Source organism: Bombus affinis, chromosome 6 (genome assembly GCF_024516045.1).
Source record: "Bombus affinis isolate iyBomAffi1 chromosome 6, iyBomAffi1.2, whole genome shotgun sequence".
Classification (NCBI taxonomy): domain Eukaryota; kingdom Metazoa; phylum Arthropoda; class Insecta; order Hymenoptera; family Apidae; genus Bombus; species Bombus affinis.
Window position 1 is genome coordinate 4,695,827 of NC_066349.1, and position 1,153,433 is coordinate 5,849,259.

Here is a 1,153,433-nt window from a genome sequence, read left to right on the forward strand (position 1 = left end):
AGTGTATTGATGTGGTTAAGCCATTGGTTTATGATAGTGCACATCAAACAACATTTTATACAAAATTTAATTGCACATGGCTTCTTTAAACTGCCGTATGTTTAATTAAGTTTCCATGTCACTCAATATACTTTCTCAACGGATATTTTGTTTCATTATCTTAGATTTCTAAGAATTATTAATTTTTAAATTCAATAATTCTTAGAATGGAGGTGTTGTAATTTCTTTATTTACAACTCTCTTCAAAATAATTCATGCACTCAGAAATATCCCAACGAAATGTCTTTAACCTCTTTCAAATGCTAAATTTACATTTTCACTATCTATTACCTTCGTCTCATCTTTTTCAAATTTACATGATTTATGTATATTGACATAAAAAAGTCACACGAATATTTTGACTACAAATGAATGTCGCCATAATGAATGAAAATCGAAGCAGAACTTATGTGCGATCCTTACATTGCCAATGAAGTTTCTATAATTTGTGAGGGAGAAGGGAAACTTGGTGTTTTATAGGCTGCTGATTAGCAGAAGTCAAGCTGCAGATTAATAGCATTTGCCGATCAGCGTTAGTTACGGTTAGTGCGTTTCAACGCGGTACCTTGAAATTAGGCACGTACGATAATTAGACGGGGTGTACTACAATATTACCCTATTGGCTATTCCAGAGATCTCATCGTGATGTGAGGGATAATTCGTACCGTCAATAATACTTGTACGCCGCTGTGACACTCGTGATCGATATGGAGTTGATAGTTGATTGGTCCATGAATAACTTGCCTTAGATCCTGCAAGATGAGTAAAATTCTGTTCCCAGTTTAAAAATTCAACAGTGTTCTTGTCAGCATAAAAATTCAATCAACCTAATACATGATAAAATTTGTAATTTACTTGTAATTTATATTACATTATATATAATATGACATTTACTATGTGTTGATGATTTTGTTATGAATGTAAGTAATAAAATTTGTATTAGATTGATACATATGAAATGAATTTAAGACATTTCCTATTCCTGAACAATTTTCGAATGCATAAGTTATTTGAAGGAAATTTCTAAATGAAGAAATCGTAATCCGAAATTCGAATCGAAATTCCGTTCCAAGACTTTCCCAATTCCAAAATTGATAATTCTTCTAAATCTGGAATAATAAAATAAAATAATCATTGAAAAAGCATATTGAATGATATACTTACTTTGATGAAATATATTATGACATTTTGAAAAAACTACGCGAAATTAAAGTTTCATTACCTGAAACGACAGTTGATAGTATGGTATGTAGTCCAATAGTTAAATGAAAGGTGATATTAGTTTTGATAGCACTTGATTTTGTTGATTTTTTCATGGTTAGATAGCCATTTTGAAACACCACCAATATTTGCAATATTGAACGTGAAAGGGTTAACGAGAATTTATATATATCTATATTTTATTTCACGTAAAACGTCAAAAATCCATCAGTGCAGGAAACGATTTTATAAATACGAATATTTTTTCATACAAGTTAACTTTGGCTTCTCGTTGAAAAATTTCGATCGCTATTTTAAAAACGTTTTATACTGCAAAAATGCTCTGTGTTTTTATCTTTATCATTTTATCACTGAGGTAATATTCGACATAACGTTTCATGATAAATGTTTCAAAGAGTGTTTATGCGTCCTCTGATCATTTGAAATGTAGTCGATACATAAATAAAGGAAAACATTCAGCAAACAATTTGTTCCGATACAAAATAATATTTGTAAATTATTTGTAGCACGATAATACATATTTTGAAACCGTAATTTCTCTAGAATTCAAGTAGAAGAACAAATGAAATTAAAAACACCTTAAGCAAATCTTTCCAACTTCTTTTGATCATCACAATATTAAAGCATAAAACTCAATCGTATAAATTTATATATGAAAAAAAATTCCAAATTAGATATTGCTTTAACGCAACATTACACCTTAATTTACAATTTACAAGACCTAACATTACAAATGCCTGAATCCACATCTGGTACTTTATTTTCATATTCTTTTTGCCATTTCATCTTCACTCTGTTGACTAATTACATATAACTATCTTCGCTTGAACTAAATTTGCCACAATTATCCAAAAGAATTACAACCGTCCATTCTGATATTATCACGAAAATGTGGATACGGTATTTAACACCTTAGGTGAACTATACGTAACCAATGGGTGGCAGGAAGTAATGGTAACGTTGGACAGAGGTCTGCGTCGGTATATGGACGACTGGGGAGTATTTCCAACTGGCCGAGTCCTGGTGGCTGTCGACACCCTAGCGTGGCCGTCGGCGATGCATCGCTCGTGGAAACCCCCTAACGAACCGCATTTACATCTGAAAGGTGCGCCAATTACCCTGGCTGCGTTTTACTTCATCGACGTTGCGCGCGAGCCGCGTGGTTGCACACCCCCATAGCTCGCTATTTCATTCGAGCCGCGATACCCCTCCATTTTCATCAGCTCTCGTTGATACCGTTTTGCTTTCGTTTTCCACTTCTTCTTTCTTTTTTTTTCTTTTTTAGGGAGAATTACCCTTGTTGCTCCTTTTTGCGCCAAAATTTTTAGCGAAGAAGACCTTTTGATATGGTTCTGTTTTTAGGGCTTCGGTTAGATATTCTTGACTATTTGGCAATATTTAGGTATTTTTGGTCACACATACGTACGCACATAAATCAACTTGTAAGCTCACTAACAATTTAATTCACGAATAGAATCAAGATCATCTACTTGATGCTATACAAAATTGCGTTTCACTGTACACGCAGATCCTCTTCTTCTCTTTCTCTTCTCTTACGGGATTCCTGATTGCTGTTGCAGTAAGGTCGTTACGCAATAGCGATGCATCTATATACATACAATATTCGACGGCTTGGTGCTCAGGTTAATTTTGGTTGCCCTAGCCGTGCTTTCTCCGCCATCCTTTGCTTTCAACTGCCTTCTCCAACCCGCAATCCCGTATGTATGGAGGCACACGGCAGCCCACTTTCGCCTTCGTGGCCTTTTTCGTCCTGCCGTGTAATTAAATTCTCTCGCGTCGCCAGATCGTTCGACCGTGTTGCCTAAACGCCGTAATTAAAGCTGCGTGTATAATGATCGCAGCCTGACGGCAGACCTTTGCGCTATTTCAACGTGCTTACGTCGTGGAATCGTCTCTGATCAACGGCGAAACATTTGAACTTCGTTCGTCTCTATGAAACTCAGTTGAGCACTTAACGAGAAAAAATGAATTTTTTGAACAAATTTGAATTTTTTAAATCTATACATCCATTTGGTTTCATAATTAGTACGTTTAATTTAATAAGTAATATGTTTGTCAAAGGTTATTCGTGTAAGAAGCGCCAGAAATTAATTGTTACAGTGAAATTAAATCAATTCAACAATCTGGATATATAAATTGTTTACCAGATAAATTGTTATTTTTATCAGAAATGAACTGCAAGAGAACCGAAACGATCGAACGAATCCTTCCTTATCATTATCTGAAAATATAAATTTTCTATTAATTACTTGCTTAATTAGAAATTGTATCTGTAATGGAAGTAAAAGAATTGAGGCGTGCAAAAGCTTCGACTTTAAAAAAATAAAGAAACGGTTTCTTTCGCCTGATAAACCAGATACCACTTCTTAACTGCGAGAAATGTGCGACGTAAAAACAGGCTTGACCTACTAACACCCGCATCACAACGAAGAAACGATAGACGAGATGTGTGAGGAAAAACGAGTCCGCCTTTCAGCGGTACTTAATGAAGGCGTGAAACGCGAGCGATAAAAATTCAAATAGCAAAGCCTAATGAGTTTCGTGAGCTTTTTTTCGTGCGCAAGAACAGCTGGGTTTCAAACAATCACGCGTCTCCGTGACAGGAAGCTATACTCGCGACTTTTAAAAAGATTCTATTCAGAAACCGTGGCGAAGCTGGGAAATGTCAATGAATCGTTCTCAAATGACGTCATGTCTTAATGCATCTGGCGTGTGACTAATACCAAAAGACTTCTTCCCGAAACCTTATTCCGCGAAATAACGAACAGTTTATACGTATATACGTTTTACTCCATTATTCTCTTTCAAACTTCTTCTATATTCTTTAGTTTTTAGTTTATGCATTTTGGTTTATTCAATGATTAGATGGTTATTCAAACGATTCGAAAGTTATTGCATAAAATTAATACGTTTTACAATATACAATACATATACATACATACATCTGCAAGAAATTCCGAAAAGTCCATTGGCAAGGAAACAATTACATTCGTCATAAAAGGAAACAAGTATTTCGTGTTTACTATTTAGAGACAACGATATCGCGCCACGTTTCTTTGTCGGCAATTTAGCTATTTTTGTGCAACAACAGTCAGAGCCCGGAGGGAGCACTTTGAACTTTGGCACGTCCATAATTTTCGCGGTCGCGCGCCATTCGACCGAAAATGTGTTAGAACCATACATATGACCCTCACGTGCTTTATATTAGGATCGCAGAAAACGAAGCTGCCTTCTTCATCTGTTGCATCAATCGAACTTAGGAAATATTTTTCAGGGAAAATTTTTTATATTTCATGGTATATAGTAAGATGGACTTGTTTAAGTCAGGAGGATATGTTGGCTGTCTCAAATAACCCTACCACATGATTATTCTAATTGTTTTATTGGTTTGATATCGTCATGATTTTATCGTCTTTGATATTGTTTTCGTGCTGGGCATGATAAGTATATGATATTTCTCATTCTTTCGTATTAGATACTAATGATGCCTTGTAATATAGGTACAGTCAGTTTGATTATTTAGTGGAAAGTTTCCATTCTAAGATTTCGAAGCTTAGACGACTGAAATAACGCTATTTTGCTATAGTGTGTACTCGTTCGGATCGAAAATCAAGTTAGTGGAAGAACGGTCGGAACAACGAGCCACGAATCTACACTTTTAGGTGCGTTACACACGCTTTTTGTAGGAAGTGGTGCGCGTGCTTGCGTAACAAGCGTCGGCGGCGAAGAGGGTGATATTAATTTTTGTCGGAACTCTGCCTTTGCGCCGCGTTTCAACGGCTGCTCTTTTGTCGTTCGTTCATTAAACGCTGGAGGAAGGGCCAGAGCATTTTTAATTTACGTTTGCGCGCTAAGAGAGGAGGGGAAATCGACAAACGATGCGCTTTGTGACGCATAGAAACGGTGACCCTGTCTCTCTTCCGTGTTTGTGCTGGGTTACTAATGTCTCGACACGGTCACGCTTCGGATTTCACAGGATAGAAGAGTAAAAGCACACTGTGCGTTTCTTTTGACTTGCTACGCTAACCACACGTAAGATTCGTGCGAAAATTGAAATTATTCTAACAGAATTAGAATACCAAGGAAAGGGAACAGGGAAAGACGAACTTGTAATCCACGAAATACATACATGTATGTAAGAATTCATTGTTGTGTAGAATGTGAATTCCTATTTATTTATTCTTCGTATAACATTTCCTTTTTATCTTGATTTGTACATCATGGGAACACCAAATATAAAGATACGTCTCGTTTCAACTGCATAGGATATCCTACGCTTGTGCATCGAATATAGAATCGATTTCAATCGTTCGTACGATAAAATGAAAAATCAGTAGCGGGAGGATTTGAGGAATCGGTCGTAAATAAACGGCGAAAGGTTTTCGAGCATCATAGTCAACGAGGTATGTACAATAACGAATCCTATAAAGTAAGAGGATTACGCGACGAGATAGGAGAACGGTAGTCCAGGTCTGTCGAGTTCGTGATGCTTTAACCGTTAATTCGACGTGGATTAATTAAAACAGTTCACAGGGGAGAAGAACCCTTCGTACCGGTTGTTGCTGCCGCTCTGAGACAGACAATAACGAAAGTAATATTTCGTCAGCGACGACTAAAACCGCTGTCCCGTACGTATACGTGCACACTTAAACGAGTGTTAAGCTGGCTGGCAGACGTTACAAGGGCTACTTTACCCTCGTCCTGATGAAATTCTCCGCCTGGAAATTATTTCCAAGCTTGAAGGCGAATTAACGAAGCACCTCGACATCGAAAGTACCGGCAAGAGGGTTCCTACAACAGCGAGACCAGTTCCCGACGAGATTTTTCTTATCGACGACGTAAACGTTAAATGCGTTCTCCTTACTGTCTCCGGGGAGAAACTTCTGCGTCGTATCAAAAATATAATTCCGTGCCTCCTCTCTGTATAGAACTCTCTCGCCTCTTGTTACATTCTTCTTTCTTCTATTTTTTCTTCTCTTTTAGACTTCTTTTGCTTCCTTCTTAAGGAAACTCCTGTAACAAAGATTTGCTATACATTCGACTTCTATTTGGTGTTACTCTAACGACATTTTTAAAGAATTTAGGAAATTTTGGATTGGATTTATTTAGTTGCTATACATTTGCTTTTCAACGTAGGCCTCTGATAACAAGCAATTCATGACGCGTCATGATATTATTAGTAGTCACCGTGTTAAACCAGTTACAATTACCTTCTTTACGATGATCGTTTTGGATAACTGCGCTATGGTTCTGAAGGTATCACGAAACAATTTTTATTAAAATGCCTTGGAAAAATGTTATCTCAAATATCAGAAAGTAATTTCATGAATCAAAAATACTTTATCAATACACGAATTTATCAAATTTCCATTGAAGGAAAATTAATCTTCTGTATACAAACACTTTTTATAAATTTCATTTATGCGAATAAAGTCGTTATCGATTCGCGAGTAGGTAGGTATGGTCGATTAATTTACGATCATTACCGTCACTTGGTAGCTGAGTGGAAACTATTTAACAGCGACATCGGGTTTAATTTCTGTCCCCGGTAATCCTGCATTCACGTTAATCCAAGCTTCAGGATGCTGTCCGAACTACGTCGTAATGGGGACACAAGACTAATGTGCCGTTAATTCGGAAATAATTAGCGACCAGTCTTCGTGGGGCAGCTTCACCTGTCTGACACCAGATTGTGACTCCCCTTTAACGTGGCCTAATTTGAACGTGAAACACGAGATAGTTTTCCCGACCAGGCGATTAAAAGTTCGTCTTTCGGACCACGCCTGCCTCCGAACTTTATTGCTTGGTAATTTTATATTTGCCTCGTTGAAGCTTCTGTTTAATTAATTGATCACAGAGACCTGGTCCGATTTTAAACCGTTAATTATTATTTCTACGATTTTGAAACGTTCATGTTCGAAGTAGAGTTCACTGAGAACAGTTTGATTATCTTGTCGATTGTCTTCGTCTTGGGGAGAAAGATTTATATTTTCTAAGCCTTAATCGAAGTAATCAGTGTCGAATTTCAAACTTGGCAACTTCCAAATTTATTTTCGATCTGTCTTCATTAACAAATTTCCAGCTTTAACATTAAATTATAGAATGCACGTGATGCAGGAGTGGAAGTTAAGATTGAAGAAAACTCAAAGAGCCATCGAAGTTAAATAGGAAAGGAGGTAGTTCAGTAAGATACAATAATAAAGAGGGAAGGGGAGAGCGTGGGGGATGCTCGTGGAAAATGCACAGAAGAAAACAGTGCTGTACTTAAGTTAATAATGTGGCTTGAAATAGGCCGGAAGCGTAACAGCTTTCCTGAAAATTAGCTTCACTTAAATTCTTTGTACGACTGTACGTTGCTGGCTCTTCCTTGTGAAACGAGGGGCTCAAAGTAAAGCGTAAGTAACTTTTATATGTGCTCACTTCCTTATAAACCGCTAATGAGTTGGCGTCAAGGCTGCTAATTGCTGGAAACGAGAGAAAATGTTGTCCAAAGAGTCTTCCACTCCTTTTAAATAATCTGCAAAGACTTCACCAGTTTTTTCTTGTAAAACGCGTCGTTTCCCCTTGATGAATGACTTCTGTTGACACACGCACACATTTATTAACTTCAAGTACCTACAAAATGGCTGAAATAAAGTAACATATTTAGAAAATAAAACGGATATGTTCGAAAATTAATTGGTTTAACTCCGGGTAAAATTTTCTTCATGCAAAAACATAACAATACCCGTCATTTCTCATAAAAATAAAGCAAAAGAAACGAAGAAAATATTTCGCAAAGAACAAATACTCACAAATCAATTACCACAATTACCTGCAACAATCTCCTCCACTCTCCTAGAAAATCCTCTTCTTCTCTTCCTCCATATTCCGCACTGATTGAATCAAAATCAGGTTATCGCAGTATGTCAAGCAGGATTCTTCCAATTCAGTGGTCGGTCGTAACAGAAATCGAGGCGCATTATCGTCGCGCGAAGGACCTATTACCGGCCTCATTACTTTTCCATCCTCGTGTTCCTCTTTATACCCGGTTATCCTCCTTTCAACCGCGGTCCAGCAATACTAATATCCAAGCCAAGTGTTTTCGGAAGCATAGCTGGATCAGCAGTATCATTTCGCTCGAGGGTTATTGGCGAGAGCCAATACTAGTCTCGTTCTTCGTTGGACAATTTTACAATGAGAAGAGAACTGCTCATAGGCCACGACTTTACAAGCTTTTGTAAAAGTGGGATTTTCTATAAGCGTGAGACGTACGTAAGCTTTCGACTAGATATATAGAATACAGTATCCATATTTCTATAAGCGTGAAATGTGTACGTATGTAGAAAATTATGTTTTTAAATAGTCGATTGTTGCTTTATCGGCTATTTATTTTATATGAAATTGTTATAATTTTTCAGTTTCGTTTCATCGCGTGCTTCTGTCCATCGCATCTCACTGTTCGATGAGTAGCGTATGAATTCAATGTACTCGCTGAGAAAGACGAAAGAAGAACAAAAATGGTGCCATTAAATATACACGTAGGACAGCGAAAATTAAACACGAATCTTTCATAAAATTTGAAAAAAGTTGGTTTATCCTGAGAAATCAGCCGATTTTGTAGGAAATCTCATCTCAAGCTGCTCGTAGCTTATGGGAAGCCGCCATTATCGAACAATGCGACTCGATACCAATCGTTTTACCCTCTGTTAGAGGTCCAGATGCTTCAATAGGAACTAGTATTGTACGATTGGACAATCCTGCTATGGGACGATCAATTTTGATAATAGACCCGCAGTCGGAATATTCCGCAGGAGACCGATTTTCCGAAAAATTGACGCGGGTCAGATAATGTGACCCGTCGACTGCTTTCAGTGGCCCGATCGAAACGACACGCGGCAAAAATCTGAAAATTTCTAGATAAAAGTAATGGTCGAGCGAATGGAACGATTTTTATTTCGCTGCAATTTATGGGCACGTGGTATAGCTATTTTCAATGGTGATACGTTGTTTGTGTTGATAACAGTGGATATAGTGACTCAGTATTTGAACATTTAGTATAGAAAACATACGCTGACACGATAAAATACGGAACAATCATAATAACGAGGATACTAAAAACGAAATTTAGAGTTTTAAATATAATATTATTTCTTGTTCTTCTATTATTGAGGTAATTTCAATCTCATTGACTGAAAAGATTATTTTGCAGTACATCATTATTTTGTTTCATACAGAACTTATCTTCATTTTGATTTATAACCATGGTATTAATTTGTCCTCTTCTTTTTTAAATTAAGGTTCCTCATTTTCTCAATTCAGAATGAAGGTAAAACGTAAGCTAACAAAATTAAAAAAATCATCAACCGCAAGATCAATTCCAAGTTGCCACTGCCACGAGCAGAGATGGACGTTCCTCAGCAAACTTAGGCCAGTGTAATTATCGTTAATTGATCAATCCGCTAAAAATGTGGGGTCCGCGAATTTTTTAGGTGAGTCTGTTCACCCTCTAGGGAGGATTCCCTTCGGAAATTCCGAACGAAGGGAATCGGATATGCGGTTGGTAGTTTTGATCGAAGGGTTAGCTTCTTCCCTCTTGTTCCCCTTATATTTCCCGATCCTTGAGAAGCAACTGTTAATCTCCTGCAGTGCTTTGCCCTCCAGATTGATGCCTTTTAATTTGTCCTCCTGTTAAATTAAAATCGACTTAGTCTTTTCCGTCTATCAGCGATGGCCTCAAACACGTTGCAAACAAATGGAAACATTGACAAATTACAAACGTTACAACTCGTAATACATTTAAATGTTTTAATATATTTAGATATTATCACTAATCTCTTGAGAATGAAAATAGATGTACAATATATACTTTACAAGATATGGTAGTAGTGGTTAATGAAGGTCGAGAATTAAGATAATTAATTATACTAAAGAGAATCTATTCCCGTCTGTGCTTATTAAATGGTTAAGACATATTTTTTAATTATGAATTAAAATATTCGTGTTTTTAATATAAATATTTATGATGTATCAATAGAATTCTAGGAACCATTTATGAGAAAATGTGTTTCTCTTTTTAAACCTTAAGTAATATGAAACATTTTCAAAATCAATTGTGTATCTTGGACGTGAATATTGTGTCATGATCGGTAATGAAGATTCTACCGTACATATTGAACTTGATCCCATCACTATCAACCACTCTCCCTTCGTTGTGTCTCCTCTCGTTTCTTCTCTCAGTTTCTGACTCATAGTCCCCTTTTCTCGGGCATGGCTACATAATTTGCGTTCTGATTTGCCAACAGAAAAACACTCTCTTTATCTGGCGGGATGCACGCAATCCGTGTTCAATGCGCTTTGATCCAGCCTGATTTTGATTCTCCTGACAGGTGGTGTGTCTCCTCCATTCGCGTGATGAGTCTCGTTTCACTTTATCACCCTTCATCGTGAAACGCAGACGAACCATAGAGTAGTTACTATTATTCGTACAACGCTTTTATGTCGGCTGCTTTAGCGGTTACGGTGTTTTTAACGAGGAACAATAACCATGAGCAAAATAAGAGGATTGGGGAGCAATGGTTCCCGTTTAAAAGCGTCGCTTTTACAAAGGATTCCATTAAATCGAACGTTTAAAACGCTTAAGCAATTTTCCGTATTCCCTTTTGTCTTGAGTCGCGCATATAAATTAAGCATGAAATAAAACTTGCTATGTATATACAGCTGTTTATGAATATACAGATACTTTCGTCGATTCGTAGTAACAGTATGTGTATTTTATCAAAGTGTGAAAGTTCACGATAAACTAGTGCCTACTTGGGAAAAATACTTGTTACCTTTTTATAGACTCACCAGTCTATAAATCGAAGTTCATTACTTAAAGATGAAACATTGACTTAACAATCTTACTTAAAGAAACAATAGTGTATTTCATTATTTACTATATATAGTATGACAGATATAGGTTTACTATGAATATAATTATCATAGTACGAGAAATGTATTTTTAAACCCCATATTATAGAAAGAAGAAAGAAAAATATAAACCAAAGAATAAAAATTTCCTTATTTGTACTCTCACCATAATGTTTCTCGAAATTTTCAAATTTCCTAATATCCATATTATATAAAGAAAAACAACCATCAAATTTCCTATACAGAAACAAAGATTGAAGTCGGAACTGCTGATTATGGGAGCAAATCAGGAGTCGAAGATACACGTGTATGAATAAGCTTAGGTTCGTAGCGACTCGTTTGAATGCGTCTGTCCAGCGTCCACCAAAAGGGCAATAGTTCTGTCGGTCTGGCAACGACAATAGCATGCATTAACCTTTGTGCAGTTGTAACTGCAGTTGCGAGATAGTGCCTCGCCCTTGTCGGGGGTGAGGAAAGGGTCGCCCCAGCAGACCAGAGTTCTCTTGGCATTTACAACCATTTCGCGTAATCTCAACGAATACATTCACTGGACAGTGGGCCGGTGTTAAGTGGACGAACCAATTATTGCGCTGTCTGGCCTTCGTCCGTCGTACGTCGAATGGCACGTCGATATTTTGCAATCAAATCGAATCTAACTTCGAAGATACGTTTTATTTAGATCGATTTTTACCAATATGCCAATTTACTTTTTATTACAAGGATAACGATTTAAAGATTTTTAATATATTTATCGATATTAAAATATGGCAACTTATCAATATAAATATTTTTGCTTATAATTTGATTTAACTTCATCGCTTACTGTTTTGTTTGTCTTATTAAGTCTCTGTTAACAGAGTTGCAGCATACGAATAAAGTGCTGTTTGCATGCGTCTCGTTAAGCATAAAACGATCATTGTCGCTTTAAGCTGTCGGTATATCACGACAAAGCGATATCTTAGGGTGGTAGGTTTGTTTCCTAGAATTATCACATCATTTTCACCGCCTGTACATCAAAAGCTTCCGCGTTACAAGCTGTAGGTCTCCCTGTTCCTTGGCTCGGCTCTCAGCCGGGTTGTCGACGTGATCTAAGGACGGAACGCAATTACCGACATAATCGCCGAGGTTTCTCCTTGAACACGCTGGTACCGAGGTTCCTGATTCTGATTTTTAGCGATCGCGAGACGATCGTCAAAGCGTACCCCTATTTACCCTCTTTGGTCCGTGATATTCCGGTTCATCGAATCTACTGGTTAATAGATAAGACGCATTTCTCTTACAGACACCCGCACCTCTCCAGAACTCAAATTCAAATTATTTGTCTCGTTTCTACATTTATTAACGTTTGACTCACAATGATAATCTAAATAGAAAAATGATTATCTAAATAGAAAATTCTATTTTTCGTGAATGTTCAACACAGGTGGACAACTTCTTGTATTATATGTAGCTATTAATATAGATATAGAGTTTTACTATATATCATAAAATTGTACAGTGTACTGAAGAAATTCGAAATCATTTTATATCGACATATAGTTATCAATGCATTTGCGTGAAAGTGTGCTTTTAGTTTTTTTTTAAATAATTTTTTTATTATATGGAAAAATTGCACTAGGTATAGTAAGTTTCTTAATTTAAAATATTTTTAATTCGTAATTTCCCTTTACGAATATTTGTTCTGGTATATTTAATGGATTTGAAACGGTTATGATTATACGGTTGATTTTTCTTTCCCGAAAATTTCAATCTTATTATAATTAACGGTTAAACTCGCGATTATAGTAAACGAGAATTTAATCTGTTTCTGGGAACAAGCGAAGAGAGAAGATTTTTGGAGAACCTCCTCTACCAAACCGCTGATGATTCGCAATTAACTTACATGGGAGCTGTTCAACGCTAATTAATAAGTACGTCAAGAGCTTATGGTTCTCCTTACGAATTAGGTTATTTTCAAGTTTCCGAGTTTCTGAAATTAACGATCACAAAATTCAATTTCTGACATATCGGTGAATGCCTATCGAACTTCAACCAACTATATTCAATCCTTAATGAATTTACATCTTGCTAAGGTAACTTATATCGTTCTCTACACTCTCCTAACCCAGTTCTGTAACATTCCTTATTTTGCGTGTATCGTAACATAATAATTTAACACACCTGTTGGATTATATTGTGGAAATTCGAATGTTTATGAGAAATTTATGAAGATATTTCTATAAGGAAGGTATAATATAAAATTAAATATAAATTATTCAGTATATCGATATATTTAAAAAACAAATTGAAAAGATATGAATTTTTAACTCCGGTAAAAGTGTTAGAATGAAATTATCAATATATTCATTTTATTGATACAAGATATTAACGTAATATTAGATCTGTTGTTTTAATGATTTTAGAAATAACAGGTATATTTATACATCTTCACCTAACACTTGTGCTTTTTTTCTCCTTAATAAAAGTATAGTAAACTGTGTCATCTTCTAAAAATTCGCAGTATAGTGATCATTTATAGGGAATAATATAAATGTTGGAAGCGGTAGTATTTACAAGCGTCGAATTTAGTATTTCGAAATTTAGAAGAATCGATGGTATGCAGGATGTGTGAGAAAAATATCGAGCCCTCAACGGGAGTATTCGCTCCCCATATGGAAACATTAAGTGCTGGCTCTTGTACAGGACTTGTTCGTTAGGTGACCGTGGTGCGATCCTGGGGTTGCTAAGCACATTATGCTAACCCTGTGACAGCAGACGATGCATTAGCCCCGGGATTCGGAGTTAAAGCGAAACGAAAAGTAATGTATGTAAGGCCGTTTGTCAAGATTCCGAAATAAATTGTTTTGCTTTGTTTAAACTTACTTGATAAAGGTTCCGGCTTAAACGCTGTCAGTGATTAATCCCCGTGTATACCGCGAAATTTCCGAATTTTTCACGTTACGAAATCCATTTTTTAATATTTATTAAACTCTGTTTAACCTGCTTGTATAACAGTAAAATGAAAAAAAAGACTGAAATTTATTTGTTTAATAAATTAGGAATTTTTAAAATTTATTCAGGTAGTTGGCGAAGAGTGATTAAAAAATTTAGGAATTTATTTAATATGTTTCTTTAACTTATATAAACTGACTTTATATATGTTTAAGTAAATAGATAAAGTACGATCAACAAATAAAATATGTCATTAGTTTGTATAATTTTAATTATTAGAAAAGATTTGTTATCATATAGAAAAAAACCCGATGAAATGGAACGAAGAAGAAGTGCAAGTGGAATAAAAAGATTGAAAGGACGTACGTCGATAGGATTACATCATGAAATAAATATAAGGGATGCAGATGTAACGTAGCAGAAAGTCTATCTGAGCTCGAGTCTATGATTATAGACAGGCTTCCTGATAAATTCATGAGATGCTCATTAAATCCCTTTATATTCTCTTTGCTAGTCCCTTTCTGTCATCGACTTATGGAACAATGCTTCGAGCGCTGATTCTATTCAATGGAATCAAATTGTCAGATAGAAACTTTACTTAATTACGTTTCAACTTCTATCACGATTTGCTTTTCATTATTATGATAATTACACGTTAAATGCAAGTGTAATTACAACATAATCTCTCGTAAATACGCAGTTTTTATGTTAATACGTAAATAAAGACACGATAAATTAAGGAATTAGAATTAACTCCTCTTCAATGGTAAACAGTTTTTGAAAATGAAAACAACCAAATTTATCGAAAGTGTGATTCAAAATTAAAAAATTTACTTTTATGTAACATTTTTCGAAATTTCATTTCATTAACGATTAATATATAAATACAAAAATGCGTAACAGATAGTTGTTGAAACGGTTAGAAACAAAAAAGAAAAATACGTAGAAGTTCGAGTATATTGAATCTGATCGACTATTCAGTCATATTCCAATAGTATTGAATTGCTAGTAAGAGAAAGTAAGCAATCAGGCTTTAAATTAACGCAACTCGCGACTGAAAGCATCAAATTTAACGCTCTAGATTTCGATAGTCAAACGTACCTTTGACATCAAGATCCCGTTAAATTGATCTGATCCACCATACATTAATTACGTGCTGGGTCCTGACAATTAAACGGTCCCAGAGTTCATTAACTAAATGGATCAACTCCAAGGCCCCATTCCGCGAACCGAATGATTCACAAACTCTATGGTTAAAATCATTTTATATCAGGCCTTTTATGTTAACCATTAAGTGCACGATCTTTCTCTTTATATCGTAATAACATTCTTTGAAATTACCAATTTATGTGTTAATCAGAGATCTTAAAATACTATTTAAAATTTTTTTCGTATTCTTTTATTTCTAAAAAGATGCAAGGACGTTTTTCTATATAGGGAGTATCGTAATTAACATGGTGATAGTATAATAACACGACAACGTATTTTGAATCGTTCAAGCTATTTTTTTATGAGTTTCACGATATGAATCGACAATTGCAAAAGTTCTCGTTTTATATCTTGGAAAGATTGTACGTTTAGGTCTTAAGTAACGTTTCTTTTCTTATAAAAGTTAAATTACTCTAAACAAAAGTTTATCATTCTAAACCAAAAATGATAATGCAGATTGAATAAATAGAATAAATTTTTTCAATTATTTTCTATCACTATATAATGATGTGATGTAATGAATATGAATAAAGATCGTGTATTTAACGATAAGCTAATATCTCTGTAACAAACAGGATCTAGAATCGACGATTCAATGCCAGAGACACGAGCTGATGACAATCACCTCTGAATAAATCGCGCGGTCGAAGGCAGTAGAAGAGAGTTTTCAGAGTCACGCGTCGCGGAAGGCTGGTGAGGATTCCGGAATGGTTTACGGGAGGATCGATTGGGAGGAGGAACGATAGAGAGAAGGTAAGACAAACTTTCGCCCGGCTTGGGGTGCACGTTTCTTCCTTCCCCCATGCTTCGCCCGCTTTGTTCGCTCAGAACCGATCCACCTTCAGCGCCGTAGTCGTCGTCTGGGCGCGTTTCGCAGTTGAGCGGCGCGCCGCTCTAAGGAAACTGATATTGCCGGCAATATCCAGTTGTTTGCATTGATTCGGGCTGTCTGAGAATCCCGAAGAGCTATTTCTATCTCTGGCTCGGTCTATGCCTGCTTTCGAGGCTTCGCCAGCGAAAATTCAGCCCTTTCTCTACGCGCCTATTCCAACTTTTTCTTCTTCTTTCCTTTTCAAGCACGTAGATTATTGGAAGAACTACCGACAAAAATTTTCGCAATTCCAAACTCGTTTTTGTTCAACGTGTCTTTGTCTTGTCCTGTTTCTTCTTGTAGTTGTTGACGTTCTAACGTAGTGCGCGGTGGCCTAGAAATTGAAATTTCATGGCCGATTCTGAAGTTCAAAATCAATTTGTTTCTTCCATTGATTTTATTTTCAAACTTACTTTATTGTAAATTTGTTACTTTATTTGCATCTTGTCATTGCACCAATCACATAAAGCAATTAAATAAGTTATACGTTTTTTTTAGTCATTGTATGTAATGTTAATTTGGTTTTCGATTAAAAGCAGAGGATAATAGATGATATCATATCGTAAAGATCGTAACCGTGACGTTGGAGAGCGAGGGATCTTAACTTTCCACCGAACGGCACTCGATAATTCATGGTAAGAAGGCTTAAGTCGTGCATCCACGCGAGAGTACGAGAGTGGCGCCGGGACGCGTTCAGACGCTGTCGTCTAACAGGTGCCGATGGATATATCATCCGAATGGTGGGGTAGTTTGCATTGGGATACCCCTTGTCGTTCCTATAGGATGGTGACGTCAGCCGGTGATAGATCGTCTGAATTTTAGGCACCCTGCTACGTTCCTACCACGTTCCTAGATGCGCAACCAGCTTCCATGAATATTTTTTCCTACCATCAAACTAGTTACACCTTTCCTATAATATAAAATTAATACTCTTTCACTCTTTCTCACTCTTTCTCTTTATAATCGGTTGTAACGTAATTTAAAATATTCTATTTCTCTTTATACGTAATAAAAAAAAAAACTATTTGTTGGAAATAATTATAGGAAATTCGAAGGTAGAAGACTGCACAGAATGCGCATCAAATGCAAAAATATATAAAATATATAACAAAATAGAATAGTCGTGGTAATATTTAATAAATACATTAATATTTAGGTTTATTTAAAAATATTTATGAAATATTAAATTACATAAATATCACAGTTTAGGAATAATTAATTCCAATATTCAATATTTCAATATTGAAGTAGCGAAATAATTGGTAAAAGTTGCTTAAACATGATATTCGAAGATGCAAATGAAATAACTCATTGCTATTCTATTGACATTATATTCATTTACATGCACCGTTTTGGTCGCACTTCGGTATATTCGAAGCTTGGCTTTGCAAGAGTCACAACTGATGTCCATTTAAATCAAATTGCGTGTCGCTCGATGCGTTTGTTTACACGTGCTCAGTTTCCTTTGGATCTTTATGTAAACTAGTCTCGAATGACGGTTGAGTCCGCTAGGAATAATTTCTCGTTCAACTGGGAAACGATAAATTTCGACTAGGTTAGTGCAAAGGGGTCCACACTGCTGATGTCCTGCAAGTCAGGAAACACGGTTATTTACGAAGCTCTGTTGCAACAGCAACAGACAGTGTATCGTGGCCGTTCCCCCTCAATTGGGTTAAGCCTAAACCCCGGTTCGCATGATGGTCAGGTTCAGACTTCTCGTGTTCTGAGCGCATCACGGGCTTACGTTTCCTTTGACTATGTATCAGTTTTGCCTGCATTTCCGTTCGGACGATACACAGCTCCTGGACGTTGTTTCCGTAAGAAGTCTGCCAGATCGATTGTGAGAAACTAGCTGTTTTTTTAACCGTAATTGAATGACAACGAAATTAATGCGTACGTATCTGGACAACGCACATTGCTCAATTGTTGCAACAACGAGATAAATAAAAATTTAAAAATAAATAAAAGTTTTTGAGCGACCTTATGAGTTATAATATTGTTGCAGGAAAAGAGCTATAATTGGTTTGTTGATCGAGTTGGAGTTCGATTGGTTGTTTGGAGAAATTACATTAGAGTAGATATTAGACAGGAAAAGGCATACCAACATTTTATATATGAACAAAAGTTCGAACTTTAGCGTTAGATTTTAACGTTCTTTCGTACACTTGGTGCAAAATAAATTGGTTCGTTAAAATTCTGTTATATAAATATAATGGTGTCGAGGCGTATGTTTCCATTGAACGTGTAAAATACAATAAATTACGCCTATAAATAACAGGTCCACGCGAGAAACTATACCGCACAGTGTTGCGTAGAAACATAAATTCACTCGGTCCGATCCGCAAAGTGCTGAAATTTACGGTGAAAGATTTATTAAATCGTTGCCGGAAAGATGAAATATCGTTTATTAATTTATTACTGTATAAAATAATTAAAAAAGAAAATAGAAATATGACGCAGATAAATCATCTTCCGTCAATGTTATTCGTATTCCTCGCTTGTCTTTTTAATACATCTCTCCATGTAGTACCATTCTGTAGAGTAAAACACGATAATATCTATAATAATTTTTATCTGATTCAATGATAATGATGGTTGCTACGTTCTTTCGAATGTTCTATTGATTTGACAAAGTTGACTAACATTGTGAGAATTGTGTCAGATTTATGAAAGAAATTCAAATGTTACTATTAGAGGACGATTGTATGTCATCGCGGTGAATAAAAAATAAGAAAAGTTTGATTGATTACAAGATGAAGAGTATTCAAGGGTTGGTTTCATCACGTTTGAGAATGGTTACACGTCATTAACCACCCTTTTAGTGGATTTCATAGTATATAAGCTGAGGGTCATAATAAATGGCGCCAACTGGATGTCTGGCGTGTCAAATTTGTGATTGATCTGGTCTGCTTCAATCCACTATGTTTCTTTTAAAAATTTCACTAGAATTATTACATATTGCTGTGTCACTATATTCAAGAAAATGAAATTTTCGAAATTCTATTTTGTTTTTAATACGTTACGTAACACATTCTTATTTATGAAACTTAGGACAGAATAGAATTTTGTATGAAAACTAGCAGTTTAAATAATAAGAATCGATTTTATTATATCAATATTATTTTTAAACCTGCAAATGCTAAGCATGACGTTAAAAATTAAATACTTGACTATTAAAAATTATTCGTTTCTTCAAATGGAAATGAAATTAATAAAACATAAAATGGTATAAAATAATTGAATTAATTCCGCAAAATCCATGATCAACTTAATTTCTTACGATATTCATCCATAAATCATTAATTATGTACAAATCTCGATACTCCTCAAACAATACAAATGATTCTAATTATAATTCCAATATTATAAATATAATGCCAATCCAAAGTTTTAAACGAAAATATAAAATAAACATACAATTTGTAATTTATATTCGTCATTGTCGTTTTCCGATGAAAATTTACAACGTTCGGATCGTACTGAATAAATTACGAAAGAAAAAGGGTATTTCTACTGGAAAAACCGTATCTGCAACGAATTTCAGCAGGAACTAACGTATGGTCGTCACACAATCGACGGTTGGTTAACGCACGTGATCCATCTTGAATAATTAAGCAGTGTGGCCGCGTTGATAAAAGTATTCCATTATGCGAGTTGTCCGCCATTCCACGTTGAATCTCTTCCATGGTAATGGCAGTTCCTCGTTACGAGGTTTATTCCAAATGCACTGATCGATCTGCGGTGCTTCAAATACTATAGTAAAGTCTTATAGTGCCACTGGATTAACCATATGTAATTTAACACGTAATTAAGAATATACTGTAGCAAAATAAATAATCTGAAAATTTTATGATCTCCATAATTTTACTTTCGTTTAATGCTTTTGTGGTTAATCATTGAAGTTTGGTATTCCTACTTGATATAATATATAATATATAAAGGCGAAAACGACTAATTCCACTTTTTGCTAATTTCTCAATTACATTGCTAAGATAATATAATATATATAATATAATATAATATCCAATTTTCATGATTGACTTCCATAAGTTTATTTACAACAAGGAAATGACACGAATGCCAAAGCGAATTAAAAAAATAACGATAATTTAATTTTAAAAGCAAACGAATAAAATAATTTCAAAACTAGTAGTCCGCTTATAGCTATCACAGCTCTATTGCCGATTATCTGAAAATCTTTTAAGGATGCTTCGCATTGGATATGCTCACGAGCATAAAATTCGTGGAAGATGTACGACATTGGCAGATATATGGCGGAAAAGCAGGTAGGAAGGAAGCAAAGGGGGCGAACGAACGATGGAACAGCCCTCGACGAGAGCAAACTAATGATATCCATCGATATTAAAGTCGAATGACGCGATGCCACTTACGCAAGATCATCTGCATTTAAATGAAATCCCATAGGTTACGCCTAGACTTCGCTCTTCCGACCATTTTCCGCGTTTACCAAAATGCGTGAAATCAATCTCTGGAACGTCGCGATCCTTCCCTTCTACCGGAAATCTTCCTATCACGCGATCCTGCTATTTAGTGAAATAGTTTCTAATAGGTTAAACGCTGCGTTAAGATTCCTTCGCGTGTTGCGTGACGAATCAGAATAGTGACTGATTGTCAGTTGTTTAGAAATAAAATATTTGGAAATTACAGTCAATTAAGAATATTTGAAGATTAAAAAACATAATACAGCGTTACTATATCTTGAAATTTGACGACCGATCAATAAAAGATCACATTACTCCACCGAAAATGGATTGTCTCTTTAACATTCAATAACTGAAATTGATATCTATATCTAGAAAAGCGAACATCAGTGCATTTTTACTACCTGAACCGAAGCTTAACCTACAAAAGCGAGAATTTTAATACCGGAAGTTATTACCAGCGTCCGTCCAAGTATTTAGTCGAACATTATGAACGGTTTTATTACGATAGGATTACCTTTTTTTTCCTTCTCCCGCCCAGTGAAATGACACTCGAGGAGAAAAGAGTCCGTGATTTAGAACTAAGTGAAGTCTTTATGAGAATTTTTAGCATCGAGTGGCCTAGCTTAATGATCACTGGCAGATTAAACGCTAGTTGGCTAACGGTTTTGGTCGATAAAATTGGTCTGCAAAGGGTCAAGAAGGGAGAGGTACCTTTTCTCTATCGATTCTCGTTGCTGCTGCCAGTTCAGCTTGCCTTCTAGAGAACTTTATCAATGGCCAATTCCTAACTCTCCTTCCTTCTTTTCTTCCCTACCGTATTTTAATACGAGCCGGGAACAACCAGCCAGGAAAACAATGGTACTTCAACCAACGTACTTCGGAACTTTGTTTTTAAACATATACTCTCTCCCTCTTTTCTCTGTCTCTCCCTTTGTCTCTTAAAGTATTTGAATGTAAGTAAGTAAATGTTGGAGACTTTTGCAGTTTCGTTTTTGACGAATGTTAAGGGCCACTTCATACATATATAATATAATTTTTGTTGAACATTTTGCAATAGATATTTAATTATGTGAGTTGCTGGTAACAGGTTCGTTAAATCGGTTGTTGAATTCAATTATTATTACAAACGCTTTATTGGAAAACAAGAGTATTTGCAAACCCTGTTTGTAACCATACTATATAAGTATGGTATATCCAATCGCGTTTTCTCAACAAATTTCTCAGATTCGAGAAAAACACGAAAGAATCGTTATTGATGTGCAATATTACATTAAATTGTTGCCTTTCAGTCAAACAAAAGAGATCGTCATAGAAAAGTTTGATAATTGCAACAAAGAATACATATAATCCCAATATCTTTTCTTTTTTCTTTAAATTCCTCTCGCTATAAATCTTTCATTTCTAATCTACAAAAATTTTATTTTCGATCTATAAAAAGACACCACCGTTTTATTTTGAACAGTCGTTTGATTAGAAAGAATTACGCGACGATCGTTCGATCGGTTGGATTAGTAGAACGATATAAACGCGTCGCCGTGTAGAACAATTACGTAAACGAAATGACAGGAGGGTGGAAACATCCAGGGCCAGAAACATCCTGCCTTCTTACGTTCGTTGGTTTCAGTGTCATTCATACGATCTTAACGTCATTTAACTCGACAAGGTCCTTACGGTGAAACCGCGCGTTTTCTTTACATTCGGCCTTCTTCATGTTGCTCCTCGACGCGACGACTTGGTCGCTTTGCTCTATGAATGAGGCGCGCACCGAGAATTCATCCCTATTTGCGTTTAGGAGCCACTCCGCAGTGAACGCGAGCAGCAAATTAGACTCTCGCAGAATATTTTTCGTTTGGAACGACTAAGATATCTAAGGAGAATTAGATCTGTAAGATTCTGATTAGACATTTTTACGATAAAATTTCTACAAAAATTTTAATTCTCAAATGCATGATTCGTTCAAATGTAAATTAACTTTGAAATTGGCAATTCATGTACCATAAAACAACATAGAAAAATTATTTTCTGAAGATATTTCATCTCTTTGTGTTTTTTTAGAAATTTGTTGCTATACATGATGGATTATAATTGTCGTAATTGCAATTAAGTTCTACTGTTTTAATTGTGATGATATGAATAAAATGAACATATGAATAAAAATATGCAGTCTAGTAATCACTATACATAATTGGACTGAAATTGCCACTATAAGCATAAGAGTAGTATTTTCTATGAATATGGATCGTAGAGAGAGAGAGAGAGAGGGAGAGAGAGAGAGAGAGGGGGGAGAGAGAAAGAGAGAGAGTGTTCTTCACAAATGCGTATGAGTGGTAGCCGTCAGGCTATTGAAAAATGAAAGAAAAAATACAGACGAGTATGCATTTCAGTCTAGTGCTATCTTCGATATGAAACCCATGGCAGAGCGAATGTACCCTTTCTACGAAAGCGTAATGACGGAAACTTGTTACGGGATGTGCATGTAATGAGACTTCTATTGACTTGTTACTATGCATGTAATGGATCAAAGCGGTATTCATCCAAAAACTGAATGCCAGAATGTTGTATGATTTGCTTTGTTCAAGCGTGCATAGATCATTTCTGTTTATTTAACTGTTAACACGAGCATATTAATTACAATCTATTATTTATATAATCTACTAGCTTCGTGGTTATATTCGGATAAATTTTGCTTAAAACAAAAGCATTTTAAAATAACGAGACTTTTAAATTATTTTATTTATTTATTTTTTAGAAACTACATCTGACGAAATTGCCAGGGTAGATATTTTAACATTTATTAGCTAAAATATTTAAACCAATACAGAATGAAATAAAAATTCTTTCATCTGATAGGTAAATAATGAAAAAAATCTAGGAAAAATCGTTTGTTTATTGAGAACCAGAATTCATCTCTCGGTCAAGACGGCCATTTGGTATGCAAATATAATTAATCGGACTGTAATAATCATAAGAAACTGTCAAAATTCTAAGCCTTTCGATATTACCGGTAAGACCGTTAATTGGTATAAAACACCTTCAAGTTAGGAGGTTCCTTATGGTTATTGCTCCATCAGGTAGAAAATGAGAAAGTCGGATTTTTCTCATGCTCAACGGTTATTTCCAGCCGTAAGCGACCGGCGCTGGGTCGACCAATACCCAGCAATAACTTTCATCTGCGACAGCATCGTCATCAAACTTCACTAGTTTGTCATCCTTATTCTCTATGTTTACAAAGTTGTTGAAATAAAGTGTAAATTGTAACCTGTTAACTCAGTGTTATAATCAATTCAACCACCTCTATTATCCTAAACGAAATAGGGGATCGATCATTTCGTGGCGTCGATTGTATAATCGTAACGAGAATTTATGACGCGCTTCCTCGCGATCACGTCTCTCAGCGAACGATCGTACAGTGTTATATTTTCGATTCAAACAAAATTAAATTGTCGAATAACAATATTTGTTAGTCTCTAATTTAAGATAAGAGATGAACAATTCGTAAGTAACTTTCGATGAGAAGGCTTGTAAATCGACTGTACAATAACGATAGGAACCGTGAACATGCCAGACGGGAAACACGTTGGGAGCTGCATTAGAATCTCTTCCCCGTCTTTGCGTTCGTCTAGGACAACCGTAGCTTCCAATTATCTCGCGACACTACCCCTTTATTGCGCGCTCCCTCGTCGTTCATCCATGCGGTTCTCGTCGTTCCTAAACGAGCCGTCGTACTTGATAAAAGGATGTCAACCGCCGCTTTTAAGCGCCGTCATTGTACTTCTTAGCGAGTTAAGAAGGTAATTTATCATTTTGATCGTCGCAAAAATATCGATAATTTTCGCAAGCATGGTACTTGTTGTAATATTTAATGAATAAAATACATTCCTTTAATTAAAATTTACGACAATATAAATTTGCAAAAACATCTGCGGACCACTTGTCGCTCTAACAATCGACATAGGTATTATCAAACATTAGAAGACGGTTTAAATATTATTTCCATACATTAACAATTAAAAGTTTGCCTAATTTATCATTTCAACCCTTCGTCTCTAAATTCTTCTATTTCCACCGTTCCACGAAATATCGTCACCTACGGAGCCAGTAATGATCTTAAAAATTCGCGGGTCATCCTAACGAAGTACGACGTAAGTGCAATTCGCTTTAGGTGACCGATCGTGCTCAGAATCGAAACATCGTGTTCGTCTAGCTGCCTCCGGATTTTCAGCCGCCTCCAGGTTCGATGACATCGAACAGAGCCGACGATTCACCTTTTTCGATCCCACTCTACCATGACTAATCTAGGTTTCCGTAACGCCTGGCAAAAGACGGTCCGGTAACTGTCGCAGCTTCTTTTGGCTGCCGATCACGTCTTGACCGCACCTTGTCCCATCGAATCCACCCTCAGAGGTTGCTGGTCAACGTACCGTGAAGCAGCTTGATTGTCCATATTGTCCAGTCGCGTTAAGTTATGGAGATTCCTAATGCTAACCAGGTCGTTCTTAACGCGTCGCCGCTCTATCAAAGGATTCAACTTTATTCGAGTATACAGTTAAATATGAAGATTAAGAAAGAAGAATGTTATATACAGTACAAATGTGCAGGCTATACAAAGTATTAGCATATGCTCTTATTTTTTAATGAAGCGTTTTTTTTTTTTTTATCAAACAGACATTTCATTTGTAAAGTATGAAATTTTTAGAAAAAATAGAAAACCCGATCATAGACGTGTATAGAAATAAGCGGACAGGCGAAATTCGCGGGAAGAAGTACTAATCTAGCTGACTGTACATAAACGATGTACAGAGGAGGCCCTACGTGGCGGTACGTAATATTCAAGCCAAGTGCTCGTGACTACGTTCCGCTTTTATGTACGAGCTAGACGGGGTGCTAAGCTTGTCCACCGCCACCCTCTACAGTCGCCGCAACCACTTGAATTAATCGTGGCGCGTTGCGAAAATAATTATTGCTCGTCGCTTGCCTCGCGTGCGAGCCACGATAATTAACGTTTACACGTCGCGCTCTTAAGCGTTTAAGCTGCGTTTCTTTTCTCGTGTTGCGAGTTACCAACCTCGTCGAAGCGTGATTTCGTTCTTTCTTTCCTTCGCTACGTTTCGAAACGTTTATTACTTTTTTTCTCTATTTCTTTTGTGTTTTACTTCGTTATTTTCTCCATTCTCGACGGAATTTCCTATGTGAGTGTAGAGAAGATTGTATATGTATTGTATGCAGTGATTGTTGCAGATATTGATTAATGAATACATACACTGGCTGGAAAACTTACATCGGTTGGAAAAAGTCTCGTTTCGTTGCGAAATTAATTAAATGCCTTTCAGGAGGCTCCAAGTCATTGTAAGTATCGTTAGACAGTGCTATCGTTAGTAGTTTATATATTGTTTATTGCGTTTTTTTACTGTTTTTCAGGTATGTTTTATTGTCTTATAAAGCAGCAAGGCATCGTTGCTTCTGGTTTAACAGGATTAAGTTAAGGATGATTATTCAGAATTTTGAGTGGCCGTCCGTTTATGAGTCATACGAGCCCTATCCCTTCTTTAGAAAATTCCAAATTACATGTCCTCCTCGAGCTTAATGACTCCGAGGACAGAGAAAGACCCCAGCCGGGAAGGCACAATGGACAGACGAAACACAACGGCTGGTAGGGAGAATCAGCAACGTAGGACATTTCATCAGACATCGTACCGTGCAGGTGAAATACTTCACTCTCAATAAGATCTTACCACCGCCGTGTTCATAATATCACACTTTACTTTTATACAACAAGTGCAATTACAGTGCTAGATTACTCTAATACTCAATCCATTAAACCTCCTTCACCTTGAGTGTTAAGTCATTCGAGGTACGGAATATCGACCAATCGGTTTGACCTGACCGGTTGCTCTTTAGTCGAGAATTCGCAACAATGATTGAATTGAAAATTAAAGATGAATTAGAGATTCTGTATGGATGTCACCCAGTAAGAAAATGGTACATTTTGCTCATTTCTAACGTCTAAACCTTTTCCTCTTTTATGATTATTAATTTTATATTTCCTTGTTAATTTAACCTTTTAGTTGCTTCTATAATATCATTATTTCAAATAAAAACGGAAATCCTGTATGCTCTTAACACAATTCCAACCTCATGCGAAGCGAAAGGAAAAAGCACAAAGGAAAGATGAGAGAAACCATACTTCTTACGTTTATTTGAACCTTCCTACTTCTAATAATTCCTCTGACCACTAACTTTTTCTTCTTAATTTAAACCTATTACTTCTCCTATCACACTATTATCCCAATTAAAAATTCCAACCTTTTTCAGAATAAAAAGCAAAAGCCCTTTCAACAATGAAGGAGAAACTATGTTTCTTACGTTCATTTATCCTTTTTACCTCTACTTTTTATTATCACTAATTTTTCATCTCCTCTTTAATTTATACCCTGTTAAATTAACTCTTATTATATTATTATTATTACAATTAAAAATTAAAATTTTGTCTGTTCTTAATACAATCCCATCTGTCAGAAAGTAAGAAAGAAGAAGCCACGGAGAAAGAAAAAAATTCAAGAAAATGAAGATAAACCGTGTTTCTTACGTTTATCTAACGCGTAAAAATTCGAAATCCGTGCGCGAACCAGCACGTTGCCACGTTGAACAGAGTTTCCTTTATCGTGGCTGAATATTCATACAGCTAAATGGGATTTTTCTTCGCACGGAAGAAGCGAGAAAGAAGTTTCCCGTGCGGGCGTTCTCTCGCGTGTACGTAAAACAGCTATCAGTTTAATTTCTTAGCAAGAACAAGCCGGATAATCGCGCGGCAGTCTGCAAGTAGAATTAACCCGTCAAGCGTCAGTCGTTGGTAAGGTAACGCGGTCAGATAAGGGGATAGAAAAATGTTTTGCTATTTCTGTCTTGGCACCTTGAAACCGATTTCGCGTCTGCTTCATGGTAAACGTGCGCTTAGTGGAAAATGCAACACGTAACTTGATAATTCCCGTCTTGGAGCTCGATTTGAGGTTGATACTTGTACTTGTGCAAACGATCACTTATTATTTACGTGCACACGAGAAGCTGCTATCAAGAAGAGAAACGATCCTCGTTTAGATACGCAGCCAGAGTCATGGTAAAATTATTGCAACGATTGAACGTCTTGCGAGTGTCGGAGTCGAGTTACGTTTGATGTTATACGTTGAAGATTGAGAATCTAATTATGAAATTGTAATACTGTTCGTTCAAAAGAATTTTCCTTTTTTAATATTTCTTCGTGCCCCTAATTAAGTAAGATTAATGGATGTAGCATGGTTGCGTATTAAAATTTCGATAAAGAACGTGGTTTGGAGAGGGCTCGTTTTGTTCACACGTCGGAATCACATACCAGATATTAGTTTCTACGAAGCACGACACGACAGAACTATTCTCATTGCAAACCAACGCTAGTAATGTTCTCAGTCACGTATCTGTATACTTTGGCTACGTACGTGAGTACAGGCTCGTTCACAAATTGTTACAACTTTCATCATTTACGTACTAAAACATTCTAACCATCACGATACGTTATAATTAAATCATGGATATATTTATGCAACTCTATATTTTTTTTCAAATATAATTAAGAAAACGGAATCTAGAGAATACTTTTATCAAGCAAATATTATAACGAATACTATACTTTGGACATTCTATATGTTTTAAGGTACTATGCGCGTTCTGTACATTTTTGCACCTTTAAACGTTTCGTACATGTGTAAAAATCTGCAGTCTAATTATAACAGACGCAGCATTATTTCTGCTTGCATGTAAAAGTTTGCTCGAACTAAATTTCTGACTAATTGTAAGTCAGAGGAAAAGCTGCGTTTTATAAAACATTCGTATATCACTCATGAAAAAGACTGTAGCACCTTACGGAAGCGCAAGATGGTCGGGGGTTGGTTTAAGGCGCGGTAAGGCGGGTCGAGTTAAGGTTAGGCAGGGGATGTTTCCTCGCAATTACGCGAAGCTACATCCTCCCGTTGCTTTATAGACCGTCGGTTACTGGAACCGCCGCCCATCCTCCTGGATTCCTCGGTTGCTTACGATCCGACAAATATCCTTAAGGACTATCCGAATCGTATGTTCTCGCCTCTACGTACGATTAAAGCGGATACTAATGATGCATGGAATGAAAATTTTTCTTGCTTCGTAATTGCTCTGTAACGAACTTTATAACCATTAAGTGATAAAATATATTAATTATGTTTTTACGATGAATTTCTATCAATCAATAAAGATTAATTAAGAAAAGGCATTGAAAATTCATTGATAATACAAACGTGTCTTATTCTTTCATTGAGATAATGTCGAACTTCATATATCTGCTGTGCTTATTCATCAGAGTTAGTTTCATTGTTGCTTATACTGATCTTTAAAAAACTTGTTCGAAAGACAAGAAAATAATATAAAGAAAAGAATATAATTATTATTCATTATTCTAAAATAGTATAAAAAGTATCCTAGGAGCTTCGTAATGACTTCAATAAAAAAATACTCCGTATTGCTATCAAGAAACGTTTGAACGGGCCGACGACGAAACAGAGATTCCTAGTTGTGTAGCATATTACCAGTCACCAACGAATTCGTGTCACGTAACCTGATATTCGCGGCGCAGAATGCGCGATTAATTGATAATTCTAACCGGTTTACGAAGCTCGCGGTGACGTCGCTCGTTCGCGAATTACATTACAACCGCGTCACGCGTTCCGGAGTTTTCACGCTCGTGTCGTGTCCCCCTTTCAACCCATCCGGCGAAAGAGAGACGATTTAATACGAATACACAATGCCGTTGTTACGGATCCCTGCCAACTTACAAACCGACCAATCTTTTCGAACACGCGACGACTTGCTCCCGCGACTGATTGTATTTCACGCGTCGTTTCCCTTTCTCATTTCTTCTTCCTCTTCCCTCTAGCTACACTCACCCCTCGCATTTTTCTAACTGCACCCCTTAACAAAGGGATCTCGTAACTGTTGAGCAAATTAACCCCTTGACATTCGCGTAAAAATTGATGAGTTTTTCTGTTTTCAGAGTGCAATTGTTTCTTTCTATAGCAATAACATAACTCAAAAATCACGATCTTTTCTTCCAATTCATACATACAATCTAATAATTGAAAGGAGAATTTCTTAATTATTGATGAAGAATTCGCTGCAGTGCTATACACATACTTTTCATACATCATCATCTATCATTGTCGTATACTGATTTTTATGCGTTTATGGGAAGATGCAAAAATGCACGATATGCATATAACATACAGAAATACAAAAATAAACCTACTAAACAGTGTCAGTTGATAAGTAAAACGATTGTTTATTAAGATTCTATTTTTTAACTGCATCCACAAAAATATGAATTTGCGGAAATACACAAGTTTAATCGTCAGGATTGCTTACTGTAGGATTAGAACGAATAAATCACTGTAAAAACTCAGCAATTACACTACGTGAGGCCTAGAGCGCGTAAAGGGGTTGGCATACACCCCTCTCTATTGGTGATCGACTTCTACTCCCCGCGGATGGACGCTGGCAGCTTCTGTCGCGCCATTCTGTTCTCATATCTCTCGGCTATCATTCCGTGCGATTAAACAGAGACCCCAGGAGAGTTGAAAGTTTCGGAGGGGAGGGGAATTGCTGAGAAACAGGTTCGTCCCGTGACGCTCAAATTGACAGGGTGGTACGGACAATAGTTCAAGACTCATGGTTCGTCGAACGCTAATATAAATGCAAATCGACTGTTACACACTTCTGAATGTCTCGTAAAACAAACTGGACTGGCGTGGAGGTCACTTCGGGCCAAAGAGAGGAAGAGAGAGAGAGAGAGAGAGAGAGAGAGAAAGGGTGAAATGGAAGGGATTGCAATGAAGGGATGGGTTAATGATCGGTTTCGTCAACGCGATCCTGACAATCTGTCGAAGGTAGTGTTTGCTGAGCACTGATGGCGTCGTGTAACGATAAAATGGTCATTGAGAATTAGCATTACTGGACGCGGCTACAGTTTGAAAGCATTGGTGTTTTTTAGCAACATCAAATGCGGAATCAATGCCGAATGTTGTAGCTTTATGCGTTGCACGGTTGTTTGGATGAACGAGATTGCTGTTTGCGATTCTTTCGTTGACCTTGGGTTTTATTAACGCGTTTGTTGCCTTTCAATGGCTGAAATAACTATCTATGGCATGTTTATGGACTACTAAAAAATCAACTTTTTTAATTATTGAGAGGGATTTTAGATGTGGTTATGATTACAAGTTCTATGAATAGGTGGTATGTAAATTCTGAGGTTATATGGTTGGAATGGTTGAAAAAAGCTTATATATAAACGGAAGACAGACAAATCAGTGATTTCAGAGTAACTTGTATACAGTTGCTTTAATGAAATTCGAATTTCAATAGAGGTTATAATCTGTCTATTTTCAATAAAGATTATCATTCCATCTCATTCAGAATGCTTCCATTGCATATCATATCACACAAACAAGTCTCCATTCACCAGAAATTCTAAACTACAATCCTGCACGTTTCACTGTCGCTTCAAACCACCAAAAATAATCCCCAAAGACAGTTCCTGCAACACTTTCATCGATTCCTAAGAATATTGAAAAATTCACCATTGTCGAAGTCGTCAGTTTCCAAGGGACGATGTAACAGGTTTCGAAAGAGCACTAAAAAAAAAAAAAAGAAAAGAAAAAAGATGACACTATGAAACTGGCCGTAGTACGAAGAAGATGAGTCGGCGTCTGCCGAAAACGAAACGAGATGGAGAAGTCTGAAACGGCTGCTCGCGAGTCACACGCAAAAGGGATGGTCGTGGGAACGAGGATGAAGGCGGAGGAAACTCAGAGGGCTAGAAAAGAGCACCAGTTCTTAGAATTGTCTCTCACAATAAGAGGCTTGTCGGACTAAAAAGAAAAGTTTACCGGTTAGGGGTGAAATTGTACGGACCATGCGTCCGTGCAAGAATTTCTCTCGTCTCCTTTGGCATCCCCCCTTCCCCTCCTCCCCTCTTCAACCCTCGTCCACGTTCGCCATACCTTAGTTTGTATAAACAAGCGGATTTCAAGCTTAAGCGAGATACGTCGAAAAGGGGAATGCTCGTTTTTCGAGGAATTCGAAGGAACTACGTTCGTGAGTGGCGCGCGGATTCTCGAAAGTTAACAAAAAAAAAGTGGAAGACGGAGCGGAGCATCTTATTGCCGTTTCCGGGTCCGAGACTCGCCAAACAATCCCCGGGGAAACTCTATTTCCATAGATTGGACGGTAGACCTGTTCATGCCAGCATCGAATATTTCTTTCTCTCTTTACGGATATCCAGTTTCTTCTATTTCCCGTTCGAAATGAAAGATGATTCGTTTGTATATATTAGATGTTTCAATAAATTTTAATTTTCTCTAATATCTTAAAGAATTCTATATGTCGGAGAGTCAGTAGGATTGGAGGTGTGGGCAGGCAACGAATCTTCACCAGTAGTAGCCATTGTCGAGGTGTGATCCAGAGTTTATTAACACAGGTATGGAGATGTGAGACTTGACAAATAAACTGCGGCGGTTAGGTACTCGCGATGCGAATGACAATAGTCTGAGGTCCGATAACGAATACGCGGTCAACGGGACTCTTTCATTCTTTACTCGTCGGCAACGCCTAGGTGGTACTCTCAGTTAACACGCGAAGTAAGCACTCTATCGAAATGATGAAATCGTACTCGAAGCTCTCTCGGTGACGCGGTTTAGGAAAACTGCTCCACTCTCTAGCGGCACCAGGTCTTTTATATTCGTGGAGACAAGTCTTCGTTCGGAGAGTGAGGGAAATTGCCGTTGTTGTTAATTGATCAGTCTTTGGAAGTGTCCTTCACGGAAAAGACTGTTTGCCTATTTTCGTTAATCAAGGTTTAGGGTTTATGACGGGTCATTAGGCTGGCTGCAGATGTTTTGCGAATATGTCTCGACAACCGGCAATTGACCTACCCATAAAATAGGGTCTGCTTATGGCGAGCCATGAGACAGGAACCATTAGTGTGCTTACTGTCGAGTACCATTACAACTATTTCTTTTTATGGAGGGCTATAGACTTTTCCATGACTTTGTTAGAAAATGTTCGTCCCTTTACCGCGGCTACGTTCGGTGACTGGTTGTCACCTCGAACCCAAACTCATTCTCATAGATTGCAGGCAATTACAATTGGGCTGAAGGACGGTGATTGTTTAACTACGGCTATGGCGGAATCCAAACTACAATATTAGGGGTTTTTCCCCGGTTTTCGACGGAAGGCTCCGGTGTCTCTCCATCCCCGACATATATATATGTCGGAGATGAAAGAACACCGGAACCTTTCCTTTGGAACTTTGGGACTCCTTTGGGAACCCTTAGTACTGTAATCTAGATTCCATCATAGCCGTTTAAGAAATTGTTGTCATTCGATCTGACTATATTTATTTGAGATTTATGATAGTGAGCTCGGGCTCGAGGCGACAACCAGTCGCCGAACGTAGCCGTTCAAGGTCAAGGGATGAACGTTTTGTCTAACAAAGGCATGAAGTAACTTTATAGCTCTCCTTAAAAGAAATACTTGGGACGGTGCACGACAGTAAACATTTCAACGATTTCTGTCCCATGGCTCGTCAACACGCAGATTTTGTCTTTCGGGTAAGATGATTACCAGATGTCAACGCATCTTCACAGTATATGTTTAACTGGCCGAGGACCCGTTATAAATCTTAAGTTTCAGTTATATAAAGTCCTTCAAACAGACAAATATTCTTTGTCCCAACTACGAGAAGATAAGAGAAATCTATCCTTCCACGAACGACACTTCCCGCTAGCAACTTTCCCTCAAGGGCTGTTAGCATCTTTTTCTAACCACTGATATGGAGATTGATCAATTAGCAGCAACGCCAATTTCCCTCACCTTCCGAACGAAGGCTTTCCTCGACGAATCCGAGGATCTCGTGTCCTTAGACACACCCCATATAGTTTTTCCTCGATAGCATCATCGGGATGGAGAGTCTTTCTCTCGTACGATCTCATCGACGAAAACATCTTTACGATCAGTGAATATTTCACGTTTTGTTAACAAAGAGGCAGACTTGGACTTTGTGAGAACGTACATCTATCATCCCGTCGACCGCGGATCGTTATTGAGCCTAGGATCATTGTCATTAGCTTCTCGAGTATCTAATTATCGCGATTACTTGTCAAATTCTATCATAATCATATTTGCACTAGTAAATATCACCTCTATTGCATAATGATAACGTCTAATGCAAATAGGGATTCATTACACGCCCTTAACCCTAACTCTAATCTTAACGTCAACCCAACATATGCATACTGTCGTTCAAATACACCTGAACATTTGTTTATGTAGGTGACAGGATGTATTAGGTTGTCCAAAAAGTTTCTTTCGTTTTATAAGGAAATAATAGACGCGCAGTGTTTTTGTTTTATATTAGTTTATTCAATTATGCACGAACATAATAATAGAAATATGACGAAATGGATTATACCTAATTCAAGAAAATAATATAAAATAGAAATTGTTGTTTATCTATTATCACCTTATGAAACGAAAGAAACTTTTCGGACAACCTAATAATTCAATCACAAAATTGCAGATAAAGAGAATCAAATGATTTTATTCTTTCTGATTATCATAACTATATATTATACAAGAATAATGTAAATAACAGTACATTTGAATTTAAAAATTTCTCCTCTATAAAATTAAGGAACGTGAGTTATTACATTTGTCACTTGAGACTATCAATTTAATTCTTCAAATAATACTTTGAAACTTATCTGTACGCAACTTTTCTTTCAAATACAGTTATCTACTCTTTTAGTTGAAGTAACTGTCTCTGTTCTTCATTCATTATTCTCATTTCAAATAAAACATAGCCAAATCTGACCCAGTTACTGAAATAACTCTACTTTACCTAATTCTCAGCAAATACTCTTATAAGTAAAGGTTCATGGTCGTTTCTATAATTGGCGAGAGATAAAGACCGTTCGCTGGAAGATAGTCATATAACTTTATGCTACGATCTTAATGAAACAGACTGCAAGTGGAAGAAAAAGCGGCACTATATTCGACTGTTTGCAGAACGAGAAGATTCAGAACTCCACGGAAGAAATCGTTAGCAGGAAACTTAGAAGGGAAACTTAGAAGACATGTTGGTCAAATAAAGCGGAACTTTCGCGGACCGTTAAGTCTGTTACGTGGTGCCTGCTTCCTAACGATGTTCCCGGGATTCTTTAGGAAGCAATAACGAGATATAGTTACTCCGCTCAATCTTATCTGTATCAAACGTCTCGAACGTCTCGAACGTTTCCTTGTTGCACGCTTCTTTCCTAACTTTTACCCTTCGTGCTTTTCTGAACAATAGACACTTACGGAACATATCATTTTTCGATATTGTCTTTATCTCGACTTCTGTCTATCCTACGAGAAACGATCAGAAAATCATGAGTAAAGAATTTTACAAAACCAATTATAAAATCTTTTTATGAATGCATTACGTGTGTTGCACGAAAAATTTTGAAATCTCATTAGCTCTATAATAACACACGATTTTTACAAAATTTTTAACGATCAATTATCCATTATTCTAATTAACTTCAACTTCATTTATAAACAATATTGTTTACTAAATGATATTGATGAATAGTGTCGAAGGAAAGCGATATACCTGTTACCAACGTGTGATCGCGCTAAGGAGAAACTTGTTAATATAGACTCGTTAAGATAAGACACGTTCGTCAGCCGTCAAAATAAAATGAATAATATAAATGAATGATTAATAATGTTAGATCGTCGGAAAATTTTCTTTCGTTTTATAAGGTAATAATGGATGCACAACATTTTCTGTTTTATATTATTTTATCGAATTACGTATGATCCATTTTATTCTATCGAACTAAGGATCACAACGTTCAACAGATTAGGTTTCATGTTTGTATAAAGATGTGTTGTTGTAAAAGACACTTTTCAGACAACCTAATAAAATAAATACAGATGTTTGACACGCTTGTAAATACGTGATGTTTTGAAGAAAATACGTACAATTAATGTTTCATTGAATATGCATCAACCTAATATTTTTGTAGCGGCACATGAGCTAGAGGACAATTTGAATCATGTTGTTGTTTTGCCTCGGAGTATCAACATCATTAGGGCATACATAATGTAATAATAAATAAACTCCGGGCAAAACAATGTCGCCGCTACGCGCAACCGTCAAACAAAGACGAATTTAAATTTTCAGATACTCCCTCGACCAGTATAAATTGACGTACACGATCGTAAGGAGACCAGTTTTTCAGTCTCAGTCTCGAGCGATTTTATTGGCGATCAATACACAGTCTTTAGCGAATCAGTTAGTACCAAGCGTCTTAACGAACATTCTCTGTATTTCTTAATTATTTTAAAATATATTTGACGGTTTCAATATGGAGTTATCTCGTCATTTAAACCACACGACCAACCATCCTCTACATTTTCATAAGTCAATGTATATAAAAGCTAAACGACTCACTGTATATGTAACATTAAAGATATAATTTATTGACGTGGCTGTATACCTTGGTGCCTTCATTAGCGGTTACAACGGTAGTTGATGTTCCTATTACCTTAAACAAGTGAACGTTAACTTCCCCTGCGAGAAGCAGTCACTATTCAACTCATTGTTTCAGTGGGAGATGATGGGACCAGGGAATGCAACCGCGGGCCAACAATATACGCAAACGTATGCTCGGGAGGTCGGTTAGAATGGTTCGTGGCGAAATAGTAAACAGTAACGCTTTCTCGGTTCACACTTGGCAACAGACCGACTTGCGAGCTTGGAGTCCTCAAGGGCGCAGTGCCTTCAGCTGCCCTTGCGGTTGACCGAACCCCCGTAAACCCCATAAATAATGACGCGGTGGTCTCCGTTGCTGTGCCAGCTGCGTCGCATCGTTGCTTTTCAGTTTCGCTCTTCCACCTTCCTTTTCTCCGGCTTTCCTCGCCACGTTTGCTCGTTTATATCGCGCAATCGTTATTCTTACGTGATACACCACCATCGTAAAGTTTCCTTTTTCTTCTTCTTTTCCTTTTTCATGAACACAGAACGTACAATGTTCGTGCAAGAATTTTTCTACAAAATTTTGTTTGATAAATTCGAAGAATTGAAATATTTGGAATTTATTCTAAGACGAGATTTTATTAACGATATAAAAATTACATTTTACGTATTTTTAAATCTTACTAGATCTTGACCTATTTCTAACTTATTTATTTGTTGCACATTAAATGAATTATAAACTACCAAAAGGAAAAAAGAAAAGAAAGAAAACACCTATCGTAGTTTAGAATCCTCGTTGCTGGTAATATTTCAAGTCTGTTACGCTTTTTGAGGCACTTTTTATCCAATTTTCTAACTTTAAAAGGATCCTTGAATTTGAAGACAAAACCTAACAATCCTTATTGATACATGCACTTTCACCCTTCAATTTTGTACGCAAAAATTTTTTCAAAACGCTGAAAATCGTTTTATATGATAATCTTACCCGTAGTGGAATTAACGCTCAATTCTGGCCCAAAACTGAATATTCATTTTTATAGTACAAATGCGAGATACGATATATCTATGAGAAACAAAGCCCAGAGTTTCTAAACTGTACGCATGAAAACGAGGAAAAATACAGTTGGCCTGGCCGGGCTTGGCAATAGACGATTAGTTTCTCGTTCATTTTCGAAAAGGCATTCAGTCACCGGCACACGGGAACATTTTTCGCCGCATATGGCGGCGCGGTTTCGCGCAACACCTGCGCGGGCAATACGTTAATGTGTCAAATTGATGGACCCCTTCGTAATTAATAGAGGAAACTCAGAACCGGTGAATGCGAGCGTAGTACGAAACCCTACGAGAGGAAAGGAGACGGAAGCGTGCGGAGAGATTTGCAACGTGGCGTGGACCGATTTAAAACTGGCAACCGGCACATAGTAGGCGCCCGCTAATTGATACGTGACCATTAATTACTGTGTCATTTCCGTCGAGCTGTGTTGCGGCGTGCGCACGTGTTTCTGACAAGAGTCTACGATACGTTTTCATGCGAGAGCGAGTAGCACGCACTGATACGCGCAGAAGAAAGGGAAGAACGTAGACCTGAATAATTCATTCAATAAAGGATAAAAAGTTGAGTAGTACGCCATTGTTCGTAAGAATATGAATGCTTCGAACGATTTATAGTAACTTCGATTAATAGGAAAATTTGTAGTAAAGATCGAATGGTGAATGTATAAAAAATTATCTTAATCTAACTTGCAACGTAGAGATCAAAGAATTTAAGGATTAAGAGTTAGTTAAATAATAAGATAGTTCGGTATTGTTCAAGAAAAAAGAACATTAAGAACAGTTGTAAGAAAACGGGTTAGAAAGAATATAAAAAGGGTTTCCTTTTTGTACATAGTTGCATTGAATTTTTAAGAGTCTTTTATAATAAATGCTCGTTTTTAATATTCATAACTTATTTGTTTTTCTTGTTTGTGAGCTGAAACTTTTTACTTACTGTTTTGTTCGTTGTTGTCTTAGGAGATATTCACGAGGGACAGAAAAAGAAGTTCGTTAAATATGTCTTCTTGAAGATTCTTCCGACAGGTGGCAAATTTCTTTAGAAAACCAATCTCGCCAACGCTTAATAGCTAATTTTTCTCGTAGAATTGCTATTTACGCCTTGATGCTGAGAAAACAGATTGTGTTCCTCGGCGCATTTACTTTGCCGTATTTGTTTCTTTAAAACGTTGGATAGACTCGTATATGAAAATATTAAGCTGTGCAAATTGAGAAAAATGAGTTTCGAAGAATATTTCGAAATAAGTAACTGTAATATAATTTAAAATAAACATCAGTACTTTTAGCAAAAGTTGTATCTCCTTTCATAACAAATCCCGTTACGTCGCGTGAGATAAACGCGTAATAACATGAGAGCGGACAGTTAGTAAAAATCAGTCATCACAGTCGCCAAGTAAGAGTCAAATCTCGACTACAGTCGCCAACACAAAAAGAGTCTCAAGCCGTACTCACTCGTAGTTTGGCACTCAGCATACACCTGTTACATATAACCTATTAAAATCAGCGTTATACTCACTCAACAACCCCTATTATCCTAATCGAAGTAGGGGATCGATCTATTCATGGCGTCGATTATTCGAATCGTAACGAGAATTTACGACTCCCGTTGATGCGCTTCTTCGAGATCGCGTCTCTCCGCGAACGGTCGAAACAAATCCCTTTACTTTAATTGATAATCTTTCTTTCAACACATTCGCTCTTTTGTTTGTCTCCAATTACAGGTTATTTTACTTATTACATATTGCTTTTGTCGAAAATATGAATATAGTAACTGAATCAATGAAATATATGTGAGAATAGCATCGAATGTGCTAACAAACCCAAGTACCATTTGTACAAAAATGTGATATGATGCAAATAAAATATATTTAATAGTATTACACAGTACAATTTGTGAATTTCACCGAACGAAGTGGAAATTATGGCAAATTTTAGTTTTATCGATGTATGTAGAATACTGTAATGGATTTTCTAGGGAACACTCGTTCTTGTATAAACCGTTATTATTGTCAGCAGTTTATCATTGGTCTCTGGAGCTCAGAAGTCGTTGCTTAAAACTGTATTATACGGTACTTCGTGGCGGTCGTAAAGCGTTCCTGTCGTCTCATGGAAGCATAGAATATTAAGCTCGAAGTAAACACACTCTGCAGTTAAGCGGGTAATGAAACACCGATTCTATGAAAGTAACTACAAAATTTACTAACTGTTGTACCCTTTCTAACGATATTCAATATTTTATTCATCATCTGAATTATTCATTCTCGTTAATTAATCATTTTAACTCTTCTTCATTTGAATCCGTATTAATGAAACAATAGTTTCGTATATCGATGTAGTACCGGGGCCAGAAGGCCTAAGGTATCGGCCGAACTGTAAACAATGTACCGTTGGGTCCTTTAAGTGGACAGTTTACGTGAAAAGGCTGCGTGACCTTGATCACGGGGGTTTCGGGATACCTGTTCCGAAAAACGGGAAAAGGCAGAGCGGGCAGAGCGTGCAGAGCGTGTGGAGTGTGCGGAGTGGACAGAGCTTGAATTGGGAAGCAGAAAGCTGCATGCGAGAATAGAACGTAGAACAGCATTGTAATCATTTCGTTGCTCTTAAATATATATTAAATCAAAACATCATCACTTGTCCTTTCTCTCTAAGACCCATTTGGATACTACATAAATTTTGGGGGCTCGTCCGAGATCTAGAGCGCTGAGTGACAAGTGATATTTCGGAACGATGAGTAACTACATTGCAGGAGAAGCAGATTTGACTGACGAGCAGGTGGCTCAGATGCGAATACCTGAGTTAAAAGACGAGCTGAGAAAACGACGGCTGAGATTAACGGGTAGAAAGCGCGAGCTGGTAGCGCGATTGCTGGCTGCGGTACGTTTAGAGCGGGAACACGGTGCACGAGAAGAAGACGATGACGATGACGATGAGATGGGCGTGATTGGGGACCGTTTAGACGGCAACGATCCAGGGAATCACGATCTCAATAGTCAAGTTCGGGTGACTCCAGTGGGAAGACGTCGAAGCCAAGACGAGCGTAAGTGCACAGTGTTAACGTTTGAAGACGTGGAAGGCTCGTTAAAAAAATTCAGCGGAGATGACCTACCGAATGTAACTCAGTGGATAAGAGATTTCGAGGAAATGGCGGAAGTGTGTGGCTGGTCGGACATCCACATGGTGGTTTTCGCGAGGAAGCTTCTCACAGGCTCTGCTCAAGCTTTCGTACGCCAGGAACGATGCATGAAGTCCTGGGCGAAGTTTAAAAAGGCGTTGGTAGATGAATTCCCAGACATAGTGAGTGACCGGGAGGTACATCAAGAGTTAGCACATAGAACGAAAAGAACAGACGAGAGTCTGCTTCAGTATATGTATAATATGCGTGAGATTGCGGGACAAGGAAGAGTCGATACACAGTCGGTAATCGACTATATTATCCAGGGTATTCCCGATGAGGTCGCGAATAAAGCTATACTATACGGGGCCAGGAATATGCAGCAGTTCCGCCTGGGCAGGCGACCTAAACGGACGTGCGAAACAGTGCTCCAGTGAAAGTGCGGTAAGAGAGAAGAGATAGGGACAAAGTTAAAGCCAAAAATAGACAAAACGTGGAATCATGCAGATTCCACCAATAAAAATAATTAACTCCGGTGGAACATTTTTCATAAATAAAGCTACAGACTCTACATATGTAGAGAAAAATGATGATATTATGAAAACAACACAATCCGACGAAGAGCAAAACATACCAATACACCAGGAAGAAAGCTGGACGGTGGCAACCTCCAGCAAAAAACGGAAGGTAACCCCGCTCGCAAGCGCGAGGAAAATTGATACATATGAAAAAAAACAATGGCTACAAGATATCAAACTGCACAATCCATTCAGCGCACTGCCAGAAGAGGCAGCAACGGACCCAACGGAAAGTCCGACAAACCGTACACCCAAACCACCACCAATATACGTAGACGCAAAAATAATTGACCCCCTCATCGAACTGCTAAACAACATCGCAGGGAAAGACAACTACATCATCAAACAAATAAAAATAGACCAGGTTAAAGTACAGACCAACACCCCAGAAACATTCAGAAAAATTACAAGATCACTAAAGGAAAAAAATGCAGCATATCACACTTTTCAGCTCAAAACAGACAAAAGCTACAAAGCAGTAATCAGGGGACTACACCCAAAAACAAATACTGGAAAAATAAGTGAAGAACTGGCAAAAATCGGACACCAAGTAAGATCAATAAATAACATAAACAAATACGATACCAAACAACCACTACCGCTATTCCTAGTTGAACTAGAACCTAAAAACAACAATAAGGAAATATACGATATAGAAAAATTACTAAACACAATAGTAAAAGTAGAGCCACCCAGACAGAAAAAAGAAATCCCACAATGCATAAGATGCCAACAATACGGACACACCAAAAACTATTGTAATAGAACCCCGGCATGCGTTAAATGCGCAAAAAATCATCTCACGACACACTGCCCATCCACGGGAAAAATTGAGGAGGTTAAATGCTACAACTGTAACGGAAACCACCCAGCCAGCTATAAAGGATGTGAAGTAAGAAAACAATTACAACGTAAACTGTTCCCGCCCCTACGAAGCAGAACAATCACTAACACACAAGCCCAACAGGACAGCACAAATCCTGAAATAATTCCAAGTACAGAACAAGCAACAAACACCAAACCTATCAGCACCAACACCATTGGTGGTCTAAGCTATGCTCAAATAACCAGCCAATCAACACATACACACAACCAATACCACAGCAATAGTAACAATGACACTGCAGAAATCAAAGAACTACTCAAACAATCCATAAAGAACACCGAAATGCTAACCAGAATGATAAGCGAACAAAATGCAGTACTAAAACAGCAAACTCAACAAATCACAGTCATGCTACAACTAATTACAAACGTGCTAAGCAAAAAATAAAAACGGACACTCTAAAAATAGCAGCCTGGAACTCAAATGGCCTGCAACAACGGGCCCTCGAAATTAAAACATTCATATACAATAACAATATAGACATACTACTTGTCTCAGAAACACACTTCACTACAAAAAGCTACTTGAAAATAAAATACTACATCATATATGATACCAAACACCCCTCAGGAAAAGCTCACGGAGGGACAGCAGTGATAGTCAGAAACGATATCAAACATTATCTACACAGCCAAGTTAACAAAGAATATTTACAAGCAACCACTGTTACAGTTCAAACTAGCAGCAACTACTTCCAGTTGTCAGCAGTATATGTGCCTCCGCGACACAAAATAACAACACAAATGTGGGAAGAATACTTCCAGGAACTAGGGGACAAGTACATCGCAGCGGGAGACTACAACTCAAAGCACACGCTTTGGGGGTCAAGAAACATTACACCTCGAGGTAGAACACTGGAAAAATACATAAGAAATAATAACCCAAATATATTATCCACAGGAACACCGACACATTGGCCGACTGACCTGAACAAAAAACCAGATCTTCTGGACTTTGCAGTTACAAGGGGACTAAACACAAATAAACTAAAAATAACACCCAACCTCGAGCTCAGCTCCGATCATACACCCATAATAATTGAATACAGAAACAAACCAATTCAGTATAGCAAACCAGAAACACTATGCAACAAAACCACCAAATGGCAAACCTTCAAAGAAATAATAGAAAGCAAAATAAACTGCAACATCCCGTTAAAAACTCCTGAACACATAGAACAGGCAGTAGCAACATTGACAGCAACTATTCAGGAAGCAGCAAGGACAACCACTATTCCCGAACCAACCAGCAGACAAACAATAACAATCCCGCAAGAAATACTCGACAAAATCAAAGAAAAAAGAAAAGCAAAAGCAAAATGGCAAAAATACGGAACCCGAGAAAACAAAAAACACTTAAACAAACTTGCAAAGGAAATAAAAAACAAAATAAAGGAGCACAACGATAACGAATTCTCAAAGTTCATAAGGACACTCTCCACACACGAGAACACCAACTACTCACTATGGAAAGCCACGAAAAAAATAAGGAAGCCAATAATACCCGTCCCGGCAATCAGAAAAGCAGATAACACATGGGCAAGAAGCAACGAAGAACAAGCCGAAGAATTCTCCAACCATCTCTGCAACACATTCACACCACACATTATCAACAACAGCAACCTCAAAAGTCATATGGAAGAGGATCCACAAACCACTACTACCACAGCTGACAAGGAATACACCATACCTAAAACATCGGCACAAGAAATTAGAAACATAATTGATAAAACAAAAAACAACAAAGCGCCAGGAATCGACCTAATCAATGGTAAAATCTTGAAAAACCTTCCGCCAAAAGCAATAAGACTAATTACAATAATATTCAATGCAATTCTAAGAATTCAATACTTCCCCAAGCCATGGAAATTAGCACAAATCAAAATGTTACATAAACCAGGCAAAGACCCGCACCAAACTGCATCTTACAGACCAATATCACTGCTCCCAGTATTTTCCAAAATACTGGAAAAGATAATATACGACCGCATAAAACCAATAATAGAGACAAAAAAACTAATACCGGATCACCAATTTGGTTTCAGAAACAAACACTCCACGATAGAGCAAATGCACAGGCTTATAAACGAAATAATAGTAGCACTAGAAAACAAGGAATACTGCACAGCCCTCTTTATAGACATAGAGAAAGCATTCGATAAAATTAACCATGAAAGTCTACTACAAACAATTAGGAAACAATTCCCGGAGCAAATACACCACTTAATAAAATCCTACCTAAGCAGCAGAACCTTCGTAATAAAAATCAAGGACACACATTCTCAAGTTAAAGACATCAAGGCCGGGGTACCACAAGGAAGCGTCCTAGGCCCAATACTATACACATTATACACGGCGAACATACCAACAACTACCAACAGCACAGTATTGACATTCGCGGACGACACAGCTATACTAGTCAGGCATACTAACCCAGAAACGGCAGTCAAAATACTACAAGAACATATCGTAAAAATAGAAAATTGGCTACAAGAAAAACAATTAAAAGCAAACCCCAATAAATGCAACCATATTACATTCACGCTACGGAAAAAGATACCACCAAACATCCTATTGAACGGTACGCATATAACGCAAACAAAGCATGTCAAATACCTAGGACTCCACTTAGATCAAAAACTTACCTGGAAACTACACATCAAATCAATAGTAGAAAAAATACAGAAAACAAGGAGACAAATGTATTGGCTAACAAGCCGAAAATCCAAACTAAGCACAGAAAATAAAGTAAAAATATATAAAACGATCATAAAACCAATCTGGACGTACGGAATACCACTATGGGGGACGGCAGCAATGAGCCATATAAACAAAATAGAGGTAATACAGGCTAAAATCCTCAGAACAATAGTAAACGGACCTTGGTACGTCAGAAACGAAGATATACGAAGGGACCTGGGAATGCCAACGGTCAAGGAAGAAATCAGCAGATACTCCGAGAAATACAAATCAAGAATAGCAACACACATAAACCGGCTAGCTGCGGAAACATACAAAATCACAAATATGGACAGAAGACTAAAAAGGAAGCACCCAGCAGACCTTATAAAGGACATAACCTAACAAACACGAGGATGGTACCCCGCTGGGGGTAGCCACCAACATGCTAATGTAACCGCTAAAAAATTCCACCAAATGTCCAAATTGGACAAATAGTGAATTTAAATAAATAAATAAAAAAAAAAAAAAAAAAAAAGGAATATGCAGCAGTTGAAGGAACGCTTCAAGCAGTATGAAGCGATGAAAAGAGATATGAAGGCGAAAACAAAATTTGGAGAGCACAGGGACGATAAAGCAGAACGATCAGCAATGCGGAATCAGTCGAGACAAACGAGCAGTGATCTCAAAAGGTGTTTCAATTGCGGCGGTGACGATCACTTAAGTGTTACATGTCCGAAGAAAGAGAAAGGTGTGAGGTGCTTCAGGTGCAACGAACTTGGACACATGGCGTCAAGGTGTACAGTACAACCGAAGAAGACCTACATCATTTCAAGACCCGAGAAGAAGAAATACATGAAGGAGGTGACGATAGATGGATGTAGGTTTACAGCGTTGGTAGATACGGGTAGTGATCTCACGTTCATACGATCAGACGAATATGCGAGGTTGGGATCACCACCGCTAGGAAATGGTAAGCTAAGGTTTGATGGCTTGGGTTCCAGGGGCAATGAGACCTGGGGCGAATTTACAAAGATAATGATGGTCGACGGGTGTGCATTCACGGTCACGTTGCACGTTGTCTCAAACAAGGTATTGAGGAGCCACAGCCTGCTACTGGGTACTGACTTTTTGGATCAGATAGAGTTGCGGGTCAAACGGGGCGAGGTGAGCTTCCTACGGCTTGACAGACAGGATGACGGTCACGAAGACGCGCCGGATGTATTGAAGGTCAACGCGATAGAACAGACCGACGAGATAGATCTAGCGCACGTACAAGAACCTCTCTATCGTGAAGCGATCCGCGATATCATTAGGGGGTATAAGCCAGAGAAGACGCGGGATGTCGGGATAACCGCGAAAATCGTGTTGAAAAGCGACAAACCCGTGGTACGAAGACCGCGGCGGCTGGCGCCATCTGAAAAAAAGGAAGTGGACGATTTGATGGAGAAGTGGACAGACGAGGGAATTATAAAACCATCGGACTCGGAGTATGCAAGTCCCATAGTTATAGTTAGAAAGAAAGATGGCTCCATCAGGGTCTGTGTCGATTTCCGCGAGCTTAATGAGCTCATCGAGTGTCCTCATTTCCCGTTGCCTTTGGTTGAGGACGTGTTAGATGCATTGCAGGGCGCTCAGTTCTTCACGACGATAGATCTGAAGGATGGGTTTTTCCACGTGAGTCTAGACAAAGACAGCCAAAAGTTTTTTTTTTTTTTTTTTTTTTATTTATTTATTTAAATTCACTATTTGTCCAATTTGGACATTTGGTGGAATTTTTTAGCGGTTACATTAGCATGTTGGTGGCTACCCCCAGCGGGGTACCATCCTCGTGTTTGTTAGGTTATGTCCTTTATAAGGTCTGCTGGGTGCTTCCTTTTTAGTCTTCTGTCCATATTTGTGATTTTGTATGTTTCCGCAGCTAGCCGGTTTATGTGTGTTGCTATTCTTGATTTGTATTTCTCGGAGTATCTGCTGATTTCTTCCTTGACCGTTGGCATTCCCAGGTCCCTTCGTATATCTTCGTTTCTGACGTACCAAGGTCCGTTTACTATTGTTCTGAGGATTTTAGCCTGTATTACCTCTATTTTGTTTATATGGCTCATTGCTGCCGTCCCCCATAGTGGTATTCCGTACGTCCAGATTGGTTTTATGATCGTTTTATATATTTTTACTTTATTTTCTGTGCTTAGTTTGGATTTTCGGCTTGTTAGCCAATACATTTGTCTCCTTGTTTTCTGTATTTTTTCTACTATTGATTTGATGTGTAGTTTCCAGGTAAGTTTTTGATCTAAGTGGAGTCCTAGGTATTTGACATGCTTTGTTTGCGTTATATGCGTACCGTTCAATAGGATGTTTGGTGGTATCTTTTTCCGTAGCGTGAATGTAATATGGTTGCATTTATTGGGGTTTGCTTTTAATTGTTTTTCTTGTAGCCAATTTTCTATTTTTACGATATGTTCTTGTAGTATTTTGACTGCCGTTTCTGGGTTAGTATGCCTGACTAGTATAGCTGTGTCGTCCGCGAATGTCAATACTGTGCTGTTGGTAGTTGTTGGTATGTTCGCCGTGTATAATGTGTATAGTATTGGGCCTAGGACGCTTCCTTGTGGTACCCCGGCCTTGATGTCTTTAACTTGAGAATGTGTGTCCTTGATTTTTATTACGAAGGTTCTGCTGCTTAGGTAGGATTTTATTAAGTGGTGTATTTGCTCCGGGAATTGTTTCCTAATTGTTTGTAGTAGACTTTCATGGTTAATTTTATCGAATGCTTTCTCTATGTCTATAAAGAGGGCTGTGCAGTATTCCTTGTTTTCTAGTGCTACTATTATTTCGTTTATAAGCCTGTGCATTTGCTCTATCGTGGAGTGTTTGTTTCTGAAACCAAATTGGTGATCCGGTATTAGTTTTTTTGTCTCTATTATTGGTTTTATGCGGTCGTATATTATCTTTTCCAGTATTTTGGAAAATACTGGGAGCAGTGATATTGGTCTGTAAGATGCAATTTGGTGCGGGTCTTTGCCTGGTTTATGTAACATTTTGATTTGTGCTAATTTCCATGGTTTGGGGAAGTATTGAATTCTTAGAATTGCATTGAATATTATTGTAATTAGTCTTATTGCTTTTGGCGGAAGGTTTTTCAAGATTTTACCATTGATTAGGTCGATTCCTGGCGCTTTGTTGTTTTTTGTTTTATCAATTATGTTTCTAATTTCTTGTGCCGATGTTTTAGGTATGGTGTATTCCTTGTCGGCTGTGGTAGTAGTGGTTTGTGGATCCTCCTCCGTATGACTTTTGAGGTTGCTGTTGTTGATAATGTGTGGTGTGAATGTGTTGCAGAGGTGGTTGGAGAATTCTTCAGCTTGTTCTTCGTTGCTTCTTGCCCATGTGTTATCTGCTTTTCTGATTGCCGGGACGGGTATTATTGGCTTCCTTATTTTTTTCGTGGCTTTCCATAGTGAGTAGTTGGTGTTCTCGTGTGTGGAGAGTGTCCCTATGAACTTTGCGAATTCGTTATCGTTGTGCTCCTTTATTTTGTTTTTTATTTCCTTTGCAAGTTTGTTTAAGTGTTTTTTGTTTTCTCGGGTTCTGTATTTTTGCCATTTTGCTTTTGCTTTTCTTTTTTCTTTGATTTTGTCGAGTATTTCTTGCGGGATTGTTATTGTTTGTCTGCTGGTTGGTTCGGGAGTAGTGGTTGTCCTTGCTGCTTCCTGAATAGTTGCTGTCAATGTTGCTACTGCCTGTTCTATGTGTTCAGGAGTTTTTAACGGGATGTTGCAGTTTATTTTGCTTTCTATTATTTCTTTGAAAGTTTGCCATTTGGTGGTTTTGTTGCATAGTGTTTCTGGTTTGCTATAGTGAATTGGTTTGTTTCTGTATTCAATTATTATGGGTGTATGATCGGAGCTGAGCTCGAGGTTGGGTGTTATTTTTAGTTTATTTGTGTTTAGTCCCCTTGTAACTGCAAAGTCCAGAAGATCTGGTTTTTTGTTCAGGTCAGTCGGCCAATGTGTCGGTGTTCCTGTGGATAATATATTGAGGTTATTATTTCTTATGTATTTTTCCAGTGTTCTACCTCGAGGTGTAATGTTTCTTGACCCCCAAAGCGTGTGCTTTGAGTTGTAGTCTCCCGCTGCGATGTACTTGTCCCCTAGGTCCTGGAAGTATTCTTCCCACATTTGTGTTGTTATTTTGTGTCGCGGAGGCACATATACTGCTGACAACTGGAAGTAGTTGCTGCTAGTTTGAACTGTGACAGTGGTTGCTTGTAAATATTCTTTGTTAACTTGGCTGTGTAGATAATGTTTGATATCGTTTCTGACTATCACTGCTGTCCCTCCGTGAGCTTTTCCTGAGGGGTGTTTGGTATCATATATGGTGTAGTATGGTATTTTCAAGTAGCTTTTTGTAGTGAAGTGTGTTTCTGAGACAAGTAGTATGTCTATATTGTTATTGTATATGAATGTTTTAATTTCGAGGGCTCGTTGTTGCAGGCCATTTGAGTTCCAGGCTGCTATTTTTAGAGTGTCCGTTTTTATTTTTTGCTTAGCACGTTTGTAATTAGTTGTAGCATGACTGTGATTTGTTGAGTTTGCTGTTTTAATACTGCATTTTGTTCGCTTATCATTCTGGTTAGCATTTCGGTGTTCTTTATGGATTGTTTGAGTAGTTCTTTGATTTCTGCAGTGTCATTGTTACTATTGCTGTGGTATTGGTTGTGTGTATGTGTTGATTGTGACAGCCAAAAGTACACCTCTTTCGTCACGCCGACGGGGCAATAGTTATAGTTATAGTTATAGTCCCATAGTTATAGTTAGAAAGAAAGATGGCTCCATCAGGGTCTGTGTCGATTTCCGCGAGCTTAATGAGCTCATCGAGTGTCCTCATTTCCCGTTGCCTTTGGTTGAGGACGTGTTAGATGCATTGCAGGGCGCTCAGTTCTTCACGACGATAGATCTGAAGGATGGGTTTTTCCACGTGAGTCTAGACAAAGACAGCCAAAAGTACACCTCTTTCGTCACGCCGACGGGGCAATACGAATTTCTGAAGTTGCCGTTCGGTTTAAAGATCTCTCCTATTGTTTTCCAGAAGTACATCTCGATGATTTTCAAGGAACTGATGAACAAGGGTATTGTCATTGTGTACATGGACGATATTATTATTCTTGCAAGAAGTTTAAAGGAGACGTGGGAACGTTTGCGAATGGTCTTAGAGTTAACTAAGCAGCATGGGTTAGTCATAAACTGGAAGAAATGTCGCTTTATGCAGAAGGAAATTGAGTATTTGGGACATATAATCTCGGAAAACACCATAAAGCCGTCCTCTCATAAAACTAGGGCCGTTGCTAATTTTCCCAAGCCAACATCTGTCAGGAAAGTTCAGAGCTTTTTGGGACTTACGGGGTATTTCCGAAAATTCATTAGGGGTTATGCGAAGATCGCCAGGCCTCTAACGGACCTGCTGAAAAAGGAGGTAGAGTTCCAGTTCGGGGATCGAGAACTAGAAGCGTTCGAATCGCTGAAAGCAGCGCTTACCAGCGGGCCTGTGTTAAAATTATATAGGGTGGGCGCCGAGACTGAATTGCATACAGACGTCCGCGAAGGGTTACGGGGCGATTCTAATGCAGCTGGATCTAAACGACGGAAAATTTCATCCAGTTTACTTTGCCAGCGGAAAGACCACCGCCGCAGAAGCAAAGTACACCAGCTACGAACTGGAGGTACTGGCGATAGTAAAGGCATTAAATAAGTTTAGGGTATACCTGTTAGGTATGCCGTTCACTATTGTCACTGATTGTCAGGCATTCGCCCTGACGATGAGAAAGAAAGATTTATGCGTGCGCGTAGCCAGATGGGCGATATTGCTAGGTGAGTTTAAGTATCAGGTGTGTCATCGACCGGGAAAAAGTATGCGGCATGTGGATGCTCTGAGTAGAAATCCACTGCCAAGTACTATGTACGTAGCGGAAAATGAAGACGGGCTGATTGCGCGGTTGAGAAGTGCGCAGGACAGGGATGTCGAGGTCCGCGGGATTGTAGATGCTGTAACGCGCAATCAGGTCGACGGATATATCATAAGGAACAACATATTGTATAAAGAATGTAATGACGATTTGCTAGTGGTAGTACCGAAGGCTATGCAGACTCAGATAGTCAGGCGGGCACACGAACGGGGGCACTTCGGGGCCACCAAGACAGAGGCGATAGTCAAGAAAGATTTTTGGTTTAAGGGACTACGTGAGAAGGTCGAACATGTGATAGCCAACTGTCTTGACTGCATCCTAGCCGAACGAAAATCGGGCAAACAGGAGGGATATTTAAACCCTTTAGACAAAGGCGATACTCCGCTAGACACCTACCATATCGACCACGTGGGACCCATGACAGCTACACGGAAAAAATATGTACACATCTTTGTAGTAGTGGATGCTTTCACTAAGTTTACGTGGCTTTACCCCACCAAGTCTACTGATGCCGCAGACATTATCGACCGGTTGAAGAGGCAAGCGGCTGTTTTTGGAAATCCACGACGAATCATTTCAGATCGGGGAACAGCGTTCACATCCAACGCCTTCCGAGAATATTGCGAGGAAGAAAACATAGAGCATTTGCTAACCACGACGGAGGTTCCGAGGGGGAATGGACAGGCAGAAAGGGTCAACAGGACACTTATACCATTATTAACCAAACTGGCTGCTCCTAAACCTGATGATTGGTACAAGCACGTCGACCAAGTCCAGAGGTACTTAAATTCCACCATAAACAGAAGCACGGGGAAAACTCCATTCCAGCTACTTGTCGGGGTTGAAATGCAAATCAAGGAAGATGCACAGGTCAGAAAATTAATCGACGAAGAATGGGCTGCAAAATTTGAGGAACAGCGTCGTGAGTTACGCGAGGACGCCAAAAGAAAGATCGCTGCGACGCAAGAAGAAAACCGGAGGAATTTCAACAAAAGACAGAGGAGTGCGAAGCAGTATCTAAGGGGAGATTTGGTAGCCATTAAGAGAACCCAGTTTGGCCCAGGTTTAAAACTCGGAGGAAAATTTTTAGGTCCGTACCGGGTATCACGAACAATGCGGAATGACCGGTACATGGTGGAGAAAGTAGGGGAGCATGAGGGGCCTGCGCACACATCGACGACCGCAGACTTTATGAAGCCTTGGGTCCTCAACGCAGAAGATGACGCCTCCGACGATAGCGAAACTGAAGACCATCTGAGGGCAGATGTTATTGCAGGATGGCCGAATGTAGTACCGGGGCCAGAAGGCCTAAGGTATCGGCCGAACTGTAAACAATGTACCGTTGGGTCCTTTAAGTGAAAAGGCTGCCTGACCTTGATCACGGGGGTTTCGGGATACCTGTTCCGAAGAACGGGAAAAGGCAGAGCGTGCAGAGCGTGTGGAGTGTGCGGAGTGGACAGAGCTTGAATTGGGAAGCAGAAAGCTGCATGCGAGAATAGAACGTAGAACAGCATTGTAATCATTTCGTTGCTCTTAAATATATATTAAATCAAAACATCATCACTTGTCCTTTCTCTCTAAGACCCATTTGGATACTACATCGATTTATAACAATTTACATTAATAGATAATAATTGAAATCATAAGTGATAATTGTAATAAAATTAAATAAATTCCTGAAGACAGTAATCTTGTACACTTCAATTACAATTAGTTTAATATTTATAAAAGATCATAGACGATGGTAGCAAATGGAATCAAGTCGAGATGACTGGAACTTTAATCGAAATTCAGTTTGAACTCGAGTGGATAAATAGAAGTTTCTAGATCAAACATCTCCGAGGTATTTCCGATCAAGATGCTGTTTCTCAAATCGAAGGCAATCACAGCATAGATGCTGTATCAACGCCATTATTGCCACGGAATATGATAAGCACAGTGGGTATATCAGCTTGTGGGTAATGGTAATTACATAGAGAGCCTCAAGGCAGCAAGGGAAGTGGCAACAATACACCGTGCTTCGGGTGACGTAGAACTATTAGCTCTGAATCTGATACCCATAATTATATCCTTCTCTTGGATCTTACTCTACTCTCGACCTGACAGACATAATTGAAATCGCGACGAGAAGAACGGCACGAATACTGAATCACAAACATCTTTTCATATCGTAGACAGTATAATGGTATTTAAGCATACATAAAATAGATTTAAAGCTCCTTAAATACGATGTCTCGACTCCTCGTATCAACTAAACATAAAACTAGCAACCGAGGAACTGTTATAACAATCATTAGAATTACTTTTAAGTTCTTAATTGGTCAAAGGAAGTCTTATGTATTTTTGCAGAAGGAAACAGATACTGTACACTAGATTAGAAGGGTTTCATTGAACTTTCGCGAAGTTCGGCCACGATAGATAACCGATTAGATGGGTAGACGGTAAGTTTTCCGTATCGGAGCAACTACTAGGGGGAGAATTGCGGTAGAAGCCGAATCTGCCAGCTAAGAACATTTCCCCGTAACGCGATCCATATATCTTAATCCAGATTATTAATTAAATTTGCCGCATAAAGCTGTTTCGGCTGGCAAACTCTGGAATATATTACCCGGAATCAGTGAATTAATGTAGCCACCAGAGCAGGTTGAGTGCACGCAAATATTTTGTCCATGCGGATCAACCTTCTGCGTTTGCCGAAAATAAAACGCGAAACGAGATTTATTGCGAATACTCCGCTTGAATATATATATATAATATATTATATATATTTCACTGAATTGATATTATCTCTACAATCTCATTATACATTTTAGCGAATCAGCATTCTATAAATCAAAGTTAATTCACGTTGACGAGTAACGATATCGATGCTTGATAAAAGACAGGATTTATCGATTGGATGGATACATTGATTAATTGTGCGTTAATAGAGCTTTCTTCTTTTTCGATATAATAACAAATTAGTTGAAGTCATTATTTCGCGCAGTTATTTTTATGTTTCTAATTGAAACAAAATTTGTTCGTTGTGCCTATATTTGGAATGAAAAGATTATTGTTGCTCTTTTTACTGTTTCATGAAGTAAGATAACTCTTTAGTAACAAATGAATAATTATAAATAGTGTAGAATACAGAAAGGCTGCACGAAGAATAATTTAAATTTAATAAATTTAACAATTCCTACTATAGAAATGCATTGTTATTGTATATTGCTACATATATTTGTATAGTTATATTTGCATTGTTATTGCATATGCATTGTTACAAACTTACTTAACAGCTGTTTAATGACCATATCATGACAATTATTTTTCCATTCCTTACTTACATGCAATAATTCGTTAAAATAACAGAAAAATACAAGTTAGTATTAATATTTCAGAAACTTCTTTTAATTTACCCATGCGACACTTAATATAAAATGTAATCTACTATAAAAATTAAAAAGAAACGAACGAGTTAAACATTACGATGCACCAGTTCTCTGATCTGAATTTACATCTCTGTTCGAATTCTATTCGAGTTTCCGCAAACTGACGTTCGTTTAATCGTCGACGAGCGATGGCAGCTGCGAGTCAATAGGAACACGTCAGGTATGACGCGCTCGGCATCGTGATTCGCGTTACAATTATCCGCAAAGAATCCGCGCGGAGATGCGAATAACGAGGTTGCATTGATACGTCGCGTCGCGGCGATTTGCCGTGTAATAAAATTCAGTTGAGCTGCGCGTATTTGTGCGAGTTTTTTGAAAAAGGCATAGCTCGACCTTTATTCGAGGCATAGATCACGGTGCGATCTTTTCAGCGGTGATTCAAAACGCGGAAATATTTATCCAACATGGTTGAATGCACAGACGTTGCCTGATAGACTAGCTTCGACGTCTCGTACTTCATCATCAACGGCACTCGTGCCGAGTATATTTATTTTATCGTATGAATAGAATCGTTTGCTCGCGAATATAAATTGAATACTTATGTTAAAGAAAATAAAACGACCTAAGTCTGCTATTCAGCCGGCCATCGAATCTACATTTTTTGCGATCGGGTTCGGGCTATTGATTTCCTACGTGTTAAATGTGCGCGTGTCTGGAATAGGTATGAATCGAATTGGTTTCCAGATTCGAATGCTTATGTTCAAAAGGAGTATTAATATGTACTTGATTCCGCGTTTAGAGTTGGTTCAGGTTAAGTAGTTCGAGTGGTTATTGTTTTATCCATGTGGTACGAGAATATCTCTGAAGCGATGGAAATTGTGGTATTAAAGTGTAAAATATACGCTAAATTTGATTTTTTATGTTAAACTAAGATTATGTTTTAAAGCTTTCTAAAATTAACTTAGGTCTTCAGGTATCATAAAATCTACGTTTTATTAAAATTTGCTCGACTGTAGGGTTATTTTAAATATAACAAATTATCTGGACTCTCTTGGATAATAATTCATTGACTGATAATGTTGACGAATTATTTAGAATTTAAGATAGATCAAGATAGTTTAATTGTTTTTACTCTTTCTTTTTCAGGATTAATTTTCTTTTACGATTAATTTAAAAGAACATTTTCCACGTTGAAAAGTTTCGTTTACTTAAATTTCTATTTCTTGGAACGCTAAGGTAAATTGCATTTGATCGAAAGAGTTTCTCATTAATTTGTAAGATCGATAATGGCGACCGTTTCACGAGGACGAGTCGAAAATAACTACAACGAGCAATTAAACGAAATTCCGAGCCGACTGATGAACGGTGGGGACCGTACTCGTCGCTGGCCATCCCTTTGAATCCAGAGAATTTGATAAAATGATCAAAAGCACGGGTCACCTGTAATTTTTGTCCTAGCAGAGTCATCACACTTCCAACGTTCCTCGTCAACGCTGTCCCCTGAATCGACGACTTGAAATCAAATGAAAAACCTAAACGCACCTCTCCGGATCCCTCTCTTCTTTTCGTTTCATTCTGTTAACCCGATCGTCTGCCAATTCCAACTATATCCTCCTTTTTTACCAGTGACACGTTTCTTCTTTTAGAATTGCGAACCTAACCTTTCCCCTTCATTCTCGAGTAATTATACAGGTTGTCCGATTTTAATTTATAATCGTTAGGTATAGAGATCAGTTCGCTATCTTTTCCACTTAAATTTAGCATTTATTTATCAGTTTTCTATAATATCGATTCATGTTTCTTAACATTTAACTTCGTGTTATCTGATTAAAAGAAAACCCGCTTATCAACGTGGAATTAATAACAGCAATGTATTTGGACGCCTAGACATTTAAACAAATTGCCAGCCAAATTTCCAAAACTATCCCAAAAGACTGCATGAAAAAAACTAACCCAGTCAGCCCATCTACTCGTCTCCATTTTTTCCCGCGGAGCCACGAAACTTCAAAATCCGCGTCATCCATCAACCAGTCACTGTCCCATGCGCAGTCATCAATATTTTCTCGTCGGGAACGAAGCGATGAAAAACAGCGGCCTGGCGTGGCGGTTGACGAACAAAAATTCGTCGTTCGAACGTGAACCGATGCGACGCGTGTCTGAACTATCGGCGTTAGCAGCCGGGCCTGTAATCGTGCAAATTTGGAAAAGGGTTGAGCGTTGGAACGATGGCTACCCCAGCCCTACCCTGTGGACGGGGGTGGACGAGTGGCAATCCGTAGCGAAAATGCGACTCGCGCGGGGCTCGTTTCGGACAGACCAGGACAGCGCCAGCGGCTTTTAGTGTGAAATGAATGCTTGTAATTACGACGGGGGCAAAGGGGGTGAGTTGGCGGTGCAGGGGAGATCGCCAGCCAGAAGCGGCCTGTAAAAGAGTGGTGGGGTTTGGAATTGGCGAAACTGCTCGGTGGGGATAGTATTTCGGTTGCGAAACGGGTTAGAGGGGACGAGAGAACAGTTCGCTGGAACCACACACTCTGTTCTGCAATGATAGACTGTAACGATCCCGTCGGTCAGTTCATTCGTGTTGGTACAGCGCGCGCTGGCTACCCATCCCACCATAATGTCCACTAATTGTAATAGCCACCCTTTGTGTGTCGCCGCTGTACTTTGTCCAAGGTGAAAGAACGGAGCAACCGATGAACCCGAATCAACCGAGCTCACGGATAGGTGTTTGAGAAACCTGTATAAAACCGTCTTAAGGTTCTAGGTCTATGACATTTGAACTTATCAAGCAAATTGTGTAATCGGAATCATATTTATCAAATGGATACGATGAACATAAAATAACAAATAGAATCGAAAAGTTCATATTGTATTCGTGTTAATGGCAGAATAAAGTCTCTTTTCCGATTTTAACTTAAGAAGATAAGAACTTAAGAAAGATGGTGAAAAAAATGGAAAGAGATGGAAAAAACCACGAAGAAAGGGTGGAGAGCGTGGAACTTGGAAGTTTTTTATTCTCTAAATATTGGACCCAATCAGACACCCTCGACGCTGTGCGCGCGCGAATATAAATGCACTCCGTCTCGTCTATATAATCATGGGAGTGTGAAATTAACCAGCCAATCCTGCAGCTAACCGCAAAACCCCCACACATCGTACGGTCTCAGCCCGGACAGCCGACCCGATTGCCTCTTTCAGAATTTTCTGCGGTGTCTGAATTTAAATGCAGAGGTAAAGAATGGACCGGTTGGTGGCCTTCCGCCTGAGGAATCTTTCACCCTTTGATACGATAAACGCCACGTGCCAACGATGGTGTGAGATTCAGTATTTTTAGACACAGGTGGGATGTTTAAAAATTTTTGCAAGGAAAGATGTAGATGTATTTTATACAGAGACCTATTCCAGTAAATTTGATAACGAATTAGTTCGATAAAGTTATTAGTCAAATCTTCGTCAATCTGATAAAATGACGAATTTATAATAAAGGATTTAGAAAATAATTGTTTCATTATTACCGAGATTTCTTGCGCTTTTGATATTGGTTACAAAAATGTTTATATATCCTGAATTCTTTATTGAAAATAATAATTATGTTACATCTGACGAAGATGTAAAATTTATAATACAAGCAATCATTTTTTTCCAATAGACGATACGTCTATTATAACACACTGCACATATGTGTAAATACGCCAAGTTGGTCTTGTCGTTACAAATTATCAGAAAAAGTATTTTTCCCGGTAACTCTATTTAAGCAACCCAACTTCCCGGGTGCCCATAAAATACGAAATCGTTCGGGTTTTATTTTAAATTACCTGATATTCGTCTGGGGAAACTTAATATTAACACATTTGGAGATATTTTTAAAATGGGAAAACTCGCGTGCTTTATCGACGTGACATTAACAATTTTTGCATACACGCGCTTTTCCTACAACTCCCTCGATCATCCCCCTCTCAGATTTACCGACGACAGTACAAAATCCGCAGCCATCACTATTTTTAATTACATTTGCATGGGATTTGCATATTTCCGTCGCGCGTTTGCACCTTCTACGCAACTTTCACGTGGCAACGCAATTTTTCCAAAAAATCCGCCGTACAAAAAGAAGTAAATCAAACAGACAAGATCACTGGAACCATCCAGACAGTTCAATTTTCGATATTATCATATATTTGTATATCTACGAGTTTATTCGTTATTTGCTAATCGTGAGCTCATTCCTTTTTATTAACGTTATTGATTCAAACGTTCTGCGCGCACGAATACTTTTATGTTATAATGCAGGATTTAAGCGTATTAATTACGAAATATACCATTATACGTACCTATGTAAATATCGTCCAGAGTGTATGTAAAATATATTGACTTAAAATGTTGGACATAAAGGAAAATTAGTTTAATGAAATATGATGGAGAGTGAAGTAAATGTATTTAAGCAGACATTTTGTACAATCACAAATTGTAAACAATTTCCATTAAGCATAACTTGTAAAATACTCTAACCACCGTCATTTCCTGCATCAAAATAATTTCAAACCTTCGTAACAGCCAAAAACGTAAGAAAATTGGAACTTCTTCTAGCAACTCAATTTTCCCTAAACAATCGGAAGAACTAGTTGCCAAAAAGAAAAACTGCGTAAAAAGGCGTAAGAAAGTAAAGAAATCAGCGGAAATCAGTTCCTCCCGCGGGCTTCCTCCACACCTTTCCAACTCTCAGAATGCCGGAGATTAAACGAAACTGCCCCCGCACGGCAGTTTCTGTTTATCGCATCATATAAATACAGAATTAATTAAAACTGCTGAGTTAATTGAATTTTTATAACCTTCTGTAGGGAGAACGTCGCCGGCGTGGCCGCGTACTGCGTTAACTGGGTAGTTACCGAGCCTCGACACCACCCCTATTCCGGTAAGTGTAATAGCGTCACGGAAATATTACCCTTTTGTGGAGAGAGAAACGCGGCGACTCCCTCCTCTCTTCTGCCCATTTGCAACGATGCTCCTCTCTCCCTCTGATAAAATCGCCCGGAGGTATTTACGACGACGATGCACAATCTGCTCGCGAATAAACGGCCGTTGTGTACTTTTAACGATGTAACCGAGCCGCGTTCCACGGGTACATACGTGACTGCTGTCGCTGCTGGCGCCGCGGTTGGCGTAGCTGGTGCGAGTGTCGCACACGCTGCGGCTATGATTATCGCTGGAAAACCGGAACCGCGATTTTTTAACTTATCGTTAGCCGTTTTATGTGTTATCGGTCCGATTTTTTGAGAGTTACGCGCCGTGAATTATTGACAGCACACGATTCTGTGACAAGTTTGACAGCATTGGAAAGCGTTGAGTGACGTTTCAAAGTATTGAAAAACATTCATAGAGTGAGTTGGTTTGTAGACTGGACAGTTAATTGTAAAAATTGCCAGTAGAAATTTGTAAAACTCCACTTTTCCCGAAGATTCTAAATGTCTACAAAATCGCACTCGTCAAATCATTTATTTTATAAAATAGCAAGTAGCCGTCGAAACTTTAAACTCTACGTTCAAAATTCACACTCGAATATTGTAAGCGTTTTTCAATTATCCATACCAAAGCCAAGTCTGCATTTCTGACGATGGAAGTCGAAGAACAAGAAATAGAGAGTGTACCTGTTGCCTCGGGCTGATGGGTGGTAGGTTTGCCCTCGCGATTTTGACAAAATGACTTCACCCTGGCAACGAACGACCGACAAACGCGGACCCATCCATCGAAAGGCACACATAGCAGGAAGAAAGAGATGGGAAACGAAACGTGGCGGCACGTAAGTAAACCTCATAAGTAATCTCGCCGGCGGCGCGTCTTCGATTTGAATTACCCTTCTGTTATTTCTTCGGCCGTCGTCGGGCGTTATCAGAAATCCGCTCGCTCGTCGGATTAGCATGTCTGAGGTAGCGACCATCAATTTCAATATCCACTCGATAAATATTCCTTTGGAAGCCGACTTCTTTCCTCTGCACCGATCACCCATCCCCCGCTCGACCAGCTCTTTCCCCCTCTTTTGGAGCCAAGAGATCCGTAGGATTCGATGGAGCAACGAGCTCGATAGACGGGTCGCAGACTGGCTTTAGATAATATCCTTCCCAATCTCTGCACGAGACTTTGCAACGATATTTTGCTTGGAAAGTTCAACCGGTGTAGCCATATAATGTCAGGAGAAAGGTAGAGGTCAGACAAGAGCCAACTGATCTGGAACAGGACTGACTAAGGGGATTTATGCACGCGAATGTATATGTTACTGTATCGTTCATTTGCCGTAACAATGACACAATCCCAAAATCACGATTTTTCTTTTAATTCGTGTAACCTAATTGGTCAGAAGCATTCATAGGCTTAGTTTAACTCAATTCTATCCATCTTAATACGTGTATACTATACACATAGTCTTCTTATATTTTACCAATACACAATACATTGAATTTTTCTAATATATAGCTGTTATAATGGCATATTATATGTGTATTATACACAATATTACTCGGTTTGACCACCACTGTTATAGGGTATAGAATTAAAAGAAATCTGTTTTGCACCTAGCGTTAACTTTGAAACTAACAAACGCGTTAAAATTGCAGATTACAAATTACTTTTTTTTAGCCATAGTTCATTCCAAGAAAACGTCTCAAGATTTGAGAAGCAAGCCCAGACTAAAATTGTTATTTTGTTACAAATTAATACTCAATTTCTCCTATATACTTCGCCCTTCTAATTTCTATTTGGTCAAACACCGTGCTGTTTCACATTTCCCCGCGATGGTTCTACAGGCATAGGCATACGTAACGAAGAAATCTTCGAGACTTTTCCTTTGGTAGATTCTCTGAAACTGTACTTTGACGTAACGAAAAAGAGAAGCCTAAGACAGAGAGGAGAAGCTTTGGCGAAGAGAACTGCGAAGAGAAAAGAAAAGAGAAAGGAGAGGAAAAAAGGGACGGAAGATCAAGGTAATATTAATAAGTAGAAGGAAAAGTTGGTTTGATCAGCTAATCCGAACTCGTCCGGCACTAGACCACATCAGAGAAGGGCTCGAAGCGCCGAAGCTATTAGCATAATTACAATACTTCTGTGTCTGGCCCGATCCAACTTTCTGCTTATTTTAAGCTACAGAGCCCTGATATCTCTACCGTGATGGGATTGCGGACGAATCCATTACGCTGATGCAATGTTAAAGGGCCAAATCATTGGGATGAATGTTTTGACAAGCCGTCATTGATTGCAGAATTCTTGCGCCAGGTTTAATAGAACAACGTATTTCCAGTTTTTACAACCATCTATCCACGTAACGTGCAATTGCAACAAGTCATTTACACACAATGGCCAAGCCCGTCTATTGTACCGTGCTCCAAGTAATTGGATAATTGCTGCGTTTCAAATGTTTTATCGTTTGATCGTTAATTATGATTAGACAATGAGTTATGGAATAATTGTGCATTTGTGACGATGACAGTGACAGGTACATTTTTGTTAATTTTTTTATTTGAATGTCGTTCTGTGATTAAATGTAAATTTTCGCGAAGATCGTGCAAATATATCGCGCGAAATAATTATTGCAAAATTCTTATAAAAATTTCGTATAACAAGTATCGTACAAGGAAAATGATCAAATTGAAACATCAAACAGAATAGCTTCCAAATGATTGACGAATTACCTCTTATCTTCTATACATCGTAAAACAGAAATCTAACTTACCCACGTATAGAATTAATAATGAAAACGAAATTCGAAAATCAGAAAAAACTAAACAACTAGATGAGTATTTCATTTCAAAAGTCACGCGGTTTTTAAAAGTGTTAAAAAGTAATTTTTGAGTTTTATTGTTCGTATTGAGTGTATTTTTAATGATGAAAGATTCGTGTACATCTTTGCACCCTATGATCTATTACGCATGATAAAGTGCTGTTTGGAATCACAAGGGTGTAAAGCTGAATCAGCTATGATCAACGGACCGAGACGCCCTTCTAACTCGCTTATGTTCTTGCCAGAAATAAATCTCATTCGCGACGGTGTACGTAGATTGTCACTCTTTCGATCCAATCTAGGGAAAAAGATTCTGTGTTATATATAGCTACGAAAATCAATATTTCTACGATTATACGTATCTGTCAGTGGTTTAATCTATTTAAAGTCCTGTATAATATGAATTTCTTTCTATTAAAATACCATTTTCTGTTTTCTTTATTATAGCGACTATTATAACTTTCTAACTATAATGATTCTTATTGTATATATCATCTAATATTTACCAGAGTTAGATAAAATCTAATAAACATTGCCAATCAAGTGATTTTACATTATCATTTCAATCTCACTCGATTCGAGTTACTAAACACAGTTCACAGAGGTAAGAAAAAGGGAAGTAGAGTATAAAAGAACGTGGTTTCGATAGGATACGTTCGTAGACGATCGTCGCGAAGAACCGGTGGCTGGGAAATGAGTTAAACGAAGTTGGTCGCTGAGCGTAGAGAAGCGAAAAGCGGAGCGAGTTGCGGTACCAGTGACAGAGTTACGTTGTCGTGTGTAACGAAGTAGATTAGTCAGTGTGACAGAAGACCGTAATTTCCTAGGCAAATGACACCGATCGTGAACCTGACGCGTCGCGCTTCCACGAAACCTGCTGCGTGTTTCTGTGGCTTTTGTGAAACATTCGATACACCGTGTCATATTGGTCTAAAAAAAAAGAAAAGAGAAAGAAAACAAGAACAACAAACAACCTGTTACGCGATGAAATTAATTATATTATATGTAATTTATTAACAAGTAATGAAATATGTCGTTGGAAAGTCATATTGATCAACCACATAAATTGGAAAGTACAGATGTTACAAGCATTTTCCTTTTTTAATTTACCTTGAAATTTACTCAGAATTTATTTAGAATTTACCTAGACATTATTTTAAATAGTTAAGTCAGAATTTTTCAAAAGTGAATAAACAAAGGCACAAATTGTTAGTGCAGATTCTGAGAGTAGAAAATTATATGATAATAGGAGAAATTTGAATTAATATTAAATTAATAAAAAGTTATTCATTATTAACACTTTACCGACCGATAGCCGATTAATCGGTTATTCGTCACCGATTCTTATCGACCGATAGCCTATTAATCGGCTTGCTCAGTTGCGTCAGTTGTGTTGCTTTGTTAGCTCCCACAGTTTTATACCATTTAGAAAAACTTACCGTTCGCGATAAACGAAAAGAATGGTATTAGGGAGTCTAAACCGAAACAAAGCCGGCGCCAGGGAGAATCTGTGCCCGAGATGCCAGTCGGACGTGGGTATGTTGTTGAACCGCTAGCGGTAAAGTGTTAATTACTAATTTCTATATTAAGTAAAATTACAATTTATCTTACAATCGCGACGTTATTATATAAAATTAGGATTAAAGAAAAAGATGAAAAAGCTTTCATTCGGATCAGAAATTCGTTAGATTGAAAGTAAATTAATCGAGAATACATCTTACTGGGAACGAGAACAAGGTGTGAACGATTTCAGGGAAACGATAAAAGAAAGAGACCAAAAAGGTTGGACGAGGTTACTTACACGTTGGTCTAAACTGGTGCTGTCTGATCCTACGGGTCTGGACAGCGAGTGGTCGGAAACGATTACATGTGATTTAAGGAGCTCTCCAGGTCTTGGACCTCCAGGTTGGTCGAACCACTGCATCTAGCTTGCTCCAGACCCTACTCTGTTTTATCTACGAAGTGCAGCAGTCGTCTCCACTTACACACCCTTTGCTCCCTGTTCTTTCGTATATAAACCTTCGATTACTTTCTTGCATCTCAATGTAAGATATACGGCACAATCGTCTATCAATGCAACAAGCTTTTCTTCACTTTCAAGAATTCTGTTCAAATAGAATTCTATTTTATTGCAAACATAGAAATTAATAAATTTTAATAGAAAGCTCTATAGTCCATAATTTTCAACCTATACATTGCTGGATATTATTACTTGATAAATCATTCTACGAAAGATTCCAAATGTATGAAACAAATCTGAATCAGATATGCTAAAGGAACACACATGATCTGTTGTTCAAAGTCAATTATTAGCGGCCACCACAGCCATGTCAAAGTCACTCGAGCGATTGATGAAGCAGGCACGAACGTTACGGTGTCCTTCGTGCAGGGTTGAAGCAGGTTGCAGCCTCTCGAGACAAGTGGCACCATCGACATGGTAACGGCCTGGTAACTGCCTCGTAAGCTATCTAACAGAGCACTAGCGACTCGAGCGGTCGATTTTCTCGTGGTGATTCGAGCCTCAGCCTCAATGACCTCTTCATCAAGGATCACACGTCTGAATCCTCCGAGGTGGACCATAGATCGTTCACTTGATCGAGCTTCGTGGAAATTCACGAGGACTATACAATGTGTACAAGCGTGCGTAAACGCTGCTCTTCGGCTGGTTTCAATCTGTATTTCGCAGATAAGATCGATGATATACCGAGAGAATAATTTGATCGATATACCAAGAGAATAATCTGATCGATTCAGCAAGAGGATTTTTCTTTCGGTTGTGCTTCAGGACATAAAAGATTCAGTTATTCAGAACACTGAAACTTCAATCTGCGTATAAACGCTGTGTCTAGTTGCAGTTGAAAGCAGTGAATGCGTATGTTCAGACGCGAGTGTCCGCCGCTTATAGGAAATCCTACCTTTAGATAGAGAGTATGGTTTGAATCGAGAGGTTTGGGATTTTTTCGGAGCGTTGGATTACAAACCGATAAGCTCCTTCGCCTAATTGGACTTTAGGCTTTCGTCTATAGTCCGTAGGCGGGTAATCGACACGATCGTGGTTACGGTTGTTGCCGCTTTTGACGATGATAGCGATACAACGTTCGGTAACGATTGATTGGTCGAGATCGCTTGTACGTTTCCCCGGTAATGCTATTCTCTTGTTTCTCTTCCGCTCGGATGAAGGGTGTATTGTGGCTCAAGCTATCTCATTACGAGGCCACTGTTTGGTCTCGGTTAGAGGATGGCCCCCTTCGCTAAATGGATCACTCCGTTCCCATTAATTTGCATTTCTAACTCCAACGATCTTATCGAGAATTTCTTTCTTTTTTTCTTTTTTTTTTTGTGACTGTTATTGGTATTGGTTCTTCTGGAGAATTAATAATTTATGAGAATTGAATCTGCGGGATATCGTGAATTTTATTAGGATTTTTTTATCCTTCTAATGATAACTGTTTTTAGAATGGTGGAATTAAAAAGACTAATACTTGGGTTATTTAAAATTTGGCTTGGTGGGAGAGTAATTTCGCTTTTATCGATGAGCAAGTGAATTAATTTGCACGTTATAATGTTATTGTTTTACTTAATTATTGAAAGATTCCAGCAAATAGCGTTCGTTCGAAAACGTTTGCCCGTTATTGTACGTGTAAGTGAGAGTGTTTCAAGATCTCTGAGTATTTAAATTATTCGCGTGCCTAGCCTAATGTAAAAAGGACAGAAAATTATTTTCTGCGAATTTCCTGTATTTTATACATTTTATACGTTCTCTAATTCTTTAGGATTAAACGAACCTATCCAAACGGTCTCAGATGCTTCTGACACCAATTCAGAGATATGTCAACCTAATGGTCAGATGGCGCCGACCAGCCAATTTCCTTTTGGTAGAAGATACGAAAGTATCCGCCGAGAAGGTTCTTACGATTTCGTATATACGAAAAAATTGATCGCCACTCGTTCTTCCATTGTTATGTATGTAACTGGAGAGCATTCGGAACAAGCATGGCCTACGATATCGTCTATACGTTCTAACAAGTTCTTACGCAGCCCCATTGTGCTTCTAGCGAAACTCTCCTGGAGAATTGAATATCCTACGCTGCAAACGCAGGAGATCGGTGGTAATTGCGTCTGACCGCATCGTGAAACCCAATTGCTCCGTATTACAGCAGTTCTATAGATTGTAATTGATTGCGTAATAATGTCTTGCCATTCACTATTCAACACCCGACAATCTTTTAATAGACAACCTGTACTAAACTGTGAAGAAAAGAATTTTGCTTATGTAATATGAGAAACATTTGTTCGATTTGATTTGAAACAGTTTCGAGTACAGAAACGATTCAATAAAGTTTAACTACAGAGAAACAAGATTGAAATCAAGTCCTTTTTAATTAACATATATGTGTATATATATATATATCTTTATTTTTATATACACATATATGTTAATTAAAAAGGACTTGATTTCGACCTTATTATTATTTTATAATTTTATATATTATTATATTTATGTAGATCATATATATATATAATTATATAATATTTAGGACTCTCCCATTCGTGTCAAGGTTAAAGAACAATCTGTGACATGAAGTAATATTAGGATTAATGTAGAACTGAAAAATCTGGGGCATTTCTAGCATTCAAAGAATCGTTTGCCTCATTGAATGGAAAATATACCAGCCGGCCTTTGTCGAGCACAATGTTAGGCCTTACGATCGTTCAATATTTTCCGTCAACAAACTGCACGCGTTCATCTCGTTATAAAGTCTGTTTGATCGGCAAACATTGCAGCGCCGATGCATGCGGCCTGCATCGCGTGGCTAGTGCGACATCCGCCAGGGGAACAGAAACCGTTTCAACCCTCCTGTACCACTTGATTACGGAATCAGTTCTGTTAAAACGAATAATCTTACAATTTCACGTCAACCAGACATCAGCCTCGCTATTTCGCCTGAAACTTTGGAAGCTAATTCGATTTTTACCGCAAAACCATGCGTTTTTAATCGAGTGTGATCGCGCTGCTCTTTTTTTTTTGTTTATGCAGGTGGTTTAAGATTATTTGAAAAAAGAAAAGTAATTACGAGAGGAAACTCTGATATAATTCGCGACGAGCTACATTCGGAACCGAGCGCGTTGCGAATTGACGATCGTGACCAAACATCGCGACACAGTTCACCACAGTACGCGAACAGCGCGATTGCGCTGCGTGGTGCTAAATCGGTTAAAATAAAATCTCTGTGTATGAGAACACACGTTAATTCTGATAACCTTTACAACGTCCCAAAGACGTAGAACATTATGCGAAGAAGCGGTGAGCTTTATGGACGCGTTTGGAGAAGATAATGGGTCCCTCCCGTGTACGTTAGATCATCTTGTACGGCAGTAGACCCGCCAGCAATCTCGACACTTTGCATCTGTGCCCAATATTCCACATGGTGGAAGGGTAGTGGCAGCCATGCTGTCTTATGTCTCGAAGACAGCTCACCTACGCCGGGCCAGGATGACAAACGCTGCCATCTAAACAAAGGGTCTCGGGATATACGCAGCGCAGACACGCAATTTCCGTGGCATGTAAATCGCGCGAAATGAATTTCTGCCAATCACGCACGTGCGTCAACGCTACAATCATTGCTAACCTTACTGTGTGTCTGGGCATCTATCGTTTGATCGAAAAAAAACACAAGTTCTTCCAGGGTAGACGAACACGAACACTCACTGAGAGCGCTACTTTTATTCTGAATTATGACTAAACTACGGATTTTCATGCAAATTTAAACTTTTATGCTCCCAAGAATTCAAATTTAGATGGAGGTTCCTTTTATGTGTCAAAAATTATAACGAATACTGTACTTTGGATATTTGATATAATTTTGTATATTATACGCATTCTGCGTATTTTTGCCACTTTAAATTTCGCATAAATACATAAATGCTTAAATATTCACAGTCAAATTATCACACTCTCGATGCGAAATTCACTTCGCTATCAACATTTATATAAGAAACGTTTTTTCCCGTAGTAATAACTCAAAAACTGCAAATTTTTCGTTACGTCGTTTTTGCAGCAAATGAACGGTATCATCGAGCTTCCATCTTGTGAAATCTGTATAGGAGATACAGATAGAAACAGCTGAGGGGTAACATCGGGTTATCAAGACAGTATTCTCTTTTTTTTTCGCACATTCATCCGAGCTGTCGATTTGGTACGCGTGAATCGCACATGCCTGTTCGATGGCCTGATGCTTCCACGTTTAGGTGATTGATGTTTGCCGTCGTTTCACCGACACGACTACATAAATCAAAGGGCGCCCTTACTAGCGCGAACCCTTTTCTTGCCGCTCATCTCTCTTTTTCGTTCTCTTTTTATACTCCGATCCACTCGGTAAGGCGGCGGGGTTGCGTTATCAAATCCGTCGATGACAGACGAGAACGTATTAAATACCGAACAGGACGAGCACATCGATTGTCGTCAGAGGGATGAAAACGGTGAGAAGTAAACGAACGAGCGCGTGCATCATCCCCGAGGCTCCTCACGATTCAGATATGTTTTCTCCCTTTCTTCGCTGCTCCCCAGCCTCCTCGCCGATTATGCGTCCCTGGGCGCTTGTTCTTCGCGTATTATTCGCTTCTACGAGGGTACTAGCGTGCCTGCTTCTGACAGTTTCGTCGCGGATACTGTAATTTTGGAAGGCAACACGTGGGGCAAGAATGTTTCATCTTAGGTTTGGGGATAAGTTCTTTTATCACGAAAGGTGATAAAATTTGTGAGTGGAAATGTTGAAGTTTATTGGAAAATTTAAGATTAATTGGAATGTTTAAGAGTAAAATTTATATTTGAGATAATTTTGAAGATACTTTTAATATCTTTGTTATTAAAAGTGGAAGTCTTTCTTGATCTCTGTTTTATAATATTCGTCATAATGAGTAGTTACGGAAGATCAATAAAATATATAAATAAATTAGGACTTCAAATGTTGTAGTTGTGCAGTACCGATCGCTCTGAGATTTTTTGTTATAACTTGTAATAGAGTCGGCAAAAATCGACATTTAGAGAATAAGTTCGTAGTATAAATGAAACTTAATGAAAGCAGGGAAATTAATTTTATGATATTCAATAATAAGAATTGATAATTTGCAAGAGCAGAAATGTTGTAATTTATAGGGAACGAAAAATTGTCGACTAATACCGATCAGCTATGTGATTAGTAGATTTTTCGGTTTAAATGATTAATAATGTTAGAAAAGAGACATTTAAAAATTAAAATATACATTATTATTCAAATTTTATTCTAATATGCATCGCAAGTACAATAATTAATGTTTTCTTAGTCTTAGTGTATTCGACGTGTGCCCAGCTTTTACATTCGTCATTTTTGAAACATTGAAAGTCTCAGCAGCTTGCCTTTGGCTCATTTTATTTTCGGGGAGTAGCTTCAAAGCCACATTCAACATTGTTCTCGTCTGTCAATTTTCTTTCTTTCTGTTTTGGAATTTTAGACAAACGGTAAAAGAAAGAGTAAATAAACATCTTCTAATTTAATTTCAATTGCCAACAAATTAAATTAACAGATAAAAAAGTGTAATCTGTACTGGTCGATGGCTGAATGATTGGTACGAGATAACAAACACATGGAAACGTTTAGATTATAATGTATATAATATACAAGAAAAAGTCACAATACTGGGGCTGACAATTAGTAAACTAGATATAGTAGACATAACAGAAAAAGATCATTTACTTAACTGAGAAAGAAAATATCAGCTCTAGAAGATAACTTTTTACACCCGAAATATCAACGTATACATTTAACGTGTCAGAAGAGCGAAAATAATGGAATAAACAATATGACTCCGAAATATGTTACACAGAATTATTATTTTCATTTTTTATAACAAATAAAAACAATGTACTAGCATCTGGTGAAAAAAGGCAGAACTAATTTTGGTTGGTACTGTATGCTAGTCAGTGCCACACGCCTCTCCGCTATACAAAATATTATATTTATGATTTCTAGTTTTTTAAAAAGTCCGCACAAGAATACAAAACACACGATGAAAGAACAAAATAGCAATTAATCACGCGCGATAGTAATAAATGTGTACGCTACAAGTGACGCAGCTGTTAAAACTGCTGCTCATTGTATTTCATGCAAGGGATGCACGTACAAAAGGGTGGATTCATTCGTTTCTTGCAACTCGTGCAGCTTTACTCCCTCTTTTTACGTCTACATCGTATTTCTTGTCAAAAATGATGTATCGATAGAAATGGCAGTCAGGAATACGCATTCGAAAATAAATGTACAAAATTCGAATAGTTTGCGAGCAATTGAAATTTTCATTATAACAAGCTACGTAGGTAATACGAAAAATGATCATAAAAAATTATTCGATTTCCAAATAACATCTTAAATTTGATCTGTTAGTGGTTAAATTTCATGATTTCTTAAATTGAACATTGCAAATGTGAAATATTCCAAATATTGCTTCCCCGTAAAAATTGAAAATAGATTCCAAACTTAACGCTCATCAGGCTATTTTTACGATTGGGACATTCTAATAGAATTAAAAAAATATACTGTCTTCGAATGATCGATCTTAAAGACAAAACAGCAGAGTCTGTACTCTCTCAGATAAATAGTTCGCTGACGGGAAAAGCGGACAGAGCTCTTATACGAATTGGCTGAATTCCAAGGACTAAGTCGGCAGAAGCAGGACCTTCTTTCTTTGTCCTTGCTAGGTTCCTTTCATCTCTGACCGGGATCTCTTTTAGCTTTAGTTGAAGATCTGAGGAATAGTTGAGAGTTCGGCCGATAGTTGGACGAAGCGGCATTTCATTCCGCTGGAAATTCCGCGAAACATATAGGCGACCGCAATAGAATCGCTGGAGACTTCAATCTTTATCGGTGAATCGGATGCGAAATATTGCGAACATTCGCGAAATTCTTCTAGGCACGACGACCCACGCACTGCACAGACTTTGTTTACGAACGATGCGAACGCGAAACGTTGAAGTCGAAGTCTTCGTTTACGAATCGGTGGAGATCTGAAAGGAAAACTTTCGAGACGGGATGCCGCGTGCTCGTTTCCTTGCGAAAATTCACGGAAATTCCCCTCAAAGATCCCGCCATTGCGTCAATCTTCGTGCTTGAACATCTCTTTGCTAGTGTTGAAAAAGAATTTATATTTGATGTCGTATTTTATTCGTGATATTTCGTATATTATATTGGAATAAACGGTGCGTTTTTGGCAATGAGGATGCGCCCGAAACTTAATACGAGCAGATAGTTCAAGCTTGAAGCAAAAAGCTCTTTCGGAAAATTGTATTTCTGTTTCTTGAATAAATTCTTTAATTTTAGTGTGTTACAAATTCTATTTGATGAAATTCTACGTAAAATTGGACGAATTTTTTTATATACGTATATAATTGCAAATAGTTGAAAGAGTTATAGCGTTAGAGTAATAAATTAAGAGATATTATTAGATCGTCCAAAAAGTTTCTTTCGTTTTATAAGGAAATAATGGATGCACAACGTTTTCCGTTTTATATTATTTTATGGAATTACGTATAATCCATTTTGTTTTATCAAAGTAAAGACAACGTTCGACACATTAGGTTTCATATTTGTATAAAGATGCGTCGTCGTAAAAGACATGTCTGTAAAAGAAAGGCACTCTTCGGACAATCTAATACATCAAATAATTATTTAACTTACGTGTTTTATTTCTAACCTTCTTACTTTTGTGTAAAAAATTGCTAGCACTAGTAACTTGTAATTTACAACTAGTAAAAATACCGTTCATGATATTATCTCAAGTGTGTTAATATGAAACGTATACATGTATGTAAATATCTAAAACAAACATTCTGTCGATTGGAAGTTACGATGCAGACAATTGTCTTAATAGAACGCAATTATGCACGCCACATGTATGACGAAGTTCTGGCATTTGTTTGACGGTTGACGTATCTCGTTAGAGACGCTATTATTTTTTAAAAAGATATGATGCATCACAAGTGCATCGATAGTTAGGCATTCTTGACATAATAATACATTACGATATTCGAGGGATAAAAAATGCCGGAAGTTACTTCTATACAAATGCCATCGTTACGTCGTATTTCTAAAACACAGGTGTACCTCATTAGCATTTGTTAATTAGTAGACCGCTATTCATTAGTTTTGTATAAATATGTGGCAGTTTTTTTAGTGGATCAGTTGATTGCACGCAATTAATAACACGAAGCAAACATGGCTCCGAAAGTTTTGTATCTCCTGCTCATCGCCTGTATTTTTGGCACCATCATCCAGATGAGTTTTGCCGCCTCATCCGAGTCATCCAACTCATCTGACTCATCCTCTTCATCCTCCTCATCCTCTTCATCCGAGGTATGAAAATGCGTACAAAATCGTATACCTAAGCTTCTACATCTATAACTTTTGTATTTATTAAACAAATTGTGTTTGTGGAAAAAATAATTATATTTATTAAATTTCTTCGCAATAAACATAAAATACCAACAATAATATCCAATATTTTTTCATAAAATAAATGTTGCATTCTGTTCTTTTTACGTCAAAAAAAGACTAATGTGTTTGTTTTTTATTTTTGCAGTCAAAGGAAAAACTGACGATAAAACCTGTACAGAATAAGGACGACCAAAACCCACAAAGATCGGAGGAAGAATCTGCACAGCATAAGGACGACCAAAACCCACAAAAATCGGAGGAAGAATCTGCACAGCATAAGGACGACCAAAACTCACAAAAATCGGAGGAAGAATCTGCAGAGCATAAGGACGATCAAGAACAACAAAAACCGGCGGTAGAACCTGCACAGAATAAGGACGACCAAAAACCACAAAAATCGGAGGAAGAACCTGCAAAGGATAAGGACGACCAAAAACCACAAAAATCGGAGGAAGAACCTGCAAAGAATAAGGACGACCAAAAACCACAAAAACCGGCGGTAGAACCTGCAAAGGATAAGAACGACCGAAAACCTGCACAGGATAAGAACGACCGAAAACCTGCACAGGATAAGAACGACCGAAAACCTGCACAGGATAAGAACGACCGAAAACCAAAAATACCGGTGGTAGAACCTGCACAGGGTAAGAACAACCGAAAACCAAAAATACCGGTGGTAGTGGAACCTGCAAAGGATAATAACGACCGAAAATCACAAAAACCGGCGACAAAACCTATACATAATAAGGACAACCGAAAACCACAAAAACCACCCACCAAAGCGGAAGGTAACCTCGCAAAGACTATTATTCTCTAAGATATCGTAGGTCCTCAAAAAATCGAATTCTTTTTTCTTTTTTTTTTTTTAATTTTCTTACAATTTCTGGCGCAAACAATTATTAATGTAAATGTTACGAACTTTTCTGAACAACCCAGTAGAAGAATCACACGTGACACTAGTGTCGCGTTAGTGGTCGACTTACGTCAAATATACCAATAAAACATCTTCTTTACAGAAGCTGAAAACAAGGTTGTGGTGAGGAAACTCGAGATCACGTTACCAACGGTTCCAATTTTCTCCCCGGTCGCAGGACTTAGATCGAACGTCGATAAAGCTAAACAGTTGGCTGCACGCCGTTTGAACAACGAAGAGAATTTTGTCAACGCCGTTGCGAACGGTGTAAGACTTGCGGTCCATGCTGCTAAGCCTATCCTAGCCATAGCCAAATTGATCACTACCATTGTAGAAGTATTCGCTGAGGTAGCAGCATTAAACCCAGCCCGACTCGGACTTTTTATTCTTCAGGAAGGTGTGAAAATTGGCTTGAGTATTTTGACCGTGTCCCTTCCTCTTCTGATAAATGGAATTATAACGGCTGTGTATTAAATAATCAATTATAATGTATTATAGTAGAACATTTACTTTATATGCAACTATGTATTAGTTTTTGTTGCAAATATATTTACGCATAATAAAAATGTTTGTTATTCTGTTTCTTTTATACACCCTGTGAGACTTTTTAGCGAAGCTCATAAATGAATATGAAGATACCTGATATCGTTATTTTTTAAAAGTGTTTAATTTAAGGATCATTGGTATTTTGACTGGAAAAATATTGGATCCTTTAAAATAATTAATATTTTGTGCTGTCTTTTTCTTCTTCCGACAACAATAGTTTCTTCGGGGATTTTGTAAAATAATTTTTCCAAAAATTTTATTTTTTTACTATTTATCTGCTACTTTGCTTTTAATGTTTAAATAAATTAAATCAACAAATTATTTACATCCTTTTAAATTGTTATAATTTTTGTGATTTTTAAATAGTCATTAGAACTCTATTTAATAAAATATATGTAAAAAGTATAAGTTTGAAGAATAATTGTTATCGATATAAATTATATCGAGTGATACATTCATATCAACTATTTGCTATGTCTTGTCAAAGCATTAAACACATTCGTATTTTTTAAAATGAAAGTATACGATTTAGACATAAAAATTCGCGTATGGTTAACATTCAGGATCAACGTCTCTTTCAGGGTGCAACAAAAACGGAAAGGTAAATATGAGTTTTCAAGGTCGCTGACCGATTCATCTCTTGGTTCTCCTAACAATCTGTTCCCACCTCATAAAATTGTCATCGTGCGTGCATAAAACATGAGGAGACGTTCGAGCACGCAGTAGTACAGCGCGAATCTACACCTGAAAATATAAGGAAAGATGGTATACATAGTACACTATTGCTCAAAAGTATCAATATCTCTGAGTTTTACATCTAATTCGTAAAGAACTTTCCCAACGAGGTTCGTGCATATGACACGTATGATTCTTAATTCATATTCATCATGTTTCTCTTATGATACTTATAAATACTTTTTACGAACTTTCACATGGTTATTCTGCACGAGTCCAAAATCCTGTTTGCTTAATCATACAAACGATTACTTAAACGAATTACCGCGTTTTATACAAAAAAAAGTGTCGTAATACTTATGAACGGGAGTGTATGTGGTAGCTCGCGGCATTCAATGCCTGCAGGGTTGTCGATGAAGACTCCAGAGGTTTACGTTCGACGACAGGAGGCAACCTGAGGGAAACGAATGGCGCGGGAGAAGGAAAGGGTCGTTCGAGCGCGTATTTCCACCTTGCCGCCTCCATCGTGAACGCTAAAATACATTTTCCTACGAAGTGTCGTCACGGGAGGGCCTCCAGCTGCTGGTCGTGATATTCTACATGCGTAATGCTCGCGACGATATTTCCATACATAAATTTCATCCGGAAGAAAGTGGGCGGCTCTGTGGTTGCACGTCGACGCTGATGACGCGTCTTCGCGACGTGCTCGAGAACCCGTCCGCTGATCGCGGTTTGCCGCCAGTTATCACAATCATTATTCTTTGTTTCGTGACGTCTTTCAAAAAGGTTTTGTTATCGTGGATCAGAACTTATACGGGCAAATATTCTACAGCGATACAACGTAAGCGTTCGTCCTTTATCCTTTATGCGAACGTGATACGGTACAGATATCATAATACCTTATTTTTAGGTAAGTATACAGGACAAAAATAATGAACAAACAGAATATAAATATATTCCAATAAATATTAGATTGATTAATCTTCGTTTTCCTGTTCAACCGTGTTCGCGGGGAGACGCGTTTGCAGTATAACGCATCAACGACAGTCGCAACGTCTCGTCTCGATACGATAATCGATGCCACGAATCAGCCGATTGCCTATTTCGGTTAAAATAATAGGGGTGGTTTGAATGATATTCGCACTGAGTTAATAATTAAAATATCGCTTAACACTGAGTTATCAATTAAAATATCACTATTTGTTTCCAACAATCTTTGAAGAATATAAAAGTCTACGAATGTTATGTGTGATAAATGTAGATAGTGTTTTTAGCAAAGCGTTATTCGGTGACGATGATGTCGGGAAGGAAAACTAGTGATGGGTTGTCGCCACCCCCACCGAAGGTCACTCGTCGGTGGAAGCGACAATCGAGTACCTCTTATACCATATTTCACCGTAATGAGCAATAACTCTAAGGAGTGTCCCAATTTTCAGTATGTATTGTATAAATTAATGGCCTCGACAGTAATAAAAAATTTAAATCTTCAGCAATTCAGGATTCCTTAAGGGTTCGTACAAATACGTCTAAACAGATGTTTGAGTGGAATAGAATATATAAATAGTAGAGTCACGAGACGTGATATTTTCATTAGTACAAGTATATTCTCAAACTTGTTTTAAATATGTATATTGTATATATATATATATATATATATATATATATATATATATATATATACACACAAAACACTGTATATTATTAAAAACGAAACGTTATCTTTCGTAATAAAAATCGTATTACTTAAGTCGATTCTTGTTAGAGCTTCGAAAAAGTAATAATTTCAAAACGATTAAAATATTAAATTATTATTAAATATTAAATATTAAAGTATTACACACTTAAACACTATTTATTATTAGATAATATCGAATACATACTTATACAAAGATTAATTGAAAAGAGAGATACTTATTTTACACGACTATACTCTATGTAAATACCTATGCTTATGTTTTGTTCCCACTGTACGCCATCATACATTCAAAATTATAATTGCTTAGAGAATTTTTTGTTTCGATTGTATCAGTAGCTTATATCTAAAACTATATTCTCCCCATTTGGCTACGGGTACTTGCCATTTGATCACGAATTGTACCCATTCGACCACACATACTTGCCGTAGATGAATATATATACCTTATACCGGTACCTTTCGTAATAAAAATCGTATTACTTTAAGTTGATTCTTGTTGAACCTACAAAAAAGTAATAATTTCAAAACGATTCAAATTAAATTAACTAATTCGATAATTCACAGTAAATAGACTCCTAAATAACAACAAATAACTCCAAGTATTCAACAATTAAGTACTGTTTTTATATTAGATAACGTCGGATATATATTTGTAAAAGGATTTATTGCAAAAGAGAGATATTTATTTTACACGACTGTCCTGCATGTAAATACATATGCTTATGTTTGGTTCCCACTGAATATTTTCATAGATTCAACATTTTGAATGTCCTTGTGAATCTCCTTCTTGATTGTACCTGTAGCCCATATCTATACGTATATTCTCGCCATTAATCAATGGATTTTCGATGCATGCCTGAATCAAATGAGCGACTTCCTCGCAGGTTCCGTAGCGTTTTGGTGTGAGTTTCATTGCGATCCACCGCTTTCTTTCCTCTTCTTTTTGTAGAGCTAAATGTGAGCAAGGATTTCAGTGATTCTACATTATTTACGGGCAGACATTTAAACTGTAACAGTTTATTAATGAACAAAGACTACAATGAAATTATTATAGAATAACTTATTTATGGCGTGCATCCTCGAATTGAAATAAATCAAAAAATCGCGATATGAATTTTATGAATGGTTTAATAAAAGCCATTACATTCTTGTTAAAGAATGATAAACTCGTAGTTTGTACGACACAATAATTGACCCGAACTACTGATGATTTGTGTTAATATATTGATAGCAAAAAATGTACATCTAAATACACATAATCGTGAATAAAGTGTAAATATTTATGCATTTATTCCGCATACATGCTTTTTTTATTGCACGTATAAAAATAAAAATTCCTAAACATTGCATACTAGTCGTAATACTAACACACCTGTCATGGGGCTGTCTATGTAACCAGGACAAATTGTGACAACACGTATTCCTTGCGATGCAAGTCCTCTAGCTAAAGGGATCGTCATGCCGGAAACAGCGGATTTCGTGGCGCCATAAGCAACTAAACCAGGTGGTGGTTCATAAGCCATCGTGCTCGAAAGATTTATAATGACTCCTCTTTGTTGATTTGAATCTGGTTTGTTCTTTGCCATCAAGCCGACCATTAAGCGCGTTACGTTAAATAAACCCCACACGTTAGTTTCGAAAACGCATCTGTACAGGTCAACAGAATGTGGCTTCTTGTTCTTGAAATCGTAGATATTTTCGTAGCCAACAACACCAGCAGAATTAATTAGTACGTTCACGCCACCGAATTTCGCCTTCGCACATTCGATGCTCTCTAATACGTCCTTTTCGAGCCTCACCTGAATAATATCGTACAATCATTCATTATGAAAACATTACGTATTACTATTAATTCAGAGTTTCGATAAAATATGAAAATTTTACAATGTGACATTTCTATCGGATTACTGTTACTTTGATCGTTTTTTTTTTTTTCGTCTTGTTAATTATCATCTTATAGAAATTTTAACACGATTAGTGCCATAGAGATCACCGATAACCGGTGCACCAAAATTAGTAGAAATGCATAATTTGAACGAATGTCAGTAGTTACAAATTTTTTATTATTTCCATCTTTAATACAATAGTGTGACGAAATTAATGCAGTATAAAATATATAAAAATAGTTTTATTGATACGTGAAATATAGATCTATTATGTGCGCCCCGTACAAATGATTGTCCAACATGGGATAATCCGCTTTTACCTGCACGAATAATAACCCTACGGAACGTTTCGACTTGAAAGATATATCATGGGCAATTAAGGCCTTGCGTGTAAAGAAGACAATGCTAAATCTTGTAGCGGATCTTTAGAATTATTGCGGATCCGAATTCGTATGACCGAGGTATGGATTATTGTTTATAGTAGGACCCGGGGAGTAAGAACATACAACAATTATTTAACAACGCGAAGAAACGATATGAGCTAATTCATAATCGTAAAAATTAAGTGAAGCGAGCGAAATTGCTGTATAGCGGAATGGGGGCCGCCGGTGCCCTCAGTGAGATAAATTCATTAACACTTTGACTGCCACGCCGAAATCACATATTTCGCTCAGGATGCCACGGGAGTATTTTTATTTTTCAAAGCATATAATGGCAAAATAATAAATTGATGATGTAAGACAACATTCTTCCCCAATGGACCGTTTATCTTATTGGTGGTCATGGGTGACCACTGTGGCGCCTTGCTGACAGCTGATAGCGAGATATTATAGCAAGTCTTCGTGTATTTCAACAAACCATTCGCATTTGTTATTTCGTCGTAAGCAAAAATTCTATATATGATAGTAAGATATGTGCGCACTTCTAACTTCAATTATATGATTAGAAACCAGCATTTACGATAATTTTCTAAGGTGTTTTTATAATAATATTCGTAAATTACCTCTCAAAGATATGGATGCAAACACAGTGCACCGTTAGATACACGATTTGTTCTTATTTTTTTTTTTTTATTTATGTTCTAATAAAAATGTTTAATTGTTTAATGGGGCAATTTTTGTTTCAAAGTATCTTCTATTTATCGGTTATATTCAAAATGCCCTAACTGTCAATTTTCATAGAATTTTTACAATTGTAAGAAGTTTAAGCGCTCCGGTCACCAATGACCACCGTGGCGTCACACGAGAAACCGTGGCAGGTCATATATGACCGACGTGGCAGTCAAAGTGTTAATGATGATTATACAGAGTTATATATCTCTTGTAGGTAATATTTCAACATTATATGTATCGCATAATAAAACATTCATTGTGGCACCACCGCCAAATCTTGTCAAACTGGCGTAGCATTCGACGTGTTAATATAATATTAGGCTGGTCTACATTAAATGAAACTTGAAATTCATCTAGTTTCTTCGATATATAAGTATAAATATAAAGTAATTTCCTTGTTGTTCAATGTACTTTTGTTCGACCGTATTCAACGTATTTCGTCAGCGACAGTCGTAATTTCTCGTCTCGATACGATAATCAACGCCACGAATCAGCCGATCACCTATTTCGGTTATAATAATAGGGGTGGTTTGATATAAAATATCGCTTAACACTAAGTTATCAATTAAAATATCACTATTTGTTTGCAACAATCTTTGAAGAATATAAATGTCTAGGAATGTTACGTGTGATAAATGTAGAATGTGTTTTTAGCGAAGCGTTATTCGGTGATGATAATGTCGGAAAGGAAAACTAGTGATGGGTTGTCGCCGCCCCCCACCGAAGGTCACTCGTCGGTGGAAGCGACAATCGAGTACCTCTTATACCATTTTTCCTTACATACAGGGTTCGAGTACCGTACAGGAAAGAACCCCTAAATTTTACGGCTATTAACGGAATCCTTGGGATTATATTTGAGAATATATTTCAATAGCATTTGTCTATCTTGACAAAAGATGGATTAGAGGCTATGGTAGAATTTCGAGACATAACAACTTTCTTGGAAACTATCCCTTCTCATTATATAAATATTATTTATAGTATGTATAGCGGTAAATAGTAATAGAAGATTTTATTCAATACATGAACGAAACGTTATATAAAATAATGGAGTTATGAAACGTTTTTGAAGGAGTTAAGAATATTTACTATTTCCCGATATCATTTTATTCGATATAAAGGATAGGTTTATTGGGAAGAGCGGTGGTAAGAAATTTTACGAGCAATTGAACTTACGTCGGTACACGTAAATAAAGCTTTTTCGCCCAATCTCTCGGCAACTTTAGCTCCGTTGCAAGATATATCGGCCAGAACCACCTTGGCACCTTGACAATAAATTTTCTCCGCGACAGCCTTCCCGATTCCGTTGGCACCTCCAGTGATGTACGCAACTATATGCTAAAATTCGTTATTAATAATCCATATATCCATGATTATTAATTTTTTTACTTCTTCCTTAATCTTTCTTAATTTTTTATTATTATATTTATCGAAAGAAATTTCATAAATCAATGAATCTACGATTTAATGATTGCATGAAGTTCTATTTTCCGTATGATGAATTTCGTTCTAAAACGCGAAAATAATGTTTAAAAAATTCAGCAACGATATAGTCTACAGCGTCTTACCTAAAATATAGAGAAGAAAATTATTCCAACATTACCTGCAATTTCCCCATTTTGACATTCCTGGGTTATTACACACCAGGGGGCTGAAATTGGATGTCTCTTGTTCCTTACTTCCCTTCGTTTGCTCTAAGAAGATTTCAAGTTAGTCAAGTACTTTGAACATTCCGAAAAAAAGGGAAAAAATCTTTAAAAAATCTGAATTTTCCTCTGCTTCCACTACTTAAGTGGCAAGTATTACACGATGCTATTATTTTCACGAAATTTTTTCAAGCATATACCACGATAAATACTTAACAAAATTTCAAGAAGATTATGTAGGAGAAAAACGTGATAAGCAATTTAAAAGTTCTTTTTATCAAAAATGTTGGCTTTCGTGGTATTAAACGTTCAATGTCATAGGAGTGAAGTCGCATAAGCCGATTTTTACATGCAATAAATTTAGATTCTTGTTGCTTTGATTGTTTAAGAAATGTCACAGATTTATCTATTTCCGAAAGGCTTATATCTTTGATCTTAAGAAATAAATTATTACCTTTCCAACTACCTTAATCGAATCAAATAGAAAATATAAAAATAAAAAAACCGATAAAAATGCACTTGTCCCGTCATTTTCTTATGTAATCTTAAAAAAATTCAAGAAATTTAAGGAAATTACATTACTTGCCAATTTGTACAGGGTTACGTCTATTCTTCCGTTATGTTATTTAGTGGATCTATCTATTTTTTCTAATAATTTCTGATTAGTTGAGACGATGCATGGTTAAAATATCGTAAAATGGCAATTGAAGATGAACGACTGTCATTCCGATTTATCTACGGTATTCAATGCTCTTCACGAGTATAATCGATGAAAATGAGATCTAGTTAACACTGAAATTTTAATTTTTTATATGATCGCAATCATTAAATTATTTTTTTATCAAAGGAAAATTGATTTTAATTTTCAAATTATTTCTTTACCAAATCTATCATAATATTCGAGCCGTTTCTCTTTTCCAAATCAATGTAATCTAATTACAAATCCTCCGATTTGTCAAATCGATAATAATTTTCCAACTATCATTATTTCTCAACTTATGCAATCTGTTTTAATTTATTTCGTTTATGAATTTATTTTTTTTAATTTGCATGTCAATTTTATCGGAATGGTAACCAATGAGCTCTAATTCACCAAATTAGTAATTAAATATTTATGAGATTAATGGTAAAATAGATTTTTATCACATGTAAATTCATCTTTGACGCACCGATCCGATAAGGCGGCAATGTCAGTCGGACGATATAACCTAATTCTCGACGATTAAATGCAACGGTTGCGATAAGGCTTGTAAATTGAGCGAATTATGCCGTTGGTACCGGTACACGACGTGGCCTCAACCGATTAACATGCGCATTACGCGAGGTTGGAACGCTCAACCTGACATTTGCATTGGAACGTGTCGAACAACCTGAGACCTCTATAACACCTGGTGCCGCCGATTACTTGTTTCATTGATCGTAAAGTGCATTCTTAAAACATCTTTTGAATTCATTGAAGAAAAGGTACTGACATTTACTTACAATTTTTACATAAATCTTTTAGAACAAAACATGAAACAATTCAAGCTTCTCAATATCAAGGTTTGTAGATATAGAATTTTAATGGAAAAAAATATATCAAATGAAATGTATAACCCGTTGATCATTTCCTTCATTTTTTATAGATCTACAACGATGTATTCTGAGAGATTCTATTGAAAAAACTAACATTTCATTATTCTTTTCGATATATTTCAATGTGAAATATTCTTTAAATATAAAACGAAGTGAAAGATGCAATTATTTGTTACACAGAAAATACAACTGATCGACATCTTTTGTTATCGTTTGCATTCAGATTCGTTGAGGACGCACTTCCCTCTTGAAGGAAATGAAGACCAGTTCGTGGCAAAGAAAGCCCAAACGAAATCGGTCACGTTAACAGAACGACCGATGGAAACATTTCGTTCTGATCTCCGACAAATTGTTAGTTCGTATGCTCGACCAATTTCAATCCTCCTCTAGTTCCAATTTCCTGCGCGTCATTACCGGTGTTCGTAGAGCCACGGTGTCGAGGACCACGAGAAATCTTACAGCGTTCCTCTCGTTGGAAGAAACCAGTTCCATCCTAACAGTTCGCTTCTGTTCGCGACAGTCATCGGCTTTCGTTCTGCCGCCATATCCGCACCTTTCTCACCCTCCACGACTAATCGTCCCCACAGCCGCCAATATTCAGCCACGTTTTCCAACACACTGTTGAGTATCGAGCGTCGACAGAACTCTGAACACAACCTTATACTCGGATCCGTCGTTCTGCACACGACTGCGAATCCTGGAGAAAGCCAGACCAGAGCACGTTTGAAATTACATTATTTGAAATATTATTTCAAATAACCTGTTACTTTATTACGTAATTATTGCCAGACCTGTGAACGCTTTCGAAATAATATTTCAAATGACATGTTATTTTACTTCATAATTGTTTAATCAGTTCAGATAATAACGAAATAAAACAACTTGTCCTTTGAAATAATGAATTAAGATTTCAAGGAAATTCTTAAAATCATGGAATTAAAAGTTCCCGAACTTCTTACATTAGCGGAATTTCTATTATCTGAAAGTTCCAAAACTTCCGAAACTTCTCTAACCTGAAAATTAATCAATTCCAGAACTTCCTATATTCCTAACTTTTCCAAATTCCTGAACCCCCCTCCTCCCTCTCTCGAAATTCTTCAATTCCAGAATTTCCAAATTCTAAAATTCTCAGGTTTCAGACATATACCGCAAATACGAAAATTCCCGAAGTTTCCTAGCTTTCAAAATTTTCAAGTTACCGAATTCCGTGCGATCGTTTCTCCTTTTAATTCGAAATAAAATTTCTCCCACTCCCGGTTGAAACCTGGCTGGAAGAAATGAGGCGGTAGAAGGGAGGAGGATGTGAAGCTCGAGGGTGCGAGGATGCTGGGACGTGAGTAGGAGAATAAAGGGGATGGGGTAGAGGTCGCAGAGGTCGGACACCACGTAAATTGCATACCCGATTGCGGTCTACTGAAGAGTGGCGCCCTCCACTGGGCAACCCCCTCTTCAGACCGTACCAACCCCAAACTGGATCTAACAAGCCAGCAACCACAGACTAGGTTCAGCTTGCAACGGGACTGCCACCTCTAGGGATTGCCGCCGGGTAAAGCCGGTGAACTGTCCCTCATGTCCTGACTGGAATCCCCTGCTTCCTTTTCTGTCTCTCCCTCCTTCGTTCCTCCTCCCTTCAGACCCGTGAAAACCTTCGTACCCATCCAGCCGTCCTAACAAGCCCGTTTACGTTCAGCCCGTAAACCTACTGACGTTACCTCCAGCCTCTACACTGGCATGGCGAGACGCTGTTTCTCTGATCGCGACACCCGTGGCTTTTAGGAATGGATTTATTTCCAGGCTGGATGATGGAGATCGGGAGATCGATGGGAAATTAGATGATTCGAGAGTTTTCGGTATTGATGATTATCAGATGGATTTCTAAACGAATTTACATTTTTATGAACAGAATCAGAGAGATTTAGATTCATCTTACTACAATAAATATTGTGACGTGCAGTCGACATTTTAAAGAATTAATAATGTAACGAATAATCCTTCTGTTGTGAATAATCGACGGCATCAAATATCGTTTCGCATTTATTAAATCGAAGATTGCTAGATTTTTACAGGCAAAGATAGACTGTAAATGTTTATAGGTATCATAACCTAAAGCAACGGGGAAGCAGAGATTTATTTAATTCGTTGGCATATTGTAACAAGCACCATATTTTGAAAGTTTTATGTATTTTTTGAATTCGAAACTTTTCATGTTCGGAACTTCTAATCTGATTTACCATTAATTTATGCAATATCCATTAACCAAATCGATTAAAGTTCCTGTAGTAAATATTAAAGTCTACCAAAATCTTGCAGTATCGATAACGTTTAATTTCTCATAAAAATGTTGATAGAATAATTCATACGAGAAAGTAGTAACATTCAGACAACAAAAGGATGTAAAAAAGTTGAGACGTAAAAAAAGCTAAGCACTTTCGATAACGAGAGGGATATCTAAGAGAGTCCTAAACATGCCTCGGAGCACCAATTATTCGTCTCACCAGACGATTACTGCACTTTATTTAGCTTCAGCGTTCGAAGGTTCTATTTGTATCTGTTGGTGACACTTATTATGAAATGGCTTCTTTTGAAACGCGCGATCCAAAAGCGGTAATTAGAGTGTCCGGTAACTACAGCGCTCCTTGCTACTCAGCGAGAAAGTGGCAGCCAGGGATTTTCTGTCTTTAGCAGGAACGAGGTGATGCCTGACTTTATACTGTGTTGCGACTCGTTAAACTCCTCTCGCTATTGTCGTAATTGTGGCCCCGCGAAATCTAGCGATTACAATAGCAGCTGGTCTTGCTAATGTACGGGGATTAGAATAACGTTTGAGAGCTTTTTCTCCTAAAGAAACACGAAAATTCAGAAGAAGTCTTTAAAAATTGTAGGTAACTTAATTTTATCGATATATATATAATTTATTTCATTCTGTTTAATTTGTTATTTACATTTATAAATTCATGAAATTTCTATATTCCCACAGTTACTGAATATCTAAATTTTTAGATTTCAAGAAAAATCTGCAGAACGACACAGTTGCAAAGTTATACTGAAAGTTTTAACAAAATCAATACGTTAATGTATGCTAAAAGCGGCGAGAGCTTCATGAAGAAAGAATACGCAAGTGGCATTGCCAACTTTCCAAATCCTATTAATGTAAAATACCGGAATTCTCTGAATGATCCTGTGGATAGGCTCAGATAGGTTTCACATCCATATGTGTGCTTTCGACGCTTTAAAACTCGCCAAGAATTTGAATACAACGAATGGCGTCGCGTCTCCAAGTGGTTTGCGAACTTTCGTTAAGACCAAAACTACCATCAACGAGATGACCCGGATTCCGAACTGGTGATTCTATTCGATCCAATCAATCCCACAGATATTCCTTTAAATTCAGAAAAGAGTACTGAGAAATACCTGATAAATTTTAGTTTTATACGATGCGGTCAATTTGACTCAGATAAGATTTAATATCAATATTCCAATTATTATAGTTTTACTCATTGTACAACGAGAAGAAATTTATTCTCAAAACTCCTAAATTATCTGATTTTTCAAAACTCTTAAATTCCCAAATCGTCGAATATCCAAATCACTAAATTCTCAATATTTCCAGATTGTCAAATTCTTAAACATTCTATTCGACTGAAACGAAGTCTCTTAACCCTATTAACCCGTAAACCCGATTTTCAGGCAAAATCGTCGAGGTTCATCTGCTCTTTGCATATCTTCTTATCCTCTTCGCTTCGTTTCAATTTGATCGGTGGTGTTCGGCGAGTAGTATGCATGCAGACGATAGAGAGAAGCGGTGAGGTACGTTCACTCGACGATAGTCGTCCTAGGCTCTATATACCTGTAGGTACTTTGCGAAAGAAGGTTGTGTTTCAGGTGTCGACGAAGAAAAAGATGCCGGAGATGGAAACAGAGGCGCGGAGGCCGGGTTGTGGCAACCAAAAGAGAAGGAAAGAAACGATGAACCGAAGGAGAGAAACACAGAGAGAGGGTGCTAAGGTAAGATGCTGAAGAGCCCATCTGGCTTCCAATCAGAGTGTTGCCACCAGCACATGTGTTCACGGCACGTTGAAGGTGGCGGCTCAATCAACGGGGTGCATCTCTCTTTGGCCCTCCTCTTCCTTATCCACCCCTCGCTTCAGCCAACTTTATATCACATAATCGAGCTTCGAAGCCACGTCGTTTCTCTCCTCTCGTCGTACGTGTGTGTGTCTGCCTTCCTCCATCTTTTCTCTAACACTTCTCCTTGTCTGTTATACGTACCAATAGAGAGTTTCATCCTTCTCTTTGAATTTGGTACTCTATCCCTGTTGGGTTAGAGGGAAGGAGAGATTTTCTTTCGCGAGCTGTTTCGATAGGCGTTCGTTCGCTTTCTTCGACATCCACGAAACCCTTCAAGACCCTTTTCAATTCCGGAGAACAACTTTAAGACGCATCAACGGCTTTATCTAACGCTGTTACCCCACGGCTGATTACAGAAGTAGTGAGATAGAAAATATCTATCGAGAATTGTTATGAAAGAATAGATGTGTAGATTTTGATGGTTTTTTTTGGAGGGGATGAAGGTGTTGCACAGACTTTATTTATTTATAAAGAAGATAACATACATTAATATAGGTTTAATTCTGTTTTATTTACTACTAACTTTGTAAATTTGTGCTTTATCAAATTTATTATATAAATTTATATTTTAATAGAAATAAGAATCTTGGAAGAATTGTTCCACTAATAATAAATTTTTTTCAATTTTAATAAATTAATACCAACTAATAACGTTTAATATGTTGTTTAAAAGAACAGTAAACTCTCTTTTTGTCGCTATAGGATAATATATTTTAATTCAATTTCTTTACTTACGAGCGTAATCCGGTATCACGTACATCAAATGAAACTCCCTGGTTCGCGTGTTTGAAAGGGTTGCAAGGCCGTGATTGATCCTGTCGCTCTACCATGCGTAGCACAAATACGTTATACAACGTACAAAAAACTCGTTACAAACGTTCAAATACAATTGGATCGACTATTCGATTAAAGAGCCCTAATGCTTCCTCGTTGAGTACACAAAGCAGGAAAGCTGTAAAGCGATCTATGATGCGAAATATTCACGGTCGTTATTGAAACAGGAATTATCAATTTTATCTTATTCCTTTTTTTTGGAGAATGAAGTAAATACTCGTTGCATTTTGATATTTTAACATTTTTCTGACTTTGTGTTTTAACGCTTAAAATTTCTGTTATTTTATGGTGAAAATCAAATAGAAGTTATTAGCAGGGACTAGAATTAAAAATGTTATTTTATGAAGTAAAAAGTAAAGTACACTTTTTATTTTTAGTCATCATATGATATTATTTATTTTATTATTTGTTATCATTATTATTACTATTATTTATTATTTATTAATCTTATTTCACAGTTTATTTGTTTGTGTTCTTTTATTGTAAAAATTAATGTTTGTTAACGTTTTAACCAAATTCCACGAATGGAGATTCAAATTTTCCAATAAAGCGACTTCAGCGCAAAAGATATGAACCAGTTGCGTCCATTGTCGTCCTAGGATTAAGCATTCCAAAGTTCCATAGCAAAAGGGGCATTGGTGAATTAGCATACGACGAGTGGAGTTGTTAAAACGTGAACCAAACAGCGTCAGTTCCGCATCTGCATGATAAAGAGAGAAAAGGCGAATTTGTTTCAAAGACACTCGAAAAAGCTTTCGTGCGAGTCGATCTAGTTGAAAGATATTATGCGCGAAATTCGCCCGTTGCATTTCCTTAATGCTGCAGATGTTTTCTTTGTATAAACTGTTTAATAGTCAAGAATGACTACTCCAACGTTCTCTGATCCATATCTGATACACACACTGATTTGCATAGGATGTGTCCATATGCAATATTATTCAAGTCAATGAATGTAACAACCCCTTTTTAATTCCTGGATCCTCTTGCACAGTTCAATTCTATTTTATACTTTTTTGCATACCACATGCCTTCTGTGCCTCCTTTATATTTCTCAAAAGAGTATAAAAACCAGTATAAAAACAGTCTGTTTATTATATTTTAAAATGTTCTCTCTATATTTTACTATATTAATATTAGATATGAGGTGGATAGGTCGTGATAGGTGCGGAAAAAACACTTGAGTATATTTAACAATATATATTTATTAACATATACTCTATATGTACACTTTGCGTAGAACTCGCGATTACTATTAGCGGTTCGCGATTCGCGATTACAAGTTCGACTTTTGGTCGATGCGTTCCAATGCGCGATATAAGTTCGGATGATGATTGCTTAAGATGTCGAGAAACTCGGATCAATTATTACTGCAAACTAATGACTATTGACTCGGACTGATGTCTAACGATTCACTTTCCGTCACGATGATGTTGCAGACGAAAACTATGATGGGGTGTGTCTAAGGATACGAAATCATTAGATTCGTAGAGGAAAGCCTTCGTTCGGAAAGTGAGGGAAATGGACGCTACTGTTAATTGGTTAATTTCTATGTTGTTGGTTGAAGAAGAATGCTAACAGTCCTTGAGAGGAAGTTGCTAGCGGGAAGCATTGTACGTGTGGAAAGCAGATTCCCGTAGTAGATATCATCTAGGTACTGTTAAGAGAAAGACTATTTGTTCATTTAAAGAACCTTAGCTAAATAAGTCCTAAGATTTATAGCGGGTCCTTAGGCCAGCTGAAAATATACTGTGAAGCTGTATCGATATCTGGCAATAGGCTCTTTGTGTAGCGAGCCACGGGACAGAAATCGTTGAAAAGTTTACTGTCGAGTGCCGCTACAAATATATTTTATTATATTAACTATATTATCGATGCACTGACATTATTAGTTAGTAAAAATTATCGTGCAACTAGGCCTAGCAGCTATTATATTTAATTTCCTCATAATCGTTCTATTATCAATGAACATTAACATCATGGAACACGATAGAACTTTCACGAAACTCGCGCGGCTTTGGCGTTGGCTTTAAATCCTAGCTACCCTTCTCTTTCTCTCTCTTCTCCCTTACTACTCCTGGTAGTTGAGCTCCGGCAGCGCGTCGACGCCATTGAGGAACAATAAATGATTATTGTCGAGACTATTACCGACGGAGTGGCGAGCAGGCCCCATTGGAACTGTTCGGTGGTCAGTTTCTCTCGGTGCATGTGGTCTTGTGTGTACAAGCAGCGCGCGTATACGTGCTACCATTATTTCTCGTATCTCGCGAGTCCATGCACAACCCACCCACCATCCAGTCTACCACTGCCTTTGGCCTTTCGTCTTCTCTCTCTCTTGTACCCCTTTCGCTTTCTCTATTTATCCCTGTTCCGAGCGCTCGACTCTTCTTTGTCTCTAAAATACTGTCGATACGAGCAAATAAACAGCACTCGCTTAATTCGCGGCTACGATCTGCCGTAAGAAAGATAAAGCGATTTTCGAGGAGATTGCTAGAGAAAGAATGGACCCGCAAGTAATTACCGACAGTCTTACTTTCGTGGTTACTTTGTTACTAGCCACCTGTGATTGCTACTTACTCGTATAACGAGGATTGAAAGACACAGATGTTCTCTGAAGCTTTTTTTGCTGTAGCTAGTATGACGTGTTGGTGTGGCGAAGTAATGAGTAAAATAAGCAATGTCGAAGTACCGTTATAACTGGACTGCAAATTTGTCTGCATCGAAAATATGCGAAATTTAAAGATATGAAAATACACAGATAGCATATATATATGTGTATATGGTAATGTTGTATAAGTTGAGGACGAGTGTTACATTATAGATAGTTTAAGGGGACAGAGTTATCTGAGTTATCACAGTGATAACAATTGATCGCCGATAGTTTTCTATTTAGTTCTAATGTCAGCAGGCGATATCGCTGATGGCCACTTGCAGTCTTTTTTAGGCCAAAAAGGATATACATAAGTGTGTGTGTGTGTGTGTTTGCAGCAAGTGCCTGCGTGAAGACAAGAGTCTTAGCCAGCTAGTGCTGTTAGCTCTTTTTACCTATCGACAAAATAATAGTTCAACCTCCCGTAATAGTCATCCGCTCTATCGTCCCTACATATATTATATGATATACAAGAACACCTAAAATATTCAAAATAGAGTACTTGGTATAATTGTTAATGAAAGAAACAGACCTATTTAGATTCTATTTTTTTACTCAGGTCCATCAAAATTTACAATAAATTCGGATAAAAATCCGTAGTGTATTTATAATAAACAACGTTGCTTTGAAAACAGTCTCCAAATTATTATCAACAAAAAGTGTACAAAATTTCAAGAGTTATGGTTACCTAAGTTACGCAAGAACTTGACCGGAAACACGGAACAAGATCTTCGATAGGATCTAGAATTTAACAGGATTCTGAGGTAGAAGACCAGTAGCGGGAGCTGCTTGGAATCCTATCTGTCTACGAAAGGAGGAATTACTAATGCGACCGCGGCAGTGTATGTATATACTGATGTACAGAAGCCGTAGCATTTACATGGCGCGCCGGTAATAAACACTTGCTGAGCAAACGGTGTGTGCTCGACGTTTGATTGGGCCGGGCGCGTAATGACAGGGCATTGTCATGCAAATCTTGTCGAAACCCCGCCGCTTATGGCCCCGGGGCCCATTAAGCCCGCAGGCATTCGCTTATCGTCCTGTTTGGTGACCGTAAATCGTCAATTTGCGAATCCTCCGAACTTGACAGGCTTGCCATCCCTCCTTGAAACGCTCCTTAATTCGCTAGAAATAGATAGAACGTTTGATTCACGCGCCAAACACGTTCGCTACACTGTAAGCGGTAGTTTCCTTCGTTAAAATTCAAGACGCTTTGCAAACTATGCTCGAGCAATTAACTAATAATGCAACTTTCAACGAAGAAATCAGTATAATTTACTATGTAAATGAATTAATATACTGTTCTAAACTTTACTTCCTTTAAGTTGAGTGATAGATTTTTGGAATTTTAATTAACAGATAAGAATTTCTGATCTTCTCTCTTTTCAATTGATTGATGGATTTTTGAAATTTTAATTCATCGAAGATTCATAAAAATATTAGAAAGTAACAACACTTTGTAGATTTCTTGTGGTGTCTGTTTCAAAGTATTGTGAGTTGACAAATTAGAAAAATTATAAGAATTGAGTAATGCGTTCGGTTTAGTAATGGTATTATGTGTGAATTTTTATCCACATTCTAATTATAATCAATTCTTAAGTTGTACGATTAGATATAAAATGAAAGCTGTATTTTCTTCGCAAGATAGGTTTACTAATAGAAAAGCATTAAACACAGAGAAATTTACTCTGAAATATTTAATTTAAATTTCTTTCCGCTGAATTTTCACCGTTAGTACTACCAATTATGAATTCATCTCTTCAAATATTTAGGATCAAAATTATTTATTTTGACAATGAAAGAATATCTGATAGCCTATTTAATATGAAATCAAATTAATCTTCTATATAAAACACATTAACTATATTTTACACAAATTTTGTTTCTCTATTTATTGAATTACGTTAATGCGTTGAGATGAATCTACGTATAAACGACGTAAGTAACAAACCAAATAAACGAGATAGATTCATCTGAATCGTGATATGTTACGCTGTGGAAATAGAAACGAAGATAAGCCTGAACACGATCGCTGTGATTTGTCCGGGGATTATTTCGACAAATCGAGATAACTATCCAGAAACGTTTACTCCATATAGATGCAGGTGTAGTAGCTCGTTGATTAGCATGCCACCGTACGGAGATAAGCGGCCTAACCGTGACGATATAGTTGGTTCTGACAGGTCTATAGGCTATTTCACGTGCGAAGATTTACGCTATTGTTACGACCGTGAAACTTACGCAATATTTCAAACTAAAATTTGGAGAGATTAGCTCACAAGATTAATAAATAAACGCGTGTTATCGTCTTCATTAACGTGATCGAACAACTTTCTACGATAAGGTCTCATGAGACGAAATGATAGATCGAGTAAATTGTTAATTGCGAGTTTTCGTTTTAATGTTTTAAATATTAATTACATTTGAATTAATAATTATAACGGCTTTTAAAGAACTTATTCTTTTTACATTTAAAGTGAATAAAATTTTCATAATAATTCAATTATTTGATTGACGAAACAAAGCTTTAAAATATAGCCTTTACTCTGAATTTCCCTCGGTTGAATTTTCCATTTCCAACGTTTATGGTAAAAACTGTTTCGCTTAATAATAAAAAGAGTCCTTTATAATCCATTAATATCAAATCAATTTAATTGCTACTATCTGTAACCAAGTTATATATATGAAATACTTTCACATAGACAATAGGATAATGAAATTTTCGGAAATTGAAGTTCATTTTATGTACCATTTAAGTGTACCAGTTAACCATCCTCGAAGACGATTGTAAAGTAGCAATACCCGGGCAGATTTCTCATTAGCAATTTCGAGGAAACGATTTTACATTTACAATAGAAATATAGCGACTTATCCTGGACAACAGGTCTCGATAACCGTTATCTCTAGCGGTTCGTGATATTAGCTCGAAAATGCTGGAACGTAAACATCATAACGTGACAGTTTCTAGAGTACAGGATAGCTTACTTCCTAATAACAGCAGGAAGTGCAGGCAACGAGCGCCACTCAGCTTCGCTTCGTTGTTGCTCGACGCTCCAGGCCGGCGTGACGTAGATAGGAAGCGAACAATAATTGATCGAACCCTCTAAGCTCCGGCTATAAGCTCGTGATCCTGTTATTGCAGATACGCATGGCCACGAGCCGCCATCCTCCAGCTCACATATCTAAACGCATCCGTATTACTAGAGATTCGTATCATGACTGTATATCGGGAAACTGGCAAAGATTCATTTAGACGATACTCATCAAAACAGTTCCACATATTTATTTAATTGGACATAATTAATAAAAACACTATGTAGGTCATTCAGGAGTCACATTGATACGAATAATTCCATAAGTTGAAAATAAAGAAAACTGATGTTATAAATACTATTTCATTACATCGTTCTTATCTTAAGATACAATTAAGAATTCTCTAATTAATATTCTATTATAATATTAGAACAGGCATACATTCCAATACTATTGTTTTCTAGAAAGAAACTTTTCAACGATACTTTCACAGCCAACGCATCGACGGAACAATTTTACATGACGCGATCTATAAAATCACGTTCCAGAACTCTTCGAGTCTTCAAAGTTCGAATCTTGTAAATCAGCATCGGACACAACTAAGAAACATTGGCACAAAGTTGAAACCTATGGAAGGGGACACTTTTTCTACCTCTCTGCCTGTTTTACGAAAATAAATTGCAGTTTAGGTAGGGAAATAAAGAAATAAAGAGACGTCGTCAGCAAACAAACAGCACGAGCAAGCGTTACAACTGATGGATTCGTTTGCGGCGGTGTCAGCCGAATTTCAGGCGCAATCTCCAAGCTGCTACATTGATCACCCGGCTGTCATTTAAAGGCTGAACGAGAAAGAACTAAATCTAAAAACACTGAACGTAAGAACGAGATAGAAGATTAAACAGAATATCGAGAAAGTCCTTTGCAGAAGATCCGCGAGGTTGGAACGGGGAAAAGACGGAATAATATCGTCCCGTGACGAAATCTTTCCGGTAAACTCCCTCGTGGCGTATCCCTACCTAACGTTCTCCTCGAAACGAAGAGAAAATTGGAAGAGGCGACCGGTTGCGCGATGGATAAGAGAAAGAGCCGCCGGAGAAAAAGGAGAAAAGCACCACCGTGTGCCCCCTTGAAACGCGCGGTTCCTCGGGGACTCGCGAATGAAATTTCATTTCGGGAGCGCCGTAATCTCGGAATTGTTACTTGACTTCGTTCGTGAAAGGAGAGCATGAAAGGGATCCTCTTGGATTCGTTCTGTAATCGGCGAAATCACCTACACTTCGCTCCCTCCCTCTCTCTTCCTCTCTGTCCGTCTCTCTTTCTCTGCCTCTATGCCTCTCTGCTCCTTATTCTCTTCTTCTTCAGAGCTAGCACGTTGACTGTTCTAAACATCTACACCCACTCGAGCTTGTAGGCTGTTTAAGGAAAGCTTATTGTTTCGTACACCTGTGTTTTCAATTGCTGCGAGTTCCCCCGTTGAAGGTGCAAACGAAGCTTGATAAGATTTTCAGGGAGTTTTAAGTGGTACAGAATCGATGCAATCTGCGAATCTGCTGGAGAAATCGGGTTATAACAAGCCTGGCGCGATAGGAATGTATATTGGAAAAAGGGGGAGGGGGGTGTCTGTTTTGTGAACATATATTTGCGTGTTTCGGTGAAGAGAGTTTTGTGAAAAATATCTCAGAATTTATATAAAAATGATATCAAATTATATAATATAATTCTATAAATTATTACAATTATCTTATAATTATTCTGATTGTAATAACTAAATTTTATTCATCAAAAGATAATCCTCTTTGAAGACTACATTTTAAATGGAACTTTATATCCAATTCTAATCACGCGTTGTATACGAATCTGTTCCAGAAAGGAAAATTATAAATATGGTTCGACGATTAAAATGATTGCTTCGTGGACATTCGAGGCTTTAGCAGGACATTGGTCTTCCTTTAGCCTAGAGCGATACCTCGTTTATCGCTGTGGAAATAAAGCAGGCTTTCAGATTATTGCACTGGCGGACAGGGGATGGCTTCGAAATTTATTTCGGAATGTACGTGCTCCTATAGAGAAAACTTTTCGGGGAACATCGAACGATTGACCAGTCACGGAGTTTAACAGTACAAAGTTACAATTCACCGTTACAATAAGGCGCATCGCTACGGATGTAGTAGTGAATTCCACGTACTACTTCATATCTCCGCTGCCGGCTATTTCCAGCAATGGAATCGGAGCACAATTCGAACGTATTCGTCCACTCCAATCTGATTTCTCCAATTTTTATTTTTTCTTTTTCTTCCTTTATAATACCATTGCGACCTCATCGTTACACTCGATACATGAGGAACCTGTGTCAAATCGTTTCATCACAGCTATAATGCGAGGAATCTTTCGGTCGAAGATGGAGAAATTGTACTCCAAAGAAAGGTATTTCTACCGTCGAACGTTTATTTTTCCATGTTACTTAGTTATTGTTTCGTTTCTTTTCTTAAGAAAAGAACTTTTGATTATTTGAAAGTACTATTGAAGATTGGGCAACATGAAAGTAGAATTAAGGAATTTCTCTTAGATACATTTATCGCCAATCTTTTTATCAAACGTGCAAAAACTAAAAATGCAACGTATTTGATATATTGTATTAGGTTCATGCATATCGAATATGGCGTTGTACAATAAAAATTCTAAAGAACCGAACCAAGTTGTCTGACTAACGAAATTTGTATCTTCGTAACGCGATGTCGTGAAATTCTCGTTCGTGCTTCGTCCCTTCATTCATTATTCAGTAATAAATGTTTAAGTAATATTATTCAGAGAACGACATTATATATAAACTGTGTATATTTATGCATATTCAGATTTTTGTGAACATAATTGAAAGATTGGAAGCAAGGTAAAAAATTATTTTACTTACTAAATTCTATAATAAGCACTCTACGTTGAATAATTTATATATCTTTGCATATCAATGCATTTTTTACATCCATAAATTTCCCATAAATGCATAAAAGTTCGCAGTCTATTTATAAACGAACAACAAATTTTCATGCGTTTATTGACGAAAATTTAAGAGCACAGTAATTTATGAGAATGCATCTACGTATGGTCGTATTGCATATGGTGTAATTCGATGGCCAACGACTATTTTCTTATAGATCAGATTTTTTGTGTATCTCCCGTCGTTCGTTCGAATTTACGTTCAGACGTTGACCTGTATTTTCGAGGCCGGATGAAGGAGAATGGCCGCGTGCAACGAGTTCGACCCGAACGAAATTCGAGAGAAAAATTCCAACCGAATGAAATATTTCCCAGGGTCGATTGTGAGTTTGGACGTTTTCCGGCTGATCGGACGTTGCAGCGTGACTGCCGACGTGGAAACCTCCATCCTGTTTCCGGCAGACCGCGCCACAGCCGTCACTTCGTAATCTCTGACACCTACTTTCGCCTGTACGCGTTCAAGAACGAAGAATTGATCGGTACACGGCTTCCAGAATTCCGTGGTTCGCTTTCATCCTGATCCGTACCGAGTATCTAGCTGTTTGGAAAACGGCGCAAGAAGATTCCAATGACCCGTGTGATCGATTGATATCGCTAAAAATATTGGAAATTATTTTTGCAATTAGTATTAGTATTTTGCAAAGTATATCTTGCTAAAAGTAAACAATACGTCCAGATACGTAGATTTAAGCCATGGTGCGCGCACGACGAGAATCGAAAGAGAAAGGGCGACGAGGTTGACGCGAGCAGAGGGGAAACATTAACCTGGTTGACCCTTGCATCGATGCGGTCAGCTGGAAAATTCGAAAACTCGTTTGTCTGGCCCTTTGCCTCCCTCTGGTCGTTAGTCGATAACATGCAACGCGTTCTTTTTGCAACGATAAGCATACGAATCGCAAGCTTGTTACGCTAGCGGGTAAGCAAATTTGTACTACACGGAATAGAAGAAAATAGCTCCTTTTAAGGACGCCATGTTTCTTTCCCGGCGACAACGAATTATCTGTTTCGGCAAGCTGTTTCCTTTCCTTAACAATTTGACACTCTCGAATTCAATAAAATTTGCAGTTACAGTGAAGAGTTTCTTTCCCGGCGACAACGAATTATCTGTTTCGGCAAGCTGTTTCCTTTCCTTGACAATTTGACACTCTCGAATTCAATAAAATTTGCAGTTACAGTAAAGAGTTTTTACTTGGAAAAAAATATCCATAAAGTAAATTAAACAGATTGTTATATAATTATATGCGTTAAAATATGCACATGTATGCAGTACTGTATGATATATGCAGTACTTCGTTTATTATTATTATTATTATTTTTATATCAATCGATCCAACCCTAACAATAAAATCCCCAACTTTTGGCATGAAAATTCGTTCAAACTAAAATAACAATAAAAGAATTCACAGCACGCCGTTCCTCGTCGCATTATCCTATATTCATTGGTAAAAAGGGAATCCCACATCTAAGGATTAATTCGGCATAGCTGTGGCAGGGGTTGGAGAAGATTACGGGAAGGGGGGCAAATAAATGAACGGTGCCAAGATAATAATTCCGGCCTTTTATTCCGTATTCACGCGGTATAAATAAGACGGCTGGCTCGTATTCGTCATTGCATCGAAGCCACCCCTAACGCGGAAGTCAATCGACGTGGAAAGTCGTGAGACTTGGATACCTCTGAACCGTAAAATCCGAAAGAATCACAGCTCAGGCACGAATCATTTTTACTCCAGGCTTTTCCTTATTTTATCGTTATATTAGGCGAAAGGAAAGAGAAGGGGGATGAAAGTAAAAGGGATCTTCGTGCCGAGCTTATCCGTCGTACTGGCCAAAACCTTTTTCGATCCCGCGTATGTAAACTTCATAAACATCGCCTTGGTAACTCGAGGGGACTCCCGAAGACCGGACAAACGAGTCTGGTTGTTTGGACGAAATTTCTTTGGAAGAGCAACGTCCCTTCCATCGAATTAAACCTGTTTGTATAACTCGCTATTTTTTTCTCACTGACCATGTGTCCGGCTTCCTCGTTTGCTCGTCTTGTTTAAATAAGTGTCCGGCTGGCATATGTGCTCCAGTAGACAATTAGAGCGATACGTGGAGACTGCTCCGCGCGTGTGGTGATTTTCAGTGATGTTTGTGTAACCTGTGACACGCTGGTTCGGTAAAGCCCATCAGAAGAGGACGACAATTATATGTACACGTGGATAAATTTAATTCAAACATTGATTTTTATGGCGCAAAATTTTAAATGAGATAATAATCGAAGAGCACGCAGGAAGAACGCGATGTTTTGTAATTGACTGTTCGAACCGCAAAACATTCTGTAACTATTTGAAATGTTATTTGTATCAAGAAACTCGAAACTCAAGTTAATTCTACTTTATCAGTTTTAGAACTAAATTTGAATTAAAATTACTTTTCCCAATCGTGCTATAAAATCGTGTTCCACTAATATTCACAATAATAAAACTTTGCATTTTTTAATATGAAACCTACGACCGCCTTTTCATTTCCTAAATGCAATTTACACATCGGAGCTGCCAACTTATTCCTGCAAACCCTTCAATCGTAACATCTACAATTTTAAATTAATGGACTTGGAAACGCAACATTCGATCTGCCAATCAAATTCCTAATTCGAACCTGGCACGCGCATTAACTTTGTACCCGGGTCGAACGATATTTTCTTTGACAAAACCAGGATAGGCGCGGATACTTTGATCGTTTCCTTCAATTCATTTCAGCCGAGTCCCATCTTTAGAATGCAAAAGAAAGGCGGAACGAACGAGTGATACACGTGAAAGCGACATGCACTAGACAGAAAGAAAGAGAAATGGAGGGAATGCAAGGAGGAAGTAGAGACGGTGTCCCAACGTGCGATTAGATGACTTGTCAACCTACGAGAAAATTGCGTTTTACAAACTTGTTTCGAGGAAAGAATTGGAGGGAATTGCGGATGAGGGCGGTCGGGAAGAAACCAGGTAGAGCAAAAAAAAGTGCACGGAGGAGGGTTGTAGGTCCGTTGCAGAGGGAAGGGGTGGGAGAGAGGGAGGGAAGAGAGGAGACAAGATGAGAACGAACGAGAGAAAGGAAGAAGAGGGGGCCCCTCTTTATATTAGGGCGAAACAGTCTAAACCGAGCTTCGAGCGATGCAAAGTCGCCGCCTCTGTAGCACCCTATCCTCTCCCTTTTCCTTCTTCTTCGTCTCCACCTACTCCTTACAAAGAGGGACACAAATTGCCTCGGAACTTAGTTTCGCCGGATATAAAGGACTTTCCGATTACGTTAGCCGTACTCCGTGATTGATCCGAGATGACGATTGCGAGTGCAACGTGTGTATGTGTAAGCGTGACCTTCTTTCCTTTCCTTTTCTTAGTCTTACTTCGACGTTTACCGGCGAGGATGGCCTCAGGACCACCATTTATCTCGGATTCTTTGACTGCGACGAATGAGACACGATTCTACGATATTCGGCTCTGTTTTCAATATTTTCAAAGAAGCACGTGGATTCGATTCGACGTTCTACTTCAGAGTTTTGTTGGTAATGTTTGTAAAACAAAAATTGTAGGATTGCTGAGGACTATATTTCGAACGCTCGATTAAATATTTTCTCGGCTTAGAATACCCAATTACGCTCCAATTCTTCGTAATACTTTGTCCAAATCAATATTACTATACAGTGGAATAATAGATGGAAATGATAAAATATTGAAACAAAAAGTAAGAAGAGAATATAACGGAAAGAAACGTAATATTTAATCCCTGATATTATTATATCATAAAAAGTGTCAATCTAGAGAAATTTTGTGGATTATCTATCGACTGGAGGAAAAATTAGTGGAAAATGGAAAGATGGCCATTAGAATCGAATCCACGTTCCGTGCAAGCAAACGTTCTTGATCTAATTTTCTCTTCTGTCTGATTTACGCTCTCATTCATGAAAACGATGAAATCGAGCCGACTTTCCTGAATCCGACTATAATGCCATTGGCTCGCATATACGTTATCGGCTGCGTCTCCACTTCGACCGAACTTGAATTATACGATTAATCTCCTAGCCGAAAATTAGGTTACTGGGATACGATGGTAATGGATGAGAATTTCGGGAAGAATAGGAGCGCCGAGTACGAACTTCCGGAATATTCGAACAATAAGTTTGAATGGAGGGTCGCTTGATTTATAGTCTTATTGTACATTTTCAAGGAATTATATCTCCACGAGGAATATTGCTTAAGTGAAATCATTAATTAACTCATCGAACGTACACAATGATAAAACGAGATACCGCAGGAGCAACATATTTCCGTGCTGTTGTGTATGTTATCCGAGCTACCAAAACCTGAATTCGATGAATGAATTTATTGCGGTGCCGCTGCTCAAAAATTAGTTTCATCTCTTTTATGAATTTTTCGTAATTTCAGTAATTTATTCTTTGTCTTTGCATTAAATTCGCCGTTTTTAAATCATCATTCATTGATTTCATATATTTAGTATAATTTCTGTATTGTATGATATTAATAATATGTATCGAGCGTGATTTGATGTAGGATATTATCTGAATTCGAAATACAGTTTTCGTTATTTTATACGCTATAAACGTTCTCTAAGTATATATTATATTATATTATATCGTTATATTATATAAGTCTTTAATTACTTCCTATTATCCCTTCTTTCTTACTCGACCACTCTTCAGACAATATCATTTTGCTTCCTCTTTACTAAAACGCCACTTTGTTATCTCATTATCCTGAAGTAATCCTTTACAATACTTTGTCCACCATCGCTCATTCGTACGATCTTGAGTTACCCCTTTCGCGCGATCAATTTATATCACAAGCGTACTCATTAGTTACGTCAGCTGGTCCAACAATAAAGAAACAAAGAAAGTTCTACCGTTTCAAATAATCTCCATTTATTTGCAGTAGTTTATCGATTCCAGACGTCTCTCGTTATCGTTTCTTGTTAGCGCAGGAAAAAGTGGACCTTCTTTCTTTTTGACATCTGGATTCTCCGCGTGGATACGTTCACCGATCGAAGGGTGGCGTTAGCGTTCGCAGAGGGTTCGAGGAACAATCGAAACGAGTATCGAGGCCAGAAGAGACAATCGTCGTCCGACCGGATGGACTTTGTCGCTTCCACCTACCGATTATCCTTTGACCGACCTACGGATGAGACAATAATATGAGAGGGCCACTCGTAGAAAAGATAAGAGGAGACTCAGCCAGTGGATGGTAAGCGGGACGATCTCGGAACCGTTATTTCTCGTTATCGGTTGTTACGTGTGCGAAACAAACGAATCCGACGACGATGGGTAAACCCTTTGTGCTCCTGACGAGCACCGAATCCACGCGACAATACTCTTTTCGTTTCTGTCGCCACTCTTCCACTGAGCAAACTTTCAAAAAGATCGCATCGATCCGAGAGAACTGGTTTATGGCCCCCGCACAATGGCTACCACATAAATTCCATGCTTGCGCTGCTTTCGCATAAGCCTCCAATGAATTGTGATTCAGATGGAGAATGTTTAATCTTGTGTAATATATGGTATCGTTTAATTCGAATTGCATTTAATATTTGGAAATTTAAGAAACCTTAATTATTTAATATTTAATATATAAAGTGTTTTTTTTTTTTTTTTAGTTTTCGATATTATATAGGATATTAATCATGCTCTTCGTGAACTTTGTCAAATCTACTAATCGAATATAGTAATGTAGAACGAATTTATTAGAAAATCGAGAAAACTTTTCGTCGATATTCACTGCTCGTTCGAAAGATTAAACAGAAAATTTCTATATTCGAAAAATAACTTCCTATTACGCTCGCCATTCTCCATTTTCACTGACTTCTGCATTTAACTTCAAACTCGTCGTAATCTCACCAAAACCGTACTGATCTCCACAATTTCTCAAGTTCGCGACGTCATCGAGCATCCAGCAAATAAGCTCTGAAACTCCACGTAACCCAGCATAACCAGGAACACACGTTCCCATGTATTCGGTGTCTTTCGTCGGAAAGTTCACGCTTGTTGCGGACACGTACAAAGTACAGTAACCGAACAGAGAATATAATCGGATAGCGGGAGAGTGTAATCAAACGGAGCGGCATCGACTTTGCCCTCTGTCAACGCTTTTCTTCACTGGAGAGATTCGTAATGCCAGGAAATAAGGCTGCGCTAGACAGAGGAGCCTTCGTTTCCTGAAAGGGACAGAAGCAAACGCAAAGCAACCCGTCACGGCAGCAACAATTTCATGGAAGCAGTTCGACTAATCCTCTTCCGTGTCCTTCGGCATGGACACGCTTACTTTTACCTCTGAACACGTCTACTGTCCATGTAGTTCCTGTCTCTCGTTGTCGCTAAGTCCGTAACAGAATGTCCTTCCATTTTAGTACGAAGCTGAAGCATGATAATACACACGTAGATATTTCGTATGTAGTCACGCATGCAGTATTGCGTGCACGCAGATTGGCGCACGAGTTTCCAGTTCTGTTCGGACTAGGAGCCCGTACGAATGCTCACCAGAAGGCTTTTGGTCCTTTCACACAGCCACTGTTCAAATTAACTGATTTTGAAATGATGAATTTTGTGCTGGGTTCATGCGATATCATCTATTACAATGAAACCTATAAATCCTATTATGAATTTCCAGAATTACGAGTAATCTAGGAACTTGAGTATGTATAGATGTCCATCAATGAATACATAAAGCTGCGCTTAAAAAATTACAATATATCGGTGCACGAGATTCGGACATCAAAGAAATTACATTTCATACAGCTATTTTTCGGAACTTGACCATGTATAGGTGTCCATTAATGAATACATAAAGCTGCGCTTAAAAAATTACAATATATCGGCGCGCGAGATTCGGACATCAAAGAAATTACATTTCATACGTATCGATCTTAAGCGTAATGTAGTCCAGCTCACAACTGGACCGATCTATTAGGTTGTCCGAAAAGTTTCGTTTTATAAGGAAATAATAGACACATAATGTTTTTTGTTTCATATTAGTTTACTGAATTATGCACTACCATACTAATAGAAATATAACGAAATAGATCATACCAAATTCAATAAAATAATATAAAACAGAAATTGTTGTTCATCTATTATCACCTTATGGAACGAAAGAAACTTTATGGATAACCTAATATAATATTACATTATTGCCTGCATTATTGGAAGAAAAATCTGAAGAAACCTAAACCGCATCCAAAGATTTATCAATAACCAAGCGACGATATTGATTGCCATCATATTCATGACACTATTTCGATCGTTCTAGCGCGGTCTAAGGGCGTGTACGAAGCTTATGAATACGTCTGAAAAGTGTATCGGCAATTGCCATCTCTTTCACGTAACGATATCTGCTCACGGTATAATCGGGTCCTGCCAGTAACAGGGGTAGTAGCGGCAATTGGACCAATAGGAATGGCTACCATTAGAGTATCTTGGACACGGACCAGAACTCGGTTCTGCAGTAAATGGATTTTCTTTGAAATACATCGTGTAGCCCAGTAGCCGACAACGTTTTCATAACTCCACTCGATTCATTCGCGAAAATCAGCGTTCGTTTCCCAATTCGATACGCGCCTGTCGCCCAACGTTTTCTAAGTTGGAAAGAATATCGGTACTCTTTTCGTCTGAATAAAAACCTAATAATAACGTAATCTATAACCAAACATTTTTCTTTATATAACGTTTTATAAGGTGTACAATATATCGTTGATTTTCGTGTCTCGCGTCACTGCCTGAGAGAAAATTTCACGAGGTTACCTATTTCACGCGATATCATTTTTTTTTTTTTTTTTTTTTTTTATAGCTTAGAGGAGATTTTCACGTTGTCGCGCAATCATTTTTTGGGAAGTTTTAAAAGCTCCTGAGGTTATTTTTTGATTATTTTGATTATTTGAAATTTTCAGGTTATTTGCTTTTTATTTCTAGATTCTACTTTTACGTAATTCTTTGATGTATTGGTAAAAAGATAGGTTTACTAATTGTCCTTTGCGAGGTGGTCTCAAAGCGCTCAAATGTATATGAAACCTGTACGTGTAACAAAGTTTTCTCGTGCAAGAATAATTTAGAACGTTTAATCGACCATAAACATTCGTTAGTGTCATCGAACCAAGTACTGTTATAATCCATCAACAAATTCCAACGAAAAATATTGAACGTGTTTGCGAGTGATGAGTGATGGCTTGGAACGACACGTAACGAATCGTAGCGAAGCACACGTGCATTGTAAAATTACAAGCTCGCAGGAAATGTCGATACAAGCAATTAGAAGGAAACCGACAAATCGCCTGCATCCTGCATCTAACGTGCCATTGGTTCGCCGTAAACCGGTAATTAGTCGCGCGTGTTCGGTGAAAGCACAAATACGCCCTGTCACTGATTTAATTAGTCTATAACTCTTGCGCTGCGGATTAGATCTCATTCCTCTAAATGTTTCTATAATAACATAAATTATTACCACAACGAGCGCTATTTTGGTTCATTCAACACAGTTTAAACAACACAATACGTTTCATGCACCACAAAATGACTCGTGTCGATACTATGGTCTTATTCAATGTACCATTACCTCGTTACTGTTACAATTCGATACCTTTATAATTAGATAAAGCCCAGAGTCGCTTTAAAATATGTTCGTTGGGGAGGGTTAGTTTTTACGAGCATCGTACTATTGTTTCATTTACTATGGAGTTAGAAAATTATGTCTATGTAAACCATTGGAAATTATTATCAGATATGTAAATTTTATTTGTAGAAATATTACTGTTGCCAATTCTCGACTAAAGAGCAATCGGTCAGGTCAAACCGATCGGCCGATATCGCATACCTCGAATGAATTAATACTCAAGGTGCAGGAGGTTTAATGTATCAAGAGTTAGAGTAATCCAGCACTGTGTTGAACTTGTATAAACGTAACGTGTGATGTGATGCACAGCAGTGGTAAGATCTTGTTGGGAGTGAAGTCTTTCACCCGTACGGTACGATGTCTGTTGATGAACTATCCTTCTACGTTGCTGATTCTCCGTTGGGTTTCGATTGGTCCTTTCCAGGAGTTCTTTTAACTCTTGTTAAAACATAAAGCATTCACTGATCGTAAAGACGCTGTGTAACTCGCTGATGAGATCGTACGTTTTTTTTTTATTTGGTAGACTATTTACAATCAATTCTCATTGAGAATTATAAGTAAATTATTTTGGCGTGGTACTGAAACTTGGATTATAAGAGTTTATAGTATGTTTGATTCTAGTTGAATCTAATGCCTCAATCTAAAGGGTATTGTCCTTTTAGTCTGCGGATCTGATCCGTTGTGTCAAGTAATTGGGTAACTAATGGGTTTTGGTGGTTGTTAACTCTTATATTATATCTGTTTCTGAACTTGGATATTTCTTCTTTAACTGTGGGCATCTTAAGGTCGCGATGTATTGTTTCGTTGATAATATAGCAAGGTGCATCTATTAAGGATCTTAGAGATTTTGATTGGAATCGTTGGAAAATTTGGAATTACTCGCTGTTTCCCATAGTTGGATCCCATAGATTCAAGCAGGGCTTAATATGGCTTTATATAGCGTTATTTTACTCTGCATGTTTAAGTTGGAGCGTCTGCAAATGAGGCAGTAAAATGTTTTTAGTTTTGCTTTCAGTTTAGATTTATTTACGATGTATTGTTTCCATGTCATTCTTCTGTCCAGAATTATGGCCAGATATCTAACTGTATCTTTATTTGGAATTGGAATATTATTTATGGTCACCTATAGAAATACCCAGAAATGTGAAAGGTTCAATAGGAGGAGACATCTGGAAGGCAGAGAACAAGTATTCTGTTATTTCGGCGGCAATAATGCAAGAATACGGTTTGAAGACATTAGTTAAGAGACTTGCAAACAAGTTGGCTTTTTGTATAGGGCTATGCATCCATCTACCTTGCTGACAGATAATTGGAGGTATTATTTGCAGAGGACGAGTGAGCTTCCTGGATGCCTTCCATAGTGAATAGTTGGAGTATATTTTTGGAAACAGTAATTTTTGTAAGTTTTAAGGATTTTGGTTAGTCTTCTTGATGTCTTATTTAGCTTACGCTTGTCTTCAGGTGTCTTATGACTTTGCCATACTCTTCTGTCTGCATCTTTCTGCGATTTTTATTATTATGTAATGGAAATATTCATTATTATTGACAAAACACTTAGTAGGGGTGGAAGAACGGATCGCGTTTATTATGCTGGTGTTTAAATATCCCGTGACTGCTTCTATATCTTTGTTTGTTTTTAGGGATATTGAGGCTGATGTTGAATGATTGAATACTTCCCTAAAGAGCTGCCAGTTTGTGAGTTGGTTATGAATAAAGCCATTAAGTTGATTTTCGATAATTGTTGAATTAATTGTTGCTATGACGGGTGAATGATCTGAAGAAAGCTCCACAGAAGAGTTGATTTGGACATATCTTGGCGAGATGTTTTTAGTTATAAAGAAGCCTAATAAGTCAGGTAGTTTGTTAGTATCAGTGGGCCAGTAAGTGGGTTCGTTTGTACTGAGATAGTTAAGTCTGTTGGCGTTTATGCATTTTTATTTAGGATCATATCTCAATTGGTTCCAAAGGTATAGCGCTGTAAAGAATAATAGACGTATCTAAGCCTACAGAACTATGAATGGTAGCCCGTAGCTATTTGTCCTACATCTTCTCCAGGAAACGCGTATGCTTAGTACAATAGTAGTAATAGTAAAAGAACGCAAACGCTGTCTGTCACTGACCAGACTGTACTGTTAACGAGCTTGTGATCGGTCAGTGACATGGTGCAAGTAGAAATCCGAGCGTGCGAGAGAGTCAGCGATAGGGAATTATCGAATTCGGTTCTCCTGCAACGATGATATCTCAACAACGGAAATTCGGATCGAGATAAAAGAAAAAGTATTTTGTGGAGGAAGATATACTTTTATTGTTTAAACTTTTAGTAGTTTTAATCGATGTCACTCGTGTATGTCAGATTATTGGAATAAATATGTATATTTTTTGAACAATATCTTTTATAATTGTTTGATTTCGTATAATTGTTGATATTTTTAATAGCTTTTATAGAAATTATTACACAAAACTATGTGAATTTTGCGACATTTTGAATAACAGAATTGGATAGAAGACAATGCTCGATTTCTTTATTCTCGCCATAATAATCGGTTCAGAGCAGCCACATCGATTCTTCTATATTTCCCGTCTACATCGAGATTGCTTCTCGTCGATCCAACGTGGCGCGAAACTTACGAACGTGAGGCTCGAATAAAGCGTCGATTTTTCGAAAGAACAGAATTAGGAGGTCCTTGGCTGGCCAGCAGCCAGCCAGCCAAGTTTCCGATATGCAATTCCGCTTTATTTCCGGATCGTTTGACGCGACCGCGTGCTCGTGCGAAAGGCTAATGTAATGGAAACGCTGTAAGCCTTCCTATGCATATTATTGTGCCACTTGCATGCCGCGTCGCAATGCTAATAATTGTTATGGCCCGATTGAGTGCAATTCCACGCCACTCGAGCGCCGTGCCGCATCGCGCGGCCATTACACTTTGGCATTGAATAAATTGCAACATTTTTCCCCGTTACTTCCCCGATTCGTTGTGACTAGAGGATCATCGTTTCGTCCCGCCATCCATGTACAACCCTCTCCAACTCTCGTTTGCCATCGCTGCTTCTACAGGCCATATGTTTAGGCTAGTTTCATGTTAAGATATTAGCTTGATGTACGTAAGAAGTCGTTTCTCTGAAAACCGAATTTTATGCGCCAATACGCTCAATCATATCACGAAGAAAAACTACGAATGCATTTAGAATAAAATTGTGAAACTTTGTTATTGCGACATTAATGTACCTATAATCGGAATATTCGATATTCATTTTGTGAACTTAACAAAGATTGTAACATTGATTATATAAGTTCCTTGTAGTCGAAGATTTTATACTAGACAATGCCTCTCAATGATTTTACTAATTTCTTAATAATTGTTACAAGCTTTAGGTTAGATTTAGCTTTCCGAAAGTATCATAAATAAAACTGGTTGAAGTCTTGATGACGATAAAGTTCAATGAAATTTGAATCGTTTAAATTCATTCGACTTTCGTCCAAAGCGTAATTCAGCAAGGATCGTTTCGAACGATTCGAACGAATATCGTAACGGGATTTTAGAGCCGGGACCACAGTTGATTTTTCATCTATCGCTGGAGACACGACTGGTAGCGTTAGCGGTTGGAGAATTTTGGTGTATTCGATGAACCGTGAGCTCGAACCGCGATATTTTTTTATGCCCCGAGTCGTGCGATTTTACGCGGGCCTCGCTGGATTTTGCACGAGTTTCGCCTGGAAAACGATGCTTCGCCGTTGTTTGATCTGCTCCAAATTAGATGGAATATGGAATCCAGCAAAAATGACGCGTTTCGATTGCGATCATCGTCAAGAGATCAAAGGAATAAAAATCGCTGCATCTCTACGTTTTTTCCGCTATATTTTTTGACCAACGAAGTCGATTTGTAAAATTGAAATTCTTTTGCTCGTCGTGTTTACGAATAGGTTTAGTATGAATTTCGAATTTTTAAAATTGTTAGTTTTTCGAAATATTCGTAATAGAGCTTACTGTCTTTATTCTCCAAAGAACTGGCAAATGAATTAATTTGTATATTTAATTGTTTTTATTCAATACTGACTACAAACAAATTTTTATTTCATCGGAAAGAATATTTCTTCGAATTAAATATTTAACAAATTACTCGATAATATTGACGATATCATTACGGTACGACTAACGGCAAGATATAAAATACAAAGGCGCGTGACATTTAAAACCGCGCAGAGGAAGCGCTTTTCAATGGCATTTACTGTTTTAACTTTTACGTTATCGTTAAACCAATGGCCAAGGCTCTGGACGATCTTAGTACACATTTAGTTACCGCTTGTTACAGCTCGGAATCTCCTCGTTTACATGGCGGTAGTGGCCAATAATAGAAATGGCCTAACTTAAAGCAACCTTCGCGTCGAGGAAAATAAAATCGTAACATCTGTTTGGAAGTATATAGAAGCGCGAAACTATAGTAACGCGAAAGTGATTTTTGCCGGGATTTGAACGTTATCGAGTCGCACGACGAGTCTCTCATTTACATTTCAAATTTTAACGATTCCACCGGCCTAACTTGCAAAACCGTTTTGCATGAACGTCTCGGGGTTCAATAATGGAAGACAAGCTACTTGGTTCGATAGTGGCCGGCGCGAAAATCCTTTCAACGCGTTCCAGACTCTTCTTTCTATTGCTATTGCCACGCTCTCGATACCGACGATCAGCCTCGCGTTCACGGGAATTGCTATTTTCCGCCGTTTCGTTTTATTTAGCTGTTCTTTTCAAATCTCTGTGTGCACTTCCGAGGGCGCACTTATCGTTAGCGATAAGCTGTCGTTGGGACAATGGATGGCAGCAAGGATTTTTGAAAGATATGGTCGTTAGAAATACTCGTTTCTGGAAAGTCGCTTCGATTACGTAAATAATAAGTGGAATGTGGATTTTTATACAATATAATATTTTAATGGATATAAATTAAAAGATAAAAATAAAAAAGATATTTCTACAAGGAATTTTTAGTTTAGTCAAGAAACGTTTATTTTAGAACGTAGGAGGAGGAATATCTAAATAAGGTTCACAGATCATAATGATTCGTGAACGTATCTGACAAAGAGAATATTTCAGAAATCATTGAATACATTTTATCGCGTAAGATACAATAAATTTCATGTATCGAACTCAGTTCCGCCTGGGCAGGCGACCTAAACGGACGTGCGAAACAGTGCTCCAGTGAGTACGGCAAGAGAGAAGAGATAGGGACAAAGTTAAAGCCAAAAATAGACAAAAAGTGGAATCATGCAGATTCCACCAATAAAAATAATTAACTCCGGTGAAACATTTTTCATAAATAAAGCTACAGACTCTACATATGTAGAGAAAAATGATGACATTATGGAAACAACACAATCCGACGAAGAGCAAAACATACCAATACACCAGGAAGAAAGCTGGACGGTGGCAACCTCCAGCAAAAAACGGAAGGTAACCCCCCTCGCAAGCGCGAGGAAAATTGATACATATGAAAAAAAACAATGGCTACAAGATATCAAACTGCACAATCCATTCAGCGCACTGCCAGAAGAGGCAGCAACGGACCCAACGGAAAGTCCGACAAACCGTACACCCAAACCACCACCAATATACGTAGACGCAAAAATAATTGACCCCCTCATCGAACTGCTAAACAACATCGCAGGAAAAGACAACTACATCATCAAACAGATAAAAATAGACCAGGTTAAAGTACAAACCAACACCCCAGAAACATTCAGAAAAATTACAAGATCACTAAAGGAAAAAAATGCAGCATATCACACTTTTCAGCTCAAAACAGACAAAAGCTACAAAGCAGTAATCAGGGGACTACACCCAAAAACAAATACTGGAAAAATAAGTGAAGAACTGGCAAAAATCGGACACCAAGTAAGGTCAATAAATAACATAAACAAATACGATACCAAACAACCACTACCGCTATTCCTAGTTGAACTAGAACCTAAAAACAACAATAAGGAAATATACGATATAGAAAAATTACTAAACACAATAGTAAAAGTGGAGCCACCCAGGCATAAAAAAGAAATCCCACAATGCATAAGATGCCAACAATACGGACACACCAAAAATTATTGTAATAGAACCCCGGCATGCGTTAAATGCGCAAAAAATCATCTCACGACACACTGCCCATCCACGGGAAAAATTGAGGAGGTTAAATGCTACAACTGTAACGGAAACCACTCAGCCAGCTATAAAGGATGTGAAGTAAGAAAACAATTACAACGTAAACTGTTCCCGCCCCTACGAAGCAGAACAATCACTAACACACAAGCCCAACAGGACAGCACAAATCCTGAAATAATTCCAAGTACAGAGCAAGCAACAAACACCAAACCTATCAGCACCAACACCATTGGTGGTCTAAGCTATGCTCAAATAACCAGCCAATCAACACATACACACAACCAATACCACAGCAATAGTAACAATGACACTGCAGAAATCAAAGAACTACTCAAACAATCCATAAAGAACACCGAAATGCTAACCAGAATGATAAGCGAACAAAATGCAGTATTAAAACAGCAAACTCAACAAATCACAGTCATGCTACAACTAATTACAAACGTGCTAAGCAAAAAATAAAAACGGACACTCTAAAAATAGCAGCCTGGAACTCAAATGGCCTGCAACAACGAGCCCTCGAAATTAAAACATTCATATACAATAACAATATAGACATACTACTTGTCTCAGAAACACACTTCACTACAAAAAGCTACTTGAAAATACCATACTACACCATATATGATACCAAACACCCCTCAGGAAAAGCTCACGGAGGGACAGCAGTGATAGTCAGAAACGATATCAAACATTATCTACACAGCCAAGTTAACAAAGAATATTTACAAGCAACCACTGTCACAGTTCAAACTAGCAGCAACTACTTCCAGTTGTCAGCAGTATATGTGCCTCCGCGACACAAAATAACAACACAAATGTGGGAAGAATACTTCCAGGACCTAGGGGACAAGTACATCGCAGCGGGAGACTACAACTCAAAGCACACGCTTTGGGGGTCAAGAAACATTACACCTCGAGGTAGAACACTGGAAAAATACATAAGAAATAATAACCTCAATATATTATCCACAGGAACACCGACACATTGGCCGACTGACCTGAACAAAAAACCAGATCTTCTGGACTTTGCAGTTACAAGGGGACTAAACACAAATAAACTAAAAATAACACCCAACCTCGAGCTCAGCTCCGATCATACACCCATAATAATTGAATACAGAAACAAACCAATTCACTATAGCAAACCAGAAACACTATGCAACAAAACCACCAAATGGCAAACTTTCAAAGAAATAATAGAAAGCAAAATAAACTGCAACATCCCGTTAAAAACTCCTGAACACATAGAACAGGCAGTAGCAACATTGACAGCAACTATTCAGGAAGCAGCAAGGACAACCACTACTCCCGAACCAACCAGCAGACAAACAATAACAATCCCGCAAGAAATACTCGACAAAATCAAAGAAAAAAGAAAAGCAAAAGCAAAATGGCAAAAATACAGAACCCGAGAAAACAAAAAACACTTAAACAAACTTGCAAAGGAAATAAAAAACAAAATAAAGGAGCACAACGATAACGAATTCGCAAAGTTCATAGGGACACTCTCCACACACGAGAACACCAACTACTCACTATGGAAAGCCACGAAAAAAATAAGGAAGCCAATAATACCCGTCCCGGCAATCAGAAAAGCAGATAACACATGGGCAAGAAGCAACGAAGAACAAGCTGAAGAATTCTCCAACCACCTCTGCAACACATTCACACCACACATTATCAACAACAGCAACCTCAAAAGTCATACGGAGGAGGATCCACAAACCACTACTACCACAGCCGACAAGGAATACACCATACCTAAAACATCGGCACAAGAAATTAGAAACATAATTGATAAAACAAAAAACAACAAAGCGCCAGGAATCGACCTAATCAATGGTAAAATCTTGAAAAACCTCCCGCCAAAAGCAATAAGACTAATTACAATAATATTCAATGCAATTCTAAGAATTCAATACTTCCCCAAACCATGGAAATTAGCAGAAATCAAAATGTTACATAAACCAGGCAAAGACCCGCACCAAACTGCATCCTACAGACCAATATCACTGCTCCCAGTATTTTCCAAAATACTGGAAAAGATAATATACGACCGCATAAAACCAATAATAGAGACAAAAAAACTAATACCGGATCACCAATTTGGTTTCAGAAACAAACACTCCACGATAGAGCAAATGCACAGGCTTATAAACGAAATAATAGTAGCACTAGAAAACAAGGAATACTGCACAGCCCTCTTTATAGACATAGAGAAAGCATTCGATAAAATTAACCATGAAAGTCTACTACAAACAATTAGGAAACAATTCCCGGAGCAAATACACCACTTAATAAAATCCTACCTAAGCAGCAGAACCTTCGTAATAAAAATCAAGGACACACATTCTCAAGTTAAAGACATCAAGGCCGGGGTACCACAAGGAAGCGTCCTAGGCCCAATACTATACACATTATACACGACGAACATACCAACAACTACCAACAGCACAGTATTGACATTCGCGGACGACACAGCTATACTAGCCAGGCATACTAACCCAGAAACGGCAGTCAAAATACTACAAGAACATATCGTAAAAATAGAAAATTGGCTACAAGAAAAACAATTAAAAGCAAACCCCAATAAATGCAACCATATTACATTCACGCTACGGAAAAAGATACCACCAAACATCCTATTGAACGGTACGCATATAACGCAAACAAAGCATGTCAAATACCTAGGACTCCACTTAGATCAAAAACTTACCTGGAAACTACACATCAAATCAATAGTAGAAAAAATACAGAAAACAAGGAGACAAATGTATTGGCTAACAAGCCGAAAATCCAAACTAAGCACAGAAAATAAAGTAAAAATATATAAAACGATCATAAAACCAATCTGGACGTACGGAATACCACTATGGGGGACGGCAGCAATGAGCCATATAAACAAAATAGAGGTAATACAGGCTAAAATCCTCAGAACAATAGTAAACGGACCTTGGTACGTCAGAAACGAAGATATACGAAGGGACCTGGGAATGCCAACGGTCAAGGAAGAAATCAGCAGATACTCCGAGAAATACAAATCAAGAATAGCAACACACATAAACCGGCTAGCTGCGGAAACATACAAAATCACAAATATGGACAGAAGACTAAAAAGGAAGCACCCAGCAGACCTTATAAAGGACATAACCTAACAAACACGAGGATGGTACCCGGCTGGGGGTAGCCACCAACATGCTAATGTAACCGCTGAAAAATTCCACCAAATGTCCAAATTGGACAAATAGTGAATTTAAATAAATAAATAAAAAAAAAAAAAAAATGTATCGAACTTTCAGAATATATTTATAATTGTTATTTGGAAGGATCAGCAGATTTTAATATTTACAATCACACGACAAGTGTAATTGTCTTTTAATCGGCTTAAGTTTAAACACTGAACAGTGTTTAAACTTAAGCCGATTAAAAGACATTAGCTGATGAAACTCGATGGCTTTTAAACTTGATTCATTGATTCTAACGTGGTACCAAATATCTGTCCCGGAGATATTTATTCTTTCATTGGTAAATGAATATACGTGATTAATTAACGAACCTCACTATTAGCTCTTATTCTTCTTAAAATTCACTTACTAAATAATTTCTATTTCGATGAATACACGACGCTTTTTCAAAAGATTCTGAAATACAGCAGAACATAGGCTACTCTAATTCATCACGACTCGCGTTTCTTGGATAAACGAATAACTTTGTTTTCACACGAGGAAAGATCTATTTTGTATCGTTTATCGATATATATATTTTTATCGATATATTTTGTATCGTTTATCAACCTTATAAGAGTTAAAAGTTAATTATAATGATATCATTCCGAAATTTTCCATTAATCGATGTTCCAACAACCGGTGTTGATAGTTGAAGTTCTACTATATAAATAATCTGCGGAATTTTTCACGTAATTATTCGGAGCCGTGTATAATCTGGTTGCGAGCCATCAGACATTCTTCTTAGCCAGGATAGCCACGTCTGGCGAGTTCTTTTATCGCCTCCTAAAATATCGTCATCATTGAGCTTAATCGCGTAATAAAACGTTTTTGTTCCCCTGTTTGTCTAGCCGGTAGTCCCCGGAGGGTGAAGTTTGCACAGAGAAAAATAAATAAATCGCTATGGCGCATCGCCAAACCTTACTTTCCGCCATTGCCGCTACATTTCTTCGCCCCTCTGGCTTTCCACGACCTTTAGTTTCGACTGTTCTTTCGAAAATTTACCGGCGAAAGGCCAAGGATGACAGCGAAAACTTTTCCTTTCCTCTTATGCCAACGAATAACGCGTCTTTTATCCAGGAGCAAAGTTCGAAACAAAACACACGCAACAGAAGATTCCAGAGGATCGTTCGATGAAATTTCATGTACCGAGAATTCAACGGCATAGAAAGTCAGCTGCTCTGTAACTGGTCGTTACTTCGATTTCTTGTGCGATTGAACTAATACGATTGCTATGGTCACTTAGTATCGGCTTTGTTGTGTATACGTATATGTCTACAGAGAGGAGGTAGAGATTTTGTAATGGTTCCGTGGCTTCTTGTATCGGATAGTTTCCGAAGTACGTAGTCTTTTAACAATTGATACGTTTTACGATAGATTTTAGCGGAATTGCAATAAGTTAATTTATTAGATACAAATTTAAACAAGTACAATAAATTTTCTAAGACCCTCGAGCGAAAATGTACTTATCTATATAGGTGTGGCTATTTCAAATGTGTTGCAATATTATTTCATAATATAATGGTTTACGTATATTTGTGTGATATTTATTTAATTTTTTGTATTCACCGTATGACAAGAACTAGTATAAACGAGTCCCCAATTGCAGTGAAAACTGGACAAAAGTTAAAAAATCAGAGAACAGGCAGCTATGGGAGTTGGAAGAGAGGATCATCGATTAGCCCCTCGATATCGAATCCGATGGGAGGAACATTTCAGGGCGAAAACCGTGAAATTTCGATTGGCGAAACAATAACATATCGGCGGCTCGAAGGATCGCTGACCAATAAATAATGCTTTTGTAATAAATAATCGTATTACGTAGCCACGTGGGGCGGTGGACTGCGTCCACGCAACCAGATCACCGACCTCGTGTACGTACGGCTACGATGGTATCGTGATAATCGACGTTCGATAATATCCTCCAATAAATTTGCCCCGATAACGGCTAGGATTTATATTATTGGAGCACCGTGGACTATAAACGCCGGTTACGACGTGCTACGGGGCCAATTTATTCTCCTCTGACGGGTATCATCTACCTCGTAACACGATAACGAATTTTCTTCGTTTTATCTTAAAGCCTGTACATCAATTTTACAAAACAGAAAATGATTTATTTTTCCATACCTTCGTTTGTCTCGTATAAGTGGATATTTATTTTATAATGAACGAAAGTTAACATTTTGACTGTCACGTTAGTCATATATGACCGGCCACAGTTTCTCCCGTAACGCCACCGGAGCGCTTGAACTTCTTACAATCGTAAAAATTCTATACAAATTGACAGTTAGGGCATTTTTAATACAACCGATAAATAGAAGATGCTTTAAAACAAAAAGTGCTCCATTGAACAATTAAACATTTTTATTAGAACATCAATAAAAAAAAAGAATGAGAACAAATTGTGCATCCAACGGTGCACTCAGTTTGCATCCATTTCTTTGAGGAGTAATCTAAGAATATTATTATAAACACACCTTAGAAAATTATCGTAAATGCTGGTTTATAATCATATAATTGAAGTTAGAAGTGCGCAAATATCTTACTATTAAATATAGAATTTTTGCTTACGACGAAATAACAAATGCGAATGGTTTGTTGAAATACACGAAGATTTCCTATAATATCTCGCTACCAGCTGTTAGCAAGGCGCCATAGTGGTCACCCACGACCACCTATAAGATGGCGTGGCAGTCAATATGAATTAGCTCATATCGTTTCTTCGCGTTGTTAAATAATTATTGTATGTTCTTACTCTCCGCGTCCTACTATAAACAATAATCCGGATCGGATCCGCAATAATTCTAAAGATCCGCTATAAGATTTAGCATTGTCTTCTTTACACGCAAGGCCCTTAACTGTCATCATATATCTTTCAAGTCTAAATGTTCCGTAGGGTTATTATTCGTGCAGGTAAAAGCGGATTATCCCATGTTGGACAATCATTTGTACGGGGCGCACATAATAGATCTATATTTCACGTATCAATAAAACTATTTTTATATATTTTATACTGCATTAATTACGTCGCCCTATTGTAGTAACGATGGAAATAATACAAAATTTATAACTATTGACATTTGTTCAAATTATATATTTCTACCAGTTTTGGTGCGCCGGTCATCGGTGACCTCCATGGCATTAACCGTGTCAAAATCTCTATAAGATAATAATTAACAAGACGACAAAACCGATCAAAATAAAAGTAACCAGATAGAAATTTCACATTGTAAAATTTTCATATTTTATCGAGACTCTGAATTAATAATAATACGTAATGTTTTCATAATGAATAATTGTATGATACTATTTAGGTGAGGTTCGAAAAGGACGTATTAAAGAGCATCGAATGTGTGAAGGCGAAATTTGGCGGCGTGAACGTACTAATTAATTCTGCTGGTATTGTTGACTACGAAAATATCTATGATTTCAAGAACAAAAAGCCACATTCTGCTGACCTGTACAGATGCGTTTTCGAAACTAACGTGTGGGGTTTATTTAACGTAACGCGCTTAATGGTCAACTTGATGGCAAAGAACAAACCAGATTCAAATCAACAAAGACGAGTCATTATAAATCTTTCAAGCACGATGGCTTATGAACCACCACATGGTTTAGTTGCTTATGGCGCCATGAAATCCGCTGTTTCCAACATGACGATCCCCTTAGCTAGAGGACTCGCGTAGCAAGGAGTACGTGTTGTCACAATTTGTCCTGGTTACATAGACAGCCCCATGACAGGTGTGTTAGTATTACGACTAGTATGGGATGTTTAGGAATTTTTATTTTTTACGTGCAATAAAAAAAGCATGCATGCAGAATAAATGCATAAACATTCACAGTTTATTCACGATTATGTGTATTTAGATGTACATTTTTTGCTATCAATATGTTAACACAAACCATCAGTAGTTATGGACAATCATTGATTCGCTCAAACTACGAGTTTATCATTCTCAAAGAAGAAAGTAATGGCTTTTAATAAACCATTCATAAAATTCATATCGTGATTTTTTGATTTATTTCAATTCGAGGATGCACGTTATAAATAAGTTTTTCTATGATTATTTCATTGAAGTCTTTGTTCATTAACTGTTATTGCTTAATAAACTGTTATCGCTTAAATGTCTGCCCGTAAATAATGTAGAATCACTGAAATCCTTGCTCACATTTAGCTCTACAAAAAGAAGGAGAAAGAAAGTGGTGGATCGCAATGAAACTCACACCAAAGCTCTACGGAACCTGTGAGGAAGTCGCTCGTTTGATTCAAGCATGCATCGAAGATCCATTGATTAATGGCGAGAATATACGTATAGATATGGGCTACAGGTACAATCAAGAAGGAGATTCACAAGGACATTCAAAATGTTGAATCTATGAAAATATTCAGTGGGAACCAAACATAAGCATATGTATTTACATGTAGGACAGTCGTGTAAAATAAATATCTCTCTGTTGCAATAAATCCTTTTACAAATATATATTCGACGTTATCTAATATAAAACAGTACTTAATTGTTGAATACTTGGAGTTATTTGTTGTTATTTAGGAGTCTATTTACTGTGAATTGTCGAATTACTTAATTTAATTTGATTCGTTTTGAAATTATTACTTTTTTGTAGGTTCAACAAGGATCAACTTAAAGTAATGTGATTTTTATTACGAAAGGTACCGTTTCGTTTTTAACAATCTAAAGAATTTTGTGTATATATATATATATATAATATATATATTTAAAACAGGTCTTAAAGTATACTTGGAAACGCATACAACAATGAAAATATTAAGTCCCTTGACCTGACCATATAACCTAATCCATCTTTCGGCCGAGGAAGTCGACGACTATTTAATTGTATTTGCTTAGACCTACATTATTGCTAAGGAACTGCTTTATTGCTCATAAACCGTAAGAATTAGAGACTTTTCTTGTTGCAGAGATCTTTAATTTATACAATACGTACGTAAAATTTACATTGTTCTAAAGCATGGGATAAGTGGTCTTTTCTCTGTACGGTATTCCACCCTGAGAGGGACCGATGGTGGGGGCGACAGTTATTAAAAGCTCGACATCATTTACCTGAACGTTATTTAACAAAGATTCTTCGGTTAAGATTCACTTGGTTTCCGCTGTTCTGTAAGAATACTTTTACACTTTCATTCGCAACACTCGTAACACTTGTAACAATCAGGAGTTGTTGGAAATAGTGATATTTTAATTGGTAACTCAGTGTTAAGTGATATTTTAGTTGTTAATTCAGTGTTGATATTTCAATTGTTGACTCAGTGTTAAGTGATATTTTAATTGTTAATTCAGTGTGAGTATCATTCAAACCACCCCTATTATCTTAACTCAAATAGGTGATTAGTTGATTCGTGGCGTCGATTATCTTATAGAGACGAGACGACTTACGACCTTCCTTGACGCGTTATACCGCGAACGCTTTTCCCCGTGAATACCGTCGAACAAAAGTACATTGAATAAGAAGGAAAGTAGTTTACATTTATACTTCTATATCGGAAGAAACTACGTGAATTTCGAATTTTATTTGATGTAAATCAACCTAATATAATATTAATGTCTCTATAAAATAATAATTAACAAGACGACAAAACGATAAAAATACAAGTAATCCGATAGAAATTTCACATTGTAAAATTTTCATATTTTAACGAAACTCTGAATTAACAATAATACGTGATGTTTTCATAATGAATAATTGTATGATACTATTCAGGTGAGGCTCGAAAAGGACGTATTAGAGAGCATCGAATGTACGAAGGCGAAATTCGGTGGCGTGAACGTACTAATTAATTCTGCTGGTGTTGTTGGCTACGAAAATATCTGCGATTTCAAGAATAAGAAGCCACATTCTGCTGACCTGTATAGATTCGTTTTCGAAACTAACGTGTGGAGTTTATTTAACGTAAAGCACTTAGTGGTCGACTTGATGGAGAAGAACGACCCAACTTTTAATAAACAAACAATAATGCCAGACAGTTCGGATATGATGCCAGGCGCTCCACCATCTGAATCAGATCCTGATGGCGCCTGGGGACCCGTGGAGAACAACGCGGTGGACCCTACAGATCCAGCGGAGCTAGGAGCACGTATTCTTGCACGCTTCACCTTTCCCAGAGAAAACCCTATGACAGGTATGTCAGTATTACGATTAGACTGCGAATGTTTAATAATTTTTACTTTTATACGTGCAATAAAAAAAGCATGTGTATATGTGCATATTCTGTATGCAGAATAAATGCATAAATATTTACAGTTTTTCACGATTATGTGTATTTAGATGTATATTTGTTGCTATCAATATATTAACACAAATCATCAGTAGTTCGGGTCAATCATTGTGTCGTACAAAGTACGAGTTTATCATTCTCTAACAAGAATGTAATGGCTTTTAATAAACCATTCATAACATTCATATCGCGCATTTTTGTTTTGTTTCAATTCGATGATGCACGTCATTAATATGTTATCCTATAATAACTTTCATTGGAGTCTTTGTTCATTAATAAACCGTCATGGTTTAAATGTCTGTTCGTAAATAATGTACAATAAAATCACTGAAATCTTTGTTCACATTTAGCTCTGGAAAAAAACGAAGAAACAAAGCTGTGGGGCAGCGCGATAAATGCTTTAAAACGCAGTAGCACCGAAGACGAGGAAGTCCCTCATTGGATTCCATCATACTTCCAGGATGCCTCGGCGGAAATAAATGCGCTGACAGCTGGTATGAGTGAATGGAGATCTGGTGTGAATTTCTGGAGGAGGGGAGTAAATTCGTCGAAAAGTAGCTTAAATCCGTGGTCAAGTGACGCGAATTCGTCGACGAATGATGAGTATCCGCGGACGAATGATGAGCATGCGCGGACGAATGATAAATATCCGAGAATGAATGGCAAGTATGTGAGGTCGAATAGTGGCAATTCGCAGTCACATGGGGAACATTCGCGCACAAATTTCGACAATTTGACAAATCCCCAGAATTCGTGTGTGAATGATAAGAATAATGATGTAAATTACCACAATTCTTGGACAAATAACCAGAAAACTTTGGTAAGTGACAAGAATCTGTCGTTAAATGGCGAGAATCCATGCTCGTCCGATGTCAAGGATCCGCATCCAAATGGAGAGTATCCGTGGCCAATTGGTATGAATACAGTTATAGATTTAAGCTACTGGTACCATCGGGCAGAAGATCCACTAAGCATTTATAGTTCTGAATATATGCAGAAACACACTGGCAAGTAAAAATAAGCATACGTATTTACATGCAGGACAATCCTGTAAAATACATATCTCTCTTTTGCAATAAATCCTTTTACAAATATATATTCGACGTTATCTAATATAAAACAGTACTTAATTGTTGAATACTTGGAGTTATTTGTTGTTATTTAGGAGTCTATTTACTGTGAATTGTCGAATTACTTAATTTAATTTCAATAATTTTGAAATTATTACTTTTTTATAGGTTCAACAAGAATCAACTTAAAATAATACGATTTTCACCTTTTCTTTTTTAACAATATATATATATATATGTGGATATATACGTGGCTGTATAAATGGCGAGAGTTTTGAGATAAATTACGATGATTCTTGGACAAATTTCGAGAACAACGAAAATCCGTGGATGCACCGCGAGAATCCATGGACGAATGGCGAGTACGCGTGGATGAATGGCGAGTACGCGTGGATGAATGGCGAGTACGCGTGGATGAATGGCGAGTACGCGTGGATGAATGGCGAGTACGCGTGGATGAATGGCGAGTATGCGTGGATCAACCACGAGTATCCATTTATCCACGGCAAGTATCCGTGGATGAATGGCAAATATGTGTGGTCGAATGGATACAATTCGTGATCAAATGGCGAGTACCCGTGGCCAAATCGGGAGAATATAGTTTTAGATATAAGCTACTGATACAATCGAGAAAAAAAATTCTTTAAACAATTATGATTTTGAATGTATGATGGCGTACAGTGAGAACAAATATAAGCATAGGTATTTACATAGGGTATAGTCGTGTAAAATAAGTATCTCTCTTTTCAATTAATCTTTGTATAAGTATGTATTCGATATTATCTAATAATAAATAGTGTTTAAGTTTGCAATAATTAATGTTATTTGTTGTTACCTGCAGCCTATTTACTGTGCATGATAGAATTATATAATTTATTTCAATCGTTTTGAAATTATTACTTTCTCGAAGCTCTAACAAGTATCGACTTAAGTAATACGATTTTTATTACGAAAGATAATGTTTCGTTTTTAATAATATACAGTGTATATATATATATACATATATATATATATATATATATATACATTGTATATATATATATATGTATATATATATATATATATACAATATACATATTTAAAACAAGTTTGAGAATATACTTGTACTAATGAAAATATCACGTCTCGTGACTCTACTATTTATATATTCTATTCCACTCAAACATCTGTTTAGACGTATTTGTACGAACCCTTAAGGAACCCTGAATTGCTGAAGATTTAAATTTTTTATTACTGTCGAGGCCATTAATTTATACAATACATACTGAAAATTGGGACACTCCTTAGAGTTATTGCTCATTACGGTGAAATATGGTATAAGAGGTACTCGATTGTCGCTTCCACCGACGAGTGACCTTCGGTGGGGGTGGCGACAACCCATCACTAGTTTTCCTTCCCGACATCATCGTCACCGAATAACGCTTTGCTAAAAACACTATCTACATTTATCACACATAACATTCGTAGACATTTATATTCTTCAAAGATTGTTGGAAACAAATAGTGATATTTTAATTGATAACTCAGTGTTAAGCGATGTTTTAATTATTAACTCAGTGTGAATATCATTCGAACCACCCCTATTATTTTAACCGAAATAGGCAATCGGCTGATTCGTGGCATCGATTATCGTATCGAGATGAGAAATTGCGACAGTCGTTGATGCGTTATACTGCGAACGCGTCTCCCCGCGAATACGGTCGAACAAAAGTACATTGAACAACAAGGAAATTACTTTATATTTATACTTATATATCGAAGAAACTAGATGGATTTCAAGTTTCATTTAATGTAGACCAGCCTAATATTATATTAACACGTCGAATGCTACGCCAGTTTGACAAGATTTGGCGGTGGTGCCACAATGAATTTTTTATTATGCGATACATATAATGTTGAAGTATTACCTACAAGAGATATATAACTCTGTATAATCATCATTAACACTTTGACTGCCACGTCGGTCATATATGACCTGCCACGGTTTCTCGTGTGACGCCACGGTGGTCATTGGTGACCGGAGCGCTTAAACTTCTTACAATTGTAAAAATTCTATGAAAATTGACAGTTAGGGCATTTTGATTATAATCGATAAATAGAAGATACTTTGAAACAAAATATCCCCCATTGAACAATTAAACATTGTTATTAGAACATCAATAATAAAAAAGAATGATAACAGATCTTGCATATAACGGTGCACTGTGTTTGCATCCATATCTTTGAGGGGTAATCTACGAATATTATTATAAACACACCTTAGAAAATTATCGTAAATGCTGGTTTATAATCATATAATTGAAGTTAAAAGTGCGCACATACCTTACTATTATATATAGAATAAGCGAGTACTGTTTACTAATATCTTCTACACATTTCAACAATATATTCTGGACGTTTTGCTTACGACGAAATAACGAATGCGAATGATTTGTTGAAATTAACGAAGCCTCGTTATAATATGTCGCTATTAACTGTTACCAAAGTGCCACAGTGATGACCCGTGACCACCAATAAGATAAACAGTCCATTGGGGAAGAATGTTGTCATTATCAATTTATTATTATTTTGCCGTTATATGCTTTGAATGATATAAATATTACCGTGACGTCCTGAGCGAAACATGTGTTTTCGGCAGTCAAAATGTTAACGTGGGAAGGGCTAATATTTGAAAATTTCAGAAATGAATATGTGATCACAAGAAAAGAAATATTCTAGGCAATTTTATTAGAAAAATTTTCTGAAGACTTCAAATTTTATAATGTTGTTACACGTTACTATACGTGTAGTTTAAAGATCTCAGAAATCGAACTGATCGATACAATCGTACATTTCATTTATCGTAAGTCGGAAGGGTCAAATCACGTATCCCACAATTCCCATTAGAATGGACTGCACGCATGGGATGGAAAGAAAGTGATCTGGTTGTAACAAGGCAGGGATCGAAGACGAAGGTGAAAACGAAGGAACTGGGCCACTCTTCTCTCATCCCGCGTTGTAATTGGAAACCTTCTCGAAGATCATCCTATGTATCAACAGTCCATTGGATAACGGGGCGTTCTCTTCCGCTTATCGGATAATTACGGGGATGAATCGTCTCGTTGCCACGAATCGAACAGAAAAACCCTGGCTCATCCAGGAACAGCTAGCGTTTAGCGATGGGATCAAGTTCAATATATACGTAGAAATCCGAATCAGATCCAATAATCAAAATCCGTTTCATAGGACTGGAGTAAGTAGACTGCAAAGTTTTATGTACTTCATGCGAATCAGATATTTTTATGCGAAATTTCAAAATGCAAAAACGCACGGAACATCCGCGAATCAGAAACGAATAATATTTATTTGATCGCTGCATTAATCTAATTTAATTAATAATAGACTATATAACTAACATCATTAATGTTACTTAAACGTGAACGAGCGCGTTGCGAGATGCACAGACAGTTTCAACAATTTTAGAAATCGCTTGACAACGTGTCTATTGAATTTTAAAATCGCTTTTCGATAAAAGGCCAAAAATATTCATCATATTTCATCGTATTTCTCATCCGTGGTTTTCATACAGAGTATAAGAGCTTCGCACCTAATCTCACTGTTCGAATCTACTTGCGAAATACTTAATGCCATCGCTACCGGTGTTCCTGGAGGAAAACGAAGGCACGAAAGAAGAAAGGGGAATGGGACTGTACTGAGGGGGTGAGAAAGAGAAGTCGTTACAAAAAGTCAAGTCGGATCAAGTCGAGGGGCTGCACACTTGTGAAAGGGGATGTAGGCGTTAGATTAGCGTGATCTCCAGTGATAACGTTCTTTTTTCCCTCTCTTTTCTTCTTTCTATCCATCGAACCGTTTTCCACGTTGCAAGGAGCCGTCACGACTCTCTCGTAGAGTCTGCCTATCCTCGCAGGCGAGCAGCATCTTAGCACGTTTCTAGCGTGCAATTACTGACCCCTTAACGAGGAGGGTTGCGGATGCAACTTTTGAAAATCTCCTATTAGAAATAACGGCCCCTCCGGCGTACGTGTCCCGAGCCGCTCGGCAAATTGGAATCTGCGCGATGAGAAGGGTGCACTTACGTTTTTCTGCCCCTCCATTGCAACCCCCTGTCGAGCGGCAAGCCTCCTCGAAGGGAATCGATTTGTGTACCGGCAGTTTCGTTAAGACGCGATTAAGCCAGCCGCCGTGTTTTCGCAACGAATTGTTTCCCCGGAGAGTTTCCCCGTGGGATTTCGCGTTTTTCCATGCTAATTTACCGACGACTGAGCGCAGATGTACTGACTAACGCGTGAAAATCATTGCAGTTCGTTCCGGGATTAAGAGATCCCTTTTGTGTTTGCTTTTGATCTGAAAGATGAAATGAAACATCAAGATCTTCTTTTAAGGCATTTTTTCTCAGGCTTTAGAAGTGTTTTAAAGATAATAATAGGCGATAAGTGAAATTTTATCGCAGTAGTTTTACGGTGTTTGAAAATCGTGGCGTTAGTGTCCTGTTCCAGTACGAAATTACCCTGGAAACTCGAAAAGTCTTTCTATTCTATATTTTTTAAATATGCAACAAATATCGGAAAATTCCTTCTCATTCTATATATAACATATGTATAATATATTACGTCATTTACTTGAAGCTCATTTTCTAACGATTAAAAGCAACAAAACGCGAGTAACGTCATTAAACCGGCCATTGTGAAAGGTTAATGCTAGTCGTAATCACTTTCAGATTGTTACGCATCTCACTTTACCACCGTTTGGATGACTGTCAATAAAGTTCATTTGTATTTGTCTAATTAACCGCAGCTGCATCGTCTATGACAATGCCGACTGTAATTACGACCGTGTGACTTTGCAACTGCGTCCACCTATGGCGATAGATCGATTTAGGAAATCGCGTATTGTCGCGATGAATATCCAATCGATTGTGTTTCGTCATGAAATCAGCGTTACTCTCGCTTATTTCATCCAAGTTTCATTGAAATACTCGAAGTAACACCTTTTAACCCTTAGAAGCTGTCACCATCTTACTCTAATATTAACTACTCTAATATTAATTATTATACTCTAAATAATATTAGGTCGATGTATTATTAAATAACGTTTTATACAATAAATCATTCATTGCACATAGTTTCTTAAAAAAATCTTACATTTAATCAAAATAATCTTCACGTCATTCAATATATTTTTTCAATGACTATTTTTCTTTGATCATTTCAAATTTGTAAGAATTGTCAATTTTAGAAACTAAGAAGCTTTAGAACGGTCCTGTCGTAATTTCTTTGTTCATAAATTTCTTCAATATATTTATGCATTAAAAATTACTTAGGTAGAATATGAAATATGCTTAACTTTTTCTAAATGCCACTTCTTTTTCAGAAACGAAAGAATTTGCTGGAAAACAGCGTTGCTTGTTATGAATTCCAACGTTTGTTACGAATGTATAAACGCTGTGATATGTTTACATTAAAAAGGAAAATAAAGAGCTCGAATAAAATAACGAACGGCGGATCTGTTTGCCAGAAGAAAGATATTTGTAATTAGTAAGCAAATCTCGTTACGCGGAAATAATTAAAGGGGATCGATGTAAATATTAAGGAAAGAGAAATTCTTTCAACTCGTTATTCGCGTTATTCTCGGATTATATCTCGTTTTATAAAGATATTGAAATTTCTAACGACTTAAAAAATTACAATTAAATTATTAAAATTAAAAATTTTACTAAAGTTCTTGACACTATTTATATGATATGATACTAATCCATCGTCAGTTCGTTAGAATGGTAACACAATTATTATAGAAAAAATACATGAATTTTCCAAAAGGTTCGTTTGACATAGAAAATTATGCTTCTTTAATTACGAAGAAATATTATTTCTTTTACATTTAAACTAATAATTTTTAGTTTTTTAATAAAAGTAATTTTTAGAGTTTTTAATAAAATTTTGTTTATGTATATCGCGCGCTATTAGAAAAAAGATTAAAGCAGGTTGCGAATTGTGAAAAACTCAGACTTAACTTAGACAATGCGATTGTACCTTCCCTCAACTCAAATCTCGACCATAAGATCACCAAAAACCACATCAGATCCCCTCATAAAGCCTTTCATTTGATCGCATCCCATTCGCAGCCCATTTATAGAAAGAAAAATCGCTTTATCACGGCGTTTCGACGATAGTGGCCGACAATTTTCGAAAGTGAGTCTTTGACAATTGTGACGAGACGTGAAAACGGCGTTCAAGGTAAATGAAGAACATAGAAAATGCTGGAAGAAAAGAAGAGAATGGAAGATCTTAGTAATGGTCGCGGACCGAGGGTCAATTTAGACTTCAAAGGGTTCCCTGGTATAAAGGATATATAAAAAGGAGTCTCCGGTCTCGTACATCCAGAAGAGAATTCCATCTCGACGAGTTATTGGTGCCTATGATCTACGAACAAACTCGCTCCATTATTTCTCAATAAATTCTCAACACTTAAAAGACAGAGTTCTCTTGTTCCCAGAGGTCCCTTTCCTCGATCGTTTTGTCCAAGTCCAGCACGAAAGTTTCAAGTGGTTTTAAAGTGTCATCGCACACTCTCGCGCCATCGATTCGACTCGTTTCGTTCACCGTATCGATAAACTATAACGAGACAAATGGATGTGGGAGCGGTGCAAGCCTCTTCCTACACTTTCTCTCGGAGAAGATAGACTATACTCGTTTCTTCGCCCACTTTCTCTCTTATATGCTTGGCTAAATTCTTTTTTCTTCTTCCGACATGGTCGCTTTTGTCTCTGCTTCTCCTATCGCGTGTCTTCTCATCGGTCTTTCCAAGAAAGAGAATCAAAGTTGCAACTGTATGTGGCCTCCATTTTCTCTTCATCCCTTATCCCCTGCCGTTTCATCCTTCGGCAACGCGTACTCTACGCGAGAAATCACCTTGACTCCTCGATAGATATAAATGAATTCCTTATTTTCGAAGGTAGCGCCTTTTCCTTCAGAGAATACGTTTCTTCTAGTTTGCGTTATTGGATATCCAACTCGCTTTATCGTTAACGTGGTTTATGAGAATTACGTATCTCGTTATCACGAGGTCTATGGCTTGATTATTGATTTCAATCTCGTTGTGATTCTTCATTCTTTATATTTCCACCTTCCTGGGATTTTGACAAAATGAATATAATTTTTAATATTCGAAGAAAATTTTTAGAAAATTGTTATAAAATCTATCATTCGGGTTATATATTAAGATATCATTGTTTCTTAGAATTGATGGTTTCTAATGTTTCGGAATCGTATTTTCTGATATAGATATTGCACCAACAAAAAGAATATTAAACTACTAAGTGAAAGATAAAAAATAGAATTACGTATTTAATTTTGAAACTAATGTAGAGTTTACGAATCAGTTGGTGGAATGAGGAGATCAAATATGCGATATATGCAGGTGATCAAAAGGAGTATGGATCAAGATCAAGTCCACCATCAGTCTCGGTGTATTTGATGTCCGAGAGATGGCGGTGCCAGTACCTCGACGAAGAAAGCAATCCAATTTTGTACTTTAGTAAAAGTAGAGAGATCTTCGTATAAAAGCTCCTTTTATGTGAAATCTGATACATTTCAAGCAACAAACATCTACTCATAAGATATTTTATGTTTGAATCCAAATCAAATTATGCGTTATATTAGACATCTTTCTCTTTAAGTTGATTTCGCAATTGAATTAAAATTACTGGCTATTGCAATTGTTTATTCCATGATATAATAAAATTGCACTTAGCTTTATTGAAAATAAACTACATAATTAGCTTTAATTCAACGGAAGCTAATGATATGCATCTAAATTTCTAGATGAAAGAAGAGACTTATCGCAAATCGTGTAACATCTGTCGAAGCGGGATTCGAATTTGACTAAAACTCCAACGACTTCGCAAGTTCACAAGTGCACATAGATCTGCTCATATCGGACTACCGGACAGCATGTTCTTTTTCCTGATCCAAACGCATCTCGTGTCCAATCTCATCCCGTACGATCCCTTGAGATGCGAACTGTATCTCCGGACATCCACGCGCGGCCGACTTTATCTGAATTCGGGCATGCAGGCTTCGATATAACGCAACGTTACGTTCCACGCTCTATCGACTGTCATTGCAGGTATAAGTTCTCGACTTTTCGTGTTTCTATCTCATTAAATAACCAATAAACGCAAGGCGTACATTTTTGAATTCGAAATACTGATTAAATACGTCCATTACAAACTTTACATTTAACTATCTTAGATTATTAGATTATTTAAACTACTTTTAATTGAATAGTGAGTTAAATACAATTCTATGTTTAAAGCGTTTCGTTACCGTGTTACTACTCACTTGCTAAATCCTTACTTTATAAATCTATCAGAAACAAATTATCTTCGACGTTTTCTAAGAAAGAAAAACTAAATTTTTTTTATATATAATAGAATTCGTACGAATTAAATGCCTAGTAAATATTTTATTTCGATACTGAGATAGTCACATCTTACGATACTAAATTATCCATTGGGTGCAAACAAATTATAATTTTCCTATGAATTTTGTATCCTATTATTGTAAACTTCGTAATTTAACGTTACAGCATACTATGGAACGTATGGAATTTCATATTCCACTTTATATAAACAATTAAAATTCAAATTAGAAGTTCCATTGGTGCCCCAGGTTTCCCGGCAATGTTCACGGCCCTGAAACAATGGGCCTATATATCGTGCGGCACATGCGTGCGAAATCGTATTAATTTATCGCGGGGCAATTACAAGGAGCCATATATTAGGCAGCCAGCCTAGGAGCGTAGCCCTGGCAGACCTATGAGAGCCACGGAACCAGAGGAGAGGAACGTAACTATCCGACAGGGAGCGGTGGAAATTGGGGGAGAAAGAGAAGGCAACGTGGGAGAGACGAGATGTAGACGCCAGGCGGAAGAAAGAGAAGGCGAGACCTGGGGACCAGAAAGAGACTCCGAGTTCATTTCGATTCGCGGGGTGCCTGCAGCGATAACGCATCTGTCGCCTTCTACCCCAACCTCTATTCCTACCATTGCCCCTAGAATACTGGATCCCTGATTTCTGTAACTGAAATGTACTGGTACCGTCTTTACTGTTCCACTTTGACTGAAAATTTTAAATTGGAGATTTGGTCTTCTCTTTGGCGTTCTGGCTTCTTTCCTTTTTTTTCAATTTATTAAGTATACAGCTTGTTCACGGATTAACATGTTCGAGATCGACGTAGTCCGACAAGACTGCTTCTAATGGCTAAGTTATTTTTGTGATTATAATATCTAGTTTGATAATTTGGGACGATCAATTACATACGAGACATATGTACGAGTCAATGCGAAATATTCAGCTTAAAAACAACTGGACACCGAAACATTTAGTCGGATCGAAGTAGTTTCAGAAGTATGAAAAAGAATGTACCTAAACTTAGGTATCAGAATATTTGAATAGAAATGTCATACTACAAGCCAAACAAGTGTCTATATATCAAATAAAACAACATTATTCATTCGGATTTTAAACATTCTACGCGCTCATTCGAATGATATTATTTGAGATAAGGTAAAGAGTCAAGTCATGAATTCTGGTCTGCAGGACAGAAAAATATTTCTATCCTTAAAATGAACTTGAACTTTATATCTGCGTATTCCAACAACCAAGATTCTTCTTCATCGCTCTTCTTCTCCATTTTCTTCTTTTTCTCTTCTACTCGCATCGATATCGAAAAGGAAGAGGAGAGAAACACCTGGCGGGCAGCCGCGAGCGGAATCTAGCGGCAGGCTGTTCGTTACGAGAACAATGAGAAAAGGCGTAATTTATGGTCGACCCGACGAGATTCGGTGACCGGGGGATGGGCTCGAGCAAACGTGAATTTAAATAGACTTTCTCGATTCGCGTGCAATTAACGGACTGAGAGTTCGACGGCGGGAATCGCGGATGCGAGGAAAGTGTCTGTAGAGTTTTATGGATTGGACCGTCGTGTAGTTTCGGGAGCCAAATGGTCTGCCCAGAGTGCATAATGGATCTAACGGATTATTTGTAAAGGTTACTAAATTTTCGGGTTAAAAGGTTCCAATGTGGAATCTTGAAAGCGGAGGATATACGCTCTCGTTCGTAAGCATTAGAGAACCTTTTTATTTCGTACAAGACGTGACATATATATATATATTTTGCCCATATATATATCGACAAAATGATTAATTCATCGCGATTTTACGTTCGTGCAAGGTGTTCGGAATTTTGAGTGGCCGTCAGTTTATGGCCGGAAGGGCACGATGGACAGACGAAACACAACGGCTGGTAGAAAAAATCAGCAACGTAGAATGACAGTTCATCATCAGACATCGTACCGTACGGTTGAAAGACTCCCAACAAGATCTTACCACCGCCGTGCATCGCATCACACGTTACGTTTATACAACAAGTTCAACACAGTGCTGGATTACTCCAACACTCGATATATTATACCTCCTCCACCTTGAGCGTTAACTCACTCGAGGTACGCGATATCGACCGATCGGTTTGACTTGACCGGTTGCTCTTTAGCCAATAATTTGCAACACAAGGTAATCAATTTGTCAAAATTTGTCAAAATTATTTGTAAGAGTGATGAAAATTTCCTTTGCAAAGGATGATAGAACAGAATCACACATAAATTTTACACGAACAAATTTATACTGTACAGGCCAATATTTGGAAAAATTAGCTTCAATAATATAAAAAATTAATTCTGTACTTCTGTTAAATGAACTGATTAGATTATGGAGGTTTTATTTCAGCTTAACGAGGTATAAAATCATAAAACTTGATTGACAATGGTACGTTCTAGCTGCACGAACGCCTATGCTTTTTACCAATTTCATCATACGAGGGAGAATTCATTATTTAACGAAGGGATCGATGTTAATGTTTATGTAGGATGTAAATTTGCGTATGAATCCGATAATAGATACCGCATCCATAAGTTACATTCACATAGGCGTGTGTCACATATGGTAGCTACAACTAAACTATTATTTTTAATTTATGTTCTCAATTTACCGACTAACGAAGCTCAACGCCGGGGCACCGGAATAATTAATGCTAAACCGGCTGTTCTCGTAAAATTATCTGGCCGATAATTTTTGTTGAAACTCGCCATTAAAGCGTGTGTACGCAGATAATCACCCCTGTTTACGCACACGTGTCCCTCTCATTTTCTTTATCAAGCGTAATGATGTTAATTTCCGCGCAGCTTGGCCCAACATTTTTCTTTTCGCTAACCTGCCATGCGTTGCTCGCTACCTTCCCGTATCGAATATGCCTTTTTCCTTTTCTATCTATCACCGTTAAATGAAATATGGGATATATATATGTGTAGTTTTATGTACTCAATCTCAACAATCTCTTGTTCCCTTTCGTCAACAATACGATTTACTCGATAGGATCCTAGTGGCGTACAATTTTATTCTCTATCTGTTTATCTCCGTTTCCGTGGAGATTCCGTAGGATGTTCCTGGAGCCGGTGGTATTCCAATTTCCAGGGACGATGTATCTTCCCAGTTGGCTGGTTGCACTCACGGGCAAGAACGTCGGCTTGCCAACTGGAAGTTCATTAACGAACTAAATTACCGTATCCGTTACTTTTATCGTGCCACCGCGAACGTATAGTACAGCCTCCAACCCGCGAAATCGTTTCTGACGATATTTGGCTCTGTACACGGTTTGCCGGGTTAACTGCTGCAAACAGAATTTCCGAATATCCCCCTCCCTCCATTCAACTGAAGCACAGAGGAGCACGACTCTGCAACAATAATTTTCTACTCTGCATAAGATCTTGCTCGTTCTATGCACATCCTATCATTCTAATTCGTCAATTCTAGAATATATAATAAGCCAAATGAATCGGTAAAACGTTTCAGATTTTTTCAATGGTATAAAATATTACGTGTTACTTATTTTATTCCCAGGCAATTTACCAGAATTGAAAGCTCGGGAGCGAAACGTCCGCGTCAACGGAACATCAGCAAAAGTTTCCAATCTTTACGATCTCCCAATAATTTCGACAAATATCCCAAAACGATACCGCGATCGAGTATCCCGAAATTAACGACACGTGAACGTTCGAAAATATTCGCATAGCTGTCTGGCAGTCGGAAATGGTATTAAGATTCATTTATGTGCTCGGCTAATGAGATTAACAGCGAGGGGCAGGGCGTTAAAAAGTCGCAGATTAATGTGTTAATGAACCGGGTATCGTGTGTTTGCGCGGCTATTCTATTATCTCGTTGGAATTTCGCCGCTTTTAACGTTTTATCAATGACGATGGCGCCACGTGCGTGGTCGCGCGCGCGCGCTCGCGTTTACGTTGTCCGCGCATATGTTCGCCGTTGGTCGGCCAATAAATAGCGATAATGCCGCGGCATTATAGCAATAAACGGAAAATATAAATACAAATTTAGCGAGAGGCCGAAAGTGAGCCGATATTGCGAGCAAGTAGTGGTGGATGGCCAATGAAGAGGGGATGGGGGTTGAACAGGAAACCGGCTTATTATAAATTGATCTAATCTATATGCATTAAAAGCGTGTTTCGATACGCACACCTAGCCACGCGGCTGCAACCGATATCGCATTTTGATAATGCGCCGGGATATTCAAATTAGGCGAGTTTATCAGATTTAGCGGAGTGTCGCCACGGGATCGAACCGATATACCCGCAGAGATTCCACAGCGTTTGCTATCTTATCCTGCGAGACTTTTCCGCGATTCCCCGAACAATTCTAATTACCAACGTTTACATGTTCGCCTGAAAGGCTCGAAGCGGTCAGTTATCGGTTTTAGTGTTGGGGCTATTGGCAGTTTCCGGTGTTTTATCGGAGATTGTTTCATTACAAAGAGTAGTGGAAAATGATGGAAAATATTTATAAAACGCCATTCTATCGGATCCAAGGATATGCGAAAGCGCAACTATTTGTTGCAAATTATTGTAAGTTGTAAAAAAAAAAAAAATTGTTGAAATGGAGAGCGCAGGAAGCGAAAAATTGGAAATGGTTAACTTTGTGACAAATGTATAAAACGTAAAACTTCGAACGCTATTTTGCAAATCGTTAAAAAGAAAAATCTAATACTTGCGATTTTGATAGATTTAGTTTGCTGGATTCTACTGTTAACTTTCTCATTATATGCAAATATTGCCCATAGCAAAATATAACAAATAACAACAAATATTACACCGTAAGTTTGAAAATATGGAAAATAAGTTTGTCTGTGATTTAAGGATTTTCGTCAGAATGTTACAAAATACATTTCACTACCTCGAATTCCAAACAATGGTGTAGTCAGACGCACATTAAGAGAAAGCCCGAAGGTAATTGACGAACTGCGTGTAATGTTCTACGGAAACGGGGGATGTCTGTGTAAATGACTCACAAATTGCTATCTGAAATGCAAATAAATTCATTCGTTTCTGCGTGTGGTTACAGGGGAACAATAAAGAGGCTGCAATAAAGTTGGAAGGGAAAGTGAACGAAAAGGGCGGAGGGGAAAGAAAGTAACGATATTTGTAATAAAAATGTAAATATACGATAGAAATAAAACCATTAACTAAATGTAACTCCTTACGATATTCAGATTATTTAAATTGTGCATCATTTTGATAATTTGAAATTTCGTTCCTATCAAACTATAAAAAATATTTCACGATGATAAATGTAACAGATAAAATGTGTCTGTAAAATAAATTAATTTATTCTTTCAATTACGTAAACAATCATTTCTGCCAAGCATTGCAACAAAATATTTAAAACACTTTTGTATATTTATGCTACCGCTCGGAAGTTTTAAGACGATTATTATATTTGCTTCAAGACTGGAAAAGGTTAAGTCCCTAATTATTCAAATTCACGAAGGAATTTAGCTCGATATTTTATATTTCAAAAAGCTACCCAACGTCTAACGTGCTAACGTATTAAAATTTATATTATAAGATATATATAATACATTCAACTTTTAAAGTGTAATCGCGGGCCTCTCGTGTCTGATATATTTTTCACTGGATAATGTGTATACATATGTCATATATACAAAAAAATTTTGATTTGCATAGATATCGGCAGTCAAAAGTAATCATTTAATTTAATTGAAACAGTAATCATCGATGTATTTAAAGGTATGTTGACTTTTTCGGAGACTGTAGCTACAAGAAGGCGCGATTTTATGGGGACTTGCGGCGTAGTGCGCGCGTGCGCCACCCTTATATAGCGTTGGCGAGTAGAAAACAAGGGATAGCGCCGACAACCGACCGGCACAGAGGATTATCCGACAAGTCGTGGCCGGATAGGGCCATAAATTATGACGGGAATTTGTTCGTTCGCTCTATAATTCCCTAAGAGTGGAGTGCATGAAAAAAAGAGAGGGAGAACGACCAGCCTCCAAGTAATCGGACGATCAGTTTCCTCACGAAAATTTTAGTTGCTTCTCCTGTAATACCGAGTCGCATTACGATCATTGAGTGCCGTTGTAACAACATAAAGACGTTATTAAAATGTTTAAAATGAGAGAAGCAGTTAAACCTATAATTTATAATATAATTTTGTGCTAAAACAATTAGTTCTAATTTGTACATATTGTAGTGTATATATCGTGGATGCATTTAACAGATTGTCATTCAATTTTTCATCGTAAGCAAATAATAACGAAGATTGAAAGGATAGACGATACCGATTTGTTAGAATTTACAGAGGATTAAAATCTCCACTTGGACAGTGATACGGTTTCTCTTTGAGACTTTAAATCGATCGGTCTACCCCAAAGCCAACCTCGCAGATTGGAGGCTCACCGCGTAGACATTGTGTGGAGACGAATGAATCACCGGGGATTATCGCATTCAAAATTCGTTTACGCCACCTTTTCTCGGACGCGAGACGCCTCGTAGGTAATTTTATAAAGGGATTCAATTGGCTTTACATCCGACCGGTGAAATATGAGTCTGTGCCGCGTGAAATAAGACCCGATTGGATTGAAAGAGTATCTTACCACCACTAGCTGTCTACTTATATGTATGTATACACCAACCGTCTCCTCTTCCAACTTCCTACCCTTACTGTTAATATTGTATCGAAATCTCCGCTGTGTAATCTATGGGATGCCTCTTTGCAATTATTACTGCGTTACGAACAAATTTCACTACATATCTCTTATTCGCTGCAACAATTACAGAACTGGAATTTAGTTCATCCAATATTCAACGAACTGAATAAATTTTCGATAGAATTTGTTTAGATTGGTGACAGATTTAGTTGATTAAATTCGATAAACACAGTCCTTATTAATGTCCTATAGTGTTACAAACAAGTCTCGCTATATGTGCTATTCTAAAGCCACATTGATCAACCCCATCGATTCAAAAGTACAGAAGAGCGATGTTACTACAAAGATTCTTTCTTATCTTATTTTTGATCCTTTTACGATAAATGAACTTAAGGAGGTAAAAAATTGCCCTTTAAGAATTCCTTTGAATGTGTATTTATATTATAAAATTATGGAATTTTTGCAAAAAGTGATGTTGGTCGGTTTGACTTTCGTAATATATTGATCTTTATCGAGATACAGTAAATGAATCGAAAAATCATAGCTGGTCTATACAGAAAGCATATTGAAATAGTCATTCCTATTTAATTACAGCTGAATTCCCGATGGGTTGGTCAGATAGGGTTCAAAAAGAAAGGTACATCAAGAGGGACCATGTCGAAAACGAATCGATACCTCGACGGGATTTTAATAGCTACAAAGGATGTACGAAGGCTCCCTTGGGAATCGGGACCCGCGTTCGACACAGAACGATATGTTTACCTCGGTAAAAAAGGTGCTTGTCATTCGTATTTCATTGAACGTTACAAAGTCGACGCCGGTTCTTTCATCGCGGACAGTCGTCGATGATTTACCTTTGTTATTAATTTTTAATTAACGAGCCTGTCACCGGCGATAGGAAGGGTACACGCACGATACGACGAGAAACACGTGGAACAAAACGACGCAGCGTACTTCTCAATGGAGTCGAGAAGAAAGGGGTTAGATTAGGTTGGGGCTCGACACAATGATTTCATGCACTGTCGTATTTGCGCAACGTGTTAATTATCGGACTGCTTTCGTGGAAACGTTTCAAGTCGAATTTTTATCTCGAGGAGAAATTCTATTTTGGAGATATCATATTTTATAAAAACCAAAGATATATCATAGAGATATTAACGTCTTCATATGTAAATATTAAATATAATATATGAATACACGTTTCGATAAACGATTGTTGAACTTGATTAATTAATATATTATCAGTGACTGTGACGACATTAAATGAAATATAAGATCAAATAAAATGTAAAAGGTATGAAATACATATGGTTAAACATATTGAACGATTGAACTATCGTTCTCTTGTTATATGACTCATAATGTGAAATTTATAAATGAAATCGACAAACGTAATAACGTAGAATTACGAAATAAAAAATGAATAGAACAACGAAACGCGTTCCATTTTACATAAAATTATGTTAGTATAGGATTCGATGCGTCGTGTAACGATGTAAAACAAGGTAAACGGAATCAAGTGAATTCCATATCACCGATGGTGGTATTAATAATCAACCGTGATCGGCATCGAAATTTGCATAGAATTTAACGGCAACCGTGTACGAAAAGAAAATGGCGACTATCCGTGTATAGAAGGAAACGAGGTAGTAACGAATAATCTCGATGCACACGGTCTCATACATATTTATTCGCGACTTGTGTACACGATGAAAGCACCAACGATCCATATGCATGTGACGACCGAACCGCATATTCGAGGTGCAGGATAGCCTTGTAAAGGGCCTCGTTCACGGTCTAAAAGCGCAATCAGTTCCTTCTTCATCGATTAACTCCTGCATTATACGTAAGACGCAATTTGACCACTTCGAAATCAGTTCCAAATTATCAACGAAGATAATTCTCCGCGAATGTTTAATTCTTACATTACAGATTTCATTATGTATTCCTCTTTCTGTAAGTGCTGTAATGTTTATGAATGGCAATGTATGCAATATTCGGTATACTTTAACGATTTATTAACTACATAACGTACTTATGATTCTTTGGAATTCTATCGTGTTTCAACTTTGCGCTGAAGAAATGTCTGAATGTCAATAAAACGCAACGCACTATTAAAAACACGATCGAAATCCGAAGCACTGCAAATCATCTAACAACCATTGTGAGAGTGTAAAACTTAAAATTATTGCACTGTATATTCTTCATAGAAACGTCAGGAAATATGCGTGTGTAATAATTACAGTTTACTGATATTTAAAAATGTATTTGTTTTTCTGCTCTGAAAGTGTTAAATTGGAGTTTCTAAACGGATGAAGAATATACATCATTACACAGCCGTGACAGTGGGAAAAAGTTTGGAAAATCAGATTCAACGGTTTCAAAGCATTGACAGATTAGCAGCGATCGAGGTGCATAATGTGTTCGTTAAAGCTTTCATTTACTATCGGCGAAACGTTTCGTTTCCGTAACTATTCGCCACACGTTCCGGACTGGCGGCAGTTTAAAACTCGAAACGGCACTTTAATCGGGCGTTCTTCTCGCGCAGACAGTTTCCTGCCGGTGCGCCATTCACCAGGCCAGAAAATCGTCGGATCGTTCTACGAACTTCACTCTTTTTCGTTCCCAGCGCCTTACGAATTCGTGGATAAGTCGCTGATATATCGACGATCGAACCGCAGATGGAAAACGTCTTACGAGTAATTTATTCCCGGCTAAGGAAACAGCCGGAAGGGAGAAAGCTCGCCAAATCCCGCCATTGTTTCGCTTTCCAGTGATTTTTTAACCAACGGCTGTGTTATTTGAGCGTGAAATGATGATGGAAATTCTGCAAGAACAGATGTTTAAACTCGTAAATGAAGAAATTTTATGTGAATTGTGAATGTGTGACAAGTGTGACGATTAAAAAGATTTCACTCATGAAATTGAATACAAAACAAGACTTGTCATACTGTTCGAAATACATGGAAAATATTGCTTTCTTTTTATTTCTATTACACATAACAAATACATTTTTTTGTAAGAAATTAATAAAAACATTTGAAAAATGAATAAAAACAAAACGTCTGCCAGCAATATTATAAATTATCTCTGCAATGAGTTAGAACTCGTAAAGTATTATATTATATAAGTATTATATATATAAAATAAATGATAAATAAATAATGTGCTATAAGATGAAGGTTCTATAAAGATTAAAGAATTAATGCCTCGTAACGATTGCAAAATAAAATTTTACGTAACGATAGAATGACCTGATATTCCCTCTGGTTGGAATTAATTAAATTTCGTGAATGGTGTTAAGGAAACGCATACGCGGAGGAAATTATGTAATCTTAGGTGTCGAGGTAATTTCGTTCCTTCCATTGGTATTGGAAATCCAGTGATTTCAAAGGAAACAGGTACGTTCTGGCGTTGTCGGATCGAGCTTTCATCGGTGTTGATGTTTCTCGCTTTTACTTCGCGATTCGGACGATATGTAAATACCTTTTACGCAAATGAAAACTGCATACAGGCACACGTGGTGGTGTAAGTCGCAGCGAGCAGCGCGCATATATCAAAAATACGAGGGTCATGAAGGACGAAAGGCTAATATGGAAAATTAAAAAGGAGCTTTCCCCGACTGGTTCGCCAAATTACTAGATTTTCCATTTCAGGATATCCATCGCAGAAATTGCCACCATGCAAATGTATAAGTTGGCACGATGCATCGTCTATAATAATTTTATCTACTTTTTAGAATGTTTTATATGGTTTTATGGGGATAAATATAATTTTGTGCCTTAGTATTTAAAAACAAGTTATATTTATTAAAACAAAATGCCATTCGCGTTTCTTCAAATATTACAGAGACTATTTCATTAAAATTCATAAGTTAGAAATATTTTTGTCGCTAAAAACGAAAGAGAGTTCGATTTGCTTTTATTCAGATGTTTCCGGAATTTTTTCATTAAAAAGCTATTGATTCGAATCAAATTTCAGGATTCACATATTACATAAATTTTTGTTATTTCCTACAGAAAGAAACAAAAAGACAGAAAGAATTCGATCTCTTTCGTTGTAAATGGCTAAGTTTGTACAATATTCTCTAACGAGACATTTTCGTAAGTCAGTGAATCGAAAATAATCATTGCATTACACGTAACGATCTGCGTGCGACGGGTTTCACTCTCACCGTCTGCTCCCCGCTATCTGGGCCACGAATCCTGGCATCGTTACAATGTTATATGGAGGTAATGACCTCCAGGTCTGCTATTAACATGAAAATGCTTGTCATACATGGTGATAAATAATGCATCGCCGTCAAAGACCCTGCTACTTTTCTCCCCCTTCATATTTCGTCCCCATCTTTCCATTGCAGGGAACAACCGATAGCTCGTTGCTGCAACGCCTGCATACAATGCCCGAAACCCTCCGAACCAGTCACATTTTTCGTCTAATGAAAACCTTTTCGGAATTTGATTCGCTCTTTCTGAAAAGAGGCAAGACAATACTTTTCGCTTTACAAAAGAATATACATAGCCTGGCGGAAGTATTCGAACACTTGCAGATACCTTTTATCGATATATTATGTGTATTATACTCCATTTTGAAATTTCATTTGCACCGTTACGAGACTCGACTCGTTTGAAACAAATCTCAAAATATATCTAAAGTTAAAATATCCACATAGTAGAAGCGTATATCTCGCAGAATTGGCAAAAATATTTAAACAATCAATTATCTGTTGAATTAATAAACCCGATGTTCAGCATCACATTTGGCATATATTATACAGTTAAGATATCTATTCATGCTATATACTAATACTTTACTAAATATAAATATTACATATAAGGCTGAATACATCGTGCCACAAAACTGTTCTTTTGTCAAAACATGAAAAGGAGTTGAAGATAGCATTTAGCGAACGTTGTATTCTAACGTGTGTTATGAAACGATGGATATTCGTAGAACCTACGAAAGAAGGCTGAAAGCCGATCTCGTGAGACGATCCTGTGCCATTTTCCGAGGGAACAATGCCAAAAGAGATGATTGATCCTGCGGCAATACCAACCGGTTTCACGATGAATTCCTGTTCACGTGACGACGACCATGCACTCTTTGCTGCGTCCCATATGTCAGCCTGGAAGTCCGGGCCTTTGGCCATCAACGAGTACAAAATTCGAAGACCAGCATTTTTCCAAATAGTCCGTTTATTCGCCACTTTTTCCGGATGACGCGTCAAACGCGATCATCCGGCAATTGATCGATTCTCTGCCAGCATAACTGATCCTTTTGGTTCCTGTATGTGTATATACGATTGCTGGATTGTTCGTAATTGGTTCCATTTTGAATATAATACACTTTGTATACTTTTACTTCGTATTTAATACATTTCTTACTCTGTTCTTCGTATTTGATATATCCTTGACGCTTTTTCTTTATAACGTTTCCTAAAATCATAAGCTGTGATATATCATATATACAAAGTACACATAAATAGAGGCATGATTGATGATAATATCGTTAGATGGTTTTGAAAAAAAAATAATCGAAGGTAACGAATATTGCAATTTAAGAGGAAGATCATTAAATACAGAAATATGAAAATAGCCCACACTGGTACTACTTCTTGAAATATCTGTGTGGGCGTTGTCAACGTTCAATGGGCCATATGATCATTGGTAGAATTTGTATAGAGAGTGTATTTTGCGTCCAGTCGGTAGGAATTATTCGTTCGGGTTGGCTATTCGTCTTCGTTGGTTGAAACGAAGTTGCGGAAACTGCAGCACGCAGCTACTATTTTTCAGCGGATAAACAGGTAGAAATTTTGCGTGGACTCGCGAGTACGGTCTGGCCGGAGTTTAAAAATTCATAAGGGAGTTCGCGCGAAGATACGAAACAATGGGGCATCGTATGAATTTTAGAAGAGTGGCGAATTTGAGACACGCTGCTGGAACATTTTATCCAGTAGAAAAGCACAATCCGGTAACCGTGCTTTATCTCCTGGCGCTCGGTAAATTTTAAGGATTATCTTCTGAAATAAATAGTTCGTGGAAGCGAAGATGCACACGCTGTTGACGTAACCGGTCGACATATCGGTCGTGTATAGGGTGACAGAAAAAATCGTTATCCATCATCATTATAATTCCTCTATATATACCTTGAAAATGTTTGTTAAGCAATAATTATTAGAATTATAAATATATACAGTATAGCGTATATATATAATTTATATTTATAACTATGTATATTATTATAAATATGAAAATCCTATAATTTGGTATTTGAATCACTCAGAGGCCATACTGATAAATTACGTAAATTGAAAAGCAGTGAATAACGATTACAAATAATGCTTTTTAAACTTTATCTTAGAATTTGCGTTTATTTATACTAATAAATTGCTGGACATTACGTATCTTTATGAATCCTATCATGTAAAAGTGGAATTAATCTGTTTGGCTTCTAAGGGAGCATTTAATTACCACATCCATTCAAATAAGTAGTATCAGATTTTTTGTTTTATAATTATTAGAAGTATGCACGTGCTTATACAGTTGTATGCATGGACAAAACTACACGCGACTTATTTCGCGTTTTTCATCGTTGAAGAAAAGAGATCAACATCGCCACGTTCCGGGTGAATCATTTTTCTCTCACCCCATATATATCTCGAAGGGACAAGCGTTCTCCGTGGCTGTGTATTTGCAGGTCCACCGCGTGTGCACGCGCGACAACGCCAGTAAAAATAACACGATAACCTCGCAGATGTCACCTGCCAGAACACTCGCGCGCTCCGACAACTGCATCTGGGCAATGAAAAAAAACACATATAAAAAAAATAAAAAATAAAAAATGGCCCACTTATGAAAAAATCCTCGACACGGTTGTCTCTCTGTCTTCCTCCTTCGGGCTTCATTGCGATTTTTAATTAGCGATTATCGAACTCCAGGTGTCACCGACGTATCTCGTGACTTCGATCGAAATTCGATTGCATCTCGCTATCGAATATACCGTGCGATGACCTGTACGCATGAGTTATAACTTTAATTATATAATAAATCCTTCAATTTCGAGTGATAACGCGCATTGCACGGGCTTCGTTACGCAACAATCCGCGAAACTGATTGCCTCGATGGCAATTTCCACTTAATTCGTGGAAACTGGACATTGTGGTTTCGCGAGAAACTTGCGAATCTCATTGATTCTTTTAGAGAAGTAAAATGTAATAATTTGGCGCGTTACTATATTATATACGGTCGAACATTGTACTCTTAAGATTGATTAATTAATAAAGCAATAAATGTACTACCTCTAATATCAATTATCGATATTAGAAATCGAAATTATCAATAATTGCCAAAAAAAAAATTCCTTTATGCAGTCTAAGAAATATTTATGCGCGTGGTCCTGAAAGACTCAATTCTTACTAGAATTTTTAATTATACTGTTAAATATCATAATTGGTAAATTCTTATTAAAACTTTTAATTAACTTTGCACGTATAATTATAAATTATATTTGCTATGAACAAACCAACGAACCTAAACACTATAATAATAATAACAATAATCCTATGGTGACCTTTGTAAAAAAAATTTATCATTAGAAAAGTAGCAATCGACGAAACATTAAATAAAAAGAAATCGAAATCTCAGTCAATCCAGCGTCCAACATTCCATTCCAAATTAACACTTTTCGAATCTCAGCGCACAATCTGGGAATTGCCACCGCCCTAGAAAAAAAAAGAAACAAAGAAAAGAAACGAGTCAATAACGAGAGAAAGGATTAAAGAAACAGAAAAAGAAAGATGATGAGAAAAGAGACTTTGCCGCGATTTCCCAAGCGGTGTACGCGCACCTGCTCTGCCCGTCGCTCCATTTCTCGCGAACACACGATGCAGATCGTTCTCAAAGATTCTGCCGCCTTTAAACACGCTACTTACCTTCTCTACCTGCTGGAGAGCTTCGTACGAACACCTGATTGTTTCATGCATATGTCGCGAGCAGTATTCGTGCGGTTGTATTCGCGCGTATCATCGCATGATCGTGACCTGTACCGTGTCTCGGATGACCAGGTGGTCTCCAGATGTCGGTAATTTTGATAAAGAGGATGATGAACGTGAATTATGATCGTCAAAGATGATGAAAGATGAGATTGTAAGAAGTTGCGTGAGGCACGTACCTTGTGACATACTTCTGACGTATTGTTCTGTTTTACGTATAACATACAGGTCGGAAAATAGTGGCTTCCGGATTTATATGTATCACTGAGATTAAACGATGAAGAATTGTTCGGGTGCTGGAATTATAAATGATGGTAAAAAGTTATAAGATAGAGGAGTATGATAGATGAGATAGACATTTTTTAAAGTAAAGTCACTTGATAATTAACTATAAAATGACCTTTCATATAATAATCGAGCCATAACTTTGTTTCCGAGCAATTATTAATTAGAAAAAGGAAGAAGTATGAACGATATAACAATATCATTGTAATCTCGCTCACGACGAGAATGTCGTAACTGCGGATTGACAGATGCAAATCCCTTCGCGCACTCGCGACAGCTATTACGTGATTTCACGATGTACGATCGCATTACTATGCAAGATCGAAGATGCGTCTAATCGATAATCACCGGTCACGTTCACCTGATGAAAGCACTGGAGCGCGATCGGTTGAAACGCACGTGACCAATTCACGCAGAGACGTGTGTCGATATAACACTCTAGCGCCGTAAATCAAGACAGTTTCACCGGATCTATTCACGTTGTTTTCTTTAATCTATCTTCCACCTAACACCATGGGTGTTTAATACATTTATATACATTTGAGACATTCACCGATCGGGCGATTACAGTACGTGCGTTCTTTCTTTGCAGTCATATGGAAAACTCGTACATAACTGTATACTTAAGATTCTAGGACGTTCTAAAAATTCTAGACATTTTAATTTATGGGACAAATTCTGCAATCAAAATTGTATTTATTAAATACCTCCATTATGAACATAAAAATACAAGGTTCCATTTTAAAGAATTAACTTAACTTTGATATATCTCTCGTTACTACATTTACGGAACGATTATTTATATCGTTTAATGTTCTACATATCAATCAATTTTTCTAAGAATATCTTTTCCGATAACTTCAATTCATTTTTATTAAAAATGAATTAACGATAATTGAAATAACTGGAAAATGATGTAACTGCAATGATAAAAGAAATTAAATGAATATAGTATAAACCCAAAAACCTCGTTTTTCTCCTCCAAATATGTATCACTGCACAAAAGCAGAGACGCAACAAAAACAGGAATACGATTGATTCTTCTATTTGAGTATTCTTCTACATCTTTTTCGATCGTTCCTGTGAATCGTTATTGCTGGTTACACCTGTAAATCAGGCCCTCGAGGCGGTTACCACCCACGGGATTCGTGGGCAGAACACGCGCGGTCAGATCTACAGATTATACGGACAACTGGTATCTTGTTGCTTTCCTTCCCTCTCCTCTCATGTGTTTCACCTACGCCGTACCCTTTGCCTCTGATTCCTCTTGGATACTGTGTTTATGTACACTTTCGTTCAGAAGTATTGGCAGACTTGCAGAAAATAGACCTAAAAATTATTATGAAATTATTAAAACCTATAAGAACGATTAAATCTTTTTTCAAATCATATTACATCATGATAAATATCGAATACATTAAAAATATAATAAATAGTGGTAACACACATTAATAAAATCTTTAATGCATATTAATAGCGATTATGTATTGTTCCTTACAGGATTATTCTTTTAGTGTTAATAATAATTGATAAATTCGTCGATGATCTAGGTCAATCATCACGTTTCTTAATCAAATGTTCCTATACTTGTGAAGGGAACTGTACATACATGTACAGGACAAATGGTAACATTGGTTATTCTGACCAATCTGAAACAACCTTCCTGCCTAGCTTGCAATAAGCCAGCGTATAGGTAATTTAAAACTGCTTTCTGATTGATACGATTAATTTTCTACCTGAGAGTACCGTTCAGATTGCACAGTTATGTTTGAGCAGCGATCGCCATTACTGCTTGGCGAACTTCTATGTTTCTATAGAAATAAGGTTAAAGAAAACATAAGAACATTTATAGTACTTTGTCATTTGTAATCATAAAATTCATACAACTTTATCCACCAAATCAATGAATTGAAAAATTATAAAACTCGAATTTTACCAACATATCAAATCTCTGAGTTGCTTTAATATACGCAAAGATCTACGAACGAATAAAAATTTCCATCGGTAGATGGGGGACATTAATTTTATTAGAAAGATTCGCAGAGTTGCATTAAGTAAGTGGTTAAATACATCGTTCCGCTGGTTATTGCACCGTCTTCCCTTATATCCGGCCTCGGTTCTGGTTATTATCGTGCTATTTTCGCGGCGAGCAATTACAGAGACCACACGAAATCTCTACTTTCTTTCCTGCCTCGCCGCGTTTAGGACAGGCATGCATAAAATTGCAGATTACGCAATAGCCGACGGCGCCATCGCTTACCCACTGCAACAGGGTTTAATGCAGTGACGTTCGTTATACGCGATAAAGCGAGCTTCGGATTCGCTACCTAGAACCCTCTCGGGGATTCGTACACTACACCGTCGCGTCATTTTGCTCCTGCTGCGAATTTAACCCAACGGAAAAGAAACTATTATTTATATCATGCGAATTCTACTACCAATTCGCGCTATTTGAACGAAGTACTCGATAACATGAATCGGAATACTCGATAACACAAAACGACAAAATCTACTCTTCATTTTTTCTTTAGTTCTTCTATTGCGTACGCAATATATTACTTATAATTAAGCTGCAAATATTTATGCAATTTTAGATTCTTGCGAACGTAACTAAAAAGGAGGAATTTAAATAGAGCTTCATTTATCGATTGTTGTAATGAGTTATGTTATATCTACTTTGAATATTTTTATACTTCATTTAAGTATTCGGAAATATGCACAAGGTAGAGAAAACCTACTGAGAAAATCGAACTGTTGAAGTTTAAGTAATTTAGCAAAGTATAGAATGGAATCGTTTATAATAATTTGTAATAAATATATCAGTTACCACAACCAATAAGCTTTCACATGTAATACTTTCAAAATTGAAGTCTGTAAGAAAAGATCTTGATTCGGGAAGCTCGAAGCTACTTTTTATTGCCCCTCTCCCGGAATACCTTTCTCTGCCATTTATACGTTATCAAGGCTCGTTAGGTCTCTTAACCAACGCCGATACTACGAAGTTTATACGCGAAATGAATGGCGAATCGAACGAAAATACAAGGGACGATAAAGAGTAGTCAGGATCGAAATTCAGTTTAATTCTTCTAGCACAGCGCAGGTTAATTTCAATGATTAATAGCAAGAGAGGTTAAGTCATTACGCGGCTCGCGTGGTCATAAGGCAGAGCAACGAAACGGGGGAGTGAGAGAGTATGGAGAAGGGAGGACACAATACGAAGAAGGAAGAGGCAAAGCAGGATAAGGGCCATGGAGGTACTCTCGATGAGGGATCCTACCGTGGGGCACAAAGAGAAAGAGGAAGACGGGGTAGAGGGCCGTGGCATTGAATGCTGCACCGGCCTTCCTCTACTGGTCCCGCAGTCGAGCAGTTCCCTTTAGTTTATTTTTCCATGCGTAATGAACTCCTCCTCTCCCGACCATTCGTCGTTGCATCGATAGGGCCGACCACCCTGCTACTCGCCACAGACTAAACCCTGTTTCGGAATTCTATGCTATTTCACGTCCGACCGTTTCCCTCCATTTCCCTCCGTTCCTTTTGATACCGCACGACCAGCAAGCTCGCGGATATTTTTGTCTAAGTTCCGCTCAACTTTGTTCCTCGCGTATCGTAACCGGGAATCGGCCATCCGAAATGTTGAAGCGTTCCAATGTTAAACGGTCGACCATCGTTCAGGATACTGGTTTGAAAGTTTGATTTGATATAGTTGATCGTTCATAATTATAGATATACTCCTGCTTGTAAGTATTTAGAGAAAATGAAGTGAACCTCAAGAGATAGCTAGGAACTTGTCAAAGCTTCTTTTTTGTAAATAATAGAAAGTTTAAATTGTAATATAAAATATAATATAAACTACAAGATAGTGTAGAAACCGAACCGAGCCTCAATCGAAGATTATCAATCTATACAAAAATGTCTTATACCTGTGCTTCGATGGACTTACAAAATATAATTGTATTTTTTCTTTGTATTATACAGGATTTGTTTACATAAAAATAGCTTTCTTATAAGATATACGAAGAATTTTGTTGTAGACTATAAGCGTCCAAATAGATTTTCAGAATTCACTCGCATTTCTTTCTCGTCGATTTGCTATCAATTAGATTTTCAAGATACTGTTTTTCTCCATGGTTGTTATTCTCACAGCCGAAATGAGAAAGGTAACTTACAGATAACACTAGAAATACGAATATCGTGAGGGGAGCTTGATTTTTAGTAGTCCCATAATCAGAGATCCAAGTTCAGTTTGTTCTCAATCGGCTAATGTCATCGATTATTGACGCCGGACGTTATCAACGATTGATCAGAAGCAATTAACACGACATTACAGAGATAGTCTCGAATGGAAAATCCGTTGCATCGCGGCGGCGGTGCCGGGGTAAAACATGATAAACACGCTTCGTATCGACGTTATCGATCGAACATGTCAATTCGACATCGTAGGTATGGCCAGAAACGTAAGTGCGTCCCCTAGGGGCTAGAAATCGGTTATCGCGACAGTTCGAACTTTCCGATCAATCGTATGTAGACCGCTTTTCCCGGTGTCGAGCATGAATGTGGTTGATACGTGCACAATCGATACTCCAGGTACATTGGACCTTTGGTCGGAGATCGTGTTTTCGGGTTCGTCAGAGTGGACAGAGAGAACAGAGTGTGGTAAAGAAGGGACATAGAGAAAGGAAGGGAGAGGAATCAGACAATAATGATGCGTTTCATTGGATCTATTGTGTCCCGAATTCAAGTTCACAGGCACAATTGATGTGTATCTATTGCTGCTACTGTCCAGCGTCGCCATTCAATCGACTTTCAATCTCTGGATGGTGTCGGATCGCGAGACTGAACCAAAGGAGACTCTCCTGTTTCCAGCATTAGGCGCATTGTAGCTATCGATTGTACTTGGAACCGTCGTATCATTTTCTTCCTCTTTTCCGCTCTTTCTTTTTTCTGCGTTTACAGCACTGAGCATGAAGTCTCGTACAAATTTAGGATTAATAATATCATTCTTTGATATGTAAATATAATCGACAGTGCAATAATCACCTACTTTGCGACTTGATCCCCCACTTAACCGATGTAGAATTACGAACACACCTTGAACAGAATTACCCAATCGTTCATTAACTTTCAGATTCGTTCCAATGAAAGGAATACTGTTTTTCTTGTGCTGCTCTCGTCATAATCCGTTTCAGAATCAATTACACGATACTTTCACGAGCATGTAACCAGTTCAATCTCGGATTTAATGGAGATGCAGTGGAAAGTGTGTGAAAGCAACTGTACGCCAATTTCTTACATCGATCGGTATTTTATGGACCAGGTGCACGTAAAATGTCGTTTGCACGAAATAATAACAGTACTGTTTCACAACCGATTATTCACTGTTATTATTGTAATCGACGATACGTCGAGATTGAAGGTGGCCATTCAACCACACGATTATATTTTACATAATAACCTGTCATCATATAATCAGACGAACTTTCGCACGGAATTATTCCCAACAGCATTCTATGGAGATGTGACGTTTTTAGCCGGTGTAAAAGGGATATCATCCCACTGTGTAGGAGGGAATACTGCTTATTGTGCACGACGTCTCCACCTTTTTCCTGTAGTCATTACAGGAACGGAGAATATTGCTAAAAAAAAGGAGGCAAGAAATGGGGAAGATTCAAACGTAATAGTGCCCCTCAAACTTAACAATATTGTGTAGTGCGTGTAATGTAATAAAAGCGTTAGAAGGAGATTAGAACGCGATGAATACTTGAAGTTATAAAGACAGTCCAATCTTTTCTAAAAATTATGAGAATCGACCTAAATTCTCATCGTGTTTAATCGTTATGCTCTCTCGTACAGTAACAAGGTACATAACTATATATTGTACACCGTACACAACAACAGCGTACTGATAACAGTATAGAGTATAAAAATAATCGTATGTATTTTAATTTATGAAGTCAACCAGCATGTACATGGTCCGTATTGTAACAAGAGATATGCTAAACTATGGAAGAAATTGACAAATATAGGACCCGATGACATATCTGCAGATAGTACAATGCACAAAAATAAGGATATGATAATAATACATATGACAATCAATAAAATCAAATATTAATTTCTAAGGAACAATCGACCCGTTTGTCCAATTAAATTAAAGAACAGAGAATACGACTGGAATTTAATCGTTCGTATTTGTCTTTCGCGTGGAACCACATCAGCCGGTGGTATGAATAACTTAAAGCGTTAATAACAGTCGCGGTGCAGAAAGCACCGTGGCACAATAGAAGGCTAGGTGGAACTTAAACGGAACGAGCGCTGGATTTCTCGATTGCGATTCCATTTGCATACGGTTCTATTCGGCGCGACGCAGCGCGCGCGACAGAAAAGCGAAGTATTTGCGATTTACGTTTGCTCTCGTTGCAATGGTGGACAAGTGCATATATCCACGGGCACGTGTAACAAGAGGTTGCCTTATCAACCACCGGGTACATGTCCAATCAATTTTCAACGTGACGGCACACGCCGCTTTTGTGGTAATATCTATTATTCGATGTCCCGAGGCCGGCTGAGTCCCACTCTCGCGCATCACACACGTGATCTCCTCGTGACAATAGCTTCGTGAATGCCACGAGATCCCTGGCGTCGCCGACCCCTCCACTTTTTAGATCAAAAACCACGGATCGCGAGTAATTTCGACGAATACGCAGCCACCGACGAATTTTCGCAGGGGTTACAACTCAGACTCCCATGCATTTTCTTAAAAGCCTCCACCGTACAGAGGTGACCCCTAGGATGTTAAAGAGAAACTAAACTTGGAAATTGAAAATGTTGAAGTTGTGAGAGCTTGAGGTGAAGCGTGTAACTGTCAAGGCAAAGTGTCTTGACACATAAAATTGAATTAATATTATCAAAAAGATTTGACAAAATTTTTTATCTGTATAACTCGGCAATTTCTAAATTAGCTTCTAGGGAGTCGAACTTTGGAGGTTGGTTTCATCCCTTGAACTTGAATTGTCGCAGTTAAAAAAGATAAGTAGCTACTATCTTTTTCTGGACTGTTCTACAAAGTTTCATCAAAATCGGACCCGGGCCGATCGCGGCCCTTCTTTACGAGCAACGGTGCGATTTTTCCTCCGGCGAATTATCAAACATATGGCCGCTCGTTACAGAATGGCGTCATCCTTGCGGTATGGATACTTCGTTTTCCTGTTTTCGTGTCTATGTGAATTCCCCCCCCCCCCCCCACCCCCCCTCCACTCGTCCAGAGAGTACGGATAATCTAATTATCCTGGACGACAAATCTCGTTAGCCGTGCTATGCCCATAGTCGACGACGTGGCACGGCAACGAGGACAATGTCGTTCTTGACGATGTAAACGCAACGGCGTAACGCAGTGGCTCGTTCCAGTCCGAATAGAAGAAAAAGGAGAGCGACGCCAGAGAGAGAAAGAGAGAGATCGATTCAGATGAGAAGAAGACGACGAATATTCGGAAGTAACAGAGAGGAGGATATCGTTAACGTAATCACGAATTTCTTCGTGAAAATTATTCGTCCGCCTCACTCCTCTCTCGTTCCTCGGCCCAAGAGGAGCCAGGGTAGAAAAGAAAAACGTTTACGGGGGCTTATGCAAATGCAGGTAATTAATTTCGCGAATCCTATTAGCCCTGCCCAACGGTCGTAGGTGCACGAAGGCGGAAATTCTACTGGTAACCCCCCACTTTCTACCCCTAACACCACCCGCTACCACCCTTATCGCGATACTCGACTTTTCGAGATCCTCGACTTTCGAACGTAGCCCCGTGTCCTCCACCAAGGGTTCATTTCGAAGCGTACAATGATTATACGTTTCGGAAGTATTCGCTTAATTGGATCGTTCTCTAAACTCGTACCAGTAACATGGGCCTATCGAACGCGCGATTTCGATGCGTTAGTTCGACTGTTCTACCTGAGTATCGTTTGGTTAAGGACTTTATTTCCATGTGATGCTATAGCAGTTAGAAAGAGAAAGTTTTATCTATGTATCTAGATTGGATGGTTAGGTGATCGAAGTATTTCTTGCTGGGCAAATTAAGAATAAATAGTTGTGTTCTGCTAACAGATTTTCTGATAAGAGTGTAATTTTAATCTGCATATTGTTGGGATAAAGAATTTTCAAAAGTGAAAGATTATAAGTTCAGCGCAGTTCAGTTATACGTTCCCAAATAAAATCCAACCATTTCAAACATCCACCAAAGACAGATTTCCCTGTAAATCACGACTCACGGTTCACATTTTGCAATTTCCCCATTCGCACGTGCAGAGAAACGCGGCGTCAAGTTCGTACCCAGGTAAAAAAAAATATATATATATATATATATACACCCACGAAGCTATTCGATTGTATTTCTGTCATTCCGCGGGATCGTTCGCATCATTGTCATAAACGGTTCGACGCTTCTGCTGACCCAATCGGTAGCAGTTAATGTGCCTATCGTGAAAAATTCGTTAATTTCACAGTGACTGCGTCCGACCCGTTGCTTCTCGTTGTGTACAACCCGGTCCCTTCGTTCGTACGTGATCTCATGTGTGTACGTTCGCGTACAACTGAATTCGTATCGAGCAAACCAGGACGACACACGACTCTCGCAGCAGCTTTTCGAGTTCCCACCGGAGAGGGTTTCTACCGCCCTTCCGACGTCACGTATTATTGACAGCTTAAATTCATTAGATTCTCTCGCGGAACAATGAGAGAGGGTGAACACCATCAGAATATAAGTTGGAAAAGGATGAATAGAACGCAGAAGAGACACGTGAAACGCGCGTGGGATTTACGCATCGAGATTGAGATCAATTATGGACAAAAGAAAGAGTTCACGGAAAATTTAATGTGTTGTAGCTTTAAAAAGTTTTACTTCAGTTCACAAATTTTAGTTTGGGGCGTTGACATAAATTTTTTATTAAACAAACATTTTATTGTAACTTCTTACATTTTCTAGAATATCAATAAATTGTAACATTGGCTACAAAGAAGGGGAGTATCGCTGCCTCTCGAGAAGTCACATTTAATGTCTAAAGTCTCTCTTTCTTGAAACCTCATACTACTTGCCGAAACTCTGCAATAACGATAATATGTCGAAAGAAATGCATACCGATATCGATCGAAATAAAACACCCATAGCATAAACTTCCAATACTCTATATAATGCCGGAGAACATTACGAAGTTTCGATAAATTCCAATGCAGGGAGTATACGTATCCAGGCGAAATTGCTGAGACGTGTTTTGGAAGGAGACCGAAAGTTGTAACGACCACACGAGAGCTCGACTGTCGTTTCCAATCGTGAAACGTAATCCCGGACGTTATGCTTCGATAATACACAGGAAAAGTACGGAGTTACGGGAAATTCGTTGGTCCTCCTTTCATCAATCGATTCATTTACCAATCCCGATTGAAAGACCACGCGGCGAATCGATGACCTATCCTACTTTTAAATCAATTGCTCGCTACGTGGGAACGCGCATCCGATGAAAAGCCAGGCCCTAGCCAATAGACCGGCTCGATGAAATCAAACCTTGAGCTCTGCCAAATTCGTTTCAGAGAGCACCGGCGTGCAGTTTGTTCATCGCGCGAATAGGACGGAGAAGGATGCAATCTGAAGGGATTGAACGATCGCACCGGGAATCAATTAATTCTTTCGATCAACGATTCCGCTGAGTAAAAATATTTTACACCACCAGAGCAATGCATCAATCCAATGCACAACCTCAAAAATTCCCTAATACTGGTTAGTTTATTCTACTTTATAGAATATAATTAAGTGTTTATAATGTATAATATTGTATGCAGAATATAGCATAGAATATTGCGAATATAGCAAATTTTGCAGTTTGTATAGTATCTTTTATAGTTTCACGAAGACGTTAACGGCAATTTTATTCTTTTTATTTTTCTTCTATACCAAATATACAGCTTACTCATAAATATTAAGATATATACTTATACATACAAAGTATATAAATTTAGCGCATAGTTGCCTTAAAATATTCCGCTGAAATACTTATTAGCAATATGACGATCGATAATGTATATAAGCACAAATAATAAAAATATAAAGATAATAAGAATGGTTTTCTTAAAATGTTATGTAGCTTGTCAAAATCTTCAAAAATCAATATTTATCCAGAATTTATACGTAAAAATATATTAGAAATTCGTTCATGTGATACAAATCAAGTTACATACAGATGTAATCGAATTAGCATTACCAACATAAGGAAGAACGAACGAAGTAAATTCGAGAGTCGAAAACGCGTATCAAAGATTCGATCAAAGTAGAAGGATGGAAATCAAAGCGGTTCTGGTAAAAAGATGCGGGCTGGAGATCGCGTCTTTCATGCGATCCTATGCAAAGAGAAAGCCGACGATAAGGTTTAATCCTGAACGGTGCACGGCGAATGCGGATAAAGGCGTGAAAACAGGCGAGCGTGGAAAAGAGGGGTTATACAGAGAGAGGACAAGACGGCGCTCTATCTATCTTTATTCCCAGTGTCTTGGTATTAATTTCACGATTATTAATTGTGAGGACATTATTAACTCGAGCCTCGACAGACTTTCATAGAAAGGGTAAGGTAAGATATAACCGGAGGATGAGATGGTTTAAAATGCGAGAGGAATGCACGAGAAACGCTTCATGGGACGAGGAAGAGACCGCCAACGCTGGATACGACGAAGGTCACGAATACTGCGTTAATGAAAGGGAAGTTAATCACTCCGACCAGACGATAAAGACGATGTCGCCGCACCCCCACACGTACACGTAGAGTTGGTGGGGGCAACGCGCGCTTTTTGCTCCACAGTTGAAAGCTCTTTAAAGCGGTATATAGCTATGTATTTGGAATTTTTGAATTATATCTTTTAATGGGATAACATTCATCTTTAATTTTTCGCCTTTGTACGTGCTTCGAATTTAATGGAAGTCGATGAAAGTAGTTTTAGCTGTTTTCATTCAACTGAGACATATGAATCTATATATATTAAGTTGTCCGAAAAGTTTCTTTCGTTTTATAAGGAAATAATAGACGCACAATGTTTTTTGTTTTATATAAATTTATTAAATTATGCATGAATATAATAATAGAAATAGAACGAAATGGATCATATCTAATTGAATAAAATAATATAAAACAAATTGTTGTTCATCTATTATCACCTTATGAAACGAAAGAAACTTTTCGGACAACCTAATACATTGATTCAAGAAAATATTCCAACATTTATAGAAATCTTTAAGAATATACCATGTGTGCCACACAAAACATTTAAAGTTTCGTTAGTATTGTAATGAGACACTACTATCAAAATTATATTGGTAGAATTTGAGACCGATTTGAAAATGTATGTTTAGTATAACACATACTATATTCATGGAAAATTTTTATAAATGTTCAAATACTTCTGCGAATCAATGCAAATTCAGCGGGTTAATTCCACAGGAGTGCCCGATTGAACGAAATTTCTCGTAAATATAACAAATCGGGAGATGAAATGGTATCGTCGACGATGTTACCCCTCGAAGACTTTCACAGCATCGAACTAAAGAAATAACTTACGCCGCTCCCCGTTCTTAGTATCGGAAGAAAAATGCGTTTGCACCAGACCCGCGATTGGAGGGTACAAAATGGATGATAGAGATATAATTCTAAGAATGCAGACGGAATCTTAAATCACTCTTTTTATGGTGAATTGAAGAAGGCTCGTCTGTGCGAATTTCATACAATTCCTCGAAAAAGGAAGAAAAGGAGAATAAAAAGTAATTCCTATGGGAGGTGAAACTTGTTTGCGAAATGAATTAAAGATCCCCGACGAACTTGAATTTATTCTTCCATCGAAATTTACGATTATACATCCTGTGCGTATTCTCTATCGTAATTCGCAGAAAATTGAAAAAAGATTGAAATTTAACTTTCTACATCGTGAAAGAAATTAATATTCGACACAAGTTTTGTCGTAAAATTTATAATCAAATTTTCATTAGATAATTTAACTTGCATGCTACATGAATTCTCTGCATTTTTGTAAACTAAAATTTTCCCTAAATGCATAAATATCTCGAATCTAGTAGTAATTAACCTCGTGACATTCTCATGAAAGCTAAACCTCGGCTGCTTCTCTAGAATCTCTTAAAAAGTCCTAGTTTCTATTGAACGGAAAGTCTGTAATACATTTTCTTGTGTAATTTCGCGATATAGATGAACGAGGACGAGCGTATCGTACGATTCCACGCACTCTGAGAACGAGAACTCGCTCGTGGCATGAATAATCATACACACGCGGATTGTAGAGCGACAAGCCGCTCGCAATTATACAAAATGTAACCAGCACCGGTACGAGAACTAATTCGGAGATGCGCGAACACATCGTCAAAGAGGAAAATACGTTTCTTTATCGCTGCGCGAATCGCGAGCGGATAAAAAAATCTGCCGGATATTCAGCTTGAAGCTTCGAGCTTCAACGTTTTAACCCAGAATTTTCTTTGATAATGCAGCGGAACCTCTATATCCGCGAGAAATGCATCCCCTGAAATTACCGCCAACGCGAAATTCGTATGCTGATACGAGGTTAAGCGGAGGAGTGGGGGAAACACGCGCGAAAATCGAATTACGTATTGTCACATATGTATTTAAATACATGCAAACATTAAATCGTAGACCGTGATAAAATTTCGAATGAAAATCCCTCCGAATGAATCACACGTGTTACAGAAAAGAATATGCCTTCTTTTTTCACTTTTGATAATTAATTCTTGTTGTAATGATCGATAGATTATAGATGTTTTGGTAAATACATATTTTTATGAATATGATTGGAAGATGAAACCTGAATATTGGTCTGAAATATCGCCCTCGTCGAATAAGATGATTATACAACTTGTAATTTTTAAAATTTGCTTGCTAAGTTTTATTTATATTATTAAAAAACTTCATTAACAAACATTGTATTGTTATACAAAAATAGGACTTATTTCATCTACTAAAAATTATGACGATTATTTTACTCTGGACACTTTATGTACGTTCCTACATTGTATGCATTTTCGCATATTTAAATTTCATACTTGATTAAAAATTCTGTTGTCCTTATGCAAAATCTAATGATTCATTAGGGAAACGATTAATAGGACCAAATTTTATATTGATGTAAGATAACAATTCAAACTACATATACAGGAGTATTTGCAAAAGTTAGAAGAAACTAAATATATTAATATATCAACTAACTGACCACCATGTATTAATTATAATATTTTTATATAAATGATGATAAAAAATGCAATCAGAAATTTGAATACATGGACATTTTTAGTGTAAACTTCAAAATAAAATAATTTTCTAGTAACTTTTCAGGTTAATTTCATTTCATCATTAGTATTATTTATAATATCTTTATACGATCGAATGCATTAATTCACAATATTCAGTTCGAAAATCCATTCAAAAGATTTAAATACATGGTTCATTACAGGTCAAGCTTTCCAGTGACTTTTTATGTTAACCTCGCTTCACCAGTGTCATAATAATTTACCAATATACATGCACATAATTGTTCCACAACACTGAATGTCCCTGCGCACATACATAAAATTGCAATATCTAATCTAAAAAATTTTAATTGTCCACTAAAAGCATACATACGTATCCCTCCTACGTCTAATTATGTACTATAAGTACATAAAATTTGCGCAATTTGAGGTTAAGCGTACTCGAAACAGTTTTCAACCGTCATTTCTTACCTTCTTGTTGCAATGGCTGGTGCATCAGACATAATCAAAAGTCGCGACGAACGAAATTAGGAAGGCGGTAAAGTTTGAGGGAACAGTCTGCGGTGCGTAGAAAGTGGCGTTGCGGTGGTCAACTCTCTCTTCCGTCCCTTGTTTCGTCTTTTCCGCAAACGGAAAGTGCTCGTTGGTCGCGAGTGCAATTAACTGCGGCACAGGCAAGGGCGCGGAGAGAACTCTTGCTTGTAATTCGTAAGGTATTTCACGCGGTTAGACGAAACTTGATAACTTTAGCGCGTGACACCTGCCGCGCGTAATCAACCTGCCCAAGTTAACTGGGTTTCTCGTACTAACCGTGCCCCCACGGCCCCAAGAGCATTCCTTTTGCTACTGCTAGCAGCCGACGCGTATTGTCTCAATCTGGCGTTGTTGTCGAGGCTGCTGAGCGAATTCATGCTTGATCAGCCAATGAGAAAACGTGAACGCTATGTTATGTTGTACCTAAATTTCCTACAGGGGGCAGCAAGTTAATATGCGCCGTGGTTCTCGCGAATAGTTGATCGTTTCTTGTGTACTTGAAATTTTGCGAGTGAATGGCCGTACGAATGTTTTATAATAATGTGCAACGTAATCATATTGTGGTGTATATAGAATTGTTATTGGATATAATAAGTAAAATAAACTGTGGAGGAATGATATAATATGAGAGGCACGAATGTTGATTTGACATTGAAATCTGAAAAATCTCACAGGAATGTTGAACGTTGGTAAACGTTGTTGTGTAAAACGATGAAAATTGAATATAAGAGACAGATTTTCAGTATATATTTGTATATTTGTATATATTTGTAGAGTAGTGAAGTGGCATGGTATTGGAATTTGTATAGATTTTGTCGTAAGATTCGTTTAATTTTGATTATCTTGGCGAATGAAAGTGATATCTTTGTTTCATCGCAGAAGATGCAATTGGCGGGAAGCACGCATCGTACATTGTACATAGATAAAAATGGTGAGTACCGATCGACAATATCAAGTTTTGAATTAATCGAAATTGAGAAGTTCGATAGGAATGTCTTAAATGTGACAGGTTATATGCTAGAACGTTAAAAATGGAATGTTAGATGTTCGTTAGTGAATATGATATTTAAAATTTGGAAAAATGAATTGTTTTTCAACAGTTTTATGTGGATTTTCAATTCTTTATGAATGAAAGCAGTTGAATAAACGACATATTTGTTTTATCGAGGAAGACATAATTGGCGGGAAACGATTTATTACGCGTGTATTATACACCACAATGGTGAATGTATGGAAATAAACAGTAAAGTTATCCAGGTTTATTCAAGTTTATCCAGGTCACAATTCGTTCAAACTTATAAAGGGAATTAAGTATTAAAAAGAAAAATATTACATTCAGTCGTATACGAATGAAAAAAATTCATTCTTCAAATGTCTGAAATTATTAAAGCATAACATCCAATCGTCATTTTAGATTATTTATAAACATTAAAGGAACTATTTCTAAATATACTTTTTAAGTGTGATGGTTGCAAATTATGACTACCTATGCAATATACTCGACGTTATAGAAGAAATTAGAATAATTCTTGAAAAATTACATTACATACATTACATTACATATAAATTTTTCTATATGTATATAAATTTCATTATACGTAATTTTCCCTACATCTGCAAATAATTATAATCTGATACTTAGCAAATATACTATATACTATATACGATGACACAATAATGAAATTAGACACGCTTCTGAAATTCGAAATTTACGCGGCTGAATCGTTCGATGAATGAAGTCTGGTGTAAGTGAATGCGCTCTCTGATTGGAGCGACCGACGACGAATTTTATTTTATTTTATTTTGCTCGAATGTCTTGATTGGATTGCCCACTGCATCCTTCTTTTTTATCGATACTGTGCAAAAGTGAAATGACGTAGACTTCTATATATTAAAGGTATTTCTAACGAAATTTTAAAGTGGGTGCAAATAGCCAAACTTGTAGAAAATTCCAGATAATTTACAAATGAAAATTTTTGCTAACATCAATTCGTTAATTATTATAATATTTAATAAAAGTAGTATATTAAAAAGTTTTAAGAATAACAATTTTTAATATACATACATATGTGTAAAGCCCATATAATGCTTTAAAAAAGTTTGTCAATTACTTAAGAAAAATATTGCACTAGAAAAATTTAAGAATAGAAATCTCTGAAGACGATCTTGACTCGCGCTAAGCTTAATAATTATTTTTAAAAAATACCGGATATATGTACAATAAAGTTTATATTTAAAAAAATACTATACAAGAAAATGTTCGCATTATATAAAGATAAGGCACACGTAATATCACCTACAAGACACTCGTCGAAATTAAATGAAATCTTCGACGCGGCAGCAATTACAGCGAGGCCGCCCTTTAACCATGTAACGCATCCGCAGAGAATACAAGCAGAAATGTAACAAGAGCAAGAGCAACAAGTGCTCAAGACGTAATTACCCCTCAACTTCGCTTCAGAGACCGTTAGCCGGCTAACAAATCCGCGTCCTGCAGAAACAGCAAAATAAATCGTCAAACTTCCACCAGGATTCATGTCGAAGGAACTCATTAAATTCCTCTTCCTAATCCTCGTTGGAAGAGGGAGAACGTTCAAAGACACGTCCTCATCCGGAAGTAAATTCAATTTCGACCTTTAAACGAATCGAAACGGTGAATCTTATCTTCTTGCTCCACCAAACCAAAGAATCCCCTCCACCCGCTCCCGCGGGAAAAAAAGAAATTTTTCACAAAAGTACACTAATAAGCTACGTTTCATGATTATATTAACAAAATTTGAAACTACAATCTAAAAACGTATATAAAAATTACAAGATAGTCACTGCAAAAAAGTAGTATAATTTATGAATATTCCTTTTAACACGTACATATAATAAGCGTAGTCTCACTAAATATTTAGGCTTATTAATATAGTAGAAAATTAGCTGTTGAAATAGTTCTGTGATGTTTGTAAAATATATGCATAAATATCTTATAGTTTCTATTTATATTTTCAGATTAATGGATGTGCTTTCAATAGACTTTTACACCTACAAATTTCCCACAAATGCATACGATTACGACTATGGATCACCAATGACTTATATTACCGATCTGCCTATATTCACCTGCTTGTCCCTCCACAGGTTAATATAAACGGAGTTCCACCGTATAACGAGGGTTAGGAGGAAAGAAGATGGGACGAGACAAAAGTTGGGAAAGACGAGAAAAAGGAAAAACCGCCTGGCAACCACCCTCCCGTGGTGGATGCACCTCCGCGAGTAGCAGCCTCCCTCCAAAGCATGGAACGTGGCGCATGCTCATCCGGGAATCGAACCCGCGAAGGCACAACGTCACCGGCGAACCAGCCGCAGGGATCGTCAGTGCGTTTGGCGAACAGTTCGCGAACGGACGTGTTCCTCGTGGTCTCTTGGAGAACGATCTAAACCCAAACTATAAACACAGGAAAATCTGACAGAAACACGCGGCGGTTGCGTCCACTGGTGGTACCAGCCAGCAGAGGACGCGTCATGCTGAAAACCTTTTTCATGTCGTTTCTTCGTGCTTGATTCGTTTCTTCATGATCGATGATAACGCTGGAGTTTGCGTGTCCTCGTCGTAAAACGCTTCCTCCATAGGTCTTCAAAGGATTAAAGCATTCAATTCGTGTTTTTGATCTTGGTAATAGGTGAATGACGTGCTGGTGACCTTCTCGGGAGAACGTGCACCGAGACACCAAGGTCGTTCACGATCAATGTTTGCCGCCACGTGACGAGATTCGCCGTGCACTCTGCGTTCTGTTAAAATACTTCCGCGAAGAGGAATTCGACTGAAAATTTCGATATTTACATTTTATAATTTATCATTCTCGGGACCTTAGTTCGTCTTATTTCTTATTCGAAACGTTGTATGAGAAAAAAGGACACCAGAAGAATTCTACTCGCAAGATATCGATAGCTCTCTTTTCTATATTTCAAGGTATTTCTCTTCTATGAGGAAACAAGCCGTGAACTTGATGTAAATCCTCTATTTCGTCGCGTGATCATGTGGTGTGGTGAACTTTGTATTGTATAGAAATATATTGTACACTGTACATCGTTGAACTTTCGTTGAGTGGTTGGAGATAGAAACACGTGAGAATAAAGAAAAGGAAGAGGAAAGAAAGGGACATAGGAAGAGGGACACAGTGACGTGCAGTGCGATCTGTGGTAAGAAGACTCTAGGGACTACGAAAGCTCAGCTACGACGTGACATGGCGGGGAAATCATAAACGGAGAGGGTAAACGAGAGCGAAGAGTGAAGAAATTGGAAAGAACGCGTGGTTTCGGTGAACGTGGCTCCTGAAGACTGGATTTTCGTCAACGTGGCTGGTGAGTCTCGTTTTATTTATTATTAAACGCTTGTCTTATCGTTCTACGAGGAATGTAGGGTGTCGAAATGATTTTCCAGCGATACATGAATGAATATAAGTCTCGTTGAATGAGAAATGGAAACATCAATCTTTTGTAAGAAGGAAAGAGCAACAAGTGTTGCTGCTGATATCGCACCGCAGAGACAATCTTTGATATAAATTTGTAAACACTGGCGCGCACGCGGTTTGCACGCTGATATCGATGAATTCGCGCATTTTGAACTGATTTTTGATTCTTGTGAAACTTGAACCAAGGATTGTGGACAACGTTATGTTAATTTTATCAGTGATGCTTTGGTTGATTAAAAATTGACACAATGTTTGCGGTGGAATAAGATTTCAAAATATCTGGTAATCAATTTTAAATAGCGTTCCTATAAAGATTTCTATAAAGGTTTACTATAAAGATTTCTATAAAGGTTGCTATAAAGGTTTCAGTCATGTATAATTTTAACTCATTGCACTCTTTATTCATCTTTGGACGATGAAAACTGAATCAATTTATAATCAATATTTCACGTATTTGAACAAGTCAATATTTCACGTTTATTGCATACAAATAGTTACATAAAAATGATATTTGAAAATCATTTCGTATAGTCTCTTTTAGTTACGACAGTTCACATGCACAAAATTGAAAATTTTTCCGTGTTATGATAATATTTTTATGTTTTCGAGCGCTTGTTTTCTACTCAGTAATAAAAGAAAAAGTAAATATTGGTAACTGTTAACATAAAGTTACAGCAAGGAAATCGGAAATTAAGGGGTAAATAGCTCCATGGTACTTTATCGAAGGCAATTTCGTTCAATTATTAAGTTATCTCCTAAAGGTTCTTTTCCTGAACTAAGCAGCATAGAAGAGAGAGCGAGAAAGATTATTCGACTGAAAAAGTTTTAATAGCTTTTGAAATATTTTCTAAATGCTTTTTCTTTCACATCTGTTTTATAAGTTTCCTTTTATCGACACATTCCCTTGGTGCTGTTCGTTCGAACGTTTTTTGATTGTGAGATCGAGATACTCGGTATCGATAGCCGATAGAAAAAATTAATATCTACACTTTTTAAACTCTCTGTTAAAAAAATTCTAGAGAAAGATTTTGAAAGAAAATGAAAGTATCTCTTTTCTTAAAGAACAGATGTATTACGTATCAGATTTGTCACGTATATTCTATACATATAAGGATGTTATTAGAGTAGTTATAGAGTACATATTAGGGTATTTACGTCTCGCTTCTTTTATTCATCATATTTGTAAAAGATTGCAAGAAAACATTTTTTAAACGATAGTCATCTCTTCCGTATCATTAAATGTAGCGATATAAGACTAGATTATACTCTCAATCATCATATTGTTGCGTTCGTTGTTAAATGAAAAATCTGCTTTAAATGTGTTAAACCAATTAACATAAAATTTCATATTTGACTTCAAAAGTACACTAATTATTTTCTAATTATAGTCAATCAAAAATCAAGGATATCATATTTTCAGCAACTCGTAACAATCAACCAAACGCGTGAACGACACACGATAACTATAACCTTCTAACCTTATCTTTTCACGTAACTTCATTAATTTAAAATATAATCAAAATTAAACGATCGGTCAAGTCCAGGGGTTAAGTTAGGTCGTCGAGGGGTGGATCAATGTGGCTGTATCACGCGAGTACCGTTCCGTATATCGTGGCTTATCGTCGGCTGGAATGAAGTCGAAAGAATTCAGAGTCTCCTCTGAAATGGCCCAGAAAATATTTGCGTGGGATTCCAGTCGCAACATCTTTCGTTTCCCTTCCGTTGGCGACGCGTGGCGTCGTTTTTGCGACACGACACTTGCCACAATGGCATGTCGTCCCGTTAGACATTACAAGTCCTATTACGCGGGAATTTTCGACGATAACGAAGTCCTGCTCCTTCCTTTTTCCCTCGGCATAGTTAATCGACCAAAGGATTGTTAGCTTTAGGTTATTGTGTTCAAATCGTATACTTAACGTTCTACAATATAACGTCTGTAGTCTTTTAATTTATGAAACAAATTCTGCAATCAAAATTGTATTTATCAAATGCCTTCATGATGTGTATAAAATAAAATTCAAAAACTTAAACATAATATTGAAACTATTATGATAAAACAAAGTATGTCGTGTTCCCAAGTTTGGCCCATAGGCTTGGCAAAATACTACACCCTTTTTATCTAAATTGACAAGTTTAATATTGAAAATCATCTACATTATAGCACCTTAATATTTAAAAACGGGAGTATGTGTATGTTTGGAAATAACAAGTATCGAGATGTTCGAAAGATATCGAAAGAAGGGTTTGTCAGGAACATGATATTACTAGTCGGAAATTATTTTTTGCTCGTGGTGACTGTTACATTAGCGAGGAAGAATAAAAACGAGTAATATAGTCCGAAACGTTGGATGACAGCCGGTAAACCCCCATTCCGCCAGGGCTTATACTCCATTGGACAAATTGCCGCCAATCATAAATAATTGACAGACAATCACGAGGGATTTAGATTTTCCAGCTCGGCTTGTCCATAAATTTGATACCGGTTTTCGTGACAATTCCGCCATTCTAATTTACAATGCGTTCCTCACATTTACGTCATATTTTTCATACTATCATCTGTCAGACCGAAAAGCAACTAATAACGTTCGTTTGATAATTTAATGAAGCATATCTGCTATGTTCATCTTATTATTGAAAATTCGAAGGATTGGAAGCTTGTAATTTGACAGATTATTAGTTGGTAATGTTAATAATTCATGAAATCTATGAATTATATATTTGATGAGAATTTTAATGCGATGGCTAATAAACTGTGGATGCTTACGCACCTGTAGAATATCGAAAAATTAAAAAATGTTGGAATTTTTTTGGTTAAAAATTGATAAATTGCTGTTTCATAACTCTGTAAATTGTTCAAAATCCTTACGACAAACGTTGTATTCTATAATAGTAAAAAATTATTCCTTTGATTTTTTTGATATCACTGAGATATGGGATATAAGATCCTATTCTAGATGAGACTTTAAAATTGTTCATAACATATATTTTTTTTAATTTTTCGTGTATCATTGTGTTTATTACAAATAGAAAAATTGTGTTACCTTAAAAAATTTAAGTACATCTATCTTAAGCGTAATTACAAATTTCTGCTCTGCAATGAAAATATAAATACTGTAAAATTTGTCAAATTCTTATCTCTAATTCTTCGAAGATAGGAAAAGAGTATTTGCACCTTTCTATGTGTGAAGACTTGAAAACCAGAGTAAATTAGTTATTCCTTTGCTCATGCAAATACGAATACCATCGTGTAGGAAACAAATGACAAATTTATTCGTAAAATTCAAAGGCTTCCCTTTTTTGAGAAAAAATCGCTGAGGGATTGGCTCGCGTGTGTCTCGAGAATTTGTAGGGATCGCGCGTGATTCGAGGAACAGCCGTCACGGACACACGTATACATCAAGATCGCGAATACCTCGGAGTAGCATGCCTTCTGTAATCAGATAACGAGCCTCGCAAACGAAATCCCGCGATGATATTTTTGCCTTTATACGTTTAACAAAATGCCATTCGCGTACATTCAAACGGCACGTATCTCCGTGTAAAGTAAGCGCTCAGATTGCGATCAATGTATTACCATTGTTTCTAATCTAAATTTATTTCTCTACCGTTGATTGTCTTCTCGTGTTTATTCAATCACTATATACATTAACGTACACGATACTATTGGCACACATAGCGTCCACTCAGTTATTTAACTAATTCTGTTGTATTGTATTTTTTATGTGTTTCGATGGAATTACTTTACCACCACAATATACAGCATGAAAAGTCACAAAACATAAGATTAACCTTTTCTTCATATTTAACATGGTTTCGTAAATATTCACAGTAATATGAAAACTCGCAATTGTTTTAAGAGGTGGTTTCACTTCTATAAATCATTTGTTAGCTAAAATAAAAAATGTCTAATTGCCGGATTTTCGTCAGGGTTTTTCGCAAAGAACTGTTCAAAGGCTGTTTATTCGAATATCATTAAAAAATAAAACTACAAAAAATTAAACTACTCTGTACCGCCAATAGTGTCTTTTAAGTTATATCATTCCTTAAATGAGTGTGTGAAATGCATAATCTCTACATCTTTGAATCTTTAAATACCCCATATATGTATAAAAATCTGTAGTCTACTTGTTAAAACACTACATAGAACGTAACTAACACAACTAACGTCGCGAATGATATTCCTAATGACATAGACCTAATTTGTCACAAAACCCAGCAACTTGTCTGAAACCTCCCTTAAACTTTAACACACACACATGGATCGAGCTCGGATCGTGCAAAGAACGACGGAAATGGCAATTCCCTTGGTACACAGAGCACATAGGAACTTCCGCCGAGCAGACAAGATACATTTCCGCGTATAATTGCGCGAGATAAGATATAAAGATTTCTGTTTCGAGATCGAGCGCTCGTTCAGGCTGGATGAAAAGTCGTATCCAGGGATCGTGGAGGCAGGAGAACCGCGACATTCAGAAAGGGGTACGACGACCAAGTTTCCGGGGGGTTTTCGGTTGGAACTCGTTCGTAACCGGAGTCCGATCCGGGCCGTAATTACAATTCGAACAAAGTTATGCCGGCCTGGATCAGGCGGGGATGTGTCAAGTATTTAATCAGGGCCGAGTCGAGTCTACGAGAGACAATAGATGGCGACCAACCAACCCTCCTTCTCCTCAGCCTACCTAACCCCTTCTATGGCTCTATCTTTCTCTTACCATCGTTTGCCTCCTTCATCTACCCCCTCCTGCTCTGCCAACGCTATGACTAGGGGTGCAATTATGTCGACCTCATTTCAGGACAGCTTCACTCCTCCCTTTGAATTGTACCGTAACTCCTCGTATCTCCCTCTGCCCCTTTCCATCCACATTTCTTTCCCAGGAGATCAACCTTTGAGTTATTCCTCGATTACTGGTAGCTGTACGTTTGTGTAAATTATGTTTTTTTTTTTTTTAAATAACTTAGTTTCCTAATCCTTCGTTTCTTATAGCGTTGGAAATTTGGTTTATTTCTATATTGCGGATTTTGGCGCACCTAATTATGAGGAATTTAAAGGTATAAAGATGAACAAAATGCGTGAATTTCTAAGAATTGACATTTTACATACTACTATCTGTTTCACAGTTTTCTTTCTTCGCTTTTGGATTCCGCAAGATCTTCTTTGCCTTGGATTATGCTTGTTTTATTTCTCTTTATGTAGCTCCTTTTGGTGTTACGTTTACCTCGTTGATTTCTTCATGAGTCTTGTTTAGAGCAAAACATCTTGGTTGAGACTCTTCTTATATGCTCGAATGAATTATGCTGTTCTTCTTTCGCTTCTTGTTACATCGCAACAGCATTGTAATCGTGTTAGCACGGAGGGTAATCGCACGGAAAGAAGGTTGTTGCTGTTTTGACAAGATATCATAAAGTTGCTTTTTCTTCAGTAGCATTTTTCATATTCAAAATTGGGTTGACAGTTTCATGTGAATGTAATTGGCCGTGCGCCATAAAATATTAATTGGGTAAACGCGTTCACTTCTAAATTATGCAATAAAATTATAAATCGCGAAATTGTGGAATTCTGGAAAAATATTTTTCAAATAATTGTGTCAAACGTATATGTAAAGTTTTACGATATAAAATGTATTGAGGAAAATGTATTGTACGAAAATACAATTATATTCACTATAAAAATTATTTTTTAGCACGTAGTATTGCAGATATAGAAAATTGGATTCATAGTGAATAAATATAATTAGTATTTTAGGAAATTTTAAAGGAACTAACTTCTAGATAATTATGAAGATGTACCGTATGCGTTAATAGTCAAGGGAATGTATTTCTATAATATAATTAGTAAATATACTAATATACTAGTTTACTAATCTACTAATGTGCTAATGTGATATTCTCATGTTGCTTGGTCTTTTGAGCCTATAATGTAAACTCGGTAGGATTAAGGAGGATTTACTTAATTGTGTAAAAATACGCGTTTGAGCGTGTTATTGTGAGAAAAAGATAAGAGCCTGGTGATAAAGATAATTAAAAGAAAAAAATAAAAAGAAAAGAAATTTAAGCTACGTTGTTCTGTCACTGTATTCTATGTAGCTTTCTCGTAATTTGGTAATTATTTGAGGTTTACACTATCAAATATAAAAAATGAAAATTTCTGTAATTATATGAAAATTACAAAGCCGGTTTTGAAACTTAACACTACAAATTATTTTCAAGTAAAGGATCTGCAAACTTGCTTCATCTTGAAAAATAATTTCAGCCAGGCAACAAATTTTGTTTAGCGTAGCAACAAAGTTCTTGATAATAGTTAGGCAAGCAACTCGTGTCATGATTAATTCAGACATTTATGTTCTTTCTCGCCATTTTGAATTAAATAGCTGGAAACGGAATGTGTTTTTGTTTGTTGCCCGGAGGATTGCTAGTACCACATAAAGATAACAAACGCTGCTACGTCTTTTTCCTTCATGAATTGCAAATTCTCGTCCTCATGTTTCTTCCGCTTTCTTCATCAGCTTTACCATGTGTGTATCTTTGAAACTTTAAATCCGCTTTGCCCGGTTGTGCCACGAGGTACATAAATTCAAACGCTTTTCGATACAGCATCTACCAATGTTCACACGTTTATACACGATGGTATTTCGTTGGTAATTTCATGAGAAGAAAAAGGAGATTATTAGAAGGCATTAATATTGGAACAGCTATTTAATAAACAACGGTTTATCGGTAATCGATTATTCCCAACAGCAAATCGGTTGTAATCAGCAAATACTGTATAAAAAAGCGAATAGATTTTATTTTTAAATGTAAATATTTAAATAAAATTTTATTTATTAATTTTTTTACGTGAATATCGCTTAAAAATATAATAATTATACTGCTGATGCTTCACAGTAATTAATTTATGGAATCTTGCAAAACTTATTCTTAATACATTTCATATATTAAAATCTAAACTTCTATTTTATTAATAAATAAATGATGGTAATTTTTTCGTTATGAAAGTATCTAATATATCTATTCCAGGGCGTAACAACCAAAAGAGGGCGAATATTTGCGGAAACTAAAAAGGACTACCTAAACTATATAAGGCACACTAAACTTTTATATTACCACTATAAAGAAAATCGTGCATATTATTTATCACAAAGTTGCCTAGCTAACCTATTCCACTATATTATATGATTTTTTCCATAAATCGAGGTCTATAACAATATCCAAGTAAATACACGATCAGTTCTTGGAATTTCGTGGAAACAACGGTGGGCCAGTTAAGCCATTGGGTTTATTACCGAATGAATTTTCCGGCCACGGCCGCGTCGCCGGATTATGCAATTTAAAACGAGTTAATTGAAGTGCAATAAGTCGTTAAAACTCTTGAGCAAATTAATTAATATAAAAGCCGGTTAGAATAGCGCAGAGCTAAAGCGCACAGCTCTCCCAGTCCTGTTGCCTCCAACCCCTTGGTTCCCTTGCCCTAACCAACCCCCTCTACAACCCTTTCTCTCTCTCTCTCTCCTCTCTTGCTCTCCTCGTTGGAGAGAGCAACGGCAGCGGTAGCGACGATGGCGCAAGCAACGGCGGGGTCAGAGAGGTAGAGACCAGGGAGGAAAAGTACGGTTAATGAAATAATGTACGCCCGAGGTAGTCCTCGAGCACGCAGCGCGCAGCGCGGGATTTAACTTTTCCACGAAAATACTTGCGCAAGCTAAAGAGGCGACACCCCATCCCTTGGCTAGCAGCTACCGGCTACCCTCTTGCTGCTTTGAGTTGCAATCGTGGCGAGGGTGGCACTCGGTGACTCGATCGTTGAGAAATCAAAGGAAACACGAGACGTAACCTGTTTAATTAAGAACTCCGTACGATAGAGTTGGTATGTAGCCACGTTAATGATTTAGCCCCGGCGCTACCGCTTTTCGCCGATGCCATTTGGCAATCGTTTCCTTTCGTTTGTTCGGATGTTGTACTGTACTGTTTGCTAGTAGATGATTTTATTTTGGTAACAGAAAAATTATTAGTGTCGGCATTGGATTATTTACATAGGACACCAAATTATCCAAATTCGTACTAAAATTATATGAATTTATTAAATAAATTTGCATGGAATAAAGAAACCGGAGAGAAGATGAAAGCAATATGAATCCCAGGGGATGTTGCGTAATTTGTTATTTAATATTGTATTGTACATTCCTGATGGTGAATAGAAGGAACATACGAGATCGGGAATCCCGACCTTGGATTTCGCGCGACGGAGCCAACACCGTGAAGCACGGGGGAATATTAAATCCAATCTGACACGAAATTCAATATCGTATTATTCGAAAGAAATCGAAAATATAGCTCTTGATGCAGCGTATTACGTTCCGTGCACCGTATTACGTCCCTTTACATCTCTACCTATGGGCGCACAGTGGCCTTTACAATCGCACGAAAATATTCATAACTCGATTTTCAATTTGCGCGTTGGAATACCAGACGCGATATATCCCCGGTTTATCATGCTGTTTCTCCCCCGGGAAACTTTTATTTCATCGCACTACCAGATAATTAAATATATAAAAAAACGGTGCTGTTGACAAGCGAAATAATAAATCGCGTTAAATACACCGAAATTGAGAATACAGCGTCCAGTTGGAAAACATCGTTTATTAAATCAATCCTGGCCCCGATGTAATCAGAGAAAGTATGAAAGCTCCATCTGAAAATTCGACAAAAGCAGTTCTAAAAAGGGGACAAATTGCGACTAGGCTCGGGCCAAACGAAATAATTAGGACGCGAAAGACAACTGGAACGACGACGAATAATTTGCAAATTACTTTTTTCGTCTTCACAGCCTCTGTTTAAGATAATTAGCATTCATAAAGCGATGAGACAGCGTTACACCTGTCGTAAACTGGTTCCGGCAGCGAGATACAGCCCCGTCTTGCCACAGTCTCAATTAGCTCGGCTTCACAGTTCGTTAGGCCTTTTAAAACCGGTTTCCAGAACTGAATGTTTTCAGTGAGGACACGCGCATAACTGAACACGACTGATGAAAGGGTGAAACGATAAAGCATTCGAAGAAGGGTCGCTTCTTGAGCCGATATCGATTTAGATTGCGTAACATCCACGTAGTTGAATAATTCGGTGATGTTTAACATGGTTTGACATGTTTGGTTCTTTAAATTAGCAAACTCATTTTTCTTAGACGGTTTATCACTCTAAACATAATATTCTTACATTTGGAATTTCTTGTTAAAAAGTTTCCGAAACTTTTTTCTTTGGCAAACAGATTCAAGTATCGAAGCTAAAGAATTTGTTATTGTACTTTTAAATTTTGGAGTAAATTTCACAAAGTATTTACACCTGAAATGCCAAATATACAAGCATCCAAAACATTTTTCCCCCACAAACACAGCAAAATATCTAACTCGAAAATTTTCTATCTAACAAAACACTTCTGTTCATAAATTATTTTATTGCATTGCTATATACCTCAATAAACAAAACAATGAACGTTTCAGCGCGATCGACAGTGGTTGTAAATCGGGTTCTCGCTGGAGCAAAGATCCGGCCCGGGTAATCTTCCCTTATCAGAATGGATCGTATAATGCCTCGTAACGAGGATGCAATGTCAGCTGAAATCCCTGCCACGTAGGGCGGCTCTGCGGAGGATTGTTGGATTCGCAGGAATGACGAAACGCATCCTCCGTATGTAACCGTGTACAGGTGCACACGTACACTCCCGTTCATAACTATTACGACACTTTTTGGTTTGGGATAAGTTTATAAAATACAATAATTCGTTTATATCATCAAGCAAACGATTAACCGATCGTGATTTTGCACCTGTACAAGATAAAAACTTGAAGAATCTATTTGTAAGAGTAGCAAGAGGAATGGGCGATGGTTATGAATTCAGAGTCATACGTATCGTACATAAAATTCTCTAACTTCGTTGGAAAAGTTTTGTAATTTACAACAGTTCGCTTAAAATCTCGATTGAAATTGAAAATTACGATAAAAAATTGGATGACACGAGTGCCAGGATTGGTTTAGGTAACATTCGCGAGATAAGTTAAAATAAGTAAAGATACAGTAAAAATAAGAAGAAACTTAACTTTATTATACGCAAAGATAGGATTTTTATTCTGACGTTGAACATACGAATTCATCTTAAGATTTTATGATCTTTGTCTGCCATTGTAATAGTTTGCGTAAGTTTCAAATCAAATGATAATTGTTAAAGGCTTTAGCAAGTTCCTAATTCTCGGATTAACTTTCTCTAAGTGTTTCAACACTTATGAACCTGAGTGTACATACTCGATTCTGGCTACTAGCAAGAAGCACATGATCCAGAGGCTAGTAGAGCAACAAAGAGGGTGAGTTTGGAGAGGGTAGGAGCGTAAACGGACGAGCATGCGAGGCAAAGGCAACCAAGCGGGGAATCGGCGGGAGCTAGAGCTGAATTAGCATGGCTATCTGGGTAATATATTGGACTGTATCGTTGGACACGACCAGCCAGAGCCACGTGATATACTGACACCCCGGCTTTTATTGGCAGTACGTAGTCCACCCTCTCCCTTTTCGGGATAGCCTCACCTCTGCCCGGCCCTTGACGCCCGGCTTATCCACTTTCCCTGTTAATCCGGCAACCGTAGTCCGGACCACCGACGCTAAAAAATGTATTCCCTTTCCATTACTTTTGCCATGCTTCCGGAGAGTCCTCCGCAACGACAGCGCCTAGCATTGGATCCCATGTCTAGCTATTTTCGAGGTTCGGTTGCAAGTGGAAAATAAATTTTGTCGTCAAACTGGAGAACTAGAGGTGGTTGTTCCTTGCGGTTTATTAGCGTGTTGAAACTGATTGATTGACCGTGTTGTGGATCTTCGTCGAGGGAATAAATAAATGTGGTTTAAATTGGGTCCCCTAAAGTGGTGCGTTGATGGTGGATCTTTATGATTGCTTCGCGAGGAAATATGTGAATGAAGTACTTTCACTCTCGTCCATAACTCACGAGACACTTGTAAATTTTAAATCCTGGTTATTTTATGTAAAATCGTCGAATGAAGAGATTCTTAAATAGAGCCATTCAAATATTCGTAATACATTTCTATGTCATGATTGTCAATGAATATCTTAATCTGCTTTAAATCTTTATCAATCTATAGTATGTAAAGGAAAGCAAATAATTGAATAATCGACTGAAGAATTCATGGGAAGGTGTATTAAATAAACTGTTCACCTTTCTCACTGCGTGATTGATAGATACCAATAAAGCATACTCTGGTTTTGTCAAACTTGACATAGTGCGGCTGCAGTACTTTATCTGTTCTGAAAAATATTGTATGTTACAGATTTCGGACTCGTGAATCTGGTAAATTCAATGGAATTTCGAAAAAATGAAATTCTTTGGAGTATTCGAGTAAATTCGAATAGCTTTTTTTTCAAAATTGAACGTATAATTCTATTTTCTATTTCATTTGGTACTTACACCACGTTTATGGTTGTGGGAATAATTTGGTATAATACAAGAATATAAGCGTGGAAATAAGTCAGTGAAATGGCGTGAAAAGTTAACCGAGCACACGCATTGGCGTGATCGCGAAGCTCGTGACTTGGCTATCGATCGTCGACGGTAATTAACGCGCGGTACACCCGAGAAAAATCGAAAACGATCAAGCGTCGGTACACGCAGCTAACTAATTACCCGCCGTGGATCGTGATTGCACCGCTTTGTCAGTCTCTCTGACTAGCCCTCGTCTAACCTGCATGGATTTGCATTCTGATATTTGTTTCGCGAAAACGTCGCTCTATTTTTAACCGATATCTCCCACGATCACGCGCATCAACGGTCTAATAGTTTACCGTGACACATTTGCTATCTGTCTATCTGATGCCTGTCGCGCGTTTATTTGTCATCGGTGAAATTAGCACTTGTCCCTTGTTTCATCATTAATTGGGCAACTCATATTCCCTGTGACCACAAGGTATTGCTTTCTATATTGAATTTCGTTATCTTCTTTTTTATTGATTATTTATAATTGCATAAATTACTATAATAGTAGTAAATAATAAGTGAATAGTATAATCAGAGTTCAAAGAAGTTTTATAACTTTTAGAAAAATATGTTCGATTAGAATTCCTCAAGTTATCTTTTACGACTTTATTGATTTTGAAATTTTCATTCTTCGGTATTTCAGTGACGGATAAAAATTTCTCAATGTTGAATGCGATATAACGAAAGGGGCAAATATGAATAATTCTTGTAGTTTTCCAGTGAGAGTTGTTATTAAAAATTATTATAGAAAGACATTTAAAATGTGAGATTTCCTCTTTTTGATAATAACTGTTAGTTATTTCATTTTACATCGAATAATAATCCGTAATTCATGACATGATTCATACTATTTGAAAAGGACATAAACCAATTCCAAATAATTATATTATAATTTCAATAACGAATGATCTATAGGGCATGAAACGTGAAAAGACTAGGTAATCGACAGGTTAATTGAATAAATCGTTCCTCTTCGTTCCCTTTCTTTCAGTTTTATGAATTCAACATTTTCTATTTTTACTGACGCGACGCTTCGAATATTATGTTACTAACAAAGAGCTTCGTGCGTTACTTTCCAACAAAAGGTTATTTATTTCGCACAATGGATGACGCGTTTTTAACAATTTGACACTTTTTGTATCACCGGTTTACTTTGCAATATTTTAGTTATTGATGATATAGAGGAAATATTGCATGCAAAATTTTACGCCATAGAAGTGAAAAATTATTTTTTGAAGCAATTACCGCTGCATTCTTTTTTAAATGGAGTTTAATAACGCTAATGGACATTTAGTTTGACTACTTTAAGTGCCAATATCCCCGATTGCTACTGTCCATCCTAACTCATTTTAAGATTCAGTTTTTGATTAATCAATTCAGTCCTATGAATAGCAATTATTTTTATGTCAATTTCTATTTTTCGATTGAAACTTGTTCGGAGGAAAATTCTTTTTGAATCGTAAGAAACGATCAAGTGAAACAGAGGATGATGACACAATCTGGAACTTCAAGGTCGCCGATCGAAGACCGAAACGAAAAACGTCGCATCGCCTGGTTCTGAAAGAAATCCGGAAAGCTTGGAGTGGCTCGTAAAGTTTTAACGTTTGTGGGCCGTACGAGCGTTCGAGTAAAATAATACGATCGGCGCGTTTCTGAAAAGTGGTTTTCCAAGGTTGGATCGCTCGCTTCGCGTGAATTCGTTCGGATTTTAACGAACAACGAAGGAACTTTGAATCGTAAAACTCGATCGAGAAAGCGAGAAAGAACGGGTCCGCGGCGTTGGCGGCGAGGCTGAGACGTTTCGGGGTCGTTTTAAAGCGAAGTAAATCTCGGGGATAAATCGGTCGCGTCGAAGACCAGATCGCAATAACGTAAAAGTTGTGTGACACTGAAGGCGGAGGCAAGAGACGCGCACCTGTGCCGAATAGCCCACCGGTATATATGTAACGCCTTACTTTGTTCGACTGGAATGTGTCGCACGAGACTCCATTCTCTTCATCGACTTATTTTAGTCGAGGCCTATCCGTGCTTGTAGACGAAATTTGGATGTTAACTTTCTTGTAATGGTTCTACGAACGAGTTACACTTTGTTTGAAACTTTATCAATATGATTATGGTAGCCATGTCTTGTTCTAGTACTAATGAAATTTCACTACTGTGTACATGTAGCACTATGGTATGAATAGTTGTCACCGATTTTTATATTTAAAATTTGTTATCTCTTTAAGAAAGGAAAATTTATAAGATTTATAAAAAGAAATATGGTGTCATATTTATAGGAAAATTCAGTGATAGAAAAGTTGAAATAATAAACAATCAAAGAAATATATACTTCTCATTTAGAAATATACGACTGGATCCCACGGTGCTTTACAATAATTTTTACGATCATCATAATAATTTAAAAGGAATAAAATTGTACTGCATTCTGTGAAAAATCTGTTTTACTATACTTCCCTATCATAATACAATAAATTGGAAATAAAACGTCCTATATTGATTTCCATTGAAATTTAAATGACTTTAACCAGTACATTGAAATTTCCATTGCTTGTAGGTATTTTGCTATTGAAAATTTTACAAAAGGTAGCATGCATTCAAAGCTACTAAATGAGTTTTATTTGAATTTAGTAAATAAAAGCAGCCGTCCAAATACTGAATATTCTAGAGAAGAATATGATTGAATATCGATTTTATTGAAATACGTCAACGTATTATCAATACACTATCTTCTTCTTAATTAGCAATTAAAGAATCGTTGAGACGACTATCCATTATACTATCTTCATCAATCCATAATTACAACTTTTATTTAAATTTTGAATATTATTTTTCGAAGAAATCAAGCAATCGCTCACTTACACACGCCGTTTAAGTTTACGAATCAAATCTAATTTTCATTATCAATAATCGTATTATAAAATTCTTTACATACCTAAGACCATTAGGAAGATTTTTAGAAAGGAATAATATTTATGCATGCACGCTGTTTTCATTATGGATGCTTTCTTTTAAGTAATAATTTCTAATCTATCACTGTTTCGTTCGATTATTTAACAAATTTTGTTGAAACTCCCCAAAAATCCTACATAGTAACGCTACATACTTACATTCTTGAATATATTCGCTATGCATTGCATAGCGAATGTATTAACTGAAAGAATTAAATCACACGGACGTGAACCTAAACTTTACAAAGAAGAAGCTATATCTCTTGACAAGAGTATAATCGTAAAGAATCTTCGTATAATCCTTATTCCTCGGACGACATATCGCCCATCTTCCTATATCGCTCACAAATCTCTCAATAGAATTATGGCAAAATTGAAGAAGGAAGAAAGGAAACAGAAATCGGTTATCCAGCCACGTGTATCAAGTAAAACGTTGAATGAAGAGATTGTGCGTGTACATGGTAAAAAGAAAAATATTAAGAAAAGAAAACAAAAAGAAACGAAAGAAGGGAGAGCCGATAGAGTCAGGTGGAAAGATTCAGTCTGTTCAGTGACTAGCAGCGGGTTTTACACGCGACCTGTTTACACGACAATACCTTTGACACACTCGACTCTTGTGGTATCACGACTTCAAGCGACATTTCTATCTAGCGTGCGTTCTCCTTCAAATTGTACGTCTTCTGCACCGTGCGCTATTGTATTCTTTAGCAGCGTACCTTGTAAGAGGGTGTTTTCAAACAGAGAGTCCACCGGTGAGGTAACGTTGAATCGTTCGTCGAGAACGTCTCTCGATTTTCAAGCTCCACGGAAGCACGGGGAATTGTTCTCGGGATGTGTACGAATCGACGCTCTGACGACTTGTTACTACTCTTTCGACCAAGTTTATTGTCGACCCGACAATGCCACGCCTTTATGTTTGCATGAATCTCCCGTGGTCACGTGAGCCATAATCTGAAAATACGTTTTTCTGTAGGAAATTGGATTTTTAAATTATTTAGACCTTTGATGGCGTAATGAAGCACGATAAAGAATTTAAATTGAGGAATTTAAAAGGTATTAGGAAACTTCTTTTTTTCCAATTATATCTAATAATTTTTATACTTTGACATTCCTTACAATATTTTAAAATACTTAATGATTTCTTATAAATCGTCTTATAATATCCTGATATTTTTATGTGATATTTCTTACGAATTATATAAGTTTTTAAGCGATATACGATTTTATTTTGTTTTATGAAAGATGGAGTAAAAATGAATATTTTTAACTGTATAGTTTCACGGGTTTACGTTTGTACAGGGAATAAAGTTCTTATGCGCATCTTGTTTACATGTAGAATATGTTTGATTCCGTACCAACAGGAGGTTAATAAACATTCGTACCCGTTTCCCATTGCATTGTACGCTTTCTACATGCTACACCATTGTATTCTTTAGCAACGTGCTTGGAAACGGCATCGAATGTAAGTATCCGTGCTATCGCATTGGTGTTAACCAGTTACATCAACGTTCCTGTATGAAGATAACATGGTTGCTCTGTAAGTGAATAGCAATTTTATTCTTCGTTTATTGGTTTGTGGTATTATTGAGTTTTTTTTTACTGTAAGAAAGTACAATACTACTAATACCTTTTTTTCATTGATATTTTATTAGAAAACATATTGATCATAAACTTAATGAACGATATATAGAAGTAGAAAAATTACATATCATCATGAGATCTCAGGAAACAGAGAGATAAGAAAATAAGCATTGCACTAAATATCTTATCTGAGCCGTGGGACCTGTTATGAACTAACAATACAACATGGATCATTCCACAGTTACAGAACAACGGCCCCACGGTTTTCGAAATGGTCGCGAATCACCACAGGCAAACAGGAATACGTTGTGAAGAATTATGCATCGTGGGACATCCATATAACTATAATAATGGCTAAAATCCAGCCTCAAGAACCATAGCCATAATGTCATAGTCGTATTAATCGAAATCCCAGAATTCAAGGTGACTTGATCTGGTTTGATCATCTAAATGAAAAATTTACGTTTCATTCCATTAAGCATAAATTAGTCCCACCTTGGCTTCGATCTTAGGATATTGTTGATTTGAATGTAACTGAAGACGAAATCTAATCGAATCATCGTACTATAGATTCAAATCATTATCAAATAAACTATCATACCGTTACTTAAATATTTATATCGTGGATTTTTTACTCACTCTGTAAGCATGACAGATCTGTAATATATCCACGGTTAAACAAAATCTGTGAGCGTTCATTTGGGAGATCGATATCGAACAGTTTCGCTTGACTAAAACGATACACAAGCAAACGAGAAAGAGGAAGTGAGAGAGAGAGGGAGAAAGAGGAAGGGGGAAAGGGTTGGTCTGTGACATCGGAGCCAGCTTGTCGAGTTTGTTCCCGATGTTTGCCGAATGCAGTCAAAGTGCATGTGAATTACCGCACTAACCTGGTCTCAACCTCTACGCTGTCAGCGTGCTACGTAATTAAAACATTCTTGTCACTGAGCGAAACGTCACTGCAAACAGAGATACCGATCATTTCGATTTGAATTCATTTGGTGGCCAAATAAATTAGCATCAGGGGCATCGCATCAACGACTCAACAGGAGACGAAAGTATACGCAAAACGAACAACTGTTGAACGTTATATTCCCTATAAACACGCCAATCAAAGATCGCAGTTAGAGGGATAGAAGGCATGAAAGAGGTGGTAATAAAATTCCACGTTTCTATTTGAAGATATTGAAAGTATAAAAATCTTAGTAACAAGATGTGATGCATAGTAGAATAAAGATAAAATGCTATTGATATTTTCCAATAAAATATAGTAGAATTATAATAATACGAAAATATCTTTCGCACAAAAGAATAAAAATTCCAAAATTATTCCAATGAAATTCAGTATTATAATGGAGCAAATTAACATTTTTCACCGAAATAATGTATGATTATATAACGCATCTGGCAAAGAAATAAACTTTTAAAATAATTTCATTAAAATTCAGAACTGTAACAAAATATTTCACGGCAGAGTAAATTAATATTATTCAATAAATATTTGGAAATACAGAATCTCTCAAAAGGTAAGAATATCCATTGAAATGTAGCGTTGTAATAAAATCCCATGGTTCTACTTGAAAATATCGAAGGTATAAAAATCTTACGCGAATACAGTACATAGGAGAGGATAAAAACAACCCTCGTTAATCCTTGGAACAGCCACAGCCGGACTATTCGCAACACATAAAACGCCCTCGAGACAGACTTGTCGCGCCAGGCTTTAAATGCGGTTCAACATTCCATAAAACATGGCACTCGTCATGGCTAGAGCACGCTCCTGAACCACCATGCACAGTCTGAGTACTCGACTGTCAGAGTCATGGGATTATTTATGCGGAACCTCTTTGCCCGATGGTCGTTTTCTCACTATTTATTGGCCCTGGGAAATGCGGCCTCTACGTTCGCGGACCAAATCCAGAATCGATTTCGACTGGGTCGAGCAGCTCCTTAACTTACAGTATCGTTACGAACAGGGAAACGACCGCAGAATACCAAACACATATTTCCTAAAGACAAATGACCTTCCTCTTATCGATCAAGAAGATTTCAATCTCTAGGAATGCTTTAAACCTTCCATTTCGAGAACCCTATGAATGATAATGGCGTTCTTCGGCTATTACGCATAGTATGTAGGTTAAACGAAATTGCTATCGGGACGAGCATTAACGACTACTAAAATAAAATATATCAAAGATAAGTATCCCAATGAAATTATATTAGTTGAGGGTTACTATGGAATCGAGTTTCGATTCTAACTGTTCAATATCATGGCCAATTATTATAATAAAAATTTAGTTAATACTAATATCTGAATCGCTATATATTTTTACCATCTTTTGATCAGGTTTAATCCAATTTTTCATAAGTTACAAGCAGATGTTCATTTTACACTAACAAATTAATTTAAAATTTGCAATCCTTCATTAAGTAAATTAGGAATAACAATATCGTACTGGCCAAAGCATTTTGAAACTGTGTAATAGGAGAAAAAGTTAGCCCATTTGGAAGATACAATTTATTATAATGGCCATTCTATCGTGTTATCCGGCTTTGTTTCACTTGATCAATATTGGGCATCCACCAATAGGGTACAAGTATTCCATTGGTAATTTAATTAATGTCGGTGGCAGAAAATTCGTGCCGAATGAAAGACAGATCCACGAAACTCTTTTGCCCTGGGAGTTCGGTCTTTTCTACTTCCTCCTCAAAGGTCAAGCCGCTTCTATTCTTCGCGAGGTTTTCTCATCCACTATCGGCTCGTCCTTCTTATCTACGAAAGTCCGAAAGGCTTTTCGCTTCTTTGATTCGGGAAACAAAAGACCGTAGATTGAAATTCGCTTGTTGTATCTTGGCTACCCTTCTATCGGATTCAACGTTATACTCCGATAAACCCGGCGTACTGGATTCGTGATTTGGATGTTGCCTTTTACTCTTCGATTTTTCTGTAGTGGTTTCGGGTCCCTTTCAAGGATGTGATCGAAAATGCCGCACGTGATCCTACAGGAACCACTATGAATTCTAATCTCGTATTTAAGATGGAAACCAATACGAAAGGTTTCGTAGATAATGATTCGATTTCTTTTATTATAACGAAATGTAAAATTGTGAAATTTTTTTTTATATCGAATCTCATTGACTAACGAATTTTTAAATCAATTTAATACAGGATCAAGAAGTCATGTTTAATGTGAAATGAATACAGAAATCTGTGTATAGGATTCGTAAATGATGATACGATCTCTTTCATCGTATCATAATTTTGTTTAATATTAAATTTCTCTATTTATCGGATTTTTTAATTAATTTAATGATAAATCAAAAATTAATGTTTAGCGTGAAATCCGCTATTGAAGATCGCGTATAGAATTCGGAATAAATAAAAACAAAAATTAAATTCTTATTTGCCAGTTTTATTCTATAGTACTTTGTCTTATGTTTAAAATAATAGTATCAAATAACTGACGATGTGTCAATTTTATTAGAAATTGATTGTCAATTAAAAAGAGATTACACGATGGGAAACAAGGTTATTGTGTAATTTTGTTGAAAAATTTCCCTTCTTCTAAAGTATGGAGAAAATGTTACAATAAACGTTACAATAGCGTTGATTGATGTGTCGGTCAAGACCTGAATTAACAGAAAAGTTTGGTTAGTCGAGAAACCACAAATTCGAATTGTAGTTAATTATATTCCGCTAATAAATTTCGATATTTGCGGGGCTTCGCAAAGTTAACTTCCAAGCGACTTTCCAAATTCTACCAACTAATATCGTACAATAGCAACGTATTAAATTTATGATATAGATTTGAATATTCCATCTTTTTATTACTTTCGAACACACAGTTTCGTGCTAATTTTGCAACGTGATGTAAATTTTCAAATTTTTATTTAAAAATACAACAATGTTAGACCAGAAGATATCAATGTTTCAATCGACATCGAAATCGTTGCGATAGCCATAAGACTCAAGATACGGTGGTTTTAAAACATGAAAAACGTTTGTGACGGCACTCGAAAATTTCATCGATGCAAAGATTGAGAGACAAGCGACGCGGAAGAAAGAGAAACCACACTCGAACATGTGTCATATTGGAGAGTCGAATAAATAACACCGATTCCGGATGCTCGAGAAAATTCGGAACGGATAGCAAGGTTTGTCTATGCTAATTTATCGTACCATCACTCTCCTCTTGATCTCTGTATACGAATGTTCTTTATTCCTCTTTGTCTTCTTCGTCACTGACTCTCTACCTTATTAGAATATTTTATGTTCGAAATGATGAAGGGTAGGTTCCATTTAATCCTTCTGGATTAGCTTAAGGAAAAAAAACTTTCGTCGGTTCTTGAATTTTTGTCATTATAGAATGCCTTTGTAGTCAAGCAATCAGTCGGATAAACTTTCTAAAATTTTTCTAAAAGTCTCTTCCTTCGAGCAAACTTTCGTCTCGTATCTTAGAATGTTATTATTACGACTTTTTCTTCGATGAGTTATTGGACTGGATAATCTTGAGTCGAATCAGTGAAAATTACGTTTTAGGAAAGTTGAACTGTTTCTTCTCTACGACGATGAACAATTTAAATAATTATAAAACATATAAAATAGCAACTTAATTACTCGATAAATTTCTATATATAATACGTCATCATACAAAAATAGAATGTGTATTCAATAACTTCAAAGACCTATAATAGGTATACGAATTTGGAACAGCTCACTATCGAATATCTTTTCAAAATAATTTTTACTAGAATCAAAGATATTTATAGGCTGTAACAATATCTGTATAGACCGATTCAAATTATCGTAAAACATCGATTTATCGGCAAGCCAATCGGTCGGTAAAATTCTACGTCAAAGTTTCTACAATCAATCAGATCATCAGCGCTTCGCAGTAACAATCTCGAGCAATTCGTTGGCATTTCATTGGCATTTCGTCAACATGGTGTTTTATAAAAGATGTTCGCACGGACCGTTTGCAGAAGACAGTGGACAAGGGGCGATTCGAACGAATGGCTGCCATAAAGAGTGTCATCGCGTATTCGAAGACATCGGGATTTTTCTTGTGTCCACAGGCTCGGACTCGGAAAATCGAGCTACCGGGATAAAACGTTGTTGCAAGCTATGCAGAGCTGCGCAGCTTTGCTCTCCAGCCTTGGCTTCGATGTAAAGAGATCCCGTACGTACGGAGACGTATTTCACTGTTGAGAAGATTTCACGTGTTGCCCGAAGCTTCTGTTATGCGTTTACTTTTTGCATTAGCTGAGTTGAAGGAAATCCGGTATTTGCAAAAATATTAGATTTATGTCTGGAAAGAACGACGCATCCTATTATTCGATGAACATGGTTTGATGGCTCGTTAGTCAAACAAGAGAAAGAAAATTTCCGTGCATACGCGTATGAACGTGTATAGTGGTTCACGATAGTATTTGTACAGTTACCATGCGAAACTTTTGTAAATATATTATGTATGTTAAAGGGAACTTTTTGAAATTTCATTAGCAGTGTAAATTTATATGGAAGTTACAAAATATGTATTGCAAACATGCACTTAGTAAAACTGTTAAATGAACATGAACTGTGAATTTGAACAATTAGTCTTAAAGATGTTCTTACTAAATATCTTAGCTTATTAACATAATCAATAATTGTCTGCTCGAATGGTGGTCTTTGTAAAATGTATGCTTACGATAAATATCTTGTAGCTTATTAATATTTTTAGTTGAAAACTTCTGAATTTGAAATACACACTTCTTCATGAGAATCTCATGAGAGATAGAAAAATTAGACAAAAAGTTTTCTTTGCAACAAGGATCAAGTATTAGAAGCTGATACGCTCCGTGGAAAAGGATTACATCAAATTTGAATAAACTAGCTGTTGCTCAGAGAGCGTGAAACTGGCGTGCATAGCCACAGCTCGAGTATGTTTGTTGCTCGTTTGCGGTGGCCTACGTTTTATGAAATACTGCTCGGCGAAAGTTCGCTGTTGGACCACCGAGTCGCTGACACCTGCAATCTGCGTTCTCAGCTACATTCGAGATGCACGTCGGGTTGTCTTACGCTGCTAGGTGTATTTCACGATTACACCCACCCGCTTGTTTGCTACGCTACGCGACCCACGTAAACCAAAAAACATTCTCTTTTGTTCTTTTTTCTGTTTGGGGTTTAGAGTATATTATACGATGTTCCTTTGTGGTTTAGCATTTTAGCGATGAAGTTTGTCCAGTATCGTTCTGGCAATATTAATACGTACTATGATTCTTTAGGATATTGAAATTTCTTTAAACAAGCTTAGTTTTATATCATTTAATATATAGAGTACAATGTGAATAAATGTCTAATTAAACAGTTTTTTTTATATCAGATTTCCTGTACTAAAATAATATTCCTAATTTAATCGTAGTATCTCTGCATCAGGCCAATGAACTGTAGGAATTCGATACATCACTATTTTAAAATTATTAAGCAAATTCAAATAAAGGTTCGAGTTAACTCGTCATTCAAATTTCTAAAAACATAATTTCTTTATTTAGGAATTGTTGATGAAATCGTGTCTTATTAATTAATTGTCGTGAAAGTTAATTATTGTTGTAATGTTAATACTCATTTCCTTTTAATATACTATAAATTAAGAACTATAATATTACTAACGCAAAATTACATTCTATGATATAATACTATTACTTTATAGGTGCGTAATATCGTTCAATTCCATCTGATTGATGAAACGAATCAAATGCTACGATATCAGCTTACTCATATCCGAAACATTAGAATTGCAGATAAATCACGGCGCGACCGAGCAGAAAATTATTTATGCTCCTGGTCTGTCTAGGGATTTGGAACTTTTAATAGTTCAGTGACGTTTGTTTTCCAACGGGGGCCGTGTATGACGCAACGCATATTGGGATTCTCGGTCGGAGCATCTTGCCACCTTATTTCCAGGAAAGTTTCACAATCGAACTTTCTTGAGTTGTTTATGACGTCGGTAGGTCGCCTATGTGACTGTCCAACGTTGAGTTACGGTGCCTAACTTCAATATTTAAGAATGTCAGTTTCTTCAAGTGTACGCAACTATCTAGAATCTTTCAAAGTCTCTCAAATGTCTCGTTAAGTTTTGCATAAGACGAAAATCATGGTCAAAGGAAAATCAAATTGATTACTTAGACAGATGAAAAAATGTGATTTTTCAATATACAATGTCACTGTTTTGTTTTTTTTTTCTTTTTTCTTTTTGGAGAAACTTTGTTTTTCGGTTATATAGAGAGACTTAAACTATTTATTATGCGAATCAGTCACCATTGTGTATTTAAAAACAAAAACTTTAGAAAAGTAGTAATCATCTATCTTACAAAATCAATTTGGTATCAATAAATTGCTTGAACATGTTAAATTTAACAAATATTTGGTTTTACGATTTATACTTTCGAGTGAAAACTATGAAGAGAATTGTCCTTTTTACTTTCTTAATTATTCACTCACGACGATTCTGGGTGGCAACTACGGAAGTGTAATGAGCATCGCTCGAGTATCCTCGGTCTCGCCCGCCATTTTCACAACATATTTCTCTCTTTCTCGTAGCCTCTTCTTCATCCATTCTTGTCCCAGGCGGCTTTTACTCGCAAGTCACAGGAGATTATTAATAGCTTGCTCTCGTGTGAATTATCGTGCACTCTGCGAGATATGATCGAGAGCACGCGCGACATTCACCAACTTCGCGCGTTCAAACGCCATCTAACATTCGAAAATTTTCCTCCACGATACTCCTTACATTCTGCAACGTATGTTTCCCATGATTTTCACGTCCACTGTGAAGAATTTATATTTTTTATTTCGATAAAAAAGGAAATTTCACTCGTATTTTATAATTTACAAATTTCTGTTTACAAGAATACTCACGCTAAACGGTTGTGTTCTTAATGCGCGTTGTTATTTTTTAGTATAGTACCTTAATTTATATTCGTATTTCGTAAAAAAAGGGAAACAAATATGCAAGGTAATTTATATTAGCTATCGAAAATCATAACGAATACTCTACTTTATATTATACCATACGCATTCTATTTATTTTTGCACCTTTAAGTGTCGTATAAATGCATAAGGATACGCTGTCCAACGATTAGCATATTCGTCTGTTGACCTGTGAAATGCTTCGAATCGTTACGCAAAGCACACAGTTTCTTCTTTCCCCGTCGAATCATCGATTCATCGAACAATAGCGATTGTTAAACGAAGGAAATCGCGAAGGAGTTGTCGCGGCGTCCCTTTGACTTCGAATCGAATTCTCGAAATTCCGACGCCGACCTGCACAAAACGCCGGAAAAGAAAGGGACTGAATTATTTATCGGTGAATTTGACTCCGATATTTTCAGCGGCACGGGACAGATTATTCCGTAAGCCAGGCGCACATGCGAGTAGAGACGCTGCATGATTTATAGCAGGTTCGTTGTTTCATGGATGGGTGAATGTGTTACCACTAGGATTATTCGCTGCCCCTTTGCTTCTCACGCATAATATTTACGAGAACTGATCAAGCGAAAGCAATATGTATACTGGAGGACAATCATAACTTTCCGGTAACGATTACTCACTTATAGATTCAATCTCTTCTTTAGTTTCCTTTTCTTTTGTTTTCATTATTATTAGTGGCTGGACATTGTGATTTCTTTAACTGTTTCACTATGAACATCATTTGATCCTTTCTTATCAGAATGTACAGTATATTAAACAACTAAGTGACATTTTAATTTAGATAAAGAATAAATTTCTGTATTTATGAAACTTAATTAACATAACATGAGTGTATTTGGGACTAACAAGTTTGTATAGTGCAGTAATAAGTATAATATAATATTTCTTATAAATACAATGCTTTCGAAATATCGCGGAAATTAAAGTAAAGCATCGATGAAATATATCTAGAAATATGAGTTATTCACTAAACCTATCACATATGAAATATCATCCAATACGAAACCCGCAGACTAACGATATTCCATTCATTCCGTTACGAAACAATTTATCGGTAAGCGAAAGAATTTATGAACCAACGAAAATCGTCTGTTAAGTTGCATTAATGTATATCTACATCCATTCTATACTATAGTAACTACGAGGAGACACGAATTTGCGTAATCACTGGCTCTCGTTCTCGAAAGCTCCGGACGAAATAGGAAGCCCCTGAAAATCCTGCGGAGGATGAAGTTTCTGGTCCATCGAGTGCGACATTCTGTGGCGGTGGTCATTTAAACGGCGCACAGTAGCGCTCCCATCCCGCGGATATTCGTTCATTGTCAAAGCCCCGCAATCTCTCGTCCGCAGCCAGATATTTCGGCTGCTATGAATGGATTTTTCGAGGTCTTCGCCGGGCCCTTTTAACGAGCAGCAAAATGGAGAGTTCGGAACGCGCTGCGTGCAACTGATAAATCGTACGTAATACACGCGACAGGTTGCTACCAGCGACGAGTAATTTTCGCGAGAATGATACTACTCGCCAAAAACCTAGCAGAAATTCCTGGCTAATTTATACCAGAGACGTTATCTACTCGTCGCGTTTCAATCTGGAACGTGTACGATCGAGGGATCTGTTATGGAAAGTTTCTCGATCGATGAATTTCAGAGAATACGTGGCTTCCTCTGTGACTAAAAATTCTGAGCAAAATAGCGTATGTCCGTAGGGATCTGTGGTCGTTCCATGAATTCAATGTATCCGGAAAAAGTTGTTGATAAAATGTGTATTTATTAGAATAGAATTTTATAGAAATATTTAATTTCACTGAATTCACCGATACTAAAATCTGCAGAAATTTGTAGGAAATAAAGAAAAGATTCGATAGCTCTATACGTATAAAACTACATAGTTATCGTCAGAATCATAGACACTTTCTCCAAATTTATAATCTGTACATCTCGTTTCTATTTGATTTTCAATGTACATAATCAAGAGAATATCAAATAAAATAAACCGACACAGCTTGATATTTACAAAGTACTCGAAAATAATACTTCACGCTGGTAATCGTTTTAAATCGATAGAACGTATTTAATTACTAATTCGAAAAAAATGAACGCTTATCGCGTTAAATTTTGTGTAATTTGATGTCGAATAGCTTGTACACTGTACACCTTTCCGAATAAAGCTTGATTCATATTACGCAGCAAAGTGTCTCGTATTGTTTGTGCTTAATCAACCTTTAATCAACATCGGAAGTTAGTGAATTGTATCATTAGTTAACGTCTGAATATTCGATAACGAGCAATTTGATAGACAATTGCGATGCCCTTTTACGCTGTCAAATTAATGAGAACGCGTATTTGTGCACGATTTACAAGGAAATATCGTACCATGAATTTGTGAACATTGATTCCACGCTATTATTATTATATTAATTCGGGTCGATGTTAATTTTCTACAAACAAAGTAAAATATCACTTTATTAATTCTTTATCTTTTTCGTTAATATTAAATGATAACAATCTATATCGCTAATTTATGTACTACTTTGAAATTCTGAATTCTATTTTCGTCGTCTATGTTTATTATGGAGGCATTTAATAAATATAATTTCAATTATAGACCGGGAATTTTAATAGAATCTTAGACAGATTCTCTATGCTTACAGAGGTACTAAACTTCTAACAATTCACTTAAATTCAGTTCACCTGTTATTATATATTTCTGCTCTAAAGAATATATTTCGTAATATTTGAAATATTCTACAACCCACTATCTTCCACTTATTTCGGATAAATTTCATCGTAAGTATACGTTATAGAATATTCCATTTTAATTTTATGATGCGTTTATTTTGAAAATCGGGGATTGTTCGGTGTGGATGAAAATTGCTTCACTCATGTTTTACGCTCGATTTTTATGACAGAGAAATATAGGTATATCATTCAATTTGAACGAAGAAAATCGAAGGAAGCAGTTGATTTTTGTATTTTGTAAACGCCTATAAAACAAATTCATTTATAGAGAGAGCGTACAATTCCATTCTCTGAATGTATGTACATTGTACTTATGTATATGCAGTTTTTTTTTAGCGATCAATATATACATTACGCGCAAAATAAAACGTTACAATCAACTTACAATTACAACTTTATCTTGCTATTATGAGATATTATACAAAACATTATCGAGTAATTAAACCTTTGAATATATATGACGAAATACTTAATCACATTTGTTTGACTTTATCGATTTTTAAAATAAGCTAAGATTTACTGAAATTTCACGTGTAATAGAAACATAATTTTATAATAAACATCATTTGTTTATGTGATCATTTCTAGAGTTAACGAACCTATACTGCACAATCTAGCAGTCTATAATTTAAAAATTCCTATTTTTGCGATTTGAATAGAATTGGTTGGAGGCTTGGAACAAATATCACCGATCAAAGCTTGGATTTCTGGAACGATTCCATTAGTTAGACAGACGATGGGTATTAATTCAAGTCAATGATCTACAACGCGGACAGAAAGCAAAGTACGAAATCACGTTCGACGAACTTGAATTTGCATTCGATTTGGAAGGAGGCGAGCGATGAACGACGGATTACCATTGAAAAACGACATCCGTCGTAGTTATTAGACATTCCCGGATAGGAATACGCGCACGTTCCAACCTTTTTTCTTATTTTATTTCACTTTTTCCTTTTGGTCTCGATCGACGTGGAGAGTCTGGACACGTCGACGCGAGCGTCGATCACCAGAGAAATTTTGGGTAAATTTAATTTTCTTTTTCACTTCGATCCCTAGTCTAAATCGAGTCACTCGTTTCTGTCGATGATTCGTCGATATTTCTACAATGGAATATTCCCCACGGAATAATTGACTTTATGGGATTATCCCGGCTACGTCCTCCGATACGTGTGCGCGTATATGGGAGGCACACGATGAACAAAATAAATGCTCGCAGCCGCCACGAATTATTTCGTCGGCTGAATCTCGCATCTCTCCGTCACAAAAAAAAAAAAAAAAATCGTTTATATTCCTTCCCGTGAAAACCGAAATGCTCCCTATGGTACCCGAAGGAACGCCGATTAAATTGTCAATATTAACACTGAAAATTCCTGTCAGTTTGGATCCACGGATAGGATCGAAAAATGGAAAGCGCTTAGAAAGGATTTGTTTCGTGTGTCCGTGTTATTTCGAGAAACGTTAACCTCTACGCGTAGAGGTTTACGCGAATGTAATAATTAAACCGGCGATTTTTATGCAAATATAATTAGGATATCAAAATTTTTAACAGAATGAAAATATATTTCAGCTATCAAAAATTCTAACAAATTACTATACGGCATGGTGTTATCGTTTTATTCAATAAATTGTATAATGTATGTTGTCAATCAACCGAATCTCGACTTGAAACACACGATTACGACAGATCTGGTAAAATACCATATCTTGATTGAATCGCGAGACACGTAGTGGATATAATTATTCGCAGAACGTGGAAGAAACATAGTTACGGCTCATTTTTGTGCAGACGTAGACTCGTGTGCGTGGTGGCACGTTAATCGAGATAAATCTCGATATTTATAGTCGACAATCGGCCGGATACATCGGCCATTGTACTTCTATAAATGCACCGACGTATCTGCAGCTGCAGCCCAGGGATCGGAGGGATATAACATTTGAGCTTATTATACACGATCGCGGTATGGCGAACGATCGGTCGTACCTCCATTTTTGTTTCCGCGTTTACGTGCCGTGAGTCGATACGGAAGAACCGTGCACGCGATTCGTGATTTATGGTGTCGTACTGATACAAAAATTTCCACCGCTGTCATATTCGAGCGGAACAAAAATTTGTCGAAATTATCCGAAAATACGCTCACGATTCACTGTTGCTCCATGGGAATTTCCATCGTACGCGTTGGTATTAAACACGATTTTATCAACTGGTATAAATTGATACTTTACACCGAACCATTGCTGGCTCGTTCTGCTGAAACTCGAATGTTTCTGACCAGTTTATAATTTTGGAGAAAGTTATTTTCGTTATATTATTACTTTGCTGCGTATCAAATGTCGTTTCATACAATAAAACTTAAATTCCGCGAAATATCATATGTTTAATCAAAATAATTTCTGTATCTTTCCATATACTTTTACAGTAACTACTTTGTTTTGTTATCCAATCTGAAACGTTTCTATCTCAATATTATCACGGGCATACTCGAAAGCGCATTTAGAAAGGTCGGAAAATTTTTCATCTGGATGTTTCGCTTTACTATCCGAAAAAAAAGCTGTGGAATAAAAACTGGGCGCGAGAAGCTAGAGGAACGGCTGAGAAAGAAGCACATACCTCGTAAGAAAAGTAATTGCCAGCAACAGATCATAGGGTCGGCTTCATGATGGCGTGCTGGCGGCATTTGACCAGAGCGAACGTAATAAAGTTTCGTTTCGCCACCACGGCCCAGAGAGATCTAATATAAAATGAAAATAAATCAAAGCTTCTCTCGTCAGGCCGGCCATTAACTTCTGTTTCTTTGTATCGCTATCGTTTTCCTCCAGCAAAATTATTAGTCGCAGCAAAATAATTTACTTTATAGAAGTGTAACGATGCTACGAAGAGGAAGGAGCTCGCTGTTGCTCGTTATCGATTGCTCGGGAACAAGTAGAAAATTACGAGTTGGTGAAACTTGGTAACACGATTCATTTTAATTCGACCTGCATTCCTCTTCGACGAAGGACAATTAAATTGTTCTGTAAATCGAGAGAATATTAAGTAGACGAATTAGAAAGAGTGAGTGCAAAAGTTTCATCGGTTTTACCTTTTTATTATTTTACTTATCTTCTCTCTATCTACGTATTGTTCATTTAATTCTTTTTTATTTACTTCACAATTGATTAATACTTGCTGCACAGAACTTAAAGTCATCCATGACACGTTTGACTTGTCTCTCGATTGTAAATGCTGATAATTTAATTGTGCTTCGTATTCAAGCGATATATAAATCTCTAAAATATCGTTTCTTATTTAAAAGAAGAAGGATAATGTTGGAATTCATTGAAAGAATCGCCGTGTAGCATGTACTGGTAATAGCAATTAATTCCGGGCGCGTGTAAAATGTCGAGCGTTTCCGGCCACACTGCGCAGGGTCGACTAGGTGTTGCGATGAATTTTTAAGGTGTACGTATTTTCTGGCACGCTGGAAACGGACTCGTTGATGTCCATCGTGCCAGAAATTAAATTACCTTTCAGGTAGGCCACCGGCGTGACTTACCTTTTCTCTTGCACCTCTTTTTCCATGTTCACGGGTGCAATGTTAATATGCACTTTGACTGACGTCTCGCTTTCCCCCTGTTGACGAAGGAAAAGGAATGAATGTCGGCATAATTGTAAGAGGTACGGAATGGACAGAAAAACACATTTAAAATGTATATATAAGAATCAAAAACGTCGAAACGAGCGACTGCGACTGAATGTTGCGCGTCAGATGCTTACTTCTTTAATTCTTTAGCACACAACTAACTCAGCCGACTTTACCCTTCTGTACTCTTGTTTTTTCTAACTTAACCAACCGTGCCTTCCAAATCTACCATTAAAACACAGGAGAATGTGCGTAAGCTATGCCATTGAAACGAAACTCCACGCGTACAATAAACCTTTGTCTCCAGCACTGTACACATTCAATAGTGACCAACGTTTATGTGCTGAATATTCATTACATTAATGATCCGATGCGTTTCTGCTTGAAATAAAATCGAAATAAGAGACAAGATTGATCGTAAATGTAACGGGTATATGGGTATAGACGAATGAAAGAATTTTTACGAGCAAACATATCTAATAAATAATACATAGAATCTATAATAGTATCCAATCGATAGTATTTCATCGAAACAATATTTCTTTCGAATCACAGATAGCTTTCCTATCGCTGAATCGAACATAGATCTCGAAGAAAGTTACTTTAAAGAAAGCATAGGAGAAAGCAGATCATCTCGCTTTATCGGTTGTATACGTGTCCACCACCATAGGCTTGAAGTCGATATCACGCGATATATCGTATTGTTCTGGGTTATATATCACTTCGATACAATTCCATTGCTCTTCCCTTCTCCAGGTTAAGAAAAATCCACGACGTTTCTTTTGAAATTCCTTTGCCCTTCACATACAACGCTTCACATATAATCTTTGGTGTTGAGAATTCCATAAGAAATATTTCTTCCGAAAAAAGGTGTTATACGTTCGATAAATTCAAAACTTCTTCTATTTTTTATTAGTTGATGATATATTTTATAAGTGCTGGTAATAATATTTAAAAGATCAAATAAATTTATATTTAGATACGAAGTCCTAAAAAATATGAATTTTCATAAACACTTGTGGTAATATTCGTGCGATATTTAAAATTATTTGTCAGGGACAACTCAATTTCTCAATGTTTTGCCCGCTTATGGTATTTTTATATTCCCGAGGAAATTTATGTCTAACATTTATTTCGTCTCTTAATTTATTTCCAGTATTCACCTGCGCAAGAGAATATTAACGCGAAGGAAAAGTACGCTGTTAGTGGAAATTAAGTAATAAATTTAACGAGCTAAGTTCATATAATATTTGCAAATAGAACGCCAGCTAAATTTCTTTCCTTTAAATGAAAATGCCAGAGATTATGCGTTCAAAGTTCGGATTTAAAATTTACTAGTTATTCGAGGAACACGCAGGAGCATTCTTAATTTACGCAAGTTTATTTTTTTGGAAATAATTTGTTTGTTCTTACAGTAGAAACGAGGATACACATATTTATATATGAAATTGTGATAGTGTTGCATTTATATATACATATCTAAATTTGTATAATATAACATAGATATACATATTTTAAACAAGTTATCTTTATTTCTGTTGCAGGTATGTAGGATCAAAAAGTTATAGCGTGTCATTAATTATTGTTGAGTAGCGAATGGTAAGTCAAAATAAATTAATTAGTTATTGCAGCTTATTGCGGACACCAATTTAAAGTTTACGCGTTTCTTTACAACTTTCCCATCTGATAATTCTCCTCCCGGACAGATAATAATGATTCTCATACTCCTTAAAAAGTATTAAAAAAATATTATAAGAAATAGTAGAAGAAAGAAAAGACAAGAAACAAATAGGATATTTAAGATTGAAAACGTGAATGATCTAGCTGTCGATGCACCATAACCATAACCCGTTCCATCTTTTTCTCCCTACATTCCGGTAGTCGCAGGCGAGCGACGAGACTTGTAATCAAAAAGTCATTATCCACCGTTATCTTGGAGCCCTCCAACTTTCCGAGTCCTGGACGAAGACCACAATTCCTCGCCGGTTCCCGGCATTGGGGCGACGCGAAACCAGAGACAATGACACTACTTCATATTAATTTCCCTCCCTGATGTTCTGGCCCCTTATTCTTTTTGCCGACAGGCCTCCTCACTCGACTCGTTTCCTCTCATCCACCCCACTGTTGGCTCAGGAAACCGCATTGTTACCGCCTGCTTTCATCTTCCGTTTGCCTGACCAATTTTGCAGCATCCTACCGTGTGTATCCGCGTTCTACATGGGAAACTAGAGGAAAGACAACCACAATAGCTCTGGATTCGCTATTATTGTTTGTCGAATTTGCCGTGCTTTGCAAAATTTCTTCTTGGACAGGGCGTTTCGCGGGTATCGTTGAGAGTTGATGATCTTAAAATTTGAGCGTCTTTGTCAGCTTTGAGTGGTGTAATATTCTTCAAGCAAGGTTCCCGTGAGTTTGGAGCCGTGTACTCCACTTGAATGACGCAAAAGTGTGTGTGAGGTGGTTTATTGAACGCGTTGGTTGGTTTATTAAAGAGATAAAATTGTAATAGTCAGTGTATATTAAAATCACTGTAAGTACAAGTACAGAGATAGTGTATGTCGGTCATAATCATCACTTGCTCAATGCTACTGTTCAGCTATACGCTCGCTATTCGACTGACTCGCTATAATGGTTGTCCTAGAGACTACGTTCGTCTATTTGTATCGACAGGTGTTATCATAAAAAGTTCCAATGTAACTGCGGTTGACGATTACAAATAACGGCGATAATAAAAATATTGTCGGGAGTTTGTTTACCTTTGAACCTAGCAAACCAACGTAACGTACATGCGGTTCGTTGAAAATAATTAAAAATATTATGAGGTTTAGTGTGTAACAAAAAAAATTGTTTTATTTTAAGAACGAAATGATAGCAGATGTACAATAAGAAAATAATAATCAACATAAATTGTAACTAACAATAATTACTTATAAAACGTATATATTTATTTTATAATGGGTACATTCCTTTTATTTTCTATTACTTCTATTGTACGATTTGGTATCGATTTATGTAGTTTCTAGATATAATTTTGACTTAACGTATCCCATTCGCGTACAAATGTCATATGGGAGATTTATAACGTGATGCTAATTTGTCTTGTTTATTAAAGTAACATTCTTTGATTGGTTTTAATTGATCCAAATATAACAAGTCGAATCTATCCATCAATATCTTTCATTTATTTAACTGCATTAACTTTTTCATTGAAAAAAACTGCTGTTTTTGATGAATTTCATGAGTGGTTAGTAACTGACCACGAAATAGTGAAGAATAATTACATGTTACTGGAAGCCCTTGGCCCGGTAGGTTCAGACAGGCTTGGATCGGTAATAAAAGAGAGGGACGACATCGCACCTCGCCAGGACACTGTTTGACGATACATTATTTAAATCAGCGCCACGCTTGTTTGCCGTCTCTGTGTGCAACATGTAAATACAGTAGCCGCCGCCGGTGTTCGACAGGGGAGACGAAAACACAAGCGGCGTGTGCACGCAGCCTCTATCACGACGACGATGATGGCGGACGCGGTTGGTGGCTGCTGTGCCATCCCGCAAACTCGATTCTGCCCGCTTTCTATCGGGCGCGTAACGTTCCGAAAATTCGTGAATGCCGACGTTGCTCGATGATCGAGTGCCCGACGCCATTGTGTGATTGGTGTTGCGATAAAAAATGTTGTCCGCGTTTGACGTGTTATTTATTCGCGGACCCAACATTTCACGCTCTCTGGTTCCGCGTTTTACGCCTCTGTAGCGCGAATCCGAATTAGCCACCTCGCGTCGGAAGCATTTACATAATTACGAGAAATGTAACGCGCGATATTACAATCGAGATTTTGAAGCGATCTAGTGAAAGCAAATAATTTGGGGTGCAGTTTTAAATTTAGTTTTTGAATATTTCAATTAATTTTTTGTTACTTCGATGATTAACGTGTTGTCTGTTGATTCGAAGTCGCGTAGCCTTCGTTGCGATTGAAATTTCGTTTCATGAAACTTGATAATCTTCCCGACACTATTTGAGGACAACGTGTTAATATTATGCTAACATATATGACATACTATAAGATATAACATAACGTAAAACGATATATCAATATTCTGAAACAGGAATATCGTGTAAAGCAATAAAATTCACATAGAACTGGTCACGTAGAGCGATAGAAAGACGTGTTACCGATCTTCGATACGAGAGCTCGAATGTTTAACGATTTCTCCTAACTTGTCTGGATATCTCGCTAATGGAGCCGATGTCTCGGCAAGCAATATCGAACGAGCTTGTTCCGTCTTTGTCGTTCGCCACAGTGCATTTCGTGTTTCTTCCCGGAATCATCGGTATTCCTCGGTTTTTCCTACCGTTCTCCTCCCTTCGGCGGTTCGAGTGAGCCATTCCGCGAAACCGTTTTGCATAAACACGCGGCACCGCACAAGTGTCATGGATTTCCGATGCGGAAGATGACGCAAAGGTTTCAGGGGATTTCCTTTCTGCTAACATTAAGATAGAATCACGACAGGGACCAACATACACAATCACGTTCACGTACACGTAGTTTTATATTCCATGTACAATATTCCTACGTAGTTGTACTTTCGCGTAAATACGCGTTGCCACGCGTTAACTCCTCTATCGATGCATTTATTTTTATTACATTGAAATATCATTTTTTTGAGTTTCGAATTTGACGCGCCGACATCTGAATTAACGTAAACAAAAATTGTTCAAATCTTCGATCTTCGATGTTTAGAATCACATCCTATGAATACGCTTCAAGTTTTCATTCTATATCAACTTATTGTGTCTTATTTTATCATTTAGTTAAATCAAATCGATATAAACAACTGCACATAATATCAATACGATACTGTACCATTACGAAGAAGCGCGTTGTAACGTTAATTTAAAGGAGTTAATATAAAGAATTGAATTTAAAAAGATTGTGTAAAGAGTAAGGAAATAAATATAACCCAGCTAATATACAGCTGTCGCAATGGAGAAATCAATGTAGAAAAATTAATGTAAATAGAAAGAGAGAGAAGTTTTCTAAAAATTTCTCGAAAATCAAGGTACAAAGCAACGTAGATTCTATCGAGTGTATTCCCATCGAATCGGTGTCACGCATTGCGAACGTTCGACCGTGGCGCCAGAAACTCGCTCGTTATTCCCGCGCCGATACTCTTCGTGAAAGGTAAATACACCGCGAAGTTATTCTCGCGCTGGTGGATTCGCGAAATTTTAATCTTGAAAACGATGCCTTTCAACTGCGACGAGCGAGGGTTAGCGAGAAGTCGACACGGATTTCGAAACGGCATTCATTCGCTAGCGGATATGATCATATTAATGACATAAAGAGAGAGATATTCGTTGGAGAGAAATTTGAGCAAGTTTTGAATCTTTTTCTCCCTTCTGTATTTCTGTATACGCTTTATTCGAGAGATATTAATTGGTGATATAGAGACACTATAAAATCAAATATTTAAAAATAATGTAAGGACATGCAGGAATTCGTAGAAATAGACGATTGTACCGTAAAACGTGCACGAAAAATTATTCTCGAGAATAACAATTTTTTCACATTTTGTTCAATCTTCTATTTTATTACGACGTTAGAAAAATACAATTGGAGTAAGAAATGGCTGGAAGAACGCGGAGGAGTTAAATAATTAATTTAGATTTATAATTAATAATTTTATTAAAATTATATAAATTATATAAAAATGATGTATAATTAGATGAAATGAAAAATATAAATAATTTTATTAATGAAGTTGTTCTATGAGAAAAGTAAATTTAACTTAAATTTCGTTGCAGTAATCCTACGGATTGATATTTATTTAAATCCGCATTTAATTCAATTCAAAGAAATTCCCCTTTCTATCGAAGAATGTAAATTGCTCCAAAAAATAACGTGAATCAGAATATGTATTTGGAAAAAAAAATTGCAATAGAGGTAGTCTAACGATGCATTGGAAAGAAGTCGAGCATTCATGCAAAAAGCAGACAGCTGTAAAGGTGAAAATACACTTTTACGTTGTAAACTTCTGGCTGGAGCCAGATACCAAATGGACTGAAAAATTTAAAATGCCAATCAGCGGTGCGTTTCAAATATATATACGTATATATTTTCGATCGATCGTTGTCGTAAAATGCAATGGCCTGGTAATAACTGCGCCCAACCTAGCTAAAGGTAAAACTATTCGAAACCAGAACACATGTGTACCTATACAAGTTTCACTTTTACCCTTTCTTCTCTGCTTCGTCTCCTGATTCATCTCCGATTATATCCATTCGATTTATTAAACTTTATCGTTCGTAAAATGTCTTAAATTTAAATGTTGATAACGTTAATAACATTCTATTCAAAACAATTGTCGCGCTTCTCGACTGTTTCTTCATTACTGGATCCTTTGTTTTAAGTGTTAGATCGATACGTATAAAATATTGTTTCTTTCAAGTGTAAAATAATCGTTGAGACAGTATATTATATAATATGGAAATTACTTCGATTAAATTTACGATATTTTATAGAAATTATGCACGATTAAAGTGTCAATGCAAAATATGTAAGATAACGGAGTCGATGCAGCATGTACGTCAGTAGAGATGGACGTGTTAATCAGACATATCCAATAAGATTATTATTTAGTAGTTTCATTGTTTTGGCTGTTAGTTTTTATGGACTTAAACTACCTAACACTTACGAAATTTTCCAAATAAATACAATTTCACAGTAATTATTCTTCATTGTTAATGATACGCAATACAGACAAAAACTTACGAAATTACAATCTAAACGGATAAGAAATCCACTTGCAGCGGAAGATCGATGAATTTACTCGCACCATCGTCACAAATCTTGCTTTCTTTATTTCGATTTCAGTCAGAGTCGTAGATAGTGGTGGACAATACCGCCATTCACGTCGTGAGAGAACTAAAGAAGTAACAGAAGAAAAGTGAATCGAAACCTTGGCATAACTTGAGAGACAAGGAAGCGGGACAAGAAATCTGCATGAAGCTTGGCAATAAATTAGTAACAGGCTGCCGTTTCGTGTCGGTATTTATATCGAATCCGGCCATTTACTCGGTACACAGAACGATAACATTGTCGTTTGTTCGCCGTGGAATAACGTTAGCTCTTTGACAATGCCTACTTTAACATATCTGACCCGTGTATCTGTTGAATGTTCGGCTTCTTAACTGACCAAGCTTTCGCAAATTAATGAACGATAGCTTTGAACACGCCGCCTTATACTGGTTTCTTTCGAGTTCCGCCTTTATCTTACGCCGAAGTTTCTTCGATTAAATTATTCATGGAGACCTACCACCTTGACCCTTTGACTTTCCATCGACGCACACTCAACAAACGTCCGGTCAGCAGTTTCCTCTATAAGGACGAACAATGAATTTTATTAACCACGGTTCGTATCGTTGGTGTCTCCTTTGATTTTAATGCGTGAATCATCTTTAATGGTAATTTCTAGATTGCGGATGCTTATGCAAATTTATACTTTTATGGACACAATGAAAGAAGTGAAATCCAAATAGGTGCGTATTTCACTCACCAATCATTATAACGAGTACTGTATATAGAATTTGTATATTTTATATATTGATTTATACATTTATATAACATAATTATAATATATGTATAGTTACAATATATATAAATGCATAATATGTATAATATATATAATATAACATAATATATATAAATACAGTATGTGGATGGAGAATAGTGAATAAAAACTAAGATAAAAGATGCTTTATATATTTTTATATATTATTTGAATTCTGTAAATGTTTACACCTCTAAATTTCTCATAAGTGCAAAAACATCTACAGTCTAGCAGATTCCTTATTGAAATTTATGGGAAATTGATTACAGAGTTATTATTATATGTATGATTATATACGACTACACCTTTAATTGTCGATTTTCCTGTGGGAAAAGATCGTAAAAGGAATTTTTCAATTGTTGAAAGAGCAATACAAAAAAGATTCAAGTCTAAGTTACAAAAACGGTGAACATCGTTTTACTAAACCCTAAGAAGAAACCTTCAAAGGGTTAGAGACATGAACTACCATCTTCTTGAGACGATTCAGAAAATGGGTATGTGCTTTTTAGGTTTCAATCTTGATCCAGGGTAAATACACGTGTGATAGGTAGAGATGTAAGCAGCCGGTGGTGGCTGTGTGAGAAGCAGCTCGTCACGTCGTTGACACTACGAGTATATCTGTCAGCGTCGACGAGCGATGTTTGTACGGAGCTTTCTTTTCGAAACGTGACTGGCTTATAATCGAAAGCCACGCCGCCTTAAAGTACTCTTCGCTACAACTGCGTGACCGGATGTTCCGACAAGGGTGAAAACGATCGAGTTTATTATTCCAACGACCGACCCCGCTATCGACTTCTCTTTCTCTCTCTTTCTTCGTACTCTCGACAGAGGCAGCAGAGCGCAAAAACACTTGAGAACATGTGTCCTTATCCCTGAAGGGGTTACCACTGCAGTTTCTACTTCGAAATCGTATCCTTCTCGTGTAACTCGCCCCGCGAATAATATCGTGTTTCACTGGATTTCGTGGAACTGCGTTTCGTTTTACGTTTTTCGAACCCGTCACCGTGTTCAATCGCGTACAATGTTCTACGTGGTTTTAAATCGTTTGCGATAAAACAGAATTTTTACTTCTTCTTTGCTATCTTTCCTACTTAAAATAGCATTGCGAGCGAATAAGCAATTGTAGGTCAGCAAGTGTTACGTTACTATAGCTTCCTCTGAAAAATATTAGGACAGTCATTAAATCTGTTTCAAAATTTGAGGAAAATATATTTTATAATAAATTATGTATAACATATCTAAGTAAATATTGAAGATCGATAATTCTAGCAATAAAATTTACGCTAATTGATCTACGCCAAGTATGCCAATTTTATTAAAAAATATAAAACGTTGCAGAACATTTGAGCAAGAGTGTATAATTTAGGTTCCTTCTTAAAAAGAAGAAATTATATTTAGGACTCGGAAGATCGTGATTAGAAATGAATTGCTCTAATACATCATGATAGGTATCACAAACAGCGATAAGTATTATAGATCTGGGTCTCGTACTTATTCGAACTTGCACGTTCGCCATAATCGTCTATATCATAATGAAAAATGTATCTTGCTAGCACATCGTACGTGAATCAAACTCGGTTACATTTAATCATTTTATAATTATTTACGATTATCCTGTTTCTCTTGGGATACGTTAATAAATGTTAATGAGGGCGGATATAAATTTCCCTAATTCCCAGTGGGAAGTTTAAATGAAAAAGAAAGTAGCGTGTAATTAAACACGGTGATCGACACTCGAACTTGTGTAAATGAAGATTCTTTTAATTAAGGCCACGCCTCTACAAATTTCCCAACCTTGTCAACCGTTGTCGGACTTGTTTCCATGATGTTTGGTAACTCTCGGCCCTGACACTATTAGAAAACTCTGGTCGGAACCTTAGGAACGGTTTGCTTAAATTAAATTTCAACTACATCTTTTTTTCAAATTAAATTTCACTAAAAAATTGCGTCTTTTCTTTTGCTATAATGTTAACAACAATCGTGAAGCATGAGTATACGATAGACTCGAGTATAGGTCAGAAAACCTTAGGAAAAGGATGTAAAACTCCTTGTAAAACTGAAATTTCCTTTTTGAGGTAATTAGACCTTGAAACCATGAAACTTTGAAACCTTGAAACCTTGAAATCTTGAGAGCTTTAAAGGGACCTTGACAGAATTCGCTAAAAAGAAAAAATTTACATCTCCTCAACAGAAAGTAGAAACACAGGACGAACGCGATTAATTTTTCTCGCGTTCTTAAACGATGTTTTCGGTGAACTTAACAAACTTCGTTAAAGGTAATAAATCGCGTTAGTGCGAACGTGCACTGCTCGCAAATCGATATATCAGTCACATAGATGTTGACGGATCATTCGATCGGCCATCGTGAAAGCAGCTGCGAGGAAAAGGGTGCCCCGTGCTGTGATACCATCGTAGAGTGGATCGAGAAGCGCAATGTTTTCGTGCGAGGGTAGCTGTTTTGTTATTTATGGTTGCATTACCGAAAGCGGTGTAAGGACAGTAAATGCGTGAGAGATGCCGCGTGCAGGACTAAAGTATGTATAAAGTGGAGAAGCACATTTTTACGATGCCACGCTGAGTTTAATCCGCTCCCACGATCGATTTCATCCCCCCGCCCTTTTCTTCCTCTACTTCCCACGGGTGCGTTTCTTCGCGTCTCTTTCACGCGTTATATAGCGCGTGTTACCTGCCACGAAACTTGCCTGCTGCTGTTTCAGACATTGTTCGACCGAGAATTTATCTTTACGACGAAAGAACTCGTTCGCGCAACAAGACTTTACGGTGAGCCTTTAAAATTTATACGAATGAGCTCCAAATAAAGCAACCGGTTCGCTACGTGAAGAAAACTTCAACGCAAGGATTGCTCGATTTGTTGTTAGCGTAGGAATAAAATATGCTGCAGAGCATTGCGTTTGTATTACAGGATAACCAAGCTCTTGGGTATAATAATTCATTTTATTTAAAGATTCTATATCTTCTTTACACGTTGTTCCAGTTTTGTTACAAATAAATTACAATAGAACCTTGATTATGACGCATGTTTTCCGAATAGTGCAACTTCTGGGATAATTGAATAGCCTTATCTTCGTATGAGAGAAAATCGTGATATTTGATGAAAGTTATATATTAAAGAAGAAGAACTTTCCTTAAGTGACTTCAATAGTGGTACGTATTATGGATGAGCGTGGTTTATTTGTTTGATTTTTGTAAAAATCAGTTGTTATTGTTTATGGACTTTCTCGTAATTTGAGTTTGAAGATGTCGCGAATATTTCGGGTTGGTTCGAGTACTGCTTTATTCGTTTCGCTTCTTCCATCATTGAGGCCATTAGAACGCGCCAGTTGGGTGGCCGATTTCGAGCGTCCATCGTCATCTTCATCGTTTTCGTCGGCATTTCTGCGTCGCGCTGTTTCGTCGTCCGAAAATAGTCGACATTTCTGTACCGACGCGACGTGCGTTACTACAGTTGGAAATCCTCTGAGATGCTGGCATTTCCGTTTCAAGCGCGCAGGGTGGTCCGTCACGTCGAAATTATCGGTATTGACAAATCCATGCTCGTCGCTCTGATTCACGAGCAACGATACACCAACTCCAATCTGTATTCCGCTCTCTCGCGATTCGCCAAACGATATCTCAGAATTACACCGTGTAAAATTGTGTACGTTTCGCGGCGTGAAAAGATTTCTTATTGCGGAAAGATTCTTCCACGAATTCTTCGTGACCGTTAAATCTTTTTTTAGATAATACATATGTTTGTAAGAAAGAATTCTATAAGAGTATTCTACGACCTGTGATTTAGCTATTGTCAATTAATAACGAAATTAATATTATTACTAATATTGGTAATGAAAGTAGCAATTGCTCAAAAATTAATAAACAGGGCTTAGTCAGTATTTTTTGTATAATTATTTAAAAATTTTTTTATAATTTGTAATTATTTTGCATAATTTGTAAAATGTACTTGTGAAACTTTATTTGTTTTATAGATAGTATCGTGTAAGGAAATTGTTTAAAAACTTGTAATTTTTAATTTGAAAATTTTCATAAACATGATACGTAACGCAACAGTATGTACAAGTTGACAACAAATGTGACTTATCATTTGTAGTTTTCAAATGGGAGAATATTCAAATTAAAATAAGCTTGTACAGATTGTTTACACTACTTAAATGACACTTTTATTTAAGTATAATTAATATTAATCTATTTGTGAATACCCTGTTGTGGTTTGTGTTGGCATTTAAGCGTAATGTGATATTAAGGTGTAACCATGTTTCTCGCATGTTACTATATTTGAATAACTAATTAGTTAATTTTATAACACACGGAGAAAATTATGAGAAAATTCCATTCTACGAAATGTGGATTGTTTTAATGATAAAATGAACATAGCTTTCCTTAATAGAATGAGAAAAATTAGTAAGAAAATTAACTTCCAGAAAAGTTATTCCTATGTATGTATATATTCTGCAGTTATTCATTAATCGAGAATGATATCGATATTACTTACACGTGTTTTTATTTCGATGCAAATTTTCTATCCGTACATTTATTCGATCTCGATCTGAGATCGGTTTTCATGTCTGAAAAGTGCGTGCGTGTGCGTGTATGTGTAAGAGAGAGAGAAAATTTGAGCCTCTAATTCAAAGCCAATAATTCGATTGATTTCGAAGCACACGAGGTAAATAAAGTGGATACTTTTAATCTTTCGTAGCAATTTCAATGCGGCTTTTTAAAATAAACCGAAATGCGATGTACACGCTCATCCGCTTTCCGTGGGATTTTTTTCGATATTTATGGTTCAATGGCCGCGGGTTTCATTTCAAATACTAACTTTTCGGGAACAATGTATACAGAACGGTTAATTCGTTTCCATTAATCCTCTTATATTCCCTGAACCGTACCGCTGCGTGTACTTTATCAAAATTTCATTTGTTTTATCAAGGATAAATCTTATTGCAGTTTGCTTTATCGGGAATTGTTTTCTGACTCTTCCATATTTCCGTAATATTTGTCCTTTACGAGTGTGTTCATTGCTTCGCTCTCTAAAATAAATACGCGGAATCTAATTAATATGCAACTGTTTCAATTATCGAGCTACGTAATAAGTACAGTGGCTCGCGAAAGGATTTCGATACTTACAGTGGCTATACAATATATTCCCACATATTCTTATTTCCCGATGATGCGTTTCTTTTTTTTATTAGATTTCACACATTTCATTCTCATAATATCCAATTTTCACAATCGCACGAAAATACTATTAAATGATACGAAATTTAGTATATTTAATTCTGATTAATTAATATGTAAATATTACGATAAATAGAATGGTCTGCCGGTACTTCGTGCTGCCACTGTATTCTGTGTTATGTTTTGAACAGAAATTACAGACGGACAAAGTTTATTTTTGTTATAAGACGTTCGATAATCGCATCTTACATGGAAGTAGATGCCCTGTTACTTATAAATAGGTGTATTTATTATTCACTTGCGAATATTTCAGCTTGGTTCGACAACTTCTTCGAAATAATCTTTGCTGTCTTTCGTAGCTCGTGCATGACTGATCTTTCGAGCGGCTGAAATATTTCGCGGACACGAAAGAAACGAGGCGAAATTGGACTCAACAAATTTCCAGCGGAGATACATCGGTGATGAATCACCGGTTATCGCTATGCGACTTCAAACGAAATTAAATGTCGTGACTCTCTTCGTGCGTGTTAAAAAATTTGTCACGACAACAACATGATGAGGAACGTGCCGAGAGGCGGCGACTTTGAAACGCAGACGTGCGTTTCTCGATCGATCGATTGATGAACCTTAAAGATCGAATCGTTGAGGGAAGACACTCAGTGTTTTGTTTCTTAATCTTCGTTCGGATTATATAGTCAAGTTGCCTGAATTCACGAAATTTAGATTCAGTTTAAAATCTCTTTGCCAGGATCTGGAAATGTAAAATTATTCAGTTAATATGAAATATTCTCTCAAGTTTTTACGTTTATCCTCATTAGCCGGGTCATTTGGCTTTAAAAGATTTGATATTTTACCAATGGGAATTTTGATTTAACGTATAACTGTTTTCAGGTTTCAAACGAAGTTGTTCACTTAACTATTTCTTGCTTTGAAAGGAAGGCAATTATTGAAAATATTTCTGTATTTTATCCTTTAATTCATATATACACGTGTATATGTACAAAATCTATTTTATGTTTCGAGTTTTTCATTTGACAATAATTTTAACTTCGATAATTATGAATTAATTCCAATGGAATTTATTTCGAAATACGATAAATTACTTAATTAAAATTTCTTTTGAAAAAAAATATTATCTGCATGCGGTGAACCATTTTAACTTAATTTTCTAATTATATTACATGTTGTTAACAGATTCATTCTGTTTCACTTCTCGGAAGCTATCCTCTTTTGCGTTCGCTTGTTGAAATACCATATCTTTACATGTACAAGCAGGAGAATATTATTTCCACTATTCTTATATAGAACATTGAAAAAGAAGGTTAGCGAGGATACTGCAGAAGGCAGTATGCAATAAAACGTCGGAAATACACATTCAGTTGTATCTGTTACTACAAACACTTGGGATCATTTATTCATCATGTACGCGAGTGCATTCGAGTTGCGATACGGAGCATTTTGAACGTACTAAGGGAAATGGCGCGGTCTTAAACTTTCCTTCGTTTGAAACGCTCTACTTCTTCAATTTTGATGACAAAGAAGAAGCTTCTACTAAAATCTTGTTTATTAAGTTTGGTAAAACATCGGAAAGCATAGGAAAGTATACAAAATCGTATACTTAAGATTCTAGGTTTCATGATTCTTTAATTTACGGGACAAATTGTACAATGAAAATACTTTTGAGAATCGTCGAGTGTACGTGTTTTTTGACACGCCTGTATTGACAAATATTTCGATATAGTGAAAATTAGTTGGTTGTCTAATGGCCTTCGATTTCTTTACTTAGTTTTGCAAATAAGCACGAGACGCACGGTTTCCTATAGGTTTAAAATACCATTTTTTTTTAAATAGACAACGTACAAAATTCTTATGTTCGAAATTTTAATTTGATACAGAGTTGTGATGATGTCACGAATCTGGTATTTCGCGAGGATACCGTGCGCAGTACGCATCTCTAATAATTGGGGTTTGCACAGCTTGCAAACGCTTAAATGCGCACTGAAGTGGTTTGGCGCGGAACATAGCGATACGCAGTCTACATTACAAATTGGATATTATACAATTACTTAGTCATTAAATTAGGCGCCACTGAATCTGTAACAGCTACACCGATGCGAATGATAGCGAGCTGCTATACCAGCCCCTTGGAGTAGTCGAGCTTTGTGGAAGGCCTTCAACAAGTCTCTATTGTAATCAATACGACCAAAAACGATTCATTATCCCGCTATCTAATTCTATAATATCGCTGATGTGAGCCGTCTAGAATCAAAGAGATGCAACACTTACTCTGCGTAGGTATTACCATTCCCATTAAAAATAAATCGAACGTTCTCTATTGGATTATTGAAAAATTAATTATTTTAGAAATATTTCGTACATAAAGTACGACCTACTGTTTCAAAATCAAAGTAATTACACGTATTGCTCATCAGGAATAAAAACACAAATAGCTTCGGACGGCGCTCCTAACTTTACAAACGTAATAAACACGCTTGGCTTGTATTATTTTGCAACTTCTCCCAGGTAATAATTTCTCAAGTAATCCACGTTCAGAGTCGATGTTTCCGTCAGCGAAGATAACCTTTATTTTTCTGTGATACGGTAGAATGGCGAGAATCCATCGCGAAGTAGCCCTACGTCCACTAATCACCCGTCATAAATCCCAAACACCACGAGTGCAGGACGAGGAAATCCATGAAAGCTCTGTAGAGCTAAAGCTTCGTGTAATGTGTGACAACGTGACCAACGGGATCAATGATAAAATTAATTACTGTTAATTAACCGAGCGAAATACTCGAGCTCTTCGGCGAACACCTAGAACGCACCGAATGAAAATTAAAACGTCTCTCCGGATGTGTGTTGACAGTTTTCTGATTGGATCGAAAAATGCGGTGAGAATTAAGCCCTTCATGGTTCTAGATTATATCGTTGAAAAGCAGAATATAGATATATTATAATACATAACAAAAAATAGTGGCGATTCAATTTTATCCATAATTAGTCGCCATATATTTATGACAATTCAACCTTACGCATTTGTTCAACCAAATATAAAAATAAAGAAACTCGTGGTATGGAATGATTTTCTACAAATATTCTCATAGAGCTTTCCTTATAACGTTTACGACATTTACTCCGTTCATTTCCATCTTTCGTTAAAAACAAAGGAAAAAGAATAGGAAGAGGAGGGATAAGCGCGGGGGTGGGAAAAACACGAAATGCGGGATTAAAGGAAGAAAAATGTACGACTCTCTGCGTGGATTTTATATTCCACGCGAACTACGTATCTTCTTAGAGCGGGATCGTAAAACTGCGTGCATATAGCGGCAAGTTATTTTTACATTTAAATGCATTATTTTCTGTTGGCAGTTTTTTGGGGGTAAGTAAGCGAGAACGAAGTTGAATGCACTCGCATTGATAAGTATGTCTGGGTTCCCATGGACATGACTTTTTAGTAAACTCAAACGTGAACGAATTCTCCTAAAAATGTTTGTTTAAAAATGTTGAGCAAAGCATTGGAACAGTTTTCGGTTTCATATAAAATGTAATAACTCGTGTAAATTATCAAGCAAATTATTAATCAATCAAGACTTTTCATTCTTTTGCAAGATTATCACTAAAAAATTTGTAAGAACTATCTATAAAAGTCATAATTTTATTAAAACTTCTATATGGAATTACTTGCATGTTATTCTTATGACAATTATAGAATTTTATTAATTTTAAAAAGTAACAAATGATCAAAATAACCCGAAGTATCGTTACGTTCAGTACATAATGTTAGTATCGTATTGTACACATCATGTTTGCTATAGAAGTTGCGAACCTGAAGTTACTGTAGAGCATATATCATCGGTTGCATGTAAAAATAGCCGCGCATGATCACGATGGCAAAACAAAATTTCGTTGTGGGATAATGATCCTTGTATACAGCGACTCGAGTTTCGCATCGGCACGAACGGTAACGTGTTAAATGAGATAAATTATGCAAAGATAAATAGTCGGCAGACTTTCGCTCATTAGCGTAAGCTTTCTGTACTTGGAGGAAACAACGCAACAATATTTCCACAGGCAAAAGTGCGTTGTACTGTGTGCAGTGAAAATCGTGCTGTAAAATAAGAAGAATATTAGGTACAAAACAGAACGGTTGCACAGGTGCAAGTCCGCCAATTTTCAAGGGGATGAATGTGAAAATATAGCTTTAATGATCATACATATAATAAATTATAATATAATATAACGTATCATTCGATGTCCGACAGATTGTTCTCATTTTTCATTATGCCATATTAAGATTTTTCTGTTTCAACATAAAGACAAATTAGAATTAGAAGATCATCAATGTATTTAATGGTCATGTCTTTCTCTTGTGATCTTCGTATTTAGTTCATCGTACTATCATTTAGATTTCGTTATAATATAATACGATTTAGAAATATTATATGTTCTATATCGTTCGGTATCTTCGTCAGATTTTTCTACTTTCTATTTCTGTCAGTGACTGCTGCTCGATATCCCTCAACGTGAGTGGAATAGATTGAAAGAGAACAGTCCGATTTGTGCATTCTCCGTGTTACCGATTCACGCTTGACAAATGTCCCTCTAACTGTGTTATCTGCGCGGGACACGCCGAACAACCTGTTCTTTGCATTTCGCATAAGAGTGATTTACGTAGTGCGAACGCTATCTCGGGAAAGTTATGACCAAAGAAAAGGAGTTGCTCTGCATTATTTTCTACCCGCTCTTCAAACGTAGTCTGCGTTATCTATTTTCTTATAGTAATTTATAATTATTGTTTTAATATAATTACTATAATTTGATACTATAATTAGTACAGTATTAGTTTATTTCGACGACCCGTTTCAAATTATATCAACCGAGCGATTTTCTCATAAGAAACATTATGGACAAATCTCTTTCAATTTCCTAATTTCCAATTTTACGTCCGAAAACGCTTCAACAGCGAAGTATAGCAACAATAACCACGTTGAAACTAACCCTTCTTCTACGTCACCTTAGAGCATTTATATCAAGTCGCATCAATGGAACTCCTCCATGTCCTCTCCATATTATTTCAATAGAAGAAAAATAACCGCGAAAGATCAAACTATAAAGCGCCTGCTGTTTTTTCCACCAGGAAGAAGGGTCGCAAAAACCTACTAAAAAAAAAAGATCAGCAGAAGTTTTTTTGAATGTTTTCTCTATTCGGTCACGACGTTCATGAAACGCGGTGGTTCCCTGTGAAATAATGAAAATATTGACATTCGTGGCAGCCACGATGCATTATCTTGGCGTTTCCTAACTCGTAACGTCGCTCCCAATGTTTCGAGGAGTTGCGCGGCTTTTAGCGCCCAGTTTTTCGGCCGCATCCTAAGCAAACAGACTTTCCCAAGATGTCACCCTCCCTCCGACCAATTTCTTTTTTTTTTTTTTGCCCGCTCCTTTCTTTGGGAAAAGGGCACGAACCTTTCTCAGGCCACGCAAGCGTGTAACAACACGCGAAGGGCTGGCACGTTTTTCAGCGTGACGGCCCATCGACAAATATTCTTATAACTCTTCACGCTACTAGGACGTGTGCAAACAAGCCACGGGCAGTGAAAGAAGTCAAAATGATGGAAGGATTGGTGACTGAACGCGATAAGTGCGTGCCATGGAGGAAAATTCTTTAATATTGGGCTGACAAATAATTAACTTGCTACGATCTTATGAAATACTAACTGCTATTAATACTAAATTTTAAATTCTAACGAAGAACAGACATTTATTTCTCGGTTATTATATAAGGTGGCGTATGATCGATGAGTCATGCTTGATACGGTTGTTATCTTTAAGTGGCTGTACAATTCGTTTCTTAGAACCGTTAACTGAAGAAACAGACGACGAATGATCTCTTCGGTGGAGGTCTTTCGTCCTCTTGTCCCTCAGACATCCTCTTCCGGTCCCTTGTCATTTATTACTTGCCAGATGACTTTCTTAATTATACACCGGCAAAATTTTATGGGCCACTTAAATATTACGATCTTATAATTTTTCAAGATACGGAGAACCAGCAGGTTACATGTTAAAGTTATCAATTGCTTTCGAAGGCGAGTCACCATTTGATAATTTAATCTGTTGTTTTCGTAATTAGTAACTTGGCTACGTTGATATATTTCTATTAAATAAAGTCTTTATAGAAAAGAATTTATCTTATATGTTGAAAGTAAAAATTTATTATTTCAAGCTTGTTTAACCAGTTTCATTTTAAAAACATAATGGTGACTCCACGAACTTTGCCAGGCGTTGCCAAATCATTCACATAAATCGATATCTACGAAAAAGCATGGACTAACTCGTAGCAAGTCGAAAGGATCACGGAAGTGAATAATAATTTGCCTGAAAGCGTGTCTAAGCGTCAGCCAAACGAAAGAAACATATTTATTATATAAACGGGATAAAATAGCGGCAACACTTCTCACTAATAGCCTGGTAAAAAAGATAAATTGCTGCGGTATAAATAACAGTGAGGGCTCCCTCGTCAGCTTGGCGCGGCTGAAAGACATTCGTCTGTTTCGACAGGTGCGTGCCGGACGCTTCCGCGGTTTCCAAACGAACAGACACGTTTCGCCATTTTAAACGTTTTCCGTGTAACATCCGTTATATACGCGGTGCCCAATCTTCTCACGCGTGCACAAGCGGAGATCCTTTCAATTCGGACGAAAAAATTGCTGTACGACTTTTTAATGAAAGACATCGATTACGAGAGAGAAATAAATACGAAGCGTTCGTCAAAAATCTGGCGATTCGGAAATTGTTAGGGAATATTCCGAATAACATATTCTCTGATACTAAGATACAGCTATCCCACATACAGATATTTTTTTCATTTAATGACGAAAATTCTGAACTGTATTAAATTTAAAAAATAGGAAAATTTCATAAATATATGGCGGTATGGTCGTTTCTAAATGAAAAATTATATTGTACCGTATCATGATTGTAAATTATATCGCAGAGTGCAACTGATTTAAACAAAATGCTACGTATGTAGGTAAAAGAAAAAAGTTGTACGTCGGAATGTAAATTCGTAGAACGTACATCCTCTTGTTTAATTAAAAAAGGGAAGTTCGCTATTTTGCGCGATGAACCTGACGGAGCTTCTAATGCAAAATAGTTTAAATGTGTTTTTAAATGAACACGATTCTTCTTCAGTGTGGTAATATAATGTTGCATTCCTTACTCGGCACTTTTTAATCCAGAGTTCGTTATTCCCGCCGAATGAGACGAAATTTAGCATAACATCCCGGTTTTTAACAATTTCAATTCGCCTCAAAATTCAAAATTCGAAGTTTCACATTTGATTTAGAGTTTCTATCGTCAAAACAGAATTGGTAATTTCACAGAATATTGAAATATTTCACAGATTCGGTATAAAAAATCCAACAGGATTTTTAATACAATCAAATTCTCTGTTTTATCTTTTGTATAATATAATTTTATGGGAAAAATCTTCTCAAAATATTATAGACGAAATTATTGCATAATCACACGCATATATGCATAATATAGCAGCAATAGTAGATTACACAGGTAGATTGCTCCTGTGCGATCGACTGCGCAACGCACACGTACTTTGTAGATAATGTACAAGGTGGATGGAACACGTATGATACAGCGTACATGGACTCGCGGCCAAACTAGGCTTTATATCAAATGCATAACAACGCTATTACTGCACTCAATTGGTATAAGCCGCAGATTGCGGATAATCTGTCCGCTGTCGTCACTCTCTATGGCTCTTACCAGAAACACTTACATTTTGACGTTATTATAACGTTAATGTATCAATAACCACGAATGTTAATTGATATTATCGATCGACTACTATCCAGAAACAGTGCAGGCCAATATTAACTTGTCAACAAGAGAGACATCTTCATTTTATAAAGTAATAGAATTAATTTGTTTGAAAAGAGCGTAAAGGGTTGAAGATTAATGTGATCAGGAATATTAATTAATTTTATCGGGTATCCAATTAGTCGCGGACAATGTTAAAGGATTTACCCATAAGAGGATATAATTTCATTTGCTTATTGCTCATGTATATGTATTTTCGAAATGATTGTGTAATTAATATTTATTAGCCGAAGGAAAAGTAATATAGAGAGGTAAATAACTTTTAGTTTATTCTACGAAGTTAATAATTATTTCATGATCGATAACCGATACAAACTTTGAACGTAGAAAATTTCTCGTTATATAGATACTGAAGTTATGATTCCGTATATGCAATAAGGAAGTCAACAAAACGCAGTCAACAAAATAAGTGTTTCTCGTCTGGTTTGCTAACGCAAGAGAAGCGTAACTGTAAGTTTCGATATTTATTATACTCCGGTAACAAGATGGAGCTAAAGTTAGATACACAGGCAACCTGAGAAACACTATTAGGGTAACGAACCATCAAGGATTCTATCTGCTTCTGTCCGCGCTGCACGTAAACAGATCCATATGGCAACACAAATAGTCGCTTACGTGATAGGCGTCCTATCAACTCAGGTTAGTTTTATAGTTTACCTGTATGCTCGTTTGCTCACGCATGAAAAGCATCGTTGCTTCTTCCTGAAATTATTTCTTTACGAGTGTCTTGTTATAGAAAATTTACGGATAAATTGTCGTGGGTGGACAGAATATTTCTACAGAATTTATTCAGGATAATAGAATGCAGTGTAATATGCTTGCAGTCCTTTATGGATCATTTCTGAAGTATATTATATTGTTTGATCGTTATTCAAGATGTTACAGAAAATGGTACTTATGGTACTCGATGAAAGGATAAAATTTCATTAATTAAAGGAAAAATTCATATTAAAAAAATATATAATAATTCTGAATTTTGCAGTAATCAAACGTTTCCATGTTCTAAAAGGATCTATTTACCAATCTCATCGAGTTGTCGGAACTTTCACAGGAGAAGAAGCGATCAGAAAGTTTCACAGCTACTTGACAAGTATTGCTGATGATAGGTACGAACGCCGCAGACATGGCTGAATAAAGGGAGGAAAAGAATGAAAGGAACAAAAAGGGAGGATAAAGCGTGAGCCGGGTGAGAGACCGTGATGTTAATTAATATCAGAGTGAGAGAGAGAGAGAGAGAGAGAGAGAGAGAGAGAGAGTGAGAGAAAGAGCAGAGGCTGAGTTTCTGACCAAAAACTTTTCACATTTTCCCGCCATCGTGAATCGCCCGACGAGCCTAAAGTTCACGAAACTCTTTCCTCGTTAAACTCTTAGCTGCATCCCGGGTATCGTCGAATTAACACGGTTTCGTGATTACATCAGAGTTCGTCGCATTATTATTAACTCTATAGAATACGAACAAACGAAGCCAACACCATGGCAAAAGATCGATTAACATATTGATGAATAGAGAATTCTACGATAGAACTAAATTCAAACGATCTTCTGCAAGTATCTCTAATTGCTTAATTAAGTTAACAAAGCGTTAGTTATTCCGTCTTCGATGTTTAATAAGGTTTTTGTGATATAGAATTCTTTGTCTAATATGAATAATATTTTAAATAGAATTGTGATTTTTATTTTCCTATTTGGAACGAATTATTTTCTCTTAAGAGTTACATATAAGTCACACTTAAGAAATCACTTAAGAGTTTTTTAGTGAAAATTCCGAACATATTGGTAGAACAAAGGAATAGAAAAAAGTATCCAGTACGTAGACAAATTCCCAATAGATCTGGTTCATCGAACTATTCTGTCATTCGAAAACTTCAAAAGAAACGAATTACACGAGTTGAGACTTCCAAATCGAACCGAGCTCAGAGCTGCAAAAACTTCATCTCGCCAGATCTTCAAACTGGCTTTGTTCGATATTAATTAACATCGTAGGTACAGCAGCCCTTGTTGCAAAGGCAAAGTTCGACTTCCATCGTATTATCGATCCTCGTCGGAAAATTGGAGCAGAGGGCAGAGAGAATGTCTTTCGACGTCTTGAAGCAAACCTGGCGTAGCTAGAATCCGGGTCCATCCGTTTGTTCGATTACCGAAACTTCGGCTAGGATAGTCTGGGAAACGGCGGGATAATTAAAGCATCCTGCCGATAATTGTTATCGACGTGACGCGAAACTTTCAGGAATGCAGTTGTCAATTGGAAATCCAGCGACCCTATCGTTCGATGGGAGGAGGCGATTCTCAACATGCAGAAAGTCCAGCAGCGTTCCTGATCTTCGTTGTTTACGTCCACGGGGACACAGGGCGTAAGCTTTGAAGAAAGTACCCGATGAGAACTTTTAATTGAACGTTTTGAATCTTTCAACGGTACAGAAGCCCAAGTTTCTTTGGTTCGATTCGAATCGCCCCCGAGACTAATCCGTCCCTTTCTGTCCACCAATACAGCCGTAAGGTCTATTTATCCACTTTAATTGCTTCGATTGTCTCGACATATCCTTTGGTCCTTGGATCTTCGATGACAGAGACGATGGATAGTTCCAACGTCTCGCTGGATTTGGCTATTGTTCGCTGTTGTTATTATGGAGACGTGGGGAACGTCACGCCAAGAAAAAGTTTCCACGTGTACACGCTTTCTGAACTCTCATCGATCCGGTAACAATAATATTATGTTAATTTTACTGAAGTATACAGATCGATAGCAAATTAATAATAATAACGAAATTAACTCATTAATGAAATGATAATGTTGGTTTGAAATTTTCGCGATCACAACGTCAGAAAATATATCGTTTTGTCATTCGTCATTGATAATAGAAATTTGTCTTAAAGCCTAAAGTCGAAATGGACCTTTCTATTACCGATAATTGGCAGAAGAAATTCTTTTTAACATCTAGAGAAAATTTATTCGGAAATCGTTTGTTCTTGCGTGCGTGACTCTAAAATCACTCTAACATTTGTAAATCTTATACAAACAATGCGTCAACAAAGATAATTGATTTTTAGGACAAACTGATTCGAACTTTTTAGCGATCGCTGAATTCCCGATAAATCCTTGCCAGCTTTAAATTTGCACAACCTCGCAGTTTAAACGAACGATATCGGATGACACTAGTCAATTATCTCATTAAATAATAATCAGTGATGGTTGATATAAATCTCCATAGACAAATAACAAATATTTACGTCAGTTCAATATTCACAGCGCTCCGATGTTAAAACATGAGTGACGAGCGACTTTCTAAAATCCAACACGACGTATTTTCAATCCCCGACACGTAGGAGGCGCGATTCTTAGCCGCGTGATTGATGAGCCGAGTTTTTGTTTGAGAACCCTAAGATCCACGTACGAGCGTGGACATTTTTAGTTCCTCGTCGGTATTTTCAAACGGCTTGACAAATAGTCGGTTGTCGGCGCGTCGAATAAATTTCTGCTCGAAACGTCGTAATGAAGAAGGAACCACGCGTTTCCAACGAACAGATAATTTTATTTCACGCGATACAAGTTCAGCTTCTGCTTTTGTTTTTGAAATTTTGAAATTTACAACTTCTTTTATAGAGAAGAAATTATTTATCCAGGAGGGAATTAGCAAAGCGCTGTTTGTAAATCATCTCCATTCATCTTCATGCATAAAGTTTTCATCAAAGGAGAGAAAGAAGAAAAGGTTCTACGTGTAAAATTACGATGGGGATTGGCCATAAATAAGAAACCGAACGTTTCATATAATTCACTGGATTTCCATACGATGATAAAACGGATGCTTGGGCCAGTGAACCGATGATTTATAAGATCTCCACTTTTCTCCAACGTTCAAGAAACGTTTTTGTCTATCTACGATTCTCTGCAAACCGCCTAGAATGTTTGTTTGTGAGAACCAAACATTACTCTGTTCTCCTTAAATTAATTACAATTTCCTACCTATCATTCAGATCAAACTGAAGTATAGGTATTAACAATAAAATTCTGAATATTTCTATCAAATAATTTTTCTCATTTATGCATTCTGTATTTTTACAGAGAACTTACGAGCATAAAAATTTACAGAATTTACCTAATACAGAAAAATATTCAAATTAAAGTACTCCTTACCATAACTAGATAGTACAATAAATTTGTATTTGCAAATTGTTTTTCCGGCCCTTCTTATAAAAATATGAATTTGTATAGACACACGAGTCTAATGAAATCAATTAATGAGAAAATTTCTGCGAAACATTTTCCTGCCATGAAAGTCTTTTCTAAGAGAGACTAGGTGACGTTCCAGGTCAGATAGCGTGCTGTAAAAGTCTTAGAATTTATTTTTCGGATCAGAGAATTCACAGTTAATCCTGGAGATTAAATAAGACGCGATGAACCGCGTCTTTCGTTGCGTTAAAGAGCGACCGGATTTGCCTTCGTCAAGTTTCTAGTACTTTCGATGTGCGAGGCAAACTTGGTAAGCCTTAGGAGTTATGCGTTCCCAGGGAAACTTGGAGCCTACGAGGCAATGGAAACAACCGCGTTAGCCGTACCATCTACACGGGACGACTTGAATAATAGACATTGTTGTACGAATTAGGAAGGGAAAGGGCGCTAGCCACGAAACGTTGCGGAGACCTCGCACTCGGACCATCGACTTTAATTAACGGTGTCTGAACAGTCAGTCAGCTCGAGGTATTATTAACTCGTCCCTTGTCGACGTCGACGTCCCTCCTCTGGAAAACGACCAGAGAATTCGACGATCTCGTCGATTGTGAGACCTCGTCCCTTTTCAAACTTCTTCGCGTCCTTCCGCAGACTGGCGGAGGAATCGAGAGAAAGAAAGAAACATGGATGGACGTTAATATCTTGTCAGTTCATGGATCGAGGATTTATTGATGATCAGATACATTATTAGATGGGAATCTCGAGTTTCAGTTTTTGCCCTTTTCTGGCTGATTCCTTTTATTTCTTTTGGCTAGCGCGTCATGGTTTTTAAACCGTGGATACATTGACTTTGTCTATAGCGTTGTTTAGGGAGATTGTAAAAAATATTTAATATAAATAAATGTATCAAATCTTTTTGTTTATATTCGTTTTATCTTTCGATTGCAATTTGGTCAATTTTGTTATTTGTATTATGTATTAAATTACGTTATTAAAACAATGAATACTGCTTCTATCTTATCATTAGGTGCAACTGTATTTACCTTAAATCTAAAGTATTCAAGTAACACGAGTAATGAAAATAGGAAAAGACAATAGCAGGCAATAGCATCGGATGAATTCCATTTTTTTCATCGACGAGATTAAGATTTTAATTGTGCAGTACAGTAATTACGGGGAAAATTTCGTCTCGTGGAAATTTTCCTGCTCTTAAGGCCGCGTGTTTTCCACTTCTTGTTCTTCTTCTTCTTCCTGTTCACTTCCGCTTCCACGGGACGTCGTCGGAGCAGAAGTTTCGTGCGGTCAACTCGCGCGATTCGACTGAGTTTTCCTCCGTGCAACAACACCGAGAGAACCGAGCTTCCGCCGATGAAAACAGGTGGAGGAATATCGCTTTCCTTCTTCACGGACAAGGCTGGAATAATATTTGTAGATTGCAAGCCGCGGAAGTTGGTCGTTCGCCGAATGGAACAAAGAGGATGAATTTCAGCTGGAAAATGAACGTCGATGAATCTTAGTCGCTTCGGGTACTGCTACGCGGCAAAATGTGTTAATTAGTTCGGGAAAAGGAAATGGTAAACAAACGCCGCTATGGCTTCTGGCGTAACGCGGAAGTTGTATAGAAACGATAGCAAACGAGTTGTTCTAAATTGTGAAGGAAGAAATATTATCGTTGTGGAATATATAAGAAGTATTTTCGTGCACAGAACATTTTTGTTATCCGATTTTATGAAATAAATCGCGACTTTATTTTGACGACTTTAAAAATGAAAAAACAATTACAGTGTAGTCATTTGGTTATTTATGAACCAGTTTCTGTTACTTTTCGTGAATTGAATAGGTTCACGCCTGTTATTACATGTATTTTCTTTAAGTAAAAATATCAGAGATTATACAAAGTATAAGGAAACTATCATCACGTTTGTGATGCCGATGAAGACGCTTTAATTATCCGCGTAATGAGTACGAAACTTCACGAAGGACTTTAAGAATTCGCTGTAACAGTGCCCCTCTCTCGCAACAGGGATTATTCAGGAAAGTCGAGAAATATTCCACAAAGTTCCCTGAACTTGCTGTATAATCCGCAAATAATCCGCCTTCGATTAATTCGGAATCTACCGTGCAATTCTAACATAGCCTATAAATTTACCAAGCAAACCAACACACGAGACTATACATAGAACGTCATATTGTAACAATAATCACGAGCCAGTTTCAGCGGGACAGATAAAAAGAAAAGAGTCTTCCGATTGTCAAATATTTGACAGTACTTCCAAACAGTTTAAGATACGCATATATAACGTTAGTTATATTTCATATAGTTGTACAAATATAGTGTAAGATCTTTACTACGATTAATTCATTTACGATAAATGGATTAAACAGATGTTGGTTAAACAGGAAACGATAGTTGTTTAACATGAACTAATCACAATAACGTATTATAATTAAGACAAGTAGATAGTTAATTTGCAACTCTCGTTACCACGGATCCAACGCTCTCTCTCAAGCGGACCACACTCTCTCGACAACGCTAGCAACACTGTCTCCCTAACTTCTCCATTCACACTCTCTAACTTCTCAACTAACACTCTTTGACTTCTCAACTAACACTGACTGTTAATTCGTCTTTGTCCCATAGCATCCCTTTGTCTTTTTTCTTAGCCCTACCACGCACGTGTTTCGCAACCGCTCGTGGCTAGGGTCACGCAGATCTTTTCCGCGAAACTATTCGATTGAAGAACCGGCGATACATTGTTGGGTCTGTCGGCACTTCGGCTTTCTCGCGACATTGTTTATAGTTCGCCCGATATCTCTTAGGCCTTTCGTCCACGATACTACAATAGTTATACAAATATAGTTATACAAATGCACGCTATAGTGTATTGTATTCGCTAGTATATTTACATACACCGTTTACTACCAATCTTATCTATAGTCACTCCTACTTATACAGCAGAATGAATAGAGCATCTGACCTATAAAATACAAGGGAATAAACCACTATGGTGTTTCTACTGCAGCCTGAAGAACACGGTGGTGTAGGATGAAACGGATAGGTAGTAAGAACGTTGCCAATTATCCCGAAGGATCGTAGTGAAAAATCGCATGAGTCTCGAAGATGCTGGGATGAGCGTGGGCCAGCGGCGTAATACGAGCTTAGTTGAAAAGCTGAATCGCACTCTTGGGGCAACGCCTAGCTCGTTGCCTCGCGGAACCCTTCTGACTTACGAGCAGATTAAGAAACTCCCAGCTTCTCGAAAACCAGCCTCCGAACTGCCTCGGGTCACTGCTCGTCCGTGAAACGATATCCCACCGGAATTCACCGTAGATATTATTTTCAGACCTCGCTCTCTCCGCCCGTGTTAATTACAGACAAGCTTTATGTTATTAAACCGCCGTGCGCCGCCCCGATTCAATGCTCCCATGAAATTTTACGATCGACCGAATTTGTCCGTTCTACAACGCGCTTCCGCTGCTTTGCCTCTTAAATACTACGCTTGATCGAGGGTAACGCCACTATCGATGCTTCTAACCTTTTTACTCCTGAATTATATCGTCGTAACGTTTTTACGTACAATTTTTCCTCTAAGTATTTGAAAGTTGATTAAACATCGCGCATTTTATGTGTATGTACCTTTCACATCCCTTAAAAGTTGAAGAGCTAATATATACTCTAACAATTATGAATCTTACGATCTTTAACATTAGAGCTGCTTACTGATCTTTAATGCGGTGGATTAGAATTAAAGCAACATGGCAAAAATAAATAACTATATGAAAATCATATAGAGAAGATGACAAGTCACATTTCAAGTGTTTGATAAAAGTGTTTTTCAAGTGTATTCAAAATTATTGACGCAAATTGTTTCTAAATACATGAGCACAACTTGTAGTTCACTTATGTTCGCTATAAGTAGAGTAGGTCTTCTAGTCCAGACAACCTGATCTCTGCGTCGCGTATGTCTGCGGTCCTCGTAATAAATCTTATGTCACTGGCACTACAAAGTGCTATTGATGTTAAAATTTACGTAGACATTTGTAGATTGAAATGAATTTTCATGAAAATTAAACTCAAGATGAAAATTTTATTTAATTAAAAGACCTGGAATTATCAGGTATTTTATATTAGCTAGATATTGTTAATCGATAGTAATAATCGTGTAGATTACTGGAAAATTACACTGGAGAATGACATGTAAAATTCACAAATTACGTAGAATTACCGTGTAGATTGCGCCTTGGAAACACCGCGTATAATTGATTGTACCTGTTGATATTCTCATCTATTATTTAAGCTACCGTTTCTTAACATCCTATAGAGGATACAAGTCTTGTAGAATATCAATGTTTTCTTTCTTTCTGGAGACTAAATTTCTGGTATTATACTTGAACACATCTATTCGAACTCGATTTTCGTAACTTATAATGTTAACAAATAATTTTTGTCGTGTAATTTTCGTATTTCACATAGTTCCAACTACAAATTATTTCCATAGAAATCTATAAAACCTATAAAATAATGAGATTTGACTTCATATATAATTGTTTCAATATAAAAGACCTAAGTTAGTACATTTATGTGTAATAGCTATGCCAGAAGCATAGAAGGTATAATAATTAGTTCGTTTAATAATGATTTACGATCGATTTGTTTGGAGGAGTCTTACCAGGTAAATGAAGCGCTTCCGGTAGTGGAACAATTATGTGATAAGTAAACGAAAGGGTTGCACGAGTTTCTTAATTTAAAGTGTTATCTGTACACACGAGCGAGATCCTCCAAGTCCGAAGGAAATATAGCTACAGAAGCTAATTTTGGATGTTTCCCTTCGAGGAAGATATTACTTGCCGCTAGTCATACCCGTTTATCTCCTTTATCCGCTTCAATTTTAATCTACCACGAAGCTGCTTCAGTGTTTCTTACTTACAATCTTCCTTCATGTCATCTTAGAATGCAAATATAATTCAGTTCTATGTGCAAAGGGTTGCGACGTAAGAAAAACACTCTTTGATCTTCTGCAATTGATAGTCATCGAATCGTAATTATATATGCAATTTAAACGGAAACCCTGTTTCCATCGAATGATCGATGGTATTTACAATTACACGTGCACTTTTCGTCGGATATTAGGAGTTGAACAAGGCGCGAAGTTTGAGAGGATGGCTTCGATGTAAATGGAACAGTATGCGTCGTCCGGCGAGCTCCTTTTAACCCTTTGTAAGCTAACGTTCAGGTAACTGCAGAACATTGAACGAGCGAGTCTGTTGTTCTGGCGGTGGTTGCTGGCTTGCTAACTGCTCGGTCGACCACCTCTCTCGCAAATTACCTGCAATTTACCACTAAAGTTGCATCAGAGTCTCGTTGTCCTCCTCTCTAGTCTTGGATATCCATTGCGTCCCCCCTTCTCCACCATCGAATAATAGCGTCATCCTCTCCGCCAACAAAATACTCTAACTTCATATAATTTGTCTATTTTTTTATATCGTGTTATTCTTCTTTAATTCGTCCTGACTATGTAGCCTTATTCTACTTACAGCAAACAGAGGTAAACCATTATTTTTACTTCTGTATTTAAAAACAATTTGGGTCAATGGTTCAGAAAAATATTGCAGAAATGTCAAACCATTTCATAGGAATTTTAATATATGGCAATTAAATTACTTCAGTTATTCAGTAAACGTATATGTAAATTCGAAGCTTTGATATTTGAAACTTTCCCATAAATATCGGTGCAGAACTATTTGACAAATGGGAATCCAAAGTGCTATGGCGACGTTCTCATTAGAAAATAGAAAAATTGTTAAAACTAATAATAAATGTTAATTCATAGTCAAATATTACTATATCTACTTAAAGAATAAATAATTCGATATTCTCAAATCAACTGCTTCTGTATGAATCTCAGCTAATTCGCAAATCAAACGTAACTATACCATCGTAACTATATCCACTTAAAGGGAGCGTAATTTCATATTCTGAAATTAACCACTTTTGAATAATTGTCCAGTTAATTCATAGTCAAATCGTGTTGCAACAATGGATCTCATCGATAAACGGTATCTTACGTCGCTATTCCTCCAGCAATTTTAATATCGGACCGGTGGTTTCTTTTCATTCGTTCACGGTTCGAACTTGGCCGGTGCGCCCCTGTTTTCCTCGGAACGTCCCGATTTCATTATCGAAAGATATGCCTCTTAAAAGTCACGAGACTCGTTCGATGACGCGATGGCGGTTCTTCGTCTTCGTTGGGGTTCTGTGCGCGCACGAGAAGCGCCAAGGAGAAATAAGAGACGACGGTGGAGAAGTCGTCGTTGTGGAAGTGGCGGTATGCAAATGTCCAGTCTCGGCAATCTGCTTAACTTCTCGTCTCGAAATTTCCCGACTTTCCCCTGGAGCTTATGTAAAGTCAGCCGTCTATTAATAATGTATTAAGTAATTACGAATACGGAAAAAGAGATGTCGGGCCCGCAGTTTCAAATACGATTTGCACACTTATAGACGTTCAGGTATAAACGGTGGGACCAGATCGAAATCATTCGACTACTAATTTTTCTGAAACTTATGATCGATTAGCGTTTGAGAACTTTTGCGAAAGTTGTGTTTCCGGGAAGTATATTATATCATACTAATTTCGATTATAAGAATTAATTTGTGTTGAGAATTGTGGATCTTAATTGCCGAAATAAAAGTAAAGAAACACTAAGGTTACACTTAGAATTCATATTAAAATAGTTTTAGATTTATTTAATAAATGATTTCCGGAGTCTTCGTCGATATACATTTGCACGCGTCTCAGCACTCTCTTTGTCTCACCATCTTCCATACCACACTGCCAACGGAACAGTTACATTCATCTGTTTTTCGAGACGCCACGCACACACATACTTCCACGCATTCATATTCACATACGTGTGTCACTACTACACGGCCAATCTAGTCTAGCACACAAAATTATACATATCTCAATAATTTGTTAAATGTAGAACTGTCTACCAAATAGAAATATCTTAACGATTTTAATATCTTGTTATACGCAATGACTTATAAAGTTAAAATATTTCGTCTTCAAATTAAAGTCAAAAGGAAAGAGCTACGTACGTTTGTGAAAAATTGTAGTTATCTGTAATTCAATGTGACAAATTTTGGCATGGAAGAAGAACATACGATTATTCGAAGACACATTTTGTTACGCATGGAGTAGAATTGAGAGAACCTTTGGAGAAAAAGAAGCACTTTCCACGAACTACGCGAAACTTTCGCGACAAACTGTCTTCGAGGATATCCCAGAGCTACTATTCTTTGCACCTGTTCGGCTGTACCTGAGCGGAAATTTTGTAAAACCGCAGGCTTCGCGATTGTGGGAATTGTTGCAAATTATGCGAACAACTTCAGAATCTTGCAAAACTTCGGTTTTCGTTAATTTCGAATCTTTCTAGTTATCATCCGAATTTTAAAATATTTGATAATATAACATCTGCATACATAATATCTACTTGAAAATCTTTTAAACAGATACTATAAACGCTGGAAAAGGAAAAAGGAAATATCGTAAATGTGAAAAGAAAAGAAAGTTTATGCTGTAATATCATGGCATTCCCTCGAATAAAACAGCACAGAGAATTCTTTTCTTTGATATTAAAAGGAAAACGAATCTTGTGTAAAAAAAAGTTACCATAATAATTTACTATAATAATAACTGGCTGCAGAATTTTCAATCGATGTTATCTCGTATTTAAAAAAGGAAACAGCTTTATCGCGTTACTTTTTTGTAAACAATTGTATAGCTTAGAATTAAATCATTTCTTTAATAAAATTTGTCGAATAATATAATATAATTCGAATATCGAAATCAATTTATTAATATCAAAAAATTACTTTACTAATTGAAAAACCTGAGTCATCGATTTCGGAATATTGTTTCTTTAAGCAATTCCTCGACGAATTTCCAAACAATCAATCAAACTCAATTTATCTCATCGTTATTAGAAAAGAGAAACCTACGAAACCCGTGAAAGCCATTACGTCCGTCAATGAAATTATTTGCACCTGGTCGATAATCGAACTAGACGTCTCAGTCGAGACGCGATTTCGCGGACGAATTGGCATCGGTGAAAGTGTCCGTGGAATCGTGATATTGAAACAGAGACTGGGGGAATAGTTGGCCATTAATTACTGCGAGGAAACGTTCTACTTAGATGACAGAATGAGAGAAAGAGAGAGAGAGGGTGAGAGAGAGAGAAAGATCTGTCTCGCGACAAAGTTTCCTCCACTTCCGGCCGCGAGAGATCCATGAACGACCGTCCCATATGGGAGTTAGTAAGGCGCGAACTCGTAACGGCATTAATATCGAATCACTCGTTCGTTGGGAAAGTTGGCCGTGCACTTTCCGAACGGAAGAACAGAGAAAGCTCGGCTTGAAAGCTCCGGCGAGTAAATCCGAGTCGGTAATTCTGGAAGGAGTTTCAAGCTTTGCCGAGGATTTGTTTTGAAGATCGTTTCGTCCAACCTTTCCCTCTCTTCTCTCTTGGTTTCCACCTCTTTATCCAAGAGAAGCCTAACGTTGTATTGACAGCGTTAACGTGTAATACCGATCACCGTAATTCCATTAAATATAACCATTTAGTTATCAAAGATGCAACACCAGAGAAATGTTTGCCGTATAAACGCGATGTTGTTTGTCGGCAGTCTTTTTAGAACAACGATATTGTTATTAATTTTATTTTACGCTTGACCTATTCCAGTTTCAACCCGATCGTTCCATGTTATATTATGTGTAGATAGCACAAGGTACGCTCTACCACAGGAAATTTGTATGTTTAGTAAGATTTCTTTTTATTTGTGATTGGTGTACTGCGAATATTTATGCAAATTCCTATCGTTTGGAACACAACTAAAGCAGAGAGAAAAAGAGAGAGAGAGAAAGAGAGAGAGAGAAATTCGCTTGGCAAACGGTTACAATCGAAGTAATTACTGTACATCCGTACAGTTAATTTTTCCGCACAGCCAAGCCTCCAATATATTTCAAAGCTTCGCTCGACAGGAAAGTTTAATATCGCCATTCGGAGATTTATCGTCCTACCTAACAAACGTACACACATATACATATCGAATGTAAAGACATGGAAATTAATTAACAAACCATATTTGTTCAATTACGTGGAATTACCCGAGCGATTCGATTAATTTCTTTTCCAGCAACACTATGTGCGAACGAATCGTAGTCTGGAACAAATTATAATCAGGATTGCTGTTGCGGTTGCATTTAGAAAAATCATATTTAATTTAACCAAAAGGCACACATATTTAATTTCAATTCAAATATCAAATTATCAATTTCTGTAGGGATATTATTTTAAAAATGAAATCTAGCAGAACGATCGTTTTACTTCTCAAATTTTATAACGAGTAATATATTTTCTACATTTTAGACATGTTTGTGTATTACGTGTATTCCAAGCATTTCCCATAAACGCATAAGCGTGCAAAGTGTATTTGAAGCCGCTACAAAAAAATCGACGGTATTAAAAGTCAAATTTAATTTAACACTTAACCGGATAAACGTATCGCGTAGCCAGTTACGCTCAACGTGTTTCCGCGAATACGTGCGACTGGATTTTAGCGTTCTAGAGGGTAGCACACTCGGAAGGCACGATCGAGTTATAGCCACACGTGACTGCGGTCCGGTACTTACGCAATTAGCGAAATGGCCTTTGCAAATTGAATCTCGACCACGGGCCACGGATATCGAGGAGAAAGAGAGAGAGAGAGAGAAAAAAGAAGTTAACGTTCATGATATTACGACTAAAGTCGGTCTAAAAGAAACGACAGAAGAAAGATCGTTGTCGAAGACCGTATTCCCAGTAGTCTTCGGTTACCAGATACCGGCCAAATTAATGCTTTCTGACTATCCTGTAGTCAAAGAATACGAGAAGTACTTTGGTATGTGGACCATTGGATCGCTGACGAACCGCGAAACGTAGTTTCCTTACATAAAGTTAAGGTAATATCACGGTGAGAGGGGAATTGTAATTATGAAAGGAAGATTGTAATCAAGGGATTTTTGTTGGGATATATTAACTCGGTTAAGCTCTTTGATAAATGAGAATACAGATAATGTCGAATTATCGAAAATCAAGACTACATCAGATGCTTATTTATCAAATCGGTCAACTTCATGAAACAGAAGGTAGAGAAAATTGATGAAATTATGTAAGATAAGAAACAATCAAATGTTTCCTTGTACTATCTAACAAATTGTAAAACGTTAATATAATACAAAAAAAGTAATTGATCATTTTGATTTGTAGACAGTTCGTGTATTTTTAAAAAGTTTAAGAGGAACGAACAAGAACATGATCAAGTTATCCTTCTTTCGATACGGAAATGTAGCGAATAAGCGTTTATTCATGAAACATTCGCACGTACTCGCGAAGTCGCGCGCAAGTACGGAGACGATATATTCGACTCCCTCGTGACTACGTTCTTCGTATGCTCGGGGCTAGATTGCTCTAGTTAACGACAGGTATTTCAACGCTAACTACGCGGCTGCCTTGGCGTTGTGTTCGAAATGTTTCCTGGGAGAAATTGTCCGTACGCTGCGTTATATCAACGCGCGGGTCTGATTCCGTACGTACGCGTCGTATAACAGTCATAATGCGATGCATCTTTCCCGGTAATACGAAAATTTCACGAGCCGCAGAATAATTGCCAAGTATACGGAACAATTTCGTTCGAACAGGATTATCGGCACGTTGTTGCTTATTAGTACGCGCGCGTGCGCGCGCTTTTCAAACGTTCCATATCTCGCAGTACAATACCGCGACCGGAAAATAAAATCGAGAGATTCAGCAGGAATATTTTATTAACTTCGCCGCTGAACTTTATTTCTGTTGGAAAATATTTCTCGCCTGGTGTTCGTTATTATTTTAGAAATTACGGTGATGCCTCGATTGTATATGGATTTTATTAGTGATGGTAATTGCGACGTTTCCTTCGAATCAATTACAATGATACCGTGAGTTTTGAAAACATTAGATACGAATTATACGAACTATTTGATAGATTTACGTATCGCACATTTATCGATTTACATTGTGAATCTTTGAAACTCGAAAAGTACTTGTCCAGGTTCAACCATCTATTTATTATTTATAGTTATCAAGGTCTAATTCGTTTTGTTCGTGCAGTCGTTTTCATCTTTACATATGGTCTTACTTTTGTTTAATTCTATTTTAATTTTTATTACATTGATTTCTTCCAACACTAAGTGCAAAAATTTGGGACATACATTGAGCTTATAATTTGTATGTTTCATAAGGAATATATCTTACTATATACATACTTGTCCCATTTCGACTTTCTTCGTTTCATTTATTTTGGGCCAAGGAAAGGTCCAAATTCTGGAACAAAGAGAACTGCAAGACTCTTCGATACAAATGACGTATCGTAAACTTGGGAGAACGACAGATTTCAAATAGAGACCATAGGATTACAAGGCAGCTTCTTAAGTCAGAGGTATGAGCTGCGCTCTCCTGTATTACATTCCTGCATACCCTATGCAGCAAGTTTGTTCAGGTCACATGCAAAATTCAAGGAGCTGCCCTAAGAATCTGCACCGGCCTTCTCGTGTAACCCTCTCGCTTTGCTCGTAATCCTCCAAGCATATCAAAGAAATCAGAGAAATTAGAATCTACGTAAGACTACAAATTAGTTACTGCAGTCATATAATTGTGAAACTTTGGTTTAAAAAAATAAATAAACATATAGAATCAAAATATAAATACAGATGGGCATTTATATTCTATAATTCTAATCTTAAATAATGCGCAGGTTCAATTACCTAGATGTATTAGGTTGTCCGAAAAGTTTCTTTCGTTTCATAAGGTGATAATAGATGGACAACAATTTCTGTTTTATATTATTTTATTGAATTAGGTATGATCTATTTCGTTATATTTCTATTATTATATTCATGCATAATTTAATAAATTAATATAAAACAAAAAACATTGTGCGTCTATTATTTCCTTATAAAACGAAAGAAACTTTTTAGACAACCTAATATTTAATCAACATTCCCATCAACGTTATTTCGATATTTAATTCGCAATCGTGGTTAAGGGTTCTAAAGCGTCATCAATAGAGGCGTGAGCACGGCGAGATGAATAGATCGCGAATTACAGACTAAATAGGATGTCACGGTATAACCCTCTCGTCATTTTCCACCCCTTCTATGTCATCGTTTCTCCCCCTGTCTCTGTAACCGTCTCTTCTTTTCACTTGCTGTTTGCTTCTCCGACCCTTTCTGTTTATAGTTCGTCCGGTACATTCTACTCTCGTCGATGTCTCTCCATCTCTCTCTTTCTCTCTCTCTCTCTCTCTCTCTCTCTCTCTCTTTCATACGCACATACACTCTTTCAGTATTTCTCTCTGTAGTTTGTCACCCCTGATTTTCGTCTCTGTTCAACGACAACGTAACAAACGCAAGCACGGCCGCATCCATCATGCGAGCCACTTTGTCACGGCGGGATCAACAGCGCTTAAATTGTATTCGCGATTCGAGAACAGCCCATAAATTCTCATCGCCACGATGCGACGGGCCATCCTCCTTAACACGTTTCTCCTCGCGCGCAGTGATTCGACGGCTACTCATCCCTCCTGCCCTTTCTTATTTTTCGTCCAGAGAGATTTACGACCCGGTCTTCTAATTCTCCGAGAGTACAACGTGTACTCTCTTTATCGCGCCTAATGATTTCTTCCTTTCGTACAGGAGGATTTATCGTGCAGTTTAGGTTTAGGGAATTCGGAGACTGTTTATAAACGAAAGCGTTTAGAAGATCTACGGTGCTAGCGAGATAGTTAAAGTTGAATTTCAGGATTTAATTTTTAAATAACTTCGTAAATGTGTAATTACAAAAACGTACATACACAGATATCTTAGATATAAAATATTGTAATAAAAACGTTAGCCCTAAGAATTTTGTTAACACGTTAGAACGCGTATTGCTAACATGTAACACAGTTTATCCACTTTTACATTTATTAAGAAAAAAAAGTATGCAAAATATAAAATACAATGCCCATCCCCAACGCAAGCGTCAGTAATATCCTGTTATCTTTTTGGCATTGAACAAATTTTAGGATTCTGTAATTTCCGGTATAATTTTATATCAAATTAATAGAACAAATTAATTAATAGATTACTTCTTATCTTTGACTTTCATCTAGCGAATAGGTAGATATCGCGTACGGTGATGTTTGTTAAGCGATATTTCAGTGTACAATGCAAGTTTATTGGAAATAAGAAGAATCGAAGCTGTATTAAGTGATTTAATGAACGGGTCGATTAAGCAGAGCGAACTGTAGCTTTATCGGAAATATCAATTTTCCCTGGAGCTTGGTTAATTTAAAAGACGATGCCTTTTTAAAGGATCGTATCTGTTCATTTGTTCCTTTCGAAGCTTTCCACGTATCCGTTTCGTTTAAATACAGCGACCTGCTGAATTATTGGCCCCTGCCAGCCACTTGACACGGAAGCGTTGAATAGGAAATTGAAAAACGTGTTTCCAGATTTTTTACGTTTAAAGTTGCGCGCTTCGTATATCGAGAATAAAAGATCGAACGTTCTAATTAGAATTAAGTCGATAACGTTCGATAAATAATTAATAATATCGAATTCTCTACAGAGGAGAGAGAAAATAACGAGGAATCTATTTTTAATATTTTCTGTGTGAATTCTCTTCGAATCAAAGTTCGTCTCTTTATTCATCATTTGTTTCTTTATTTATTAAAGCTTAGAATAAATTTTCCAATTAACGACATAAATTTTTATCATTCTTTATTTGAATGGAATCTGTTGCGAGTAATAATACCATAAAATAATTTTCCGAATAGTTTTTATATTACTTATTCGAATGATATACTTCATTTCTTTATACGAATAAAATTTGTTATATCACGAGTGATATTTTCACAAAACAATTTTCCATGTTACGCGCCATCGTATTAATCTCGACTCTGATTTTCAAGTTTCGTTTACCGTATAAACCATCGCGCTTTAAGAGGAATGCTTTCGATGTTGGAACAGCGTGCATGTTATACAAGGTTCAGAATGATGTCGTGCTAATGCATCAACTTTGTTGTGATTTGTGTACCCTGTCTCTATTCTCAGAACGCAATTAGTTCGAGAGTGGAGTATAATCAGAAACAAAATTCATGATCATCTACCAACTAAAAATTCTACCAACTAATTTTATCTTTCTGACGTTAGAAAATAGATATTACAGGCTCGAGTAAAATATGAAAAGCTTATCATCGATATGAACGATTTTTCTTTTCGATTTTACGTGAAATATTTTCTTAGAAATTGCATAATTGGCATAAAAAAGAAAACTGTATTGTATTCACAAAACAACAGACTCACAACAAGAACAACCTCAGACTCTCTGTACATATAATTATTTTTTAATAGCCCTTGACGAGCAAATGTTGTTTCTGTGGTTATATCGTAACCAATTATCGTAAATTAAATAAACACATTTTGATCCTTCATTATCATAACAAGCAAACGAGTAAATAAAAAGATAGTACCATGGCACGGAATTCATCTAAAATAACGTGGAATGAACAGTCGAGAGAAAAAATTCCAGATAAATATTTACACGAGCTGTGTTTATACCAAAGGTGCAAGCAACGGTGCAACGATAGCAACATGGTTCCATTGTTTCCGTGCTTTCTCCAAGTAGCGTTCGTAGCGGCCCTTTATCTCGGTTTCAGCATAAACATGCCCTTACGATACTAGCTATGGCTACTCGCAACGGAATCATTATATATATACGACACATCCAGACTTGAACACAAAATCGTAAAGAAGAATAGAGCCACTGGTTATGAGTGCACGAGATAATCCGACAAGGGATAATTGATCATGATAAATAATAACGTGACTATACATCTATACAATATTCGATGGACGAGACAGATAAAATTCGCCTCTTGCCAAAAGAAACCTGCTTTATAAACGAATTTCGACGTTTTTCCTAAATTCTGTTTAAAGATAAATTAAATTAAAATAAAATAAATTTAAAGATAAAATAAATTAAAGAAATTCTCTTTCAATAGTCCCTAAATCGCATAAGTACTTTATTTTTTAATACGTCGCTTTAGTAGGTCATTTGGAAAATTCGGTTCTACCGTGAACTTTTATCTAAACTTAAGTACTTATGCGATTTAGAGACTATTTATCATCGAGAAGCAAATATAATCCATGAAACTGTTCTGTGATAATGGTAAGTGTTCAAATACTTTGGCGAGCTATCGTACGTTTATCATGCTACCGTATATTTATCGTAAACGATTCACGCGAAATTTCATTGAAATTCGACGCATCGCCCGCGAGACAGAGATTGGTAAAAGACAGGAAGGTAGAAACTGCAGTGCATGAATATTCCATGGATAGGCGCTTGCGCAATGCAGGTATCACTTGGTCAGGTGATTACACCATATCGTACGTCACTGCCCTCTGTGCGAATGGTTTGGACGCCGGCAAAAGGGGGTGCAAAGTCGATGCAGGCGTCGGAGTCACGTTTCGAGTACTAAGGGAGATTCCGGAAGTCACCTGGACGTTTCCTATTTACGGCGCTTCCTAGCGAGCTAAATTAACCGAGAACGCCAGCGATTCTTATCCCCCCATGTCCTCGCATTTTGCCTCGTTCTGAAGAAGGATCGGAGGCCCGAGACGAAACGAGGAAAAGGAAGAAGGGGTGGGACACGAGACTGGTGACTGCACTAGCTAGAAAACGACGATCCTCTACTGCTCGAGGTCTACGTGACCAAGCAGATAAGAGGGCGAGGACGTCGTTAGTCTCTAGCCCAGGCGGAAGAACGTCCTCCTGCACGCGAAAACTATAGCTGCGTCGAGATTATCGGGCGTTACTTCGTTTACAAATTTCCTCCCACCGTTGCAGGCACACCGGTGCGCTTTTATCGTATTATTTACCAGCTTTCACGTATCTTTTTCCACGTTCGCCCATTCTCCACCGGTTTATTACCCCATCCACGCTGCGGATCCTGATGTACGAGCTCTTCGCCCTTTAGCGTTCACCGATCCTTTTACCTTGTTTTCTAAGGTCGTTCTTCGTCCTCGATTAATTACCATTGAACATCCTGTGAGAAGGATCTCAGGAGCAATAGTTGGTCTACAGTTGTTTCCAAAAGTTTGGGAAACCTGTACAAAACTGCAGCGTGTCGAAGTTATTTGTAAAGCTACATTGAAATTCAAGGACGAATTTGTACGTCCATTTTTTTTTATAAATGTTTACCGATTCAAAGGTGTAGAATATGGCTATGGCGGCTTCTATTGGAATTTTTATTGACGAACATTTGAATATGATGAAAAGTAATTATCGAAGGACCGTCAATTTTCTGTTTAATTAGTTAGGAGGATAAGGAGCAATATACAGATTGAAGGATCGAACGGATTTTAAGAAGGTAACGTTTATTAAGTAAATAATGTGAGACCTATATTGGTTATGGTGGATGTTTTGGCCTCGAAGAAACTCTGCAAGACGTCGTTTTATAAATAACGCTTCTACGTAGTTGATATCCCCGGGGTCGTTTCAGGCTCGTCGATGAAACGTATATACGCTTGCTTTTTCACTTCTTTGTGTACACTTACGTCTAGTGCGAAATGAAACCAAGGAGATCGATCCAAACAAACTTTCAGAGAGCGGAATAACGGCGGCGCTGACAGAGAGACGCGCGGAAGAATTTAACCTTTTTTACCTACTTCAACTACCGCGATATTATTTCTTCCTACCCGTTTCGCCGCTGAAACTTTCCAAAATTGTTTGCATAATAATACGCAATCGACAAAGTTGAAGGAGTTTATGATGTTTGTCTCACTTTTCGCTGCGAACCATCGCTTTTCTCTGTGTCTCCCCTCCTTCATTTTTTTTTTCTTTTTTTGCAAAAACCAATACAACTTCTAATACCTCTATATTAAAAAAAAGGAAGTTCATTGATATCTAAGACGGAGCAGAAAATATCACTTTTCTCAATTCTTCCTTGTTCGAGAGAGATTTTTATCGATAGAATTAATCAATAGAATATCTACTATATTTTCGCCGATATTATTAACTTTTATCGACTTCCGTTGATTAAGAGAACTCGTACCTCTAGCCTTCATTTGTATTTGAAATTTTTGCCATTTTCGAACGTTTTTCGAACACGCGCATTAACGTTTCTTTCGCAAAATCAACGCAAACGTTAACACGACTGGCAAAAACGCGTTTGGTTAAACGTACTTTCTCTTCTCGGGATAATTAAAGCGATAAATCTCGACAATCAAAACTCGGTTAGCGCGGTATCGAAAAGTGCAAGTTGGAACTCAATTGTCTGCTAATTTCCATGACCTAATTTCCGGGGCAGCGGGGAGAAAAGGTTTTATTCGGTACTTAGAGGGAGCTGTTCGCGCGAACTCGATTATTACGACGTCGCAATTCGCATTTGCTTTGTAATATTTGATATGGTGGAACGAATTAAAGGGAATTCGAGATAAAAGATGACACTCTATCTTCACAGTTGCGGGTGTGCAATTTCGATTCAACGTACGTAATTCGAAAAGTTGAAATTCGTTTTCCTAAAATCGTCGTTTCCGGCTTATGTCACTGTTGCGTTAAATGAACGTCGGAAGAACCGTATAAAGCTGTAGAGGCATGCAGCAGAGCTAAGGTTGAGAAACACTGCCCCTACTGATTTAGGTGTTCTCCGGTGCGCTATAGGTGCACGGTAAATTCTACTAATGGAATTTATCGTGACGTTACGAGCCTAGATATAGAAACTCTCGCCTCGGAGTTACCTTTTTATTGGACACCGAGCGCACGCCTACCTACCTGTGGATGCCAATCTTGTCTTAAGGAGAATATTGCACCGGTCTTACGCGTCGACAGAGATATACGAACTTTTGGAAATTAATTCATCTTACACCGATTTCAGATGAACGTCGTTTAAAGTTTTTCGAGTACTTTAATTCATATGAATGTATTATGCTAACAATGACAATTTCAAAGTGCAACACATTTTGGTTTTACCAAAAGAGGGAATCGATACAATTCTTTCGCAATTAATACAGATATGTCATCATACGTATAATCGAATTTTATTACTCTTCTAATAGGAGAAACCTGAAGAAAGCTGTATGTCATGCTTGTCTTCATAACTAAACAGAAAGAATTTTCACGATATTGAAGTGCTTGTCAATATAAATTTATTACACAACGCGTACACCGCTCTGAATTATTAGAATTGTTGTATTTTCAAGATCTTATTTTCATCAGTTCTCAGTAATTTATCATAGCGTTTAGGTAATCAAAACCTTTTAAAATCGTACTGTTCCCTGGTATCGTGAATTTGAAACGTAGAAACGTAATAAAAAAGATCATTTAATGGGAGAGTATGTTATTCGATGTTCAAACGAAAGCTGCATTGAAGTTTCAGATACTATAATCCTGGGGAATAACGGTTTTTGGAATTGCCAGCACCTTAAACCTTTTTTCTATAATGCAGATAGGCTTGGAAACTGTTCCGTTTGCGACATAGTCGGTGTTGCACTCTTTAAATAAGTAAATGCCTAGACGTAGCGAGTGTATCGCCACTCATGTTAAACCGAGTTTCGTCGGAACTCTCTTTTTCCCGTCTGTGATTTAAATATTCAGCCTAGTGAATAATGCACGCCAGAGAGGCTAAAACTCTATGAACGGATTCAGTCGGTTCGCTCGGAGTCGTAGGCGCGGAAGTGCGGAGGAATTATTCAGAATATCATTCCGGCTTGCACGGTTTTGTTCTGCATTGTTTCGTTCAAACAGTGTGTCGCGTACTATCGCTCCTCTCTATGTAATTAACGATATTCCAACGAATCAAGCGCTATCGTCATTCGTCGAGTGTCGTTTTACGAATAAAAAACATATTGATCGAATGACGGACGGTTCATTAATACATATGAACTGTTGCTTGAAGTTTGAATTTCAGTAGAAGTTTAGTAAAAGCTCAAAACTGATAATTCTTACAAGTCTGGAATAACGAAACAAAGTAGTGTTGAAAAAGTAGTATAACGAATGATGTGGAAATTGCTTTGATTAAATATACAAAATGAAAACCATAAGGAACGCTTTGAAGTTCAGTTTCGTGGAAATGATTGTATACTGCTCACATTTCGTTGTATGTGGGTATATTTTACATTGTATCTAAAGTTCTATTGAGAAGATTTTGCTTTGTGATAAAAGATAGCTTATTGAGTAAATTGCAAGAATATTGAGAACTTTTGAAAGTTGAGCATCTACCACATTAAAACAGAACGATGGGCTAGCATTTTAAGTAATAAAAAGTTCTCGAGCCGCGAGGATCTCGTAACAGACAACAAAAGATCACTTTATTGTGGTATTTTCCAAATGAAATCGTTTCATGCCCGCATGAAAAATCTCTCGTCAAATGAAACTTATCCAACAAACGATAACAACCTGGATAGATCCGAGTGTCATATTATATGTCGCCAGTGAAAAAGCCTCGCGTCAGCAAAACCGTAGTTTATAAGAAAAATAGTTAATAGAAATACTTCATTCGGATAAATGAAAAACCTGCATATAATTATTACTAAAAGATTTATATTATATTTTTCCGAAAGAAAAATCTCGTATTTATGAAAACGTTATATGCGTGTATAAATGAAGTAATTTCTTGAAAAGTTGAATTCAGACAGATGGAAGAAAAATTGAAATTTCCAGTTTACTAAGAATTGTTTTATTTAAAAACAAACGTACACTGTGAAACATATGTTAATGTCTAATTTTCCTTAAAAAAATCAGTATAATTGAATATTTGATGTAACTTTACATAATATGAATCATAAATTTATTTGCGGCGCGATGCAGTTGAAATAATTTATACAATTTTTTAATGATTCATTTCTGCAGAAAATTAATTATAATTTAATAATTTATGTAATTTTGTACAAATGTCGTTCGGCAGTTTATTTATGGCGGGGGATCATTTAAATCAGACAAATGGAATCTTTGATAGCAAGTTATTATCTCGTTTTATGCAAACTTGCTAAAATATCATGCCGATGTTTGCACACTCCACAAACAGCGTAGTTATTTTTTGGCAGTGTTATTTTCAAGAGCAGCGTTCCACTCGATCCAGAAAGCTTAAAAGCTTTCAAAAGGCGATTTACTCTCTTGCAAAAGCGGATGTGCAGCATGCAAACGCGCTTGGATAAACATGACGATTGAGTTAACCTTAATTGTGTTTAAGATTGATTTCCCAATGTCAATATACCATGTCAATACACTACACAGCAAATATTGCAATGTACGCTAATAATGATAATTGACTTCTAATATTTTAACAAGAATAAACTTTCATTCAACATTTCATATTTTAAAAAATACTTATATATTTACAATTTTAAATACACACATTTTAGCGCTCTCAAATTAAAAATCTTTAACGCTTTTTTCTTTAAGGAATTACGAACGAATTTATTACACAACCTAACGTCAAAATAAAATTCGTATCAGTCGAAATGTCATCGATAATAGCCCCCTCTCCCCCAAGAGTTAAATGCGAAACAAAAATCTCCACTTTTACGGAAAATTCACTGACTTCGTTCAAAAGTTACAGATTTATCGCGCCATTGTCGATGTTCGTTGCACGGAATACACGTTCAAATTGAACCCATCCTTGCCCCTCTCTGTCTCGCAGCAGGTCGTCCGGTTGGAATCGTCACGAACGCGGAGAACGTCGCTACGGACCGAATTGAATCTCCACGAAATCTCGGTAGGCGTCCCGTGTTCACGTTGCAACGCTGCTCCAGTTGACGTTTCAGATTTTCAGCCGGGCATTAGCATGCACCGTGAATCGCGTTTCGTCGATGCGTGTCACGTCGACGCCATGGCGTTGCATTCTTGCGGAGGCGTCCTTAAAGGGCGACACGTTATGCCGTTTAGCCAGTCTCTCTGTTGGATATCCGTTAAAGAGAGACCTTTGGATCTCGATCTATTTTGCAAAGCTTGCCGGTTGACAAAGGCCAATCGACGTCGGATCGATAGCCGTTTCCAAAAATGTTGCTAAAAATATTTACGTGTCTTGCAGTTTCGTGGACAGACGACTGGAAGTTGTTTGACGAGAGGAAAAGTGTATCAAATAAAACTTAAATTGCATGCAGTTTCTTTAAAATATCGTACGAGTGCAGATTGAAAAGTTTTCGCAATGACAACGACAGTGACAAATAAAGCAATTTCTGGCGACGACTTCGAAAATTTGTCAATCTGTCCCATCTAATCGAAGCATTTTCCATATCATTTAATATATTTTTTCAACCATTATTTTATTTTATTTTTCCAGATCTGTAAGAGTTAACAGTTTTAGAATTCAAAAGGAACTGGAACGAAATTGGTGTAACTTCTTCATTTATGAATCCCTTTAATATAATTTACGGATTTGATTGCTCGGATGGGATAGGAAATGTCTTTAACCTTCCGTAAATGCTGAATTTACATTTTATCAGGAACCATTGTGGAACTTAAAGTCGTAATAACGAAGTTTCATATTTTTATTCTACATCTACTTAACCTCGAATTGATTTATAATAAATTTCTCCCCCTTTAATCTGTATTAATATGCATTAATAATTCATCGATAATAGTAGATAACAAATTGAACGTGTGGTATTTGACACGCTAAATTCCAACTTCAAAGAAAAGCATTTCATATACGCCAACGTAATACCATTTTAATTAACATATACATAGCGTATACATTCTTTTCATTTCATCACTCTCAAATTTTCCGTAAACGCATGAAAGTCCTCGTACCATCGCTGATCGACACGGTGATGCCCATTCGAAAAGACAAATGGCTCACTTTTGCACCGCGACAACCACGAAAAAAGGAAAGTGTCGAGCAGCGAGTTCGAGAAAACATTTTGATTTGCTTCTGTGCGCTCGCGCAACTGTGCAAGGAAACATAAATAAAAAGTTGCCGGGTGCGAGGATAGGGAGCGTGTGTGCTGATGCACGGAGCCTCGAATGCATCCAGCAGTCGTATTTCTCGGAAGCTCTCCTAGGTACCTAGGTACCTATCCTGCCTTGCCTTCGGTATCACCTAGGAAACCGGGCAGAGTGGCTTGTTCGTGACAGTTGGAAAATAAATATTTGCACGTATTTCAACGATTAGTCCGGTATAAGCGACGCGAGACGACGACGACTACGGAGACGTTGCTCTGCACCATGGGGTTCTCCCATACCCTCGGTTTCTCAGCATCCTCTTTTCACCCATTTTCAGGCAACCTTCGCTCCGTCATCCGTGCCTGACCAGTTATTCCAGCCGATATTGAAAGAGCCAAGGGCATAACTCGCGGCTACACATGTGCTCGTGCAACGTGGCTTTTCTTCTTTTTAAACCATTCCACCTCCTCGCGTAGCTATATCTCTCACACACCGTTGTTACACGACGAAAGCCTTGCTGTCGTTCCACGTTCAATTTGGAGATTTATTGCGCTGATTTAGGGATATGGAGTATTGGCTTTCCCGCCGCTCTCTGTCTCTCTTGGTCGCGCGTAATTTTCGTCGCTCTCCTCGAATGTTTCTTAGTAGACATCTAGTGCCATTGTTCGCTTGTGCGTGGTCTCTACGTCGAGATTTTACATTATCTAGGTGGTAGGAATAACTTATGGGATAATATATTTAACGCGTCTGTTATACGCGAGAATTGATTGTGAAATTAATTTTGATTTAATTCTAAACTATGGAAGAAATGAATGTAATAAATGACTGACGCGGAGGCAACATCAAACATGTTTCTTGATTCAGTTTGATTCGAATCAAATGTGATTAGTTGCCATTATTGGATTGTGATATTTCTGTGCGATGCCGTATATGTTTGATATGAATTATTGTTAAAATCTTTTTCAGCAATTTCGTGGTAATATCCTCCACACACCCTCATCAAACACTGTTTCGTTGTCAGGCAATTTTCCAAATTTTCAATTTTGAGAATTCACCGCAACAGACTACTACGTCTCTTCAATTTACATTAATGCTAACCTAATCAACGCTGGCTACATACAAAAGTCGGCGCCGACTATAAAATATTCATCATTTCAAACTACACTCGTTAAGAGGATAAAACATTTACCAAAACGAAGTCACTTTACCAGAATTACGTGGCCGGGAAGGTTCGCAAAGGAAACAGAAAAACAGAAAACGCTGCAGACTAGGAAAAACACGTAAGAATGTCATCACAGGGGATAGGCCCGTGTCTGCACCTACACTTCGTTATCAGGTTGATGCACATCCCACCTAACTAAATTCAGACGAAATCGCGAAAATCCCTCTTTGCACCGGCGGCTGCGCCTCACTGAATCGAATTATGAGGGACCGAGGACCAACACCTTCCTCGACCGTGAATTTCACTTCCGTCCATGTAGGGTCACAATAAAACGGACATTTGATGGACTGTGGAATGGCGAGAATACAGAGAATGAAAAAACGCCTACCTACGTGTACTGGGGGTTTCAAGTGAATTACCTAAGGGATGGTAAGGAATGAAAAAAGAAGTTACTTGGAATTTCACTGCGTCTTTCGCTAGAATATCTTTAAAAGTGAAAGATTCCGATGATTATCAGTCGAAAAAATTCGACGCTAAGAATTTGAAAAAGCAAAGACAATTTTGAAGTTTTGAAAATGGCTCCATTTTCTAAGGAGACACGTGAACCATGTGTCGCACCATTGGAAGCTATTTAAATTCTCCCTAATGAGGTTTTATCTTCTGTTGTTTTAACGACCTGGCCAAATTGTGAGAAATACCCTGTATAAATAGCTGATATTAGATTTTCTGCGCTAACAGTTAACTCATTGAAGCTGATCTTGTTTCTCTTTATTTGTTTCAGGTAAGTGGAAAATAAGTAGCAAATCCTTTTATCTTCGTCCTGTTTCCATTGTCGATGTAAGTAGAAAAAAGGAAAGTACCATTATAATTGTATAGCATAATTTCTATGTAATTATCATCATCACTTAAATTGTTGTATCCAATATCATCCGTTGCCAATTAACTTCCAATGTTAAAACACTTTATACGCCCACATAAACGTACATGCACTTAAACAAAACGAAGAAAGAGTACAAAAATAAACGAAAAAACATGTTAGTGGCCTCGTCACTAGAACCACGCAGACAAAACGCGCGCGAGCACAAAGGTAAAGGGGTGCGGAGGTGAGGAAGAGCGACTATGAAATTACGGGGTAGGTAAATGAAACTGTTGCAGAGTCTCATGCATGCAGCTGCCGCCGGTAGCAGTCCAACCTGACTGAACAGTGCAACACCAGCACCAGTGAGAGGGCGATACTTTTATTTTTATTTGCCTTTCGCTTTATTTTCGCTTTAATTTCTCCCTTTTCGTCGCGGCACGGCGCTTGCTAATGGGGATGCCGGTGGGCGTGGGGTAGAACAAGGACGCTGCACGGAGCAGATAGGAACTGCAGAAGCAACCGGCCGTGCCTTCCTCTTTCTTCAAGCTAGCCGGCGACTCCTACTAAATCCTCAACGAAACTGCAATTCTTCTTCCGATGCCGATAAAATTAATTATCCTGTCCGCTCCGCTTCTATTCCACTTACCTCCCTTTCGTCGCAAGCAGAGGTGAATTCTCGGTTAGTTTTAGGGTAGAATCGTAAATTCTGAATGTTAAGATTCGAAAATTCTTGATTGGTAACTTGATTGTGTGTAAGGTAAGATGGAAGATGGAGAATTCTCTATGTGAATATTTCTTGCATTTTAATTCATTGGAATACCAATTCTTTCGCTAAACGTTCATGCGTATTGTGTTTTTTCTCAACGCAAATTATTGTACCATTCTTCAAGGGTATTTTTTCAAAGTTTACAGTCCCCGTATCGTTCGTTTTGATTTCTTTGTTACAAACTCTACGCTTTCTTATTGATAGTCCCAAGTTCAGATGTTAATAAAAGGCGACTACATTACCGCATTAATGTACAATAATCTCGTAGTACTTTTTCTCGGGACATATTCTTTTATAATAAGTACAATAATCTTCTTCTTTATTGAATATTAACTAACCAGTCTTACTTCTACACTAAAGTGAAAAGAATGAACTTATGGGATCGAAAGAAGTTAAGGATGTCATTAGAATTTCACAAAGGAAGATCAAAAAGCAGCGATGTCAAAGAAGATGTCAATTTTCCCTTTTTCTTTCTTCAACATAGAACATTTTACCACATGTACCTTTTATGTCAGATGTAACCTAAATAATTATTATATGTGGTCATTGAAAATGTTATGGCGTTATATTAAACAGGATACTTGATTTATCTAAATTAAACTGTTGATTGTTAGTTCGATCGGTGAATTTGTACGGGTAAATCGCGTTCGCCTACATATCGATATCTCGACATGACCTATATCCAAAGCAAATATGCAGGAATATTACAGAAGTGGGTGCTGCTAGGAAGCTTTTATGTGCGCCAGCGTAATGCACCGTAATCTACGATCTGCTGTGTTAGCGTTCAAAATGTTCAATCGAAAATGAACCGACTGTGACGTATATTAATTACATTCACCGGTATATGAAGTCGATTATATGAATTATTACTTGGAAATCTATCAAAGATAAAGTTGTTTTTCTTATTCCTAATTAAAAAATACCTCTGCTCTCTACATAAAATGTTAGTGTACAATCTTATTAACGACTCAAGAGCTTCGCGTATCTATAATCGTAATTCTTCAGTTTCATGGATGACAGTAATGACGCCAGCTTTTCTTCTCGCGTTTGTAATATTGCGCGGTTATGCAAATATACAAAGAGATTAATTATATAATAAAACGTTGGAGATTAAGATTACACACTAATGATATAGTTAGCTTAGACTGTGTCTACGAATTAAAAAAAATATTTATTTTAAGCAGAGCTAGATTGTGCCGTATATATTAGAAAAATTTTGAATAAATTAGATTCGTGATTTTCGAGTTCTGTCATTGTCACATCAAATAAGCGATACATACCCCGAGGCATACTATTGCAACGACGTTTCACGTTTCGAATCGAGATTTCGTGTCATGGATATACGATTTAACGCGTAGACCAAGAAGAAATTTCGGGTATCGGTTCGATGCAGCGATGTTTGTTGGCCGGGAACCTACAACGATTTCCACTTACTTCTTTCGGGACTTCGGGATAGAGATAGGGATGTCTTGTTTTTTCTTGGACCAAGAGTCTACTCCTCGGTGGAGCCGCGTGCCGCTTTCCCTTTGCATTCCACCTTCGTCTTGGCTCGGCCGAGTATCCCCGAATTGCGAGACTAGAAGGTATCGCGGAAACAGCGTCAAGGCGGCGGCGCGTCCGGCCGCTTCCGTCTCGCTCGCGCGCGCTCGCGACCTCGTTTTCTCTCGCGCTTTCTCTATCTCGGGGTGGTATCGCGCCCCCACCGACACCCCCTTTTGCACTCTCCGTCTCGGTAGCCCCGCTCGTGCCGTCAGTTGAGTCCAGAGGACTTCGCGATTCGCACTTCCGACCTTCGTTAAGCTTTCTCTGCCGCCAACGCGATCCATGCTCCATCGTGTTTATTCGTAACTTCGTAACTTTCCATAATTTTATCCAATTCGTGGTTTTATCGTTGATGGTACTTCGGCATGGTTTGCTGAATTATTAAATGCATAATTGAGCTACAAGGATTTTAATAAAGATCTTTTAAAAGTGGACTCTGTTGACATTGTTGTATCTGATCTATTCGTACAAATGAGTGATGCTTCGATATGGTTTGTTTAATTGTTGAATGAATAATAACTAAATCGATGACGAAAAACTTTGGTAAAGTTAAGCATTAAAAGTGGATATCGTTGACCTTGTCCTGCATGATTCATTTCGTATAAATAAGTGATGCTTACGGAATGAATATTTACAAGAAGAATTCAGTAAAACTAACTTCTGAAAGTGAACCTTATTGACATTATTTCATTTGATGTCCTCGATACAAATGAGTGATTCATATTGAATAAATAGATGAAAGAAGAATTTTGATAAAAGTAACATTTAAAAGTGGATTTTATTTGTTTCTATTTTAATATTAATGATTGTTATAACGGGTATATAAGTATAAGATATATGTACGTGTTGATTTTGGATGAAATTTCGTAGGAGTTGAGGAAAATCTTCAAGGTCGATAACACGATACCAAGTAAACACTACGCATCAAGTGTATCGTCTCGCCGCCATATTGACAGGCGAACACGTGAGTTCTCTCCTGCTTTTCCATCGTCCTTCACTTGGTTTTCCAAGCACTTTGCTCGATGTTATCGGAGCTCTCTATAGCTGGATCCTCGATATACACGATTTCGAAATATTTTTAGATCATCGAATAACATCAAATCATCAGGAAGATATGCAGTAACGTAATAGAATCGAAATTTGGAGATTAAATTAAAGAAAAATTCAGTAAAAAATTGAACAAAGTTAAATTTAAAAGTTGGACAAATTCAATGGAAATTCAGTGAAATTTTAATTTAAAAGTTAAATGCCAAAATTAATGTTTCGTAATACATAAACAAAATTTCCAATTCAGATAAACGAAAAGAAAATAATGTTTAAAATAAATATTCCAGAGCTATAAAAATATAAATTAATTCGAAAATAAAATCTCCAATGTTATGAAGAATCAACAAACAATTATTCTAAGATTTTGAACATCGTGTCACGTGATCCGAACCTTGGCCTTGAAGGATTGCTCATTGGTTGACTGCAAGTTTCAAAGGTACAAAAGTTTAGCGAAACTAAGAGAAAGAGAAAGAGAGGAAGAGAGGGAGGGAGAAAGAGAGAGAGAGAGAGAGAGTTCAAAAGTACATAAACTAGCATCTGTATGATTGTACGAGCATCGTGGATATATTTCGAACTGTGTGTCGATCGTTCGATGGAAAGTGGTTCGTGATAAATGTGTCCTCGCTATCGAACGTAGACGGTGACCTTCGAAAAATCCGCCAAGATTTATGATTCGTCGAGTAAGAAAGTGACGGTGGAAATTTTGTTCCCTGAAAGCTTCCCTGCTCCGACGGAAAAAGCTTCTTTGTTACATTCCACATCTTCTATTTTCTGCATTAATGTGACGAAGTGTCTGCTGACAGTAATTTCCAGGTAAGAAAATTACGCTCCTGGCCGCCATTCTAACTGTAATTCTAGAAGATGAAATTCTGCGTCTTTCAATGATATTTCATATAATGATTTAATTGCAAACAGAAGAATTAATGTCCAACAGTATTTTAATTTCATTCTTATCTCTTAAGAAACGTTTAATTCAAAAAATTATCTCGGAACATGTCGATTAGATTCAAATAATTAAAATTTTACACTATAACTGTTTAAAGATTACTGCTAAATAATGTCGTAATTATTTCTGTCACTTTGTTTTCAATATTCATTTCCATTTTGTTCCTTTTCTTTTCGTCTAGTACATTTTAAATAATCCGACAATGCTGCTCTATTATATTTAGACCAGTTTGTTCTATATTTGTAACAAATTGCAAAGTCGAAAAACAAAAAGTATGAAATATTACGAAGTTGATAGTATATGGAAACATTGTACCAACATATTTATAATTTTTATTATAGTAACGTCGTTGATTTAAGAGATTAAGGGATTAGTATAGGCAAAATAAAAATATTATTTTAAATGAATTTTTAACTCTCACGAAGTGTATCTTCATAGTTTATAATAATATGTAATATATCCGTTTTAATATCTATTTTATAATACATGTAATTTGAGAAAGGAGAAAAATAGAAATGGTTTCCCCGTGTGGAAATGTAATATGTGTGAAGCAGATGGTTCCCGCGTGCGCAAGGTGTAACACGTGAGAATAACCCGTTTAATATATCTTTTTTCTTATTCTCTTCCATTTCAATATCTCATTGACTCGACGTGATTCGACATTAATTATTTCAACGTTATTAATATATATCAAAAGATAACAAAAATAGAATTTGAAAGTTTAAATATAGATATTAAATTATAAATTATAAATTAGTGATAAAACAAAATCACTTTAACTAAAGATAGAAACGAAAATGCTCGGTAAAAATTTTCGAAATTAAATATGTCAATAGATACTGTTAATATATCGTTGCGTGATCACCAACATGCTATGACATGCTTTTAAAATCCGTCAGAAGTAAGATTGGAACGTTTGAACATACAAGAGACTTAATAATTCGGTGCAGCCTACATTTTTTATAATAAAATTCTATTCACAAATATTTCAATATGGTGATAAGTAACTATCATGTCATATTTTGTAAATAGATATGGAGATAAGCACAATATACGGTTTCGTCTAGCTTCCCTCTAATTTTATTCGAGTATTAAGTTTCGTTTTTCGAAAGGGTTTATTTTTACTTCACTCCTTCGAGAGGAAATTTCTTTTCCCTAGAGGAAAATAATGCATAAGAAAGAATCTTTATTGGCGTTATCATTGAAATATCGATAACAGAAGTCTTACGGGATTCATCGAATCCCGAGTCTGGCATTCTGCAACTGAAATTAATTATCAAACTTCGTTTCTACGGTACACTCCCTGGCATATATTTTCTTTCTTTTTTTTTTGGAAATGTGCCGCTTTAATTCCGCATGATCATTTTTATTCAAAACAGAATGTTGAATGTATGTGATAGTAAACTTTTAACAGTAACGAATAGAACGAATCGCATTGATAGTTTCCTCTTGAAAATTGATCCGTTAACCATGCAATTCTCCAATATTTTTCGAATAGATAGTAATTTGAGCATAGTTATGGATTGAAACGTGTACGAAACGAATATATCTTTTTCGCAAATTTAATTTCGCGCTATAGAGTGATTTACGGCGATACACTGGCGCGCTAACCTAAATTGTACAAACATTGAGTACTCCCAAATTTGATGTAATTTCAAACTGTAAGAGCTGTCAGGATTTTAATAGGAATGCAAGATCCAATCACATATTAGCGAAAAAGAAAACTTTAATATGATTATGTCGATATTTTCAATGTTATTAATAGCAGGATTGATCGAACATAATTTAATCTTTTTCTATGGACTGTATCTATTATACTTGAACACAAGTGAAACAAAAATATCTTGATGGAAATTAACGAATTAAGAGAAAACGTAACTGAAACTTTCATGAAAACAATATTTTGAAAACAGTCAGTTTTCCCAGATCATCAATTAAAATGGTAAACGACATCAGCCACAAAAATGTTCTCCTCGATTCTCTTAAAATAAATCGCAATTCGTTGTCTCCTAAAAGCGTATAGAACAATCCAGGGAAAATCGAACCGCAACTATCTATCGGAAACTAACTCACGAAAAATTAGTTGAGCTATGAAACAGTAGTTTATTGAGACGGAGTTGGTATAAACTCGGATCGGGTGTTACCCGAATATGAACGAAAAATCGTGATAGAATCACTATACGAACGACGTTTGTTCCCTTTTTAATTTTCCCAACCGGTGATTCTCTCTCTCTCTTTCTCTCTCTCTCTCGCTCTCTCGCTCTCTCTTTCCCATGTTCCACGTCCCGTTCTAGCTTTCCTGAAAGCTGCTGCGATCGACCAGTGGCCAATATTGGTGAACTGGGATGTAATAAACCCTCAGGCGTCACACAGATCATCTCTCTTGGCTAGCGTTATTGAGGCAATATTATATGACATAGCGTGTCTCTGCATACGCAACGTGTAAAATAGAAGGCAAACGTGTTATGAGAATCTTAACAGGCTACCTGTCGTTTGTTTCGATTACCAATTGGCAGCTTTAAGATCTGAGCAGTTTCTTGGGGAATGACCTATAAAACAAAATGGGCAGAGTAAATTGCGTCGGAGGTTTCAGTTCGAATCTTTCAATATATCATGAAATTTATAACATTCAATATCGTGGAAGAATAATTTTACGAAATACTAATTGTCGCACGCGACTTCGTCCGAAGCTAAGTTTCCTCCTTCCTACCATCGATAATCCAAAATGATCGACTTCATTGTCCTTGTAATTAAAATTCGTGGCTCGTAACCAAAACATCAAACAGTCTGAAAAAGTTCTGACTCGGTTGATTTCTGGTGAGTTTACTGTTCAGTCATTCATCAGAGCGATCCCGTAAATTCGATAAGTCGTTGCACAAGCGGCGGCGGTACGTAATTCAGCGAGGAGGCCGGTACCAAAAATCAATCGAGACCGTCGTCTGAGGAGTTTCGAAGCGTACTGCTGCGTTCAGAGCTGCTGGAAGAGGGGGTTGATGGTGGAAGAGAGGAAGAGGGAAAGTCGAGTACTCTGACGGTACGCCTCGTCCCTTTCCAACTCGCGGGATTCCCGATAAAGCCGTCGAGCATTTGCTTCGAAGCCTGCAGTGTACTCAGCTAGTCCGACTTCCGGAAGTTTCGTCCCTGAAGTTTACCCTTTCGCTCTGAGAACCGAGGAACGTCGGAGGAATCTCCGAGAGGTCAAAGCTGTGCACGCAAGAGTTTGAGAAGCTGAATAGGCCGAGTTGGGAAAAAAACGTAAAAATACGGATAATTCGGACTGGACGTTGCCTTATAATCTCGATAATCTAAATTCTATGGTAACCCTAATTAAGGGTGACTGTTAAGAAAATAGTTATGAGGCACGTGAGTCGTTAAATGGCTATTTTTGGCATTGTTATATTTTACAATACGTAGATTAATTTAATATCAAGCTTCAATCAGAATCATTGATATGCAATAATTTCGATTACATTTTTTAATTTTAATTTGATTATGTACGATATACATATAATCGTTATCTGTTCCCGATAGCACAGATTTCCGTGGAGATCTTCGATCTTAATCAATATACTACGCCACGACAATATCATTTACGATAAATTGAAGATTATCCTTAACGGTTCAGTAGTTTGCAGGAAGTTTACGTCGTGCTAATAAACTTCTCAGTGTATCGAACAAACTCATGGCGTTTACTGGGACACTAATCCGACGAGATTTATAGCTCAAAAGGTTGTTAAAAGTTTCTTCGAAGTTATAATGTGCTGAACGAAAGGCCTGTAATTACGCGAGTATGCCATGATTAGGCCTCGATTTCTTCTACTTTTTCCAAATAAAAGGAACATTTCGTTCTATTGTCAATCGTGTACTTCATTCAAATACGCTTGCCTCACGCAATTCCTGGTAAAATTGACATATAGTATAATAAATAATAAGTTTTGTCATTATACAAATATATATGTAAAACAAATTGCTTTTAAACATACTAGTGTACTAAATTTTTAATATACTAAATATATGTTTCTAATAAATATCTAATAATTTCCATACACATTTTTAGATTAACTTCAATAAGACCAATATAATCATAACGATCGTGTCTCGTTAAAGTGCTAATGAAATTTTCAGATGTTTTATATGAAATATATTCATAAAAATCGTCTATGGTAAGAGTTCAAATATTTACATGAGTCAACGTAGGTATATACATATATAGGACCAACCTGAATCCATTGTGACGAATTTTCGACAATCGATCGTGAGCCGCGTAACTTGATAATCGGTCATAAACATCGCCTTAACAACCGATGGTAATGTCCAATACGTGTATCTGGTAGTTGACTTACGCGTTACAGGCCGTAACACGGTACGCGGCAATAATTCATCAGGATGAAATAGGCGTACGTGTTTAACGCGAGACGTTTATTACGCGGCATTTTTGCTTGTCTCGCGTTCGTTTCACCCGGAAACGGATATTCGTCTCTTCAGCGGAAAGTAAATCATCGCAACAATGTTTTATTGAATCGTTCGTGCGTCCCAACGAATCGTTCCCAGCATATCTTTTTCATTTTTATCGCTTTCGTTAACTTCCTTCAGTTTCAGTAGTTTTAATGCAAAAATCTTTATTTATTCTTAATTCTTATTCTAATTAATTCTAATTGAAGTTTTATCAGTCTGAGTCAAGTTTCACTTCAAGTAGCTTGCTTTCAAGCGAATATCTAATGAAAAATGAAGCAAACTGGTTGTGCATGAATGCCAATGTAAAAGGTACTTCGATCTTTATATCACTTGGTGGCTATGAGAAGATATTTCAATGTGATTTAGTTGAAACGATCTGTTATACGCACATTGTAATCGTAAGAAGATTTGTTGCGCTGCAAAGAGAGAGCATAACATGAAAAAAGAAGAAGAAGAATGACAGATGTAGTTGGTACTGAGTGATTTCGTTCATCATCCTATTGAACGGAGACCTTTGACCCGCTGCGATCACGGAGAGAAATTACAAGCGGTGTAATTACTGGATGATGTATCGCCACGTTTAATAGGCATTCCCTTAGCTGTTTGACGATGTTCGTATCGCTGGACAGTTCTATCTGGCCTCTTCGAAACACGGGCCAATGTACTTGATTACGTCTAATCACATCGTTGTAATACCATCGTTGCTTTACTCCGATTCGGGTAAGTTACGCATAGTCTACGCAATAACGCATGTGTGCAAGTAGGAGGATGTTTGCACAGCTAAATGAGTAACATAGATTACCTGGAATTTCTATGGAAAGCCGAATAGGCGCTGACAATGAGCGAATGATGGAGACTTACCTACATTTATGAGAAATTATTGTACATAATTTGCAGATTAATATCCGCGAATCTTGTTATTATCTTTTTTATATATATTGTATTAATTGTATCGTTTGACGTATAATCTCGCTCATAAGTATTATTATACAAATAGTTCGTAAAATTTTTTACGTGGTTACCTTGTATCAGCGAAAAATCCTGAGCGTTTGCTAGATCTGTTAAATCACATTTAATGCAACAAATATGCAACAAACCATTATCTTTGTGTTTATGAATATTTCTATGGAAATAGAACGTTAGTAATTTAACTGATTCGTTGAGCGTCAGTCATATAGAGTATGTACAATTATTATGATCGTTCAATTTCCCACGAACTATTATCCTACTTGGAATGGCCACGGGCTATTGTTACGAATGATACGTCGTGATGGGAGAAATTCGTGGTATGATGCCTTGCTGACCATGTGTTATTTCGCGCAAATCAGTTTTGACGTAAACGCACTTTGTCACGTTTATCAACGCTTGATCGTATGAAGATTTATGCTAAATATCTTCTTGCTTAGTTTTAGTCGGCTCTGCTGTCTTTTTTCTTAACACAGTTTTGCAAAGTATTTTACCATTTCGAAGTATATCGCAGATTCCTTAGTTAGAAAATTTTTATTGTCGTGATATAAGTTTCAAATGTTAATAGCATTCTAAATAGAGTGCATTCACTCAATTTTAATAATATATCAAAAATATCTGATAAAGTTAATGACGTAAATAACAACCAACAAAAAGATATTGCATAAAAATATCCATTTCGAATTTTTCAATTGTTAAGATTCTATATTTTCAATAATTAGGTTACGTATAATACGAAAGCTGGAGTTCTAATTAGAAATCACATAACGAAAAGTAGCGATCATTTATTCTCGGATATTGATCAGGAATTATATCCTTTATCGGACTCACGTATTGTCCGAATGCAAACGAGCATCGAGACTCGTCATTTTCGAGCAGAAATTTCTGCGGGTCGCTCGATAAGGAACAAAGAGACTGTCAGAATCGTACGTGTCCAATCACCATCACTTCCTGCTGGAATTGATTATTAATTGCCGGCACGTGTGCTGCGTGCATCCATTCGAATCGCAGACGATGCGATGGTGCGAGGACATCGCGCGCGTTTCGGCGGCTGATAAAGTTATGCCTGTCCATCGGCTACTAATTAGCGATTGATTGACTTCCCTCCTCTTTCCTTCCGCTAGGTATCGTCACTAAGACAATTCGAAGAACGATTATTCCCAACCTCTCTCGTTGTCAAACGTTTCTATGGGTGATACCAGGCGAATTTTAATAACTGCTTTATTTAAACGTGAAGTAGTTTCAGAATACTTTATGGAAAATTAAAAATAAATGGTAGAAAAAGAAATAACTTTTATGAAATGAAAACGGATATAGCAAAAGATAAGTTTAACTCTTAAATAGACACATAAATAGGAAGATATATATACAATATGGAAACTTAAGGAAATAGAAACTTAAACACATTCTGATAATGTGTCTGTTTATTTAAAGCTACATAATATTTCTCTGGAAGATGAAATTTCTTTATATCTTGAAAAAATCATTTTCTTTATACTTAAAATAGGTGAATTAACGAAATATAGTAATTACAAAATATGAAGCTCTTGCGAAGGATATTAATAATACGACTTTATTAAACTTTATTTATCCACAACAAACTTACCCGTAAAATAATATTTAACTAGAACATTTGAATTCCTTTGTTAATATGTTCGATTGAAAATATGGAACACTGCGAATTTGAAATGTGCTTGTACATTTTATGTATGGGTATTTCAAGTGTTTCCGAAAGCGTATTAAATCAAATTGATGATATTGTAAATTCATTAAACTTCCGCGAATTTTTCGTTATGGCTTCTTTGGCACATCGTTTATAATATTCTTTTATCATATTTGAAATAACTTTGATGTCGGAGCAAGTGGCACGTGTTACCGACAGCGAGCGATGTCTTTGACACATCATCAAAAATATAATTATTTCGTTAATAGCTTTTCGAGAACGTGAAAAATTTATGCGTCTCAATGGACGGGTAACTCATCAATTTGTGCTCGTTTAATGCACACGGAATATAATAATTATTTTTACCTTCATCGTTGAACTCGACTCACTATTTGAATAGCGTTAAATCTTCCTAATTTTTCCCTTGATAAAACAGTAGCTCTGGAGTAATAAAAAAGTTAAAAAGCTAGAAAATTGTTCAATAAATTGACGAATAAAATCACTTTTTATTAATATATCTCATAAACTTTCTATTAATTTTGTTTTATCATGAAGTAGGAATATACATATTGAACGTAAATATGTTAAAATGAAGATATTTTTGGGATATACACGAGTCGTAAATTTTTGTTCAGTTCTGCTAATTATCTAGAGAATTACATTAGTAAAGTGTACTTTACGTAATCTACTCTATGTAATAAATTACAGAATATTTTCCTGTTAAAGTAGATAGGTACGTAAAGTGTGTAATTAGTAATTCAAAGTTTATTATCAACCTGCTTTTTATAATGAACTCATTAAGTTAAAATTATTATTATATTAATGCTGCTACATTATGATATACATAAATCACGGTTGACCGATAATTAGACCATAATTAGATTGGCTGCATGTTGATAATCAAAAATGCAAATAATAGACCCTGAAGAAAACTCATCTTGTTTATTTTACATAATATAAAGCTATTTATTTAACAAGATACTGTGTTAAAGTATTTTATAATTGGAAGATATCACTAATTAAGAAAAATACAATCTTTTGTAGTTTCGTTTTATTCTAGTAAGCTGCATTCAGTTTTCTTTGCTTATATATATGTAATATATTTTATTTCCGATATTAATTTTCTACGTTCAAAATTTCTAATTTGTCATAATTGTCTTCGCTTCATTAATCAAAGGGTTCTAATACAATATTCTCGATACCCATTAATATCATGTTGGAAGTTTGACGTAATTAATTATCGTCATAATTTCGGAAACAATCAACAAGTCGTAATAATTGGTTGGGCGAGCGAGCAATTACTTCGCTCGGAGATTAGAAATCTGCGGTAAGAGATATCGAGCAGCAGTTAATAATTTATGTAGTCATGAAGGGTTGTGCTTCGCATTGCAACATAGGTCACCAGTAAATTATTCGACGGTGCCATGACACGAATACTGTTTAGTAGTCTGGAAATTCAAGTTACAGAAATTTCCTAGCCAAACAATATACTTATCTCATTCAGTCAAAATAAAATATTTTTAATATTAATATGAATGAATATTTATATAAATAGATCTGTGTATGTAATTTTACATATTTTGTTCGAACTATGTTAATTATATTAATTATAATTATCAGATTGGGTATATCTATACATTCAGATTTTTGTGGAAGTGATTGGAAAAATGGAATCTAGGTAGAAAATTGTTTTATCTACTAAACACAATGAATACTCTGCTATGGATGCCTTATATAATTTTCCATATTATATGCATTCTATTATAATATTATATAATATAATAATATAATATATAATATAATATTTTGCATCTTCAAATTTCCCATAATTTTTTATTACATTTAAATTAATTATTTACGATGATAGATTACACCATACAATACAGTGAAAAATGATAAAAATAAAATCGATTACATTAGTCGATATCTGTGAGACAAAAGATCGAACACTATAAAAGGAGAAAAAAAAAACAGATAATTATTAACTTCTACCAGTGTGGCAGTAATAAAATGAAGCCAGTAGTATTGATCAACGTCATAATCGTCATTCGTTGCGTAGACGTCCCTCCTTTACTATATTAAATCTTATTTTATAAGGAAGAAACGCGTCTTCGCGTAAGACGTATGGGAGATAATACAAGCTGAGATCGTAGCATATTGGCTGGTTAATATAATAAACAATTGCCTTAACGAGGCAACAATGGAGTCGCAATATTGGTTCTGGTTCCTCGCTAACGATGACTGACAGCGGTTTTATGAACGCTCTTACGCACACCCCGAAGCTTTGACTCACCTACAGGAAGTAGTAGATATATATAAATAACCATTGACGCGTATAATATCGGTATTATCGCTTCCTGATAATTTAAAAAATTAATTTTTTCAATTATTAGGTCGTCCGAAAAGTTTCTTTCGTTTCATAAAGGAATTTTTCGTTTTATATTAATTTATCGTATCGTAACTACGTATGATTCATTTTGTTTTATTAAGATAAAGATCACAAAGTTTGACAGATTAGGTTTCATGTTTGTATAAAGATGCGTCGTTATAAAAGACGTGTCTGTAAAAGAAAGACACTTTTCGGACAACCTAATATTACAGGTGCTGGTACAGTTTCTTTGTCGATTTTTCTTTAGCTCCAGAACTTGTATGTTCTTTATGTGCAAACTTTTCTTTCGGCATTATTTCCTTAAAAAGTATTTCACTTTCATTATTATTTTCCAAATGGCGTTGTACAGTGGCAGGAACAATTTTCTGTTAGCTACACGAGAATAGCTACTGTATTTCATTTTCAAGCAGGATGAAATTGACTAGAAACATAATTCAATGGTTGATTTATGAATTACGTTTCATCCGGCCCTTCAAAAAAAGGACCAATTAATATGTCAGGATAGACATCGATTTCGTGGTGGTCAGAATGAAAGACGATGCGTGTGGGCGACGTGCGTGGCCATTAAACTAAACTGCAGTCGCTTGCTATGGGCCAGCATGCTTCCGCGACGAAAACAGCGTCGTTTCAAAGTCGCTGTTCGTAGATGGAAGTAGCAACGTAGAATTAACTCTCTCGCGACCAAATGACGCGTTTTATTCACACGGCAAGTGCGATCAGGCCCTAGCGTGCACGTGGGCGTGTACAGAAACGTTTTCTCATTGAACGTTACGCACATAATAATGAAGGTGGGTGAGGCGTCTCGTTTCTGCCGCCGGATGTCACGTGGCTCCATGTGACCGCACGCGGTGCTCCTCTGGCCACCAAGAAATCACCATATCCTTTATCCATTCTGTTTTATTCTTAGAATTATTTTCTATTCGTTTCGTCGTGACATTTTAATAGAAGAAGAGATTGATATGGAAGTGATGAAGTTAGAAGTCATTAAGGTTTGGATATTTCATTTTCTTTTAACTGCTAGTGTAACGTCTAATAAATGGATGATTCATCGCGCATAATGTGTACAGTATGAAAGAAATAAACCGGTTGAAATTTTTTTATATTGCCCTCGAAATTAGAAAGCTTATTGTAAGAAATGAAATCCTCGGATTATAAAACAATGAGTCAAATTATAAGAAGGATATACACGAGAAAAACTAAAGGTGTAGGAAAATTGACATGGTTTTAATTGCTATACGACTGTACCATCATATTCTAGAAACGCATTACGCAGAGGATGGAGACTTTCATTGAGAAACGAGTTTACACGAGCAAAAGGAAAATGTTAGCGTTAGCATAATGCAAAGCACTCTGCGCGCTATAGTTTAGTCCGGCCCGAATGAGTCGCGAGAGTGGTGCGGTTGCGAAAAATAAATCCGCACTTTTCGTGTCATACAATGTGCAATTTTAAACGCTGCGCGACTGACAGAATAGTTGGAACTTCATCTGTGGAAATGTGTACGTAAACCTGCCCGTCGACCTAGTTTGTAACCGCAATTTGTGAATACATAGCTTTTTTTATTTTTCTTTACAGAAACTTTGTTGCGGAATACGCTTACGTAAAATATATCAAAATTCTACGTTCTATCATCGTATTTATTAAAAATATAAAATTTTCACAAGTATTAGCTTAATGCGTATGATATATTATTTCTTTGGAAGTTGAATTTGGTACAATACCCGAATCATCAGTAGCAAAATATTAAAAAATTATTTTATATGAAAAAGATTATGTATTTCGTGAAGGTTTAACAGTTTAAAGAATAAAGCGAAAATGATAGGCACAAAAAATGTAATTATAAATCAAAGAATTAAATGCTAGTCTATTTTTCGTTGGTAAAGTAAAATGCGAAATTTCGTTGTTTTACACGCGGTATGTGTTACGTTCAAAATAAGTAGAATAAATGTTCGCCGTAAAAGGAAGAATACGTTGGAATAAAAAAAGTCGCATGCAATGGCACACATTGTTTGTCGAGTAGGTATTTAATTTTCACGATGCAAATGAGCACGTTCAATCCTCCTCGGGAGTACGATTATTTCTACCAATAAATTTCATTTATTAAGCACCGTCATATTTAAATGTCATATTACGAAATTTTTTTAATTATTGTGATTCAAATATTCTTAGTTAGATTTACACAGACTAGAAAGGATTTGACACGAAGTAGAAAAAATTCAATGAAATCTTCCACGGATCTTTATTTATTTATTTGTTTTTTTTTATATGCGAATAAATTATCTTTTATCTATTTTTCAGGAATGAATTATATTGCAAGTCTTTCTTTCATAAGGATACGTTTACAAAATTTTTACTTAAAGATATAAAATAATACATAATTCTGATTTTGTAATTTTCACGATCATTTCTAGGAAACTTAACGTAATTAATTTCTAATTGTAAAAATGGAGAGATAGTTGTATGAATAAAAGTCGTCATAATTTTTAATGATATACATAATTGCATGCAATATTTACTCTAAATTAATAGCTAGCGTGAAAGAACTGTCAAATTGTAGCTCCTGTTCAAAATACAACATTCTGATATCACGATATTTTATTAAAGATGAATCGTAATGATATATGTGTATAAAGTATTAAACAGAGTAGCGATACTCCTAAAAGAGATGCATAAACGTACGTAACATAACTCATACTAATGATAAGCAAATGTTATCTCAGGTTGATTTTCAAGAAGTATTTATTTAGAGCAAGATAAATAATCTTTTGATCGTGGTACTCGACATATCTCAATTTTAGTAAAATATTATAATTAATTCAAAATTCTAATAGAACATTACAATGAACACAAAATCAGCCAATGTTTCTTGCCTTCTTCTCTAATGTGCGTAAGTAACAAATTACGGTACTTACTCGAGAGATACTAATAAAGACATTAATATACTGTGTTCTTATAGTATTGGGGGTTTTTGAACGAGTTTTAATGATATTGGCGCCAATATTTGAAAATTGCTAAAATTCAACAAGGAGAGATGGTAACGAGAAAATTTCGCAGGCACAAAATACAATGATAAAACATAATTTTATCGCGTCTTTTCCAACGAGGACAAGGTTCCAAACAACAAAATTGTATTCTATATCTCGTGAAAAGAATTTTCCAACAAGTGTAGACGTCAGAGCAAATTCCTCGTTTCGTAAATTCTCAGGAACGACTATGTCAACTACTGCATCTGCGTGTATTCCCATTGCAGTTAATTTCGGGGAATTTTCTGTGCTGCATAAACAGATTTCCGTATAATGGAAATTTCGGATAAGCTGCGCCCCGATAATCGGCATTCTACCATGCCAGCACTTCGTTCCGGCAACTAGCAACACAATTTTTCTATTAAAATTATGGAAAACCAAGCGGTTGAATTAACCAACTGTAATAAATCCTCTTTCCGTCTTTTGTCTTTCCGATTTTCCCTGTAGTATATTCAGGGAAGTTGAGCGAAACCGTGTTAATAAATCAAATTGGACAGCTAACAAATTGGACAATCAGATTTTTCGTGAAAATATATGAACCAAATACCAAACCATTCTTATTTTATAATTTTATATGAAGAGTGTCATGATCGAAGAAGAAATATTAGAAAATATAATTTAATTTAATTACTAATTACCTAAAAAATCATTATCTCTCATCAAAATCCACAGATCAGATATTAATAATTTCTTTTTCCTTTTTTAATTGCTGCTCGATAAGTATTAATCAATCGTGCATTTTCTTATCCTAAATTATTTTAAATTATCAAATAAGTACGTCACAGTAGGATATAAGAAGAAATTTTCCGGTAGGAAAGCTTCAATCGTTTTCCGTGTCGAACATTCTTTCGCGACAAGTTATTAGAAAAGGGAATCTATACTTACGTTCGCGATCGTTTGTCCCTTAGACGGACAGACGAAAACGAGGCACATTCTCTCCATCTTTTTTTCCTTCTTTAATCCTCGGACTTTCTTAGTTTCGTCGTTCTCCTCCTACTTTACCCTCCTCGCTTTATTTTATTTGTTCTTGCCGCTCGAAAAGCTGTGTTCATTCTTCGGCTACGAAAGAAGAAGAATTGGAACAATGCTCCGGCGGTTATCGGAAGTTGTTTGTCGACCAATTAGGAAAATGGCTTGCCTTTGCTCCGTTCCATCTCTGAGTAGCACACCGATTAATACGACGGGAGAAAATAAAACGACTCTGTAATATCCTTTTGCACGATTCAGAAACAACGGTTGAAACGGATGAAAATAAATATATTTCACAAAGGCTTGCAGCCAGACGGGAGACTGAATTTTCAAGCATTTTAACGAGGTGCCAACGAATATTTAAATATTTCGATTCAATTGCAAGCGGTTCTCTCTTGTTTCGTCGCTTTCTTCCTCTTCTCTTTTTTTCTTTTTTTTTTTGTATCGTTTATAAATATTTCGTCTTTGAGAAACATCTTTTAATCGTAATGTTTCTGTATTTGCTTGCATTAATGTTCATCATTGAGGGTTTTTCGAGCTTCATGCAGAATATCGTTTATTTGAAAAAAAAAATAGTAAAAAGAACTCAGTTTGCTGGTAATCACTGAATATAGTATTTCTTTTTTCTCTTGATATCATTAATATTGATCACTGCCAATGAAAGCTAAAAAAATTCACATAGAATAGACATAAAGAACCGGGTTATTTTATTTTACAACAATTGTAAAAGGAATTGAGCTGCATTATTTAGTTTTGTTTTGAAAGCGGAGGCTTTGATTTCCATTCATTTCACTCGCATCATTTTTACACGCATTCATTTCTTCTTTGTATAATATATTCGAAAACAAGATTACGAACGGCACGCAAACCTTATTGATAATTACAGAAATGAATTCGTTATCGCCGTTATTAATTCGTATGTATGAATATAATTCATAATACACGTGCACATTGTTGCCTCATAATTACTGTTTCAGCGAGGTTTTATTATTCCCTTTGTTTCCGCGTGTCCCACGTTTTGTCTCAGCATATTGTGTGATTCTTTTATTGTACGAATGAAGACTGCTACATGAATTTTATAATGAATGCAATTGCAATTTAAATTTCCTAAATTTACATTCGTTAAGCGATCAAAGCCTATTATTACATTCTCGTGATATTTTACACCTAAAAAATGAATGCTTTCCTATATTTATTACAATTATAAGGGTGACACAATGCAATTGATTGCTCGTACGATAAAGCATTTGTATAATTCTTCTTTAGTCTTTCAAACCGTTCCAGATACACCTAATAAATATAAAATTAATAGCGATAAAAGATATAATTCGCGCCTTTTTACGTTTTATAATTTGACCTCACTACCGCGAATGAATAAAATTTCAATCTTTCGTTAATCAAGCGTCCCAGTGTTGAGCGTCGAAGTTTTCTCGATTAAATTCATTTACATAGTTCAATCATCGACGCTTCGATAACTTTCACGGAACGTAATCGTGCACGCGACACGATTACCCTTCCAAAGGTTAATAATTACAAATACAGCGATCTTTCAAGACGTATAGTGAATACGGTTACTCAGCTGCAAGTAGGTCGCTTTTAATTCGCGGCTAATTCGAGCTCGACCGACTAGATTTAGTCGGTCGTAAAGTTTTCAGATTATACACGCCGAGAGAAAAACATCAAAGAACGCATTACAGCTCCATTGATTAATTCCGCGCGGTTGAATACAGAGAAAAAGAACTGGCTGGCAGAGATCGTTTGATTTCTTTCTCCTCAAAGACATCGTCCCGCGTAACAGTGTCATTTCTACTCTTGACTAGCGATCGGGAAATGGGAATTCTTGAAACGAATGGCAAAAAATGTAGAAGGACCGATTGCACGTGAAAGAAACGGTATGAACAGAGGAAAAAGGTCAAGGATTACTTTAACCATGCATTTTCCGATGAAATAGAGTGTTCTCGATTACAGGGAAAAAAGTTTGGAAAAAGGAACGAGTTGTACTTACTATACAGCTTGTTAAAAGCACGTGTCCATCGCAAAGTGAGATCCTATTTCAATAACGAAGAACACAGTCAGTCAGAAGATTTTACGTACGAAAGAGTCACGAAAGGGAATTTGAACATTTATACAAATTTTTTATGAAGATAATATTATGTGTGTTAATAGTATTACGTGTAGTAAGATACGATTATGATCTAAAAATGTACAATATATATTCAGACCTATTAACGGAAAATACTTCTATCACAGTATCGAAGTACGTGTATAAAGAACGAAACGTAAACTGATAGATTTGACTGTTAAATCTTCCTCTGTAAGATTACTAGACAGTAATAAAGGAAATCGATATTTGTTCGAAATGAATAAAGAATCGTACGTCCAACATTCGCTATTTTTATTGTTTAGCTTTGCTTTTTGAGTTAACAAACCGCTTGACAACAAAATCTGTGTCGCGATTAAACAGTCACGAACGCTAATTAAAAACCTTCCCATCTTGCCAAGAATAAGTTCATGAAATAAATAAAAAAGTATCAAAGGTATCAAAACCTTTTCCCTCTAAAAATGAAATCCTTTTATGACTTCCTGTGTCAGTCGAATTCGAAGCTCCACCGGTTGAGAAACTTATACAAAAAAAAAAAGGGAGAGAAAGAGAAAATGTTCGTTCAGAGTTACGGTACGAATATTTTAGAAAAGTGGGAAAGTATGGCCGGTTGGAAGTGGAAGTAGGTCATCAATGGCCGAGGAAAATTGCCGGCCGTGTTGTTGGAATTTAAGGTAGCTCATAGTCGTTCAAAGGATCGTAGCTTTCTGCGAGCTACCAACCGACTATCGTAAAACCTTGACGAACAGCGCGAGCACGTTGGAAATTCATGACAAAGGTGCAAGTGAATACGTACGAACGCTTCGTTGCTGGACACGAACGATAAAATACAAGTGGAATACAAAAGTAAGAATGGGTCAGGTTGAGGGCCGATATACACGAGGAGGAATTTGATGATGATAATCACAGACGATTAATGTCACGCTTGGTTATCGTGTTCCGCTGTTTTAGTCTCTTACGTAGAACTTAATGGGCGTATCACGTCAGTGAGTAAATTACTCCCTCCTTCTAGAAAAATATGAATAAATACAATAATTTTTTTTTATGTTATGCATAGTATAGTTTGCATTGGTAGAGTATCGTATTAACGCTCGACGATATGAGCGTCACGTGAGAAATTGTACCGTATAATATACAAAATATTCGAACACCTGTAGAAAATTTTATGAACATATTATGTGCGTTATATATCCACGTTCTGTAATTTCGTTAGCACTGGCCATAGATTCGGAGAACTTGATCATTCTTTATTTAATAGCATCACGAAATTATCCTAATCGTTAAGGATAATATTATTTACCGTATATAATTATAATTAATCGTTGAGCTGGAAGAAGAAAAGACTTTATTTTAATAGTACTTTGCTTAAACTGTTGAGTTCTGTTTCTATTGTTTTACGTTAATTAGGGAAACATCTAATAAATACAACTTTGGTTACACAGTTTATCTGATAAATTAAGAAGTAACAGAACTGGAATCTGAAGTATATGGTTTGCTACGGATTCCCCATATGCTTCTTCTTCTTTCTGCGCGTTCTTTCTCACACTGTTATCTAGACGAACGTTCTTCATTAACACACCGTGGACAAATGTGATTCTATCCTAGTCTCTGTGAGTGCGTTACGATGTTCAGGATTTCGGGGTTGGACATTTACTCCATTTACTGCTCGCGTCGATCTATTTCCTCCCTCTGAAAAATTCATCGAGACGAGGTATCAGCACGCGGAAAAAGAGGGAACATTAGGTGGAAGATAAACACCGGGCCACGATCCTTTGAACTTGACAAATCGTGGGTAGAAAAGGTCACGGGGAAAAGGGTAAACGAACCCCCTCGCGCTGGTCCTTGAACCTTCCACATCGTATCCGTGCATTATTCGAGACGGCCAGCGCCACTGGTAATGGCTCCTTATGATTTAGCGAGAGTGTTTTCTTAGTTTCCGCGAAAGTGGCGCTCGCGTAATCGTTTGTCAAGCGGCCGACGAAATAATAGCCGGGCACCGCCTCCCTCTTGGCGAGGTCCCGTGGCCCAACCGTGAAATCCTGCCGCGATATTTTACCGTCATCGCTATTAAAGGCCATTCCCCAGATGAAGAGTAACGACGCGTCCTTCGCACGGTCGAACCGACGACGTCGCTCGTTCCTTTTTTTCCAAGCCATTTTCCTATCTCGTGTCCTTTAACTGCTCACGAGCAGGAATGACGATTAGTCTGAAATCGAAGGTTTGTTTCGTAGAGTCCAAATATTATTCGTATGTAGTAACCGCTGATTTTTATGTAAATTCAAATGTTTTTGTGACCTAAGATTCTGTACTTCATTTTGAATGTTTTATAGTATTTCTATATTTATATGCATGCTGTGTATTTTTGCATATTATGTCTATTTTCATACGTTCAACACCCAAGATTTACTTCAAATTGTAGAATATGAACATGAAGCTTGAATCACTTCGATCAGGTCACGTCAGGCACCGGTCAAAATCGTTTACGCGTAAATTCAATGGAAGTATTCACAGTAGGCGGTTCGGTCAAGTCGAATGAAAATCTATTGACTATATGGCGACGGTTTGTTAGATCGCGGCCGATAGTGGAAAAGGGCCATGGAGGACGAGCGTTTAATTGAGTTCGTACGAAATTACAACGAGCTATATCATTTCAGTGTACTTGGAAAACGACGTTTTCCCCGAGTGAACGAATAAAAATGAAAGAAACTGTGACGAGATTCGATTGTTTCCGATGGTTTAACTCCTTCCCGTACTGTAGCGAGTCAGACTCGCAATATTCATGTTTAGACCAAAATCTTCATCGCGAGTCTGACTCGCTAAAGTACGGGAAGGGGTTAATACGAATGATTCGGTAAAATCCTAGATTTTAAGAGACTGTGATCTGAGCGAATCTTTGACCGCTAAGAAGGATCCGGTATAATATGATTTTCACAGATATCTACCTTTGCAAGACTTTTTAACTTTCCAACTATCCTGGTCACAAATTATAAATAAGAGGCATCAAAATCAAAACATTAACCGAAACACCATCGTCGCTTATAATATCTAATTTTCATTGCAAATTCAAAATATCTAAATCCACAGCATTTTCAAGATGACGTCTTAACGTCTTGCTCTTGACGCTAATTCAAAGAAAAAAGAGAAGATTTCACGTCCAGTTAGCACATTTCGAGGCTTTGCAGGGTAGTTTATGTCAGTTTAACACGATTCACCGATAATGACGGGGTCGTGGCCCCGTATCCACTTGGTCAGCTTGATGCTCGCGTCAAGTCACGCAATACAATGTCACGCGACCATCTCTCTCTCTCTCTCTCCCTCTCTCTCTCCCTCTCCCTTTCTCTTTCTATCAATTGTCACGGCATTCTAATGTTTAATTATTGTCTTCCATCGGCTATATACTGTCTCGGTCAGGATGTCGTGCGTAGCAATCGACAAAAATCTTAAACACAATGGTTACGTGCGTGTTTCGACGGTGATCGTTTGAAGAGATATCCGGTGTCTACGTGTAGCTTGTCCATGGCTATCGTTTGGTTTAAACGGAATGGCATCCTGAAGCAACGCTTGACGAAGGAGCTACCACGGAAGCAGCCGTAATCTCGACGATAACCCCGGGAATACGATTGATGTGATGGGACTGCTTTGCCTAACACCGGAACTGTTAATCTGCGTGAATCTCCCGAGTCTTTCGTTGCACGCATCTGTGCGTATGATTCGATGTCTACTTCAACGCTTCTCGATTGAATGCAGCAGAGATATACAATTTAAATCGAGGATTATGAAGAAGTAGGGTTTAGATATGGTTGGATTGATAAAAATCGGTGTATTCGATGTAGCTTTTAACAAAAGTATACTTCTTATTCATCGAACGTCGTGTTAATTGAACTTGGACACATATTTGAAAAATAATACAATTTATACACTTGTTAAAAAATGTGACTATCTTGTCTTTGGTTTATATACTAAGATTGTATGTCTCCTATAGAACACTTAAATCTTAAATTTAAACTTTATCGCGGGCCATTTAAAAAAATCCACCTGGTTCATTTCTAACAAATTTTTCATATTTTGGATTCGACACGTTATTCCCTTTTCCAGATACTACACATACTTCCTTCCTACACATCGAATCGCGTTAAAAGTAGTGAGATCTACAAATTATTAATATAATTCAATACACATGAAATTATCAACACAATAAAAAATAACATTACTAATACAACTTTAAGGCAATATTTTCGGTAAGTGTTTGCTAATAGAAGTGAATTCACAGTGGCAGGAAAATGGACGACAAGACTAAATTCGTGATATGTACAAAGAATGCAATTTCCCGGCAATTTATCTGGTTGGCTCTCATTTTCTTTCCAGCAACGAGCAAGCAGTAGGTGAAAGAATTGCAGGCAAACGTCAGTCGCGACCGCTAAAACAGCAGTTGTGGCCGTGCGAATGTAAAACAAAGATCACTTCGCGATAGCGGACACATGCCTTGCACGGAGTGAAGCATAAAAACCTCGTAAAATCGTCCGCCCAGTTACGCTCCTCCGCCAGCTCCTCTATTTGCAACCACGGGATACTCTTTTCCTCCACACTGTTCTCTATAGATTCTTCAACGAGTTGTTCTTGTCTACCGCTTGTTTTGCAAATTATTTGCAAACGTATTCGTCTGCAGAAAAGATGTGAAAATATATCTTGCGTAATAACTGTTTCTAGTACAATGGCTGTTTGTTTCTTCCGTATTCTTAATCTTTATAAAGTATAGAAGAAAGTTATATTAAATTAAATATAGGAAATTATTTATTGCGTAGAATATTTTTGCATTAAGATCTTCGTGGTTGGCACTTTGCTTAATTCAATAATTCCGCTTTCGGAAAATTCGAATTTCTAAAATTCTAAAATTAGTAGAACTTGTAACTTACAACTTATCATTTTCTATCAGAAAATGGATAATAAATATTTCACAAGAGGCAGAAAAGAATATCACACGTGAATCGAAGATTATAGATAAACCGGGTGGATCTTCTTAAAACGGTTAAGTATGGATTTTACGCTTAGAGGATCCTTTAGCTGGTGGCAAGGCACATCGCCGTGAAAAGACGCGTTACCATCTTGCCCTTTTTTTTTCGATAGAATTTGCGGGGTTTCTTCTTTTGACAGGCCCGGTGATTTCAAAGGAAGCGGTAAGTGGCTCCTCGCATAAAGACCGTACGTGACCCAACCTGGTTTACTCTTCATCGTGCGATCACGGTCAGAATTTTCCTCATCACACGCATCACACGAACCAAACATTATTCTTCACGCCTAACAACGGTGCGCATGTAAGGCGCGCCTATCTCCCTGGGCTCGTTTCTATGAAAAATTTATGTTACAGATTCCCCATCGAGATCCCTTTTATTCCTTACTTTATTTTACGTGTATCGTCAGATTTGTGAAAGCTTTCTAAATGTGACTTATATTTATATTTTCTAAATATATTTTATATTTTCTAAATGTGACCTATATGTGATTAAATACACGTGATAAGGTTTATTTTATTCAAATAAAATTCAAATCACTACGGTTTAGGGTAATTATAACTAACTGATTGTTACAAATAAAACTAGCAGCTTCTTCGTTTATAATATCTTTGCAATCGTGTACATGGCTTCTAAAAAATTCTCTACGCTACTGATCCTATTTTCATTTGGAAAAGCATCGCAATGAAACAAAATCTAAAACTTACCTTACATAGTTCGAGTAATATTCATAATATGTGAACATAGTCTCAGAAAGTTTTCATTACAAACGACTCGTCAAGCTCGAATTATCGAATTTGCTCGGTCATGTTCGACAATGTCCTCTTCGTTCGTAATTCACTATACTGGCATACTTACAGTTTCGAAACGAATGGAAAGCAACGAAAGGGAGGAAAAGTTTGAAGGAAAGGGAAAAAGAAGGAAGCAGCACCGATCGAGGAAGAGGATCATTTGTTATGCGTGACTGGCGGCCAACTGAACTAAAATTGTGGTAGAAACAAGGGTTGTCTGGGTAGTGAAAAGAAGGTGGAGAAAGTATAAACTTGCGAAGAAACTCGGTCCTGTGAGGAATAAAAAGGAGAAACTTCAACTTATCGCGCCTCTGGCGAAATCGCGGAACTTGTATCTACGAACGAACGCGACAAAACGTTACTCCGCTCGAATAATATTTTATTCTCTCCCTTTCTCACACTCTACAACCAGTTACTGGAAAATGCAGCTTGAATACGTAACTTCGTTTTGATTAGAATATCGAATATGTTCGTACGTAGAGCGTCACACAGAAGAATGTACGATTTTATGTTTACAATGGAGAATATTAACGCTTAGGTTACCAACCTTCAACATGTTACACATATATACCTAATTACAATTAAGACAATATGATAAAAATAATTAAATACGTGTAACTGTATTTCTATCTCAATGAATAAGAAACACTTTGCAGAATCGTTATATTCTGTCAATTTCCAAAACAATAAACGTTCTGACTCGTATCCGATCGTGTGATACCATTGAAAATGGCAGCCATTCGATGTAACGGTCAACATCATAACTCACGGTTCTTTCAATCCGGAGATTAAAAAAGAGCTTGGGAGGCGCAAGGTCGCCGAAGCGACGATGTTACGAGGATGATATCAACTTATCTGTAACCTAGAGGCAAGGTGGCCCGAGACCTTCTATGGTCTACAAGAAGAGGTGGAGGCTCACCTTCTCATCTCAGTTGAGTCGATACCCGACCTTGATTGAAAAGCAGATGACGTGGAATAAGGAGTTTCCCGGAGGGGGGAGTGGTCCAGAGAAAATGTCTTCTACCCTTGGGGCTCTCCAATTTCTCAGAAACGCGGAATTTATTTCATTCCCCTAGCTATACCGGTGGGTGAGGCAAAGACGAAAGAAGGAAGAAGGATATAGAGAAGTAAGAAGGCCGAAAGACAACCTTCGATGGTGAAACGTCTCTGGGCTAGAATGTCTGCGTTCGATTTTGCCGTTTCGTTATGATATGAAGCCCATCGATATTGTTAGTGGCTTCTCCCACGGATTTGGAAATAAGAATTTATTCCATTTACTTTGAATTTTTGTCTTGCAAATTGTCATTTGTAATTTATATATACAGTCATATGTAGTTAATATTTATTTCTCATTATTTTTGTTAATATCAACTAATATTTCACTTTTTCTTTCCGTAGACATATAATTCAGAACATAAGACGTTAAATTGAAATAGAAAGCAACAATAAAATTCTTCGCTTTCCTAAATCACGAATAACTCTTCCATCATCACGAAATTCCTTCTATATAGAAATTCCCTAATACATCCGGAGAACGCCACCATCACTATTGGAAGTATTCTCTAAATAATCATATACCCTCGAAGCATCCAAAGAATCTAGAACGTGTTCACGATTACCATCATCCCACCGCTGCTTGAAAAAACTTCCCTTAAAATCAAAAAACATCGACCACGAACAATCGAAATACTCGGAAGAAACGATACTAGTTGAAATAAAGAAGTAGTAAGAATGTATATATGTTGCAATGTATCTACTATATAAAATTAAAGAATAACTTATGAAATCCAAAAGCAAGCACGCATAAACTACGTCGAACTTGCAAACTACAAAGCGGAATACCCGATCACAGTTATGGTTAAGAGATAAAAAATCAACAGTAGAAAAGTATTCTCCTATCATAATTTTGAAAATATATCAATAATCAAATACATTTCGAACAAATTGTACCAGTCATCCAAACAGTAGCATAAATCATTCATCGGTAGATAAAAAGAGGCATGAACGATCAAAGATCCAAAGCTTATCATAGGACCTAGCAGTAAAGTTTAACTTACGAGTACATTCTCCTGTATTAAGAAAGAGGTTTGAAATATTGTTCCAACAGCATGGTGAAACACGAGGGACCGCTGGTCAATCGAGCAACCTTGGAGATTTTCGAGTTGTCCGCGAAGAAGGGGTGGGAGTGTGGCGAGAAACAATTGAAGCTTCATCGTGCTTCAGGGTCTGGACGTTGGATTTCTATAGAAAAGGACGTGGTCCGAGACTGGGAGAACAAAAGCCTCGGTGGACCAACGGACGAAAAGAAGATGCTGGAACCAATATGTAGCTCGCTCTTTCGTCTCTCAGGCTCTTCCTTCTTTAGCCAGGGGCAAAACCTTTGTTACTTGTTAGTGACTTTTATCTGGTCGCCCCCGGTGCTCGATTTATCTCGCTATTCTCTCCCTCTTTCTCTCTTCGAGCTTTCGCTTCCCCTTTTCACGTTCGGCGCGCTATCACCTACCAACAGCCCGCAGCCTCGAACAGCCCGGAACTTCTTATTCCGGATTTTAGACCCGTAGGGGAAACTCTTTCTTATTCCTTTTTTTCTTCTTCTTTTTCTTCCTCTTCTTCTGCTTCTCCTTTCCCCCTCTCCACCTCTACATTCTTTCCTTTTTTTTCAGTTTTGTTGAACGTTCCCAGGACCTAGCACCTGCTTCCCTTTATCAGTGACAGCTTAATCTCTCGCACGACTTTCGGTAACACAGACAACCGCGACAGTACGCGTTCGGAAACGAAGACTTTCTTCCAGTAAACTGCCCTTCCTTATCTTTCCGAAGCCCAAACTTTCTCCAGCCAACGTGGATCTTTGATTCCTCCCGCTAACGTCTAATCTAGTACCAATAATCCGCATCACACAAACCAATCATCATTACCCGCTAGGGGTGAATGAAATATTCGTATTTTACAGGGAAACATTTTAGGTCACATGCATCGTCAAATTTGAGGAAACTCTTCAAACGTGATGAACATTTTTCAATGAATTAAATACGCGATCATGAAGTTTGTTAATAACATTAAGATTCATTGGATTCGTGAGAAACTTTACAGTGGTGGATAGAAAACAGTTAGAAATAACGGCATAATTTTATAAGGCGAAAAAACAAAATAAATTGTTTGTAATAGAGAGCCGAATGCATACCTTTAGCTATTTTTGCAAACTAATCAACATTTTTACATTACGTTGCATACGAAGAAAGTGAAGGTCATCTTACGAAGACAAATTTTATGCCAATGAAATTTCAAAACTTTTTCTATAATATATGTAATATATTAAATTATATTAGTGTATAGTTTCAGTAGTATAAATAATAGAGTGTATAGTGTCAGCGTGTATAGCTGTACTTTTAAGTCTATGGAAATGACGACAGAAAGCGATGACTTTCTTCCGGCAAACTGGCCTTCATCTCTGCAAACTCAAGTACCCGACGCTTCTTCCTTTGGATGGCGTGAATTCTTGATTCCTCGCGTTAGACGCTGATCTATATGTATAATGCCAATAATCCGCGGGGTTTCTTCGTTAAATCTCGGAATTACTTTATCGAGGAATGTCGGCGCAGATAATTCCATAGCAATCGGACGTTTGGAGTTATTGCTGGGAAGAAGCTGAGGTTTCTTTTAATGGTGAGACTTGAAATGGATCGGTGTTCCCCGTGTTTGAATTTGTGGGGTCTCTGGGGTGATAAACATCTGTATTCAATCAAAAGGAGAAAGTTTTAAAGGCGCATGGTTGTCTAGGTCGTTTATAATACATGAGAAATGTAAGTAAGTTTAGATGTACAATAATTCTCTTTATTATCTATAAATCTTTATAAACGTTCATTTTATATTTTCGTTATATTCATCTAGATTAGATGGTAGATTATATGTATCATAAGAAACTTTTTGCTACGAATAAAGTTGTTAAAGGACGTTACTACGATTTCTATACGTAATATCGTAATCATAAAACAAAATCCTATATAAATCTAATTATGTAATTTAGTTTGATATTCGCAAGAAATTCGTATCTTTTATCAAAGGTAACTTTAAACCAGTTTTAAGTTGGGAATGGCGACAACGTGAATGTTATTTCTTACACCTGGAAGACACGTTCATTTCCCTATCGCGCTGATCGATCAGCAATCGACGCGTTTCCAATCTCACGAAAACGCGACGGATTTCGCGATATAGCATAGCCAGGCTTGTCGAACTCGGGGAAAACGCTTTCGTATCGCCGGAAGGAACGTTTCGCTCGTCCTTTCCACGATGCCAGAGAGAAATGACAGATGTCTACGACGCACCTGTGTCGGCTGTCGCCTCTACCGCGTTTCCTGCTCGTCGCATCTGTGTCCTTAACGGGAACCGATTGTACCTCGTGCATTCCTACACTTTTCCATTCTTAATAAAAGAAAGATACGGAAAGATACGAAAAATGTTTCCTATGTTCTAACGTTTAACGTTAGAATGTTGGTGTCTTGGAATTTTTTATTAACGAGGGTCTCTTTATATTAAATCTTAAAAATCTTTAATCTAATTAAAGTCTTTATATTAAATTTCTCTCGATTTTATTTGTGATTATTGTTGTTTTATACAGTAAAATTTGAATAGCATATAGTTTCTTCAAAATATCGTATGTTTAACTAAAGCAATTTCCACATCAGTCGATAGTATTTTTTCAATGACTATTTTGTTTCATTACTCCAGGTTTAAAAGAATTATCAATTATAAACTATATTTTAGGATGAAACATCATAGTTTGAATCCATTAAAATCAACAGGTACAATAATAGAACTGCCAAATGACAGGCATATGAGTGTGTCTAATTAATGCATCCATTTCTACTTGAGCATATGGTATGTTGATTCCATCATTTTATACATTACGTGTATAATAGGATTTTAAAGGAATTTATTATGAAAGAAAACAGTTAAGAAGGTATTTAGACAAATGGAATATGGAATATGGTTAACCTACCCTAAATACTTTATGACTAAACATTATAAAATGCCGCGACAATAAAGTTTCATATTTTTATTATAAATCTTAACTTGACTTAACTTTAACTTGAATGTATAATTATTCTCATTGGTATCATCGTTGGTATCGTGGTAAGTAAAAATGGAATTAGAATATTTACACAACAGAATTTGCAAGCTATACATTTATGAAACTTATATATTTCGATATACATTTTTATTTAGAACAGAAATGAAAATTTATTTTAATAAACCACACGAATATTTGATTAACTTTATAATATTCATTACAGTTTGTTAAACATATATTTAATATGGAATGAAAATGTATATAAATTTTATTTTTATGGAAAAGCCAACAAATTTATTTATTTATTAAGCTTATTTCCTTTACGTTGACAAACAATCATATTATTGCAAACAGCTATTTTATACTACATATTTTATAAAATATAGAACTTATGACGTCAGATTGCTGTTATTGCATCAACATACCTCGATAGCTATAGTTTTCCTAATATCTTGTTTAGTATCATTGTAAGCGTGAGGATTACACAGCTGTTTACATATTTTCGTGCTTCCATCTGCGTGTTACGAGCCTGAGATATAAAATTACGAAACTTCCGCGATTCAGTTGCGTTTCATCTCCACTTACACTTTCTGTATACTTAAATGCAACTTCTCATTATTTATGCAAGTTGTTCTACTAGATGGTGATGCTCGATCTTCGTTTTCGTAAAAACTTTTGGAACATCAATCTCTGGTTTGTACGTACTAAATTTTTGTTCTTTAACTCACAAAATTATACTATTTAAATTTATAATATTATACATGTAAATATATACAATATCGTATTTGATTAGTAATTCTAATTATTTAAATCAATTACGAATTGTATGAATCGTATGTATATTGTCAAAACTGTATAAAAATTTGTAGAAGAAAGATAATGAATATAATTACATACATGAAATATAAAGATAAATAAAATATTTTTATTAGTTAAAAATTTGTAAAAAGGATATAATGAACTTAATTACATAAAGTATAATGGAAACGTAATTATATAATAACTGGAAACGTAATTATATACAAATTTGTGAAACGAAGATAATAGACTTTAAAAAGAAATATTATAAATTCAATACCTAACAACTTCAAAAATATAATACTTAGACAATTGTATTATGTTTTCCTGTACGAGACATTCAACACGCGAAACTTAAGATTACACACGTCCTTCGCTTCTGTATATTTTCATTATTAACTTTACAATTAAGAAATTAAGGTTTACTATCCTATGCTAATGTTGATTAATATTTCTCTGTTGTTTCAACAGGATACAAATGACAATTTTTTTAATGGAACAGTAAGATTTATCCTTTCATTTTGTCTCAGAATGTCATGTCTTTTAAAGAACATTGGAAATTTTTTTAATCAACGTCAATATAAAAATCGTTTTTGCTATGATGGAAATTACTAAATGTGAAAACGAATTAAAAAATATTTTCATTGGCCTGATAAATACGAAAACCTCGGCTTGCCAAAGGTTTATTCACTGGAATATAATAGAAGACTAATCGGGCTGTCCCTGTTATCAGCACTCCCCATTGATCGATATTCATTCCATTTCTACCGTATCAACCATTTTGAAAGCTTATCATTACTTTGTGTGATGGTCCGCGACTCGATGATTGATAAAACTTAATTGAATGCTCGTTTTTCATTACGTAATTAGCGCGTGAAGTTTCGTCACTTGCGCTTTACAACGAAATTATTATAATTACTACAATTATTTTTATTTATATACAGGAATACTACAATTATTTTTATTTATATACAAGAATAATTACAACAAAAAAGATAGAGAAAAATGTGAATTACGAATCACATTATATAATTCTCAAAAAAAAAAGAACACGAAATATTCGAATCGTTTGTGATAGAGTTCACATTTCGACGATTTTCGAGCTTTTTATTTTGAGCTCGGTTCAACGATATCCAAAGCTAACCTGGCAAAAACGAAATTAACCGACGCGACGTTCGTTATTGTACGTAGTGGTCGTTCCTGTTTCGTATTCTCTGCAACACTGACTATAATTAGTACGACGAAGAGAGTTAGCCAAGTGGACTTCGCCGCAATGATGTTCCCGCTTCATTTGTTATCAGACTCATTATCATCGGGCCCGCTTTTCCACCCACGTGAAAGGTCATATCGCAGGTGAAACAGCTCTTTACCATTTTGTACCGTTGATTGCACAGTATGCATATCTTTTATTCCCCTCTCTATCTTCTCTCGTTCGTTCATTGTATCATAAGCGCGGTTAACTCTTGCTACGAATATGTACGATTGTTGTTATGGGAAGCACGTGGCATCAAAAGTAAACGCTCGACGCTGAAAAAGAGTGCAATAATAAATGGTACTTCGAAGAAAGTTGTTTATTAAGTTTTTTTAGTAGTTTCAATCTTCCTTGGAACATTTACTTCAACCCTTAACGTTATGGATTTTTTCATGAAAATATGAAAGACTGTCGCGGTCCGATAAGTATAACATAATATAATGTAGGTAACTAAATGAAGATACAGACATAAAAATGAAATCGAGAACATAGTGTAGCGACACATAACTCAATGGAAGATTTCAATCGGTAGAGGCTCATTTTGAGTTTTGGTTTGCTAGATTCAAAGGTAAACGAACTCCCGACAAAATATTACCGCCGTTATTTGTAATCGTCAACCGGAGTTACATCTTAACTTTTTATAATAACACCGATGTCGATATAAATAGACGAACGTACTCTCTAGGACAGTCATTATAGCGAGTCATATATAGACGAATAATTAGTCGAATAGGAGCGTATAGTTAAATAAAGCGACATACACTATCTCTGTATTTGTACTTAAAATGATTTTAATATAACTGAGAATTACGAATTCCTCTTTATTAAACAAATCAACACGTTTAATAAACCAGCTGAATAGAAATTAGAATGTAGAATAAGATATCATTCATGAAAATTCATTATTCTTATGAAGTAACAACAAATTCAATGACATATCTTAATTCAATTAAATTGGAAAAGAACGTTTACAAATGTCCTCGAGCCACAGAAATTTCTCTTTATCCCTTCTAATACGAAATTAAATCGACGAGCAGCGGTGTACGAAAATAAGACAAAGCGGAAGATTGTCGTAACAGGCGATGTGTGAATCCGACTGGAACAATAGTTTGGACTTTGTTGATTAAATGTCAACAGAAGGCAGACGCTTGAGCCGCTTTTCGACCGGTTCACAGGATGAATCCGCGCATTGGTGTGTTCTGCACCTGACATCGTAAGGGTTGGACGAAACGAGCCGGTGAGAAAGGTGTAGGAAAAAGATGAACAACGAAGGGGGAAGGTCAGACTAATTGGATGTCGGAGGCGCAATCTTGTGGTCTCCATTTGTCATTCGAGAACGCGAGAGGCGACTCATCCTTTTGTATTTCTACTCTCTCCTCCCCATTTCCATTTTTCTCGTCTTACATTCCGTGCACACGCGCGAGTATCTTCTCGTGAATTTGGTAATCGTTGCGATATTGCAAGAATTCAGCAATTCGATTCACGTATCGCTGAAAATGGCACCAACATTCCCGTGATTTTGCATCGTTCGTGCGAGATTGTTATTCGACGTAGAACAGGGTTGCTAGGCCAAGTGGAAGTTTGATGGCGAAGATGGGAAGAAATTGAAGTAGCAAATAAAGATTTTTTTATCTGTAAAGCTACTTTCAAATTCTACTTTTATTAGCGAGTATCTTTATAAATCAAATATGCGTAACGTTTTACGCTAGTTATCTTGTCGTTTAAATGCTTAGAATGGAATGGTATTAGAAAGGATTAAGCAAATTTAGTAGAAAAATGTCTGTCGCAATATCTAAGGAAAATATATCGATGTATTTAATACAAATATTTCCTCTGCTAAAATATATACGTTCGGTGTAAACGTAACGGAGAGCGGAACGGAAAAAGATTTAAGCTAAAATGTTAGAATGAAGTTGTAGAGAAGACTTTATGCGGGAATTGAATTTATCGTTCGATATTGAAATATCTTTGAATGTATTATTGAATCGCCGTTAAGAAGGCGTATACAAATATAACCTGACTGTAGATGCGACGAAGGCTTTTCCAGAGAAAAAGGAGACTATTACCGGCTGTCAGTTTATGAAAGGTTACCAGTTGCTTCGAGTGATATTGTTCCATGCGCTATTGAGCACGAAACATCCATCGCCTTCGGTTCTTCCGCCGATGCAGCGAAAAGAAAACCGGGTACACCCATCCAGAGTGTAGATAAAGCTTCGAGTAAAAGACATTTCTTGACTTCACGGCGTTCAGAGAACGGTTGTAGTTTTCGGTTACTAGAAGAAACATCGGTTGTCTTTTATGTAACGTACCTTCCAAATCGCTGAAAAATTCAATTTCTTCGTTCCTAGTTCTCTTTTAGCTCTCTATCAATGTACATGGTTTATTTCGAATACTCAAATTTATCGTTTGAAGTACTTATAATTATTGTAGTTGAAATTTAATATTGAAATATACAATTTTAGCATTTATAATAAATTTTCATACGCTTTAGGATTTGTAAAAAGATCATTTGTATCATATTCCACATATATGTATCTGTTTACAATTCTCATTTATCTATTATCTATGTTATAGAAATAAAAAATTTGAGTAATATATAAATCCTTAAAAAGTCATGAATTTTGTGAATGGCAAACGCAGAATCATTAATATATATGAATTTTTACGATATCCAAATCATCTACTAATTTGAAATTAGAATTAAATTTACTAGTTTTGAAAATAGAAAAGTCGCTGTTATTCAAATTCTAAATCTATTAAATCATATCGGTAGGTATAATTTAATGTTGTTTATAAAGCATAGTTTCGAAAACGTTAAGTACACCAAATTTAAAGAGTAACAAGCTCACAAACAAGGTAAAATTGTTACTTGCTGGCCAAATCTACCGCTATCGAATGCATAAATCTACGTGCTCGTATATTCGTACGTAATTAGTGAAAAATTACCTACCAGGAGAGAAAGTAGTACAACGTACAAAGCAATTGTGCAAGTTTTCGACTAGTGAAACGTTTCAGAAAGTATTCTAAGGACGAAGAAGCAGTTAAACGGATAGGCAATTGTCTATTTCGAAAAGAAGACATCACGCGAGCGGAACACTTGTGTTGTTTCAGAAAGAACGCGTCGAATGCAAAGGCATGCTTCGCGGCAATAAATCCATATGTTAATCGCCGCGAGCGTCGTTATCCTAAATCACTGCATAAGTTAACTGGCGTTTAACCTAATAACGCGAAGGCGTTCGTGACACGTAAGGTGATCATAAAAAGCTTATTTAAGGTTGCTCCACTAACTCGCACGATTAACTTGATTACAAAGAAGCCGATTCAGTTGTCGAAAACGTGTTTAATTCTGCAAATAAATAGCTATTTAACAGATCCGAGGATTTGAAAGAAAGAAAGTACATTGCTGGACATAATTGAAAATTTGCACTTTTTTACTCATTAAGAGAGATGTGCGTATTTAGTTTGTAAGTAATGTCTACGAATTAAAGAAATAATTCATTTGCATTGAATTACGTAACATTAGGAGAATGAGGAATGAATGAGAGGAATTAGGAGAAAAAATTGTAATGTTTGTGTTATATTATTAATATATAATAAATGATGTACAATAATAGGCTGAAAATTCTGACAACATTAGATCCTTGCTGTAAAGTTGATTCACCGTAGATGGACGGAAACGTGCGAGCATTTGCCAACAGATAATTTGCAGGAAACTCAGGTGAAACGGTATGGTAAATCTCCGAAGGCAAGGAACCGGGACGCGTGATGCATGCGACGTCCATGTTTGTTACTGTTTCACGTACATAGCGAACAACTCCGTTACTAATTGCTCATTAGGTCGGATCAGAGACATTCCTAGCTGTGAGAACCGTCGTGCATTTCTGCTCGATTAAACGACAGTTCGAATTTCTGTTCTAATTCAGCCTGATTAATCAACCAATCGACGTTGAGTCTTTATAAATTCCTGCTCATTGGCGATTCTCAATCGAGATACGTTACATGTTAAAATAGAATTTCTATCATTAATTTTGTCATATCTGGAGTGGAGTTTAGTTACATTTAAGAAGTATAATTATTAAATTTCCAAATATAATTATTAAATTCCGAGTGTTTATACATTTTCAAGATAGATACACGCAGTATTCAAAAATATAAAAAATATCCGGAGGTTATAATATTTAAGGAGGAAATGAAATTATTTAATATTCTATCCTTTGATATGCGCCCAAAAAAGTATGCGTTTTTGCATAAAAGTTATATAATCTAGTAATTATATTATTAACATTTATTCATATTTTAGGTCCTGTTTAATTGCATAAACGTATGCTTTAAGAAATTTGTAAAAAAGAAATGGAAACTTTGAAATATTCTGTACCGCATAAATTTGAGGAGACGAGTTGACAAACATGGAATAATTGATTTTTACGAGTAATCAACATGACTGACTTTATAATAAATGAATTTTTCTGTCCATCATGCTTTAAGTTTTACCATCGAAATTTTGTTTGACATTGCTTTCCAATTAACACATCAGTTTATACTTAGGAATATTTGAACATCAAACCAATATTTAAAACTTATACGAACATTTTTTACGATTAGGATAACATTAAATCAGTGCAAATATGTGAATATCTATATGATGGCGTAAAAAGTTAGATAAATAAGTTACTAAATGAAAATTAAGTACATATTTACTGTTAAACAACGGAGAAAAACGACGAATTATTCGCAAAATATTACCTCGAAGTAATAAAATTATCTCGTATTTGTTTGAACGCAACGAAATCGTATAATTTCCAAAATTCTTTGATCTTCACGTAACATAATGTCACATCAACATTTTCATATATCTTCTTATGTACGTACATTTCTCAGAGCTTCTGGAGACGAAAGAAAATACCAAACTTCCTTTCGACAGTGCCATTCGAGTGCCAGGGATATTTCTTCAACTATTTCTCAATCGCCGATGTTTTCTACAGGAGAATTCCTCGCGGCTTTGCGATTCAACAGCGTCGCCAGAAAGCCACATCTTTCGTCACAATTACTAAATCGCTGGCAGGAAATAATCTCTCTCTTTGTCCACGTGGTGTCTCGAAACGGCCAGATATTAATTCACCGCGATTAATCACCGGAATCTAGAGAAACAGCTGAGAATGGCGAACCTTCCAAGCAAAGAAACAAACATTAAAATAGCATATCTCAGCCTTTTTTGAATCGCGACTCCCTTTTTACAATAGCCTTTCTTATGAAAAAAAAAACTTTTAACAAGATGAAAGATACATTAGAGGTGAATCGAATATTTTAGAACGTTCTGTTCAGATAAAATGTTGATTTACGTTATTTTATATTGTAAACGAAAGAAAAGCAAATTTCTAAAAATGGAAAATATGTATTGGGAAATAAATGTCTTAAGTTGTACACAGTTATCAAGTTCCAAATATTTATTTGTATTTGTTAATAATTCTATGTTAAATTGTACTATTTACTCTCCATTAAATTATTGGAAGTTTCTATCTTTTTTCAGTTTTTCTTCTTGCTTCGTTGCTGCGTTCGCTCGCAAATTTCATTTCTCCTATATCAGGAAGCATTAGGTTGAGACTTCTCCAAAATCTCCAATTTCAGCGAGATCCCTTTCAAGCATGTTAATTAATTACAAGATACCTCTCAAATACTTCAAACTCTCGTTATAACCAATCTCTTCCGTTTTGGTCCGTGGAAAATTCTTAAAACATGATACGAAGACTCATTGAAAGCAAAGCTGCGCCTGAATATAGATACGCCATGAGTGAAATTTTTAAAAATGTCTTAATAGATAGAATAATTTTTAATAAATAATCAAAGTCCTAGAATCATTTAGAATAAGAAACTAATCATAGGATTCTTTTATAACGTTTGAATTTCTTTATAGGTTATAGAATAAAATCCTTTTATAATATTTGCGCTTTTTATTGTTAAAGCTTTAACACTAAAACTACCGATAATTAACACGAAACTATTTCTACAAAATCAGTTAAAATGACTGGTCTTTAAAAAATATCTAATAATAAAATATTTTTATATTTATTGATTTATTACTTTCTTACAGAAGGAATTAATTAACGAGATTTGATACATTTATAAAATTGTAGAACCAGTCATTTTGACTGGTGTGATATTTCTAGTGTTAGCATCTAGCGATCTAGCGATCGATCCGGAATTTTCCTGATGACTGATATCATCATATCGAATGATACGTGGTAAAAATTTTAAAAACGTGTGGAAAGTTGTACAAAACGAGGAATCTGGTTAATTGGGGTTCGATAAACAGATTGCACGATCCTTTCACACTTTGACAAGTACCAGCCATTTTGACTGGTGTTGGTATAAGTAGCCTTGATACAAAATTATTTTGAATTTGAATACATAAAAAACAAAATAAAATTCATTATATTATTCTTTTAGTTATCGTTGCTAAAGTCATTACATCATTGTGGGAAAAAATATAACACGAAGAAGAAATTTTAAAATAAGATTGTAAAACCAGTTAATTTAACTGGTATGGCAGTTCTGGTGTTAATAAATAAGGATTACCAGTAATGTGCAAAAGTAATATGTACGATACATTGATTATGAAATAATTTATATTTCTTCGTTATTCATTATATTGCTTTAAAATATTTACATTTGTTAAACGATTTTTAATCGAGATATTAATAACGAACGGGAGGTTTTGAATATAATACACAATGAGTTTATGGATGAAAATATTTAACAAGAGGAGAAAGGCTAATTATTCAAGCTCGCGTTTACTGCTGTACTTTTTTCTTCTGGCGAATTTTATCACATTTATCCCGGGCGTTGGTAAGAAACCATGTCTGGTTATACCGTAAAACCCAAAAATACTGGCTGACGCGTTCGTACGGGCTCTGCCTACGTTGCAGTTTGCATAATTACCCAATAAAAAAAGAACCTATGATGCTATAAAATAAATAGAGCGATTCTAGCACAACCTCGAAGAAACGCGATCTAACAAATGCAACCCCATAACAGTAATGAATTCTTTAATCCTCTGGTGTTTCAGCCTGTCAAATAAATTTTTTAAAAATCCGAGAATGCACTCGGAATTCTTTTAGATTTTCTCGATTTGAAATTCTTTTGAAAGATGGATTGAGTTATACTTAAATTTTTTAACAGGAACATTTCCACCAAAATATTCGCGAAATATTCAAGAATGAAGTAAAAGAAGGCAGTAGGTCTGTAATAAATTTGAAGGGTTATGCTTCCGCATGTAGCGATGATTTTTCGGATCGGCCTGGACGCATAAGCGGCCCGGGTGTAAAACATACTACCCCCGAGGGTAAAGCGTACCCCTCATTATCCGCGTGTTCCGCACTTGAGTTACATCCCACGCGCATATACCCTTTATGTCAATTTGCATACTAAACTCGTTGAAACAACTAACAAGGATTCTGCTGGGGGTAGCATAAGCTACTAATATGCAAAATATTAAAAAGCCAATTTAGAATAAGTGAAAACGTAGCCTACGATCCTGTGAAGGGAACAACTACGATGTCAAATAGAATGATAATTCGGGGAAATTTTATCATACGTTTTATCATACTGTGAAGAATGAAAAAATTAAAAAAAGAAAAAACATTAGATAGATAATTTGTATTTGGTGTTTCTATAGTAATTTTCTATTATGATTAACTCCATCTTTTTATATTTTTGTATTCGATTTTTCTTCTTTTTTTTTTTTTTGTAAGAAATTTTTATCTTTTGCAAGTAGTATACAACTTATGCAGATTTTCTTGATAGTGGAATTTTTTATTATAATTGACATGTATATACATGTATCCATTTTTTATAGATATAAAGTATAACTTTTTTTTTTATAGAAATTAACTTTGATGAAGATTTTTAACTTGGACCGATTCTTGTAGAGAGAGAATAACTTTAACATTTCTATTTGAAAATTAAATTTCTGACTTATAATAAGATTTCACCAGAACGAATCTATAGATTTTCGAAGGGGTGTGCTCCGACAGCTGGCGCCACAGTTGGCAAACTTTCGTACTAAAAATCGTAGAAAAATGAATATATCTCGTATGAAAATTGTTCAAATCTTCGGTAATATCGTTAATTCGATTCCTCTATCCACCTTATTTTTCTTAAACGTATTTCATTGGTTTTTAGGTATAAAAGGACTTATACATGAATTTCCAAGAAATATTGAATTTATCATAACACAAAATTACAGTAATAAATACGATATAATATGTAATATTTGTCGAACTTATATCAACTATGTTGCCAGCCATTTTCTTCCAGCCATTTTCTTCCAGCCATTTTCAACTAAAAATTTCTCAAGCTTGAAAGAAATATAAACGAATTATCATTAATACGTTTAATTTCTTTTATCGTTTTGTCATGAAATTCCTATCCAGAATGCCACAATAAACAAAGTTACGACTTCACTAATACTCTGTTACACTAATACAACTGTTACACTAATACAAAATAAACGAATTTCGAAAATTTGATTTTCTGCTGTGCATGAAGGAATTTCGATAACAAATACACGTTAAGGTGTCATACAAGCGTAGGAGAGATAGTTTCCGTAGTGATTCGTTAAATCCAGGCCATTAAAAGTGGCATAAAGCTGAAGTGTAATATCGAGTCGGAGGATCGATTGTCGCAGGGTACCGTGAACCTCGTCGATGCAATAACCAACGCGCCCCACGCTGTAGATAATCGTCTCATAATTCACATATCCAGCGTCATTATTATTCATACTTCGAGTGAGACCACGGTATGCGAAGGCAAATTGCCAGCCAGCGCTGGCAAATACCACGTTGTACTTCCATACGTAGCTACGTAGGAGTTTAGCTTTTCATTGAGCATTATGTAACGTTCCAGCTATGTGCAGAGTGTGCCACCCGTGAAAAGAGTTAGTTTACTTTAGAAGTTAATAACGTGTTAGACAACCGAACAGGCAAATGTAGTCTCTTGTTAAACTGACTGTACCCTCGAAATGCGTTTCAATATTTAAAACAGTTTTTACAAGTACCAGCTTGTCAACTGTCGTTTCATGTAATACAATTTTTATCGTAACTGGAATTACATCTAATTCCAGCGAATATCTTCTGTCTTTATTCCAGATTTTAAAGAATTATCAGTTTCGGAATTCGAGAAGTTTTAGAACAGTGCTGTTACGATTTCTTCTTTTATAAATTTCTTTAAAATTATTTATGTATTAAAAAGTTGTTCAGGTGGAATACGAAACGTTTTTAACTTTCCTCAAATACTAAATTTACGTTTCCAGAAACCTTCGTAATATTTTCTCTAAATTGAAGTTCATCTAAGAAAATATCTTTATTATAAAACTTCTTATTATTAAATAAACGTGATTTATTACACATTTTTTCTTCTTTAACATAATTATCTAACAATTAGTGATAAAACGAAATTAAAGGGATGGCATTGACATGCCAGAAATACCAAATTTTAAAGAAATGACATTTCATATATGCATCGGCATGATATTAATTTTCTTTCGAAGAGAAACAGTGAGAGCAAATCTGCTATTCGTTCCATAATCCCATCGCGATCCTGTAAATGTCGAGCGTCAACATGATCGATAATAATCGAGTGAAGAGGTATTTTATTGTTTCAATTAAATGTGAATTATGCAACGGAATGCGGTGGCGGGGTGGTCGATCATTTTTACCACGCACCCCATACGTTTTCCTAGAGCGGTTGATGGCCAGAAAAAGAACAGGAGGGACTTGAGCGATCACGCGAGCACCGTAAACGGTTATCGCATCACTCAACCGGAAGTTCACCGCTGCTGCCCGGAAAAAATAGCCGGATACGCACGTCCCTGTAATTATGCTTCGTAAAATTCAGGAGTTTTCTCGCGTGCTAGCCCAGCCAGATTGGATCGTTCGTGGGATGAGACCAGACGTAAAATTTAAATCCCTTTTGAGTGGCGGGGAGCCCTTTCACCGGGTTACGAGTAATTTCCTCTTAACTAACTCTGCAATTTCGAGCGTTAACTTATCGATCCAAGATTTACACGCGCACGGATTATACGCTCCTGTCAATTACGATTCGAATTTTCGATAGTTCCAACAACGATATTTTGTCCTTTTTCCCCGCGTGATTCTTTGTTATTTTTTACCATTGACATATGTTTTCATTTTATCAGAATCGTGTCCTAATATCAATATTTTCTCTATTTCGTTAAAAAAGGTTTTATCCAAAGGCATTCTAATGCAATTAATCCATACATTTTTTAAGACAAACGGGGCTCGTTGCTAATTAAATTATAAGGAAAATACTTCGACTCTCAATTCTCGGAAAGTAAGCTAACAGCAATCTGTTTCATTTGTAAGGAAAATATCCCTAAAATTCACGAGGACCACGCGTTACACAAATCAGCTTTAGTCGTCGCAGAATAATTTACTTAAAAAATAAATTACTTTCAATAAAAAGATTACGAGAAAAATGTTTCCGGTAGCTTTTACGTATAATTCGCATAAGCTACCACTAATTTTTGCAAGGCAAACTTTCCTATACTTTACCATCAGTCGCAAGCGCATCGAACTACACACAAATATGATGTCTCTCTGGATATTCAGACTTGTCGGGACGTCTTTTTCTTCATGTCTTTCGATCATGTCTTCTATATAGTATTCCCTGCTACCTTTCGACCGTGAGTTTTTCGATCGATCGTGAACATTCGCGAGAAACTAAATCTCAAGAAACAGGAATGCAGATCTGTCCCCGTGTGGCAAATGAAAATATATCAGTGGCAGTCGGCGGTAGCCGAAATCAGGATGCGGTAGCGTTCTCATCAGCATGCGAAAACTTTGTTATTTGTTTGAACACGTTCAATTATGCATGCGCAATATGCTGACGGTTTTCAAGGGTGCGGAGGGCGGGAAAAGGGGTGGTCAAGGGAGGCACGAGAGGGAGGTAACCGTGTGCCGTATTACGTCGCAAAAGAGGAAACGGCAATCCTATTGGAAGGGTGCGCTCTCGTTCGGACGTAATTGAAATGATAATAAAGCGCGAATGCGCAACAATGACTGCAACTTTTTACCTCTCGCGTTCCTTTTTCAAGGGTGGCGAATAATGTAGTGACAAAATGAAATTAGAGGAAATTTCTGGTGATTAATACAAAAAAATCTCTTTTGGTTGTTGTTGAAACAGAGAAAATTTGGTCACTTTTATTCAATTAATCGTGGTTTCTTTACGAGTACATCGTATATTCTTCGTCACGAGAAAGAAAAAAGCGTGAATTAAAGATACGATTTTTAAAAGCCTTAGCTGATATGAATCACAGCATTTATTGCGTTGAATCAACTATCTTTGCTGTGATATGATTCCTGAGGTAGGTAAAAGTGACCAAAATATTGGGAATATCGTTTTAAGTTCATCTTGTTTAGTTTAATGAAGGTGTTAATAAAATTTGTTCAATTTATATTTCTTATTAGCATGACAGAAGAGATAATATATTTTAATAAAGGAGTAATATAAGTTTATAAGTAATATAAGAAGTTTCCGGAAATAAAGCTATCTTAAGAATTAAAAATTTGAGGTGATTTCTAGCGTAAAGACTTAATGATGAGAAAACAGATTTTTTAACGTTGAAAGTTTCATATAACAAAGCACGTTTAAGTCCAAAATTAATGCAAGAAATAAATTACGTACGTGCTTGTAAAGAGATAATATATTGCTTGCCGTATATCTGAGACCGCTATCTTCAGCACTACAACGTGGAACATAACAAATGAACAGCTGTACTATCGTTTACCTTACATTTTCTTCGCATCTTTCAACTAGAAATAATCGCTATGTACTTCTCCTATGTAAAACGATCGGTTCAAAACAGGATAAGATTATTAAATTATATTTCTATTTAATAAAAACCTATAGTAATAACATTTCAATCAAAAAGGTTATAAAAACAAATTTTGATATAACAAGATATCTTTCAAGGATGTAAACAATTTGCTATAGACTATGATTGCCTGAACTAATTAGATTCAGACAAATAAGAAATTTAATCTATAATACATAATTAACAAATTCATTAAATCTAGGACGAATTCCTTGTAGCGTAAATTAATTCTTCAAAGTTCAAACAATTTGCCAATGATAATTCATGTAATAACGCGGCAAATTCAAACTTCTCCACAAAATAAAAACAACTCTCGAGAAACCAAGCGTAAATGGACTTTTAACCGCTGCTAACAAGATTCCTATTGCCTCGTATATCTCAATTTCAGTTCTGTTTGCAGCTGCCTTGTTTCCAACACTCTATCAAACGCTATCAAACAGTCTTTACCTCCTCGAGCCACGTCACGTCACGAGATTACTATGCACTGGGCCAGCTTCGCGCATCGTTAGCCGACTGTTCACCCGAAAGCGTGAACTGGGTCATCGCGAAGGAAACGAGGGGACGGTGGATTCGCGAATCGGCCAAGTATTCGGAATTATTTCCTTAGCGAGAGAAAAACGGGCAGAGGTCGGCGGAAGGGAATGAGAAAGGGAACACGGAAGGTCGACTCGGTTCCCGGCATTCCACGGAGTCCAGCAAAGAATTCAATATGCCTCAGTTGACGACGATGAAGCGAAGGTAGGAATCTCGAAACTCGGTCACCCCGTTTCCAATTGACCGGCTCCAACCGCTCGTCTCGATTCCCTGCGGACCGGGGTTGCATTATGCGAACTTCCTGCAGATTAGTTGTCGTCAAGTTTAATATTTTACCAGGTGATTCCGCGTCGACCTGGCTGTTCCGCCAACTACCACTACCTGCGAGTTGTGTATAGAACAAAACCATAGTTTCCTCCGAATATTGCATTCCTTAGAAGGAACGCGCGTAGATTCGATAGCGGTCAATATCGACTGAGATTTTACATTGATTAGGATTGTCTTTAAATGGATATTTTGAGTACATTAAGCAGCACATCGTTAAATTGCAATCACGTACACGGATATGATCAAATGACTACTATCGATTCGACATTGATAGAATCAAGACTATTGGTTCTGTGTAGATTGCAATGGAGAAATCCTTTCAGCTTTGATAGGAAAGGTAGAAAACGCGGATGCGCGGAATTAACGCGCGTACATTTACACCTGAATACCTGAGCTTGGAAATCGTATATAGGATACGCACGTGAATGGAGTGCTCAAGTGCAGACACGTGGCATGTCGAGACCTTAATAGCTCAGTCTCACGACTAAAAGGGATTCGTGGTTGAAAAGCACCGAGGGCGGTACTGGTCAGACTGTTAGCAGCTGCATTTTCAGTTGTTCCACACATTCAATTCACTCTTTGATAGCGCTGACCCAGATTTGGCTCCGAGCAGACACGTCGAAGAGCAATCGATAACCTCTTTCTACGCAATTAACACGCTGCCGGCGCTCTTGCCCAGAAAAATTACAAGCAGATGTGCTTCAGGAAATTAGCAGCTCTTATTGTGTTTAGTGGTTAGAGGAAGAATATATTTTTTTGTGTTTATATCGAGTTTATTGTCGTAAGAATAGGGAGTATGATGGTATCTCTCATTCTCGTTACTTTGTTTTGTATTATGTTTGATTGATGGTTGTGTACCATGCTTTATCGATCACAAGAGATAAACGTGATAAGTCCATTTTTCTAGAGTTTTCTGATTTTAACGCTAGCGAGTAATTCATTGAATCCAAAGAAAAGTAAAAGATATAAGAAATTCAAAAATAGTTGATAAGTTTACGAAATGTTGTAAATGACGATTTTGCTATTGATTCTTTTGAAATATTCACGAGTTAAAAAATCAAATTAAACGTGTCTCTTCCATCTTAACAACTACCGTTTTGAATTCAATATTATCAATATTCTTATTAATAATTATAAAGATTAAAGGATATATTTGACTTCATTCATTATAAACTTAAAACTCTAGGGACATTTTAGAAGGCGTAAGGTGAAGGTTGTATTACGTATGCACAATTAGGAACGCAAGGTCGGCTGTGAATGAACCCATACTTTTCGACACCTTGAACCTCAAGCCAGACGTTCGTGCCGCAACCTTCCCCTAGGAACCTTCGAGAGACACATTCGCAGCCAGACCGCACCGTTATTACCAGCGATAAATCGCCACGTTTAATAAGAGTTCGCATGACGTTCCAGACGGAAGCCAAAGACGCCGGCATCGCAGCTAACGTCAACCAACGGCCAAAGAGAGTCGCGATATCAATTTGACGCGAGAACAATGCAATATCAACCATCCACGATAGTTTGTTCCTACGATTGTAAGACCAGTTTTAGGAGCATTTTCTGTTGATTTACTTTATCATAGATAAAGGAAAGTATTAGGTCATCCCATAAGTTCGTTCCGTTTTTCGAGCGGTTATATATGTTAAAATTGTTTACATACCTTTCAGTTTCATGAAAAAATGTAATCCCCCTCTCGTTGTGCACCTTTTTCCTATTTTTCATGTGCATTGGTCACTTATCGCCGTATGTTTATAAATCGACACATGAAATGTATACACAAAAGTCGGCACGAAATTATGGGATGATCTAATAGATAAAAAAATGTTACTTCACGCTTAGAAGTTGACTTAGAAATTTGAATAGACAAATGGAATTAGTATTTCGTTCATAAAATTCCTAATAATACAATAAATTCCTATTATAAACGCTATTATTGAACATAGTCCTCTTTGAAGTACGATATAAAAGCTTTTTTCCAAAAATGATTTATACACACACATTACGATAACAGCTCGTACGGATTTGTATTCACTGGATAAAATAATAAACAGCAATTCTGAATTACAGGAAGGTTTCGTTTGTCTCGTATAGTGAACGCAGCTGCGAATCCTCAACACAGGAAGCGTTATGCTTTGTGGAGCTGCGCTAGATTAACAATTCTTGGCGTTTCAGTGTCGCTTTAGATGCGTTGACGCTACTTCAGGCTAGCTTCAAGGCTCGACTGTAACGAGCTTCAGGATTGATTAACCGTGGCGTCGAGCGACGCGCGAGCAACTCTACTTCTGCCAAGTCTGGGCAAACGAGTCGACGTCTCGATCCCCTGGCGAAGGATCAGCGGAGCCTTAATTACGCTTGATTAATAGCTTCTTCGACGGATTGTCGGCTGACGGAGACGGCTGTTTAACGGAGGTCTACCATAATTTTTCGGTGAGACTGTTCCCTCGGCTAATTTTCGGTACACCGCTTAAAATAAAACGTCACGAAGTGGTTAGTCTACTCGATTGATGGGACAGAATCACGACGATACGTTTTCGTCTTTTAAAGTGTCCCCTTTGATTGATTGCCTGGTTTTTCCCTTTGTTACAGGAAGATTGCCTTTTATCTAACTTTGATTAAATTTTCGATACAATGCGCTGGAATTTTTTGATCGACAGATAGAATTTCGTTGTTATCCTGTTGATATCCGTTGACCTCGAGGTATTCCTAATCGAATTCCATCATTTTGTGGCGCTCATTATTATTTTATAGGAACAATAGAATAATCCTGGTACGTCGTGCAAAATAATGTAGTTTCGGTAATTGGATAAATCCAACTAATAGTTGCGAATTTTGTATGTTTCAATTTTTGCATTGGAAAGATGTAAAGATCTCAGGCAGATATTCGGAAACAAACGATGTTGTGGCAAGTTTAATCGACCGTGAGAGGCGTTCTTTAATGTTTTTAGCAACTAAGAAACGGATTTATTCTGTGGATTTATTCAACGTCGTCTAGAGAATACAACATTTACTCGAACATCTAAGAAATCGAGCCAATATTATTCATAGACATTCTCTCTCTGTTTCTCTTCGTTAATTGTTGTTAAAAGCAGATATATTATTCTCGTCTTTTATATTAATTTTACGCTAAAAATATTCTCAAGACCATAATAGTCTTGTTATTTATAAAACCAAATAGTTTAGCATTACCTGCGAAGCATTTTCCGCTTATGTCTCGATGAACGAAGCGGTAATTGGCAACAGGCCACAAAGCAACCTGAAACTCGCGAATACAGCGATTCGTTCAATTTCCGCGACTCAAAATTTTCATGAAATTTCCAGGGACGAGACGACCGCACTCTTTTCTCGAGCGGTGGTCTTTGATATCTTGCTGGTACAGGAAACGTTTCAAAGGAGAGGGGAAATGACTTAGCTGTAATCTTCCGTTTTTCAACTGCGAAGCTCGTCGAAACGGCCGGCTATAGCACCGAAATAGATTACAAACGTAATATTTCAGCCGCCATAAATATTCTCCGTTAAAGTTGCCAGAGCTTTTCACTCTCGGTGCTCTTTCGTTGGATCTCTTGGATGTTTCTTTCTAAGCAGAGGGCAAGAGAGGGGAAGGGAGTCTTTCGCGGAGTGCTGGTCGCCAACGCCGCGATCTAATTGGGATAAGACGGATTTTTGTACCAGGTGGTCCTTAATTGGTCGACCATCATTACGGGTGGTCTCGCGGTTCTAATTATTGTAGTCCACGTTGCGTAGACCTTTATACGCTTCTGCATACCAACTCTAGAAAGATTTTCGCGAATATAGAATTATTTATAACGACCGTCACCATTTCGTTGATACTCTATTGCTTGTGTGCCATTGTTTCGAGTTACTTTATTCGAGCGTTTGGTATTTTAATTTTAAATTTATGAAGAATCGACTTTTGATTTATTATCGAGATTATTAGAAATATAGTTTGAGTGTTTAGATGCAGCATTTATTTTCTGGAATTATCACACTATAAATTTACGTTACGTATTAAGAGACTCAGTAATAGTAGTTTACAATAAAGTTTACGATTCGCTATTATGTGTATCATTTTCATGTAGACAATCTTTTTATTATTTGAATAAAGTGGTTTCTATCTGATCTATAAGTTGGAAAGAAAAGAATCCCAGAATGTTATAGAAAAAATATTTGTATACTTCTAAAATACATTATAGAAAGTTTCTTAAAATATCTTAAAACAATTTGTTTTTGTTATATTTGAAGTACCTATTAACCACACACTTTTAATAGAATAAACGTTTATTGTCATTATTTATATTTAAAAAACGTGTATAAAAATTTAACAATAATCTACATAAAACATGAAAGTTCTAGTTTAATTCGTAATTTATAAATCTTGCAGATCTTTCCGTTTACGAATAACAGGCCAAAGTTTAACGATAGTAATAACAGTGAAACATGTTTCTGACTAGTCATCACTATTGCTATGGCGGTTGGTTCCATGGTTGAATCTCCGCCGATCCAAAGATCATGAATACAACAAACGCAGATATTTGAGCAATAATATTAATCCAGAAGACATACCTCCACTTTACCATAGTGTGCTACATTATTAATATAATACGTGAGATCAATAAGAATAAAAAGAGAGAGTTCAAAAAATTCACGATGATTACACAGTGAACTTGAAAGAGAAAATAGTACAAAATTGATTGTTTTATTCGAGAAGTAATGCTGTTAAATTAAATTTGACAAAGAAATTAGTCAAAGTGTTAGAAGATAATATTTATGTATAACGAACGTTCGAATGATTCTCGATTGTATTTTAAGTACTCTTTCCTTTTTCCTTCACTGATTACTAGGCTGTGAATATTTATGCTCCTATCGATGCATTTCTCATCACATTTAAACGTTTCTTTATTTGTTTACGATCAAATAACTTCTTCTATATAGAAAAGTAAGTTCTATGTTCATCTTACCCCAGTTTCCATAAGCGCGCCAACCAAAGCAGGCAGAATAAACGCAGAAATTGTCCCTGGAGTATTTGTAATGCCCATTAAGATTCCAGCATAGTTTGGTGCCAAATCATTGTGATTGGTGAGATGTCCAACAAAAATTGCACCGCAGAATACTATGCTCAGTATTAATAATATTGTGGACCCTACGCGGTTGCAGCCGAGATAAGCGATTATAATAAGACATAAACTCGGTGGGATACAACCTGCAACGTTAACGAATAATTGGAAACTCATAGGTTGACATATATTACATATAGTTTGACGTATTTATCATATTTAAAGCAAAAATGAGATCATTCGTGTTATTATGAATACCTTTCACCTAAACTTTATAGGATAGGAGTAACTTTATAGGAGTAAATGAAAAGAATTTATAAGATTGAGATATATTATATCGAATATAAATGATATAACGAAACTTACTTATAAATACTGCGAGTTTTCGACCACCTGTCTGTCTCCAATAATTCTTTTGTCTGCCCCAGTCCAGTAATTTACCAAGCAATGGGTTCATTATTGCATTTATCAGATATGGAGAACAGCTCAGGGAAGCATTCTACGCAAATAAATAAATACGTTGACGACTGAATGATTCAAAACTGTACATATAATTTACTTTATCATTTATGTAGCATCATTATATATTATTTCATAATTATGTATATCGCTTTTGTATTATGTTTCGAAATTCGATGACGAATATAAAGTTTTATTCGTTGCTGTAAATGCTTTGCTCAAAGAATATGGAAACAAAAGTTCAAATGAATTTTATAAAACGAATTAGTAACTTAAAAGTTATTGTACAAATTAAAGGAGTAATAATGTAGCAATTATTCTTCTAACAACAGAAACAATATTTTAGCTGAGATATTTTAATAAATAATAAATAATAATAAATATATGTGTCTTATAGTACCTCCTAGCTAATTTAAGTAACTCTACCATTGGGTTATTCGAATCACTTCCTCGTTTTTGGTATTTTTTGTTTTCTGGATCTAAAGTATACACGATATTTTCTCATTTTTCTGTTATTGTATTAAGGACTAATGGAATCTCAGAATATATAACAAGTTTGATCATTCCATGTAAAAGATCAAAATTGAGTTTCAAGTTTAGGTGACAAATAATCCTATCTTATTATACAGGGTGTCGCTACTTTTTTCCGCATAACTTTTCTAGCAGATCTTACGAGTAACAGTAAGAAAAATATTTCATATAAACATACATAAAAATGCTCTGTCAAAGAAGTATAACAGAAATTCGAAATCATAATTGGCTGCATTTACTTGCATTAGCTCTATTTCAAAGCGCTGTCTGTTCTTATAAATACAGGCTCGATATTTTGTCAAAAATTGAATTTATTACATTGCGAATTTCACGTCAATTTTCTTTCATACTGTTGAAGTCGTAAGCTCCTTGGGCTAATTCCTCACATGTATCAACGACTTCAAGTATCAAACGTAGCTTGTGTAAACAGATCAGATAAATATCGCCAATCTGTTCTTATGCTATATTGAACGAAAATCAATATTTCGTTGTTACTTTGATTTTTTATTATAATTTTCTAACAAAGCATTTTGATCCTACGTTTTTTTCTTTTTTTCTTACTTTTACTCGTAGAATCTTCTGGCAAAGTTATACCAAGAAAAGATGGACATCCTGTATATTATTATTAACTTACCGATTTTATATCGAACCTGAGTATCTTGTTCATATACAGAGGCAGTTGTGTGAGTAAAAAATACCAACAGAAGTTCCCAAAAGTATTCGTATAAATCAGTGCCCAAAAGGGTACCGACGTGAAGATGGCTTTCCATGGAACGTCCATGTGTGCAGATTCAAGGCCTCTGTGCCCATAAGAGGTCACAATGAGTTGTCTTTCCTTTTCAGAAATGTACTTTTGCGTTTCTGGATTGTCAGCGAAAAACCAATAGAACAGGGCACACCAGATCAGTGGCAGTGTACCGTGAATGTAGAAAACTGCCTCCCATCCGAACCAGTCGAGTATCAGGCCAGAACTCAAGATGGAGATCACGGTACCAAGCGATGTTCCAGCGTAGATGATGGCGAACCATGTGCTTTTTTCTTCGTAAACAACCCATTTGCCAACGAGGACGTTCACCACAGGTAGATGCGCTGCGCTCACTAGGCCCGTCAAGAATCTCACAATATAAAGGATCAGTAGCACGTTGGCTGCTACTGGCACTAACAACGTCAAAAATGCGTTCCCTAACACGCATATCAACAGTACGTTCTTCGTATTGAAGCTGAAATATATTGTCGTCGATTCGAACGATTAAAAGATTAAAAATTTGACAGTTTTGAGAATTGGAGAATTTATAAATTCGAAAGTTTGACAATGCGTGAGTCTGAAGAACAAGTCATGACGAATATAAATCTAAAGTAATCTAAATCACTGTACTGATTATGACAGTAGTAGTACATACATATATAATACGTATATACGTAGAATATGTTGAGGAGATACTTAGATATCGAATATCTTGATAGGAAGATATTTATCACATAGAATTTAAAAACATTACTTTGGTATTACACCATTTGATAAAAGATAATTCTAGTTTCATGAACGATCATTACTATTATTATAACTGCTAGCTACAATATCTCCCTTATCTCATTAAATAATCTCAGTCGACAGATTTTTGATAAGGAGACTTAAACTTATTTTCATATATCACAAAGATATTCCATAGGAGACTTATATTTCTGAATTAAAAAAAGGTTAATTTTAAGTTTCACTTACCGATCCGCGAAATATCCGCAAGGAAACATACCCGTGAGGTAACCAGCGAAATAAATGCTAACGACCAAGCCCTGCTCCGTTGTCGACCACTCAAAAGGACCATCTATATCGACTCCCGAAACGTCTTCGTCGCCAAAATCGCATTCATAAATTACATCGCCTGGACTACTTGAATGCTTTTTAGATTTCACCATGCCAACGATAGCTGTCGCGATGTTGACCTTCAATCCATAGATGATCATGTTCGCGATGCAAAGCATTATAGCGAACAAAAACCTTACGATGTCCGCTATCGTAGTAAAGCACAAAAATCATAAATATTTCTCGTCAAAATTCCTGAGAGATGTATGATAAAGATTCACGTCAAGTTAATGTTTGTGCGTTCATCATTTCCAAGGAAATGTTTATTTTTTGCTATGATATTTAAATTAAAATATTCGCTGCTACGAAGCATGTGGTACTCGCCACTTAAAATAAAATTACAATATTACAATAGAATATATATTTTTAAGTAACAAAATATTTCTGTTTTAAGTAACATTCCAACGCACTGTTCATAGCATTTTTCTTTCTTCCTTCAAAATCATTTGGTTAAAGCGCACAAGGATAAAGACGCGACAGATGCGTTAGCAGCAACGAACGTGTTAAACAGAAAGTAAATGTACACTAACTATTATTCAAAAGTATTTATTTGGGCATTTTCTTATTCTTGATGCAATGATTCTTGGAAAAATTTACAATAACAAAATTGATACTTATAAACGTTATGAATGTTTTGTTGTTTCATAAATTTTTCTTCATTCTATAAGCATTTAGTTTCTAAGTTACGGATAAGATAAGAAATATAAACCTAAAACCATTGAGACTAAAAAATTGTGACTAATGTAATATGACTAGTTGTGATTAATAGAAAATTCGCGTGTTAAGATCGTGAAATAATTAAAATAAAAATGATAGCTCACGCATGTTTGTGTCCCTGCTTGAAGTTTGGAAATTTCAAACTTTTTACTCTTTTTGCTTCGTTACGTTGACGATCATCACAGCTCGATTCTACGTACGTCTTCGTGCAGTGTCTCTTGTCAGTTCTTGTCTCTTTTCGCATCGATCCGATCGCAAAAGTCGTTCTTTCTCTGCATTCGACGGCTCGACGACGACTATCGAATTATCGTTAACGACGCAGTCGATCGAAGTATACTAGATTTCTCGTTCTCCGGATATCTTCTTCGACACGACGCGTCGAGACGAGATTACGCGTGACACCGTGTGGTTCTGAACCGCGTGTGTCGCTTGTTTCCAAAATCGATGTGGATTTCGAGTGTCGATTCCGTTATCGCGCAATTACCACTCACTTTTCCTCTTAGTTGCATTATATCATTCGTTGGTAATGCGGTTTTTCTCGGAGATGTAATTGTAGCAATGGAACTTTAGAAGTCACAGTAGAAGTTTCATCGAAGAGAAGTAGGAAGTTTTATGGATAAATGATAATGTAGTCATATACTTCTGACACTGTGAAGGAAAAGATTTTTTCACGTATGTATTCAAGGAAAACCATCTCGTTTATCAAAAAAGCAATACATCGTAGATCATTTTTAAAAATAGTAGGCAAATTAAATACACGATTTTTCCAAACGCATATAATAAAATACTTTGAAATTGCCAATTGATGGCTATAAATGTGTGACGAGATGGTAGAAACATAATATTAAGAAATTGTTTCTTTTTTATTTCATCTTCCTGCTCGAGGAGGAAGTTATAACGCATCTAAAAAAAATTTAATTGGAACGACTTTGATCAGACTAATAAACGTATATCTTTTCCAAATTTGATGAATTACGAATAAAGCTGTTACTCCCCCAAAATAGTATCCCTTTCTCATTATATTTAATCATAAAATACAGAAAATAATTCTATGAATTATAGTTATTAACATGACTAATCTGACATCATAAATCTGATTGTTTTCAGGAAGTTAAACGTGTCTACAATTGAAATTCCCACGACACGTGCATGTTTATTCGATACTTATGACGAATTATCCGCTGATAGGAATCGCTAATGTCACTAGATTCATAGAGAATGCGGTGGAAATGTAACGTATATAGTAGAAACATTCAACAGGTTGATGTCGCACAATAAAAACTTTTAAGCGGTCGATACTTCTTTAAACATCGCAACCGACGTTAAATAAGAACGATGTTGCCACCAGCTAAAGCAAGGTCACAGCAATGAAATCCTCCGAACACATAATTTACCAACTGAGCAAAGATTTCACTCTGAACAAATGATATATATTGTGCAATTTATAGATTATTGGCGTCCCTGAATTTTATTATGTCAGCTTTCAAGATCGTAAATTTCATTCTTTTCGATGAAAAATGATTGTGTAACTTTTTAGTCCTCTTTCATGTAAATCAGGAAACATTATGGATGCTCTGGATAGAAAATATTATTTTATATTTTAATTGTTTCTCCTTGATACGTAAAATATTGTTCTTTGCGAAAATCGGTGAAATTCTTTCAACGTTCTCTACTTCTTTCTCCATTTCCTTTTAATTGTAAAGAAAATATTGATAACACATTGATAATGCATTGATAATAGAGAAACAATGAAACTCCACGCTTTTTCTTATCAACTCACTAGTATCATTAATTACTAAATTATTGCGCACATCCTTCTTAGTATCGTGTATGTGTTTCTAAATATATTAATATTTAACTTTTTCACTTCTTGTGCAAAAAGAATTAATTTATTTGTGGTAAAAGACCAGTAATCTGTATCATTAAAATACACATTGATATCTGCGGAACTTTATCATCTACTTTATCTATACGATATTTGCTAACTTCGTTTTATAGCTGTTGAATTTCGGCTACCAGTCTGTTACATAATGGCAGCGAGTAGTATTACTATCTACTACTAATTACTAGTAGTATTTACTATCTAACGAGCCTCCTATAACTGTTTTCCTGAACAAAAGGCCATTGACACAAAGTACTGATAAATTAGTCCATAGCCTAGTGATACATAACCAATCTACTGAGATAATGCGCGAACATGCACTGATTGTACAACGTCACGGTTGCCAGCGCTCTTACGTAACTTATTGACAAAGTCAAATTTCTATTACGTTTCATTTGTAATAAAAGAATCGGAAATTTTTACGCATAGTTTTAGACATTCCATTAAGGAAATAGAAATTAGGTGTTTGTTTTTTCTATTAATTCGTTGAACGAATCATTCTTTAATTATTTTTAGAATTATGAAATTGGATATTAATAAAGTAGAATCAATTTCAGATATGTTAATTTTTATTTTTCCAATCGTAAATATAATATTATTGATTTTCAATAGAAATAAGAAGACAGAATTAAAGAGTAGAGACTCTATAAATAGAGAAGTTATTATTTCAAAGTTACTATTTCGAATACTCTATATATTTTTCCATGTTATACAAGTATTGTATACGTCAACTTCGCGTGAATGCATACAAATTTTATTACAAATACTTTTGTAATAAATATTGGATTTTGCTTTTATTATTCCTTATATAAAATTCTTCATTATTTATATCTGAATGTTATTTAATTAAATTCAAATCGTATTTGCTCGAATTATCGTAACGTGAAAATGTGAAGCTAAAAACTGTGACCGATAGATTCATATAAAACATAGAACATAAAATATTAAATATTTTAAATTCAAATTAATGCTAACCTCGATTTACAAAGATTATTAAATTAAGTATCTAATCAGTATCTGGCAAATTGTTAAATGTCGCTGTTCTGATACGGAAAGTTCAAATGGAACTCATTGGATTCTACATTTATCATGTTGCATTTGCACGCTATTTAATTATTTTATTCGTTGAAAATGGAATTAGATTTGGAACATTTCATGGTTCGCATTCTATTATCACATAGCGATCATCTACAGTCAATCACAATAATGTATGTACACTTATATAATTATTATCTGCTTTATGAAAAGAAACTAAAACCACGTTTTATCATAAAACACATTTATGAACATAATAAAACAAAAAATTCGGAAAATTTGATTCCAAAAGAATTGCTGGAACCAATCTTATTGTTGTAACTAGAATGCGGTTCTTAATCCATTTATCGGAAATTTGAAGACGCAAAAATTCACAGAATATAGACAGAATGTAAAAATATGTAAAATATTTAAAGTATAATACTCCTAATAATATTTATCAGGTACAACAAGTATCTGCTTAGATGTGTAAGCATTTCTCTTACCTTTTTAATTACGTCCATAAAAATATGAATTTGCAGAAATATCCTCAGCTTAATTACAGTATCTCAAACGTATGATAGTTTATATATATCATATCAATTACGTATCTTGTTCAAACATAGACGAAATTTCCTGCTGCGCCCTTCTACACACAAATCATTCTTCCCCGGCATCGATCCCAGGAAATTTTACCTGTTCCATTCATGCGTGCCGCTCGTCTACTGCTCGGCTTGACACATGTTTGACAAACGTGCACCTGTAACGACCAACAACAGGCCGATCGATACACCGGAGACTTCCTTTAAACGTCGGCTCCTTTCACGTCGCGATGCAAACGACAGCCGTAACGAAATGTTTCGTAGGAACGGGAACAGGAAGGATAGGGGTGATTACGACGACAGCTTACCGAGACGGATGGTGCACCCGAGGTCGCATAATATACATATGCTTCCGTTCATCAGTATTAGCAGGCTTAGAGAAAGTGCGTTTAACCTCAGAAATGTTTAGAAATCTATTAAACCTTTTAACAATTATTATCAGATTTGAAACTTACGCAACGCAGAACTAAGATCATAGAATCGAGAAGAATTGAATAAAATTCACGTATTCAACGTTATAATCGTATGTTATATATGAGCAAAAAGTGTGCTAACACGTATGAACGATAGCGTAGTCACAAACTTACGTAAGCCATTCCTAAGATTAAGAAAATTTAACAAACGTCTCTTGTACCTAGAAACAGTTTGACTTTGTATCGCCTTGCGTTACTTTCGCGGTAGGTGGTCCGAGAGTGTCGGCAAAGAACGTCAAGAGAGCATCACGCTTGTTAGCAGAACGAACTTCCAGCAGCTAATTGGTATTCCTCCGGCGGGAAGTGTCAGCCTTTGACTGATTCTATTTCGAGTAGGTTGCGGTCTTTTCAAGCTGCTCGGTGTGTTTACATTCTGGAGGGAATCGTAAGACAGCAAAGTGGCTGACCAACGTTGACCGAACACAATGCAGCATCTCGAGGGCCTTGAATCTTCTCAGACCGGTTCCATCCGAGGATTTTCAAGCGTTTCTCCTTCTAATCGGTCACCAGGCATCGTTGTCCTGACGCCTCTGAGAGTTCTTCGTGCCCGTGAGCTGTCGAGAAACGGGTTGCCTCTTCTTATAAAACGCACCATCTTCATTCTTTCATTCTTTCTTTATTTCTTTCTTTCGTCTGCTATACTAGCTAGCCTTCATTCTTCTCTCTGCCGCAGAAGCGTGATGGCACATTCATTTTTAACGTGTCGAGGCTTCGCATTTTCTCGAGTGGATTTCACGTTTCTCCGGCATATTCTGCGTACGGATATACGCGACCGTTCACCTCGTCTCCAATGCAACGCATACGTAGCACTCGTGGGGACAAACACAAGGAGATACTATCTCTGACTATCGAATTAAGAAAAGAAGAGAATCCACTTTTAACAATGGAAATATATCGTATATACACATAGTGCGTTAAATGCGTCTTTGTTTGTGCAAATTATTATCATTAGACAGGTGTATTGTGAAATGGCATTCCTTTGAAACTTAAATTTCCTCGATAACGGCTCCGATATCGAAATTATCACCAGCAAATTATTAAGATCTTCAAGAATTACTTTACACTAAAAGAAGGATTCATAAACTGTAATAAAACTATAAAAAGATTTCGTATACTCAACATTAAAATAAATCGTCAATTAATGTCGCGTTTGAATATTGACTATTCGAATTTTAAAATTGACAACTCTTATAAATCTGAAATACATTGATCAATAACAAAGAGTACATTGGTCGATGTAAAAATTGCTTCGATTAAATGTATAATATTTTAAATAAACTACCAGAAGTTAAAGTTTCATAGTATAGAACATATGATACATACAGAATCTAATACTCGGATACTATCAATTCCACTGACAATCTGATAGATACATTTGATCCAAGCAATAAACCAATCCATTGGAAGAAGTTCAAGAAAGACAGAAAGGACGCCACACGTTCAGTCTATTACAGGAGCATCGGTGACTGTTTGTCATTCTAACACCGTTGATCCGCACCTTTCGTCGGTTCCTGAAGGAATTTCCTCGAGTGGCTCGCATGAGCATGTGGATGACGCCGGTGGAATAGTATATGCTCTCGATGACACGGAAGGTGAATTTGGACACCGAGATCACGGTGCAAGAATGAAAAATGAAGGTACGACGCGGAATCGCAGGGAAGTTGACGCATTGCGGCGGGGAAATATGGGTCGTTCCCGATTATGTTGGATATGTATGGTGCTACAGTGACTGACAAAAGTATTTCAAAACTTTTATCTATATATATTACATACGCCATATAAAATACTTTGTAATTTCGTTTAAACTGCAACGAGATGCGATTGTCATCATTATGTATTAGGTCGTCCGAAAAGTTTCTTTCGTTTTATAAAGAAATAATGAATGCATAAGATTTTCCGTTTTATATTATTTTATCGAATTACGTATGATCCATTTTGTTCTATCAAAATATGGATCACAACGTTCGACAGATTAGGTTTTATGTTTGTATAAAGATGCATACTTGTAAAAGACGTGTCTGTAAAAGGAAGACACTTTTTGGACAACCTAATATATTGGACGAATTTGAAACAAAAAGCAAATATTGCATGAAAATTATTTGTTAACATAAAGTACTATGAAAAGAGAAAATTGAATGAACTTGTTGGAGGTGTATAACAATGTAAGATGACTGTGTTATTGACATTTTTCACAAACAATATTCAGAATGATCGACAGAATAATTTAACCTGTCGAATCAATTTCATCAATTTTACGTAGCAATCTTAAATATACGTACACTTGTATGCATATATACGCGGGGCAGTGAAGACGACGGTGTTATTGGACGGGCATAAAACGGGTTTATTTGTTCACCTAGTTTACACAGCTCTCAAAGTCAGCGGCAACTTCCGCTCGACCGACTATCGTTGAACGAAATGCTAACGATGATGGATGGCCAGCTATCCTTTTCTTCCTCTGACTAAACCGGAGCTAAAAGAAAATAATAGAAAGCCACGTCTCAAACATGCTCATCATAAGATGGCCTGATATTTTAAAACCATTTCACAACCGTTTTTTTGGCTCGTAATTAACCTTAAAGGATGCTCGTTTGCATATTCAAATTAGCTATAGAGAAGAAAGTCAAACACCAAGTGGAAACATTCGTGGCCCTAATACAGTGATCTGGTTTCTTAGGGTGAGCTTAATTCATGCATAGGAATGTTCCTTTTTTTCAAGGAATTCTTTTCTAATCCATCGTTCGTTCGATTGGGCCTATGAATTTTTGAACAGTGTTTTGCATGAGAAACGCGACGAGCGATGGAAATTGAATGGAATGGTAATTATATATATTATATATAGGTGATATAGTGAAATCGAATAACTATATCAAATTCCGGAGCCTGTATATTTACATGAAATTCCATAGATTCCATTCTACCAATTATTATATCAATTAGTTACCCACCTAAAATAATACTAAATAAGATAATGTTATAAGTAAAAAAAACTAATAAAATTTCGTGCTAAAAAAACACCGATTATGCCATTGTACCGATTACCATTATATCGATTAACTTAAATCTAACTTAAAAGAAATCTAAATAAGATAAAACTATGAGTAATTCCAACTAAACTAAAGCCACAAATAATTCCAAGTAATCTAAAAGTAAAAAGAAACTCCAAATAAAGGAATAAATGAAGGATTTTAATCGAGCAACTGTTAGCTAAAGATAGGCTGGAAATAAACGCGACACCTTTTATCGCATTACGGACGACGAGCCGTCAGCTGGACAGCCGTATCGCCATTCTACTTACCTACACCCACTGTCAAGATTCTCCAGGTGAGACGAGCAACCTTCTCGCCTTTCGGATCAAACTGAAACGTCTTACGGGATCTTGGACACGAACGATATGATCCTCTTAATATGTCCCACGGCTTACGAGTATTATGATATTCCCTGCTCTGTTCCTAATTCTTATCGCTCGGAAGAAGAGGCTACCCTCTTGCTTTAAGCCGGACAACGAAGCCCCGACCAACGTCGGCTTACATGCATATTGATGCTCCCTGGACGTAGACACTCGCATATTTTACGATAACGAGAACTATGCTGGTTTTTAGTCGATCTGTTCGATTCAAACGTGTATATATCTTATCTAGACGTGTATCTTAATAAGATTGGTTTACAAGCGTATTATTAAGTGTATTATTTCCTTTACCGCATCTCTTTTTATCGAAAGAACGATCTTGTTAGAGGATTGAAAATTATAGTTTTAAAGATAGATTTTATATTTTAATTATTGAATATTTAAATGCGGAAGTTTGCGTCTACAAAACTGAATAGAATATTTTTTGCGGCTCAAAAATTCAATAACAAATTAATTCATATTTTTCGAACGTGAGAGCTAATAATAATTTTAATTGTTTAATTTCGAATGAGAAAATTATTAATCGCTTTATTGAGCCAAAGCGACTGCATTTTATAGAAAAATTCCTTCAAGATCTCAAGGTGAGAAGTAAAATGGTGAAGGGAGAAATACGCGTAGGGTGTTCAAGGGATCGAATTACCAGCATCGTATTGTCCCGTCAAGCACAACTACTCTTCTTTCCTTCAATGATACTTCGAAACTGATTTAAGGTCAAGTTTACAGACACTTGACCCGATCAACCCTTCCTGTTTCAACACTTCATAAAAGCAAAATTTACACAGCACGGTTATATTTTAGAAATAGAATAAAATTATAGAATAGATTAATTGCATTATTAAATGAAAATCTAATGAAAATATTCAATTTTCTATCTGCTATGAGGCAGAATTAATCTAAATTGATCAAATAAACGAAATTGAATTTAATCTTAATTTTCAATTTAATTTTCATTTTCAATGAAGAATATATTAAGGTTTACAAGGTGATTTAATAATTAGCCTCAAGATTTTTCAGACACTTTCGATAGACGGATAAAAGATGTTTCGAACAAAAGTTAATCAGCTTTATATCTAAGGAAAACATAAAAGCAAAAAGTATTACTCATCTTTCTTCGTCTTTCATACCATAAGTTCTACAATATTAAAGCTAAAATATCTCTTAAACTAATCATTTTCCTACCCAAGTATCTTAATACCGCTTGTAGAAAATTAAAAAATATATTGCATAAAAAAAGTATTGTTCCATTTAAAGAGACAAAGGTGACCTTGACTTTTCATCGAAGTAAAGCATCTTTTTTTATTTTTTTTTTTTAATTCATTGGATTGCAATTTGAAGTCGATCGAAAGCTGATTAACTTTTGTTCGACTATCGGAAGTACTTGAAAAACCGTGGAATCTGATTTTTAAACCACCCTATATAGAATAGAAAAATGGTATTTTTCCCTTGTGCTCGTCCAATTACGCTACCCATTTGTTTCAAACTTCACATATTCTACCTACGTTCTGTCGATCTAGCTTTCAGATTGAACATTTATCGACAACTTTCCATATCAACCAGGAACTCTCCTTTTCTTTCTTAGATTCAATCTTTCTGGAGTGTAATACAGGAAATTCGAGCAGCTGTCAAATACAATATCGTAAAGTACAGGTCTTGCATTTTGTTGTTTGTAACGTAATTACGCATGAAGATTGATTACATATCAGAGCATAGTTCTACCGTGTTGTTGGTGATTACTTCATTTTCACGCTTAGTTATTTATTATTAACTGTAATTAAGTTTTACTTGCAATGATCTACATTTACAATATTTTAATACTACGTATATTACTAGATATTACATATGTCTTTTTCTCAAATTTCCATTCTGTGTATAGCATTTGCTTTTGAACAACCCTCGGATACGAATATCCATAGTCACGTCGTTAGTTCCGCAATTAAGAAACCCGAGTAGGAACACGCGAATTCCGCGAATGAGTACCGCGCATTCAAGAATGTCCAGGTCCTCGGCAAAGGCAAGAAAGAGAAACCTCGCTCTAACGAATCCGCGTGATTCTTTTCGTGTCAGCTTTATGATCTCTTCTGCACCGGTTCTCTTTCTTATGTCTCATCAACGAAACGCTTCGGAATTCATGGCTGCATCGTCATCACCGTCAGTCGCGATAATGAGGACATCTTGCGCTGCTAATAAGACGAGTGTCACATCTCTGGTTCTTGTACATCGTCTTCCAGCCTAGAATTCTCGCGAGCACAGGAATATCATAATGCGGTCGCTTTGCGAATTTGCTTAGTCAGAACAGCGTTGAACCAGAAGCTTCGTACGATTTTGGGAAAACGAAACGCGTTGGATTACGATACGTATAGTAATAAGTAAGGCAACGCGAAATCCGCGTTTCACCGCGATGACAACCATCAGACAGCTTCGGGTGCTTACGCGGAAATAGGGATCGTGACACGTATTATACACTTTCGTTCATAAATATTAGGATATTTAGAGAAAGTGATGTTAACCTTCGAAACTTAAAGCTTTTTATATAACTGACAGAAAATTTAAATTCACTATAACATCATTTTCACATATTTTCTTTTTTATACTTTACTGTTTTTATACTGTTTTATACTTTACTTTTTTAATTAACTAAAAGACAAATGTATCTGTTTGCCATAAAAATTGCTCTGAAGAATCATCCAAATGAGAACCTGTTTTTATTATCAATAATTAATAGAAGATAATTCTTTATCACAAATTTATTTCATTTTTTAATTAACGAAAAACGTTATATCTAAACAAAAATTCAATTCTGAAGATATAAATTTGCTAAACATGTAAAGAATGATAAAGAAGAAATAAACGCGGAAGAATTGCGAGTCTTACAAATGGCGAAGAACGATGATTGTATGACAAATGTAATTCCCGTCACGAACTTCAACGGGGCATGTTACATTAGATTGATGCTGACAACGAAATCATGCACGAAAGCACGACTGCCTGGAAATAATGCATCGCATTTGAAAGCCAGAACAATAGTGACAGTTACAATCATTGATCCTCTCCATTTGCTTTGCTTTAATGTCAGCCTGTTTCATTACCATACATCAATAAATTTCTTCTCATTGTTCAAACGAATTAATTACGAAATAATTAGTATCGATTGTAATAATATCTGATTTATCAATTTTCATACGTTCTTCTCGTTTTACTCTATCTTTTCATTTTTATTTATATGTAGTTGAATCAAGATTTCAAAGACTTTTCAAAATTCAATAATATCAAAGAGATGCAAACTTACTCGGACACTTAAACATCACGAGCTGAATATTCAACCCACTTCGTTCTGAAGCTATTCGTGAAAGCAGAAATGAATACGTGTCCTTTGAACCTATCTCTCAAGATCAAAATACTGCAAAGAATCAATTTAAAAAGCGAGTCCCCGTCTATCCGAATATACAAGGAACAAATATAACTGCTCAACGAGCGGAAATTATTTGTAAAAAAAAATGCAATATACGAAAAGCAAACAAAACTGTCGGGAAAAGAAAAATAATTCTTCCAGAAGATATAAACAATCAAATTTTTATGTGTTGTTTCTTTAAGGTTCCAAGTTGGCGCGCCAATAACAATAATATTCATTTAATTTTGTACCATCGTTACCTAATAACCATATTAAAGAAGAAGAAATTCGCTACAAGTCACGTATATTCAATGCTAAGAAGATTTACATTGAAAATACGAAACTTCATTATCGCGCAACGTTAATGTATAACCAGATTCTTTAGAAAAAGTATTAGGTCGTCCAAAAGGTTTCTTTCGTTCTATAAGGAAATAATCCATCGTATGATCCATTTTGCTCTATCAAAATAGAGATCACAACGCTCGACAGATTAGGTTTCATGTTTGTATAAAGATGCATCCTTGTAAAAGACTTGTCTGTAAAAGAAAGACACTTTTCGGACAACCTAATATATTTCCCATTTCTCCATGACGAATTTTTCATTCTCATGATTTTATGCGTTTGATTCCCACGTTGATATTAATTTAATCGTGACTGACTATTCAAACGGAAACATTTCCACAACGAGAAACTGAAGATTGCCCGCGTGATGTTGAACCGCGTATCTGATGGCCGGCGTAACGAAATCAAAGACTCACGCGATACTCGCGCTTATATTCTTCAATCCAGGTCGTGAATCGCGGCGAGATAAGGAGCAGGAAGGGTATAGGTGGCGGCGAGGAGAGGGGAAAGGGCGATCGTTATCGGGCAAAGAGACAGAGAACCCTTTGACTTCGGAATGTTATCGCGGGAAACAAAGTTCCTCTGGAAAGCATAGTTCATTCAGTAAGGAAAGGGCAGAGCTGTGTTTCCCTGCGGGACGCCCAACAGTTCTGATTGAAGAGATACGAGGATATTAAAAGCGACATTTTCTTCGTCCTCGCGATAACTTCGATTTGCAGCCGGCTAGACGTGCATGTAGAAATCGTTGATCGGCTGATAAGCCACGGAAATATTCGATATCGTGCAACTTTTAAGTTAGATCGCAACAACGAACGAAACATACGTATTTACCTAATAGTCGCCCAATGAGCTCATCCACAATTATCGTTTACATTAAGTCGGTGTATATCAAAGTTTTAATTGTACATAGACTCTTCAAAATATCGTACATCTAATTAAAGTAATACTCAACATCTTTTAATATACTTTTTCAACCACTCTTTTGTTTCATTGTTTTAGATTTGAAAGAATTACAAAATATATTTTAATGTAAGTTATGGTAGTTTGAATCCACGAATATCGATATCTAAAATAATAAGATTGCCAAATGCCAGGCAACTTCTACTGACGCACATGATGCGTCGATTTAGTTTTATATACAATTTAATTTCATATTCTTATTCTTACTTCTCTTAACACTGAATATATATGATTTATAATAAATCTCTTTTTTTTTAATGTGGTTAATAATCAACAGTGTGGCAAAGTTAAATGGGTGATATCGATACACCAAATTTTTAAAAAATTTCCAAAAAATGTCACTTTATAATGAACTTTGTATATTTTTTGTGCACCAGTGAAAGGATTTCACAAGGTTGTTGTAAGTTTGTTGCGCATGAAAATTAATAATGGCATAGTGTGTAATGTTTTGAAAGCCGAAATATCCGTTAGGACGATGAAATTAGAGGAAGCGAAAGTCCGTTAATGGATTATCGCGATCGAGTCAGCCTATCATTGCCGAACTAAACAGGCGTACCGATGTGGTATCCTTCTAATGTTTCATATGCTGTTGAGTCCGAGGTTAAACACATGAGAAAGCTGTATTGAAGCACTGATTACCTGCGGCAATATCTAGAATTATTAGCATAATCTCTTAATTCATAATAATTTATTCGATACAAAATAAACGAGCAATCAAAAATATCTTGTAATTGATGCATATAATTTACATATGTTTCATTTGTATAATTATATATTTTACTAATAAAACATAAGATTCTTATTGACAAATTTTCTAAGATATTCTAATTTTTTTTAATTGACAATTTTTTTTAATTTTCTGTCGTAGTAAAACTTTTGTAGGATATTCGTCATGATATCCTCTTTCTGTATCTTGTGATACCTTATATAATATCTTAAATTACACGAATATCTTTTCAAGATTATGGCAATTTAAAACAACATACCTTCCGTAAGATTTTCAAATTAATAATTACGTACCCTTTCGTTACTACAATCGAACTCGCTAAATTACACGACGAAAGAACCTGTATCACAGTTCAATTATTAAACCGCATTAGTGTTTACAGATCGATTTCTTGTATGACGTAAGAGCTAGAAGTTGATTCTTAAATCGGTTTTCCTGTTCTCGAGCAGTTCCTTCCCTAGCTATGCATAAATGAAAGGATAAGGCGGAGGCACGATCGGAACGAATTAAAAAATAATAAGAGCAGTCCTCGATTTTATCGCTTGTTGCCGGCACACAAACGTCGTAGAAACGATTCATAAGGAGGAATAACTGTTCGTCAGCGAAATAAATATCTGGCTTTAACGAACCGGCTCTTGGATACTATCGATCCATGGCGGTATCTCCTTCCCGCGTCATTAATCCTAAATAAGGTTTATAAAATAAAGTGGAACGAGCCCGTGGAGATCGATAACCTAAGGGAATAGTAAAGGTTATTCCGGGCTCACCTGAGATTCACCGATATGGTCAGAAGCAATACTTTCCTGCCATTGCACGTTCCTCATTCTTCCTGACGTTAGATTGCTTCCTTTTTTTTTTTTTTTTTTAGCTGAATCTCGCTATAATTTATACCAACCGCTGATTATCCGGCTACCGTAATTCCTACGCTTCTCAAATTAAGCGTACAACTTTTATCGATGAGATTCCACCAAGTAATTCCTTTCCAAACGCCTCGGATCGTGATCGATGGCATCGTAATCGCAGAATCGTTCCTTTTTCAATTATTAGTTCCAATGAATTCAATTCTGCGAATTTATTGAATACATTTATTGAATTATAATTTTTATTTCCTGTTTAATTAATGTGATTATATGGATTCTTTTGTCAAATTAATTAGACTGTTGCGTATGAATAAAATGTCGTTTGTTTGAAGTTGGAATTTGACGTGGCAATACCTGAATTATTATTAGCGAATAATTAAAATCTTCGCAAGAATTATTTCACATTGAAGTAAATATTAAGATTAATACGTAGGATATCTTAATATTTAGAAATGAACATTTTTATGGAATCTGTGAATGAAGTAGTTTTTAAAGGGATAAAAAAACAAACTCTTAAAATTAAGGGATTAACTACGAAGTTTAAAAGGGTAATTTGCGAATTGGTTATTTTCAGCAGCTTTTAAAAGAATTCATTTATTTAAAAAATATGGTAAAATATTATTTATGCTTTTGACAGTTCCATTCTCGAAATTTATTTATTGAATTCATTGTTTACAACAATAACATTAATCGTACGCGAAAGCGGCGCATTTTGAACGAAACAAGGAAATAGGTACATGAAAATGGAAATCCTTACAAAAAGAAATATACGAATAAAGAAATATTGCCACGTACGAGAATCGTGAATAAAAATGTAAAAATAAATGAATTTCTTCGCAACGTGGCGCGAGAGAGATTCAAGCAAGTTAAATTATATTACACGTAATATAATTATTAAAATTTATTCCACATGAGCAGTTGAAATTACGCGTTTTTTGTACTTGACGTCGGTAACGTAAAAAATGTTCACAATTTCTCATTTTATCGGAACGACGAAAAATTAAGAGCTAGTTATACCTATGTGCTTAGTCCACTTTTATGGAGAATTTAAATTACTGCTATTATTAGAATATCAATTATCTCAACATGTGAAAAATTTGTTAATGATTCAAAGAACGTAAAAATGCAATTTTTCAACAGAAGGTCAAAAGTTTTGGCGCGATGAAGTAAAAGATTAGCTTAATCCACTTAGATTAAATCCACTGCTTAATCCGCTAGAATAAAATACATAACAAATACTCCGACATCGTCAACTGAATGTAATTTCTCAATAAATAAATAAGAATTTAATTACAATAATTTGCAAAAATAAATTTGATTTTTTTCGTGCTTCTCAAGAAATCCGAATGAACTCGTTACACAACCTAAAAGTTCAGTTTATTCCATGGTTATACATCATTTCTAATGATGGTAGAATGCAAAGACGCATGTAATCGAGGGAGTGCAAGAGAAATACTACAGCCGTTGTTCGTGAAAGCCGGTGCTGAGTATTTCACGGTTGTACATGCTCATATTTTATTCGATACATTTCACAATATCCTAGTGTTTTCAGCAATTTCCCGTTTCAGCAACTAGGGCGGAAGAAAAAACAATCCGTTCCAGGTAGCAACGTGAAATTACCAACCATTCGATTCATTTCACGCTAGGCTAAATCACTAACGTATACAACCTTTTATACAGTTATCGTTTTTATGGATCGCGTTCACCGGCAGAATATCAGTGATGGCATCAACATTAATATATTCGCTTATGTTCGCAAGTAAAATTGTGATCGGTTAATCGGTTGCTTGATGACTTAAACGAATTATCACATCTTGTATGGAATCGAAAAATAGACTAATACTTATGAACGAAAATGTACCTATCCAGATTGTTTCGAAATTTTACAAATACGATCACGACATTACAGCGGAAACGAAACAAAAATTTTCATATAATACACATAATACGTTCATAAGAATTTTATATGGTAAGTGCTCGAATAAATGTAGTTTAATCAGACAATGTTCAAATTAATACTGAGTATTCAAAGGCGATTGGTTATTAAAATAAGCAACATTAAAGATTTTAATGAATTTTTATGAATTTACGGAATATGATATCAACAAGATCCAAAATGGTGAAAATTCAGTTCTTCTTGTACGACTTTTTCCGTGCGTGTCATTATTTTTTAGCAGCATCCGCGGTTCGTGAAATACAGCCGCATGACAGAAAATCTATGATTTGATTTGACGTGACAGCAAGATAATGGATTCGAATGTCGATCATCTTCCAATACTACGGTGAAGAGTGATCGCGAAGACAACAGGTGCTCTTAATTCTTTGTCCGACACGTTGAAAAGATTATTAAATTATATCAGCGTGAAATCTGATTTAATTTTAAAATGTAATTTGGTTTTGATTGGAAATCAATAGTAATCCATTGAAAATTTATGAGAATGATATCTCGAGGACTATTTTTATTCATTACTAAAATTAAAGTTCATGACGGTATAATTATAATATCCAGATTGTAGATTTGTATGGATTTATAAAAAATTTAAATGTGCAGAAATGAATAAAATTTACCAATTAATTGTTTAAATTTAAAGTTTATCGAAGGTAAATGTCTCGTTAGAATATTTATGGAGTGGAAGAGATCTCTATTCAGGTTTCATTACTTCAGGTCTATCCATAAAAATATGAATTTCCATAGAAATTCTCAATCCATTAATATATATCAAGTATATCAACAAGTTTACGATAGTCAACTTATTTAGAAATTCAACCATTTTTCATCGTTCGCTTCGAAGGTTTCATCACTTTATCACACCGTTAAAGGCTTAAAACGATCAAACCTTGGCGACCAATCGTGACATCCCGATACAATACGTGTAACGTAGAAAAATCGAGCATCGTGTTCTATCCCATCTACATTCAGACAAAAGACTGAAACTCCCAAGTCCCATAACCATTACTTTAGCACTGGTACCATCAGCCTGATCAGTATTTTATTCGGTGCAAGCGTTCGAACACCGCTGAGGAACCACAAAACGCATCCTCGATTGGTGTATAGATCTGATTGGCGAGATCTAACGAGAAGAAACCCGCAGCTCGGATAAGATTCATAGAGGTGATCTAGCACGAGGGAGAAAAGACGTAGGAGATCGCAGACATCTTCCTTTTTTTTTCTTCTTCCTCGTCTCTTTCCTCTGGACGTGAGTAATGAGCGGCGTGAGAGGCAGGCGTGGCTCCATCAGACGATCCTCAGACCACGAAAATCTTATCGGCCCGAATACGCCTGATTCTAGATTGAAGAGCACGGTTTCGTCGATGTAGGAGTGGGAATTACCGATCAAGGACCGATTTCGACACGACGCGGAATCACGTAATCAAAGATAGTCGTCGAAAGTTCGAGGAAATTCGCTTTTTACGGTTTATTGATTTGTTTTTGTAGTTGCTCGTCGTTGAAATCAGTGATCTCGCGTTGCATGAATATACGCAGATATCTGTTGCAATTGATGGAATTAAAGTTGTTAGCGTAATCGGAAAAACCAGTTATAATTTTTTATTCGATCTCCACAAATGACACAGGATGCACTCGGTATTAATAATCTCACCAAACTGAAAATTAAAAAGGTACGAGAAAATACAAATTTGCATAAATATCCGCAAACTACTGTGTGTATATCCCAAAACTGCAACGTCTAAAGCAACGCGTCAACTGTTCCAACGAAGCAAACCTCGCCTGACCTCAAACTCCAAAACGTTCCTTTCTATTCTCCATTCCCAAATCCCACTAATAACACAGACCGATCCATACACGGCCTATTTCCATGAAGGCTACTCGGTAGCGTGATTTAGTATACCAATCCTCCGTTTCTTGCCGAAGCTATAGCGCAAAGGATCGGCTGCGGTTCCCTCCTGCAGGTTGTCTAGATCCCTCGGGCTAGCTTCTCATTACCCCTTGCCGATGCTTCTCGTAGGATGGGTCCCGCGATGGCAATGGTTGGATGGTGGCGGTCGTAATCGTGGCTCGCGTCTCAACAAAGGAATCGTTATTAAATGGCGCGCTCGCTGGGAGACGGTTCGCGTGGACAGTTCCCGTGAGGAAAGATGGATACGTTCAATCCAATCCACAACGCCCGCCTCGCCACAGGCCTGAGGGTAATTTTTATAGAAGCCGCGATTCACTGTACCACCGTTACTCTGCCACCCCCTTTTCTCTCTTCTCTTCTGTCGTCTTTCGAGCGAGTAATTTCTTGTCTAGGATCCCCGTTTCTTCTGTATCAAGTACGGAAGAAGAGGAAGAAGAGAATAAGGAGATTCTCTTCTTCTTCTTCTTCATCTCCTTCTTCCTCTTTCTGTTCCTTTGCTTCTTCTTTTTCGTTGTGTAGGTTGTACTTCACCTTCCATCTTAGTGGCGGTTACCGGCGCCAAGATTCCAGATAAGACCGGGAGAAAAATGCGACCGAGTATCTCTTCCCTTCTACGTACTTACCTAGACGTAAACGATTTCGTGGATTAAAGATGACGCGCCGGGGAATTCCGGCCACGCCAACGAAATTCGAGACGAGGCTTGTGTGTGGAATTGCTGCGTGTGCCCAGAAGAGCTTCTTGATCGCTAGCATTAATTACGTCCCGCCGGGTTTCGATATACACTGCCGTTCGTAAGTATTAGGACACTTAAAGAAAGAGATATTAATCTTAGAAATTGCCGGAAACTTATTAAAGTTTCTTTTTTCGTATGACAGAAATTTTAGATTCGTATCATCATACATCGTCGTATACAAAGTGAATCAAACTTTAATTGTAGATCTAAACATATAAATTCCTCGTACCTATCTTAGGTTTCTTGCACCTAACTTTTTCTAAAAGAATCTAAAAAAATCTTTATTCCTATTTAACAAATTTTGATGTCGAAGCCTGAGTCTGAAGTATTTTCGCTTTAGCGTCGATCTTAACACAGAAAGCTCCAATTAACAAACAAATGTACAATTAGTTGATTATGCATTATGAACGAAAGTGTCAAAGATTGAATCGCTCAGGAGTCACGATCAATTTTGTATCGTGTTTATATTCGAAGCGTCTTGCGATTTCGAAACTAGTTAGTCGTTCTAGTGTGTTAAGATTAAGAAATAGGCAAAGAAAAGTAAAAATATCGGTCGGTGTTTTGCAGAACCTTCTATTCCGTGTTAAAGAGTAAAGAAAGAGAAAAATATACATAACTAAAGTTTGAAAAAAAGCTTAACCGATGGTATCATAGAGTTCTTATTTCGAGTCTCCAGGGCGGAAAGAAAAGAAGGAAGAAAAGGTTTCTCTGTTCACGATCCGCCATCAATTTCAGGCAGTTTGAACCGTGTTAAATTGCCGTTGGGCTTGATAAAAGGAAAGGCGAGGGCCTAGTTAGTTCCCATTACACGCTAATACCTGTGTAAATCGGTCCTTAAACAAGATCGGCTCCACAAAGGCAGCAGCTGTCGCGTCAGGTTCTTAGCTCAAGGGTTTGCGTTCCTTCCGTAGACGATAGATGCAATTCTGTATTCGATTATAGTCCTCTCTGTGAATTCTTATTTTCTTGAACTCGATGCACTTCGATTATCCAATCTAATTGAAGAACGGAGAACTGCGTATAATCGATTCGTTTAGATTTAGATGATCGAACGACAGGTATTTAAATGGAAGATCGATTGCTTATTACCGGACGGTGAATATTTATACGAATTCATACATCACAGGCTGACGAACGATTTTTTAATTATTTCTATATAGAGGATTCTATTACGAATCATTAAAAATGGAAAATATTTATGTATATATTATCGAGAATTTTTTAAAGTGCTATTTGTTACCAATGTTCTTTATGACATTGAGTTCCCTTTATTAGGATATTAATACTAATGTCAAATAAAATTATATGTTGAATATTAGTACTAATTTTGACTTCTTTTTTTGTTTCAGGTACGTACGTTGTTAACACTCTTTCCTATCTAGAAAAACACGGTAAGTGTTTCAATCTTTCGTCGCATCTGACCAAAAGCACTGTCTACCATTAAAAATTTCAATTTTATCAAACTTTCATTGTCATTGAAATCAAATGTTTAATTTATCAAATTTCTAGAAGCTAAGGAAATTTATTTTCTAGCGAAAACTATGTTCTTAATGTAAAAAAATGAGAATCTTGGGAAATATTTCGTTCTAAAGACACTCGCTTCATCGCTATTCGCATCACCTTTTAACACAACAACGCAACTCGCTGTAGCAACAGCACACAGGTAACTGTGTACGTGATACTTAGCACAATATTTGCTTCCATCATGTCATGAAATATAAAGCAAGCACAGCAAACAACTTTGCATAAAGTGTAGTGAAAGTTAAAGATTAAAAGGAGAAAGATAAAAGGAGATCGACTACAGCACAAATCTCTAAAAAAACAGAGATTGAAGATGTTCTTTAACGAAATAAATGAAGTATATATTAAATCTAAATATTATAACGAGCCGTTCATTTCAATATCTTGTATATGTTCCAATATCATGCACGACCTACTTGTCAGGAACTTGGAAAACAATGAATTCCTCCACTTTCAAACGACTAGTAACAATAAGCTTACACTCAAACCTAGAAAAGATGTGTCTTAATCCACTTTTGCTATCTATACTTTAACTAAAATAAAAAGAAAAAAAAGAACTATCTTCGACATAGAATCTTATTTCATTTGCGCGATTAAACGTTCTCGTGCGCACGAGTGAATTCACCGTTCGAACGAGTGAAGTTTGTCGAACCTTAGCTGTCTCTCGCCTGCACGAATCCTAACACTTACCGGTACTAATGAGTCTTCTCTCGAAGAGTGGTACGTAAGAGCGACTTCGTAATGATCGTTTATCTAAGTACTCGGACGTAAGTTTCTGCAAATTGACGTGGAGCAGAGAGAAAGAAGGGAAGGGAAGAGAGAAGATAGAAGGAAAAAGAAGAAACGGACGAACGAACGAACGAAAGAATGCAATAATAGAAAAGGCGTGTACGTCTTTCAAATGTCAAAGCAGCCCGAGCCAGCACGAGTTCGCAATTATACTCGGATTCTCGTTAAGACGGAGGATAGATGTTTTATGTTAAAGCTAGCCAGCAGCGCCCTCTCATTAAGAGTTCTTAAAAACACCTAACCTGGATTCTTGTTCCAGCCATGATTATCGGCTCCTTTGAATTCAAACCCAGAATTATCGGGAAGATTCGGAAGCTTGCGTTTCTCTTTTTCTTCGCCTCCTTCGGTTCCTTCCTCGTTTCCTTATCCCTCATTTTTTCTTCTCTCCTTTTTTAATGGCCGGTTCTTAACCAGGCAAGAGCAACGCGCAGTTTAGATCGATTTTATTATAGGAAACGAAGTTTCAACTGCTTGTTTGGGTTCGACAGCGCAGAATTTTACGGTGATTACCGTGTGCTGGAAAAATACAGTGGGAAAGGAAACAAGCCCCGCAATTACATCTTAATGAGAGCGAACGGTCACAAATCTCCGGTTAACGAGTGTTCTGGTGAGAAATCTCGATTGCGAAGGACGAGATCGACAGGTGAATTCGTTACAAGGGTTACTTCCAAGATCATTCGATAACAAATTGTAGTTTTGCGAAGAGGAAACAGTAAGCCCTGAACAGTATAGCTCGTGACATTATGAGAAAATTCTACGCTTGTGTTAACCCCTTCACGACATATGTCTTCAGCTCTTTAAACAAAATTTGTCTTTTCAATTATTAATAATAGAAATACATCCTTTTGAAGTTCCGTACAAGCGTAATTCACTGTAATTAGGGTCAGTTTCACTGAAAAGTAGATACACGCTCAACGTTTAATTAATTACTAATTTAAACCAACTACTTTCTAAAATATTCATGAAAATACTCAAACTTGAAGTAAATTAATTTACTAAAATATTTCTGAAAAATCGATTAATTATTGGATTATTCTACAGCTACTTTGTGTTGCAAGATAGATATCGTTTATTTCTATCAATTAACAGTCGAACACGTGGCACAGCTGCAATGCGATACCGCCATTAAAAACGTACCCCATCACCGGAAGTGCGTTGTTTCCCCCGAACGAGAGATGGCGAACGATATAAGTACACGATGATGCCGAAGGAAACCGGATTAAAAGAGCATCAAACGTGGAATGGATATATAATTACATTAGTCTCGTGCTATCGGTTGAAAATAATAGGTTAGACGCGCTCTCGCGCATGGCGAGCGATAATTAGGTTGTATCAGGTTCGTAAGCCGCGTTCTAAGCGGATGCGCAAACGTAGCTTCCTTCAAACACGTTACGCTCTAATGGCACCCTATTATCTTTCGTTATAGCTGCAAAGTGTTACAAACTTTTCAACCTTATTTTTGTCCCTTTACCACGTGTCCCGTTTGCTTTCTAACGGGAACGTGAGTTAGAAGCGTTGATTAAAAGTCGATTATATGACGAGAAGTAGTAAATGAAAATGTCCTAAGAATCAACTAAATAAAGTGGAAGAAATTTAATATAAATCGCATATATTTGATGTCAGGGAAAGTTTTATAACTGTCGAGAGGATAGGTAGATTTTTAAATGGAACTCGAAGGAATACACCACAAAAATCATAAATATGTTACACTACCTCTTCCTAAGTGGCTCCATTCCACATGATGTTTATTCGAGGAAATTTCGAAGCACGGAACTTCGTCAACTGCAACGACTCTCTATATTTCCATTAGTAGAAAATATCGTGTATCTTTCATAATTAGGCTCTTGGCCAGAGCAGTTTGGCGTAGTTAGTAGAACGTCGGTGGGCTTCCAACCCTATTTCAAAGCGAAAGAGATCGCGGAGAATTTTAATGTTGGAACGGAACAGGGAATACGGCACACGTTGGTTGATGCGAAGGTAAAAGCGTTGCGGATAGCCCGGTTGTGTTCTCATTTACCTGAAATTTCACGTAGACACCGTGGCAAGCTTGTATACGAGGCTTTGAGGGTAGTTAAGAAATATCCACGTTTCGAGAGGGATAAGATTGTTCGCTTCGTCGAGAATTTTCGACAAACTTTCTTTTACGCAAGTTTTGCCACTTCCGCTATTTTATATTTCCGCCGATCCTGTAAGCTAACTTCTCGGAAACTGTACTTAAAACGTGATTTTGCAAGCCGTTGTATTTTTCCACCGGTGTAATCAAAAGTACGCAGTCTTGTAAACTAGGTTACGCTTTATCCTTTGGTACAACAAGTTTTCTGTCGTTATTGGTTCGTTGGAAATCAAGCTTAAGCGACTTCTGTACTCGCGAATTCATACTCGCACTTTTATTTCAGCGACTCGTCTACTCGTTTCTCTTTTTTCTAAATTGTAAATTTTTAGTTATGTCGTTGTTGTAACAAATGTATGAGATTGAGAAGAGCGAAGGACGAAGTTACGATCAATTTAATAAAACAAAGAAGGAGAGGATGGTAAAAGAAATAGCATATTTTTACATCGGCGCTTGGAGTAAAATGGCGCGTTGCACGAGACGAAATTATTTAAAGCAGACTGCCCTTTGAAACGATTCCCTGACGGGAAGCCGCGATGGGAAGCAAAAAGGGAGCATCTCCCTTAGTTCAGCGAAGTGAGAGTCGTAAGAAAAGAAACTCCTACCCCGTCGCTATAGGCAATTTGACTTTTCTGCCCTTTGAGTCGATGATCCTGGGTTGTAAAGAAAGAATCAGTTCCGAGTAAACCACTCCACTAGAAGGGCCGCCTCTGAATAAGGTAATGTTCCAAAAGAAATTTTTTCCCTCCTTTCCCCCTCGCGTAAAACCTTTAATCGGTTAAAAAATGCTTACCCATCCACGTCCCCTTCCATGAATATTTTCTTTTTTATTACAGCTATCGCAGTGGCCTCGAATCAATTCGATTGGAAATAGGGGAAAGTGTTTTACGATGGTTTTTTATAGATATTTTAAAAGTTTCGCTCGTGAAAAAATCATTCCCTTTTTTTTCGTGAAAGATAGAGCATAAAGTAGTCAGATGGATAGCTTTTTATTTAAATATTTAATATAAACCAGAATTTTCAAAGGAGAATGTTTTGTTCTTTGACGCTTCAAACTTAAAAGCGTCACTATTTCTTGAATTTTTGACATCTCTTTTAAATTCTGGTGGTTCCTTTCTTGCTTCATTTTTGTTATCGTGTCGTTCGATAAGGGCTTTACGTAATGGTATGTAATTCACGTAATTTCGTTTAAAAAAATTGTGAACGTTCTCTGAACATCGATAAACATGTGTGCAAAAATATTGGTCCACAAAATTCAGAAAGAATTAATTTTTTTAAATAACTACTTCATATTTCGATAGATCAAGTAGATTTACAATAATTCGGAGCTTGTCGCATAAGTCGATGTAACACAAAGAGTGATACAATAATAGAGATAAGCGCGACAAACGTTCAAACATGAGGCGCGCATTATTTTTCCAATTAACGTGGTCGAAAAGTTTTAATTAAAATTTAACTGGCAACAGTTAGAGGGAAGGACATGTGTAGTCTTGCATCCCTCGGGTAAACCGCGGACATTGCCAACGAAAACGTACGAATTAAGCAAATAAAATTCTCCGTTTCGTGGCAGTACAGTTTTCGCGCATTTATCGCCGTGCTACTCAAATTAAATATCAACTAAATCTACCTGCTACGAGTTTGATTATCAGATAATGGAGAATGCGAGTGAATGAGATTCATAATGCGTTTTGTTTTCCATTAAGATGAATGGATTTTCGTTAAAAGCGATATGGCAAGTGTTTGATAATAAGGACTACAACAAGTTGATAAATATATTTTTTACACCATCGCTACCTTCAAGTAAAATGAAGAAATAATGTACAAATGACGATTAAATTCATCGATATACAAAATATTAGATCTTAATATATATTAGGTTGTCTGAAAAGTGTCTTTCTTTTACAGACACGTCTTTTACAACGATGCATCTTTATACAAACATAAAACCTAATCTGTCGAACGTTGTGATCCATATTTTGATAGAACAAAATGCATCATACGTAATTCAATAAGATAATATAAAACGGGAAATATTGTGCATTCATTATTTTCTTATAAAACGAAAGAAACCTTTCGGACGACCTAATAAAATGTTCTACATAAAGAAAAAGAAGCAATTGTTCGTTTTGATCTGGCTAGTAGTTCTAGAACTCAGAAAAGAATAAAGAACGAAGCAATTTAAAATTATCTGATTAATTTAATTAAGCTTTTATCGCGTAAAACATTTTATACGTATCAACAGTTTTATCGTATTAATCGGTACAAGGTATGATACAATGTCTTCCATTTTAAATTAGTTATTAAAAAGAAGCGTTTCTCCTTGGCGTCATATCCTATCTAGAAAGATAAACGAACTCATCCAGAACTAGTTTCCGAGGCAAGGTGAAATTGGCATTCTCACCGACATCTGAATGCCAAGATTCGACGTTAGATTTTGGACACAGGATATTAGCAGAGCGGTGGACGCTCTGGGAAACGTGCAGGAATTCAGCTTGGAAACATTCTCCTCTGGCTGTATTATCTGTTTCCCTCTCCCGCTCGAATTCCCCCCTTGCAATCTTGTTGGCTGGAGATAAGACTAATTACCATTGTATCCATGGAGAATGGTTCATATACCATCATCTTAGAAATCTAACCCTTAATAATATCGCTGTCAGTCAACAAGCTACCTACAACGAATCGGTTAATCGCGTTTAACCAATAACACTACGGAATCCCATGCTTACCAAGCGTAATTGTAAATGTTTTGATATCGTAGCATGCTCTGGAATCAGTCACTTCAAACATGCTGGAATATTATACCTTGAAATAGGATTTGTTGGTTGAATGATTTTAGTCGTGAAATATTTGGTTATCGAAAAAGTTAGTAGCGCGATTAAAATTTAATTAATATGTTCACAGTGATATATTATGATTTGTATATAGATTGTTCTTTTCAGGTAGCTTTATGAATATTTTTTCGAAAATCTCGTTTCCGATAATGATTTTCTCTCTAATCTTTCTCATTAAAATACATAAAACGTGCTAGGAACTTATCGAAGAAAATTTTCAGGATTTGATAATCTCTGATTAAAAGTTAGATAATTTTTATACTATATATAACTTAAGAAGAAAATAAATGAAAGTTTTATTAAGATTGGCGCACATTTATACTAGTAATAAAATATTTTATGTGCTCGTGCCTATGACAGACAATTGAACAAGAAATTCATAGAATGAAGTTTGAAAGTTTACTAAAAACTATTAAAGCTAGTTTTACCACCAAAGTTGTGACGGATCGATTAACTAGAAAGATAATTAAAGTTTAACGACCAGCAATTTATTTTATAGGGTTTTAGTTCACCAGGTATATAATATTGTATTTATCTTCTGGTGTCCTTCCTATTTATTTTCTTAACGATATCTTAAGCTTTAAATTATATTTTCTCCGTAATTTTTAATTACGCAAACACAATGCGATTGTTTCATCCGTAATACAACTACAAAACTTACTTGCTTAGTGTTGTATTTATAATAACATTAACATACTAATTAATTAGATGAAAGTATTATATTAAATTTCGTATCATTCAACCATGCTATCGTACAAGTATACAAATTTGATACTATAAGAATAAAACGTAAAACCTGATAAAAACCACTTCATTGAAAAATAAGGCTATGTGTAAATACTTTTTCTAACCACTGTATATCGAACACCGATACAAAAAAACCGATAAAACACATTCCTACGCGCATACAATTTTCTCCATATTACAAAGTCGTGAATTCAGTACCGAAGCAGGTGAAACTTACCGCGGACGTTATGAAAATTTACGGATATTAAATGCCCGTGGACGGGCGTGGGCATTAGAAGTTTTTGCCTTGTGCGAAACTTTGCCCTTCTTATCTGGCTTTATGGTCGAGTGCCGTTCTAGAAAGTGGGCTAACGTGAGTATCTTGAAGCAGACGCATCGATCTCTCGGGACGCTCATAAAGACGCAAACACATCGGCCCGAGGAGAACGCGGAAAGAAACAAGAGCCAGGAACTAGAATACAATTCCGGAAATTGTAGTGGACAGTGTCTACATACATGGGAGAAGTAGTTCATCCCTCAGGGGGATAACTCGGTCCGACACTGTGCCAGTGACACATCGCTGATAACTTTTACACAGACGATCGACAACGGAAGCTAACAGAAACGAACGATTCTACCTTTCAATGTAACGCATTATGCGGAATTTTGAATCTTAGAATGGTCTAATTATATGCTGTGATCGAATCTTTGTTTTTCTTGTTTTGAGAAACGTAAGGAGAATTTAATAAATCGTGGATGTGGTTTGAAACATTTTACGGCTAGGTAGTTTTCTGAAATTTCTACTCCAATTATTTTGGTATTGATAAGCTCTTTGCTTATTGATAAACGTCTTGCATCTCTTATTTGATGAAATAAAGAGGAAATTGGATAAATAGTAGAGTGCAACATGAGACCCCTTTGGATTAAATATTCGAAACTGAAGTTCCGTTTGTGTGGGCAAATAGATCAGGTTTGGTTTCGTTGTTTGTAGGTACATTTCGTCAGTTTCGATAGCAAGGGTCGTCGAGCTAATTTATTTATGCAGCAAGTCCGAGGTCGAGACTCTTGTCTTCCATGCAACCTGCTGGGCCAACCAGTGACAAAGAGAGCTGGTGTCGGTAAAGTTGCTAACTTTATGCTCCGCTTGTTTAGATTAGGCAGGAAAGCGGTTCTCCGGTTCTCAGCATTGTTGGTAATTTGGCACCGACTTTGTTACGAACCAGCCGGTGCCTTAGCTGTAATCACGAAGCTGGACGAGTTTCCCCGAGTCTGAATTACAAGAACGTTCGAGCTACTCGTATAGGTATTAGTCGAACCCTTGGTTCGAATCTGCAAGACTGAATATCAACGCCAACTGACTATGCTCGCTCAGCAGTTGACCTGGTTTCTACGTTTATCGCATGGAAACGCGCAAATGTTCCAATGTTGGAGTAAGATTAATCGTTAATTATAGCTAGTGCTTGATATTTCATTGAGTGGCGATCAGAGAATGCTCGCCTTATGATAATCATTTTTATGTGTTTTTGAAATCTACAGTACGCGTGATTATCGTTGCGTCGAGCCTTCAGTTTGAGATATAAACTTGCGATACGTTTAATTCATTTAGTAGTGGCGTTCAAAAATGCGAAATTAACTCGTGTTAGGAACAATCAATAGTTTATCGTAATGTTACGAATACTTCGATTTCAAATGTAAATTATCGTTTTCGATATAGTGAATCTTGCAAGTACTCTGATTTGGCCATATTCATCGTTATAAATAGTTAACTGACTTTTCCCATCTTATTTCTGAATACACTCTTGTTATAAAATAATACTGAATTACTAACCACTCGCAAATACCATTAACCCATCCATTCTTTTTACAAGCTTCAGCAAATACTGCTTTCTTCTTTCTGCCGGTAAATTCCAGGGACGATCGCAAGTATAAAGTACCGGTTTCAAATGAACCCTGCGAAGCGTGAAAAAGTTAATCGACCCCTTTTTTCTTTTCGTGTCCCGTTACCTCCACCATTCTCTTGATTTCTCCTTATTAAGGAAGTCAGCTATGAAGCGACCCTGCGGAATGCGAAGAAGAATTCCGAAATTGGCATTACATTGGAACATCCACGGCGGATTGGCAAGTGGAGAAAGTAAGTTCGCGAGGCGGGATGGAGCGTGGAAATCGACGGGTGCGACAGTTGGCAACTGTTCTGCGGTTATTGGAACCGTATAAACAGTCCACTCGTTCGCTGGAACTCGTGACGTCACGACGATCGGGAAGTTATCGGAGAGTACATAGCGAGGAAGTGAAGCGAATGGTTGGCTAAACGGCTGCTAGATACTTCGTAAGGGTACGATCCTGTATTTCCTCTTTTTATTTTTTTCCCTTTATGCTTCGTAAGTTCTTACTCGTTACAACGTGCTTCCACGCACCTGGCGATCGTGGAATTAAGAACGCACGATTATTTATAACGACTCGACCCTCGCGACTGAATTTCTATTAAGTTCCACCGCTGCGCTTCTTCCGGACAGTTTCTTGGGAAAATTATAAAGGACGAGTGTATTTAAGTGCATTTTTAATCGGCGGTTTTCGCGTGCGGATTTTTATTAACATCTTGAACTGTGTTGTTGCCTGAGGGTTATCTCGATGCTAACTCCGGAAGAAAAAACTGGTCGACTCCGTTTCTTATTAATTCGATCCAGTGTTATTAGTGTTAAGAATAAGATAATTTAAAAATGAAATTGTGAATTGCAATTGTAAAATAATATTTTGAACTCCGTCGTTTTCTTGCACTACTTTCGAATATGGATACTTTCCAAGTGACTCATATGACATGTAAATTTCGCTATATATTGAATATCACGACATGCCAATAATTACGATGTTCTATTTTAGATGTATTATATTTTATACATGAACAGTTTATAGAAGTTTCATTTTACGTTGACTTTGGTGCGAATTAACGTTTTTCAAACATTTTTAGAATGATAGAGGAAAATTAAAATTAACTATCCTTCACACTATGACTAGGTGAAACGATCACGAAGCTTCGTGAGACACACGATGACGTTACACAAGAAAGTTAGCAGCTTAGCGTTAACACTTGACAAATTATGCTCTTCCTTCTCTTTCACCGGTGATGACGATCTCCATATTCAGGAGCAACAACAACCACGTTCCTCTTTCTCATACACTCATATTTAACACGCCCTAATAACTGACACAAACAAGTACATACACACACACATATATAAATATATATGTACATTCTGCTTCATAAGTATCTATATTAGAAAACTTTCTGCTTATATAACTACGAATAACTATGAATGATACAAACGAGTAATCAATTCTGTATTATTGCAAGGTAATCATATACAAACTTATAACAACTATTTGCAAGAATTATAACAGGAACATGATGAGTACGAATTAAGTATCATTGACACGATCGCCTAGGCTCGTTGGAAAAGTTTCGAACGAATTAAATACAAGGATCCAGAGATGTTTATTTAGAAGTCTGGAACGACGATAGAAAATAGAATTACACGAGTGCCAGGATCGTTAAAGCTTTCAACAAGTTCCTAACAATTTCTGAGATTAAGTTCAGACACTGTAAATGTTCTAATATTTGTGAACGGGAGTGTACACCGTTGTTGTCGGACTCGGCGAGTCGTCTAGTTTGGCTGTAATTAATAAGAATAAAAGTAGACACAGCGTCGAGGTAGATCGAATGAGTTTGATTAATCGTCTAGTATAGCATTGATGGATGGTCGTGCTTGAAATCTCGAAGCTTTATTTTGACCTCGATTAATGCACAATCTCCATAATCCTTTCGTTGTGTAAATTAGTCTAAATCCAAGGGAACATCGTTAGCAAGCCTCCGACGCGAGTTAATGTAGATAAATTGAAAAGCTGATAACACGAGCTTATACTAGATCGTGCCAGTTTTTAAGGCTAACGAAATGCTACTTTTTCTTTCTTTTTTTTCCTCCGTTTCTTTCCAGCTTGATATGAATAGAAATTTATTATGCAATTCTTAAGGAAATAAGGAAGTTATCTTCAGATTCTTATAATCGGTTAATCGTGCCGTTCATTGTAATCGTTATTGATTATTCATGTTTTAGAAATTACAATTTTTGTCACGATAATAGTGCCAACAATTATTCATTTAAAATTACTTCTTATAATAAAATAAAAAATATTGAATCGGAGGGAAAATATTTGAAAAGTTGAGCCCATTAAATATAGCAGCAATACTAGCGTACTCACAATTCTCTGTCGCAACGGAAATGATCTCGATAGGCTTGAATTACGACGTGGCACGACTCTCACGATTTGTCGAAGGATAAGGGCGAATGTAAAAAAAATCTTACAGGATACAGGATCATGATTTCAACGTTAATCGAGCATTTCACTGGTCGCGAACCACCCAAGTAGTATGACGGAATGGGCAACACATGTTTGCAGTCGCGAGCAGCAGACTGTTTCGCACGTCGCGATTAATCTTACATGCGTTCTGCGAATTTCGTCTCGGAACACACGCGCAACCAGAAGACCCAAGAGTTGTTGAAACGTGTGGAAACTGACAGCCATCGGTGGAACAGAATCACCAAGAAAGATCATCATCGTGATAAAAGGCAGCCTCAGTTTTCCTAAGTACGATGCAAAAGGAATATTTTTCTCGTCTGAGATTTGCATCTTTGTGTCACGACTTTTGCATCATAACTCTCCATTTTGTACATAAAATGACGTTGGGGATGATTGAAATACATATAGCTCGCTATATTTTTGTGAAATGATAGCTTTCATTAGTTCACTTTCAAATTTTTCCTTATAAATATTATTAAATAATGCAATTTGCGCTGGAAACGAAAAATAAATTACTGAAATCACGAAAAATTCTTGAAAGCGAGAAAAATAATTTTTCAATGACTTGTAGCGTCTCAAAGAATTTATCGATCAAATTCAAATTTTAATAACTTAAATACCTCTTTTCTTTTCTGCTATTAAAGTACGCGAATATCACAACAAAATATTTATATTTCGTTGTTCCTCGTATTTTGTTGTCCATTATATTTCGTTTCGTCCTACGCGTTCAATGACTCTGCAGATTTGCTTCATTTACATGGCTTTCCTTAAGTTTTACACGTTCATGAATTCTTTATCGTTGCCGGTTTCCGAAGCAGAGAATTAACCACGCATAGAAGAATTTATGCTCTGCCTCTGTACAATCTGAAATACTACTAACACGTACATTAGCATGTTGTTAAGTGCATGGCACGTACGTGTAGATACCACAAAAGATGAGGTTAAAATATTGCGCGCGCTGATAGTGCCGCATGTTCGCTATGCAATTAACGTTAACGCTACGATTTAACGCGAATATAACAATCTATTTCGCTGTTCATGCGCGTCAAACTTTCCAACACGACAACACTAAAGTTCTAACGAATTGTGTGTATTAGTGAGGCACGTATTTCGACGATATTTACGATGACGGAGATTTCTTTCTGCACTTTTAGAATTTTTAAGCTCAACTGCGTGTGGCTGTTGAGAAAATATGTAAATTAGGTTGTTCCACTATAGAGAAAAATGTGTGAGTTAGGTTGTTCTCGAGGTAAATGTACAAGACAAGACATTTATAACATATGAAACATAATATATAGAGTTTATACAGTTATTACTAAAAACATTATCAAGCCTAATGCAGTTCTATTTTGTTCCTCCATGCGCGCTGCACGTTTCATTAGAATTCCTATTGAGAATAGTATTTCAAGGAAAATTCCTATTGAGAATAGTATTTCAAGGAAAATATAATATTTAATTTATTTAATAATATTTAATTTATTACATATAATATTTAGTTGTCATAAAAATAAAACAGAATTAGTTGTACAATTCGGATACACTAATAAACTATTTGACAAAGTATAACATATGATAAAAATGGGGTAGTACATATACTAAACTTGGGGTTGAAAAATGGTATGGCAGTATCACTACTTCTGTGATCATAACAAACGCTCTGTTTGATAGCGGTAGTGCACAGTACAAGTACATATTGTCAAATCAGAAAATTTAGAACACCACCAAACTTTCTCTAATATTTCTACCTCCATTTTTATTAACCTTCGAATCATCATAACTGAAACTATTAATACGATATAAAAATTTCTGTTAATTCTTATGTATTTATTTCATCATAAACATTGAAAGATTCAATAATAAATTAATAAAAGCAATTACATTTAAAGTCTATTTATAATTACAAATAACACGATAAACCAAAATAAAAAATTCCGATAAATCTTCAGATAAATCGACGTTAGTCTTCGGGGCGAAAGAGGAGTAAACTCGAACGAATCGTAAAGGTATCATACGAATTTCATGGTGGAATTTATCGCGGCGGACGATTGCACATAACAGTGCTGAACGATGTTCCACCATGAAAATCCAGTATCGTCATGATTTCACGTCGGGTCATCGTAGGTAGCGCAAGGAGAAGGACAATTCTTGTGCATTTTTCACGGTCGGTTCGCAGAAGAAAGCTCGCGAAAACGTTCTGGCAGCGTGTGCGGTGTGAGATGCATTATTCGTGGATCGCAAGGGAAGAGAAACCGGGGCTTTTCGAGTACGTCCGTCGCTGTTTCAATAAACTCATGGGAATCGACAACGCGTACGATAGGTTGTGTGTCGCCAAAACCGGCTGGTGGTGCTGGCAGCGGCTCTGAAATATTAAACGATCCACCGCCGACTGCAGTACACGCGCGTTCTCGCTCACGCCCACGTGTGCACCTATCTCCCGTGCATAGTACACCCATGTTCATAAGTATTACGACACTTGCGAAGACTTAAGTTAACTTGGTATGCCATTAGAAAATTATTAAAACGAGAATTACTTGGTTATATGAAATGTATCATAGTTTCTTTGAAGTTTGAAGTTGGTGTGTTAATACTTGCATCGTGGCGTTTACAAAATATTAATATTATCCAACAATTATTTTATACTAAAATGTAATTTCGATATTCAATATTACAATAAATTCTCTAACCGTGTATAATGAAACTTGTGATTAAACTTGTTACTTAATAAAATTTAGGCAAATTTCATTTCGATAGTTACTAGAAAATTATTAATGTTTAGAATTATCTCAATGAAAAAAAAATCTTATTTTCATACATTTATTTATCATAAGAAGATAGCATAAATAATGTAAGTTCCAAGGAGAATGTCTTTGTGCGAGAAAATCTTGCAAATAGATTCAATAAATATTTTCTTAGATACATCTTTCCAGTTACAACCTTACATAAGTGCAACATTCCGATAGATTAATCATTTCATTGATAATTTACATTAATTACCACGCTCCGAATGAGATCAGTGAGTGCTTGAATACTTGTGAAGAGGAATGTACACGGATGCTTGGTACACCGATCTACTGTTTTACCGGACCAGCATATACCAGCATATTAGCCAAGCTCTGATATCCCTACGTGTATAATTAGGAAGATGTTCGTAGGTTTAACGTACACACGATAAATATTATAATTAGCCGGATCAGCGTAGACCCTAAACATTTGCATGACGATTCTTGCTGTGCTCTTTGACGAGACCGCTTTGGGGAACCAGTAGTCGTTCATTATGGAACATTATGGAACGAGATAACATATTACAATTATTTTTATGTTACCTCGTTCTATGAATCTTATTCCTCTTATATCATTTCATACACTTATTTCACTTCCTTCAATTATTCAATATAAACATACCAAAAATCATATTTTTTTCATACTTGACACTCGAAATTAGCCGATAACCAATCGTCACAGTGTCAACCCTTACCGCTCCAATGCTGTCGCTTGAAATAGAACATTGGTTTGCGATCAGCAACACTGCTGACGATTTCAATGATAAGGTTTAAAAACATTATACTTCACCCAAAGAATCACGTTCACTTTCAGTACAAAGCTATTCACACATACATTACATGTACAAACATCAACCATCCAGCTATCTATTTGAATCTATCGGAAGACTAACGCGTCTCGAAACGCGTTTCAAATGAACAGCTTGCTCCCGGCGAAGCATCGAACGATTGGTCGATCGAGCATTGTTAATTCCTCAATTATCCCAGCAGCTAAATCGAATCCCCATTTATTAATTAACGCCGCGGTAGACGCATCAGGCGGCCTGGTTCTGCGTAACGACACGTATTTTCCGACGAAATTGGGCTGACGTGCCGTATGGAGTGCGTATTGGGAATCGGGAGTCACTCGATTCCGACCACTGGCTGGACGATTGCTCCGTAATGCCTGGACTATGTGTAATACGATGGCCCTGCCATTGTCATGGGACTGGATCCGCGTTGCATGGGATCCCAGTGTCGCGCCATGCTGTCTATTATGCCAGGCAGTAGCATCGAACTGGGGGAACCACCGCGTAAACGAGTTACATCGTTACCAAACGGGCTAATTGTAATATTTACTGAACTCTGCAGGTTACAGGGGACATTCCGCTGATATAGTGGCACCATGTAATCCGATTGGCTGCCGGAGACTGCGAAACATTTCATAATTAGTCACAGCCTGGAAAAATTTGGACGCTGTGTGATGGATTTTCGGGGGAATTCACACGGGACGATTATGCAAGCTGTAATGGACTATTCGTGTTCTTTGAGAATGTCGTTAAATTGGTTTTCATGTAGGAAGAAAGTAATGCAGTGGCTCGCGAAAACTTCAGCGTACATCTATATAAAACATTTTCAAACGTTCATTAACAGTGTAACGAGATACGATTAACACGATTATTATATTTTGTCAGGTTTTTGAAGTCAATCTGAGAATATATAAAAGTTACTAAATACTTATTGTAAATATATACTTAATGAAAAATTAGTATGCAATACGTATAACGTCAATGTTTATTAATATAATGAATAATTGACTGTTTAAGTACTTCTGTGATCTCTGTCAGATATGATACATCTTATTGTAATAATCTTGTAATTTCTTTATATAATTTTGAATGCCTCTTTATAATGACAATAAAATTTCAAAATGCTTTGTATAAGACACGGTATATTCGTGAGAGGCTCCAACAAATGTTTGAATGGTTTCGTCGATTTATTTGTAGGATAATATAATACATATACAATTGCATCTTTTATAGTCATTCATCTAACACTTTCAAATATTTTGAGCAATTTAGAAGGCGATGCTGTGCGAGGTTAGAAACCGCAATCACTGTAAACCTTCGGGAACAAGCTCTCGAGTAGAATCAATTTTCACGTAAATTATACTTGAAACGAGTTGCATTGTAGCTCGGTGGAAAACGATCGTGAAGTTTCTGAATCGATATAACACCGTCGCGTCTTGATTTATGTCGCGTACAAAAGATAGCTGTGTACCGTGTGCCATGCTACACGGAATCGCATGTATTCAACTCCGGCAAACATAGATTTACCGTTTATCTTGACCGTCTAATGGTCGAAGAATAAGTCCATTCCCCTCGTTTCATGTCGATGCATTGACTACATATTAATAGGAGTGATGGGATCGAGTTCAATATGATCTTCTATACATATTCAATTTTTGCTACATTTATTTTCGAATGAAATCTCGAAGCGTTCGGTATAACCCACGTATTTCATTCGTAAACAATTCCATTGATAAATATTCAAATATTTTCAGAAATAACTGTAAGCTTCGTAGAAAGATTCTACAGAGAATTCTAATCCAATGGATCAATATTCGAGCCAACTTGCGACGAGCTTGAGGCCATCGCTAGTTAATGGCGTTCAGGTTTCTCTTTCGCGATACACGGCCGACACGGTATAATGGAGTGATCTCGAACAGAACAAGCGAAAACAAAGAGAATCGCGAGTGTGAGTAAGCTCGCAAGGACTGGCACGCGCTGCTGTGTTAAATACCGCAGAGCATACGGTCCAGGCTGCGCTCTACACGCACCGTAAATGGCTGCAAGAAAGACTCAAACGGCCGGCGATTCGTGTACTGATGGAAATTGGACCGTTGAAAGCCCGTGTCTTAAGTGTTAAGTAAAGCGCAGCGCATTTGAAATTGCTTTGCCAGCCGCGATATTGCGCGAGGTTCTACACGAACATTGTATTTGTGTCTGTGCGAACGTTGGTTAGAGTCGAGTAAGAAAAGAGCCTCGTCGAAAGCATAATCAACGATATATACTAAATGTGATACAAGATATTGTGCTCTGTTTAATGGAATTGTTCTCTGATACACGTGCAACATGGTTCACTTGTCTGGATATTTATTTCGTAGAGTTGTGCACTTTTACTTTGAAAAACGTAATATTTGAAACGTAGTATAGTGAAACGTAGTATTTTCTATAAACGTAAAAACCATGTTTTTTAAATTATTTAATACGCACAGCTAAGTAGACTACTAAGAAAAACTTTATTTAAAAAAAATATGATCCTTGTACTATGTGTATAGAAAGATCTGACATACAAATTTACTATATTTCAAAACTCTAGAAAATAAATATATACGATATGTACCGAGTTAAATATATATGTAATACAATATAGAGAGCAGAAAGAACGTTCTCTTCAGCCAGTGTCGATCTACAAAGGAATTCAAGGGAATGGCAATTTCAGCGAGCCATATTTATTGCTACGTAGCAGGTACACGTTTCGAGAGCAATATGGCACACGTGGTTGGATGGTGTGTCACCGTCATTTATTACAGTTTTAACGACCGACGCGTTTCGCGTGGCCGGGTCATCACTTTTCCGTTTGAGAAGCTCGCAAAAGAGGTAAACGGCCGGTTGTCAGCATGGTCGCGCGCGTGCACAATGACACACACGCGCGCGCGCGCGCACACACACACAAACGCACATACACACACACAATTAAATGTCTCGTTAACCTGTGGCAACCACCGCCGCCACGAGACTTTGTCTCGCGTCGAATAATGTCATTCGAATCTGGTCTTGCGTGGCTCGTTGCATGAAACGCTTCAAAGATGCTCAAATAAAAAACCGTAACGCGAGCTTTTGCTCAGAGCCAGAGAGCCGCGCTCGTATACGCTCCGTTCTACGTGTTGCATGCAAATTATACGCGGACAGAATCCCGCCGCGGTAACAAGATCTCATTTCGTGTCTCGAAACTGATTCGTTCATGCCGAGTTAAATTTCTTCGCGCGAACGTGGCGTTTTTAGATATTGTAATTTGTTTTGTGCAACAGAGAATTGTTCGACTAGATCTTTGATCATCCTGATGCATAATATTTTTGTTATGTATCAGTCAGATGGAATAAGGCAGTATCTTTAATGAGGATATTTGTGGTAGAAATACCACTTTGCTTTTTTATTGGGTTGATGCACATCAAATGTCACTTTATCGTATTTTATCATATCTTTAATCGCATTTATTTTATATTTAATTAGAAGTAATCTCCACGTCATTCGATATGCTTTTTCAACGTTGCAGATTTGTTACGCGCTTTTTAACAAAGTGGCGTAAAAAGACATTTAAAATAAAGACGTTTTATACAAAAAGAAATGCTACTCCAGCAAATAATCGTTTCCTTATACTGGCAACACATTTTACGGAAACCAAGAAACATTGTATTTTTTAATATCTTTCTAGAAACACTTTGTACGTCACTTTCGTGCTGTAGGTGCCATCTCTTGTTGTCGAAATACCGTTTACGTTGCGCATTCTACGAAGACTACGGTATAAAATAAAACGTAGCAGGAACGGTCTAATGCCTTATTTTCTTGCTGTTATATCGTATTGATATTTCACCTTTATACCTGTAACTTTATGCTCCTGCGTAGTGTACGTTTCACGAGCGCTGTTTTCTATCATCCGTTTTACGTTTCGACCCGATAGCCGTTGGCCATATATTAAGATCCTGTTAGTATAGCTTCCGTGTGCTCGTGTATACCTCTATCTAACAAAAATGGAGTTACTAGGTGGAGTTATAACAAAAAACTGACCCTAGATTATGCAAGATCCCCTAAGATTCTTGAAAATATTGTTAAACGTGAGTTGAAAATTTCTATCATTTTTTAAAAATAATATTGTACATTTGTAATTGTAACAGAAAAAGAAAATGTAAACCTAAATCAAAATCAAGATTTCTCTAAACGTCGTAATTAAAAAGCAGTCAAAGTTACTTATTAGCGACGTAAAATGCAAATTACGGAGGGGAATGGAACGCTATAAGAGACAAGCAATGTTACATTTCCCCCTTCCTTCCACTTACTTACGTTATCGAGCCGAGTCTCTTCCTTGTTACATTTCCTTACTATTCCTTCCTTTGCCTTCAGATATTGCGGTTGCTAAATGGATTCATCAGCATTACCACGTCAGTCTGAATGTGGCTCAACCGTAGAGGTGGTTCACCCTTTTGCTCCTTCCGTCAGACTTCTCTCATCTTTGTCAATATACTTCACCCAGTTTGTGGCACGCGTAGTATACAAGATATGGGAATTCATTGGCCCACTTTAAGAGATTACATCTGATTCTTAACATCGACCCAAAATATATCAATACAAAATTAGTAATGATAAAAATTTGATTAAGTTAAAATGAAAAGAGAAATAAGTGTACTTTAGAAACAATTAAGATATACCATGGATATGCCATTATGGACGTGATTTCGCTGCTATTTTTGAAGTTAGGATTTTCAATACGCTTTTTATATTATTTCATCTATCTTTATAGTTCATAATATAACTATAACCCGCTTAGAATATAAAAAGAAGCAGTATTATCAATTTTTATATAGTCCAAACTGAAATTAAGGTAAATTTGATTAATTATCAAGTAAAAGTATTTAATTCAAATTATATATAATGTACATTAATTATTAAGTAAAGTTGCTTAAGCGGTAAAAATTTTTTAAGACATAAAGCCCATGCGAGTGTCGTTAATTTCGGAGCTGCAAAGCTCGAAGAAGCTGGATACATAGTAGTCAGTAGAACTAGAAACACCGCAATCTGAGAGCTCGAAGAAACAAAGCTTCTGGAGTACGCAAATCGGAAATCTGCAATTCACACAAGTTCGGAATACATTGAAGAGATAGGGAACTATTGAAGAGTCAAACTGGTGACACGGAGTATATGCAGGGACTAAAGATTCAAAGGCTGACAATCACCAGGCACTGTAGACTCGGAACAATGCTTTAACAATCCAGAAATTCAGTATATCAGACGTAATACATTCCAGAAGGCCAGATACGCGACAATCAGCATATTTGGGTTACGTTCCATAGAACTCCGTTTGTACCAAACGTGTACGAGTGATTACAGGTATAATAGCAATGTTGCGTAAATACAGCATATTTGTTTATTTGCAGATACCAAACATATAATTTTTTAGAAAGCTGAGCACAATGTTTATATTCCTTTTGCGTTACAAATTAATTTAGTAGAAATGTGGTAAAATAGATGTATCGTTGCTTACAGAAATATGAAGATTTATCGACATTATGTATGTACCAGAATGTAAACCAGTTTGATTAAACCAGTTAAATTTTTTTTAACTGCAGAACTTAAAAATCAATTAATGCATGAACTATATGTTAAACCTACAGACATGTAGAATCATCAAGAGCACCAAGATATTGAAACAAGGCAAGGCATTGAAAATCATCCAGAAACATTCCAGTAAAACTGCACTAATCTTCATTTGCTTAATACCAGTATGGCGGGTATTGGAAGTTTATAGGAAAATAAGACATTCATTTACCTGAAATCTTCTCGAAATCTCGAATTTGAAATCTCGTCTGATTTAGAATTTTTATGGTGTAAGCACTTAGTCGTAGAGTGTATATCGAATGACGACAATAACATAGATTATCAGTTTTATTAGCACGGAAAACACATTAGCATTGAATTTATGGTACAATAATTTATGATCCAATATTATACTTATATAGCACGTGTCGGGTGTCCTAATCCCAAAATCCGATTCAGTTCAAGTCCCTTGGTTCCAAAGTAATCCACTTTGGATCTCTAGTGAGACTCGTGTCCATAGCCTGCGAACATCCTCGTGTTGATCTCATTCGAATTTTTTTAAATATTTTTCTTCCGAAATTATAATTGTTCGTTTTCCGTGTTCTTAGTGTTCTCAATATCGTACTATTCGAGTATATTTTGGAATCTGGAATGTTGCCAATATATATTTTGGTTTTCTCTCCTAATCTTTTCGTGAGAAACACTATATGACAAGTTTGAAATGTGAGTAACGAGTATACATATTTAGTTGCCGAAACTCTACGTACTTCTCCTGTTCAATTATCAACAAATGTACTAGCTCGATTGGAAAGTTCGATCCTTGCATATTTGCATATTTGTAAAAAAAACGAAAAGGGCTAAAAAAAAAAAAAAATAAAATTGATTTAACTTCGAAAATAATAACAGTAAGATTGCAGGAAAACTAAAAACTCTTAATAAGGAATCGCTTTATTGGCAAGCACAAGCACAAGTTCAACGAATTCTACGTTGGATAAATTTTTTGTCAGTGCTTTATATCATAGACGAAAGACTTTGGTAGCGCGTGCTACTGTCAAGGTTGCGCTCCTCAACCCCCTTACACTGCAGTATCCAGGTTTCCCATGATATCCCGGTATGGTAAGGGATTTAGTTGTATTTTATTCAACCACTTTATTCCAGGAGTTGTCACACCTTTACATTTCCATTGGCTGCAGTCAGCATCTGGCGCGTCGCTGTTTATTTTTGTACGTACACTCCCACTTATAAATAGCAGAACACCTTTTAATTTCACATACGATATGATAATTCGTTCAAATTATCAGGGAAATAATTATAAGCAATCATGATTTTATATTCGTGCAAGGTAACCACGCAAGAAATTGTAAAAGCTCAAGAGGAACGTGATAAATATAAGTTAAAGAACACTACGCACGATTTGCTAATCTTATAGGAAAAGTTTTGTACTGATTAAATGCAAACCCCAGAAACGTTTACTTAAAATCTTAGTTGAAACTTAGAGTTACGATAGAAAAATTGAATAACAGAGTATCGAGATTGGTTAAAACAATGATCATGAGACATAGTAAATATAAACGAGGACGAATTTAACTTTATTGTATGCAAAAATAAAATTTTTATTGTAACATTCGATATACGTAAATGTTTATTCATCTAAAGATCCTATGGTCTTCATGTCTTTGCATAAGTTGCAAAGCAGATAATAATTGTCAAAAGCTTTAATAAGTTGTTAACCACATCTGAGGTCAACCTTGTTTCCTGTAAGTGTCTTAATACTTACGAACAAGAGTGTATACTCACACTGAACGAGTATAGCTACCTCATCAGCAACTCTTCGCTAGTTTTCCTGTTCGTTTCTTCTTCGCACATTCTGGTCGCCCACGGTGAACGACACACGGCTTTCCCTTCGATATATCGCCTTACCATTTTATTGTTTCGTCGTGTTCTCTTTTCACCACCACCGGTTCCGTATACTTTATCATCTCGTTATTGCCCTTCAACCGTACCACTTCATTTCTGTAGCCGGTTTTTCAAACGGGAAACTAGTTTTCACGGATTTTATTGTGCGTTGCCGTTATCGTTGAAATACGCATACAAGAACACATTTATCGAAACACAAAGCTAAAGCGCAATATCGATCGTTCGCAAAAACTAATTTGCAAAGTGCAATCATATGTAACGAGTATCCGTGTAATTCCCTTTTAAAAAATTCCCAAATATTCTCTTTCAATATATTTTTTAATCTCTTCGAAAATATAAAACGAACATTTACATTTCCGTCATTTCTACGAAAAATATTCTGAAAGTATATATATATATATATACTTTCGATATATATCGTTGTCATACATACACCTATAATTAACAAAAGTACACAAAAATAATATTAATATGCTGCGGAAACCACTATTATGCAAACTCAAATTTTTATAAGCTCAATTAAAGAAATAGAACGGAACTGTTATAATTTCTTCATTCTAAGACATTTCGAATTCTAAAATTGATCATTTATTCAACTCTAGAATAGCGAACGAAAATAGTCGGGATAGTTGGGAAATTGTAGCGAATGACGTGCAAAGTACTTCAAATTAAATACATATCTACATATATTTTGTAAAGACTGTACTTGTAATTTAATTTTTACTACATAAAATAATTAACTTAATAGTAGGCAAAACGATTTTCTACCCCTGTCTCATTTTTCAATTATTTTTATAACAATTCAAATTTGCATAAATATCCTCAGTGTGTTCACGAAATTTCAAGCTCTACCCTTGCAAACATGTTCCACAAATTCGTCAGACTACTCTGTCTACCCTTTCCTCAGGATCGTTCGTTTTAAGCCCCAAAAAAGTGGACGTAACTTAGTCGGAACAACGGTAACATTCGTTCACATTCCAGGAAATGTTGCAGCGTTTCCATTCCTCTTCCGCGGGCATACATACCTACCGTAGGGTACCTTGGATGACCGGATGCATTATCTCCCTGTTCGGACAACGTGTAAGTGTAATTAACACGCCGCCGCTCATAACGAGGACGATGTACGCAGTCACACTAACGAGAGCAAATTAGCTCGTTTGTGCCAGTTTAGCTTCGTCTCCTTGCTTCACCGTGCCGCCATCTCTGTGCTCTCTGGTCCCCTCTGCCGCTATTTGCGGTCAAGAATGCAAATTTGGTCGTTTCGTGCTCTCCTGTCTACACTACGGTGAACATGAATTTCTGTCGGGGGCTCTGGCTGACGAATTCAGTGGACTAGCGGCGGTTTGTGCCACGTAGTTTCAAAATTCATGGTCAACATGTTACCGGTTTGCCCCCACTTTGATAACACTCCGCCCGGGACAACATTGACATTATCTGTTGATCTAAATGATGAGACCTCGAGAGCTACGTTTTCTTATCGGCAATCGTTCGATGCCATCGTGATTGAAATATCACTGGTGGATGTACAGGTTTGACGGTACGTCGGGACGATAACCAAGCTAGAAGAATACTGATAGCAGACTTTACGATCGAAAGCTCGAATTTCACGTAGTTTTACTCTGGCGAAGAGCATGTAATGGTTAATTGCAAGGGATTTATGTATGAGGACGTCTTAAAGCTTGATGAAGTCAGATAAGACACACTCGAGAAATCTGATGTATGTAATTATCCGAACAGATTGCTTGACTGCATAAATTTTTAATAACTATTATTATAATTTACTAAGTAATGATATCAGCGTATTGATAAATTACAAGATGCCAATTATCCTTAAGTACGGTACTCAAATGACTTGTAATTTGAAGAGTGTTTTATATCAAATTTATATTTTTCTCAACATAACTAGTTGTAAGGAAGTGAAATAAAAAAGATTATCTTCTTAATATCTCAATGAATATCTTTTAGATATTTTGTATGTTTTTTACAGATCTAAATTATATACAAATTATAAATTTTATATTCGAAGTCAGGAGAAAGCTGAGAGGAAAATTAGAATTTGTAATATAGGTTATACGTTTTTTTGTCCACTTTCCCTCATGTATCGATAGAAACGCTAGAAGAAATATTGTTCGCGAGAAGGAAATCGTTTGACTTGGATAGAATATACTTATCACCGCCTCAAAGCAGCTGCAATAGTTCAATTCCATGCAAATCTCTGGGGGTATCCCCGGCGCGCCAGCCCCGATACCGTTGAAACGTCTGTTATCGGGACGGGTCTATTTTACGATCAACTCGAACCGCTTCCTTGACTAGCCAAGTGAAGAAAATCGTGATATATTTAACGCTCACGTGCCCCAACACGCATTTAGGTCCATACAAAATTAAAATTTTCTATAAGTATCGAAATATCAAATATGTAGGTACATTTGATACCATTTGCAAAAAATAATCGTTAATAGACTGCGGCTGTTTGTACGTTTGTGATAGTTCTTCTGCTCTTTGTAATGATTTAGTTTCTGAAGAATCAAACACTGATTGTATTTTGCGTGCATTTTGCTGTTAAATATATTTCTGAAAGTAAAGAATATTTCTGCAGTTTATTCATAAATGTAAGAAACAAACTTTGCTAGGTGTTTACAGCAAAAGGTTTCTAATAATTAATAATAATGAACAATAATGAATGAATTATGAACTATAATGTTGTTATGTATATAGTATTCGATATACCAGAAACGTAACTACTTCCTTGCTTATATTTTTGTTGTTTAAAAACTTTGATAACAAACTTTTATTACATCGCGAATGCATTCAAAGTTTCGCAGGCCGAAACGGCGTTACAGAAACAATGTACTATCACACTTTCTTACTTCTCCTTCATTATTATCATTCTTTTTTCTCCTTTCTTGTTACCATTCTCATGCCACTCCATATAACAAAATTTTTAATACCACATCGTAACTTCCCTACCAACTTATTTCGTTTCCTTTTCTTCTTCTTCCCTTTTTTCTTTTTTCAAAATCTCAGTGACAATGGCATCGACGACGGTTTTCTTTAGAACGAGCACGAGTATAAGCGACTACTTGGAATATTCATGAAACGCATACAGTTCGCTTTAATTTAAGTTTTTCCTTAAAGAATCTAACTGTGTGGTGTTTTAACTTTTTCTTTTAAAACTTATACCGTGTAAGTCGAAAGAAGAATTAAATGTACGATATTTCGAAGAAACTACACAGTTAAAAAAGCTTTCTCTCTTTGAAAAGATGAATAATAATTGGAATAATTATAAGGCTTTTGTTATGATACGACGATAGAAGGTTCAAATTCCCGGTTACCTTACTCTGCAATGTTTCAAAATGCGCTGGTTATTTTATAATAATAATTTGTTCCTCTCTCTCTCTCTCTCTCTCTCTTTCTCTTCCCTTCTCGCGAACAAAACAGATGTTGAATTTTAATAATTCGCGTAAAAGTAAATGTTGTACTTGAAATTAAAGTGTTACGAGGAATTAGTTTAATAATTCAGTTCGGTGTGGTTAGCCTGCGTGTAAAATATGTTTGCCTGTGAAAGAAAGTGGAATAACAAATTTTCTATGTTGAATACTGGATTAATAATTCTATTCTGGGGTGTTGAAAATTTCAATGCAAAAATCATGTTATAAAATAAATTCTTAACCGTTTGTATTTAAATAGGTTAAACATTAATTCATTTTTAACTTTCAAAAAAGCATTTCTAGTACGTTTGTTTGAATAAAATTCGCGTATCTTACTGCTGAATTAATCTGATATTTTATTTTTGATTCTACTGAATAACTTGCGATATTATAGAAAAGTGTGATCACTAACATACCTTAAATAGTTTTCATTCTTACGTCTTGTTACCTGGAAACATTTTCCATAGGAAATATGTCAGAAAGGACATCGTGCTCGAAGTGACGAAACAAGATACCTCTGTACTAGGACTAAAGGTTGCTGGTTAAGTTTCCACGCAGGTTAACCACAGCGTCACGTTATAATTCTTGGCGGACAGACAGGCGAGCAAAGTGGCATGTGCCAACGTAGTCACCGAGAACCAGACGAAACGCATATACGCGAGATCATCCTACAAATCGATCAAGACATTAAAGCTCTTTATCCTTTCTCGCCTCATGTAGCTTCTACGATAACGTGATTTCAAGTTTTTTAATTTACACCTTGGAAAACAAATTTATCTTCCAAATATTTGATGAGATTACTGATACGTTAGATGATACTTTAGATGAGAAGCTTTTAGCTTAAACATATTAGTAATTTATAATGATGACATTTTGTCAAACATACATACATCTACGAAAACCATGGGCAACTTCAAATTTAATTTTATCAGAAATCTCATAATATTAGATGCATATTTAGTGGAGACTCGCAGATTACAAAATTCCATAGATCTATCTATTTGTAGAAAGTATATATCTTTGCCATTAGAATTTTTGCTCGCTGATTAGCATAAGCTCTACATATTATTGTACAAATTTGCTATTTCCACTCACTCAACAATTCAAAACATTCAAACTCGTTTCTCTAAAATCCTGATCTTTGAGTAATGTCATTAGTGCGATAAATAAAAAATTGAAAATTCTTTGATCGTTTTATAGATATGAAACGTAGTGTATCGCGCACTAACAATTAATTAACTGTCCACACATGTGGCAGTATTTTCACATCATCGGTCGTCATAGTATTAACACAATACTCTTCTAATGCAAAACTATACTATGCACGGCACAAGAGCAAAAGCACGAAAAAGTTCGTTCGATTGAACGAATAGTCTACTCGTGCGTATAACTACTCGATCCCAACTTCTGTTCGGCATAAATAATTCCGTCTCCGTTGGCTGCAGCGGCGTTAGCCCGTTATGTGCAGTATACATTAACCAGACAATTGCCGATGCGTCAACTTTGCCCGATAATCGATCGAGGACATTTCATTATTCACAAAGTTACGCAAACTCGTTCGGTCCTGACCCAGAAAGTGCTCGTTACATCGGGAGAAGGAGGATGGTTCGCGTCTATGACTTTCATTCAATGAAAACGTTTCTGCGAGGCATCGCGTCCACTCGCTTTCTCCGCGAATAAAATGAGAAAAAGAATTGGGAAACGAGACGGTTTGTAGCCGAAGGCATAGCGGCATCTAGAAAGCAGCTTCTTCCAAGTGCGATAACGAGATCAATTAGTGTGTCTATGAATGTATAATATGAATCTTCTGCTTCTAAAAACCGTTGCGAAATTGCTCTTAACGAACAGTTGCTTTAAAAAAAGATTTTCTATAAACGTGTACGTTTAAGCCATTAAAAAACAAATTACATTTTACTTGTCATCTTTTTAATCAATTTACGTCATCGAATTCGAAATATTTTGTCTGATTATTAGTTTCTCCTTCATCTGGATTCTGCAATATTATTTTGGACTTTACAATACAACTTTAAAATACACACTATGGTAAACCATTCTCTCAAATTATAGAAATTTTTCTGTTCATAATAATATTCTATTTTTTTTATTTGTAACAAATTATGAAAATTCAATCATGTATCTGCTACTCTAATACATTTTTTATAACTTGATGAAACTTAATAATTTACCTTATTTATGCTTTTCAATAATATCATCCTATGTAATAGCATCTCGTATATAAGTTTCTGAATTTTTTCATTTTATTTTATTTGGATTGTTGCGACGATGCATGAATAAACCGTAGGTATTAATAAAGCAAGTAGCTAAGCTCTGTTTAGGTAGGAAGTTACGTGAATGGGATAATTGACTTTGCATTTGTTGAAGCATAACGTTGCTACGTGTTAAAATTAAATGGTGTAGTGTAGAATACTGTTTGTAGAAATGAAGACAGAGTTACGGTGGGCGATAGTCTGTTATAAGGTTGAGTGATATTTGATAAATGCAAGCGAGATAGTCACCGTCAATTGTTATAGGATTTCCAATTGCATTCGCTATTTATTTAAGCAAGGCAAAATTATAAATTGTTTATTTATTCATTATTTAATTTTTAACTTTTCATTAATTCAACTTGTTTTTCGATCCAGTTATACGGGCATTGTATTCTTGTGTAGTTTTACATTGATTATTTCCATTAATACGATACCAATTACATTGTTTATTTTCATTAATAATACTTTGTTTTATGAATCCAAAATTTATTTTCAAATTCATATTTTCGCTGGACTTTGTATATGCACAATTTTTACTTTAATAAATTATTAACTAATTGAACGACCTATATTCTTCACAGACTATAGCGAATTCGCTTCTGAATGGGTTAATTTACACTATCGTATAAAATATATAAAACCCATATATACATACACACATATGCAATTTTCGCCTAAAATAGCTGGAATTTATAATTCAAAGATTATAAAACGAGTTTATCCTTTCTCAAATGCATAATAATTATAAATTATATACTGAATGAGATTCAATCTGAAAGCAAACAAAAAAAAGAATAATAAATACCAATTTATATAAAACCGAAAGAAAAGATGAAATATTTATTACAAATAGATTCCAAAACTCTCGACCACCATTTACATCGATTATCTCAACCCCTTTGAACTTATATACCTTCTCAGACCTCCTAAACTTCTAGAAATCAGTAACAATTATCGTACTCGAACTTAGACACAGAAATCCATACACTTGTTTGTCACCAGTTTCACATTTATCCTGTTCGCTCTTTTTGTTTCAACTAAGCGAAACACGCGAAGCGCCAAACAAAAACAAAATAACTACCCCATGCATCTCTCATCAGATAGCATTGCGTTTCTCGTGACACACGACAATCGCAATTTTTCGGAAAGCTTCAGGACTGTTTCACGGACCACTGACCCAAGACAATTCTCCGCGTGGTCGAGAAATTTAATCGCGAGACGTTCTCCGTACGATTAAACGTCACGGACGCACGCGACAGACCAAAGGGACAGGAAGAGCGTAATAGAGCGAGACACAGAGGGTGCAAGAGTATATCGAAAGGCGAGGAGACAGAAGGACGAAGGGTAGATCAACGGGTCCCCAGATTTCCCCAGCGATTGTCTCACAAAGTCTCGCGGAGTCTCGTCAGGCCATTCATCGGCGACGTGCCGAGACTTAAAGTCTCGAAGGCTCGCCTCATCTCCGTTCAACCGTTTCTCGACCTCAAAGAAACCAACGGATAGAAACGAACAGGCTTATTCAGTTTTATACCGTGATCCTCTCTCTCTCTCTCTTTCTCTCTCTTTGTGTGTGCGTGTTACACATAGAGAATCGGTCTCTTCTTCGCCCTCCATGGACGTTGGTTCTCTCTACCTTGTTACTCGTTCCCCTGTTCGTCGACGATAGGGTTGCCAACTGGCCGATAACGCTGATTGAAAAAAGGCTCCCACGCAAAATCGAATTTCCAAGTTGGAGCTCCCCTGGTAACGGGACACGCCGCGGCCGTCACGAGTACCGATTGGTTCTGATCGCTACGCAATTCGGCCTTCAGCTATTGATCCTTGCCGGCCATGCCTCCAACGTTTGTCCACAGAGGTGGACGCGCGACTTACGTTGTTTGCCGATGCACTATGCCATAGGTCTAGCTTGATCATCGTTGTAGGGTGGTGCGTGACTGCGTTTGAGATTTGTTTGCACAGCTTCATAGATTCTGGAATTATTGTGCAATGCTTTGAGTGATGATGATTCATGGGTTGTGTCACAGAAAAAATTTTATTATTTTCATTCATAAGCAAGGAATTTTGATTCCATGCAAATGACTACTTGAGAGAAGTTCGTAGAAGAGGAGTTAATAAGAAAAGCTGTTTATAAAACATATCAAAGACATATAAAGAATCTTCATACTTTAAAAATAATTCATGGTTTATTATAATGTGTATTCGAGTATTTGTGACTATTCAAATTTCTCCAATCTTCATAAAACTATAGAATGTAAATGAAATTCAAGATATATCGTTAGCCTTTAGTAAGTTAGTTAATAGAAATAAGCTTTCTTAATCCTGCAAATACAAAACCGTTCTCCAAGGCTAAACTGAAAACTAAATTTTACTGCAATGAATTTCCCGTGAAATCTCCATTTTATTCAGTTCCAAGCACCAACATCTAATATCGTTCGACAATGTCGTCGGAGACGAAAGGCAGCCGGCTGCAGCTGGAATTCTTCATCCTTTGATTGTTGAACCTTTAGCCGGGGTGGCGCGCGTCGGCCCGCTTTGTATTAACGCAGCAAAATTTGCGGACCTGACCATTCGCCCGTCGCTCCCAACGTATTAATTAGAAGCTCGCCCTTAAAGCACCTGCACGGTCTAGCCTTAAAGTACCGCACCGCGGTCTGGCGAATTCACTGCTCGGATTTCACGTAGCCAGACTGGAGTTTAGTACACCGTGGGGGTAATTATTCAAGCGGCATCTCCCGTGGCAAGGGAGAGAGAGTCACGCGAAAGTGGGGGTGCCAGAAGTGGGAACCCATTACAGGGAAGAAGAGAACCAGAGAGAAGCAGAGAAAGACAGAAGGAAAGAGAGAGAGAGAGAGAGACAGACAGAGAGTTTCTCAGAGCGTCATCCATCACTCCGTAACGTACGCATGTACGAAGCGAGTGGCCTGAAATAATTGAGCAAGCGCGCAGAAATCGCCTCCGCCAAGCTCAGTAACAAGGATTTTCAGGATATTTGTGCAGCCGCCCCGTAAATAATAAATGACGTCGTTGAGATGCAACTTTTCGCCGATTCGTTTTCCAGCAACTTGTATGCTCGCGGGATCCAAGCCTAGATGCTTACGTTTGGCGGTTTCTGAGGGAAAATCGCACCGTGAAATTTGGTATTCTTGAATGAGAGAGATTGGAGAGAGGAACTGGATTTTGTGGTTGACAGTTTGAAACGTTTGAGAAACGTAACTTGGCGATGATTAATTTCCTACTTGGAAGTGAGGATTTTTTTAGATATATTCGTTGGGAGGTATTTCTCTTTCACATGATATTTAAACATAATAGGTTAGGTGTTAATGGTTGTTTGGCGAAACTATTTTTGGTAAGGCGAGCCGAGGAATAATTTCTGAGTAGAAGGAAGTAATCTACCGAACCCTTCCAATTTAACAAGGTAACTTGATATTACCCGATCTCGACCTAACCTATACTGCACGCCTGAACGAGATTGCGAAAGTTTTCATGGAAAGTAACGTCTATGCATAAATCGTTTGGCCGTGACTTTGCACGGTTTCCTATGTGCTCCTTTCTTTGTTACGGAACGAGTGAAATGAAAACATACGAGTAAGATATGCGAAGAATAAAATCCTTCTTTAATGATGTTTTACCTTTACAGAAAAATAATTTCAAAATTTCCCTCAAATGCTTTTACAGTTCCAATAAATTATTTCATTTCATTTTCTATAAAAATTTATAAATTTGTGTGAAAATGCCACGTTGTAATCCTACGAGAGAAACGATATATATATATAAAGCTTTCTGAAAAAAACACTTTTTACATTTACAACAGTTACAATTTTAAATTTCACTAGAAATTTTGTCTAACAGATATTTAATAGCCCTAGATTCGTTTTTCAGAGATATCACTAATTAGTATAATTACGCGGTAAACTATAAAATCATTGGTGAAAATACTTGAAAATATTACAAGAAAACAGTTTCAGTTGACGAGAACGTACATAAAACGATTGTTCCTCTAAATCAACACATAATATCTGTGGACGGAAAACTCATTTAATCTGAGATGAGTTTATGTCCCATCAAGGTGATCTAAAACCTTTTCCACAGTACTCTACTTGCGCCAAGGGCTATAATATATTAAATATACCGCGACCTTTCAACAACGAAGCACAGCACTCTGTCACCGCGCTCCGCAACGATCGTCGATATATTTCGCGAAGATTATTCTCGTTGTGGATACTTTTTCCTCCTGCGTTGAGTCGTTGATGCTTCCAACTTCCAAAAATACTCCAGTTTAACTTTCGATGAAAAGGTAAAGTGAAATAGACTGAAAAAGGGAATTATATTTTACGTTTCTCAGCTAGATTTCACCCTCCCTTTTTCGCTAATTCACTCATTCCCTGCCATTGTCTCTTTTCTCCTTTCACATTGTGTCTCTTTTATGCACTCTCTAATTCTATCTCATTCTTTACCCCTTTCTCCACCAAGCAACCCTTTCTTCCGTCTCTCTGTTGCACCAAGTCATTCACTGCACCTCATTTACCTTTCCTTTCTTGCATTATATGGGGTGTTCCAGGATTTATTTCGAGACGAATCTTTCTTTTAACGAACTCCATATTAAAATACCAAATTTGTATAATAAAATGTCGAACTTATACAGAAATGTTATAATATTCTCATTAGAGATCGATAAATTCACATTTACTATTAAACCTACTCGCGATTAGCACAATATACGACGCTCTTCTGGAACTTTAGTAATTTTAGGTACTGCAATAAACGAATAAAAAAGCAATGAGTAAAAAGCAAAGACGAAGATCGATTTACGATCGATTTAAATACAGAAAAAGAGGATTAAGAAAACGGGTGACGTATTTTTAGGTCTGTGCTTCGAATAATTATAATAATTTTAATATTTTTCCAGTAGAATATAAGGACAAATTTTGTATGTTAAAACATGGGACACCCTGTATATTTCAGTCGACCGTTGGCAATACGAATACTTCCTTTTATCCAGGCGCCGGGTGCACACCTTGGTCCCGTCGAAACGCCGATTTCCAGGAGCACGGAGACGCGACTGCTCGTCAGGCGGAATACTAATTCGGGATCGCAGATTTACAGGTTCTTAATTTCGTAGGCAGCTTTATAAATTGGAACGGCGTGGCGCGTTGCCGTGCTGAACGTAATGCAACGACTTCCCCTCGTCTCTTCTTTGTTCAGCCAGGCCTGTTCCTTCCCTCGTTTCACATCTTGTCCCGCATAGTCAAGAATACTAATGACACGGCAGTAGACTAATAAAAATTGTAGCGACGATTCGTGAGCGAGGCACAGCCGGCCCGCGTCAACTATTTGTCTTTTTCCCTCGCTTGCAATTTCATATCTCTAGTTCCTACCGATGTAATTGAAATCTTTCTGCCTTTTGTTTCTTTGTAATTTCTTGGTTTCTTTAGGTTCTAATATGTTCTTATTTGAAATTCCTTCTCATTGGCTAAATGTTTTATTGCTTGAAAAAAGGATTGTCTTAAGCTCTTTTCTTCTTCTACATTGGTTGTTTGCATAATTCGTTTTATCTTCTTTTCAATCGTCTACGTCTCTTGGTTTGTTTTTCATCCCTTTCGAATAAATAACGCGCGATAAACGTGTTTCCTACTAAATCTCAATATTTTCAGGGCTTCGTTTCCTTTCTTAATATTGCATTTCCTGGCAATGCTTTTCACCTTTGTTTAAGATGCTCATTATTTTTCCGTATCTTACTGACAATCTTCATTAAACTCTGGTATTTTCGGAATCCTCTTCTCATGACTTCTATAATTCTTCCCTTATGTCAATTCGTTCTTCGCTGTTCGCTATTGGACGGATGAGATTAGGGGGTCAGCGAAGCGATGAATGAACACGACGATGAAATTGATTAGATTTCATTCGTCGTTTAATCAAACGGCGCTTTTAAGTGCCATTAAATCCACGATGGAAATTACCACGCCGCGAGCTCATGGTTTAACCTTGTTACAAGTCCCTCGTTACGATCCGTGATGCGACCCTTCTTATGCATGATGGTATATTTGTCGATGGTTTGCGTCCGTTTTCTCGTAGATTTCCGATTGAATGTCTTACACGAGGTTATTTGCTTTTTGCTGAAAATAAAAGGTCAAGCGAATTGTCAATATTGATTTCTTAATTATCGGGAAACTGAAAATTCCTTTATGCAAAGTATGCTTGTGGAAATATTAATCGAGCAGCTTCCTAAAAATAGAATTGTAAATCTATCATATATCAAATATGTAGCATGATTTAAATTAATTTTCTTCTAGATACGGAAATAACAAATGCCGAACGCAGTTCTTATTTATAATTATCAAATTTATAATTATCAAATAATTATCAATTTTAAAAAATAATTATCAATATAATTATCAAACGTAATTGATATTAAAAAATTAAAAACTCGGAACCTTTTTATGGGTCTTCTCTCCAGAAAATTTCTCTATAAAATTCGATTGAAATTTTCTATCACTGCGAATATAATTGCGTTGATAATTACCGTTTAACATTATTATTATTACATGTTACAAACAATATTTCATTAAATATCCTAGAAGCTAATGAAAGTAATCTCGGCAATTAGGTTGGGAATCTCAATCAACAATAATCTGCGCCATCAGTGAAAAGCTCAACCATCAAGCTTTTAATTCTTCTGAAAAGAATGCTTTAAAGATAATTCTTATAAAAATATATAAACTGCTTAAAATCCTGATTCCGTGGCATTAAATTTTAATTTGATGGACGGAGAGAGAGAGATGATAATTCGCACACATTATTCCCAGTATAGATAATATCAATTAGAAAGGACGATAATTGAACGTTAGCTTAACGAACTGCAAATATTACAGTGCGTCAAATAAGGATTTACCGTCCATTTTGCTTTTACTACAAACGCTATACATTGGCAACGTGCAACGCGATTCCCTAATTAATCGTAATTATTAATCGCACGCTGTTGGCATTACAAACTACGCCATTTATTGACTTCAATGTCGAATCGATTGATCCAATAATGTACCCCTGTCGGATACGTGTCCTGCCGATAGTTAATTGAACGATAATTCCAATTTGATCAAATGACTGGACATTAATTTCACCGGTTTGCTACATTTCGTTTGTTAAGAACACGTACGGCGATTCATAGTTAACGTTGCTTACGTCTGCAACGAATGTACATAAGTACATATTTGGTTGTTTGGAAAATTCATATCGAAATATAAGAAGCAATGAAAGGTAACATTTTATTGGATTATATAATATAATACAATTTTGTGATTTCTTCTTTGAAAAATTTCCCATCTTTTCACGATCTTGTCTATTTCAGAAGCTTATGTTGATTGCTAAAAACGCTACGAAATTTCTGAACACTCCGATATTAATTGATTTCGACGAAGGAGACTGTTCCGCGACTTAAATTTAATTTTGATTTCTTTTTCTTAACTTTTAGAAGCTTTATCGATGAAGAAAGGTTTCTGAAGCTTTTTGTCTTCGTTTTATTTCCCGTCTTATATCGAGACTTTCTGCTTGTAAATAACATTGATAAGAGTGGATAGAAATAGAACAGAAAATATAACTCTAATTGAACTTGTGTTTTATTAAAATAATTTTATAATAGTTAAAATATTTTTAGAAAAAGTCTACCTAGGTTTCGTTTTCTTCATTATATTCCTAAAAATATGAATTTTCATAAATATTCGCAGACTAATTATCGATTACGAAAATGTAAAAATTTATACAAATTATGAGAAAATTGTGATAGTAACTTATTAGTTATAATGAAATAATAAATATTCCAACCCTATTCAAAGTATACGTTTACTACAGTAGAAGAACATATGCAGTATGTAATATGAAACAAATTTATACTCCAACCTTGATATCTAACGTATTCAAGCAAATGCTATAAGCGATTCATAATCAGCCGTATCCTATTACCTCGTACCGGTGCGTATAGTTTGCCACTGTCAACTCCCATTAAACCCAACAATTCAATAATCTTGAAGACTCTGTATTAACGAAGACCTCTGTATTAACTCTAAACGTACTTGTTCAACAACAACTTTATTCCATTATTCCAAATTTAGAAGAAATAATTGTCAATTTTAGAATTGGCGAAGTTTTAAAATGGTGCTGTCACAATTTCTTCACTTATAAATCTGTTTGAAATAATTCAGAGAAATTGCATTGAAAATAACTGAGGATACATTTTTAACCAACTTCGTCTGTGCCACAAAATTTCTATTTTGAATTCTAGAAATTTCCAAAAAATATATATATATATAGATTTCACATATATAATATTTAACATCCTTTCCTACAATTTCTATGGTGCCCAATAAAGGGAACCTTATGGTGCAAGTTAAAATTATATTATATTGTATAGAATTATATATTTTTATTTTATATTATATTTATATTTATATTATAATTTTATAATATATATATATTATATATATAATTCCACATAATGCTATAATTCTAATCTACACCACAATATTCCCTTTGTCGAGTATCACAGAAATTGTAGGAAAGGGTGTTAAAGTTTATACTACCTGCCACACAATTGTACTATTCCTCGCAGTAGACGTGAGCGAGAATAAAGACGTTATACCTCGAAATGATTGAATATGCGTCGCAGTGAATTAGTGGCGGCGTTGAATTAAATATAAGACGCTTCAGGGGTCGGATCTTGGACGGTAGTCGCTATTAATGTCACCAACCCTAACCATGGGTCATGGATATCGCGTGGCTGGGGTGCATTCTTAATCAGTTGCGCCTTTCGGTACAGCTGTACGCCCCTAACGCTATGAGATAATAAAACTGCATCCGCGGCAAGCCCCAATAATTTCCGAAAATCTATCTCGACTGAGTTAAGTTCGACCCTAAGTCCATCACAACGGTACAAATGTAATCTGCCGGAATAATTCTTTCTTATTCAGAAGCAAATGCGAGTAAGTAGATACGTGTTCGAATTGAATTATTATAGAGCGGAAATTGTGAAGAATGAATGCACGTTATCGGAAGTCAGCTGATTTAAATAGTTTAATATGTATCAGGCCATGAATGCTTCCGTAAAAATTCATGCATACGATTCATGCTGGTAATGAGGATACGGTGCACTGATTATCGAATGCCTGAAATTGATAATTTATTCATATTCTCTATGGAAGGTTATGTTGTAAATGGATTATGGATTTTTCTGAGTTTATGGATAATTTGAAGATGAAATATACATGGAAGCATATAATATACAAAAATGTATATAGTATCTAAGGTATAGTACCTACTTGCGATAATATTCGCTTGATAATAGCTTTTAATTGCATTCATTAAAATATGAATTTGTATTGAATTCTCACATACGAAGCAAAGAATCAAAGAAACTATAAGCATCGAATTCGAAAATTAAACGGAGGTCTTCGTGACAAGTCCGATTCGTTAATAGCTAAATAAACTCATTTGAAATTACAATCGGATGTATTGTTGGTATGTAATAGAAGTGATGCTGTTGAAACCTTGCTGCAATCCGAATTTCTGAAGATTGTATAAGTAGAATTATATTTAGTATGGAAATAGATTCAGACAAAGCCATTTTGCTATTGTAGTGCATAGAAGTGTAAACCATTGGGATAAGAGATTTGATTTTCAACAAGATATGTTTCTGGATAGTTTCTACGATTCATTTCGTGTTTCTAACGCAGAATTCCATAAATTTCTGTATATAATTATATTCCTATGTATAATTTCTGCAATATCTACAATTTAATTATGTGATTTTCTATGTATGATCTACGTATATATCAAATAATTCAATTTAATTATTATTGTATTTATATCATTAATACACTTCACCTTGTATTCCATACGATCGAATTATTTATAAATAAAGCACATCTTCGTTTCGAAATTGAAGCCTTATAGTGTTAAATATTTATTACACTCGAATGGATATATTATACAATACACTATGTGATACATAACAAACCCACAAAAGATACTTCATATAATACAAAATAACACAAAATAGATATAAATCTATATAATAGCATAAAACATATATAGAATTACATTTGAACGGATAATTTTTACAATTAAACAATGTCGCATATATTTCGGGATTACGAGAATTGGATATCCGATTTCTTTTTTTTTTCCCTCTTTCTCTGTCTCTATCCCACTGTTCGTAAGGCCATTTTAATTTACGATGGAATACTATTATTTCGCTGGTATTCCACGGATCCTCGGAGCCGCTTCTTGAGAATTTTTCATCCGTTCGACTCTCGAACGGTCGGGGCTCTCTCCGTTTCCTCAATATCTCTTTCCATTAGGATCGCTAATCGTTTTATCATCTCAAGATTAATGGGATCAACGGGGCGCTTTTAATTTCTGTCGTCAAGAACCCACCGCTTACGTCAGCTCCTTCGTCGGCCGAGGGAAATGAAATTCTCGTTTCATATTCCAGATTAGAGATCCTTTTTCTTCCGAATGCGCGGAAGAACGCTTATCTCGCTAAACGAAATATATATTGGAATATACGCGAGACGTACCTTTCTGAATGCTAGATAACTCCTATTTCTATGATTATAATGTAATGGAGATATCATTTCCAGAACATTGATTAATTGAACGTTTCCGTTTAGTGGAACATTAATCTGATGAATAGAAAGATGTATCGTGTCCCTCTTTTCAAATGTGATTAATTAAATTGAAGTTAGAGTTAACTAACTGAATTTTTTAATAATTTTAGGACAATTCATTCCTTTCTGAATTATTAAGGCTACTGAACTAAATACGGTATATAATTGCTTTTTTAAAAGAAAGTATTCGAATGAAAGATTTAAATAATTTGAAGAAATGGATGAAGTTTAGATATAAAAGAGACAGAACTCGACTGGTTTGGAACACATTGCGCATTATATAGAGACAGGCAAAGAGGTAAATCTCAATTCTCTCGTTATTCTGTTAAAATACACAAACTCTATCTATCACGCCCTTTTTCTCCACAATCAATCTCCTAATCAAGAAACAACTCTCAACAGATTAATTAATTTCCCATTCCAGCCGCGAGATCGTCTATGAATCTCCTTCAACGCCACTCTCTGACTCATCACGACACGCTCGACATAAAATGTAACTATGGTACACCCTGGCGAATCGCACGCAATGCGTATACATATTCGCGGTGCTCGCAAAGGGTTTCCGCAGTCGCACGCACACTATTGCGTATTTATGACGTTCACTCTTCGTACAATCTCATGGCTACTCAGGTTAATTACACATTACGATATTGCTGCAACATCGACATAACTAAAAAAAATCACGATTTTAGAAAGAATGACAGAAAATCTTGATTCGTTACAATTTTACAAGAATATCATATTAAGATGAAAAAATTGGTATGATAAGATGAAAATCTTGTACAAAAATGTTATAATATTCTCATCTAGTTCGACGAATTCGCCTTTGAAGCCTAAGTCTATTCTGAATTCTTTTGATGACAAATTTACTTCGCGATCGAGACTTGTTTATTTATTTATTATTACGTCGTCACTGTTAAAGAAATTTCAACAGGAGCAACATTTATTCTTCCATTTACAAAATCATAATTTGAAACGATACATTATTAACGATAGAAAAATGAAAAGGAGTTAGTATTACCGCTATAGCAGTATCACGATAGCATAAGATATGACATTATTTTTTAAACATTAATAAACTTCATGCTTCTATTCTAATTGAAACAATTAAGATACGTCGTCGTTAAAGTAAATCAATAGGAGCAACCGTAAAAATGAAATGGGAACATAAGTGTTTGACAAACGACACATTTTGCAACAAAGAATATAAATTGTTATATACGTTATTAAAAATTGTTCGTTGAGCTCAGAGAAATGAAATATACTGTATCTTAGTGTGAAACTAGCTTCGTCTAATAACGTGATCGCGCTGACAATGACTCACAACTGCACATGGCTATGGGCGCCAATGGCTAATAAAACGACAGAAGATGAAACACAGAAGGAATTGCCAAAATGAAATTATAAATTACAAGCAGAGGACTGTCTAAAATACGATCGCGTCACGACATCAAATTTTACGAGGCATCCGTGGTTGGGGTTGAAGAGTTTCGGATAGGGAGGCTCGAACCTTTAAACCCTCTCCCCCGTTTCTTTCGCTCATGAGAAAGTCTCCGCCTGTGCTCTCGTCTTTTCGCGCGTTCTCCTCTTTTTGCCGTAGGATACGACGCGTTTTCGGACTTGGACGAAAAGTTCCTGCGAAACTTTCGACACTCTTTGCGTTTCTACGGAAGACACGCGGCCCGTGAAAGGAAACGTACGTCCCTTTGACGAACGATCGGCGATGGCCGTGTAATTTTCGAAAAAGTTTCGTGCCGGGAGTTCGACGAAAGTTTTCGGGGGCTTCCGATGAAATGGCGCGATGTAATTGGAAAGTTAATTAGTTCTTTCAGGATACGGGTTCGGCGCTAAGTGTTCGATCGTGGTGATTCTGAATCTGATTGACATGTTGCGATTATGTATAGATTTTTACACTTCTAGATTTTCTTCTGAATTTCTATACTCTATATTCTATACATTTTGATTTCTATATCTCTAGATGTTCCTCAACAATTTTTTTATTTTTTATCAAATACTTCACAAAATTATTCTATTCTTTAAATATTTTTAAGCCAAGATTTATGCAAAGATTTTTGCGAGTAAAGAAAGGTTAGGACAAAATAATGTATATGCTGTCCTAAACAAATACGGTGGAACCTATTACGTAGCCTGAAGGTTCAGTAACATTACCCAGACGATAGTTTTATGTCGAAAAACTTCATAATAGGAACTTTGCTCTCGAGACACCCTTAAACTCACGGATATCGCTAGATTCTATAGAGAACGCGTTAGACCGCCTAATATTCGTCTGTAAATTTTCTGGGCAATTCAGCGACACCTATGCGCCATTCGGATGCGCATATCGATATATCGCTTAATTTTAACGACGCTGCGAGGGTATATAATGTAAACTCAATACCTTGGAGCATGCATGTTGGTAAGCGCCATACGATCCGATCCTGGATACTGGCATCAAATCCCCGACATGGCCATTATACGCTCATTTCAGGTTAATACTTGGCCGATGTCGGTGCATTGACCTAACGACCGACACCGTCGGACATTAAAGTTGAGCACCGCTGAGCTCCATCGCGCGGGCCGCATTGTCTGCCCTTATTTGCGGAGTTGCCGAGCAAATTATCCTGAGGATTTTGCCGGGGATATTGACAATGTCGAGCATCCGTGGAAAGCGAGAAGAAATGTTTGCGAACCGCGAGATAATGTTCCACGATTCCAACCATTTTACCAGCCAGTACTCGCGAAAATTGTTCGAATTTTCCTCGTATTTCGTCGTCAATCGGCGACTAATATGGCATTGTCTCGAATATCGTTCGTTACAGGTTCCAAGTAAAAATAGAATGTCTGCAAAAAGTATTTTCATACTGTTGTATTTATTATAGCGTATATTTAACGTAGAACATGATTAAGAAATGATTCGTCGGAGAATAAAGGTACGTGCAAACATCATTTCTAACCATCGTATATAAAGGATTAATACTGGTTATAAAAAGATGATGGGACGCTTAGAATGAATTAGGTTAAATCGTATGAAATCGATCTATATTATTTTGTTAGTAAGCTTACACCGTGCAAAGATTAAATTCACTTTTTCCTGTACAAGGATTGTCTTTTGGCAAGAATATTAATTTCATTATAAAACTATAATACTATTAATACCTCGAACTGTTATACGCGTAAACTGCAAAGTATTATAAAATGTAAATTCGAGACTCGGAGGGTATTAGGAAAAGAGGATTAAAATTTTTACCATTATTTCACGGAAGAATACTTAACATCGTGAACCAGTTTTATTAAAGTATGTTTAAGATCATAAAATACGTATGTATGTATATATATATTTGACGAAGTCAAAAGTCGAAGTAAACGTAACTTAACACGATAAACCAATTCGAGGAAAGGCTATAATTATGAAATATGTATATTTCTGGGAAAGAATTAAGATTATAACAATATTTAAAGATTAAAATCCAAGAGTTCCAACTAACTCGCATAGTAAACGCGATTACAGTAACCGTTGAACTACACGTGGCGAATGGACGAAGAGGGCTGACTACTGGCGGAAATAGGTGGTCAATCGGGACACGTGGGAAAAGGAAAACGATAATCTAACGAGGACACGCGACAATTGGATCACAGGTTGCCTTTTCAGCTTTCACCTTTTTTTCGCCCTTGTTGGCGTCCATAAAGGGGCGATTCAAGGAGCAACTCGCATCGTCGAAAGGGTTCAAAAAGCGAGATTCCCGGCCGATTCTTCTTTTCTCTCTTCAATTTTCTTTAGAACGCTTACGCACATACGAACCTACACACACGCGCGTTGCCTCTGCCTGGATCTAAGATAGTCTTGATTCTTAAAATTCCCGATGCAAGTCTCTGCCGCGGGCGATATTGGAAAACCTATCGATGCCTTCTCATCTACTCGTTGGCATTCAATAGAAACCGGACGGAATATTCGGACGCAATTTCTTTATGATAATTCAATTTTTCCCTCGATCCCGTCGTGGCCATCCTGGCTTTCGCGATTCCAAGAGCTGGCCAACGCGCAGCCTACATACCTGACGTACCGACCTTCTCCAACCTTTTATCCTGCAAATGGCCGGACCTTATTCGTCCATATTGCCGCGAACAGCCTTCTGACTAAAGAATCCTACTGGCTCTTTCGTGAATTCATTTTGAATACCCAAGCCAGCTCGAGAACCGGCGGCCTTCTCCCCCATGCTGCATGAAAATTGATCGATTCGTGCCTCAGGGCGTAAGAAAATTTATTGTATAACGTAGCCCGCTCTTCGATGTCGAACTACCTAGCTTTAGGTAAAGGTTGGATCGGTCGTGGAACGGCTGAACGAGATCGTTGGTGACCTATGGAACTGCAAAAGTCAGATTGGTGAAGTTCTCACGAGGATCAATTGTATTCGAGTTTCTAAAATGATAATCGAGGGTAGTTCAAGTAATTTCCTTTTGTTAATATATTCTTAGTCCATTGATGTTGGTAAATAGTCGATAGCCCGTGTGATTACATATATTAAATATATATACTTAAAAATTTTAAGCAATAACGACATATGTTGATTGTTATCTATTTTTGATCTTGACGTTGAATTAATTGCGCTTGTAAATTACAATTGGCCATTGATTACTTACATACATTTCATTTTTTGTGAATGGTGAAATTGTCTTGTTAAAAACTGATATACTTCCTAAATCTCGAAAATCGATTTTCTTAAAACACCTACTTATCTGAACAATTTTCTTGCTTGTATTTTGTCAGTGTCGTGATTTCATCCAAGATATTCCGTGTATACTTAATCCATTTCGTATCAATTTATCTGGCACATATCGTATCACATCTGTAAGTGTTCTTCCCTATCTTCATTTTTCCGCATGCCGAAGTTTCCCATTATACCCTGCTGCCTTGGAGGGGCAGACGTTATCCGATTATTTCGTTCAACATTTACCGCCGCGACACAAATGCATTCTTCGGTTACCGCCCGCTCCGATTGTATTCTCTTAAGTGGTATTTGCTAAGATAACTTCGTCCACTTTCTCCTAATTCTCCTCCAATAGTTACTTTCCTTTGGCGAACAATTCTGATGAAGATGGACGTCGTACGAATGCTTATCAATCAAACATTCCATTAAATGAATGTAATTACTGATTACGTATACCATAAAATAAGTAAATTAAATAAATTAATTAAATATATATATTTAACGTACTTAAAAAATATTCAATATATTTTAATGCTAAAACTACCACGCCAGTCATTTTGACTGGTTTTGGTAGAGATAGCTTCGTACTAATTATCGGTAGTTCTAGTGTTAAAGAAACGTGCTATTGATGTTTCATTGTATTTACTCGTATCAGATGACATTTGATATTCATCAATCTGATAATAGGTAATACAAATACTTTATTTAGTTTTTGGCAAGAATTCAACTTAACATCGTTTTATCGACAGATAACGATATATATCGATAACACAGTTTAGCTTTATTTAGCTTTAGCAGTATCTTTAATACCTTACAGCGTTATCGATCAGCTGTTACTCGAGTTACGTTCCCTACTCGTCTTCTCCTCGTCCATCTTGCTCTCCTTTGGCCGTCAATGCCGATTGGAAAATCGAAGTACCCACGAGGGTGGTTACGCAGACCCGTTAAACCCCCTTAGTGGTGGCAATATACGAGAAGGACTTATTGGCTAACTAAGCCAATATCACCGCAAACGATGTGTCCATCTGGCAAGCTAATTAGCAACTTATGAAACGAATCGCGACGTATTAGCCCACTTTATTTGTTTCACGCTCCTGCAAGTGTTCCTGTACTATGACGATAAAGTGCTTACTGGTTTTTATTGGTTACTGGTTTTTTAAACGACTTTAACTTGTTTAGATATTCGTGAGAATGTAGGGTCAAAATTATTACACCTACGGATGTGTATCAACGAGCCTGACTTTCAGTTAGAATACTTAAAGACGCCGTAAAAAGCACAAGACTTAAAAAATCGAGATTCGATGAATTAAAATAGTCGGAGAGCGAAATAGACGACTAACAAGAGAAAATACTTCAATAATTGAAAATATTTTAATTTTTAGAAATTGAAGTGATATTTAGAAAGAACTTTTTTTATTTGCAAAAAAAAACACACACAGAATCTAAATTTAAATGCACAGAATCTTTTCGTACAATCAAACAATTATGTCTAATCGAGATCGCTGAATAATAAATTTTAAAATAACAAAGTAGCTATACTCATTTGATCCTAAAAAATTCACAATAATTAACACGAAAATGGAATTGTTGCAGGTGCTAGCGTGTATCTGTTCGATCGCGACTCCGGCCAGGAGTAACCATCGAGGTACATGAAAGAAGGACATGAACTACTCTCAAGGTAAGCTGTGTCCGATCTCAATTCCAGAATCGCAATTCAACCAGTATACAATTTCCATTCAATCTTGCGGAACGCGACGTTGGTACATATGTATATAGACACGTACACAAATATACGGAAACTATAGACGGTATATATGTATGTGTGCGCGCGGAAAATTCGCCGAAGGTTTGTCGCCGTCCGATCTCGAGCTTCGCTCGAAGCCAACACGAGCGGTCTGAAACAGTTCGGAAATTCACTCAACTAATCAAATACCGCTAAAACCGCTAAACAAGTTAGGTTAGCAATCTACGTGCTCCGAATGGCAACTCCGAACTGCTCTGCGGCTGCGAAGCGCGAAAACGCTCGCGACTGCTTCCGCAATCCGCACGCCAGCTCCGACCTACCCTCCTCCACCTACGGAATCCCTTAACGAGGGGAAACGACTCGACGCAGACGTGTCCGATTCCTTCTGGCCGCAGATACAATTCACTATCAGCTCAAAGAAATTATTTCTTCTTCGACTTCCTCCAGTCCGACGTCTGCGTTTCTCTTAATCGACGTTTGTTGGAAAGACCGAAGTTTTTGTTTTATTGGGTTTATTATCGGGTGTTTAATCCTTTTGTCAGTAGCTCTCATAACGTGGTATATATGAAAAATTCCACAGCTTTCTCCATGAATACGTACGTTATATATATTTATAGATATATACCGACAAATTACGTTAATAGAAATATCAAGTCGCATATTTATATTTATTTGAACTATACACGCTATATGTGTTTTGTTTCACTTTTACTATAAAAGTGAAGTTATTTGGTATATTCAGAGATTTGTAATTTATAGAAAACATAGTACAAGAAAGTTTCCATACACGAATCTAAATAGGAAGACTTTCTTCTGCTTGAAAAAATTTGAAAAAATTCTACAAACAATGCTTTACATTACCACGGAGCGTTTAATATTCACCGCTATTACTAATATACAGTTGCAGAAGAATATTTCTAGCGTTATTCGCGCGATGATCATTCGAATGGTCTCTTTATGGTTGCTGAAGAATTTAATTTCGCTCGAAAAGCCATTATGTAAAAGACCCATCGCGTCCCTCGACCGCTATGTGCACGAGTAAAAAGTCACTCGAAAGCTTCTATGTAAACCGAACGAGTTTTTAATTGTAAAAGCATCACGTACTGCTCTGCCACGCTCGAACATCGGGGTCACTTCGTTCCGAGGGTTGAAAAGACACGTGCGGTTAGCCCGTCAAGATGTTTCCTCCTGACCCTCTTCTCTTCCCTTAATTGTTCTCATATTTGATAGTCGAAACGTTATCTTGCGTACGTGTCTTTTCTTAACTTGCATACATACACTTCTGTTTATAAGTATTGGGACATGTACAGAAAATGAAGTTAACGTACGATTCTTAATTCATTCCGCTTCATCGTTTTCACGACTATAAAAAACATGAAATGTTTCTGGTAATTCGTATTACGAGACTAATAATAATAAGATGCTATAAATAAACGATAAATATTACTTTTATTTAGATAGAAACGTAACTACGTATTACCTACTTATCTTCGTCACATTGTTTAATTCTAATTTAGTATGCACAACATATTTAGATACGCATTATCATGTTTCATAGTTAATTTCTAGTGTTTGTTTTATCTGTTAATAGCACAAAGTCTATAATATCTCATTGTGACGGTATATAACAGTACGTGTTATTATAGTCTCTCAAATTATTGGCATTTCATTCGATAGAAAAGAAGAGAGAGAAGATTCTAGTGTCGATATTGCATGATCAATAATACATCCCGATTTGGAATATTGAATTGAGCCACGTGCTATCACGACCCTTCGAGAGTAACCCCGCGATCGAAACTTCCTCTAGGAGGGTATAAAAAGGAAATTCAGAAAAACCGGCTGCACGCCAGCGTACCGAATAGAAGGCAAATAATGAATTTAGTCTCTTTTAAAGAGGTTATTGACGGAATCCATTGCTGTTCCTAAACGCATGGGCGACCGAGCGAGAGAGCCAGAATTTCCCTCGGTGTTTCACCCCCACCCCTATAACGTAATTACGAAACTCGTCCTCGACCGTGCCAAAGGGGTTGTTTCTTTGTAAATTTTTTCCCCCCGGCCAGCCTCTGTGAAACCGATGTTTACTCGGATGACCACTTTCGCCACAAATCTCGATCGCAAAGTTCACGCCGACGATCGAAACTAAAGGTTAACTCTCCTCTCCGCTTTTTCGTTATTTTCGGCAACGACGAAATTCAACCAATGTGTTTTGATGATATATTATATGATGATATATTAAGTTATTGTGTTCTTTATTATAGTATCGGTTATTATAGTATTGGTTTCGGTTGCATTTGAAATGTACGCATTTATTATCTCGTACAACTATTGTTGAAAACTACAAATCAATAACTTAATATCGCATTAAAAATATCTGTACAACCATTATGTATGAAAAAAAGGATTGGTGATTTTAATTATTTTTTATACATTCTATATCCTCAAAATGACATTGAGTGATTCATTATCAAGAAATTTTTCGTAAATGGAGTTGATCAATTTGCCTTCTAAGTAACTTAATTGTGCCTTTACTTCCTCCTTTGTTCAATAATTCGTATGGAATTCTATTACAAATAATATATATAACACTATAAGTGTTGCAGAATATTATATCATTATAAACAGTAGGTACGTCACGATGTTTTATCATATTATAATATTTATGTGAAATAGATTGTGCAACAGAATATATTCTATTATTCATTTAGAGAATAGTGTTTATAAGCTAGGGATAAATATTTGATATCTATCAAGTAGCTTAAAGGCAATTTAATTTTATCCACATGCCAAAAGACCGACGTGTATCTCAACTAAATTTAAATATCTAAAAACTAATTTCTTCTTCAAAGGCCAAACTCCGTGGCATATTGAAACCCAATATCCTCTGTTGCTCGAATTTCCTACTTCGTTCAATTACTTTAATCCTTCCAAATATCCCAAATTCCTATTTTATTTTATTCTAATTGTGTTTAAACGAATGAATGATCCTTTACGACTTTAAAGCAACTTTTAGCGGTGATAGAATAAAATCAAAGTAAGAGAGGTAGGTCGATCCAAGCATCCTTGACAACCATCTGACTTATGTATTGTAAATACCATGTAATCCGATGACCTCTCGGCGACGGTCCCTTCATTACCGGCGCGGTTGCCATTGTTCCGTTGCTATAATTGAATTCCCAAGGCAGCCGCTGGCAACCAATCCTCATCCTCTCAGCATCAGCGATCCGAGAGCACCGCCGATTCCACGTCGAAACTCTACGAGATCCTGATTTACCCCATTCAGCCGGGAATAATGCGATATCCCGACCCCAAAAGCCACGTCGAACCTCACTTCGAAAGCGAAGTCATCTTAGCAAGGGTTAGTCTGATCTCGTGCAGAGTCGATTCTAAATGTCCGTTCGCTCGTGTCACCCGGTCGCTTTTCCGGCCGACAGCCGGACGTGATTTCCATCTTGAAAACGAACCGCGAGTCCGCGCCTGTTTTATACATACGACTGTCTGTATCTGATAAACTAAAATCGAGGCTTCGTTCTAGATTCTCTGTGATTAAAATGCAGAATCAGTATGGCTGAGAGATATAGAGGATGGCTGGTAGGATAGCACTTCGTTTAGAATGCTGGTGAACGATGCGATCTTTCTTTGGTGTTGGAGCGTCTTTGTTCTGCGAAAGGAGAAAGTTGGGGTTTAGGAATGAATGTGAAGTTAGGATTGGTTGGCTGGTTTTCGGATGTAGTTATTTGTGGTGGAAGATAGAAACAAATGATAGATTTCAATATTAATTTTTTAATTTATTCTTTTTCGACATATAGCGTGTAAATATCCTAATTAACTGTGATTCATGTGGATGTTTCTTTTCGTCGATTTAACACCTTTGTAATATTAATCGTAAATAATAGAATAAAGCTTCGGATAGCGAATAATAGCTTTTAATACCTTCGATTACAGCCTTCGAATAGAAACGAAGGTATTTAAATTATATTTCAGGAAGAAATAAAGTTTCCCTCTTGTTAAATGCATCCCTCTGCTCTAGATACTGTCTATTGCATACTACAAACCTACAATTTAAATAGTCAGTGTATCGACGTACCATGTATGCAATATAGTTCGAAGTGATCTAGTTTCTCTTGAATCTAGTATATCCTAACTCACATTTTATTCATCGCATCACTTACATACGATTTCATTCCTTCAAGATTTAACGATGTACACTAACCTGAATGTTTTTCCTACTGCAGCTCTCTTGAAATATAAATGCTTCTAAAGGATTTTCTACACCAACCTTGTACGTATCAAATCAATGCAACAAGCTGTCAAATAGATGTCCAAAATTGGCTAATCAGAATTCAAACTATGATTTAATAACGATATCGTTAGTTAAAACCTCAAAGAATATAAACACAGCACCCCGCCAACTTAACCAGCTACCAGATAAATTCTCAAAATGCATAATCACAGTTCAAATCGTTTCAATCCCGAAAAATCTTTTTGTCATTGCACTTTCCACGAGAAATGGAAAAAGGCTTGCGTCGAAGAAGATAAAAATGAGACAGAAAAATACAACAACGTGCAATCATTGACGCGATCATAGATACAGCGGGTGTATGGAAAGCGGGGATCGACAATCGTTCGAAACGATCGACGTGTCGTTGCGGCTACTAATCAACGCGTAGATACCGCATATTAGCGAGAACAACGTTACGGGGGTTTCGTCGAATTCGCGTCAGTCTGTCGGCGGCAGATTTTTGGTGCGGATGCGTTATGGGTCAGTCCGGTGCTGGACAGTTACGTCGACGTGAACAATCGATGTTAGCCATCAGTTGCAGTTTGCGCGAGGCAGCTATACCCGGGACAATTGTTATTGACAAATCGTAATGCCGGTCATCAGTCATGGTGGAGACAGGACGCCTGTAGCGGCGCGGCCCGCGCATTTATACGCCTCCTGCGTGCACCCACATGTGGGCGCATCCACGCACAAAGACCCTTCGTGCAATCTCTATCCTCGCCCACTCCATCACTCGTCACTAACCTAGATTTGCATTTGATTGTTCAAGATATTAGCCATTTCATTTAAGACGCGAGTAATTTCGGGACTAAGTATTGAATAAAAGTTAATGAAAGTAGTTCGTTGCGGTTCTTCCAACAATAATTCTAGCTTCGAGTGTGGAAATCTAAATTGCAAAGAAAACTACTTCTCCGTCACATAGAAAAAAAGGAAGCAAGAATAATTGCTCTTCATTCACGTCACCACCATATTTTCCCTTAGAAAGAAAAAAAAGCAACTAAAACGATCTTTCACCGCTGGCACGCAAAATAAGAATACGAATATAAAAATCGTACAACGAGAGTTGAGCTCGAAAAAGATGGAAAAAGCAAATATTGATTGCAAATAAGAAAGCAATGCAGTTGTGTATTAACTGGAACATTCTATCAGCCATAACGACATTCACGAAGCAAGTTAGCTCCATTCCATAAAAATGCAGACACGCGGATTATAACGCGGATGCCTTTCAACGACCAACTATTGTACATTTCTTCAACAATATACGTAACATCGCAACATTCATTAACGATCGTTATTCCCATTCATGCCCCTGAATCATCCGAAGGGAAGGCAAAATCGCTCAACAACGAGCAGAAGAAGGAACACTATTTCCCATTTAAGATTAAACGCACGACGGTCGGTTATTCCTTCCAATTACACCTGATTTAGGCAGCGTTACGCTTAACTAAGCCCGCAAAAAGCAGGATTCGTGCGCGTCCTGAATGGACTTGCCTCACGAAGAAGCATCGGTATCTGTAGTAGGTTAACGTTCACCAGAAGCTGGCCCCGCCAAGAACCGGAGGCGTGCTCGAGGGCCTCTATTGAATTAACTCCATTCACCAAATTGCTCTCGCATTATGCTGGATCACGCCTGAGCTAAGTTTCACCCTCGGGCCGTGTGGTCTCTCTGTCACAAACGGAGGACAAAGTCTTCGTACGATTGAAATTCGTGGCCCGTTAGCGAGTCTACATGGATCGGGATATGCGAACGATCCCCTCTTCTCCTCTTACTCCTCCTTTTTCATCCCCCCCTCTTTGTAATTCATCAAAGACCTACAGCTAGTCCAGAATTTCTTCGCCTCCTCCAATTTCCCTTCGTCGACGAAAATTTTACTCGCAGATAAGAACGAGTTCTTTCGACTAACGCTGAAAGGATTACGCTGTTACCCGAACCTTGTTCAAATTTAAATTCAACTCTATCTTTTCTCTTTGGAAGCCTCGCTTTCTTTTTCTTTAGATCGTAATACGGTATAACGATTGTTTGATGATTCTGTTAATTCATTAGCGGTGATTTTAGGTTGATTGCCTGGCCTTTTGGTTGGCTCGGTTTTCTGGGAATAATAATGTGTAAGAAAGGATCTTCCGTTCTCTTAATGAAAAAGGATTTTTGAGGCACGTTTGATTATAAGATAAATTTGTTTTAGTTCCGGGAGGTCAAGCGTGGATTTATCTGCTCGAAAAAATGGGTAACCTTCGAATAAAGATAAAAAGTTAGAATTAAGTGTTTTTTGTTATGATTCCTTGAATTAGGAAATACTGATAATGGAGAAAATTGATATCGTATAAAATATCAAGGCAAACGTTATTTCTTTATAGAGTTAATTTCCTCTGATTTAAAAGCAAATATGAAACTGCATAAAATACGAAAAAAATAAATAATAAAATAAAATTTAATAAACTAAAGCTGAAATTTTTGAACGAGGATGTACCTAAATACGACGATGAAGAAAATCTGGGAATTTAGTCTTAAGCCGTCTTTTATATTTTCCTTTCATACCTCGTACGTTCTTATATTTGCCACACGTTGTTCCCCACATATAACATCCTGACCAGGAAAAGAGAAATACGGAACGGACAAGGATAGAAATCTTGAATTGTAGGAGAATAAAGGGGGAAGAAGAGAGAAGGAGAGAAGAAAAGCAAGAGGACATTCGCCAATTTCTCCCAAGGCTACCGCGTGCTACTGCAGCTGTGAGTAAACGAACGATAAATTTGCCCTGAAAAATAAAAATAAAAGGAAAGATCGAGCAGAACCGGAGAAACATCTCGCGCGATGCACAATACGAGTCTTCTCTCTTCCTTGCTTTTCCTCCGTTTCTTTTTCTATTTCCCCATTTCCTTCACGTGGAACTGTTCACCAATCGAGAATCGTGTCGGCGATCAAATTCAATTTCCGTTATCGATTCACTTTCGCGCTTCTTTATGGTATAAACAATCCAATAATGAAACGATAGAAAATCGTGTAATCGGTGTTCGAGAAACGGAAATTAATTAATTTTATATTATAATGTTTTATTTCTGTTCAACATTTAACGAGTAAAATTTTCTAGGTGTTAACTTTTCTTTCCAAATTTTGTTACTACAGAATCAGAGTTTAATTTGTTGAGAATTCATTATAAATTGTTCTTTATACGAGTAATACGAGAATTATGCAGTCAGATTCATTTCCATGTAGCATACACGGAATATAGGTTATAAACACGCTCATTCAAGTTATGCCGTACATTCTACAACTTTGAGGTATTCTTCTTCTTCAAACTCTACTTCGAAAACCCTGCTGTGTATTTCCATATTGTTCCATAAAGTTAAATTTACGCCGCCGCACTTTCTCCATTAAAGTTAAAAAATATACAAACACATCGTTTCAAAAACGCGTGTACATCTCTGAAAGAACGGAAACTAGGGCTCCTCAATATTGAATTATCTTTTCCTAAGATATGTATAAGTATCGTTTCTCATTATTTATTAAAGATCATGCTAAAAATGTAGTATTTCATGTTAATTCCATACCACATGTAATATTCTTACTTTTTTATACATTTAGCTATAATTTTACCAAAGTATGTTATCCATGTAATAAAACATATTTATTATTATTATTATCTTTGATATAATAATCTAAACAATTTGTTTGCGTCACTCTTTCAAGAGGATACACGTACAATATTTCATATTAAAATTCGTCCGGAAAATGTCATCGTCGACGTGATAATACAAAATTCGAAACAATCAGGTTTCGTGTCAATGCACAAGCGGTCTACTGAAATTCGCGATTCGTATCTCGCTCGTCCGCGCTGACCCTCTTTCCGGAATACATTATATCGTAACGTCAGTCCTAATTATCGATTGCACACACATACACACCGTGTACGACTGCATCGTCCCACATTTCACAAGTGGTTTTCGCCCTGCAGAATTTCTTCTCCATTCCTGTTTCTATCTTAGCCCCTTTTGCAAAGGCAGCGCGACAAGGTAAGCTTGATCTCGCGGGGTCTGCTATTTACTCATGGCACTTTGATTAAAAAAGAAGGCGTGAAATTTCTTGGTAACGAGCAACGAGGGCCCGAGGATTTTTTAATTAAAAACCGAGGCAACGGTTGCGAAAACATTCAACATCGACGTTCGCAATCGCGGACGACGATCTTTCACAACGAAATCCAGGTCGAAAACACCGACAACGTTGTATTATTTCGAACGAAATTACAAGGCGAAACAGAAAGAACGTCGAGGAAACGACGGAAATCTCGTTAAGGCGCGCGACATTATCTTGTATTTGCTTGGCGCATATGAAATGTCAAATGTTTATTTGAAGTTTGAATTTGGCGCGTCAATACCACAATCGTCATTAGTAAATCAATAAAACGTACAAGAATTATTAAATATTTTAGTACACAATTTTTATACTAAAGAGAAATCGTACAGGCGACGTTATAATACGCTCGTTAATCGATATAATTAATTGATACATTATATGTATGAATATTAAATTAGGATCGTGGAATTCACAGTCGCTCTTTTATATGCATAAAAACACTGAAAGTTACAATTATCTTACAGATATACAAGTTTCAATGTTACTATTCTGTGTGGTACTTATCTCGTTCCAATTCAATCTACAATTAAAAGCATAACAAAGTTTCTTCACGGAATAGCACAAGAAAGCAGCTCTTAAAAGTAATCAATGTAAAGTGTGAATCTCCATGATGTTAATAGAAAGAAAGACACTTCTTTTGTTTCCCTCACCGAGGTAATTCTCTCCATCGAAAACAGTTCTTCATAAAAGGAGCACGTTGAAGAAGGAAATGTCGTTGTGAGGTTATTTCAAGGTAGTTTGACGAGAATTTAGTGTTATTACAGTCATTGGGGGCGTCCAGAAACGTATTTCAGGTACAGCCCTTAATTTAGCACGAGAAACCTAGCTAACAATCTTTTCAGAATTTAGATTCCTATCTTCAGATTGGTGTCCCGTGATATTCTATGCGACGTTTTTAAAAGCATCTCTGGTCAAGGCACGTGCTTCTAAATGAAGATTTATAGTGTGTGCTTCAGTAAACACGTTTTCAACAACGAATTTAACGCACTGAAATAGCGAACGAGGTTTAACCAATTGGTAGAATTTACTAACGATAAAACTAATCAGTGATTTCAAGTTTTTCAAACTTTCATATTTGTAGATCCACTTATTAATAATTTATTAAACTTTGGTATTTGTAAATCCACACTTGTTATATTTATAAATCCATTTTTATCAATCTTCACCCTTTACAAATCAATGTTTTTCACATTTTGCTATTTATAAATCAATTTCTTTCAAACTTTCATATCTACAAATTCATGTTGCCCATAATTCGTGTACCGATAAATCCATCCAATTAATTTCAGAAATTTTAAAATAAGTTCTTTCATCGACTCACGATTATCACAATATACCATACATAAAAACACGAGGAATTATCCAATTCGCAGAAAAGCGAAATAACGAGTTCGGTGGATTTCTATTAAGTCATTGTAGCGGCTCGAAACGCGGCCACCTTATCAGTTCGGTAATGCACCGCGGCGAGGGGTGTTTTTTGTATAACCAGGCACCCTTCTTGCAAGTTATGCGCTGTTAAGGTGGTCGCAGTTTAGGTACGTAATGAAATTTAAATGGCAGCCAAGTCTAACGGCGACAGCAATTGCAGCAACGCTGGCTGACAGGTCACGTTACGAGACTTCTTATCGAACGAGTGTCGTGCACACTTGCTCCTAGCCCGTAGCTGACTATACAATCCATCCTTTCTACCTACTCATCGTCACGTGCGTTTTCAACGTTCCTTGAATTCATGCACACAGGTTTCGTTCAATTCACCGCGCGGGGGGAAAAAGCTTCACGCGTTTAATCACGCTTTACGGATGATTCGATATAATCTTTGTTTTTTCATCAATTTGCTTTTTCGTGAGATATATATTTGCTACCAATTATTTTATGTTATTTATAGTTGGTGATATATGCATATATAATATTATAATATATATATTTATTTATTTACTTATTTATTTATTTGTACCTTTCGCTACATTAATTTATATCTATTTGTATAATATTTAATTTGAATTTTTATAATAGAACGTCATAACCGTAAAAAATTGAAAATCACACGAGATAAATACGATTCCTTTGGTAATTTTTTGATTTTCATGTTACTCTCTATCTAGTAGAGAATATCTTAATATAAGAGGGAAGTAATCTGTTTTAAATTCAAAGAGATGAAGATATTAAGTCAGGAGATGTTCCAGTTAACAAGTTAAATAAATTCCTTTAGTATTACAAGCCAGATAGATAAAAAAGATACTGAAAAAAAACCTAGGAGATAAAACATTTCGAACGAACTAAAAGAAAGATCGTATTTTATAACAAAAAATCACTCGATAATACGTTCAATCCGTAATGTTATTCTTTCGCTAACGACGGACCGGTTTTGCTAGAAATAGAAGTAATGGTGACTGGAAGACGGGCCATCCCGGATGGAAAAATCGATTTCTATAATTGAATTGCGAGCAACCGAAAAAAATGGGAGGTGAAACGAGCTTCATCGTCCCCGAGTATCCCGGCATAAAAATTTCAACTAGTTCTCTCTAGTCCCTCTGCAATTTTTTGCATGGAAAACAAGTCGTGCGCCCTTTCCTCGTTTCTGGGTGCTCTTTTTATTATTTTTCTATCTTTTTTCTTTTTATTTTATTCGCTCATTACCCTCCCGTTGGTTTACGCCTTAATTTCTCTTTGCCGTCCACCCCTCTTTCGCAGTGCCCGACCTTTCTGGCCGCTTGACCATTATTTACACCTACCCCTCGTCCATTCTTCCCCTCCTCCCGCCGCCGCCCCTCCCCCTCCCGCCTTGTTCAAGCTCGATTGTATCCCAAGCGTAAATAAATGACCCCGTGATTTTTAATTGGACTCGGCCCGGGCTCTCGAGTTTTCAGAATAAACGAGCTGTCCGACGAATAAGATCGCGACAGAAGTTGAAGAGGGGATTGCGCGTCGATTCCCCGCTCAACTTTTCCCTATGAACAACTTCCACCCTTAAAAAACGTTGCTATAATCACATTATGTAAGTTAACGGGAATCCATATCTGAGTTGGATGGATATCACCATTTTATGTTTGGATAGATACTTGAAGTGTTTTATAATTAAAACACAATACGCTACAAGTATCTGCGTGCGTTTACAAATATTCTTATGTTACGACAAGTTTGGTAATGAAACGAATAAACTCTTTTAAGCAACAAGTTCGATAATAAAACAAGTAAGTTTCACAAATGAAAAATTAGCTGATTGTCCAATTTGACATAGGATTAACAAATCGTGAAAGAGAAGTCAACATCTTTAACCTTCTACGATATAAATCGTAATTTGTATCACTTATTTCTGCAATATCCGATATACTTGGTAATTTGATCAATCGCAAAATGTCTTGAAAACACGTATGCTTTCCAAAAACTCAGAACATCGTCTGCATGAAAGAAATACGAAATAAGAAATAACGTAGCAAGCTAAAAACAGAATACACGTCCAAACGATCACGCGAAACCTAGCCACGAACTAATAAATTTTTCAAAATTCTCAATTCCGGCTGAATCGCCCCGTAAATCCGGCGCCACAAAAATTCGCCGTAACACCAAATCGCCTGTCGGTTTCAGAACGTGAGTTGCTTGCATCGTGGTGCGAAACGATGGGGTTTGCGCTCGGTTATTCGTGGGAGGTGAGCAGGATCGGGTCAGCGAAGAATGTTAAACGTAAATCTGGCGCGGTGGTAGCGTTGGAAGAGAAGGAGTTTGATCCAGTTCGAATTCTGACCCAGTTTTTAGGCGATACAACAAGAAATTGTTATCAGGTCCCGATATATACACTGGTTCTTTCGAATTAATACATACGTGTGATAAATTCGTTTATGAGTTTTGGCGATGTAATTTTGGTAAATTATTAGGACGAGTATTGGTGCGCCAGATTCGAGCTTTAAAGAAACGTATTTTTCGTATGTATTAACCTAATATTATCTAGAACCTTAAAAAATTTATTAAAATCTGTTTTTGTTACGAATCACAGATTTATTACGTTGGATACACAACAACAAGTATATTAATGATTACGAATGTAAGAGTATATCGCCACGAGACAAGAAGTTCTGGCATTTACGATGCAAACGAAATCGGGTTCTCGCCATATTCCCCTCTCTCCGCGTCTCTTTCTCAGTCCTCCGGTTTCTCCACTTTGGAATACGTTAATTACTCAAAGGAATTTGCCTGGCCGGCCCTCCTTAAGCGTTATCAAGTTTCATGGATTTAGTAGCTACGCGTCACGGAATCGTCGCTGTGAAACGCTGATGGAAAAAAGGAACGTTAGCGCCCACGCGAGAGTAATTAAAACTTTAAGAGATTTCCGACCGGGCCCGCCGAGCGGATCAGTCTTATTATAAATCAGGAAAAGTGAAGAGCGCCGTAATCCGGAAAGATCTCGTTGCTTCTGAAACATTAACGTTGCTTGCTCCACGAGTAACAATGATGATTACAGGATTCCTCGTGTCTTTCTATCATGTAACTTTGGTGACGTGATTATATGCTTTCCAGATATAGGGGAGACTTCAAAAGGGATCGCTTCATTGTCAATTTTTCTTTTCTTTTATTATAATTTCTCTCACTTGGTAGAAGGTTTTTGAGAATTGTAATTGTACTTCCTATACATCTCGAATTTTATTCCAATTCTTAAACGGTCTTCAACTTTTGATTTCGTGTAATAATTACCACTCAAATTAATTTGCATTTCCTATGGTTTTCACTACTTATATAATGTATCTTTATGCCAGGCAACAAATCAAAATTTACAATTAAACTCTTCGATGCAAGATCAAATTCAACGTAATACCAAACGCATACACGTATCCACCATCTGGTAAACCGTTTGGTTTTCATTCGTATTCACCAACAATAAGGCGATTCAATTTCACGCCTACGTAACGCGCTCTGTTCTTACAGAATAGTCGACGTGGTATTGTTCGTCTTTTTGGTCGATCGATGGATCCGTGACAGAGAAGAAAAGAGAGATGCGCTTCCTACTGACCCAAATCCGCACGGGCCGCTGACGGCACACGAATAGAGAAAGAGAGAAAGACAGAGAGAGAGAGAAAGAGAAAAAGAGAGAGAGAAATAGAGAAAGGAACGTGTACGTAGGTACACTTTGTAATCTGCATATCGATTTCCCGAAGAAATGCGTTATTCATGGGGGACGGAGTCGTACGTCGCAGAAGCAGAAGCTGATACGCGTGATCGCGATACTCTAAACCCATTTCGAGACTCAACGACGACACACTCTGACGCAGGGGGAAGAAAATGCGAGCAGACAACTGCTTCAGACGGACAGGTAAGCGAAACTGAAGAATCTTTCCGTGGAGTGGACGAGAAAGCATGGAGAGACGTACGAAAGGTTTATGACATCAGCGATGTTTCGCCATGGTACTGATTTTGAACGATATTGCAATTACAGTGATTAAATGTATGATATTTTGAAGGAGCTACGTGCAATTAACGTTTCATTGTATAAAACGACCAACCTGATATAACACGTAATATAATCCAATTAAGAACCAATGATATATACGTACCATAAACCATAAACGTACAATATATAATTCTACAAGAGGATGAAACTCGTTAATTTTACAAAAGATTAATTTGGTAAAATCGCTCGAGCACAGTGAATAGATCACTGATGATAACGATTCGTCGATTTCACACTTTTCAACGGTAGTGTGTCAACGATCTTTGGATATTGATCAAGAGATCCAAATGTCGATGAGACCGCGAGATTTTCAGCGCGTTGCGATCGTAATTAAATGGGTACGATCGGCAACTAAACGCAACCCGGTTTGTAATAAAGCGAGAGAATGCGGAGGTGCACTCGTTCATGGTGACAATAGCCGAACGACCCGGGCACGAATCAATTAACTGAAGTTGACGCAGCGAAACCGAAGTGTCATTATCAGTGCAGGCTAATGCGTAATGCTTTTGGAGATTGATTTCGAACGGTTCGTTTCGAAAATCACGGAGCAAATAACAAACGAGAAACCGATCGACGAGTGCGATTTGTCTTTTCCAATCTGAACCAGAAAACTGTGTTTCTTCCACTCTTCTTTTGTTCCTGTTACAGTCACTTGATTGATTTGGTTCTTCTATGGCGTTCGACAAAGAAACGATACAAATGATAATAATAAAAACAATACTTAATAACGAAGGCTATATATAAATAATTGTGGTAAAAATAATGCGTTGTTGTCTCCTGTTAAAATTGTCAATTTACGTTATTAAGTGTAATAAAACATTCTTCTATATAATAGACGAAGTTAGATACACTATGACACGTATTAATAAGTTTAATAATAGTTTTATCTGAACTTGAATATTACTGATTAAAGTCAGCTTTGTATGAATTATTATAAAAGAGTCATAATCATGTTACCGTCTCAATGAAAGTAAACATTAATATCACGAAATACGCTTGTATACTTTGATAGTTTCTGTAACAAAGTTTTAAAATGTTACTCTTAATAAAATCCGTCATTTTGACTGATTTGGTAGATTTAGTATTAACCCGCTATATAGTATCTGTTTTCAAATCAATTTCAGTTTATATCTACCTAATTCTCAGAAGTCTTCCTTTAATACGTCTTAAGCATCATACTTTGTATTCGCTTTATTAAATTCGAACGGCGAATCAAATGATGCTCCGGACCAATAAACAGAGTGTACAATAGTTGCAACCATTCATAAATTATCCGCATGAAAGGATAGCGCTGTACGAACGGGCGAAACATCAAAGATGGAGGATCCTCTTTATCCGTGCGAGCTTGGTGTTCTTTCGCGAAAATAAAAATGTCTCGGAACGTCTTGAGTGATTGTTGCACGAACGGGTTATGCGTTCTGAATGCGCTTTATTATAAGCATCATTTGTTATCTCTTTAAAAACGACAATGCTATGGGTTTAGCACGCGGCACAAGCGGATGAAAGCAGGCACGAGGAGCGATTTATCAGCTCGCACGATGACAGGATCAGTCATCTCCTTCTCGTTCGTCTTCTTCTCCGTCTCTGCTGTTGCACTTCGAATCTTTCTTCAGATATTCATCTCGAAAATAACATATTCCACGCTGTTTAACCGCATTAATGGAATTCGTGTTGTCTCTGTCCTACCTGTGCTCTGTACTTGATTCTTCTCTCTGTGCTATAAATTAATTTATTCTAAAAGTGTTTTAACTTCTTATTTTGTAATCTATACATATGGACAAAGAATTATCTTCTTACAGGTCTGAAAATTTAGAAAATTTACTTATTTTTGTATACTTAGTACACTCAAACTTTAAAAAGACCGACGTTTCGTATGCACCAACCTAATATTCCTTTCTCTATATAGAAACACGAACTTGAATAAAAATCCGCAATCCAATCACCACGAACCTAAAACTACGTGTAAATACAGTGCCAAACTACTTGGAAGATCGAAAACACGAAGAGAAGCAGCAGAATGAACCTCGTACGCTCCAAATCTCAGAGTACAGGTAGCTTTGTTTCCCATTCGAAGAAAATGGGACATGGTGACAAAGTCGTATCAGTGTTGGATGGGCTAAAGAGGAAAGTACCAGGCGAGTTCGCATCACGGACAGGCAGCTGCAAGGGTAATCTGTCAATTTATCCGTCAACGGAACTCTCACTGGGTTAGCGAGGGTTTCAGAGATCGCGGATATATTCTTCTTTTCCCAAAGCTCCCTGTGCATTGCGTCGTGAGGTCACGTATACCTTCTGATCCTGTTCCACGACTATCGTCAGGGATCTCTGTACGTTGGGACGACGACGACGACTACGACGACGATGACGACGACAACCCTCAGGAACAAGCGGGAATTTTGAGTTCTGACGTGAGAAGAGCTCGTTATCGGGTAGTTCGATGAGATTCGCTCGATCATCTCGCTTTTCTGTCGCTCAAAGATCCTTGAAATTGAAAAGGATCCTTTTCTCCGTGTCACAGAAACTGCCCCTTTAGTCCGACACGGAAAAATCAAGAGGTCTCCAGCCGTTTCGAAAGCAGTTTACATTAGAAGTGAATATACACATACGCTACGAAAACTAAAGAAACAGAACATTTTTAGAAATTTTGCTACTCTATTTCAAAAATTCTATATTCTGACCGAAAATTGATAAATTCTTTTACTTGTAAATAATTTATATTCCAACCTAAAAGCTCCAAGTTCTTATGGATAAACACTTATATCCCGGCTCATGGAAACTATAGAATTATTAAAGATTAAAAAATATTCATACTAAGACGATGAAACTGCATCTCATAGAGAAAATTGTTGCGAAGCGCGGATGAATGTACGAATTTACCTATACGTGAAAGTGGAAACGCCACTTCGTCATTGCTTTACGGTAACGGTTATGCTTCTTGAAAGTTTACTAGTTTGCTAGCATCCTCTGCTGTCTCTTTCGGTTCTGAACGTCCATGCATTCGTCGTATCTTTCTCCCTTTCGACCTCTCTCTCTCTCTCTCCCTCTCTCCCTCTCTTTGCATCCCACACGTTACACCACTTTCGACCCCCTTCAAAGCGCTACATCTACTCCGCTAAGAGCTAAGTTGTACATATAACACCACGACGTAAAAAGTAGAAAAAGTATAGAAAAAGGGAAAAGAAATGTATGAGTGTGCAGGCTGTCGCGTAACTTGTACAACCGACAAGGGGTTGATTCTGTTAAAAAAGAATTCAATGCATATTATGGGAAAATATTGTTTACCCTATATAAAAGTCATTCTATATAAGAGAAACTAATACAAAATATAGACAAACGCTTTACTCTACATAAAAATAATCCATGCAAAATTTAGAGAAAGGTCTACTCGTTCTAGGCTTCCAGAGAATATTTTGATTCCTCTGAAAATGAAATTTTTTGAAGTTCTTCTTGAAGACTTGAGAAGATACGTATGAATCTTATAATTATAACCTATTTATAATAATTAAGAATAATTAAGATAATTAAGAATATAGAAAATGACAAGGTTCGCCTTATAATACCTAAGCTTTATTCACAATTAGAAACGGAAGTTCCATTTCGTAGTTACGTACAAAAATAATTTTCACTTCAATTCATAGCATTTACCATTTAAGAAAAAATGAACTGGTTTAACAGAGATTTGAATTTCGAACTAAACCAATTTATAACCGATTTATTTCTACAACAACAAGAACATTTCTACGTGACAACAAAAATCATTCGTAAAATTAACGAGCGTGACAACAAAATTCAAACGGTATTTTACATATCGCACATTCGTATTGGCTTGATGATTAGCACGATTAGCGAATCGTTTTCTGGTTCTATCTCTTTCGTAAAACGAAAAGCAGACGTCACATCGGGCCGAGTTCCTGGACAAAATTTCCGAATTAACCGGACATTAAACGGGTGGGAGAGGGAGGAAGGGCGAGGTCTTTCGTTTGACGAAATCCGTAAACGCGTTAGTAACTTTCGGCGAATTACACGGTCCAGGAGAAAGTTCCCGGTTAACTCGCCTCCCTGTATCACCCCTTGGGAAAGTTAGTCGTACCACACGTAAGTCTCACCATGTCACGTAATCGTACAGTGATCATGTTAATCGGGCAACCGATAAACCAGCGTGAACTTGGCTTACCACGTTGAGGTTTAATCATCTGTCTTGGCTAACGATCAACTCCTAAACATCCTTTGCTGCTTTATCTTTTCCTTATCAAAAATACGAAGTAAATCAAACGCCTTGACAGTTGGTCTGTAAGTAACTGGATGATTCTATTTATGAGACACGAATGTATCAGACACGAATTATGATTTCATATTTCGTTTGGTACAAGTTCCACTGATTCATAAGTTGACTACATGAATTATTTAGAAAGTATTTCCCTTGCTACGTAGTCTTTTCTCTAGAAATTATCAAATATTTAGACTCGCTGCATATTAAAAAAAGGATTCTAACGTTTAATTTCCCAAGCCACGAAATAGGGAATATTCTTCCCCGATTGCGCAGAATATTTAAATAGGCTCTCCGAGTTCGTTCTGATTTCAAAGTGGCAGCTTCTCAGTCTGTCTTTTTCGTGAATGAAAAATTTTATTTCAAACAGGAGCAGGATTCCATGGCTGGTTGGTGAGATGGGAAAGAAGGAAATCTCACGGGACGTCAGCCAGGATTTTCCGGCTGTCCCTTCGTTTCGAAAGACCCCTTCGACCCGTCACTTAATAATCTTTATCCTCTAATTCCGTAGGATACGTAAAGTCGAGCGGTTAAGTCCGCTGGATTAGACCATGACCGACGAACAGAAAGACGAGGGTTCAACGGTTCCCATCATCCGTGTCTCAATCGTTAAGAAGACGGAAAGAGTGAAAGGAAAGTGTTAGATAAGCGGAAATTAGGTTGGTGCATATGAAACGTCGTTTCTTTGAAGTTTGAATTTCGCGTGTCAGTACCTGAATTATCACTAGCAAATTATTAATAACTCTTGAAGAATTATTTTACGCTAAAAATAATATTATTCGGTATTATTATAAACTTGTGAACTATGTACCATTAAATTACATTTTTTAATTATTTAAATTTAATTAAATCTACCAATGTATAATTTATTTTAGAGAGATTTATCAGTCTTAATATGTAATTATCTTAGAGATTTATAACATATTAACTTTTATTTGCAATTGGCTTGCAATGTATTATGTATCAAGAAATTGTTATTCTTGCATTATTTTTTTCTTTTGTTTAGTGTTAAATGATTATATATAGACTTTAGTAACATAAGAAGAAGAAAGGAATAAAAAAAAGTAAGAGAGAAAAACGTTACTTAAGCAGGTAGAAATATGAATATTCATAGAAGCTTCCGCGAGCGAAAATAGTTCAATTTCGAAGACTTCTTTTCGATATTGAGCTTCTAACGGCGATACATTCTCCAATATTGACACGAACGATTGCACCATATTACAATCGACGTGCTCCAATTTCTTTCTCTCTTTCTTCTTTCCTTTTGCTATTGCAATGATCCGCCACTGTATTATCCTCCGTGTTCTATATTCCACCGGATTTTTCTACGTATCTATTATATTGAACCTACACACACGAAATTATGATTCGAGGAACGTTTATGAATTCGAAGGTTTCGTTCGTTGTTATAGTTTTGCCTCTAAATCTAATCTTACGGAAGTTTTCTTACTACAAACGCCTCTAAAGTTATATTTTTAATACTAGAACTATCAACCTCTTATGCATGCATAATCTAAATATAAATTATAATTACATAATTACGATGAAATAATAAATGTATAATCATAAATATGCCGATTTCAATAAAAATTAATTCTTCCAAATATACCTACATCTTACGAAAACTAAATTATTAATTGATATTAAAAGAAAAACGAATTTCTCAGATTTACTGACGTCTCCAGTTTCACAAGAGCATGTTCCAAAATCAACATGCCGAATAATTCGAGGTGCAAATCTGTTTAATACGCAGTTGTGGATCTCTTCCTTAGTCCTCTTCCTGTTGGCGTCACGTTTCCATCGAATGTTCTTGCTTTTCCACGTGGTGCCCTTGTAAGATAGCTTTAGGCAAGGCACGCAATATCCGCATAACGTGTCCTCTGCCCTATCGAAATCGGCACGGCTAATAATTACCACCCTCGAAAATTCTGTTGCTCGGGTGGCACCCTTCGCGCCATTTCACGCATCGCTAAGTTGACGCAACGATCTCGAAGGTGGGCCAGTGTACCAGGCTTGGTTGAGTGCCTTCACTCGCACCCGTTCAGATATCTTGCCTTCGGGGCTAAAATCTTGCGGGGGACGACTGCAATTCAGTGAAATTGAGGGGATGAAATCAGCTTTCGCGTCGCTCAGTCGTTACATTTTTCCCGTCATCCATTCCTCGATGGATACACGCTCGATCGGCGGCAATATTATTCGGGAAAATTAAGTGGAAAATACAACCGGTAATCGTGCGCCTTTTTTTCTTAGACGACACATTTTTGGAACTTCCTCGATGAATCTTAATATCTTCTGCACGTTGCGATGAATAGGGATGTTACGTTATGAAGATGATGATTAAACTATGAATTTTTATGTTTTATGCCGAGTATAAAATATGACATGAATTTTAAAAGTTATATCTTGACAATGTGATCCAATTCTGGACGTTCTCCAATTCTGACGTTCGATCGATTTTCTTCAAATGATTCAGGAGTACCAATATCGCACAATATCCGGAGGACTTGCTTGCCAAAAAGTACTATATAATTCGCCATTTTTCTTTGTAAAGCATATTTAATCGAGAATATCGAGGAATTTCGCGAGCGAGTTTCCTATTGTCGACGTTCAGAGCCTGGAAAAATCGCGTGCTCGTATCAAATGTTGCGCAAATTTACATAACATACTTTCCAGCCACGTAGCTGTAATGCTCATCAAGTTGTTTACAGACTGAAAAATTCATCACGGCCGACAACCGTTTGCACAGCACTGAACCCTGCATCGTCGTGCACGTAATCACGGAAATTATTTAAAACGCCTCGCTATCGTGTACTTCGATTTTCAACGGACTTCTTATAACGTACGAACCATAATCAAATATGAAAATGTAAATGATCGGCAACAATTGAAAGAAAACTACTTACGAAGATACGAATGATATACGCTTCTGTACAGATTTCCCTTACATATATGATTAGTAGTTAATTTTTCTATCCATTGTTCTAAAAATATCTTGAGTTTAAAATGACCCAACCATAGGATCGCGGAAGTTAATCTCAACAAAATGCCATGTTTGGCCATGGCGTGTGTGCTAAGGTAATTCGAGTGTGTATGAAGCAGCCCAGAGACGTTCGAACTGCCGAGTACCCTTGAATTAAACTACACAGGGAACCTAATACAGATACGAGCCGAGCCACGACGATGTGTTGAGCTATAAAAGATCGTTTCAGCGCCCCGCAGATTGGCTATTAAAACCTTCCATACGAAGTGCCTCAAGAGCGCGCGTTCACTCCTACGAAATCCCCTAACTTCAGTGCCGACGAGAAGGGTTGTTTCCAATTTTCCTGAATTACGCCCGCCACGACGATGCGTATAGTTGATAAAATTCGTTTTCAATCCCTCTCCGTGCTCGAATGGATGGCTTAATATCGTTGTTACTTTCTCGCGCGCGTTAAATAGCGTCGTTTATGCTTGGAAAGTTCTCCGCTAAAATTTCGATACGAAATACACTTTGCTTCGTGTGTGATCGAGCCGGTGTGACTCGGCTGTGTTTAACGCGTATAATCGTCTTCTTTAAGTCGTTTTCGAAAGTAGTCGAGTTTATTCGTTTGTACCAAGTTTTTTAAATTTGAGAAAAATATGACGTACCAATGTTGAAATTAGGACAGACAAATTCGAGAGCTGTAGCACGGTTGAAGTAACGAATTTAATCGCTTTATTTAGCGATGAAACGAAGTCAGTTAGGTAGATGAAAAGTGATTTACATTAGAGATATGACACGCTTTCGTAACATTAATTTTTAAAAAAGTCATTCGAAGGCAGAATAGATAACGTGCAGTTAAGAACTGACCTCGTGAGATATCGCTGCGTGAATAATAGCGATATATTGTCTATCGTTTCTGTTTGCATCGCGATTCTTATCTATTATTCCATGGAAGAATGTAGAAATGGAGGTGAAATAATGATTGGCTATCACTTTCTTCGTTAAAAGCAGCGTGCCGAGGTAATGAATTATTTTCAAGCGTACCCTAAATTTACTGAAACCAGTTGATCTTGAACTAAAGGATCATTATTGGCCAAATTACTTTAATACATTTTTCAATTCTTTCAAGACAACATCACAAAACCTTCGCAATTTTCTTCTTTCTCGTGAGAAACTTTCTGTTAAATTCAAGACGAAAAGTAACTGTCACTTGAAAAATATCTTATCTCTAACATTAGTATTAAGAAAATGTTCTAATAAAATTAGAAACAATCCTAATAAAAAGCAAGTATCGAATAAAATTGGATATTGATTAGAATGAAATATTTAGAATATTTATTCCCATCTGTAATTACGGAGACCTGGATATCTGAATCTTCTATGTTAATTCAGTTCTCGTAGACGTTCCCTTCAGTAATTCAAAACAATCGGGCCAATTTCACGGTCGATTTCTTCGGTGACCCTTGCATAGTTAATCGATAGCCATCTTCTTGGGACATCTAATTGCGTTTTTGTATAGGCCCGGAGGATACGAGACGGAAAGAATAGAGTCTAGGGTATCTTGATGTTGGACATCCGATGAGAGAGGCAGCATGATAAGATGGAGGCTCCTCATGAATACAATAATAGCACCGTGCCCTTCGAGCAACGAACCCCAACGTCGTGGCTTTTAATGAGGAATATTGTCAATGTAGACTACGTTTACCAAGAATCTGTATTCCCCGTGCTTCTTTATTAATTTCTCGAGGTAATGGAAAGCGAGCTGCCCGTTTCGATAGAACGGTTCATCATCGATTTATTGATCCACCAATACCGGTTTATTAACAAGAAGAAATTATGTTAGAAACAATTTCTTCATTAGAACATTTCTAACGAAATATGGCAAGGATTGTACGAATTTTTGAGATTGCGACAAAATAAAACATCAAAAAAATAGACGCTTTTTAAAAAATATTAAGTTAAAAACAAAGTCAACAAAGGCTATTAACTTCTGTTAGAACGATTTGATTGAGAGAAAACAAGAATCGTGTGAAATTTTCAAAGTTAATGCAGAATAAAACAGCTGGAGATATTTGAAGAATCTTGTACTAAATTCGTACTTTGTCCATTCAATACAGTTGATTAATAAATATGTTATATATTACTATTTGTACACATTGTATTAGAGCCTATGGAGCATAAAGGTCTACCATATCTATTTTTTCGCGAATTCTAACGAAAAAGCGAACGGAACGTGGTTGTGAATCGTTCCCAGCGGGTCGTGAATGAATGTTATATGAGGTATGAATTCTCCTGCTATGCCGTCTTTCCATTTCTCGAGGATCATTCGTCGCGTAGCGTTTCTTCGACGAGAGGAAAAAATGGGACGAGGGATGACAATGGATAATCGAGCCTACCGTTTCTTCGCGTGTTTGTTTCGGTCACATCGAGGGGAATGCGAACGAAAAAATCTGCATACATCGCTCCCAGGACGCTCGTACATTTTTGCCCTTCCTCCGCCATTCGCTAACACTCACTCGTCTACCAGAAAGTGATCGTTGGGTTCAACGTTTGGGCGACGAGGGCTCACTTCGATGTCAGAGAGAAGCGTTAAAGGTAGTCAACGAAGTTTCATCTTGGTAGTCAAGAGTCCCTTGCCTGCGTTCCTATACCACAGGCTACGGAGTCATAATGAACAATTAATATGCAAACAGCGATTACTTGATTCCAAGTTAGGCGATTGCTTTTAATAGGCTGCTTGCAGAAAGCTAGGTCAAAATCGGAGCTTGCCTTCACGCGTGCCTATCTCCTCTTCATTGTGTTTTTCCGAATCGAAATTTTCTGTCTAACATTCCTTGCTTTTCAGCCACTCATTCGCGCGCTGTCTCGTGCCGCAGCGGGTGAAATTTTATGGCGTGATAAAGCAACAACGCTAATTAAAAAATTTCCCCTCTCTATAAATTTCTTATCTTACACTCGATTTGCTTTCTGGTGACGTAAATTGGATTATTACAGCCACGGTAAGAAGGGCGAGTCTAGTTTTCAGACGGCCTGGCGGTCGAATAATGCTTTCATTAATAATTTGAGACAACAAACGACGGAGGAAGGGAAAGAGAGAAATGGAATCCGTAAGCCGGAGATATTAAGCGCGTATAATGAAATAGAGGCGGCATCGTCACTACCAGATAGTTCTAGCAACTACTTTTCTGTAATTTTCATTTTACCATTCCTATTTTATAAAAGGAAGAAAGGCAGAAATTTTATTGCATGTTTCTGAAATAAGATGCCAGTGTGACAGTTTGTCATTCTTTCGTAACTCGAAAAGTTCTGCTATAATCTGGAATTATCTTGAAATTTTATATTGATATCAGTAGGAATTTTTAGTTATTGTTAAGTTCAATGACATCAGATTATATATTTCTTTCTTTAATAAATCATTTAATTTTCATTGTGAATAATTTTCCATTAAAAATATTAAGATTATTCCGTGGATCAAAAAAATGGAGAGATCAAATGGATTACGCAGATCTAATTTAAATAGCTTAAAATAGAAAAAATCTTACTTGATCCTTATCCTGCTACTTTCTTTCTGTTTCAGGTATGAGCAAAGTAGTCATTATCGTCCCCAATAAATACTGTAAACAGTAAGGCAAGTATGTATTATTATAACATGCATTACTGTTAGTTCAAGATAGTATAATAACCATACAAATCATCTATTATAATATACATTTAATATAGATATTCTCTATCTTGTTCAATATATCATCGATTTATTTTTCGAGTTCAATATTATAAATCACAACTGTATTCCATAAAACACACCCACAAAATTAGTTAGCACAGATAACAAAATCCCTAAAAGTACATTTCCCGATAAAACCTCAGCCTCTTTCTCTCATTTTTCTCATTATTCTACCGGTACACGCCCTCTCTTCCTTAAAATTTACAAACACCATCATTTTCGATATATCAACACATTTTCACCTAGGAAAATAAAAATCGCGCCGGTACGAATAACTCGAGCGTAGAATAAGAACGAGCTCGAAAACCTCGAGTTCAGGGATGGTGGTTACACAGCATACGCGGAGAACATTTTGACCCCGGAAGAAGATCGGGGACGCGTGAAGCCCGAGGCTCGATCCGCAAAAAGTTTCCGCTTTACGAGGCCGCGCGTCTTGATTCGCGCCTCGAGAAGCGATACTGAAAATGTGCGACTGCATCGAATCGCCTGCAACTCTGCTTTTCCTCTGAATTTGGTAGCGGTGCATCGATGCACAGGTTCACGATGTGAAACTGGAAATATATGCGCGTCGGAGCACAGTAATATCAGATCTATTTTACGAGCGCGAGAACGCCAAGGCCTCGATGATTCACCGTAACTTTTAGCCCCCATAACGGATGCCATTGCGCGTTCCTGGCGAATTTTTATTCGCGCCAATGCTCAAGGTACAAGGTTCCTCTTCTATCTTCTATCTGCCTATCTTGTTGTTTTTCTGTCTTTGTTTCGTTCATCGTTTGCTCCGCTGCTTGTTTTTGATCCCTGCTGGTGCTGCAGTTTACGAGGTGCGCGTTGAAATAAATAAGCATTTGCGAGGAAGATTCGTTTTCTACCGTTGGTGTGGGTTTCGAGTTAAGAGAAGAATGTTCAAGATATGAATAATTTGCACTAAGTTGTATTTTCATATCTCTTTTTGAACAAACTTAACTTGAAATTGATCCCACTTAATTTTTATTTAATCCCAACAGCTTAAAAATTGATTTCAAAATTCCAGCAGCTCCGCCAAATTTTCGAAAATAATAATAGATGTAAAGTCGAAACTAGTATATGCAAGTATAAATAATTCGAGAAATTAACGCGTGAACATTCTTTTATGTAAGTAGTAAACTCTAATTTCTCCTTGACACTGGTTTCGCTTAGGCACGCGGAAACTGGGTTGCGGATTATTAAGATGCGAGCTGTCGCGACGGTTAGGAGTTTTTTTTACCTCGATTTTTCACTTTTTCTCACTCCACAGATACGTACGCTCTGGTGTGATGAAAAAAATTTTGCGGGGATACTGGACGATGTAGCACCCCAGCAGCAGAATATAAATTACGCAATTTGTATAAAGAGCGGAAACTACTCCTGCTCCGCTCGGAACTGCCAGTCCTGTACAGGATGTCCCAAAACACATGGCGAACTGTTCAGACACACGATATTTTTTAAAATCGATAAAACGCGAGATTCGTTTCGCACGTTGGTTCGTAAATGATTTGTTTTGAAACAAAGAAGCAAGTTGTATAATCAATCGGTATTCAACCACAAACACTTATACAACGACATTTAAAAAAATTATGACGAAAGTATAAGGTATAAACTACTAAATAAATATTAAAATCTTTTTCAATATAAACTATATGGAAAATCTATAAAATTACATAATCGAACTCGGCGTCTTATGCTCATTCACGCGTTTGCTTTCAACATCGACATTTCTGAAAACGAAGCTTCGAGAAAAAAAGAACCCTTCTAAAATATTGTTTCTTCAAAAAAGTAAAAAAATGTCATTTAGTTTGTAGTTGACTATCACGGCTTGAACAAACCTGTACGGACACAAAGAGGCGTGCTGCGTAAATGCTTTTATGCTCAACAACGTCTGCATGATCAATTCGAAGTTCGGATCGCGAAAGGCATAAAAGGAATTGAAGAGAGGAACAAACAGAGAGAAAAAGGAAAGTGGCGATCGGTTTTACAGAGAAATACGTGTATATCCATAAAGCGTGAACGTTTCGAACGACAAGGGAAGATCCATTGAGAACGAATAGAATCGACGAGTTTCTTTAGTCATTTACAATTCAATTACTCTTGTAACATCGATCAGGAAGCAGATGCGAACGATTTTCACGACTTTCCGCGATTATGAAATATTTAACCTTAAGATATTATGCGGAATAACAAAGCGTCTGCTTTATTTACGCTCGTACAATCTAAAATATCGAGATAACGCGATTCGAATAAAACTAAGAATGAGAGTAAGTCTTAGAATGAGCGCTGGTAAAATTTGACATTCGTTCGAAATTCGCGATATATTGACCCATGACTACGATGTTTCGTATAAATAAATGTTGTCTTCTGACGATTAATATATTTTGTCTGTCTCGTAATGTAATATTTCTTTATTTATATGTTGTTAGTTGACGAAGCATTAGGTTCAGAAATAGCTTTTTGAATCCAAATTTTTATTATAATTACATTATTTCTTACTAGATAGATATTGTATTATCGCGAAGATTGAAAGGTTCAATTTTCTTTTTTAGTTTTCTAATTTGAAACATTCTTTTAAATCGATCAATGAACAGTAATTTGTATTTTTCGTTTTTGCTGGAATTTATGGAAGAGCAATAACGACACTCGATTTCGTGCAGCATAAAAGAAAAAAAAAATAAAGAGAAACAAAATATATTAATAGAAAAAAGAGTAAATGAAAATATTGTCAGCGCTATAATGAAACGGATGAAAAATTGCCTGTCAATTTATCTGGCGGCACAATGGAAGTAATTAGTGGCGGAATACAATGGTATTAAATTAAATGGTAACAGCGGCCGTTCAATGGGACGCCTGTAATTTGTTCAACGCTGTAGCGTATTCAAATGACAGCCGGTGAATTTGTATTCGTTAAACAATTTCCTCGAATTCTCGGAACACGACTGTACACGAAAGAAACGTAAGGGTTAACGTTTTAATCAAACAGTGCTCTTCAATATTCTCGTTAGATAATCCACACTGGGCGTTATTAAAACAACTATCTACTAACTTCATTTTGCCCCAAAACTGTCGACGTCGTAGTTCTAAAGTTACGTGACGTCAGTTCTTGCGGATAAACAGCCACTTACACTGAGTTACGACCCTAAAATCTCTGCTTGCTTAAAATTACATGAAACTCACGGAAGGATTTGAATATTTCCCGCTTTTATGTATACAGTGGCTACAAAAAATATTTTCATAGTATTCTTAGTTCAATTGCTTACAATCAAAACTTCCAAACGAAGCTTGACCATTCCCTAATAGTTTGTTGGCTTTTATCACGTTTTCTTCTATTTTAATACTTATAAAGAACAGGTGTAAAGTTTAATACGAACCAGTAGTGTGTAAGGTTTATCCCAGCATCGAGTTAAACGCAGTCATTTTACTAGCCGTCATTCTAGTTTCGTTGTGTCAAGTATTAACCCCTGTACGTTAACCTGGTCGACTAATTTGCATACACCCCGTCTATTACGTCCTAGGCTTTCTCTCTTACTCAGTCTCTCTCCCTTTCTCTGAACGACTTCTATGCGGGATCCTGTGCACAGGGTTTCCAGAGTTCCACTTGCATAATGGACTGAACCATTTGGTATCCTTTGTACGCCCATCGTTCGACTAATTGATTAATATGACATTCCACCGTGCTCGATGCACTTGAACACTGGCTGAAACCACGCGGAAGGGTGTTATATGAAAACAAATCGACTCGGAAATGTGAGCGCCAATTTCAGCGATGCTGACGTAGAGAATAACGTTCATAAAGTATTTCAATGCTTATCGTAGAAAAGAAATATAGGTATTTAACATTATAGATATTTGTTGTATAGTATACGCATTAAAAGGTTAAAATCTATTTTCTATACGTTAAAAATCGTCTTAAAGGTTGTTACCTATCTACCATTATTGGATTCTTAAATTTTCTTCTTATAAAAGAATAGCTGCTGCTTCAACCGTTTCCTCGCGTGTCAGAAAATTCTCGTTTCCCTTGGTCACTCAAAAACATCGTGCTACGATCTCGTAGCAGGTAATTAGCAGATGTTGGATTCCTTTTAATCGAACCATCGTTACAATCGTATCCAATAGGGATTAGAAATTCCCGTTTGGCAATCGCGCCGTCTGTAAAACGATACGTCGTTACCGATCAATCGATAAAAGAGGATCCGGATTTACGAAACAATGAAAAAACAACATCATCAATCACCTTTCTTCTTTTCACCACTGTTGCTGGTGAAAAATGACCTACCCGCAATTATGACGCCGTAGCCCAACCAGGCAAACAAAGAGATACAGATTCGATTAAACGAAACAACCGAGCCAGCGTTCGATTTGCGAAACTGCACATCGAGGCAGCAAGGGATTAAGCAAAAATTAATCGGACGTAGTTTTTTAAATTTAAATTTTTGCAATAGGAAAATATAACATTACCATAACATTTGTATCAATTGACAACGTAATACAAGAGATAGAACGGTAACGAAATTGCAGAAACATTTTATTATGACAACAGGGGATTCGTCTCGGTATTCGTAGCCGTAAACACGGTGCAATCAGTTCAAAGCGAAAACGGACAAAATGGAAGCATTCAATTTTCGCAAAGCACCCTCTGCAAAGCCCGTATCCTCTTACGGTAACAATGGAAGATCATTCGATGCCTCTGAGAGTGGAGTGACAATGATATTGTAATAGAATGACGCGAATCAATCCGAACTCGCGATTTACGTTTCGCCCCCTGCGTCCCGGTTACTCGATGAAATAGGATTTTCAGCGCGAACGAGACCCGGAAACAGGAGCAATAAAAATATTTGCCATTTCAATCGGCGAGCTATCGTTTTTCATCGATACGAATTGCAACTGCGATGCGATTCCCAACCAACTCCTGCGGTTCCAAAAGTCAGACGCGTTTCGTTGTTATTTATGAACATCTTTTTTTTTTGATTTGCTTTTTTTAAACATCCCCGTGACGATTTATTTGTAAGACTTTGCCAGAAAATTCTTGCTGCACGTATCGTTCGTCGTTTTGTTTGATTTATTATACGTGCATTTTCGATGTATACAGTGGTTCACGAAAGCATTCCAACACTAATAGAAACTTTTCATGAATATACAGTGGAGTGTCGATTGTCCAAAGTTCCGTATTATCCGAGGTGCTTTGAACTTTACTTCAACATAACTTCATTTTCCTTAAAATTTTAACACAAAGAATACGAAAGTGTAAATAGCCGGGTACCGTGAAAATAGAAACATTCAACTAATTTGATAATTAATTAAACCTAAATATGTACACTATCACATTATCAAAATTTTTCTATGATTTTATTATACGATTTATGAACACTGCTGGTCTTTTCCGTATTTTCCGAGTTTTCGGTTATCCGAGTTATGTTCGGTCCACATCACCTCGGATAATCGAGATTCTACTGTACTACGCACGTTGTACAAAACATTTTGAAATTTCATTAGTACTGTAATGACAATGGATAGAGTTTGAAACGAAGCTAAAAATGTTTCTTTGAAGTTTGAATTTGGCTCGCCAATACGCGTTCTAACAAAATGTTACTCCGTATTTTAAATTGTAACATATGAAGTATCCATTTGAAACTACAGATTCTTTAATTAGATTTTATTACGTTAAAAGGACATCGCGATTCGATTATCGTGATTGTATTGGCAAAATCTGAAATAAATTTGGAAATTTATGTACACTGCCGATTATAAATGCTGGGACACTTTTTGCTTTCAATAGACAAACATCAAACGTGCGATTAATTGGTTGTGAAACATTATACTCACAGACAAGATTTTCATTGCAACGTTGAATATATGAATTCTTTATTCATCTTAAGACACTCGTCTATCTTTACATAAGTTTCGAAGCGGATAGTAATTTGTTAAAAACATTAATAAGTTTTTAATTGTTTCCGAGGTTAGCCTCGATTTCTGCAAGTATTAGGTTATCCGAAATGTTTCTTTCGTTTTATAAGGAAATAATAGAGGCACAATGTTTTTTGTTTTATATTAGTTTATTGAATTATGTACGAACATAATAGAATGTAAAAGAATAGAAATAGAAGGAAATGGATCATACCTAATTCAATAAAATAATATAAAACAGTAATTGTTGTTCATCTATTATCACCTTATGAAATGAAAGAAACTTTTCGGATAACCTAATACCTTATTACTTATATGTTATATTATAATTTTCATTGATTTAATAATAGTATTTAATATGAACAAACCAGCATCTGAAGATCAATACATATTCACAGTGGCGCAATTCGTCAACGCCTGATTCAATTTGATGACCCACGCTTCTTGGCCGAGCCACTTTGAATAAGGGAAGCTTGCTTCGAGTTGAATAGCAGTCTAGTCGGTCCATGGATTGATCAGAAACTCATCTGTGATATGACTTCGGCGAACTTCTGGCATGAAGCTTTTTCACGTGCACACGGTGCATTGATATCGACATGAATTCGCGAAATGTAACGCAGCTAACGATCTAACGTTTATATATTCTGATAGATCGATATCCTGAGTGACGAGTTTTCTATTGAAGGCCATTTGAATAAGGAGTACATATTCGTTTTTTCTTTTTCATTCGATTCTACTTGACCCATGGATGGTTGTCGCTTAATCATTCGATCGTCCAGATGCATAGGACGGACCTACCTTTCTTCCGTTTGCCCCTTTGAAAACACCCATTGAAAACTCACATTTGTGCATGTATATATGTGATTGTGTGTAGATGTGCGTGAGAGTGGTACGAGTGTGTAATAGCTGCGCAATCGACTCCCTCGTCAATAAACGAACTCGCTTCTATTTACTTGTTACTTCATCATTGGAATCCGTACTTCTCTCCCCGTGTTCGCAATCTACCGAGCCACTGATTTACACGACTGCGCGAAAAATCCAGCAGGGAAATAAATCTCGTTCGGTAGTCGGCCGACTCTCAATGACATCCTTTTATGGCATTAACGTTGCCTACCATGATCGATAACGTGATGAGCGCGATGACGCGACGGCTATGCGATTCTACGATGTAACCTATGACTAACGAGTATCTTTTTTGTAAATTCGATTTTGTTGCAAACATGTAAATGCTGGTTCATTTCGTATAAACGCCAATTATATAAAATATAATTTCATATATATAAAAGACATTAAGAAATATACATATGTATATAAATACATACACATTCGCTTTTCAAAGGAATGTAAACGCACTTATTAAAACCCCTAATATTCTAAATTTCTCCGTAAAAAAAATACACGTTTAACTTTCATACATTAATCTCTACAAAATATCCCAAAGCACATATCGTAAACTCACTCCAGTAACTGGTAGAATTTTCCTTTCGACTACGAAGCGACGCTTTTCCTCTCCGAGCCCATCCACTCGTGAAAACAAAGCTCCGCTAAACGATACTTTTACCACATCTCATTACTCCAATGAATAACGTTTCTAACAATCGAGCGAGTGCGTGGCGAATAATAACGTCTCTCATAATCTACGGTCGCAATTTGTCGGGCAACATCCACCATGACAACCTGTCGTTCGCGATCGTATTCGTCGAACGTACACGGAATTCACGGTGCGCGCGCGTAAATAAAATCGCAATAGCCTCGTACAGCTCGCGGAATATCGCAACTTTTTGCACCCTTCATCCCCCCGTTCCCTGATATCACTGTATACGGGCAGCTGCGGTGGCGTCTCCGCTCGTTTCGCTGTGTTCGAATGAATGGTAAACGCCGGGCCTCGACACAACACACCGAGTACACCGACAAGAGTTACAACTAGCTCGAAACAATTCCAACGACTTTTGATGGTGTTGGATATTAAATTTCGTTTGCGTCTCCCAGTTTTATTGGATTACGGGTAACCAGCCGGGACACAGTACGGCACTCGAGCGTGCGCTACCCCCCTCTAAGTACCCTGTGCAGGCAGCACGTCTGCATCGGCACGTAACGCTCGAGTGCCGGCTGCCGCTGGTATGGGTGGTTGCTCTGGACCCAGTGGAAAGGGGCTGTTTGTACGAAAATTAAATTCATAACGATAAAATCCTTTGCGGGATCCGAGCACGCCCGCGACTGCCATCGACATTCAACCGGGGATGCAATCAACCAAACTCGCGAGAAGCCTCCCTGTTTGTGCCAAGCGACTGCCAAAGTCAAGCACTGACTGAGTAGCCATTAAATGCGCCATTGAATTCCTATCCCTTGCCTTCGAATGCGCATGTAAAACAACCGAGTGGATGGAAAAAGCGAATGAGACTGAAAAACCACAGCGTCTGAGTTTTGTGGTTCGAGCTGATACGAGTCTCTTTATCTTGTTCTGGGTAATTTTCGAAGAATTTTGGATGCATTACATTGCATTGATGGCGCTTTGAGAGATGATCGTATGTTAACTTTTGTTGTTCTGGATTTTACGGGATAAAGCTTATTTGAATACTGTATTTGTGGCTTAAAAGTAAAAATTCTAATGTAATGTTTGTAGAAATGAATATCAGAATCATCGTGATATAATTTTTATTTGCAGAAAGCGTTCCGAAATGTAAATATGGATGTAACGCTAGGAGATAAGTGCTGCGGAAATGAAGAGAATTTTATATTGCCCAGAGTAATTAGAATATCAACCTGAAGGCAATACTCTTGGAAATATTTAATTCTAACCTTAAATTGAAATAAATATTGTATATTTAATATAGTAAAAAGTACAACTACACTTCATACAGCATTATCATTCAAACAAATTATTTCGAAAACTTTATGATAATAATTAATTTATGTTTCAGGGAATTACATATATGATTTTTCTTATTGACTTGAAAAGCAACTTCATTTTTAATTCTGTAATCATAGAAATTTCTAATTAATTCTAATAATATAGTATCTAGTCTCGTTTACAGAATTCATGGAAATCTGGATGAAAATTAAAGTTTCGCGAAATGGATTTTGTGAAAGTGTAACACATATTTTCGCATAACGAACTAAATCCGACCTACGTACTTACCCTGTGGTAATCTGCTAGTCCACCAGTTTATCCTCTGCGGTGTAGACGCATTCGTACTTATCGTTATTAATTAGTTGAACGTGTCCTGTAAGTCGGGACAAGGGTCGTATTACTGTCTCAACAAATCCGATTTTCCCAGTTCAATTCTGAGTATGAACAGCAGCGACTGTTTATCCAGTTTCTATATCGTCGATAATAACAACCCTGTAGTAGATGCATATACACAATTGGGGGATGGTAAAATTGTCGTTGCTATTTTCACCGTAAGTTACAAATGTTGCCATAATATCGTAGTTATGCTTTGCAACTAGTGTAATTCCTAATAATCGAATTGTCTTCCAATCAAACTTTATGTACATGTCTACACATTTATAGATGTACATGCATAATACGTAATATTTAAATAAATTTATTTTCAATTAATTTAAAATGCTTCGGATAATATTTTGGAATGTTATTATGGAAATAATCGTTTTCAAAATAATCTATTATGCTATAATATTTATATCCTAATATAGAAATTCTAAATACGTCTCAATATCTTTTAATATAGTAATAAAATTATAAATAAAATAAATTTTAGATAAGAGAGGTCGTTATACATATACGTAACCTGTAAAATACTTATAGGTTTCGATCGGGGCAGCTGCCAACATAATTAAAGAGAAAAATACAGCGCTTCCGGAAGGAATACGTTTCACTAGAAAAACGATCGATTTGAGAATAGGGAAACGAAACATCTGGCTTCTTGACAACGCGGTGTTTCTATAGTCACCCTTGTCTGATCTTCGCGTTGTATGTTCAAGTGTTTAATCTCACTCTGTAGGAGAGCACGCGAAGCTCCTGCAGTCGCCTGAAAAGATATACAGTTCTCTACCTGGAAAAATAGTAATAACACGTGTGTTTCCTTTATGACCGCAATATACGACTTCTTAATTTTCTTATATTTTCTAGCAAAGAAGCTTATATAAGGGAAAATTGAAGACTCCTAACTTTGCAGCATTTGTTGTTATTAATTATAAAATATGTTTAAAAAGTAGATAACATAATACCATGAAAATATTCCAAATATGGCGGACATTAAATAGTGTTTAGTCCTTACACGTAAATTTAATTAAATAAAAATAAAATCGTCCAATTGTATGATGAAACGATTAGGGAATGAACGGAAAACATCGGTCTTGCGTCGTTGGTGCCAGTTAAAAAAAGTACAAAAATTTAATGAAACCCTAATTAAAGGGAAAATTAATCTAAAGAACATCATAAAAATCTTGTTAAAAACTTCTTGTAGCTATTCCTACGATTCTTCCAAAGTGTAAATACTTCATTGCACCAAAAAACAATTCTCAAGGCAATATAGCTGTCGTCAATGCGGCCGATTAACGTATTTGAACGTGTCCACGTAGAAAAGTTTCGGTTAGCCGGCAATAACAATAGATCTGTTTAATGAGCCCCTAAATAAGGGAAAGTAATTTCATGTATTTATGCTTGAATTACTGTAGTTACATCTAGGAGGGTACGTCCGGAGGCAATTAACGTTGACTTCGTAAAACCGGTACTTCCACCAAGCACCAAGGAACATCCCGACTAGGAACGCATCCGCAATACACGCTCCGATGTACGTGTACGCATTACACCGACCTTTAGGAATGGCACAACCCTTCGCTGTCCTGCTGAAACGAACTAATTGCCACCAGCTCAAAATAAATACGACCACGCACGGGAAGCAGGATCACGGTTTCGGATGTAGCCAGGGTTAATTCGGTAACCGCAGCGTCGCTTCGACTACATAATTGCCTTGGCACCCAACTTTTGGGTCAATGGAAGGCGCTCCAGTTGATGAGCTCCCACGCCTTAATTGTTAAGAAACGTTTCCTGGAGAGTTGAGAGGTCGTATGGACAATTTTAGGGTTTTTAGAGGGTCATGCCATACGTCCCTTCGGTTAGGTTTGTGGCTTTGCAATGTGGGAGGTTGTATACACATATATATAACTCTTGTTCAAAAATCATGGAACATTTTTGTTTATTTGAAATATATTAATTATAGATGTTGACAATAAAATCCGTAATAAAATCTTCAAAGAATGTAGTTCTAAGAATGTTTCTAACGGCGAAACATTACAAATAACCACCATCATGACAAAAGTATCTAAAGACTCGTTTCTATGTAATACCGTATAACGTGGAAACATTTATCAAAAATGTGATCAGTTGTTGTTAAGACATTTTGCACAGTATATAGACAACTTCACAGCTGACAGAACGTTTTCATCAACCATGTCTGAAGATAAACAAGACTCGCTTCTTCGCATTCGCTTCGTTAACTTCCAGCTCGCGTGTTTCCTTCGTAATACCGTGACACAGGGTCTCGATAATTCGGCAGAAATCCGTATCGTTGAAGTGACTCAGGAGGCGAGTGAAGCCCATAGGACCCATGAAATCCAGGATCTCGAAAGTCTGTCGGATTAAGCGCAGCCGGCTGTTCGCAGCACAGGCTTGCTTCGCCATTGCACGATGAAAGGATTAATCGTTGGAACGGGAGACGTGTTAGCCATTCAATGCATTCCTCGAGACACTCTGTGTAACCGTTGTACCGTTTAACAGGCGTTCTCGACTTGGAAAATCACCAGTCAATGTCGAAGTTTCCGCTGTGTAGTCCGTGGATCAGTAATCTTCGATATTAAAGGAGCGAATAGGTAAAATTAAAGACATTGAGATAGAGCAACTGATGACTAATGGATCTTTAGATAAATTCGCATTCTTATGGATACACTTAAAGAATTTCGACTTGAACGCGAAAAAATGTTTTATTTTCTGAATGTAATAATATGTACTTTACTTTTGATATTTTGTATGATTTTACATTTCTGGCAACTACCACTTTAAAGTCAGACTGGCTGGCGGTGGTGACCATCATTAACCAAGCGATCAGCCACATGTTTCATTTTTATTTATGAGACGCGTGTAGACCACGAAGGGATATGGCTCGTTCCCAGCCGCATGACCAGGAACAACAGGCGTAAAAAAAAAGGGCATCGACGATGCTGCAGCCTATCCAGCTACGGCAGAATTTATAGCCGGCACAGCGATGATCGTAACAGACCCGGCCATTACGACACTACGAAACAGCTTTTAATTACTACCGGTTGATACATTACACAACACCGCGTATCGTTGCCCGCGACCCGATAGTTATTAGCCACTCGTCGATCTCACACGTTATTACGTCGGCCCGTTATAGTTGGCGAAGAAAAATTTTTGACTCAAAAGCAATTCGCCTCGCTTTATGTCACTTCTGCGGTCTACTTGTGTTTTTGATACATATTTTGTGTGAAGGATTTTTAATAGATTCTGTAGTTTAATATTATATTATTGAAAGTTGGAAATTTTCTTAAATTATATTGAAATATCTGATTAGAATGTTCAGGTGACTTTAGAAATTTTGAAGATTTATTTTATTTTATCACATATGTATGATGTTTCGTTGAAAATAAATTTTACACGTGTCCCTTTGATCAAATATCTGTTGCTTCCTCGTATTCGACAAACGATCTAAACATTCAATATTACAAATTTCGCATCCAGCACGCTTCACTACGCTTTATTAAATCTACGATACATCCATAAATGCAAACAGAGTTCACACAAGTACACAAAAAGCTCGAAAAAAATTAATCAGAATGATAATAACGACGTTCGCGTAAAATCGAAAGGATACAAAAGGTGGACGACCCATTTCCATAGTCGGTGGTCGGAGAGGGTATAATTTATTGCGTTAGCCGGTATTGTGCGCGAGGGAACGCATTGAGAGCCGTGGACGATTCGTTTGGAACGCGGTGGGGTACGCAAATAATTGGCGGGGTCGCGAGGGTGCTCCCTTACATTCAACATCGCATTACGTAATAACCAGCCCGGTTAAAGAGGGGAGGAGCAGGGTAATTTGCAGAGAGGCAACCTACGTGCAACTAGGTAGAAGCCTTTTCGGGAGTTGATAGGGGTTGTGCACGCCCCTTCTGCCAGCCGGCAGAAGATTTAAAACTGGCGCGACTCGCTAATGACCATTAACTGCTTGTCCTCCGCTCCACCTACCGGCTGGCACACGTTTGTCGTGTCGTTCTCGGTGCGTGCCGCGCTGTCACGCTCGCCTTTCCCTTCGTCCCACATACAGAAACGACCACTGCTAACCCCCGCGAGATTTATGCACCGGATGTGACTCGGCTCCCGTACTTTATGGCTTTCGAACTGCGCCTCGCGCATGACTGCTCTGGTAGTAACGCTTTGTTTTCTTAATTTTCGAGACGGAGTAGTATCCTGGCTTTCTTAGTTAATATCTTCCGTCATCTATCTACTCGTTTTTTGTAATAGATTGAAATATTTAAAGCTTTATATGTTTTTGTACTTTTACAGTTATATTTAAGCTGCGAATGTTTATGTACATTCATATTTTCATATTTGTTCCATTCCGTATGTATTATAATGAATGCTTTACTACTTTCTATTTCCTTTTCATATAGCGCACGACTCGTCGCGCCCGATTCGGCACACTTCGGCAATCATCGCCGATGATCGTGAGGTAGCGCATTGCGCGGTTTGAATTCGGGAAGATGTGACAAGTTGAAAATGGCTGACGTGATCGTGCTACCGTGAATTTGATATCGTTAATCGAAATGAATGGGTATGGGAGAATTTGCGTGAATGATTCGTGTGAAAGGATAGTGAAGTGAGTGAATGTTTAGGCTACAGTATTGGTTGTGATTGTAGATCGATTGAGTCGAATAATGCGAGCGCAGATTGGAATGCATGATGTCACATGTTTTTATTATGTGTAGAAATGATGTGTGTTTTGCCTGTGAAATGTATAACAGCTGTAACTGCCAATTGTGATTGAAATCTTGAGAAGCATGATTAAGATACGAGAGAATGGATTTGAAACAAATTCCTGGAAATTATTCTGAATAAATGAAGAAATTATCCTGCACGAGGTACATTATATATATTCACACTATGCTCTTCTATTTATACGTCAATCTGTTTATAAAAAGATTAGATAACTATTTTCTAAATACATATTTATAAAAAATAGAATAAAATTAACGAAAGTAGAAAAATGTAATAGATTTGGCGGAGTCTTTTTTCGCGCGCACATGTGTGTTTGTAATTGAGGTTAGGAAAAATGGTTGTAAGATATTCCTACTACGTCAGTGATATGGATATTAATAATAGAGGCATTCTTAACACGTTTGGGTCTGAATAGAACTGATTATTTAATATTTTATGGAAAATGCAAGCCTGAAATTTGCCGTGGATATTGCGCGGGATATTGTTTATTCGTCCTTGTTTGATTTTACAAGGGAAGGGTTAAGAAATGTTGAACTTCTGTTAGATATGATTTATGAAACACGAATGACGTTATAGATTTCCTCCATATTGTGTTTCTACTTGTGTTAGATTTTATCTAACAGCATCTCGTGAACATAAACGTATTTTGAAACAATTCATGGTAATGGATAAACGTGATAAAATATTATATTACAAACTTTAGTCAGTTTTTCATAAAGTTACAGAGTACAATTTTATTTTGGTGATTTTAAATATTGGTTTCTGTTATAATTATTAATTATTTATCAGAGAATTTATTATTATTTCATAAATTTTTAGTTATGTTTTGGTAAGTTTGGTCATTTTATATATATGTTAAATATTACCCCTCGGTAATTTTAGATATCGATGTTACCATATTTTAATGAAATTTCTGCTATATTTATTAATTATCCATTCTCTCGAACAATCGAAAGATAAATTATCCTTAATAATTGTATCAGTACACAAAGGTTTGTGTATCTTGGGTATCTCGAAGCTTGTGAATTGCGACAGACATTCTAGAGGGACATCCTCAGTAGCCACAGACGTTTTAGCTACTCATAATCATCGTTACTCATGAATACAACAGTTATTCGCAGGTACGGAATCAGTTAGAGTCACTTGGAGTTAGTTTGGGGCTTGTAACTTTCGAGTAACTTTGAGACTATGGTACTTTTGAGACTGTATAACGTCAACTTCGTACTTCACGGACTTATAGTAAACTTTGCAGCAAGTTTGCGCGTTTGTAAACCTCGTAACTAAAAATACATAATAAATTCATGTAATACCTCGCACGGATACTCGTTCCATAATTTTGAATTATTTCAATACATTTTTCAGCTTTTCACGGAAAGTATGAAATTTTTTTTCGCTTATAAAGGCACAGAGATATTCTTCCTTACAGGATCTTAGGGTAACTTGAAATACAGGAGTAAAATTTTCGCGTACTATTCTTCATTTCTAATATGAACAATGTCATCTACAGTGACATTCAAGTTATTAAAATCTGAATGTGACTATCAATTTTTCGAAGCGCTACAAGTCACTAAAAATTATTTTTATCGTTGTCATAAATTTTTCGTAGTTTCAATTTACTTTTCGTATTCAGCAGATCATGTTTTTCTTACGAGATAATAACATTCGTGAATAAGAAGTTGGAGATAAATTAATGAAAGCTCTTATTTCACAAGAATTCTTTACGGCATTTGAAAAATTCATTTTACAAAAACTAATTTTTGTATTCACGTGACAAAAATATATACGCAATAAGTACACGGTAATAATAGGCAGGAAGAAAGCAAAATTTGAGTAAATCGCATATCTTCATAATCTTCTATAATTGTCGAAAGATATTTCTCGTCGATAAACGAGTTTCTACGGTAACATGCAACGAAGCGGACAAAAATATGTCGACATTTAACTGCATTAACATCGTTCTCTCTCGAAAATATCATTTCGTGGAAGTCAGTATTTTATTCAACCTTTGAGACCCAAATTTTGTTACATACATTCATGCTTTTTATTGCGATATAGTCAGATATGTTGCAATTGCACTAAATATGTATTAAAGGAAAATTGTATTACGAGAAAATGTCAAAATAACAATCGTAAACTCTTTTATGCAACATTAAATGATTATAGGATATAAGCATACATCGTAAGCTTAAATTTATAGTACAAAATGAAATTTAGGAGATTTTATGGCTCAAATAAATAATAGAGAATAATAAAATTATGTTGGTAGCTTCGTTTTTGAGAAAATCTCTTACGAGATATGTACTAATATTTATGTTGTAGCCAATTCATTCAAAATTATTTCAATGAAGTTTTGCTTGGAGAAATGCTGTTCCCCTTCGAACTCCTCGAAATGGCTTTCACCATAATTTAATATAATAATTATTTTTTTCCATATCAGTTTCCTTATCGTGCGTAAATATAGAGCCCTAGTCGATTAATCATTTCCAGGATAATTTGAATCAACCATCAATATCATATAAACCCAAAACTGTCTTAATATTAAAAAAAAACGGGGACATAACTATTAGACCATTGCGTTCTCGTGAACGACTAGGCTCGACAGTAAGGTAACAGGAAAGAAAAGTGTTGAAAGACGACGATTACGTCTACTAGGACGATGATGACGACAGGGACAAGAGGTAACAGGACGTCGACAATAACGCAGTTCACGGATTGGCCGGAAGCTGAGGAGCTAACTCCAGCTTAAGGCTGCTACGGACTCTCTCGGGGACGGTAAGATCGTCTTCGAAGAACGAAGAAACTTGCTGGGAACGACGGAATAAAGAGAGAGAACTGATAGAACGGAGACAGGGCAAGGGGGATGAGACGAGTGGTGGCGAGACCTTCGTAATATCACAGGCAATTTCCTGAAGGAATTTGATCGGTTCCTATATCGTCGGGAATATTTTTCCCCGTCATTTATTTTTCGAAACGTCTCGCGAAGCTGCTACGATCTTATCGTACCTATCTACGCGAATATGTACGCCGCTATGCTGGGAGCGTGAGCGTGAGTAGATTTATAGAGCGACAAGGTTCCTTCTCTTCTTGGGACGAGTCTGCTCGCTTTTCACCTGATACCACGATTATCGACAGGATTTCTAAGCTATCGGATAATAGTAGGATTCTTTAATATTTATGTGATTTTGGGATCCTTATTTTCACTATAATGAAACTTTATTGCACGTGGCAAGAGTATATGTTGAGCGTGAGTCTTTAAGAATGCTATGTATGTGATCGCCCGAACTAAAGTTTCTTAATAGATTAGAATAATGTGACAAAAATTATATATTTTTTAATATCTTAAAATATTTTTAGTAGCTTTTCTCATTTTGCTCTTTTTTTCGTCCCATGATGGATTTATCTGTTTGAGATGTTTAAATAGCTTTCGTACCTGGAAGATTTTCCATCTTAATTTGAATGTCTCTAGATGTATTGTAATTTATCGCCTAATTCTCGATGTGAATCCAATTTGTCCCATGATGATGATTCACGTTGACAGAGCAGTGTGTGATTATGCATCATGCTTCTAGTTGCTGGTGCTGCAGTCTGATTTATTAACGATTCCTAATTTGTAGTTTCTAACTCTCCAACTCTGAATCTATCGAGATACCGAGATTCTATGTGAATTGTGTGCAATAAATTTCAATCTTGATCGATTCATACAATATGCGATTTATTGATAAATGTTAAGAATTTCAATTCTCCAGTTGAAATTTTAATCGTCGAGCTTAATTCTCATTTTTTAATATAATCATAATATCACTTTTAATATAATTAGAGTCTTCACATGTTATTAAATAAGTTGTAATAGTGGTTGAGATTAGAATTCTATGCTTGATGTTTTCACTCGTCTATCCAAAGGCAATTCATAGTCGCGGATAAAGGATTTTACATACCACTGGTTGGAATGCACGTTTGATACGACATTCCTGATTTTACGGTTCTTTCCTTTGGCATGCGCCAGAACGTGTGTAACCTGTGATTCGAAATATAAGAAACTCTTCCGGAGGTATGTCCCTGAGATATATCCCTTCGGGGATTGTAAAGGTAAACGGAGTAAACCGCATCCATCGGTAATTTCTCTCATCTGTACCAAATATACAGTCATATTATTTAGTAATTCGACTCCAAGCTAAATACCAGAATCATCGAAGATTAACATATGTCTGGTAAATAATGTGATGTAATAAATTTTTCTTTTTAATTATAATTGTTAACGATTCGATGAAGCAATTAGCTTAGCATTGTAATTATCTAAGTAAATGTGGTTCTTGGCTATTGGCGTATCTTCAATAAACGTTTAATTATTGTAGCTAGAGATCATTATAGCTGCACGCGTATGAAACATAAATACTGAACAACATTAGCTCAGTAATTATTATTGCCGTTACGTCGAGTTTAGAATAAACAGCAATCTCTAATTAAATAGTTTCTGCTACACTCGAGACGTAATGTACTGGCGAAAATTTGATATCCCTTGTTCCACGTAACGTTGGGAAGCGCCCAAGGAAATTAGATATACGAAATAATTTTGATATTTGAGTGTATTCCAATTACATTACTAGAATATTCTAATTTTATAGCCATTATATTTCAATCAAGCTACCATTTTATATGCGTATTTTATAATTTAACAATTTCTGCGTGAAATCATTCGTGGTTATGAAAGACGATAAACACCTTCTCATATATTATTGGATATTACTGTACGTAAAAATTCTTTTTCTGCTATGAGAGCGTTCAAGTAGATTACATTCGTTAGTTTCTTCATATACCTGGAATAATAATAATTTTTCATTCATCTTTATGAGATTTGACCCTTTTCCATCTAAATTGTCTCCCTCAAATGATGTAAAATAGGATTTCTTATATAGCTATTTTTTAAGTCTCGTACAATACTTGAACATGAAAATAAATATATTTAAAAATAATTAAAATGAAAAATATAAAGAAGTGAATAACTCCAATTGGTCTTGTTGGACGTGTTATAATAACGTGTTGTAGTAAAACGTATTTAGTAGTTACAAGTTATATATTATATGTATCATAATAGTTAGAAATTACTTATACTTGAACATACTTCATCGTTTTGCTATTGAAAGAATATATATAGATGGTGTAATTTTTGTATTTCATGTAGAATATACAGTCGTTCGTTAAATCAGACGAGGCGGTAGCATCAGCGACAGTATTCTCAACTGCCACTAGGCGGCCTCGATGAATTCTCCTCTTGGCAACCAAACTCCTTATCCCCGTTGCTTCCCCAGCTAGGTCCACGTATCAATGTTTGTGGCGACACTAACTAGGAGAGCATATTTGCCGTGCAGATCCTGGTTATATGCAGTCCAAGTTGGCTAGACGGAGAGGCACTTGCTGCGGCCGCCACTCCATCTCTGCTTCAACGGAACTATGTCATGCTTGCCAAACTGTTTGAGTAGTCGTCGAGGGTATATCGAAGGAATCCCAATCCTTGTTATAACTACTTATACCAGCTGAATTTGCTTGTAACCTTAAGCCTTGATCCGCAGTTTAATTACAGCCCACGTTGCTGTAGGAGCTTTGAAAAAATTCCTGTGAATCGCTAGTTTCATTTGACTGATCTGATAGCCGTTCCACTTAAGATCTAACTTAAAATTCTTAGTTTTCCGTAAATTAGCAAAATTTAATAACACGTATGATGGAACAAATGTTGAATTAATATAGGTCATCCTGTATAATTCTTTATGCCAAGATTTGTTTATGAGAATATTCTAATTGCTCCATACAAATTCTATTTTGAATTTCTTTTAAATAAATTACGAAGACAACACTATCTAGAGCCAGCTGAACGTATCTCTCTAGACAGCAATCATATAAAACCGAATCTGCGTTCCTTTATCCTCCATTAACAGTTGCGTGTAGCGACGAAGGTGGTGAACGTAAAGTAACTTCCGACACCGTTGCTAAACGCCTGATTCGGATCGTTAGCCTATGAATTGCTGTGCACCGGAATATTCCACTACCTGCTACAAAATTAACGCGTATTACCTCACAGGAAAGTTCTTATGTCTTCTAAGATTTCCTCTGAAATTTGCCCACTTTATTTGTTCGAGATAAACAAGAAATTACCGAGGAGTTAAAAATATTACTTCCCCTCATATTTTCCATAAAATTAAATTTTGAATGGTCACCAATTATTTTTCCCCTGTGGATTTTATATATACTTTTAAAGAATCGCTACTTGTATTAAAGCTGGAACTATTTCATAACAATCTAGAAAAATCGTCTTAATATGGCTTATAATTAAAAAATTAATTACCAGATTTTATTTTATTTTTATATAAGTGTCTTAATACTTATGAACGATGGTTGTAAATGGGGTCGAGGAGGAAAAAATAAGGCGCTCAAGAAGCTTTTGGAAATATACATAATCTGGCTTTCCCCTCACTTTTCGTATTTCGCTACGTAAATAGTGGCACGTGCAAACCACCGTGCAACCCCTTTTGGCTCGTTGCTACCGAACCCTGAGGCCTTTCGGATCCGGTGCTGTTTACCGGCACAATATTTACCCGCGACTTATAACCATCGACTGTTAAGCCGGGTGTAAAGCGGTTACACGATGCGCCGAATATATATTCATATTTATTTACATACGACAATCTATACGCGGTCGCGTGTACATGCGTGCACGTGTATTTTGTTTTATTTGATTTCGCTTAATTGCAGCCATCTTGCTGGGTATAAGGACTCATACTGAATGCCGAACTTAAGCACAGTGTGCCATAGTGTGTTATTATAGCGGATCTCTCTAAAGACTTTTCGTTGTTTCAACTAATGTGTTCTTTGATCCTGTTTAGAGTAGAATTCCGTTTATCTGAATAACAATGTAAATAATATACAATGTGCATACAATGTGTAATACGTGTAAATTCATACAATGTATATAACATTTAGAATTCTATTTATCTGAATCGAAACAATTTATGTAATTTAGAGAATGACTATATAGACAAACTTCTGTATATAAATTTACTGATTGAATATCGCCAATCAATTGAGCCACGATTCAAACTTCAAAATGGTATATTTTTACAAATAATTCTGAAATATAATACATAGTTTAAACTAAATGGAAATATCCAAAGTATGAATTGTTTCATATGTTAGAATTAATTACAAACTTCCAAGTAAATCACTTCCCAAGGATCATTTTCATTCCTCAAGGAATAAAGGAGAATCTTTGACAATTTAATTAATCTTAAACAATTTAAGACTGCATTAAAACAATTATGGTCGTGTCTCAGCAAATGATCGTCTTCCTCTCTTTTCCGGCGGTCATTCACTTATCAACAACTTGTGATACATTCCCGCGTCGCTTGTTGAGACGAGAATATACGCTTTGAGACGCTGCGTCGCGCCGTGCCAGAATTTACTAGGTCACAGTTTACCATTCTCTATTTTCCTCCTTGTAATTATACATTTCGTCGGGACGGTCTGAAAAAAAAAGAAGAATTTGTTTTACGATTATACCACGTAAAACCCTGGCAGCAGCATAAAGAGAATGTAGTTTACACATGGTGACGAGTTATATACTATTATTTACAAGTGTTCGGACAATTTCAATTTGAAGATAAAGAGATAGTCAAGATAGTCGACTATGAACGATTGTTTATTACTGTATATTATCTTTTAGGGATCACCTTAATCCCATCGTAATAATTTTATCAAAATCATCGAAGTTCACAATTTATTCGTAATACTTCAATCAAAATAGTTAGTCGATATTTTTGAACGATATGCATGTAGTATTTATATTTGTAGTGGTTGGATTACGATTGAATGAAAGACTAAAGAAAGAGAGAATCCTTTTCCTTACTCTTCTTCCATCTTGCTTTCGCCCTTTTCTCTATCCTCGTTCGCAGCATGTCGCGTCATTGACATGCGAACCTCCGCCGTAGGCTGAATGGCGAATTAGATCTGGCTCGCGTTTCAAACGCGGCTACATATGCAAATTTTTACTTTGCTCCGCGGAACCACCCCTCGTCAGTTCGGTTCGTCAGAGGAAATTTCCGGCTCCTGTCCTACCTTAATTCATCCGCTACCGACAGAAAGTGCGGGATCACTTCAAGTGCTGGCTTTTATACCGTGGGACATGGATTAATTCTGCGGTGATTCAATTTTATTTGCATTAGTTTACTACCAGTCGTATCTTCGTACTTGTATGGTTGTGATATCAAATTAAATTTCTCTTTGATAATCCAGCAAGAGACTGTAGTTTAGAAGTGTAGGTATGTTTTATATCATAACATTGTTATTACTAGCGTTGGAAGGAATTCATTCCTGCGCTGTGCTTACATAAACTTTTATATATTGTTTAATTCTTCCCAGATTAATGGAAGACCGCGCCACTATTTATAGAAGATTCGGAATTATCATAATTTTTCGTGGAAACGATGGAAATTCTAAAAGATAAAATAATACTATTACAAATCCATTTTCATATTTCGGTATTACCGTGAAATAACAATTCTTGAAACAACTAATAACTTCTTATACATTTTGCTGTTATTATTCGTATATAATTGAAGCTGAAAGGAATCGTCAAATATTGTATATGACTATGATATGCCAATCAATTCTGACTTTACGGGCTCTATTTTCCCCGTTGTTTATCTTGCATTAATATCCTGCTCACCGAAATGTTTCACGCAAATATTTCCACTAACAAAAGTCACGTGAAATAATTACTGAGTATGTACGTGCGTGCGAATTAATGATTGTATAATGATCCACTCACCTTTATGGCCCCTACCTGATGTTTGCGGATGAGCAATTTATGGATATTATCCTCTTTCATTTAAACGATACGTACAATAATTAAATATCCCATCGGTATCATTGTATACTATCATGATGCGATATTTGTGTAATTATTGTCGTTATCACGTCCACGCATCAAACGAATCATCAATTTGTATAATGCGTTTCCTAGTGGCCCATACCGATCTCACCGAAATATATTAATAGGTACATATTTCCATAGTTCACCGAAACTTTTACACGAAAACTATTCGGTAAATTTGTTGAAATTATATTTTCAATCTCTTCATGAACAAAATTGTATCGCACTGAATAAACAAGTAGTCAGTTGTAATGAAAGCACAGATATATAAATATTGATTATTTTATAAGCAATCTTGTTTTTCGTTTCACTCAGCTGCGAAATTTTCAAGTTTACTCAAAAATCAATACGCTCGAAAATAAAATTTCGCTAGCTACTGATATTTTCTAAATGATAATTTCTTTAATTTCGATTATTTTAAAATTAGAATTAAGGGCCAGAACCACTGCAAAAATAAAAGAGCAGAGTTTGGAGTCTTTAAATTTTCATTTCCAATTTTTATTTATGAATAAAATTATTTCTTTCGGAATTTTAGCAAGCTTTAAGCTTTATTAGGAGCTAGTAGTTAATGTTCAGCGTCGTACTGACCAGTCACCACGACTAACAAGACGTTCTTACATGTCTGTTACCTATCTATTCGGCTCGATAAATAACCTTAAGCTTCTGTGTAGAGGCCACCAACGTCGTGTGCCGAGATTAGGATTCTAATTACGATTAACGTGGACATCAGGACGCGTTGACAGGTCCGTCCAGGCGTGCATGCCCTTCCGTGACATCTGTCGATTTGGGGTGCACGCGACACGAGAAGAAAGAAGGGTGGAAACAAGGAAGGTGAACAGGAAGAGTAAGGGGTGAGAAAGGCTGGGTAAATGAAAAGCAGTAAGCTGAGCAGAACCGTATTTGGGGGTTGACTGTGTTTGAGTAAGGCACGTGACCAGGACCTCGCGTGGTCCATGCCAGCTGCGAAAAGGCTCCTCTTCCTTTCGACGTCCCGATTTCACCCTGTTTACCCCCGCAATCATATCGGCAAATACGGCGCACAATTAAAGGCAATATAACGCGACCGCTCTTGACATGTGCATCGGCACGAAAAATACAGCGACTGGGGGAGAGACGATATTGTTCCCGACGCATACACACACCCGTGCCTCGTATTAATTGAATTGTAATATTCGGGGACAAGGCGTATTAACGCGCGGCCGCGAGATGAGCGCTCGTCGGTGACGTGACAGTAACAGTCAGCTCGAAAGTTCGGGCTTTTATTAAATTTTACGCCAAAGGGGAACGTGATTACCACCCACGTTAAGACACCATGCGATTAAAGGGATACAGGCGCATTGTAATTTTGAGGAATTACGTGGAGAATAGAGTGATGATGTAAATTAAGACGCGCGTCTTTGTCGGCTATCTTTTAAGCGACGCATTTCTGTTGCGAAATAAGGTCGAAAATGTTGAAATTTTAGATAGCTAAGACGTGAAAAGTATTTATAGGATATCACTCTATAATGAGAATTGCAAATGAACAATTATTTACGGTATTAAAATAACCGGTCGATATTTATAATTTACGCAAAAAATAATTAACATCAGCTTTATCTAATAATTCTATTTGTTCAAGGAAATATGTTTGTAATTATACCGTGTCTTATTTATAAAGTATTATGTATTAATTGAACTCCATATTGAAGATATGGATGCATTATTTCGTAATATTATTTCGTAATAATTAGTTCTAAAGTGATCGATTTGTCGGCGAGGTACGAAATAATGTTTGTATCTTCCAAGCAGGGAAATTTCGTGATAACGTGTCACGGATGAATTGCAGTTTGAGTGAAATTATAGTTACTGCGAAGGAGAGAAACGCTTTAAAAGGAAAAGCAAACAGCGCACAACTAGGATCATTATCGTAACCACAACCGTTTCTGAAACAGCTTGAGAAAACAACAAACCCTACTGTCGGAAGAATAACCGTGTAGAATGTAGAAAAATGGCGGTTCGCCGTGGAACAGGCACAACGAGTAGAACAAAGTGGCCAGGATACGTTTCGCGCGAAATGGAACGAAAATTTCGCATTTCGTTGGAAAACCAGCAACATCGAATCGGAATTAAAGTCATTCGTCAAAATCACTGGCCTCGACTGTAAAATATTTACTAAAAACCGTCAACTTAGTTCGCGACAAGTTTGACGTCGAAAATGGAGCGAAAATTCGCATCAGTTTTCACTGATGGAAAAAGTTTGATTTAATTAATCGTGACCATTCGAACGTGAAATATTATGAAAAAATAGAATTATATATTAGTATTTACTTTTTATAATGTTTACAAGTTAGATGACTTAAAAAGCTCTTGGCATACGAGTATATGTGCAATTTGTCATACATTCATACGGCAATGTGTTCAAACAGTTTCACGCTTATTTCTATACTCACTATCATTGGAGTTGACTGAATCTCAGTTGCTTTAACTCCAAAATAATGCAACTAATGGCAACTATATATAATAAACATGTAGCTACGGAAAAATTTTTTGACACAACAAATGGAACTCCGAGTAACTGAAGATTCTCGAACCAATCCTTCCGCGTCCGGTAGATTCTCATTTCCGGTGCTACTTCGCTCCTCCGTAGATCCTTGTACAGCAATATAAAACAAGATTTAAAAAAATATAAAGGCAACGCCTATGGAGTCTTCTGGCCGTGGAAAGGATGTCTAAAACCTTAGAGTGGGGGAGAAAGAATAGGGATGGCTGAGGAAGTGAACCGAAGTTAAGAAGAGACCGGTAAAAGGGAGAGACGGTACGATGTGTAATCTGCAATCCAATCTTAAGTTAAATGAGAGAAAAAGAGGGAACAGCAGCCGAGAGACGAAGAAGAGTGGGGAACGCGCGAGATAGTCAAAGATAAAGGCGAAGACCGCGCGATTACGACGAAGAAAGAGACAGCACAGAGAGAGAGAGAGAGAGAGAGAGAGAGAGAGGGAGAAAGAGAGTGTGTGTGTTCTGGTAGAGAGTCCTTGGCATCCATACTCTCTACTGCCGGAATCCCTTCAGGATCTCTCCAAGATCTCTTCTCAGCACTGTCTGCAGAAGTGTGTCGGGTGGGAAAGAGGATGAGGAAGGGGCAGAAGAGACGGCACAATGCGCACGAGGCTCGCGAGACATTGTCAGCCCCTTCTTGCTTCCCTTTTGTGCCCCCACCTCTTTGTTCGAAGCCACCGAAATCCTGGAGACTCCTCTCTCTCTCTCTCTCTCTCTTTGTTTCTGGCTTCTCGAGCGTGTGAAAATTCCAGCACGCAAGCTGCATTTAGGCCACCCGCCGGGTCGGAGAGGATGCTCAGGAAACGTCGTATACCGCGCGAATTATCCCAGACTAATGACACTTCCGATGGTGTTAATTGCACTGGTTACCAGATCCGCCGTCAATTTGGCAAGATTCGTTGGTTCTATTAAGAAGTGTTGGACGATTGATTGGTGATTTTGAAAACCTTAAGTCTTCTTGTATTTTATTATTTTTTTATTTTTATCCTATCGCAAATGACAAAGTGATTATGAACTGTGAATAATATTATATTTTCTTCGTAAGTAAGATTATTCTTTTTATTAAAATGTAAGAGCACTTATAAAAGGTCGTTTATTTAATAATTAATTGTAGTGGAAATTGTGGAGGTATCTACAATTGAAACTAGAATATTTCAATGCAAATCTAATTCATAAAAATTACAATTTGGTATTTTCATGTGGAATAATAAATTTCGTTTCTTCTTTACTCACCGAAAGCAATTAATAAACGTAATATACGTAAAGGACACGAACCCGGATGTGGAAACGCATCACTGTAACAGATTAACGGCCGACCAATTTGCAGCTCGCATTCATCTACTAACGCGGAGGTAACATCCTGATAGAATTAGCAAAGTTTCTAGGAGTGTCGAGCTAGGGTACATCGAGAACGCATCAAGGAGGATACATGACGAGGATACACACGTGCAGGGCTAATCCCTCGATAAGTCGTTCGACTGTGCGTCATAGTTAGTCGCTTAATATGAAAGAGAAGGGTGACGCAAATTCTACGGAAACAGCGATTCGTCGGCTGTTTCCTCTGCTTACTGATGCTAACGTCTTCCAATTTTCCTATATAATCGTACCGATGAATCAATTCGACGATGAAAATCCGACATCCAGTTACAGACACGTGGATACACTAATCCTCAAAAGCATCTATAGATACTTACTCGTGTTCGATGAGATGTGCCTCAATTTGACTATTTACTTCAACTTATATTACTTTAATTATAAAGTACAAAAATCAAAACTACAATGATTCTATTACTTGTAATCACTGTAGCTAAAGTGCACGAATACTTACGAACAATAGCGAAAAAGGAAAATAGGTGACGATGAAAAGATATTTTATCGATGGGCAACGATTCGCTTGATACAACCAACCGTTCGAGTTCGTTAATGTAATACTTCGAATTACAAATGACAGAAAATTGGTTGTAATCGGGGCCATAGGAAATCTCACTAATGACACTATAAAATTACTTATGGCGCATTGGTCCCCGTGACGGGTACTAATTTCAACGGCGGGATAATGAGGCGCAATGGCCACGCGTAAATAATGCTTTAAACACGGGTAATCGGCACGTGCGCCGCGTCATTGTTCCTGTTGTAACCAGAGAAACTTTCATTCCGTTGTAATTGCCGACAACGTGAAATTTTATATGTTTGGTACTCGTTTGGGCACCACCGATTAAAATTTTATATACGCACTTCTAATTGGTCGAATTTATTGCTGATAAAAATACGCAAATTTATTTGAAACGGAAATTTCAATATTTTCAATACAGTTATAATTCTATCGTATCTATTAAATGTTAGGAAAATTTATCGCAAATATTATTTTTTATATTTGGAGAACACAAAGACATTTTAGATTCGGGTTTAGATAAAGACTTTCAGATGTTGTATTCAACTTACAATTAAAGAATTGTGACTGACACAATTCTAAAACCCCATGACCCGTCCAAGTAGGAGAACCAACAAGATCCGTAGAACCCCTGGAACCACTAAAACCCTGACAGGGTTAGGGGGTTATAACCCTTTCTGTCGACCGCTAGAACCTCTTGGAACCAACAAGACTCCAATAACTCGGCAAATCACCGAAACCTTCGACATCCGTTGGGATCTCCATAGATTTTCGTCTACTCGACATCTAACATTCTCGAAATTCCAACTATCATTGCGGTTCTCAGATTGGTGGAATTTTAAAACTTCTAATCCCCGCGTACCAATGTCTTTTGGTCTATTAAATCTTAGAACTTGTCTTACTTCGAAACTGACGGAATTCTTGTGTTGTATGAAATCCGTGCAATCTAAATTTCAATAGCGTTGTGAATTTCAAGAATCTCCAGATGACGTACTGTCGTATTTTACAACTATGCGATTTCTGTTATCAAATTCTTTTAATTAGTAGAAATCCTTCAGTACGATTAATTCATATTTATTTATATTGTTCTCTAGGCATTGAAAAATACAAATCAAACTTTTTAAGTTTGTAGAACGTAGAAGAATCGTTATTAATAGACACGACTTCTATCTTTAGGTGTATGCTAAAGTTATCCCTTAAAACATCCAAAGTTCGTTTGCTCGTTAAAACGAATGATTGATGCGCAAAAATTTTGAAACCACAACAAAATCAATTTTCCCAGATCTGACTGCTGTACATCAAACAAAGACATCCAACACTGAAACGTAGCGGCATCTCGCCGTTTCAGTTACGATTCACAAATCCAGATTTCCTAGCAATCGCCTTCTCCATGGTGATGGAGAATAGATACTTCCGTGGCCGGAAGTATCGCAAGTGAGAAAACGAAGGGTAGGAGAAGGGAAAAAAGAAGGAGTCGGGTGAAAAAAGCAGGATAAACTCACCTCTCGGAAGTTAGGAACGAGTTGGCGTTAGGGAAGAGGGCAATGAGCATCTGGGGAAATCTTGCGAAATAAGAGGAGGCAGGGTCAGAGAGAAAACGAGAGCTAGACGGAAAGAGAGAAGGTAAGAACCTGGCTCGTGTAGCTTCCAGGTCCGGTTACACCGCAAACCCGATAGCCCACTGCTCCTGTTGAGTAGCTTGCTTCCCGCCATGTCTAAAGATATCCTAGAAAGTCCCAAAACTTTTCACTACACCCTTCAATTCAGCAACTCGCGTAAAATTTCCATCCTCGTCTCGGTTTCTTTCAAACGCCTTTCCAAGCGAGAAAAATTACACCGTCTTGATGAAACGTTGTTACCTGGAATCCGTTGTCTAAAAAGGCAAAAGTAGCTTGCGTTTTTTAACGAAGTTCAGTCTGATTTCTATCTTTACTGTCGATTTCCAGGACTGAATGTTGCTAACTGTACTTTGATTAGTTTGATCAAATGTACGATATTTTGAAGAAACTATATGTAATTAATGATTCATTGTATAAAAAAAACATTTGATACGTGTCTAATGCAATAACTAATTTAAGGAGCTATTAAAAAAGTTTCGAAGCGAGGGATTAAAAAATATGGAAATTCTCTGCTCGCAATTATACTTCTATAAATCACTATAATGTTTCTCAAAGAGCCTAGAACTTGAGGATATGGAGAAATTTAATCAACACGCACGCGTCGTAAAACCGGCCGAGTTACGAATCTCTTTGGAGTTTTATCCGAGCAATTATCCGTATCCTTGCTCGATGCCAGTAAACGCAACTAGGAAACGTGTACTACGGGGGTTTTACGTGAATCGAGTAGGTTTTTTCCCCTATCCTGTTGAAACTTGCTCCCTGGGGCTGATCGGCATAGAGAGAATCGAGTAGAGGGAGTGGCAACGAAATATCGACACTGTGAAATTCAATGGGTTGATTTATGACCGCCATAAGTCATCAGTGACGTCACGCACCACCCTGCACACAGGTTAGTCGACACGAGCAACCCCGTGGAACGCGCGAGCCACCCTTTACGATCGACGTTCCGCTCGCACGTTTCCCATCTCTGCGTGAACGTTGTTCGACGATCCAACCATCGGCTGATTTTCCTTCTCCTTTTTTCTACAATCGATGGCACGGTAGTAGTCGTTTGAATTTGTTCTGTCCTTTTTTATGGAATGGCGAGGATGAGGGGACAAGGGTAGATAATAAATGGAGGAAATTAATTGCTCGCGCGCGATACATCGCTGCTTCGTTTGATCAGTCACGCTTCATGACGCACTTTACAGGCTAGATTGAAGCTCGTTTCCCTGCGTGCTGCGGGAATTAACTAACGCGATGCATGGCATATTAAATAGATTCGAAGGATCTTCTTCACATTCTCTTTTTCCTCGCTTTATCTTTTTTAACACAAATAATTGAAACGGCACAACATACACGCCATAATCAACGAATCTATTGAGAAATAATAATTCCATTTATTTTTTTATGTGATTCTAATTATCCAATCTCTCAAGAACAGCTCACTTTATTTCAATATCGGTATATTTATAACCTTCTTTATCTCGCTGTATTTCCCCAATAAATCATCGTTAATTAATCAGAACTCCCGATGTTGCTGAAAGCTTCCCAAGAATCGAACAATACCATCACCCGTTAATACATCAGTCATCCCAGAAACTCTTTCCCCGTTACCTAATTTACCGTCCGTAGAATACGGATGAGCCTTTTGTTATGCGGGGGAAAGATACAGTTCGGCGAGATCGACAGCGTGCCTCGTAAATTTCGTTGATAGGATCGTCAGTTTGTTTGAAACAGAGAGCCGAATTCCGAAATTTCATCCAAGCTCGCGTATCGAGCCGCGTCATGCAAAAACCACTAAAGATTATGAAAAAGAAAGGCGCGATCACGAATTACATAGTCTTTGTCTTCCTTATATTATTAGACCGGTGCATATCAACAAATGTTGTTTTGTACAATAAAACTTTAAGCTTGTACGAAATATCCTATACTTAATGAAAGTAATTTTTATGTCATTCAATGTAGTTACAAACGAAAGAGAACTTGGTTCTAGAGAGTAGTTAGTACAAAAGACAAGAAAGGGGTCGATCTTACGAAATTCTTGAGCTATTCTTACTACTTATCGGACAGCGAAGTGACGGTAATAATTTATACAATTAGCCAGGCACGTCGCAGTTCGCGACAACTCTGGTACGGCGTATATTTAAATTATCAAAGACCGGCATTCTCCCCTCGCTATGTACGCTACATGGCCAGGCGAATACACTTTGTTGTCGTGAAGCAGGCACGAACCAGCATAAATATGCGGTCTATGTACGATAGATGCGTGTGTACCTATTCGTGCTTCCAGGCCACGCGAAACCGCGCTAAAGTATTCAAATTTGCCTCTAGACACGAATCTCTGATACAAATATCATTATCATCCATGATAATTAATAAATAGAATATGAGTATAACAGAAAATTATGAACTTTGGAAAGAATTTATTGCACAATTGGATCAATTGGTATTATATATTGTACAGGAATTTTCATAATATAAAAATGTACTTGCAAATAAAAATTATAAATTTTGGGAAGAATTTATTGCGTAAAATTGTTCGCGGGATATGAAGATACAATAGAATTATTCTTTTCCATTCCATGGAAATGTATTGTAAGATCGGACCTATCAAGTGTAAGTAAACCGAAATTGCCTCATACGAGATTAAACCAGCAAGCACGCGGCGAGGCAAGTACGATGGTGTGCAGAGTACTTAAAAGCTCTCGATACCTAAGTGTGCTCGTACCATACCACTGGTCATATTTATGAGTACAATTATACGCGTCGATCTTCATGCGCGCGTGCACGCACTCAGGTTTTATGTAGGAGAATGCTTGACGGCACGGTGCGACGCGGTGATTTCACCGCACGGAAAGGTGGTTGCCGAAGCTAATTCCGGAGGCACGCGAGCAACCGGCGGGCTTCGAATCGATGCTCGGTTGATTGTCTTGATTTATACTTAACGTGCATGAAGAAGCTAATTATTGCCTCGAGTTCTGCACCGAGCTTACTTGTACTAGTCTGCATTCTTTCCTCTATAGAACTGGCCTCGTTTATTCTCGTCGTGAACCAGCAAATCCGTGTCATGACTTGCCTGATATCGCTAGTTGTTGATTTCCACTTGATTCATTTCAATGCATTTTATCAATAATTAACTAGTTCTACCATATGGTTGATAATTAATGGCAAGAAAAAATGTAATGGAAAACTTATTAACTTTATTTGGCATAAAGCTAGCAAATATTAAATATCTATTGTATAATAAAACATTATACGTGTAGATTGCGAATTTCAAAGACAATAAACTGGCGTTAAATGATTAGTCGGGACGATTATTTAGCCGACCGGACATTGGCGTCTCCGGGATCAAATGAATTGCCGAGACGGACTAATAAAGACACATACCACGGAGCACGGTCCCTTAGATACAGAAACTCTCTTCCCCGCCATAAAGATTAGCAATGGCCCATATAATTCGGCGAGGTTCGTCCGAGCAGCGGGTCGTCTTCGAAGAAACCTTAATTGGAAGACGAGGAATTAAGATAGTTCGCGAAGCTGATAGCTTCATAGAATAAAGGGCCATTTGTTTCTTAATTCACGTCGTGTGACTCATCTCTCCGAATTCTGGGATCGATACACCAGTTTCCCATAAGTGAAATACTATCGAGAAGTTTTCTGGAAAAATGACCATAAGACGAAATAGTATATGTATGGATAAAATATCTTTTTTCTTTTTTAACTACGTTTGAATTGATAATTAAATGGCGCTTAACCCCACCACATAGTATTGCAAGATATGTAAATCGCAGCATAGTATGATATCTCATCCAATTATCTTCTTGGAAGGTCGAAGAAATTTTATATTCAAATTAACTTTTCCTTGTGGAGAGAACTTTCTTTCGTTTTCAACAAACTGCGTCAACCAGTCGGTATCCGACAGAAATCTCCATTACTTTCTGTTCGCTGGGCTCTGTGTGAAATTGTTGCAGATACGTAGTTAATTAAGTTGGTTCATTATTAAGAGAATTTGTATCGTAGATGTTAGTTTCGAATGATGTATCGAAGTTGAGTGCACTTCAATCGGGTTTGTAGCCTTTATAAAGTGCGCGACTTTTATTCGCGGGATTAAGAATATGACGAATCAAACTATATTATCAGATATTTATCAGTAATTTGCTACGGTTGTAATTTGAATTAATTATCGGTAATTAGAAGCAAATTAGAATTAATAATGTAAAGCAATTTCGTTACGGTTGTTGGCGATCAAAGAGACGGTTCAAAAGCATACCTACAGGAAAGAGAGAAAATTGTTGCCAGTTCCGAGTTATTGCAATTATAAATTCTTGCGTTATCGATTCGCCGTGGTTCTAATTGAAAATGTAAAATCACGTGGCTTGTGTTTGTTTTACGTGCTGCGGCGATTTCTGGCCGCAATAAAGGCGCCGATATTTCCCAAAGAATCATTCTTAATGCGTGGTAACTTGTTTTACCATTACTAACGTTTGCTTCAGTAATATGAAAGTTGAAAAACTTTCTGGAAAAGAAAATTGTATTAATTTACGATAAATATCTTATGGTAGACAGATTTATAGAATTTATATCTAGAGAAATCTACGTTTTACAAATATAAATGTCTTTAAGAATTAAGATTATCAATACACAAACGTAACTAATATCAGAAAACTGTAAAATTAAAACATTCTTCGCAATTTATTTGATTCGCAATTTTATCTTCTGTGCATTTTTCTCAAGAATCTTCTCAATAATAAAGAGACGAAAATTCTACAATATTTTACTTTTGGTCAAAAATAAACGTTTAATAAAGTAACACTTAAATTCTTAATAAACTGTAATTAACGTTCTCATGTTACACCAAAGGAGTAATAACGCTATTAGACGAATGGCCACTCGTGTTCCGTAATAAATTACTGTGTAGCTTTGAGTATTTTTTATTCACGAGTATTAATAGAAACAACTCGCATCAGCTGGAATAAAGCGTAATATACACTTTAATATGTCATTCTAATGAACAATTGTTGCTATTAAACCAGGGAAATTTTCATGTATCCACCACGGTAACTACTAATTACATACATAATAGGTTTTGCCTGACCTACTTTTACTCTACGACGCATTGTACCGTCTATTGTGCAGGAAATTGCGGAAAGTTACATAGAACCACCGAAAAGGCAGTAGACGAGGCAACGTAGATTTCTGTTCAAGTGGACAGAAACTAATTTGAAACAAATCTTAACTAGCGGAAGCTCGTTTAAAACAAATCTTTATCAGATATCATCAGGCTCCTTTCGTGTGTAGAATAAACACTGATCGTGTTTGATCGCTATCTTGGCTCTATTAATTGTAATTTTTGCCTAATAGGAATTTTCTCTAATAGGATGGAACGAAGCAATAAAAATTACGTGATTATCTTCTAATAGTGAGAGAAACTTGCTTCTACTCTGTCAGATTCAACATTGGATTTTAGATGCATCGGTTGAGTATGTTGAATTTTGTCAAACGAATTTTCAAGGTGTCGTGAGGGTTTCCTTTGGAAAGAAAAGAGTTTTTCAGTGGCTTGAGGCACCGCAATAAAATTGTTCAAATTCGGATCTTAACTGCTTAAATACCACCGTAGATGGCGACTTTTGTTCACTATTAGAAGTCGCGAATATTTGAACTAGCTTACTTGGAACATGCAAACGATCATTGTCAAACAACCATACACCGTTTACACGCGTGCATGTACTTGTATGGGTACACAGATCAAGGTATAAGTGGCATAACCGAGCACTCTGCAACTCGCTGAATGTACTAACCACTCGAGTCGAATTCCCTTCTCTCCCTCTGACTTTTTCCTCCCGTACCATGTACTCGCTTTTATCTACCCCTCTATTTTGTGCACTACGCAAAGATTTACTCAACAATACATTCTACCAGGTTGTACCGCTTTTACCCTATTCGCGCACGTGACAGCTATCGAGGATCGTTTCGAGATGACTCACCTGATACCATATCCTTCCCTCTACCGTAATGATACACCTGTCACCAGAGTTCATTATTGAAGTTTATGTTTAAGAGATTTCGTGTATTTTATTATATTCTATTATATAAACTTTTATATCTTTTTTTGAATACGAATTTTATACTTTCTTTATGTTATATATCATGTAAGTTTTGTAATTCTGAATTTAGATGTGATTAAGTTTTGAAGTCGTTTGAAATCTTATGGCACTCGAATTTTTATTTCCAAGTAAAAATACTTTCGAAGCTCTAGGAACACGTTTAGTATAAGATTGAGACGAGATATTTAAACGTATTAATAGCGAATTTTATGTAAGAAAATTCTAAACTTAAAAAATTCAAATATTTGAGAATTCGAAAGTTTGAAAGTGTAGCCAAGGGATAAGCTGGAAATCGCGCGTCGAGCAAAAAAAACGAGAGAGAGAGAGATTCGTCGCGACGTCTTCCTCAGTTGCCGCGGGAGAAATCCGTTTTCACTTTTCGTCCTGAATCCCAATGCCGACTGCTTGAGAAACGAACGAACAAAACGTTTGAGCCACCGCACTGGTGGCCATTGCACCGCAGTCAGCCTGCGACTCGGTATGCAAATGCGTCCTTCTCCCCTTCTATTCTCATCCCTCTCCAAACCGACGTTCTTTCTCTCTTTCTACAAGATTCTCTCGCTACAGCAAGCTCCAAAGCCTCACGATACCAGTACGAGAATATCTGCATCGTCGACTGCTTCGATTCTTTATTCCTCTGTTTTCTTTCGGCTGCCGACAAAGAGACCGAAGCTCGCGCATGTAGTTGTATCGAATAATATACGATGTGTAACGTTTGGAATGGTTTGAGATGCTTAGAAAATTGGAAGATCAACGTTTTTTTGAGAATTGGATTAGATAATGTTAATGTTTTAGCACGAGAGCTTGAGAAATACGAAATAGAAGTTGCGGAACATTGATGAAATTTGCAAGCAATTGGAAGTTTGCAAGAGATTAAAGAGACTCGAGAATTTTTGAAGTAGATCGGTGCGTAGAACATTTTAAGAATTTTTGAGAACGTTCTAAGAAAATTGTGAAATTTAGGGATTTTAAGTAGCGGAAGGTTCAAGGGTTCGGAGGTTTATTCAAAAGTTTGTTCCTATTAAAATATGTTTCTATTAAAAATCAATATTTTTTGGTTGTTTCTGTCGAAAAGTATCCAATTAGATGCGGAACTTAGAATTTCGTTTGATTATATAATATGTACATATCTGCCACCAAATATAAGGCATTAAGCATCAAATGCCAGATAGACTATGAATCTTCCGAGATTTGTTTATATTATTCATATAAATGAAATGTATATATAGCCCAATAGTATAATTAGATTAAATCGATTATAGGAGATCTCACAATAGAGAATATCAAAGGAGAACCATGAAACATGGTAAATGAGATTTAGAGATCGCCACATGTAAAATTTGTAAAGCATATTATATCGCTATCACGCGCACCGTTAATGCGAAATTCGCTGCACTCTTGAACTCGCGTAAGTCGATTACACGAAATCTATTACTATCGCAGCGACAAATTAATTAAATTTCCAGTTTCGATAATCAAGATTAAATTCAAATAAATATACCTATCCGGGCTGAACATTCGCTAAATTAAAAGGGCATTATAATCGATTTGTAATGACCTACGCGAGTATCGCAAGCATTAAGCCTGATTAACACTTTGCCTACCGCTAAACTTTCTACGCACTATCGGCCGACGCGATGTCCCATTCGGTCGCCGATACATCGTTAGTACTGATAAAAAAAAAAAAAAAAAAACGAACGTCGAAAAACCTATTAACAAATTTCCGGTAGGTAAAGTGTTGAAAAGCATTTTCCAAAATTCATCTGTACTATGCATGATAATAACTCCTGCAAATTTTCATATCAGGTACGAACATTCATAAATTTTCTGTAACTCGTCATTGAAAAGGAAGTTCTTCCTTATCCGTTTTTGATTGTTCTTGAAGTTTGACACGAGCTTCAGAATTGAGTATTTTGTTGGTGTTATTTAACCACAGCATACATTAATTAGCGAAGGCTGAGGAGTTAGTGAATTTTAACTAAATAAATCACCGAAAAGAAGGACGATAAAGAAGAATTCAACAAGCATTCGTATCTTATCGTTTCAGGATCTACTATCAGTAGACTACTATATTACACAATGTCCAATGCATTCGTAACGATTCAACTATGCATTTTTCTGCATTTATGAAAGATTTGAAATATACATAAAGTAATATACAAAAATATATCAAGTACAATATATACTCGTTATAGTTTTCACATGAAACGCACCTTTGCTTAGATTCTACTTCTTTAATTACGTTCATGAAAATACACAAAACTTCCATAAAAATCCGCTGTATAGCAAGGATTTTTTAATTAATAAACATAGAACACAATCCGTATCATGGTAGCATGCGAGGCGGAGCAATTTTTACACTTGTATACCGTAAACTGGTGATGCAGTGTCGGAGAGAGGACCGCCGACTGGAACCTGTAAGATTTATGACCTCGTAATCATCTGCTGATCCACGAGCTGGCCTCATCCCAGCGTCCACCTCCGACCACCCATATTTTCTATCTGGAGTATCCAATGTTCATTGTTCGTTGCGGACCTGTAGCACGAGCAACGGGGACCAAGCGACGAAACACGGTAGAAAGATGAAGCGAGACCACCACAGGGTGAAAAGGGTTCTCCGTTGGAGAGGCATGAAGAAGGGGCTGCCACCGCCTGTGTTTAATTCGTTTCACACCTTCTGGCCTGGTAAATCGAGAGACGAATGGCTCTACCGCTGAAATTTGCTCGCGCCACTGCTGCATCGCGTTTAATACGTCGAATCTTCCTTTTTTCCACCCTCTTTTCACCTCTAGGTTATATTTGTTCTAGGTTAGATGCTTCGTTTTTTCGTGCTATGGCACGAAGATCGGAATGAAACTCTGAATTAATAAATAGTCTTTGGTCTGTTTCAAAATACAGGATGTACCAGAACATGTGGCACCTACATCGGAAGCTGATTATACACCACAAAATAATGAAAAGCGTTCTTAAAATTATATGTTCCATCTGTTTTCGTTTGTGAGATGTAAGGAATGTTGCGTTTTGACTTTGTGTTACCTATTATCTTTACAGAAGACACTCAAAATGACCACCTTGCGTTTCAAGTCGACCCGTAGATATCTCGTCACGGATTGTTCCCAGTGTAAACCGAATTTGTCGAAATCCTTGCTCTCCTCTAAAGCTTAGTATTTCAACTATTTTCAATAGGTGTTGCTCTGTTTACAAAATTCGTTATATCTCATAATCGAAGACGGATAGAGCACATGTTTATACGAACTTTTTTCGTCGTTTTTAGGTGTGCAATCAACTCCCGAAGTAAATTTCACGTGTTTCGTTACGTTCTATTATGTAAAAGAATGGGTTTCTGTTTGCAAAGCTTATATCTAAGGAAAAATATTTTTCGATAGAAGATTAGAATATCGGTAGCAACGAGCGTTAGATTCTTTAGGATTAGTTTCAGTCGAAACGATGCTTCGAATCGCGATGTTCTTCCGGCGAAAGTCTCTACGCCGACGAATAAAAAGATCCCCTGTCGTTTGAATTTCCGGGTATCCGAGGCGTGCCGTTTTAGGGAGCTCCTCCCCTGTTATATTTCGAGATTCGTAACGAGTAATATAATCGGTATCGCGGCGCGCGATCGCGCCACCGATGCGTGATACAGTCGAACCGTTTACGTCGGACGGGCAGGGATATTCGATTTGCCCGTTGCCCGTGAGTAAGGACATTAAAGGATTAGGGTGAAAATCCCCGAAATTATTAGGCGATATCCAAGTGGAAAATGGAGCGCGCTGCTCGGAAACGCTGACTGGCCAGCGGCCGGTCTGCACGGTATACGGTTTGTCCATCTGTCCCGAGGGACAGCTCGGTGTACGATGTCTATGCTAAAAGGTTGACCGATGCGATTGCTCGACGGTAGCACGGGGGAAATGGCTCGAATTGGTCGGTAGGTGGGCGACGAAAGAGGATGAAGAGCGGTATTGTGCGTGTAATCACGCTAACCACCCGGAGAATGGATAACTCCCAACTAGACTCGACCGATGCACACATGCGTGTACGCACGCTCGTCATTCTTTCATGTCGTTTTTCAAAGAATTTAAAAATTCACACCGATCCGCTGTGCTTAAACGCACTCTGGCGTCGTTGCGCTACCTACCATACGTAAATATTCTTACGTTTCTAATTATCCAAATGCAGGTGCGTATGTTAGAACTTACATTTGTCATAGAATTTGAAAATTACCGATCAACCAACTTTAAGGAAGATCGATGTTGAACTCTCATGTTTTGCATATTTACCGTAAGCATATTTCACAATAAATTTCAAGAACGTAGTATACGTAAAACTTCGCAACTCTTCCAATTTTGAAGTTATTCAGCGGTGTTTCGAATGATTCATATATGAAAATATACGAACGATAATAACTGATGATTCTTTCCTTTTCAATGTCTCAATGATGCCCATAAAATACCATAAAAATCGAACAACTCGATAATGGAATCACATGTTCTTCTATTGATCTCATAGATTTTTGAATCCTTTGTCACGTCACTTTTTTGTTAATTTTAAAGCCTCTCAAATATACGTGTATATACAACTCTGTGTACTTTTGACGTCTGAAAAATTGGCAGGTTGAAAGATTGAACCCCTCTCGAAACGAGAAGCACTTTCTTGGTCATTCGATGAATCTTTCATCCGACTGTCGTAACATCGGTGATCGTGAATTCTCGATCGGTTACTCGAGTGTTGGTAACCCATCTCTCCTCGCGAGCACATCGAATCACGAGGTGAAGTCTCGAAGGGATTTACTACGGGGTATTACATAAGCCAGTCCATTTAACGTTATTACTTGCTGCAAAAAATGAGCCCGGCGAACCTCGTTACTTCGACTCGCGTTTGTCTTTCGTACACGACCCGAACTGATTTCAACGAATTGCCGCGGCTCCACGACGTGACGAAAAATACCTCTCGATTTTATACGGAACGAATGCTGAAACGAAAAACTCTTAAATGCGAATTGGTGAAATCTCACCCCTAGCGAATTTTCTTTTAATTAGATACGAAACATTAATATACAAATGTTATATGATAATTATTTTCTATTTTTCATCTAAGACTGCATATTATAAAAATTTTATTTTCTTTCGATTTTACTGATTTTTTAAATATAAAAAAGCCACTCTTTCATGATAGCATTATGACGTGATTTCTGTTAGTGATATCTTTTAAAGATTAAATGAAACTTCTGTTGGATTCTTGTTTAGAATTAGTGAGTTAACAAACCCTTGAGTAATCAAAATTTCAAGTTCCAATTATATATACATATAAGAAAAGTTCAAAACTAAAAATTGTAGAATATTAAATAATTATATCGACTGTAAAATTAGATGTGGTATTAGAAAATCATTTTTGGAGTATTTTTTCTGCAGTAAAAACAGATTTGCGGGCCATGAGAGATAAAGTCAACGATTGAGTCGGTAATTTTATCGCGGCGTGGTTAATGCGGGGCCACTTTTTTATCATTTTTTTTTTTTTTTTTACCGTTGAGCCTTTCGATTAACAAAACGATCCACGGCTGCACACTCCAACCCCTCCGTTCATTGCGAACCAAACGATAAACATAAAGTCTAATTGAACGCGGCTCGAAACGGGTCGTTCTCCTTTAAATCTCGAAATCGCACCCAACTGCGAGTTCAGCTTGCCTCTTTTTTTATAGACCAAGAGCCGATGGCTATCGGATTTTACGGTAAAACAAATGCATCGGCCCGGTAATCCCGAAACTGTCCTTCTGCCGGCTCAATTTATTTTATAGTTTTGTTTTTTTATCTTCGATTTCGCTGCCTCCCTCGATTTCCTCCCTTTCTTCCGTATAATCGTGCGTTTCAGTCCGCTAAAATTTAACCATTCGCCTGTGCACCACCGATATTTCTATATTTGTTTTCTTGTTATTTATTATATTATTTCTCCCCTTGATTTATCTCATAATTTTGTCTTTTCCTCTTTAAATTATCACGATCACCTGTTATTCCTCATCTTCTTATCTGGCGTATCGTTCCTTATCTCGATTTATATTGTAGTTTTCTTTCTTTGAAATGATGATGTTTTATACTGATGCATCTTGAGAAGTAACTCGAAATCTAATAATAGTAAAACCTTGATTATGCGAATTAACCATGATACACGTGGTGTTCGAATAGTCGAGTAATTTTGCTTTTATACAAAAAAAAATTTATATTAAAGAAAATTATTTATTTTGAACTTTGTAATAATTGATATCAAATACAAATTTTTGAATAAAAATGTAGCAATCTTTTTCAGTTTTTATTTTCGCTGTACTTGACACAAATGTATTATTTGTAAACGTGTTATTCTTTTTTTTATGAAATAAGGGAGAACAGGGAATACTATTTAAGCAAGTCATACACACAGCAGTCAGTCGTATATGGCTCTGTCTTATACCAACTTTTTTTATGCTGCTGTCTGGTTTCAATCCAATTAAGTTATCTGCAAGCGATTCGCAATTCTTTGCTGAAGCAGAAGTATGTGAGTAAAAGTTTTGCATGTTTCCCTTATTATTTTTTGAAGTGAATAAAAAGCCGTAAATATTACTTTATCTTATTATTTTCCTTCCAATTTTTACATTATATCTAAAAAATAGCTTTACTCTATAGGCTCAAAGAAAGTTTTGCCATGTTAATGAAAAAATTTTATTATATTTAAAATTTTATATTTAGTTAGCTAATACCGATCAAAAGAAACTGAGGCCTCTCGATCAGCACAGCCGACCAGGAAAGATTTTTCAGATTATCTGACAGTTTCTTTCCGTTTTTAGATGGCGAGAAAGTGGATTAGAAAATCAAATAGAGAAAATTGGGACGATTTGAATTTTTGTCTTTAACATCACATTTATAAAGGGTTCATTCGTTTCCTTATCTATGTACAATAAATATATCACGTTGTATATTATTTTGTTTTTTCGATTTACATGATATGGAAGAAAAATTAATCGGTATTATATCCCACAGGTGAGGGAATTCCAACCAAAGCTCACTTTTCGTTCTTTTCAATATTTTTTCCAAATGACCAACTTTATGTATCTCATATTTTACCATGACATAAACATTACACTGATTTACGTATCTGACGCAGAGTTTTTAGTAAATCTAGCAATTCAAGTTCTTTTTAGTCCAAACTTTCCTTAAGCGTTTGGTATTTTTTCATTTTCCTTTAACAAGTATTAAAAAGAATCATACTACATTATCTACGTTATAGCGGATGGTATTCAGAAGTGATGACATTTAATATCAGCCATCTGCTTGAGGTTCAAGCATAGCGTATCCTTTAATCGTCGAACAAATCCTCAATGACGAACGTACGGAAGCATTATAATGGGGTAACGTATACATATACAAAAGCATGAACGTCGCATGGAGCGCATCAGCCATGTTCTCTATGGTATTTTACGCTGAATCTATTCGAATGCGCCGCGTGCTTGAAAGTTTAAACGAGAAGGAAGTTAGGAAGACTTGTTATCACGGTCGTTTAATCATTGCGGATTATGTAATGGGTAGAATGTGCAGTTAATTAGCGTGGAAAGGTATGAACTTTCAGTCTTTCACTTCTCTCCTGGCATTTTCAACTTTTTCTCTCTCTTTCTCTTTCCCCTTTGTCCAATAATTTCTTGTCATTATATTTCATGCATGAACATCGAACCTAATTAATGTTAATTAGATAAATTTGTTTAGATACATGTTTGTTTACAGTTCACTTTTATCTGTATTTATAGAATGTCCATTGGATATATAATTTAACAAAATTTAAATAAAAGCTTAATAAAGAATAAATATAGCTTATATAAAGAATAAATATAGCTGGATAACAATATCGAATATGTGTATATTCTTTATAGTGTTAAATAATTCGTGGTGGTTTCAACAATTTGCCAATAACAATTCAGGTATTAGCGCCAAAGTTGAACTTTAAAAAATCGAGGTTCAACGTGTACCTTACATAATGCGAACAAACGATATGCAACTTTTAACATTATACGATCAAATAAAATAATGTAGGGTTTTCAAACGGACATTTCATATGATACAAGTTAACATATTTAATACTATTTTATCAGATGGCGATAGAACCGGACAAAGTGTTTAACAAAGCTATGTACACCTTCTGTACTTCTCTCACGGTTTGCGAATTCTCCCCTGCGTTTCGCACCAGCCGCGTGTGGAATTCCCCTACGGATAGCTGTCCGATGCGAGCCGTTTTGCGCCGTTGGCGAAAACATAAATTCCCACCAAAAGTGAATTCACCAGGCGTTACCCATATCGAACCATGAGGCAAATGTGCGCTGAATCAACGCACCTATATGGCTAGTTTTGAGCTTACGCCTGTATTGTCGTGGTACGTGTCGACGTTCGTGATTAGGTTCGTTGTCAATTTATAAAAAACTTCTTCCGTTGGGTGATTGCCAAAGATGGGATAGGTGAAAGCGTAAAAGTAGAATTATATTCGCCTTCACTTGCTAGAAGACAAACTGTTCGTGTAATAATAGTCCCTTAGTTTTCTCCAATTACAGTTATTATTCTTCGTTTTTATAATAGACGCCCATGTTCAGATAAGTGGATTCATTGTACGAGACATATGTAATATACATATGTAGTACAAATATGTATATGTGTAAATGAATTTGAAAAAATGTAATCACACGGTAGAATAAATTGAATAAAACGTAGCCAATTTTTCTGCAATATAGTATGTATATTTTAGCTTTCAGAATAAAACGAAATAATTATTTTGTCGTTACCTTGTAATTTAGAATCAATTCTCTGGATTTTTTTTCGAAGTAATGTGCAACCAGACTTTTACAAAATACAGCATTGTGCCATTTTTCTTTTTGTTAGTCTGCAACCTTATGAAGGAGTTGCGTAGGCATGGTAACGTTTGATGAACGTTAGAATATACGTAGTTGTGATGCTGTAGAAAGCTCCGTGTACGTGTAAGGCAGCAGACAAAGTTGCGTTTTATCCGGCAGTTGCTGGTAGATTCATTAAAAAATTTAGCAAGGCTTCTTAGCAGACCCGTACCTTGGGTACAAGAAGGTTGGAGTTAGGAGATTATTTTTTGGGAAACTGAAGGATTAATATGGAAACTTGTGTACAAGACCTGCCGTATGGTGTTATGAGGGATTTTCTTGTTTTTTCTCCTTTCTTTGACATGGAGAAAAGTTGCTTCGCGTTTTTTCTATCATGTGTGATTTAGGGCCAGAATTTTACAATTTTTTAATATTACAGTGATTGAGAAATGTCGGGAGAAATACAATTTTGTTTTGAGATAATAAAACTTTCATGTATATTTATTAAATATTGGATTAACGTTTATTGAGGAAGTTATAGAATACAAAAACAAATGTATAACATTTTTCTGTTACTCCAAGCAACAAAATATAAAACAAAACATCGAATAACAAAATATAGCAATTTATAGAGTATGAAATTTCCAATTGATCCTGATGCCTTTTATTTTATTACTCGCAAATCGAACGATATTTGCTTAAAACAACGGAACCGTTTTCCATTTGATATGAGAGTCAATTTGAAGAGTGTGGGCAAAAAAAAATACAGCTAACTATTTGTTACAGATTTTCTTTCCTACATTAAAATGTAATAATTTACATATTTTATCCGTTTATAGACTATACAATAAACGGTAAAAAATTCACTAAAACATATAAACATTCTACATTATGAAAGAACTGAAAGGTACAAATGACCTAACTGATGATTCGAGCTTGATAAAAATTTTTCTCTAAATTTCAGAAAGAATCTTCCGTAACATTCATATCCTTGAACATACAATATTTAAATTCGACCAAATCGTTTCCAAGTTTCGAACACCTGCAGTTACAATATCGACTCCATGTTATGAAGGAATTTCGAAGACCGAGAAAGGAAATGGTGGCGGGAAAAGTGTACGCAACGAGCGGTTAGATTCGAATGATCATGAAAGGAAAAGAAGAGGCGGGAACGCGACGAAATGCTAACGCGGACTTTAGCTCAATGAATATTTCAGCGAGTCAAAACCCTGAAGCCGGTTTCCAATATTCCAGCATCCATTTTCGTTCTTTATCCGTGACGGAATTTTCGCAGCCGACGAGTTCGTTTCTTCAACAGGAAGTTGGAGAGGAATAGAGATGTCCGCCGCGGTGTGACAAGCCATGCTCCAAAGATACGAGACGAAACCGATAGCAGAGAGAGAGAGAGAGAGAGAGAGAGAGAGAGAGAGAGAGAGAGAGAGAGAGAGAAACCTTTTGAGAAACGATTTCATTTTATTCTGGCCCTTTTCTACCGTCGTGTTCTTCTTCTGTGCCCGGATTTCCGCTGATATTCGCTGACTGAGGCATTACGAACTCGGATATTAATATATAATTGCGTTATCCGAAATGGATAGCCGATTATTAACGTATTATTATCATTATGTCATAAAATATTTCGTTAAACTGTGTGTTGATGTCTATATTTCAGACAATTGGGTAGGATTTTGTTTGCAATCTTACTACGATTCTCGAATTTGTATATTTAGATTTTGGTCTCATTTTGTCAATTAAAATGAATTTGTAATGTTTCAAGAAAATGTTCGATCTCATGGCATCTGTCTGGTGTATTTGGAATATTTGTCATAATTAATGTCGAAAGATAATTGGAGTTGGACAGTTGGAAAAGTTGAACAGAGATTTATAATAATTTGTCTCGAAATATCGGCAAAGAATCTGCCTTATCGTGTTGAACTATTGGTGAACTTATGAGCACGATATTCCACGATTTTCTTTCTTGGTTGAATATGTAGATATAGTTTCGGAAGTTCGTTGAATTGGATAGAATTCTTGTCTTCTTAAGTACGTAAGGTTGGAAGAAGGGTAGAGGAAGAATGTTAAAGTGTCATTAGCGATGATTGATAGGCGGAGATGTCAAAGATACTTCGACAACGTTTATCTTTTATTAAATGATCCATTCGATTTCTAGTGCAATAAGATTGAAGTTATGTCATAATCAGTGACTTTCTAAGATGTGTTTAAAGAATCCAAAAATTACGTATTTACGTATTTAATATAACAAATGTTTTATGACTGATATGGTTGAATAATGTTTAATGTGGTTAATCATAAACAATGTTTTATTATCGGCATGGTATTAAGAATTATTAATTATTATGTAATTATATTATATTACTATGTTATTATATCATACATATTAACATGCGCATTAATATCATAAATATTAACAATATCAACCGTATTAATAACAAAATGTAACAATAATACATTAAATTGTTTCACATTGTGTCACAATAGACGAATATTAAAGTTTGATTAATTTTAATTCATTACATTACACATTCTACAAATTAAAATCGCTATTCACACTACGTGGCCACTAAAATTTAGTAGAAAAATGCAACATAAAAGCATCAACTTTATTTCATTTAATCCAAAATAATTAGTACGCGTATATGAGCAATCAAATTAGACAAACGACAAAATATGACAATATTCCTATTTCTACTGCGTTCATGATAACGTTCTTTTTTTTCTGTATTTGAAATACAATCGATCAATGTTCGAATCGAGCAAAGTGGACAGTAGAAATCTTCTTCTTGGTGTCTTTGTTTCCGACGAAAAGGAGAAATTCGTAGAAACGTAGATTACGGTCAGTACCACGAATCCTGACAAAAACTGGGTCCGTCATCAGGAGCCAGTAATAAGATAAGGTTTTGTGCCCATTCGTTTGTTAGGGGCGATAGGGATGAACGACGGAAGTCAGACTCGAGATTGCCCAGAATAGAATGGTAAAGCGTAACAGGAATGAGCGATATCGACCAACGTAAAAACTCTAGCGATATGTCCTGATTCTAAAAATATAGATATGTATATATAGTGCATATATACGTAGCGAGTTTTCTATTTCAGATTTTTCACTTAATAGGAAGATAAGGAACAATGTACCGAGAAGATAAAGGAATTCCTAGTATTTGATGACCTGAAATTGAAATAATTAACTACGTGACGAGATTGAGATTAAATCGAGGCTCAAACCTCATTCCCAACCTTCTATTTAACTGATCTCATCGCTGAACTGATTAACAAACAATTTTTCCATTTCCATGATTTCATTCTCATCATCCCTCTAACATCTTCATAAGCCAGTAATCAAAGATCGGACGCATTTCAGTGCTGATACAACGATTTTGGCCCAAGGCAAGCGTACTTCGCAATGAAGTTTCCTATTGTACGCTTTTATTCACTTATCACGCGTCGCACGCTTCCGGCCCCCGGTTAATCTACACACATGCGCATGCTTTTACGTTATTTTATTTATTTCATGAATTAATTCGCCTAAACCGCTAACACTTTTCAATTTCAAATGAAGATTCCTTAATGAAGATTAGGAGAAAGATAGTACGTATAAGTACAATTTTATTGAATTTCCTATTTACACCTTATTTCATGGTTCATAGTTAAAAGAATAAACTTTGATGTAACGTAGTTGAAAAGAGAAGCACTCTATATTCATTATATTCATAGAATATTCTGACAAAATTTGGCTAATTAATCTGTGGGACATCCTGTATATTATTTGGATGTGAATTAGTAAAATTAACAGTATAATTACATTATTAGTATCCTTTGTCGGTATAATCCATAAGATGGGAGTCTTTCGACCCTTCTGTTGTCTTATCTCGTCACGCCTGCACCTTCTGCGATGCAAATCTTCCCTGGAATCGTGCAACGAGGGCTGGCACCCTCGCAGCGCGAGGATTTTAAATTGATGGGACCACCTATGGAAGCTATCTCGCTTCCACGATCACTGTATTGCTTGATGGATGTTCCTCGCGACGAATGCGACCTTCTTCGCCATAGCAAACACGCTCGACATAGAAATCCAGAGAATTTATTGATTCGTGAAAGATGCGTGTGAGACCAGCCTGTTAACGATCGTTCAATGTCATCAGAAATCGAAGGATCGATATGATATGATTTTTTCGTGTCCCCTAAAAGCAAAGTTATTTCTAAAATAATAAAAAATTAAGGGCAAAATTAAGGAAATTTTTCTTCGAAGAAGGAATACGAAAATAATTGGTTGCCTATCTCATTCAATATAGAAAAAGGAATGGATTCAAAGAAAACCTGTCGTAACACTTCACGTGATTTATTGGGTATGCATACGAAGAGTAAACAGGAAAAGATATATATTAATGTTAGGCTCTTTGTCATACATTGCATAGTTTAGAAATATTTTTCATTGCAATCAAGAGGGAAATCGGTTGGTCAAAATCTTAGGCTTTAATTACAGAAACATAATAAAAATTTCAATAAAAGGTCTGAACAATACAATATACATTATTACTTTTTTCCTTGTCTTCGTTTCATTTTTTCTTTCTCTTTTTGTCTCTTTTTCTTTTTCGAACTCGTTACCCCTGCAAAGTGCTCTTTAATGGGAACCGCGCCTTAAAAGTGATCAAAGGACACGCCACGTTTCTGAAATACGTAACGAAAAACGTCGAGCGACTTTTTAGCGAAAGCAAAGCAACGTATCGTTTCCATCTGACGAGTACAAGCTCGGCGAGCAAAGGCCACCGTTAATTAACATAAATTGTTTGCTTTTTCCCCGTTTTCACTGTTCCTTCTCCATCTTTACCTTTTCCTCCACCTCCTTTCACGTCGTATTTCTACCTTTGATTACATATCAACGTTCCAACCGCGAATTCTTCGTATGATGTGTCAATCTCCTTGGAACTCGCCTTATTACTTGTCCACAGAAAATTCTACAGAAGAAATAAAAAATCGGGATGTTAGTTAAGTTTAATGGTAGAATATGCTTTGTTTCCCTAGTTTTGATATATTTAATTCGTCTTTTGATGCAGAAACGTAGAAAATATGATGGTCGACGAACTGAAAGTTTCAATTTGAGAAATATAAATCGTCAATTTGGAAAATTGTTGTGACACTTATAAATACTATTTATTTATTCTATAACATTTCATTAGTTACTCTATAACCTAATAAAACAGAGAAATTATAATAATTTCATTCTAAAGCTTCCTGAATTCTAACATTAATAATTCTCGCGATAAATCTTACAAAATTGGTATAATGAAATAAAATAATAGTTCAAAAAATATATCCACAGATACGAAGATTACTTTGATCAAATATGCGATATTCTAGAAGAACTATGTACCTGTAATTCAAGTTCTATTGCATAACATGACAACCACTTAATAATTACATATTTTTCATTTAATAAATGAAGTTTCATGTATGTAACAGGTGAGCAGTCGTATTTTAATAGCAATGCATGTGTTAAAGTGTTAAAGGAAGGTAATAGCGTTTGTTAGGTGAGACATGGCTATCCTGGTCTCTAGTTTTCCTTGAAGCTGGCTTTTCCTCGATTGTGGTAGCGCAATGGTGGTCTTTCATGGTGTGGATCGAGCGAGGCACGGAAACTCAGAGGCCCGGATACCGAGCGTTATTAGTTCCGCGTTCGGTCTGTGCTGTAACGTGAACCTAGTCAAGCTCTTCTTCCTTTATAACCACCGTTCGCGTCATTTGCCTCCGCTCGTTTCCGTAATTAATGCTTTCCTACTGTGTATCGATTGTGTCACTGATAGTAACCTGGCTCTCTTATCATTCAGAAATTTCATGAGAATTGACGGAGTATATTATAAGCAATAAGAATTTGTATTATTCCCTATGGAACTTTATTAGAAAATTTCGAATTACTCGAATAAGAATATACAAAATGTTCAGCTGTTTCATAGCCAAGAAACTAATTTAAAAATACTCTAGGTAAGAATCTACTATTTGGGTGTACTTGTATTTGATCAGCAAGAATTGGAAAACCTTGATAGGAGCCTGTCTGATATTATCGGATAGGTTGGATACGTGGAAGTCAAAGGTTATCACCCTTTGTGATCCGAGATAAGTTGGAAGACAGGGTGATCAGGATCTCTGGACTGTAGGGTCATGTGGTGTCTGGGCGTGTACGAGGAATTCCACGAATACGCCAATGCAGGTCGCTTTCCTTAAATCTCCAAACTGTTTGGCCTGGGCTCCAAGAGTATGGAATTTAACGACAATGGAAAATTGAACTGTTTTCTAAACGAAACGAGAACACATAAACACACAACGGTTCGATGCGTGTACGCGTGAAAATAATTCCCTACTTCGGAATAGAGTGAAACCCCGGTACGATAATTGCATAAACGGGGAATCGGCGGAAGCAGTCGTTAAAATTTAGCAACGCGTACAACGATAGGAGAGGCGTCGCGCGATTGTACACGCGCCCGCGTTTCACGATATCATTCACGGACAATTATGCGAAGCTGATAAAACGTTGCCGCCAAACTCAACCACGATTTTGTTATATTTATGTAATCCTCTTAAAAGCTATAAATCAGCGTGTTCTCGCGCTCTCGTGTATAACTGGTAGGAAGGAGAAAGAGAAATTTTGGTCCCAGAGGGATCGATATATAACCGGCAACGCAACTGTGAAATTGAGCCGCTCACGTATCATTTTAGAAAACGAGAAATTATTAAAACCGAATCCGACCAGTAATTCGTTCGCAGATTAAAATGTATTTCAGCCAAGACGCATATTTGCTAAGCAGTTTCGATATCACGTCGCAGATTTTGATCGATTATGAGGTGTAAGAGTTTGATAAATAACATAAAAATATTTAAATACTAAAATATAAAAGAAAGGAAAGAGTCAAAACTTACACTTGTTACATCATCCAATAGAAAATACAGAATAGATAAAATGTTACTGGAAAAAATGTTTTGTATCAGCGATAGTATTGTTCAATTTTTTAATACTAGAAGGAAATTGTTATTTTTCCGGTTAACTAACTTGCGATTTGAGAAAAATGATTTATATGTAGCAAATAATTTTTCGTTCTTGTAAAATATCTGTATCGTATAATGTCTAATATCTAATACATAATTTAAAATTGTGACAAAGCAATGTGTAATCTACGAATTTCAATAATATTGTGTATGCATATTAACGAGCTAATGGATGTTTAGCTTCGGGATGATTCGCACAACGCGTTAATAATTGAAATTGCAGAAGCATTGAAGCATTATTGTGAACAGTAAGAGAATTTTATTAAAATCGTACTGTCTCCTGAAACCCACTAAAACGCACATTTGCTGTAAATGGATATTTAAGAGCTTCGATGGCATCTATAATGAACTTATTACTGAACAAACTTTCTTTTTTATTCCGCATACAATAATGTACTATATAAAAGAATAATATAATCAAGTGAAAGAATATTGCATTTTATGATTTTTTAGTAACTAGATAGAATATTCTTCCATTATAAACAAATTTTATAAACAAATAGTTTAATTATATAAACAAATAGTTTAAAGCAAGTATTACATGTTTCGATTTAGAATCTCATCTGCTGTAATTCTTTTTGCTGCGATAAATAAAAGTCATCATTTTCAAGTTATTAATAAATATCATTACACATAAAATCTTGAAAAATGGAAGAGATCTCGTCATGATACAAAAATAGATTCTATTCTTTATGAATATTATAAAATGTGAATCGTATTCACATTTTTAATTCAAATATATTAATCATGTGATATATACAACTGAACACAATAAATGAAAAAACTGTACACAAATAACAACATTACAACAACAAAAAACTATTCAACTTTCCTGATATAAAATTCCTCGAAACAATTTAAACTACAATATAACACAATTATTCCTGTGCTTGGAAAGAGGTCGCGAAAACTCGTAATCGTGACTGCGAAAAATTGAAACTTCATCGTTGTCACGAGAAGTTGTCAGGCGAATGCAATTTTACAATTTTTAGTTTCTGGAAAATTTCCTAAATTTGACGGCACAATAGATAGAATTGTGTTCTAGTTTGCGAGCGTCGTTTTAGAAAATGAGAGAAGCCAGGGACCGGATAGAAAACAGGTTTTCGGCGAGAATAGAAGATAAGTAACTTCCTCTCATTCGCATAGAAAACTGGGCCCGTTTCCTATTTTTACGCGGACATTTTTTCCATTCGTTTCCTCCCACAGATGAAGAGAAAAAATTGCAGGCGAATGACGCCGAGGAGGATCCTCTCGACCCGAATTTTCCGCATTTCCCAGCCGGAACTGTGGTACTTCCGCCGTCAGGCGCAATATTTTCGCAGATTATCCGCGAGTACATGTATCTCTCCGTCCATGTCCACTAATATCTCACCATATTTGCTCATTCTAATCGATTCTTCCATTTCAATTGAGTAAATTATTCTCAAAGTAAAAGAGAAAGAAAAATAATTTGTTTAAAGCGAATTTCCTAAATTCAACTTTTGATATTTTTGGAAGTAATGCTCTGTAACATTATTTTTAGCTATCTGACTTCTAAAATGTCATTTTCTTTATTAAACTTTATGAAACTTGCTACTGCTACATAAAATTATATTAATAATATTCATTCGTACTAATAATTATTGATAATGATCACATAATAAATATCATAATGAAATAAATTTAATACGCTCAGTGAAATGTTTCATGATACCAAACAAGAATCCAAGCGAGGAAACAAAAACGATAATCGATGTACCCGCGTTGTAACTACCGTAACCTCTCCCTTTCAAGCTCCGTCGTCTATAAAGAAAGATTAATTCAAATTAAAATCCAATTTAAGCGGTGTCTCTTATTCCTGCCCCCCCCCCCCCCGCCACCCTCAACGAGCCACTCGTTATGCTTTAAGAGGCAGCGACGCTCGTTAAGTTCTCGTCGAACTCGAGAACCAACCAGCCTCTGTTTCCCATTCTTTCTTTTCGTTATCTCGCCCCTTTGCCGCTTCTGAAATTTCAGAAATTAATGTTCGACATCGTCCTTCGCTGTTCAGATTTGAAAAAAAAGGGGAAGAAACGTGTCCACTTATCGCGAAGGTTCTACATCCTTGTGCAACCATTACCACCAATTGATTCTATCAGAGTATAGAATCAAGTTACCCTCATTGCACGAGACACATATCTTCAGCGAAACTTTTTCAATCGAAGACTACGATTGTTTCACGTAAAATTTTTCATGAGAACAAGGTTTATATCGTTTTGTTGTGAAGTAGGAAGCGTAGAAATTCTGTAGAGCGCGGAAAAAAGTTTCCTCTTTTGTCAGCTGTCTGGAGATAATGAACAAGGTCGACCATAAATGGAAAAGTAAATGGGCGGTACTCAATTTTTGGTGATCGATGGGAATTTTTCTAGAGGTTATGCGAGGAAACGAAGGGGAAAAGATATTTTATCAGTGTAATAATTTGTTTCGCAAGTACATAAATATTTAGGAACGTTATAATACAGTTTCCGAGTTACATGAAATATATTGATAGAGACAACCTTTTTATTAAACAACGAAAGTCGTATTACAATTCTTCTAAAAATTCCTCAGCGCCAATGCATCTGTGAGAAAATTCTATAATTACATTTGTCAAGCTCAACCAACCAAACCAATCTCATTATCTCCCCAAACCTTCTATCCCCCAAATCGACACTTCCAAATAAATATCTGCTTTCTAGATTCAACGTCTGCATTCATCCCCTAACTGATCGCCAGCCCCAAGTCACCTCATCATCAACCACTAAACTTTTCCTTTGGAAAATGAAGTTTTTCGTCTGGTCTCGTTCGTTTCTCGCAATAACGACGGAAATGACGGAAAGCACGCGTTAGGCTGGAGCCCCTTCGCGGCAAAGTTGCAGAGGATACAGACATTAAGGGCTAGGGTGAGGTTATTCCACGAAGATCGTCGGAGATGGCCGAGAACTGAACGTTGCGCGCGGCGCCCCTTCACGATCAATACGGGCAACCCTTGTTGTAATACCGCGTTGCCCGGCGCGTGCAACGTTGGCTACAACTTTTTCACAGATTTTTCGTTAGGAATCTCAGAACCGATCCGCGGAATCTCGCGGAATTTCACGGCGAGCCTGACGTGCCTCGGAATCAGTCCAGCTGACTGCCGAACTTCCGATCCTCTCCGCAACAATGGAAGCACGCGATACCCAGACGTTTTCATCCCTTCTTCCGCGTTTTGTGTCACTGGGTTAGAAGATTGTAATCGTGTTTCTTCCGGCCGAATTGGGTTACAGTTGAAATTCACGGTCGTTTTTGCAATTGTTGATTGTTCGTTCTTGACTCTTGATATACATTCGCCATTATAAGTATTGAAACACTTTTTGGTTTCGTAAAACACGATGATTCGTTTAAATTACTGAACGAACGATTAACGGATCGTGATTTTGTATTCGTGCAGGATAACCTGGCAAAAATGTAAAATAACTATTTGGAAGAGTCAAAAGAGGAATGTCTGGGGAATATGAATTAACAATCGTACATGTTGTCTAGGATAATTGTTGGTAGCGAGGCATTCTTTAATTAAATTTCCATTAATTATTTCTTCTATTCTTTCGATGAGCCATTTTCTTTAAGATTTTTTTAGAGTATATCGTACATATTATAAATTACGTAATAAATTCCAGAGCAAAGAACAAATAGCGTACAAATTTCTAAATACTGACTCCGTGGACTTTTATCGTTTACAGAGGGAATATTCATGGCTTCCGTGGGAATCTCTTGTAAGCTCGGAGAAGATCTTCGAAAGAATAGAAAAATATTAGCTTAGAGGCTCGATGGGGTCGGGGATTCCTTAGGCAGTGTATTCAAGGCATACCGTGCTCTATTTCACGATCGTCTTATATATCCTCGGGCTCAATTATTAAAAAATTCCCTCCTTTCCTTCTATAGTTCAATATCATGGAAATTACTTGTCTTGCTATCCAAAGCTTCGAATCTCAATATCAAAGACATGATTTCTTTATTGAAACGTGACAAAGAAGTTCGGCATCCTGTGCTACCGGCCAATTAAATTCAGCATAGATTTCATTAAGCTTTAAATAAATAGCTCTCCTACTGAATGCATGAATAGCGGGCCAGAAGATCTCCAGAAGCTTGTACAGATTTTTCAACGCGAACAATTTCGTTACAATTTTTGCGGTTTTTATCGCGCGATTCCTGGTGACAAAGGCGGACATGTTTTATTCAGTTACTTCGATTACACTTCTTTTTTACATCGATTGCGGCTAAAACGACATCATATTTTAATATCGAGACTTTGGTAGCTTACAATTATCTTTTGAACCAAGGTATGCATATTTAGCTTTTGGAAAGCCGCTTTCCCACGTTTACCTTTTTGTAGCCTTAAGCTCTTTGCGATCGAATGTTTATCGTCACTTTGATATTTTACAAATCCGATAATATTTCACACTAATGGACAGTTAGCAATTTTTCTTACAAATCTTTCCTTCGCCTAGATTTACTTCAAATTGATTAAATTAGGAAACATACCGTACAGAAAGAAACAATTAAAAGATTGTTTTCGTTTTCGATTGTGTAACATTAAAATTCTTCTGATTATTCATAAATTAAACTTAGGCATTAAAATCAGTATATCAACAAAAATGAACTTATCATATTCTTATCCTATAATCTTCGTACAATACACTAACATTGTGTTAAATAATTTGCGCACTTTAAAATTCGTAATTTACATCAAATACCAAGGTATCATTGAAATTAGGAAATTAGGAATTTTTAAACTTTCTTTTAGATATGTGTTATTTGCATTAAAGTGTCTTATTAGCGAAAACAAAAAACATCTGATACCAGTCATTTTCGCTGGTTTGATAGCTCTCAACTGTACTCGTATCTTCACCATTATCCTCGCCGATCATCGATGTAATTGTCTCGATAAGGGAATATTCAAGAAAACGAAGATTCTCGTAGAGAGAAGGAAAGGTGGGGAACGAAAATACAAAGAAAGACAAGAAGAAGAAGAAGAAGAGAAAGTAGATAGAGAAGAAAAGAGAGCGTGAGTGAGAGGGTGGAGGTGGCAATTTCCAGTTATAACGGCTAATCCGTATTTCATCGCCTAAACGGCGCTCGTTCGTCTTCGTTCCTCTGCGGTTCAGATAGCTGGGATGGAAGTCGGAGTCGAGTCGCAGTAAAATATAATTGGGTTTCGGGGATTATTCCGCGGCCGACGTAGATCTCCGTGCGACTGCCTCCACGAGGTGTTCCTTTTGCCCTCTAGAATCCTCACCAAGCTCATCGTCCCCGACCAATTGCAGCCACGGCATCCTAGCGCACCCATCTGCGAATTTATTAATCTATACCGTCTAGACTTCTTAAATCTACCACCTTTTGCGATTGATCCATTAACATTTTCTGCTTCCTAATCTCCAATTTTTTTGGTCATTTTTACGGGGAAGTATCTTGAATGGTATGCACAATATTTTTCAGAGAAACACAGTGCAATTATTTTGATTATAATTATTTATATATCATATTTTTAAATCGATAGGGTTAATTGTGTCGAGCTATAAATATTTTTGTAAATGGAACTAATTTACCGAACGTTGCTATTGATGGAAGATATACGGGTTTTTAAGAAATTATGTATTATTTATATATATAGATAGATAGATATTAATTATGATGTTTAAGAAATTGGCTCGGTTTGAAGTAATATTTAACATACAATGAATATAAATCGTAAAACCTCTCCAAGTCCTTAATCGTTGCTATCAACAAGAAACTATTAACAAGATATAGTGATTAAAATTGAATTTGTAATTTGATATACGACGAAATTTTATTTGCGAGGTAAAGAAATAACTGATCATCGTATGACACGAGAGCGTTACGCAAAAACTGTGAACCAAGCGCTTTATTAATTATACTGTGCATAAAGCGATTATATTGTCATTAACATGTAAGAGCTTTGAGATTTGTACGTGTTCTCTACAGCACAAATTTTATTCCTGATTTTTAGACTTCTCTTTCAATTACTTACTTTCTCTACGCGTCTTTTTTTTAAATCTTCTGTACTCCATTATATTGAAGATTAGGTACGTTTCTGTTCCACTTCATAATTACGATTATATCACAATATTTATGATATCCTCATCGATATTAGCAAAGAATTATTAATAAAATAAATAGCGAGATCGAAGAGAAACGGAGGAACTAAAACCAAACACGAGTATCTGAATGGGGAGGGTAGAGAGGAAATACGTGAAGAGAGCGAACGAAGAAAAATTAAAAAAATGGACGAGAAGAGCACACGGTAACTAACCATTCAATAAATTGGCTTCATTCATGGGAGAACTTTTCTACCGCAATGTAGCGGACTTCATCATGAATCGTCGTTATCGAATGTGCTACGAATATGTTCGTTGAATCTCTTTCGCTGCTACCAGCAATTGCCCGATGGTAATTAATCTCTATACGAGACAAAACCGATGGTCGATCGGTATTTCTTCTCTCTCTCTTCCCCTTTTTTCTTCTTTTTTTTGAATTCGAACTCTCCGCTTGATTCTACGCGTTTCATTCTCTCCTGTTCTATTTTTTTTTTTTTTTTTTCATGTTTCGATTATCTTCCGCTGCTATCTCGATTTAATTTCAATTCCTTTTGCTCCGATTACAAAGCAAACTCAATTTTTCATATTCAATCTATCGAGGGAGAAGAGATGGGGCTGAAAAAAGTGAAAGAGAAAGAAAAGTCCGTTGTATCAATAGAACCAAATCAATGAAGAGGTTCAAAGTACCTGCTAACGTCACCGCGTATGTTAAAAAGTAAAAGTTCTACGTTTACACCTTCGTGAAATATGTAGATACTTACGCGCAAGATTCCATAAGTCACATATGCAAACGCCGAACGTGACTAAATCGGAAAACAAGATGTTTTCTTGAGATAAAATCAGAAGGATAGAGAATCGTACGTAGCTCGTATCTGATATCAGAAAATAAGAATAGAAATATGAAATCAAAGATTGTCTTAATACTTATGAACGTGGGTGTATATTCTCATTTTCATCCATCTGGAAGACGAATATATATATATGTAGGTACTTACGCGGTCGCTTTTCTCTTTTCTCGTCAGCGATTCCCCAAGTTTCCGCTCGACCGTGGAGAGAGAATCGAAACCAGCGAGCGAAGCCATTTCTTTTATCTGCTTATCTTTATCCACGGCTGCTTAAAACCGTCTAGCTTCCCTTCCGGCAGCGCGCGGCCGCCTTTTTCCCTCTTTCATTCTCTTAAGTCCTTGGTCCCTTTGCCTTACCGCCGCGTTCTTCTACATTCTACACTCTACACCTTTAGCCATGTTCCCGCGTCGACTTCGTTGCGTTCCCCTCTCCCCACGGCTAGTTTCCATTCTCATTAGTCGAGCTTCGTGCACAATGCAGTCGGCAACATTCCATCCGAGTGTCTTCTCTCTCCCGGTTTTCTCCTTCTCTTTCTCCGGTTCCGTTCTTTAGGTTAGAAACTATTCCTTTCGGCGTGTTGCTCTTTCTACTTCATAGGAGTTCTCGCGGGATTCTTCTAGCACGTCGTTGCAGACTCCTTCGCCTATACCACTTCACGTGTCCTCTTAACGCTCCGCTCCTACGTTTCGCTACTTTTTAGCAACATGTGATGAGGCACCTCGCTCTATACAGTGTTTTTGTGTCCGCTCCGTTTCGTCGTATGCTGGGTAATTTCGACGATTATTGATTATTTTACATTGAAATTGCTGCATTGACTAAATTTTGAAGTTAAATTAATTAATTTAAATTCATTTAAAGTATTGGATTAACGAAGAGGGACCAATTTTCGCGATTTTATATATATAAGAATTTTATCGATTTTAGAATTATGCATTCTACGGGATTCCTCGTGACTTTTTGTCAAAGGATTTTGTTAAAACTTTTATTAAAAATATGATATATTTTTGTCAATGCAAATAAAGGCTTACTTTTCGTAATTTCATCACGTACTTTTTCATAAAATATAGGTATATTTTATGTCTTTAAATCCTGTGAATTTTTATATATTTTCTTCGTATGCCATTTGTTTTGATTTACTAGAATATTTTTTATACAGCGGTCTCCTAGGTGTAGATTGGAATATTTTGGTTTGACCGTATCGCACCAAGTTTATCAGGTTATATGGCTTTATTCTCGGCCTTGGTAATCAGTTTTTCTTGATGTATGAGGACAAGTTTAGATCCCTTATGTAACTAATTAACGCGTGTCGCCTAGACTATGTTGTAGAGAATGTATACACGTATATACTTTCAGCAAATGTTTGCTCAAATTTTCAAGGCACATGTACTCGTCTTTCGTGAAGAAAAGGTTAATATACTCTGGTCGTTGATAACATTATTTAATCTATTCGCAATATAATTCATGATTTTAAGTAATTATTAACTTACATATTTAGGATTTTAAATCACATCAATTTGTTACTCTTAATCAATATTTTTCTTTGAATGTAATTTTACAAAATGGAAATCATCCTCCTTCCATAATTACAATATCTATACGTGGATCTATAAAATATCCATTTATCCGAAATAAACCAAATGTGATTTACGAACAACAATATACTTTCTTCTTGAAAGTTCGAAAGAGAAACACTGAAAGTTGGATAGGGTAAAGTACCGACAGAGAGAGAAAGAGAGAGAGAGAGAACTGTATAGAATATAGAATATAGAGAAAGAAGGAAGCGGTATCGAATTGGCTGCAGGAAAACTACCCGTGTGGGTGCTGCTTCAACTGATATCAAGAGACACGCGCCGGATTTCCTGTGCGTCTTATCCGAAGGCGATTAAACGGCCAGATAACGCCTGGCGACTCCTCGTTTCGCGACTGTTTCGTGCAACTGCTTTCGAGGGAGAAGTTAAGTAGCAAATGCCTCTCCTCTTCGTCTTCTTTTATTCTTTTGAGAGACGAAAGAGAGAAATTGCCGAGAAAGTACGTGTCTGATTACAGGAGACAATGAGGAGGACTTTGGTTGAAATAGTTATTCAATTAAATAAAATTACGTATTTAATAATACTTAACGAAATCTGCTTTATTTCTAGCAAATTGTAATATTCTAATATGAAAGAAAATCTATAGTAAATATAGATTTTATATTTGCATAATTTTACAGATACATAGAGTACATGTTTAATATGCAATATTTGATAATTTTGGGCGTATTAAAATGTGAAACTTGCATGGTTTTTAATAAAGGTCCTCGGCAAAAATACACGTCGCCAGCGTATACGCTTGTATCCTCTCAGGGTTTTCATATTCGTTAGCTCTATATGAACAGTGCTCGACACGTTTCAGACTTAAAAACATTTACTTTAACAGGAGAAAATCCAACGAAGCGAGTTTCAAGGGGATCAACATTCTATGTCCATAATCGACTATTTTCCTTCCATTGAATCCCGCTTCAACGCGGTTTCCAACTTTTCCTTCCGTGAATTGCTGCGAAATCCTTTGAAACCTGTTCCAAAGACATCAACGTTCCGCATTCAGGATCAATTATTTCCCTGACTTTTCAATCTTCTACAGGCTAAAGGAACATGTTGCAAAGCGTTTTCACTTTGTTGTGTATTTCAAAAGTCCTTTTAAAAATGAATCAACATAGAATAACTTTGACCTAAAAGAACCCTGATGAATTTTAACATACATATTATGATCTAAATATGTGTAATAGCTATAGAGTAGTAAGATTATTATTATATATGTTCCTTGAATCGTTATGAAAGAATAATTTTTCAATGGCTGGTAATATTATTGTTTTCCAACATATTTTAATTAAATTTCTTTGTTCTTTACTTTCTTAACATTCTATGTGCATTTTCTTATCATTCTGAAACCCTGACAACTTTTTAATATATACTAATAAATTTTTGACACGTTTTGATTGAATTTCTTTATATACTTATATTAGTAGATATATTTAAAAAAAAAAAAAAAAAAAAAAAAATCGTTTATTCCTCAATTTTGCTCAATTTTATCTTTTTGTTAAAAATGCACAGACGCAAATACCAGTAAACCATCAGCGGATTTATAAAAGGCACATAAAACGCGATATGTTGGTAACGATTGCAATAATAAAGACTTTAAAGCGGAAAAGCGCAAGTACTATACGTACATGCGTGTACGTATGCTGATTTATGTACATACTATATAACCTGAGTTGCCCCTTGAAACTCATGTACACAGCTCCGTATCGCTTATCATTAACAAACTCCCTCTCTGCGTGAATAGCACTCACTACCCCCGAGACTTCTCCATCATATTCTAGACTTTTGATTATTTTTTAAGTACTGTTTGATAATACTATACCCTTCTATATTAGTTACAATTCACTGTAGCTTCTCTAACTATAACTTTTCATAAAGTTATAACTAATATGTTATAACTTTGAAACTTACTTCCATTGAATATCGATGGAGCAGAGTGACTTTTATGCTTGATAACTTTCTAGATCAAACTCTGAAAGTATCTGATTTGATAAACTGTTTCGTTTTACGCGATTGTTTTGAATAAGAACTATAGTTTAATTCTTGCTTTATAATTATAATATTTGGCTGTATTCGAACGATTTAATGTGAGTCCCTGTATTCGTGAATTTACGTCAGTGGCACCACAAAGTCCGCGAATCTCGCTGAAAAAGCAAGCTTTTGCATTTTCCCAGGGAACTTCACGGGTTACGCGATGCAGGCGGCGCGGCGAGTTCCTCCCCTTTTCCATTTCTGCTTCTCTCTTTTCTTTTACAAACAGCATCGGCAAAGTTTCGCGAGTTGCGCGCCAACTGTTCGAAAGTTAAACGAACGACTCCAATTATGCAGCCCACCGTTGCAACCAGCCACCCTCGGACGCGGCTGTTTATTTTACAAATTTATTATTGGCACTACGTTACGAGGAATTGCCAAACTTACTCGCTCTCCTGCTTACCGAATTCGTTTCCTTCGTTTACGTACGTATCCTTTCTTTTCATTATCAACCTCCTTTCATCGTGGTTTGTTCAGACTTGGATCTGTTTGGTGTCTTATTTTCAAATGAGTTGTTTGGCTCGTGGTTAATATCAATTTGAAGTATATTTTAATTTGATGGATTGGATCTTCTAAATAGAAAATGATTTTGGACCTGGCATTTTGAGACTGTTACAGTTGTAATGTTTCAGAGGAAAATTACAAATTTAGAGTTGTAAGGACGAATCATTTCTACTGTTCAAACCAAACAAATTTTCGACATCTTCTGTTCGATAGAAAAAGATTCATTATCGAGTGAGATTCAATACGTGCATGAAATAGTATCCCGATAAATACAAAATATTTTATTGCTACGCAGACTCTGGTTTCATTTCAATGAAATCGTCAAATTCAATTAATTGGAAACTAAATACTTTGTAGAACGCAAATATTGCACCTTATAGATACAAACTGACGTCAAAGAAGAACCAAAGGTAGAAATGATGAGTGCAGTCGATCGAATGGTGGACGAACGTCGGCCAATTTTCTGCTCGCCAAGCTACAATGTAACAAGTCGTAAAAAATGGCACGTAAAAAAAGGAGCAGCTTGTCAGAGCAGCTAATGAGGAGCTACCGGTCGCGCTTCCCTGTGTCTCGGCCACGAATAATTAGGCGGCTGCCGCGGCTACTGCCATAATCCTTAGACACGCGCCGTAAAAAGAATTATTAAAGCTCTGTGCTCTCTTGGCCGACGTCACGGAAGGATCAACTTGTTTTAACGGAAAACGCGGGAACGAAGCTTGTCTGACGGTGGCAACCACCTGTGCGAGACCTGTGGAGACAAATTTGTCCCGCTGTCGGATAAATTGCTCGTACATATCGAACAAAAAATCCCTCGGCCCCTCGATGACAAACAGTGCGTGCACTACCACATTTTTTCCACCGCCTATTACGCGAAACATTGGGAAATATTCCGCTACGTGTCTGATTGCTGCCAATTTTTGATGGAGAGAGCATGGTTTGATCGAGATCAGTGGAATAGTCGTGAGTGATTAGGTCACTGGTGGACTTTTATCTTAACTCTATAGTGCACGATTAATATTCAGTTTTCAAAAAGCAAATAACTTATTTCCATAAGTTCTAAGGCAAATTTAAAAACTAGTGTTTTTCGCGTGATCTTTGTCTACTAATTTATGGAGTTGATTAATGTGGCTTCTGAACGATTCAGTTACTGGCTGATTTCTATACGTACATTTTAATGCTTCAGGAAAATGTTTAATATAACATTGGATCAAAATATATTTCATTCAAACTGAAGTTACTTTTTAACGTTAGAAAGAAATAATGGAAAGAACTTAGCAAGTTTAATACGTTCACTCTTTAGATTATGTGTATGTTGCTGACTTAAATATGAAACTCGAACTAAAACTAACGAAATTATGAATTTCATTAAAATAGAATTGTATATACATTATGGATTTTAATAGAACCTATACTTAACGGATAAACAAATCTCTGCTTACGTTCATAAAAACGTAAATTTACACAAATATCTGCGGTCTAATCGCTATCTTGTGTCAGCTGTAAAAGCAAAACCACTCGCAATCACTAATAAAATAAAAATTCAAAAATTGTCCATTATAAATACGCATATAGCAATCGATGAAAGCATTTAATCGACGAATTATATCAAAATTGCACCAAAGTCTCCTCCATCCATGTTTCGATAATTGTTCGACTCTATCAACGCAACGAGGCGATCGATATCGTGTGGAGTATTCCGGAAAGAGTTGACGAAACATTCGTCGATAAAACTCTGCATTCCGCGTATTCTACGTGGCAATCGCGTTACAATATCCGGAGCATGGACTGGCGTTCTATCGCGGGACCATTAACTCATCGAGCGGCTAATGCGTATTCCTTTTGGCGAGGAGCAATTATCGAACGACGACAATCATACGAATGAAACGTTCGGGGCTGGCAGCACGCGGAGGCATAATTCGCAACGAAAAGCCGGGTACAACGGTGGAAAGCGGCTTTATACGCGCTCATATACGCGAGGCGCGTGCCTATAGGCCGGATTGTTCCGTGTCGGGATAGCGGCACGGTGGGTTGAAGTTCCAATAGCTGTCGAATTATTGGCGAACGATTAAAGCAATGTAAAGTCTGCTCCGGTTCGTCCCGCGACGAATAATTTAAGCGTGCGATTGCTGGCGGGCAAATAATGCCCGTACGATAAACAACGGGCCCGCCGACGCAAGTTAATCGCTCTATTGTCCGATTGCGTCGACGTGCGTGAACGAGTTCTATCGGTACTCTCCCACCCGACCGACGACCATCGTATATGTCTAAAGCCGAACACACAGAACCAAATTCTCGTTCATTTAAGTATATACCATCATCCTGATACGTTTAAAAATAAGTAAAGTTGACCAATTCTTTTCCCATAACGTTCATCTTCTACAGCTGTGACATAACTTTGGAATTTATCAGTTATCAGTATAAAAAGCACGATTACTGTTTGTATCTAAAAAAAATACAGAAATTTCTAGTGAAATTGTAGTGTGATTATTTAGTAATATTAATAGAGAGAATTAAATTATAATTTATTAATAAACAGTTGTTACATGAATAGAGTATTAGTTTAGCGAATGATAATTTATATCAATTTGAATGGTTACGTAAAATTGATCGATTAGTTGTTCAGAGAGTTAAAGTTACACGCGAATAAAGTCATTTATTTAACGCTGTAACGTAGATTTTACAACTGGTTTCGATGGTAACAATTCGTAACCGCGTAATAATAAACGAATTAAACGGTAGGTTACACGACGAGAACTTCAATTATCGATGCAGCGTAGCTTGTGTAATTCCACTCGGAGACTTGGTTGTCGACACGAAAATCCCGAATAACACACAGGAAAATCAGCAAAAAGGGGTAACGATGTCGTCGATAAAACGTACTTATTCCGATTATTTCGAGCTGCAGCTCGTTATCGCTGAAATTTCATTTAACGAATGACTAATTAGTCTGTCATGTGGTTAACGTTCGCGTCTTGCAACGACAGCATTATGTTATAAAAATTGATTTATTGGATAATCAAAATAAGACGAATCATATGTGTGTATTATAATTTTATAACGAACTTGGTAATTTGGGTCTCAATTAATATTGATATTCCTAATATTCTATATCTACCATTTTAAAACTGAAGAAATTTAAAGTTTCATCTCTATCCCTATGCTATTTTTATTTTGTTCGTTCTATTTGAAATACATGTTTTGTCCTTGGTTTGCCTGTGATACTTTACTTATCTATTACTATACTATACTTTACTATTGTGGCGTATTAAAAGTGAACCAGAGCAAACCATCTATTTCAAACTTTCAACTTTCTATCTTTCAATAAAGCAACTAACTAAAACATACTTACACTTGACATATTTCTGGTCCTTCTGCTTTCAACCGTGTTGTTATTATTAGTACGCTGTGCTTTGTTTCCTCGTTGCGTGAACATTCGTGTTTAATTCTCTCGCAGAAGCGATCTGAAATTTTTACGAAATGTCACAACAGAGCGCAATGTGCTAATAAAAATGCGATTGGAACCCGAAGAACCACAAATATGTCATCCAATTTTACAAGTTTAAAATCTAAAACACTTGCACTTGGTCTAGCTCGCGAATCTTTTATACTTTTCTTTTACCTTTCCTTGACTCATCGAACTCATTGACTTTAGACTCAGTAATTCCATAAGGGTGTCCGGACTCCAAAAACAGGGGCTGCGTACATAGTTATGAGGTTGTACGCGGGCGTCGCAATCAAGAGGGTGAGAGAAAAGCAAAAAGTCAATCAATCGGGTCGGGGCATTGTTTGTACGAGGCTTAACGTTAATTCCTATTTGTAGATCTGATTGGATGGACGACCGCGCGCATCGGATTTCCTTTTCATAATCCGTTATACGGGGTCGAAACCGAAACGAGGAGGTGTGGGACGATCGTTATCATGCTTGAGAGAACGAGACGACTCTTGGCCCCGGCCACCGATGATAGATTGCTTGTCTCTCGTCGGGGCTTCGATCGTTGATGGATAATTTCGCGAAAACGCGCCGCGCGTTCCCGTTGATTAATATGCTTACTCAATCACCGGTCGAGTAGCCCGCGATAAGGGTATTGGAAAATCTTACGCGATGAAATTCACCGGACTGCGCGCTAATTCTCCGCACGTTTATTTTTCCAACTGCATCCGGATCGGTATGGATTTGCGTGAGGTGTTATTAATGATTGTTTGCCCTCCATTTTGTTTTTTTGGAAGTTCGAGGCGTAATTATTTGTTGAGGTGAAGTGTGTGGCTTACTGGAGTTGGGATTTGTTGTGGAATTTCAAGTAAAATTTGGAAAATTATTTCTTGTTAAAAGTATTTTATTAATTAGTTACATTACATATATATATATGGACTACAGAACTTTGTAACTGTACCATTTAGTACATAACAATTTTCAAAGGAAATTCTTGAAATACTTTTTGTAGCAATGTGTTTGGAAAGATAACTCGTTGAATATATTGAATATTTGAACATACACTTGAATTTATAGATTCGTTACAATCGGTCATTTCAAATGGGCGGACATTTAAAATGTAATTACATGGACTTAAAATATTATTGTTAGATCTTGGGAAAAAATTGTATAAGGTTTTATTTAGTTCTTCTCTTTACAATTATCAAAGAAATATAGGGTGATATTGGCAAAATTAGCGTGGATTTTTATTAGACAAGCAAACGTACTAAAATTATTACAAAATGGATTCTCAAGGAGCCAAAAAGAAGCTGCAATCCGCAGATAAACAACCTAAAATCTTCGATCGAAAGATACAAAAAATTTGCCAGAGTTGTGATCAGATATATCTACTCCACGGAAACTTTCAAACTTTCTCCTGTACTAGAAAACAAAATCAATGAGTTGGCTTGGCAGAGAACGGTCGATCATAATCATTTATGGCCACGTCGTAAACACGTACTCGTGTCCTGAAAACGTTGAAGAGGGTCCGCGCGAATAAATCGACAATTTCTCCAGGCAGATTAGGTCTTAGAACCGTTACTTCATCCTTATTGTTGGAAAGGGTCGCGAAGACGAGCTAAAAGGTTGCAACGAGAGCGCCATTGGCCCAGGACGTGTGCCATCCTACCGATAATACTTTCACCTAGCGCGTAAACCCTCCTGGTTCGGGAGAAAGTGGCGGAAACTACCAGCAACCCTGGTGAAGCTCGAATATATATCTATTCCTGGGGAGCCGTTAGCTCAAGTATGACTCCCAGGGGATAGCAACTCTCAGACTCATCCTGGCAAGTAACGACCGCGTTCCCTCTCTTATTCCGCTCGATCTGGGCCGCTTCCTTCATCCTCGTTACCTTAGTCGACCTTCTTCCCGATCTTTAACATCTCACCTTGCACCATTTAGCCCACCTTTCGTCGAACATGTTTGTCTTCCTCCTCTTTCTCGTTACCGAACCAGGATTCGACCAACTGCACGCGTTTATCAGGATTTATCGCACTGGATTACCTTCGCGTTTCAGACAGTTAAGTAAGATTGACTGAACTGCCTGGAACGTTTTTCATCTTGGATAGGAATTGTAGTCTGGCTTGGTTTTGGTGAGGAAGGATGCTTGTTTGATGAGCAATCTTGGGGAGATTTGGAAATAATTGGAGAGGGATTTGTGGGTAGGTGGGGCTTCAATTTTACTAGCTTGTGGACTCTTTGGGGTTAGTTTCAGGGTGCTATTTTGTAACGATCATTATAGAAGCGTGGTAAATTTCAAGGACGCTATTTTTGCAAGATGTTACGTCGAATATATATATTTTACTGTGTATCTATTATACACTGAGATAGCGAGAAATAAAGTAAAATTGGGAAAATATAATCTCTGCTTTAAAATTATATTTTAAATATTCGACTGAGATTTTCTCCTCGTAACGATTAACGAAACGTAAACATTCGTATAGCAAAGCTGGACGTGGAATATCACGTTGAACTTTTCGATGTGGGAGTAACGTAAGCGGATAGAACATCGTTGGAGCGGCAAAAAGTCGGAGCAAAATGATACGGGACAGGGCAGGACGCAACAAGAACGCAATACTAATTTGTCCAACATCGCGAACAATGTTGGTTAATATGTATGATGTACGAGTGTCGTGTTACGTGTGGTCAATGTCGCGTATCATCTTTATCCGGCATAACGAACACGACTTTCTTGTCCTCCGACTCCGAAACAATGGTCTTGAGGTTGTAAAGGGTGGACTCGACTTGTTAACGAACTTCTCTCTCTCTCTCTCTCTCTCTCTCTCTCTCTCTTTCTCTCTCTTGTCCTGGTTCCTCCATATACGCGTCTGATTACGAAACCGGATACAAAAACGGAATGAAGTTACACATCTTCTGAAAAACTCCAGCATCAGTTAATACACGTAAATTTGGATAACGATGACACTTGAAAGGTTCAAACGAATGACTTTCAAGGTCTTCTTTTTTAAATATGTTGAGGTTGACTGATAGAAGAACGAGTGGATGAAATTGTAATAGAAAAATATGTTGAAATAAATAATGTATAAGTTTATGCTGATCCAGATCCTCACTCTCATAGTGTTACAATACAATAGAATCGATAGGGAGCACGTTCATATATTTATAGCAAAAGAACATTACCAAAAAATTTAACCTTATAGCTCTAGTTAAAGGCTACAAGGAACATAAATAGAAATTCATTTATTAGTTCCTTTGTTCCTAGACCTTGTAACCCAAAACATAATTTATATTCAAGGGCACAATAATATGGACCTCTCCTCATTTAGAATATTCTTGTTTCGCTAAATTCTATTTTCTGCGTAATAGCTGTCTTCAGGTCATGGATATACATAAATAAAGATGTAGAGTTTTTCTTGAAGTAATTACTTCAACAAAATAAAAAGTGTATTGTCTATGATATTCAGTGAATTTTTGTTTAGTCTCAGATATCTATGATTAGAGTTTTGTGCGTTATGAAATCTCCTCATCCTTTTTAAATTACTAGTTTACAGTACGTTGTTATAGTCAGAATACGAATTTATTAATTCTCATCTTTACGCTAGAACAGAATTATATCGGAAAGATTTTCAACTGGTGGAACCTGTATTTAATACAATAATATTTACTAAACAGAGTAGTTACAATAATTTCTTTTTAAGCGGAAGCAACAATGATATTTCAACATAAATCTATTGTTACTACTTAGTAGCACAAACGAGCATATTAATATTAAATAAATTACCTATATTAATAAACTAATATCAAATATATCCAACGATATGAAATCGAAGCAGAACAAACTCGGGCTAATAATTACATATCGGACTATCAAGACAGATCAAATTGAAATTGATTTATAAAATCGTGACTAATGGTTTGTCGACTGTGAGCTAAGTACAGACGTTAGACAGACGCGGTGAAGAAACGCGAGGATTCTTTGAAGTTTATAAAAAAAGGAAGGATGGAGATTGAAGAAAAGGGAAAGAGGAAGGAAGTCAGTAAACATTAATCGAATCCTTTAATCAAATTCGCTTTCATCTTTCGATAGGCGGTCTAAAATAGAGAGAGGTTGCTTATCGATTCAAACGGCTACCCTTAAAACGGCACCGGAGTCAATTCGCAGACTCCTGGACTCGAAGAAAGAAGAGCGTGGAATGAAAGGATGAAAGGTAGAGTAATGGGGGAGGATCCGGCAGGTGGAATGGAAAAGTTTGCAAATTTCGTGTATGAAACGCCTCTTTATACAGTCACGAAAGAAGTTTTCAATAGGAAACAACTTTTCTAGCAATATTAAATAATTTCTTCGTAACTTATATTTTAAATAGAACAAAATCAAACTAACATAATTATGTAATCCACAAACATTTAGTGACAGAAATTTTTATCGAAAAAAAATAGAAAAATAATATTCCAAACTGCAAATAGAATTAATTTTGCCTTAAAACCACTGGAACACCCCAGTGCCATTTTCAACATACTGTAAGCCCATTGATTAAGCAACGGGCCAACAAACTAATTGAAGCCACATCCACAATAACCTCGTGCAAAATAAGCTCAATAACAGAGGCGGGCAGCATCAATCAGAGACGATGCGCGTATGTCGATCGGCAATCATCAAAGTAGCTACTCTTGAAACGGTCCCCGTTACCAACGCAATAAGTTAACGCGTATGGGTATCCATCGATGCAATTACTATTAACGTGTCCTGTATGTATATCGGTGTACGTATGTATATCGGTGTAACAACATCGTAACTTTGATCGTCCCTCTAGGCTTTCATCGTCCAATTCGCCATTTCAACATGGCATAGCCTTCGCGCATGCCGTCATTTTGTACCTTAAGCCGCGTTCTCACTATACCAACAACAACGAATTTGCTAGAATTGACTCGTAACTTTCATAGAGAGAATATTTCTTTCATTGCAGGATGAGGTGTTCTGTCATTAATGCGACGTTGTGCAATAGATACAACGAATTTTAAAATATTTTCTATAACACATATAATGAATTCGTAGAAAGGTTCTATAAGTTTTCGCCATTTAATTTGCTACTACGATGTCGTGTGTCACAGCCTACGCCATATTGCAGCGTTATGGCAATTGGTGGTGCGAGCTATGGGTTCTCGCAAAACGTAACGCGATATTAAACGCGACGAAGGGAACGCGAGGAATATGGTAATGTTAGGGGAGCAACGAAACTACGACAGAACTGGACACGGGGTAAAATTCAGCGGAACAAAGGAAACGTCCAGCGTTATTCCGTTCAATTTCACCGCCCGGAAGTTATCCGCGCGCGTCGACAATAACGCTTTCGCCTCCTATTCTCCGCGTTTTCGAATTTCTCCGTGTGGTAAAAGCCCGTGATATCAGCCGAGATTTCAGGGAACCGACAAAATTCGAGGCTCGCGGACACCCTCTTTGACATTCAAATCGGACACACCAAGCATTAAATTGCCACGCTCGCGGGTACCTGCGATGATTTTCTCCAGAAGAATCATTTAAGGAAATTTAGAGGAAAGTTTTCATTATAAAAAATGGATCGCTAGGAAACAGCTTTTAACAGTTTTAAAATTACAAACAGTATCTTCATACAGACGCAGTTATAGGCATCCACTTCGAAAACGCTGTAACGGATCTGAGAAACAAATATTCAAATTAATATTTCATGTTTCTGATTTATTACAATCCAATACTATATTATACTATTACAATCTAATTTAATATTGTACTTACATAAATGCATTTACAAGATTGAAAGTAATAATATCGAAATAATAATATCGAAATAAAATTGGAATATTGCAGGCTAAATAGCTTATGTGAATTCATTTTTTATATAAATTTATATAAAAAATAAATATACATTTATTATGTAGATTCACTATATAGATGTTACTGTTTGTTATCAAGTATTATCAAATTCCTAAAACAAGCTTTTTCGATCTTTTGGACAAATGAAATATAGCAGTTTGATAGAATATAATATACCGTGTCGATACAGAATCTCGTATCGTTTTACGTAACATTTATAGCCCTAAAAAACCCACAAACAACAAAAAAAGCTGGTTTAGAGTTTGCCAACAATTTTGTACGATATTGTCAAGGACATAAAATTTAAATTCTTGGTGTACAGCATGGCGATTAAATACTTGTGGCTCTGAACAGGCATGCTACAACATACCGAACCTAACGCAATAGTTAACGTGTTAATATCGAGCTACGCATCGTTCGAGCATTCCTAAAATTCTCTGTGAAAGATACAACCGCGTTACAAACGAGCTCTGTCTCTTTCTGCATCCGCAGTTTCCATCGCTTTCCGATTGAACGGGTGGATCGTATCGAGAAAAATCCAGCTACCCGCGAATGACTTCATTCGTTTCGTATACGCGACGCGTGATCCTTTACCGCTCGAATTTCAATACCTTTTTCTCCGAGAACATCATCGAGCAACCGACTTACGATTCGTGCGATACATCAGCAGCGTTGCCCCACTTTTGAAATATGATTCGTTTAAATCGATTCGATTAAAACAATTTCCCTCTTTTCCACGTTCCTTCACAACATGTTGCAAAATTATAACTCAATGAAACCGGAGTTCGTATGAAGTAAAACGACCAATTTTAGGACGATAAGAGCGTATATGCAGATTTCGGGAACCCAGCAATTTGCTTTCATAGAATATTTATTTACTTTAATCGAGTGTTTACCGTGGAATTAGCCAGTAAGTTATTTGAAGACTGCCGCGGATGTTTATGCAAATTTCAATTTTTGTGTAAATCATTGAAACGATAGAAGAGAAATAAGAGATGTTTTCATTCTCTAGATATTCTAAATGTATAGTACCTTATTGGGCAAGCAAAGCAATTTAGGCCGACGCAGCTTTTGGCCCATTCGATGAAACGAGCAAGTCCATGAGGAAGGGTTGGGAAATTAGTGTAGAAGGAGGAGGACGTAACTCAGACTGTGCCTAGGCTATCTACATGGTAGATCTGGCATCTAACACTAAGAGCAACGCCCACTCACACTTCTGCTCGTGTCTGCGGTGAGGCTGTTGCGGCTCCTCTCGAACGGATCCACATAAAAGCCGGTGGTTCGTTGTTGGGGGGAACATTGAACAGGTACATCCTCTTTCAGAAATATTTAGACACCTATGAAACTTAAATTATCGTTAAGATATTATTAAGAATTTCCTCGTACCAAAAAGGAAAGGATTTGGAAAAAGTTCAACAAATTTCCTATCACACCCAAATAATTTTTTAATGCTTCAATTATTCTCAAAAGATTTACTTCATTATTCTGAACGAGGAAAATGATAATAACTACGATTCTAAGATTTTTCAAGTTTTAACGTTGATAACCTTTGAGAATCTGCAATAAAACAAAATAGTCGTTGGAAAAGTATATATTTCGAATGTCGTATATGGAAATCACTTCGATTAAATACGCGATATTTTCAAGAAACTAAGTGCTATTGTTTAAAATGATATTTGGTATGCATCGACCTAATATACATAGCAGGTGTCCTAGTACTTCTGAACGAGAGTGTAGGTCACACACACCTACCATACTATACACACATGAACGCGCGACGAGGGTGGATCGCGCACAATTACCCATTGTCTGATACAGAAATTTATGTGTGGATAGCCTGGGCCCACGTAACTAACGGATGGTCAGCTCCGGCGGAGATCCACTAAATCCAAAGGCTTGCAGCAGCATGCGCCTTAGACCGTGCAGATAAGCGACGGATAGGATATAGGAGGGACGTGCTTTGTGATCCGGAACCCGCAACAGTCAGAGAGGGAGAGAGTGGTTAGCTGGCCCATGCGTACACTTGACAGAAGCCTCTGCACTCTCTGACTTGTTTTGTATGTAAAAGAGTAAAGGAGCCGCGCCGTAACCGCGTAAATAAAGAAGAGGAATCGATGGACCTGCATTCTTCTTTCACGAATTTCGAGATCGTATTGAAGATGCGTGTTCTTTTCTCCTTTTTTAGGGTTCACTGGTCGTGTTATCTGCATTGTGGTATTTAAAAAAAAAAAATGTCTACTCAAACTCTTCCACTTGCTTCTAATGAAAAGAACATACAATTTCTAAAGAGGAGGGCCAGTCGTTGCATTGTGGTAGCGGTGAATGTGTTAACTAAAAGGTTGGTTCGTGGAGCAAGCATGCAAATGAAGCTTAAGGAACATTCGAAAAGTTAGTTTGTTCTAATAACGAGCATCGTGAGGTACAATGTTCGAACATATTTGAGTAAGAGTTTCACTAACAGTATAGGCTTATTCAACGAATTTTGACATTTGTTTGTTAAGAGTTTTATCCTTTGACAAAATATATGTATTAAAATGTCAGTGGATGTTGTACAGCATGTAATCCCATCGAAAATTCGAGACGCTCTGTTCGAATCCGCGGAAAAGTAATTCCGATGTTGAGCGGCGCTCATTTAATTAAGGAGAAGACCGATCGTAATGAATTTCACATCTTGATGCGATCAAGGAATTTCTGGTCTCGTTGAGCAGCACCACGGTGGAAATTGCGGCGCTTCTATCGTCAAATTTCTGAAGTCGAGGAAACTTCATGCTCGCGTTCACCTGCACGTTTATGCACGCGCGTACCCGATATACAGCAAGAAAGAGAAGGAGAGAGAGAGAGAGAGAGAGCTGATTTTACGTGTCCCGGTTTAACATGGAAGGGATCGTTATCCCGCGAATGCAGTGGAGACTTAGCGACGAATTAGCTTGTGTATCTACCACTAAAACGTCGTTCGACGATCCACCCGCCTTTATTCCCGCCTCGTTAACCGCTTCGATGCTTTTCCTAGCGAATTTCTGGCTTCATAATTTTCCATTGAACGCGAAAATCGCCTGAATGCGTTCTTGTCAGGATATGTATAAAATAGCATGGTGATAATCTAATGGATGATAGTAAAGATGTAATTCGTAGAAACGCATCGATGAGAAAGAAAAATGGTCCTTTGATGAAAGCTTCGCGGATTTACTACAAAAACTATTGACATGTATTCTTATATCAATGAAGTAATTTTTTATCACGTTCCCTGTTTCATTTTTGTAGTATCAAATTATAATATACTTGAAAGAGAAGGTATAGTAGATTGAAATTTAATTATAATAAATTATGTTTATATCTTTTTAAAGTTTCTTGAAGTTTTTAGGTAAAAGTTATTTTAATTTACAATAATAACAAGAAGTCCTTTCAATTGTTCACGCTTTATCACTGGTATAATATCATTTATTGGAATTCCATTTGGTTCCGCATCCATCGAGGAAAGATATATCAAGTTTGTCACAAAAATTCGTCTACTCAGCGTAACTATCCGTTCCACTCGCGTTTCAATCATTGGCAAACCAAAACGAACACGTGACCCAAATTTCTCTCGTCTCCAATTTAATCCCGTCACACGTCGTTTTTCCTCTCGCGATTGCCGTGCAATGGACTCTGAAAAACATCGTTCTCGCAAATTTCGCCTCCATTACCATGGGAAATACCAACAGTGACTAGAACCACTCATTATATCACAGGCGCTACATTTAAATAAGTAAGAAATTGGATTGAATTATACATAATTAACGGATTCATTGTGATGATAATTCAAGTATTGGCGCGCCAAATTCAAACCTGTGAAGCCAAATATTATTAGGTTGTCCGAAAAGTTTCTCTCGTTTTATAAGGAAATAATAGGCGCACAATGTTTTTCGTTTTTATATTAGTTTATTGAATTATGCACGAACGTAATAATAGAAATATAACGAAATGGATCATACCTAATCCAATAAAATAATATAAAACAGAAATTGTTGTTCATCTATTATCACCTTATGAAACGAAAGAAACTTTTCGGACAACCTAATACAATGTTGCGACTTTCTTTTCTTTTATTTTTTTGTACCGAATTTAAATTCAAAAGGAGACGGAGAAACTCGTACAGTAACGGTTGGTAATTTTTCTAAAGCAAATGGACACTGCGGCTGCGTTTCATTTGTACGTGGCAAAGAGGAAAAACTGTTATGATCGCAGTGTAACGCTGTCCAAACAAGCATTGCCAGCAGGTGCACTGAACGCGGGTATAGGAACATAGAGAGGCGGACGTGCGGCGTCCCTTATTTACTCATGTGCCAGGCTAAGCACTTAGTATTGTGATATTGCCGGGGTAAATAAAAAGTATCAGGCAGCAGGGGCAGTGAACAGTTCAAAGGACCAAGTTTAAACACGTATGGTCAGGGTTACCGCAAAACGCATCGTGACATTCTCAGAGAGAAACAGAGAATACTAATACGTCAAATTTTTCTGTCTATTTCTCTTCTTTCTTATCCTTTTAGCATGTTTCATATTTTTTCTGTGTTATGGAATTCGACTATCATGATTATATTGATAAAGTTTAAAATGAAGCTAAAACTATACATATTATATAGAAATTACAAGATATTTAACACAAGTATATATTTTGTAGATATATTACGATAATCTTTAGACAGTTGATTATCCATTGTATTAATTATCCATTGTATATTGTATTGATTATCCATTGTATTAAACCTGGACATTCGGTGTGATCATATTTAACACTAATTGCTTAAGATGATCATTCATTCTGTAGACTAATTTTTCTTCTTATAATTAATGTACACACTTTTTCATTGCTTTCAAATTTGGTCAATGATAATCATAATCGTGACTCAGTCTCCTTACAGTACTAATGAAATTTCAAAATGTTTTATGTAACACGTACATATGAAATGGATACCGTACCATGACGAATGTTCATATACATCATTTTGTTTCAAGTCTCCATATAAGTGGTGGATTTTTCGGGCCTCGTTCGGTGCCACTATCAATCCACCAGAAAACGTGTGTGTATGTGTATGTGTATGTGTATGTATGAATGGTCGAATGAATTATTCATGCCATGTCCCAATTCCATTTCGTACGCATGTTAATAAATACCCTTACAACAGGCAAATATGCAAGACGCGGACCAAGTCGTATCATACTTTGTTTCTGACTCACCGCACATTTTTAACACATTCCCGTGGCTCGTGCATCGCCCATAGCCACAAAACAGACGTTATCCGATGTTCCTTTGAACGATATGTATCATCTTTGTACTTTACTTCTATCAGATCGTTGGAAATGAAACGATCGAATTTTTAATACACTTCACTTCTAGAATTAATGTATATACTTTCTTACTTCATTTCTAATAGATTGTTACAAGTGAGATGGCGGAATTTTTAATTTGTATTGCTTCTAAGATTATTGCGTTATAGAGTACTTCACTCGTATTAAGCGGTTTCAAATAAAATGATCGAATCTCAAATAAAATTTGCGTTGAAACGTTTACAGCTTTCTCTCAATGGAATTACTGAGGCAATTGTATTGACGCTCATGCGTTAAGTGGTTAACACTCCGATTCCGCGAACGCAAGTATGAAACAATTGCGATTTGCCAATTATCACAATTAAAATCTCTTTCGTTTAAACCTATTTTCCCCTAAGATCAACAACGTCGACCAACAATTTCTAGCATAACAGAACACGTTCTATGCATATCAGCAGCGAGTTACAGCGGTGCGGTGCTAGTAAATTTATACGTCAATACTATATAATTTCTGGGTCCATATTTCAAACTGAGTTAATAATGCAGCCGAATTATCACTCACCACTGTTTGATTAATTACGCAGCGACAGAGGATAGGTCAGAAAATCAGCTCTCTGTTTCGAAATTGAAAGGCCGAGATAAAAATATCTGAACCACCGTGTGATTTAATAATTCGTCCGATAAAATCGGCCGAGTCTGCTACAGCTACAGCATAAATCACGTACAATCGGAATTTTCAATTATGCAGCTCCATATATGTACTATTCTAATTGTATGGAATAGTTAAAGAATTATGTGTAGATAGTGGTAGAATGATCGATAAGAAGGATCAGAGAGCTACTGAGAACCCTTGACATCCGGTCTAGTCGAAGCCTCAAATGTATTTACGTGACTTATCTGTATTACTATTCGGACACGTGTGAATCATCGCCAAGATTATTTAGATTTATCGAATGACGCGTTGACGTAGGAATTTATATAAATTTCGACATACTTAGCTACGCACACTATTGCTCATGACTATATGAATGATTTCGACAGTCGAAGGATAGATTGCTTGAACAACCCAAATTTTAAAATGAGAAACTGTTTGGAAGCTTATGAAAGATCATTCTCGTTGGCAAATTGTAGAAGAATTTGTACATAATTTCGAGGAGGATAAGAATTTCTACATACTATTGTCTTTCATGTGTATATCCTATTTTGTAGAGCTATCCTCTATCAAAATTAAAAATGTGCTAATTCTAGGACATTTTAGTCCAAACTAATCAACATTAGTTTGATTGACACGATAAACACTATCAGTACATTATATGTACATAACCATCATCAATATCAGCAATATTATCAACATCATTACCAGTACCAAATTTGGTAATGTGTGCTTCTCGATATAATGGCTATTATTAAAAACCCCATGTCACCCTATTATCACTAATAAAAAGTTCTACAGATCAATCGTTTGATTAAAACAGATATTAAAAAGAATTAGAGAACTATGTAATCAATAAAATGAAGTTTATTATTGGATACTAATAGGCATCGGCAGCAACAGGAAACCTGAAATTTGTGTACATTATCGGTGGAATAAGTTTCCTAATTACGTCTACCGCTTGACCAAATTGTAATTATAGTTTCAAAATTTATTGACCACATCCAATTCGATAAAGTATACTTAGAAGAGTCGCTTCATTATGGAAAAGTCCATTTCACTATACAAAATTTCGCTTTCTATTAAAATAACAGTTCTTCTTGATCAAGATTGGAACGTTATAGTGCGATTGGAACATACGTATCCAGTAATATTTTACTCGTGATAAAAGTATTTACAATTTTTATGAGATGTTGGCTATCTATCGGAAATAAATATGCGCTTTGAGTGATTTCCTTGCATATAAAAACGTTTTTCAAGCATAACTTTAAAAATATAACAAATATATAAAGATTCACATTTTTCAAAAGATTTTGATTTAATTACATCAGATATCGAATCCTTATGCACGGATTACATGTAGTTTACATTACAGAGATATGTGGCGTGACGTTGGTGTTAATATTAATCGAGCAGTACTTGATAGATCGCATCAATTATGAGAAACGCGGCGAAAGTAACGCCGTGGATGCGCGTAAATTCGTTTCGACTCTTGCATCATACGTACAACGGTGCGTGTGATAAATAACGTAGCGGGTAATTAACGAAGGATGGAACAAACGTTTATCTATCTGCGCAGACGCCTTTATCATGCTGCCGCCGCATAACGCGCTCACGCACGCCACCGCGTTGCGTACCACCGCATAAAAGCAACATTATGCGTCCCACAAATTGCGTTACCGATAACATACGACTTTATGTTTCCCGCGACCTTTCCGCCGGCTCAAACTCCAACTGCATTTTACCTTATTCGCATTCTAGTCTCTCCAGTTCGTTTCAAAACGAAAAATCTTTCGATCTCTCGTTTTTCTTAACGCCAATGCATTCTTTGAGTCATATACGACGTAATCGTATCTTTCGTACATTTCGTAATTAGATTGCGGACATTTACATAATTTTGTAGTTTGATAAAGATAGCCAAAAAATATCAATCTACGTATTTGGTTTCATTTTATACTACTACAAATCTTACAATATTTATCATAATCATGATCTTATCATATTTCTTATGATTTCTTAATCTTATCATATTTAAAAAATAATATTACTTTGAGTACATCAACTATAGATATAATTAATTGTATACTATACGTATTCTGTAGGTATCTACACTCTTAAATTTCCGAAAAATGTACGCGAACATCAGCAATCTAGTCGTCACCATTAACAAAATCTCAAAATACACCTAACTTTACTCAAAGCGCGTTCGTCCCTTTAAAAAATCAATTATTCATTCTATACATGTTCTAATACATATTTTACATCATAAAATCACTTAAAAATCCAAAATCAATTTGAATGAATCACTAAAGCGTGACCTCCGACTAAATACACGCGAAGCGGAAATGGCTCAGCAAGCGCGGGCGGTTCAAACCGTGTGAGTTTGAAGAGGGCGTGCTTGTTTTTTAATCCGAGTCTCGGGATCGACCACATAGCGGAGAAGCTTATGAAAGCCGTGGCCAGGTTAAAACAAGCGAGTGGAGAGCGCTGTGCCTCTCTCTCTCTCTTTCGCGTATCCACGGGCCATCGATCACGCGTACACGAACACGGGGAGCACGACGATCGAGCAGAAATTTACGACGTAACGCGAAAATCGTTTCGCAGTTTGTCAGCCAGCCGAGCCTTCCGGCAGTTCATGGGTTCACGTGCTTCGTCGGCATAAAATATGAACCTGCCGTATGTAAAGAGTCATCGCGAGAGAGAACCAAATGTTCACAGCGTTTCGTCGCTCTTTACATGTATACACTAGCCTTCAAAAGCATTCTCACGTTTTCTCTTCTTTCTCTGTTGATAATGCGTCACTTTAATTAATATCGTGAAAGATACAAACTCGTGAAATTGCAGTAACTTTCTCTTTTGTCTGCATCGTAGTTATATATGATAGAGTATGATTCTTATTGAAGCTTAAGGTAAATTTGTAATTATATAAAGTTACAATTCGTAATACGTTATATAATATGTACATCCTTATTTTTATCTCCAATTATTCTTATTAAAAAAAGATACATGTATTAGGTTGTCTGAAAAGTGTCTTTCTCCTATAGACACATCTTTTACAAGGATGTATCTTTATACAAACGTGAAACCTAATCTGTCGAACGTTGTGATCTTTAGTTTGATAGAACAAAATGGATCACACGTAATTCGATAAAATAATATAAAACGAAAAATGTTGTGCATCCATTATTTCCTTATAAAACGAAAGGAACTTTTCGAACGACCTAATATATACATATGTATATAGCAATGAGTACACATCAAATCTGTGACAACGCTGATACTCCCTTCGGTTCTTGACTTTGGCAAAGTTATGCACAAAACGTTTGCACGCAGGGTTAATTAGCGTACGTAGATAACGAGCCGCTGAAAGATCGATCACCTGGCTGTGGAACTACCGAGTACGCAGTTCATGTAACTTTTTCTTCGAGTAACTTTTGTCAGCGACCACTTACCGATTTGAATAAAGCTGCGAGTAAATATGCATAAAGTTACGTAACATGCTCGCCATAGGAAGTTCGCTTCAGTACACGTTCATGTGTAATAGGTCAGATGGTGTATTAGCATACTTTTACGATAAATAGAAACATCGATCTTCCTCAACCACCGCTTCAATCCATACTGTCTGCACACTGCTGAAATTTTTATCCGACTCGCGTCGAACATCGATATCTCGTTATTATTAGACTACTGAAAGAATCGTTTTCCAACTAGCTTCTTCGACTATACTTTCAAAGTTACGAGAATTCCCCTTAAAAATATCGTAAAAGAGATACGAAAGAATTAGTTTTATATCAATTGCTAGATTTTTATGCAAATTTGTATTTTTATAAGCGCAATTACAAAAATAAGACTTAATTAAAGATTTGCTTTATCTTAAAAATTAAAACAAGCGTTCTACTTTTTTTTATATATATTATCTTTGCATATTACCGTAACGCACACGAAGATCTGTATTATAATTTTCACGGAACAAATAACGAATTTATCGTAAGAATATTTATACTATAAAATACTATAAAATTTAATACGAAAGTAAGTCAATTTCCTACGTACAATATTTTCTAATATCTATGATATTTTCATAAAAAGTTTCGTATATGCCAACATGCAGAATTCGTAGTTGAAGAATGTCCGTTCCAGTAGCTACGAGAAGGTATTTTCTAGAAGTAGCAGGGGAGAAAAGAAATCGAATACATCCGTTCATCGAGAACAGTAGATAGTTAGAAACGTACTTGCCTGACCGTTGACTTTAGATCGATATTCGAAGCACGCCTTACATAGTCGACGCTCATCCAGATGAGTGCCATACGATGCCATCGCAAGAAACCTATAATTTACTCTAAACACCCGTCAGCGGACGAACATCAAACGTTATTCTATATATGGCAACCTGTCGAAGATACGGATGACGTTTGTGTTTTTCTTGAATCATAGTGAATTCTTTTCCCAAGCGACATCGTGCCTCTTTCGACTATTTTAATTTGTTAAACGAGTCATTCTTTAACATTGGATAGGATTTAATGCAACGTAACTAACAACAAGTAAGATTCTAGAAACTTATGAAAGTGCCCGTAACACTTGAAATATTCTATGAATGTCATCGAAAATTTTTCTAGATAAATGTGTGGACGTGAAGCATCGCGTAGCGTCTAAGAACGTGACTCACCGGTTACCATTTTGGATTTAGCATGTTCTCACGTATTTATGACGAATTAAACAATGTTTCGTGGAAGAATAGTAAATGTGATTGTTATGCGCCGAGCGAGATTTTGAAATCATAAGTAGGTACTTACGTAGGTATGCGCGTGGAGATCAGGGATTTGTTATCTTTCATAGAACCGCTTTGTAATGTTTAAAACGTCGAGTGAAAACATGACTGATTTGAAATAATTCTATGTGAAATGTTGTATCGTCTAATAGATGGCAATTAAATTGCCCTAATAATTTGTAAATAGACTGGCAGATATTTATGCAAATTTACATTCCTGCGAGCATAATTAAAGAAATAAAAGCTAAGAATTATAACGAATATTCTACTTTGAATATTTGATATATCTTTGCATATTACGTGCATTATGTGCGTGTTTGCGATTTTAAATTCCCCATAAATGCATAAATTCCGCAGTGTACTTATAATATCCGCTATAGCCGTTGCAAGGAGGAGGCAAAAAAAGGACAAAGCATCGTAAAATTCTAAATTACGCCGTTCGTCTTTAATGCGACTTCGGTGGCGCCGAATTTTGCGCGATACTCGAGACGATCTCGTGAGAACGTGACGATGAAGTAGATAAACAAACTAGGTCGAAGCAATTGTGTGAATCACAGGGAATAGACACCCCGATGAAACGTCCTCTTGTAAAATCGAATCGTAAAAAGGCTGCGGAGGTATATGAATTAACGAGATTCCCGGCGCAGATGCGTTGTCTGTGATTTTTATGCCCGACGAATGCCAGATGTGATCGTAAAACAGTTCTCGGATATTTCAGAGAGACACGGCTGGGACTTTGAATTTCCTGCTCAAGTGTCTGTCGAATGAGATAGAAATTACTGGCTTAGAAATTTTGATGATTATACTTGTTTTAAGTGAGCTTCTTTTTTATTTATACTCCTACATACAATATAAATATCCTTTTCTATCTTTATATCCATACGTAATGGAAGAAAATATTGCAATAATGATGAAACATTATCAAATACGCTGTATCTGTCTCGGTCAGGATATGAAAAAATGTGGAACTAAAGATTTATGGCGAATCGACACAAACTTCTACAACTTACTTACAGTTGTTTATGCATTTGTAGGAAATTTAAAGCTACGAAAGCGTCTATAAAGATCTATAGGAAATTTTTATCCATAAAAATGCACAAAATACGCACGATTTATAAAAATATATAAAATATATGAGATATGAGAAACAAATTTCTGTTTGAATTCCATCCCTTCGGTGATATTCGCCAAACGCAAATTTGCATAAACAATCGCAGTTTAATCAGGAATTTTACACTTTCTCGCCCCCACCAATAATTTTCCTCTATCCACTCTCTTCCTTATCGTTCATTCTTTCTCTAACCAGCTCGATCGGCCCTTTTGAACGTTCCGGAACCGGTCCCAGAAATCCAAAGCTCGAGACGCGATGTCTCGAAGCAACGTGCATGAATGCAGTTAGGCGCCCTTCGAAGACGCGTAAGTCGCTAGGGATAATTGGCCGGTGGCCTGCGGCAAGTGCCATCGATTTGCACCACCTGCTCTCCCGCATTGCTGCGATCTACCATACATCCGAGTATTTATTCTCGATCTTGTTAAATGGTTCACGAGGCCGGTTTCCGTGAGAAAAATTGAAAACGACCAGCGATGGCGAACGAATAAGAGAGAAGAGACCGATAGAATGAAACGAACTGGTACAGAGAAACGCCAGACATCGTGTTTTCTTTCGATCCGGTGATTTCTGAAGTTTGCTCCGCGGATTATTTGTTTAAGGTCTGCGACGCGTGAAAATTCAGCGGATATGATTTTATTTTGAGAATGAATATGGGGATTTGTTAAGGATTAGGAACGTTGTGAGATTTAATAACAGCAATAAAGAGCAGTGGCAAAATAATTAATTTCTATATTTAAAATTTGAGATGTTAAATTTCGATTTAACACTTCATCTATGTCATTTCGTTTAGAGACATTAAAATGATCAATATTACGTAAATATAATCGTCATAACTGATAGCGTGGAAATAATACACCATTGCGAAACCCATAAACATGAAAATTTCTGAAAAGTTAAAAATAAGTTGAATTTTGAATTATTTACGTAATATGAATAAAGAGCAACAATTTTCCATGTCGTCAGATTAACAACTTTCTTAAGTTCTCATTGGGGAATTTGTAACATAGTTGGACATTTTTTACTATGTTCCTGAATGTTTCACAAGTTAAACAATTTACCCATGAGGTGTCACCATCGCGTTTTACAAGCTTGACCTCTCGCCAAGCTATTTGACTTTAAAACATAGTCATCTGACTAACCTGATACTGCCCTTTGAAATAGCTCCGCGTCAAGTATTCGTTATATTTTTTCTTTTTCGCTAGGGGCTGCTACCGTGAAGACCGATTCTCACGGTTCCCTGGCTCTTATCTTCCCAAGCTTTTGTTTATCATCGAAGCGCGCGTAATCAGCTAATAGTTTTCATCAATATGCGAAAGAATAACATTGTTAAAAGGATTTGTTCGTTCAAAAGCAAAATTTAACATTTTACGCATTGTATGCGTATTGAATACATTAAGACTTTTACATCCTGAGTCATCTAAAAAAAACGTCAATTGTTATAACACGATTTCTTTTTAATGAAATTTCAAGAATTTTGTTGTTAAAAGTCCTACATATTACGTTCGTTGATGTTTTATTGGAAATATCGTGATGCGGCCGTAATTGAAAGTCTATTTTCTACGCGAACAAACCAAATATTTCGTAAAAAAAATTTGTTTTCCGAAATATAACCCGACTTAAATATAACGAAACCTAGATTTCCTATATAACTTATTAATACGATCGCTTGCCTCGCGTTAATAAAATATATCGATTATCGAAGCTGTTGCGCAACTTTGTCGGTTAAAAATATTTCAATATATTTCTACATGCGCGCGATTTTTCAATGTTACGAAAGTACGACAGTTTCGGGCCAACGAATGAATTGCAGCCGGCGAAAAAATTTTTCTCCAATAACAGAAACTTTCCCCTTTCCCTGATGTACGACCTAACTTCGCATTTTCACGGTGCATGCATATCTATATGCATTAAGCTTATTTATCTCTTCTATTTTTTCTCTTTTTTTTTCAATGTATTATACACCACGGTAGAAAAAAATTCATATTACAAGTTCGAAGAATAAGAAAAATCTCCCTGTTAGCTTTTTCAGTCATAAAATACAAGTATCTCGAAGTTATACGAAGTTAACTTCGGGGTACGCGGATTTCGTTTAAATTCTATGTAAGTCAAGAAGTTCGCGTGTATTCATAAAGTTCTAGCGTAAATGTCGTTCTAAGAATACTCTTAATGTGTGACTTTATATGTAATAGTTGTGGCCTGTAATAGTCATGTGCACGCGTTTTATTGCTATCATGCAACCTAGCATCGTGACATCGTGTTAAAGCCATCCGACACGCGTTTATAGATTGTTTATTAAACCGTTTCTGGCTCGAAGATTCATCATTATTATATTAGAATAATGTCATAGATATTTAGAGCTCTTTATCAAATTAAAAAAAAAATATTCTCACATTCAAGTGTATAGTCTACGCACGTATATGATGAACGACAATTGGTAAACAGCTGTGCGATAAATATGCATAACCGATTGTCTCTCGATTGCTATAAAATCAATAATAGAAAGTATTAATCATTTAAATTCGACAATTGTATTCCCTTTTGGGTCCAAGACCGTCTAATTATCGCGATCACAAGGGAGAATAGGTTCTCAATTCGGTGAAGATCGAAGCACGGGCACGCGCAACCGTTTCATTCGGTGAAATGCTATCATCGGAGCTAAGTCGATTAAGCCAAAGGCGATTCAAATGTTCTCTAGTCATGCTCGAGCGTTTCCGCGAGTATTCTAAAATGCCTTTATCCAATTTCCTGATGAAGGAAAACGTCTATTGTTCTATCCAAGACGCGATCTTTTTAGATAGAATCTGAGATAACGCGTGCAGGAGAGTGGACGTAGCAGAACTCGTTTACCTCGTAACCCCGTCAAGTCGCAGCTATTCGCACGAGACACGGGAAAATCGATAGCCAACGCTTCGTGCTGTGTCGCTTCGTTGTACGCTGCACTGTTTCATGGGTCTACACCCTCGCTACCAGACAAATACGGCATTAGATAATCAGGTGATACCGATATATCGTTATCGACTGCCACTATTATTTCATAGTGTCGTGAGAAATGGTGTGCAGGCACGTACAATGTGCGTCATTCGCCACGGTCGGCCATTCCCATTTTACCAAGTGATTTCAGGCGTCGCATCGCCACCACTTGCTAATAATCCCTATACTAACTCCGGTACAAATAATTCCCGCTGGAATTGCAGAAGTTTATGGTAACGTTGAAGGTAAGCGACAAGTATCGAGTCGATGCGTCATTGAAGTTTTCAGAAATTTTCGGAATATGTTATCGTCGATCGTTATGCACTTATAGATTTGTAGCGGCACGCGAGCTAGAGGATAATTCAAATCGTTTTATTGTTTTGCCTCGAAGTATCAATATCGTTAGGAAACACGTAATGTAATAATAAATAAACTCCGGGCAAAACAATGTCGCCACTACATGCAACCGTCAAACGTAGACGAATTCGAATTTTCCGGCTCTCCCCCGACCAGTATAAATAAACAGACGCGAGTCAGTATCCACGAGTATCTACGAGTATCTGTGACGGCACTCGACCACGGAACTTTACAACGGCTTCGCGACACAAAGCGCTATACCTTCAAAGCGTAAGGTCGACATGCCTAATGTACCATCGATATCCCTACGGTTCTGTCGCCGAATTTTCGGAAGAATGCATACGCGGCAACCGTCGCGGACATCTAATAAACGCGTGCGTAGTGGGGATATCGAGGGACAACAAAGAAAAGAATCCGTTTGGTTTTGAACCAAAGATTCATTCTGCCCCGAGCTGCCAAGTGCGGAAGTTTAGCGTCATAGCGAAGTAAACACTATTAGAGATACGTGATTATAACTCTTGATAGTTAATCGTTAATCCTTATTTGTTGTTGATAGTTAATCGGTAATCGTTAATTGTTGACCGTAATTGTCAATAGTTTAATAAACTTTTTTGTTGAACATCAAGAGTATTTCATGGGGGCACCTTCACCAACTTACCACCTCATATCCAACGAGTGTCTATCAATTATCAACGAGTTATCAGCGAACAATTATACACTGTCTTAGCGAATTTGTTAGTACGAGCGTCTCAGCGAATATTGCCTGTATATTAATTTATTTAGTTATTTTAAATACACTTGACGGTTTGCAACAGCGAGTTATTTCGTTATTCCAACTACCAATCCTCTACAATCTTCTACAGGCATCAGGAATGTCGTATCTCTGATGTTTGAATTTGGCGCGCCAATACCAGCTATTTAATTTCATAGCGTCGTTGATCATTAATCGCATTAAAGAAGGAATGTGTTACGTATCGCGTGTGTAAGAATATTTCAAGACAAGTAGAATAACTGAATAAGATTCGCATTAATTAGTCTGGTGAGTTGACTAACGAGGATAAGCATATAAATTCGAAAGTACATTTGAAGTTGAGTAACCGGGAATTTGACGGTGCTAAAGAGGTTCCAAGTTACCAGAATTTAACTTGGCTAGTCTGAACAAAGATTGTAACGTAATGTAAATCATCTTCAGAAGCGATGGTGATCGGAATTGACTTGTCCAGGAGCGTCGCACGGCGCTGCAATCGATAACAATCATTTCCGCGTTACGTTAACGAAATACTATTGTCCGTGACGCGTTAATGGAATTATAGATTCTCGCGTACGCGGCGCGTTGTTGCGGTATCATGGGAACGATGATGGAATTATGTGGGTTAACACAATCCACGTTCGAGGTTAGGAAGAAATTTACAAGCCTTCACGCACGTGCGCGCATAAGCGCTGGATATATGATCGCAGGAGTCTCTATGGTGGCCACAATATTCCCCCATGGTAATTCGATAATGTATTATGGATACGTGAAATTCGACGAGAATCTCCGCTGGTCGCATAACAGGAAAATACAAAGTGTTTGGCCGGCGAGTATCCACATGGAAGAGATCGTTTCACGCCTCTTCTATGCTCACCTTCCCACGCTCTGTTCCTTTGTTCACTTTGATTCTCTTCGTCCGATTCGAATTAAACGAAATCGTTCTCGTACCGACCAGCCAATACATTTCTGGTTGTCATTCGATTCAACTCGCAAAAGTTTGCTCACTCAAACGGACCGAGACTTCTTCAATTTTGGAAAACGAGCCGAAACTATGTTTAGCTATATGGTGGTTAAGGAATGAAACGTGGTTGGGATATGTATATTATAGCAAAAGTTTGATAGGATGGGAGGAATTTATATAGTTTAGTTTCTTGGTAGTTTCATTGCTGTTAATGCATTTGGTGCATCACGATAATTAGTTAATAATAAGTAATGGTACCGATAAACGTTGTAACAAAGAACCTAGGAAGACAGAAAGAAAATGGGTAGTTTGTTAGAAAAAATATTGTTATTTGTACAATTTGTTAGCTGCAAAATGAATAACTTTGTTAAAATAATTAGCGAGATTGAATAATAACCGTGAAAATAAAAGAGTCATTAACGTAAAACTGCATCCTTACGAACATAATACTACGTTATCTTCTAGTTCATAAAAGTTAAAAGCTTGCTCTTCCACCCTTGAATACGCCAAAGTTGATAGACATCAAAATAATATTATCCTATTATCCCATCCTATCTTATGAGATAAGATTGAAATACAGACTAAACGACATTAGCGATAGCTGGAACAAACTGTATTACAGGATTTCTTTATATAATCTGTATAAAAGCGAGTAGATGGTCCAAAAATCACGTTCCATTTACAATCTTTTCTCAGACAATTTACATTATTTGCTTCTGCTTTTTTAACATTAGTATTGTGAAAGCTAGTTCTCTTTACTTAAGTTCTACGGTTCTATAAAAGATAAAGAAATTGAAATATTTATATCTTTTCGAAATTTGCAACTTCCATATATATTTTCAAATTAGTTTTGAACTTTGCCAATATAATTACGAAGTCGGGTCCCATAACAGAGTTGATGAAACTTCGAAATGTTTCGTATCGCACGTAATATGTTCTTGTAACGTGTCTACAAGTGTTCGAATACTTTCGCGAGCTTTCATAAGATACATAAGAGGAAGGAAAAAGAAATACAAAAAAAGAAGAGAATAGCCGCGAACCATTGATTCGATCAGCGACGAGTTAACTCGGTCGACGGAGCAATAGATTGCATCCATTAACGTTGTGCGCGTCTAAACCTCGTTACAAAGGATGCCATTTCATGATCGTACCTCCTTTTAATAATGCCGCGTTGAAGTAGTGGCGAGGAGAATCTCTTTCACGAGAAAGGTCGGCGGTAAAAAATTATTTGAAAACTCGCCGAGAGGTCGGGGGAGTCGCAAACTCAATGCATTACACGCAGACCATAATTAAATGTCGTGCAACTCATCACTGATGGACACACCTAATTTCATTCGCTGCCATAACTTCATTAATAATTTACATCCCTTTCAGCTTGCTTCGCTATCCTTTCCACGCCGTGGTAATTGTAGTTCAAAAGATTTTTCAGCATCGTTCGATAACGAAACTCAGCCAGCCGTGACTTCCTAATCTGAAAGAAAAAAAAATCACCTTGACGGATTCTTCTTCTTCTTCTTCTTCTCAGCACCGACAGATCTGTCGTTTTCTCTTGTGCGTATCTTTAGTGGCAGAATTATGGACTCGCGTAAATTCGAATATAAATTCTGCACAGCGACTCGTGAAAGTTTTGAAATACTTTAATAAATTTTCAAGGATATATGAATTAGAACGTCCAATAGCACTGAAAACATAATTAAGTTTCTTCGTTGACGACACAGTAACGTTCAATAAAGCCGCTGACACTTTGCGGTAACGGGAGATATCTCACATTAAACATTAGAAGAGAACATCACACTGGCGGTGTCCACTTACCAAAGACATAGAAACGCTACATTAAGGCCCGGAGGGTTTCCCTGAAAAGGTGGCAAAACAATTCTAACGTCACGCACACTTGGACAAACACGAAGGAACATGGGACTTCCGGCTCCTCTCAGCCAAGGGGAGACGGCCAAACGGAAAAATATTCTTTCTGAAGATTCTTCCATCATATGATGTCACCGTTTTCTCTTGCCTGAAGCTACAGTAGCTCACGAAAGTATTATCATAGAAAGTATAACATTTTGAAATTTCAGTGTCACTCTAATGAAATACGATTGTCATAATTATATTGATAAAGTTTGAATCAAAACTAAAAATATATATATTTGGCACACCAATAATCGAATCATCATTAGAAGTTATTTAAGTCTTCAAGAATTATTTTACACTAAAAAGAATGTTCTTTTTTAGAATTATTTTAATGAGATTAGGTAAACCAGAATATCGTTAAATTATTACAACCCTAGTCTTAGCCGCTAAAAGGTTTCTACAAGTGTTCGAATACTTTTGTAAGCAATTGTACGTTCGTAGACGAACTCTCCGCGAGATTTCTCGAACGTTTTTGTCGCGAAAACTTGGTTAGAGAGCTTGGTTAAATCTCGAATGAAAGAAGACTAATTGATCCCATGGGTGACCACGAGTTGTCATCGTATCTCAAAACGGAACAGATGTTGTTAGGTGACGAGGGAACAGGAAAACCAGTTTTTGGGTCGTCGTAAAGGAAAAGAGAAAAGAAAGTGAGGAAAGTGACGGCGATGTCTTGTCACGGGCAAGCGTTTGGGATAAATCGCGCGAAAACTATGATCGATGCCTTTAACCTTTGACTCTGCTCCTCCACGAGCCACTGCATCAACCAACCGTGTTATCGAGATATCGATATCCACGCTTTTCTTTCGCTATCTTTAGCTTTCCTCCATCGATCCAACTTTGCCTGGGGGAACTTAGTGATGGGATCAAGTTCAATATGTACACCGCCGTTCTTATGTAGACTACGGATGTTTGTGCAATTTCACATTTTTATAATCATAACTAAAGTAAGGGAACCTAACTAGAATATTGTTGTTAATAGCTTAACGATATAAAAGACCGCATTAGTCAAAATTTAAGTAGCACTAAAGTAAACAATTTCAAAATATGTACTACATGTATATTGTCGTGAAAATGTAAAGGGAACCTCATCAAATGAAATTCATCAATTACAAATAAACAGTTTTGTAAAGAATTTACGTTGTATAAAAGTTGTTCGTATTCTTTCTCACATATCATCTGTTAAAATTTCGTAGATTTTAACTGTGTCAACAGAATCGAATTGTTGCATAAATGAAACAATCGCACGCCTCACTGTGTTTGTTAATAAATAAGCTCGTAATAAAAGGGAATCATATTAATCTGTAATGTAATAAATCCCTAGTCTCTGCGTCGTGAATAGAATATCGTTTTAATCCACACTCTCATGGTTTCTTTCATTCACAAAATTATGATATAAATATCATGAATACCGCGTATTAATCGAATACCAAAATAGTGTAATAAAATTCCAGACAAGAATTCAATAACCCAGCAGGGAGAACGCTTTAATCGCTCCATTTTTGTTGTGAAACTCTCCTACACAGCTGGATATTAATTGCCTAATAAAAGCAACGTTCCATAAAAAATTTTTATTAAATAAATGGCTAATAGGATACGTACGGTGGAAAATAATTTTTTTATAATAAATCTTTCCTAAGTTTAGTAAACGTATACTTAGACTAAGAAATGAAAGATAATACGTCCATTAAAAAGTTAAATATAATCCTAGGATTGATCAAAACTACATTAACAACAGGTTACTAATAACTAACATATAAACATCTATATCGTAATAAGATTATCTTGTAAACTAAACAGATAAAAACACACAAAATTATCATAATATCCAAAACGAAAGGATCCATCAAGAGTTTGAGTGACTTAATCGTTCAGCAAACGACAAGCCCAGATCCCGAAAACGAGGGGTTAACACCCTCTTTTTCGTGGTAGCTACAATGTCAACGTTAATACAAACGCACATAGTCGACTCGACATAGATGTTTACGTAGAACATTTTTAACGATTGTTCCAGGGAAGGGACGGCTCTACCCGGCCTACAGTTTGAGCGGCAGCGAGGGTGAGGAAAATTCGCCAAGCCTGCGAGGTCGTACTCCCGCCTACCCTCAAAATAATCACCAGACCACGCAATCACACCTGAATCACTACAACGCCAGTCAGCATAAACAACGTGCCTATCAACAACAACAGCAGCATCCCCTGTATCATATGCCCAGCACTGGTGCTGGACTTAGCGACACACCAACTTCCGGTAACGCGTCCGACGAAACCCTCACCGACAGTGACCTGATCACTGTTGCCCGTGACTCTGCTCTGCTCGTTCATAACGGTGAGTAATATTATGTATTCCTCAATTCCTTTAAATAAAACAAATAAATTAGCGTTAATTTATTATAAACGGGAATGGAAATTATAATATAAAATAATTAGGCCTTTGATTCTATTTGTTATCGCTTTGTTTAATATATTTGTAGGGATTTTACGGAAATTAGTCACTCTGATTACTTTGATTGACTGATACTTCTAGCGTTAAGAATCTCAAGCCCACAACGCACATTCTTAGCATAGTCGAAACATTTCATAATCTCAAGTAACCTGAACACGCGTGAAGCTTATCAGAAACGTATCTTTTCATAACGTTCCCACGCAATAACTCTATTTCTCATCCGATGGTACATCTATTGCATACATCACCTTATTTGTTCCTCGTCTTCCACCATGTAACAACATCCTTAAACGAAGTTGTCGTGTGAGTTTCGCGCTAAATGATCCGATTGATTCGTCTCGTGTCTTCCGCGTGATAAATACCTTTCACGAGCAACTGTCCAGCAAAGACTTCGAATCCAGAGAGTTTCCAGGTGTTATACGAGACGAAGCTGGCGCAGGTTGGAGTAGACGTGGCTGTACCACGCTCGGTATACCTTCGAAGCGATACGTCATCCGTGACAAGCCGGTGTGCCGATAACCTCCGTCTCCGACAAACCCCCGTGTGTGGCCTCACACCTCATCGCGGCAACGACCATCCATCATGTTTGAGTAATGTAGGGACACGATTTCACGTTATTGCAAATGACCGACTCCGTCTACGTAGCAATGTACCTCTACTTCAAACCGATTACTATCCAAGAAACTGACCCTTTATTAGAGGCCATTATCGATCGCGCCCTGTGGCCCTGATTCTCAGCTGCGAGGTCAACGCGATCCACGTTCAAGGTGCATCATAATGTATTGGGTTGTTCGAAGAGTTTCTAACGAAATTTAAGAAAAGTTAATTTTGATAATTTAATTTCGTAGAAGTAGAACGTTATTAGTAGACTGCGAATGTTTATGAGATTTCAGTGAAATTCAAGTGAAAGCTAAATAGAAATTTGTTTCACTCGTTAATCATCATAGCAATCGCTTCACTTGCCATACTCTATATATTCATTTTTTATTTCTTCGTGGAAGTGAAGGACGAGTGATCGAAGACGTTATATCGTTGTTAATCCTAGCCGTTCGATACACATGACGCTACACTTGGTGTAACCACGAAGCGCACCCTCTCGCGCATGACACGTTGCTTTCCACTGTCATGCTAATCCCTTGCAGGCGTAATTGCCGATTTATGCGCGGGAACATTGGTCTCGGAGCATAATGCGTACACAATGTGTCCCGGGGGTTTGGGATTACTTATCCCATGAAGAAGGAAATCGCGCTGGTTTGATGGATGATGGAACCTTACGATCCCAATGTCTCGTCACTTTCTCATGAAACGTGGACGTACTTACTTAGTATAGAGTAGTCATGCTAGTGGAACGAAATTCGCCAGAAGCTCTTTATTTCCCTGGTTTCTGCACGAGACTAGAGACAGAGTCATTGTGATTCAGCTGAAATCTTAATGGAGTATCGAGAACCGTGGAGGAACGTCTATTATGAACTCGCCTGTTTCCCATTACGGTCAATAAAAGGGGAGATTCAAAGCACATTTTTTTGCACCGTAGAGTGAGGCTAGAAGAAGATGAGGAAAGGGGGACAAGAGAGAGAGAGGAAGGTTTACTAGGTACGCTGACGTGATTTTAGTCCGCGATCCATTCTCTGCAACGCGACGCGGGGAACACTTCCATTTAGATGCTCATCTCGCGGAAAAGATTTCACGAGGATATATTACCGTGACGTTATGTCTCCTTTCGTTCGAGGAAACCGGAACGAGATGCTATCTTTGAAATAAACGATCACGGTTAAATGCTTTGCTTGCAATACGAACCATTAACGCGCATCCACGCTAATATCCTGCCTCTAATACGAGATGCGAACAGCGACGGGATGTCTTCCTCTAATTAATTTAAGACAGACACTGGTTACAATATGCTTGCGTCGATCTGAATTCCAATAATTTCTTAAAATACTCTGCAATCGTCAAGTACAGTCCAAATAAAATATTTTGACGTTCGAATAATCGTGTAACTCCCGTCAAATAACTTCTAGTTAGAAAATCGTATTAATACAATATTCAGAAATATTGGTACATTTAATGAAATATTCAAAAACAATATTAAATTTAATAGAATATTTCGATTAGTACGTAATGATTCCCAAATTACATTTTTCTATGCCCTGCGAATAAAAAATCATTGAATCTACCAAAGAACGATATAAAGGAAGCTCAAGAAATTAAAAATTGATTAGCAAGCAAGCTTGTAAGATGTTCAATACACGATAAAAGAATGAAATTTTAATGGAATATAGGCGGAGTGAGGATTTCAATTTAACGTTGAACCGACTGTTTCGTATCTATCTATAAATCTACACGCCTAGAGAATCTACGACATGTTTACTTACTAATGTTAATACGGACTACAGTGGCAGCGTTATCCGTGGCAAGTATTGCTACTAGCTGGGACCTCGTAGATTACTGCTTGTTCCGTTATTGTAAGGTATGTAATTACTACACCCACTATCATCAGCGTGTGTATAATTACTACATGCACTATCATCAATGGATATCTAATTTCTACACGTACCCTTGCCAGTGGGTGTGAAATTACTAGATGTACGATCCAACCTGCGCCTCTCAACTAATACGTGTACTGTGGATTGTATAGTTGCGAAATGTACTTCTTAAAATGAAAGTTAACGACGCATCAGAGATCTTTCGACGTTCAAACGATCATCTGATTCCCGTCAAATGGTTTTGACTTTATGTATCAGCATAGTTTTGCCAAGGATTGAATTTTGTAACGTTATTAGCATAAAGTAAAGATAAGATAGTTGTTTCAGCGGTATTACTTCTTATTACATAATCCGTACGACGCACCATGTGCGTCAATACCAGGCAAAGTGTTAAATAATACTTTAGTTTTTGGAAAAGCTTTTTAAAACTTTTTACACATCTCTTATTTCCAAGGGTGTCGGAAGATTTTAAATGCTTTATGTGCAACTTGTTGCTTCGTTTGGAATAATCTCCTACCTACTATAAGACAAAAATTCAACGATTTATTTCGGTCTAGTAACGAAAGAAAATTTAAATATGGATTTGAAATTAATACGACTAATGACATTTATGTGAATAATTTAAAACAGAGAAATTGCCAAACCATTTGATAAAACAAATACAATATTCGCGTGTTACTAAAAATTAGAGCTATTATCACAGATAGTAAAATCATACGATTCAACGATGAGCAATTATTTAAATTCTGCGTGTAACTTTTGTAAATGTATAGTCTTTAATCGAGAATAACACACCATGCGATTGACAGAAACTGTAAAACCCTTCGACACTCTGTTTCCTTGAATACCGATAGGTTGGTTTTTTACAGAGTTGCGCCAAGTTTCGACACAAACTATTCACTAATAGTCTGCGATATCTGAACGACTGGTATGTAACGTATAATGGCGGCGGAGAAAAGAGAAGTTCGCGGTGCAGTATACTCGTGGAATTCAAGGCAGCTGAAGGGGATGGTGGTTGAAATGTGGAATGTGTAGATGGGAATAGAACGGTACCAGTTTGTCCGTTCTTTTTCCAGACAGAAAAAAAGAGCCTGCGAAATGAATGATAGGTGTCTCCAACTGCTTCTATACACAAATTTTTATTTTCACCATTAAGTCTAATAATTTTCACTGACAAGTTTATTTCGTTTATTCGTAAGTTTTTTATTTTATCCAAGATAATTGTTTTAAACATATTTTCCCCTTCGAGTATAATTACTTGCAAGTTTTTTTTCTTTACTTCGATATATTACTTAAAATATGAAAAAAGTATACTTGAGAGACATCATAGGAAAAAAAGCTATAATATTTCCAACGTCGATATTAAAAACTATTATTACTGAAAAACGTTTGTCTTGCTATTACTTCAAATATGATGGCGGCTGCAGCGTACATAAATTTCGACTCTCTCAATGGTCGACTCGACTCTTGACCCACGTAGCAACCTCTCGCATAGTAAAATCAATGGAGAAAATTCTAATTGCTCCCTTTCGCGGAGAGCTGGTGCCACTCGAGCAAGAGACAAGATAATCGTTTGCTCGAACGCGAGAACGCGACGAGGGGCTATAGATCAGAAGAAGCTTCCGGAATTAATGTTCAAAGAGAAGAAAGCAATATACCAGAGGGGCGGAGAGAGATTAATTATCTACGAGACGATAATTCGTAAAGAGGAACGCAGGCAAGGTGTGCCGGGGTTCGTGATAAAGCGCGGTTTTCCTTCGTGTTGGAACGGAGTCGAAGGTCGGAAACGACGTGGATTAGAGCCGCGCGACCGGAATTTCGCGGGGAAATCCATTCCTACGCCGGAACCATGACCGACCCCGAGCCCAGCTTTCAACCAGGACGAATGAATACCCGAAGAGAACACGAGGGAGGGGGATTACTTCCGTCTCATTAGCGTGGGCCACGATTCCACGCGGCGAGATCGAGGAATTCGTCACGCCTGCCGACCATACACACCCACGAAAATCCTAATTCATTTCACGACGAAAACCTCCTGTCTGATGATTAACCAGCCGATGATGACGGAAGCCGAATTTATCCGACGCTCCACGTCGCCAAATTATCCGGACTGAGTCACTTCGGTTTTTGGTTCACGCCATGTTGCATAATTTATAACTCTAATATGTCATATTGTAGCAGTGTTTATGAATAATGCAAGAAGTGAATCCCGGGAGGGAAAGATTTCTTGTTTTGTGATTCGGGATCATTAGTCCATGTACATTGTCGCTTAAAAGTATACACGTTGACCAATTTATGATAACAATACGCGAATATATATATGTATGTAATAATTTAAATCCTTAAGGTAAATCAGACAATCGATTCTGGAACATCGAGTTTATTATGGGAATAATTAAATTAAATACAATAACAGTTAATAACAAATCTACTACAAATTTTACCTGGAAAATCGAGAATCGATTTTCTAGGTCCTAAATTACTGTTTTTCTCTCGTGATCTATTCTATTCAGCAAATGACTGTCGATAAAATAAAACAAAAGTAAAAATGTCAGTTGGCGGGTAGTTTGAATTCTATGGAATTTACATATATATACGAATCAGCGAGAAAATAAAGATCAGAAGCAATACTTACTCTCTTCTTCTGGAATGAAGGTATTATATCATATGAAATATTTATCTAAAATCGTATCACGTTAAATACGTATCGTTCAGTTAGAAGTTTTAGGTTTTTTTATCATTCATGTCGAATTGCGTGAAATGTAATACTCGTAAAAATGGCTGCAGTCTGGGTTGACCGTCATGAATCACGAGCACTATCAAACTTGTACACGTAATTCGTTTCACGATTTCTGAAAGCGTACACTTTGTCAGCCTCCGGTAAATCAAAGAGTCACACACGTTCCGATCGAAAGGTTTCTCTTAAATTGAAAACGTCCGAGCCAGAAGTAAGATAAAATAAACAGGACGAATTCTGGGATCAGTACAGCCATACCACTTTTAGGATTTATTAAAGTATCGAATTACTTTAATATTTCTTGCAGACGAATTCTATTTTTGATGATATGTATATTCCAGCTATTCCATTGAATTTGCCACAATTAAAGTAGAAATATAGTTTAAATTAAACATTTTTACAAATAAATTATTATTTATTGTAATCGTTTACAAAATCTGTATTTAATCCATTGGAATTTTATATACAATAGATGTTAAATTTACTATATTTACTGTATATAATACAATTTTATATAGTGTAGATATATAATCCAATTTTTAAGAATAGATTAATGCACCAGTCGAAATCATTAAATTTTGGATTTTGTTCAATTATGTGGAACATGTTGTAAATGCAAACCTAAATATATTGCATAATAATCAATATTAGGGGATTGTAGAGGAATTTATTCTGGAAAAGGAATCGTATCAAATGGCTCGAATTTTCCTTCTATATCACATAGAATAATACATATATTAAACATATTTAATTGAATATTCCAAATTTCATCAGAGGATGATATTTGATATTTTACGTATACACCAATTTGTTATATCTTTTTCAAGCCAAATAATCTATTAATGACATGAATTACTTTCAATCGCATAATTGGTATCAGTTACTTATAAATTAATTGCACATTAAACATATTGGAAACTCTAAACCTCTGATTAGGATCTTAACAATGAGTGCATCATTAAATGATTACATTTGTAATTACCAAGTTGCGAAATTCGAATCCAATTCGAATCATATGATATTCAGTTGAAATTATATAATACATGTTTCCCACTCAACATTGTTTTCATAAAATTTGATCTACTGTTTTACGGATTGTTTACGAGACAATAAATTATTAGAAAAAATCTGTTATTTTTAAAAATAGAAATACGTACACTTAGAATTTCTATGCAAACTATGAACTTGGTTCGGTATAAAAATGTACAGATGCATAAATATGCAAAAATATATAAAATATCGAAAAAATATACGAAATATCGATCAAGTATATTTACTACGATTTTTAATAGATAAAATTCTACTTAAATTCTATTCCTTCAACTGTCATAAAAATTCTCAATCTTGAGGGGGAAATGAAATTATCAATCGTCTAATATTTATCTTATCAAGTGGCAATATGACTTTATAAAATTAATAATCGATATTACTCGAATAGCCAATGGCTAAACTCCATGTGAATGGACAATACTCTTAGCGTGATAACCAAGTAATTTTGGATTAGAAGCATAAGGATATTACTGATAGGGTCTTCTGTATACCCTTATATATCCGATACCGGTTGTTAACGATATCCGAAGATCCTTTGTCGATGGCATTATGAGTACAGTTCGTTACACCTAAGGAGTCCGTGATTTATGTTTCAGAAGGCAAAAAACCTTTGTTGTCCGTGTAGCATGTTAAAAGAGCGAACCAGGGATATCGAATTTCGTCTTCGCCATTCAAAATTAACGAGCAGCTACCCTTTGGGAATCTTTGTAACAATCGGTACTGTTTCAACGAGTTACACAGGTACGCGCCCTTGTTAACAATCCGTTTGATCCTATTACAGACAGTTTCACACTGTGTTGAGCAATTTCTACGACTCAAAAAAACCATTTCGCGTCCATCAATGTTTGTTACCGCAGAAAAAATCTTTTCATTGGAATAATTCTAAAATGTAACATTGCGTACTAACACTTTTTATTTTGGGTAAGGTCTGAGTCATGAATGATAAATAATACCAACCAAAGTATTATGTCAAAGTATTAAGTAGGTATTTATTACGATAAATGTACTGTTTGATATAGCGATGGCTTGAGATTATACAGGGTGTGGTCGAATAATACGTAAAAATGAAATAATATGAAGAAACATTTCTAAAAATTGTTTCATTTGTAGCTTAGTTTTCGAGAAAATCAAGTTTGAAAATGTATCTATTTATATATTATTAATCAAGTATACTCGAACATAGTTAATTAGTCACTCTAGTACATGCCTATGATAAATTTCCAAATTTATTTTTCTTGTAAACAAAATGTCTTGTGAAAAAAATTTATCCTACATATTTGACTTACTTTCACACGCAGAGTGACCTTCTGTCGATTATTTAATTACATATTATTCGGCCGGATCGTGTATATTGGTGCAGAAGATACCAATTAATGAATCAAAATCCGAATTTGCAGATTCTAAAGTTTATTCAATGTAATGATTCTAAATGATTCAATGATTCTAAAGTTTATTTATATATGGAATCAATATTAATGCTAAAATCAAGAAAATAATTTTCTTCGGTCTTTCAACCAAATATTTTACTGTGCGTTACGACAAAAGCGCAGTTTTTGGCTCAAATATTCCACTGCTTGAGTCGAGGAGACAATACAATATGACGAACAATAAAAGGACAACAAGAGGGGCATGAACCGTTCCGTATGAGCGGGTCTCTTAGGTCCCAGACCGATATCGGACGATTCAGTTGCGTGCAGCAATGGAAGTTTCGATTCACTGCGGAATTCTGACGAGAAGGTGGTGAGTTGCGTGTAGGCGTTTCGTAGCACGATCGTCTCGAGAGAAGAACTTCCGTGGCGTCCCTTGACGAAGCCCCGAAGACGAACGCCACGGTGTATCCTGTCGATCGTTTGGGGGAAGTACGAGCGAGCGAGAGGGAGTTTCATTTAAGTTAGAAATTGCTTCTTCCGCAGCGATGATGGGCCGCAAATTGGGCGCGAAACTGAACGCGAGACGAGAAGAATGTAAGAGAGAGAGAGAGAGGGAGAGAGAGAGAGAGAACAGGAGGCGTTAAGCAACGAAACGAGACGTCAAATAATATATTGATTTTTGTTCACAAGTCGAAGATTACTCGGGTTTGAACAGCTGTCTTGGAAAACACGGATTGGAATTATCTTTGCTTCCAGATTTCCGAGAGTAATTCTTCGTGAAGAAGTAGATTTCGACAGATTGTGTATTGTTCAATTTTTAGTTTGAAATATTAGAAAGATTCTAATATAAAATGTTACGTAGCTAGAGTAAGATAGGATTATTTGAGTCAGTTAAGTTTCAAGATCTGGAATTTTATGCGAAATTTAAAGGTACAAAAATGCATAGAACATGAAGAAATACGTAAAATATTCAGAGTACAACACTCGTCATAATTTTTAGTAGGTGAAATATATATATATCCTGACTCTACTCCTTTACTTGTATTCATAAAAATATAAATCTGCATAAAAATCCACAGTCTAATAATGATGAAAGAACGAGGAAATATCTGAGAAAAGCTGTATTAAATAAGTAACAATAGATATAAATGGTATACATCCGTAATTATTATATTGCTATTATTACATTAACAGAAAGAATCATTTAAAGTGGATCTTTTGCAGAAAATTTCAAACAAAATATAAGTAGATTTCCATATACTTTTTGACGCCTTCAAGGTTGGAACGTGATCTTATTCACAACGTGGCACACAAAAGTGCTGGAAAAAGAGTTAATGAACTTAAGTATACATAGAAACCCAGCTTACAAAGCTTTCTAAATTATTCCTCTGTCTCTGTTACTTTTTCCTCGACTTTTATTCCCCTTTTTGTAGAACCGTCTACTTACATAGTTTAACTTACGAAGATTAAAAGATAAAAGTATCGTTTCGTAGGCTTAGCGATCCGTATTTTCACATAAACGTCAAGTTAACTAAGCCATCATACGAAACTTACGGTAAACTTAACGTCAACATGGTGGCAAGAATGAAATCGTATACAGGATGTTCCAGTAATCGTGGCACAATTAACAGGTGGAAAATTCTTTGCGAAAGAATAAATCGGAAATATAGAATAAAATTTGTTCATATGGCACCACGTATTTAATAAAATCGAATTTAAAGATTTATTTGACGTACATGTAATTAGCTAAATATCGAGCGGCTATGAAAAAATATTCAACAGTAGGTTGTTCTACATGCGGAAACTAGTCGAAAATGTGGATTAACATTTTCACGTCTATGGCCTCGTTTTCAAGGAAATGCAGTCTGAAACGTATACATAATACATTTTCAAACTTCATTTTCTCGAGAACCAAACGTCACATGAAGAAACATTACTCTTCATTTTTATTTATTTTATTTTTTTGCCTTGCTGCTTGTTCCGTGGTTACTGAAACATCCCATAGACATGGAGATTTTAAATAAGTTTTTCCTTATCTCTTTAGTTTGACACTCGTTCGATAAATTGTCCACATTCCACATTCAATAAACCAAATCGTATCAGGGTAATAGGATTAACCCGATATACGGATTAGCCTACTTTCTCTCTTAGACATATAAGCTAAGAGCAGCTTCAAACCGCTTACAAACTACTTGTTATATTCCTGTCAAGATCATGACACAAACTTAGATTATCCTGGAACTACACGCAACTCGTTACGCTTTCGGTGATACTATCGCCCGCATTCAATGTACCCCGATATTCTCGCGTTTTCGGCGATCTCCATCGTTAATTAAGCCATGTATTTCATACCACGTTGATAGGTCGCGGTTAAATTTCATCGCATGATACTAAAAAGTAATAAAAAGAAGAGGAAATTATAGACAAAGTTGAAGTTTGAATGATTATTTCTTGTAATCTGACTGTGAACAGTGTGATTTAAATTTGTTACAAATTTTGTTTTTGTGCCTTCTACTGCAACTTATTTGAACATAATACTTAAATTACATTCAATTAAATTTATGATATCAAATATGATATAGTACTTAATAAATAATAAAAGGTACATTAATGTTTTGAGCTCATCCGATTGATCTGTTGCCTCAGTAGTAAAATAAAATTAAAAAAAAGAAGACCAACAAATAGTTGAAAGTAGGCAAACTTAAAACTCTATCTCTATTCGAACATTTTTGTTTCTATTTAGTACTAGTTTGCAAAACAATTCGAAGTAAACTGCTTTCTCTCAACATGAAAACGAAGTTTACTAATCTAAAACAAAGATCACCCAAAAAATTCGATTACTCGACGCTGCTTTTTATCGACGTAATTTGAATGTTCGTGAAGAGGTCATTTTGCAGTGGCTGATTTAATATTCGATTACACAAGGGTTACGGGAGTTTAAGCTTTGTCTTGCCCTTTCCCATCTGAACGATCAAACTACCTTACCCGAGATATTTGGGATGGCCACGAAAAGCGATTCTCCCCAGCCGACGTCGTATTGTGTTATGCGTTCACCATAGAGAATTCTTCTTTGGGTGTACGATCGGCAATAATCAGCTATCAGCCCGTAGAACTAGCAGCCAACTATTCTCGTTACACCTGATAATCCGTTTTCAAAGGTTTCGATACTATATCGAACTGTATCGTTGCTGTGCAACAAGATGTAATAGCAATTATGGTGTTTTGGAGATTAGATCGTCCTCTGGAGTTACCAAATGTCTTTCATTCTTTTTTATGGTTTGCAAATTGGGTTATTAAGTGCTGATAAACGTATTTCTTAAAAGTAACAAAAATTATATTACGAAGAGTTTATACAAATACTATGATATATCGTGTATAAACATTATACAAAGTAAAATCTGCAATATATTATAATATGCAAATATTATGTAGGATAATTGTTGTGGTTGACTAATAGAGAAACGAATGGATGAATTTGTAATAGAAAAATATATTGAAATGAGTATAGGTATAAGTACAAGTATAGTGTATGCTGATCCAGATCCTCACTCTTACAATGTCACAATACAATAGGAAGAAAGTATGATAGAGAGCACATTCATATATTTATAGCAAAGGACATTACCAAAAAGTTAACCTTGGCATGTAGCTCTAGCTGAAAGCTACAAGAAACAGCAATAGAAATCTACTTATGGCTCTTTTGTTTCTAGATCATGTAACCCAAAACAAAATTTATATTCAAATTTATATTCAAAACAATAATTTGAACCTCTCTTTATTTTGAATTTTTTTCACTAAATCCTATTCTCTTCGTAACAGCAGTTTCCAGAGCACGGATATACAAAAGAAAAGGTATAGAGTTTTTCTTGAAGTAATTAGTTCAATAATCTATCTTTCTTTAGAAAGCTTATATAATATCTTTGCCACGGAGATAAGTCACTAATTCGTACAAGTTCGATATCTGATTGAACCGATTTGGCGTATAAACGCGATGTTCACTCAAAATTATAACGATCCAAGAGATTGAAATTCATTTTTCCCAAAATCATGATTTTTGGGTTACGTCATTGTTACAGCGAAGAAACGAGCACACGATACTAAAAAGACGATACATGAATTGACATATTACAATTTCTCCTCTACAATTGCATTATATGATAATAAAATAACTTAAACTTCCATGAAACATCGTTGTGAGATTCGTATACTGTGCAAACCGACTGTTGCTTAATCAGAAAAAGGGGTGTAGTAGTGGAAAATAGAAAGATAGGAAGGAAACAGAGAGAAGACAGATTTGCGAGTCTATCGAAAATTCTCGTTGGCGAATCCGGCTGTGTGGAGCCCTTGAGACAACGCGGCCAAGATTACTCTGTCTTCGAGTAAGCGCAGAGTCGACGAAGGGTTACCCGTATTTAATTAAACTGTTACTTCGCATTGATTGCCAAACTTGGGGCCCGGGGCCGCTGCAGGGAAGATTATCGAAGTTCTGCGCGCTCCCACTTCGGCCATATCGAGAGGCTGCTAAGCAATCTTGCGAACTTCCAGTCGTGTGATAGCGCTAGCCTTCTTTGGCAACATCGTTTTATTACCACCAACTAATATAATTATTCATATCGTCACGTCGTTCCGATAAAAAATATTCTAATAAAAGGAAATGAGATTGAAAAAGCTCGATGAGAGTGTAATGACTTGTTCAGAAGTATTAGGTTACTTGTCTCGTATCGTATGATAGAAGGTGATCACTGATCTAGATTGCTAGAGAAACAATTAATTAACCGATTGAAATTTTGTACTTGTACTTAGAGTAATTTTTCAAAATATAACAGGAAAAGGTATGAGTATTTTTGCGGGAATTTTAGTGTAAAATTATAAATCAATAATGTTCACAGCTGTATAATTTTTTGGTGTAACCATTGTTAAACACAAATGACACGCGAATAGGTTGTCAATGTTACGATAAAATATCGAAATGTACGAGTTACGGTCGAGTAAGCAGTATCTTCTTCGTAACATTCCTCGGTTCTTCTTCCTTTTCTTCCTAACACGCGCGATACGCTCAGCTGCTAGTGTCACGAGCAACTTCTTTACTCTTGGGAGTTTCCTTACGGCTGATTTCGATTTTCGATGAAACTTCACTGCTCCCGACTTCTTCTATTCGTACACTATTGCTCTCTCACCAATACTGGGGAATTTTCTTTGCTTGTTTACGAATTACCAGGCTCATTTCCATCTGTTTGTCCTTCGAAACTTGATTTCCACGTTGAGAGGACGAACTTTTACTGTTTATGCATATCTGGATGAAAGTGGATGCGTGGTGATGTAGTCTGAGTGACCTATATCTTTGATGCATTTTATCTTTTGGAAATGAGGTCTTAATAATTTGGGAAGATACTTCGGAAAATATTAATTATTATAAAATTAATATCGTTGGAACCGGTGTGTTCGATCTTTTAAACTAAATAATTCGTATTTGCTTAGTACTAATTGGTAATAAATAGTATTCAACACTTCGTATTAAAAGTAATTGTAAAAAAGGTATTTTAATATTCTAAATTTGTCTTGTCTCTTATCTTTATTCTAGGTATTTTGTATATTTTTACGTATTACGTGTGTCCTACGTAAATACAAAATAAATGGCTATAGAAAGACTTGAATCATACTTTAAGAATGCATGCGATTGAAATAGAACAGAATAGTTTCCTTATTTAAAGCACGTAATTGATATATTTTCTATCTTACCTCAATCTGTACTCGGTAAATATTGATATTGTCTTATTAATAAAGATTCGTCTTATCATCTTGTATTTATAGTAAAATTTTCAAAATGCACTTGAAGAAAATAGTCTTAACTTAAATCCATTAATATATCATAACAGTTTATTTTCATGCCATTTCTTTAGACGATGTTAAAATTGTAACAGTAACATTGAATGTATTAGGCAGCCAACAACACTACTTTAAATATCCACATATCACTTACGATTAATAAGAAATATAATTGGAGCAATTAACTAGTTTTAACCAGCGATTCGATTGCCCTCGATCGTACATTCGTAATGTTCGAACAGAAAATAGAACGACCCGAATCTCTTTTAATATCGTACTAAGTGGGGAATGATGTTCTTCCCTTCTCCGCCAATAATCGAGAGGAGCTCTATTCTGAGGCTTTCGCTACGTTATCACACTCAAGTTCAACCTATGCATTATTCAGAGAAAGAGTAGGCAGCCCGGTTCTGCCAGGGGGTAGAAAGAAAAGAGGATACGAGGTAAGAGAGAGCCTATTAGCATCGAACCAAATTACTTTTTCACGATAACGTCATTCGTACAATTTGCTGTCATGGACGGCCGTAGATTTTTCAAGTTTCCTCTATTACCGAATTTATGTATTTGTGCCAGTTAAGTGATTCGATCTTGAACTTTGATAGAATAGTCAAATTTATTATATTTATGTGATGATGTACGTACTATTATTTACAGATCAAACGATGCTTGTGATATATCACATCCGATAATTCTTAAATTATTCGATGGAGAAATTAACCTATATCTTTGTTACGTCGCGTGAAACGGTCTTGCGACGTCCTTCATTATCCGACCGTCAATGCCAAAGCACCATTAGACAGACCCTCAATAAACCTAAGGCCCCGCCATAAACTGAATCTTATTAGCTTGCAGGAACTTCTAATCCTGCAAGTATTTTCGGTTTAAAGCTGGTACTTGAAACAGTCCTTAGGCTTATTGCACGTTCTTACAAATTACGGAAAAAACGGATGGATGTCTAACGGAAAAGCTGGTTTTTTCCATAAACAATATCGCCCATGGACCACGTTGGTAGGAGGCTTCTTCCTCCTATCTTCATTCCTAACGTTGGTCATAACCAATCGGCATCGCGGATCGCTACCTTCACTTTACTGACGAAAAGTATGAGCAACGAATCCGCGTTCTTCGTTCAGAGGTCACACCTATATCGAGCTTCTCTTCGTAATCACATAAGAACGAACTTCACTTCTTCTACGACATCAGGAGGGTCAACCCAACTTCTTCTACTACACTAGACTTATTCCACAGTAACATTCAACAGACAAATCTCATCAGTTAGTCTACATCAACTTGAGTCAAAGGACAGTGCAAGAAACAGCAAGAGCCAGAAGTCAAGCAGAATATACAAGTCGAAGACAATCAATCGAAAAAAGATACATCATCATAGTCGCCAACACGAAAGGAGTCTCAGGTCGTACTCATTCGTAATTGTCATTTCAAATACGCAATCTTGTATCACACTGAAGTTGTTGGATCATTCAAAATATATAATAACCTGTTAATAAGAGTGTTATATTCAATCAACCACCCTTATTATCCCACAAGAAATAAGGGATCGAACGATTCGTGGCGTCGATTAGTCGAATCGTAACGGGAATTTACGACTCTCGTTGGCGCACTTCTACGAGATCGCATCTCCCCGCGAACGTCCGAAAGTTCATGGTCCTTCGAGTCGGATCCAGTGGCAACTTAAAAGTGCACTCATCAGTGTGTCAGTGACACACAGTGTCATATTATCACATCAAATCAGCAGCGGAAGTGTATCACTCCAACGAAGTCAGTGACGTCAGGTGCGTCAGGTACCAGGCAGCGTCCCACCATAGCTGGACAATCATCGGCAATGATTTCCAATAACTTCATTTTCGCAACAAAACGTGTCACCTTCGGGAAGGATCACCTTCCTCGCGAAGCACACGTCAATAACATTCCGCTGCACAGTGACAAGCGACAACTTGCAACTGGAACAACTCAGCATCGGAACTCACCGATTGCACGACAAAACAAGTGAAGCCTTCGGAAAGTAACACCTTTCTCGCGAAGCACACGCACACAATATTCCGCTGCACAGTGACGAGCGACAACTTGCAGCTGGTATAACTCCACATCGAGAATCACCGATCGCATATCACAAGTCTCACCTTCGTTAACGAAGTACCTTTATCACAAATCATGCTGATTACGTTAAACGTCAACAAGCATACGACGCAAACGCGATGAACGGTTCGAAAGGGCCCTAAAGATCTTAAGGGAAGGCATCGACAAATACGAGCAGTCCAACATACAAGAGATTGGATATTTGAAATCGTATCAAGCCCAACTTGAGGGCGGGTGGAGACGATTTCAATTATTCCAAAACGAGTTATATACGCTCGATGAAGATGACATCGCACAGGAACTAGAAGCGTTCAAAACTTACTTTTCCCTGGCCACTAGAATAAGGGAGCTCATGGAGGGCAAGCGATCATCTACCCCGTCGACCCCCAAGTGCAGCAGTAACCCGTCTAATTATTTCCAGGATAGTAACAATAATTTATATAAAAACAGCAACGATATTCAAACTCCGCTGACGGAGAACGTCGCACCGAATCGAACGTCGATCCCGCCGCATGAGACGCGGCGATTTGCTAAGAAATTTTGCCGAGCTGTTTCACGACACTTCCTGGTTCGTAAACTTCAACGGCAAATTTCTTGGAAATTCCGAGGACCACGGCGTTCCAAACTATAAATACCACGGCCCATGAAATATCGTGGAACACCTCGGCTCAAAAGGTGTCGTTATACATCTTGCCGATTTCACAGAGGCAAGTGAAATCCGTATGTAGATGGAGACGTGAAGGAGTTCTATGGTTGATTGGGGAACAAGGCTCCCCTCACTGATTCATCCGTATCGCACCTTCTTGATGATGCTTGGTGGTTGTACCGGTTTGGCCCAACTGTTCGTAAATCGACACATCATCCCCTTGAAACTGTTTTACGATTCTCTTCGATAAGAATCCACTTATCTATATATATATATCAGTACCGATAGAGGAAAATAAAAATAATCGATTGCAGAAGACAATCAGTCAATGTTGCTTGAAAATACAGTCAGGTATTTCTTCTTGTCCGCTGCAAGTAAAGTAAACAGCCCGGTCTTCTTATGGCCTGGTCTCCGCAACTTCGATACCCGACTCATGCGACGATGCTTGAATGTACAATCGAAGTCACGAGTTCGAGAAATTTAATCGTTGATCGGCCGTCGCATTGCGGGAAAACTGGCAGAGCAGAAAAATTCCGTGTCTAAATCCAGATATCGTATACTTCGAGAAAAATCTTGATCCGATCGTCGGTTTTATTCTACTTTAGAATCTTTAAAACAAATAGTTTCAGTCGTTTAAGGTAGGATTCAATTTCTGTTCTACTTGATTCGTTTCTACTTTAATCTTTAACAGAACGCTCGTGCTCCCTGTAAATTACAACGATAATTGAAGATTCCGAAATTTTTTTTAATTTTGCTGTTAATGTTAGTAAAAAATGGAATCCTTTTAAATGTATAAAATTCCTATATCCTTGGATATCGAAACATAAGTTAATAGAAATGTATTAACGTAGGCACAAATTATGAACAGCTTTTGAAACTAATCTATTCAGTACGAATTTCAATTCAACAACGCTCGATGCAACAATTTTGGGAAAAATTCATGTAATTCGAACGAATGCTCAAAATATCAGCGACGTTCGTAAAAATGGAAGCGAAGATAGCCGATGGAATGGAATCGATAGATACAGAAAGAAACTCAACGAAGAGGGATACATGCGTGTCGGAATGTAATTTGTTGTCTGCAAAAGACAATCGAAGAATTGGTCCTGACGGAAGGACATCGGTTCAAGCGAGGATCTAGCGAGATACTCATGGAACTAGTGAGCCACGGATCTTTTCCTGGCTAGGTCGGGGAAACAATTTCAATCGTTCGAAACGTAGCTTTGATGTTTCCCAAGGATACCTACGCATTCTTCTGCTTCTCTCCTGGACCTTGGCAATTCGTTCGAGAAAGAGAAAGCGGAACTGACTTCCATCCCTGAAACGATCGTCTGCTGCTCTAACTCCTCCTTTTCTTCCGCTTTTCTGTCTTCTTTCCGGCAAAGGACACACATGCCACGGCATTACCTTCGAATTTCTTTGGCCCTTTGTTTGCCTCTTAAAATCACGGAATTTTCGAGTTCTATGAGCGGAAAGCACCGAGACACAAACTTTAATTTTATTGTGTTAAAGTTGGAACAAATATAAAGGAGTATCTTGAAAGCAGGTTCAGCAGTAAGGTTTTGGTGACCATGCAAATATTTAGCTCCTTTTTTCTCACCCGACAAACACAAGACATTTCTGCGAGCGACTCAAGTTGAGAAAACAAGAAGAGACTGTTTTATCGAGGAATAAGCTGTGCCGTTTCTGGGAAACCTTCAGAGGATACCGAGTCTTGCGATTGTTAATAGCGAGATGATCTTTGTTGCGGTGTTCGGTTTCTTTTCGCTTTAATTTTCGTTGATATTAATTATTCAATTAGGAGGCAGGATAGAGATTTTCAAATAGAAACAAAATTATGCATTTAATATAGCAGCAATTATTATAAAACATAAAGAAATAAACATTTAATTAAATCTATAACAGAATTGCGGTGTACGGAATGTTATGACGTTATAATTTCATTCGCGTGGTTCGCCTTCGTAACGTAAAATATTAAACAAATTAAAATTTCTTCAAATTTTCCAACAAATCTACCGAGTAAATGTCCCAATGTTATATGTAATACAAATATCGCAAAACGTGTCCCTAAACAGTGTATATTTTCTGAATTCGGGTGGAAATTCTCATTTCTTGCGAATCCCGACCAGTGGTCGTTACGCTTTATCGAGGTGAAAAGGATAATAGTGTCGATGCCAAGATTCATATGGTGGAGGGATAATAACGGGGTCGCGAACGTTTCAATACTTCAACGACGCTCTTTATGCGTCTGCAAAGTTCTTAAACGTTCATGCAAAGCGCGTAAAAGCCTGAAGGGAAGCCAAAGGTCGGAGTCGCGGAGTACTAAATTCACAATGCAATAGCATTATCGGTCGGTATTCTTTGCACGTTCACGATCCCCGGCACACCAATCGGAAAAGCGTTGCTCTCGCAAAGCCGTGAGAAGTCGCGAATACGAGGAAATAACAAAAGAATAGGTCGGTGGAACGGAACGAAAGTTGTCGGTGAAGCCAGCGTTTACCTGAGAACGCGGTGAGATCGGATACCTCGTGTCGAGTATCACCGAACACCGTGATGTTGCGATGTTCTTTTCTTCGAGAGCTCTCCGCACTTGATCGACCTCAGTGTGAACAGATAATTGAGGGAAATTTCCTTCTTTACAGAAGATCGTGTAAGAATTAACTTTTCGGAATACTGTGTCACTTAAAAGTTGCTCATCTGTTTACATTTATTCGTCTCTTAGATATTAATCTGTGTATCCATTGCTTATTTGTTTTATTGCGAACGAGCAGTTTATTTTAGTGACGTTTAGTTGCTATTTCTTTCACTGAAATGAAAAATTAGATTTTTATCACAGAGAAACGAATTTAAATACGATGAGCAAAAAATAATGTTAAATAACTTGATACCAAGAAAAGGAGGGGAAAAAGGTACATTTTAATGGAGTAATCCTTAATGCATAATAAATTATTGAAAAGTTATTTCTATAATGTTGGCGATAATGATAAAATTATCCAAACTTCTCAATTTCCTTTCGGGGGATCTCGTCAGAAGCTTCAATTTACATGTCATCCGAAAATACGGCTTTGAGGTGTAAAAACTGAAAAGAACGTTGTAGACATAATTCTTAAGACACTGGCCAGAGGGTAGACCGATAGTAATAGGGGAAGAAAAGCGTCGAGGGGCGAAAAAGGAGCGTGAAGAAGGTAAGAAAACAAATTTCGTTATTACCTACGATGGCCGCAGGGTACGATGAGCCGGAAGTTGAAACTGAATAAGGGAGACTTCAGAGATACAAGTAGGTGGTGCAAGCATCCGAATCCCAAGCAATTGCTATATAATTTTTGAACACAAAAATTAATTTTGACAGCACTATTTTCTACATGCCTCAGAAATAAAATAATAAATTAAAGATTCGACGAAAATTATATCAAATCTAGGTTGCATTGACAGATTTCTTCAAAATCTGAGCTTGAATTTAATCTAGATTCTTTAATCTAGTTATTTAATTAAAAATATAATACATTGGTAAAATTGCGTATAAATAATGTAGTATATATCATTTTTGTTTGATATATACTATTTTTACGAATATAGAATTCGTTTCAATGATAATTTCTTTCTCATAAATGAAATATTTCTTATAATTTATGTATATAATTCGAAACGCTCGTAGTATTGGAACATCAAAAAATATGGATCTTCTGAAATGAAACTGTAGCTGTGTCATTTGCCTCTTTAAGATGACCCATTGCCATAAAAATTCACGAATTTATTGTTCTGCGTGCAGAATAATTTGAAGATTTCATCTGACTAGGAAATAATTAGAAATGTCATCAAGTTCAAGTTACATCTCAAACATGGACAGGAGGCTAAAAAGGAATCACCCAGCAGACCTCACAAAGGATATAACCTAGCAAACGCGAGGATGGTATCCCGCTGGGGGTAGCCACCTACATGAAAATATAACTGCTAAAAAATTCGACCTAATGTCCAAAATGGACAAATTGTAAATATTAAGAAATAAATAAATAAAAAAAAAAGAAAGTTCGTTAAAGCACAGGTTGATGAACTTCTGTATATTTGGTGCATATAATAGTAGCATGAAATAGAATATAAATATATTTTTGATCATAAGAAAATTACAAATATACCCTTAACATTCAAACGATAGAAGCGATATACTTGGCCTTATTGAAAAGAAACTTGTATTATCGTGACTAAAGTAAAATAAAACAGATCGAAGAGTAGGAGATTTCGATCCATATATCGTACTTTGAAGACGCCCCAGGGTGTCCCATTTGGTTACTTTAATTTCGGGCCTTCGATAGCAATATTTCATTGTGGACGAAGGAACAACGATTTCGGCCTTAGGTTATTAGTAACCGACTATCGCGTTTCTCTCGTTTTGTCCATCCCCTTTGTAGCTATTTCCTCGTCGTTCCTTCGATGTTCGACGCCCACACGCATTCTACCGCCACCCTCGAAGATCTACATCGATTGCCATTCGATAGTCTTGGGAAATCAAACAGAAAAATATGAATCTTTTGATAACAAATACGCGTTTCTTTGTTAAGTTGAGTGAACATAGGAAAAATTCTAAAAGGATACTTAAAATTCTAAAATTGTCGAATAAAATTGTTGAGCGCAAGTATTTCTTAAGAATAGAAAGTATAATGAATAGTTAATAACAATTTATTTGTTCGAAAACTTTTCATTTGTTTTATGACAATTCCATGACTTTTCGAATAATATTTCTCTTGATGATTATCGAATAAGTCGTTGTGTGAGTTAATATGTAGTAAATTGTACGCTTGTTAGTATTGTTCTTTATTTTAATTTTATAACACGAAAAAACGATTGTTCTATCAAAGAATTTAAGACTATTCTTGATCTCGAACAAGGTCAGTCTTTCTCAGAGCATCCGATCACGTCTTTCAACGTTTGTCTAAGGAACTATAATAAATTAGAGTGCATGGGTGGCCTCGCAACATAGAGCATCGTCCCACTCCTTCGCAGGTTCTTGTTCACTCGACCTTTACACTCTATTCACAATCCTACGAGCTGACCGATAGGAAAACAATTTTATTGCAACAGGAAGAGCTTTGTTTTGTGGAACGTCAAGGAAGTCAGGTCTCAGCAACAGCATGACCGACTTATTTGTCTTCTTTGAAAAATTAATAAACACTGGAGGTCAGTACTCACCATACAAATTGTAGAATATCGCCGGAAGTCGAGATCAAACCGTGTCTTTATTGTTCTTCGGTGTATCTGTAGATTTTATGATTTGACGCTTGGATTATGCAGAAACAATACCGCGAAGCTACTGTTTATTTCTAACATAATAAATATTTTTTGTAGGCGAGCAAGTATGTCAACCTTCGAATCTTTGTGTCGTATCCTCACTTTTGTTTCGATAAATAAAGAAACTTCGAACGTTCTGAAAAAATATTCAGAATGAAATTGTACATCAATAAAGGTCGTTTCACATTTCCCTTAATGTTACCAATTTTTTTGACAGAAAAGTATGGTTGATTCGAAAATATGACGTCCTTGAGAATCCAAGACTAGTTACATATAAAATGCAATTTAAAAAGGAATCTTCTAACGTGACATAATTTAAATTTCGTTTGCACCGTATTTCATTTTTCAATAAAATTTACGTTTCTAGATGAAAACTTAAATATTCTTCGCGATATTAGCAGACGGTGTGCTCACGTTTCCACAAGAATTTCTTTCCCCTTCAGCAGAACGTGGGTTACGAACGATCATAAATAATTTGTTATTCGCTGAAATCTCGGGGTGGAAGAAAATGGCGAATGGCCGAAATACGACTCTGAAACTCTCTCGCCCTTACCGTGGTTTGAAGTTCCTAATAAGACGTCGCAGTAGGCTGGTAGGAGTTACGCTTATTAATTGACGATTTATAATTGCCGGCAGCCATTCGTATGGCGGCCACAGGCATGTTGCGTGCGCCCTGTAAGGTGCTGCCGTTAATGGGGCGCTGCGCCGACGTTTGATTAGTCCACCGCAAAATCTACGACTCTCCTACCATCTTTTTTCCCCTTTCTACTGACGATGTTTTGCATTCATTCTGTCCCTCATTAACGCAATCACCGGAATTGCTGCTCGCGGGTGTGCATAATACAGAGAATGATAAACGCAGTGTTCACGTCATTGGTGTCTGGCGTGTTTTCTTGCCAGGTACAAGGGGAGAATTTGTACGAGATTAATATCTCTATCTTATTACCTTAAGGTGCCTGCGAATCAGTAGAAATTGTGATAAATTTAAATTCACGAGTGTAAAGAAAAAGACATTTTTTTTTAACATCTTTCCCTTTTCTTCATTCTGTAAGTTTCATATTAGAAAGATTATAAGAAAGAATATATCTATATATTAATAAATCTTGGGCAGCATCTTCCCAAATATTTCTTCTTCCAATTGTAAAAGTGCATACAGCTATTCTTTATTTCGAATAAAAAATTCATTTTCCATTCCTGGAAGCACGGCATTTTTCCGGTATTAATCCAACAAGGACATTTTTAGAGAAAGCTACAAATGCTATTTTCGAAGGAGAATTAAGAGCAGGAAGGAACACAGTGATTTTTAAAAGACGTCATGTATGATGAACGTAGAGGAGAGTGTGGGGAGATTAGAATCGCATGAGTGAAAGTGACAAAGGTGAAACTGGTGGTTCTATGACTCTCTTTGAGGCTTTCCTCTGCGTATTCTTCACCCTCTTCTCTCTTAATCCATTTGTACATTCTCTCTTTCTCTGCTTTGAATCCCCTTCGTCATCACGTTGCTCTTCTTTGTTTCGAATCCCAGCATCTTCCTTCTTTCTCCAGACTTGCAACAATCGCTTTCTCGCTTGTTGCGGATATAAACGAGGCGTTGACTATAAAATAATGAAAATTTATGGTCCCTCATACCATGATTCCACCAGACGACGAATAGAACGCAAGGGGTACGCAATTTGTAGAGCTTTCAGGGAGCTTTGCTCTCGGCTTCTGATGAAAATGGCGGAGCAACAGTGACAATTACCAGGAGCCTTGTCGCGTTTCACCCTCGTCTCTAACCTCTTTCTCTTATGCTTTCTTTCTCAGTCTTGGTACCCTCGTTACAAGTGTTCCCGTTTTATCGTCGTAACTTGATAGGCGCGTTATTTTCCGTCGTTGCGCTGTTAAATCGATGTACCCCCAAAAACGAAGCTATTCCGCCCTTTTCAACAACGGCTGTTAATTATAAACGTCTGAAATAGAACGTAATAGGCGCATGATTAATAAAACTAATTGCATAGTTAAGTACTTTGGTTGCCAAAAGATCTTAGAAAATTTTAGGAACAGATCTTAGGTGAAATGAAACAGAATTAGTGACGAATCTAATAGCGTTAACACTTTGACTGCCACGGTGGTCATTGGTGACCGGAGCGCCAGAACTTCTTACAATTGTAAAAATTGAATGAAAATTAACAGTTAGGGCATTTTGAATACAACCGATAAATAGCAGATATTTTGAAACAAAAAGTGCCCCATTGGACAATTAAACATTTTTATTAGAACATCAATGAAAAAAAATGAGAGCAAATCTTGCATCTAACGGTGCACTGTGTTTGCATTCATATCTTTGAGGGGTAATCTACGAATATTATTATAAACACACCTTAGAAAATAATCGTAAATGCTGCTTTATAAACATATAATTGAAGTTAGAAGTGTGCACATACCTTACTATTATATATAGAATCAGCAAATACTATTTACTAATATCTTTTACACATTTCAACAATATATTCTGGACGTTTTGCTTACGGCGAAATAACGAATGCGAATGGTTTGTTGAAATAAACTAAGCCTCGTTATAATATGTCGCTATCAACCGTTACCAAGACACCATGGTGGTCATTCGTGACCACCAATAAGATAAACGGTTCATTGGGGAAGAATGTTGTCTTACATCATCAATTTATTATTATTTTGACATTATCAAGTCTGTAAATATGAAACCGGAATTTGCCTATAGATGACCCTAGCTGATAATGTAGTTATCACTAAACTGCGTCATTGATGTCAAAAGTCTTTGTTGACATCTCACAAACATTTTCGACTCAGAACAATGCAAGTTTCATACAACAGCATAGTTTATAATAGCGTTGAACATGTCGAATTTTGTCACTGGAAACTACGATTTGCGAACAGCATTGATTTTCTGTTACCATTTGAAGAAAACTGCTGCAGAATCGCATCGAATGCTTGTCGAAGCTTACGGTGAGCATGCTCTTGGTAAATCACAGTGCTTTGAGTGGTTTAAAAAATTCAGAAGTGGCAATTTTGACGTGAGGAACGAAGAACGTGGAACGTGGAAAGTGATCTATTATGAGCTGTTAAAACCTGGCGAAACCGTTAATACTGAGCGCTACCGACAACAAATGATCGATTTGAATCAAGCCTTGCGTGAAAAACGACCAGAATATCAAAAAAGGCAACACAAAGTAATTTTGCTTCATGATAATGCACCATCACATACAGCAAAACCAGTCAAGGAAACGATTGAAGCGTTCAGTTGGGAAATACTTTCGCACGCGGCTTACTCACCAGACTTGGCTCCGTCCGATTACTATTTATCTGCATCGATGTGACACGCACTTTCTGACCAGCACTTCACTTCTTACGAAAATGTACGAAAATGGCTCGATGACGGGTTTGCCTCAAAAGAGCGACAGTTTTTTTGACGTGGCATCCACCAATTGCCAGACAGGTGGGAAGAATGTATAGCTAGCGATGGACAATACTTCGAATAAAATATTTTTAATCATTTTCGTACAATAAACGTGTATTTTCTATACAAAAATTCCGGTTTCATATTTATATACCTGGTATATGCTTTGAATAATAAAAATACTTCCGTGGCGTCCTGAGCGAAACATGTGATTTCGGCGTGGTAGTCAAAGTGTTAAAAATTACGATGATAGTCGTATCGTGATAATTTACAATTTACGAAAAGGATATTAGTATCGATGTACAAAGTTAATGAGCTTTTTTATTTGGCATTATGTTCTGTAAAATCAGGTCTGACATATATATATATTATTCTGTCGATAAGTTAATTAACTAGGATTGACACGTCGATTAAAGCTTCGTTCAGTTTGTACGTTAGGTCGTAAAATGAATTTAGTTTTCCTATCGCTTATGCAAAAAGGCTTTAACAAGTTCCTATCCATTTCTGAGGTTAACCTCACACTCTGTAAATGTCCTAATACTTCTGAAAGGGAATGTATGTATATTAAACGCATTCATCTTGGAAACTCGAAGAGCGTCGAAAGCAGGTCCCCTTTCTCGCAAAGTCCTTGGGTCGAAAAGTTTGAAAACTCGGGTCACAGAGGGCCAGGAAAGGAAGTTCGGTGTCGATTTCCTCGGGGATTCGAAGACATCGTTGCCGAACAAAAGAAACGTATTTACAACCGCGCCGGGATGCGACGTGGAATCTCGGTAGCGTCGTTAACGTTTCTCGCGGAAATATTACCATGTCAATTCCGCGCGATATTACGTTACACCGGCGAGTATCGCTTTCCTCGGGGAGTAACCCGCCAGTTGAATGCGAACGTAGGTAAACGACGCGATTGATACGCATCTTCCCGAAGTAAGGAAATCCTATGGGGACCCATTACAGGCTAGTTCATTCCCGTCTAACGCGTTATATCGCTAACCTCGAGATTGTACAGTTGTGGTGGCGTAGGCGGTAAAATTACGAGCTAGAGATTTTTTAAGCGAACGCAGCAACGACTGATCCTTCGAACGATCAGAGGATCTTGGGTCGGCAAAGTTTATTAGATGCTCAAGCGCTTAGCATTTCACCTATTGTTAGAAAGAGTATCACAGTATGAAAGCTGAAGAATAAGAAAGTGTAGTTAATTGCGTGTGAATTAGTATCATTGGTTAAACTATCTGAGATATTGGATAATGCCAGTTACGTAGTTACTGTTACAGTCAAAAGGAGTAGATTGACAATTTTAAAAAAGACAAAGATCACATACTTGTATAGAATATATTTGTATTACAATTTAAATATTAATATTGACATTTGTAATCTTTGCATTCGCGATTGATATACATTTTTGAATATTCAACTTACTTGTGCATATATTCAAATATCTGCATTATTCGATTAGTATGGTTTGAAAGATTACGTGTAATATTGTTTTTCGAATAAGCTATGAATAATATTCAGGATAAAGCTTGCGCGTGGAAGCGTAGAAATAGATTCATATTTTTAAAACGATTCGTAATTTTCCATATTCAAGAAGCTTCAAAAACATTAACAAATTTTAATATGAAATAATCGTGAGAAAATAGATTAATTTAAAAGAAGGGAAGAAATAAATGAAATAATCACTTAAACACATTACAATACTATAATATACTAAATCAATATATTAAAAATGTCAAATTCTTCTTCTTTTGGAACTCATCATCAAAAAATTAAAAGAGTACAAAGAAACAAGTACATTGTCTGCTTCTTTATTTTTGTGTGCGACTACAGAATCGAAACGTAAACCGTATTCCATGAAATTACAGATACAACGTAGTTATCTCGCGATAGTTCGATGCTCCATATACGTGTTCGCGATTTCGAATTCTTTATTCCACGCAATTACCTTTTTACACGCAGATATCCGATGTTCAGCAGCTACTTTGCATTCAAATCCACGTATATACCATATTGGAGGTATTCACGTGCGAAGAAACCGCTTATTCCTTATTCCAGCAGCGAGTATAAACTATTCACCGGCGCCACTCCAGGAATATAGAAACTACTTATTGGATCTGCGAGTGTAGACCAAGTTTCTTGCGCTCCAAGAATTAAACCCCTAGCTGTATTACCTCTGAAAAGCGTGCTTTCCTAACCGAGTAATTCGATTAATTTTGACACACGAGGTCTTGCCTAATTTGTGTCATAAATCTCAACTAACTTCGTTGGCTGAAACACTTCTTTCATTGTCAGAATAATAAGAATTAATTTTTAGAAGGATTTCATAGCGCTGATAATATTGATATTGTTCTTAATAACACAGTAATTTGGACGATTTTAATATTAATATTATTATACTACTATAGAAAAATATACTTTCCAATCCTCGGATTTCGTAAAATTTAAAGCTTAAATATGTATTGCTATCATTTGGTAATATATTTGGAAATATTAGATTGTCCGAAAAGTGTTTTCTTTTACAGACACGTCTTTTACAACGATGCATCTTTATACGAACATGAAACCTAGTCTGTCGAACGTTGTGATCTTTATTTTGATAGAATAAAATGGATCATACGATCCATTTTACTATTCGATAAAATAATCAATGTTGTGCATCCATTATTTCCTTATAAAGCGAAAGAAACTTTTCGGACGATCTAGTAGATACGTATCAAATGATTGATTAAACATGTAATAATAATGGATATAAAAAAACATAGTTGAAGATGTAACTTCAGACTGTAACCAGGTCTCTAATCCCTGAAGTCGAAACTTCCTAATCCCCTTCTATTACCCTAGGTTCTGTATTAATCGTAGGATGCCCTGAACCTTTAGAAACGGATTATTACCTGTAACGAGAATAGTTTACTGATAGTTCACCCTTCCGATAGCTGCTTATTGACTAACTAGACGGTCAAAGGAGACTTCTGGAGTATACCATACGGAGGCGTACCTAACTATTCAAAGCTACCCTCAAATATCCAGAGTCGAGAAATTTACTTGCCCACAAAGTATCTTTTATTCATCTAAAATGACAACATTCGTTTAAATTCTCATTCTTTTCAGCCAGGTCTCCATATTCTTCATAAATATGAATGCTTCATTTGCCGTCATTTTTTAAATTTACCAACATTTTTTAAGTTTCGAAGCTTACAAAGATCTTGTCTCTTCCATCTCTTTCTTCCATCTCCATGTTATTTTTTCAAGACGCAGGTCATAGACGATGCGTATCGAGGCAACGCAAGGTTGTGGGTGTAATAACACATGATGGGTGAGATTACAAGCTGACTAATGTTGCACGATACCTAGGGAAAGGGTGCAACTCCGTTAAACTGCGCCTAGCTGCCGCCGACACGCTTTAATTTGCACACGCCGCATCAGGGATCACAGCGATAATTGCATGATCGTTGTCACATGGCCAGGATATTAAAATGGTTAGTATTAATTAAAGGCGAGCGAATTACCGATTTCCTGCCGTCTACCCCATCATCGCGTCTTTCGATGTTTCACAGTAAAATTCAAGTGATCGTCGTCTGCCGAATAATTTTTTTTTCTTTGGTTTTCTAGAGTTCTCGTTTCTAAATCACAGTAAAATTGCGAAATTGTTACGATATTGCTACAAATTTGCAAAATTACTATGATATTGTCGGAATATTGCAAATCTGCGAAGTTATCACGATGTTTTTAAATGTCGGAATGACGAGAATTTAAAATGTCCATAGAGACGAAAAGGAACGCGTGTCACGTATTTTATTTGATAGTTTGGTAGATATCATTGGATGCTTCAGCTTGATTAATAGGCTCGTGACAATTGAAATTTATTACCGTTCGATTCGAAATTTATTACTTGCAGTTCAGCATGCAACTATTTTTAGTACTTAAAAAGAGATATTTTTTCTCTTCGATTAAGATATATCGCGAAATATTCCAATATTCAGGAAAAGATAGAAAAAATATTTATTTTCATTTGCGAGTATTTTACAATAATTTTACTTGCTTTTGCAAGTTTTATATAGAGCAAATGCCAATAAAAATTATATACTCTTTATAATTTATGCACATCAATATGGCTATCTACATTATCATAAATTTTCGATCGACGAACATTTATGTACTTTTTGATGTTCATAAAACTCGTAAAGAGGTTAGAAGTTTCAAATTGGGACTAGTATTTTTAACAACTGAACTTCTTTCGTCTTTGTGCTTTATAAACTTCTTAACGCAATATTATGGCTTTAAGTTTGAGCAAAAGTTGTAGAACCATGACACTTTAGGTTACAACATCGAGTAACTGCAAGTAAAAGTAACAATATTTTTCTGTGAATAAAGATATAGTAAAATTAGGTCAAGTAAATTCTAAAGTTAATTATTCTAGACTCTAACTAATTGCTTGGCTAATTTTAACGAGCGTCAAAGTCACCACAATAATTTTCTAATCGAGTTGTGATATTTTTAATATAAAGTGTTTTTTTAGGATTTAGTAAAAGGCTTTTCCAGTGACAAATGGATGATGACTTAAAGAAACTGTAATGATAAGATTTTTCATCTTGATCGTTATAGAATAAACTGAATGCAGTTCGAAGATATAGACTTGGATATTTCGGTATATAAATAAGGTATATATATAAGGAAAGCGTATTACCATACTCGTACCACGATTAAATGCAAAAGCTTCCAGTTAATGGCATTCGTAACTTCCCAGAATAAATACAGCCACCGGGAATCGAGTCCCTTACCGAGGTCGAAATAAATGAATCCTCGTTAAGTCAAACCGGATGGATCTTCGTTTGCGTCATTCTAAGACTCACGATTCAAACGAACCTTCGCATTTCGATGTTGCTACGAGAACTTCTCCGGAGGAAATCAATCGTCCTGATAATTTTCGTCTTCTATCTTTTTTCTTTTCTTTTCTTTTTGATATAAATATCAATTTTGATAATTTATTCGCTTTATCGTAGGTTTGAGAATTCTTTACTACAATCGTTTGACGTTTACTCTAATAAGATTCACTAGTACATAAATAGAAATTCGTTAGTGATAAAAAATTGCTTGCTAATAAGATTAAGACAAAGAAATTTAGGAAAATTTAAATAGAAATTGAAATTTACATTGCGTTTATACAAATGTTTATACAAATTTATATTTTTACGAATATAATTTAAACTATCGAACCCGTACAGAAATTTGTTTTGCCTATTAAATACTATAGCTTATATTAGGTCGTCCGAAAAAATTCTTTCATTTTATAAGGAAATAATTGATGCGCAACATTTTCCGTTTTATCGAATCGTTAGATAGATTAGGTTTCATGTTTGTATAAAGATGCATCGTTGTAAAAGATATGTCTGTAAAAGAAAGACACTTTCCGGACAACTTAATACATATACATCTATATATACGTATAGTATATTTCGGATACTATATATATTCGTGCATATTACGTACGATCTGTAAATCTTCCCACTCTTTCCACAATTTGCCAAAACTGCACAAAAATCTATTCGTAACTTTGAGACAATGCTTTTCTCAAAATAGTAGGTATAATTTCTTCAATTTTTGCTGCACCTAATTACACGTCGCATATTAGGGACGCGTAATGTAATTATTCATCAAACAGAGAACGTTACCATCGAGATACACGCATAGAGCAGGCAATGTAGGGGTTGCTGGAACAGTCGTATTAAATTTGCTACTTTCACGTGCAACGTAACGTTATTAATCTTGGGCATCGTCGGGCTGGAAAGCGGGCGCGCGTTAATAAGTCGGGATTTCAGCGTTTCGAAATGCACCGGCTGATCTGACACGCGATATTATCCGCGCTCCCCTTTCTGCACAGTTTAAATAGCGGTGCCCAGCTGAGTCACGGTCAAAGTCAGATACGCGCATGATAGCCAGAGGGGGAGAAACACACAAACGACGACAGAGGCATCCGGTTCCGGCGCTGTCGCCAGTCTTTCGATCTACGAGGAAAAGTCTACGTTAATTAGCCTCGTGTTTCCGTTTTGCGTAGATGTACAAGTGTGACGACGGCGTTCTATGCTACTATGAATGACAATGTCCTTCTCAGCTTCCGTTCTTTTCGCAAATAATCATGGGTATTATTAGCTATAGAAGGTTTATTAGATTGTGTAGGTATTATTATCATTAGGATGGAACGAAATACCGGAGGAAAACTTTATTGCGCTAACGTGATTTCTAATAGCGAATAAGATTTGTTCTCTACAATGGTATTTGAGCTGTTAAAATTTGAGTTTAATTAATAAATTTATTAAGGTACCGTGAATTGCTGAAGAATTATTTTCATCGTTCGTAAGAATTTTTGTTTTCGGGTTCGAGCAATTCTCAAAATATTACAGAAATATTCAAATACTATATTATCAACATATAATTATCGAATAAAATATATCTGGAAGGAAGAAATGCCTTAAAATCGATGACAGATCAATTTCCGGAAATTTCTATGTTTCTTAACTATTAGAAACGTTTATCCGGAACAGCAGCGAATATTAGACTCCATTAGAACTGGTGAGAGCTCCTCGTCATTATTTGACTACGGCCACGTAATAATACTTGCATTGTTACGTGTATACCAGGAAATTGGAGGTTTCGAAGTTTGGGAAGCCTCTTACGAATATTACTGGTGGAACGATGACTGGGCGATCGACGCACGATATTGAGGCACTGCTTCCATTTTCCAGTTGCCTTCTACGCCACGCTTAACACCGGTTCTGTCACTTGTTTCGTTGTTTAGCCCGCGCCACGCATTGCTTTGTCACCAGTCTGACGATAGGAAATGCGATTGCACGTGTGGGTACACGCGCAGGAAAAGTGGCACGCGCCAGAAGGGTGTCGCTTAACGATCACTGTCACCACCAGCTCGGCCTGTGTAATGATCCTTCGATAAATTGGTCAACAGCCTCTCTGCTGCCTTTGCTTCTGCATGTGTTCCTGGTAACGACTGTCCGTTTGTCAAACCTGCGTCGATATGTTTTTTGAAAGAGAACTATTAAGTGTCTTATATTCTGCCAGGACCAATGGAAAGTAACTAATTTTAGAGCCTATCGTATACGAATGAGGTTGATATTAAACGTGTTGGTTTGTTTAATAAAGAGACGAGTGATAAAATTGTAATAGTCAATGTATATTAAAATCACTGTAAGTACAAGTACAGAGATAGTGTGTGCCGGTTGTAATCGTTGCTCGCTCAATGCTACTGTTCAACTCTACGCTCGCTATTCGACTGTATGAGTCGCTATAATGACTCATTATAATGATTCTAGAGAGCACGTTCGTCTATTTATATCGACCAGTGTTATCGTAAAAAGTTCAAGTATAACTCCAGTTGACAATTACAAATAGCGGCGATAATATTTCGTCCGGAGTTCGTTTACCTTTGAACCTAACAAACCAAAACGTTGGTATTCTAAGGCATAATAATATGAGTCTCTACCGATACAAATATTCCGTTGACTCATGTGCCGCTACACGAACAATTTTACAAACTAATTCTAAGATATCGTTATTTTAATATAATGTTTAATTATTTGAATTAATTAATTAGCGAACTTATTTAACAAGAAAACTGAGTGTTAATAAATATGAAACTCCTTAGTAACTTATTTTCTCATAAAATTACGTATCTGACAAACCTAAGTTTTAACGCAAAAGTTCTAATATTAAAGCTTCAAACTTCCGCATTTGTTGGATAACCTACAGTACAGAATTTTCGTTGCTTACTAATTGAACAGACACAGACAGACGTTTGCCCGACACAATACTATTCATTTTTGTTCTTTCTCTCAAACCTTTTTATCAAAATGCACAAATTTGAAAACATAACAGTACGTGATCCACCGTCGTATGCATCAATGGCATTGAAATAGTCAAGAAATTATACTCGAAATCGAAAAACTTGCAATCCTAGCCAAATGCCATCATGCCATTCAGAGATTTTCACGGAATTCTTCTTTAATCGAAGAACAGCATCGATCGAGATCTGGGATCGAGTCCCACCCATCCCTTGAGGAATTAATTCAATCGATGAAAAATGCAGGACATGGCAGGAAGACCGTAGACGTCTAGACCAGGAGCGCGTTGGGACGGCTGCCAAAAAACACGAGCATAGAACCGCGACGCCGTTGAAAAGATCTTTATCCATCGATGTACGGTTGTATCCGCTTATGTATTTTCGCGTATACATCGGCTTTTCGGAGAGGATTGGCAAGCTTTTCCTTACGGACGATTCGGTTCGTTGCATAATGCGGCGAATCGCTTGCTGGCGTATGGTCATCGCCTGTTGTGAATTCAACAAACGAACCGTAGAAAACGCAACGCCGTGCTGATGCTTTCATGTAACACATCGCGGGTCGACGGTGAATCTGTGAACGCTAACAAGATTCTTCTTTATTGAAACACGGGACTCGGTATTGGTGTTTTGTGGAAGAATCGCGCTAAAGAGAGAATTGCATATTTGGTTTGGAATGGTCTAAACTTTTGATCGCGGGATATGCATTTCTTTGGAAAATATTTTCACGCTTATTAGGCGGTTGCCATTAAACTTGCAAAATCGATAAAGCTGTCATAAAACCTACAAAGTCTACAATTAGCTACGATGAAACCTGTGGAAATAAAAGTAGCAAATTATGAGAATGACCGAAACAAGTGGAACTTCCCAAAAAATCATTAACTGTACCAGCTCTAATGAAGTCCAAAACGAATTCTGGCGATCGGTTAGAACATCAGCTGGTATTTCGCTAACTGCTAAATAAAGTGCTGAAGTTTCAACTCGGTTTGCGGGTTCGCTCAGCCCCGGGGCGTATGTGGGTTAATCGACGTCGATGAAATTCCGGAACGAAATTACGAGTACCAACGATCGTTTCGCCATCGATGAAGTCCAGAACGGCGTTTATGTGCCTCGCCAAGGACAGAATTATCCCGAGCCGACTAGTCCATGGGGATTTTGCATCCTGAGCAGCTGCATTCACGTCGACGACTTTGCAACTGCCTAGAAATTGCGTCCACTAAAGATCGAATGCTTCGATAAAATTCTCTGCGCAAAGATTTTTTTCTCCTCCTTCTTCGATGACGAATTGCTTGCGTAGATCGAGGCTAGCGCTTCTCAACGAAAAGACTTTGTGACATTCGCTTAAGGGTTTGTTTTCAGAAGATTTGTTATGAAGGTGTCGTTGCAGTATGGTAATCTGCAAAAAATTTGGTATTCAAATTTGAATACTAATATTAGATTCAAACTTAATAATTAAAATTACTAATACTAAATAGTAATACTAATCTGCTATATTTAACATATAATTCTGAACAATAAAAAAGAAAAAAAAGAGATATAACCAGTTTACTTTAGAGACACATTATTTATATTTGTAATATCTGATACACTAAATTATTCGCAAAACATTGAATTTAATATCAATATTAAATGCCAATAGTAATTTATACTAATTTGACACTGATATTAAATGCTAGTACTATTATTAAGTATTCATAGTAATATTAAATTTCATATTTTAGTAATAAATTATTGGTACAAGTTCTACGTAGACATTATAGAAAATAAAATACATAGTGGTTTTTTAATTAAAGCGATCTGATAACATTGATTAATTACTCGGAAAAATCTTGTACCAAATAAATACACTCGTTTCTCAAGAATTCCCATACAGCATAATATGCTCGAAAAACTCGGTAACAGGGTCAGAGAGGCCAGCAACTAATTCACGTCAATCACGTCCTTTCATCACTTTTACCATCGAGATCACTCCCAACACCGTCGGCACACACAGATTTTTATAAAATCCTATTTCCCTACCCCTTTATCTCTATGAAGCCCGGCTGGTATTGTTCAAAAACGCCAGAACATGACGTAGCTGCTTGAGCCGGGAAAATCGCATTTTTTCGTGATGCAACGCACGCCAATCAAGATCGCCGAATTTCCACGGTAATTACGAGATAGACCATGCTCTTCTTCACTCACTCTCTCTCTCCCTCCTTCTCTCTCTCTCTCTCTCTCTCTCTCTCTCTCTCTATCTTTATTTCCTCGTGCACTCTTTCCTCTTACGGCTGGCTAGCTGGCGCGCTGTTCATGACACAATTCGTTCGTTAACCGCGTGAAATAATAATTATTATCCCCGTCGGTAGCCCCGAGCGATCGCACGGGCCATTCAAGCGGACGAGCGTAGGGAGAATGATATTTTATGCAGTGGAACAATCGCTCTGAAAATTGATAAATCGCTCGTTTCTCGTTTGTCGTGGGCTGCGATCCGATCGGCGGACGAATCGTCAGATAGGGCATTGATCGAGGAACGCGTCGAAATATTTCCGAATAAATCGAAAACTAATGAGTCCAACGTCCCAACGCCCAGCGATAATCATAATTCTACGTTATTACGTTTCTCTAGCAATTCACCTATGATGTTTCAAGAGTAATCGTTACACGCCTAGGTATATTAGTATACCTGCAGAAAATGAAGTTAATCTGAGGAATGGTTGGGAATTTAAAAGATTTTTTAAATAAGTAATAGAAAATCTAAACTCGTCCTATAACGTAAATATACAAACTGAAGCCAACTTGGATTAAAATTACCAATCTTGCGATTTTCTTTTAACTTGTTGCAAATTCTATGGAGATCTTTGTTTCCACTTGAGACATTTTGATTTCAAAGAGTAAACCCGAAATTCTTTCATTTTAACAACCACCTTAACACGCGAATGTTGTTTCACTAATAGACGAATGTATTAACATATCGACTTCTAGTGCACTACGAATGAAAGTATCGAGAATCGAATCACTCTGTATTTATACTCGTCAATGTCTTTTATTGAATTAATTGAATTTTTCACATATTTGTTCGATGATATGTATAAAATGGGGAACACATTGACGACGAAACCTGATCACGCCGTTAAAAGCTGGCAAATAAACATTGATTATGTTCTATAGAGCAAACATAAAATCAGATGCCGATACTGAATGTTGATGATTATGTTCGCCAATTGAGCTGGAGTAAATAGCACCATTTCGTTTTGATCTACTGAATGGTAGTCACTTAATGAAGATCTCGATTTGATCGCACTGTTCAATCATTCAATGACTGTTTTATTAGCATACCTACCTTCATTGATAAATTCGTTCTGCACTCCGCAATTAGTGCTGTAGATTTTTTAAGAAATAAACACGTCTATGATGTAATAATTCATTAATTCATACGAACACGGTGATTTACAAAATATCAAGATAAATCCATTAAGATCTTAAACAAATATCTACAGATTTAAATATATATATAATAAATATATCAAATATACGTATGTATATTTCTTTTTTAATCAATTTCTATTAATTTATCTGTACTGTTGCTTTCATAATTATGTATAAATAGATTTCAGTTTTCAAGAGCTTGTAACATTTGATAGTAATTAAACGTGTCACAAAGATAACCATATTTTATAGTATAAGAAACTTAATATTCTCCTAAATATTCGAAATTCGTCATAAACTTTTAAGATCAATTTGAAACCTTTTTTATTTCGTTACCTAGAAAGAAGACATATACATAATAGACATATACATAGGCATGTACTAAATTTATCGTAAAATTATTTTAAAATATATTTTAAAAGTAACGTATTTCCCTACTAAAATAATTAACATCTCTATAAGGATTTTAAAAATAATATTTTCTGGTAACATATCATACATTATATTACATTCGAATAAAAATCACATATCAACTTTTGATCTGCATCAAACTCCCAAAGGCTCCATCCCATCATAAAAAAGCACGCGCCGGAGCTCGGAACGGAACGTAATTCCAGATATGAAGTACATTGACCCAGGACCACGTGCCTTTCGATGTTATTCAGATAAAGTCCGATACTTAACGATCACCGCTGAGCTCCTATGATTTGGTGCATCGATCAATCAAGATTAAGGTCCCTAATGAAAAAGCTCTGAGACGTCAGAAAGTCAAAGATTCGAGGTCCAAGAAGTCCACCCCAGGGGAGTAGCAGGTAAACGGTTGTCAAGCAGGCAAGTAGAGGGAGAAAGAGAGAGAATGGGATCCAGAATCGGAATCTTTGAGCGTGTGTGGCCCGTTGATCCCCCGTTGGGCACCCTATGGTTCCACGTGAAACAAGAATGACAACAAACCTAGAAACAAGCACCGCGCTTGTCCCCTGGGGCTTGTTACGAAAGCTGAAAATATGTGTTTCGGCTTTAATAGCGACCGAAGGTCGCGACCTCTGCCTCCGCTTCTCTCTTCGTTTCGCTGCAGCAAGCGTTAATACGAGCGATAAGTCGAGTGCAAGAGGCGGAGAAGAGGACTGGTCGGACACGTGCCTCAGGGCGAACATGATTTACATACCCGCACCAGAGGTGCACCTGGCCTGCCAGATTTTTACCGTGCATCCAGAAACTTTAAATCCTCCGCTCTCTTCTCTTATTCACCAGAGGTATTAGTATATCTGTCTTAATGTGATTCGTGCCCTCTCTTCAATTGAGCAATAAAATCCTGTTCTGAAGTATTTGCATTCATTGATGTCTCTGTCTTTTGAAAATGTATCTAAGAATATATTTCTTCATGGGACATTCATTATCTCAGATTGATTTTCAGATTTCAGATTTATAGATTGCAGTCAATTATTTATCGATCACGTTTATTATTATAAGGTTTCCGTCTGTTTAAAATCGTTCGAGAAAATGAAGGAAGACGTTCAGAAAAATGACTGACATTTTTTCGTGTTCCATTAGGAACATAGAAAAGCTTAGTGAAATATTAAAAGCAAATGCATGTACAGGAGACACAGTTCATCTTAGAACGACGTGGTTAATGCATGCGGAGCTGTAGGTAATCTTGAGCGACGTTTTTTATTTCGTAGACGTATATGTATATTTAATTCGTTCTTCTACGGTATAATTGCTCTTCCAGATAATGCGTCTTCGGATAATCGACATCTCCATTAATCGACGCCCGAATAATCGACACTTTTCTGGATTCCGCGAGGTTTCTCTGTTTTTATTTTCTCATGAGAAGGCTGACGAGGCGAAAGGCGAAGCTCGAAAAAACTTTCAAGAAAAGAGATCCATTAGCCGTTGTACAAAAACCTGGACTCTATTCCAAAAGGAAAAATCGAAATGAAGTATTCTAGAGGAGGATTAATCGTTATTTTCCAAAGTCCGTCTTTCTCCCCTAATATACAGTTTAAGTTGCCTTGAAGGATTAAGGATATATCGAATCGAATCGAAACAGAACACTATTTTCAGATAAAGCCCATTGTTGGAATATTTACGATATTTATAATGAATAACTTCGTCGTCCTTATCTCATTGGTATTTTCAAATACGTACAAAATAATTTATTTGGTTAAAGTTAGCGTTACCAGTCATTAATAAGTACAATTCATTTACATAGTATATTTCTCCCATCGTTTGTAATTCCTTTAATTATGTAATTTTTAATTATATTATCTCTTTTCAAATGATTAAATCAGTTCAGTAGCAAGAAACGTTAAAAAACTGTATAAAAATATGATATGAGTAATCAGAATTCAATACAATAAAGAAGAAGAATAAAAAGGAACCAAAAGTGCAAAAAAGTTGCAAAATACTCTCGATATATATACTTGTTTCAGTTAAAAGAACCTACAAATGAAGGGGAATCATTCATCTAATTTACTATAGCTTACATCAATCGGAACAAACATATCCTTGCAAACTGGACGTATTCCTTTCGACTCGTACGTCATCCAGAATAGCGAACATAATATCTTCTAATGATGTGATGAATGCAAAAGCACCGTAAAATCTCGTGCCGCGAAGGCGAGCTCGGTGATTTATACCCAATTACTGACGAATTCATCCTTGAAGCAGGGAAAAGAACGTGAATCCCAGGGAAAAGCCGTAGGATTAACGACCAATCAGTTTCGTTCTTGTGGCCAACCTACCGTGAACGGATACGAAGAGAGTTTATTCGACTCCTCTTGGATATACCAGAGACGATGCAATATTAAATCGCACCGGTGTGTCCCTGTAAACTCGTTTAATTGGACGCCACTTTATCGAATCTTCAAGAATATAATCTCGTTACATGTTATTATGAATAAGTGTACTTTTGGTTTTTAATGAAACCTTTCGGTTTTTTAAAATCGTAGAAAATCTTTTTGAAATATTTTGATGCTACTGAAAAAGGTTAATCTATATCTTTATTTAGATCTTCTTCTTTTTACATATTTCTTAATTTCTGGCTAGTTGTATTTAACATAATTTCTGAAATTTTTCTTTTTAATTCTTCAAATCTTCTTCGTCTGCTCTTTACCTGATTACAAATATTTCTACTTTCTGTATTGATATAATTTCATAAAAGTATATTTAATTCATCACAGGTTTTAAACATTATACGTATAATGCACGTTATTAGATTTTGTAGTTTCCTTCAAACTTCCTAGTCGACAACAACATGTCGATATACAGTGTATCATTTCATCAACAAGCTCGATATAAAATTGTAGAGATTCTGCTGTACACAATGATTATTCTCAAAGTCGAAAATTATTTCCAGCTAAAAACACGCGACTATTTTATCTTGCAAAGGAAACAGAGGGAAGAACAGAGCAGTATGATGGCATAAAGAGCGCAAAAGTTGAAAAGTAAAGGGAGGAACTACACTCGATGGCATCTTGGAATTCTAACATCGAAGGGACGTTATTTCGGTACGCTTGACTTCCCTAGAAGACTCAACTCAAAGTGTCTTCCCGCGTTTCAGCGTGGTTCCCCAACGGGGATCATGATATCCTGTCGACAAGGTTGCAGATGATACACTGTACACCAAAGATCAACTCGCCATACGCGAATACCGATCCACGTCAAAATGTCACTCTACTTTATCTCTTGTTCTCTCTGATGTCTGCTTCTTTCAGAAACAATTATTTTTCTCTGAGATTATACTCTAAAAAAAAAAAAAGGAATAAGAAAGTTGCGAGAGATCATGGTAAATTGATACATAAGAACTTTATTTAAACAAACGCAACCAAACGCAACCTAAATACAGGTTATGAATAATGGCGACCGCTGAAGGCTACATTTCAACCATCTCGTCACTGGGTCAAGTATACCCATTCTTTCATATTTCATGAAAGCCAGTTAGGTGAAAGCCACCTTTGTCTTCATCCTGTTAAATAGATTCAACAAAATCACCCCGTTAAACCACGAACCAAAATAATGAAAATAAAAATTCAGCATATAAAATTCAGTTAAAAATCACTGATCGTAACGTTCGTAGATTTGTCTTGATAACCGATACGATGCTCTGAATTAAATTTAAATCTCCTAAAAATTCTCAGTTTTAAAATTCACTTTACTTAATATAAAAGTGACTGAAATATTAAAAAATTCCAAGATGAACGAAACTCCCTGTAAATAATGACACGTTAATATTACGAAATACATAAAAAATTCTTCCGTTTAGAATTTTATCGTCGTGTCAAGCAATCGAGAAACGTAAGAACGTTTCAGCGAGGTGAATCTAACGACTGAGTCTATTCGACGATAGGAACAAGAAGGCTAGGAGAACGCTAGGAGGAGTTCGCATGCACTATGCATGTAAGATGTTTCTCTTTGAACAACCCTATAGCCGTGTCTCTTCCCTCCAATTTTCCGCGAAGACCGGGGAGTAAAAAAGACGAAAGAGAGAGAGAGAGAGAGAGAGAGAGAAAGGAAATGGTGTGCTATTCACCGCGGCCACTCTGAAAAATTTAGCTCCGCATAACGAGTGTAAGCTGAGTAGATGAGGTCATACTTGACAGTTTTTTCGTTCGCGACAGGAAAGTACATACTATCGTCTACCCCGTTTCCAAGGAATCGTCTATTCACTTGGACTTTCAGTTTATGATCGTCGATATTTATTTTTTTATAGAAAATTCAAGCAATCATTACGAAAAGATCGTTTCAAGGTAGACGAAACCTCGATTATGAAATTAACAGAACGATAACTGTTCCCTTTCAAAGACAAAGCCACTTTTCGCAGTAATGCAAACAATTATTTAATAATATTATCTAATAAAAATAATTAATATTCCAATAAAAAAATAATTGTATAATAATATTAATAATATCATTGTTTTTATGTAAATTATTGAATAATAATATCGTGTGCGTAAATACTACGTTGGTATCTTACAAAAATGATAATTAAAAAAAAAAAGAATTTATAATGCTTTTACTTTAATCCGATAGACTTCGTTCTGATGCAATTGTTCGCACAGGAACGAAAGAAACTAAAGTACTATTGATTCCAGAGTAAATGAAACACTCTGTGTATAATTGTTTTTAAAAAACAAAAGGATTGTGTTTCTATTTGAAAAAGAAGTACTCTCGATGTATTTTAAACGAACTCACAATGTTTTTTGTTTGCCGAGTAAGTATAATAAAATTTCCACACGTTACGCTCTGTATCATCAGAAATATCGGGGTTTTAGGTGCGAAATTTAATCAAAACCGGCTTTCACGCTCCAGTTTTGAAACTGATACTCGCGAAGACAACATGTTCGCTACTAATTGGGTGGAACCACTGTTTCTAATTAAAATTTTCGATTTTAAAAACATTCCTCCGTGATATTCTATTAATCTGTATTTGTAAGCATATATAATCTACATTTCGTAGTCGTACGTTGTATAAATGTTTACAGCTTGAAATTTTCAATAAATTCATACGTATTCATAGTCTAATAATTTCTATTCTCTAAAATAAATGAAATAAATAATCGAGTATAGTATCACCAATATGAATTCGGAAAATATATTTCCATGAAAATCAACAAGGAACTCAACTACACCATCATTAAACCTTAGCTATAAGAACCAAACAGAAGCGGGTTGTTCTAAACCGAATATTCGAAGACGCGTTGGTGATGCAATTCGCTTTTACCACGAGGTCTTAAAAGTCGTCGTACAGTTTTCCCTAATCCTATCGACGATACATGGCTCTCGTTCTCGTATTTTTGTGAGACGACCATGTTTCGGTCGACTATTAAGAAAACGTTGAGCAGAAAATGGGATGCTCGCGAAACTGCATCGTATAATAATTTCCGAGAGACTTGCGAAGGTGGCGAAGTGCACGTGTATACTTCGCGGTAGTAACCTCGAAAGTAACCCCTTTAAAAGTAACTGTCGCAACACCTGGTCCAGGCCAGAACCATCAGTCGACCCTCTTTGCAATTTCTTCCCTCGACCGAGGGTGAAAACATCGGATCAACGAAGTTCTTTAAGGACCATTATAATTATTATAAACTGCAGACTTTTATACAAATTTATATTTTCATGGACAGAACTAAAGAAATAGAATTTAAATAAAGATTTACTTTATCTATTAAAAATTATGATAAGTAATGATATTTTTTGCATTCTATCTGTTTCTCCAGTTTGGAATTTCAAATAAAAATCTGCAATGTGGTAATTATCAATTTGAACGTAGTTAATATTGAAAATCCAGAAATCCTGAAATTTTCGAAGCAATTTACCTATTGATATTAACTATTGTGTATGCGTCCTGTGACTTATGGATGAAAATGTCCTACATATTTTTCTATTTCTTTTTTTTTTTTAACGACAGGATAATAAAGCAGTAAGTATCAATAGGGTGTACAGTGATAGTTGTTTTGATCGCCAAGTCGGCTACGACCAGGAGGGTGCTACATTACGAGCGCGTTACGACCGATTTTACGAAGGTTCAGTCTTTTGCCTTTGGTTATTGAACGGATGTAGGATCGGATAATAATAAAATGTATTATGGTGATGTGGCGATTGTAAATGTGACTTGCCCATACAGAGGTGATTCAACATTTTGAATATTTCAAGCAAACACATTTTCATCACGATTTTAAGTAGCGTCGTATTCAAGATACTTTCTTTCGCTTGGAATTTTTAGCTTTCGCAAAAACAATCTTCGAATTTTATAACAAACAAAAATACTTTCAACTCTTACGCTGAGTAACCTTTGGATTTTAACGTAAATGAAAATACCACTTTCGATCAGACTATGGAATCAGTGCTCGTTAGAGGTTGATCTCTCGAAATCTGGTTCTCATCAAAAGATGGTGTTTGGGAGAGCAAGATCGACACACAAGAAACACTTTTACCCGCGCTGCAACGGCCAGCCGCTTGAAGACTTCATTACCCTGAGCGGGCGCGATTAATTTTCATGGTCGCTCCACTTAAGCGATCGTAAACGAGACTGACGAGTGTACACGGGACAAAAAGGACGTCGAAAAAATCCTACGCGTTTCGAGAGAGGTGGCGGCGAGACGTGGTAAAAAGAGCAACCCGAGGAAGAGTTAGAAAGGTGAGGCGGAAAGAAGAGAGAAAAAAAAAAGGAAGAGAAGCCGAGGCACAGGTATAATGCAGGCGACTCGCCTCAGTTCGCTCGTGCCCTGCTCGTTTATCGTTTTATATTAGTCTCGTGTAAACGATATTCACCGTTTGATTCCTCGTGCCACACGCTTTCCGCCTCGAGCGTGTATTCCAACGTGTTTACCACTCGTAACATTTGACTTCTTTATCTATTTGGAATTTTTTACTGATTTTTCTCCTTGATAATTAACTTAGAAATAATTTTTTTACTGATTTTTCTTTTTTTATTAGTTAATTTAGAAATGCTAAAATTCTTCTCCAATTTTTTCTTTTTTTTTTTTACGTCGCCATAGGTAAAAAATCGGAAGGTTGAAATAATATGATACACAATAATGTAATATATAGATATACAGTAGTAAAATGTTATCTTAAACACAGGGAATATTTGGATAGAAGATTCGTCGATAATCGTATAGATACATATTTTAGTGTATAGAAAGCGATTAAGAACGGAATTATATAGCAAATTGACAATTTCATTTGTCGCATTCCGCGTAATGCAAGTTTAATTCAGAATTGTCCGATTACACAAACCGCACTTGAAACAAGACGCAACATGATTACGAGTTATGCATGCCACGAATAGCTACATTCGAGCAGTCTAGGTAACAAAGGACCATTAACTGGGCGAACTTCCGCGTAGATTAAACCTACGGTTAAATATAAATAAGCTGTAAAGCTTGCTTATGGTATTTAATCTCGACATTCACGTTTCCATTCCATTTCAAATCTTCCTCTAAATATTTGTCCAAATGTTATAGTTCCTTTTTATTTGCATACCTTTCGTTATTATAAATTTATACTATATTCTAAAGTTTATTACACTTCGTGATTAATATTTTCAATTCTATGCAATGTATATCGGTAATTAAACTTTACGCAGAAACTCGTACGATATAATTTTCTAGAACGAATTCTTTTTAAAGACTTTTATATAGAAAATTGAATTCTTTATAAAGAATGTTACAAAACGCATATAAATAAAAGATTCTTATAACATCCTTAAAACTATATATTTGCATAGAAACTAGCAGTTGAAGAAAGGAAAAATTATGGTGAACTTTTGAAACAGTATATCGCAAAGAGAGAACGAGAATTCGATGTGGTTCGAGGCTAATGAGAGGACCACGCACTACTTCGGTCCATGAAATACGAAACTTTTTCACTCGTAATCCGATTATTCGTAGTGGCTGGACGCGATCTAACCTTCACGAGGCGCAGTGTCGTATTTCGTTTGACGAATGCGACCCGTAAATTTCGTTGATGCGGCATTAAAAGTCGATATATCGTTACGACTCCCGTGATAACTCCTCGTAAAGGGATAACGATAAATGTCACCAAATGCCATGGCTTTTCGTGGCTTTTATGCTCACGTTTCCTCATTCATCTATATAGTTCCCCTTATTAAATGATTTATTCACTTCGACATTCTCCTTCTCTTCTTCTTCAAACAAAAAACAGTCTCTAGACTGTCGTCTCGCGTGTTCACGATGTTTTATAATGGTGAACTTATAATTACGTTTCTATTAGGTTGTCCGAAAAGTTTCTTTCGTTTTATAAGGAAATAATAGACGCACGATGTCTTTTGCTTTATATTAATTTATTGAATTATGCACAAACGTAATAATGGAAATAGAACGAAATGGATCATACCTAATTCAATAAAATAATATAAAACAGAAATTGTTGTTCATTTATTATCATCCTTATGAAACGAAAGAAACTTTTCGGATAACCTAATACAATTCTTATTAAACCTGTTTACCAAACGTTTTTTAACCAAAAAACATTTACAGTTAGAACATCAGAAATTAGTAAAACTAAACATATCTCTTTCATTCACAGAGGTAGAAATTTGTATAAACTTCGTGATCTAGCGATCAGCGTCTCTATTAGGGTATGAGTTTAATTCAAGGTAAAATTACGGCATACCAACACCAGCGACTGCTTGGATTTCAAAATAACTTTTCTGGTGGTTACACTAGGTTTTTAGGAGGCCCTTAATAATGCAGTTGGAGTAAACGCGCGTGGTTCGAGGGCAACGTAAGATGTCACGTAATCCCGGGTGCAGTTCCCTCTAGTTCGTGGTTTTATGAACGCGAACGCTCGTATAACAAGGTTGGATTACCAAATGACCAGCCTTGAATCAGTGTCTACCGGCTGAAATGCATGACAGGTTGGCGTGTAGGGTATTTAACGGGGCTACGAAAATTCCATTTCCCGCTGCTGCATTTCCGCTTAAGACGTAATAAACGTGCCAGAAATTGTGGCGCGAACGTTGGAGTCGTTACATGTCCGGCCACTTCAGCGTCCCCGTTTATTTCTTAATATTCGGTTTTATAGGCAAGTAATAGAGTTGTTCACGATATAGGTTTTCTCTCTCTCTCTTTTTTTTTTTGGATAAGTATAAGTAACATATTTCGTTAGGACGGCTATATCTGTATAATATATATTTGTATAATCGTAAAAACGTATAATCATTATTATATAATTAGACGTTATATTTTAAGTTTTCAAGAATTTTGTTTCATTGAATTTTGGAAGTTTGGCATTTTTCCCCTATTCGATAAATTCTTCGATAAAAGTATTTAGCGAATGTCATTCATCATCAGATCCTATTCATTATCATGTGTTTCTAGAATATCTTTCTACGATTCTAATTTTAATTAACAAGTCCCTATTAATTATTTCGCTACGATACACTATCACAACAATATATTATCTTAATATTTCATTCCAAGGAATTTTCAAAACTTCATATCTTTTTCTATAAACGTGTCCAACACAAACTATTCCGAATCTCTTTTTAATTAAAAAATTAATTCTAGAATTCTAACTGTAATCGTGAAATTTCCGCTCTTCTCTCGATATTAAGGAAAAACGAAATTGGTACGCGATAGGAGTTTCAGGGAGGCAAGACATAATAACTCCCGGGCAAATTCTCCAAAAGTCAGATTACGACGTCAGCTCACGCGCGGCTTAAGTTTGAATCGTTAACCTAAACGTGGGATAGCCTCGTAGAATAACGTGTGCACTTGACAGCTCGTTGAAGCGTCTGACCCTGCTAGAACGTCGACAGAACGCCAAGTCAGCACCTTGACTTGATGGACATTAACGCGAAATACGCGTATTTCTTCCTAGCCTAGACACAATTATCCACGATTCGGAACCTTCCTGTCGTTTTCCTGTTCAATCAATTCCATACGATCTCCTCATCCTCATCTATTGCTCTTTGACGCAACATCAGACAAACCATATCGTCTCTATTTCTCTTTTAATCCTCCATTACGTTCTTCGAATCATTTTCGACTCGATAGTAAAACATTGACAAATTGTTGTAGTAATAAAAAATGTACCAAAGGATTGTTTCATACGCAATCATCATTCCCAAGTAACAGATTCTTAAAAGGCAGCACGTCGAAGAACGATATCGAGAAGATCCATATATGGTCGTGCACAGGTGCTCCACATGTATAATCCACTAGTTAAAGCACAGCTACAATTATGGTTTCAAGGCTGTTCTCGGAAAGAGTTACAGATTTATTTAGAGATTTCACGAGCAGCTGTATCCAGCGCTGCAGCAGCTGATACGAGAACGATCGTGGTGTATTCGATGCCCACGGCGAACTGAAATGTTACATGTAATGGCTCGCAAATGTATTTGAACGTTTACTATTATTTGTATTTGAACGCTAATTCTTAACACTGTGAAATAACGAAAGAAAATAGTGAAAAAGAATTGAGAAAAATGTATCGAATGATATGGAAATTTTGTTTTGTTTTACTAAAACTAGAGTGTAAATCGAGTTTCGTTGAGTAAAAATAATAGATTCGATGTGCACAATTTTTACATAAGTCCTCAGACAGTCAATACATATAGCTTCAGATAGTAGGAAAGATTTCTACAAGTATTCGAATATTTTCGCGAACCACTGTATATCGACGTAGCACCTGAACGGAGTCGTCCTTGTTCCGACAAATTCTTCGGGAAACGAAACACTTGCCGCGATAAAGTTGCGTTCCCACAGGTACAACAAAAGAGGTTTATGAACGTATTCGGCGAACAACTGGCGCGCAGCGACGAGAAAAGGAAGCTGTTAGCGAGCATTCTCGTAGAATAAGCGCTCACGTAGGTACACTATGACAATGATGGAAAAGAATTCAGAAAATATTACCGTGTATGGAGCTTGTGGTACTGCATATTGTTCCATGGCTATTTCGTCAGCGAGTAATTTTGAGTGCTTGACTGCTAAGACATTCTCACTTTTTACGATTACATTGGTTTTTAGGAGAAAGGAATAAGTCGCGATATTTGTTGTATCGAAATTTAGTTTTTATGAATACCTAGCAGCATCGGTATATTTAGAAGTATTCACACGAGCAGACTTTTTCTTTCGTTCAAAAGCTTATACTGTCATTAGCGTGTAAGGCGTTCTTGTGTGTTGGATTTTAAGATCAAGTTAATTACGTTTAATTAGAAGGAAAATTTAATATTTCTTAATAAATTCTTATAGAATATCAATGATATTATTTTGAAATATTGTTAGTCAATATATATCCAATTTTTGTTTGTCTAATAGAAGATAATTAATTTTTCTATAATTAAAGAAAAATTGAATATTTTTCAACGAATTGCCGTTCGCATAGACATAAATACATAATTTAATGTATATGAAATATTGCATACGTAATAAGCAAGAGTCATTCGCGCGATAACCTTCAATACCAAATACCCATAAAACGCAAATGCTCGAATAATTAGAACATGATATGGTGAAAATTATTCCCTAGAGTAATATCAACAATATTAACGCAACGATACCGCGTGGCAACAGATGAGCCTGTAATTTGTCTGTCGGCAAAACTAAACAATAGAGGTAATTAAATGTCGGCGAAGGCGTCGAGTCGTGTCTGAATGAAATAAGAGAAAAGTCGATGGCGGAGGAGCTTGAGTTTCCTGTGTTGCTACCTTGGAGGAATGAACTGTCGTTCGAATTCCGCCAATTACTAATTGACAAGTTTACTTCTTGTCATTAAGAAGGAGAAAGCGCAGGCAGATAGGAAAGTTTCGTATCGAGCCGCAATTACGATTGATAACTTGCCAAACGATTTTCCACCCTCGTTTTCTCCGCATTCTCCCATCTTATCGTTCTTCCTAAAACCACTTCTCCTATTCCGCTCTGCAAACAACTTTTCCCGTTACACTTCAGCGTTCGGAAAGTTGGCCCGATATTCGACCACCAGGAAACGTCTAGGGTTTCTGGAAAAAATTTTAAGGACACACGCAATGTTTACGATGGAGGAATAGTGCAATACGAGATAGCTGCAACCTTGATCGACAGATTGAATCACTGTTGTAGCTAGCGATATTATATGTATTCTGCATAGTCGACCAACTATTTCCGTCTGGTAAGATTGTTCCACTCACATAGAATGATATTATGATTCAAAGCCACACTTAGAAAAATGGTATAAATAATACGAAGAATGTATAAAGAAGAATCGTAAAATATGTTTTTAATTAAATAGAAAGATCGAATATACAGTATCAAAAGCACACGAAATATTATTCGTCGATGTAAAATGTTGATGTTTGAAAATTATGTATATAAATACAAGTAATATAATGAAAATGATGCATAATTAACTGTCGCGTTGCTACTTCAATTTAACAAATTTATCTGCCACTTTATATATTTCGAACTATATATGTAATTTCAAATAACTCAGCTCTTTTGCTACGTTTTACAATTGAATTGAATACAGATTCATTTTCCAATTCTACGTTCAACTCTGACCTAACACATCCACGTAAACAAAAATAAACTTTCATAAGGATTTTAAATGTTTAATAAATAAAATAAAGCATACACTCTGATAACGACAATACATATATATTTATTTATATAATTGTTTATACGTGATAAATAAATAGCACGCGTCCGAGGATGAGTTTCTGGCTGGTAGGATCAATTTGGCGAAAGGTGTAGGAGCATCAACACGATCGGCGGCAAAATTGCATCTAGCAGTTCCTATGGAATTTCTAACAGGGGTTTTCCCCTATAACACAGTGAAAACTCGCGTTGGCGTCATTATATCCGCGCGCCAGGTTCGCGAGTGCGTTTACGCTACAACTATACGAGAGTTTATGTGCTTTGCGTTATCTTGCTGCTCGTTTCTATCGCTATCTGGCTCGTCTGTGTGAGGCTACTTATCTACTCTGATGTATTGCTCCGGAAACTCGGCACACGAACGCGTTCGTCTGGCCCTCCTTCACCCCTTTTCTACCCTCTCTTTCTCTTCTCCTTTACCCACCACCGTTCGTTGCGCCTCGTTTTCTAACGGTTACGAGAGCTCTACGCCAATGGTATGGAGAAATTCGCGAAACTTCACTTTCGAAAGTTGTGCATCCGCAGCACTTTGCGGTTCATCGGCCGCCTCAAGTGAAGATAATTTGCACCGAATTCGACCGAATTCCGCGAGCCAAAATTGCCTTAGCTTCCACCGCGAGACGATCTACCTGGAACAGAGTAGAAAAAAGTATAGTTTTCGAGAAGCTACGGATCTAATACTAATCTAATACTGGGTGGTAGACAGAGAATTCGTATAAATATAAATGTAAGCCGACAGATCATTGCGAAATTATTAAAATGTGTAAAATTAAAATGTAAAATTACAGCCCGAAGCAAATTATCTGAAACGAAGTACAACAACGACTTTCAATATTTTTCAATGCCAGGTAATTGTATGAATACTTCTCGTAATTAGATTTTCAAGAGAGTAACTAAAGAAGTGGAAGCTGAACAAAGATTTGTTTTACTTTGTGTGTATTATAACGAGTACTTTACCATGGATATTTCATCTCGTTGATATATACACGTAACTGGAAAATCCTGGAATATCGTAAAATTTCCACGGAATATCTATTGTATCAATCACTGAAAATTAAATTAGCTTAAACTAAAATTCGAACGCGGAAAATCTTTCGAGCATTAAACGAACAATTTTCTACTGCTTTCAAAAGAATTTCTCAAATTGACTACAATTAATGTACATAATTAAATCTGATTCATCGAATTCAGCTGTCAGAAACGAAAAATACTCCCTCCTAAATGATAAACGTATGAGATAACGAGCTCAATGTAATTACAATCCTGTTGTTTTCTATCTTACAAATAGATAGTTGATTGTAACGATCGGCGAAGCTCTCGTATATATACGTCGAATCATCGAAACTGCGCGATGGTTTCTCGAATGATCTTCGAATATTCTTTCCTGCCTCGTTACTGACAGAAGGAAATTCGGTCGTTCGCTGTATGCTATTGACACAACTGTCGATAAATATCGATGCGGCTGACAAGCGTAATATGTACTGGGAAGAGAGCGTGATTTACTGTGACACTCATATAGATATAAAGTTCTCGTACTTGGAAGGAGATCCATGCATGCGTGTTTGCCTTCTGCAGCGGATTCAAAGGTAAACTAACAGAACTCGCTTTATACGGCAGATTGCTTTTGGCTTTCTGCGCAATACTTTATTCTGGGATCTCGATCGATGTTTCTTTCATGAACGTCTCTGTGTCACCACTCGTAACTTTAATTTAAGTTAAGCCCAAAGATACACCGTGTGTATTGTAAAAGATGGTCAATATTCAAATGACAAAGTTTCTAGTAGACCCGAGATATTTTATTTTCCACATTCTATAGACTTTACCTATATCTGCATAAATTTCAAAATAGATAACAGTTATTAAGAGCTTTAACAATAGAACTATCGACAGTTAACACGAAGCTATTTCTACCAAAACCAGTCAAAATGACTGGTCTGTAAAAAGTACGTAGTAATAGAATATTTTTATATTTATCGATTTATTACTTTCTTACAGAAGCAATTCCATGTTGTGTAGTACATTTTTGGTATTATTAATCCATCTGGGGCCATGGTCCCTAAACGAAGGTCCCTTGACACATTTATAAAATTGTAGAACCAGTCACTTTACCTATTTGATTGTTATGGTATTTCTAGTATTAGTATTTAACGATCTAGTGATCGATTCGGAATTTTTCTGATAACTGATATCATCATATCAAATGATAAGCAGTAAAAATTGTAAAAACGTGTGGGAAGTTGTACAAAACGAAGAAACTGGTTAATTGGGGTTCGATAAACAGATTGCAGGACCCTTTTACACTTTGACAAGTACCAGTCATTTTGATTGGTATTGGTATAAGTAACCTTGATACAACATTATTTCGAATTTGAATACATAAAAAACAAAATAAAATTCATTATATTATTCTTTTAATTATCGTTGCGAATGTCGTTACATCATTGCGGAAAAAAGTTATAACATGAAGTAAGAATTTGAAAATAAAATTGTAAAATCAATCAATTTGACTGGTGTGGTAGTTCTGGTGCTAATAACTTTCTTACCATGTTTGAGTTTAACCCCACGTTCTCAAAATGTCCTAATAATTATGAATACGAGTGTGCGATATAAGTAATTTCCCCACTAATATTCCCCTACTAAAGTACTATAAAATAAATATTACAAAATCGCTATCGATACTGGTTAACATTTCCCCAGGTTGCACTATGCTTGAGGTAACAGCTCCCCGTTGAGCTTCCTTAGATAAAGTTTTTCGTTAGCATATTGGAAAGTCGCAGATAAGCGACGCTTTTCCTCCTTCGGACAAGGTGAATTCGCTTAAACTAGCCCCCGGTATTCTATGCACAAAAGGCAAAGCGGCGATATCCTGAAAACGCAACCCCCATCGTCCGTCCCTTTCTCTCTCTCGTTCTTCTCGGCGTCATCATTTATTCCAGGCGCCTATTTACACGCAAGCCTTCAAAGTCGCTTTCACGAGATAACCTCGGCTCGTTCGAGCAGGATAACGTCAAAGTGCTCTCCGAAAGGAAGAGAGAAGGTTACGGTCAGAGACGACCGATTGAAATAGCCACCGTCAGCAGAGCAGGCTACTATTTTTGAGGATGAGCGATCAAAACGATCGGATGCGGCACCATTGCGAAAGTAAATGCCAACCGATAGATACCTGTGTCTCTCCGGGGAACGAAACTTTCGTTTCCCAGGCATTTACCGCGGAAATCCTTCAAAGGGTAATGCACCGCAGCTCCCAAGTCCCATTCAATATCACCGAGATGAATAAACCGCAAAAAATCTCTGTGTGTACAAATTTTCCACTGCACGTAAGTGATATCTCGATATTTATATTCGGTGGATGTTTCATGATGGACGACGTTTTATCATGCAGAAATTGAGCAACTAATACAGTCCGGAACAAAAATGCAAGAATATCTAAATATCTACATAGCCTAGGCGTATCGTATTATACGTAGAAAACATACTGATAATCGATTTCATGGAACATGAGTTTACAAAAGTTAGGGGAAGGATTGTAAAAAGAAGCTAAAACAAATACCACAAGATTGTCGCGCTCCGCACATTTGTGCACCTTAAATTCCTTATTAGTCGCTAGTGAGATCATTGAGAGATTTCCGTTTAAATTGAATAAAGCGTGGAAATTCAGAATTTCAACATAAAAACACATAGGTGGATCGAACCGCTCGATACTCTGTAGAAGAAAATTTGCGAAAATTCAAGCTCTCCGAAGCACGAAATATTTTCATTAAAAATTTCGTACGATACCGTCAGTGACATACTCGTTAAACATCTGATTCGTTGAAATTTCCGCTCACGCACATATTCAGCGGCACTCGTCCGACGATTACGTTGGCTCTCGACATCACCGCTTGCCAGCAAGCAAAACATTCTAGGATACGGGTACGACGAGTTAAACCATCGTCAGAGTAGAGGAGTGGCTGGAACATTAAATGCACTCTTGGCGTTTCATCGTTGCAACGAGCGTTCGTGAATCGAGTGTACAAACAAAACACGATAGAATGACCAATTTTGCGGGAAACGATACTGCCTGCTCGAGTTCTTTCAATCCTCGATGAGACGTTCGATGCTCGAAGAGTATGGAGAGTACGAAACGTGGAGAACCATTTTAATAGAGGAACGATCAAAGACTGGCACGGTCGTTGGTAATGAAAAGGCGAATGTCAGGTTTTATGAGTAGGGGTGAGAGAGAATCCCTGAATTTCTTAGCGAACTAAGAGGGTATAGAGGAGAAGACCACTCCATATTTCGTACGACGTAGATTTCACTGCGTCTGAAGAAGGGAGAAAATGTCGTGGCGCGACGTCACGTTTAGTCGAGCACGTCAAAATGAGCATCTGCAAGTAGAGTTTTCGAATTTACGAGCTACCTCGGCGAACAGGACTAAATAAAAAGTTTCCCCTCTCTCCGTAATCGATTTATATGCTCACCAACGTGTTTATGGGCACACATAATGCCGTGGGATGAACGAATTGATGGAAGACAGCGGAATTTTAGCTGTCGAGTTTCAAATTGATTTAAATAAATGTGTTATATTTAAAATAAATCATAAGTAATCATAATCCAAATGACGTTATTTTATTGATCTAAGACGTTTGCTACGGTTCGTCGTTAAAGGTAGTTGATATTAGAACTTCAATTTATATAACAAATTAATTGTGCAATTACGTAATAATATTTATATAGTCGCACGTACATTCGATATGAATTATAATATTTCATACATCGTATTTGAGAATAATATATTTCTCTCATTTTTATTCCTCGTACGTTTATCAAAATTTATCGGGAAATAAATGGAGCGACCTAAATATTTCGAGTACTTTACAATTTTCATGAAAAGTTATAAATCATAGAATGATGCAGAGAATATCGGATAAAACAACATAGTTACAAATCAAAGAAAGCGTGTACAGCTTTTAAGTAAAGCTTGGAATAAAAATAAAACATTCGCTAACCGCTTTCTTATATTAACAAATATTCCTTCGTATTTCTCTTTTCTTCGATACTTTATCATCAAGCAGTTTTTTCGTATTTTATATTGATATGTGAGACAATAAGAAAAAAATACGATAGTCTATGCCTGATAATTTTGTCACGTGTATATTTAACAATCAAAAAGAGAATTACCAGAGGAGAAAATTTTTGTATGAAACAGCTAAAGACAAAATAGGTGGTAAGTCCATAATGCTTTATAAGAAACGAATAATATTATTCGTACGTTCTTCATATACAATTACATATAATATGCAATATAATGTATTAATACATATGAATTTTGTATAAAACTATTAAAACTAACTGTATAACTATAAACTATAGAAAATAGTATAAACTATAAAACTAACTGTATGTTATTTTTTATCTTGAGTTTTATTTCGTGAATCAGACAATGCGTATCGAAACACGTTATCGAAAGTCATTTTCCCGGCACAATTCCTGAACGAACACAAACACCTACAGAGTGTTAGAGACCCCATAGAAATGTAGCAGCATAGAAACGCACGCGCTTTTGCAGTCCGCTTTCTGTCAGATAGTTGATTGGCGAAACCATTGTTCTCTGAGCCGCAGACCTCGTTATTTGACGGAAATCGTTAATTACTCGCATAATTAGACCTGCGAATCTCATTTACATCTACGTTCTGTACAGGTGCAAAATTTATTATGAAATTTCTTTGTCTTATTTCACTCGACTGGAAATATTATGAAATAACCCTCTTTCTATTCTCGTCGCGTTTCAAATAAGAGATCGTAGTATGATTCGCATACAGGATTAAAATAAAGGAAAAATAATTTTCAAAATTGTCAAACTTTTGATTACCTTGGAATATATAAATTTGTTCAATTTAAATATACCTGATCGAAATTATGTCACGAAATTACCATTATAATCAGCCAAGTTTATCTAATTTAGTTAAATTTAGATGAGGAATTTAATTCAATTATACGTAACACAATTGACGAGTTTATCGTAATATCGGATATACGAGTTCCTTTTAGCGCACACTAATTCTTGAAGCTTTCAATAATTTGCCAATGTCGATTCAGATATTTGTCGCGTTAAACTCAATTTTTGAAGAAACGAAATCTCATATACACCAACCTGATAGAAGGCAACAAAATCACAGAATCTTCTTTATTCGTCTAACTTACAATATATCTACTGATATATTCTTGCTCCAGCAAAATGCGACGTTCGGTAATTTTCGATGAGACGTGATTTGCAAAAAAAAAAAAAAAAAAAAAATGGCAGCTTCCAGCATTCAAAGGGGCAGATAACGTGGCAGCATCGCAAATTACGGTTGTAGAGGATGCGAAGTAGCGCGTGGCACGCAAACGTTGCCAAAGGATAGTATCGTATTTATGCAAGAAGAAGGATGAACGCGACCAAATCAGAGTGGCGGCAGATCAAAGGGAAACGGAAGATGGGAACGAGGTGCTGAAGCGTCGGTGCTTGGTAATCCATCATGCGCTGTCTATACCAGTTCCGTAGCACTCGCTCCGGGCTAAACCAATCCATGCGTTTCATTCCGGTGACTTCCTGCGAACCCGTCATTTTTCTCGCTGCATCGTCACTGCATCATCGCTTTCTGATACGAAAGCTCTACTTACGTATCTGACGCCACCCCTAAACGCAGTCATCATTCCTCTTTCGTCTTGTTGACAGACACATGTGGATTACTCGTACATAAACCAAAGCAAGTCTTGTCAGAGGTGAAGAAAAATTTTGAAAACTGGAACGAATGATGGATGAAAAATCTGTGTAATTGGTGACTGATGTTTTGCAAATGATTGTGAGTGGTTTTGTAGGTGACGCGCTTGCCTTTAATCATTCTCTGTATCAGTGTGATTCATCCAGGATCTTATAGTTCGTGTGTGTTTATGTCATGTTATCGAAGGTTGCTATGTGAAAAGCTTCGTTCTGTTATTACTACATTGCAGATTTCTATGCAAATTCATATTTTTGAGAATACGTCTTAAAATACATCGTATTTACATGAAATATAATATGGCCGAATACTTTATTTTGCAGTTTCGAATTTTCTATAAATACACACGTAGAATTCGCAGTCTGATTATTACGTTTGTTACGAAAACATGTAAACTTTTAACGTAACGCGTGGTACGAGGTACGAAAATACACTACGTTTTATTCAACAGCAGGAATGATATCGTCAAAAACTAGATGCGATTTTGTAAAAGAACATTATAAGTTATTGAAATACGAAGCACAATACTACGCATTTCACCAAATACAGACGCATTAAGGATGGCGGAATCGTAAATTGTCTTTTCGATGTTTGATATCGCACTCGATATTGCTTTACGGCGATAAAGATTCGAAATAGGGGTGGAAACGCGGAAGAAAGATAGGAATAAACGGCACGATAACTTCCTCGCGTACATTCGCCACGGTACTCGACTACGATTCGACGTTCTGACCCAAAGTTCGGCGACGAGAGTTAACGGGCTCCTCGAGGAGCCATTCCGATGATTGATCGTTTCTACAGGGATAGAAACTCGGTTCCACTCGCACAAAGCATTCGACACGATGAACAGTCCTCTGGTATTCTTCTAGCGTGATTACTTATCGTTTCATCCGTGCAAAATTTTTTTAGTGGCGAATTTGACGAAATCGCAAATAGTCAAATACCGAAGGAAATTGTAAAATATATTCGTAGCATATATAAGGAACATAAGCAAATCAAGCAAGGAGAATCGTTAAAAATTAATCCCTTCACCGCAAATTATTATACAACTCTGTAGATTTTAATTAATTTTCAACGAAAGGATATTTAATCTAAAATTCCGATATTCTACCTTCTTTCGCTTAAACAGCCAATAAACAGCGCGAAACTTCTTCGTTCCAATTACAATTGATAATGACAAACGATGATTTCTCCGACAGGGTATCTGAAGACGTTAAATAATTATCATTTACAACAAACTTTCCACATACGAAAATATCAAATAATCTTTGATAAAGCTGGATATTCCATATTTTCTCACTCAAACATCTAACAACCACTTCAAACTTCTCCAATTAAATTACGACCCATAATAACCGCGTATTCCTTTGATAGAGTGTCTGATCGCTTGATTTTGACGATACCGGTGATAAAATAAATCGCAATGCTGTTGGTAAGCAGACGCGATGATCCCCGCCGCGCTTTCTCGCGCTGTGCCGCGAATTCTGTAATTAAATCGGAATCCATGAGGCGAGAGGCAAAGTAAATGAGCAACGCGGAGAGACTGGTTGCAACGCTGTCGCTACCTGCAGCGTTGCTCTCTCATCGGCATTGGCAGTGAACGCGTAGAAACTCGAAAAGGAGAACGACCGAGGGGTTACAGTGAAAGATCGACGAAGAGGGTGAATCGCGGAGGGTGTTTGCATCGCCTGTGTGTCTCGTGTGAATGCTATCTGCGTCAAGGGCTCAATTAACGAGCGATAACGAACGCCCGAGAGTAAACACGATGACGGAACAGACGGAGGAATCCGTGAGCAAACGTCGACGAATGTCTTATTCGTTTGATACCGGAATTCGGCAAACTGACTCCGTGTTTAGCGAAATGTCACGCTTTGATTTCTCTGTGAAAAACGAGGAGAAAGCTGTGCGGGGTTTCTTGAATGTCTCTTTGGTCACGTGACTATGAATTAGGCGCTTGCTTCTTACGATTAAATATAGTTACAGTAATTACAAAAAAACATTTGTTCGCATATCTATTACTGCATTTACATACTAATTAATTAGGTTCGACTATGTTAAATTTTATATCATTTAAATTTGATAATTTCCGAAGATAAAACGTATAATCTGAATAGAATAAGCGTTTAAAACTATTTTCTCATTTGTTTAATAATTTTATAATAAATATTGCAATATCTTCATAATTTATATATTTCTTTATCTTTCTACTTTGATGAACGTATTACTTCAATAGCTGTGAATCAATTTTTCAGAATAATCTTGTGTTTATAGGATGTTCGCGAAACGAAATCTCTTAAATATAATGAGAAAATGATAATGGCCGATAAAATATTCTAACGATCGAGTCAGAATCAAAAACGGAGCAAATAATCCACGCTTTAGTTGATATTGTATCATAAAACAAGGAGAGGAATAAATAATCCCAGCTTTCACTTTATACGGATATAAAGTTTGAAAATATAATCCTATAAAAGCGCTTCTCTGATAACGAGAAAACGTATACTGATTCGTTTTTAATGTTTATAACGACATAAGGGACGCACAACAGAGGAACATTATTTCATAATGATGATAAACATCCGCGCGGTGGTTGTTAACACTGTTTTAATAAAACCTTGGCTTTTGTCGATCTGTCATTATCATAAATCACCGATGTCATTAATATATAATATTATATAATATTACAAACATTCATAGTTATGAGGTGGTGTTGGATGTAAAAGCCCAAGGACTACTCTCGATGTTTAACAAAAAAGGTTTATTTAACAATTAACAGTTAATAATCAACAATCAACAATCAACGATCGACAATCAACAATCACGCTTCTCCAATGTGTTTACTTCGCTGTGGACCCTTCGCACTTCGCGGTACGAAACGGAATGAATCTTTTGCTCAAAACCAAACGGATTCTTTCCTTTATTACCCCTCGATATTCCTACTACGCATGCGTTTGTTACATGCCCACGAACGTTGCCGCGTATGCATTCTTCCGAATATTCGGCGAAAGAACCGCAGGGATATATCGATATCGTTAGGCATATCGGCCTTACGCTTTGATGGTACAGCGCTTTGTGTCGCTAAGTTGTCGGAAAGTTACGTCGTCAAGTGCCGACACAGTTATCTGTAGAAAGTAGAAAACGGTATTTTGGTTTTCTAGAGAAATTGTTTCAACAGAGTTATCTATCCTAATCGATTTGTAAATCGACAGTAAAAATTATCATTCAAATTGTTAGATTTCCAGGCATTCGAATCTTCATACTTTCAAATTTTCCACACTATCAAACTAAATTTCTTTCGTAATCACTGACATATTATAAATATTAACTATAGAACTAGATATTTGTAACACAGACATAGAAATTGAAAATCATTTTACGCGCAATCACACATGAACTCACGTTCGTTCAAAATCCATAAACCTGGGTTTAAGAGCGCGATTCACGAAAACTACCCCTTTGATGTAATTACTATGAGCGAGCAAGTAGTTGACCTTGCGTGATAATTCCACGCTATGAAAGCTGGGCTTAGGTCCTTAAAGAGGTTTAATCGTAAGCTGATTAAACGTAAACAGGACCTTCGGTCCTTCTAAATCGATCAGCATGTTCAAGATTCAAGAGGGACGCTCTGTTGTTACACGCGTTGCGTAAGGTACATATTGTAAACACCCGAATTTTCTCTAATATATTACCTATCACTAATATATATACGTAGAACTAGCATAATTTGCACATGATAATTTGAGCCACTTGACTTTTTCGAGTTTATATGAAAATACCCAATACGATACGTTAAAAAGCTCTATCGTCTCAATTATCAATCCTATCTAATCTCTCACGCTCTTTTAATTAATTTCAATTGCAATATTTTATATATCCGATCGATGTCGTTTATAATCATTCTCAGTATTCCCAACCTCTAATAAAAAGCTCTCAATTTTATTTCAATGTCTTAGCTTTCAAACATGAAAGAAAATAATTCTCCTCACTACATTGGAGACATCAATCAAGAGCAACGATTTCGATGCATATTTAAGGCTGATGTCTCTTATCATAGCCTTTCGATTTCGTGTCGTACAGAAAGAAAAAATATTTCATCGTGGCTTCGTAATTTAGTTTCCTCCGGCCACGATGCTCGCGCGAGAAGGAAATTCAACCAAACTAAAGAACAAAATACCTAGCGCAAAGAAATCTAAAACGAACGAAAGAAGAAGAAGAACGAACGGACTGAAAGAAAGAAAGGAAGAAAGCGAAAGAGAGAGAGAGAGAGAGAGAGAGAGAGAGAGAGAGAAAATAAAAAGAATCCTTTTCTTGGAAGACGTTGGCAGCCGCGTTTCGCGGTTCTCCAGTACAGAAAATATTAAGCCGCGTTCCTTTTTCCCTTGACTTTGAGACGCGAGAGCCGGCGCACTTACCATTCGCAGCCTATAATAAATTGTGCATGGCGGAACATTTTAACAGCCTCGTTTCTTCCTGTGTTTAAAGCACTGCAAGAAGAAAAAAAAATTCCAGGGAACGAAATAGACGCTCTTTCTTTCTCTCTCTCTCCCTCTCTTTTTCACTCTTTCTTTCTCTCACTCTGTTGATGTGACAGGGATAGAAAACGGTCAGAAAGTGAGGGTTGAGAAGGATGGTGGAGGAAACGAGGGTGAAATGTCTGGTCGGGGCCGCCAACCCCCTTAACTGAAAGTGTAGACGGTACTTGGGAGCATGGAAAAGAGAAACTTCACGTAGAAAACGCCGAAAAGGCAACGTACGCGCCGATTTCCTTCCGCGTAGCGAAAGCTTTAGACCGGTTTTCCCATCCCTTGGCTTAAACCCCCGGAAGTCTGAACCAGCCAACCAGTCAGTCTGCCCATAAATGCACGCGTTTTCATCTTCGCGCAAAGCATTTAGGTATGCGTACGCGAAGCGCCCTGCAAACTCATTAGGAGCTGAAATAAATACGATGCAGTCGCTGCACCCGGCTGGCTAGCACGCTGCACTTGCTTATAGAGAGTCTGCCTTCATGCTAGAGACCCGAAAGTTTCTCTCCTCGAGCTCGTATATCTGTCTATATACAGTATATGCGCATAGATATATTCACAGGGTGGTGTAAAAAATAAGGGCTGGATAGGTCTAGCGATTCGTCAGTACTTCGTCTTCCACTTACAATTTCCCATTTTGTCGATCGATGATACCAAAATTAATTAATAGAATCAATTTTTATTTACGGGTTTCAGACGATAAATTTCATCCCTAATGAAGTTGAGTACTATATGAGAATTTGGTTAATCGTGGAAAATAATCGATCAATGTAAAAGGTAGTGATTCAATCTGAAAGAATGAACCAAATATGTACATTAACATTTTTTTATAGGCAGCTTCGTTGTCGGAAAAATTGAGGCTGAACACTTGTCAAGTAGATCGAACTTTCTTAATTTTCGATTGGATGGAAATGGAATATCGGTAGAGAATTAGTCTGCGTGCTATAATTAATCGAAAACGTAGAATAGGATGTGTAAGCTTCTATATTTGGGGGAAAATAGAAGTTGAAAGTTTATCAAATATACTTTAACTCGTTAGTTAATTTGCAATTGGACAGGGTGAATAACAGACAGATTAATCTACATGTGAAAAAAAATCGAAAACGTAGAAATCACCCTGTATATGCGTGGGCGATATACAAGGAGAGGGGAGATGAATGACGAAAAAAATAAAGCAGAAAACAGAAGGAAGGAGGAGGCATAGCAGTAGGAATCCCGATTTTCCAACGTCAGATGGTTTTTTCCGGTTTTCGTCCTCCTCTTCGAGCGTGCCTTTTTCTCAGCCACCCCTACACTCTCCACGCTTTAAACCGTTCGAGCAATCTACCGCTTTCTGTTTTCCTCCGCGACACTATTTTCCTTCCCTTCGATTCTTTCTTTCAGCCTTTTTCTCTCGTTTCGACGCGTTTCCTGCAAGCGCGGCTTGTTTCTGATATCATCGGTGGACTTGGCGAAACTTTTCAATGGAAAAATGTAGCGAGCAGAGTCTCCGTATGATGTAGAATCGAAAAAACGGAGAAATTTCCCTGGGTTTTCCCGCGGTTTCCCCATTTTTTCCCTCATTGCATTCTCATTTCCTTCGAACGCCTAACACGATCATACTTTGCTCTTTTCTCGATTGTCACGACTGTTTATTGACTCAGGCGAAACTATTCCATTAAGACAAACGATCTCTGTTTTTATAATCAGACAGGCGTCATATAAATTGTAATTTGTAGTCAAGTAATTAACACTTTCACGTCCGGTGGTACCAACGTGTTGTCAAGCGCAAACAAATGTTAGTGTCATTGTGGCGGTGACAACACGTTGATGTAAAACACCGGCTATTGGCTAGACTTACCAGTAAATTTATCCGGACAGCCAAGTACTAATATTTTGGTAAATGAAAATATCGTTCATTCATTGCGACAATTACATAACTCAAAATGTACAGTTTTTGAGTTATTGATATAGTAGAAAGGGTTGTTAATATCATTTATACGTGTTTTCTCAAAAATGACAGAAATTAAATAATTATACTAGGAGTTAAGAAAGTTTGCACAAATATCACGATACATTACATATAAATATTGTAGAACGTAATGGATTTATCTACTTTTAGCTAGAATACTTATACTTTTATCGCTAATCTCAAAATTCTCTTATACAAATTCCACATCTCATTAAATCAATTCAACATTTCGAAGCGACCGCCTTACGAACTTAGAACGATTCTTATATCTGGTTTTGCTGCAACTGAATGATATTTTTACAATATTTCGTAATAGGCGATGTTGAAATATAAAATTAATTTTAATCCATGAGAGACGCGTGTACATGATCCGTTGCACAGTGCTGTAGCTGTACGGATTAGCCTCCTCGTCCGGTGACCTGCTTCAGCACCACCCCTGTTAAGCCAACCTATTCTGTGATCCGCTTTCGCCATTTCAATTTCGTTGTCCCCTCGTGTCGCTCCTCTTCCACGTCTTCCGCATCCTGAGAACATCTACAGCTGCGCCTACAGCAGTGGAAAGAGCGAATAAGAGTGACAGAGGAGAATAGAAGAGGAGAGATAGAGAAGACAGACTCTCTGTCGAACCTGCGAAATAACACGGTACTTCCACCTTCAGACTTTGCAACCTTTCTACCGGTGGCTTCGAGGACGGGACCAGAAGAAAGGGGAAAACCCAGACTTCGTCTTCGAAATAACCGAAATAACCTTTCTCCTGTGAGGATAATCGTGGAACGATAGACTTGGCACGAAATTCGCGAGGCCGGGAATTAAGTTGCTTCTTGTACGGCTTTGCGAATGGGATTTCCACAAATCGAAATCACCTTCGAGTAGCCAGGCCTTCGAACTGTCTCCGTGACTTTGTCGTCTGCCAAAATTGCGGCCAGGCGCTTTGTCGTTGGCTAAATCTAGCCGCACCGTGAAATTATACTGTCACGTTCACGCGTTCCAGTATTTTTATTTTTTTAATAAAGGAAAAATGAATTTGGAAAGTCGCCTGTGTCAGCCCTTTGTGTTTGTCTATCATTGTTTTGCTTCTACTACATAAAATCGATTATTTTGTATTAAAATTTCGTTATTTTGAAATATATCAGAGTAGATAAATTGGTAACTATAGTAAAATGACGAGCAGTTTTTAAATTTGATGTATTAAGTGTGAACTATTGTGGACCAGTCACGATAAAATGTTCGATGCAACTTGAATCTCAAAGAGCCAATTTCTGTCGTAACTTTGGAAAATTTTGATAGGAAAACTGATACAAAAATATCGCTCTATTAGTTCGCGTTTTCATGACGCGCGTGTATCTACCTTTTATTTATCTAGATATCAAATTCTTCTCATGTACTAATAAAATATTTTCCATTTCGAATCCTATTTTTTCTCTTCGCTTTGTTTACATTCGAAAGTGACCATTCGCCATTGTAAATTCCAACGTGAAAGTACCAACAGTTAAAATAACAAGAGACGTAATCTCTGACTGGGAAACAAACCAATGTTTCAGCGGAATCAATTCTTCGACAAGACACGATCAGTCGTCACTGCACCTGCACGTGCGTCAACAGTCGCGTTGCAACTGGAATTCACTTCTCGACTAAGAGTCCCGTAAGACTATAAAAGAGCCCGTAAAAATGTGGTACTTAAAGATAGCAGCTGGCTCGACTATGCAGCGAAGATGATCACGAAAGCTATTTGGAATATACATAAGAAACAATTGTGAAGCAATACCTCTAGCGCCAATAACTTGAGCTATCTGATCTTCTTGCGTCGATAACAGTCTTCCAACGACGGTCAAATTTACGTTCTCAAAGTTAGAATAATCCCTGTAGATTAACATCTGATAATTCAGTTACAGCGTACTGAAACGGAACTTGTAGCCATAAAGATTCCTACGAATGGTCCTGGAACTTACTTTCTTGGTTTTTAGGTACCAAATCAAACGCACTTAAAAATGGTAAAATACTATTGTTCCGTGTAATTTTCCATAGAAATACGTAAGAAAATTAGACATTCAGAAATAATTCGTTATTCTAGAATCAGGAAATTCAAGAACGATTTACTACATTTTTCATTATTATATTCGAAAATCTTTATATCGAGATTCGTACTTTGACAGTTGCATATAAATCTAGTTGTTAGAAAAATACGGATTCGCACAAATATTCGCAGTCTAGACATACATAACTAATCTAAATTTCATTAATTTACAGTCCAATAAACTTTGAAATATTTTCCAACTCTACGTTAACAACAAAATATTTCAACTTGCGTCGTTAAAAATTGTAAAGAAAATGTTTCTATATACGTACGACCGTATTTCTTCGACCAAGCACAAGATATAAATGAGCGAAGTATCCAACGATTTCATCTTCGACTACGCATAAACACGAAACACAGGTCGTTTCATCTCTGTCCGCGTTCTCGAAATCAGATTAAAGGTGGACCATCCGACGCCCACAGGCCGAACGATCCATTCCTCAAGTTGGAAGAACGCGTTTCGTCTCGTATTCGTGTACGAGACATCTTGATAGGATCACCAATTATTCTCATGGCTGGAAGTGCGGAGTACGAGCCTGTCAATTATCTACCTGGGCAGTGAATCCATGAGAAACGATCGTTCGAGAAGAATCTTTACACACCATTGATAAACACCATTTATTCACAAACTGGTTAAACGAAAAGAAAAAGTATATGGAGTATGATTTATGATGGGCACGTGCGCTCGTGTAACCGAGTAATCCCTGTACCTGCCTTCAATTTATAAGTATTAGCACACTATTTGGTTTTCTATGTGATGTTATAATTTGTTTAAGTCACTAAGCAAACGATTAATCGATCACGGTCCTATGACTGTAACTATACTAAGGAAAAATAAATATACTATGAATAATGTTTGTTCAATAATAAGGAAATGGATAATAATACTAAGAATGAAACTTGTATATCTTTGTATTTTGTATGTTATGTATATTAATAATAACAGTAGTCTATAGCACTAACGTTTATGTAATAACTGAAATAATTGTGTGACTTTCCCAAGTGACATTTTTGAAATAAATACCGTGAAGGTCTCTGGAAACGTGGAATTAAAGTTTTATCGCACAAAACGGCATTTGTTACACATCTAACTTCACGAAAGGACAGGTGGATCTGATGAGCTGTGCACTAACTATCACACTCTCTAAATTGCCAGGAATAAAACGGAAAAGAGTTACGTGAAAATTTTGCAGAAGATCGTGTCGCGTGACGGATTATATTTTTTAAACAAACGTTCCACCCTTTCGGGCTTGGTCGCTGCTCGTTTCCGATGCGAACTACTATCTTTCTTTTTTTCTTTGCAATTATGCGAATGGTTCGTCGCAATGTACACACACACACATCGTGCACGCGCGCGCATACCTACACATACACATAACACGATGTGTTTCGAGCGGATATATGAATCCTCCGTACTTTGCTTCGTACCTCGCTTCAACCCTCATGCATGTGTACATAAACTCGGCGCGGCTCGGGCTCAGCCGTGTATATTTTAGCGTCTGTGAATAATCAGCAATCAGCAGTAGCTGCGGCAATGGCGGCGGTAACAAATTGCACGTGTACACACACAAACTAGGCATGCAAATTCGAGAAGCGAGCGGAGACTTTGCCCGAATCCCAGCCTACGAGGATGTCCCTTTCGGGCTAACGAGTCATGAAACCGCCGCAGAGAATCGACGTATTGCTCTTCAGGGACCAGTCGAGAAATTCACCGATGAATGAGCTTACCTTTGCTACAATACTATTTCCAAAGACGATCCAGTTTTACATTTGTCTTGTAAACCTCTATACATATTACAATTTTCACATTTCAAACTTTACATCTACGTATAGAGTACATTTCAAGTCTCTTAATATACAAAACAAACACGAATGGCAATTTTCGCAATAGTCAGTGTTGCTATGATTGCGTCAATAGAATGCGAACGATTACTAATTAGAGAAAGAAATTTGCGTTTATCCAAATCGTCAGTAAAAAAAGTGAAAGACGAAGAGTAAGGGTGTGTATATTACGTGGCGTCGTTGCAAGTTCTCGTAGAAATCGGAGTAAACGGAGTAAAACGACACGCGGCAACGACCGACAAGGGGTTTCGTTCCGCGTTTTCAGTGAGAAATTACGATCGTTACCGATAATTAACGCGAAACGTAGTCTACGGGCTACGAGCATTGCATAACCTCGTATAACATAAACGAGATACCGCCGTGGCAATTATCGCTGCTTACGACTATTAATAACAGGATTTTCTTGGCAGCAACGCTCCAGGAAGATCCTCTCCTCCTCCTTCCGGTTTCATAGAAGGGTGGCATCGACGGTTCTTGCCATCGGTGGTTAGAAAGTAGCTCTCCAAGCCACGATCCATTGTACGTTCCAGCCCAATTTGCCATGATTATTTTACACTCGGTGAAATTCATTTCGTCGGGTGGGTGATTTGCCCTTCAGTGGTCTTCCCTTCTCTTGGAACTGCATAATGGATGAGTCGAGTATGAATCGACCATCGAGACATAAATACTTCGTTGACACCCTTCTTCGTTCGTTAGGATTCACAATCCTTTTACTTCGATCAAGAAGCATAGTGGAAGAATAGTTAAACGAATGTTTCTAAGTTCCTTTTAAAAAATACTTTCTGTTCCGTATGCTATAAGTTGTTTTGTTAGAGAGATAGTGCGTAGAGGCCAAAGTTGAGCTACTTAAGATATAAATCTTGGTGGGTTATGTTCGTTGTAACTTCATGTTATAAAAGCTGAGAATATCTTCGTACAAGAGGCTTCACGAACAGTCACACTATGTCTTAATAAAAATTAGCATTAAAACAATTAATGCATCTGACGAACGATATTTACACAATTCTTTTTGCATCTGGAAAATATATTTGATTATATAAATATTTTCTTTATGTCAAACCACCGTCTTAACTTGAAAGGATGTCCGATAGAAAAGAAATTGGATTAGTCAATCGTAATAACTAAGTTTCCACTGTTCATCCTTCCTCTCTCGATCTTTTAAACGCATTTGAAATTACCATTCCATCTCCAAACCATGGAAAAAGCGTATAATTCGTTTAAGCGTGGCGATCGAAGATCACAGGGCAGAGAAAGGTCGTAAAAATGGCGGAAAATTTGGAGGAAATTTCTAGGACAAGAACCGATGTAGATACATGCAGATACAACGTCGATAGGAGTTGCTTGTCAAGCTTCCCTTAAGCCGGCTGCAAGAGACAAACTCTCCAACGAAGATAAGCTCTTGCTCATAGTAATTGAACCGCAGTTGCTCTAATCTCGACTGGACGTGTTTCCAGCGAGAGTCGCAAGTGCAAAGTAACGAGAGTAGTTAAGGCAATATCGCGTATTCTGTGGAATCGTCGAATTACGGAGTACTCGGAAATACATTTTAACTAATTGAACGTCGGCGAACTTCTGCCAGCGAAACGGTGAAATCTGACGCGAGTATCGGATTCCTCTTCGTTTAAAAATCAATGATAGTCATCAAATGCTGGAAATATTTCGAGTATGTATGTATATCGTTTAATACAAGAGAAAATGAAAGAGGAGGGCTATAATTGATGGTCTTTTTTTTAGTGGAAAATGGAGGAGAAAGAAACAAAGATCTGAGAATAACAATGACCACAAATTAAAAATAATTGTTTCTTGTAATTGTAATGTATAAATATGTTAAGTATTATATAGCAGATAGGATTTGCATAATGAAATGTATAATATAGCAAGATTTGAGACAATGAACAATTACACGTAATACTCTATGTAATTCTAGCTTTAAAGGATAGAAAATTTTCACGAAAGATTTTATTTTGTAGAATTTCGCAAAAAGAAACAACGAACAATGTCAGCAATCACTGTTATTACGCAAATATTAGAAATACAGGGAGTGTCTTAAGACGAAGGGTTGATGGAACGTTGCGCGACCAATCTGCGATATTGTCTATATTTTTCTGTCGTCTTATTCCCCCCCTGAGAGAGTAGAGAATAAAAAAAAGTGTAAAACGGAGGGATGCAGAGTCATGCTGCGACAAAATTGCCCTTCAGACTGAGCTTCATAACTGTGCGACAAGTTCGAACTAGCGAACAACGAAAATGAGAGTGCCTGACGTCTCGTACATCGCCATAATCCAGATGAAACCTGTAGGAATAAGAAATGAGAATATCTAGACAAAGAAATCACAACTACCGTTTCAAGTCTATAGCACAAATATAAATTTGACTCTCCTTGCCTCTCTTCTTTTCTTTTTTTTTTTTTATGATGGATATGTTTTCTTCGTCAATATTCTCACGTTTAATTCAGTTGAAGACAAAATATTTCTCACTTCACTTTCCTGCAGCTTGTTTAATCATTTTCGACAAAATAATATTTTTGTATCGTAAATTTCTTAAGTTCGGATATTATTATTATTAAATTTCGAATAAAATGTGGATAATATTATACAATTAAAGTCGTATAAATCCAAAAGTTATTGTGTATTAAATTTCTACTCTTTGATATCGTTGTTTTCGTGTTATTCCTTTACTTAAGATTTTTTTGAAATATTAGATATCGAAATTTTGTCTTAATTAAATTAATATTGAAATATTAAATCCTTGATTTGTTGAAACGGGATTTAAATATAAAAATTCGAGGACTTCCGCGCGGTTAAGGCATATTAGAGAGTGAAATTTCTCAACATATTTGAGTAAGAGAAATCGAAAGTAGAAATTACAATCTTAATCAACTTCAGTTAATAGACATCTGTTTCCGAAAGATTAATTTAACTAGCAGATAGATCCTCTTCATATGTATTAAATTATAATGTGAAATTAAATATGTTTCGTCTGTTCCAGGTGAGTACTTATACGAAATCATCTTGTGGATGAAGTATGCGACTGACAAGTGAGTGTTTTAAGAACGTACATATTTTTAATTGGATTTACATTATTTAGTTTGCAATTTAAAATAATAGAACAGTGGATAAAAATTGTTTGAATATATAAAAATGTATGTAGAAAATGGAATATTACTATAGCCAGAACGCTAGTTACTATGAAGTATTTTCAGAAATCAGGAGATTTTCTAATATTAGCTTGCCACCAATCTCTTTACAGATGAGTAATTCGATTGCTACATCAGAAACTGTGATTTTGCTAATAGTGTCGTCATGTAGTATAAATAACGTGTATTACACATTGATATCCGTATTAAATTTAATCTCAGAGAACGTAGTTAATTTTTAATATTCACATGAAAGATTGAACATGTGCCTGAAATACAGCGAGGATATAGTATTAATAATAAGGAAGATTAATAACATTACGAATGATACTAGTGAGATACTGCAGTTTATTTGCTGAAAGCTGAGATGGGAGAAATATAATGACAAAGATATTCTACTTTTTATTAAATTTACATCTTATTCAATTTTAATAAACTTCTTCTAAGATACTCCAATACTTGTTTTAAAATATACTTTCTCATTCAACAATCATACTATTCCTAACTCCCAATTCTACTCAATCGAATGAAATCAAAAAGTCAAATAGAGAGACCAAAATCGAAGAGACACGCGAATACATAAAAATCGAACAACAAAATCGAATACACAACGAATCGAAAGTGAACAGACACGTAAAAGGTATGGACGTTTTTCATCGACTTAACGAAGTCGTAAAATATAGTAGCTACAGCGTGTTCTCTAGACCAAAGCTGAAGCACGAGAGAAAGAGAGAGTAGGGCGAACGTGTGTAGGAAATTGCCGAGCAAACAGAGACAAGAATGCACACGTGGTACAACGAACGTGTGTAGGAATCGTGGTTCATACGTGCGAATACACGCGTAGGTAGTGAGAATACGGAGAGCGGGTCAGAGGCAACCCGATGCATTATTCAACTCGGTCAACCCTAACTCACGCAAGACGCATCCTCATCCACCCTCGACCACATTTAGAATGAACCACGTTAACTACCAATCCGCGTGTACAAGTAAGCCTCAGGATGATAGTAAGCCACTCTTCGATCGCGTAGTACTCCGCTAGAGTTTAACGATACAAACAACTGCTTATCAAGAAGTTTCAGATTAGTCTACTTAGTGTCTTCAACTTGGTTTAACTCGACAGCCTTGATTTTTCAGCCTGAAAATTTCCGTCAGCGTGTGTTTGAAGGTTTGAATGATGCAATTTTATCTTGATTTCTTTTATATGAAAATATTTGTTTCCTTGTTGAAAATTCGAAGCGTTCTTTCTTGTGGTTTGGTGGATTATTTACTAATATTTTATAAATTTAGTATTATACAAACGTTCTGTCTATTCAATTTCATCTTTTTGTTACAATTATGCTTTTAATGTTCGAATAATTTTCATTTCACACCCAGCCACCGTGTAACCAATTTTGTTCTTTTTCCCCGCTAGAATAAACGAATAACGTGTACCTACATCGTAAAAATGTCGAAAATAAGGTCAGCCGGAATAAACATTTGTACAAACTTTTTTTGATCATTTCTATGCAGTGAGTTCACCCCTGAAGTAATACATTTTATGAAATGCTCTGTGTGCTCGCGATCTTAATTTTCCTCGTAGCGCAGGCTTGCTGCGTTCGCTTTAAAACCACCTTCACGAGATAGAAAGATACCGTGTTCCGCTGAACACAAGCGAACTTAACGTGTCACCTGCAAGAAAGCTTCCTATATAAATTATCATAAATGTCCGCTTGTATTATGCGTTATTCGACTTTTTTTCTTTTTCAAACTTTCAAGCAATGAAAAATTAGAATTTAGTAATTGTTGTAAAAATTATTTCCAAAGTAACTTGACTTTTCAAGATCATCAAGATCGAATTAGCTTCTTTCCGAAGATTAAATTCAACTAAAAATCACGTTTTTCCCTTTCATTTTCAAAGAACTTTATTCTTTCTACATTCACAACATAAATCAACATTTTATAATAATTCAACTATTTGATTAAAATATATGCTAGATCTGTAGGCTTCCTTCTTTTTAAAAAGTTTACTGCCTATAAGAAGTAAAAGATCGTCGCTGTTGTTTATCGTTCACACGGTCGAGCGCACGATAGTAAGGGTCGAGAAAAATCGGAAGGAACTGGAAATGTTGGAGACAAGGAGGAGCAGGGTTGCTTTTGGGGGAGTTTGAAAAGTCCTTTGCGAGTCGCGGTCTGATTCGAGAGTGGTCAGGCGAATCGAAATGGGTATTTGGTATTCTGACGAAGTAACTCCGGCCTCTTTCCTCTTTTCCGCTCATCGCACATGCACGCCAACTATCTTCCGATCGTTCAAGAGTTCCCCGTGTCTTTCGTCTTCGAAGCGAATAAATATTTGCGACAACGACCAGACCACGAAGCTCTTCATACAGCAAAGGCCGAAATAGAATGACTCTGCCTACTCGACTGCGCTTTCGTTTGCTTCTGAAAAATAGAAAATGCTCGACTCGTTAATATTAAACTCTATACACACTGTATAACGAAATGTATTGCGAAAATGAGAATTGTGTACTTTAACGTCTTATTAGCCCTATTATCGAGTATAAAAAATTCATACGCGCTACTTATTTACGTTATTAAAAAAAAGGTAAATAAAATAAATTATTGTTTTGTCGGGGTATGTAAAATAATTCGACGTAATTCAAAATCCATTCCAAAATAAATAAAAAAAGGGAGAGTACAACAAGGAATAAAGAAAATTGATTGAATTTCAGCTTACTTCGATTCACAGCGCCTTATCATTCAATTTATACGTCGTAGAACTCGAATTCCTCAGTGACCAAGCTACAATTCCTCCCCGAGCACCAACAATCGATAATCGAGCCAAAGAACCGGAAGACTCGTCCCAGCGACTACATTGGGTAGTTTCCAGTTTTTAATTAGCGTTTCTTTACGTAATTCGAAAAGCAATTTCTTAGCAAGTTAACAAACAGGACGATGTCTGGCTCAAGTCTTTGGCGGAGACTTCGATTTGAAGCAACTCGCGGTAAACATTCGAGATGCTCCAACTTTCCACACGGTCCCCTTCGCGACTTAAGACGAGAAAGGAGTCGTTTTCATCCTTAGCCTTCTCCATTCTTCTTTCCTTATCTGTCTTTTCCTTCGTGAACTATCACAAGTTCGCGAGGGCTATCGATTTGATCGCATGGCGAATTCGTATCAAACGAACCGATTGCAGAAAACTTGTCGAAAGCCCGACGAAATCCTTCCTTACCTCTCCCTCTCTTTCTCTCTTTCTCTCTGTCTTTCTAGTGAACCACCCTCCAATTCTTCCAACCCTCTCCGCAACCGTGTTCTCTTTTTCTGTATGCTACATCCCTCCTCCGTTTCTTTCCCGATTGTCCTGGTTTTATTCCAGGCCATTGCCCTCATCGTCCTTCCTCGCGAGACGCTACAGGGAATATAGTAAAAGCTACGAGGTATGAATCAAAAGACCTCAAAGGATTGAAAACACCCTTACGAAGATGCTGTTCAGTTTCGATCACCGGTTAGCCGAATCCGGAACGCCGAGAAATTGCTGTATTCTTCACGTCCCGTAGTAAATGGCCGCGGTTTGTCGATCGAACAGACACACTTTCTGTACACCCTGTCGCAATGGTAGTTTTGAAGTCTTTTTCTATCCTGCGAATCCTGTATTTGGTGTTGTAACAGTTGTAGATTGTGGCAGTTTGGAAGATTTATTATATATCTGCCAATTCCTGTTAGTATATCGAGTAGCTTTTCCAAAAAAACTATTCGTTGTTTCAGTAATGAGACTTGTCGCGAAACGAAATCTTTATAATTAATCAGGAACAACACTACTTTTAAACTTCTCATTTCTATGATATATAATCCTTTTTTAATCTCCTATCAAATATAACGCAGAATATATCTGCTGTGAAAGAGGTTATGAAATTCCCAAACGACTTAATGCTTCAAAGATAAGTTTAACTCTTTCGATGAATAATCGTGGGTTTAAAAAAGAAATTCGAACATCGCGCCTCTCGGCACTTTGTTTTTGCGAGATATCGGGCACGGACAAAGAAGTGCAAATTTCAGAACTTAGACGTCATTAAGCGAAGAGTGGCAGTCCCTCGAAAAGTTTTATCAGTTTATTCAGGGTAATCTCTTGACATTAAATTAATGAACGTCGTGGCTCTTGTTTTGTCACGTGGTTTTCTAAGAGCAAACAACTTCGGAGGCAAGGAAGCGGGCTCCATTTTACCCTAAGGATGAACATTTCCTGTGCCAACGCGTAATTTTGGAAGCAACAAGAAACGAGCTCCTTTATTTTACCCTTTAATTTACCTATAAATCTCGCAATACTACAAAACTTTACGAGGGTTCAACTGAATAATTGAATTATATACGTAGTCAGTTGCTTTTAAATTGCCACTGTACCGTACATTGTTACGAGATAAATTAGACCTGCCGCCGACTTCTCTGTATAGTTCCTGCTTCTCCCTCCTTTCAAATTAGCAACCTTCATTCCACGCTCACGATTATGGGCATAAAATGTCACTTTCATTTGTCACCAGCTTAAAATCTAGGTTTATGGAACATGTACCATTCTATCGGATATAAAGTTTTTCATGATCTTATAATTCGTTAACGTTAGCAAAGGGTGCGTTAATTGAAAATTATTTGATTTTAAAACAGATACGATACTTACTTTTCACTGTCCCTTTGATCTGTAATTTCGCTGTTTTATATCGTAACTTGGTCCAATTCTTGGAAATTCTGCGTCTGTTTAATATTCGAAGACTAAATTCTGATACCTGCAGCTATTTCACGTTTATTACTTTCTGACGATAGGTTACATTCGTACGTTATTATTATATCATACTATATAAAAAATTCAAATACAAAAAATCGTTATCGCTAGACTGCAGGTGTTTAAGTGTTTTAAAATATTCTTATAATATTATTCTATTGTTTTAGTAGAGACACGATTGGATCTTTTATGAATATTGAAACTTTGGTAATCGTCAGTTTTCTATATAGAAGATATTTTTGAAAACTTTCGATAGAGATAATTTAAGATAAAGAAAGGAAAGAAATTTTTCTCTCTTTGCAATGTAACGCTGATGATCCGGTCGTACTGGAAACGAGGTCATCGTTCTTCTTCTCGTCGATCGGATCATGGAGCACTAGTGAAATACAGCGAGCACTAGATTGCCATACAACGAGATCGTATACAAAATTCACGTAATCCTGTCGGCTTTTAAGATAGCCTTTAAATCATTTATCTTCGTATCGTGCTTGATCGAACGATAAATATTTATTAATCATACTCGAAGAAACGTATCTACTTACGTACTATACCTTCAAAAATTGCTGTTACATATTTCCGCTTGTCATATTAAAAATTGAAAGATCTTAGCATGCGCATTTTTATCTGAAAAAATTTAGTAGAATCTTCTCATAATTATAAAAAAGCAGAACAATTTTTCACTAAATCGTCTCCTAAACTAGGATCGAATTTATATATTACGTATAACTCACGTATTACCCATTTGCATGCAGTTTTCTGACTGAAAACACAATAATATGCAAATGTGGTTCATTATATCGAAAAGAAACAAAGGATGCATCGACACAACTTTGCAAGGGAAACTTTAGAGAAGAGTTAGCGAGCTCGCATAGATTCGCACCTGAAATATTTTCTGGAAAAGGAGGAAGGAAGGTCTGGTGGCTCGATGGCTTTTGCGCGTCCTTCAGAACCTCGGCCCGTGTTGCCGATAACATCCTAACATCCTTCAAATCCAACGAGGTGTACACACACGAAACACGCCTGAAAGCGGAACTCATCGACGTTGGTCGACACACACCGATGCACATCTCAAGCCCCGGTACCCATCCATCTTATACACGCGTCTCTGAAGAAGTTTTATTCTGTACGTTTCCAACCCTCTGGCCTATCTTCCTTTGCGCGCGATAACGTCAGCCTCCGCAACTGATTGTGAGAGAAGGATGTCGCCCCCTATACGGAATTTCCTTCTACGTTTCGTTCAAGATCATCCGAGACAACTTAAATCTTCGACATATTCCTCGTGAGTTCACATCGATGCCCTTTTATTACGTCGTACATCTTGTTATATCGTTTATTTTTTCTTTTAAATCCTTTCCTTGATAGCGATAATTATTTTAACACTTATGCATACGCCTAATCGTTCTAAGAACACTTCTTACAAACAAATGAAATATTTAGGTTATCATATCTTCATTTAAGTCAGTAAGGTGAACTCTACGTAATGTATTATTTCTTCTTTTTATATATCAAAATAACTATTTCTCCATTTATAATTTTCAAAGCTTTGAAAAAGACGTCTCTCCTTCCCATTGAATAATTCAATTTTCTTTTTAACTCAAATAGAGAAGATAAGGGAATTTGGACGAGTTTCCCTCTGGGAATGATCGATGCAGAATGAATGTGCATGTATGGAAATGCTGGCTAGAAGTCGTCACTATTCTAGGAACGCTTTCATATTTACATATTCGTAGATTGCTTCAGTTAAGTCTGTGCACGATACAAAAGGACGATAGGATAATGGCTCTTACTGATGCATATGTAAATCAAAATCGAATTACCTCGCTGGATCTTCCCGAAGCATCTTTCGAAAAGATGACTTGTAGAGAAGTAAATAGGACAGAATCTGACGTTTAAATATTTATTAACTGTGACTATCTTTCACAGACTTCTTTATTTAAATATGCCACAAAGGCACTCGACAATTTTGAAATACTTCTATTATGCGGGTTATTGAAAATTTAAATTTGAACGAAAGAAGAGAAAATCTGACAAGAGAACATTCTATTTTCTAATATATTTATCGATAAACATACAAAAATAAAATAGAATAGATTATAAAACTGGCTGAAAAATGAATGACACTACGATTCGCTACGTTGAGAAAAGGGTCACTTTTCTTCAATTTTCAGTGATTTCGCCTCATCTCGCTCGCTTTCCCTTTCATACGGAACAATCGTATAAATATCGGCACACCACCGATTCTTCGAAAGATCATCCTCCTTTCTTCGGCAGAAGTCGACATTGAAGAGCGAGTAGGATGAAAACAGAGCGTAGACAAGATTCTCAAAGCCTGCCTACCTCGCTCTTTCTCTCTGGTAAACGAACTATCCCAGAGCCCCGCCTCTATTCCTTCCATTCTTTCCTTGACTGCATTTGTTCCTTATTAGATATTCCGTTTTATTGAACGAAGCCTAGAAGCCTTCCTTCCTGACGCCCTTTCTTGCATCCTTTTGCTTTGCTTCAGCTACATACGAGGATATATTCTTCTTCTGTCTTCTTCTTTGCTCTCTCCAAACCCTCTTTGGTTCCTTACTTTCTCTTCGATGCGAAACGCGCGGCTCCTCGTCCACGACATCATTTTATTCCGCGTCTCGAATTTCAAACGTTATTATTCACCCTTCCGCGAGCCCCTCCTGCGAATCTTAGATCTTTCTCGTAGAGCATTTCCGGTTAGGTGCGCACCCGGAAGCCATTCTTTCCTTCTTCTTCTCTTCTCTTCGATTCGATTCTTAGAAATGTTTCGCTCGGGCTATAGTCGTCGATTCCATTTCTTGTTCACGCGCGGGGGCGTCCCCGACAGGGAAATTTCTTTGTACATTCAATCGGGGATCAGAAGTGTATTTTGATGAGGAGACAAAGCCCCGGTTTTATCGTCACTCCGTGAGTTGAAGCGTGAGCGATCATGGATATAGTAACGTAATGCGATCTCTCCCGTCGTATCACTCGTATACTCGCATCGTAGTCTACATAGAAATTAATCTGTGTGAATATTATGTAGAACCTGTTTTATTTTACAAGTTAAATTACATTGTATCTCTTATTTATATCCACATTCGATTCTATAACGTAGAATGTGCATTTTTTATGAAGAGGCATGGTTAAGTAGCCTGTTGGAAATATTATTTTTTAAATAAGAATATAAATCTTTAATTTGTAACGAAGAACTTAAGATAGAAATTAGTAACTAAAGAAATGTAGTTTTGCACTCACTATTCCATTATCGGATAATAAGGAAGAAAAGGTGGAAAAAAATTTTTATTTTCGCGTGATCTATATTAACAGTACAGAAAGGTGAGTCACTTACAAGGCAAATATTTGATATTTTTCCATATTAGATCAATCGAAAATTAAAAGCTTTCCTTTCGACGAAATAACGAAATTTTATCATTTTATCGATAGGAGGAGACTACGTGCAATACAACGTCAATCACAAAGGTGTAGAAATTAAAGCGTAATATCGCAACATTGGAAAGTATAGAGCGTCGTCACTTTTTGCTCGCGGAGGAGAAGGAAGGAAAACAAACGAGTTCTTCCTGTAATTCGAAACGATAGAACACTTTTAAAACGAAGTTACCGGCAACAATCTCCGATAAAATGTTTCTAAAGCTCTCTCGTTACTTAAGCTGTATAACGATATTGAGTGTCACTGGCATGTTCTATGCCCGTTCTCACGTAATAAAACAATTTCATTCACGTTCGAATGAAATACCGTGAACGGCCAAGAGACCGGTGGTGGATCGATATCCGAATGATATTTTATACGTGAAAGCTTCCGAAGGTAGCGATAATAGTTGTTTCTAAATCGTGTCAATGTTTTCGAATAATTTATTTGCGACTAAATAACGCACACGTCACGATGAAATACATGTATCGGGGCTGACGATCTTCAAACGAAACATTATTTATAACTTCTATTTATCTCCAACACAAAAACATCTTCGCATTAAAACTATTTCGACGATGTTAATTTGTATCTTTTAAAATCTTTCTTCTCACTAGCGCGTAACTCGTATAATTGCCATTTCGTTAAGACAATATGGTCAGTTTAAAGGTAACTAAAAGAAGTCAGAAAGTGAACAATCAATATTCAACCTCTAAAACCTTCCGACTCATTAAACCCAAATAATCAAATAATAAAACAAGAATTCGAAACGTGAATAATCAATATCAGTCAACCCTCCCAGATTCCTCAATCTCTTTTCCTCCCTTCAGCTTCGAGAATAACGAACGCAGCAATATCTGATCATCCTAAATTGGTCGTACCCTTTTCACGGTGCTCTTGATCCAGGCAATCATCGTCCTGAAGCCATCATCCAGGAATGACCCCAAGAAAGCCGTCCCCGTGTATCCTGTACGTTTTGTTCCTCTGTCCATTCCTTCAATTTCTTTTTTGGCTCGTCTCTGTTCACCTTCGATACGTACCCTGGATTCCTCCTCCACTCACATCAGTCGTCAATCTTTCCTCCTGCATCTCTTGCCTTTTCTTTCTCATTTTCTCTTACATTCTACGAGGCTTTGTCGCTTTTTCTTCACATTTTCCCCCTTGGACCTTCGATTCCCGCGTTTCTCACCTGAACAGCCGATTATGTCAGTCGGAGTTAAAGCCACGTTTGTTTATCTGATCCCACGTTATAACTACAGACAGACAGGCTACCGGTGGCTGCTCCGGGCGCCACCTCTTGCGTATTCGAGCGAGACGAGCAGAGATAGAAGATAAGAAGAAACGAAAGAGAAAGAATGAGAACAGCGTGCTTCGTAATGTCGCTCGAGGCGAGGACGCCTCTCCTTCGGAAAACAGTTTAGTTACGATGAATGGAGCGAATGAATCACGCGAACCAATTAAGGATTACAGTAGAAGATAGAGAGAAAGCAAGAATCGAGGCTGCTTCTTCACGCCTGCTTAACCTTCGCTGGCTCCCACTTAATTGCAACTGCTAAATATACTTTCCTCCGATCGAACGTTCCGTAAATTTTCCTCGAACGCGTCCAACGAACGTTGAATCGCGAGTTAAGTCGACTTTCGTAATGCCCCGAGCAGTCAATTGAGTGTGTCGTGGCCATTGTGGGTCTGCGTGCAATAGCAGAGGACGATAGCTTCTATTTAGTCCTGCTTCGTGTTCACGGTACATAGTTAGGTTTATCTTTGCTAATTACAAAATGTAATTGTAGAACGTGAGTGTGGATAATATCTACTATCTATTATCTATTGGTAAAATCGATTGGTAAACGCAGATTTTGCTATTAAATGGAAAGAGAACTGTTCTAAGCGCAGTATAATTATTCCTTTCGTTCGTTATTTATACAATATCTTTACTTATTTGTTTTTCCATAATTTGATATTTCGTAGTATTCCAATTTTCCTTCCCAAAATTGTTGCAAATCTGTCATCTTGGTATCGTATTCAATCATCAAAATTGTGAATCTATGCTGCATAGACTTACGACAAATTTAAATAAGGTGGGTGTTGCAGCAGTTCCGTTTATACGTCCAGAATCAATTTAGTTTATCTGTTAATCTGGCAGTTTATCTTCAACACGAAGCATTCGTCTATGTTTTTCCTCTGTTTTATCTTTAACGAGATCCACATGCCATGCATTATGACTTTAATACAGTGAAGCACCAAGCGTTTAAGCTTATTCGATAGCTATGTGATTTCAACAACATTTGTTATCCATTACAAGAATTTCGGCAAACAGGATGCATTTTATTCAAGATTTTTTAACGAAGAATGATATTGCGATCACGTTGTACTTTCATTTAAGGACGAATTACATACGTATATAATCACATCACCGACTCTACGCTATCCTCCACTAATAATCCGATCTAGGTAATCAAATTTAATTTTACATTCCACTTCTTTCGTAGCTGAAATAAGAACGGACCTAATCTACTGCTGTTGGTAGTGCTCGCGTTACGTCCTCGAGCGGGCGTCCTGGAGAAGAGGGTATTTGACGCGAGAAGCCGACACCTCTTCTTCTTCCCCGGTCTTTTCCTACGGTGGCACTGGTGGCTCGCGCTCTCCTCTCTGGGGCGCGGAGTGCCGATTTAGGGGATGAAACACGGAAGTAGGTTCGCGTGTACGCTCACATAGGTGCACACGCGTTCCTGTGTGTACGTAGATGGACAGGATAGGGCAACGAAGGGAGAAAGGGGTAACAATGCCGACGAGGACTACGAGCAGGACGAAAACGTCGACGACGACGACGACGACGACGATGTCAGCGACGGCCGTTGACGACGGCGCAATGTCGCCACGGTGTCGCACGCATGCGCCACGTAGAAGTAACAGCCGCGGACTCGGGTCGAACCGGGAAGCCAGTCAGTGCATTGCCAGCTCCTGAACCGCGAACGCTGAACTTGCACGTTCCTATATAATCGCGAATCTAGCCCCTTACTGGCCACCGCACACACAGTGTTCCGATTTCCTCGCGACAGACTCGAACCATCGACTACGCCTCAAACTAACCCAAATCTCTCGACCCTCTGACAATATCATTCTTCTTTCACGATTCTCATTGTGATTTCGTTCAATGTAAGAGAATCGAGATCAGTGGAAAAGAATAGTGCAGGACATTGGCGTGTACATGTGTTGTGTGCCTTCCAGCGGCAGGATACACCGGCTGTCTTTGGATATATGTAGCTACCTTTCCGTGGCACGGATTCCTGCAACTGCATTGCACAATCGGCCTGTAAATCGACAATCGTGTTTCGTATCGATAAATCGGTGCTTACTATGATGATGATCATTATTATGGTGATTTGAGAGTGTGTGCAGTGCTCGTGTGCAATGACACAGAGGGCAACCGCCGGTGTACTTATAGGATCTTAAATGTACCAATTAGGTGAGTGACGCATTCTAGCGGATCTTTCACTTTTTGAATCTCCTACGGAGACATGACTTCGTAGATTAAGTATTGTATGTTAGGCATGTATATACCAGTTATTACGAATATTTAACCTACTAATTGCGTGACTGTTTTTTGAGCATTTCTGAATTTACAAAGTTCCTATAGAAACATGGTTTCGTAGATTAACTATGTTGTGTTAGTACGTAGGTATATTGAGTTGTTAGGATTTTGTTGGTAGTGTGTTTGTTACTTATGGTCAATCGCGCGCTCTTTCGGTGTTTCTTGCCTCCCCACCACGCCCAGAGTTTAAGCTCGTTCGTTGTCCCGAAAGTTCGAACTCGGCAAGTTGACAAGCGCTCGGTTTTTTTAATGCGAGACGTGGTTGCTTTATCTCGCGTTCCAACTGCCGATTGATGGACAATTGGTGGGTGAAAATGGAGCGCTAAACTCGCGATTTCATTCAAAGGACATGCAATTACCTTTCATATATATAGGAATAGGAGAGAACGGAAGAGCACGTTTAACAGTAGCATTATTCATTAAGGTGTATGGTATTATGGTTGAAACTTTAATGAGAGAAACGACAAACGTATGACTATACTTATTAATATTCAGATGTGAAACAACAGTTATATATATAATACACAGTTTGTTAATTTCAATTTTGTAGTGAAGGTAGATAGAGTAAAATGATCACATGATTTGTAACAAGTGAATTGTGTATTAAAAATACATTCAATTATATGAAAGATATCTTAATATCGTGTAATTTTTTTCTCATGGTGTGAAATAGATATACCATACGTGCATTAAATGAATTAACATTCAAATCAACGAACTTTAAAGAGATTTTAAAGAAACGGATTTTATAGGCATATGAAAATACAATGTGAATTTTCGTCCGTCAATTTTTTTTAGGTTTCGCTGAATAGTCGATGATAGTTCGATTCTGTGAATATCAGAGTATTTAAATTCTTCGAAAAACATGCATTTGTACTTTCTTAAATTTCTGATTGTCATTTCTAATTATACTCCTAATTATTGAAATTTCTAATTGTTGTAATTTTATATAATTAGTGGATAATTGCGTCATTTGTGTCATTTTGTGATACATTTCTTGAAAATATTCTCATTCTTAAAGAAAAGGTAGAATTAATATCTTTTAAAGAAAACATAACATAAGAATTACAAATTTATATTTCTCATAAATTTTAGCAAAATATCTGAAAAGTAAATATAAAAATAATAAATTATACAATATGTGGTGGCTTTTACGTTAAATTTTCTTAAATATTTGCATTAAATATACTTATCTTGATGCTGTTATCGAATATATTTGCACATATCAGGACGAAAACAAAAATTGATTTTTGTTCGTTCACGGACACGCTGTAAAGTAAATTTGTTTAGAAGCAAGTTCGCTGACGCTGGACATTCTTGACATTCGCGTTAGAAGAAACGTCGACCTGCTGAATGTTTAGTGAACAAGTTCGTAGAAGCTTCTTAGCGTGGCATTTTGCTTCGCGTGAAAGCTCACACGACGATGTGAAAATATTGAAAAGTCGGTAGTAAAGTTTGATTAGAATATTCTCAATAAAATAACGAAAACATTTTTCTTTATCTTCGTCACACTCTTCGAATTATTTTCGATTCCATCATGGGATTTGCCTTTCAATTAAGTTTGATAAATTTTCATCCTAAAGTGTTAAGAATCTGTTCGTTTGTTGAGTGATTGAAATAAATAAGAATCAGATGTTGCAGAAATCCAGAGAATAGAGTGAATGTTGTAATATTTTATCAAATGTTGTTATCACTACGTGAAACTAATATGACCACGGTCATGTTGAAACAGAATTCAATTTATAATCGATCATCATCGTATTTCAACTCAATACCCATGAATGCGGTATTGTTGCTATTATTACGATATTGAAAACGCAAGCGTGTTTCATTCTTTTTCAACATGACTAACATTGAACAAATATCAAAAATTGGCATGTTATCAACGTGTGATGGTAATATTGAGGAAAGAACGTTGAAACATGAATTTCGTAAATGCGCAAACAATGCTACTATTTTTCCAATTGCGTTGTGCTGGAATTAATTAAAGAGTTATATTAATCGAGTATATGGCTTGCAAATGTACACATCAATGCAGATATGGAAACAGTGTGTCATTATATAAAAATCATGTGTGTCTTCTGTTTTTAACGCGCTTTGTATCATTTCGATCCAATGTGTGTATTTTTCTCTAATCAAAATAATTTTTAGTTGGAGGAACACATGAAAAAAGTTGTGCTTTTTTAGAAATTAATTCATCACTGAAAAGGATTGAATTAATTAATAAATTTTAATTTTGAAAGAACGATGCGTTACAGGCGAGCGACCTATCGGTGGCATTTAAATGGAAACAAACGCGACGCGCGTTTTCGCTCTTCAAAACGACAGCACGTTCGGTTCGGCGTGCGGGTAGCGTGTCACACGTGCCGTTGGCAGCTACGAAAATAGTTGCGCGAAAAATAATGACCCGCGTTCAGCCACGCGAGCGCTGCGAAGTAGAAACGCGAAATTGAGCAGGATATGGTAATAGTGGCGAGGGCGTGTTAGCCTCCGGCCACACCATTAGGCTTCTTGTCACGTAGAAAAACTATACGCGACGCTAGAATTACTAATAAAATTCTATTGTTCCAAACTTTCGATCTTGGTAACCAGCAATCGTTTTTACTACACGTTCAATTTAGTCATGGACTTTTTTGTATATTTGTTCGTACTGTGAATGGCAAATGACTCTTTACTAACATTTTCGTTATTATTGATGTGTGTCGCTTTAATTGCCTAACAATCAGTTTTTATCTTCGTTAAGTATATCTTTCGATCAAATTGTACGAGATGTATAATGAGGGAAACCCGTATGAAACCGTATACTTAGAGTTCTGAGTCCATAATCTTTTAATTTATGAAACAGGCGGTGTAATTAAGATTGTATTTACAAAATACCTGCATAATGAAAGATCAAGACACTTAAAAACACAAGAAATTTGATTCACTGCAGTATATGTGTTTTGTAATAAGCTTCCAGTGAAAAACGTTTGAATGTTGTAAAACGTAATTGCCAAGGGGCCGCTGGTTTTCTTTTTTTTTTTTTTTATTATTTTAATTAATTATGGAGATAAGTATGATAGACGGTTTTGTACAGCTTTCTCCTAGTTGTGGATGAGAGTGTACATGTGGGAGTTGTAAAACGATTTCGTAATGAAACTTGTTAGAAGGTGAACGTTGACCGGGAGCGATACGGCGCGAATAAAGCCAGCGGGTGTTAGAATCGAAGAATGCATAAATATGTAGGCACACGCGGACTACATTTGCATGTCGATGCTATCGACGATGGCTGGGTCGACGACCGGCCAGTTAAGTATTTTTAATAGGCGGTCAGACCAAAGGAACGCTTCGTTCTCGTATTCACTGATCCGTTCTATCAAGAGCAATTGATTGCCATGCTACCGAGAAGCTAATCGCAGTCATTTGTCGTTGTTCTCAACTTGTCCCGCCGTCAAATAGCATTCAATCGTCTTAAGACTATCGGATACGTCCAGTCTTCGTGAATCATCTGCAAGCATCCAGGCCTGTCTTCGAATCTCTGACCACTTTCTTCGCTAGATAAAGAACCGAGGTGGAAGCACGATCTTCGACCTTTCACCTCCAATGCTTCCTCTTCATTCTTTCCAAATGTCCGTTCGTAAATGCGCGCGTCAATATCGAACAATATACATACATATCATATCTTGTTAGGATATCGTTTAAGGGAATTATTAGTTACAATTATAGATAAACCTAATAAGTAAAGAAACATCAATAGTAAATATAATGATGTAAATAACGTTCTATGAGCTGTTTTCTATGTATCGAGTGTCTTATTGGTAGTAAAAAGATTATTTAATTATTTTAAACAATAAATTAATTTATATTCACTGAATAAAGTAGACTTTCCAGCTGATTGGTTTAAAGTTGAAAATTTAGAGCCGGAATGATTAATTTCTCATAAATAACTTACGTTTAGATTTTTAAAGATATCTTCAATCGTACAATTAACACATTTAAGGTCCTAAGTAATAATTATTAGCGGAGAGTGTAATATTTGATTTTGAGTTAACTGACCATCGACTATCCTATAATTTCGGAACAAATGCTTTCGCGCCCGCACGATTAACGGCGTATTCGAACGTACAAACAACAGGCATGATGTTAATTGATGCCAGGTCAATTACGTAGTTCGCAGACGTGTCATTAACTTATAGTCCCCGGTTGAATTGCATGTTTGGAGAATATTCTATTACGGATGAAATGACTTAACCCTGTCGCTTACACAATTAGCTGAGAGATTTTAATTTCTGATTTAACACGTTTTTCATCGAGGGGCTTGTAAAGCCTTCTGTTTCTTCTCATTGCGTGACTATTTACTTGAAAAATATAGACGTATCTTATTAGCTTTTTTGTAACTTGAAACGCATATGAATGATCTGATGAAAGAATCGAATCTCATTTTCTATTAGAATACTATCTTCTCTTTCTTCTATAAACATCAATCAGTGTTTAATAAACCAGTCGTTCTAAAATGTAGTTACAAAAGTTCTGTCTTTAATAGATTAGTATTTTAGAAATTAATTCATCATAATCAGAATATTCAATTTTTTCTTCTCCATTTATCTTTATACGAGAATTAGACATAAACACGGCAACAAAAATCCACAAAAAACTCTCAACCTCAAAATATGCCAACACGAGTTTATGGTGTTACGCAAAAAGCATTGAAATTCCCGTAGCCAGTTAAACTATCGAAGCTCGTCGACAAAGATATTTCGTTGCTTAGTAAATATTCATTTCGAGAGCATCGATCGTGAATGCAATCGGGCAGCTTAGCGTTTGCTCCAGGTTCGAAACAGTGACCGACATTTTCTCTGTCCAAACTGCACAGAAGAGTGAATCGAAAAAGATCAAAATTATACGGCAACTTGCTAATAGTAAAAAAAGCTCACCTTTATTCTTTCAGATTAGAGGTTTAATGTAACAGTGCTATACTGTGCTTCTGTTCTACTCTACAACCTTATACTCTAACTAATCACGACGAAAATATCTCGTTTTCTTCCTTTAAACATCTTTTGTACCCAGAATTCATCGATGCAAAGCAATTTCTCAAGAAAGTGGGATACTTTACATCGGGGTTGTACAAAAATAAAAGGGTTAGAGGAAAGGTATCGATAGAGTCTCTCTGTCGAAGTGCACTGTTTCAAAGAAAAGAGAAGAGAGTAGGTGAAACGTAAAGTCGGAGGGTGAGCGTCAGACCGAGGGAAACGACGGTTGTAGGCTTGAGGACGACAGATGAAGGTGAGAAGAGGGACGTACGCAGCGGACAGTCGCGTTTAAAAATGCAATCAGGATAATAGCGTGCCTTGAAGAAGGAATTCCTCTTTATTTCTCTGTTTCCCCTCCTTAGTTGGACTCTATGTCTCCTTTCGAGGTCCTCCCTCTTCATCTCGCCGATTTACTTTGCTTCCGGCGCGTGTTTACTCACGAACAAAGTCCACGTTTCTCAGCTTTAATTTGTTAAAAGCATGAAAGGCAGTAGCTGTGGAAATTGGAAGGGTGAGAGAAATCACGCGTGCAAATTTGAGAATTTTTATGGTGGTTACAAGAAATGTATATAGAAGCGTGGAAACATCGTATAATACGATAGAAAAGCTTCAATGAACGTTGAATAACACTGAGAAGTGTTTTTGATACGGTTGAGGACTTAATCATTCTTTATACCGATAACTCCCCGTTGGCTCAAGTTTGAAAAGAATTTCACACAATTGTCACGAAATAAAGCTTGAACGAGTGGTACAGTTTTTACTAATCCTGAAACATTACTTTCTTGGCAAGTCGAACTTTCCATAGGAAGTTTTCTCAACAGGAAATAAACTTCTGTTATTTTCAAGTGGCATAAACTCTAACCGTGAACGTTTGCCCAAGGGAAACTATGTAACGATTACGCCGTGAGAGAAGTTGAAGAAATACCGAGACTTAGATTACGATAATTTATGTTGAAACTATTCCTTAACGTAATTCTTGTTAGATAGCAAAAGAGTAACAGGTGAAGTGCAGTGACTGCGGTAAATATTAATGTGTTATTCTATCCATTATAGTGCTTTCAACACGATAAATTAAACAATTAAAAAAAATTCTACGTTAGAGATTAGAAAAAAATTAGATAAGAACCGTAAAAAAGGAATTTTTATCGAAAAGTTTTTGTATTTAATATATAGTATGATTAACAATCAATAGGATGCTTATGTAGACAATGAAAACGTTCATACAAATTCATATTTTTATAAAGATAAACAAAGAGTGAATGTTTATACTAGATCGGTATATATCAAATGTCGTTTTATACGATAAATCTTCAGTTGCACGTTTTTTCAAAATATCATATATTTATTCAAAAAGGTAACAGTTAATTTCCTTCTTCATATAGAGATTATAAAGCGCGAATCTTACGATTCGGCACACCGGCGGTCATCGCTTATGATCACCGCAAGGGAGCGCATCGCGCGGTTTGAATTCGCGAAGACACGACAACCGAACATGGCGGACGCAATATTGCTATCGTCTACGTATTTAGTATTCTGATTCACAATGAATGTAGTTGAGAGAATTTGCGTGAATGATTTGTGTGAAGTGATAATGGAATACGTGAACATGTATTTTAAGATATTAACGTTGTGAGTACAGGTTAGTTGAGCGGGAAAATGCAAATATAGATTAGAATCTGCGTGTTTTGGTTATGTTTAGAAATGTGTTTAGGGTGTGAAATCTTTAAGAACTGTGATTGAAAGCTCTGATTGCAGTCTTGAGAGGTGTGATTGAGATGCGAGAGAATGGATTCGAGATCATTTCCCGAAAATAATTCTGAATAATAAGAGAATATTCTACACGAGGTACATTGAACACACAATATATATTTACATTATATACATATACATTTAGGAAAAATCGAGCAAAGCAGAATCGCATAATGCTTATAACACACGATTATCGAATATGAATACATTCTTTTTAGTGTAAAATAATTCTTGACGGTTTTAATAATTTGCTAATGATAACTCGATTATTATGGCGCACCAACTTCAAACTTAAAAAAAACGGCATTTCATACATTTGCATTAACCTACATACACATAATTAGCGACGTTACTGTAATACTGAATACATGAATTCTTTTTACTATAAGATAGTAAATAATTCGTGAAGATTGTAATAATTTGATTATTCGCTTTTACATTTAAATAATTAAGAAATTTAATTGAATTACATGTACATAATTGACGAATCTATTGTAACATTAAATTCTTTTTAATATGAAAGAATTCTCGAAAGTTTGAATCATTTGTTAAATAATAATTCAATTGTGTGTGGCGTATCAAATTCAAGCTTCAGGTAAACATTTTCTTCCTCAAAATCCGGTAAGCAGATCTTATTCTATACTCTCATTGATCGATATGGAGCGCGTCTTAAATTAGTCTGTAATATTGTAGGGGGTGATAAAGTTGATAGACATTATCGCGAACAGGGAGGTCGGATGTCATAGAGCCTATATGGCTGGGAGCAAAAGCCTTCCTATATTATTGTGTGTATCGTATACACACGTACACATATGCATACGTGTGTCACATGCACATGTACAATGTACACATATGCAAGGCGTATGCTGTCATACCGATATGCACACGTTTGCGCGCATGCTTTGGTGCATCGACGAATCCGCGCCGCGACGCGACGTTTACGCAGCAGCCCGCTCGACGTCGTGCAAGCTCACAGCTTTTGATTACACACACGAATGTACGTGTGGGTGTATAGACGTAAGTGTACCATACACTGTACGGTGTATAAGATGCGTATCAGTGACTCTTCCACAACGCATCGTTTTTATTTTTATGGAATTATCCCGAGGAGTCCGCTAAAATACTGCTTATATCATTGTCTTTCAATAATCATATACAGTATAGACTATTAGTTTCAGTTGAAGCCCTTTTCTTTTCATTGGTGTGTATGATATGTGTACGATGTGTGTATGATAGTTTATGGAATTTTGAAAATTTAATGGTTCGATGGATTGAATGAAATAATGGCAAATAATGATTAGTAGACTGCGGATTTTTAAGCAAATTAATGTTTCCATAAACATAACTAAGACAATGAAACCTACGTAGAAATTTGTTCCACCCACTAAACATTATAATGAGTATTATTATATTTTGAATATTTTATATATCCTTGCGTTCCATATGTATTATGCACATTTTTGCACAATTAGATTTTTCATAAATGTATAAAACTGCTGCAGGCTAATAATTAAAAAAATGAAAGCTAAGCGTAGCAAATTAGAACAAGTGTGGCGCCATCATCACATCTTAAGTATTTTCAAGTGATGGGATGCTAGATATTAAATGTTTATGTGACTTTACAAAATGTAATAATAAATAGTAATTATATATTAATACGTAATACCAACACGATATAAGGTGAAAATTCACTAGGAAATCAATTTTTCATTATTGTATAATCAAGAATTTTTTTTAAATTTAACCAAATTTCAAGATATAAAGTTTAGATTTCGACTTTGCTTTAAATCTGACAAATATTCCAAAGCCAGTAGAAGCTTTTTAATTCGCTCGTGGTATTTTTATTCGAATTATCTGTCCCCCCCATAGTCAGTCCGTCAAAGGAGTACAGCAAGTACATTAATTTCGGGACGACACCCCGAACGCAAACTTACACACATGTACCTGTACACTCACGTCTGAATACGTACATATATATGTGTGTATGGTCTAGCGTATAGGTGGTCCGGGATGGTGACCACGACACGGTATATAGCTACGGCTAAACCCTGCTAAAGCTCGTAATGTATAGCCTAGCGCAACCCGTGCTACGCCCTCTGGCCAAACCCCACGATCCCTCTCTCTTCTCTTCTCTTCTCTTCTCTTCTCTTCTCTTCCTTCTTGTCTCTTTTACTCTCTTTTCCACGTACATAGTCTGTTTTTCTATTACTTTCAGTTCCTCGCCCGGAGTTTCGATGGCAACTAGAAACCACCCAGGACGTTATTGAACTATCGCGTTGGATTTAACCAATCGTTCATTAATTACGTCGAATCGTTTTCGATTTAGGTAGTTTAGCGTGGCATTATTGGTAGTTTAACCTAGTATTAACGCGTGAGAGTATGAATGTTATTTGAATGGAATGCAGAGAAGATGAGACTGGATGTTCCGCTGACGTGTTTGTGACTGTTGGAATTGCGGTAAAGGGTGACATATGGATTAGGAGGGTTTGAAATGAAGGCGGAAAGGAGAAGGGGTTTAAAAATGAAAATTGAACGAAGTATTATTGGTATTGGGATAGATATAGCTTTTAGATCGTTATTAATGCCTTAAAAAATCGCTTTAGCTAAGTAGAATTTTAAGTATTAGGTAGGCATAATTTTAGATAGTAAGTAGGTAAAATTTTTAATGTATTTAAATATTAGGTACGTCGAATTTTTGGTATTATAGAATTTTTGATATAGGATTATTAAGTAGGTAGAATTTAGACATAGACAGGTCAATTTTTAAGTATTATGACTAAAATTTACTAATTTTGTGAATTTTTCAATAAATAAAACCAGTAAATGGCCTAGTAATGGTTATGATTAGCAGTTGATATCGAATAGGATGCAAGAAGATTATAGGTAATATGATAAATGAAAGATTAACGCTGCACCGGATGAAATATCATAACTGAACCAGGTTGAAAGTGCGGCTTACGATATCGTGATTCAGGCAGAGTAATGTACCGCTGATTAAATTATCAAAAGCGTTGAGGTTATTGGGGTGAAGGGTGGATAAGTCGTAGCCGCTGCGGATTCCGCTTTACCGATCGAGGGGGAACGGCCTTAGTTCAATTAAAAATTTATGAAGGGTTCCCCAGCTTCTGTAGTTTCATTATGTAACGATATTAATATTTCAAGGTTTATCTCAGAAACATCGCGACATTCTTTCTCTTCATACCTTTTGTATATTCTTTTCTTTGTGACGCTTGCACTCCCATTCAAAAATATTCAGACACTAATATTTTGCTTCTGTATAAGATCGATAGATAAGGTAAGTTTTCCAATGGTTTTTTGAATTCTTAAGCGGATCATTCTCTAACCAACCAAACATCATGAAATTAAAAGTAATTAAGAACAAATCAATTTGGAACAAAACATTAAAAATTAAGAGATGCATAAACAAAGAAATTATTGTACATATCCAAAAGATTAAAAATTTGAGTGACGACTTCAACTATCTTGCCTGGTTTATGGGTTGTAATTTCTCCATGATTTTCCAAATTTAGTTAGGTTTTTATAAGCGTCCCAAAACTAACAGACGAAAATGTGTAAGGTATCTTCTAACATCTCAGAATTTTGTCCACGCCCAGAGTGGGCAGGAAAGAGACGACCATGGGGCATCCTCCTAAGGGAAGGTCCGAAAGTTCCCAGTTTTCTAGATGGGGTAGTTCCACCTCCTCGATCCTCGGTGATTCAGTGCGTTCACGGGAACGGTCAGATAACGAGTGAGTCTTTAAAGCCTTCGTTCTGGCATCACAAATCACGTTAGGATTAAGGGCGGCGGCACCGTCGGAGGTGGCAACGCCGACTCCAATTACGCTCACCGACCCATAGTCGTTTCCTTCTCCTTCGTCCTGTTTTCTTAAACCTGAATTTATTGTTTATTCCCTGGCGCTTTCGTTCGGCCCCGGTGTTTCTCGTGGGAGACACGGTTAATAAATCTTCGTCGTGTTCCGCGTCGAGTAGGAAAACAAGGTTCTTGTCTTGGTTCCCCGTGGCCTTTTCCTACGCGTCACTTCCGGTGAGATCTTCTTCCGTTTGGAATCAAGTCGTTGCGTTCCCCTGAAAACACTACGTCTCAAATTAAAGAAAACACGGACTGCTAGGGACTACGATATTTTCAAAGCTGGATGGAGCCAATTAATGTAACACGCTGGAAACTAATTACATGGGCTCCAGAGTGTCCTTGTTATTGTGTCGTGTCTTGAATTCTTTTTTTGTGATTGAGTGAATAGGAGATAAAGCGTTTAGTAAAATGTGAACGGGTAAGTGGATTATAAGATGAATAGTTTCCTTAATCTTGCTGTTTGATTAATGCGTATGGTGATTGTTCATTCATTCTAAATTTTTATATCTCGATATTCTATGCCCTTAAAATTCTATTATAGAAACATACAATTATGGTAATTTAGAAATATAGAATACATCACGGTATTTATATATGGTACATACATATATAATCTTCATATCGAAACAATAATAAATTTGAAATTTAAACATTATTTTAATCAAAATATTCTAAACCAATAACAACGAACAAAAACAATGATTTGTTCCAAAGTATCCGACTATATATATATACACAAGTATCACATTTCTCCAACGATTCAAGGAAAATCAACTCGGCATGAGTACTTTCGTGTTCTTTTTTCTTTTATATCGTCTGTCGTTTTTCTCGTCAACCAGTATGTACCAGACAGGCTTGCACTTCGTCGATGGCCCACGGGTAAACCGTACCAGATATTGTTTTAGGGCTGCAATCTGAGCATCAGCGGGGGATAAATCTACAGGGACGTTTTGTTTCAGCTTCTTCCACTATCTTTCTCCTTTTTTTTACTTTTTTTTTTAATACAATAACTCGGCGATGTTTTTTCTCCCTCTCTCATCTGGCTCTCGTATTTCTTTGTTTCCGATCCTCTCGTTTTTAACGGCATCATTTTATGGCGATACTAAATTTCGCTAGGTGCGTGAGACGAAACGATATCAAGCAGTTTCGAACAGAGCACAGTTTAAGACTTCAAGTTTCTATCATAATTCCAAAATGCCAGTTGAGATTGGAAGAAAAACATTTGTGAGTTTTGCATCTAGTTCGCACAAAACTTTCCGACGTTAAGTTAAGGAACTGCGTGTAGGACACGTATGATTCTTAATTCAAGTTCATAATGTTCACTCTTTTAAACATTTTTTCCAAATTTCGCATGGTTACCCTGCATGCACGAAAAATCGTAATCGGTCAATCGCTTGTTTGATAATTTCAACGAATTAACGCACCTTGTATGAAACCAAAAATTGTTCAAATGCTTATAAATAGGAGTGTATATGTACTGACGCTAGTGGCGGTCTCATCACCAATCCCCCGCGTAGAGTAAATCGAGGGAAATCGGCGATCTCGTTTCCCCGTTCCCTCTTTCACCCCTATCTGCTTTCTTTTTTTCCCATTTTGTTTCATTTTACCAGCGAACGAGCCGCGAGGAAGGGTAGCGCGAACGCGAACGGACGAGAGGTATTAAAACCGGTCTAATTGACACCGATAGGGAAATTTCGCTGTCCCAGTTACAATTGCCTCGACGTCCCATGTAATTGGCGTGGTCGTTTGAAAAAAAACGGACAAAAAAAAAAAAAAAATACCAACAACGAAGTTCCTGCAATCGGTCCGCGGCTACTTGATTTCTTTCATATTTTGTAATGATTTCAATTGATTGTGTCTCGAACACGTGTAGATTGGTTTGCGAAATGTTAGTTTCGATTCGCAATTATCGTACTAGTTTCAGTGCTTGATTTCGCGACAGGGAATAAAAATTGTGTCATCGATTTAACCGCGCGCATAGAGACATTACAGTGCTTGTCGATTTGCGAATAAATAACTTTGTTACTTTGGAAAACGTGATGCCTCCATATAAACACGTTACGTTACTGATGTCACTGTTATGCAAGGACTAAATTAATGTTTCGTAACAAAATAGAATTTAATGTTTCATGTAAGTGTAGAGATATACAAATACCCATTCTTCGTTTTCATACGAATCCATTAGGTTTTTAATTAACATTACGGAAAGTAATTATCTTTTTATCTTGAGAGATTTCCTATCTTTCTGATATCAGATACAAAAAATACAAACTTTCAGCTTTTGATGAAAAATAAATTTCTTCTTTATCAGCCCAAATCTCTTTCACAACATTTATAATGAATTATTAGGTACTTGTAGGATATTTACACTTTTTATAAAGATTTACTCATATATATTTTGAAAAATCTGAAATATTCGTTTGTCTATTTGTTATCAACTATTCTTCGTTCTTAAATAATATAATGCCCTAATTGAATTACTAAAATGAAAGAAAGAAAAAGGGGGGGGCGGTAAGAAATTAATCGGAAATAAAGTCTTGTTTAATACCTGGCAGTTGGTAAAGTGAAAAGCTCGCTAATCTTACTTTCGCCAGGAGTTAATTAGACAACGAGAAAAACGTGTTACGCAAGGTGTATTGGCAAGCAGCGAAAATTTGTTGCGGATTTGCATATTCACGGGGTGCGCACGTACTTACCCCAACGCGAAAACATTTACCTTCGGTCGTCTTTATTATTCCTGGCCGTTACGAAGCCTTCGAATCCGAAACTTTGCTCTTTCCAGACGAATAAGTTCCTGCCTTCTCCTGAAACTCTCATTATCGTGCAAATGGAAGTAAAACATTCGAGAAGTGCCGGTTCTTGTTTTTTCTCTCTTTTTATTACCGGTCAATAAATTCCTTCGAATTTCCTATTCTGTGTAACATCGTGAACATGCTTGCCGGATTTGCGATACGTTATTTTGTTGAAAAAATATTAACAAACATTAATCAATGAAAAATTAATTTCACTTTTTACTCTTATTTTTACCATTTTTGCTATTTTTAATATCATTTTTATTATTTTTGTTATTTTTGTTATGATATATAACTTATTATTATAAAGTATTCAGAAGCTGCTTAGAAGAGTTGCTTTTCTTGGGATTTCGCTTTGACTGGCGAATGTCAACGATGATCGGGGATGATTTTATTCTTTCAATCCACCTTCCGAACTACCAGCCAAGTTCTCATTATTACAAAGCCACTAGCGATCCGTCTCAGACCATTCAATTTCTCTTTCTCTTTCTGCCGTCCATCACACAGTCTCCTTTTGCACCCCTTCCTCCAGTTAGCTCTGTTATACTGAGGATAGTAAACCAAATTGAGTCGTTTTCTAACTTGTAATTGCAAGCACGAAATTAAGCTACTCGTTTAAAAGATTGTACCGATCTGTGATATGAAATACGTACAATCACTTCAATTACAATATATGAAGATATCAAGATCTATTACCATTCGTAAAAATAAATTTCTAATCGTCGATTTAATTATAATTCTGCAACTATATATTCCATATTCCATCGTCTTCATTCTCGGTTATGCAAAATACCTAACCAATTCTTAAAGAAGATACAAATCCACGGTCTAACCACTATTTATCTACCAATTTATCAACCTAGAAAGATCCACAATTTTATTATTATTTAAAGATCAACAATCAAAAATTAAAAATCATTGTCTCCATTCCAACAACAGGTTAACAACTCTGGCCTTCTTAAATAAGATAAAAGAAATCTTGCTGAAATTCACCAAATTATTTGGAATGCGGCGTTCTAACCTAAAGTTTCCCAGCTTTATAACGTTTCCTGAAAACTGTAGAAACAACCAAGAGGGAGAAATGGTGAATCGTCTGCATGGACGAAGAGAGTGATATAGAGTGAGAGAGAAGCATTTGGGGGATGAGATATATAGGCATCGGCTAGCATCGGCGCGATACATAAATAACGATATCGGTGTTTTCACAAGCACACACGCTCCGAAGCGTGTACAAGGGAGGTTACTCTAGCGTGGCGGCGGGCTGCGGTATATAACTCACCCCGTCGAGAGTCGTGTACGCTGAATAGAGTCACCGGGATCGATACCTATTGGCCTGTACGTAGATACAGCTCGCGGGACAGGAATTTTTCCGCTCCTTCCAATTTTAATCCTCGTCGTGCCACCGACATACACCAGACCCGTCCCGCCCGCGGAAATCGTTCCCGCTACGGTCATTCGTTTCCCTGTTTAAAATGATAGGATTGCTTCCTCATGTTTACTCGGTCGACGCCACGCGAGCCAACATTCAAGTTAACTCGACGTCCAGACTGTGTGTCTGCGGTCTCTCCTCGAGATGTTGTAGACAGTGAGTGAAAGATCGATCAATTAGAAGCCAAATATGTTTGGTTCTTGATCACAATTGGTGTCTCGTAGACAGATGTTGTTGTATTCCCTAGTTTGACTGTGTTTGATTAAAACGAATTTAATAATAGACGAAATATTTTATTGAAGATGTTCGTATTGCTTATCATCATGGTATTTACAAGTTTCGAATTTGAAACTGAAATGGTGGAAATGTGAAACACATTCTGAGCCAATGAAACCTTTTTATTTTATATCTGCGAATGCAATCAGGAGAAGTTATTTTGTTCGACTACAGCAGTGAATGTTGCTGTATTTCCTTTGAACATACATTATGTGTTATATAACTATTTATACATAACAAAGTATTAAAAATTTCAGTTTCATTGATGGGCTTTCATATGTACAGATAAAAATGTCCACTATTCAATAATTTCATCTTGTCAATATCCTTTCTGAGCTAAGCTCGATTGTACAAGATCAGTCAATTTTGTTGCTTATCACATTCTATATTTATAAAATGCATTATGAAAAGTATAGAAACACAGCGGCACAAACTTATTGGGCGATTTAAATCTATATAAATATATATCTGTAACATTACGTTTATAATACAATTTACGAGAAGACAATGATAATTGTACAAACAAAGATGCACCAACTGCTTCGGATTTATTCGAAATTATAAGAAATTAACGTTTTAAATGAATTTAAAAGGAATGAATAGAAGTAACAGAGAGTTCATTTAACGATGTTGAAACGAAGTAACGATTCTCCAATCCATTTGAGCTTTCTTATCGTTTAAAACCTGGCCGCGATCAGAAGAATCGATCGAGGCAGTAGTCATGACGCCGTACACGAGATCGCGAAGCTACAAGCTCAAACCATTGCGCACCGAACCTAATTCCGCGCGGGATTTGCTAATCCAGGGTTGCAGAGTCGGTCATTATTTGGTGTCGCGTGATCCCGGGGGTAAAGCAGCACACGGGGCGTACAGCGGACCACAGAACGCGCTGTATTTATCCCCCGATATATCACCCAAACCCCTAAACACCCTGGAAAAGCCCATCTGACCGAAACTGGTCGCGTATAAAGCGTCACGGTAGAAACCTACAGTAAAGTATTTAGCAGTGACGCGGAAATTCGAACGCGAACCCATTGTGAAAATGTCCTCTGTTTCCGTAAATCGAGCGCTATTTCCACGATCGTCCGATAAATAAGCATCCCAATAGTACAAATCGTACAATTTTTACGTCTAGAAAGCTACGAAATATTCTATAATATATGATCTATCTGTTTCACGCCAATAATACATAAATATTAAATTTTTATATCTACAAAATTACGAAATATTTTATAATAAATAGTTTATCCGTTTTGTTTCAACAATACAGAGAGATATTAAATTTTCACTTCAAGAGATTAAATGGAAGAGATTGTTTTCAACTATTTGACGAAAAATGCAGAATTTAGATACAAAGCTTTTGTAGGAAATAAATATTAATAATCGTATTATGTGCGTGTACTACATTGTGAAATAGTTGTATGGTTTGATAAAAAAGAACAGATTACCGTAACAGTCGGTGAAACAGATTGAAGAAGAAAATTCAAGTGGACTTTGTTTAAACCAGATTTTCCAACATTCAACAATATTTTACTTAATGGTTTTTAAGATCGATGGTATACTATTTGAAAACATCAATAGACTTACCAAATATATGTCTATATAATAATTATGATCAAAATGGAAAATAAAATGGATGTATATATGTATATTTGTTTTTTTTTTTACTCATTTTCATTATCAAGATTCATTTTCATGAATTTGATAGTTCAAGTATTTTAGTTTCTCGCATTTCCTCAAAATGACCCCATGCAGACGGTTAATGCTTCACGTTTGACGCGATGACGCATTCCTTAATTATTAACGCGGTTCGACAGATGCGCGAACGACCAGTAGGGAGCACGCGCGATTTGTTCCACATCTCGATGTATCGTTCAGCCACCGATACTTCTCGAAAATGTAACGCGCAACTCTAAGGGGAGAGTGATGCGAAATGCAATCGATCTCATCAGGATTGTACTACTTTCATGAATAATGCAGCATCTATATGTAGCGGCTCTTAGTTCTACTCGCAACAACTCCATTCGCAAGTGGAAAGCTGCCGATGTTCCTCAATAATCTGGTGGGCCAATCTAATCGGTAGCCTTCTGCACCAAATTCGATCTGTCTTGACAGAAACTCCGTGAATAATCAATCAAGCGTCGCTTTAAATCCTCAACTTGTCCCACGTTATATGATTACATTCAGGATTTGTACATCTGATGCATGATATTGATTAACACTTTCGCTGTTGAGGCGAACGGTGCGCCTTTACAGCGTGGTCCGTAATTCACAGTTCAAACGGGGTCAGGGAGATCGTATGGCTCGAAATAAGACGAAAATCAAGACTAACACAATTACGTCGGAGGCTTCCTTTTTTTGAGAAAGTCAAGTTCGAGCATTTGTGAGATGCTTAATTTGGATGAATAGAGGCGATCTTTCCTCGCTATTAAACAATAGTCACATAATTCTGCTTTTTTAGTCTCGCTGTAATGTGTATTCAGAGGGGTTTGTCGTTGTGCCGGGAACATAGAAAATTAATAAAGTAAAAGCAGAAATGGTTGCCAAGGTAAGGAGTAAACCATGCCGCAACTAGATTCGAGCTTCGTGTGTAGAGCTTCGTGTAATCTGGCCGAGTTATATTTGCATTTTTAGATAGCCGGATAACGTACGTAGAGCATGGCGCGGCATAATGCGCGGTTACCAGCGACACACGTTCGACGCCATTAAAATTTCCATGAAATTTGTGCGGTTCAGCGTTGGTTAAGTGAAATTCGATTCATTAATCATACATGACAACGTTCAATTAGAAGTCGGTGTACAGATATAGCTCTTTCAATATTTCAACCGAGTAAAGATTCTCTCGATTCCGGGGCTTAACGCCGATAGAAGGAAGCCGTGGCTCGATCAGAAAATGCTCGTGTTTAATCCACGCGCCGTATATGAATATGGAATGGAGGAATCGACGGGCGAGACGTGCGTCTTTTATCGAATTTCGCGCGCGCGTCTGTTAGTATTACATTGCTAGTTTTCGAAACATTTTCTTCATTAATTCGCGAGAAATTCTCATTTTTGATATAATCAAACGCTACAAGTGAGTCGCTTTAATTAACATCGTAACTATTACGACATTTACTTGCTATATTTATTGGAAAATTGGAATAAAATTTAGTACTTTGTATTATAATACGAATAGAATATCAGATTTATGAGAAAATAATTAGGAAATAAGAGATTGAAAAGTATTCAGTTCGTATATAAGCGAATCAGAAATAAGTACAACGAATATGAACGAAGAAGAAATTAAAACATTTATTACGTAATTGGCAAGATTTGTATTAAAATGTTAAATATATGAGTCATTTTCGATCTGAAGTCGCAAGTGAAATTTAACGATATATATACGAACGAGGTCAGGGTGATTAAGTAATGAAGCAGCATCATCGAGAGGGGCTGATCAATTTTTCAAACGTTCTCGCAGCGGCAGGCTACTCTACCCGGAAATAAAAATGCCATAAGTCGAAGTGAATCGATAAGAGGACGAAAGAACGCCATTGGAGAGAAAGACAGAACCCTGAGAGCAATGTAGGTGTAGGAGTCAAAGCGGCGAGGGAACAGAGGGCTATAATAAGAGAAAAAGAGCAAAAGCACACACAGTCGATGCAAGAAGCGCTTGCTACTAAAGAAATGAATTCGAAAAGGGGTTATCCACGCTCAACCAGTATCTATACCCGTAGCCTATCGATCTGAGCATTATTGCTGCAGGAAGTAGCGACCTCAAATTCAACCATCTGTGCCGAGAGAACACGATCATTCATATTTCATCGCGAGGTGGTTGCACCGTAGTTACCGGCACCGCTGCAACCCTGATACGTCTATGCACGCTTCCCTCTCGTAGAACACGACGAGTTTCTTCCTCGGTACACTTTTTATCATTAGCTAGACCCCACAGGCTGTCGTCACGCGTTTACTCGGTCACAGCTGCGAGCATTCGCGTGCACGCACCCGTTTAGTTCCTTTCTTCCTACAGGGTCCTCGAAAATAGGTCGACCATTTCTGCGATTCTTCGTTTCACTGTTATGTCGCTATTCATAGTGATTCACAGAATCTTGTGTTGTGTAAATCTATAGAGATCTCATTAGATACTGAGGCTTTTCTGGCTCTTTTCTTCGAGATAAGTTTGTTTTTTAAATTCTCTTATTATCATACTTAAGTGGATTAAATATACCAAACAGGTATGAAAATTATAATTATCAACTTAATGACGAGGAGGTAATGCAAAGCGCGTGCATGTTTTACTAGCTCCTTGTATTCAAAGCAACTACTGTCCTAACCGTTACGGAAATTTGATCAACTTTCTGAAACAAGTCATCACTACGAGAGCCAGAATCACCGGTCTGCTAAGTGGACCAACAGAAACGAGGGGACAAGCCCGTAAATTTGATTAGTCTGCGAATGCGGTAGCGTCTGCACTTAGCAGCGCGTATCGAATATTCAGAATTGCAGAACGCGGCAGGAAACGAAAAACCTTTGGATTCTCCCGTGAGAAATCATAAAAACCAAACGAGAAGTCGGGGTCAATTAGACTCGTTCCATCGATTTCTTGGCCGTGACTTGCGTTAAGAGTTTCATTGAATCCCCTTCGATATTTCATTATTATCGAAGGAACCAGCCCCTGGAGGACTTTCTGTTTATTTCATTTTACACTGGAAATTTCTGCTTCTCAATTTACACAGGTTCGCGAAAGTATTTGAAAACATGCAACTACCTATGAATATATTAAATACGTTGTACTTCCACATTTTCAAATTTCATTAGCACTCTTACGAGATCGACTATCGTGGTCGCATTAGTAAAGTTTGAAACAAATCTGAAAATATATACTATATAAATTGCAATATATTGGAAATAATTCAAAGGATACATTAAATTTTTAGATAAAAGGGTAGAAGTTTGATAAATGATTTATTTGCAATAATGGAAAAGCAAATATCTTTGACATTTCTTTAAAGAAATATAAATGAACTTGTGAAGGATATTCTAGGATTCATTAACCCTTCGGTCTACTAACGCGGATAAATCCTGGTAAACTAGACTAACGGTTTGTAGCAGTTCAGCCTAATGGTAAACGGACCAGGGTAAAATGAGAGAAAGATATAACTATCGGACACCAAAGACACCGGAAAGGATAGGATACACGAAGAAGCAAAGGAAGGACTATGTAAAATAGAAAATGGAAGATAGAAGGAGAGTTTGGGAGGACCAGGGTAGGACAGAAACGCTAGAAAGGGAAAAAGAGGGTGGTCGACGTTACCATGGCGACCCTGTGAACCAAATGGACCCACACGCTGTCGAGGTATGCCTGGCTCGAGTGTGGAACGGTGAAGGAGGGAAAGAGGAAAGCGAGAGGACGCTGTCATCTCTACTACTACCATCAGCCTCGTTTCACCATTTTCTCGTAGCCGCCTTCACCCGCACAGCCTCTCTTCTCCTCGACGAAGGCGCGCAGCCAACGGAATTATGCTAAATCCTCGACGAGGAAAATTCGCGACACGACGTCGCGACGTGTACCTACCTCTACGTGCTGTATCGCCATCTCGAGAGAAATCTCGGAGAGCAAACCCCCTGTCTACCGTCCCCGACGACAGTTCGATCCAGATCGATCCGCAGGGAAACGTTTTCATTCCGTGTAGGCTGTGCACCAACTTGATACCGATCATCCAATCGAAATCCAGACCCTTTTCGTAACGTTACGAAAGTTCATAGCGAAATTCAAGGAACATTTAACATTCTATTAGATAATATAAGCATTGTTCCTTTCAATGATCCTTTTTCCAGGAATTTTTTATTCTTACCAGCGGACAAGTTCTTTCAAGTAGATTCTACTTGAATTCCTTCGAATTCTTGAAATACTCCATTTCTCGTAATTAAGAGAATTTTATAGAACTTAAGACGAATGCGATAGTTCAATTCTTTTTGTCTGCTATTCTTTGATATACGAGGGATTCGTTAGCAATTTGAGAAAATAAGATTTCATTTCTGAGATGCGAAATATTAATTATATAACTGGATAGTGTCAATTTGACAGCTGTATAAAAAGTCAAGATCACCAGTTTGGTTCTTGAGCAGCTTGTTTCATAGAAATTTATAGCAGAAACGCTACGATACTTGTACCCAATATAGAAATGACCTTGTTTACCAACTATTCCGTTTTGATTTGGAGAATGACGCGCTTAAAGGAGCGCTTTCCACGGGGCTTTACTTAAATCGACCAATGCAAATACACGGCGAATCTTTCGATACATATATATCCAGCAGTTATGTCACCCATGGGTGCCCTCTTTGCTTAAGCCTAAGCGTCGACTCACGTTCTTGCCCACGACACAGTATTAAAGATAACAAATCTTGAAATATGTCGCTGCCTCGAGATGGGGCTTGCGATAATACAAGGGGAATATCGTAAGCTTTCTACATTATTCGCGCGCGTATATACGTTCACGCGTGTGTCCATAGAGTATAATATATCATCTTCATCCATCGTTCGCGCATACACGTGCACGTGTCCAAAGCATACGTAAACGTATACTGTGATTTCAAAGATTTTTTTTATCAGTTTTCACGCATACTTTACGCCTTTTATAGGTATTAATACGAATATTTTTTTGTTCCATACAAGATACGATGCTTGGTTTAAATCATCGAGTAAATGATCTTTTCTATTATTATTAAGCATTTGAAATTTCACGCGAAGTTCATTTCAGTCGTACAAGTATTCAAATATTTGTGTAAACAGAAAGCACGTAATTAGAATATAGTATAATATTTCTACATATATAATATATATCATTTTAAATTGCGCTCCAAAAATTCGAAATACTTTAGAAAAAGTTTATTTATTTCTTGTCTACATAGGAAAATATGTATTGTATTCTACTTTGGATATTTTATGTATCTGTATCAGGTCATCCAAAAAGTTTCTTTCGTTTTATAAGAAAATAATGGATACACATTTTTCGTTTTATAGCAGCCGACCTATCCACCTCAGTTTTATATTATTTTATCGAATTACGTATGATCCATTTTATTCTATCAAAATAAAGATCACAACGTTCGACAGATTAAGTTTCATGTTTGTATAAAGATGCATCGTTGTAAAAGACGTATCTGTAAAAGAAAGACATTTTTCGGACAACGTAATATATACTATTATATATACATTCTCTATACTTTTGTATTTTTAAATTTCGCATAAATATATAAAAATCTAATCGTCACAAAACTATGAAAATCGTAGGAAATCGAACAATGTGGAATGGATATCTAATTTAATCTGTAGACAACTGCTGAATGAAAAATGCAGGAAATGTATTTGAAGTCTTCTAAATCGAAAAATTCATTTGCGATAGATCTCTGTCTCGATTCACAGGGTAAAGGCCACTATATAGTAAAATAGAAGTCAGCAGCATGAAGAATCACGAAAGGGGAAAGATAAGAAAGACGTACGACGTCTGTGACGAGATATGCGTTTGTAAAACAGTTTTCCTCGACGCGACGGGTTGCTCAGTACATAGCTTCTCCGAGTAAACCAATCAGGTTGAATAACAATCCGTGCAAACACATCGAGCGTGTTTTCCGCGACGGGAGAAGCTTCCCTCGTTTCAGTTTGCGTTCGAATTTCTGCGATCCATGCCGGAATCTATTACTGTTTTCGCACTCCGTGAAATCGCGCATACTCTCCTGCTGATCCTACGTTACCAATTATCTTGATCGCATTATCACGGGAATGCGGTTGAAAGCGAGGTGAAGTTATGGGAAAGCCGTACAAATCCGTGTACTTGAGACTCTAGATCGATAACTTTTTAATTGCTGAAATAAATTCTGCAATTGAAATTATATTTATTAAGTGACTTCGTAGTGAGCATAGAATAACAATAATCAAATTCGCAAATTTAAAAATAGTACTCGTATTAACGATAAAAGAAACTCCCTTCTCCTTAAATTACCTAATTATTCGCTTGTTTTGTAATAAGTTTCCATTCAGAAACGCTTCAACATAATGAAAAATAGTTGCCAAATAAAAATTGTAATGTATTAAAAAAAGCTTAGAAAACTTGTGATTCATTTTTCTTTTCTTTTTTTTTACTTGGTAGAATTTTTACAATCAATTCTCATTGAGAATTATAAGTAAATTATTTTGGCGTGGTACTGTAACTTGGAACATGTGATTTATCTTGAGAAAAACGTGAGCGGTTCGCTTTGAACAGATTAGAGCGTATAAAATAATCAGTCTAGCGTGTATTTTTTCCCCTCGATCTTTTTTCTCTGAAAAAGGCAAAAAGAAAAAAGAGAAAAAAAGAACAAGAGCTCGTAAATTACCTAAATGGAATATAACATTACAGCTATAAAGGATATCGTTGAACGAGGAGAAGCTGAATTAGAGTCTGCTTTATATACGGACACCATGCTCTTTACTAGCCTAGTCTTTTTTAGACGTTCGAGCCACTCGACCAGATTGTTTTAATGGGACTTCTAAGTGCTCCTACAGACCTTATCTGCATACAACCCCGCGGCCGGCCCACCCACGAAATTCCTTCCACGAACCGACTCAAAGAAAGTGTTATATCCCCTGTAAAGTCGACTCTCGTTTCTCAAAAATTGTCGGAAGAAAAAAGGGTACCCGGCCACACCCTTCGTCTATCAAGAAGGTTTTTATTCCGCTGTTAGGGGAAAAAAGGTATGCGACCTATCCTAACAAATCGGTGAAATAGACCATGTATGCATATAGCGTTCCGTTGCATATGACGGTGTTGGTCTAGAGACTGGGTAATAAAAATTGTTTACAATTGTGACAGTAAAGGGTATCATTCATTTATCGACATTGCTTCTCTGTAAATCTTATTATTTTTACTTTTAATTGAAAAGCAAAAATGATTTATAATGGATCCAATGTTTTGCAAAGGCATCAAGTTAATTTCTACGCCTAATATTATTTCGTTCTGTTTGTTCTTTTTTCCCGATAATCGATACTCGGATAATCCGCGTTTTCATTAATCGACGCATCACTCTCGCGATGATTCCCCATGACTCTCGGCCCGCAAACACTCTCCAACTCCCCGCTTATTTTCAAAACAAGCCTGGATTAGCCGTTTCATCGGGTAAAACACAATCGACAAATCTGGAAGCGAATCACGGGGGAAGTAACGTGATGCCAGCTGGCCGCGTCAACGAGATGCGATGACGGCTGTCCTCCCTCTTTTTGTCACGCTAATACGCATACCTGACAGGCCACAATACCTCACTTATTTCGTTACCAGTCACGTGTGCTCTGTCACACTCGATCTGAATATTACCGGTAATAGTATGCGAAGGAGAAAGCACATAACGTGAGAATGTGCTCTATCTCGTTACTACATGCTTACAAAGATACATATGTATGTACTTGTGAAAATAACGTAAGTAATAAACCTAAAAAATGATTAGGAATACATTCAAGTCTGAATTCATTCTATGACATATGTAGCTAGAAAAAGTATTTCGTCACGATTGTATTTATTATATTTATTACACTAATAAATGAAGTCCGAGTATATTACATTTCATATCAATTATTAATATTTTAATATGACTGTAAAAATTTGATATCATCTGCAATGTAGAACTTTATTAAAAAACAGTTCATTACAAAATAATCGCTATATATGTACAAATACAAGGAACGCTAGGTGGGTACATTTATGTTAGTATCTGTTAATTTTACGTATTTTTTAATGAACATTTCATGATGTGTACAACGGAACTCCCCGTGCAACTTGATATTATTTCATGTAGAATTTTAACGATATCGTTCTAGGTTGAAATAAATCGCAAATTCGTGTAGTTTGTATTTAGAGTTTTAGACTGTATTTAGTATTTTAGTGTTTTGGTATTTGGAACTTTCGTTTCGCGGCATTTCGGAATATTCGATTGAAAAGTTGTATTGGTTGAAACGCGGCACTCGAATTTCAAACTGGATACAGTTTTCAGTACAATCACAATCGCATCGAATGATTGTTGCTTTCCCAGCGCCAGTTAAAAAGTCAATTGCGTCAAACGAGTACGCTATGCATTTTAACGGGAAGTTAGCTTTGATCGGAACCAACTTCGAGAATGACCCTTAACTTATTCGTAATCTGTATCGAACTCTTTGTTTAACGTCATCTACATTCCAGTTTAAATTGTGCTTTCTATTTATACGTACAAATTTCTTACTAACTTGGTGCAAAGGATACTCTTTTTCGTTCTGCAGGAATTCTTGACAACAAATCTATCAAAGATAGTTGCAAAATTCTCTTTGGGTAATATTTTTTTTAGCACTAAAGAAATATTTTTGTGCAACCTACAAGTCTACATACAACAAAAAACACATACTTATCCATAATAGTATTGATCCATTTGTTTATACAGTACATTGTTAAATGACAAGAAACGAAGCACTTTAGAAACAATTTGTCAAAAATTCGCTATTTATTATTAAAGTTCACGAATTTAATTAAATTTGAATAAGAAATTTTATTTGATAATATTTAAGACGAATTTATTGCAATTTATTCAATATACAATTTATTCAATATACAAATTCTATTTAATATAAAATAGTTCTTGGTGATTTTAATAATTTGTTAATGATAATTTAGATATTTAGCACACCAAATCCAAACTTGAACGAAATATCATTAAACAATAATTGAATGATAAGGAACATTTTATTCGAAAATACAAACAACAATCTCAATTAATTGACACAATAGCACAGTATATTGAAGGAATGTGATCCAGTGAAATCGATACCGACCAGATTATCGATAAAAAAAAAAAGATGGATGCAACGGGTGAAAATAGATTTCTTCGTGTCTACAAGAGACACACGCGAGCCGATGGAACCGAGCCGAATACCGTTCGTTGGATTTGCGCACGAGTGGATAATGGAAAACGCATTTTCGATGTATTGTCACCGATCTCTTCTTTTTTCATCGGTATCTTCGACACTATTGATTCTTGCTCCCGCTGGTTCGGCCAGGTAGGCATGCACAGGATGTCCTCGATGTTTAATGCACGCTCGTTCACATCGTTCGTCCTGGATTAAACGGCCTGACACAGCAATTTTTACAACGGGACACGAAACCGTACGTGTCGATGAATATCCAGCCAACGATGTTAATTCACGAATTAACCTTAATTGGGATGAATCGATCATCTCGATACAATCAGAGAACAATTATATCTTCAAACTGCTATTCTCTGCTGATTCTGCTTTCTTCGCATTGTATATTGTTAGTGTGTTTTTAATATTATAAGTATTCAAACATTTGAAAAACTTTGGTCGACTTCTACAATAGTAAATTTATATGATATTAAAGTAATGTGGAATTAATAATTAAAAGTAACAGTTGTTACCCTTTTAGGAAATCACCAAACTATAAATTTGAATTAGCTATTGTAAAACGTAGCAATATGATATTTTATTATTTATTATATGTACATATGTACATATAATACATTTGATACATTTGATTACATACATTTGATATTTAAATATCACTGGTTAATATCAGAAGTCGATCTATCAATTTAAAAGACCCTTAAAATTATCTTAAAATTAGAAAATGAAAAAACGTGAAGAATCTGAAGTGGAAAATATTTGATTATTTTCGTATAATTAATCTGTCCATTACTTAATATGAGAAATTAGTTTTTCATTTTAATGATCTAATTTACAGTTTACTAATAAAATACATATTTCTTAAATCACCTATTTAATTTATTACGTTATATAATCAAATATTCCAATCGCGTATAATATTAATTATCAATTCGGAAGATGACAAGAAAAATCCAATATGAACAATACAGAAATTAAAAAAAAGCATGGAGAAACGTGACGCAACTAATTGGCGCACAGCCATTTGAAATCTAAAGAACCGTCGCGTCGTGTCGTCCTATAAAATTGTTATCCGTGACAGTCACAGCGTCGAGTGATATACGATCGAACTGGAAATACTAGAGTTGTAGGTAATTCTATACAAGAGAAATTAATATTTCCCCGCGAGTCACACAATAACTGCGTGTTGCTCGTTACCGGTCGGAAAATTTAGAAACTTGCCTTTATATAGTGGAGCATGACCGTAGGGTGAACAATAGCGATTCGATAATGACTTACTTTTTCCGACCGAGTACAATCGCTAATTAAAGTAGCGAAACATATATACACGTATGTATGCATTCTGTTAACGAATTCAATTTATAAGTTTTAGAGTGCATGATTAAGCTTCAAATGGATGTCGAATTTAATGGAGCTCGGTTAAAAAAACGGCCCCAGTTTGAAAAATTTGGCCGATTTTTGGCACGTGAAAATAAAATTTTTTTTCTTCGTACATAATATTTGGTATATAATATAAAAAAGACTAGTTATAAATTTAACAAGCGCATATTCCTAAATCTAAATATTTTCCAAAATTCAATTCTGAATCGTTTGAACGTAAGCATCGAAAAAGAGATGTTTAACTGTGTTGTGTTCATTTTAAATCATTACAAATCCTTGTTGATCGGTAAAATTGGAGCAAGATTGAAATGTGAGAATTCGAAGAACATAATAGAACAAATTTCTTACGTATTAGATCACTACCTTCAATTACGAAATCAAAACAATCAGCGGATTCCTGCCACTTAACTCGACCATTCAAGCCACGCTAACCGCTCGCGGTACAAACTTATCTCGACGAGAGCCGTGAGGGAGGTAAAAGACAACGTTGCGGTTAACGAGCGATCATTTACCAGGGTCACGCAGCCACTGGGCTTTGAGAAACGGAAAAAGACGAAGGAATTCGCGCGCTCGGGTTCGTTGGACAGATACGAGTGTCTTCGCGACTTCCCTCTTTTCCTCTTCAGTCTCTTCTCTCTACTGAAAAACGAGTGTTTATCAGGCTACATTTAGCGTAATCTCACCTCCTGAAGCACTTGCGTAATTAGGATCGCCTCCGCCGGAGCGCTACACCCGCTACTCCACAAGCGTACCATTTATAAATATTAGGACACATTTTCGTTTTATAAAACGTCCTGATATAATTCCTTTAAGTCGTCAACCAAACGATAAACCGACTATGATTTTGCATTCGTGCAAAGTAAGGCAAAAATTTATAAAAGCTTTTTCTATAGAAGTCGTAAGAGCAACGTTTTCTTTCGTATACTTTCTCTTATCCTGATTGGACAAGTTTTGTATGAATTAGATATAAAAGTGCAGAAACGTTTACTGAAAATCTCATTGAAATTTAGATTTACGTTAAAAATTCTGTTGAGGTTGACTGATAGAGGAACGAGTGGATGAATTTGTAATAGAAAAATATATTGAAATAAATATAGGTATAAGTATAATGTACGCTGATCCAGATCCTCACTCTTACAATACAATAGAAGAAGGTGATAGAGAGCGCATTCATATATTTATAGCAAATGACATTATCAAAAAGTTAACCTTAGTGTGTAGTTCTAGCTGAAGGCTACAAAAAACAGCAATAGAAATCTACTTATAGCTCTTTTGTTTCTAGACCTTGTAATCCAAAAACAAAATTTATATTCAAGGGCACAATAATATTGAAGTAATTACTTCAACAAATTCAAATAACACGAATGTCAGGATTGATGAAAAATCGAGAGACGTAGTTGATATAAAGGAAGGGGAATTTAAAATTATTACACGCGAAGATTGTATTTGCATTGTAAAGTTGAATAAATTAATTCTTTATTCGTCTTAAGGTTCTACGGTCTTTATCTGTCTTTGCATAAGTTTTAAATCAGATAATAATCGTTAAAGGCTATAATAAGTCTCCCTAACCATTTCTAAGGTTAATCTTACTTTCTGTAAGTACCTAAGTCTTAATACTTATGAACAGGAGTGTACGTTTACGCGTTCTCTTTCCCTATCTTGCTTCGACTCTCACTAATTTCCAAATTCCTGCCCTTTATATTTCCACGTCCTTAGCACTGTATCCTCCATCTCTGTCTCACGAAGGAAAAGCTCGCCTTGTTTCTCTTTTGCACGCGTTACTCCTGCCTGACTCTCTAATTTAGATTGGAGGTAAAAGTGGGGTGGCTCGTGAGGGGTGAGACTTTCTCTTAGAGAATTTCTCGGCTGTTCTTGGTGCTTCATCTTCCGTGGCCCGTTTCTCCAGCCTTCCTTTTATTTGTTTCTCGCCCTCTTTCTCAGCCTTTGTCCTTATCGCGCCTCCTTCACCGCCGCGAATAGATTACCCTTGACGCTTCATTTATTTGCCCGCGATAACCAGTAACCTATCTACAGGTGTAACGTTCGTTGATTGTCTCGTTTAATGGCTGTGCTACCTAGGATGTTTGCATAATTCACAATCAGCTTATAATAGAGAAATGTTAAACGACTGGCCATTTGTTTTAGGTAACGGAGAAATTATCACGAGACATTTAGCGCGGAATTGTACAGTTTTAAGAAATCTAGGTAAGGGTTGAATGGACTGATTAGCACCAACCCTTTTATTATGTCATTCTCTAAGTTAAATGTAAGAGCGAGATAGGTTTAAGCGACGTTTAGGACACCTTCGTATGCAGGTATTCAGGTTTTCTAAAAAACCATTTACATCATTATCCATCGGCCCACTGACATCTTCTAAGATATGCACCGTACGGAATGAAATTGTGTTATTACAATATTATTGTTATAATACGTTATTACAATTAAGCACTTTGTCAGTCACCATTGTATTTACCATGACATCATAAACACTAGAAAAGACAGAGAATTTATTAAAATACCGATAGATATACCGAATTCCGCAATACCCAGTAACAAATAATTCGTCAAAAACCATCGAACAAAGCGCAAGATCGCGGCGAAACCATGAACTCCAATCAAATGTCCATCCATCAAAGAAATATTTGAAATCGGCTAATCGAACCGCGGATAACGACAGGACGGCTCGTTTCTAATTGCAAAATAATAACCGCTATCGATAACGCATTATACAGAGAGCGCATTGAACGCGGTGCACGCTTTTATGTGTAGTCTGAAACGCGAGCAGATAATGCGTTCGTCTAACACGCGTCAGATCAGTCGGCGAACATTAACTGTTCCGGGGCCCGATTCGCGATAAGAGCTTAGAAGCGCACGTGGCCACGGCGTCTGTCGTTTCAGGGTGGAACACGTGGCCCGTGTCGTCGAAACGAGGGAAATAGAAAAGACCAGAGCCAACATAGAATAGATGATAGCCGCTGTTATCGCGACATCGCAAATGCTGCAGGGCTACGCCAGATTATCGAGGGTCTGTGCTTCATTCGATTTACTCTAACGCAGTGCTCGGATCATCCGAACTATCATTTTCGATTTATCTTGAGAACCGTATGCATCAGCCCGCGTAAAAAAATTGAACCGAGGGAATGAATCGAACCAAAGTTCGTTTCAAATGCTATATCGCATGAATTTTCAAAGTAGAAAACGGGACTCGGTGAGTCGCAAACTGGTTTTGGGTGGGTCGCGTTAAATATGAGAGTTCATAAAAGTTGATATATGTATAGTATTGTCCGATATTCTTAATGAAAGACGATAGGAAAAATATATGATAAACAATATTAAAATTCAATAATTCGGACCTATGTTAAAATTGTTCTTCCATTTAGCTGTGGGATTAAATATATATTTTTGCATCGGAAATTATTTCTAGGAAGATGCAAAATTATAATTTAGCTTGAAATACCATATGTTATGATAGAATACCTCTTTAAAACAAAATAATCGCAGTATACCGATCGGAAACCCTTTCTTTTAGAAAATTACGAAGACGATGTATCGCCATGAAACAATCTGTTTAGCTTGAGACCCGTAAATTAATGTCTCGCCCACGCTCATATGCCCATTGTGTACGAGTCCCTAAATCACTCGTGAAGGTCCTCCGAAGAAGTTTGTCGGTAGAAACAAACCGCGTAGCGCGTTTCCAAGAAAGGTTACAGCAAATGTGCGATAAAAAGAATACAATATAACGAGCAAAAAGGAAATTCTGTATAAAGAATCGAAATAAGAAAGAACTCAATTTAGAAATGATTAATTATCTAAATAACTAACTAATTAAATAATTAAATAACTGACTAAGTAACAAGGAAAAAGATTTGCAACGTTCTAAGAAAAATTTCAGTATTCGTTTATACTGAGAAATTCTATAGATATATCAACAACGATTCTTTCATACCTAAAAAGTAAAGAAATTTGTTAAGATTAAAATAAACATTATTATACTTGGAATAGTTTAAAAAACGCAACAGGGTTAATAATTGCTAAAACATAATTGTTCTCAAAATTTAAAAAAAATTCACTTCTATAAGTGTTAACCAACTTTCGTTCCTCACATTTTTCGAGAACTTGTCTCCATTTGTTACCATCTTCTCTTCCGACAAACCACAAAGACACTCGTCCTCAGAAACCGTGACGACGATTCGTTGGTGTTCCTGTTACGTCGAAAACCGACCCTCCACCACGTTTCGTAGCCTTAAACATGATAGATACGTTTTGTCTCAGGGAAATCCTCAGCAGACAGACGCCTAGACGCGACTGGTTTTACGAGTTCCGAGATGGATTTAAATAAGAAGCTTCGTTCGGTCTTGTTTGACGAGTGGAATCGTAGCTGGCAGCCGGCTGGCCTGAATAATTACCGAAAAATGCGTTAATTGTCCCGGAGGCCCTCGTATCTGCTACGCACGATCTACGAGAGGCCATTTTTAATGGGCATTCCTGCAGAATGTTGTTCTTCAAATGAGACGGCTCTAACAAGCCTCTTTGGGGCCGAGAGTGAATCCGTTCAATGTTCTACTCGAGCGTGTATGTGTGTGTAATGTGAATTTATAGCGCTGTAATGGAACGCTCTGACATTGGTTTCCGCGAAAAGTGCGCAGTTAGTTTCGTTTTAATCCTTCCGTTTAATTTTATTTTACTTCATTTTATTGTTAACGGAGTAGTTGTTATTGGCGCACATGGTGCGTTAAATTAGTGATTGCTTATAACGTAATTAATGTAATTACATTTCCATTTTTGCGTATTCGGACAAAATGGTTTAGAAATTCAATCCGTCAAGAGAGGAAGACGAGTTGATATAGATGTACATAAAAATCTTAAAACAATTTTCATATTAGCTCAAAAATTGCAGAACATTAAGCCAACTAATTAAGTTAAAACCAATAATATTATATAGCCCAAGAAATCATTTAATTTTTACTAAATATCGAATGTTTCCAATGCAAAAAAGGCAACTTTCCAATGACCTCTTTGAGGAAGTAGGGAAAATGTCAATTCGAATCTAAAAATACGAGCTCGTAATTCAACATACAGTACCGGACGAAAGTATTCGTACACCTTTGAGAACAGAATAGCTTTTTAAAATTGGATCAAACGACTTGAACTTTTTTAAGAGATTATGAGACTAATTGACTACATGACGCGTAAAAAAGTTTTGGAGAAATGTAATCGATTGGAATCGCGAAGAAAGAAAGTAAGGGTCACTTTTTACAACATTTTTATCCGGATCTGTAGTGAAAATTTAAACAACACGTTTGGTAAAGTTAGAAGAGTCTATGTCAGTTATATACATGCTGAAAATTTTATCGAAATCGGTCGATCCAAAAGCAAGCAATAGACATCGAAAGATGAACAAAAATGTAAATTTATTACAGTTATAGCCTAACAATTGTAGAAAACTGCGATTTTCGTAAATTTTAGGCGTTTGTAACTCAATTACATAGTTGACGTAACTGTTCAATATATGTTGTTTAAATTTTCATTGCAGATCCAGATGAAAAAGTTGCAGAAGCAATTTTTCCTTTTTTCTTTGCATTCCCCATCAATTACATTTTTTTCAAAATTCTTCTGCACTTCATCCATTCAACTAATCCTCTCAATCTCTCACAAAAAGTTCGAGTTGTTTGGTACAATTTGAAAAAAGTTATTCTGTTCTCAAAGGTATACGAATACCTTCGTTCGGTAACGTATGTAGTTATTACTTATACATTTCTGTTGGAACAGTTTGTATCGTATGACAGCTCTACCTGTCATGAATTAAACGATTCCTTGCATTAAACTGTTTTCATGACTGGTTACTTATAATGCTACAGCATCGAAGAATGCGAATCACATGTGAACCGAGTTGCAGTACAAGGAACACGTGCAGAGCATAATGTGTCGTTATGTCGGCACTCCTCGTCCGGTTCTCTCAGGATGTAAAAGCATAAACGGGGCTTGGTAGCTGTGCCACGCGGAGTCCACGAACGATTGGCTACAAGTTTACGACCGCGGGTCGTCGTGTTGTCGTTAACCGTGCCGCTGTTATTAGACAATATGTCCTGATGCAACGCAGTATTGCCGACATATGCAGCTACACATACTAAGAGTAATGAAACGTATCAAATTTAATGTTTCATTTGTTTCCTGCCAATACAAACGCATTCGTGTACTTGCAAATTTAAGAATTTTCTTACAAATGTACATTTCTATGACAAGATGCTAGATATAAATAAGTTTAAAGGTTTGATATTTAAAACTTTTGTAAAATTGTTGATGTAAAAATGGCTAAAGGATAGGATCAATACTGTATAAATCTTCTTCTACAATAATGAATTCAAACCAAATCTCGTATGATGGGAGCTTCTATTAGATAAGAAGAATAATAAACAAACTTTGAATTAAAATTCAATACATATAAATAGGTTCAAAGATTTGATATTTAAAACTTTTGTAAAACTGTTGATGTAAAAATGGCTAAAGGATAGGATCAATACTGTATAAATCTTCTTCTACAATAATGAATTCAAACCAAATCTTCTCGCATGATGGAAGCTTCTATTAAATAAGAAGAATAATAAACTAAACTTTGAATTAAAATTCAATCGAAATATCAAATAGCCCACGGTACTACAATAAATTATCATTTGAAATACCGTACACGACTTCAAGCAGAGCGACTGCCGGATAGTAACGTCATTACACTTGGAATTAACGTCAAAGTTAACAGGCCGCGAGCCCATGAACAATAAACGTACCGAGCTAAAAGCAACTCCAGCTGCATTCTCCTCCTCGATGCGTTTCGAGTTCGATACGGAGAACGATCTGAGGGAGCTACAGGCATGGCTTCTCCTAATTGACTCCAATTGTTCCATTAAAAATGAAGGCATATTCGAGCGATAGCCCTCTGCTGCGAATATTTCATCAGCAGAGTTTTGGTTTCATGCGAACATGATTTTTATTGGTTAATCGATTCATGCTAAACTAAAGTATGACTGGTTATATAATAGAATTGAGGGAAATACTTTGAATCTTTAATTAAAAAGTGTCTTCAATAATAAATCGATGTCCGTAAATGAAAAATAAGAGAAACTTCAACCGCGTTCTAACTAGTGTCACTTCCTATAAATACAGAGCCACGTGTTTCTCAGGGACATCCCCAGCTTCCATTTTCTTATTTCTCCCGCCAAAAATACTATGTTGCGCAAAATTTGCACTGCAACCAAGGCGACGAAAGATGTACGAACGATGATGAATCTCTCGTAGCTTCCAATCTTTCCAACCTCAGTTCCAAGACGTGCATCTGTCCCTTTCTCTCTTTCCGTCTGCGACCACCCACGTATTTCTAGACGCGACGAGAAGCCTGCATTCTCGTGGAAACACATGGTAATTCCGGACCAGGATAAAAAGAAGAAGGAAAGACGAAGGTGGAGAAATGGAACGAGCGAGAGACGACGCTTCACGCGATTGAAGTTCATATCATGATTCCACTCTCGCATGGTTATCGCGACCGGACAATGCGGAAGGTGGTAGCTTGAGGCGTGCTTGCACGGACGGTGGAACAATTAAGACTAATTGCAATGTCGTACTGCGATCAGACATTTTAATAACGCAGCCAGGGAATATTAAATCCGCGTACGGTCCGGCTTTGGTTCTGATTCGTTCAGTCACCATCGAGAGAAAATTGCGTCGAAGCGAACCCGAGAACGAGCGATTTCCTTTGTCCCCGCGTGCTCTCTTAATTTTTAAATAGTCGAGAAATTACGCGTTCGTGTCGAGCCACGGTTCTCTTGAGAAGACCTCGCAAAAATAATTTCAAACTTGTCTTAAGCGTTTAAAGTGTTGGCTCCTATTGACGCACACCGTGCGTCCATGTAATTTATTCAAGTAATACTAGTTTAGACGATTTCTATAAAATTCATTACGCGGTTAAAAAAGTAGTAGCCTGTATATGAGGATAATAATTAATTTCTTATTTATCAATCCTTCATCGATCAAATGTTTAATTCTTCTGTCCATGCTTCATATACCAATATAAGTTTGACATATAAAACGATAAACCAACATAAAAATTATCTTCTCTATTTTTACTAAGAAGAAACCAAGTGTTTAAATTCCTATGAATCCATTATAATTGTTAAATTTTCTCTGCCTTTCATAAACTTTCTAACCAAACTCGTACTTGCATCCCCAAGAACACAGTAATCTGCGAAGATGGAAAAACTTAACTTTCCATCTACAAGGCTATCACTTACTATCTTACTATCAACATATATCACTCTTACAACTGCCTTTAAAACATAAAAACCTGGATTTCAAGCTTTTCAACGTAAAACTTGCTAACCTAAAAGTACGACGTATCCCATGTACTACACAAGCTTCCTAACCTAGAAATTCAACGTCAATCATCAACATCAGCGTTCTCTTGCTGAATACCAATATCAATCGGCAAATTTTCGTCGATGCCGATTCCGGAGAAATGTATCGTGGCTGCAAAAGGAGTATAACTGACAGCAGGTTGTAATATCAAAAAACGTAAGATTTTCAACGGCGAGTTTTCTCTGGACGTTGGGATCCATGGCGTTTGCCCGGGAGAAGGAGTCCAACCGGATGGAATATTGGAAACTTTATTCCCGGCTGTCAGGAGAAAGATAGAGGGGCGGGAGGGTGAATAAGAGAGGGGAAGAGAGAAGAGGGCCGGATGGCAGCGGCTGTAAACCATGCATCCCGTTTTCCCATTCAATAAGGGGGATGCGCAATGATTTAGGCGAGCCGGCCAGCCGAAAAAGGTGCAATAAATAGGAAAAGCTTACGTGCTCGGAATTCGCTTGTACCTTCGACGAGCACGTCGATTTCGAAAGGACGAATCACCGGGAAAGATTCTCGAGAGCAAATCGTGCACTGGGCGAACAGGGGAGGAAAACGAAAGAGGAGTAAGAGGGTCGAGTTCGGATTCCTAGTGATGGAATCAAGTTCGATATGTACACTTCCGTTCGTAGGTATTGTATTAGGGCACTTTTTGGTTTCGTGTCTTGGTATAAGACACGATACGTAATACGTATTACACGGCACACGAATTTTATATATTTTCCTGTGACTGCCATAATATATTGAAATATAGCATAAGCGTAATATTTCATTCATGTGAAATATTATATTCTCTGTCAATGTTGTCTAAGTATTCGTGTAGGAAATTTTTTGATCGGTGAAATTTATATCAGTTTAATCATTCTGAAAAATTTAATAACGCGAGTCACCGATGACCACCGCAACAGTTAACATATTGAATCATAAAACAATAATTAACTGATCACAATTTTGCTTTTCATATGTAACATCGTATTCGAATAATTCACTGCTAAGCAAATACGTTTTATAATCTTTACATATGTACATATCCAATTGGTTGAAATTCATTTTAGTATTAATGAAATTTTGAAAACTGTGGTATAATATACATAACACATAATGTACATTCGTAAAAATTTTCTAAATGTTGAGATATCTCATGAGTCGCTATAAAGAATTTGAATTCTTGAGTCCATCACTACCTTTTATGGAATATATTTCCTTTGGAGAAGGGGGGGGGGTTGAAACGAAGGGTGCCCATTTTCGATTGGACCAAGTCGTCTGAAAATACGGCACCAGAATGGGGCGGCATAATTCCGGCTTGATAAAGCACGGATGATCGCCGAAAAAGATCCCCTTTCTCTTTTACGCTTATGCTTCACGTACATACGTACGTATAAAGGGAAAAAGGAGCAGGCTGTTATCGCGGCATTATCTGGCCTGGAAATCGACACTGGCTTATTGGCGACGCGATTTGAATGCATCACGGCACGCGGCTGTGCTTTTGCGTGCTGCGTCCATGTTGATTGAAAAGCATACATGGACCGCATGACGAACCGAGGAACTCGTTAGGATTACTGGCTCGATTCATCGAAAGAAAAACTGTGAATGCTACAGAGAATACTTCGATGCTTTCCTGTTTTATGCTGATAGAAGATTTGGGGAGGTTTTGAACTAGAGCAAAGTGGATTATTATTTGGGAATCTTTAAGAATTTACTCTGGAACTATTATGAAATTCACCAAAATGTTTGGAATTTCTAAGAAAATTAATATACACTTTTATTTAGATCGAATTTTTATTATAAAATATATTTCTTCATTTTCATCTAGCCAATTGTAAACATACTTATTTATGCGAAGCACATTTGAGAATGGAATAGTCTTTGTTCGTTGAATAGAACAAGTACCGAGTCTTCTTTTTCCATCTCACCAATTCTTTCTACTCGAAAGATTCGATTCGACGTATCGATTCGATCTGATCGCAGTATCGGATCGTACGATCTCCAACAAATAGAAGAGCGAAATTAAATAAATCAAATAGGGGCTGAGCCGCCCCTTCTGTCTTTTATCTTTCGTCTATCTACGATCGTTCTAGGGTCTGTCCCTTTGCTTCAGGAATCCTTCGTTTACAATCCTAACCCCGACGAATCCCTTAAGCGAGATTTTCAAGACTCTTTGCCCGTAACTCGTAGAAATGGCCCCGCTAGGAAAAACTTAGCCCTGAGCGACCCTACGCTTCGTGCCACGTATAAAGTACTCGTGCACAGTCGAAGGTGGAGGCTGTAATACTTATCTGAAAGTCGACTACTCGGGGGATCAAATTCTAGAGATTTCTTCGATCATGTGTTACTTCCGTCTCTCACAATTTTTATTACATTTAATAAATGATTAAATGGAAAATTTTGTAAAGGCTTTGTAATATTTGAAAATGAATTATAGGAGGAACGTTTTATAGAAAAGTTGAAGTTGCCCAAATTTAGATGAATTTAAATTTAACGAATTTAATTTCTGAAATATGTATTTATGAGTACATCTTCATGGAAACTGCGTACACTTTTTTTGGCTTACTGTAAAGATCGATAAATATAATCGGAGGGCTCGCACGTACAACTGTTTTCCTTCTGTAAATATTCACGTCATTACAGACGTAGCTTGAATATAAACGTATGTATGCACATATAAGTACTCTAATCATAATTCGAGTAGCTTCACTTCGCTATTTCGCTATTAGCTCCTGCCATGAAATCGCTTACGTGAGTCTATTAATAAAATACAACTAATGGTTGAACGCTACAACGCAGTGCCAGGTCGATCTCATTGCAATAACGTGTGTATTAATTCTTCTTAATTATATTCTTTCGTTTAACTCCCGAGATTATGATGTCATTTTGTATTATTAGATTATAAATATTTATACATTTATATAGGAAAATTTGAAAGTGTAAAATTATACAGAATGCACGGAATATGTAAAAATATGTTCTATTCAAAGTAGAATGTACTATATATAAAAGTATAACGTGTTTGAGGAAAATAAAGAAAGATCTTGAGATTTCTGCTTTTAATTTTGTACAAAATATTTTCTGGGGATACTGAAGATCCCTTTTCTTTAGTTCAAACGAAAAATATCTTGAGATGTAAAAATCTCGGAAATTAAATATGCGTCACCCAGAAGCCATACTGATCAACTCCAAAATGATGATTACAAACATAATTTTTCAAAATTGATCTTGGAACTTGTTACAAATAAATTCCTGTAAATAAGTTCCTCGTTTTCTTAGACTTACAGTACTAAATTATGTATCCATGAATCCTATTGTGTAAAATTGGGATTAATCAGATTGGCTTCCGAAAGGCTGGCATAATACACAAAGGCACGCAAACTCCCATCGATCATTTCACCGTTTTGCTATTCCCGGATCGCATCGGGACGAAAAATTGGCCAATCTGCAATCGAAACGCGGCACGATAGTTCGTCTGGCCCTCTCTTCGGGTTCCCTTTCAACGCAAATTTCGAGGGACGAGTCGAGCGTGCATCGTACACGCGTCACGTAGCTGCAATTCGTACAGACCGATCATGTCGTGTAACTTTCTCTGTACTCGTGCACACGTATCGAAATTACGTATCGAATCCACACACATACACACGTGCACAAAGGCATACATAGTATGTAGAGAATACGCGTTACATACGTCCTCGCCAGAGAGAGTGAGTATTCCCAAGGTGGTTATAGAGCCACTCGAATACATTTTGCCTTAGTCCCTGAATGTACACTGGAACGATAGCCAGCTGATAGGAGGAACGAGCGATGACCGGTTGCTTTGACAAACCCTTGACCATCCCTTCTCTCCGTTTTCTCTTTTGATTCGCCCCTGAAAGTCTACCATGCAACCCTCTCCGCGTTCCTCCCTATTTCCTTTTTAACTTGGCGTGCACACCAGTGATCTGGCTCTTTCAGATCGCGGACCCGGGTAATTCCCGTAACGAGAACGAATTAAAAGGCGAATTAATCGAATCTCTCGCGTTCGCGCCGTGTCCTCCGACAATCAGCGATGGACACACGAAACGAATTCATTTAGAGGGATTCGATTTTACGCGTAAGCTGTCCTCTGCTGGATTTTCATTAAAATCCGACGTCCATCTTTCGAAAAGGACATTTTACAGTACACTTATAGAAGTTCTCTGAAATGAAACCTAAGTCGACGGCTACGTGTATGCATTTTTAGATTATGTTGTAATATGTGTTTCAGGAATGCAAAATTTCGGTTGCATCCTTAAAATACGTTTTAATTTGATAAGTTTTGGAAATATCAATCGATCATGTGAGTTACTAACAACGCTATATTTCTACTCTAGCCCAGAATACACACGTAAAACATTGGAAAGTGAAAGGAGAGTAAAACCACAGTGATGAGACGTCTGGCGAACGCATAAAGATTCGAAATTATTTTCGCTTCTTTCCCGTGGCCGCTCGTTTACGTTAGCAGCCAGACAAAATAAGCGTCTTTGTCTAGACGCTGCTTTTGTCGCGTCTCATTTTTGTATAATTAAATCTTCCCTGTGGTTGCACGAGAAAAGGGGCAAATTTCGAGATAAGGTCGCCTAGCCCAGAGGCATGTATCATTTTTTATTTTTCTTGTGTCGCGTAACCATCCTGTCGCAGCCCTTACTGTTCCTACGAAGATTATGCTACGACAGCTGACCGCCCTCAATATGCTCCTGACATATCGTTTTGATAAATCGTAACAATTACTCAACAGAGAGGTCGTACGTACGCATATGTCGAGGGTTGCTTTCGAAACGCATCCTGCACCCTCGGTATGCTGGTAACATTTTTTGTTAGTCGTGTTCGATATTTCGAAGGATTATGCGGACCCGCCTAATTGTAAGCTGGTACCACTGGGGAACCTCGTTCGATGAAATCGTGGTAATTCCAAATTCGACGGTTGGAGAATACTCACTTGAAAAAGCAGATTCAATACGTTATATGGAAAATAAAATCTGTTTTAGATCGTATTTATTATGCGTGCACATTTCTTTACATTCGATCACGACTCTGTTTAGTGTCCTTATTATTCGTACAGTGAAAAATTGTCCAAAGATACAATCAGAAGGAACAATTAAATGTCCCAATCTCTACGAAACCACCAATCCCATCGCATTCCCAAATCCTCGATCCAACTCTCTCCCGATAATCCTATTCACGCTAACCATGTTAAAGCCTAATCTCCGAAATTGCGATTCGGAAACCGGGACCCGACTTTTTATTCCATGGTTATCAAAATTCTGTGACCTTTGAACAAAAAAGACGGTTCCATTTGCTTCATCCGTACTACTATGGCAAAAGACTCAAAACCAGGTTGCCAGCCATAGTCCACGGAGCTAGTTATCCCGGTAATATTTTCTTTCAATTTCGTCTAGAGGGGTAGGCGAAGGGAGAGAAGCGAAATATACGAAATGAAAGGGCGACGAAGGGTGTTTCGGGTGTTGACGTGCACAGAGACCACCGAGAGGTTTCACTGCGCAGCGCTGGTATCAGCGATGCCAGTCGGCAAATTATAGATGAGTATCAACCGCACGTGATCCGAGCAGATAATGCGGCAAATGAATAGGCTAGCTCGACAATGAGGGACCACCGTGACTCTTTCATACGGCCGATCCGGGCCGTAACTCCTCTCCCCTTAATCAGTTTTCGATCCCCTAATGATTTTGGGCGCGGTTACGGCCCCTACAGCTTTCCACCGAAACCGATAGCCGATGCGCCACGTTAAAAGGTTTACATAGTCATCGGAGCGACGCGCGTAATTCGCGATACCCTGATGCACATTTCCAGCAAGATTGATGGTCCATCTATCATCGGGCTGGATTGAACGTTTCTTTTGATGCCTGGTTGACGTCTATGTTGTGGACGTTTGATAACATGCCGTTGTTTAGATTCGCGAAATGCAAAAGATTTGTCAGATGGGTTGAATGAACTCTTTTATTTGGGAAATTTCTATTTTCGTTTACGTTTCATTTCTGAGGTCGAGTTACCCATATAATTTATACAATTTATGAGAACTTATACTATTTATATTTATACAATTTATGCTATTTATAGGAAAATATAAACGCTGTTTCTTAAATTATTTTGGCCATTTTACAATCCTAATAGCGATGTATCAATCTTAATTCTTAGGATACAGGATTGATCATGATTAGATTACGAATGTTTAAAAGGAAATTTGAGAATGTAAAAATGCGAATGCAAAATATTTTATTAGATTTAAAAGAGACGTTAATGAGTGAACAGTTTTTAACCTACTGATTCGATATGGTTTTATCAGACAATATGTATTTTATAATTTTACATAGCATCGCGAATAAAAATATTTAACGTTCACGATATATACTTGGTATCGTCACACTAGTCGTTTTAACTTTACCCTCTCACCTTCTTTGTTAGAATTCGCTCTAAACTTTCTAAATCCCCTTTGTTCCTGTACGCTGTGAAACGCTGTTTTTTCAACGAATTGACCACCCTTAAGAACATTTACCACCATACACATGTACATTCCACACCTTGGCCTCCGTTTCTTTACCACCTTTAGTTCGCGCATACTTTTCTAGAATCTTAATTTCCTCCTCCACTCTGTCGCGTTTCGTTTGTAAAAGATGAAAAAATTGTATCTCTAACACGTTAACTGAAATTAATATTCCTAACGCGATATTTTTATATTTATCACTCATTTTTCTACATTTTTCTTTTACTGAATATTTTCATCTATAAATAGAACAGTTTTCGTATAATTTTGACATCTGTGAAGATTTATTAAGATTAGTCGAGAGATGTTAACTAAATTAAGAAAAGTTTTTCTAAAATCTCGCTCATCCAATGTGCGTGAAATTGATTCAACAAAAATCTCCAGTATCATTGGAAATAGTAATCTTTCCATCGTTATTAACATTTGCTAAAAAGTATATCACCACGCTATATTAACAATTCGCGACTAAAACAGACAATTACCTCACAAATGATTAAAGCCTACAAGAAGCTGGAAGCAACGTGCATGTTGCCTAATTGACAGGAACGACGACAAGATTTAACAAGATCAGACGTAAAGAGAAGTCGCATTAAGCAGAATACGAACTAACGAATCAATGGCGCTCTCCTTAAATCTGGATTCAAAAGGGACTTCGAGGGGGTGGAAATATCGCGACAAAAGGGTGTCGTAAAACAATATCGCCGCGTGGATTGCAGTTATTACGAGGTAGAACGCGAGCTAGAATCATCCGACCAGTTAAAGATTAAAATCTAATTAATCAAGTCGACGGGCCGTGGAACGGGGGAACGAAGCAAGAGAATGGAGAAATACTCAATTAAGCTCCGGGCCTTTTCGCCTCTCCTGGGGACTCCCAGAGAGATTTATCTTGGATAACCAGTCGCGGCGGTTGCGTATTTAAATCAAAGTGGTATTGAAGATAAAAAGAAAGGGAAGAGAAGATGTTGAATTCGGGACAAGGTACTCTCTGTCTTTTTCCAACGAGATTCAGAATTAACATATACATGTAGCTATCTACATAGTCTTTACACATTCGAGAAAATATCTTATCCCATCATAAAGCATTCGAACACTTGTAAACACCTTTTATGATTATTTTTATTATTATAGTATCACATGAACTATTTCGAAATTTCATTGCCGCTGTTACGAGACTCGACTATCGTGGTTATATTGGTAAAGTGTAAAACAAATCTGAAAATATATATAGAAGCCATAAGGAGATGCCAGAAAAGTGCTTAGACAAACAATTAGTAAATTACCCATTACATAAATAAACCTCGATATTCTGTGTGATTTAACATTTATTATATGTTTAGGATGACTATTCATGCTACATACTAATTTTTTACTATATATATGTTTGCTATAGATCTTACAGCTTTTTATGTACATTCTCAAGTTGGTTTAAAATTTGATCAATAAAATCATGACTGTCGTGCTTCATAACAATGCCGATGAAATTTCAAAATGTTTTACATAACATGTACAATATGGACATGTCTCACGTGGTAAATGTTCGAATATTTTTGTAAGCTAGTGTTTATAACACGGAAACTTCGTCTCTGAAAACGAATACCGACTGATCGAAGATAGTTAACCCTGTTAACCGTGCCACGAATCGATCTCTCTTCTCTTCGTGGATATTTCTTGAGATCGGATTACCGGTGTCGAGAATGCCAGGGTTAAGATGTTGAGTGTACCCTTGAAGTACAAATGGTACTAGCGCCTCCACTTTTCCTTTTATTCCGGAGAGCCTGTTTACCACGATCGAATGTTTACGGAGGACGATACATGTAGAGTGAGAATTCTGCGCGATTATTTTTGTGAATATTCATAGACATAATTTCGTTTGGAAAATTATGTAATATAGTTAAGAATTCGATGATTTCATTTATTGTGGATTTTCATTTAAATCAGTATTTTCATGGCCATAGCTGCGAGAAATGGAACTTAAATAGAAATTTGTCTCAACAGCACAATAATTTATCAATTAATAATATAAATAAATTGACACTACAAGCTACAGCTACAAGTTACATATTGTAAATTTCCCCCTTTAAAATTTGATATCTATTAAAGATAAATTATAATGACTATATACATATAAATCATATAAATTTGTATAGGTTATATTTGCATCAATGGTTGGATCATAGGTTCCATTGATTATGTTGATAGCGTTGCGTTATAGGGTGTTTGTTTTGTGTAATTCTCCCCTTGATCATACCTATTAAATAATTGAAACTTAGTAAATCGTAACCATATAGGTGATTTATAGTACGTGTATTTTGTTGCTTATGGGATTCGTGTGTAACAATATAAAGTCCAGAGAGACGTAAAATAAATTCAATCTGTTTTCCTATTGCGTATGATCAAATTTACGATTTCACAGTTGATTAAATTTACATTTACATTAACATATCAATTATCTAATATAATCTAACATAGTAATTATTCCGTTTATGGACAATAACAAATTTACATTCCTATTTATATATAAACCATTTACACATTTGACATTATGAGTGTCATATAGTTGCATAAAGTGGCTTTATCGACTTTCGTGTTTCATTGTAAGTGAACTATCAATTTTCTGCTTCAAAAAAATGAGAAGGCATCTCTATATTAAATTTAAATTAAATTTAAGATATTGAAATAAATTTGAAGAAAGTAGAATTAAATTTTAGAGAATCAATTTGTTGTTGACTCTAAAATTAACATAATACAGTAGATAAAGCAACAAATATTATCAAACAATTTACATTGAAATTTTCCTTTTTCCTACATTTTGCAAGAAGGAAGATTTATATTAACTCACAGTGACTAGACGGTCGTTAGGGATTTCATAAATTATTTCAGACACATCGCGCGTAAATTAAATAAAACAGCGGTGTGGAAATTGCGAGAAAGAAGTCTGCGTGAAAAAAATTCGTGGACAAAGGCTTGCTGCGAGATTCAATGTTTCTTCACCCTTCGATAGTTTCTCTAAGTTAAGAGGAAACGTGCTGAACAACGGCGACGATGCGTTGATTAAAATGCATTCGTTGGATTTTTCGCGTCGACGCTTCCTTTTTTCGCGTTCCGACCACCGTCATGCGTGTTACCGGTTGTGCCCGTAATTAACGTTAATTTTTTAATTAGAATACCACCTCGAAACAACGATAACGTCGGCGTACCACGTTCAAGAACGTCGTGACAGCCGAACGATGCAAAAATAGGAACAATGATGACGCGAGAATGTTAGAGGAAAATAAAATAATGACAAAGGCCTATGGAGAAGTTAATGGTTGAAAGAATGAAAAGATTCGTTGGACTGTGATTCTAACAATGTGTTATTGAAACTTTGGACTTTTTATTGAAATAATTGAAACATTTATTGAAACTTATTTTTCTGTACTTGTTTGATTGTTTGTTGTTTATTACTTGTTTATTCGCAGTGTAGCTTTCTTAAAACACATTCAGTTTTTATTAAGAAAAGTTTTAGTAAACCCATTATTAGTGCGAATAAAATTATAATTTATTTATGTAAAAGATTTTTATATATTAAGTTGCCCCAAAAGTTTCTTTCGTTTCATAAGTAAAATATTAGATGCATAACATTTTTTATTTTATATTATTTTATGGATTTATGTATGATTCATTTTGTAGTAATAGAATAAAATGGATCAAACATAATTCAATAAAATAACATAAAACAAAAAATGTTGTGCATCTACTACTTCCTTATAAAAGGAACTTCTGGGACAATCTAATATATGATAATGAAATTTGTAATAAAATAAAGATATTCGTAATAAAAAAAGAAGGCTGGTAAAAAAGGGATTATAGAATTTTATAAGAGAAATTTATTTGATATTAATAGTTAATATGGATCAAAGGAACAATAATATTACCCAGCTCGTTCGATTTTTCCATTTTTATCAAACCAATCGCATTACTACAATCCTTTCGCACACAAGGATGAACGATGATTTCACAGCGGACATTTTCTCCTTTTAATTCGCGCTTGACACGGCCGTTTGCTGTCCCAGGCAACAGGATATGCCTTTCAATTATTCCATCCATGCCACGCGTAACGTAATTCGAACTGTGCTCGCACTTTTTCGTATATACCTCCATACTATACATCTATATACCTCCTTCTATTTCCCTGGGCTCGTTCCTCTCTCTCTTTCTTCCTTTTTTCCCTGTTTTGAACGCGTGAAAACTGCAAAGTGTACCGCTGCGGGAAACAACAGAGAGAGAGAGAGAGAGAGAGAGAGAGAGAGAGAGAGAGAGCGTGAGGGAGAAAAATGGAATTTTCAACGACGCTTCGCTACCGGTCAAATGGGCTTTCGATCGACTCAAATGACCGGCGCTTTAATTGCGTTCCTTTTCCTTTTTTCCCTATCTTTCTCACTTCTTCTTTCGTGGAATCTCGTTTTTTCTCAGTGGTGACCTGACCGTGTAATTTGCAGCGTCCAACGCGGAGTTTATTCGTCCTAAGTGATGTAATCGGCGAATTTAATGCGTGCCCCGGAAAAATCCGGAACATTATTGTTTTAGCTGCAATAACGGACGCAGTGAGAGCGATTTGGCGCCTCCGTGAAAGGATTCACGCCTCAATGCCCAGAATTTTTGTTCCTTAAAAGCAATATAGATTATAGAATATTTACAGAAACTATGAGTGAACTGTATTTAAACTTTTGCAAGAATTTTCTGTATCAGTTATTTCATATTTTTGAACTATGTTAGAAGAACGACTAACTAACCAAATGTTCATTTTTTTCTGTTACAGGTAAGTCCGATCGATAATAAATCGAATAAACAGTATACTTCATCAAGAATCATCGAGTCACCAATGGTAAGTTATTTGATATGAGCCATCAGGGTTTATCGGTCGATTAATAAGCAGCCGTTCGACAGTTTGCGAGAGAAGCCGTCACTCCCCTAATAAATATAGATCGAGGCACGCGCAAGTTTGAGGAATTAATTAGTGAAAATTCAACAGTGGAATCAAGGGAAAAGGCGGGTTGGGCTGTAAAGATTGGGCTGCATGGGCTAAGGGCGCGAGCGTTGGAAAGCGGTAGACTTTGGTACTCGAGACTTTGCCCTTCCAAACCCTCGTAGCAACGAGCTTCTCCCTTGGGAGCTGCTTCTCCTTCTACTACTCATTCAACCTCGCTCTTCTCCATTTTCCACAGCCTCTCTCGTCAATGTTGGTATGGGAATCCGTAGAAAATCGTATACTTAAGGCTTTAGCTCTAACACTTTTCATTTTACGAAACAAATTGTGTTTTCAAAATTGTCTTTATTAAGTGCTTTCATAGTGAACACAAATAGAATTCGAAAGTTCAAACATAGTGTTCGAGTTAATGATAAAACTTTCAACAATAAAACTTTTTACCCTCTTTCTCTTTTTTTGGCTCTTTCGGCCGATACTTGATATTAACGCGTCCAACGTCAAGCCGTTATCGTTATAATAAAGAAGTAGAAAAAGAGTAACAAGGGAGAAGAGGCGGTAGACTGGGGTTGGGTGAAACGAAAATGGTGCAAGATTATCTACGACCACCAACGAGACTCTGTATGACTAGCCTGCCGTGCCAGATCATTTCGGAAACGACTTGTAGAAAGTGTATAATATTTTCCCAACTCGGCGTAAATTGGCACCCCCTTGGATATAGGGGTAATATTTTATGGTTATACGCTGCGACAGACCAAAGTTTGGGGAATTTGGCACAGAAATGTTGCGTAGCTCGTCGCCTCTCGTTGATGCTTCGTGTGGGGCGATTAAACGGCGATTGAGAAGAATTGAGGTGGAATAAGGGGATGAATAGTTTTGGAATTGTGGAAATGGAACTTTAATAAGTTTTAGAATCTTTGAATTTTTGAGAAATTTCATTAAAAATTCTGGTAGTTAATCGCGAACTTTGATCTATTTCTAAATAAAACTAATAATGCAACTATTAATGGTTAAATTAATTTTTATTTGGAATTCTAAAATTGCAGGAGATTTCAGCACTTTTTCCAAAAATGTAATTAGACAAGAAAAATATCACGTGTATCTTTATGCTCGTTTCAAAACATCCATCCAACCAAAAACATGCAGCCGCTTTTCACCGCATCCACGCGATAGAGACGACAGAGCCGTTGTCGTGTTCCACGCAGTCCTTCGCGTTTTCATTTTTTCCCTCCGATTGTCTTCTTAGACGAATTACATCCCCGTTCCCTGAGCTCTTCGTTCTCCGTCTGAATAAATGACGAGGCTCCACGCAGAACATACTCGCGCACGCTTGTTGTTTGGTGATTTTTTTACGACTCGCCGGCGAAATAGCGGCACGAAGGAGGGTTCGAGCACACCGGGACTCGTCACCCCCCGGGGGCCTAACCCTCTACCTCCGGTTTCGTTTTCACACTCCACTCGATTATCCCGCGCGAAAATGAATGAATATTCGTCTTCCACGCCTAAGGCGCTATTCATATACTCCCTGTTTTAAAAACTTAATGTCGAACCTTATCAGAATAAGAAAAAGATTTAAGTAAATCTAAGTCTAAATATCATTAACTTCGAAGTTTTAAGGATATGATCGCAGTGAAAGCATACTCTGACGAATTGTCATTCCGATGACTAAAACATCTGAAGACTGGATACAGTGCTAATGAAAATTCAAAACGTTCTGTACAAGACACATAATACGTTCACGAAAGGTTTTTACAATTGTTCGAATATTTTCGTGAGCAACTGTATATTCGTTGTATATAATAAACATAGAGACAGGATGAATTTATATTACAATTCAATATTTCACAAATGATAACTTATGAAACATATATGTAATGTAAACATCTTATAACGTTCTAATTTATAGATGTACTAATATTTGGACTCACATCTGTTACGGTCCTTTCGTTTGATTTGACAAGTACTTCGTGCTCCTCGAGTTTGAAACAACCCGTATGCTTTCAATTTTTATCTCTATTTTTCTTCGTAGGTTCGCAAAATTCCACGCGATAATGTTTGTATTAGGCTTGGCAGAGACAATCATTAATTGTATTTCTCCCGCAGACAGTCTAATTAAGGCCACGGATGAATGAGCGTCCAGACTCGTCGCAGTGCGCCCAGCCGAGTGTTTGATTATTCATCTACGCCTTTCTTCCTCGCCTTTTTAGTTTTCATCCTCTTTTCTTCGTAGTAGCAGAGGCGGTGAAAAGAGGGTAGAACCAGCGAAGGCCTACGGTTATGCAATCCCTGGGGCTAGTCCTTTCTCGCTGCTCACTCTCCTTTCACTCTTCACCACTCGACCACCTCCGCGAAGGGAAAGCCATTCTAATGCCCCGTTCCGACTTTTTCCAACGACCCGGAACATCTAGCTTACGCTTTTCCCTCCAAAAAAAAAAAAAAAGAAATGAAACCTACCCTCTTGCAACCCTACTCGTATTATCTTTCGTTTCCTAGATGTATTGAATTGTCCGAAAAAAATTCTACCAACTATGACTGTCTATGCATATTTGATAAATGAAATATTATTGTCTGGTTCTTGAGAATCTTACTAAGGTTTATAGCAAATGGAAGTGTATGTCTACATTTACGATTGACCAAATCGAAAGGTTGTACGCACGAATACGATGTTTCAGCAATCAGCACCGTTACTTCGATAGAAAATTTATTTTTCTTCAGCACAGTAAGTAATCGCGATTTTCATTTACGATACAAAAGATCGTAATAATATTTAACGTCCAAACCAGAATCGCAATTCGAAATAGCAAAATCCATTGGAAGCACTTATTATCTCTTATTCATCACACGATCCATCATCCCACAAAAATTGACTTTGCAATAGAGTTACAGATTGCCTAGCTAGTATCTTCGTTTAGAGCTGATAACTATCTAAAGTTCCGTTTCTAAACATCTCTAGCCCAACTCGGAACACAGTTTCTGCTCGACAAACAGAGCTCGCTATTCAGCTTCCATCGAATCTTGCAAAACGGTCGAAAGAAAGGAAAGAAAAAGAAGAAACGAGGTTGAAGCGAGGCTAGACAGGGGCAGGCTATAATCATAACGATGGAAAGAAAACGTGCGCACGGAGGAGGTAGGCGGCGAAATAATATCGTGGAATAAAGCCCCGAGACGAATGAGCGGAATTTATTATCGCGTCAGCGGATAGTTGTTACGTTGCGAGGAAAACGAGCAAAACGAGGGGGAAAGCCGCGCGAGGGGGCGAAATGGAGAGAGCAGTGGTGGTCGTACGAAAAGAGAGAGGGTGCCTCTTTCTTGCCGACTCATGAATAACGCTTTAACGTCATTTTTTACGTCTCCCGCTGCGGCGAGCAGTTTCCAGAGAAACAACCGCGGAATCTAAGTGGCTCGAATGTGCGTATTCCGAAATTCACTGTTGCCTCCAAGGCGATATTCAGGGGCTCGTCGCACCCCAACACGCAAATTTACAGAGCTAGATGCATTTACCATTATCCACCCCGAAATCAAACCGAGAATACTTCTATTATCGGATCAGACGCGAGCTCCAGCACTGCAAAAGACTCAGGCAAAGTAATTGACATTATCTACGCTGGAGGGGATAAAAGTAACGTGATTGTATCATGCGTGATTGTATATGCATTAAAGACGCACGCAGAGTGAAATCCGATGAAGAACTCGATGGGCTTTTTAGGAGATGAGAAAGTACACGAAACACGTTTATTTCGATGGACTTTTCGGAGTGCTTGTGGCTGGTTTTTGTTTGAAGACAGTGGAAGCGTGTTTGAAGTGATATTCTAAATTGGAAATGATGGATGTATTTCAAAGAGAATAAGAATTAAATATATGTATATTATATTTAAATTGTGAAATTTCTAAGGTAATACAGTGAAGAATATATATGTAACGCGAAAGCTAATTAAAAAGTTGTAGGAAGCTTTATTACATGAAACGGGCGAATAGGTTCGACGATAATTCTTGGATAACATTTTTTAAAAGCTTTATGTGACAGGTAAGTATCGATAGAAAAGGACGATTCAAGTTTCTCATAGTACATACAATATAAGTTTAAAATATCGAAGTATGGGATTTAATAGAAGTTTCAAAATAATTAGTAACGTCTGGTTAGATGAAACATTATGTTTTAAATTAAATTTTTCATTAAACATCGTACTAGTTCGTAATAGTTAATCAAAAAAATAAATTGATACCTTCTGATTAAGAAAATAATCTACGAAACATTCCAACATGTTTCACTGTAACCTATAATTGAATTTTGCTCTACATTTCGCCGATTTAATCTTTCAGTGTCTTTGGTTTATAACCTCGCAATAGCTATCCTCAATATAGATTCTATAATTATCTAACCAACATTCAATCATGCAAAATTAATTCGTCATTGCATGAAACATCATAAGATCTAAGCTCATTGGTCGGTTCGATAAATTTGTATACTACAACGATAACGATCGCTAATTGCTTTCCAATAATGAAAAAAAACGAACGCAGGAGCAAGGTAAAAACGCGACAGAAGGGTGGCTGCACAGGGAGCAAAAATACGAGGAACAACAATCGAAAAGGGGATGAATAAATCGCGTGCAACTTTGCGATCGATTCGATTAATGAGGCGTGAAATGGTCGAAAAGGAAAACGCGCAGAAACGAGCGATAAAACAGGCAACTAACTTCACGCGATCCACTAATAAATGATTTCTCTTCGGCAAGTTGCTTATTTCGATCGAATCGTTTAATATTTAACGATCAAAAAATTGGAATCCGAATCAGATCTGATACTCATTAAAAATCTTCGACATTTACCAGTTTTCTTTTTAATAAAATTGCGGAACGAATTTTATACATGATAATAAATGTTATTAATTACTGAAATGTTGTATATACACATTAATAGCCTTTGCTTAACATTTATGTTACTATATGCGTTATATGAAACATTTAAAAATTTCATCAGTAACTGCAATGGGTATTCATCTCATTTTAAAGAAATTCATATAATACATGTAGTTCATAAATTTAAAAAATTTTACACATAAGCGTTCGAGTACTTTCATGAGTCACTGTTCGAAGCTACTTCGATGTACTTGAGCTGATCGCTAAATCTGGATACCTTAAGCGCAAACAGTTTCTGGATTCGAGGCTTCTTCTCGAAGAAGATTCTCGCGTACACGCGTCCTTGTGTAAATCCTCGTTCATCCCATAAAATACAGGAAGACGCACCCCTCTGCTAGTCGTCGAAATTGCCGGAGGAACGAGGAGCAATGATAGAAGGGATTCGCGTTCCTTCCTCTTCTTTCTATCTCGTTCTTCCCCTTTCTCGATTCCTTAACCTCACCCTCTGTTACTCGTAGATTCTCGATTATCCGAGACGACTCGGTGCTTCGAATCGCTCGTAATCGGACAAGAACTCGAACAAAGAAAACCAGAGACAGCGTAATGGCACGCGTAGACCGGTGCGGTAGCCGTGAGCGAGACGGAGTGACTGATCAAAAGAAAGCAGATTCATCGGCGCTGATGCGCATTAATGAACAGGAGGCCTTGTAATGGCGACGATGACGATTGTCCTACGAGATCGACGCCAGACGATGGAGTTAGGTTAGACAATGGGAATAGACTCCTAGATTTTTGACATTCCACGACGAGGTTTCCCCTTCCTCTCATTGTACGATGTAAGTAATATATGTGTAGGAATGTTTGAGAGAATTGGATGTAGCGTGAGTGTGTTGGTGATTTTCATAGAAGTTTGAGAATGAAAGTAGATTTTTAATTGAGATGTCTAACTTTAGAATTCTAGACATGGTATTTTTCAAAATAATTGACATTTTTAATCGGATACTACTAAGTCTTCGTATTACGATCTATTACTCATTTAATACACCATCTCTGCGAATAAAAGAATATAGCGGTAAATATTACTAAAGATTACAGATCAGGTACAATCGCTCTTCTGAAAAGGTGACAGGCATATCTGGGTTAATAATACGATAAACTTAAGTTTTGATTAAGAGTTTATGTCTATCTAGTATCTTAGAACAGTTAATACATCAACTAATCAGAATGGAAACCTGAAACGCGAACACATTACGAGTATGGTAGGATGTAGAATCCGTGACGTTGGTTTCTCGAAGGCGGGCGAGCAGCGGTCTGATTTAAATTTATTTACATTTGTCCCTTTTCTACAGGACGCTTCCTGCGCGCCGCTATGAACCCGACGGCGCTATTGATTTCGTCCTCACTCACGAACCACCTACACACCCCTTTTGCAGCGACTCTGCTCGCAGAGTACATCCCCCAGCCACCCAAGAGCACCGCGCCACCCTTTGCCCGCGGAAATTCGCTGTTACGAAATTCATCGATTCGTCCTTTCTGCTAGTTATCGGGACTTGACAGCGATGTCGGCCCATTCTCAACACCGTAAGTCGTCGGTTCGCCGATTCGGCTATATGAATTATCGGGGAAAAGAGAATAACACGAATCGATCCTTCTTTTCCTATTTACGAAGATCAACGGCTACACTCACGTTCAAAAGTCATAGAACACTTCTTTCGTATAAAACGCGTTAATTCGTTTAAACCGTTGTTGTAAAAACGATTAACACGATTTCGCATTCATGCGAGGTGACCATGCAAAAATTAGTAAAAAGTAATTTGCGAGAATCGCGAGAAACATGAGAGATGAATTCGAATAAGAATCACACGTGTTGTACATATGGACCCCTAACCTCGTTGGAATATTTTCGTTTGTTAGAATCGTATTTTTAAAATTCTGCTGGTTCCTGAGAAGTTTGATGATCGAAACAACTGACGGTTGGCTTGGTTTCGTTTAGACTTGATCGTTGTGTATACATAGAAAGATTTTTGCAGAATAGATAGTTTCTTATTGGCACTTGCTTGCTAGTTGACAACTTTTGATAGTCACTTGTTGTTCTAGTGTGCGAGAAGTTTTTGTTGGCTGTTGGGATTTGAGGCTGTTGCTGCTACGTTACGTTGATTTGAAAATGATCTTTGGAAATGTTCCTATAGAGATATTTAAATTTCAGTTTATCATTTATATATATAGTTGATTTAGTAAATAATATACGTCTTCCTTTCTTGCAAGACTTCCATATAAATAATATTAAGGTAGAAAAATTAAGAAATCAGAAATTATCTTTTCAAGCTACCTGTTAAGAACAAATATAGACAGCTTAAGACATTTAAAAGGATGGACATTATACGTGGAAGATAATAGCTGAACGATCCAAAATTCCTGGATTTTCTGATCCAATAAGAAATTAATCATTGCAGCCTACAAAAGGGACCATCGTCCACGCCCAGCACAAAGAAAGAGAGAAATTTACATGCAAATAAAGTCAAGTCTGTTGAAATTGAAAGAATGCTCCCTGTAATGCTATGGATATCGTTAAACACGCGAAATAATCGCGGGCGAAGGAGGTTTATCCGAAAATCAGTCGATCTTTCGCAGTTTGCTTGCGAGAACAAAGGATTCGTCGGGTCACGCTTTAGAAATTTTCAGGGGCGAGAGTCTCCATTGAGATGGAAATATCCAGGCGGTGGTGCTATTCAAAATTTAGTATCGGAACTCTTCCGAAATTACATTTTATAGAGGCAATTCGTTCCGCGCCGCACCGGGATTGGCTTGCATTAATAATGCCTTTATGGGGCGCACCGGGTGACCCCGAAGTCAGCAGTCTGCCTCGATTTTTCACGATAACCTGGAACCAGAGCTCTCTCAGTGAAGGCACGATCGAAAGAACGATGCTTTCTATTTCTGCGTCTTAAATTTTCGATACTGATGCCTTGTATATATGACACAATGCCTGGTTTTCCTAATAGTAAGAAAATCGACTAGCAGGTGGATGTGTGTTATATTAGGTATTTAATAAATAAAGTTAAATGGAATAATGTAAATCAAGCAAGTATAAAGGAATAATCGTTATGATTTTTACTCATCATTTTTTTTCTATTGTCGATAAACAAAATCTGATAAACAATTTGATTAGGCAAGATACAATGGTTAAACACAATGATAAATATAAAATAAAAGTTTCTTGAAACCTAGCAAATATATATCTTTCCCTTCTCATTTTTCTAATGATTAATATTAATTTTATTTGCTTAATAATTACACGCTTCAATAAAAAATTTGAGAAGATGGATTATGTATGAAACGTATATTACGTATAAATGTTTCTTGAGGGACGGATGCATTGGCCAGAAACAATTTGATTAAACGAGAACTATGGGTTTCGGTTTTCAAATTGAAAATTAATACCTACCAACCAGAAATCGAAACTTTGCTGTAATACTAAAATGAACAGCAACTAGCAATAAGCAATAATTAATGGTAATTTCGTGAGCGACCGCAATTGCTGCCGCCACAAGTGGAATTGTTGCATAGGGGCCACAACTTTGTCCATGTCATCCTAAATAGAATCAAATTTGATTATACTAAAATGTTGTACAGGTCTAATTGCCGACACTTTTACCATCATATTAAGTATGTATTAATTTTGAAGAATTATTATAAGAAACAGATATAGAAGAAATTGTATTTGAAATATAGATTATTTTATATATAACGAGATACAGATTATTCTCTACAGGTAGAATGATGATTATTTTAATTTCCGATTTAACGAACTTTCGATCATTTATCTGCTAATTATCGAAAATCGATTATACACAGATTCTTATTAAACATTCGTTTTTATATTACTCACGTATTATAACTTTATTTCTCTATCTTAGTTAACTATCTACTATTTCATTACTTTCTTACTTAATTACCTAATTTCTGTTTATTCAGAAGTCAAGCATTTTACAGAAGTCCTTACATAATAAGTAATTTTCTTTAAATCTTATCAAATATTCATATAATATCCAAGGTATAAGGAGAACAAATCGATTGTTAAAAAGCCCTAGGTGCTTTCCGAATAACTCAATAAAAGGCAAAGAGATAAAAGTTTACTCGTAAGGCGTAATTGCAACAAAAAGGACGAGTTAAAATAACGAGTTTGAAATCCGATTAAACTCTCAAAACGACTATCAATTCCTCTCTTTGCTAAGGTTTCGAGCACAGTTCTCTGAAACTCGAGAAAATTGTAACCGCGTGACGCGATCATACGCCAACGGAAAACCCATAAATTAAACCTTCACCCCGGAGGGAAGAGGGAATATTTTCCCAGAGACAACGGATAATTTCTCGAACATCTCGACTGGTTGACCGCTCGCAAACTTTCTCCCATCGAGCGCGAAAGTTAAAGCGGCTTTTTAACTTCGACGCATGTTATTCACTGGGAAAATGGATTTGCAAAATCCGGATAGATAAAAATCGATGCATCGAATTTGTCGTCTCACTTTGTATCTGTAATAGCGTTTGCTATGTAAATTCTATAATAAATACAGCGCTGTGCAAATATATTTTGTAGCCACTGCATATATATTTATTTATTTACCAGATAAACATTCTGATACAAAAAGATATAACGGAAATTAACGAAGCGGGAAATATACATAAGAAGAAAAAAAGAAGAGACAAATAGACGTAATAAAATCAATGGAACGAATAATTAAAATATACGTTAAAATATACGGGGCGTCTTAAACATGCTAGGGATTCGTCAAATATGTCGCTATCCTGATAAATGAAGTTAGTATGCATAGACATTCGAGTTAAGATACAATTACAATAAAATACAACAAACATATTTCCACTTGGACCATAGTCTCATAATTTTGTCTACAATAAAAAATTTAATTCTCTAACTTTCTTAGCACTTTACATACCTATCGTAGCTCATGTGTCCGCAATTAAATCCTTGAAGGTACTTTTTGTTGCTTTCTCATGGAACGAATCTTTTTGCTAAACGCATTCGGCGCAAGTAAAGTTTAATGCAGGAAAATCGCGGTGCGGTGACACACGTAACGTCGTAAGCCCGTGTCATGCCTCAGGGACGCATTACAGTCGGTTAAATGTGTGTGAAGGTGTATACGAGCGAGTTTTTTATGGCTACCTTGCCGATTTTTATGATATCACCAAAGAGGCTGTTTGGTATAAGTTGCAATACCAAGCCTTGGCCTCTGTGTCGACCAATACCGTGTTGAAGCAATTGAAGAGTATCTATATGGAAAAAGAGTTACTACTTCATTTTTATTGATTTTCTTGCCTTTTATGTCATTTAGTTGCTCACAGACAAGTGTTGGTCGAAAGTCTAAATAAGTAGACATAAAGAAAAATGTCACTTACTTATAGTTACAGACTAAGATATTTGAAAAGGAAATAACTTCTCATGTAGGTCGAAACATATAAACATTTTATATTGCATTCAAGATATTACTTCTCTCTTTGGATTTCAGAACTTTGCATTTTCTGTTGTAAACTAGGACAGTAATAAGCATGTAAAGTGGAGATTAGGGGAACGTATGAGGTAACCAAAAAAATCCTGTTACTTTTTTTATAAAAGAAAATAAAGATCTAAGGAATGAAGGGAATTGATCTTCAAAATAAAAGTGATTATTTTGATAATGAAAATTATATTTTTCTATATTGCTATATCATTCTTTTCTGCCACAAAGGAAACGCTAGAACTTTTTTGGTTACTTTAATACCGTGCATCAATTCACAATTTATCCGCAACTTATAAAATTACTAAATTATAAAATTACTAATACCGACAAACGTATCCGAATATTCTACTTCGATACACGCTTTCTTCTTCCTCTTCCATCAAACTGAAACCACGCTCCGCGGGGCGCATCAACCAGGATTTAATTGATCGTAGCGCGCCCCGTCACCCGCCACGGCCCCGACATTCCTAAACGAACGTTTGATCGATCCAACAATCCGAAAACGAGTCGTAACACGTACCTACCGATGGCACGTCGCTTTAATCCCTCCCTTTGCAAGAAAAAAAGAAACACAGAAGAGGGTAGACGTCAGGAGTAATGAAAAATGTATCGACTAATCGCGAGATCGGCCCGCGATACGTACACTCCCGTTCATAAATATTAGCACACTTCTTGGTTTTATACGAAATGCGATAATTCGTTCAAGTCACCGCTCAAATGATTACTACCGACCGTGATTTTTCATTGCAAGGAAACCAAGCAAAAGATTGCAAAATCTACTTGTAATAGTGGCAAGAGGAACTTGAATATTAACTAAGAATCGTACGTATTGTATAAACGATTCTCTAGCTTTACTGAAAAATTTATGTGCGAATTAAATGCAATACTCGAGTGTTGAATTAAAATCTCAGTTGGAATTTGGAATTACGATAGAAAATTAAATCATGCGACTGCCTGTAACGGATATAGACAAAGAGAAATTTAACGTTGTCATACGCAAAGATGAAATTTTTATCGTAACGTTGAATATGTGGATTCTCTATCCATCTTAAGATTCCATCACTTTTATCTATCTCTGCGTAAGTTTCAAATCGGAGAGTAATTATTAAATATTTTAATAAATTCTTAAGCATTTCTGAGGTTAACCTCGCTACCTAGAAATGTTTCAGTACTTGTAGACAAGAATGTACCAACGAAATCTCGTTGATCGCGTTTATTTTCCTACTTCTAACCCACATTTCGCTCTCTGCACTTACACCGATCGATCGTTTTACCGTGGAAGGTGCAGCAAGTGCATTCCGTGCTCGATGAAGAATGCGAGACGGAATCGCATTTGAAGTGCAAACGCTCGCAAGATAACGGAATCGCCGTTGGCGACCACAGTTACGCTGCTTTCCATCGATTCGATCAATTCGACGCGACTAAACTCGAATAGAACTGGATCCAGGTAAACTCGATTCGGCTTACGTACTTCGAATTAGAGACAAACTCGCCGGTTAGCATCGTCGATCTCTGTCACCTGTCGATCCAAGATGGTCTCTCTCTCTCTCCCCCTCTCTCTATGTAATTTTCGATTTGAAACGTTAGATTTTTGATTCTATAGCGAAACAATGCGTGCTGAATTTCGAAGATTTTTAAAGAAGACTTTTCCAACGTATTGGGTGCATCGAAAAATTCGTACTGTTTTTATTATGAATTTTTATCTAACGATGACACTTTCGAACAAATACTAGTTCTATTTGGATACTAAAGAGAACAATAAACTTAAATACCCATATGTGCCAACTGTCATCGATTATTTGCCAGTTTTTTATTAAACCTTTTTTTATGAAACTTATATCCAGCTCTGTCAATTCTCAGGAAAATTGCATTACTTGTGTGACCTGCCACAATATAATCGTCAAATTCGATAACCCGTGATTAAGATCTCTCTTTAAATCTGTATCTGTAAACGATATACGATGACGGCCGACCAGTACTTTTCTTTTGGCCATAATCTTCAATATTTTATAAGAAACTGTGTATTACTTTACGATTTCTTCTTATTACTTTCGATATTTTTCCTACTGATAACTGTTGCTGTTTTAGTTCAAGAATTTGCTTTTCTCAGACTCATTTTATTTTTTTCCGCGTCCCATACTTACAAATTTATATAACATTGTACTGTAATCTTTAGTCGTTGATAGATCATAAACTACTGAGCAATTTCTAAACATATTAACAGAGTGCGGTATCATTTCGTTCTTAAAATAAAACAATTTTTTTTTTTTTTGTTACACACTAAACCTCATAAGATTTCTAATTATTTTCAACGAACCGCATATCCTGAGCTCATAATATTTTGATATTATACGTTACGGATAAAAAACTTTACACGCGGCATTGAGAAATTAAAGATACCTCATCTGGGCTATCTCTTTGACGAGGAGTGTACCTTTCCTCGATGACATTTGGTTATTTCATCGAAGATTCAAATGGTTAATCGACTGGCGGCTCGCGTTTTGGCTGGCGTTTTCGAAAACGACTCGTGAACTCCCACCTGGGACACAATTAGTCACAATCTACCTTAGTTATGACTTATTCGCCGCAGCTGGCTTGGCGCACAAATTACTTAACTTGGTCAGCTTACTCGGAACTTGTTACGTGGCGCGTAACTTTGGGCCCTGACTTTACACCCGTCGTAGATTCTCATTAGCCGGCTTTTCGTCGTTGTCGTCAATGCCGTCATCTTGGTACGAGCCAGAAAGAGCCCTTAGGGTCCGTCGCGATCTTGCTACCATGATATTAGTTCGCAGTTGTATAATTGTTGTTCCCTGGATTACGATGCATCTCGTTTCGCGAGGACCGCCAAACCCTGTCAATCGTGGAAATTCGATCGATCTGCCTGAACGTTATCTTCACGATAATGGATCTAATTAATTACATCCGTATAAATGCGGCATACAATTTCGTCACGACTTTACGGAAATCGATTCTCGAATAATTAAACGTATCAGGGAAACTGGTATTTACAAGCGATTGGACTCAGCTTTATTTTCACTCGATGCTCAGTTTGTTTGAACTGAGCATCCCGGTTTTTTGTCGTAAACTGATGGAGCGATATTTATTTTACACGTGAACAGATAAAAATGATCTACTTGTCAAAGATGGAAGATCGTGGGTGAAATAAATGAATCTCATTTGAGTCTAAGGAAAGATCCAAATTGTATCTAAGAATTGAATCGACGAGGTATTCGAAATTAAAATAAAAATGTATGAAATTTTGATCTTATCAAAGGCTGTAAATCTTAATTTCTTAAAAAATCGTCGATTTACATTGCGTTAGCCCATTTTATAAATAACGAAATTTTTCTATTTTTTCTTTTTTTCTATTAAAATAACGACAAAATTTTTATTCTCCATTTATTCAGATATATACGCGAATCGATAATATTCACAATTTTATGGCACATTGTATCGTTATTTTGTTTTTCGACTAAAAATGATCAATGTCCAGCAGGCCATGTCGCATTTCGACAGACATCACTATGAGAAACAATTAACCGGGTTAAAAAATACCGAGGCACTAGAAATACCGATTCGATCGGGCAACGTTTTAACAAGTGAGACTGGAAAATGACAAATTTTCATGCGAATGGAAGCCCAGTGAATTTAATGAGAGCACTGCCGGCACGCAAGGATCTGTAGGACGTTATTAAATGCGTGCGCGGAAATATGTAAAATAACGTCGGTATAACGGGATGTAGAACGTTGAAAAACGGCGCAAGCATGTTTTTAATATTTACTCGGTGGTTGTGTACGCGCCATCGAGCGAAAAATCGTCGATTTTCGATGAAAACGACTAAACATTGTCGCGGATACACCGTATTCGCATTTTGCATCTCCATATACAAGGTGTCAGTTGAAAGAAAGGTTCGTCAGTTGATTTAAATACTATTAGACTGGTGTATATGAATATGACGTTTCTTTGAACTTTAAATTTGGCGCACCGACATAATCCATCCAATTTTGTTCTGTCATATTGAAGGAGAGGAAATTTACTATAAATCTCATATATTCGATGTTATTATTTTTTTACAATAAAAATATAAAACTTCATTACCGTGATGTCAATGACTAATGAGAACATTCGTTTGATTTTCCTATGCGAATTAAAGTTTGTAAAAGGTTAAATATGTTTCTCATCAACCACTATTATATAAACTATCGTCATATAAACTACGTACAATTAAAGTTTTATTACTTACACGCACCTTAACTTAATAGTACGTTTCTAGGCCTCACGACATTTTTCTATATAAGTCGTTTTCATCGTTTTAATGTTTAAAATCGATTTATTTTGTGACGCCCTGTATAGTCCATGTTGCAGCAAACCGAGTTCCTTCGTGGAAATTTCCAGTTTCTCTTGAGAGGCAAATTGCGAGCGTCCTGTGAAAAGCTTTAAATTAAATTTCAATCTTGTTAGTATTACGTTAACCACCGAACAATCCCGAGCGTGGCTTTCATTGCGAGTCGCGGAGGAAAGTCGTGCTCGGTCTGTGCAAATCCACTTTGGCCGACGAGAGAAACGAAGAAAGGAAGACAAACGGTTTTACGAAAAACCACGATCGACTCGCTTTTCAAATCACCCCTTATAAGTTTCCATTATTTCCTCTGGCCACAATTGTGCCCGGTCCACTGGACGTTCGATCTTTTGTGCTAACCTTTTCTTCTCCGTGACCTGGCACCCAAGACAAATAACCTCCCGATCGCCCGTGGGCTTTCGTCAGTTTTTAAACTAGGAAAAATAGTGTCAAACACAGTGATTAAACAGACTATTCGTTATTGAGGAATGTATAGAAGAAAAAGAAGCTTGGCAAAAGTTTCACAATATCGTCTGGTACAATAATTTACCAATTAATAAAATTAGAGAATCGAGAAGTTTGAAATTATAGGTTACAGACCTTTCTCCTACGATTTTAAAATTATAATTTATAAAATTTACCTGTATAAAATGTCTTACTTTATCAGCAAACATGTCACTGTTACACAATTACGTGACAAGTTTCATTAGTAACAAAATTCATTTTATTGAAAATTTAACCACAGCGATCTTGTTAATCCATATTTGTTTAAAATTTAAACGATGCAATAATAATTGGATCTTTATGTATAAGCTTACACCGAACGAATATAATGTGTAATTTTAATATCATGATAACTAGAATAAATAGAATAAAAATAATATGCATAAAATATATGAAATATCCAAAATGCTTAAATGAAATTTTCAATTATTTTTTTTATAAACACGAATTTGTATGAATATCTTTAGTCTAACAATAATTCAACAATAAATAAGGAACTTTTTTTTCAACTCGAGGAAGAAGCAGTAGTAAAGGTTGCCTGGTTAACAGGGATATCCCTTTCTCCGGGAAATAAACTGATGATTTAAGGCGTCTGAAAAAGGGATCTTTATTTCGCGCGGCGCACTTATTTCTGTAACGGGTCCGGGCTAAGGGCTGATTAATGGGTGTTAGTTTTATTCGTTCGTACCCAAGCTTTCTAGTTGGCTGCTGCTTCGAGGCTGGCCTTTATCCCGGAGGTCGAAAACCAGCTACCCCCTAGAATCTCGCGTCGCTCGACCACTGGACCATGAAATGATATAATGAAAAAGACGCTGTTGCCCTCACTCCCCCCTCGTCCTCTTTATTATTATGTTTCTCATCCTTTCTCTTCCGTTTTCACGGAGAATTTCTCCAACCAGAGGAATTCTTTCCTGCTTTCCATTACTCTACCACCATTTTTGCTGCTGTTGCCGACAGGTTGTGTAGATTGTCCCTGTATAGTGAACGATGGGCGAACAATTTTATTCTCGAGACGTATTAATGCCACTGAGAATCGTTATCTACGAAATAGAGATCTTCGAATGAAGAGTATGAATTTAGCGAAATGCGAGCATTAAACGTGCGCATTGAGTGCTTTCGACGAGTAACGCAGGTTACTGGTATTCAAATTTAGTCTATACCTATACAAATCAGGGAAAATCGGGAAATTGATTCTTATAGAATATAATAAAACTATTATTGCGTTATAATTTCTTTAAAATATTCTATATTTGATCAAAATAATCTCCGTATCGTTCGTCATTTGCTTCGTCATCGAAAAGTCTTCGAACGGAGCTCTTATAATTTGTTCATTTATAAAACTCTTTAAATCGACCGGTTCAATTAATCGGAGATTTCTATTACGACTTTAGACACACGAGTTCTTTAGAATTTAAGCTTTCAAATGGTTTGTCAAGCTTTTCCTTGTTCTTCTGTAAAAGTCCTAATACCTTTGAATAAACGAGAGTGCAAATATAGGAGTAGTCTAGTTACACCGCGTCTATTTGAATACACGCGAATTATGCTTGTAAGAGTCACCCAGGTTTCGACACCCATGTCATCAAACTCATGACAACTACTTAGGGCCACTCGGAAATTGAGGGATCTCGATCCCATGGGACTCACATAGGGCTAACCTTGGAAATTCGTCTATTCTGACCGTGAACTCGTGGGATTCCCAGAGGGTCAGCTTGGGATCGAAGGATTCTAACCTCTCTGACTCCCCAGTGGTGAAATTCACGTGGAATTCAAGCCCCAGTCTCGAACAGACGGGCTTTGGCATCCATAATTTTCAGTTGCTGGATCATTCTGGATTTACTTTTCGTAAAACTTTTGTTGATCCTTGATACTAGGTTAAAGTACAAATATTCTTCGTACACTTTCATTGAAGTTTCTTTCAAACTCCATTTTTTTCTTAGTTTCTCAATTTCATTACTCGAGTATACAATTAACGTTCGATTTATTTCCACGAGTGTGTTCGTGGTAAAGAAGATTATACGCGTGATAATAACTTTCAATGTGAATTAAAAATATTTGCAATAAAATGTTGGCTATCAACGAATTAATTTAGCTATTAATCTCTTACCTTACGATTTCCGCTCGACAATTTGTAAACTAAATACACCGGCAAGTCACAGCGTGAGTTAAACTTCAAATTAAACTTTCTCAAACCGTTCTCGTCTCATAAGAGAAACAGTTAATCCAGAAATCTCCAAAGATCGAAACTTTACTACGAAGGAGAGAAAATCAAAGAGGAACTTAAAAATTCAAGAACGCTCGTGGTCAACTGGAGAGGAACGTTTCTGGTAACGAAAGTTCGCTGTAAACGTTCGGATCGAACAAAAGGCGAGTCGAAGAGCGCTTAACGATTGCGTTTTCAGCGATTTGTAAATCGCGATGGCGTGTTACGGCGCAGGTTGGCGGTAAAAAGGTGGAGGGAAACTTATGGAAGTAGCATCGTTAATTTAAAAAGCAAGGATCTCTTACTGGAAGAAGCTTAGCGAGCGCTCTTTCTCTCCTTTGGACGTGGAGAGTGGGCATAAAACGAATGGACGAAGCTGGTATTCGTTACAGTCCAAGAAAAGGAAAACGAGCTAGCTGCTTGAAAAGTCTGACCCCAGTTTCTCTGTGCCGCACGCTTTTGACCCAGTATTACGCCAGTGGCACAAGTGGCCTAGCTCGACGTGCTCAAAAAGCGTATGTAGATAACGAGGAAACGTAATAGCCACTTTGTCCACGGCGTTTCCATGATGTATCAACAGCCGTCTGCCCCGCGCGTTCTCATTCTACTGCCTGTGAATTTTATTACGTATACTGCGTGACCACGTTCACGCGCACTGTAATTGACAAGAAAGAACGTGAAACTAGTCACCAGTTTAGCTAAAACTTTATGTACTCAGAGGTTTCCTTAATTCGTTAACGAATGGCGAGATAATGAAAATTGTAGTGGTACGTAAGTCAAGATTTAGAGTATTTAAATATAATTACGCACTTCAACGCTTAAAAGTGTTATCTTTTCAGTTTCATAATAGAACAAGTTTTATGACTGTATACTAACTAATTATATACTACAATATATTTTCGTCAGTTGAAGGAAATATAACAAGTTTTTTATAATAACGGGTAATTATTTTATACGAACCATTACAGACATTGATAAATGATAATTTTATCATACCTCACGTGCATGTATTTCAGGCTTGATAAATTGATCGTTTGTTCATTCCATCTTGGCAATATGCCCTGCGTTCGTTTAGTTGAAACGATTCGCTCTGAATGCGTCAAATAAACGGACATTGCGTCAAATACGGAGATTTGTTCATAAATGAGAGACATGATCGTGGTACAGATGTGATACATTGTATATCACTAGATGTCATAGTTAGTCGAGTAATTTGTACGTACGAAATCAATACGAAAACGTATATAGGAGTCGTAAGATATTTGCAAACTTTCTACATTGCAAACTTATACTTTTGAAAGTATGAAAAGATAGTATACATCATATAGATTTAAATATAAAATTAACGCTAAAAATAGTCTCGCTAAATATTGCAGCTCATTGATAAAGTTTGATACCGTACTTGTATGCTTCCAATAAATATTTTGTAACTTCTATATCCGTTTTAAGATCCATTAAAAATTTTACTAATACAATCACGATAGCCATTTCTCGTTAAAGAGCTAATGAGATTTCAAAATGTTTTGTATAATATATACGTAAAACGTTTCTAAGTGTTCAAATACTTTCGCTAGCCAGTGTACATATTTGAATTTACAAGTTTATAGATTCGTCTGAGAATTTCGATGGTGTTTGTGGAAGAGCCGGGGGCAGGCGATTGCTTTATTTTGATACACGGTTCACTTTATCTGGCTACGTGTCGTTGGACGCGAATATTAAGCTGCACGATCCGTGTGCTAGGTTAGTGCATAAACAAAACGGGCATCGTTAGCATCGATCCATCGGGTTGTGCGCTTCGTGTTATCGCGTCGCGTTTCGAAATCGCTTCTGGTCAATGATCAGTGAATTCCGATTGATGTCAGCTATGTTGGTTTTGTTTTCGATTACGTTATTGCACGGGGACCGCGTTTTTGATAGGGACGCTGGTATTGTCCGTGAACGAATTCCAAAGTTACAATGACCAAACGAGCTTAACGGAAACGCGTGGGTGGAGGATTATATTGTCCACGTTTTTATTCTGCCTCGTTACGATCCTTTTTTTCCTATTTATGAAAATTAACAACTATACTCTTGTTCGCAGATCATAGAACACGTTTTTGATAAATCTTCGTTATTTCATCACACACCTCCGTATTGGGACACTTTTTGCTTTCACATAGGATGTGATAGTCATATTTTCTTCGGAAATATCAAAGAAAGAGAATTTCTCTTATTAATAATTAACACAAAAAAAATCTCCCTCGCATTAACAATAAAGAATAAATTATCACGATGGACGTTAAAACACGAGGAACGGAGAAAAACGTATTCCAGTTGTTTTAATAACAGAATCGATCAAATTTCTCTTCTTCGAATTCCCAATTCACGAAAGACTTTTTCCATCAACTTCCACTTCGTACAACCGTACGATTTCGAAATTGTCGAAGCCAAACTGGATTGTTATTTCATCGAACACTAGCATCGCGAAACGTAGTTCCTTCCTCTTTCTCCCTCTTTCTGTCTCTGTCTCTGTCTCTCGCTCTCTCGCTCTTTCTAAGCATCCGCGACTGAGACTCCATTAAGACGGAAAGTTGTGGAATCGGGAGCAATTCGGGCGATCGGCGCCGATGGTTAATTAAATCAGAATCAACATCGAATTAAATTGAAGCCTGGTGCCGCAGAATCATCTCTTATTCTACGCGGTGGCGCGCAGATCGTCTGAAAACTTTCGATAAGAAGAGAAGAAAGAGAACAAGGAGGCCGGAATAGCAAAGGGTGGGCACACAGGTAGTGAAAAGAGAGAAAACTGGAAAGGAAAGGCGACTAGAGTAGATCGAATAAGAGTACCCCGAAGTATCTGGTCGAATTCAGGTTCATTCCTTCCTTCCTTCCTTCCTTCCTTCCTCGAAGCTTCCTTCCTTCCTTCCTTTCATTCCAAGTTTCCAATGTATAATTCCGAACTTTCCGCCGACAATGGCAGTTCGCCGCAGTTCCGCAACACAATTGATCGCACCGTCGCGATCCGCCCTACCCGGCTGACACCCTCCGTTTGCCACGAGCTTGAAGAATCGAAAAGAAGAGCAAGGTACTTCGAGTCCCATGTAAGTACTCAGATACGCGTGTGCCAGGCCTAATTTGAGACATCTGCAGGCAGAACATCTGTTTCTTAGATCGTGTTAATCCTGTTGCCATACACAATTGTTAGCTTTCGATCTTATTTTAGCAAACAACAAGATTTGCATCTAATGCTGCGATGCTATAGAAATTATGTACGATAATAATTGGAAACATGAGATATTTTCTGACATTAAAAAAATACAATTAGGTGGAAAATGCGCGCAGAAACATTGCGAAGTTATGATACTGATAGACACCTCCACTGTTATTGAAATTTTAACTTTTATCCGCAGAAACGACGTGTTTCTTTGATCCTAATTGTCGTTATGTTTAACTTTGTGGATGATCTATTTAAACAGTGAAATATTAAAATTATCGATAGTCTAACATTAATGGAATAACGAATATTCAAATTATATAGTAAATATTGTGATATATAGCGTTAATGATGCATCATAGTCACGAATTTTTATTCGTATAAATTTTCTAATGGAACAGACAAAGAGACAAAATTTGTTCGAACGTATTTAAGTGAAACCGTTCGATGACCTACATAGAAAGCCAAGTTGGACTAATGCCTGTTTCTACCTTCAAATATAAATTAAAATGACGAAGACTAGTATCCAGGTTTGAAAAAAGGAAAATAAGATATTGTGTGTACGCAGGTGTACGTAGTATTCGTTAGAGTCGTGGAAAGCGTATGTATGTATCTATATGCGCTCACGTATCGAGATAGAACCATATAGAACATATGGCACATGAGGATGCGTTTTGGTAACGAGAAGTATCGGCGTGCAAACTGACGAGTTGATTCGCAACGTTTGAAAACTCGAGAATTTACATTGTATCGGGAATAAACAAGTTGATTGAAAATTGAGCAAAGCTTCTCTTGATAGTTTTGCCTCAAGTGAATCAATTTTACTGGGTAGCTTTTATCGAAAAAATGTTGACGTAAAACACAAATTTGGCGGCAAGTTTTAGTAAAATCTATCTATTTCAAACCGTTCCTTTGTTTCAAAGGAAACCTTTGTTTCCTCACTTCCATACTTCCATACTTCAAAAGTTCGTTTGCCAAAAATTAGCTTTTACATGTTTAACCTGCAGAGTAGAAGTAAAGATTTCTTAACTGTTGGCAGATAGACGAATAATTTTTTTTTTCGTCACGCTCTAATGCACAATTCATATCAAGATAAGTCATCTTCATGACGGTCCCTCAAAAATTTCGGCTTTGCTATCGGAAACATCGTAACAGAGGGACACGCAGCTCGTGCAGAAAATATGGAAATGGTGGTTCGACGTGTGCAACGTTCGCCAGGGGGAGACAAACCTCGCGGAGGGTTGGTTTCGTTGGTGCAGCGAAGGATTCGTGCGCGCGATAACGGAAAAAACTGTCATAAATCACGGAGGCTCGGGAGAATCAGAAGCGACGGATAAAGGAATAGAAGGAAGAGGAGAGAACGCGAAAAAGGGGATGGTACATAGGGGTGTGAGAACGCAAGAAAGGGAGAAAGAAAAGCGAATGGGGAAGGCTCGAAAAGTCGGAACGAAGGAAATATATCACCGAGGCTATCTCGACGTCTCTCGAAGCGTGGCATAACTGGTGTAGCGAGATGGTATCGTTACCTCTCTGACCGGTTGGATCGGGGCGTTGGATGAGTATATTAGACGGCCAGACCCTCTTAGAATTCGCTTTGCAGCGTAGCTGATGAATGTGGCGTAGACACGCGCCATACGCGAATATTCATTCCACCCGGTGTGTAATGCGCTACACTCATGTTCATAAGTTACAGGACACTTGCTAATCTTACATTAATTTTGTTAAAATAGATCTGTAATAAAATCTTCGAAACAGTCAGATAATTGTTAAATGATGGATGCATAGTATTTTCGCATCTAGTTAATTTCAAATTGATTTTTTCAATGCCACGTATGTATACGTTTAACTTGTCAGGTGCGAATAATCGAAACATAATATCTACTTTTCTATTGTACAAACTACATTTAATTTAAATTTCTCGGTTTTAAATTTGAGTTTCTAAATTATTTTGAAACGAAAGTATTTAGAAATTTGTAAGCGTCGAGTGACTTCTGAAGGATAGTGTACCTTGACCCTTGTTTCGTTTCGGTTCGTGTTGTCGTGGGGACTATGCTAAATCTTGCTGTTTTCACGTCACGTACGCGAAAGGGGGAGATAATAGCTATTCAAGGTTGTTTAAATAGCGGCTGATTAATTTCGACCTGGCTGACTTTCTCGTTTCGTTTCGGACGACGCGACGTTGATACGAGCGATAATGGGGCGTGACATGGTCGAATGCGGTCGTGTTGTTTTGAGAAATGAGAACCGGCAGATTGGGGGAATTCGAAGTCGTTTTGAAATCAAATAAACACCGGATCGGAATGCATGGTTTTATTTGAACACGTATAATGATGTTCAAATGGTCGTTGGAGGATATAAATGTATTTCGATTAGGGGATTATGTTCTTTAAATTATTGCTTTATTTAAGATTTAGAACACAAAGTATTTATTTTCCTCCTATCGAATTTTTTTATTCGAGATTTTGCGCAATGCAAATATTTTTGCATTATAGTTAGTATAAATTATTAACAATTATTAACAATAACAATACATCACAAACTACATTGTTCGAAAAATATACACATCTGTTCCAATAAACTGTAAATACACGAGTAACATCTATTAGAACTACTTGAAGTTTAAGTCATTACCGTTGCAAAATTATTGAAAATCCTGAAATCCGGGTACAATCGCTAGAAAAGGTAAACCTTCCCTTGTAAAATGCTTTTTATTTTATTTCGATCCAACTTTCCGCTACTGAGATATCATCGTTGGATCAGAATCGAATTCTTCGATAATTCTCTAGCGCTGTTTCGCTCGCATGTTCGGACTTCTCACTCGCACCGCGTCACTGACCAACCACAATCTCGTTAGTAGTACGCTGGTCAGTGACAGACAGCGTCTGGGTTTTTTTACCATTAGTATTACTAAGCATACGCGTTTCCTGGAAAAATGTAGGTCAAACCGTTGCATTTTATAGACTTAGATTGGTATGTCTATTATACTTTGCAGTATCTTCAGAACCAATTGAGTTATCGATTTAAATCAAAACGTATTGCGAAGGATACATCTTTGACTATCTTCTACGTAGATAATATTTAAAAATTTCGTCACCGTTCTATATCTATTATTTATAGAATATTGTATTACTTTACTATATTTTTCGTGATTTGCTGTTCTCTCTTCTTCTTTCTTTACGTTTTTATTTTTTTAGATATCCTCGTCTCTCGAAATACCGAAATGAAAAAAGGCGCGCAAACTTAAAAGTCGTGTATTAAGTTAAAAGTTAGCTTAAGAGTTCAACTTGGAAGTTAAAGGAAAGAGGTGGAAATTAAAAATTCGATTACACATTTATTGGCAACGTTTGTACAATATAATCGTTCACATAAAATAAACAAATACGTTCGCGTAGAACGATCATAAATTTTGCACAACTAATCAGCACCAGGTACTCAGGGAATACGAAGAGAAAAGAAAGAAAAAGCACGTAATTGCTTCTCTTTCGCGTTCTAGAGAGATTAAACGACGGCCATAATGCATGGTACCGGGGAATCTGCTTCGTTGAGATTTAGATAAATTTGAGAAATTGGCTGCAGTTATTCAGATTTTACGACAGATTATAACTCTGGCTAGGGTAATTAAGTGGCGGTTCTGGTCTGCTCGACGAACGTGCTGGCCCCGGCCTTTTTGGCGGACCACCATGGAATTTCAAGTGGAATTGGGGGATTATTTAATTCGCGTCTTTTGGGGTAGAGTTTCCTGCCCCTACGTACGTTCGTCGTTTTAAGCGTTTTCCATAATGCCTGCGTGCGTTTACCCCGGCCAATTACCATTTTAATTAGAGAACAGTACTCTAGTTCGACGTTTGTACGACAATTCCATTATGCCCTTTTAATCAATCCGAAATTTCTTATCCAGAGACGGATCGATGTTTCTCCTAACATAGAAATCCTCCTATTGCACTATATTAGTTGCTATCCTGTTCCTAGAAATTCAAAAACAGTTTCGCAACAACTCGATGTTTTTCATTTTTCATTTCCAAGCTTTCAAACGAAACTCGAACAAACACGGAACAAAGGAAAACTAGTTTCTCAGAGAAAAATCAACGAAAGAAACGACGCGTATATTATTTGATAGTACGCTCACTTTTTCTTGAATTGCGGTACGAACTTTCCTGTCATCCAAATATCTCCTTATTACAGTACGTTTATTTTTAATGGATAAAACACGATATCTGGATAGATGATGGCGTAGTATCTAAGGAACGCCGCAGCTTCCGTTTCCTGAACGCCCCCGATTTCCGGCAACTCTGGTTTATCAGACGTCGAACGGAGCGTACACACACGGGTTAGTTTAACGTCGATGTTTCGCGTTGCAGGGCCGTAAATTTCTGGCTGTAAAGGGGTGCACAGCAATAAATAGAGAGGCGAGGGGTGGCTTGCACTTATCGTTCGTAGGGCTAACCGCAAAATAACGGGTTGCGAACTGCGAACAGTTAATGCGAGGGCGTGTGTGCGTTTGCAAGGCAGCACGAATCGCGATATACACGCTTTGCTTGCTTTTTAGCCACCTTCGCCGATTTCTTTGCTTCTTTCGACGTAATGTAAACGTATCGGACGCGCCTAACAACCTGCAATTTTTTTTACAGCCCACGATCAAACATTCCCGATAAGGTTAGCCCTTACGAGCTGCCTCTATTATATAGCATTGAACACTTCGTGCTGAGTGCGTAAAAGCAATTTCAGTTGGAGCTGGAGAGATGAAGGCAGATTGTTGATTATCTTGGCCAGGTTAACCGTTCAAGTGTGTAATGAAGTGGTGAAATCGAAATGGAAGATTTATGGAATGGAAGTACTTCTTTAACCGAGAGATTTCTAAGTTTCTGGGTCATCCTGTACGACTGAACTATAATAACGCTAATGTATCCAATAAGGAATTTTATGAATTACATTATCTTATGGCGTAAATATAATCAAATTATAGATTAATATAATGTAATTGTAAGTAGTAACTGAGAAATTATAACAGCGAAGTCTGTAACTTGGAATTTATTACTTGCCAATACATCAATTTTATTGGCAAGTAAGTAAAGATTAAAGTCGTGTCGTTCTTGTGAGTCCTTGATTCCACGTTCGAGGTAAAGAAAGTTTGAGAATTTGATAGTCGTAATAACAGTCTGACTTTTGACTTTTGACAGAGTGGTAAGTATTATACGTGTTTAGACAGGTGTTTAAGAAGGTATTTCATTAATATGAATAAGATGATGTTGATCAGTACCATATTTTAAAAGAAAGAAAATCATGTAAAATACTGTGATAGTAATAAATAATACAATAAAGAAAAAATGGACGACTGCAATAAGAATGTGTTATTGTTATTCATACGTGTGTTTCAATTAAAAATCCTTTATTAGTGGATGTTTGTTTAGGCTTTAATTGTCATTGATCCGAAGTACGTCTCGTTAACGACAATAATTAGATTGAAACGGTAGTTTCACTCAAAAGGCACGATTGTTTCTTAGTAATAAACGGAGTAGCATTTCTCGTAGAACGAGCTCATTGACATAAAACTTCCTCCCGTTTAATGAAACGTAAAGCTGTCTGTTAAAATGATAAATTAATTGCTTGAAATGTTTATCATTCCTGTTATTATCTTACTAAACGATTATATTACTTCTTCTTGTTTTATACCATCTTTCAGCCATTGCGTACCAGTACAACGATACTTCTTACAATAATACATTGAATAACTAAACGTTTATTTCTGTCGAATTATTAAAACGTCTTCTCGTTACAATTTCTAGAGGCACGTAAATCATACGTCGAAAATCCAATTCAACGACTTGCTCCATTCACATCTGTCCCATCGATCGATCGAAATGAAAAGGAAGGAGAAAGGTCGCGGGCTAAATTTTTTCGATAGGTGCGCTCGCACGATGCCTGAGAGCGTAGAAAAAGGACCTTTAACCGTTTGTTTACTCGGTCGTCTAGGCCGGCCACAATAAAGGAATCGGCGAAAATGTAGAATTCGTCCTGACAGTCGGAGCTGGTAGTGGTTTCTTGTAAGAAGCGACGAAAAACATGGCAACGAAATTCGTCGGGCGAGGCAAAGCTGAAGAACGAGGAAAGGAAGCAAAGAGGACGAGGGGAAAAACGAATACAGCAAAGAAAAAGAAACAGAGAAAAAGAGAGAGGATGCGCGCAAGAGTCGGTGAACTGGGATGGGTGAATGGGCTTCTTGGAAAATGAGAAGAGACTTTATCCAGCATGGATAGATACCGAGTGAGAAAGTAACCCCCTGCAGCCAGTGCGAAAGCTCCACGGAACGGAATACTCGAAAGCACTTTGGCCTTAGCCTGACATCCACCGCCGACTTTAATCGTATCCATTGCCCTGAGACATTCACGTTCATTCCCCTTTTCTTTCTTTTATCTCGCGTTATTAACTCTTTACATACCAAACCGAAGTTCGTCAAGGTATGTGTTATTTTGATGGTGTTTGATAAGTATTACAATTGTAAAAAATTAATCAACAGTAACGACATTTTTTTAAATTTCCCTACTGTCGTAACGAAACTCCATTATCGTGATTATAAAAGTAACGTTTGAAGCAAATCTGGAAATATACGTCAGAGATACAAGATATTTAGTACAAGTATATACTTCACAGAGATCATTAGTATGAGTGTCGATAATAAGATGGACCATCTGTAACACTTGTTTCCCTTTAAAATGGCTATTTATTATATAACAATAACAACATAATATTAGATATATTTTGATGGTGGAGTAAATTTCACATTAAAGGATGGATATTGGTAAGAATGGAAGCAGCTTTAAGGATAAATGTGAATTTATCAGATTAAAGAAGAATATTATAATTCTTTTCTTATACTAATTTGTCATTTTAATACGATGTTCTCATAAAAGTATAACAATTCAAAATGTACAAACTCGTTTTTCCAAAAATCGTGGTTTTTTAATTATATGAATGTTGCAGAAAATGAATCCGGCACAACGAAGTTCACAGTATAATAACTGGATAATAATACGCGACAGGGTAGATGGCAGTAGAGTACAACTATGATTAAAGATAAGACTGTTTGCGACGAGGTTTCTCTGATACTGGTAACTCTCTTTGCATCTACAACAGGAGGCAGCCTCGAGAACGAGGGAAATATCTACTTTTCGAGAGGTCGGTGTGTTTTGGTCGCGCTCTTGCGAGATAATTGAATCCGATAGGTCAAGAATGTAACGACTGCTTAGATTTGAATTTCGGCAGAATTATCGTGAAGTTTGAGCGCAAGGTAATGGCATATGAAACTTTAAATGCGAATACTTGAATATTAGATTACGTTTTTGTAGTCATTAGCCAAAATTTTCTGAACCTCTAGAAAGCAGTCGAACCATCGAATCGAGCACCGCATTTCCACTGAAATCCAACAGAGTCTGTATTTTCAATAAACGCAGGTTACTCTGAATGCGAAGTCGTTAATATTAACGAGGGGAACCCGATTAAACCGGTTATTATAATTATTCATTTACGGGATCAATAATAATTTCATGAATGAATGCTAGTTTAATTATGACGGACAAACGCGTCGATACGGTTTAAGGTAATAAATGTAAAATTTGTAATTGTCACTTGACGGTTCAACGCAACATCTCAACCTAGACATGACTACCAATTTGGCCACGGTAAGTCCTCATTCATAAATAAAGTAAGATAGCGGTATTTGAATCAAGTTAACATTAGAACTACCACATCAGTCGAATTGACTGGTTTTACAAATTTATTTTCAAATTCCTACTTCATGATATATTTTTTTCCGCAATGATGTAACGAGTTTCGTAACGATAACTAAAAGAATAATATAATGAATTTTATTTTGTTTTTATGTATTGAAACTCAAAATAATTTTGTATCAAGGCTACTTATACCAATACCAGTCAAAATGACTGGTACTTGTCAAAGTGTAAAAGGGTCCTGCAATCTGTTTATCGAATCCCAATTAATCAGTTTTCCCGTTTTGTACAACTTCACATACGTTTTTAAAATTTGTACTGCGTATCATTCGATATGATGATATCAGTTATCAGGAAAATTCCAGATCGATCGCTAGATCGCTAGATGCTAACACTAGAAATACCACACCAGTAAAAACGACTGGTTCTACAATTTTATAAATGTGTCAACCCTCGTTCGGGGATCATGGTCCCAGACGGATTAATAATACCAACTATAATTATATAATACTGTTAACTATCGATAGTTCTAGTGTTAAGCAATATGTGAAATATATTCTAAGAATATGAGAAGTGATATAGTGTTTTGTAAAAACAAATCAGAAGATTTGAGATATCTCGTGCTATAGACTTGCAAGTATAAAATTACAATATTATATTACATATACGTATGGTATTAAAATTGAAAGCTCACAGTCAGTTGAAAAGTCGAGATGTTAACAGTCGCAGAAATATGTGCTTTGAATCTTTAACGAGATTCGTGATTAACTTTGAGTACGGGAAGAGAATCTAATATATGGCAAGTCTAATGTGTGATCTAGAGAAATGATACAAAGTTACATTTATCTGCAAGTTTCTAAGTAACGATGTAGAGATATAATACATGGTAGTTGAGATGAACACTGAGAATTTCAGTATTTATTATCCTTTTCATGGACGATATTCTTGATGTTAAATATAATCTCCTCGAGATATAGGTAATATTTCTTATATAAATATCGGAAGTTTCGAATTGCTTGATCATTTTGTATAACAAATTTGTATATTTTTTGTATAATTTATAAAGCCTTCTCAAACATCTTCAAACCACGAATAACAATTAAATAAAAAACATAAAATGTCGATTTCATTAAATTATTGATTGAATATCTAAATGGAAAAATGACTGTCCATAATTGATATACTTTTCTTTTTGCGTTTATAGAATCAGATAAACGTGATACCTGTAATATTAGTGTATTTAACGATTGTTGACGGGCCATAATACGAGCTTTTGTATTATATCCGAGATTTAACGGCGCAATCTAATGACCGTGTACGTTCGTCCCTTATCGAGTAATGAAAAAATAATTAGTAGCCTTTTGGGGACGTACTGTCACGAGGGATCGTTATCTCTCACGATATAAAGTTCATTGTTTGATTATTGAGATTTGCGTGTCACCAAAATGAAAGGGTGCTACACAGTTGAAATCCTCGAGGGCCAGTGTTCAATAAAAAACGAAAGCTTGCATGCACATATTACATTATCGTGTTAAGCAGCCAGTATCTCTTCTGTTGTTGATATCTCGTTCATCCTGAAATATGATGTAGCTATTCTTGCATTTATTACTTAATTTTATCACAATTGGTAGACGAAATTTAATAACATAAATTGTACTAAATATAGCGCAACTAAATTTTCGAGTATTCGCATAACCAAATATAGAAATGAATATTGTTGGACGAAATCCATAAAGTAGAATTTAGTAGAATATCATCGCGATGCAAATTTTGGTTCCTTTCCTGATAGAATCCTCGAACCGGGCATCGAAGAAACGTACACGCTCCTATAAAAGCACAAGAAGAAACGTAAAAAGCACGTCGTTCCAATTCCTTCGAGTTTTCTCAATGACATCGCATTACAAGATTAAATCGTCGCACTTTAACAGACATTTTCAATCTCCTTGATAAGAATGTGCCTGGTATGTTTGCACTCTCTTTCATGCGTTCCTTTTCTACTTGAAAACTGGAGCATCGAACTCCCTTGCCGAACATTTTTACAAAGTAGACGCGGCAACATTTGGTCGGAAACATTGCGCAAACAGATGCTACACGTTCTAGAAGGAAGATACATGTGTAGTTCATAGTTCATACGATACTGAATTATGTACATGGCTGTACGTGTGTTGGTTTTTTTAATATTGTGGAGAAGAATTATCAAACTAAGGTAAATTTCTTGCATCCAAAGGCTTTCAACAATGTGAATGATTTGAATAACATGGTCGGTTAAACGTATGTAAGTACGCTATGATATTTTACAAAAATAAAATGGTATAGTTTCATATATATTTCAATCTATTGCGACCCTCCAGGAAAAATATATAAACTGCACGTGGCGGTCTACGTGTTAATCATTTACTCGACGATTTAAACGAATTATTGCGCCTGATATGAAACCGAAAAGCATGTCAATATCTATGAACAAGCGTTGTAACCTGTAAAGATGTTAAAACCTCTTTCATCAAACTCTGTGCGACAGTTCAATAACTAATTGATTAGGGTTTTCGTGATTTCGAGACGACGAAAGGATTCGAGAGTTTGGCGGTAATTAATCGTTGCCAGGGAGAAAGAGATAAGAAGAAAGAAGAGAAGCGGAGGGTAAAGTGGGAGATGGAGGAATCATTGCCATTCGGGGCATGTATGCAAATGAGCAGTAGATGCCACGATGCTTCCCTACGCTGGAAAACGGCTGGTTGCGTGCACGCTCGCGGTGTTCGCTCAGATAGTTGCCGCGATTCGGCGAATTTGCATTTTTAGCGAATTTACAATTTGATTAGGCCCCGAGCTGGAGTCGTCGGATCCGCTTCGCGGCTACGGACGACCACGCCAGCCGCGTCGTTATCTTACAGACGCTTTCGTTGCTTCTGGCCACGCCTGGCTTCGCAGAAGACAGATTTTGGATAATACAGTCACCGGCCACTTTTAATCAGGCCCTCGTTTCTCTTCTTCTCCTTCTGCTGGACGATAAGCTCGTGTTACTCGCGACTCTTCTTTTAAACCAGCTACTTAGCCGCGTGTCGTTTGAAAATAAATTTGACGTAAGTATGGGTAGAAAAGGAAATTTGCTTGAAAAATGATTAACCGCTTATTTCGTTACTTGTCGTTTATGGTAAACTGGTTATAAAAAGGAATACTTGCTATCTTCTTGCGAAATCCACAGATATATAATAGTAGAAATTTGTATTTAAGTCTTTATTTAAGACTTTAAAAATACTGAATTAAAATTAAATGCTTCATTCATGAAAGTTTCGAGTATTGAAGATAATGAAAACCTTAAATAAATTTCTTTTTTCTTGCCTATTAACTTTCTAGCTTAGTGACAGTTCTTATGAAGAATAAGATGATCCTGGATCTTTGTATTTATAATTTCCTAATTAAACTGTATTCTTTGCCTCTGATCGGTTGGTGTAACATAACCGTTCATTCTACTTATCTTCTGATAAAATTGATTCGAGCAGTGTATTTTAGACATTGGTATTCTATAAAATCAATTTTCACCGTGACCATTTTAGTAATCGTATGTAAAAAGAAAGTTAACGTAACCGGTGAAATACAGTAATATTTAATAATATCGTGATAGGATTTAATTAAAGTATCGTTCGCATGTTTGTTATCCAACGACAAACTCTTCTATATTCTTATCTCTGCTCTGTGCTATCAATCACGGTACTGCCTTTGTACAAAATCACGAAACCTGCGGAATGGTGCTATTAACCCATCGTATAATCACCAGAAAAATCATGGAACGAGGTGTTTAATGCCATTAACAGCCAGCAATAAATCTACACTGACAATTATCTGCTAATGAATTAAACACATTAGGTACCGCAGTTACGAAGTTTAATGTCATAAAATTAAACATTGATAGATCAGATACACGGGGCCTGTTATTTCCATCCATAGAACGAGAGAAAGCTTTCTATCGTTTTTGATATTTAATTGAAAAAGATAATTTATAAACCTGGCTTTTCCGCGTCTAATTGTATTCAAAACTGTTAGTTTCCGTGCAATTCAGTCATAAATATTGTAGTTTGAATCGACGATGAAACGAGATAGGATCGAAATAAATTCGAGAGAGTTGGCAAAGGTCAATATGGGGTCAGGAACGTTTAAAGCTCAAATCAAACAAAAATAAATTCACAAACATTTCTCTAACGTAAAAGAAAGATAATAATAGCTTGAAACTGTTTGCTTTTAAATTACTTCAATAATAATACCTGAGCATCTGTAATTTTTAATTATTTTAACAGTTTTTCTTAATTTCTTTGTGTGTTGTTAAGAATGATCTTTGATACTGAAGATAATTTTCTATTCGAGAGAGCATACTTAATAAATAAATATATAATTAGTACATTTTAATAAATTGACAAATTTTAAAATTATATTACAGAATATTATATATTATTATAATTTATTGCCTTTATTCTTTCTTGCAATATAAAAATAATATTTTTGTGTTTAAAATTCTAATCCCAAGTATATACATGGAATGAATTTGTGTGTATCTAATATTTTTAATTTCATATAAAAATAATTCTTCATTTGTTTAAGATCAAACCTTTCACATAATGTGTGTGTATGCTTATAAAAATAATATTGTGAAATTCTATTCGTATGAAATTTAGAACCTGAACTTTATACTAATGTTCTAGCACAATCGTTGAGCGAAAACGTTTCTGGCCGATGTGATTTCCCATGCGGTTGCGAAAAGATTAGTGGCATCTGTGGTACAGTGAACGAAATGTGGTCATATCACTCGCGATTGTCAATAAAAGTGCGGTTTATGGTCAAAGCTATCGATTGCCACTGCTCCGATTCAAGACTGATGGAATGAATAAATATCTTCCTATTATGCCAAAGGGGGTCACTGTACAATGATCGCAAAGTAATGACAATTGGCGCTCGAAATTTATTTTTTAAATATATGTATAGTATCCGTAAATTGTTTACTTTCGTTAGGATATTTTATAATTGAAATATTATAGAATTATACTTGCAATAATAATAAGTAAAAAGAAATTAAGTAATAATAATTACTAAATAAGATAACCTGTTTCGTATCTTACGATTTCGTTCCTTAATATTAATTCTGCGATTCTACTTTTCATGATTATACAATGAATATAACGAAGGAAATTTTAATATTGAAATGTAATATAATTGATAAAAGGTATGTTTACTTTATTAAGCGATCTCAATGGATCTAAATCATTTGAATTGATCACTTAAATTAATTCATAATGCTGTCACTTAATAATCACTTAAATTAATTCATAATGCTGTCATTAATAAAGAGAGACATAGTGGTTTCTATTGAAACCTTTGAACTGACTTTCGCGTTCGATCAAGAAGTTCGATGTATCGAACGCATGTCCTGCCATATGGTGTAGCACGAAACACCAAGAAGGAAAATCGAAACGCGGACCCTTGGAGTTAGTCCAGTTGATCCTTTATTTATTTCCCTGGCTCGCTGTAATATTCATCGACCAGAAATTGATTTGAAATTAGACCTCCTCTTAGACCTCTCTTGTACTTCCTAGACACTCTCGAGGGTAGACATCCCTTCGAAGGGAGAACCATTCTATGGTGACTACCGCCATCGCTCTTCCAGTAATTTCGCGTAATTCTTGTGCAGATTTCTCCCGGTACGAGAGATTAAATTGCCCATTCTTAGTGGTAACCATAGATTTACGATTGGGGAAAAATTGCTTTATTTTGTCCTAATATATCGTGGCGTACAATGTGCTTCAATCTTAGGTGCAGTTTCTGTTAGAAGAAAGTGGAAAAATCATGAAATAATTAATTATTGTGATCAATAAATGATTATTAACATTAATATGAAATTGATTTTTATATGAAGATATAAATCTATGTTCTTTGAGTTCAATTATATTATTGGAAAATATAATCATAATTCGTGTTGTATGATGCTGGATATTATTGGGTTGGCAACTAAGTGATTGCGGGTTTTGTTTTTAGGTGGTATTGACAAAATCCGCAATCACTTAGTTGCCAACCCAATAGTACTTACGAAATTTCGAAATGTTTCATACAAAACACATAATATATTCATAAAGATAATTTCCAATACTTTCATGAGCCTGTATATATTGTTCGAAAACTAACACTCGTTGAGCCAGGATTGTCAATACATTTAACCAAGTCTACCCTTCAAAAAGCGGCTGATTCAGAGTGCATTCCTTGCTATTCCATCATCAAAGTTCATTGACAGACCGTTCCAGCGTATTAGCTTTTGCTCCATTAGCGGCGGCAGTCTGCGAGACCTGATAATTCAGCAGCGAATCTCCACAACGAAGCAAAAGGGGTGGCTAGCGATGGAAGGGCTGCTTCGGACGCGTAGGGACGCGGTCAGCGCACCCTCGTCGCCAGAAACAAGGGTCAGAACCGAGATTTTTCCCGATAGGTCGAGGCGTTTTGTCAAGCGGCTAAAGTGGTCCGCTGGCTCTGGTTTAGCCGGCCATCGTCGTCGAACCGACCGAAAACGAGAGAGGAAAAGGGAAGCAAGGATAAAAGGGGTGGGTGGCGTGGTCGATGGTTGGAAGGAAGGGGCTGATTCTCGACGGCAGGTTCGCGTGTAGGGACGACATGGCATGTCAGGTTACTCCTTTCAGATCGGTCGATGGTAGCGCGCCGTTAGCTTTGACAGCGTGGCTGGCGTGATTCCGAAAGCTTTAGAGACCGCACCGGATATGAAACTAACTTCGTTCGTACGAAGCGAGCTTCGAAAACGCCATGGTAGGATGGATAAAACTCGAATGAGACATTGGGAGGGAAAAAAGGATCGTGACTATTTTAATATGTACACTCCCGTTCATAAGTACTAGGATACTTTTTGTTTTTATAAAGGAATAAGGATTATTTAGAGAATCGATGATTCGAACGAAGCTAAGCAATAAATATTAATAACGTTGATTATGCAGGTTAATATTGATCAAGCTACCGTAACGACTAAGCTTATGTTATTTGTATCTTACTAAACGTTGTGGATTTATCATCCACTTAAAAAAGTTTTATCGAAATCTCGAAATTACATTTGCTGGAAAAGAACGTTGTATTTCATTTCGCAGGAATTTCTTCACTCTTACTCTGATGATGTTACAATTTTATGGCCATTGATGCACATGCGGTAGTAAAAAATGTTGTTTACGAGTCTCGCGTTTCAAGCGGACGAGATTGTTCGATTTTCCTGGCTTCCGCGCGGTTTCAAACTGTAATTTCGTCGAACGTACTTAAATGAAATTTCAACCGGATGATAGTCGATTGTTTTCGCGTTCATAACACTGCCTGGAGGGGGTGAGAAGAGGAATATACATGCGGCGTTATATCACGCGTGAGCGAAACGCAATGCGACCGCAGGGGATGGCTTTTATCCCTCGAAACGGGCCGAAAAATCGAGGGGTTGATTAATTAATATAATTTCGATTCGCCGCTTGTAAACACGTTAGTCACGAGTTTCGCGTCTTCAATTAACACTTTTCTGCGTGTATCGTGAGTCTCGCGCACTTCGTCTCCGTTACCATCGTAGCGATGGCTTCGAGAACATCGCAAGTAGCATAAACGTAAGAATAAGCCTACATCGTGTCAATGATTCCGTCCGTAAAGAGAATCATCCCCTGTACACTTTTGTTATTATTGAAGCTCGCTTTGCGTCTCACCAATTATCTTACTTATAGTTTAAATCGATTCGTACTAAAACAATTGCATTTTGAATTTAAAAAGGAAAACAAACCAATAAATGATATATCAAAATACAACGAATTAAAATTCGATAATTGTGAGGATACGAATATTTTTGTGTAAATCTTATTCAAGACATGTTACTGCTGAGAAAAGGTATAGAAGTAACTATTTAAGTGCATAAACCAGCAACGCTGCAAATCCACCTCAATCGATATCTATATGAACGTTCCCAGAAATACGAAAAGATCGTAGTAGATTTAATTGGACACCACTTGGATGAATATCAGCGGGGCATCGATAAGTACCACTTTCAACTTTCTTCTCTTCGGTTCGCGTTCCCGACATGCTTTACCTCTTTCGAGCAAAGCCACAAAGTTTCTTATGCTATTCCCCGAGTCTCATCCACCCTCTTCTTCGTCCATTCCCTCCTCGACCAATCGTGTCGTTGCTCACCAGCACGGATGTCGGCTAACGAGCGACGTTAGACAGGATGCAATTAGCAAAAGTCCTCTTTTCAGGCCAGGTATACGTCTTTTCCTTTTGCTCGAGGAACAAGTGACGAGCTGGAGGAAAAAGTCCCAGGACACCCCCAATTGAAAGTCACTTCGCCGCGCACCTAATTTATTTCTTTCTTTCTCGTTCGGATGTAAATTCGTCCTTGGCCAATGGTGACTCCCCTTTTTATTTTATTTTTTTATGAAGGAGACAGAGAGACGAAGCGGAGAAGAGTTGTCAGTGGCCCAACCCTCTCAGGATTTGGTGTTCTCACCCTCTTCTTCAACGTCCCATGGTTCACATCAGTATTCCTCTCATTTGTCTCGCACTGATTGTCCAGGAAGCGTAATAGCGCAATCTCTAGGGCCGAGTGCCGTGAAACCCTTCGCCAAGTCACGTATCATCCCTGAATCGGCAACCTACGTACCCACCGGGATAATCAATTTCTTTCGTCGGAGAAAAAATCCGCTGGCAATTAAGTGCTGATGCATGGAAAATGGAAATTGTACAAATGCTTTTAGGGGATGATAGAAATTTTGAAATGGACGAAGTGAACAGTACCATGCAGATTTAAGGGTGAAATGTATGCTTTGTTTAGTTTATGAGGATTATTTTATGTGCAAACAGTTGAGAAAATTGTGACACAGATATTTAGGAAAATCGATATTTTATTAATACCAACTTGAATCTTTTATTATTCTACCAATATTATCGTGATAATCGAACAACAGTGCTGATCGAATTTCAAAAATATTTTGCACAACGCGTACAATATATTCATAAAACGTTTTTATAACTGTCCAAATACTTTGGCGAGCAACTGTACGCGTAACGAAAATGTCAGCGACTTCGTCAGAGGTTTTGAAATGTCAGTGAAATTTTTCCTACGTCCCCATCTATCTCTAAAACCTATGCACAATATGCACGTAGATATTCCCAGACTTCGAATTACTCAGAATCCGCGATCCGTGATGACGTTTACGAATCAGATCACGGGTGACCGAAACGAAACTCATCGTTGCTCACGCTCCGGTTCACAAGCTTGGGTACCTACACGTGTTGGACGTGTCGTCGGTTGGGACCGGTTCGCGCGCGTATTCGTCAAGCGTGTTCTCCACGCACGTCCACCGACACGCGTGATCCTGGGAGACGGGAGACGCGTGCGTACCATTCGCGGAGCGTATCGTTGGCTGGCTGACGGTTAACAGAGCAAGGGGGTCACGGACGACTAGATCGCGTTAAGGGTCACGCTCGGTTGCATCTAACTTGCACTCGCACGCCGCCGGTCAATGCACGTTGACCGGGCAATTTCTGATCCCGGGGCACGTCGTGTGCGAACGAAGAGAATGGCGAATTGAACGGAGGAGATGCATCGAACGATCGTGATACCAAGCTTCGAGGAAGACGCAATAGAGAATGGAGAAGGGAGATTGGCGCGTGGGAGCAGAAACAGATTCCTCGGGCATAACCGGTTCGCACACACGTTCTGTAGTTTCCGTAGTGAGTTTATCGTGCCGCGGGCTAGCCGACGTCAACTCGCCGCACTGGGGTTAAGTAACCGACGGAATCGCAGAGAAATATTCATCGACCCACGTCCCGGCCTGTCTTCCCGTCGCTCCGCCATCGATTTTTAATAGTCTTAATGATGGGGAGCCGGATAAGCGGATAGACGGATAGGTTATGTTGCATGGACCAAGATTACGGATAGATGGGATTCCAGCTATCTTTGAACTGCAGAGTCCTTCCTTAGTTACAGCAGTGTTTCCCAACCATTTTTGGATCGTTCACCGCTGCAACGCCTCAAAGATTTTAATGCCATTTCTAAAAGCGGTGATCTTCGTAGAAAAATTCAAATACAACCAAGTTTTGGTAAATTGCGGTATAAATAGATACTTGGAGCGAAAGAGAAAGGAACGTAGGTAAAACTGTTTTTAATTTGACTGTTTTCAATGAATATAAGTGTTCAAAATATGAGAGATATCATGTTTACACGACATATCATGTTTAATGTTTGTTGTTGTATCATGTCATCGTGTTTAACATATCATATGTATAGAACGTATAATTATGGCAAAATACAAACCTGATACAATTGTATATTATATTAAATAGCGCGATTTTTGGGTAATCAAAATCCTAAGAGCATATAAAAACGTTACATAAAAGGAACGCTAGCGTAAAAAACGATCGTGATTTCTTCAACTGTAATCATAATTTTTTTTTTAATTTTATAATAATGGTAATGGTAATAATTACATTATAATACATTCACTGTAATTCTTCTACATTGGATCATCGCTTGTTTAATATCATTTCCAAAAAAACCATAAACCATTCAACCATTTTCTCTGTAACAATCTAACGCTTGAAACCTAATACTTTCTGGCTGAGAAGAATTACAAAACGCAATTTTTTATTGAAATGATTCCGCTTCGATGCCGTCGGAATTTTCTATATACGAATAAAAGTTGAGCAAATCCAAATAAAGCCCGCGGTGTGTTATTTCTAAAATCGAACGGGAATTCTATTTTAAATTACCGTTCGGTTAACCTAAATTCGAGCGCAAGTCAGCCGAACTACTTCGTAACTTCATTTTCAAGCGCATTTCACTCATATAGCGAAATCTACAACGGAACAAACGATTTCAATTACTATTTTAGTCACGAGTTATATTCAACGCACGTTTTCATGATGGAAGCACAATTTCATTACAACAAAACCATGTCGTTCTAACGAAACATGTGCTTCGAATATACCTTAAGTCTGCGTTACAGAAGTGAGAATGAAACGTACACTTGTGTTTCAAAAGGGTTTGAAAGATATCGTGGATGTTTGGATGAGCTTGTAGACGATCGATAAATGGTTTTGGAAACCAAGAATTGCAAGTTATTTCGTTGGATGTCCTTTGGATTGAACGGTACCTGAGTAGCGCGTGCATCGATGCCGCGTAAGCAGTATTGATCGAGCAGGTGCATTACGGTGGTGGCCCCGCAGAAGATGGCGGAGAATACGGGGTTGCAGAGATCTTGCCAACACTGGCTAGCCAACACCAAATATAAAGTAAATTTAACATTTGGGGAAGATAAAGATAAAGATTATTCCATCTAAACAATTTTATAAAGCATGGATTATTCTCGAAAGTTTCATGAACGAGGAAATTATTAATTATATAAATCATTTTAAGATTGTTTGAATTTTAATATTGATAATCCTTTCTAATTTGAGATTCCAATGAGATGAAATAGTTGAAAAGGTATATCGAATGGTATGAAAATTATTGTTATTAGACGTTGAAGAAATCACGTGCATTTAAAGTTTTCATGTATAAAACGACATTTGATATGGACCGATCTAATCTAACGTAAGATACGAAGCGGAAATGAAAGGGTTAAATTTGGGTAATTTGGTTCCTTCGCGCAGTGACGAGCAATTTCTTCCCGTATCAGGTCCTTTTAATCACGTAATGCGTTCCATCTAACTGCTGATAATTAGCTGCCAATAACAAGCGAAACCTCGACAGGCTGGCGCGCCATCGAAATCAGAAACATAGGCTGCTTATTAAATTGCACACGGAACCCATTATCTCGATGAACGTCGATCGAACGGCGAACCAAGGGGCCCTGCCAGAGCATTCTACTTCCATTCGCAAGTAGCGTATCTCGATATCTGTTGGTTGCTGTTCCGTTTCGCGCTTAAGGGCATACTCACTTTCGGAACTATGCCTATTAATATCTTTGCCATGGGATTCTGCTGACCGCACCAGGTCAGAGGGAACGAACTAACGAAGGCACGAGGGGTTGGCGACCAACCGTGAACCATCGATAGTTCAACCAGACTCGCTGGAACCTCCATGTTGGCCTGTAGTCGACTATCCAAGAGAGGATTGATCGCTAGCTAAGAAAACTATAAGGTACATAAGAACGAAGGTATATAGAATTTTAATTGAAAAAGAAGTTGCCTGTTTGCATTAGGATATAAAGATATCCATATAGGAATGACAGAAAAATAAAACTAATAACCTTCGATTGATATAATTGGATCGTATGTTTTTAGCGACAGGTCTTCCTTTGATTCTATAACTGTTCCATTGACGCTATATGGAAAATAGACAAAGTAAAATCGATGAAATCTATTCGAAGAAATTCGGTCATCGCGATGATTTAAGTGCGCGCTCATACAAATATACAGGCGCGCAGCGCGATATCCACCAAGCGACCTCGCATTTTCCGATTGAGCCGCCGATGCCGCACCTGCTGCACTATCCGTTTTAATTTCAAGTCATTTAATCAATGCGTCCAGGCAGCATTGAATCAAAACGTCCGGCCGGTCCGTTACTATGGGCTAAACATTCTCTCTCTCTCTACACCCTTTACGCACGTGCGTTCGTGAATGCGTCGCGTACGTGTGAGTTTGCCATCTCTCTCGCGCAATGAATTAATCAACCAGAGTGATGAGGGACGCGTTCCTACATACCGATGGCAGAGGATCGCACGCGATTCCTAGTCGATCCACACGCCGATTCGCTTCAACGAAACCTGCGACACATCATGTACAACATCGATGTGCTGAGTCTTATAATGAATTCGGAGATGCTGTTAAAGATTATTGGTTATGTGGTGATACAGTATACAGTCAGTAATGGAGGCCTTGCAAATTAAGGCATTCGATAGTTGTGTGATTTGTTGATGTACCGAATATATGGAACATTTGAAGTTTTCGTATGTTTCAGGTGGATTTTTTTTCAGATTCTGGTTCTAAATTAAAGAACAAAGCAGTTTTGTGATTTATTGATATATTGAACTGTATGCGATATTTTAGGTTTTTGTTTGTTTCCGATGGGCTGTATTGAGATTTTAATGGTGATTGAACGCGATGTTGGCGGTGTCGAACTTTCGATTTGATCTACGACGTAATTGGTGTAGTATATGGATGAATCGTTGGATGGAGAGGGTTTACCTCGAACGTTGAGATGATGTTGAGTATTCCAATTTCGGATTGATTGGTTTTGTCAGTCGATGAAGGAAATGTGAAGAAGTGCTTATAAGGTCTCTCTATGCGATTTTGTAAAACGAAATTGAATAATATTTTAAGGTTATTTCTTGGATAATTATTCACCAGTTAGAGCTTGTTTTAATATTTTAATTAATTAATATTTTTAATTTATTAATGTTGCGATTTTTAACACGTTATTGTACACTAATGCATATGAGCGATGGACAGTTTGATTTTGGTATAAAATATTTGTACAACTCGTAGTAATAGTTTCATAATGTATGCTATCTGGAATCTGGGACGCATTTCGTGGAAAAAGTGAGCGCATATGCTTGATGTTGCATGAAAAGAAAGCTCAATATTCTCGCAAGAGCCGTTGTCTTGAAAAAAAGATACAAAAAGGGAAAAAATGTAGAACTGTGGTTGGCTGACAAAAAGTGCGTTTTACCATGCCGACGTTTCGAAAAGGATGAATTGTATAGACAGATATGTATGCATACTGATGGAACAAATTTTCGTACACATTAGATATTTCTATATATATATTTACTTCTTTACTTACTCTATTTCTGACAAAATTATATTTCAATAAATTGTATTTCAAATTAATTTTAAACTTCCTCGCACACTGCCCGACTGTGCATGTTTATGCAAATTCATATTTTCTACCGACATTAATAAAAGAATAAAATTTGAATGAAAGTATGCCTCAATACACAGTATGTTGTAAGATGCAGTGCCCCTTTTTAAATATGAAGTTCAGTTTAAGGTTTAAATTTGAAATACTAATTCAATTTAGTTCATATATTATTAAATTTATTTATTTTTAAACCATTATTCTAGATACTCCGTCAATTTAAATAAAATTCTTTTCATATTGCAATCAACGGGGACAACGAATTCCCGAATTCGTTCTCTCGAATGATGAATAAAAAAAAAAGCATTGGATGAGAGACAAATCGAACGTGGACATTCCTATTGTACGTAGAAATGATCGATCCGTACCATCCCCGTTGCCTTTCAAGGCGCACTCTCGACTCACAGCCGAAGTCTTTTCTTTTCTCAACGGCGACGTTCAGACTATTCGGGTCGATACCTTAGCTCGCGCCTGTCTTTCGCCAGGAAAGATCCTATCTGCCAGAAACGCGACGACCTACTTTTGCTGTCGAGTCATGCGATATCAGCTCTCTCCACAAAGTGATTTGTACGGTCAGAAAGTACTTCTGTTATGGTCAAATCGGACCTTACTATCGTACGCTCCCTTTCAACCTACCACTTAAATGGTTCGAGTAGTATCCGTTCTTTGACTTAATCCACATTTTTTACCATAAGTGTATGTACATGCTGCAAATGCGTTAGGTCATCAAGTATTAATTATTATATTAGATTTAGCTGTAACAGGAAAAATTAATTGAACTTGAAGCAATTGGGATTTGGTTGTGAGGTACCCTAGGAACTTGTAGATAATTTTTGGAATTTTTAGATTATATTAGGAAGAAATAAGAAATAAATATTACTTTAAATAGAAGGCAATACGATCGATTTTCTCAGTGGACGATAGAACGGTATTGTATTTGCAATAGGACGCAAATATTTTGTCGAATATTAGCGCAAGCAAACGGAGAGGCAGTCTACGCAGAAAGGCAATAGCTGGTTAACTGTAAAATAAACCGGTTGTATTACAGCGTGTGGACGAGGCAGTACGACATAATGCCGTTAATTCCGAATCGAAGGGGGAAACTTTCCGTTAAATCAAACGAGACATTCATGACTGTGGCGAGCGTCTGATCAATGCGACAGCGTTTACACCACTTCCGAGGAAATCGAGTTAAAGAGCGAAGTGTCCACACTCGAATCTGTCCGGACGGTATATACATTGATAGTAATCCCAGCACCCGCTCGCCACCCGAGCTACGTAAACTTGTTAATAACGGGGGAACCCCGAAACTATTGATTTCCAGTGACACCCTAAACTTATACAATTCCCCGTATACTTACTTTGGTTTGCATATTCATGCAGAGATCGACCGAAACTAAGAGTTGCGGAAGTTAATGCACCTATCGAAATTAGCTACGAAGGATGATTAATGGGGTGAAACAAAATGTAGAGACAAAATTTTGCTATACAATTCATGATTTCTAATAGTGAAATAATGTTGCATTTTACTAGGAACTGACGTTAATACATTTTTAAGATATCTCAAGTCACTGAAAAATTGTTTTTATCGCTTTCAGAAATTGTTGATTTTAGTAATTTGCTTTCTCCTTTATGTTTTTCCTACTATATAATAATATTTGTGGGATAAGGATTTGGAAGTAAATTAGTGAAAGCTATGATCTCGCAAGAATTTCTTATTTAGATTCTATTAAATTATTTTGGATCATTGTATTTTTACACAAAAATTATAGAAAGAAAATGATTCGCTTAACAGAAAATTACAGCTTAAATGGTCTGATGGTTAATTGATAATTAGAATAAAAAGCTAAGAATCATTCGACTCTCGCTATTAATCGATAATAAATTTGAAAATTCTTCAATATTATAAAAAACGAATGCCATTTATCCTTTACTTTCTTTTATGGATGTTTCGTGTATAAAACAAAACAATCGGAATTTTAGGAAGTCTTTACCAAAAAGCAGTATAAATATTAAAGGGTGTAAAGCCGTTTGATTCGTTGGGGCGTCGTTCGGTGCATTTTGATTGGGCAGGTCGCGCTCAGCGTGTGACCAAGCAGCTAACTCGGAAACACGCCGAGTGGGAAAAGCCCACCCGTCACGTTTTCCATGCTGACGAATCGTTTGAGTCTGGTGTACATTGAATATAAACCGGGTGCAAGAATTATTTGTTCTACGCGGAAAGCTTTATTAGCAAAGGAAGAACAGGAAGGTTTCGCGTCTTGCTTTTGTATTTCGATGAACACGGTTAATTCAACACCGTGCCGCGCTTCTATTTTGCCTGCTCTACCTGTCTACGAAAATACACGAACAGACAGGTAAAGATAGATGAAGAAACAGAGAAAAAGAGAAATAGAGACGAGAATGGTCAGAGAAGGAAAGTTCAGAGGTAATGCTGATTACTGGTGACTATGTCAGACAGAAAGATACAAAGGGAATAAAAAAAAAATATATATATATATACATAGAGAGAGAAAGAGAGAGGACGGGAGAGAAGAGAAAGACTGAATGGAGAGAAGCTAATAAACGAAAAAGGTGTTCTCTCTGGTACGAATCTCTTTGTTGGTGTTTTAATAGCGACAGATATCGATATCTCCTTTTTACTTCCGCTAGTCGCTGTTTTGTTTGCGGATCTATTATCTGTATTTGCCTCTGTCAAGGTAATAAAGAGATTTAATTAATATGCCGGTATAAATTGCACGTGACTACGGGGATAAATATGATATACGTCAGATATGAACGATGTCAATTTCTTGTTCTATTTTATGTTACCGAACTTTTATTTTAAAGTAAGTATTCTGTCAGGGAAATTTTTGGAATTTCTCTTTCCTAGGTGTTCAGTAATTTGTTGATTATCATTTTAATCAATTTTATTACGTACTTCGCTCCTATTAAACTCGTAATTTTTCGAATCATTGCGTCTTAGTTTCTAAATTTCTTTCAGTTTCACATCACATGTGTAAAATATCTTCTTAGCGGATATTCAAAATTTTTATCTCGTCTTCCCTAACTCTCCTTTGTATTTTTCTTATAAATACTTATTGTCACTGTATATATCAATTTTACGTATTTTACTCGTGCCTTTCACAATCTTCATAAACATCAAAATAAGATTGAAATACAAAATTTATTTTGAGCTAACACGTGACATTCAAGTCTTCCCAGATCTATTTAAGTAAATTTCAAGTCTTAACATTTCAAATCTTTGCACTTTCCACGTAAAAGTTGAGATCCGAATCTTTCACTAAAAAGTAAACAGGCTGTGCGCGTTTAAAGAAACATCAGAGTTAAATCATCGTATTACCCACTTCCAAGTTACCATCCTATCACAATCCGCATTTCAATTCACTAATTACAACCAATCGGTGATAGCTTGACATTTCAACACCTCCAGAATCCTGGAGAATCGTCAATCTAACATGGCTTTGAAGACAATCATCGTCTCCTCGACCCAGAGTCGAGACACGGAGGATTGACGTTTGAGAATTTAGCAAAGTGAAGGGACTGTCTTGGAAACAAGAGCAAAATGGCGGAGTATTAGTCGGCTATCGATCACGAGGATCGATTTTACACGTGGGATAATTGGATCGTGGCTACTTTGTTGTACAGAGGTGTAGTTCGGTGTAGCTGGTCGGTTTAATAACCTCGTGCCCGAGATTCGTCGGCTGTCAAGCTCGATTCGACGAGAGACGAGCTCGAGCAGAGGCGTGTGTAAGCTGCAAGCGCTTCCGGGTGTTTCCTGCATCGACGATCGCCTTTGGGGACACAGTGGGGTGTTCAAAGGGTGGACGCGTAAATCGAACGTGCATGTTTTAAAAGGCTGGCCAGCCGAGCCGCAAAATTTTCAACGCCGGAAAAAAGAGAGCCATGTAAATTTCCACCCAGGCCATTTACATCGTTATGGGTCGGCCAAGTTTTCGGGTTTATCAGGTTTCCCGGATGTGAGGCGCGCCGCTATGAGCGATGTCTCGTCCAATGTCTCGTCGTTCGCTCCGCGTGTTTGTGTTAATCGCGTTTTCTGTAGAGGGAAGCGTGGCATTTTTAGGAATATCTTAAAATAATGTTATGGATTGTTTCAAAGTTCCAGATTTATTGCAAAATTGTCCATTTTATGAAAGGTGCAACATCATGTTCCATGATGTTATATATGAATCGTATTTTTTATTGTTGAAATAATATTGTTTGAGATATTTAACGTATATAAGCGTACTTAAATTTTACAAATACACAATTTGTAATGAACTTCGTGCATAGAAAATATACCTTCTATATTTTAGCTACTATGTAGGTATGTACGTAATTCCCCACTTTCTCGACACAGCTCTATCACATTAATTCTGGATAAAGATAGCGTAGTCGTGACGTCTCACGCTATTCTACAGTTTCGCTGGAAACAGCTGCTTTCATCTTCGTGCATACCCCTAACATGACGTACGTTATGTATATACTTCATACTCCACAGATATAACGTAGCATCATGTACCCTATTACCTGTCGCGGATATATCGTGAATCTTATAAGGTATTGAAACAGGATACCGATAAGCAGAATATTTTTGTGTTGGCAAAAATTGTCGATACCTCTCGAATATCTCTGCCCTCCATTAACCAAAGGAAATTCATACAGCATAGAAATATATTTTTCGAATATAGATACGAGTCAGGATATTATAAAATTCAAATGTAAAATATGAAAGTCAACGTGTTATCATTTAACAAATATTGTCCTGTTTGAAATTTATTCACGGATTGATAGAAACCGTAAAATCCTAAAGATGAATAAAGTGTATTCAGCATTGTAAAGCCTTGAGCACTAGTTTGATCGAACTTGGTCCTATTGCTACTGTCCTCTGTTAGACGGATTTATATCTTGGAAATAGCGATCCTCGAGTACTACAATTAATCTGTAGTGTTAGTCAAAATTTCGTATAAAGTTAGGAAAAATGCGTGCGTGTTGTTTGCGGTTCGATAAGTTTGCGCTTTTATATATCGCGTGCACGGCAAATATCTCTTTGTCAGGCGTGGAACAATTTTTTTCGCCTGTGATGTTTCTGAAATTACACTTTTCAAAATACACCCATATCTTTGACCAAGGCAACGATTTCAACCGTTCGACCGTACCTGTTCGTAAAAACACACAATGTAAAAACATTTCCGGCCACGGATTCCGAACTGATCGGTTCTCCGCTTAGCAACAACAACTAAAGAAAAAAAAAAAAGAAGAGCGATCTATTCAAAATTTCGATAGACCAGTTTTTTCGTATTTTGTATTCCGTGCGAATTCACCGACAAAAAGACGCGAGATTGGAACATGGTCATACTGCTATACGATAATAATGAATTTCAAGAGAAATCTGCTTGAATAGAGAATAGAGTAGTTCCGAAAAAGCTGTACAATGTAATGGCGTAGCTTTAAGATAAGAGAGGACAATATTGTTTGCTTGTAAACCATCTGTTTGTATGAAATTATTTAGGCGTGCAAACAAGAAAATCTTGTATAATGTGTATGTTGTCTAATTGGGTTGCGTATCGAAAAGTGGAATATAAATATTTGACTAATGTATGTTAATCTAGAACCAAACAGTGAAGAAATACGTAAAATTTGTGTAAGCGCAAAATTGTTAAGAACTTAAATTGCTTCTATACGTAACACAATCTACTGTGTATACAAACTATAAATAAAAAGGATTTCGCGATTAAAAAGACAGTTATCCGTTATAACGTGTAAATGTTTAAATTTCTTCAACCCTCACAACAATTTCTGAGGTTAACCTTATTCTCCGTAAGTGTCGTAATACCTGTAACTCCTTTAAAACGAAAAAGAAAGAAAGATGCAAGGTGTTGACGATAATGCGAGAATTCTCTCGACAGAGCACGCTGAGCGAAATAGTAGTCGGAAGGCAAAGTTGCAGAGCGTGTGCCGTGCAGCGTGTTAAGCTGTGGTAATATTTCGTTTGAGGTTGGCCTGTGCAGCCGCGCATAACCGACTAAAGTCCTCCGTGTTGCTTTTTCTCACCGGAAATTAAAACTCTTTTTGTCAAACCGTACAGAGACTGTGGACACATAGAAAAAGGAAGAAAGAGAGTGGACCTTCCTTCTGCGTACCCCTATGTTTTAGCGGGGCGTACTTCATTTCCTCGATTGAATAACCTGTAATTCGCGTCTTCTTTGCAATGGAATCCAAAAGCCTAACTTTCCGAAGAATATTTAGTCAAGAAATATTCTTTGTCCTGAGAGACGATATTATTGCCGTTTCGTTTCTTCGGTTATAAGGAATGATCGCCTTTTATCCTCCTAGTAATTTGTTCCAACTGTGTTTTCTCGAAGAACTCTTTGCGACGAGGATTTGTAGCTTCTACCGAAACGAATATTACTTCCGTTATGGTCTCGAACAATCGCTTTTGAGGTTCTGATTAGAAAATACTCGTATATCAATGTTTGTAACTAGAATTTGTAAAGTTATGAAGAATAAATATGTTTCGAATAAACGTAAAACTCGTTTCAGCTTCATATTAATTTGGTTAATATTTAATGTTATATAATGTTTGGTAATATTATTCGGTACTACTAGTCGATAATTTATTAAATACAGTTACCGAAACGTATCGAATTTTCATTTTATCAAAGCTTTCTATTAGGCTTACTATTTTAGGTTAATTTGAAACACAAATTCCTTGAGTATCTGTAACAAGCATAGTACACTGCAATTAGGATAGTTAAAATTTTACTATCTTCTGTGACGATTATTAATAATTAATATTGAGCGTATAATAGTATACGATATTTAAGGATAAAATCAACATAAATTTTATCATTCGATTTCATGTAAAATGCCTCGACTTCCCTACCTGATTTAAGGTTCGGAATAATTGTTCCCAGAACAATAGTTCTCTGGGATAGATTTTGTCTTGGTTGTTTTTGGAAACGGCTCTTTTTATTATACTACGCGGGTTGAATCCGCGAATCGACAAACTCGACGAGACAATTGATTCGTACTGACACCGTGACGCGGTCAATCTCGCGTTTTCATTACTCTCCATGAAAATAAAGTTTCGCTTCAACTGGTTTACCGTTTTTCCTTCCTCTTCTTTTCTTTCATTTGTCACATTTTTCGTTTCTATGTGTATCATGCATAACGATAAGCTCTCAAGTATATCGTAAGTAGATTCGGGTAGATTTCAACCCTTTATATGGTGACTCGGAAAATTTTTCATAAAAGATCTATTATGCTTTATGTAATAAATTATCAAGATTATAGGGGACTCCGGCTAGAGTACATTTTTGTATGAAGAAACGCGCGAACCAAAGGAAACTATAGTCTACAATTCGCGTTAAATATCCCGCAGCAGTCTCGCGCAATTTCCCGAGAAAGGTAGCTCGCACGTAGCCGATTTTATAAACTGCGAAGCATCCATTCCCCACGAAGCTACGAGTCACGAACACGAGAGTCTTCCTCCATCGTACAGAGAGTTTCGACCTGGACGACTTGCCCGGGTACGGGGCTAAATTTCGAGCTCGTTTCTCGCGGCTTAAATTGTCCGGAACCACTTACGGCACGTTCGCGAACCGCACGTCGAAGAGTATCGACGCGAGGAACACACAACCAGAATTCCTTGTAACCGTGTCTATATAGTATAGTCGCTGACCTTCGAATTAGTTCTACATACAGAAATTTTACTTTTTTACCTACAATGTCATGTACACTCCCGTTCACAAGCATTGAGACATTTTTTTATTTTATGTATAATTCATTTAAGTCATCAGGTAAATTATTACCAGATCACGATTTTCTATTCAAAATACGTACAGTGGAATAAAAGTGCAAAAAGTATTCCAGCATTCGTACATATTATGTATACTAATTAATGAAGTTCAAATGTAAGTCCATCAAGTTTCGTATCATTCGGTAGTAGCGTCGTATGATTACAGAAAATTAGTAACAAGAAAATGAAACGTGGAAGCTGCTAAAGAAACGTTTCATTGGAATAAAATAACCGTAGATACAAATATTGTCTGTAATTGTCCGGATATATCTTAACTACATATGGTGTTATGTATCACTTGCAACTACAATACCCACGATTTTCTCCATTGACAGCGAGTTGAAAACGTTACACGAGCAAGACGAAGAGATATTGGCACAAAAGTTGTGCTATCAAAGAAAGACAAAGAGAGAGAAAGAGTAGTATGCTGCTGACTCTGCTGGCTGGGCTCGTCTTCAGACGTCGTCGCCGAGAGAAGCTAGAAATTCGCCTGAATCCAGCTTTCTCTCGGTACAGGCGACTCTTGTCTATCTCTCTCTCTCTCTTTCTCTCTCTCTCTCTCTTTTGCTCTCTTCGCGTCTGCCCTTTTCCCGTTTCCATGTCAGTCCTCCGTCCCACGGGATCGACGTAATCCTCTTCCATCATTTCGCAACGATGATATGAAAAGAGTACTTATGTGGGTTCAATTATGGGGCTCCATACCAATAAAAACTCTCTCTCTCTCCTCCTTCAATCCTCTATCTTCTCTCTTTTCCTTTCATTTTCTGTCTTTTCTCTCGCATTGCACTCTGGCTTTTCAGCTCTATCCTATGCGTAACACGCTCTCTGTCTATGTAGTCGCTTCTTTCCTCCTTTAGTTATCTAACTTTAATCTTAATTCAACGGTTTTTGTACGGTATCCAGTTGTAATGTCCCGGGAAATGGAATAGTCAATGTATGGGGAGGTTAGACTTGTTAGCGTGTCTCAAGGTCTTTCGATAATTTTGTATGATACATTAGAAAACGTAGTTTTCTCACGTGGTTGCCATGCAGAATCGTGGTCAGATGATGATTTAAACGAATTGTCGCATCTTACACGAAACCAAAAAGTGTCTTGGACATTTCTGAACGGTGATGTGTACGTTCAGTGTATTCCTCCGACCAGCAACTAAGAAATCTTTTCCATAGTCGTTCTTTAATCCATTAATTATTAATTACATTAAGCGAGCGTTATTAGCTGGCGAGCCAATTTGCGTGCGCTGACGATGATTGCGGTCGGAGCTAATAAAGGATAATAAATAATATTATCTTATTACCGACTAAGTAATTGATGTATTGCAATTAGCGTTCGCGTTACACGTTCGTACAATTTTTCCCTGTTTCCAGCCCGGTTTCATAACGACCAGTTACAATTCAAATTAGAAGAGTATTTCTCGAATTATCGATCCGTCGTGCAAACGTGCGCATATGTGTGCCTACGTGTACGCGTATGTGTACGTAGTTCTCTAATTAATTCGACTACGGAAAATGGAAAGAAAGTAAAAAAGGAAACGCGAAGAGGGTTAAAATAGATTTCGCCCTAATTAAACATAAACCTTCGACTCGCTGTTCTAACGGACTTTTGCTCGTTGTGGAGTGAATTTACAACGAACCGGAAATGGATGGGGCAGTATAGGCGCGTTTTTGTCCTGCTTCCATTTACCGTCATGTGAACGATAAATAATGACACCCGTGATAATAAGCTTCCCTCTATTGGCTACAGATAATGCGCGCGTATGCATAGGAACGCACAGATTATTGATTTTAATTGCATGTCGAATTTAAAGGATGTAGTATGAACGAAAGCTGCACAGAAAATTTCGGTGAGAGTATCTGAATATTTTAGAGTAGAAAGAGAGATAAACATTTAAAAAATATAGTATACTTATGTCAAATGTCTAAATGAATAAAAAAAATGCCAAATAAATATGTTAAACGTAAAATGTAATTTATCATTACTAAATTGAATCGAAACATCTAACCTTTAATCTTCGATAATGTATATCGTATAAAAAAGAAACATTTCATCAAAATGATACGAATTCCTTAAAACGTAATCGTAATTTCCTTTACATTCATATCGTATTCATCGAATGCATTACGACGGAGGGATCCAATTAATTCCTGGAGGATTCTCATTCGGTCAAGGGCCGAAAGATCGAAATCATTATTTCCCCTGTTCATTGCTTAACTCCGAACTATTTTTTTATGTACGACTTCCGTTTTCGTTTGTCTCCTTTAACAACATTTATCGGTTAATTATCTCTCTGTGATAGCAGGTAATTATACGACGGAAACTAGATCACGCGTGAGAGTGTGCTGGTTGACCGGAAAGATTGACCGGAAACGTTGCTTTCCGTCTGAGATTCGCTCCGCTGCTTTTTTGATACTCTCCCGTCCACGGAAATGGAAGTAACTTCATTTCATATATAAGTGATACAAGTATTTTCAATCTCTGCATTATCGCTCGAACGACAACTGTGTGTAATAGACCTGTTTTATTTCTCATATCTTCTATCAACCGTAATTCCATTCGATAAGTTTCTATTTTGCAAGTGCTTATTGTTTGTTGTATATTCTATGCATGTGCCTCTCGGAAGTCAAACCGGTCAGTTTTGCGAGTTTCACAATTTTATTACACGGGTACAGGACAAGAACCATTTTTACCTACCAATATATCCATTCTTTGCGACTTTTATCGCTAGACTGCGGATTTATATGCATTTATGGGGAACGTAAAGGTGCAGAAATGCGTACAATCAATCTCAAAAGGAAATAAATCATAATATGAAGAGTACGGTATTATTCGATCGATGGATGCATGACTGAGAATAATAAAATATTAAAATGGATCGAGGTGTCATAGCATAGATCACGGAACACGCATTATATATCGCGGCTCTCTATTAATAGCTGTATGGCATACGCGTCTGCCACGGTTCGTCGTATGTCATCATTTTATTTTTCCAGTTACCCGCGTCCACGGTCCCTTTCATCTTCAGCTTGGCGAGGAACGATGTATCCCTTCTTGTAGTTTCATCGTACGGTTTCTTTTCAAGCTCGAGGACGTCGTAAATTGTGGGCTGGAGTCACGACGCAACGCGCACCTTAGCCTGCTATTCACAGATAGAAGAAACCGCAATGTTCCGCGGCGCTGCCTTGCGGCAGCTGTCGTACTCGTTGTGCCCGAATAATCGCCGGTAATTTCTCCCGTGCGCCCGGTATATCGGCGCCATTTTCGTTTCTTTATTGCACAGGCAACATGGTGAAGACGACCCGGGTCTGCGTTTCGGTTCTGTAATTAGTTCTGTACAGATGAAACGGGCGCTACGATACATCGAAGCTTCGTTAGGCGTTTGGTTACCATGATTCATAGTCACGCGCTCCTTTTAGGATCTTCAGAGAGTCTACATAGTCTTCTTAGTCTTCAGACAGTCATCTCAGGCTGGAACGAAACATAGGAGTAAGGGTTTGTTTAGTCGTGACTCGTAACAGTGGAGAGAAGCTGTCTTCTATAACGGTAATTACAATTGTTAAAATTCGAATTTTATGAATTTTTGTCGTAAGATATTGAAAAATTATTGTTTTCGTTAATTTACTTTTTGTCCTCGGTAAATTATGCATTTAACGATATACGTAGATAAAAATTTGAAAATGAATTATTTCTATTACTAATTCTATTGTTAATGAGAGCTATCATTTAAAGCTAAAAATTGAAGAATTTAAATTGAGATCTGTTTCACTTATTAAAAATTTAAATCATCATAATATGGATACTCTATTTTCGATGTTCTATACATTTTTACATATCGCACTTTTGCATTTTTAAGCTTCCTACAAATGCATAAAAATACGCCGTTTGCTTTTCGTTATCGGGTAATAAATACGAAATAATACTAAAAAAAAAGCAGTTTCATTGAAAAACAGAAGATATTGAACCCTAAAACCGAAAATATTAAAAACATGAGAATTCGATATGTCGATTATCATTGGTTTGGAACGAATACCCTTCGAAATGTAAATTAGCTCGTTTAATTACGCGGTCCTTTAATCACTTCGAGTGGTGCGTATATAAATTACACGTCCATCAACGGAAGACTGGTCGAGTACGCGTTATTCGACAGTCGAAGGTAAAGATTTTCTGTTTTAACGCTTCTTAACTAGACGATGACGATGTTCATGTCACTTTCTGGACAGTCGTTTCGCCGACAGGTCCACGAATAATCTCTCTCCGGGCACCGAGTGCTATCAACGCCAACGAATGCCACCCCTGATAAGCAGGAAACGGTCGTCGGCGCATTCATTTGCACGTTAATTAAAAATAAATTTTACTCGTCACCGTGGACGAGTGCATGATCAACCACATAGCTGCACGATCATTCTATATGTAATTTGTATTTACTTCCTATCTGTTATTCACGTATTTTTGTGCAACTGGTATGTGTAATTTTGGATTCTAAATTTATAAGTTATTTTGGAATAATCGACTCGAGGAGATATTTCAAGCTACTAACTTTATATCTGCAGATATAATGCAGATATTGCTGTACTCTGTGACGCAGATAGTCAATGTATTTATATTCCAGAAAGATAATATTGTTAGTAGTCCTTCTGGTTATAAACTGTATTCTTTTTTTAAAGAAATACGAAGAAAAGCCTCTGACGTTATCGCGAAGAATTATAGACAGATTTGATATTAGGTGGAAATATAACGGAGTCACACAGGAATAGACGATTGTTATTTTAAAATATGAGGTGAAGGTTACAGATGAAAAAAATAATAAATCACTTACTATGTTATTTACAGAAAATTAAATGCATACCAAAATTTCTAAACACCTTTTTCTTCAAATTATCAAATGAATATTTCATTTGTGAAAGTTTGAATCATCAGTTTTAAAGATACTGTAATATTTATAAAATATCTAGAGCATTTGTGTCTCTCATTCCTCTAAATATCGTATTTTTTTTTTTTTTTTTTTTTGCAAGTGATTAATAGCAGAGAATTTTGTAAAAAAGGAAATGTCAGTAAAGTAACATTAATACAGTTGACAAATGTACATATGATATGCACGGTTTTATGGTTTTAGGTCACGAAGAATAAAATGAAAAATAACTTTTTCGTTATAAAAAAAAGTGACATTGTACATTGCACTATGGATGATTAAACGCTTATCTTCATTCTTCTTCTACGTATATTGAGGTTTAATCTAATAATAATTATATCGTCATACTTCCCGCTTAGATCATGTGTGTTTATACAACTATATATATTATAATCTTTGTTCGCATAAATTCGAACAAGACATCGAATATTATTCATACATGTTATGAATTATTGCATTGTAGATTAATAATTACTAATATTCCAATATAAAATACATTCGTAATATAAATTTTATGTTGAAAATTTATATTCATATGACTTTTAAAAATCATTTAATTAAAGAGAAACGCGACAAATTAATAAATTATTAAGGTTTCGCTTTTATCAAAGTAACGTAAAGCTTCGTATATCGATAGAAAGCAATGGATCTTGATTGGAATATTAAATTCCATTCATTAATTATACGTAACCGAATTGTTTAAGGATTTAAAGAAATTCATCTGAAATCTGTATGAAGAAAATCTGTATGAATAGAATATTCAATAGAATCGAAAGAACGTTCAATTCTTCTGGAACTTTGCTACGAATTTTCAGAACAACTTAATATTATACAGAGAAAGATAGGTTGTTCGTCAGCGTGAAGCTTTTTCTACGAGGTAAATCAATTCTCCCGACGTAACGCTTTTTCAACGACAGTTTTTTAGTTTTTTTTTTTTTTTTTTATTCCGACGATCCGACTCTGGCCGATCGTTAACCGGCACGTGCGTTATATTGGAAAAAATATCGTTGCAAAAGCCAGCCTGCGCGATTCGGTTAATCCTGAATGGCTACGTAGGATGGGAGCGTCGCGATCCGTTTCGCAACAGTTGAATTTAGGAAAACTGGTGACAAGGTAACATTATTTTCACTGATATTTTCTAGTTTACTCTTAACCTCTGTGGAAATTGAGATACAGTAAGCCTTTAATGGGATTTTTGAACGTTTCAATAGAAAATTTGTATTTAATTTAAGTTTATAAATTACATTAGATTGTATTCTCATGATTTTCGTTCGCATTTCTTTAACGAATAAATTGTTTAGAAAACCTTAGTGTACTAAATCTAGATTGCATTAGAAATGATAATGCAACTTTAACCTGTCATGTGAATAGTTTAATTAATTCTGTACTATCTTGTTAAATTTTATTATGTTCGGTGATCTTAGTTTTAAGAAAACATCATGAAATTCATGGTGAAAACGTTACGATCTTCCTGAGTACGTCAATATAATACGAAAGTGTCTATATTACATTAATTAACAGCAGAGTTACGGAGATACGCGTATCAGCGGCCGTAACGCATTAAATCGAGCATTTCCGGTTGATTAATCGACGATTGATGACCTCTGCACAGACTGGATGCGTAATAAACTGAGCCGGTGCCATTGACACGTAGAACCAAGTCTCGATATATGTATAGATCGTAAAACAACTCTCAGACGCTTGTATCGCAAAGTTATCGCGATCAGTATATGATCGTACAAGCAGTTTGTTTAATTAAACAATATATTCACAATGGCCTATAAAAGTATCTATTTTACCGTAGAAAACTTCTATATCCATATTGTATGTATTTTATGAAACGTTTTGAAATTTCATTAATCCGTTTTAAATTTCATTAATTTCATTAACCGTAATGAAGCAGTGCTGTCATTTTTTACCTCAACCTTAAGGATTCTTTTCACCTTTTAAATGTAGACTCTTACCGGTGAAAGAAATACCTGTCTGATATTTTTGGATGCACTACAAAATTTCATGAAAATCAGCGTTCCATTTGGCTAATATGCCTTGTTAGTAGGTAGAAAACAATGTTTACATTATGCATAAGTATGTATAAATTTCTGCATAAACACGTGCATTCTAATTATAGTTATACATACTTAGAATTTCCGGATTTCTTCGTTTCGAGATGTTCGCGTTGTGTTCTTATCATGGACTCTTTTGTGTCTTTATGTTTCACTCGTGAAACAATGAATCACTTAGTTTGATGAAAGAGGTTGTGTATTGTCTTGCAGAGATCGTGGAAGCTTTTATTGGTTTCATTGTTACATTATCTTCCTTTGTGCTGATTAAATGTACCTAGAGTATGTAAGAAATTGTGACTTAATGAGTGCAAGTTGAATGTACTCGTTTATATGCTAATTGAAACGTGAGCTTTGTTTTGTCCTAACGATATAACAAATAAAGTAGTTTAAGATAAGTAGCTTGTTTCGATCACAGTTCTAAGTATAATGTGTATTAATAATATTTTATAAATTCAGCGTAGAAACTACTAAAATACATTGATCATTTTTAAATAAATTTACGATCTTGCATTTTGGAAACCTACAGCAATGATATGTATTTATCAGACTCAGTTAAGTCTGTAATAAAATCATTTCACGCACTGAGGAACTTTTTTTAAGGGGCTTTAATTAGACAAGCTTCGCACGTTCTTCCCAAAGCAGATTTTCATTAGTAAATCGACTTCAAAACGAAGGCAACGAAATTAATGTACAGGCCATAGAAGAAATACTACAGGAAATTAAGAACTTGCGTTAAAAAATAATTCCATCAGTAAAATTGTCAATTTAAGGTGTTTTGCAAGAATTGAAATAAGACAAAAGACCAAGAAAATGCACACCATCATATTTCCATAAATTTTTATTAAAAAAATCATTATGAACCTAAGCTCGATTAAAAATTCCTGTCTATACATTCATAGTATAGAATTCTTTTTCTTATTAAGTATTCAATTAAGAATACAAAATATAATTAAATATCTACACATATATCTTTTTTCCTATTAACAAAGACTGTTTTTATCTCTGCATAAAAGAGATCTCCCATTTCACGATATCGAACGTGTTTAACCAAATTGCTATTTCATTAATCTCCCACTTCATACTCAAACTTCAATATTCAATTAACACTTTTCTCTATTCAACAAAAATTACCACATATACAAAACATGTAATTACTCTCCACCTTAATCACAGGCACGTATCTTCTTAAGACTTCGTACCTTTAACGTGCAATTAATTCCATCCTCTTCCATCATTTATCAAATATCTATTTTTATTGTACAATAACCAACGCGATTAATCATTCGATCGCTATATATCAGTAACGTTGTTCGCGAAGGCAAAATGCTGACGTTCCACGTTTTTCATACGTTCGATCGTCATCGATGGAAGCGACGTGGCTATTAGAACGTCTTCGTCAGGCGTGCGGAAAGGACGTGAGCAGGATCAGAGACGGCGAGAGGATTTTCCGCGAGGCACCGTCAGGATCGTCTATATATTTTCGAGCAATTAGTGTCACGATCTTTTTCTAGCGCGCGCTTAACTTTGACACGCTCTGTCACTCCGAGCCCTGGTACCCTTCAATCCCAGTTGTCTGCTATTCGGATGCGAGTAATTACGCGTCACTCATGGCTCTTACGTTCGACGAGCGTGCCGGCGAAGTTTCCTCGCTTCGAACACCAGCCACGGCGAAACTTCTGTCGCGACGAGCGTGCACGGCCGTTCGCCTTCGTGTTTCCGCCCCCTTTTCACCCCCCTTTCCGCTATTTTCACCCGTGATCGCGTTCCCCGGCCACCTCCAAATGAAATATCGAAAAGATTCGTGCGCGATGAATTGTTTATGCGAAGTAGAAACTGCCAGATCCATTTGATTAATCCTTGAACGAAACATACTGTGAGTAGTGTTAAATTGACCCGCTGCATTTTTAGTTTTTAGGCTTCATAGTTTATGGGCATAGTCTTTAGAAATCTTTTTATTCGTTTGAGTTTTTGAGATAATTGTAGAATTAAGAATAAAGCGGTACAATTTGAAGTAGCGCTGGATTTTCAACTATTTCCATCTTGTGACAAACGTAAACTAGTTACCAAAATTCTACGCCATAACAGAAAAATATATTTGCTTTGTTTTATTCGTAACTTTCGACGATCCGAAGAATTAATTTAACTAACGACTAACTTTGTTTGGTGCACACGATATTCACGTTCACGGCAACGGGTTGGCGTAGGTCGTAACCTTTCCGGTGTCGAGGTAAGCAGACCGTGTAGCAGACGGCTGCAGCTGCACATCGGCCGTCTCCAGTGGCCGGCGATTTCCGTTTTGTCAATTAATTCGCTGCGAAACAGGCTGCGCGCTTTTCTACCAGCCACCCCAGTGAAATTGCATGGTCGACGAATCATTTCACGGACGACTCGCGGAAGGGACAAATTTCGTTATTAACTCGACGGTCACTGCCTTCTCACTGGAATGTTGGATGAGTTTAATTCTTCGCTTGGGGGATAGAGCTCGGATATTGTTTTCTTTTTGGAAACTTCGGGGGTGGATATGGAGGGTAAGATGCAAGAAGGAATTATTGGATCGTCTGATGGAGTGGGTGTACTTGGTGAGTTTACCGAAGGGTAGTTTTAGCAAGTGTGTTTGTGTTTGTGCGTTGAGTTGGTTGGCTAAAGGAAATTGTCTTGATCCGAACGGGAGAAGTCCAGAATTTCATATAGATATGTTATTATGTGTTTCATACAGATTTCGTTATTATACTTTTCTCAAATTAAAGATATTGGTATAGATTTCCAATATTTTATACATACACTCCCGTTCGTAATCAAAGGACACTTTTTAAATATGAATTCAAAATCCTATGCATTAGATAAAAACCTCGCAGATGTTTTTTAGCTCGTCAACTGAAATTTGAAATTACGACACAATATTAAATTGCAATGGATGTAAACGAGGAGAAATTTAACGTTATCATACAATCGAATGTAACATAGTATGTATTAGGTTGTCTGAAAAGTTTCTTTCGTTTTATAAGGAAATAATAGACGCACAATGTTTTTTGCTTTATGTTAGTTTATTGAATTATGCACGAACATAATAATAGAAATAGAACGAAATGGATTATACCTAATTCAATAAAATAATATAAAACAGAAATTGTTGTTCATCTATTATCACCTTATGAAACGACAGAAACTTTCGGGTAACCTAATACTATAAAACCAGTAGTTAAATCAAATTTTTTGATATTAAATTTGGCTTTATATAAAATAGAAAAATATCTAAACCAAGGGAAATAGAAACAAAAAAACCACGAAGCGCATCTATATAAACCGGAGGGACTCAAATATTCCATTTGAAATTTACCCTCCATGTCTCGTTCTTGCACCCTTAACTTCACCCTCCGAAAAATTCATAGTTTCTCGGGCAAGCTGACGCGGATCTATAAACATCAGACACTCGGCATCTCTATCTCTGCCGTTTAATATATTGAAAAACTTTAATTGCCGACAGAATGCACTTGAACGAATGCACGGTTCCCAAACGAGTAGTTGTTTCTCCTTGCAGCACACGGATGAGTAAGCGGCTTTTCGCCATGGCTCGCCTCCCCCCCGAAAACTTTGTTCTCGTTTACCTTTATGCAACCGCGAGCTCGGCAGTGATTTATTAACTTGTATAATCCTACAACTGCTGGTGCTTATTAGACTCTGGGACGCAGGCAGTGGTGTTTCGTAGGCTGTGTCTGGCTACGCTTCGATCGAAAGCGTTTCCCTGGCCGCGTGTGTGCCGTTTATTTTCGTTTTAAACAGTCGATGCGGTTCGCTGGTCGATCGGGCTACGCTGGATTTTAACGTAGGAAAACTTGTATGCGCGGGTATTTTAGATTTTGCGAGACATTCTTTTAGTTTTACTTCTGAATGTTGTTACCTCCTCTTTATTGTTAAGTTTTTGTTGCTGTGTCTTTTTCTATACTTTCAGCAGTTAGAATTTTTTTAATTCAAGCGAGATTCACTTTGTTAATTTCTTAACATCCAAGAAGGTTTTTATCCAACTGTAAAAAGTTAATAATTGAAAAAAAAGGTAAACCGAGTTTCTGTATATGACAGAACATTTCTTGTTTTGATTCGATGCAAACAGGCAGTAAAGGGCAGTTAATAACAGAAACTTTCTTTCGTTCGTCAAAGATATTATTTTATCCAAGTTTTTGGATGTAAACGGCCTAAACAAACATTCCCACAAAGGAAAATTGTTTAATAAATCATAAAACGTTCTAAAGTAATACATATTAGTAATAAAAGTCAAGAAATTTAATAACATTTTCTCTGTCACGAGAAGCTTCATACGTGCAAGTGGTATACGTCCGTTATTGTTCAGACTGTATTCTCAGGCGATTTCGTAAGACTTGCTTGATTCGTTAATGAAACATAGAACACGAGCTATCTGCATTAAGTTTAAGCTCGTGTGGGGAATTAAAGGACTTTAAGACGATAGTTACTCTGTTGTTCGTAACTTATTTATCGAACGTTTGAGAAAAGAAAAGGAACTCTTATGAAATATCAAGTATCTATTTTACGTTCTACGAAAAGTATATGTTGAAGAAAAAAAACAAGAATAATGCGCTTCCTCTGATATATTATATGTATTAAAAAAAAAAAGAAAAAGAAAATAGAACAGTTATAGACATGTCATCAATTGATCAAAGTACTTACATTAACAAAATTTCTAAAAAGTGCAGTCGATTAGTTTGACGTCTGAATGGCTGATACGTTAAAGACAGGAGTTAATAAACTAAATATTGGATATTATGGATCGTAATATTATGGATCGTTTATCAAAAATTCATCCAAACCTGTCGCAACCAACGAGCGAGTGATCACGCGCGCGCAATGTGATTGGAGCTCGCAGCTCGTTAGGCGGAAGCTGGGGCAAGCGTACCGCTTAACAGGGCAAAGCTTACGCTTCTCAAGACTCGCCAGAAAGCCACAGACCGACGCTTATTAAACCGCCCCTAATTATATTTCAATATACGCTCGCGAGCGCGGAATATCAAGAAAGGAGATTGGCCGAGTCGAGAAAGGATGGCGAAGGTAGCTCGAGAAGGGCTGCAAACGGCGGTATGGCAAGAAGCTTGGAGGGCGAAGGGTACTGGAAACTACGAAGGGATGCTAGGAAGCTTGGCATCCATCGTGCAATCCCTCTCGACCGCGCTGGTTACCCTCGTTACCCTCGTCGATCCCTCAGTCTCATCACCTGCTCTGCTCTAATTAATAGCTTCGTCATAGATTACTGAGGGATATTAAAATAGCGTTCGATCTCCAGCGTTACAGGGACTATGCAGAGTCTTTTGAGTGTCAAACCCTTCCAATGCACAGGAAATAAGGATTCGTGGAATTTGTTTTTATAGATTGAAGGATCTTCCTGTGTTAGTTTGTGTTCAAGTAATTAATTATATAAATTTCTGAATATCATGTTCCGTTTATTACAAAACGAATTTCTCTGTGATTTTGAATGGCGAACAAGTTGAAAATAAAGAAATATTATTCAAATAATGCTATATCCATGTCTGATAAATGTGTGTTGCTTTCTGTTACAGGTGAGTTAACTTGAAAAACTGAAATAGCTATAACGATCACGAACTTGTAAGTACCTACATTTATGCGTACCATAAAATTTTTTTCGGATCTATCACGTGATAATTTTCTAGCCAAAACATCTACTGATCCTGTCATTTTACCACTTTCAGTAATTCGAATACCATAAAAATAATATTTATTCTAATAATTATAACATTTTCATTCACCTTCATTGAATCACGTAATAATAATATTAATAGTACTACGAGTAATACCAATAGGAATTTAACACGCAAGATAAAATCTCGAAATATTGTTTGTTAAATATAAATATTACTAATATTGAATTGCAATGGCATAATCAAAAAGTGGCGACTGCCGTTATGCTGCAACGTTTCAGATTTTTTGATCTGCACTCATAACACCCAGGAACAAAGTCTACTCTCCCCCTATAATCCGTGGAAAACCTTCACTCTCTCGTCATCTGTTTCGCACCTACCCCTTTCACCTTTACTGGCCTCGAAATATCGATTGCCTTAGGCGCCGATTTCTCTCTCTCTCTCTCTCTCTCTCTCTCTCTCTCTCTCTCTCTCTCTCCCACTCTCTGTTTCTCTGTGCAATGCACTCTGGCACAAGTTCACCGACAGTAATGGCTGTGATTACAGACGAATGATTCCATTAAGGGTTACGAGACTTACAGGCACAGTGTTTGACCTCCTAGTCGACGATTAAACGTGAAAATCCAACTCTTATCCGAATTCTTACCAATCCTTTTTTGTCGATAGATACAGTGTTGAAAAAATTTTTAATTGAAAAATGTTTAATTGTTTATTTTAGAAATTCGGAACTTTGTTAGAATTTTTTTAAGAATTTAGGATTTATTTGGAATTTCATGTGAAATTCGTATAGTATAAATTTTTAAATTTGGTTTATAAATTATAACTGTTGTGATGGCTGATACTATTATCAATACATCGTTGTTATCTGTTATCTTTCAAAACAAAATTTATCATGACGATCCTCGGGCTTAAGCGAATTTGGATATTTTGTATAATTTAGAAACACGCAAAGCATTTTTGCAGCGGGTATTACGAGCGTTTGAAAATAGACTGTTCGGAACATGATTCTCGATCGCAAAAAGGGAATCTTCCAGCAGCGCATAGCTTTGCGCGATAAACAACAGCGTCATGTTGCCGTTTTGAAAATCTGGTACAAGTGCGAGCAATCGTGCAAACCAGCAAAAGAGCGCCTCGTGAAGTGTGCAGCACGATCCATCACTCGTTAAACGCAGCTGCGCTCGCCGATTTCCATTGTCTGTGCACCTGCTGTTGCATGTTTGCCCGAATTCCCCGCTATCGTACGCTCTCGACCTTCTGAAAAACGCCGCATAACATTTTCTAATTCGTGGAATTGTCCGTTCGAATTTTTGTTTTCGAAAATTTAGATCGCTGTAGTAAAATACTGAAAAATATATCTACATACAAAATTATGGAAATTCCTATTGTTTATGTTACTATTTTGAAAATAAAATTTTTTGCAGATGAAATACGACAAATAGATAAATTGCTTTGTTCAAGAAAGATATAGAAATAAAGATACGAGATATCTTAAAATTTCAAAAAAGAGAAAGAAATGAGAAATTAAAAGAAAAATTGTAAGAAATAATTCTAAAAATAATACGTATCATTTCTCTCAAGCGAATCATATGTTACTATAATTCCATTAACGAAAGAACAATTGTTCTTTACAAAATACGTAATTCTACTTTCAATATCTTCGATAGAGGGATAATAGTAATTCACGCGTCACGTGATGACGAGAATACACCGTTCCATTCCATTTTAACGCATCATTTCGCTATCTGTTTATCTGGCTATTTAGCCTGTCTCTCGTGAGTTCACCACAGCCGCTTGTATCGATTCGCATAGCCTCATCGAAACGTAATGACTGTAACGAACATTCCGTGTCAAGTGGCTCACCGGTTATCGCTGATAAGTAATCACACTTTACCGCACACCCTCCATCAGCGTGGAAATAAAATACAACAACGAACTGACAGGGCGGAGGAGCGCGGTGAACGATTACGCAATATCGTTTCATCTCGAAACGGCGATCGCGATCCACCGATATTATTTACGTAAACAGATCGTCTACATTGTAAATATACGCATGGATTTACGTAATGTTTCGATCTTAACCATTTACGTAGACAAACTCATTTGCGTCTAAACCTAATTCTTTGTCGATTTTAAAAAATTGGGAAAAATTCTAAGATATAAGGAAATTTTTTTCTATTTTACTGGATAATTATTTAATAGATCTAATTTTTGAAACTTTTTTTTAAGTAAATATAAAAATCTGAAAAAATTGTATTATAATTTGATTGTTTGACTTTGAAACATTCTGTATAAATATTTAACACTAAACGATAAGGTTACGAGTTAAATCCTAAAATGTAATTTAATTCTATAGAATTCCATAGGACATATACGTTAATATTTTGACACGTTGTTAATTAGTACAGCACTAGATATCGACCAGTCGATTCTTACAATCGAACTGTATTTCCTCCAGCAAGTAACTGTATACGTGGACATCGGAAATTGCTAAGTAGCGAGCGTTGGAACTCTCGGTAAATGCGAGCAAACTGTCGTGTTGCATTTGTACTATTCGCAATGATATCGGCTGAAACCGTTTTAACCGATTGATTCGGTCACTGCTGTCTTTGTGACCTCGGAATAATATAAGCATTGTCTTGCTTTCAATTTATATATCATCATCCAAGTTTCTACAGGATGACAGTTCCGCCAAGTTTGCGAAGAAAATCATGCACGAACGTTAACCTATTGTAATTAAGTTTCATTTAAAGCTTTTTTTAATCTGAAATATCCACAATTTCATGGCATTTTATGAATTTTAATTTAAAAAATGGCTGTTTTCGTTTATGTTTGAAAAATAGCTTAGGCAATACGTGTATTGTGCTAGGATACAAAAATAAAATGAAATCAATTTGTTAACTTCAATTCAGTAAATTTCAAGTTTCTTTAGAATTTACATATGTAGAGTTCGAACGAGGTTAACTTTCAACTTAATTATACTGAAAAGGTTGTACGAACGTAAAACCTGGAAATTATATTATGATTTTTATAATTCTCTCCCATTCCTTTCCAATTTTCTTCCTATGTATTATGGTATTGGATTGCAGAATGACAATATCTGTTTAATAAAAATCCAATTCGCAGCAGGCGTCATTTACAGCAGTTACTCATTCATTCATAGAGATTTGTAGGACCATGACAGGTGCGAACATTCTTCCCTGAAAATATCTCTCTAGTGTTATAAGGTATTTAATGTTCCGTATAATTGATCGTTCTTTAAACGGAAAAATTTGGATGGAACTAAGGCCGGAACTGGATCAAACTATTTAATCATGAGTCAAACAAGGCTATAAATATATCAATTGCAAAAAGCAAATTCTTCGAAAATCGTTAAATTTAGTCACTTAACTCGGCGGAGCGTGGAAAACAGGCCACCCTTCGTTCAGTAATATTTCCTTAAACGAGTCTGCAATTAATTTTCGTGTCACCGCATATTTTATCGTTCGGTTTTTCATCGAACGTTGCTTTCATGGATCCTTGCGAACACAAGTATTTTCCCCCGCGGTGAAAAACGCCGGTGTATTAAACTCTTTGTTGTCTGAGCTACGATGACGTGGAAAAGCCCCAGGATGATTAATTATCTTAATAAAAGAGTTTCAACGGAATATCTGAAATATATTAAACCATTAAACTTCGCAAATATTGCCCGTGGATACCGTAGTCCCTCAAAAATTTCTGATCGTATCACTTCGTCGTATGGCAATGTTCTTTTACAAACGAAATTTACAATTAATCTTACATTATATTAATATGAAAGAAATGAGAAGCCACGTATTTTAAAAACTACGAGGTGTGAAGGTTCACAGATATATTCGAAACACGTATAGTCATCAGTATTCGTAAGTAAATATTTACCTATCCTATAATCATATCACTTTGTCGTGCGATGATGTTCTTCCAGAAACAAAATTCGCCATCGATCGTCTTAGATACATTGTTACAAAATCTGTAATATTACGAAAGCAAAATGTTTCTATTTGTATGCATATCGTCACATAGCAATTACGACAATTCAAAGGCACAGGTGGATAATTTATTTCGCAACGTTAATCGCGAAATCTTTTATCGACCAGCATTTTATTCTTCGCGAGCATCAACACTTTCGCCGTGAAAAACGTCCGTGTTGGCTGTACATTGAATTTTTTTTCGGTTCGATGCCGCGAAAAACTGGACCCGATGATTAATTATTCTTTTAATGAAAGAATTAGGCCGGTCGAAAAGAAAAACACTGCGGAGCAACACAACGTGGCATTGTCTCGCGCTCGTTTTCCACGACACGGCGTCGAGGTATTTGCACCTTCGCTTCGGCATGAATGACGAGGGTGGCCCGAATGATTAATGAGCGAACCGAGTTTTGATTGTGGTGCCTCGGAGGGTGGCCCGTCATGCAATTAGAAGATGAATCATTTGTAGCTTGAAATCGCGGTAATCCAACGGCGGGGACTTAGGAGAGTGAAATCGAGATTGCGAAAGAGTTATGAATTATTATTAGACCAATTTCGACTGTGTTTAATGTCGATGCCTAACGATTCCAGGTTATAGTTTTTCACGCAGTATCGTGTAATTTATTTTCGTTCGCTTCGATTAAAGAATTGATGAGTTTTAAAACGATGACTTTATTTATATTCTCTATATGTATAATACTTATTAATCTTTGGTGTGTTTGTTTCTAAGATTTTTCTTCCAATTACCGTGAAGCAATTTATTATCCAATTTATTAATATATTTATCGAAGGATTTATCTTTTTGAAAAATATAAATACCGTGCTGCAGTTCCCATCGCGTGAAAGAAATCTTATTATTCTGTTACTTTCTCGTAATTCGCAAAAAGTAGGAGCAATAATCGTGTTAAACCGTACAAATTCGAGCGACGTTTCTCACCGGGGCTTAAGCGCGATAATCACGCCACCGAAAAGCAATGAGGTCGCGAAAAGAGTAATTTCCACTGGAATTTTCAACCGTAACGTGATTAATATTTTTGGTCGTGTCAGCTTCTCGCATCTAACGAAATAATTTTCAGCCTTTATGATACCAACTCCCTACGGATAATAATCCTCGTCTGCTACGAAACTCGATGTTTGTTGTCAGTTATTTTATACATTTGAAACGTTTCAATACGAACAATATTTGCGAAATATCTGTTTGGACATCGATCATCGCTAATTATCACACGTAAGACGATTAGGAGAGTATTGCCGTTTGCTAATTAAGTGATGACATCTGATTACTGCAATTGTCTATATTATAGGATTAATTAAACTTTCATGGTAGAATCAACATAAATAAATTTCAAATGAGAAATACTTCGATTTTTTAATTCTTTCTATTTTAGAGAAATTACAAATTTAATGCGAGGACATTGAATATAATTAATCTTAACCATTTTAGGATCAAATTTCAAAGTTATGGACAAAATTTCTTTTCCATTAATTATATATCAATAACGGAAAATTCTGAAAACTTTGACTTACACCGCTATGATTGTCAGTCCGTGTTTGATTTGTCTAGCAACTTTCCTTTTCTGCAGAGTTTCTCGACAGTTCTTTAAAAAACTGGAAAACGTTTGACGCGCTTTTGCGCGGAAATAAACTCTTACGCGATGAAATACCGTTATTTTGTTAATTCGCCGTAATTGCAAAATTTAAGTTGAATGCATACTGTGATGAGATTCGCGAATGTTTCAACAACGTCGCGCGTGATTTAATTAAACGCTTACGTTCCCCGCAATCACGGATGCAGGGAGTAAATTGAAATTTCCGTGGAATATTTTGAAAAATTTATTGTGCAATTAAAACGTGATACAGGTTTCTGTTTATTTTAATCTTACATCCCGCATCGAGGAATTTAAGTACTCGTGATGCGACTTTTCATTTTGTCGAAAAATTCGTAAATAGAACTGCAAAATGCAGTTTACTAAAACTGCAATAAAAACAAAATATAATAACTGTTCGTAAAACATTCAAAACTAGTAAAGCAGATTCGTGTAATTTTTGTTAAATTTCATGCGAAACTTTTTAAAGATCCTTAATAAGTAGAATATTTAATTAAAATTATTTTTCGTTTCGTAAATATATTTTTACCTGAAATGCGTTACAGTTTCACGAATATTTTCATTCTACGGAATAATAATATTAATTTAGAAGTAACTATATTTAGTATTATTTGTATTCCAACGCTAATTTATCGATCAACTTTTTTAATATACAAAATATTTATCTACGATACTAATTATTTAATATACATTTAATTCAAAAGTCGCTCCCACTATAAAAATCTCATTCAACCCTTATTGCTTGCAACATCATCGACCTCTCGTTACCCGGTGGCACGCGATCAACGAATTCAGGTTGACTTTGAAACGTTTGGGCAAGCGAGAGGCCATAAATTAACGGTGGCACAGCGTGCAGCATCCGATTACATGGGGATCGATCTTCATCAGAACCCTTCAGCTTATCCCGAAACCAAAACAGCGCCTGCTTCATCAATTATGCTTCGACCCGATAAAAATATCTTGGGATTCAATACTGTGTAGGAGTCAACCAATCTTCTGGAGTGGCGTTTTCTCTTTCTTCTTTTTCCTCTCTAACGTGAGTACAGTTGCTCCCGAAAGTATTTGAAGAATTATGATAACCTTTTAACATGTATAATGTATATTATATAAAAGAGTTTGAAGCTTTTATTGATATTTATATTGATTATCGATTATTGATTTGTATTGGTAAAATTTGGGACAAGTCTAAAAATGTATGTAGAAATTATAAGGCGTTTATCGCAAACATCTATTAATAAGGGAAATTCAAAAATTTCTAGAAACGTAATTCAAGCGACATTAACAAGAAAATCATCGTTTATCACAAATTTGTGTCCCGACTCGTAAAGATCCAAAGAACAAGAAGCTCCAATAAACATCTTTTTATTTCATTGTTCCATATTATGAATCAAATATCTTTACTCTCCCCATGCACTCGATCCAAACTTGCAATAACTGGGTATAACTTCTAAATACTCAACAAACTGCTCTGCACTTATAGAATTTTCTCTAGAAAACCATATTCCATTGTATTAAAAACAGTTTCAATAAACTTCTTCCTCGCACCATTGTCTCACGCAGACCAGAAGTCACCCTAACTCTCACAGTCTATCAAACACTCGATCTAAACGCACTTCTTCGACAGACGGATCGGAATCGCGAATCGAGATCCCTAATCTGAAAAGAATCCCGCGGTGGAATAACGTAACGAGCGGAATGAATGGTTGGTAAGCCGTGGAGCAGACAACGGTCGATCTTCGAGCTCTTCTGCGAAGTGTCTTTCGAGACGAGCACGGGACCAGGATAGGCACGATGTCAAGACAATGATGCCGCTTGATCCAGGCTCCTCTCTAGGGACCAACGATGGCGTACTCTCGCGCATCCGAAAGACCTCGAGTGAGCTTTCATTGCCTGCTGTGATCTCGAGATAAACAATCGACGCCATTGTAAGGGCGGATCGTGGCTGCATAGAGCGCTGACACGCGTTCTCGCGTGTGTGCACTCGCGTCTTGGCTTTTTCCCTCCTTTCTGCTTCTCGATGTTCCTAACACGAACGAAAGAAAGCACACGCGATACGGAGAGCACAGTGCCAGGCTTGTCCAGGTCCAGCTGGTTTCGTGGAGCGATTCAACGCTCTGATGATCCTTGTACAGTGACTCACGAAAGTATTTCTACGTTTATTGCGGAACGTTTTGAGGAAAGTTTTCTGAATGTACAGGGTGTTAAATAATTAAAATAGGGGCTGTATCTTTGGCTTTGTTAAAAGAAACTTTGAACTCGCTTTAACCACGTTGCAATGTCCGATAAAAGCACAGATTGATCGAATCGAAATATTCATGGATAGTAGTGTCACGAAAAGATACTATGAATTGTTATACAAAAAATATTGTATGATCAATGCCCATATTAAATTTGAAACCAATTTGGAAACGGATATAGAAGTTACAAATCATTTACTGCAAACATACGAAAATCATATACCATGTATATCTATATAAACAACATAAAAAACTGTATCGTTTTACAGTTATAAAGTATAGAATCGCGATTCACCATGGGATACCTAGTGTGCCCCTATCGACGACCCCAATTACTCCGTTGCTGGTTGTCGGGATAAAGGACCGAAAGCCAGAAGAAAAAGCAAACAAAGGAAAACATGGTCCTTTGAGCGAGTCGAAGTATTACCGATAAAACGCGGTGGGAACAAACGTAACACCGTGGAAATCTCCCTTTTGTTACGTGTTCACCCTGGCCTATCGCTGGATAAATATCGATTGGCAGCGTTACACACACGTCGCGTTTCTTGCTGTCGAGCCCGATTTCGCCGCGATCATGACGAGTGTGCTCATCGAGCTTGCCTTTTTTTTCCCTCTCCTTTTTTACTCTCTGTATGCCACTTCTGTTCCGAGACTTTTTTATCGAAGAGAACCAGAGCTAGAATGAACGTCGTCGATAGCTTGGCTGTCGCGAATCTCCAACAAGAATCGAACCTGTCCCTGGGATAGAAAACGTTTCGAAGGAAGGATTTTAGAGAGGATGACGGGTAAACATGTAATCCGTGGTAATACTATGCTACAGTTGCCGCGTCTTATTTGCTTCGTGTAATCGCCACAGCGGATTTACATCGAGATCGTATTACTTGTAGAGTAACAGAGTACGTGGTGAGCAAGTGTACGGTTAATTTCGCTTACGGCTTATTATTTTGACACTGCTCAAGGCTTTCTAAGTTAATTACTCGATGGAGTTTTGTTACTGTAGAAAGCAAAGCAGAAGGAGGCTTTGTGTCGAGATTCTGTGTTGGTACGTTTAATTAATATTGATTGCAAACGAAGAAATTATGGAAAAACTTTTCGAATCCGGGGTCCTTTCAAATTTCATACACATATTATCTCGATGAGAAGATCTGTCTAAAGAATAAGTCAATAATTATAAATATCCACAAGCGTACTCCAGAAGCTTTTAAATTCCCAAACAAATTCCCATCCACTCAAACTCTAGCCTAGTACTTATCCCTCAAAATGGTTTCAATAGATCACTTCGTCATCCTCTTCACTGGGATTCTTACCTAACCCTTGTCTCAAATTTCAGAAAAACAGTACGAAGTGTCATTAACCACCCACATTGCAGTCTTCTAAAACCGAGCCTAAAAATCGAATGCTTTTCTCAAACAAAAATTCAGAACCGTAGCCAAGAGCTGCAAAGTAAACAGTAGCACAAGTATTCACAATCTCACCCCTTCATAACCAACTTGAAACTCGACCATAATCTAATCTCTCACCACTCCATCATCTATTTTTGCCATCTACCTATCAAACCAACCAAACATTACTCCCCTTGCTCATTCCACGCTTTCCATGTCTCGCGGGAGCCTTTCAGAAGAGCCGATGTTTTTCTCGTTTAAAAAACAGGATTTCGCATTGAAAGCGCGCAAAGCGAGGATTGCGATCCTCGTCGCCATTTCAAGGGACGTAGGGGGATGAAAGGGTGGTTTAGATGGGTGGACAGACGACTGGGGGTAAAACGGACGGGAGTGCACAAGAACGAAAACATTGCACTCTCTCAGCCAACAAGCCGGGCTTCGTTGTAATTAGTTTCTGTAGAGCAAGAGTTCAGCTAGCTCAGCATAGAGAGGAAAACACAGAGGCTGCTGTCCGGCCGCGTATACGGCCAACATTCTGCCACGAGAACACGCGCCTCTATGCACATACATACATTGAAAAGCCACGTATAAACATAGACAAACTCGCATTGGGTAAAACAGATATATAAGCACACATTGGACAAAACACATACGAGTATACGGATATACACCTACACTTACAGGTTGCCAAGCTACGTACATTCCCGTTCATAAGTATCGAGACATTTTTTCGTTCCATACAAGATGCGATAACTCATTCGGTTTATGAAGCAAATTAACTGATTATGATTTTGCATACGCGCAAGATAATCGCGCAAAAATTTCTAGAAACTATTTGTGAGAGCCGTAAAAGGGATGAATATGAATTACGGATCGCGCGTGTCGTACACGTTGATATTCTCATCTTACTGGAAAAGTTTTCTACGAATTAGACGCCAAACTCGGAGAATTGAAATTTGGAGACACAGTGGATAGAAACGGCGGAGGAATTTTAACGTCCTATTTCCTTCATTTATCTTTACAAATGTTTTGAGCTACATAGTACTCGTTAAAGGGTTTAGTAATTTTCCAACCGTTCTGGTGCCAGCCTCACATCCTCCAAGTATCCTGATACTTATGAACCTGAGTGTATAAACACACACGCGCGCGTCGTTGCATAAAACACACACATATAGAAGGTAGAACACGAACAGAGCTACGTATACAAGCGTACATTGGATAAAACACACATGCACGAGCACATATATACCAACGTTAGCAGAGGTACGTGTCGTCTGGCTGGCGCTATTGCGGCCACGCTGATGGCGGAGGAGCAAATAGGACGCAATAAACATGGCACTACATCATCCGCGAGCAACCCTTTATCCGTGGAGGATCGGCCGCGGGGCCAGCATTCGAACTCCCTGCGGATAGTTGGTTACGTCGCACGGGAATTACCGTCAGGTATGTATTCTGTCTGCCTCTTGCGTTCCCGCCGCATGCCGGCGAGCACCAGCGGTGTAGGGGATAGGCAGCTTCATAAAAATGAGCGGGACAGAGAGCGGGGGATTGATTAGTTGCTCGGATGCTCGTTAGCACGGCAGAGAACGGAAGTTATGAGTTTTGCGACCGCTGGAAAAGCGTGTATTGGAATTTGAAGTGGCGGGGACGTGGGAGGTTGAGGTTGAAGAAATTGATGTATTACAGCACAATGGACGAGGTTGTAAGAAGTTTGAAGATTCGAATTTTTCGCGTTAGCTTTTTGCGAATTTCAATATGGTATTTAGGGACGAAAGATTTTATTTGCGCTGTGTAGAGTAACGTATATATTGGAAATCTGAGTGAGATAACGATGTAAAAGATTGAGTTTGAAGATGTGTTATGGCGTGTTGAATGAGGTTGTAATAATTTTTGAATGCAATAAAATTGGAATTTTTTAAATTAGTTTCTGTTCGTAACATTTCGATCACGAGAAGAAAATATTTTATTTAAAAGAAGCGAAGTTTTTTTATCACGTGAGGAAAATTGTATTTTATTAAATTATAAATGGTACATAAAATAAATAAGCATTATACAATATAAATGTTTTTATTACTAATCGTTCTCTTATCCACACTTGGAAACACACATGAAAGATGTGCAATATTGATAAACGCGATTAGAATAAAACACGAGGTAGTGTAATCACCGTTTAGCAATCTAACCACGTCAGATTGTGTAAAAAAAAAAAGAAACGTGACCCTGTTATTTTATTTAGTTCAACTTTAATATTAACAAGGCCTTGTTCTTTAAATATACTTCTCCGATTTAATCTTTCTAAATATACTTCCACTAAATCGTGTTAAATGTAAATTAAAAAATTCTCTATATTAAAACTTTACATTCACGAGTTATTACTATCTACACCTGCGCACAAAAAACTTATTATCTTCGACTTTTAATGAAACTTAGATATTTAATAGATTATGAATTCTATTACGTACATTTTGACATTTAAATTCTAAAAAATTGACATTATACAAATAATATCGATCGTAACATCTCTAATATTGTTTTACAACATGTTTTCATTTATTTAATTCATTTATTTAGTTTGAGAATAACCTTGATTTTTCTATATGTTCTCTCAATATTCTGCAATAATTCGTGTCTCATTCCAACATACGTAAATTGTAAGCAACATTTCGCGAAACGTCCAGTTAAATTCGTGTTATCGATAAAAATCGTAGAACGAAGGCAGTCGTTAGCTGCGTGTCTCTGTACTACAGGATACCATTTTCATCGTATCGGCGTGCAGTAAACGAGCAGTCGATTTCTCCTTTTGTTACACTTTCTCGGGCCATTGTGCCCTGACCGTGCAACAGAAATTCACCCACATCCCCGTTATTGGAAACGTAATTAGCGATTGTTTGGCCCCGTCAATAACGAATGATTTCGGAGCAAAGAAAGAATGATAAAATCATTAGCAGACTCGAATCGACGACGAATTATGTTTTATTTCGATATGCGTTAACCGTAAATTGATCACGTCTCCATAATTACCATGTTTAATTTGAAGTTAATAGAGATACTGCTTATTAAAATCATTTAATTGGTCGTTCAATTCCTATTAAAATTTTATCAGTTCAAATTTCACAATATGTAATAATACACTTTAAATTAAGATTTCATACTTATAAATTATTATTACGTAAGTACATGTTCGCTGAAATGTTTTAAGATAGCTATTACTAGATTATGAGTGTTTATACAAATTTATATTTGCACGAATTTAATCAAAGAAATTGAAATTTAAGAATAAACTTCTTCTACCCATTTTTGCATATTACAGACATTTTACGTGTTCTGGTAGTTTCAAATTTCTTTAAGCGCATAAATGTCCGTAGTCCATTAGAATATTTGCTTGGGAATTGAAAAACAAATTCTGATTAAATCAAGCCATAATGATTCAGTTGACTTGATATGTGACTTGAACATTAATACATTGATATTTTGATTCAAACTTGCATGTAATTTATCATACACATACTTCTGAAAATTCTTTTCCCCTCGCTTTTATCATTTTACATCCACAAATAGCTTACATCAGCCGCATCGTAATTTATAACACAATTTAACCTACACCTTGGCTGTCAGAGCTTAAACTTCTTCTAATGTCATCAATATTCCATCGATAAGATCTAATTGATAATTGTCAGCGGCACGTCGGGCGCAGACCGCGTCGCCTCGTTTGCATGATACATTTTCGCATAAAAATTAGAAGATAGAAAGCAGAGGAAGAGATGGTGAAAATCGCTGGAACTGTGGACGGGATAAATAAAGAAAAAACATGGAAAAGAAAAGAGAGGTGGATCGGAGTAGAGAAGACAGATAACGAAAAAAATGAGAGAATGGGTGGAGGGTTGAAAAACGAGGAGGTTCGATGATTGATGGATACTGGTCGATTGAAAACCGCGCCGGCTGTCTGCCCGCACGACTGAATTTCATGTTTAAATTCGCCTGCCGGAAAGTTTGCGTTTTAGGCTTCGTTTGGTGACATCGCTTTTCGTATTTTCCAACCCTGATTACACCTTGATAGGTCAACACGAAAAATGATACTTCGAATAGATCGTCTTTCTTAAAATGCACGCGTTCAAGAAACTTGATGAACTTGAAAAATTGCTTGCGAAAAATCGCTAAGCGGTGGATTGATTTCTTTTATTCGTGGAATATTTTATTTGATAAAGAGAGGTCATGTTAGTGTTAAGTAGTCTTGTTCCTTTTTATTTGATCGTTGATAGTCGCATCAATCAATGTAATGACATATCAGTATTTTTAATATGATATTTATTTCTCTGTATTTTTTGCGATACACGTTATAAACGAACGGGTCATAAATATCCATTTTTTATTTCCTTTCGCTTTATGCGTACGCACCAAGAAACACAATCTCGAAACAAACAACGATAATAATAATTTTCGAGAAAACAGGACAAATTCTCCGCGGGCAAACAGAACGATAGATATCGATGTACATAATCCTTTCATTGCAGCTTAAATTTTAATTACCTATTTTCGATCCGCGTTGTATTTTCTGTTGTTACGTTTATTAATGTCGAAACAAACGACCAATGAAAACGACGATTTTCGTGGGCGTTTTATTTTTGGGAGAAAATTCGGTGCATCGACGGTAACGAGTTGATTCGGTATGAGAAAACAAGGTATGATCTAACAAAGGGTTCTCGTTCATAGGTTCGTTTGCATATTATACCGGTGATAAATAATCCGGTCTCGCTCCACGTTGCGGCCATTCACGTTTATATTGAAACGAAACTTTTATATAGTTACGCCAGAGCTACACAACTTCGTAACACGTTCCCTGGCAATGCTTCTATTGACAATTATTGACGTTACCATTTTCATATCGGCTGCATTATAATTTTCCGCTCCGTTGCTTATTATTTACCAACTAAGAATAAAAATTCTCTGTATTAACTTTCGTGATGCTTTTTGCGATTTTATTAATAATTCTCATCGTGTTTTATTTCCGTCTCACGCTTTGATGGACAATTATTAGACAGGAAGCAGGTAAAATGTATTAATTATATTTTTTCCTTCTTTTTAACCGCCTTCTTTTAGATATTACATAATTATTTTCTTTTGTTATGGTACACAAATAAACTAGTATCCAACAATTTTCATTCGAACAGTTGATATTCTGATTGGCACGTTAGATCAATACGTTGCGTATTTCACCAAAAACATCATTTTCAATAGGTTCGCAATTGCTTCACGAGATTTGCTTTTAATATATAACGTACAGAACGTGTCTAAATAATTTACTACAATAACTGTTCGTTTCTTTGAAAGATACGCACGATAATTAATTAATTTGGTCTCGCTGGTCTTAAATACAAAGCCATTTGGTGAGAAACTCAATCGAACATTTCATTTCGACCAACTATTCAACAGCTTTTTGTTTGAATATACATAATAATAAAGTAAATCATGTTGTGATATAAATGCAGGCCACAGGTGATACACACAGGTCATATTTCTCGTCTTTTATAAAACAATTTTAATACAAAATATGATATAAGACAAAATATAAATTACAAAATATAATACAAAATTCAGTATGTATCAATTTTACATCAAAGAGGTCCTGTTATTTGGTTTTAACATTAAACATATGTTTTCTTACCCTTTTGGACATTTAACAAATATTAATAACACTAATTGTGCAGACTAATATTAATTGAGTTTAATCGAGTTTATTAAATTAACGTGACGATTAAGCTAATATTATTCGTTTCTTTCGTACAAAACTATTCGATCTTCTCGTTTTTAATATTTTTCTTACTCTTGTGTTATCATATTAGACTTATGGTGACTTATAATATACGATATAAGTCTCATTGTTCTATGCAAAGATTAAATTAAAGATGTTGAAACTTGGATGACTCGAATAAATCTTATTATTTTATTTAAAATACTTCTTTTGAGCTATCGAATGATACAAATGTGAGGGAATCAACAGAAATAGGCTTATCATGTCTTTGCCGCGTGATCTTTAATTAATATCGATTTTATCAAAGTTATTTCGACGAATTAAACGTAGAAGAAAAGTAAACGCAGGTTACATTCAGCATTTCATGCGTTGGAAAGTCACACACAGTCAAGTTGGATAGTTGTGGCAGAAAATTCTTCGAGCAGACCAACTTCTCTCCGATTCGCTTGTTTCTTTTTCACTTTTCCTTCTCCCTCGACATCTGCGGGGATCGGATTATACCGGTGTGCTGATTGTTTTTCATTCCGTCTTTCCTGGACGAGAAAGAGAGAACGATCCAAGGAATAATATTGTCAGGAAACTCTAAGGGTGAATAATTCATAAAACGCCGGACCTGTCGACGTTATTTATTAAACGAACGACCCTGAAAAGAAGAAATGACGAGTATGAAACGTGAGACACACGTATGATTGTGTTCATCGAATTATCTCCTTTCCCATTGAAATTTATAAGATGATCAATTTAGATTAAAGATTCTAGGTTCTAAGGTTCTATCATCGAATGGGTAGAAGATATTTATCGAAGACTTTAAGAAAATTATGTTGAATTTATAAATTGTGTTGCACAGGACAGAACAGTGTATTACGCTTTATTCAGAATCGTTTCTCGGAATAACCTGGAACGTCAGAAACACTTCTTTTATAATTAGAAGCGAATCTGACAACTTTAAATCTGACATTTAAATCTGCATGTAAAAATTTATTTAAATTATTTACGACTAAAAAAGAATACGAGATCAACAATTCTCCTGCTTTTTTCAATTTTTGGTTTCGCTACGAGTGTTTCAACAAAATAAACTTGACTTCATGCATACAGGTATAATACGACTATATGTATCTATCCATTCGTCGATATGGTTTACGAGAGGTCACGTTTACAGATATCATCCTGTCGTCAGTTTCAAAGGATACACTGCTGTTGGAAATCAAAAATCACGATCGACGGCTATCGCTGCCAAATTATGGAAAGTATCGAACAATCGGTGAAAGCTTTCGTCAATCGGGCTAATAAACGATATTGTTTTTAGCGAGGGAAATCGCCTCTCGGATCATCGCATTATTTTTCTCTCAATATTTTTTTTTTTCTTTTTAATACGCACATTTTCCTAATATTTTTTCAGCCACCCATTCGATCTTGTATTTTCGAATATGAAATAATATTTGTATTTGATTTATAAGGATCAAATGTCTGATCTCTTATCTTATTAAAAAATACATATTAGATATATCTTCTTAATACTATCGTAACGTATCTTAGCAATTAATAAACTGTGGATTTTTATACATTTTTAAAAAATGTTAGGAACGTACAGGACATCAAATTCCTATGTATGTACAGGGCCAAATAAATTTTAGTTCAGCTTCCATTTCTTTAGTTCTATTCGTAAAAATACCATCCATAGAATTAAAAGTTCTGAAATTTCCCAGCTCTGAAATTCTAAAATTCTAACTTTAGAATTATTTCGTTCTATTCATAAAAATCCCACAGTCTGGAAATTTGAAAAAAGGAAAACTGACATCCATGATATTAATAATTAGTACTTTTAATGTTAAAAAGCCACCAAGATTAAAACTAAAAGAACCATATAATGTATTAAAACTAAAATGATATTCCTACGTATGAAAAAGCGCAACGATACAACTTGGATTTTTCGGTGCAGCGACGATCGTGCGTGCACCTGTTCCACTTTTTAATTAAACTGCACACTCGGCCCAATGAATTCGCTAATCACGTCATTGCCGATGACTGGCCGGCCAGGGCGAACGCGCGATTTGTTCTGTAAAATTTCAATAAAACGGCTTAATCGATTAATCTGCCAGTCGAAATATAGGGAGAATACCATGGGGAAGAATGAACGGATACACGTTTGTATTTGTACGCAAATTGGATAGACGTACCTGGTCTCAACGTAGTTTTCATCGATTTCCAAAAAAATCAGATAATATATCACGATACCAAAAATATCAAACACATCTAAGCCCGATTTTTTCTATCAGGCTTTGGGCTTTCAAAAAATCTAGAACTATTATACTTATCAGTATCTTTGAAGCATTGTACGATCGTTTATTAAGTACAATATTCGAAACATTCGACAATAAAAATAAAAATTCGAGACGAAATAACTCGAGAGTAAAATGTCACTCGAATCTTCAACAAAGAAATTTATCTATGAAGAGATAAAAATATATGACGGTAGTAAAGATAATAATACAATATATACATTACATAAGATAGTCAAATAGTATTTAATCTTATTATTAAAATAGCAAGATAACATTTAGTATGATTTATGTGTTATTACATAAAGTAATGAACTATTCCGATGAGTAGAAATTTCTAGTTTTTATTTATTATTTTATTTATTTTCTGCGTGAATAAATGAAACAGATAAGAAATAGTAACAAAGGAAAGATCCGTGGTAGGATGTGGCTTGTTTTTAAACTATTTTTCCAGTTAATAACAGGAGGTTCTCTTGCTAACGATCCTATAAATGCGATGGAATGGCCGCAGGGCAGCTCGAGATTTCAGGACGCGGCGTATACAGTACGTACTACGAACATATTATGCACAAAACGCGAGCTACATTGAGACTTCTGTACGAGCACCGCGGGTATTGTTATCGCTACACCAGCTGCCAAGCCGCGGGTTTACCTTTCTTGCTAGCAGTCGTATATGCGACCCAGAAATACACCTATCCGCGCACTTGAAGCGAAATTCATGTGTACTAGCTGCTTCCTTAATACGCCCACTATCGAGCTGAAATTTCTCACGAAATATTATTAGAATATCTATAAATCGTAGCCTGTGTAATGAAAATTTGTAAAATATTTTCTGTTTCATGGAAATTGATGTATTCATTAAATCAGACACTGCACCCACCAGTTTTGACAATTATAACTCAGTCACACGATATTAATCTTGATAAATAGCAATAAATGAATATAATATGTTGAATAATTTAATAGCGTAAGAAAATAAATAATTCTCTTACGTAAAATAATTATTACATTTACATTATTACATTTACATTAATACGTAAAAGCAAATCTTTCGAATCTTAATTTTCCGATACAAAAGTATCATATTTCCCGAAACAAGATTTCCATCAGATAACATAGCAAACCTCGAAACCATGATAGTAAACCATCTTTAACCCGATACATTTATCCAGCACCTTTAAAAACACAAGCAGCTTTAACTAGGTCACAAGGAGTCCATAATTCAGAAACAATATGATACCCTAAACGGCTATTTGCAGGAGCATCCTGCGTTATTTCTGCAAGCTAAATCCGTCCGTACTACGTTCGCCGCAAGTTTGGAAACACCATGTACAACAAAAGATATGTATATATACGAGTACGTACACGAAGGTCGAACGCAGAGTCTGGTCGAGCCATATTCGCATAACCCGCGGCCAAAACTCTTGCACAAACGACCGAGGTGGCCCAGTGCCACTAATTACGAACAGTGTGCCATGGACACATCCCTTCTCTCACGAAAATACTACTTTTTCTTTTTGTATGCGTTGACGGCACTCGTTTCGTCCTTTTTCTCGTCTCGCACCTCGTGTTTCACTCGTTTCAGTTTCTTATTCTTCTCCACGTAGTATCGTGCGGAAAATCATATATGATCAATTGATCTTTTCTTACCATGTAACATTCCCAAGTTGGAAACAATTCATTCGTGAAAACGTTTTATAAAGCAACGATATTGGTATCCGTGTTTACTAAGGCTCTTTTGCTTGTTCGAGCAAATTTTTCTGGTTCTGGTTATCGAATCAGGATCACACAAAGAAATTTCGCTTTTCTATCTGCGATATGTCATATTCACTACATACTGGGTCATATAAATGGCAAATTGTCTTTGTTCAAATTGTTACGAGATACTGTCATCGTTTATAAGTATCAGGACAGTTCTGAACGAGAAAGTGCAGATATAATAATTTTGCATATTTCCTATGAATTAATAGAAAAGTTTGATTATAAAACACAACTGTAATTTCGGTAGTATTACGAGAATAAAGTTTCTCCGTAACTTAGAGAATTGTCCTAGCCTTCGGTGTGTACATCGGATGAGCACCCTGGGGACCCTTTGGGGCTGTACCGCAGGGAACACGTGTGTCTCGAATCTTGAAGAGCCAATCAGCCTTAGAAAAGTTGCTACGCTGTCTATTCTTGTCTCTTAATTACGACTACCGGGGGTGGAAGTCTGAAGAAAGTTGGTACGGTTGTTTCTTTCTCGCGAATACATGAAACTTTGTTTATCAGTTTTATCCGTTTGAAAGGTTATTTTACGTATGGAAGCAGAACTACGATTATTTGCTACAATGTTAGGTAATACGTGATACGTTGTCACGTATTATAAGACAATGCAGTTAAATTATTTGTGACACGATACAGTGTAATAAAGTTAGATTTAAGTCAAATTTTTGAGGATTCAGTTTTACTTTGTTTCGCGTTATTATGGATTTTTACATATGTTATTATAATTGCAAATTGAATATTTGTTTATTAATATCAGATAACTTTATCGTAATAAGTCTTTGGTGTATGGTTCTGTAAGAATTATTTAAAAGAAAATACATTCTCTTTATTCTAATTCTACCAAACTAGCAAAAAGCACTGGCCAAAAGCTTTAGGACGATTCTCTACATGTGCGATCGAAACGTAAGGGGCAGAATGAGAAATGGCGGTTATAAGGGGGACAGTATCCCCTCGATGCAAGGAAACTCCCTAACAAAGCGTTCGAACAGATAATTCCCCGTCTGCTGCAACGTCATTAAGTTCTTCTTATTGCGCGAGTTACACCCTATACGCATTCGTCGTAACGTAACGGGGGTTGGTAACCCTCCTATGTTATTTGTAACTCATCGATCAACGATGGGAAAGAACAGGAAAAAAGAATGCTGGGTATCTACACCTCCGCGAACACGGATTTCCTTCGTAATCGAGTTTGTTCTCGATTATTGGCGGTCGCACCTACCGGAAATGTGGCGTTTCCGTTTCAACCCCTGTTTTCGAAACCATCGTTACGTTATATACTTATGGGGATAGGTGAAACGAAAATACAGCGTTTGTTTGTCGACGGTGCGAGTCGCGTTGATAGGATTCTATGTTTCGAAGAAATAAAAGAATTTTTCGTTTCGTTCATTTGTATCTATAGTGACTAAACAAATTTGATACTATGAAACTGAAACACAGAATATGATAAAAAAATATGTGATTGGAAAAAAAGTGAATGTATCAGCCCTTTTTGTTACCACTGTATTTACAGTTGATCACAAAAATCTAGACACATTAGAGTCGATTTCAAATATCAAAAAGAAGATGAAAGTAAATTGCAGCAACCTTTTCACGTCAAATTTTATATTAATTGAATTTGATAGTATATGTATATACATATAATATGTAATATGCGTATACATAATATATATGTGTGTGTATATATATACATCGTTAAATATATATTTTTATATCTTATACGTCTTTCGAAATTAATACTTAGACATTAATTGCGGGAATTAATAAAATTGAGGTAATTTTGTAATTTCCAATGTAACAAAATTCGGTAAGTACATACAGATTTTGTATGTACTTACTATATGTACTTATGTACTTACTGTATGTACTTATAATAAGTATGTTGCAAATTGTTTTGAGGTTATTTTTGCTTTCCCATTTTAGATTGTGTACACTTTTAGGATGATTTTAATAGGTAGATGGAGATTTAAGAGGGAATATAAAGATAGCTGTGATTCAGAAGTAGTATCTAGCTATATACGTGTTTATATAAACTCTCTTTATTGCTGGTACGTATTGAGGCTACCCCTGAAGCCTGCCCCAGCAATAAAAAACGCTATAATAAAATCTGCAATCTTTTATACGTGAGATCATGGATTGTAAATCTAAAGGTCCGACGAAACGGTTTGTCCCCCGAGTATTTGATCTTAAGGATGCCTTAAATTGAAGTTATTACTATAACTATAGTAACACATATGTATATTATCAAACAGTAATTCTCAAAGAGAAGATTCGTCACTCGGAAAGATTCACGCTAACTTGCATTTTTCCCGCAGAAAGTGCAATTTCATCGCGATTCGAGCGTGACCAATCCCCCACAATGTCCAAAAATTGCAAACATATGTGAGAAGAGGATAGAGATACACGCGACGCGGTGTATCGTTCGTGTTAATGTCGTCACAGGGAAATTCATCGAAACGCTTACGCCGTCGCGGTTGCCGATCGATTTGTCACGCTGTCAGACTGCAATCCCATAAAACATTCGATAATGATATTCATATGTCGCGCGGTGCGCCGATGAATACCAACACAGGAGGAGAAATCGTCGAATCGAGTCAGTGGTCCCGCGGGTGAAGCTAGCTAAACGTCCCTTCGTCCCTACAGGACGATCGCCACCAAGGGACATGGCACCCTCTCCTTCCTTTTGACCACGAGCTAATGAAATATCACGTATGCGAAATTGACAGCAACGAAATAGACTGACGATAATTCAACCCTCGCGCTAACGTTGCTTGTTCTTCCCTCGGGAAACCGCAAAGGATCAACTTGCCCTTCCGCTCTTTTTCTAGGTTTTTCCGCAACGTTTTACAGGAAATATTACCAGCTATGTAGAAATCGATAAGTTGCATCGTGTTTCTTCAAATGTACAGTACTGTGTAGGATTTTTGGACTATTTATCGTAATAGAGTTTGTTTATTATTTCCATTTAGTGTTTTATCTAGAGGAACAAATTTTTGGGTATTTTATTTATTGTGCTATTGGATTACGGTTTTCGAAAGAATATATCAATAAGTAAAAACCTGAATTAAAAGTTATAAAATATTTATAGAGAACGTAAGTAAATTATTTGAAACACTATAAATAAATTGACGAAAGGAATTTATTGGGAAATTATCTGACAAGATCGTCAAATGAACTTTTGCTGTTGAAAAACCAAAAAAAGCTTACTAAGAACGTTAGTTATTTCAAATTAATAAATATTCATCGAGTAAGTTAAAAACACGTCTTAAGAAGTGAAGATTTGAATTTAAAGAACGACAGGTTTGAAATAAAAGCAAGTGGCTTTATATTCATTTATAAAAACAAAACGGTCTTTGTAAAATGGTTAAATCATTAATGGTTCGCACTATTTAACATTGCTATACGTTTGTCTTTTTCGTGTTTTACCTTCCTTGTACCCTGTTTCTTCTATTTGTCAGTGTCTATGTGTGTTCCTCTCTGTTCGTGGTTCATGTCCAATCGGCAGTTTTAATTTCAACGAGCACTTCTGCATCGGTTTGTATTCTCGTTGAATTGGATAAAGTAATGCATCGCAATTTGAAAAGCGTATAAGCAGACAGAGTTAAATCGCCGGACGCATTGAATTTTTCGTTTAAATATCGGCATATTTTCGATCTTCGTCAAATATTTGAACTGGTAAAAATCTTTGCGTTGCATACGCCGCGCCGGAACTGATATACGGTACGTATAACGTGCGTATATTGAGACTATATCGCGAACCAACGCGATACAGGTTCGGGTTTAATAATTGAACGCGTAATTACAAAATTAAAATCTATTTGTAACGATGTTTTGTACGGTAACGACTGCCGGATATTAATTTAGTAATACGATGTAGCTGGACAGACTCGTTTACTTGTGTAAAAGTTCCGATATCTTCGTGAAATTTCATAAAAAGACGAGTATTCGATAGCAAAAGGAAGAAACAGAAATTGAAAGTTTAATTAATTTAATTTCTGTTATTCTTCTTTTTAACATTAATTCGAAAACTTCAGGAATTTGAAACACAAGTCACGACTTTTTCTAAATCACAACTTTCTTCATTTCTAACTACAGAAGCTGACACGTTACGTCCAAATACAGAAACTTTACAATCCATAAGAAATCTGCTCTTCGCTAAAAATCGTTTTACTTCAAACCCTTCAAAAAGTAGTCAGGAGATCGTAATGGCCGCAGAAATCGTCTCCGAGATCGTATAAACGTTGGGATAGTCCTGCAACCATTGTAGGTGTACTACACCTTGATCAAACTATCCAACGTTCCGTTACCTTTTACGCTCGGTCAGCGTTCATAAAAATGAAAGTTGTTGCACATAACAATAGTTTTCCGTACGTCGGTTTTGAGAAGGTAGAAAAATCTTTAGACGCAACTTCGTAGCTCGATCAAGCGTGCGAGAGGAACATTTCCGGCATGAAATGGCACTCGTAAAAATATAGCAAACTTCTCATAAAACATAATCGTCGATTAGCCTGGGGAGTCGAAACGATGACTCCCGACTGGTCCAGCTTGCTATCGTTTCATCCAAGCATCTCCTAAATAGGTGAAACCCGATAGAAACTTTCCTAGACTTAATAGAAAGATCCGACAAACTTTGATGAAGATTTGATCGTAAAATAAATGACACGAGCTTTTAAGATAAAGAACGAATGATATGATGTATTTAAGGATTGATGTAAACATTACATTTAAAGATCAATGTAGATCTTTGCTATTTTTGTGGCATTTTATAATTAAGAAGGAATATTTTAATACATATAAAATAAATAAAATTGAAAAGAAGCTGTTAAGTTTAAAGATATAGTTGATGAAGTTTTGTAGAAACCAGAACTCTATATGCTAATAACTAAAAAAATGCAAACTTTGTGTAATGAGATTGTTATGGAATATTCCACGCTATGGAATGAAATATTTTTATCATATATTTAATTTCTATTGTTTAAAGACAAATTTTGATTAGAATATGAGGACACGATTTGATTGAGACATCGTTTGATCCACATATGACAAATTAACTGTAAATGTTACATATGTACGATATGATCATCCTTGATTTAATCCTGTTCTGAATAGATAATAGGAGAACAAAACATAACCGTGCGTGATAATTAGCGAATTTCGGAGTACGCTGGTTGGATTGATTCCTCTGTTATTTTACTGGGAACAAAACGTAACTCATGATATAACAGGACGTCATTGTTCTTCATTGCAAATGAATCAAACAAAGAATGGAGTGGATAGGAATAATGGAATTTCTATAAGCGTTATTGTAAAACAATGGTCGCTGAAAATGAAAAATATCAAATATCTAATTGTCTTCACTGTTATTCATTTCACCAGATATCATTTCAAAAGTTCAGAGTTATACTGGAAAATTAAAGAATCATATTTTTCAGAAAATTTCAGTGTGTGATTATTTTTTCAAATATTACTTCAAAAAATTAAACTTTTAAATATGCAAACTGTTCGGAATAATTCTTATTTCTAGGAAAATCAAAAAAAGAAAGGAATGGTGTAGCAAGAAACAGTATTTACATATCAAATATAACAATATATATATATATTTAATAACAATGAATTAGAGCAGCATAAACGTAACTGGAGATTATAAGTTGGAAGGTCTATTTTCTCCGTACACAGAGCACTTCGTGGTTCAATTCTCAATTTCTCAGTTACATAATTCACGTTTTCTCTTAAAACTAACAGAAGCTAAAGGGTAACTTGTTTGAAACTTTTCCTCTTAAACCTGTGTTTCGCTATGTGTGGATAGAAAACAAGATAAATTTTCTGCTACTATAGCGCGATGATATTTACAGAATATACGAGTAGACGAGTTATAGTAGACTTTTTTGATATTCTGCATTTAGCTAAAACTTAGGAATAAAATTTAATAATACTTTTCCATACAGTTCTATCTGTTACATTAAATCAAACATTTTTATTATTTTATCAAGTCATATTGTTCTATAAATCAAACCAAATAGTGATCGCTTTAACTTTTTTGCTTTTTAAATATTCCAAATTTTAAATTTTCCTACTTTATCGATTCTTGTGGTGAAATGTAGGTCGTATTATTAAAAAGAAGTAGAATATTCTAAAAACGTTCAAGTAATCTTTTCTGCTTTATCTCCGAAGCATATAGGTACACCAGCGTGCAATAAATGTGAGAAAATTCGGTCTCTTGATAAATTTGTCGGCTTCTCGATCTCACTTATATTTAGAGAAGTATATTCACGTCACAGGTGAACTGGCTAGAGAGAGATCGGCAATGCTGTTCGTTTTGTACGAAGTTAGCATTAGCAACCTACTTCTGTCGTTCGAAGACGCATTCGACCGACGAAAATCTCGTCTTGCACGCACTTTTCTTCGTCGGATAGTTGTTCGAGGGTCGATTGTTCCCAATTTCGTTTCGAGAGACATTTAATGCGCTTTGTCAACGCGATTTATCGATCGTTTCACGAAAAATCCTATTTCCATGGTTAACAAAAATCTGCTGTGTCGCGTTATTGAACCATTTTTCGACGTTAGCCGTTTTCGACACAGGTCGATGAATCGCTGCGAGACCCAGACACACTTTCCATTGTCGTTAACGGCGTTATTAGGGAATTAGGAAGCAGACGACGACGGATTAAGCCGCGTGACGGCGTACTGTTGCGTGTTTCAATGGGAAACGGGAGGAGCCTCGATGTGAATGGACCTTTAGACCCTTAAGCTCGGTCTTCCGCCTTTCCTCGACCGCCTTCCGGTTTAGCGTCCCCTCAGCTTTCTTTCTTTCAATTTTCACCCTCCTCTCTTTTTCTGTCAACGTCCTGCGTGACGCTACGTCGAATCTCTCTCGGAAAGATGTAATTAGCCAACAAAAATCGAGTATGGCAAGATATGTATTATAGCACAATCGTAATTTTGCAATTATAGCAGAAAGGTAAATAACCTTACAATCGAGTAATATCAAAAGATCGCGATTACATCAACGAAACGATATAATGACCAGATTGGCTAGAAAAAAAAAAGAAAACAAAACGACGCGATGTCCTAGTTGGAAATTTGGTGACTTTCATTTGGGGGGAACAAACGGGCTGGGGGTGTAAATCGAAAATGTTAAAATTGTCTGACGTAATTAACCGCGGTGAAACGAAGTTGGCCGTGCTCTCGGTATCGGCTCTGGAAAATACATTTGTCCGCCGGGGTAGAATTTGATGAGATTTTATATTGTCCCGCATTTTATCATCAGTTTCGCGCATTCGCGACGCATTAATTTCGTTAGCGTACGTTAACATAAATACAAATGGAAAGTAGCATCGGAATTGGATCTGAGGACTGTATGCGGTGATTTTTCGGAGGTAGCTTGCCAGTTGATAAATTCGAGTACAAAATATAGAAAGAAAGAAAAGAGTATAATAAAGGTCTGTTAATATGAATGCCTGAAATAAAATTCTTCTGCATACATTATTCACAATCTTCCTTACTATTTCAAAATGTGTATTTCATGTTAAAGTTACCTAAATTTTGCGATAGAAGTTATTCATCATTATATCTTCCATAAAGCATTCTATTGGATCACGTTAATATAATATATCGCGTCAATTATCCGAGCTCATAGCATGATACTATAACTTCGTTACAAAATAAATAAACAATGAATTCGTTAAGCATTGCACGATTATCGTACTCGCAAATTAAATCGTAAATTTCTAAGGCTGAAACATTGTTAGGAATTTATGAGTAGATATTTGCAAGGTAACAGAAAGAATTAAGTAAACTCTGTGCTATTATATGAACCAGTTTGGTCCTCGACAGGTTAATATGAAGGCAATTCTGCCATTATATAGAAAGAGAAGCAGCGATTATAACAGTGAGCAGACATAAAAAAAGACGAAGACGCGAAGGAGTGGGCACAGTGTTGAAGTCGTTGAAATTTTCGTCAGTCTCGAAAATGAGCCGCGTTATTTAATTGCGGCCGTAATTATGGCACGCGTGCTTAACGATAGTAATAACAGGAAACATTTTTCACGATTAAAAGGAAACGTTTCGTGAGTACTCCATTACGCTCGTGCATATTTCAAATATGAAATTCAGTTGCACGCGTGGAAAATCGCATCACTTCTCCCCGCCTCGTTAACATTACTTGACCAACGTTTATATTAAACGTGGCTGCTGCTGTTGAAGAACAGTTCACAGATCGAACAAGAAACCTGGAAAGACGAAAAACTTTCGAATCGCGCTCTTTTTCCATTAGCGAAACAAATTTTACAATATTAACGACTCTTGGCATATCGTAGAAAGCATAAAATTACTAGCTACTCTCTCGTAACAAGTAACTATGTATTGAAGAAGCTAAATGAAAAAAAATGTTGCATTCGCCCGAGATGCTACCAAAATGTTTCACAGTGGAACAAACTTTGCACTTTCGTTCGTGCAAAAACGAGAATGCATGACGGTCGTTGGAGCTCTTCATTTCGAGCATAAACAAAGAGTTTGGCTTCTATGCGCCGGATGTACGCTATGTTTTACAGACCAAGCATATGCCCCAATTGTCTGCTCGTTTTCATGCCGAGGATACCAAGAAACATCGCTTTCCAGGCAATATGTCGGAAACTATAGCGATCTAAAATAGAAATCCACGTTTCGAACAGTATACGCTATACATTGTGCGATTCTATACATACCATAATTTCGTATTTTCATTAACGTAAGAAACTAAAGAAACGGAACCTGCATAAAGATTTATTTCCTCCATTGAATATTATAACAGATATTTTCCTCGAATATTTTTTACAGTTTTCTACATTATGCGCATTTCTTACATTTTTGCATCTTCAAATTTATAAAAATCCGTCTAATTATCGCGTTGTATATTATATCAGCAGGTATCCTAATACTTGCGAACAAGGCTATAAACACAACAAATACGACAACTCGAGTACGTTGTAACCTCTGAGCGTATGTAGCTAGGCTGGCTATCGGCATTCTCCCGTCGACCCTTTCTACTCGTGTCCCGTCGAATATGACAGGAGTCGTGGTTCTCCCTTTGGAGACAGTGCACGCGTACGTGAATAGGTTCGGCGCAGCTCGCACACCCACGCAGCTTCGTACACGCAGCTGGGCTTGCTAATGACCAGACGCATCCAGGAATCAAATTCAGATGACGGGGGTACGCTCGTCTACGCGCAATTTCAATTGTAACATGTTCGAGGGCCGAGCGTTGCCTCGACCACACGAATACACGATACCGATGTTCGTGCAGCCTCGCCCATTCATGCTGCCAATTATTATCGAAAGAGCGACGTAACCGTGCGCTCCACGGGGAAATTGGCTTCCTTTATGCTCTGGCTCGCGAAAGTATTGTTGCACTTATAGAAACCTTTTACGTATAAATTCTGTGTTATACGAAATATTTTGAAATTTTATTGACACTATAATGAAAAGTAGACTGCGAATTTTTATGCATTTATGAAAAATTTGAAGATACAAATTTTTACAGATTTTTCTTATAACATTAAATGTACCTATATGAATTCGTTATTCATTAGAATATTCTATGGTCTTTGCTTGTCTTTTTATAAATTTCAAACCAGATAATAATTATCGAAGACTTTAATAAGTTCCTAACCATTTCTGAGGTTAACCTCATCATCTGTAAGTGTTTTGTTACTTATGAAACGACCGTGTATATAACTGCTGTACATTTCGCAACTTAGGGGTAGTTTTTATCGAACCGTTTTTGGTTCATCGCTTAATTCTTGCAAAGAAGAAACGATCAGTTACTTGTAGAATTCCACCTTCCTTTCACTCGCGTCCTTTTTTTATCCTGTTTCGAGAGTTGAGCGTATATTGTTTCGCGGCGAATCGATTCGACGATGCTGAATAAAGCGAGACAAGTTTAACAGAGGTAATATTTGGTTCGATATCGGATTGTCGACGTATTCCACGATAATTTTCGAGTTGACGAGCCAGTAATGAGATACTTCCCTCGGTTACCTGTAATTGGAAGCGCAGTTAACGTTTAACATTGGTGAGAGCTTCTTCTTAAGATGCTCTCGATCTTGGATTTTACCGAATATTCGGACTAGGAAGAATATTTTATTCTTTGCCAATCTCGGGGACATCTTCCAAATATTCTGCTTTTTTAGGATACAAAGATTCAAAACTAGAGTTGTACGTCGTAAATTGTGTCATTTTGTTTCTGTATACACTTTGTTAGTGACCGTTTCATTCTTTACATTTGTTTTGCAATCGATATAATCTCGTCTTTTAACAACTTTTGTCGATTTTAAATGATTTTTAATCGTTTCCGATTTATTATTAACGAAACAATTCCTTTTTATTTTATATCAATGAACTATTGTATTTCCGATAGTTGTAATTTAAATTATTTCGTAAATTAGAAATTTAATAGGCATTTGAATTTTCTATAGAAAAGATGAATAATTGTAAGAGACATTTGTGATAATTTTCTTATTAAATATTGTCATTTTACCAACTAAAAAATACAGCACATTCAATAAGAATACAGAAATTGGTATAAAGGATATCAAAAGTGCAAGGATCGAAAATATTAAATACTTTATTTCCATTAACAAAACTGTTTTTCAATGTGCGATACACGAAACTTGATTGTAAAACAATAGTGTTAACGAAACCACTTACGTTCGTTTAATACATTGACGTAATAAAGCGTTGTGTAACACGCGAGTTATTTGAACAAGGAAAAGTAGGGAAAAGGGTAACTCCTATCAAGCAACGACAGTAAAGAGATCGTCGGGGTTGGTTTCGAATGTTCCTCTGGAATTGCTTATCACGTACGATACAGAACGATAGTGTGTTAGCTTTATGATACGTTTCGTGACCACGGCATTACATAGCTATACATATACCTCAATTTCCAAGCGGCACGAGAAGTCGGCGAGGGCTCACGAAAGAACTGGAAGGAAAGCTTATCCTTGGGTCATCGACTAGGTCACCCACTTGTGAGTAACTATCGTTGCCTACGAGCCACGATCAAATGGGAAAATGATGTTCCGTGAATAACAAACTTACCACTTTCGCGGTATCGAAATAATAAGGATTAAGATAACCACGAATTTATTTTGCATCGTTATCGCTTGATAATCCCGATATGGCAACGATCTTTTCTTCATCTGCAATTGAGGAAAAAAATTCATTCCTTTCATTTAATACTTCCTTTTCTCCTTTTATTGATAAATCTTGCGATGAACAAGAATTTTCACTTCGTGTGCATTGTACATTCCGTGCATGTAGATTTTTTAACGTATTCACCATATAAGGAGGGAAGCCTTATTTTGACAAGTGCAAAATTTTGAAAAAAAATTCCATCGCTGCAAAAAAAAAAAATGATGCCAGGATGGACATTAAACGGGAATCAATTGAATTTCAATAAATCTCGAATCTGCGAAATCTCGGATAGGATCGAAGGAGCTCGCGGATCTCTGGTGAATGGGAAATGGAAGTTACAGGATGTCTGGAAATGAACGATTTCGAAATCAATTTTCTCGATACAAGCGTGGTGACGGGCGGCCGCGTGCGAGGGATGAAACTGACACTTTCGTGTCGCGCGGAGGAGGGTCGGTTCCGACCCGTTCCCAGTCCCCGCCATGAATAATGGAGGATGTTTGTCAAAATTTCTGAAATATACAACGGCCGCTTATTGGTTACGTCACGGGGATATAATATTTATACACGTTGCTCGCGCAAACTTTTCACAATAGATAGGAATTACGAGCGTTCGTTCGTCTGACGAACTTTCTTCTGCAAACAGCTTTTTGTCTTCGCCGCGTTCCTGCCGATTTAGCTCAGAAAATTCGATTATTCGTTCGAGAATATCCGACAGTTTCGAATATTTTCCATACAAATACGTAAAGTATAACACTTGATATGTAACAGATACATAAATGAAGACATGTACATGAAATGTGAATCGAGAACACAAGAATTAATCTTTGCTGATATAAATGAAGTAAATAAATTTAGCCTCAGCTTTAAAGCAAGATAAATGAAAATACAGTCTATATTCTATATTATAACCACGTTCTACATTAATTTCTATATTACATCCTTCCAATTCCCTCGTTCGACCAAGCGAAAACTCGATACATCAAAATAAACTGGTCGGAAGCGTCTCCGGTACCCCGTGGCTTCCGGTTGTTCACCCTCGTTCGAAAAGAAATTCTAAACAAGTAGCCGGATCGATAAAGTCCAGCTGCCAGACTATCCTGCCTTTGTGGACATTAATTCGGTTCATATCAAAGGACCCAGCTACGCGAAACCCTTTCTATTTTCTGCGAGTCGATAACTGCGAGTAAATGCGAATTCGAGCCAAGTGAGAATATAATATTTTCATACATGTTCGATCAACCTTATTATACGAATTTAATGCTTCAATGCGATGTTTTTAAAATCATAACGCTTTAAAATGTTACCTCATATTTCTCTTACTCCATTTTATTAATCATATTTATGACAACACTTACTTCCTTTCATTTCCTGCCTTGTGTGTTCTGCATCTTACTCTGTTCGAGACGTAGCATATAGCATTCGAATTACAACAAAAATATATTATTATACAGCTGAGGAACGATTTCGCCAAAAAAAAAACAAATTGTACGTTAAAGATATTTATTTTGCCAGGATCAGAAATCGATATTACTCTCTCAACTCAATATATTATAAGAGCTTCTCTAGTAAGAAAGGGTAGCAAGAGCAGAAAGCGATTCAAAACACTGGCAAGAATAATAAGATAGCCAAGGGTAATCGGTAAGATGCCGCGAATGGGGATGAAAGTGGCGGGAAGAAGGGTTTGTGAGGATGGTCCGTTTGAAAGGAATCGCGGGAAGTATTTCGTTCCTGCCGACAGCCAGGAATTTCGGGCTCTTTGTGATTGGCAATAGACCGAGGAAATTGGTTTGAAATTCGCGGGGCTATGGAATGTATTGGCAATCAGATTTTCCATCCTTCTCAGCCCCCTCCCCCTACACTCCCACACACATACAGAAATCCTTTTCTTCCTTGTACGTGTTAAGGTCAGTCTTTCTTTATTTCTCTCTCTTTCTCCTTTGGTTTTTCTCGCAGTTATTCTCAGAATGCGGAGCGTAATCGAGACGGCGGCTATATTTTCTAGAATTTCTTTCCGCGGGAATTCCGCGAACCGAATCGAATACGCGGATCGAAAGGCGAACAGAAAACGACCCCCGTGGCTAACTGAGCGACTCCGCGTAACACGCCTGTACTGCCAGTAGCCCATTATCCCTGGCGAGTTTTATGGCCAGCTGTACGGAAAATACGCTCGCAGTCGCCGTAAAGAAAAGCAATATCGACCGATCTCCGATCCTAAGAAGAGGAAATCCAGCAAGGTGAGGGCGTTAGCGGCTATTGTTTCAGAATTGTTCTGGAATTTTAAAGAGTTGGATAGTAGAGTATGTGGTATAAAAGTGTTATAGAATTCATAATTCATGTCAGAACACTCGTTGTCTCAACGAGGGATTAATCAATCAGAATTTTATATTCGTGTAAGATCATACGTGAAAGAGATACATAGTATGAATTTGACTTTTTTGATATTCTGCATTTAGCTAAAACTTAGGAATAAAATTTAATAATACTTTTCCATACAGTTCTATCTGTTACATTAAATCAAACATTTTTATTATTTTATCAAGTCATATTGTTCTATAAATCAAACCAAATAGTGATCGCTTTAACTTCTTTGCTTTTTAAATATTCCAAATTTTAAATTTTCCTACTTTATCGATTCTTGTGGTGAAATGTAGGTCGTATTATTAAAAAGAAATAGAATATTCTAAAAACGTTCAAGTAATCTTTTTTGTTTTATCTCCGAAGCATATAGATACACCAGTGTGCAATAAGTGGGAGAAAATTCGGTCTCTTGATAAATTTAATAAATTTAAATAGTTAAAACTATTTGCTAGAGTTGAGATGTAGAAATATATAATAATTACGTGTTGGCCTCAACAGTTTTCTTATTTAAATTTTAGAAAAAATGTCAGGCAAAACTCCAAAAAGTCTGCTCAAAGTCTGGATGTGTATTGTTAAATCGTTCAGAACGCGCATAGAATCAATTGAACAAAAATGTACAAATTTTGATGAGGAAAAATTCGTAGAATATATAAGTGATATGATAATATAATATATAATATAATGGACCTTCTTCTCTTCAAAATTTCCCATAAATGCATGAACATTTGCAGTCTGCTCGTAACATCATTTCGAGTCAACTCACAATAATCATGCGTAACCTAAAACTATCTATCGGTAAAACACTTTCTCCTAAAAAATTATGAATGTTCGAAGCATTTTCACTTCACTATATTACGAAAGAAACAAGAAGATTATTTCTGGCCAGCGATTCCACGAAAAGCACGCTGGGTAAAATCAGTTAGAAGGATTTACGATTGGCGAGGCGGTTTCGAACGTGTTCCACGGCGAAATATTGGCACTTCCACTCGTATGCTGATAAGAACTGCATCTCACGACCTTTCGTTGTGGTTGTATCGCACGATGCCCAGTTAAAGCAGCTCAGGAATAAAGATGAAACGAAGGATAGAGAAATTTATTGCCATGCTTGTGTTTCAGCAGAGAGGTATGATAGGTTCGTAAGTCTCGATGCTTGTAAACAGCTTCAGACGCAAGTATAAAGATGCTTTCGTAAGGCAACTTGATACTCGTTCAATAATTTCGATGCAAATCTATAATCCTGTGGCCTATGCCGTTTATCTATGGCGAAGACGTTTTTTTAGTAACGTTTAGTAATGCTTTGTTAAAGCAACGTAGTTACGATAAATTTTCGTACTTCCAGGTGTACTGTTAGCTGAACGTGTTTGAGAAAATTACTTTTTCATTCATTTTCGCAAGCTTTAAGAAAATAGGGAATTATAATCTCATAACTAGAACAACTTCGATAGTTATTTAATGAAACCGGAATTACTCGAACATATTGTACGAAACCGAATTTATATGTTAAAATGATTTCACGATCGCATGATTTCGATGTTTCGTATATTTTAATTGCGACGAAATTATTTCACGCGAAATATAAATTTGACAAAATGCCACATTGTTTAAGTGATGTGACACTAGGGCGAGTCTGTTTTAATTGACGATCATGGCATATTGAAAAATACGGTATTTATTAGTTTATGGAGATCAATACACGTTTTCGCTGTAACAAATACAATCGTACATGGAAATGGAATTTTTACAGAATATTCCCGATTTTGCCAATAACAACGTCAATATCTGCTCGCGTATTACGTCAGAAAATTCTATACGCGAAATATAAATAAATCCGAAACGTAAATACGTGTCCTATGTTGCGCATAATGCGTTTAACATTCATCTCGAATCCATAATATTTCAATCATCGTGAAATTTCAAATAAACCATTGGAAAATTTGACTGACGGAATTAAGTTCCGTTTATACATCGAACGGAAGAACACGTTTACACTGCATCTTTTTGCACTTCCGAAAAATATTTCCAATAATTATAGTAATATTATATGTTCATGATAAAGATCCGCCTAGTTTGCTAACTTTAGTTCCGTTCAAAAATTTGAATCGAACGAAAAATTTCGAGAATCTGGATAATAAAAAAAAGTACAGAAAGTGTTCAGGTTATGTACAGAAAAAATTAAGATTGATGCAAAAGCAAGATCGATAAATTGAAGCTCAGGGGACAGCAAATGGTCCTGCCTTACAATATGACAGAAGAAAAATTTCCCAAAATTTCCAGTGTTCTCTAAATCGCGACAGTCAGAGCTCTTCCACAGAACGTGTAATCCTTCATCTGGTTTTATGACTTCCGGCGTGGTTTTTTTTCGCGCATCCCCGCTGATACGTTGACGTCCGGTGAAATTAAGAAGGTCGTTCGTCTTTCGTCCAGTCAGTAAAGAGGAGGCCAACTTGGTTCCCTGTGGTGTTTTTGTATCGTTTACGGAAATACGAAAACAAGCAGGCCCGAAAGAAAGAACTCGCGATCACGATGACGACTATTTTTCACTGATTCAACGCCGATCCTGAAGAAGAGCACGAAGCTCGAAAAAAGTGAGCCGAGTGTCTCTTGAAATCCGTCGAATCCCAGGATGCAATGATTAATTCATTACTTTCAACTCGAAATAGGATGACAAACTGCGGGGATATGTCTCTCCATTCTCCTTTTTGTTCTTATACTTCTCTTACAGGAATTGCTTTCGATCTCTGAAAAGTTTATGATTTTTTTTTTTTTTTTTTTTTTTTGTTAAAATGACGAGTATAAATGTTCAAAGAGTACTGTTAGTAAAGTACTAATTATAGAGATTAATTCAGTACTCTTTTTAGATAAATTTGTCACTCATTTATCTGGTTTGTTTTTCAATCAATTCCAATTCCTTTACCTTTGATTGGAAAGAGAAAATAACACCATTTTATTTATTAATGTTCCTCAAGGTTATCTTTATATTATGTTTTAAAATTCCATAAGAAAATAGTTAATATATTTAATTAGTTCAGTGTACTGTAAAAGAACCAAATTATTTGTGTATTTCTTCGTTGTATATTTTTCCACATTTTTCACGAATAAAGTATTTGTGAGGAGCAAGTGCACAGAACAGCAAAGTTAATATCATACTACTCATGAATGAAGATATCTATCAAATTATTTCGAGCAATATACGCGAAAAGTCTAGAAGAAAAGATGGTTAGAAATTAGGAAAAACGCGAAACGATCATCTTTCAAGTTTCGACATTGAATCATTAGAACGTCCGCTGGATTTTACGCGCTGCATTTATAAATGGCGGCGCAAGGATCATAGTCCGATCGAATATCCATTGGATTCATCGTCGAACCTCGATTACTGTAATTAATTCGCTGGCAGGTTATTCTTTGACGCTGCGTCATCGCGATCCAGCTTGTGATTAATTAAATTTAATTAAGCTTGCTCGATTTCTTGTAACTCGAGACCCGCGCATACACCTTCTATCGTACACCATGCAATAATTAATGCGATCAGTTTAACTCTGACAACCCGTGATACAAAAGGAACAAAATTTTATATACGTCGCTTGCAATTTGAATGGACCGAAAGAAGAGAGTCACTCTATTCTCAAAAGTCATTGTTCAGGTGGATTAAATGTATAAATATTCCTGAGGATCGTAATTCTCAGAGTATTAAGTACAGTAGAGGCTCCTCATCCGAATAGCCTAAGCTTTATTATCCGAACATAATAGCTCCTAGTAACGGATATGCTTTTGCTCATTTCAAGTATGTACATATTTTATTAGCGTTTATATATTTGCAATGTATTCTCTTTTTTATTCAACCGAGTGAATTCTGATTATAGGAATTTAGTATGGCGTTAATAGCGTTCTAACTGTCAAAACAAAATACGACGTAATTAAAAGGAAATGGAAAGTAGTGTAAATGCAACAGAATTAGTAAAAATATATGACGTTGGAAAGGACACGATCGCACACATTGAAAAGTAAAAACGTGATATTGAAAATAATTGGAAGCAGGTAGATCCTTAGATGTTGGCAATGGTAAAAAAAACCTTGAATATGCTGAAATAATGAAAGGGTTTCATTTCGTTAAAGACGATAATAAGGCGATTTTATAGAAATGCACGCAGCAAACGAGAGTGGTAATGGAGAAGTACCTTCTCGTGTCGAAGCATTCGTGGTATTCGAAAATGAGCTGCGATGGTTCGTAGTACAAAAAGAATGTAACTGTATGCAATTACTTACGTTGAAAAAATTATATGACTTGACAGCTGTCAATTAATTTTAATTCGTATTTGGATATTCAACAGTTTTATTTCCCTATTAATTTGGATAAGAGAGATTCCAATATGTTCTTAAATTTTGTATAATACTTTTATAGATTTGCAGTCTGCCATATAAAAGTAAGATATTGCAAAAACTATATTTTAGTAATTTTTGAAGAAACTAGTTGCTAAAATCTTTAACGAAAATTAATTACACGTGAAAGTAACTGGACATTATAACATTAATAAAGATAATTTAAAAAAGAAAGTCGCACTCTAAAAGCTTCTCGTGTTTTACAAATCGAATTGTTCTGTAAATTGTCTCGTTGAATCGAAATGTTGTGTGCCATCTCATATACAACGTTGCGGAATTCTTGTATGCACTTAATTTATTTTATGGAGGCTGATATTTAGTGTACCCAACAGATTGTCCAATTTCTCGAATCAATGTGCCTTGCGTAACGTTTAATTTTACTGGAAATTTTCCATGCGAATTAAGCGAAAGTAATAAATAAAATAATGTGATAATCTGTTGAAAGCCATGAACTGAACAAATAAATAAAAGCACTTAACAAATGAATAGATCTTGAAAGCAATTAACAAATTATATCGTAAAAAGGATAAAATGTAGGAAAATAATTAAAAAAAAGCACGAAACGAGGTCATAAAATATGGAGAAACTTTTAAATTCTTAATTTCTTCGATACGAAACATAAATAGAGGATGTTATGCGAAAATGTATCGAAAATATATTCAAAAAATGTTTATATAAAATAAAACAGAGTATCGTTTTATAATATTTATACAAAGTGTATCTTTACTTACTAAATATGTACGCTAAAATATACGTAAATATTATAAAGCCTAGCTATGTGTTCTCCGTAACGTAGAATTATTTTTATTTGATAACGAAAAAGTTCAATCACGTAGAGTCTATCAATCAAAATCGATCTGGTTCACAAATCGGTGCACACAAAGAAAATGATCGAAAAGAAGAAATCACGTTACGTGAGAAAAGAGGAAAAAACCAGCTGTCTCTATAATAGTCGTTCACGAAGCGCGCGTGACAAATCGAGGCGCGAAGAATCGCCGACTTCCGGCACCGTTGACAACTAGTCAACGGTGTCTCTTGGCGCATGCGGGTAATTTTAAGTTTTTGTAACGATACGTACTAGCCAAATTAAGATTTATTAAGAAATTACACAGTAACCAAATGAAGAAAATTTATTGAAATTTATTAAACGACAGTTGCATAGATCTTTTGATGTTACTTTAGTTTTCTTTTTTATATATTTATCGTTTTAAGAAGCGATTTTAAGAAGAATCTAATAATGGATCAATGTTTGACAAGTAAACGGTCAAGTAATATTTTGCCCAATCAGAATAGTTGTTAAATTATTATGCAAAAATTTGTTTACAAAAAATCGGTTCTCTTCGCAGGATCATCCACATTTTTCTCTTCCTTTTATATAAATACAAGTTCTGAAGCAGTATTGAACGATCAATGCCCGTTCTGCGTTTTTACGTTTTCGTTCAGTCGCGTGAATGTCTCGTGGGACTCGAGCTCTCCTCGTAACTCGGCGTTGGAATTTTGAGTTTCATGAACAGAGAACGAGAGAGAAGAGAAAGCGAGAAAGAGGAAGAGAAAGAGAGAGAGAGAGAGGGAGAAATAAAGCCCTTTAACTCATCACGAACTCGATTCCACAGAACGACAGACGGAACTTCGACTTGGAACGGATAATTGGACGAAATTGAACACCGTTTGACCGCTTTCTCCGGAATCAATCCGACAGACTGATGGACGTTCTTCGAGCGAGACCAGGCTTTTCGAAAAATATTGAAAAATCGACGCGTATTAAAGGACAAATGGAAATCGTTATTCTGACGATGTTGAGAGATTGAAACGGGATTGTTCTTGTTATCGATTGTTCTTTGTGGAAACTTTTAGATTTCGTATGTTGGTAAATTGATGAGTGATTGCCTGTAGTGTCGTATATTGAAGTTACAGGATGAATCATTGCGAATAAAATGGTGAATGGTTCGAACGTTCTAATATAATAATTGGAATTCAAACGTATTTGCTAAATTTGTATTATTTAGGAGACAAAGATCGTCCTGTTTTCGTTATGAATTTTTCAATTTACAAATCTGTCCATTTCCCATCTCTCTTTTCTCAAATTACGTCAAAGTTCTTCGACGCGGAACGTCGCGTCAATTAGTCCATTTATTAAACAAGTAGCGCTAAATCTCGCCCTCCTTCAACGCGGAAAGAAAAATATCTGCGCTGGCGAAGAAGCTCGCCCTCGTCTCGTCCTTCTTCATTTGTAGCTTTTCACTGAACAAGGGGCCTTATAAATCTAATACTTCGTTCGGTGCGAGCCGGTGTTGCGATATTTTCCCCGTAACCAAACGTGCAGACGGGTGGCTAACACCATGCAACACAGGGGAAGGAGGCAAGCAGACTGCACGAAACAAGGAGAAAATCACGACGCGAAGAAGAGAATGGAGGGTGAAACCGGAGGAAGGCGGAGAAAGAGACGCGTCAAAAGAGAGACGCTTAATTTCCTGTCGCGCGCGCTTTATTTCATTAAAAAGTCGTCAATAATATTACGTTAATTACATGGCCGTGTATGCGTGTGTATAACAGCAGTTATACACACTAGCTAGGAGACACGAAGCTAGAGGAAGCTTCGTCCGAACGTTCGTCACTGGTTTCTGGCTGATTCAATGCCATGTTGTTTCCTTGCTTCTTGCTACCATCTTTAATTTCATTTCTTTTTTTTTTATGATACAGAGTATTTCGATTGTATGTTTCCTTTAGTTTTTCGTTTGTAGCTTGATTGATTTAAGTACAAACTCTGGAGATTTGTAATATCTCAAAAGAATACATAGCAAATTCATTGTGAAATTTTATGATGATAAATAAAATTGGATAGAAAATGACTCGAAGAAGCCAGCAGAATTAATTTTTACTGTTCACAAGTCTTTAACAGTTTTTTATTATGTCATTGCGGCTTAAAATCGAAATTTCAATGGGATGATTTTTTTTTATTTAATTTCATTGATTCGAAAACATCAGTGTAATTTCCATTGATCGTTAAAACGAGAAAAACAAACTATTTTATCCCCTTACGACTTGTACTCTGACATTAAACTCGCCATCAACGTTTCGGGAGATGATGGTGCACGCGACGCCGTTATCTCGGCGCTGTAATATCGCCGAAAGCGTCGCGTCTGCGATGCATTTTAAACGGTCGCAGCTTGAGGGCAAGGAGAACGCGTGAAACACGTGGAAGAACGTCGGAGGGCGAAAGTAAAAGCGACGTTCCGCGATGTAATCGGAGAAAATATAGCCGCTCCCGTGAATTACGCGCGACGCCTCGCACTCTATAACAATTTAGACCGAATAACGGCGTTTTTATTAAAATACTCGACAACGAGACTACGCTACCGTTCAAAAGTATCCGGTCGCTTGCCTATTTTTTTATAAGAAGTTACTTTACCTTGCGGAAAGTTCACAGATTGTACAGAGAAACTGGGAAGAACTTTCGATTCGTGAATCATGTTTCATCATCGAAACGAATAATATTAATAAATAGACTATGGATAAATATTTATGAAGATTAAAATTTTTGTCGTCGCAAATTGGAATCTCAGTAGAGAGATTTTTCACTTTCAAATATTTAAAAAATAAATAGGGAAAAGTAAAGAGAATTAAACAAATAAACGTGTACATTACTAATTAACATTCATACGTATTAGCACCCTACAGCCATTCTTAACGACCATAATCAGTACAATTTTGTAACTGACAGTATAGGAAAAAACAAGAGATGCTTGTAAGAATACTTAAGAATTCGATTTCAAGTTGCGAATCATCGCATTGTTATAAGTGACCTGTAACGATCATCCTTTCTTCATGATCGATCACGATCGTCGATGAATATCGCAGGATAAGATAATTAATATCAAAGTTATGAGTTTCGACATGCTCCTCGAGCGTTATCCTATAACATCCAAGATTGAAGATCGACTATCCCCGATATTCCGTGCACTTCACTCTTAACGCTCCAGTTAATTAATTCCGATTTAAAACATCGATTACAAGCAAAGTACTCGGTGTTTGTTCGATTCGAAACAATTCGCGTTAAATCGGAGAAAATTTTTTCCCTTCGAAAAACTTATTAACCGTTACGTGTCACGAGAGCTGGCATAGTTTTTTGTTGCTTCAGCGCGGTTTCGTATTAAACACACTCCTGCTTAATGCTCTAACTGTGTTATAAACAAGGAGCGTTTCTACTAAAAGAGAAAATAATTTGTCATTCTGAAATAATTTCATTTGGACTAAAATATTGCCGCATGAAACATTTTGAGAGATTTTATGATACATTTTGATACGTTTTTGATATATGATGACGTACCGTAGAGTTTCTAGCAAGATTTTTTTTTAATAAAATCATTTATAGAAATTCTCTTTTCAAACAATTTCTCTGTTTCATTCTCGTATTACATTAAATTCCGAATTTTTAGACTTTAGGTGAAAGAAAAATATTGTAGGGATGTTGTACCAATAGGAAACATCTTCCTTCGGTGTTTCCTTTTTTTTTGCGTACGAAAGAAGTCTCATTTCCACCCCTCAGAAGAGTTTCAGTAAACCCAGTTTTATATTGCAATTTTGAAATTTTAACCCAGCAGAGTTTGAAAATTTTTTCACAACTTTATGAATTTTTTAAACTTCCTGTAATCCTTTTGCAGATACACTTTTACATCTGTAAAAACCGATGTGAAAAGAGAAGAAGAACATATTTTAGTTTTCTATCCCTCTAACTCGAAACTTAAAACTTTCAAGGAAGAAAATAGACAAAGTGAAAGAAACCTGGTATCATCGATATAGCGAATGAGATGAAATGAAAATATAAATGAAATTTTCTTAACGTCGTACCATCCATTGAGTCACCATTTTGTATGAAATTCGTTTCTGCTGTAAGGGCTTCGGGTAATCCGTAATAGGAGCATCCACCGTACGTTAATCTACTTTGGTTCAGCAGTAATCCTTCGAGACTTAATTGAAAAGCTCGATCAGAAAATTTGCTTTAATAATAGATTCTATTTTTCGTTTAGAAATATCCTATCCGTATTTAATCACGCTTGATCATGATTCATTCTCCTAACTGTATAAAATCCAATTACTGTTTAAAAATGAATACCATAGTTCAAGCTAATTTTGCGATATAAGCATGACTATTCGCTTCGGTTGAGTTTTCATTCGCCTAATACTTTTAATTATTTCTCTCGAACTGTCAGGCACTGATCTAAAGATGATCGTGACCTATAATGAAAACAGAAATGCACGGCAACTGCAGATATATCTGCTCTCTAATTAAGGTTAATAATTATGTTCGGAGAAAGCCTGCCCCAGATCAGCTCCAGGGGGCTAAACCGTTCTCTCTCACTCTGGCTCGAACCAAAGCCTGATTGATGCAACTGTAATGGCCTGGCAATTATACAATGAATTACCAGTTCGTTGATAATATCTGTATTAAGCTCGAAAAAGACGGACGCTAGTGGAATATATAATAGCATTATTTAAATAAGTGACGATAGAACGATGAATAACTTGTATTGTAAAATTTAAACAACTTTTAAACAAGGAAAAATGTGAATAATGAAAGTAACGAGAAAAAGCATTGCTGCGTTGTTCACATCTTAAGCATTCGTGTAATTGGAGCTTATTACTGTTTGAATAATAGAAATTCAGTTATAATCTCAACAATCAGCTACTGACGGCAAGTAAAATTTCATTCTTGTAAATGAAATGTAGTTCAGATATTCTAAATAAAATCTCATCCGTACAAATGAATTTCAAATAAATAGAATCCTATCATGCTCGTAGCGCATTTTCCAACACTTTGAACTTAAGAAGTAAGTCAGGCAGATGTTCACCGAAAAGAAAGCGGATAAAATTGGAGGGGCTACGTATAACTTGAACAGGAAGCAGCACGAACGTTAAAAAAAAAGAAAGAAAAGAGAAGACGAGACAATGTACGAAATCTCGCAATAAGATGCAACCGGAGATAAGCTAGAACCCCCAAAGAGACTTCTCATGGAAGGTCGAGTTATTATTACGAATGACAGAGTTTCCGTGGTGCCAGGTGCCTCTGACAGATCAAAGAGATCGACCATCGTGATCTCCGAAAACGGGTACGTATTATTTTTCTACAGTGGAAAGGAGGAGAAGGAAAGACACCTTCTGTGATATTTCGCGTCTGTTCTCTCTTTTTATCTATATTTTGCTCGATGTCTGCTCGAGGTCGATCGAAGAACACGAAAAGCTGTTGGCTATGCTGTGCTCTGCCTGTCCACACGTGTATACTCTCTTTTGTACCACGAAAATTGGGACATCGTGTTCTGGTCAGGCACGATGCAACCAATCGATAGCTAGCGACCTGTGTACATGGCCATTCTCACCTTTCTGCGGGCCGTTCTCCTTTTTTAACGAGCCAGAAGAACCACTTTGTCCTCGAGGATGTTCCAGTCAACGATCCAGCTCGGAGAATTTAAAGTGCTGCTTTCGTGAACATGCTTTTACCGCTTTAGTCTCGGATTTATATGATTAGCATCGGTTTAGTTTTGAATGAAAATGTTTGAATCGTGCGAGAGTGTTTATTTAATTGCTATCTCTGCTTGTTTTGAGGTTCTTGTAACGTTTTACTAGTTACGATGTATCACGATGATAGAGACGTATTTTATCATTACCTGTCTGTGAAATAATACGACACGCACAACCAATCTTAACAAAATTGATCTTAGATCAAAGATTGGCAAGTAAAAGCAATGATAGGTTAGATGAATTGAAATCGAAACTACCATCATCGTGCTGCAAACTAGGTGTCAATTTATGGTTCAACCCACAAAATTGACTAATTTGCTGTATCTCATCCCATTGAAGTTCGTCCACAGAATTTTCTGACAGTTTTGATTGTTGAACACGGGAAGTAGTACTTGAATTTTATGGCCGAGAATGTTATAGCTTTTTCTACTGTTTGAACCTCCAGATAGCGTATTTTTACGATTCTAGATTTCGACGCGGCTTTGCTAGACTTTACGACTTTAAAACAAACAATCTACGATGTGTGCGCTATATTTTCCCCCTCTCTTCCCCTGCTGACGCCTGAGAATTTTGGGATTTATGTCTCCTGTCAACGATAACGAAATCGTTCCAACCTATATATATTATATACATCTTGGGCTCCGAAAATATTGTGTTTAGTTGACAAGAAGTTATTGATCATTAATAAATATTATATAATGAGAATGCTTCGTAAAAACAACTCTTATAACTTCCGATAAGAAAATCTCCTCTAAGAGATACATCATATCGATAACTTAAATTTATCTTTCTGGTTTGAAGTTTAGAAGTCTATAGTCTGAAATAAATTTCAGAAAAACTATCCCAAGCACTCGTATCTTTTCTTTTTCTAATATTCAATATCTTTTCCCTCTCTTGTTTTCATCAACCACTTAACTCGCATTTACATAAATTGTGTAATACACAAAGCTATCAATTATGCAATATATATATAATTCCAATCCCATGAACAGTTTAAAGAGGATACGAATTGCAACCTCCAAAAATGAATTCGATCTATGCCAGGTTTTACAAAAGATATTTAAACTTCTTCGCCTTTTTTATGCAAAATGTCACGTTACAATACACTAAGAGAACTATCAATTAACCAGTAACAGCACAAGCTCCCAATAATTCATTGCAACCCTCCCAAACCAGAACCTGAATCCTGATACATCGAAAGACCACCAAGGAACTTTGGACATGACGTAACAATTTAGACTGCCCCGAGTGTCGTGTTTCGAATAACAGTCACGTGTACAAAAGAATCGCATCGGAAACTCAAGAGCAAGAGGGGAAAGACAAATTATAGGAAAAGCACGTTCGCAAGGGAGAGAGAGAAGTTAGATCTGTTAGTTTAGGGCTTGGCTCGGAAGAAACACGACACCGAGCGTTCAACAGCGTTCTCGAGCCATTAGCTATTTACGGAAACACCGCTGCAAATGGGGCGTTCGACAATTTTCGTTTTCGTCCCGTCGACGGAGAACTGGATGAAAGAACTATAGAGCTTTTTTTCAGCTCTCTCGAACATCCGAAAGAGCGGAATATCAAACCATGGGTGAAAGGGTTGCGACGAAAGGTTGCTCCTTTTATTTCGGGACTCGCGTGGAAAATCGTACGTAACGATTGCCGTTGAGAACCAAGAGGATGGCCTCACCCTCTTTTTTCAACGTATCGACCTCCTTCCTTTCCTTTTCGCCTTCTTTTTCTTCTATTCTTCCACCGTTTTAACGCTCCATCGCATTGGAGTCGAGACAGTTGTACCGCGCGACGAAAAGAGCCGAGCAGCTTCCCGACTATTTTTCTTACAGCCATCGTCGCGGTAATTAGCACCGCGTACGCGTTTCTTCGAAGGGAATAAGCTTGACGAGAGTTTGAAATGGGATAAAGCAATTAGTCGTGGTGTTTTGGAAAGAGCTCGGTGTAAATCTGTCGGATGTTTTACATTTGGTGTAGTTTCTACCTTTACAATTGGTAGGAAAACATTGCTGAATAATAACATAATTTTTAATTCACGACATTGGTCAGAACTATATACCAAAATTATATACATATACTATAATTATCAATTTACACTGCTGATCGAAAGTAGTACAATTTATACAGAAAATTAAAATATTGAAATCACTTCCTTGGTTGTTCAATAAACGACATCCCTATAGCGATGTATCGATCAGAAACTTGCGCAACGAGATTTTCGCAAGTGATACACCGTAGTTACGTATTAGAAGGGACAGCGGTCGTTCGATCCTCTCTTTTTGTCGCCTAGGTTTGCTCATAAATTTTTCAGGAAGCAGAGTGGTCCGATCGCGTGCGTTAATCTCGCAAGCAGATGCCACGCGATGCTTCGCAAAACCGATTACGGAGACTCTGACGAGAGAGAGTGGATCGGTCGTGTGTCGCGCCGGTAAAGAGACCCATGGAGGATGAAAGTGGTACTTTTATATCCATCAAACTGCCTATAAACCTGGCTACGGATAAAACGACGTCCTTTCTAACACGGCTGGCCGCTCTTTTTCATCGAAAAGGACACTCGGATACCGTGACTAAACGGATTCCTCTCTTTTTCCCGGAGATCGTCGGTTTCATTGTTGAAACGTATGCACGCAACGCGATTACCGACCATAACTGACGTGACCTAAATACGTGAAGATATTTTCGGGATCGCGTATATAAGGGACATTCTTTGTTCTTCGCACGGTTGCATGGTATGCGACTATATCGGTGGTGCCTCGTTAGGTTAAAAAGGTGTACACTCTGGTTCAAAAATATTGCCTTTGGTTTTATACAGCTAAGATGCGAAAAATCAAATTATCAAACAAACGATCAACCGATTACGATAAATGGAATTACGATAGAAAGTTAAATAACACGAGTGCCAGAATCGGTTAAAGCAACGATCGTGAGACGTGGTGGATACGAATTGAGGAGGAAGAATTTTACTTTATTAGAGAAAAACGAAAGAATAATCACCATCAAATCTCAACGAGACTACCAACAATTTCGCCAAACATTGATCATTTATGTCGTAACGTGTATTCATCTTGTTTTCTCTATTCATACAATGAATATAGGAACAGGACGAATGTAGTACATATGTTACAACCACGCGTTACAAGCCGATACCTCAAAATTTCGATTTAAAATTGAAAGCATTTCATAAACGTTCTATAAACAATTGCCGTGAAGTAGCCAATCAACGAATAGTTAGAAAATCAATAAAAAACTGGATGGTTTGTCAATACGAGAAATCAAGGAACGTATTTAATCTTATTGTCAGTTAACAAACAGAAGGATTGTTCGCGTGCGTAAGTACGTAGCTTGTCAATAAGCCTCGTTTAAACGGTTACGTGCCTTCGTACGGCTTGTCGTCGAATTAACGTCGATTAGTACGTCCATTAGGCAGACGTTGAACCGTCGTCATCATCGGTCAGCCAGCGTCAATGCAATTGCGAGGTCAAGCTAGGATTTGTATCGAGAGCTTACCTATAATTTGCTTTCGTCACTATGCGGGGGTCGTTTCCGATTCCGACTCCGACAGGGGATTTAAACACAAGCTACTCAAATATTGAACTGCGTCCTGTTTCTTATCGTTGGAGGGGATTATGTATACTTCATGCGCCCCCAGGAAGCGGCTCGATACTGGGGTTGGGGTAAGAAAGAAGGTAAATAGAACTGCGATACTTTCGCTAACCCGGTACTTCTTTTTGTCAGAGGAATTGCTACTTTGTTACTGTATTGTGCTATCACAGACCTTTTACGATATTTTATTAGTAGTACTCCCGACGTTAATTTGTCGAAGAAATACAATAGCACCAAACTTGAGAGAAAAGATTCAGTAACATTTTATTAGGTTGGTCATAAGATTATCTACATTTTATCGAAGAAAAATGATAAAATCTATCCAATCAACGAATTAAATTATTTCGTTCCTTTATAAATCCTGCGTAAAGTTCCTCTATAAATATCTTCTATCAAAAAGTTTAGATATATTTCTTACATGCTCGAAATAATTTGTATAACATCTTTTGTAGTCCATGCGGTAGTGAAAGATGGACGAATTTATTACTTAATCCAATATAATCTCAATTAAATATTCTATAGTATACTTATAATTTATGTTAAATATGTCAATTCTAATCACTGGCAAACATCATTCCAAACACACCAAACATCATTTCATCACACCTACTCTAACAACCTTGCCATTTAACCTCAAGCCAAAGCACTCTCGCCCAATATCCCTTAACACGAGCATCGTTTCTTCACTGTCAAAATATCTGGCGAAGACAGTGATCCTCGTAGGTTTAAAACTCTGTTTATAGCATCGGGGAGGATTAATGGAAATGCACGTCCGACCGGAGGAGACGATAGACGTATGAGAAAGAGCCGGGGGCTCGGTTCAGGATTGATAAAGGCAGCTTTTAACCCTTAACTGGTATTCCGGCTTGGTAACGATGATATATGACGTGGCAGGATCACGCCTGACCTTGATAGCTGCCGGAACGAGGATAAACGGGACTATAGCTTTCGTTTCATCGGCATTCTCACGCGTTAAATATCGATCGTTTGATATATACGACGTCGCTTCGAACGCGCGTTCTTGTCCGCAACATCGTCCGATGGTTTGTCAGATCGCTATCACCACTGAAAGACAAGCCGGTCATTCTGTTCGACGCTCGATGCACACGATGCTCCACGCGACGATGAAGTAATTGTCGATCCTCCAGGAACAGGTAGATTATATACGCGTGCACGCGTATTCAACAGGTGTCGTGCTAAGAACCACCTCATTTGCTTTACTTTTAGTTTTCTCTTCCCTCTTTTTTGTTGTTCATAGTCACATCAAACGCTTGCATGGGCTATTAGCGATGCAAAGGAATGAAATGTTATGATTATACAGGGTGATTCTCTCGCTAGAGGCCTCACTGTACTGTAATATTGAAAATAATTCGAAGCTTCTAGCGAGATAAGTTTCAGCCTATATCAACTTCTCTATAAATACACAGTATCATAATTGAAGCTAAAAAATTTTAGTGACATGAAGAAGAAGTGTCACTTATAAGAATTTAATTTTATCATATATCATTATTTAGTTTTTAATGAAACAATTTAATGATTCAATATTATGTATACGGTCACACAGAATAAATACTTTACGTAATTTAACAGTTATAATATTACCTTTATTTAGTATTGTAGTATCGTGGAGGAGGAACCTGAGGGGGTATCGGGCGAATTATAAACAAGCGGTTGCGGAACATTTGCGTGGTGGGGCTAAAACAAAAGAGATGAGGCTAAGACAAAAGAGATGAAGCTAAGACAAAAGACAAGGAATTGCTAAGGTACATAAACGAATTAAAAGCAGTGTTAGTCGAGAAATCAGAGAGTGTAAATCGGGAAGTTTGGGAGTGCGAATTGCGTTGTCGAAAGAGTGTTGGATCTGTGGTGACGAGAGTTGCAAATTAACTATCTAGTTGTCTTAATTATAATACGTTATTGTGAGTAGTTCACGTTAAACAACTAATCCTTTTCTGTTTAATCAACATCTGTTTAATCCATTTATTGTAAATAAACTAATTGTGGTATAAGATCCTACAGTATTATATTTAATCGCAAACTTAATATCTGCAATTACACGAAAAACGTAGTACGTCACCGAAAAGGCATGTGTTTTAAAAGAGAGTGGCAAAACTGATGCGAAACCCAAGGGCAATTTCTGTGGAATGGCAGCTCTTCTATCCTCGCAATTTCCCGTGAACTAACGATCCCTTTTCGGCCTGTAATTATCGGTCCGTGGCATGAGTCATTGCGGTTCGGATTAGACTGTTACGCGAATCGATTAGCGATCTCGAGGCGAGCCACGATCATGATAATTCGTCGAGTTACCCGTCATTCTACCTGCTAGTAATGACCTTCGCCGGAGGGTCGAGTCATTCGTGGGAGGGTCGACCCTTCTCTTGAAGACGTATCCGATCCACGACCATGAGAAAATAATACGGCGAAATTTCTCTAAATACTTTTTAACGAACAATCGCAACCTTGTTCCTGAATAATGTGGCTCGTGATTCACTTGGGAAATACAAACCCCCTGGGTATATGATTCTCTGCATCACTGTTATTACTGTTATGGAAATGATTCTTTATCGAAAGATAAAATTATTTCAAAAAACATTTGTCATTTTCATTTCTTTTTTTACATTTTTCATTATGTGACTTGTTTATGGAATGTGAGAAAGATTGATAGAAAGATTTAAAGATAGGACGAGAATCGAGTGACTAAGATGATAGGAAAGATTAGAATTTAGATTACAATTTCTTAGAAATTTTTATATTTCAAAAACAAGTGTTGTTTACTGGATGTTTTGAATGTTAATGTAAATGGAATATTTCGCGCGTAAATTTGAATTTTATTTAAACAGCATAATTCAACCATTCTAAGCTTCCTGATAAATAAACCAATATTCAAACCCGTAAAAATTAGAATAAAAATTACCATATCTCTCATCAACTTCTCAGCATCTTTCAACCGAAATCGAAGAGGAAGCAAATCGTTGAACGAGACGAAAACCGTGGACGTTCGCCGGAAAGCCAATTAACCGAGGAAGTAATTTTGATTTACGTTGTGCTGGCCCGGTAGAACCGCGGGCGGTATCCTTTATTCCCAGAGCTAACACTGCCACGGGAACCACTTTAAGGGGGATAAGTTATGTACGTGCTCGCGGTCACCTGCTACATCGGCCCTCGAGATGCTTTCGAAGCTCGTTGCGCGAGAGCAGGTGCATTGTGTGCGCTCGTCGTCGTTCGAACTTGAGGATCGCTTACGCCCGGCAACCCGCGCGCAACGAAATGTTCAAGCCGAGGCCGAAAACCGGCCGAAAGACAAAGGAGCCACGGGGGCTAGCGTAGTTGAAGCGTGCACGCTCTTCATTCCGCCTCTGACCTCGAGACTCCAGTTAACACAAGAGATGCCTCGGAATAATCGCACTCTGACTTTTTGCACGTCGAGTGTTTTCTCTTACACGTTAAGTGGAGGTTCTGTGTTCAGGTGAAGTGATTTTGTTAGGGAAAAATCGGGATAGGGGTTGCTTGGTTTCTCGTGCTTTGACTGACAACGTTTATGTAATTTTATATTTCTATATAACTAAGGAAATTCATCTGTTGAAGATTTCAGTATATTAGGAATGTTGTATTATAATTGGAATTTTTATGCAAATTCATACTTTTGTGATCGATTAAATCTCCCAGAAAGTCAGTTAAGAGATAGATACATATTTCAAAATGCAAATAACAAACCAATTGAGGAACCAAACATTTCGACGACTAATACTATTCACTTCCAAAATCGTTATACAAAATACATATTATACACGATATACATGTTATTACAAGTATTATAATACTTCTAGAGACATTTAAATTCGCTTGAAAGATTCATTTTTCGATCCATATTTTCTTAAAGCGCCGCTAGTACCTTCCTCGAATATTTAACGCGCGGCTTGCACCGTTTTCATTCCGTCGCGGTAGAGAAGGAACCTCTTACCGCAAAATGAAAAAGCCACCCTCTTTTTCACGCGGCAAACCCGCGGGAGAACGCGCGTTCGTCTGAATTTTTTTGTCGCGCCATTGTGGTTATTCGCAAAGTGCAACACGGCAACACGCGCAAGAGGGTTCACATCCTGAATGTAGGATGGGGGAGAACCAGACACGAATTAACATCGCCAGGGGTTGCGTTTTAATCTGAGGTGTGTAGAATTCGCTCGCATGAGTCACAAACTCTTTCCACCGGACACCATACAGATTTAGTTTGTCTTACTACATATTATTACGATTGCTATTAAGGCACACAGTCATATTGTCATTTTGTAAATTAGTTCCTTTTCTTACTTACTTTTTTTTACGACTCTCTTCTTTAATTTGCGAGCTTCTTCTTTATGTGCACGTATTATGAGTCTCTCTCAGGAGCCAAACTGGTTAACTCCACCTTTACATGATACAATAGAATTTATAAATAAATGCAGGCAATTAGTAGATTATGAATTTTTATGCAAATTTAAAAATTCGTTTTACGTATTAAAAGTTATAATGTATAATGGCTTTTTTATGTTTATGTATATTATATGCATTCTGTGTGTTTTTGCGTCTATACATTTTTCATAGATGCATAAAGATCCGTAGTCTAATAATTAATATCCACGTCAAAGAACAAAAATTTTGTTTATCACTAGGAGATACTATAAATAATCACAAGTTTCAGCGTCATGGGGGTAAGAGAGCGGCGACTTGAACCTCTGTCACCCTACGTCATAGTATTCACCAACCCTAAAGATTGATGGTGACAGCGCAGGGGTAGGTCCAGTCATCGATTCGGGAGAGGAAAGTTTAAAGTTTCACTCCCAAACACGTATTGCCTCTTAAATACACTTAAGCTTAACAACCATTTTTTGCGTGGGTAGTGGAGATTTAACATTTTTACTGGAGACATGTTGATGACGAAGAAAATTGGTAAAGCTATATAGGTGGTCTTGAAGCTTTCGGTGATCTTAGTCCTGATCTAAAATACTCAGCCAAGGAAAGAAGTCTGAGATGTCTGATTTAAGATGTAAAGAAAGCATTTCTAAATATCTTTCATTATTGACAAAGTCTATTCGTGAATGAGGTTAAGAAAAATGGTAAAGAAAATTGTATGTTCATTTGGAATCTTTACGAGCTGATAAAATTTAGTTCTTTTTTTATTAGAATTAAATTTAACAAGATTCAACCATTAATTGCCAAGTTTGATCAAACTTTATTTATTGTTAATTATTCACATTTCTGGGAATATTCGTTATGTTAAATCAAACAAAAGTTGTTCTAGAAAATTTCACGAAATGTAGCAACTGATATCGCAATTTTTCATTCGCATAAATAATTTTTTAGTTAACTAGAATTTCAATAATATTTTAATAATAATGGACACTAATGAACTCTAGCGAAAAATAAGCAGTAGTTTCGAGGAACGTTTTGAGAATGTTTTATGACGAAGTTAGAGAAAAATTGAATAAGGGTAATTATATTACTCGTATTGTATTTTAATTTCTATGTTTCATCTTTTTAATTAACGAATGGTTTCTCTTTTGTTTCAGGTACGTACACACGATTTTAACATACGATGCACACTGATGCGCTCCACTAATACAGACACGGACGAGACGTCGTGTAAGTAAATTTGAAGGATTCTATACGTTCACAGGCTTCCACCTTTTTTTTATTTTCTTTAAATCTTTTCCCTGATTCTGTACATTTTCTCCGTATTGATGTATTTTTTTTTTTTTTAATTTGTTACTTGACAAAAATTTGGTATTGGGATTTAAAAAAGTATGGAAATATGGAAATTATCGGTTGAAATGTTAAAGAAATTTAGTATGAGCCATTAACGTTGAACGAAGAATATTATCAAAAGTTTTCTTCGCTTCATTTAGCATTTTACACTCGAATGGTGGCCAAATCTGGATCTTTACTTTCGTAATATATTATAGATCGGGCGTAAATATTGCGGATATTAGAGCGGAAATGATACATTTTTCAAATACCGCGGTTTCTCTAAAGACCTCGAACGTCGAATTTAAAAATCTGTGAGATAATCTATACAACATATGTATTATATCTTCGGCATTAAATCTTTAACTTTCAACAATCTGTATAGATACGACAATCGAAAAGTTAATATTAAAAGTTTGTATAAATACTATAACTTAATTAATTAGAAAGAGAATTTCTATTTTTTTACATTGCAACATTGAAAATCATATATTACCTATATTTAAAGCAGTCCAAAATTTGAACGTCAACCAGTTAGTATCAAAGTAATAATATCTAACTAATATACATATAATAGACAATAATATTTATAGAAATATATAAATACAATAAAACAATAAGAAGTAAAACGTGTACTAAAAAAACAAATGAATGACATGAAAATAAGAAGACAAAAGCACATACATTTTGAGTGTAAAACTCTAATTTCAGCCCTTTGATATATGGAAAGCGACAATAATAGAAATAACTTCGAAAATCACATAATCTCAAGCTATATTTTATATAACATCAGTACCGGATTTCTCTTTCTAAGAACCTCACACGATCATCTGATTACCTTGTTTATTTATGAGTCGTTTAAACACCGACCAATGATTTTCCAAGGTTCGCGCAAACGAGTTTCATCTCCCACGACATGTGGTTGAGCCGGTCGCTTTAATGTTGAAATGATTTTACGGTTTTAACGTAGCTCTTGCCGTATCCCTGCTTCGATTTCTTTTTAAGTTTCTCGGGGACGTCAGAATTCACGACCTAATGTCTTTTTAATTGACAAGAGCAATTATTTGATGTACTATCCCGCTTCCAAGCTGATTTCCTTCTTCGAAACAATTTGTAATCGTTCACGGGACTGTCAGTTTTTTGAAATTCAATATAAATCCAATACCATTAAACCAAATATATTTGCTGCGTTTCCCACAAAACTACAAAACATTTTAAAAGAACCCGAAAATATCAATCAAGGTAAATTTGTTATTCGTTATTTGTTATTATTTGCTTTTTGTTATTCCCTCCTTTTATATTTCCCTTTAAGAGAATCAAGAATATTCGTTCAAAAAAATTATTCAATAAAAAAAGACAGCAGAAGGAGTACAACTTTATTAGCAATAATCTGACAAGCCAATTGTAATTCATTTTCCTGACATACGCCCCAAAAAAAAAAAAGAATAAAATAAATAAACTACAAATACTACAGGTTTCTTATCATAATAAAAATATAAAAGAATATCTTTCAAGACAACAGATTTAATTTTTTCTTCTCGAAAAAAAGAACATATTGAATGAAGAAACGTAGTTAGATGCAAAGAATTCCAAGAGGTTAGATCCACGTGACTGAGAAAGCAGGGCCTTTCTCGCAATATTATTCTACGTTATGGTTGAAAAGCGAATAAAGTCCATTTTCGAGGACATCGAGCAAGGAATACAATCGAACTAGCACTTCCGCAACAAGCCATTGTAGGCTAAACGGGCGAGCTTCTTTAAATCTGGCCTGCTTTATAGAGAATTTTACCTGCTTTCAATCGACCATTTCACATGAACGTTTCGCCATGTTAAATCGAGTACTGAAGCTGTTTGTGCAGCCGTCCCGCGTTTATCCGAACGAGAATCACCTGGAGAGTCCAAAGACGTGTCCTTACTCAGTGTTTATCGAAGCAATTTTCTGCTAACTGAGTCAAAATAGCCCCATTACGAATGTCCAAACCACTTTTCTGGTATACTTAACCCTCACTTTGTTTATATTTAACTCCTATAGTTATAATTATCCTGATTAGACTATATTAGTAGAAGTAGCTATTTGAATAATTTTGGAAAAATTGTAGATTTTTGTTCGATGAGCTTAAGTAGTCGTTGTTTGTATTGTTGTTTTTGAAGATTAATGGGGAAAAAGCTTATGGAAATGTATAATTTATTATTATTTAATTATTTATTCATTTAAAGTCGCGCTTAAATGCAGAATGTTTTATTTATATTTCCGGACAATATGAAAATAAATTACTGAAATCGAGAAAAATTCCTGAAATAAAAATAATTTTTGCGTCAGCCCAACAAATTCAGATTTGAACAGCTTAAATACGATCGTCGCACGGCAATGCAATTTTGTTTCGCTATTAGAAATCCTGAGTAGCATAACAAAATTCTGCTCCTACATTTCGTTTCCACCCTATTCTACAAAATTAATTCATCGAACATTCTTATATCATCTATCCAACACAAAATCTTACAATCGAACGTAAATGTGGCTTTTAATATAATCGGGACATAGCAGTTAGTAAAAAGTAGAAAATAGAATAGTAAGAATTTCGTCAGTCGTCAATGAGCAATCGAATAGAATAGTGACGTATCGTATTGTATTACAATGCGTTATGTTATCACATCATCATCATCATCATCATCATATTATTATTATTATTATTATTATTATTTATACGCAAATATACACATATATCTGTCTAACACAGGCAAATATAGCGTCAATCGAGTTGCATAATTTAAAAAGCAGACACTGCTATGGAAATGCTCCGTTATTCGAAGATAAACGACACGCGATTCACTTTGACTAGTGTGTTCGCTTTACACGAGCGAATGAAGGCGATAATCAGATTTCTGTTGGCGTAATCGTTTCGCCCGGCGTCGAAGCTTTCCAGCGAACTATCGCGGCTCTCTTCGTTAAGGTGGAATGAAAGCTAACGCTATTTTCCAACAACTAACAGGGTGGTCTCGTCACAGACCAATCAACCGCTGCTCGCTTCCGAATAGCCCCTTGAGGTACCTAAAATTACGAGGTCCGAGACTGGGCTCGGCCTATCGGTCTCCTAACGACTCAATTTCCCATCCACTATCTCCTATACACTCATCTAGTAGTCGTCCTCATTCTTCGTTGTTTGTTTTTCCAATTTTCCGCAGACCTGGTAAACAGATAGAAAAAGATAGATGGAAAATGAAAAGAAGGAAGTAGTTGCTGACAAAGGTATTTCTTTTGGATTTGGGTTCCCAACTTGCACAATGATTCTTAATATTACAACTTTTATTTATAATTTGGCTCATCGCTTTACAATCGACTTGACGTCATACAATGTTCATATGAATTGAGAATGATACGTTTAGAATAATTTTAATTTAAAATAATACGCACACGATCAGAATAATGTTATTTTCGAATGACATACTCAATTATAATAATGACAAACGAGATAACGTATATCTTGTGGATCGCGAGTGTGTTAATGATGTAACACTGATTTTGAACAAATGAAAAAGAAAAGATGTAACATACAGGGAAGTTACGTATTATTTGATCTCAAAGTCTTGAAAAAAGATTGAGGAACACTGTCCAAAACCAACGGTGTGACACTCGGAGGCTAAAAGGGACTAATTGTGTCTACGGAGAAATTAGGATTGCCGTCGAGGCGTACTTCAAACATCCTTTCCGAAAAGGAAGAGCCCCTTTTTCAGTTCGGACGCTAAAAGATATCCCTTCTGATAGGTAGAAAAAATACTGACCCAGCAGGAGACACGGCGCGGCGTCTGGCGTCCAGGAGGGCCAAACCTCTATTGTCCTGTATTCAGGCGCCCCGTCAGGACTGTTTAGGCTTTAAATGCAAATTTAGAACGAGGACAATACCTGCCACGATTGCCAGGAACCGTTCGCTTTGGGTGGCAAACGTAATGTGTACAACAGACACCAAGTATATACATAGGGAATATTGCGAAATGAAATCTTGGGTAGTCTGGACCCGTAAGGAAGAAACGATGCCGATCTTTAGGTTAAAGAGACCGGCGTGTGCGCCACATGTCACTAGTCACCGATAAACAGCAACACATCCAGCTCCATAGTAAAGAAAGTAATTGAAAAATGAAAAAAATACAAAAATTCTGCATTTGCATTAACACGTTGAAATACGATGACTTTTATTAATATTGAAACCACTATTATCGAATTGAATTAATTGTTCTTTGATATTGGATTGTTCGAAAAACTCGTAGTAAATCTAAGAACGATTGAAAAGTATTGTATTTTTCTAGAATATTAGAATTTTATTAAATAATCAATGCATCATTTCTTTTATGATAACATCGTTATTTAATTTATAACACTTTACGCTCAACAACATTTTATAACACTATTATAAACAAATATAAAGTATCTAAAAATTAGTAAGAGTCACTATGTACACGATATATTGCGAAATGGAATCTTCTCTTGGAAGGAAATCTGTACTCGTCAGGAAGAAATGGTGGCAGTCTGTGTACCACGTGCAGTTCACCGGTGACCGGGAAAAAGAAGGCCGCTACGTGACGAAGAACAATCGTAGACAGATCTAGGAACAGATGGATCGACGATACCGCGACCTGAATCCGACCAGATGAAATCTGGTAACACTCGGCACGTTCTGGTGTAGAATAAGAGAAAACCTATGCAGTGTGCAGCTTTTTAAAGCTTGAAAAGTTTCGTCACTTCTACTAGATAACGAATTGTGCGGGCTAAAGAAAGCTGCAGGACACGTACCGGAAGAATGTTCGGTTGGTAGGATTTATTATATTTCATTTTGTAATAGTGAAGATTTGTACAAAGCTTCATTTTCAAAGTCATGGGATCTTGGGTTTAATCAGATGAGATTGTATAAATCGATTTCATCATGCGGTGATGAATTTTTAAAATCATGTTTGGTTGTATTTGAAGAAAATCGTATTTTCTGAATCTCAATTACTTTCTAATCATGAGACAAGGTTCTTAAATACGTTCTTTGTTTACGTAGGATAATCTATTCAGAAAGCTAGAAAGTACATTTGTTGTTATGGTCATTAGCCAGGTACCTGTCCTTTTAAATAACACTAGAACCACTAACGATAACATAGGATTCCTCGAAGTTAACCCTTTTAGAACACTAATTGCTTCTAATGCACGTTAAGTTTGTGATTAGATAATATAGCAAGTCCCCAGAAAATTTTCAAATAGTTCTTTCCAAGTATCTATCCTAAAAATAATGAAGCTATACTATTTGAAGAAAATACACGTTTTGTCTTAAGAGCAAGGAATATCACTTCTATTCTCGTGCGTCGCGGCAAAGAATATTTTCTGAACTAGGCTGGACATCTTCACACTTTCCTCAGTCACAGCTGGAATTGTTTGCGTTAAGTGTCGTGTTCCCTCGTGGTCCATCTGGATGTCGGGTCAGAGATCATGCTTCAGGTTCGCAGGATGTACAACTCGTACGTGACGTGATATTTTGTTTCCTTTAGACCTTCGCGCTTCTAATATACCGCTTTCTTATAGCCAGTTTAAAATAGAGTTGGACTACGCAGTACCGCTATGGGTACGATATTTGGACAATTCAACTAACTACTTACTTATATAGGGTGGTCCGTAACGTTTATCGAATGTTAAAATTGTTAATTATATTCTTATCTTGTGATCTTCATATTTATCGATCAGTGGTGTTGTAATAAACAAGTTAGTGATATTGTACAAAATATACCATATGCGAAATTTTCCAAAATATCCTATGAAATTGTTTTGAAATAATTTGTACTGTTCAGTAATACAGAACGCATTATTCTGTCAACAGCGTTTTCGAAATGAAAGAAACAAAGAACGGAAATATAGGTATAAAATATATTGAAATAACAATCACGATTTGAATTAATTCACTCGTTGTATCGTAACGTTAAATAATAAACTACGTTTATCGGGATAATAAAACATAAGAAATTATGTATAAAAATATCATAAATGAATCATTTTTAATCAATGGGGGAAAAATAATCACGTTATACAAAATATACATATAATACATCTCTTTTTTTTATCATTCTTTTAATTCTATAATATTTTTATGTTTTGTATTAAATGTATTATATTTTACTGAACGATAAATCATTAATAATCATAGTGAAGAGCTTTATTCAAGAGTTAACAATCGGATTGTAGAAATCAAAGAGCCTTTTTGCAGAGTGGGAAATCCAAGGAAAGAGTTCTACTTTGAGTACGGGGTGCTAGTGATCGATGGCAGTATCGATTGGTATCAGGGGGCAATATCATACCCCAGGGATGTAATACAGCCGCACTTGGAGAAATTGCTAATCCCCCACGAACCCCGTTCCTTCAATACCCTGTCGTGGTATTGCGTTTGTTGTTCGCTATATTTTGCTACACGCTGGAAGTTTTCTTTACCCTAAACGATCATTTTCCTATAATATTTTCATGGCACTACTCGTTTATGGACTCTGATAAGACTTACAGTATCGAATTAAATGAAAATTAAGTAGCGCCTTACTCGTCAATTTTTATAAATTAAGAGACATCAGTTATTAATATGTCAATATCAATATTTTGAATATCAATTATTATGTTGAAGATATTATTTAAAAAATTGTGGTATTATTAACGCGCTAAACTAACTACGTTTACACGGTAAATTTTTTACAGTTTGTAATATAAATACCATTCGGATTTCAAATAGATTTACAACTCTCTGAAAATTTACCGAATGTCCATCTGGACAAATTGTAAAGTACAAATAAAATAATAATAATAAAAAAAAACTTTCTGAATATTCCTTAAGTTTGGAACATATGGCTAGCGTTTAAGTCTTCAGAAGCCAGACATTTATCTCGATGAAATTGTTATATAATATAATAGGCACGTACCTGGTGAACTCAAAATGTTTATTAAAAAATTGCAAGTTCGTGCATATAATCCAAAGGATCTGTAACGATGCATTTCGCGCTTATCAGATGTAAACAGAGTTAATTCGTAAAATTTGCTTGTGAAAATTCGTTTTATTATCGCGAAAGTTAATTTTATTATCAAACTTATTAGTCGCTAAATAATCTATAAAAACTCACACGAAACCTATTAGTACCAAAAATGCCACACCTGTTCGAAACCATTTAAACTCTCTTGCCGAATGTTGTCTCTGTGGAGATCGGGGAATCTTTATCGGAATCCGCCCTATTCCCTTAGCACATTCGGATATCACTGTGGCTGACGTACGTGTGCGTTAATGCTCGGTGTTTTGCGTGGTTTGATAGGGGTGAGTGTCGGAAGAGGAGGGATTTAAGGACCCCTCTCTAGTATTCGCGCGCGTGCAATCGTCTGAGTATGCGTAGCACCGGTGAAATCTTCGTCACGCGTACGGCATAGCATAGGTACAGGCCCCACGTCTCTGTTTTGGTCCGTGGAATCACGCAAACACCCACTGCGAATACCGAACGAATGCCTGGCATCGGCCGATGCGCTCCAGAAGGGTGGTAATCCGATCCGGTTTCCGGCAACTCGGGGCTTGCGCCTCGTAAATTTCGTATTCCATCCGCCCGCGCTGTGTCTATCATTCGACTCCCTATTATCGCGTTTTTCACCCCTTTCCCTTTATTTTCTACTTCCTCCTTCCTATACCTCAAGCCTTTACAGCCATGAATTCAACCATCTTAGCTCTTTACAACCTGGATTTATAACATAGATTTTGCTCATTTCTATCTGCAAATTTCAAAAATATGTGAAGAATATATATAGTATATTGTCAAGAGAGTTCAGTTTCGCAATAGAAAAAGCAATTGAGAAACGAATGAAACTACAGATCCTGCTAATACTATTATGAATTAATACGTTAAATTAAATACCGTACTATGTAGTCACTAAAATGTGCTAAATGATCGATTTGTTTGTTAGAAATATTACAGAAAATTAATGAAATGTGCAGATGTCTGTAGAAAAATGGAATATGATTTTTGTTATATTTTTAGGAAAAGTCAACGACTTTGAATACTTGGGAAGTACAAAACTAGAAGTAAAAAGTAATTAAAGAAACATATAAACAGATAAAGGATCCTGTACATTGTGCGATAGTAATCATCGTAATACCCGTATTAAGAACAAAGTCTAAATTTGAAACCGCAGATCTGCCGGACATTTGACCGAAGGTGGACTTAGTCCCTTTATCGAGCGAGAACATACGAATCGAGGGTTGTTGTGTAAATGGAGCGAGGAAAAAAAAGGGAAGGAAATGCGTGAGATGTAATGGGAGGAAAGGAAGAGGGATGAAAAATGTTTGGAAGGAATGTGTACTTTCGGGTATTTGATTGAGATTTGTGATATTTGGGTCGGTGAATTAAAGATACAGCGAAGAAATTGAGGATATAAAATTATTTGTGGGACGTGGAAGGCATCTCTGGAAGTAAAACTAATGTTTATACATATAAATATATACATTACCGCTCACAATTTGAAAAGGAAGGAAAAATGATGATACAAACACTCTTTCTTAAATATACGTCAGAATTAACATCATTTATGTCATATCGTTTGTTTCTTAATCGTTATTTTTTATACATTAATCGTGTATTTGTATAATGAAATTATAAAATGAAAAAGAAAAAAAGAAAATTCATCAGTTTCGTTCCTAAAAGACTCATACGTGAATCATTGGTCATTGATATGTTTCTTACGAATTCCTGGAACTGAAGAAGCCGCCAAGTTCGTTACGTTCCACAACTTAAGAGCTTAAAAGATATTATTATCAAGGTATTCGTTCGATGATACCTTCTCGAGCCTATCAAGATTCGTCAAAACTAGTCGGAGAGCATTTTAAATGCAAAGAGGATGGGGTGGATAGGATGACTGTCGAAGTAGGAATTTCGAAGTGTGTCTAATTGGTTGAAAACTTGTCACACGGCATCGATCTCGATGCTCAGCTGGAGCTTGGTATGATTAATGGAACCAAAGGAAAAAGAAGGAACATGCACCTCTAATGCGTTTCGCCGATGATCTAGCTTCACTCTATGACACGTAACTGCCCTTTCCAGATGAGAAAAAATTCAATATGCCCGAAACACACGCATCTATCGTTAAAGGGCCCTTTGTGTTGACAGAGCCTCTCTTTCAGCCTCGACATTAATTATAAATTACGACGTGTTTGGGGAAACATGAATTTTGAATACCAAATAAGGACTATAATTTACAAGTTAATACGGCTAATTATAACGACGACAGTAGAATAGATCGTTAGTAGCCGTATTTGTAGTCTAAACAGAATATCCTGGCACAAAAGTTTGAAAATTACGGTTGTCATATCGAAGGGAGATTCTTTTGTAACTTCTCGTTTCATTTAACGTATGTAGGTTTAATCTATCTTCTCGAATTTGTAACTTTCTATTTCTTTGCTTCAGAATTCCTCGAAATTCGAAAATATCGAGAGAGACATCACGTCGAGCTGTAAAATTAATCGACACGTTATAACTATCCAAAAGAGTTAGTCATCGATTAAAGTTCAATACCGATCTCTTTTAATAAATTATCAGCTATGAATAAATCGTCGACACCGTCTAGAATTAATTGCTCAATAATTTCAGGTAACCGCTCAATTAAGAAAAACACGAGAGAAAACAAAGATAAAAGGATTGTTTTAGAGTAACTAGAGTTACAAGAAAAAATTTGCACGACTTCCTCTTCCTAGTCTTATTTCCAATAAACCATTTTTATTTAAATTTTAGGTTCAGCATAAGGATTCCAAGTTCTCTTATTAAAACAACAAATTTCCATCTCTTGTAAATTTCAAATAACCATTTAATTCGTTTAAGAATTCTTCGTCTAAGAAAAACACGGAACCGAAGAAAAATAAGAGTAAATTGCGAAGAAGGAAAAGAAGATAGCGTTTCGTTTACGCAAAGTCGGTCACCGGAAGCACTGTGTCGCGTTTCTCTCCTCTTGATGGCGAGAGGGACTACGAATTCAGCACGCATCGGTGCCTCGCAATGGACATCTCGTTCACGGAGCGGAGAAACGACACGACACGGTGTAACTCGTCACCGGTGGCATCGTACAAAGCTGACAGGGACGAAGAATGCCTAGAAGGGGAGAACACTTTTAACCGTGCGCGTTTGAATAAATGTCCCTCTAATTCCTTAGAGCACCGCGACGACGCCCGAAAGTCAACGACATGACAAACACGTTTGCGTGATGCTTGCGTAGAAGTAGCATCCGGTCCGACCATAACAGATGTCCCTACGAACCGAAAGTCCGATTAGTCCCGCTGAACACGCCGATTAACCGCGTAAGAACCATCGTTCCCGCTCGTTATGCAGGAGGTCTCGAAGATCTATTGCTCGAGGAAATTCCGGTGGCTACTCTCTATCGCTATGTCCATGAAAGATGTTGTTTAAACGTGGTGTGATTGTATATGACATTTTGATATTAAATAAGATTGACCTATAGCAGACTAGGTGTTTAAAAAAAAGAGACAAGATGATGGGAGATTTTCTTATATACAAATGGTATAAAAAATGGTCTATTTTTTAGTTTCACTAAGCTAGAGGTATATTCGTATATCTTATAAATATAATTCTTCTTATACTTTCCTGATTCGAGTTATAGAAATATTTTTATAGAACTTCACTTTTTTCATAAATACATACAACGACATATCTATTTACAAAATGCAGATTAGTTATTGTTCAGAATACTAAAAACATGGGATACCTGCTAATTCATATTTACTGTATATTATTATGTATATTCGTCAGTAAATTAGCATATTTGAGACTGAAAACGTTTGTGAGATATCTATTTCGAACCACCTTTTAATCAAAATACTCACAGATAATAATTTCATATCTCGCATAATAAAATATAACGCGAAACATCATTCCCGAAAACACCACCAAAACCGTTACCTACGCTCTTGTAAAACGCGTTTGATGTCTCGAAAGGTCAAAATGAAATACACTCCACACGCGTAAAGACGAACGTCGTCGAACGTCGTCGACCGTTTTCTCCGGTTATTGCCCATTCTCAACGATTGCACGTTACAGTACACGATCATTATTATTATCGGGGCAAACGATTCCCTTTTATTGGCACTTTAGAGGGCCGATACCATGGTCGTAGATCGAAAGAAAAACGCTTTTCATTTCGTCATCGCGAACTTCGTGAGGGAAAAGTGCTTACTCTGGTATAGGTACCGCTTGAATAAGGCGTACAAGCGGTTTTTCTCATTTTGTCTGTCGAGAGAGAATGCGTCTCTCTTGGTGCCACTATCCTAAACGTATTACGATCGAAAAGTAGCCTTTTTCGTGGGCAGGAAAGAAAGAGAAGAAAGAGGACGGGCTAGTCAATAAGAGACCATGCGTGCTGATACGAGCATATTTCGTCGTCGAGAGGGTAAAGTCTGTGGTGAAATAAGGATCCAATAACTGGCGAGTGGTCGAAGCCAACGTAGGTTGGTAACGCTGGTGTGCGTTCGGTTAACTATCTACAATGGAGAAAAAAGAAGCTGAATGGAACTGATCGGAATAACAGTGAAGTGAATATTAATCCCTAAATGCATGATCTTTTCAGATATAATAAAATATTATTTTATAATCGAAGAGTTTAATTGATATTTAATATTAATTGCAATATTTAAATTGTATTCATTGGAAGGAAAAAGAAAAGATATAGGCTTCATATTTAAAAATGTGAATATTTATTCACAGAGAACAGAATCCAATAAAGAAATCCAATAATAGAACGTTAATGTGCTTTCTTCATTGTTATTGATCTTCGATCTTAATAAATCAAATTATTAAAAATCTGTAATAAACCAATATAGAAAATTTACGATATAATACAAAATTTCCGTAGCTATAAGAGAAACGTATGTAATTCAGAAAAAAGATAATTTATGTATGCACATTTATATAATAGGAGACATATGATATAGATATATATATAATAGTATTTCTAATCATTTCTACGCATGATTAATCTTTCAAATCGGTTTTTTAAACTACCCAGTACGTACTTTTTATATCAGAGAGGAAATTTAAAACGGTCCCAGGGAAATGCATCAGCGATTACAAAATAAATCCTGGAGAAGATCGAAACGGGCGGACATCGTAAACACAGTTCCACCGGAACGCTTCGCGAAAATGTTTAATCCAGCGGTGTCCTCAAAAGTTGGATAATTTGTTGGACGAAAGCTGGGGGTATATCTGTCTGGAAACGCTTTTACCGGGGACATGGTTTTCCACTAATAAAAAAGCCTTCTAATTATCGGCCAGCCTGTCCGCTTTAGTTATTTTAATCCATTTATACTGCAGAGAAGAGTTGAAAAGCGAGCGCGACAGAGAGAGTCGGCTGGCTCGGGGAAAAATGAATAAAGAGAAGAAAGAGAAACGGCGGAGGAAATCAGAGGAAAGTCGTGACGTTTTGGCGAATTTCTAGATTTCTTAAACGTCGAATTTTAAGGAAAAATTACTTGTTTACAGTTTCGTTATCTTATATCTTCTTTTTTAAAATTAACAAAGAAATATTTAATAAACTATGAACATATGAAGATTGTAATTACTTGAAAAACATAACAATTGAAAAATGTAGTAATTAAAAAATTTAAATATGATACTTTAAACCTTCTTTTATCAGGGAGAAATAATGATTACATACAAGTGATGGTTTATTGAAAGTGGTGGGAAGTCCAGCGATTTCACGCAGCACTTTCTTCGACATTTTCTTGCTCCGGTGATTTCGACCTTTGGTCACATGCCTCTGGATAATCCGGCTAGACTATCGAGACCTCTTCGAAACTTGAGGAAGAACGATCGCAAGGACCTCCAACCTGATAAGACGGACCGTCCCGTTCTTTTGGTGTTCTCTCGAACGTGACATTTTCTTCGATTGTAAAAAGATGTTTCTCTGTCCCGTGTGTCCCTCTAACAAGCTCAGGTCTCGCCACGCAATCAGACGCCACTTTCGACAAACCTTTTTCTTCTCAGAATCGCTTCGATAATTCCACAATTTTGTAACATAGTGCCTTATAATTGATTTCTGCATCATGAATTGTTACAGATCTATTATTTTAATAATTGGCAATATATTTACAATACAATTTTCAATCACACTGAAATTCTACAACATTTTCTAAATTTGCAAACTATTGTCTGTATAGATTAATTAGTTTATAACGATACTTTCATGTTTTCCAGAAACATAAGAAATTTTCTAACGATCGAATCGAAAATAATATAAGAAACATAGTAGAACTGATATTATACACTGGGTTACTTAACAATTTTTTAAACGACATTTATCTAATTGAATATGCACTTTCTATATTCTGTTGGAACACGCTACTATATCCGAACAAATTCGACTCTTTCTCGTCGGTTATTGAATCTCCGAACGATTTCTATGGAAAATTGCGAGAGAGACGGAGAATACGAGATTAGATGAGCAAAAGTGGCGTTGAAGCGTTCTTAAAACGCTCGTTCAATCCGTAGTTGTCGTGCAAAATCGACCTTATTTATCGTCGATATCTTCGTGGATGTCTGAAAAGGTTTCACAGCTGACTACCCAAAGGAACAATGGTTAATAGTGTCTTCCGTAGTTGTCTCTGTTTAAGGCTATCGGCTCGTGCTGCAGGAAATTGTCTTTTGGTATTTCCTTCGGCACACTTTGACAGCAGTGATGGTAATACGAAAATTGATGGAGCTTAAAGGCCTTCTACGGATCGAACGGTTGCTCCAGTATTCTGCGGGTAATTGTCTTTCAGGAATTTGTACGAGATCTGTCTTGCTATTCTCAAATACGTTAATCAATAATTAAGATAGATATTATCTGCCAGTTGTGGAACTTCTTTGTTTTTAAACCTTTTCCAATTATACCAATCATTAATGAATTAATATAGATAGTACAGATAACAGAATTATTATCTGTAGTAATAATTTTTAGATAATAAAAATTAACAGCAGTTTCATTATTGATTTCAAATTTTTTGGCTAACGTTATATAATCACAATAAATAATTAAGAATATTTGTTAAGATGACACATTCGCTTCTCAAACAACTATTACAAATACCCATTCTTCCCCTAATTTCATTACATCTTCCCCTCCTCATATTAACCCTACAACCGTTTCCTTTTCCTGTTCTAAAAGAGTTCGACAGGTGGTTCCTCGCGAGAACCATTCTAAATCAGCTACAATGTATCTAGCCCTTAAATTAAACGCGGAACAACCCCTAAACACGAGACCTCTTTCGCAGGAAGGGAAGGTGCCGCCTCCCTAGGATGTCCCTGCAGTATTACCCTATACATACATACATACATACATAGAAAAGAAGAAAAAAAGAAAAGAATAGAACAGTGCAGAAAGAGGTAACACGAAACCCGTAGAGTGCAAAGCACGGCCGCGGCGCTGACAAATGCCTGGTAATAAGCCCGATTGTTCAGCGCCGGGCCAATTTGAGTAGCAGCCTAGCAATTTCGAGCACGGGAAGCTCCCACCGGAAAAGGTGATCCCGTTCGGTCCTTTTCCCTTCAACAGAGCTAGCCGACAACGTGCAACGTCACAATGCAAGCGCAAACACGATCCCCCTCCAAAAAGGGTTGCGTGCCCCGTTTTTTTCAACATTCGACTCGTTCCCCGTGCGCCGTATGTTACTTCGTGTATTTTAAGTTAGGTAACCGTTGTCCAGGTCAGGAAGCGAGACCAAAATGCAGTATTTTATAGACGAGTGTAAATGTATTTGCATTTTTTAGCGTCTGAGCGTCGTTATCTTGTATTCTTTTGGTTGCTTCAGGATAAACAAATTTATGATTACAGTGGTTGGTTACGTAGATTCATGCGAGTAGGAATATTGTTTATTTACGGCAACAATAGTAACATGCGTAAAAGAGTCACGATCTTCGAGAAAACGAGTTTCAACGATTTGAATCGTTATAATTTTGCATAAACGCAGCGTTAGAATGACAAATTGTCGTAAAAGGATGTGGAACTTATACAAGTCGAATCTTAAAACTAGTGACCACGGATAAATCTATGGAATTTTGTTAACTATTCAGCACGTATCTGGATATTAAACCCATAAGCCGAGAGACACGTTCCACGTGTCCTCGGTCACAGAACTGTGCTCTTGCACGGAAGCACCAAAAAGAAAACGAAACAAGTTTCCATTGATTGTTCGCCTCAAATGGCCCGTAAACTAGCCGGTGGAACAATGCCAAACTATCCTGCAGCCGATCTCTCAGCGAAGTGCACAATTGTTCTTGCTACGATTTCCAAGAGCACGTTGGCCAGATATTCGCCAGGACGTCGATCGAGCGTTATTCGAAAGAGTGAGGGGGAGAGAGAGAGAGAGAGAGAGAGAGAGAGAGAGAGAGAGAGAGAGAGAGAGAGAGATGGAACGATGGCGACGAGTGTAGTGTAACATTAATGTGCTCGTTGACATTGTGTTTCCCCTAACGTGTACACAAGGGTGGTGAAGAAGAGACGAAGAAAGAGAGTGATTTGGTAGAGAAGGTTGAATAAAGAGGAAATTTTCGAAAGGGAAGTTGCGTACAGGTCCAGCATCGACCAGCCGATTCAAGAGGGGAAAATCCCTTCTCTTCGCCCATGGATGATGAATGTCGGGTCCTTTCAAGTCCCTCTGACGGCTCTCCCTTCCTTCCTCCCCCGTTTGCGCCGCTGTTCTTTGCTGATTATCTAATACGACCCCGGCTAGAGCCGAGGGGATCACAATTTGACTGATCGTCGCCGATACAAAGATTCCGATTGGGGAGACTCGCATGGACAAACCAGAACAGTAACTTTCGTGTTCGACGCGTGTTCATCGAGTTTGACTTTTTCATGGGATAATGCAAACTCTTTATTAGCAGGTTGGCGTGTATTTATACGAAAAGAGGAGAAATTGCAATCTGTGAGAAAACAGTTCCTCAAAGAGATATTTTCTTTGACGTAATCGAACAGTATATGCAAACTTACAACGTTTATCATAGCAGTTTAGCTATATGCACATAAACATGTACAGTGGCTACAAAAAATGTTTGCGCAGATGTGTTCTAAAATTAATATTCAAGAAAAATATTAGTAGAATGACGAAAGAGCGATTTATCGCGAATTATGTATTATTTGACTTATTACATTACGCAATATCGATAATCGTTAGAAGCATCTCTATTTCAGAAGGGGAGACCGGCATCCGAGCGATCTATTTGAATAGGACACGGGTGAAATTGTAGGGGCCGATGGGTATACACAAATTGCAGACCATTAAAAGTAGTTGCCTGCCTATTTCCATAAAAAATGATCTTAAACATTGAAATTTCGAAATCGTTTCGATCAATCTCCTTTTTGTGTTTCATATGAAAGGTTATGATTATCGATGAAATGATGAAGGTAGCCGCTACATTAGCATGCCTATAGTACTTTAGAACACTTCTTATACAAGTGGACACGATTTATGGTCGACCATCGATTGTTAAATTTCTACATGTCATTTGTAAATGCAAATAGGTAGATACATTAAAACGTACTTTGCTTCTAGTTAGAGAGATAAAGTATAATTAAATTATTTATTACTAAATTATTAAATTTATACATATTATTTGTTAATAATCTATGAAAGTCAAAAGTCCATCTCGAAGATCAATATGTGTATTATATTTTCTATTCATAAAGCATTTTAAAGGATAAAACTTAAAGATTTTGTAACTCAATTTAAACTTTATATTGCATTACCTACATCTCCCCACCTCTTCGACGTTTATGTTTCTTTATCTCTTGCAGGTACATCTGTTCACTTCTTCAAGGTTTATGTTTTATATTACGTTACATACAACTTAAAATTTACATACAAAACTTACTTTAAACAGCATTAAAACCGCTCTTTACGCAAGCACAAACTAAATGAACAGGCTGTCTCATCTCTTAACGTCATTTGTAAGAAAGAAATACCTGAAAGTACCAAACTTAATTATATCTTACCTTTAAAACGTTTCTACGTTTCACAACACTGAATATTTCAACTTCGTTCCTCCTTAATTATTATTATGTACAGACATATACGCATATAGACATTAAGTCTTAATCGTTTGCACGAGAATATTGATTAATAAACTCGAGTAAATTTCGCGCTTATCAGTCAAGTTATTCCTAAGAGGTTAAGTTACTTAGAAAATTTGAACCTCGTAAGTCACTCTCAAAGTTTTGCTTGGGTGATATTTATGCGAGTACGTAAGATGTTCGATTAAAGTTGAGGAAGAGTTACATTTCCATTAAAATTGCCCCCGTGTACGCACGGTGAATGCGTTTCCAGCTGAATGGAGAGGCTTTCCATTACGAAAACTTCGTTTTCCCATCCCTAGCCGCTCTGTGTTTTCACGTAACCGCTAAATGACTTATTATTCAACGGTGCAATTAAATTATAAATTTCCATATCCATTACGTAGGGACTCGGTCGGATTATCCTAGTCACGCCCATACATAAATGCAAGCGTTTATGATAAATGATACGAAACGAGGGGCAGAGGTTCGTTTTCGAGACGTGACAGAGGCTACTTTGAATTTCGACCGTCTCAGGACTAAAACCGAGGGATGGAATCGAAATGATGATTTGCATACAAAGAATTCGTTTTCGCGCTACTGAAAAATGAGCTTTTCGTGGCATACGTATGGAATATCGCTGAAAGATTTTGTGTTTATTTCGGTTTAAACAGATTTTAAATTAGCTGAAGAAATTGTATAATAACGTAGATTTAAAAAATCGTTAGAGTATTAACGATGGGATTACATATTTTACTATAAACGATAAAGTCTATTAATAAATATTGCATAGTTCTGAAGCATTGTGGGAGTAAGAAATATCAAAATCGTATGTAATTACGAAAATAACCGTTACACCAAATTTAATAAGCCGAATATTTACTTTGAATAACACGAGCTACTCAACAAAGTAATACAGTGCAGAAAACAACAAACAAAATATTGAATTTTTAAGGTAATATAATGAAGGTTCATATCTTTGTTTGTGAGATATAAAACCAAGAAAGCTATTAATATAAATAGACGAGTAGGTTGGTAATATAATAATGTATATAAGTATAGACGATACGTATAATATTGGCTGATTGGTATGTCAGCCACAAATTTGAAATTTTATAATTTGTATATTTAGCATATGACGAATTTGTTTATCTGCACGTGTGTAAACGATATTTGCAATTTCAATTCGATACCCTACCGTTTATAGTGGCACAACCCTGGAATTCAAAAGTGAAATATCTGTGACACATGTAATAAATTAATGCAAACAACCAACAATACAGGACAATTCTAAACTGAATCGTTAAACCTTGTCATTTTGTACAACGAATAAAAATAAACATATGTAATCTAAATATAGATATATTATAAAATTTTTCCAAGATATATAGAAACATTAGTCACAAAATTTAACATTGTTAAATATTTATTTATTTGGAATAATATGTTTTATATATTATTACAAAACATTTTTCTTCAATTTTTACCTCCAAGACGAGCCCAATTTCATTCTGTAACATAAAAATTCCTACCATACGCTATCACCAATTTAAACGCATCAAAACATTCCAATTTCTTGCCCCATTAAAATCCTCAAAGTATTCCATCATTTTCCACCTAAAATTGATGAATACCTTACAAATGGCGATGAAGAATTTCAGTGCCAAGCATGGTTTTTTTAAATTCGACGTCTGTTGACCAACCGTACAGTTCTTCCTTTTTTCTGTAAGCACGTGGTGAGCCAGTCATGATTTAGAAAAGCTTGTAGCACGATCGCAAACAGAGGTCCGGCCGTTTCTGGCCTATTTCATGCGCGAACACGCACAGAAATGTAAAACGTGCAGGAAACTCGAATAGGGAGGACCGCAGCATATCATTCGTTTCCTTGGAAGTTCGCACGTGAGTCACGTGCCTTTTCTGGTATTATATCATGTGCCGGCAATGTCGACGAATACAGGCTTTTTCCCTGAGCGAAAAACGAGTGAAAAAAGAAAGGGAAGAACCTTGGTTCAACTGGACTCCTTTTTCACGACAGTAATCTTTGTAACTTCTCGCTAAACGACATTTATGCACCGTTCGCGACACCGCGTTCCTCCGCTTTTATAATGCACTGCACTCGCGAAAGCATTTCTGGCGGAAGAGCTGCGCGGAACGGGACACGCGAGTTTTACGCGACACCCTTCTGAGCTATTGTTATGGCTATTAATGTAGAATTTCAAGAAAATTAAAATTCTAAGGTGTTTAGGAAATGTGAGGTATATAGTGTTAGTGGTGGATTTTTGTTACGTTGAATTTTAGAAAAATTTGTTACTTGTTACACGCGTTAATCTTAATCAATCTTAAATCCTCCAAAAATGCAGAAATATCGTTAAACGTTAATCTGTACTCAAGATAGAGTGTCAAATTCTAGAAAAATTTGTCCAAAAACAAGCACAAAAATATTAGAAGCTTTCCTTCAACTTCATAATTTGCCGCACCAACTGTGATACGACTGTAATACAAATAAGTGGGTGCTCAACATTTTTCAACGAGCATCATACCCATCCTCAAATACGAAACAATACGATCGCCCATGAAACCTAGCAGACTCCAAAGGATACCGTAACCCAAAAAAAAAGAAAAGAAAGAAATAGGATCGAACGATTCGAAGCGTATCGACGCTGATAGAAACGATGAGAGAAGAAAAGAAAAGAAGAAGATACAGAGACGTAAACGTGGGTGAGGGCATTAGCATAATTCAGGCGGAGCAGCGTTTGAGATTTCTTGGTCTCGTAAGCTGGACGTCAGATGGCCTATGAAGAAGCCGGCAACGGCAGAGCGATCTCCCGTCGAGGACGAGTTTCTCGCGCGGAGATTAGCATCGGCTAACGTAAACGCCAGAAAATAAGGCAAGACCCCTCCCGCGCATTGTCGGCCGCCGAAAATTTATTCCAATCCTTTGTTCTCGGACGCCCGTTAGTTATCATTAGTACGCGGCGCGCCCCAAGCACTTGTCAGCCTCGAGGAACGTACCTGAGGAGCGAGCAAGGCGGAACGAACCACCAGTCGTAAAGAAGCGTACGATTTTCTGCCTGCAAATATTTATTAGCACGCCGCTGCTTCGCGTGAGTGGAAATTTTGCGTTTGATTGTTTGTCGGTTGGATAATATTTAAGAATGTTTACGATGCACGTTTGATGAATTGAAAACGAAATTATGATACTTTTTCTAACAGAGAGTTTGTAGTTTTAATTTATTCCAATAAGCTGTATTAATTATTAGATATCGATTTTCTGTCTCGAGGTAAATGTAAAACTATAAGTAGTGTAAATCGTGGAGGATTCTAAAATTATAACTTTAAACCCCATACCTGACCCAACGTGGGTGCATAATACATAAATTATAAAACTACAATGTACCTATGTATATGCGATACGTTTCAAAAATTTTGGAGTTCGTTATAACTTCAAGTTCTGAGTATACATGTATAGCATGTCCTGTATTTAAATTATGGACTGGCAGGGTAATGCATTTTCAAGTTTCGACTATATAAGAAGTTTACAAGTATGTATACGTTGCACTGAATATATGTATTATTAGGGTTGTAGGTCGTAGTTTTATTGAGGTTTTACGACTACGAGGTTAAATTTTTAAGAAAAGATAAAGTCGTTTTGAACAGCTTTGAAGTTTTAGCGCTTGCGGTGATTTTTGAGAAAGTGGCAAACTACCCTTAATACCCTGGGATTGTGTACACTCGCAAACCCTATAGTTTGAGAACAGTCCTGTTTAAACAGTTCAACCATCCAATGATGACGTTCCCTTTATGAGATAACTATGACGATTATCGACTGTGTAAACAATAGTAAATTAAATAAGACATGAAGTATATATAAAATATATTATGCTTTAAGCATCTTTTGTGACGTTTTTTAAAAAAATGTCAAATCTGACAATCTACTTTTGTTATTAATGACAAAATATAACAAATGTTTCTTAAAGTATTGTATCAACAGCATTGTTAATCGTATTGTTCTTAAAGATACAAATACAGGAAGTTAACAGGTAAAACAATCCTGTAGAACGTATAGTTTTGACATTCCTGAAAAGATACTAAAATACGATAACCAGTTAATCGAAAATTTTGATATTTCAAAGCTGTTAATGATTGACAGTGTGTGTTGTAATAGCATATTGTTATATTTCTGCATATTAGTTTTCGAAAGAAAAAGAGCAAGATCTGCAGAATTGGAACTGTCGACAGGTCGAAAGTACTGGTCTCGCCAGTTTTTAGTTACCAGTCATTTAATCTCTCGTACCTGGTGGTCCATGAAGAATTCTGTAGCTCGATTCGCTCCTTTGGTGGCCAGAGCGCATCCCTCTTTTGTTTACTATCTTTTATTTAATCTAAGAAACTTGTAAATAGTAAGTTATTTTTACCTTCAGGTCAAGATTTTAATACAGGTACTTCTTATTTAGTCTACGTTGATATCATTCCTTTGTTTTACATTTCGTTTATATTTTGTACCATTTTAGGAATAGATTATCAAAAATATATTCCAGATATGATTACGCAGAGTTCTCAATACCATTGAAGCTATAAAATATAGAATTCGATTATTCATAAGTTTCTGCACACGTTTCGTCCCAATTTTCCCATTTGTATCTACCAACGAAATGCACATATAATACATACACAAACGTACACACGCAATCTCGACTAATTTACCGAAACTAAATTATCCCTACAAACAATAATGGAGCGTATTATTATTAAAAGCAACGAATGCACAGTTTTACTTAGTCAATATTAGCAGTATCGCATCGTTTAAAATGAATATCAACAGCGAGAACGGAATAATAACCTCGTATTAATAAAATGATCACAGAAATTGATCATTATTTATCCACCAAGTACTACCGTGCCTAATGCAAATAAAATAACACGTGGTATATGATGTCGTTCATTTTCAAGCGCGCAGTTGACAGATCATACGGTAAACTTGATCCAAAATCATCAATGAATTCGAAGTAAATCAACAAATAAATCTTCCCAATAATTTGCACGAGTGTACTAAGTACTATAACGTATACTTTCTTCATTTTGAATATTATATATATCTTCATATTATATGCATTTTTCAAATTTTTCCAAGATTCCATAAATACATGAACTTCCACTGTCTACTAATTATGCACGATTGGTTTGATAGTAATACAATTTCAATTTTCGGACATTTTGGTTAAGATATCTTTTTAATAATCTATTAGGTTGTCCGAAAAGTTTCTTTCATTTCATAAAATGATAACAGATGAACAACAATTTCTGTTTTATATTATTTTATTGAATTAGATTTGATCCATTCCGTTCTATTTCTATTATTATGTTCGTGCATAATTCAATAAACTAATATGGAACAAAAAACATTGTGCGCCTATTATTTTCTTATAAAACGAAAGAAACATTTCGGACAACCTAATACTTCAATCTCATTGCATTTGAGTTATCTCTATCGCAGTTGTGTCGGTAGTATTGTTCTATTTTAAATAGTTGCGCTGATGCATTGTATCAATGACACCAAATCTCTTAATAACCCTAACAACACAAATGCAATGGAATACGATTGTTCCAAAGGAATTCCAACTTTCCTGATACAGTTCCTCTTCTTGCGACACTGAAGATCTTATCTCAGTCCCGTATCTCACATTGTTTTCCCTGGAGTCGCAATGCTAGTCGTCCCTTATTTCAAGCTGTACGACTGGCCAGTTCCGGCCTATCATTTTGCTTGCACGAGCTTTATGGCCTCGCCACGGGAGCGGAGGCGCTTGTATCCCCAAGAGGTAGGAAATCACAGTAAGGTTTCTCTCAAGAACTTCCATCTTTTTCGGCAAATGCTAGGACAAGGAATTCATAGAAAGCACAAGACGTCCTCGATCGTTCGCGAATTCGCCTTGTTTCTATTCTCTTTCGAAGAGTACGTGTAAATTTATAATTGGGTGTCATCGACACATTAAAATAATCAAATAACTCGTAATTCGTAAAATTGCCTCGGAATTTTCGTTTACGTTATTATCGATTGCTTGACGTTGCATAACATAATTTGTAACATTCAGTTGAACGTTACGTTTTATACTAATACAAAGTACCACGTAATTAATAAAAATGAACATCTCCTAGGTACAATGATTTTACCTGGCCGTAATACAGATCACCGAAATGTTACACTATGCGACGATGCGAGAATTCCAGCGACACTTTTAGCGTACGCCACGATACGATGAACATCGATTCGCAGTAGCTATTACGAATTAATGTAACCGACCCATGCGAAAGGACTCACGAGTGATTTGCTGGTAGTTAGGTTTTAATGAGACACGTTACTATTTCGTGGATATTGGACCGGTGATTTCGCTAGATTATAAAATATCCACTTGGTTAAATTGCACTCTGTTGATCGTGGTTCTCGCGTGTACAGTCAATCACGAATGTCTGTATAAACCTTCGAAACTTTAGACGTTTTAAATTTAAAATGCGTTACATTTACATCTACATGAAGCCACTTTAACTTTAGGTATTTTATAAATTGTTATTTAAAACGGAATAATTGTTATATACGATTAACTATTTATTTTATTGTCTTTCTGACGTGCTCTACGAATCTACTTTATTTCTGTTACTTTTATTCCTCAGACTCTTTCTTCCTCTTTCTATTAACTCGCCTTGTTTATTGTATCAAAGGGTTGTACCGTTGGATTAATAATTTAAATTGCGTTAAATCCACAAATTGAAAGTATAACTTTCCACGATTTTCTGCTAGATAAGGGAAAACAGAGAAAAAGCGGAAAGGGATCGTGAGTCTTCCAAAAATAGCTTCTTCCTTAAAGAAGAAAGACGGTGTAAAAATCCGAGTACAAAAAGCAATTCCAGAAGAGGAAGAATTCTCACGTAGGATTACGCGAAAGAGTAGGGGTGAAAAAAGGATGCGAGCTAGGGAATTCCGAATTCGATTTTCGCGGCGATACAGCGGCTTGAATGAAGTCTGGTGGCCAGAGGGACGAGTGACGAGGAGGAACGGCTAGGCAAGAACGAGTTTCTCATCCCAGATTGGGAAACGGCTGGGATTACATAAAAAAAGGAGTAAGTCAGATTGCACATCGGCCAGATGGCAGGCGTTCACCCTCGTAAACCTAACCCCCTCTCTTTCATCGTAACACGTTCCATATGTGTTTGCCTCTACCTGGCGCGATGCATCTATTTCTTTGTACGCATCATGACGAAACAGGATAGTAAGTAGTGTAGCATGGCGGTATTTTAAACGATTTTTTGTTCCAAAATTCTTGTTTATCACAATACAGCTGTAAATTATTGAGGAAAAGAACGTAGTTAATATCTGAGGAATATATTTTGTTTATATCTTTCAGGTATTTCTGATTTTATACATTTGATCCTAGATAATGTTTAATTGTTCTGTAATGAATATCAGAATTCATCTTTACTGCACATATTATAGCCACCAAATACCGAATTTGACGATACGATCGTACTTGTACTCAGGTACAGGTGCTGGCCCATCTAAAAGAATGAAAATCATGATGGTTGAAGATATAGGATACGACAGAAGAAGGAACACGTTACCATGTACGGCTTAGGTTTCGAAAAGAGTGGATCCACCCCTTTCATTCTACTCGGTCAATGTTGTCCTTCAGGAGAATTTTCCATCCTCGTTTCCCTTCCTTCACTGCTTCTCTTCTTCCTCCTATGATGGCATAGAAGACGAAAGTTCCATTGAGCGAATCCGAGCAGCTCGAGCTTCTTCGCGTTTCACAACGTATTAAGGGTTCGACCGAGATTTTCGTGTATTATCGAACGAAACTATCGTTGCACGCTTTTCCATTCACAGCAAGAATGGGCTTAAGCTGGAGATTCGATTGTTTCATTTTATTTCATATCGCTAGAGGAGAGTCAAGAAAAATTTCTTTTTAGTGAACTTTATTTTCAGTGATTTTGATTTTTCTATTCGAATGAATTAGTTTACTGAGGGACGATGCAAGAAGTCTATTCTATATTTTAATATTCTATCAACAAAGATAATTGTTCGTGATAATTAACGATTAAAAAAGGGGGAAGAGTACAAAGGATTAAAACGTTTTTTTCATCAGTAAGAGGGGATTCAATCTGTGTTCGATTTGTAATTTTCTGCCAGTCACTGCCATCCATCCTAGAGAAAAATAGTAGCACGGGTAATTCGAACAGGTTCACCGTGACTTTGCAAGTATCATCCCGGAGGCTGAAGGATCCAGCGGACAGAATAATCCTTTAAACGCATCTTCGGCAACCAGATGTTCGATCGAGCGGCCACACTTCGCACAAACCAATAACATAATCGATTACCCGTATTGCTCTTGACAAAAGAAGTGGTTCCAGCTTCGCGGGCACGTGTTTCGTTACGTCGCTGTAAAAGTTTCATGGTGTATTGAAATTCAAATCAAACGATGACAGAAACTATTACGAATTTCAATACCGTTCCTATATAATTCCATTGCTATTTAATTGTGAAAATGAATAAACGCCAAATAAACGCTTCTTTCGGCTTAAAATTAAATCTAAAAGCAGCTGCCTCGGTAATCGACACAGCTTAACCATAATTTATTCCAAGAAACCTTCGCGTAAACCATCCAAACTTGCACGATTAATCTTCCGACTTGTCCCATAATTTGCACAGCTGTTTACTCACGGTGCAACTATGCGTAACATTTTTTCTCCTCTATATACAAGCTTCACTTAGGGTCGTAAGTTGTTCACACAAGACTAAGGAAACTCAACCTAGCTGGCCATCTTCTTACGCGGGCAACACCGCGTTTAACCAGACTAACAGTTATGAAGCATGACGAGGACGTGCCCCGGAAGTTTCCTCCCGAAGATTCTTGCCGCGTTCCAGTTGTGCGTCAGTGTACCACGCGACAAATGTATGAAGTTGGAACGGAGCAAAACCCTATGGAACGTTACACAGCCCCGATAGAAACTACATGTATATGTATATATATAAACGTATATATACGTTTTCTTGAACTCGATAAAAGATTCGGCCATCGCGATTCCATTTATCTTTCCGGTAACTTCTTCTTCTTCTACTTCTGCTTCTTCTTCTTCTTCTTCTTCTTCTGCGAACAACGTGGCTAGAGCAATCTTAGTTTCCTTGTTCTGATTCGAAGCTTCTATCGGATGACTTTATTCCCTTGGTTGATAGAAATAGCAAAAGCAAAAGGAAAATTTTAGATTAATTTTAGATTAAGTTATTATAATCGTCATTTCTAATTTCATAAACATCGAATAAAGATAAATTTAAAGAAAACTTTATTTCAAGATAAATTTCATAGCGTTTTTGATAATCAATATGTTTTAATAATCAATTTCCTGTTTTTCCTATCATATTGTGAAAAAAATGAGAAGCCTTCCCAAAAAGAAATGATATTATTAATCAACAATTTTGATTTTCACGAAGTATGTTGTATCAAAGAGTTGTGGGCGATATTTCATCCAAAAATAAACTAACATCCACGATAAAATGCCCTTGTTATTAGTCAACAATTCCGACTTTCGTGAATTGTAGTTCATCCACGACTAAATTATAGTATTTTGCGAGTAATACCAGTGACTATAATGAGTCACCAAAAATGGTACACACGAAGTTCGTCAGTAGTACAACCCAAACGTAAAGAAATCTTCAGAAAAACATAAATACGCGTCCTCACCAGCCAGCAGCCATCACCATTACACGCAACTAAAATCTCGAGAAACCTCGGCAATGGCCACGTGCATCAGCGTAAATCGACTTTTTATCGCGACCACGCCTCGAAGCCGGTATGCAAGCCACTGGCAGATCACTCGTTACAACGTGAAACATAAAAAAAACGAAGGAGAAAAACGTCCAGGGAAAATAGTAGTAATCCTCGATATCTACGCCAGTTTATGTCTCTATAGGAAGCACGGACGACCCTCCAGCTAGGCGCTTAATCTCTTTAATCCACTATCGGCTGTAAAATAGTGAGTTAAGCCAATAAAACTGTGAAGCACGGTTGAACCGTGCGGGAGGTCCGGCTAAGTCGTGTGTGATGACGCTGAAGAGCAGGCTCGAACGTTGGAAAAAGGGTTGTTGGTTCGAACTCGTATAACCCTCGGGCTCGTACCATCTGCATACGAGAATGATTGGTTCGTAAATTACGCAGCTCTAGGCAACGACTCTTCCTCGTTGCCCGACACGATTCTCAATTGCGTTGTTTCGCCGGTCAAAGGGCCACAGAGGATTTCTTCCTTTTTTCCTTTCGAAGCCTTCGAAAATTTCCTCACACGTCGCGCCACGATGTAGCCGCCGGCTTGGATAAACACGTTCCGTGAGCGTAATGTGCGAGTCCGCGCGAGAAGAACACGCGTAATAACGGACCCTTCTGAAACCTCTCTTAAAGCGCCGCTCCACCGGTCCCGCCGGAACCTGATGCATTAAGAAAGATCCCAACGATGGGCTGAATTCACGATGTTCACGAGGAAATCGAGGCTACATCGTGCGGTTTTTCATCCATGCCGCCATCCATAAGCTATTTTTTGCGCAAGATTTAAGATTAATAATTTAGGGAGTGCAATGTTATCCAAGATTCTGTGTCTATAACCTTCGGCGATTTACATTCGCGATTATACTTGACGCATTACGTTTGGATGTATGAATACATTCGCTGTTATTCGTGCACATGGTGCGTCGACGCAATTTTATAAATACTCGACTAATTCTATCTATTGTATTCTATTCTATTCTATTCTATTCTATTCTATTTGACTATCGACAAATATATTTGTTTAATCTGAAAACATGCATCCGTTAGATAAATTGACAACAAATAATCCAAATAAAATATGGTATTCTAAGAAAACAAAGTTTCTTTACAGAAAAATTAACTCAGACGGAAGAGATCTCGTTGTCAAGATCAATCCATACAATTCTGTTTTGGAATCGCGTTTTATTTTTTCCTGACCAAGTTATCAATTTAACCTTCATTCAGGTCGATTCGTCTCTCGCTATGAAGCAAATGCACGAAAAAGGAGGAAGAATATCCAATTCTCGCGTATTCTAATCGTAGAGAACGATCATCCTGTTTCATGAATATGACTCTCTTCTCGAAAAGGTCGGCCTTGTCACGATAGCAGAACCGTGACCGAGGAAAACAGCAGGAAAGGAGAATTGGGTCGTGCGAACGAAAATCGGCCAGCAGTACTGTTCTCCTGGAAAATTGAAAATTTTCCCGCAATCTCTCGCTGCGGTGGATACGAATTTATTCTGTCTCTGCTTTTTTTTTTATTTTATCCCCGGTTTTTTTTGTTCGTTAAATATCGACAGCGAAAGATTTCACGAATTCGGTAAACAAGCGAAGTTGATTTGTTTTAATCCGCATCTCAAACATGTCCTTGTATATTCTGTATATTTCACTTGCGTCAGAACGACACTGGGAAAATAGTCAAAGATAGAAACTGGCAATTTCCGGACCTGGTTAAAGTAATTGAAGCTAATAATCGATTTTTAAGAAGACAACTATTTTAAAGAGATTTGTGAATAAACAAATTGTAACAGCCCCATTGTAAAGATTTTTAGAATTCTGAAATTGATAACACTAATAAATATGGCATAATGGAACGAAATAGTCGTTGAAAAGCTATACGCAATCCGAGTTAAAAATATACACTAATCTAATAATTAATTAGTTCTCTAAGATTTTTGTCGATCGTTCTATTTGATATTGCGATTTGTTCGAAGGAAATCATCTGAATGTAATAGCAGTTCATTCATGAATGATGGTGATTGAATAAAAACGAAAGAAATTTCTGAATCAAGGAATGGAATACAGTTCCGCCCAAGACAATCAGCTTCTGTAGAGCCCCATCATTTCTGTCGAACCTCATAAATTATACGAGCAATTCGCCTTTTCTTACGACATCCGGTTTCTTATCGTTCTGACCCATTTACAAATATAATTACGCGAATCGACTTTATCTATTTATACGTTCCTATGTATATTAGTCTGTTCGCTGGCCGATCTTTAGAGACTATCGGCCAAATCGACACAAATCAATTATAAATGCAAGAAAAGCATTGGTCGTAAGCGGACAGGTGATCGAGAAACGGGAATATCCTCCTGTCAGGTGCTCTAAGAAACAAGCAGAGTAGTTTTAGAACACGTACCCGCTGCTACTTAAAATAACTACAATTATTTAGATACTAAATTAATTCTGACTAGAATAAGTTAAGATGAAAACGGATATTTTATGTGAGATTTTCATTTGTTGCATACTTGGAAAATTTTATTCCACGTTAACGCAAATTTAGTACAATATTTGCACATTTTTATTTTTACACGTTAAAATTTGTATCATGTAAAGACGCGAATTTAGTTTCAAAAATATTCGTGTTATAGAAATGAATTTTGAGCTTAATTAGAAGAAAGCTTCGTTAGACATCGCATAGGAATACTTTTTATGCAGCTGTTGAAATACAACGTTTTATGCAACGTTGTAAAAAATATGTTATTATTATTAAATCTAGCATACCTTATTTATTTCCGTAATTATTAAGAACTAGAGTTTCAATAAAAGTATTGTCCATTCCTGTTGATAAAGACGCGTAATTAGACATTTATGTACCGTATTTATGTTCATCGCACAATTTTAATTCTATATAAAACATATACTCATAATATCCTTTCCTTGATAATCAGCGCAAATTTTACACTATTTGATATTTAATGCGTAAATTGATAGAAGAAGGAAGAGAAAAAGGGGGAACTATCGTTCCGCGTTGTCAATACTTGGTCCGTTTACGTACGAGCATTCGCGTTGCCCAGAGGCCCATTCAAGTCTCGTTACGCTAACCATTCACTCGTTAACTCTCTCTCTCTCTCTCTCTCTCTTCCACTCGGCCATTAATTTGCGATACATTACGAGGGCATTAAGTCGAGTGTGAATTCCCTGAATGATTTCTGTTGCCTCAAGTAACTATAATTCGTGATCTTTTTACTTTGAAATCAGTATGTCCAAAGACGCATAAAGAGAAGAGAAACGCTATCGGAACGACAAGTTACTCGATAAGAGAAGCTTGTCTCGGCAAATAAGAAGGGCACGGTGTCACGAGAATAGGCAAATGACTGCGATAACTCTCGAAACGAGATTATCGTCGGTCCGTTTGTCGTGGATAACCTTATCCATGTGGTCGTTCGTCGAAAACACTGTTTACGATTTTTCGTCCTCGCTGGTTCGAGGAAACGAGACTTTTCGACTGATTAGACGTTGAACTGTGATAGGCAGTCACTGGAATTGAATTAAAAAAAAAGGTATGTTTTTATCATGAAAATTTTTTGATTTATCGCAAGATGGATTACACACCCTGCTTTTTTTGTAAAGTAAATAATATTGGTTAAAATAGATGCGTGATTTATCTTGAAAAACAGAATTCTGGTTCGAATTCAGATTTAACATTCAATTTTCTTCCTAAACATACGACAGAATCTCTGACTCTTTGTGTTCGTATTTTGAAGGAACTTTAATGTAAAATTGGGAGTCATCAATATTAATTATATTGCTGTATTGTTGTAAATTGTACATTCCATGATACAGAATACAACACGAATTATAAGCACATTATTATCTTAGATTGTTATTTTTTATTTGACAAATGGAATAATGGATTTGTGAAATCTATGTACAAAACATGATTTTATGATATATTATTATTTATATATCTTATTATATACTATATGATGCAAATTTGTTATTTTCGATAACATTTAAAAGAGAAATCGGCGAAAATTTGTAAATTTTCAATTTTAATGACAATATATTTTCACACCAAACGCACAGGATTTTCATGCTTTGATTGTCGTATTGTTGAACACCGAAAAGAAAAATAGCGCAACAAGAACAATATGGTAAATCGTGAAGCTTTATTTGTTTTTAAATTATAAACGATAAACAAACAAAAGCCATGTATTGTTAGAAGCAAGAGACAACACACAATAATATCATGGGAAGTGACGGTGATTGACATCGCTTGAGAGAATAGAAAAGTAAAGATAAAAGACCGTACAATATTTTTCTAATTGAAAAGGCTATAAAAAATTATACCTTTATTTTTAATTCTGTTCGCTTAAAAATTACTATATTTTTTCATGGCTGCCGCAGCGTTATAATTGCAGCTCTCGTCAAATTGATAATCTGTCGATAGAAAATATACAAGTAACATTTCTCTGTCTGTTATTAAAATATTCTATTATTTTATTATGGGATCAATTCGATTTTATAATTCGAACACACAAATTGCAAATCTAGTATAACTTTCTAGAACATATCGTCACGAGTTCCATAATTATCTCACCTATTCTTATCACTCCATACGAAACACAAAGCTTCACACGATACTAAGCGAATTAAACACTCGCGACAAGTCAATTTATCGTAGCCGCTGCGGGGGCGTTCTTAAATCGACCAGACACGACCCATCTTCACTCTGACCGACAGAAATTTATTCTTATAAAAACAATCGTCTCGGTCCCTTCCGGATCCTTCTGCTTAAATCTTCCTCCAAAGTAGTTCACCGACTCTTTATTTTCAAAACTTTCAGATACTATGAAACATCTCTTCCTTTGCAACAATCTTAACTTTTATCTTTACTTCATCCACGTTACGTTTTAATAATCGTATCCACTAGTATTATTATTTCGAATATATGTAGATATGCAAGATCAAATTTAACAATTTAAGTCTATCCACAGTGTAAACATTTGAACATGTTGACTGCAGATGACACGAAATTGTTTTCAAACGACGTTGGAAAGAAGTTGATGAGTTATAAGAAAAAAAATTCACGATTGAAAGCCACGCGACTTTGTGCCAGCAGTTAACAAGCATTAATTACATAGTGCCACGTTTATATAAGCGTATAACAACATCGAAACGTAGAAAGGAAGAAACAGGAAAGGAATTCAAGGAAGAAAAATAAACAGGAATAAAAACAATAAAAAGGAAGCGAAACGAGGTGAGATAAAGAAGCAAGAAAACGCACGGTGTCGTCGGAAGAAAGGGAAAGAGCGAAAGCGTCTTCCGATGGAATCCACTGCAGCATCAGTGAAGTAGTGGTTGCTGTGATCGTCGAGGACCGGCTGTTGTGCTTCCCCCTCCACCTTTCCCTACCCTTTACTGTACACCGTACAGTCTACACGAACCACCCCCACCCCGCAAGATCTCCCTGCTGCTCGTTTACTCCTCCCCACTCCTTTCCTCGGCTCCATCCGCCACAGTGTCGGGAGTCATCGGCTGGCCCTGTCTCCTCAGTCTGTCAGTGACCGCGCAAGCGTGCGCATCGTCCTCTATTTAAGCGTCGTGTGCAAACCTTGCGGAGGGAATCTTCATCCCTTACGCTCGAAAGATTGATATACTCAAAGCAACAACATGCGACTAACCGTAATATATTTCTTTGTAAATACTTACAAAGTAGTTAAATTGATCCTTTAGTAGAGATAAGTGTCGTTCAACGTTGCTGGTCAATGTTACGAATTTAGTGAATTTTGAAAATTTAACATATAGATTTGTGATAGGAGAAAGATATTTCTGTCATAATATACAGTGAAGTTTGCAAGGTTTTTGAAGTGAAGGAAAGGAAAATAGGAATTTGGATGTCGGAGGACGTGTCAGGGTTATTGATCAGTTAAAGTTTCGGCACTGCGAACTTTCAACCCTTATTGGAAACGTGCAAGGTACAACGATTGGTCATCGAATCGCTGAATCAAAGAGATCCGCTGATACGTTGCCAATGAAAGAAGAAACGTGATTAAAAGTGTTATCTCGTTGTTGGTGTCTTGGAATAGTGTTGTATGGTGCAACATTCGGTTGGAAGAAAAAGAAGTTCCTTAAAACAGTGGCTGTGACAATTTACGTGAAAGTTCGAAAGATTCGCGCAAGTACTCGAAATATTCGTTCGGACGGAAAGAAACTTAGAGAAATATTCGAAGAATTTTGAGAGCGTTCGAAGCACGTGTGGCGATCCATTTGACTTTTGAAAAATTAAGAGAGAAAAAAGATCCGAATAAAAAAAAAAAAGAAAAGCAACAAGAGACGAGAAAGGTGGAATTTTTTGAGTCCACGCTGGAAGCAAGGTATAACAGGTGCACGAGGGCAATTCCGCTCGCAACTTTCCACGAGCTCGTCGTATTTCACGCGAACACGCGACGACCAAGTTTAATTTAGGATTCGTGGCAGAGTTTCGTGTGTACTTACTTTGTCGTACGTCGACGTTATCCATCGACGTCTCACCAATGCGATCCCTTTGAAGTCCATACCGGAAGGATCATTTGTGCGAAGGTCATCGAACCTCAAAATTCTCTCCTTTGCTTTTTAAACCTCCTACGCGTTCTCTCTATATATATACCCTGTGTTTTTAATGCAAAAATTGATCGTTTGATACAACTGACAACGCTAAAAAAATCGAAACATTCTTGTGTATTAAAAATCAGCAGAGAACAGAAGATCAAGTTCGACGTGTTGAAAAGTGCAGTGCTTTTTCTTAATGAAGAAAAAGGATCGTGTTCCAAGGAAATTCATCTGTATTAAAAATTAAGCGACACAGTGAATGATCGTATTGTGTTACAAGCAAAGTATGTTCTATTGTCGATGATGAAAAAAAACTGCGGTAGTATAGCAACCATCGACTACCGACGGCGCTCAAAATATTTATCTACGTTGACAATTCGTGAAGGAAAAATTTGTCTACGTTAGAAATTGCATACTAAAAATTCACGGATAAGAAAAATTCGACTATGCTAAAAATTCGCGAGTAAAAATTTTCTTCTCAGAAATCATATATAAATGTATATATATATATATACTAAAAATTTGTGGCCCAATATTTTGTCTACGTTAAAAATTCGTCACGGACACATTCTTCTACCTAAAAATCTGTGTAGGAGAAGTTAAGAAGAAGAAAGAAAACTCATTAAGTGTATGCACCGGATAATGTTGACTCGTCGATGACGGAGAAACTTGAAAGTTCATCTCAATGTGCGATCCCACGGCGTTGTTGGACCTAGTGCCCAGCGAGGGATTACTCAAGCGGCCGTCCATGGACTATAACGAGTACACGTATTGCTACGGTGGTGGTCGAGGTGGGTGGTATTCTTCCCTTGGCTTCTTCTTGTCGGGTCTTGCGTAGTTTTTCTTCAGTCAGAAACCAGTCCGTGCGGTCGAACGAACGTGCAGGATTTTCCCTCGATCTCTTCTCGCCGATTTCTTCAGAACGTTCTAAAGGTTAACGCAGCTTTCGAGCTTCCTTTTAGCCGTGTTCGATCTCTCATGGTACAAGGGAACGATTTTTATGGTGAACGCGTACCACGAAGCTGCGGTAAAAATTGAACGTGACACGATGCGCGTCATTTCGATCGAAAGCCCCTAGGCATTGTCCAAGAATCGTTGTCGTCGCGAATCTTGTTTTTCTGTCCACTAACACGATGTTCTTTCTTTGTGGTTTATTGTTCGAACGAGCGATATTTAATGGAATTCTCGTAAAGGAAGGCAAAGGAAAGAGAGAACTGATAGATTCTGAGAATACGTTTTGTAAGAAACGAATATTAGTCTCGCTTAATTAATGTTGTTTAGTGCTAAAGTCAAACGGAAAGACGATTTTTACATGGAATTTCTGGGTAACATATCGAATTTGAGAATTACTTCTTCCTTGTAAAAGGTAGAAACACCACGTGTATATAAAAGAAAATAGTAAAGAGAGTTTCGTTTGAAGAAATGATATCTTGAATTCCGTGATTGAAGGATGATAGCGAAAGATTCTAAAACGCTCATTTCCGCAATAGACGCGATACGTGGGCTAGCCAATTTCGAAATCTCGCGAAATTCCCGGGGTGCGGCATTTCCCACTTGGGCGCATGAAAAATTTCCACGCGTCACGATTTGGAAACGTCAACGTGACAAATACGTTCGGCGTGATAATGCAGTTGCGTGACACCGCCTTGCCACTCTCTAGCTGGAGGGATGTTTTCTTCATCCTGTTCCTTTTTCCGAGCGCGCGCCACCGCGGCACAATCAATTTCAGTCAAAAATGCCCGCTTTATTCTCACGTAGGCGCGGCATATTTTCTCATGCACGCGCAAAACATCACAATAGAACAGCAAAAAAAGAAGGAAAAAGAACTCGTATCATACACACGCGATATGAACAAAAGGAAAGGCGAAAGATATCTCATAGATCGGTGAAATGGTAAAAAATACTCAATGCCAGGGAATTAATCGAATAATTGACTGATGAAAGAAAAAGACAATGATAGAATCAAGTTCAATATGGTTATTTGGATACCATAGTGATGTATAAATCAAGGTTTTTAGAGAGAGAAAGAGAGAATATTATTTTTAAAATAAGGAGCATTTTAAAAGTTGTAATAATTTATCGATATTTATTCAGGATTACCTGATTCAATACAATTTAAATAATTAAGAAATCTAATTTGTAATATTGAACACACACATATACATTCACGCACGTGGATTCTCTTTAGTATAAAATAATCCTGAAAGGTTTTAATAATTTGCTAATAATAATTCACGTATTAAGTTCTCATCAAATTAATTATTAACCAAAGAGGAACTTACTAAACGCATCATTAGCCATTAATGTGTTAATAAAATTTCTCTCGCATATCTAAGGACAACACTCGCAGAATTCGTCCTATTTCCAACTCAAATAAAGCGAAAAGTGTGGATGGCGCTTCTGTAATGGCGACAACGTTTAATTCCTCCGCGTGAATATGAAAATTCCTGGACCGCAGAATCGCCAACTGGTTCGAGCGTATATTCGCTTGATAAATCATGGAGCCGTCAACTGTCGCGGCGCGAAAATCGCGTAAAATATTCAATGTGGCCGGAATTATGGCCATGGAAACGGGAAACTTTTAAAGAACGCGTCGTCGCAATTAAGAAAAGAGGAAAACCGCGGAAACTCAGGTGCGAGCGAAAAAGAGAGGCTTCATTGCATTTTCCTTGGGGCAGCTCAGGGCACTTATCACCGCGGCTCATGCAAATCGCTATACGCTAAATTTATCCCCGTGTAAATTCATGCGCCGAGGCTCTACACCGCGTGTATCGATTACCACCACGAAATCTCGGCTTATCCAGCGATCCGCCTGCTGTTCGCGTGATAAAAGCCTCCTCACCCTCCACGTTTCCCTCTCTTTCTTTCTTTCATCCTCTATTTCGAGCGCCGATCGATTTCCCCGAAGCAACACTTTCACCGGTTTAAAAACAAGAAAGAGGACTTCCGTTTAATCGTCCTGGCAGAAAAAGTATACCTAACACCGTGTTTCGGATAATCGAGAATAAATTGAAGGGATTGAGGTCTTACATGGAAATTTCTGCAAATAAGAAAGAAGTGTTTGGATATCAAGTGCATTCTCAAATGTGCGTTTATCCAAGTTTAGATTTTTATGTATATCATTGAGGAAATAGAATATGAATAGAAATTTATTTTACTCTTTAACTATTGTAAGCTTTAAATATTTCATATACATATCTTTACCAATTAAACGAAATCTATATATTTCTGAGCTTATTTTTCATTATATTTCTGATCTCTATAATAAAATATAATTGCCGTCATGCTGTTGCCAACCCCTTCAGATAGCAAATAGTGATAGCTTACGTGATTTCATGGATAAGTCGAGTTTAACCAGGCTACGAGTGCGCTTTTATTTGAATTAATTTATCGCAGCGCTCTATATTTTCAACATTAAATGCAATAATGACTGTCTCTGGCGTCTTTTGTACAGTTTGATTAATCACTTCTTGTTTCCTGTCTGAAATTATGTGACTATGCATTTTGTGCCTGCGAAACTATAAAATACCCTCGCTGAACTTTCTCATTTTACCTGACGTACAAAACTATTACGTACAGTCTGTGTTGTACACTCCTAACAATAAGTCACCAGATACTTGCCACACATTTCTAAACAGAGTGTTTATTAAGACAGAGAAACCTTAAAGAAACAGTGTTATTTATATTTTTCCTTGGCACTCTCCTTCCTTTGTAACTAGATTTATTTTACAATGAAAATCAACTTTTATAGTAACTCGGTTAATTGGTAATTTGCATGCAAAAATCCATTTAATCTTTTGTATAGACTATTACGAACAACGAATTTCTCTATTTCTATTCTCTTTCGCTCTAAAATATTTAACTGTTCCTTCGTTTTATTCCTCTCTGTATTATACACGTCCAAAGTCCATTAACATATTGCATTATACTCTCTACAGTTCATCTGAACAAACAGAAAGGTAAGAAAACGAGTTTCCGCGACCGTGTTCGTGTCTCCGTGAGAAGAACATCGTGGCAGAGATCGTCATCGTGTTTATCAGGTTGACATTTCGAAATGTCGCGCGGTTTATCAGGTGTTCCCCGGTGGAAGCTTAAGCTTGAGTCGCACGCACGCGCGATCGCCACCATGGGAACGGTCGCGCGCGTGCATCGAATCAACGACGTCATTTTTACATAATAAGGTATCGCGTGGTCGAGTTCGGGGCTGTAATCATCGTTGCTACTGCTGCTGCTGCTGCTGCTACTCTCTGTCTATTGACACTTTGACGTGGATATTTCAAGTGCAGCTGCAACGATCGCTGCCAATTGAGAACGAATCAACGTTTCGTTAGGGTGCATCGAATTCGAGCTGGGGTTCCAATGAATTTTTAAAGGCATATTAATATATTATTTAAAAAATCAATTTTACATGAAAGTAGATCACGAACAGATTCATTTATAAAATATACGCAATAACGAACGTTGTTTGATTATTTGTATGAATTTCGTTTGTAAGGGAATTTAGTAAGCGAATTAGGTCTTGATTTTTGTTCTATTTCGTAGGAAATAGATTCGAGTTTGAAGAAGTTTGTTTGAGGAGGTTGTTACCGATGGAATCTTTTAATTATGCTTATCGCGCTATCGGTAGACTTTCATGCAAACGAAATATTAAAAGGTAGAACTTAAACAGGCTGCGTGGTTACCTCGCATCGTAATTATTTCAATTATGTGTAATCAAAAGTATATCAATTTTAGAGGCTCAGTTATTTATTTGCACAAAATTACTCGTCAGGTTAAACGCGTAGTTACAATGCTGGTACTTGTATTTAGGTATACAAATATCCATTTAAAATAGATTAACGCTTAATTGATTTTCAACTTGTGCAGAATTTCAATATTTTGCTCAAAATTCATCAGAAGTAACATCAACAATTTTTGTGCCATTTATGTTCATCGAATGGATATACTTTCCAAGATTCCAATTATTTTCGTAATTCCTGGGGCCAGTCTCTATTTATCTGAGGACACCTCGTATATTCGGTTCATTGGCGCGCGAATTAAGAGGGAAGCGGAGATTAATAATTTTCGTTGGGGCGAATCTCTGTTACGTAAGATGAAAAATCTGCCGTATAACTTTCGATCAAATGCAGTAATTCGAACTCTAAATTAATTCCAATCCATTACTTGTATATTTACGTATACAGTAACCTTTAATAATTCTCGATATCAGATAAAAATAAGAAATATATAAAAAAAAATAATAAAACAAGCCCAAAAAATACCATTTCTCGTCAATCACAAATAATCATCAAGTATCATATATTTTTTATAAATCTTATAATTAACCTTTTTCCAAATCCGACATAAGTTTTACAGGATTTTCAGATTTTTTGTCAAAATTAAACAGCGTAGAAACGACATGACGTTACTCGGGCCAGGTTTAAACATCTCTCACACACTCCTCTGATTTCCAACCACGTAACACGTCGCGATCAACTTATTCACTGAAACTATTTCAAGTTTCGAAGCGATCAGGCAAAACCCAGTGCACCAGCCGCTACTACGCTCCTGAATGCACCGTAACGATCCCACATAGAAACGACAGGGCGACCAGTTTGTACTCCTTCCGCTTTTCTGTCGGATTTCGCCGTCGACGAATTGATTCGGGAACTTTCGTCGGAAATGAGCTCTCGTAAAAACAAACTATGTGTATCGTGGACACGCTCCTCGTATGTCTGCTTCGTTCTACAGATTCCTGGTAATTTTTGTTCGATTTCCTGCGATACGGAGATTGCTGGAGAATATCCAGAACCTCGTTGAAAAGCATAGTTTATAGGAATAACTCGTGAGACTATTCTGAGATCGTAAAAAGAAGAGTAGCGAGTTGAAGGTACAGAAATTTGTAAATCGATGAAGTGCTCCTGAAGCAGTCTGACAAGTGTAGGTCTGGTCTTCTTCTTCTTTCTTTTTTCTCAGGTTTCTCAGTTTAGTTCTTGGAAAAATATGTGGCTCGGTAAATAAGTTTCTGGAAGATGGATAACTGGAACAGTGTTTTTGAGGATAGTGGAAGTTTTGAAAAACTTTCTTTGGATTCTAGATATATTTTTCTATTAAGAGATACAACGAAAATGTGGGAAAAAGTGTTTACAAATAAAAAGCACGAAAATTACAACATCCGTGTAATGTACGTACACCTGACATCAGAAATCTTAAGATAATTGTATCTAACATTCATAATCTACACCAAAGAGCGATATGTTATTGAATAATGGGAAATTTTAAGTTATGTCACTGTTGCACTGGACGAGGTAAAATACGAGGTAATTGCCTCGTAGAACTTTCATCGTAATCCTCGACAGCGTGGCGCTTCAAGAAGCTGCTTCAGCCCAGGATAGCAATTAAATTCCAAGTCTAGAGACTCGATAGACGCTGAGCAACCGATAACCACGCGCGTGCCTCTAATGAGGAATCTTTGGTCCGTGTTGCACCTACCAGCCGCAGCATCGTTTATCGTTTCTTATATGTGTACGTTCTTCAAGTCCATGTACACTCTCGGCCATAATTTTAAGATATTTTTTGGTTTCATATAAGACGTGGTAATTCGTTTAAATTCATCAGGCAAGTGATTAACTGATTCATCAGGATTAAGTGATTGAGAGTAAGTACGCAATCTGTAAAAACTATTTATAAAATTGTCAAGAAGAAAAGTGACGAATATGAATTAAAAATTTTATGTATCACGAATGTTATGTGTTATGAATTAGATGCAAAACTCAGAGAATTAGGATTTGGAATTAGGATAAAATATTCAATAGCACAAATGTTGAGATTTGTTAGAACGACCGAGAGATGTTACACGCAAAGATGAGATTTTCTTTATCAATCTTAAGATTTTATATCTAATTTTGATCTTGCACAAGATTCGAATCAGATAACAGTTGTAATAGGTCTTAATAAGTTCCCAATCATTTCTAAAGTTAACGTCGCTTTCTGCGAGTATCCTAATACTTACGAACAAGAGTGTATCTCACTTCGCCTATCTTTCTCCCTTTGTCTGACTTTCGTTCGCTTGTTATTACTAGACGTTAATCTCGCCGGCACGGCATGCCGCGTAATTCAAGAAGCTTGCCCTCGTTACAGTAGCATTTTAGCCTCCCTGCTCGATAATAGAAACGTTCGCCGAGGGTTGTTAGCTACGTGACGCCATGTCAATTCTGGAACTGATGTCTTACACGCGGAGGGATGAGTCGGCACGTGTAACCTCTCAGATTCGTGTCGCTGGGTCGCCTGATTTGGGAATTGTGAACGAATTTGGAAATCTAATTGTGACATAATACTGTTATACATTCAAGAGAGGAATCTAATTGCGATAAAGTATTTTCATACATTTATTCGTATCTTATCATGTTTGAGATTGCTTAATATATAGAATATAAGAATAGTATGTAGAAATTATAAGATATTTATTGTAAACGTATATGATCGCACTGAATATCAACATCTATAAATTAATGGATAATCGACTGTTTAAATACCTTTACGATCTCTGTGCGTAATATACTTTTGTACTTGCAATTTCTATGCATACACGTATGTTTAGGTCTGTTTCAAACACGATAGTATTAATGAAATTTCAAAACGTGGAAGTGTAACAAACACCCATAATGTCATGGAATATACTAATTCATAAAAGATTCGAATACTTTCATGAAACTGTGTATAATGTAGAACACCGTTTATACGAACTCCGCCTATCTCAACGAAATTTTAGTTAATGCCCGATTAACTGAACTTTTGTTGGTTGAATTCATTTATCTGAACCTGAGCTTCTATTATACGAACGAAAAATACCAGATAGTGGGGATAATTAGTGAGTTGCTATTGTACGAACTCCAATTATATAAACTGTTTGTCCCCCGATAAGTTCGGATAAATGGAAATTCTGCTATACTCAAAAATTATTATTTCAAATAAATTTCACCCGGGCCTGTGCCAGAGTTAGCAAAATGTGATTGCTCGAGCAAAAGTCGTCGAGAAGAAGGAATCTCGGAGTAGCATAAGGACGAATTCAAAGCTCTCAACCCTAAGATCGTCTTCTATGACCTCGTCGGGCCTCCTTCCAATATCCACGATCTGCCAAACGCAGAATCTCTCTCTCCTGCGCTTTTTCCACCCTCAACCCCTCGACGACTCCGCTTCTGCTTCATGTCCCTCCTTTATTTCCCTTCTTTCGTTTCCCTTTTCCTTATTTTACCAGCGTCTACCGAGGTAGCTCCGGCTAAACGACTACTGCATCGATTTTAACCTTGGCTTTGCGGATATATTTTGGCCCCGTTCTTTTGTGTCGGGGCAAGAATGCCAGGCCACTGTGTCTTCATGAAGAAATAGCTTCTCTTTTGCCGCCAGTCTAGACAATGGACCGGCAGAGCGACACGGAACAGGAAGTTAGCCAGACTTTACCAACTAACCCCCTGTAATAGTCTCTGAGCGGATGGAAAATGGATATGAAGTGGGCGATTATTATTTGGGTGTTTCGTTTCACAGAGTTTGGCAAAGTGTTTGTTTGTTCATTCATATTTAGGCGTTTTACATTTCAAGGCCACTTTGGTATTCTTTTTATAAACCTTTTAGTAATCCATTAACTTTTCTTTCTTATTTGATTATTGTTAGACTGCGGATTTTTATGTAAACTCATACTTTCATGGATACAGTTGAAAGAGTAGGAGTTAAGAAAAACTTTGAATATTTTATTGTATAACGTTAACGGTAAAAAATTTCATTTTACACGTATCAGAAGGATTAATTTTTTAATCTAAAATACTCTTTTATTATTTTTACCGAATACTATCTCCAACATCTCGACATTTCTCTAACCATTCACATTACGAATTTCTATGAAATAATAGCTTTTATTCACATTAAGAGGGATTATTACGCCTATATAGATACTGATAATTTGGAAAGTTGAGAGAGAGAGAGAGAGAGAGAGAGAGAGAGAGAAAGAGAGAAGTCCTTAAATCATGGCTTTCTTCACGTACGTGAACTAACGAGGCGATCTCCACGAATCGGAAATGCTTTAATTAATAGTTGGTCCGCGCTTTCAGATTCTATATCACCGGATTACGGACCAAGGTGAGTTGATCGCGGTACCTAGATATTATAAGACGATAACATACGAGGCGAAAGCAACCTTGGACCAACGAGAGATCGAGCCTATCGACGATCTCTATCGACTCTTAATGGTAGCGATTAACGAGTGCCGATGTCAAAAGCACACTCACCTCGTTAACGCCCACGCATTTCCGTTAATTAATTCCGCACAGATCGTGTATCCTCGTAAATACACCCAGAGCCCAGTGTCGTTTCACGTTCAGATGGTGAATTTATGAACGCGGAAAATGGGAATCGTTGGTCTACTTCCAACCAGATGAAACGGTGAATGAGTTTTCGAACCAGGATATACAGAGTAGGTTACAGCGAAATACAGGAGCAAAATTTTGTTGCGATATTCATGACTTGTAATGGTGAGGGAAAGTTGCCTTTTATAGTGGTAATTTAAGCTGTTGAAATCTAAATTGGATCAATAAATTTGCTGAGGTGCGGCAAACTAAAGAATTATTTTTATTGCCTTTAGCAGTTTCTCACGATCTCTGTAATTCACGTTTTATTTTCCTGTTTTATGTTTTTCTTACTATATAACAATATTTGTCACACACTCGTAACACGGATTTGTAAGGATCGAAAGTAATTTCAATAACGATTATTATGTCACAAGAATTCCTTATTCGCACGATATGATTGCTAACATAATTTCATACATTCGAATTAAAAACATCGGCAAACAAATCAAAAGGGATTATCTAAATTCATTTGAATTGCTGAATATTTTTACACACATCTCTGAACGATTAGGTGTGTTCTATGATACAGTCGATCAAACAGGGACACCATTTCTGAGATTGAACAAGTCGATCGCGCCTATACGATCTGTCCTTTGCGATTAATTTTCGCACTAAGGTTATCCAATCACAGGTTACCACCGCACGGTCAAATAAATCAACGGTATCGATCGTCATTGACACCGTTGCGGAATCGAACGCGTTATGTATATCTGTGTCGAAATCAAGGAACGCTTGACTTCGCTTTTCGTCGAGTGGAACGTGATTAGCTAGATCGAAGATGAATGCCTTGGTATTAGTACACGTGGCAGGTGTATCCGATTATAATGCTGTATGTACATGATCGGACGAATGCTCGACGAATTGCCATATCACACTGATTCTATACATATAGCGAATGAGTGTAGCGATTCGAACGTCGATTAAATACTATCGTATCGGAGCAGCTGAAGAATATGGAAGGTATACAATAGATTGTTGACTGTTGTTGACACAAACAGGAGAAAATTGAGTTGGTGAGGTTCAAGTGCAGAGACAAATTTCCAAACACCCTTTTAGAAGTATTTGAAGCGTCAAGATTTATTGTATCTTGAGATTAATCACATTTTATGTAGATGTCCTAATACTTATGAATGGGAGCGTGTGGCGTTGCACGAAAAGTAATCGAATGGTCGCAGCGTCAACAATTTGAACCGTGACGTAGTGCGTCGTTAGTGTCCCGAGTATTGTTGTGGGCTCAGGATGTTCACGTTACGAGGGCGGGGAACAGATAAATTGCTCGTTGAAACAAAACGATCTTGTCGACTCTGTCAGGGCTGCTGCGTGGGTGGGAGGCTGGAATCATGGATTGGCGCTTTTCAGCGCGTCAGATCGCTCCTCAAAAGGACACGAATACCACTGTAACCATTTCGTTCGAACATCCGCGAATCGTGTTCCTATTTTTTACGATCGCTTGCGATCCACTACGAAACTACTCGTTCGCAATTCCGAGATTCTTTAACCTGTTTTACATGTTTTTCAGTGGGTGCAATAATCCATGTTTCGATGGATTTTTATATTTTCGTTGAAGAAAGTACAACATTTTTATAGAACGTTTAAGCAGCAATCTAATTATGCTTTTTATAATTGATTAGTATCTCGATAAAATACATAGTTCTTCAAATGCAAAGTATTTTAATTAGCAACGTGCAGAAATACGTAGAAGAATATTAAGTATGAAAAGTTATTCAAATACTGTTATACATATAATTCTGTGGATTTTATTAGTTTTTCAATTTATCCAATCAAGATATATCTTTAAAGCATCAAATATACATAACTTTCGATTTAAAAGAAGAGTCTTCTAAGTTTTCCTCATAAAGTTACATACATCCACAAATTTCTTAAATTCAGAATATATAAATTTCTTTTTACGGCCTTCAAATGGAAACCACGACGTTCAATGATCCAATATCTTGGAAAAAGCGTACAACATAATTCCACGTGAAATAGAAACTAAGTATTTCCAATTCACCCAACCATAAGTGTCATCCTTTCAAGGTCGCGAAAGCAAACCACTCGTTGTCTCATAATCTTTAAAAATCGTTGAATTATTTCTAGATTTAAGCATTAGATTCAGCTAGAATGAAACATACGATAATCACTTATTATTCACGTTATAGTACCACGCCAGAATAATTTACTTATAATTCTCAATGAGAATTGATTATAAAATTCTTCCAAATAAAAAAGGACCTTTGCATTATGATAATTTGCTGTAAATCGGTCAGCACGATCGACTCTCAGCTGTCGTGAATACGATCTGTCCAGCGATAGTGATCGATCGCGTGGGTGACGAAACGAGTCTGCCTAGTTTTCGGTTCGAAAATGCAAAAAGTCAACCGTTGGCTGGATTTTACATGGGAAGAAGATGCGTGTTAACGTTTCTCGCACACGAACGACCGTCGAACCGCACGACTCTCTGGAAATGGTGATGTTTCAGTTTCTCACGTCATTGTAACATCGCAGGTCGTGAAAAAAGAGTACACACGTGCATTAATTATTCCAACGCTCGTTTGCGACGTAGGGAATTATGTTCTGAGAGTTGCGAGTATTCTCTTGGATCCTACCGATGCTTTTTGCTCGGTGATTTTAGACGTGGAACAGCCTTTTTTTTATTTACGGTTAGAAGGAAGCTTTTGTCATATTTGGGAGATAATAAAGATAATGGATCTGTAATAAGCCCAATTTTGAAAATAATTTGCTGTAGGTATAGTAATTTCCTGGTATTTTTATGCATAAAAGGTTTTGGTATCTGTAAGTCCAAATATAGTAGATAATTTATTAAGAAACCTAATCTTTTAAATAATCCAATGCAAGTATAATAATAATATTCTTGTGTTTCTTGTATAGAAAATTATATTTGTTTCTACGGGAGGAATTTCTCTTGGATAAGATTTTAACGAATTAAGATTTAAGATTAGAACTTTCGATTAAACTGTTTAATTATTAAATTAAATTAAAGATTAAGATTTTCGAGACAATTGTTTGCTAAAATTATATAGTGTAACCATTAATAGATCTTTCGAAATCGAGACTCTATACTTGTGTAAAACGATACAATACTTTTTACAGTATAACATAATATAATATAATATTGTACAACGTGAAAATCCTGTTGTAGGAAAGAACTAAAAAATATTGGATCGATGTGCAACTAATTTTCGTATATTTCATTTTTCTCTTTTTTTTAAATCCTTTCGCTACGAAGGACGCGCATTCACGTCACGATAAAACAGACGCTTGTTTATGAAGGGCGCGCATATGCTGTACACTCTAAACAGCAAGTAAACACGCGCTGTTACACGCCGGAAAGTCAGCGGAAAAACGCGGAACCAAGCTGGCTTCTCGTGTAAATCGCAAAATATAAATGCAGTTGCAAAACGTACAAATTTTACCGCACCGGAACAATGGAATTATCATACTTCCATGAGCAAAACGCAAACAAGCAAATTGAAGAAGAAAAAAGTAAGAACTATTTTCCATTTGATATTATTTATTTAATCTTTTTATGTTTCTTCTTGTCGATTCGCTGTTTAGATAGTTAATTGTTAATAGCTAAATATTTCCGTGATTTCCAACTTTCATATATATATATTTTCAAATTTATTTCAAACTTTACCAATATGATCATGCTAATCGGGTCTCATAACAGCGATAACAAAATTTCAAAATATTTGTGTAATACTCGTAATATTGAAGTGTTCGAATACTTTTAATAAGCTTGTGTATGTATGATATAGTTGTATTAGCGTACAAAACTTTAACCGGCGCAGTTTAAAGAAATCGTAAGTTGACTGAAAAAGAATTCGAAATGGAATGTTGCGTTAACGCAACGTTATCTCCTAATATCTTAAGCACATTTCCACGCATAAAATAGCCATAAACGAAGGATTCTTTGGTGAAAATCATCTCGACTCGCGAGATTCTGGGAACGCGGTGCTCGCAAACGAATCGTCTGCGGTTCACAATGCCTTGAAAGAGAGTTAGTGAGGAGCCGATAAACGATTGGCCGCTCGTAATAACTTCTTTAACGAGCCGATAATGCCTCAAGATGAAAAAAATGAATGTTCGTTTGCCGCGCTGGAATATAAGCAACGAACGAAAAGGAAAAGGAAAGTGGGTGCAAAACGAGTAGCATGTTTCTGCAGTCTGGTAATCGAATGATATATCCTACCATTCATGCTAGGAAAGCGTTCGTAGAGAACAGAAGCGCAAGAGTCCACGGGGAAATGGGCCAGAGCTTAATTCCTTTCCCATTGGAATTTATGTGCTGCGCGGAAACAACGCGTTCGAGACAGACGAAAGGTGTAGTAGAGCGTGTTTCAAAAAGTTGTGTCTTTCTCATCAACTAATTGACTTTATTTAATTCTATGATTATAACCCAGACAACATTTTTGTCCATGGACTTCTTTCATTATCTCCATCTTTAGTATCATATTTTACGTATAATCATATTTATGATACACTAAGAAAAGGCAGTTTTCACGATTATTTATAACTTGAAAAATATGCATTTCTCTCATCTGTCCCGATTACTAAACTTAAATTTTGCTCACTGTTATCGAACACCTTATAAAAAGACACGAAAAGGCGGTGGTTGTTGAAGATCAGATGCGTTGAAGCACGCGCGTTCGAGTGGACGTTCAGTGGAGCAGCTTGATACGACATCGAGCCTGTTCTTTCTCTTTTTCCACCATCTTTTTTCCTCTAGAAGCAAGATCTAAGCCATGGACCGTAGAAAAGTGATGGTTTGCTGGTGTTCCCGCGAGGAATTTTTCTTTGGAAAATGGAAGGGGATCGAAATCAAAGGAGCGCCGGTCCGTGTGAATTCGAGTGCGCGTCTTGGGGGATCTTGAAGGTCTGTGTACGCGTCCGCTCGGTTTCAACGCGGTAAAAGAAAGAAAGCGTGGAGGAAAAAACGTGCCCTGCAGCACGCTCGACTTCCGCTCATCGCCGATTAACGATCCTCGATTAGAATTTACTGACTCGTGAAATGGAGCGTTATTACTTTTATACCTCCTTCTTTTCGCACGTTTTGCGCCATCTACGCGCCGTCTTCGTCTTCTGGCCGTTGTTTGATATAAGTAGCGATAAAGTTGAATTAACTGTGTGAATTATTCAATTTTTGTTGAACTTATGAATATGACTCTGTCTTGAAGCAATTATCAGGGAAAAGTATGTTTTTAAAATTCAAGAATACAATATTGAAGTCAAACTATACTAGAGACTTTTTAATGTTCTAACATGTAGTAACAAACTCAATCAAAGTATAAATAACATTCTTTTCGGAAAAAGCAAGAATACTGTAACATTTCTTGGCTATCGATCTCTCGTGACTATCGGGAAGCGAATCGCATAAAAAAGATAATTCGACATCGATTTCATCCGATTTTTCGCATGAAACAGTGATTCGAACCTTCGTTTCTTCTTCTTCTATCTTACACTCGTGTGCGTCACATCGATAAAGCTAATTTTATTTTGCGCGGTGTTTCCTCGCCGCGAAATTCGATGGTTGTTCGGCGAAGAAAGAAAAGTAGAAAGATTCGAGCTCCCTTTTTTTTCTCTCTATCCGTTCTTTCCACCCTCCAGACTTTCTTTTCCCCGGCAGTTTCGCAGCCTCTCTTCATTCCCGTGGCGCGTAAATTCTAATGGGAAACGAATTAAGCCCTTTTTCCTCCCCTAACCAGGGAACGAGTCACTCTCGAGATCCGTCTCTCGAACCCGTCGAGTTTCCATTTTGTTCGCTGAAAAAACGACCGCTCTTGCCGCCATTCTACACAGTTTAAGGGACGAGAAAGACGAAAATGGAAGAATTGGCGATGAAGAGAGAGAATAAGACAGCGCAATCATGTTCACGTGTGCACCCGTTGATGTATACATAAAACGTATGCGGAAACCACACATAAACCACTTACCAATACGTCAATCATAAACAGCACATTGAAGTTATACATACTGTTGCCTTTACACAAGTTTTCAAATTAAATTTTATATGACAATTAAAATTTATTATTTGTTATTAATTTCTCATTAATTTGTACATTTCGCTAATGATTATATACCGTTGCTAAAAATCAGTTAGTGTCCCAATTTTTACAAGCAAAATTCTTTTTCGCAAGATACACTTTGTATCTTCTATGAAGATATCTTTTCCCTTGCCTTCGGGGATAAAAAATTGAATCAAGTTTTTGTGTTTTTCAAAAACCTTTGCCTGATTTATTCATTTTTCCAATGTGGAATGTCTTATTCTATGGGAATCAATCTCAAACAACGCACAACCGAAAGATGTCCTCTGGATCGAGCCAAGAACTGAAAAATCCAACGTGTTTTCCATAGAAACGCGCGTAAACTCCGAGTGACCGAGGCGTAAAGTCCTCTCGACTTCTTTTTCCGATTCGACTTGCCGGCATCAGAGGAGGAAAATCTTTAAAAATGAAAGGGCGTACTGCCGTCCGTTGCATGGCCATAGAGAAAGAGGGGCAGAAGTGTCGAAAGAGAGAGAAAGAGAGAATGCAGGGCTGTGATGGACGAAAGGATTTTAATTGGAAGTCAGAGGAGGGCAACGATGGTGGTAGCGCTGCCTGGCCAAAGCTCGAGATAGGGTGAGGTGAACCGTGAGGGGAGGGTGCTGGAGGAAGGTTAGAGGGATGGAAGGGATAGTAGAGGCCGCTATGGTGGTTCTTTACCCTCGTTCTTCGCTCCCTTTATCCTCGACTACGTACATTTTCGCGCGCGCGTACACCGCCTTGAACAAGCTGTAATATACGTGTCTCTGTCTCTGTATATATTCGTGTTCATGAGTATTGGGACACTTAGGAAGAGTTAAGTAAGCTTCAAATGTTATTAGGAAATTATTGTAACATTTAAGAATTATTATCTCATTTGAAACTTGAATAATATTAGGATCTTATTAAAGACTTTAAGAATGATTATCTTATATGAAATCTTAATATGAAGAATCCACGTATTCAATATTGTAATAACAATTATGCTAGTAAAATATATAGTATAAAATAATGAGAAATAATACTTATAATTTTCTTGTGGAATCAAGAATTAGAGTAAATCGTTCAAAGAAGATCGGTATTAGTCAGATTAAATAAACGATTTTGATTGAAATATACGAGGATCATGTGAGAATACACGGGTGGCCGATAATTTATGGGCCGGCTGACACCGCGACATTTAGTTGTATAATAATATCGCGAACACGGTTGATCGGTTAGTATTCCAAAGTTCTCGTGAAAATTTGCCGGCAGCGCAACGCGCGCTAGCTACTATATCAATTTGCCGTAATTGAATTGCGTTTCGATGAAATATACCAGAGCCGACTAAAGTGGCGCTATCGAGAGCCGCTCGTTCGATTGAAACGGTCACAAAAGGAGAATCATTTTTTACCATCGAAATCGGCCCAACCTACTATGGCCACCAAAACCGAGCTTTGTCGTGCTGAATTATCTAAACATCGAACACCATATGAATCATGATCTAGAATGTGATGTAAATTTTTATTCTAAAATACATAAATTAAATTTCTTAAAAGACAACAGACAATGCACAGAAATATATAGCATATTGTTTTGTAAAATATATAGATGTTTCAATGTATGTATAAACTATTGTAACTCTTGCATCCATAAATTAAATCTTATTATAATAGAAAAACAATTTACAATACAGACAGATACACAATATATTTTCCATAAGATATATATTGTAGATATTGTAGTATATGTATAAAATGTCGTAGTTCTCAAGACCATAAATTAAATTTTTCATATTAAAAACCAGCAGACGATGCAAATAGGTCTACAATGTATATCTATATCTTTTAATAAAATATATGGGTATTCTGCTATATAAAATCTCGAATGCGCAAAGAACTATGGCTAAATTAAAAACAATTTTTATATGTTACGGATACGTGCGTTAAGTGATTAAATAAATTATCGTCTCATCGCTTTGAATACCGTATCGAACCACCATGACTAACAACTATAAATAGGACTTTGTAATTTCCTCCATCTTCCATAATTATCTACGACTATTATATTCTCTTAGTAAAAAGAGAATATATTATTTTAGATCATGTATTACGTGCTAAAGTTTTTTTTTCATATTTCGGGTCACATCGAAGGGAGGGTATATATTTGAAAATGAACCGTCGAATAGCGTGAATAACCCGGCCTGTAAATTTTCGAAGCAACCGATCAAAGTCGATCAAAGTTTCCAACTTCGACACCGAAACTTTCCAGAAAGAGAGAAGGGAAGGTGGTGGTGTCTGTAAAAAGACAAGATCGACGTGTCCCGACTGAAAACGTACATCCGGAAGGGCTTCTGACGCAGGATGTGAATTATATCCTGCCTCGTGCCGAGATAATTATATTCTGGTGGATCCAGACAGGCATGAACGCAGACCCTCTATGAAAATATTATCGAAAGAATATTTCTGGTCCTTTTATCGGCCAATACGACGCATGTCAGGCCACTTTTAAAGTGTGTTCGATCTCTAGTATCTAGGATCTGTTGCATTTATCACGAGATTATCTTAATTAACAAATACACATCCACTCTTTTATCCTTCATTATCCACAAAAAAGAGACAAAGAGGTAAAAAGCCACGGAAAATGCTCTCAATTACATATCATATTACAATTTATAATTGTCGCTTTTCATTTTTTGAATAACCTCACCCTAAAAAAAATAAGGATAAAAAGCAAATCGTAGTATATAATGTTGCGAGTTGCATTCGGTATACTGTTGGTCCATGATCTCCATCCTATTACACGAATTCGTTTCGGGATCGCGATTCCCATGGTACACGGGAACCCAGACTTACGCGTACACACATTTTTTTCCCCGTGGCGTACTCGTTTTAGTATTAATTCGTTCCGGTTCGAAAGCTAATCCAGACACGAGGCTAACCCTTGTCCATTTTCCTCCGTTCCGCTCCCCAAAATACATCGATTTCGGTCTGGTGATACGTGACCAGGGATCCCAATCGTTTGCTCACTTCTCCCCATCGTACCAACGGTAAACGTTACGCCACCATCTTCCTTCATGTCGCGTTTTACTTCTGAACGATTTAACACTGGCCACGATTTCCTACAAAAATTAATTCCACGCTCTGTAGAGTTTATTCGGAAATTTTATCACGAACGCCCACTCGCGTGATTTTTTTTTTAATCAATAGGGTATACATCGATGAAAGTTTACAATTCCTCTCCCTCTGTTGTACTCTTCGATTTTTGCCGAAGGGTAAATTGGAGCGAAACGTCCACGATTACAGGCAATTTCTCGGTCGATGTTGGTAAAGCAATACGTATTTCGGGAAAGATTAATTCAATCCTGTAAGCGAGCATATTTTTCAGAGTTTGTCCAGATCAAGATTCGAGGAAATCCTAACATTCTTTTGTAGTTGAAGAATTTATGATAATGAGCATTAAGAATTAACGAGCGAAGTCAACCAGTAAGTCGATCAAGCTCATTAATAACGAAACATAAAACAAAAGCCAGAGACATTCGTTATTTGGTCAGACAAATTCGAACATTTAGAAAGCCATAGGAACATCTCCACTTTCCCAAGCCGCAATTACCATAAATCAAACCAGTAATCCCAAGCGTCTCGCCTAACCTACAACACACATAAACCTATTTCTACACGCGACAGCTAATCGTAAGTGCTAACAAGAGAGCAACAGAGAAATCACGACGCTCTTTTTTCGTTTGCTCTTGATTCCGATCGAAGACGCATGCCACGCGGAACGAACGTAAGCGAAAAAGGAAGAAAAGATTCTTCAGGTATATCTTTGGCGGAGGCTCCCTTCTCTAATAAATTCCATTAGACATGGGCTCTTGCTCGCCCTATATTATGTTACGCGTTTCGACGTGCATTCTCAATGGGCGCACATCCATTACGCGGCCCGGTGCGACAACAACCGTCCTTGCCCCGCTCATTCAACAAAATCCTTTTTTCTCGGGACCACTGGGCCCTCTTTTCCTTTCTAACGTTTTCATCGTCGCGTTTACGGGGCCCATGGCGCTGAATCTTTGAAGAAAGAGGACTTAGTAGGTTCAAGCAACCGAGTACAATTCGATTCACCAATGTGTATTTGTAGTAGCGATGAACTCAAGTAGGTTCAAAGATGGATCAACTACGCTCCATGCTTCTATGTAGTAATTCACAGAAACATTCGGACAAGATACTTGTTCCAAACATACATTTATTAAAAATGTAGTACAAGTATAATCTGGAAACAAATTACTTATGTTGCACCATGACCTATAAATTATGGAAATTAAGAAGTTAAGAAATAAGGAAGAAATATATACACTTCTAGATTCTTCAAAGTAAACTCTTGAAACTTTTGAGACTTACTTGCTGAGTCTCTGTAGGGCTGACCCCATGGCACTGAATCTGGGAAAGGAGAGGACTTAGTAGGTTCAAGTAACCGAGCATAATTCGATTCACCAATAGGACCCAGATTCTTCGGCAACGTGCTCGGTCTGTATAGCACGAGATTCATCCTGGATTACGGGATAGTGAGGTAGCCTTGGTCGTTCTGGCGCTGATTCTTTATGTAGTTGCTGTCCTCGTCGTTGCTCTTTTCGTCCTTTTGACGCGACCCGATCGGCAGAGAAGAAAGGATCGGCCGTGTAACGACCGACACAATGACTACTCCCGCCGATCTATTAGGAAGAATAACGACGTGCTGCGAAGAGTCTTCTGCTTCGATGGCTTCTTGCTATTCTTCTTTGCCTCCTGATGCCTGGGCGCAAAGTTACTTACACTGTTATGTCAATGGTGGCTTGTAGATTTTGGAAGTGGATTGAGAGGTATTGTGATGATTCTGTTGAGTTGACGAATACGGTATGATTAATGCTACTAGTGTTCGCTTTGTTGTGGGATAGGTTGAAGCTGTTCGAATCTTTCCTAATGATATTAAAAATAATAGTTACATGCGTCTTTTGAGAATTTTCAGAAGCCTGAAAATTGTCAAAATTCTTCTATTTCTATTATTCTTTGATAAAACTTCAATACTATTCTGATTAAAAAATTAACTCGTAATACATGACATTATATATAAGAAAAGATTGTCATTACTAACATTTATATCATAGGAAAATTTCTCACGACGATATATATATATATTTTACACTTGGAGCTTTCACAGGAAATTGGTCATTTATTATTAAAAAGTATTATTAAAATAGCATTTGAAACTATAAAAATATACTACATATAAATACTATATAAATATCGAATACGAAAGTTGAAACTGTTGATACACAACAATTAATATGACACTAAACATTACTAATATGACAGTAATCGGCACAAAATGATACTTGACAGATTTTAAAATTTACTCATGCATAGTCTATTTGTATCTAAATATATTTTGTACAAAATATAATATTCGTCATCCGAAAGAAAAACCGTACCGTACCGTAACAAATAAACATATAGAGTTAAACAATTCTATGCAAGTTCATAAAATTCATTCGTAAACGTGGCAGATAATTCGAGATGAAGCAAGTTTATTTGTCGACGCAAAGAGGCTTCCGCAGTGAAACGGAAGAGAGGGAACAAAATTGTAGTCGTATAGAGGTTTTCGAGGTTTCGGGAGTTTATTCAAGCTTCGATTGTACGTAATATTAGATCACTTGTACAAGAGACCACTGGTTCTCATTCTTTCATTTTCCTCGACGTTAGCTTGATGTTACTGCAATTTACATGTCCGAAGCTTCTTTGGTGAACCGATGCATGCTGCTGGTAACACAAAATGGCGGGTCGCCCCTCGGGGGAAAATGTCGAAACTGAGCAAGTTCGCTCGTAAAAGGGTCGAGTGCTCTTAGTTGAAGGCGATGGGGCGAAGGGGCGAGGTAGTGCAAACAGAGCACGAATCGAAATTCCCTCACGAATCGTTGGGGATGAAGAAAAAGTGAGAGACGAGCGATTAGTTGCAGATTGGGAAAGTCTTTGTCATTTTACAGAGTGAAGGTCTTTTTCCACTCCATTTTTAGCATAAGATAAGGTAACTACGATTCGACGAACTAGCACTTATTGCTGTCAATATTCTGCAGTTAATTGTACGATAAACTTCACTTATTTGAACATTCATTCTCCTTATTCGCCGGTTTCGATGGTGTCTTCAATAGAAACTGTATAGTTTCAACCTGAAGAAGCAAACCTTGTTTGCCAAACGTCGGAGCATGGTGCAAACTAGGTACAACGTATTAAAAGCATGATAGAAACTCGAAGAAGCACCCGTGTCACCTAATCATCGCAAAAGTTTAAAATCCAACATTCTCTCGTCTTTTTCATATCTTTTTTCTTGTGCTTCTTCTTTGGTACCTTCTTGCTCATACCCTTCCAGAAGAGCACCCAGTTCTTTATTCGTTCAGGTTTCTCTCTGCTTCCTGTTGCGTACCAGTCGATCAAATGTCAGAAGGACGTTCTTTACAGGCGTAAAAAAGGGCTCGAAAGGATCCAGTTCATTGGCTAATAGAGAACGTAAAAAGAACGCAGCTCGAGTTTCTTCGACGGTCACCCTATCCGGGGAGCTCTGGTCTGTTAGGCGTTTTAGATTGTGCCCGATACAATGAAAGAGAAAAAGAGAGGGAGGAAGGGAGAGAGAGAGAGAGAGAGAAGGAGAGGGTGCTTCGAATCTGACCGGGCTTATAATCGACTTAAAGAACCCAGAGACTGCTCCACTTTCCGAGTATCGACTTCGAGGAAATCTAAAAATGAGTTGCGACCCTCTCTATTCGGCTTGCTCGAGAAACTAAATTTATGGAACCGTTGCTCTCGGTACGGGATAACATTCTTCATAATGGAATTTCGATTCTTTTTTCCTGAAACTCTTCGAGATGAATGTAGATTTAACGTAGCCTCGCATTCGAAACGCGTCTTTCCAGTCATTTCTGTCTTAATTGTGTGAATAAGTTAATATTTTAATACGATATTATAACAAGCTGAGCTGCGGATCTTTGTAGAAATTCATGTTTTCATGGAATGATTAAGGTAATCTGTTTTCTTTATTAAGTATTATAAGCATTTTACTTCGGATATTTTATACATTTTTATACGAATCTTTAAATCTCCTTTAAACGATTACTAATTTCATACTGAGCTCTACTTTCTTGTGGTTTCATCAAATTCAAAACTACCTTTGCTCCTTCACCTCTGTAAAATCAGACTTGCCAGTAATTTTCAAAGCCAGTAGCAGGATCGATTCTACACCAAACATTTCGTTCGAACAAGCCACGAATCTGGTATATTGCTTCCTGAAGACCATCGATTGACGCGCGAAAAAAGGATTGTTATAGAAATTCCAACAAAGACTTCTGATACATCGACGACAAAAAAGAAAGGAACGACAACACATCTTCCGTTATTGGTGTGTGCTTTTTGGAAAAGTGGAGAGGAAGAGAGAAAAAAAGAGAAAAAAGAGAGAGAGAAGGGGTGACATTGTTATACCTGTCACAGAGCACTATGACAAAGCTGTGAAACTGCCTTCGAAAAATTTTCATTTCGCATCGTTGCGCAGAGGAGAGAGAGTTTTGCGATTCTGGGTCACTCCCCCTAGTCGTTGTAATCCCTGTAGCGGCGGCGAAAGCCTGGCTGTGTGAAACGTGCCTAATCGCGAGATCGGCTCAACCCTTTCGCCTCGATGAAAACCGCCTGGCCACCTGCCCAGGATTACGCTTAGACATTGTTCGAGTACCTGGAAGAAGACCCGGCCCAGTAATCTAAACCACAACGTTATTTTTAAGCGGGATCGAATTGTCCTTTGAACGTGTTTTAATGGCAGTTGTAATAGCGGTTGCGTGGTATTTATTGTTTGGAAAATTCAGAGAAAAATTTTTGATATACGGTATAGATGCTATTATTTAATAAAACGTTAACTTTATAAGAATACAAAAGAAATCTAGGCATGCGGTAAAATTATTTGAAACTAAAATAAGAAAGAATCCGAAGGTTAGACAATAAAACATAAAGTTAACATGAAAACAAATCTAAAGCTCTAAAGATGAAAAAGATCTTCTAAAATTTCTGAAATATTTCAGTTATCGAGATATTCACGGACATAATTAACAAGTATCTCTTCTCGTTTGTTATAGGGTGTTTGTTGGACAATTCGGCGCCGCGGGGCCCGCCCGATGTGCCACCCCGTAACCCTACAATGAGCCGCGTCAACGGAAGATTGCCAGGAAGTCACGCAGCCAGCGATCACGAGCGTGATCCCGACCTCCAGCCGTCCTGCCTCGTACGCACCTCATCAGGCGGCTTCTACAGTATACCAAGTGAGTATTAGGGGTTGCTCAAGGCATTGATTTACGTTCTCAAAGCGAAAAAGAGGCCACGACAAAGACGTGGCAAAGGGGTTTCACTTCCTCGAAACACAAAGTTGTACGATTACGTATCTCCGCTTGATCAGCTCGATAATTGTTTGAGCTTGTTAAGAAACTGCTGGATGAAATAAATCAGAGCCGTTCTTTCGATGACGACACGAAAATTATAGTAGAAGATCTGTTGCTAACGTTTTATACTTGACAAGTTTTGATACATTAAATATCGTATCAGAATTCTTTGTGTCTTTGGCAAATATAAATTATGATTTAAATCGACATTAAATATCGTTTGGGTAAAATTTTGTGTATAAAACGTTTTATATATATTACTATATATATCGAATATATGCTTTTGTTTAAACTATTTGATCAAGAATTTCGAAGATTTCCTAAAAATATTCAAACGTCTTTTTGTGGATTCGAAGTAGTGGATTCTTGGTAATGTTTGCATCGGATCTCTAAATAATCGATCTGTAGATAAACAGAAGCGAACTTTACACCGATCGACATTTTTCCAGGATCTCGAGAGTTTCCCCCGGATGATATCGGTTAAAAGTGTTTGAGAAACAAATATCTAGAGAGCAAGATTGACTGCCTAAGAGACAGTAGATAAGGATTCTGTTTGAGATACGTAGCTTTCGACTTTGCGCCAAGCAAACTCTTACAGCTTTTGCGTTTTTCTGTTTAAACAAAGATAGATTCTAACACTGTATTATACATAGCCATAAAGGTTTCTTCAAACGTTGCAAAGTTACATAAGGATTTTTCGATCTTCTCTATTTAACAAGAATTTCATTTTCTATTTAACAAAAGGATGAAACTTCCGAGGAAGATTTCCGAGGATATCTAAAACTAGCCCTAAACTGACACGAAGACTGACCCCAATTTCATATTTTCGTCTAATTCGCGTATATAAAAATCTAACGATCAAAAATCTGGTAAAAATTAAATTTTTGATCGTTAAGACGACACATCATATGCTATCAACAGCAGTAAATGCGTTTAAAATTGAGAACTGGCTCAAACTTTGGGATGATCTTAGAAGAGTAGCGGTGATTCGAAAGATTCTTTAAAAGTTTAAGAAAATATCGATGATTTAAAATTGATTATATAGATTTTAGTCGGTTATCACAGTGACTTCTGAAGTTTGCTGAACGAAAGTAAAAGGGAAAAAATTCTTGGAAGAAAAGTGTTTGGAGGAGGTGTGTCCACCGATAACACGGACAATGTTTCATCGAGGGCCATAATAAGAAGGCTTAGCCAAGGAGAGGGGGAAGTGACTGACGTTTCTGACGAGGGTAGTACACGCTGTAATCAGTGGTAACCAATGATGGGCGGGGGTGCGATAATTTTCAAGACGAAGTTTCCTTCTAGCCGTTATCTTATCGGCCAACCAGGACCCCGAGTAGTTTCTAGAAAATTTAACGTTTTTGTCAAAAATCTACTTTCGTTATTTGTCGAAATATCCAAAATGAAAGGCTCTTCATTTATTTTGGAAGAACAAGTAGAGCCTGTTTCCTAGAAACTTTAAAACAAGTCGTTCTACCTATATAGAATACTTTGAAAAAATTTAAAAAAGTTGATCTGTATAGAATATTCTGAAAAGATGTTGCGAAAAGTGTTGAAAGCTGTAGGAAATTGCTACTCAAATATCTGTCACGTTAATTTTAAATATACTTAACAGAATTAGTAACAGATTCGATATAAGCACTGGGAAATGATTTCAAATTTTTGGTTCATAATGTGTACATATAATCAGTCATAAAATTTTCAAAGCTACTAAATCTTTTTCTCTAAAAAGAGAAGAGATTCTTCCTTAGTTCTTGGCTTCAATCAGTAGCCCCAAAATTTTCCACATTTTCGTAATAATTTTCCATCTACGTCGGAGCTGATGACCGAAAAACTACCCTAAGAGACGCTTAAAACGATTCTCTCTCAGAACCAGCAGCTAGGTAATCGAAATTTACCAGAGACGCACAGCCATGAAATGACGTGCCTCAATGTCCCAACAGTTGAGTGCATTCGACAGAGGAAAAGCATACCGTGAACAGGCTTTTCGAGACGCTTTAACAGCAATCTACACCAACTACAGGGAAAACATAGACGAAAACCGAGCTTTCTGACGTTCTGAACAACACAATAAGACGCGTTCCTTCCATGTTTGGTTGCTAACTAAGGAAGGACTCGAAATTTTCTACGGTTCAGACGACCCAGGCGCCAAAAACGATTCTCTGGCGAAACCTCGGAACACTTGAAAGCTTTATATAGCGTTTCAAAAACGTGGGATGCGACTCGAACGGTGATTTATGATCTCTCGACTTATTGACCCTCGGTTATGACACTGGCTGACGCTTATGACCTTCCACAGAATACTTTAGGCTCCACCTAAGGTCGATCCTTGGTCTTTCTCTTTTTTCCTCCCTAGTCTGGTCATCGACACAGCCACCAATCTTTTCTAGGCTTTTGTCCCTTTCGCCGCTGTCGATAATGCACTTCTCGGCTTCGTCGAATCCGTCATCCGAGTGTTTGCAAAATTCTATGGTCATTCATCTTTCCTAACGGTTAGGCGAATCATGGTTGTGGACATTGAGATTGTATCGTTGTTGGAAGAAATACGTGTATTTTCATGTTCCTCGCTATTTTTATACCACAGATACAATTTTTTGTAGGTACTTTATTTTTTAATGCTTTAATCAATACGACTTCTTCCTGTATTTTTATAACTCTATTTACATAAAATTGCAATGAAATAAAGTCTCTCTTACACCCCCTATAAATAACATAATCTCATCAAATTATCTTGAAAAGTAATCAAACAACAAAATCCTTGCCTCGTGAATGCTTTTTTATAGAAACATGTAAAAGTATCGCATTGAAATACTCTTGGAAACCCTTCGTTTTATTCTTACGTTAGAATTCGCTGCTTCACCCTTCACTCGTTACATATACCTGATGAGCAGGAAATCGAAGCGTGGGAAGACGAAGGTCCGCAAAAGTAGACCCCAAGCCGATAATTGCAGGTCTTGCCGGTCGTTCGGCCCCAAAATTTGATGATTATGGCATTTAGGCAGATATCCGTGATTATAGGGATTCTGGACTGCCTCTTTGCCCATTCGTTTTGCTTCTTTATACGTAATTATCCGCCGCACGAGACGATGCCTAATGCCAGGAACCGTAGAAAAAGGGATATGTCTACGATTAGCGTGTCAGAATTGCCTTAATCACTCACCAGACTAACGTGATTTACTTTCACGCATTGGAAATACCTGTCAATGTATAACATGGTGACTATGTTTTATTGACTAAGGTTTTTATTGGTTATTGAGGTTACATCTAGAAAATATCTCTATGTAGATTCTTTTAAGGATTAAATTGTAATTTATATGTGACTTTAATCTGATAGAGTATTTTAATTATGATTATACAATTTATATTATGAGAAACTAAGGTAAAGGGTTTTAAAAAACGGTAGTGCTCTTGCAAAGTTTTCGAATGTTGGTTAATTAATTTTTCTCAAGTTCGAGTAAATTTTTTAGTGACGTTAAGTAAGCAAGTGCATTAGCATATATTGACAAAGTAATGCTTGTAGCTACTGAATTTACTTAATTTCAGTAACATCAAGCGAGTAAGAGTTAAAAAATAAGGATAACAAATTTACACACGAGTGCGTTCACTCATCAGGTAACATTACAGAATGTTAAATTTATTCAAAAGTGGCTTATGGGGAGTATTTTTATTTCATAACAATGACCAAAAATATCCAATAATACGTGACAGTCTAAAAATATTAGAAATATTACATCCTATTCAATGCAGATTCTAAAATTAAAAAAAGATAACCCATAGGTAACATAAATCGAATATTTATTTTTTTATTCGTCACAATTAAATGAACAGTCGAAATAACCAAAACCTCTATTCTTTGAAAGCATTAAATCAAGTTAGGTAAAGCTTTATTTTACTAGTACATTTACAATATTAATTGGACATTTATGTTCTACAAAAATTAGACAAGTAGTTTACTAATATCAGAAATTCTACAATAAATAAATAAACAAACTATCATGTATTTAAAGATTTTATTAAAGATTATTAAATCGTTTATTAAAGATTAATTGGTGGAAATTTGGAAGAAACCTAATCCAAAGTTAATATGTTCCAATATTTACTAATAATTCACCTAAACAGAGCTTTCAAATCCTAAATCCTCTCATAATGGGCCACAACCTAACAGGTAGATCATTTCACCATGAAATCAAAGCCTTTGCAATGGTACTCGATGAATGGCCATCACTGACAGGTTAATTGTACCCTTTTTATCTGTTCGACATATTTATTATACACATTTCTAATTACTCGAGGTACACTTAATTAGAGAGGACACCGCGTATGGGCGGAGCTGTCGGAAAAAATGAATTAAACAAACCTTCGCGTCTTCTTTCTTTCATTTTTTATTCGTTATACGACCAGGTAAAACAGGATTATTCATTATTATTTAAATATCAATCTGCATTAAAGGCTAATGGTGCCCCATGATGTACTACAAGTTTGATTATCCGGTGCAAAGTTCAAGATTAAATTTTAAGATATTTTGAAGCTTAGGTGACTCGAATAACCCTATCGTAAAATATGGCGGATAGAGGTTCGCGCACTTTGCGATGCCAGACGCGGCGACCTTTTCTTTGCACCGTGTTCCACCGATACAACCCAAAGACGAAGGAAAAAGAGGAAGAAGTGAGACGGTGAACGAGGCCCCGTGTTGAATCGATAAGTACATGATTCATCGTGGTTTCGGTTTGAATTTCAAGCGGCCAGACCACAAGGTACATAAGGAAAACTGAACACCTTGGAAACACCACAAGATCGTCCCCGTGTAAATGATGGTGGTTTTTCTAGCAGGCCACTCATCGATCCCTCGGACTTTCCTTCGAACCGAATAATTGAAAACGGCGTTGTATAATGAATACTAATATAGACGGAATCATTGTCCTTAAGTATTTTCATTTTCTTCTCACGTTTCATCGTATGCATCGGGTGAATGCGATTGTTTAAAGTGGAGTTAGACGATCATAATTTATACGCTGGTGAAACAAAGTTGTGTACTCATATGTTGCATACATACATACATACTCAGTTGTTCACTCAATAATATTGAGCCATCAATGTATTAATGTGAACGATAAATAATGCCTATTTAACTAAACTGGTTAATTAGTATAATACGCTATTATTATTCCTTTTTAGTAGATTATTCTTCTATATTGAACTCACTTAGCGAAAGCATCTTACTGAAAATGTGCAAATTAGAAAAATTAAGTCTGTTATATCTCTCTTTACATTTCTTTTATACAAATATGAAACAAACTATAAATTACTTTCAAAATGAAAATAAATAATATAAGAAGAATTATATAATAAAACAGTTACATTACAAGAAATTATTTATACAATAGAATACTTTCTATTTTTATATAAAAACTTCGAAATAAGAATATCTATTTATAGTCATATTGCTTCCAACTTTCTAACTAAACTCGATTTACGTATGTCAACTACGATATCTTCGAACAAAGCGTTAAACAATTGATAGAACACGATGCAGAGCACATTGTCAGAATTTAATGGGATTAGATCGGTGACTCTTGGATTGCTGCTTCGATTGCCCGACATGTACACCAATGAATTATTTCGTACAGAAAGGACAACAGCATGATACTGTATAGAAAGAATCGCGAAGATATTACACGAACGAAGAAAAACAGAGAGAGAGAGAGAGAGAGAGAGAGAGAGAGAGAGAGAGAGAGAGAGAGACTGAATAAAAGTTGGGTTAGGTAAAAACTAGGGCAACATTTCCCACGAGAAATTTCGTCGATCTGCAACGTAACAAATTGTCTCTATCGTTCTGTTCTCTCTTTTCACAGAGATACCGAAGAATGAGTACAACAACAAGAATCAGTCCACGGGGAATAGTCCAATAAAAGTCGAGCTACAGAACAACATGGACAGGTAAGCCTATCTCATTCTCTACCATACGATTCTATTCTATATAAATAGGCTTCTGTATTTTTCGCTTTTGCTCCTATAAAAAGATGTGATGCTTGAACAACAGACGGCGCAATTTTTAAATTTTACTCGCTCCTAATAATTAAATGTTTGAATTCATTGGAAACTTCTGCATCAGATTCTATCATCCTAATTTCATTTGGATCTACAATTACGTTAAAATATTACGATTTATTAAATAACAAGTTTATATTTGGTATCAAATATATCATGAGAATCGATGTTCCGACGAAATAATTTGCTTGAAATAGACAGTTTATTATTCGAAAATTTATAAACTTTTTTAAAGTCTTGCACGACTTTCGAACCTTCATTGTTCGAAAGTTAAAGGGAAGAAGAATAAAAAAAGGAAAAGGGAGGCAATAGGTCGTGGAAATTTCGAAAAACGAACGGTGCTAGATCGGAACGAATGAACCGTGGCGAACAATGGCTTCTTCGTGTTCTCTTCTTGAACAACGGAGAACGTACTCAAGGGAGATCTCGTGAATCATCTATTCAGATGGTGTCGTACAATGAGTCAATGTTTGAAGCTGAAGTGTCATCCCATCGGAGAATGGTTTTTGTGCACGTGACACCATGTTACCGTGAAAAATCGTGCGCTTTGGGACCACGAAGCTCTATAGATCCTGAAGTTTTACTAAAACATACTCTAAATTTACTAAACCGTCGTAAACTAGACGTTATAGGGATTCTGGTTTCGTGGAAATGTTCTTATTGTATTAAAGAGGACAAATATTCGTCGAATTTTTATTTATTGGCAAAACTTAATCTTACTATTCTCGAATTGAATGAACATAATACGATATTTTTTCTTTAGGAAATATTTTAATTTCTCCTGGAAGACGATAATAAATTTTAAGATAGTTTGTGGCTTTGGTACACCTACAAAATGTGATACGTGCAATTATCAGTGAAGTCACGAATGAATATCCATCGATCGTATTAATGAAACGTCAACTTGTATAACAAAAAGGTGTCATAAGTCACGAAGTAAGCTCTTCACAGAAATTCAGTAGAAAGGAAATAACATTTTTTAGATTTCTTTGCTTTTCAAATAATAAAGCACGAACAACCTCAAACGAAAATACACGAAAAAGAAAGAAACATATATACTTCCCACAAAGGATTCTGAACTCCAGATTTAAAACAGAAAAAATCCAAACTTCCGTTCAAAGTTTCTAAATTTTTCTCGACTCATGCAACCCAGACTTAATTCGTACTCTAAATATTTAGACGCAAGAATCAACTTGATCGGTCATTTAAAAAGAAAAAGGGGAGAGGGGAAGAAAAAATATAAAGAAAGAGAGAATTCGCGCGATTTTCGATTGCACATAGGGTTGTAAAGTGAAAGAAGGGGAAAGATCTGCGCGAATAAGACGACGAGGACGACGGCGATGCGTCTGGCTTTCGTTTTCCATTATCGCGTGATGCAACGAAAGCAAACAGGCAGCCTCTCGCTGCTCGGAAACCCGGCCCGTCCCGTTTAAATATTTTTGTTAGACGTTTCTGAGTTACTTGGAAACGCGCGCTTCCACGTTCAGCATAAACATACTCCAGGAGCCCTGGGTTGATGCTTTTGCGCGAGAGCACGTGACGAGTACAAATATATTTGCCGCGTATCAAACGACGTGAACCGGCGTTCCGCTTCCTTTGAAATCAACGTTCGGAGACAGCGTCGAATCATACGGACCGTGCTACCACTTTACGACTCCGCTCCGGATATACGTATCTTACATCTTCTTTTAATCATTAAAACTCAAGACAAATTCTCCAATTTTGTAGGAGGGTTGGTATCGTGACTTTTTTTTCATTCAAACAAGAAGAAATTCTTTAACTTTGGAAGAAAGTTAGCAATATGGCGGTGTAACGCAGATGAATTATGTAATTTTTAAATTGACTAAAGTTTGATAATTTAATTAAGGAAAGACACGAAGATCCGATAAAGAATATGAAAAGAGCTCAAAGCTGTTTCAAGAATATGACGAGTCCATTCTTGATGAATTGATTTCTCAAGTTTGATGTCACTAAAGATATAAATCTCTTAAAAACGTATAGAAGAATTGGATAGAAAGTGACTCGATGAATATGTATATTATTTAAATAAATCGTCGCTTTTAGTCTCTTTAAATGGAAGACGATTCTACGACCTTTTGTGTTCCTGCTATTAAAATATTCGAAATCTTTCTAACACAGTAAAATTTCCTGATGAGAGTAAATAATCTTTGATGTATAAAGCGGAAGTAAAATGAGATCAATTTGTTGATTTCAGGGTACCTTTACCGTATGGCCACGCGCCCTCAATGATCCCAATGAGGAGACAAAGCATTCGCTGCCATTTTGTCAAAGGGGTCGACTGGTGTAGCTGGAAATTAATTGCAATGATACTGCTTATGGTCTCGCTATGTATAACGGCGGCACTAGCCTACGTAGTAGGTAAGTCATCGTCTAATTTATATTCAATCTTTGTACATCTGGATTAAATAAACAAATGTTTACATCATTGTTCAATGAAATAATAATTCATTAATAAATAATAATTAATTGATTTTACTTGTTGGTTTTCATTGTTAAATACAGGGTAATTTCATAAATAAGCAAATCTTCTGAATCATTAACGATTTGATTTAATATCAAATTTGTTTTCACATGGATCGAAGATTAGTGATATTAGATTAGATTAGAAATATTTATAGCGAGTAAATCATTAGAAAACCAAATAAATATAGAGTAATTTTATAAATAAATAAATTAGTCTTTTAAATCACCGATGATTTGGTTCGATATCAAGACTTAGCTTTTAGATTCTTAGATTTTTTGTGCTGAACATTGAACGAACTGGGTAGAAATATTTATAGCGAATAAATTTTTAAGAAATTATATGAAGTACAGAATCTCTATATTCTGTAATATTTAAGTGAAATACTACTGATTTACGAGTCATCAAGTATTATGGGCAATATCGGATTGTTCTACATATTAGCTGATTTTTATCAGTGAGATCCACAACATGAATTCTGCTTTAAATAAATGATAACGAATTCTACCTAAGATCACCGAGATTATCTATATTATTGTTCTATAAATACATTTACTTGAAAACTAAAGCTTTACTCATTTACATCACGATACAAATACAATTACAAATTTGCATCACGATATACCTATATCGATAGTTACGAGTACCTCGTACGATCTATTTTCTGACTGCAAAAAGAGGTATTTTAAGACTTCATTCAAAATTTCTATTCTCTTCATCTCGTCACAGTGAAAAACATCAAAGACCTTAACAAAACCACCGTTCAAATTTCAGTTTCCAGCATAGTGAACCGGTCGTACCAAAGCACGAAAGCCTGCGCAGTTCTGGTTGGCGAGAACTCGGATACAAAACCACTGTCCTCGGACGGGAACAAGACCTCTTCTTCAGCAACCGCGTCCTCGTCGCAGTCGAGCGGGCGAACACGGCAACAAGCATCCTCAGGAGGTAGTATTAACCCATCGGCTAGCATGTTAGAGCACGCGTACACCCGTAAACGTAGGGACACGTTTAACCAGCATGCGTTGCACCAAACTGTCGCATCCCGCGAACGTGAACAGCTCTCGTCGACCGTGACAAACGAACCGACGTCACAGTTCAACGAGGATCGTCCTGGTATGGTTAATGTGCATGAAACGGAGCATGCGGACGATCAAAAATCTTCTTCGTCGTTGCCTTTGTCATCAACGAGTCCATTGGGATCGTTGCTTCGTGCGAATGTCTCTGACTCTTCGGTTATTACTAATAATTACACCACTGCCGCTACATCCTCCTCTGTTCACCCTGCTGCTAGTGACTCTTTCGTTTCACTTAACGACCAACCTCCAGAGAGTCAAATCAACAACGATTTCACGCAGTCTGAGTCGGATAATTTAGATTCGATTGTTGTCACTACAGAATCGATCATTGAGAATCGGGCTACAACAGATTCGATCACCGAATTTAGCGAGTTTGGTGAGTCGAGTGGAGACAATGGTAACGCTCAGACTAGTGAAACTTTCGTCCCTAGGGCGTCCAGTTTTGGAACGTTCTCGATAGACATAGAATCGAACGAGTTTAACGTCGAATCGATCACCGTGAAACATTCGTTCAACGAGGGTAGTACTGGTAGTAGTGTTGTAGAAGTTGCACAGAAAGATTTAGGATTAAATGTAGAGAATAATAGACAGTTATTAGAAAACGATAGAGAACGTAATAAAGAACCGTTTGAAAAGAATAAATACACAAATAATACGTCTTTGTCCGCGGATTTCAAATATGATGAATCCAGTGTGAATCTTACTAAAGTAAAGTTACAAAAGAACGATACAGAAAGCGATAGAAAGTTATTAGAAAATAATAAATACATAAATGACACTATTTCGCCCACGCATGTTGAAACTGACGAGATCATCGCGAATCCCACTGACATAAAATCAATAGAGAACGATAGAAAGTTACTAGAAAACCATATATCTACAAATAACACGACTTTCTTTGCGGACGTCACTGAGTATGATATGAATGTCACCGATTCGTTAACCGTAAGTACAACAAGTTCAACAAAGAATGATTTCGAAGCAAATATTGTGCCAGCGCTGGTAGTAGAGCACGTAGATGTCGCTAGTTCGTTAAGCACCCCGAAGGACGAGAAAGACGGTAAGAATCTGGAAACTGAAAGTACTGCTCGGAACGGACCACAGGATCGCAGGAACGTGAGTTCTTCCGATGATTTTTCGGATGTTGTGAAGGAAACGCGAGAACTCTCCCGAGAAGATTCTTCGTCCGAGTCTGAAACTTTGCCCAGTCATGTGAACAGTCCTGAGAAATCCGAAGAATTTCAGAGAGACTATCCTGTTTATAATTACGGGCAAGACGAGGTGGAAATTGTCAAATTAAATCATGAAATAGCTGAAGATCATACCACACTGAAGGACAAGAAGCTGGACCGTTTTTTGGAGAATGAACTGAAGACCAACAATGTTCCTCAGAAATCAAATTTGGTACATCAGACTGGTGATCTGAGAGTTATCACTAGAGAAGAGAGTAACGAGGAGTTCTTGAGAGAGTTTGAGAAAATGTTTCACGAAAAATCTGCAGAGGTTGACGCTATAAACGAAGATTCATATAAAAAAATGCACGGTAATTTTAATAACATGCAATCTACAACTAAATCTAAATCCGATTCTATACACGACGATTCGCTGAAAAAGACACACGATGCTTCTAACAATATTCAAGCTCCGATCAAACCTAACTCTGAATCGTCACCACCATTGACACAGCAAGTGAAAATCATTGAAGTACCAGTCGATCGTCTTCATCGATCTTCATCAGGTTCACCAAGTTCATCGAGCTCTTCATCTTCATCCTCATCATCGCATCGGGTGCTTGTGAACATCACTATAGCTTCTGGAGACTCGGCTTCCTCGAAACCGCTTTACGTGCTGTCTGTCTCTGTCCCAACCAATGGTGACGATGTCAATGACAAACAAGCCACTAAAGTAAACGTGGATGAGGTTAAAGTTCACGAGACACCTGTGGAAAGTGCTTCGAGCATGGCAAAGAACTCTGTCGCGAATTCTGAAGACAATCGATTGCCTCCGCCGCCTCAGCCACCATCTTCTCCACCGCCACCAATTTGGGCTGGTGGCGAGTGCGAGTGCTCATGTCCATGTATGGGCTCATCCTCTGACGAGTGGGATCCATTTTCAGCCATAGATGATACCCTGAACTTCGAGGATCAACCACATAATTTGAATCTTTCGATGGATGAAATAGATGAGCGTCAAGAGTCTGCAGTGTTTGATGGGGTCACACTGAAACAGATGGACTTTAAGGACGGAAAGGAAACTTCTGTAAGTTTGGAGAAGGAATCTGTAAAAGAAGGAACGAGTACGAGCTATGAGAATGATTATGAATCGACGACTAAGGAAAGTACTGGGACTGTTGACTGGACTACTACTCCGAGTTATGAGGATGAGTCGAGCAGTGTAGGCTTGTCGTGTTCTGGGACAACGCCATTACCCCCAGAACCCACTATACTGATCCTGGAAGGTGAGGCCCCGTTTATGGTTGTTTTCAAATGTTTGCCTCTTAATTCTTATCTTTTTATTATATCTTTGTTTAGTAGTTTGGTTTATGAATTTTGCTGTAATATATTATGCTTACTTTATTCTTTTTAATTAGGCTCTTTCTAAGCTGCCTTTATCCCGCCGATGCAAGCTTTTCTTCGAAGTTTGAATAGTATGATATACACGTAGATTCTTGATATAGTTGTTTCTATTAGATTGTGGATGTTTATCTATATAGATTTGCGTTTTGGGGAATAAAATTAAAGAAATGGAACTGAAGGAGAAATTCGTACTTGGGATATTACGTATGAAGATCACATGGCAGAAAAATAAGTCATATCACTTGTTTTTTATAGGAAATATGGCTCATATTACATCATATACCGTATCACATATAGTTCCATGTTACTATTCCTTCTTTTGATTCCGAAATTAAGAATTATGTATTTTTGTATATTATGTAAATTTTTATATTGTGAACTTTTGTAGCTTGAAATTTCCCATAAATGGATAAATATCCATAATCTACTTATCACGCTCGAAGTTCGTTTGCCTGTAGAACATTCGGTGTGTTTAGATGTTCACTAGTGGTTAGAGAAGTTTGTGTAATATTGTAATATGGTGTTGGTACATCACGGCGTTTACGCAGCTATGTAACCGAGCTATTTTCTAATCAGCTCTTGCACGAGATTCTTGAAATAAAGAGAAAGAAAAACGATGCTGATAATAGTGTTACGCCAGAAGAACGTGATGAGAATTCGTTCAAGGAACCTAAGAACCAATTTTATTTTTAGTATCTTTTTCTTTTCTATCTGTCTTTCCTCCTTTTTTTTAAATATTGAAATGGAAGTTAACTGGTTCTTCTGAAGATCGAAGAGAACGGAACGAAAAAGATTAAAATTTGTGAATTCCTAATTAACATTTAATTCTTAGATAATTTAAGAATCAATTTTGTTTTTAGAATCTTCTTGCTGTTTCTTTATTGTATAATAATATTGAAATCGAGGTTAATTGGTTCTTACAAAAATAATGAAAAGAAAGCGGTGAGAATTTGTGAATTATGAATAGAAGTTTTATAGTTAGAAGTTAGTCGAAGCGAAATAAAATCACGAAATTCGCTGATGCGCAAGCCTAGCTAAGTATAAAGCCACGCAATTTTTATGCTTCATAATTAAGCAACAACAATCTGTTTTCTTACGGAGAATATCTTTCTTTCTTACATTAGAAAAAAATAATACATCTAGTAACCAATTTTCATTGCTTAGCGATTGATATTCCTCGATACACATTTTCTTTGCCTTTATTTTTAAAAGCTTTAAAAAGGAATAAATAATTTATTTATCAACACTTCAATTTCTAAAATTGTCATAGTCAACATGCTTCCAAAGAGACAATTTATTCGATCGAATTATCAAAAAAATAGTAAAAACCGAGTCATCCGAAAGAAAACTGATTTCATACAAAAGCAAAAGGATGGTAGTGACGTTTCATCTCGCGTTCTCCAGGTGCAAGAACTTTCCCCGCCAGGTCCTTTCCACCTGACGGCACGACTTTCGCCCAAGTGGGTCTCGGACAGAAGCTCAGCAAAGAGATTCCACCATACAGCTACTGGAACATGCAATTCTACCAGTCGGAAGCCGCGTACGTGCGATTCGACTATAATATTCCTCGTGGAGCCAGTATCGGCGTCTACGCAAGAAGAAACGCTCTTCCTACGCACACGCAGTACGATCTTCTGGAAGTACTGAGTGGTTTCAAGGCCAGAACCACACGGGCGTCCCATGTTAGTGTTATTGTATGTGCCACTGCCCCATTTTTCTTTTTTTTTTCTAGGATAGAATCGTAGAAAAGGTCATTGACACGTTACGTGCCGTGAATTTTAAGTTCAGACGATTCGTACTGAGTGAGATTTGGTAGTTTTGTGGTTTGAAATATTTGGAAAAGTGGTGATTTATCATTTTTTATATTCTTAACGAATGTTCGGTGATATAAAAATGAAGCAAATTAGTTCTTTCATTTCAAATTTATAATAGAATGCTTGTATTTAGTCAGTGCATTTGAAGACAACTACCGCACTTAACGTGTTGAATCTAATAATATCAAATTCATTCTAACGAAATCTTTAAAAATAGTTAATTTCTATTATTTTTTTTTCTCTTAATTGTAACAGGAGAGAAGATCAAATATTCTGGGTTCTCAGAGATTTTTTTTTTATTTTTTTCCCTCGAAAGCACTTCTTTTGAAGTGTTTCATCTGTAATAGAAGAATAGCTAAAAAAATCGATAAGAAATTACTAAACTTACCTGGTTTCTCGTCTAGCCATCGATCAAGAAGGAAGTGACGCACTATATGGAGCCTGGTCATTGGTTCCTTTCGTTATACAACGACGACGGTGATCCTCAGGAAGTGTCGTTTATAGCCATGATCGCAGAAGACATGACGCACAATTGTCCAAATGGCTGTAGTGGAAAGGGCGAATGTCTGCTGGGTCACTGCCAATGTAATCCTGGTTTCGGTGGTGAAGATTGCAGCGAAAGCGTTTGTCCTGTTCTCTGTAGTCAACGTGGTAAGTGAATATTTATTTCGTATTAGTTTCAAAAAGCAAAATAAATAATATCAAGGAGAAACATTTTAAAAAGATCTATAACTTGAGAATATTCCGAATTTAAACCTTGAAATCAGAGTTCCTACTTATTAGGTTGTCCGAAAAGTGTCTTTCTTTACAGACACGTCTTTTACAACGATATATCTTTATAAAAACATGAAACTTAATCTGTCAAACGTTGTGATCTTTATCTTGATAGAACAAAATGGATCATACGTAATTCGATAAAATAATATAAAACAAAAAAACGTTGTGCGTCTATTATTTCCTCATAAAAGGAAAGAAACTTTTCGGACGACCTAATACTTACGAATATACTTACATTTAACCATGGTATATCTAACATTCTCTATTCAAAATTTCTAGCGAAACATGTTTCAATCGTTGCAATGTCTCATGGTTATGATACAATTCTATCTAACCAGAACCTCGAGGCTCAATAAATACCGGGCTTCACCTTCGATTAAGCTTCACCGTACAATCTAACATTGCAAGGAAACAATTTCTTATGTTTCCGTTTTAACACCGTTTTATCCCTCTGGGCTACAGGCGAGTACATAAACGGAGAGTGCCAATGCAACCCTGGCTGGAAGGGCAAGGAATGTTCCCTGCGACACGACGAATGCGAAGTGCCTGATTGTAACGGACACGGCCATTGCACCAATGGAAAGTGCAATTGCGTACGTGGCTACAAAGGAAAGTATTGCGAGGAAGTGGACTGCCCTCATCCGACTTGCTCTGGCCATGGTTTCTGCGCGGAGGGCACCTGCATTTGTAAGAAGGGGTGGAAAGGAGCAGATTGTAGCCAGATGGACAAAGAAGCGTTACAGTGTCTGCCCGATTGCAGCGGACATGGAAATTTCGATCTTGAAACGCAGACTTGTCTATGTGAGCCTATGTGGTCTGGAGACGACTGCTCGAAAGGTAAGAAATGTTATATTAGCAACAATCATGTATTGTATATATCAGATTGCAGTAGAATCTTCTTTACATAGACAAGTTAATGGTCAGATTTAGATATACGAATACATAGCTGAGCTATATATTCTGTCAAAATGTTCTATTAATTTATAATATAAATTATAAATAAATATTCCTCTATTGAAATATTCGAAGTTCTCCGTGTTCTTATATAGGATTCGATATTAAGATCGTACATGAATAATGTTGAAGCTTGAATAATATCACTGGTGATCGTGTTTAAATTAGTAATATGCATTTCAAATTCATTGGTCTTATCGGGAAATGAATTTCTAATTTGATCTAAATGACGATCGATAAACAGCAATGGTAGTGGTTGGCGTGTAATCTGATGTAGATTATATTAATGTAGATTGTCTTAATGGCGTTTTAAGTTATTAATTCTAGCTCTTCATAGGAATGTCTTTCTAAATTGTGTCGTAACTTCAAATCTTCTTCATATAATATGTATGAAAGTTCGCTTCAATTAATCGATTCTTATGTTTCCAGGTATGACATCGATGAAATTCTCTATTTTATATCGACATAATTCTCCATTTCGTTCGTTTTTCCGATTTTTTTACTCCTTTGCTAATTGTGATCATTGATCCAATTACCCATTAGTGTTAACTAATTCCATCTTTTACAAAATTGTAAAAGGTTTTCTCCCAGCTTCTGTGTTGCTTAGTGCCTATGCTAACTAGTGTTTCTTAAAGATATTCGCAAAATTTTGAAAAATTATATTAATTGTGATTTCTGTTACTCAAACTAATGATTCGTAATTGTTACAAAAATAGATATAGTGACAACCAGACTGCGGACTTTTATGCACTTATGCGAAATTTAAAGATGCAAAAATATATAAAATATTTAAAATAGGGTAACAAATTTTTGATAAGTAACAAATAGGAAATTTCAAAGAGCTAGAGAGTTCAAAGTAGAACATTTTCAATAGTTAAAACAGATCTCTATTTAAGTTCTATCTCTTCGCTGTGCAAAAATACAAATTTGCATACAATCCGCAGTTATCTAAAGACAACTCCTACAAATCCCTCTATTTATATAATAACAATATTTCCCATAATTTTCAGAATTATGCGATTTGGATTGCGGTCCCCACGGGCATTGCGTTGACAATGCTTGCGACTGTTTGCCCGGATGGTCCGGCGAATTGTGTAATCTGAAGCAATGCGATCCTCGATGCAACGAACACGGCCAGTGTAAAAACGGGACCTGTTTGTGCGTGACTGGTTGGAATGGAAAACACTGCACTATGGAAGGTTGCCCGAATTCCTGCTCTGGACACGGACAGTGTAGAGTCGGCAACGATGGTCAATGGGAATGCAGGTGTTACGATGGCTGGGATGGCAAGGACTGCAACGTGCTTCTTGAACAGAACTGCAATGATGGAAGAGACAATGACAAAGGTACAAAACGAGGAGTAAATAATATTATTTATAATTCAACAAGTTAGATTATAAATATTGTTATTTAGATGATTAGATATATATGTGGAGAAAATTAAATTTAAGTTCTAGTTCAACACTACAATAATTAGACACTATTGCATATTTAAATGTACTATATATAAAAAATTATTATTGGAATGATACGATAAAAATGCAGTAGATGTGATCCTCTAATTACTTTAAGTAGGGTGCTTTATTTTATCCATGAATGGTTCTAGAGATAGAAATATGTTTGATTATATTTGAAAGTATTCCATTGACACACCAAATCAAGAAACGTGTAATTGTTTCTTAGGAACTTGTTACTGTATTTTGAAAAGCAAATAGTAAAGTTAGTATTAGAACGGTGAAATTAACGAAGTTGTAAGATCTATGGACAAGGTTCTACCTTCGTGTTTTCGCGTTTCATTTTCATATTACTTCGAGCTCTAAATCATGGGTGTGGCTTATGCCAGCCATTTAGAGCCATTAGTCTCCGATATAAAGAACCCATTACTATACTCTATAACAAAAGAACGAACACAAGACGTTATACAAACGCATTTAATTTAACAAATGCAATGTGATATGTAGACTGTCGATTTCTATACGTTTCTAGGAAATTCTAAAGTGATAATATGTAGAAAATGCGGATAATATGCAAAAATATGAAAAAGTACTTGTTACAATTTTAATGAATGAAACAAATGTTTATGCACATAGGTATATTTCCTTAGGTGTCGTAGATTATATCTTAATAGAAATATGAAATTGCATAAAAATTTGCTATCTAGTGACACGACTATACGTCGAATGCACCTAGCACCGATCATTTTTTCTAATTGCACGATAACGTACATACTTTCCAGACGGTCTCATCGATTGCGCGGATCCGGAATGTTGCTCGAATCATATATGTCGTAGCAGCCAACTTTGCGTGTCAGCACCGAAGCCGATCGATATACTTCTGCGAAAGCAGCCGCCGGCCATCACCGCTTCCTTCTTCGAGAGGATGAAATTTTTAATCGACGAAGGCAGTCTTCAAAATTACGCACGTCAAGAAACCTTCAACGAGAGGTGAGTTTTGTTCAGCACGTATTACGATTCTCCTTCGTCCAACGCGTCTCGTTACTTTAGAGAATCATTCTAACTGTAATAATAGTAATAATAACAGAATTATTATATAATAACACACACGCGTTATATTATTATTGTATATACTCGTGAGAAACGAATATATTCGTCGTACATTATAATACTTGAACGTGTCCGTCCTGTTGGTCCGTCCCAACTTTGATGTTACGTGCAATTCCTTTCTTTTTTCTTACGTGTGTTCGATTAGACACTTGGAACAAATACAGTGAAACTCGGTAGCCACGACATATTATATATATATGATACGTAATGTCTTTTACTAATGACGTATACGTCTGAGAAGAATGTGTGTCTTGCGAGACGGCTAGAGTTTATCGAGGATTTAAGGAAATTTAGATGACTGACTAATACCCTCTAGTGCTACTGACGCACATGCTGCGTCGTTTCAATTATCTGACAATAATACGAAGACTACAGAGAAAGAACGTAGTAAGTCACATTTCCTACTTTTTACACAGAAGCTTTACGATTCAGTACGTTGTGAATAAATCCTATATTACCAAAATTGTCTATATATTTGGTTGTGAAGTTAAACAAAAGTTTTCTCATCCTCTTACTGATTTTCAAAATAATGCTCGTTATTATTTACAATATTGAAGAGATTAAAATATTGCTTGCCCATTACCTTCTTCAAGCCATTAATTATTTTTAAAAGACTTGCATCTCTGGATCTGACAGGTTGTTTCCATTTTCAATTATGTCGTATAAAAATTCTTCCGTTTGATCATAAAGCGAAGTTAAAAGCAGGAAATCAATAAAAATATACTTATCATATTTTTTCCCCTGTAACCTTCGTATCATTCTTCGTCTTTTATATGTTTATTCTGTATGTTTTAATAAAATATTCTGAAAAGAAATGCGTGTTAAAGAGATATTAATTATTATTTAAAATAAAAATATTTCTAACAAGAAAGATATCTCACATTCAATATAAAGCAATGAATGTGTTAATTATAAAAAGTAGCCTAAAGCCTTTAGCTGTCTCGATTTATGACAAGACACATGCATCCTCTTCTACCTATCTTTATCTATCTATATATATATTTTTTCGTTATACAAAAACACGAAGACGTATACATAGATATGATATATTCTCTGCGTTGTTGTGACCCGTGTGAAATCACATCCCAAAAGTTTTATACATATGTTTGTACGTACGTGTGCGCGAGCGTGTGCCCTGCACTGAACCCCCAGTTCTCTTCACTCTACACTCTCATTCTATACTTTCTTCTTCGACTATATTCGCTGCTCTCTTAATCATTCAATATGAAATCGATCGATGATACAACGAACGATCGACGGTCTTCTCCATATACACTGTTCTTTCTTTCTTTCTTTCTATTTCTATTTCACGTGTCCGTCCGAGTGGAGCTTGCGTGAATGTGTGACACCATCTACGAGCCTCGAGCTTTACGCCTATGATCATTTATTAAAAGAGTAATTAAAAATCTATAGTAGTTCATGGAAGTATTTGAATATTTACCATGGAAATCTTTTTATGCGTGTATTGTGTGTGTTATGTAAAACATTTTGATAGTTTAACACAGACAAAATTGACGGACATTTATTATATATTGTTTATATAGTATATATAGTAAAATTATAATTGTTACCTAACGTATAAAAATATTACATAAAATTAAGACAAAGAAATTAGGGAATGTTCTTTATGTTTCGTATAACACACATAACGTATTCATAAAAAGTATCTACAAGTGTTCGAATACTTTTGTGAGTCATTATATTTAGAACCGTGTCTTCCCAGCCGCATTTCTGGAACTGATTCCTAAAGACTTCTGCCTAACTTTCTTTCGAAGATATTTCGAAACATTTCGGGACATTTCGAGAACTCTTTTCACGTGGTCTTTCTATATACAAGATCTCTATTTCATCCCCTATTACCCTTACTTACCCTTACTAAGATCCCCGAATTTTTATTTTATTGAACAAAAAAACTTTCAATGTTTGAAGATATTTGACATAAAATTGAAACGCAAAGCCACCTTCTTTCTTCTATTATCCTAGATTAACCCCGCTGCGTTCCTCTTATTCCTATACTACTATCCTTCTAATTCTTATTTTTCAATCTTTACTTTCTTCTCAAGAAACAAAAATGCTTTAATACATGAAATTTATCGAATAATAAAATTTACTTTTTTGATGTATATTTCAACTTTAGAAACATAGATTTGGGTTAAAAATAATCTAAAAAACCCAGTAGGATTAACCAAATTATTTCTCTACTCATATATTTCCTTCCTTCTCTCTATTTTCTATTCTCTTCTCCATCTTCAATTTCTTCTTCTTCTTCTCTATCTCTCCGTCTAGTTTCGCCTTTAATCACATCATTTTAACTCGGCTCTGTTTTATCCGTGCTGCCCGGTCAGTATGTTCTGGAATCACTTCAACACAAGGTAAGAAAGCTACTATGACCAAGGAACAAAAAAGATACAAAAGAAAAAAAAGTAAATCAAAAGAAAAATGATATGAAAGTACCGGTTGCGAGTTCGTTTTGTAGAGTATAAGCGGTTGAATAGCTGCTGATGCTGTTTGACGACGTTTTGCATTATTATCATGTGTGACACATAATATAACAATTCCTGCATCCGAAAAACGAGGTTGCTACGCGCGCGTTCAATTCAGTTTCGAGGACGAGTTTATTCACGATTTGTCGACATTTGCAAAGATCATGAAAATTGTCGACAAAGCTGAAGAAAAATCTTCCTCGAACATTGCGACGCTGCGTACGACTGATTAAAAAAAAAAAAAAAAAAATAAAGAGATATATGAAAGCTCACAACCACCAAACCCCATTCGTCTCCTTCTCATCAATGTTCGAATCTCTTTCTCGTTGCATGGTTTAGTTACCTTATTATTCCTACGTTGTCTTTCGTGCCTTTTAAGTTGAGCTTCTGACTTTGTGTTATTCGTGTATATGTGTATGTATATATATGTATTCATAGCATTTCGACCGATGCTTCTTCAGTGCCAACGAGGCATCCATAAGGAGTGATGTGTCTCATCTCAATGGTTTGCTCAGGTTTGACGCGAAAAAATGAAAGTTTTATCTGGGAGTTTTATCTTGAGATCTTTCGTGAGAATGTTTGACATACGAGAGGATAAAGAGCAGCACTGATCACTCGATAAAAAGTTTGTAAATTCTCAAGCACAGGTTAAATCCAAATGATGAATATTCACAAGAAATTAATTAATACTCTTCGACCAAATAAATTATTCACCTCTTTAGCACTGAAAAGCAGCGTTGACGAGACTGAGGTCGCGTTGACTGAATTTTCGACTTTATATTTCCAAGACATGTACAATGTACACGCACGAAGTACCAATATATTTAAACGATGAAGTACTGTCACCTAAAATAACCAAGAACTTTGATCTTTGTAGATTTCATGAATTCTTCATTAATAATAATAATTTTTTCCTTCATAAATATTAATTTATTAATTCTACGCTCAAAAAATATGAACAGTTTGCAAATGACAGTACATTTTCGTTAGAAAAATTCTAAATTAATAAACACTGCAAGACAAAGTACGAACTTCCAAAAGTAATACTGTGGTAGATTGAAATTAGATTAGAGATAACAGTTGCTTTGTTGTTAGCGTGCCACGGAGCACAGTGGAAAAAAGTAATCACCTTAGTTTGACACGATCAAGCAGAGACAGCTATTGGATCGTTAACATTGTTGTTTCCTGACAGTCGATCGGCTGTTGTCCGTGGCCGGGTTGTCACGCATCTTGGCACTGGTCTGATGGGAGTGCGAGTCAGTACCAGCACACCCCTGGAAGGCTTCACCTTGACGAGAGACGACGGCTGGTTCGATCTCCTGGTGAACGGCGGTGGCGCGGTCACTTTACAATTTGGAAGATCGCCATTCAAACCGCAGAGCCACATTGTTTTTGTACCATGGAACGAGGTAATGCTGCATTAAATATGTGATTAATAATTGTAAATTGTGACTGTATAAGTCGAATAAAGATTGTCGAGAAGAATATGATATGATAAAAAATATGAAAGTATTTATTTTTGATGTAATTTAAATGTTCAAATATTAATATAGAACGTATAAATATTAACAAAAGAATATTTATAGTAAATAGTATAAAGTACAACATATAAAATGTAGTGTCATGTTTAAACTAACTTAAGCACAAAATGTCCTATGTTTACGCAATAATCGATAAACAAACACACTTTTAATACATGAAATCTTATGTGTTCTAAAGGTGGTAATAATCGATAAGATAGTCATGAGCACCGCAGAAGAGAAGCAAACAAGCCATATTCCATACGCTTGTGCAGCGCACGATTACGACCTGATGAAACCAGTAGTCCTGGCAACGTGGAAGCACGGTTTCCAAGGAGCGTGCCCTGACAAAAGTGCCATTCTGGCCGAGTCCCAAGTTATACAAGAAAGCCTGCAAATACCTGGCACGGGTCTCAATCTCGTTTACCATAGCTCCAGAGCAGCCGGTTATCTCTCCACCATACAGCTGCAGTTGACTCCAGAAGTCATACCTCCAACCCTTAATTTAATTCATCTGAGAATCACGATCGAAGGAATTCTGTTCGAGAAAACCTTCGAAGCAGACCCAGTGATAAAATTCACTTATGCTTGGAATCGACTGAACGTATATAGACAACGCGTTTATGGTGTCACTACTGCTATGGTGAAAGTTGGATACGAGTATAATGATTGCAAAGATATTATTTGGGATGTTCAAACGACGAAACTGAGTGGCCATGACATGTCCATTTCTGAAGTTGGAGGCTGGAATTTGGATATCCATCATAGATACAATTTCCACGAGGGGATTCTTCAGAAAGGAGATGGCTCGAATATTTATTTGAAGCAGAAGCCTAGAGTGATTTTGACCACTATGGGCGATGGACATCAAAGGTCTCTGGATTGCTATGATTGCGATAGACAAGCAGAGGCTTCTAACCAGAGGCTTCTTGCACCCGTTGCTCTTGCAACTGCTTCTGATGGATCTATCTTTGTTGGAGACTTCAATCTTGTCAGAAAAATTCTTGTCGATGGCACTGTTAGAACTGTTGTTCGGCTCAAGTAAGTTTTTTTTACTGAATTTTGATATATCTTTTCGTGAAATTTCAAGTTACGACGTGTCCCCTCAATCAAGAGTCTTATCTTGAAATTGGAAAGAACTAGATAATTGTCAAGAAATACGAAGAAATATCGTTTAACTTCGCATTATTCTATTCGCATCTTATCACTCTTATTAATCGAAATACACGTAAACTACTTTTGATAAAACAAAATATGTCTTAAAATAGTTTTATAATCGAATTGAAAACAGTCTGTGTACAACAATATCTATAAAATTAAAATAATCAGAACTTTTTACGTAATCTCATCGCTTTTGTGTTCTTTTTTACAGTGCAACAAGGGTATCTTACCGTTACCACATAGCCCTCAGCCCTCTAGACGGCTCCCTCTACATTTCTGACCCAGAATCACACCAAATCATTCGCGTGCGCGACACCAACGATTACTCTGAGCCCGATCACAACTGGGAAACAGTCGTCGGCTCTGGAGAACGTTGTCTTCCTGGCGACGAAGCTCATTGTGGCGACGGTGCTCTGGCCAGAGACGCCAAACTTGCCTATCCCAAAGGAGTAGCAGTCTCTGCAGATAACGTGCTCTATTTCGCCGATGGAACTAACATCAGAATGGTCGACAGAGATGGTATAATCACCACAGTAATTGGAAATCACATGCACAAGTCACACTGGAAGCCAATTCCTTGTGAGGGTACTTTAAACGTGGAAGAAGTTCATCTTCGTTGGCCTACAGAATTAGCAATCAATCCTCTGGACAACTCGTTACATATGATAGATGATCATATGGTGCTTCAATTGGCTCCTGATGGTCGTGTCAAAGTCGTTGCTGGACGTCCTCTTCACTGTGCTTCTCCATCTTCATCGTTTGACACTGAACTAGCTACACATGCAACCTTGGTGATGCCTCAGAGCATTGCATTTGGTCCTTCAGGAAATCTATATATAGCAGAAAGTGATTCTCAAAGGATTAATCGTGTGAGAGTGATTGGTACAGATGGTAAAATTTCACCATATGCTGGAGCGGAGTCCAAGTGTAATTGTTTGGAACGTGGTTGTGATTGTTTCGACGCTGACCATTATCTTGCTTCCACTTCGAAGTTTAATACGATATCTGCAGTTGCCGTTTCTCCTGATGGAGTGGTTCATATTGGTGATCAAGCGAATTACAGAATTCGATCCGTGATGGCTAGCATTCCTGATGCTAGTGGCGCTAGAGAGTATGAGATTTATTCTCCAGATACTCAAGAAATCTATGTATTCAATAGATTTGGTCAACATGTTGCTACCAAGAACATACTCACTGGAGAGATTGTTTATCAGTTTACTTACAACGTAAATACTAGCAATGGAAAGCTTAGCACTGTCACAGATGCAGCTGGGAATAAAGTATTCTTGTTAAGAGACTACAGTAGCCAGGTGAACTCCATTGAGAACACTAAGGGACAGAAGTGCAGGCTGAGGATGTCTAGAATGAAGATGTTGCACGAATTGAGCACTCCAGACAATTATAATGTAACCTTCGATTACCATGGACCCACTGGTTTATTGAAAACCAAATTAGACAGCACAGGAAGGAGTTATGTGTACAATTATGATGAATTTGGCAGGCTCACCTCTGCAGTCACTCCAACAGGCAAAGTGATCAGTCTAACTTTTGATCTAAGTTTGAAAGGAGCAGTTGTGAAGGTTGGACAGAATAATAGGAAACCAATCTCAATGCTCATCAAAGGATCGTCTGTGGTTACGAAGGTTGGGGAGGCTGAGCAGAGAACAACAGTTCTTTCTGATGGTTCAGTGGGTCAGGTCACACCATGGGCTCACACTGTCAGTACAGATACCTTACCATACTCGGTATTGGCGGAAATAGAACCATTGTTAGGTGAAAGCTACCCAGTTCCTGCTAAACAGAGAACAGAGATCGCTGGGGATTTAGCAAACAGATTCGAATGGCGATACTTTCTCAGGAAATTTCAAGGGAATAAATATAGAAGCGAATCGAAAACTGTTGCACAAGTTGGTAGAAAGCTTCGCATCAACGGGGACATTTTATTGTCTCTTGAATATGATAGAGAAACTAACAGCGTGGCAGTGTTCATGGATGATGATGCGGAGCTTCTAAATGTCACCTATGACAGAACGGCAAGACCAGTTAAATGGGGACCCAGAAATGGAATCTTCTCCGGTGTAGAGCTTGAATATGATCGGTTTAGTAGATTGACAAGCTGGACCTGGGGAGATATCAGTGAAACCTATGGATTTGATAGAGCTGGAAGATTGTACGAAATTAAATATAGTGATGGAACATCCATGGTGTATGCATTTAAGGACATGTTCAGTAGTCTTCCACTGAAAGTAACTACACCAAGAGGAAGTGATTATTTGTTGCAATATGATGAAGCTGGAGCATTGCAGTCGTTAACTACTCCTAGAGGACATATTCATGCGTTCTCACTACAGACTTCTCTTGGGTTCTATAAATATCAGTACTACTCGCCGATGAACAGACACCCATACGAGATTTTGTATAATGATGATGGACAGATCCTGGCCAAAGTGTACCCGCATCAGAGTGGCAAGGTTGCTTATGTTTATGATCATACTGGGAAGCTGGAAACTACTCTTGCTGGTAAGTGATACCCATTATGATCATAATTGCTTATAGTCTTAAATACCAATACACAAAAATATAACGATTATAAATATTGTTTATTGCAATTCATCGATGTTAGTTAACTATCCAATGTAAAAGAAGAAAATTTCTTTCAATGATTTCAGTTAGAATATAACAACACGTAGTTTTAATAGATTTAATATTTAATGGAAGCATATATACTATATCATTAATACTTTTAATCTATAAGAACTTACTACAGTATAGTCACCCACAAAACTCATCATCTATCTTCGTTAATGTTCCCTAAATTTATTAAATCTCAAATATCTTCATACAGGACTGTCATCGATCCACTACACGTACCAAGAAACCACGAGCCTGGTCCATAGCATCGACATTAACGAACCCAATTTCGAGATGCGTATAGAATACAAATATCACGCAGGAATCGTTAAAGATGAAAAGATCAAATTCGGTAGCAAAAGTGGCTTGGACAACGCACGCTATCGTTACCAATACGATGGCAATGCCAGAATATCCGGTATCGAAGTTGACATCAACGGCAAACAACTTCCACAATTACGTCTGAAATACAACCAAAACCTGGGAATATTGGAAGGCGTAGGAGATCTCAGAATATATAGAAATCTCTTTAACAGATCTGTAATGCAAGATAGTAGTAAACAATTCTTCACCGTCACTGATTATGACGAGCATGGTCGAGTTAAGACAGTTTTGATGAACATTAGATCATTGGATGTATTTAGAATGGAACTCGAGTATGATAACCGAAATCGTATAAAGATGAGGAAATTGTCTATTGGAAAAGATGCCATGGAGAAGAAAGAATGGACAAAGATGGAGAAAATAACTTATAATGCTGACGGACATGTTTTAGAAGTTGCTGATACTGAGAATAATTGGCAATATGCTTATGATGAAAATGGTAATGTGATTGGAGTTACAGAACATAATGAGAAGATTGCACTGGGTTATGATAGTGGAGATCGGGTTGTTCAATACGGTGACGTTGAGTTTAACTCTTACGATGGACGAGGATTCGTTGTTATTCGAGGAGAGCACAAGTACAGGTTCGTATAAAATTATATTATATATCATTTTTTTAACATGTTCTATATTCAAGAAGAAATTTAAGATAAAGCTGAGTTGAAACATTTCATTACTTAAAAACATTTTTATGCATATAACATTTTTATTTTTATGTTATTTTTAAAAGTAATGATTTCCATGTTATAGACATATTTGAATAATAATTTTTTTATTATTTATTCTACGTCGAGATAAAAAATTTGCTTTAGGAGCAAAAAATAGCACACAAGGATCACTATTATCGAAATTTGAATTTCTATTTATTTAGAACTAAATTATTCTTGACCTTTAATGATTATAAAATAATCTGCTGAAATTATAAAGCTAGAAAATTCTATATTTACGCGAATCGTTCGTGTACAATTAATCGTTTGTAGTGTATTTTAGCGGAAAGCTAGTTTTTTTATATCAAGACAAATTCAACCATGTGCAATAAAGGCTTCCAAAGTCAAAAAGAATGGGGTCAACGAAAATAGCTCTCTTTTATAACGTAATTCCTATTATATTTAGAGTCAATATTTTTATTTCTTAAAATAAACCACAATTACTCCTAATCTTGACTATTACGTATGGAATTAACTATATAAGCGAAGTATACATTTTATCATACTGATGTGACCAGTGTTATTACTATTTTTTAAATAATTTAGCTAACTCTTACCTGACTTTAACTTTGTTTTACACAGATACAATTCACGCGGTCAACTGATCCACGCTTCCGAGCATAAGAAGTTCCAAATCTGGTACTTCTACGACGACCGTGGCCGACTGGTCGCCTGGAACGACGACCGCGAGAACATCACGCAGTTCTTCTATGCGAATCCAAAGACGCCGGATTTGATCACGCACATCCACTTCCCGAAGTCCTCGAAAACATTCCGATTCCTCTATGACTCCCGCAATTTCCTCATGACAGTGGAGACATCAGAGCAAAGATTCTACGTTGCAACAGATCAAAATGGCTCTCCTCTAGCGCTCTTTGATACCAATGGAAACCTGATAAAGGAGATGAGACGTACACCATTTGGAAAAATCATCAAGGACACCAATCCAGACTTCTACTTGCCCATAGACTTCCACGGTGGTCTCCTGGATCCAAATACTAAATTAGTTTACCTAAACAAGCGCTTGTACGATCCAACTGTTGGCCAGTGGATGACACCAGCGTGGGAGCAAATGGCCAACGAACTCACCACTCCAACCGACATTTTCATCTATCGTTTCCGTAATAATGATCCAATTAATTTCAAACAGAATGTGGAATACATGACTGATCTGGCTAGTTGGCTGAAACTATATGGCTACGATATTTCTGCAATGCTTGGTTCCGAGTACATGAAACAAATGGTGTACCAACCTAGCGCAACTATTACATCACCTCAATTGACCCCAGACTTTGGTGTTATGTCTGGTTTACAGTGCATTGTGAATCGCGTACACGAAAAGTTCTCAGATCTAGGTTTCGTCCCTAAGCCATTACTCAAGCTGGAACCAAAGACGAGGAATCTTCTTCCCAGAGTGGCTCATCGTCGCGCCGTCTTTGGAGAAGGTATCCTAGTTTCCCGTGTTGGTGGAAGATCACTTGTCAGTGTAGTAGACGGTGTGAACAGCGTAGTCCAGGACGTAGTGACATCCGTGTTCAACAACTCATACTTCTTACCTCTTCACTTCAGTGTCCACGATCAAGACGTGTTCTACTTTGTGAAAGACAATGCACTGAAAATTCGTGATGACATGGAGGAACTTCGTCGTCTAGGTGGCATGTTCAACGTCTCAACCCATGAAACTACCGAACACGGTGCAGGTACCTGGAAAGAACTAAGATTACACAATCCAGACGCTGCGGTGGTGATCAAGTACGGAGCTGATCCTGAACAAGAGAGACACAGAATATTAAAACACGCTCATAAACGAGCAGTAGAAAGAGCTTGGGAGATAGAGAAGCAATTGGTTATGGCTGGTTTCCAAGGAAGAGGCGACTGGTCTAAAGAAGAGAAAGATGAACTAATTAGTCGAGGCACGGTTAGTGGTTACGAAGGTGTGGACATTCATAGTGTGCATAGATATCCACAATTAGCTGACGATCCTGGTAATGTAGCGTTCACGAGAGATACCAAAAGGAAACGAAGAAAGAGTGGAAACAGGCGTAACAGAATCCACAGGCATGACTCGTGATTCGAGGATGTGACGCGGGATCGTAACGCTATTTGGGACTTGATTCACGCGCCCACGTGAATCGCGCCGCCGGACAAAAAACGAAAGAATACTGAAGAGAGACAAGACTAACGTTCGTTCCATCGAGCCAATTATTATAAGGCTCGTCGTATACGTGCCGTCTATCCTCTAATCCTCCCCGATCGTTCTCTCTGTTCTCTTCTCACCGCACTCGTGGATCAAAATAGCGGACAAGGAAGCGAAGAAACGTGTCCTCTCGATCAGTGGCGCTGCTGTCTTTATTTCGTGTGTAGCAAACCCCGCTCGGTGTGCCATAATAGCGTCGCTTGTGAATCAATCGTGTTCGTAATCGTTTCTTTTGTCGACAGCGCGATCGAAGATGTCCGTTCGAGTAAGTTTATTAACATACGTACACGCCAGAGGTGGAAATATCGTAATGTGGTGTTAAGATTCAGCTAGTCACTGAAAGAAAAGGAAAGAAGGGAAGCTCGTTACGTGGTGATTAGTTTGTAATCAAACGGGATGATACTTACTCTCGCGAGTATAAGTATAATTACGTGTTATAAGACTTTGAAGTTATGTGCATGAACTTAAGGTGCCGTCCGTGAAACGAAATTCAGGAGAAGACGAAGACGAAGAAAATAGAGGACGAGTGCGTGAAAGAGATAGGAGAGAAGTACTTTCATGCTCGTTCAGAGTGATCGATCGATCTGGAGCTTGGTGTATCGATGCAACAGGGTCTAATGAGACGTGCACGTCGGGGGCGTTTTCGTTCTCGTAGAAGGAATTATATTTATGCAAGACGACGATACTTTTTTCGCGACCTATAGATCAACATGCGAAGGAACGAAAGGGAAATGCAAAAGAAAAAAATGAAAAAAAAGGAAAGAAAATAGATACGTCGACACAATAAATATACAGCAGATATTTTTAACATGACGCAAATGATGTGCTAGTGCGAGGAGTGCGATTGTACATATAGCTACTCGATTAATCGTAATGTGTAGATAATATATATATATATATAATATATATATACATAAAGAAACCGGTAAACTTAAGTGGAAACTGTCGATAATGCTTTTATATATGTATACATGTACACACACGTACACGTGTAATAAGCGTTCGTGTGTGTACCAAACACGCGACACACATACAAAATATATACATACAATATATACGAACAACACGCGAGACACCTACACCCATTATATGTAGGAGATGATACGTGAATTGATCGAGAAATGCGTTTTTCGAGAAGAGAAAAAGGAAAATGAATCGAGATTGGATTAACATAGACTCAGGTCTACCCGTACGTACTCTCGTTTGCCTGTTGAGAAAGAATATCCACCTGGAAAAATCGAAAGAGAAAAAGAGATAAAAGATGCTGCGTTTAATCTGTTCGAAAATTGAAACGGCCGATTACATTATATGTATATGGGAAACGAGAGTGGAAAAATAACGAAAAAACGTGTAAATAGATATGATAGGTATAAAGAAAAGTTTGCGTGTCGTACTAAAAGCTATACTAATCCGGCGTGGAATTCGTTACGTTGTATTTTATGCCTCGTGTCAGTACTTCGCGTGACGTGATGTAACGAGACGAGCAATAGACGAGCAAAGATGACGTGACGAGATACGTCAAGGTAATAATGTCCAGGTGGAATAATAATAATAGTAATAAAATAATAATATAATAACGATAATAATATAACGATAACGGTATAATAATAATAATAACGTAATAATGATAGTAATAACGGTATGATAATACTAATACTAATAATAGTAATAACTAATAAAAAAGGAAATAATATTAATACGATATAATATACTATTGTACGGAAATACCCCGCCTATCTTTCTACTAAAAATGAAAAATTATTTTTTGAATTGTGTCGTCAAAGATGTCCTATGTAACCGTGTGTCTGTGGGATCGTCCCGTGGAAATCAACCCTTGCGCCCCATCGAGATATATCGAAGAATCTCTTTGAAAAAAAAATGCAACACCTCCTCTCTATTTAATAAGGGTATAACTGAATTCATCGGTGTTTATCGGTATTGGGTAAATTAAAGAAAAGAAAAAAAGTAAAAAAAGAAAACGAGTAGTAGAAGTCAAGCTCTGTGGTTTCTGGAACGAGGTGAAATCTAAAAGGGGGGAGAGTAAAAGAAAGATGGTGAAGAAAGAAAGAAACTGACATAGAAAGTAAAGAACGTCAAAGGAACGAGAGAAATAAAACGATAACGCGATATAATACGTACATATAAAAGTAAACGTAAAAAATAGAGGAATAGCGAGCCAACGTGCGAGCCACGTCGCTCAACCACGTTGTGTTCCAGGTAGTTGTACCGTGGACTTAAAGCAAAATAAAAAAAACACATACATAATCATAATTAACAAAGTAAACGTACACTAGACAAGTTAAACGAGGAATTTTAGTAAACGGTGTTAAGACTTGTGTGCTAGTGAACCTTTAAACAATAAATGAAAAAAAAATTGATAAAAAGCCGCTGTACATATCCGTTGTGTATAGCCAGTGTGTCGCAAAACCCACGCAAGTATAGTAGATTCGCGTCCACGTTGTAAGAACGGTGCATTTTTCTACGAAGTAACGGAAAGTGATGGTCAAACGACGCGCGTGTCCTTATTTTTTCTTTTTTTTTTTTAATTCTTTTCCTTCTTTCTTTTTTTTCTGAGTTAACGATTAATCGTTGCGTCCAAAATTCGAACGTTTCCAATAATGGCTCACTTTCGTCCGTTCCGTTTCGTTTCTCGACAGTTCCATTTCCGATTCATTCATCGAATTGCCTCCATTTTAGCGCAACTGGATGGATCGTTATCGCGACTTTTCTTTTTATAGCAGATGAGACGAGGCCCGGGGTGACACGAGGCATATCAGTCTGTGATCCACCATTTTTCGATATTCCCCCATACACGAACTTTATATCGTATTTAATACGGATTTTACATTCGTTCCTACCTTTCGAAGTTTTTTAGCGTTGGGCCATAATCAGCCTCGGGCTCGACTCTTGCCACATATTTATAATTAGGTTGGTGCATATGAAATATTGTTCTTCTGAAGATTGAATTTACCGCTGCAATATCATCCATTATGTTCTATCGTTAATTGTCAACCACGTTAATACGTAGAGTACTGATGATCACGTGTTGGCGTCACAGCGGGGTTGCTTCCGAAGACAGGTGACGTTACGTTAACGTCGTGACGTCGCGTGCAAATATTTTCCGATTCAATTACAATGGGAAGCCATGCATCTTCGACCCAGCACTCGTCGGCTGTTAAAAAAAATGAAATTTATTATAAATCACGTGCGTACGATATTAAGAAATTTTAGAATAAAAACACGAAACTTAAACAAATTTAGAGGAAGTGTCAGATTTTTGGAAATTTTGCATTTGGGGAATGTCGAAGACATTTCTTGTCCCATTTAAGCAATCTTTTAATGCGTAAATTACTTTACTCCGTTCCGTTATGACTGTTCGAATTCTAAAACTGATAATTCTTACGAATCTAGAATGATCAGACAATGCAAACATTGAAAAAGTATATTGAATAATATGGAAATTATTTTAATGAAATGCGCGATTAAAGTTTTCGATGTGCACCAACCTAATACATCGGTTCCATTTTAGTACAATTTCTGCCTGATTTTTTATTTCTGTGTCATTTTCGTCTCTCTCGAGAATATTATAGAACATTTAAAAGGGCGATGCTTGTCTGATTTGTCCGTTAACTCGCCGTTACCTGCCATCCGCAATGTAATAGTGTTCTAGATACTCAGCATGCAAAACACATGTGGTATGTGTGAGCTCTAAGATGACAAAAGAGCCGATAGATACCACACCAGGGAAAAAAGAAACACTTTTCTATGTGTACTCGTCTATACGCGAAACGATACTTAGGGAGAGAAGATGAAGAAAAAAAACAACGGAAATATGAAGGTCCTGTTAACTCGAGTTAACTTTACGCTTAGCGCATGGTCACCTTCGAGCGATACAGCACCGTGAGAATTCTGCTTTTGAAATGCAAATACATAGCATGACATAAAAAGATACTGATATCGACAACTGTATAGGTTGTCCACTAATATATGTGAAATATTTTAGAAATGAATTCAATATCTAAAAGCAGAGGTACCTTGCCATTTGAGATATAATTACTTTTGCAATATTTTCTGATATTTTCCAAATTTGTTGAAACTCAATTTCACATTGGAATATCTCGATATTTCCAATAGGTGTTCCATACGAAATGGATTAACATACATACGAAATTCGTTATATATTATAAACAAAAATTTATGCGAACTTTTTTCGCTACTTTTAGATACTGAATCAACTCTATAAATATTTTCCACGTTTTATTGAACACCTTTCGGAACACGTCCGAAATGAAAGATACTCGAAGTTTAAAATCAGCTTTCCGATTTAATTAAATCAATCACATTTATCATTCGTAATCTACACATGCGTATGGAACAATAGAGCTCGCAGGATTCTTGCGGAGGCTTGATCCCGTGGTAAGTTGCGGAATTAATTATTGTTATGCTCGACACGAATCTTCGCCGTCGACGGGAGACCGTCCGCTGTGTTTGAAGGGCGAACCGCGATCGGCACGCGACTAAAAGAAAGCAATACTTCGTAACTATCGTGTATATCTTTAAAAGAAGAAAAAAGGATATCTAATGCGTCTGACGAACGAAAGAGAGAGAGAGAGGGAGAGAGAGAGAGAGAGAGAGAGTGTGTGTGTGAGAGAGAGAGAGAGAAAGAGAGGGAGAGGGAGAGGGAGAAAGCCAGAGTAAGAGAGCGTGCAAGAATGTGTGTCTGGTAAAAAAACGAGGAAAACGTTCACACGAACAGAGAATGAATGAGCAAAGAGTGAGCCAGAGCTATTATAGTAGATTAATATATAATATATGAGTTGTGTTAAACTATAGCCGAAGAAGAAAGTCGCGCGCGTTTTTTACTTTTCTTTCTTTACGTTCGAAGACGAACGAATTCTCGAAGAACCTCGCTGTGTAAGAGGAAACACATTTGTTCGTGATCGGTGTCTCGTTGTGTTTTTCCTGTTTTTCCAAGCGACACGTAAAAAACACGATCGATTTTTACGTGTCGCTGTGTCTTTTTGTACATATGCACATACAGAACTGCACGTCGTCGTCGATCGAAACTGCTCGATAACATTTTTCTATTTTCATCTTTATTTTTGTTAATCTTCGTTTTGATTTCGTTGACATTATCGATTACTGTGTGTGTGTTCCGTACGTACGACATATGTAGAATATGGTAATCGAAGTGGCGACGCTTTTTTCTATTGCTCATGAAAACAAAAGGATCGAGCGAATCGGACATACGCGACATCGATGTCGACGATTTATTTTATTTAGGGTATCCGCAAAGTATCGATATAACGATAGTTTCATACAGAATGAGCCACGTCATCATCCACGCGACAAAAGAAACAAAAAGACAAAAAAAGAAAACCAGTCACCTCGATAATTGCGCCCTTTATACTTTCGTATAGAGTACGGTTGATCTAAAAGCGATGTGAGAACAAAAAAGAGAAAAAGAAAAATTCGAACAATGATTCCTTCCTCATGATTCGTAATCGGCGAGCGCGGAACATGGATTGAGAAATAATTAGGAGGAAGGTTCCATGGGACGCTATTTTGCAGTTCGTCCGTTTTTCTCTCTGTAACTTTTTCGTTTTGTCCTTTCGTCTACGATTGTACATATATTAATTATTGCGATCATTATGTAAATATTCTTCGACAACACAAATGAAGAAGATGAATGAAAGAAAGAAAAAAAAAGAGAACACACAACACACGCGCAGTCTGTCCGCGCGAGGTTTATTTTAAAGACTACATCATTATATAATGATTACCATGTAATGATATTTAATTAATAAGGTAACATATATTCTATACTCTTACACGCTAAGTACTCAATAAATATATCTATAAAATCTCCCCGTGTTTGTGATTGTCTACCCTTTAACCCATCCCGAAGGTTCCCATCGTATTCGTGGCGTCTGAATCCAATCAAAAAGTTCTTTCTCACACCTCTGTTATCCATTTTGTTTTCTAGAAAAATTCGGCTCCGTTTTTATACGTACATACATATGTAAATGTTCTCTTCTCACCTCTTGTCTCTCACCTGTCGTACAATTTCTTCCCCATAACAATAGCGAGAGTTTTTTAGATTTAAGTGTATAAATAAATATTTCTATATACATCATACATTATAAATGAAGAGTACAGGGGAAAGACATGATAAGTTACATTCTCCGTTTTTCATAGGAAAGCAGTTTTTAACTTTTATATATACGTTGTCAATCAATCCAATGTTACCAAAATTATCTTTCTATTTCATTTTTATATCCTCCACGTAATTTTCAACATATCTTCTGTCATAATATTACAATATCGAGGATATTAAAATATTCCTTGGTAATAATTTTTTAGTAAACTTTGACAAAATATTAGCTGCATTTTAAAAACCATCATCTTTGATCTTAACAGGACCAAAAATGTAATATGAAAATATTACTTTTTAGTCATAAAATAACATCAAAATAAGAATGTCAACAAAAATGTATTTTATCAGGTTTTTCTCCTGTGATCTTCAAATGTATCATCCGGTGCTCTCGCTACAAGTCCGAAAATAGTACCTACGAATGCGTGATGTGATAAAAAGTTGTTTTTTGCTAAACGAGTAATGATGAGAGATTGATTAAAGACTTTTAGTAACATCATTGACAGAGTTCTCATTATTTATTTCTCTCTCTTTCGTACAAGCCCGTAAATTCGATTCTAAATGCGTATCCAATGAAATTCTTATCCTCCACTTTTACATCTCGTGTAACCTTTGCAACAATGAAGCCAAATTATAATAATATATAAGAAAAATACAGAAATTTTTTTCATTTACTCGATTTCTTGTGAGAAAATTAGAATACGTACGATGCATCCCGATGAAGAATTACAGTATTTTAACGTATATCGATCCCTAGTTTCGTCGTATTCACATTTCCGTCGTCTGTATCTTCCGGCAGTCTGGAAAAATTAGAAAACAAAAACGGGAGAAGAATTAAGAAGAATTTTTAGTCAGATAAATGTTCTATTCGATTAATCGCATGAAAGTAATTATAAATCGAGGAGAGATTGCAGATGGAATGGTAAAAGTCTAACGCTTTAATGGTTGAAAAAGTAAATTCTAATTGTTAACAGTTCCTACCGAGATCGACTGTTTTATAATCTTTATTGATGAGAAATAAATTTTACATGAATTTCGTATGCTTTTTGTACATCATTTATTACGGAACAACGTTTCTTTATGTTTCGAATCTTACAATTTGTATAATTTTCTCCAAAATATTTACAATAATCGTGCAATTACCTTATTTTTTTTTATGAAAAGGAATCATAAAAAAAAGAAATATGTACGTTTTAAACGGTATGAAAATCGGATCACCATCGAATCGAATCGTTAAGTTTCATTTTGTACAATATACGTACAGTGTGTACAGTTTTTACTTTACAATGATACAATATTTTGTACAGTTTATATAAAATTTTGTATCATTCTATGACGATGATACGCACCAACTTCTCGTAAAATTAAAATTTCTGTTATAGTTGAGCAACCTGATTTATCATGGCAACAAGTTCGACAACCATAAAAAATTTTTGTTCCAAAGATTTATAAAAATTTCGATTTATAAGTATATACTATGCACAAGTCGTAGTTATAAATCTATTAGAATTAGAAAATGATTTATTCCATTTATTCTATTTCACTACCTGTTCTTTTCTTTTATGCATAAAACATTCGACAACCAAATCACTTTATCAGTGGAAATAATAATTTACAGGATAAAAAATGCATATATGCGAAATAATACTTATAGAAATATCGCAAATAATTTAATTCTATTGCTAGCCACGATTTTCTTTTTGCTTCAAGAAATATTATATTGGATATTTTCTAATAACCTACTTCTCTGAATCCAGAATATATTAAGTAAAATTTCCCCGGTTTGGCATAACAAAGCTTATTCGAATATAATTACCAAAGCAATTTTCTTATGAAGTATCTTAATATTTTCTAGTATACGTAACAACTTTATAAGCTTAAAATTTACAAAATAATGTTGTTACTGTGAAAAGATTTCATTAATATACAGAATATAATTAGTGCATATCTTCAGAAAGAATTATTTGAATTAGGTGTATGTACCGCATGAAACACAATTTGATTGTGTAAAATGAAAACTTAGATTGACTAACTTGAATAAGGAAGTGGAATGATAAAAAAAATGATAAGGTAAATTCCTATCATCCTCACATCAATTCAGAATATTTCTACACGTATTATACAATCAAATATTTCAAGATTATCCGAATTGAACTTCTTCCAAGGTAGAGGATCCACACGCTATATCTAATTTTTCATACTGTATATTTCAATCCTAAAGTACAAAATAAGAGTAGGATTTTCTCTATTGTCAGCATCTCTTTCTTATTATAGAAAATATTAGATTATTTGTTACGTTTCCGCTATATTAAAGTTAATTCGGATAACCATGGTTCATATGCATTTCACACTGCATATTTAAATTAAAGTACATTATTTAGTAATTATCACACATTTGTTAAATGAGAATTTGAAAATGTTCATATATATTGCAAAAAAGGATGTTCTATGGAAGAACTATTATTTAGTGCTACATAAATGGTGTGTAAATTTGTCAGTATAGAAGAGATAGCATTTTATAATGTTATATCATCTACAATGGCAAACATCCTAACCATATAAAATAAGTTATTTATAACGCTGCAACCCGAATGCAATATTGGTATCGAAATTGGATTAAAATTTTAATCACAAGTTGGACTGCAATTATATCTTTCTAATGGAATTCGTTGTTACAAATAACAAATATAATAGCAACTATTTGTAGAAAAATACGAACAGATACTTGTTTACAAGAATAAATCATTAGTTTTACGGAAACTTAACGGTTTTCAAAGTGAAGTTTAATTATCCTATTACAATACTACTTACTCGAGGCCTAGGCCCCAATTGATACCTTGAACGAGAAACAAAATTAATGGTTGCCAAGCAACTAACCACCTGATCCAGTCTAGTAGTTGACCATACAAAACATGAGGTCGTTCCCATCTTTGCACATTATTAAGGCACATACACATATATGTATATATATGTATTCACGAAAATAAATTATAAATTATTAATTACATCAAAAGGATACGGATTGTAAAACATTTTCTTGAGATCAACTTTTTCTTTACAATATGGACATGTTTGTTTTTTTCCTACAATGCACCATCCTCTGATACAAAATTCGTGAAACACGTGTTCACAGCTAAGTTTATACGTGTTTTCAATAACACCAGTTTCATTTTCTGACACTAAAAGTCTATTTCCACATACTGCACACACACCAGGTTCTAAAGTTCTTGTTGGCATATGGCCTGGTACATAATACTGCAAATTATTTAATATATTCCACCTTTTTATTTGACACATAGTCCACATCTGTATCCGATTATTGTGTACATACCCCGATATGTGAAGCCATTTTATCTGCACATATTTCTGCAACATCTCTTCCTAATACTCCAAAATAAAGACCATAAAATAACAAAAGTAAACCACAATCCATCCACATTTGTGGCTTAACCTCAAATATAAGATGTAAACCAAAAAATGTGGCTAGCATTATAACATAACTTATTATGCCCAACACATAACTTAATTTATAAATAAAAAGAAACCATTTATACACCAATCTATAAAAAAAGTTTAATGAATTACTAAGTTCACAGTAACACATAAATTATAATTAAAAAAACATACATACCTTGGTGTTGTACCTGCTATAGGTTTTTGAACAGCCTTTCTTACCACTAATCCTGTTATACAAGACGTTACTAACCAGAAAAATATAAATCTCCACCAATGATGTCTTAAACTTAATGCAAATGGAATTATCCACATAGCAATTAAAGTAACAAACTGAAAAATATATAAATGTATCAAACTAAAACTTATGTGATTTTATGGCATACAAACTTTCATTTACCTGATATGACTTATAATGTATTTTCTTCCATTCAACTAATATAATCTGTGCTACTAACAAAGTTCCAAATAAAATAAGCAGCATTTCCAAATGCATTTCATCATGCCCTTTATGTTTTTCGTGCATTTGTACATGTTTCACCCTGAAACGTCAAATTAAATTTATACATTCATAATATAGTTCCTTGAATATATAATATCAGTTAGATTATATAATAATGAGTACTGATATTTACATCCATTTCTCTTCTACTGTCATCTCATCTTCACTCTGTAAAATATACATATATTTAATTAGAAAATACTATACATATAAAAAGCACATTAAATACAATTCATTATTTTTCAATAAAAATTATAAAAATCGAATAATAATAAAACTGAATATACAAATAATTGCAAAGACAGCATGATGTCCATTGATGCATAATAATTTATGCCTTTTTTAATATAAATATTGTCCTTGGAGGTTATATTTGTGTAAGCATGACTTACGTGTACATTCTTATTCTACATAATATTAATATACTTGTATTTAGGATGATACAGTACCTTATTTGGGATTACGTGTGAATGCATAGTTAAGATCATATTACGCTACCACTTATAAAATAGATTTTAATAAATTAACATAATGCAGCAATAGCAAAGACTCTTTGGAGACATTGTAAAGTACTGTTCACACTGATGCAGACATGTTTATAAGCAGTAACGACGAACTTCATTTGATTTATATATATAAATAAAAACAGGTAAGAAAACAATAATTTGTTTCTTATAATATATTATCACTATATTGTCGAACGAAATATCTAAAATGTAAATAATTTATTTGGTCAATTAATCATATTAAATATTATTTCAGGTATATTTTCGATTTTTCGCGCTGAAATCCTTTCTTCAACCATATTGATGACGATACAATTATTGAACCTGCTATTGGAAACATATTATTCAAGTTGTGAAAAACATAATTGATAAATGCGGTAAGATAGCAAAGACAAAGATTATAAAAATATCAATTTAATACGAATGAATAATCTCCAGGAATTACTTTGTTAAAATTCCTGCAAAAGAGTAATAAATATCAATAATATCTATGTTACTCTAAATGTATTCTTAATTATATGCTGCGATGATTAGCTTTTTTTTGTAAAATCAAGTAAATTTAAAAAAAATATGATTTTTTATTTAATTCTTTTGCAGAATATATTTTTAAAGAAGAAAAACTGTTGTGACGTTGATTTCAGTTTTTAAAACGCTTATGTAACACTTTTATTTTGAGTAGTTGCTATAAAGAACATGTTTACATTACTATCCCTATTCTAAATTATGTTTTTTTGTTTTATATCCGCTCTACAATTTTATAATAACTGAAATCTTATATATTTTTATTATTCATCTCTTATGGTACAACTGTTTGTTGATAATGAATTACAACATAGTTAAATTCTCAACTAGAAAGATATATTTTATAAAGAATCCTATCTTTTACAGATTCACATAGGATTTTATAGGAAACGCAAATTTATATTAACATACTTTTTATTATTGTATATTTTTGCATAACCTAAAATTCGCTTATAACATGCAATAATATTGGCAATTATAATATGCTTATACTTCGAACTTCGAAATTATATTTTACAAAGAATTATACGTTTTATACAGTATTAAATAGGACAATCAGATTTGTGCCAATACCTTTGCTCATCATTGTATACTCCTGTGTAATTCGCATAAAATTTGCTTACAATATACAATAATATCAACAATTAATATATTTTACCATTTTACAGAAATTTATTGCATGTCATGAGAAATATTAAGTTTAAACTGCACGCGCAATTCCCATTCGTCATACACTTATGTCCAAATGTGAATCGGTTCAGAGGCTCACCAATTAGCGACGTTCGTGTGAGTTCGTAAGTATTCGAGTGATCACGGATTTAAACCACGCCCATCGCTGCTGGCCAGAGAGGGAAGCTGGTAATTCACTCTGCGAAGGAGCAATATGAGCGTTTGTTTCTTGAGAATACGCGCGACGTGACGAAATTCCACAGTCGTAAAATCGCGTGTCGGAAGTGTCATCGGATCGCGCGTCGTTCGCGGATTCAGTGAGTGATACAGTGTCGTGATTGGTTTCGTTCCGTCCAGGGGCATACGGTTTTTGGTTAGTTTTCCAAGGCCCGAAAAGATATCGCCGCTCGTCGGTTCATTTGCCTCGAGGAATTGCCTTCGGTGAGTAAGAACACGGCACGTATTTGGAATGTGCGCGTGTTTCGTTAAGGTTTTTTCTGTCTGTCAAATCGTCGCACATATTGCCGACAGATTGTGCATGCATTGTCGTCAATGAACTCACATGTCGCTTCTTGTACATGATTAAGGTTACGTATGTGTGTGTATGTATCCATGCAATTCTCTATAATTTGATCAAAAATTTGCAAAATAAGTTCTGCTGAATTGCCCATCCCTTTCTGAACAACCCTCTTTCGGGATAAAACACCGAACACTGAAATAAAATGCATTCTTTCTTCTATGTAATTTCATATGTATATACATACCATGCGGTTTATCTATATGTGGTAGAATTTTTGTAGTTTACTTGCTTTAACAGGTAGTTTCTTCTATGTATGTTGGAGAAGTGTTGTCAGTACGTAATACTTTGGTAAACAAGCGGAGATGAATTAGGTCGATAATTTTACCTTCGGTTTCCACCTGACTGCTAGATCAAATATCGAATCATAAATCACATTTATCTATTTCTACGTATTTAGAATTTTTCACTAGGAAATGTATACAGTATACAACCTATACGCCTTATCATTCGTCATTCTAATGTCCAATATTGACTTCAATCGGTCTCCTAAACTGACATGTAGTGATTTAATCAACGTTAGGTTAGGTTATAAATATAATTCTAGAACAATAACTATTTGAAAAAAATAATTAGTAATAATTCTGAAAATTTCTGGAAATCTTCGTGACACTTTTTTCAAATTTAATTTCACATAGGAAAGTCATATGAATATTTTGATTATGTTGCGTTAATCAAGTTTCGCATTTTTATCACAAATTTTTTCAACGTTCAGTACACATGTTTTTGTTATAAATCTTTTCTTCCTTAATGTGGTTTATAAATTAACGACAAGATAAAATTGAATGGGTGGTATTGGCGCGCTAAATTCGAACTTCAAAGAAACGACATTTCATACGTACAAACCTAACACAATACATAATTTTTACCCTGTTACATAAAAATATTCAATGATAATTCTGATAATTGGCAAATAGAAGAAATTTACTCGAACTTTGTTTGAATTAGCGTGAAATCTAATATAGTTCGTTTCGAAGAAATAGTATTGAATGTAAGTTACGTAGTGTCTATTTTACGCTGAATCAGTCAAAGAACTCGAAAGGAGCAAAATCCTCGTAGCTGCGCTGTTTGAATGTTGTATAAATTGGCGGCTATCCAAGTTTCCGTACTCTCACCACGTTCTCGGTCTCGGGGTCCACGCTATCACATTCCTTGCTGGTATATGTACGTGCTGTCTTTCCGCATGATTTTGTGCAAACTACTTTTATCGACTGATACATAATGTAATAATACTGCAGTGTTATTTGTAAATACATACGAATGGCCTTAGGTTAGATTAAGCATTGAGCAGCTTTTCTGAAACGATTTGTATTTAAGAATGGAATTATAAATTTTACTTAATTATGCTAATAACATAGACGGATATATTTAGAATGTTAATCAAGTTGCCTCAGTTTCAAAATACAATCGTTGATGTGATCGCAATGTTATATCATTTCTTCATTGATCGAATTAGTCGGCCTAACAATGACCGTTTTTCATAATAGCATGATACCTTACAACACGCATTCATTTTTAAAGTTCAACGATTATCTTTACAGTTGAGTATACGTGATTACTTTGCACGTAATATACAAATAAATTCAATAGTAATAAATAAATTTTTAATTCCGTCTTAATACGATTTAAAATCAGTAATAATAAATAGATCATAAAATCTCTAAATGGATGACAATTTTTATTTTAAATATAAAATTAATTACTCTTCTTGAATGAAAATACATGTAATATTGCAAGGTTAGAGTATTTAGAGATTAGAAATTTGAAAGCAATGTTTATCGCGAACATGAAAGTGAATATCAAGTGAGAGAAACAGTCGCTGTGGTTTATTCGCGGTAGTAATAGTAATCCTGGAAATAAGTCAGAGACGCGTAGATGTATCATCGTAAATCACGGTACTACTTACTATCAAAAGATAGGACGCATTAATTATTCACGGAACTACGTTCGATACTATGTTAAATAACTACGTATTTTAAAAATATTAAAGTCATAGAAATGTGATTTTATTTAAATTATAATTATTTTTCAACTATTTTTGTTAGTTTCATATATGCAATCTTTATTAAAAAAAAAAAAAAAAAAAAAAAAAATAGTACTGCTTTTCAAAATATACGTATTATTCAAAATTATTAAGAATTTAAAATAACAAATAAATGTTTGGAAATGTTTGGAGTCGACGTATGTGTCCTGAACTTTTTCCATCTCATTTACCTGTTCCTCGCGTAACTTAGAAAGCCCACCTGTTGAAATCGACCTTCTCTCCGTAGCTAACTATAAAACCCATAAAAAGTGAAAATCTAACGTATAAAGCTTATTGGATTCTTGCATGCTTCTTTAAACAGAAATCAAACAATATCAAAAACGTGCAACGTGAAAGTCTCATACGAACTTCTAAAGTATTTCACGCGCTTCATAAGCTTTCTTTTACTTTCTTTACATATTTAGAATTCTCTCTCGTCATATACGAAATTATACTTGCAAACACTTACAATTCTGAATATAAAATTTAATAAAAAGAACTGCAGATAACGAGATCTAACGATTTAATGAGAAGTTACAAGAAAAGTAAAATAATTTTGATTGTAGGAGCTCATAAAAAAATTTAGATAAAATATTCAAGGAGAAGTTACAGGCTGAAAATCTGTAAATGATGACTCAGGCAGAAAGTTATTTACAAGATAACAATTTTATCAGTTTGCGTCGCATGAAAGCGAAAAAAATACTTCAACTACTAAAACGATTAAACTCACGTACATATACATTCATGTGTTTTCTCTGATCCTATCATATTTGTGTATACATACACACACACACACACACACACACGCGCGCGCGCGCGCGCGCGCGCGCGTATATGTACATGTATATATGTATATATATATATGCACAAATATGATAAGATCAGGTATATACACACATATATATAGATTATTATAAAACATTTCTATATGCAAAATATTATTCATATGACGATTTCCATAAAATTTATCAATAGTATTCCAATAATATTCATTGCTATTGGCGCACATATTGCTTCGACTCGAATAATTTCAACTTCGTATTTTATAAAAATCAATATTAAGTAGAAACAGAAACTTCTGAACGAAAATGTAGCAATTTCATTTTTCATTAATAAATTTTCCATTAATTGATATTTCCATAATCCATTGTTTCTTTATTCGATACTATGATAATTATAATTTTATTGTATTCCGAAATCTAAAAAAGGACAAAGAAACAATGAGAACAACTTTAAACCGAATTTGATTCTTCGTTCGCGTGACACAAATTTCGGGACACCTTGTACACGATCGGATCACGTAACTCGCATTAACCGTACGAAAGGACGTTACGTGAGTAATGTTGAGCACGACCGCGAATAGAACGTCCGATGGCATGCGAAGTCTTTAATGTTAGCGTCACCCCTAATTCCACTAGAATTCCATCTTTTACCATCGATCGCGCCGCCATCATTTGCCCAAGGGAAAAGTTACAAACAGCACAGCAATTACGCACTATATAAGAAAATCTTTCTCTTCTTCTTCTTTTTCTCATAGAGTGCACAGTTCTCTTTCGTAAGCGAGGAAAGATCGTTGTCGATGTTGGAAAGTGAAAAGCGGACCCACTGTTACGATCAAATTTTAACTCGCCAAGAACTCGATCGCACGCTGTCCCGCATACAATTATGCGGGACATGTGATCATCTCGTGATGAGATTATTAAGCGCTGCTATTGAGGAAATTGTTGTAGAGAAAGATAAATAAATAAATGCGGAAGAAACCTCTTACTAATAGAGAATTTCTAACAAACTTAATATTTACGATTACAGCAATCGTTAAGGATTTAGTAGTTTAAGAAAGGAATACTGAATAGAATTTAAAGCTATGGCAAATGTATTCGTAGCACTAGTACATTGCACAAACTCGTACAATGAAGTAATAATTCGAAGAATGCGGAACATTTATGCGATTAGCACCTATGAAGTCATTAAATGCCAACCACCGGTCACTATTATTATTGGCTACTTTCTATTCAAAACTCCACGTTATCCGAATCATTCAGCTTCCAGAGTTCTCTGTTCATCGAGAGAAACGAAATTACTCTCGTTCTCGATCGATCGCCAGTTATTTATTTTTATCTGTGATCATATGAAAAGTGTTTGTCACTGTACAATAAAAAGGCGCAGATTTATTGCACACAGTATTTCCTTCCTCATATATGGCGCATTCATGTGTGCGTCCTACGACGAAGAAAACAGAATTCTTCCTTTTTTGTTTTTATAAGAAAGATTTTTGCGGTGTACTAATTTCAAGAGAAGAAATGAAGATTTCTTTTTATTCTTGATTTATGATATTAATTTCACTCTAAATTAAAACTCTTTGTTTCTTTTTGATACATTAAATTTGATACATTCATGACAAAATACGCAAATTAATTAACAAGCAGTAAATTTGAAATTACTAATATCACATTGACTTCAGATGGAGTGAAATGAAACGAAAATTCTTTCTCTTCAATCAAATGTATGGGACACACGTGCACTATTTGAATTCTACTGATAAAACTTAGAATTTACTGGACCATTTGCTAGCTAGAGCCTAAACTTGAGTTTCTATAGTCCGTGCAGTTACTTAGCTTGGAATACTCGTTGGCCTACAGTTACAGTTTCCATCAATGCAAAAGTTTTCCACTGCTCTCAGTCGCAACTGCTTTTCCTAGTTTTTCATTTTAAGAATCACTGATTCCTTCAATGCCCAAATATATACGTGCACATGTGTTTGCACATGTCTGTCGAACATTACATGTGCATTCAAAATTGTCGTGGCTTTTCATATGTACATAAATTTCGGTAGAACTTTAAATATTCTATCAGAATACGTAAGAAAGAATCCATAGTAAGCGTGCGTCGGAAATGTGGAATTCATTTTCATAAGCAAATTTGACATTTCGATTGGAACGTCTGTTAAAATCGATCGAGTGTGATTAATGGTACTGGATATAGGAAATACAGTATTCACGGAGAGAAAAGTCAAGAACTAGGTCGGTCTTTCTAAACTTGTAATTTTCATTACTAATTTATCAAATAAATTATTCAAGATCACTTATTTTTCATTGATTTTCACAGCTATATTTTCTATATAACATCCGATTTATTTAAAACGAATCGGTTTCCTTCGAAAATTATTACTTCAATTTTTCAAATTTATAAGATTGTTTTTTCCGGTTATTGCACTTCTATTGTAAAATATTATGTCTCTCTCTTTCATTCTGAATTCTTTTCATATAGCTTTCGTTTTGATTTCTTTCATTTAAATTTTATACTTAACGTACGTATAAATATTACCTGTCATATGCATCGAATCTATTTATCCGTATTATTGATGGTCATTATTATTACCACAAATAACATACCAGTACAGTAAATCATGAATTGCGTGATGATTAAGTCACGAAGGACGAAAGTTCCTAGTCGAATTATGTTTTACCTGCATAACATAACATAATAAGAATACAAGAAACAGAAGTGATCTTGGACTTTCGTGCGACACCGTAAAGTGGTTTCAGTCAGATCGATGCAACGAAACCATAAATCTGTGGAAACGATGACACGTCTTTCTAAAGACGGTACGTGCATACCGAGGAACGAAAGTAGGTTATCCGAATGAAAACGGTGTATAGCCGTGGCTGTTCGATTTTCTCTTGCAGTTCTTCCTGTGCTAATCCATTGCACTCTCTCGAAAACGAGCAGCGTATCGAAACCGCCATCGATGTGTAAAATTGTAGCTCTTCCGTATGAGGTCCTAGTTATTCGAACCAGTAATTGGAGGATCATTTTCATAGGGTCTGAGAAAGCGTGATATCCTCTTGCTTATTTATTGTCTTAATAAAGGCTTGACTTTTTTCGCGTGACTCCTCTTTTACGTACTATATCACGAATGATCGATGTTGAAGTATCTGTTACACGTGGCTGAATTATCAAATAATTTACATAAAAGACATCAACCTTTGCTGCAAAAACTAACCGTTTCAATTTATAAAAGGAAGTCATAGAATCTTGACGATTTCATTATTGACAATCTAGTAAAAATATGCGTAATAATTAAGAGAGAAATTTTTTAAAAGTTTGATTTTAACATATTAATAATTTAACGTAGTTTTTAATAAAAAGATGTAATTTAACAAAATTGTAATTGTTGATAATATATCGATAACATAATAGTTAATTTACAAAATATTTTTTAATAATCTACCTGCGAATATTAGAGATACGAAATGTACTAAATGAAAAATTCATCACAGCTCATCCGTGATGGTATAGAATGTGTTAATAACAGATCGCAAGAATAAGAGCATCGTAAAATTGTGCCAAGAGAATCGATCGAAACGCAACCGTTTATTTACGGGCTTGCTTTCTGCATAGAAATTGCGATGCACGAAACAAGCCTCGAGTAGAAAGGCAAACGAACGCCAGCCTATATTAGAAGTCACGCGTGAACACCCGTCAATCAAATGCAGCATTAATCTTTTCGCTTAATAATTAATTATTGTCAAGTTGATACGTGAATGAAATTAACGGATCATTTATAAGAATTATCTCGATCTGAGAATTTTGCAGGATATTGAAAACTTTATAACACGGTAATTTAGACTGAATTCATTTTATTATAATTTTCGAATTGTTTCGTTTTGCTTTTACCATTTGGAGCTGCTGATTCATTGACAATTTCCCTTAAAATTGGACAAAGAGTCCAGAAATACGATAAACCCTTCCATCTTTGTTTCTATCTAATTTCTACAATCTCATTTATAGTTAATCACTTCATTGCTTCAACATTTCATTCACTTGTCCTCTACTATCTAACTTCTAGTATCAATCTAGTATCGAATTAATTGGTCTATTCTGTATATATCACAAGCGAAATGTCAATTTAGTAGTTGCATCAATATGTAACACACTAATTACACAGATATATAATTACGTTGCACCCTAGATCAAGATATATTTTATGTATTCGTTTGTGGTTAATTAAACGAATGATTTAATTGATACAAGAGCAGGGACCTTAATAGGATTTAAGCAGTCGAAAATCATCGATGTCGTAATAGCCACTTCTCGAAGATACTTAACCAGAGTTTGCCAGAAAATATTCTGCCTCATCAGCGACATCGCGTGCATGATTTAATATTGATGAGGAAGTGGATGCTGTACCTTCGTATTTCGCTTCCACATTTTCATTTTCATTCGCCATTATTTCCTTCCAATTCGATTCTTCTGATCTTTGCTGTTCGTATCGTATTTATATTATTATAATTGTACGAATTGCACAGTTGCATATTGCAATGAAACATAAAAATATACGAAATGTTTTATCTAACTTAGATTCGTTAATATCGTACGAGGATATTGTTTCTGCTTTTCTTCTTACGTTGTATAGGATAATTTTTACTTTAATTTTAGTTTCTTTTTCGTTGCTCTAGTGTCAATGTCGATACAAAATGAAGATATATGAATAATTTAACATTTAGTTTCAATGTTTAATTCAAGGAACAAATAATGTTTTCACTCAAGTATCACTTATATCAATTTTCTCGTTTTTCTCGTTCATCGCTATTAATTGCTGTAATAGTAATAATATCTTATACTGTTTCCGTTATACAAATTATGATATTCCGTATACAAATGATGATGGCGAATAATCGATGTCACGATTATTTTGAAGAAACTTCCTTTCAATCTTGATATTTCAAACTTTCTCGGTTGTCGAATTCAAAGGCCAACGTATCATACGTAATTTGACAGACAAGGAATTATTCATTCACGTTTGCCTATTCATCGCAGATAATGAAAATTCTGTCACTTATCCTTGAATCAAATACTCGTTAATGTATTTTAGGTTTAATTAAAGACAAAACCTTGGATTGCATAGATAAAACTTGAAGGCAATATTACGCATAGAAATGAGACAGAAACAAAAAATTAAGTAACACATTATGAAGACATGAATATTTATTTGTTATTTCTATGAAATTCTTCATCTTTGAATTCCACTCACGAACTTAATGAAATTTTATGTGATTTTTGAGGACAAGCGTAAACAGTAAAACATGAAATCGAAGGAAAGGAAGAAACTACTTAGAAGATACACGCATCAGTGATTTCCTTCTGAGAATCGCATTTGTTAATGTATCATAAATATCTCGATTATTTCCATAATACCGTACCTGGATGATAAAGGAGAAATTAGTAGAATTTAATATATATATATATCGATAATTGTGCTCGAAGCTTTAAGTTTCCTCAGCAAAATGTAGCAAATTAATAGAACATTGTAAAAACCAGTGGCTGGAAACAGAATTCCATATAAAATTCTACTTATTAAGTGGCGAACATGTTTCTTGAGAAAATATGTCAGGGAGAAAAATTTCTTGAAAAATAATATTAATATAATATAGTGCATAATATATTATATTAACGTTAATACATATGCTCTTGAATACATGTATTATAGAATTAGAATGAAACGAGAATTGACTACAATATTTCAATAAAATATATTACATCTGACACGATATAGCGTCACGCGATTGTATATACATCAGCTGATTTAAGATCGTCAAGTCATAAATATTTCATGTGCTAATTTCTTAAACATGATCTTCCAGAGAAAAGGTCAGAGTATAACAAATTCAACACGAATACCATTTTTCTTTAATTCAATATTCTCACGTAATTATTTCTACCAAAATACTTACTTATTACACGAAATATGTTAACAGTCCATTTTAATTGTATTATTCCTCCGAGTATTAAGTTCTTCTGAATCCTGAATGAAAGTAGATCATTAAACGATGAATGTATAACTTGTAATTTATCAATTTATTCATATCGTTAGTTACTATTTATTAATAGAATAAATTGTTGAACAAAAGACTTTGATTTTATATCTGACAAAATATTACTTATTCTACTTATTCGTTCGTACTTTATTTCTGGGCGCACTTGCACTATAATTTACCAACTAATAATATTAACGATTAACGAAGTGATAACAAATTTGTAGCTGTACATATTTACCCCAAAATTTTTCATTCGTATCCTGCTATCCAATTTGCACAAAAAATCACATCAATCTTGTTACATATACATAATTATCAAATAATAAGTTGCAATTAAATTACTGCAATTACTGCAAAGTAAAACGGTAAAAAGAGGATCAGATACTTACCACCAGTATTATACATTCAATTTCTCTTTCCATATTAATTAATCGGCACATTTTTAACAATCAGGCAATCCTGTTTCTGAGGATTAACGAGGATAATAATTAATACACAGGTTAGAAATCACGCGTCTCTTTTGTTTTTAGCGTTTTTGCCCATTCCATCATATGAGATATGTTCTCATTTATTCCAGTGTTTTGTGCTTCGTTGCACTCGATGGATTATTATGCAGCCACTTTTACGATCCGTACAAATTCCATTACGTTCGCCACCGGTCTCCATAAATTCATTGCTATTACGGGTCAAGGGTTCAAAAACAATTCAACATCCATGTAAGAACAATACATAAATATATACAGCGACGAATACAGATATTTTGATCATAGAAAACCAGCTTTCTTTTTCTAAAATTTTCTATAAATTTATAAAAAAAATATACAACTGTTAATTGTTGTACTTAATTCTTTGAAATTATTTTTACATATATTTCTTATTCAAAATTGATATTTAATCTTTCACGACATGTGGTTGTAACGTGGATTTTATTGTGTAAAACAGTAGTGCAAAATATTTATTCGGAATAACATATGTAAAAAACTACAATCTCCAATACTTTTTGTTCCTTTTATAATTAGTACATCGGTTCTGGGATCGTTATTTTTTGGTGCTACATTAGTTCCGAATTTGTGTTTATATTTCTATTCATCGCTATACTAAATAGAAATACACTTCTAAAAAAATGTACTCGTGATTAAATAATAAACAATACAAAAAATTCGTACGCGTGAGTCTATCAAAAGAAGTCGAAATAGTATAAAGACTAGCCATGCTAACGTAAAAGTTAACGACGCGTATATCCGTGAAAATCGAATATGGAAGACGATACAGTCGCGGTATTAAGCGTTAAATATAATTAATATCTGTCTGATGAACGTTTAAAACCGCTAAAGAAGAAACGCTGAGCCATTGTCAAGATTATGCAATTTATTTCGATTGTAACTCTATCGACCGAGGTATCAATAATCATGCTTCAGCCCAGTGGCTGCAAATGTTTGTCGTAAGACAGAACAGTGTAAATGAATTTTACCATCACGTTCAATACGGTATCACTTATTAACAATAAGGAAATGAATATAAACGAACTCGCGTTCATAAGTATTAGAAAATATTTTGGGTTCATATAAGATGCGATAATTCGTTTAAATCATCAAGCAAATTATAGTAAAAACTATCTATGAGAATATAAATTAAGAATTATACATGTTGCATACACGATCCCCTAATCTCGTTTGAAAAGTTTTGTACGAATTAGATGCAAAACTCAGAGATGTTTCGCAACTCTACTTAAAATCTCAAGTGAAATTTAGAATCTCATTGAGAATCACATGTATCATAGAAAATTGAATAACACCAGTGTTAAAATTGGTTAAAGCAACGATCGTGACACATAGTGGATATAAGCAACTAGGAATTTAACGTCACTATACATAAAGATGAGACTTTTAGTGTTACGTTGAATACATAAATTCTTTATCTTCTTTCATTTATCTTTGCGTAATTTTCAAATCTAATAATAATTGTTAAAGATTTTGATAAATTTCTAACCATTTCTGACATTAACCCCATCCTGTGTAAGTATCCTAATGCTTAGGAACGATAGCGTACGTACAATTTACCATTGGCGGCAGTGGCCGGAAGAACCACTATGAAAACATCATAAGAAACTCAAGAAACAGCAGATGAGGCGAGAGATCTAACAGCGATCATGCAGTATGCGCGTTGTGGAAACATTTCGCCACGGAGGAACTTTTCTGACTTAACGGGTTCTCTCTTTTCACCTTCGACCTTCCGAACGCCTTCGGCAGCTTCTATCTTTCTAGTCTTGTAGTCTTGTGCTGGCTGCCGGTGAACTTGTCCCAAATTCCGTCGAGTACACCAGCCACGATCCTTGATCTTTTGTGAGCCGTAATTAACTCTCTGTCGATCCATTTCCGCGCACGATCTTCCGTAGAAAAGATCTATCACAGTGCTCAGAAGTGAGTCGTTACACGGTTCGACAAACTTGAGACTCGCAACAGAAGAAGAAAATTGCTTCAAGTTGGATTTAGATGAGTATTTAACGTTTTGTTTGATGTGGTTGGTAATTGATGGAAAAAGATTTTAACGAATTTGTGTAAGCGTTTAGGAAGGATTTATCAAGCTTTAGATTTCAATTTCTTGAAAGTTGCGTTGTCAAAGAATGGTAAGAATTCTTCTATGTATATCTCCTAAAATTGTTTAATTCTTGTTGATGACAAGATACGTTCCAAGGTAATTTTTAGAAAGGCTGGTAGCTTATTATAGTTTCTCCGAGATTATGTGAATTCGCTATAAATGAAACTACATATATTCTATTTCTTAAATTATGGTTAATCTACGTTTCCTTTTAATTTTTATAAAAAGAGAGAAATTCTGTTTGTATTGTTAATAAATTGAAAAATAAACCAGCCTTTAACGTAGAAAATCATATTTCATTGTTAATAACGCAAACTCATTCAGTTTGTTGAGAACGACACATCTTCCTCGCAATAAGACAAGTTTTCGTATGTAGGAAGATGAATTCGAGTCATTATATATACATATATACATACATACATATATGCATAGAACCGCCCGAGTACCGTTTCCACAGTATTGTAAATTGTAAATGAGTCTCGCGACTTGCTTCGCGTTAATGCTGAAGCTCGAACGCGATTCAAGGCTAAGTTACTTAAAGTTTTAAAAATATTTTCGATGATAACGCTACTTATACTTATTACAGACGTAAACTAATCATACTCAAATAGATTATTATCCGCTAACTTCGTTATCTGTTTTACGAAATGAACGTTGTTCTACAAAGTTCTGAAGAAACATTCATTTGAAGAAATAAAATATTTGCGGAAAGTATAAGTATATACACGGTATAAAGTATTCGTAAAACTGTTAGCCTCGGTCTTTCCTCCAACGTGCAATGTTTTTCGATTAGATTCCATCGTCTCGAGCCCATCCGGCCAAGGAAATCACTTTTCTTAGCTATAAAAGAAAATACAGAATGGTTGCTTCATATTGGATTCGTTAATATCTTTTTTTAGCTCAAAAGAAGAAATGTTCTTGCAGAGAATTATGCACTTACATATATGGCTTCGCAAAAATTTTATCATAAAATTTTTACGTTATCAATTTATTGGAAATTTGTTCAAAAAAAGAGTATATTTGGATAAATGTAAGAAATTCTTCCTTGTGGATATTTTTTATTTGTCGTGGATGTTGCATTATTTACCTTATTAATGAAACTGCAAATATAGTATAAAGTAGATAATGAAATAATGGAATAAAATGCTACATTAAAAGTACTTTAATGAAGAATGTAGATTTATGTAAGCAATGTTATAACGAAATTCCACGGTAGCTATGAAAAGTCTTTGAACGAGAAGAAACGATGGCTTTTTTTGCTTGGAACTGGCGCCGTTCTAACAATTTGTGCGACCTACATTACAACTGTTACGTAAGGGTATAGGTACGTATTATTATCAGTTCACGCAAAGAATGCTTCCTGATAGAGTACACACTGTAATACCCTTATCAATCGATACAGTGGCTTAAAAATATTCACTACTAAAACCTCTAATTTGATAAATGGGTCCTTTTTGTCATTGTTTTGAAATTTGGAACATTGGTGAATAAGGTAGACAAACATTACTAATTTGTTTCGAAGTTAAATCGGATAAAATAATTGATTCCGCGATGTAGTTGGATGTACAAAGAATTGAATTAGCTAAAAAACTATTGAAGTTTAATTTCCTGTTTCTATTGTTACTCTGCCAATAATAATGTAATTATAATAATTAAACATTTTTCATAATTTAAAACTCTTCATAGAAATTAAAAATTCTTCAATTTAAACAAAGAAAAACGTTATCATTTAGATTTTACTATCTGTATTAAAAATCTTATAGATAAAGAAATCTAAGATTTTTAACACATAAGTTATGTAAATAATTTATAGGGTTAAATTTGTATTATTCATCCCATTTACTAAATTATAAAATTATTAGATTTACTAATAAATAATAATAAAACTCCATATAGCACTTTTCGTATAGGTATTGTTGGTCTTTTGTAAAAGGTTGAATGTAGAAGGTAAAATTTTTCCGCGACACGGAAACGGATCGATCAACGGGGGGAGAGAACGAGCGTCAAAGCCAGAGGAACAATGTAGGAATGCGATCAAATGCGCACCCTTATCAAGAGGTTCTCCTCATTTCGCGACGTCGTATTTCGAGAGGTGACCTTAGGGAAAAATCGATGCCAGCCACCGTATCTACACTTTTGTAGGACACGAAGCTACCGACCGATTCGATTCTCTATGAAGAACGATTCTCTTTCCATTATTGTACTCTCTATTCTTACTTATGCATTTGTTGCGATGAAAGAATGGTATCTTTAGGTCCTGAGACGTACACAGGTTCGCGAAAGCATTCAAACATTCGTAGACATGTTTTTAGGAATATGTTACCTCTATTATTCAATAGATATCTAATAAAAGTGTTTTGCAACAAGGGTATTTTTATATAGAATTAAAATATTCAGATATTTATATATAAAAAGGAAATTTCGTTATTGATGTAGAAAATTTATTTAGTGTTGCTTAATTACTAAGTATCGAGTTAAAAATGTAATTAATATGTAAATTATTTTATCATTTATTGGAAATGCATAATGCAGAAATAGCGTTTTATTATATTACATATGACGTAAATTTTACATAGAAGAATTCTATTTTTCGCTTGCAAAGAGGTGAATATCTTTTAAAATGTCTATATTGTCATTAGATCTCCATAAGAATTTTTATAAAATTTAGAAGAGAATACATTGATAATTACTGATAATACTTCAGATATTTACTATGTTAATCTTCTAAACTTTTTGTATACTCTGTGATTTGAAATCCTATGTAGCATGTATTATAACTTCCCTAAAATTGCAAAAGTGTAACTTTATACATTGTATCATTATTGACTTTGAAGAATTTTTGTTTGATTTCATTACTAAAAAAAGATATATCTTTCGTGAGATATAGATAAACGATAATAGATTATTTCTTTATCTAAAATTCTTTTTCAAATGTGGAACTCATGATTTCCTATCAGTTTGGATAATAAAAATTACAGTTACTGAGAGTGGAATAATGAAACTGTCGATCATCGAAAACATGAATTATATAAAAAATGTCCATCAAATTTAAGTTATTTACACATGTATATACGACAACTTTGCTAAAAGAAATTATAGAACACTATATAAAGAAATTATTAAGAAATTATTCATATATATGAATTATATGCATTATTATATACGATACAGTAAAGTTATTTAAGTCAGTAGAATATTTGTCAGTAGAATAATTTATCAAATAACTGCAACGAATTACAGAGAACGAACGATAATGAATAAGAATGCAATAATCGCATCGATCATATTAATTCATCGTTATCAAAACCTATTCGATTATCAACAGTAAACAAACTAATTAGATTCGATTTATTCTTACTGAAATTAAAGTTCTCAGCGTGATACAAAGACCTGAGTCATTGAATGACTCTACCAACGTGGAGAGAAGATATTGACGTACGAGGCGCGCATAATAATGAGCAATCAAAAGATAGCAGAGACCAGAGGCTGTCAGATAGATAGATTCACATGTATAGTGCATAGTTGGCTCTCTCGAAAGTGAACTCGTCACGGCGACCTCCTTTAAATCGTAGACAGAACTTTCGTCTGAATAATTTCTCCGCGTATACATTGAAAACTTTTCACGTGTTATTCTCACTCGCGTTCACTCTCACGATTGACGCGTTGAATCGATGATGACGATGGTGGCCTGTGCTTTTTCGATTTTATATTCGCACCTAACACGATACGTACATTGCCGTTCATAAATATCAAAACACCTTTTCCTTTCGTATAAGATAATTCGTTTACAGCTTGAACTATCAAGCAGAAGGTTAATCCAAAGCGATTTTACATTCGTGCATGCTAAAATTGATAAAAACTATTTGTAGAAGTAATTCCATGATTTTCAATACTCGATATAAACATTCAATATAGATTATAGCAGATAATATAAATTATTTGTGTATATGTATAAGTAAAAAATATGTTATAAATCATAAACTTTAATTTATCATATTATATTAGTATAAATCATTTTCATGGACATTTTGGTGTTCTTTCATTTGTTCGATTTAAAATGCAAAGTAAAAGTTTACAGAAATCTCTGTTTTCAACCAAATACAAGGTACGTTCTTTCTTAACAGATGAAATTAATTACCTCGAAAGTGAATTCAAAGCAAAGGTCGCACACCTACTGTACGAATGACCATGACTTTCGACCTGAAAATCAGTAGGAGTGCGTTCACCCTGATTCGATTCATTGACGCCTTTCTAAGCGGTCTGACATTCCAGCCGCGTACAACTCGATTCGCTCGAATCTAGATTGCGTTTCCATCGTGTTGTGCGTATCTCTCTCTGCTTTCATCTGAAAAATTTGCGCTACATTAGTGTGAGAATGTCATGTCGATCTACTATTAAACAGATTATTACTAAAAAGGTAATTTAGCATTTGACTTCCAGTCATCCAGTACCTCTTTCTGCTTTGGATGATTTCCGATTATTCGTTGCATTAAACTTAAGTTAGGTCGTAAGTGTTTTGATACTTATGAATAGGATTGCATGTTAGTTGAAGATGTGTAGTTAAAGCTCATTAAAGCCTTTCATAGCTCCTGTTGGGATGTTGATATATCGGAAGCTTGGAGGGGATAAATATTAGATTCGTTGATAATTCTATGACGACATGGAATAAAGACAGCCTTAAGAGATACAACTATGTTATCTCGGCTGAATTATTACGCATTAAAGGAACGCGATATGACCAGATAATGTATAGATCGATTAAAGTTCTTCAATATCGAAAACACGAGGTTCTCCAATCCATAAGATTCTTAATTAACCAAAAAGTACTCCAATAACTGATTTATTGGAAATTGAACACGATATCAAAATAGATTGTGGGACGATTTAATTGTTCATTGTTTAGATACTAGTTAATTACGATGATTTTGAAGATCGTCAAGTTTAATTGAAACATAAATAAGTAGCTCGAGATTCTTGTATCGAATATGTATTTTAAGTGAAAAAAATCGATAAAAGAAATATATTTTGTTAATGTATTTTAGGATTGGTAGGAAGAGCTGAAAGAATTTTATACGTTAATTACAAATCGAAAGAAATTTGCTAATTAGGCAGATTCACGAATCGCGAACGAAAATCAATAACACGCGATATCACATGCACAGTTGCATTGACAGTGCCTTCTAAGTACAATGTGTCCTCGATACATTTCTATTATCCACAAGGTCTCGTGTTCCCAATTAGACTTGAATAAAGAACAGCGTAAAAACGGACGACCGACAAGGCAATTGACAAATCAGGATACACTTTGACATTACACATTAAAATAGAAATTACTTGCGTGTTCCTGTCATAAATCTAAAATCTTCTTTAAAATTATTTGGAACCAAATAGAATTCTAATGTAATACTTACAAACGAGAGTGTATATGACTTATTCTGGCTAGGAAAGTAAAATTTCTGCTGGTGGTTCTGATCCGATGGCCAGCGACTGTTTTAAGTATTTTATTAAATAATAACACAATGCATCGAACAAAATTACAGTTCTTTATAAAGGAACAATTGCAGGAGAAAGATTTCGTAACCCTTCCCTCTAGAATTTGAAATTCAAGTCTCTTTGATCATCAATCATTATACTAAATCATAGTAATTCGTTGCTCAAAAGGCTTGTATCATTTTCAGTGAATGTGAAATGCTGTTTGCTAAGATTATCGTTAGGATACTGTGGTAATCCAGATGTAAATTTTGTAAGCACGAAGGCGGAATCGATTATGTAACATGTACAGTATGGGGAATTATGGTGTGTATATCAGCTGATGGTCGACCCAAATTTTCGAATTCCAATCTCGGTATTCCGAACGGATGATTTGGTTCTGCTGCTCTGAATATTCCCAGGAATACTTGAGACGTACTGTAAATAATTTTTCGCTCGAATAAACTGCATGAAATGAGTAGCTTATCGTTCAGTAAAACGATGCTCTTGTCGAGTTATTTATAAAAATTATTTATAAAAATATGTTTATTATTATTAATATATAAATATAGAACTTTTAATATATATATGCAGCTTCTTTTATGAGTAAATTTACAACAAACAACTATGTACCGTTTTCATCAATGAGAATGTTATAATAATTTTTATAATTAACTCTTTTAAGGCTCAAATCTTATTGAGCTGTAGAGAAAATTTTATTAATTACAATAGAAATATATGATGTTTTTGTAAAGATGATGATACATTAAAATTAGCTCTACTTTCAATTAAAAGAAATACACTTGTCGTGTAGTTAGATAATAATTTGTTATAATGCGATGAGTGAGAGGATTGAATCTTTTCCGACTATAATTGTATTAAGAAAGGTATATTTTAATATTGACGAATGAATTTTTTAACAATATAACGGTGATTAAATACATTTCGCGTTATAAGCTAAATATATTAAATAATATAATTCTCGCTTTATTTATTATGAGGAAAATGTAGAACTAACAGTGGAAAAGGTAGAAAATAAACGTGTTTTATACATAATTCACAGGATGATACGAAAGACTATTTCATCGCAATGACGTCAAAAGTTATTCCGGGGTAAGCGTAAAAGAATATTTCAAGTAACCAGACGAACTGACAATAGTACCTTATGTAAAAGGTCTAGGAGACCCGTAAGGGCTATAAAATCACCAAGCTAACTGTGAGTTACCATCAACGATCCGTCTAAAACGTTTATGAACGTAATTAAGACGCCAGACGATGCTCGCGTCACGCCTGGCAATTTAATCTAGTTATTTTTATCTTTTTCTTCTTTAATCACGTTTCTTTCGTTCTGTTAAATATGTCTCTGGAAAATAACCAACTGTTCCACCACATCTTACGTGATCGAATATATTTCCAACTCGCAACAAACAATTTTAATTATTCCGATTACTTTTGTGCACTGTGTAGAGTTATAATTCTAATATTTCATAACAAAGTTCAAAGACTTTGAAATTCCAAGATCCTAAAATTCCAAAGCTGGAAATTTATACAACTCTAAGATTTCAAGATTTAAAAATTCTAAAGTTTTAAAATTCCCGAATCCCAAAATTCTAAAATTCTAACAATTTTTAGATATATTTGGTATGTGTATCATTTTTTAAATAACACGTGAGAAATGCGAGATAAAAGATCAAAAGATAGAATTTAGTCCTGTAGGGTATTTTAATAAAAATAAGAAATTGAATTTTTCACTTTAGAAATATAGAAATTTACAGCAGGAGTATGAAATATAGAAAAGAAGATACGCAGAATATTTTCAGTAAAAATAGAAATAGGGAAAGGTCAAACGAACTTTGCAAATGGCACAGTACCACGCAAACGTCGATAAAATCTCAATCCTGCACCGCGTATGATGAATGATCGATAGAAACAAGACCAGTCGTGTATTGAAACAAAAGATCAATTTCCCTTTTCATGGAATTTTGATCCAATCAGGTACATGTATACTTCATGTACCAACATACTGTATTTCATACATTGAATATAGCGTATACATCAAATATTTAACATTATCAAATATTAACATATTTCCATATTAGAATTAAATTACAATATTCAGTAGTGTGATATCTTCGTACATACGTTACAACATTCTCTAAATACATCTTTAAAAAAATAAGAATTACCAAATGATCGATTACACGAAACAGAGTATGTATTACGTGTTGGTCAGGGTTGACGATCCAGATGTCTCGAGGTTCCGATGCACTTATTCAGGTCTCTAAACTCTTCCCAACGAGCTGGGAAGACCCCCCGGTCTCTAGAACCGGTCCCGAGTCGTCCTACCTGTACCGATTTACCGATATCAACCTGTGCGTAAATACATAATGCATCGTATGGGCATGTGGCCGAACTCGACCTGCCTCTAACCTCTTCGGCACGCTTTGGGAACTCTCGTGGGAATGAACTAACTGACCGACTGAATCCAGTCATTCGAGTATGGACTTTCTTGGAATGTATGACGAGATTCCTTTGTCCAAACCCCTCTTTTTTCCTTTTCTTCGTTTCTACCTTGTACTATTCTTTTTTCTTTTTTCGTTTCTTTTCCTTTTCTTGTTCAGCCTTGTAGTAGACATCGCAGATGTTTACTGCATGAGTGTTGATTAATTTCTGAAACGTCCTTACATAGAGGACACACGTGTTTTCTTTTTGTAAATAATTTTGTTTGATACCTTGGAATATTAGATTTAAATGCTTTACCAAAACCTTAAGACATTTTTAACTGAAGCTTTATTTAATAACATGGATTGTCTAACAAAAATCTAACGAACCTTAAATCATTTGGTATTTTACTGTATAAAGCATGTACGATGCGAATGAATCGACAGATTTCTTAATAAAATAACTAGAAACTAAAAGCAGTGAAAATTATTGAATTTGATAGAAATTGTGTTTCATGTATAGATTTCATAAACATAAATTCGGTTGAAGAAAACTAGAGCGAAAAATTAAACTTTCTGGAATTTTTAAGCGTCCATGTAATACCTTAGGTTGTTATAAATTATTTCTTTTTGGAAATTGTGTCTGAAATCTTGCCAACATTGCAGTGGGCTTGGTGGACAATTTAAGGACGCGATAGCGAGACGTGCTTTCTGTTTACCCTTTATTCAAACGCGTGCTCTCATTCTGACGCTACACGTATATACTCGCTGGCAAAACTTCAAAACTATCTTCCAAAACGATACGCCTTGCATCCGGAAGCCTAAAACGGCTTTAACTGCAGACGTTATCTCTTCTCGAAGAACAACAAGAGAATTAACATGTGATGACAATTTATGACTCTGTCGATAAATCATAAAATCAGCAAGCAACAATCCTTAAGCAAATTAAATTATATCATACAGTAATCGATTGAAACAGTTAACCCACTTGCTGCTATTGACGCACACGATGGGTATTATTAATTGAATTGAACATCTTCAGATTGTTTGACCTTTCCCTATTTCCATCTTTACTGAAAATTAAAATTAAACATTTTTAACTTAGAAATTCCAATATTTCACGTGTTCTTTTTAATTCTTGAAATTTTTGTATTTGTTTTAACTGTGTATATTTTTTATTTTGATAGAAACAAATCTATATTATCCTTCGATCTTTATTTTTCGACTACGTAGTAAAAGGAGTAATAACAACAATCGTACTTTTATAAAACTTAGAAAATAATGTGCTTTTACTTCAGAAAAGTATCGTTAAGTATAGTCAAGTGTATGGTATCGAACGCGTAACTGTATTTAATCAAATATATTACTCAAAGTATGATCTTATCGACGGACATAATATTCTTCAGAAACATTATTATGCAAACACATAGGCTAACCATAGTGATTCATACATTTTATCGCGTGCGACGTATAACACATAATTTCCATTGACAGTGCTCGTTAATTTTTTCAAGAGAATCTTTTCAATAGAATAATCCATTCATTCGATTCCGTTCACGAATCAATTTTTGTGTTTTACGAATGCTTTGTCTCTTAGTCAATCTTTTTATCAGACGTAACCTTTCATTCGATGTTATTTTTTTTAAATAAATTTATCCTACCCTAATCCAGTCCTATTAACATTGCAAGAGAATATTTAAATTAAAATTCAACTGGTTCTACTTCCTATCTGATCTCCAATTTTCTCTTTATTAACTAAGTATGTATATGACATCTTTTCTTATTAATTAGGAAAATTTTTATCTAAATATGTTTATCAAATTCTTTCGCCTTATGTGAGAAACTTTTTTAATGCAAGAATTGTGACTTGAAGACGTATGTACGCATTCATAGGGAGAAGTTTTTATTTCGCCGCATTCATTTTCTAGATAGATACGAATGTTAGATTCGTTGTACGTTTCCCATGAAACGACTTGGAGCAACTTCCTGTTGAAAAGAGAGAAGCAGATGTGGCCTTCATAAAGCCCTTTTATTGTGTTCCTCAATTCTATTTAACATAAGAATCGCCTCGAATGCTTTATACTGAATACTCTGTTATGGATTTGCTCAATCTGAAAATTATTATACATTTTATTACAACATATGTTTTATCGTCAGAAAGATAGAAATAGGAAAATTCTGATACTCCATTTATTTAAAAAAAAAGGCACAATTATTGCTGAACTTTTTTGAATTTTCCCTGAATATCTACAGATTTTCAATTAATGTTATAGAACTGATTACTATAAAATACTATAGAACTATAAAAAATCTTATAAAAATTCATTCATTGCTAATTTTATGGATTATAGTAATTACTAGATAGTAATTTCGTTATTAGAGTTTCTTAACGACGAAAGAATGCAATCTCTACGAGAGGTATCGCTTTCACCTGTACGTATAATCTCTGTCACTTCCGGAATTGTGTGCATTCTTGTCGTAAGTGGTGCGTTTACGTGCAGAATTAAATTTCAGTTATCATTCTTAGCTTCAAGAACGATGCTATCTAACGTTATTAAACTAGATCATGAATAACGGTGCGAACACGTTGCAATAAGGTGATCGTGTCCCTATAACGTTGCATCTTATGCAACTCGTTTGGATTTCAAAATGCTCTTCCTAACGGTTTCATAGCGATTGTCCTTAATATTATATATCGTGTCGTATAAAACATATACTTTAATTTTTAAAGGAGATACTCCGTGCATTTATTGTTTACTTGTAATACTAAAAATTAGACTTATCATTAAGTGATAAATATTTTGATATTATATCTTTTTTTTTATACGAATTAATTAGATTTAGAGAAATGTGATCGTCACAAACTGTAAATGTAACAAATGCATGAAAAGGGAGAGTAGATTTATGTTTATAAAGATAATAGATTTTTGTTTATAAAGTAAAAATAGAATTGCTTTTTAGCTTGTACATTGCCAAGTATTTCCTCCTGTCAGGAAGGTAGCTAAACTACTGTTTTATTGAATCGTCAACGCCTACTTGCTTAAAGCTGTCGATATTGCGTACGTCAGAAGTCATGTTAATAAAGGACTTTTATTTTAAGAGAACACGAAATAACTAATGGAAATTATTGAACGAACAACTCCTTATTCCCTTCATTTTACAAATGTTACACTATCAATATTGCCAATACTGTCATTTATGTACTTTCGCTACGTTATTTTCAAATATTCCTTTATTTACCGATCAATGTACATTTTGAGAATTATTGAATATATAGTTGTATTTAAATCTACTGCGCTTCTCGAATTTCTATGTTTTTATTTCTATTTTAACAAATAAAAAGACTTTAAGAAAATTTGTTAAGAATAAAGAGTCACATGATTGGATTTAAAATCGTCCAAAGAACACAGCAAGGTTAAAAAAATCTCGCATTCTCTCGTGTAAAAGCGTATCCCTTAAAAACTAAACTTACACTTACACGCAAAATCTATTTTAATTTCAGAGTTCTAAACCCACAGTAACGTGAGTTTATGCACTGGGCGAAAACGTTTCCCTCGGCACTCGCACGGCCCTTTCACAGTCAGAAAAATCATCTTCTTTTTTCTCGTCACCCCATCGTTAAATCCAGCGTTTTCGTGTCACTGTAAAAAAAGAAAAAGCCTTCGACTGACTATCTTTGAACATCTCTATGTATAATACGCGACAAAACCGACGCTACGCGACGCGATAGTATTTATAGAGATTGGAACAATGTACGTCCACGTTATTAATAGCATCGAGTTTCTTCCTTTATCCTGTTAATTGTTCGCAAAGAAAAAAAAAAAAACACAATTTACGGCTATTTTGCATCCTTTTCAATGCATGTAATTGCGAATCATCCCGTTCGAGTACTTTTGACGGGAATTTAAGATACAAAATTAGTCAGAACTAAAATTACATATATTTTGATCGTCAAAAGAGGAGAATATTTTATGGGAAACTAATGGAGTGTAATTTTAAAATAAAATTCTATAATAAAATTAAAATGAATCGACAATCCTAAGACCAATCGGTTGGATCAGGATTCCCCAAACTTTTATGACACGAGACCCACTTTTGAGAACGATAGAATTTGACGACTCACTCGAATATTACGCGAAATGTAGGTAATTGTGAAGATTTGATTGATCAGCAATTTAAAATTGATTTGATATTACGAGCGGAGAAACACTACCTTCACATTTTAATATTTAGCGCAACCCATCCAAAATCATCTTCGCCAGTAGCTCACGAATCTATTGGCTAGATAAATTGGTATGTTCGTTTAATTCTTTAATCTACAAGCTCGCTATATTCAACTCAGCAAAGAATACTCGAGGAAGAAAAGAAAGAATAAGAGAAAACTAGGAATGGACGTAACGCCGCGTGCAATATTAACATCAACGTTTATACAATGCACTGAGACGATGAACGCGCGAGCGCGTAATTTACACTCGTCATTCAGACGGAGTACATCCTCATTAAGCCGATCAGACTGAGTTTGCATGCATTACCTATATGAAGATCGCGGGACGGTTCAGAAGGAGACCGCGCTTGAAATTGGCGAGTGCTCAATCAGGAAGCCACATGGTCAACTTCCGCGAAACATCGAACGCCGAAAAATAAATTATACATACGATGGAATTACCCGCCGTATTTGGAGCGGGAAACATCCCGTTGCCCCGTTCTTTTTCCGCGGCTTTGCTACGGAACAGTTAGATCATAGTTTCTGTTCCATTTGGCGGAACCGAAGTACCATTGTTCAGATATTGTGGATGCCATTTTAATAGTAGAAACACACAGATTTATGAAAATATTCGAACACTTCTACCTAGTGACTATATATTTTGTCTTATATGAAATAACTTGGAATTTCATTATATAGCATTATAATGATGTCTATCATGATTGTATTGGTCAAGTTTAAAACGAATCCAAAAATATATATACAAATCACGAGATATATAATATAAGTATGTATATTATTGTATCTTGCATCTAGAGCTGTTGCACAAACGATTTTCACACTCGTACCTTCACCCTGTGAACCTGTAGTAAAGCTACAAAGTGTCTCATAACAACCATTTCTTTTATGAGATTTACTTAGAGTCGGGGAGGAGTTGTTCTTGTCGTAGAGAAAACGAAGCCTGGTGTGTAGTTCCGTGGTTCGGTCTTTCTCTTTAAAGAGCATTTCAGAACTACAGGTTTCTCTACTTGTGTCGGGGATGTATTTGACATCCAACTACATACTTCTTAGAATGCTGAAATTTGTAAGTTTAATTTTGATATTTATAGTAAGAATGAGGAATTACTAGCTTATTATATAGAACTTAATATAAACACTTCGACTATTATCCACTATTACGATACGTCATAATCCATGTTATGTACTCTCAGGCACAAACGAGTCAATAAATCAGTGCGATATATAATTTAAATAAATTAATTCTTATGTCTTTTCAAAGATGAAGCGCATATCTTGCAAGATGATCAAATTGTATAGCGCGTAAACGTGTCTTCGTGCAACAAAAATCTACGAACCCAAGTTCCTTTCGCGAATGACGATCATTACTGCAGCTTCACACGATGTCGTAAAATGTCCAACACACAGAGTTCGGGCTCTTCTTCTTCTTCTTCGTCTGTGAAAGTTCGTTAACCGTGGACATAGTACGAATCCGTGTATGTAAAGTGCAGAGGTACATAAGCGGTTCTCCTACCATGTGCAATATAATCATCGTCAGATTTATAACAGGATTGAACACAAATAGGGCCTCTCGAACCATCAAGCTACGGCAGTCGAGGAAGCCAACCCCCTTTGTACGCTCTATTGGTAACTTAATCAATAGAGGCAAGAAACGTAGTACGCTTTTTTCTTATACGACGACCCCACTTACAAATTAAAAAGGTGCCAATTGCTGGATTACTAAATGACAAAAATAAAAAGCGACGGAGTAACAAATTCTCTTCTTCCTTTTTTTGGGGGGAATTTTCCTATTAGATTTACTGAATTTTCGATACTGCTATAAGTTATAATTAAAAAAGAAAAAATGGTTTGTTATAGATACTTATAAAGTTACTCGTAAATTAACTAAGTGCCAATTACTAGTGGCAAAAATTATATATCGATAGATCCTTAAATTTGTGTATCGGATTTACTAAAATTATTGATCTAATTATAATTATAATTTATTATAATTATATTAATATATATTATGATAGAAATATTATAAGAAAAGTGTACTATTACTAACATTTCAAAACATTTCCACTAATCTTACATTAGAAAACAAGAGAAGTTTCTATACAAACGTATATAATACAAATATACAAATCAGTACGTATATAAAATACGAAAATTTCATAATAATATTTTCCTCCAAAATAGAGAAATGCTACGGAATAGGAAAGAGTGTATTATTTCTACTGAACAAAACCGGGGAAACCATTTATCTCAATTTCAACAACACGAGCTATTTCGCTGACGAAGATAATTCCCAAATTCGAAGAAAGCGTGCGCCTTCAGCTTACATAACAGTTAGCGAAATGCAACCGAAGCTTAATCAAACTGGACTAACACGCACGTGCTATGGATGCTATAATGCCGGCAATGTTGGTCAGGTTATCCGAAGCCAACTAAATTCGTTACCATAAGCAGTTAGAAAGCTTGTTTCACTCAAAGGTTATTTTCCGCCTTTTTTTTTTTTTTTTTTAATTCACTTTTACGTTCAAATCTACTCCGTCTTATCTATCGTAATAAATCGTTGCACTGATAATAATTTAAGCCTCATAATATGATCACCCGTGTTGCTCTACGACTCACTATTTTTCTGCCATCTGCGAACATGTAACAAAAAATGTTTTAAGCCGTCAAGGTGTCGAGTATGCTACGAATGACTACAAAAAATGTCCGAAAACACTTTGTTTTCATAGCGAAACCAGGCTCACCTTAGGCACCATAAATAGGACCATACGTTGTATTTTTTCATGAAATTGGATTTTACGACAAATTCCAAAAGCATATTACACGATATTTTTACCAACTCGATATTACGTTTAATACTAGGTAGGTAATGGAAATAATATTTCATTCGTTGATACATTTCAGAATATTACATACATGTCAGAAAGAGAGAATTACTGGCAGCGTGTAGTGTTATATATCCAGACACTTTAATAACAGCAAGTCATTCAAACCTCTGCAAAAGAGCAAAATGTTGTATTATGGAAGGCGATATGCAATTTGAACAATTTGCAAATGTACTGACATTATAAACCTAGTATTGAGTTCATATCATAAAATAAAATATCATGTAGTATGCTTTTTTAATTTCCCGCTAAGTTTCCTACACTTTCATGAAGAAAAACAACATATGGTCCTATTTATGTTACCCAAGGTGACCTTGGTTTCGTTCTGAAAACAAAGTATTTTCGGGATTCTTTTTATCGTCATTTGCAGTACACTCGACGCTATTAAAGTACTGTTCAAAACACTTTTTATTACATGACGGCAAATGACAGAAAAAGTGAGTCGCGTTATACGGAACACTCTTGTGTATGTACATAGATTATTACAGAAAGTTATTTGTTTCATAATAATGATATCAACCATGAAATATCTATGAATATATAAGTTTAAGAAAATTATATTTGCATCAGTGTATGTTTAATGAATCTATCAGATAAATTTTCAAGAATCTTGTACTGTTTGATATTTGCCATTAATAATAATCGATGATAGTAGTTGATTTGTGTGATTAGATGGTATTAGGTGGAAATGAGGAAATAAAACTTTTATTAATATAATACAAATTTTAAACAATCGAAGTACAAAAATTTATTACATAATTCATTTATTTCCTATATACATATTTTTCATATAAACTATTCTTGTAATAAAGATTTATATTTTCCAATGATCTTTGACTACATGGCTGTTAAAGTTTGTTTTTATGCCTTACAATATAAAGCTTCGTGATCAAACGATAGCCAGTATGAATAACAAATATCAAGTCTACATGATTCAACAAAAGTTACGTTTATTTAAACAGTTAATTCAGCTTGCTTTACGTCATATTGTAAGGTACGATATATACTGCTATTAATAGTAATCATTGATCAAAGTTCACTATTCTCTTTTAATTATCTCCTTATGCAAATATGGTCGTGTTTTTTAATTTGATAGCCTGTATATTCAGTGATCCGTAAAATTAATTGTCAAGTTAAGACATTAAAACACTGTTATTAGTTATCTTAAATATGAAATAAATATACGTATCTATTTTTATCATTTTCAAAAGATCACATATTCAAATTATATCATTCATAATTGCTTGGAAAAAATTAACCATCCTTGACCGATTTGCAATATAGAGGACGCATATAACGCCGTGGGGTTAATTAGCGGTATTAGCAAATAAATTTTTACGATAAAGGAGTGGTAGTTACGCAGGTTCTCTTCTGTTCTTAATCGATTAGCGGTTAAATCGTGCGCCAGACCTTCGGCCATAACAATGTTGGTTTCGCGCGTGTAACACTGGGGACTCATCGATTCGTCATTTTATTGCTTTGGATCAATTGCGCAGATTGAAGAATCGTGTCATTTGAAATTCAACATTCGATTTAATTCAATGAGTTTTACGTTGTAAATTTTTATAGGAAGTTGTTTTCTTCCAACTTAATCTTGTTGCAATATTTGGATTCCGTTTTTTACCTCATCATAATTTTTTTTGGTTAAGAAATTTCGCAACTATTTGTAGAAGAACGTACTTTATCCTTTTACTAAAAATATTTGCTTCTTCTAAAATTAAGGATTTTGTTTCCTTTTTTCTTTTTATATATATATATATATTTGGAACTTAATTTCTTGAAAGCAATCGTCAATAAAAATTGAAAAGTATTACATTGAATAGATGAATCTTGATGTGATTATATTTTAGAAGTTTGAAAAATTTTAACTTCAATAAGAATTGTTGATAAAGATGTTGGAATAAAAGACAGTAAATATTGCAGCATGTAAAAAAGAGTTACTCAACCGCTTTAACACTTCCATTAGCATCGTAATTATCACTCGTAGTGATAAATGGGTCGAACAGTAGTTTTCAAGTTTCAAATACGTAACGATTAACGACATATTTTCAACTTTACTTTTACTGTGAATAACATACACGTATATGAACACAATTCCACCATTATCGGAAACATGTTTTGATATAAAGAATTAAAAGATGGAGAAATAGGAAGTATCTTGAAATCTTCCGAATGTCATCGCCTAAAAAAAGAATTTCTTTCGATCCACCTTATCTTCCCCGGAAAAAAGCACAAAACTTTTATCTCTCCCCGTTTTTTCTCCGCAAGTACGAATATCAATCTACGACAGCCTGATAAGACCACTCACTTTGCTCCATAAATTTTTAAACACCTCGCGTGTGACTCAGTAAGTCCACAATCATTCTTCCGCAAACGCACAGACTTATACAGGTATTCAGCTTTTAATGCTTATTATATGTTTAAGATTCGTGCTGTATACTAATTTTTTACTAACTACATATTTGTAGAATATCTTTTGTAATTTTTATAATTTGCGTATACATGTCCAAATTTGTTTCAATCTAGTTGACATTCAGATGTTTTCAAAACATCTAGAAAAATCTAGAAAATTGTATCTTCCGCATAACCCGCTCTCAAGATATATGAACTTATAAATTGAAGCGAGCAATACAAGGAATTAGCTAAATTGACTGCTCGGAACTGACCGAGTGTTTTAGAAACGTTGAAAAACTACGTATTAGGATTATGATTATGAGAAATTTTCTTTTTGTGCCTCTGCGGTGTACATCGAGCAACGTTAATGCTGGCAACATGTTGAATCTGAACGTTCATATCTCGATAACAGATGGTGCAAAAGACACGAATTGGAAACGTGTTTTGGAAACGTCTCAATGTCAGCTAGCAAGAGCACGTAATAAAAATACAGTTTCCCGTTAAAAAATTTTAATATGAGCTTCACAGTATATTTCAAAGTTTGACAAGGGTACAGTATATGTACCCGTTGATTTCATGCAACTTTTGTCTGAAACATTTTTTCGTATCATTCGTATTTTTCCATGTGTTTGAACGTTCACGGTTAAACATGACTGTATATATATATATATATATATATATTTATACTGTATACCTATTTATCTATCTATATATATATACATACGATATATAATTGTATATTAAATGCACGCAATATATAATGTTATAATTCTGTGTTATACATACAACGTTAAATCTATGGTAAATATCCAAATGTTAGGTTGTCCGAAAAGTTTATTTCGTTTTATAAGAAAATAATAGATGCACAACATTTTTTGTTTCATAGTATTTTATAGAATTATGTGTAATCCATTTTGTTCTATTGGAACAAATGTAACAGGAATATAAAACAAAAGATGTTACGCATCCATTATTTTCTTATAAAACGAAAAAAAACTTCTACCTACCTAATATTTACCAGTATATGTGATTACCTCCAACCTAATATTTTCAGTGAGTCGCTATATATATTTCACGAAACTAATCTCAAAGTCATTAAAAATCTTTTAAAAACATATGAATTTGCTGGTAGCTAGATGTGATTAAATCGTAGAATACAGTATGAGGTGTTAGCTATTATTATCGTTTCGACTAATTGCATGTCCTTTCTGGCGAACATATAATACAACATCGCGTCGTGTGCGTATTGCTTTTTCCACTCTCGTTGAGCTTCGGAGGTAGTCGAGTTCTGGAGAGAGGAACGTCGTCAGTTCAGTCAGTCGAGTCAGTTTACTTTGAACCGTCGCGTCGTACAGTGTGGATTTCCTTCGCGTTCTCTCAGTCGACGCGTTATTTATAAACTTCGCGTCCGATTCATCAGGCTTTCTCAAACCGACCGAAAGTATGCGATGATTTCAGTGGCGCATTTCAGTGGCGCGTTTCAATGATATCGAACCGGTGCCGTAATTCCGTTCTGTTGGTGTAAATTAAGAAAATTGTTCCGTTTCACGAGGATCGTTGCTCAACCATGCCATCCAGGCAAGGTAAAACTCCTCTCTGTTGTATACTTACTACCGTCTTCTTGTGTATGAATGTATGTACATACTTCGCTGCGCGTGCGACGAACTATCGTGACGAATGGAAACGTGCAAGATTTAATTAGCGTGTCGTTTATGGGGATATAGGGTGTTTCAAGCATAGAATTAATTATTTTAACAGTGTTTTTATACTTGATAAAGTGAATATTTGAAAGTTGTATACTTACTATCGTCTTCTTGATGAATGGAAACGTACAAGATTTAATTGGAAAATTCTTTGCGGGTATAAATATATATAGGGTGATCTAAAAAATCAGTCCCCCGATTTTTCAGATACTTCCGATCGTCGGACAAATGAATGTTTTGAACAATACTTAATCAACTTTCAATCGACTGCAAATTGCAGTATGAAGAACTTTTTAATATTGCAACTTTATAGTCGATTGAAAGTTGATTAACTTTTGTTCAAAACATTCTTTGTCTATCGATTGGAAGTGTTTGAAACATCGGGGGAGGGGGGGGGGACTGATTTTTAGACCATCCTGTGCATAGAGAGGAGTCCAAATATAGAATTAGTTAGTCTGAGGATGTATTTATACTTGATGAATTTAGTGTTTAAAAGTCGTATACTTACTATCATTTTTTTATACACTATTGCCCATGCGACTTTTGATTTGTGGATCTAAAAGCACAGCCGAATAACACGAGAAAGCCGACACGACGTGATTTCTTATAGAAAAATAAAATAATAAAGAATAAAAGTTTCTCATTTTTGGTTTAGTTTTCGAGAAAATTGAGTTTTAAAATTTATCAAGCATACTTGCACATAGCTAATTACTATGATATGGATATGAGTAAACAATCAATAGGATGTTATTGTAGAAGCGAAAGTAGGTAAAACATATGAAATACAATTTTTTCGTTTAACGCTTTATTTTTAAGAAAATAGAATCCGAACATGTTTATATTCGACTTATTTTCACACGTAGAATGACCTCCTGTCTATTATTTAATCCTCTGTAATCCGGAATTAGCCATGTATACTTGATAAATTTTCAAAATCGATTTTCTCATAAACTAACCCGAGAATGAAAAAGTTTTATTCTATATTTCTTTCCTATTTTCCTACAAGGAATCATGTTCTGCACGCTTTTACATGTTATTCGGCCGCATTCTGTATAAGGTGTCCCCACATAGAATTAACTACAGCGATGTACATATTTATATTATGATAAATTTATCGAACGATTCACACGACAGAACAAACACGAACGTAGAAATGCGGAGCATGGCTGTAAAGTGTGCGCACACGGAATGTTCCAAGTATTTACGTATAGGGGAGTGAATCAAGAATACGCTTCGATAACTGAATGCATTGTTATGTGTGCAACATCCTCGCTTATATAGGGTGTTCCAGTAATCCTAATATAATAGGTAAGAGGATGATAGTTAGTTAAGAAAAATATGTCAAAAATGTGGAATAAAATTTGTTCATAAGATGCTTCATTTTCGAAAAAGTGGAATTTGAAAATTAATCAAGTATGTGCTTCAGCCCTGGCGATATTTCTTTACATTTGTATTCGTTTCTAAATGAATTAATATGAAATACGCATACCATGCGTTGCTGAAGGATAATGACGCGTATCAATTCTTCGAAAGCTTGGTTCTAAATTCCAATATAGTGTGCGGATTATGTTCACGCGAGCGAAAATAAAATAGAAAAAGGGGAAATTACACTGTAAGGATGAGGTAGACGCGTCCAGAGACTGCATTTCCTCTGCGAAGGATACAGTTAATTTCGAATGTAGCCTAGTAGAGGAGCATGGCTAGCGGTTTACCATAATTCAACGAGAAAGAAAAACACAGACTCGGATATGCTCCCGGCTTATTTAAAATGCTACCTCCGTAATGGTTGTCGGTCGGTTAGCTTCGTTTTAGAAAGATATTAATTATAGTGCTAATTATTGTAACCGCGTGCAATGCTTATTTATTATTGTATTTAATCGTGGAAATACGATATTCCATTGGATAATGAAAAAATTGCGATTCCTCTGTGTTTAAGAAAGCACAAAATAAAATTCAAATGTTTATCATTTACAATAAAATCATATATCATACTATTATCTGTACTAATTATAATAGATCACACTAATTATTAAATTAATTATCATGGAATATTTCTAATATGTACTAGCTTATGTGAAATAATTATAAAAAGAAGTTATCGTCAATCAATCATAAAACAAATATTTCATCATACACATTAAACGGTACTGTAAAAGTAGTGCAAAAAACATAAGACAGCTTAATATTCATAGATTTTAACAATTCTTTACAAATTAATATCTTAAGAACAAAATTAATCTAAAACTAAAGCGAAAAAGTTAAAGATGTAATTCAAGAATAAAAGTCATTAGATTTCATAAATTCTATAATTAAGTTTAACTCAAAATCGTCCTTATTCGAATAATTCCCATTAATGAAAAGAGAAACGTAGTGTGTAGAAGGTGAAGAGTGGTAAACAGCTAATTATCCAGGTTTTTGAAATACCTCAAAGTTGCTCGAGTGACAAACACACCGCGTATAAGTTGGTAATTTGAGGAAGTTGTAAAGGGACGAGAAGCTTGGCTCGATGAATGCTGCAACACGTTAACCTCCCTGTTTCGTTATTTTCGTATGTTATTACGTGTGCAGACGCGTATTACGGATGCGCTTCGTTACACAGTCGCGCACGCTTGCTCTTCGAATATTCTCCCTTATGCATCTCTTCTTCCTTCTCTCCTCTTTCTCTTTCTTTTTTTTTCTTTTTTCTTTTTATTGCGAACGCAAGCATCCTTTTCGCTTTATATTAAAGACGGTTTTGATTTAATCAAGATCTGAAGAGTATGAAAGATCGTTATTTCAAGTAGTACTGAATAATTGTCTAATCAATAGTGCGTGAAATTCATTTGATTAAGTTTTCTATAATTTAGCAGTTATAATTTAAGTTTTCTATAATTTAGCATTTTCTATAATATAGCAGCAGAACTATCAAAGCGATCGGAGTGAGCAATTTGTAATTTTTCATAGGTATTTTATTATTAGATTTAGAACATCAGTGTTTAATTTCCTGTAGAAATATTACAGATATAGATTACCAGTTTCTAGCATTTCATAGAGATTTTATAGGTTTATCAATCTCTATTTTTCCATAGAAACAAGATCGAATGTTTCTTTCTGAAATTGTTTGTGAACGATATCGTCCAAGTTCGATTCAGGTCGACATTAGCGTTAATCAAGCTCTCACGATGCCCTAATACTGATTATTAACCTTGGCTTTTCTCGACTACGAGTTAATTCGATCATCGCTCATGGAATAATCGCTCCCCCTGTACTAGGGATCTGACCCTGTGTATAGGCAGGGTGATGTTAATTACCAATATCTACAGTGACTTTAACAAGCAAAACATAAAAACATAGCCTCCAAACGATTCGGCAAATGAATAGAACAGTACCGTGGTTTCAAAAGAATTTTCAAATTTTTCTCCGTTATCACAATTTCGCTTGCAAGCGAAATTGTAAACGTTTCGTGGCTGACTGATTCACGTAAATTTCGTCGGAGTACCGGTTAAAATGAGATCTCAGCGACGAGGCAACTTGACTGCCTGGAGATGAAACATGGCACTGAAATTTGTCGGAATCTTTACGCCCCGAATATTTCAAGTCTTTTCCTGTGTCACTCCACTCGCTATTCTCATCCATTTTCCAAGCTTTTGTTGGAATTTCAGTTACCTGAAATTTACTTACTACGCGATGAAAAGAATTCAGAAAACAAGAAGTGGCTCGACAGCCATAAATTGGTATAATAAGACATCGAGCTTTATGAAAAATACTATAATATTCTCATTTAACTCGATAAATTCATATTTACTACTCCTATTCTGGGTTATGATACTCTTCATACGAAATTCACTCCGCGAGCAAGATTTATTTAGTATTTTGTTGTTATTAGTCAAACAAATTTCAACAAGAACCACGCACGTTATTTCATCGATAAAGTCATAAGCTTTGAAATAATACATTATTAACGATAAAGGAAAAGGAAGAAGCAATAATTATCTTTACAACAATATCCTTTTTGAAACGCCAATGAACTTTAGACTTCAATTATAGCGATGCAACTGAAATATGTCACTTTTGATGTAAACCAACAAAAGCAAACATAACGATGCTACAACGGTACAAGTGTCTTCGTGTTAGAATTTTAATTAGCCGGAAACTTATTTAATACTTACGATGAAAGGAATTTGGAAAACAGGAAATGGCTTGGAAGAAGAAGGAGAAAAAGAGAGAGGGATAATTGTAATAATCATGGCTTCTCTATTCAGCCCCTTGGCCAGCGACTCGTGATTTGTCATACTACGGTGCTTCGGGTAATTAAAGGATCGACTAATTAGATGATCTTTATCCTTAGTAGTACTGTGTCTTGTTTAAGCTTTTGAGGCCTTTCCAAAGATTACTCGAAAGTAATTCTATGATTGTTTTAGTTGTGTTCAGTTGAACTTCTATAATATGGTTTGCATCAGATAAAGAATGAAATAAAATTTGCTGTAATTACTTTCATTGCAAGTTGCACGAATAAAGCTGAAAAGAATAGACAACGACTGTAAACGAAGACAGAAATTGGCATAGCTACACAAAGTTGCATACATCCTTCAATTCAAGAGGCTGTCTTCCCGAACAAAAGAGCTTTTTGTCAAGACTTGTTTTACCATCGATCCAGATTCAAATCCTTTCTTTTCGTTCAGAACCCTCGTTCGCGATCTATACACATAAACCCTGTCCTGTACTATTTTCATTCGACGATTTCTCTCTCACATCTTTTTACAGTGCATTACTTCCTGTTCCTCTCTTCTTGTTCATAGAACCTTTACGATAAATCAATGAAAAGAAATTTCGCAAATCATAGATAGTAAATATGGAAAACACGAATTGCGTTGGTTTCATGTGAATTTTTTATTCACGCTACGCAGAACACTGATGAATTATGATTACAATCTTATATTTCTAATGCATATTTTATAACATCTGCGATGTAATGAATATAATTATTTTTTCGAAAGGAACGATAACGATATAATGTATAAAATGTGTTACACGATAAGACGACTACCTTTTTTATTTATTCCCTTACATCCGATTAATGGAAGAAATTTTCCTCTATAAGTCTTTTGTATCTTATATGCATTTGCATATTTTAGACTTACACAGCGTGTAATTGTAAATATGAAATTCCATTGAATAAATAAATAAAATCTAATTATGTATCAGTTAATGAAATCATGATTACTGTATCTCCATGGGTTAATATTAGGAAACTCAGTTATTTCTAATGTAATTAAAAGATTATTTGCTTAAAAAATGACGACATGTCCCATATGAAAATTTGCTAATTTCCAAGATAATACTATGTATTTACATTCTCTTAATTACGATAGCTGATATAAAGCTAGCATCTATATCTACGATATAAATTTATTGATTTATCGCTCCATAGGCAAATTCAGTAAATTTTATATTATACCGTAAGATTATTAAAAATTCGATATCTTTATAGGTATATAAAGTTTTAGTGTATTAAGTATAGATTCTGTGGCCACGACAGAGCAAAGAGTCAATTTGATCAAGATTCCTTGTTTACTTTTTTTCTTCTATATAATTCTGTTGCTCGACAAATCTTTGTACGATTTTGAAACGTAATGACGTGACCTACCACAACACAACTCTGAACAATGTATGACGTCATGACCTAAAGGGTTTCTTGTCCAAGGCCAATGGGAGAAGCTTGGCCTAATTGCAACGTTGTATCTTAAATTCTGAAAAGAATGCTTCTAACAAACATTCTGACTTTCGTCCTTGGAATTCTAGGTAGACTCAAGAGAAAAAGAATCATTTTTATATTATATATATCAGGTTGCCCGAAAGTTTCTTTCGTTTTATTAGGAAATAATAGATCCACAACATTATTTGTTTTATATTATTTTTTCGAATTATGTCTGATCCATTTTGTTTTATTGCAACAAGAAGAAACTTTTGAGACAACCTTAATACGTTATATTATATATATCATATTTTATATTATATCATTTTTATTATATAAAATAGGTATTTTTCCTTTTATTATCGATATGTTAGTCGTTCTTCTTTACATTGAAGTTTTTAATATAAATAATTTGAAAATATATTTATAAAGAATGACCTAATTTATAAACGAAAAATGTAGAGTTAATCTTTCTTAGAATTTTTCTGGTATTAGTTTTTTCTTTTGATATTAAAATTAATTTGTAATTATTAATCTTCCAGGAGAGAAAATTATAATGGCTGAAAATCTGGGATATAAATTCTTCTTCGGACGTTTAAAAATCTGGCAATTTACCTAAAAGCTTTCGTATTCAGCCTCTAAAGTAACCCAAAAGTGTAAACAAAACTGGATAATAGTGGAGCATTATATCGCAACGTTTCCTGCACACATATAATTGAAAAATGAGATATTCAAAATTAAGTTTTGCTGTGAATATAATTGGAAAAATATCCTTTTAAATTAAATTTCAATTATGAATTTATAACTTGTCTAAAATTATCGAACGATAATTTTTGCGTTATGCAACGGTTAATAAGATAAATTGACATTAATTCGCTGATTTATCGAAATTCAATACTGGTCTTAACCTACATCTATATTTAGGGAATTACTTTGTGCTCTAGAGTATAAGATAAAATATTGGCTAAATTATTAAATCACCAAGTTGCTAAATTATTAAATTTCGGATTAATGGTACAAAATTTTTTCACTTAGAACAATTTATTAAAGATTATTGTAATATACATAATTACATTGTAATATATAAATACATAATTACTAATTATTAAATTATTAAGTTAGTAAATCGTTAAATGTTAGTTCAATGTCGACGATGAATTATAATAATCTTTTCCATTCCAAAGAGTTTCCTCGATCGCAATTAAATTCTTTATAAAACTTCCGATGTACAATAGACATATTTTACTTTCAATCTCTTTATCAAAGCAAGGAACAAAACGCATTAGCCCATTTATTTCGATCGTGCCGTAAAATTGAGTGTATTATACGGATACCGCACATAAATTCAAGGACGTAATGAAAACCGTAACCAGGTCGATCTCCAGTAACCTCGTGTCGACGACAAATTACTATTTGCAATCTTTCATTGCCAAACGCTCCGATTTCAATAATTAGCAAATTGAAACTTATTAAACCTCTATCATAGTTATCAATCTTCGTTTATTAACATTCATTCCATTTAATAATTCATTATTTATATAGCGCCAGAACCATTTATATATAGGTAACCGTTGATTAAAATAAGGATAGCTGATTACTGAAAGCAAATACGTACCATAAAATCTACAAATTTTATTTTCTATTTACTTTATGTTTCTTATAATATCCACATCTTTCAAAAAATCTTTCGAAAATATTCCTCCAGTTTTATTTCACTTTTTTCCCCTTTAAAAAGTAGATATTTCTTTCCTTAAAAATTGTTTCTTTATTTACCGAAATATTTCTTTCTTTCGATAAAAATTGCCTCATTTCCCTGATACGACTAAAAACTAGGCGATCGATAAGACGATGTTGAACCGAGGGGAAAAATTTCTCGGTGTCTGCCGAGTATGTTGACCCGCGCTGGTTCGTTGAAAGCCATCAGATTGCCCAGAAGATGATTCCATGAATGACACACTCACACGTTCACACCGTTTGCGAATCTATTTCACTTGGTAAGGGTATTGAAAACATGAATTGCTCAACGTGTTGCTACAGAAAGAAGCTCATTTTCCTACACAATCATGTTGCCGGGCCTCTTTGAGACGCTCCAGAGAACTACTTCGAAGAACCAGTTAAGAAGTTCCAGGCGAGAGGTCAACTCGCACCCTATTTCCTCTAAAGTACACTATCGTTCATAAGTATTACATCAGGACATTTGTTGGTTTCATGATATTCACGTGGTAATTGAAAAAATCAATCAGTCAGAATTTTTTAATTATGAACAAATTGCGAAAATTTGTGTTTAGATCTTAGACTAAGTTTAGAACATTTATATTCATTAAAATGTGCTTATACACGTAAAGACACAAGTGTTTATTGATTTTGTTATTGGATTAAAATGAAACATGTTCCTACATCGTAAGTTGGGAAAATTGATCGTAACATATTATCGTGTGGTTACGTAACACAAGTGTTTCGTAAACTATCGACAACCTGTCGATAGCTGTCAGTCACGTAGAAGTGAGCATCATTTTGTAATAGAAAATATTATCTTACTTGCTGAAGCTTTCCACATAAATTGGACATTTCAATAAGAACGAACTACATACATATGTGAAACGAAATCAACAAATTTCTTTTAACTAAAAATTAAGCCTCTGCATCAAATCAATATTAATAAATGATAAATAACTGTGGTATTTTACGCGTTTACTCGAAATTTAAAGATACAGAGGTACAAAAAGGAGAATGTATGTACTACACGAAAATATATAAAATGTATAAAACGAGTCTTTCTACTTAAATTGTATTTCTATAGTTATGTCCATAAAAATATAAATTTCCATAAAAATCCGCAGTCTGATAATAAAAATCTTTATTATTGGCGAATCCATCACCTATTGTCGAATCAACTACAAAAGTCCCGTGGCTTTTCTTTAGCACGTTGGCATCACGTACAAAAATTGACAAGTTTCAAGAAACAAAATTTCAGTCCTAACGAAGAACCACACGTCTGTTCAGCAGACAGCATGTTAACAAACTTTTATGTATTCTTCCATCAGAATATTTCTAGAATCATGAAACAGTTCGTATTTTTATACAATGTCATCGTTCTTGCTCCTATAAATGAAGATATAATTACGATTGGAGAATTGGGTCAGAAAGATATTTCTTCTCGGGCCGAAAAGATGAGGACGAAGCGCATAGTTGGTTCCAAAAGGAATTCGATACACGTAAAGTTGTTACTTCTTCCTCGGCAATTCGTGTACGAGGTTGCTTTTAAGGCCATCCATTTCCTCGGTTGTATTCCCAGCATTGTTCTTGCTGCATCGCGACACAAATTCCCGTCAAACAGATTTCTGATCTCTTGCTATTGCTCGTGCCTTAATGAACAATCTGTTTAAAAGTAGTTTGCCTCTGTCCTTTCTCTTGACAACAGTTTCAAGCTGTTAAGGACCAAGCAACAGTTCATCATAATATTACGCGTACTTCAATTTCTTTAAATTTCATGAAATTATAGAATTTAGATGGAAGAAACGGTAATGGCAAAAGTATTAAGCAAATCTTTCGAATTCTCCTTCAAAGCTACGACGTTAAAGCACGGAATTCGATAATGTAAAATGATTGAAAAAGATTTGCAAGCGAAATGTTGCGTAAACAGCGTTGGCTTATAATGGATTAAGATGAAATGTAATGTTTTAAATGATAATATAAAAAGCATGATTATCTGCTTAGATAAAGAAAGAAATCTCGTGCATTCCGATTGATTGCACTTACCTTAATCGAAAAATCATGATAAGGAAAATTAGGTAATGTGCCTTTTTTGTTGCTTTTACGGAAATGTACCCTAATGTACTGTACATGACTTGTATAAGAAAAACACTTGAATAATGTATATTGAAAAATGTTCTACGATGTGTATATAATCCGAAGGTTGCCTTATCGTTAATCGACGTTTATCTGCAGGTTTTAAATGGATTTTCCTTGGAAATTTATTTCGTATGTGTACATATCGACATAAAATAAAGACTTTACTTATTAATTTATAAATATACGTTACCCTGGATAATAATAGATAGTAGATTCATGAATGTGGATAATAGGGATTATTTAAAGAACTATCCGTTTTTAAATGGGTCTTTAAATATCACAAAGAATTATCTTATATTTTTGCTTAACGTTTCACACCACAGTTTTCTACAGGTTACAGAAAGTAAATATTCCTTCCTATAGTGTAATTATGTACTTCACAAAGAGAAAGGTGAATACACGTAAAACTCCTTTTATCATGCTCGTGCCATAAACAGTACATAAAAATAACATTCTTGTGTAACCACATCAACATTGACTACGTTATTTTTATATGAAACTATGAACTTTGTTTGTCTCGTTGCTATCAAGACCGATTATCACAATCGAGGTTGTCGACGCTACTCTCTATATGTTTCATTTGTTAAATAAACTATTTAGTTAAACAACTAATGATACTGCGTATACATATTGATTTTGATATTGAGAATTTTATTCTCGGTTGTTTTGTTTTATTATGTCAGATTAAAATAAGAATTATCAATTTTGGAATTCCGAAAATTTCAGAATAAAATTGTTACAATTTTATTTCATCATTTATAAATTTCCTTAAAATAATTCACGTTAGTCACGTTTGTTCGTACCTTCCAATGTTATCGACATTCTTTATCGTGATCGTAACGCACAAAACACAGACATTCCAACACGTTTCTGTCGAGCATGATGTCACTAATATGGAAGATGATCGAAAAAAAATAGCCCGATCAAAGATGAACTTTTCACTTTTACCAATCAACGATGAATCAACATGTATATTTTAAATAGCAATAAACATGATAGTAGTTACTTATCCTTCCATCTCGGTAAAATATCGTAGCTTTTTATATTGAGATTAAAAATTTTAAAAATTCGGAGACAAGTGATGTACCAGTGAGAGAAGATCAAGCAAATGCAATCATGTTTTTACTCTTGGGCGCAAGTTGATAATCGTGACATAATGAAACAAAACGAACGTGGTGATTCATCTGGAATTGTTTTTCATCGACTGTTTTTTTTTTCCTTCTTTTCTTTCTTCATAGTCGATTATGTAAAGACGATGATTAATCGTTGACGTTCCAGCGTCACGAGACATTGATCTATCAACGAATTGCATTTCGTGTATTTTTAGTCTTTCTAGTTAAGTTTGCAAGCGGAGTTTACTTTCTCTACTTTTAAATTTATTTTCCTTATTAACGTTTAATTGGTCTTACGCAATGGAAATTAATGCAGTTGGGGCTTGTTCAACTACTTTATTTAGTTATATTGGGAACAAAGTAATTAAAGATCGGAATTTTCCAGACAAGTAAACTTTAAGAGGAAATGACAAAAATTGGAATATTTTGTTTTCATGGTTCATGTGAAATGTACATATATTATTTATTTCTAAATTAATATCATTAATATTGTATAAATGTAAAAAATTAACAGCTTGAAATCTCTAAGAAATGCGCAATATCATAGAATCTTTAATTATTCATAAAAGCCAATAAATTGAATTGTTCAAAATCTTTCCAAAAAAGTTTACATTTCTGTCAATCAACCGTCAACAAGCTCATTCCTAATCTGTCATTCATCTGAAATGAAAAAGAAACACTGGACAAAAGTCGGCAATCAAAGAAAGAAAAACACGAGATCGAGGAAGCCAGTAAAAAGAAGCGAAAGGACGAAAAATGTTAAAGAAGAAGCATAAACCGCGGAATGCTGTCAGGCAAGAGGATCGAAAGGCCTTTAAGCTCCACGCGGAGGAGGAGAAGGTCGGATCAAGGCTTCGTGGAGTTCGATTTTCGGCGTCTCGAGCGAAAAACAGATGAACCAAATGGTTTCCTGTTTCGTCTCTCACGCGAGAATTCTATGTGTATGTGAGCGCGTGCAGTTCAGAGCGTGACGAGTAGCGATGGGCTTAAGTACATCGCAAATAGATTCAAACATCGATCATCTGGTCTTAAATTCTGTAAACCATGGCTTCGTAATTTTTGTAGGCCGAGACAGACCCACTTTCGTCAACGATAATTTTTTTCCCGTCTCACTCGAAGATTACACGGAATGTAATTGCAGTCTAGAGTTGATCGATAAGCAATTCAAAATTACTTTAACATAGATCTGCGGAGAAATAAACAGAAACAGTAATTCTCACGCGATTTTTAACTTACAATCGTTCATCCGACGAATCTCGGTGAGTAAGAGTAAAACTCTTTTAATGAACATGTAATTACTCCCATATTTTAGTATTTAACGCGATTCGTACTTTGGGAATTCACGCTCTATACTAATTTATAGTGCGATTCACGAAAGTATCTCCACGTTTGCCATAAAAGATTTTCATGCCTTTGTTGATAATTTCACTAGCATTGATAATAAGGCACGATACATCGTGATTATATTGATCAAATTTGAAACGAATCTCAAAATGTATATGAAATTTGTGTCTGTTCTTTTGACACATTCTGATACTGTCGCATATGGTGCGTCGCGTCGATTTAATTATTATTATTATTTGTGTCATTGAACTCGTGATATCGAACTTGATCCCATCACTAGTGTGGCAGTGCACCTTCCATGGAGAATGCTCTTTCGCAGGAGAGCGTGCTGATGGAATGAGTGTGGCCATTCCGTACCGTGGAATGTTGCTCTACCGGCTCGATAAGCTGCATGGTATCAGAGATCTCGTAGGCGCCATGACTCGTGTTGATTACTCGATTTCAGCGTTATTGCTACTGGGCGAGTTATTTGTGATCCTAGAGCCCTTCAGCTGTGGAATAGATGGCACAACGCTAAATAGGTGTACGTAAAGTGGATATATACGACGATGGTTAAATACAAAGACAGTGTGAGATTTCCGTGTTGGAAGAAAGTTGTTTAGTTTCTGTTCGTTTTCTAGTTCTCGAGAGGATAAATGGAGAATTTATGATCTACTGAAGTGAAGATTTCATAGAAATGATATATAGTGGGTTGAAAATTTAAGAATGTGTTAGTTGTGATTATATATATGTAGTTTTGTTCAGATGTTTATATATATCTAATGATATATTACTGTTAAGTTAGTTCAGCTTGAGAGAGTTTCTATTTCACTTAAAAAATGTGCAAATTTCCGGTCGGTAGAATTTTTATTTATTAATGTATTATTTCTGACTAAAACTTCGTTATTTTATCATGATTCCTGGAATTTCTATTTTACTTTAGAATCGGAAAATAGTATTTTTAATTTAGCTTTCAGTTATTCGATTCCTGTTTAAATAGGAATTTCTAAATCTTTTTAAATCGTTTTATTAATTAGAATAAATGGTATCCAGTTGAAGGTTTCTAATTTATTTTAATATAATTTTTAAAATTTCTTTGTTACTTTAAAAACAGCTTTTCTCTATTTACGTCGGTAAAATTTTTTAATTAAAGGAAGTAGATAATATTTTCGAACAAATTATTTTATATTCAGAATAATCTTACTTCAAGATTAATAAATTAATCTATTCACAGCTCGGCTCATTCAGTTATTCTAACTTATGCTACGAATTATTACAATCGAGTTGATAACGCTATGAATTATTGAATAAGGTTGAAGTTATAAATATTGCAATGAACTTGAGTCATGGAATTTCAATTCACAAGAATTCGACTTTTTTAGCATCTGGATTATCCCAGCTCCTACCGTTCAAGGTTCTCGTTATACAATCTATGATTGTGCAATATATTGATGTTTATAAATAGAAAATGTAATGGACGAAATAATTTTTCTTTCCAGTATAAGTACCCAAAAAGTTAAAATAATAAAACATCTGTAAAATATATAAATCTATAAAGATATAAAAATTTGTTCGTTACTAACACCTGGTCTATTCTTGATCGTCAAATTGTATCAGTAATTTTATTTTATCAATTAATATTTTTCACTATTGCCACAATTGAACAAAATTTGAAAGAAATTTATCTGCAATTTATTGTTACGTATAATTTTCTTGTCCAATATTAACACAATTAAAGTGTACTATTAAAATGGAATAAATTGGTAAATGCACCACTACTCTTGAATAATTTTCGCTAATTACCTAAATAGATGGCTCTTTAATTGCTTAAATATGCTTATCGTACGATTATACGTTTCACCTGGTAATGTAATTGTGAGACGTAACAACTTAAATGAGAAGAAGAACGAAAGATCTAAATGTATTTTATGCAGATTGTTATAACTGTTATGTATAGTGCTCGCGTAACGTAGTAATGTAGTAATTCTACTCGACTCCGGTATTGATGCAATGTGTCCCCATTAACAACCGCTTTGTTTCAATGAAAGCGCTGAGCTTGCAATCCAAACATCTTGATTGCGTCGCGTTCACAAAACGTCGCACTCTCAATTTTATAATTCCACGAAATTGATATTCGAGACGTAATTCTTATGAGAATACTCTTAAGATAATTTATTATCGCCTGGAGAAGATCAAATTTTTTATTCCAATAAACACTCTCACGCGCGATAATTGTTACACAGAAAAGATTACATGAATTAAAATACACCAATATGTATTTATATATCCTAAATTAGTATTTAAATATAACTAAATGTACAAAGTAAGATAAAGTCTTCTAGAATTGAATGGTCGAATAAGAGGAAAAAAAAACTAATATCAAGGTAATAGGAACGCGTGAATTATTTTTTTGTACCATTGAAAGTTTCGAATTAAACACGCTCCTTGAATCGTGTTTTTATAGAAAGTATTTCTGATTAATGACAAGTGTTGTAACGACTTTATTGCTTTGTGCGTCAAAATGCTCTTGAAAAACTGTTTTCTACGTATTAGCAGTTAAGTGGACTAAGAAAAAGACAATTAAGGAGACGTCAATGATTACGTTATTACATTCGCGGTAAAACTGCTGGTATGTTAATAAATTATTTTTATAAAACGATTTATAAAATGATTGTTCTCGGTCAAGAGAGAGTATCGTATAGATAAATTGAATTATTTCATTCTATCAATCAACAGATTTTTGATTCGTTAGTAAAATCAACATTTGACAAACCAAGTATTTCTATGAAAGAAAATTATGTCAGATTTATTTATGAAATATCATTATTCGTTTAATTATTAAATGAAATTACTCAATTCGATTCAATTACAAGAGAACATAAATTCGTATTTATGATTTTCATGGATTAAGGAAACAATGATACACGGCTGCAATAAAATGTACTTACAATGTACAACTGCTACACAACAGTTCGATTATGGAAACCATAAAATTTTGTCAGCACAACCACAATTGTGTACGGTGCGAAATCAAATTTGCATGTGTGCCAGATTTAGGAGATGCAACGAGTCCAACAAGCTATTCCAACTAATTGTCACTGTTATCCTACCGTTAACCTAATCAGACTCTATCTCCCTCCATATACATATACAAGTAGACACAATTCCAATGAAATACAATGGAAGAGCTCACAAGAAAAAATAACAATGTTTGTCGCTTTATAGGAAATCTTCTAGTATGTTTAATTTCTGTTCAGTACATTTCAATTTCTTGTGACGAAATAGGCATCATATTACACAATTTCTATAAATGTATCAATAATTATTACATCATAAAGGAATTATATTTGAATCACGAAATTATAGAATCTTGATAAAGATTGTTTTTGTAGAATTATTTCATTTTCATTTGACTATATAAGCCAGGACATAAATCATGTTTCATCATACCAATTCCATGGAAAAGTCAAAAGTTTGACAAGGATCGTGGTTATTATGAACCTCTCGATCGTAACCAATTTTATACACATTACTAAGTTACCTTTGCATTCTTAACGAATATTGCAGTTTAACGATCTCCAGTTACCACGCAACATCGTGCGTTGTATCGTGAAAGTAGTATCGTAATCGAACGATGGCTCCAATATGATTCAAATGAAGAGAATTTCGAAACAGGCTGCTGTTTGTCGTATATGTAATCTTCACTCTGCTATAGTCTCGTAATCGAAAGAAATAGCATAGTATCGTGGACAAAGATTTGTAACGATCGTTCTTAATCGGATATCAAATCAGGACAGTCGATGTGCATATAATGTAATTAGCTATTTGGCTTATGTTATTTACGGTGGTAATCCACGGATAGAAATTTACGATCGTTCGTGTATTAGCTGTCAGTGCTACGAGAGAATGATGATATAGAGACAGTATATAAAAATGATTGGTCAGAATAAAGCATTGTAATTAAAATGCTTAAATATTATAAATATTAAAACGAGTATTTATCTTGTTTGAAATATTTTGCATACTTTTATATATTCCGTATATTTTTGCACATTAAAATTTTCCATAAATACATAAACATCCGCAGTCTAATAATTACACAATTTATATTTCACACGATAAACTAAACATATAATAAATATGATAAATAACAAATCGCAATACATGTCATGAATTATCAATTTATATTTCATTATGATTTCTGACCATACAAATGAATATCCATAATATTGTCATTGAATTTTTGATTACAGGTGAAAGGAATTTCTCGACTTAGGCTAAGATGTCACATCACAGCGACGACAACATGCTAATAGCAACCTCGGACTCTTTCTGGGAGCCAGGTAACTATAAACGAACGACCAAGAGGATCGAGGATGGCCATAAGCTCTGCGACAGTTTAATAGCTCTAGTCCAAGAAAGAGCAGAGATTGAGAAAAGTTACGCGAAAGCGTTGAAAAATTGGTCGAAAAATTGGAACGACAAGATCGAAAAAGGACCGGAATATGGAACCACCGAGGCTGCTTGGAAAGGAGTTCTCGTTGAATCGGAGAGGCTGTGCGATCTCCACCTCAGGGTCAAAGAGAATCTCTGTAACGACATCATTCATCAAGTGAAAACGTGGCAGAAAGAGACCTATCACAAAGTACGTGCTCTTTTCTTATGAATAATCTCTGACATATCGAGATGAAAGTCTATGTTTCCTTTTCTGTTCCCGTTCTTTTCTTTTTTCGGAATTTCAAAGTATTATTTTAAGTTTGCTTTTTCTTTGTGTTAAATGTTTGATTAGTGGATCGGTATTTTGGAGAAATATTGAATGAATCAAAATTTAACCTTAAACTTTCACATTTCTTTCACCCTTTTATCTTTATTTTTCTATCTTTACAACTAATTCTTTTCCCACATAGGTTTTCATAATAATTAATAAATTGCACACTTGGATATGGTTCGAAATTGCAGTCAATGATGACGTTGAAAGAGCGAAAGGAGATGGAGGACGCATTCAAAAAGGCGCAGAAACCATGGGCGAAGCTTTTGCAGAAGGTTGAAAAAGCAAAGTCCGAGTACCACAACAGCTGCAAAACCGAACGAACCGCGGCGAACATGGAAAGGAACGCATCGGCGGACAGTTCGCTTTCCCCTGACCAGGTAAAACGATCGTCCTCTCTATGTCGATTACAGTAATGAACAGTTACATCATTCTCACTCGTACGTTATCGACGACTAGCGCAATCGTTACGTTACATATTTGAATCACAGCGATTGTCATCGTGTTCGCTTTCAAAAGGTACTTTTCGATCACTCATTGTAATGTATCGAAGAGAACAGAGTACTTTGAACGCCTCGTTCAAGTTAGAACGATTAAAATTATGACACTTGAACAAATGGTTGAGAGAATTGTTTACTATTCAGAATGATGCCCGATGGAAATTTTTTAATTAAATGAATAATCATAAGCAATATACAGTGTTTTCATCTTTAAATTTATGACAATTATTTGAATATCCATAGAAGTAAGTCATTGCATAAGTTATTGGAAAATTCTCCAGTCTTGTATGACTTGGGATTAAGTAAGAAGAAAGTTTTTTTATTATCTACATATTTGATTAAAAGTTTACATTAAATAATCTATTAGACGATCTGCATTTTAAAAACGAGGAAAAGTTTTCTTAATTAAAATTCTTTTACGCTGTGTTTCGTCTTCCTGAATATCCTAGATAATTGTTAGATAACAAAACGAGATGAAATCGAAGTTGAACTAATGGAAATTTCACAGTATTTAAATCGAACGATTCTAAAAATTAGGTAATTATCTTACATCTAATCTAATATTTAAAATATGTATAATTTCTATTAACGCTTTCACCAATGTTATCCCCAATATATATGTATATATATATAAATGTATATATATAAATATATATCCCCAACGTTGGTGAAAGCGTTAATAGAAATTATACATATTTTAAATATTAGAGTAAATGTAAGATAATTACGTCCTAATTTTTAGAATCGTTCGATTTAAATACTGTGAAATTTCCATTAGTTCAATTTCGATCTCATCTCGTTTTGTTATCAACATATATATATAAATTACTCTGAGAGAGAGAGAGAGAGAGAGAGAGAGAGAGAGAGAGAGAGAGAGAGAGAGAGAGAGAGAGAGAGAGAGAACGAATTTTACAAGCGATATTTTTTGGCATAAAACGATTCTCCAACCACTTTAAGTAGTATATTATATGTTTTAAAAAATAAAATAGAAGTTATATCCTTTGCTCTATATAGAAGGTATTACGTATAATTCTACGAAAATCAAATTTTTCTCTCTTCGAAGCGACAGTACTCTTGACAAAACATAACGCATACGTACGTACTGATACACAATGTGTACTTACATATGCGTAATACTAACATTTAGTATGTATCTCGATTACGCAATCGCGGCTGAATATAAAAGTAGATACTGTTCTTTAGCAAGTATTATTTTCAGATGGCCCGAGGCTCTGAAAACGTATGTGAAACAAAAAGAAACATCTCGTGTTTTAATTTTTATCGAAAATCTGCATGTCGTGTTGTCCTGTGTCCTTGACAATTATCTATATTTGTACTCTCTGTCTTTTCGCTTCCAAATTTTTCGTGAATGTCCGAATGATCCTTTTTTCCCTGCACGTTTCAGTCGTGGACTGTAAACTTTGTTAAATTTTTCAGCTGCATTATTAGATAATGATTGTGGAATTTAATGTTCAACAATTTTTACGTACAATACAGTTACACGAAATATTTACAATATAATTTTTTCGAATATTAAATATTAAGTAAAACAAATATTTAATATTTTATTAACAAGAGTAGATCGTAGAATTTTGTTAGTGCACAAAATTATTTTTCTTTATTTTGGGTTGCATCACTTTCTGTTATTTTTGAGAAGATTTCGAAACCTGTTTTGAAATGATATTTTTATAGAAATAAAATAACTGGAAAAAAGATCGTTACTCTACGTCTCGAGTGTTATGAATTTGATAAATCGCCAAACGAGAGGCGATCTTCTGAAAAAACGACGTTTTTAGATGACAGTTTGTGGATGTGATGCATGGGGCCACAGAATACGAAAATCCTTTAGGAAATCTAAAATAGGAGACGTTCAGCTTGTATGTATAATAATAATGCATGCAGCATGTATGTTTAATTAACATTCTTTCATTTTTCATTACAGAAAGCTCTGCTGGTAAGCAAAATCTGTTTCACGCTTTCTTTCGAGTATTAATAATTTTATCACGTAAACATCGAGCTTTTAAATGGTTATTGTTCTAAGATTCAAATTTCAATTTTTTAAATAATTCAAGATAAAAGTTCGAAAAAAATAGATTTTTTCTATATTATCTAGAATATTCTAAATTTGGAAAACTGAATTTTTAGATTTTTATACAGCTTGGCAAATTTGAAATCTATATTCAACAAATAATTTACTGATTATCATTTAAAGAGTAAAGTTTATACCAAAATTCTAGAACACATGCGTTTGTATTTCAATTAGTAAAAGATGTAAAGAATAGACAGAAAGTAACGAAAGAATTAAAGCACTATTAAAAAAAGTTTTAAATAGAAACTTTCCAATTTATCTTTTAGAAAAATCAAATATTATACATATAGAACAGAATTATGAATCCATGAATTCTTTCATATATAATTCTGCAATTTACTTTGATAATTACTCGATGATTGCTCGTTATCTCTATTTAGAAGTGAATTATAGTGGCCTAATACGTTTCAACATAGAATTTGCTCTCTACATCCCATTTATGCATAAATTTTTAAATCCTGTGAACCACTATGCTCTAATTGCTTGGCCAGTTACCTACTTTCTTTAATTGTAAATTTGTAATTTCCAAGAAACTATAAGTCAATCTATTAAATTATTCCATTTTCAAAATCAAATTATTAATTCTATGTATATATATAATGAGATACTTTAAAGTTTTTACATATTATATATTAAATGTTCATTTTTTAAATTTCTTTTTATTTATTATATGCTTCTTCTTCTTCTTACTCTTACATCTATACGTGTAAATGTTACACAACGAGAAATTATATTTACACGACTTACACTTACATATCGTATTGTAATGAACTGTAAAGAATGTTTCTGAGGAATACCATGAGGTAAGAAAAATAAAAATATTGCTAACCATTATTATGCATGAGCCCAGATAACATTCTGACTAACAATAATGTAAGCTTTTCAAACTTCGTAGTAGTTGCATTACTAGAAAAAAGAACAAGTTCAAGGATATTCTGTACAGTTCCTTACAGTATTTACAACTCCCATTTTACATTCTTTCACGCTAGATATATCTATTTTCTTTTTTTTTTTTTTTCAAATTTTGAAATTTTCTTATAAATATTTCACTTATAAATTTTATTTCTCTTCATTCACAATTACATTCAGAAGAAACTACTCAATACAGTATTTCTACACAAACCATACAAAATACACGATACAATGAATAACTAAAAACTTCTCGATCTGTTTTATTACAATACTTATAATACTTACTGTATTACAACTTCATTGCACTAGTAAATTATAGGTATTTGTTACGTAACTGCTAAACCTACATAGAAATCACGCTTACCTTTTCAAAAGTATTTTATTTTTTTGCCATCTCGATAGTGCGCTAGATAAGCTTGAGGGTAAAGAATTGGAATTATTATCATAAATAACAGAATATTATTCAGAACACGTTTCGATACTTATAACAATAATAATGCAATATTAATTAATCTCTTCGATATAAAATTAAGAACATTATCTCTTCGTTATTTTTCTTTAGATTACCAACGTGTTGGGTTTGTACCAAGATCTTTACCTTCAATGTAGACGGTGAAATTATTAAATTAAAAATTGAGTATTTATCGTATGTCTTCTTCTATTTAATTAACAGGTGAAGAAAATGCAGGACAGGGTGCAGAAAACGAAGGAAGAGGTACAAAAAGCGAAAGAAAAATATGAAGCTGCGTTGCAAGAAATTAATCAGTATAACCCAAAATACATGGAGGATATGACACAAGTGTTCGAAAAGTGTCAAGAAATGGAGGCGCAGCGGCTTCAATTCTTCAAGGATGTTCTCTTCGGCATTCACAAATGTCTCAATATATCTCAGGATCCAATGTAAATTACTGTTTGTTACTTTCGTTTATACCCTTCGATGAAAATTATTATTTTCGAGAGTGTGTTGTATAAAATGACTCGCGAAAGTATTTGAAACGTTTGAATTGAATAATTTATTTCAAGTATTTACATTACGAATACCTTTAATGCTCAAAATTAAAATCATGTGTTTTATAAATTTTCAAAATTTACTAAATTATAAAGTGCGTTTATTTCTTTAGAAAAAAATTTAAACAAAAGATTTGATTTCATTTGGTTTACAGACTTCCACAAATATACGAAGAATTCTATCATACAGTTAACAATGCGGACCATGAAAAAGATCTGAAATGGTGGTCGAACAATCACGGTGTAAATATGGCGATGAATTGGCCACAGTTCGAGGTAAGTCGACAAAATACAAATATACGCATTAAAATAATTCTTTCTCATCGCATGTAAACTCTTGCTGATGGTTGAAGATCTGATGTTAGAAAATATAGCCGTAGCGTGTATTGAATATCGTTCTTGTTCTTTCCTTCTTATAACTGCATTAATATCGTCCATTAGTTATATTCTGTATGTCTGGATATTCTGTAGTATTTCATTCGAATTAATATAAATATCGCCAATCTGTTTCTATGCTCTATCGATGGAAAAACAAACCTGTCGTTATTTCGTGTGTCTGTTATAACTTTTAAAGAAAGCAATTATTATAAGCTTCTTATTTTTATTCATTAAATACCGTTCATAGGCATCTTTTTATTGGAAAAACATTGAGGCACTCTGTGTAGCATAGTATCGAATTGCTCTCAAAGCTTCCAATCAAAGAAAGAAAGAAATAGAAAAATGAAATATATCCCCTGAGATTGAAATATTTTCTGGAATGCATGCATGTGATTGTTCTTTTTTTTTGGGCGTTGCTATTACGCAGGACTACACAGAGGAGTTCCGTGACATCACCAAGGGCTCAAAATCGAAGGAGGCTCTTCCGGCTGGCTCCATCACGCTCATCAATCAACGCCCGGTCGGCGAGGATGTGCATGTAAAGTTTTGTTACGTTTTACACTTATCCATTCGCTTATTCTTCGTTCACATGCTACTCAATGAACGAAGATTCACACAAATATATATACGTATACGCACATAGAAAAAAGAAAAGGAACTTTTTTTTACTGATCAAGAACCACGAAATAGTGTCGTAACAGGCAAACACGACGAGGTCACCGAGAATGGGTTTCCTTTTTCAGCTTCTGGCTCGCCTAACTTAACTGAATTAACCGTAACCCGCTATGCGCTTGTTTTTGCACGTGATCGCAGATCTATATCGCGAATACACGCCGAGCATGTTTCCACTGTTCGATTCTGGGGCGAATTTGCAATAAGATTAATATGTTAACCGAGGAAGATATCATTTGAATTTACTTGAAGTTACACGTTTCTTCCTCGTCTCCTCTGTAAAGAGAATTTTATTAAAACATGTCGACGCTTTCCAAGAAGTGTAATGAAAATATCCAGATGATTGTAAAGATCTAGCGGTGTAATGTCAGCAAGGTCGTTTCAAATCTCTTTATCTATTTATAATGCATACCGATGACGCGAATCGAACGTGCATCCATTATGCAGGCGATCGTAAATGAGTAAGACCAGCAAACTGATACCGCGTGTCAAAATACAAAAGAACTTCGAATACTGTAAATGTTTATTCATCTGTAAGAAATTTAAAGGTGTACAAATACACAAAATATATAAAATATCCAAACTATAGTATAAACAAATATATAAAAATACACAAGATTCATATATGTAGGATATTTTTTAATGTTTAGGCTCGTTACTTGAATCTCCAAAATTTCGTAATAAAATGGAGAAAACTTTAGAAAAACATACAATTATAAAATTGGACTTACATGAAATTGAATATTCATATTTAAATTTACATGACTGCATAATGATCTCTTGTGATACTACATGATTTCTGCTAATTGATTTTAGTTATTTTGATTCGTCTATTGAAGAATACCTGTATTAAATACATTTATGAATGACAGACCTGTATAGTAAATTCGCTCTATATTTACTCGCACGTTTAACAAACACGATCGTTAGTATACGTATTTATTTATTATTATTATATAGAGAAACGAAGCGTTAAAATAAACATGCTTGCAACCAGAAATCATTTAATCCGCACGAAAAAATTGTTACAACCAATTGTTACAATTGTTGTTAAGTGTGAATTACGATCATCCATTGTAACAACGAATACGTATATTGCCACATTCGTTACCGCATGATGTATGACAACGATCTTCGTAGGTAATAGATACCTGTGCGACGCAATTTAACTTCATCCCATTCCAACAAGTTCGTTTTCGTTTCATCTTAAATTATACCACTTCTTTTTTTTATTATGATACAACTTTTTATAACATGACAATAAATGTTCATCATATGTGAAGCTTATACTCTTAAGCTTAAAAATAACAAATTAAAAATACTGCAAACAGGTATTATAATTGTATATATGTGCTTATCATATTAAATAATTAATAAATACACATAGCCTGATAAAAGTATTCAAACACCGTTTATGAATATATTATGTGTATTGTACGAGACATCGTGAAATTTTATTGGCTCTCATGACTATATTGATAAATATAATGAGTCTCAAAGTATATGTAAAAATTACAAGACATTTCGTACAATTATATGCATGTACAATGCATAAATATATATTTCGCAGAGATCACGAAAGTATTATAGTAAACAAAGTAGTATGCTGATAAACGTGTCACAAATAATCGAACCGATGACCCACCATAATGTGTCAGTAAAATGGGTCAAAAGAACAGGCACAAATTCTACATGCATTTTTAAATTCATTTCAAAATCAATATAATCGTGGTAATCGTCTCTTATTACTGTATTAATGACAGTTCAAAATGGTTTACATAACAAACACAATCCGAACATACAAATTTTCTATGGTAAATGTTCAAATACTTTCGTGAGTCGGTACAGAGATAAAAACTTGTTAGGTATACTATAATTGGTTGCACGCATGATTTAAGATAACATTATAAATATTTAATATACACATTTAAATTATAAAATTGTATATATATATACACAAATGTAACTTTAAATTTTATAGAATGATGTATATACAATGATGTAATAAATATAATGATATTCCATTAACGTAGGAGTACCCACCAGTTAATAACAAATCAAAATCGAAGCCCAGTTCCCGGGTAATATCAACAGATGGAGGCCATGGGGATAGCAAAACCGACACGATGAATTCCAGCAAACACTCTTCAGAGAAAAACAATCATGATGGTAATGCTGTAAACAGGACCTCCACGATGACGTAAGCATTCAAAATAATTTCATAATAAGAATTAGTAATAATAATATGGTTAATTCGATTTCTCTGTTTTAAATACGAAAAACTTCATCTTCTATTCATTAAATTGAAGATCTTCAAAACTATGTGTGTATTTCTAAACTTCTACTATTCTCTAATAATAATAATAATTCACTATTAGAAAAATCTTATTAAATCCTAGAATTTACATTTTTATACTGTTTTATATTTCACAAATAGTCACTATTAAAAATGTTTTATTAAATGATGGAATTTTAATTACACAGATTTAATTATAGGATTTTTTAATTTACATTGTTTTATATATTAGTACACCTGTATAAGTATATAGACATAAACAAAGCTAGTGTATCAATATGAATAAAAATTAGAAATTTTTCTCTCCACAGTAATGGTACAAATGTTAAGCAAGAATCAAATCCATTTGAGGAAGAAGAATGGGATGAAGACAGTGGCGAACCATTGGTAGATAATGGAGAACCAGGTGTTCTTGTACGCGCGTTATATGATTACGAAGGAGCCGAAGCTGATGAACTTAGTTTTAAGCAAGGTATTATATAAACTATATATGCAACATATACGTATTATTAAATCACAGTACATATTTAAGTATTTTATTATACAAAGCCAACCTAGCTCTTAGCTGGTCCAGTTAAATGGACCACCCTATATGCATGTATATACAATACGATTCAAATAATTTTTAAATTTTCATAGGCGATGTATTCGATAAATTAGAAGACGAAGACGAACAAGGATGGTGTAAAGGACGAAAAGACGGTAGAGTGGGTCTCTATCCAGCAAACTACGTGGAACTTGTGTCTCCGTAAGGCTATCACATAACGCCAAATTACATGAACATTGTTAGTTACTTAACACGTAACGCATACGAAAGCAAAGGAGAAAAAACGAAATTTTTGTTTTGTTGTTTATTTCTTTACGAAATAGCAAGTTCGTTGAAAAAATAATAAGAAAATTTGTAAATGTCGTTAAATAATAATTACATGAGACTTTATATTAGGGATCGTTCATTTTGTGTGATATATAATGAGCGTTGAAAAAGACGAGAAAGATTATAAAATCTTACGGCTCGATGTTACGATTGAAATTCAAAGAAAACTGTTATAAATGTGAAAAGGGAAAAATCCATACATCTACTTCATTCTATTTCTCAGATCGATGTAGGGTCGATACGATAGAACTTAAAAAACGAAACTTTTACTCCTGATGGGTAATTGGTTTCCATAGATAGTTAGGATTCTCTATATCCATCTATATAAATTAGCGCTAAACGATAAGATGGATACACATACACCACGAGTATATTATAAGTTTAGATTTTTGAGACACTGTACAATTTCAAAACATTTTTCGACTCATTATTAGCATTGTTGCTATGAAATATTTTGGCTAGCGCGACGAAAAGTATATTTAATTTATTGTTATTCAAATGATACTATTAAAACCTATTCTTTCCGAATGGTATCGTTGTATATAATAGCTTTAAGAACATAAACGATATGTAAAGTTACAATTGTTTAGCGAAGTTGAGATTTTATGATGAGAAAGTGAAAAAAAAACAGTCGAATACGTACATAAAACGTACCAGGTAAATAAAATTTGGGACCCAGAATTGTCCGATCTTTTTCTTTGTTGTTTTTCTTTTTTTTTTTTTTTAATAATTACAATATTCTAATGTTGAGAAAAAAAATGAAGGGAGAACGAGAATTATTTATATATAAGAAATAAAATATTATAATTAAAAATTATAATATTATGAGAATATTCATGTTATAAAAGATTATAATGAGCAGTTTTCGTCATTGGTTAATGTGCTTTTTTGTACATAATTTCTTATATTGAAGCAATGTTGATCATTTATGAGAATAAAGTCATAATATCTTTTTTAATTGAACGAAAAATTTTATATAAAACGAAATATATAATACTGAAGGTATTTCATATAATCATTATCCATTTTCTGATAGATGTAACACAATTGAAAAAATATGGAAGTGAAAGCGCAAAATTTTGATTATTAGATATGTACTTTCGTAACAAATTACTTGCTATTAAGTTAATCGATGTACCTTCACGAATATATGCTTTCAGGAAATATTTGTAGTATAGAAACACGTGTTTAAGTTAATATTGAGAACAATGCTGCGGAGTGATTATGAAATTGAACGAACTGTAGATTTATATGGTTTAAGAAAAAAAGCATTTATAATTTTCTATATGACGAGACAAATTTGAGAGTTAGTATTAACGAAGTCATTTGTTATTTAAATATTATTTTATTTTATAATGCGCGCAGGAAAATCAACTTACAAGTCAAGTCAAGTTTTCATGGTATATAGTGATAAATGCTAGTTATTCGTCACGAGTAAATAACGTGTTACTATACACAATATTTATGTAAATATAGTAGAGTATAATAACATTTACAATTCAGCCAGCGACTGATTTTTGTAATTGTTTACATCATTAGTCCTCCAAATTATTTTCTGTAAAGAGTGTTCGCGATTCCATGATGTTGTTAAATAGACTATAGTTTGTGTATAAAATTTATTATGTATAACTTAATAAATAGCATATATATGAAATATTACATAATACATGATACAGCAACTATTTTCACTTACAAATATCACAACGATGCGTCGATACATTTTCATAAACGCCAATTAAGTTTACAAACAACTGTGGTATGATAAATTCGTGTGTTAACTGCGAAACTGAATTTAATAATCATGGTTTTGGCCAAAACTATTAAAAATGTATATCAGTTGAGTGAAAATTGTTTCAAAAAAGAAATTATTGTATAACATTATGTTGTGTAAAAACATATATTTGGATAGTCATTAAATTTCATACATATTAAATTTCACTGAACGAAACAGATTACAATTTTTACACAAGTGTTCATTTAATCGCTCCTGGTTCTAATCTATGATAAGTATTATAAGTTAGCTTTGATATTATAATTCGTTATATGTTGAAAAACAAATTATATGCGATATATATAACACACGTGTAATATATATCGATAATATATATATATATATATGTATATCGACACTTATATATGAAATATCGTCTATTCATTGTGTAGTATATGTACATATAGGTCAAGGAATCTTTTATAGCTTGTGAAGAATATTGTACACTAAAGTAATTATCATAATCAAAATCCCTACGTTTAATTTATAAATAACCATATTGTTTACATTTAGTTTCGATGATTCTAAATTATACGAACATCTGAAGATGCATTAATGTAGAAAAAGTTAAACATTACTTGCAAATGAAGTGGAATAGAATTCAATAGATATCAAAATGGAAGCAACATAAACATGCATTTGGAAACCTATCCTTAAATTTCAATATAATGTATGTTATTATACACATTTATATATACTATATCAGTGAACAAAACTTTGTTGATTACACTATAAATTACAAATTCAGGAGTTGCTACATACCACATTATATGTAGTAAGTAATTAATGTAAAGACATCGGAATTCTCAGTCTATGTGAAGAGTAATTAAATTAATGAGTTGCAACATGTTTCTGTAAGTCTTCAAGACTGAAAAATGGTTTATCACATAATTGACAAACATGCGTAGTTTCATTATGTATATCTAAATGTTCCGATAAATCCTCTTCTGTTTCAAAAAGTTCATCACAAATCATACACTGAAATTCATAAGCTTTTATTCCTTGTTTCTCCCATTCTGCTATTGCAGCTTCCTCTTCATGAGCTTGCATATGCATTTCTAGTAACATCTCTGAATTAAACACTTCTGTACACTGCAGACATTGATAGACTTCATCCTTTGACTTATCATTTTCACTGCCAATACTAATAAGATTGGGATTATCATCCTCTTCATCAAACAAATGTTTTTCAACGTGTGCTTCCAATACATCCTCAGATTCTAATGAGTCCCCACAGATTGCACATTGATACTGCTCTTTACCAGGACTTTGATCACCCTCGCTCATATCATCACAATGCTTTTGTAAATGATCTTTTAATATTTCCTCATCTGTAAAAATTTTGTCACATACGAAACAAGTATACGTTTCCTTTAGTTTCTCTGTTCCTGACACAGTATCTCCTCTTCCTTTAGTTACTCCTATTTTCTCAATACTTATTCCTGTCCTAGAAGTCTCTAACTTCATAATTAGATTATTCTCTGCTTTCAAAAGTTTATCTGACTTTGAGTATACTGTGTCTTTAGAATTTTGTGATGTGTTTGTATTTGTTAACTTCTGAGATTCTCCTTTTGTTATGTTTTCTATATTAAATTCAGACTGATCGTGACTTTCTAAATGGCGTACCAACAGTTTCTCAGTTCGAAACGTAGAATTGCATACATAACATTTGTGAATGTATTGCTTCGTAGATTTACATACATGAGCTTTTACGAATCTAGCTTCTACTATTTCATGACATCTTTTACATCGCATCATTTTGTGCTTATTATGTCGCAATATAGTGGTTTCTGTTTTATGCATACGAACATGTGTAATAGCATCACTACGACTAGCAAATGATTGATCACATACACCACATATATGTTTTTCACTATGCGATGAAGTAACTTTAAAAATATTTTCTTGAATTTCTATTTGATGTTCATTTTTAGTAGTATTAGAATACGCAACTTTCGATTCATCCACCTGTTTTACGACACTATTTTGTTCTTTATTTTCTTGTGACTTTTGTACATTATTATCAGTCCTAAATGTTTCAGAAGTTTCATCTGATAAATATGAGTCAGAATCCAAAGCGGAAGTATTATAATCATTATATCTTATTGGTGGTACACTTTGTCTTTTATGAGAAACCATACTAAATGGCCCACCAAGATTGCTCTTAACTGTACGTTTAATTAAAACATGCATATTATTAATATTGTAAAGTTTATTTTCTTTTGTAATGTCCAAACGTTTTAATATGACTTTTGGTTGGTACTTTTTAGAATTCATTGCCTCCTTTACAAACGCTGGAGAGACTGTCCCAAATTGTTGAGAATATGGATTACGATCAGTGCCACAACTTCTTATCATAGACGATTCGAAATTTTTCTTTATAGTCTTTTCTATTATAGTTTTCAACTGTTGATCTAGAGTTTGATACGAAGTTTTATAGTCATTTCCTATCTTATCTCTTCTTATACTATCATTACTCATTCCAAATAATCTGTATTTCATTTCTTTCTCTACAAAACCTGCTAACTCAATTTGTATGCGTTTTAATGCTTCTATCTCTGTTCCCTCTACTTCTATATTCAAACATCTTTCGACACATTTTTTATTATTAGCATCTATTGGAATTGGATTTATCCTACGAAGTTGCACAGCATCGATAATATCGGTATTTTTCTCTTGAGAATTTTGTTCAATACTACCATCTTTAGATTCCTTTGACAAAGTATTTAAATTTGCTTTATTTAAATAATGGGGTCCAGCGAGCATTAATGTAGATGTAACAATATATGTAGCATCTTCAATTTCTAATTCTGATTTTACTGAATATGGTGTAAATGTATCTTCAGTTATTTCAGCTTCATCTTTCTTCTGTGATTTTTTTTGAACAACTTTTTCTGACTGTGAATTAGGAAGAATTTCTTTCTCTTTTAAGTCTTCGAAAAATGTATCTTTCTTTGCTTCATCTTGTTTAATACTTCCTTTAGCAGATATATTTTTTCCTCCACTTAAAGAACCATCAGAATTTATGTCTTTAAGAGATCTTGTTTTATGTGTATCTGTATCACTATCTAAACTCACAAAATCATTTCTATCATGTTCATATTTATCTACCAAAGTGTTTTGCAAGTTTTCTAATACTTTGACCAATCTTCTTTGCTTTTCAAGTTCTTTATCCATATTTGTCTTTGCTCTTGCTTTCTGTACTGGTGATAGCTGTGTATCGTCTGAAGCCATAGAATCTGTATCTGAAACAACTTCTCCTGTTGCTGCAAGGAGTGCCTTTTTTCTTGCAACCCATCTTTTGGTCGACGCCTTCCTTCGTTCAGTTATATTACGCCTCCCAATTAATGGCTTGATCTTCATTGGAACTAAGGTTGGTTTTAATTGAACATTATCTTTATTTTCTTGCTCTTCGTCATTTTTACATTTATCATCATTAGAAGCATCATGAGCTTTTTGCGAGGAGTCTTTCGAAGATGTAACGTCATCTTCAGATATATACATATCCTTTAGCATCGTTTGATTTGTTATGTTTTCTGTATTTGTAAACTGTAAAGGTATTAATGGTGGCACATCTAATTTTGGTTTTTTCTGAAATAAATTTTCTTATGAAATTGTATGTGATTAATTAAAAAAATGTATTATTACAATTAGTATTACCTTATCAAAAGTATCCGAGAGACTATCTTCTCCACTTTGATGCAAGTTATTGCATGCTTTTATCGTCTTTAAATTAAAGTTATAAAGTTAAAACAAAATTATAAAGCTATGAGACATTATTTTAATAGACATATGTAAGAGAATATTATTCTACATGGGATGTCATAATTTAAACGTAAAACTTTGTCAGCATATTTTACAAGTCTTTATACATAACACTTTCTTTGTATTTAAATTCATGGAATATACTGACAAAGTTGAACCACTAAATCTTGGAACATTCTATATATAAATGATAGACTATATATTATAATGGCATAAATAAAAATTTTGAGAATTTGTATTTTGACACGTATTTAGTGCCTGTAGTTTCCTAATTAATTAAGTTACAGTTTTATTTTTACCATAATACAAAGAAATATAATCAGTTTTTTATAATAATACATGTAGAACACTATCTTATGAACATTAATAGTGAAATTAACCTTATGCTTTACACCATTATATTCTTAAATATGTCTAAATATATATAATTAAAAATTTAAGGTTTATGCTAAATAAACTTACATCATTATCAGAAGATTCTATGAGTTCCAACTGACTTAACAACATTTGATTTGATCGTATAAACTGCTCCTTAAACTCATTCCACATTTCCAATTTGTAGAGGCATATATGACAAATAATATCTGGCATTCCATGTTCTTCTTTAATCTAAAGAGAAAAGAAGATTTATTATAAGGCACAAACAAGTATAGAATTAATTACAAAAAATTAAAAAGATGGTGTAAACATACATTGATAGAAGTACATTTACTCAGATCATTTAGTTTCGATTGTAGAACTTCATCGAATAAATTTTTCATACATCCATGGTCAATGAGGCATATACGACATCTTTCTTTTATAGTTGATAATTTACGTTTTCTCGACATTTTGCTAAACTTTTCCAAAATACAAAATATGATTATGCGTATCTGTATTGATACGGAACACTCTGAACATGTTACGAGTGAACTACAGCGGTTGTAATATCGATAGATCGAAATATTATCAAAAAAAAACTATTCATGATATGTTCATGACTCACGAATCGTTGCGAAAAATCCCGCGAAGATTCATATCTAGTTATTTTAGTGTACGTAATTTAAATATATTTAATTAATGTATATAAACATGTTAAAAGCAGGATCACGCTACACGACGTAGTAGATACGAACTCTAACAAATCGATTAGAGCACCTTACTTGTGAAACATTTTTTGATCACTAAGTATCTTTCCCCTAACACGGAAGTTGCCAGACCTATTAGGTATTTACAGTATGTATGAATAAATGTGTACTTATAGAGCTTATAAGATCGTGGTCGCAACTACCGTTTCATGCACCCTTGGTGTGCCATCTTCTGGTAAAGAATTGAATTGATGCGGGGTGTGCGATTTTTCGAGAAAGTTTTTTGAAGATTTTTCTGTTTTAAGATAAAAAAGTATTGTAAAGGTATTCGTATTTTAATTGTAATTGATCTAATGTTACAATAACAAATGTTAACAAATTAAAACAGATTAACGTTATTCCCAACAAAATCTATAAATACATTGAATTATTAAGATTTCATTCATATTATCTGAGATGCAGAACATACATAATGATAAACATACATTATTATTGAGCGGTTAAAATTTGTAATTTAATTAGATTAAATAGACTGTACATTAAATCTTAAATCTAGATTCTTGAGTATTAAGTTCATTCTTCAATATTAAATGAACTTTCATTTTTCATAATTTTTCGTAATAGCATTAAAAGTGATCATTTAAAGTAATACTCGATGCCATCGTGTTTTTAAATTTTCGTCAACAAATATAATAAGTTTAATACGCATGGTCAGGATTTACATCGTTTACTACAGAAGTAGCTTCGTAAGCTAGTCGTGCTGCCTCTCTTTGATTTGCAATTGCTGCATGTTCCTCGGCTATCTTCTGGTAGAGTTGAATATGTCTGTCCTTTGCTCTCCCCACACTCGCCGAATCCTGTAAGATGTTATACACGATCATTGGGTGAAAGCTACCGTACCGAATCTTCTCTAGCAATAAAATTGAGCCTCAATCGAGTATATTTGTTCATGACTGATAAAAGAAACTTGGATAGAATTATTATTGGACTGCGGATATCTATGTGAAAATTCATATTTTTATAAGTATAATTAAGAACCGCAATCTAGGTAGAAAATTGTCTTACACTGTACTTTGGATCTTTCGATATATCCATCATCAACGCATCGTACTTTTTCATTAATGATATATTTACAATTCAATTTATCAATAATTTCAAATCTTAATTTGATTCTTTTACGTCTCAATGGATTGAAAAAACGACACATTTAATAAGGAGTAATAAACAGTAAATGCGTAGTATGCAGACCAGGTAATAATCCTTCAGCCAAGTAGTAATTAAACGATCATAGAATTTAATTATTACTGTTTGTTAAAAGACACAATTAAAGTTTATTACCCGTGGTAGATTGACTGGGACGCCATGAGCATTTGACTCGGCAATTTTCTGGTATAATCGAAAATGTCTTTCCTTTGCGAGTCTCACAGCTTCAGAATCGATAGGTTGAGCGATAGTATCTTCATAATTTATTAAAGATGCGTGAAATCCACTTTCATCAGCAGCATATTGAACTGTTCGTATTTTATGCTTGGGATCGATGAAGGAATAAGAACCTAAAATATAAACAATTACAATTTATTTATATAATAAATTATATTTATATATATAATAATAAATTTATATAATAAAGACAGTTTATAAATTGAATATATATTATTTGTCGATATTTGTCTTAAATACAAACAAGATTACAAATACGAATAAAATTATTTTTATATAAAACAATAAACACAAGACAGAAATTAAATAAATATGTAAATATCTTATATATCTTCATATATTATATGCATTCTGTGTATTTTTATGTTTTTAAATTCCGCATAAATGCATGAAAATCCATAATCTATAATAATTATAACCTGTAATAATGATCTCATAAGAGGCATTGAATTACCTTGAACATGTCCAGCGCCATCTCCACTCTCTTGATGAACACGATCAATGTTTCCAGGATATCGTCCCGCCTGGTATTGAAAACTGTAAGGTCTAGGAGGCGGTGGTGGGGTAGTTGTAGTCGTCGTAGAATATTCTGACAAAAGATGCGATACGTCCCCCAGGCAGGGGCTAATCAGAACGATTGCGATCTGATTCGAAAGTATAGTAATCTAATTAGCTATGTACACCGACCAATTAGTCGAATGTAATACAAGTTGACGTCATTTTTGTACAATTACAATTGAATAACAATTATGAATTTAGTTTATTAGATGAATGTTTTAAATTATCAATAGATTTACCAATTTAGTTAAAAATAATATGAAGAATATATATATATTCATTAGCAATTCTTGCTATTTTAAGTTCATAGACAATATTTATAGAGATATAAAAATTATAAAATAAAAAACTAATCAATAATTGTAATTATGTGAAATAATAAGAAACGAATAAATTAATAATCATATGTTCAGATGATGAAAGATGAAACCTGTGTACGAAGCACATAAATACCAAACTGATTACGGAATCAGGAATAATAATTTCAACCAACTAATCAAAACGCGATGTAATAGTATTTATTATTTCTATTCTTAAATTTTAGTTCTTTCTTTAAATTTCACATATCAAATATTTTACTGAATGAAACGAAACTTGTTTAAAATACATTGAAATTAATTGATGCTTTAGTTAATAAAAATTTAAATATAATGGCGCGATCAAAATATTACGAAGAATTATATAATGATATTGATATGGATTAAACAATGATGATATTAAATATGGTGAAATTGATGTACATACCATTAGATTTCTCATCCTGGCTGCTATGAGTCGACACTTTCGTATAGACGAATCGACATAAACTGAGATACTCTGCCAGTGAAAGTAATATAAGAAACTAACGAAAAGGTGGAGGCAGTACGTGTTAAACCTGTTTTAACATTGGCGCTTCTTCGAACATAGTAAACATTCCTTTTCATAGTAAAATAATTAAAGGGGGTAATGATGGTATTATAATATGTTGTAACACGTTAAACATCTCTAGATCGAATCTGTTATCAATTTTTGCTTTAATTTTCAATGGAAATTATGTGAAAAGAGAGATTTTATTGAAATTACCAAATAATTATATTTGAATAAAATTCCAGTATATTAAATAAATTTTCTATAAAAAGCTAATAAAAATAAAATTCAATGAAATAAATTCTATATCTGGAAAATCTATGCAATAAAAATACCTATGTATGTTGGATAGTGTGACATCAGGTAAGGACGTGACGGCGTGAGGGGTGATTGTTTATTAACATTGTCAAGATATGTTATGTTTGTGAGCGTTACCAAGAGATGTTAGAGGAAAAGTGAGCGTGGAAAACGTTGTAACGAGAGTTGAGAGAGTCAGAGTTAAATTTATCGTTGTCGAGTGTAGATCCTTGTGTTGTTGTGTCGTAGAAGTAGTGAGTAACGAATACGTGAAACACAGGATATTATATTCAATTTCGTGTGAGTTCAAACGATATTGTACTAATCATACTGTTACCTACAAATTAATAATATAACATTCCTACATGTATAATTTCATAAGAAAATAATGAAGTCGAGAAATCATTAAGAAACTAATATTATATGAAATAAAATTAATTATAATTTTTATATATTTATTATAAAATAAATATTGTAGAATAAATTTACAACATGTAGGATAGAAATAGAAAAAAAGAAGAAAAAACATTTATGCTCATTTATTCATAAATTATCTCAATGGATGGACTTTAACGAATTTGTTTAAATCTGTATAGACAATTGAACATTTAATCGATATCGAGTTTCTTGAAAGTGCCTTCAACGCCAAACAGATCGGTCGCTGTTTTCCCTTTACCTGCTCTCAATGATTCATTAACACGCCTTGTTTGTTCTTCTTCCAAAAACCAGTCACGATTATCCTCGAGCATTTTGACAGACTTTTCGTGGAGTTGCATTAACGGACCAGCCTTTCCACCTGCCTCGTTTGGTAATATATCCACTGGTAAAAATTTCGCTACTGTATCCAAAGTTGTATGCGTATGAAGCTGTAACAAATTAATATAACCAGTTAATAACACCATAAAATCAATTATTAATAATATCTTCAGCGGGTTTCGAAGTTTAAAATTTTTAAGAATGAAATAAATCTGAAGTGCAAGTTGTACCAATACTATTCTATTACCATGTCTAATAATTCCTTCTTCATGAACGGTTTCATCATATTCAGTATCACATCCATCACGCTCGTAATATTCATAAAATGGAACCCTTTCAAGCGAACTGGCAATGCTTCTTGCAAATAAAAAAGATACTTCTTCAAACCCATCGGATTCAATCGAGCAGCGTGACCGAATACAACGTTCTTCATATCGAATAAAATGATATGTCCCTGAGTTGTGCCTTCTTTGTAAAGCCACAAATCAAGCACCATGCTCAGAAATTTCATTGCATCGTTATAGACATAATTCGAAGGATCCGTATCGATTAGTCTTCCGTAAAGAACAGCGTAACCTTCTGGCGTTTTCGTCTCTAAAACTTGGATAGTTCTAAAAATCCAATAATTATTAAATTACTAAACACTCCATAATTACTATTATATAATTAATAAGATTAATTAAGATTTATATTTTTCGACGCGTAGCTTAAATATCGGGTTATTCAGAAGATTTGTAGCGAAATTTGAAAAGAGATAATCTATTACTGTAAATATTAATTAGAATTAGAATTACAAATAAGGATTAGAATTTTATTAATTAATACACGCAGATCTAATATATTTATGATTTTATGAGTTCTTCTTTGAACATCTTTTCGCTTTTTCGTAATTTCGCCAAATATACAGTAAAAATTTATGTAGATTATTAGAAATATAATGAATTCCCTAAACAACCTGATAAATAATATAATACTTTAATATTCATTTTTCTCTTTTTTTTGTGAACGATAACATGTATTAGCAAAGAAGAGATAATGGGTTCTATGCGTGCAATTAGTAATTAAGTGTAGTATTATACATAATATAAGATAATTAAACGTGAGAAGATTAATACGTGAGATTTTAATTAAGAACAATGACTGTGAAGATGAAGTATGTATGGTATTTGTTAGGCGCCTTTAGTTACTAGATTCAATTTCAGTTGTAATTATTATTTATAATGGAATAATAATATATAACTATATACGTATATGGCTTAGAGAAATCGAATTCTTTAACGCTAGAGCTATCAATAACTAAAGTATACGCACATTGTCTGAAAAGATTTCCTTAATTCCTTCGACCCTAAAGGATCTCTATTGGAAAAGAATTCGGGTACGTGGCTCCTCACAGTGTAATATGCATCAATAGTCGTTTTTGTGGGTTCCATCCGATAGTAATTACTATGTAGAAATAACACCAATTCGGAATCTGTTATTTTTGGTAGATGAGGCTGTTTCTTGTACCAGTCTCTTAACATCTGCATGTCTTCCTCTTTCAGGTCTGGATTATTCTTTAACTCATCTTCGTATTTCATTCCTTGGAATGCCATATTTGAGTTCCTTCAAAAATTAGACAAATCTCCTTTATATCATAAGATTCACAAGGAAACTTTAAAACACAGTCTTTAAATTTTGATCAAATACGTAAACTTAATTTTTATTTAGCTTCTTACTTATTAATTAATTTGTAGCTTCCGGTTTTTTTTTATCTTTGAAAATTTGCAATTTTGTTGGATGAGAAGAATGTTTTTCTTATCTAAGATACAGATTTTACTAGAATCTTCTAATTTTCATGTATACATGAAATATATGTAATTTTAAATATCAACAGCAACTATCAACGATATAATTTAGTTATCAACTTCGATACAAGAATAATTTTATAAAATGTACAATAAAATTTATAAAATATTCTTACATATAATAATGAACTCAGATGTAAATTATTAATTTTACAATGATACAATGTACAAGCAATAAAATATTCACGATATGAATGATTAATTTTGAGACATCGATTTTTCCAGAAATTTTGTAAAAATGCATTAAAGTCGATGTGAAAAAATTCTTATTTAATTTTCTTGAATAAATTGATAATACTAATATTTTATATTTATGGCTTTGAAAATTTTTAACGAAAGTCGTAATTTGGTTTATTGAATACTTAAAATGAAATATTTGAAAGAAATGGAACACTGCAGTACCAAGGAAAGCTTATTTCCTGAAGATCACTTCAACGCGATACTACGGTGGCGGCTTGAATAGTACTAACTTCTTTAGAGATCCGAGTACAATCGAGTGATGGAATGAGTTAATATCGGATAATCACACATAGCGTGACAGTCGAGGTCGTCAGACTTCCAAGTGCCAAATTATATATCTTAACATGACATGAAAAATCCTATGAAAGATTCTATGAGAATTGATATGCTTTTATATAACCATTTATGATGCATAATAAAATCAACGAGATGTATAAACATATAATGAAACGTTTATATAGATAACTTTTACATATGGTATTTTAAAAAGATATAAACAATTAAATTTAAGGATGTTGAGTTAGTTACAAATACTGAGATATATCAAGTAATTAATATTAAGAAATATCAGATAATTAATATTAAGAATATTGAGGAATATTAGGTAATCTATTATTTGTTTAATGGTTTAATGATGACTAATTAGTAGAAATTATTTTCTAAATACTGGAATGTATGAGATTAATTCAAGTACTAAACTATTAGGAAAAGTTTTTTTCTTATCATTCTGATCAAGCAGAAAAGGTATAAGTGTAATGTACTGGATAGAAATAAAATGCATCATGACGTTGAATATGTTCCACAATATTGCAAACAGGAACTTGTCATTAAAGGAAATTGTTAGGTTACGGATACCGAAGTCGGACTTTAAAATGATGCACGCGTAGACAAAGTATCAGTTTTACATTAGATTACACTGCAAGGTATCAGTAATAAAAGTGAATCGTTTAGCCAAAAAGATTGGCAAACTAGTCAATTATTATCTGTATTTGTGTTTATTTTATAATAGTCAATTTATTAGATTAATAATTGTATTGTTCAAATTTTTACATTAGATAGGCGTATGAATTTTATCATGATTATTTATCAAAAAGAAATATGTTTATAATGAGCACCAATTTTCTAAAATATATTCTTACAACTTTGTACAACTTAAATCATTTTCTTGAAATTATTTATGAAATTATATATGGAAGAGATTCATAAAGAATTGAAAGGAGATGATTTCGAAAATTTCTTTGTGATAAATTACCAAGAATATATCTTGTTATCCAAAAATGTATGAAGCTGTAAATATTAACAAGTAGCAATTAGTACGTAACGGTATAATTAATCGTTGAACTAAAGAATTCTACTGGCGCTAATTACTAGCATACATTTAAATTTGTATACTATTTTCGTCAAAAATTCCCGTTAATGAGATTGTTACGAACAGAAAAATGAAAAAAAGAAGACAACAATTTATTGAGCAAAATGAACACAACGCGTGTACAGTAATAAACCTTTATTACTTTTTACAAGATACGCGTAACAAATAGGTTTCTCAGAATTTAAATATCAAAAATTGTTCACAAAGTCGCATACAGAGAGGAGATTGTTCATTAAATAAAAAATATGAGATCGATACTGTCTTAATCTATGTCGAGCTTCTTGAATGTGCCCTCGACACCAAACAGATCATTGGCGATGTTACTTTTTCCAATACGCAACGATTCATCCACCTTGCCATATTTCATTTCTTCGAGGAACCATTCTCGTTTACTGTCGATTTCATTTATCCGCGCTTCCTGCATTTCAGCTAGCGATCCAGCTTTTCCACCGATTTCATTCGGTAAGAGATCGAGAGAGATGTATTCTTCCAGTGTTTTTAACGACGAATGCAAATGTATCTAAAAAAAAAAAAGGAAACTGATGAAATGTAAAATAATATTTAACTTTAAAAAATATATCGAAGAATTTCTAAACAAATATTTTTATTTGGTAATCGTGCTTTGTGTTTTCACTTAAATTTTATTTTCACTATGTCCAAATACTTCCGTGAGTCGTTGGTGCAAATTATTCATTTCAATAAAAATTATTGATAATATTACGAAATATTTTAGATAAGAAGAAAAATAATTTTTGAAGGATTAACATGGTAATTGCAAATATCGTTTCACGTACGCAACGATATAATGCACCTACTTCGTAACACTTTTAGCATCGAGAAATGCATCACCGTTGTTGCTCTACAGAGCGGAAAATTATCATTTTATGCAGAGTCTAACATAGACAAGTAATTATTTCTTATGTAAGCCGTCGTCGAAAAAGACATATATAATACATAAATTACAAATGACACAACGATGTTCTCGTAATACGTGAGCGAAATATCATGAAACTAATGTAATGTAATCGATACATACAATACCAGGAAATTCGCGTTAACTGGTGTATAATTAATTATTCAATAAACACAAAATGAAAATTGTAATTCAACAGATGTTACTAGAATACCAATAATGTCAAAATATTTGGTTTTAACATTCAACATATTATTCATATTCCTTTTATCACTTTTCACGAATAAAATATATTTCGAAATTTGAAAAGGAGTATACATCTGTTTATATACATGTACTGTATATAAACATGAAAAAGAAACATTTTTATATTGTTATACAATTAATTAATGATGGAACTAAAACTCCGAATCTCGTTATAAAATTCCTTACCATGTTCCAAAGTTCCTTCTTCATAAATGGTTTTGCCATATTCAGGATGACATCCATCACTGAAGGAGTATTAATAAAATGTATGCCCTTTATACGAACAGGTATGGCTTCCTGAACGTACATCACTAGCTTTTTCATCCCCATAGGATTTATCCGCCCTACGTGGCCGAGAGTCACGTTAGATGTATCTGCGATAAAAATATAGCCATCGCAAGTGCCATTTTTCAAACCAATCAAATCGCATCCCATGAAGATATTCTTGTTACTATCTTCGAAAGAATAATGTGAAGGATTAGTATCCATTAATCTTCCGAAGAGTATCTTGTAACCATGCTTCGAGAGTCCAGGCAATTCAGAACTGAAACTACAGTGTAGGAAGAGAGATTAATTACAAATTATCTACTAATCAAGAAACCAGTAACGTTAATAGGTTTAATTACTGACGGAGAAAATTTCAAATTAAACAACAAAATAATAGAAATTATCAAACAATCGATTAAAACTTACACAACGTTAAAAGCTTGCCGTAATTCTTTGGATCCCAAAGGATCTCTGTTATCAAAAAATTCAGGAACATGAGATCTAATAGTAAAAAAATTCTCTATAGTATTCTTAGCTGCCTCCATGCTATAATAATTACTATGAAGAAACAAAATGAGATGCAAATTGGAAGGTTTAGGTAAATGTTGCTGTTTATCACACCACTCTCTCAACATTTCGATATCCGACATCTTTAGTTCCGAATTCTTCTTCAATTCTTCTTCCAAGGAAAAAGGATAAGGCAAAGGGATCATCTTTTTATTAACCATTTTCGTTTCGTAATTTAAACCAGTCGCACTCTGAACAAACGAATCAAACAACAAGTTCTTCTGAAGGTGCACAAGAATTTTTGTCGCGTTGCGACGATCTTTATCGTCAAATCCTTGAATGTTTGAAGACTTCTTGATCACTGAATCACGATAATTTCACCGATACACATCGATGCAGGAAAGTCTAACGCGGAAAACGTGTACGCGAATAAATTAATCGTAAGCAAAAACGGTATCACTGATCGGTCTGGAGTCTTAACGAAGACTGAAAGAAACACTAGGCGCGTTGATTTTTAATTCAGACCGTAAATTGATTGAATAACGTGTGGAGAAGGTAGCATTAGGCCAACGCACGGCAAATGTGTGTGTTTACGATTCAGGAATATTGTAATTTTTGTATCGTTAGAGTATACGGTGGAAAAAGATAATAATTACGATAGACGAAAATACATATTAGACCATTCTCAATAATTTCATCTGTGAATTATGCGTAAACACCGTTCATAGATAGGTATTAGGACATTGAGAAAAATAAGATAAAAGTGGAAAATCATTAGCGACTTGTTATAAGCAGTATGTGAATTTTCATGTAAGATAGTTTTATAAAGAGTTAGAACAGAAAGAAAGGAATAAGGGTAAAGTGGAGATAATATCTATATCGATGATTATGAAAATGGAGTAATTCGTGTATTCTTCATTTCGAAGTATTTGTATTTTTGCGCTCGAATCGGTTAAAAAATATTTTACCATTATAGTACGAAATTTTCTATTAAACTGTTTGCTCTTATAGCATAAAATTTGCTCTTATCGCCAGTGGTTATACAATTTTACAAGAATCTCATATGGAAATATATGTATTTGAAATAATAACCAATTTCATTAGTTTAATCTACAACTATGTTGTAAAAATTCTTCTCTGTTATAGTAAAATCAAACAATATAATACAGAATAATTGACTGATCCTTTGGTAATCTATCTCAATTATTTGTATAATTCCTTCGCTAATCTAAATTAATTATTTATATAAATGTATAATTGTATAAATTGCTGTATTCTATATGACGTTACGATACTTGTAAACGGGAGCGTACTTGCATATGATATCATAAACAGTAGACTACATGAACCGATTCAAGTTGAAAGCACCACGCCTAGATTCGTCGATAGAAGCGTCATGCTGCTACACATAGCGTTAATTAATTTTCATAGAGTAGCATCAACGAAGGAATTATGAAAGCATCCGCTGGAATAAAAAAGGCATTCACCGGAGCCGCAAAGGAATCGCGACGCTTTCTAATTTAATCATTTTCTGATCTAGTTCCTCGTTGTTCCGCTTTGAACACGGATGTCTTGAGTTTGCGATTATCTGCAAAAAAAATTCTCAAGAACATGATATTTATAATGATCGTAGACAAAGTTCATTATCAGAAGGGAATTAACAAAATGTACTACGTAAATATTTAGTAAGTATTTATTTTTAAAGAAAGAAGCATCAATTCTTACGCAAAAAAGCGTAGTCGTACAGGGTTGTACGCAGATCCTGTTTTCCGTTTAAAAGTTGTATAACTTTTTTATTTGTTAATAAATTTCGTTTATTTGTTTATTTATTTTTTTGCAACAAAATACACAAAGTGGAAATATTTTTAATTCAGAAACGGAAAATAATGTGGCGGAAATGATCCCCGTTTTCTGCATCGCAAACGCGGGCTCTTTCCACTACGTTCTGCATCACAGCTGTTAATGTTTCGGGTTCCAGGGCTTGAATTTGTTCTTTGCTTGTTATATTGTTTCAGGTTTATTAACACACATTCCTACAAATATTTCTACAGAAAAAAGTCAGATGCCGGGCGACCGGTAAAGCCAGTTGAATTTGAAAGCTCGTGAAATTAAGCGATATAATTATTCGAAAATTCAATTACTTCTCCTTTTTTCGTTATGAATTTGTCCATTATAAAGTTATACAAAAGAAATCAAAAACCTAGGAAGAAGATTTTAAGATATGTGATGGAGAAATCGTTATAAAATTTTTTAGTGGGAAAGTACCTGTATAAATCGAAGTGTTCAAAAGTAGAAAGTTTTACACTTATGAAATTATGCATGTAGTACATAGAACTTATATATATATATGTAATTGCTCATTATTGTGAAGTAATGATTTACATCGTTAGATAACAGCATGCAATACAAATACACGGTAATAACGAAACCTCCTTTAATTTCCTTCAGCTTAAACGACACTTTAAGACATGTAGTGCAAATTAAAGCTACGGCAACACTAAAGCAATTACACTGTATTAAATAGTAAGTTTCGTTAACTACTTCTACGAATAACTTAATAACTACTTTCTTAATATATTGCAATCAGAAGGAGAAAATTATAAAAAATTTATATGTAATCAAAATGTAAGACGAGCAGGTTTTTAATTAAATGTTTATACGTATGATATATTTATTTAATTGATCAATTAAATATTTAAATAAAACTCTACTTTGAATTATATAAAAAAACAAAAATAGTGTTAATTTAAATTCCATTCGAATAAAAACTAAATAAGATGATCAACGATATATATTTTTAAATTAAATACGTAACACTAATGAAAAGTGGAAAGTTTGGTCATTTTAAGTTTTATTAAAAGATTGGCTTCCAAAAGAATATAAAAGCCACTTCATTCTTCTAAAAATAAAATTATGTATTAACTTTTTATTATTTGTAGATGGTTATTGCCAAACTTAATAATATTTATCTAAAACATTTATTTTTTTACGTATGAAAATTTTTATTTATTATATTATCAAAAATATAGAGTCTCGAAGTACGTATCTTAATACAATATCAAAGAAATTATATAAATCTCATATTGAAGTGAAATAAAATATACTAAATCGATTTTATTTTTTAGATCAAATAAAATTTCTCGCAACGGAACACGTGCCTTTTAGTTCTTCGATTTACCGTGAATGACGATGGCACAGTTGTCGCTGCAGTGCCATGTACTTTACCTGTAACTGTACATACATACATACGTATGTACCAATGTGCATTGCAAGGAAGTTTATTTTGTTATTTCTTAGCAATTAAAAGATAATATTCCATGTAATTTTATCATTAAACATGATGACTTCACGGTTGTATACACTTTTACACTTAAAACCCTGCAATGTCGTTGAAATCAGAAATTTCATTTTTCAAAACGTTTCTAAAAGTTCCAAACTTTTTTATTGCTTTTCAACTGATGCAATTAAGGATAAAGTAACAGATATTAATGATAAAGAAGCTTACTTATCAAAGAATATTAAGCCTGATAATATAGGTTACACTGAGAAACTAACAAATAATGCATTTACAAAAAGAAATGAAGATATCGAAAACAATAGTAGTGTGACAAAAGTATATAATGAATTGCAGCAGTTATGTGGTACTGAATCTTTAGCAGGAAATATCTACAAAGCAAATGATACTTTGGAAGATATAGATGAAGAACTACCAGGACCATTTGATCATTGCAATAAAGATCTGTCTGATATTGGACCTAATATAACAGCAACTTATAATTTTGCAAAATTTGCAAACCACTCACATACAATTCAACAGTTAGTTAAATTAGGAGTTGAATTATATAAATTAGAAGCAAACAAAGAAGTACTAGAAATGTTTCTGAAACTCGACTTTGAAAGAGATATGAAACCATACATACAATTTTTATCTGATTGTGGTGTAAAATCAGAAAATCTGGGATTCTTCATCAACAGATATCCTATGGTTTTTAAAGAAAACTTGGATGATCTGCATACAAGAATAAGGTATTTGAGAGCTCGTAACTTTAACATACAAATGATACAAAGAATAGTAAACATACATCCTTCGTGGTTGGCTTTCAAGACACAAGAGATAGATAGTAGATTAGGCTATTTTCAAAATAATTTTCAAATGAATGGTTCTCAAACAAGAAATTTAGCAGTAAAATGTCCAAAGCTTATAACATATGATATGAAACGCATAAGAAAGAGTACTTTTGCTATAAAAGAGGAAATGGGTTTTAATGTGCCAGAAATACATCTTATTTTGCTTAAGGCACCACGAGTCTTGATTCGAGGTAATTAAAATAATTAATGCTAATAATATGTTAATGGGAATATATTTATTCTATCTGTTTGGATGTGAAAATGTTTTATTTTAATTACAGCCAGGACTAATGTGGTGCAAACTTTTGATTACCTCCATAATTATATGGAATTGTCACATACTATCATAAGCCAGGAAGCACAGGCTTTATTGTGTAGAAAAAGCAGGCTTGAAAGAAGACATGGATTTTTAGTAGAATTAAAAAGAAACCAATATGATCCTACAAAACCATTGTATGTGTCACTATTAAATTTAGTCAGAGGTAGTGATACTGAGTTTTGTGAAAAAGTTGCAAAAGCATCTATTCAAACTTACAATGATTTTCTAAAGACTTTTTAATGTATAAAATAAACATAATTATATCATAATAAATATTTGTATTTTTTCAGCCTTCTTGTTGAATAGTATAACCTTTATTGTATATATTTTACTTAAATATTAGGTATTCTTACATATTTCTATAGTCCTTTATGTACAGTTTTATATATCTTATACAAAAATGTTTAATCTGTTGTGTCAATACAAGTTTAGGCAATATAAAAAATTGGTAAATTTTATATTGTTACATCAGCATTTTCTTTTTTTTTTTTTTCATGTTTTTAATAATACGCTCGATAAAAGATTAAGTTACTTCTTAACTGACGTGTAAGATCAAATCATCCGTCGTACAAAATATTTTTAAATATTCTATAATACTCTTCAAACTTATAAGCTGATCTAAACTTAATTGTATTTGCCCAGTTCTATCTTTTTCTGTATTGCTCTGACAGAATGATATAATAGCGAATCTATTAATCCAGCAACTGTAAATACGCCACCGATAATTGCACATGCATTCGTTGCGAAATGACCAAACGATTTCGCTTTTTCTGTATATTTTACCATCAGTGGACTTAATTCATAATTAAAGAATATACCAGGCATTCCAGATTCGCCGCTAAACAAGGACACTTGTCTGGCGTGTCGAGTTACAGAAAATTGATTTGTCAATAACGTGGAACCATCAGCGCGCACGTAGGTTGTCGGTACAATTTTGATGTAATGATAAAACATCATCGCACCTAAAACAAAAACAACAAAATATCTAAGTAGAGTTTTAACTGCAATGACACAAATTAATACAAATGTGTGTTGAATGAAGTCTAATGGTTTAATATTTCAAAATTGAAAGTACAAAAACTTTCTGTAAAACGTTCTCATAATCGAAATATTTACGTATTAATCGAATAGTCCGCCATTATCATTGACGTCATAGAGAACGGAAATAGAAGAAGTAGCCATCTTGCATTGTAAACGGAAAAACTGACATGGCATCTTCCTTACATTGCTCGAGCGAATTGTGCTAAGGATTTACCAGTTGTAAAAGACGAAAAATCGTATTAAAACGAAAATTAATCAGAAGATCCAAAGTTGTACGCTTAAATCGTGAGTGATGTTAACTATAACGAACGTTAATACATTTTTTTGTGCATAAGCTAAATATATAAATATGATTTATTCGGATCATGGCAGGAATAATTAGCTCACAATGTGTTAAAGAAATTTTATAAATTTTATGTTAAATGATTGACTAAAAATTAGTTTTACATACTAAAGTCATTAAAATGAGAAATTATAATTAATGTTTATCATGAAATATCTCTTTAAAAAAAAGTTAAAGTTATATGTTTTTATAAATTTATATTCGTAGAATAAAATGCCGGCCGTACCAGGCATGTATCAACAAGCTCCTTCATGCTGGGATAGGATGAAGCTTGGTTTTATGATCGGATTTTGTGTTGGTATGGCATCTGGTGTTGTGTTTGGCGGGTATTCTGTTGTTAGGTGCATATTTATTTATGGTGACTAAATTCTGGACAGTTTGAAATGAGAAGCTAATGGTGTGTGTTTATTGCTAGATATGGACTAAGAGGAAGGGAATTGATAAACAACGTTGGAAAAGCGATGATTCAAGGTGGTGGAACATTCGGAACATTCATGGCCATAGGAAGCGGAATAAGATGCTAGTATTTGAAGACTGATACATTGGAGATTTAGGATACAAAAAAGTGTAGTATTTCAAGATATTCTGTTAATTTCTTAATAAAAAGTTTCTATGGAGCAAGGCCATACCTTCCATTGCAACTACAGTGGTATCATCCATAGGGTTTGTCTTTCCTGGGATGTTTAGACCAAAACTCAAATGGCGAATCTTGTGGGTCATGTTAAATTGCGTTGATGTGTATGGTTTGACATCATGCACTATAATCAAAATAAAAATCATAATATTATTACTCATACTTTAATTTATGCAAAAAATAATATATTTTTTTCATTTACCATGTACATGGTTTACAGAGAAGCTGTCACCTGGTGCAATGTGAAAACTCCCACCCACTCTATTTACTTCCATATAACCATAGATTTGACATCCTTGATTAAAGGCAGTTTTCATTTTCTCTACTGATTTGTCATTTTTACATTGCTTTATCATTCCTAGAGCAGGAGGTGCCCAATTTTTAAGTCTATAGGCTTCTCTTACATCTTCACAAGTATTACAACATCTATAAAGTTAATTGATATTGTATGATGGATATTTCATAAAATACATACATAAATTTTTGTAATACTATACTTGATAATATCACCAGCAGCTCCATAACAGTCTCCACATGCTTTCTCAGTAGTGCTTTCTACTGTCTATGGAAAAAGTTATGTTTTAGTATAAGTCTTAAAACTTATATTGTAAAAACAGATCTATAAGAATCATATAATTCAGTTACCTTTGCTGTTGTTTTACTATGTGCTTTTGTGTCAGTAATGTCTATAATAAAATGAAGAAAAAGGTATTAAATTTATATTATTTAATTTAAATATTTTAAAACTTTTATGATATTTTGTACCTGTCCTTTGTGGATCTTCTATAGGTTTCCCATTTAAGTCTAAGCGTCTTTTAAATATATTATGCTCTATTTGTAAATGCTGTTCACCTGTCGTGTCCATTGCATCTATTGATAAAACTGCAATACACTTAATTTAATATGCATGTCAGTATTACTCATAATGCATTTATATTTATAAAATAATTTATACCTACCATCACAAGATATTGTAGGTACAATTATATCTAAATTAATTCTTAATTTTGAATCTCTTGAAGTGTCTACAAACAATTCTTCACTTAGGGTTGGAGTAAGATAATAATTCACTTCGGATAGAAATAGAATACTCATGATAATGGTACTAATAATTGTCACTGAAACATGGAAAGGTACATAAATAGTAAACGTTGATTATAAACTTTATTTATGGTAACTGATAACAAATATGTAAACAATAGTTATGAGATAGTGGAAACCTTAACAAATACATGTAAAAATTGAAATACAATTTCAACAAAGTGTAAGAAGTGACGGTATTCGATTTTAGAAACAAGAGAATGATAGAAATTTCTACTTCCGTTAAGTATTATCAACTTTTGAGGTTAAGTATGTTTATCACATCATATCTTAAAATAATGTTTCAGATTGTAAAATAGAATAATTTAAAAATTTTTCGACATTATGACGACTCCAGAAAATTAACAAAATTGCTTAATAATTAAAAGTATGTTGGTAGCAGAATAAAACCGATAAGTTGCACACGTTTAAGATTTGACAAGTGAAACATTTTACCAACGGCACCACTGAAGGTTCGTACGAGAATATCCGCCTCTTCGCGCACTTTTGGGTGCACGTCTAATTGCCGCAATATTTGCATGTTCAGTTAATAATAAGATAAACTACTCAACACGGTTTGAACCGTGTCTGAAATACACTCGGTCTGCTAACTTTTCCCGGAATGCATATGTCACAATGCGACAGCTTAGTAACGTGGCAAACGATAGTACATGATTGGTTGTCGTCGGTGCATCGTGGGTGCATCAAGTGCATTCGATAACCAATCATATTTCAGACATATTCATTAAGTTCATTTAAAGTTGTTCATTCTTACAGAGTTTATTCTCCAGTTTATATAAAAAATTTGATGTTCAATTTCAGGTATTTATTTTTTTCGTTACCATATGGAACAATTATAGATATTTTTAAATTAATGTTGGAAATTGGTTTCAAAATGTAATTAACTCATTGTCATCTGTATTTATGGTTATAGATCAGAGGTACATATTTGTTAAATAGTTAATTGTATTTGTAATAAAATATAATTTCAGCTCTAATTTTTACTTCAGTTCTTCAGATTGAAATATGTTATTCATTCATTATGAAACATAAAACAACCTGTTTATAATAATTTCTAAATTAAGTTTTGCACTTTGTAATTTTCAGAGTAGGAAATGAACAAGAGATACATGTCCCTATGAGTATGTTCTGAGTGTGGGCAACAAGAAGAAATTGTGAAAAATAAGGATAATGAAAACGATAGAAAGGTATTAGTAATTCAAATTCGTAACAAACGCTCGATAAACTTTATTTTTCCGTATATCACATGGCACGATCGGGAGCTTCCGATCAAACGCATATATAGCGATCTGCAACGGTCGTAATTTCCATGTGCATGCGTGTCAGAGCATTAGAAAAAATGTGTTATTACACGTGTCTTGCTTAAAACTCTCGAGTATAAGAGAATATATCGTCTCGACATAGTAGGTCTTCGCTGCAAGCCCGGTAAGGCTGTGCTATTAAGGCACTCTATGCCAGGAATATGTTTAAAGTGCACGAGCGGTACAAACAGGATTTATGAAATATATAATGAATAATATGTATATATAATAGATATCTCTATAAAAGAAACGAAAGTACATTGTATGACAAATGGTAAATAAACATACATACATATGCAGACTCGTAGTTCGAGGGAAATTAAAACTAGGTGTATCCTAAAAATAATTGGACGGCGGTCTATAACGTATATCTACTTTAATCGCGATCCGTTTCCGTTTAGTTGTTCTGAGTGATAAAGGGGAATGTATGCGAGAATTTTTTTGTAACGTTACTTTAGTTAGCGTGAAATTAGCGTGAAATTAGCGAAAATAGCGTGAATATTAAAAATATTAAAATAATTAAAACTTTTTAACTACTATAATTGAAATCAAAATTCATATGCTTCTTTTCTAATTTTCTTATTATTTTCTTGTATCTTTTAACGGTATTTTTGTAGATTTCTAATGAATATATGTTATTAACGAGCGAAATTTAGGAGGCGAACGGATCGTTTCGTAAACCTAAAACAAAGTAACGTAAATGCTACACGATTGTACTTGCTGGAAACGTAGCATCGTAAAGCGAGATACTATCTCTTCTTGGCCTTCATAGCCCCGAGTATTTTTCTAATCATAAGTAGAAGAAGAATGCGGGTGTTCGAAATTTGTTGCTTTCGTTTCGGAGACTCCGCGCTCGATGAAAGAAACTTACGTCCCGCTTCTTCTTTACCCGATTCGAGTGCGTCATTTCGCTTAAAAGTATTTATACATTTGATGGAGACAATATACACAACACACTAGAACTCTGTATACACATAATACAACCATAAAATTGTTCCATTGCACGACGATACGATGCTATAAATATACTAACGATGCACTCGACATCAAGTTTGCCAAGCATAAGTATATTAAAGACGCCATCGCGTGTTCCACAGAAAATAATGCAATAATTTGTTATTTTGCACGATACTGTAGACCGGAATTGGATCATCTGTTCTGAAACTACTTGTTCCCTCAGGTAGCCTAAATGGTGTTTAATAAATCCAGTTCACCGGAACCCATTGGTGTTCGGTGGCTAAGGCGTCTAACGCGGCGATCACCTGTCTAAATGTATTGTCGAAGTCTTCGTTCACGATCACCAGGTCGATATATTTCTCGTAGGCACGCTGTAAAGCCGCGGATTCTTCCAACGTTGCTTTCAGATCGTCCTCCTGGTTAGTGAAAAGCAAACTATAATTTAGCTGCACTTTGTAAAGTTTGAGAAAGATTAAGTTTTGATTGCATTTAGTTCAAGTGTGTTTGTTGATGGTGATTCTTTCTAATTGGAAGATTGAATATTAGAAAGATTGTAGCTTCCATACTATGCCTTGAATATATTTATTCTTTGTTTTGCATTAAGTCGCCACATAAGTCCTAACCACCAGAGTGGATCTTCTATAAATTCCATTTATAAATGCCTCTTTTATAAAAATTTTTTGGATTTATCATTAAAAGAAGGATATATTTTATTGCATTTGTTATGTATTGTAATGTCTGAAAAAAATGAAAATTTTGATACTGGATTTGTCATCATGGGAACATTCTGAATGTCTGATTACTATGCGATTAATGAACATATTTCTTTCCTATTTTCTGTGAGTTTCAGAAGCACAGTTTATATTGATTTAGGAGGTAGTAATGTTATATCTACCACAATATTGCTAACTTATTTATATGATCGAAGAGGCGGACAAACTCTATGCAGCAACCTAATGTCACTAATAAACTACATTTTAAAATTAATGCATTGTCAATAAATTGCATTTAGATATTATATAAATTACAATTTTTCTTTGAATGTTACGTGATTCTGTATAGTGGTACATTTCAAACAATAATACTACACACCTACAAGCAATTACATTACGATAAAAGAAAAAAAAAATACAATGAATATGCATGCAAATACAAACCTCGTACAAGGAAGCAAGAGATTCCAACGTCCTGGCTCTTCTCGAGCTGTACCTGATGGAACTCTGGCGGTCAAACTAGCAAAGCCAACATCAAATACATACGAAAGATTAAATAAAGAACGCTACGCCAATCAAGAGAAGGAAGTTATACAATAGGTAATATGTGAAAATATTCGATATCAATCTAAATGGAGTATAAAGAGTAATTGGTATTTGGAATTTTATGGAAGAAGAATTTCGTGGAAAAGAAACCAATCATTGAGTCATTGTAATCAAACAAAAGTGCATGCAATACATTTATAATAGGCAAATTACACGCATTTACACGACGACGGTAGACTGGCAGGCAGAGATTCGGAAGGTTGCATCGTAAAATATTTGATGGCTATGTTTATTTGAAACGCGGCCTGTGCCGTCGATATATGTTTCTTCTTTATACAAATTTCGCGCATCGAATCGTTCCATTTCAAATGGATTTCTTATTTCTCGTACGCGAAATTCGAATATGTTTTCAAAAAATAATAAATATTTAAATCATTCTGTAAATGTTTAAATATATTGTATTCGTATAAATATATTTACTTGATAAAAATGTCATTTTAACGAGTAGTTGTAAAACTCGATTAACAAAACTTGAGTAACATTAACCAGTAGTTTCAATAATTAAAAAAATAGAAAGGGCAGTGATATATAATAGCAGCGTAATTACCGTCAAGTTCCGACTGCTCGTTCCAGTTGACCTCGCCAAATCATATAACCATTTCAATTGTTCCATTCCTGGCGCCGCTATGAAGATGACATAGGGCATAAATTCCGTGCTGTTGTGAAGTATTTTCAGAGCAGCTGGACTACAGTCCAGAACGCACATTTTGCCAGCTCTGATTAACTCCCTCACGGAATCCAACTTTGTACCATACAAATGCCCACCGTGTTCTCCATACTCAAGGTATCGATGCTCTCTAATATCCGTTTCCATGGACTCGCGGTCGGTAAACCAATAACTTTTGCCATCTTCCTCGAGTACTCTGGGTGGTCGTGAGGTATCTATAAATATATGACTTCTATGAATCACAATATTATAATCCTAATTTGTAACTGTTAACAGTAGAAGAGAATGGTATTTTCCCATCAATTTTGTTTGTCATTCTCGTCAAGATCCCACGACACACAAAAATTATGACACTTACACGGAACAATGGTGCCGAACTTCTCAGGGTCGCTATTTATCAGCCTATTCTTCAGCGTCCTGCGACCAACTCCTCTTGGGCCGACTAAAGCCAAGGTCTTACGTCTAAATGGCGGCATCCTGGCCACTTCTTCGTACAATAGCAGTTCCGCACTGTCAAATTCACCGTTGGACTTCGATTGGTACATTTTCCTTTTCTTCTTTTTAGAGATCTTAGTCCCACAGATGCTAATTTTGTGTACAAAATCCGCTTCCGGTGGCACGAATGCTTTCCTTCGTTCTTCCAGTTCCAGCGACGGAATTAGACCTGGCGGACCTAGACCCTCGCCCTCGACTCGCCGAGCTTGCCACCAATTTGGGTCTGCTTGGTCTACAATTTGTAGTACGTCACCTTTCTGGAATGGAAGTCCAATCTCTACGCACGGTAACAGAGTGTCTTCCGATGGATCGTAGTCGAACAACGCTCTCATGTAACACTGTAATGTGAAAACAAATTCGAGATTTCAGGAGAGAGACGTGGTAGAAGGACTGCGGATTTTTATGTATTTGTAAGAAATTTAAAGATGCAAAAATGCATACAATGTTTTATAATGTACAAAAACGTATAAAATAATGAAAGTATAGTGTTTGTTAAAATATTTAGTAGGTGAAACAAATGCTTGGCCAGATTTTACTTTCTCGTTTCTTTTTATAATGATATGAATTAGTATAAATATTCTCAATTTAACGATGAGTTCTATCTTCTCTTTTCTTTAATAGGAGAACAGTTTTAAAATTCAATACACTGAGTAATTCTTCTTTAATTATAAATTTTCTTATTTGATTTGGGGATTAAATATATGCTTTTGCTATCTATCTATTCTTGAATATTTGCAATATATTTATTATTATAACATAAATTATTTTGTTAGCTTTTACTAAATTCCTTCGATTTAGCATATAATTTTAAAAATTAACGTATCTGTACGTAGATGATTGTTTTTTCTAGTAATAATAGTATGTAGTTCTCTAGAATTTCATCCATTCATACTTTTTATCCACCTATGTTTTATTCTTGTCTTCAAAACATAAGGCTTTTAAGCTCCGATGTTTTCCTTCACATAATTCTTATCTATTTCCATTCCTAAAACCTTTCACGTTTTTGAAAAAATTGATATTACAGGATATATAAACAATGTGCGAGCTATTCGCAAGTGTTCTTCGACGGATTGAGTTTCCCATTCTCGATCCACATTATCATTTATTTACACACGAAATACAGAGCTACCGCCAGATATAAAGAGTTATTACAATTCATGTTTCCAGTAATGATTTTTATATTTAGAACACGATTTTGACAGCATATTCTGTTCAACCTTTTGGACAAATTCCATCAGTGAAATAGTAAAATTTTATAGTCTAAATCCAATCGTGTTAAAGAGACCTCTTGTCGGAAGGTGGAAATCGTAACCACGTATCTCATATAGACGCCATTAAATTGAATCGTAAAGATTCTAAGAGGTCGATTAAACATATTTTTGTACCTCCATACTTTCATGCTTTTAATAGAAGCAATCTTCTTTTCAAGAAGGTGGCCTTTCAAAAATTTTATTTTTACTTTCCTTTTAAATTTCCACCTTATTCGTGGTGTAAATTCAATTTAGATTTATACCATATGAATTCAGATAGAGGAATTTAAAATTAGCCAACTTGAACCAAATCGAAAGTTAAATTATCTTCACTTACCGTAGATTTTACGGGTCGATTGCCATCAGAAGCGATTCCAGGTGCAAGTTTCAGCGACAAATTCTCCTTCGCCTCGTGAATGGCTTCCTGAAGCTCCTCAGGGTTGTGAACTTCCTTCCCGTTCACTTCGAGGATTACCTCGCCGGTTCTCAGGAGTCCCTGGCGGGCAGCAGTGCTTCCGCCTAAGATCCTGGCGATGATCAAATTTCCGGATTCGTCGACCTGCACCGTCAGACCCTGTACAAAGACGTACCAGTGAAAATAAACTCGCCTGTTCCCGTTGAATGCAACCAGGTTTGCTATTTAGTACATTTAGAGAACAATCGACGATTCTCTATGTCCGTTCCATTTTTGTTGTTACATTCTTGCGGTGTTGCTTGTTTGAGAAGACCTACTGTTTCCATTTTAGCGTAAAAGTATAAACGAACATTGATGGAAGGGCATCATGCAATATCGCGGCTTTGTGCACTTGTTTGTCGAGAATACCTTTTGCTGACAATGAGAGAAAATAGCGAATGTTGAAATAGACTGTGGTTTAGCATACAGAGAATTCACCGGGTCCCAAGGATGTTTTGGATGGTTTTTAACACATGGAATCGACTTCAGGATAATGTAAAGATCGTATCGCTAATGCGCCATTTGTCTCTTTGCGAAAGAGAAGCCTTAGCTTCCAAGAACTTAATTATAAACGTGTGTCAGTGCTGGTGCAATTTTATTACAAAAACTTTTGGAATGCAGAAGGTTAAGAGCAGCATAAGGAAGAATAATGTATTATGTTTCTGTTAAAATGTTTTCTTCGCTTGGTATAAAGCTTGGAACAACGTGCCAGATTCATCGAAGAGGCCACGTGGCCTCGAATCAGCATCGCGCGGATAATAAACGTTTCCGAATTATTTATGAACTGCGAGTGGCATTTCCGTCTTTTCTTCGTTCGAGCGTGTTAAATCCGATTCAGAATGGGAATTCTCTCACGTGACGGAATGGTAAACCTCTAAAACTAGAGCCACGAACGAGAAAGTCGGCGCGAACGATTATATTTCTTTGTTGATTGCTCGACGTGCCTTCTCGTCAGCCGCTTTCTTCACCAACGAAACAAACCGTCAAACACAGAAGCTAAACATCCTTTAACACCCTGAACTCTTGAAACCTTTACAAAGATTTCCAAATATTCAAAGATATATTTCTAAGACTTTGAGCTATAAAAATTATTTGATTATTTGGAAAAGCGTCAAACGTTCATATCTATCTATTCATATTTTCCGTTAATTGTATTTCAATTCATCTTTTCTGTTAATTGTTAAAAGCCACAAACATTACACAGAGTGATCCAGTCGTCATAGTACAATCAACAAAGATTTCATATGAAAATTTTAAAATTTATTTTCGTCGGTCCTTTTCGATTGCATAATGATCACTGGGACATTGTGTTCCTTCATTAATTCTAGAATTCAAGAATTCTATCATGAAAGAATTTTTACCAGAGGTTCGTTAGGTTGCCTCCTAAGTCCAACCATCCTGACAGCTTCTGTCCTCTCGTTGGTAGGCATCGTCAGTTGCGATGGTTCCGGCTTCGATGGCGCTTCCTTTCGTTCGACGACCGCGTCGTGCGTCTCTAGAAGGGCTTTTAGATGCGAGCTTCTTAATAATCGTACGAGTTCGCGCGCGTTCTCGTCTCTGGAGGAGCGGAGCGCGTGACACACCTCGTCGACGATGTCACAAATGGACGAGCATACCGGTTCCACATGAAGCGGAGGATCCTCCAAACGCTCCTGGACCTGCAACAGTCACGCCACGATGTCTGTCAGGTTTCCATGGGAACTGGTTTTTGTTCAAGTCGTCCTCGTTCGTCCTACTAACTCGACCGGCAACTTTTAGAATCTCTCAGTCAAGATTAGATTCCTTCCTTTTGATATTTTTCTTTGGCATGTTTTAGCTCACCTGGTAAATTTAGTTATTAAGTTTAGTTATTTGATCGAGCAATTATTTTCGAAGATTTGAAAATTATGCTTTTATAGATATAGTGATAGCATAGGAATTTGATTATCGATGATTGAACTATATTAAAATAAAATTACTGCAATGATACGAAGCTAACGTATTGTTGCGCAGAGGTTTACAGAATGAATCGATCATCATCGACGAAATAATAAGTCCCTAGAGCCCATCGAGGGCATCGAGCGCTCCTCGAACTCCTTTCTGGGCTACGTAGTAGCGTATGGCCAAAGCCACAAACAGTGAACGGCTTAGTCGTCGTCAGTTGTGAAAGTCGAAACGGGTTTCCGCATCAAATTCACCGTACGAGGAACCTTGGTTACTCTTGGTCCCCTCGTACAACCCGAGAGAAACGAAGGTTTTTACTCCTCACTTGAATCAACAATGTTACGCGTGATATCAAAGATGTTTCAATGCTTTCTCTATATTTATCGAACAAATTCTTTTCGTAAATGTGAAGATTTCATAGAAGACAGTAATGTATTAGATTCAATTTATTTTTTGATCGATTAAAATCGCAAGCATTTTTTGCTGACTTATCACCTAAGAGCGTGAAATTATCATTGCGCAACGATGACCCTGTGTCAACGAGGTTTGATTGGATTAGTGTCGAACCACATAAGGCTAGTGTACTCCACATTGAACCAGCCAATGCAACGTTACAACAATGAAAGAGTAATTACGAAAGTAGGTCATTCACAGTGTTTCAGAGCCACCTTTAAGAATACTTGATACCTGAACGCTACGACGGAAAATGCCGAGCAACGAATAATCATGCACCTCTTAGAATAATTTCTTTAAAAAACAGATTGAAAGACAAAATTATATTCCAATTAATGGAATCAAAAGAGATATATCACGCAAATACTCAACTATAATAAAGGGCAAGTGGAATTGTGTTTAAAAATATTACGAAAAATTCAGGTGTCAGTCATTATTAGCCAAATTGATCAGATAAGATTAATTCTTTGAGACAAATAGCTATTTTTCGACAACCACTTAATATTAGTATAAAAAATTATTGTTATCTTTCATTTTAACGCTAAATAAATGCGAAGTGATATTTCGAGAAAAATTATAAAAACGATCGAGCATATCTGGATTAATCGAACAAGATCAGATGAAAAATTCTCCTCTCGTTTGAAAGACCAACGCGAATCGTTCGTCTATGGAAATTGTTTCACGAAGCCGTTGAAGTCGATGTTCCTCACCGTCAGTATGATTCATCGTCGAATCATTCGCGTCGATACATGTGCATCGCAGATGCACGATGTCGATTCAACGATTTTGTTGCAGCATCGATTATACGAATTGCAACATGGCATAAGTTTCCGTATGTAAAATATCGTACATTTTGGAAAAGGAGCATCAAAAGGAAGTAATGAATCTTCGATCTAGGCCTCTCTGCCCACGCGACTTGTATGTACACGCAACAATAAATCAACTCACGACGCGAGAGACATCAAAGAACACGGTCGAAGTTATGTTTTGGTTGAAACCTAAGAAAACAGTGTGTGATTTATCGAGAATCGTGTGCGTACGTCGAAATTTGAGGGATTGCTTTCATTAACGCATGCTAGAAAGTTCGATTACCTTACGAATTACTAATTTGCACACAAACGTTAACTTCGTATTTGGGTAAGCGATTCCAACTCTATTTTCGAGAATACAAATACTGTTTTTAGAAAATCAACCTTGCTACGTTTTAAAAAGATTATTATTTATCAAATCAGTTGTATCTTTTCCACATGAAAAGATATGTCAAATAATAAAAGTTAACTTTTTCATTTTCTTTAAGTCTTTTTCGACTAAATTGTATTCTTGCATGCACCTTTATAACAGACTTATATTTGTTCATAAGCTCGTGAAAATTAAAAATGAAACGTAGTTATTTTTATATAATTTGGAGAGATAATCGAAGCAAAAAAGAAGTAACTAGCAATTAGTTGTGAGTAGCAAATAAAATTAGAATGCCACGTTACGTGGAACGAAGAATCGAGGTATTTCTCCATATGTCGCAAGATTGTAATTGTCGTGGGCACGAATTATACCGTATTTATAATGAAAACGACGGTAGAACAGCTGGCGTTCAACGAACGTTGTAGCCTATAATGAATTCTTCTGTTCTTCCGTGACGTCCCTGAAAAACCTCTCACGAAACAAACACAGGATTATTGCGCTTCAAGAACAAACAGCAACTCGCTCATTACACATATCAATAACTAAACGTTTCATTACTACTACGATCCAAACGATTGTGTGGCAATTCCGTGTCCTTCTTACTTCCTTTGTTATCCCTCGTTTTGAAATTTTTCAAACGAAAATCAAATAAATCACACCTTCGTACAGTAAATGTCGCAATTCTAAACGATACTATAGTTCGAATGACTTGCAAGAAAAATGTTAAACGACGTTCACTTACTGCTACAAAAACAAAATAAAGAATGCAGTAACTCTTCTTCAGAAAGCAATTTGAAATTCTACCTTATCTATTTCCAAGAGATTACACAGTAAGTGGAATAATACCTTTCTTTAAGAGAATTAGAAGACTTCTCCAAATTTTGTTTTTTCGCTCACATCAAGAAATTGCGCGGCCTTTCCTTAACAAGATCGTCGAACGATTCTGAATTCCACCAAGTTCCGTTCCTCCAAAAAATGAAGCAAAGCACAACGAATGGTTCAAAATATGAATGGACAACAGTACCTCTCTGCTCCCCTTCTTCTAGAAATTACACAGGAAGTAGAATAATACCTTCCCCAAAACAGAATCATCAATCCACTAAAAACTCCACCGTTATCTTTAAATTGCCTTTGTTCAAAAACTGATACGAATGATATTAACAATTGATAAACGAAACACGTCTAATGTATGAAAATACAGAGATCATAGTACTCTCTTAAGATCGAGCTACTCTCAACCTCAAGATCCACGGCCACAGACGCCAAGAGGGGCCAACGGTCAACTAATTGCGCTTTCTCCCGATCTCACGTGTCAGCAGCAACAGTCTTCCACTCATCCACCTTCTCCATCTATCCACATTTCTACCCCAAACTCACCACCGCCCCACCAAAACGACGAAACGAGCTTCCTCAAAGATTTCTTCGCAGGAATCCTAACTTACACTAGAAGCCTGGAGAAATACCGAGGCAGAGGTCGCCTGTCTCCGTTAGGTAGGACGCAGTACTCTGGAGAACGAGCTGGCCGCCGTCCTGGAACTGGAGTTCGCCGTATCGATCGGCCAGTGCCGTGAGGGTGCACTCACGCGGCGACAACCGACGGGGTAAACGGCCACGGGAGAACCTGGCGAGGGGTTTCCACAAGGGATAAACGCGACTTGGACAACACGCACAACGTGTGTGTTGCTTAGGTAAGCGGCGTCAGAAAACTGCCGCGCCTACTGACGTTTCTTTCGCCCCCACCTTCGTCAGGCGGCCAGCCTGAAACAGGTGGGGGCCCTTCTTCGGATGGTATGCAACACTCCGCTACGTTCGATGCAGGGCCGTCTACGTGCGTGCTTTAGACCCCATTCTACTAGATTTTCCATAAATGGATGATTTGGAATTTTGAAAATCGATGGTAGTTTTCCATTTAGAAGCTTATTTGGGTAATTGTGATTTTGGCAACCGTTCAGAAGCAGCTACATTCGTCAACTGGGGGAAAAGAGGAAAGCGATGTTAAAAATATTGCTTTTGATTTATCTTGGAATTTACTGTTATTTATAGGTTCTGCTTGTGTCACATAAATTAGTCTGTGAAAGTGAGCCATTTGTTTGTTGAGAATTGGACATTGATTACTTGGGTAGGAAAATTGAGAAGTCTATAAAACGTAATTTTAGATATATCTTGTTCAGGTCTTAGAATTTTCTTACTCTTTTTTTTATTACTGAATATATGTAAGATGGGTTTGATCTGAAATTGTTACAAAAGGATTAAGGATTACAGCGAAACGAGGTCAATTAACAATACCAATTGTTGTGGAAAAGTTCGTGGCAAAATTAGAATTTTGATAGGTAGTAGGCATGTATGTTGCTATTTTGATATTTTCGAATTTTCAAATTCTTTTCTTATTAGTTGACACCTGATTGATAGTCTTATAATAAAGTTTCAATGCAATGACATAGGGTTAATTACCAATTGTCACCTTTTATAATATATCAAACGACTGAATAAAGGAAGTCTATCTATTGATTGAATTAACTCTATCAGATTTAAAGTTAAAGGGTACCCTCTTAAATTCGACGACCTTACGATTGACAGTAATCTCACTAATTACGCGTATAGAGTTAGAAATCGACGATTTTAGGATTAAAGTAAGTTGGTCATGTTGCACTAGCTGGTTACACGATAATATTATTATCTAGCTAGTATCATTGTCGGAACTTCCAACGTTTCTTTCGACACGGGAAAGCGGCGATGTTTAAACGGAGTGCCAACGTGTAAACGAGAACGTGCCTCGTTGCGAGGAATGTTAAATATCCTAGCTACTTTATCTAGAAGAGGTAGAGGGGTATTCCTCTTACTACTCGAGCATTCCAATTGCGTACATTATTCCTGCGTGAAAGTACACATACACACAAACTCCTAACTTTCGTTTTATTCTTGTCCTTGGACATATTTAGCTACGAGATGTCCGAGTTTGCTTTTGTCAATGATGGGAATTTATAACGTATGTACGTGTCGTTGATTTGAAAAATTACGCAATTCGATCACAATTGAATCGATGAATATAATGTCGTGGCAAAAAAGAAACGCTGGCAGTCATCGACACCGATCGGTTTGTCGATCTTGCGACACAGGTAGACCCTTCTCGAGATACTCAATAATCCGTTACGCGATACAACGGGATCGTATGACTCTAGTGTTAAAGACAGCTATTGCTACGGCAACATTAGCGAGTCTCGGTGTAATGAATAATTAGGAAAGTTTCACTTTTGAAGTAATTCTTCTTTCCGGTACCTTTATTAAATATTCTTTTAATTTTAAAATCTTTAAAACTTTTTAACTGATCCTTAATCTTTGATTATTGGCAGGGCAAAATCTAGCTCCGAAAGTTTACATAAGAAACATATACCTTATATCGTTTCATAACAAAATTAATGTCAAATAATTGTAATATATTCTATAATCGATTCATCATCAATTGTAATATATTTTACAATCGATTAAATTCATCATTTTGAGTTACGAATGTTTTTTTCGGAAAGTTTCTAATTTTTCTTTCATCGTATATACATATACATGTCACAATCATTGTTCCAAAAATATACCAACAAAATTGTATTCCAGATTTCCACCCTCTCAAATTGTACTAAAACGACATCGCAAACTAAAAACGCATGGTGCATAACTTTTCCAGTTACGTTCCTGTCACTTACACGTGCGTCAATGTCGCATACGCGTGTTCTCCGCTCGTCCCTTCGCGCGATTACAAAGCCGGTTGAAATTACATCGTAATCCGTGTGTGTACACGAGCGCACGCGACGTGACACTGCCTCACGATTTCTGCGAGAGCAGTCATAAGCGATGACTCGGTCGCTGAAGTTCGAGCTTGGGTCAATTACGCCGGATATCAGAGAAGCCGCGGCAACGATTTGTCAATTAACATACTCGGATTATTTACGAGGCATGATTCGCCAGTGGTTTCCGGCGCCGCTGGCGCGCGACCGTCTGATTCACGGTTTGTCTCGCTCGCTTCTTCCCTTCGCAGGAAACGCCTTTGTTCCCAAGGAGGACCCTCGCGGTTTCCGCTTTTCGGTGGACTGTCCACGGGATGGCTTTGTAAGGTGCACGTTCGAGACCAGGATGAATGGGACGGAGGAAAAAGAACGGAAGTGGAGTTTGTCATTAGTAATACAAAGGTTAGGGTAGTTGGTACAGGGGTGGAAGATTAATGAGACCTTCTTTCCGTAAACTGTGATGTTACTTTTCAGTTAAGATTCTTTTCTGCTAGAATTTATAGATTTATCTGCGTAAAAGCTATAAAATTTAGAAATGTTAGACAAGAGAGATGAGATGGAAAGAAAGATCGAAAGTTCTGTTTGTTATTAGTGGAATATCGTAATATACGAAGTGTCCGATTTTATTATATAGATTCCTGAATCTTTCTTTTCTTTTTCAATCAAATTGGTGGCTTTGATTTCTTTATAAATACCATTTTATAATGAATACTACAGTAATTTTGTATCTCGAGTTTTATCAAATTCATAAGGATTGACAAGATTTACTCAGTTTCTGTTTTGCACGTACTCCTCGAGCACGACGTTATTAACTCTATTAATGGGAATTTTCCTATTACTCAGGCGACGTCTCAGCCTAATTAAACCTAACCACGTTCAGCTGAGTCATTAAGATACTCCCAAGATAAATTAGCAATTTTAGAATATACGAAAATAAAAATACCTGGAGGAGAGATACCACGAGAAAATCAAACTTCTCACACCTCTCTTAAATCCTTCCTTCCAACAGTTCCACATCAGCCATCAAATTTACCAAGGTTGTTTGGTGACCGGTTTTTACGGTTTTCAACGAAACCAGTAACACCATATCGCATCTGTCAACGTTTGCTATTGTTGTCTTGAACCGAGCCGGAAACGAACACCGGCTTCTTAACGACTTTTCGACACCAGACGAAACTTCTACCTGCTGATCCTGAAGAACAGGATGGAATGTGGGCCCAGCAGGTGCGGTAAGTTATATATATATACGTGTGGATGGGCACTAACGTTTCGCAGGAAAGCCACGGATGCGTGCAGTTGATCGGGAACAAGATAATTCGAACGGTTTTGGGTCACGAGCCAGCAACCAACTTTGAGACTTTACAGATACGTTAAACTTCAAAGATCTTTTACGCCATCATTTTGGAATATTTTTAGAGACCTAAAGTCAAAGTTCTTCTTTTTTATAATTCTAAGAATTTCAAGAAACTGCTCGACCTGTTGGACGGCTTCCAATAAAAAGATGCTCGAGTCTTCCAACTGCACTTCTTTCTCTGTGTAGAACATTGAATTATTGAACGTTTCTTAACTCTCCGTAGATACAGTGAATCATTGGCAAAGTAACTAAAGTTCTATCAAATTTTTTATTAAATTGTTTTATTGAAAACAGATTTGATTCAACAAATAGTTGTATAATTTAATAAAAACCTAAGCTATCTACGAAATGTGAAAAAATATATTTTACGGAACATTAAATATCTTTAAGATTATAACCGAAGATATAAAATGATCCTAAAAACTCGATAGTAATGAATGCATTCTATAAATAAAGAAGCTCGAGGTGTAATTAAAAATATACGCAGACGTATCATAGTTGTTACGTAATGGATCAGAGAAGAGGTGACGTACGTAGTCACGTCACACTGCTGAATTTATACCAATCGGCGGATAGTAATATTTTCACTTGAAGAGCCCAAGTTGTTCCATGGTTCGACGGGAAATGTATGTCACGACCAAAATAATGCGGCTGTTTCACGCAGCCATAGTGCAAGCGGCGTGTAAAAAGAAGTTGCGTACAAGACTTGTTTTGAAAATTTCATTGGTCGAACCGAGTGTTCTGACGTTTTCGAGTTCCAGCGTCGCGCATTCCTGCGCTACGGGATCTTTGCGGTTAGCGTCTCTTAAATTCCGTAGGAATTGCTCGGTTAGTGGAAACGTTGGCTCATTTTTGCACGAGAAGAGTTGAAAAATAGTATAAGAATTAAAAATACTATTTGTGTTTTAAAAACCTAGTTTTAATTGTTGATGAATGTAGCAATTGAAATTAATGTATTGTAATCGAAGAGACTGAGAATGATTAGAACAAATAGTCTGTTGCGAATTTTTATAGAAATTAACTGTGTTATATGTATTTCTAGAATGATTCATTCATTCTGATTCATTCATTCTAATGATTTACTACAGATCGTAATTCCCAAAAACGTACTGGTCGTGTTGAATATCGGAATACGAGGTGATAAAATTATATTCGCTGTCACCAGATCATTTTCTAACCAATGTTACGTGCACAACCAAGTCCGGATATTTTCAATCGTAGCGACACTAGTTTGGATAGCTAGAAATGTGCGAATTAAGTCTTAGAAGATTTATGCGTCTTCGTGTGGTATATCGAGTTCATAGTCGATTTATTGCTTTGAATTCAGGTAGCCGTTGTTAGATGAGATTGTTTGAGAATGTCTGGCGTAACATTCATAAATTATAGCGAAAGGTTTTCAGCGTCTGAATTTCTTGTTTTACAAAACAGAAAGTGGCCATTACAAGTTGAATGAATGGATTGAATGTCAACGATGGGAAATAAAAATTTGTATAATAGCGCTGAGTGTTGGATGTGAGAACGAATAGTATTTTGAAGAATAGAATACAGTCGTGGAAAGTGTTTTGTTCACTGACAGGAAGCTTTCGTAATATAAGAATACTATACATCGCAGTGGAACAGAAAGCTGAAACCAAAAGTTGAGAGAAATAGGCAAGTGAAAAGGTGTTCATTTATTACAGTTTTGATGGTGAAGCTGTAATGAAACTGGAAACGAAAACGAGCGGCGACACGGTCAACGAAGCGTATTTATGTACCGTGAAAATGACATAGATGACGTTTTTACTAAACAGCAAAAAAGCACGTAAAACTATTAACCTCTTCAGAAACGAATTTATTTAAAATTAGAAAACGATCATTATTTCTCATTTTTCTGAGAAAAGAAATGTACGCTATTGAACACATACGCGGCAAGTGGGTTTTCAGGTTAACTATTTGTAAAGCGATTTCCTCCGTCAAGGGAATATTTATGACTTAAATTAAAGAAAAAGTAAATACAAAACATATATACAAAACATATATACTTCCGTTCACAACAGATATATTGGATCACAATTTTATACGAATACAGAATTTCAACCAATTGTTTCAACCAATTTCCAATTGTTTCTTTAATAATTTAGATTAATTATTATATTTTGTATGAAAATAAATGTTCCGATACTTCTTTATTCCTAATCTCCAAGAGATTAGAAAAATAACACTTTTATTAAGAAGATTAAAGGAAACATCAAAAGTCTAAATAAATGAAAAATCGGGAAGAAAAACTTTGAGAAGGCATAGAAACAAATAAACGTACCCAAAGGTTAAGTATCCAGCTATACAGAATACCAAATGTTAAAGGAGTTAAACAAAGCTCGGTAATCGATCAATAAAAGACAGAATAGTAACAGACTAAACAAGCCAGCTAGCCCACGAGTAAGTATATCTTTCCTATTTTTACGAACGAGCTAAGAAACCGATCCCAAACGAGTATCGAGCGTGGAAGGAACGAGTTCAACGACATTGGAAGATTTTTACCGACCTCGGCAAGGGGACTCGCGGCTGGCTGCGTTACGTTTTCCATTTCACGGCGTTGCATTCGTACGGGGATTTCACGGCGGACGAGGCACTCTCTCGTAAATGACGGTCTCTTTCTCGTAAAATCGAGCGTAGTAAACACGTGGCACGTGCATGTGTCTCGAAACCATCTGCCCTCAGCGCGCATGATCCAACGACGCACGCTATTGTTTATTTCGCCGCTGCCAAAAATAATACACACACGCGCGAATAATGATTGCAATTAACCCGATTCGATATATGCTGAAAAAATTCTATGCTCAAGCAAGTGGCAATTGACAATCTAACAAATAAGCTATCGATTACGAGCCTGTAATAGTTGCGCTCATTGATCTTCATTTACTACGAATGAGAAAACAAAATCATCATCCTGTTGTAACAAAACTAAACTTCTTCGTTCTATTCTAGTGAACTGCAAATTAGCCGGTAGTGCGAATAAACAATGATTGATAACAGGAAACGATTATAACAAACTGTCAGTTCGGTTCACAGTTGTAAAAGAGAAGATATCGCGGTCATGCTTCCCTACAATATTAGATATTTCGAAACAACATCTTTAATTTTAATTACTTTCAATGGAATATCGCTTGAAAGTTGTTTCCTTTCGACGTAGGAAACGTCCACCTGCATTACATCCAGGCAAACTAACCTCATTTTTTTTATTTATCAACGAGATTTAAACCAACTTAGAATTTATTTTCTAATATACGTTATTGTAATAACACAATATAAATGGAGAAGATTTCTAAATTCCCGAATTCTTCGTATTACAAAAGTTTATCATCGTAACTGGATACAAAATGGGAGGATAATGATGTAATACAGGAGACAGAAAAGATCACTAGCATGAAGACACGCGTTTACTCACCTTCACTAGAGACGTGACCACAGGGCTATCCAGGAGGCCTTTGAGGAAGAGCAGATCCGTGTCGTCAGCCACCTTGCCCAGCTCCTCCAGGTTGTCGCGTACGTGCATGAAGGCGGCTGGAACAGTGATCAGGCACTTTTCCATAACACCGTGCTACGTGGACGTGCGCGAAGGGCAACGACACTACCGGCACGAGCGTCGAGGGTGCAAAAGAGCGACGCGAGGGGATGCCGGGTGTGGCCATTCGATGGATCAATATTGGGGCAGCCACAGGTGGCTGGAGTTAAAGCATGAGACACTTTGGTGGAAAAATCGAAAAGCGAGAAGTCGAGTAAGTGTTGATGCGAAAGAAAGTATTATTCACGTAGAGGTAAAATTTTTAAATGGTTACCTTTAGACCGCGAATATTTATGCATTTGTGGAAAGTTGAAGTATACAAAAATATGCAAAATGCATATAATATGGTAAATTGTTTTAAGTACTATAGTACTGTAGTATATGGTACCTTTATAGTGGTTATAATATTTATATAATATTGAGTTATAATATTATTTTTATAGAAATGTGAATTTGAATTAGTATAACTGAAATTATTCCCGTTTATATATATCAGATATATTTTCGCCTAAAACACTATGTATTATTTGAGCAAACATTGTAATTTTGCGAATATTCCATTCCACGATATAATAGTATTAATTTAGAAATAAACAGCACATACATATTTTACATGAGTTATGAAAACAAAATGTTCTGATTTATATGTTCACCAGTGCGTGTATATTATTTCGTATATGCAGTTCACATGCCAGTAGAATAAAAATAAATAATAGAAAGAAAATAAATAATAAATTTAACAACTTGGGAAAATATGTTTTTGCAAGATTCATAATTTGATCGAGATCAAAATAGTAATGAAATAATGTTGGGTATTAGTTTTCAGAATATAAACTCAAAGGTTATGTATTTTATATTAAAAATTTAAGTTTTTGTCAAGATTTTAGCGAGTACTTCCTTTATGAATGTGAATGAATACCAGACTTTTCAAAACATACGACTTATTTGTGATAGAGTTACTGCTGAACTTATTCTTCCAGATTTCAGAACCTAATTAATCAAGGGCCGATAATTAACCGAATCTCAATTTCAAGTATGATGTTCGTCAATCTAGTTTGTACAATCTTGAGTCAAACATAGTCTGTTTGGATTCGAAAGAAATTTGAAGCAAGCTCAAGGACCAAAGAATCATCTTACTGATAACAATGGTTTCCAGCTGGTGCCAATTAGCGTTGAATCTATTCACAAGTACCAGGACTAATTAGAGTCATAGTCAGACTTCGACCTACCTTTTCACTCTCGTTCGACCTTACTTCGTCGAACAATTTTCAACACGAGACAACGTTTAGCGTAATTATGAATGAGATAAAGCCTTTTTACTATTTCAAATACAGAATACAAAAAGAATACTCTATTGTTTAATTGTCAATATTAATAGCCAAAAAAGAGTTTAAATCAAACATTACAAATCGTTCGTAATGTATTTGGAAATGTGACGTCTCCCCATGAAAAACGTCTTGGAATCACAATTTATTTTATAAATTATTTTAATAAAATTTATTTATTTTAATAAAAGCAGCGACACAAGATGTTTTGCTAAAAATATCTCTTATCTTCGCAAACATATTCTGTTACAAAGTTAAATCATACAATTTTCTAAAATTATCTCATTTGCAATTACATTACATCCCTTAGAACACATTTATCATAAAGGGTAGTTTGTCGAACTAGTTGTATCTTTATAATTTATGACGTTTAATTATCGAAGACGAGACGAGGCCTTCTCCAGGTTCGAGTGGTTCTGATAAATAGTGATTGGCCACTTGAATGTACGATGATAAGCGATGTCGACGATGGGACGTTTGCATGATAAATGCGTGTAGTTACACGAAGCTATCGAACTACGAGTGCATAGAGCCATACTATGACGATCGCGTATCGTCTTTCCAGAACGCCTCGACCTATTTCTCGCCTGGTTTACAGCCGAAGGAAAAAGTTCTTAAACCAGTCTGTCCGTGTGTATACGGGCGAAACGAAACGCTGGTTTGACGATACGTTATACAAGCAACTGCAAATCTTTAACTTTAATACGAGACTATATAAAGAAAATTATATCCTCTATTTGAAGAAAAATATGATCGTGCCAAATTTAGTATAATTTTTTACCATATTTTTTTATTTGAGATTGTCTAACTTCAGTATTGGATCAGAAAATGATCCACTCGCTCGTTCTGATTGATTTTGTGCATGAAACAGAAGTGCAGAAGAATTAGGAAGAGAAGAATATTTAAATACACTTAGAATTGCGTCAATTTTTTCGAACCTTCTCTATTTTAGATTATTGAACTCTTTGGGAATTTTAATTAATTTCAATTAAAAAGAAGAAACGACGTTGCAAAAGGGCATTCAAATTTGTTAAAAACCAAAGCGATGCACATAAACATGGAGGAATAATACGAGATAATAAAATACGAAAAGTTTGTTGGCGGAATTCTGATGGAGGACGGGAAGGAAATATTTCTTCTGAACGTTACATTAGAAAAATTTTCAATGGAATTCTTTCAATGTAGAACCAAACAAATCTAAACTAACATCGTAGCTTTACCATTTTCTATTTGATAGAGTTTGGTGCCATTCACAGCATCGATGCTGGCTAACAGCCGGCGATCTTCTATCTTCTCCTTTCTTCCGAAGAAAACCATTTTGACGTTTCTTCTTACACGACTATGTAAACTCTTATATAAGAAATCTTTAATACATCAACAAATCACATTTTCGCTTTCTTCTCCGTTTCACATTTTACATTCTCATCGTCATATCTAACGTCACGTCTCGTTGACATCACTAAACGCCAGACACCATAAGCAAGTACGATTATTCTCACATTCCTGCACTGTCAAACAACGAAACAAGAAATCTCTTCTTTAGGAGTCTGTATCTACTGAATCCTATCACAACGTTGTTAAAAAGTGGAACAGTTTCAATCACCATAACTCAATTATCACCGAACTATCCATCTCACTATCAACAATCATTGTTCTTTGTAACACGCATTCTCACGCGATCGTTGATCTTTCGGGAAGCCACGTTCCTTTCGGTAGCCAAGCCAGTGTTTGTCAAGGCAGAGCAAACAAGAGAATTTTCTTCGAAGACGTAGGAAGCGTGCACACTGGTCCGTTCCGCGGCAACACGTCACGGTGAATGGAAACTCCGTGTTACACCTGCTTGGGGCCCTAGGCCCCTGCCAGGAGACTAAAAGCGACACCCTGTGGAAGTGATGGAACACAACGAAGTTAGAAGAACATTCGCGCCGCGCCGCGCTGCTCCCTTCGAGCTCAGGAAATTCGTGACGCTCTTTAAGGGCATCCTGACTACATCAAAGTGCTCTTTCTTTTGCCACGGAAACATCTTTAACGGCCGATGCTTTCGAGTATTTTTTTCAAATCAAATAGTACGAGCATATGGAGCTGGTAGTTTTTAAATAGTTATTTGTGATTCGTCGTGGCTGATTGATTCTCGAGGAATTCTTTTTTCCTTTCCTTTTAAAATGACGGATGTCGATAGTAGGTTGAAACTGTTGAAACGTGGGGTTGCGTTGCAAGGTGCAAGCAGGAAACAGGTTACTTATTCGGACCGAAGATTGTTGAATGTAGGATAGTCTATGGTTTAATTAAAAGTTTCGTTCAAGTTTTAGTTGCTTTCTATTATAATTGAGAAGAATTGACCTCTGCTTTTAGTAAGATTTCGTTAGTGTTAGTTGTTCGTTGTCGTAATTGAGGAAAATGATTCTTGCTTATGGCGTGACCTTTTAAAAGTTTTGTGAAAGGCTTGAATGATCTTTATTTCATTATGTCTCGTTTCATTTGTCAAAGTTATTTCACACATTCACACACACATAACCCTGAGGATTTCGCACAATAACGAACCTCACAAGTTGATTTTCTTTTAGGATTTTGACGATTGATACCATCAGAATGGTTCAGCTGGTTACGTTACGAAGTTTTTAAGCTATCAAAGCAAATTTCAAATCTAATTGAAGTTTCACTTGGCAAATCTCATTCACCAAATAGCGCCACTTGTGAATCGAATTTCACATATCCATAGGTTTCCACTCGAGAAGAATCACACTTTATTATTTACATGATTTAGTCGTTTGAGCTACACACTCTATGACAAAAGACGCTGGGGCGCTTTAAAAACAGAACGTGAATTGTATAGTCTACGAAGATTGTCGCGATGCGTGTTGTCGTCGCCGAAGAACGATTGAAACTGCCGTTTCTAAAATTTCGTCGGGGAACGAGCGCATCAAAAGGAGAGGAAAGCTATTCTTATTTTTCCAGACAAACCAAAGCGAGAGAACACGAGAAAGAGAGGAGCGTACGAGGAAAAGGAAAGAACCACCGGGTAACTGCCCGCGAGAATCCGAGCACGTTGATGAAGGGTCCAGAAACGAACCAGCTGATCTCCGGAGGAAGGAAATCATTCTTCATGGATGTAACGAAAAAAATCGACCGTCACAGGGCTCGTGTCTCATTTTAGATAATTTCATTGTACAATTTGTCGCGATTATTCACCCTTTTTTCTTTTTTACATTATTTTTTGTTCGATTTGACTTCGCGAAGAGTTGACTTCGAAATAACTTTACGATGAGTGGAGGAATTTTGTTGTAACCGGAAAACACGTTTTTGGTCTTTTGGATTTTTGAAATATTTGAAAATTTTTTAATTTATTAGTAATTTTTCTTCTAGCACATTTTTGTCTTTGATGGAACGTTAGTCTCTTGTTTATGTTATTTTCGGTTCAATTATTTTAAAGTATTAGTTGATTCTGTTGAAAAATTATCTTATAATCAGGGGAATTGAAACTCAATGATTTTCTTAGGTTCTTTAGATAGATATTTATGAAAGTTTTAGATTATACTTTTCCATTGGATTTTTATCAAGGTGAAATACTAAGGTTATTTAGAATATTTTACGCGAGATACTTCTGAGTCGATTAAACGTTTTATCGTGAACAGATGTTCAACGTAACCCACCGATCGTGCAAATCGTGATTTTATTAACGTTTATTTTGTCCCACACTAGAGAAATACACAGGCTCCGGACCAGGGATCTGAAACTGCTTTCAATCAGGATGGCCGTAAGGTGTAGACGGAAACCATTTGCTCCATCGAAATTACAAAACGGAAGTAACTATGAATTCGATATTAGAAGTTATAGCCTGGAATCCATGAAGATTTTTAATAAACTTCTCATGAGGCAGCTCAAATTTAAAATCGTACATACGATACAAGTTAAATATAAAATTCTTGGAAAGTACATGAAAAAGATCGCTTTTACGATAGAGATAATAGTATAACAGAAAAACAGTTCAACGAAAGTAAGAAGCTTTCGTGGAAAGCTTAAGAAAAGCAGGAGGAATGAGTCTGAACACACAAGATTTTTAAAAAGATTCTTAAATCCGTGAAAATAAAGAGCGAATAAAATTTGAATTTTGAAAATTGTCCTGGCTGAAGATTGTAAATTTAGAAGAATTTGGATTTCGTGATGATGTTACTATATTATACATGATCATTGAAATTAGTATTCATTCAAGGTCCTAAATAATATAGCTGGCTTTGTTATGGGTTTTATCGATCGTCCGAGTTCTCTTCTTGAGAGCACGCGTTAATATCGACCGTCTCTTTGTTGTAATTTTTCCATGACGTCGTGAATTTCATTTCGGCGTTTCAAAGATGTGAAATATTCGTGAAATTGAAAATTTTGAAAAATATTGGTATCAAATCGAGATATCTGATTTAACTTGTAAGTCGCGAAGGAAAGATAATAAAGATAAATTAATACTCATTAAGTCGAATTCGAGCTATTCAAAAAGTCATAATATATATCTGAAATGATCCAATTAACAGGTTATTCTAGCATTTTTCAGAAATGAAGTAGATAAAGAATTTAATGTAAAAGTATTTGCAAATTTGTTCCAAAACTTGATCACCACGTCAATGTGATACTAAATCCCTGTGAGACGTGTCTGAACCGCAATGTGAAAAACTGGAACGTAAGTCAGCATCGATGGTGCTTCCACTGAAATCACGTTAAATTTAACAGGATCACAGACATTTTATGTCAGAGGAGGAAGAATCTTCGAAGAATGGTAAACGAAAGTTATAAAGAAGGAAAAGTTCGTAGAAGTCGGATGAAACGGTTCAATCAATATCCTCCATCCGTACAAATCAAGATCCAGAGAACTGTCAAGAATTCAAAGTGACGAGTGGAATCTATCGAAAGTTTTGGGGAGACTTGATAAGACGAGACTTTAGAAATTCTACGAAAGTCGAGCAGCAAAGTACAAGATCTTTAGATCTTTAAAAAGTTTGCGGCTATTTCGTTAATTAGATATTTAAATTCAGATTCTATTTAACGCAAGATTAGAATTACAAAGATTAAATTACAAGTTTCTTAAGATAAGTTTACATTTTTTAATTCAAGTTCAGATATAAATCACTAGTGCAAATTCAAACTTTCTTTTACATTCAAATTCGAATTTTCAATTCGAAATTTTCAATTTTCTAGACCTCGATATAAATGGCGGGAGAACTAATCGAAACCCACTTCGATAACAGAGGTGAGTAAATCAAACGGTTCGTGTAGTCAATAAAACGTTACTCGACTCAGTTCAATCTCTCCAATCTCGGACAGTTCAATCTACAATCCGTTCTATACTCGAACAATTTCAAACTTACCGGAAGTGGATTTCAAGTGCGGCAGTTCCTTCTTAGGAATGATCGAGGGTAGTTTCGAACACCCACAAATGTCCTCGATATCCATCATCGACTTGCTATTCTTCATCCTGGTGGACGATAGTGGAATGTGGTTTCAGGTGACGCCAATCGGCATCACGATCAGCATGGATCCCAGCCTCGAGTATTCCACTGACAGGATCGAACTTCCGTTTGCCCAAATTCCCGATTCACCGGCGACTTTGTCATTCTCCCTGTCACTCTTCCTCTCGAATGTTCCACGTGTTGTCCACGTCCTCCCGTCAATTGATCTACGTTTGACGCGAAGTCAAAATGGCAGTCGAAGATCTCGTGATCTATTCATAGATCACCGGTAATGGTCTGTGATCGTGGTAGCGTCGAAGAGAACGAACGAACGAGGAAGACCGCAACGGGACCTATAAGCCCGCGCTCTGTTCGTGTCCGGTACTTATAGCATGTTGCGCGGGGGGTGGGTTTTTGCACCCTCTCTCTCGCTCCGCTTACACGATTTTGCGACTCGTGGCAACGAGTGCCGCGTGCGTTCGGATCGATCGATAGTAAACGCGCCCACGGAAGGGTAGAAATATTCTGGATTACGGCGTCATACAACTTACAACAACAACATACAAAACAAACGCCTTGACGATCGTCTTTTTAAACCAAAAGATAGATATTTTTTTAAATAGCGGGGAAATTATGTTTGCATCTTCTATTATTGGAGATATGAAGTTTGGAGCTTTTATTAGAACGTTTCTTGGTGAACTTATAGTTTCTGATTGAATTTGAAGTTTTAGATCAAAGTTCGTACATCTAAACTATTTTATAGTACGACGAATAAACTGTAATTAGTTATGACGTGCGAACCGTTGACAAGCCACGTTGAACAGCTTCGTATAAATTATAAAATTGAGAAATTGCAGATGTTTAAGCATCTTTTCTTCATTCGGATCAATAGGATAGAATTATTGCGTTAAAAAATTGTTTTCCTTCTTTTTATTGTCGATTGTATATTATAGTAATATTCAACATTAATCGTAACACCTTGTAACCGTCCTGAATGTGAATCTACCAGTGATATGTCATAACTATATTTGGCATATATCGCAGGATCCGAATGACGAAGAAAATGACTAAAGAGCTATGTGAAGAAAGAAAGATAATGTATAGCGACCTAATAAGGTCGTTTTATTCTTTCATTTTTGTTCTTTTATTTCATTGTTGTAACTGATATCTGATGCTATAAGTTGATACCGGATTGTTTAGTGCGTTTTATTGTATTTCATGTAGATTGTGAAAGTTGAACCGTGTCCAATTTCGTATCGATCAATGAAATTATTTTACCCGATCGCGACAAAGATATGACCATTTTGTGGGATTCGAACTTGATTAGGGAGTTTATTAAATGAATTGTATCTTAGATCGATAAGGAACTCATTGTCACGAAAATATATCGACTTATGAACAAATATTCTCTATAGAAGAAAACTTATCAGATGAATATCGTTTATTATATTTCGAATATATCGGAACATTGATTAAATACAGGATATAGATGTCGCATTATGTGAGCACGGACTAAATACAGAATAGATCTATTATTATATAGGGACTTTGTGTTTCACGTTCTGTAATACCGACCTTGAGAAAAGGAGTGTTTCTTACGCCCTCCGTGATTTGCTACGGCGAATATGGGAATTACATCATATTCTAGTAAATTCTATACTAGAGACATCTAGCGAGATTAGTCGAGAATTAAAACGCTTCGAGATATTACAGTTGCATATTTACAGGCGTTTGAGTATCTAATTTTATTGGATAGCGTTATCACATTCTTCGTTATCAACGAGGGGTGACGCTACTGACTTGATAAATGAGATCTGATTATATACATATACATTAGATGTTATTGCCATATCTGTTATGCTATTTTGAATATTACAACATTGTTGACACTTTACATGCAAGAATAAACTTTTCCGTTCTGAATCAGATTTATCATAAATTTAAAAAATCTTTAAACATCTGTGAACTGTTAATTTTTGGTTTCTGGTACTTTTATACCTTCTCGTTGTATAATCAATGCAACTTTATTTTTGCTAAAAATTATCGTTTATACATTGTTTACTGTTTAGTTTTATTATACTCCTGCTTGATGACAGTGTAACTATAGTATATTTAAATCATAAATTTGTAAATTATGTCTTATAAAAGAATCGAATATGAATTTTGTTTTACAGATTCATACAGGGTTTTACAGGAAAATATGTATGGTCTGTACCAATATTTCAGTTTATCCTTGTCTATCTATAAGTTCGTTAATTGATTGTTTCTACTCGAAAGCGTATAGTTTAGTTGATTCGTGTTTGAAATATCTCTCAGTTGAATCTTATCACGACCCCGCTCGAAATACCGGAACAATGGGCATTCAGCAAAGATTGGCTGATTAGGTTCGTCGAGGTCGACGATATAAGCGGCTTGTTTCCGGCTCTCTTCCGAGTCTCGTCACGCTCCCTGTCAAACGAAAGATGCGTCTGTACTCCGCGGACCTACCTAGCAGTTCGCGCCTCGACTTTGCTCTACAAACATTGCTTCACGTGGCATTGACCCAACACGAGTTATCATTCGCGTTACCCACACGTTCTTGGGACCACCAACGTTCGGATGAACTTTATCTCCATTCGCGTAAATAGATACGTACACTTATTATTATCTGTTTCGTAAATACTATCATTAATTGACGCGAAGTATGCGGAAGTTTTCGCTATAAATATAATGGATTTTACTGTATGAATATTTACATGTATTATTCCAATTTACTTCTAGAATGTAAATCTTACAACAAGAAATGACTATGGTACTCGTTTAGATCAATAACGATTCACAAAAGCAATTTACAAAGTCACGATAGAATAGTCAATGCTTAACTTTTAACTGGTAATTCCATAGATTAGCGCCTTTTGTTAGACAGGTCACGAAGCGAGTAGCTAGTAGCGATTATGCGTGGCGCGTGACTGGTTCGCAGAATAATTTTAGCAGCGTGCAATTTTATCGGTCGAGTATCTTTTCCTGGCCCGGTTCGCCGGTTGTTTGCGCGTCATCGAATCAATGAGCGTCCTTGTCGTGACGCGTTGCAACTTGCGATACCGAGCGACGATCTCCGCAGCGACGATGAGTTGTCGTTCGATAACCGCGATTTACAGCGGCAGAATTTCGTAAAGCTTTACGAAGTTATTGACAGCGTTGGCCCGTGAATCAGGATTATTAGTGACAACCGACGACGGGGAAAGAATGTGAAGTGTCTGCGCTCACGTCGTCAGATTCCAGCCGACGTTAATCCGTTCGATTTCCCCTCGTTTCATTCTTTTTTGACGTCAACTGAATGGAATTGCATTCTACATGTTATTTATTTATTTTTTTCGTTTTGATATATCGCCCAAATTTGATTTTTTGTGTTACATAGTTGCGATCATTTTTTTTTATAGAACTGATGATTCCAAAGGAGGATTATCTTACTGTTTTGTCTGTAATCGAATATTACGGCATTGTTGTGATCAATTTTATATCTGTGGTAATATAATAAATAGGTAAATGGAAGCTACCATGTTATTAATGGTGTAATTAAATTCAGAGGGTTAAGAAGAGATTAAATACGAATTAAAATTTAAATTAAGCGTTACTTAACCTCTTAAAGTAATGTTGGCTTATATAGTAATGAACGAAAGTATTGATACAGAACTAATTTCCTACAAAGCTGAATAAAAAAGTACTGAACTTAAAGCTTTTGAGTTTGAAGCGTATTCGTTATCGTTGAGCAACTGATGCGGTTAGATTGATTTTTAAAGGTCGATACGGAATAATAATGATTGTGTTTGAAATTGTCAAACTTCGCAGTGCTATTTTCTAACTTAACGAACTCTGCATCTTTCGATTTATTCATTTTCGTATACTAAGAAAATGTTTTGCAAGTTGATAAAAAATACACCAAACGTGACGTAAGTAGTGTTATGAGAATGCACAGTAGTCATACAGCAGATGATTTCTTGAATAACTAGAAAAATACACTTGTTACTACACTTTTTAAGAAGTCATTTAAATTTATAATATATATAATTATAATTCATGATACTACAAAAAGGTAGTAAATGCTGCTTCTAATTACTAATTCATTATTATTTTATATACTTTGGTCGAGTTCAAATACTATGAGTATAAATCTGTCAAAGTTTCCACATACAGCCAAGGTTTGAACAGCAGAGCAACGTATACATTATTTTCCTTGGAAAAATATATTTTCGTCATCTTTCCAGTTTTAGCAAGTCCATTACTAAAGACGTTAAAACCCAAGTCATAAAACAACGCTATATGCATAACTATATACAGTTAAATCTTTCGATACATCTATCTCTTCGCTAATTCAACATCATTATACAAAATTTTCCATATGCAAGGTGACTAATTCTTTCTTAATCCATCATCATATTTTCCTTACTCATCAAACTCCATATACGAACTCGATCGAATATGCACAGTTCGCGGTACATAGATAAAGAGAACATTTCCTTATCAGTCGATCGTAATGATAACCGGAGAATTAACGAAACTAGAAAGGAGGAAAAAGACTGAGGCCAAAATCGAGTATTATGAGGGAATGCCCCGTGTTGATCGCCGGAGGTGGGAGTGATCGCGGCCTCCGACACATCGGAAAACTACGTGATGGATCAGTCTGTGTTCGACGCACCCGTGACATTCATCGAGCCGTGTCGATCTCTCGATCGTCACTAGAAGGAATCACACGATAGGGAAATCGACATCGACGGACCCTGCTACGTGTTCGCTATGTCGTGCAACCGGGTAGGTTATCGGAGAGCAAGCTTTTTCTTCTGTCTGTTCCGCTATTCAAGTAATTATATAGTTTGTAGAAGTAATTAAGATCGACCTGTTGTTCTTATCGTCTAATCGATTGAAGTGGAGGCCACTGTCACTTGTCAATGAAATTCGCTGACTTTTTTCTTTTCTCCTTTTTTATTTGTTTTTTGAATGTGTCGAGTCTCGTGACACGTTTAATTATCAGTGTCATTATGTAATTTTGCTCTTCTTATGTGATATGGATGTCATGTGAATACCGATAAATCGTTGTATTAAAATAGGTGACAGAGTATTTATTTTTATCGAGGTAATAATTGAAACAATATGTGATACGTTGATTTTTAATACATCAGCTGTTATCGAAATATTACCAGCGATTACATTGATTACATGCGATTACATTTAAGTGAGTTTGTTTAAAAATGTAGAAATTACATGGATAAGAGATAAAAGTAAGGGATTATTACATGTTTAGAAAACAATTTTTTTTGGATTAACTGTATCACCTGTACTATAAAGCTTTCTCGCTTACACGGTAATCTATATTTAGGTAGACTCTTCGTGTAACCGGTTTTACGACGATCGCACGCGTGCTAATAACAAAAAAGAAAGAAACGGTCGTGTTAAAAGCAAAACACCCTGAAGATAATTGCCGATCCCGTAATCGACCGACATTTTCGAATTCCGCTTCTTTCCAGAGAATCGTATCGATTCGACAACTTTTCTTCCCAGTTGTTTTCGTCTCACGAATGAAGAAGTTTCGCGTGCCTCGATTTATCGTCGACGATGCGTCGCTTTTGGAAGAAATCTCGCGGAAAAAGAGGTTGGAAACGCGAAGATACAACGTAATCGTGAAAAAGAAAAAAGACGCGTTGATAAATCAAAACAGCCATTTTTATTCCAAGATTATATTTGTTGCTTGATCGGAAGATTAATAATCCTGAGAGAATTATTAACAATTTTTACACATCATGCTTGCAATGCATTCGACGAGCCAAGGTGAACAAATAAAAGTTAACCTGCAACGTGTACGTTTGACGTTAATTGGTTAAATTAGAGATTAACCGTATTAGCCAATATTTTTAATGAATAGGTGTTCCATATTTCGTAAATAGGGATTGTAACGATAAATCGGGTAACTTTAATGAAATTTCGCTGAGCTGGAACTTTCAAAGATTTTCTTCGTTAAATCAAGGCACTCTTTGCTTATGAAATAAGTAAATATATCGGTGACGAATGAGAAAATGCAATTTTGTAATTTCAAACCAGCTTTGGTCTGTCAGTCGGTCTTCATTAAGCGAGGGGAACTTTGAACATTTTCGTCCAGGTTTTGTACATGCAAAGAATATTTAATTTTTCGCTGTGTTTTTCTTTTTCTTTTTTACTGTTCTTACTTGAACGAAAAAGAAACGCTTGCTTTTATCGCAGACTTTTGACTTTCGATAGCCATAGTGCAAGTTCTAAAATTTTCAATATCTTTACGGTTTGAAGTTTATTTTTATTAGACTGTATCTTAAATCGTGAGAGTGTTATAACCGAGTAATTCGAGTAAGTGTTTTTAAGCTTGAGTTTTTTGAAAAAATAGTTCCATCCAACTTCGATACTGCGTATCAACAATATTATTTAGATATCGATAGATAACAGAGATATCAACGATGTTATTGCTGGACAGTTAATGTGTAATTTCATTTGTGTGCGGATTAAATAATATCGTATTTATATTTGAGCGAATTAAAATCGATCTACTTTAATTTTAATTTTGAAAATATAGAAACTTGTGATTAAAAGATGATCGAATTAACGAGTTAGATAAGAAATTTAATTTTTAATTTTGCAGAAATGTTAAGGACAAAAATTAGTAGTTTCCTCTTGAAAATGACTTTGAGGTGGAGTCTTTTCTTTTTCGCTTTAAATATCAAGAATACCTGGTATACCTAGTAAGCGTTCTTAAACCTGATCCTCTTCGAACGAGAATTCCACTAACTTTATATCATTCACGAGATACTTGTGCTGACCAACAGACTTTCTCAACGTGATCTATTCTATCCTGACGTCTCCTAAAAGATTCACAACCAAACGGAAAAGTCCTATTACTCCTTTCCTGGTTCAACTTTTCTTTATCGTGCAACACCGTTCGTTGATCTTTCTTTTCTTATCTGTCATCTCATTGTTATATTTCCAGTTCGCGAATTGTTCTCCTTTCTTAACTCCAAGTCAATGTAGACCAGTTCCTATTATAATTCACCAGCGTGATCGATAAAGGAGATTGTCTTTAGCTTTAATCCCTCGTGACAATCCCTTTGTAACTTGATGACGTATAATAAGTAATATAATTATATTATAAGAGACAAAAGATAGATACTTCAAAATATTAGTAAGAAATAATAATTTCTATAAATGTCTCGTTTGAAAATTTCAGATCAAAAATTAATTTGCGAGGATGATATCTAATTGATATTTTGTGACACGTCTCAAAATGTATTTCTTGAATTCATACCATTCTTCAGACTTCATCGACCCGATTCTATCTTAATTAATTCTGGGACTAATGGAATAATCATTTTAATTGTCGTAATACGCGACTAAATCAAAATTCTCAAAATATTTACTTGCGCTACTATGATTTTCATTTCGCCATATAGCGAGATATCTTGCCTATAGATGTGAAGGACTTAAGAAAACGACGATCACGGCCAACTTGCCCGTCGGAGGGTTAACAAATCTGGTCAGGAGTCGTCCAGCAATTTCGCGACAGCAATTTCGCGGATTTTACTAAGCTCGCGAAATCGTCGACGCGAAACCTTTATGCGATGCACGTGTTGCTGTCTCCGAGGTCGAACGCCTTCAACATGTTCTATAAATCCGTCTTTCCTTTTTCGCCTCGCCGTATCCTGACGAGGTGTCGCGGACAGAGCAGCACGGAGAGAGGAATGGAATTTCAGATGCGAGGATTCTTTTTCTTCGACCTCCTTTTTTCTCTGTCTTTTTATGGTCTTTTTCAACGGGAACGAAATCTTTTCCAGATACTGCCACAGCTGATACTGGCGCTGCACGGATTCCTGGTCGTTCTTGTTGCTGGAAAATCCAGTAAGTCTTCCGCTTCTTTGTCCTCAAGAGATAATCGCGCTTCCGTTGAGCCGCTTAGGGACCGGACGTCTCGGGATACAGCCGGATGCCTCGAGATCGACGGGAATCGGGCTAATGCTCTTCACCGATTTGCGTTATTTGCTTGGAGATAAGTTTAATTGTAGCCCTACTCCGTATACTTTCTGCCTGTTACGATTTTGACGCTACAGTGACGCCAGAAATCGTTGATCTAAACGTATGACGATGGTTATCTTGTTTTTTAACAATTGTTTCATACTTTTGCCAAATGTAGGACATTTTTGAAAACAAAAAATATAATTGCGTTGAAATAATCGGCATAATGTAAAAAGAAGTATAATATACTTGGTATAATATTGGATGAAATAAATGCCTACTAAAGTTTTGTTTTTTTGAAATCGTACTCTTAGAAATCTGAATTTGAAGAAATAAACATCGACAATTTGTTTATGAGGGACAATATATATAGCTGTATACCGCGAAGTAGAATGGAAAAATGCAGAAATAACGTGATTATACCGATTGCTAATTCTAATTTCAATACGGAATAAATCAAGCACTATTGCTTCATCGCTTGGCAATTTTCCATGAAATTTCCCTAATGACTTGCGCCACTCGAACCATTAAAATTCTCTCGAAGAGTATGCAGATTATGGACACCTAAACCTAAACAACTTTGACATGCATGTGGATCATGGATATTCTGAGTCACAACTTTGACCCACATGTGGCTCGATGAATAATAAATTTACAATTAATCAGTCTACCTATATCAAGAAATTCGTATAGTTCCGAAATTTTAGGATTACTCGACATTTTTCCAGCTTCGTTCTATCAATCCGCGATTAATCTCCTCCTCGTCTTTTCTTCCTCTTCCTTCACTTTCTTCCTTTGGTTTTGTTCGTAAGAAAATACTAAAAGTTCCCGTTGTTCGATATAGTTCCACAAGTGATCGACAAGGACGTGGGCAGATACGAATCCTCGGTGGGCAATGATCATCATGCTGTTAGGGTTCCCTTCAAGTTGGAGGAGACTTATGACCAAAGCTTTCGGGCGAACATCTTCAATGCTACTTGGGAAACAGACACGGAAATCCTTTATTCCGATAATTACATCGGTAACATTCGCGTATTCGACGTTACCAAGGGAATCACTTGGGTCCTTTTGGATTCTTCCGTGATGGTATGATTTATTTGATCTATTTTCACCTATACATGTATATGCTATACGATGTATTTTTACCTATACACACACATATATATGTATATGTAGCATATATATGCTTTGGGATTAGGAGAAATTTATCAGTTTCGTATTGAAACAGAAATACATAGAAGGTCCTTTGCCTTTTTGGAAATTAGAAATAGTCCACGATCAAAGGCAAGATGTTGTAATTTTCGTCTTGAACCTTTTATGAATATTTTAAATTTAAATAATTGTAATAGTTGCCAGAGGATAAATAATAATGTATATGTTGGCTATAATCAAAAATATAATATACACGTAGATACATATTAAGTTGTCCGAAAAGTTTCTTTCGTTTTATGGGGAAATAATAGACGCACAACGTTTTTTGTTTTATATTATTTTGTCGAATTACGTACGATCTATTTTGTTCTGTTGTGATAAACACCGCGACATTTCACAGACTTGGTTTCACGTTTGTATGAAGGTGCATTGTTGTAAAAAAACACGTTTGCGAAAGAAAGACACTTTCCGGACAACCTAATATTAAGATGGATGTAACGAATTATAATTAATGTTACAATTGGAAAGAATGAAATCATGTCATATTAGTCGTTATTTATTATCCGAACGAAATACTCAAAAATCAAATTGATTCAAATTTTTGGAAGATTCTTTATTTTACTAAATGCTATTGATTTTTTGAATACCAACAAATTAAATATCCAATAAAACAATATAAAAGAATATAGAAAATTCGGAAGAGAATCTTGAAGATGATATCTGATATTTTCGAATTTCTACAATATTTCATTCAGTACTTTAATTATTTAAGCAATTTGGAAATTTCATTGGATGGCTTTCGAGAAATTACGTTTCAATTTCAAGAACAAATTGCTTGAATGTCGGGCTCTCCCTTTTGCTCGATCGGGGACACGTACAAATAACACGGTTACGTTTAATTAATCGTACGGAAATTCTCAGCGTTGACCAGCTTCTTAACCGGTGAATTACACCGTCCACTTTTGGCCATGAATCAACATCGAACGTTGTTGATTTAAGAAACACGATGTCTAACATTTTCTCTTCAATTTTCCCTGGTCTCGAACCATTTGCGTCTCTCTTAGCGATATTTCAGCTAAACGTTTACTGATCATTCCGAACTATAATTATTCCAAATTATACATTATAAATAAGACTTTTGAAACGTTTTCCTATCAATCCTGCTACGGTTTTCGCATTTTTGCGTCCCAGTCTCGTTCTCGTTTCAACAAATAAGATTTCTAATGTTTATTCGAAATTTGCAAGTTTTTAACTTTTCAAGTTTTTAATTTTTCAAATTCTGAAATATTCGAATATTGAAATATGGTTCAGAGAGCATAGAACAAAATACAAAATATCATTCGTGAAATACAAAACATGAAAATGTCTCCCATTTCACCCCCCCAAGGAAGATCAAAGCATGACTTAGCATTTCGACGTTCGATGAATTAATACCACGATAATGTATCGATCGTTCCGAACAATCTAAGATTTATCGTGTCGTAACGTATCCGATAACTTGACACGAAATCAATAGTATCGATACTCCAAATCACTCAAGCATTTGTCCCACCATACTGCCCCGATACCTTGATATTGCTCCCAATTTCAAATACTTGCTGTACTCCAGGGATCAATTTCCGCTTACTACTATGCCGATAAAATGGTAGACGAATCGTTACTCGATCCTTCTTGTCAAATGTATCACAACTGTTCTTCGCTAATTTTGACAGGTGTTTTGATTAAAAATCTGCTCGACAGTGTGGGAGACGAATCGTCAATTTTCATATTTCCACGTCTTGAAATCGTTAAATTTAGAAATTAAAAAATTTGCAAGTTTTTAAATTTTCGAATTTCCAAATATTCGTCAAAATTCTCAAACGCACAAATTTTCAATTTTCAAACATTAATATTTTCAAATTTTCGCAAACGATTGTTCTTCATTATCTTGACTTCTGTTTCGATTGAATGTTTGTTTGATATTCTGTAAATGAATATTAATGTGGTTTCAGGCCGATTACGAGAAGCCTTCCATAAGCTTTTCCTTCGATAATTCTTTCGTTGCGATTGGTCATGACTATGCAAACGTGAGTATATAATTTTTGCATACTACAAGTTCCGATCGATCATATCGTAAACGTTTTACTAGCGCGACGGTTAAAATTCCATCTCTATACTTTGAGTATAAAAAGATATATAAGTTATCGATCTCCAGGGTTTCCGGTATTCACAGTATCAAAGGTGCGACGTATACAACACTAAAACCAGGTAAACTATCTACTTTACATTACCGACAATTTTAACGGCACTGTGATAAATCAAATTACAAAACAATGCAACATGCCAGTAGCAATAACGATAAAGTTAATGTTCGTTCAGTTACTTTCAGTTATATATTTATTTCGAGTTTGTCAATATTTGTGTAAAAATAAAATATTACAAATATCAATAACAATTTATCAGACTTCTAACTGTAGTATTCCTAATTGCAGATTAATAAAAAAAATTCAAGACTTTCTTGTTAAATTATTATCAAAAAGTTAATCCTTATTAATTTGTATACATTTCCTTTTTTATATTTCTTTGCTTTCATTTACGTAGAACGTACACGAGAATTGCGAATGGCGATCGCATACCTCTGTTCAGGTGGTCGCCCACGAGGAACGCTTTGATTTATGTTCACGAGAACGATATCTATTACGAAGTGTTCTCCGAGGGGGGCAGTCATATTCGAAGAATAACGAACACGGGTGTGCTCGACACCGTTTATAACGGAGTACCTGATTGGGTTTACGAAGGTAATCGAAAAGAATGGTCGAACAGATAATGTTAATCCTCCATTTATAAAATATCTTGCTGACATTAAAGTGTTCAATGGCAACTTTATCGCGTTAATGTTAGAAAAATTCTAATTGTAAAATTGCAATTCTTCATTAGGATGAAATTATTAGTTTGGTTAATCGATAGAATAATCGAAATAATTCACGTGTTAACGTTTACAGAGGAAGTATTAGCTTCTGGTTCGGCTCTCTGGCTTTCTCCCGATGGACGACACCTTGCTTTTGCTACTTTCAATGATACGAACGTGAAAGATATTGAAATACCAAAGTATGGATCTCCAGGAAACATGAAAGATCAATACCCGAAGGAGATAAAAATCAAATATCCAAAGGTAGTTATCTTTGTTGTTAACAATTTCCGGAACGTATAGAATCGAAGATGGGAATTTAATAAGGAAAAACCAATCGAATTGGATAATCGGCCTTTTGCTTTAGTCAGTCTGCTCGGATACAAGTAACACAGTTTTACAGTCGTTAAAAGACGAGATTAGGAAGCTCAAGCTATCCTCACGGCGTCGTTGCGGGGTTTAAAAGGGGATGAAAAGGGTTATCTTGCGGTCGTCGTAACGTTTAACCGTTAGTTTTTTCTTGTAACAGACCTATTCTCTCGTAGTTGTATTACAATGGCGAAAAACTGCTTCGATTCGATGTTGGACCACTTGTAAAAGCAATCTTTATTTTATACGCGGAGCTATTTCAATGCGAAACACATGTGTCATTTACTTGTGTTGTCTTTCGTAAAATTCTATTCATCTCCTTTAGTGTAATTTATTGCAGGAAAATATTACGCATACAATATTTAATTAAAAACAATAAATCTCAATTATTACAAAATTCTAATTACGCAATTTAAAAATCTAATTAAAAATTTAATATTTAAAAGCTCGTGGTTAATTCTTTCTTAATTAATGTCGTTTCTTTGTTAATGTCGTTTAGATATAAACATATAATTTTTCAAATTTTAGGCAGGCAGTCCAAATCCAGTCGTATCAATGAGCGTCGTTGATTTGGATAATTGGTCCTCTGAATTAGTCAATCTTGAGCCGCCCACTGATATTGTTGGCACGTGAGTATCTCACAAGGATTAAGATTCCGTTCTTACAATCGTTCGGTTACTTACACATTCATTTAACATTGATATATACTACACGAATTTAACTTCAGAATAGCGATCGTCCAACACATTATTTTTCTGCTTGATGGTCAATGGGTTACCTAATTGTGATCATGAAAACACGAATTTTCAATAAAAATCCCTAGCTTATTAATAAGATAATTAAGATAAAAATTTAAGAATTTCTCCAAACGCGTCTTTTTTTCACAGAGACTGCGTCCTCTACACCGTGAACTGGAGGACCAATCACCAAGTTACTGTCACCTGGACGAACCGTGTGCAGAACAAAGCTCAGATTGTTCTTTACGACTTAAGGGGTAACAACAGTAATATTTACTACGAGGAGGAAAACGAGGGCTGGCTCCGCATTCTACCGCTCGTCTTTCACGATGAATATGTTATCATTGTGAAGCTTCAGGATTCTGGAACGCCGGCTGGACGGTTTCAACATGCGACTAGGTTCGAGTACAAGGATGGGAAGCTGGTTGGCGAAAAAGATTTGACGCCAGGAGCTAAGGAAGTTATCTCCATCCTAGCGGTGGATCACGCCAGGAAGAGACTTTATTATTTGGGCAATGAGCTCGATGAACCTTCGCATAGAAATGTGTACTCGGTGCAGTTGGATGGCAATGGAGCACCTGTTTGTTTGTCCTGTAACGTCTTTTCTCCTGAGGGCAAGTATTTGAAACTTGGGAGTGGGTTTCGAATACATATACCGTTGCTCAGGAAAAGTTGTCCAATATTGATGAATAAACATATTATCTATATATGTTATGCGATTTATTTTGAAAAATATCGATTACTTTACAGGAAATCGCTGCACTTATGCCTACGCGTACTTCTCTACCGATAGCTCGAACTATGCCCTGTCTTGTTCTGGTCCGGACCCATTATTCATCACGATTATGAATGCTAATCATAAACGTATTTATAATTGGGAGGAAAATCGACCACTGAGACAAAAGCTGGCAACCCGTACGCAGCCTATCTTTAGAAATTTCTATATCACTGTTAATGGATACAAGAATAAAGTTAAACTTTCTCTGCCGCCTGATTTTGACGAGAAGAAATCGTACCCTTTGTTAATCAACGTGTAAGTTTATATATCTATATATACATAAATATCGAAACAATGTGTCTCTATTATTAATAATTGAAAAGAAAATTTAAAAAACATTCAATCCTGAAGGAATTAATTCAAACTATCTGTTCCATGATATCAATTAGGAGCGTTAAAACAGCGATATAAAAAAAGAATAAAAACTTTAATTCTCGTTTTTATGAAGACAAAAGTGTTCCGAATACATTTTTCCCGAATCGATAATAACAAGCAAGAGATAATAATCTAAGCACACAAATGAAGGGACGTATATGCTTCCAAGAGGTTGGAATCCATTCGTAATCTATCTCGAGTCACGTTCGGAATGCGGTGGCTGTTCGATTTTCCGATTATCGTTGCACCGTTGCGAGCAAAAATCCGCGAGACCCAAGTAGTTCCTTAATCCTGAAACTCGTTTTTCACCGTTCGAGATTATTAAGTATGATTGATCTGCACGCGAGAGAGAAAGAGAGAGATTCGTGATCTCTATTTCCAATCGCAGAATAGTTCTTACGTTAGTACGACGTTTCATCAATTTATCTTCCCCGAATTTTTTATTTTTCTTTTCACTTTTACAGTTACGCCGGTCCAAACACTGTTAGGGTCACCAATGAGGCATCGTTTGGTTTCGAATCGTACATAGTGACCAACAGGAGCGTAATTTATGGTCGTATCGATGGTCGTGGGTCAGCTTATAAGGGTAGCAAGATGTTGTTCGAAATTTATCGACGACTTGGCACCGTGGAAATCGAGGATCAAATTGCTGTTACTAGGTAGATTCAGGTTTTACAATTTTTAGATCTCCTTTATTTGTTTGAGAAAAGCAAATGTTTAGATTCTTTTGAGAATACGGCAGAACCTCTCATATCTGATATGGTAGAACAGCACGTTTGAAAAAGAAGAAACGTCTACATATTATAACAATAACTCTTTTGGCATTAAATTTTATTTATTTAGGTAGAGATTAAAAAAATCGTCAGTCTGTTTTAATATTTTACTTTAACTCCTTAATTACAAATTTTTTAACATAAATAACTTTGCAGAGTTATATCCTTTGTATGGTATTCTGGCAAAAGTTCCAAGTAAAATGAGAAATTTAGCATTTCAGGAATTCCATTTTATGTAATTTTTGGAATGAAAGTTGTTAAAAAATTAATTTTGATAGGAACAGTAGAAAATTCCTAATAGTAGGAATTTCAGCGTGCGTATGATTTTTAGGATACTGCAAGAGACGTATTCGTGGATCGATTCAAACAGAACCGCGATATGGGGTTGGAGTTATGGCGGCTTCTCTACTGCCATGGTGCTGGCTACTGACAAGGCCTCGGTGTTCAAATGCGGTATATCAGTCGCACCTGTGACCTCCTGGATTTATTACGGTAATGCCATACCTCGTGGCACATTAATAAGTATCTAACACCATTTCCACTTGGGTTCCGGGAAATAAAAATAATTAATTATTAAATATCTAGTTAATTGCAAAACATAGGGATATATCGATACGATTATTTTCTCTTACAACAAAGCAACTTTAATTCACTCCATCTTCACGGTTAATTGCGAAGAAATCCAAAAAATTAGAAACTTCGTTTCTATAAAATTTTACTATTTTTGCAGATCCACATTTTATAGATATGATTATTCTTAAAACAGAGTATCTTCCATTTTCTCTTTGAAGGATAAGTTTCGAATGGATTGTACAAATCAAAAAATCTATTTCTATTTAAACTTTAATCTACCGTAATCTAAATTACATAGAAAAAAAAGAACGCGATGATTTACAATATATATATTATAATGTATCAACGCAATAATCCTCTACTATAACAAATTGCTCCTAACTCACACTCTGACGTCACAAAACCAAACATTATCTTCCATCACAGATTCCTTGTACACGGAACGGTTCATGGGGTTGCCTACTCCCGCGGATAATCTATACGGTTACAACCACACGGATGTGGCCAGAAGGGTAGAAGGAATTCGTGGCAAAAAATACATGTTGATACACGGTACCGGCGACGACAATGTGCATTACCAACAATCCATGGCTCTGAACAAAGCTCTGGTGGATAAGGACATCATGTTCGAGCAGCAGAGCTACACGGACGAAGCACACGCTCTATCTGGCGTTTTCCCTCACCTTTACCACACGATGGACCGATTTTGGGCAAATTGTCTGGGATACTCTCATACTCACTGACCCAAATCCAAAATTCTAAATCACACGTACAGAGTATAGCTAGTCCAGCTACCTGTTTGACTTTCATCAACGATACATCGTGGTCTGCTGTTGTTTTAAGGCGTGGATCGAATTTTGTGAATATTCTTTGAGCGATTTGCGAGTTTTGTTGTTCGTTAACACATTCGCTGTTACTGGCGTGTATACCACGTCGATGTGATTATTTACGTAATACTATTTAAACAACTTTTACTTCTTGACAAAATGGCTTCGAAAGTTAAAAGAAGCAGTGCAGAGAACGTTGGAATAGCTGTTATTTCTTAAAGTAAAGGAAGTTAAGTGAAAAGGATGTGCAGTTCCAAAGATGGCAGCGAATGTGTTAAGTTACAGTGATCTCGTGAATTGTTTCCTGGGGAATGATCGACGATGATCCAGATCGTGAAAATTTGTTCGAGTTCAAAGGGTTCATACAAGTGTCATTCTTCAATGTAATTTGAAAGCAAATAAGGGAAATTTGTGGCTGAAGAGAATGAAAATTTTCGTTATCTTCGAAGACTATACAAGTGTCAGGATTATTCTTTAATACAATTCCGAAGGGAATGAAGAAACTCTGACAAGAAAATGAGAATTTTCAACGTGTTCGAAGAGTGCCATACTAATGTCAGGATTATTCTTTAATATAATTCGAAAGGGAAATTTGGTTGAAGAAGAGAGGCGTGGATGAAAGGAGGCGTTGGGATAGGTTTCAGAGATTCGTAGACGTGTTCACACGCGTGTTCTCCCTTGGCACAGACGCGATGCAAATACTTCAAAGGCAACGACGTCGTGGGTGAATCGATACTTAAGGATGCTCGATACGTTTCCGTGATAGTCAAGTAAGTGGAAAATGGATCGCGAGGAAGATGGAATGAATGAATTTCTCGTTTTGATCTTTTTTTCTTTTGTTTCTTATCGTAAGATCTTATTTGTACACCGAAATTCGACTGTGGCTTTGAAGGGAGTAGCTGCGTTCGATTTATCTTTGAATATCATCCTCTGAGAGAAAGTTGTATAAATTTGTTAAAACGATTGTTAATAAACCACCGATATTTTCTTCGAAACAATATTTTTGTTTTAATCAACAATTAATTAGAACAGCTTAGCAGTCTAATTACTATCATTATACGTTATATTTGCGTATTTAATGGTTTTATTTTTCAGTTGAACGAATACGCGACAATACATAAACGACTTGTTCCACGGATAATAATCCATTTGCGTTTCACATATCGAGAAGAGAAGTTATTAATGTCAACGTGAAAGCAAAATTTGAAAAATTCCGATTGACACTTAAAGAGCAGATATCAACGACCACTGATTTTCATTTCCTATACTTTCAACACGTGTTTTTTTTGGATAAATCAAATTAATAAGCTCAAAAACGTAGAAAGGAAATTCGATACCGGACAAAAGATAATCAGAAATTTGATTTAATAATATCTTAATCTATCTTCCTCTTTTTTCACACCCATGAGATTCAATTATCATATACTATTAAAATACCAACGTTCAAAAGGAATTCTAGAAAAAAGGAATGTAGCATGAAATATAGGGAGAACCGTTTAATATCGAATAGAATTTCTAACAGATAGAACCTCCTGTATCGTAATCGTATTCGTGATTACAGCGAATGATTTCATCGACGATGTATCGCTGATTTTTATCCATGATGGAAGCAGTAACCGGAAAATATCAGATTAAATCTAGCCGGTTGTGATTACTCCAGGGACGAGTTAAGCTCGCATGAGAAATCAGAAAGAATCATGAATGTCGACAGTGCAGTCACAAAAGAGTGCGCAACATCAAACGTGTTGGCCGTATATCAAACAAGGGAGAGTAACAAAAATAGAGAGATAAATGATCCTTCTCTACTTTGCTTAGCGGATCGATCGCATTTCATAGCACGTCACTCGTCGAATTAATCGACGATTTGTACGGGCAGCTCCGTGGGATTCGTTGTTTGTACGTACATCCTTCACCGGATTCATATAGATTTTAAATACTTAAAAAAGGAGATTTATATTTTAAAAATGTTAATTTACTATTTTATTCATATAGATTAATTTTATTATTACATAGACATTTCATTACTACATAGGACGGTCAAAATATTCAATCTGGTAAATCATAATTCGATTAGCATAATTTTCAATATAAATGAAGCTATAGGTAGTCGGCCATTTGCAACGACTTAATGTGTCCATTGATTTTTATTTCTTGTTTCCTTCTCTGTTTTCTTTTCATTCTTAACCATTAACATTCTCTTTTTTCCATTTTTCCCTTAAAACTCGCGCCTTTTCATTCTTCCATAATCCACGGTATCCTCTGTTCCTCATTTCTTTAATGGCTTGTTTCGTTCCTTTTAGATTCCTACTATTTCATATACCATGACTCCTTTGTCGCTTTCTTTACCTCTGTATTTTGTTTTTCCGCTAGTTTATTCATTCGTATTCCGTATAAATTCTTTTACCCGTCGAGTATACATTCTCTTCGATTTTTATTTTTATACACATGTATAGCGGAGCACGAGAAAAAATATAGAATATTCTCTTTAACTGCTTAAGACACAAGAATGATAGAACATAAATATTCAAAGAAGAATTAAACTGTTTCTATTATGATTAACAACGATTTTGTAATTCACTACTATTCTGTTATTTTCGTCTCAAAAGTCTTCGAACCTTTCTAAGTACTTTTTCCTTTTTACCTGAAGTTGTTCGTTCTAATTCGACCATTCCGCAACTTTCTTCCTCCTTCTTTCATCAATCCACTTTTTCTTCGAATTCTCTTATTCTTGCCAGTGATTCTCTATTTCTCTTCTTTATAACCGAACTTTCCCATTGCCTAATTTCCTTCGTTTTACTCGACGTTTCCTGTATTCTTCCTCTCTTCGTTCAAACTTGGTCCTTTAGCCTTTCATTCTCGATTTCTTCCATCCCTCTTAGAATCCACACAGCTTCCTCTCTCAGCTGAACCGTGAAACAGATTCAGAAGGACGGAAACGAAGTTTGTCATCCTTCCGCGCGGTCGATGCCTACAGCCGATGCCAACTCAATCGGCCGGTTCCGGTCAAAGAGACTTTTGTGTAATTTAATCAGCCGGCCCAGTATCCTCCGCAGCGTCGCGACGTTGGAAACGCTGCTCGTTGAACATCCACCCCCATCATCGAACCTGCTGACCTGGAATCGTGCGATTCGCCAGCCAACGGGAAGAAAAATTCGACGAACGAGGAATGCGTGGTGCACTTTGCTCTACCTCAAATTCCTACACGTTTCTCGTTTTCTACATGGTCTCGTTGAATATAAAAGTGGCAATGGATATGATATCTCATTCCACGGCGACATGAGATGGGTCCGAGTTTTGAGGACATGTTATTACTTGAGTTTTTGGAACATGTTATTTTAGACATTATGGTATAATGAAATACGTTGATAAACTTTAGCGTTTTAATCTCATTTACGCTGCCAATACTTTAGCACGAATATTCTCTAATTGTCAATTCAATATACAATAAACAATATACAATAAACAACTCAACAATAAAAAATTCTTACCACTATACTTTTCGATTATTCTATTTTAAATTATTCCACGCAAGTTTGATGTAAGAATTTAAACTATTCTACACAAGTTTAGGATAAGTCTATGATTTTGAATTATTCCACGCAAGTTTGATCTAAGATATGGAAAATAAAATTAGGTTTGCAAATTAAATGAGTCTGTCCAGCATTTACAAACGAATGGCTTCGGAATTGGTGTTTGTTTCCAGCTTAAGATGTCTTTATCGCATAGTAACATCGTCCACCCACGCGATGGTATCCATTTCCTTAGGGTGAACTGGGCTAAGGCCTCGGCTTATCGCCGCGTATGCACATCCTGACGGCTTAAGCGCTGCTTTAATAACTAAGGAACATCGCGAAGGACGAGTTGGCACGCGAACCTAACCATTTTCCGTTTGATTTACAACGAGAAATTGTTCCTCCGGCGAATTGAGGCCGCCTGAAAAATTGTTTGTCGACCGTCCAATGGTTATGGTCGATTTGGAACGTGCACTAATGTTTCCAGCGATTCAGAGACACTTGGACATTTGTATAGATGTCAAGGCAGGCGTTAATAGGAAATAAATTGTCTCTCGATGATCGTAAATCTGTCTACCTCAACATTTAACAGCACATAGATTATTCCGACATTTTGTAAATATCAGAATTCGGGCCAGCTAAACCGATGGCTCGTTGTTTGATCTTTCTGCATTCTTTTCATTGTTTCAATCTTGTGCCTCATAATTTTATAGTTTGACACATGCCTGCTCTATTTTATCAAAGAATCCAACACGACCTTACCTTCTTCGATGATTCGCAAAAATCTATCAAAGAACAATAACTGGTAAATTTTTATATTTACGCATCTTGTATGGTAAGTATCCTCCTACCAAATTCTCTATTTAAATATTTCTTTTTCATTTTATTAAAGAACTGTGTTGGACGGAGTGACATCTTGTTGGTTAAATTAATAACGAGGCGAGTTAATTCACTTAACTATATTTACAGATATTTTAAAATGTAGAATACAAAGTTAATCGCAAGTATTGCTCACTTGATGATACTCATTATGAGATTGCGCGATACTGTGGTACTGATACTAATTGCTATAGTGATTCGCTAGACTGATTCGTTACACTTATTCGCTCGACTGACTGACTGACTGACTGACTGACTCGATACTGATATTGATTCGCGCGATTGACTGTGTCTGGAAGACATGGTCATCTATTTATACTGGTCGAAGGGGGTACCGAAAGGTTTAATCCTTTGAGTGCTGTGGGCGCATATACATCTGGTTTTTTTAGTTTTCTCAAGCACTGAATTTTTCATACACAACTAAATTATTAACTTGTGTTATAATTACTAAATTTAGTTTTCTAGTTTATTGTTTTCTAGTTTATTACCCAAATTCTAGTTAACTGTAAATTTCAATGTTTATAATAAATAATTAAAAATAACTAAAAAATAACGCTCTTGAATCATTTAATCTTGTGCAAAAGAATTACTATAACTTATTACGATTTGTGCTTTGAATAGTCAATCAACAGAGTTCAGTCTAACGAAAAAGTATTCCGTCTACAGCGATCGCCAGCGCTAGATGCGCGCCGTCCGTACAGACCGCATAGGCCGCGAGTATTCAGCACTCAAAGGGTTAAACTTGTCGCTGGTCGTAGGTTGTACGTAGCAGCGAAATTGCTTTGTCCAGAGTGTGTTTATTACATTATGTGCGTCGTACAATGTTAATCCTCTATGGCAAAAACAACTACGTGAGGTGTCTTCGAATCGAAACGTCCTAAGATGCATCTGCCGCTACAGAACCGAACAGAATTTTACTTTCCTTAATAATTCGCAAACATCTATCAAAGAACAAAAATCAACCAATATTTATATTCGCATCGACAATATTACTTACCAACTTCTTAATTTAAAGATTCATTCGATACATATCTGTTCTATCTTATCAAAAAATGTCATCACAAAGGAGCATCAAATATCGCGGTCACGCGGATAGACAAATTCGTTTACGAGCATGCTATTTTTTCAGCCACTGTGCCACGCATTAAACAATCCCGCCGCATGCAAATCTACATGATCGGGGTAACAGCCATTGATTTGTCATCGGTTTGACAGTTAAGAGGCAGATAAATGCACAGAGAGAGAGAGAGAGAGAGAGAGAGAGAGAGAGAGAGAGAGAGAGAGAGAGAGAAAGGTGAAAAGGAAGGATGCTGAAGAGATAGTATCCGGTGGGGGTGTCTTTCTCTCGGCCTCATCTCGCGGAACACGAAGATCGGTGTTCGCGTCACCGATAGCGTTTACGCCGCGATGAAAAGCATCGCTGACACAGAGAACCATTGTTACAGGCCTCGGTAGAGGGTTGACAATAGATTGCACCCCGTCTACCTCTACGTTACTACCCGGCTACCAGCAGGAACACTTTCAACGCGGGAAATAGACTCAGTCCCTTTTGTCTAGCTTTTCCAGCCTCCGTTAACTCGCGCCTTTATATTCTTGCTCCCTTGTTCGCATCTCTTTCTTTCGCTTTCTTCCATTCTAAATCTTTTCATTTTGCTTGTTTTTTTAAATCCTGACTAACGTGCACCGCGTTTACGATCGCATCTTAACGTGGCTTAATGTGCAGTTCTTAGATTGGGTTGTTCATGAAGTTGTGGGTATTTAGGGAGTTTTCTGTAATTTTTGTTAATGACACAGGACTTACAGATTACAGCTTTATGCATTTTAATAGTTCTAGGGTAGATTTATAGCTAGAACGAAACTTCGATTCTCGACATAGTAATTGCTTTACTCATCTTCGGTAAGCTTTGGGAATTTGAGAAGATTTTTAAAGTTTTTACAATTCTTGATACAAAACTGCGTTCCTTTAATTTTTTAAATAATTTTCAATCAGGTTTAGAGCTAATGAAACGAGGTTCTGATTTTCGATTGTTTCGTATCTATCCTCGAAATAATAATTGTCCAAATTGTTGACTGATATTAGTGGAACTTTAGGAACATAAAAAGTTTTCCTTAATTTTTGTTACTAATAAAGGACACATAATACAAAGTTTCGTTCTCTCTATAATAAGCAGTTCTAGTTAAATATCTTAGATGGTGATACGAAGCTTTGAGCCTTGGTTGCTTCGTACCCATGTATTGTTAAGACAATGATTGTCCAGATTCTTGACTGGTAACAATATGTAAAAAGGATTTCCTAAGATACGCGGTTTGTAAGCGTAGTTTCGAGCTCAAATAGCCTTTCGAGTGTTTCAACAGATTCACGGACGATTCTTGGCTATTCACGTGGGACCAGATACTGTTGGAGCTTCCCTACACGATAGAAGAAGAGGCATCGGAGAAGTTCTCTGAATGTCTTTAGAAGCTTTCAACTGCTTTCAAATATTCATCGTAGTCTACTAATGTTCGTCGATCCCTATCAAGCAGTACAGAACAGGTTAGTCAAACGATTGAATGTTTCATGAACATTGTGCTGTTGTCTATAACGCTCCAATTATGAATTCGTAACTTCTTAAAATTCTTCTTTCAGATTCTTAAGTGCACAAAGTTAACTTAGTAAACTCTGTGATGAGCTACAACTCTCGTTTCTGAATTTTTGCATATTTCTATGATAATCCAAGAACTGGTGATAGGAACGGAGGTTTTTTTTTGAAAGAAAACAAAAGAATGGTCTTGCATCTTTAATTTTTATGTTAATGTTTATTTTTTATGTTAAAAAATGATTTCTAGTTGAATCACAAAATTGCCGACAACACGACAAAAGTTGTCTTGAATTAAATTAGAGAAGCTACTGTTTCTACATAATTTTCTACATATTCTCGACAGTTTTAATCACTTGCAGCTCACACCTAATCTAGGAAAGTAAGAAGTAACGATCCATCGAAAGTTCCTAGTCTATTTACTTCTAACGAGGCAGCTTCAACGTAGGTCGCGTGACAGACCGGAAATCCATCTTCCATCCAGGGAGAACGACGGCGAACTCGAAGCTAGGTGCCAAGGAGAACTCAGCCTGATCACGTGACGGGCATTATCGCGGTTGGCGTGACGCGAACTCATCAATTACACCAGGTTCTTCTATCCTGGAATAGAGACAGCCATCCTTGAACTATAAACCGTGGCACGACTTCCGATGCAACCCTTTTCGAGAGCTAGTGATTCCTCTCTGACAAGCTGCGCCAAACCTTCCGTTGTTATTAGCACTCCTAAAACACGATGGTGTCGTTTGTGATGTTTTTTCGCACAGTCGCGCCCCTTTTGTTTTCGTTCTCTTCTTTGTCTTCTATCAGCGTTTTTTCACGAGAAAAATGTTCCAAAATATGGAAGGCAATGGTTGTTCGAACGAAAGTTGAATTTTTCAAAATTGCCAATTTTCTGTTGAGAATTTCTATGATCTATATTTTTCGATTTATATTTTTTAAATACCATATATATGTATATGTTTATGATTTTATTTGGATCTTTCAATATTATTGGCATGCAGGATCTATCAGAGATTAATGGCCAAACTTTGTCAACGTATAACATTTTTGCTTGTATATGCTCATCAAATATATTAACGGAGTATGGTTATTAAATTCTAAAATCATCTAGGTAACGGGGAACGAAGTTTTTAAAGGAAAAAGTAAATAAAAAAAAAATGTAGTAAATGATAGAAGAGTTTCGTAAACGAACGAGAGAAAAGGAAAGTTTTTCAGCGCGAGTTCCACCTTTCAAAGGAAAAGTTTCGAGAAGTTGGGGAAAAAGGGCGGAAAAAGTACGATGTCTCTTCGAATTGGCGTTAATTATCGACCAGGTGAAAATAAATTAACATTGTGGTGGCTTCGTTGCAGGGTACGTAATAACATCGCTACTACTCGAAGTAATTACCGTGAACCAACCATAATTCCTGGCCATCCGGTTACATTAGAACGGTGAATCACGATGCAACAACTTTCTAGTCAATAGACAGGAGGGAAATAGAAAAAAACTCAAGTTTTCAACGTCTACTGTTGCGTCGACTTGTTTCAGTATTTTTAATTTTTACTGAATTAATTACACAGCGAGTTGTGAGGATACTTAATACTTGATAAACTGCAAATTAAAAGCGTCGATGAAGATGAGAATCTACTTTCTCTGTGAATTTAACTTTTATAAATGATTTTCATTTAGTTTACCTTCCTGTCTGTCTGTGGGTAAAATTTTGTAAAAGAAATTTTACTCACTTCAACTAGAAAGTTATATTTTCCAATGAAAAACATTTCTTTTTAATTTATATATTTTCTTTTCATCTAGTTGAAGCCAAAAAATAATCGTCTCATCCCCTGGAAACTAACTTCTTATTTTGCGATACTTTTATTAATAGTTTAGAAAGGCTTTAACTACATTTGTACATATATTTTGATATCATATCTCACTATTGACTGATAATTATTGGAGTATAAATATAAATAGGTATATCTATGTGAAGTTTCTACATGTACGTAATAATGATATTACGAATTCATTCATAAGACATACATAGCGTATCATTGGATTCGGATGAATCAAGCAACGAAAAAAAATTTGAATGAGAATGAGGTTAATTATTATTGGAAAAACGAAATCGTGTAATAATAGGTAATTATAACGGATTTCGTCGATTTGGTTCGGGTAAGTTGAAGGAAAACGAAATTATGCGACGAGAGCATCGAGTGGACGTGGAGGCGGTCGTTAAATCGTGTGCCTGAATTTTTTTTAATCTCCTGAGTGGCTCCGCCCAGAGTTAGCTTTCAATCTCGTTGAACTTTCGGAGCCACGAAACTTTCTTCCGCTCTTTCGCTACAGAGTTCCGGACTTCTTTCATTGCTTTCCGAACAGGTATCGATTCATGATTAGGTTAGAGATGTTTAACACCCATCAATCTTTAAAACGTTACTCGTAATGTAATATTATAGAACAACTAAGGTAATTATGTTCATATGTATCTATGTGTAATCAAAGTCATACGAGAGAAAATTTACGCTAAATTTTCTCAACTTATTTCATTCAACATTTCTCCATTCTTCAAGTTTTTTATATTTCAATGTAAAAATCTGGTTTTATCGAAGGAAACACCTTTATCGTTTTAAACAAACTTGTGCACAAATTTGCATCTACGCCATTATTATCCCCACTAAACCCTTAATTTAATCATTGAAACCGAATCAACTTTCTCTTAATCGTCAAATCGTTCCAGTCTCACCATCCTAACTCTAAATTTTCGCGTGTTAAAGGATTAGATTCAATTCCGTCAACAACAGCGATCCTTACACAAAACAATAAAATCTAGGTATCAGTTCCTTGAAACGGTCCACGATTATCCTTGGATTACCGAGAAATCTCTTCCATGTATCATCATTGAGGATGTTCGTCTAGGGTCTTGTTATTTCAATCAGAAACGATCGCTATCTCGTAGCTGGCGGTCATTAAACGGCATCGTTCGACCAGCTTTCATGATCTATCCGCCGTCGACATCCACTTCGACTTTCGTCGACGTGGAAATCCCACCATCGTTGTTCTTCCGTGACGAACGACTGTCATTGGAACAGAAACTGAATAAATGTCAGTCGTCTCGATAGACAGCGAGCAAGCTGGATCAGCACGAGGAATAGTTTACTTTGCTAACGTGACTTCGTTTAACCTGTACTGTCTTTTCAATGAATTTCATTCGAATACCTATGCTAGTACATCTTTGAACGAGACACGAATGATACGTAGAAGATCACAGGGTTCTTGGAAGGTACCTTATGGTGGATTTTGTTTCACGGGAGAGTAAGATAGAGAGGATGCATGATTGATAGTTCGATGACTAAGGAGATAGGAATTTTTAGAGAGATCTGCAAGATTAATAAAGCAGTAATGTGGAAAAACCATGAGTCGATTGATTTTTATAGCATGAAAGTTTTAGGTTACGTACCTTTGAACCGTTATAGTCCGATAAATCTTTATTGCGATATCATACGGATAATTTCTTTCTTTCTGTTCGCTTGGTTGATGTAATAGAACTGTTTCCTAGTATTAGTAGGTTCTTCAGTTATTTCGGTAAGTGTATTTCTAAATTTTCCATCGCAAAATTCTTGTTTGAGGTGTCAATTAAAATTCTACTTCATCACTTGAGCGCAAACACAAGCCATGTTTAAGCTGAATTCTCGTGGAATAATCCCGTTAAGTTGTACTTCTCGTGATTTAATCCTCTTTCAAGTCGGTAGTCGGTGTTACTTCCTTGCGATGCACGCTGTAAAATATCGGCGAGGCGCCCTCTCGATTCCTAAATTTCATTTTTCCTTGAGGTGGACTTCGGTGGTTCGAAAGTCTTGGGAAAAAGTTTCCACCAGCGATACCTCATCGTTGGTTCGCTACGTTTCGCAGCCGAATTTGTCTGGTCGAAGATCGATCTGGCCACAGAACGAGAGTTTTTCCAAGAATACGCCTCGATTCTGGCCAGAATGGAAACATTTTATCTCAAGAGCCCACCTTCGATTTATTCCCTCGTCAATTCGCGAAGAAATTCGTGTATCTTTTCGAATAACACATTTTGAATAAAAAAATATATCGTTCCATTTAAAAACATTAGTTTGATATTGAAATTTTTTCCATTATCCTATTTATAGAAGGATGACTTATACCAGCTATATGTTTTTCTTCGTACCAAAGGATTTATGCAATAATATATTTTTAATATATACATATCCTGTGTTGCCAGTTAAAGTACACTCTGTGTATTATAAAACGTCGCGTATTGGTTCACGATTACTATACAATGTTTATATTACGATTTATTTGAAGGATACATTTTTTATACCTTTATATATTTTTATATCTCCTTCTATTATTTTCTAATCTGTGGTGCTGATCAATAAAGCATCAGTGCGTTTCATATAGATTTTTTAACCTCTGTTTTTATTTCTCTCACACATGCCAAGTAAATGTAATTGAGAAAATTATAAATTTAAAACATTTACACGTGTCAGAGTTGACCTAGTTTTCGTCATCCAAAGTTTAATTAAATAGAATTCCAGTTTTGTGAAAAAATTGCAAACCAAGATAACTCTAAATCGCACGATAAAAAATTTAACAAAATTCAGCGTCTGGAGAAGCTTCCATATGCAGATAGCTACGCAACATTTTACACGGTGACAAAGGGTAGACGTCGAAATTCATTGGTGCGCGTTCCAGGGTAAGTGAAACATGTAATGGTGGAAATTCCATACGGATTTTGCAAACACTGGTCGAAAAATTGGTCGAGATACGGACGGTAAAAGTTTTTGTCACCACGGTGACGTTGAACGAACAGCGAAAAAAGGGCAGCGTGACACCGGTCGATAGATTAATTGAAAAATTGTCGGCAACGACGGCCGATTGTAAAATATATATTTTACAACGTGCCTTGACAGGTCGCGATCTGCTGATGCTCCCGTTCCATTGTCCACGTTAATTTCCCGTCAACCTCTATTTTTTCTCCATTAAATCCCACAGATACGAGCTGATCGAAATTGCGTTTCCCGCGTTTGTTTTCTTCGCTTCATATCCCCTCGCTTCCACGAGCTAGAAATCCTTGAAATACTTTTATAAAAGGATTTTGATAGATATGAAAAATATCGACGCGATGTAGAAGGTAAAGGAAAAGTAAACTATAAATTTATAAAGAGACCGAAGAATTTTCAAAAAAGAGTTCGGCAAATAAGGAAAATATCGACGATATACGAAGGCGCAAGGAGAAACTATAAATTTGCAAAGGAGATGAAGAATTTTCAAGAAAACTTTTACAAAAGAATTTTCGTAAATATGAAAGATATCGTCGATGTAAAAGATGCAAGAGGAGAGTGTACATTTATGGAAAAAGTACAAGGAGACATGAAAACTTTTCTAAGTTCTTTATTATAGAAAAGAATGTTGTAATTGCTGTTAGGTGTAATATTCTTTATTTTATATTGTTTCTTTTATCTTCTTCCTGAATTTTATGATACTTCCCTTTTTAGTATAGACCCTATGAAGTTTTCTAGCAACGCAAAAAAGAGGCTGAAGAGACATTCGAGACATCCTGAGTCATCGTGTGTTTTTGTTCTACATGAGAAGCGGTTAAGAAAAGAAAATCCTCTTCTTTATTTTGAAATTTTCATCCGTTTTCCTTCCCAACAGCTTCCTTCGTTTGTTCCTGTGAAATATTTGCAATTTCTTTGTTCCTTCTAGTCGATACAATTCTCGAAGAACGACTTACGGCCGACGACTATATCATTGTTGAAACTTCGTTAGTTCTTCACCGATGAAAAATAGAAGGTGTAGTAGTAGAAGGTTTTACTTCACACGGTGCAATAGAGGAATCTCAAAATATAATATAGTTTCAGGAAAAAAGAAAAGAAGAGCTTTTTTACCCTTAGATATTCAGAAGTATCCTTAAACGTATACGATATCTATGTTTTCGTTTTGGATCAAAGATTTTCAAACTATTTGATCTCGTGAAATATATACCGCACCAAATTATATACCAAATATTAGATCACTCGTATTACTGTTCTATATCTTATATTGACTAAAAGATTTGATAGAAAGTTGATGGCAAATACGTGTATCTGGAGCTTCGAAATAGTTAATTCACCCCATTTAATTTAATTTCATTTAATCTAATTTTACTGGTACTTCGACTTTCAATTGCATCACTGTTTCACACTAAACCAAAAATCTCTCTTTTCCGTGGGATACCAGAATAAAATCATTTCATCGCAAAATTCCCTGTCATAAAGAACGGAATTTCAGGATGCGCGTTCGTTTCCCAATGGCGATGCATCGCACGGTGCGTTTGAAATACCTTCCCATTGAAATCTAATCCCGAAGGCTGGATCGCCACCACGGGAACCCAACGCTTCGTCCGTCGTGCTGCCATTCGATTTCTGTTAGAAAAAAAGCGTCGTCGCGTGGTACGGCTGACTCGTCGAACATCCGAATTCTGCGATCGAAATGGAACACCATTGTCGTGGTAGTCGCGTGCAGATTAAAGGTAACCGTATATTCCGACGCGGTTGAATATGGAGCGTGAGAAATGCAAGGGGAAAGTGCCAGGAAATGAAAATCTGTAAAACGTTAAACACACAAATTAAAATTTTAAAAATAACATACAAAGAACTTGAGATATATAAAGCAAGTGAACTTGAAGTAAAATGTAAACTTAAATGTGATAAAATAATAACACTGATAAAATTAGAGTTTAGAGGTGATATTTTGATGATAAGACAGATACATTTATGATGCTTTGAAGTACAAAAATCCTACTGGTCTTTAGTTCTATATCATAGGGGACAAAAAAGGAGATAACACTTTCCATGATACAGTTGATGAAATTTACGAGTAATACACACACGTTTTTTTCCTTAAGATTCATGAGGTGTTGGTTAAAAGTTGGATATTTCGTACAATAAATATATTGGAAATTTTGCGATGCAAAACTCAATTACAACTAAGGAACGAAACACCCGATCATCATTCCTCCACTTCTCACGCTACAAAATTCGTGTGTACCAAAGTGCCGTTATTTCTACCACATCGTACGAACCCCTTCATCGTCCTATACAACTCAAATAGTTTCTGATCACGATCGAGCAACACTATCAATCGGACAACACTGTCAGATAGTAAATCTTCCGCGGCACGAATTCTAACACCGTGTCCACGACGGATCACGACACACGTATACACTGCATCCTACGGCGGTGCTCGTTAAGTCGAGGCTTTATTTTCACTCTCCGTTGATCACGCAAAATGGAAAGTCGCGGTCTAACCTTGTTCACCGTCATCGATTTTCGACTACCACGGGGCCAGGAGACGTTGCATGCGCATCCTTGACTCCTGTAACCTTTCCATTTCTGAGGTCAAGGACGCCAGGTGCGAGATTAATCGTCCAGGAAGTTCGCGGTCTTTCGCTATGTACGAAGGCCTCGCGCTATCGCAGCAGTTGTAGATCGCTGGTTAAGATCTTTGAGAAAGGTCTATCCACGTCACAAAGTTAATTGTATACGGACTTTGCTTCGAGAAAGAGCAATGGCGTAAGTATACAGCGTGAGTTTAAGTGTATGATGCATGGTGATTATGAAAGGTATTGGCATATACTATTATTGTTGAAGGCAGTGTTTTTCTTTTTTTAATCAGCTTCTACGTTTCATTTCCATAATATCTTTGTAGTCATATATGAAAAAACGATTATTAAATTATTAAATAACACTTTAATGTATTTGGTACTCATTGATTGGTACATAAATTATATAATAAATATTTATTAGGTTGTCCGGAAAGTGTCTTTCTTTCGCAAACGTGTTTTTTGCAACAGTGCACCTTTATCAAACGTGAAACCAAGTCTGTGAAATGTCGTGGTGTTTATCTCAACAGAACAAAATGGATCGTACGTAATTCGAAAATAATACGAAAATAATATAAAACAAAAAACATTGTATGTCTATTATTTCCCCATAAAGCGAAAGAAACTTTTCGGACAACCTAATACAATGGCGTGACAATACTATTCGTAGCCACTGTAAGCGACGTTAGGGATTTGATGACTTGAAATAGAGTGCGCGCTAAACCAAGTTTTTCACTGAACTTTTTAAAATTGTATTAAACTTTTTACATTGCTAACTTCATAGTAAGGTTGTAAGTTGATGCTGCTCTTTAATTTATCGCGCATTTTCAAAATCAAGACGCTGAAATTATAGGAAAAAGAGGTTGGGATGATCTGTATCCTTTAAAGTTTGGAGATAAAGCGAAACCCGAGGCCAGATCTCAGATGCTAATTGTGCTATTCGGCTGTGGTTTCAAGAGGCACTTTAGAAATAAACAGAGCAATAATGGTGTAAGCGACTATTGAATTCTACAGGTGCAAAATGTAATACGTTGGTGGCGACAAGGCTTTCTATTACTCGTTATAAACTAGCTGCGCATAATAACAGACAGTCTTATTTGCGTTACTCCCGATATCATTTATCACAGGATAATTATTCGGCCGAGTGAACAATTATATCTAACATTCGTAATCGTTCGATAGTCAGAATTTGTTTCATCGAGATACCATTCCATGCATGTAATTTATCAAAGGTAAGAGTGCGGTTCAAACAGTAGCGTAGGTAACGATTGAATTGCAGAAACTGGGCGCGTTACGCTTCGCTAATAATTAGCATCGGGATCAAGTTCAATACGTATAGTGGCCAGTGGAAATATTTAAACGCTTATCGCAGAGAACTTCTATGTAGTATTATATATACTGTGTGTTTCGTACAAAACATTTTGAAGTTCTGTCGGTACTATAATGAGACACGACTGTTATGATAACGTTGGTAAAATTTGACCAGTTTCTGATTCTGTTTGGGTGTATATTTAATGTACTCATAGAGATTTCGTATTTGTCGTGTTCACATTCGGTTCTACTTGAAAATTTTGCTCCATTTTTTTAAAACGCTTACAAAACACTTAAATCTGATCGGTCAATATTCGAACCTACTTACAATGTGCTTGTGTATATCGCTAATAATAATGACATTTCTTGTTCCGTAATTGCCCCCTGACGCAACGTTAGGTGTCTTTGAACCGAGGAATCATCGCGAAATTCCTCGTACGCTTTTGTTTGCTGAAAAATAGTTCCACATAAGGAAGTCATTCTTTTCTTTCGGGAAGAAAACAAGCTCTGGAGAGAAAAATTCAAAGAGAATCGACGACCAAGAGTTCGAATTCCCTATAAATTGGGCAAAGTTCGGGGGTTGAAGTTCGATTTACGTGACCATGGCGCATCGAATCGAACATCACGTTACCGTAGAATCCGTATTTTTGTCCATCGGACTATCTTTATTATCATCTGTAATGCGATTGTCAAGAATTTCGCAGATCGTGGTGAAATCTTTATCGCATCGACGGCTTGCAGCCCAGTGGCGGAATATTATTAGCATAACAATTGGACCATGCCGCAAATCAGAACCTTATCCTCGATCATATCGCCACGTCGAAGGTCGTGGCTCTTAGAGGCTCCACTTTTTCTTCCTTCCATATTTTCACTTACCGATCGATTCAAGGGATAAGAAAGTCGATCTCGTTTTAAAAGAAAAATTGCATCTGTCATGTGAGCAAACATTTCACTAGAATTCTTAAACGTTTTATGCATATCGTGAAATACTTAGAGAAAATAATAAGAGATTGTATTATGTCTAGAATACTGCTCTTCTTTTAAATCCTTACTCGTTTTTATTTAGCGATAGCTTAAATATTAAATATTACAAATATTTAAGGGATGGAAAAAATTAATTCGCAGAAAAAAGAGTAGACTGTTCGATGTCATTCAGTTTGAAACAGCAAACAGGAACGTGATGGACTTAAATATTTCGTGGTTTCACGAAGCACATCGAGAGATTCTGTGGATTGTGTTTATTTCATCGTTGAGGCTGCCAGCAGGATGGGCTACAAGGGTTTGCGGCAGGGTTAGAGGGGGATGAAAGAGTGCCAGGATCGTCACGGGCTTGAATTTTGTGGTGAAACTCTGTAGAACAGCAAGAATTTTCGATGACGTGGAACTCGGTGCCATCGCTATAGCTGAAAGAGGAGGGAAACAGAGAAGGATTGAAAGGATAGAGAGGAAAACAAGCAAAAAGGGTGCTACAGGGTTGTGAATGCAAGACATGGGAAAAGAAAATCTCGGTGAAAACCGGGCGAAGATGCACCTGAGAAGGAAGAAGCTGAGAAAATTGCGATAAAGGATGACGAGGACGAAATGGACGAGTTTGGTAAGAGGATTAATGGAGGTAGGAAAACGAATGGGAAATTCTACAAACATGGGAACGAAAACAGGAATCTAAAAAAACGTAAAATAATTAAAATCGGAATAGAATGAAGGTGACAAGTAAATAAAGGATGGAGGTAAAACGTAAAGTTGCGAAAGATGAACGCATTCAACGAGTGAAATAAGTGGAATCGACGTAAGGAACTGGTCGATACTATAGTTTAGTAGCAAATACTTTACAGCGACTAATACGTTCGTGGTAAAACGGGAAACAAGAAGGGAAGTGAGTGAAATGAAAGATTGAGGTAGAAAATAGGAAGAACTGGTAAAGGATACTGAATGCAGGAAATAGATAAAAAACAACGTGTAACAAATGCTACACGTCACAATTCGAAGCATCCCTAAAACGAATAGCTCACGTTTATGTATATGAAATAATATATATAATATAGGTATGTATTCCCAGATGAAAATAGCGCAAAGCTGAAGGTATGTAAGGTATCACATGTAAAACATTGTGGTAAGAAAAATCACCAAGAGGATGCTTCGAATGAATCCACAGAAAGCGAGAAAGTAGAAATTAGGATACAAAACCAGAAATTCTCCGAAGGGAATAGGGAATGGGTAGCGTTCGAAACGAAGATGTGGCGAGGAACAGGATAAAAAGGTTAGCGGAAAAAACCAAGAAAATGCAAACAAACCTCTCGAAGCTCGGTTGATGTATGTTAGAAAAGAAGAGGACCGGGGCATTGAAGAAAGAAGCAGAGGATTCAAGAAAAGGTTACGGGAGGGGCGCGCGTTCGAAAACACGGACACCTATCCCGATCAAGAAAGAAGCATCGAGAAAGCGAGAGGGATGCAGCGGCTAGTAAAACAGAGATAGAAACTGCGTCTAGGGAGGAAGGAGGATAACGGAAGAGGGGTGAGGGTGCGGAGCGCGTGTCAGGGGTGGCGGAGATCCGAAAAGAGAGAGCGGAGAGTGGCGGAGAGGTGTGTGCAACAGAAGAGAGGTAGACGCGTAGGGGGCGGTTAGAGAGAGAAATTAAACTTGGAAGAGGGAGAAGGAGAGGCAAAGAGAGAGAGAGAGAGAGAGAGAGAGAGGTAGAGGCGGGGAACGAGAGTCGAGGAAAGAGAGAGAGAGAGAGTTAGTCGAGCAACGAGAGGGGAGGGAGTAGCAGGAGAGCGAGGCTGCGGCGTAGCCTCAGTGCCGGCGCAGTGGCCGGGCCATCGTGTCCTGTGCTTAGTTTTCTGTGCTCTCTTTTCTCTGATCCTGTTCGACAGCCGACCACGATTCCCTAGAGAGATCGTCCTTTTTACCAACCCTGGACCTGGTGTGTGTCACGCTCCCTGTCTTCACAGTAGCCAATGTCATCTCGATCAACGACTTTTTCTTCTTTCTCGCTCGTCGGATGATCCTTCGGCTCTGTCGCGTTTCTCGCCTCCTCTCTTATCGACGCGTATCGTACCAGTCCAAGTGTGACGCGTACACCGAGAAGACGTAACCGGAATGAGAATCGTGTCGTCGTCATTATCGTGACGCGTATTCTTGACACTCTCGAGTTCTAAGGTTCTGCCGTTAAAGGATCTTTGTTCTACTACGGTGTATACGGAAGCATACTTTGGTATTTTCTTGTGTTCGACGTATTTCGACTTCCGCTCTGTGCGAACAACGTCCACGGTTGCCAAACGAATCAGCACAAACAGAGGAAGAAGGACACCCTGCCGGGCAGCAGTCGGGAGGATCACAGGGCGAAGAGGTGGGAGCCATGCCGCCCGGGCGAGCTTCCCTCGAGGTAGCCAGGATCGTCCGGCATCCCTGTCCTTCCACAGTACAGCGTTCTGATCGCCTCTTTTGAGGTAAGGGATCCTTTTCATTGCTCACGTCCCGCCGATGGATTTTTGGGTCTCTCGCGATGGTGTTACGCGACGTGTGGTTTGACGCAGGGACGTTCGCTTCTGAAGATGCTGAACGATGCATGGGATTAGATACCTGAGAGTCTTCGTGTACGACTAGGATCCTAGATAGAACATCTTTTTGTGTTTCGTGATGAAGTGTGCAAAATTTTGGAACTCCATAAGTGTATATTTGAGATTTAGTTCTTTATCTTCGATCGAGGATAAACATAGAAATGTCTGTCTCAAAAATGCGAAACATCTTCTTTGGTACGAAGATGTTTTCAGCGTTGTTTATCACAACACTAAATGTTTACGAGAATCTGTTAAAACCATCTCTTGCTCTACGATTATGTTAAACTTCAATAATGTCACATATCAACATTCGTTGGAAAAGCGATAGAAATCGAAGAACCGTTTTCAATTGAACGTACGTTATGTCGTGAGATCGTCATCCATTCCGCGAGAGTGGTCAAAGCTTGCGCCACTGTTGACATTCGCGACGCGCGATGAGGCTTCCGGCGAACGTTGGCCAGCCTGGTCGATTCACAATAGCGAACGGCAGGGCACATGTTCCAGCAAGGAGAAAGAAACGAACGGCGAGCTTCAATGAAGTCAAGTTGAATGCGTCACATGAACAAACATCGCCTGTCTCTGTGTTGCGTTTCTGTTGTTACATTTCGAATCTGCTCACCCATAAAAAGTCCCCTTAGAGTGCTGTTTCCTTGGAAAACTTTTTAGATAAAGGTCCGTAAAAAGAGGGGAAATCAATATTGATATTTATAGTATTCATTGTGAAATAGCAAAATTGGTAGAAAGTTCGCTATATATATAACCTGGAAGGTGATTTGAAATTTTTCATCGATAATATAGGTATATACATATATATAAAAAATACTTCTAGTGTCAAATCCAAAATTCGTAAAATTTTTAAAGTTAACATCAAACCCAAGTATAAACGTAAAATGTTTTTTTTTCAAAATTCGCAACTATAGAACTCGATACAAGACGAATGTACGAAACTGTGAAGTTTTCATTCAGAATTTTATCGATCTTGTCACATAAATTTCCCTGGAAGTAACGCGTCGAACTCGTAATATCGTTCCTGACGGTTCAGCCAGCCATGGGTCATTTAAAATTCATTTTTTCGCGCCAGAAAGAATTCTCACATGTCAACGAATCCACGATCGAAATCGTACGGTTCTCTGAAATTTTACGGTTGCCTCAGTCGTTATCTTGCGATGGAAGTGCAAGACGAATCCGCACATTGCATTTACGAGCACTCGAGGTTGCCAAAATTTGCGTATACCAGGGTGGAACGATGGTCTACTACAAGATCCAAGAGTAGCGCAGCATCGCTATTGGAAATTCAAGCGTGACTTATTGTCGTACGCGTTCGCAGACTCGCTCGCCAAGAATGTCGAGCATCCCTATACGACGATATCCGCGGAAGAATTCCGCTGGCTTGCGGTTCTCTACGTCGAACAGGCTTTCGGCATGTTTCAGAATTTATTAGACTGTAGCTTTTTAATGTATCCGCCGAAATTTTGGGTCAACTGTTCTTATTCCCGTCTTTGTCGTGTTTCTCAGAAACTGTTTCCTTCGATAGATCTTCGTTGCTCTTTCGTAGAGTTTCGCCGAGGCTTTGGTATTTAAAATATTCTGCAAAGGTGCAATTTCAAGGAAAAGGAAAGGAAAGGAAGCATGGTGTCTTTCATCCAGGAGTTACGTCTTCCTATGCAATTTAACCCTTTCACTGCTCAGACCGTAATGATACGATCTGTACGATATACGTGTTCACTATTCTGAACCCGTAAAATCCAGCAGTGAACGGGTTAAATAATATTATTCGGAGAATGTTATAAGTAACTGTTGTAATGAAGAATAAATTCAAAATTCTCTTGTATAATAGCAGAAAGATCGGTAACAAAATGAATGATTTTCTAGAGATAAATGTTATAGATCGCAGTATAATTATTCTCACAAAATTGTAAAATTTAAAAATGAGGTTTATGATATATAGCTTGTGATTTGTCAGTATAGATAGATTTCACTTTTATTCATAATTTTACAGTTTTTTTACCACGTAAGACAATCGGATGATCTGTGATTTATAAAATTTGCTCGCGATCAATTTCATTTATTTTATTGCGAAATTTATTCCAATTGTCGATATTAACAATTAGTAAAATTTCGTTAGTATTTGAATTAGTATTCAATTGTGTAAGAGGGCTCAGAGAGACCAATTATCCGGTACTGTTACTATTCGAATTATCAATAATAAACAATACAGAACATAATATTTTACGACGAGCTCTATAAATCTTTCTCATAATTGTAGAAATCTGCGGTTTGATACTTTACGGTATCAATAAAGTTATCGACCGCGAATCTGCTAATATTGTCCATACAGATCCACATGATCTATAATCTCCTATTTCGAATTCTAAACGGATAGCTTGAAACGCTAGACTGCATCATGAAAATCAGATCGTCGATGGTGTAAACATAAAATAGATGCATAAATGTCATCGACGTCCCACATTTTATCTCCAGTGTGACCACGAATTCATCGCACTTTAAGCACGCGAAACCAGCTACTTCCGCGCCTTCGACATTTTATTCTTCAACTACGGTCGTTACAGAGCGGAACCTTTTCCTCTCGACTCGACAAAGCAACAGATTTCAGCCAGGTTCCGCGACGCTGAATCGTGGCCCAAAGAGACGCGATGACGCTGCTTCCGGTTTCGCTTTTGTCAGCGCAAAAACGCATTTAAAGGGAACCCAGTGCCGCAGATAACGTTGCTATTCCGACGAAGAAACGACGTCCCTCGGGACAACGTTGCAACTTGCATTCGCTTAACAACAGTACAGTGCGAACGCAAAAACGAATAAAAACGGCTCACTTTATACACGCTGCGTTCTGTGTGTTCTCCATTTTTTTGAAACAGAAAAGTTGCGGCGTTTCCGTTCCGCTACATAGAAGGTCCAACCTTCCCTCCTCTTTCTGTTTCGATTGTGAGTTCCAAGCTTTCAGATTATACAGTTCGCGGCCATTTACCTGGCGACGATCGATCCAAGGGAAAAGTTGATGTTCTGAAAAGTCGAGCTGGTTTTGGCGTCGCGATTGTTCTGAGATCGATTTATCCACCATTGGCACAGAATTGTGGTTTGAGTTAAAAAATTGTTCGGAAGCGATTTGTACGTGCGCATCGCTCGATTTTTGCTGCTGCAATATTGTAACGCAACGAGATAATTTCAAGTGGCAAATGAGTTGAGTGGAAAAGTGGTATAAATGGATTCTTCGCTACAAAAAATATAGAAAATTTGTATTTATCTAGAGGACTTTCTAAATGGATTTCCAAGCCTTTATGGCTATGTATAATATTTTAATATCTGGAAGCGAGAAATAGAGTTTAATTTTACCCACAATTTTCTTCAATTAAAGACCTTATCGGTTTTTCTTTGTACTTCTGCTCCATGTTTAAAGATGATCTTCTTAGATTAATTTTAAAAATTTTGGTGATGATAATGTTCCATACTAAATTGTTAGAGAGTTTGATTTTAATTATATTTTATATTTATACAATATTAAATATTCTTGAGGCGGAGGACTTGTTTAATTGACTTCAATTAAGCACAGTTGAAAGAAAAAGAGCTCCTGAAACGAAGCATTCATAACAAAAATGATCCCAGTTTTCACTTGCAGAATGTATCGCTGTTTAACGAATTGAAAAAGTACTCAGGTCTTCAAAAATCAATTCAAAGGATTTGTATAAAAACAGTCAACGATAACAAAGTGAAGCTACTATTAGTCTCCAAACATAATACACTACAATTTTGTTCTTGATCAACGTAAATCATTTCAATTCATTAGCCAACGCAAAATTAATTCCCAACCGATCTGCAAACATTTCGAAAGTGTGCTTCGAGCTTTGCCCAACTCGATTCGAGAGAATCCAGCATCAAAACGGCTAGTAACGCGGTTAATATCGTTGCAACGTCTCAATTTGCGTCGCTCGAAGCTTCGTGACTGACTGGAAATTTCAGTATCCGCGTTATTCGATCGTTATTAGCTGCGTTATCAGTCATTTACACCGGTCGTAACACGTAGTTCGCCAATTTGCACGCTCATGCAACGTTCGCACAAATTACAAATTAACGTACAACTTTAAAGCACAAAAGAAGATAAAGCCACTACACATCTTTGATCGAACGATGAAGAGGGTGCTGATAGAGGGTTCACTTCTTTTCGTTTCGTTAAATAGCAATTGAAAAGCTTCATATTATGTTCGGTTTGCTAGATTATATTCATCTAAAAACTAACACTCTAACGAATCTTCTATCTTGAGTTTTGGAAACAATAAATTCTGGCTTTCCCTAGTATCTTTCCAAAAATCCATTAAAGTTAAGAAAATTCTTAAGACTTGAACTACAATGTCCCAAAGTCCTCGGTAAATGCCGAGATAATCACATTAACTTTTTTCGCTCTACAAGCACCAAATTGTCCTCTATCGACTGGAAGACAGATCAGTTCCGTTGGAGAATCCTGCCGTATCCTTCACAAGAGGCTAATCAAATTAGTCTCGAGCCTGCAGCGATAACGCGATTATCGGACGTCTTCACGTTGGTTCAATCTGACGTACGATCATTTTACGATCCTACCCTCTTCTGTCGTAGAATTTAGAGCAGGTGTGAATTATCAAAAAATCGTCAACAGAGAATTTCGCCGTTTTAAAGTTTCTTCTTAGAAATACAGTTTCTTATAAATTTACTTTGGTAAAATATTCTGGTGCAACTATTTTCAAATAGTTTTGTATCTTCGTTTTGTGTTCGTACCTTCGTTCTGTGTCTTTCAAGTTATTTCTTTTTTCAACAATTTTTTCTTAAGATATATTTTTTTAGCCACTAAGTGATGAAGAAGCCAGGAAATGAACAAAAGGGAAATTCTGACATTTTTTTCACGTGGTCCTTAATTACAGCATTTACCATGTTCTTCTAATAAAATGTAATTAGCTGCTTAACTCGTTTCATTGTTGGTAAAGAAAGAAATTGAAACTGAATCTCGAGCGATCACGAGAACGTGATTAACACGATTAACGCTATAGAGTAGTTTATCGGCACGGAGCGATAGCGTGTACAGTTCGGTAATGGAATTCGAATGGAATTTAAAGACAGTGGAACGAAGTGGAACTCTAATTAAATTTTCGTCCTAGGAATCGTTGGAAAATTTTTGAAATAAACTCTGCTTGTATCGCGAGACGAAGTCAAAAGACGCGACGAAACATCGAATTTGATGGGACGCAAATTTCACATGTGTCTCACGGGATCGCGCGATTATCGTTTCGCAAGGAATAACGTTTGTCACACGTTGTCGAAAACGATGCGTCGCCCAGAATTATCGATGTGTATAACTTCGTTCACCAGGCTGAGCGAACTCTCGCGAATTAGGACACGGGGATCAACCAACGATAAATCGAGCCATGGATTATTTCAACTTAACTTTCCGCGGCGCTGTTATATTAACGAAACATTCAAAGGATTTATGTTCCCTTTGACTCGATGATAATTCTGGGGTATAAATCTGTAAATGAAATGAATTATAAGTAAATTCTACCCAAATTTTCGATCTCGCTGGATGACAATTTTATCGTACTTTTTTAAGATAAATAAATATGAGATGTCATAAGGTACCTGGGACTTTCTGAAAGTGAGGTGAAAAAATGAAATGAAATGGCGAAAAAATTCCTGTTTTAGTATAATCACGCTTTTTATTTGAAATTTCAATTATCAGCGGACCGTTTCTTTTGAAGCGTTTCTACAGAATCTCTCAAACATCTTATCGCCTATTCATCTTAATTCTAACGTAATCCTAATTGTGACACACATAGGCGGATGGAAAATCGTTACAGCGTACACGTAATCAATATACCTGCACGGTTAATCGAATCAACAGCTCGTTTAGTTTAAAGAGGCGATTAGTGGAATTAGAAGACAACTTTGTTATCCGGTAGCTTCGATGATTTTTAGCGCGTCATAACGGAACTGCAACCTCATAATCCTACGATTATGAGATCTTCTGTAAACGAGTTATATGTAACGCCCTAAAAGTGTCGTAAGATAATGCTCTTCGAAGTAATACGGAAGAGGATCAAACGGCTCACGAGGGAAAATTCTGTAAAAAGTTTCATAGGTGAAGTTTCGTAAAGAAATATTAAAAAATGAGGAAGTAGCGAAAAATCATTTAGCGGCGTAGCAACTTCACTCACACAATTTCGTACTTTGCATAAAATATCATGTTTAAAGAATCGTTATCCTTGTTTCCCATCATTCTCTTCACGAAAAATTCGCCTACCACGTACAACATTCCGTATTCCTCGTAAGAATGGGACTCTCATTACACGAAAATAAACAAATGTGGAAGATTTATGAATAATTGTTCCGATGATAGAAAAATTAAAAATTTTCATAGCAGAATAAAATCTCAAGTCGAATTTTTAATCATCATCCGACGCAATAATTTTTCAAAAAAGCTTCTCTTCATCGAAATTCGTATATGGACCTCTGAAAAATATCAAGAGCTTTGGCCGATTAACAAAAGTGCCCCGCAATTAAGCTACGTATAGTGCGGATGTTCGTTCGTTGGGAAAAAAATTTTTTTACCTCTCTGTTCCCCCGTTTATTCTCTTCTTTCTTTTTCGTTTCTCTGTTACGAGAAAAAAATTCCAACGAAATCACAGAACAAAAATTTCATTAACAGCACGAGGTGCTTACCCAACTAGCTCTCGAACGATTCGCGCACTCGCGAGTAATTTCGTTTCAATTCGACACGCCTCTCTCCCCCTTCTGGTCGCCCCGAGGGGGCAGAAATGGGAGAACTTCGTTCCGGCCGGTGAATTAAGAGATCAACGAGAAGCCGAAAATGTCCGTGGATCACGCGACGAACGCACGGGCCCGTCGTTAATCGTCCAGGCACGAATTTTCGATTTTGCATTTTCACTGCCGCAAATGGTTAATGCCAGTCGAATAATAGAGGCCAGAGACCGGAACGGTCGCTTTTGCAGCCGTTATATGGCTAAACAGCCCATGCTATGGCGGAAAATTGCCGATGTTCATTGAAATAGCTTTTGTATCAACGTGAAAACGAGCTTGATGTTCCACGATTCTCAGCGATTTTTTCCCCCTGTACTCATCGTTGTTATTTTATGCGAAGCACAATGTTACCAGATTTCTGGATACGCCAAATTTATATTTTATTTGTGATCGATAGACTGCGGATTTTTACGTCATTCCATATTTTTTTTAAAGAGATTTAAAAGAATGGAACCTACATAGTAATTTGTTTCGTCTACTAAGAATTATGACGAATACTCCAGTTTGGATATTTTATGTATTCTTATATATTATATGCATTCTTTGTATGACTGAATCTTTAGATTTGTCATAATTGCATAAAGAAACGCACTTCAATGATTGATGATTAGTTGCTTTTGAAGCGTTGCGAAAGAAAAATCTGGTTGTAAATGATATTAATGGAATTTTCAAATTTCACGTCCTTCAATAATAATGGAATATTACATACACGATTAGTAGCGTAATACTTTTTAATAAGTAATACGTAATACGCCATTTATTAATTAATCGATAATCAAACATATCATTCGCGTCAAATACAAACTTCAAACTTCAATCGTTAAAAATTGCGTACGCCTATATCCTCGAATTAACTTGTTAATCAGAGCCGAACGAAAAGAATTCCCACGAGACGCGTCTAGTCCGAACTCATCACCGTGTTCACCGATTAATTTAGCAAATCCTGACACACCAATGACGTCGTTTGAAAAGCCAAACCGCGTAACGCGTCCGACCAATGACACGCGCGAAACCGCGAATCGCATGGCTAATTATTTCAGCCTCGTCCGATGTACGTATACGTCGTGCATGTGCTACGTGTTGGAAGTTGACCGTCGTGGTTTGAAATAATGAGATTCAGCGGGGGCGAGACGAGCCAGTTACAATGGCACCGGTAAGATCTCATCGCAGGGAGAAAAGCAAGTGGGCGAAGTTTGTTATCGCGACGGGACAGGAATTTCAAGAAAGGGGATGGGGTTGAAAGGGAGCGAAATGGTGCGAGGACAGGAGGTCCTTTGCTCGTTCCCCGGTAACCTTCTTTCGTTTGTAGAACCTCGTCGACGAATCTTGCCGGCACGACTGTTATCTTATTATCAGCGGCATTGTTCCAGAAGTTGAACGGGAACGCTTCGTTCCGCCACTGGAATCGACGTGGTCCCTTTGTCACAATTTGAACACATTTCGAACGCGATGTATCAACGAAAAAATATAAAATCAAGAGCGAAAAAACGGGGGACTGTTTTGATAAACGAGGAAAACAGGTGTTACCGGATGTTCTGCAAATTGTTTGCATATGATTCTTCCAGTCACGTGACTTTGTTAACTGCGTTGCTTTAAGCTTGGAAGTGCTTCAACGCTTCCTTGCATTCGCTCGGTAAACGAAAAAATTATGGTTATTTGCTTTATTTTTATTATATATACAGGTATTTATTTAAAAAATATTTTTATTTTATAATTTCATAACGTTTTTACGCGAGATAAATTTTCAAACAACTATCTGGATGAATATTTGGAAGAGTCGTTATAGACAAAAAATCAACCCAGATTTCTTTGAATTCAATTGTAGACTCATTAAAATTAAAATACATTTTTTCCTAAAATGAAATGAATTTCTTAGGTAAATCGAAAAATCTGCTAGTTTGTCTGAGGCCTTGACCTGATCTTCATATTTGATGTTTGATTTCTTCCAAAATGTTATCTCCAAAAAATTAGATTCAATTTCTCTGGTTATATCTATAAAATAGAAAGAAAGAGACGGAGAGAAAGATAGATAGATAGATAGATAGATAAATAGAGAGAGAGAGAGAGAGAGAGAGAGAGAGAGAGAGAAGTCCAGTGCAGAGACAATGTTAATGATCAGACTACGAATGTCTATGTAAATTCATTCTTTTCTCTTATTTTCATCCTATTTTCTGTGGGTCGTCATTTCCTTGATAAGCGTATAACTGAAAGCAGGGAGCAGAAATACCAGATAGAGAAACATGAAGTGGTATTCTTCTCCTTTTCAATTTGTCGGTTTTGGGATTACAGCGAATTGGATGTCGATAATGCGGCATTACCGAACGCGAGCGCGTGTGTTGATTTCGTTAATTTCACGGACAGCAAGGCGACTGGACGTTTTATCGTTTAGAGAGTGATTATAGAAAGTGGAGCAGACTGCACTTTGTTACTTTGGAGAGAATGAATATAATCGTTAGAAAAATTCTTCGTTTCTTTTTAAATAATACCCGCGATTCCTTTCTGTATAATTCTTTCGAAGAGGTTGTATGCTGTTTGTATAAAGACGAGAATAAAACGAATTGGTATATTGTATATTTCTATACGGGTTTTGTGTCAACAGAAGATGGGGTGTTCTGTTTCTCTTTTTCAACTTTGAACTTTTAAAAATTTTAGATAATTTTAAATTCATATGTTTTTTTCAAAATTGTTAGATCTTCGATGGAATATGTAGTGATTCTAAACTTTAGGTTAATAATTTTATACAATATTATTGAAATCCGAGATTTGACGGATCTCTTTTTCTAATTTTTTATGAATGAAATATTTAGAACTTTGAGCTTTCAAAGCTTCTGGTTTGTTTTTATTATATGATAGGTCATCCTGAAAGTTTTCAGGATTTTTCCTGCATCTAGCTTTAACGCTACGAACTAACATTTGGATTGTGTTGATTTTTAATACGATTATACGGATATGTTTATGCGTTATATTTTTGTTTAATAATTCATGAGAGGAATTGACAAATATCAAATTATCAAGGAAACATGGAACAGCCCGATCTAATTTTAGAATTTATAGCGAAAACACCTTATCGATTTACATTTTATCGAACACACTATTTGTTATTGTCGCTGTTAACGTAAATATTAGTCACGTGGAATTTTCATCAGCGAAATTGACGTGACGATATATGCATCTCGATAATTTATTCCGCGTTGACTTCGGACATGATAATCATTAATACGAGGAATTAAAATTAAGGCTGTATCGCACCACGCTTATATTGTTTTATTTTAAACGTATTTCTAGTAAAAGAAGAAGATGGCTCATGTATCTCACGTCCGCTCTTCAAATATATCTTGTAGAGCAATACGTCTAAGAAATGATAACCGGAGACCAATTTTCTTTACGTCCGCTCCTGTTTCGTGCTCGGTTAAACGTGGTCTCTATTGTAACTAGATCATGGATTTATAGAAAATTGAAATGTGCAAAACGAATAGAATGCGTATAATACGAAAAAATATAAAATATTCAAAATATGGCATTTCATATAATATTTTTGTTACATCTTTATTATATTAATATTATATTACGTTAACACTAGAACTACCAATAGTTAACACGAAGCTATTATAATAGTTAACACAACCTGTCAAAATGACTAGTCTTTAAAAAATATGTAATAATAGAATATTTTTATATTTATTGATTTATTACTTTCTTACAGAAGGAATTCCATGTTATGTAGTACATTTTTGGTATTATTAATCCATCTGAGACTATGATCCCTAAATGATGGTCGACACATTTATAAAATTGTAGAACCAGTCGTTTTGACTGGAGTGGTATTTCTAGTGTTAGCATCTAGCTATCTAGCGATTGATCCGGAATTTTCCTGATAACTGATATTATAATATCGAAGGATACGCAGTAAAAATTTTAGAAACGTGTGCAAAGTTGTGCAAAACGAGGAAACTGGTTAATTGGGGTTCGATAAACAGATTGTAGGATCTTTTTACACTTCGACAAATACGAGTGGTATTGATATAAATAGCCTTGATGCAAAATTATTTTTAGTTTAAACACATAAAAAGCAAAATAAAATTCATTATATTATTCCTTTAGTTATCGTTACGAAACTCGTTACATCATTGCGGAAAAAAATATAACACGAAGTAGGAATTTGAAAATAAATTTGTAAAACCAGTCAATCTGACTGATGTGGTAGTTCTAGTGCTAATAATATATAAAATACAAAGAGAGTGGGTTAATTTGTTCGAAACCTTGCTTAGCATTCGAAGATTTGCAATTTGTCTTATTTATATTTTGCATCATACCACTGATTCCATCACAATTACTTTAAACATCACAAACACGAATATAAATTTGTCTTGCCATTAACACCTAATAAAATCAAATCAGAATTAATTAAATCCGCAATACCATTCATGTGTCAATTAATTTGAAGTATGTAGAAATTTTGATCAATGTTGAGAGTAATGGCCAATGGTGGGATCGATTGCCGAACTAATACAATACAACAGGCACGTAAAGCACTCGCGTAACATAACCGCTTTCCATGCTCTTAGGATGTATTTCACGCACGGGATCAGGCCGAAACAAGGGAAAGAGCATTGGAATTTCGGATGGACGAGAGAGGCTACGAACAGAGTGGGGAAGCGGAGGAAAAGTTCGAGTTGGACCAGTAGTAGGATCGATAGTTCTGTCATAAGCCGGCACGAGCAACAAAACCGCACGCGTCAGCCTTAGCCGGTTGCGGTTCATGATAACGATTCAATTTTTCCTAGACAGGGAAATCTTATACGTCCTATTATTCGCGGGATCCCTCCCACATCTACCTTCCATCCGGTTACTTTCGCGACTGCTTCAGGGTCGTTTCAAAAAATTTGATAACTTCTGACGATCCAATTTCACTGGGTGTGGCCCGGACCACGCGACAATCGCGCGAACTATGTTCGAGATTTCACTCGTTATTTTCTCGAATGATCCAGTTTCATTTGTTACTTAACACTACGATAACCGATTAGCTTCGAGCATAGTAGCTTTCACGATGCGAATTAACAATCGTTATATTCGCGGCGAGCGTCTGTAAAATAACACAGGAAATAGTAATATCCTTATCCATATCGTAATCTTTAAAAATTGGATGATTTGTATATAAAGAGAAAAGCAAAGTTTCGTTCACATATTTTACAAAAAATCATTAAATTTCTTAAAGTAAAATTTCCACAAAAGGTCACAGATGGTTACTTTGATCACCGTCGTGGTTTCAATATTCTCTCGTATCTTCGAAAAGTCCGAATATACTCGGTGGTTTGTTCGAGTTTCATTCATTTGTCGCGAAGGAACTAAAAGAGAATTCCAAGAAGTAGTATCCACAAAGGCGTTGTAGACGAGAAATATTCGTGGAAAGAGGAACGCGAGATGCTTCAACTCCGGGGAAAATTAAACAAAGCTTGATCTTGGTTAAAATATATAACACGTCAAGCCTTAGCCCCGTAAGAATATTTCTGCCGTGAAAATGATTGCAGCAGAGGACATTGTCTACTGCTGAAGCTCTATTGTACGTGTAACAGGAAACGGAGGAACGCCGATTATTTGATCTTCTTCCTACTAAATAAGAAACGAAAGGAGCAATGCTCATAATTCGTAATCATCGTAGAAAATATTCCCGGCTTCGCTCCCGCGATTTTATCGACGTTCTCCCCTTTCCAGCTCTGTCATTTCTTCCACTTGGCTTTCTTGCACGTGGATTTTTCTTTTCATCTTTAATAACTTGGACGTTCGCGGAGACTTTTCCATGAAGGAGATTCGACGTTCGCAGATATGCAATGGAAAATTGCTCCTAGATAAGGTGAATTAATTAGAACGAATTAATGAGAACGGAATTGAGTTTCTTTGAGAATCGGGTTTCTGTATCTTCTCTCGAGGAATGTATTAGGAATGCTTCCTTGTTTGAATAGTTCTTGCCCTGTAACTGCTCTTGATTGGTTAACAAGAGTGAGATTCCTTTTTGTATAGCGTCAAGTATTAGTTAAATGAAAGAATAATTTCCATTTTTGAACGTTCTAAGATAGACTGTTTCAAATGACTCACACATCGCTGTTTATAATAAAATCATTTTACTAGTGAAATGTTCTGTGTTGATAAGATACGTAGCATACGCTTCGATTGAGAAATCAGTATAAAGATTAAACACAGTTTCAATAGGTATATATGTATATGTATGTATATATATCTGGCAAAACAATTAATGTTAAATTGTAACATACGAAATAATACAATTTCATTGAATCTTAATTTTCTAAACGTTGCTGTCCGTAACGTAAGGAGAATATTTTTCTCCAAGTTTCTTTCTGTTTATTACTCATTAATATTCCTGGAGTCCTATTTGTAGTCGATTGTTATTCTATTAGTATTCAGAATTGGAAAACAATTCTGGTGAAAATTCTGCCTAGAGTATGCTTCTGTCGTCGAAAAACGTCTCAATGGAATGTTCACGCTTCAGTCATTTCAACGCCGGGAATGCCATTAATTCATTACGCGACGACGCGGTTGAAATGCGGCTGAAAAGGTCCTGACATTAGCAGGACTCGTTTGCCGATGCCATCGTGTATGATATGCGCATATTCAACCACAGAATTTTGACGAATCGCGCGACATGTTTACCATACCGATTCTAAATGCCAGTCGTCCATTCGCGTTTGCTATTGTGCCGTAGAAACAAAAATAAAAAAACACTAGAAAAATCTTCTTTCGTGACGAGAGGAGTTAGACGAGAGAATTGCAATGGGTATTTAAACGGTAGAATTGCAATGGGTATTTAAACGGCAGAAGAGCTTACGTATTGAAAACAAAGCTGTGGTTGGAATAAAATGTTTTAGTGCTTTACAAGTTGATTGCTTCGTTTCAGCTTTCAGCATCCTGTTGACTTTTTAGATAGTTTGTTTGTGTTATTCATTCTACTATTGTGCTCTGTCAATGCTTCTTCTTCTGTTTAATTTTGAAAAAACAGGTTATTTTATGAGATTTCCTAGGAAGATCAAAAATAATTCTTTCGCTGATCTCATAAGTTGTTTTGTAACAAAAAACATTTGTTGAAATATTATCGCTTTCTGCTTTCAAAAATTAACCATAAAATAAATAGAAATCTTCTTCTACAACAAACAACCACCCCCTTAATTCTCCGATTAGAAACCAAAATTACATCGGTACCATCCTTCCTATTTACTTCCTTACCAAATAAATCCAATACGACAAAACTGCCTCAATCATATTTGTTGTAATTTCCAGAAGAAACGATGCCCAAACTAGTTCGTTCTCACGGTAAATAAAACTGTTCCGGTGCTCGATAAAGAAGTGAGGTGGTATTAATTCCATGCCGATTAAAAGACACCGAACTGGTTGGAAGAGCAGGACACGCATGACCGACCAATTTTAATAACCAGCGCTTGCCGTTTGAGGTGTTCCATGGAATATATCCTGGGGCACCGATAAAAATCGTCCACAGCGACCAGCTAGCTCGAAAACCAGAGTGTTGGAAAGAGGAATAAGTGGAGAGGGTGAAGGACAGCGAGCGTCGCTCGAGACCGAGTTTATTGGACGACGCGTGGCGACTCGTTCGCCGGTCGAAAGATTAAATTGGAATTCGATTATCAAACTGGCGTCGTTTGGCTTCCGCCTCGATTCAGTTCCGGTCCCCGGTTATCGGTCGTCACTCATCGATTTCATTGCTCGCGATCGGCTGGCGATGCGACGCTTCGCGACGCCAACTTCGGCTTTCAAAGGGACTTTGTCTTTTTTCTCTCTTTTTATTCTGTGTTTGGGTTTGTTTCCCATGTTATATAGGTGTTCGCGAATTAATCGTGAAATGTGTGAAGCAGGATAGTATGCGAGATCGAAGTTGGATGTTGTGGACATCAGGTTTGAAGAGGTGGAGTTCGTGGAATACCTGATTAGGTTAATTGGTTAAGGTCCGTGTCTAATCTCGATCGAGCAATCCAATCGGGTAATTGCTCCTTTCCACAATTTCAAGTCAACTTCAGATTAGAGTTCTAAGCTCCTATAGTCTCTTTATAAAAACTCTAATTCCTCGATCTTTTGTATTTTTAACCCTGACTTCCCAATTTCAGGGAAACGAATATGAATCTAATAATGTAATAATAGAAATCTTAATATTCGATTTTAATTAATGATAAAATTAGAAACACAAATATGGATATTGTCACAAATGGGATTGAATTTGTCCCGTTTCACTCGCAGTCTTTCTGATTCACGTCACCATACGACCTGGTACGTGCTTGAAATGGAAAATCAGAAAAATTCGCACGCAAAAGTATTATCTTTTAGTCCAATTTGCAGCTCGTTGTGTTCAACACAAAGAAATATTGCGATACTTCCACTCGTATCTCAAAGGTATACATTACGTTCTAGTTTACAAATTATCACTAGTATTCATGACCGTCTTTCAATAGAAATTTTAGTTGTATTATATCGCGTATCAATATAATATATGCTTTTTCTAATTACCTTTGATATATAGTGCTTTGAACTTTCACTGACATATTATTCACAGTTTTTAATGAGATTATTAGTCACTTGATTACTTAATAATGTAGGAGTATCAGAGAACTGAATATATTTTAAGGAATAATAATATAGGAAAATAGCTGTTACTATAATTTCTGTTGTGCAATTTTGTGTTAATCGTTTGATAAATTAAATTGTTTCTTTTCTGGTTAACATCTTTGAATTGAGAGTTATCAAGGATTTCCTTAATGACTTTTTAATTGGTACAAGAATTTAATAGAACCATTTCTTTAATTGCATCATTCGTGCAATATTCTGTTTCCCTCTTTTATTTCTAGTTTTTAACAGTCTGACATGTAATTTTAATTTTCTACTTGTTTCACAACATATTCTCCTTTTAGTTTTTTATTAATTTAAAACTTCTAGTTTCGGTTGTATCAAATTTATTTTTATTTCAATTGCATTTAGTTTTAGTACCATTTTTCAGACGAGAATTTTTTCTGGAAATTATTTTGAAATACGTAATAAAACTCGACAGATATATAGATTAATTTCTTTCCTTTTTCGTAATGAAAAAACGTTTCCCAAATGTAGGCGAGAAAATACGAATATTTATCTACGTATTTTCACGCAGTCTGTTTCACGCAGAAATGTGTAGAAATGTAATTAAGATGTAATATATTAATTTGATATCGAATTTCACGAACCTCGATTTTTTAATATCGATATTTGCCGTAGATAAATATGTCCAATAAAAAAGTCACGAATTGCGACGCGAAAATACATCGAATGGATGTTTAAATCCATGATTCCCGTTGGGAATATCGCAATTTTTCCCTTGCAAACATCGCGTTCGCAGTACGTACAAAGAGAGAGGGACAAAAACTCACTCGTCATACAGCGTCCAATAATGGACATGTTTTGCCAATTCGAGGTCGATACCGGCGAAACGCTCTTATGCTCGATTACGTCGCCATTACTTTCGCCAAATTCCATGCACAACAGCTCTTCTGCACAACAGAAGAATTCCGTGCGTTTATCTCTATCGCCAACGCATTATGTTTTACTTCACCAACAATTGTGTTTCACTGCATTTTTCGCGTAAAATTAGTTTAAACTTAGTAAATTGCTATTCCTTTCCATCGATTCCTTTTTTATTGTGAATATATATTTTTGTGAAAATTTTAGAGAAAAGCAAAAATGGACCCTTTTATCGTTGGATTTTTATGAATTTTTATGCTTCACTAGTTTCCAACGTTTCAAGAATTTTATTGACTATTTCCACTCGCTGAATGTAGATTTTGATAAAAGAGAGAGAGAGAGAGAGAGAGAGAGAGAGAGAGGAAGGGAAAGATTTTGATGAAAAGATTTCAACAGAAAGTAACGATAAACCCTCTTATATTCTATAAAGAATTCTTCTCATAAAAGAATTCTTAACGAAGCCGGTTACTTGAAACTAATTTCGATTGTCTAAAAACTCTCTTTCGTACCGATCAATCGAAACACAGATATCCTATAAGTTTCGAGCGAGAAGTTCGATCGAATGCTAATATCAAACTGAAATCGAATTCTCGGTGCAATCAAGATAATGAGTTCAACTAAAACCTCCTAATTACTTTAGATGTGGAAGAAATTGAAGTGGGAGAAGTGATTCTTTGGTCAATTCGTTTTAACTCTATCTAAAATTCATTTTAAATCAACATTCAGTTGATCTGCCGCGATAAAAAAGTAAATGGTAGGTATCTATACAAATTGTTCAGAATTTTCCATTTTCCTCTTTTATTTCACTTTTTTCGATCTTATATAGATATTTCAATAGATATCTTCTTTTTGAGCAAAACACGACTGCATTTGTATTGGTACGCAGTAATGGATGAGAAATTGTTTTTGTTCAAACAGGTTTACAATGCAAAATAATGGGTCTGTTGCGTATATCACGATGACGGAACTCGGTTACACATGTTATCTCCATTGAAGGTTCTTTGAGTTATTTTCTATTGAAATCCTCTTTGATGAAACGAGATCACACGGTTAGCAGAATGGCGTCAAGCAGCCGTGATAACAAACGAATTCACGGTTCGACTACAGATTTTAATGGGCCGTTATTAACAGCTGAAGTTGTTCCGAAACGTGTGCGTGGACAAAGTGAATCGTGTCGATTGAACAGGTAAATCGAGCGATAAAGATCTATGGATTAAATAAATTGTTATCCAAATCTTCGTACTCTAATTATCACACGATGTGTATCAAACGTAGATGTAGAAAACAAAAAAAAAAAAGGGATAATTTAAAAGGACAAATAAATCGTTGAGGTCCTGGTGATCGATGAAAATCATTTTGCATCGTATCTTCAATGCAACGGGGCGTTGGAAACAATTTCCCCGGAGAAACGCGGGCAATTTGCGAGGCAATCGGCCGGCTATATCGATTCCGAGGTTGATTGTAGAGAAGCGTGGCTCACTTCAGCCGCTGTCAAGATGTTGTTCGAAGCTTAGTCAACAGTCGGCAGGGCGAACCACTTGGCTAGTTTTCCCGAACGTCTCTGAAGTGTTACGAGGTTCACCCTCGAGTGGAATAGGTCGGCGCGCGGTCAGACACTGCTCAACGCCAGCATAAACAGAGCTTGTTAAACCGAAAGTGGCCGCCATCTACGAGAGAGATATTTTTATTCTGCTCTTGTGTTTTCTGGCCTTCCTTTGACACGTACCAATTACATAGAAACTTGGAAAAGATCCTTCTATTTCTGTCAGAAGACGCACGATATAGATAAACATTGTGGTTTGTATTGAAGCGAAAAGATATTTTATTATTTCATTGAATCTTGTCTGACCAAGAACATGCTATACTACTGTGCAATATCAGCGTTCGATGTGATGACAGAAATTAGACAGTTCTCATCATTTTATTATCAAAGGAGCAAGGATAATAATAGCTTAAATAAAAGATCACGTTTGTTGAGAAGATGCATGATAACATTTGAAGAGAGAATTATTATCGGTAAAGTAATTGCATGCATCTATAACTAGCAGATGCGAGGCAACGAACGTTGTTGCGGTTAAGACAGGCTCGACTTCGTCTCTGTGTCGGCTGGTGTGTGGCCACAAGTTGGCCAAGTGAACCACAAATCCCATTACACGTCTATGTTCTCCTTGGCTGGTCCGGTATTTTCGTCTTTGTCTCCTTATTTGCGATTCATTTCGACTAACCTCATCACAGCATCTTCCCGTTACCTCCGTTCTTATCAATTTTCTTATTATTACATCTTTTACTTGTCAAGTACATTATATATTTAATTTATTTTTAACAATCTAGTCACCCTGTAATTAACGTTTTGTTAACAACATTTGGATCAGGAATCCTATAATTATACTGTATTCTCTCGAAAGACGATCGATCATGTGTAAAAAATCTTTAATTCCATCGTCTATATTTATCAAATTTTTTATCCTAAAAGAACGCTTGAAAATTAATATAAATACTTAATAATACTAAAATAATATAAAATAAAATAATACTTCCAAATAGACATCCTCCTAACGATCCAGATCTCTCATTTTCTATTATTCAATTTAAGTAGTAGGATAAAGTTATAATACAAGCGTTGGTTGAAACATAATAGAGGCGGTAAAAGACTGGTTTCACAGCTCGTTTCTTTTACACAAGGCTACTCAGCCTGCCCATTTTTGTTCCTTAACTTCCGTTTGGCGCCCAGCTAAAGATAAGGCACGTAGTCATTAGTTTCGAGGCAACACGTGCCTCGGGGTGCCGACACATCGGAAAGATGGCTAGCCTTCGTCGTCACCGTACTCCCTACCCTTGTACCAACTCGAAATCCACCGAACACTAATTGTAAGCCTGTAATTTACTTATACTCTAGCTAAACCTTGCGTCGTTGCCGTGGTAACGTTCTGAATTCAATGGAGAATTACCGTCTTCCGCCTTCCCGTGACATCCTTCAGCCACCACTCTATTCATTCTTATTGGCGGCAACGTTTAATCTCATCGTTGGAACCGGTCTAATTTCCTTGATGGCGTTTTGTAGTCGTAACACGTAATGGACCGTGCGGATCCAGAAGTTGGACATTTGTAACCCGAAATGAGGATCGATATTATAATTTTAGAATTCCAAGTATTGGGAATTTGCACTGAGAAGGAGCAAATTTCAATATAGGATTGATAATAACTCGACTGTGGAACTCCGTAATTTCAAAATAGAGATGACTATATAAATTCAAAAATAGGATGTCGTGAATAAGAATTTGGAATCCACTGATCTCAAACGTGAAAATTAACATAACAGTACTTTTTGATATTCTTAGGATTTTAAAGATTTACATCGAGAAAGAAGAAATAAAGATTTTATTTGTGATTTTGAGAAATCCGTGATGATCGTAGGAATTCAAATGACGGAGTAGAAAACAATTAGATTTTTCAATTCCAGAATGGTTGTATGCATCTAAAACATCGGGTGTTTGGAACTCTTTAATAAAACCTTCGATTAATTATGTATTAAATGTGGCTTTCATTTTCATCAGAGTAATGCCACTAGACTCATCGCTTTACATTCTCATACTCATATCCGTTTGAGAGGCTGCAGCACACCTGAATGGATTCACAGGCCGCAATTGCTGTTTGAATTTCCCTCGGAAATAAACGACCTTCTCTATCTATTATGTTCCACGTTATTCGATCCTATTTCCGTCACTTAGATGGTCCCCTATCATCAAACAAACGAGCGTTCGGAAGCTCTACTTGTATATATTGTAGCTACACGCGAGTAGCCAATTAGCGATGACAAATATACACGGCTCGGTCAAGGAACACGAATGCACAGCGATTCTTAGTCGCGAACGTCTATCGTATGCCTCGATATAATTGAGTTTGCACCGATTAGATAGCACTGGGTCGAAGGAAGACAGCCGACGAAGACGGTCTGATATTCCATTCGATTGATTCCTCCGATCAATCATCGTTTCGTCCACGACTTATCTTCTTCTTCCACTGTCTAACTCGTCGAATTACACCCCCGCTTGTGATTTATCGTTCTCGTCGATCCCGCTTTGCTTCATCTATTCTCTAACTTTAACCCATTTCCATCGTCCGACTTTCATGGAATTACTTCCCATCCTGTTCGCTTATTTCTTTTGAATTTGTCGAGAAAAAGATGCAAAGATTCTGATCGTTCGCTAACGACGTGACAAGTAGTAGGTTTAGAGTTATGACTCGTATATAGGTCAGTGTAGTTCCAACTCATTGTTAAATGTTCACTGGTTTATCTTTGGATCAGACAAACTCACAGTCGAGGGTCACATATTTCTTTTTATTTAAAAGGTAGTTTATGTTTAAATTTGTAAATGCAATAATTCAACGTTATTTTTATTTTTACCTTGTCCTTATTAGATGATACTTGTTAGATGAAATTAAATGATAGTTTTGTTGGGATACGATATTTCTGTAATATCAAATAGAGCTCATAGTCAGATTTAGAGTTGAGTTTTATAGAAACTTCGATTACGAAGTTTCCGCCGTGTTGGCGTTTCGCGTTCAACGCCCTATAAGTGTTCTGTCGTTTCGATGGCCTTCCGCAGAAGCGTCACGATCGCTTTCGATAACTTTTCACGTGTCCAATTGATACGTGAGTACCTAGAGAAGCAACGCGATACGGAAACGTACATACGTTCTCGTATTCGACGTTTCTCGCGAAACTTGCAAGCGGTCTTTGTCGTCCAGGAACCACTTTCGCGTGTCGAGTAAGTTAACGTGGACGAAGTAAACAGGAGGAAGAAAGTGATTGCCTGTCCGAATCGATCTCTGCTGGAATAGTCCAGGATACTAGAATAGTAAACTCGAGCACTGGTATAACTCGGGGAAAACGTTTGTTGCGTTTTGTACATATGGTCACGTATTTGATTATTCTATGTTTGGTATCGTGTAGTTGTGAATGATCTGTGTGGACTTGTACTTGGAATCGTGAGAGCGGATTTGTAAATATTGAATGAGAAGAATGAAACTGAGTCGAAAGTTTCCTACGCTTCCTCCGCAGGGCCATATCTGTTTAACAACAGTCTTATTCTACTTGCTCGTCCAGGGACAATTCTAACTTGTACGATTTCTTTCAGCGTATATTGTTTTCCTGTGTAGCAATATGCGATCTCGTTCTACTTATCGTTACGTATCGTACTTGTTATACTTACTATGTATCGTGTTTAATCTTTGATCATTTGAATAAACGAAAAATTCTTTTACTGTCTGATCATATAAACTCCCGTACTACTGCATTCTATATTTTTAATTTAACTATTTAAATATTGGATGAGAAGAAGAAAATTGTGTCAAAAGTCTCTCAGGAGGTCGTGTCTGTTTAGCTATAGTGTTATTTTACTTGCTCGTTGCGGGGCAATCCCAGTTATACGACTTGTGCTAGCGCACGTTCTTTCTTTGTCTGACCAGATACGATCTTGTTCTACTTATCAGATCGTACTTTTGTCGCTCGAATAACGAAAAATTGTTCCACTGTCTGGTTATATAGACGGTTATACTATATACTTCGTTCTATATCTTTCGTTTAACTTTTCTAAGTGATCCATCGTACTTTCACTATTGGAAACTTTCTACATACATTTTTCAGTTGGAAAATGAAATACAAATATACTACGCAAACATTATCAGTCCGATCTTCTCATAATTTTTCTTCCTCGTATTCGTCTTTCTATTGTACGCCAATTCATTCATTCGTCAACCTATCACGTCGCGATAACTCTAAGAAATGTTCTGCACATCGGTTTATTTTATCGTCGGCGTATTTCCGTTTGAATGCGCAGAAATTTCTTGTTTGAAACAGAAGGATTTGTAAATTTAACTATTTACTTTATCATTCTACTGATTTTTTTATTGCTATATAAACTTGACGTCAAAGGGTAAATTTACCCTTTATCTTTCACACTCGTGACATATGCGGGTATTTATCGTTCTTTGAGCGTTTCCCAATCATTTTACATTATACGAATTCACGTTACAAAGGAATACATCAGATAGGGGTCCATTGTATCTCAATTAACTTCAATTATCATATAATACTTCATCTTCTGCTTTTCTGTATCTATTTTGATAAAACTATTTCGTGTATTACTAAAAGTACAGTGTATGAAATAAAAAATTACGCGTTTTTAAAGAAACTAAAATATCTACAGAAGAAAATGAAGCATTAAGAAGTTACACCGAGGAAATATAGAACAATCGTGAATAAAGCATACAGACGTTCGCTATAATCGAAACTCCAGATCGAACGTACACGAAATTCACAACTTAAAACTCGTTGGTTTCTCGTCGGATGGGGTTCAATCTAAATATCCAGAATGCAAGTTCCTCGTCAAATTCAATTATTTGCGTCGCGTCGATGTATTCTAGCTGTCTGCATGGTGCAATGCAAATACGCGAGTCGGAGGCAGAGCTCGAAGGTAAACCGAATGACGTCTTCGACTTGGATTAGCGCACGTGTGCGCTCTTACGAGATTGCTTTGAGTATACTCGAAGAACTCCCGCGATTTTTTTTGTCGAGAGAAAAAGACACGGCTGCTTGCTTGAGAGTTCTCGATTTACGTGGTAGCGATGTTGTCCCTTGAAGAGTTGTTTGGCTGATCAGGAAGCAAACCCTCGATTATTGGGCTCCTTCGACACAGCTTTTCGCATTAGACGAAATGGGTTCCTGGAAAGTACCGTTTGCGGCAACGAGGAGATTGGTGGGAGATTGATTTCACACTCCGAAGATATTGATCCCAATAAATCTATCGAGGTTAACCGGAAATATTGGTCTTTTTAGGAATTTCTTCCGTTATCTAAAGGATGTATAATTTTCAGTAAAATTTCATAAACGTTACTTTTGGGCTGTGCAATAAGAACCTTAATTTTTAATATATTTCTACCATTAAGCTGTGTTATGTGTTACACTTGTCAGATCTCACCTGGAGTACGCCTCGGTAATATGAAACCCTACGCTCAAGAAATACGGCACTGTCATAGAAAGAGTGCAACATAAATTCTTGCGATTCGCTACGTTCAAACTTGGTGTGATATTTTTATTTTTAATTATTAACATTACATATATCATTATCCTTTTATGATTATATGAGCTTGTTCTATGGCATTTTTAATATTCTTCCGCTTGATAATCGCAGGACATGCGACATGACTTTTTTCAAAAAAATCTTAAGCGGTCATATAGATTGTTCTGCTTTATTTAGTATCATTAGTATCCATTTATCTCGTAGGGATACAAGATGTAATAATATTTTTCATGTTAATACTGTACGTTTAAAGTATGGATATTTTGATTCGTTACATCGTATTCTCAATTGTGTTAATGGTCTTGGTAACTGCTTTGACTTTTTCCCCCTGAAATACATCGTCACTAAAACGTACCGTGGCTGAATGGAAGGCGGTTTGACATTTTTCTTTCTATACTTTTCTCTGGTTTCTGTGTCTATGTAATTCTATTTCCTTTTTTTATGTATGTATAATTGAGCTATTATCCGTGTATAAAGTAAAGATAAAAAGTAATAATATATAAAGGTCAAAATTTTTCTCTCTTAGAACACTCTTAGAAAAAAATTGATAAATTTTTATATACTTTTGTAGCCGTGTATACATACGTGGACATTTTGATCGGTTTCTATTAACAGTAAATTCGAATGTTGCATATGAATACCTGTATCACCTTGATTTGTATGTTGAGTTTGAGTTTGATATAATAAAAATTCAATACATATACAATAAAAATTGGAAAGGATCAAAAATTCCATTTGCATCTCATCGTCACTTGCATTTCTGTATCGAAAATTATAGAAATACGAAAATGCGCCGCGATAATTTCTGAAAATAATAATTTTCCCAAGCATGAAACCATCCTCGATAAACTGTACAGGTATCTCGTGTGAAATGTAAAAGTGCCATGTAATGAAATTGTGAATTACACCGAAAAATGAGAGATAATTTCGGTTGGCTGCAGCTGCGGCAAAATAAAATTCATACGTGTGTCGGCTGTTTTTTACATTGGCGCGCGTTAAGTCCGTACAATCACGGCCCTGTAGAAATAAGGAAATAAAGAAGGGACACTGGCAGTCGTCGCGAGCGTAGACCGGCTGAAAAAGCTACAGTTCTTTCACAGAGGCGTTAATTCCGTGAGTTTGCAGCACTAGTTTCGAATGCAACGTGCGCGAGAAGCTCGCGAAGTCTTTCTCTGTGTGAAGAAATTTTTTAAGAGGTCTCGTCCTCCTTCTCGTTACAAAGACACAACTTTTCTTTCATTAGAAGACGTCCGATGTACAGGAAGTCAATTCATATGCATCGAAACGGCTCTGAGATTTCGATGGGATGAGCCTTTCTGTTCGACGTTAGCTGGAAGTGTTAATTACAGAGGACAAGTTAACTTCGGCCCTCCTCATTTAAATGAGAGTTCAACCGGTGGATTTTTCACCGCCAAGAATTCACGTGCTTTCTCTTCGGTGGAATTCCAGTTCGTAATTCGAGGAGTTTCAAGAAACTAATCGCGACGAATGAAAATTAGTGAATTAGTTAATTAGAAAGGTTAAAAGCAAACGTGAGAATTTAACCTCTCGTTCGAACGGCACTAACGTCGACTGGTTAGTTATACAACTATACACAATAATAGATCTTCGTGAATCCGTAAAACAAGCAGAAGTTTCGATTCGCAATCTTTCACAACAGTTTCCTTCTTTCTTGGGTTTTCTTGCATTTTTCCTGTTTTGCATACCGCTTTCACAAGCCTTTCTTTCTCCCACATTAAATTTTCTTTTCTTATGTAATCATACACTGCAGTTTTTTATTCTTCCTCTCTATATACATACTATGTACCTAGCATTTATTTACATTCATTTTCTGTCTGCGGAGTACAACAAATTCTTTTGAAGACTAAAGTTTTTACAAGGCTTAACACGAATCAAGTAGCGAGTTAAAGGGCGAGATTTCCCCAAAATTAAACAGGTGTATAACACTTTTGTACGACGCGTGTAAAATTCCGGAAATTATCCAAGAGATTCTAGTCTCGGTGTTCCCATCCTCTCATCCCGTGGAAACATTTGAGAGGAAGAAATTACAGTCTACGCATTCCACCGAGGTACACGTTGATTTTAGACCTCGCTGACTCTGAACACATATTCACCTTCATAAATTTTAAGACATTCTTCCGAATTTTATAATACTTGTAGTTATTCTATCGTTGAAAAAAACTTTCTTCGTTATTAACCCTAACTTTCACCACTAAAGAGATTTTATTGGGAATAATTAATGCTATTATATGTCAGTACTTGATCGCATGATGTATATGATTTCATAAGTCAGACTCTGAACTCTTCAATTCAACATCAATTTTTTCAATGAATCAGAGATTTGTAATGAATATACCTATATATCAATATATTATATTTGAATATATTTGTTAGCCATTATTTTGTCCTTAAATTCATGCAAACGATTTTCAGAATCTCCCGTCAGTTACTCTGCAGAAATACAAAATTCTAATCAATTAATTACTTACCTAACAATATAGATTCATTAAGATGTTGTGTATATAAATATTAAAAATTACGAATTATACTGCTAAAAACGTAAACGAGTATCATTTCCATGTGAAAATTTTCCGAAACGACCGATTCAAAGTTTCGTTTTCGGGAAATACAACAATAACTATAATTATTCGAAGATATTTGTGAGTTGAAGTGAATGCGTGAAATGGCCGGCCGAAGCCATAATTACAGAGGAAGAAAACTTATTTTAACGGATTGCTCTATTAAAGACAGTCGGACGAGTCTGAGTGTAGGTCCGACAACTTCGTCCCTCTCTCGCGAGTCAACACTCGACACCACAAGGTGATATAAACTGTGTCCTGGTCGGTCGATGCGGAAACTTTGCGAGTGGAAACACGCCTCAAGCGTTGACCACCCCCGTACTAACAGGAAGGGACGATTACGGCAACGGCTGGCCATTAACTTCCTTCATCCCGTGATGAACGACTAGGTCGCTGCATCTGACTAAGAACCTCGCGGAATTTGCAGTCACGCTCGAACCTCGCCATTATAACTGTCCCTTCTGTCGAAATTTTCCTCTCTGTCCGAGAAATTTCAGGCTTTACTACTTGCCATTTCGAGCTCACCGTGTTTATGAGATGTAAGAGTCTTGAAGGGCGAATTTTGAACATGGAAGTGAAAATACGAAATATTTGTTCGGTCGTCACATAGTAATTGTTTACTTAGAGGAAGCTCTTCAGATGTAGTTATGCGGCGATTTGTAAGATCATTCTATAGAAATAGTAGGACAGTCAGACGGTTATCAAATGCGTATGAACACTTCAGCTGCCAACATAAGGATTAATAAACTAAATGCGGACGTACAAAACGATTATTAGTTGATGGAAATCTTCCTTTCTCAACAACAATTCGAATTACTCGGATCATTGGCGTGATTCTATTGTTTCGTTCCGCGAGATTTACCTTTGAAGACTCGCAACGCCCAGGAATTGTGGCATTCCGGAACGCGGGATAATTCCCGTGAACCGAGTTCCGTCGTAACGTGCTTCCGGCAGAACGTTTGCCACGCGGAACATTTACTTCGGCCAGCGAATTCATAAATCGCGCCGCGTGGTTTTTATATGACAAGCATTTAAACATTTCGTTTGAAACTGCCTCCCAATTGAAGCTACCATATTCATGGACCAGAATTCTCCAATTTTATTCTTCGATCGAAAAGACTTGGATAGGAGGAAACGCTGATATATAGCTGATATTTGAAGACGAGAAATATAGAATCTCGTGACGTAGAAGACACAAATGCACAATTTGAAGGATCTATCGAAGATTTAACACTCTGAGATATTATTTTATTCACTTTAGGAAAAGAATTTTGGTCATTTGGACCAACTGCTACTTCGTGAGAATAATCTCTAGTGGAATTCAAAATTTCTTCAATCTGCCTAACGCAATGCTATATTAACCTACTATAATACTAGGATTATACTACTGAACATTGAAGTAATAGTAAGAAAAGAAAAAAGAGTATATCAGAGTACCTATTATGATAAAGTGAATATTAACGTAAGTGATAGAGTTGAAAATTAATGGAACCCTTATTATCTAATATTCCAACACACATTATCACATTACACAAAAATAGAAAATTGAAAAATAAAAGTATCAAGTACAAATCCATGACGAATCTGTCGTTTTTAGAAACCAAATATCCAGACTTTGATCTCGAATAATTGATCGTGGATGCTTGTTAAGCTTCAAAACAGAGGCGACATTACCACATTTCACAAAAATAGGAAAATGAAAAATAAAAGTATCAGGTGCAAATCCATGACGAATCTGTCGTTTTTAGAAACTAAATATCCAGACTTTGATCTCGAATAATTGATCGCGGATGCTTGTTAAGCCTCAAAACAGAGGGACGCAATTACTGTACACTGTCTTACGCTTGAGCGTTTTCGTTTCCCGGTAACAAGCTGTCAAAGTTCCTTGTTCCGGGGGGAACAGGGAACAAATACCTTGGTGCGAATAAATGGAAAGTCGTGTGATGTGCACCCAGATGTCTGAACTACGTTTATCCAGTTAAACTTAATCCCGCAGAGCAAGTGGAAGCGGTTCTTCATGTATTTAAAATATGACGCTATCTTGCATAGCATAGTGGCTGTATTACCCACATGGGTGACAGACTAGGGACAGTGTTACAGGTCTGCAGACCGTAATATTCATTACGTTTATTATTATAAAAGTATAATAATACTTGCTATGAGACAATGGTACAACGTATGGTTAATCAGCTAGAATACGCGATTAGACAAGTAGGATAGCAACATTCATGGTCAGACGAGTAAAAGATGATAGAGAGCGATTATCTAAGGAGAGTGAGACAATTGTTCACGAGACCAGTAGAAGAGGACAATATCTCATCGAACAAGTAATACGAAATATGTACTTTGTCTGGTCTAGTAGAGCGAGACAGTCTATGATGAAACACAAATATTGTACATTAGATAAAGTTTATATGCTTGTGTGAGTTGATACAAGCTGAAAATGTTTGATGAACGTGATAATGTTGATGACTGTTGAAGTATACACGTAATATACAATATTCGATGCAGGGTGTATGATTATTCTCGTAATTAAGCAAGTAGAATGGTGGTTCGATGCTCGCATAAACATGGAAATGTAAAATACATTATACGGGTATCGTAAAGGCCAAAATTAAAAAATAAACAAATTTACTTCTGAGAATTGAAAATGAGACTTTTTTGAAAATTTTTATCGATCCGCCTGTTGTGTCATTAAACTTGATAATTCAATGAACTCGCAGAATTCGATAATAGCGTTAGGTTAACCGCAACGGAAAGTGCCCGACGCATTATAGAATCCGATAAGCGCCGAGTATCTTTGGCGCGACAATCGATCGTTTATTAACGAGGTGCAAGTGGTCTCGCGCGAGGGCCGCTGAATCACGAGCACATAACATTCAATATTACCCAACATATTTAGAGAGCGGATGTGGCAGCCCATGAAGCTTGCGCAAACCTTTAGCAAACAATTCTCGACTGGCCGACAGGCCTCATCTCCGGTCTCGCGTCGACATTAAATCCGAGTGCGGATTGAAATTCTTGAGCGCACGAATTAACTTGTATTGTCAGAAAATCGTCATTAATTGTCACAGAGATCCATAGAGATGATCTTTTACGTAATCCTTTAATATATGAAATAAAAGCTATCGAATTTAATTGAACTCCAGTTGAGCGTTAATTAATACTTTAAAACAGTATTATTGACAGTATTAATTAATACTTTAATTTTAAATATTGATCAATACTTTCGATAATGACATTGTTTAAGACAAATCTTATAAATATTATGATCCCCTGACCATTTAATTTTATATTCTATAAAGTTAAAACTTGTTGATACCCACCTCTTTCAGCCTTAAAAAGCAACATCAATTTATTAACACGCGAACAAAACCAAACATCGTTGAGTCATGTCGCGTTGAAGATTCAACAGCGAAACGAATCGAGTTATCCCCACCGCTTATTCTCCGCTATTAATGACGCAAAGGCAGGACGTGGTGGACAGTGGGAGCTCGCGTGCAGTTAAAGTGGCGCGCATAAAAGACAGAGGGTGGCTGGGCATCTGCGGGCGTTAGCTCGCGCTCGTGTGCGTTAATGCAGGAACGTTGCCGCATTTCCAGAGATGCTTTTGCTCCACCCCCAGGGCTAATGCGGCAACGGACACTAGCCAAGACGAGACATGTCAACCTACAGGAATTTAGTATACCAATCTTGCTTCAGTGTTCTTCCGTCTTCCAGTTTTCTGCTCCGCGTCTCTATTTTACTCATATTTCCGCATGACATTTTACTCATATTTGCTCCGCCTAGAACTCGTTCTTTAAAATGCTAATACGAAGTAAATTGGGGATTGAGAATTATTACTATGAGCGAAAGGGATAAAAAAATCGTATGTTAGAAAAGGTCTTCGTTACACGGCTTTATATCTACCAGTTTTGGAGGATAAGTGTACGACGAAATTTCCTAATCGAATATCTATCCATCATGTTCCCTGGTCTATCTTCGTTTCGATAACATAATAGCATCTTCTTTGGAGTCAAGATCGATGAAGATCGACCGATGATTTTATCTCGCTCCTGTGGTACTTGCTGATCTATCGACTTACACAAGCGCCACTTGTACGAAAAACGAGAGATAAATATAAAATACTCGTCCCTTTGGGCAGAATCGGTGCATCGGGTTATTCATCAAGCGAATCGTCGCTTGGTAACTCAGAGGCAATTCGAGATAACCGGCGAAAAGAGTGCGGAGTCGAAGCGAAGCGAACGGAGGCCGGAGGAAAATGAGTGGGCTCGTGACGAGAATTGAAAAGCATACAGGATGAATGGTCAGGAAACTGGTACCGTCAAGGGGAACACGTCGCTCGTAATTACGAGTAATGCTTGAAACCGGAAGGGGACACGGGACCAATTTCAGATTGCTTCGACCGGTCCGTACCCTGCTGACGATAATGCCTTTTTTCACTGCGATTCCATTCTCGTGTCCTCCGGCGGAAATGCTTTGCACAGCTCGATCGAAACGGCGATCCACTCGATCCGAAACGGTAACGTCGTTTCCCATCGGACGACGTTTTACTGCATGGACTCGAATAAATCGTAGGAATTGTTAATTTTTTTTTAATTATCCTGTAATTTTAGAAAATTGTATATTCCGGGCAATTGGTCGGAATCGTTTCGAATATTCAATTGAAAATCGTGGATTTATGAAATAAAGTCTTGTTCAGATTGTAGAAGTTAGGGAAATTTGAGCGATTTAATTCTTTGCAGACAAATCTCCTCCGAATTGTTCTTTTAATTTTATTTAAAAAATGATTGTATAATGTGGTGGTAGCTTTATTAAATGTTTTAGAATTTGTAGAACAATAAAGATTAGGCATGGACGTAATCGACGTAATTTAACACTAGAACTGCCACATCAGTCAAATTGATTGGTTTTACAATTTTATTTTAAAATTCCTACTTCATGTTATATATTTTTCCGCAATGATGTAATGATCTTCGCAACGATAACAAAAAGAATAATATAACGAATTTTATTTTGTTTTTTATGTATTCAAACTGAAAATAATTTTGTATCAAGGCTATTTATATCAATACCATTCAAAATGACTAGTACTTGTCGAAGTGTAAAAGGGTCCTGAAATTTGTTTATCGAACTCCAATTAACCAGTTTCCCCGTTTCGTACAACTTGCCACACGTTTTAAAACTTTTTACTGCGTATCATTCAATATGATGATATCAGTTATCAGGAAAATTCCGGTTCGATCGCTAGATCGCTATATGCCAACACTAGAAATACCACACCAGCTAAAACGACTGGTTCCACAATTTTATAAATGTGTCGATCCTCGTTTAGGGATCATGGTCCCAGCTGGATTAATAATACCAAAAATGTACTACATAACATGGAATTCCTTCTGTAAGAAAATAATAAATCAATAAATATAAAAATATTCTATTATTATGTATTTTTAAAAGACCAGTCATTTTGTCTGGTTGTGGTAGAAATAGCTTCGTGTTAACTATTGATAGTTCTAGTGTTAATCAATGGAGCGCTAAAATCAAGCAATCTGACTTCAAGTCTGTAAAAGAACACATGTCTAAAACGAAATATATTTTATGAAATGACACACGTGTGAATCTACATTACAGAATACTTTAAATCACCTATTTGATCTTGTGTTTATTCTAAAGGAGAAGAAACAATGCATACAAAGTAACATTTTACAACGCAGTTTTAATTGAGGGATTATCGTGCGTCTGGCAATGAATGACGTAGAGAGGTGAGGGCGGCGCGCACCCTCCTTGTAAACGGTTAAGAAGCTCATAACACGTGAAGCCAGCCTCCCTATCTTGACTTCGCAGCTCGACCTCCAAGAAACCTCTCAAGGACGTCCTTGCAGGAAAGTCAGGGACAAATTGATGAGAGGCTGACGTCTTGGCACGTACATGGCGAAGGACAGAAATCCCTTCGGGGACGTACACAGTTTCCGGTACAGTGTGTTTCTCCGGTAAATCCCTTGAAATTTTGATGCCCTGGAAATGAATTCGAGGAAAGCTCGGGAAAAATGTCCGTGTCGTTTGACGCGAGAAGACGAAGATAGTATCGAATAAATAACGCTCGAGACAAAGGTGCCAGCCTTTGAAATAGTATAGCAAATGTTCACAGTGGGATCGTGTGTTGTAAAGGAGTGAAGAGTTGTGATTTAAAAAGAAAGTAAGAAATGGGAAAGCGTTCGAGGAAGAAGATACGCGTTTGTTACGTGTTTCCACTGAAAAAATCCTTTCATGATCTTACGATTTCGTTTGATGCAAATAAAATTGAGATTATTAGAAAAATGTCGAACATAGAATTAATTTAATAATGTTTAAAGAATTGAAAAAATTGAAAAAAATAACGTATTTGATTTTTGTTTTAAAAGCTTTTTTCCGCCTAAATCAACGTTAAAAGGTATAATAAGAGATTCCTCTCGTAGAACGTGTAAAAGGATATCACGAAAAGAGAAGAAACAAAAGTATCGAAATAAGGTGAAATTCATTTCGAGTGACGGTACAAATCCCCGAAATCCACGCTCTGGCATCGGATTGCCAGGGAGAAAGTTACAGAAGCACGCGGAAAAGAGGAGAGAAGGGGCATTTCTCTATATATATTTTTAAAATCCCGCGGAATCGAGAAATATAGCCAAGTAATGTTTGTACGTGTGTACATACGTTAAAAGGAAAACGATCGCTGAAAATTCATGAGCAACTCGCGATGACTTTCCAATGAGGAAAGAAGGAGAAAATAGGAGTAAAAGCAGAAGAAAAGAAAACCCGAAAAGAACATTTTCCTCGACGTGATGTGGATCTGTAATTTTATCTGGTATTTTTTCTTCGTATAACATCGGATAGGAAAAGGATTATATGAACCGTATACTTATACAATTACGCGTCTATTTCTGACAATGGTTGACGCGTCGAATTTCGTCGAAAGAGAAAAGAATTAGTGATGGGATCAAGTTTACCTTGTATTTTTACTTCTTTATCTTACTTACAGCTTGTCAGCTAATGGAAACGAGGTTAAAAAACTTCTTAAATGACAAAACTACTTCATAATACTATTTCACGTAGCTGGCTTTGATTTATCGATAATTGTATAATTAACGCATTTTCTTAAAAAATAAGCAAGTATCTGGATATTTATAAGCAGGATCATACGCTCGCGACGTATTTTAGCGCATCACTAATGAAGAGCAAAGAAAATCATCTCCTGAATCGTGTCAAATCCATTTCTTTCACTACGGCTTTGCTTTCAGTTTTACGAGGATAGTGGAACTAGTAGCTATGAGAGAAATCATTTGACCCTCCGCGCGAGCAGTCGTAAAAGGTTTCTGCACGCTCGCGCAGTCCGCTTCAGGTTTTTCGTCGGCTTCCCACGCTTATCACGAACGTCCGCGGATTTAACGGTGTCGTTGGGGCAGTAATTCTCAAACGACTATTTAAAAGAACGATATTGCCAATATCGTGTACTCCCATAAAACGAACTAGGCTTTAGGGAAGTGTTTATGAGCCGATATTATTAACATTATCAGCGACGCTACTTGGGTTTCATGAACTGTAAATCGTGGCTCTGATGTATACGGTGAAGCGCGATTCGCCGAGTTGTCGATAGTCGTTCGGTCGGAAAGTAACGTTAAGCTGAGTTTCATACTTTCTCTTGGTTAGGATCGGAAACTTAACGGACAAAAATTGTCTGAGATTTAAGTAGATGAAGTTACTCGAGTGAAACAGAAATCTTGAAATTCCAATTGTTAACCATCTTTTCTATATCCTGAAATCAATGTTACTTTCTTTTCTTCACGCAATATCTTTTCTACGCGATTTTATTTGTCCGATTACTTCTTCAATACTCATTGGCATGTAACAATTAAACGAATTCTCGCAAATTTCGTACATGGTACGAATAATTTCGAATGGGATAATACATCTTAGGCAATTAACAGTAATAAGCTCCACCTTATACATTTTTATTCAGAATCTTTCCTATTGAAAGTTAGGCGAGATGTATTCGACTTCAGAAAAGCCAGACGGAAATCTCGATATGTAGATTAGTCGAACACGGGGAACGAAAACCCGCTCCAATCGGAGTGCAGACTTCGGTTTCTGCGTCCTTCAACCAACCAGCGTGGAATATTCAATTGCTCGTCCCCTCTTGGTAGAACCGACCATGTTCCCTTTTCAACCTTCTCTGCACTCGCCCTCTTCCCTGGGTTAAAAGCCACTTTTTCTTCCCATGAAATGTGTACTTCATCTGGAATGCCAAGTGGCCTGCCAGCCCTCACCTGTCCCGGCTTCTCGAGTCCGGACGAAATTTAAAATCAGCTTCGTCATCGTTTAAATCCCCTGTGAACCATTGTCCCTGCTAATTTACAGATTAATACGTTACACAACTTATTAATCCTTTGTCTTGTAATATCGAACTACGTTTGTGAATTATAGTTTTGATTTGATAAAATACACATTCTGTTTTTGATGCGTATTGTTCCTTGATGTAGGAAAGCAGAGAAATATCTTTGGGAAGTAGAGGACGGCCGAAACGAGATTGAAATATGCACAACTTAAACAACTTCTTTTTATTAATTTTTTTCGATAGGTTGTCTGAAAAGTTTCTTTCGTTTTATAAGGAAATAATAGACGTACAATATTTTTTTGTTTTATATTAGTTTATTGAATTATGCACGAACGTAATAATAAAAATGTAACGAAATGGATCATACTTTAATAAAATAATATAAAACAGAAATTGTTGTTCATCTAATATCATCATATGAAACGAAAGAAACTTTTCGGACAACCTAATATATTCTTTTTTCGTACGTTGTAGAGAATTTTTTGGAGATTTGCGACGACTACTTTTCATGTTCAGTAACGAATAAAGATTGATTTTCCTATTCCACTGGACGGTCTATTATTCTGACTCAATGGAGATACCGTGAGATATCGCATTTTGTATCTCAAAAAATTCGCAATTCGTTTGTGCCACCCTGATTCCCCGATTTGACGGCTCTCGATTTCTTCCTCTGGGGATATTCGAAGGAGCGGGTGTATATGAATAAACCACAAACCATTCAGCGGCTCAAAGACAATATTCGCGTCGAAATTGGAAATTTACAGCCCGAAACCTTGTGTGTAGTAACGGAAAATATTCTTGAAAGGGCCCGTCTTTGTCAACGTAAAATTGGGAGGTGGGATATTTGCGGGCTGTTATATTTCATAGGTAAACAAAAAAATTTCCATGAACTATATTTTCTTGAAAAAAAAAGAGAAAGAAAAGGAAAGAAATGAAAAAGTTTCAGAAGTTATTTAAATTTTACAGCCTTCAGTTTTATTTGGGTCACCCTGTTTTAATAAAAAAGAAATTCGTAAAGCGTGACACTTTAAGATTTGGATATTTAAAAAATTCTGAGTACCCTGTTTCATCGAAAATATTTGTGAAAAGAAAAAAGGAAAAAGTTACACGTGCGAATGTTTATGATAGTATTTTCATTTCTAACCTAAAATTCAAATTTCATACCTAAAATTCGTGGATGCAGTTCACGGAGCAGTTCTTTTGCGTAGAATCCGCATCGTTTAGAGAGCTGCTAAAAAAATGCAAACGGCGAAAGTTTGGAAGTTCGAAAGGGTTCTCGGTAGAATTAGAAACGGCCTCCTTCGAAGTTCATTTTTTCGACTTTTCCTCGTGTAGATTCATAATGTTGATTTACAGAAAGTTGGCGTTTTCAGAGACGAATTTTTATTATGGAATGCTACCCGCTTTACATATATTCCGCATTCAGGTGCAAGCTTTCTCATTCCGCATTCCTTTCTGCCCTTCATTCGCAACTTCGAACAATTCATTTTCCGCCATTACGGTGTTCGTGACCACAATTCTTCTTGTTACCAGCACGCGGCCTCGTTCGCAACGGTTCACGCTAATTTTCGAATATCTTCCCCTCTTATACCTTGCTACACCACTTATTTTCCCTTCTACTCGTAATTTCTCTTCTCACGGAACGATTTAATGTGATTTACGCGCGGTTCTCTTAACGTGAAATATTTCTATCCTGCGAAGATATAGAAGAAACGCCCGAACGTTCGATGTATCACGTCGAATCGGGCCTATCTCTCCCGAAAAGGTTTTCCCAGAGTGGACGCGATAGTTTTACGACGCTACGTGATTCCGCAAAATACAAAAAGCCTGATTCACGCGTCACGAAAACCAATGAAGTCTCTAAAAACGAGTGATCAGTTTATTGGAGAACAATTCTGTTCTGCAATGGCAAAAACCAGTTGGTGAATCGAGAATGTGCAACATGGAATTTAAAAATACAGGTTACAGGATACCTAAAGTTAATTCAACTTCACGGAATATACAAAAAATAATTTACTATACTTTTCCTACTTTAATCTGATTAAAATTCCTATTATTTTACGCTTGATGTTATGTGTACGTAACACTGTACATTGACAAATTATCGATTAATTCAATTAACAAGGTTTAAGAAGATAATTGTTCGAAATCATTCTTACAACTTCTGCCATGCCATTGCTATTGAATTGGCAGGTAAAACAATGCCTACTTTTGTAATAGATTTGATTTTAACGATACATTCGAACAAATCTGTTAAACAAGAAACACCCTTTCTCTTAATCAGAAACACGACTGATATAGTAGACCGGGTGAATACATATTTCCGTAGCTATTTACATTTTAATATCAATATTCATGACCCTCTATGTTTCCCGATTATATTTTCAAAGCCGGGAATGCCCGCAACGCGATGAATATTTAAACGAAAATTTCGTTCGTTACCGAGTCACCGCTTTTCCCAATTTTTTCGCAACTTGTTACGCTCTCGAAACTACACAACAATGTTCCTGAAAGTGTATACACGGCTTAAGCGAAACTCGTTCGCGACTTATCTCCTCGTTCGAACGTTTTGCGAAACAATCGACGTAAACTGAATGGAGAATTGTAGATTTCCTTTTTCCTATCTCGACGAACAGCAAATTCAGCAGATTTCAGCAGATCTCGTCTAATAAAGAAAGAAAGAAGATGAAAGAAAAAGAGTACAGAAAAGGACAAAAATGGGATAAAAAGAAAAAGAGAAAGGAAAGATGCAAGAAAGAGACGTTTAACATAGTTTGGTCGAATGGTGGCCGAAACGATAAAGGATTTCGCTTATGCTACGATATTACTCGCTTAATGACCACGCGGATTACTAGCCATATTGCGAAACGACTTCTCGCCTTCTATAGTTCAACGTATTCCAAACCCTGTGACCTGCCACACTCCTCGTGGATTACATTACCCAACGAACTGTTGTTACTATCGTGAAACGCTAGCTAGGCTTCTGGAATTAGCGTACTGCTGGTATAAGATGCAAACGATGAATTATAGCAGAACTGGAGACGCGTCCTGTTCAACGGGTGCTGGCTGATGCACAGCTCGTAAAACCGTGACTCGGTTGTTTCGTGCTTGGTGGAGAATATTGGACGATGAATTTATGGTCGCGCTTGGGTTTATCGTTAAAATAAGCTTCGCCTGCAGGTGCTTTATTTGATAATTATAAAATAAAGGACTGATCTCGCTGTTTTCGTTATCCTCGATATATATTGTCAAGAGCAACGTCTTGAGTAATTTTACACGCGTATAACCGCATATTAGGCTACGAATGTTGATGCATTTATGGGAGAAATAAACAAGAATGAATATAAATGCGATAACGTACGAAATATCAAGAGTAAAACATGTTAGAATCTTCAGAAAGTAGAAAGACATTAAGCTTCATCAAACTTTGTTTTATTAAAATTTCTAAAACATTAATTTGTACAAACATTCACGATCTACTAATAATACCGTTGAAACCAGAATTATAGATTTTAAGTTGGTTATTATAGTCATTTGAAGTTTAGAACCGGAATTTATATTATTCTATTTAAATAAGACTATTGAGGTTTCGTAAGCAGTTATCTCGATACTAATAAAACCGTAATGAATTAGCTATCATAAACGAAGAAGCTCAACTGAGAATGTTTCGTAATTGTGTCTTAAAGTCTTAAAGCTGGCTCGTGGACGAGCTATTCTACTGCTAATTCAGCTTGGCGTTCATTTTATGACGGTTTATCGAATTTCTTTTCGAAGAAACTTTCAACAGAGGCTCTTAATCCAAAGATTTCAAAAGTAAAAGACAACGGATGTGTTTCATTCACTACTTTCCTACAATAAAATACAATAAAATAATAGTTGCTTCTCTAAGTTTCGAGAAGGAAGACCAGTTCGCTTAGAAATCTATCATTGCCAAAAATTTTATACGAGTGTTTCTATGTATGGATGCAATGCGGTTGAAACAGTTCGTTTTGTTTGAAGATACCTCTAAATTTTTTACTAGTCCGACATAGCGAAACATATGAAACATTTGCTCAACTATAAATTCTGGCATCGTGCCTGGTATTCGTATCTCATCTCCATCTATTTTATCATAGAATAAAATAATCCATAATTTTTTTTGAGATCGTGTTATTGTCGAATGTTAGAAATGTTCCTGCTCCTGTTCGTTCATCAGTAAATTGCTGATGCTCCGGCACAATTTTAGTTTAAATTATACCTCTGCAGAGTGTATTACTAAAAGAAGATAAAATATCCTGTTCAAATAATTCAATTTGAAAAAGCGTGAATTAATCTGTGAAAAGATACATGTACTAATCCTATGATAAATCATACCTTTGTACAGAGTATATTGTTAATAAAGAATTAAATATTCTTTTCGAATAATTCGATACGAAAAAGTATTAATTAGACATTTTTTAGATTAGATATTAGAAATTTATTAAAATATTTGTGAGGCGACATAGAGGTTTATACACAATTAATAGAGCTGACAAATTGTAACGCAGTCATAAAAAACCAATAAACGATTCAAGAGTCGAGCCGAGGATCAATTGGCTGGCGTCACAGAGTGGGTGTTGATGGTTCCAACGCGAGAAATATGTAAAATCATATTTTATTACGCTTTTTAGCGACGTTCTCTTTGGCTACTCTGTTGGTACTTGTTTAGTAAGTCGTTTAATGTCTGTCGTATAACGCAAGGCTACAAAGCAAAAATATGCACAGTATTCGCATCTCTGGCCGCCTCTGTAACGAGTAGAGTTAAACAATCCCTCGGCTCAAGTAACGATAAAACGGAGTGATATAAAATGCGAATGGCAACCAACGTCGGTCAGTTCACTGTTATCCAGTCGACCGTTAAAGAAACTAATTTATGTTTTACTGTGTTAGGTTTATCTCTGATGGATTTTAATTTTCCATCCTACATTTGATAATTTTCATACAACGAAGAAAAGAATTTAGAAATCATTGTCAATACACGAAAAATGTTTCTCAGTAATTTTTTTCTTTTCGAGAAATGAGTAGCGTTAAATTTTTTATAACATGTCTTATAAAATGCATTGAACGTTATGGACTATATTTTAACTAGAAATCTTTAGTTCCAATGGACATTCAGGATGACCTAATATTATAAACATTATTTCATATCTTCAATTTTATTTCTTCATTACTTATACTCCTTTTTCTTTAAATTTACTAAAATTCCTGTTAATTATTGAAATATCTTCCGAATATCGTTCAATAAATTTCAACACAATGACAAATCTTTCGCCAAGATGTGTGAGTAGCATTACTTATTATAACTTTACTTATATCTCAGATCGTACTCATATTCTCAGAATTTATCTATACTCATCCGTACGTTTAATCTACCATCATCGACGGTTATAAAAAAAGGAAATCAAGGTATACAGAAGGATCATCCTGATATCCGCCACGCGAGTACTCGGCAACAATCGGTTTTCGTCGAGTGGCCATCGAGTAATTGCAGACTGAATGAACCTCTGGGCAGAAGTTTCGCCGTCGATAGACGTTCAGAGGAGAAACGAGGGACAATTTTACGAGGTCCCGTCCGAAAGATCGAAGCTCGACGACCGGTCGAGATCAGTATTACGCCCACGGAAAGGTCCACTCGGTATTTGAAGAGATCTGTGATACGCGCGAGGGTCCTAGAGATAAAGGGGGCCGAAAACCATGCTACGGGACGTTTATATGCCAGATATGAATCTCATAACTACACCGAAATTACCGTTCCTTTATCTGTGCACGACTAAATCCGAAGTTCCATGCTATTGCGTGAACTGCCCTTTTATACGCAATTTAAAATTGTTTTGAAGTTTTAGTATTCTGCGATGAAGATTTATTTTCAAATAATCATTTTAAAAAGCATCGTTGCGTAATACACAAAACAATGAATATAACGATCAAAGTTATGTGGAAAGCCTCTGATTATTTAGAATAATCTGTAGTAAACAATCTATATATTTTTGCGCATTTAAATTCTTTATAGTTTCATAAGCGTTTACGACTGAATTATCTATTATAATGTCGCGTATATCATTAAATTTTTCAAAATATCTCGTTCACAAAATATTGAATATTTCTTGGAACGAGGAACGAAATTAATTTCACCTTAAAAGCTGTTCTTTTGCGATCCGTAATGTAAGGAAGTGAGGCATAATCAACGAAAATCGACGGTCCTTCCGTTAATTCTCTGGAGGACCGTGCAGAGACGCCGGAATCACAGGGGTGGCCCTGAAGGGAGACGAATCTGACTTGCAAAGTCGCAGATTTGGGGATGGTGTTGTGTCAGGAGAGTCAACGCGATTGGCTGGTCCCTTGGAACGCTCCTATTTACTCGAACGACCCCGGCTGGCCCATTTATTTTCAGGTTTGAACGTTCTATTTATCTTCGAATTCGAATGGCCGATTTAGTCATCGAGTCTGATTAAATATTTGAAATGATGGCGATGGGAGATTACTGTGTTTGTGCGTTTAATCGTTTTTACAGGAATGTATGTAAATTTGCATAATTGATTAAAAATTTGATTATCCACTAACTTGTTGTGACGTTTATATACTTTTTATAACGTGTTTTATGAACACAGGAAATTATGCGTAAACACTCAAAATATCTGCTGTTATACGATCAAATTTTATGTAGAAAAGACGTTGAGAGAAGAAAATCAACCAATGATTAGTATTTTAATTCCTACACATGTGGTTCAACTAACTTTATCTTGATACAATTTATTAGACAAGACTAACAAAGGCATTAACGAATATAATATTCGCCATACGAGATTCATTGTAATTATTCGCAGAATATTTCAGTATACGTTAGAGTTTGGTTGCTTTAGTGTTAAATCGTCATTTTATTTCCACATTTGCAATTGTAACGACTTTAAAACACTCGTAGCGTCAAATTTGATCGTGCGATTAATTCTGTGGACGCTGGTTCGATTTTTCATTAGCAGGTAGAGGTGACACAGACAACCAGAACTTTGGTCCAATATCCGTGTAACTGGCTGGTAGCGGAAGTTCTGGCGTGGACCATTAATATGCTAATTATTATCTTGTTAAGGGTGGGAAAGTCGTGGCCATGGACCAGTGTTATCTAATTAATATCCACGAATTCAGTAGAGAAACTGGTGAATCGATGTTGGATGCTAATGCAAAAGTTAATTATCGTTCCACCTTTCTAGCCGCTCGTTTAAATAATTTATAACGTGATGTTAAGGGCTTCTTTCTAAGATGAAGCTGACCTTTGGTTGTAAAGCAAGCGTATTTTAGTGGTTCAGGTCAGAGAACGAACTCAAAGTAGAATTTTAGTACTTGATTTTTGTTTAGAAATGTTCGAGAGTTGCGCGAGTGTTAATTATTCTCTGGTGTTCTTTACTCGTTAAAATCACTACTTTTGTTAAGACAACTAAACGAACTTAAAGAATGTGTACAACTTTGAATATTGTAACGCAGGCTGAAAAATTGCTGGTTAAGAATTTTTGGTAAGTGTACTCGAATTTATTACGACTGCTTAAAAGTCGAATTGCAACTTCTTTCATTCTATGAATTTTACGTACTCAAAATCTATGTCTTAAATCACAATACTGATCTTTGCTGATCGTGATGATAAAAAAGAAGTTTAAATATATTTTCCGTATGAAATCCAAATACAGAGCGCATGTATATATATATATATATAGATTACGATACACTGTATCGACTCTGCACAAATTGTAACAGACAATTAGTACCTAAATTGTATTACACAATTCCGAATCGATTAGGCTTCACTGCATCGTTTGTCAACCGAAAACGTAACACGAACCAAACTTAATTGATAGTTACCGGATAAACGAGCTTTCTTATCTATTTCGTCCTCGGATGAGAAGCTATTGAAAGCCTTTAGGTACACGGTGAAACTCGAAACCCTTGTCTCTCGACATAGATCCTGATTGACGTGTCGCGTCAATAGAAACAAGCTAAATCAGCGAAACATATTATTTGGAATTCCATTGTAGTCCTTCAACTAACATTTACAAAACAGCGCGGTTTCTTAAGAATTTTGATTAATTGGTTTAATTAATAATTTGGTTTAATTAACTAATTTCAAAGTACACTCAATATTAAGCGAGAAAGATATAACAATTCTTCCGTATATTTCTCAAATGTAGACATTTTTTAACGGTAGAGAAATACAATGGCTTTGAAAACAACACAAATGACGTGGCAGAGTTAAATTTATATTTCCCTATTCTTCTTCGTTCCTATTTAAAGAGTCATTGATGTTAACTGGTCAATCACCGCGGTTCACTTTCGTTCAATGAAAAAGTCCTGAATGGTAAGCACGCACCATTCAATCACAACAACCAGGTGGTTGAAAGATCGATGCGCTTTTGCCCTGACTATGCGACACACCGCGAGATCGTCTTCCAGGTGAGGGTTTCGGTTCCCATGGAAACCGGACTTGTCCCGGTTCTCCCCTAGGTCAGGGCCATCTGGTTCCTACGTCAACTCCCGCTCCCTTCATTGGCTTCCTGTCCCGTGGATATCGCATAACAGGTGTGTGTTTACCTTCCTTTCCAATCCAACGTTTCGATTCTTCTTTCTATCCAAAGAAATTTCAAGATCTCAACAAATTTTACATCAGGCAAATCCATACAAAGTTATCGAGAACGTTCTTCACAAAAGTGTTTTTCCACTCTTCTATGACGTTGTCGCGGAAGCAATGTAGATCAAATTTTAGCTGAAATATCAAGGTACAAATTACGTACAACTGCTATCTACTGTGTGTTTAATTAACCGTCTACATAAGAAAGCACTTCAGTGTTCTTTTGAATCAACTTGATATTTAAAAACCGAAGATATCAAACAAATTTTTGTAATTTTCTGTCTGCTATGATTATGAAGCATTAATTTTTATGATCTGTACATTAATTTACTAATGTACATTTACATTCTATAATTTCATAATGTTTTAAAGTGTACTTCCTGAAACAATTTGAAAGAAATTATGATAAGAAATTTATTCATTAAATTCTACCATAGACAGATACTTGTATCATAACTATAATATAATATAAAATAGATGAGTCGAGTTACGAGTATGGATTTGAGAAATCTCTAAATCTATTTCCATAAATTTACGATGGCTTGTTTAGTTTCGTTACACGTTTGCCATAAAGAAGGGTGGTTGGAAGAAAGATGGGAATAACCGAATATGCGACCATCGCGACAACGGAGAGCATCTATTTCGGAAGTGTCACGTGCCACGAGTGCCACAGACCAGAGCGCGAACCTGGGATCATTCGAGTGTTCGGTATTCGCGTTGGAATTTCGCAATCGAGAACGAGGAAATGTCGTGGGAACTTTCAGTGTGTTTTGAATAGGACACGAGACGCGTCTAATTCTCGAATAGTAATTTCCTTTCTTGATCGTGAAATTTATTAGGTATCTACCTACTAATAATTTTAAGTAATAGCGTAAACGAAATTTCTCAAATTTCCCAAATTACTTTTCATAAGAACCCGTAGTTTGGTGATCGCTAGATCGCGGATATTTATGCATTTTTGGGAAATCTAAGATTCCAAAAATTTACAGAATGTATAAAATATACACAAATATAAATATATACAAATATAAGATATTTAGTAGATGAAACTGATTTTTATTTAGATTCCATTTGCTTAATAGTGTTGATAAAAATATAAAATTGCAGGAATATCCAGAGTTCAGGTGAGCATCTGTAACCCAACGATACTATAATAAACTGTTTAATAAACTGTGTTTCGAGAAAATAGGTTTACGACTCTCGTCGAGATCCATCCTTCATTAGCTGCATCTTCAACTTCAAGTAATCTCGTTAGAATTTTCATCAGGCAGGAAGAAATATGAGAGTTAGCGAATGAACCAGACGGTTTCGTCGTTTTATCGTTGCCGCTAAAGTCTCTTGCCAAATGTCGTGGCTTGGACCACGAAAATTCTGCGACGACCATAACCGGAGCATCGTAGTTCGTTGAACCAACCTCTTCTGTCCCTTCCGTTCGTTATTTAGTGGCGGGAAAAAGGAAGTATTACCTGCGGTTAGCGAACGATCGTACTATAAGGTAACTTTCTCAGACTTGTATTACCTACGGCACCGGCTATTTGTCGACCCGCATTTTACAAACTTCTACCGTGCTTCGCTAACCTGCAATTTTTTGCGGTTTCTCGAACCACGTCCACGAAGTTTCGTCGTGCAGTCAACGAGCCAATTGAAAACAATTGGCTGCCGGCTTAGAGATAATTAAGTGATGGGCATGGATTCCGTTCAAAATTCAAAGAATAATTTAATATTTTATATTTACCATGGATAAACTTGTCAAGGAATCGTTTCATAAGATATATTTCACTCAAACAGAAATTCTATATTTTTAATTTATTATAGATATTTTATTAATGTTTAAAGGAGTTGTTTTGGAACAAAGGAGTATTAGTTTAGTAGGGGAAAGTAACGCAAATTTTTGCTAAAATAAATAATTTCAAGTGACGCACACGTTACTATTTACGATGCAATAATTTTGCCATAGTTCTATGTTTATAAAATACTTGGCTAAACTTATGAGTCAACATAGATCGAACAATATTAATAGTTAAATACGCAGTTCGACGAAGTTTATTTTCAGGTATGCAAAATGGAATACAAATGTAACATTAGTTCTTATAAATCAAGCATCGTATGAAAAGATGTTATCCTATATTTTCCATGCATCTTTTCACATGGAATCGCCCGCTTTGTCGATTTACCATGATTACCGAAACTCTTTATACAATTAACATGTATTTTAGGTTTAAAACGTAAACGATTGCGAAATTAAGAATTTTCCGTGCAATAGTACGTCTCTTTATCTGTACCTGTATAATAGTCTCTATAATACGCAGCCATCAGAGTTTAAGTACGGCGACAAATCTTCGATATACTTTCAACTATATATTTACTATTTCACTCTCGCTCCAGCCTCGAAATAGCCCGCTACAAAAGGACGAACGAATTAAGAGCTGCGATTAATAGACGACAAGAAGCATCATCGCAATTTCTCCTATTCTTCCCCTCTCTTCTTCCTTCATTCTTTCTTTCTCTCGCTCTCTTGAGCCACTAATTCCTGCCAGTCTCTTTCAGGCTTCCCACTAAAAAGGGAAATCAAAAGCGAACCGGTCGCGGTTTGTTCGACGAAACAGAGATGGATAGAGGGTAGGAGAGAGATAAAAGTGACGAACAGAGGGGAAGAGACGTAGAATGAGACAGTGGACGAGTGTTTATTCAGTCACGAGCATGGAAGCGTTCGCTTCGCTTCGTGGACCGGTGTGGAAACAAACTCGAACGGATATTTCCGGATTCGAAAATCGTTCTCCTCGAAAAATTCGAGCTTTAATCTCCGCGTGCGCTGACCAGACACGCGAAATTGACTTTCTTGTTTGTTGCGTTCTTTGACCTTTACTTTCATCCTTGCTCGCTATTCTCCTCTCTTCACATTCGTCAACTTCGACCCTTCGAAATCGTTTCTTCGACAAAGTAGTACATTCAATCTTTCTATCCCTGTTTTCTCTGTTCGCAAGTGATACTTAATTCTCGCGAGTGAAAATCGCGACGGTGAAAAATGTAGCCAAGAAGTGAACGAATCCATTTGGAAATAGAAACGTTCGAACCGAAACGGAGAACCGAATTATCGATCGTTGCTGGATGATCAAAGTTGCTGCTGATTGGCGAGACCTCGGTGAGATTTATTGCTTCCGCCATTAAAGCTTGAATTTTACCGAATCAGCTTCTGGTTCCGGTTCGAAGGCGAACGAGGACTTTTATCAATTTGAAAGAAAGCGTGATCGATTTTTGAATGCTTCATTTACCGGGTCGATCTGGAGGCATTGTATTTTAATTCCTGAACTTTCCAGTCGGTTCATTCATTATCGAGGATCGTCCGAGGCATACGATATTTCTCGCCGAAATTGAATCCAGCCTCCCTTTTTTGGCTCGGCGTTCAATAATCGATTCGGTATCGCGAACACGCTCTAATGGAATGACGCAAAAATCTGCATGGATATCCGTTCGAGCGTTTATAACGCTCGGGAATGATTGTCGAATTCTAATTCGTAGCGAAGGAAAAAACGGTATTAATATGACTGATGGATCGACTGGTGAACATACTCTGTTTTACTCTATGCCCCTTGAAGGACAAGCAGTTCATAAAAATATGTATAAAATGTGGATAAAATGTGGTTTCTTAAAAAATAATTATCTATTGTATATTATTATATGTATGTATATTGTATGTACAGTACGAGAAAGAAAGGAGCATATGAAAAATACTTGTCGTGTATATTAATTTATAATTATTCTACTTTAATAAACTTGTAATAATTTTATTATATTCTAATGGTAATTTTATTAATTCGTTAACTACACAATATTTGTTCTGATTTAGTCGTGCACAATTTTAGAATTCTCAGCCCTAGATTTTTTAATTTTGGTTTATAATGAAAATATAGTTACTCGCATTAATATTCAGACACTATACTATCTTTGTAATTATTGCTATGTATAAGAGGGAACGATTTAGATATTATATCGTTTATTTTGCAAACTGATAAAGCATTTATCGTAAATTGAAAGTATATAAATAATTCCATTTTAACAATAAGATTTAATTGTTAATGTTCGGACACTATGGTATGTTCTATAATCTAGCAGTCCTTAGAAACCATTCAAACTGTAAAATTGATTTGTTTTATATACAAACTGCTAGAATAAAGTTCTATCTCAGTACACAGTTATATTTCGAAATACTAATGTCTGAAATCTAACATGTCACGAGAAGGACAGAATACCAGTTTTGGTAAAAGACAACTTATCATTTATCATAGAAAAAGAGGTAAAAATTGTCGTGAAATTGCAAGATTATTAATGACGAAGAAGAGCACAGTTGCAGATGTTATTAAAAGATATAAAGAAGAAGACAGTATCGAATTTAAGAAACAAAAAGGGAAGTGAAAAGGAGGAAAGGAGAATAATACGAAGAGTTAAAGAAAATCCGCATTATAGTAATTGACCTCAGATATTTGTCATGAAACTAGGAAAAAAGTCAGTGCTGAAACAGTTCGCAGAATAATGAGACGCAATGCGTTTAATGGCCGACTAACAGGAAAACTGCACATAAACGAAATAAACAGGAAAAATAGATTGGCTTTCGCTAAAGAGTTCTTTAAAAGGCCTGAAAATTGGCGGAATGATGTTACATTCGCCGAGAGTAAATATTGCATTTTTGGTTCGGATAGAAAAAGCATAGCATGGCGTAGAGTAAATAAAGCTTTAAAACCCCAAAATTTAGAACCTACTTTAAAACACGGAGGAGATTCTGTGATTGTATGGGGATGTATTTCTAGTGTTAGTGTGGATGAACTGATGTTTATCGAAGATATATTAGATAAGGATAGATACTTAGACCTTCTAAAAAACAATCTGCTAAAAAGTGCAAACAATATAGGAATACAAAGTACTTCCAAATTTTATTAGGACAACGATCCAAAATACAAGACGAGAATAATACAAATATATTTGTTATACAATTGTCCTAATGTTTTACATTCGCCTCCGCAATCTTTGGACTTAAATTCGAATCATAGCGAATCTATGAGTTCAATTAGACCAAGAATCAGAAAAACACTAATAAATTCAAAAATTGAATTGTAAACGAGGATAAAAAAAGAATTATTTCTTCAGACTATTAAAAAGAATTTATTTTTATTATGCTGAAAATGTTATACGAGGTCATTAAACAAAACGGACATACGGCAAAATATTAATATCGCAATTTTTCATGAATTTTATATATAGAATATTTACATTTCATAAATTGTCGGAACATTAACGTGGCGTGAAAATGTGACTTTTTATTTAAAATGTATTATACAATTAAATGTTGCTATCAAAATGAAATTATTTATATATTTTCAATTTACGATAAATGTAAATGTTTGTAAAATAAACGATATAATATCTAAATCATTCCCTCTTAAACACACCAGTAATTATAAAGATAGTACAGTGTCCGAATATTAATACGAGTAACTGATTTTATTGATACATCTTTTAATAAGTAATTTAAATATATAATTTTCTGATTTCATTCCAGAGGTAGTGTATGCTGCTTCTGATTATTTATTAATTCATCATAAATATGTATATTTCGTTCAAATTCAGCAACTGTTGCTATAAATCGACCGAATTACTTGGATATTTAATAATAAACGACGCTGTATTTAAAAAAAACATTCGATGCTTTCCGATCGACATTATAAATTGTTAAATTTGCATTCGTCATCGAAATTTTTCTTCCAGTAACTCTTTCTACAATTGTAAATTATTCTTCCTGCGATTATTCACATTCAGCATTCGATCGTGTAAAAGCAGAAGTTGCAAGATGGAGAAGTTCATTCTTGTGGGCGTTTTGCAAAGAAGTTGAACTCGATGCAACCATCCGATCTACCGGTTCGAGCGCGAGAAAGCACCTCGAACCGGCGGAATTCGAGGAAGTCGATCACGCGGCGACACGTTCGACAAGTTTCGTTGGAAGTTCTGGGATGCAGGTTCGTGATTGAGTCTCGAGCTCGACTAAATGCGACGAATTTCAATGCACCTCGATTCACCGTTGTAACGGGTTATTTACCCTGGAATCGAGGACTGAATAAGAGAAACAAAATAAGAATATATGCGTGGAGATTTGTTTCGAACGAGATTTGTTTTACGATTACGATAGAGCGCCATTTATTTCAACTGTAGCTGTTGGAACGAAATTTTACATAGTTAACTAAACTTTTATCGATTAAATCCTCTAATTTAAATTCACATAATTTGAATGAAAAATGCGGAAACAAACGCGTGATGTATAACAATATTTATTGCATTAACATACTTAATTATATTTTTGTATTTCGTTATAAAAATGATCATTTTATGGAACATCGCCAATATGATAAAAAAGAAAAAAAAAAATCATTGTTGAAATTCTACACTGGCAATCAAAATTCTTCTGAGCTTGGCCTTTGATTTTTTCTTATTGCATTCGTATATTTAACCGCTGTGACGTAAAAGTACTGTAGTTGTAAGAATTTCACAGACACATTCAAACGATAAGAATCTTTACTTCCTTTCGTTTATTATCATTTTCTCCTTCTACCTCCTCTTCTATATAATCTAAATTTTCTCTATGTCGTAATCGGTTGTCCCTTATTTTCCACTTTGTCTTTCCAGCTGAGGTTAGGCGACAGCATTTTCAAAACGCTCAGAGGACTTTTAGAATAGAACATGAGTCAAAAATATTGATAGTTACTCGCTGCCAAGAATGTCACGGCTAAGCGACGAGATGTTCGAGCGTGTCGTTGAGCCGAGCAAATTTTTCACCGATTTTTTTCTCAATGGAGCTGGAAGGGATTCACATTGCGAGAGCGCGACACACGTGCCTCTATGTATAGCGCGATTCGCACGCCATTCGACTTTGACAGAGATAAATCGGCCGCGTATATTTAGCGGAACGCTCGATTTCTCGACGAGGAAAGCGGATGGGTCTCCCGTGGGCTCGCTGATGAATGCCAGATAGAAACCACCTCCTGTGTTTCTTTTATCTTCGACATATAGTCGATGTTTTATCTTCTAGTTCGCTTGGAACCTCTTTTTAGTCTTCATTTTCTTTCTACGAGGATGGAAAAAGCACGAAATTCGAATTCTTGATAGCCGAATGAGCATCGGCATCGTCCGCGAGCAATTAACCTTCTTTAGGATACCATAGTGATTCACATAAAATGTTGCTGTATTTAAATATTCGATTCTATTAAACTTTATAATATAGTATAATTGTATTTTATCGCGAATAAAGATTAGCGAACTTCATAATTTACTAAGGTTTCCAAGCGTTGCAATGAATTCACAGTTACGATTTCTTGGAATGCAGAACTTTAGAATAGGCGGAATATTTTTCGGGAAATAATTGGTCCAATTGGGTCGTAGATCGAATCCACTGAATCACCTAGTACACCATATAGAACGTCGTCTCTCGAAGAGCAGCGGCTATAATAGCCTTTATCATGCCACCACCTGCTGGCCAAAGATAGAACGCGACACAACGATTTGCATAAATACCTATGGAGCGCTCTTTCTTCTCGGTTAAAACTCACCAATTACTCGAGCGTTTCGCTATGGCCCCAGCTGGCCACTGTCGATTCCGTGACCATTAATCGAGCTTTGCGAGGAAAATCAGCAAACGCCAGCCAACTTCGTGTATTCCTCGATTTTAACGAATACACAGGACCCGTGGAGAATTTTGCAAAGACGAGAAATGGTCGAATCGTGTAACTATTCAGTTGTAGGGGTTCATTTCGCCACGGTTAGAAACTCGCTCGAGAATCTCTTGACTTAATGACGAATAGAAATCTTGCAGCCACTCGAATCAGACTTCCAAATGTTTGCTGCTTAAAACCGAGTCCCACTATTCATGGAAATAGGGTTGAAGGATTTTTCCCGAAACCTTTTGACCCAGGGATCATTCTTCTTCGAGGCTAGCTTCCAAAAGCGTCATGATTCTCGCGATTCTGTTCAATGTTCCTCAGTGAATGAAGGAGATGATTACGAGGAACTTTCGAGTGGCTAGATTAATGGTTCCTCTAGGAGATATCGTCGTACTTCGGAGTAAAGTAAGATCCCGGATGCGATATTTTTCGCTCTTCTCTTCATGGATAACGCTGCCAGCATAAAAATATAATGGAACACGATAGGATAATTAAAGATGGAGAAGGTACAGAACGTGAAATATATACCTGGAAGTTTATCATTCATGATAAATTAATAGTTTATCGATGCATCAGTCGGTTAGATCATAAATATACGAACATTTACCACAAACTAACTATCGTGGTGCTCGACATTCTCGTTATACCAGAGTGTAATAATGGGTAATTGATAACTATAATTTTAATCTACCGTGAAATTCCAATTAAAATTGATCAAGTTTATCGAACCGAAATATCTAACAATACAAATTTATATAAATATCCTTGCTCTGTTCATCTCAAATTCAGCAGCGACGTAATTGCACACGTTTAACGATCTACATTACACTTTTAACGAGCAGTTCCAAGAAAATTCCTGAGTATACAACAGTATACAACAAGCCGTGGAATAATCGTGAAAAGTGACGAGTTCCTTTTTTAACGAGTGAATCCCGGCCGACCATCGACTACCTTAGAAAAGAATCCCGCGTTTTCTCGATAACAGGAAGCAGAGACAAAGACGTCGGGAAAATAAAGGGAACGTTGAATCGAGGATTCGGAGAACGTGCTCCAAGGAGGTTGTCCTTGCAGTTAAAGCAAGCGAACAAAAGGGACATTTTTTTCCGTGCATTTGCAACTTGAAATTCGTTAATTGTGCGTGGTGGGCGAATAAAACGGGAAGTGAATGGATCGAAAAAAACCGTTGGTCTCGACTCTTCGTCTGCGGTTTCTGGAAAAAAGAAGTACAAAGACTCCTGTCTGAACGTAATGAAATCTCGTTCCGTAGTTCGCCAGCTCGGTTGTTGAAAACTAGTCGGGTTGTTTAGGTGAATAGAACTTAGTGAATCTGACCGGTTGACCGAGGCGAAGTGGATTTTTCGAGAAGTTGGCGTGGACAGGGAGCATAGCTTTCCGGTATGATGAAACTTTTCTTTTAGAGAGTTTGGAAAGCTGGAGGCGAAGTGAAAACGCGCGATGAAGTGAGAAACGAAGTTTGACGCAACAGAATTCGGCCACTGTTGTTTCTGTTTGGCCAAATGGTAATTGCCAAAGAGTATCAGCTCTTGTGCAAAGAGCCGTCGAATACAGCAAACTCAAAATGTAAATTCAGGATGCTAGAGGAATATCTGTATTTTGCTGGTGTCTTTTGGGAAAATTAGATGAACAAAGGTATTTACGATTATGGGGATTAAATTGGTAACAGAAACTGAAAAGCAAGGAAAAATTGAAAAAGAAAGAAATCCAGGTTGGCTGGTCACGAATTTTTCCTGGCAAACTTTCCGTCAGCAGGGATCGTGACAATGTTGCAAACCTCTTTCTACAAGTTGGAGATTGCAGAAAAGATTGAAATTTTGTTTCTTTGAAAGCAGATTCCTGGTCCCGAGGCGATATTTCTATTCGCCTGAGTTTAAACTCACGAGGGACAGTAAGAAACCAAAAACTAGGAAATATTGGATTGTTTGGAAACTTTGTAATGAAATTTAAAGGAAATTTGATGGTACTGTATTATTTTAGGATTAACGTGCCTTTGTTCGTTTTTCTGAAATACTTGTTTCTCTCAGAGGCGAATTTCTTGAAGTAGCTTCTGCAAGTTACCCGAGACCTGGAATCAACCGCAGTTCGTGGACTGTCTTTCTGAAATCTCGGAATAGATGTCCGACCGTGTATGATATTATTAGATGGCACGTGATGGCGAATGTGATCTCAGTTATTAATATCGGATCGTAGAATCCGTTTAATCGCCACCGACGAAGGTAAACAACGCTCGAAACGCATCCGCATGCATAATTAATGCAGGTACCATCGATTGGATAGGATAGAATTATGCATGAACTACTTTGCCTTTTGAGCCATTATGCAACGGTGTTCGAAAGAAGCAAGCGTTCTCTTTCTTTTTTTCCTTGTATATCGAAGAGAATTGGTGAATTCGTTAAAACGACTCCTGCGTCGTTGCTGGTTTATTATTCGAAACGAAGGTAGATGTTCGCTTCATGGTAAAAAGCGCATCGGGGGGGAAATGGTAACACGGTTTATTACGGTATACAATATCGCGAATGAATCTACATCGCGTTATTGTATGCGAGATAATTTGATTTTGATCACGGAAGTTGATTCTTGTCTGGGAAATTTTGATACTGTTCAAATACGGACTGCCTACACGGTGCAGAGTCGATGGGTCGATGGTAAACCAGTCTGATTCGAAATCGAAGTAATCCGGCAGAAAGTATTCGTGGACTGGTGATATAGATAGATTTTGTCGAGTATTAATGTCGAATATACAACCAGTATCGATTGTCCAAACTAGTTAGTTACAGGATAACTGGCTAATCAAATTTTTCAAATAAATGAAACAAAAAAATTATGCTCTTGTTTCATACAATAATATACTATCGAAATTTATCTATTAAGTGTATGATAAATAACAACGATAAATATTTAGAAAATAGTTTGTTTTTATAACGAAGCAGAGACCATCTTGAGTTTTTAAATGGTATATATTGATAGTAGAAAGTTTGAAATTTCTTTCAAATTTGTTAAATTTGTTCGAAGTTCATACAGTAAATATTAATCTACTTACTGTCTACATTCCAAACCAAGCGAATTTATCCACTTTCTACACAACTGGAAAAATTTTCTAAAAATTTGCGCGTTTTCTCAGTCACAAAGCTTTAAGATTTAATTTCGCCATTTCAACAGCGCGATTTTCATCTCCACTCGTCCACAACGAGCATTCTTACCTCGTGAAGCGAGAAAGGAACGACAATGCCACGCGAGGATAATTTCTTTTTCCTTTTTTCTCCTGTGGCCAACGACGAAGTTCCACGTTGTGTTATTAAACCGGATCAAACATTGCGAGCTTTGTCGATTCAAAAGCTTCTCGGTACCGTCTCGATAAGGAAACATGTATGTAAATCTCCGTGACTTCCTTGTTGCGCTAGCGCCCGTCGTGATTGGAAAACTCGACGGTGCATGCCGTCTGGTATAATGAAGTGCCATATCACTGGCAGGAAACGAACGGGCGCAAACAGATCGATGCATCGCGTCCTACGCGTCCATCGACATCCGTGGGTGCCACGTACGATTTATTTTTCAGTTCCACCAGAGCATCCTTGAGAAATTAATATGGAATAGTCTGGAACGACGTGATTTCCTTTCGCGTTGAAATTACTCCGTCTTTCAGGTGGATTACCTCGAACTATGTTAGATATGGAATGAAAAATCATTCATCTCTTTCGGAGTACAAAGGGATTGGTAGATTACTGTTTGCGTTTGAGCTAGGATTAATATTACTTGTTCTTATTCTTAGAATTCTGGGATGCGCTGCTATTATGGTACTATAATACATTCTTCGTTCATTTTGCTTTTGGTTATATGTTTTTGAATTAAAACGTAAATTTGTCCTGTATTTATGTGTAAATACGTATAATATGTATAAAAATATATAACGTTATTGTATTTTTGTACATATTATGAATTATAATGTTGTTATATGCACAACAATAGGCAATAGTTGACGGGCGATCGATTCTTGGAAAATCTCGAGACAGGTATGCATCATGCGGATGACAAAAGGGCCTGTGCGCAAGATGAATCCACAGATCGTATCTGGCGCGCGAGTCGAGCACGGTCGAGCACGTGATTAATTGCTCGATTCTCTCGAAACGCTGACTAAAGGGCTGCGCGCCAATAGTAGACACGTCAGCCAATCGCATCTGGCCTACGGTATTAATAACAGGACGCGTGAAAAGATGCCTCCGAGGAGGCTGTCTTCCGGCTTTCCAGCAGCCTGTCAAACGGAACCGTGTCAGCGATATTTTCTATGATCGATGTGAATAGGAAGTTGGCACCGATTCCCATTAAGCCTCGTGAGAAATAACTGTTCAATCGGCAACCAGCATCGAGAGTTAAGGACGTACTTTCATTTGGGAAGAGGGATGGCGAAAATAATGAATTTACCTAATAACCGTTTATGCTGAAAGTCATCTAAAATGATGCCGCCACATGAAAATTTTCTCTCTACATGTACAAGGATTTGTTCCGTAGATGAATAGTTGAAAGTGGAATTTAATTGAAATTCGGCCATTTACACTCTGGACGTTAATTGTGATCGAACAACGATAATAGGAGCTGCGATTGTACTATCGGTCATTTAATGTGGAAGATTTGACGTGGATGTTCGTGATTGGTAATATTTCGAGTGCTAAGTAGTTTAATACTGGGATAGATGAATCCATTCAATGTTTCAAATGTTGATTGCTTCAAAATCCTTGATTACATATACTGAAATGCTGAGTTATTGGTTGACTATCGTTAATTAATTTCAAACACGAGCATTCCAATAATTCAATACCTTTGGTTTGAAATTAATTTGTCATTTGTGTAAAACAAGTAGTTATTAATTAAAAGTTTATAGTCATCTTCTACCATGTAGTTTCTGTAGTTGCCGTTGAATTATTAAATGATAAATGTGCAAAATATAAAAGTGGATTCATGAAAATCCTATCGAATAAATCGAATTGGATAGGCTGTTCTAATCGATCCTAACGCCAGGCTTATTCCGCACGAGATAATAGCGTGGCGATGAAGGGAAGCGGGTAGTAAGGGCTACCCTCGTCGATGTAATTCGTTGATGGCTCACCTCGCTTAAAATCCTACGGGAATTTCAGATAGATGCGGTTGAGTAAATGGCCGGGCATGTAACGAGGTCTGGTCAGTACAGACAGATTCTACTTCCGCCTAACACAGTCTCTGCTCTCGAATATTTCTACAGCAGCTACCGTTTTATCCAAATGATTATTCCTTTCCTTTGGATTAATTAATAATAGCGAACAATCTAATTTTCTAAACTTCAAATTTTTAAATATTCCATTTTTCAAACACGCAAATCTTCGAATTTTCAAACATTTAAATCTTCGATATTAGATTATTATGACACATTATAATATTGACATTTTTAAATTTTCACGTTTTCTTATTTATAAATTTACAAATTTTTAATTCCTAAAACGCAAAGCTCCGAATTTTAATAAAAAGTTTTAAAGCTTCAAATGATCAAATTTCCAATTCCCCGATCCTTGCACTTTTATATATCAAGAGATATATATATCAAGAGATATATATTTTATATATCAAGAGATATTATATATCACTTATATATATCAATATATTGCACTTTTATATATATCACAGTGTTCTCGGACTACCGAGAAATTTTCCCTACGTCGCATAACCGTAAGCAAAGGGAATATCGTACTGTAACGAACTGTTACAGATTCAAAGAACTCTAATTTGGAATAAAGTATTTGTTACAGCAGACGTCAATAGATAAATTATGCAACGTTCAATTTAGCTGGTCGCGCGAAATCCGCGAAACAGGTACTCGGTTATCGTGTTAACTTATTACGCGACCTATTTCGGATTTCTGAACGACGACGCGGAAGCCGCTGACAAGCGGAAGCGGAGAAAGGGGCGGTTGCTCGTGCTCGACTTCGACCATAATAGAGAAACTTTCAGTGCCGGCGAGAGAGTAACGTTCCGTTAATTTTTTTCTCTCTGTCCCTGTTTCTCCTCCGGTCGCCGAATTTCAACGGCGGTAACCGGTGCCAAGTCGCTGGTTGCAGAACGAACGGCCCGCAGCGATGTCGGTGAAATAAAAAAGGATTTTCCAGTTGGCAACGAATACCGTGGTCGCCAGCGTGGCGCGGGGGAAAGAAACAAATACTTTCCTAGATAAAAAGCTGACGGAATGAAAGCAACTGAAAATCTCTATTATCACGAGTAGACCGACGTGACTATGAAAAGGATCTACCCTTGCGTTCCTTTCAACGACTCGTTCATTCGAGTAGGATGAACAGAAATTTTCATGAGAATTTCACGCGTGAATACTTTAGAATTAGGGATTTGTAAGTATCCTAGTTCGAGATGATCCATCTTTGCGGGAGAACTCGTTTAATTTTTGAAGGTAAATTACTGGTACGAAGGATTATTCGTCGCTAATTCTTAATTGTACCTTAATTTTAGTCGTTTTCTACTACATCATTCTTGGTCTCTTTAAGTTTCGTGCAACAGAGATAAATTGTCATTTGTCGATTCATTAATATCGTTAATTAACACACTATTATAGATTATTCTAGATTATAATTTTCATAGAAAAATATTTCTAAAAAATTTCCCTCCTATAACATAATTTCTCAAATAGATTTACTGTTAGTTTCTCATATAAATTAAAACGTGTATTCATTAATGTGATTCATTTCGTGTACCTAACGAGCTTGCATATATCAGAAACACTGGTGAAAAATTCCTCAATCTCCGCATCAAGCGACAACTATACTCGATTCATCGCTGCTGTTACATGCACCACACGGTTATTCCACGGTTCTTTTCACCTCGCGAGCAAAAGAACTTTCCCAGAACCCCTAAGTTAGGAAGAAAAGGGGGAAAAGAAAAAAAGAAAGAAGAGGGGTGAGCTTAATTAAAGTTTCCATAGTCGACTGAAATTTACGCGAGGGCAATCGTCGAATTCTTCTAGCGAGAGAATCGAAAATTCAGGAAGGGACGCGTTTCCGCGAATCATCGAGGACGTTCCCTGGCAAATTCCACTGGGCGGACACTGAATAATGGAAAACCGCTGGAATCGCGTATCTAGCACGGTTTTTTCGACGATGCAACTCCGCATGTATCGCCGTTCTTTTTCAGTTCTCTTCGTGTAGCCGGTAAAAACAGAGCGACGTGATTCCACGTGAAAGCATGTGTTCCACTCGACTACCATCCCCTTGCCCCGACACAGTCCCCTTTGTTCTCTGTCTTTCTCTATCCACCACTTATTCACGGAACATACTCGATTCGTGGTGGCATAAGCGCCTGCTCGAGCGCCATACTCCTCTCGACAACAATTTCTCTTTTTAGCGCTTTTGATGAGCGTGCATGCGACTACTGGACAATACCTACGTCGATTTCACGCGATGGACGCGCCAGGAAACGAACAGAAAGCAGCGTATTTCTTGAAATCGAGTTTAATAAATTGATTTCTAATGATTATTAGCAACAACGGATTACCTGATTCTGAATTTCCCGAGATATAACGACTTCTGTGGAAAATATAAGTTAAAACTGTTCCTTGAAACTTGTACTTTTTCGTGCAGTTACTTTGTAAAACATTAAAGATAGGTAATATACTAAATGAAGTTGCGAAAAAGGAAAAAATTCATTCGAACTTCTTTCCTCACGGTTAATTTTCCCTTTTTGCCGCTCTTCTGTGCGCGACTAAATTAAAACCTGCAGAGTAACTTGAAATAAACCAGGATTGCGGACCGAGTCTGTTGGCTCTTAAAATTCCCGATTAAAATTTTCGTGAGGTATCGCGTTCAGAATTCTCTCACGCAAATTTATGCATTACACCGCCGGTTTAGATATTCCGTCGCTCTATTGCAATTCTTCTGGTCGTGGACGAAGATCGTTTCAGAGTCGTTCTCCGAGTTATTAAATGCGTGAGAGATCGCAAAGAAGAGAAATATTCAGATTTTAAATTCGATTGTATTTTCATTTTAAACGATTCGTTCAGAATGGTTCCACATATCTTTTCATTGTCGTTAGGTCTCTATATTTGACAATAATTGAAAAATGTAGTTGAAACAGAATAGATATTTTAAGAAAGTCTACTTGTAGGTGCGAGTTAATGTCAACGAGTATTTACCTAAAAAATTTTGTTATGAATTTTTAAGAAATTGATCTAACAGCTGACAATTTATTATATGTAATATATTACATACGATACCTATATATTATAGCGATATATGTTTCATTCATTTCATAATTATGTTTAGAATATTTGTTTAATTATCATATTCATCCAATTTATTGCTTTGTATATTTACGTTCTTAATTTGTTTACCTGTTTGTTTGTTCGTTCATATTTTCACATTGAATTAATGAACACATAATTTAGTTCCGTATTAAATCACGACAGGTGTCCATTGAAGAGTTTTCGTCTCAAATTCGACACACAGAAATAAATTAGAGAAAAGACAAGGGAAAGCAAAATCAAACGATATTAGGTGTTAAATAATGGAACGCAGGCAAATGTACGATTGAATGCTGATGCATTTAATTTATACCTGCCATAACTTCCGTTTGGCGCACCTTACGTTTTGATCTCTGGTTAAAATTCGATGCACGAACTCGTAGTTACGCGCAGCAGCTAATTAAATCCGGAAATATGCGAGATAAAGGAAGCTTGACTCGTGTTCCTTCCTAATTGTCCTACTTTTCGCAATTAACGATCTGTGCTCGTTTACTCCTTGACTTTACGTACGTAGTTACACGAGACTAATCGTAAAACCATGGAAAATATCATATGTGGTATTATCATTCACTTCATTTTATACAATTTCACTTTCTACTGTAACGTTACTGATTTTAAGTTCGAATAGTTCGAAAAGTTTTAAATTAACTAATTAACTAAGACGACTGACTATAATTTTCTCTTTCTTCTTATAAGCAAGCAAGATTCTAATTGTAGAAAGTTAAATCTGAACTTACGATTATTATGTATAAAGTTGCACCCAACCGGGGCTCAACGTTATGTATTATTTTATAGCAAAATTATGACAATATTTATAATGTGTACAATATCTCAAGATTCCGCAGTAGGAAAAATGTCTTTCACTCAACTGTTCAACGAAATTTATGTGAGAAGGCAAAACGTTTGGCAGAAAGTCGTGGATCGTTTTCCCCGCTGTTCTTGGAAACCTCGATTATTAAAGCTTCCTGCAAACCACTGACCTGGAAAATCTGTTTTTCCTCCCGCTGAAGACCCAGGCCACAGCTTTGCTTTATTGCGTGTCCTGCTTCCAAGTCCTACGAGCGTGTGACCAAGTGCAAACTTGTTTTCCTGTTTCATTCCCACGGGAGCCTAACGAGTTTCTAAAGCTTAATTCGTAAGATTTTACCTGGCTTATCTTTGGATTATTGTACTAGTTCATTTTCCTATTTGGCTTATCCCTAAACTTGTTCTCTTAAAAATTAAAATTTACTAAGAGAGAAGTTACGTATATTTTGTTTGATAATTATAAATTATGTCAACTTTAACAAAATTAATTAAAACAAAATTAAACCTTCCTATAGTTTTTATACGAAACTTTTATCGCTGTATTCCTCACATATATCCCTATTCCTGACGAAACTTTAGAGCTGCAACCTCATCAGGCTTAGCCTATAAAACTTAATAACATGGAACACAGATAAGTAATACGATTACATTTATAGGATCGCGAGTCAACCTATAAAGCTTAATAGTGCACAATGTGCATACTAAGGCAATGTCGAAGGAAGGTATTTCTTCCAAATGATAAAATTCTTCGTTTCCTTTCTCCAAGAAAATATATCTTATCTCTGATAATACATTTTTTCCTTATGCGTCATTTAAAGTTGGTAATACATCGGTCCTGAAGAATCGTGTTCGAGCATCGGTTCCAGACACGTCCTCCTATCCGAGACATCGATCCCCGTACAGCGTAAGTAACTCGATATATCGAGTGGCTGCCTCTTCTTTTTCCCCATTCAACGGGACAAGTTGGAATATCGTAACGTCGAGACGATATTCGACGATACGGGAAAGTCTCATGGAACAGGGCTACGATATAAGCGACATACTGCGAGCGAACGAATCGAAATTCTGGATGGAGGATTACATGCTTCCGCCGCGACACGCTGCTTCCGTCGTTCATCCTTCATCTTCTTTCGATTTTCTTCTCTTCCTACTTTTCCACTTTCTCTCTCTGTCTCTTTTTCTCACTGTTATGTTACACTGCTTAACGTCGAGGGACTCAGAGTTCTTCTTTTTTTCTTTTTTTATTTCATAAAAATAAAACTCGGAGTGTTCCATTAAATTGTTTCAAAGCTGAATAGGTCAATTTAAGAATACATCGTTATAAAATAGAAAATACTATTGGAAACGATTTTTGGAGCACAGTCGTGTGGACTTCGCAATTTTGAGAATCTTATATTATTCGGTAACAGCAATGTCGTAGGTATTTTATAGTTTGGAAATTCTCGTTATGGAAGTCTGCTAATCGAGGCATCGTCGAAGTCGAGTTTTCCTGCTCAGGAATTTCCAATATCAAAGCCTGCAGTTTCCGAGTCCTGAATGTCTAATTTTACGAATCGGTACGAATGGCCAAACTATTGTCTCAAACTTTCCAGAATCGCATCCAGTTTAGCGTCCCTTACCCGTCTCATGTTTCATCATCTTTTGCAAGAAGAAATTCTCTTTTCCATCTCAGATACCATAAACGCAGGAGAATCGAAGGGAGAGGGGGCAGGTTGAAAAACAAGCCGACTGAAGCTAAACGTTTCCAGGCAGCGCAATAATTATCGTCGTTTTGTTCGCGCTGGCGCACACACGTAACTACTCGCGCACAAAAAAGGTAGAAAATTAGACGAGAAGGAAGGAAGAAAAAGTAGGGTCGAGGTTCTAAGTGGCATCTCATGAAAAAATCCTTCGACGGAAGTCAATTGTCCCGTGCCACGCTCGGAAAAAACAAGATATGCAAAAAAGTGCGGGAGTGGGAATGAGTGTGAACGCAAAAGTGGAGCACGTGTGCACAGCAGAAGTTCCGCTCGCTGAATGCTGGAGTGCGCGACGACACGAAGTGGTCCTCCCGTTGGTCCCACTCTTTTACATTTCACAGGCCGCAGAAATAAAAAAAGAAAGAAAAAAGTAAACCAAAGGGGAAAAGAGGAACAGTATAAAATAGAGGACGAAGGAAGGATGGAATTGTGATATTTGTAAGGCACGAGATCCTTTGTTTTAACTGCGTTTAACGAGTACACACGTCAAACAAAAGCTTTATTTCGGTGCGTTTGACGTGTATACTCGTCGTCCTCTGCATTTATTTACGTACTCCACGACCTAACCCCATGAGAGATCTCTATAATTAAATTTCGCAGTTAATTAGTTAAAAAACGACGTACGTTGATTAAGAGCAATTTGAGAGCTGTTTAAATTGTGAGATTTATGAGGTGTAAAATCCTTGAAGAAATTTGCGTTTTGAAGAACGATAAATGCTGTTTAGAGGAAATGATGGGTTCTTGATCTTCTCTAGTAGATAATATTCTCTGAAATGGGAAAGCTTCTTCGGCCTTGCGGTGGCTGTTTGAGAATAATTTCGAAGATACGATCCTGTCGGAGAGAGAGTTTGAACATCTGCGATGGTAGTTTGGATGTGCAGGATGGTGCAGGGCGGTGAAGACGTTGTGTTATTGACACGACGAACTCGGAACTAAAGTGCTGGATAGTGTAGAGATTTTTCTAAGAACTTCGTGAAGTTTACTTATACTTAATACTTATAAACGGAGACGTACGTGTCACGAAAATCCAACCAGCTTCGCAACGGAGAACGAAATCTAACAACCTGATACCGACAGTTCCAAAAGAAGGACGATAACGAGGTTAATAAGGCAGAAGGGCAACGAGGAGAAAAATTAACGATGTTGTAAGAAACTTTGCTCGTTTGTTGAGAACGTTGTTCCTTCCGCCATCTAGCCGATGTGTCGAACATTCGTAGAGACAGACGAAGAAAGAATTGCTTGGCAGTGAGCCATTTCAGCCGCGGAAATCGAAGCGATACCGTGGCACGGTGCATTCGTGCTGTTTTCGCGCGTGAGCGAAAGCAAACATCGCGAACACACTGGGACCAAGTCTCCGGAGGAATTCGCGTTCTCGATGAAAGATAGGTCAGCCGTGGGAAGGAATTGACGAAATATTGCGTGCATCGGTGGCTCTTCGCGCGAACCCTCTTCGACAAAGAGAAAGGGGTCGAAGTTTTCAAGCGAACGAATATTCCCAAGGCTGGACTAGTTTTCGGCGTGGAAAGCAAAGCGTTTAACTTTGAAAGCGGATACGTCGGAGATCAAAGAGCTTGTTGCTGTTCATAAAGCGTATCTGTGGCTTTCGATTTTTGATGTTTATGCACATGTAATATCATGGGTGGCTTCTTTTTGGCTGAAATGATTTTTTATGAATTTGAAGAGTTTCGAAATAACTATAAAATGATTCAAATTTTTATTTTAAATGGAAAATATTCGAGGAAACGAAGTATTTTTGAATACCGAAAGAAAACCTTCCTCGCGTTCTTATTTTCTAGATGGTGTTGCTGGCGTTGCAAATTCAGGTGAATTGGCTGGCAGCAAGATGGCCGGCGGAAATGAAGTTTTATGTCCCGATAAAACACAATGGCCCTTAAAATATGAAGAAGCCGCTCGTCTAATAAAGATATATATATATCGATGGAAAAATAAGAGTAATGCTACTACCGAACGCAAAACAGATAGCGATAAGATTGTTTAGCGGCGTTGGTTGTTGGCGAGCTCCGTTAAAATAGCCACCTGAAGCACGATCGCAATTTTACTCTAGCCTTACGTAGCTACATTTTGCTCTGTCCTGCTCGATAATTGAATTCCCCTGTATTTGTTTTATTAAACGTTGGAACGTGCTATAGCATACGGCGAGAGGGTGAAAAGAATTAAAAAAAGAGAAAGAAACGAAGGCGAGAATAAAAGGAGGGAGTAAAAAAATTGCAAAAGCCGAAGTGCAGTCGCCAAATATATCGAAAGCATAAAAAAAAATGGTCTATATGGAACAACTATCGTTCCATACATTTTTATCCCAAATAGAATTAAAACAGGAAAGAAAACACAGGGGAAGATAGAGGGAAAAGGAATTTGTAGACAGCACTTTTTGGGTAGAATTACTGCCGCTCTCGCACGTGTATCGTTTTTCCGAGTATCACTCTCTCGTCGATAGAATACAATTTCGCGATGGCTCAACGATTTCTGTAAAAAAACAGGTTTATTTTATTGATAGATTCCATTGCAGATGCTCTGTTTACCGTAACCATCTTTTCATCGTATTTTTTCCGGAAATTACTATCAGGGGTTATTTGTGGAGATCATACATCTCTTGAAACGCTCGTTTCAAACAATGATATCGGTAATAATTCGCTAGTCATACTATGCTGAATTTATCATATGAGAATCTCACGAGAAAAATATGATACGTTCATTTTTGTCAATTTTCTGGCCTTTATGTCATTTGGACATAAAGATAGGTATTTTGATATGAAATGGCTGAAGATTGAACGAACAGCTGATTCGAAATTACTGCTTGAACAATTTTTGCGATAAAATTCCATGAAAAGTTGTAAAAAAAAAGATATTACAGCGCAGGGTATAGACATCTAGTCGAAAACTTTACTCTTAAACGAACGTGTAATAAAGTGGAAGTTGATTCGCGAATGGAGGAAGCATCGATAATCTCGTCGTGTATTATATCGGATGCGATCACGCTTCCCGTAGCCGGTGGCGATGGTAATTGTCGTCGTGACGGTAATTAATTTAGTCCAGTGGAAACCGAATGATACGGAGAACGAGCAAAAATTTTATCGTTCCGAAAAATATTTCACGGTTCGCCGTCGACTGTTCTTCCGGAACGCTGGACTGTGGCTCGTTAATAGTGTTCAGCCGAATCATGCGTACTCTTTTTTCGAGATTGACTTCGAAACTTGATTAACGTGATCATGATAGTACTCGGAAACTTCCAAAATATCGTATTGACAAATGTTCGAATACTTTTGTGAACCACTGAAATTTGCTTATAGAATGCTTATATATGACATCTTATATATATGATAATTTGAATATAATAAGCATGTAGTACCAATATTATTTCACAGACATGATTGAAAACTTCAGTGTCCCCCATCAAACCCTTTATAACAGATAACTTCTAATAGTAAAATTCTTGTGTCAAAGAGCGCCGCTGTTTCATCCCTTAACCGTCACTTGCCCAATCAATGGTTCCACCGCAGCACGAATAAAATTCCACCCTTCTCTCTCGGGCCATATTCATGAAACAAACTCGAACGAGGTGACAAACAATGGAAGGCCAACGAACTATCCGAAAACTGTTCCGAATTCGTCGAATTGACGTCTCCATGGCACGTTAGAACTTCTCGTTTCCAATTATAAATTAATCTCACGAGAGCATTCGGACAAATTGTGCATCAAAGGCAGACATCAATCGTCTTCGACGGAAATAGAAAGTCGCTCGGGTTCGCTCGGTACGCGTTTCACGTTCTGCGGAAGTTGCAAACATCAAGGATATTTCCTTGGAATATCCTCGAATTTAAATCCAAGTATCCCAGTTGTGAATGATCATCCGAGCCTGGTGTGACTTTGGATATAACTGAATACTATACATACATCGTGAAAGTGTTAAAGAACAATTAACAGAGGTAAACATTATATGCAGTAGAGTGAAATTAACTTGCATTGTGCTTGAATACGTTAGTGATAAACGAAGAAGAACAAAATTAGAAAGACGAAGTTTCATTTACGACACATGTATTAGGTCATCCCATAAGTTCGTGGCGATTTTTGTGTATACATTTCATGTGTCGATTTATAAACATACGGCGATAAGGGACCAATGCACTTGAAAAATGGGAAGAAGTTGTACGATGAGAGGGCGATCACATTTTTTCATGAAACTGAAAGGTATGTAAACAATCTTAACATATATAACCGCTCGAAAAACGGAACGAACTTATGGGATGACCTAATATATTGTGATTTATTAATATGTTGAAATCTTCTTGAATAGTGATTTTTATATCAGGCAAACGAAAAAGAATACGACTAGAAAAATGGAATCTTACCAAGTTTCTGGAATATAGATATATTTCTTATATAACGTCTTTATATCATGCTCTAAAAATATCGAGGTCCTTCTCAATTTTTGTAACCAGAATTTATCGGATAAGTAATCGTTTCAACCCATTCAACTACGTCACAGTGTTGAAATCGAGACGAGAGAAGGATGAAATTTCCGGGAAATTCGAAGTGAATTGAAACGAATCGCAACAGGGGAGACGAAGCACCCAGGAACACCAATGAAAGCTTCAATTTTCTCAAGTGTTCGCCGCAGAAACTGTAAAGACAATGAGAATACACCTTCCTGTTATAAACGAACGGAAATACAATCGGGAGTGTTTCTACTGTCAGTAACTGAGATCACAATAAATATAATCTAATGTTAGCGACGCTTACAGAATAAATTTATCTTTGTTTCTCAAAAGCCTGGGAATCCTTTTTACGTGCTGTAACTGGCTTTGTTGCGTCCTGAAATTCCTTGTTTTCCGCGTTTAGCACGGCCAGTATTTGAATACCTCTCTTTATCCTTTCTGTTCTAACAATTTCTTCCTTCGAACTATAGAAATATTTTCGAAAAATTCTTTACTCCGAACCTGGAATCAGTCATTGAATTTTTACGAGAGAACGTACATCGCTTGGGAATCCGCGGAATTCGGTTGTGCTTCGTCGCTCGAAACAAGCTCTCTTTCGAATCGCTGCATTTTCGTTTGCCTTTTTTAGATCTAGATCGGTGTTCCACATTCCCGAATTAAATTTCGCCCAGTTAAGCAGATATAATTAAGGAAACACGAGGAAACGAGCTGATATGCGTTATTCTTCGTCGACGATTTATCTTGGAACTGGAAGGTTCTTGAAAAGGAAGGAACGAGTTAGCATATGAACTAGAAACCTTTCGTGCTTCTACTCTGCAATTATTTGAATTGTTAATTTAGAATTTTGTTATGTATTTAGTGCGTTTGAGATATGTTTTTCATTGATATGTTTAATCATTCATTGATGTCTATTCATATTAAACATAAATAAACGTATTATACATAAATATATAAATTGTATAGGATAATTATTCACTGGAATTCTAGTAAATAGCTCGCTTTTGAAGTATAATCTTTATGGATGCATGTCAAAAGTAATTACTTATTATGTGTCAACTTTCTAGCAAATCCCCGAAATGTACGTAATTAAAGAAATTATTAACGAGTGGAATAGACGAATAAGAAAGGAGCAAGCTGAAAAAAGGAATATTTCACGTAATAATAATTCTGGTTCCCCTCAATTTCATTAATTTATACCATGTCGTGTGAAACGGTACGCGTTGCAGATTTCTATCCTCTTTCGAATGGATCGGTCTCGCCAGAGATTAATCACGTTGGCTACATGCCGGCTGCTTATTTCTACGACTGGTACAAACGCGGCTGCTTTCTTTTTCAGCGTTCTATAGGCGCAGTCGAGGCCCGTGGCGTGGATAATAATTTCGTTGCTGCTCATGATGCTCATAAATTAAAGGAACGTCGGCCGACAACGCCTGTCCCGAAGGGAATATTTCCTCGTCGACCCTTGCAGGTCTAGGACGCATTTATTTCGTGCCTGAAAAACATCTCTCTGCTTTCTGTACTCTGCCATTGTACGAAAAAAAGGGACATTGAGGAAACGACGTAACAGAGTTGTTTAGAGCTTCCTGATCTTTTTGCTGTTGCATCGTTTCGCTAGATAATGGTACGGTACTTTAAAACGTGTAACTTTTTATATACATTAGTCGAGGCTAATTTTGAAATTGTAATTAAGACACTAGATCGATTATAGCCTCGAACACCAGAGTTGATATTCAAACAGTGTGCAATTTATCTTAATAGATACGCTACGCTTGTCTTTTAGCACGAAACGCTGCGCGATCAAATTTGCAAATGGCTAATAATGAAATTTCGCCTACTTTATCTTTATGTATTGTCGTTATTTTTATCAGTGCATTTTGGAAATAATTGCGAACCGATTTCCATTCATAGGTACCGCCAAGTATAAATATGGTAAATTCACATATTAATTCAGAAATGTCTAACAAAACAGATAATTGGAAGATTTAGTAATACAAGTTTATTCGAGTCACCTAATCGTGTCGTCTGGTTACGAACATCGTCCTGTGAAGAGAGAAAGAAGGTATTTTACATGTGAGAAACTGATTTAAGGTATTTTGTGGGACTAATCCGATTAATAAGGCGGCAGACAGCCAGTGTACGAACAACAGGTAGCTCTGCGAATTAATAAACCGATTAGATCGTGTGAGCACACGGTCGACCTGGACTCGCAAGAAATTAATTCGTTGCAGTCTTGAAAACGCGAATGGAACATGTTTCTCTAGCTATATCTCGGATTTTCGGGAAATATTTATGGGGAAACGAAGCAACGGAGCAAAAGTAAATAGAAACTCGAGATAGTACTAGCATGTGGGTATTCTGAATTTAATTTCACGTCGAATAAAGCTTTGTAAATATTAAGAGTGAAATTTAGTGGAAAGAGAGGACCTCTAATTTGTGTAAATTCACAAATAAAGTTGGAAATATGCAAATAGATCAAAATCTGGCGTCAGAATTTTTCGACTTATCTAGTGTTCTATGAGGAATTGTTCGCTTTCAGTGTGTTTGTTGTTCGTTAATCGGTGACAGCAAACTAGAGGAAGGGAAGCTGAGAGCGACCGCGTAATTCATAATTAAAACCGGCGTGGCGAACGACACCGTTGAAGCAGACTTACGAAGCTAATGAAAATAGGAGCTTTATGGATTAATTAAGCGCCACGACACCAGATCCCAGCATTTGCGTTTCCCTTCGTAGACACAATTTGATTCCGTCTCGTGTCTTTTCCAGCTGTGCTGCAGCCTGTCACATTTCTCACGAAAGACGAATTCGGAAGATTTCACGCGTAATTTGGGAAATCGAAGCCCTTTGTCTTCGTACACGCCGACCTGGATTTCCTTTCGCCAACGATCGTAATATATTTTCCATCAATCGCCCACGAGGAAAAAGATACTTGGCGAAAAAAGAGAAACTTTCAGCCAAGTTTTCCCCAAATGTTCGATATTAACGACACTTTACGTGTTGAAAAGTTTTCCTGCGGATCCTGAAACTTTCCGATGGTGTGAGTTGCTGCTGGTTTATGACTCACCGCTTGATGGACTCTCTTGACGACTCGGAATTATCCAAAATGATATATTATCGTTTTATTCGAATTCTTAGTTTAAGGACCGCAGTGTCTGAAGCACAATAATTAGTTATTTCATGGTTATTACGATGAAAAATTACTAAGTTCGAGCCATTAAGAAGCATCATCGAGAGCTCCGAACCCATTCAGAGGGCACACTGGATTCTCCATCACTGTTTGAAATCGACCACTGTCGAGCGTATAAAACATGGATTCCATCACAAACACAAATTTGTTCAACTTGCTTTTTCGCTCGACGCGCTTCGAGAATTACAAACTCATACTTTATACCGGGACGAGAAAACTCTCCGCTCGATTTTCTATTTCTCTCTCTCTCTCTCTCTCTCTCTCTCTCTCTCTCTCTCTGTTTGTCTTACTCTCTACGAGCTATCGACCGCGTGACAGAAACTTTTCCAATTATTCTCTTCGGCACATCGATACAACCAGCGGTAGCAATGGCTGCAACGAATATTTCTAGGCATCGCCGACCATGTGATTAAAACGGACGATCGCGCGTGATCGTTGAAACGCGCTCGTTTCCGGAAAGCGAGCAGTTAATGCCCCTGGAAAACCGTTGCGCCGCAAACAATGGCGTAGTACCAACGACCAGGTCGGTTTGATTCGTAAAAGTACGATTGCTGACGCGGCTCGGATCGTCAATCCCATTAGATTGGTTAGGTACCAGAAGCTAGAAAAATCAACCGGCTTCCAGCTGATTCCTGATGAATCGTTCGATGTTTAAGCTGATGAGGTTTCCGTGAATTCTCTTCTTTGATGTTAATGGATTAGACTAGGTTCTGTACTTGGTCTATGAGAATATGTAGGTTTATTATAAAGAACGTTTTCTACTTTCCTGGTCTTAAAAATAGCTTATAAGCTGGCGAAGTTTTGTAAAAAAAACATACAATTAGAAAGATAAACAATATTTTCATATCATAGCAAGCGTTATACATTATGACAAGCATTTGAAGTCTCGGTTGAAACATTTTTCTCTTCCCCTTTTCTCTATGCTTTTTTTCTTCTTTTTCTACATTACAGTACCACACTCACTAACAATAACATGATCTATTCGTGACTGAAACCCGGTGCAGACAAGCGGTATTTTTCTCAACCGTTTTCAACGTTGCCATGCAGTGGACTGAAACAGAGAACATGTAAAATAACGCTCATCGTGAAATGTGTGACAATCGTTCATGTATATATAATGTATACAAATGTACCCAACCGCACACATGGCAATTTTTATCCGCAACCAGCGCACCCGCTTGTGGTATTTCCTTTGTCTGCAATGAAACGGCCCGAATAATTCTGTGATGTATAACTTTCGATCACCATGTACGCTTCTTTTTATGACTGTATTAAATCTATTGAAAATAACCAATCGGATCCGCACTCTTCTCATGTGCCGCCTTGTAAACGACCAACAGTACTTATCTTCGTGTGAAAGAACTCTAACTGCCTCAACATAGCTCTTACACAAAAGTAGGACGATTCAACGCTCAGATCAGTCCTGTAGTTACAGATCGCATTATCTATTTCACAGACGTGGCAAATTACGAATTCTACAGTAGCTGGCTGCAGTCCACGTACGCGTGCATCTATCATCGTCGTTTCTCACAACGATGTCTTCTATCCGCCAGGACAAATGACTTTGTTTGCGCCGCGGAACAACTCTGATGGAACATTGATTAGCGGGACTCGGAAGACAGGCTAACTTTGTTCCCAGCGTGGACAGGTATTTATGGTCGAAGCTTGCTCGGCCATCGGGCCAATGGAATTCCGATTTGGTGAATACGGCCCGTGCGCTCGTGGATGAGCGAAGTTTTCGCAATTTCACTTCACGGCGAAACTTCCTACGTTTCTGGATGGTCGTTAAAAGTGCTACGACGGTCTGCAGAGATGGTTGGTTTCGTTGTTCGTTTTAATTAAAAAGATGTTTCGATGGGGAAACGAGGGTGGGAATTGGTAGTTGCGATCCTCGAGTCCGGTAATGGGTTGTGTTAAAAGCAGAGCAACGCGACTAGTTTGTCGAGTTATCAATAAACTTTTGTGTAAAATTTTATATTTTATAATTTTAAATTTTTTATTTTAGAGAAATACGTTTGAATGTATAGTGATATATATAGTAAACAGTAAAATATATAACTGAATAAAAAAATAATGTACATGATCATTCTTTTTCTGTGTCTCGATTTATAAAATTGATCAGCATCATTCGATAAATTCAGTAGACGATCTAAGCCAAAAATTTTTACACGTAACACTTGTTGAATCCGTCGACAGGACATGGATTTCGTAATACTACGTAACACATGTAGCACCAATGTCGTTTATTTTCGTTTGTCATTGATATTATTAATATCCTTAAGGAAGGGATATTAATTCATCTGATTTTAATAAGTCAATATATATTGACTTGTTTGAAGTGGGATAACGAGTTAAAATAGTCGTTTCGCTGAAAGTAACTGTTTGAATGTTCTTGTCATTTGAACGTTGTTTCTTCGAGAACGAATAAACAGCATGTAAGCAACGGAACGGCGGTCGTGAAAACTTTCGTGCCAACTGAAACGACATCATTTTAGATCTATACAGGGTAGTACACGCTTCTAGAGGCTGAGTTACTGGAAACTATAATCGGCTTTTGTGTGCTGATAAAGTAGTTCTAACCTCCGGGAAACGACGCGATGAATCACCTCGAAATTACAAGGATCCCTTGAATGTTCGTTGAATGTGTAATGATGTATACTACACGAGCAGAATTATGATTAAATTCCATTGTAATTAATTAAAGTCTGAGGTGCTTTTAATCTTAATTGAACGGCAGGTCTAAGACATTTTATGTAATTAATCGTATCTTGCAAATTAGGACTAGGACCACCTGTACTGTGTATCCAAATATATTGTACAAAGACCATTAGACTTGAAGTAACACTACAAAACCGAATGCGTATACAGAATTATGCTTTAATAAAAGTCAACATTAATTTTTTCAGATGCATAAACTTACAGTGATGCTAAAACGACGAAAAGAAACCTTTTTATTAAAAATGGCACAATATATGGTAAACCCGTAATCATGTAGAATAGTCATATAAAAAGATATTTATAATTATCGAGTTTCACGAGAAATATTGTCATCCGTTCTACAGACATGCTTCTATAAATAGTGAAACGAGTCGCAGATGCAAATGCCTTAATATCCGCAGCACTAACCTCGCTTCCTGCTTTCGATAGAACTTCCCGATATCACGAAACTAACACACGCGCGTCGCAAGAAATATTGAGAAATATACGTCACAATCAATGTTAAATATCGATTAGAAGATCCCAATTGCATTCGGAATTTGTACAAATACCCAGTATAATTTTTTGCCAATTTTGGAGTTAAATTCTTTGTAACATTGATGTTCTGATCAAGAAGTATTTTGATAAGATAAAGAAGAATGTTTAACTTTTTGTAGTCCAATTAGCATTTGACACTTGACGAAACTAATAAAATATTTGTGATAAAAGTTATAAAAAAAAACTGTAGCTATCGAGTTACGATTCGCAGTAAATCACTCATCGTAAACGCATTGAATGTGCGCGCACGACTGGATAAAGGTAGGACCCAGGCCAGCGATGGAGGCTGGAAGTCACGAAATAGCAGTAACGCGTATTCCTGACCCATGAGTCGGTTGGGTCGAATATATCTGCCGAAACGTGCCAGAGGCGGAATTATCGTGAAATATACAGAGCGAACTCCAGCGAACGTGCATGCGATATTCTTCGCGCCGACCATAAATCATACTCGTCGAAAACGCGAATCGTTTCCGAGGAGGATTGGGAGGATTTCTGGTAATGCAATTACGGAATCGTGTAATGGCTGCAGTGCACGACGAAACTTCGGCTAAGTTCGTTAGTTTCAGGGAAAATTAACGATACGTTTTGGTAGATAAACGATCGAATTCGATGGAAATTCGTGTCTGTTTATCGCGACGCGACGATGACCGAAAATTGGACGGTGGAGAACGGGAAAATGGACCGGCATTAATGATTATAAACGTGTTTACTACGTTGACGCGTTTTACATTTGCACGTGCCGCTGTAATATTGAAGGACCTCGTGAACGCGAGTCCCTCGCTGTTGACGTTTTCGCGGTACGTCGTTTTTCACGTAAATGGTATTATGCGAAAACAAAGGTTCATTCGTTTCTCTTTTGCTGGCTGATATTTATTGCGTTATTATAGTGTAGTTCGCTTTAAAGGTGAAGAATTCGTTGAAAGGTGTACTGTACATGGACCACTATAAAAGTGTCCAAACGTTACTGACAGAATAATAGTAAAAAATCTTTAGAGTAATAATAAAATAAATGTAGATTATTGAAAGTTAGTAAAGGAAACCCATACAGAACTGTGTTACGAGTTAATGTTATAGGTCTATACAATGTTTCAGTTTAAAATTGAAATAACTGTGTTCAGAGACTAAATTCGAAGACTGTCTGGCCAAAACCAGGCTCATTCCACTTCGTCCGCCGAATCCGCTTCGAATTCCACATCGCTTTCCGCTTTTGTTATCTTCAATTTCTGGTAGGAGACCGGTAGCTTTTATCCGGTTCCGATGTCTCGTGAAACGACAAGATAGGAAACGGTTGATCTTCGCCTGAAATTGGCAGTTAAAAACGAAGAAAGAAAGGCCCCTCAAAGACGCGTCGCAAGAAAACTTTAACGAACCAATTTGGCGCCAAGTGGTTGGCGAGCGAAAGGAAATGGACAGGACTCCGTGCGAAAGAAGCAAGTTGACGACATTTCGCGGGATCTATTCAACGGAGCTGTGTGAAAATTCGATTAGCGTAAGAACTTTGCCTTTTTTACCATGTCCCGTGTAAATGTTTTTGCCAGAGACGCTTAACGAATGCCAGATCGTAAAAACGTCGCACCGCCGCAACGAAGTTCTCGGTTTAGCGATTTCCATCTTGGATGTCAAAGAAAAAGCGCGAGTACAATGGTAGAAAACATATTCAAACATCAAATAATTAAAAAGGAGCTTTTTATTGCGCACAATACAAATCCCTCTTAAATTTCGTTATCGCGAGACAAATACGTGAATCGTTATTCAGCTTGGAGACACTAGTATCGTTATTTTAATCCTGCAAAGTTCTCGAGTTTTTATGCCCCGATTTTTGTTCTTATTTAAATAAATAGGAAGATTTGGAACGTTTTATCTCATTCGCCACGAAAGACGTACTTACATATACATACTCAAATATCGAATACATAATTATTTGCTAAAAGAATACGTACATGTCTTCTATAATACAGAATGATTTTTACTTTCATTTATGTAGCGACTTACTAATGTATTTGAATATTTACTAAAAAATGTCTATGAGTAGATTCTTTAATTATACTTAAATATCATCTCAATAGCGATTCTGTTATATTTCCCTTAAACTTAAGAAATTTTCCGACAATAGAAAGATACAGTTATGTCAAAAATCCTATTTTTAATCTAAACTTAATCCATAGCGAGATGTTAATACTCCTTTTATTTCCTTTTGATTGAATTCTCCTTTTGCTTGAATCCTTTCGACTGAGACAGCATCATGAATGTTTCATGGAGAAACAAAATCTCTGAAGATAAATCCATCGAGCGAATTCGTCGGCAACTTTCGAACAACTTGAAACACGCACGTGCGTGAAACGCGTCTGCCATCAATCTCCATTGCGATTTCGGTTTTGTCGTTTAGACAGGGCTGACAACTGTGGAGGATTAATCCAGTTAGCCTGGCCACCGTGGACTGTGACTGATGAATGAAATCTGGGGTGGCCGACCTTATTTTGCGTCAACCATTGCCCCAGTCCCTCCACGGCGCCTGCATCCCCTTCGCTGCTCTGCCTACCCTCTCTTTCTCTCCCACTGGTTTCCAGCAACCCTCCTACCACCATTCGAGCGAAGCTTCGAGCCCACACAGTCTGCCGCACTACTGACGTAACACATCCCCTTCTGACGTCACGACCTGGGAGCAACGTGGTAACCCTTTCACCAGGACAACGTCCTCTTTCCGTTTTTCCTCTCGTTGCTTGCACGCTGCTCTTGTGATTCTGCCTTTCCTCATCCGTTGTTATCAATCGTTGTATGCGGTTAATCTTGGAACTGTTTATGGAATCTGCCCTAATTACCACATTAGTTTCTGACAGCATTGTGGCGTATTGTTCTTACCCGCGAATATGTTCGTTCGGGAATTAACCCTTTCACGCTACAATGTACGCAACACTGTATTCTCCTAAGTTATTAACCAACTGAACCAGTGGTTCTGAAACAATGCTACATGTACCATTGGTGATATATTAGAGTGGTTGGGTGACACGTGGATAACTCGTGTAATATATTAGATTGTAACATACACTATCGCTAATAAGTATTTGGATATTTTAGCTATACATAGTGGTACACGAATGTTGGTAATTAATTACAAAATCAATTTAGATTTAAATCAAACGTATATTCGTGTAAAATTTTGATGTAGAATTCAATTTCGTCTAACGAAGTTAACTCTGCGAAATTTTAAAATTTCCACGTTTTCGACTTTTAAAAGCTGGTGAACTAGAAAAATTTCGCCGTATCCTTACGAATCTACAAACCGCGCATATGCTCGTCAAAAATACCGACGTCCATCGTTCCGTTTCTATTCTACAATTTCGACAATTGCCAATTAAAACTGACCGAATCAATCAAACGTGTCTAGCAATAAAAAAATAGAACTGAAAAAAGAACCGGCTCTGATTCCTCTTAAAAAAGAAACAATTCTGCTTGTCACGCCATTTGCTCGTTTGCGAACAACTACGAGCAGCGACGTGTCCAGAATATCAATTCTGAAATTCGGACGATTCGTTTAGGATGAAAAGTCGTTTCGAGTGAAAATTCGGTGCAACTCGGGAAGCAATGTTTAAAGCAGAGTTGCGACAATAGAGCGCAGAACTTTAATTAAGGTTAATCCGTCTTGGAGGGGCGTGACTCGTTCGCCACGGACGTTGAAAAGTTCAAAGTGCCTCGGTGCCAATCTCCACCGCCTCCTATCGGCTTCCTGACGAATGAAAAGAAGCCGGTGATGTAATTAAATGATTCCTTCGGGCAATAGCTTTTGGCCAGCCGACGGCTCCCTCATTATCTAACTTGCCCGCAAACGCTCCTTTCCCCATCCCCTTTTGTCAGCTTGGACTGAGCGCGATGGATGCAATTCAATCCCAGGCGAAGAAAGCGAGACGATCTTGAAAACGATTTAATAGACGTACCCTCGACACCGCGTCAGCTGGATAGACGATAATATCGTTAAAAGTTGGACGAGGCTGCCCTCTGGCTTGATCCTCGACTTTGTCGGTCGACTTGATGTATTCGACGAATCTTGTTCGAGTTCTTGGATAATTCATTTTGCAATCATCGAATAATTTGCAATCTCGAAGCGCGAAGATGAGAAAAATATAAGATTTTATAGTAATGATCCATTTTAAAATGGAAATATAAATTGCGGAGCAGTGCAATAATTCCATATAACGATGGAATAATAAAAAATAATTATATTAAAAATCTTGATGTCAAAAGTGTACTTCTGATATTAGATACACCATTTTTTCACAAAATGTCATAAATTTGTCATCTGTTGTTAAAATATCTTCTACTTATATTTGTTATACTTTACTCTTGGAGTCTTTAAATATAAACAGAAATTCTTAAGTAAATAAGTTTCAACGCTAAGATAATAGGAGGCAAAACGATTTAAAGAAAATCGTCAATGAAGATGATGGAACATTGAATCCATAGAAACGTGTTCAATAGAAAGTAGAATGCAGAATGGTATCATGTCGAAACAGTAATTTTGCGATTCCGCAATAAAACATTGGTGTATTGAAATCCACGGGTTCAGATACATAGTACTTTTACAACATTCTGTTACATCGAACCGGCCGGGAAGCAGAAATGATGCATGCGGTCGTACATGTACTGTATTTTCATCCAATTTCTCTTTACGAGACAGCAATGCGAGGAACGATAGAAAAGCGCCAACCAGATTATAATAAGGTTTCCGGTAACCAGCGCTTGCATAAAGAATGCCCTTAGTTTATCGTGGCTACGATAAACAATAAACGCGACAACGTTATGAAACGGTGTTCCCTTAAGTTGCATAGTCCAGACAATTTCAAATGTTGATCACGTGGACCATTTTTTATATGAGTTTGTTCATTCACTCTCGTTATAATAACGAAAGGAAATACATATTTGATAAGGCAGAGCTTCAATAGAGAGATCATCAAAGAGAGATCATAGCTGTGGTTAACAATATTAGGATGATAATAACAAGTTGATTATACTATAACTCTTGCTGTATTCAATGAAATATACCGAACTATAACTCGTAGCCTTAATTTTCCAAACTATGAATTCTCACTGCCCTTTCCTTTCTTAATCTATTACTCTTATATTATTATATTATGGTTAGTAACCATATTATAGTTAAGCTTGCATATCGATGTCTTCTCATCTTTTATTTCTTTAGTTACTTTAATCGAAGTATCCACTCTTACCTAGAAGAGATTCGGATATTTCACTTTCGTTACACGCATTGTAAGTAATACAGTGCGAAGACATCCGCTTATATCAAGGAAAGTCACGAGCACATGATAAACGATGGAAATGGCGTGATACAAAAACGTAAAATACGCCATTCTCTACGGTGACAAAAATGACGCTTGGTCTATAGCAGCGTGAATAAAAGTTTCAGGTTAATGGCCGGCAGGCAACGGCAGTTAAATCGCTGTTCCGCGACGCAGTTTTATAAATGCAATCACGAGAATTTAAATGGTGGAGGCGTGCTGCGAGTAGAAGGACGATGAATCCGAGGCGGAAAGGAAGTATCGTGCGTTTCTCGTGCCGTTCGTATTTCCTGCTCTTTGCATTCCTTTTACGTCCCATAAATTCCCGCCAGCTGAATCGCTAGTTCGTTATCACGATCTATGTTTCACAGTCGCTTCCGGAACGCGTTCAGGCGGTCTACCGAATGAGCGCCTGATATTGCGGAGAATGTTAATCTCTGCGGTTGATCTAGCGATCATCCGGTTTCGAATTTCGTAAATTTTGTACGTAACGTGCTGACTGTAAGAAACGTACTCGCGGAGGATCAACATAAATACAGCCATTCCATTATAATTATTTCAATATATAAATATAATTATATAAATGTTTTAATATTAGAAAAACCTTCTTTTAAAAATATTAGCATAGAAAAAACAAGGGAAACAAGGTAAATTATTGGGAAATCATTATGCCTCATCCGTTCTTTGCCTTTGCTTTTTACGGAATTGATACATGCTCGTATCTATGGAGCTAAATGAATATTTTATAGGACTTGGATTACCATGAATTTGAAGATTGAAACTCTCCCCTTATAATGGTCTGGTTTTATTTTGATTCAAAACATGCGGTCTCTACAATACTTTGGAAAGCGGAGGTTTTTGTTAGTTAAATGTCATTCGGTTCGAATTCTCTAATTTGGTGATCGAGGGTATAGAGTTCTCCAATTTGGGGGTCATTTCTCGAGTTCGTATCGAGTTCTCTAAATTAATGGCCGTTTAGGTGGAATGCTGTAATTTGGATGTCAAAGGATATCAAGTTCTACAGTTCGAAGGTTATCTATGTCGAATTGTGTAATTTAGGAGTCGAAATTCAAATGTCAAGCACGTCGAAGTTCAGAATTTAGAAAACGTTCGATTTCTACCGAAATAAAAATACCGAATTCTATCATTTAAGGATAAAGAATATCCTGCAACCTCCAAAAGAAGTACATTTTTCGATTAAAAATAAATGCTACAACGCAGCAGATACCAATATTTATCTTGAAAACTCTAAAATCACTAAAGACTGCTGGAGTAAAACTGTTATTACATCAATTCAGAGTTCTCACGAGTGAAACATCTTCGAGACCAAAGTTCAACGCCTCGGGGAGCATCTAATCCTACTCGATGTCGATACGAGTAACAACTATCGAGTCCCTTGAAACATACTTCTTTGGTGCCAAGGTATCGGGCCTAGTTCCACGTCTCCTGAGTCCTATAAGTTCAGGCTCATCTGTAGCTAGCCGTATATCCAGACGATTTTCCAGAACGTGAAGAGTTTCCTCAAAATCTCTATCTACTAAGGTACTCGACGAACGTTCGTCCGCGAAGGCTGCATTTAAGTTTTCAAGGACTCGCGCGATGTTCCGATCACGATGTTGCGTTAGGTTAGTTGCGAGATGTGCTTCGTCTGAACTGTAAAGGATCTCGAAAATTCACGGGAGCTTCCTGAAGGGTCGACGAGTAGATAAGGACGTCTAAACGTGGAAGATTTGGAAATGATGGAACATTAAACTCTCGTGAGTGCATTATGATGACGAAGATATGATAAAGATGTAAAAGTATGTGTATTATCTCGTTCATGAATATCTGGATACTTAAATGGAGTTATAGTGCAATAAAATCGTGATTATCAGAGCATGGATTATCGAGAACATTAATTATTGAAACATTGTTTAACAAAGAATATAAGAGTATTTTCCTTTAGGTATATAAAGAAGATTAGAAAATAAGAATAGAAACTGAAAGAAATTGATTCAGTTTTACTAAAGCTTCTGTTCCTGTTTAATATTGATATTGATAAAATAGTTCACAATACTCGTATACGTGGAGATACAGAAGTGTTATCGTTATCGAAGAATCGTTTCGTAATTCGTTTCTTAAGTTTAGTGTACGATGCAGCAGCTCGCATGCATTTAGAATTTATTGTACATACTCGCGCAGGCTTAATCGCGATTTGAAATTTAAATTGAAAATAAACTAATGGCTGGCTGTGTGCGTTCTCGTCCGGAAATTTTGACTTTAATTAAATTATTCATAGGGGATGGCGGACAGGCCGAGCGGTGTAATCCTTTATTCAAGTTTAATTCCCTGGAGAATTCGTAATTATCCTTTGTCCCTATCCCTCGTCAATGATTCAAAGTGTCCATTCATGCTTTCCACGAACTTGTAGGACATATATTGACTTGACATCATGGGGCGAGAAAAGTTATGAAATGTGCTATAATTGATAATTTAGGATTTTAAATGTTTAACATTTTAATGGAAAAGAATCGAAACTTTATATTAAATACAAATTTAAACGCTGTAAGTTTTTACTTCTAAGGCTAGTGGCCTAATACTTATGAATGGACACGTATATCATTTATTAGTCTACATACGTCCTCAATTCTAAAAACCAAGGATTTATTATCATTTTCAAATTGATTAAATTTGATGACGCAATGGAACTTGATAATTAGTGAAAATTATCGCCAAATTAAAATTATGAAACGACGCTATAAATAATTTACGTGATCATCGGCGAGAATAAAAATCAGATAAGACTAACGAAGTGGCAGACAAGAATGTCGATGAAGCGTCTCATGCAAATTACCATGACATTTCATGAGAATCGTCCTTAACCTTTTTCCTCGCTGACCGAAGCTCTAATAAAAAAATCGATATTAATCGACCTGAAAACGATTCATACTATTCATTCGATCATGGAATCCAAACGACGAGGCCGTGTTTCGATAAAGTTTCGATTCGTTATTTATCTTCGTGTTTAACTTAACCGATTGCCGTGGCTCAATTCGATTTTCAGTTTTAGTTTCATGTTATTCTTCTATCCACTTCCGCCTTGCCCTTCGTGAATTCTTTCAGAAACTGTTCTTCAATCTTTCTTCGATTACCCTCGAACTGGATGAAACTTTATCGGGCCGTGTGTCTTGTTTAAGGAGCGGCAAAACGCAGAACAGTAGCCTTGTTATCGTTTCTGGTACTTATATAGTCTTGTTTGATACCCCGTAGTTGAGAGGAAAGGAAAAGAAGAAGAAGAAAGCGGAAATAAATGATGAAGATGGGAGAGAATAAAGTTGGCCTCTTCTTGGCTTTGAAATCAAATAGCGAATACTGATAGAGTTTACAAGAGTAATCTTACAAAATGAGACTAAGAATGAAGAAAAAGGAGATTATGTATCTTTGATGAAAGAACTTTTCCTTATTCCATGACTAGTTAACGAAGAAAAATTCCCCATTTTAAGTGATACTATCCATCGTAATACTTTTACGGTAAAGCTCCATTTACTTGAACTTGTCGGGGAACAAAACAGTTTATATAATTGGAATTCATATAATACGAGCTGAGAAATCCTTCGCGTTATCCATTATATTTTATTCACATAATAGAAGCTCGCGTTCAGTTAAATCGTTAAATAAAGTTTCGTTTCAATAAATAGAATTCAGATAAATTGAGTTTCACTTTAATTTATTAACTATAACTTAGTATAATTTTAACGTGATTCGACAAACAATTTATAACGTTTCGGTGCTCAAATTGAACCAATTTCGTTCACCTTGTTTCAGGTGAGGAACTGTGGATTGCTGGTGTAAGACCTCGGCCCCAGGAGTGGCCCGGGGGTTACCCTGGGGACCTTGGGCAAGTGCTTGTGCAAGGACGAAGCTGTTAAGAACGACGAAGGACACGGGAGGCGGAGGAGGAGGCCGCTATGAACGCCAGCGTCAACATCGAGAGGAACTCCTGGCGGCTGCCTCCCGACGAGACCGTCCAGGTCGCCGATCCCCGTTCAAAGTCAGCCCAGGTAAAAGAGGTAAATCGCTCCAGCAGTCCATCGTGCGTTTTCCCCCCTCAGATATACGTTGTCGATTCGAGATCGTTCGAGATTCGTCGTAACGCAGCGAAAATTCGTCAGGTTTTCAACGCATGATTCTGTCTAGTGTCTCTTCACTTCTCTGACAATCACTGATCGTAGTTGTGGGAACTTCTATATGGGATCTGGCACCATAGACTAGTGCACAGGATGTAAAATACGTTGGTGTATAGTTTGAGGGATATTTTGGGTGAAATAAAAATGAGACGATCTTTGAAGATTTTGTGGGAATTTGTAAATAAATCTTTGCCAAGTACAGACAAACGAAACGTTCACTATTTATTGCTGTTGTTGTTATTGTATTTATTATTGTGTTGATAGTTTCGATACATTAATCTTCCTGAGACCTTCGAATTTTTTATATCCCAGTTTTCAAGCGAGAAAAAGATTTTTAATCCTTAATCTTAGATTCTATTTTTAATCATACAATTTCATTTTTAGAAAGCTTGTTAAATCACAACACGCAATGCTTGAAAGTATCGTGTATTGTCAATTGTCTCATTTTTGTTAGAACAAGTCCCTTAAACGCGTATACAATGGAATTTTACATATATCTCGAATGTTTTGTCTTTCTTCCTCGCAATACCATTAGCGATATCGCAGTTATAATGGTTGACTGGTAGCAATGGTACCTAGCCGAAAATATTTTATAGTAGCAGTCAAGACTAACTTAATTGAAACGCATGCTAGTACGAGGATTTTGCATTTGAGGTGGAATGAGATCGATGGTTGTGAGTTAGAATACTGAGTAAGATAGAATTTTAGCTGTGTAGCGTGTGCCATACTGTTACGAACATTATACAGAGTACGCCTGTTATATACATATAAAGGTACACGTTAACATAATTTCAAGATAACATGACACAGTTCAGACAGTTTCCGCACAGAAAATTCATTGGCGCCACATCGCATCTGGTAGTCGTTAACATGACTGTTAAATTAACTTGTTGATCATTAACGAAGCGGGAATAGCCGGCGAAATGCGTTGTCTCCTTGTTCGAATTGGACACCATTTTTAAATTAAAAATGAGTAGCTAGTGCAAATTAAAAATTACCGATTGCTGAGAATTTAGTCAATTAAATGGTTTCAACATCTAAGAATGCGAAGATTGGAAATGCTGCAAATAGGCGTGAATTTGAACGTTTGGAAATTTCAACTTAAAACTTGGATGTTAAAAAGCTTAAAAGTTCAAACAGTTAAAGATCATAAAAAATTGTCGCTGACTATTAAAATCTATTCTCTCAGCGAAAACCATTTACTCGAGATATTGTCGTGTTCAAAGCAGAAATTGCACGCATCCTTTTTACGTTTCATTAACTGCGCTTTGTTCCGAGTACCTGCCTTCGGTTTACGAGTACTTCCCCACCCGAAATAAGGACTAGTATACCGTTTCCACACTGGCGGAGTGGTCTTCTTAAGCAGCGATCTCTGAATTAACGAAACAATTAATGGAAAGGAGCGTGAATGAACGAGTCCCTAAAGTCGTCGTTTTTCACAGTAGCGGCCAGTGAATTTTCCACAAGGCGAGCTCCAAGTGCCGCTAGGAATTAAGAATTTAAACAAAAGAGTTATAAACTTTTCGTGTACAAGAACACTGATCGTATTCCTTATGTTCACTTCAGTTTACATCTCTCTTACACCTCTATAAACGATCATATGCTTTCAACAATAAACGGAAGATTGCTCCAATATCAACAACGAATAATTTCTGCTTGTTCCGTGACAAAAATTCTAGTAATAATTGATGCGTGACTTGTACATCTCTATAAATCTGACTATTTGAGATGCCCCTGATGTTAACAAGAAAATGTTTTAAACAGAATTTCACTGACATAAAAAAGGTTTTCAAAAACATCATTTTTCATATAGAAACAGCAGTAGTTTTGTATTTTTATATCTTTCTGATCATATTCCAACAAAATGCTAATCAGCTTGAACAACATTCAACTCGAGCCATTTATCATCGATTAATCAAACTCGCAAATACGAAAAGCGTCGAACGTCTTCGATTGGCGTGGATTCGATAAAAAAATTCCGGCAGATTTAGAAGGCGACGTTGGAGGTCGAGGAGAGAGAGAGAGGCACGTGACTAATTACGTAGCACGAGACGAATCGGAGAGAAGAAGAGGATAGTCGAGAAACGGGTATTCATTATGCAAAGCTAGCTACTAGCTTCGCTCCCTTTGTTTCCTCAGCTCTTGTCAACGGCCACGCGGGAATTGACTGTCGGGAGGACTCGCGACTAACCGTCCTATCGTGTCAACTAAACGCCATGTTGCCAACCGAGGACACCTTTGAGGAGCCCTTGAGAAAGTTAATTATGCAAAGAATGCGCGAGAACAGCGTGGAGCGTTCGCCGAGAAACGACCCCAGCCGCGCCATCTCGAGATGGAAAACTAGCGCGTTTAAAGGAAATCTAGCCGACTGCGAGCTGCAGATAACTGGCGACCGATTTCCCCTCGCATAATTCACCGGTAACCGAGTATCCTCGGGGCTCTCTCTCTCTCTGCGTTTACCATTCGCATTCTTCAGAAACTCTCGAGTTTTCGTCGGCTGATTGCTTCTTTGGTCCGATTGAAATTTCGCTGGATGATGAGGGCTGTTCTCGGGGAAAACGAAGGTAAATATAACTGGAGGAAATTGAGAAATAATTATCGACCAGCGAAAGACCAAAGACATCGAAGTTTCGAGAGTTTCCTGGCGAGGTAGGAGCGCGGCGCTATGGTATGCGTGTACAGTATTGAGTAAAAGTTCCGGGATGCTTGGTATATTTAGAATAGAAACGTTGTAATTGTTACGTTGTAGAAAATTCGTTCATACTTTCTTTAACCCTCGAATGCGTGATTTCTCCAAATATAACAAGACATTTTAATATTGCCAATTTAAAAATGCATTCAAATCTTTTGTATCTTTATTTGGTAAAAATATTTGTGCCAAATAGCGAAAAGATACGTAAAAGATATATAGGCACATATATTAAAATCGTAAATTAATTATTATAATAATTATAATATACTTCTCTGTTGATTAATCAAGCTTGAAGATACGATAACGTAATATATGATAGCGTAATTTGTAAAATATTTTGACTTTGTATCGTTTTAAATATGCTATATGTCATAGGACGAATGCTAAATTTATTTTAGTAAAAATACATTCAAATAAGCATACAGTGACTTATGGGTGGTAATACATATGCGCCATTCCACAGCGGTCTTTCACTTCTCGAGTCTGACTCGCGCGAGCCTATACTACTCGAACGATGGCTGGCTTGTGTGCTATACACTCGTGCCGCGGCTAAGTGGCAATCGACGTTTATTAACCGATCAGCGGGTTGGTTACACGGGTACAGTCGATCGATTGAAAAACGCTGATTGCCGGTTACTAGATACACGCGTAATACACGAAGTCGAGGGCTTTCACCCACTTGCGGATCGTCGATTAACGAACAATTAATTCAGTCATCGGCAAAATTGCCCAGAGAATCACCAGAGATTCAAAAACACGATATTACCAGGTGTATCGACAAATTGTTTATCTTTCAAGCCTTTTTTATCTTTCTAAGTTTTATTGATGTCTTTTTACGGCGAGTGGTGGCTAGGTAAAGAGAGAATGTTATTGAACTAGCTTCAAAGAGACATTCTTGGCGTACCACTTACGAACCGTCGATAAACGAACTATTAATTCGGTCACTAGCAGAACAGCTAGGTCAAAGACTCGAAAATACGATAACAGTATTTATAAATTTACGCAGCTTTATTACATACAGTTCTATCGTTTTTATTGCTTGTATTTCGCGGTGAATGGCAACTAATGGAGTTAATGCTAAATTTGCTTAAAATATGAGGGCAGAGATTCGACAATACAATAACAATAAAAGTATCTATAAATTAACGTAGTTTATAGCTTCACTGTGATTTATCTATAGCGAGTAACGTCTATGGACCGAGAGAATGTCATCGTGCGTGCTGCAAAGAGGCATTCTTGGCGTAACCTTAAAAGGAGAAGTTTGGAAATAGTTTACGCGATGTCGTAGAAAATCCCACAGATCCTATGAACCTGTATATAACTCTTTCTCTCTCTCTCTTTGTCTCTCTCTCTCTCTCTCTCTCTCTCTCTCTTTCACCGATACCACTATTTATAAATCGAACTCTGGTAAATATTACGTGTGCGCGTATGTACGTACAGTTATAATTCCCTAGGAACGGCGAGGCGCGGAGAAAGCGGCACTGGAATTCCGGATCGATAGAACTGAAGCCTTCAGCGGGAAAATCTAAATTTATACCGACTGTCGGAATACAACTGCGTGTTTGGATAACATTTACATACCGCGCGACGTTGTCGCGCGACGAGAGCAACGGGCTCGAGCGAATTTTCAGACGCATGCAGATTTATTCATGAAAGACCACGTTGCAGGTCTGTGTCGTCAACTATTCCTATAACTGGCAAGAACTCAACGGTCAAATAATTTTCATCGTCTTCCGGTATCTGGAATTGTTTTATATAACACGTTATATATATACATCTACTTGAGTTGGAGAAATTTGCGTGGGAAATATGAGATTATCGCAACCATCCTACTATCGCCGTTGCTTGTTAAGCGAGTTAACGTTCGACGCTGTGAAATAGCAATTTCATGGTTCTCGTTTCTTGTGTATATTACGAACAAGTACATTAGGCAGAAACGATATAATGTGGGTGTAAAATCCGTTAGGTACTAACGCTTATGCGTTTTGAGAGATGAAGCGTGTAATACGAGATATTTTTAGGGCGTAATAATCTCGGTAATTATTCATACAAGTAATTATTCAGATTACCGATTATTTTCCAAATTTCTCTATTTGATTCCAATTGATTTTTAATTTAGGTTACATTTCAATAAGAAGGGCAGTCGACTCCTTTCAAAACCACCAATTGTCTTGTTCATCTAACCTTTTTAATAAATTCTGAATATTAAATGAATGTTTATTAGTGCACGCTAGTGAACATCTCTCGATATCATTTCCATTCTACCATCAAATATTCTATCATATTCCGGTCCAATAGACCACAATCGTCGAGGTTGCACTTCCGAGTTCAGAAATTCTCATTATCTGGAAACAGACGTGGTCGTGAAATGAAATGACGCGGCTCCTCGGAGGAAGTTTGGTGCGATGATCGGCAGGGAAAAGTGAGACCCGATGGCAAAGGTCGCCGTTTCGCGAGATTGCATCGTGCTCGTTAATGAATCGTCGCGATAACGTCGCTGCCGATCGTTAAACGCGTCGTTGTTGGGCGCGAATCGCCAGCATTGCACCGAAAAGGACTCGAAAAGCTTCCAGCTGTCAACCACGACCAATTATGAGGGCGAGCGTGTTTCTCGACGATTCGGCTCTTCTCTCAAAAGGATTTTCCTGTCGACTCTTCTGTGCAGTTCGCTGCATGGCTAAATTGCACCCCCGGTGGACTCCTTCCAGCATTATATCGACATACCTCAATATTTCTTCCACCTGAAGCTGTCTTTGCTTTTAAACACGTGGAAGGGGTGGTGACGTCTAACTCTAGTCGATTCGTTTTGCTCGCGAATTTTTTGTTGAACAAAAGTATTTTTTCGGCAATATCTTATTTTTTTAAAGGAAATATGATACACAAAGGAACAACACGTTGAAACTTGTACACATATACATAACAAAATCAGGTGATTTTTGATAATCAGTAAGAAATTCTTAAAATCGTTGATTACTATGTTATTTAAGATCGTAAGGCATAAGGAGATCATATGTTCAACATTGCAATTATAATCTCATCAATTATGTATATGCTGGCTACAAAAAGTATTTTCACGTGATTGTGCCTAATAATTAATTAAGCCCAAGTATCTCAAATTACATATTACTATTATACATAATTGCTATATATATAATTATTTAGCATAATTGTTGATTCGTTATTTTTCTAATAGTAAAAACATCTAAATACCTCTAGCATTACCAAACAAAAATTAATGTATATACTCCCAATTAAAAAATATCGATTTACTTGATAATTTTTTTACAAATTTTCCTAAATACGAGCCACCACTTTAATCCCCTTCTTAAAAGAATTTCGCATCCAGGCGAAAAACCTTTTCACGCGACAAGGTTCGAAACATGCTCGCCTTCACACAGGTCACCGCTAGGCTACAAAGTGACACGGGCCAACTACCTGTTTCACGGTTGTAAGAGCTGTTCACGAAACTGGGAACTCGTACTTTGAGAGGATGGGGCACCGCGGAACTAGCGAATAACACGATAGTGGCTGCGGAGGGCGAGAAAGCGAGCATGTATAGAGAAACGCGGAATCAACTTGAAATCGCCATTCAGTATGCGGGTGAGGTCGAGGCCTCTTTGAAACAGTATGCGTGCAGCTCACTATGCCCATTACACAGCCTCGGGGAACTGAGCATACTGAAAGCAACAATTGCTCCGCTTGACCCTTTAATCGTCCGTGTTGCGTGTTATCTAGGGAACTCTCTGATAAGAAGTCTCCGTGGGATCTACTTTGAAATGCCTCGTAGAATAATTAATCTGTGCCCGACAAATGCCAGCTTGTTGTACGAAACATCCATGTGATTTTGACGAATGATGACATTTTAGATGAATAAATTATGAAATTGTTCAGCAAATTCGTAGCGAAAGTTTATTAGCGAATCAAATTGGAATTAAATCTTTTGTCATCTATCTTTTTAATAATGAATAATGAATAATGAATAATGAATAACTTTCACAAATACCCGGAATATTTCATTTCTTATCCATATCCTTCGAATAAGCTTCAGATTTTTGTTAGAGAATTGTCGACAACGGAAAATGAAAAAGAAACACTTTTTCATGACAAATGTTCACTTGGTACAGACGGGAGCAACAGTGCTGCCCTCTGTTTGGTCGATATCGCCTCTTCGCGTTTCTTCGCGACATCATCCTCGCGATAATCTGGACGTATTAATCAGCTGGTGAAATTCGGGCCACGAGACGGTGGCTAAAGATGGATCAATTTAGAAATCTTTCTAAGTTTAAATTATTCGATAATCATATCGGACGGCGACGAAATGGACCGATAGTATGTTCCGTGTCGCGCCAATTTTGTGTGATTTGTCGTCCAGGGCATATGAATCATATAGGTTATGTTTACTATACGAATTAAATAAATTATGCTTTATAATGGCTATAATATTTCAAAAATTACTATTCTATGGAAAAATACCTGATGTGTAAAATAATTCAATATACTTTGTAACTGCATATAATATGTACAGTGGCTCGCATTAATATTAATATTATTTTGTTATATCACTTATTACACAAAGAATTATATCCATTAAATAAATCAAATTTATATTTCTGTTAACAATAACTGTCGTGCTATATTAAAAAACAATTAATTCGATAGCGCTATTATGAATAAATATATAGAGTAATAATTTCTCGAAAATCGTGGTGTTCGAATATTGATGCAAATCATTAGATTTTATAATTTCCTTTTATTTCATTTTTCTGAAATAGAAAATCCAGCACGCATCAGCTGTGATCCACGTGATACGGAACGTGCTTGAAGCCAGATAAATATTCGACGAACCATTTTATTTTCTCGTGTCTGATCGATACTCTGATACAAGAACACAGTAATGAAACGATAAAATTAAAAGAAGGAGGCATATCTTCTCCACCTGGATTTTAAGTGAAACAGAGACGACAGATGAAACGACACGTCCGTTCGATTATCGACCCCTTTCGGCGAGTGCTCTCATGACCCCTGAAGGGTCAGCCGCGCGAGGGGAGAATCGGCATATGTTACCCCTTTGAGCTTTCTGGCTCGGGCAAAAAGAGACGGGCGATCGGAGAAGGGTCTCTCTTCAAGCGGCGAAAAGGCACGCCAGTTAGACATTGTCTTTCGGCCTGAACGGTGCTGATCTAAGTCGCGAGAGTCCCACGATGAAAGCTTGCGCACGACTACACGGAACGCTGGTGAGCTAATCTCACGTATTTTTCACGGATTCGTTTCGCTTGAACCTTCTCGATCCTCCGAGCACGTAGCTTAAATTTCCAGCGTTAGAGATTTTCTCAACTAAATTGTAGAAATCAGTGGGCTCTTAGCTGTATCCTGTCCATAAATTCATTTTCCTTTTATATACACTAGACATATACAACATTTGTAACGAAAATATTTGCATATTCATAGACATTTGTATACTAAGAAAGATACGAAACCTAATCCAATCCAAGGACTTAGGCCTTCCAATAATAAATTACAAATTCATAAAGTGTTGCGAGAAACTAACGTTGCTAACAACGTTGATGTTGGAAAATTTAACAAAAAGACAGCCTTGGTAAAACGTAACTGGTTATAGGTATTGGATTTCAAAATTGTTCTTATATGAAAAAAGATTCAAAGACTTATTATTCCTTTTTGTGGTCTTCGTACAAAGATAATTTATTCTGAATATAATACATAAATTTGCGATATTATAATATCAAAGTATAATTAAGGTGATTGGGTTTTGGTATACCCGACGAACTCCAATTTTAAAGCTATAATACCAATATCGAATCAGCCCATATTTTACTGCTCGTTCGTTCAAAATCCCGCTGATTAAGCGAAACCGTGACGTAACCATCTGGGACATCAATATTGCTGGCGGTTTCATCGACCGGGTATCCACTCGTGTATCGATCGGATCTGCCAACGATCCCTGCGATTCATCAGCAAGCTCAAAGAGGCGCGTTACTGTCAACGATTTTCACTACACGAGCTACCGCGTGTGTATATAATTTATAACACGTTAAGAGAGGTACGGCGAGGGACAAAGAGAACACTGAGGTGTGGAGGGCAATGAGCCAGAAAGTCTGGCAGAAAGATTCTTCTCAGTCGATGCTGGTTGCTCGGTGACGAAGGATTATACTCGTTCGATACTCGCGAATATAATACTAATCAGCGACGATATCCTAGTCGTGTAAGAATGAAGCATTACGTGCACGAAATCGTCAGTATCGGTGAAACGTTGCGTTGATCCGTGCTATTTCTGGAACCTAGTGCTGAACTAGAGGAACAACGATGGCCAATACGCCGCTCAATCTGTCGGAAGATAAGCAAGCAACTTCGTCTTAAATCACTTTTACGCTTTTCATGTTTGAATTTTCATGATTTTCTTTATATACGTTTATTTTTAGTAGTTATAATTATCTTACAATGCGCAGTTCCTTATTCTCGTTTCATCACACTTTATTTTATCCTACGACATTCGCCATGTTTTTATTCAGCCATCTAACATTACAGTAATCCACGAAAGTATACTAATACTTATAGAAACTTTTCGTCGCTATATTGTACGTGTTATAGGAAACATTAAAAAATTTCATTTGCGCTGTAACGAAACGTCTGTTTATCAGACTGATATTTGTTATATCAGAAAAAAATCCCCACGCTGAATATTTAAATACGTTCGTGAACCACCGTATCCATTTACCTATCACAATTTTCGTTGTGGAGGGTTCGTTTTACTCAAAGAATAGTTTCACTAAAGGACTTTTAACGTGAACTCAAAGTTTCATAAGATTTTGAATGGAAGTGTCTATTCTGAATTTGATTTCGTTGTACGAAAATTGGGAATGCCGACAACACATAGACCGTCCAAGATTCTCTGCTGTTGCTCAATTGTCGGATTTACGAGTGTTTTGGCAGTAACTGCACCCTTATCTCGTTAACACCGCCCACGCTCGCACGATATTACTGTACAATGTTCGTCACACTAATGCGTCCCGACGGCTCGACTTTCAGCTACGAATTATTCGTTATCGAAGATAATTTGCTTACTTCATCTCGTGATTGATTATCAAAGTCTGGTACAAGTTTGATGGTGATTTAGAGAATTCCATTTCTGGAACAAAATTTCAGCTAGTATCTTATTAAATGATTAACTCACTAGTGAATTTCATGTGAAGGTCGTAGGTGAACAAAATCTAAGTCAGATTTCTCATTTTTTATAGAAGAGCGATTTTAAAATTCAATAAGGTCTACAGTAAAAGATGCGAAAAACCGGGTAGCCTCAGATAGTAGGGCAATACTTTCGATTAGTTTCGTAAGCAACATCTTTACAGTCTGGCTAATAACTTTTTAATTGAGATGCTTGGGTTTAACGGTCGTAAACCCAAGAAGCTTTCGAATAAAGTCGTCGCTAAGCGAGCAGCCTGCTCGTCAACGCTACGTACAAATTTAACTGCAGAAATCTATAAATGTTGGCCCGTGAAGCTTACTTTATTACCGAATCAGTATGGGTCAGTATTTTCTCAAGTGTTCCACGAGCATTCTTGAATGTACTATAACAGCATTCTGAATCTTCGAAGTTCTTGTCCGAGGATAACGAGCATTGTTCAATTAGTAGCAACAACTTTTCCACTACAATGGCCAGTCCTTCGCGAGAACGAATCGGCCAGACAGAAGAAACTCCCAACGATTTCTGCTTAATATCAAGCTGTCTTCGATCGATTACCAGTCAAGGAATGTTTAGAACACGAAACATATTTCCCGTGAATTCGAAGCGGGACGTGGCTCGTGAAAGTATTTAAAGCTTTTTATGAATATATTGGATACGTTATGTAAAGTATTTTGAAATATCATGAAACGAGATACGGATTACATTAAATGATAAAACTCAAAATGCCAGTTTTCTTCACAGTGTATTCATTTAAAAAAATAAACTACATCGTGAAATAATATTCTGTGTCGAGTCTGTTAAAATATCAATCTTTCTACTTATAGTGTTGTAATTAAATAACGCAATTGTTAAAAATAAACAAGTGTCTATATACTTTTGAGTGGTTACGTACGTTCGAATCGATAAAGAATTTCGTAATATTTTATAGGAGATTATGTACGCCCATAATCCTGGAATCTTTTGGAATCCGACAAAGCTGTGGTTGGATACTCCGTGACCCGATATTCTCGCGATCATATCGGTCTAGCCAATAAAACGTAAGGTTTATCTTCGCGAAATTTTCCGCCCATCCTTTCATTTAGCCGTCAATGAAATCCAACAGAAGGAAAGATTGACCTGACTTATCTCCACGCCACCTTCTTCCTATTTTGTCGTTCCTGCACAACTTAGTTTCTAGTAGAGACGTTTCATTTGCAACGAACTGACAATGAACGTTCAATTACATTTTTACAATCTTTACAATTGTTTTTACAATTGTTGTATGTTAGATCCTTGAACGAGTGCTCTGCTAATTATAAAATGAAACGTATATGCTAACTATGTCAAGTAAAGAAAAATTAGAAATTTAATGAATATCCTGCATAAAACAAATATTTCAGTCGAGTGAATATTTCAAAAATAATGCAACGGTACAAGATTTGCTTACGCTAAAATATACAATATAAGCTTCAAAGAAGATTGCACAACAGAACCTCAAACCACCATACAACATACCTTTACCCCCATACCCAACGAACCTTTCTCTATCCCTGGTGCAAACAACCGATCACCACGACCTCTTGACACAGAGACGAACATTATAACCCTACGACCAAGGCAAAATTCATTGCATTTCCTTCGCTACATATACTTCAGTGGAGCCAGGATCTTCCATTTATCTTTATCGAAGGAAAGGGTATCCAAGTATTCTCTTCACTAAAAATAGAGAAAGAAAAATAGTAAACAACCAACAAGAGGATCGATAGTGGCACTATTCACCAAAAGGAATCGGTTTGATTGACGCAATAATTAGTTCGATTAGGTACTTTAGTCCTGAATTCAACCAAGCATCACAGAATCCTTGATACCTCTGTCTTCATATGTCTGGCCTCAGCCATCAAAACACTTTCATCGTTTTGATCGTATAAATCGATATGAAATGCAATGATGGATTTAAATTATCAAAAGAAATTAATCGACCAGAATTATATGCTTGTGATAACGACCTAAAATACATAGCACAAATATTAAGAAGTTAAAAACGAGTTACGATTTATATATCGCTAAATCGAAAGTAGCGATGATAAATTTCATAATTATATTTTGTTTGTTATATATGCAAGATCATATTACCAACAATCGTACAATGAAGAAATATTAAAATAGAAATTTTATCAATAAAAATATATATACTAATTATTATTTTTCTATATTCATTTATATTCATATCATTTAATTTAATATAAATTTTAATTTAATCCTTAAATTTGCAATTTAAAATTTTCACTTAAACTATATTAAATTTAATATTAAAAATAATAGTATTAAAAGAATTTTTAATCTTCATAAATAAATTTACAATTTATTTTTTTCTCAGGCATAATACTTTAACATTTTAAGTTAATTAAAACTATTAATCTTCAAAATTGATTAAATATTTAAATTTTATAAATCTTAATAGAAAAATGATTAATATCTACTAATCATACAAATTTTGTTTGTTATATATGCAAGATTATATTACCATCAATCGCGCAATGAAGATGAATTACAATAAACATAATACAAATATATCAGCTCAATACGATCGGAAATGATTAATTCTTCGCTTGACCAATCTTTCTCAGAGAATATCGAAAGAGCTTGAAGTTGGTTCGACTCGGAAAAGTTTCGTCGCCTGAAGGAGATTGAAAATGCGCGCATTATTTCCATTGGGAACGCGGTACCGTTGTAAACATGTAAATATCGCGGTTGCAAAGCTCGTGAGTAACGACGACTCACTACAAGTGTTCGCTTCTACTCGTTTCTCGCCGCGCGACATTAGCGTCTGACATTATTCACCGGAGAGACGAAAGCTGGCGCAGGTGAACGCGAGCTTTCCAACGGTGAATTTTACAAAATTCTCAGCTTTGCTGATGGACGGCAGAGCGTTCAACCCAGTGGGTATTTTCGACGAATAGAAATTGAATTTTGGGTGGCCTCATCTTGAGGAAAACAGGTAGAAAATTAAAAATTTGGAATAAGTTAGAAAGATTTGGATCACATACTGAGTTGAATAGTGTTTCTTTTTAGTTTTCTAGGGCAAAATTTCCTCGGATAGATCTGATCGAAGCATAGTGATGTGCCACGTGATGACGTAAAGGCGAGTCGTAGAATGAAATTCGTTACGAAATCGTACACACATTTGCCGGTTTCCCAGAATCGCGAAGATCCACGTTGAACAGTTCTCGAGACTCAAAAAAGAAGATGCGAATAGATTGACGAAAATCTGTAGTAGATCAAAATTAGTATTTTTCGGTTAATAGTAACGGCGATAGCTTAAGTTTTATTTAGCTTTAGTTATTTGATTCGTTCAGAAGCGATATTGATTATAAATTAATCCATAGATTGACAAGTAGAGAAATGTAACAATTTTACAAATTTACAATGTTACCACGAAATTCGATTTAGCTTTTATTATGTTTACAATATTTACGAAAAGTTTCACATTCATGAAACTATTTTTTGAAGCATTCGAAGCATGAATCAATAATCCACGGCTCATAAAACAGCTAGAAACGGTGGAAATCACAGAGGTGCATTTCGTTGTTTCCTCGTTTGCTAAAGATAACAAATCGAACGGGAGACCAGGCATTAATTATCGAAGAAACCATGACGAGGACTGTAATTGCAGAGCAATTATTCGGCAACAGAACAGAACAATTCTTCACCAGCGAGGCTCGAGGCTATGCTTCGAAACGTTCGACCGCGACTATTATCTCTATGGTCGATTAATTCCAATCCGACGATACGTCAATCGACGCGAGATTTGTGTTCACTTTCCGTCGTTGCACTCGCAAAACAACGCAATAGCATAATCCAAACGCAACCCTCTGTGGCAGACATTTCTTCGCGAAGGTTCCAATTTCCAGTCGTCCCCGCATAGTAAAGGGTCGCATTGCTGCTGGAATATAAAAGCAGAAGTCGCTCCAGGGAGTCGGCATTTCATATAGAAAACGTTAAATCCCTTGGAAGACCGTGCGCCATTTCTCGACGTGTATCGAGAATCGATGCACGACGAGAAGGAAAACGTGATACGTGAATACGTGCACGTAGCCAGGAATTAACAATTTAAGGGGGTATGCTCGTGTCTAGTTATCATTTTTTATACTCACGTCTGGTCTTTTTGCTGAAAAAATGTTAGACATTTCAGCATTAGTCCTTTTATACGTGTTTATTTATAAATATTTACCATTATTTTTGATTAATGATAATTAAAATTGAGTAAATTATATTAAATTAAATTTGTCTTATTGACTAACGTAATTAAAAACAGTCAAAGATCGTGTGTTGTCGTTCATCTCTTACGAGAAATATTTTTGAACAAAGTGATTGAGAATTTGAAGAGGTAACACGATCGAGGATGAAAGAAATTTGACTCGATTGTGTAAGATTGATTTTCAAGGAAAGGAGATTCACTTGAATTCCTCAAGGACCATGTATAGACTTGGCGAAGCCAGCACGTTTCAGCGTCCTCGAATCTTCAAGAGTGGACAGCGTTCAAACGAGAATGCTATCTGAATAACAGAACTGATAAAGTATGAATTATTCTTAAATCAGTTCTATCTTTTATCTATGAAGACGGGATAACGTGCTTATCCTTATTCTTGAAGAAGGATAATGCCCCATTCGAATTCAAATTTATTCGCGAAGGAAGGTTTATGATTTCTCATTCCAGTCTGTTTATACTCACTCTTTCCATGAATGCTTTTTTCTTATCTTTCAAGTATCATTTTCAACATCTTTTATTATAAAATCTTTTATTATAAATTAACGATTCTTTCTGAATTACAATTCGTAGTGGTTAATAACTCAACACTACTATAGATTCTTTATTTTGAATGTTTTACATATTTTTGAAAAAACTTTTATTTCTACCATTTTTTTTATATCGTAAGATATAAAAGTACCATTCTTGGACTTCGAGGCATTATGAATGTAGAAGAGCTCTCAAAATTTATATTTATATATCGAAGATAAAATAGAAGAGAATACCCTGTAGGTCAATCTATTGAGAGGAATTCTTTGAACCCTATGTTGCCACTTTATTCCGAATGCAGTAGATTTTGTACTGTTTTCCGTAAAATAGGAAATAAAATACAAAGAATAGCTGCGACAGGCGACTGAATTAAATTTCAGAGAAGGCATAACCTAAAACTGGATTCCAAATATAAGACACAGCAAGCTTCGAGTGCAGATGGTTAATTTAACAAACTTAACAATTTTTTGTATTGATAGCAAACCGCGATCAAGTCAAAAGTAATCAAATGAACTTGGCAACGATAATCGTATTTGTAAAAAAAAAAAAAGAAAAAAAAATACATCAGTAGTCTTGTTGTTTCTAAAATCTAAATTCCGCTTATATATATATATATCAGCCGATATCCATTGGAAAAATCGAACATAGAATTATCACATTATCGATGGCACTTCACAAGCGGACCGTTCGAGATAGCTATGTCGCTGAAAATACATTTATTATCTCTCGAGGCATAAGGATCTGTAGAAAATGCGAGAAGAAACTCTGTGAGAAGAGTGGCATAGCAACTCTGGCGGATATTTTCTTACCGCGAACGTACTACCGTGGTACAGGGAATATTATATTTTCCTCGCGCGCGCCCTACGCGCGTCTTTCGTATTCGCCGCGCCCCGTATCATGCTAATACCATCGTGGCAGTGTTGTAACACTGCTATTTTACTATTCTGCAAAGCGTCGTCGTGCAGGACGTGTTTACCGGCAAGTTCTGAACACGTTTCCGCGCATGGTGTCGCTTGCTGGCGCGAATATTCTTCCCTAAAATGCATCCACGACGAAGCATTCTTATATTTTCTTTACTGGATCCTTGAGATTTGACATTATATCGCTAGGTTTTTCATTTCGTTAAACAGTTAATAGTGTATAATAATTTCATTTTAATACATAATTTGTACGTTAAATAATACACGAAGTTACAAACTTTCGAAAGATACATCGGTTGTCGCTAAGTTTACTTTGTACGAGGATAGCAGTGGAATTTTCCAGCGTGAATGGAAATTTTGTTAGAAACTAATAACGTGCAAGTACCGCAGTTACCCTGATATAACGAGATCATAAATTCAAGCATCGGATAACGGCATTGATTGATGCAATGACATATGACTGTGCATGCAATATTTTATCTTTTTGAACGCTAGCTGAGCTTGAGCTAAAGCATACTTCATAAGATTCGAACTAAAATTAGATTGACATCAATTCACTTGTCAGGATGCTGAAATGGTATAAACGTCAGTGTCGTACCAAATTATTAATGAAAGTAGTTTATTTCTTAATATTATGTCAATCATATTTCTAATCTGGCACGCTTTATCGTACTGAAACTTGGAGCTTGAAAAATCTCCAGAAATCTGGTTTTTAACACTGGTACAAATTCTGAGAATTCTGAGCGAAATTCTGAGAAAAATTCTGCTGTGAAAAGAAAGCAGAAACAATATAAGGACACTAAAAAGAATATTAAGTCTCTAGCAATAAAAAATTACGCGAGGATATAAAAATAATAGAATTTTAGTAATAAAAAGAGATAGCGGTAAAAGAACACTACCTATCTATAAATACAAATACAAAGAAAGTGTTCCAGCAATAATAGACGCAAATCAGAAAGACGAAAAAAGACATTTTAGAGCAACGAAATTTCAGCACTAAAGAAGCAAGCAGTATAAGGCATCAAAATAAGGAATTACAGTAATAAAAGAAGCACGAGGGCACTAAGCAAATATTTGAGCAATAAAAGGAAAGCAGTGCACAAGGGCATCCAAGAATGGAATGCCAACAATAATAATGATATTATAGGAGCGCACAGGAATAGGAAGTTCCAACAAAGCAAGGATAGAGGAAATTCCAACAAAAAAGAACGATATAAGGACGTTAAAGAAAATATCGATACTAGGACAAATGATGTTACGTGTGTAACAAACATACGATAATACCATGATACAAGGAAAGGTGAATTTTCTTGAAGTGAATTTCCATAAAATGATAGCGGCACTTCAATTCTTCGATAGAAAATACATAACTTTCGCATGTAATCTGCAAGAGTAGAATCTTATTGCCATTTTTCTTACTCTACCCTAATGCGCATATGTGTATGTATCGAATATTTTTTATGTATGTATATATTTATGAGTATGCATTTGAATACTTTTTATGTTGCAAAATTCACGAGTCTCCATAATGCTTGAAACGCAGTAGCAAATGGACACTCGTGGCATTGCTCTTTCACTGAAAAGTGGAGCATTGGCGAAGAACCGATGCTCATATTCAATCTTCCTCGTCATAACTGCGAACAGAGCTGGTTCTCGAATTACGTATACCGAAATCGCGAATAAAATTCGTTCTCGGTTCAATATTATCGAAACCTGAATTCTCATAACCATCTAGAGGTGCTATTATATCCTCGAACATCCCCTTTTCGCACTCTTGTTGAATAATCGAACAAATTTCAAATCGTAAACATGAATACTCTAATAAATTCCGAATATAAGAGAGCGACGTAGAATATCACCTAGAGAATGACCTGGAAGATGACACTTGCACGCCAAATGTTCGCCATGTGTTGCTCGAAACACACTGAATATCAATGTCGACGATTTCGTCGCGATACTTTCGCATAGATGATCGATAGCGTGGAAGAGATAGGGAGAGAATAATTCGAGGAACAATGGAGAATCCGGAGGAAAACATCGAGACGAGCACATCGACAAACAAACGTTCGGGTCGGTCACGTTTCATCATGATGCGCCCTCGATACGGAATGTGCAGTATCGAAAACATTATATCCTGCTCCAACGCACGTGCACGACTACATGCTTGGAATTCAAAGGCGATGAATCGATCAGTTTCCCCGCGGATGCTAAAGCGACATTAAAGAACCGTAAGCTGTAGGGTAGAGGGAGTGGAAGAGGAATCGAAATGAGAAACAGGAGGATCAGTAGTAGAAAAGATAGGTAGCAAATAGAGAAGAAACTATAGAAGGTAAAAAAGGATGCAGAGGACAGAACTCGAGGATCAATTGCTACACTGGTGAGCATGTATGCTACCGCACATAAATATCTGGACACTTTAGCTGGTTTCTAGTATCTGTAAATGAATATTAGTAAAGGTATAAATTAATGAGGAACTAATGACTAAAAATAATACTTGGTCTTCTTGTAGAAACAACAAATAATAAATTTTTGTTATTCAATTAAAAACTGAATGATAATGTACTATAATTCAATACGCGATTTATCGATGTACGTTTCTGATGGTTTTCATGAAAATCTAGTGTTAACGATTTCTTGAAGAAAAAAGAATAAAAACTAAATGGAGAAAAATTTCAGTTGAGACAGTTAAAGGAAGATAAACTGGAGAAACGTAGGAGGAGCTGAAATGAGAAACAGAAGGTACAGTGGACAAAACAACGTGAAGTAAATAGAGAAGAAACTGTGGTAGGAATTAAAAAGAAGACGACAGAGATCGATGATCAACCGCTGTGATAAACAAGTCGTTCAAAACCGATTATCGTGTTCCAATGCTAATATCGATGTTTCGTCAATGAGAATGGAACTATCTTAGTTCATCAAGCGATGAAAGAATGAAACGATGATACATTTTTATTATATTTTAAACATGCTATAAATTTTCAGCTACGAGTTTAACGAGAGAAAAAGGAGAAAAAATCTTTTTTCCAACAGTTGTTCTTCCAATAATCGCATAACTAAAACGTACGTTGTGGCAAACAGGCACGAAGGACCGTTTAAAAGCTGTTACAAATTTAATGATCGGGCTCCGAACCAGAGAGAGCTTCGAGCTGCGACTGGTTCAGCTCCTTTAATTTGATCGTTCTGAGGGAATCTATCAGATTCAGATGTGACATTGTATCTATCTAAAAGAATTGCAATTTTTATTTCTTTCCGAAATTAAAGGTTTCAATGAATGATATAAGCCAAATCGATGAATTTATGATGAGATAATTTACTATTTATACGCCACTGCATATCTAAGAGAGGTAGATCATCTCGTCCTATTAACAGGTTAATACGTCATTACTATACAAGTCGATGTGCTTCTAGCAATCAATTAAAGGGAGACAAATAACACGGTGATCGTTCACGATAGAAGCTGTTGGACAAACAGCGGTCGGATTAGGGACGTTTATGTGGCAAATCGATAACCCCCGGCGGAGGCCGGATTTTGCAAACACGCGTGTGCGTAGCGCAGGTCGCGTGGTCATTCAAACAGGTCCCGAAAATCCAGTCGCGCCGCTATGTATTACACGGTAGGAACGTGTTATCTGGCTTAGCCCTGCGAACAGAGGCAGCCACCTACGTTGCGAGCATAACCCAAATACAATATGCATGTCACGAACCATAACGCGTATCCTGCACGAAATCCTTCGATATTCTTTATACGAGTACCACCCTCGCGATTGTACCAAAGAAAGTAAGCTCGATCGTCCTTGATCCTTATAGTATCGTTTTACTTTCTAAGTAATAGAAGGAAAGATATTTAAGATATTAAAGATATTATGGACAGCTGTATTGTTTACGTTTTATGAAAAGATGTCTATCTTAAACCGGTGTCTATCTTCATAAACCGGTCTCGGACAACAAGTTCGAAACTCTTACCAACGACTCTAATAATAATATATTTAGTAATTCTTGAGAACATTGGGAATTCTTTGAAACTTTGAAGATTTGTTCAACTGAAATACTCTCGAAACAAATATTGTCTCGAGAAGAGCAACAGTCATTAGGTAACGTAATCTGTTATTTCCAATCTCGGGATCTGTTCTTCCTTAACGCCATTTTAGGTATACACTGTCTTCCATTAGATTTGACTTGACTCGAATTTAAACGAACTCGTTTCAATTAAACACCAACTTCAGTTCAAATAATTCAACTAAACTGAACGAAACGCGAAACACCAATCTTAAAATTGTCACCAAAGACTGTTCTCCTAATTGTCGAGAATGTCACGAATTCTATGCACGATCCCAGACTCATTCGCACTAGATCTCAATCACACGAACTCAACAGGGCTACTGCCTTGTAACCACCGAAGAAAAGTCACCGCAGGAATCTCTGGCTTCGAACAAACCTGAGAATGCCCAACTGAAACCAGATCCAATCAACTAACAAACCAATTACCAGCATGAGCCGTGTTGACTGTCGATCGTGAACGTTTGTTCTTCCCCGAAGGTTTCGCGGGTTGCATGCAAGCTTGTGCATTTGGTAGATCCCTCATTTGGTGGATCGATCGATCGCTGACGACAAAGATCTTTGGTCTGTTCACAGGATCTAACATACGCGGAGGGCGGCCACAATTGGCGGAGCATAATCTTCTCGCTGTTGGTCATCGGCTTCGTTATCGCCGGGATCGTCACGGCCATTTACCTTCTCGGGTAAGTATTCCAACGATTTCTTTCGTTTCTCTTTTCTACTCGTTATTGGTCCACGGTCCTCTCGATAGTTTCCGCTGCCCGAGGATGCAATTACACAGTCGGAAATGCCTTACCCGGTGTAGATTCGCAAAATTAAGCGGAGCTGCTCCCTCGTATCGGGCGAAATCTCTTGATCCCTTTATATTAACGAGCCACGACCCGTAGTCGTCCCGGAAAGCCGATTTATCCACGTGGAAATTCTACGGAGGAATTTTATGCAGCTTTTTGTAAACGATATTATTTTTCCACTTTTTTTACCGTTGGGACTACCAGGCTCAATATGAGTTAAAATTAACTACTTGTAGGTTTATATCGAATTTTTATAAGTTTACAATGTTGCACTTGAATGGTTTATAAGTATCGGAATACTTACAAAGAAACGGAATAAACTCGACGCATCATTAGGAAATTACTAAAATTTTCATTAATTCTTTTGGGATTTTTGACTATGAAGAACTCGTATGTTCAATATCGCAATAAAAATCTCATCAATTTAAAGTTTTTAGAATCACTATTTTATAATGTTGATAAATAATTTTCCATGTGTATAGAAGAATCCATTATTTTGTTGTTAATACAGAGAATTTCAGCTGAATCTTATGATTTACTTCGTAACAAGGTCTTGTGTACTCTTCTGTAAGAAGGAACTAATCAAGCTCGAGTTACATCCCGAAACAGGATCAGATACAGAGTTCGCTCAAAGAGCTCGCGAGTTGACTTTCACTCTTTACCTTTGAGTTCACTTTTTGCGAGAAATTCTCTCGGGCAACCAGCCTCGTCCCGCCAGAAAATCTCCATTTTATCGCCCTTAAAGCCAACTCGGAATGTGAACATCCCTTCGCTTTCTATAACATTACCCTCTCTATACTTTTTCGCAATCCTTAAACGTCGTAAACACGGAAGTTTAGCCTTAAAAGCATTGTGATTTAAATCATTAACGAACGTGATGAAAAAATCGATAACTCTAAAGCCGGAGAATAGATGAAAACATGCATCTTTTAAAATATTAAACATCTTTTCCGATATTAAGGGAATTATTGACAGGCATCGAAAATTCAACTACGTTCTAGACAAACTATTATCAAATTATACATGAACTTAAGCTCCATGCAATTTAAATATTAACTAACTTCACGAAAAGATTAATAATTCTAAAATTAATCGAAAATATTTGCAATCTAACTCGATACTAATTGCAAGGTAATTGGTAAACTGGATTAGGTGTTTAACGAACTGATATTCCGGAAGAGCTATTATCAAATTAGACATGAACTTTCAGGTACGTCGACGAGCTGTTGTACTGGAGCGGCAGACGGCTCACGTTAGACGAGTGCCTTCGTGATGATCTAACGCCGCATAGGTTAACACCGACTTGGGTTGCCCACGACAAGTTTGTCTATCAGGCTGACGACGGTTCCCTCACTCTCCTGGACACCAACAACAATTCCGTGTCCCTTCTGGTCTCTAATCACACGCTCGTACGTATCACACAATGCGTGTTAACGAAAGTTTCTTTCTCAAAAGAAGAAGACCTCGAACGCAATTTTATCGTTCTTAATTTCCGCTCCACTTTGAACCATACAATTTCGTCGACTTCATTTATACCATTTGGCAAGGATCATTTTTGTTATAAGCTCTTTAATATTCGTTTCACGAAGTAGGAGAACAGCAGTGCATTGTTCGGTGTGAATCTGCATAGTTTAACGCAAGAGTCGCATTGTATTTTAATCTTTCTATGCATCTTTATGAAGCCTGGCTGTGCTTGTTGTACAATCCGAGAACGTTGATAGAAATTTGAGCAGAACGAACACGGGGCCGTGAAACATACGAGTGGAAACCGTCCTTCAACGGTTGCTCCTCGATTCGAGTAAAATCGGTGCAGAAGCAGCCGCGACAATTAAAATTTGCTCTAGCTTAATTAATCTATGTAGACCGAACGTCCAAGTGCAATGACCTCGTTCAGCGAACGTCGGGAAAGAATTTCAACAGGGGACGCTCCTTGGTTAACTTCAATTAAGTCTAATGCAATCTCGTGGTTCAAAATTGCAGAATATTTTTCAAGTCCTTCGAGTTTGAAATCCGCGCTGCGAGGAGGTATCAGCGTTCTTACTTCTTGAACAATCTCCCAAAGAGGATTATAAATTTCAGCGCATGAACGAAATTAATTAAACACGTGAAAACCAACCTGGCGGAATGCAGCCTGAGGTTAATAGCAATTAAATGTAAAGACCTTCTCCGAGAGGAAAAACTTCGACCGCGGAAAGATCTCATCTGAATTCTCGTCTAAACGCTGAATGAACAATGCAAATTAGCAACTTAGGTGATGTGAAACGAAAAATTTCTGCTCAAACGTAGAACAGAATTTAATGACGCTAAGGTATGTTGTCGAGTTAATTAATTCTTTCAGTTAACTTTGTTCATATCGTCTGGACGTTGATCTTCAGAACACACCGCGATGATCACATAATATTAACTTTATAATTTCGTATTCTCAGATCTCGGAAATGCCTCTTCAACGGTTTTGATATTTTTTTAAACATATGACTAAATTATTTTCATTTGTGTCATTTTTTAAATATATATATTTTTTTTAATTTATATTTGTATGTAATATATATATACGTATTTCAAAATAAAGGAAATCTGTTGGATATGCTACATTCTATATATGTAACTATTAAAATTTTTCCGTATGATGTACATAGAACGAGAAAAGGGGTGGCAATAAACGGTCTTAACCGTCGAATATCAAACGTCCATCGTCTTATCTACCGGGCAGAGTTTAGCCCGCGGCGCGTCATAAAACACAGAGAGTAGCCCGTATATACGGCGAAATTTGAGGCATTCGCCGGTTTATTCGAGGGAAAAGGGAGTCGCTCTCTTCCTCGCTCATTTCAGTGGTATTGCATTTTCACTTCACGAAACGATCCTGCGCGCCCGTTAGATGAACGAGAGATGATCGAGAACTAAAACGAAGGCAGAAGAAGAAGAATGATAATGAGCTAAGTAAAAAGAGGAAGGAAGTGAAGAAATTGTGGAATATTCGTTGTAAGAACAATCATGATCTTGATGGTTATGATCTAATAGATAGGATTTAACAGACACAGACAGAATTTAACAGCTAAACTTTAATTAATCTGAAATGATTCATTAAAAAATGTCCCACAGCTGTAGGTCACTTGAGTCTGTGAGTATTGGTCTCTTTGCATTTCATATTTTCATTATAATTTTTTAATACAATTTTATTCGCTCAATATACTGACAAAGTTTGGTTATTATACCTCGGAAATTTCGTATAAGAGCGGAGAAGGAGATTTGAGAAGCGAGAATGTCTATTTACTAGCCGTTAACGAAGGACCCTTCTCATCTGACGACGAGGAATATGAAATACGATTGAGGGTAATAATGTTTTCTAGTGGTTCAGTTGTAAGATCGCGGTTAATGAACGCGAGCGGTGACGATCGCTATCATAGCTTTTGCTGATTCCAAAGAACCCAAATGTCAGGGGATTAAATGCTCGACTATAGACGAGGCTCTTCTTGCTTGCTGATGGAGAACTCTTGCTATTCATGTTAATGAAATTGGATAGAAGATTGTACTTGATAAATGTATGATCGCTTGATTCCATTAGGTAGTTTTGCTCACGTAAAGGTACTCATGTGATCTCTCCGGAATAAATGCTTCTTAAACCAGCGAATGTGTAGCTTTAGAAGATGGTAATTCTTCGAAATGATTTTGCTTGGCTGAGGCGAAGCAAATCCAACGTTCTTGTTCCTTTATTTTTACAGCCAGTCAGTGAACGAATACATCACATTTATTTGGTAATCAGAAAAACACACTTCAATCGTCACACAACTCGTGCCTTTCATCTTCTGAACAGAAATAGATATTGAACTCTGGTCTAGTGCATAATCCAATTGCACAGCAATTCACGAGCGCACAATGGAAGCCATTATCTATTAAACAATGCAATAAGATTCATAACGTTACTGATAGCGGACTGTTATAATTAAAAAGCATGATGAGGACGCGAGGAATAATTTTATGCGGGAAACATCGCGTAAATACGGCGTCGTATTGTCTTTGATTTAAAACGGCCATCGCACGTGAATCTATGTTTCGAGGGATTGTTCTTGAAAGTTCGAGAATCGTTTGGTTTTACGAGGACAGTTAATGGTCGTAAAATTCGCGCTAACACAGAAAATGGAAAATGCATAAGCCCGTAAATCTTGGCCGGCTTTATTTCCAGAGACAGCTGAACGTTCAAGGCTACCAGTGCAGCGGCGATCTGCGTTTTGTGTTGTTCAAACACAATGTCAAGCCGGTGAGTAATGTAAAATACGAGGAACGACTTCGCAAGCCTTTTGCCTCGTTAGAGAGCCCACTATCGTTGCACTAAACCAAATGATTTGAAATATAACTTACTACTAATTACTATTTAACTATCCCAGAATAGTGTTTTCAAATGTAAAAAAGAATTGAAAAATTATGTTCATAATCCAATTTGTAAATTTATATCGATATATAAATGAATTATAATTCATAAATTATAAAATCACGATAACGTGGAAACCTCGGAAATCTTTAAATTCTCCGAAAGTGCCAAATAACTAAACGACTCTATCATTGCAGGTGTACAGAAATACCTTCACCGCATACTACACAGTCTACGACGTCACGAACGAGTAAGTAAACTGTCCATCAATAAAACCTTTCTATTCCATCAATGCTATATTTACTCGTGCATCCTCACGCACTGTTTGCTGATTTCAGCCATCACACGCCTCTTCGTCTGCATATGTCGGGGAGAATGCAGCAAACGCGATTACAACACGCAACTTGGTTGGGTAACACGTCTGGTCTCCTGATGATCTCGGAGAATGATATTTACGTGAGGATAGCACCCTCCGCGGCGGAAGACGTGCGGATAACCGATACAGGTGTCCCTGGAGTAATTTATAATGGCGTGCCAGACTGGTTGTATCAAGAAGAAGTGATGCCGCGGCCAGAAGCAACCTGGCCTAGTCCCGATGGCACGCACCTTCTCTTTGCTAGCTTCAATGACACCAAGGTCACTGCCCTGGAATTCCCTTGGTTCAGTAGCCAACCGGGTCAGGATGGACCCAGTTCCAGTCCCTTGTCCACGCCTAGGAGAGGCTCATTCCCACCATCGAGGTCAATTAGATATCCTACTCCCGGCTCGTTCAATCCAGAGGTCGATCTGTGGCTCATGGAATTGAGCAACCTGACCAACTCCTACAATGGAAATGGAACAGCGAACTCGACGACCCTCTTCAGGATAAGGCTGAAGCCGCCACCTGCTTTGGACGGGCAGTAAGTAGTTGAAGGAAAGCCTTCAAGGATAATTTCGTATGTGTAAACTAGTCTGAGATAATTAACACACTTTCTGCTACCAACATTTCTAAAAATTCATTGGAAAAGACACTAGAAATCGTTAAAGATATTTTTAATTTAACTAATAATACTGGGTCATTCAGGAAATTAGTGGCGTTCTTGACACTCGATTTATTCTATTACATTCTGTATATTATATGTTTGGCGAGAATTATGTTTGAGGAGAATTATGTTTTATCTAGTTTTACAAAATACTACTTGACAGATACTGCTTCTAATTGGATAACAAATGTACCAAATTTTACATAAGTCAATGGAAAGAGCGTTATTTTTAAATTGGTACTCGTTTAAAATTTGTCTCGTCCTATTCATAAGCCTTCCTTATCCTATTTCGAGCTAAATAAAATGTGGAAGTGGATCGGTGAAGAAAGAACTTATTTTTTTTACAGAGAATATTATCTGATATCTGCGGGTTGGGTGGGCGACGATTCCAGCCAAGTAGCGGTCGTCTGGATGAGCAGATCGCAGAATCTCTCGTTGGTATCCGCTTGTCGAGCACCAATGTGGGAATGTGAGGAGACTCACTCCGAGAGAGCGCCAGAAGGACAATGGTTAGACGCACAACCTCATCCCCTATTCGCCCCTGATGGTGACAGCTTCTTGCTCCTAGCTGCTGTTCAGGAAGGCGATAAAGAGCACTTCACCCACATCAAGCACGTAACCTTAACACAACAAAGGATAGCGGTCCTATCTCACGGTCGTTACGAGGTGAGGTAAATTAATAAATTAATTATTATATATCGTATTGAGAATCAGCGTTGTACATATTTTTCTGGATATTTAAGGTGAGTGAAATCTTAGCGTGGGACACGAAAGCCCATTTGGTGTACTATTTGGGCACTAGGGAAAGAAGGCCAGGTCAGAGACATCTTTATGTCGTTCGTGATCCTACTGCTGATGATCCTCGACGTCTAGAACCGCTCTGCGTCACGTGTGATCTCGGCGAAGTTCTATGGAGCAGTAGGTGGGTTCTTATGTATTTAGAACATAAATAGTATGTGTTATAGTTGACTTTACTTTACTGGAGTTCTCGAAATTTTGTATCTGAATCACGATCTCGTTTTAATAAACAAAAAGATATTTCATATTTTAATAGAATTTCTAGCAAAAAAATTAAAGGAAGAATGTCACGTATCTATTTACTACATTTTTCGTGTTCTAAGTTAAATCCAGACTGGCAAAATCAAATGTCAAAGCCTAACTGTAGGGTGCACCTAATTTGCTTTAAATACAAAATGATGTAGAATTAGGCCAACGGTATCTCGCTATGCAAATTCAACCTACTTTAAAAGAACGTAGAACTATATCGGTGGAAACGATCTACAGGCTTTAAAATTACGCACAACTACGTTAACTCCTACGAATTTATCAGCTATTAAAATTTCGATCGCATCAATACTCTAATAAGATATTCAATAAATGGGCTTTATAGGTTCTACTACACCAACTGCACGCATTTTGGTGCGTCCGTAAGCCCACCAAACGGCGACGAAACTCAGGGTTACTACGTTCTCTACTGCGAAGGTCCAGGCCTTCCACTAGCAGGTGTCCACTTGATGACCTCTCACAAGATGATTCGCGTGTTATATGACACGCGAATCCAACGGGGAGATAAACTTTCTCAGCTGGCGTTACCAACTCGAAGAAGCTTCGAGGTAAATGCTTTGCACAAATGAAAAGATCTACTAAAATTGCATCGAGTCTATCAGAAATATCAATCAGTCAATCTTTTCATAAACCTTCGTTATCGATGTCTATTTCACACATTTCTACTCATAACTAAACTGATTCTTCAGGTACCCCTACCTCAAGGCTGGAAGGCACAAGTGCAGCTATTATTACCGCCTTCGTGGCGAGAGGAGCTCAGAGACGCGGCATTTCCTGTCTTGGTTGAAGTGAACGGTCGTCCAGGAAGCGAAGCAGTGACTGACCGATTCAAGATCGACTGGGGGACCTACATGTCCAGCCACAATGATGTAGTTTATGTCAGGTTGGATGTTCGTGGCGCTAGAGGTCAAGGAAAACGAGATCTGTTCAGGCGAATCGGTGGCGTCGAGGTTCAAGATCAGTTGACCGTACTGAGGCACTTGCTAAAGACTCTGAAGTATCTAGACGTCACGAGGGTGGGAGTGTGGGGTTGGGGATACGGCGGCTACGTGACTGCCATGGTGTTGGGTAGCCAGGAGAACGTGTTCAAGTGTGGCGTCGCTGTGAATCCTATTGCGGATTGGCTCTATTACAGTGAGTTACTGCATTTTGTATAAATCGAGAATATTCCCTGGAACAAACTGAAGGGAATACGAGTTTTCTCTACCATTTTTTATTGTATAAAGTTTACTAGATTGAGCTCTGTTCTTTTCGTATAGATTCCGCGTTTACGGAGCGAATCCTCGGTGCCCCAGCAGAGAACTATAAAGGTTACGTAGAGGCTGACCTGACCCAACGTGCAAGGTTGGTGCCCAGTCATAGCCTTTACCTTCTTCACGGTCTAGCCGACCTCACAGCGCCTTATACGCACGGTGTCGCCTTCGCTAAGGCTCTGTCCGAAGCGGGTATCATCTTCAGGTACCAGGTATGCGATTTATTCAAAGCTTCTTTTTTGACTATAACTGACTGAATTAACAAAATCTTCACAGATATCTTACTTAATTAAAACATTTGAATCTCATACGGTGTATTTGAATTATATCTTAAACAACGCTTTTTTAAATTTAACAGAGTTACGCGGACGAAGACCACGCCTTATCAGGTGTGTTGGAACACGCTTATCGTTCCATGGAGGACTTCCTCGCAGAGTGCCTCGCCCTGGACGCGTCCTAGTGCCTCAAGCCGAACGCTCCCTCGTTGTCTCTAGCTCGCCTACTTCTGATACATCCCAGATTGATCTGGATGCTCGTTAAGAAGGCTGCCGTCGTTCAGGACTAGACTAGCTTCGAGTAAATAGATATATCGGACGTCACGGAATACACTGGTCCTGATCGTTACGTATCAGACCAACGAAAACGCGAACGAAACAAAAATAGCGAAGAATCGTATAGATGAAAAAATAACGAAACGACTAAAATTAATGCTAGTCTGTATCGAAGTCAAGGATGCTTGTGACGCAGAGAATGATTACGCGTAGAAGACAAGCGATGATGAGAGGGATGAGGTAAACTTAGTGTTTGTATAAGTAATACCGTCAAATAACGTTATGTATCAGTCGCCTGCATCAGCCTGCGGATTCCTCTTTGCTACGAACAACTTTCACTTTGCTCTTTGGACGCGCACCCCGGATAAATTTCTAGTTTAAAATCTACCCCAGTCATCCAGAGAACTATGACACAGTTCACTGGTGCTTGGACACTTTCAGATTCTGCAAGCTCGAGATTCACGCGTTTTCTCATCTTAAGATGTATCTCTTACGATCCACGAAAGAAATTACACAAAAATTCAAGAGAATCGGCGAATAGTGTCGTGCTTCTCGCAAGCTTGCAAGCTCTTTCCATTTTTTATACAGCGAAACTTTCGAGATCGAATGACGATCGATGACACACGGTGGATACTCAGCGAACGACGATCGAGCGTATCGAGCTTAGCGCGAGCTTGCAAGCTCGCGTTTCATGTTTTTTATATCGATCTTCCACCATATACACTCGTCACCGCTCGAGACATTCATGCCGTTTATATATATTGTTCCGCTTTCGAGCTTATCAAAGAAGCTTGCAAGCTCCCCCCCCCCACGCCTTTTTCATCGAGGAACAATTATTCTCGAGGATGTAGACTTCTTCCTATACGAACGAATCATATCTCTAGGTTCAATAAATCACGACGTATTACGTAGAGCTTGCAGGCTCGCGTTTCACAACCGTTTTCTTCTTAGTCTACGTCCCAAATATATCGGTGCCATCCTGATTTTTTGGAAAGCTGGTTACGCCTGTGTGATGACGCTTGTCTAGGGGTACCGACCCATTTCACCGTTTTGAAAACGAACGCCTAGTGCTAAGTTTTGTGTTGTACTGCTTTGCGCCTAGTCTATGTACCATAATGTTACTTGCACGTAAAAGCAAGGAAAAGAAGACAACAGAAAGGGAAGAGAAAAAATGTATTTCCCTAGCCCTTTATCAACCTGATCCCTTTTTGCCAAACTTCACATTCGATCCTTGAATATTTGTATATATCCGTAAGCACGTCTCTCGATGAATCCCTTGATGCAGGACACGTTCCCCTCGACGAGGTTCGCAAGTGTTCCCGTTTATCGTTGATCGTTTGTTGTACTATATCGCTAAGTTGTACTATAAACACACAGTTTACAGATTAACTAACTATCGTTAAGTAAGTTAAGCGACGCGAGGCTTTAGGATAACGTTTCAGGTTCACCATATACTTTAGCTCGTTCGAGAGGACGAACCTCGTCAAGGGCAACGAACCTTTATCGTATTCCTTTTCTCGATCAACGTCGATCATGTGCAGTGTCCTGATAAAGTCAAAATTGAATGCGCCTTCGAATCTTCGTGGCTTAAGGACACTCTCGATCGACGTGTTAATGATCGATGTTCGTTCAGACGCGGTTGATGTTGGAGGATAATCGTTCGAGATCGATCGAACTCCCGAGATCTGTTTTCAGAACACTTTCGTTAGTCCTTTCGCTACCAAAAAACCCGCTCCGGTGATTCGTTTGTTCGAAGATCCGTTATTTAACGAATATAATTAATACCTCTATGTGTCTTTTGAAATTTGTACCGCGCCATCGATTCAAGCTTCTTCCGAATTATTCCTCATCCGGATGATAAACGTAGCGAAAGGGTTGAGAGACTTGGATATTTTTCGCTCGCGAGTCCGATCGAGACGAGACTCCTTTCACAGTTGATTAAGAGGATAAGAGAAAACTAAGTGAACACAAAATATGTCGCGCTCGAACGAAGAGAGTCGCACGTCGCCATAAAACGCTGCCTGCCCAGCAGCCCTTAAATGCCGACAATCAAGGCTAGTGCAACTAATCAAACGATAATAAATAGAAACGGAGAAGATGAAGAAATTACCTAATAATAATTAATGAATTCTTAGATGAGTGATCGATGTGGTTCGTCCGCGTCAGGCTGCGTGGCTGAGGGTCTCGACGAGATACAAAGAGAGAAATTAGGAAATCACAGGAAGACTTGTTAGAAATATGTCCAACGTATGAAAAGAATTCTCGTCAAGGAGATCCACATTTGCGCGTGGACGGATAAGTAGACGTGGCAAATCGATTAGATTGAAATTACGTGCTTGATGTCGATCGTAGAGAGTACAAAAGGTGTAACAGCGCCTGGCTAAGGAATTGTCTCACCAATTATTCACCTGAACGTCTACCCTCGAATCCACGAACGTTTCTTCCACGGCCCGAGAAAATATATTCGAATCAACGTAGCCTCGATATTTTTTCCAGGAAGGATACTAAATAAAATATAACGGCGCCATTTGACGCGGAGATCATCCTGCATTCGTGAGAACGAGAAGAAACGTCGCAATTCCTTAGAAAATGTTTCGCTGGATCCTTTCTAACCGGATTCCTCGATTGCGCGACAAGGACAGACGCATTATTGTTAGATCACGTTGTAAAAGATTCATTTTTCTTTTTCTTTTTTTTTCGTTTTCGTAAGCAACTTTTCCCGCGTATAAATTCGAGAGAAAGGATTAGTAAAACTCGTGAAACACGAAGGGAGAAGCGTGAACGCGAATATAAAAGAGAGATAGAATGTGAGGTAGTGAGAATGAATGAGAGTGTGAGCGTGCAATCGCAATCAATTATTAACTTATAATTAAACGGCAAAAAAAAGTGCGGCGAACTTTAACTGTAGGCATATAGATAATCGGTCTCACGAACTTGGCAGGCACGCAAACAGTAAAAACAAGAAAAGAAAGAAACAATGGCAAATAACAATTATAAACAGCGATAACAAGAAAGGAGATCAAGAGGGAATTGCAAGCATGCGAATTACGTGAAATTAAATCGCAAGAAAATTAAATAAATAAATAAATGAAACCTTGGTAGCAGCGCATAAGGGTATCTATAAGCTTTTGGTAACGTATTATCGCCGCTAGGCTAAAGAGAATTAATTAAAAATAAAAAAAAAGAAAATATATATATATTATACAATAAAGAGAAAAAAAAAGTAAAATGCGACACACAAAGAAAGAGAAGACACATACGCAGGACATACAGATTGCAATTGACGCGGAAACTCGAGTTTAATATATCGGGCCCGTGCGAACACTCGGACGAATTTATGCGAACAATGTCGACGAATGTATCGCGAAATCGCTCGTCGACGTTCAACGATTTCGAGATGACGATAGAAAATTATACAAGAATATAGAGAAGAAGAAGAAGAAGAAGAAGAATAAAGAAGAGAAAGAAATAGAAAAATGAAAAAGAAATCGCGAGCGTTTGTATCATCCGTACTGGGAAAACAAAAATTTACTGATAATAATAATAAGGAGACTATTTGAAATTAATTTGGATAATCTGTGATACTCAGATTGACGATTATTATTCGGATTAGACGGTATTTCACGCGTTTTTAACGTCATCGGATAACACTCGAACATCGAGGTATTAATAGATAAGGTATCGATAAACGAAATTGTTCGAGTAACGCATGCTCCGAACTAAGTCCAAGCTTCTCCACGAGAATCGATGTACACTTAATAAGTAGTAAACGATATTCAAAGCCTTCAGGATTCTTGAACGACAAGGTATTGTTATCGAATTGTTATCTATCTAAATATATTAGAATTTCTAGTTGTTGAAAGTACGATTTCTTACTTATACTCTTTAATGTTTCATTGTGAAACTGTTCGTTAAACTACTCTAACACGTCGACGTTTAAAAATTCGATGTCAGAGCTAAAATACAATTTTCACTACAATATTCGACGATCGAATTTGATTCAAAATTTATTCACACTTTTTCTAATAATTCGATCTCACATCAAAGGAAATAATCAACCGTATCGATGTTCATATCGTCGAGAGCTTGGACTTGATTTCAGGAAGTGGCCTACTCGTCACGACGTTTTATGTATATCAGACTCCTCGATGTGAATCGCATCAGGCGAGCCAACTCGAAACGACGTCTGAATGATCAAAGATTCGGTTTAATCGATCAACATACTCGGAAGCGTTGAGTCGAATATTGGCCAGCGACTCGTTGAATTCAATCGTGCTCCGCGAGTGTGGCCGACGCGCTCGGACAATTGTTTTTTATAATAATAATAATTCGCTCGGATCATCAAGCGAGCGACTATGCGAGAGTGCCGTGAATTATCGTTATCGAGAGACAGAGAGGCGTTCTCGATAGTTTCTCGTGGGAAACGAGGGCACGCGGATTGTTTCCACTCGGTTTTTTACGATATTCGCACGGACCTGGAGACCGAACATCCACGAAATCGGCCACGCCAAACAATCGATCGTTTTCAATCGGTTTCAACGAAGTATCCCATAAGTGAAACGCAAACTATTGTGATAGCACGTTGGATGATCGAAAATGTCGTGTTCTCGATTTCATTTTCTAATATACATCCATATTAGGATATTCCATGTGTTATCTATTATTTATCGAAGCTATTTTTTCTGGCAATTTCTAAATTACTCGCTCGATAAGTTGTTAAAATATTCACGCAAAATATTTAATTATTGCTTTGGGAATTTCGAATAGATCAAAGTTTTTAGTTTTATAGCACTTCGTAATGGTCAAAATAAATGAATATTTTCCCATACTACATACGTTTATTTTCCAGATTTTTAATATGTCCACATATTACAAACAGAATTGTATATTCGTACGTTTTATTTTTCGAGTAATCAAATATGTTTCATAATGTAATTCAACGTGTTAAAGATACGTGTTAAAGTGCAAAGAATATTTCCTACCTTAAAGAATAAAGTTTCGTTTGTAACCACTGTTGTAAAATCAATTTTCAAGCAGGCTTCCTGTAATCGTTTAAAGACGCCGATTTCGCGGATATCGTTATAATTCCACGTAACACCCACGAGATAATCATGTTACTAAGACTCTGCGTTTTTTAATATCAGCGAGACTCGGCCCTGACCACGGGCGAACAAAAGTGTTTTCAATAAACTGTTACATTACCTGAAATCTTGTTGTTTTCTTTCGTTCCATCCAATCTGAAACATATACAACTTCCGGTTATCGTATATCATAAATAATCACTATTCGCTTTTGTTTTTTAATCAACATCGTAGTTCTGGAAGGAATGTATACCAAAATAATACCGAAAAGATTTTAGGATAATATTTTCAGGGTATTTTATACAAACGAAGTTTTTTGAGAATTAAAATTATGTCTTTACGACGACCCCGTAAGAAGACTACATGTAAATGGCTGAGTGTTCAAGCAAATAAAAAACGGGAGCTTCATCCATCGTTTGGTAATCATAGGTAAATTATTTGATTGAATTATCAGAAAAGAGAATATCTTACTAAATGGTACCGATAGCTACCGATTATTAAAATGAAAGACTTTCGAGACGAATATTTCATAATTTTGTTACATTAAGGTTATGCGATCATTTTTATGCGACGAGATCGAAGAGTCAACGAAATACAATCACAGTACCAGACTCGAGTGAATCATTGGTTATTTCGAAACAATCATCGGATAGCAGTATTATTTATTTGGGAACTTTTCGAAAAGTTCCCGAATTAATAAATTTAGAAGATGGCAATGACGATTATCAGGAGCAGGTAGCCAAACCGGACGAAATCCAATCTCCAAGCTTCGTGGTAACATTATATTTCTCATGGCTTTATATAGCAGACGATATGTTAAGTACAAATTGATGAACAGAAAAACAAATCTTGTTACAGACACAGTGCAACAAAATTGAAGATCCAACGGACTAATCGTCTATTTGAGAGGTATTTCTGTTTTCAAGTATTATTAATGGTACGATTTCTCTTCCGTAAAATTAAGAAATAAAATATTCGGTTGATCGAAAAGTTCAATGTTTTAAAATTTCGATTGTACGACTTACACGGGAGGACAAATGACAAAGAGAAAAATACCGGAGAAATTTCTGAAATTTCTTTTCGTAATTACAATGTGAATTCGATGAAACTCAATAATGAAACTAAATTGATTATACAGAAACGACGATTGAAGCGTTGCATTATCATTTTTATTCCGAGTAGGTTAACAGAAATTTCAGTAAAAGCAATTAATTTTTTCTTTTCAAAAAACAAAAATTACAAAACTTCTCGATCAACCTAATCGATCTACAATCTGCACGTACGTTTTTAATTATGAATCATCCTGTATCATACAGCAATGTTAAATATAATCGTTGCCTTTGATCTTGCAAGGTAAATAGGTGGCTGCTAGAAATCTTCCCGAGGAGGAATACACATTCTCTATCTCCGCTTTACCAGTTCGCATAATTTCAAGTTCTTTCCTAAACGCGTCGGTCATATAAGGCCTGCCTTCGAGAGCCATCAGTCTCGAGAAATCGAATTCCGTTAGGGGAACGGTATTCACTCCCAGAGCGAGCAATTCCGATGGATGTATTCCCAGCCAGCGTACCTTCGAACAGGCCAAGCATTTCCTCTCTCTGGATAACGCAGCCGAGCCAAAACTAATTCAGAAAAACGTGAAAGAAAATTTATCGTGCGATCTCTGTGCATTTTCAATCTTCTTCAACTTCTATTGGAATTTTTTTCTCTTTTTCCGCAGTTGTATACGAAATTTGATAATCGTTTAATAAATGACCTTATATAGATTTTTCATTATTTTCTTTCTTGAGTTTTTGTTAGTAAAAAATATCAGTTTATTTTAAAATAAAAATTTCTCAATTTAATCGACTTTCTCAATTTTATTTCCCTCCCTTTATTTAGAAGTTTCTTTGAACTTTACAATTTTAAAACTTTACAATTTTGAAACTTTATAATTTTCATCATATTATTTGATCAGTGATTTACCGATAAACACACATGATGTCCACACCGAAAGGGTCTGCATCTACGATTATATAAACCGGAAGTTCCAATTTTTCGGACAGCAATTTAACCAGCATTCTTGTAGTCACGTCCGGATACCCTTTTCCCGTGACCAGAATGCAGCTCAACGAAGAGATACAATCATCCTCTAACAATTTTTGAAAGACAGCATCTTTCTCGACAATCAATACCATTTTGGCCCTGGTGCGAACGGAAATTACCTCTGATACATTGTGCGGAATAAGGACACCTCCAGGCACCGTGCAATCAATAATACGATTGTCAGTTAGAGTGAACGTCAATTCACCAGCTACTAATCCCTTTGATGTTGGCAACAAATCTAGATAATTAATATTTCGTACAAAATACAATAATATAATAATATAATCACGCGAAAATTAATTTCTGATAGATTTCTAGTAATTTCCGCTTTATTATCATCGATTGCTACTCGCGAACAAATTATTTTTAAACTTTTACAGATTTTTAATAATTTTTCTATTCTTATTGTTCAAAGATTAGCGTAATTAAATAGAATAAGTAATATAATAATTATTAAATCCCTTGGAATTTGATTAAATTCATTAAACACTTACTTAGCTCCCATGGCGAGCAGTTTAGTAAATTAGCCACATGATTCACAGCCTGATCCAGATACCACTGTTCTGGAACTAAATTCAACGTTTTATCGTTTTTCAGGTCGTAATAAAGAGATCGTCTTGTAATGGTCGAGTTTATAATTAGCAAACGATGCGCAGCAGCCATCACGGTCATCATTAAAGCAAGCTTGTCTTTGCCTCTTTTAGTAGCAAAATTGATCACCGTTCTTGTTTCATTTCCTTTGATTTCTTCGGAATTCTGATCAGGTTCTTCGTGAAATTCCGACTCGGGATCATTGTCTTTGGCAGTATGCGTGTCTACTGTAGCATAATTCCGTACTGATGAATATGAAATTTGTGGTAATCGACCCGAACATATCTGTTGGATTATAGATGAAGTAATGTTCTCGATACGGGCTACTAATTGCTTCCTAAATATCGTAAAAATGACGTTGTATTTTCTCGTTTTAGGCTTTTCTAAATTTTAAATTGGTTAATAAAAAATATTGAAAATATCGATCCAATCACATTCGATATTCACCTCGATTCTGCATTATCTACCACGGGTATATCGATTTTCTTTTCCTCCACGTGTTGTGGTTGACTGTCGGTAATTCTGAATCCCATTTTCACGTTTCTATTCATTTTTGACATCTTCCCTACAATAAATAATTTAATATATAGAAAATATTATATTTCAATTACACATAATTTTCAATAATCTTCATAAAGAATTTCATTGATTATTTTTAATCGATCGAGTTGTTCAAAATAGGCACATATAAAGAAATATTTAAATATCTCGGCAAAATAGACACATCTTACATACCTTTCACAGATGATACTTAATATTATTTTGTAGAATATTTTATAAATTTATCGTTTACGCTTCTGAGCAATATTAAAGCGTTCGGTTTAATCAATTTTCTCGTTCATAGATGGCACGAGGAAGGATTGCATTACACACTGTGGTTCTACCCCTCTACGCTTCTTTATCAACGTTATTAAAATACAACTTATCCCGATCCAAAATTTTAAGTAATTTCCCAAACTTTCGAAACCCGTACAATTTTTCTTCGCGCTATATACATACGCATACGTAAATACACGTTTTTTAAACTTATATGAAAATAAATATTTCCAAAGTACAGATACCACATTAATTCGATGCATTCGCTAAAAGTACAAAATTAATATTCCAAATTCATTATACAATTCATTCATTAATGCAATCTTGTTATTTCAAAAATTAATTAGCTTTCTGATAAACCACCCATAATACAAATTGACGAATTGAATCGATCGCTTTGGAGTCTTAATTCTAGTTCCAGTTTGTTAATATTAGAATATCCTTGATTTTCTTCTGTTCGCTACGGACAACTCGATATTATAAAGCAAATCTTAAACGTTTCATTTTGGACGCGTGCCAAAAATTGTCAGCTTTTTTCGGAAACATGCGTAAAAAAGGAAGCGGATGGGAACGAGAGAAAAGTCAAGAGGCGGCCCGAATTCGGAGTCGATCTTTCCAGCGACTGAGACGCGTATCGACGCGAGCTTAGAAGGCAACGAGGCCAGATAAAAATCTACCACCTATCCGAACGTAACATTCTCACAGCAATAAACATATTAAATTGTTGCAAGACGGAAAAAGTATTGATCCGAGGTACGTAGTCGAGATTGTCCAACGATCGACAACGATTTTCCTGGTTGGGGAACGACGGTCGTATCGAGTAGCGAATCTCAAGAGAGCCGGACACCCCGCTGTGCATTTGTGAGCGGCGACCATTGAACGTCGCACTACCGAGTGCACTAAAGACACTTCAGGACCTCATTCGACAGTAGAAAACAGTGACCGTGCCTGCAAAACGCTCAATTGTAACGAAATTCGGCGACCAGCCTCAGCACCGAGTCGCGTTTGATCGAATTTGATAAAGAAATATTTGAACCGAAAAGATGAAAACACAAGTTATATTATTGATTTTTAAAAGTAGGATGAATAGTTAAGATCTGTGGTTTCCGAAGCAACCAATTGTAGATAAAGTGTGGATCTTTCAGAATCAGATTTGGAAATTTTTATGCGTTTTCATATTTTTCTAAATATAAATGAACAAAGAGATGCTTTTGGATAGAGGTTTCTTAATCGCATGTAATTCCTTCAAGATATCATACACGAAGATCACAGGAAAGAGACAAGATAAGTACATTTTTATTGATTTTCTTATTTCAATATTACTTCGTGATCAAACAAAAAAATTTTACTATGACGTAATAAAAAAATATGTTTACTTATAGAGGGTTAATTATATGGAATCTTGGGCATTGCTTCGTATATTTATATGCGTAAGCGATTCTTCAAATGAAAATTAGCTAAGTACGAAACACGTTAGATCACATTTCCTGTATAAGTATCCGCAGATGGACCGTAAATTTCCTTCAATAGAGGTTAGCCAAAGCAAAGATACCCGAAGGGACAATGAATACTAACGAGCGGCCACAGGCATTTGCGACGCGTGCCAAAACAGCTTAGGGTCACTGAAACTGCCCCATCTCAATGATCTCTGCCGTTCTCTTCCCTACGAATATCAAATTTATCCTACATTCGCATAATATCGCAAAAAAATACCATACATTACCCTAACAAGTAGCTGTATATTGCTATATTAATTATATTATATGCTATATAATGCTGCATACTTAATTATATGCTGCACATTGCTGTTCTCTATTATTACTTTTACTTACAATTGACAGATTCCCCGCAGCACTTACTTATCGAAATTAAACGACCGAAGGAGAAATATTTTTCAATTCTTGATCATTACAAGCCTCGAGCCTTCGATAAGCTGCAATTTATCGAGTAAATCTTGTTCGAACGAATTTCGTTGTGTCAAATGGACGAAGCCGTGTCTCCTGCGAGCGTTCATCTCGATGATTGCATACATTGCGGTCGCTCGAGGCTGTCGAATCGCTTTCTGTTCTTCACCGATGTAGCGTGCTCATTCGCGCAAACGGTAGAAGTAGTAGATACTTCGTCTTGAAGACCCGCGCCAAGCCTCTTTACCGTGCATAAAGGGATTATTCACGACAAAATAATACATGAACGCCGCTCGGTTTCGCATTAAAGACACTTCAAGGCTGTTCTTCTATACCAAAGGGGGATAGTGTTACATTGTGCAACGAGTGTGTTCGAGAAACACCCCTGAGAATGCGCTCTCCAGCCCTCAAATGGCCCGTATACGGCCGCGTCCTCCTCAAAATATCGGTTGGAGCCACTGAACATCACGAAAATATGCCTAATCTTTTGCGCTCACGTGTGTCAATCTCGTGAAACCTTCGAAAAATCGAAAATAATCCCCCAGCGAGAATCGTGCTTTCTTCCTGGGATTTGCTCTTACATGGGAAAATACGAATCCGTGAATCTTTTACATGTCATATGTAAGCATTTGGAATTTTCAGTCGGTGAATTCGTAGAACTCGATCCGAATTTAGACTATTTCCGATAGAGAAGGTGCGAATCTGTAACACGAACCGAAGGTTATTTTTCCTAAACCGAATATCTTTCGACTGAATAATCGCGTGTAAGCCCTGAGACCGAGGTAATCCCTTCGTGTTTAGGCCGATTTCACTGACCAGAATCGAAAACTTGTTCTCGTATTGAAACGTCAAATGCTCGTATGATCGAGTGACAAGAATGGCACGGTACCTGTTCGATTTGTTCGACGACAGTGATTTGTCAAATCCATTATATTATATATTCGCATGCAAGTGTACACAGACGACGTATAACGTGACAGAAAGAACAAGATTTTTTTTTAGATTTCGACAAAAAGAAGAGAGAAAAAATGCGACGAGTTGTGGACAAACATATTTCAAGGAACAGCTCGAGATATATTGCCTGTCATAAATTTCACGCTGACTGAATCGACACTTTATATTAAATGGGATAAATGAATTATTACGATGTATGTAGCATGAAATAAAAAAATATATGAGTACAGCTAGTTAGTTACAAGGTATGATGAAAAATAATATTTTAGCAGTGGACTCAAATAAGAATTATTATAAGATTAATTTATCATCAACCGAACAAATCAATTATATTATAATCTTTCATATCGGACAACTTGATTAAGGCTCATTGTGTACACAAGATTAGTCAAGATACATCATCGGTACATCAAACGAATTGTCCGAATGCGTCTGTAAAAATAAAACTACAGTTTCTTACAAGATATCATGAAAGAAACTTTTATCGAAGATCTCGAGCGAAATTTATCGTAGTTTCAAAACCAATCCATCGGCGATTCCCTGAGAGTTTTCTCCGATTTTCGATAGAGTGGTGGAAACCGCAGAGAACAATAAAGCCAGAGGAATATTTCAACAATTCCAGGTGTTGAAAAACTCGGTCAAACAACACGGAATATCGACAAATCGGCAATCCATCTTTTGTAAGAAGCTGTAAGAGTCGGCGACACGGAGAGAGTTCTGTTCAGATCGAATCTACGTCACCTCGCTTAGGAGCAGCTCCTCGTGCTGTTAAAGTGGAACAGATAGCATCGAATTTGTCCAAACAGTGGGGGTTGCAGTCAAAGACGCAGGGGTTGCTTAACGTACGAACAAGAAGTAAAAGAACGTGGATAAGCAGTTCCTAGGAAGAAAAGGTACGTTCCATAGGGTTTTATTGTCGAAAATGTTGTTCGTTGACGCGAGGAAATTGATCACGAGTTTGTAACAGAACGAATTTCATTGATGGAAACCATCTGAGCTAATAATAATTTATGATCTTCAACTTGTATGACCGATGGGAAAAAATTTACGTACATTACAGGCTATAAATACAATAGAACCTTCGCTATATGAATTAACTAACGGATATAACCGTTTAAATAAGAAAATTGTAAACATAATAATACAACAAGCGAATTGCAGGAACAACAAATTATAGAATTGCGGATAAATTAATGAAATCGCAAGAGGAAATTGTAAGAGAAAGACTCCTATTGAACGTAACTAGACTTTTCGACTCTTTCTATCTACGAATACCCTAATTTTTTCGACACACACACCAGATGGGTTGTTGGACAAAAATTCCAAGTGTACTTGCAGCAGATACTCGAGCGCAGTTTTGGGGCGTCGAGCAAAGTTATTGTAGCGGTCTGTATATTCGCATACTGGGAGGAAAGTGTGTTAAAGAGCACTTGACATCATTCGTAAGCTTGGGAAAGTCGATCGTTCTAAACGGTGAAATTCTCACCATAAACTTCCACTCTTTAAAATATCGAATAATGTGTTGCTCGGTAAAAATCGGCCGAGGCAACGTGCAGCGTATGAATCGTTGTTCCAACAAAAAAAAAAAAAAAAAAATCCGCAAATAGACAGGTAACGCGTAAGCACATATACACGGTTCTTTGCCGAAGGTTCATGCATCGTTCAATGAAAGCGCAATAATGGAAGCCCGGTTTGGGCATTTGCACCCGATAAACCTGGATGCGTTATACGAATAATTCACGGCAATTTGATTCATCTTTCGAGCATAATCACTTAACGACCAGTTTGCGGCTCCCTTTAAGTCCAAGAATCCTTAATAACAGACCAGCGCGCTTCTCTCCTTCTCTCTTAACACGGCCCGGGATTAAGACCTCCAGCTAGCAGAAAACGAGCAGCTCTCGTTGCACGTCAAATATTTTCTCAAGGATCTCCGTGCAAAGCGGAAAAACGAGAGAAAGGAAACGCGGCGAACAGGATGAAAGAAAATATCGAAAGATTGGACGACACGAAACAGAGAAAGGGAAAATGAGCGGGGCAGGATGAGGAGGGAAAAGAGGAGAAAAAGCGGACAAGCAGGCTGAGTTCGTTGACATGAGTGCTTCGGGCAGATTCGGTAGCTATTATAATAAAGTCCGTAGAAACTGTCGCCTCGATAGTAACGCGGTCGCCACCTTCGGACGCATCCTGATCCAAAGAGGATCGATCGTCTGATTAAAGTCATGGAGGGAAGGAACGTTGGCCGCGGGCGTGCCCGGTTTCTTAAGTGTAGGTCAGTTATACCAGACCGACTGGTCCGATCGGCTGCCAATTAAATGGAAACTGGCAACCTGTTATTTCCCGACACGCTTCTGATCTGTACGAAGAGAAGGTCGACGTCGTTTTCGCCTGCTCGCTTCGTACACCGCTTTTTATACCCGACCATCGCATCGAGCTTAAACTTCGATAGAGATCTCAACGAGCACGCGGTATCTTTGACATGACGCGTCGGATTCCGCGTCTTTGCCACGCGCAGACGCTTACTGATTCGACATTACCCACAAATCACCTCGACTTTTCGCCATCTGACCACCTAGTGTTCGCACGTTTTCAACGCTGTCGTCGCGCAGTAAAGCAAAGGATTTATTATAATATTATTTTGTTCGTATTTTTATATTTATTTACGCTTACGTCTCCGAGCAATTTCAATTCGTATTAAAAATAGACACGTATTTTGACAAAATTTTTATATGTTATTATATAACTATTAAGAGTTGCTCACGATGAAATATTCAATTCAAGTAAATATTCATATTGAGAAATATGTAAATATCATAAAATATTCATTATTGAGAAATAGGTGATTATTACGAAACGACTGTTTTTACAATCTGTCATAATTAATTTTCTGGTTTCTTGCTCGAATAAGAATCTATCGAATTGATGAAATACATACGGATAAGTCTTCGAACGAATCGACCGACAGTTTAATAGCATGATCAATTTCTTGCGGATCTTTGTTCATGGTGACAAGTACCATAAATCTGCGAATCGGTTCTGACTGAAGACGGTCGACAAATTAAAGGTATACGCAAAAAAGGAATTCACTTGAGAATTTTATGATCAGTAACAAAAACAGTAGAATCGAAGTCCTTGGATGCGGTCGTCCGTTTATGTTGCAATGCTTTTTTAAATTGCTCGATTCGTCGGCGACGATCACCGAGATAAAGTGGCGCGCTTATAAAATATCTTCGTGAATTATTTACAACGACATTGCCACGTGACACTGAATTGTGCGAATCTCATCTTAGTCCGGATGTTCAAGCTGGCAAAAAAAAATTTCTAACCTTTTATAACTTCTTCGCCGACATTCGAACGTTTTATATTCCATAGTTCTTAAATAAACTTTTGTTGACTAATTTTCTCCAGATTTTACGTCGTGGTATTTGCATGATAGTTCCTTATTTATATTTTATCAAGGATTTAATTGCAACGGGGGAATCGTCGATAGAAGCTAGTAAAATTTGAATTCCTCGTACAACAATTATGCGATTCTCATAAAACACGATTTCGATGAATTACTAGTCTTCGTGAATCACGGAAATATAAATTATTCAAGGTATTGCATAAGATTTTCAACAAATTAAATCGCGGATGAGAAGAAAAAATCAAATGAAGACAAATGGAGAAAATTCGAGGTCGTTCGCAGTCCTTGGGCTAGGTGTATTGTCCAGTTGGTAACGGGAGAGCCGGACTCGAAAAATTTGTTCGACGTGTGTCGCGTGACAGCGGTTTGCAGCTGCTAGATTTTTTCCGCGAATTTTTCGCGATTCCGAGGCCCGAGGCTAGCAGATGCGTCCTCGACGCGAGATGCACCATTCCTCTCGCGTACTCTTTCTTCGTATTCCCTCTGTACTCCGTATTCTGCTCAGTCGAATTAAATCGCTACCTTCCGATCGACAGATTGCGACCCCTCAGCCACGATATTTCATCGAGGCGACCTTTCACCCCGTGGGCCAGTTTGCGCGCGATTATCCTGGCACCATAATTTTTACACCTTCGCACTCGTTTCGTCCTCCTCGGTTCTGGCAAATTCGTCGATTCGCAGTAATATGTGCGAGGCGAATGATCGTTCGAGGTCTTGGTTGCCAATAATTATTAACATTACGAGACATTTATTTGGGAGTTTTTATAGCAATTTTTATTCCACATTTGGAGATAACGAAGGATAGAAATTACACGTTTTCGCTTCTCCAGGTAATTTTACACAAAGTTTGACGAATGCTGGAATTTTTTGTATCTCGTAAGGATTAACTTCAAAATTATAAAAATAATTAAAATAATCAATCCGCAATTTTTCATACGAACTTTATAGATTTACAAAAGTGTATTTTTAAGTATTTGAATGATTTTCTGTCAAGTATATGGGTAATAACTTCCACAGAAATTTTATACATTCATAATGTACTTTGGGAGATTTGATTATTTTTTTTACAAGCTTGTCCTTTCCTTTACATTGTATATCTTTTATTTTGATTTCTTTGGTACAGATGTATCTCTTTACTCATCGGTACTTCTAGACTATCTTAATAAATGATACAAAAAAATAGAAGATTTTGGAAGATCAAAGTCCTAGTAAAATGTTTGCTCGTTTAGAGACACGTAAAGGGAGAAACAGAGATTAGGCTCTACTTAGCGACAGATAGTTTGGGGTTGCAATAATTAAGTGTCGAAGAGAACCCTTGATCGTTAAGGACGGTCTTTATCGTGACTTAAGAGGGGATTAACCGTGAAGAATGAAAAGCTATTGGCTGACCCTGAGGATCATCGGTTGTTCGATAAGAGGTGAACGGTCGCTGATAAACTTGCAAGACTTTCGGTTGCCCTTCGCGACATTACTATAATGAAACCTCAGAATCTTCGCGTGTTACAAATGCATTAAATGAGAAAGAAACCATCCAAGGACGTACACATGGTCACTTAATCATCAGATTCTACAATATGATTGCTCAATTCACAGCCTCGATGCAAGTATACTTATACGGTTCTACTATGAAACAAGTCAATTTGTAGCAGATGGACATGAACGTTTGCAGCTTAACATGTTTGCTATATTTTGTCTACAGAAACGCAGAATGTTCCCAACAATTCTCTACTATATCTTTTTGTAATGTTACATTTTATATATTATACCTTCTGCTTCAACAATAAATTTAACTATACACATTAATTACGAATATTAAATATCGTTACTTTTAATGCCTCATTTATATAATGGAATAAAATTATTCAATCTCGGGCATACAATATAAACGGTCACCAAGCATCTCTCGACTGTTCTACAACCAGAACTTACGCTGAAAAGAAATCGAATCGCATCCGTAGGACAGCAACTCAATATAAATCAGTTCAACGAGTGTCTGTCAAATCGTGGAGGCGTGATCCTTTCTGTTTGTTGGTTTTTCAAGAGCATTCTACGGGACTTATTGTTCGTAAACATATGTTCCTGTGGGCGTGCAGGAAGAGTGGTTTCCTCGCGGAAGACAGACAGAGAGAGAGAGAGAGAGAGAGAGAGAGAAAGAGAGAGAGAGAGAGAGAGAGAGAGAGAGAAAGTCGACAACGACGAAGGAAAATGGATGGACGAACAGCAGACAGTCTGGCATCACCTGGACGAGGAGCACGCGCCTTTCGCGCGCCTGCAACTCATACAGAGAAGGACACGCGTGAATATCGATGCGCAACGACTGCATTGTATAATACACCGTCGATTGGTGATCGTTGCAATAATGCGATCGTGTAACGTCGCCACGTAACCATGGTACAATGGTCTATACCCTATGCCCTATGGTTTCGCTACTTGCCATACGAGAAATCCTTTCGCAAGCAATGAAAATCCTTTTAGGGGAATCCGTTTGAATACCGAAGTCAGGGGCTAGATTTGCGGACAAAAGCTATTTTTCGAGAGTTGCGGCATTTCCGATCGCAATTAAGAATCAAGGGAACGATCTGCGGTTTGAGGGATCCGACCCGGTGACCGGGGCTTAGGTTTGGATTTGATGGTTGGTATTTTGATGAATTTTGGGGTATGTGTTTGGTAGCATTATGTATATCCCTGTTCATAACTTGTAGGATGTTTATTATATTAAATTCACAGAAAATGTAATAAGCTTGAGAAATGTACAAAATGAAATTAACGACCAGAAGCAATAAAAGTTCTCGTAACAAGGTTTAATTTAAACTTTAATTACAACTTCAATTCACCAGATGGGATATTATTAAATGCAAATTACGCACAATATTTCAATATTAAGACATTTGACATGCTGTATAAAGCAATGAATAGCTGACGTTAACTTGGATGGTTGCTAACGGAATCACAGACCAAAGGTTAATAATATCAAAAACAAAGATGCGGTCATTATAAAACACTAGTTGTTGATATGAATTTAACTTGACGATTCTAAATTCACTGCCATTTGTAATAGAAATGAATACAGTAAATAGTATTCGAGAAATATTTGTAGGAAATAACCGTCGACTGTCGGTCGAGCGAGACGCAACAGTGCAGTTTCCGTGTAGTGGAAACCAAACTACGTTAATCCGATTTGAGTCACATTTATGCTCATTATCCGGTTCCTCGAGGAGTAAGCGTAATAAAATATAACTCGCGTTTATCTGGGGGAAATGTCCTTTCCAGCGGCGAAGAAAATATCCAAATCGGTTGAATAGTTTCTGAAATTACCTCGGACACACACATATACCTCTGTACATTATAATAATAGCATAGATTATGTTGCAGCACATGGTGTTTTAACTTTGTCGTCGAAAAATGGAAAGGCGTGAATTTTCTGGAAATCGGAAACCTGCACATTGACGCGTTATTCCGCAGTTAGGACCATCAACAAATTACGATCGAAGATAATCGCGAGTTTCTTTTTTCCTCTCATAACACAAGTTTCTCCTACTCTATCGTTTTCAATAAGTGTTTGACGAGCATGCGGCCCGTGTCTCGCTGAGATATTCAATTGTGGATACTCATGACCCCATAAAGAGTCCAGGTGAAACAGCGCACAGATATTAAACTGACATTTAATTTTGCAGGCAACAGTTAGATTTATGCTTGGTTTTTGAGAAACAAGTACTTCATTTTCTTCTTCTATTTTTCCTCGTTTCGTACGGTTCTTAATTATGAAAGTTATGTGCCAGGTATTAAATCTGAATCATTCTGATCCGTTATAGTTAGGTATATATTTGATCCGGTACTTATTATCTTTAACATTCATTTACATTTAGCAACATTTCTTTAGAATGTTGCATTTTCATGTATTATAACAGAATACAGAAAAGAGGAGGCGGATTGTAATGGAATCCCGCGTAAGATGTGCAAAGAAACGCAAACGACGAAAGAGAAGCAAAAAGATAGCATTAAATATGCGCCGGTTAACCTTCGGAAAGTGCACAGGGTTTTTATGACATCCTTGACTATTTTTATCATACGAAACATAGCTCAGTATGCGTACGAGATCGCACATGAGGTTAATTAACCCTCAATAAAATTTTAATCCAAGGTGTTGCCAATCCGAGCGGTTGCGGATGGCATTCGATCACCTCATAATATATATTCGCCTGTAAAACTGACATCTAGCCAATTATCATCAATCGCGAAGGCGTAGAAATTACATCGAGTGAAAGATCTCAGAGTAACCTCATTAACGATTGTGCTTGAACTTTACGCATTTTCAGTCAAGAAAATTCTATTCTGGTAGATCTCGAATGTTGAATTCGTTGATTGCGATTGAAGAATCAAAATAGTAAATGATATGCAGTTACTCATAAAGGTATTCGCACACTTGCAGATACCCTTTATAATTATGTTATGTATGTTGTACAGAATACTTTAAAATTTCATTAGCATTGTAACGCTAATGATCGAATGTAAGTAATGTCTTATTGCTTCTCGTTTGAAGACTGTAAAGTGCAAAGAACGCGTAAAAGATAAATAGATGTGTCACGGCGAGAAGTTGCCGTCCTCGAGAATTTACGAGGGAGTTCGAAGAGAAAAGAGCGCAGAGTAATAATTACGTTAGTCAGGGGCACATTAATGAGGAACATAATCGACAGGACGTGGCACCGTATACGTCATTATTGCACGAACAATTATAATAATAAAGCGTTCAAGAGTGCAACGAGTTAGTTTATGCGACTCGCTTCATTGTTTATTCGTACGTCAATGAAGTTTAAGATCTTATTATCAAATTCGTTTACATGAAATTAGTGCAGGCTATTCGTAATAAAAATTACAATTTGAAGAATATTTAATTATATTCATAGTTAACGTCGCTTCTATTCGAACATTTTAGCATCGAAATATTCAAATTCGTCAAAATTCGAACTGAAACTCATTTCAAAGCTACAAATTTCCAATCTGCGGCAATCTATCTCGTTCTATGAGGAAACTGGGCCAAACGAATAGTAGCACTTGTCGCGAAACGAGCCTTGCAACGAGCCTCCTCGAACAGCAGCCACCAGTAGGGACTGGTCTAGGTTCAAAGAAAGAAAAGAAATGGAGAAAAAAGGTCAAGGTGTGAGAAAACAGAATTAGAACGGATGAAAAGAAGACGGGGAAGAAGGAAAAGACCTGGCCCGAAGGGTGGGCCTTCCGAACCACGTAAATAAAACATTTTGTAGCCGGTTTCGTGAGTGCGGTCGTGCTGGCCCACCTACCGAAGAAAAAGGGCTACCTGCCCTTCCTTCAGCTCCCCACCCCAGACCCCACCACGAAACTTTGAGGTCTTCATTCAAGCTGGATTCCTTCCTGGGACTCGTTCCTCACATCGGAGACCATTGACTTTTATCCACGCAAAGAAGAGACAGGAGGGGTAGCTCTCTTGATAAAGAAGCCAGAGACTTGTGTCGATATAGGGTACGACCGGACAATGAAGATGACGTTCGTGGCAGAGGTTCAACTCTTCGACAGATGTAATCGCCTGGGAATCCGCGAGCCAGCGAACATTGAATCATTCTTCTGTGACTCTTTATGTCGGGTAGGGTGGACGGAGCCGCGACCGATGAACGACGAGGGCGCACAATAAAAAGGTCTACCACCTCCGAGTGCGTGCCAGCACCCATATTAGCGATCCATCATATGACTCCGTAAAATAGGAGGATTCTAACAAGCTCGTCGGGTCCAATCTCACATTAATCTGCCTCGGATCACGCTGGATCAGATAAGGCAAGTGCATCGTATCTCGCGGACACGGATAGGATCCAAAGTATCCAGATAACTCGTCTGTTGCAGTTTATTTATGATTGATCGTTCAGTGTTAATTGCTTTGCATAATCAACACGGGCATCGGTAGTACTGCCTTACCAGGCTCGGTCAGAGTTGCGCATAAGTTTTCTATCTTTCTCTGGTCACATAAGCTTTTGCAGCTGCGATATTTTTCTAGTCACGTTAGTGTCCCCTGTCTGAGTGTCTGCGCGGTCTCAGGTACAGCGCGCACGCGTACGCTCGAGCAGACTGCGTGGATTTTTTCACTGTCGCAGAATTCACCTGGCGCTAATAATTGCGTTTGAAAACCGCAAAATAATCGAGTGGCTCGCGTCAAGGTGCGTTTCTCCTTGCTGTTTATTAATCGTTCTAGCTACGTTATAATCAAATTTTATAGAAAAATCCGGAAAATATGATCAAGAAGAAACAGGTGGAGCAAGCAATTCTATCTCACGCGATCCAGAAAATTATACGAGACAGGACACTTTAATGATTAATGGATTTTTGCGAATCATTCTCGAACATGATATTTGAGAAATTTGCAAGTGTCCCATAATTTATGTACAAGAGTATGATTAAATGGTCGCGATGCGTCTGTATTCGCTTCTCCCCGCCCCCCAAAAAAAGAAAAGTTGGAAGAAAAATGTAAGTAAAACAGATACGACGATTGTAATTCTGTTGAATCAGCTACTGCGAGAGAACGTAGCATCCAGAAACGGATTACGTGTATATGTGTATTTATGTGTGGGAGAAAAATATTTCCCGAGACTCGCAAACTGTCCGAATAGGCGGACAAATTATTATCCAGAGTCACAACAGAGCGTGCCCTTTTCTTCTCGCAGCCCCACCTTCCTTTTCTTCGTCGCACCATGAGAATTTCCACCTTGCACGTTTGATTTATCGCAATCTCAACGTGTTAGTCTCTCCCGATGTCTCCACGGGACTCCCACGTGGGTCGCACTATCCTCTTTCCCCTCTTTGTCGCACCAATAGACATATTCGAGGTCCATACAGCTCTTCGCTGTCTACCTTTCCCCTTCGAATGTCCTGTCTGACCTCAGTCGAATTTCTTGGTGGTCGTGCGTACAAAATAGATCCATCTAAGATCGATTATTCAGGAGACTCTAAACTCTCGAGGAGACAGTTAGATCTTTTTCACTAGATTGCTTATGACGAGAAAATCCCCTTAAATATAGCCATTTCTAAGCGAGGTTCGTGTCCAAGGCAGCTCTATTAGCAGCTTCCAAAGGAGTCGTCATTGAATCCTTATAAAAATGATCGAGACGAAGGTACGTATGATCGATGACCTGGAGAATTTGATGAATCGAGAAATGATAGGTATTTTAGATGACTTTTTATGAGACTTTGCACCTCTGCTGTATAGCCATTAAACCTTAGCAATTTTAATGATGGCTGTGTGGTAAACATTTACGGACGATATACGCTTGTGATTGATCGTACATGTCGAACAGGTAAAGAATATAAGTAGATACAAGTAATGCGAATAAAATGTTAAATGAGTAACATAACGAATATTTCTTATGAATAAGATCAGAATGCTACAATGAGAATCATACTTAAGCTTAAATCAACTAACTCTTTTCCTGACGAATAGGGTTGTAGAATCAAATAGTTCGTTCGAGCGTTTTCCGCTATATAAATTATATATCGAAACTTGGAGATGTAAATGAAGTACTAACCGGTCGTATGATAGAAACGTATAATGATAGAAACGTATGAAAGAAGCAGGCACGAAGAATACTACTTTCGTAGAGAGGCAGATGTTTAAGAACTGGTAATACGTCTACAGATCGAACCGATGATTACGTATTATTTATATTTTAAGGGGTTGCGATTGGACGCTGCCAAAGAAGCCGTGGTGTCCACCCCCTGCAGGTATACCTGATCAGATAGAGGAACAGCCTACCTTTTGCCTTCAACCGTGTGGAACACCATGACGAATATACATTACAATGCTCGTTTCATCTACATTGTCAGACAGCCATCGATTTTTGTCCTTTCGTCCTCTTACGACCATTAAACCCTTTTTCTCACTTTTAAGCGGTTGAATCATTTGTCAAAGTTTGCTTTGGACATTTCTTTGTAATAACTTTTGTCTGGCAATTATTATTATTATTACCTAAAAATGCAATTTCTTTTTTATATCACGTTTAGATGCCAAGATTTCAAAACCGAAGCACAACATTCGCTAAAATTACATTTCAGAAAATGAAAATTCAGAAAAGTGTTCTTCACGGGGAAGACATGGACGCCGTTTTCATAGCGAGGTAAAGCAGTCGCGAGGAACGGTCGCCATTGAGAGAGAGAATAAGAGGGGGTTGTGGCACGCGACCGCCACGAACGCATGCGTCGGGACGCACGCACAGGGCCTCCCGATAAATGTGCGAAAGGAGCCGCGACGCGGGTAGGGAATGGGGCGAAACGTGCTGGTCGAGACGGAACAGCCAAAGAGAAGAAAAGGAGCAGCAAGAACGCCGGATCGAGAGGAACGAGTCTCCGCGACCTTGGGATCCCTAACCCACATCTAATTCGCGAGAGGCTGTTTCCTGCGAGCACGTGTGCGGCTCGCGAGTATCGTCACTTTTCCCTAGTCTTCGTAGCGATGGCTTCTGGAATAATGCTATTAATTGGGATATACTGTAGCTCACAAAAGTATTAGAACAATTATCATAGAGAAGTTTTATGTACACCGTGTGTGTATTTTTTATGTACATTGTGTATATTGTGCGTGTTACGTAAAACATTTTGAAATTTCATTAGTACCGTAATTAGACACGATTGTCATTATTACAGGTAAAATTTGAAACGAATTTGAAATGTACCTATATATAGAAATTGCAAGATATATATTTTCTTTGGTAAAAAATTAGTATACAGCATAAATTGTGATGTTACATATATGCACATATGTATAAGAGGTAAAGATGGTCTCACTGAATATCGTGGATAAGTCCAATGACTGCAAGCAACAACAGCATTCGCTTGTCTTACATCAAATTACAGTAAATCACACTGAACTTGCGGCAAGACACGTTTCATCGTAATGTAGAATATAGATCGAGTATTCTGTGGACAGCGTAATTGGTTTCTGCCGGAGGATCGACGTACTTACACACGTGATCGCATACTCTTCGTGATTCTCACGGACGACAAGTCTCATTACAGATGCGTGACGCTCGAGTACCAAGTTTCCAGCCGTTTCAGTGGCTTGTCGACTCGATGAAATGTATGGAATACCAATACCAATGTTTTTAAAGGAACAATCTGTCGTATTCTTTGGTTTACACGTCCATTATTTCTCGTGAAAATTGTTAAATAACAGCAGTGTAGTTGCTGTTGTTACTTTCTTTCAGACGTTATCGTCGAAAATCTTAGGCTTTCATGATCTCAGTTTGTAGAATCGTTATAATCTTAAACGCCTCCAGGCGTAAACCTTTACATTCTGACAGCAGTAGCTAGCAATTAATTTTACAGTTAATTTCTTCATGGGATGTCTTCGCCAATATTCGCGGGAAATTCCTTGTCTTTTCTTTTTTTTTTTTTTTTACCTATTCCCATCCAATTTATGAACATTTTTATGAAAAATAATTCTTAGAAACATTTACATAAAAGTTCATTATCAAACATTGATCAACAATTGTTCATGGATCTGTTAGGAGCCATTTTTACGAGGAAATCATAGAGAAGTCGTAAAATGCACCTAAGACGCTATAGGTCTGAAAGATGCAAATTTTCAATAGGATCTAAGTTACCAAACTATGGAAATCAACGTGTAATTTTTAAATTACTACATACATTTCTTCAATATATTGGATCATGATTTTGCACGAAGCTATCCACCGCCTCCTATCGGAGCATGGCAATGGCGGGGTCTTTACAGCGCGGTTCACCGCGAACTAGAATCGCGTTTCAGCTGTCAGAATCGCGGTGAGCCGGCGAGAGGACAGAGATTCTACACGATATCCCTGGCCTCTCTTGTTCGTTCGTTTCAATTTTACGATCCCGATATTTTTATCGGTTCGCGAGGCTGCCAATGACAAGGTGGGCAGGTGGCAGGCCCCGTGTGGTAGTCTATTTGCGTTGTCTGCCGAGACCGTTTGTAAGTCCACGCTTACGTGACCGTCTCTGCGCGCCTATATAAAGCACTCGTGTGGCCGTTTGTGTATTTGAAACACGTCGGTAGGGTAGCGATGCGGGCTCATTACTGGCACGAGCCAAAGCGCGCGACCGTTCGCCAACCTATCGCCACCGTGACCGTTCACGGAATCGTTTCGTATGCCGTTCGATCAGCTATGTATAGTAGGTGGAAATGATACGACAAGACCGTAAAATAATTCGCTAAGTAGGTTTACCGATGGTCTACATTCTGTACGCATTTCGTACGCAAGTAGCAACATGCGTCAGTTCTTTGAAATCAATTTCTATCACTGTTGACTGATCAACAATGAGTCATAAAACTGGAGCTTCCAAAATGTATCGTGCCTCTGCAATCGTTGTAGAACCAGGAAAGGAATCATTTCTTGACTTGTAGTTACGCCACGATTGCACATATAAGTTAGACACGAGTTATGACCATTCCTCTTTACAAAGAAACGCAAAGGAAAAATCGATACTGAGTTGACATCGTACGGTTCTGAGCGAGACTCTAGGTCCTCGTGACGATTTAATTGTTGCAATCTTTGCAAATCTGTTCCCAAGTAAGTACAACCCTGTTATCAAGTAGTAGGAAAGTTTCCACAGCTAAAAGTTGGACGTCTGCTACCGTTGAAATCGCCGGAAACCGGATAGATCGTGGTATAAAAATTACTTCTCGAACAAGTTATCAGGGTCATTTTTAAAATATTACCATTTGTCCGCAGCTCGATATAAGCTAATGTAACCAACATGCACGACAAAAGCGTATACAGGCAACTTGTCGAAAAGGATAGAAGAAAATTTTCCATTTTTGCCTAGATACGGCAGATGCACACCGTGTACTTGTCTGTGTACTCGCACCTGCCTTACGCCGTAACTGCATATACACACGCTTAAATATTGCGCATCGAAACAACGTTCGACGTTCGAATGTGCACGATGTTATCATGAGTCTTCGACTGTTAAATTTCCTTCAAGGATATCTACATTGATAACGAATTCGTCGATTGCTATTAGTGTTTCTATCACGCCAGGTGTGTAGTAAATCGAACGATTTAAATAATCGATTTTACGTTGCGCCATCAACGCGACCTTATTCTTCTTGTACCTCAATCAGGCATACATGATGCGACGCGCCGCGGTGTCTAATTTCAAGCTGGAAATTAACTCGTAACGGTGGTCAATAAAGTTTGATGATACGCCTTGCATCCTGCTGTGCAAGGGACCATGGTATTTGCATGTTGGTTCTGGTTAAACTTGTATTTAAGGATCTTACAAACGCGCTATTAATGCCACAGAAACTGCTTGTGTCATTTACAGTGGCTAACAAAAAATATTTGCACATCACTGCTTACTCTAGCATTTACATATTAATTGATCATATAACGCTTCAGCTTTTGAATTTTATTTTTATGCTCGTTCGAAGACATTTCATAAGTTTATTTCATTAATTAAAGAGTTATGTATGTATTTGTTTATTCTCATAATATCGAAGAGCTGAAACAAGAAGTTCATCGTGTACCATCGGTGGTCCACACGGCAGGGGATGCGTTAAAGGATCACGGAGGACGACCTGGAAACAGGAGGGTTTGGGGCTAGTCGTTCGTAGAATCGCGTGCAAGCGAAACGAAGCATGCAGGCTCGTCCCTTTTAGCGCGTATTTAGCGCTGGTATTCAGTTTCGCACAATAAAGCGCTTTGTGGGGTATCCGTTTACCCGGGGGCACGTCGTGCGCGTGCCAAAATGAAAAAACCGCAAAACGGCGCCCCGGCATACCTTTTGTACGGCCTTGTCCACCGTCCCGACGCGTTCACGTTTTATCGTTCCGCCTCTGTTCTACGTACGCGCCGCTCTCTTATCATCGCGCATTTATATTCCAACGAGATTGCTCACGAGGACACAATAAGGAAAACGCTTCGCGAGGTATTTTCTCCACTCTCTTTTCATCCTCTTTGTCGCAGTAGCCATTTCATAAATCAATCCGGGCCAACGCTGCGACACGTTCAGAGAAACGCGGATTCGCCATTCATACTCTTCGTTCATTGAATTTTTGTACTCGTTGAATTTTCTAATAATTTGTGAACGAATTCCTTCGATAACCAAAATCGATAGAGTAATAATTATATCATTTTTAATAGAAGAAATTATTTCCAATATAACATATAAAAATAGAAGTATATTCACCTTGCTCTCTTATTTTTCTACTTTTAGCATTTCATTAGTGTTATTATGTGAATCGAATCTGTATTTATGGAAATAAAAGGGTGAAGAGTTCTAAGACATATAAAGTGAGCAAAATTATTAAAGTGAGTAGATAATAGATGCATGTACAATGGACAAGTTGCTTTTTTAATACTCTGAACTGGTCTAGTGTTTCGAGAAAATGCCTTGCTAGAGGTGCATTTAAATGAATATTTCAACTCCACAGCAGCGGGCAGCTGTCCTATTCGGGAAAAGTTATTTAAGGGGGTATTCTAGTGTGAAACGTGTCTTTTTAGAACTTTGTTATCATCTTTTTTACCTCAGTATTTTACACGTGCATTTATTTACGTTTCCGTTACATTTACAAATTTTGTTAAACGATAGGTAAAAATCGTATCGAATGTAATACCTAATTCCTTAATTCTATCGAAGCCACGAAATGACGATTAAAAGATTAAAAATTCCGCATCATGACGCTTAATAAGATTTCTTTATAAAACATCTCAAGATACTTGAATCTCATCCTAAATTCATATGTAATTTACGAGTAATGTTGTTGAAACGATTAAACAAGTCAACGGCCCACATTCAGAAATTGAACTTTCGAGTCACGTTCATCATCTCACAATTTGTGCACCGTGAAATGAACGTAACACGAATGACACGGACCTCGTGACTTTCACAGTTAATTTCTACTATTCCCTAAATAAAATTCGATTGATCGATCCACCACCTCGGAACAGCACGGAGGTATATTGAATCATTTCAATGACATCAGGTTAATTCCATCACAGATGGCCGAGCCTGGACCAAAAATGATTCTGCAGAAGCAGAACGAATCGCATTTCGAAACATATTGCGACGGCATGCAGGTATAGCACGAGCCAAGTGCCACCCTCTAATGAAGCAGGGGGTGAATACATCGAAACAGAAGCGCTTGTTACGTTTATGAATGTAAATGATACTTCGATGACGTGGTAAATGCTTCGGACAGAGGTAATCATCATATGAAGTCATTAATCAACAAAGTAGTCGCGTGCTGCAATTGTTCAGTTCATTGAAAACATTTTCAAATATCGCTGTATGGCTAATCGTTTAGAGAAACTGAAAATTAACGCGAAAGTAATGCAATATTATTACCATTCGATAGAATAAAAATTTTTTTTTGTATTTGTTAATTCATAACCAGAAAATTTTGCAATAGCGTAGTGTTACTGTTATAATTACCTGCAATTATGTTTTCTTATTTTTATAACTTAGCTATTATTCTTTTTTATAACTTAATGGAGCATAAGGAACCAAAATCTACGTCATTTCATCGTCTAGTTACGATAATTTTAATTTTAATTTTATTAATTTTATTTTTTAATTTTATTTTTGGAAGTAAGCTTACGCTGTAATTTTTTACAAACTAAAAAAGCAATAAATTCGAAATCTTTTATTTTTAGAAGTTTGGTATAGTTCTAATGCCAATTTTACGAATCTACTTTTTGAATTTTTTACAATAGGACTAATAAATTTTATGCTCTGATCAGTAGCTAAATGTTGGCAAAGAGAAACCAAGCTTTCGTGATAATAGAGAAACTGTTTTACAATTGTATACAGAACTGTTTGTGTTAAGAACTGTTCGAAAGTTGTATTCTGTCGCAAAATATGTCAGATTCTCCGCAAAAATCGTACGCACACGTGTTTCCTCGATAACGATAATTTATGGATAAATATTTTCCGGGACCATGAGCACGCTTATCCGACCAATAAAAGCGGTGATGTTGCTCATTACCAGGAATGACGATTGTCGAACGCGCTCACGCGTTTCTACTTTGGACGAGCAGGTGAAGCAGCAGATAGATAATGGGTGAAACAAATACAGGATGATTATAACATACGGGCTGATTATCTCTTCTTCGGACTTTCCACATCAGCTTTTACCGCTCGCGTTTCCTGTGACTTGCACGACCTATCGACGCCACTCCACCGTCGAATTCTGCCATTGAACAATAATGGCGGAGTGGCGCGCGCGCTTGATACGTGATTGCAATTTTAGCCTGACGTTTAACCCATTAAACCGCTGTGTCTCTACTCGAGGACACGTGAATGAAGGTTTTTGTCATTTCAAAGACAAAACATTCTAAAAACCGTATTTTTGGGAGGATTGACACTTTGCCAATGTAACAATAACGATGAAGAATGTAGAACGAATGACTTGGAAAATATTGCGTTATGTGGAAAATTTGTAGCAAAATTGAGATGTAACTAAAAGTAGATGGACCTTTATAGTTAATAAAAATAAATTTAATAAATCGTTTTAAAAGCGACAAAACGGAGGAAGAGTCGAAACCGGTCGCAAGACCGAATAAAGTGATTCATCGAGTGAAGGGGTTGCAAGCAAGTATAAGTGGAATTCATAGCCGCTTTCCGCGGCGATTTTTCGAGAACGGAAGAGAAGTAAGGTACGCCGTGAAAGCTATGAATCGCGTATTTGCCTATGAAAAGGATCGAAGACACTGAGGTGCCACACACGGCGACGGTAACCCAAAACCCCCAACCCTGGACTCGCAGCATCGCGACAGACATGTCTTGGCACAAAGGATCTCTCGAAGAGAGGAGGCCCTTTTCAGGCCGCGGCCTGAGATCATCTTTCTATTGATGCGCTGTTCCGTGCTGTTCCGTAAAATTGCGACGATAATGAAGTGCGTCACGCGAAAATCTCCGCCGTAATTCCGATCGCGCATTATTCCTAAACGCGGGCCATATTACCTCGAATAGAAATAACCCTTAACATCGGCGATGCATTGATAAATAGTCATTATAATGATCATTAAATCATATGTATTGGTTCATTAGGCTTGCATACCAGTCGTAATTCTTCTTCGCCTTATATTATTAATATTCTGATAGCCTATAGTTTCCATTTTGTTCTTGTACCTTGTATCTATTAATATAGTTTTAAGCGAATGTAATTTACTTGCACGGAGCAGCATCTTCATATTACACAAAATTATTTGACGCATCTTGTACAGAATACTAATGGATTAAAACATTGTAACATGAAAATTTAGAATAAATGACTCCCCAGACGTTTGCAGCAAGTTCTAAAACTAAAATGGCGTACAAATGTGTTAACAAATCTTCAGGGAGATGGATGCTCGTGAAAACCGGTTAGCGCACATCGAACCGTGACCAACGACGTGAAAAACAGGGATATTGTCGAAAATGGTTGGATGAATCAGGAATTTCCATACGTAATTGCAGCGATTATAGTGTTGCGCAACTGGTGTCGTCGCAGCCTGGGCCGATGGTGGTTCTACCCTTAACGCGGCGCGATCAGAAAACTACCGGCTACACATGCTAAAATTTTTTTCCTACACCGATCAAGCGATCAGGGTGTCGAGCGTTTAAAACAGCATAAATTAGAGAGGTATTTTGCGACAGATGCGGGGGTGGCACGTGTCAGGGCAATATGGTCGTCAAATTTCGCCCTCGTGTCAGATCTCATCGCGAAATTCTGTCGAACTATGTCTTTATCGGTGCAATGCAACTCTGTCAACATAATTTTAACATTTTTTAAACATATTTTTCACTTGAGTGTTTGATAGTAAATATGAGTTTATTGTTTATTTATTAGTAACACGATACTGAAGTAGTAAAAACGCACTAGATAAAATAAAATAGTTAGTACGAAATGCAATAGGTATATACGATATGTAATAAATGTCTTTAGTCCCCGAAGCACTAAAGATACCAGTGTTTCGCTTGGTTATAACATTAAACAGATATATCTCTTTTATACTTGAACAAAAAAAAAAAAAAACATCACTGGTAAAATTCTTTACATTGAAGATAATTTATTATAATTTTAAAAAGCACGCTTATATTTCTTTGAAGTCCAAACGTTGCAAATAATTCTATTTATTCATATCATTTACTGATTTTTGTCAATATTTTTTAAATAGATCACAATATTAACATTTAACTTGATTGTGTGCTAAATTACATCTCTAATAACAATTGTATCATGAAACCAAACCTCGAGATAACCCGTGGCTTCTTCTTCGTAGCAATCCCGACCACTTTGTCGAGCGTCATCCGCGAGACGCATTAGCGACGGCAGCGTAATTGAATTCCCGAAAACGAGGCGCGGGAAGCGATTCCCGTGGCGGTGGCGTGAAAACGTTTCACGCGAGGTAAAAAAAGGCTACAATTATACAGTCATTACTTCCACAAATTACGTCGCGAGGCGAACCTATCGCACGGAATCTACCCTTCCTGGTACTCCCCGCCACCCTCGGCGCCCATTGATCGTCAGTGCAATTATTTCAGGACTTAGGAGAGGGAGGTGAGCGAGGGAGAGGACTGAGAGAACGTGGTCCCCGTTCCTGTTAACCTATGATTCACCTCTTAATGCGGCTCCTCTTGCTCGATTATTACGGCCACGAATTAAATGAATATGTACACGAAACTCCGGCTAACTCGATTTATACTCGTTTACGACGTTGTTTCGAGTATTTTTGTCTACCGACGACTCGCAGACGGTCTACAGACATGTAACGTTTGTAAGTAAATAGGTAACTCGACACAGAGACGAACGTATCCTATCGATGATTCACGAGAACCTTTTTTTACGAAATGATTTAACCTTTTAATCCTATTGAAATTGATAGAAGGAAACGATCCAAGGTAATTTAAGAAAAGACGTTGGGTTGCTGTAATTGTTTCTGTCACCATTGAGATCTATTAAGACTTGATTCCATTGAAGATGAAATTATTGACAAAAATCTCCGTACATCTTATAGAAAGACGATGTTTGTTTCAGTGAAACATATGCGAAGCAAGAATAAAACATTTTTAGTTTTCATAACATAAAATATTTTGTCGGGATTGGTCGTATATACCATTTCGAAAATTACGATCTTTATTCTACGGGCGATGATTCCAAATTTTGTTCCTTCTTTTTTTTTATGTATACAGAGGAATAAGAAACTTTGAAAAATCCGTAATAGTAGAACATTGTAATCCTGAAGAGGCATACGTTCGGAAGTTACAAATTGCGTTCATCTAAAAGAGAATGCTTCGCTAGAATAGCTTAATTAAGACCGGCTGCATCGTGGCCGAGAGAAAGAGAAGCGAGCGTTCTTCGAAATTTTCGAGTACACTCGAGACGACACGGTTAGAAAAGGGCAAGACAAAGGCTTGGTGGCAAGCATTCACCAACATTGTTTGCGGTACTCGTGCAATTCTGAAGACTGGGCAGGAAGTGGTCTTCGCGTCGCGTGAAATAATGGCTAAGACTAAGGAGAAGATTTCGATAGACGGTACCTTAAAATGGTACGCGAAAGAGCGCCCGGTCATAGTGGTTAGGCAAATTAGCAAGCAGAGAACATAAATTCTTCACGGTGGTCGAGGACCGTGCCGCTTCACAGGGGGTAGATTCATCGACATATGGCGGCCGAAATTCCAAAGCTGTCGTTCTCCTTTTTTTGCGCTGGTGCAAACCGTATTTGCGTAAATATTTATCAAACGTGTGTGTAGTAACGAATAAAATATAAGGGGCTAAGAACCGTAATAACGTGAGTCAGTTCATTACTAGTTCTCAAAAGATAAAAACACTGCGAATTTTTATAAAACTCTTTCTTTTATTAATATAGAATTAAAAATATGGAACCTAATTAGAGATTTACGACACTTATAAACAATGATGTAACATACAAACACATTTAACGAACAAAAAAGTGAAATTGCAAAGGTAGAGTAACGTAATTGATATTCAAAAAACTAGGATTAGAATTTCCAACACGATTTATTGGATTCGCTATTCTGTCTTATGAGTTCTTTTTCCAGGAAACTTCTCAGTGATATCACAGTGAATAAGTAGTAACGAATTCACGTACGGAGGGAAGACCAAGTGAAATCAAACGTTCATAAAGCATAAAACCAACGATACAATCGACATAACATCGAATAAGCCAGGAAGAATTCCGATTCCCGCGCGTCGGCCCTTCTAACAAGAGTAATAAACGAATTAAAGGAGGGTGTCCGCCACGCCACTTTACGGGCCTTGCTCCTGCTTTACGGTAGTCCTTTTTAACTGGTTCAATTAGACGCCATCCATCGCTAGGTGGGGATTTTAGGTGGATTCATGAGCGCGTATCAAATGCCACGGGAATGTTCACGAGTGTGTAGAGAAATGCTCGCTTTGTCCTGCAAGCCGCAAGATAAACATCTTGAGGCTTCCTGCGTTGCTCTCTCCCTCGAACAACTAGCGACTTCGTGCAATTTCTGGCTGCAATCGTGTCGGTGATCCAAATGCATGCAAGCTCGTACACCAACACCAAGCCTGGACACGCTTTGTGGCTTTACGTCGGACCACCGAAGACAATGGAAGGAACAACGATTCTACCTAGTCGACGAAGGCGTGTTGATGACACTCGCCAGATAAGCGGACAACCCCTCGATTATTTTATCCTGAATGAATCCTTGATACGTTCGAGAGAGAAAGTTGCTTGGAATTCTGGATGAATTCATTTTAAAAAGACATTTGAGAAATTAAAATGACGAATGGTACATATTACAACTAAGTATTATACCTACTCATCAACGATCATCAACGTTAAAATTAAATACACGATTCAGCAAAATGTTAACCAGTTTTAAATACTATTGCTGAGATCAATCACGAGAGCGTTTATTTGCGAAAACTTTTTCCATATTATTCAAATTCATCTGTTTACCATATCAACTTCTCATTTACAGATGAAAACTTAAATTTCGCTGAAATTAGGGTCATTTTACAAAATAGTAAGCTTGTTCAGGATTAAATTTTAAATATTAGGGCTTGTTGACGAAGTGTATAGATGAAGATGCTCAGTGAAACTCGTGTATATTAGTAAGGTATCTTTTTCCTAGAATCGATAAGTAGGTGTTAGGTCAAGAAATTCCCTAGCAGAAGCAGTCACAAACAGAGCTTAACTGCTGGTGAATCTTCCCACACCAATCAAAGAGCACCCCTCGAACGCTTCCTCTTTCGCTGTTTCTCCTCTCACCCCCTCGTAATTCTCTTGGGAGTTATCTACCCCTGATGTGTGCCGGTCGCCTCTGCCTGTGTGTATATGCTTCTAAAAGCCCCTTAATTCCGTTCATTTGTACCAGTGGCATCCGTATCGAAGAGCAGAGGGTTTGAACTGTCGTCGTTGTACCAGTCGATGTATTTCCTCGTGTACGTACAAACTAATCGATCACTATACTCCTTCCACATTCTTATACTTCCATTTGAATGTTGCTGACAACGTTTCACTCGAGACATCTCATTCTTCCGAACACATTTTTTTACAAGGCTTCTAAGGAAACAATTATACAAAGTTTCAACGTTCGTTATTGGTAAGCTTTTGCTTAGGATACCTTATTTTTTGAAAATGGAAGTCTTTTTTGCCAGAGTGCAATTGAAATGTTTACTTGCGGAGCTTTCAAAAGAATAATGCTACAAAATTTCAACTCTTCGTTGATGATAAGCCAAGCATTGAAAAATTTTGTTTGGAAGTGCAAAAAAAGAGGAAAAGATATTTCCTTTTGAAACTTTCAAAGAAACAATGCTGCAAAGTCTCAACTTCTCGAAATATTGGAAGTTGGCTAATGGGATTGTCGTTTCTCAATCGATATCAGAAAAAAGAAACTTCTGTATAGCTGGAGGCTGGTTCAACGTCCGAAAGATTAAAATTTCAATAAGGCAAGCTTTCAACGCAGGAACGCGCTGACTGTTAACAGTCTGTTAAAGCAGTAACGATTCGATTCGCGAGATACTCGAGAATCGTATTCACACGAGCGCACTCAAAGTCCGAGTAACGCGAACACGGGATGTTTATGGGGCTGTATTCGGACTGGTAGCGTATTGCTGCGCTCAGCATGGGGCATGTACGAGGAGCACCCGTACCCCCATGCTGTCAGTGAAGTGCCCCCTCGTCCAACGAATCGCTTATGTATATCCATGGGAAAAATATTGGTTTATTTGGACGCTACAAGACGCATTCGGCTAGAATATTAGACGTTTTGCGGTAAGTCAACTCTACAATCCCAATTACATAGAAAATTTCAGAGGAAACGCCAATTAAGGTTACTTCGCATCGAATTATATTCTTTGTACTTGTCATAAAATTGTTTAATTTCGAGGGAAATCAGAAAGAATTGTTATTTAGCCATTTAAATTTTAAACTAATGATTTTCTTAACATAGTGAAAGTCCCTTTGGCAGTTGAAACGAAATCAAAATAGAAATATAAAGAACTCGAGGATCACAGTGGAAATTATTATCAATTATTTTGTGATAATATCCTATTGGTAATGATAATAGTTAAGGAAAAAGAGGGATGAGTGATATTATGAGTGATACTTGGACGTAAATATGCGAAAGTCACGAGTACCATTTTCCGAGGGAATGTGCCATGGTGGACACGTGACCACCACGTTCGACACGTGGTTTCAAACGCCAGGTGGTCCTCCTAGCGTCACGCATCATGTCGTTAAACGGCGATACCGTGATAAGAGGACACGTGGGGCTTAATGCACCCCGCGAAGAGTCGTTTTTCCGCAACCGTCTTATCACGCTCATCTATAGAACCTTCTGACCTGCTCGAACTTTTTTGACAAATGGAAAGTGTGCCATGGAAAATATGAAAGCCCGTCCATTTTTCTTCTGACTGAAGTGAAACCACATGATGATTTTTAGAAAATTCGATAAACTTTTAAATTTATTATTGACAGGTTCAATAAGTTATATACTGTATATAGCCATACTGCAACAAGAGTATACATGTTGTATTGAAAATATATCTATTTTCCCAAACACAGCTTTATAAACAATCTTAAAATCGACACAAACTTATCAAACCACCCAAGGATAAGTAGACCCTTCGGTTAAGTATATTCTTAAGTTCACAATATTCCACGAGATTTTTATTGAGAAATGTATTGAAAAGAATTGCATAATTCAGCGTGAAGCCGGATATTCAAGCGAAATCGTGGGAGGCACGAAAGAGTCAATCGCACACGGAAATGAATACCTTAATTGTATACTCGATGTGGGCGATCTGACTTGCCAGTAAGCTGTGACATGACCGATCAGTTTAGTTCTCTTTCTCTCTTCAAGAGCATTATTTCCCGGTGTCGAGATTTTTGCTATCATCCTATCTTTTCCGACGAGTTCACACGAGTCATGGCTACGTAACAAGAAGGGGGATGACGTTACATAATGGAGGATGATTGCCGTTTGACAAGCATTCATTTTCTCCTTATTTCTCTTCCACAAACCATAGGATTTGCTCGTTTCCTCATTTCTTCCTATTAACGATCAATATTGAGCTTTGCATTATAAAGGAATTTCCTTTTGGATAATTTATTCATAGAGTACGACGCTCCAATATAGCGTATTCTTACGCATACAGTCTTCTTACTTTAACATATTTTCATTGGTCCTATCTTGTATTTAAAAAAATTGTTTATTACCTTTTCACAAAATCTAAAATCAGAAATATGATTTTTGGTATCTCAAGAACTTAATAACGAGCCGCCTAACGAACTTTTCTGATATTTTACATACTGTCTATACTCCCGACAATTGATCAGAAGAATGCATCAAGAAGAATTTATTCAGGTTCCTTTTAAATCATCCAGGATCATTCGGACGAGCAATAGAGAATCAGGATCGAATCCCAACGTCTGAGTCCCATTATGAACTTATTAGGATGTCTAGGTAACCACCCCATATGTTGTTCCAGAACCCGTACAGGCTCCCATATAGAATTACCAGAGAGCATCGTCTCCCTCTTCACTGTCGAATTCTCAGTCTGTCAGTGCGCCAGATAATCATTTTACTTTAATAGACTCTGATCGGTCATTGAACAGCAGAGGCGCTCTGTTTGCGTGTAGGGGCGCGTGCCAAGTAACAATCGAAAGGAAGCTCCCCCGAGAGTAGTTTCCCGTGACTTCGCGAAAATCCTCGGACCATTCGCCGCGTTTTTCATCCTCGATGATGTACGAGTCGCTTCTCTAAACATTCGATTCTCGGTGACTATGGTTTCATACAAAGTGACCGTTTTCGCGCGATAGAGAATTCGAGATGGCTGACGCGTGGGTGAAATGCGTCGCTTCCGGATCGATCTTGACCGATGTCAAGAGGATTTCAAGCGTTTCGCAGAATCTTTGTAATGCCTTTTGTGGAATATAGACACGCGTGCGGATAGCAGAATGAAGAATCGCTGATCCATCATAGGAAAGCTTGTTAGGGGCTATTGTCGTCAATGCGGAAGCTGTGCTCCATTTTTTCCGACGTTCCTGTATCTTCCTCTTTTTTTATGGCGAATATTTAAATTCCATCTTATTAAATTAGAAATTGTTATTAAATCAGAATAACCAAACTGTTCCTTTGTATTTGTTGAGGTTATTAGATGTATAAACAGAGAAACGCGTGGATAAGTTGTAAGGTAGAAAATATATTTTAATACAGAAGTGTAAGTACAAGTAGGAATATAATTTGAACTGGTTCAAATCCACACGCTAGCAATATTATCCTATAACTGAAAACCCCAAAACCAACGTCGCCTGTCTACTGTTTATGGTCTGCCTTCGTCCCAGTCTTTTGTCTATACGCTGTCGATGGCTTCAGTGCCTGAGAAAACTAAAAAGACCAGATGTAGAGTTTTCTTAGACGTGGTGACCACTTCAACAGTATTTGATACTAATTAAAATCTGCGATATTTTGCATTTTTTAATCAAGGTAAAAAGTATGTGCGAACTCAACGATTTCAGAAATTTTCAAAGATGTTGAGAAGTTGTACGAATTTCCTGATTTGTTGTCAGTAAATTGGCAATTTTAAAGCGTAACGCGTAAAGCGATTTTAAAGTTTATTATACTTGAAAAAATCATGCACCTAGTGATTAGTAGAGAATAATATGGCCAGTTAAAAAGAATTTGGTATGTACGACAATGTCGTAGTTAGACAAGTAAAATTTCTGCATATGGTCCTAATTCGACGATCAGGAGCTATTGTTATGAATTTTTCGTCAAATTGTCGTTAAAGAAACCTCAATTTCTCTCATGATTCATAAGTGATCTTAACAAACTTTTTCTATTTTTCAGGAGTGAAATCTTATAATGTGAATTAAGAAGTCATTTCCGCAGTCATTCTCAACGGTCATAAGCGCATCAGAAGGATCCCTCGTGCCGAAAGGATTATAGGGTTGATTATTGACACAAGGGGTAAGTCTGGTCTTAGGCTGGGCCCCTTTCCACGTCTGGTGACACCCTATATGTTTGAACACATTTGTTGATAACCCCTTCACGATACCTGGCGTATTGAGTTACAGGGATTTATGGAGTATAAATAAAAGATGCGACGAAACATTTAGGGCGCGACATTGATTCCCATACCGCAAGATCTCATTGGAAACCTTTATTTCTTTTAATTCGAGGAAAATTTAGGGAAATCATCATTTCACATTAAGATAAACCGCTATCTCTAAACGCTAACATTTCTAAACGATGGTTGATGACTAATTAAAATTCGTATTTGCATGTGTTTAGATTTATCCGAGTCTCCAATATCCGAGGGTCAACATATGTTGAAGATAAACGAATCTATTAGAGCAGAGGGTCAGTTTTTAAAAATTGTAAAATTTATATCGTGCACGCGTGCCAACCATCGAAGTCAGAGGATCTTCACGACGGGATGTCGAGCGGTCTAAATGGCCAGCAAATTTAATTTATGCAGACGCCGGCGGATCATATCCTAAACGGCTACTCGCCCCTACTCGCTGCCGGTCAAAAAAGTGGTCGCGTGTGTTCGAACAAAACAACGGAAGCAACGAAACTTTAATGAGAGAGAATAAATGAACGAATGTCCTTTTGTCCTGCGATGACAATATTTCAGGCCGATGGCCCTCGATGATAAAGTTTCAAAAAAATATGAGTGACGCGTATAGAGAAAAGGTTAATTAATTACATGATCCTTCGGTAAATTCTATGGATATGTTATTACCGAAATTGTACTTTCACCGTAAATTTCTTGCGATAAATTCAATTCTTAATTACCGAGTTGATAGAAAAGATATCAAACTCTTTCTCGAGTCCAAAAAGTTAAGGAATCTCTAAAGTCTCCTAAAACTGTCTTAACAAGTATACAACGCCCTACGTAAACCGTTAAATTGAGACAAATTCATGCTGACCCAAACTATACCGTGTATAAAAAAAACGATTAAGTGGAAACCTCAAAAACTGTTATTTCCAAGAATTCAACAGGAGAATACAAATTCTTTCTACATGGTCGAATCCCCGACGATCAGACACTTCCTCCATAGAAACTAATAAGCCAACAAGAAATCGTTCGATCACGTTGTCCCTAAAGTGACATCCAGAAACGTCCCGATCTACAGGCAGGACAAACGAGCCGAAAACAGGGATAAAAGGCACAACATATAAAAAGTATGGTGAATAAACGAAAAAGAGAAAAAAAAAGGATTCAACTGGAAATGTCGATCTCGGACCGCGATAAGTCATAAATGGACGTATAGGTGCAACAACTTGTACACGCCTATCTGGTGAATTCGCAGCTGAGAGCATACGGGTGCTCTAATGGGACGCCACGAAATTCATCGAAAAAATTTATAATAGTGGCACGCAGAGGAGAGAAACGAAGTCAGGTAAGGAGAGTATAAATGCTCCCGTATCGTGGAAAGATTCCACACGGTGATAGAAAGAACATATTTTTCCCCTCTTTCTTTTCGTCTATCTACTGCGGCCAAGCCAATTTAAATCAATTTAGCCGCCACCCCCTGCTTAAACGAGCTTCAATTGGCGCACAATGAAAGTTTCGGGGGTCCTTCGAGGAGGGAGGCACCCAAAGAAAGACGTGAACCACTTAAATCTTCGTGAATGGAGCAAGGATGTTTGGTCTTAAGGGACGCTCGAATCGAAAGCTAGGATATAATCAGGAGTTTAATGCACTCTGAATTGTCTCTATGTTGTTTTACCAATTTATCGCATGTATGATTAATCTTATATTATAATATTATGGTGAAATACTGCGTGGTCTAAGCACATTGCTTCATCTATTTCTAGAGGCAAGTATTCACTGGCGAATATGTTCCCATAAATGTGTTTCAAAATCTTAAAAGATACTGTGCGAGATGAATGGATTTCAGAAGTTCATGGATTTATAGGGAATTTAAAGATTATACGTACGTACGTATACGTAAGTATGCAGAAATATATAAAATATTGAAAACATAGTAAGTGAATGAAACGTATTTTCATTCAGATTCTGTTTGTTATATATGCTTTATGTAAGTTATTATAAAATTTCTTTCGTAATTTCGCTTTTCTTTGCGTCACAGATCTAAATCAGTGTCGCATGTATATTCTAAAAATACATGTCATACGTAATGAACGTGTTAAGATTTGTGATAGATGAAACATAAAGAATACAAATATTCTCGAGTTAGGGGCGTGATGGGGATGAGAAGGAAAAATTGAAGCATTTAATTCGACAGACATAGTAGATGGGTGGAAACCCCACGAAAATGATTCGACACGTGATCAGGCAGACGATATTAATCGACTACCATCGATTGTTCCCCCGTTTTCCTACCTCGTTACAAAGTTGCCTGGACGCTCTTGATGGGATGAGAGAGTCGTGTTGCTGTCGATAACAGATAAGATGCCGACTGGCAGTTTAATGAATGTGAGAGAATCGGAAAGGGCAACGCAGGTACAAACCGTGTGAACCGAAGAAAATTATCCGATTTTATTACGTGGCGATCGTAATTACGCGATTAAACCAAACTATCGCTACTGAAAATATCTTTGATAACATAAATGAAGATCCTCATTCAACGATTAATGTGAGAATCGCCGATGCATTCTTTTTATATTACTTCTTAACTTATTATAAGTGAAATTTTACAAGTTAAAAGTTGCCGTCTTACTTGGATATAATAGTTTCTCTATTTATGTCTATATTTAGCTCTGTTTATTTTAGAAATTCTTGATTAACCGATAATCCTGAATTGATTGATTATACGGTATAAATAAATGATATCATTTTTATCTAATTTCCTACTTGATTCTTTTTTCACCTTTAACCTCGAAACGATAGGCCGTTGCACTCCACGCAGAAAATCCCATCGTCATAAGCTGCCTAGAAGCATATGTCACAACACCCCAGGGATATATCTGGAAGGGTGGTTTTTTTCTGCGAGCGAACCCTTCATTTAGAGGGCGTGTTTTCTGGGGTAAATTCGGTTAAACGCGAAGCACAATGGCTTCCGCTCGCAAGGAAACAACCTGATCGATATGATCGTCAAAGAATTGACAAATGATTAACAAATTAATATTAAATAAAAATATCTAATTTCAAAGAAGCGATGTTACTTTCAAAATAAATAAAGATTGATAAAAGAATTTTCAAGAATTAGCATACAAAGCATTCGACAAAGATTCCAGCAGAATACAATACTCAAATGCAATGCAGTTTTTTTTTAAAGGTTGCGGTTAATGATCGTATTTCGGGAAACATCGGTGGATCATTCAAGATGTTACGATACGGGAACAAAGCGAATCTTTTGTACGTGTTTTCGTCCCTCGATAATCTGTAAGGATGACGCGACTCGCGCTGAGTGAATTACAAAGTTCACGTCAGATCGGATCTCCGTTCCAGAAGGCAGAACCGCTTTGAAAAACCGGAAGCAGCCGGCACGAGCCTAGAGATGCGAGTGGGTTACCAATGTTCCAACACGCTCTTGCCTCATCTGCCTTCTATCCAGGTAAGGGTTTTCCCGATATGAAAGTTGTGTTACTGTAGATAAATATCGTATTTGCCGTTTTCATCCCGCGAAATCAAAGAACAGTTTATTCGTTTATTGAAATTTGCTGCAAATTCGTTGAAATGAATGCATATTATGGCAAAACTTCATTTATCTAAACTCAGTCTTTTTCGAAGACAAATAGCTCATACAATCGATCACAGAAGTCCTCGTACAGCTTTCATTCGTTTTATTTATTTATTCGTTATATTCATCTATTGACATGTCCGCATAAATCGAATTCGTATAATACGAATTCACTGAAATACAATTCAAGAAGGTATAATTCTTTAATCGCGTAATAGTAATTCACATTCGGATAATTGAATTCGGTCAGTGAACGATTCACTTAATCAGACGCTAACTAAAATTTCTAATAAACGCAGTCCGAATGATAACGCTTTTTTAATTCATAACAAGCTCTAAAAGTGTCTTGCCATATTCACAAACACAGAAAGTTAACTGCAGCATGAATGAACACCTAAGAGCAGTTCCATCGTATTCGAGGCTGTGCACGTGGGTGACAGGTGATGGAATATTTAAGCATGATGAGCCACCACGAGCATGCTACTGTTAAAACCACGCGACGTGCATTCTATGCAAATGTCTCTAGCAGATGCACAGATAATACAGAAAATTTCTACTCGAATGGTACAATTCCGCGTCTTGTGAACGTGGCTAGCGAAACAAATGAATTACTTCATACGTATACGTTAAAACGTAAAGCCTGAAAACGATCGTTCTCGCAGATTAATCCCGTACGCGGTGTTTTATCAAGTACGGATATCAGGAACAGGGTGTAAAAAATATAATCGCGAGGCAAAGAGGGGATCTGGCCATAAAAATCGCGACAAAACTCGCTCATCGGGAAGTCATAAAAATACGGAACACCTCGGCCGAGACAATAGGGAACGATGAAGGGAGAAAGATTCAGAAAAAATGGGAAAAAATTGGGGCGAGAATGGGGGTAGGCGTAATTTTTTCGCGATATTTCCACAATAATTGTCGCTTAACGCGCGGTATCGAAGTTCGCCAGTTTGGAAACGGAATGGCGACCAGCAAAGAGATAGTGTCACAGACAGAAGCGTACTTCCAGCCGTGCCCTGCTACCTGTGTGCAAGTACCGAGCCTGTACCGACACGGGAACAAGTACAATAGGCCAGTGTCGAGGACAATAGCCGTGGCCAACAATCAAATCAGAGCGCTATCAGTCGACCACCCACCCCATTCGCGTTTATCCTTTGATCCGCTCGCTTGCTCGCTTACTCGCTCGCTCGTGTCCCAGCAAACACTCCTGATTGCACACCCTCTGTGTTTAAACAGACCCGAACTCTGTCTTCACTACCCCACCCCAACTATTCATCCTTTTCTGCTGCACTCTGTCTTTCTTCAGCTGACTGTTTCTCTTTCAGTTTCTCCCTTTTTGCGATTCCTCCTTTTATCTTTCTTGATACGAATTCTTTTCCGCTGGTTCATAAGCAACTGCTATTTCTCAACTGCGATAATCCTGAGGAAATCGTTGTTTTGTGAATCGCGATATATACTACGTTATATCGAATTTCTTCGAGACACGTACAGAAATATAATATCTGCGTTAGTAACATTACATATTTGGAATTAGAATCAGAAATAAGATAACAGAATCAACGCAATGTATAGGTCAGCTAATGTGTTAAACGTAATCGGTTATGAGATGTTACTTTTCATGTTTTTCCTTTCACAGCAGTCTATCTACAGTTGTATGTTTTTATGTTCGATCTGTTCTGTTCGACCCTTTGACACCATCGACCCCTCTCTATGGCGGTATTTAAAGTTCTTCTGAAGAAGGGAAGGGGTGAGAGAGCCATCAGCCGGTACAACGAAGTCTCTACCCTTTGACCGACTGTTTCTTTGCCTTCTTTCGGAACTTTATTTCTCAGAAGCGTATTGATTCGACCAAGGAAGTTACCGTAGATGGAAGCGTCTCCATGTCTAATTAAAGACCGTGTTAGGTACACCTGTGAACACGTGGTAGGAAGTGGAGTTATCGCGTACACACGTGCCGACGACTCCGAATCGCACGTGCGGTTACGCTGCGGATACGCATCGTTACGCAGAGGCGACAAGAATGTTCTTTGAATTAAAGAACGGACACTTTTGTAGATACTATCAGAATTAACGGACTAATATTCGGTACCGAAACCAGTTACAATAATGTCTGCAATTGCGAAGATTATGAATCACATGTTCATATTATTTTGCTCCAAAAGAATTCTATGTCGAGTTAAAAATACAACAAGAATTACGAGCCATAAACTTTTTTATATTTTACAAAGAAATTCTAATACCGAGTCATAAATATCAAAAAGTCCGTACATTGAAATTACTTCATTCCTTTAACGATCCACTGACAATTTCATCAGTTTACCAAAAGTTACAAATATTGAACCAATAATATAAAAAAGCCACAATTTTCTTTCCAAATGAGTTATAACGATACCTAATTGCAATTGGGTCGAGCTATGAATTATTAAGCGATCCAACAGCGTCCTTCTGTACTTAAGTGGGAATCGCAGCAACTCTTCAATTCCGAGGACGCGCTCACCTCGGCAGATATGTTTGCGTCGTGGGTTCAGGTTCGATCGAAGCGTAACGGGCCGTTGTCTTGGATGCGGGTACCTGGGGTTGGAGGCAAAGGGATGGAGAAGGTAGGAAGTAGGAGGATTCTACGAGGGACACCCCCTTAAAGCGCCGCGGAACCAGCTGATTGCGAGCTCGTTGCGACCTATGATCCCGTGCAATCACATTCTAAGCCCAGTGTCTCATCTTCTCTAGCTTGATAATTCTAGTTGTCGCATTTTACTCACAGACACTTTGTCTACATTCGTTTGCAATTGGACTCCGTTTACCTGAACATATTCAGGGATTCATACTTATATAATATATATATATGTTATACTTATGTAATAGATAAGTTCACCAATGCTTCTAGTCATCTATTATTTCTCGTTGATATAACAGAACTCTATGTTTAAACAAGTGGATTCAATCAACGGGAATTTGTTTAATGGAATAGTAACTAAAATTTCGTTGCAAAATTTCGTTCTAAGTAATACCTGGATAAATGAAATGACACTGTAACAATAATATTTGGATAAATGACAGAACATACTACAGAATACAGAAGAGAACAGTACATAAAACAGTATATAACAATATGTAAAAATGGGCTATCTGTAGACTGTCCCTATCGAAGATTAAAATATCAAATATTTTCAAATTTATTTCACTATCATTATATCATTATCAAATAGTTTTCTTCTCCACTCTTTCGCGAGTCATTCGGAAGTCGAACAGATCAATTTCATTCTTTGAAAATTCCTTAATATTGATACTAAAAAATATCAAAGAATTATCCCCAATAGATTTGATCAGTTTGTTTCCTCTACGATTCGTGTGTCAGGCGACGAAAGCTGAGAAAAATCCCTTAAATGGAGCAGAAAATCGCAAGGGACCTCGTCTCAAGCCGCGCTTTGCAATTCGTTCCAATAAAATCCCGATGAAGCGGTTGACGACAAACGCGGTGGCAACCTCAAATAAAACGGTTATCGAACGATCTGTGACCGCTTGTTCCATCGGAGTCGGATACCGGAAAAGCTTCACAGTCCGCGTAGCGTCGAAACCATCGAGTAAAACATCAATAGCCCGAAATCGAGGGGCCCCAATTCCGGAGCACGAGCAATAAAGCCTGTGTTACGGGCGAGAGAGTGGTGGTTGCATGGTGATCGATCCTTCGGCAGGTCGAGAGGGGTTGCTGTCTACAATTAGGCACCCTGTGGCACACGGTTAAGCCAACAGAGCCGATTGGTCGAGAATGGCCACTCCTCTAGGCGTTTCCTGATGCCGACCAGGACTAACCACGACGTGCACACCATCCACCAGCGGCAACGTGCTGACTCCAGCTAGTACGCACCCGAGTGGAGGCGCCTCAGTTCACGTAGCGACACCGTGTCGCACGCATCGACACGTACAATCTCACGCGTACCAATAAAAAATCGCCTACACCTTCTCCAAACTCGTGTATACTTCGACTATTATTTATATATGATCTCTTCCGTTGAAAAAATTTGCGGCTAAGGGTTGCAGTTGTTGGAGTATCAGTGAATCTGTTCCGATGCTCTCTGTACATTTATCTGAATTTAGACGATGACGAAGAGACGAAGTTAGTTTCGGGTGATAGGTTGATGAGAAACCTTGGTTAGGAAAAGTGAAGTGTCCTGGACAGACGAAGATCGGGGACTGTTGTGAATATAGAAGTTCTGCCACCGGTGCGACGTCATCTAGGAAGCAGCTACGACTATGGTGGTACTGTAAGTATTTCAAGTGCTTTCTTTTTCTTTTAGTGTAGAGGGTAGATAGTACTAGGTAAATAAAGGAACAAGTTATTGGCTTTCGATGCTAGGCTTTCGATAGTAATGATAGAGAAAAATAAGGATGATAGAGGATCCGTGTTATCAATATTGTATTCCGAAGGATCTGTCATTTTCATCGCTCAACAACAGCCTGATATTCGATGTTCCTAAAACATAGGAGGTCTCCAAAACTTTACCCCGTTGCAAATTGAAAGAATCTAGCGCCTAGCCGAAATTTAGGATAGACTAACGAAAGTCAGGCTAAGCTTGTAGCGATAATTCAAAAGCTTGGAGCAGGTGGCGACCATTTCAGCATCGATTTCTCTTCCTGGACGAGCAGCGAGATTTCCCTAGTATCTAATCAGTGGGCGTTCTGCGGGTTTCTCATTGGTGTGTGGGCGTTATCACGAGTTCCGATTGGTCGATGGGTATTCTAGAGTTCTCTGGCGCACATACATGCGCACTTCGTAACGCCGTAAACCGAGTCCTGAAATCGTGCAAACCTAATAACGGTTGCCATTTGCCAATATTACAATGAGCGCTATTTTGCAGTTTCATAAATATACCATTTTAAATTTGCAACTTTTTTCCCACCATTCTACGAACTTGTTCTTTCGACGTTTCTATCGCTTAAAATAATATTCAATCGGGAGATACGCTCCAATATTTTGTACTACAACATTTAATATCCAACAGTTACGTTAAGTTAAGCACGTTCTTCATCCAAAATTATTTAAGTAAGACGATTACGCGATCAAATATAAAATTATTCAATTTTTGAAAGGGATGATCGAATCTTCGAATGTGTATCTTCTATTTGTGAAGGCCCGATTACGGATGCAGCTGTGGCTCGCTATTGATCACGGCCCAACACCTCGAAGACAGATTAAACGAATGTCCGCGAGTAAAACGATCTGCCTTTATCTCGAATCTGAAGAACGTCCTCTCCCTGTCCGCCGCGGTGAAGAACTCTTTGAACCCACTCCCTGTCTCCACTCTCTTCTCTCATCCACGCTCAGCCAGCATCCTTTTATACGGTGGCGACCGAATGGAAGCTGACAGTTTACCAGGTATTAATTATGCTTGTCTGTCGAGGGTAACACTCTCTCTCGGGGCCCCTTTCCACTTAACTCGAATTTTAAATCTAAATCACTCTTTGACTATTTTCCGCTCGGTAGCCTCGATAAGAGACTTAATTTCGATGATAGAACTTAGAAACTAGCTTTAAAAATTCAACTTTAAAATTTGTCATCTTCCTAAAACAAACATTTTCAAAACAAACAGCTTAAAGTATGAGTGAGAAACGTGAGTTACTAACTTAACGAGAATTACACGCACGTAGGTTGAGCCTTTCGATTTTATTATATCGGAAGTATTGTAGAAAGGCAAACTACACTGTCATAATGACGAATACAAATTGCTCAGTGATTCGTGACAACTGCATCATCGTGATTTATTTTTTGTTCCATTTTTCTTTTTCTTTTTTCATTTTTATTTCCTTCGCGGACAACCGCGAAGCGTCTGTCACGACGACAGGGCGCGAGAAATCGGGAAGAATGAAATAGCGGCCAGGGGGGGACGAAGAAAAGGAAGGTGGCTCGATAAAACTCGATGAACCTCAATGAAACGCGATAGAACCAAACAAAACCGGTCCAGCTGGATTTTTGTAAGTCAGGTTTTTTGCCGATTCCCCCGTGCTCTCTTCCAGAGTAAATCGAGAGGAAGAAGATACGAAATAAAAGGAGAAAAAGGTAGAGACGAAACGACGCGAGGGAATTCGAGCGTTTAGATGCTCCAAAAGAGAAACGCGTGGGGGACTGGCATTGTGCTCCTGAAAAACTATTCCATGCCAATTATCTGACGCGTGATTAATCTTCCTTTATTTATCAATCAGTTTGCCGCCGCTTCGAATTCGGTATTCTTTTGAGAATCTTATATAGCTTTCGTTTCACGCTTTAACCGCGCTGCGATGAGTCAATTAGGATAAATGAAAAGTCCAGAAGAAAAGTAATAGCGTAATCAGAAACGAGATGCTACACATTTTGAAAAATTTATACTTCCCTTGAGCTTCGCAAGAAAACATCTTTTCAGATAGATACGATTAGTAGAACATCTTGAGCGATTGTTTCTATCGAAACAAATTAAATTTCCAATATATAGGTATCATCCTTAAAAGATTGGAATTACAAGTGTGTTTTTCAAAGAGAACACTGGAGGTGTACCATTATTTATCTCGTTATTGGAAAAAATACGCATGTGCTACTTCTCCATTGAGATCCTCAATTTCATCTACATTTTAACTTCATTCGCTGATTCTCTATTTACTCCAACTGAAACGTGGGCAAATTCTGACATAGAAGATGTAAAGAAAGGAAATTTATGAGCATACGAATTTCAAGCATGCGGTGCAGGAGTTAAACTTTTCCCGTTAGTAACGGAATACGCGCGTAGTATGTACCTCTCTACTATGTAATAATCTGAGTAAATATTCTACGCTCTACCTACGCGATGTCTTCGCAAATGTAACTGCGCGAACTGAAGGAAAGATCGAAGCCTCTTAGGTCGTTGCCTATCGTGTCGTCTATTTTCAAACTTACAACCAATCAGAGTTCAAAGTCCTCATAAGCTATACACATAGCGCAACGATTCATTCAAATGAATATATCTCTAACATATCCAATACACATTTGATATGTTCAAATAAGTGCACACCTAACGTCAGTAAACTTTTTTAAGAAATTCGCACTCTATAATCTATCCATTTTTCTCGTAAACTACCCTACGCGTCTCGTAAACCTAAAACCACAATGAAGAAAGAAACTTCACAGTTCGCTACACGGGTTTGCGGCAAGGCCAGAATCGAAGTCGGCGAAGAAGCCGCGAGAGAATTAACTCGTTTAGACGTAATCTCGGGGGACGATCCCCAGCGAGGCGCGAGACTAGTCTCGCGGTCCATCGAGGGGAAGAGAAATCTCGGCTTTCGTCGCGGCGAGACTCGCGTGATATTTTAGTGGACTCGCGGTATCAGTCTTAATATCTGAAATTCTGAAGGCGCCCATACCGACCGGAACGAGGATATAGTCTCTTCTCTTTCTCTTCTTTCTTTTTTTTTCTTTTATTTTCTCGTCTTCTGTGGGAGAAAGAAATAAAGGGTGAGGAGAGAAGAGCCCGCGGCGGCCGCGAGTGTGTGCGTCGCTGACACCAGCTCGAGGCCTCTTCGAACCGCGGGACAATCTCCTCGCAGCATCGTCCGCCGATGTATCATCTTACGCCGGTGCTAAAGGCGATGACTTTATCACCGATCCGGGCAATCATTCACCTAGGCCGGCTCACTCTTCGTTTCTCCCTCGAGCGTTCTCCTTCTCCTCTGCCTCTTGTCTCGTGTCCCTTCTCGCTTTTCTCACAGGACACGAGGCGCGTCCACGTAACGTACTGGCGAACGCTTTGCGTGCCGGGCCTGCCTTCCTCGACTTCTCTTTGCCCAAGCTTGGATAACGGATCGGCTGGTCAGGCGAAATGCTCGCGTGAAATTATCGCCTCGAATTCGCGCCCGTTCGAATCCGACGGTGCAACGAGGTAGCCGTTTGCTCCGCGAATTAAACTCTCCACTGCCGTACAAATTCTTTGCTGTTGCCTTCGATCTTTCTTGTTTTGACGAGGAGAATCTCGCGATCGGTCGCGGTTTTACGCTTCGATGTTGTGGTCTGCCCTGGTGCCTCCGTGACCACTGTGGGGTGGTTTTTGTCAGGACAAAGCAGCATTATTTGGCGAACATATCGAGGATAGAGAGACTTTGTTGCTAGCGATGGAGTGGAATTATTATGTCTGTGGTGGATCTTCGATTCGAGAAGTGGAAGACGATATTGGTTCCTTTACGCCAATAGTGCGGACGTGCGAGTCGGTACATTCCAGAAATTGAACGTAAAGCAAGTACATGATTGTATAAGTATCGTGTCAAGATTCTAGTATAGCCACTATACAACGGATTTTCATGAATTATTGAGGAATTTAAACGTGTAAAAATATGCAGAATGTATATAATATGCGAAACACATACAAATTACGTTATAGGTAACATAATGCTTCGAACAATTAGAGAATCGCTTCCATGTTGCTTTTTTAAATCTCAGTTTTTATTTTTCTAAAGCTTTCTAATGGTAAGGTCAAGAATTGAAAATACTACGAGATTGTCGACAAGATGATTTTACAGCAAAATGATTACTAAAATCGATCATAGAAGATGTACATCCTAACGACGAGTTTGCTGCAGTCTAAAATTGAAATTTGATCGAGATCCATCGTAGAGCTTTCACGATGCTTTGAAGCATGGACCCACGTGAGGCGCGAGCAAACTTCGTCGAGAGTAGGTGTTCGAAGATCGTAAACGTCCGCGTACGAACTCGACTCGATAAAACCCACGGAAACTGTGTGCACGCAGCTAACGCGTAACCTGTGCGCTGTACAAATATCGTAGGAGGCGTGCGAGGACCTTCTCGAGTGGCCCCTTGAACTCGATCATACGAGAGCGAGAGTCGAGGAATATAGATTCTCATTACTCCATATACCTTCGAGAACTCTATAATTCAGCGAGCTTTCCAGATTCCAATTGATAACTATAAGATTTACAATTACAAGCCGCGACATATACATATATATATAGTATGCATATAATGTCCATGTGAACGATTTAGATTTTTCACATTTATCGTAGCAGGAAGTATATCATTTGGTTGCAACATTTAATTTCTATGAAAGCATAAAGATTGTTCGTTGGATATTTTTCAGTATTCTTCAACCAAAGAGCTGAAATCGAGCGTGAAAATTTGGTATACGTATTGCCTCCATCGATTTATAACTTTCACAAGCTTGTAAATTTAATGAATTTTCCTAACTTTTGCTGCACTGGCGCTTAGTCAATGTGAGAGACACGTTGAAGTCACATCTCAATAAAGCGAGGCGCACCGGCTTGTTCACAGTTCCGTTTGTAACTTTAGATAGCAGGTTATCCTGGTAGAACGTAGGCGAGCAAAGCGTCTTCTATGGTTGTCTTCATGGTCAATGACACCTGACCGCCGATATTTATAACATTGTTGTACGAGCGACGCCTATTTCGCGTCAAACCAAAACCTTCTGCTTTCCCTCGAAACGCACGATAATTTATGCTCGAGCATCCCCGAACCAACCTGCGAGGATATACCACGCGATAAACCGATCGGGTCCAATAAGCGTTACCTGCGACATTCTTCGTCTTTGAAAAGGCACAAGTACGAAGACGAAGGGACACAACGAATACTGAAAAGAAATTCCTGAATTCCCTCGTAAATTGAATAAAAATCATCCAAAACACGTGTAAAGTGTTTAGTTGGTATCGTTCAATCGTAGAAAAATAAATCTGCTCAAATTACGTGATTTCTGATTTTATAAATATTGTGAGTATTATATGTAATACAAGTTTCGAGACACTCTGGAAATGTTAGAAATCGCTCGAGCGTAGAGAAACGTTTGAAGTATCCTTCGTAAAGAGTTGATACTTTATATAACTAACTCGAAGCCAGAAAAGAGAACACGAGGAACATAAGCTTATCGCGTGACCTATCGTGACAAGTGACGGCTTGCAGATCGTTTTCGTGCAGCTTAATGTCGACGCAGATCATAACCGTGCACTTTAATGTCAACGAGAGAAAGGCAGAAGCTGTTGTTGCATGACGTGACATCAGCTAATACTTATGCGAGAATTTATGCAGAAACGTTGATCGCTTTCTTCGCTAGTTAGGTTTCTACGCTAACGATTACGGAGAACGTTCCGATAGCTCTTTAATTTCGTAACAGTACGTCATATCGCGAATCTAGAGAAACAATCACTATTCGCTGGGAAAAGTATAAAAAATTTGAAATGCTATCGATTTACAAAAGATCCTTAACCTGTCTCCTATTCGACGTAATTCACTTCTCAATTTCATTCACGATCAATCGTGATTATTCGACGCAACTAATGGCTGAATATCTTAGCCCTCAGCGATTTATCACAATTTATACAATTTTCAAAAATATGAACAAAGTATGTAAAAAAGGCGGACACGATCGTGAACGTCTGTTTAACCGAGATTCATTGATCATAAAGATGAGGGGGTTGAAGAAAATGGCTAGTTAAAGGTACGAAGAATTCGTACGTATGCGCAATGCGACGAGGATCGATCTTTTTCTTCGCGATCGAGAATCGCTCGCGACGGATATAAGGATTCCGGAAAGCCAGTGAACGTGCTCCTTGTCAGGCCACCCACGGGCTCCCATAAGTATGGCGCGAGCTACGGCCAGCTACGTGCCATAAATCGGGATTTTATCTCGAAGCTGCCGGTCTCTTGCTACGCCGGCGATTGCGTAATCCTAAATTGGACCTCGAGTTCGATGCAACGAAATTCGGGTTCCAAAGGACCTCAAGGTCGACCTCGTTTCTACGAAGGGAGATCATTTTCTCGTGCTCGAGACATCGATTCTTTCAATAGTACTATCCAGTACCATAATTACGATAATCTATACTAATCTATGCAATATGGGATTGCATTTGTTGTGTAGGAGTCGCGTTGGGTCGCCGACGATGTCAGCGACTGTTGCCGGTAACCAGCAACAGCAACATCCTCATCAAGAGTGGGACATCAACGACTCGAATGTACCAAAGGTAACTATTTTGTATTTTTAATCATCAAAACTCATTATTCTGTTGAGGATATTTAAACGTTTTACCGCGTACAATACATTATTCATTCGGGTAATTCCCGTGCAGTGTCTCGGAAATGTCCAAAGACTTGGGAATTTCGATGATCATATCTCTCAATTTCCTCAATTTCGTAACAAGTACAGCCACTAAACGTTAGATGATATATCTGGTATACAATATGATATGGCATACAGTAGGATTCAGCCTTCCAGAGAATCGATGCAAAACAAATGAATAATTAAAACTATAAGAATTTCAAATTATAGAACGATCGAATTATAGGTATACGTATATTTATATTAGGTTGCGCGAAAAGTTTCTTTCGTTTTATAAGGAAATAATAGACGCACAATGTTTTTTGTTTTATATTAGTTTATTGAATTATACACGAACGTAATAATAAAAATATCATACCTAATTCAATAAAATAATATAAAACAGAAATTATTGTTTTATTATCACCTTATGAAACGAAAGAAATTTTTTGGACAACCTATTATCTTTAGCCTGTTGAAATAATATTTCGATACGTTTCGAATTAATTGTAGGTAGTAGAATACGATCCCTGGTGCGAATGGGCTGATGGTCACGTAAGAAGGGTCTATGGACCTGAATGTGAAGAAGCGAGAAGACACGCATCTGGATGGGCGATGAGAAATACGAACAATCATAACGTGAGCATCTTGAAAAAATCCTGCCTTGGTGTTTTAATCTGTTCGCAAGAATGCATACTACCTGGCGGTGGAAGAGTTCACCTTCGACCGGCGATTTGTGACAAGGTAAGGAAACCGAAATTATTGGAAGGCAATCTTTAGAAGAGAAATATCCTTCTCCTAATGATTCACGATATATATTTCTTTCTCTTTCATTAATCGCTTAACCTGCCTAATTACTAAACCGTTAAGGAATAATTAAAAAATATTTAATATTCAGTATCAAATTCAAGATAATTTATACTCGTTCGATATTCTAGGATAAACGATTACATCGTGAAAATCATTGAGAGGATGTATTACGAAACCCTTAAAAGACCAAAACACCCGGCCAACAGATTTAATATAATTTACATTAAAGAAACAAAGTACTTAATATCATCAAGCTTAGCTTAATTTATATTCATACAATATTTGAGAATAAATGACTAAAATAGCGAAGATCAGTGAGAAGAATTACATATTACAAAAACCTTAAGTAACCGAGATATCTAATATCTTCGACCAATTTTTAACTAATTTAGATTCATTTGATATTAGAGGGTGAATGCTTTACAATACGCGAAAATAAAAATAAATTTTTAGGCGAGAAAAAAGCAACAAGGAAAGCCATGCCCGAACAGACAATGCACAGGTCGGTTGGAGATACATTCGTGCCGTGGCCATTGCGGTTATCCAGTGACGCATTTCTGGCGGCATACCGAGCACGCGATATTTTTTCAAGCCAAAGGACAACACGATCATCCGCGACCGGAAGCGAAATCTACGTCCGAAGCGAGGCGAAGCGTGGGTGCTGGCAGAAGGGTGCGCGGATTGGCGGTTCTTCTGGCGAACGAGGCTGCTTTAGGGTCTAAAGTATATTTACGATTAATTTATTTACCGATTTTATTTACAAATATTACTTTGTCAAATGAAATTATGATTCACAAATACCATTTTATTATGAATATATTTTATTGTGACACTAATCGTGACACTTAAATGAAATATTAAGTGGTACAAATAAATAGTAGAATCATTATATGCTTGAAGAAGTATAATGCTCCAATTCATGGAAACGATACTTGTCATTCCAAAAAACTTGAATTGTAAATTTGATTCGGGTCAGGGAAAACCTTTCCTTCGAATGTACATCGACCATTGCGCAAATTTTATCGGAACAATTCACGTTGTGCAATGTACGACGTAATAATAGAAAATATTCTGTGAGAATTTCTAGTAATCGGAACTTGGAAGACATCTTGATGTTTCTAACAGATATGTAGAAAATATATAAAAGCGGTATAATGTTTCTTAAGAGTATCTCTAATTCACGTCTTAACTTTTCCCAGTCATAATTTTTCTAATTTCCGGGACCATTGGTCTTTCAATTACAATACCGGGTAATACCCAGACTTTGACCGGAAAGAGTTAATATTTCACACTATTCCGATCTCTATCGTATTCAAATCGACGCCATTTTTATCAACGAACGACAATCTGTACGTTAGTATACACATATCCATATATATATATCATTGCACTAATGCAATACATTAAAATCGATGTTATCCGCAATTCGTCACTGAATTTCATATTTGCACATAAATAAGAAATGCTTCTCTCAAATATCCTGACCACAGTAAACTCCACTCGGAACATGGAATATAAATACCAATGTATATCGATAAAAATACATTTGGAATATTCGAACGCTCAAACGAATAAATGGTTAGTTATATATAACAGACTTACCGAGACAGGTAGCTGGGACAAATAACAGATTAGAATAATGTAAAGATAGGCTGATCTTCTCCTTCTTTCGACTTCTTTGATGCAAGTAACGTATAAATTCTTGTGTTTTTTTTCAGTTAATGTCACTACGGGGTACGAAAAGACCAAACTCGGAAGCGATCGAACCGCCAAGAACAACACAACCACCACCACTGATACCGGATAAAGGTTAACAACCGTATTTATTTTATCGTTATTTCAAAATACTGTTATCACACTCGTTTCGCGTTATGTTAGACACTTTGTTAATGGATTTGCGTAACTGTATCGAGGAGATCCGATCAAAAAATTCACCTTTGAAACCAATTTCGTGAAGCAGCATGGAACGTTTGCCGCAATCGCTTTCGCGCCAATAGTAGCTTCTTTTTCCGCTAGGCGGCACCACGTCCCATAATATTGCGCTCGTAAATTTAAATTGCAAATTCGGAGACTATTCTTTAAACATCAGGATACGCTTGTTCTTTTTATAGCAAGAGAAACATTTTGGATACTTTTCATTTATGAACAGATACAATTGTAATATCAATATTATTGTTCAAGGAGAGAAAGATCCATTAGACGAGCATTCCATGTATAAATATGATAATTATATATTTATAAAACCAGAATTAATTATTTTTCCACTCTTTTTCTTTTTCTCAGTTAGTACAATGTATCTCTTTCTAGAAAAACATTGTTTTTCGATACAATTTCAAATATGCTGTACTTAACAAATAAGAATTAAAAAGTTTTGGATAATTTTATAGTTATAAGTCGCAGCGTGCATTTACCATAGACCTATAAACCCTTTCTTTATTTTTAACATCTACATTTTTATTCCTGCGAAACGATCATATTCTCTTCTCTTTCAGGATATTCCTGTTCCTGTCCTCCATTTGAATGCATGTGTGGTCTACAGACCAACGCCTCGGCTTATCAACAGTCTCATCATCATCAGACAACTATGTATCCTCAACAAACAGCCTCGAACGACACCCCCTACTGGCTCCAAGACACCGTGTCAGCCCAAGAGAACGCTCTCGGCTACAATCTTTCCAATCAGATACCCCAAGAAGCCACCTACCCCGACTTTCCTCCGTTTACCGGAGAACTGCTCCAACCAGAAGAGATCTTCCAGCTGGATCAGCCCCTAAGACCAGAATTCAACATGAATTCTCAAGAAGTAGCCAGATCACCACCCACTTTACTAGATCTTGGAAGTGGTACCATTAAATACGAGTTGAAACAGCATCAGGATCAAGCTTATTGGAATCAGTTTCTCAGCGAAGATTCCAGCAGTAGTCATTTGAGCATGCCTCAAGACGACAGACTTCAATTTCCTGGTTTTGAGACAGATAAAGACTCCAATGGTTTCTGCGTCAAGAGATCAGTAAACCATTTCATCTCCAACAAGGAAATGAGTCAGAGTCATCACCTGAGCAATCCATTAAACTTTCAAGATTACCAACGGCAGCATAATCACAAGAATTTCGTGGATGGAACGGTAAAGAACGATCAAGAGAGCAATTATTGGACTCAAAACCACCAGGATGACCGTCTCAACTTTCCTGGATTCGATCCTCAGAAAGAAGAGGATTTGTTACCTTCTAGAAGAAATCTGAACTGTTTTCCCAAAGAAAATTGTCAACCAGGACTAATGGACAGGGGGAATTATAACGTTTACCCAAAAAAGGAAAATGGAATGGTTGATCCTGTTCGTCCTAGCCGCAGCCCCATGGAGAATAAACATTACTCTTACGATGGTTATAATCATATGTTCGAGCAGTCAGATGCGAAGAATCAATTAACCAGTCGACCAAATCAAAACGCGAATCGAATGGTCCTCGATGAAAGACTGCAGAACAATTACGGTCGTGAGACGAATCCAGATTCGACTGAAAGATTGTTTCCGGATTCAAATGGTATGGAGGCAGCTATGCCAACGCAAAACAGTCCAGAACCTTTCTTTTATCCTAGTAATGATCGCTGCCATTACACTTGCGAGGTACTTGACACGCGGCTACCTCAAATGACCATGAATCCCACAGTTACACAATCGAGTATAAATAACTATGGTGATGTTAGTGAATTGGATTTACCTCCCTTCGTCGATTACACGCTCGTAGGAATGCTGTGCTCCACGGAAGAAGATACGTCGAACTTATTACCTGGCTGCCCCCAGAACTCACAGAGCTACGTTCCCCATCATTAGATCCTCCCGACCACCATCTTCATTTGTATTATAAATACGAAGTATATGATAGTTACAGCTTGAACATGCGAGTGTCGTACAGTTTTGTTTTCCATCTCTTGTCGAGTTCTTCATTCTGTCGATATTATAAGGTTGATTTTGCGATTCTGAGAGATCAAACTCGACAAAAACATTGTAACTCTAACGAGACAAAGATCTTCTTACGTTGAACTAGAATTTCGAATTGTTATTTAACTGAAGGAAATAAAGAAATTTTTGTTAACAGGGGACTCTTGGTTTAGAAAAAGACACACCTTGCCGTCCCCTTTTCGATTCATCTTTCCACGTAAAGTTGTCCCATTCCCGATTCTACCGTGTCTGTTGGGACACCATGTATAATTATTAACTCTACTGTCGTTTTAAATGATTTTGAAAGGTTGTAGGGTTCAAAGCACTCGAGTCGAAGTAGCTTGGAAAAAAGTCACGTGATTTATTCGTAATTTATTTTATTCGTAACAGTTACTCTCACGATCACAATTGTATGTATATTATGTAATATTATCATATACCTATTTTGCGTTACACTTTCTCGATTACATGCGCGATATTCGTTTTTCTTTTTGCTATCCATCTTTTTTTTTCATCCCTTTTGAAACAAATGCTGATACCATCTCCTCGATGTTCGAATCGTCTAATCTGTTTATTTTCTATTTCGCGTTGTTTTTCCACAAGCGGCGAGCACAAGGGAGACGAGAAACGAAACGGGTGCGAATCCGGTCACGTGCATCGTCGAACGATCAACGAAATCGATCGCCTATTCTATCTTTCGTCTATCTCCCATTTCTTGTTCGTTTCACTCTCGCCAAACTTAACTATCGAAGAAAAGAGTGTTGCAGCGATTAATCTAAACGGATCGCTCAGGTTCATGTTTGCAAAGCGTACTATCGTGGCTCAGCATTGACAAAGATTTAAGAAGAAAACGCAGATATCAAACAGGAAGGCTCGTTTGATCGTTCGATCGCGAAATTCACGCTCGCGGATCTCGTTGATTGGTTCATCTGATATAGTGGTTCGGTGATCGCGCGAATTATGCCACAACTCAGATCTAAGTGGTTAAACGCTACGGATGATGTGCTATTATCTCCCGGAAAAATCGCTAAATCTCGCAGGAAAGTATATTAAATCGTGAAGATGTAATTTACTTTTACAAAGAGCGTCGAATAATGGTTTACGTATCGTTCTCGCGCAAATGAAACATTTCTTTGTATACTCTAAAAAAAAAAGAAAAGAAAAAAGACAGAAGAAAGGATATCGACGATGCCGTAGAAAGAAGCAAAACCTACAACAAATCACGTCACACGACATAGTCTAAAGCTCGTCTTTCTTCGTCATCTCTAAGTGTTTCGTAATTTTAGTTTTTATTTTTTTGTCCTTTCTCTTTTTTCGTATTTTTTTCATCTTTTTTTTTCTCGTAATCATTCCTTTTTGTACGTGAATTACGATTATCTCTCACACAGAGTGTAAAAACGTTTCTAAGCGTATAAATTTTGGTCAGTAAAAAAAAGAATATTCTATAATATCGAATTACATTTTTTCCTATATATATCACACGTAAAACAAACTCTATCGATACTACGTTTACATAATTTTTCTTATTAATTTTTTTTTTGTCGTTCTTTTTTACTTTTTTCTCTCGCTCACACAGACACGCTCACTCATTCTTCTTTTTTAGGCGTCTAGGTAAAAAAAGGGAGAGGGGGGGGGGTTGTCGTCAAACAACGTTCGTTTCGCACGTCAGAGAATCGCTAGAAAAATAAAAACGCGACTCTATCCTTCATGAGTAATCCTTTCTCTCTCCTCTCCAAATATCTGTCGACATTTTTTTCTGTTTCCGATCTATCCTCTCTCCACCTCAGTTCGACCTCATTCTCATCGATTTAATTTTAAATCTCGCATCATTACAAAATTCTTCTGAGATGTGGCTCCAACAAGTTCTTCGCACCCATCGTGGAACGCGGTTTCGCACGCACGGGGTTCTTTAGAAAATACTTTCACGCGTTCGTTTCATCTCTTCTCGCGTCTGGATCCTCGTGCGTCCGCTCGCGAGAGACCAGATCCAGTTCCTCAGGTTTTCTCCGGCGATCTCGTCAAAATGGACAATAAAAAACGAAAGCAAAGAGCTCCTTCAAACACGAAAAACGTGAAAATTCTTGCTCTGTTCTGTACTGTGTTCGTTCGTATAATATACATTCGTAATTTTGCGATTTTTCCGCTATCGTAGAAAAACCATTTGACGAACAACACAGGTAGAACGTTGCAGGCACGTCGATTTGGTATTCGTGTAAGTGTACGTCACCCTGGATGAACGAGCATATTGAAAAATCCGATATATACACGGTCGATTTATACACGAAACTTCGATCGTGATTAGTTTTCTTGAGTTGACGAGATCTTTGAAAACCGCGCGTTGAAACAACAGTTAATGATCTCTTTAACTACTAAAAGCTGTCATTTACGAGGTAATTACGATCTCGAATCGTAGAGAAGTATCTGAAATTATTCCTTGTCATTCAGTGAAAACGAAAACGAAAACTAACCGTGTCATTCGTATTTAGAATGTTCGGTTTTGATTTTTATTTGCATCTAATCGCGCAGACCAACTCTCAACGCACAAGCTGCCCGATCACCACGTAGATTCGAGTGTTTCCAAAGTAAGGAAGGGAAAGAAACACCGCTTGCCGGAATTCCAAAGTAAATCAAGGTAAAGGTTCATCCGAGCAGAATGGGATTTACGTTGTTTGATAATGTAATCCCGCAAAGAGTCTCTTATCACGATTGCTTCATAATCTTTTAGCGTGCTTTAAGATGTATGTACTAAACGACTCGAGACAAAATTCTATTCTTTTGTCTCTCAGTGATTTAGAAGAAAACTTCGCGATCGTCGAATCGATAAGAAAATTAAAAATAGAAGCCGAACGATTGCAAAGTTTCCTATAATCGTCAGAGACGCCATTAATTAAGAATTTTATAAAAAATGCAATTCTTTGTTATTTCCTTAAGTATATAAATCGGAGCATTCTTCGTTTCACATTTTTTTTGGTCAATAAACCAAACATCGACATCTTAAAATTAACCTTCGAGATCTGTATAAGCGCTTCATAAATACGAGTCAATTTCTAAATTCTTAATCCTCTTCCATTGTAAGTCGAGTCGCTTAATAATCCAAATTGTAGAAGCAAATCGTGAATACAATCGTCGCGTTATTCTATGATAAAAAATAGCTCAAAGTATCTTGTCGGAGCATAAGCTGGCGCGTCGCGTGACCGTCTCACAACGTTACAGCTAAATGCTCGTCTAACACCACTCGAGCTTTCAGAGTGCAGCGTGCAAGCAAACGTTAGGTTTAAAGTCGATCGATTATGTGTGCTCTTTACGAGACAGTGCTTTCTCGTCGTCTTACCATGAGTTTACCTTCGCGGAGGTGTAACGGAAACAGGGACTGTGCGGAGAGCGTGCTCTACGTGTGCTCTTTGACTTCTCTTCGAGGCTCTTCGATCGAGAAGAGAACCGGACGAATAGAAACCGTGGACATGTAAACTTTCGTGCTGCACGAGGAAAAAGAATTTCATGGTTCTTACGAATATTTTTACGAGTCTCGAATATCGTTCACTTCACAAAGTATCAACTCCAATAATCTACCGTTCGCTAAAATTATTGGATCTAATTAGGTAAAATTATTGAATTATTCTATCGAAGCGTCTCTCTACTACGACCTAAGCATTTACACAGAACGTTCGTTTAATCTATACATCTAGTGATCTACATTTTGATTCGAAGATTCGAAGAAATCTTGGTAACAAATTAGGAACACACGTCCCAGAATATAAGAACGACAAGGAGACTTAATATCGTTTCTAGGCACAGAGTGCTGGTTATAAGAACTAGAAACCCGAGATCGCGCCAGAAATTCAAATTTTCTCGTGCACGATGTGTCTGTTCGCGAATTGATACGACAATGGAATGTCGATCGCCATGGAAGCAGGACGATCGCGCGATTTCCGCAGAGAAAGTGTACCTACGAATAACAAAGGAAATGGAAAGAACCGGCGAGGCCAGGTTCTGTGTTGAATTCGTGCTAAATCTGTGCATGCGTGCGCGCGCGCATGTGTATGCGAATTCCTCTTTCCGTATTTCTTTTATTCTTCTCTCTTCTTTTTTGTTCTACGTTTTCCTTGATTTTCGATCGACGAGAAGAAAGAGGAATCGTCCGAAACGAGCTACATCAGCTACACGTCAGAAGCGGGGTGCGTGGTTCTCTCGACAAGCTCGAGCTACACAACTTAACGAACGAATTTTTGTTCTACCTCGTCTTCGTTTATCTTACTTATCAGCATCGTGTGTGTCGGCGGGCCACTTTGTACGCCGGTGGCTTCGCTCGAACACGAAAAAATTAAGGCCGACGAGCGAACAAGCACGTCGTTGAATTCCGCCTGACGAATCAGGTACGCTGTGTACATGTGTGCCTACGTATACGGTTTCTCAGTTCGTGATTTCGGCAGAGGAAAAATATACAGAAAGAGAGAGGAAGAGAGAAATGAAAATAGAAATAGATACGGAGAAACAAAAGAGAGGCGTAAAAAAGTGTACTTACATGGACCGTCTCTTTTTGTTTTTTGGAAGTGGACGACGTCGTTCGAACTTATCGTTACCGTCCGCCCCGAGGGATTTTAAGATTTCATTATCGACTATAGGTAGAAGTGTAAACGTCGAGCTTAACGATCACAGCTATTGTACGATACTATGAGTGTCTAGAAATTGTCGCGGAGGAAAAAACGATAGTATTAATATTAATAATAATAATCGATAATAATAATAGTAGAAGTTAGATAAACGATACACAATACATAATTAAAGGATCCTACGAGCAATTTGTCATAAGGAAGCTAAATGTCGGTTTCTCTCGTAGTACGCCCTTTTTCTCTCGATCGTAATTCGATTGAACCTCGAACTTTTGCACATTGAACAATAGAAAAAAATATATATACTATATATGTTTCGTGTATGTATATATGTAACGTGTATGTACGTGTTTATGCGATTCACGTATGCATATATATGCACATATATATACACATATATATGTATATATATGCGTTTAGATATATATATTTATATAATCTATAAAATTCATCCTACGAAGAGTTTTGCCTCGCACCGGTTTCATCCACGGAGCTAGAAAAAATCTAATCTTTCATTGGTAAACTTCCGCCGTTACCTTCAAAGTAAAGATACATATATATATATCTGTGAGTATCATGTGACTTCCACTCCTATGCTTCACACAGCGAATTTTCTGCCGCTGGTGGGAACATTTGAACTGGTGATTCGAAGAAAGATAAATCGACCACGAGGCACCTAAAACGAAATTCATTTCAAAAAGAAACGCTGTGGTCGACAAGAGGGGAGAGCCTCGCCTGCAGCGTCTGCTCCACCTCTCTCTATAATATGCTTTGTTCTAAATTAAACAGACTTTCTAATATGTTAAAGACGTGTCTCGATGATTGAACGACACACGGTTATTTTACTTTACAAAATCTTAGACTTCAGTTTAGGACCTACGCGCGCGCGCGCGCGCGCGCGTGTGTGTGTGTATATGTGTGTATTTTATGCGAGTGCGTTATACTTCTCATATACGAATATTGCACGCATCAATACACGATAAACTGTGTACACGCGTTTATATATATTATATATTATATATCATATATATAATATATAGTAGTTTGCATATACAAAGCATTCGTAATTTTTCGTTATACCTCCTTCTCTTGCTTCTATCTTAATTATATATTTTTTTTCTTCGTTTTCGCTTGTTTCTTTGCAAAACTTATTTCACTACGACTTTTTTTGTTCACCTCCTCGTCATTTTGCTGTCACTCAGTGCAAAGATAAGAATAATAGTAGTAGCAGTAGTAATAGTAGTAGTAAGTAGTAGTAATAGTAATAGTAGTAGTGATAGTAATAATAGTTTAAATTGTTTGAATCGCAGAACGAAAAAATTTCGCTTCTACATCCAAAATTAAGAAGAAAAAAATACAAGAAATTCTCTCTTCTGCACTTGCGCACGTGTAACTTTTAACAGTCACACTTATCGAATTACAAGTAAAAGATCGTTTCATAGCGTTTAGTTATTCGTAATAATAATTATATATCTGCGTTTGCTCGTGATTTTCACTTACGTTCTCTCTCGCACACATACATACACTCCCACTTACTTCATTCTCACGCCAGGTCTCATGTGAAAAAAAGAAACGAGAAAGGAATACAATCATTACGTTTCACAGCTAACCACAGCATTCGGCAATTTGTTTCACTCGTTTAAAAATTACTTGTATCACAATGAAACGCCAGCGCATCCTTTCGTCTCTGATCCCTATTTGTAAATGATACCCAATTCTAGGTATCCATACCCCTCTTTCGATCATCCAAACCTTTCTCCCAGCTAGTGAACTTTCAAGGATGAGCGTCGTAAAGTTCTGGCAGGTTTTGGCCTTGATCCGAGGATTTCCGGATGGTTGCGAACGTGTATATTAAGGATCCGCGTGTCGGATGAACTGCACGTGCAAGGCCACAAGTGTTCATCCCCGCGACACGGATCCGCGGTCACAGGGCTTATCAAATTGGCGGAGAATCGATGGGTTACTCTCAACTCGTCGCTCGATTACTCTTCTTGAACGCTCGCTAACATAGCTGCACTATCACCCACAGGCTTCACAGCTTTTACTCGATAGAACTTGGTGCCACGTGGGACGCGATACCGGTTATCGATCTGAAACATTGACAACATTAATCCTGGGTACACATCACCAATTATAAGATATCTTATATTTAAACAACAAACGAGAAAAATAATCTCACCTTTATAGCATGACAGTACTCCTTGGAGGCAACTTCGACGATGCTCTGAGTATTTTTCAACGACTCGTCAGGATTCCAGACCAAATCCAAGGCAGCGGTGGATTTTGGGTCGAGGAAATGAAGCGTCGTCGATTCCTGGTAAAACGTATACGTTCTGTGCGTTTCATCCCAGAACACCAATACGTTATCCCCTGGATCGCAGCTGGTCACGGTGATATGGCCTAGTTCTGCCAGCTTCGCGGCGGTTGTGTCTATTTTCTTTTTAATGTGCGTGAAGCACGTGATGCAGCCACACGAACGTTGTGGTTTCGGACTGGTCGTTGCGTCCTGAGATGAACTTGAATCGGAAAAGACCGCCACAGAATCGTTCATGTCTTTCTCGCGACTTCCTGACGAAGGCAACGTATCTGTGGCAGTGAAGCTTCTAGATCGTTCCTTCACCAACTCGATCTCCAGCCGAACCTTATCCGCTTCCAAAGTCTCGACTTTCGTCTCGGCCGTCTCTTTGCTCTCACGAAGCATCTGCAGTTCCGCGTTCATTCTCTTGTTCTCGTTTTCGAGGATCTCGAGTCTTCTGGATAGACAACTTGGATCGTTGCTCGCTTCCAATCGTACTTTCTTCGATTCAGATACTTCCACCTCGTCTTTCTCCGTTTCCAAGCTCTTGGTTTCCTCCTCTAGACTACTCTGGCTCATTTCCAGTTGTTCCTCGCTATGTTCTTTATGTAAGCCAGCCTCGATGAGAACGTTCTTGAAGCTCTCCGAATCTTTCAAACGCCTAATCGTGCTCTTGTAACGTTTGCACTCCTCCGTTAATGCAATTTCTCGTCTCCTATACATCTCCATTGTTCTATCTTTCTCCTCTATCGCTTGCGTGGCCAATCGTAGATCGTGAACCAGCTTCACCATCCGCTCATCCTCAATACTTCGTATCGTCGCAGAATTTTCTGGCTTCATGTCTTTCGTCGATTGAGCTAACACGTGACTAGTTAGCTCGATGAAATCTGGTCTCTGAAAAGAAAGTAACAGAATATTGCAGATTTTTGAGAATTTATGGAAAAATTTGAAATTGAATTTAAAAGTGCAAAAATGCACATAATGCGTGTAAGCAAAAATATTATAGAAATATTTTTGCATAAAAATATGGATTTGCATAAATATCCACAATCTATTTAAAATCGACTACACGTACCTCGATCTTCTCAAGGCTGCTATCACTCGGACTGCTTTCCATGGTTGACGCAGTCATCAGCTTGAAACGGCTTCTGATGGATTGTAGTTCGTTCTTATATTCCATTTGCAACTTTTCGGTTGTTTCTTTCACCATCCTTTGCTGTTCGCTGCGCGCGTGTTTCAAACTTTCCTCCAGCTCTTGGATTCGTTTCTGGCTTTGCGTTACCGAATTCGTCAAGGATGCTATTTCTATAAACCTTTCATCGTTCGCCTTCTTAACGGCCGCCTCTTTGTCAGCGCGAGCCTGCTCCAAGGTTTCTTCGAGCTGTTGATGCAGATGCGTTTGCAGATTTCTCATTTCCGTTTGTTCGTTCTCCAGTTTCTGACGCATGGTTGATATTAGACGCTCGTGTTCAGCCAACTCGGTTTCTTTTTCCACGAGATCTCGTTTTAACGTGCATATCTCTTCCTCCCGATTCTGCATTAGCTTCTTCACGTCTGCCATCTCGAGCTCGTGGTCTACGGTGAGCTCTTGCTCACGTTCGCGAAGACGACGATCACACTCGCGCGAATACAACGATAAAGCCTCGCGAACCTGTTCGGTCATCTTCGAGAAACCAGCTTGCTCCTCGTTGGTTCGATCCCTCAGAACAGCCAGCTCCTGGTGGACAGTCCTCAATGCCTCGTACACTACGGCCTTCATCGTCTTCAAGATTGAACTAAGCCTTTCCACTTCCTCGCGCGTGTTCCCAAGATTCTCCTGAAATGTCGACCGTCAGACACATGTCGATAAGTATCGGTGAAGGATCGTTTCCTTCCGTGCTAAACTCGACTAAAGACGTCGAAAACAACTATTCATGACCAAATCGTAAAATCGCAGGCGTGATAATAGAATTAATGTTGTTAGCAGAGGAAAAAACAGAAGGAAAAAAGTAGTTTGATAAATAAGAAATCCCAAAGGTGTCGAGTATGTAACGATGATGAGAGCGACAGGTAGCATGGATATAGTCGGTCCGGTCGAAACGATCTCGAACGAAGTCGTCGGGATGTATTCTGAAAAGCGAACTCATGACTTGAATAATATCTCAAGGAACGTACTTCGAGGGTCATAGGATCGGGAGAATCGAGTGCGACGGCAGCTAATCCTGTAAAAAAATTAAAACACACGCACTCACACGATAACGACACGCGGCTGGCTAATAAGTACGGAAAAAGTAACACGAACACGCAAGCACTTTGAAAAGAGCAGATCGTACGACTTGTCAGAAAATGACGACAAGCAAAAAACACATACCTACACGATTTTGAAAATTACTTTGCATTATAGTCAGCGCTAATAGCTTACTGGGCAGTAAATATATAGACAATGACAACGAAAGTACCTAGAAATCACAGAAAGGGAAAAGTAAGTGGATATAAAAATTTAGATAAGCGACCAACGTCGAATAGAGGGTTCTCAAATGTACGAAAAGAGGTGTTACAGATACGAGGAGATGGCGTAGAAAATGATACACATAGACACAGAGAACCAATAAAACAAGAAACACACGAACCATAATAGAGATACTAAATGTCGTGTATGTATATAAGCAAACAAGTATACCATATATATTCATAAACTGTGGAAAAGGAAGAGGATTGGGAACGGAAAAGATACGTATTAGCGGTAATGGAACGTTTACGGCTACGACTACAAGGTCCGTTAGCGAGCTGTAAGTCGTCCAGTACCTGGAGAAGGGAAACGATAGCCTGATGCTGGCCGTCGATGGGATGCTCGCTGAGACTGCTCGGCAGAGATTCGTCCATGTAAAATTCAGTACCCATGAAGTCAGTAGCGCATACTCCAATGGAGGGGCTGCTACCACCACTACCGGATAGCTGCTGGCATTGCTGCTGCTGACCGTCGCACATCACGGACCGTGACAAGGAAGAAGGAGGATTTGGACTGAGGGAGTTCGGCTCCTCGGCCATCGTTGTCGATGGCGTTTCGTGATATTTAGGAAGACCGTTCGCAGTAGCGCAATGAAGCAGACAGCTGCTCGATTCGCCGTTCTCGGCACACTCGGTTAACGGACTCAGCTGAGCTGGACGCTCGCTGACGGACAGACTGGGAAAATGGAAGGATCCAGGCTCGCTTGAGGAAGATGACCGGTTCGTCAGGTCCGCGACTTTCGAATTAAGCGGGGATACGTTAGTTGAGGTCGAGGAAGCGGGGGACACGCTTCGCGAGGCACCAACCTCCAATTGCTTCTGACGCATTTGTTTCGCGCCATCGTACGACTCCGGCTTAGAGTCCGTGGCACCCTGCCCGATCTTCTCGAACTCCTCCGTGTCTGTCTCCGATTCGAATCCACCCCTAAAATCGTATAAATATACAGTTACTCTATGATGTTTTAAAAATTCTCTACTATTAATGAAATGATGGTTACCTGTCGAACAACATCGGAGCTCTCGTTCGTTCCTGTTCCTTGGTAGCTACATCGACGCGCATGGAGGTGCTATCTTTTTCTTTGTTGCCATCGGTGCTTGCCTCGGTGAGACTCTTCGACAGGAAGAACTGCGTGATGCTGTTCAGATCTGGCAACGAGATAGTGAGCGCCAGTTCGGGTAGCTGCGATCTAAGAGATTCCATATCCTCTGCTGTCAACTGCAACGCGTACAATCGTGTTAGAATTGTTTGCCTTTGCTCGATATTAAACACGAGCAATAGATATCCTAAATAAATACCTTGGGCAGTCCGTTATCAAAAACAGACGGAGCTTGTGTGGCGAAAGGTGGCGGCGTATCCTCAAGGCCAGGGAATAGAGTATTCAAGAAGTGGCCATCGAATTTGCTTTGGAATTCTCTTCTACGAGCCAGTTCCTCGCTATGAACAGTCAATAACTGGCACGCCAGGTTACTAGCCCAAACAAGGAAAGCTTGCGAGAAGGTTCGTCTTCGAACTACTTCGGCCACAGCGTTCATGTACATATGTGGCGCTAGATGGATTTGCTGAAGCACCTCGAGATGCCTTCTCAAACGTTTCATGCTTTCATGGTACATTACCAGCTTGCCATCCACCTCCATCATCTTATTCTCCACGTACATGATCCACTTGAGCCGATGATAGATGTTCACCGACAGTTCTTCCTTCGCTTTGATGCACCTACGCCTAATGTCGCGCAATTTATTGTGATTTTTCAGCATCACAAGCAGTTGGCGCCTGTGCGAAGTGCAGAGATCAGGAAGTACACTGGCATCCCCCAAGTTGTTCGCTCGGCTCTGATTTTGAAGAAAACCCTGAGCAAGTTCTCCCTGCTCTTGGACCAGTTTCTTGGCTTGCGCCATCAGTTGTTCTAACGCAAACAGTCTTTCGCCAAGACCCTTGATGTCCTTCATATCCTGCATGTTCGCGTTGTCAATGGCCGCGTTCACATCAGACTTCAACGTCTCCATCGCTCTCTCGTCGAACTGTTCCAAACCCCTCGAACACTGTTCCGCCACTTGCTCCAGACTACTTTGATTGTCTTTCGCCGAGATCCAACTAAACAAGCTGAGAACCTCCTCCCTGCCATCAGAATCCTTCTCCGATTGATTTGGCTGATCGTCCGGACTCGATAGACCTTCGGCCTGAGATCTTAACGCTGGTAGGATCGGAATCTGCTCCAGTGTGCCCAAGTCAGTGTTGAAGCTGCAAGAAAAAGATTTAAGTTTGCGAAGATAAATTTAGGAAGTTTAGAGAATGGACACGTTCGATAACAGCAAATGATAACTAAAATTATCGATATAAGGTATTAAAAAATGTTATGCCGCGAAATTCACTTTCCTTCTTATCTGTAACAACGCGATATTACGAGCCTAAAATCATGTATCAGTCACTACTTTCCTTAGCCCTATTCGCCTTCTTTTACACGCAAGTTAAGTGTCTTTAAAGACTGAACGACTTTTGAAAATGTAATAAATATAATAATGGCTCCTTGGCCGTTTAAAGACAGTTACAACGTGTAACGAAATAAAAGAGTTCTTTAAACTTGTCAAAAATTTATGTTTTTAGCCACTTTTGTGGCAATTTCTCCAAGCTCATGATCAAAATATACGACACTAACTTCTGATTTCGTACGAGTTCAATAATCAGATTGTTATTTGTCTTATAACTCGCTTTAACATGGTATATAATACGTGATTTGCATCAAATTTCTCCATCTTTAATATGATTTGATAGTTAACGATGGAACAACTTTAATGGTTAGTAACGACCTATTAAATTCGAAGTTTGATATGTACCCATCTAATACATATTATGCAGACGGCAAATACGAATGACCGATTTAGCAATTACTTAATTGCTAGTGTTTATAGTATTGCTAGGACTGTTACGTTTCGTTGATCACGTTGACTGTTATTTTACTACCAGTATCCCAATTATGTTCGTTTCCTTGAAACTCACGTCTTCCTTAATGTCACGCAACACTACACGCTCTCCACACACGATTCCTTGGAACGTAACAATGTATCGAGCGTGTGATTAACGTCATTATAAAAAAAAAAAAAGAAACTAACCAACTATCACGTTTGCGATTCGAACGTGAACTATAAATATACGCGCATGTGTGTATACATATATATACATATTTTACGGGAAGCGAAGCGAACCCGGGACCTCGACAACTTATGTCACGACGTGATTACAGTCACGACGTGATTATGCAAATTGGATGATATCGTTAACTCTAATTGAACGTTGCGCTTGATCTTAATTATTTATTGTCCCCAAAACTTAAATGCTATGTACATGAAACTTCAACTTATCATTCTTTTAATAGAAAAATACTTAAATATGTATCACTTTCAAATCTTGTTGTAAATTAAATTTTAAACTTGCTTACATTACCGTACAACCAAACACCTGCTTACTTCTTACAAGATGTAATTTAATTACACAATTACAGATAAAAGAAACTGCAATAATTTTATTCTCATATTATACAGAAATATATATATAATTTATTTATATATGTATTTATTATATAATTTATTATATATAATTATAATTATATATTATATATAATTTATTTATATTTATATTTATATTATATATATATATATATATTTCTATACAACATGAGAATAAAATTATTGCAGTTTCTTTTATCTGCAATTATATATATAGAAATCTACGAAGTATAAAAAGCATTTATGGCTGGTAATATTCATATAACCAAAATCCTCATAAAAAGAAGACTGAAGTGAAAACACCCCACTGACCACACTGAAGAAATAAAATAGACAAACTCGAAGATGGTATCCCGCTGGGGATAGCCGTCCACATGTTAATTAGCAATAAAGTTAGAACAATTTCCGAGTGTCCAGCTGGACAGAATGTGAAACACAAATTAAATAAAAAAATATCTATATATATAGATATATGGATGGGAATGTTTTCTGTATTACTCACTTTTGAAGTAGTTCCAAGTGTTGTTGTCTCGCCGACAGATAGACGGCGAAACTCTGTTGTAAAACATCAGCCCGTGACTGGAACATCTGCGTGATGTCCTCGAGATTCGCGACCACGGCAGCCCACCCCTGTTGCTGAAGGTGTTGATCGTGCACCAGCTTCTCGCAGATCCTGGTTTGCTCCCGCGCCAATCCACAGCATTGCTGAGCCAATTGGGCACGAGCAACGAGGGTCTGATAAGTGGCCGGCATCGCCAACGACGCATCGATTTGGTTCTGAAGATCGACATCTGCAATGCAAAGGGCGATCGATCGTATCGAGCTCTTAATCACGGAATATTTGTCCAAATGAACTGTCCCGCTTTTATTGATCGAAATACCAATCGTCGAACTCTAACCAGTTAAATGGGAAAGGCGAGTTAATCCTTTCGAGAAGGCTTTTTTTTCTTTTATCAATGGGAGAAGAAACTATTAAAGAAACAATCGGTAAATTAAGAAACAAATTGTAATAATTAATAAAACACACACATATATTTTGCACGAAGCATATTCTATACTTATGCTTCTATATTTATGGATGAAGCCAGAATTCTGAATATCACTGCACCAATCTATGCTGCTACTTGATGCTTTTGTTTAGAACTTAGCTATATATATCGTGAAGGCTATTATACCTCCGATGGCGAGGGATTGAACGAGCGACCAACCGACACAATGTCCACAAGTCGCTTGTATAATTGATCGAGCTTCACCGATGTAATCTTGGCACTTTGGCACGCGACGAAAGCTCAAGGTCGCGTAATGGCTCGGATCATCTCAATACCTTGCGTCATACCCTGGATTCGTAGTGATAATTTGCACCTAGTCGTCCAGATTTCGTTCAAACCGATAGTTCGAAACAATTCTGCTAAAGATTTACATTTTTCTATTTCTATTTTGATTTGGTGATAGATACGATAGAGATTATGATATCGATTCAGTGCTTAACTAATTAACAAACAAATTATCTCTTCCATGTTATCGTGTTATCGTGTAATCATTGGTTTTAGCCTTATCTGATTTGAAAATCATTTAAAATTCAGATGCAAGATATATTTACGAAAAATATAATTCTTTTTACACCGATTCGTTTTTCGTGAAAATTATCGCAAGGAAACACGAAGCTTCGGACACTCGGAGCGGCTGCCTGGGTTTCGTCATTCCCGATTCGAGGAAGAGATAACAAAGTCACTCGAGGGTGCAGTAAGTTGTAAATTATGTCCTTTCCCTTGCTGTGTCACGGGGCTAGCGGTCCTCAACGGTATCGTGACTGCGTGTCGAATAATCTTCGTAGGATCATTATCACGGTCGAACGAAACGAACTATCCACACGCGTATTCTGCGATCCCGAGCAAACGTGGGGTTTCGAATAAATCGAGACGCTTTTATATAAATAATAGATTATATCCCTTTGTATTTTGCTTACATTACGACATCCAATCGAGGTACAACCGATATTAAAGGAATAAAATTCTCTTCTAAACCTACCCAACCGTTTTCTAACTTAAAAATTCTTCTAGCTGTGTAACAAAATCGCGACTTATCTATTTTTACATCACAAAAAAAAATATCATGTTCTAGCAAACTACGTTCCCTCGCGATGATACGAGACGATGAGTGTCTCCTTACGAGTCTTGTTCGACGTTACGTGGTCAGTTTCGAGGCGAGTGTCCAATGTGGCGGTTCGAAGTTGATGTAAGGGAACTGCTTACATACTGCGATGCGTTATGACAGCAAGGAAAATCGCTGGCCGGAGTTAATTTTATTTAAAGTTTAGAGGCTGCTTCCACCGATTACCTCGCGTATAAACAACACGTTAGGCTCTCTCGTGAATGCTTAGTAAGATTACGTCAAGCACACTTTGAAACTCGAGGAATTTTGTCACGATGATCGTACACTTTATTACTAGCAATGTGTGTTCATAGGTTTGAGCGAGAGAGTAGAAACTGATTGATGAACGTTGCCTAATATCATTCAACGTGCTATTTTTCCTCGGCAAATATTGACCGTAACGTAGATGGTAGTCATCGAGGAAGAAATCTATCAAGAGCTTTCAATCGATGAAATAACCATCCTACAAACTTCATTCTTCCGTAAGTTTTATCTGTATAAATCGATTCGTTCTTCCGTATAACAAATAATACTTCTCGTAAATGAAAGTTTCGTCAGTTGAACAAATTACGAAAATTTGAAAATTAAAAGTCGATACACGAGTCGATACATGTCGATACGAAATAATTTCCATAGGTTCGAGTATACCTTTGTCTTCTGTTAGCTTTTCCGATGAATAGAAAAATAAGACGCGATACGATTAAGTGAACCTGTGGTTCTTCAAATTTCAAATAATTATTAATCGATTGACCGAAATTCACGCGGCGAAAAAGAAAGGAAAGTCCAGTAAAGACGATCCAGAAGAATAAATCCGAGCTAAATATGTATATGTTGTACAACTGTTGGATATTGGATCGATTTTATAGCGCGCTGCTGCATGGGACGCTGTCCTTCTCGCTGCCCCTTGTTCCGGTGTTTCATTTTAGAAAAAAGAAAGGACGATCAGAGGGAAAATTTGTTAAAGCGTAAAAATGTCAGAAGGTGGAAATCGAACGATGAATTCATGAGGTCATAAAAGTCGAAGAGCGACGACAAAAGAACCATGGAACGTGACTTTTCTCTTTCTCACTCTTAATTTCAATCATTAATTCAGTTATGACCGATTTCCATTCGCAACAATAGACTGCGTTGTAGACGAAGAAGAATACGAAATAAATCAGAGATCGAGACCGAGTGACCCCGACGATTTGCAAATCCAAAACCGTTTTGATCGTCGTCATCCGCGAATTGAACGCAGAATGCCGTTTAAGGGGAAAATAACTGCGATGATTTGCGATGCGTGATCTCACCTGGAACTGCGACGCAGAACATGGACAATCGGTAATTAGCATTTGCGATAAAACTTCCATCGTCAATGCTTATGATCAACTTGCGTTTTGATTCGTGTTTCGAATAGCTCGGTCATTGTTTAGAGTTTAAAGTGTGGATAGAAAAAAGTTTTATATAACCTAGCAAACGCAAGGATGGTACCCCGCTGGGGATAGCCACCAACGTGTTAATATAACTGCTAAAAAATTCGACCTAATGTCCAAAATGGACAAATTGTGAATATTAAGAAATAAATAAAAAAAAAAGAAGGAAGTTTAACGCATACGTTGTTACTGTAATTTACGTAAAACGTATAATTAGTTGCTAGAGCTTTTCTGATAACTAGCCTGCGAATTTCTAGGCATTTATGAGAATTGTAAAAATGGAAAAATGCACAAAACGCGCACAATGCGCAAAGACAAACAAAATATCCAAAAAGGAATTATTGAATAGATAAGTTATCTATTTAATATGTTAATTCGCCACTAAATAGGTGGAAGTAATTTTTACTTAGAGGTTCTATTTCTTGTATAGTGAAATTCTAGGAAAAACATAGTTATGCACCTATATACAATAAAAGATCCATCGTCTAGCGAACCACTCAGGTTACACAACGATAAGGTAGAGGCAAAGCGGGCAAAAATGTTGAAGATTCGCTCGCGTTTCGTCTACCGCATATAACGACGGTAACCTCATTTTAATCGTGTAATTGCGTAAGCTTCCGGCGCAGGTTGAACCTGGCAAACAGGGGCCAAGAATTTCACGGCACGACACTGAATTCCCAGAATATCTTAACTTGGACTAATGCTCTCCTTTTCTAATAATACATACTACGCACCGCAAACACACGCCTACGCGTTCGAGAATGCACCCCTCGTTGCCAGAACAATCGCACGTACGTTTATTAGCGAAAAAAGAAGAAAAAAACGCATTTTCTTCGATTTCCATATTCAACCAAACTTATAAAAAATTACTCAAATCGGAATCGATCAGACTCGACAGTTAATCCCCGTCTTCTGTATTTCTACCAATCACGCTATCAACCAACTATCCGGATAATTGGATATTGGGTTATTCGTCGGAAGCGGTTAAGCAAGCCGCCACGATGAATGTCGTGCAATCTATCGTAACTTATTAAAGGGTTAATAGGTCGCGGGCCACGCTTCGCGGAGCGCCGTGCCAGACATTTGCGAACGCTGTTTCATTTGAATCAGTACTCGTACGGTTGATAGTCCAGCGGCCTGCATTAAAGCCGCTGGCCAAGCATCTCGATGGGACTGCGTGGACGCATGAATGAAGAACCATAGCGGCTCGATGGGCCGCGATCTTATCTGCGGTGAAAACTCGGTCAGCCGTAGGCTATCTGGGGAAAAAGGGGGAAAGAAATCGCTGGTTTAGCGGTCGATCTATTGGTCGATCGCCAGAAACCGATTGCTGAACGATAACGCGTTCCTCGATGGTAAATATCACTCGATTTCTCTCTCCTTTGTTCGAATTTGATTCTTTTCTCCCTTTTTTTATTCTTTCTTTCTTTTCTTTCCATTTTCCCCTTTACATCGTTCGCGTTAGTCTATCGATGACTGCATAAACGTGGGACGTGACTATCAAGACTCTTCTTTTTTCCCTTTTTATCTGGACACGATTCACTTTGCACGAACACCAGATAACATCTTCGCGTCGCGAATTAAGAATTCACGGAAAAGTCTGATTACTGATTTTTAAAAGAGAAAGGAGAGCCAGGTTTAAGGTCTGTGTTTTTACGTCGTTTAACGCTGCAGCGAATCGCATCGATTTACTTTCATTGCCATGAAAGTCACGCGACTTTCGGTGGAAATATGAAGTAACAACGAACGTACTTATGCATCGACGCATTCAGGAGTAAAAAGAGTCGATTTGAGATTGTAAGCCGGGAATTAACGAATAGGCAACGTAGGTTTGTTTCGTTCCTCTCGTTTTTCTTTTAATATAACGGCGAGACTCAGATACGCAGATCGTTAAAGCGGTACAAATTAACCATTTTCTCTGGTTACCAGTGAAACTCGGTACTTTTACCACAAATGCGAAACATGTGTTTTCTCAATTAGAATAAATTTCTTGCAGACATGGCTTATAATCGTTGAAATCCCGCCGTTTTGCTTCAAACAAACTGCAAAACATTCCCACGCCAGCACAAATCTGTTTTTTGCTATGTAAGACGATGTTACATTACCATTTTTCTAACAGTAGTAGAAAAGAAAGAATAAAACAATTTGGTATTAGCAAACTTGTATACTGTAATTAGTTTCTTTCATTAATTACGGAGTATGATTTTCTATCTACTGCTCTAGTAATTATATCAAAGTGGGAGAAACGTTTAGATGGAGAAACAGTTGGAAATAGCAATTTCGAGCAGACAACGAATCAAGTTTCCACGCAATCCTCAAAAGTGCACAACCCACTGCGGTTCTCGCCACCTGACACGCACTCCTTCGACGTATTCTATAGCTTTCTCTCGCTATGCACCAAGCCTCTACTACTATCAACGACGAAGCGTAAAACCAATAAAATACAAGATTTCGATATGAAGTAACCTGCGTGCGCTCGGATATATTTGCACGTTCGTTCATAAATATTAAGTCATATGCTGGTCTCGTGCAAAATCTGATAATTAACCTAGATTTTTTTTTTATTTGAAAGAATTTTACAATCAATTCTCATTGAGAATTATAAGTAAATTATTCTGGCGTGGTACTATAACTTGAATAATAAGTGTTTATCGTATATTTGATTCTAGTTGAATCTAATGCTTAAATCTAATTAATCTAAATTTGTAAAAGAATAGAAAATTGGTTAGAATTTTATATTCTTGCAAGATCAAGATTCAAGATACTTCAGAGAAAAGAGTCAATTATATTTTTCTGTATAATTATACAGTTGCATTGTTATTAATTATACAATTTAATTTTTCTACGTAATTATTTCAGGTTGTCCCAAAAGTTTCTTTCGTTTATATAAGGAAATAATAGGTGCACAACATTTTTTGCTTTCTATTATTTTATCGAATTACGTACAATGATGTTCTATTGGAACAAAATAGATCATACATAATTCAATAAAATAATATAAAACAAACAACGTTGTGCACCTATCATTTCCTTATATGATGATGACAATAATGATGTTGTGAGCGGCACTCGACAGCAAACTTTTTTTTTTATTTGGAAGTAGTTTACAATCAATTCTCATTGAGAATTATAAGTAAATTATTCTGGCGTGGTACTATAACGTGAATAATAAATGATTATCGTATGTTTGGTTCTAGCTGAATTAATGTCGAAATTTAGAGAGTAATGTCTTTTTAGTTTGCGGATCTGATTCATCGTGTCAAGTAACTAGTGAGTTTTGGTGGTTGTTAATTCTTATGTTATATCTATTACTGAATTTGGATATTTCTTCTTTTAACTGTAGGTATCTTAAGATCGCGATGTATTGTTTCGTTGGTAACATACCAAGATCCACACGCAGATCCACACTGTCAAGGAGAGCATCCTGCGAACTACAAAGGGTGCTCAGCCTACAAAACACTACATAATATAAAGTATCCAAAACTGAGACCCAAGGACATAACCATACAAGAACCTAAACCCCAAAAACTCACCTCACCAACAGTATCCTATGCGCAGGCAACGCAAGGAAACGTAAACAACTCGAAAACACACAGTGTACACACAGAAAATACAATTCCCACCCCACAAAACACAGACAACTTCACCAGACTCGAAAAACTTATCGAGAAGCAAACTGACAACTGAGCAAATTAACAACTTGCTGTCACTACTCACACTCTTCATAGACAAATTCATACGCACAGAAGCAAAATAAAACCAATGCGAATAGCTCTGTGGAACGCCAACGGTCTAGCTCAGCACAAATTTGAACTAGAACTATTCTTAAAACAACAGCAAATCGATGTGATGCTCATATCCGAAACCCACTTCACCGACAAAAACTACCTCAAAATACACGGCTACAACTTCTACCACACCCAACACCCCAGCGGAAAGGCCCACGGCGGCACCGGAATCATAATCAAATCAAACATCAAGCACTACGAACTTCCACCATTCCAGAAAGACTACCTCCAAGCAACAAACGTAGCAATAGAAGACTGTCATGGTACGATCACCACTTCAGCTGTATACTGCCCTCCCAGACACTCCATCGCCAAAGAAGACTTTGACAGATTCCTGAACACCCTGGGCAATAGATTCATAGCTGGAGGAGACTACAACGCCAAACACACCCAATGGGGCAGCAGACTGGTTACAGTAAGTGGCAAAAACCTCCTCAACAGCATAATAACCAACAACCTCAACTACCTTACCACATACGAACCCACACACTGGCCCACCGACACAAACAAAATACCCGATCTCCTTGATTTCCTCATAACTAAAAATATCTCGTCAAGACACGTCCAAATCAATTCCTCGGCTGATCTCTCCTCTGACCATTCCCCCGTGATAGTAACAGTCAGTTCAACTATCATCGAGAATACACCTAATGGCTCCATTCATAACCAACACACCAACTGGCAGCTCTTTAGAGAAATCTTCACACACACAACTTCAGCCTCAACTTCACTAAAAACCAATGAAGAAATCGAAGCAGCCACGGAATACCTAAACACGAGCATAATAAACGCTATCCGCTTCTCCACACCGGCAAAAACGTCCATCAGCAAACACGAATATCCCCAGTACATATTTCAAAAAATAGCAGAAAAACGTAGACTAAGAAGAGTATGGCAGACCCATAGAACACCGGAGGACAAACGCAAACTAAACAACGCAACCAGAAAACTATCCAAAACCATAAAAAACTACAATAATGACTGTTTTCACAAATATCTCGCCAGCTTGTCCCCCACAGCCGACTCCAACTACTCACTATGGAAGGCCTCCAGGAAACTCACGCGCCCCCCACAAATAATACCTCCAATCCGCCCGCAAGGTGGATGGGCGCGTAGCCCTATAGAAAAAGCCAACCTATTTGCCAAACACTTGTCTGAAGTATTCAAACCCCACTCCTCCGTAGCTGCTGCAGACGTTACCGAATACCTGCACACTCCCTTCCAAATGTCCCCTTCTATTGAACCCTTCACTTCTGCAGAGATTATAGAAGCAATCAGTCGCCTAAACTCCAAGAAAGCAGCAGGTCACGACCTAATAGGAAATAAAGCAATCAAGGAACTTCCCATAAAAGGGATTGCACTCATCGCATCAATCTTTAACGCTATCCTCCGCCTTCAACACTTTCCCAAGACTTGGAAAATCTCACTGATCACCCTCATCCCTAAACCCGGTAAACCAATATATGAAACCACCTCCTATCGCCCAATCAGTCTTTTACCTACCCTGTCTAAACTATTCGAGAGGATGCTCACGAATCGTCTCTTCCCACTCCTAGAAGAATTGAAAACACTCCCAGACCACCAATTCGGCTTCCGAAAACAACACTCAACAGTAGAGCAAATCCACCGCATAACCCACATGATCAGCCAAACCCTTGAAAAGAAAAAATACTGTTCAGCGGTATTCCTGGACATCCAACAGGCATTCGACAAAGTATGGCATGAAGGGCTACTCTACAAGCTTAAAAAAATCCTACCCCACCCATACTACTCCATCTTAAAATCCTATCTAACCAACAGACAATTCATAGTTAAATGCCTAGACGCTACTTCCGCAACATTCCCAATAGAATCCGGCATACCCCAAGGTAGTGTCCTCGGACTATTGTTCTCCATCTACACTGCCGACTTACCTATATCAAACGAGGTAACAATAGCAACATTTGCCGACGACACAGCAGTATTAGCTACCCACGCAGACCCGGCAATTGCCTCATCCACTCTCCAGCGAAGTCTCGACACCATGGAAAAGTGGTTCCAAAAATGGGGCTTCAAAATAAACGAAAAAAAATCCTCTCATGTAACCTTCACGCTCCGAAAACAAACCTGCCCCCAGGTCACCATTAACAACACAATAATCCCAAGCAAAGACTCCGTAAGATACCTGGGCATGACCCTGGACAGGAGGCTAACTTGGAAAAAACATATCTCAGAAAAAACAAAGCAACTAAAGGAAAAACTAAGAAAATTCTATTGGCTCACGGGCCGATGCTCCAAACTAAACATACAGAACAAAATAACCCTCTACAAGGCCGTAATAAAACCTGTCTGGACCTACGGAATCCAACTATGAGGAACAGCAAGTAACTCCAACATTGAAATACTACAACGCTTCCAATCGAAAACGCTAAGATCCTTATTAAACGCACCCTGGTATGTTACCAACGAAACAATCAACCATGACCTCAAGATACCTACAGTCAAAGATGAAATACACAAGTTCAGAAGCAGATATAACACAAGAGTCAACAACCACCAAACCCACTAGTCACCCAACTACTGGACACGACGGACCAGATCCGCAGACTAAAAAGAAAATACCCTCTAGATTAAATCCTTAGTTTCTACTAGAACCAACAATATAAAACTATTATAATCCATGTCATTGTATCACGCCAAACTAAGTTACTGAAAATTCTCAACGAGAATTGATTGTAAATATTCTAATAAATAAAAAAAAAAAAAAAAAAACTTTCTCTCGAGGGCGATTAGCATCTTTCTTCAACCACCAACCTAGAGATTAACCAACTAACAGCAACGTCCATTTCCCTCACTTTTCTAACGAAGGTTTTCCTCGACGAATTCGATGATCTCGTATCCTTAGACATACCCCATCATAGTTTTCCACCGCAGCATCATTTTTTTTTTATTTGGAAGGATTTTACCATCTATTCTTATTGAGAATTATAAGTAAATTATTCTGGCGTGGTACTTTAACTTGAATAATATGTGTTTATCGTATGTTTGATTCTAGGCGCAGCATCATCGTGATGAAAAGTCAGTTGGTAGTTGACTAGAGTTCCTTGACGCATCTTGAGCAATCATCATCCGAACTCAATAAAATAATATAAAACAAAAAATGTTGTGCACCTATTATTTCGTTATATGATGATAACAATGATGATGTTCTATTGGGGAAAAGTGGATCATACATAATTCAATAAAATAATATAAAACAAAAAATGTCGTGTATTATTCCCTTATAAAACGAAAGAAACTTTTGGGACAACCCAATACAATTGTGCTATTCTATTCCTTATCCAATTTATCTTGTCTCTTTAAAAATATCCTAACGTTTATGAACGAAAGTGGAGGTGAAATTCCTGACGAAAGATAAGGGTCGGAACGAAGACGACGTGAAAAGATCAGCCACGCGAAATGACGGGATCGGATAAGGAGAACGTAGATGTGTGTATACGCGAGTGACAAGCTTCATAAATCTATCTCCGCCCTTTGGGAGTCTCCATTCTCCTCCACATCGTTCTGGCATTATGCAAGACAAATGCAGTGATTGCAGCGCGCGAGATCTGAAAAGGAAA

The 1,153,433-nt window shown here is 36.6% G+C and overlaps 20 protein-coding genes and 4 long non-coding RNA genes across 64 annotated transcripts in view; 9 read left to right on the top strand and 15 right to left on the bottom strand.

Moving 5' to 3' along the window:
• Positions 1-68,867: 68,867 nt before the first annotated feature.
• Positions 68,868-71,716, bottom strand: LOC126917595 (uncharacterized). The gene is made up of 2 exons (XR_007711002.1): positions 71,315-71,716; positions 68,868-70,761 (listed from the first exon to the last, which is right to left on the bottom strand). It is a non-coding gene; the product is annotated as an uncharacterized LOC126917595 (long non-coding RNA).
• Positions 71,717-71,799: 83 nt separating this feature from the next.
• LOC126917591 (RNA polymerase-associated protein LEO1-like) lies at positions 71,800-73,549 on the top strand. 4 transcript variants are annotated; one of them, XM_050724633.1, is made up of 5 exons: positions 71,800-71,989; positions 72,216-72,336; positions 72,529-72,603; positions 72,637-72,858; positions 73,087-73,549. In XM_050724633.1, exons 1-5 carry the CDS (start codon positions 71,852-71,854, stop codon positions 73,455-73,457), a joined length of 927 nt encoding a protein of 308 aa, XP_050580590.1. In that variant the 5' UTR covers positions 71,800-71,851; the 3' UTR covers positions 73,458-73,549. The 4 variants fall into 4 exon arrangements, with proteins under 4 accessions (XP_050580590.1, XP_050580587.1, XP_050580588.1 ...); XM_050724630.1 differs by having other exon boundaries at positions 71,801-71,989; positions 72,216-72,603; XM_050724631.1 differs by having other exon boundaries at positions 71,801-71,989; positions 72,216-72,603; positions 72,685-72,858.
• Positions 73,550-76,654: 3,105 nt separating this feature from the next.
• LOC126917492 (3-hydroxyacyl-CoA dehydrogenase type-2-like) lies at positions 76,655-80,516 on the bottom strand. Its single transcript, XM_050724398.1, has 4 exons — positions 80,502-80,516; positions 80,075-80,236; positions 77,273-77,699; positions 76,655-76,851 (listed from the first exon to the last, which is right to left on the bottom strand). The coding sequence occupies exons 1-4, from the start codon at positions 80,514-80,516 to the stop codon at positions 76,655-76,657; spliced, it is 801 nt and encodes a 266-aa protein (XP_050580355.1).
• Positions 80,517-85,899: 5,383 nt separating this feature from the next.
• On the top strand, positions 85,900-117,459 carry LOC126917494 (3-hydroxyacyl-CoA dehydrogenase type-2-like). Its single transcript, XM_050724399.1, has 3 exons — positions 85,900-85,926; positions 86,002-86,124; positions 117,088-117,459. Exons 1-3 carry the CDS (start codon positions 85,900-85,902, stop codon positions 117,457-117,459), a joined length of 522 nt encoding a protein of 173 aa, XP_050580356.1.
• Positions 117,460-139,995: 22,536 nt separating this feature from the next.
• On the bottom strand, positions 139,996-158,578 carry LOC126917597 (uncharacterized). 2 transcript variants are annotated; one of them, XR_007711005.1, is made up of 4 exons: positions 158,208-158,578; positions 144,333-145,767; positions 140,717-141,598; positions 139,996-140,634 (listed from the first exon to the last, which is right to left on the bottom strand). It is a non-coding gene; the product is annotated as an uncharacterized LOC126917597 (long non-coding RNA). The 2 variants fall into 2 exon arrangements; XR_007711004.1 differs by having other exon boundaries at positions 139,996-141,598.
• A 3,066-nt stretch (positions 158,579-161,644) lies between these two features.
• LOC126917584 (teneurin-m) lies at positions 161,645-814,201 on the top strand. Of its 10 annotated transcripts, none has more exons than XM_050724604.1 (19): positions 161,645-162,620; positions 360,442-360,526; positions 477,341-477,655; positions 778,662-778,844; positions 784,814-784,898; positions 787,225-787,388; positions 788,266-788,436; positions 790,684-791,025; positions 792,548-792,837; positions 793,362-793,608; positions 794,197-794,571; positions 795,699-796,034; positions 796,925-797,132; positions 799,598-799,624; positions 800,928-801,144; positions 801,455-802,296; positions 802,628-804,936; positions 805,262-806,015; positions 806,721-814,201. In XM_050724604.1, the coding sequence occupies exons 2-19, from the start codon at positions 360,511-360,513 to the stop codon at positions 808,207-808,209; spliced, it is 8,370 nt and encodes a 2,789-aa protein (XP_050580561.1). In that variant the 5' UTR covers positions 161,645-162,620; positions 360,442-360,510; the 3' UTR covers positions 808,210-814,201. The 10 variants fall into 10 exon arrangements, with proteins under 10 accessions (XP_050580561.1, XP_050580564.1, XP_050580566.1 ...); XM_050724607.1 differs by having other exon boundaries at positions 792,548-792,825; XM_050724609.1 differs by having other exon boundaries at positions 790,750-791,025.
• Positions 291,772-296,671, bottom strand: LOC126917590 (putative inorganic phosphate cotransporter). Its single transcript, XM_050724629.1, has 6 exons — positions 296,266-296,671; positions 295,304-295,592; positions 294,218-294,803; positions 292,960-293,092; positions 292,498-292,739; positions 291,772-292,122 (listed from the first exon to the last, which is right to left on the bottom strand). Exons 1-6 carry the CDS (start codon positions 296,267-296,269, stop codon positions 292,003-292,005), a joined length of 1,374 nt encoding a protein of 457 aa, XP_050580586.1. The 5' UTR covers positions 296,270-296,671; the 3' UTR covers positions 291,772-292,002.
• Positions 795,754-801,012, bottom strand: LOC126917594 (uncharacterized). Of its 6 annotated transcripts, none has more exons than XR_007710996.1 (5): positions 800,865-801,012; positions 798,369-799,612; positions 796,918-797,205; positions 796,465-796,578; positions 795,754-796,005 (listed from the first exon to the last, which is right to left on the bottom strand). It is a non-coding gene; the product is annotated as an uncharacterized LOC126917594 (long non-coding RNA). The 6 variants fall into 6 exon arrangements; XR_007711001.1 differs by having other exon boundaries at positions 796,914-797,205; XR_007711000.1 differs by having other exon boundaries at positions 797,305-799,612.
• On the bottom strand, positions 810,858-819,049 carry LOC126917592 (RING finger protein 121). 5 transcript variants are annotated; one of them, XR_007710989.1, is made up of 10 exons: positions 818,894-819,049; positions 818,578-818,612; positions 818,343-818,484; positions 818,121-818,275; positions 817,821-818,049; positions 817,509-817,744; positions 817,301-817,417; positions 815,197-815,289; positions 814,391-815,099; positions 810,858-814,317 (listed from the first exon to the last, which is right to left on the bottom strand). XR_007710989.1 is itself a non-coding variant. In XM_050724637.1 (9 exons), the coding sequence occupies exons 1-8, from the start codon at positions 818,930-818,932 to the stop codon at positions 815,226-815,228; spliced, it is 1,017 nt and encodes a 338-aa protein (XP_050580594.1). In that variant the 5' UTR covers positions 818,933-819,049; the 3' UTR covers positions 810,858-811,507; positions 815,197-815,225. The 5 variants fall into 5 exon arrangements, 4 of the variants coding, with proteins under 4 accessions (XP_050580594.1, XP_050580593.1, XP_050580591.1 ...); XM_050724637.1 differs by lacking the exon at positions 814,391-815,099 and having other exon boundaries at positions 810,858-811,507; XM_050724636.1 differs by lacking the exon at positions 814,391-815,099 and having other exon boundaries at positions 810,858-812,852.
• Positions 819,050-820,317: 1,268 nt separating this feature from the next.
• On the top strand, positions 820,318-878,390 carry LOC126917924 (protein kinase C and casein kinase substrate in neurons protein 1). 5 transcript variants are annotated; one of them, XM_050725353.1, is made up of 10 exons: positions 820,318-820,582; positions 867,483-867,874; positions 868,189-868,377; positions 869,717-869,737; positions 872,172-872,398; positions 872,662-872,782; positions 873,312-873,422; positions 875,590-875,756; positions 876,164-876,324; positions 876,492-878,390. In XM_050725353.1, the coding sequence occupies exons 2-10, from the start codon at positions 867,512-867,514 to the stop codon at positions 876,602-876,604; spliced, it is 1,473 nt and encodes a 490-aa protein (XP_050581310.1). In that variant the 5' UTR covers positions 820,318-820,582; positions 867,483-867,511; the 3' UTR covers positions 876,605-878,390. The 5 variants fall into 5 exon arrangements, with proteins under 5 accessions (XP_050581310.1, XP_050581312.1, XP_050581315.1 ...); XM_050725355.1 differs by lacking the exon at positions 869,717-869,737 and adding an exon at positions 870,440-870,451; XM_050725354.1 differs by lacking the exon at positions 820,318-820,582 and adding an exon at positions 850,859-851,148.
• Positions 842,064-844,371, bottom strand: LOC126917931 (uncharacterized). The gene is made up of 3 exons (XR_007711138.1): positions 844,281-844,371; positions 843,546-843,708; positions 842,064-842,178 (listed from the first exon to the last, which is right to left on the bottom strand). It is a non-coding gene; the product is annotated as an uncharacterized LOC126917931 (long non-coding RNA).
• On the bottom strand, positions 877,303-883,170 carry LOC126917923 (uncharacterized). The gene is made up of 4 exons (XM_050725352.1): positions 882,955-883,170; positions 882,725-882,871; positions 882,158-882,223; positions 877,303-882,088 (listed from the first exon to the last, which is right to left on the bottom strand). Exons 1-4 carry the CDS (start codon positions 883,090-883,092, stop codon positions 879,329-879,331), a joined length of 3,111 nt encoding a protein of 1,036 aa, XP_050581309.1. The 5' UTR covers positions 883,093-883,170; the 3' UTR covers positions 877,303-879,328.
• A 475-nt stretch (positions 883,171-883,645) lies between these two features.
• LOC126917929 (uncharacterized) lies at positions 883,646-886,221 on the bottom strand. The gene is made up of 4 exons (XM_050725364.1): positions 886,072-886,221; positions 885,224-885,413; positions 884,668-884,882; positions 883,646-884,186 (listed from the first exon to the last, which is right to left on the bottom strand). Exons 1-4 carry the CDS (start codon positions 886,084-886,086, stop codon positions 884,028-884,030), a joined length of 579 nt encoding a protein of 192 aa, XP_050581321.1. The 5' UTR covers positions 886,087-886,221; the 3' UTR covers positions 883,646-884,027.
• Positions 886,222-886,994: 773 nt separating this feature from the next.
• Positions 886,995-889,590, bottom strand: LOC126917928 (alpha-tocopherol transfer protein-like). Its single transcript, XM_050725363.1, has 4 exons — positions 889,473-889,590; positions 888,538-888,828; positions 887,474-887,837; positions 886,995-887,336 (listed from the first exon to the last, which is right to left on the bottom strand). Exons 2-4 carry the CDS (start codon positions 888,816-888,818, stop codon positions 887,079-887,081), a joined length of 903 nt encoding a protein of 300 aa, XP_050581320.1. The 5' UTR covers positions 888,819-888,828; positions 889,473-889,590; the 3' UTR covers positions 886,995-887,078.
• Positions 889,591-890,799: 1,209 nt separating this feature from the next.
• LOC126917927 (alpha-tocopherol transfer protein-like) lies at positions 890,800-893,112 on the bottom strand. The gene is made up of 3 exons (XM_050725362.1): positions 892,532-893,112; positions 892,025-892,388; positions 890,800-891,199 (listed from the first exon to the last, which is right to left on the bottom strand). Exons 1-3 carry the CDS (start codon positions 892,831-892,833, stop codon positions 890,942-890,944), a joined length of 924 nt encoding a protein of 307 aa, XP_050581319.1. The 5' UTR covers positions 892,834-893,112; the 3' UTR covers positions 890,800-890,941.
• Positions 893,113-895,737: 2,625 nt separating this feature from the next.
• On the top strand, positions 895,738-897,332 carry LOC126917925 (transcription termination factor 3, mitochondrial). The gene is made up of 2 exons (XM_050725359.1): positions 895,738-896,931; positions 897,022-897,332. The coding sequence occupies exons 1-2, from the start codon at positions 895,950-895,952 to the stop codon at positions 897,297-897,299; spliced, it is 1,260 nt and encodes a 419-aa protein (XP_050581316.1). The 5' UTR covers positions 895,738-895,949; the 3' UTR covers positions 897,300-897,332.
• Positions 897,333-897,486: 154 nt separating this feature from the next.
• LOC126917926 (endoplasmic reticulum-Golgi intermediate compartment protein 3) lies at positions 897,487-900,968 on the bottom strand. Of its 2 annotated transcripts, none has more exons than XM_050725360.1 (8): positions 900,584-900,968; positions 900,037-900,195; positions 899,843-899,959; positions 899,723-899,763; positions 899,575-899,639; positions 899,280-899,503; positions 899,073-899,201; positions 897,487-898,021 (listed from the first exon to the last, which is right to left on the bottom strand). In XM_050725360.1, the coding sequence occupies exons 1-8, from the start codon at positions 900,696-900,698 to the stop codon at positions 897,684-897,686; spliced, it is 1,188 nt and encodes a 395-aa protein (XP_050581317.1). In that variant the 5' UTR covers positions 900,699-900,968; the 3' UTR covers positions 897,487-897,683. The 2 variants fall into 2 exon arrangements, with proteins under 2 accessions (XP_050581317.1, XP_050581318.1); XM_050725361.1 differs by having other exon boundaries at positions 900,614-900,953.
• LOC126917930 (reactive oxygen species modulator 1) lies at positions 898,221-899,233 on the top strand. Its single transcript, XM_050725366.1, has 3 exons — positions 898,221-898,385; positions 898,651-898,784; positions 898,859-899,233. The coding sequence occupies exons 2-3, from the start codon at positions 898,657-898,659 to the stop codon at positions 898,965-898,967; spliced, it is 237 nt and encodes a 78-aa protein (XP_050581323.1). The 5' UTR covers positions 898,221-898,385; positions 898,651-898,656; the 3' UTR covers positions 898,968-899,233.
• Positions 900,969-901,998: 1,030 nt separating the features above from the next.
• LOC126918029 (protein PALS2) lies at positions 901,999-925,971 on the bottom strand. Of its 6 annotated transcripts, none has more exons than XM_050725579.1 (8): positions 925,527-925,970; positions 918,731-918,846; positions 907,983-908,279; positions 906,505-906,741; positions 904,781-905,255; positions 904,303-904,637; positions 903,594-903,668; positions 901,999-902,852 (listed from the first exon to the last, which is right to left on the bottom strand). In XM_050725579.1, exons 1-8 carry the CDS (start codon positions 925,630-925,632, stop codon positions 902,676-902,678), a joined length of 1,818 nt encoding a protein of 605 aa, XP_050581536.1. In that variant the 5' UTR covers positions 925,633-925,970; the 3' UTR covers positions 901,999-902,675. The 6 variants fall into 6 exon arrangements, with proteins under 6 accessions (XP_050581536.1, XP_050581538.1, XP_050581539.1 ...); XM_050725581.1 differs by lacking the exon at positions 925,527-925,970 and adding an exon at positions 921,393-921,974; XM_050725582.1 differs by lacking the exon at positions 903,594-903,668 and having other exon boundaries at positions 925,527-925,971.
• A 3,700-nt stretch (positions 925,972-929,671) lies between these two features.
• On the top strand, positions 929,672-943,080 carry LOC126918028 (venom dipeptidyl peptidase 4). Of its 2 annotated transcripts, XM_050725577.1 has the most exons (13): positions 929,672-930,395; positions 933,434-933,497; positions 934,456-934,697; positions 936,755-936,829; positions 936,958-937,010; positions 937,344-937,540; positions 937,745-937,914; positions 938,548-938,648; positions 938,907-939,370; positions 939,507-939,789; positions 940,374-940,568; positions 941,014-941,174; positions 941,682-943,080. In XM_050725577.1, exons 1-13 carry the CDS (start codon positions 930,381-930,383, stop codon positions 941,996-941,998), a joined length of 2,337 nt encoding a protein of 778 aa, XP_050581534.1. In that variant the 5' UTR covers positions 929,672-930,380; the 3' UTR covers positions 941,999-943,080. The 2 variants fall into 2 exon arrangements, with proteins under 2 accessions (XP_050581534.1, XP_050581535.1); XM_050725578.1 differs by lacking the exon at positions 933,434-933,497 and having other exon boundaries at positions 929,676-930,395.
• Positions 943,081-960,511: 17,431 nt separating this feature from the next.
• Positions 960,512-1,075,049, top strand: LOC126917312 (dipeptidyl aminopeptidase-like protein 6). 4 transcript variants are annotated; one of them, XM_050724059.1, is made up of 13 exons: positions 960,512-961,171; positions 1,042,765-1,043,009; positions 1,063,349-1,063,455; positions 1,064,774-1,064,972; positions 1,067,744-1,067,818; positions 1,068,127-1,068,179; positions 1,068,268-1,068,828; positions 1,069,299-1,069,617; positions 1,069,695-1,069,873; positions 1,070,342-1,070,564; positions 1,070,706-1,071,150; positions 1,071,276-1,071,481; positions 1,071,628-1,075,049. In XM_050724059.1, exons 2-13 carry the CDS (start codon positions 1,042,908-1,042,910, stop codon positions 1,071,727-1,071,729), a joined length of 2,571 nt encoding a protein of 856 aa, XP_050580016.1. In that variant the 5' UTR covers positions 960,512-961,171; positions 1,042,765-1,042,907; the 3' UTR covers positions 1,071,730-1,075,049. The 4 variants fall into 4 exon arrangements, with proteins under 4 accessions (XP_050580016.1, XP_050580019.1, XP_050580017.1 ...); XM_050724062.1 differs by having other exon boundaries at positions 1,042,765-1,043,000; XM_050724060.1 differs by lacking the exon at positions 960,512-961,171 and adding an exon at positions 1,006,945-1,007,387.
• Positions 1,075,050-1,076,736: 1,687 nt separating this feature from the next.
• On the bottom strand, positions 1,076,737-1,080,137 carry LOC126917495 (meiotic recombination protein W68). The gene is made up of 5 exons (XM_050724400.1): positions 1,080,025-1,080,137; positions 1,079,481-1,079,914; positions 1,078,867-1,079,224; positions 1,078,185-1,078,523; positions 1,076,737-1,077,057 (listed from the first exon to the last, which is right to left on the bottom strand). Exons 1-4 carry the CDS (start codon positions 1,080,135-1,080,137, stop codon positions 1,078,223-1,078,225), a joined length of 1,206 nt encoding a protein of 401 aa, XP_050580357.1. The 3' UTR covers positions 1,076,737-1,077,057; positions 1,078,185-1,078,222.
• Positions 1,080,138-1,124,639: 44,502 nt separating this feature from the next.
• Positions 1,124,640-1,129,743, top strand: LOC126917496 (uncharacterized). Its single transcript, XM_050724402.1, has 5 exons — positions 1,124,640-1,124,765; positions 1,125,353-1,125,583; positions 1,126,103-1,126,372; positions 1,127,368-1,127,458; positions 1,128,142-1,129,743. The coding sequence occupies exons 1-5, from the start codon at positions 1,124,640-1,124,642 to the stop codon at positions 1,129,479-1,129,481; spliced, it is 2,058 nt and encodes a 685-aa protein (XP_050580359.1). The 3' UTR covers positions 1,129,482-1,129,743.
• A 183-nt stretch (positions 1,129,744-1,129,926) lies between these two features.
• LOC126917305 (RB1-inducible coiled-coil protein 1) overlaps positions 1,129,927-1,153,433 on the bottom strand; it is a 59,034-nt gene continuing 35,527 nt past the window's right edge. For 3 of the 5 annotated variants that reach the window (XM_050724038.1, XM_050724037.1, XM_050724036.1), the window contains 7 exons: positions 1,142,986-1,143,274; positions 1,140,279-1,141,221; positions 1,139,981-1,140,198; positions 1,139,280-1,139,907; positions 1,137,571-1,138,311; positions 1,136,379-1,137,389; positions 1,129,927-1,136,289 (listed from right to left, as the gene is read on the bottom strand). In XM_050724038.1, the coding sequence (XP_050579995.1) occupies positions 1,136,182-1,136,289; positions 1,136,379-1,137,389; positions 1,137,571-1,138,311; positions 1,139,280-1,139,907; positions 1,139,981-1,140,198; positions 1,140,279-1,141,221; positions 1,142,986-1,143,274 (3,938 nt within the window). In that variant the 3' untranslated portion in view covers positions 1,129,927-1,136,181. The remainder of the gene's footprint in view (positions 1,136,290-1,136,378; positions 1,137,390-1,137,570; positions 1,138,312-1,139,279; positions 1,139,908-1,139,980; positions 1,140,199-1,140,278; positions 1,141,222-1,142,985; positions 1,143,275-1,153,433) is intronic. The other 2 variants (XM_050724040.1, XM_050724039.1) reach the window with 1 other exon arrangement.

What these genes read in the sequence shown, in the direction of transcription:
- LOC126917492 (XM_050724398.1), bottom strand. An exon ending in CTTTATTTACGTGTACCGAC is followed by an intron (nt 77,700 to 80,074) that starts GTAAGTTCAATT and finishes GATATTATTCAG; the next exon opens with GTGAGGCTCGAAAAGGACGT. An exon ending in CATAGACAGCCCCATGACAG is followed by an intron (nt 76,852 to 77,272) that starts GTGTGTTAGTAT and finishes GCTCACATTTAG; the next exon opens with CTCTACAAAAAGAAGAGGAA.
- LOC126917927 (XM_050725362.1), bottom strand. Translation starts at nt 892,833, where the DNA reads ATGGTTAATAAAAAGATGATCCCTTTGCCTTATCCTTTTTCCTTGGAA. An exon ending in CGGCAAGCTTTTAACGTTGT is followed by an intron (nt 892,389 to 892,531) that starts GTAAGTTTTAAT and finishes CCTACACTGTAG; the next exon opens with TTTCAGTTCTGAATTGCCTG. An exon ending in AGAAGGAACTTTGGAACATG is followed by an intron (nt 891,200 to 892,024) that starts GTAAGGAATTTT and finishes TTTTTTTTTTAG; the next exon opens with ATACATTTGCATTCGTCGTT.
- LOC126917925 (XM_050725359.1), top strand. Translation starts at nt 895,950, where the DNA reads ATGATGACTTCACGGTTGTATACACTTTTACACTTAAAACCCTGCAAT. An exon ending in ACCACGAGTCTTGATTCGAG is followed by an intron (nt 896,932 to 897,021) that starts GTAATTAAAATA and finishes TTTTAATTACAG; the next exon opens with CCAGGACTAATGTGGTGCAA.
- LOC126917930 (XM_050725366.1), top strand. Translation starts at nt 898,657, where the DNA reads ATGCCGGCCGTACCAGGCATGTATCAACAAGCTCCTTCATGCTGGGAT. An exon ending in GGCGGGTATTCTGTTGTTAG is followed by an intron (nt 898,785 to 898,858) that starts GTGCATATTTAT and finishes GTTTATTGCTAG; the next exon opens with ATATGGACTAAGAGGAAGGG.
- LOC126918029 (XM_050725579.1), bottom strand. Translation starts at nt 925,632, where the DNA reads ATGAAGAATAGCAAGTCGATGATGGATATCGAGGACATTTGTGGGTGT. An exon ending in ATCGACCCGTAAAATCTACG is followed by an intron (nt 905,256 to 906,504) that starts GTAAGTGAAGAT and finishes TTCACATTACAG; the next exon opens with TGTTACATGAGAGCGTTGTT. An exon ending in CGAGCAGTCGGAACTTGACG is followed by an intron (nt 903,669 to 904,302) that starts GTAATTACGCTG and finishes TGGCTTTGCTAG; the next exon opens with TTTGACCGCCAGAGTTCCAT.
- LOC126917496 (XM_050724402.1), top strand. Translation starts at nt 1,124,640, where the DNA reads ATGGGATTGCATTTGTTGTGTAGGAGTCGCGTTGGGTCGCCGACGATG. An exon ending in AGGCTGCTTTAGGGTCTAAA is followed by an intron (nt 1,126,373 to 1,127,367) that starts GTATATTTACGA and finishes GTTTTTTTTCAG; the next exon opens with TTAATGTCACTACGGGGTAC. An exon ending in ACCACTGATACCGGATAAAG is followed by an intron (nt 1,127,459 to 1,128,141) that starts GTTAACAACCGT and finishes CTTCTCTTTCAG; the next exon opens with GATATTCCTGTTCCTGTCCT.
- LOC126917590 (XM_050724629.1), bottom strand. An exon ending in TCAGGTTCGATATAAAATCG is followed by an intron (nt 293,093 to 294,217) that starts GTAAGTTAATAA and finishes TTATTTGCGTAG; the next exon opens with AATGCTTCCCTGAGCTGTTC. An exon ending in GCGCGCTTATGGAAACTGGG is followed by an intron (nt 292,123 to 292,497) that starts GTAAGATGAACA and finishes TTAATAATGTAG; the next exon opens with CACACTATGGTAAAGTGGAG.
- LOC126917928 (XM_050725363.1), bottom strand. Translation starts at nt 888,818, where the DNA reads ATGGCATTCCAAGGAATGAAATACGAAGATGAGTTAAAGAATAATCCA. An exon ending in AGGAAATCTTTTCAGACAAT is followed by an intron (nt 887,838 to 888,537) that starts GTGCGTATACTT and finishes TTGGATTTTTAG; the next exon opens with AACTATCCAAGTTTTAGAGA. An exon ending in AGAAGGAATTATTAGACATG is followed by an intron (nt 887,337 to 887,473) that starts GTAATAGAATAG and finishes AATTTGTTACAG; the next exon opens with CTTCATACGCATACAACTTT.
- LOC126917926 (XM_050725360.1), bottom strand. Translation starts at nt 900,698, where the DNA reads ATGCAAATATTGCGGCAATTAGACGTGCACCCAAAAGTGCGCGAAGAG. An exon ending in TCACTTGTCAAATCTTAAAC is followed by an intron (nt 900,196 to 900,583) that starts GTGTGCAACTTA and finishes TCCATGTTTCAG; the next exon opens with TGACAATTATTAGTACCATT. An exon ending in ATAGTAAAACAACAGCAAAG is followed by an intron (nt 899,640 to 899,722) that starts GTAACTGAATTA and finishes CTTTTTCCATAG; the next exon opens with ACAGTAGAAAGCACTACTGA.
- LOC126917929 (XM_050725364.1), bottom strand. An exon ending in TGGCGCTGGACATGTTCAAG is followed by an intron (nt 884,883 to 885,223) that starts GTAATTCAATGC and finishes TTTATATTTTAG; the next exon opens with GTTCTTATTCCTTCATCGAT. An exon ending in TCCCAGTCAATCTACCACGG is followed by an intron (nt 884,187 to 884,667) that starts GTAATAAACTTT and finishes AACATCTTACAG; the next exon opens with GATTCGGCGAGTGTGGGGAG.
- LOC126917924 (XM_050725353.1), top strand. Translation starts at nt 867,512, where the DNA reads ATGTCACATCACAGCGACGACAACATGCTAATAGCAACCTCGGACTCT. An exon ending in AGAAAGAGACCTATCACAAA is followed by an intron (nt 867,875 to 868,188) that starts GTACGTGCTCTT and finishes TCGAAATTGCAG; the next exon opens with TCAATGATGACGTTGAAAGA. An exon ending in AATATATCTCAGGATCCAAT is followed by an intron (nt 872,399 to 872,661) that starts GTAAATTACTGT and finishes TTTGGTTTACAG; the next exon opens with ACTTCCACAAATATACGAAG.
- LOC126917494 (XM_050724399.1), top strand. Translation starts at nt 85,900, where the DNA reads ATGCAGACGATAGAGAGAAGCGGTGAG. An exon ending in CGATAGAGAGAAGCGGTGAG is followed by an intron (nt 85,927 to 86,001) that starts GTACGTTCACTC and finishes GTTGTGTTTCAG; the next exon opens with GTGTCGACGAAGAAAAAGAT. An exon ending in CACAGAGAGAGGGTGCTAAG is followed by an intron (nt 86,125 to 117,087) that starts GTAAGATGCTGA and finishes GATACTATTTAG; the next exon opens with GTGAGGTTCGAAAAGGACGT.
- LOC126917592 (XM_050724637.1), bottom strand. Translation starts at nt 818,932, where the DNA reads ATGATCTTAACTATGCATTCACACGTAATCCCAAATAAG. An exon ending in CACACGTAATCCCAAATAAG is followed by an intron (nt 818,613 to 818,893) that starts GTACTGTATCAT and finishes TATATTTTACAG; the next exon opens with AGTGAAGATGAGATGACAGT. An exon ending in AATTGGGGCCTAGGCCTCGA is followed by an intron (nt 815,290 to 817,300) that starts GTAAGTAGTATT and finishes TAATTTTTCCAG; the next exon opens with ACTGCCGGAAGATACAGACG.
- LOC126917584 (XM_050724604.1), top strand. An exon ending in TGTTCTCTGTAGTCAACGTG is followed by an intron (nt 793,609 to 794,196) that starts GTAAGTGAATAT and finishes TCTGGGCTACAG; the next exon opens with GCGAGTACATAAACGGAGAG. An exon ending in TGGAGACGACTGCTCGAAAG is followed by an intron (nt 794,572 to 795,698) that starts GTAAGAAATGTT and finishes CATAATTTTCAG; the next exon opens with AATTATGCGATTTGGATTGC.
- LOC126917923 (XM_050725352.1), bottom strand. Translation starts at nt 883,092, where the DNA reads ATGTCGAGAAAACGTAAATTATCAACTATAAAAGAAAGATGTCGTATA. An exon ending in GTAAATGTACTTCTATCAAT is followed by an intron (nt 882,872 to 882,954) that starts GTATGTTTACAC and finishes TTTTCTCTTTAG; the next exon opens with ATTAAAGAAGAACATGGAAT. An exon ending in TAGAATCTTCTGATAATGAT is followed by an intron (nt 882,224 to 882,724) that starts GTAAGTTTATTT and finishes TTTAATTTAAAG; the next exon opens with ACGATAAAAGCATGCAATAA.
- LOC126917312 (XM_050724059.1), top strand. Translation starts at nt 1,042,908, where the DNA reads ATGAACGCCAGCGTCAACATCGAGAGGAACTCCTGGCGGCTGCCTCCC. An exon ending in GTCTACGACGTCACGAACGA is followed by an intron (nt 1,068,180 to 1,068,267) that starts GTAAGTAAACTG and finishes TGCTGATTTCAG; the next exon opens with CCATCACACGCCTCTTCGTC. An exon ending in GAAGTTCTATGGAGCAGTAG is followed by an intron (nt 1,069,874 to 1,070,341) that starts GTGGGTTCTTAT and finishes TGGGCTTTATAG; the next exon opens with GTTCTACTACACCAACTGCA.
- LOC126917591 (XM_050724630.1), top strand. Translation starts at nt 71,852, where the DNA reads ATGGCTCCGAAAGTTTTGTATCTCCTGCTCATCGCCTGTATTTTTGGC. An exon ending in CCTCATCCTCTTCATCCGAG is followed by an intron (nt 71,990 to 72,215) that starts GTATGAAAATGC and finishes TTATTTTTGCAG; the next exon opens with TCAAAGGAAAAACTGACGAT. An exon ending in ACCACCCACCAAAGCGGAAG is followed by an intron (nt 72,859 to 73,086) that starts GTAACCTCGCAA and finishes TCTTCTTTACAG; the next exon opens with AAGCTGAAAACAAGGTTGTG.
- LOC126918028 (XM_050725577.1), top strand. An exon ending in TTTTGGATTCTTCCGTGATG is followed by an intron (nt 934,698 to 936,754) that starts GTATGATTTATT and finishes ATGTGGTTTCAG; the next exon opens with GCCGATTACGAGAAGCCTTC. An exon ending in ACCTGATTGGGTTTACGAAG is followed by an intron (nt 937,541 to 937,744) that starts GTAATCGAAAAG and finishes TAACGTTTACAG; the next exon opens with AGGAAGTATTAGCTTCTGGT.
- LOC126917495 (XM_050724400.1), bottom strand. Translation starts at nt 1,080,137, where the DNA reads ATGTCAAAAATGAATAGAAACGTGAAAATGGGATTCAGAATTACCGAC. An exon ending in GTAGATAATGCAGAATCGAG is followed by an intron (nt 1,079,915 to 1,080,024) that starts GTGAATATCGAA and finishes TACGATATTTAG; the next exon opens with GAAGCAATTAGTAGCCCGTA. An exon ending in GACATCATGTGTGTTTATCG is followed by an intron (nt 1,078,524 to 1,078,866) that starts GTAAATCACTGA and finishes TTTCTGAATTAG; the next exon opens with TTTTGGCTCGGCTGCGTTAT.